Source organism: Plectropomus leopardus, chromosome 16, assembly GCF_026936395.1.
Source record: "Plectropomus leopardus strain MGB_pleo_1.0 chromosome 16, ASM2693639v1, whole genome shotgun sequence".
NCBI classification, from domain to species: domain Eukaryota; kingdom Metazoa; phylum Chordata; class Actinopteri; order Perciformes; family Serranidae; genus Plectropomus; species Plectropomus leopardus.
In genome coordinates, this window is record NC_142191.1 from 14197571 (window position 1) to 15128050 (window position 930480).

At 39.3% G+C, this 930480-nt stretch overlaps 29 protein-coding genes, 2 long non-coding RNA genes and 11 other non-coding genes across 79 annotated transcripts in view; 18 read left to right on the forward strand and 24 right to left on the reverse strand.

Annotated features, from left to right (window-relative positions):
- LOC121955231 (hydroperoxide isomerase ALOXE3-like) overlaps positions 1–5367 on the forward strand; it is an 8117-nt gene extending 2750 nt beyond the window's left edge. Inside the window, exons 4-14 of one of the 2 annotated variants that reach the window (XM_042503087.2) lie at positions 1–9; positions 120–223; positions 883–1055; positions 1273–1416; positions 2076–2279; positions 2576–2662; positions 2797–2963; positions 3094–3215; positions 3327–3427; positions 3998–4168; positions 4274–5367. The exon at positions 1–9 is cut by the window's left edge and continues 114 nt beyond it. In XM_042503087.2, coding sequence (XP_042359021.2) covers positions 1–9; positions 120–223; positions 883–1055; positions 1273–1416; positions 2076–2279; positions 2576–2662; positions 2797–2963; positions 3094–3215; positions 3327–3427; positions 3998–4168; positions 4274–4453 — 1462 coding nt within the window. In that variant the 3' untranslated portion in view covers positions 4454–5367. Of the gene's footprint in view, positions 10–119; positions 224–882; positions 1056–1272; positions 1417–2075; positions 2280–2575; positions 2663–2796; positions 2964–3093; positions 3216–3326; positions 3428–3997 lie in introns of both variants that reach the window. The other variant, XM_088089871.1, reaches the window with a different exon arrangement.
- A 4166-nt stretch (positions 5368–9533) lies between these two features.
- Positions 9534–139090, reverse strand: LOC121955228 (protein-glutamine gamma-glutamyltransferase E-like). Of its 8 annotated transcripts, none has more exons than XM_088089870.1 (17): positions 138763–139090; positions 138528–138582; positions 75787–75896; positions 24908–25078; positions 23582–23836; positions 22223–22341; positions 21552–21680; positions 20576–20753; positions 19862–19991; positions 18321–18430; positions 17135–17250; positions 16857–16977; positions 16531–16772; positions 15039–15207; positions 14667–14830; positions 12863–12996; positions 9534–11395 (listed from the first exon to the last, which is right to left on the reverse strand). In XM_088089870.1, the coding sequence occupies exons 3-17, from the start codon at positions 75845–75847 to the stop codon at positions 11248–11250; spliced, it is 2247 nt and encodes a 748-aa protein (XP_087945996.1). In that variant the 5' UTR covers positions 75848–75896; positions 138528–138582; positions 138763–139090; the 3' UTR covers positions 9534–11247. The 8 variants fall into 8 exon arrangements, 3 of the variants coding, with proteins under 3 accessions (XP_087945996.1, XP_087945995.1, XP_042359015.2); XM_088089869.1 differs by having other exon boundaries at positions 138757–139090; XM_042503081.2 differs by lacking the exons at positions 75787–75896; positions 138528–138582; positions 138763–139090 and adding an exon at positions 25751–25820.
- LOC121955230 (hydroperoxide isomerase ALOXE3-like) lies at positions 31302–39537 on the forward strand. Its single transcript, XM_088089872.1, has 15 exons — positions 31302–32065; positions 32295–32461; positions 33325–33529; positions 33669–33750; positions 33874–33996; positions 34153–34256; positions 34509–34681; positions 34838–34981; positions 35142–35345; positions 35733–35819; positions 35994–36160; positions 36287–36408; positions 36536–36636; positions 38179–38349; positions 38475–39537. Exons 2-15 carry the CDS (start codon positions 32315–32317, stop codon positions 38652–38654), a joined length of 2010 nt encoding a protein of 669 aa, XP_087945998.1. The 5' UTR covers positions 31302–32065; positions 32295–32314; the 3' UTR covers positions 38655–39537.
- On the forward strand, positions 40578–48371 carry LOC121955229 (hydroperoxide isomerase ALOXE3-like). The gene is made up of 15 exons (XM_042503082.2): positions 40578–40743; positions 40953–41119; positions 42731–42935; positions 43101–43182; positions 43306–43428; positions 43569–43672; positions 43831–44003; positions 44649–44792; positions 44947–45150; positions 45492–45578; positions 45727–45893; positions 46109–46230; positions 46382–46482; positions 47272–47442; positions 47565–48371. Exons 2-15 carry the CDS (start codon positions 40973–40975, stop codon positions 47742–47744), a joined length of 2010 nt encoding a protein of 669 aa, XP_042359016.2. The 5' UTR covers positions 40578–40743; positions 40953–40972; the 3' UTR covers positions 47745–48371.
- LOC121955232 (hydroperoxide isomerase ALOXE3-like) lies at positions 53053–60951 on the forward strand. The gene is made up of 14 exons (XM_042503088.2): positions 53053–53794; positions 54690–54894; positions 55054–55135; positions 55244–55366; positions 55506–55609; positions 55833–56005; positions 56150–56293; positions 56424–56627; positions 57293–57379; positions 57534–57700; positions 57815–57936; positions 59473–59573; positions 59885–60055; positions 60183–60951. Exons 1-14 carry the CDS (start codon positions 53558–53560, stop codon positions 60360–60362), a joined length of 2100 nt encoding a protein of 699 aa, XP_042359022.2. The 5' UTR covers positions 53053–53557; the 3' UTR covers positions 60363–60951.
- On the forward strand, positions 66274–73620 carry LOC121955233 (hydroperoxide isomerase ALOXE3-like). Its single transcript, XM_088089873.1, has 14 exons — positions 66274–67073; positions 67932–68136; positions 68237–68318; positions 68440–68562; positions 68702–68805; positions 69060–69232; positions 69358–69501; positions 69677–69880; positions 70532–70618; positions 70774–70940; positions 71077–71198; positions 71538–71638; positions 71943–72113; positions 72246–73620. Exons 1-14 carry the CDS (start codon positions 66927–66929, stop codon positions 72423–72425), a joined length of 2010 nt encoding a protein of 669 aa, XP_087945999.1. The 5' UTR covers positions 66274–66926; the 3' UTR covers positions 72426–73620.
- Positions 74106–88508, forward strand: epm2a (EPM2A glucan phosphatase, laforin). The gene is made up of 4 exons (XM_042503092.2): positions 74106–74552; positions 75815–75989; positions 80489–80733; positions 82764–88508. Exons 1-4 carry the CDS (start codon positions 74306–74308, stop codon positions 83045–83047), a joined length of 951 nt encoding a protein of 316 aa, XP_042359026.2. The 5' UTR covers positions 74106–74305; the 3' UTR covers positions 83048–88508.
- Positions 139091–144116: 5026 nt separating the features above from the next.
- utrn (utrophin) lies at positions 144117–382977 on the reverse strand. 6 transcript variants are annotated; one of them, XM_042503021.2, is made up of 79 exons: positions 382555–382977; positions 380002–380166; positions 360707–360768; positions 359237–359329; positions 357334–357411; positions 354639–354731; positions 353208–353380; positions 352047–352162; positions 350275–350441; positions 346193–346423; positions 344680–344861; positions 343194–343344; positions 342773–342892; positions 342405–342506; positions 341762–341869; positions 341439–341618; positions 340508–340671; positions 340280–340403; positions 340088–340175; positions 339082–339326; positions 336971–337139; positions 335637–335764; positions 332973–333110; positions 332749–332862; positions 332388–332543; positions 332009–332179; positions 331642–331833; positions 330304–330438; positions 328395–328544; positions 327652–327813; positions 327221–327352; positions 326831–327004; positions 325859–326014; positions 325571–325741; positions 324820–324999; positions 323977–324105; positions 322913–323083; positions 321800–321856; positions 321472–321627; positions 320599–320736; positions 320231–320326; positions 319051–319221; positions 318588–318760; positions 317017–317167; positions 315387–315562; positions 314016–314151; positions 313370–313519; positions 312242–312394; positions 312029–312130; positions 311735–311852; positions 310995–311212; positions 310720–310837; positions 309301–309506; positions 308232–308386; positions 307939–308128; positions 243602–243774; positions 240251–240407; positions 227070–227199; positions 223721–223989; positions 221922–222068; positions 217911–217989; positions 216488–216548; positions 206783–206844; positions 204751–204825; positions 200312–200513; positions 197880–197965; positions 196284–196441; positions 190618–190784; positions 188144–188255; positions 181392–181528; positions 174030–174068; positions 173462–173527; positions 169518–169583; positions 157848–158009; positions 155504–155741; positions 149938–150013; positions 149544–149627; positions 147657–147682; positions 144117–145512 (listed from the first exon to the last, which is right to left on the reverse strand). In XM_042503021.2, exons 2-79 carry the CDS (start codon positions 380072–380074, stop codon positions 145504–145506), a joined length of 10623 nt encoding a protein of 3540 aa, XP_042358955.2. In that variant the 5' UTR covers positions 380075–380166; positions 382555–382977; the 3' UTR covers positions 144117–145503. The 6 variants fall into 6 exon arrangements, with proteins under 6 accessions (XP_042358955.2, XP_042358954.2, XP_042358957.2 ...); XM_042503020.2 differs by lacking the exons at positions 380002–380166; positions 382555–382977 and adding an exon at positions 371132–371293; XM_042503023.2 differs by lacking the exons at positions 380002–380166; positions 382555–382977 and adding an exon at positions 369277–369448.
- Positions 379042–379124, forward strand: trnal-uaa (transfer RNA leucine (anticodon UAA)). Its single transcript has one exon. It is a non-coding gene; the product is annotated as a tRNA-Leu (tRNA).
- A 3871-nt stretch (positions 382978–386848) lies between the features above and the next one.
- On the reverse strand, positions 386849–386931 carry trnal-uaa (transfer RNA leucine (anticodon UAA)). Its single transcript has one exon. It is a non-coding gene; the product is annotated as a tRNA-Leu (tRNA).
- A 2984-nt stretch (positions 386932–389915) lies between these two features.
- Positions 389916–393625, reverse strand: LOC121955636 (syntaxin-11-like). Its single transcript, XM_042503674.2, has 2 exons — positions 393242–393625; positions 389916–391217 (listed from the first exon to the last, which is right to left on the reverse strand). The coding sequence occupies exon 2, from the start codon at positions 391210–391212 to the stop codon at positions 390310–390312; it is 903 nt and encodes a 300-aa protein (XP_042359608.2). The 5' UTR covers positions 391213–391217; positions 393242–393625; the 3' UTR covers positions 389916–390309.
- Positions 393626–394678: 1053 nt separating this feature from the next.
- On the reverse strand, positions 394679–397541 carry stx11b.1 (syntaxin 11b, tandem duplicate 1). Its single transcript, XM_042483326.2, has 2 exons — positions 396980–397541; positions 394679–395941 (listed from the first exon to the last, which is right to left on the reverse strand). The coding sequence occupies exon 2, from the start codon at positions 395826–395828 to the stop codon at positions 394932–394934; it is 897 nt and encodes a 298-aa protein (XP_042339260.1). The 5' UTR covers positions 395829–395941; positions 396980–397541; the 3' UTR covers positions 394679–394931.
- Positions 397542–399258: 1717 nt separating this feature from the next.
- On the forward strand, positions 399259–451895 carry mthfd1l (methylenetetrahydrofolate dehydrogenase (NADP+ dependent) 1 like). Of its 2 annotated transcripts, none has more exons than XM_042503304.2 (28): positions 399259–399675; positions 401041–401125; positions 401422–401472; positions 401577–401630; positions 403801–403925; positions 404752–404852; positions 406485–406621; positions 407178–407289; positions 408922–408989; positions 409094–409191; positions 409354–409527; positions 409790–409926; positions 410477–410523; positions 412159–412266; positions 412732–412806; positions 414187–414289; positions 417135–417211; positions 420697–420837; positions 422528–422596; positions 426098–426209; positions 432232–432371; positions 433663–433704; positions 435022–435125; positions 436100–436277; positions 438042–438149; positions 438343–438495; positions 449650–449766; positions 450012–451895. In XM_042503304.2, exons 1-27 carry the CDS (start codon positions 399440–399442, stop codon positions 449737–449739), a joined length of 2925 nt encoding a protein of 974 aa, XP_042359238.2. In that variant the 5' UTR covers positions 399259–399439; the 3' UTR covers positions 449740–449766; positions 450012–451895. The 2 variants fall into 2 exon arrangements, with proteins under 2 accessions (XP_042359238.2, XP_042359237.2); XM_042503303.2 differs by having other exon boundaries at positions 449650–449754.
- Positions 451896–456651: 4756 nt separating this feature from the next.
- On the forward strand, positions 456652–511772 carry akap12b (A-kinase anchoring protein 12b). 2 transcript variants are annotated; one of them, XM_042503109.2, is made up of 5 exons: positions 456652–456764; positions 459108–459521; positions 483930–484005; positions 502721–506905; positions 509517–511772. In XM_042503109.2, exons 2-4 carry the CDS (start codon positions 459387–459389, stop codon positions 506899–506901), a joined length of 4392 nt encoding a protein of 1463 aa, XP_042359043.2. In that variant the 5' UTR covers positions 456652–456764; positions 459108–459386; the 3' UTR covers positions 506902–506905; positions 509517–511772. The 2 variants fall into 2 exon arrangements, with proteins under 2 accessions (XP_042359043.2, XP_042359044.2); XM_042503110.2 differs by lacking the exons at positions 456652–456764; positions 459108–459521; positions 483930–484005 and adding an exon at positions 498117–498371.
- Positions 511773–514025: 2253 nt separating this feature from the next.
- On the reverse strand, positions 514026–528027 carry zbtb2b (zinc finger and BTB domain containing 2b). The gene is made up of 3 exons (XM_042503149.2): positions 527828–528027; positions 521787–521967; positions 514026–520128 (listed from the first exon to the last, which is right to left on the reverse strand). Exons 2-3 carry the CDS (start codon positions 521957–521959, stop codon positions 518712–518714), a joined length of 1590 nt encoding a protein of 529 aa, XP_042359083.1. The 5' UTR covers positions 521960–521967; positions 527828–528027; the 3' UTR covers positions 514026–518711.
- Positions 517849–558390, forward strand: esr1 (estrogen receptor 1). Of its 2 annotated transcripts, XM_088089596.1 has the most exons (11): positions 517849–517946; positions 540849–540948; positions 541615–542040; positions 542990–543210; positions 545617–545733; positions 546297–546481; positions 546705–546858; positions 550951–551089; positions 553061–553194; positions 553783–553966; positions 555775–558390. In XM_088089596.1, exons 2-11 carry the CDS (start codon positions 540938–540940, stop codon positions 556061–556063), a joined length of 1860 nt encoding a protein of 619 aa, XP_087945722.1. In that variant the 5' UTR covers positions 517849–517946; positions 540849–540937; the 3' UTR covers positions 556064–558390. The 2 variants fall into 2 exon arrangements, with proteins under 2 accessions (XP_087945722.1, XP_042359656.2); XM_042503722.2 differs by lacking the exon at positions 517849–517946 and having other exon boundaries at positions 540840–540948.
- Positions 531620–533733, reverse strand: LOC148186850 (uncharacterized). Its single transcript, XR_015779179.1, has 2 exons — positions 533652–533733; positions 531620–532353 (listed from the first exon to the last, which is right to left on the reverse strand). It is a non-coding gene; the product is annotated as an uncharacterized LOC148186850 (long non-coding RNA).
- Positions 533703–539367, forward strand: dcph1 (damage control phosphatase 1). The gene is made up of 5 exons (XM_042503762.2): positions 533703–533858; positions 535280–535385; positions 535490–535731; positions 536139–536304; positions 537166–539367. Exons 1-5 carry the CDS (start codon positions 533791–533793, stop codon positions 537964–537966), a joined length of 1383 nt encoding a protein of 460 aa, XP_042359696.1. The 5' UTR covers positions 533703–533790; the 3' UTR covers positions 537967–539367.
- Positions 558391–558448: 58 nt separating the features above from the next.
- Positions 558449–755932, reverse strand: syne1a (spectrin repeat containing, nuclear envelope 1a). Of its 7 annotated transcripts, none has more exons than XM_088089591.1 (148): positions 755652–755932; positions 736981–737042; positions 730629–730724; positions 728897–728980; positions 725659–725679; positions 725292–725384; positions 723093–723274; positions 722784–722980; positions 721388–721500; positions 720839–720877; positions 719453–719560; positions 718864–719001; positions 717560–717724; positions 717218–717330; positions 716927–717095; positions 716570–716666; positions 714118–714323; positions 713453–713617; positions 713062–713214; positions 712005–712148; positions 711667–711843; positions 710457–710615; positions 710043–710207; positions 708674–708808; positions 708200–708361; positions 707872–708080; positions 707661–707769; positions 707380–707544; positions 707125–707292; positions 706405–706569; positions 705666–705806; positions 705408–705568; positions 705074–705230; positions 703748–703975; positions 703534–703632; positions 702378–702565; positions 700554–700677; positions 700209–700375; positions 699422–699575; positions 698631–699286; positions 697538–697717; positions 697135–697288; positions 696641–696799; positions 695799–695981; positions 695577–695678; positions 695136–695339; positions 694210–694417; positions 693446–693558; positions 692722–692927; positions 692477–692638; positions 692016–692295; positions 691593–691765; positions 689585–689894; positions 689272–689436; positions 686631–686990; positions 684955–685091; positions 680550–680727; positions 675987–676169; positions 674763–674906; positions 673291–673446; positions 671539–671703; positions 670673–670845; positions 670327–670480; positions 669483–669626; positions 668903–669067; positions 668366–668683; positions 666339–666494; positions 663239–663409; positions 658395–658721; positions 657175–657327; positions 656721–656888; positions 655218–655394; positions 653344–653490; positions 652910–653035; positions 651889–652065; positions 651472–651737; positions 651067–651223; positions 650565–650963; positions 648525–650129; positions 647216–647553; positions 646943–647087; positions 646412–646630; positions 644188–644468; positions 643618–643783; positions 643289–643444; positions 642784–642936; positions 641633–641815; positions 641180–641317; positions 640464–640649; positions 639228–639350; positions 638442–638624; positions 636422–636565; positions 629512–629742; positions 627456–627596; positions 625123–625236; positions 624649–624810; positions 624044–624238; positions 623780–623953; positions 620105–620296; positions 619129–619260; positions 618856–618956; positions 618120–618270; positions 617806–617934; positions 617035–617208; positions 616676–616891; positions 616451–616552; positions 616228–616347; positions 615930–616130; positions 615331–615504; positions 615108–615239; positions 614764–614960; positions 614436–614568; positions 614134–614316; positions 613443–613592; positions 613153–613329; positions 612849–613004; positions 612592–612747; positions 612324–612494; positions 611957–612090; positions 610906–611110; positions 609960–610142; positions 609696–609842; positions 609324–609478; positions 608476–608623; positions 608298–608392; positions 607949–608183; positions 606783–607034; positions 605573–605698; positions 604164–604319; positions 603520–603678; positions 602597–602763; positions 598767–598929; positions 597927–598114; positions 597261–597411; positions 596411–596593; positions 596081–596218; positions 595134–595325; positions 594131–594449; positions 592801–592869; positions 592208–592341; positions 591921–592047; positions 591604–591815; positions 590352–590558; positions 568011–568139; positions 567399–567662; positions 566604–566693; positions 565911–565969; positions 558449–559884 (listed from the first exon to the last, which is right to left on the reverse strand). In XM_088089591.1, the coding sequence occupies exons 1-148, from the start codon at positions 755716–755718 to the stop codon at positions 559599–559601; spliced, it is 26658 nt and encodes an 8885-aa protein (XP_087945717.1). In that variant the 5' UTR covers positions 755719–755932; the 3' UTR covers positions 558449–559598. The 7 variants fall into 7 exon arrangements, with proteins under 7 accessions (XP_087945717.1, XP_087945715.1, XP_087945714.1 ...); XM_088089589.1 differs by lacking the exon at positions 755652–755932 and adding an exon at positions 740672–741145 and having other exon boundaries at positions 606783–606977; XM_088089588.1 differs by lacking the exons at positions 720839–720877; positions 755652–755932 and adding an exon at positions 740672–741146.
- A 6494-nt stretch (positions 755933–762426) lies between these two features.
- myct1a (myc target 1a) lies at positions 762427–765433 on the forward strand. Its single transcript, XM_042503629.2, has 2 exons — positions 762427–762792; positions 764057–765433. The coding sequence occupies exons 1-2, from the start codon at positions 762738–762740 to the stop codon at positions 764602–764604; spliced, it is 603 nt and encodes a 200-aa protein (XP_042359563.1). The 5' UTR covers positions 762427–762737; the 3' UTR covers positions 764605–765433.
- Positions 765434–766648: 1215 nt separating this feature from the next.
- serac1 (serine active site containing 1) lies at positions 766649–776955 on the forward strand. 5 transcript variants are annotated; one of them, XM_088089491.1, is made up of 18 exons: positions 766649–766758; positions 768014–768118; positions 768274–768310; positions 768414–768556; positions 769676–769765; positions 770165–770200; positions 770384–770515; positions 770626–770747; positions 771494–771622; positions 771779–771892; positions 772588–772750; positions 772938–773088; positions 773202–773343; positions 773595–773695; positions 774557–774654; positions 774833–775015; positions 775113–775256; positions 776133–776955. In XM_088089491.1, exons 2-18 carry the CDS (start codon positions 768025–768027, stop codon positions 776267–776269), a joined length of 2016 nt encoding a protein of 671 aa, XP_087945617.1. In that variant the 5' UTR covers positions 766649–766758; positions 768014–768024; the 3' UTR covers positions 776270–776955. The 5 variants fall into 5 exon arrangements, with proteins under 5 accessions (XP_087945617.1, XP_042359723.2, XP_087945619.1 ...); XM_088089493.1 differs by having other exon boundaries at positions 766672–766758; positions 768018–768118; XM_088089492.1 differs by having other exon boundaries at positions 766742–766880.
- On the reverse strand, positions 772863–800854 carry LOC121955725 (uncharacterized). Its single transcript, XR_015779161.1, has 4 exons — positions 800717–800854; positions 776106–776181; positions 773172–773281; positions 772863–773017 (listed from the first exon to the last, which is right to left on the reverse strand). It is a non-coding gene; the product is annotated as an uncharacterized LOC121955725 (long non-coding RNA).
- Positions 777730–779044, forward strand: gtf2h5 (general transcription factor IIH, polypeptide 5). The gene is made up of 3 exons (XM_088089495.1): positions 777730–777869; positions 778448–778534; positions 778650–779044. The coding sequence occupies exons 2-3, from the start codon at positions 778500–778502 to the stop codon at positions 778828–778830; spliced, it is 216 nt and encodes a 71-aa protein (XP_087945621.1). The 5' UTR covers positions 777730–777869; positions 778448–778499; the 3' UTR covers positions 778831–779044.
- Positions 779754–779917, reverse strand: LOC148186852 (U1 spliceosomal RNA). The gene has a single exon (XR_015779350.1). It is a non-coding gene; the product is annotated as a U1 spliceosomal RNA (small nuclear RNA).
- On the reverse strand, positions 782815–782978 carry LOC121940813 (U1 spliceosomal RNA). The gene has a single exon (XR_006105698.1). It is a non-coding gene; the product is annotated as a U1 spliceosomal RNA (small nuclear RNA).
- LOC148186853 (U1 spliceosomal RNA) lies at positions 784666–784829 on the reverse strand. The gene has a single exon (XR_015779263.1). It is a non-coding gene; the product is annotated as a U1 spliceosomal RNA (small nuclear RNA).
- LOC148186854 (U1 spliceosomal RNA) lies at positions 786903–787066 on the reverse strand. The gene has a single exon (XR_015779316.1). It is a non-coding gene; the product is annotated as a U1 spliceosomal RNA (small nuclear RNA).
- LOC148186855 (U1 spliceosomal RNA) lies at positions 788752–788915 on the reverse strand. The gene has a single exon (XR_015779274.1). It is a non-coding gene; the product is annotated as a U1 spliceosomal RNA (small nuclear RNA).
- LOC148186856 (U1 spliceosomal RNA) lies at positions 791803–791966 on the reverse strand. Its single transcript, XR_015779285.1, has one exon. It is a non-coding gene; the product is annotated as a U1 spliceosomal RNA (small nuclear RNA).
- On the reverse strand, positions 794036–794199 carry LOC148186857 (U1 spliceosomal RNA). The gene has a single exon (XR_015779296.1). It is a non-coding gene; the product is annotated as a U1 spliceosomal RNA (small nuclear RNA).
- On the reverse strand, positions 796243–796406 carry LOC121956017 (U1 spliceosomal RNA). Its single transcript, XR_006106651.1, has one exon. It is a non-coding gene; the product is annotated as a U1 spliceosomal RNA (small nuclear RNA).
- LOC121956025 (U2 spliceosomal RNA) lies at positions 798557–798747 on the reverse strand. Its single transcript, XR_006106659.1, has one exon. It is a non-coding gene; the product is annotated as a U2 spliceosomal RNA (small nuclear RNA).
- Positions 800855–802140: 1286 nt separating the features above from the next.
- Positions 802141–804106, forward strand: dynlt1b (dynein light chain Tctex-type 1b). Of its 2 annotated transcripts, XM_042503603.2 has the most exons (5): positions 802141–802218; positions 802432–802473; positions 803482–803605; positions 803695–803772; positions 803886–804106. In XM_042503603.2, exons 1-5 carry the CDS (start codon positions 802183–802185, stop codon positions 803954–803956), a joined length of 351 nt encoding a protein of 116 aa, XP_042359537.1. In that variant the 5' UTR covers positions 802141–802182; the 3' UTR covers positions 803957–804106. The 2 variants fall into 2 exon arrangements, with proteins under 2 accessions (XP_042359537.1, XP_042359538.1); XM_042503604.2 differs by lacking the exon at positions 802432–802473 and having other exon boundaries at positions 802171–802218.
- A 38-nt stretch (positions 804107–804144) lies between these two features.
- tmem181 (transmembrane protein 181) lies at positions 804145–814734 on the reverse strand. Of its 2 annotated transcripts, none has more exons than XM_088089510.1 (17): positions 814426–814734; positions 812545–812648; positions 812209–812276; positions 810736–810826; positions 810507–810625; positions 809753–809869; positions 809486–809566; positions 809246–809345; positions 807749–807879; positions 807564–807655; positions 807413–807470; positions 806547–806649; positions 806409–806460; positions 806217–806299; positions 805786–805875; positions 805633–805699; positions 804145–805534 (listed from the first exon to the last, which is right to left on the reverse strand). In XM_088089510.1, exons 1-17 carry the CDS (start codon positions 814557–814559, stop codon positions 805450–805452), a joined length of 1575 nt encoding a protein of 524 aa, XP_087945636.1. In that variant the 5' UTR covers positions 814560–814734; the 3' UTR covers positions 804145–805449. The 2 variants fall into 2 exon arrangements, with proteins under 2 accessions (XP_087945636.1, XP_042359536.1); XM_042503602.2 differs by lacking the exon at positions 814426–814734 and adding an exon at positions 812894–813051.
- Positions 814735–816526: 1792 nt separating this feature from the next.
- On the reverse strand, positions 816527–858045 carry tulp4a (TUB like protein 4a). Of its 5 annotated transcripts, none has more exons than XM_088089435.1 (14): positions 857982–858045; positions 854852–855801; positions 838896–839024; positions 837707–837868; positions 836891–837071; positions 830519–830626; positions 830155–830321; positions 828860–829084; positions 828358–828592; positions 826784–826928; positions 825541–825685; positions 824817–824910; positions 821288–824682; positions 816527–820238 (listed from the first exon to the last, which is right to left on the reverse strand). In XM_088089435.1, the coding sequence occupies exons 2-14, from the start codon at positions 855101–855103 to the stop codon at positions 820122–820124; spliced, it is 5355 nt and encodes a 1784-aa protein (XP_087945561.1). In that variant the 5' UTR covers positions 855104–855801; positions 857982–858045; the 3' UTR covers positions 816527–820121. The 5 variants fall into 5 exon arrangements, with proteins under 5 accessions (XP_087945561.1, XP_042359107.2, XP_042359109.2 ...); XM_042503173.2 differs by having other exon boundaries at positions 825541–825712; XM_042503175.2 differs by having other exon boundaries at positions 825541–825712; positions 854852–855798; positions 857982–858036.
- A 1419-nt stretch (positions 858046–859464) lies between these two features.
- On the forward strand, positions 859465–862492 carry mrps10 (mitochondrial ribosomal protein S10). The gene is made up of 7 exons (XM_042503787.2): positions 859465–859610; positions 859780–859832; positions 860642–860711; positions 860814–860953; positions 861061–861169; positions 861929–862018; positions 862109–862492. The coding sequence occupies exons 1-7, from the start codon at positions 859548–859550 to the stop codon at positions 862187–862189; spliced, it is 606 nt and encodes a 201-aa protein (XP_042359721.1). The 5' UTR covers positions 859465–859547; the 3' UTR covers positions 862190–862492.
- A 189-nt stretch (positions 862493–862681) lies between these two features.
- On the reverse strand, positions 862682–873618 carry LOC121955777 (uncharacterized). 3 transcript variants are annotated; one of them, XM_042503857.2, is made up of 6 exons: positions 873442–873618; positions 871048–871136; positions 869750–869905; positions 868883–869026; positions 867765–867890; positions 862682–864398 (listed from the first exon to the last, which is right to left on the reverse strand). In XM_042503857.2, exons 2-6 carry the CDS (start codon positions 871134–871136, stop codon positions 864377–864379), a joined length of 537 nt encoding a protein of 178 aa, XP_042359791.1. In that variant the 5' UTR covers positions 873442–873618; the 3' UTR covers positions 862682–864376. The 3 variants fall into 3 exon arrangements, with proteins under 3 accessions (XP_042359791.1, XP_042359790.1, XP_042359788.1); XM_042503856.2 differs by lacking the exon at positions 862682–864398 and adding an exon at positions 865667–866749 and having other exon boundaries at positions 869750–869902; positions 873442–873617; XM_042503854.2 differs by lacking the exon at positions 862682–864398 and adding an exon at positions 865667–866749 and having other exon boundaries at positions 873442–873617.
- A 214-nt stretch (positions 873619–873832) lies between these two features.
- msgn1 (mesogenin 1) lies at positions 873833–875357 on the reverse strand. The gene has a single exon (XM_042503589.2). The coding sequence runs from the start codon at positions 875355–875357 to the stop codon at positions 874902–874904; it is 456 nt and encodes a 151-aa protein (XP_042359523.1). The 3' UTR covers positions 873833–874901.
- Positions 875358–875418: 61 nt separating this feature from the next.
- On the reverse strand, positions 875419–887952 carry gen1 (GEN1 structure-specific endonuclease). 3 transcript variants are annotated; one of them, XR_015779202.1, is made up of 15 exons: positions 887646–887952; positions 887360–887558; positions 886558–886734; positions 885386–885496; positions 884640–884713; positions 884429–884514; positions 883999–884149; positions 883785–883821; positions 883281–883361; positions 882807–882937; positions 882631–882692; positions 881329–881478; positions 878502–879883; positions 875697–875746; positions 875419–875558 (listed from the first exon to the last, which is right to left on the reverse strand). XR_015779202.1 is itself a non-coding variant. In XM_042503587.2 (14 exons), exons 1-13 carry the CDS (start codon positions 887804–887806, stop codon positions 878535–878537), a joined length of 2769 nt encoding a protein of 922 aa, XP_042359521.2. In that variant the 5' UTR covers positions 887807–887952; the 3' UTR covers positions 875606–875746; positions 878502–878534. The 3 variants fall into 3 exon arrangements, 2 of the variants coding, with proteins under 2 accessions (XP_042359521.2, XP_087945813.1); XM_042503587.2 differs by lacking the exon at positions 875419–875558 and having other exon boundaries at positions 875606–875746; XM_088089687.1 differs by lacking the exons at positions 875419–875558; positions 875697–875746 and having other exon boundaries at positions 877482–879883.
- Positions 887953–888201: 249 nt separating this feature from the next.
- Positions 888202–892321, forward strand: ppil6 (peptidylprolyl isomerase (cyclophilin)-like 6). Its single transcript, XM_042504078.2, has 8 exons — positions 888202–888341; positions 888446–888541; positions 889503–889691; positions 889915–889977; positions 890167–890314; positions 891150–891209; positions 891331–891466; positions 891566–892321. The coding sequence occupies exons 1-8, from the start codon at positions 888264–888266 to the stop codon at positions 891675–891677; spliced, it is 882 nt and encodes a 293-aa protein (XP_042360012.1). The 5' UTR covers positions 888202–888263; the 3' UTR covers positions 891678–892321.
- A 5898-nt stretch (positions 892322–898219) lies between these two features.
- Positions 898220–914957, forward strand: cd164 (CD164 molecule, sialomucin). Of its 2 annotated transcripts, XM_042502908.2 has the most exons (6): positions 898227–898460; positions 900542–900613; positions 907454–907522; positions 907898–908005; positions 909389–909463; positions 910364–914957. In XM_042502908.2, the coding sequence occupies exons 1-6, from the start codon at positions 898391–898393 to the stop codon at positions 910534–910536; spliced, it is 567 nt and encodes a 188-aa protein (XP_042358842.1). In that variant the 5' UTR covers positions 898227–898390; the 3' UTR covers positions 910537–914957. The 2 variants fall into 2 exon arrangements, with proteins under 2 accessions (XP_042358843.1, XP_042358842.1); XM_042502909.2 differs by lacking the exon at positions 907898–908005 and having other exon boundaries at positions 898220–898460.
- Positions 914958–922125: 7168 nt separating this feature from the next.
- Positions 922126–927709, reverse strand: cep57l1 (centrosomal protein 57, like 1). Its single transcript, XM_042503505.2, has 11 exons — positions 927553–927709; positions 926219–926390; positions 925904–926092; positions 925686–925807; positions 925387–925500; positions 925215–925292; positions 924491–924580; positions 924319–924393; positions 923975–924237; positions 923735–923879; positions 922126–922690 (listed from the first exon to the last, which is right to left on the reverse strand). Exons 1-11 carry the CDS (start codon positions 927571–927573, stop codon positions 922484–922486), a joined length of 1476 nt encoding a protein of 491 aa, XP_042359439.1. The 5' UTR covers positions 927574–927709; the 3' UTR covers positions 922126–922483.
- Between the last annotated feature and the right edge of the window lie 2771 nt (positions 927710–930480).

Genomic DNA, 930480 nt, shown 5'->3' on the forward strand with positions numbered 1-930480 from the left:
AGCCATGATGTGAGTCAGTGATTCCAGTATAATCTATGTCTTACATGTACGTCTATTTTTTAAATGAAGCATTTAATCACTATATTGTTAACTGATTGGTTTTGTTTTCCTCTTCTCAGTGGTGCTGAGCTCATGTTCAAGGGGTTGATTGTTTCCACTAAAGACTGGGAAAAAATTGAGGATATCAAAGGCATCTTCTGGACTAAAAAGACAACAGTGTCAGGTAATGTTTTTTCTCTATAACTTCACTCACTAAACTGTTACTCCTATAGTTTAGTAAGAGTAGGTGATCATGCATACAAGAATACTGACGTAAGTGCTGGTAAACACATTAAGGTGACTAAGCAGCCTTGGCCCTCGATAGCCACCAGAGGCAAAAATCATTCAAATAAATACATGCTACAAATTGTAACGGGTTCAGTACATCAGTTATGAATAATGTAATGGTCTTAATATTGAAATATATTTTTTCAGTTGGTTAAAGAGCACTGAGGGACAGCTGTGAAAATTAACGGTGACTGACAGGAATCGCTGAGCAAAGAATTGTGCAGAAGCTGTGAAGATTTGTAGACCGTTGCTTACTGTTGGCCCTAAAGTTGTGCCAAAATGTTTGCATTAACAAAGAATCACATGACTGTGTGATAAGTGTCAGAGCACAAGTTGTTAGAAAAACATGGTTATATAAGCTGAGGCTCCGTTAAATATGTGCATTAGCTTAGATTAGATGCTGTCCCTGTAAAACGATCTGAGTTTTTCTACGATGTAAAAACCTTCAAACAAATAATCCTGTTCTTAGTTGAATGACAATAATTATGTTGAATTTCAAACCACAAGGAAGAAAAACATTTTAGATATTATATTTGTAAACTGCTGTTCTTCCAGAGTATGTTTCTGAGCACTGGAAGGAGGACGACTTTTATGGATACCAGTTTCTGAACGGAGTCAACCCCAATGTGATCAAGCGCTGCTCAGAGCTTCCCCCAAACTTTCCAGTCACAGAGGAGATGGTGAAGCCGTTCCTGGCAGAGGGAAGCTCTCTGCAGGAGGAAATGGAGGTAAGAAAGACGAGTGGCACCAAAATCTTTACTAATGGAGATAATGTGTAGGTTTAACTGTAGAATTTACTTGTTTGGCAGTGGTCCAGGTCCATAATACTGGACGACCATTTCACTGTTTGATATTGTCTGAATTGAATTGAATTGAATTGAAAACAAATCTGATACCTCTTTATGTTTTCCACACTCCTGTTCTCTATTTTTCCTTCCCAAACAGAAAGGCAACATATTCCTCTGTGACCTCAACCGCATGGATGGATTGTCCACTCAGGTGTATAATGGTGAACCTCTGCACGTGACTGCTGGTCTCTGTTTGCTCTTCTCAAACCCAGAAAAAAAACTGAAGCCAATTGCAATTCAGGTACTTAATTGACAGAGTAAATCAGTGAGAGTAGTCACATTTGCATATGGGAAGTTTTAGAATAATTATATATTATACATTATACTGCAGTGGCACAAAAATGTACAGTGCTGCACGAGGAGAGAATGGCAAAAATAATTGTGCTTCTGAAACCTGAGCAATTTGGCCTGGTTTCTTTCAAAAACAAGTTACAAGAAACTGGAATTTAAGAAAGAAAGAAAGAAAGAAAGAAAGAAAGAAAGAAAGAAAGAAAGAAAGAAAACTTTGATTTCTGGATATTTTTACCTATTTTTTTTACCTTTTTCTTTTACTAATATTAACTTCTAATAATTTCTCTCTCTCTCAAAATCAATTGTCAGTACATTTTCCTGTCACCTTTTCTTCATTTCTTGCAATTTGTAGGACATCTGTTACTTATTTGCTCAGGTTTGAAAAGTTTGAATTCAAGTTAAAGGTGTCTGAATCCAGCACAAGAAAGGTAATATTCCAGGTTTCAAAGGGTTAAATTCACATGTAAGGTGCCTGAATGCACAAGAAAAGTAATATTCCAGGTTTCAAAGGGTTAAGCAGTGGCTCTACAAAAAAAATATGGTGTGGAATAGTCATCAGTTTGCATTTAGATTTTAAAATATAAACATTTAAGTTTTTTTTTATTCCAGTTGCATCAACAACCTTCGGAGCAGAATCCGATCTTTCTGCCCAGTGACCCGGAGACTGACTGGCTGCTGGCAAAGATGTTTTTTAAAAATGCAGATTTGATGCAACATCAGTCAGTCTATCACTTCATGAACTCTCACGGTTTGGCAGATGTCTTCACCGTCGCCACTCTCCGCAGCTTCTCTGTGATTCATCCCCTCTACAAGGTATAAGCCCCTTTTACACTGCCTCTTCAAGGTGGGAATTTCACTGTTATGCCGCCTCGCTGTTTTGTACAAAAGGTACAATCAGGGAATGTCTTATGTTTGGCTTTGTTGCCATCAGGGATTATCATGTCAAAAATTTTCTGAGAGCAACAAAAAGAGAATAAATTTGTTAAATTGTTAAGCCCATGACACACGCCAGCAGGGTGTTTCCTGTAATTTTCTGACTGATTAACAGAAATGTTTGTGTTCTCTGACTTTGGTGGAGACATTTTAATAGACACTCTCTTTCTGTACAGCTGCTGATACCTCATGTCCATTACACTCTCCAAATAAACATTTTGGGAAAGAAATCTATTTTTGGACCTGACGGGATTGTAAGTAAGGTATGAATCTTTAACGTTATGAATAACAAATGCTGATACAGATATTTACATGATGGTAAAAAACACATAAACCATCAGTATTTCTTTATGAACCACGAACTGTCCCTTGTTAAATGTGCATTGCTGATTGTTAGAGTTCACTTGGACTGGAGGGGATGACAGTGCTCATGAGAAGGGCTCACTCTGAAACGACCTACAGCTCCCTCTGTCTGCCAGACAACATCACTGCACGAGGACTGGAGTCCATACCAAACTTCTACTACAGAGATGATGGCCTGAAGCTGTGGAACATCATCAACAGGTTAGCTTTCAACAAATACTGCAAATGTACACACTTGATCTTTTTACAAGCATCAGTTTTGAGTCTGTCTTTTTTCATATTCAAATGTAACTATGTAAAAATTAAAAACAGAATGTTTTGTGCTCTCCAGCTTCGTGAAGGCAGTAGTGGAGCACTATTATCCCTCAGACAGTGAGGTGTGCAAAGACACTGAGCTACAGGAGTGGATCAGTGAGATATTCACGCATGGCTTCTTAGAAAACAAAGCCACAGGTATTTAACATGTTAATATAATAATTAAATATTTCTATATAGTTGCCTATAATATTTTAAAATTGAATAGTAAATGCCAATAATCACAGATAATGATCATGCTGCCTGCAGGGTTTCCATCAGGCTTTCAATCTGTCGAGGAAGTGATCAAGTTTATCACCATGGTGATCTTTACGGTGACGGCTCAGCATGCTGCAGTCAATACTGGACAGGTGAGGCAATGAGTAATGTGGAAAATGTAGAAAAGTGTAACCCTTTAACATCTCAATCAACATCAGTATTTCTGTGCTGCATTCAGACGCCTTTCAGAAGCATTTAAACCTTTGAAACCTGAAAAAATTGGTTTGATTACCGTCAAAAGAAAAAGATAAGAAAAAATACAAGATAATGAGTACCTTGGCAAGAAATGTCACACAAACTGAAAAAAAAAAAAAAAAAAATGTGTAAGGTGACAAGGACATTATATTATATTATATATATATGTATATATATATATATATATATATATATATATATATATGTATATATATATATATATATATATATATATATGTATATATATATATGTGTGTGTGTGTGTGTGTGTGTGTGTGTGTGTGTGTATATATATATATATATATATAGATAGATAGATAGATAGATAGATAGATATGCACTTTCTCATCATTCTGCACAGTAGACCAAAACAATGAGAAACATGCTGTATTTCTGAGTGAATGGGGACTTCAATAATCACAAAAATAAACAGTAATACATACTGAAACAATTATTTCATATTTTAGTTTGACTACTACTCCTGGGCGCCCAATGGCTCGCTCCTGCTGCGCAAACCCCCTCCAACCACTAAGGGGCAGTCAAGCATAAAGACAATTTTGGAGACCCTCCCAAATGTTGGCGAGACAGTGAAGTTTGCAGATGTGGCATGGACCCTTGCAAACAAGTACACTGACATGGTACGTTTGGTAATCAATAAAATTATTTTAACCCATCCACATTTTGAAAAATTCTACCAAACAGAATACTGCCTGATTCACTCTTTCCATTTGTCATTTTGGCAGGTTCCCATGGGAACATACCCCGAGGAGCGATTCGATGAGCCTGCCATTAAAGAGATGATCAAGAAATTTCAAGCAGAGCTGTCTTGCCTCAGTGAAGCAATTACAACAAGAAACTCACAGCTTGACCTACCTTACACATATCTGAACCCTGCTGAGATAGAGAACAGTATAACTATTTAACTGAGTCTGAGGAAGCCATTCTTTGTCTTTCTGCATTAGTCAACGTGATCAGTGCCTTAACACCAGTTTTGCATGCAGGGTTTGTGTTGAGACTATAGTCTGGGCTTTATAATGTTTAGTGGGTCTATGGAGGGGCACCTTTATCTCTGTGTGAATTACATGGACATATGTTGAGAATTAATGAGTAATTTGGGTAATAAACATTAAAACTTGCACTTACAATATGAGTAACTGGAGCAAAACAGCAAACATCTGCAGTTATGACAGAATGTGATTAAGTGCCTATTATTACACTGAAATTTTTGTGTTTGACAAAATCATCTTATGAAACTAGGCATCTCTGCATTTATATGCAAGAAAAACCAGAATATGGCACTATGTCTTCTGCACACTACTGTGGCTGCTGTTAGAGGCTGTGACATTAACTGAAGTTATTATATGCTGCGTATTCAAAATCATTTTACTTTTTAATGTTGGGAGGACAGAACAGTGTATTTGGTGATATGTGATGGTTTATTTACTTGCTCAAGTAAGCTTTATCAGTATGAACTTTGCTTTGAATCTGTTTTTATTTGCAGTTAAAATTAAAATGGCACAAGGTTCAATTATGTCATTTAGCATGTCCTGCATGTCAACATAATTTGAGCAAGACTAAAAAAAAAGTATGTCATTGAAAAAAAAAACAAAAAAACATACACTTTTGGTTATTTCAGTCGTTATGTACTCAGAAGATCAATTGCAGAGGAGTCTGATATAGTATGAAAATTATTTGTTATCATACCATGAACATTTGTTTATTCATGATATTTTGTTTTATCTATTTTCAAAGGAACTTTTTAATCATCTATTTTAAAAAATGATTTCAAATTTAAGTTGTAATACCATATATCTTTTATATTACCAGATAGAATTAAAGTTTTAGTTACTGCTAAAATCTCTTACTGTTGCAAGCAAGTCAGTTGTTTCTGCAAACTTCAGTAACTAAATGAACAGTGGGGCCCTCCATGAGAACAGTTGAAGTTGACATTTAATGCTTTGCTGTGACCATAGGACTAAACCTATAAGATATAAGATATGACACATAAATTATTATACTGCAATGTTATCCTAACTACAATCTCAAGCATACATATATATATATATATATATATATATACACACATAAATAAAGTACATAATAATCAAATCACATGCATAGTTAGATAAGTAATATGCAATGCCAGTCAGTGCTTCGGCCCTAATAATAATTATCTATTCTGTTCAGTAGGTCCCTTGTAATGGACAGTGCTCATAGGATAGGATAGGGTTAACTTTGTTAATTCCCAAAGGGGAAACTCATTTTCCACCATGGTCAACATGCAACAACAAGACACAAGACAAGCACAGTACAACACACAACAATAAATAGACACACCAGCCATAGTCACTGAGGCAGCGCAACTGTCCGCCACAACAATAGCAAAAGCTAAAAAGGTGTCCATACAACAGCCTCCGAAAATGAAAGAAAAAATACAATGATAAATCATTTTTAAAAAAAATACTATTAAGGATGTGCAATTATGCAATGTGCAAAATCAGGGATGCCACCATCGGCAATGTGGCATGTTCCTACAGCAATCAATACAAATACAATACTACAATGACTAGAACTACAATACCATAACAGTGAGAGTAAAATCAACACTGACTGCCCAGTCAGATACAGCACAGCAGTGTTAGTCAGCAGTCCTGATATCTTCGCATTCATTAAATTAGGAAATTATTTCTCAGAACTACATTTAAGTATGAGAAAATGGTCAAAATCTCATCTTGATTTTATTTTTAACTCAGTTGTGTCCTGGAGAAACAGGCTGGACAAAGTTATTTTATTTTGAATTTTTCATCCTCTGGGGCTGTTTGTTTAGTTGCTTAAGGCCTGTTTTATTTTTGGGGTGAAAACTTGTTTTTTACTTCGTCTTTTCCACTGCCTTGAATACATGGTTAGAAAGAGGGCAGATGTTTTTTGGTTTGTATTTTAGAAAGTGGTGTGAACAAAAGTATAGAAGAAAACCTCTCGTTTCAGCAAAAACTGCAGTTTCATCTGCTTTTAACTGATCCATTTTACTTCAGCACCTTTAATGCCCTTCATTTAATTTGTAAATGTGACTGCACTAAAACTACACTTCCTGTCGTGTAATTTTACCTATTTTTCTGCATTTATTTAATGTAGTTTCTTATAACTAAGTACAGGAACAAAGACCACGGCTCATAGACATCCCATTTCCGTACAGAAGTATTTAAGCCTTTTCTATTCTAGATCTGTTCCCCTCCCCTTTGACTCAGTTCTCACACAACCCGTAACAGACAAGTAGAAAAACTGAATTAAAAATCTTACCTTAAACCTTGGACCAGGAGCTCTCTTCTGATAGTCATCTGTACTCATGAGTTCTCTCAGTCTCCTTCCATTCAGCGTCGTTGCTCAGCAATCCACACTCTTCGGTGCACATGGCCTTCATCCCATGCAACCTCCGGTGTTGTAATTTCCTCTCCTACCAGCAGCTCCAAGTAAAGATGGATAATCCAGGTGCTCAAACGATGGGCAAGACCTCCATGAGCTGTATTCACCATGCCATCAGTCCAACCGTTCTTCAGGCTCAAACATTTTGTCTGACTGGTCGCTCAAAGCATGCCTCACTGCAAAACACCCCTTTCTACTGCTCTAACAGGAAACAGAACTTTTTAAACTGCTTAAACTTTTCAGCATTATGTCCATCAGTACTGCAGTGATGTCACAGTGCATCCCATTTCCACATCTCGCCTCTCTGAGGGCCGGGTTGTATTAAAAACTGTACAAGCTGGGGCAGCCTCTAGCTAGAGTGTGCGCCCCATATGCTGAGGCCTCTGCAGCAGCCCGGGTTCGATTCCAGCCTGAGGCCCTTTGCTGTGTGTCATTTCCCCTCTCTCCCCCATCAATGTACAACTGTCCTAAAAAATAAAGGGAAAATCCCCCCAAAAAGTAATATAAAAAAAAACTACTGCCAATGTTTGAGCTGTCTTCTTTGTGTTACAGCTAAGAAAAGTCAGCAGGGCGGACCCAGATGCAGGACAGCAGGCAGGCAGATTTGGGAAAACTTACAGGCACTTGAGTTGAATACCATGTGAGTATGAAAGCAGGCAAGCAGGAACAATCAGCAGGTAAAATCAAGAACACAGGAAAAACACAAGATGAGTGAGATATCCAGCGACTGGCTGATGACAGTGGCAGGCTGTATGCTGGAGAGGTTGATGAGGTAACTGGGAACAGGTGTGACTTGAAAGAAAGTCTGGGGACAACTGGTGGCCAGCTGGAAAATAGCAGGTCAGTGGAATTAAAGGTACAAACATGATCAGGAGAAATAATGAGGGGCTGGAAACAGGAGCAGAGAGACCATGACACTTTCCCTCAGTCTTCACAAACAGCCAGAGCACATGAATCTCTCCATGCCGGCACACCTTTCTCCTTCTCCTGCTCCTGCTTTTCTGATCCCATCTTCTACAGTCACCTCAGTTCCTCCCACCTTGATACTGGTCATCCCAGCTGCACGGTCTTGACCTTTTTGTCATTTTTTTTGTCAACCCTATTGTATATTGTTTGAACCAGAGTGTTACAATTTATTATATTACTTGAAATGTATTGTATTACCTTTGATGAGGTATTTCTGTAAGCCTATTTGGGTTTCTAACCTCTTGGGCATCCTGTTTTTTACTGTGTTGTTTTTTTTTTTTTTTACCAGTTTTCTGTTACTGTTTTTAGTGGTGCGTAAATAAACAAATAAACAAAAAATAAATAACAGTGTTCCTACAACAGTGGACCATGGTGATGTCAGCAGCCAGAATGAACTGTTTCCTACAGCCCTTACCCTCTGATAAACTACCCCCACTCCCTACCAGCTGCAGGGAATTCAGTTAAATTTCGCACTTAAATTTGGTTTCTTGTTCTCCCCTTTCTTACATTATTTTTTGCACAGTTACAGCTCAGAGCTGGATGACTATTAGTACATCCACAGTCAAGCTACAGTCATAGCTCGATTAGGCCATTTAATAGGATTACTGCCATTGGTCCAGAATACAAGTAGCGGGGGAGGATCGATTTTTGACAAAGTATACATTTTGTTCAGGAAATGTAGTATAGTGAAAGTGAAAGTTAACAGAAATATGAAAACTTGAGAAAAGTACAGATTCTCCCTAAAAATTCTTAAGTACTGAAATAATGTATTGTTACTTTGGTACATTACACCACTATATATGTCATCTGTATAATCCTACAAGTCCATCTCCATCTCTCCACGATCGTGTTCCACTTGACGAAGCATCCCTTTCTTTTATGACGACTACATCACCATGACAGAGGACATCCAGCCGTTTACAGATGCAGCCCTTTCCATTGGCTTCAGCTGCTAATATGGCAGCGGGTGGTTCTAAGTTCAATCACTGCCTGAATTTTTAACCCTTACCCTGACATCTCCCTTTGTCACTGACCCTGCATTCCCTTTATTCCTTTCATCCCTCAACCTTCATCCCTCCATCTGACCCTTCAATCCATCATGCAACAAACTCTTTATAAATCTATATCTTTGGAGTGTCCCTGTGTTTAAAAGATGCTATAAATAAATTTGTCTTACCCTATTTCTTATGGAATTATTGCTCATAATGTTACATTTAAGTCTCTGAAATCAAATGCACTGTTTTACCAGCATACCTGGAATATCTCTTTTTACTTTGTCATAGAGGACTTTAGTTTGTGCCAACCTTTGGTGGATTTGTGTGAACCCGCATGATGCTTTAGGTTATGATCTTGGTGCTACACGTTCTTCTTGGAAGGTTTCATGTAAAGGATTTATAGACGCCTGTTGAGGAAACATATCTCATATTTAACAAGAAAAATCTGAAAATTACTACATCACAGAAATATTCTTGTCTTTTTTACCCCTTTAATCATCTGTTGACCCCCACAGTGTTTCCTGGGTCACAAACCCCTTATGTGGAAATCACACAAACACTAAATCATTGTGAAAGACATGGAGAGCACATGGCATCCAATCAACCTTTTATTTGTGCGTAACATACTCAATAAACCCATACACCCCATACAAATAAAGAAACACTCCACCTTACATTTGACCTGTTACTTTTTAGGCCCAAATGAGAAATTTTAACCCCTGTTTACTTTCCCCAAAGAGCAAGACCAAGCATGTTTAAAGAATTAGATTTGTTTTCTTTGTTTTTAGATGCAGTTAAGACTTAAGACGATGTAAGTTACATTGAACCCTGATCATCACTTACAAATGGAAACAACAATTGTGTGTTTTCCTCTGCTGCCTGTTGTTGCATCAAGTTTAGCTGCTTTCTTCTGGTCGGCACACCAGGTGTGTGCCGACTGCCAGCTATTGTATGCAACACACTGACTATACATGTATCTCATACAGCTCCAATTTAAACCCCCCCCCTTCAGTTTCCAGTGTAGGCCACACCAACAGGATTTGAAGGACAGCTTTATAGCAATGTGGGTGTTTTTTTCTCATCTTTTCTGCAACACTTCCATTGGTTCAAGTATCACTATACTCAAGTAGGCAATTGCTGATGTGGAAACAAAGCAACATCACTACAGGAAAGTCCAACAGGGCAACATACCGTAGAGGGGCAGTCACACAGGTTGAAAACAAACCGGTTTTTATCCAGATTTGACCTTTATTCAGAGGTCAAACTGAAAGTCAGTGCACCTAAAATGTTGGAAATAATCCCTCACTGCACAGGAAAACTGTGCGCACACAACTACAGTAAGTAGAGTAGGTCAAAATTGAAGCAGGGACACAGGCCTGTAGACTATTCCTGGGCACCAGGAAACAGTAGAAGTAAGACCTCTTTCTTTGTCTTCTTCAAAGGGAAAATATTCATGACTTTGGTCCTCTGCTTTTTATCACTGCCAGGTATTTTTATGGAGTTTTAAGACATGGTCCAACTCATCACTTAATGGCTTCTTTCCACAGACCCCATTTTACCCAAATATTGAACACCACACAAGGAATAATACGAGTAGCAATTGCAGAAAGTTACCATGATAAAATGCGGCCAGAAAACATGTTTTGTTTTGACAAACATCCACGGCTGTTAACTGTATAACAACCTGTTTTTATACCCTGCACCACAGACTGTGTGAAAGAAGTGGATGTAGCCTCTGGGATCTGAAAAGTGAAGTCAATGAGGAAGCAGCTTGAACCTACATTCTTTGTAATGGCCAGCGAGGGAGATTTGTAAGTCTATGAGAAAATGAGCCTACTTTTCACTTGATTTGTAGACTTAGTAAACATTTTCCAAATTCAATCTCAATTCAGTCCTAATCACAATTTTCCAAGTCTTCAATATAACACGAGATAAAGGTACAGCAAGCTTAAGGGTGTTGCTGCTTTTGACTGACGAGTTGTTACCATTAACCTGACGATAAGGATGGAGGCTCAGCAATGCATTATGACAATGTGTAAGACAGCTCCATCCTCTTGTCCAAATATGGTCACTTCTGGCTCAAAAAAACAAACAGAAAAAAACAAAGAAACCAAAAAAAAAAAAAACAACTAGATGTTGACAGCCAAAATACCACGCTCAAGGCTTTGCAGTCCACAAATGAATGGAAGAAGTAACGGTGGCTACATCCGCTTCTTTTGTACAATCTATTCCCTGAACCCACAGAAATAGAAAACAATTTTAATTTTCCAAGAGTTTTAAATTTGATTATGTTTCTGAGTTAACATATTTGACTCTTACTCAGTGATACTAAGAATTTACGGCTCAACCTGTAACATGCAGTTGGACTTGATGTCTCTAAAGGAGGAGCAGTTGAAGGAGGCCACAATAGTCTTCTGACCACACTTGTAGGGAACAAAAGAAAACGTGGCACGAATTCTGCAGTTTTTCTTTAAATCTGGCAACCTGTGGGTAAAACAAAGAGTGATCATTTAAAACAGAAAAAAAAGAAAAAAGGAAGGTCAGAATGGCTAAAAATTGGACATAGAACCACTTTTAAGTGCGGAAATGAGTCAAGTATTGAAATCTGGCATCAAATATTACATAAGATTCATATTGTTGTTTGTTTATTCTTAAATCACACAGTTCCTGATTTAAGTGAAATCTTTTTTGACAGAGCTGTTGTGCAGGTTTGCCTTTAGACAAATTTAAAGTTTCAGACATTTGGCTGCTTTTGTTAAATAAAACAGACGGTTTGTAGAAAAACATGTTTATCGTGTTTTTGTCAAACTAAAAGTTTTTTTACTGTCGGAAAGATGCTCTTTTCATAAAACCGAATTGTCTATGCAGTTGAAAGATGCAAATACCGTTAGAAATTGGTACCACAGGACCAGAACAGAGGCAACACAGTCACATAATGTTTATTCTTTGTTTGTTTTTTATAGTTTTTATAGTTGTTTTTACGTTATAGTAGTTACACAAAATGAGCTGAACAAAATTGTCACTCATCTGATGACATCAATGTGCTTTCCTATGCTGAGATGAGTGGAGGATGAAAGATTACGTTGTTAAATTTTACTTTTTGCATCATTACTCACTCCAATGGTGTAACTTCTTCACTGACTCACTCACTCACTCACTGATACTTCTATTCTGTTTCCTTAAAGCTATAAAACTGCTCTGTCACACAAATTTGTTGATAATCCAAGTTTGTTACAATGTCTGGTTATGCAGTGGTTTTGTTGTCATTAAGTGTCAGCTCATCGTTTTTTTTTCGATATGATGTTTGATATGACTTCACTGCCTTGTCCTTAAGACAAACGTGCCTTACTTCCATTATATTCAAAGTGCCTTTATGCATTTTCATTTAGGTGGCCCCTACCTGCAAGACTTTTTTTAAATTATGTTATGTGAGGAAAAGTCAATAAACATATTTGGCATGGCCTTGGGAGTCTGGGGACCCTCACAGAAGTCACAATAAGAAAAAATTTACGGCAACCACACCAAAGCGGACATAAGCACACACACAGAAGCGGAAACCATGAATTGGCCCTTACTGTAACCAGCTTAATATCTTGTATAGCATTCAACGAGGTAATTTAGGAATGGGTATCGACAACTGGTATTAATTGGTACCAGTACATGATTGGGTCGGTACTTAAAAACCAATAAGCTCCATGACAAACAGTGCTGCTATCGGTAATTATGACATAAATTGTCTGATGTTAAGTCATTCTAACCTGATTCTTTATTTTCTGCACCAAATTATAAATAGAAGTATCAATAAGAGTATCGATAAGTATCAATATCAATAAGCAGTATGGGTATTGGTATCAGTATCAGTATTAGTATCAGTGTCAGTATCAGGATCGATAAAGTCCTAATGAAACCCATCCCTATTTAAGATACACCAGCACACACACACACACTCACTTGATTTCAAGCTCATCTCTGAGCAGGCCAGATCCAGAGAGAGTCAGGCTGCACTTCGTTAGTGAAGTGTTGATCGGGTTCATGAAAACAAATTCCCCTGTTGCCGTCTCGTTCATTTTGGCCTTGTTGAGAACCTGGAACACACATAAACCAAATATATTATGTCAGGCAACCAAACTACAACCTGCAGAAACAAAACTAGCCATCATGCTTTATGATGAGAGAGAAAAACAGTCCAAATGAAACATACATTTTTATGCCATAGTTTTCACAGGGTTACATCTATTTATATCCCGAGTGTCAAGAGGAAAAAAGAGAGAAAAATGTGTTCATACAATGGTAATATTATTGCTTCCCACCGTACACCTCAGTTTAGTAAATGTTTGTACCTTTTAGAAATAATTCAGCTTAAAGCATGAAAAGTCAAAGTATCCATTATGCAGTCAAAATTTTGCTGTCATATATATATATATATATATCTACTTTTTAAAATTAATATTATCACTGCATTCATGTGTATGATACATTTTTTTGTTGTAGATGTTGAAGGTTGTGGTAAGGCTAATAATTCTGATAATTTCCTTACTCTGACATAAGTGATTTTGGGTGAAATATCGTAACAACATTTCAATAAATTTCCATTAAATCTGGTGCACAAATTCAATTTGTTTGATGCTTCATTTTATGGCCAAATATCTGTGAAACAAATGACATTTCCATCAAACTCAGCAGTCTGTAAAAAAAAAAGTTTTCTCATTGGCCCATATCGGAAAAAAATACACGCCGATGCCGATGCTCTGATACGTCTGTGAAAGGCTCATATCAGCCAACATTTTCAGTGAAGTGATAAATCGGTCAGGCTCTACAAGGAACATATTTTGCATAATGTCAGACATATTTTGTAACTTATATGAACATATTTTAAACATTAGCCAAAATACTGTATATTCAAAACTTTTCCAAAACTTTCTGTTAATCACAAACCATTTCCAGGCCTGAAAATAATTCTGATTTCAAAATATTTAAAGGAATTTCATGACTGTAAGAACCCTGCTGATAGCGTGGCTATAGGCTTTGGCCTTCGCAAGTCCTTATTTTGCATCCAAAATTATTGCACATTCAAAAATAAAAGTGACAGCAGCAATGATAATGCTTACAGCAGAGTGCAGTTCATTAGCTGCACTGTGTAGTATCACAACTCAGGTAGCCAAAATGCCAAATTCAAGACTAGGGCAGAAAGTGGTGACAATCAAGAGGTAACTCCACCAGAGAGAAGCAAGCCCTTTCGTCTTGCCTAATATTGTGAATTTTTGCAACAAATAGAACAATGACACACATCAGACTGAGTATGCAAGGTTTCTGTGCATAATGGTTTTAATTAGGTGACAATTTAAAAAAGCATCCGACCACCAGATTCTAAATAAGAGTAAATCTCAGTACTTTGGGAACATTTTTTCAGCACATTTTAACAATTTCGCAATATCGATTATCGTGATAAGTTTGGTCACAATAATCATGATATGAAAATTTAATACTGTGCACTCTCTATGTTCACGAAAATGAGACGGATGCAAGGTTACCGTGACCATGACGACCAAAATATAATCAGTTCATCCCTGAGTCCAAGTGAATGGTTGTGCCAAATTTAAAATAAATTTCCTCAAGGTGTTCTTAAGATATTGCTTTCATTAGAATGAGACAGACAAGGTCACAGTGACCTTGACCTATGACCTGTGTTTGTGGATTTCATAAGAATGAGTCAGACGGACGAACATATGGATAGACAACCCAAAAATATACTCACCGTGATGGTGATGGTAGGCTCAAGCAGCACAATGCTATATTCAGCCAGGTACACATCATCTGGATTCTCTTTGTCCTCAACTATGGCTTCAATGCTCATGCTATCATGCTGCAACATGTGCTTACAGTAGGCCGAGAACGGGATCACAATAGGGATGGACAGAGCTTCAAGAGACAGAAGGAGAGGGGAGATTTAAAGTCAGTTTACAACAAATCCTACAAAAAAAAATCTCACCTAACCTTAATTGTATTTAGATATGCAGACATTTTTGGTTTTATTTAACTACCCTTTGAGATATCACTCCTTGAATTATCTGCCTCCAAAATTCAACAGCAACATTTCTGTCCGGAAAACCCACAGAAGAAGATTCACCTTTCCCAGGGTTAAGTGTCGTCTCCGTCTCCTCTCCCTGGATGTCCAGAGATGCTGAGCCATTGTACCTCCGGGCGTAGACGCTGATGTCGATGGTCACCTGTCTGACAACACTGCATTGCAGCGCCAGGTTCAAGGTCACGTCTTCACCATTTATTGGTTCTTTCACCTGCATTACCACACAATGAGAGGACTGGGACATTAATAAGGGGCCAAATTACACTTACTGAAACAAATCCATCTTTTTGTCGGGGGCTTTAATTGATAGGACAGCACAAGTGTGAAAGGGAGGGAGAGAGAGGGGGTGACAATGCAGCAAAGGGCCAAGGCCTGGATCTAACCTGCGGCTGCTGCGGCAAGGACACAGACTCTATATGTGGGGTGCCCGCTCTATCCACTGAGCCACCAGGCACCCTGTGATAGTGATTTTTAATTAAATAGTATCATTAACTTGTATAAAATTTGGCCAGTTAAAACACAGGCTGTTTTTTGTACATTAACTAATTAAAGAAAAGGGAAATTGTCTTTGGCATGGCCTTAAATGAAGACATGGTCATATTTATGCAACAGGATACATTTTTCATCAGGGAGTACCAAAATCAAAGATGTGAATTTTAAATGCACTCATACATTTCATTTATCATACAACTAGGTGCTTAACGATAATATGCGATGAGGCCATTTTTGGCTCACGCACCGTTACACTCAGGATATTACAAGGGGCATTAACCTGGCTTAGTAAAGAGCATGTGTTTAAACCTAACCTCTTCATTACTGATGCTGATTTTAAATGAAAAAGTGATACGAAATATTTTTTTCAAATTTGGCCATTCAAAACACAGCTTCTGTGTTTTGTGCATTCACTAACTAAAGACAAGTTGTTATGGTTTGATTAACAGGATTAGACAGTGAAGGCACTTATATAGTATTTTGTGTGATTGTACTGTACTTCTTTGGCCTCCATGCTTTACAAAAAATATGTGATGACATAATTTTTGGCTCACACACCCTCATGCTAAGAGAACTATGGCAGACACAAACCTAGCTTAGTAAAGAGGAGCACTGCTGAGGCATTTTTGAAAACAACTTATATAGCTGCAGCTGATGTGGAACTCTGTTTTGAAGCATTATTTTCAAATTCTGATTTTAAAAACGGAAACACTTTTACCGACATTTTGTTGCTAAACCATCACAGCTTATCTTTGCACACTGTAATATGTTTACATTTCTCCATCTCTCAGCATGACATTACATGCAGTGCCCTCACTGATTGTAGGTCAATCAGATTGTGTCTAGGGTCATTTCAATGTTTGGTCATTGATAATGCCCCTTAAAAATTACAATAGGAACTGACGGGTTTCAGACTAACTGGCATTTATTATGTGTTCTAGAAAAGTCAGGCTAATTTATACTTGCCAAAAAAACCCCACACAAAGAATCAAAAATTGACAATAAAAAGCAAACTTCAGGGACTGTAGTTTCTGTGACGCACCATAGAAAACTGCATGGACACTGGTGGTAGCTCCACCGTCCTGCTGCCGTCCATCTTTCCAGCGACAACGTTCTCCTCTGTCTTCTCATCCTTGCCTGCCTCCTCTGCCTTCTCAATTTTGATATCCTTCATCATCTCTGCTGACTCAGTTATCATCATAACGTTGCTTGACCCTGTGCGAACATTTATAGCACCTTCGGAGCAACCTCTAAGTGTGGCGCTGGTAGCGACTGCTCCTGTAACTGCAGTAATTGAGTCAATTTCAAGAGATACTATTGCAGTGTGTACAGCTGTTTCTGTGTGAGCCGTATGTCAGTTTAACCCACTTGCTGGTTTGTAGTTGTGTGTGATGTCCAACCGCTCACGGGAGCCAACAGCTTTGGTGGAGATCTTCTTTCCGACTTTCTCTTTGTCAGTGTGCATCCTCACCTTTTTGTCTCCTATGATCTGACAGGACAGACAGAAAATAGAAAAAAAAAACAGAAAGGCACAGCTCATCACACAAAATTGGTAATAAAATTAGCTTCTCTAAACTCTGATTTGCTGAATCCCTAAATTGTATATTATATGTTGATGAGGTTAAGCTCAAGCTCTGCTCACTGACCAGCCAGTCAACAACATCGGCATTGACCTCAGCGTAGACAAAAGGCATGTCATATTTGAGGTCTGTCCTTTTAGCCTGGATGGCTTTGACCGAGGCTGGACCGCAGCAGAAAACACCTACAGAAGAAGAGACAGTTAGAATCATGAAATGAAGTAACATTTTCAACTGAAAGTAGAGGGTTTTTCTTCTTTTTTTTTTACTACAGAAAAGGTTTTTGTAATCTAACTTAAAACCACTACTATATCAGTGCAGATGTACAGTTGAGACAATTAGTCAACTATTTTGTTATTTTGATAATTGCAATAATCATTTCCAATAATCATGATCATAATCATTTTGCTCTAATGCTAAATATCTGTTGGTTCCAGATTCTAAAATGTAAAGATGTATTGCTTTTCTTTATTATATACAGTATGTTATTAAACTGTATGTCTCTGGGAAACTAAATTCATTTTTTGACATGTTAGACAGCCTTCAGTAGGCAGTGCCATTAAAAATATGCACAATTGTTGGCGGGTGTTTTGGTTTAATAAGAGACCATGTTATCTGGTGATTCAGCCAAAAGCTTTGTGGGCTCTCACAGTGACAATAGCTATTGAAAACAAGGACAAAATGTGTAAATGTCCTCCTAGATGCCTTCAATTTTCAGCAACTTTACTGTTTTTTTAGTCACTGTGTTTGCTAATGATGACGTTAGCAAAATACTAAGAATATCTCGTGCCACAATCAGGACCAAGTGTTCAACTTTTCACACAAGACATCAACTGAGTATAGATATGTTTTTAAAGGGATAAACTCTTTACAATGTTTTTACATCCTGACCTTACCTTGATTGTCTATTGCTCTCAGGATGAAATTAATCAGAATATTTATATTATTTTATAGATTTTTCTGCATCACTAAAGCTATGGCTCCAAGAATACAAAATCATCACTATCTCAGCCATGATATGAATTGAATTTTTATTCAAAACTAAGAACTCAGCATCAAAGTAAATGTTTCACCTCATAGCTATCATTGAATTATTTTTCTAAATCTCTGTTTGTATGGAAGTACAATTATTGAGAGACACTGCCGATAAAATCTCAAAGTAGAAATGGGTCAACATGTACAGTAAGGTCATGAAATAAGGTCATCGGAGCAGGAATGAAAATGCATCTCATTTAAAGTTTAAGAGAGTCTGTACCCTTGCTCTTTTCCTGAGGTGTTGCATCCAGAGCTTGCCAGCCATCGTATCTGCCTTCTTCGCCAAGGTCTGGGCGCTTCATAAATGACTCCACCCACACATGGAAGTTCCTAAAAACAAAACAACATTCATATTCTGAAACAGTGCAGAAGGACTGAAACTTGTTTGAGAAGGACCAGAACAGCCTGTACCACTGTAAAATTCATCTGGAGCCAAAGTGTGAGACTGCAAATCCTTACTCTTCGATAATACGATAAAATTGTAGAATATTCTTCAAAGATGCCTTCCAGACATGTGTTCAGACATATAAAAATACTGTGCCTGGAAAAACAATTTTTAAAAAAACAATTATAGTACAAATAATTGGATTTTTTGTAGTGAATCTAAATCAGCCAAGATGTAACAGGAATCCATAATCCCAAATGAACGCATGATGTCACAAATAAGCAAATGAGTGTGTGACATCACCTGTTGACTTTTAGTGACTTCTGGAGATACTGCTTGCTACTATCATTGGAAATGAGTTGGCATTACCGTCATCACAGATGATTACTATGGAAACAGGTAATGCCATATTGTGAAATATTTGCATTATTGTGTCTTTAAGAGTGCACTGGCTTGCTCAGTGGAGTATCAGGTTTATCTTTGCAAATAATGCAAATGTAGCAGCTTGCAGCTCTGCAGCAGCATCACGTCAACACCGCTGTCAGTGTGGACACCAAAAGCATGTGGGCTGTAGATTAGTTTGTGGAGACTATACCAGGGCAAAAAGTAGAGAGAATATTGGACTTACATTCATCAGGTGGACACATGCCTTCAAAAAATGCTCATGTTACTGTGTTACCAGCTGCAACTGTAAACTTGGGTCACCTGGTGTAAAACCACTACACACCAAAATCCCAAAACACTAACAAGTCACAATATTAAAGAGATAGGTTCTGATTTTTTCATTGTTTTCCAAGTACATTTGAATATTATATCAAAACTTATCCCTTAATGCCACTTTAGCATTTTGAAAAATATCCAACCTTGGCTGTGGCAGAAAGCAATGCATGCTGCTAACCAGCTAACAGCTTAAAATGTCCATTGTAATGTGACAGCATGATTTCCTTGTAGCCAAGTGTGATATAACCATCAAGTGTGAATGCTGGGATTACAGGTGGGTATAAAAAGCATCTGATTTCAGCAAGGAACAGTAGCCTAGTAGCGAAGATACTTTGTATTTATGGTCAACAAAACATTTCTTGAAATTTTTGCATCAATTAAGGCAATGGTATTTTGTGAACATTATTTCTGAAGTTAAGGATAATTGTAATGTTCTGTATATATGGTCTCTCTGGTGATATATCTCGACAGACCGATGTATTATATATAAGGTTACCAGAAAGCACCTCAGACACCCCCTAGATGAAGGTAAGATAGATAAAAAAGTATGATGAATAAAGTATGATGCACAGCAGAAGAGTTGTGCGAGGCATTTTCATTTTGATGGACTTGCACTGAAGCGCTGTGTGTAAGATAGTGTAGCCTCTGTGCCTTACCAAATGCTGTCTTTGGTCGGTATTCTCCTGCCTTTGTAGTGGTACGTGTCTATTGTCAAATTCCCGTCAGTATCGTGGGCTGACTGGAAATTGGTGACCACGCGGGTGGGGATACCCAGCAGGCGCATCACTGGAACCAAACACAAAAAATTGTGTCATTCAAATAATGTACTATCAATGTGTTGGTTTCCCATCATTTTACAAATCCAGTAAGCAGCCATAAACAGTCAGCAGCTATAAATATTTGCTTTTTTAAATTATATGTAAACCATATAAAAAATATGACACCTGTAAGTGAAATGAAAAGGAGGAGATTAAATATAAGTTAAGAGACGGGTAACATCGTTTTTAGGTTGTTTGCCAATTTCACTAATTGTCGCTGCACAGCACTCTATGAATACATTGATCAGAGGAACATTTAAAATTCAATTTTAAATTGTTTATGAGTGAAAGATTTCAGCATTATTTTTATTTCCATTCATCTTCCTGTTAGCAATTGTTTCATGTTACAGTTTACTGTAAATATAGTTTCACCAATGTGAATGAATAATGATAGTCCCTTTGATACTACTGCATGTTCCCCCAGCTTTATAAATCTGATGTGCATACAGTTTTATTTGCTTTTCCTTAGCATTTTTTTTCAATTAAGTTTTGTTTTATCTTTACAGATGTTGTTCCAGATGTAAGGAGCTGCAGAGTGTTACCAGATGTTACCTGAGCACATGACACCAGCATACACCCAGCATTGCCCATACTTGACCGGGGTGCAGTAAGTGTTAAACCACTGTCTAAGGATGCGGTAACTGCCATCCCAGGAAGTGGGGCTGCGTCCACCACAATAATTTCCATTCCAATTTCCAACAATGACACCACTGTCATCGTTATTGTTTACCTGGAATAAAACAAGGAAATTCTCATTCAAACAATCCAACTTCTTTAACTCAAAATTATAACGTTATACTATCAGATTTGGACCCCCAAGAATGACCCAAAAACTGTCACATTAGAGAATTTTGTTTATTTATATTTTGAAAACTACCTAATCTTTGTCTGCTGTCTTCCTCTTCACCTCTTTATTATCAAAGTGCTAACGATTATAGAAACATTATCATTGCCAAATATCAATATGTGGAACAGCATGCTTCAACATTAAAGCATCAATAATTATAATCAAATTGAAAAAATGTTTATTATTTTAAACAGGACATAATTCATTTATAATATTTGTATGTATAATGATTAATTTTACTTTAAACATTTTTAGCATATTGCAATGCAAGTACTTCTGTACTTTCACTTAAGTAAAGTTCTGAATGCAGGACTCTCATTTATCACTGAGTATTTTTGCACTGTGCTACGTAAACTTTAGTAAATTATCGAATTACCTCTCCCATCACTGTTGACATTTTAGTTTATGGTGTCAGCATGCTAACACTTGCAAATTAACACTGAGCACCCAAGAGGAAAACCCTGCTTTTATTGTCTGTTTATTGTTGTTTTATTGTTTTATTTCATGGATGAAATTTTTAACTTGCTGCCCGCTGTCTCAACAGCCCCAACACTTTATTACTCCACATCACATCATTGCTGGATTTTGCTACACAACAATCAGACATATCAGCCCATAAATGCTTTTCTGTAATAAAAGGTTTAAAGGAGTTATTTTTAAAAACACACAGACATGTCTTACCATGGCGCTTACTACGCGGCCAACGTAGCCTGGGTCTGAGCGAGAGCCAGCATCCTCACTTGGATCCTTCCTGTGTTGCAGGCTGCAGTCCAGTATCTTCAAACAAATTTGCACCATGCCATCCTCAAACTAGACAGAGGGAGACAATTTTTTTTGTTTTTATGGCAATGTGGTGGTATTTAACTGAAACTTAAAACTCAAAACTGACTTTGTGCGTAGAGGGCACTGCAACATTGAATGGCGTGCTTCCTGTGCTTCTGTGAATGCTTAATACTTTCTCCTTTCTCTTGGGTATTGTTTGATTTTTCTCTCTTTGCCTTAGCTGAGTATTCCCTGATAAATGTGTCCATGTAGGTCCTTTGCAGTTTTGAATAATGTATGTATACCATGCTGTTCTCTTTTGTCTGTTTATTTGTGTGGGTTTTGTTTTTAATTAATTATTTTTATGTGATATTGCTGTCGTGTGTGTTTGGTATTTTCTGTCTAATCTAAAAAGTTATAAAATGTTGCATTAAAATTTTAAACATATATATATATATATATATATATATATATATATATATATATATATATATATATATATATATATATATATACATATATATATATATATATATATATATATATATATATATGTTTGTGTGTGTGAGCTTGTATGTGAGAGACAGTACCTGTCCAAAGTCCCAGAATTTTTTGCAAATGTTGTCATTACTGCCTGCGTAAATGATTCCCGTATCATTCAACACATACTCGTCTCTCTCTTCCGGCTTCTCCAGATACACTGAGTCATCTATAGAGAGTTATTTCATGCAGACAAAGACAGGTGATTGGATTCAGTTAGTATTCAAAAGTATTCAAATACTTAACTCGAGCAAAAGTTTACGTCCTGCATTCAAAAATAATATATATAGCAGTGGTGGACTGTAACTACACATTTACTCAAGTACTGTACTCAAGTACTAATTTGAGATACTTGGATGTAAGTGTTTTCTTTTCATGCCACTTTCAACTCTTATTCCACTACAGTTCAGAGGGAAATATCAATAGCACATTTTACTTCACCACCACTTTATCTGACAACTTTAATCATTAGTTACTTTACAAATTCTGATTGAGTTTAAATGAAAGTTGAATTTCACAATGAATGTATATTTCCTACATTGAAAAGCACTGTATTTCATGTCTCCATCTGCTGGTGATAGTCTTATCATGATGGCCCATGATAAGACTATGTTTAATATGATGTTAATTCCACTACGGAGGAGACTTGATGATCACTGAGATTAAGTGGTGATAAATGTGTATATATTGATATCAGCATCAGTTATTGGCCAAATCGGTTGTTATATTAAATCCAATATTGTGCATTACTGACTGAAAACATGAGAAAAGTTGTTTAATTGACAACTTGATCAGCAATGAATTAATTCAGAACCAGTTTGATAATTAAAGTCATTTTTTTATGCAAAACAAAAAAATTAAATATTATCATGGTTCCAGCTTTACAAATGTAAGATTGCAATTCTGTTAATGATCAAACAAAAAAAACAAGCACTGTGTAGATTTTTACAAAACGAAACAATAAACAGGTTAATGGTGAGAATAATCAGCAGATTAATTTATAAAATTTATAAAACATTTTTTAATAATTCAAAATGTACTCCATCCCGACCAACAATATGCATGCATAACCATGTATCCTGTTAAGGATAACACAGCTAACACTGGGCTAAAGGCATGGCAAACCGTGACACAGGTCATCGGAGTGTCACTGTCACTGCAACATACACTAGACAGCCATTTATTCACACCCAAAATTGACCTGCATGTTTTTGACTGTGGGAGGAAGCAAAAGAACCTGGAGAAAACCCATGTTCACACGGGGAAACTCCTGGGACTTTCTTGCTTTGAGGTGACAGTGCTAATCACTACACCACTTTATCACCCCTAATGCATGAGTAATAATTTAATAATATATAATGATGGAGTGGAGGATTAGTGATACACAGATAGACAGATAACTAACCTACCGGGACACCAGGGGTTGAAGAGGATAACCAGGTTTGCCAGTAACATTTTCTCATTCCCGAGGCTCACAGTCAAGGTGTACTTTCCTATAGGGGCATCAGCTGGGGGGGTGATGTCCAGCTTCAGGTGTATGTCCGGCTGGGAGCAATCCTTATGAAGACCTACCTTCCACACCGCCTTTGCAAATTGCGAGGGCTTCACAGAATCTTGGATACTGAAGGTCGATGCCGTCCCCTTTTCCTCACTTGGACATCTCACTGCCAAGAGAGACACCACTGAGAGAGTCAGACATTCATTTACTGCTGTAATAATACATCCATACATTGGTTTTCATAAAGTGAACTATCCATTTAAAGCAGTGATGTAATATTTCACTTTTTGTTGAGATATCCCTTAAAAACAAAACAAGAATTTGAACTGTCTTCACGCACTCCTCATAACAGGCAGCTTTAGCAGCACCCAATGATAAAAGTCACAGGGAAAGTGGGAAAAGTCTAGGATTCATGAACACTTGGATGTTTGTTAATGGCAATTTGTTGTTTCTATTAATTGTATAAATAATGGATGTAGCTACCATGACATCGTCATGCCTTAGGTTTGATATTTTGGTTGGGCAGTTTAGCCTTGCTGCCTGTCATTCAAGTGGCCCCGCCCTAAAATATGCCTGACTTTGGGCTTTTATAAAATGTAAATGGTTGAGTTATAGAAAAATACAAATCCTATACACTTTTCATTAATGTTTAAGTTAGCCACAGAGACCAAAACCATTTTAAACAGTGCTTATTTCTGCTGTAAATTTGGGCATTTTAATATGGGTATCTAGTGGGAATTTGCAAGCTACAGTTCATATGAATTAGACTAATCTCTGTTTTGCCAGGTGTCTACAATTTATTTTTGCAGGTTATATCTGCATTGAGAGAAACATCCAAACATGATGACCTCCACTGGAGTTGAAATGTTTTTCTGCTCTGCTAAATTAGGCGAAACTTGGCTAAGTTAAACTGCCTTTTTTGGGCATTTAGCAGGGCTGTAATTACTGACATGATCAAAATGAATATTTTACAGCTAGTAAAAAAAATACATATGAATTAAGATTTAGCTTTAGCTAAGGCTAGTCATGCCTACCTGCAAGCTAGTTGTCACTTGATCTCTCTTATCAAACTAATTAACAATTTTCAAGCTGTTTCCACAAAATCTCAGTCATAAAACAGATGCAAAAAACCCCTTAGTTTTAGCTAGAAATTAGGTCACTGCATTTTGGCTTTGTAAGCAGCACTACATTTTGTTTTTCTTCAACAACTACTGAAATAATTTAAGGGCTGACCAACCTGTCTTTGCACAGAAAATGAGTGGCTGAAGTTCTGGGTCAAAAGGATGCCTCAGAGAGAGGCACATTTCAAAGGGCTGGCCTCGCCTCACGATCAGCTCTGTCAGTGAGATCATATCGGTGTGGTGACTTTTGTTGATGGCCTTAATATCGAGGCCCGAACCTCCAAAGACTGAAAGAAAGTAAAAATATACAAATGTGAACAAGTTAATACAATATCAGTACATTGGGTCAGTGAAACCTTTCAAAACCAACATCTCTATAAAAAAAAAAAAGACTTCTTTGATGGCCACCATATTAAACTTCATTAATATCCACAATTTAAAAAGAGCAAGTCTTAAACAGAAACAAGCCGCTGTATTTAGTATCCATCAATCAAATCTAATTTTCAACTTGTGCAAAAAGGAAACATAAAAAAGGTTGCTCATAGTAGTCATTAATAACTTAAAAAAAAAAAGCATTCATTAGCACCATGGGCTCCACTTTTATTTATTTGTCACAGTATTCAATTCAACTTTATTATGTGGCAGTGACTACTTTCTTTTACTTTATTGTACCTGTGGTTAATTTAATAATTTGTATTTTATCAGTACATTGCAATGTTATCTTAAAGCCATATTGCCCAGCCCAAGTTTGAAGTCCATGCTGATTTATATGCATAATCCCCTGAAATTTCACCTGACTATGCAATAGTGTCAAAAATGATTATGCAGACAAAACACAACATTTAGAACTTAATACACATTTTTGGGGTCTAGCTACAGAGACCCACATAAAACAAAATAAAATGATAAAGTTTAACAACAGATACTGTATCTGTGTGGAAAAAGTCAAGGGTACTTACTAGATTCTCGCATCGTTCCTGAAGTTTTTATCTTGTACAGATGTAAAGACTGTAAAATGCACTCTTGCAGGCTGTCTGCAGCAGACTGACAGGTGACCTCGTTTTTGCTGTTTTTATAAGACTGGCAAGCCCAACTCCTCCTCAAATTAAATTGCAACACTTCCAGCAACTGGACTTTTAACCACTCCTTTAAATTTTAAGATTGCACCTGCAATCAGATTGAAGATCATATTTCATTGTATTCAATTAATTTTTTTTTAATGATTATTTTTTGGGGCTTTTATTGCCTTTAATCGATAAGACAGTGCAAGTGTGAAAGAGGTAGAGAGAGAGAGGGGGAGACATACAGCAAAGGGACTCAAACCCGCAACCGCTGTGGCAAGGACACAGCCTCTACACATGGAGCGCTGCTTTGCAAATCCATTTTTTTTTTATAAATTACATTCTTAATCTACATAAAGATCTTAAGCTCAAACTTGACCTTTGACCAATACATAAAATATAAGGTGATCTGCCTCAGCAAAATAATGAACAGTCATGCCAAAGCAAAAGGCATTAACTTCCATTTAATCTCTGACTTTGTTTTTGATTACAGTAAGCAATATATTGTATGATGATAATTATTTCCTACACTACATCTAGTGATATATCATTAAACCCCACATTTGAGTCAGTTCAATTGAAACTTTATTTCAGACACACAAGAGGGTCCATAGCATGAAAAGGAAGAGAGGGGAAAAGAAAAACAAGAGGGGAAACAAGACAAACAAAATTTTAATGTAATATGAATAAGAAAAAATAAACCAATTAATAGGGTTTAAAAAATACTTTTGATGGTGCATTACTAACTCACATCATTCTGAACAAATTGCAGAAACTAATATTTGCAAAGTTGCAAAGTGTACAGCAAAAACAGTCACCTGATGGATAAACAACGCAGGCTGAACGCGCTGAAACAAAGCCAGAGAACCTCAAGCGAAGCCACAGCACCCATGAGTTTCTCAAACCACCTGTCACACCCAACAGCCTTTTCTCTGGCTATCTGGTTTGTCACACCCTCACAGCTGATTCCAGAGAAGTACAATTTCACAAGAGATTCCAGAGAAATTCAGTTTCACAAGAGATTCCAGAGAATTTAACTTAACTCTCACGCATCTTTTGCTCATGTACAACAAAGCACAGGTTTCTTCCACATATCATTGAACAAGCAGTTTACTCTAATAACCATGAGTGGTAGAAGTGGTGGAAATGTGTGTGGGGCTATACATTAGTTTAGTAGTCCATGGAATTTTCAGTATTTCTATTTTTTCTATTTTATTACTTTGCTTTTATTTTATTACTTTTTCTATTTTATTACACATGCTTCGCAATTAAAATATCCAAAACTGGCCTTCCATGTATGATTTTAGTTTTGAAAAACTTTAATGCAAAAGCGGTTAAAGAGACAAATATTGTCGGTTATAATATATATCTATATAGTTATCGATATATGTAGCTATAACATTGTCATTTATTATCAAAACGGGGCAAAGTAAAAGGTCTAATGGGAGATGATACATTTGAACTAATGAAATTTCAAAATGCAAGATTTAATTGATCTAAAATTTGATGTGACAGTGGGCAGGGGTTTCTCTACGTATAAAAAAAACACATGAATTTCACGATGCACTGAGGAAACACAGTACTACAAACACAAATGTACAATGAAAGAAATTCTGAAATTAACCACACTGACGGCAAATATGCTTGTATCTTATGGTACATTACATCTGTATTGGCAAGACAGAAATTCTGACAGTCTGGTATTTTAATTTTTTTTTATTCAAATACTAGAACCTTAGATGAGTATAGTGTAACCTGTTTATGTTTTTATCAATACAAGACATGGATTTGTTATTGTATTTTGTATTGTCCATGAAACATTTGCACTTTTAATGTCTTGTGTCTTGTGTTTAACTTAAATGATAGAACTCAATTGACATGCAAGTTATTTTTCTATGAAAGTATCTATCAACTGTAAGGCTGTTGCTTTTAACGCTACCACATTACTAAGCAGTACGATCAGGACAGCACATGTTAACAAAACAGTTTGAATGCATCACTGATACATGGGAACCAAATCAAACAGCATCATGTATGACAACACATCTGATGCAGAAATGTTCAGATGATTTGTAGTGACTTGCTTAAAAAGGGGCTAGTCTGAACACCCAGCTAAAGTTTTTTAACTGCCAAATTCCTTACTCAGCTTAATTTGTAATGACTGCATTTGTACCATCTGTGTGTTTGTTTGTATGCTAGACTGCGTGTGTGTGTGTGTGTGTGTGTGTGTAAAATGACAGCCTTGTGGTTATATGTTAGCCTGGTCCTGATGAAATGAGCTCAACATTATGTTTTCATACTTTACAGAAATTACAATCCATTCAGGCCTATACAAAGCTGGTAAACAGAAAACTAGTGGTTTTGAATGAGTATTCTACAATTATACGTTCACCTTTTTAAATTTAGTTCATCAGCCACTTAATAACATTTGTGCATGCAAAAATGTCAACATTTTTAGCTTAAACTCGCCCATCTCTCACTCTGTTATCGGCCTAACCTGTTGATGATGTTCCAGAGCTTTAGGCCATCATCTCTGTAGTACTGTAGAAGTTAGGTATGGCATCCAGTCTTTTTGCAGTGATGTTCTCTGGCAGAAAGAGGGAGCTGTAAGTCCTTAGTAAAAAACCTCATGAGCTCTTACAGTCTGTCAAATCCCAGTGAACTCTAGCGAGTGAGAAATCAGGTTCAAGTCATCAATCAAGCATTAGCTCTTTGATTGCAACTGTGTAACAATTCTTTGTAGAGGGGTTGAATCACAGGGAAGCATGGAAGTGATAGACTGAGTGATGTTGCATCAAATCAGCATTTTTAATAAACATCTTGGCTAAACCATAATCACAGGGTAATTTCTGTGTTTCACTGTATTTTCTTAAAATGTGCTTGATGGTGCTTAAGCACAAATAGGGAGTTTTGACATAAATCAGGGTGAATTTTAAGACACACATTACCAGACTGTAAATTTAATAAAACCAATTTTTTATTGGACATGCACAACAGTCCACTTTTTTGGTAATTTACTGTTAATATTTAAACAGAAATGTGAAGTGAGGTGTGCTGTACTCATGAATCTCTAAACAACCTGAAGGCAGCATGATGTGACATCAATGCCCAAGATTTACAAGGAACCTATGCATGGCTGTGTGAAGGTTAAATGCTCCCTACTGATAACATATTATTGGGAGATAAGTGCAATACATCTATGGTAAAAGAGGGACATTCTCACAGCAGTTTACCCTGTTTCTTTGTTCTACTGGTGTATAATCTAGCTGCTCTGTGAATACACAATATTAGTAAAACTTTCCATATGCAATGCGAATGCTGTCACTGATATGCTCCATCAGCAAAATACCTGGATTATAACTGGCATCATCTTGTTTTCTGAGTTCAAGTAAATCAACCATAGACCAGCAGTCAAATAAAGAAATTCACCATCATGCACACTGATAATAACAGCAAAAAAATGTAATGACCCTCACCAACAAAAAACTTAGACAGCTGCTTGTTTTACTTCCACTCAAATTGAAAGTCAATGTTCATCACTATCCGTACCCGCTTACCCTTTTAAGGGTCGCGGGGGGCTGAAATGTTTCCCAGAAATTGATTATATGTAGATGGATAACATGACAGCTCTCTGACTCCAAATAATGTGACCAGTTCAGGATGTCAGAAGCTGTATCTGTGATGTTTTTGTTTCATTTTTGTACAGGGGGCATAAGTGGAGACATGTCAACCATCTCTATATTGAGACTATGAGCCCAGCTGATATTGAGCAAAACGCAGTGAACACTCTCGACAGGGTCCAAACAATCTGAACAGGTTGCCAGGACAGGTCGTTTTTCAAACCTCTCTGGGTAAAAAGTATCATTAGTACAATATGTCCTGGGCACAATGTTTTGCTCATGATCCATAAAATCAGCCTGAAAATGAAAACAATCTGAAATTACTGCATAAGAGTCTAGCAGAGCCTTGGAGTTGTTGGACCCTTGTTGGAGCTGGCCCATAATATGCTATAATTGGCCAGTCTGTGTAGCGGCACAGGACTATTGTAAGGTCAGTTAACTAACAGGCATGTCTTAGGTCTGTGGGAGGAAGCCAGAGTACCTGGAGAAAACCTACACCAGCACAGGGAGAACATGCAAACTCCACACAACCGGCCAGCTATTTCAATTACTAACTAACTAAAGAGCAGTTTCTGCCTAATGCAGTGAGACTATATGCAATAAAAACATAGCCATAAAACGTTTCAGTCAGTGACAGCTTTAATGCTTGGAAGCGTCCTTCATAAGAAATGAGCCCCCACATGTTGATTATAAACAGCTACACTTCAAACAAGTTCACACAAGTTTCACAGGCAGATCTTTTCTCGAACGTGTTGTTAAAAACAGGAACAGAAAGGAACTCTATCTTCCTTACATGTAGCTCAGCAAGTTTCCATAAAGTGGTTTCGCAACTGGGGAGGGTGAGTCGTACTTGCCCCGAGCCTTACATGTTCACTTGCCTATGTTAACAACTTAATAGCTAGTGCAAACATATTTATGTACACATTTGTTCTCTGTATAAAAAAGTTACACTCTGCTATGAATTCATTACCATGTGCCACATATCTTCATGCAGCTTTTAAGTATTTTAAAAAAACAATTCCAGGACACACTGAGAGGGTCACTCTCAGTGAGTGTGCAAGAGGTTTCAAGTTTCCTTATCACACATGTGGAGCACAGAAGCCCAGAAAACCTTCTGGATGAAAAACTTTCTGGCGCCATTTTCATCTTTCTGCACAGTGAATGGCACATATACAAGTAGCAATAAGCAAATACATTTGGGGACATAAAAATTAGTAATAATACATGCAGAAACTTCTTTCATAAGAGTACCCATTTGTACGCTCTTGCTGTTCAACCTTCTCCAACCACTAAGTGGCAGTAAGGCATAAAGAAAATTTTGGAGACGTCCAGATTTTGAACAGATTATAGGCAAGTCTACTCAACTGGGGTCCTGCGGGCATTGGCAGGCCACATCCGGCCCAGAAGCAACTTCTGAGTGGCCCATCTCGGAATGAGTACCAAAAACTGGTACTAAACTGCCCCAGGGCAAAATTAATAAAGAGCAAGTATTAATAAGCTCCAACATTATTGGTTCTTTTATCAGTACTTTTTAGAGTTTTGGTTTTGTTTATTATCATGGTACAGCATTTCACTCCTGCTGTCTGCATGTTGGGGCTGCTCCTCCACATGCACGCATAAGCCACAGAGAGAGAAACAAACCACACACCCACCCCCACACACACACACACACACTCCCACCCCACCCCCCACCCCCCACCCCACACACACACACATAGTTTTAGAGTGAAATCAGTGAACAACAGAGAAAGGCTGTGTTGCAGACGAAAAGAAGATAACTTGAAGAACACTTGACAACTACAGTTGTACGTAAGTACTTTTCCAATAGAAAATCAATAGTTTATCAATGTGTTCAGTAAGTAGAAAGTGAAATCTGCTCTGTCTGCAATCTCTCATCCACCAAGGTTATGTTCACTTAAGGTTATTTGGTTGGTATTTAGGTTTATTTGATGTGCCTGTGTTATATATGTGAAAAAATATTTTATGAAATTTCAAAAGTGAAATGATAAACATCTTATTTTCCTATTTTCCAAGGAGTAGAGCAGCTCTTGAGACAGCAGCAACAGCCAATGAGCCAATAATTCTCATTTTTATCAATAAATCCCCCTCTTCTCATCTCCCTGAACTAAAGGCATTTGAGCCCTTCAGTCAACACTGCTGAAGGTTTATCACTGTGTATATTATTGCCCACCAAGACATTGATTCACCAAACAGAATTTATATTCACTCAAGTGTGTTTGTCAGACTTACGGCTGATTTTTGGCCTGAGACCAGAATGGGTGTTTGAGTAAAACTCGTGCTCCTCCTTGTTTAACTTTAATCACCTTTCTTATCAAAGCACAGTTGGGAGAGTAGCATCCTTCCCCACACCCATGACAGCTAAATGTATAGACATTAAAAACCAGAAAAACAACATTGTTTCAACCTAGATCACCTTTTACATCAAAGCACTGTGGGGGAAGTAGTATCAAAAGGTTGAAGTCAGGGGTTCACTACAGAAAGAAAAAGAGAGGAAGACCACACAAAGAAAAAACCGGGACCTGCAGTTATACGTAAGAAAAAGAGGTGGTAAAAACTGCCTCTGTCTGAAGGGGTAGGTATGAACTTTAATCATCTTTACTCATTGTGTGACAGTTGATGATCAAAAGCCTGTACTTGTTATAATGTTTGAAAGGCAATACTAGACCAGGTTAAGCACTAACAAGCATTTTGAATGCCTGTGGACTAATAGGTCTAGAAATGCTAATTTAAGAATCCAAGTTTGTTTTTGCAGAATGTTGGGGCATTCAGTATATAATGTTAATATTTTGCTTCTTTTCTAGACAGTTTCCACAGAGCGATCATGGCTGAGTATAAGCTAGAGGTGACAACAGGTGACAAGCAATATGCAGGAACATGGGACCACATATATGTCACCTTATTTGGAACTGAAGGGCAGAGTGAGAGAACTGAGTTGGACAACTATGGTTTTGACTTTTCAACTGGGACAGTAAGTTGTTTTTTTAAATGCAGCTAAGCATCACTTATATATTGATACTAAAATTAGGCCTGGGACAATGTAATTTGTTTGTGAATTTGTGAATATATTTATGATGGGGTACTGTTTGTCTTTATCAAGGGACTATTTAGAGAGAATTACATTTACTTAACTTCACTAAAGTATACATAGAAAATGGCATCATCATCATCATGTGGAAATCTACTGAGCTTTTCACTTTTAAGATCATAATTAAAGGGCTGTGAAGCATAAAGGCAAATTTCCTGAGTTTGTTAAACACAGTCTTTTGGACAATCTTTCAGCAAATTTTATTCACTTTTCTAGATTTACTATGTAAATGATTTAGATTTAAATCGGTAAGCCATACTTATTTGATGAGTTGGTAGATTCATCTTACAGCAAATTTGATCCACACTTACCTTACTTTACTATATGAATGATTTGGATGAATTCAAGTTTATATTTAGTTTTTAAACAGTAAGCCACACTAATTTGATAAGTTGGCAATTTGATCTTCAAGGTGTGGTCTATTTGACATTCACCACTGTAATTCCTGCTGCAACCACTGACTGTATTCAAAATTAAATGGTTGGTGAAAATATCAACACAAAATGGTAGCAATTCATCCTTATGGTACTACACTCACATACATTTAAATTCAGTGTTCTGAGTACATACATACAATACATTTCAATTTCCACCTGGCATGACAGTCTGATACTTTTTGTATTTTAATGTAGATTCAGATTTCTATATTTTTATTAAAATAATTTAAGAAGCTTGTCCAGCCTTGGTGGATGTATTTATGTATATGTATTCTATATATGTTTATTTCTATATATCCGTATTCCAAGACAGGGACCTACACCGTGAAAACCAGTTTATCTCTGGGGAAACTTCTGCTGGTTAAGGTGGAGAAAGATCCATTTTTGTGTCTCCCAGAAGATGAATGGTACTTCTCCAAAGTCGTGGTGACGACTCCAGAGGGAGAAGCCATTCTTTTCCCCTGTTACAGATGGATCTCCAGGGGAGAACTGGTGGAGCTGAGAGGAGGGAGAGGTCTGACTCAAATTCCCCAAATAACTGATATGGATAGAAACACAAACATGGATATCATTCTTTTGACACATTTTTGGGGAATTTCTGTTAGTTTTATCATTTTAAAATTCTCATTCTCAGTGTTGTTTTCACACCCCAGCTATGAAGAATTTTGAGGAGGACCATCCCCTGTTGATTGACCACCGAAAAAAAGAGTTGACACTTAAAAAGAGCTTGTACCAGTAAGTTTTCATGTGTGCAGTACAGAACGCACATAGAGGTACAGTTATGGTATCTCAAAGGTTTATCTGGAGATATGTCTAACTGCTTTTTTGTAACTTTGTTATTATTATTATTTTTTTTAGATGGAAGAGTTTGGTTGCAGGACTACCCCAAGTCAACCACTTTGATGATCCTTTAAAGCTGCCAGCTGACATACGTTTCTCTATGTCCAAAATAACTGAAATAGATCAAACGAAAATGATAACGTGGGTCTACAAACATATATGATGGACAGAAACAGATTCCATTAAAGTCATATTCTCTGTGTTTTGAGCAAAAAGTTGAATTTGAAGTTATTATTATCAGTATCTTGCTTACTTCTGGATTGTATTTTCTTTTTCGCTGAACCCTTTTTATTTTAGTGGCATTGAACTCAAGCTTAAGGGGCTGCTTGGATCTTCTGAAAAATGGGAAAGCACTGAAGACATGAAAAAAATCTTCTGGTACAAAAAGACAACAATGTCAGGTAAATGTTTTTCCCCATTTTCCAGGTCTGAAGCATAAACCACCAAACCAACGTCATTGTCCTAGCTGCATAAGATACAGATGTTTTTCCTGTTAGGTAAAATTATTTGTTTTTCTATACAGTTAAAAATGTCTCAGGAACAAACCAGCAGTCATGTTTTTAGTTAAAAGGCCATTATCATCATGTTGAACTTCAAACTCAAAGAAAGAAAAACATTTTAGAAATTATATTTGTCAACTGCTGTTCTTCCAGAGTATGTTTCTGAGCACTGGAAGGAGGACGACTTTTATGGATACCAGTTTCTGAATGGAGTCAACCCCAATATGATCAAGTGCTGCTCAGAGCTTCCCCCAAACTTTCCAGTCACAGATGAGATGGTGAAGCCGTTCCTGACAGAGGGAAGCTCTCTGCAGAAGGAAATGGAGGTAAGAAAGACGAGTGGCTTTAAATGAGTCATAATCTTTGCTTTGAAACCACTGTGTTTAAAGAGTGTACATACATCACAGTGGAATCAATCGATTTATCAAAATTATGTGATACCTCTTTAAGTAACACATCTTCTGTCTTTCCTTACCACACAGAAAGGCAACATATTCCTCTATGACCAAAAGAGGATGGATGGAATACCACCCAGAGTCAAAAATGGTGAACCTCTGCATGTGACTGCTGGTCTCTGTTTGCTCTACGTGAACCCAGAAAACAAATTCATGCCAATTGCAATACAGGTAATCACAGAGCAAATCTATGACAGTATTTTTATGTTATAAACTTCACTAGTCTTGTCACATAATCATGTAGCACTCTACAGTATTTAAGTATGTTTGCAGAAGTCCTGTTGCACTAGTTTAACATACTAAAATAAAATCTTATGTAACCACATTCCAGTTGCATCAACAACCTTCGGAGCAGAATCCCATCTTTCTGCCCAGTGACCCAGAGGCTGACTGGCTGCTGGCAAAGATGTTTATTAAAAATGCAGATTTGATGGAACACCAAACAGTCCAACACCTCATGAACACTCACTTTCTGGCTGAGGTCTGTGCTGTTGCCGCTCTTCGCAGCTTCTCTGTGATTCATCCCCTCTACAAGGTAACATTACACAGTAGAGATCACATCATGATGCTGCTCTACTTTCTTCTATTTCTGTGATCCGAACTGATGATCTGAGTTTTTAATGATTGATTTTTTTCACAGAAATCTTTTACCTTAAATAATGCACAACAAATTAATGGATAAATACATATTAGAAAATATTTGTATTGCAATTAGTGGTTAGCTTTCAAAGTGATATCAGGGACTTTGTATCCATCAGGGCTTATACTTGGAGGGAAAAAAAAGGTCTTAAAAACATGTTGTCAGTGTTGTTTGCTTTTGGCTTCCTTTTTGGTGATCAACACACCCAGAATGTGCTGCCAGTTGTTTGCTCAAATAAGTGTCACACTTTGGCTTCAAATATCTATCCCTCTGTCTGCACAGCTGCTGTTTCCACATTTTCGGTACACTCTCTTCATAAACAATGCAGCCCGCAACAGTCTTTTAGGACCAAAGGGGATTTTGCGTTTGGTATGGCTCTTTAAAATACATTTCTGAATATTCAGATTCCAATTTTATGAATTCTTGCATAACTTTGTTTTAAGATAGATTAGATTTTTGGGGGGACGGCGTTACAATGTGCATACATTTATATGTAAAAAAATGTCTCTGATGATTAAGATTTGTGTATCATGAACTCGACAGACTACGCTTGGGTATGATGGACTGATCGAGCTCATGAGAAGGGCTCACTCTGACACGACCTACAGCTCCCTCTGTCTGCCAGAGAACATCACTGCACGAGGAGTCGAGTCCATACCAAACTTCTACTACAGAGATGACGGCCTGAAGCTGTGGAACATCATCAACAGGTTACCTTTCAACAAAATTACAACTGTGCATACTGATTTTTTGACGAGCATCAGCATGAATCTTGCTGTCCTTTATTTTTTTGTACATACAAGTGTAACTATTTAAAATTGTTTTATGTGCACCAGCTTTGTGAAGGCAGTAGTGGAGTATTATTATCCCTCAGACAATGAGGTGTGTAAAGACACCGAGCTGCAGGAATGGATCAGTGAAATATTTCTGCATGGCTTCTTTGGAAATAAAGCCTCAGGTATGTCACACATGTTCTGAAATCATCTGTAAACACACACACACACACACACACACACACACACTTTTATATATTGATATACAGTATATTGTGAATAATTAACTGATCAGGATTGTGCTGCCAACAGGGTTTCCAGCATGCTTTCATACGGTCAAAGAAGTGATCAAGTTCATCACCATGGTGATCTTCACAGTGACAGCTCAACATGCTGCACTACACAACGGGCAGGTGAGACCATAAATAATCAGAAAAATAGTAAAGTTCTTGTTTAAACAAACTTAATAACTAATCAAACACTTCAAATGTATGCAACAAAGAGCAGATCTGGGATGTGCTTTATTGTTATTTTCTCTTCAGTAGAGCATTTGCTGAATTTTAAACCATAAGACAGATATCATTTCTTACCTAGTTTTACATTCCTTTTAATGTGATAATGTACCTCATGCAAGAAGCGATATCCTCAAATTTTCTGTTATTTTTGTTCGTATCCACAATTTGTATTTCTGTAGGTAGGCTTTATTTTTGCTCCTACAACATCTTGTTTTCACTGTCCATATTGTTTGCTAAATGTGAAGAAATATAAGTTTTAAATTTGAGGAACATAAAAAAAGCATGAATATAACATATTAAGATTTAGATTATTATATTTTAGATTAATTATAATGACTGGATTAATAAATTAATCAACTTAAAAAGAAAAACAACTATACTTAGTTTACTGATCACAATTACTGCAATTTCAGTTACTGTACATACCTCTGCTTAAGTCAATTTACTCAAATACTGTATTCATGTACAAATATTAGGTACTTCTGCTTTACTTGAGTATCTTAATCTCATGCAACTTTCTACTTCTACTCAAGTACATTTCAAAAGGAAATGTTGTGCCTTTTACTCCACTACCATTTTGCACCGAAGCCACATAAAAATATATGAGCACAGTTGGAATGATTGGTCCACTGATTAGAAAAATAATTGACAAATATTTTGATGATTGTTCAATTATTTTTCATGCAAAAACATTGCATGATTCCAGCATCTTCAATATGAGGACTTGGTGCTTTGTGTTCTTATTACTTAAATTATTCTGCATTAAGTCCTTTCACGTAAATGCATTTTCCTTATTTTACTTTTACCTAAGTGATCAGTGCAGGACTTTTACTAGTACCATGTAAGTAAATGATCTGAATACTTCCTCCACTACTGACTCTGCTAAAGCATTTCCAGCATCACAAATGTTTTTCAAACCAAAGAATGACAGCATCAGTTGTTTCTTTTCCCATTTGAAACTCATCTTTTTAAAGCATGACCATTATTGTTCCAGAACTTTAAGCACAATGATCAATGATCCCGTATACCTTAACTAAATTTAACATTTTAATGCTGATTAATGCTCAGACTTTAATGTCTGTTTCGGGAGCATGGGCAAAAATCATGAATTGATATGTAATTTCCAGGACTTGTGTGGTTCTTCTGGGGAAAACTTCAATTAATGTCTTCCTTACTGACCATCTATTGAACATCAGACATATTTCACCACGATTTCTACCTAATAGCTGAAGTCACAAAATCATGGTCATATGTACGTGTGTGTAAGTGTCGATTTAGGATGAGTTTGCAAAAGGTTTGTGGTGTCAATCCCTGCTTTCCGGAGTCAAGGGCAAATGTCGAAGCAAAGGAACAATAAGCAAAAGACTTTTTTGTGTGTGAAGAGGACTTTAAGAGTTACAAAAATAAAGAGTATATACTGAAACTTATTTCATATTTTAGTTTGACTACTACTTCTGGGTGCCCAATGGCTCACTTCTGCTGCACAAACCCCCTCCAACCACTAAGGGGCAGTCGAGCATGACGACAATTTTGGAGTCCCTCCCAAATGTTGATGAGACAGTGAAGTTTGCAGCAATGGCATGGACCCTTACAAGCACCTACACTGACATGGCAAGTTTGGTGACGATGAACAAAGTCATTATAATCCAGCCACATTTTGAAAGTTCTTTAAAAAATTCTACCAAACAAAAGACTGTGTCAATCTGATTCACTCTTTCTGTTTGTCATTTTGGCAGGTTCCCATGGGAACATACCCAGAGGAACGATTCGATGAGCCTGCCATTAAGGAGATGATGAAGAAATTTCAAGCAGAGCTGTCCTGCCTCGGTGAAGCAATCACAACAAGAAACTCACAGCTTGACCTACCTTACACATATCTGAACCCTGCTGAGATAGAGAACAGTATAACTATTTAACTGAGTCTGAGGAAGCCATTCTTTATCTTTCTGCATAAGTCAATGGTCAGTTCCTTTTAAACACCTGTATTGCATGCTGGGTTGTATGTAAGTCTGATATATGCTGTGTATTCAAGTTCTTTTCTTTTTGATATGGTAATATAATATAATATATAATATTAATATGGTAATTAGCCGATGTACTTTTGCACGGCAAGCTTCACTAGTATGAACTTCATCTGCTTTCTTTGCAGTTCAAGAATGTTAGACCATGATGTTATTTTGTGTGTGTTGCACACTTATTACAGACATAAAAGTCAACACAACCTAAGCGAGAGAAATAAAAACGTTTTCGTGAAAACACTACTTCTAGAACATCCACCTTGTCCCAGTGTGAGCAACAGAATAAGAGCAAGCATGACTGACTGTGTCAGTCACTCTTATAGAGAAAATGGAGATAACTGTCAAAACACCCAGCAGCAGCTAGCAGCAAGTAGTGTAGTCAGTGGAACAAGAACAGCACCTTTTTCAAATCATCTGTACTCTCCTCCCCCTCATGTTCTTGTTCGTCAAGAACCGGTTTCTCACAATAAGCAGTTAACATGTTGTCAGAATAAGTTATATTTAAAATGTACAAGTCCCTACTTGCACTTAAATGTCAGTACAGGGAAAGAAAACAAGTACGATTATAACCATTGGGAGCAAGGGTGCAACAATTGGAAATTTTAGAGTTCAGGGGAGATAAATGATTCTTGTTTTTGTAAATACTACGGGATACTGGGAAACAAAACTAAAATTAGGGGAAAGGGTGTTAAGAACACTAATATGCTGTGGAACATTTAAAGTAGTGTGTCCAGTGTGAACCTGATTTATTCTTACCAAGTAAACAATTCATTGCTTTCAACTGCTCTGCCTCTGAGTACTTCATGTGAGTCCACATCTCTGTGTGTAGAACCAGTAATTATAGTGGTCTACGCTATACACATCTTTTAATATTAGGATACTCCAATTACAGTATACACAATAAGATGATGAAGCTGAACACATATTGCATGATCTTTGTGTGTAGTCTAAGGTCTTCACAACATATAATGACAGAGTAGCAATGTCTAGTGTGCAGCATTTGGATATAATTAAAAGTTGTTGATGTTGGCACACTGTACACTTTACTTCTCTTTCCTCATTATATGACAGTTGATGATCAGAAACCTGTACATGCAATCATGCATACCGAGATAATACTAGACTAGAAGTTAAGTGTTAACACCCTTTTTGGATGGTTGTTGAATATATATTCGAATTATCTGTACTCTCCTGACCCTGGGGTGCTTGTTCATCATAAACAAGTTCCTTACAATGAACAGGTAACACGTTGAGTATGAGTCCTTACTTGAACTTAAATGTCAGAACGGTGAAAGAAAACAAGACACTCTGTACACTTTACTTCTCTTTCCTCATTATATGACAGTTGATGATCAGAACACTATACATGTAATAATGCATGCAAGACAACCGTTGGAGCATTCAATACACAGTTTAGAGATTGTGTAATGATTGCTCCACACTTGTGGAGTGTTTCAGTATTTAAGTTCCTGTTTCCCACATACCCTCAGTATGGTTCAGACATGCTTCCCATACCACTGATTTTTTTCATTTTTGTGAATAAATCCCACAATCCTTCCTTTCTGTCTAACTGTATGCATTTGGATCCTTCACTCATGGCCATGCACTCAACATTCCTGACAGTCTATCACCTGTATTTCATTGCACGTCTGTACACTGATTCACATTACGGAATTAATGCTCACTAAACTGCGTTTGTCTGACTTAAGGTTGGCTTTGGGCCCAAGACCAAAATGGATGATTGAGTACAACTTGTGCTCCTCCTTGTTTCAACTTCAGCCTCATCTTCCTTATCAAAGCACATTGGAAGAAATAGTATCCTGCCCCACACCCACTAAAGCTTAATGTAGAGACATGAAAAAACAGGAACACAACCTTGTTTGGCGGAGAGAAAGAAAGCAAGGACACAGACTACAGAGAGGGAAAACCTGAACCTGCAGCTACACGGCAAACAGGTGGTAAAAACTGCCTCTATCTGAAGGTGCAGGTATGAGCTTTATTCATCTTTACTCATGGTATAACAGCTGATAATAAAAACACTGTACATGTAATAATGCATGCAAGTTAATACTTTTGGATGATTGTTGAATATTTTGAGTGCAGAAAAAAATCAAACCTTTTAGTAAACTATTTGCAAGTGTGAAAACAAAATGACAAAATTACACAATTTAGAGATTTAATTTGTTTCTTTTTCAGACAGTTTCCACTGAGAGACCATGGCTGAGTACAAGCTAGAGGTGACAACAGGTGACATGCAATATGCAGGAACATGGGACCATATATATGTCACCTTATTTGGAACTGAGGGGCAGAGTGAGAGAACTAAGTTGGACACGTACGTCTTTGACTTTTCAACTGGGACAGTAAGTTAAATTCAGTGAAACACTGCTCATGTAATGATTCTTAAATTACACAATGTACAAGGGCAATGTAATGACTTCTGTTTGTGCATATATTTTAGTGTTTGTCTTTATTTAGTGAGTAATTGGACTACATCTCATGTAGCTTTTTTTTTAAAAAATTTACTTCCCTTAACTAAGAATCAATCATATGAAAATTATGAGAGCACATCACATCGTTAAAAATTAAAGGCTGTAAAGCACAGAAACAAACTGTGTGAGTCTGTTCAGTAAGCCAAACTAATTTGATGAGTAGTGAAATTCTTCTTCAGTGTGTAGCCTGTCTGACATTAACCACCATAACTCTTACACAGATTGTGTAACTGTAACCAAAATGAAAGGGCAGGTGCACATATGAAGAGAATCTAACAGAACTTAATCTTTACGGGGCTTCAGTTACATAAAACTTTTAAAGTGAAAATAACTTCTAGTGTTTCTTAGTGGAATTATTGATGGCCCTGCTATTGCAAAAACACCAGGTCACTCTCTGTTCATCTCACAGGCTTAAAATGAGGCTCTTATTGTGCCGTGTAGAGTTCGTCAGCCCTCATTTCTGCAACTGGGGACAGTAACTGCAAAGAGCTTACATACATAGAGTAGCCAAGGGTTATGAGTTACGCCTACACTTAGGAGGGTAATGAAATAACACTGAGGATACCAAAATGGCAAACTTTTTAATGTTTCCCACAATATCAACAGCAGCTTATTTACAATTTGACTCAGTGCTGAGGACGCAACTTTGCAAGCCACCAATTACTCCACCCTAAGAAGTTGAACAACAGTCAAGTTTACCAAAGGAAAAATCCAGTACGGCTAATTGAAGCTACTCAGAAAAAGTAGTTCAAACCACATGACATTGAGCAGAAGGCTAGAGCACTCATTACACCATTTCTAAAACTACATGCTAGAGAAAATTCCAACACAATATAGTACAAAACAACCTGTGCACGCATACTTGCCAATCTTCCCGTTTTACCTTGAGGACTCCAATTTTTCATTGCCCTCTTCTGGACTGCTCCCATGGACACAATTCAACTGTACTTTTAGTGATTCATTTACAAATTTTCACACCTTCATTAAATTACTGGATTTGGAGTTAATACAGCTATACAGTCCACTCAAATGTGTTTCTGAAAACATTTGAGGCCAGAAAATTGCAAATGAAGTTAGAGAGTCTTGATAAATATTTGATGAGCACTGCTTAGTTTGGCAGTTCTGATGGCATGCTGCGTATTGTTACATCAGTCTTTTCTCAAAAAATGTTGACTTTTGGACTTGACCACGTGCAGCAGGATTTATTTTATACGGAATTGAGTACTTGATGCTATTTATTGCACCGAAACCTCTAATTCTACAAATAGTATAATATGAATAATACTATTGCAGTCTAACCTTTATATACAACTGTGCAGAAACACAGATTTAAATGAAATAAACAGACATTAAAACAAAAAAAACTGCAAAGGTTCAAATGATGATTTAGAATTTGAATGTAAATATTATGAATGATGCTTCAAATTATTTGGTACAGCCCTACCATATTTCTTTATATTTATAGTGAGATTTTTTTCCAAGACAGGGACCCACACCATGAAAACCAATTTGTCTCTGGGGAAACTTCTGCTGGTGAAAATGGAGAAAGATCCATTTTTGTATCTCCCAGAAGATGAATGGTTCTTCTCTAAAGTTGTGGTGACGACTCCAGAAGGAGAAGCCATTCTTTTCCCCTGTTACAGATGGATCTCCAGGGGAGAACTGGTGGAGCTGAGAGGAGGGAGAGGTCTGACTCAAATTCCCCATATTACTGAAATTTGAAATACTGAAATCATTAATATTAGGATCATGAATATCTCATCTTTTCATACATTTTTTGTTTTCTTTTGTTTTTTTTTTTATTCTGTTATGTCATATAAAACTTAACAAATGAGTTGTTTTCTCACCTCAGCCATGAAGGATTTTGAGGAGGTACATTCCCTGCTGATTGAGCACCGGAAAAACGAGCTGATAAAAAAAAAGAGCTTGTACCAGTAAGTTTTCATGCTTGCAGTACAGCATATACACAGAGACAAATTTATGGTCTCAGAAGTGTATGTGCATAAATGTCTAACAACTTCTTGTCTAACAACTTCTTGGTAACTTTGTTTTTGTAGATGGAAAGTTATGGGTGAAGGGCAGCCCCACATCAACCATTTGGATGATGTCTCTCAGCTCTCAGCTGAAATCCGCTACTCTAAATCCAAAGCAACTGAAGTGTATAATACAAAAACCATCATGTGGGTCCACACAGAATTGCATGATGAAGCCATACTCTAATGTCTGAGGCGAAAAGTAAATTTGAAGCATTAATATCAGCAAGTACTTCAATACTGTATTGTGTTTTCCCTTATTTTTTTCCTATTCTTTCTTACTTCAGTGGTTTGGAACTCAAGCTTAAGGGGATGATTGGATCTACTGAAAAATGGGAAAGAATTGAAGACATGAAAAAAATCTTCTGGTGCAAAAAGACAACAATGTCAGGTAGATTTTTGATTTGCTTTATATAAAAAGTCTTTCAGGGGAAAAAAACAACATCAAAGATATTTTTAGTTAAAGGCCATGATAATCTTGTTGTACTTAAAACCTAGTGGAAGAAAAACATTTTAAATATTCTATTTTTATAACTGCTATTCTTCAAGAGTATGTCTCTGAGCACTGGAAGGAGGACGACTTTTATGGATACCAGTTTCTGAACGCAATTAACCCCAATATGATCAAGCGCTGCTCAGAGCTTCCCCCAAACTTTCCAGTCACAGAGGAGATGGTGAAGCCATTCCTGGCAGAGGGAAGCTCTCTGCAGAAGGAAATGGAGGTAAGAAAGACGAGTGGCTTTTAAGTCTGTGTCAAGTGAATTCAGATGTTTGTTTCAAAACACATTCTAAATGTTGGAAACTGATTGTTGAAAACATGTTAAGAACACCCTTTATTATATAGCGCTGAATTGTGGAATTTGACAGTTGACTGTTTTTTCACCATTTTCCTGTTTCAAGATTTTTTCGGCAGGCCTCAAAACATAGCTCAATGATGCAATGGAGTTACACTCAGCATAACCCTGCCCCTGACAGTGTAGCAGTATAAAAATGAGAAGCATCATTAGCATAGTCCCGTGATTGGGCGTTGCCTCCGCCCCTCCAGCGGATACGCCCCCAGCACTTCAGATCAGAGAATACTGTGCATTTTGTCATGATTTTGAGACCTCTTTTTTTGGTCATTCAAATTTGGTCAGGTGTTTAATAACACATCTTCCTGTAATGTGACAAACTCAAAACACATCTTAATGATCACTTTGCATAGACTTTAGATGAGTCATAATCTTTGCTTCGGGTGATGTATACATTTAACAAGCACATTTAAATCAAAGTGGAAAGTCCCTAACTATTATTACCTCGATTAATTACAAAACTGTGACACCTCGTGTGTCTTAAATATTTTTCTTTTATCTTTTATTTCGATACAGAAAGGCAACATATTCCTCTGTGACTACAAGCAGATAGATGGGATACCCCCCAGAGACAACAATGATGAACCTCTGCATGTGACTGCTGGTCTCTGTTTGTTCTACATGAACCTGCAAAACAAACTGATGCCAATTGCAATACAGGTACTAACAGAGCAAATCAGTGACAGTATTCATTCTTTATAAGCTTAAATCCATTAATTGCTGGTCACATAATCATACAAAATTCCACAGTACATTAGAATGTTTTCAGAATTCCTGTTGCACTTGTTTAAACATACATTTTACCACATTCCAGTTGCATCAACAACCTTCGGAGCAGAATCCCATCTTTCTGCCCAGTGACCCAGAGGCTGACTGGCTGCTGGCAAAGATGTTTATTAAAAATGCAGATCTTCTTGTTCAAGCTTCAGTCCACCACCTCATGAACCCTCACTTTCTGGCAGAGGCCTATAATGTTGCCGCTCTCCGCAGCTTCTCTGAGATTCATCCCCTCTACAAGGTAAAGTTACACAGTAGAAATAAAAGTACTGGGGTACTTTATTTCTATTGCTTTGTCCTGAACTGTTGATTTGATTGCTTATTGACTCATTTTTCAGGTTCTTCTTTGGGTATTTTATGTCTTTATTAGAGAGTTGACAGCAGGTTCAATGTAACATTTTTCCCCCATTGTATGCCATTTGCACTTTTAGAAATACAGAAGCACTCCAAGGAAACCTGCTGCCAGTGTGGTTTGCTTAAGGCTTCCTCCCTTGGTGACTGGTACACCTTGGATTTGTTGCCTGTTGTTTCCTCAAATAAGTGTCTTATTTTGACTTTTGTTCTCTTTGTTCTCTTCTGCAGCTTCTGTTTCCACATTTCCGGTACACAATCTACGCTAACACTACAGCCCGCAAAAATGTTTATTCACCGGATGGGATTTTGAGTACTGTATGGCTCTTTTAAATAAACATTTCTGAATACTCAGACTATTCCAAGTTTATTGCACCATTGCAAAAACTAAGTTTTAGCTTTTGACATTTTTAAATACTTTTTTTAAGTTCAAGAGATGTGTCTGATAATATTATTGACTTAATAGACTACCATTGGATACCATGGACTGTCAGAGCTCATGAGAAGGGCTCTCCCTGAAACGACCTACAGCTCCCTCTGTCTGCCAGACAACATCACTGCACGAGGACTGGAGTCCATACCAAACTTCTACTACAGAGATGACGGCCTGAAGCTGTGGAACATCATCAACGGGTTAGCTTTCAACAAATATTGAAACTGTACATATCAAATTATTTTACAAGAATCAGCTTTCTTACATTCACCCTTATTAACTCACACTTCAGAGTGCGTCTACCCCTCTCTTTCCTGCCTTTTGTGGTTCTCTTTTCAAGCCATCTCTATACAAACAAGCTGAAAATTCCTGAAATCTTTTAGAAATCAAATTCAATATGTTTTATGTGCATCAGCTTCGTGAAGGCAGTAGTGGAGCACTATTATCCCTCAGACAGTGAGGTGTGTAAAGACACTGAGCTACAGGAATGGATCAATGAGATATTCACACATGGCTTCTTAGGAAACAAAGCCACAGGTATGTCAGACATGTTCTGAAATCATCTGTAAACAACCTAACCGTACATATGATAACTAAAACTAAAGTAGCCCATACAATAATAATTACAATTTTTCAGTGCAGATAGTGATTGCCAATAACTAACTGAAAATGACTGTGCTACCACCAGGGATTCCAACAGGTTTCAATACGATCGAGGAAGTGATCAAGTTCATCACCATGGTGATCTTTACAGTGACGGCTCAGCATGCTGCGGTGCACCATGGACAGGTAAGACCATAAATAGTTAAGAAAACAGAAAACTGATTAAACCCTTCAAATGCATGGAAAAAGCAGCGGATCTAGAATGTATTCTGTCATTATTATTTCCTTTCATTGGGGCATCAGCTGAGTTTTAAACCAGGAGAATGAGTTTATTTTATTTTTTACAGTTTTACCTTCTATGTTATGTAACAGTTAATATTAGACCCAATTATATACACTGGTTTTTCTTCAAAGCCAGGACCATGACAAAAAAGACAATATCAGAAGAAAGTAAGATCTCTTCTAGACTAGGTCCATAAAGAAGAACAACATCAGATGTTAGTTTCCCCATAAGTATGACTGCAATCATTCCACGTGATTATTATTATGACAATGAAGACAGAGATCCCCTTACTTTAACAAGGGTTACGGGTTTATCCATACTTCTATGTGTCGTTTTAGAGAGCATGGACAAACTACACCTACACATTACACCTACAGGAGCCAACCCCAGAAAATCGAATTCAGTGAGCTCTTTAGAACGACCCATTCTTTCACAAATGTTTGTAAAGGCAGACTGCAAGGCTAGGTGCTTGATTTTATACACCTGTGGCAATGGGACCGAATGAAACACCTGAACGCAATGATTAAGAGGTGTGGCCCTATACTTTTGTCTATATGGTGTATGATAAGAACATAAAAATTCAGTAACAATTAGCATAACACATTTTTGAGTGAAGGGGGACTTTACTATAACTATTACTACTAATTACAAAATTGATATTAATACATCCTGAAACTTCTGTCATAATTTAGTACGACTACCACGCCTTTGCGCCCAATGGCATACTCCTGCTGCACAATTCCCCTCCAACCACTAAGGGGCAGTCAAGCACGAAGACAATTTTGGAGACCCTCCCAAATGTTGACGAGACAGTGAAATTTGTTGCAATGTCGTGGATATTTTCAAACAAGTACATGGACATGGTAAGTTTGGTGACAATAACAAAATCACTTTACACATCTACATTTTAATGTGTTTTGAAAAACTGTACCAAACAAAATACCGTGTCAACCTAATTTACTGTTTCCTTTTGTTATTTTGGCAGGTTTACATGGGAACATACCCAGAGGAACGATTCGATGAGCCTGCCATTAAGGAGATCATTAAGACATTTCAAACAGAGCTGTCCACACTCAGTGACGCAATCACAGCAAGAAACTCACAGCTTGAGGTACCCTACATATACCTGAACCCTGCCCAGATAGAAAACAGTGTAACTATTTAAGAAAGTCTCAGGGAGGCTTTCTGCATGGGATGATTGTATCCATGTATTTCTCAACACCTGTCTTACATGTTGGGAAGAGCTTTATACTTTGTATTTAGTACATACAATAAGTAAGGCGTAAGAGACAGTTAGAAAAGGGTTGCATGCTGGGACAAGAAGACTTAATTGTAGTTGTGTCACAATGAGTGAGCCTGCGGTATGATAAGAATGTTAATATGTTGTTGTATCATTGAATCACATACCAAAAAAAACCTAAAAAAAACAAACATGTAAATACAATGGAAGTAAACAAGCCAACTTGTGACAGGGTTATAACAATGGCATTTTTTAAAACAAATGGAATTAAACTGCACTTTTTTGTAAATGCTGGGTATCAAGTGAGTGTAGTACTTGGAAACAAAACTTATGTTGGAAAATGGAAAATGGTGTTAATGCTAATATTCTGTTGAAGTCACTAAGTTGTTATGGTAAAACATATCTCACAGTCACAAAATGGATCACAATCTTGTGATGGCATCATTCCAGCCACGATACAGCTGTCATAACTTCTGAACCAAACAAAATTATTTTGAGTTTTGATCCACAGATACTAAAATGAACCAATTAAATGTGTGAAGTGTTTCTAAAGACCTTGTCTATAAGTCTGTTTTAATAACTTTTTAACATGTTGTCTCCTGTTTTTGGTGACCCAAACACAAATTTCAACCCTGGTGGACAGTAAAGATATGTTCTATTCTATTTTTTTATAATCTATTCTCATCCATTCTGTATTGATCCTGCAACCTGAAAGTGAGGGTTCTAATGACCCTTTCCCTATTTTACCCTTGCTTGGACCACACCCAACTTCAAACTGAGCCTTCATTGTGATCTCAAATTGACACCTGTTAAGTTTTGTACGGTAGGGGTATAGGGTGTGGGGTGTGACTCTCCTCCCTACTTCCTACCCCCTTTCTTGGCCCCTTTGCTTTCCACACCCACACCTCAAGCACATGGTATGCTGTCCTTCTGTTATCTTCTCTGTGTTTTCTTCTTCTTTTTGGATGTGTGTGTTCAGATCCCATATAATATTAATAACACTTTCTAAACCAGCGCAACAAAGTGCTTCCCAATACAAAACCATACAATATGAGAAAACAACCTAAAACATCATTCAAAGTACATATAGTACATTCATGTACCAGTCTGAATATGTTTCCAGTTACCCACACGCTCCACCCCATATTCACCGTCTCTGCACCTCTCATCAGTCTGCTATCTGCCTGTTCACACCCGACTACTTTATCTAGCGGTATGAAATCTGTGTTGGTTTTATAAACTGTGGGATTCTTTACTTAAGACTTATATTGGGATAATATGCACAAATATGCACTGTCTATTATATCTTAAGGTTTGGCTTAGTAAAGAGCTGTATAATGTTTGTCCTGCCTTATGTCTTTACAATAAAAGCAGCATGTAAAAAAATTCCCAGTTACTGAGCTTCATTTTTAATGGTTGGTAAGTTTATATCAAAAGCATATGTAGTTCTTTAAATTGCAATATTATAATAAATCTCCAGTATGTTTTTGTATACTTGAGAAACTCCAGATGCAACTTTCATTTTATTCACTCCTGCAATTTGTAATGATAACATGGTAAATATAAAATGCCCATTTAATTCCATCATCATTTGTATTCTTCATAGTCATTGTTGTCACATAACTATTATGTTTTTAATATAAGTAGTAGTAGTCATAGTAGCAGCATTAATTTTTAAATTGTGGTACACATATTCAACTTACTTAAGTCTGGAAATTTGCAACAATTCAACAAATGAATCCACCATTCTTCCCAGTCTGCATAATTACCATTTTAGATTAGATGAAGCCAATTGCTCTGTTCTCTGTCAACCTTTTAAAGAGTTAGCAGGTGGGCGGTAATTCGGCTTTGTTGCGCCTTTTTTCTTGTAAAGTTAGCTTCCAGACAAATTGTAGATGTTAACTCTAAACTTAATACTCTCTTAGTTAGAAGTGTTGTGACAGGCAGACCATCAAATCCTCTGTAATGACAGGAAAAGTCTAGTTTGTCTGCTGGAAGCAACAGTGGTGGTCAGAGAGCCATCCAGGTAGCAAAGAGAAGAGACTTCTCTGCTGTTCTGAGCAAAATATGGAGAATTGTTTTTGACGTCTAAATTCATTGATGCTGTTGTTGGTGGGGGATGTAATAATCAATAGATCCGGATCGATATATCAATTCAGTGATCACCAATACAATTTGTTCAATTCAAAGTGAAAACATCAATTGCTATCATCCTCTTTTGGATATTCCTTTATTTTGAAATTCTGTGTCACTGTCAAACAGGGACGGACAGATAACAACCCGTGCTGTTCTGTCAGGAGACGCAGTGGCTTTGTCAACAGTGAGTATGAAGAGTATAAATAATACATGTACACTGTTAAGCTATGAGCAGAGGAAAAATCCACCAGCCCCTAGGCTAATTTATGCATTGTAAAATTGCTTAAGCTAATAATGGGTGACATGCACAAAACAACTGTTTCATCTGTGAACCTTGACAATTATTATTGAGCCGAATTTAATAATTTTATCAAATTATGTTTTTGTTGATCCATTTTTGAAGGCTGTTGCGGAAATTTTAATTCAGGGCTTTAAGCCAGATGGCCCTGAAGTTAAAGGAAACAGATAATGGTCTGGGTTAAAATGGAGACATTTCTTCGAAAGGTAAAAAAAAAAAAAAGCCCTGAAGGCTAACTTATATCATGCTGTTTTATGTGTCTCGGAGTAATTTTAAAGTAAAGTTAACCACACTTAACTGATTACAATTATTAACATGATTTATGTTTTATTAAAGATTTATGTTTTTATTTTTTATGGCCAAAAGGAAAAGAGGAAAAAGTGGCAGCTTCTTCTGTTGCAAATTGTTTTAAATGGGCAAATGGTATCATCTCCATCGAAGGCCCCAAAACTGAATCGAGATCATCTTGTGGCAAAATTCACATCGGTGGCCAAAGAATCGATGTAATATCATATTGCGATGAAAATGGTGATTTACACATCTAGTTCTTTGAAGAAAAAAAGATCTCTGTTGCCATTTTGAGTAGGCTGGGCTTACATGACATGCCTGTTTACATTTTGCTATAAGAGTTGAGTTTAAATGAACAAATATTCATCTGTGGAGTTTCAGTGATCCCGACATCAGTTAGCATCACTTCACTTTCTGCCCAATACCTTTGTCATGACACAAGTACATGCTGTACTCTGTCTGTTTGCACTGTTCACATACCCTGGAGGTGTGCTTTCCCAAGGTAAATAGTGTGCTGTTAAGACTGAAATGTTACTCTCATCCTGTTCTTTTTTTTTATTTAAAGATTATTTTTTGGGCTTTTAGCCCTTAATGGATAGGACAGCACAGGTGGGAGGGGAGAGGGGATGAGATACAAGACAGGACTGAGGCCGGAATAAAACCCGTGGCTGCTGCAGTGAGGACACAGCCTCTGCACATGGGGCACCCACGCTACCAACTGAGCTACTGGGAGCCCCTGCTCTCATCCTGTTAAACTTCATTTGATCTCCTGTTACCACCCCTACTTGTTGTCCTGCCTGGGCCTATCTTACCACGTATGTCTGCTCCTTTTCCCAGCCTATAACTCTTTTAGGAGAAATCTAAGCACACCATAAAGACTTTCAAAACCTGGCCAGAGGGAGCTCTCTCCCAAATAAAAGACTGTTTTGCAAAAAGACTTATTTGAACACCAGGATCTAGAGGATTACACACAAACTGTTCTGTTCTACACTGCAAGCTGCAATGACAACATCATTGTGAAGAAAAACATTTGGGTCTATCCAAATCAGAAACCCTGGATGACCAAAGAAGTTCACTCACTCCTCAGTGCTTTAGACATGGCCTTCAAGTCAGGAGACAGGGCCCTGTACAGCACCGCAAGATGCCAAACGAGTCTATAAGAGAAGAACTGAGGAGCACTTAACAGACAATGACAAAAGGCAGGTGTGGCAGGTAGTAGAGCAAATTACTAATTACAAAGGCAGCTCCACCACCAACTCCAACATCCACGCTGCACTGCCAGAAGAGCTCAACTGTTTCTTTGAACAATTTCAAGTGAAAAATCAGACTGGTGAACCCTGAGGAAGGCTGCTGGTCCCAATTGAATACAAGCAAAGGTATTCTGAAACTCACACTTATAGAAAAATGCTAAAAGAAAACCAAGGTCAAACAGGCAGTAGCTAGTAACAAGGAGTGTGATCAGTAGAACCACAATTGGACCTTTTTATAATCATCCGCACTCTCCAGGCCCTCAGGGGCTTGTCCATCATGAGCAAGTTCCAACTGGTACTTGAATGTCAGTACAGTGAAAGATAAAACAATAAGAAACAACTGTGCATTTTAGAGTAGATGAAAAGAAGAATGAGATGGCTCCATTTCACAAACCATAAACCAGGGATTCCAACGCCTTCATTTAATTGTGCCGTACTGCCAGAACGTCAAACCACATTTCTGTCTATGCATATTTTTGTAAACAGTTATGATTTTGCTCCTCAGCGTCTGCAGTTTTAAGTCGGCCAGACCGTGCACACCGTAGTCCACCACTGGGTCTAACCCTGTGTAACAGCAGCACAAAAAAGTTTGTCTTCACTAGTTTCACCTTTTGGGGGTTGGCAAATTGTTAGCACACTTTTCTGCTGTCTGCCAGCTTAGTTTCAATAGCTGCATTTACACTGCTTGTTTAAGGCGGGAAAGGGTGTATTGTCTTAAGGACATGTATATGTGTGCTACCCACCATGAGAGATTTAAAAGGAAGTATGTTAGCATAGAGGCTGATTTAAAAAAGAAGAACAGTGGTGGTAAACGCAAATGGGAAAACAATAAGATTCATGACCTCCTTATCTCCCAAGCAGAGGACGAGATCAGCTGTCACATAACAGAGACAGTAAATGCTTGTGACTGAGAGGTCATGCGTTTGTTATTGTGTAGAAAAGACTGCCAATGCATTGGTTAGTTGTCATGCTTAAGGCAGCCCCTCATTTGTTTAACACCACACCTGTCATGCCTCCTTTCATTGCTGGATCCACTATGCATTGTAAACTGGAACAGAATGATGCTGCCATTGTTTGGCTCTATGTAAAAATCCAGGTGTGGTATAAAGAGCAACCTTTGTTGTAGCATGATCTCTGTGTCAAAATGGCTAGTATCTCATTTCCTGCTCACCCTGTACAGTTTGGTTCAGGCTTGCAACTGATGTCAGTAAGTCTATGATTTTCCAATTTTCCCTTCCTATATCTATAAACACATATATGACAAGCAGCATAGATTTTTCTGACAGGTGGCACAGGTGTGCAAAAGCAAAGAAGCATAAAGTTGTACAACTGTTGCTCCTACCCCTCACCATACAGCTACTTATAAAGACACTAAAAACCAGAAACACAACATTGTGAGGAGGTGCCAGACATGTTATGTCAAAGCATAGTGGGGGAGGTGGTCTCAAAAAAGGTAGGGCGGAGGGACTCACTTAAAAAAGAGACGGAGAGAAAGAACACAGACCAAAGACAGGGGAAAAACTGGACCTGCAACTATAAGACGAAGACGTGGTAAAAACCACTTCCATCTGAAGGTGTAGGTACTGGAACATTTCTCATCTTTTCTCTTTGTATGACAGTTGATGATCAAAATACTGCACTTTTAAAAAATTGTTCACAACATAATACTAAACAAAGTTAAGCTTTATCAAGATTTTTGGATAAGTGTGGATGAAAATTTGGACACTGGACAAAAACATCAGAAGCTCTTAGTACATGAATTGTACATGAAAGTTTCTTTCTGCGTGTTGGAGTATTCACTTCACAATGTAGAGATTTTATTGTTTCTCTTTCTAGACAGTTTCCACACATCAACAATGGCTGAGTACAAGCTAGAGGTGACAACAGGTGACAAGCAATATGCAGGAACATGGGACCACATATATGTCACCTTATTTGGAACTGAAGGGCAGAGTGAGAGAACTGAGTTGGACAACTATGGCTCTGACTTTTCAACAGGGACAGTAAGTTAAATCCTCCTAAAATTAGGTCTGGGATAATGTAGTGACTTTTGTTTAAGAAATATATTTATGATGGGGTACTATTTGTCTCTATCTAGAGGCTATTTTGAGGGAATTACATTTACCTAACTTTACTCAACTACACATAAATATATGTCATTATCATGTGGAAATCTATTAAGTAATTCACATTTTAGTTCAGAATTCAAGGGCTGTGAGGCACAGAAGTGCGTTAAACAGTCTTTTAGACAATCAAGTTCAATCCACACTTTTCTAAATGTATTGTATATAAGGTTTGTCTCTACATTTGTATCAACAAGGTTTGTATCACAAATCTACATTTAGCTCTTAATACAGTAAACCACACTCATTGATGAGTTGGTAAATTCATCTTACAGATGTGGCCTTTTAACCCCTGTAATTCCAGCTAAATTAACTGACTGACTGTGTGAATTTAAAAACCATGTGGCAATTCATCCTTTTGTTTCTATAGTCACATGATACATTATATTCAGTGTTTTGAAGACAGAGTTTAAACAAACCACTATTGTAAAAGCCCAAATATTCCCAGACAGGGTTTAGTTATACTATACAATCTAGGCTTTCACCAGTCAGGTGGCATAATTTTATGTCACTTTAATTAGTTAATTAGTAATGTGGATTCAGGTTTCATATTTTTTATATTAAAATATCAATTCTAGAGAACTTTTGAGTCTTGCTGGACATATTTAACTTCAAACTGGGACAGAAAGTTGATGGAGTGATTCTCGAGTAGTTCTGGGATAATGTGAAGGCTTTCATTTGTGCAGATATTTAGGTTGTGGGAATATTTATATTATTCTCCCAAATGACACACGTTGCTCAATTTGTTAATGTTAATAACAGTTATTATTTTAAGACAGGGACCTACACCGTGAAAACCAGTTTATCTCTGGGGAAACTCCTGCTGGTTAAGGTGGAGAAAGATCCATTTTTGTATCTCCCAGAAGATGAATGGTACTTCTCCAAAGTCGTGGTGACGACTCCAGAAGGAGAAGCCATTCTTTTCCCCTGTTACAGATGGATCTCCAGGGGAGAACTGGTGGAGCTGAGAGGAGGGAGAGGTCTGACTCAAATTTCCCAAATATTTGATTATCACAATAAAGAATAATCTGTGGATATATGAGGAGATATCACTTCTTTTCGCAGATATTTTTATTTGTTTTGTTGACAATTTATTTTGTCAATTTTGTCAGTAAAATCTTACTGTTTTCATGCTTCAGCCATGAAAACCTTTGAGGAGGACCATCCCCTGCTGATTGACCACAGGAAAAAAGAGCTGATACATAAAAAGAACTTTTACCAGTAAGTTTTAATGTGTGTAGTACAACATGTACATAGAGCTGCAGTTATGGTTTCAGATGTTGATCAGGGGAATTATCTTAAAATCTTTTCTGTAACTTTGTTTTTTAGATGGAAGAGTTTGGGTGAAGGACTACCCAACATTGTCTGCTTCAATGATCTGTCTGAGCTCCCAGCTGAAATCCGCTACTCTAAGTCCAAATCAACTGAATCAGAAATCATAACATTGTTGACGTGGGTCTACATTCATATATACAATGGACACAACCAAGTTAAGCCACTATAGGCAGTGGTTTTTGGGCAAAACGGAAATTTGTGATGTTTAATCTTGTATTGTGTTGACTCTTGTTTTTCTCACCCTGTCTTACTTCAGTAACATTGAACTCAAGCTTAAGGGGCTGTTTGGATCTACTGAGAAATGGGAAAGCATTGAAGACATGAAAAAAATCTTCTGGTGCAAAAAGACAACATTGTCAGGTATATACGTATATTTTTTACCCATTCTCTAGTTCTGCAGCGCAATTCACCACATCATGAATTCATAACCACAGATAGATATATTTGTTGTTTGTCTATGAAGTAAAAGTCTTTCAGGAGTAAACCAACAATCATGTTTTTTTGTTAAATGCACATGATCATCACGTTATACTTCATATGTCAACATTTTACATATAATATTTACTAATTGCTATTCTTCCAGAGTATGTTTCTGAGCACTGGAAGGAGGACGACTTTTATGGATCCCAGTTTCTGAATGGAGTCAACCCCAATATGATCAAGCGCTGCTCAGAGCTTCCCCCAAACTTTCCAGTCACAGAGGAGATGGTGAAGCCGTTCCTGGCAGAGGGAAGCTCTCTGCAGAAGGAAATGGAGGTAAGAAAGACGAGTGGCTTTAAATCATTCAAGTCATTATCTTTACTTTGTGTCTAAAAGGTGCATTTACATCATAGTGGAAAACCCTTGAAGCCTACTTCCTAAAACAGGCTCCTGATTTCCTAAACATTTCTTACCACACAGAAAGGCAACATATTCCTCTATGATCAAAAGAGGATGGATGGAATAACTCCTAGAGCAAATTATGGTGAACTTCTGCACGTGACTGCTGGTCTCTGTTTGCTCTACGTGAACCAAGAAAAAAAACTGATGCCAATTGCAATACAGGTACTTAATTGACAGAGCAAATCATTGACCGGATTTTTATGGTATAAATTTAAGTAAAAGTTTGTTTTCAGGAGTCTTGTTGCACTATTTGAATGTATAAAAATTAAATATGTTTTTATGACAATTCCAGTTGCATCAACAACCTTCGGAGCAGAATCCCATCTTTCTGCCAAGTGACCCAGAGGCTGACTGGCTGCTGGCAAAGATGTTTATTAAAAATGCAGATTCCATGGATCATCAAGCCGTCCATCACCTCATGAACACTCACTTTCTGGCTGAGGTCTATGCTGTTGCCGCTCTTCGCAGCTTCTCTGTGATTCATCCCCTCTACAAGGTAACATTACACACCAGATGTCTACAGAGCCCCTAAGGTCACAGAAGGTTACTTTTTTTTTTTTTTTTACAGAAGATAACTTGTTATTATCTTGTGTGCTAAAAAAGTAACTTGCTTTTTAATCATCACACAAATGACAAAATCTTTAACCTTTCAGGACTTTGGGAGCTCTGCAGAGGTCACAGTGCTGCTGCATTTAACCTGCCCACTGTTTACTCAAAACGGATGCTGCGATAGTCTGTTAGGCACCTTAAACTTCTGGACCGCCAGGACACCCCAGAACTTTGCTTCCACACTTAGACTTTATTTGGATCTCAGCATAGTCATAATCCAACATGTCATTGTCAATGTCAGTGAAATCTATTAAACTGAATAATGAAGACATAATGAATAGATAAATAAATATGACTAACAACAAATGAAGAAGATAAACATGGTGGGGGTTAAATGCTAGTGTAGAATAAAGTACCAACACAGAAGTCCACATCTTTCAGACTTTTGATTTTCTGAGCCTTAGTACTCACTGCATGTTCATTGTTCCAACTCAGTTTTAACACTTCTCCACAGTTTTGTTTGCTTATGGCTGTCTTTGGTGACTGACACACCAAGGATGTGCAAACAAGTGTCTTTTTTGACTTTCAATATTTTTCCTTCTGTTTGTACAGCTGCTGATCCCACACTTTCGCTACACTTTCCACGTCAACATTGGAGGCCGCACATATCTTTTTGGACCGAAGGGGACTTTGAATGGGGTATGGCTCTTTAAAACATACATTTCTAAATATTCAAACTATTCCAATTATACTGTGCCATGCAAAACAAAATCTTTGAGTACAAAGTTTTGAACTATTCTTTTTTCACTTCAAGAAATGTGTCTGAACGTGAATATTTGTGTTGACTTGTTAGAGTTCACTTGGATATGACGGACTTGCAAAGCTCATGAGAAGGGCTCACTCTGAAACGACCTACAGCTCCCTCTGTCTGCCAGAGAACATCATTGCACGAGGACTGGAGTCCATACCAAACTTCTACTACAGAGATGACGGCCTGAAGCTGTGGAACATCATCAACAGGTTTTTTTGTTGTTGTTTTTTAATGAAGCAATCACTTAAATGTAGACAGTTGGAGTGTTGTGAAGCACAGTCTTTCTGTCTCTTTTCAAAATCAAATTGTTTGGTGTTCACCAGCTTTGTGAAGGCAGTAGTGGAGCACTATTATCCCTCAGACAGTGAGGTGTGTAAAGACACTGAGCTGCAGGAATGGATCAGTGAGATATTCACACATGGCTTCTTCGGAAACAAAGCCTCAGGTAATTAACCCATGCCCTAATGTCTTTTGTTCACACTATTTATGAATAAAACTTTAAGTTTTCAACGCAGATAGTTATTGCTGATACAACCCCAATTCCAAAAAGCTAAGACACTATGTAAAAAGGAAATAAAAACAGACATCGAAGATTTGCAAATCCTTTCTGACCCAAATTCAATTATACACAGTATTAAGACAAGATATCTAATGTTCTATCTGATCAACGTCATGTTTCTTGTAAAATATGAACTTATTCTCAATTTAATGCCTGTAACACAGTATACAAAAGCTGAGATAGGGGCAACTTAAAACTGGGGAAGTTACTGAATGCTTAAAAAATATGTTAACAGATCACTGGTAACAGATTAAAATATCATTAATAGGAATGGTAGGTCGTCCTGGAAAGGTTCAGTTGCTCACAAGCAAGAATGGTCTCTTTGTTGAAGGTTGTTTGGGCAAATAGTCCAACAGTTTGAGAGCAACCTTTCTCAATGCACACATGCAAGAAATTGAGGAATTCCACCATCACCAATCCATAATATCATCAAAAGATTAAGAGAGTCCAGCAAAATGTTTGCATGTAAGTAGCAAGGCTGAAAACCAACACTGAATGCCTGTAACCTTTGACCACACAGGCTGCACTCTATTTATAAAAAACATCCAGACAAAATAATGACTTCTCTGGGTCCAAGCTCATCTGAGGTGGACTGACACAAAGTAGGAAAGTGTGCTGAGGTCTGACAAATGCACAATGTCCATTTGTTTTGGGAAATCATGGAGGTTGTGTCCTTTGGGCTAAAGAGGAAAAGGATCATCGAGACTGTCACCAGTACAAGTTTTAAAAGCCAGCATCTGTGATGGTATGGGAGTGTGTTAGCACCCATAGCATCATGAATAACTTACACATCTGTGAAGACACCATGAGTGCTGAGTACATACAGGTTTTGGAGCAACATATACTGCCATCCAGACAAAATTTATTTAGAGACAGATTTAGAAAGATTCAGAGACAGTTCTGCTTATCCCAAAAAGAATATACCAAACCACACTCAGCATTTGCTACAACAGAGTGGCTTAACAGAAAAAAAAATGCAGGTACAAGACTGCCTGCCTGCAGTTTAGAGCTGTCTCCCAATTAAAATTTGTGGCACATTATGAAGCACAAATTTCAACAACTGATAACTTGACTGTTAAGCAACTAAAGTAGTTTATCAAGCGAGAATGGGAAAAAGTTGCCAAACACAACAGTTGTTAAAGAAGAGGTGATGTGACAGTGTGGTACAAAATGCCCTTATCCCAGCACTTTTCGGACATATTGATGGCATTAAATTCAGAATGAGTGTATAATTATGAAAGAAACTAATAAAGTGTTTAAAGTTTGAACATTACATATATTTTCTTTGGACTGTTTTCAATTGCATGTAAAATGGATCTGCCAATTATTGCATTGTTTTTTTTTTTTTTACCTTTTACACAGCGTCCAAACTTTTTTGGAATTGCTGTTTTAATAATCTGAAAATGCTTTTGCTGTCAACAGGGTTTCCAGCAGGTTTTCATACTGTTGAAGAGGTGATCAAGTTCATCACCATGGTGATCTTCACAGCCACAGCTCAACATGCTGCAGTAAACAGTGGGCAGGTAAATAGTTAAGACAAAGGAACACATATTCACGATTTAACAGATTTTTAAATGTATCAGAAATGTGGGAGATCTGTAATCTGCTTTATCCATTATTCATTATTTTTTAATGATTCCCTTAAAAAGGGCTTTAGTTGAGCAAATGGTAAAAAGGTTAACATCCCTTTTTCTTTCCCTGTTCAACATGACAATAATGCCCTAAATTAGTTTCCAGTCAGAGGTGGGCCCATAATCTCACATTATATAATAATCGAGAAATATTTGTTTTAAAAACTTAAGTGTCACATATCAAAGCTTCTCTCATGATTTAGTACGACTACTACTCCTGGCCACCCAATGGCACACTCCTGCTGCACAAGCCTCCTCCAACCACCAAGGGACAGTCAAGCATGAGGACAATTTTGGAGACCCTCCCAGATGTTGGCGAGACAGTCAGCTTTGCAGCACTGACTTGGCTGCTTACAGAAAAATACACAGATGTTGTAAGTTTAATGATAATAAATACATACAGCATGATCATTATGGCCTATACACATTTAAAAAAGCTTTTCTTTTTAAAATTAAGTGTTGTCAGACTAATTTTCTGTCTTGCTTTTGTCATTGTGGCAGGTTCCCATGGGTTCATACCCCGAGGAACGTTTCGATGAGCCTGCACCTAAGCAGATGATCAAGGAATTTCAAGCAGAGCTGTCCTACCTCAGTGAGGCAATTACAGCAAGAAACTCACAGCTTGAAGTACCCTACACATATCTGAACCCTGCTGACATAGAGAACAGCATAACTATTTAAGAGAGTCTGAGGGAGCCATTCTGCATGAAATGATTGTAACCATGTATTTCCCAACACCTGTCTTGCATGCTGGGAGGTGTGTTATACTCTGTATTCAGTGCATACAAAAGATGAGGTTTTAGAGCAAGTTAATGAGATGTTGCATGCTGGGACAAGAGGACATTATTTTAGTTGTTTCACAATGAGTGGGCCTACGTTATGGTGAAATGTAAATGAATGAATAATTCTAGTGCGAAAGCTTCCTGAATTGTTGGGGTTTTTTTGCTACTGGTGTTGCGTTCAGAGACTTCTACAAGTGCATGTATAAGATTCATTTTGACATATGACCAATTCTAAAAGAACTAATGTGTGTTTCTGTCAATTTTTTCTATCATATCAGAATTTAAACTCCAAGCAGAGTTTATCTTTGCGTTTGTAATATAAACTGCTTTTTATCTCCAGGATTTCTTCCTATAATTTGATAAAATAGTATAGCATTCACAAATTTTTGTAATCAGAGGATTTTCTTTGTGATGTATAATGGGAAAACAAAAACAGGCATTCTTAAACTAAAATATCAAAATAAAGCTTTTCTAATGTTTGTAATTACCACCCGTGTGGTCTGTCTCCTGATTCAAATCCAGTTAAGTTTTATCAGTTGTCCTGAGCAGTAACATCTTTGTAATTTCACTGCATATCCTCTTAAGCTACACAACTATGACTTGACATGAAGCAGTCAGACGTTAAATTCCTTAGAATGTAACCTAATAAGCTTTATTACACTACCAAGTTATCCTGGGACCATTATAGTGTTTATAATAACAAAACTGTAATCCCAAAATTGGAGAAAATTCTATGATACTCCCAGAGCATCAAGCCCCCAATCTACAAGGCCACATTGCCTAATGGTAGCAGCTGATGCTGCAATGTCTGCCACAGGAATCAGCTGTGAAGGCAGAAACCTAAATGTCCATGGTGCACAAAGACAACAGTGTCAAGTAGATTTTAGATTTTTTTTAATATGAAGTCAAAGCCTTTCATGAACAAACCAACAATCTTGTTGTGAGTTAAATGACCATGACCATGATCTCAGCTGCAATTTTAAGTGTGCTCAGGTAACAGGAGATGCCTGTTTACATTTTGTTTTAAGAGTCTAGTTTGAATGAACAAATAGTCATCTGTGGAGTTCCACTGATCCCGACATCAGTTAGCATCACTTCACTTTCTGCCCCATACCCCTGCCATAACACAAATACATGCTGTACTCTGTCTGTTTGCACTGTTCACATAACCTGAGGTGTGCTTCCTAAAGATAAATAGTGTGCTGTTTAGATTGGTGTGTTCTACTCTCATCCTGTTCACCCTCACTTGGTTCTCCTGTTACCACCCCTATTTACTGTCCTGCCTACTCTGCTCTGTAATAACAACAGGTCTGCCTTTTGTCTCCTGCACCCAAGGATTTTTCTCGATCTCAGCATCTGCAGTATAAAATCAGCCACAACCAACAATTGTGGGTCAAAAGCGATCAGACAAGCAGATGGTGGGAGACCCTCCAGTGGGGTTGCTGTTGATTAAGTGCGGAAGGGAAACCATTGCATGTCCAAGCACAATTTGTATGTTTAATCGAGCTCCTTCATTCTTAAATTGAACAGGAATCAACTGTGATGAGATCTCAAGTAGGTGCTTTGAAAAAGGCATCATTAGCCTGTCCACCTTGATACCTGTGACGAGTTACACTGCTAAAGAAAGGTAACAACCAGGCACGCTGCTCATCTGAGCTATGCTGCTCAGGTACAGCTTGGCTTCTGCTCCGATGCGGAGCATCTCGAGAGGAGTCTTGCCTATTTTTCCTGCCTGATGCAAGGTTTTCAGCAAAAAATAGGTAGTGAAAAGGGTCTGCTGATAATTATACTGACATCATACCACTAAAGTTTCATTTTTTACATCAGTCACAGAGATGAAAAACATTTATTTTAAAATTAACACTTCCCGTTTCTTTTTCAAAATTCAATCATAAAGTATCCCTGTAAAACCATGCAAACAAAGTTTACCTTCATTAGCTTCACCTTTTGGGTGCTGACACATTGTTAGCACACTTTTCTGCTGTCTGCCATCTTAGTGTCAGTAGTGTAGTAGTCTGCCTGTAGTGGACTACCTCTGAGCCTGGAATGGGGGTGGTCACAGTGCCATGATGAGCTTATAACAAATGTAAATCCAGAAAGAGATGACCATGGGTGGCACAGGATTGACGCTTTATTTGTGTAGCCCATTGCAGGAGATTTAAAAAGCAGCTGCTAGCATAGCGGCTATTTCAAAGAAAAAGAACAGCCATATTACATAAAGACACTGAGCTGCAGGAATGGATCAGTGAGATATTCATACATGGCTTCTTAGGAAACAAAGCATCAGGTAAACATTCTCATATTGTTCTCAGGTCATTTGTTAACACTATATATGTATATATATGTATATATATTAGGGCTAAGCAATTATACCTAAAATCAATATCACGATTAATTGAACATTTAACCTCGATTACAATTCATGAAGGATTATTTTACTTTTTGCTTCTTTTTTTGGTTTGTTTTTTGCCCTTATAGTTCACTGACACGGTTTCATGTGACTGTGGTGTCTTGGAGTGTAATAAACATATGATGCATTATTATCTATGAAACTATCCAGCATAATATAAAAAATAAAAGCTCCATCTTAAACAAACTTCTGGTAAATATAAGTACATTGCTCTGATAGTAGGTCAACCTCCCCTCACTGCAGGACTCTGACTTGAACTTCTGCTGAGTGCTACTAACCATTTTACACTGGAAAATGTTTTTCATCTTCTCCTATAGCTCCAATAGCCTAACAGCCTGCCAACATTCTCAGTCAGAGAAAGGTTGAAAATAAGGAAATGTACCTATGGCCCCAGGCCCCAAAATCACTATATTTGCCCCCAGTAATAATAATGAGAGATCAAGTGCGAGTGGCTGGATGAGATATGGAGTGATGCGCTACAAACTACAAGGTAGAAGGTAGAACTACAGGTAAATGCGACTATCAAATTCATATACACATTGGTGTTTGATCAAGAATTAAGGCTGCTTGATACATATTGAAGATTCTTCCATCATTTAGTTTGACTACCAGTCCTGGATGCCAAATGGCTTGCTCCTGCTGCACAAACCTCCCCCGAGAACTAAGGGAGAGACAAGCATGAAGACGATTATGGAGACCCTTCCAGATGTTGGCGAGACAGTCAGCTTTGCAGCACTGTCTTGGCTGCTCACACAGAAGTACACTGACATGGTAGGTTTGGTGTTAATAAACACCTACAGTCTGATCCTTATGGCCTATCCACATTTTGAAAATACCTTTTATTTTCTCCAGGAAAAGCTGTCAGTCTAACTTTGTCCGTTTTTTCAACCCAGCTGGGTTGAAGAGCAGCATAACTGTTTAAGAAAGTCTTATGGAGGCATTCTGCATGAAACAATTGTATTCATGTATTTGTCAGCACTTGCTTTGCATGCTGGAAGCATGCTTTGCACATGTTACTGTAAATGCAATTGGTGAGGTGTTAGAGAGCTATCTAGGTGTTGCTTCAAGGACCTTCAACAAATCCTGATTTGATATACTCTGCCTTCCTGCATTCCTGTATTACGTACAGACAGGTATAAAAGGGTATTGCGCTTAATTTAGTATATCACAAAATTTAGAGGTGCCTATACTGATCATTAGCATAATTGCCTATCACTGTGTATTCTAAAGAACAACTAGTTACAGGTACATAAAGAACATGATGTGAAGAGAACTTGTATTTCAGGCAAATCTTCACTTACTTATGATGAAAAAAGACTTGATGAGTCTCACTTGTCCTTACTTGAATATGTTAATTATGACACAAATCGGTACATAATTTATATTATAATCAAGATATTGGAGAGTATAACGATACAGCATGCATCGACACAGACCAGACTGTTCACAATGGGAGCAAAGAATATCATCAGGGTCCTCATAGTTTAATCGATTGACACGCAAATTCTCTTCACACAAGGGATGCGAACTGTGAGGGACTACAAGGCCTCTCAAAATTCAAATCTAATTATTTTTTTCCACAACATTTATGTATTATCATGTAGAGGACTATGAAATGTCCACCCTAGACATAGTCACAGTATCATCTCTTTGAGTGATTTCTAGTATTTGCGGTTTTATTATTTTGGGGTTAAATGTGTTAATGGTATGCAGTAAACAAACAGCACATGAACTATCAACAAGAGATTAGAGATGCTAATGAGCATACAAGTGTCTTATTTTGGTTTACAAATAATTTCAAACACACCGGCCATCTACAGTCTACAGTGTGCTTGTGCAGTGATCAGTGGACCTTCATTACTGCAGGGACATCCCTCAATCATATATGGCGTGTGGTAACTTGATTAATGTCTCATACAGAATTAATATTCACCCGTTTGTCTCTGACTAATTTTTGAATGCAATACACGATTAAGTTTTACGTACAGGATTATCAGTTCGTAAACGCACTTGCTTGGAAAAATAAAAGTAAAAGCCAACCCAAAATGCACTCTCATTTGGCACTTTGCCTCTTGATATTAACTCTTGGATGCCTGCTGCTTAAAGTCTGGCACCTTGTGACTGCCAGGATGGACCAACATGCAAAAGATGTCATGCACACAATAAAACAAGATTATAAAATTTCAGTATTGACACCTAGTGTTCAGTAAAATGCAAAAAAGTTAAGTGTTCAGAAATGTTTCTGCATAATTTGTTCCCAGACAATATTTCAGTATTCTACAAAACTCCACAAGCCAACAAATGTTGACAGACTTTTTATCACTGTGTTTTTCATTGCAAATCCAGATACAAATCAAGATTATCATAGTTAGCTAAACCTTAAGACCTAGAATGTCTTAAGTTGAGAACCCAGTGGTGCATATGTTTATTGCGACTGCGATGTCTACATAACTGTGAGTCATTTCCGTTTATAAAGTGTTTTGTTGGTGATCTAATACCTACTTCTTAAATTTTACACACATAATACCCCCTGTATTTTAATTCTGAAGCTAATACAAACTCAAATTAATTTAACATTTTTGAACAGTAAAAAAACCAACTCCGGAAACCACCAAAAATAAACTGAATTAAAAAGAAAAATTCAAAATGAAATTAAACATTAAAACTAAAATAAATATAATAACTCTGATGAATTGAGAAAATATTAATATTTTAACTAAGTTAGGTGGGTTGAGTAAGAAAGCAAGTTGAAGCAGCAGATTTGTGAGTAATGTTTAGAATGGGGGTACCAGTTAGGTGGCTATACACTCAAAGCAAAGGTAAAAAGGTAAACACGACAAAAATACTAATTTAAACCAAAAATTAGTATTTTGCTACAATTTCCTAACATTTATTTCTGGGTTGAAAGTATAACTACTACAATAAAACTATGTGAGTAAGTACAGATACTAAGAAATGAGTGGGAACAATGAGCATGAGTCAGATTAGATGCACAGACCGTTTGAAGCACCACCACCCAGCTATAGTTTACAATGTGTTTATAAAGTGACCATCATAAGGGCAGACTTATTATGTACCATGTACTTGATTCATCATGGAGAAATAATGGTCTCTAAGGTGTTTCTTGTCAGAATTCAGGTTATTTGCCTTGTTGTTTTCAGTCACCTCACGATGGAATTACTATTATACACTTTGTAGACATGCCCCAAGCATGACCTACAGAGATGGCAAATGAACAGTAGTGTTTATATATATATATATATATATATATATATATATATATATATATATATAGGTAGGACACATGGCAATAGTAAAGAAGCATGAAGATGACAGCTACGGCCACCGCTTTCAGGAGCAGTGGAATGTGCAATGCTTTTTTATTGAAGGATAAAGCAGTTGAATTTGTTTAATTTGGATGGGAATTTTTTGATAACCCAGATGATGCAAGAAGCACCTGGCCCCCAGGTTTATTGACATTATCTATTATTGTCCCCCTTTAAAAACAGTTTGGACACCCCTGGTTTAGTACAACTGTTGCTCCTACCCCTCACCATACAGCTACTAAAAAAACCAGAAACACAACATTGTAAAGAGGTGCCAGACATGTTATGTCAAAGCACAGTGGGGGAGGTGGTCTCACAAAGGTTCAGACAGATGGACTTACTAAAGAAAAAGACAGAGAGAAAGAACGCAGACCAAAGACAGGGAAAAACTGGACCTGCAACTATAAGACGAAGACGTGGTAAAAACCACTTCCATCTGAAGGTGTGGGTACTGGAAGATTTCTCATCTTTTCTCTTTGTATGACAGTTGATGATCAAAATACTGCACTTTTAAAATTGTTCACAACATAATACTAAACAAAGTTAAGCTTTATCAAGATTTTTGGATAAGTGTGGACGAAAATTTGGACACTGGACAAAAACATCAGAAGCTCTTAGTACATGAATTATTTGCAAATTTAAAGTTTCTTTCTGCGTGTTGGAGTATTCACTTCACAATGTAGAGATTTTATTGTTTCTCTTTCTAGACAGTTTCCACACATCAACAATGGCTGAGTACAAGCTAGAGGTGACAACAGGTGACAAGCAATATGCAGGAACATGGGACCACATATATGTCACCTTATTTGGAACTGAAGGGCAGAGTGAGAGAACTGAGTTGGACAACTATGGCTCTGACTTTTCAACGGGGACAGTAAGTTAAATCCTCCTAAAATTAGGTCTGGGATAATGTAGTGACTTTTGTCTTTTGTTTGTTTTGACTATCGAGGGACTATTAGAGAGAATTACATTTACCTAACTTTACTCAACTACACATAAATATATGTCATTATCATGTGGAAATCTATTAAGTAATTCACATTTTAGTTCATAATTCAAGGGCTGTGAGGCACAGAAGTGCGTTAAACAGTCTTTTGGACAATCAAATTCGATCCACTTTTCTAAATTTATTGTTTAAATGATTTGTATGAGTTCAAACCTACATTTAGTTTTCAATACAGTAAGCCACACAAATTTGATGAGTTGGCAAATTCATCTTACAGATGTGGCCTTTTAACCCCTGTAATTCCAGCTGAATTAACTGACTGACTGTGAATATAAAAATCACGTGGCAATTCATTCTTTTGTTTCGAGAGTCACATGATACATTATATTCAGTGTTTTGAAGTTGGAGTCTAAAAAATTTAAACTAAGCCACTGTAAAAGCCCAAATATTCCCAGACAGGGTTTAGTTATACTATACAATCTAGGCTTTCACCAGTCAGGTGCCAGAATTTTCTGTCACTTTAATTACTGTAATGTGCATTCAGGTTTGTCATTTTTTATACTGACATTTGATTCTTGGTGGACATATTTACTTTAACTTCAAACTGAGAAAGAAAGTTGATGGAGTGCTTTTCAAGTATTTCTGGGATAATGTAAAGGCTTTTGTTTGAGCAAATATTTAGGTTGTGGGAGTATTTGCCTCTCTCCAGTTAGCAGAGTACACAAAATTTACATATAATTACATACCTCACTGAATTATTTTTATATTAATAATTATCATTTCAAGACCGGGACCTACACCGTGAAAACCAGTTTATCTCTGGGGAAACTCCTCCTGGTTAAGGTGGAGAAAGATCCATTTTTGTATCTCCCAGAAGATGAATGGTACTTCTCCAAAGTCGTGGTGACGACTCCAGAAGGAGAAGCCATTCTTTTCCCCTGTTACAGATGGATCTCCAGGGGAGAACTGGTGGAGCTGAGAGGAGGGAGAGGTCTGACTCAAATTCCCCAAATAAAATATAATTATTTGTTTTCTTGACAATTTATTTTGTCAGTTTTGTCAGTAAAAATGTTACTGTTTTCATACCTCAGCCATGAAGGATTTTGAGGAGGACCACCCCCTGTTGACTGACCACCGGAAAAAAGAGCTGATACATAAAAAGAGCTTGTACCAGTAAGTTTTGATGTGTATAGTACAACATGTACATAGAGCTGCAGTTACGATCTCAGAAGTTCACCTGGAGTTATGTCTAACTTCTTTTTAGTAACTTTGTTTTTTTGTTTATTTGTTTTAGATGGAGGATTATGGCTGAAGGGCTACCCCACATCAACCATTTCGAACATGCATCTGAGCTCCCAACTGAAATCCGCTTCTCTAAGTCCAAATCAACTGAAGCAGATAACACAAAATTGATAACGTGGGTCTATATTATATATGATGGACACAAAAAAGTTAAGCCACTATAGACATATTCTCTACATTTCTGGGCCAAATGTAAATTCGTAATGTTTAATCTTGTATTGTGTTGACCCTTGTTTTTCTCACCGTGTCTTCAGTGGCATTGAACTCAAGCTTAAGGGGCTGCTTGGATCCAATGAAAAATGGGAATGCATTGAAGACATGAAAAAAATCTTCTGGTGCAAAAAGACAACAATGTCAGGTAATTTTTCTTTTTACCCATTTTTCAGTTTTACAGCATAATTTGCCACAAGAATGTCATGGTTCCATTTCCAGAGATAGATATATTTGTTGGTTCTGTTTGGTAACAAGATTTCTTTGTCCATGAAGTAAAACTCTTTCAAGAATAAACTAACAATGATGTTTTTAGTTAAATGCCCATGATCATCATGTTGAACTTCAAACCCAAAGAAAGAAAATTTTAGATATTATATTTGTCAACTGCTGTTCTTCCAGAGTATGTTTCTGAGCACTGGAAGGAGGACGACTTTTATGGATCCCAGTTTCTGAATGGAGTCAACCCCAATGTGATCAAGCGCTGCTCAGAGCTTCCCCCAAACTTTCCAGTCACAGAGGAGATGGTGAAGCCGTTCCTGACAGAGGGAAGCTCTCTGCAGAAGGAAATGGAGGTAAGAAAGACGAGTGGCTTTAAATTAGTCATAATCTTTGTGGGCCAACTTTTCTTGAACCCTATCTCCTTAACGGCCTCCTGATTTCTTAAACATTTTTACTTCTCTCTTTTCTTACCACACAGAAAGGCAACATATTCCTCTATAACCAAAAGAGGATGGATGGAATACCACCCAGAGTCAAAAATGGTGAACCTCTGCATGTGACTGCTGGTCTCTGTTTGCTCTACGTGAACCAAGAAAAAAAACTGATGCCAATTGCAATACAGGTACTTAATTGACAGAGCAAATCATTGCCCGTATTTTTATGGTATAAACTTAAGTAAAATCACTGGTCCAGTCACATAATCAAAGAGAATTCCACAATACAGAAGTTTGTTTTCAGGAGTCTTGTTGCACTATTTGAATGTATAAAAATTAAATATGTTTTTATGACAATTCCAGTTGCACCAACAACCTTCGGAGCAGAATCCCATCTTTCTGCCAAGTGACCCAGAGGCTGACTGGCTGCTGGCAAAGATGTTTATTAAAAATGCAGATTCCATGGATCATCAAGCCGTCCATCACCTCATGAACACTCACTTTCTGGCTGAGGTCTATGCTGTTGCCGCTCTTCGCAGCTTCTCTGTGATTCATCCCCTCTACAAGGTAACATTACACACCAGATGTCTACAGAGCCCCTAAGGTCACAGAAGGTTACTTCTTTCACACAAGATAACTTGTTATTATCTTGTGTGCTAAAAAAGTAACTTGCTTTTTAATCATCACACAAATGACAAAATCTTTAACCTTTCAGGACTTTGGGAGCTCTGCAGAGGTCACAGTGCTGCTGCATTTAACCTGCTGTTTACTCAAAACGGATGCTGCGATAGTGTGTTAGGCACCTTAAACTTCTAGACCGCCAGGACACCCCAGAACTTTGCTTCCACACTTACACTTTATTTGGATCTCAGCATAGTCATAATCCAACATGTCACTGTCAATTACAATGAAATCTATTAAACTGAATAATGAAGACATAATGAATAGATAAATAAATATGACTAACAACAAATGAAGAAGATAAACATGGTGGGGGTTAAATGCTAGTGTAGAATAAAGTACCAATACAGAAGTCCACATCTTTCAGACTTTTGATTTTCTGAGCCTTAGTACTCACTGCATGTTCATTGTTCCAACTCATTTCAACACTTCTCCACAGTTTTGTTTGCTTATGGCTGTCTTTGGTGACTGACACACCAAGGATGTGTAAATAAGTGTCTTTTTTGACTTTCAAATGTTTTCCTTCTGTCTGTACAGCTGCTGATCCCACACTTTCGGTACACGCTCTACGTAAACACTGGAGGTCGCATATCTCTTTTTGGACCAAAGGGGGCTTTGAATATAGTATGGCTTTTTAAAATATACACTTCTAAATATTCAGACTATTCCAATTATTCTGCACCATGCAAACCTAAATTAAAGCCCTTTTTTAAAAAATTTTAACCTTTTTTAAACTTCAAGAAATGTGTCTGATTATTTGTATATTTTTTACTTATTAGAGTTCACTTGGATATGACGGCCTGATGGAGCTCATGAGAAGGGCTCACTCTGAAACGACCTACAGCTCCCTCTGTCTGCCAGAGAACATCACTGCACGAGGACTGGAGTCCATACCAAACTTCTACTACAGAGATGACGGCCTGAAGCTGTGGAACATCATCAACAGGTTTTTTGTTGTTGTTTTTTTAATAGAAGCAATCACCAATATTTAGAGACGGGACTTTTTATGGTTCAATACTTGTATTTCATTGAGAACTTAATTTCTGTCTCTTTTCAAAATCAAATTGTTTGGTGTTCACCAGCTTTGTGAAGGCAGTAGTGGAGCACTATTATCCCTCAGACAATGAGGTGTGTAAAGACACTGAGCTGCAGGAGTGGACCAGTGAGATATTTACACATGGATTCTTCAGAAACAAAGCCTCAGGTATTTAACACATGTATCCATAACCCATGTCTTAATTATAAATATGTCTATGTCTAGCCATATAGACACAAATAAAAAGTAAATGAAAACAGGAGGCGAGGAGAGTTGTTATAGAAAAAGGTGATGGCATTAAATTCAGAATTAGTGCCTATTAATGAATGAAGAAAATAATAGTTTATGAGTTTAAACATAAAATATATTTTCTTTGGACTGTAGTCAATAGCATATAGAGAGGATTTGCAAAGTACTGCATTCCATTTATATTTACCTTTTACAAAGCATCCCAACTTTTTTGGAATCAGGATTTTAATAATCTGAAAATGCTTTTGCTGTCAACAGGGTTTCCAGCAGGTTTTCATACTGTTGAAGAGGTGATCAAGTTTATCACCATGGTGATCTTCACAGCCACAGCTCAACATGCTGCAGTAAACAGTGGGCAGGTAAATAGTTAAGACAAAGGAACACATATGATGTTTTAACAATTTTTTAAATGTATCAAAAATGTGGAAGATCTGTAATCTGCTTCATCCATTATTGATTTGCTTTTAATAATTCCCTTAAACAGGGCAAACAGGCAAATGGTAAAAAGACAACCCATTTTTCTTTCCCTGTTTTACATCAGAATTAATTTACAAAAATAGATTCCTATCCAAGGTGGGCCCATAACCTCACAATACATGATACATTTTTTTTTAAAAAATTAAAAAATAAGTAATACATATCAAAGCTTCTCTCATGATTTAGTACGACTACTACTCCTGGGCGCCCAATGTTTCGCTCCTGCTGAACAAGCCTCCTCCAACCACCAAAGGACAGTCAAGCATGAGGACAATTTTGGAAACCCTCCCAGATGTTGGCGAGACAGTCAGCTTTGCAGCAATGACTTGGCTGCTTACAGAAAAATACACAGATGTTGTAAGTTTGACGATAATAAATACATGCAGCATGATCATTATGGCCTATCCACATTTTTTTAAAAAAAGCTTTTCTTTTTAAAATTAAGTGTTGTCAGACTAATTTTCTGTCTTGCTTTTGTCATTGTGGCAGGTTCCCATGGGTTCATACCCCGAGGAACGTTTCAATGAGCCTGCACCTAAGCAGATGATCAAGGAATTTCAAGCAGAGCTGTCCTACCTCAGTGAGGCAATTACAGCAAGAAACTCACAGCTTGAAGTACCCTACACATATCTGAACCCTGCTGACATAGAGAACAGCATAACTATTTAAGAGAGTCTGAGGGAACCATTCTGCATGAAATGATTGTAACTATGTATTTTTATACTCTGTAATTAGTACATACAAAAGGTGAGGTGTTAAAGAAAGTTAATAAGATAATAAGATTAGAAGCTGAGAAAGGAGGACGTCGTTTTGGTTGTGTCACATGAGTGGGCCCACTTTATGGTGAAGTACAGACCTACAGTATTGTATGTGGAGCAGTAACTTAACTGATTAACACAGGCCCCTACTTATCAATTCAGATATCGCCCCCCAAAAATATCCACAGTATCTGATAAATAATTTTAGTTTGAGCATTTGCTGGTTATTGTATTTTATGTGATGATTTTGTGGTAAGAGACTTCTAGAAGTGCATGCGCAACATTTATTTTGACATATCATCAATTCTAAAAGCAGAACTACTGTGTGTTTAACACTAGTCAAAATTATTTCGATCATATCAGAGTTTGAGCTCCAAGCAGTGCTCATCTTTGTGTCTTTAACATAATTAACTGCTTTTTATCTTCAGATTTTCTTTCGTGAATTTATTTATTTCTAATAATAACTGAATAAAATATAGCAGTATAGCAATGTTATAGCGCTCGCATATTTTTGTATCAAGAGTTTATTCTTTTTATTATGTATAATGGAAATGCAAATGCAAAAAAACGCTTATCTAATGTTTGTAATTACGTCTGTGTAGCGTGTCTCCTCTAATCCAGTAAAGTTTGTTTTGGTTGTCTAGAGCTGCGACCTCTAGATAATTTCACTGCATGACCTCTTAAGCTACAACTGTGACTTGACATGAAGCAGCCAGAAGTTCAATTCCTTACAATGTAACCTGTGGACTATATTTTATTGTTTAAGACTAATTTAGTAAGCTTTTTTACACTTCCAAGTGATGCTGGGACCATCCTATGGTGTTTATAACAACAGAAGTTAAATTAATATGTCTAGATGACAGTTCTCTGAAACCCCCCAAATTGGAGACAAATCTATGACATTCAAACCCCCAATCTACAAAACCACATCGCCTAACGGTAGCAGCCTTGCAGAAACCTCAGGGCTACAATATAGTGCTTTCCATTAAGCCACTGATGCTGCAATGTCTGCAGACTTAATTGAATGAATTAGCAGTGTAGACAGAAACCAAAATGTCCACAAACATTTACCTTTGCTCCTTGCCACTTTGTATATTTTTCACAAATATTTACAACATTACTTGTATCCAGATAAAACATCATCAAACCCCCAGTTTACTAGCCAAAGCAAATTTAAGTTATTACCACGCAACCTGCAGATGCCACAACCACGGTCAAAAACTGCTGTTTACTGTCGCCCAGAGAACAAAAAGGTGTATTACATTAAAAAAAATTAATTGCTTATAAATACAAAATAGAAACACTTGTCAGTGTGCATAATGCAATGCAATTCAAAACCACACACGCACGCATTTTAATGTATATTTAGTGTGAGAATACACACACACACATATACACTGTATATATATATGTGTACACACACACACGCACGCACGCACGCACACACACACACACACACACACACACACACACACACACGCACACACACACACACACACACACACACACACACACTAGTAAGTACAAGTATTTAGAGTCGCCTATTTTAAGTTACACCGGTGTAGAGTTCTCTCTGGTGTGGCTGATAGGGTGCGCCATAATTCGGACACAGTGGGACTTCATTCTTCAGTGGGACATTGTTTCTGCACTATCCAAATTCGATTATTTGTAGACTTCACCATGCAGTCAAACGGTCACGCTGACTTTAAACAAGAGCTATAATAGACTTTCATAACCCAAGTCCGCCACAGTAAACAGCTGACGACATATCATTCAGTTAAGGCTGCGACAATGTTGTTCAGATTCGGAGTCGTTCTCACTCCGGACTCCTCCAATGTAGAAGTCTTTGTTTTGGGTTCGCGTGCGGAAATGGGCCACTGGGACCCGAGCGGAGCCGTGCAGATGCGAGCTTCGCAGAAGCTCCTGTCAACACATGAACCGTGTCTGTGGATCGGCGACGTGCAGCTGGCAGAGCCGTTCAGAGACACGATGTGGTTCAAGTTCGTCAAAAGAGTCCATGGCAACTTTATCTGGGAAGGTATACGTCTGTACTGTGTTGTTGTGCTGCAGATTCAGCCGCGTGCAAAAGGGTATTGTTGTTGAGGTGTCTCCCAGATTAAATGTAATTCTCATCTTAATAATGGTTAAGGCAAAAGACGAAAACAACTCCGCCATATTTGGTTCATATTGTGTAAGATATCCTCACTGCCACATGATGGCGGTAAAGTGACACCTGTTATTTTCTATAGGCTCAGTAGTTCATTTATTTCAGCACATTAGTAAATGAGCTTTTACTGAGACTTTTTGGTTAGCAGCAATTCCAGTGTAAAAATACTACATCACAATTAAAAGTCTTGCAATGAAAATTGTATTTAAATAAAAGTTATTTCTAACATTACCAAACTATTATCTGTAAAATTTACTTAAAATATCAATTGTAAATGGATTCAAAATACAAAACAACCCCATTCAGAGTGTTATTTTACTGTTGTGTCTAATTGAAGTAATATATGAATATATGAAGTAATATATATTTTATGTCCTTTTGTTAATTGTTAAAATCAATATCTTACAAACAAATCATATGATTTATTTTGATCAAAATCTAAAAATTTACTGGTTAATGTACCTGTCCGATCTAGTGGGTTCAGTTTAGGACTAGATATTACAATCCCTTGTTGCACATACATGAGACTGTGAGTGGAGATGAAGGTGTTTGAGGGTTTCCAAGTGGGAGCTACTGGGTTAAATATGGATGGATAGTAAAGTAGGAAGAAGCATAGATTTATATTAAAGTAAGAGAAGGGCAGGTAGAGCCAAGGAAAGGCATCTGATTGGACTGAACTCTCCCCTGCTGGACCTAACTGTACGCTCTGCCTCCCCCTGCTCCCTTATTTTTTGAGGGAAGAGAGGGGAGAAGAGAGAAGAAACTTAGAGGAGAACACTTACCTGGCTTGATTTGAGGTGGATTTTGGGAGACACAAAGGGTGTCAGAAAGGTAGTAAGGGTAAGTGTCAAGTAAAAACCACAGTAATACTGAGGAAAATGAGTGCTTCAAAAGTAAATGCACTTTGTTACTCTCCACAACTGGTTGTTAGACGAAATGCATTTTCTCTTTCCGTGTTTGACACCTAAACAGTTGCCACCTTATTGAAGGCAACATACGAATAGGCAGCATCTGCCTATACTTGTTTAGGACATGCTTTTTAAAAAACACATTATTGAGTGCTCAGTATCCCAAAACATCCTACAATATGTATTTAGGCACTAACCAGCAGTGGTTGTCTTCTTTGTCACTAGGCAGTGGTCCGAGCCATGACAGATGTTGTTCATATGATGAGAGGAACGTCGTGGATGGAGTCTACTGCCATCCAATTGGTCACTGGATAGAGGAGACAGGACACACAGATGAGATGAAACACACCACCGACTTCTACTTCAGTGTAGCTGGTCAGAGGGCTATACATTTCTCCAGGTAACACAGTACAATAAGCATGATGTTGTAATGACAATGCTATGTCTACATTTCATAAAGCAAGTAAAGCATGTCACACAAAAAGATTTTAGAAATCTGAGCGTCAGTGAGTCTGCCGCTTGACTTCAGACTGTTGGAGGTGAGCAGCATGGCTGGCACAATGCAGAAAGTCGGTCGTTCAAACTTGGATCCAATAACTTGGATGCAAACTTGAGTGTTTTTTTTGTCATGATTTTCTTTGGACATTTATGTTTATGTTTTATCTCAAGTCTGCTGTTCCAGAGGGAAAAAAAACCTGCCAGAGTACTTTTCTTGTAAGTAATAGAGATCCATCGTTCTCCTCCAACTTTAATGAAATAGGATGCTTATTGAAAATGTTCTGCCTTTGTCATGTAAAATTCAATGTGCGTACCATATTTAATAATACTGAAAATTAATGAGGTCCCCTGGGGCCAATGGATTTCCATGCTGAGATGTGATTGTTTCTTGAACAACACTGAGGGTCGCATCAGCTGCTCTTCTCTCATCTTCCTTACTGTTTTCAAACATAACCAATCTTCTTTAGTAAGGCGTGTGAATTAATCTATATTCTCAGTGCAAGTCTGAAACTCTGCATTGTCATGATATAACATCTGTTAGAGAAAATTCTTCACCGGCACAGTGTCCTCCAAGGAGGGCAGCAGTCATGTCACACTGCCCTTTCTTGTTGTCCCTAACTTACAGGGCAGACAAAACCTCATTCACCTGCTCATGCCTGCTCATTCCTTGTTTTTTAACCTTACGCTCTCCCATTTAACTAGAAATGCCATCTGTCACTTGCTGAACTACTAGAAGTTGCATTATTGGCTCCTCAACCTTGTCAGCGATCTTGGTGGAAAGGAAAGACGTCGGTCAGAATTCTTTTTTATTTTCAAGGCAACTCATAAGGTTAGTTTGAGGTATTTTAAAGGAAAACTTCACCCACAAAATTACTATTTGAATATATCAGTCATACCATTTTTTTTCCCCTTTTTTTTCGCCAATACCTCCAGGGAAAAAGGTGAACACGGATTACTGATTGATTGGGTAAGCAAACAAATGGATAAATGAAACATGGATTATCCTGTACAAGTTGTGTGACAGTTTGTAAACAGATGCTTTGATATTGTTTTGCTGTTTTTAATCGTGATTCTATTTCAATCAATAAATCAATATGATCGCTGTTTTCCATGGAGGCATAACAGAAGAACAATTTTTTTCACAAATTTAAGGTTAACATGGCATGGCTAAGTGACACAAATGTTCATTTTATGGGTGAAATATTCCTTTAAGGCATTTAAATCTCTGTCTTATTCACAAGTTTACTGCAGAGAAATAGTGAGTTGTATGTGTCACTTACAGTATAACTCAATGACAGGTTTGGCTAAATTCTGTTATTACAGCTTCCAGGCTCAGTGGATGTATTAGAATCAGTCACTCTGTGCTCCATTCAAAATAGAGCTTACAGAGGGATCCTGAACAGAAAATATGTTTTTAATCACAAACAAACTAATTTTACCACATTTTGTGATCTGGCATTAATTTTTTTCCAGCACCTCCAGATGTGTCTTTTTTTTAATTGTCCTCAGAAAATTATTATCTCTTAGATATCTCTTAGGAAAATTATTATCTCTTTGATATCTCTTAGGTTAGTCATCCACCGAATAAAAATCAACAGTCAATCACCATATTTGACCTTTACTTTGTTAGACCACCTTCTGATGTGTCTGCCTCACAGACTATGAACACACATCTGTGACTTTACATTAAGGAATCCATGGGCAGTCTTGATGCACAGGCTTAGAGGACTAGACGTAATTTTAGTGTTGCCCCCAGAAAGTTGGAGATTGAAATCATCAGTCAGATCCCTCTGTACTCAACTAAACTCATATTGCTTCAAGTCAAGCAGTTTTTCTTTTGTTTGTTTTGTTGCTAGTCAGTGTGCTGTGCAGTGTACTTTTGGGGGTGTTTTGGTCTACAGATTTTGCTGCTGAGTGAGTGCTCTTGACTTTCAAGTTACTCTTTGGACGTTAGTACACAGTCTCTGTCTTTTGTTTAATGTCTAGTGGCAAAAAATCATGCAGATTTGCAAAATGTCATTAGTGCCGTTGGCTTGTTTACTATATTATGTGAATGCCACTGTCACACTGAACATCCCACTGAGTCCCGGTCAACCTCTAAAACTTTGTATGGAAAAAAACCTGAATTGTCCAAAATTCGTGTTGAACTGCAGAAACTGATTTGACTGGCATAACTGAGTTGGGTACAGCCCTACATGATTTACCTAAAGGGCAGGTCCATATGAGTTCTTATTTTTTTATTTTTAAATGGAAACTCTCACTCTGTCATTTGAAAAAAGGTGCCATGCCACTGTTGTGACAGCTTAGAACTCTAAGGTCTGACAAATCTCCATTTGTCCGATAGTCTGGTATCCCAAAAACAAACATGCATATATCAGAAGGGCCAGTTAAAGGATAACTTGCCCTACTCTGTCTCTAATATTTTTACCATGATATTCTTACCGTGACCCTAACCAATGTCACTTCTCCTTATCCCTAAACCCAATGAACCCAACCTATGAAAGCAATAATTGCTTGCCAGTGAGAGGCAGAGTAGCACAGGTCATACCCCTGCTGTATGAGGAAGGTCTCATGACTATTTCTTATAAAAAGAAGCCATCTGTTTGCAAGAGTGTGAAGCCAATTTTATAGAGAAGGCCCTCTGAAGATCTTAAAATTTGTTTTTTTGGATACTTGGCTGACAAATGGGTTTTTGGTGCAATAGTATATTTTTTCGTACTACTGGAGCTTTGCAATTATGAGCCATCAGAACAATGGGCAGTCCCCTGCAAAAAGCTGTGACATATGTTACAGTGCTGTTGCCCTCCCCTATAAGAGACAACTGGAAAGCTAAGATATATCAAAATCTCAAACAACAAAAAATAATGGAGCCACCCTTTAATGTCTGGGGATTAACTGGAGCAAAAATAATTCCAATTGATGGTTTGGAAGATGCCTGTTTGTATGTTTCAATGATATCTGTATATTGGACTCAACTTGATGCCAAATAGTCACACACACAACACACTGCATTCACACAATAACCCTACCCATGCGGGTCTTCCTTTTGTAAGGCACATACTCTGTGCCATGGTATACCAGGCACAGCAGAAATGAGCCCAGGACCCCTGAGGCAGTAAGCACATAACTTGCATAAGAATGAGCAGGCTTGGCTGGTGCCATCAGGTTTTAATTTGTGTCCGAAGACCTTACAAGCCTTATGTCAAGGACCTGTGTTCAGTAGGAAGCACTGTGCCCTTGTATCTTTCCTATTAATAGCTTTTTAAATTAGTCTCTCAGACCTTGCATCCATGTAGCCCCAAGTATCATACACACTCACCTCTGCAATAACTCATTATATGATTCAAAGAGACTTTAACTCACTGTCAAGCAGGTGCCTCATCTCTCCTGCTGATATTCAGGGGAGAGGAGGCCTAAATGTTATATAGCCGGTTTTGTAATGAGTTTTTATTACCGCTGAACTGAACATGAGTCAATTTATGAAATCAGCTGAGAACGTCTGAACACTAGAGACAACACAGACATCCTTTTTGAAACAGGTTAGGTTAATTGACGCATTTTATGAAAACTACTAGAATGTTCTAAGTGTATGTTGTTCTAAGTGTATGTTGTCTATGTTTCTCTTATTTTAATTTTTACTATGTAACTAGATTGAGATAGTCAATCAAACTTTTAGTCATAAAGGATAGATGATGAAAAATTGTTTTAACTTGTTCAGTCCACTTTTTCAGTTTTAAATAATCCTATTGTCATACATGGCTAATGTCTGTGAGAGTAAAACCAAAGTAGTGGAAAGCAGAAAAAATGGACTGTCAATTTACCTATATTACCCAAACAAAGCCATTTTGCAAGATTTTTTTTATGTAAAGAGAGGTCATCTGATTACAGAAAGTCGAGACCGGAGACTGCAGTGCCACTCTGAGACATCACAGATTAACAGCGTGCTTCCTTCCTACGTTTCATCTCCTCTGGCTGTTGACTTCATGCATGCGAATGAGCACTAAATGGAGTCTGCCTTAGACCATAGTGGTCAGTAGAAGAATTATAGGGACAAGAGGTTAATAAAACATCAGTAGTATGAGGTAGAGAGGGGGGGAGGTACTATAGGAGGAAGAAACAGAGAAACATCAAGCCTTTTGCCAGTAACTGTGAAGGTAAGCTCTCCTCTAATCTGCCTGTGGGAAACTTTTCAAAAAATAACTTTTTATTTATTCTGTGTCTCCACTTGGCATCCTTTATGGCTTATTCAAATACTCTTGGAATGCAGGTCCATTTTCATCCTCTCTTATTTGATAATATTCACCTGAACATTACCCTGCAAATGTCTTACTATGCATGTGTAACATATAATAATAACTTAAATGCACAGAATGATATATGCATCCTGTTTATTACTACCAGGGTGCTGCCACGTGTTTGGCTGGGCAGCTGCCCTCGACAAGTGGAACATGTGACGATAAAGATGAAGCACGAATTGGGGATAACTGCAGTGATGAACTTCCAGACAGAGTGGGATGTGGTGAACAACTCCAGTGGCTGCAGGCGCAACCTTGGGGAAGCCATGACCACGGAAACTATGATGCATTTATACAAAGACTGTGGCCTGGTATATGTGTGGTTACCCACACCTGACATGAGCACGGAGGGTAAGGAGACGTCTGTGTAAATACAATAATAAATACAGTAATGATAGCTTGGAGCTGTTAGGCACTCAACATCTTTCTCAAAGGCACTTTGGCAGTGCATTTTAAGGGTGTAAAGTTTCATCATAATACTAGGTGTCGACAATACGATTTCTATTCATCTCAATTCAATACGAAACAATACAAGACCATATCATACTATACCATACAATACTAAACAATACGATACTCTTTATAGTCCCCATAGAGAAATTTGTCTTGGACTCAGATGCTGCCCCCATAAATGCCTTCACAGTCATAATAAAACAAACTACAAATAAACAAATGGTACTATAATAAAACAAACTACAAATAAACAAATGGTACTAGCTGTACTAAATTACACAAATACATTGCACATAATCCAAATTGCACATGCAGAATATTGCACATACATTGCACATAATACATATTGCACACACCATGTTGTTAAAACATCATGGAACTGTACAGGGCGCTTCAATTTATATGTGACAATTATAGCTTCAATGACTAGTCAATTAATAAATTAGTCAGCTGTCAGAAAGTTAATTGGCAATTATCTTATAATGGAATAACCAAAAAGATTTTCTGATTTCATACTATTCTGATGCATGAGTCAATTACATTTTCTTTGTCATATATGATTATAAACCAAATAGCTTTGGATTTTTGGTTTCACTAGTTTGTGACATTTTTATTGAAAATTAATCGAGAAAACAAAGAGCAGATTAATCCTTAATGAAAGTAATAGTAAGTTGCAATATCAGTGAATGTCCTCATTGTCTTTTACCTTGGCTGCTTGTTGTTGTGTGCCTGGTGCTAGGCTGCTAGCACTGTTGAATGTTTCATAAGTAGCAGTTCTTAGATGGAAATGGCGACATAGACGTGCCCTGGGAATTTTACAATTACCGGCAATATGTATTGATGTGTTCCCTTTGCTTCAGTAATATTTGATTGTTGGTCACTGAATTGATGTAACACTCCAGATCAATTTATAGTTATACACCTAATGCATACGTATATAGAGTACTGTGCAGTTATGAGTAATCCAGCTGAAATGCTCTAAACTTAGTCAGAATTCCAACATTCACCATGCTGTTTTTTGTTTTTTACCTCAAAAAGCAAATTGAAGATTCCATTCATATATTTAAAGGTCAGGAAATAAGCATGGTTTAATTATTTTAGTAACATTCACTAAAACTAGACAAATACAAGGAAAAGCCACAAAAGGATCTATAATTAAAGGAATTATAGCCAGCTGTGGCCATGACTCTCCCTGCAAGGTTTCCTTTGACCAGAATATTAACAATGAATCACACAGTATCTCATGTGTTGTGTCAATCACAAAAGAAGAAATACGTACGCTTCCACTGTGAATCTAAGCAAATACATGAATGAATCCAATAACCTGCACATGGATTGTGATCATGTTCAAGGATTCAAGGATTCAAGGGAACTTCCTTGTCATTCTGGCCATGTAAACATGAAAAAAGAAATTCAGTACTCAGGACTCGGTGCATCAATAAAATCACAGTACTCAATTTATATAAATAAAACAAATAAATAGCAGCCTTTAAACCAGGAGGACAACATGATATTATGATATCCAAAATAATACATATCTGGTCTCATATCACAATATCACTAGGATATATTGTCCAGCCCTACCATTGACCTCCATTGTTATCAAATAATCTTAAAATTACATGAATGATCCACACCTTTGCTTTAGGTGTCATATTTATTCATCCTGAGTCAATCTCACATACACTCTCCTGGTTCTGTAAATACTACATACTTCTGTAATACTAAAACTCTAAATGGGTTTTAATCAACAGCTGAAAATAGTCTTCAACAAATTTACTTTTAGTGAAGTTTGAGTGATGTTTGTCAGACTGCAGTACCTAGGTAATTACTAAGCCTTTAAAAAAAAAAAAAAAAGATTGTTAGCTGTTTTAAAATCTTTAAAATCTAAAGCCTTGTCCTCTAAGTGTTATTGTCTTTTTCTGCAGGCCGGATCAGGATGCTTCCTCAGGCTGTATACTTGCTCCATGGTCTCTTGGAGAATGGTCACACTGTCTATGTTCACTGTAATGCTGGAGTGGGCAGATCTACAGCTGCTGTGTGTGGCCTGCTCATGTACATCCTTGGCTGGAGCCTGAGGAAGGTGCAGTACTTTATTACAGCCAGGAGGCCAGCAGTGTACATAGATGAGGAGGCTTTAGTCCAGGCTCAGGCAGACTTCACCCAGAAGTTCGGACAACTGCGATCATCCATCTCTTACCCTGAGACATGACAGCTGAGTGTCCCTATACTTAAGTTTTCAAATTTGAAGCAGAATTTAGTTAGTTAGTTCCACTGGACTGGACTCTTGGAAATGAAAATGATTCCTGACAAAGTGTGGAAAAAAATATACTGTATAATCAGCGTGAAAGGTGCCAGAGGAAATAAGCTATAGCAAGAAAATTAACTTCTTTCCACTTATATCTAATGTAAGCAAATGACCCACTTCAGCTGAGTGGCTTTCCAAATCTGGTTGATCCCCAAGTACCTGGACAGAGTCCTGCTGGCTGCCAACATAGATGTTCTAAGCAATTAATCCTCCTGTGATGTGTTAACTTAATCTTTAGAAATTACTCTATGCCATTAAGCTCATGCTACTGCAAACTGCTCAGTAACCTGAGCACACTATTGGTGGTTTTCAGTAAATGTCTGCAGATTTGTTTGTTTGTTTTTTAGTTTGTTTTGTTTTTATTTGTTGTAATCATTAAATAAAGCTGACATTTTGAGAAGGCAAATTTTAGATGTATTGAATAGCAATGAATAAGTGGATAGTGGATTTTTAAAGGCTGATAGTTTGGAAAAGGAAAAGCCAATAGTCGATTTACTGGCAGATTTCATCATTCCCCAACCCCATCCCACCTCAACCCCAATGAAAAACATTTGACATAGTCAAAAAAAGATTTTTAATTTTTGAGCTTTTATTTTCCCTCAAAGTCAATCTGAGATTCTCAGGTACACAATGACAAAACCTTGACTTACTGTATGAAACCCCGATGCAATAAAGTGATTGGAGACGGACAGTATTTCTGCACTTGTATTATGTATTTCAAATACTGTAAAGTATATTTTGGTATTTAACAGGGCTGGGGGGAAAATTTATGGAATTTTTTAACAGGATACTTCAGGATAGAGTAATTTTTATGTTTTCTAAACAATATTGCAAGGTCTCAACCTAGTATATGATTGAACTGTGTATGAGACACTAGAGAGCTTTTGTTTTGAAATGAGGGCTTTTAATTTGAAACAAGAAGTGGCTGCATTCACTCAGTCATGGACTCTCAAGACTTTCACTGTAGCCTTATAGCCAAAAACTACTACAGGGTCTCCACTCATAATTTCAATTAACTGGCATACACAGAGGGAGAGAAAGAATTGGGGAAAATTAAGAAGCATATGTGATGACCAAAGTAAGTCACACATCTACGCATGTTAGAAAATAAATTTGCCATTATGTTACATTACATGGAAGGGTATCCATGAAAGATTACTGAAACAATGCCATTACACACAACACAATTCAATGAGTTTTCAAAAACTTTCAATGTTTTTCTCTAATTTAATGAAATTACATTACTTTTCCAGGATTTCCATGACCATGGGAAACCTGTAGATACATTTTTAAATGAAGAACAATACAAACAGACACACTCAGACAGCAGGAGGGATCTTATTTCTATGGAGCTGTACCCCGATCAGTTCATTTTGCTCAGATTTATACAACCCTCCAAGCTCTGATCAGTAATGTATAGCACTTAATGACTGATTGAGACTGTGCAGCCATTCGCTACTATCAGAGCCAAGTTCCACCAATAATGATAGTTTGTAAAATGTCTTATTGCCATTGACCAGTTGATAAATCAGTTGACCTCTAGAGGGGAATATATAGCAAAACAAACAAATATCACTGTGATACCTATACTGCAATTTTCTCTCATCAAATAAGCTGTGTTCCTCAGTAAAGAATTATTCCACAGTTGCTATATTGCACGATACCATATCAATTTTGGGAATCCTCTTTTTTAAAAATTTAAACAGGAGAATTATCTTTCATTTTTAGAAGGAGGTGGCAAAGCAACAAATCAATTTCTAAAACCAAAATGACAATGTTTCTTCCTCTCTGTCAGAGAGATATTCAGCTTTCAGACATGAAGGAATACAGCTCCAGCCCATCTCTCTCAGAGGGCTTGATAGTATTTCATCTTTATTTATTTATCCGACAGATGCTGTTCTGACCCATCTCCTAAATAACAAAACCAACATCCCTGCCAGACCATTTTAATACATACATAATAAGACATTATTGGAATGCTGTTTCTTATCAATTTTGAACGTCTGCCTAAAGTCCTACAGAAGATAGATTGCTTTTTAAGATAAAGTGTTTGTGTTACCTGTCCCCGATTTAAGAAGTTTGTGGATTAGAGAAGAGGAGAGAAATTTCTCCTTAAACTCAAGTCATATTCTCATTACCGTTCAGCGAGTCCCTTCAGAAGACAGCACCTTACAGAGTGTCAATGAGGATGGGTGGGTGGACTGAACCATGCATGTGTACTCACAGAAGAAAATCATTGTGGATTTCAAAACGCCTCTAAAAAAAATTCACAAAAACTGAATATTTTGAAGGAGCAGAGTATGTACTTGTTGGAGGAAAACTATACAGTACAGTATGCGAGTGCTGGGGTTTGTCACTTAATGGATGCCCATGTAATTGGTAAACATGTTGCATTTATTCCACTGGGTTATTGCCTGTGATTGGTGTTATAAATTATTTATAGTTTGCAGGATTTCCAGGATCTGCCAATCACCTACACCAGTTCCCCAGGATCCTTGCATTCACATTAGATAAGCATTAGAGAGCATTTGCAGCTGTCAAAGAGATGGCTTTTTATGGTACAGAGGAATTCACAAATAGCTCTTAAATTCCATTCAATCCAGAGTATGTCGAGAGGAAACACTGTGTACCTGTGTTGAGCCTAATGTTTTGGCTTGCAATGTCCCTGCAAGCCATCAGCTTGTATTTATTTCCTCTACCCGTTCTTTTACAGACACATTCATTCTGCTGATTTAAAAGCATCACAGACCCACTCTTTAAATTTGCCTCTGCAGTACACACACTCTTTTATCCATTAATGGATCCATCAACTGAGACACACTGTTTTTCTCTACTGTAGAGTGAAAAAATTCTATAATGAAATGAAATGAACATTTAGAAGGACTGACCTTTTAGGGTGTAAATCAGAGTGTATGGTTCGATCCCAACATCTAAGCAGAGGGGCTTAGTGGTGATAATGCATTTGGACAGCAAAAATTATTCTGAAATTATTTGAATACATCAAATTTCCTGTCATGTGTGCGGAGACATTTTTAGTACACTCTTCAGTAGGGATGCATCAATTGGTCAGCTGAATATCGGTATTGACTGATTTTTGCCTTGTTGACTGCCATCATCCTATTGGCAAATAAAATGGCATTCACTGGCATTCAAATGGCATTCAAATGGCAGTGGCCAATGTTTCTCCGTTACATCAATAAGCGTTTGGGAACTGAAGACACTAATTGTTGAAGCTTTGTGGGTGGAATTCTTTCCCATTTGTGCTTACGACTTCTATCTTACAGTCCAGGGTGTCTGTTGAGCAACTGAAGTGGAATTGGGGTTTGTACCTTCAGTGACAGAAACTATCTTTGGGAAAAGTTTATTTACTGTGTACTTTGACTTTTTAGTTTGGCCTATGTCCCAGTCACTAACATGGAGGGGCGGGCTTTATGACCTATACTGCAATCAGACACCAGGGAGCGATCAAGATTGAAAAGCTACACTTTGGGGGAACTGTCATGTTTATATAATCTTTATATACAAGTCTATGGATGACAGAGAGCCCTCCGAATGATTTTCAGCAGTTGTGACACTTAACAGTTTGTAAAGTAAAACAAAAATAACTCAAGACAGTTACACAATACAACAATGTTTGTCCAGTGTTCTAAATTTGTCTGTCTGTCTGTCTCATTGAATGTCTGAAATGATAAGTGTCCTCATTACTGAAATTCATGGGCTCCACTCTGAGTGAGCTGCAGAGGGGGCTCATGAGATTGTGTTCGCTGCTCACATGACACCGAAATGGCTAGACTCTGTCAATAATCACGTTAATAACCTTTTTTAAATGGTCATTCTTGTCACTGTGCATCTGAGACGCGCCGCAGCAAAATCACAAACACTGGAATGACATTCAAATATTTGGGTCCAGCCCTAATAGACTCATACAGAAGCAATCACTTAATCATTACGTATTACCCACTAGAAGTGTGTGGCGGTGTATTTATTTGCAGAGGCTCTGCCCTCAACCTGTATTTTCTTATTTTGTTCACTTTGTTTATGGATGCTTATGGGTTAGTATTGCCACCGTGGTCAGGTAATGTTGGGACTTTACAAAAAGGTAGCAACCAGGTGCAAGACCATAAGCAGCAGGCTTCAAGAGACACAGTGCCACAAAACAAAAACAAAACCCACTAATATAGTGAGGCAAAACGCCAATAAAGAGTGAACCCTGGGTTGGCTTTTACTTTCATTTTCGCTGGCAAGCATGTTTACAAACAGTAACTGACAATCCTGCATAGCATACCTTTACGTGCCTGATATTGGCTCAGAGATGCCAGCCAAGATGAAAACAAAACACAAGATCTATGACCAGGATTTGCTACCAAGATTCCTAAATGAAATCTACAGAACTTTTAAGTGACAATATTTCACCAACTGTGAAGATTGTATCATCATTGTTAGCAATAAGAATAAGCCTGTCAGTGTATCAAAGACAGCAAGTACCCTGGACAGTCCTTGCATCCATGGCGGTCTCAGGATTAGCACTTTGGACAGTGACTGTGACACACAGGTGCAGAATGCTTTAAAAGATCTACCTGAGCTGTGCTGGTGACTGGAGACTGTACAGAGACTGTAGGCTGATCCTCTGATCGTCACATGAATCTGAGTCATGCTAGTACTGGGCTTTAGATTCACGAGGGAAATCAGTGGGTCCATATCATTATAAGAATATTAAGTGTCAGGTGGTGTGTTAGAAATTACTATTGCATACCTATACTTAATTTAAATTCCCTAACTATTCACGTCAGGGCCTGCTCTATGTTGCAATTTCATGCATGTTATTGAAAAAGCTAACTTGTGCAGTGAAGACACATTTTATTCCAGTCAAAAATACATTGCTGCCAACCAAATTTTGCATTATTCAGCCACATATTCATGTAGTATAGTTTAAAGATGTGCGCTATAAGTCTACTCAACAATTAAATATTGCTACCCTCGTCAGTTGGTACCAGAATTACTATTTGGGAAAGCTTAATATTAAAAAAAGTTTGAATCAGCACTCACCAGGAGCTCTGGTTTTCTCTTTCTCTCTTTCACACACACTAACACATGTGCTCTTAGACTCAGTGGACCAAAAAGCATTCATTCATTTGTACAAGTTTGCAGCTGTCTGTGGACACTAAATGCAGAAAGTATGTCTAAACCTTCGCGGACTGGGAAGAACAAAAGATGTGACTCATGGGAGATCCCAAAAGCCTGTACATAACGTGGGTGTGTGTTTAATTTGCATGCACACTCATGCATAACACAGTAATCCCATCAGTGTTTATATTTGGGTAAAGACTATAAATTCTCAGTAAATAAATGTTATTTGTTAACTTTGTTTTTGTGATTTTTTTTGGCATATTTTGCAGTACAATGTTTAATGTTCATGATGTATGGTGTAAAGCGGCGCATATTTCAGCAGCATTGAAAGTGTGATTTGGTTATTGAAAAATTTTATTTATGATTTCAAATGTCCATTATAATTTATATTATATTTCTTATGAAAATGGTTACCTTTAGATTAAATTCTTACTGTTTTCTGAGTGTTTTCCTACTTAGGATTAGCAGTCTACTCTAAGTTTAAAGATCAAGGAAATTAGACGTTAGGAACATCCCTTGTATAGTTACACTATGACAGCAAAATCAAAGACCACATATCTATTGAAGAGAACAAAAGCAAATTGAGTGGGTGCAACTGAGATTTGCAATACAGAACTGGATCCTTGTGAAATTTTCATATGAACCATAGATTGCGCAAAAACATCTCTTGAAATGAACACTATCATGACCTTCAGATTATGTTACATGGTGAAGTGGGTGATGCGTCATCTCACTGAGTTGCCAAATCATTCTCCTGAACAGCCAGTGTACCACAACATCTCACGTCCCCCAATATCATGGATAACACTCTCAGCATTATTGTTTGTGTCTAGCAGAAACCTTTGTCAAAATCTAAATCCCTTTAAATTCAATAAATGACATATTGCAGGATTTATGTGTTGCAGCAGACAGTAAACACTGTGCAAAGATAGTGAAGAGTGCAAGTAAACAACGCAAGTCAAACTGTGTACAGCAGTATATCACTCTACACAAGATAAATATTTATATTCCATGTATATTTATTCTTAACGACTGCCTCATTTCATCCAACAGTTTGGTAAGAAAACTGTTTCTAGTAACAAGACAGTCAGTCAGTCCACGTCTTGCAAAGGCTCATTAAATGTCCCTCTGCTTTATTTTGCATATCTGTGAGATGGATGAGCAAAGCTATTTAATGTCAGCAAGGCAAACTCACAAGAAGACATTTGTTTACTTCCTCTATTAGATATTATTATCAAAGCATAGCCTGGCAGCTGGAGAGTGAATTGTATTTTTCCCAATAAACCCCTCATCCTCTAAGACGCATGATGATGATTTTTTACATGAACTTTGCCCTTTAAAACATTTCCCATTCATCTTCTATGCAGTTCTATTAGCTAGACCAGTCTGCACTGGGGATTAATTTATCATAGAGAGGAAAAGCTTTTTCACCTGCATAGACAGTCCCTCAAGTCACACATACAAAGAGCCACAAATGATTTATATTCATCACGTCAGTCTAGGCAACCCTGGTCAATTTACTTAATAGATTCAGAGTCCAGCCATATTATTCGCATGGTGTGGGCCCACTGTGTGCTTAAGAAAAATCCAGCAATGAAGACATTGCTCCTGACTTTGCTCCCGGGCAGAACTCCAGCCACCCTGGCAGGTAGTGACTGTAGAAAGAAAAGCGAAGAGATGCAGTTTGACCAAGTAGCTCCATATTTAAAGGCTTATTTTACCATGTATCTTTTAGTAGCTCGCACCGGCAACCCATCATGTCAGAGAACAGGAGGGAGGTTTATCTATGCAGTTCAATAACATCTGACTATGAGGCTTTCTGAGGAATATAAATACGCATGAGTAATGTCAGACAGTTGAAAAATATAGTAAAAACATCAATATATCTGAAAGGCTGCAATGTAATATAGCTGAACATTGAATACATCTGCAATTGCAAGATGTAGACTGACTTTTTGGGGCTGAATCGCATTATTTTTATGTGGGTGCCATGCTATAATATGGCATGTGTTCCTCCAGACACAGCACACAGCATACTTGACAGACATGAATTGTGTGCTGACACTGACAGCAGCTTTTCCCACCAGGATTTGCTTGTTGGAAAATGCTGACCATTCTCCACACTTCACCTCCACTGTGGCACAATGCTCTTGCAGCAGCCATTTTTGTGGAAAAACAGATACAGGGAGGTCTGTTGGAGTGTTGAGCATCTTAACTGTATCATTGTGGTCCAAGCTAATTAATATGGTGATAGCAATCTTAAAAAAGTCTGGTGAAATGTATAAATTATGAGAAAAGGTATTTTAGAGACCTCAATCACATTTTTTTCTGTTTTCCATCATAAACTCGCAAGCTTCTGTTAGCTGTATATTTTCACTTGAGTTGATATACCTATAAGAATTTGACAGCAGTAAGTCAAAGTATAGAGTCACAAAGATGGAGCCGTCAAAACATGCTCCAGAGCCAGTAGGGGGGATTATCCAAGCAGCCAACGTATGCTAAGCTGGTCTTTTGGCCAACTGAACTTTAATGCATTATTTGCAGTCTGAGTCATTCCTTAAGCAGCTAGTGGCAGTGCCCTACTGATATTCAGTAATATCCAGGCTTTGTCCCTTGGGGACCATAACAATGAGTGTGCTGCTGTGTGCAGACGTGATATTTCTCAGGCAGACTTTGTGAATACAATCTGAATATTGTTTATTGCTATAACACATAAACTATGCACCCAATTAATTCCCTAATCAGTTGGTGGGCTCTTCCCTGTATTCAGGGCACACTTAATTTTCTTTTTTCAAGATCCTTACAGTGATGTTACTCATGCATTATGCATTTCTATTTTACAGATATATTGTTCCACAAACCTCATGCTTGAATAACTGCAAAACAGGTGCAGTTTGTTTGTTACACATTAACTATTCATTTTCATCTTAACTTGAACTTCTTTTTAGAAATTCTGAATTAGTGATCCAGCAAAAATAGGCATATAACAGGAGTTTGATTTCCATGCAACAAAACAAACAGCAACTTGAAGAGAATGGAAATGGAAATGGAAATCTTTGTTTTGTTTTTGATTTTTATCATGATGTTTGTTTCATTCAAATGAATGTTAAAGATTCTACTTCATATGCGTATCCTGTGTTTGGCAGATTGTGAATAGTGGTCTTACCTAAATAACAATGGAATATTAATCAGCTTGCCAGCTTGTTTCCTTAATGATCCAATTCTCAATTATCTTGGGCAGGCAATCACTTCCAGATTTCTCCTAATGCAAGTAATTGAATTATAAAATATTCTCTGCGGATGAAGTCAATGTTTGTATTTAAATTCATGTTTCAGTTATTGGAAGCTTTGCTTGGCTGGATTTAAAAATATCTTGGCTGACAGATGTAGCCAAGAGACAACATCTGTGAATATTGTGAGTGAGTTTTGACAAGACTCATCTTTTTCACATAAAGATTGCTTATGCTCTCATTACATGTGTGTTTTAAGTTATTTAAAGTTATGGCAGCAGACTGTTGTTCAATGTTGCTGGACTGCAATGAGATTTTTAATTTCAAGACACAACTGCATGCAATATAGATGATTGTTGGCGGTTGTAATGACTGCATCGATTTATAATACTAGAGTACTGCACTCATTTTTAGGCACATTACTGTTCATCACAGAGAAAGGAAGAGTGGTGGGTGCTGGAAAATGAGAAATGGATGAAGTAAGTCATTTGCTTTGACAAGCCCCAAGCACAACCAGTCATTGTACGACTACACTGACTGGCTTCCTGTAAAATCCATTCTAGCTGTCAATACCTCTGTTGTTCTCTTCATCTTCCATGTTGGCACTGCCATTGATCAGTGTCAGCAGGACAGACTCTGATATGAACAAGTAAGGGGGATACAAAGCTATTGTGCCATAGCGAATTACAAGAGTGTAAGTGTGTCACCGGAAAAACCCTGAGAGCGTCGGTTGTGTGCTGTGCACAATACCTGACCAAAATACTAATTCCTTTATCTATACTCTGTTATGAAGGTTTCTACAGTGTATCAAGTTCTGCAGGTACTATATGATTCAGACATCATTATTATGCTCAACACAGACGGACAACACTTCACAGGTAGGTAAGTTCAATGACCTTAGACTTGGCTAATAGAGATATATCCCAAATCGATAAATTCCATCTGTTACCTGGGGCTCTGCTCTGGGTCTGTGCACACCATCTTTTCTGGCCTCTACATTTCACTCTCCTTCTGTGTCTGATTACGCACACTGGAAATTGAAGAAGTATTTCACTGCTAGGACAAGTTCTTTAAATAAACTATGCTGTAGAAAGACACAAATGCTTTTGAAATGGGTGCTACATGATCAGACAAAACAGAGAAAAACAGCTGTGGCATTCACTTTTGCTTAGGAGGTAGAAAACCTGCAACTACCAGAACGCACTACGCTACGCAACACCAGACCAATAAACACTCCTGTTGGTTGGTGATGTAATGCGAACTCATCTGTTTGACACAATGGCAAGCAGCTGGTAACAAAAAAAAAAAAAAAAAAAAAAAAACTCTAAGCCAAAAACATGTTTCTGAAAACATCTGAGGCTAGAAATAGGCAATGCAGTAACAGGATTTTGGTTTACTTGATCAGCATAGCACAGATTTGTCTTGTCTAATCTCTGTTTTTTTAGTCTCAGTTTTCACTGTGCAGGAAGCCATAAGGCACCCACTTTATGTTCACAAATTCTGCTATTACAGCTTTACAGAGCATTAAAATATGTTTCTAAAGATATTCTAAGTGAGAAATAGACAGTGCTGTGAAATAATCTTGACTTACATTCTAAGTGGGTCTGTTTCTTGATCCACTTCTATACCATGTGGCAGCATGGGTGGCAGGCAATATAAAAACTGTTATGACACAAAGCTGGTTGAAAATCAGTGAAATGTCCCTTTAAGCAAAGGTCTTTAGTCCCATAGATGTTGAAGGAAACATTTAAGGAGCCACTGTGTGACTTATTTTTGGTTAGTTAAGATGTCACTGATTGTTAACTGGAAACTATAGCCACTGATTAATCGGCCGCACTCTAAATGATTAAAACTGTATTTGTTAACATTATTAGTTACCCACAAAATCTAAAAGGAACTGACTTAAGTAATTGAATTCTGCTGAAAATGACCAAAGGTTTAATAGCCCCTGTTTTTACAAAGACAAAAGGAGCATTATTTAAGGACGACAAAATTGGTTTTGTATCTTTTGGCCCATTAACTACAAACTTCTACTTGCTGCCATGACAACAACATTTTGATGGCTTTATGCTGTTTTGTTATTATTTTGGTCAAGAATCATGTTAGTTTGCTGGAAACTCCAAATATAAGTCGGCAGCTCCTAGATTTGAGTAGGTTCAAGTTTTGTTTAATCAATATTATACCTGCTTTGCTTTTTGTGTTCTCATCAAACTAAAAGGCTTTTGATTAAAATATGAATCAAAATTGGAACCCCTGAAAATATTTTTGCATAAATGATTTATGGTGCAAGATCTCAGTGTGGGAGAAAGAAAGATGCAGAGGTTTCTCTTTCTGCTGCAGATTTAAAGCATAATAAATGTGAGCCTCAGATTGCTGAAAATGATATCATTTAACTGTTGCAGGTGGCCACATTCAGACCACTCCATCTGATTCTGGAAGAAGATAGGCATGTTTGACAGTCTGACAAAACAATCACACAGTTGTCTCTGCTTTTCAAATCGTGTCTAATGTTTTTTTTCTTTCAGTTAATTTTGGTAAATTGTCTTCAGATCCACTAATCCATCAAATGGTTCTGCAGTGAATAACAGCGATGATATGTGAAGAAAAAAATCTGATCTTTCCATTTGAAATGTACGTGTCTGTCAGTAAAAGTGTATATGTTCATATTTGTAATCTAGCTTGAACTAAATAAGACTGGACAGGTATGCATTACTTTGTGCAAGGAGTTTGTTTGAAGACGTTTTTAGCATGTAATTAAGCAAGCTAGCCTTCAGAGAAAGACAATAGAGACTGTGTGACCATGCATGATAAGTGAGCCTGCCTCCCTGGTTTCTTTCCCCCTGCCTGAATCAGTGATGCCAGATGCCAAAGCTGACAGCTCAGTTAACGTAGTAATCATGAGATCAATGAGCGCTAAATGATCCAATGAAAGACATGTCCATCATTTTAGCGTGAATCTGAAGGGAAAAGGCTGCCATGTGATACGAATCAGTGGTTTACTCTGAATTCTTGAACATTAACTTTCATTTATTAATGAATACTGTCCTCTGGATGACAATGGAATCACTCCTGCATAAAAATGAAACATGATTTGACAATAAGAATTCAAATCAAAATTATTTGGGGGTTGGGTGTATTATACTGATATTGTCATATCAGACTAGATATTGTCTTTGAGTGTTTTTATTGAGTTTATATGTTGTTATAGCCTAACTGTTGTCTTGTCCTGGTTTTAAAGAATGCATTATAGTACAGCAGTGTCATTTTTTTGAGAATCTACCAGACTGATGCAGCTGTTCTATGATTTGCCTTTACCCACTTGTCATTATATTCACATTATAGATGGTTATTTACAAAACATCTTGTGCAAATATTTTGTGAAAGCGCCAGTATTCAACCCTACAATATAATCACAATATCAACAGAGGTATTTGGTCAAAAATATTGTGTTTAATAATTTTCTCCATATCATCCAATCAAGGGCGAAGGTTTTGTGCCAATGTTGTCAAACAAACCCCCTAACCCCCACCCCTCATGTTTCTATTTTTTTCCATCATACATTTTCAATTCCATTATTTTGCATTTCAAAACAGTCTGAAGCCCACATTGACAAGGTAAAGCAGCTCTTAACAGATTTTCTGGATTAGGAATCAAACAAAAGCAAAAAACTGCACAGGGCCTTCATAAAGTGGGCATGTCAATAAAGGAGAGACTCATGGGTGCCCATAGAACCCATTTTCATTCAGATATCTTGAGGTCAGAGGTCAAGGGACGCCATGAAATGGTCATGCCATTTTTCCATGATCATAATTTATCCTAACTTTGTTGCATTATTTAACCCCTTCCTGAGAAGCTAGCATGATGGTTAGTACCACTGGATTTTCCAGGTGTTCTAGCTTCCTGAAGTTTTTGTTTTTGTATCAGCAACTTGAGAGCTACAATATAACGGTGCATATCAATAGTTGGCACGCGGAAAGTAAGACTATCTGCGTTGATTTCAGCCACAGCTCTATCATTTGATTTTTGGAATACAATCAATTAAATCCCTGAGCACACTTCTTTGAAGAAACTGTACACTTTATAACAAAGAGCTTTCCCAGATGTCAGCCCTCACAAAACCATGTCCCTGAATGTCCTTGTCCAATTACTAATCCCACAAGGGGGGTGCTACTTCACTCAGGGAAAAAAAGGATCCAACATGGCTGCCCTGATCCCAGCTTGTGTACCACTATGTCTGAGTTGTCCATGATCACAGAGACCCAGCAGGCCACTGGGGTGAGGAGGGCGACCTGAAGTGGTATGACAAGGGACAGAGCGTGACTCTAACCCTCTCTGCACTTTCCTCACCCTCACAACATTTGACATGGACTCCCTGCCAGAACAGATAACATTTACAACAGAGCAGGGAACAACCCAGCACAGATGGACCAGAGTCCAGCACACACATTGCCACTGACCTCATTCCACCACTGAAGATATTCATAGGCATGCACATGAAGAAGTTGCACAAACAACTGTCTCTGTTTCATTAATCCTCTCCATTTACAAAAGAAAGGTTTCTCAACTGACCACACCATCATCAAGATAAGCATTTACAAGGTGTTAGTAAATTTCTATGCAAATGTAAAACGTCTAGCTGAGTATTCAGTGCACTGAAAGCTGATGGTGTGCATCTTATCATTTACATGGTATTAAGGCTGCTAAACAGATAATTCACTCAACAAAATGCAATGCAAATTCAGATTAGCTGCTAATGGACTTCTTTAAACCCAAGTTTTTTTCTCTAACCTAATACCACACTGAATGATGGACAACTGAAATGGGGTAATTTCTCTGCCCATGTTTGGCAACAACATCCTCCACTGAAACCCAAAATTGCTTTACAGAGCTTTTTCTTTCCCAAATCGAAGTCTTCTGTTATGTTTGTTTAGAAGAGCTGGGAGTTGAGAGGAGGGAAAGCTCTGGTGCTGTCGATACCATTAAAAGTTCATTCGGTGTGTTTATTGTGTCTTTGGCTGATGAATCCCAACATCATTAAAGGGACGGGTCCTGTGTGTGTGTACGGATGAGCAGACATATGGTTTCCAGTACCCTGGACCGCCAGACTCATAAATCACCAATGACAACGGATAATGAATTCAGGCCTATCAGAGAAGATTGGTTTGCCTGTCTCTATATGCGTTCTGTGAAGTGATGGTAAAATTAATATTTACAAGAAAATTTGTGTTTTATATGAGCTACATGGGCCAGTGTCCAAGTATGAATAACTTAAGACCAGGATGATGAGATTATTTTGTTACAGCTACAGTATGGTACATTTTACCCCCCAAAAACTACAAACTAAAACTCACTTCTTTGAAATGCTCTCAAAAACATTTATTTTATTAGAAGTGTAGCTATGAGAGGGTTAACTTGTTTACCAATCTACATTTTTCCTGATTTTCTGCTCTCTCTACCTTGCCTTCATTACTGTTCCTGGTCAGCACATCTGGGCCCCTCCGCCAGACAGATGGAAAATAGATGAGGCCTGTCTTTAGTCTGGGGACCAAGCCAGGTGTTCAAAACTTACTTCAGGAATATATTAGTACGTTCAAGTCCCAAAAGATATTACTAAGGGCCTTTGGCAGAGCCTTAGAGACTTTGGTGTCTGATTGTAGAGCCCAAATATGATTGCAAAGCCTTGAGGCAATATTCACAGGCAAATTAGTATTGCAAAGCAGGCTAATATTAAACCACAAGTTGTCATATATGGTTAAAAAAGCTGACATATTAAGGGAGGGATGTTGGTGAAGTTCATATTGTGGTTAATGAGGCACATGAAGGGTTTTACCTCCACTGACAAATCACATGCACTAAGACTAGTCTGTAATGACTTCCCAAATGAAGCAGTACCAGGAAGAAGTTTGTGCTGTTGGACTCCACCTATCTTTCTTTATCTTCAGAGAGAAAGTTCCATTCAATGTCAATCTTTCAACCGGAGTATACGGTTTATCTCTTTCTCACTCCTTCTCTCTCACAAACTCTCAAACACACACACACACACACACACACACACACACACACACACACACACAAACACTTGCATGCAAATGCACACACAAGCACACACAATTTCACTTGAAATCCCTACCTAAATTATCCTGCAACTCTGGGGGGCTGTGAAACTGCCAAGTTGATGGGAAGGCAGAAGGGGATTGTGGGTAATTTCATGTCACATTTCCAGCAAACTGATGTGTCTTTGGATAGATAATAGCCTACAGCTCAAAGTGACAGAAAAGGCAAAGTCATAGCGCACCATCTCTTCAAATACTCTACTTTCCCCCACATTCCCGGAAAAGGTTTTCTGTATTATTTCTGAGAAATATTAGCAATTTGCCCCCATTTGTAAATTTGCATAGGCATGTGGAAATTGCTTGTTTCTCTGAATGTTGGCATTATTGGCTCCCTAGTCTCATTGCTTCTGCTAATCATACATTGCCATTACCATGTGAGCAGCATGGCTAGCATAGGAAATGCATTTATCCTTGCACTTACTTGCTCCATAGGACAGAGTGAATTTTACTTTTATCAACTTCTGTCAACTCTTTTCAATTGTTACTTCTGTAAAGTGCAAAATCAGTTTTTTTGGGAAGTAATGTTTTTCTCCTCTTTTTGGTAAGAAACATTCAATTAATAAGCCATGAAATTTGTTACATGCATTGGCAGAAGCTAAATATTAGGCTTTTTAGAAAACTGCTCAAACAAGCTCCTGTCCAAATTAATTCACCTGGACTATGGGTCACTTTTAGATTTTTCTTTTCTTTAGTTTAGTTTATTTGATAAGGGCATCATAGTAGCATCAAAATGTACATCAATGCAAAAGAACCAGAAGTGCTGTGTTTTTAATGCTCATAGCAAAACAATAATTTGCAACTATGTAAGAAAAACATCAACAAATCCATACAGAAAATACCTCCACAGATACATCTGCAAAAAATACATCCACAAAAAAAACACATAAAAGACATTCCTAAATCCATATACAGAAATACATCCTCACAAAGAACACCACATCCCCACAAATTTGGCAGCTACTGTCTGTGTTTGCCATGTGCATTTTTAGACAGACTGAATTTTAACACACACACACACACACACACACACACACACACACACACACACACACACACACACACACACACACACACACACACACACACACACAAACACCAAAGCCAGCTCATTGTCAATCAACTAACAAGGCCTAACTAAACTGACTTACACTTGTTAAGCAGCTTTCTAGTCTTCAAATCACTCACAGCACTTTTACACTACATGTTGCGTTCACCCATCCACACACCTTCATACACAGGTGGCCAAGGCTGGCCTGCTCATCAGTCAGTTACAGCTCAACAATCACATGCGGTTACACAGTAGTAATGCCCTGTAGAGATCGTTTCAACCTCAGCACAGTTTAACATGACTTCATTAACATTAAAGTTAAGTTAGACTTGCCAACATATGACCGAATATGGCTGACACTCATAATTGGAATAACTTATGTCACTAAATGGTTATGTTATGACTCCTAAAATGCTTATAAATATGTTCACTTAAAAAAAAAAAAAATTTGAAATTTCAGTTCACCACAGAGAGCCATCAGCCTCCACACAAAGAAACAAATCCACTTGCAGAGAAATAAGTCAGTGTGCCTTCTATGCCATCTAAATTTCCTCCGTGGCCTATTAAACCGCTTCCAACTCATAAAAGCAGCAAGCCTAAATGTGAAATTTATCATTGATTTTACCTAATATATTTCTGTTTCATTAAGGCACACACAGACGTTTTACATTTTTCAGCGCTGGATGAAAATATAAAGTTGTATGCAGGCATACAACCTGTGCTGAAATATTAAGTCTGACCATGACCTCTACACAGGCTGTACAGTACACCATCCTCACTCTCCTTTTAGCTGAGCCACATTAAAGTTATTCTACTTCCTATACTGTATCTGCACTGCCAGTTGCCACTGAATGCCAATTACTGATAGAGAATACCTGGATATAAATGACATTCGTAGGTAACTGGCTTGTATCATCCTTACCCATTTTCTCAACTTCGGTTCTGCCCTTTGGTCTCTGTACAAAACTTATTTTAAGTTTTCACCATCACTACACACTCTTCTTCCTTTTCTTATTCTCAGTCTCTTTCTCTGCTCTTTTTGCAAATTGCTCTGGTAAAACAGTACAGTTTGTGATCTAATCTGGGCTCTCTACTGCCTGACAATGAACATCATTCTCTATTCTACCACCCTCACGTTCTCTCTCATCCTGCTCCTTCACCCCTCCCTCATTCTGACGTTACTCTCTTCACTTTTTGAGTTTCATCATTTTTTTCCCTCATCCGTTGTACTTCCAATTTTTCCCTCACATGCCCTTTTAAAAGCTGTATTTTCCAAATAAACAAATAATTTATAACAAATGATTTATAGTGTTTATTAGTGAGAAGACAGTAAGACACACAAGACAATAAAGGGTGCGTCATTGGCTGCCAGGACCGACGACAATGTCTCATTGTTTTATGTCTGCTGTTAATTTAGTTTGGCATCCTCACGAGTAGAAAATTGGAAAATGTTTGGGTCTGTGCTTCAGTGGACACAATAAATAGCACATCCTCACACACAAGCAGATGTAGTCAAACATGAACCTCGCCAGCACCATCTGAGGCACACAATTATTTGCACACAATATTGAGGCATTTTAACTCTTTGGCATGAAGGTAGCCAAAGCATTCATAATCTAATACTGCCATAAAACGTAAATTGCTCACTAATGTAGAGAGGAAAATTATTCAAATGAGCCAAAACGAAAGAATAATAAGGATTATTGCCTTCAAAATTATGGCTTTAACCTACATGGCACATCAAATGCAGTACAGTTTGCATTTATGGGTCTGAAAAAATGCAAAGGAGTCAGAAAAAACATTTTCACACAACAAATACTACTGTGTGAGTGAACACCAGATTTATGGGTAGACTTTATCTCTATTGACAGAAGCGTGGCCTGTGTTTTGGAAACCAGCCACATCATTTTGATACTCCTTGACAAGTAAAAACAGACAGAATTCATTTAGGCGTGGTTGTCTTTTCTCAGAAGATCTGTCACGTACCAAGGTTTTATGGTATACTGTATTTCAAACTTTCTAGGCATAAAATAAAACTTCCTCCCAGAGCACTTGTAATTCAGCAATTCTGCTCATCTTTCATGTGCACATAACAAAATAAAATATCCCCTGCCTTAAAAAGAGGAACAAAAGGTGCAAATTCATGATAACTACCAGTGCTGGTGATTTAGAAGTGAGCATCTATTACTGTGACAACCCCAGGAGATCATGCTCAGAAGGTCGCCTTTAAAAGCTCACTACAAACGGACAGCTCAGCACCCACGTGCTGAGCTGTCCGCATATTTGGCCCTAGCACTAACACTCACTAACAGCCGTCTCCATGGCCTATTGTGAATGGTGTCTTTGCTACTTCAGCACTCATGCTGCTCTGACATGTCCGCCTTCTCCACTTGCTTGTCGCCCACGGCCGTGCCAAATATCCACCACACTTCAACAGCTGCCCCTTTGCCTTCAAGACGGAAGATCTTTGGCTGAAAAGAACGACAGAGGGATATGGGCGTGGAGAGAGCGGAAGTATCTATATATGGTCCCGTGTGTCCCACAGATTGCCTATCTATGGCGGGTGGCAGGGGCTTAGACCACTAATCTGTGGTCTCAATCTAATATCCAATGATTTTGCGGCTCCGTTAATGCAGTGCAGCAGGCGGAGTTCTCCTTCGCAGTTGACTGTCACCCGTGGGATAGATAATTGATATGTTGATAAGTTCACAGCTGATCAGATCAATAGATGAGAGGAGATATTTGCAGATTTTTGTAAGTGAAAGAGAGTTTCAGGCCCAGCAAAGTGAACGGTTTAGTTTCACTTTAATGCGCCGGCGTTCTGCTGTGTGTCTCAGCAGTGGCAGCCCGCCATAGTCATAGTCTGGTTATTAATGGGAAACACTGTGGTCTTTACACTCATGTCATGATGCGATAACTTGTCCTGAGTTATGGCTGTGTGAGTGTGTCTATCTGTCCTTCTTTAGGTCCTTGTGTTTGTGTTTAAGTCTATGCAAGAGCAGTCGTGGTCATTTCCCTGCTGTCAGCTGTGAGAACCATGTGGCAGCACAAGTGAGATGTATTTGCAGGACACTGTCACACTTACACAGATGCTTAAGTTTTTATCACTTTGGCCACGTAAACAACAGCTCCACAGCTCCTAGCCCTTATGCAACAATTCTCAACAGCCCTGTTCTTCGTTTAATAAACCGTCTTGTGTGGCAGCACTGAAAATATCCTGCAGGCAGTGTAGTACGTTGACTGAATTTCCCTAAGTAGTTGTAGTTCTCATATTCTCAAAGAACAACAGATAGTTGTTTTGGGTAGTGAGGCTGGTCATTAATCAGAACTGAACATCCTTTGGTGCTTCAAGTAAAATAAAAACAACACTGAATATCACACATTTTAGAATAGATTAAAATGTTGCATTAATCTAAATTAATTCACACGGTCTGCTGTAGCTTCCTCTGTAGCTGCAGGGGGAGTAGAGTTTACAAGTTCCTGGTATCTGATTGGTATACCCAATTCTATGTTATCGGTATTGTTAAGACAAACTACAAAATACATTTCAACAACCTCTTTTGCTCCCTGCTGCATAGAAAATGTTGTTGGTCCACCCATTCACCAATTTTGCCTTTTTGCTAGTTCCATGATTTTTTTTTGTTTTACTAAAGAACATAAACATGTTTTTATTAGTTGGAAGTTTTCTTGATTCACCATGAATAATTTGGGGCTTCAGTACAGATACTGTGGGTTTTAGTTGTGTATGCACTCAAAGAACAATGGCCCTTTTAGGACTCTGCTGTTCTGAGTGCCTGCTGGAGTTTAATTTGGAAGAGGTGATTAATGGTTGACTAATGCTCATTATTTGAGTGTGGAGAAAACAATTCTCCACAGCCACAGGAAAACAGCACAAATATTCCTTACGAACAGGAAGTTATTAATGGGAAATCAAACTCTGAAAGTACTTTATAGTAATTCAAGAAAAAATAATATAATGACAACACAAAATGAAGATAATGGAAAATGTTATCTCTCTGCACAGGAATTCGGCCAAAAAGTAATGTAAATCTTGATTTGGCAATCAGGAATTGACATGCATTTACCCCGACTTTGGCATGAATGACATTTGAAGACAAAAACCTGCAGGCAAAGCAGCATGAAAGATAAGAGATGCAGATAAATCTGATTTCAGAAGATAGAGACAAGCATCAGACGCATTTCATCTACACCATGCACCTCAAAGAGCGATTAGGAAATGATCGTCACTATAGATGGAATGGAGAATCAACGGCGTTGCACTATGGTGATGAGTGTGAGATTGGTTTTCTCCATTTGCGTGGTGCTTGACAAGAGAGATCCATCCTTGAGTTCAACAGAAAAGTGCCCCTGATTGAGTTCTGTAATTTGGGGGCAGACACGATGTTAGGCTGTGATTGCCAGGAGGCAGGAGACAAAAGAGCAATGGGAGGAAATGAAGAGATAGAAGAACGAGAAGAGGGGGCTGATTTTGTACAAGTGATTGGGCTTGGTCCCGGGGCTGCTGGCCAATTTCATCTAAGTGAAGATACTGATGACTTACTGATGAGCAGAAGTTTCAGAATGAGAAAAAGGGGAAATAATTTGGGCAGCAAAGGCCACCAGTGTGGACATGATGACAGAGGAAGTTAGAAACTATTCCTTATAACATAAAGAAGACCCTGTAATGCAAAAACAGTGATATTAAAACTGATTCAAGTTATCCAGTAAACAAGCTATTTAATATGTGTTATGTAAAAGACCAGAAAACAAAGAGGACAATGGTAGTTTCTGGCATATTTGACACAGCTCTTCACTGTATGAATGTCAAATCCATTCTAGTCATATATTTCTCTATAACATATGACACCAATGCTGTATGTCTGAGTTGTTTGACATGGCTACACATCTTAACCAAGTTCCATGCTGGCGAATAAGCATCACCTTGAACATAAGTTCAGAATATGCGACTCTTGTCTGTTGAACCTTCATGGCAAAGAACAAGAAAAAGTGCAGTTATCAGTGTTTTCATGACTTTTTGTTCAGCTCTACTGTTTTTCATAGAAGAGTCAAGCAAAGTGAAAAAAGTAAGATTTAACCATGTAAAATTTGTCACACAGACATTTAAATACCACAATTTATTTGCCAGTGAATGAATTCTAAAGTCTGGTATTTGATTAACAATATTACAAAGTGGTGAACTGTTCCTTTTTAACAACATTAGATATTTAGTCAAAAATTTAGCCATCAGGTTTGTTTGTTTGTTTATAAAAGAAATTAACTAAAGGACATTTCTATTAGTTCACTGTAGTTTGTCTTTTGATAATTATATAAAGATCTAGAAATAAGCGTCTATATCTTCAAATGAGACATTAAAAGGCAAATCACTGTGCTTCTTTTTCTTATTTTTGTATACTAGATAATAAATAAACTGACTTGATACGATGTGGGTGGGGATATAGGTCCCACACTGCTCACATGCCAACACAAATACGATTTCAATGTCTGTCTTGCAATGACAAGCAAGCCGATGCCAGTGGGCTTCTTCAGTAACAAATGCACAGCTGTCATGTTGCTCTTTTTTGCCAGTATTTTATTATCCTTTCCATCTGTGTCATTCTGTTCTCAGCTCTCTGAGGGTGTGATAGCTGCAGCTCTCTGTGATTGCATCAGGTTTTAATATCTGTCTGGTGTTTGTTTTCATGGACAGAATACAATAGCTAAGAGAAGGAGACTATTGAATGCGCTGAGCAGCGAAGCATCTGTCCCATTTGCCACCCATATATCAGCTGCCAGTTCCCGTACCTAATCCAGCACACTGGTCACACACACTGAAACAATTTCCCAAATTCCCCTATTGAATGTTGGTGAGGCAGTGTATGTAACTTGTATGTGTATGGGACTTTTTTTTAGGGTTTAGGAGGGAAATGACACAACAAGAGCTTATGCTCTGTGTATCCAAAAACACAAAAGCACAGTAATACTGGTGATACATCACAGTCAGTTTGTGTACCAAAGCAGCTGGTGACCCACGGAGGGTTATAATGCCAACTTTCACAGAAATGGCCACAATGCCACATGTTTATGTGTAAAGATGCCAAAATATTGCTGCTAACAATATGCTGCATAAGTAAGCATTGTAATTACTGCTGTTCACAACCTGAAATGTCTTTATTAGTTGCAAGTTCAATTACAGCTGCTTTGTTTCCTACCACCTTCCCAAAGACATTTAAGTCTGAAAAATTTGGATATTACACTGCAAATGTGTCTTTCTATTGCTGTTAGCCTCATCTCCAATGTGTCTGCCCAAAGTACGCTGGGATATATCTAGTCCCAATTAACCCTGACAACTTTCAGTAATCAGAAAATATGCAGATTAAACTCTGAAACAGGAAGAAGAGTCTTACTCAGACTATGAAGTGATCAATTAGTCAAAAATTTGTTTCACAATATCCACTAGAGAATTATACTTTTAAGATGGTATCAGTGCAAACGTGACCAGTAATAGTAAAATCCTCTAACAAATAATGTGTTCATTGGGCAATAAATGACATAAAATGTGGTTGTTGGGCTTCAGCAGCTTGTGATCCTGACAATAACCTAATTAAGTCCATTAGTATAGAAAAAGGGAAGTTGTGTTTAAAGGGTACATTTTTGACCAGGTCTGTGTCACCACATAGTGAATGCAAAGAACATCATTTGTGCATCCGCTCGCTGGCAGCACAGAGAAATCTCTGCCCATGTCAAAAGCAAGAATTTGCCCCATGACACAAAACACATTCTTTTTGCGTTATGCATTAACACCGTTATACGCACACACTCCCCAAACTGGAAAAAAAAAAGTTGTCGATACAATTATTGGTGTTGGTTTTGTCTATAGTTTCAATATCTCAAAATTACAAATACTAAAATGACATATAGTAAACAGCTGGAAAAAACAGAGTAGTATGAAATAAAATTATGTAAATCACTACCATATTACTGTGTTTTCAAAATAAAGACAAACTAACTGCCTGCAGGTTCACACTGCTGATGTATAAGAAAATAGCTACAGTACAGACTGAGGTTGTTCATTCCATCAGTGCAGCCTGAGGCCAATTTTCAATATTCTCTCCATGGTCTACCAATTCCACTGTAGCTTGTTCCCGTTTCAGCAGTGGTATTTTGGGTATCTGGGTAGTCTCCTGAGCCTGTAGCATTGTGTGTGCGTGCGTGCGTGCATGCATGCGTGTGTGTGCTCACAACATATGTAAATGTACTACAAAGATAGCCATATAGCTATTATTTCTTGCTTTTTAAGTTGTGTGTATAAATTAAGATCTTGTAAGATCTTGAAATTAAGAGTTGGAACAATAATTAAGTCAACTAGACTTGGTTGCACCAATAAGTATGCTAATTTAAGCACAGAAAAACAGAGGGGGGGGGCTGTTTCCCCTTTAAACTAAATTGCATCAGCTGATTTGCATAATTACACTCAGAATGAAGCAATTAAATAAAAATATAATAAAAATATACATTGGAACACAATTCAAAGACTTAATTTCACATAAAATTACAGATAGGAGAGAACATGAGAATTGCTGTTGTTTGCTTCATATACTGTATACAAGATGTGCAACAAATATGTAAAGCTTAGGGTTCATTATTCTAACTGGTATTTAAAAACAGGGGTTGTTTTGGGTTATGTTTGTTATAATAATTTTCCTAAGTGACTTAAAACCAGTAGATACAACAGAGGAAGAGTAAAACTCCTTTCTATAATCCTTCACCTTATCTGTTGCTTTGAGGAGGGTCACCATAATACTCACACATTAAGCACAGGCTCAAAAAGAGATGGATACAGCATATAAATGTTTGCAATGTGTTTTTTTAGGCAAGAATATAGTCAATTAATCAGATTGGCTTCTTTTCTCTAATTCTTTCTCTTATTAAACCCACATTTACATGTATAGTACACAGACACAAACACACACAAGATGAACACACTTGGATTTGAATAGACAGCCAGCTTAAAGTTAGGTGCCTCTTTATTAACAACTAAACAGGCTGTAGAGAAAGACCAAAAAAATCTTGCAAGCAGAAAGGGGGGCAATTTTTAATACTAGACTGACCATAAACACGCGCGCATCCACACACACAGAGTAAAGCTGATACACATGCACACAAACAAGTACTCATCAGAGATGGTGATTTCCGCTGAGAAACACATAACTAGGACTGTAAATAGTGGTAGCATGGACTATTTTGTTAAAAAATCCCAGTTTTCTTTCCTCTTGGCTATTACTTCTTTAAGTTGGCATTTTACACAGGAAAAAGCAATGCAACAAATGATCCCCTTACTGGGGGGGGGGGTGTTACTTGAGAATTGTAATTTTACTTTTTATAATTTTTTGATGGGTTAATTTATTTATTTCACCTTAATCAATAAAATTCAAATGCAGAGGTGGAAAAAAGTTACCGCTTTTATTGTGGTAAAAAAAAGGAAAAACAAAGCCAAAGCAAGAAAGCAGATATGGCTGATGGTCCGAGAAGATGGACTGCTTACACAGATGAGACACAACCCGCTGTGAACTCTGCTACCAGGGTTGGCACTGGCTGAATTTGAGTTGCTACAGCCGCTTCTATGAGCTCCGTCTCCAGAGCTTCCGACGACTTTCTCCACTACAAATAGTGTCCTTGCAGTGCATACACGCTAGCTAGTTAGCTAATTCTTGTCTCTTGTTTGAATTTGAATGAATGTGTGGTCTGAGACAGAGAGCAAGGGCTGAAGTTACCCATTTTAAATACTAAAGAAAAAAAAATCCAAAAGTGGCGGTCAATGACAACTGTGGCACCTTTCTCAGAGCAAGGTCAAAAAGTTTTTAAAAAGGACTGTAAAAAAGTTTTTACTTTATCATATATTACTTATTTACCACTTTTCTATGCAGTATATGATGCTGCTTAAATAACTGTCAGAAATACTGGCTTACATGAGATGTGCATTGTTTTTCTAAATATGTCTTTTTGGTATAGAGCCTCTAGAAGTGTATAATTTAACTTTTTCCCATTGTCTAGAGTTTAAAAATTACAATAACTTACTTAATACCGAGTTGCAATATTTGTAGAATATCAATGCTAAAGACTGACTACACAAACTGAATCCACACTCTGGTATCAAAATAGTTTGCCCTATTCCTAATCCCAAAAAACTCCTAAAATGCCAAAATCCAAAAAAAAAAAAAAAAATGATATTTGATAAAATATCGGAGAAAATAAGAGAAAAAAACAAACAATCAAGAGATCAGGAAAAACAATCTGTCTTGGTATTATAGAGAAAAAAACTACAACATACAAAGGAGATGTCACTTTTTCTCCTCAACATGTTACGTTTAACTTTTTCAAGCTGGTGCCAGCACTCCTTTGACAAAGCCACATTGTGGATGTCATGAGTGACTGTGCATGTAGGAGGACATATTGTCTGAGTCAGAGAAAGACAGAGACCAGGCCATGGTGGGTGCACAATAATTGAGTCTATAGCCAAACCTTGGGGAGGACGAAAAGGATTCAGAGAAAGTCTTTAGGGAGGAAATTATTAGAAAAGAAAGGGTTTTTACTATCTATGAAGTACTATTCTACAAAAGACCAAAGAAATTGCTGAGAATTCTTAGCCCAACATCCTCAAGAAAAAAATTTTACCCAAAAATTAACATTTTCACATTTATGCAGTGTTGAGATGGAGGTCTTGTGTTGGCCTTCATGGAACAAAACATAAATATATACTGTAGATGTACTGTACATTGTAAAAATATTCATCCAGTGTCATTGTTAGTATTTTACATTTACATTACAAAATCTTTTGGCACCCAGTCGTAATCTTGGGATCCATGACAAATCATCCCCTGGTGCATCCTATCAGTCAGAGCTCTGCAGAAATGCATATTTTTGATGTCTTTGTGAAGCCTGTTGTTTATCCCCAGGCTCCTTAAATACTCAATCATGTTCTGCAGCGACCAGTGTCAGAGAGAAAATATAGATATGGGAAATCATATTTTATGGTTTCAACAGAGAAAATCAGTCCCGATTCTGAATAGGTTCCAGGAATTGATGCTGGATGCTGCTGAATAAAAGACGGTGCTATTGGCAGTAGACACACCACATCTCTCTCGTTTTAATAAGAGGACATCAGCTCATACACTACAGAGAATTCACACAATTATAACATCAGGAATTTGATGCCAAGACACCACTGATCTGGCAATTGTGAAGCTTAAGTAATGGCCGATCATCGTTACTGTCCACTGAGGGTAATTTATGAGGGCTATATTTATTGCATAAGATCACAGTCAATACAGAGTTTATCATTTTTGGACATGTACAATATGAGCCAGTGCTATCTGTGCAGTACCAATCTTGACTGCAAACTTTAATTAAAACCTAAATCAGCAAGCCTGGGGAACTTAGTGTGCACTTTTACCAATTCACTGACAAGGGGAGATTTTGTCGGAAAATCTGATCCTATATTTTCTACCTCTTAAGCAGAAATCCAAATGTGCTGGAACCCAGTACTCTTGCTGAAGGAAGTGTAGCCTACAAATTTTGTATTGTTAAACTGACACAAGATGAGGACAGCCCAATGGGAAGCTCAGAATAAGTAAGCAACTTTTTCCCAAATGTTAAAAACAAACAATGCTCGAACAATATTCCAGTGGTTCCCAACCACTGGGTCACGTTCCAAAAGTGGGTCGCATGTCTATTGTGAATGGACCATAAGTGACTTGTGAACATGTCGAGTTTGTAAAAAAACATATTTTGTTTTGAAATACAGACCTTCAGACTTTGTCAAGGGACTAATTTATCACACTAACCTGCATTTTTTCCAGTACAGCAAGAATTTCATTGCTCCATTCTTTAACATACGGTGCTTTTGCAGGGTCACTGGACTTGAAGCAATTACATGCATTTCTTTCCTTGCAGTGCTATTTACTCACTGAGTTTTAACTAACTGCAGTTAGTTAATACATTATGTTTCGTTGTGTACTAAGCCCATGTGTTGTTTACATTTTGGGAAATAAAATCAAAAATATTGAGAAACTGCTGCCTAATTGGTGCCTATTCTTTACATTGGTTTGACACGTGGAAGTTCCAGCTGATTTTGGGCCTTGAGGGGAAAAAATACACCTGGGATACAGTGAGGGCGAGCCAGTGGAGACAGTAACATTAAAGGCAGAGTGAAGGGCGCTGTTAATCGTCCCATAGGTGTCTGAGTGTCCATGTGCACCGACCCCTCTTTCCACCCATGCAGTAATGAAAGCAGAAGTCAGTGTGCTAGTGTCCTGATAGTGCCCCTCTGTTCCAGGACAGTGGCTGTGCTCTCACCCTCGGGCCCTGAGCAAGATCTCTTTATTCCGCTTGGATCCTCTTCTCTTTGCAGCCAGCTGCTGCCCTACTTGGGTTTCTCATTCTGTGCCTATGATTGCCCCCCTCTACTTAAAGCCTGTGCCACTTTCCTCAGACAGCTATTTGAATCCATTCCACCTTGAATAATTGTGCGGGTCAAAGCACTGTGTAGAGGCGCACAGTTTGAAAATGGTTCGTTATGCAGGTTTGACTTCAGTTTCAAGCATTCAGGTAAATTGGTTCATTTGAAAATGCTGCATATAGCAGATAGGGTCTCCCGTCTAGCTATAAATGACATACATCGATTTCTTTCTTGCCAAGTATTTCTCACTGAGCTTGTGAATAAGCTTTCTTTTTAGTATTCAGTTTGGGCTCCTCATGCAGTAATTGAACCTGTTACCTCAGCATGGGCCATTTAACGTTACTCAAGCAGGCATGCAACTCATTATAATAAGCAGAGGAGAGAATGTGGGAAAAGGTGTAGCATGAAGAAGCGCATTGTATTTATCATAAATATAATCGGCAGGAACAGAAAGAGAGAGAGAGCAGGTTAAACGTGAGCCTTGTTATGAATTCTGCACCAGGCAGTAGTTTCAGCAAAACATTTTGTAAGACGTCAAGACGATCCTCATTAAAGCCTCTTTCCCATTAGCATTAGCTATGTAAGTATGTGTAGCCAGTAATAGATGTGGCTCTGTGCTTGTTAGGTGACCTCGTGTCCATTTGTTAGGATTTAACGGGAAGCTGTGTTCATTGAGAGCAGATAAGCTCTGGAACGAAGGTTAACCGACAGAGCAGAGGTTATCCCCTTCACACATCCATATAAGGAGTTGAGTTGGTAGCAAATCTAAGATGTGTGTGTGTGTGTCCTGTTTCTTTTTTGTTTCACTCATAGTTAACATTTTTAACATATTTATGAGCATTTGCTGAGACGTACACTAAGACGTACTGTGACAGGACAAGCCATGAGTCAGACACACAATGTAGCGCAGAAAGCGATGACAGACAGGGTTAGACAGGAAGCGCAGTCATGAAGAAACACAGTCATTCTTTGCATTCCCTTTAGTCCTTTAATGTCTAACCCTGATGCAGTGATAGAAACGTAAAGCTCCTCTCTCCTGCATAATCAGCACCTCCAGCCACTTTCTGCCTGAAATGTTGTCCCCTATTTCCCATTTTGTGCTTGTCAGAGTTTACACCTTCAATTCTACCTGCCCTCTTCCCATCTAATGCAGTCTGCTTCTATTTTCATCAGCAGAAGGGCCTGGCTAATGTTGTTCCTCCGGTAAAACTGACATTTTTGCTGTAGACTTCAGTGCAGACCTAAGTTCCAGATGTGACCACATTGGAAAAAGTGTGTCTATATTTTTCACTTTAAGGACTGTGTATGTGTGTGTGTTTTGTTTTGTTATGTTGTGGGAGTGGAAAGGAAAAGGGCAAGGTTCGGTAAAATTCAATAGCTATGCTGGTAGTAAATGACCTTTACAATAAATGTATTCCTTTTTCAAGCCAAAGCAGGATAAGCAATTCACCCAATCCATCGCAATGAAGCAAACTTAAACTTTAAGGTAAACTTTAAGTCTACCTTCACCCTGCAGGTAAACATGAACTCTGGGCACCAGGAACAATTTCTGCGTAGCAAGGCCTGAACACAATGTCCATGCACACACACGCACGCACGCACGCACGCACGCACGCACGCACGCACGCACGCACGCACGCACGCACGCACGCACGCACACACGCACGCACGCACGCACGCACGCACGCACGCACACACACACACAATGCTACTCTGTGGACCAAAATGATGTAAAACCTCCTATTTCCTCTGGTAAGACTCAAATGACAAGAGAAGTATGCTCCCTATCTTTGGTCTAAGTATTATCAATCTGATTTTATCATTCTTGTTTGAATGTTTCAAACACTGAGCTTATAGGCTGCAGAGATGCAGAGAAATGATTGGTTGCCTGAGTTTTACATTAAGACAGATCAGAATTTAGAGTGGTTAAAGGAAATCATAGAGTGCTGTTATAAAATCATCGAATCTGTTAGCTGCTAGCCTATGTAGGTTTTATTAATATTGCTTGGGGAAAACCTGCTATAGCGTAAGTCAAATCCTCCCATGCTGTCCTTGACCACAATTATCCAGAAGACAGACACCCAAGATTAGTGCCACCAATTTAGTAACCCACCAAATGGGTTATTACGTCAAGTAATGGCCAGAAAAATGTTTTCAGAGAACATTATGAAGTTGCAGTGAGGTTGACCTTCGACCTTTTGGATGTAAAATGCCATAATTTCATTTTATTCTATTAGACATTTATGTGAAAAATTGTCATAATTAGCATATGAATTATGAGTTATTTATTGTTAGGTCACAGTGACCTTTAACCAAAACCTATTCAGTTCATCGTTGAGTCCAAGAGGACAATTGTGCTGAATATGAGGAAAATCCCTTAAGGTGTACTTACGATATCATGTTCATGAAAACGAGACAGACGCAAAGTCAAAGTGACCTTTTACCACCAACATCTTATCAGTTTATCGTTGAATCCTAGTGGACATTTCTGCTAAATTTGAGGAAAGTCCTTCAAGGTATTCTTAATAAGGGGTTCACGAGAGTGAGACGGAAGGACTCCTGTTTGTCGGTATAAATATAAAGATTAGTAAATTAGATAATTATCATATAAATATAATCTAATGTGATATAATGCAAAATAAATCTGCAAAATTATACAAGGGACAACTTAGTAAAAGAAACATGGTTTTCTAATTGCTTCACTTCACATGTAGCAGCTTAGTGTATTATTGACTCAGCCACTTTGGTGAGCTGCACCGGCCGCTTGCTGGCATTTTGTGTTCCTTTCGCATCATTTCTCTGAAGACTGTTTCAGCACGATATGGATCAGTGAGTGTGAAAGCGTCCCTAAAATGATTCGCACAGGGGGTGGAAGTGACTTTATTTAGAGATGGAGGAAGAAAAGGACATCTGTGAGATGTGAGCACTTTATTAAAGTTTGGCGTTGTAATATAGCCCTCTTGGCTCCTGCCAATGGCTCAAGTTTGCCGTGAAAATGTTTCATTCTATTTGTAAAACCTTTATCAGCCATTATTTCCTTGCCTCGCTTCATCTCAGCACAGACACCAACTGAAGGGGGTAGTGTAATGACCATAGTTAGCCATGTTTGGGCAAGTCTTAGAAATTCTCATATTGTCCAAAGGTGGCATTAGGAACCTATTTCTGGATGTTAACGGAGTGGATGCTGGCTGGTACTTGCATCCAGCCCTCAGAACGGCTGTTAGGGGTTTGAGGGATGCCACAATAATGTCTGAAGTGAGCACACTAAAGTCATTGTAATTATTACCTCCTTCCTGTCTTCACAGGCCTGGGGGTGTCGGACAGAGAGAAGAGACCGATCACATTATATTATTAGCTGGCCTGTCATGGCCTAGGAGGAGTTGGATGATTCAGAAACATAATAGACTCAATTAAAAAAGTGTGTGTGTTTTCATGTGTGCCACTGTGTGTGTGTATGCGTGTATAAATTCAATTTCTTCATAATTTCCCCATCACGGGAGCAAAGATTCCAGTTACTTATTCATGACATTTAATAGAAGCAATCTATCTAACTCTTAAGTGGGTAAAAATGGCTGTTGAGGATTCTTACAGACATGAATAAAACCAATATCCATCCAAGCTTTTTATAGTCACTACCATATTAAACCCATCTTGTCATGCTTACTTAGAGGTCTTGATGGGTTTTTTTAAATTTTATTTTGTGTTGCTGTTTTTTTAAATACTTCAAAGTAAGTAACAAAGTTTCCAAACAGTTTGTTTGAGTGTACACTTTTCATAGTGGCCTTTTTTTCACAATTACTTACAGCCTGTTTCAGTGGGCCTTTTTTATAACAGGCAGTGGCATTTTCAACTGAATTGACAGGAAAACAACCACTGCAGCTATTTTGTTGTCAAAATGGCTTTTATTGTGAATGATCACAAAAAACTAATGAAATAAGGTTTTCTCATTTTAGAAGACAAAAACGTCACAAGAACTAAATGTACATGGTGCAAATGGCAGTGTTTTATTGAACTGATATTAAAGAGTTTGTGCAGAATGACTTGCAAAAAACATGATTTGTGGGTGATATTTTTGTCTTAATTTCCAGGTTCACTTCTGGGTGAAAAAAAGAACATGCGAGTCGAAACGCAAGTGTCTTGCAAGCACGTAACAACACTTTTGCATTAAAGATGGCAAGGAACAGAGCAGCAGATGAAGACATTTTTTCACTGATCACTGATCACTGATCAGGGGGGTACATCTATGGTCTGCAGTCACCCACGGCAAAGAGACAATGATATGTTGGGCTTGCCCCGTTAAAACAGAAAGCTACTATGTGGATACCTGTGCTGTGGCTAGGGTCTCTCATATGAAAAAAATATCTCTGATTGAATGTGGGAAATCTCTCCAAGTACAGTGAGCAATTCATGCTTTCTAGAAAAGCTCAAGACATTGTAACACTGTTTGCTGCCAAAGAAGAGGACAAAAATCTCCTGTTTATACACAATGGCCTCTCTCTGTTGGTGTTTGAAAGCTTAAACATCATCAACAAAAGGTCAGGCTAAATTAGCTTAAAACCAGAGGTTTCCTTACTGCTGTTCAGAGCAAGCAGCAACTTCTGAGACCGAAAAATAAAGCCAATGTAGAAGTGCCAAAAACTACAGTTTATCAAACAGCTGCTTGAGACTGGCTCCAAAACAATATGAATCCCTATAGACCCCCTTGTTATGATACCCAAATTTACTGCAGAATATGTTTACAGCTTGGTACAAAAAATGGTTTTGGTCTCTACAGCTAGTTTCAACATGCATGACAGCTGTACGGGAAGTATATATTTTTTATAACTCATCCATTTAAGGCCCAAAGTTGTGCATATTCAAGGTCAGGGGACTTAAGTGACAGGTTGTCTGCAAATAGTGTCCTCGGCTTCCAGTCGGATCCACACCTTGCTCCTCCACAGCGGCAGCTTCTCACACAAATATGGTCACTTCTGGCTTCAAAAAACTAAGATGGTAATACAAAACTCAAGACTTCAAAACAGAAATCTATAAACCAGTGGGTGATGTCAAGCAACATAGATTTTCTTTTAGTCCATTATTCAAAGCCACATTTCTTCAAGTCAACACTCAAAAATTAATCATTCATAGAAAATACCACAGAATACTAGAACTATAGGCTATGACTCACTACACAACTCACAATAGTTGGTCACATAATTGAACACTAAATAATGTGTCTTTGTGCAATTATTCTTGTGAAAACCAAAGAATCTCAAAATACTTGTGTCTGCATATTTCATTCAAATATTAGGTGGCTTTAATAAAGCAATGCTGCCATTTTCTTTTGTCTGCGATTAGCAATAAACAGAAGTTGGCAACTAAATAAATGTTTGTTTGGTGTAGTCAGTCTTTAAATCATTTATTCAACAAAGCTATCCAGGTGCCACAAACATAATAGGGTCAGTGAAATAATAGCATTTTGTACCTTCATTTATTCCCATGTTTGGACATAGTGAACATCACTTTTAGGCCAGGACTATTGTTTTGAAAGATAATGTGATTAAGGCTGATATTCTCCTGGCCTCCTGTCATTGGTGCTACATGCCAACTAAGAGTATAATACCTAATAAGTAAATGAAGGATCGTTGCAGTGATGCCTGCAAAGAAGAATGTAATTTGGATTGATTTTTTTTCTTATGAAATAATAGCATGGCATCAACAAAGCCTGAAACTGCTACCTTGCAGATAAATTGTTCATTAAGGGGAAGAGCTGGGAGAATCCAGGAAAAGATACATACAGAACAGGCAATAAGTGGCAATGATATATTTTGGCCTTCTTCCACAGAAGTAAATTGGATTGTTAAGGCAAGCCAGTGCCATGGGCTCTCGCTCCAATCTACAAAGCGGCCACTGCATCCGCATTTGTATTGAGGCTCTAAAAAATGGGGGGTTTATTATATTGTGGCTATCCAGACAATAGTTTGGAAGGATGATCAACTAAATATCTTGATCTTTTTTTTCAGAATTCCTTCTCAGACAGAAAAGAGAAAAGATATCTTCTCTCCAAATAAATGTGCCAGTACTGTTGCTTCTCATCCTATACTTTGTTTTATCATCATATTCATTCAATAGGAAATGTGACACAGAGGGGGCAATGTCAAGTGTCTCTGTCTTACTCCCACTTGGCTAGTGTGCTTTGGCTTGAGTAATAAACAGGCCCACGAAAAAACCTGTGCTTGCAGAGTTCCAAAGACACCTTTGCAGATTTTCCGCAGAATTAAAAAAGAAATGTAATCTTAAATCTTGTCTAACACATTTCAGGTAAAAAAAACATTCCATCTGGTAATAAAATGCTACAAGAGACTGAAATCAGTATGTTACTAAAGCCATCACATATTTTTTTTATGCTGAATATTTAACCCTCATCTGTAGTTCCATGTGCATTCAAGCATGAGAAAGATATAATCTGGTTTCGGGGATAAACATCTGTAAAATACCAGCCCAACAGTCTCAAGAGATCTCTGTTGCAATGCAATGTTACCAGGCAAGGACCCATTGTAGTACGTTCTATTCATGGTCTGTAACCAAGGGAGCTCCAAGGTACTTGACTGAAGATGTAGATAAAGAATGTCACCTCACAATGATTGCTGCAGCGCACGCGCACACACACACACACACACACACACACACACACACACACACACACACACACACACACACACACACACACACACACACACACACACACACACACACACACACACACACACACACACCACATTCAAAGAGAGAATTGAAACAATGTCCACATCAGCCAACCATGACAAGCCTGACAGGTAATCTTGGGAGAGCAAAGAAAAGGGCATTCAATATGTCTCTGCCTTGGGTCTTTGTGTGTGTAAATATGAAGATGAGAAATGGATGTGGTCATGCTGGTGTGTGGAAGACCCAAAGGCCTCGCTCAGTGTAAAGATCCTCAAACCTCACATCAACCTGCAATGAAAATCCAAGGCAGAGGAGAGATGGACTAGCACATAAAAATGTTTTTAAAGAAACTTATGATGCAAGTGCTGGATTATGAAAAGCTCGGTGGTCACAATCATAGTAATAATGCTGTTAACTGCAGTGATGTACTGCTGTAAGTCCATGAATGAGGCATGTTTCTGGGGTAAGTTCATATGTCTGTACTAACAGCATGACAGCTGAGTGTCTGTTATCTAAACTGCTAAAGTCAGTTACACAGGTCAAGTGAAGACAATGTCATCTGTTCAAGTTAAACAGGCCCAATAGTAAATGAAAAGTGATATATTTTCTTTTAAATAAGTGCTGTGCTGTGGATCTAATTTAAGCCAATTTTATAAGGCATTCATGTGGATTTTGAATAGTAACTAAATACATGTAAATGTTTGGGAAAAGTAACTGATAAATATTTCAAGAAACCTTAAAGTGTTTGATATTTGAGAACGGAATTTCCATAGGGCGGTGCTCGCCTCAGAATTATGTCAGTCGAATGAAATTTGGCTGTTCAGTACGGATATTCAACAATTTGTTTTGTTTTCCCTACAAAGTTCTGAATGGGCTCTGCAATACATTCTGCGTGAGAGCGGCATTTAAGGTATACTAAACAAGCTAACTATGCTAACAATGGGAAATAAATGTGCAACAACATGTTTTGCTGACATTAGATATCAAACAAAAGGCATAAACTGTATTTTATTAAGTTTCTGTGAACTGTAAATTCACCATTTATAAGCAGTTGTCACCTGTCTTTCGTCCTTTGTACCTTTGTCAGCACGCTTGAAAGTCAAGAGCACTCACTCCGCAGGAAAATCTGGGGACCAAAATGTCCCCAGAAATACACTGCACAGACAAAAAAACTCAAATTTAAACAATCTCACTCGACTGAGGGGCCGCAAATGTCTGGTAGCACAAAATTTCCATTTGCCAAGCCTTTTCATATAACCTAAACATTGAAAATGAAATGCAATGAGGGGTACTTTATTACATACATTGTTATATCTCCAACCTTAATGACAGAGTGGGAGACAGTTGATCAATTTTCTCACTTAGATCAAAAACAAACATTACTAATTATTTTCTTGTACAAACAGAGGATGCTGATGTATTCACTTGAGGCCCATCTTTCAAATGATTAGACAGTCACTCAAAATGTGATATTATTGTGAAGAATATACTTCAGTGTGCAGTATATCTACTCCCACACAAACAAGAGCCTTAATTTACATAATGGGAAAAAACAGTGCAACAGAGTAAAAACATCACTTTTTTGTGCCCCTCAGCACTCCATGGCTACACAACCAGACACGCATATGCACATATGAGCTTATAATTTCACATGCATCCCACTTACTATATATTTGTGGTATATACCCATGTCCACACCCACACTCACAAAGAAAGCAAAACCCTACAACTAATTAGCTTACCGACATCCTTCTGCTGGAGAGAAAGGAGGTGTGTGCGCGTGTGTGTGTGTGTGTGTGTGGCAGGGGGTGGGGGGTGCATAACATCAATTAATGTTTTTTGCCACTGAAGTGGGCAGCAAGTAGGTCTGAGCCTATCGCATTAGCATGAAACAACAATCAACAAAAACAGGAAAATAAAGCAACGGGCTCCCAGCCCTCCACCATATATAACACAATGAGCTTAGTCCCATGCTAAAACAGAAACAGTACACTAACACTGGGGTGTGCAGGTTGTTACACACAAATTGTATACGAGCAGTCCACACAATGTTCCATGCAAACACAAAAGCAAAGATGGCACCTGAAGACTACTTCACTTGAGAACAAATAAGAGACAAAATACAACAGTTGATAATGTAGCTTTGGCTGGCAAAAGAGAAACTTACCAACTGAATATAAATTTCTAAGCTTAAATAATGTGTGTACTGTTAGAATGGGTTTTTCTGTGTTACTTCCTGTACTTCTGTTCTGTTTTTTCTGTATGTGAACATGCATGTGCAACAAAATTGAATTGAATTGAACCACATGAATTGTATCTGTGTGTGTACAAACAGTACATTCTTCAGTTTATATCTGAGACTTTTCTCACTCAGTATGTTTACGTATGTTACAAAAAATACTGTGTTAGACTGACTACAAGTGGACTTTAAAATACATGTAAACATGTTAGTCCAACTGAAATCATACTAAACCGGATTTCTTGAAGTCAGATTAACACACCTAGATAATGCAGTCTTGTCTAGTGCAGTTGAAATGCATAGATTCATAAAAGACAGCCAGGAAACACAGAAGAAGAAGAAGGAGTAGGAGGAGGAGGAGGAGGAGGAGGAGGAGGAGGAGGAGAGGAAGAAGATGAAGGAGAAGGAGAAGGAGAAGAAGAAGAAGAAGGAGAAGGAGAAGGAGAAGAAGAAGAAGAAGGGAAGACAACAAAACAAGAGGAAAGTACCAGATAAACCATAGAGTACCTACAAGATGTACAGAGCTGTAGAGTTATACACGTCACTGTTTGACATGCAGCCCATTTGCCGCTTGCTATCTTGTGTTGTATGTGATGTAATAGACATACTTTCATCATTAAATCAGTTCTCCCCCAGTACTTGTATACTGGGAAAAGTACAGCGGTCCCATTAAATGGCCAAATCAAGCTATAACCATTGCTCGATTTAACTGTATATTTCAACATACAAAGTTCTTTATTTCCCTGAAAGTAATATGTCGCATTCTGGACAGAGTAGAATAAATGCCTCAAATCATTATCTTTGCACAGTTGATCATTCAACAAAAGCTTTCCCTTCCATCCCAGAATATCATGTGTCACCATGACAACCTGCTCTGACAAATCCTGTCATTGGCTGGATTAGCACAGCTCAGTGTTAGCTGCTGGTCTGACTGAATTCAGCTGGGCTCTCTGATATATTATTGTCTTTGGTAAGAAGAGGTTTGTACAGTCCCAGACAAAGATAATCCTGTACATGGGGTGGGATTAGTCTAAATCAATAATGACCCCACACAGTGAGCATGTTAGGACAACTGGTATCTACCTTACAAAGCTGTTTGGGTGCATTTATCCAGGTACTGTTTCCAAATCAGTGGTGAAGAGCTTTCAGAATGCTGAGATAAATCTGTCGATTATTGTGGAAGAAATGAGGTGGTTACCCAGCAGAAGAGCTCACAATCTGTATCACACATTAAAGCAGTAGACCCAATGTGTCAGTTCACTTGTCTTATGTTTCAAGTGAATTCAAAAGATTCAAATTTATGAGCTAAATTAAAAAGCTATAATTAGGTTTTGAATATGCCAGTTAAAGATTCCAGCTAATGCAAGCAGTCCTGCTTTTTGTCTGAGATCCAGCAAAAAAAAAAAAAAAAATCCTCTCATTTACTCAACATTAAAGCCCCGCTGGCAAGTCAGCATTCTCACAGGTCCGGCCAACTAATCAATGAACCACTCAATCAGGACAGTTACACATGCATGGGAGGAGTAGCAGTCCATATGAAGAGGCTTTACAACATGTGATGTTGCAGCATATATTTTATGCTATATATATATTTACATTACATATAAAATAAGCACAAATCCAACCTTTATCTTTCAAAATGGAGCCATAAGAATTGGAAACAAAACCTCTTACAGAGAACCAACAAACCCAGTCTTTATCAAATAAAAGCACATAAAATACAAAGATATGGTTGATTTCAAAACAGTTTAAATCATGTACAGAGCTAAAAATCTTCTACTTCCTAATAATATCCAAAAGGTGTTTCAAATGAAGGAAAATTCACATGATTTGAGAGGAATGTTTAAAAGATCACTTAGTGAGGACTAATACCAAAGTATTACCTACAAAGTATTCACTTCCTCCTACTCCTTTTCGGGCATGAAATACTTATGTTGGTTTACTGAATGTTGTTTTTTTCTTACTTATGTTTTATTTTTGTTGTCCTATTTTATTTGCCATGATTGAAATACAGATCTAACGAACAATGCTACTCAATGTGTCCATTGTGTTTGTTTTATCTGAAGACAAAGAACATGACTAGGTTAAAACAGTGGTGTACAGTGGTTCCCAACTTTTTTTCTTCAGGGATTTTTTTAAGTAAAGTATTAAGTAAACTGAAGACATAATTAAGGGACATTTCGTATTAAATTAAGAGAGGTTGAAAATAAGGCAATGTACCTTCGGCCCCAGGCCCCCAAATCAATACATCTACATCTGGTAATAATAATGAGAGCTTAGCGCAAGCAGCTGGATGAGACACGGAGCAATGCTGACTAAACCCTAAACTAAAACAAAATAGTCTGTAGAAGTCTAAAGATGACACTTTCCACCACTGAATATTTGGCTGTTTGTTCATTCAGACAGTTTGGTGCTGTGAGGAGAAGCTCCATTCAGTTTGTCTGTCTGTCTCACCATGCTGCTGTCGAACCATCATCTGTTTGACCCCCAATATTGATAATGATAATGATAATGATAATGATAATCTGCGGTTGCCAAATACTCAGCTGTATTCTACAGTCAAAGTTGTTAACTGCATTAAATGATTGTTCAACACTTCTGCTGTTGCAGTGTTTTGGCATGAGATTTGCTTTGGTGTCATAAGAGTGTGAGACTGACGATGAAAGCGTGTGTCACACGCCAGGCACGAGAGAGTCACTTCAGTCTCAGTGTCTGATTTTCTTCTTCTCTTTATAAAGGCAGCACCACCTGTTCATACAATGTGACACACATCAGCTAATTACTTAGCTGTTCCTCAAACAAACTGATGAGGTGATCCTCTCTCTCTCTTCTGTCCAAAACTGAAATAACAACCACGGATGGCTTGTTAGCTGTCTAGCTTGCAATTTTTACACCATGCTACTACGTTACACAGGTTACAGAGAATGAGGAATAGCTTTACAGTAATACAGACTGTCATCTCTGTCAGCGTCTGTCAGCGTGTCCACCGTGTCCGCGCCTTTTTAATTTGAAAGAACAACAGCCAAAAGGGAAATAGCTACACATCACATCCCCTGTCACACTGACCAATGGTGCCAACTCTATCACTCACTCATTCACTCACTCACGGAAAACCCTGTGACCATGTTTCATAATCTACCCCTGTGTAGCACTGTGATCGCAAGCTGCGGTCCAGCCAAAAATTCATAAGCTAAGCCTTACAGTAGTAGGTTGTTTTTAAATGTGTGATTATGTGGTGCACATTCACATACTTTCTGTAGGTTTTAGTCAGAGCACTCTTTGGTAGATTTGGTTTTATGTGCATAGCCACTGAAATGGAGTATCACTTTAGGAAAAAACATTTTCAGAACACAGATTCAATCCACTATGAACTATCGTTGGAAATTTCATTTTCCGCCACATTGGCAAGATTTGGACCACTTAATAACTTCTGTAGTTGTTCATTTTCAACCTGAATCAACATGTACTTAAATAAATACACTGAGATTGTCTTTGTTCATGCATGGAAGAGCACACTGAAAGCCTGCAGAAAAGAAGAGCGTGTGAGAGAAAGAGAAGCAGAATGAGAGAATGAGGTGCAGAAAATGAGGGGAAGTGAAGGAATCAGTGTAAGGAGATGAGAGAAATGTGGGAGAGGGATTAACACACTTTCAACTGAAGATATGCAAGTTTTGAAGGGGGCTGGGGAGAGCAAGAAGAGGAACAGTAAGAGTAAAGGAGAGAGATTCATTAATGCAGGTGACGGATATGGACCATTAGGTGATTGCAGCAATGTTTCCGAATGAGACTCTCAGGGCCGACAAATTCACCTGCAATCATTTACCCTACAGTTAGTTTGAACGCAGGCACAAAGGCCGCTTGGTAATCAGCATGCAGAAAAAATTAGACTCTTTCTCTGCTGAATACACACAGAAAGACATGCACAAACATAGATTACATAGTGCAGGCACTTTCTATTTTTCTCTCCCTCTCAGTGTCTTACCAAGCTCACTATTCAAGCTGTCTCAAGGTCATAAACAATTTTTGTTTCCTTCCTGCTGTGCTATTGGTGTTTCTTACACGCACTGTGATAATTAACAATTAACCTTTAATTGACAATGCTTGTCAGAGCTCACACTTAACATGTCCATTAGTTTCATGTCAGCGCACAGCTGATATTAGCAGCCTGCACACACATAATATCTCACATAATCCAAAGTACACAAAGTCTGACCTTCTAGCTATTGAACAGATGATTAACCTTTATGCTCATTTAGCCTCTGGTCCACTTCATTACTTGATGAAATTTTAATTACAAAGCTGAAATCATGTTCCAAGAACCCTCCCTAGAAATCCATATCTAAGCTCTCCCTTGAAGACTATCAGCTAATGTGCAAATTGAATCCAACCACACGTTTTGTCTTAGTTTGCTACTAGGGACAAGAAAACTTTTGCTGGAGTTACAGGAATATGTCGGTTCAAACTTTTGTGTGAAAAATCTCCCGGCACCCAAAAACATGTCAAGAAAACCTCTTGGCCATCAGTATGTCATTTTGTGAAATTCCCAATGCTAAAAGTTATGCATTATGTCTGTTCAGTGGCAGCAGGAGCCCATATTAAATGGTTCTTCAAGCCTTTTTCAGCTTCAGGATCCAGAGCTTGACAAGGAATTCTCCAAAGCAGATGTTGTTTTCAATAGTTAATGGAAAGACTGAACACATATCTCCCAGAGAAAAACTCACAAACCCCAAAGCTATAGACTTGTAATACACCCAAACAATATACAGGCATACAACTACACACAGCTAAACAAAGCTCTGCGTCGCATCAAAGCACACAAGGTATAAGATTATGCAACCGCATTCAGGTTTGTATTATTTCAAGAAAAAATGCAAACAGGCACCCACATAGCCAGGCATAGTGTTAAGGTATTCACAGAGGGGCACTCTGCTGATCATCGGCAGCAAACGTTTTTCGTTATATTTAGCTGTTTGCTCTACTTTTGCACCTTGGCTTGTCCCTCGTCAGCAGAAAACAAAGTGTGCAGAGGAGACAAGGCTGGCAGCCCTGGTTCAGCTGATGCCAGTGCACAGTGGTTCCATTGTTCACCTGCGGATTTGGGAACAACAACAAGGTGTTGTGTCGTGTCATCCCAGGCCTATTCCTGGGAAAGGATAACCCGCTTTTGCAACTGCAATCTGTATCGCACACAGAGGCCTGAGCTCATTTCCAGCTCATTAAGACTACAGCAATGGAAAGGGGCTGCGAGGACACACAGAGAGGGCCTTAAGCCGGATTGGTTTCAGCTTTATTTCACCATATTTTAAGAGGGGGGTAAAGGGAAAAGTGGGGCATAACTTTCCTTGGCAAATCTTGTCAACCATAAATAATGGAATAAAGATATGTGGAGGGAGTGAGGGCGTGAAACTAGGAAACTGAGATTCCAGCCATGAGATGTTCATTTTGAAGGCTGCAGCTTCTCCCTTGCTTTTCCTCATTAGGATGAACAACAAAAAACAAAGAGTAGAGTAAACGTCTTACAATGCTGATTTGCTAAGGTAATAGACTGACACAGTGTTAATCCAAAATAAATCAATTTATCTCAAAGCTATTTTGAACGAGAACGTGCAGCCTGATTATAAGTCTTATATCCAGTACTGTATAAGAATTTGAACAAACTAAAAGGGTCATTTGTTGTGTGTCAGAGTACACTGTCATCCCTGACAGACAAAAAAATGTCTGATAGCGGAACTCTGGCCTAGACGCTGGCCTAATGCAAGGGAACTACATCATAGTGAATTTCTAAGATATGATGTAGGTCCTTGACCTCATCAAGAAGTGACAATGGGAAACAGAGAGACACAAGAGACATCTAGATCAGAACTATGACAAGTGGACCAGTGTGTGCATTTAAAGCCATTTTCAGTGGAATTTGAGAAATTAAATACTACAGTGAAATATTTAAAAATGTCACGACTTAAATATAATATTACATTAGTGTGGTTCCATAAGTACAGGCTGCTAAACTAGTGATTGAACAGATTAAATCAATTTGGGCTTGTTGCAACAGGAGACAAGTCATATTGTTGTGAAACTTAAATTAGTTGAACATAAAGCAAAAATCATAATTTTTTAAAGCAAGCATGAGAAAATTTAAAGATGAGTCTGACAAAGCTGAGTAAATGAAGAGGACAATGTCAAAAAACAAAAGCAAAGCAGCATGTTTAAAACACTGTACCTACAAAACTCAGGTTATGGGGAGCAGCCATAACATTTCCCAGTGTATTGTTAAATGTGGGAAGTAATTTAAAGATGTAAATACATAGAGTAAGCTGTCCTCAACAGAGGTTTTGTTTGATGGATTGCCAGGTAAAGTCCTCTGTGACCAAGAACTGTTGAGAGGCACATTACTGACATGGCGGAAAATGTACATTTCCAGCAAACTGTTGCACTGTCAAATGCACAGCTGTTCAGTGTGATTGTGGATGAGCGTGTGGACATCACTGACATCCCACATCTCGCAGCTGGCTGACAACAGATGTGTGTGCAGCTGAAACAACATAAGGATCAGACATGGCGTGACTGAGTGTGAAACGCAAGGACAAGGTTGCACTAAGTTATTACTAACCTACATAACAAAATGTTTTTATGCATAAATGAGTAACAGAGGGGATAGTGTGCAAATAATAGGCTTACAACTCTATAATCATTAAAAAAAATAAAATAGCACGACTTACCATTAGCGCATAAACTGAAAAAATAAATAAACAGAAAATAACATAAATAACACAAAATACATGCATATTAATCATATTCCAGCAATGGAAGGGTGCCAAGGAAGCGAATATGTATGGGAAACACTGATATGTGTAAATTAACTGTGTTAGATTTCCCTCCATCTTGCCAGTACCCAGATATCCCTGCTTATTTGACAACAATTTTTACTGGCTCTGGGGCTGCTGCTCAAACTGCAGGTTGCACGTCCACATTTTTGTAAGTCTGGAGAAAGACACCCCTCTCTTTTTCTCTCTCAAATTGAGATCAAGCGTTATGTGGTTGGCTGTGGGTATCTGTGTTTTGGGTTGTGTTTTGATGGGATGGATGTGTTGTGATGCAGGTAAACATTGTTTGGTGGGAAGAAAAAAAAATGTCAGTACATTTTCTGTTTTATTTCATATCGTCAATGAAAGAAAACATTTGAAAGAAAGAAATTGCAATCAAGCTTCAAAATTAAGCAATGCTGATCAAATGTAAACCACTGTGTTTCTTACTTCTCACCTCAAATGTTTTTAGAAACGTATTTTAGCATACTGATCAACTGTATTACGAGGTCATTTGTTATCAGCAAGCCGTCATTTTGTTTTGTGTTTCATAATGGACACGCACGCATTACGTTACCCACCAGTGGGAGCATTTATTGTTCTACGGCATAATGCAATGTTGTAATTGTAGGTTTTTTATCTCATGAGCAAAAGCGAATGCCACAGCCCTTTTCCTCTGTTTTTTTTTTTTTTTGGTCTTGTAGCCCCATTTTCAAAAGTATTTGCGTCTCTCTACTGCATACACAGCTCAATTTTATGGAAAGACCATCTTTCCAGAGCTGAAATATTTTAACTATGAGCAATACAGAAAGCATGGCAACATCTGCAGAGTAGGTGGGAGATGAACAGGATAAAAAGAAGAGAAGAGAGAACATAAAGAAATAGAGAATAGCAAAAGTTTTGCACCTCAGGTTGCATATGGAGACAGGATCACTTCAAACCAACTGCCACTGGAAATGCCAATTAGTGCAGATGAAAAACAACAAGGGCCACTGATGGATAGCTTCTGTACTCACTCACAGATAATTGAAAGCATTACTCCTTCAGTGATTATGAAAAACTCACGCAGACGACTGTCTCAGTCTCAGAGGAATATGAACCTCAAGTGATTCCGTATTCAGTTATTCACAATAGAACTGATTACGATGGGCTGAATCAGAAGTGGCTGCCACCAGCTGACAGCTTGATTCTCTGCTTACCTTTCCTGTCTCTCTGGCTTTGGCTACTTTACAATTTCTGCTTATACCTTAGAATCATTGCTACTTCCCTCCCTGTTTTTTCTTTTTGCGCTCTTCTTTGTTTGTGCACTGTTTTTCCTCTTCAATTCACTTCCTATTCTTTCTTTGCTGGAGCTGTCAAGTGAAAAAGTTGTATTTCAAAAGCCTTGTTTTTAGACAGACCACCATGCATTTCAAGTTTAAGTCAGAGGAGCTCAATTGAGAAGCATTGGCTCTTTCAGATAAAGTTAAAACAAGAAAAGAAAAATAGCTGTTTGGAGGCTTTAAAAAACACACATAACAATACATAAGCACACCCAACCACCCACCTACACGCACACCCACCCACACACACACGCGCGCACGCACGCACGCACACGCACGCACACACACACACACACACACACACACACACAGCTTTACAAGCTCTTCAGTGATGAGTCAAATGAGCATGTCAAACCACTCTCATATAAAACTCCTATCTACATTATTCACTGACATCTTCTCCTTGTTTCACGGGTGGTAGCATTGTTACCTGTTCCTTTGACACATGACATCTCCCCTTCCTCCCATCAACCTGCCTGCTGAATTTGACAGGCTCTTTAACGGCCTCTGTGAGTTATGTTTTGATCATTAGCACCCCATTTGTCAAAAAGAATATGATATGCATAACTCGGGGAAAAAGCTGAATCTCATGCAGTGTCTTCTCTGTGGAGCAAGTTTCCTGTTCTTGTTGGGGAACCAGATACTCAGATTTAGTTTACTCAGTGTGTGTTGGTTAGTATCTCACATTATCTGTCAGACGCACTGCAAACGTATATGCAAAGACTCCCATACCTCTTTCTAGGAGTTTGCACTGTCACTTTTACTAGGATTTTTGCTGATTCATGATCACACCGACTATCAAGTAGGGTTGGAAACCAAAACCGGTGCATTTATGTGCAGTACCTACTGAACAAAATCATGACTCTGATTTTGCTGCCTCATTTCTGTGTCAGACTGTAAACGCACGAGTATGATGACGAGAGAATGAGAGAGAGCATGTGCCTGCTAGTGTGCATTGGTGATAGTGACAGAGAGGCTGCAGCAACCGGCACAGACTGTATAAAGTTAAAAACAACAGAGTAGTGTTAACAGTTTGAGATATTTTTCAGTACATAAATGCTACAAGTCGTCATGACCCAAGCAAAGTTCCCATGTCATTCTTGCCACCTGCTGATTACAGTCAGGAGGTTAGCCCCGAAGTTAGCAAGCCGCGTTAGCCTCACATTAGAAACTGACCAGGCTCCCTTAAGGTGGACTGTTAAGGTGAACCAGCTTTCCTCACAATAATCACTCCTGAACAGATAGTAGAGAAATGTCTGGCTGCCGAGTCTCATCTGAGTTAGGTGGACAAAAACTGATCACAACTCAAATGTATTTTGCTGTTATTATCACTGTAACTATTGGTATATAATTATTGTTGTTGATTGTGCGAATGTGTTACGTGAATTTGCAAACAGTATTTTATATTATTTCACATTAATATATCTAAGCATACTTTTAATAGCAACTATATTTAATGTCAAGTTCAAATTGGCCTTTATAATAAAAAATAAAAAAAGCCATGATTTCACATCGTTGACCATTATTTTGTGCTTTGTTTTGGTAAAAGTATCAGTTCAGGCATCATTTTTGCACCGGTACCATATAAAAAGTATCGTTTTGGCATTGGTATAGGAAAAAACATAACGATACCCAACGCTGATGACAATCAGTCTTCTGTGGAAATCCACTGGTAACATCGAGATTCTGTGTTTCACATTCAGAACTAGAGTATAGGAACAGCCCAAGCTCCTTTTCCTCCAGTGTACTTTCCTTATGTTGGTACCTTCACAAATCTGACAGAAAGCTCCGCCTGCTGTCTGCTCTCTACTCTTCCTAACTGCTGTCAAGTCACGTTCTGGGAAAGGAACTTTTAACTAGGCAGGAATAAAACGATGAACGTGAGGTTAATCTGAATGAGAAACTGCACATCTCGTAAAATAAACAGACAATGCTTTCTTTTTCTGACGAAAGCTACACTATACGGTCTGTGAGGAAAGTTAATGGTATGGAAAAGCTTCAATTCTGATAATTAAATATCAACTATCTACTTTAGATTAAATAACAGTGAGCTGCTGTTGTATTGTGGAATTCATTATCAGTCTGAGCCGATCCAGAGCTGTCATTAGTCGTTTTTTGTCACACTTTGAGAAGTTGAGCATCTGCACTTGTTTAATCCAAATGAGAACACACAGGTGTCTCCAGAGGCCATTTTCACAACAGACATTTTGACTTGTCTTAGTAGGAAAAGCACCTGTGTTACTAATAACATTAATGTTGGCTCCATTATGTTCAAGTGTCCCACTGTGACACATTACCTTGAAACCAAAGCAGCTGAAGGGAATTAAGTCATCATTAATTTATTACTTCCCCCTAAGCTTATCCTATTGTAATTGGTCTCTCACAAAAAAGGCTCAGGTGGAAGTGTACTGCAATCACAAGTGGACGCCAACAGCCCATCATCTCAGGTAACAGCAATCAAACACAATGATGACGACTGAAAATACAGATGCTTGCCCCAGTCTACCCTCTATCTCTTGACTCTTGCTACCATCCCTTATCTATTTCCCCCCAACTTTTCTGAAAATCCCTTGTGATAAAACTTTATGCTAGGGCTGAACAATTCAAGCATTCAAATCAACATAACAATGTAATAGAACTTAACTTTAATATGGGGTCATCCAGCTTTTCGGGCCCTCTCGGCGGCGTAATGTTTAAAAAGCAACAAGAGACACATTTAGCGACTTATTTAGATCATCTGGGAACAAGGAGGAAATACACTGTCATTTATTAACCTGCTCGCTGCCCTCAGTAACCGCAGAACACCGTGTCAGCGTCCGTCAGACGAGCGTCTCCCCTCTCTCGCTTCCTGCACCAGGTGTGTGTGTGTGTGTGTGTGTGTGTGTGTGTGTGTGTGTGTGTGTGTGTGTGTGTGTGTGTGTGTGTGTGTGACGGTGACAAGCAGACAAGAGGAGATGGTGCTCGCAGTGTGAATTCAGGTGTAGTGAGTTTCCAGCTCAGTTATATTGAAAGAATAAACTGATGTCTGATGTTTGATTCCTTCCAACTCCCAACAAGCAGAACAACATGTAAATATGCAGAGATCACAACAAAGCCATTAGGCCTACTTAGGGACTGTTCTGTAGCTGTGGTGCTTCCTGACATTTTGGAGAATGTTCCACTCTATAGTTCCACTATAACTCAAACGCAATACTCCTCCACCCTCCTCCATCCCCAGTGAGAGTGTGTTTAGCACAACAGGGAACATTTATGCGGAAAAGAAGAGCTCCCTGGCAGGTGTAAATGCTGAGAAACCATGCTGCCTGTTTTACAACCTGCCCCTAAATGCGTGGCAGTATTAAAATAGTCAGCAATTGACTGATACTGAACAGTACTGATGTATATTTAGCTATTTATTTTATTGTATTTATTTTTATTTAAATGTTCAGCAAAGACAATACAGTGCTGATGTGTATTTTACTTTTTATATTCTTTATTTGAATGGTCAGCAAAGACTGATGCTGAACACATACAGTACTGATGTTCATTTGATTTTTATTTATTCTTTATTTTTGTTTGTGTGTAATTTGCAATAAGTAAATTGTTAAATAAAAGTTGTTTAAGAAAGCAGCCTTCTGAATACTTTTGCATAGTCATATCAGTGCAAAATCAGTGCACAATCCACATAGAAATAATCTATTTTCAAAAATTCACTATATCGGTGGCCATATCGGTAATCTGTGAATTTTTCTACCATAAACTTGGTACCAGTATTGGTCTCAAAAATCCCATATTGGTTGGGCTCTACTATCAAGTAATAATGACCATGGCCATGTTTAAGTGCAGTCTCTGTATTACATTGTTCATTTAAGTGAGCGTGTCGTCGCAAAAGAGGTATGGTGGATGTGCTGAGAGCAGACAAGTGTTTGTGTGCACTTAAGTTTGTGTGATTTGGTGCATTGGTCTAAAAAAATACACATTACGTTATTTTCCCATATCTTTCAGCCCTAATGTATGCATTATGTATGTAGCCTGCTCATGAAAATACTTTACAACATGTTTTTATTACAGAGAACCATTATGAAGAGACAGACAAGATAACGTTTTATATACACATCCTCAGGCTAATTTGGATCGTGTATCTGAACCTGTCTAGCATAGGGGTGTAATCATCATTGGATTTGCCACTGGCAGGAGTACTTCGTTTTATAAACATTAATAAATGTGTAAATCCAAGATTTCAGTCACTCTTGTTGGGGCATTTGATGAAAGTGACAATGAGCAAAACACCCGCAAGCACATTTAGAATGCCAAAAGTTCAGCCCCATTGAAACATCAGAACATCATCTGCACACCAAACAACTGTCACTATGCAAAAGTGATTAAAAGTCATAGCACCTGCAGTCCCAGAGACTTTTTTTGTGATGTCCACGCTGATTTCAAAATTTGGACACATAACTCCAGGTCATTTTTCTGTCAATGACTCATCTAAAATTCAACCAACTCTGCTAAAACTTTGTGGATCCTTCAATCAGTAGATTACTCTCATCAATATGCCGATGTTGGCAACCTGGCTATGAGCATCATGGCCAAGAGCAATCTTTTAATAATTCAGAGTGTCTCTCATTCACAATCTGCAGGATTATGGCAAAACTGTTGTGGTGCATCAACCACAACCTGTCAGCCATAGAGGTGTGATGAGCATTAGATTTGCCTCTGGCAGATGGTTTGTTATGAAAGTAAAGGGTGTGAGGGGAAACACCTGGGACAACTTTTTGACAGACAGGGGGATATGCAAATCAAACTGCAATCATTCAGCACAAAATAGAGGTGGGTATTGGGGTTATTATTTCTTTTTCCTATAGACAGCACAACAAAGGTCTATTTTATATTTTCCAGAAGTCTTTCAGCCAATACAAAATGTCCATCAAATTTCATTAGTGCCTTTGTTCTGTGTTTTCAAGTGGCCTGATTGGTTCATACTGGCATCGTGGCAGGCAGCAGGGCTCTAAACATCGTGACCAGGAATGTCAATGACCTGCCTGCAGCTAATGGTCCATGCTGAAATGAAACTCGGAAGATACTGACTGATTCCCTGCACCCCTCCCACTGCTCTAATTTCAGACACACCGATTACAGTTTGTCTCCTTTCATTTGTCCTTGGTCCTGACAAGGCATCATGAACGAGCCTGTTACAAAAGGGTGTGGGATATTTCGTCTTAGAGAGCTTGGTACAGTAATCGTGGCTTTAGAGAGAGAAGCAGGAGAAATAGCTGTACTGCAATAATACAAGCGCATATGTACAGTGTCTGTATATTTATAATTGCCAGATAAGTGTAAAGCACCATTGATCACAAGCACACAGGCTGACACACATAGCTGTCTACCATGACATCACACCCCCTTTTTATAGCATCAAATAAAGAATTAAAACCAAACTTATCAGAAAATGGAACACTTAAACATACATCAGCATGATTAGAACTTTCTAACATGACAGAAACTATCTTCAAAAATGTATCCATCGGGTGCTCTGGTTGCCTTTAAATATGATTTCAAGGGAGGAGGGTGACTGATAACATACCTATGACATAAGAGGAAGTAATGAAAGATGTGATGGGCTGCAACAACTAAATCATCTACCGCCAAAACTACATTTCTAGAGCTAGAATGTTAATTAGGAGCACTACTGTAATATACTGTATATACTGTTGGGTTATCTATAGCCATAGGCACCATCTACCCCCCAAAAAAGTTAAAGATGCCCCCCCAATCATCACTGAAAGTGAAACTTAGCTGTTAATTTTCTTGGGTCTAAAACTTTGCTTTTTGCTTACAAATATCTGCAAACAACTCCTCTCATTCATTGATGTGATCTGATCAGGTTTGAACGGATGGACTGATTAATTATCCAGCCCATGATTGACAAGTGCAGCTTAGGAGGAAAAATAGGATTCATGGAAACCTGCTGCGCTGCATTCAGCATGGTCAGCTATCACCACACATACACTGTGATTCTGTAGGAAACGCTGATATATTTAAAGAAAAAAATTATCTCACAATCAAAAGTTAAAGGAGGGCTGAGTAACAGTAAAGGGTCATAACTTGGAAAGTTGTGGATGCACTGAGCCATACTGAGGCTGACTCTTAATGAAGTACATAAAAGTGATATAGGAAAGCATGCTTGATATATCAGGTTATGCTCTCTATTTCTTTTTTAAAGCCCACAGAAGAAAATGCTGATATGGGACAAATGCCCAGAATATTCCCTAAAGCATCCAAAATGAAAACCCTAGGTCGATGCCCTGCCAGGAGAAGGTCCAGTGCAGTTACCCACTTAAAATTAATTGTCAAAGAGAGAGCTAAAATGGTGCTAATGCTAATTCATGCTGTGCACTCAGCATATTCTCGAGATCTGTAGTGTACTGAGGACAATAAACTCTACCAGATAAGTACTGCAAGGGTATTGTTAAAGCTGAGAGGTTCATTAGAACGCATGTACGAGTTTAACTCAAGTTTGTGTGGGCTGAAACTTTTACAAAAAGGAGCACTGCGTAAGCATTACAGAAATTCAACTGCTGAGCAGTGTGCGTGAGCAGCACTCAGCTGTGGCACATCTAGAGAAACAATGTCTCCCCAATTTTTTTCCACATGACGCGTGCGGTTTGCAGCAAAAATAGACAATAAAAAAATTATCTTTTGATCATTATATTGACTCTATACTGCCTGCATTTTACTACGTTTCAATCTCTTTATCTGTCACAGACATGAGGAAATACAGATTTATCTGTTTTACTACATACATACAACATTTTCTGTTTCTCTTTTAAAAATAAAAGTGATCTGACAACATTTCTGTCTACACAATCCCTTCAGTTGTTGACACAGGCTTTGCACTGTAATGCATTTGCAGGACCGTGGTGCTGACAATGCAGTAGCATGCACGGCTTCATAAATGAGTGAAGTATGTACTTTTAATTGTCAAAATACAGCAGTAATAACAGTAGGCTGCAGCAGCAGCTGCTGCGTCAAATGCTGCTAATGTGAACACACACTGTTCATGCATGCTGTCTAGTCCATACACAACCTCTGGGGCACATGATGCACACTGTATGCAAAACATCCTCATTACAGCCTCTCCAGTATGAAGTTAGAAGAAAGATGACGGTCTGTATTTTTGAGGGTATTTAAAATCATACTGTTTGGATTTCTAAATAACCTGGTATACAATAATCCTGTTACAACACCAATGCCTAGTTGCTTGCGTGGTGCATGCATCCATTCCCCTCTTTCCCTGATTCCATCTCTCAAGTCCAGCCTGTATACCATATCCAAGACAGGTCCTGCAGTGTCCTGCCTCCCCCCTCCTCAACATCTGTTCCCCGTCCTTGCCTTGTGCCAGGGGCAGCTACCCGCCAAGAGACACCCATACCAGCAGCTCTGTCGCTGCCTGCCAAGCATTTGATCAAAGGGGACAGCTGTCGAACGGATGTGCATGCCAGCCAGCGTTGATGCATGAATGAGAAACGGGCAGAGGAAGTTAAAAAATAAACATCCAGTACCATCAGCACCACCATACCATCCAGAAATATGGGTTGGATAGCTGTTTGGTGGACAGCTGAGGCCATACGGCCAAAGCCTGGAGGAATCGCCGTAGTCTGTTTTTACCCACAGCAAAGAGAATTTGCAGATCACAGATGGTGATGCTCAAATGAGTAAAAAGGACAAGAGAACAAGACAATTAAATAGATTAGATATTGTCTATTATCCGGTGAGAGGCTTATATACACAGGATGAGAGAGAGCCTGTCACGCAGTTGTACTCGGCATTTGTGTTGCACGGTATACCTATACTAGAAAAGTATCGCGGTACCCAGCTGTTTAAAATGATACAATACTACCTTTTATTAGTACCAATACTTTATGAATGACAGCTTTTCATAAAGAGCCACGTTTCTCTGCTTGCGACAGTGAGGTTGTGTTTGAGAGCGTGCTGTTTAATGCTCTGCTTTCACTCCCTGCAGGCGGAGGGCGTGTGTGGATGTGTGCTGTTCTGAGCTCTGCTGTCACTCCCACCAGGCACTGTGGGCACGCCAAACATTTGCTTGCTTTCCTGGTGACACGCAGAGCAAGAGCCATGGCTGCTCACGCTTCAGATGCTTGTCAACGGCTTATTGACAAAGCAGACGCAAGGAGCCAAAATAGTATTATTTGCTTACCCTGCCCACAGTCAGGTTAACCCCACGCACACCACAAAGCCCATGTCTAAAAGATCAAAGCATCCAAAGCATCTCACTGACAGACATGCCGAGAAGATTAGGGAATTCAAAGAGCGACAGGTTAGCTAGCGAATGTGATAATACATAATTACATGCCACCATACATACAGGGAAGAGACCTCCGTTAATAAGGAGGTGTAGATTGTAGTTTGTGTTCAGTCATCTTCAGTGCACCATGTGCGCAGGCTAATAATCCTGGGTTTGAGTTTTTAGAGTCTGATCACAAAGGGGACAGACTTACAGTTACTGTCATTTGTGTGTATTGTTTTTATAGTCAAACTGAATTACTAAACTGTTGAAACTAACATCAGCATCATTTATATATCTCTCCAACCCCATGAGGCACAAAAACACATGGCAGCAAAATCTGCAACCACACAGCTGAGGCAGCTGAATACCTTCCAGCTGTGTTTGAAAACAACAAAAAGTGTGACAAAGACTCAAAAAATGCAAAAAGAGTGAACAGAGCAGCAGCGGAGTTAATCTGTCTTGATAAGGAGCCCATAGTTCATTCATTACATCCCCTCAGTAATTACATAACAGCACCCTCTTGTGTGCAGTTTAAACATAGCACTGTTGACTTTGCAAGACAAGAAAAAACTGATGGCTAAATGCAAGATTTCCGTTAAAAGTTAATTTCTACAAAAATAATGTTGATAAATTCATAATAAAACAGCTCAAATGTAGTGTAAGTACCTATCCTCTGCGGACCCCTTCATTTCTGTCCTATCAGGACTCTCATCTTATATATTATTTCATTACTTTTCCTTTTGCCATGGTATCATTTCAGTATCAGTATCGAGATTTTTTGGGCAGGTATTGTGTTGAAGTCATAATTTCGATATCAGCATGCAGAGCACAGTACTGACTTGGTTAGGCTAAAGGTTTGATTGACAATGGGGTCACATACTAAGAACAAGGCACTGGTGGCAACTGTGAAACTGGGGAAACCCTTAATAATTCAGGGTTGGAAAATAGACAGAGAACAAATGGACAGAAGATTTTCATTGCCTATGTTGTTTTGTTGAGCTCAAGGTATGTTCCTTCTAAGAAGTTACTTGTTCAGTTACTTACTTATGCATGCACGTGGAGTTGGTCTTGTGACAAACACCTTTCAGCAAAATCTGTTGTTTGAAGTTTGGAGTTGAGAGAACCAAGAGCCACTGCTGTCTTGCCACCAGGCTGAGTTCACTCTAAATAAAATGAAATCAAATTATTAGCAGAGCAGTGTCAAACACTGGGCTTACATGCATATGTTTTCTCAGAAAAGCCTCTAGCTGACTGAGCAAATGGTCTGTGCACTACTAAGTTTAATAAAATAAAAATATGCAAATGCAATTTCACCTAACAAAAAAAAAGGTTTTCAAAAACAATTACAGTTAAAATAATGACATATATAACATCAAAACGTCTGAGAAGTAATATTTTCACCATGCACCTGTGGCTTCTATTGTACTTTATGATAAAAATACATATATAGAAATAATGTGTAAAAACAGAAACCTCTTGTCAAACCAGAGGCTCTATAAAGCTGTAATTAGCCACAGCTGTGTCAGTGTGTCTGCATGCTCATTATGACTATGTGTACACTCATATTCTAAGAATTATTCATGCCTTCAGAAAATGTCGCTATAACCAATTCAACGGTGGCTAGGATCTTCCAGTATGGACCAAAGTGGTATACCAACCAACTTACACGGGGTGCTTTCCGAATCGCATATTTTTCTTTCTATTAGTAGGCACTGCAGCCGCCCTCACAAAGTATGCACTGTTGGATGCAATATACACATAGTCAGGACATACTGCTTCTTTATAACACTGTGCCCTGAACTTAGACCCTCACTCTCACATATCTGTTACCATGGAGATAAAATAAAAAGCTGTTCTCCAAGTTCACCAAAGACAACGATCAACCTGGAAGGCTCTGCTGTTGTTACTTTGCAATGTTTAACTTTTAAGTTATAACTGCATGCATTGGGGATTCTAACATTTTATATGTATTCAATTAGTCCACATATGCATTTCTCACTTTTTTGTTTGGGAATCTTACTGATTATTTTGTTCACTTAAACGATTTATATTTCTATTAGTACCAATCTGCTGGTGATAAGTCACTTGAGTGCGCTGTCATTCATCATTGTGGCTCCGGTCAGCTGTCAATACGCTGCCAAGATGTGACATATATGCCGCTGTGGAGAGGATTGTGGGTAAGAATAGCCAGAAAAGCAACAGTGGTGCATTAATTCATTGTACACCCTGTTGTGTAATGCAGGAGCACTGCCTTATACTGCAGAGTTTATTTAAATAAATTCAAAGGGCGCTTGATTTTGTTGGAAAACTTTGGTCTATGTTGCAAGTGTGGAACAAAAAGAAAAAAAATCCATGTACAATAAGTAAAGATTTAACACAATTTGGTTTACACTGACAACGCTGCTGATTGGGTTCAACTCTGACAGACCAATCCAACAGGAGAAAACATACCACAAAGCATGTTGCACACCCTTTCACACTGCTTTGAGGAAACACATCATTCAACCTTAAAACCGTAGCAAAATGGTACACACTGTTTGGAGATTGAATGTGCCCCTGGCTTGCATGCTGCAAAATCCACCTGGATGTATTAGAACTTCATGATTTTTTCTGCATTGGGACATACATATATATATATATATATATATATATATATATATATATATATATATATATATATACATATATATTCATTTAATTTCCCCCCGCACTATGGCAGTATGGGTATTGAAACGCACAGATAGATCCTCAGATATGCTCAGATATTTTGGCCTGTGATTGTAGGAAAAGCACAGGTGTGACTAATGACACAAACAATGGCTTTGGTCTATTCAAGAGTCACAGTGACAGTGACAGTGAGTATTGCATGCGCGATACCAGGACCCTGAAAGCACCCCAAAAGCAACTAAATGGAATTCAGCCAAAATTAATTTCATTACTTACACCTGTGCTTTTCCTACAGTGACATGTAAAAATGTCTTCGGTGAAAAAGGCCGGTTTTCACCCCAAAAAATGACAATAAAACCGCAGTAACAGTTATACAAAGTTGTGGGAACTCATATATCTAAAACAGACGTACCTGTAGGTGAAGTAAACAGCAGCTCTTTATGACCCGGAGCTTCTGGGCTTCACATCTTTGAAGGAAAAAAGCACGAGGATGCCAACGTTAGCGTTATCTGTTAGCTTACCTTCAGCTACCGTTAGCCATAAAATGTGATAACAAAATGCTGTACTGAACAAACAAACTTTAAATTCAACAACAGTGAACCACACTCGGAACCGCTGAAAAACTTTTAACTTCCAAACACCTTTACCGTCTCCTTTCTTCAGAAAACAACCAGCTGACCGAGGAGGTTGGCGTTGAGTCGACTTCAGCTGTTACATTTCAGAGTAACGTTCGCTAATTTAACGTTAACGTTACACGAGAATGTCCGTTACTCACGTATTAATAAAGTTACGGGAAGAACCTCTGGGTTTAAGGATATTTTCTTCACTGACACATAAGGCAAACAAACTAAGTCAGGTAAGTAACAAAAGCCGCATTTAGTCCAATTTGTAGGCGATACTTTTGACGCACCATGAATCAATAAAGATGACGCACGTTCTTCGGCTGCCGGCTGGTTGGCGGTGGCGCAGCACTGCACCCAGCGGCCGGGAGCTGTACTGCAACTACATCACTGGGACTTTTCACTGTCTGTATCACTCTGTATCACTCCGCCGAGGCGTCAAACCTTCACACTGCTGACAGCAAACATTTACTGACACAAAATAGTTCTCATGTAAGCTCCACGGGAAGAACAATTTTTCTAGCTATGTTTTTGAGATTTTAAAAGCTGACTGTGCAGATTATGCCCCACTCTCGGGACAAAACGCAGGGGTTCTCTGCAGGGGGTTCTTAGGGACTGTGTTTTATTTATGAGAGGGGCAGAGTGGTGCAAAAAGTGGGAGGCATGTCAAATCATTTTTTAAGCACAGTGTGACTTATTATTTTTTATTTGGGCTTAGGAAAGGGGTATGCAACTTTAAATAGCTGTATACTGTGTTTATTTTACAGCCGATTTTTGGGGGGGGGGTTAAATCGAAAGAACACAATTTATCAGTCAGAAACTTTATAACAGAAATTGTCATCGGATTTTAAAATTTATGACGGTCCTTGAATACATGAGATAAACACTTCTGGAAAAAAAACTTTAAAATTTTTTCACTTTTTTCTATGTCTTATTTAAAATTTTGCCCCTTACCCAAACAGGACTTTTTAAACAATTTTTAACAAAATAATATGTCTGTAAACTCCACAGTGACAGAGTGGATTTTGTGATGAGATTTTTTTTGTTGTTTCCATGGTCAAGAATGAAGTTTCAAACTAAACTTTTTAGCCATCCCGTGGATGACGGGACAACGTCACAAGGGCTCGGACAAACAGACAATGCATGACAATTTGTCAGCTCCCTCTGCTGAAGTGCCACGACAGTTACTAAAAAGACATTGCTGTAACCTAAATCAAAAAGTTGACAAAATAATCTTAACCCAGAGTTCACTGCGCCCTCGAGCAACATCACATTTTTCGCCTCAGTGAAGTTGCCTCGTCGCCCATAATCCTTCACCCATTCAACAATTGTGTTTGTTGGTGTGTAATGAGCATCACAGCCACATGAGGCTGCTATGGCTGATTAAGATTGAGGACATGTCTTGCAGGATGCTGTTGATTAGAGTTCCCCAAGGTTGAATCTTCCATGTCAACAAGCATCTGGCACTTACTACCAGCCCCGGGGCTGCACGGCTGTGTAGCTGAGCCTGACCTTTGACCTCCGTTTCAAGTTCACTTGCATTGTTATCATTTAATTATTAGAAACATCCACTAAATGATTTGTGTTCTTGTTGAACTTCAGAATATTAATCTTTGCTCAGTCTAGCAAGCAGCCTGCACCTCAATGGAGCCTGACAGTCTAATGCACTAAGTCACAGAGAAGCTGAGCGGGATTAAAACACTTTGGAAAGATTGCTGATAACTCATGCAATCTTGTTTGACTGAGTAAATATAAGCATATTAGATTGTTGCAGTAATTAAACCAAATCCTCCCTCACATATCGCCTAATTGTCACATTAATATTAATAACAATACCAGTGCACCTCTCTTTGTAAAGGGATCCAGTGAGGAATAAGTCCCACCTCTCCCTTGTGTGTGCTAGTTTGTTACTTAAGAAACTTCTTTGCCCTTACAAACAAGCTGATTCCTGCAGTGCATTACAGAAATGGGAGCGGTAGACTAATTAAAGCACCTCAGGGAGCCCAGAGGATGTGAGTCAGAATATAGTAGCCCCAGATCCAATTAGGGTGCACTACCACTTGGCTACTGTTGCATTATTGAAGCATGTTCTGGAGCAACTGGACCATAGATGATAGGGAGAGCTATTAAGACAAAGCTTTGCATGGAAAAGTTACTGCCTTAAATGGTGTTGAATTTGCACGAGTCACAACAAAGGATTATGGAAATGATTTGAGGATTGAGATGTCATTAATCAGTTTTTTTTCAGAGCTCATTGTTACTAAGGGAGGGAAACTACCCTTTTAACTTTGGTGTGTAATAACTGCAGAATAAAAGGTCCAGTTTGCAGATTTTGGAGAGACATGTTTCTTTAGTGTATAATCACCTAAAAACGAGAATCATTGTGTTTTTGTAATTTAAATGCTGTTTATGTCTACACAGGAAGTGGGGCCTTGTGTACAGAGATCACCATGTTGCACCGCCATGTTTTTACAGTAGCCCAGAACGGACAAATCAAACTGATTAGTAGTCTACATTTAACTGGTATGATTCTTGCCTTTGAGCACCATATTGTTTCTTATTTGGTCTTCTTTTTCTTTAATGTATGCTCTTGCTATCTACTGGTATGGTGTCCCATTTATTCATTTATTTTCTGACCTCTTTTAACGTAAAATCAATCTTTTTAACTTAATGTCCTTGTTTTTTTCCACACTGTTTTACCTCTGTGTAATCTGTATATATGGTGAATAAAGTGATTCTGATTCTGATTTAATGACTGGCTCTGGATGAGGCCGTTCATGTTTTTGCAACAGCCACTGCAGTTAGCAAGCTCTCGGTGACAAGCAGCATTGGGAAAACACTGATTTTTTTTACGAGAAACTTCTTGATTTAGTATTTTTACTGGTTTAAAACACCTGATCTGTTTGTTTTGGAGAGGAAGAGACCTCTGCGGGTAATTCAGCTCCCGCTAAAACCTCCTGAATGTCTGGATAAGTAGTCAGAGAAAAAAGATGAGCACACATTAGCAGGCGCTGGGCTAACAGCCAGTCGCCGACATGCCAAACAGTATTGGAGAAACACTGATTAGTAGCATGAAACTGCTTTATTCAGTGTTTTTTTATGATTTTATTAATCATCGGGTCAGTTTGTTTTTGGAGAGCAAGAGACATCTGCGGACAATTCGTCTCTCTGTAAAAACCTCCTGAACATTTGGATCTTAAGTTATCAGAGAGAAAAGGTGAACACAGATTAACAGTTTATAGGCTGGCGGCCCATGTCTGATGTGCCAAAAAGCATCAGAGAAACATTGATTTCTGACATGAAACTGCTTTATTCAGTGTTTTTACCAGTTTAAATCACCTGGTCTGTCTGTTTGGTGTGAACAAGACCTGTGCGTGTAATTCAGCTCACATTAAAAACCTCCTGAATGTCTGTATCATACACAAGGGGAAAAACAAATTTGCAGGTGTCGGGCAAGCAGGCCATTTGTGATAAACTGAACAGCACCTTAGAAATACTGATTTCTAATGCACAGAGTAGCAGGTGCCAGGTTGGCGGCCTGTGTAAGATGAGCCAAACTGCCTCACAGAAACACTGACTTTTAACGTGAAACTGCTTTATTTAGTGTTTTTACTCATTTTAATCACTCGGTCCATTGGTTTTAGAGAGGTGGACACCAGCTCCCGGTAAAAACCTCCTTAACAAAGACCACTGATGGAATCCTGACTCGATGCAGCAGGTTTCGATCTGCAGTCCTCACCTCTAGATTTCACTAAATCTCCCATAAATCTCACAAATAAAACCTGTAAGACAATGTCCTGTTGAGGCATCATTTAGTCTGACAGATTGCTGAAATGAGTTGATTTTACACCGTGAAATGACTTCTGTGGTCAGTTTTGATTTATAACCAGTAGCAGGTGACAGCAGAGCCAAGTTAGAGCAAATGTCTTTAATCAAACATCACACCACCTTTAAGAATAATCAATGCACACAGCCACATGAGCATAATGCTGCTCAAATGAAAGTAAATGTGTTTGAAGGGCAGGAGTAAAAAAAGAAGCTAATTACCTTTCATCAGTCATCTGGAACTCTCAGTTTCAGCTCAGCGTGATCATTTCATTTCATAAAATAATAAAAATGCTACAATCCTGCTGGATGACTGAGGAGCTAGCAGTGATGAGGCCTGAATTTCTCAAAAGCATGTGTGGGTGTACAAGATGGTTTAAATGCAAGGTGAAAGCTGCATATGGAAACACTTTAAGTAGTTGGATGAATTCTGATCAGTGTTCATTAAATTCTATGAATTAATTATCTATATTATCTTTAAATAATTACAGCCTCAGTCTACCATCACAGCCCTAACAATTAAATTAAAGACTTTTTCATTGCTGGGAAAAAAAGGTCTTTTAATAAAATTGGGTTGTCTTTGCAGAAGACACACAAAAATACTTTTGAAGTTGGTGCTACATGACCAGAGAAAACAGAAAAAAGGGGGCTGTGGCATGAGGTAGAAAACATACAACTACCAGAATGCACTGCACCACACCAGACCAATAACTGCTCCTGCTGGTGGGTAATGTAATGAGAGTCTGTCCATTTTGACACAAAAATAATATCCCCTGGAAGTGTGTTGGGCTTTTAACTCTTTGAAACCTGCATTGCCGTCAGTTGTCATATGCTACCTTCCTCATGTATTTAAACCTTTGAACCCCTGAGCAAACTGTTTTGATTTCTTTCAAAAACAGGGAAAAGAGGCAAACAGTATTATGGTTTGAAATGTCCTGCAATTCGCAAAACAATCAGTAAAAGGTTAAACACAAATGACCTGAAAATTTAGAGAAAAGAGAGAGAATTATAAGAAAATGATCAAATAACTAAGGGGAAAATAACAAGAAATCTAAATTCATAATTACATATTTAAAATTAGGCTACAGATTTTTTTAAATTATAATTCTTGATAATTTAGACTTTTTTTCACGTCATTTTCTTGTAACTTTTTATTGCTTATTTTTGGATCATTCCTTATTAAGTTGCTTATTGCCCTCTTTCCATGTGTAGTGCAGTAACAGAATATTGGTTTATATTTGATGAGCACTGCCTAATTTTACAGTTTGATCTGATTTTGGTCTGATTTTGACAAAATGAGAAAGAGATGCTTCAATACTTGTTGTGTCTGCGATGGCGGGTGTGCAAAAATGTGGTTCAATCTGTATTTTGAGCAAAAATCAGCTGTATTTTGTGGTGGATGTGAGCTGAGGGATGAGCAGGGAGCTCTGGGAAGTTTAACACAGTTCATTCACACACACTACCCACATTGTTGTGATACAAAGCTGGTTGAAAATGTGCAGCGTATCCCTTTAACAGACAGTGAATAGTAAATAAGTAACAGCAGAGGGGATGTGTACTTGTTATAAAAATTTTATTTAGAATAAAACGTAGCCATATTACACGTAGTGTGGTCAATCTATTTTACATACCTCAGGAGAAGCGACACAGTTCTGCCATGGTACGGTTCATCATGATTTGAATCATTAAAATCATCACCAACATCATCATTAGTCTACAGTCAGAGGAGGTTATAGTAGTGTTGTTCAGTCTCACAAGTTTTACAGGATAGCATATAGCACGACAACACAACGCAGTGAGGGACCAGTGCTAGAAGGCCAGTGGAAAAACCAACAACAGATAAAGTAATACTCGTCGTAACGGGCGGCTAGCTTCAGCAGGCCACAGACCCATCGTGGTACAGTAATTCTTTTTTAACTTGGTATCTCCTCGTTGCAGTGTACACCAATACAGTAAGCTAAAGCTTCGAATGCTAAACCAGGCTGTTCTTGTTCTGTAAATGATCACAATTGCTTTAAACAAGTTTACAAACCACGAAAACAAAACTGTGTCTATGAGTCTGAGGTAGCAAGGCAATCATGGCTTTCCTCTGATTTCTCAACATATATCTTAAAAAAAAACAACTATTCTACAGGATGACGGCGGGCCTCTTACAAACCCAGAACAACTTTAGATTTAAATCTTAATTATCCAAAACCTTGCTTTTTGTACAGAATCCCACTTTCATCCATCAACTCTTATCTCTGTCTTCCACACGTGGAATGACAAACTGTATAGGCACAGAAGGGGTAAAGTTTACATTAACAAATCGCAGTCGACACAAAGTCTGCCGGTATATCAACGCTTTAAAGGGGAACTTGACATCAAGCATGCTACAAGATAGATCTTCAAAAACAAAACACACGCTTTGAGAAGTTACAGTCTTCAAAACAACCCCCTTTCAGCCACTAGATGTTATTACTCAGTAACTGTGCGTGCTCCAAAACATGGAAACCTGTGGCTACTTCCATTGACAAATAATTGCAACCGGAGGGTACAAAGCAGTGGAATGACAAAATAAATGTAACAGTTTGATTCCCAGTGAGAGCAGAACTTAACAAGAACAAAACACAAATCTCAAACCGCCCTCTGAAAAACAAACAAATAAAATAAAAAAAAGCATATTTTACTATACAAAGCCCCGTGTCGTATACTCATCTGCATATCTAAATCAAATCACTGACAAATGTTGAGCCAAGTTCAGGTACAATCTACAGTTCATAAAATGTACAGTTTGCATAGTACAAGACAAGGTGGTAAAAGTAGTTAAGTTGTCTGGTCCTGTGCGTCTTTGGGATTTCGGGTCGGGGGGGATTGTTTGTTTGGGAATGGTCCTGTCTTCTTGCTGCGCACACACTTACACGTGCACACACAAACAAATGCCGTCCTCTGTGGTGACAGTCCTCACATCACCTGAGAAATAACGAACAAAGAGACGTGAAATCGTTGTGTCAACAGCAATGATACCTTTTAAAACACTGGTGCGATATGTTTTGCACCCAGGTTCAAGTACTGAAAGCTGGTACTGTTGCAGCACAGCAGATCAACCCGCCTCATTTCTCTTCATCAAGACATCACTGTGTGGGAATAACGGAGGTTCAAACGAAGCAATCGGGTTTGAAAGCTGGTAAATGGACTGAAGTCCCTAAAGCCAGTTACAGTCCATTAGGAGCTCGGTGTGGAGGAAAGGGAGGAGGTGGGAGTTGTTGATGCAGGGAGATTTTACAAAACATCGCCGATGTCTTCTCAGAAATGGAATTAGACACTCAAACCTATTCAGCCATGCCTTTGCATGGAAACCAACAGAGTGTGTTTGCCAAGGACAATGACAAAAGAAGTGAAAGGATGACTCAACTTAATACCAGTAAAAGGAGACTGAGGAGACAAAGTTTGGTTCACTTCATTTCTACTGAATACAAAGTGTCTATTTTAAGCATTATAGAGAGTGATGATAAGCTTGCATTAGATTAAATGTCGAGGTGTAAAATACTGAAAGCCAGAAGTAAAGGGGATAGTTCAGATTTTTTTTTTCAAGTCTGGTTATATGAGGCATTTATCCATAATCAATGTATTACATTCAGTAAATGGCAGTTGGCACCCCGCCCCCCCAGTTAAGAAACGCATCCCTTTCAGCTCCTCATCTATGCTCTCGTCAAAGCCACAAAGCCACCAGACTCTATTGACATAAGCAGTCATTTTACATTTCTGAACACAGGAGCTGCTGGTCTACTGCTGCTTCGATCAGTTAGTTTGTTTGTGTTATTGTGTGACTTTTTTTTTAATCTGAACTAAACCTTTGAAGAGTCAAAGTTAAACAATAACACAAACAAAATAATTGATCGAGACAGCGGTGAATTAGCAGCTCATGCGTTCAGTGATATTGAATCCCTGTTTTTCTCTGTGGAGTCTGGCTTTGTAGAGAGTGATACAACAACTTCAGTTTCAGTTTGGAAAGGGCTTCCTGACACCGATGTCAAGTCAAGTGCTCAAAATATTTTAAATACATTGCCAAAATACAAGTGACAAAGGCACGACACGCCAGCCATGGCATTCCAGCAGCAGACGGCTACCATTATAATCATCTGAAGCTGCTAAACTGAACACAGATGTGCGGCCCTCCAACAGGTAAAAGATAGCCTTAACTCTTCCAGATGCTGCATAACCAACTGTATTATCATTTGGCAAAACTCAACACACACACAGTGAAGCTGGTAGCATCCACTCGCTGCAGTGACAGACTCAGCGTAACACGAGACATGTCGAGGCCGTGCCCCACGTATTTGAGCGGCTACACTGATGGTGGCTTTAACACATTTTGTTGCTGTCCCTTTCACAGCGGTACATTTGCTATCCTCCGTGTTGGTACTCCTGCCTGCCTCTTTAAATTGGGGTTGTGCCGACAGCTATAAACGGTAGATAATAACACTGACTATACATACGTATCTCAAACAACCCTTCTGCAAAGGATCAAAACTATCCCTTTTAAGTGCTCATCGAAGAGGAGAGTAGAAATTAAAGCTAAATTGTATGTTTTGCAACAGCTGCCACGAATTGATTCATACAGCAAATCAGCACTTTAACTGGCATCAGCTGCGTGTGAGGAAACAAGCAGAGCAGTTTAAAAATACACAGAGAGAAAGGAAAGAACGGTGTGAGCTAAGAAGCTCCAGAGCAGGGTAAAAAATTACAGTGGGAAGAGGTCAGTGGCTTCCACAATGCCTCTGTCCCAAAATGCACCTTGGCCTCACACTGGGGGAATGAGAGGAGCAGCTAATGGCGCTCGGGAGAGATCCATTAGCCGCCTATTTCTCACAGGCCTTCAAATGTGCAAGGCTGAGGCAAGTGAAGGCTACGTGGAGGGGACTACCTTTGTGGCAGCAGCTGTTATTACCTCTGAAATGCAGCTCTGCTCAGAGCTCTCCCACCTTTGCCAATTACTCAAAAAGTGACCCGTGTAAACACACACAACGAGGCAAAAAGTAGCTTCCATAAAGCTGAGAAACAGGTGATTTCTAACGATGTTGTGTATCTGCAAGTGTGGAGGGACCTTGTCTTACCTGTGGTCTTGAGGAGAGGCTTGAGGCTGTGGGAGACAAAGAGACAACAGAGTAGTTTAACGCTTGAACTCCCCAGTTCATCGGTGTTTTTATAAGTCTACACTAAATTATCAGCCTCCCACATATTCATGCACACACTCAGCAATGTGCTCTTCAGTCCCGGTGCCTCGGAGCTGTGCAGGAACCAAATGCTAATAACGCCGCAGCGTCTGCCAGATTAGAATGGATTTTTAACTAAAGCCCTCATAGGAGTTTTGACTCTAAAAATTCGAATGCAATTTGAAGTCAGTGAGCTCTAACTTGATATTCGACACATTTATTTTGCTATTTGATTAACATTCTCGGAGGTAGATATTCTTTCAAATTCTGCTATAAAGAGTAATGAGTGTCTAAGGTTTTCTCCGATCATATCAAATACCAAAATTAAATGATAATAAAAAAAAACGCCACAAAATCCTCAAGGCTGTGTTTAAAATCTATGTGTCTGAGAAAGCACTTAATCATTATCGAATCCTCAAAGTGGCAACGCAGGTGTACCTGCACACATCGTGATTACACTTTTTGAAAAAGCAAACTCAAATCTATCACTCCTCATTGAAATATAGGACAAGATGTTTTGAATTCATGACTACAGATAAGATGACAGCTGGTCCTGCTGCTATCATTTATATGTGACAACCGACAGCTCGCACACACACACGCACACAAACAAAGCGGAATGACAGTATGAGGAATAAAAAAAGTCAGATGTAGAGCAGCAGAGTGAGAGGAGGTGAAAGAGGACAGAGAAGACGGAGGGATCAACAAAAGTAGCAAGAGGACGTCAAGGAGACAACTAGAAAGTGGAGGAGGAGTTTAGTAAAAATTGTAGATTAAGTTGATTGTATCAGAAAAGTGCCACCGTTTCTCAACTGCCTCAGTTCCATGTTTCTATTTCATTTATTGTTTCTGCATCAAACAGCCTTGACATGGTGAACAACATCAAGAAATGTCCACACTTAGTAGCTCCCTTAAGAGCAATTTAAGTCACTAGTGGATGTGCTAATAAATTGAACTAAAGGGAGCTACAGTGTGCAGACCTTTCTTCATTTTGTTTATTGCTATCTTTTTTTTTGGTCCAACCTCAAAACAGTTTCCGGATGTGCGTGACTACTACGCTTTCTTGGCATGGTGAGCCTCATAAAAGACCTACTGCCTGATTTGAATGAAATGTGCACACACTAAGATCTTCAAGTTGTACATCCACACATGTAGTGACTGCATGTTATTACAAACACATCTACGGACTCTAGTTTGATAATGTTTTAATGATATAAAATATAAGCAGTGAAGATTGAAGCTTAAAACAGCTCTCTTTTTGGGAGCTGCAATGTTCAACTCGTTAAGCAAACAATTGGCAGGAAGTTAATTGGCAGCTATTTCAATAACTAATCAACCATCTTTGTCATGTTTCAAGCAAAAATATTCTCTACCTCCAGATTTTTGAATTTTAGAATTTGCTGCTTCTCTTTTTCATGTACGACATTAAACTGAATATCTTTGGGTTTTACACTGCTAGAAGAATAAACAAATGATTTGAGGGTGTCATCTTGGATTTTAGGAAATTGTGAGGTTGAGAAAAATAGTGATTTTTAAATTTTTTTTTTAAATAATTTTTTTAAACATTTTTTTTTTTTTAAATGCATTACTGTACAAGGAAGGTACAAACTTGACCAATTCAAAAATCTGGAACGCTGCACATGAACTTCCCCTGTGAGGGATGAATGAAGAGTTAAATGGAGTGACATGCACTATTTTTCTGCTGACCAGCGTCCTTGTGGCGAAACACAAATCTGCCTTCAGAGGCTGGAGAGACACGGTGGGAGTGAAGAGGAGGAGGAAACTTACGACTGCATGCAGGGAAGGAGTTGTTAATCTGCTCCATTACATCTGCCAGGTCAGAGCTGCTGTGGTGGGAGTCCAGCAGCTCATCTGAACACGCACGCACGCACGCACACACACACACACACACACACACACACACACACACACACACACACACACACACACACACACACAAATTGAATTTCAGTTACCACAGTCACTTTAATACGGTACCACACCACAGAGAGCAACACGTTTCTGTTTGCAGAGAAACAGTGTGTCAGAAAACATTGAGTGTACCTGCTAAATGCTGCCATGGTGATTGAATTCCAAGGACAGGTCTTCATATTTCAAGATCAATGGTTGTGTGAGTGTTTGTGTCGACGTGTACAAGTCTTTTTGAGCTCGAGTGTCTCACCTGAGTTTTCAGTAAGTGGCCCTCGATCTTGTACAATGGGAGAAGACACTCCATTTACCCTTGAGTCCATCTCCGGCTGAGAGAAAAATACAGACACACATAGGGAAGAAAGAAAGAAAAAAAGAAAACTCTTATAACGTAATTATTCCGCTTGGCATCCGCTTGACAACTTCAAAATTAGCCGTGCTTCACAGCGCCAGGCGGAGACAAGGGAGTACCAGAGGGCGGCACAATGAGGCTGTTGTTGTGTGTACAAAAACATTTCTCACAAACACGTCTCTGCCAATGTCTTGACTTCAGTTTAACATGCATCACATTCAAAGACCTCAATAGACATTTGAATAGTTAGATTTTTAGTTTTCTAGCTAGTTACAGAATTATTTAAATGAGTGAAACTGTAGAAATTCCTAGACTGCCAACATGCACGATTAAAATGAAAGTCACAGCACCCAGCCACAATTTCTAACAGATATCCCTGTATCCACAATAATACATTATACACACAGTGTCTACATCTAAACCAATTATACAAAAGTTTCTTCTCTGAGGGAGAAGACATGTATTTGTCTTTCTACCTTTCTGAGGCGGATGTGACTGACATTAATGCATCAGCCACAGGTGCTGCAGAGGAAGACCTGCAATAATCCAGCAATGTATATATTTACTATATATTGGACAGCGCCTTGTCTATGACAGATTGCCTCATCGTTCTTTTGGTTCATACTGCTATCTGCTGTGACTAAGGAAAACAACTCATGCTCCAAGATGTCCTGAATATCAATGAACACACGCACAACATAGTCTGGTTTTGGACCTTATTCCACTTTGCATGCAGACGTGCATACTTCGCTAAGCGCGCCCAAAAATGTTGTTTAATAACATCATAATATCATAATATAGAGAGGTTGAATGGCTAGAGTCATTTTGCATCCTTGTGTCAAAATCACAGACAGTAAAAAGAACTGTCATAGCTACTGTTAGGTCAGGCGTGGGTTTGTGGACTGCCATTGTGAAGTTCTGCATTTTGGCCATTGTTATCTTATTTTTTTGGAGTCAAAAGTGACCACATTTAAGTAAGAGGCTAGCGCTGCGGAGGAGTGGGGGGTTGATCTGATTCCAGACTGTGATGATGCCTCGCACTTAGCTTGTCACTCAAGGGGCCCCGCCCTAAATACGCAAATTTTTGGGCCTTCAGAAAATGTAAATGGATGAGTTATAAAAAAAAATTTCAGTTTTCATAAATAAGCTCCAGAGATCAAAACTGTTTTTTCTTCCAGGCTATAAAATGTTTATTTCTCCTGTACTTTGGGCATTTAAAAAAGGGAGTTTATTGAGATTGACTTGCTTTAGGGATCAGCCTCAAGTTGTAATTCATTTATTTTTCAGTCACAGAGGTTGCCGCTTGGTCAAAATGAGATTTTCCTTTTTTTTTTTTTACAGTTTCCTACCAGTGCTGGATTTGTTTGACTGTATGAACACAGCCTCTCTCTTTCATTCATTCAACCACCTTCTTGAAAAGGTCAGTGCTACAATATTTGCACATATCCAAAAATCTGTTAATATCTATGTTTTTTTAAAATGTTTAAAAGTTTTTGGCTTCTGACCAGAAATAAAGGCTTCTCTTTTGGACATGCATATGCAGGTTGCAGCCTTGCAAACTGTTGGCGAGTAGGATTGTGTACAACATATCCATGACGATGCACAGAGCCGACCATAAACAGACAGGAGGCTGTGTGTCTCAAACAGCTGTGAAAATCCCGTATGATGCTCTGTTTAAACACCTTTTCTTAAAAAAAAAACCTAGAAAATCAATCAAGCCTTTGTCATCTTTTTGGATCGAGCACTCTGATTGGCTACACTACAGGAAACAGTTTAAAGAAGACAACGCATTACACTCTGTCGCAGCTACACGTGTAGTAAAATAGAAATCAAGCATTTTCTAAAATTCGGATTTTTGAAGTCGAACCCTTGGAGGTTTGAAATGATGTAATTCTTCATTATTGCTTCAGAAAAACGAACAGACACTAACAAGACGTATATTGGAATAATAGTGGAATATTAGTGTGCATGTAAACACAGCCAATGAAAAGACCTTTTCAGAAAAAGGGCGGAGTTTAGGCTTTTAACAGGATTCACAGATGAAGTTGTAACATGTAATCCCATTTTTTCATTCTATATGAATAAAATGAAGTCATGGCTGATAAGAAAAGTCTGATAAAAGCAATTTGTCAAATCAACAAAAAGAAAACTCAAGGAAAGTAAAAAGCCAAAAAAAATAAAACCCATAACAAAACAGCTTCTCAATCGATCACTTACAGATTAGGATTGTGTAACTGAAGTCCTGTGGACAGTTGATCAATTGGTGAAAACACGCTCCGTTGCTCTGTTGCACACAAGCGAACACTTGATGTCTGGTGACATTTACGGCAGACTCCCACATTCCCTTCAGCTTTTCAACTGCAAGAAACCGAATCAATTTTGCCTCCCTCCCCTCCCTCGTCACCCTTCTTTTTCCTCTTATTCTCCTTCATCTCCTGATGCCCCTGGCGCTAGTAAAGGCTAACATGTTGGAAGCGTCTCCAGAGCACAGCCACTGTCTCGAGGCTTGTCTTAGAATAGCTAGGGTCAGGGCTTTGGTCAGCCTTCAGGAGTGAGAATTTAGTGCGTGCCATCGGGCTGGCTGGGTTTATTATTCTGCAGTGTGGCAGTAATGCTGCGTTTGATGGAAAGACATGTTGACATATCATCAGGACCCCGGGGACTTAAATGTCAGAAAACAGAAGCTCTTATTTAGCGTGGGGGCGTTTGTATGCAGGTAGCTGTGTGAGTGATCAGTGTTTGCGTGTTTGGTCTTTCGGAATCAGCATCAGAATCCCTTCTCATCACGAATAAGATGAACACACATAAGGTAATGACATGAGTGCAGAAAAATGCTCAAGCTAAACTCACCGCTCGCAGGAAAAGAGTGCCTTGTAGACAGAAACTAACACATTTCTTACTAACTGCACTGCATGCACACATGCTAGTCAGTATGGAGTGTATACAGTAAAGTGTCAAAGGTCCAGTATGTGGGATTTAGGGAGATATTTTGGCAGAAATGGAATGTAATAAAAAGTTGTTTTCTTTAGTTTATAATAACCTTAAAATAAGAATCATTGCATTTTTGATACCTTGGAATGAGCTTTGCATATCTGCATAGGAAGCAGGTCGGCTATGGAGATGGCTATGTTGCACCGCCATGTTTTCCCAGAACATATAAACCAAACACCGGCACTAGACAGAGCCATCTGCGTCTTCACATCGGCCAAAGTAGTTAGCAGCACCTAAAGTTTTTTTCTCCACTACATATTTTTGAAAGTTATAGCTACAGGTTACTTTTCAGATGAAGAACCTATGATTTATATAAATTATGATACAATTCTTACAAATAAATCTACTCAACAATATTTGGAGCAGTTAAATCAGTTTAACATCGACCAGCTATAAAACTATGAAATGCAGGTATGGATCGGAGTAACGGTGTCCTGATCAGAGAATGAAGTCACATGTGTCTGTAGTTTGATGTAGTTGACGGTCCGAGCGCATGTGCATGTCTGCCACTCTGCACTGCACTCATACAGCAGTTATCACTGATATCAGGACAGCGTCATTGTGAAGGCTCGTTCCAGGTTAACACGATTAGCTCTAGCCTGTTCCACAGCTGCACTGGAGACCTGAAATTGTTGGGACATTACCTGGAGGAGCTGTATGTGAGAATGCAAATGTCTGAATTATTTTGATCAGACGTTAAACAGACTTTACCCTGCTGCTTCCTGGTAAAAAATCTGTGCAAATGAACCCATGTGTGAATAGAGCAGGTCAGAATTGACTGCGAGTAAGTGGGAGAGTTAATAAAGTTTCTATCATGCAGCTCACGTAAAACCAGAGGAAAACAAACATTCGCGGATGAGGAGGAAGGGTCATTTACACAAAGACGGCAACAAAAAAGTAGAACTGGAGAGACAAGATTTAAGAACTTTTGTCGGTAAGGGCTGAAGATGAAATTGTCAGACAAATTCAAGGAACTACAAAAGACTTAGTTGTGTGCGACCAAATGCACGTTACAGCCAGGTGTCATCCCTCGCCTAAACAAACGGGGTATTCCCAGCAGGTGAGAACAAATGTCACATACAGCTCCTTTAAATGTTAATATGTCAGTAATCATCCAAGCATATAATACAAGATTATATAATACTGACAGGGGCAATCCTGCTGCTTAATGAGTTCTTTCACTTTTCATGATTCTTTTTTTTTTTTTTTTACATATAAAGGAGTATTTCTAAATCTCCTGTCTAAAAATGGAGGAAAACGTTGAATACAGTGAAGGATGGCTGCACAAAACCCACTTTTTCTGTCAAAGTGTTAATCTTCTTCCATTAAAAATCTGCCGAGTCACATCAGCTGCCTTCCTTGGGCCATATTTGTTGTGAGTTATTATTGTGCTGCCACCGCTACCAGAGAGCCAATACCTGCTCCTGTGTTTGCTCAGTCTGATTTGTCGGGATTGCTGTTTGTTTGGCTTGAGGGTTGTGCATTTCTCACTTGGCACAAAACAATCCAACCTCAGTGAGCAATTAGGCCTGGCATAAACAAATCTGGAAGTTATTGATAGAGAGGCTGGAGACGGATGCTGGACTGCTGGATGGAATGGTAATGACGTGATTAGGATCTAATCTGAGCGTTGACTAACAGCTTTTGTTATTCAAACGCACAACAAACTAAAAACAAAACTGAATGGGTTAGCATGTTACGTACACACGTGTGGATGTCTATGTGGGGGTTAATAGGTACAAAAGTATGTATTTATGTTGATGATTGTGAATGACTTTAAGAGTCCTTTAATTTATTGGAGGCATTTTGTGTCAGCATTGCATTTTTTAAATGAGATTTTGTATTTTACGAGTTGCACTGAAACAGCCCTGCCAGCTGGTGTGTGTGAGCAGTGATTGCTGCCCTGCTGCTCCCCAACAACAAAACTAATGAACTAAAAAAGGACAACGTTTTGCAACTTAAATGCTTTAAAATTCACAATTCTTCTAGAAGAAATGATTTGATTTACTCAAGACTAATGCAAACTCTGCTACAAACACAAATCTGTATTCCTGTGTATTGGGAAAAATGCCTCATGTTGCTTTTAAAGCTCACGTGCCGAACTTTTTAAAGCTGAAATGCATCTAACTATATCAGGTAATTGTGATTAAGATACTTCAGGTTTCAAGTCCTTCTCCATTAGTAGACAACTTACAACATCGATGTTGTTTTCTGTCTGCTAAGCACCAAAACAACAGCCATTCTTTCTGCAAATGGCCTCTTCACAGCTGCAGTTTGAATCCATTTCAAACAAGTCCTCTTTAGTGTTGTCAGGAAAAACTCCCAAACAACAAGAAACAACCCAGATTCCCTTTTTTATGGGGACTATTTTTGTAATGTATGAGTCTATGAATATCTATCTCTGTCTCCTCTCAGCCATAACCTGTGGCTTCTCGGGATAAAGCTGCCCAATAAATTGGCGGAAGCGTTCTGTCACCTGGTGCAGTAACTGTCGGAGGCGGTGGAGCTGAGACTCCAGCTGTTTGTTGTGTTCCTCCAGAATGTGCATGCGGGCCTCCAGCCGGCCTTTGTGTTGTCGTAGCAGCTTGGCTTCAGCTAGCAGATCGGCCTCATCAGGATGAGAAAAAGAGCCCTCTGACTCCCAGGAGCTTCCAGCAGGGGCCCCTCGCTGGCCATGCTGCTCCTTTAGCTGCTCATACTCCCTCTGCAGGCTCCTGGGAAAGAAAGGTTGGAGACAAAACATCTGTCTGTCACACCAAGAAGTATTATTAAGGAGTATTCAGATTATTTACATAAGTGGCGATACCACAATGCAAAAACATTCCATTACAAGTAAAAGTCCTGCAATTAACATTTCACTTAAGTGAAAATGAGTAAGTACTATCAGCAACATGTGCTTAGATTGTCAAATAACATAGAAAAATGGGCCCTGTAAGCTCTTTAATATTTCACATATTACCCCTTGGGAACCTGAACAAAATTTCTTTCAAAAAACATGGAAAGTAATTTGGAAAAAGTATAAAAATATTACCTGAAAATAAGCAAAAATGAAAGAATAATACATAAATAAATATAAATATTTAATATCTATTATTTAAGTTATTTTTTTAAAGCAAAAAGGAAAGTTAAAAAACAAACAAACAAGGGAATTACTCAGGGAAAGTGCTTTAAAAATTATAATAATTCTGTAACCTAATGTCTATGAATATGCATTTGCACAATATGGCTTTATATAAGTACATAAGTGCATGACCATATCTTATTAAAGGCTGGGAAATATGGAGAAAATCAAATAGCGTGATATTTTGGGCCAAAAATCTCAATATCTATATTTTGACAATATTGTTATATTTGATAGATTTTAATTTGATTTGGTTGATTAGTACAGTTTACTATTTGTGCCTTGACAAAATATTTACACAATGAGTGAGATTTTAATAAATAATCAGTGATGTGGATACCATGACTGAGTGGATAAAGGCAAACAATAGAACAGGTTGAACAGTCTGGTAGTTTGAGAGAGTTACATCACTTCACTGTAATGTAGCCTTTAAAAACAGGAGAACCCAACAGTTATGATGTCACGATATCCAAAATCTAAGACGATTTCTTGTCTCATATCAAGATATAAATATTTTGCCCAGCCTTAAATTTATATCATTTTCTTGTTTTATTGTCACATTCAATGTTGTTCTTAAATGTTTTTAATATTTTACATGGCTTTTTAATACTTAGACTTGTAGTCATGTGTAACCATTAACTTGACAGTGTTGTATTCCTGGGAGTTTTGCATAAATAGATCAGAGGACTTATGTTCTGCAGAGCCCAGCTTTAATGACATTATTACATATCTTTGTCATGATTTATAAATATCTACTTTTTGTTATGCTGCAACTGTGAGCTCTGCAAGGCTTCTCTCTTGTGTGATACTTCCTATGATTAAATAATAAACTACCAAATGTGGTTAAATATTATTATTATCATCACTGAAAGACTCTCAAACAGAACATTAAAAAGCTCCTTCCTGAACTCCCGCAGTGGGGGGCCAAACAAAAACACCACAGTCGTGTTTACCTCTGCTTTCTCATAGAAATCCTGTTTGAAGTGGATAGAAAAACATAAAGGACCCCCCACCAAATCTCTTGCTTCACCCCCTCATCACCCCCTTTCTCTCTCAGTGCAGAACCATAAGCTACTGTGCTTTACTTAAGTTGGCATTTATGAGCCTGGCAGTAAAGCTTGCTCTGTCCTCCTTGCTCTCCTGGAGTGCCTGTGTATATGTGTGTGTGTGTGTGTTTGTGTGTGTGTGTGTGTGTGTGTGTGTGTGTGTGTGTGTGTGTGTGTGTGTGTGTGTGTGTGTGTGTAATCAGTGTTAAATCACTCCAGTCGAGCCACTGGCTGTGCAAAAGCGCCACTACAACAATGGATCGTAGATTGACTCTGTCTCGATGCCATCTCCATTTACTAATCAAACCGGGGAAGGAGTTGGCGTGCGAGACACATTGGGGGTTACTGGAAGTGTGTGGATGTTTATGTATTGGGTACTGGAGTGTGACAATGAGCACATGGACTCAAATGACACCACGAGGCTGTGAGCAAACATCAGAGCGACAAAGAAAAGAGAACGATAAACACTGATTTTTTTTGGAAAATTCATCTTCCATGAAATAGTCACTTCAAACTTTTGATAATAACTCTTATTGATCTTCTTATTGAACGGCTAATTTTGAGGAGGCTGTCCAAACAGAAGTGATATTTTCCAATGTTTTGGTACTTAACAAACCTCTCTGCACACTAAATTCTCATTTCCAATGCCTTACCTCTGTTCCTCCTCCAGACGGGCTATGATCCGCTCCAGCTCGCCTCGTTCCTCCCTCTCCACGGCCTGCAGGATCTGAGCAGGACTCTGGGGTTGACTGCAGGGGGAGCCCTCCCCTCCCAGCGTCTGACAGTACTGCAGGATCAGGGCATGCTCGTCGTCCCTGTGGAAGTGAGTGCAGAGTTATGTGTTGAGTGAGGAGCTGAGACATCTTGTCCCCGTTAGCCAGCTCAATTCACCTTCTGTTCAGCTGAGGAGGGACACCACGTGAACTATGAGAGACTGATAAAATGTTTTGCAGTTTAAAAGAATTATGGTAAATTACTTACAGCAAATCATTATGTTGAAACTTGGAATGGATACTTGAAAATTACCATATAACAGTAAAGCTCTACAGAGAGCAGCAACTACAGGAACAGCGAAACTGAGAAAAACAATTTAAAGTTTTCAGAATGGCCGACAAACTGCATAACAGAAAGAATGTTTGCAATGCTTCATCTAAAACCTTTAGGCTAATTAAGTTATGTAAGAAACTATGCAAGACCCACAGTGAAAAATGCAGATACTGGGAAACAGCGTCTACAAAAATCTGTTATATCTCCACTTTAATCTCTTTTTAAGAAAACAGACTTTCAGTCTTCTTATTTACAGTCCATAATTAGAAAGATTAAATTTGTCTCTGTTTTTTTTTTTTTGTCTGTGTACTACAAATAAGAGAATATATGTGTGCAACCTGATGATATATCTGTTTTGAAAGATTATGTTGAAGCATTTTATTTAAATTTTAAGGTAAAATTTAGCTGTGTAGTTGTCTGAATGTCTGGACCAATTTTATATGGTAAAATAAATTCTGAAAATTCAGATTCCAGTCTGAAAGAATAAGTTTGTTATTTTTTGACCTGATCCCTGTTTTCCCAGGGTTTTGTGCCTTTGTGACTTATGCGGACAACAATTTTTGAAATTAGGCCAGTATTGAGCGAAAAGGCAGTAATAAGTAATAAGTACCTTTTTTTGCCACTGAAAAGCGCAGATTATTATTCTAAGTGTCCAACAACATAAAGAGAAGGATCCACACAGACATAGACTTTATCACATAAGAGTGAGATCATTTTTGCACAACTGGAAACAACCCTTAAATCACTACTGTAAAACCCACCGGACTCCATTTAAATAAACTGTGATTTTAGCGTTTATAGAACCAGCATATTCTCACATCTTACTGGGAAAATCAAAGGTTTATTTCCACCAAACCAGAGTTGGTGATTGTTGTTGTCTGGTGGGTTTCTTGATAGTAATTTTGGCGCAGTTTCTAGTTAAATAAAAAAAGAAATGTTGTTCTTGAACAAAAAGGTTTGGGTTCTCTGTGGGGATCCTTTCCATAATGTCAGAATAATAATCTGAACATGTCAGTGGTAAAAACAAGCACTTTTAATGGATGTAAAGTGACAGTGTAAACATGACCTGCATGGTTACAGTGCAGCCTGTTTCTCTTAATACTGGACCAATTTCAAAAGTGGCTCTTCCCATTAGTTACTTAAACACAAAAATAGGGGCCAAATTGAATAAATACTCAATGTACCCTTTCAGTCCATTTTGACCAAATATGTTGCATTAAAGATACTGAGCTGATGCCACAACACTGTTGCTTTCACAGGTAAAGGTCAAATGACATAAGACAGCACTGGGTGGTAAGAAATGACCGAGTGAGGAAAAAAAGCTGGCTTACAGTAAATACAAATAGAAACGACAGCTTTCAAAGAACCTAATCTAAACACAGATTGCAGTGGTTGCCATGATATATACGATCATCAGCTATTGTACGTCTGCTGCGCTGTAAGCTCCACAATCCCTGGTGGAACACAGATGTGTCAGTCTCCACTATCTGATAACTGGAATAAGGGAGGGCCGTGAGGAGATGGAGGGAGCAGAGAAGAGAGGGAGCCTGGCAGACAGATGGAAAGATATGGAGGGAGAGAAGGAGAAATGGCTGCTGGTGTCTGCTGTTGTGCGTCTGTGTGTGTGTGTGTGTGTGTGTGTGTGTGTGTGTGTGTGTCGATCCCTATATGCTCTATCTCAGTGATCTGAAAAGGGATGGCAGGTCTTGCCAAAGCCCAGCTGTCACCTTCATCCTGAAACACAACCTGAGCCTTGAAGACTAAAACCTGACAACCACACACGCAAAAAAAAAAAAAAACGAAAGAAAGAAAAGATGACAGACTGTTATTTAAAAGTCCTTTCCATTGCTAGAGTGACTGTAATTTCCAGAGCCAGTTTGACAGCTCAAAATAAAGTTTGGCTGAAAAAGTTTAGTGGCAGGGTGACTCCACGTGTGGCTTTCTATCCACTGCTGACTTTTGGCATTTTTATTCATGGATTCAGCTTTTCCAAATATCCAGCAGTGCTGAGGCTGTCATTCTGTCACGTTAACATCCTGAGGTTATGTAACGTTAAAAAGAATATATATCTGGACTATAAGAGCCAAAATATTACAGACAAAAGGTCTGCTGCTATTTATAATAATATTTAGATTTTTTTTTAAATCCCTTTTATTTTAACTCGGTTTTTATTTTTGCAGCTTTGGCCATTGTTTCTATTGGTTATGACATCATTTTACTTATTAGTAACTGCTGTTATATGGGAACAGGGTCACGTGGCTACAACGAAATCCAAAGGTGAAAGACACACATGAATGCAGACAATAAGCAAACCAACAATTTTGCTAAATTAACATGCCTAGTCTCAGATTACAGTAATTAACTTAGAGCCTCACTGACAAACAGCGCGTACACACAAATCCAGGATTCAGCACTACGTTCTGGGGATGGATGATAATATCAGCATGTCATTGGTAGCGACACAAATTTGCTTTCAAATGGGCCAACATGCTGATTTCTGCTGATATCACAAAGCAATACTTTTAATATTGACATAGTAAACATGTATAAAACATCAACCCAAAGTGGAAGTTTTTTTCTTATTTTGCACAATGGATGCATTTTACACACACTGAAAAGGCCATTTTACAGGAACTGCCTTCTTATTTATGTTCTCTACTGACTCCTAAAACTGTCAGTTGTCGCAACCTTCGGTCACACGGACAAGTTTGTACGTCAGTCCTTGAGCCCACACTGTCCTTGATGAAAGTGCTTTTAGTGTTTTTTCCCCGTCATCTTGGTGTCAGCTGCAGAACAACCTTAAATTGGAATTTTAAAAACAGGATTAAGAACCTTTTAGACACTAAATGCTCATGTTCGGTTTCCGAACGTTGCTAATTGGCTGTTTGTTTAAAGTTTACTGCCTGCTGCTTGTGTTTGAATTTTTTATGCTGTTTGTTTTAAATTTTGCTGTTGTGTTTTTACTCTACTTGTTCTTTTATGTGAAATTCTGTGTGCTGCTATCTTGACCAGGGCACCCTTGGAAAAGAGATTCTGAATCTCAATGGGTATATTCCTGGTTAAATAAAGGTTAAATAAAAATAAAATTAAAAAAAGCACTGAAAAAAAACAAACCGATTTCATTATACAGAGGAATGGGGGCGTGGCAGTATGCTGGGTTCAAATAGCGGGCGCACGCCTGTCAGTTTCGAATGATCCTGATTCACTAACATAAGCTTGGTGATAAGAACACAACTGGCTAGTACACGTATCATAAGTCCAACATTTATTTTGCTTGCATACTTTTACATACATTTACTATATGCACATAATAGTAAATGAGTCCCAATGGTAGTCTTACCAGATCCTTTACTAAAGTAAAAAGTACTTATACTACCCTGTGAAAATACTCCATTAAAAGTAAAAGTCCTGCATTGAAAATTTTACTTAAGTAAAACTAAGTTAGTGTAATCAGGATAATAGGATATGTACTCATAGTATTAAAAGTAAAAGTACCCACTGCAGATAATTTATTTTAAAAATACACTCAAAATCAGAATTTTTGGAAAAAACACTAAAAAACACGCAACTCAACACATATTTTTTAAATCAGAAAAAATACCCCAAAACTCAAAATTAGTTTAAAATTTTGAGAAAAAAACATCCCAAACTCCCAAAGAAAAAATGATCCAAATAACTTGATACCATAAAAAATTGAAAAAACAACCAACGTTATTTTAAGAAAAGACTTTTTTTTATCAAAATAGTTGGCAATTCATTTTCTGTGAATCAACTGACTGTAATTGTTGCAGCTGTGCTTATATCAACTGTTCAATGATTTTATCAATAACAAAACATCGTATTTTTTAAGCTCTTCTAATCATGCAACTCATGCAAATATCTTAATTTATAAAGTAACGAGTTAAAGCTTTCAGATAATTGTGAGGTAATGATGGGCAATTTAATTCAGCTAGGTGCAACTTCCTTATAGAAATGACCAAGGAGCTGTTCCTCATTTGCTTTATGTGTAGTAAAGTCCTCTCTTTCAAAGACAGAATACTGCATTGACCTCTATGAGCTGGAAACTGTGCTGTACTTTAAGCCACACCTCAATCGGTGACATCCAGGCAGGAACTCTTGGCACCTTTTAAAATAAGTGGTGACTTCCTATAAACTTGGTTCACACACTCTTATCAGGGCCAGACCATAACTGAGTGCATAATCCCCGGCTATAATGAGTGAGTTAATCAAATACGCTCTGGAGAGCAAGCTGGCAACTGAAACGTCTCAGGTTTTACATAAGACACCCTTGAGTTTCACCATAGGAGACAATCAATGAGTGTTCAGAAAATATTCAGAATGGTATTATCGCTGCATGTATAATATGAGATGTTACGAATAGGAAGCATTTTCTCTCCCAGAGTTGACGGTAATTATACTATTTCGTGACCAAGGATTGCTGCGAGTGTATAGCTAATGAAAGGTACACAGAAAGAGGCTTTCACCTCTTTTCACATAAAAGGAAAAATCTGCCAAACCAGGAGCCTTCCATGTGCGCTGACGAGAAAAAGGGTTTTATCATTAACCAGCCGAAGCTCCTTGTGTGATTTGAGGCACAATTTTTGAGGGTTTTTTTCTTTAAGAACGGGATTTGTGTCAAGTTGAACCTTTTCATAAATTTTGCTAAAATGAATGGCACAAATGATAAAAGAGACATAAATTAAACTTTTTAAACAGGGAATTAAAATATTCTCAATTAAAGAAATGTTTGTTCCATTGCCTTTTATCTCATGTAACCAGTAGCTCTGCTAAGCCTTTTTTTCTTTGTACAGTTTCTTCCAAACATTCTTTGTCTTACTTTTCTTTTTTTAACACTAATCTAACTTTTCTAGTATTTCCGAAAACTCTTACAGAGCTTTTATCATATGCAAGCACACATAAGCCCTATTCACACGGGACTAGTATTACCAGAAGACCTCATGTGATTAAGAATTAACCCCCCAATGCTATGTTTGGTGAGGTGCATTCAAGCAGGATAAGTGAAGTCTTTATTTTACTCGAATTTACCAACATTATCCACAGGATATGATGCACACAATCATCTGCAACTCCACTCTAGACAACTAAGAAACACTACACAGCACCACTAGCAGAGATGTACAGAGTTAACCTTTTTTCTTTTAAATGTGGATTAATACAAGAGAACCAATTCTTCCACACTTAGACACGTCATCCATCTCATCATCTTTTGCTCATCTGACAGATTTGCTCTTTTTTGTGAATAGGTCTCCAAGCTGTGTAGCGACATGACCTACCTACACCCAAAATGCTGTCAAAATTTAAATTGACAATTTCCAACACGGTCTCTGTAATTCTTGACTGGAAAAGAACCAGATATAAACGTGCTGTGGAAACAAAATCCACTTCATACAGAACTATTATTACAGGACCTCTGTGTTTTGTGAGTTCATTTGCGTTTATTTACAATTTATTACCTATTTCTTATTAGTTTATTACATACAAAAAACTGCATGCTCAAAGTTTGAGAAGCAGCAGGCTAGAAACCAACATGGAGGCTAAGCAGTCTGCTGTGGATGAGGGTCAGCTACAAAACCAAATTTTAGCCACCTAAAAAAATCAATATTAGTTCAAGTGTACACTATATTGAAAGTATTTTCACAACTTTAACTTACAGACAGCCCCTGTGTTCAGCCTGCTAAAATTAATCTAGAGTCTGGTGACTTTGATGAGAGCAGAGATGGGTAACTGCAGCCATTAACTGCTTCCCTGTAAGAACGGGTCGTCTGAAGGAAAGGTAAAGCTGTGAAAATACTCTTAATGTAGTGTACACTTTCACTGATACTGATTTTTTAGGTGCGAATATTTTTAGGTGACTAAAATATGTTATCTTGCTGACCCCCATCCACAGCAGTACATTGCTTAGCTTCCGTGTTGTATTCCTGCCTGCTTCTTCTACTGGGTGCATACCAACTGAAATCTACTGTATGTATTAATACAAATCACCAGAGGTCCTTGGGTAATCCTAGCCAGGCGCAAATAGGACTCTATATGCAGTATTTTTTATCAATTTCACTCTAACATGGAGGCTTTAGCCATGCTGACACTGCTGAGTTAGTGATGAATGACACAGAGAAAGCTGGCAGAGACAGGATGTCAAATTTCACACTGCCACTGCTGCAACATGCAGCAATAAACACACACACACACACACACGCGCGCGCGCGCACACGCACACGCACACGCACACACATTTCTATTTGAAATATGGGAATGCTGTGACACAAGAGACAGAGACGATGAAGAAAGGCTTAGATCCTGTAGAGAAACATGAAAATTGGTGGCATTGATGTCTGCTGGTGTTAGGGGGACAGGGGTCCTGAACAGACTGAGTGACCAATTACGCAGGTCCCTGGCAACAACAAGCTGCAGCAGGACATTATGGCTGGCAGGAGGAGCCCAGAGGACAGCAGGAAGAGGGATCATTATGTGTGGAAATGGACACTGCAGGAGGCAGCGCTGGCTCACAAAACACCTGCTCCGGAATACAAGGAGAAAACGGTGAAGAGACGGGAGGCTCGGGCAGTGTGGTGCCGGTTGAAGAGGAGGGAACGCGTAGAAGAAAAGAGATGAAAGAGCATCAGTGTGGGAGAAGAATTATATGTGAATAATGGTGATGCAGAGGCTATTAGCTGCAATGCATTGTGATTGTAAGTGTGGTGCTTGGTGAGGGTGAGCGGGGATGTGGCTGCAGGGACTCTTACAGTCTGTACCCGACGACAATAGTCTCTGGGCTTCATGCCTAGCTAACATATCACAAAGCAAGCAGCTCCTCTCAAGCTATCAGCCGCCTCGACTGAGCTCAGAGAGAATTGGTGAGAGATAAAGACAGAGGGAAACAGGTCGACAAGTCTTTTGTTCCTCCCCCCAGGTGAGATATTTAAAACAACGCTTTCTGTGGGACATCCACATTTGGGGACGGATCACAGTAAAGTCCAGGTGTACTGATTATGATGCAGGGCTTCAAAAAGAAGGTCTTTCAATGTTTACCTCTGTGCTTAGTGTTCAATCTCAAGGTTTCCTGGGCCCAAAGGTAAAACATGAGTAGACTACGACTAAAAGCGATGAATGAGGAGGAGAGGAAGAGGGGAGGACAGGGTATGATGAAAGGAGGTTGAAAAAGAAAAGGGCTGGTGAAATTAAAGGCGAGGGATGTGAATAAAGGGCAAAATATCAAAAGAAGAGAAAGAAAAAGAGACAGCACTGGGGGAAAGACTGGAAAGCGAGAGATAACCAAACAAAAAAGCCAGGCTGAAGAAAAAAAAAAAAAAGGACAAAAAAGTGTGTGTGTGGGGGGGGGGGGGGTCTCGCTCCTCTGTGACGTCCGGAGGCGTTGATGACAACACTGCGCTTTGGCTTGAGGTCAGAGAAAATAGGCAACACCAACTTCCTAATTAAGGATTCCCTTTTAGATAAAAGCAATGCAGGACAAAAATGACACAAACACTGACACCGCTGGCACACACACACAAACACTTTATCTCTAGAGCTCTCCCTCTCACACACACATACTAATTATTGATATCACTGCACAGCTGGCAGTGAGTCCAAATCAGTGTTTGCAGGCTTGGAGCGATCAAAAAATACAAGCCAAAAGCCAAACATGCATGTAATTGGCAAATGCAGTCATCCATGTTGCACTATGCATGTTCTCATAAGCTTAATCACTGCCAAGAAAACACCTTCTACTATCATGTGAAGCATGGGGATCATTTCTCTGTGTGTGTGTGTGTGTCCTCACAAGCAACCAGCGGGAATGATGTGATAGACAAAGAGGCTTGAGTGAAATCAGCTGTAGGCGGAAAAAGAATAAATCTTACCAAAGAAGAGGGGGGACAATCAACCACTCCAAACCAAAAGCATTAAAACAGAAGAGGAAGGATTCGTAGCTGAGGAGTCTGACAACACAATGTACAGCATCCTCTTTTGAGGCAAGATATGGCTGAGTGGGCTGTTTTACTTTGGTGGTATTTGTAAAGCACAATACTGCTATTTTTACAAGGTACTTGTTTTCTGAAAAGTAGGGCTTGATGGACACACTGGTTTATAAAAACATGGCTGCAGGCGGATTCTGGCCTTTTTAAACATCCCATACTTCAATTACAGCTATCATGAATGACATTTTATTGCAGAAGTTACATTAAAGTGAGCGTTATCATATTTAAGACACAGCAGACTTAAGAGAAATAAGGAAAACTTACTTGCAAAGATGTATATCAAGTGTATGGTCAAATTATTTTCAGGGAATGAAGCACGCTGTAGTGACGACTGTCACAAGTGCCAGTTTTCATCACAAGAGTCTCAACATTATTTAGCTGTGTCAGAAAAAGTGTTTCAAATATGGTAATTATCCTGCACAAAATAATAAGTCATCAGCAGACAAATTGGATGAAGTTAGTTTTTTGATAATTAGTGGTACTGTTTAGACTAGAACTGCAGCTAGTGGCCAATTTCAATGATTGAAAGAAAATAAATCGCCGACTATTTTGACCATCAGTTAATCGTTTTAGTCATTTTTCAAGGAGAAAATTTAAATATTAGCTGGTTTCAGCTTCTTGCATGTGATAATTTGCTGCTTTTCTTTGTCATTTATGAAATCAAATGGAGAATCTTCAGGTTTTGTACTGTATATTGGACATAGGAAGCAAACTGAAGATGTCACTTTGGACTTTGTGAAACTGTTTCGAGCATTTTTGAACATTTTATAGACCAAACGATTATTCGGTAAGTCATGAAAATAATTTTCAGATTATAATTACGCAGATTAGTTGTTAATGAAATTAATCGTGACTTGCAGCCCTAGTTCAAACAACAATAAATAACCTTGTATATCGTGTCTCTGACCCAAGTGTTTTCTTCTAACAGTTTGGTTTTGTATGATTTAGGGGTGGGAATCAACAGAGACCCCTGAAATTATTTAATCAAGATACATGGTCTTGTTACAATATCAATGAGATTTTAAACGTTTTGGGACATGCTGACGGTTGTGGTAACATATTTTGCAATGTATCGCAACTTATTATGTTTCATTTGTATTTGCAATATTAATAATTTACATAACAAAAACTGATACTTGGTGTTTATGTATCAACACAATATTGCCATGCAAAATATTGCAATACTGTGTTGTACTAATTTTTCCTCTAGTATGATTATAACCAAACGTGGCTTTGCATTACAAAAAATGAACATTAGCTAAAAAGAACTGATGTTTTTCCTCATATTTAAATCATGTGGGGCGCACACAGATGTTATAATGTGCAAAGCCATTCTTGTTAAAGATGTGTGCTGGAAAAATGCATTCGTTCTGGTGGTGTCGTTTGTGATCAGCATTTAAATTAGGTCTTTTTTATTCTGTGCTTTTTATCTTGACAGTTACATTGTGGCTGTTGTTATTTTGCAGAGAAGCTGGATGCAAATCTTACAGAAATGACACTGATGTGAAAGTGAGTGAAAGCACAAGAACTATGATTATGCTCTAAATGAGCCCTGGTGGTGTTTTTTCCCTCTGCTGTTAAACCCATTAGCCTTCATCAAACCATCATCTCCCTCACCTCATTAGCGCTCTGCACACTTATGTGTGCTGGCGTCATTGTTGTTCTGGAGCTGGCAAAGATAATGGCTTCTTCTCTTAAATAAGCTCGAGTACAAAGCACAATGGAGCAAGCAGGAGTGGGGATAATGTGTTTGTCTCGCATTATGAGTGCTCCTAGAGGAAAATAAATCCACCTTCTCCTGCTCACCAACACATTTTGTCTTTCTATTCTTCTGTCTTTCTATTGATCAGCTGAAAAGCGGAGAGAGCTTTTGGGAGTCTTCAATCGAACACCTTCTGTTTCTAAAACTGCTTTTCTACATGGCAAGGTCAGATGAAGGTAAAGTGTGGGAGCAGTGGTCCACATGATGCAGGCACATCAGCAGGGGATGCAACCTACAACTGAATGAAGCTTGCTGCTTCACTTCATCTTCGCTCGAGATTCTCAAAGGTTTTAACCATTCTCCAGTGTGCCTTTCCACTGATGTGCTGTAATACTTCTCTTTTTTAGGAATTTTCTTTTTAAAAAAACCCAAACTTGTTTATCCTTTTCTTTATATGATGTTCAAGAAATCTGTTTGCTCTCCAGGTGCACATTTTCCAACACCTCTGAAAACACATTTGTGTAAAAAGTTGATCTTTGGCTTTGTGCTACTTGAAATTGTTGAGTTGAAAAGAAATATCTGCTCTCTCTCTGTATCTGTTACATTCTCACGCACAAATTCATTTCACACATTGCTGATTTCCAAATCTGTGATGAGGATCTATGATCTGAAAATCTTGCAATCTGCAATCTGGGTGTCTTATCAAAACTGGCAATCAGAACAGAAAGTAATTCCCTCCAAAGACAGGAACACAGTGAAAAGTGTGTGTGTTTCTGTTTGAACACACGTGTTAGTGAGTCTAGGAACTCAAAGGGCATTTGAACCTCAAGAGCTCATTCCTCCGATTAGGATCTCGGTCTGGAAAAAAGGACAAATACGCCCTTCAACTCCAATGGCCTGCAGAGACACTCACATGTCTTCTCTCTCTCTCTCTCTCTCTCTCTCTCTCTCTCACACACACACACACACACACACACACACACACGCACACACAACAGAAACTTCACCTTCTGATTTCTTCTTTTTCAAGTTTGCCGTGTCCTCATCTCCTCTGATCAAAGATAAATGGTCGTTATCAGAGATCCTGAAACCAATCACTCACTTCTCATTGTTGGCACTCTAATCCATTACTTTTCTACTAAAGTCCTGTCCTTCCCGCTGTATTCACCCACATCTCATCGTCTTTTCCCCCCTCACTCCCCACTTATTTCGCTCTTTAAAAACCATTTTCAATTTCGCCCTCTCCTGATCTCTTTTCAGGAATGTGGAAAGCCGCCTTATTATTTTTTGGGCTGGTTTTGATTCACTGAAAGCAGGGAAGGCAAGGTTTTGGGCTGCACTGACAGGTAAACACTGCATGGGAGGATGTCTCAGAAGATGTCTCAGACCCAATTTGTGACCCAATTTTGTTGCTGTTGTTTGGAATGCATTAATCATCTGGAAGTGAATTTTCTGATAAAATGCTGTATATAAACATAGTGAACAAAAAGATATTTGTATCAATACATGTATCCAGTATAACATGTTGAAGGAAATGCAGAAACGTCTAAAAATATTGAAAATGATCAGTGGTAACTTACATGCTTCCTGTGGCCGAGCTGCTGTCTGTGGGCAGAGAACCATTGGAGCGCTCCATCTGAGCCAACCTGAGAAAGACACATTCATCAGTGACTGAAACCTAAATCACTAGTTTAAACTGAGGCTTTTAAACACTGTCATGCAGAACAGTTACGTCGACAAATGCAGATCTCAACGCTGCAGTAACACATCAATAAAAATTCATAATAAAAATAAGAATGGAGTCTCCAAGCAGGTGAAATGATGAATGACCTGAGTGATGACCAAACACAATTTTGTGGTCTAAGATATGTGTTTTTGAGACATCTGAGAGATGTAGAGCAGAGATGTGAAAGTGTTTGAGCACATGTGCTTGTGAGGATAATTTGTTTTTGGTCAGATATTTAAACAAAGCTGCAGTGCTAATATTGCTGTTTCCTGAGACCACAACCTGTATTTAGTAGGGTTGTAGCAGTTGGTGCATTTTTACCAAACGGTCACAGTACGGAAACTTTTAGTTGAGCATTTTTAGCAACATTTGATGAGGTTAGCACAATGATTGGATTAGCTGTGAGTCAGTTACACTGTGTTGTAGTGTTGTGAAAAATATTGATGTATTGATACATATCGGTTGTGAATATTTGAAACCGTCTCAATACTCATTTTTTGCAGTGCTGATATTACTTTCTCCTTTTATCTTCTTTTCAACAGTGAGTTGACACAAACACCCCTGCAGTGGTACTTCAAATGGTATCGAATATCTATATTTTTATAGGTACTGAACTGTAGTCCTGTATAATGACAACCCGAACATGGCGAGCGCAAATCAAATATTGGAGCTGGAACATTCGCCTGCGCATTCCCCTTCAGCTACAACAGCAACAGAGAAAGAGGACAAGAACGGTGTGTCAGGGTTGCTCCACCTTTGTATAGTCTATGAATGAAAAGACATCCAACCTAACACACATTTGAGAAGATCACCCAGATGTGCTGATCCCTGGTATGATTAATGTTTGGGTTCTTTGAATGTTTAAATATATTCACAGTAGGACTAACTGTAACATGCCTCCAATGCAGAAGTTTTATTATTTATTATTCTATGTATTTTGTTTTTTCAATTTCATAGCATAACATATTCCTCTTAGTCTTATAGCCTTTTGTAACCTGATGCTTTTGGGAAAGTGTTCAGTGTTTGTACAGTGTAATACATAAGTGTTTGAAATGTTTCTTATTTATATAATGAAAATAGTTCACCAAAGCTGTTAGTTGGCAAAATGTTTCCTCTTTTCCTAGCATGAGGTTTGCGTTGGTTTTTGAAACTTGCACTGTTGATTAAAAATAAATGAAATGAAACAGATACTCATGTGTTTGGGGTTTTTATCCACTGTACCAAACTCGTTTTGAACCAAGACTTCCATTTTCGTAACAGCCCTAGTATTTACTGAACCTTGTAATATCGAGGCAGTGGGGTCGTCCATACTCCAAACTTTAGGATGCTATTAAACTGTGACAGAACATGCATGGAGAGAGACATTTTAAAGTTATTATTCCACTGGTGACACCTCATCACTATGTGCATTATTTCCATGTGAATCTATAAGCTATGCTATAATCTACAATGCCAGCGTCCTATATTTCAGTTTAAATTGTAATTCACGAGGCTCATGTCTGTGTCACTGCTGATAAAACAATGCAGGCGGAGACGCTGAGCGAAGGTTAATGGTGTGTGACCAGCGAAAGGTTACAGGCCAGACAGTGCAGTCCTGCATCAGAAGAGCCTTCATGATTAAAGCTATTTTTGTGGCAGGACGCTGGGTTCTGTTTTGACACGAGTAACCCATGTCCGCTTTAGGGAAGATAAGCTTCAGACTGATTAGAGATTCATTCAGGGGGCAAGACAGGATTTGTGATACTTGGGGATCTTAATATTTAGAGTTATCTTCAAATCAAACATGACAGGTTTTCAATCTCAGTGCTGCAGGACATTAGTTTGGTGACGTTGGTGATGATTAACCGCAGATCACACACTGTGTACATGGGTGTGCTGATGTGCGCAGCACGACCATTTGCAGTGGGTGGCTGAAAACAGCTATCAGGAGTGGGTAGCGCCTTGTTTTCTGAATTCACTCACTGAGCAAACTTTGACAGTCATTTGACATTTAATTTTTGGGATCGTCACAAAATAAAAAGCAGAAAAAAGTGTATATTGAGATTGCTGTTTGTACCTTCCCTTGACACTTAACAATAAAAAAAATTTAATAGTCTACTGAAACACAATGACACTTCTTGTGCCACAACAGCATATTTCCACTGCACCCAAGGTTTATAAACTATCTAGAGATGCAGTGTTTTCCACTATGTATATATTAAAAAGTTCAGGCTGACAGTAATGATCCCATATTTAAAGTTACACTGAACTTTTGCAGAGCATTCGTGTGTACAGATTCATGGCCGGTTGTTTTGGTGCTGTCTGAGGGGAAACATTTTTGCTTCTCTCATTTGTCTATAATTTCATGGTGAGTCAGGTTCCAGAATGACACATAAATAAAGGCAAAATGCTTATTTTTCCTTTCCCATTTAGTTGTAAACATGCTATTTCCTTTTTTCTATCTTAGTACTGTCACAGTTATACAAAGTCAGTTCATATCCCTTCAATAAACATAAGGGTTCTTTGATAGATACTGGCAGAACATGCTTTTATTTGGCCTGAAGGTGTCAATTTGAGAACTGATCCGTAGTGTACAGATAGTAAATTGTAAACATCTCCTCTTCAAGACGCAAAGGAGCAACTAATAACAACATCCAACATAATTTGGATTTATTTGATGGTCTGGAAGCTCCGCTGTAACCGTTGAAGGTATACAACAGTTCACACTTCTTTCAGTGTTTCCTTAAAACACTGCATTACATGTTATTTATCAAATCCATTACATTTTCAAATTTAACTCCTGTCCTTCCCGCTGTATTCAATCACACCCCCGTTGCCCCCCCCTTCTTTTTCTCTCTCAAAAGTATTTTCAGTTCTCACTCACTCTCTACTGATTTCTTTTCAGGCTGGTTTTGATACACTGAATGCAGGGAAAGCAAGTTTTTTGGGCTTTTGGTATTTATTTGATTTGCTTTTTATTTATTGCAAGTCATATCCATATGTTTCATATTTTTGCTGACCCTTTTCCAAAACATAATATAGCATTTTTCTTTTTCTACACTCTTAATCGCCCTGACACACCGAACCGACCGTCAGCCGCTAATTAATGTCGGTCCATTGGTGAGCGTCTGTCACCCTAGTTTTTGTTGTGTGTCCCGCATCACTGCCACTCAGTTAAACTCAGTGAAGGAGAAAACTGAAATGGAATTGAGGAAAGCAAATGAATGATTGAAGTCAAGAGGACGTGAGATCAAAACTTGTTTTTTGGGGTAAGATTGTTTTTAACTATTGAGCTCTTTGGCAAAAATGGTTCAATATGTTTGTGTTATTGTCCACACTGGAAATATTCTTTGTTCTTTCAACAAAAGAGTTGTGTCGTTGATGTGCTAACTGGCTAACCAGCAGCAGGACATTCGTGCTAGTTGGCTGTTCGCTGTATTCTTAGCAGTGTGTTCAACTGCAACGTTTTGGCTGAGACACAAGCAACATTAGGCGACACAACTGTCGGCCTTCTGCGCCACTAGTTGTTTGATGTTTGTTTGTTGTGTTTTTACTGTGTTCATCCAAAGAAAGATAATTATTGCAGAGTTATGTATTGTAAGTACAGACTGAAGGTAAGGGCTCCTTGGAAAATAAAAGTTAGAACTAAATCTTGTGAGGTCCTTTAAAAGTGGATTTTTCATTCCATATTGACGCTTTTTAAAGGTGCAAGATTTACACACAGTTAGCAAGTCTTAGTGTGTGTGCATTGTGGCGTCTGAGATGATGATGATGATGATGATGATGATGATGATGATGATTGGGGAATGCAAAGCGTACCTGCTGGCATACTGCTCTATCCGGGAGTGGGTGTCATCATGAGAGAGCTGAGGTGACTGGGACAGCCTGGAAATGAATGGGGTAATGGAGATGAATGAGATTCTGCATGCTCACACAACCTCATTAACACACACAAAGTCACAGCCACATGCACACACACGCTCACACACATACACACACGCACAGATACAGCCTAATGGCTCTTCAAAACATCACCTAGAAAACAAATCTGATGATCCTAGAGAGAGAAATAGGAGAGCAGGATGATCTACGGAGCTGTTGGATGGTTTTTGGCAGCCGCTGCTGGGATGAGCAACTGAATGCTAGTTGGATGCTTCAGAGAAGAGAGGAAGGTGACGCTAAGGTGAAAGTGGGTGAGTTTTTTGGTTGCATGTTCAGCCAGTGGATCGGACAGCCATGCAGGCAGGCAACATGCAATGCAGTCATGGCTTAGTTGGAGTGAGGACTTTCAGAGGAGGTGAGTGAGGAGAGAAGGGGAGTAAAGGAGGTGTCGTTAAAAGGCATTCCAGTCTGGAGACGAGGTGTTTCTGGTGGCGTAGATACTCACTCATACTGCTCCGGACACATGCTGATGAGGGTGACAGGACTGTAAGAGAATTGGAGGGAGGGAGGGAGGGTGGGAAGGGAGTGTTATAGGAACCACAAAACATTTCAGGTTCAAAAATACAGCAGGTGGAGAAAGTGGAAGGAAATGTGTGTCCCACAGCTGAGTGGCTGGACTCAACACTGAGCGAGGGCGTGTAAAACTGTCACCAATACATACACCTCATGTGGTTATGATTATCCCCTGTGACTTTTTCTGAAACCTGCATCGAAATAGACTTGTGACACAGAAAACATTGACAGTTTTGAAAGGGTCAAAATGGAAAAGCGGAGCTGTCAACACACTGTAATGTACCCAGGTTGTGTGTATGAAGGCTTGGTTGATTGTATCAGATGACTTTGCTGCTGTCACACGTATTTCATCACTTTTTTTTCACAATTTCTCCTGCAAACAGAGTCTTATAGCCCAAAATCAATGTTTTTTCTCATGTATTTCCAGCAGGATTTACTGAAATAGCATGCCAGGAAAAACATATATATAGAACCTATTTTCTAGTTAATCTGCAATTCAGTGCATTATGTTAGAAAAAGATGTATATGGTGCATAAGAACCCAGCAAATGAAACTGCTGTTAATTAGAGATTTTGGAAATGTGGCAAACCAGGATGCTAGAGGCGTGCGTTTTGATTTCAATGCAGTTTCTGGTTTCTAGTCCATGATAATTGCAGCTATTTTTAGAAATGTAGAGTATAAGTTGTTATTTGTAAGCAAATGGGACGCCCTCTGATCTCGAAAAATACAAAGAAATGTGTTGTTTTGACGGAGGAGGCTGGCTAGAACTGGGTGAGATAACAGTTGAGGTTGACGTTCTTTCGCTACACGCTTTTGTTCCCACATTAAAGCAGGGAGAATCAGAGGGAGACGTGTGGTTTGGTGGTTGTGCTTCTCACAGCGGGGCAGCCAGTGTAGTCACACTTCTGTAGCTGCGAGGAGAATTCAAAATGCAGCAGGGGATTCAGATGGAAAAGAGAGGAAAAAGAGATTGGGGGTCGGCAGGGCAGACTGAGCTAAGTATTCAAAGCTGGTGGTGCGGCGGCACTTTTACGCGCCCCCGCCGACATGTTTGCCAGAAGGAACATTGAGTCTGCTCATTTTGTTTTCCAGTAGGGTGATGTCAGTTTTCATCTTTGCCAAAAATTGATGGCTCTGTAAAGTGTAGGTGGTTTTCACCGAAATGTGTCTGACTCACGTACAATGACATAACTTTAACCTTCAGATGGATGCACTTAAAAAGACGTCATTTGTGGTGAAACAGAAACATGAGTTACTGTAACAGAGAGGAGGGAGGGAGAAGGAAGTGGAAATAAAGTGTAAGGAAATAAATGAGTGAAGGAAAGGTGACCTGAGGAACAGGAGGGAGGGGAGGACTCCTGACAACAGAGACCTTGGGAGTATTTTGGGTCTGACAGATGTGGCTGCTGTAAAGCTTGTGTTTTTATGGCAGGCTTGTTGTGCCTGTTGAGGCACAATAACAGGGAGCAGAGCAGAGGCCTGCTCACATTTCACTTCCAGTGGTATTGTGCTAAAAGTCTGGACAGGCTAAACAGTAGAGTTGGATACATTTGACCCAACAGTTCCAGTGCAAGTACCTTAAATTTGGAACTGGTACCAAACAGTAACTTTTTGGAGTTCCTAAGTGTCTCTGTAAACAACAAAATCTAAAATTTGAACAAGTTGCAGCCAAGAAGCTGTTTTGCTCCTATGCTCGTGTCTAATCACACACACACACCTCACTCTCTGTCTGTCTGTCAAATTGTCTGTCTGTCTACTTGCACTTTGTGTGTGTGTGTGTGTGTGCGTGTGTGTGTGTGTGTGTGTGTGTGTGTGTGTGTGTGTGTGTGTGTGCGTGCGTGCGTGTGTGCGTGCGTGCGTGCGTGCGTGTGCACGCGCGCGTGTCTGGTCATCTCTTTCGCTCTCAATTTAGACACAACTGACAAATATGTGGAATAAGTACTTAATCTAAAAACAAAATCATAAACTGTACCAATACAAGACTTTAAAAAAACCCATCTGCACTGCAGTGATAGTTTCAGCTCGTTGGAAAGCCGACCGAGCTCTGTTAGCAGCTTTGGGGCGCTGAACTCCACAGAGCTCCATCGGCTGGGAGCCCCAGCTTCAGGGCGCTTTGCTATGCTTCTGGGCCCGTTTACTCACCCAGGTGTGCTCTTACATACCAAAATTTGATTGATTAACTGTGAATCAGTGTTCAGTAGTACCAACATCATTCAGATCCAAAACCCTACTGAGCAGTGGTCAATATTTGAACCCAAAATAAAAAGTGTCCATAATAGATCATTAAGAGTCAGCCTGCTATAAATATCTTTATTTTATTGCCTCAGTGGGCTATTCTATCAAATGTGTGATCATGTTCAGTCCTGTTTAAAATCCTAGAAAGAAATATTCTTCAAAATGAAAAAAAAGAAGATATTTTTGCATCTCTCTCCTTTGATTCTGTATGAGCTCATGAGTAAATCAAACTCAATTAAAAAGGAAATTCCATATTCAACAATAGGAATGTTGTCATGGCAAAAAGAGGTTATGAACAATTTGATCACAAAATGTATTAAAAATTGGAAAATAATAGAATTTAGATTCATCTTTACCCATTTATTATGTGTTTTGACTCACTTAAAATATGAGTGTAGGGAGGTGAAGAGAGTCTGTAAGCATAACTATACAAAAGCGCACAAAAGGAACAATTACACCAAACTAATAGTAATAAAACAAAGAAAAAGAAATGATTTAGAGGTGCTGGGTTATTTACACAATATAGTACTATGTGTATTATTAAAGCAATATAAAGTATTTCATTTTTTAAATATTAAAGTCACTGTCAATACTGGTATATTGCAACATGCTTTGTGCACCAGTAGAGTAAAGATTTCAACATTTGAGCAATGAGTGATGAGCGATGAGTGTCCAAGGTAAACAAATGTTAAGAGGGTTTTTTTTGTTTTGTCGGTGAAAGGTTCCTTAAAATGTATTTAGTCCGTCATGCTGTGGTGGTCACTTTGTCACAGTTAGCACTACTTCGCTCTGTTTCCCTGTCCTCCATTTTCTCTGTCAGGGATAAAAGACCACCTGCTCAATGTTGACACTTCTACCTGTCTGTCAGAAAGACAGCAAGAGGGCTGCAAAGAGAGACAGTTATTGTTATATGTGCATATATGTGCAAAGGTTTAAAGGTTGTGATCAAGGTTTGCGCTACCAGGGTGTCTATGAGTATTGATGAGTAAATTTAATGCTTTTTAGGAGCTTTTCAACATTTGTTCAACAAAATTTAAGATCTGTATTTGGACAAATCATCTTTTTCTTATTCAAGCCTCACAGCTAAGTATAAATATATGTTGAATATAGTTGCACCCGTGCAGAGTTAGGTGTAATGTAGCAATATGGTTATTAGAGTGACTAACATCAGACACAATTATCAACCTGTTGTGGACTTTCACACAAAAGACCTTGACTAATTGTAACAAAGAAATACTAAACGTGGATAAATGATAAATGATATTACCTGATATTATCTGATACCTGACGTGTTACATTTTTATGGAGCCTATACACATAAACGTCATAAAGACCCTCATGACCTCTTAACATACAACTATAATCATATATATAATAATCATATAACCATAAATGGCGTTCAACATTGTTTGACAACAAAAATAATGGAGGGACATGCAACTGTGCTGACCCCTTGAAGACTTTTATATACCTTAATCTAAATAATTTGGGCTATCTACAAACATATAGGCAAAATACATACGAAAAAACTGCATCTTTTTCAAGATCTTTTTTTCTTTTTTTAAAATCATTTTTTTTTTATTATTACAGTTTTAACAAACATAAAAAAAAGGTGTGCCATTACTTCAGTTTACAGTGTTGGCATTATTAAAATAAGCCCCAATGTCATAAAATCTAAATACAAAAACTATTTTTTCTAAAATATTTCTATACAAAAACCTTTTAACTTTTAAGGTTTTCAGTCCTGTAAAAATGTATCTCCAAGTGATTTGTGCTTGCCAATGCACAGGTGGCCACGGAGGGCATTTTATGTACTATTTTTTCCATTACCTCTAACAATAATTTCTGTTAAGACTGGATTCTGATAAAGTTTTCCATTAATTTTAGATTCCACATTCAAACCCATTAACTGCTCTGCAGGGTCTAATGCAGCAGAGACTCATCTGCTCTAACTGGTTATGTTGGGTAAAAAACAAAGAAACAACACTGAGTAGGAAGAAACCATTAGAATGGCTCTTTCACATTATCAAATGCAGCCGTGACGAATCAAAAATCCTATCTGCCGTGAAATGAAGCAAAGATGTAAGTGGGAGGTGAGAGAGTAGGTGGTGTTTTGCTCTCTCAAGGTGGAGAGAAACAACAGTGGGTGGAATTCAACAAAAAAAATGAAAAGAAAGAAAGAAATGATGATACAAGAGTGGAGAGGAGAGAGATAGGGAGTGAGGGCATTAGGGAGGCCAATTATACAGCAGACTATCTAATTTTCTCTTCAGCTGCTACAGTACTTTAAAAATTACAACTTCTTAGAAGTTCACTTTGTTAAAAGGACCAATGGAGCCTGACTGCACATTAAATAAGTTTTGGGGGGTTAGTTTAAAAATTGAGATCTCATAATGATGTTTGTGGGGTTCACAGACATTTCCATGTGATATTCAGCAGAGATATTTTGGAGAAATCATATTCATTACAAAAAAACACGGCAGCAAATGCTGCAATGTTTAGCTTATCCTTATAATTCCTCTTTTTAAGCAGAGACTGCTCCATTTCCAGAAAAAATCTATTTCAATTTAGGTCACAGAATTCATTTTGGTGACATGGAGATGGCAAAAGCCACTAAAGTGTAATAATAAAGATCTAAAATGAACGGTGCATGCTGAGCAATTCCAATATATGTTTGAAGCACATCTTATAGACATTCCAGAAATGAAAAAAAAACCAAAAAAAAAAAACCCACACATTCAGGCTTATTTCTACACACAGAGCTGTTTACGATGTAGTTAAGCCTTGTGGCTACATGTGGGGAGCCCACAGCTCACAGGAGACTTGATGCTGTAACAGACGGGAAAATGATGTCCATGAAATGACCCTAAATTTCTTTTAAGTCTCCATTCCCTTCTGCAATATTTTGAAAAGATCCTCACATTTTGCCACAATTCTTCAACCTTTCAGAGGCATTTATCAAGCAGGCATCTCTGCAGGAGCCATTTTTCAGAGAGGAAGGGAAGTGAGAATGGAGCGAGGTGGGAGGTGAGGGGGAGGACGGGCAAGGATGGGAGGAATGAAAGAGGGAGCGCAATCCATCTGAGAGGTGACTGTGTGCAACTGGATGTCGGGGAAAATCTATCGCGAGTGAACAGGTGAGTCATTGTGAATGCACGCATGAACATCTTTGAGAGTTTTCAGTGCTTACAAGATGCAAAACTACAATGATCAAAAGTCAGAGAACCCGACCGGGAAATGTCTGACAGGAGGAGAAAAGCTGACAGTAGATAGATGGATAAAATGCGAGGAAAACACAAAAAAATGAGTGAAAAAGAGCAATGCTCAGAGCACATGGTGTGAGCGAGCTGGTTTTAGAAAAGGCCAGGGAGGACAAGGAGCCCACCTGGGGCGTCTGCATAATATAGACCAAGTTAAATGGCTCTCCAGGGGGATTTATTGCTGGCAGGAGCAGGGACATAAATCAGACGTAGTCACTGGGTCAGGTGCTGCAGACAGAAGATCTACCGTGCAGCCACGACACCTGGTAATGACTGGACCGCCAGGTAAATAAACACATAAACTGAGCAGGACATTAGCACTCCCCAAATACTATAGCTCCTGTGTCTCTGTTTGTGTGTGTGTGTGTGTGTGTGTGTGTGTGTGTGTGTGTGTGTCAGGCATGGTAAAATACATTTAAAGGGATACTACATCGGTTTTACACGTCAAAGTCAGTCATGAGGGTGCTTGTCCTGTCTCGTGTGGCGCTTGAGAAGCTTTAAGTTTAAAAATTAATACCACAAGTGTTATCACTTAAGTACTCTTGGCCCCGAGACTAAAAAGTAGTAATTGAAAGCAAATTGGAAGCTCTGAGTTTTACAGCTTTACCGAGCAGGGAAGTCCCAATGAAAAAATCCATTAGGTTGTATTCTTGGAAGTGTAGGATTCAAAGGATTCAAGAACTGTGTAGCTTGAGTCAGGACATGTCAGCCTCTGCAACACTGATTTTGGGCATTCTTATTTTAATCAGTCTCTCACAAGTCCTCCCCTGTTACTGACACAGAATTCTTTATCACTGAAATACCACTTTGATACACAGTTTAGGCATTTTGTCACAAGAAGACCTGCTTTTAAAGGAATACTTAACCCCCCAAATGTCCAGGTCATATCAGTTTGTGATGTAAAATTCTTGGTGAATTGGAAAAAAAGATGTTCACATTAACAAAAGCAAAACCGTATGAAAACATCTGTTCAAAAACTGTCGCACGACGTGTGCAGTATAATCAAAGTGTCATTTAGACAGTCGTATACCCAGTACTTCCCAGTATACATTTTCACTAAAACTGAACTGAAAGTGAAACTTATCTATGTGTCATTAAAAACCAATTACAAAAACAGTCATTTTACCTCGCTGAACACGAGAGCTGCTGCTCTACAGCTGCCTCAAGTGATGACTTCGTATTGTTGTGTGACTTTTGCAACTCTGATCTAACCCTTTAAAACACAATAACACAAACAAATGAAGTAACTGAGAAAGTGGTAGATCAGAGGTCACTGTGTTCAGAGAGGTAACTTCTTAACAACTTAACAACATAACACAGGGTGAGCAATTGATATAGAAATTGTCATTTGGGAAGTTAATTATTCCTTTAAAGACACAGTGAAATAGAAAATACATTTTCCAAATCAATTCTGTTTCTGTGTCCTCATTGTTCAATTATCTCTCGTTATATACCGAAAATGTGTCATGGGCAAGCCGGGGATGCATGGACATGGTAGTAGTAATCTATAACCCACTAAAGCACAAAATTACACCATTGTCATTCACACATTTTTTAAACATTTCATTTAAATCCCTCTTGTACTATAGCAGACACGTATAGAAAGAGAACATCCACTTTACTGCGACTTTCAGTGACTTTAGGACAGCTGAAAGGAATTGTGATGTTTGAAAAATAAACAAAGTGGATTAATTTGTTTGGTTTGGACATCAACCTGGAAATAAAGTGTTTTTAATGCACTTTAACAAATCATATTTGAGCTCTGTGTTGTCTCAGAAAGACACTCGAGAGTTACTCACGTTTCCATGTTGTCGCCCTCTAGAACCGTCTGGACCGGCAGGTAACCTAGCCGCGGATGTTTGGCAAAGTACTTCTTTGACCGGAATTTGTTCTTCAGCACTTTGGTGAAATCACGCATGTCCTCACCTGATGTCGTCTGCAGGACGAGAAAACAAAGAAACAGACAAAGTTTTGGTGTTTTATTTATTGCAGTGTGTGAGAGAGAATGAGTTGAAACATTTTCACAGTCTCTTGTGCTCACAACAGCAGTGTTTGTGCGGAGGAGAATGTGTTTTGTTAATTAGATACTTAGCAAAGGTGTTCCTCCCGCAGAAGCGGTTTCTGCCTTGCAAGCAAACAACAAATTACCACAACAGTCTGACCAGAGGGTGAGAAAATCCCTCTGCAGAGGATTCAGACAACAACTGCTGAGCACACACACATATACAACTCCCACCACCGTTGATAGATATGCGTAAATGAACAGACTCTATTGAGTTCACTTGGCTTATTGACTAATCCACGCAATTTAAGATGGTAGCTTGAGCAAACCAACAGCAATTAAAGAACAATTATGCTAAAGCTGAAGAAGAATTTATGTAAGTTTTAGTATGTGTGTGTATGTGTTTGTGTGAACTCCTTCCTGAGTGGTTTAACAGACATGCGTTTTTTATTCATAAGATTTTGTTTTTGCCTTTATTAGATAATTGCAATGTAGATATAGACAGGAAATAGTTTGGGAGAGGGAGAAAAGGGGGGATATGCAACAAAAGCAGAAATCAAATCAGAGATATTGAAGTTACAGGGTGTGCATCATCAGCATAAGACCACCAGGACGACCCCTGACAGACTGTGACAACAAAATGACACCAGAGACACCACCGCAGTCACACCCAAACAACATCTCCAATTATGAAAGGTAAAAACATTGAAATTACAGTAATCAATATAACACCGCACCAAATTTGACTTCTTCAATAACACTGACAAAGCCCATTGGAGCTATGAAAATGCCACTCCTATAAAAATGAAGACCTAATAAAAAATAAAAAAGCAATACTGTGGCCATAAAGCAAACAGTGCGACAAAGATGAGAGAACGAATCGCATTAAATGACCGCGCTGAGGCTCACAAAAGCCACTATCAGTCTTTAACTCTCTGCAAAATCTGTTTGTTGGAGAATCATTATTCAATACGGACTCCGTATTTTCAAAGATATAAAACTGAAACGCAATTTAGTTCGAGTGTAGGGAGAGGGTAAATATAATTCCGTAGGATGCTGATATTTTTAGAGGAAACAAAGAGACACAAAAAAACAACAACTTGCGAATCAAAGTTGTCGAATAAAGTTAAGCTGATGTGAAGGATTGAAAATGACACAATAAGTTGATTTAGCTGAGTTTTTATTTGATTTCCCTCTGCCAGGTGTTACAGGCCTGGATACATCTATCAGCTAGACTGGCGTGATTTCTTATCAGTCTACAGCATTTTGCAGTTAAATAAAGCTGTTATGTTGGATATGAAGCATTTATGAACAGCAAGTGTCATGTGATATCACAGCTCTCAAAGCTTTCAAGGTTTTTCTTTTGTTCTACAGCCACCCTGGTATTGATCTCACTGCACTGTATGCTCCAGGTCATTGTTTGAGCCGAACATAAGCTGTTGCACCAGTCTAAGGTGTTTGGCACTCTGAAGCAAGCTGTCCTCAATAATTTGCTTGTATTTGGCTGCATTCAATGCTCCTTTTATCCTTGTTTGTGCTGAAAAGCCTGCGGACAGTGTGCTGCTGTCACAGCCATTCTTCAGAGTGGCGACGGCAATAAGTTGTGACTGCTTTCTGGCAGAAGCAGACTTAACATTATGGCTGATAAGTTCAAATATTTTGTTTAATCAGTGCTTAAAATCTTTCGTCTTTTGCTCTCAGTCTGTCACAGGATTTTTTGCAGCTTCTAGTTTCTGCCAAACACACCAGATTTCTGCCACACTGATTATTGTCCTTCTAGTGAGATCTGCCATCATGTCTGTCTAAGCCCAAAAAAAGTCTCATTGTGCCTCTGATAGATGATACACTGAATTATGTGGATATATATGATTATATGTGGATAAATGTAGTTTGTGTCACAATTCCCGACCTGCCTTGTGTTTTTTTTTTCATTCTTGTTGTTTTCATGTATTGCACTATTGATTTTTCAAACTTGTAAAAATAAAAAACAGCAAATGAGGAAAAATAAAAAAACATGTAGACTTCTGATGTAAAAAAAATACACTGACATATGCATAAATCATTAAAAAATATCTAATCTACCTATGGAGAAGATTACTGACATTATAAAGGGGAAACTATCACTATTTCAAAACATTTGGGGTCCTTTTATGGAATATATGGAGAGTGTGGATTTAAGGGGTGTGGGGAGTGGGGCGGATGAGGCGTAGTTATCAGTGATCCTCTGCAGTGTTCTAAAACAATTTCCTTTGTTTTGATATTTGATTTCTTTATTCTGTGTGAATTGTACATTCGAGTTAGTATTTCTGAACCATGCACAATAGTGAAATAATTTGGGCTAACCCTTGATAGAATAGAGAAACCTTTGTTGTTTTGATTGTTGTTGCTTTTTTGTTTTGTTTTGGGTTTGTTTTTTGTTTTTTTTCCTTTTCTTTCCTTTTCTCATATACTTTGTATTCTCAACTAAGTGTTGCTCTATGTTATCTCATAAATACCTGACTTGAAAGGAAAGATAATTTGAATGCTGGACAATAACTAAGCTGCCCATGACATTTCCTTTGATGTGAGAGCACTCTTATTCTTGTATATCATTGGAAGCATTTTGAAAACCCAATAAAGATAATGTTGGAAAAAAAAAAAAAAAAAATCTAATCAATTAAACTGGCCATAGAGTGGGTCAAGTTGTACCGACATCTTAGAGAGATTGAATATTAAATTAATGCTCTTACCTGTAGTGCTTTTTTTGGTCAATCTAGATTGTTTTGATGTGAGTTGCAGTGTTGGAGATATTGGCCGTAAAGAAGTTTGCCTTCTCTCAAATGAAATGGAACTAGATGTTACTTGGCTTGTGGTGCTCAAAGTGCAAAAAAAAAAAAAAAAACATTTGAAAAACTCAGCAGCAATAATGTCCTGGCTACTCAAAATAATCCACAGACATTGCTGTGAGCAGTTTCCTGGAACTATGTTCTTTCCACCAAATTACACCCACCAACAGTATCACTGCACTAAAGGAAGCATGCATCTACTGACGGATGAGCGGCTTGTGTTTGTGACAGCACGAGATGCAAACAGTAATGTCATCCTTCTTAGCTGAGCTAGAACATTAGCTAGCTCAATGGTGCCTGGTGAGCTCGCAGTAGATGCACGCTTCCTTCTCCGCAGTGATACCGTTGGCAGGTGTAGTTTGGCAGGAAGAAAATAGTTCCTTTTTTTAAAGACTATTTTTTTGGCTATTGCCTGTATTAGAAATAGAAGAACTTAAGATTGAAAGGGGGAGAGAAAGGGGATGACATGCAGCAAAGGGCAACAGGTCGAACCCACAGCCGCTGCAGTGAGAACACAGCCTCTGTACATGGGGCACCGGCTCTACCAGGTGAGCTACTGGGTGCCCCGAAGAAAATATTTCTTACATGAAACAGCTCACAGCAAGGGCTGTGGATTATCTAGAGTATCCAGGTCCTGGTATATAGAGAAAGACACTGCTGTTGAGCCATTTTTTGGTGCTTTGAGAACCACAAGCTTTCTGGTTCCATTACACTAGAGAGAAGGCAGACATCTCTACAGCTGATATCTTAAACACTCTGCAACTCACACCAAAACAATCAATAATGATTAACAGCACTACAGGTAAGAGAAAATTATTTTGATTTTTGGGTCCTGGAACTGGCCTTTATTTGTGACTTTGAATTGCTTTGCTTTTTATTCGTTGCAATAATTTGGAAATAAATAATAAATACTTATTTTATACGGTTGTGTAGAAATCATTGTCAAAAATCCAAATGAAACACACTTTGATTTTAGGATGTGACACAAATGGGGAGGGAAATGTTGAGGCCTCTTTGAAGTCCCTGTTAATTTCTTCCTTTTTCCAGTAGAGCTGCTGAACAGTAAACTCCTGCGTGATTAACATCCCCTATAGCTGCGTAATAATCTTTTACCAACATTTTAAGTGTTTGTCGTTGCCACACAGCTGAAAAGATAAAGTTTTTTCAAAGTTGCAGCAGGCAGCTGCTGGGCCTCTTAACTTAGGGAAGAATGATCACTACGCCCTACAGCTGCTCCCCCAGAGTCAATATCTATCCCATTTGCAAAATTGAAAAAGCAAATTAAAAGACAGAAATGAGAAACGTCCCCACACGAGTCACTCAAAGTTTGACGTTAAGCAATATTGAAACGAGTTGGCCCACGAATGCACGATCCTAATTGAGAGGGAGGGCAACGTTCAATTTTGCCAAGCTCCCCGTTTTCTAATATTCTTCTCTCTGCGTAGTAGTAAAGTGAAATATTGCTTTCTGGCAGAAATTATAAAAAGACCTCAGAGAGCTGCAAGCATTTTACCATTTGTTCATGAAAATTCAAATTAGGCCAGAGGTCTGTCGGGAGGGTTGATTGTGGAACAAGTGGAGAAATCAACTGCATGGGAAGTGGGACGTAGAGGCAAGTGGCAGGAGTGATGCCAACTTAGATTCATCACAGTGAGGAGATAAAAATATGGTTTACACTTGCAATACTGTATGAAACGCTTTAACAGCAACAACAACGCTGTAGGGCAAAATGGTTTCTGAGTTTGGGGGGGAATGACTCAACTCAACTTGATTTCAGAGTCCTGACCTTAACTTCAAGGACATAGTTTCTCAGAGTGCAGTCCGCGGTTCAATGATGGCCCTCAGAAACATTTTCAATGCCCCAAGAACGTGACATGAAAAGCAAGCATTATATTTTAATCCTCCGTGGCCCATTTGAACATTTTCACATTGCTTACATTTAAAAGTCCCATATTGTAAAAGGTCAGATTTCCATGTCTTTTTTTTTTTTTAGATCAAAGCAGATCCAGCTGCTACGTAAATATTGCGAAAGTATTAAAGTGCTCAGTGCTTAGATGAATTCAAGACTCTGTATTCAGATACTGTTCCTTTAATAGAGCTGTCAGGACTTCCATGAAGTTGTTATGTCACCACATTAAATAAAAGCAGAAACTGCTATTACAGTGCCCTCACAGTAATTACAGTCTGCAATGACAGTCTACCAAGAGCGCAAAAGTGGAAGACCTGCAAACACTGACCAATCAGGGCCAACTAGGCTTCTTTGGGAAGGGGTCTTAAGGAAACAGACATGAAGAGTGCTTCAGACAGAAGGGACGTTAAGAATATTCAGTCAGACAAGTTAAGAAAATAATGTGCTTTTTTTGTGAAGACTAAAAGATTTAACGTGTTCTCACAGAGAAGTATGAACCTGAAAATGAGCATAAAATGGAATCTTACACACTAGTCTGCTACTGTTGAGAATGCTCTGCCCTAGCAGGCATCTATCAGGTCAGGATAACAACTTGTAGAAAGCTACAGGCTGAATGGAAACTTACGGCAGCCAGCCAGTGTTGTGAGTTTTACGTTCCATCTTTAATGCTAGTGCTGTTTGCTAAAAGTAGCGATTTTGGTAGACCCAGTTTAATGTGAAAATGAGCTAAAGCCAGCATGGAAAAAAAGGCTAAATGGTTAAGGAGAAAAGAGAGGTTTCAGACACAAATGGATCAACCATTACTTGATCGGACCTTGAGGGACAAATTAAGTGATTTCTCTGCAAACGCGGGAAATTGGTACTCAAGGGATTGTATGTTGCCATTATGCCATTATGAGAAATTCACAAATCCTACTAGTCTATGGGTGAAGAGCACAAATATATGGTTGAACAGTTTCACTAAGGCTTATCTGCCTCAGAGTCTGTCTTCATAAATCTTGTATAAAGTACTACAGGTGTAACAGGAAAGCTCTGTGATATCCTAAGAAACTCCTGAGGGTAGTTAGCCGTTCAGGGATGGTGAGTTTGTGCGTGACTGCTGAGTGAAAGTGGCTGATATTGTTTGTTTTAAGTGTGTGAGGCTGTGCAGACTCTAGCTCCAAATGGCCAGTGCAAGATGGCAGCAGCTGTATGTGGGATATTTTGGCTTCATTTTTGTACAGTGGGAGGAAGTGCAGACTTGTTGTCCTTCTTTATATGCAGTCATTGGTCCTGAGGTACAAATACCTCGAGCACTTGCACATATTTATGCACATACTTACATATTTATGCACATACTTATATTTGAGTGTCTGATGCAGTTTTTGGCAAATGGCGCTGCATTGCCACAAAAGTTTAGCTAAGTTCTTTGAGAAGACCCTGTTTTTTTTTTTTTTTGCCAGAGCAATCTGGCACCCTGAATGCATCAAGGCAATGATCCCGTTCAGATGAGATGAATGTTATTAGCAGCATATTGATGCTCATGGTTTTGGAAGGAGATGTTCACCAATCACATATGGGTGAAACGCTCAGCTGTCGCCGTACTCAGAATACAAATAACCATTCATAGAAGTACAAAATATTTGCCAATTAAGACAGCAGCTTGTGTTCAGTGTGAAGTAATGGATTTAAATTGAAAATCAGTATAAATGTGTTGCTGTAAGCGCGACTGTGGGTGCCTTCATTACATGGAAGAGCGAAGAGTGTAAGCACTTGGAAAAGAGATGAGCTGCTGAACAAAGTGTGCCTCTATGTATGTGTGAGTTACTCCCTCACCGGTGTGCAGTACTCCACCATGGGGTAGTTGAGCTTGTGGCCCTTGGCAGTGCGCCCAGAAAAGAAGCAGCTCTGACACACGTCGTAGTTGAAATGCTTCAGACTGCGATACCTAGAGAGAGAGAGAGAGAGAGAGAGAGGAAAGAAAGGGAGGTGAAAAGTGAGATAAGTTGACTTGGGAAGTGGTGTGTGCAGATGTCACTTTCATGTCCTCAAGGTGTGAGTGCGTGCAAGGGAGCACATATGTATCTCTGCGACGTGATTCATCTTCAGGCTACGCTGGGGCCTCCTGAAGAGCTGTCGATTTTTACTGTCACACAATCATCCACATACGTACACACACACAAAGCCTCCTCGATATGCTGACAGTGTGACAGACAGTTGGATTTCCACCAAAACACAACAACGTGACAACAACTGTCAGGATGTTGTCCTCAGCAGCAGCTGTAGCCAGAAGGCCATTTAACAGCTCAATTGAGACAGGAGCCATTCAGACGTAATAGCTTAAGTCTTTTATCTCTCTCTCCTCTCCAGCTCTCCCAAGGTTAGCTGACTGATGAGCTACGAGAGACCATCATATATCAAAGGATGCAACAGCGCACATGACACCACCAAGTGAAATGCGCCATTACATGCTGACATGCAGCATATTACTACGAGGAGGGGGCGTTAATTCACCTTCACAGCCAGAGGTGCAGAGGTGGCGTTTAATTAATGAGTTTATACACTAACAACTTTGGTTAATGATGGTACATGTATTATCGGCCTTTTAACGTAACATCCTGTTGTCTGTTAAGAAACTTTTGTGCATGATTGTAGTCTATATGCTTAGTGACGAAAAGATAAATAACTAACTAATACTCAATGAGGCGTCCATTAACAGGACAACCCAGTGTGTGTAGGACAGTTTACGCCTCCACCCTAGCCATTATTCCTTATAATAGACACCTTGTCGAGAATTGTCCCTTACTTATGCTGTGGTCCAAAGAAAAAAAAGAATATTCAGTTAGTCAAATAACCAGGAAAGCCTTAATTTGTTTTCCCTGGTAACACCTGAGGGTTTACTTTATACCTGGAATAATCATTTACTACTAATAAAAACCTTTGGCTCATAAATTAGCCACACAGCTAATGTTTTGCGAGCTATTATGATAGAAATTATCCACCTAAACACAAATATATATATTTTTTTCTTCAGTCAAATCATAATTAATTTTTATTTTATTCAAATAAGCTGATCAACTCCACGATTTTTCAACCACATACCCCTGTGGCACCTGCAGAAATACTCACAAGGTTACACGTCCCGCTGGTTGGGAATCACTGATTTAAATCACAGCAATACATGACCGAAAGATATTAAAACCAAAGTAGAGGAATAAAACTGCTCTAAAAAATAAAGGTCAACATCCAATGTTACATTATTAGGCCTACAAATTATAATATTAAAAACGCCATGAAGGTCTTTTGTCTCACTGGCATTATGGAGCAGAAGCCATTATGTTTTAATTATTGTCAGCAGGTTCAAAACTGAGAAAAAGAATATAAATGAAGCTCAAGACAAGTTTGCTTGAACACACAGGAAATGATGCATGTTGAATGTGGCTTGGTGGCTTGTTAACCATTCCACCAATTGACTTGACATTTATCAAATGTAAACATATCTGCTATATCTCGTTCAAGTTGTGTTTGAGTTCCTGGATGATCCAATGTTCTGTGCTTGTGTGGAAACTACTCCTACTTGCGAGGGTGGAAAAAATGAAATCTGCAAAATGCCTGCTATGCATTTTCCTTCCTCTTTCTCTCTTGCTCTCAGCCTTCCCCTCCCTCCGTCGCTCCCGCTCATCGATCAATGACAGAACTTGGGAGACGTGTGCTTCATCAAATGTCTGACTGTATTTCTCTTTCTGCTGGCAAAGCAAGGGATCTGAATGGGACAATCCTGCAACCGTACTCCGCTTGGGATGGTGTTACACAGATCTCCAGCCACGTGAAAAAGCTTTTCCCTGCACAACTGGTCAGTGGAAAACAAAATTTTATGATGAATTGACTACGGCTGTTGAGCTGTTGTTACCGCATAAGTGTGAGATAACTAAAACAAAGGATGCTGTTTCTGTGTGTGTGTGTGTGTGTGTGTCTGATTGTCAGTCCAGCACAGTATCAGAGGGTGGTCTGTTATGGATTGTTTGCCAGCCAATCAGCTCTCTGTGAACTTTGCAAATGTGGCAGCGCACCGTATGTTTGTGTGTACGAGTGTGTTGCCGTCTTTGTGAGTATGTGTGAATGTTTCGCTGCAAACCACCGGATGGTATTTAGTCAGTGGTGTATCAGCTGTTGACATTTAGATAAATGCCTGCCCTCCAGAGCAGATCTGCCCTTTATGCTCAACCAGGAGAGAACAACACAGAACAGTGCCACATCTGGTGTTTGTGTGTCGCATGTTGTACAGTTGTCTCGATTTTGAGTGTGTTTACCTGAAGCCAACAATAGGACATTCCTTGCAGATGTTACACTTGGCCTGATGTTTTGCCGTCTCTGCTGCAGCCACTCTGTGCAGGACAGGAAGCCAAACCATAGACTGGGGCTCCAGACGCATCCAGTCGATAAACTGCCGGGGCTCCAGCTCCACCTTATTGGTCACCTGCACACAACAGAGGCAGGGCCACAAGTTAGGAGCATTCACATCAAAAGTGCAGCAAACAGGGGAGTGGTAGTGGGGGTTAAGATGAGACTGATTGCTAAGGTCCCAAGTGGGAGAGAGCCCATCGAAAAGCCTCAAATGAAAAGTTTTGTTTGCAAACTTTTAGAGGTAATTAGTGCCATAACTAAAATTACATTGACTGAAAAAAATGGCTTAAACACTACACTTTGTATAAAAAATAGTGGAAGCTCTCTGAGCCCCCCCTTATCTCTTCACTAGCAAGCTATCTCTTTGACCAAATTTGCATGATTTCTGTCAAAAACATGGGAAAAATGCAATGAGCAATTTGAGAAGAAATGAGGCAAAAATTTGCAAGAAACGGTTATAAAGTACCAGATAATTACCTGAACGGTAGCAAAATAAGAAAAACAAAAGTTAAAAAAAAGAAGAAAATTCCCTGAAGGAAATTGCTTATAAATTCTAATGATTCTGTAACATAATTTTGAATATGTAATTATTATAATTTTAAATACAGTTTTTCCCTAGCTTTTTTTCTTTTTTCCTTTGACATTTTTCCCAAGCTTTATGAAAAAATAATTTTCAAAATCATCTTATTTCTTGCAATTTGTGGAACATTTCTTATCAAATTGCTCCTTGTCTTTCTTATGTTTTTGAAAGACACTTAACAAATTTGCTAAGGGATGAAAGGTCTAAATACTTGTGAAACGCATCTGAAAACAGCACAAGACAGTGATGTCGATCCAAGTTTCAAAGGTTTAAAAGGGTTAAATGGTTTAGCCCTTCATCTGTAAACGCAGCTGGAACTCAAAGGTGCATGAGAGAGACATGGATCAAGCATAGGGCCCAGAATTTGGCGCTACGTCCTGACAGCAACCATGCGAAATTTACAGTTTATATAAAAGTTCAACAGAGCTGATAAACTGTCAGAACACTTTGTGGCATGATAAAGAAACATGCATTTGCATGAACAGATAACAGGCTATAATTCTTTGCTTGTTACTGAGAGCCTCATAAAGATGCAGACAATTTTAAGATGACCGTACATATTAAGGCGACGACTCCCTTGGGCGCATTACGGCGTTAAATTGTGGACCAAGACTAAATAACTTTTATGAGCACCTTATTCATATTTATTGGTTGAAATATCTAACAATAAACATTGATTGATGTGAGAATCCTCGCTGCCCTTGTCCTACACGTCCACAGCTTTACTGTTAGCCAACAGCTATATTGCTCTGTGTAAGTAGCTATGAAAAACACCCCCAAACTCCTACTCTTAACTGCTGCTCTAAACTTTTGAAGTGTTATTGTTTATGTAACCTTTACATGCACGATGCAGCCTCTATTGTTTTAAATACTCTGGATATGAAACAATATCAAGGCCTTTCCAAGAACAACTGGCTAAGTGTCCATTTTACAAATGCTGTTCCTTTAAACTTTACAGGACACAAGAAATGCCCACAAAATTTATTTCAGGGGAATATTTGTTCAACTGCAGATTATAAAGAGCCAGTTGGAAAAGCATACACAGGGTGAGAAGCTTTGACATGGCTGTTGTTACCGCAAAACAAATCAAAGACGACCTTTCCATCATCCCTGACACAGAAAAAGGGCAGCAAATGCAGCGAAGGGCTGAGTGCATTTGAAATAGGAGCAGAGAATAATCAAAACAAATATAGAGTGTGTGTGTGTGTGTGTGTGTGTGTGTGTGTGTGTGTGTGTGTGTGTGTGTGTGTGTGTGTGTGTGTGTGCGCGCGCGCGCGCGTGGGAACGTGTTCGTGTGCAGTTCTCTGATCCCTTCTTAAGGCTTATGGTGTGCAAAACTATAAGTGGCTCAATTTTATTAGCATACCCTCCTGAAAATAAATTCATGCAACAAAACAAACTAAAAACAGAGTCAAACTGGAATCAGGCATCTGCCGTTTTAATTAATGTTTGCAGCCGTTTTTCAAAAACAACAATTATGAGTGGGCTTTTGGTGTGTGATAAGGTTAATTAAATGTTTTCATAGCACCAACTATCGAAAAAAAAAGGTCAAGTATCAAAAACTGGCAACAAATATTATATATTTCTGCTCTTCTTCACTCATGACATGTTTTCATTTAAATGTAAAAGTCCCAAAACCAGAGCTCAAAAATGTGCCAACTATTGACTGTATTTCATCAGTCATGTTCTTTCACAGCTGTCTATATTAAGACAACATTGAACTTTGAAGTTTAAGTTCAGTTAAAGAAAAACATGTTTATATTCTCAAAAGTAAGGAATCAAAGAGAGTATTGATTTGGTATCTGTTCTGAAACTCGCTCTTAAATTTGTTTCAGATGTCAATTATTGTGTTTTGTGTGTGTGTGTGTGTGTGTGTGTGTGTGTTCACTGAAGTATACAGTATGTCCATTCTGTAACTTGGAAACCCTTAAAAGTTTATGAAATTCTTTCACACGGGTTGAAGGTCAGACTACCACAAGGCTTCTAAAAGCTACTGGTTGACAAATGAGAACTCCGTCAATGAAACTTTTACCCTGATGACATCTCAAATCATCTTTACATCCTTCAGTTTTCCGTTTGACCTTCCCCTGCACAATCAGAATACCTCTCTGTCTCTCCTTGCCCATACGCTAATCTCCTCTTCACCTCCCGTCCCTCCTCCATGCCATCTAACGGCAGAATTATAGCACTTACAGATTAATTACTGCAGATGAGAGGGTGGCTGAAAGGATGGCGAGATAGACGGATGGATGGATAAATGAAGGAGAGTGACAAAGGAACAGTGAAAGAGGCCATATTTATAGCGGTGCAACTCATTCATCACGAGCCCATTAAACCAAATGGACTGGGTGACTGCAGTGTCACTGGCAGGGCAGACTGACACACAGGTGGCAGAGGGCTTTGCTTGTGTGTGTCAGTCTGGTTTCTACCTGCCAACTTGGTTTGATGATCGAATGATTAATGAGCCACTGGACTACAGCTGGCACAGCAATTCGTGATCAAGTCTGGGAGCAATGAGAGCACGTGCTTGTGCGTGCTCTGCTCTCCTTGTGCATGCGTGTGTTAGTATGTCATCAAGAGAGTGAATTGTGTTTGCCTTCTTCATTATTTTGAGAATAAAAAACACAAAGAGAGAGAGAGAGAGAGAGAGAAAGAGAGAGAAGGTTTAAAAACGCTTCACTCTGCTATTTTGAGAGGCGCAGCACAGGAGATCAGTGAAATTTATAGCTCCCTAATTTTAATGTTTGGCTCTCATTTACGGCTGCCGAAGCATGAGCCAGGGGAGGGAGAGTGAGAAAAATGAAACAGTGATCCTGGGAGGATGAAGACATCATTAAATGCCAGTAACGTCCGCAGATAAACCAGAGGAAAGTGGTTAGCTGGCCGCGGTAAAACACTAGAGGACAGCCAGCAGAAGACTGGAGGCCATTTGAGTCTTCATGGTTGGTCAGCAGAGCTTAAATATTGAAGCACTTTTACAGGATTGAGAGAGGCAGGTGTTAGATCTCTGGGAAACACGGAGGAGACTGAGGTGCTTAATGACAATTAGCTTTGGGAAGATGCACTGAAACTTAATCTTTTACAGTACTGATTACCTGCCAAAAACTATTATCAGTAATGTAACTCTAAATATACTGACCTCTCTGACCTACCACCAGTTACTGTGACTCTGAAACATTGACACGAACGTAAAGCTAGACAAACACACGGGGGGAAAAAAAGCCAAGGTAGAAATGTTGGCAGACAGTTACAATGCCGTAGAATAGGCCAACAATAAATCCCATCTTTTTAAAGCTCATAATGTTCAGCTTTTTGAACACTGCATCAGATAGGTGTTGATTCATGTCACAAGCTGGCTCACAGAGCATGACAGGAGGCAGTCCATGCAAGAAATCTTCTTTGGATTAAAGTAAAATATATCAGCCATTTAATCTTTAAAGGGACAGTTCACCGAAAAATCAAAAAAATACATTTTGACTCTTATCTGTAGTGCTATTTATCAGTCTAGATTGTTCTGCTGTGAGTTGCAAAGTGTTAGAGATATCTGTCATAGAGATGTCTGCCTTCTCTCAAATATTATAAAACTAGATGGCACTCGGCTTGTGGTGCTCAAAGTGTCAGAAAGATACAGTTGAAAAACTCAACAGCAATGTCTCTCTCCAGAAATCATGACCACAATCTACTCCTGCCAACCGTATTCTGATGGAGAAGGAAGTGTACATCAACTTCTAACTCACGTAGCACAACTTAGCTTTCAAACGTTACAGCTCAAAGAGAATGCCATTCATTTTTATAATTGCCCTGAAATGAGTACAAGCTTTTGTCTATTAGTAGTTGCACGCTTCCCTCTGTGTGCTGATACGACTGGCTGGTATAGATTGTTAGAAAGAAAATAGTTCCTGCCCACAACAAGCTCTGTGGATTATCTTGAGTAACCAGGTCATGATTTCTGGAAAGAGACATAGCTGTTCATTTTATTAGATTTTTTTGGCACTTTGAGCACCAAAAGTCAGGCATCATCTTTAACCCTCTGCAACTCACAAAAAAACAGTCTAGATTGATATATGGCACCATAGTTACAGGTTACGTGTTCATGTTTGATTTGGGGGTGAACCGTTCCTTTAAGCTGCAACAGATGGCAGTTTTGTTTTAAGCGGATACAAAGCTGTGAACGCTGTGTCTGGAGAGGGTACTCAACTCAATTGCAGCACTACCACAGGACTAAACCCCTAAATGTTCCCTGAATATATTGACAGGTTAGTTTTTAAAACTCAGGAAAAAGGTAATCTGTAGGCCACTTTGAGTTGTTATAAATTTGGTCAAAGTGTTCTGGCTCAGGCAAACTTTATAAGCCTTACCAAGTCATAGCCTGCGTTAGGGGTGCAAATACCATTTTCATTAGCAGTCAGTGTGCTTATTATTTTCTTGATGGAGAACTTTGGTTTATAAAATGTCCTAAAATAGTGGAAAAATGTCCATTCTCATTTGCCAGAGCCTAAGGAGACAGCTCCAAATAGCTTATTTTGTCCGACCAACAATCTAAAATCCCCAGACTACTCAGTTTACTCCCACAGAAGGCTGAGAGGGTTTTTTTTTGCATGTTGCTTTAAATATATTTAAATGATTAATCAATAATAAGAACTGTTGCCGCTTAATTTTATTGAAAATTAACATTTTGAATCATCTTGTTTAGTTTCATATTTTGCAATTTGATGCAATTTATCCACTTGGTAAGAGACTGTTATATAATTTTTTGGTAAATTTTTGACTTTTTATATGAGATGGACTGATTTTACTGATAACACGTTAAGAATTATGACTTTATAATGAAAGGAAACATGGATTTTGGGTTGGATGGATTGGATTAAGACCATCATGTGAGCTTATGTGCTTTTATATTCTTAGATGTGTGTAAACTTGCGTACAACTACATCGACATGAATACGTTCAGTGCACATCTACATGCTTGTGTGTGTCTATGTGTGAACATACATGCTGGAAGCAGCTGCGGACGCTGGGTTCAATGTTGGAACCTCCGAAGGCGGCCACCTCCCCGAGCTGCCTTGGTACCTGGATGGCTTCATGCAGCAGTAGACCGAGCTGCCTCTGGTCACATGTGTCACCTGCCGACGCCACCTGGCTAAAGAGGTCTGAGGGGGAAGGGGGAGGTGGATGAGGCGGAGAGAGGAGGAAAAAAAGAGAAAGGAGTGAGAGAAAGAGTCAAAGCATGTGGGTGATATTTAAAATAAAAGACATAAGTATAAATAGATGTAGAGGGAGAAAGTGTGATGGTAAGTGGGAGAGAGAGTTAATGTGTGTAAATGTGGGTAGGAGGTGGTAGGGAGGACACAGAAAAAAATCAGCAAAAAGATGCATTTTTTAATCTTTCTGTCTTACTTCTCACATGCCAGACTCTTTCTCCTCTAATCTCTCTCTCCCTGCCTGCAACACTCCGCCACATTCTCCAGCAGATTGACAGAGCTGCACTGGATATGGATGCCTGCCCAGTGACACCCAGGCTCGGCCAGTTAACACGTTATATTTTAGACTAAGTTATGGAACATCTCCAGGGCTCATGCACAAACTGAGCAAAGAGAGCAGAGAGGGTAATCTGGGGAAAGAGGGGAGGGGGAGGGAGAAATGAAGGGCATGACAGGTCTTTCTGCTCTGCTTGCAGCTGACTTTGATCTCTGTATGAGGCCTGGCCCCGATGCCAGCTCCTGTTAAGTGTGTGTGCGCGCGTGGTACATGCAAACACCAGCAATGACGTGTGTCTGTGACCCCCTTCCTTCACACGACTCGTGTGTCATCTCACTGATCAACACCCACATCTCCGTCTCACTATTTCTGCTACAAGATTACATTTGACATGCGCAACTGTCACAAAAGAGTGTCGAATGGCAGCATGCCTGGTTAGGTGTGTGTGTGTGTTGCAGTGTAGCTATATGCATGGGACTGACAGCCAATGAGACTCTAAAAGAGTAAAGGAGGAACGACGCAATCAAGCGTGCTTGATACCCTTCTCAGGCTAATAGAAACTGCCAGTGGAACGAATAGGCTCAGGGATGCCATGGCAAGAGAAAGGGAGGAGAGAGAGGAAGAGGGGAAGGAGGATGCAGAAAAGAAGGGAAGCAAGAGTAAGTAAGATAGGACAGAAGACAAAGTGGCACTGTTGGATGGATGAACAATGGTGTGAGCTGTGACAGCAGAGGAAGATAGACAGAGAGAGATAAAGCAGCAGAAACAAAGAGCAGGAAGCCAAAATGACAGTCTCCTCCCTGTGCAGCAAGCCTATATTCACGCTCGCTAATCCTCAAAAATAAATCAGAATAGAAAATTAAATAAAGAACAGGGGAAGCGCGTAGGAGGTCTCTCATGCAATTAGACGGCCCGTTCTTCGGATCCTCTCTATCTCTCTGTGTCTGTGAGTTTGATTAATACTGCTGGGATTTCAGCAGTGCTGAAGCAGTCTGGGATGGACTCACCACAGACTGGCCTGTACAGTGGTGGTGGTGGGGGGGCAGTGATGCAATGAAGTGCATGTGTACATCAGCAGATATCTTACTACTCCTACTTGTGAGCACTTACATTTGTATTTCTCCTCCAGGTGTCCTTTTGAAAGGGAGAGCAAACCGATCTTCATAGACAGGACACGGATCTTTCCACTGCGGCCACTGCAGGGACAAAACACACGGACATCAGACAAAAGTTATATTAATTGTGGGTGCATGTTTGTGTATAAACAACATGTTTATGTGTGTTCACTTCAGTTCAGATCTGAATTATATGCAGCAGCAGTGACATAAAATCATTACGTGCTTGGGAAGAGAATAATCGTGAAGTGTGTGTGTGCGCGCGTGTGTGTGTGTGTGTGTGTGTGTGCTCGCGCTCTTGTACTTCTATCATGGTGGGAGAAAGATGGTGAGATTATTATTTCATTTTCTGTGTACCCACAAATCATGTTTGAACTAGTAAGGATGTTGAACACACATGTGATTACAGAGTATGTTCATGCTCTGTACACTTAGCCAAAAAGGGTTTCAAAAGGGTTTATCAAAAGGGCTGAGGTTCTTAGTGGAACCATTTACTTCTAAAGAACCCTTTTTAAGTAAGGGTTCTTTGTAAGACTAAGGGTTCTTTTACAAAGAATGCTTTTTGGAATAAAGAGTTCTTAAAGGACGTGGAGAAGGTGTTTAAAAGATCCATCCATGCATGCATCCATCCATCCAGGTTGTGGTGGCAGCCTGCTGAGCAAAGCACTCCAGACATCCCTCTCTCCAGCAACACTTTTCAGCTCCTTTTGGGGGATCCTGAGGCATTACCAGGCCAGATGAGATATATAAGCCCTTCAGCATGTTCTGAGTCTGCCCCGGGGCCTCCTACCAGTTGGACGTGCATGGAAATATTAACAGGAGGCACCCAGGTGGCATCCTATCAGATGCCCAAACAACCTCAACTGAATCCCTTAAAAGATCTCCTCTCTCTCCTCACTCTCAAATAACTAAATGGTACTTTAAATGTATCTGGAATCCCCTTGTTCAATATATTTTATTTGTGTTCTGCCATAATTTATATATCTACCATTGTTCCATGCCACACAATGGTTAACTGTGTACCCTTTATTGAACAGAAACTATATTATTGGTTAATGGCTGGAGATACAGAACTTTCTAGCTGTCACTGAGCATCCTGGTAGAGTTGAGATCCACAGCGCCACTGAAACAGTAAAGGCAGTAGTAGTAGTGATTTCACAAAATGTGATTGTGAATCATGACTGTTATGGGTGGCGGTGGACCACATCAGCCCTGGAACCTCCGGAAGTCCAAGGCTGCTGGATATAGTTACCCTTGGTCTCAGGGTAAACTGTTAAACTAAAACCATGATAAGTGGAATATAAAAAGGTTCTCAGTGGAACTCCCAGATTGGGCTCTAAATCTAAGCCTTGAAATATAAAAGGGTTCATGGTAGGGCCTCCTGGGTGTGTTTTTGTTAGCACCCTCAGACTGTGGAAAAGTCCCCGGCAAGAGTCCTGAATAAGGTTTCAACAACATGAGATTTTCGCTGTACAATAATCGTCTTGGAAAATATTGCGGTTTCATGGTATCACAATATTACAGAAATATAAGTATTCAGAATGACCCTTAAATGAATGAAAACAGAAGGGTTAGTTTTGGTTGAACAAATGTTTCATCACTATAATTAGGACTTCAAGCCAATTTTAAAAAAAAATGTAAGCAAGTGTAGAAAGTCTCCCTTTTGAAAATAACTAAAACAAAGGTGAGAATTTTCATCCAGTTCATTTTTTCCAATATTGTAGATGAGCAAATGTCCACGATATGATAACCGTCAACTTTCATATCACCTTTCTATGTTGGAACCTATAAAGGATGGTCTAGGTGTAACCCTTAATGTTGGGTTTCAGGTGAAACCCTGAAAGAGTACCAAGTGGAAACTTTATAAAAGATTTTATTTCGAACTAAAAACACAGTGTATAAGGACAAGCCAAAGAACCCTCTATGGTTCTAGTTGGCACCTTTTTTTCTAAGAGTGTAGGCCAGTGCAGAGTGTATTTGAACATGTTCATATGCATGTCTGGTCTCAACAAACACAGTGTGTAACAGCCATTCATGTTTCAACAGAGGCACTCACTGGTGCAAACTGTATAACATGTTGACATTGCCAGAATATGTGAGTGAAAGCATATGAGTTTGCAAATATGTATGACATATTCATTATGCATGGACGACATCAATACAGACAGATCTGAAGATACGAGAGCAGAGTGATGAGATGCATCAGTTCTGCTACTTTCATCCAATTTGATTTAAGACATTTCACACACTGTATTCGTGGTAAACAAACTTTATATATTATGGCAACACTGATGCATCTGTTACATTTTCAAAAGGCGAGGATGCAGGTGGTGATGACTTCCCACGTTTTATCATAATCTGTGACAATGCAGAAAAGACAGGAGGCTCATTCCTGCGCCCTAAATGTAGAACAGATGGCATACTCACGTGTCGTAAACGTTGAGCAGCCAGTTGAGACACATGTCAACGCAGAGCGGCACGTTGACCAGGTCTTTGTGCTCCTGCTCCAGGCCGTCGTAGATTGATGTCAGGCAGTTGATGACGTCGGGAACGGACAGCAGCTGATTGTTGTTGGTGAGTTTGTGCTGCTCAAAGGTGTTTTGGGCCACGCTGAGGTCCAACAGGTCCACTGCAGATGAAGAGGAGGGGAAGAGAGTGGGCAGAATGAGAGGAGATGGATGAAAAAAGCGAATAGAGGACAGAGTAGGAGAGAACCAATAAGGAGACAGAAACAAAAAGGATGGGGAGAAAAGTGAAGAAGAGAGGGGAGTGGAGTAAGGTTAACAAGGACAGAGAGAAGAAGAAACGAAAAAGTTTTGGAAAAAGGGGGTGACGGGGGACAAAGAGAAAAAAAAAGCGAGTCAGAGCCATTAGTAACCTTCCGACTTGCTCAATGGGCTTTCAGCGACAGCTCAGATTTTTCTAAAAATGCCAAATCTGAACAGAATGAGGAGCTGAAAATGGCACAGACTATTCATAGAGGCACTTAAAAAGTGCAGACTTGACTGATATTTTATCCAAAATAGTTCAAAACAACTAACTGCAAGTACGCAGGGAGTACAGACAGAACAGACGGATTATTGTGCTGAAATATTAATATGAGAGAGAAATCTTAACAGAAAAAGACAAATGAGGAAAAATGTCAGACTGAGAGCAGTCTAGTTTCTTTTAATTTAATTTGTCGGCTACATCTTCAATGAAAAAGAAAAAAAGGATCATATTTATATCAATATCTCAATTATGCTTCCATCATCTATATTTTAGCTATCATTTATGTGTCCTGAAAGAAGGAGAGGGGAACATTTTTAACAAGAGAAGATAATCATGTCCTTTGGGACAACATAAACAGAGTAGCCAGCTGCTCAAACACACAAAAACACACTGAGAAAAAACAAAGTAACTGAGAAATAGATAAAATACAACACATGTTCAGCAGCTGTTGTGTTGTTGATACTGCTAACAACACCCACACACAAACAGAAATTGTGTCTAATTGAAATACCATGTTATTTATAGTGTTTGCACCTGTTAGATCTCTGTTAGATAGAAATGTGGCATGATTAAAAATGTCGGGAGTTTTGACTACAATATGCAGATCTCTTCTCTTATTCTTGTCGAAGTTACATTTTTTTGATCCAGCACCTGTAAAAGTTTTTGGGATGTGTGTGCAACCTCCACTCTGCTTATTTATAGTGCTAGAACAACAAGACCTCTCCATCTTAACAAGTCATTTTGATCGTTACTGAGAATTATTTTCTTAGGATAAGCAAAGTTCTATCTGCAGGATGAGTTTATTTTACCTGTTTGAAATTTCTGTATGAGTTACTATGAACCAAATTAATACTTCATATTGATTCTGAGACAGACTTGAGCATGTAGTGTATTTGCATTAGAAAATATAAAGTATACTAAAAGTAGACAGCATGCACACCAACTACGACAGATTTTTGAACGTGCTGTTGATGCAGACCACTCTCCCACTATCTAATTGCACAGTTGCTCATGTAATTCTGTGCACTATCTTACAGCATGTAGTGCATACTGTATAGAGTATGTATGGATTTGGACACAGCTTATGTGTTCTGTTCTACTGCGTTGTTCTGACTTTTTCTGTTTTGTATTGAGATAATGACACTCCTCGAAGTGATGAGATGAAATTAGCTGAAGGACTAGATTGGCACTTTGGCAAATGTGCTGATTCACTTTCTTGCTGAGTGAGATGAGAAGATCAATACCACTCTCATATCTGTTTAATATGAGGCAGCCGTTTGGCTTAGCTTAGCACAATGACTGGAAACGGGGGGAAACAGCTAGCCTGTAGAACACATATTAACGTGTTATGTCTCGTCTGTTTATGTCTGCAAGAAAGCAAATGCACGTATGTTCCAAAATGTCAAACTTCTCCCTTCAGTACAATTGCAATGAATGAACTGCCAACTCAAAACATGGGTAAAATTAGTACCTTGAATGCATTTGGGATGCTGTGCTTTTACATAGAATTACAGACTTATCAAAGGGACATTTCACCCCAAAATAAAAATACAGATTTGTCCTCTTACCTGTAGTGCTATATATCAGTCTTGATCAATTTGGTGTGAGTTGCCAACTGTTGGAGATATCGGCTGTAGAGATGTCTGACTTCTCTCAAATATAGTGACACTACATGGCACTTGGCTTGTGGTGCTCAAAGTGCCAAAAAACACATTAAAAACTCAACAGCAATCTCTCACGTAGGAACTATTTTCTCTCTACGGAACTACAACCACAATAAGGTCTGTAGATTATCTTGGGCAACTGGGTCATGATTTCTGGAAAAAGACATTGATGTTGAGTTTTTTTTTATGTATTTTTTGTCACTTTGAGCACTACAAGCTGAGTGAGATCTAAATCTAATACACTGGAGAGAAGGCAGACATTCCTATGGCTGAAATCACCCACACTGAGCAACTTACACAAGAATCATCTAGACTGATAAATGGTGTTACAGGTAAGAGGGAAAAATGTATTTTTTAATTTTGGAGTGTACTGTCCATTTAAAGGCAGGCTCCGTTCCTGATGGGACTCTTATGTCATGCTTTGTTGAAGATCCACTGAAAAGATCAAACAGTTGCCCCAAACTCTGTTCAAAACATGTAGACCGTGCTATGTGGTGAAACAAATACACAGAGTGTTTTCTGCAGCAGATGTTTAATTAGCATGGATATAGAACAATAACAACTCTTGTAGACCTACTCCATATAATGTATTTCCATCCAACAGCTACTAAAAGGTTCAAAAACTTTTACAGATATACTAGGGAGTGAAACAATGGACAAAGTTTTTACGAGGAATGAACCCTCAATTGCTCTGCTCATCTCTCCCTCTGACCTCTTTCCACAAACCGTTTAAACTCCCTCTCCTACAGCCCTCATCTCGCTCACCTCTCCTCCCCACTTAAGTCTCCTCATTTGCCCTGTTGCGTGCTCCTTGTCAACACCTCCATGGCTCCTTGCCTTATGTTACCCCTCTTTTCCCCAGACAGCACTAATTACTGGGGTGTATCCACGTGGAGCGGGCACAGCGGGTGCAGCCATTGCTGTCAAAAAGCAAAAACTTTTTTTTCTCTCTAGCTTAGATATGAAGCTACGAGATATGAGAGGATGTGGCACATTAGCGGGATGCCAAGCAAGCTCGTTTGTGCTTCACCGGCCCCCTGGCATAGACTTAACCCAATTAGACGTTTTATAGTATCCCTGTCATGTGTGTCTGTGTGTGTGTGCCATCTCTCACACACACATTTACAAAACATTCATACAGGCGCACACACGGGTCTCCCAGCAAAGATTCCACATGAATCCAGGCTAATAACTACTGATCCTGCTGCTCTGTGTGTGTGTGTGTGTGTGTGTGTGTGTGTGTGTGTGTGTGTGTGTGTGTGTGTGTGTTTGTATGCGCCTGTTTTGCGCTGTGACTGTTCTAATCTAATGGATGAAATTGAATTGCAGTGCCCCAAGTCGAAATCACTCAGGCTAATGCATTCCCATCACAAACACACGCATGCGATCAGAGAGCCAATATGAGATAGCAAACTAAAACGCCTGAATCATTCAAACTCATTAACAACCAACCAACACAATAACACACTTTGATACCCACAATTATCCTGGTCCACGGGCCCACGCTGCATACACACCTACATGCTATACTTTGTTTGTTTCATGCATGCAGAGCAAACTTCCTACAAACAGCAGGATGTAAATGAGCAGTGTGGGCTCGCACTGTGTGTTGCTATAATAATGTCAACAGCTGGATAATAGTTAACATTTGTCACCATTATTACACTGTAGCGAGCGCAGCTGCCATGCAAACCTCACAAAGGGGGGAGTCTGCATGCACCTGCAGTGTGTGTGAGTGTGTGTGTGTGTGTGTGTGTGTGGATGGGGTTGATAGCCACCTGAGACTGTAGGTAATAGCCGACTTTTATCAAAGCCTCCATTAGAAACGACAAAACAGCAGCTCTTGCGTTGGAAATTTTAAAAAAGCACAGCGTAAAAAAATCCCACCTGTGTACACCAAATGAGGCTGTGCTCAACAGGCTTAACACAATCACCAGCTGTGACTGTGCATGGTCACAATCACTCACACATCCACACTGACACACTGTGTGTAATTTTAAAGCCAAAATTTCCTTGGCTCCTGCGCAGTTTCTGGCACAGCATCTGGCAGAGCTTCAAATCATTACTGCATCCCCTTGTTGCACCCAGACTTCAAAAGAAGCAGACCACAACTGTAGGTAGGTATTAAGGTGTGCGTGCGTGTGCGTGCATGTGCGTGCATGTGCGTGCTTGTGCGTGCGTGTGCATGCGTGCGTGTATGTGGGTACTTACAGCACAGTGCTTTCTGTAGTCTGCGGATCTTCATGGCTGTTCGGTATGCTGAGAATCGCACATTGTTCAAGTCCGCTACAGGGATAAAGACAGGGATGAAAGGTAGATGGACAAAAAGAAAACGGAGGCAGAAAATCAGAAAACAAAGTGCAACAGAAATCTGGCTACTGGGTAACATAAGCAGGACCTCTACCTTCAATGAAAGCTGTCTTTTTGTTAGTTATTGTCTATGGAGATGACCGAGGGGAGGGGTGGCTAATGTGGACTGTGTAATTAGGTTAGTGAGTTCGGTCTCAGCGGGGGCCGGTGCTATTTGTTGAGCTGCTGGCCTACAGCAAACGTTCCCAAAGTTTCACAGCTTATTACTTATCCGGCTGCTCATTAAAGAACGGTCATACTAGCCACCCCGCTGGGACAGACACATGCATATGGATATTAACAGGGAGCAGGAGAGGGAGCGAAAAGATCAAGGTGCAATTTTCATCAAGTTAAAGAGTAAACTAAGTAGAGAGAAATGGGTCTGCAACATTTTGTCGATCCCTCACAAGAAAACTGTGCGCACACTAGAAAACTTTGCATTAAAACTTTTTACTGAAGAAATGCTGTAAATAGTGTTCCCACACATTTTAACAATGGATTTTCAAAACATAACATTTTACCCAATTGCCATGACTTTATCTAAGTAGTATAACATAGTTAGGCCTATATAGTAATCACTGGGTGTGATCATGTAGCTCTGACTCCAGTGTGCCCTTTACAAGGTGCTGTGGCAAAAAGGAAGCATAAAATATGGAATGAAATGCCTTTGTGTCCACACATACAACTGACATCAAACAGTGGCTACGGCAGGCGTGAAACATGTGCCAAAGGTGGCGGTCTGTTGAGCGGCCTTTTGGTTGTTTTTTCCCTTTAGCATGGCTGACCAGAGCCATTTTCCATGTTGCCAACATCTTATGTTTCAGTGCAGCAAGGGTCTGCCTCTCTCGAGCAGTGTGTTACATTTGTTGTTTGATAGCCATACATGATTAAACACGCCCTTCCTAGGCATTTGTGAATGAGTAAACTGCTGGCGCTTGCTAAATTTACTCGCTCTTCAGACATTCCCCTCGCCAACTAGCTGCATATGCCAATGTGAATGCAGCACAGCACTAGATTTTAAATCGGTTCTACAAGGAGCATATTTCATGTAATGTCAGGTTTTTTTTGGGATATATGTAAACATGTTTTCAACAATAGCAGAGGCAATGTATACTTAAAACATATGTGAAACATTCTTTTCATTTGAAATCATTTTCAGACCTGGAGAGCAGTTTTTCTAATTTTATTACCTCCAAGAATTTCATGAACATGGGGAACCCTGTATAAAACAGCTCAGTGAATTATCAGGACTGACGGGAACATGGTTTCTGGACAGAATGTTGATGTTGAATTTTTTTTAATGAGATGTATTACTACTTGGAGCAGCACAAAAAACTCACCTCCATTGTTTTGGAGTGGAGGAAATCTCAAAGTCAGTGTGTGCAACAGAGTGGTGCAGAGATGACATTTATTTGTAGGCCAATGCAGAAATGAACACCCCCCTAGTTCCCTTTAAATAAAGCCACTGGATTTTAGATTATTGCAAAAACAGGCCAACAGAAATATATTACTTACACGTTTTGTTCAGCAATATAATCTTTGGAAATGAACAAAACTTTTGTCATTTTTTAAGTGTATATGCAACAGCTAATTCTGTAGTTTAGGTTGATAACGTTTAATGTCTCCACCATACTACAAAAAATGAAAATCTTTTAGGCTTGTGTTAACTACAGATCTTATTTCAGGCATCTAACCATAAACCCATTCAAAAAGCCCATTGACTTCCAGACCAGGGAACCAAGACTGCTAAAATGCTGACTTTCAGCGTTCCAGGACTCATTCCTACAGCACTCTATATCTTAAAACAGGCCAGCTGAAACCCAAACTTTCTGAGAGACTTTGGGGTCAAGATTATTTCAGGATTTTTAAGACAGAGTGAATGTGTGTTTCTCACCTAGTGACTGGTAGAGCTCTGTCATCTTTGGATGGTCCCAGCAGGTCGTCTGTGTCTGATGACTGAAAACCACCACAAGAGAGGAGAACCATTAGACTGAGAAACACAACAAACACCAAAGCTGACAAACAGAACAGAACAGGAGCCACTGAAGTCAAAACCCACACACACAGATACTGACAAACGCCCTCAAGGCTTATCACAAAAGAAAATGACAGACAAAACTACTTTAAAAGCTAAGGTACACAAAAACATACACACAAAATAGCATGACCCAAAAACCTGGGCACAGTTGGAATCGCGCGCAAGCGAACATCATTATTATCATCATCACTTGATGTGTGCAAACATTTTTCAGGGGTTCATGGCAAACTCTTTTGTTTTTGCATGCAATTTAAGGACAGAGGTCACAGATTCTTCCATAAATCCACAAATCATAAATCGCACACAAAAGCCAAAAAGGCTTTCTGAAAGAAACAGCAAGAAAATACACACACACACACACACACACACACACACACACACACACACACACACACACACACACACACACACACACACACACATAGACGCATACTGTGAATCTCTCTCATCACTACAGCATCTGTCTTTTCAAACACATGGGACATAAAAATGAAGGGACCAAGTCTCAACTCCCTGTTTACATTTCTGCTTCAGACAGAAGCTCACAAATACAGGCGCTCATGCACACACATACAAAACAACATGAACAAACCAAAACCACTGAAAAACCAACACTATAAAAATAAATAAAATACAACCGCACTACAACTGATCAAACATGGTTGCCTTCACACGCAGGGCAGCAAAGAATCTGACTTTCCTCAAGTTGCAGCTGCCAATCAGTGCATCTATTTGAGCTCTGCTGGCCGTGATGTAGCTGTGTGTGTGTTTGTGTGTGTATTTCAAGACGTCTGGCTGTCAGAGGCCGCACTCAGATCTGTGAGGAATATTTGAGAAGATTTCAGGGAGACTTTTTTTTTTTTTTTTTTTTTTTAAATAAAGTCTGTTTTGAATGCAGATGCTCCCCTGTGGTTTCTGCGACGGCTCGGTCTCCGCTGACAGGCAGCAGGAAGTGAAGTGGAGTGCTGACAGTGAACTGAGGTGCTGAAGTGGACGGCAGGAGCCCTCCTCGTACGCGGATGTTCATCACTATTCAACGGCCATACAGACCGATGACCCCTTTCACACCTGCAAGACATCACTAATGCCTGGGCCTTCTGGTGCTGAGGACAGGCCCGTGTTTTACTTTTCAAAGAGCTCGCCTGAATGATAAACGGTTTCAATGAATCCGAGTCGGGGGATTTGCTAATATGTATAAGAATGTTGGCGATCCAGGATCATTGGTCAACAGCTATTACCATAAAAGATTTTTGTCACTGAAGTGTAGAAGGGTACATCAGAGACAAGACAGAGCCGGTACAATGATGGGACACACAATCGACTCAGTACACACAAAATCTGTATCGTATTTACACACATACAAACCTTCCATCAACAAAAAGATTAGAAAGCTTGTGCTTATATCCACAACTCATGAATGCCATAATGAGGACAGCTGAGTTGTCAGGTTCTACTGTACTCAACTCTTCCCTGTCAATGCATTCCCTTTGTAATGCCTAAGCAATCTTTTTGTTGTCCTGTATGTAGGAGGGAAAAATAGCAAACTGTTGGCACATTTACTACAAAGCTGCTACAGTTTAGATAACACAGCGGGAAACATTCCTAGGCGAGAGGAGAGGCATCAGAGAATATTAAAGAGTAGGAGACAAAAACAGGTTTTTTTGGCAGATATTTGAAAACTTCTTGGCGATAACAACAGAAGTACATCCATGGTGAACCATAAACCCAGTGCGAGGTTTGTCCAATCTACAGCTGCTTTCGCACCAGTAATTTTGTTTGTATTAACACTTTTTGTAAATGAACCAAGAGCTGCAAGCTTAATGTCATAGGGATTCACAGTATACAGTATGATAGAATATATAAATCGGCTATCATAAGGTATATTTTTGCTTTTTATATGACATTGACTATCTATTGACTAACTATTGTTAAAGCAACTCATCAAGCTGCTGGTGTTTGAAGCACAGTGTAAATATAAGGGGTTCCTGTTTTTAAAAAAAAAAGGTTATATCAGTAGTTTGCCATCCTTTATAGTTTGCGTGTCAATAACAATGTATAGTAATACTGTGGTTATTGCAACCGCCCTAGCTTCTACAGGTCACTTATTTCAGTGGTATTGGGTAGTCATAATAGTCCCTAGTGCACGCTAGTTACTAGTAATGATTGCTCGCTCGGCTTGCAGATTAATGGCTTTCATAACTGTTGAAACAAGTTCCTTTTAAGTGAACCAACCAACCAGGTTAGATGTGAAAGCACCCTGTAAACCTCCTCAGTCGAGGGGCACATGCTCAAACAACTCTCTGATTAGCAGATCAACAGAATTCATCAGAAATGGTAATTTTCCTGATTTTTCAGGAGGTGGCTAACTGTGAGCAGGGGCTTCTGTGGATGAAGCTTATTGAGTCTTTGCACTGCATGTGACATTTGCTTCATAAACATCATTGAATGACATCTCGCAGCAAGCATCGACAAATCAAATGAGGTTGCGGGTGGGGACTATGCAGCAGGCGGAGGAAGGATAAAATTTATGTAGCCACTCGGGTAATGTGAGGGGGAAAAAATAACCGTCTACAAAATGTTTTTATGAGATTTTTCCCTCACAAGCGAGCAAAGTAGACAGCTGAAAACATCACAAAGACTTGTACTCTGACCCTCTCAAAGTAACAGGTCACCATGATAACAATTAAGCTTATCAAAAATAATTGCTATTTCCTTTGACATTTTTGGTGTAGCATTGCCAGTTGCAGCTGCTACAGAGTGCAACAGAAAGTTGAAGAGGTTTTACTTATTATTCACTTCTTCCATGCTGCTCAATAATTAACCATAACAACAATTTCCCCAAAACCACTGACTATGAAAAAGAGTAAAAAAGAAAGAAAAATCAGAAAATGTCAAAGCCTTATGGTCCAAGGGGTGGACGTTTCCCATCAAACTGTTGGCTGCAAACACTTCTGCTGTGTGTCAGCCTGGAGTTTGTCACTGTCATGCACTGAGGGAGCATCATGAATAATCATGAGTTTACAGATGAATGATTACTTGTGTATCTGAATATCCAAAGAGACAGAATTAGTCAAATATCTGAGCAAGTAGGAGGAAGATTTAAGGAACTTTTTTTTTTTGCGGTGACAGCGACCTGCCAGACTTATCACGAAATGTCTGACAGGTGAGATCAGCCTGCATTCACCAACTGACATCTTCTGTCTTTCTCTGCCTTTCACCCCACCTACTCTGCCTCTTTTTTTAGCTCTTAAAAAAATTAACCCCTCCCCTTCGAAAGTTGTCAGTATTCTGCTTTTGAAATACACTTCAAGCAGCTTTGGATTCTTCTCAAAACTAACTTTTAGAGACACCCTGAGAAAGGGCCGTGCATAAAGTCCAGTCATGTGTATAACGGCTGTCTGTTCTGTTAGGTCCAACCAACCCTACAAAATGTTTCCTGACAAAAACACAGACAGACAGCACATCCGGAAAAACCTCAGAATGCAGAGACTTTCTGTAATCTTTGCAGAGACGCAGTCTTGCTATATTTCCACTCGAAAAGCCTACGAGGCGTGTGAGCTCTCCCCACGAGTGCCAGAATGGGTGAAATGGGACAGCATGTGAGGTTGCCAGCGTGAGATGGCAGGCGCAGAACTTCTGTGAAGCCATTTGATTCCCCCCCAATATGTTGCCTGAACTCATCCCTACAGGGGGTGGACAAGGCGCAGTTTTAATCAGGGGGCCTTTGTCAGCCCAAAGAAAGGAGGCAGAGTGTGAGAGGAGATGGAAGAGGAGACGAGGAGGGGTTTGGGGAAATGAATGTGTCAAAGACTGACGTGGCTGTCCCAAGAATGTCACGGCACTGAAAGCGACCTGTGATTAGTCCTGGAGATGGATTTAGAGTTCAGTTTTCAAGCTGCAAATTAAGTGGGTTTGCAAGAGTGTGCACCAGGCTGCATGTATATTTATGTGTGAGGGAGGAACGGAGAGGGGAGAGTACAGCATAGCAGACTATATTCATTTTTAATATGAAAGAAAAGCCACACACTGAGGTAAAAACTGAAGGAGGATTGATTCTTTTCTTCATGTTTCAGTGAGGCAATTTAAGGTTAATGTGGGAGCCACCACCAGTGGCATGTCAAGACTTTTTTTAATGGGGTGCCGAAGTGGGACACAGAATGACCCCTAAATTTCACCAGGTTTGTCAACGGCACATTACAGCCATGGCACAGCCTCCAGAGCTGATCGCGGATGTTCAAGACAATGCCCATGATTCCACTGGGTGAGCCTTGGAAAGTCTTAGCAGCGTCCCAGACTGCTCTGCTCTGTGCAAAACATGTGCCGAATCTATTTTGCCAGAGATGGACAGCAGCCACGTCAGGCCACACAGAACAGATCATACCAGACAGAAAGTCAGTTTTCATCTATTTTGTTCAGAATTTAATTATTAATTATTTATCTGTATAATTATTGAAATGGATATGTTTTCAAACTAAATACAGACACAAATCTTCTTTCTATTCCATCTCTAACTGGATTTATTTTCATACTGATCTGTATAATTATCAAGATGAGCATGTTTTTTGACTGAAACACAGCCAAAATCTACTTCATTCCTAGTGGGAGTGTAGGCTACAGCACAACACAGAGAATAAAAACATCAATAAACATAATCTAAACAAACAGAAAAGGACAGCATTAAAACATGTAGCCTACTCAGCCACGGTAGAATCATAATAACCAAGAAAAAAATACCACAAAATCAAGGGAAAATGACGAAATATGCACAAGTCTACAGTATCAGCCGGCAGGACGCACCGCTTCTGATACTCTCCCAATGGGATAAACAGCTGCATGGAAAACAGAGAAAAACAGCACCGAAGACGTGATGCCATTGCCACACTGCTGGTGGAATCCAGGGTTAATGCAGGGGTGGTGTGAAGTATGAGCACTACAGTGGGCACACTTGTCAGCATAGATTTAATTTACCAGTTTTGTCTCCACTCCCTATACCTAATTTAATCACACAAATTGCAGTGTCTTACATTCCAGTTTGTTTTATTTAAAAGATAAATAGACCTACCAATCACAACACAACAGACACCACACAAATGTAAAATAAAACTCTGCTCAGCAGCTTCACTCCAAATCATACAGATCTTCTTCCTCTTCTGTAACCTTTTGTCAGGCTAGACAGTAGTCTGGCACATTACTGCCTCCCAGGTTTAAGACTGAATTGCACCTATAACCGAAAATTCAGTTGATTTGTCAAACAGTTCAAACTAGCCAATCATAATGAGGTGGCACCTCCTGGCCACTCCCCAGGCACACCCTGGCCGCCACCGAGCAGAAAAACCTGGTCCAACCAACCTAGGGGTATCGACAGAACATATGGTGTGTGCTCAAAATGGTGTGTGTGTTTGGTTAATTTGAGATTGAGCTTGGTTCCAGTTGGAGTTCGTGTGAATCTTTGAGTCTGTTTAAGCATTTCTCTGCCAAGGAGAGAGTGTGCATCTCCATTTGTGTGTCTTAATGCATATGTGTGTGTTGTTTGGTACGGATGCCCTTGTGCACATGTGTTTTGTTTGTGTGAGTGGGCGGATGCAGGTTCAATGGCTGGGCACATCTGTGATCACAGGCTGTTGTTGACTCTAAAGTTATAAGCCTGTCCTCTGAGTCGCTGCCTTTCTCCGGCTTTCATCTCTGATCCCCTCTAGTGCCAAGCTGCAGGCCCAAACACAGCGCAGGTGTATCCACCCCCCACCCCTTGTCTAAATCCCTTTTTTTCTCCATCTCTGTCTGTGTCTTTATTGCCTGTCTGGAAACATTTTATCGTAACCTCCTCCCAAATTAACGCAACATTCTTTTTTCCAATAGGACTGAATAAACTGAATCAAAAGTTTGAAATAGCTGGTTTTATGATTGATAAGTGTTTTTACAAGCTTTTCAAAAGGCACTTTAAGGGACCAACAGCAAAAGTTTTCAAAAACAGTCCTGAATGTGCACCAACTGACAATAATCTAACTTTATTAATCTCAAGCAGGTTTAAAGGAATACTTCAGCCACAAAATGACTATTTGTATATCAAGTACTTACTGGGTGTTAAACTGAATTAGTGAAGAAAACTTTGTTTTTTCTCACATGCCTCATTAGTGAATGAAAAATCCAAAAACAGAGAACATTCTTGATGAACTGAGGTGAAGGGGACTGTGTTTAACAACAAAAAATCTGTTTACAAGTTCTCACATAACTCATGCAGTATAATCCAAGTCTCATTTATCCAGTCTTATGCTCAGTGCTTCCCAAACACATGCTTTTGTGCTAAAACCTTACTACTTAATGATGTTCTAGGCAGGGTTGTTGGTTACTTTATGTAAACATGGTTGCCAAAGAAAGTGAATGCAGAGCCAAACCCAGATTCAGTTTTATCTCGCATTTCACCTGACTATATCTCTGTTTTTTTTCTGGCACTGTGTCACTTGGATGCCTGCTGCTGTCTGGCACCTGGTTGCTACCTGGTCACTACCTAATGAAGCCTCCACCTCACCTTGGCACTATATGGGAACAGGCCCACAAAGGTCTCAGACACAGAAAATAAGAAGAAATTCAAAAATAAATCCCAGTGCAGATTCTCTGCAGAAAAATACACCACTTCACACTTTAAGTGAGTCATAAAATATGAACAAGAGGGATTACTTCCATGTAAGATTATACATTGTTTCTTTCAGGAAATCCTGCACAGCATATCTTTAAAAACACTTCTGCATACATGTACTGCGTTTGAGCAAATGCATGCATTTGAACTCTCTGTGTATTCTATTGACCAGAGTTCAAACACACACACACACACACACACACACACACACACACACACACACACACACACACACACACACACACACACACACACACACACACACACACACACACACACACACACACACAACCTGTCCAGCTGAGCTCCTTGTCTTTGCGTTAGACTGTTTTTGCATAAGTATTTTAAATAGTAAGGTTTTAGTGAAAAAGCATGTCGAGCATATGACTAGATAAATGAGACTTGGATTTTACTTCATGAGTTGTGTGAAAACTTCAAATGGATGTTTTGTTTTTATGTTGTTAAATGTGGCCCTTTACTTCAATTCATCAAGAATGTTCAGTGTTTTTGGGTTTGTCATTCACCGTTGGGGCATGTGAGAAAAACTAAGATCGAAGGGGGTTGAATATTTGATATACAAATTATCATTTTATGGTTGAAGTATTCCTATAAAGTCTCCACAAAAAAACTTTTTGGAGACGTTTGACTTATAAAAAGACAAGACCAGAACTGTAAATCTATGTAGCTGAAGCTTTTATTGTGGGTTGTTCTGTGGACAATGGCACAGGGGGAATTTTTAAAAAATGAGGAGTTGACAATTTAACTGAGAGGGTGACATTTCTACTCAGGGCACACGGCGATTTAAGGGGGCAGCCCTGAAAGTTGCACTCATTTTATCACTGTAAATCACAAAGTGAGGCTGTGACAGTGTCCCAACAGAAATGAGAGAAGTAAACTATGAAAGCAGGACTGACAAATGATGGCTGAAACTGCTATCCAAAGATTTTTCTGAAATAAGGGTAAATTCAGGTTTTGGTAAGTCAGCAGTTTACTGACATACAGTTACATGGTTTCTGGATAATGAGGTCCCTCAAACTTTCAGAAATGACACTTCCTGAACAGCAGAGAAGCTGTCTTGGTTGCCACCAGCACAGATTTCCTCGCTCCCTGTTTTAATAGAAACCTGCTGTTTGGCCTCGTTTGGCAAAAAAGTTAGAATAGAAAGCCAGACGTCAAGCTTAAGTTGTTATAATCACTCTTAAAACAGTGTGGGAAGCTGCCCTGGGATTCAGACAGGTATTATCTATTCAGAAGGAGGTTTTAATGTTGGACTGAATGAGAAATGTGCAGGTGAAACAGCCTGAATTTTAATAAACTCACAGGAGCAAATGGAAAGAAAGGAGCTACTAATTGGAAGTGAAATAAATTATATACGTGCAAAGAATTTACCTGGAACAATAGCTACCTGTCCATTTGTGGGCGATGTATGTTAGAGGTCACTCACAGTCAGAGCTTTAATGTGAAGATGTTGAAAAGTACTACATTCCTCATGGAATGATGATGGAGATAATGGGCTATTTCACAGTCAACTATGAACATAATTGAAATGTAAAATAAAAAAATCAACTCCACGAGCACCATACTGCTCACATTTGTGCCTACCTTGAAGAGAATAATTGGAAATCTACATACTCATCCATTTTTTCGCTCCAAAGATGACAGTTATTCGTCAAAGATCACACGGCAGTCTGACTATTAGGTATATTTAGGGTTGATTGCATTAACTTGCTCATAAATTACTCATAAGGCGCATTCAAGAAGGAAAGTCTTTTGCCAAAATCTCCACAAACTTCACAATCTAAGGTCGACTGAAGACTGAATCTCAGTTTGAGTACAGCAGCTCCAGACCTGGGGTTTAAGACCCCAACAGTGATCACAAAACATATCTAATGCCCAACATATGCTAGAAGACTTTGAGGAAACACTTTGAAAATAGTTTTAAAAAGACTTAAGTTTTCATTCACACACTATTTAATTTTGCAAGGACTGATGATATTTCAGGGGCACTATTTGCAAGACAACGAGATTCCTTTTCAGATTATTTCACTTCCTGCTCTTGGTGGAAAACATTTCGCCATCTGTCTTTAAGAAATATAACAAAAATAACTATTCTTTATGTGTCCACAAAAACACATAACTCAAGAAACACAAGATAACAGGAGTCATATGTCGACAGTATTATTGTCGATTATGCTATAAGCTTATAAACTGAACATGCAAATGAGAGACGAAAAGTTTCAGAAGTTAGGATTTTTCAATAAAATAAGTGCTGGTTGGTGGATCAGATACTACATGCCGCATTAAAAAAACAACTCAGTTCAGAATTCCATCAGTTTCTCCTCCTTTTCCTCAGTCCAAGAGAACTGAGATTTGTTCACATTCTTTTGCCTCCCTGGCATCCGCACCATGTTTACTGTCTACTCATTTTGCTGCTTCTTTTTTGGTACTGGAGAGAGTAATAAATACAAGAAAGACTAGACTCTCCTACACAAAATTCTCTTCATACTTTGTTCATTTGTCAGACTCTTCTCTAACTTTTGCTTTTATGAAATGATTCTTTGTAGTTTGACCTTTAAACATTAGTCAAAAAAAGTTAGAGACAAGAAAATCACTCGAGTGCAATCAATTCAAGTGCGCACAACTCAGACACGCACCCTGTGATGACAAATAAATAAAGCACTGTGTAAAATGATCACACGCACAAAACAAACTGGGAACCATTAATAAAGAAGATGGGGATGAATACCCAAAAAGGAAATAAAAACAAATGTGTAAAAGCAAAATAATTTTTGGAGGCAATATCCTGACAGCTCTGCCCTGAATGCCAACCAGAATAGAATAATGATTGACACACGTTTACGAACATGCATGCACACACACGTACAATTTCTAGAAGATGGCTATGGAAGCCGTTTCTCGCCACTTACTTGATGTAATATGGAACCTTATTTTGTGAAACCGCACGTTGCCAGGGGAGCTGTACAGAGGCTGCAGACAGAGAGACAAAGATAAAGAAAGAGGAGAGATGGAGAGAAAGACAATAAGTCTAGCAGTCAAAATCGAAACAACATCTTAATAAACACTGCACAATTTTACCGTGCAGTACAGTAATCCATTTAGTGTTTGGGGCTTGGCTTGAAATAATTCTCACATCTAACACTTCCATGATAACAAAGTCTATCTCTGTAAAAAAAAAAGAAAAAAAGACTCTTACTGTGCATGAAATTGAGAGAGAAAAAAATGTAAATGGGTATTGCTTTCTTGGCAGACAGAAGGAGGAGGGAGACAATAGGGCATTAAAAAAAAAAAACTGCTGAGAAAAGGTGCCACATGTCCAGATTTACGTTAAACTTTGTGGATACAAAAGACAACGATAAATACTGACAGATCAAGGACATCTTCAAAATGACACGCTGATACATTGTTAAAAACCAGCCAGATATAAGACTTGAGAAGCTCTAAAGAGCAATACTGAGCAGAAATGTTGCGTGATTTATCGCCCTCCCACTTTCCCTCCTCCGTGACACAGCTCTACGCTCAGATAGAGAGATGAAAAGACAGTAAGAGAAAGAGATTAAGCGAGATTGGGAGATATACGAGATGGATAGGGCAAGATAAGGACGCAGTACTTTATTGATCCCTGAGGGAATATTAAGCTACTAGTGTAATGAGAGCGAATGTGTGATGGAGTAGATAGTGTCATAGTGCCAGGAAGATGAAAGAAGAGACGGAGTGCTGTTTTGTCTGGTGCACTCGCTGAGCTCTCAGCAGGGCTTACTTGGCAAATTCATGTCTGTTGGTGACACAGCACGGCGGGCCGAGCTTACCACCTGCTCTGAATCACACACCGTCCATTTTGTCTCTGTATCTGACAGCCGGCAAAGCAAATCAGGTGGAGCAGAAAGAACACTAATGGCCGTATGATTACAGAAAATGACATTAGAGAGAGACACGGGGAGAGAGAGAGAGACTGGCTGCTTTGTTTAATATTCGCACTCGTGCATTTATCTTTTCTCTCTTTTGCTTTGTCTCTAACTCTCTCTGTTCCTCTTTCTCTGCTAATGACCACTCAAAAGAGGGAGAAAGAGGAAGGGAGCCAGTGGAGAGCTGTAATTAAGCCCTGCATTATTCAGGAGTGAAGTGCCTCGTCTGCAAACTGCGCGTGTGTGTATGTGTGTGTGCCCACACATCCACTGAGTATGCGTGACTGTGAAGCGTATGGCCGAAGATTAGAAGATGGGACATGAAAAAATTAGGGGGGATGTGAAACAGTGTAACTGAGTGGAAAGAAACCAAGTTCCCCCCAAATGTTTCTAATTCCCCAGGAGAGGTAATTGGCACCATGCTTACTGGAGAGGAAATGCTGGGAGGAGGGGCCAAAGTCTCTGTGGGCTTCCTGAAGCAGTTTCAGTCTGTCCTCCACCGCCACCTGCACCATGACCAGACAGACAGACAGACAGACAGACAGACAGGCAGGAGAGAAGACAGTCAGCTGTGGGTCTGACAGTTGTACTCAGAGAAACAGAGCTTTACAGTGGCTGGAGTTGGCGTCATGGTTGGAATGAGTTCAATTCCAGTGTAATAAAGTGGAAATGAAGTTGCTGCTATAAAACCCTGAATTCAAAAACTTTTCTTTCACAGGTATAAATGTATATTGTATCAGATCTAAATGAGAATACAGTTAATATATGCTATGTTATACCTGTGTGTAGCTGTTTAAAGACATATATATCATTGTATTTAAATTATACATCCAGGGTTTCTACAGGTATCAGACACTAAACTTTAATGCTTTCCATGCCTTTTTAAAGATATTTTTAACAATTTTTTTTTTTTTTTTTTTTTTTTACAAATCTTTTCTTTTTTTTTTTACATAAAGTACTGCTGCAGGTATAAAAGTAAATATATCTTGTGCATATTTTAATTATTTTTTTTGTTTTATTTTGGATGTCCCAAATAAAGATGCAGCAACAGAAAGCACTGGCGAGCTTGCCAGAGGCATGGAGGATCCAGATAACTGGAGATGCTGATGGAGGGCTTGTCTGAGGATGAATGATAGGTTCCCCATTAGCTCGGGCATGGCTGTCGTAATTCTCCATGTCTTGCACATATTCCTAACATAAACAAGCCATAACATTTACCGTATATAACACACAACAAAATAAATAAATAAATAAATAAAATGTTTAAAATATAATAGTAATAATAATAATAATAATAATAATAATAATAATGATAATAACACATACGCTAAAAGGTAATTCAAAGTAAAAGTAAAAGTAGAAGGATGGTATTGGGTGCTGTGCCCGCCAAAGCATTTTTTTTCTGAGGCAAGCATATTTTTTTATTCTTTGCAATGGGAACATCACATTTTTACACTACGCCTAAACATCAGCAACTAGACAAGGCACTGAGTGTCTATTCTGGTTGAGCACTGCATGTGTGGTGTTTTATTCTGGTCGGCAAGAGATGAAAAATGTTCAACTTTGCTGTGCTCCTCACTGTCACTTTTTACTCAGCCACCCTCTCACAGTTGAGGAGGGTCAGAGACCAACCGTCACATGTACAAGTGCTGTACAGCAATAACAACAATGGAGGAAAAATATGGTAATATACAGTATATATGTTTATATATTCCCTCTCATGAACCCACATGAATATAGATGATGATTTTATGGGTGTAGTATTCCTATAAGTCACAATAAATTAGAATAGGCTGTGGGTGCAAGCCATTAATAGGCTGGTGTGGACAGCTGTATTGATTAAAACTATATTTTTTCTGTCAGACGTGTGTGAAACTGTGCAGATCAGTCTGGTGTAGAAACCCTACAACGATCAAGTCATGTGTATGCACATGCAAACATAATATGCTGCTGCAGGATAAATCTCTACAAGCAGATATCTGCCACATGCACAGATTAGGAGTGGGCGACAAGAAGTATACCCTCAGATATATATTGTGATATACTGTGGTCAAATACATGTTGGTATGACACACAGATAAGAAACCTGAACAATATCCGATGTCTCATGTTGCATGTAATATCCTCTATATGATCAAAACCAGGACAAAACCAGCTTCCAAAGCAACCTGTGCAAAGACACCACAGATTTCTTTTTCATCATATGCTCCAGTTGACCTTTTTTATTTCAAAAGTATATTTCAACAACAAACATACAGCAAGCTTATAAATAATGCTAGTAGCAATTTTTCATGCAGTGCACTCAATGAAAGGTGATGCTTCATACAGCTTTGAGTCATCAGTCACACACACAGTCAGTCCTGTACCCGTGTGAAAGCTGTGTATTGACCTCTCAGGCAGTGCACCTGTGCCCTGCATGGCTGTGGGGCTGCTTTGCCCCATCAGGCTGGCTGGCAGGAGAGTATTGGCAGTCTGTAATATTGAGACTCGCACACGGACACACACACCTCAGGCGTTATGGCAGCCAGATCACAGCTGTCCACACAGGGATCCTGGAAATAACCACAGAAAGGCCAATAGCTCCGTTTCTCTCTGGCCACTAATGGCTATAATGGCCACTGTCCCACTGAGATGAAGATGGGAGCTGTCTGCATATGAAAACCAAATCATCAAACTGCACAGTCAGATCTGGCTTATTAGTGAAGCTGTAGCCGTCCTGCTGACTGAAAAAAAATTAAAAGAACAGACAACAGAGAGAAGTTTGCAGTCCGCTGAAAATCTGCCCTCCTCTGACTCAGTATTTGAGTTACGGTCATTCTTCAGGCAGAAAGACTATTAGAGGGTGTCTGAATGGTACATGGGAAATATCACGAGGCTACAAATTAGCCCAGCTTCCCAGGTTCTCTCTGCGGCAGTGTCACGCTTAAAAAGAGATGACTTTAGGTTCCTCTCCAAAATTTCATTTTTCTAAACGTATAACTCCCTTTCCTGCTTCTTTCTGCTCCAGCTCGTTTATCTGCAGCGACGGTGCCGGGTGGCTGTATACTTGGAAAACTTCAGTTGAAGTCTGCAAAACTAAAAAAAAATGCCCATGACGGTTTCTTTGAAATCATGGGCTATCTGTGGCTGCCTTGTGTCCTTCAAATTGGTGCCATCTCAGCTGGACAGTGTGACCTGCATTCAGTCCTCCTACCACTGGGCACCACAGGCATGACCAGCCAGCATGGTCAAGGATTTCAAAGGCTCAAAGAGTCCGTCAGTACGGATAAAAATACTCAGAAAACATATTTCTCTGCACATATCTATGTCATGATCTAAACATGTACTGTAGATAGGGTTGGGCAGTATAGCCTATAAATAATATTGCAATGTTTTTAGGCTACATCGGGATATACTTATCTCTGTGCTTTGAAATTTAGAATTAGTTCACTTTTCTTAGTAACATGACCTCTGTATTTATTATTCTTATTGAGGTGAGATTACTTATAAGCCCCTAGGGCTTTTTTAATCTCACATACACAACATTGTCTTTTTTGTTGATGTATTTTTGTTGTTTTGTTTTGTGCAGACATATCTTAAATCTTCTTCTTAAATCACATCCTACATTGATTATACATCAAGTATAATCAATATATTACCCACCCCTAATGTAGATTAAAAAAAGATTAGCTAACTGGTCAATCACCGAGCCGGTGTTTAAATTAGACCTGATGAAGACACTGTGGAAACAAATAGAAGAAATGTCACTGTTGACCTTGCTTAATAAGTAGAACATGTCTGAAAGAACTCACACACTCTCCTGCAGACTTAACATAGAGGATTTCACTCCCTAATTCACAACCAACATCGTTTCTCTTTTCTTTCTCATGACTTGTAAAGAGACTCCTCCACGACTTTCCCTCTGGGGCCGAGACATGCCCCACTCTGAGAAACACTCAGCGAGTCCCCCAGCGGATCACACCAAGACATTCAGATTCGTAGGGAGCCAAGGATGTGACTGGTGTTCTGTGAGAATAGTGTCCATTGATGTGCGGTGACAAAGTGTTGCAGTGAGCACAGAGCTGCTTTCAAATAAAACAGGCACACAGGTAGAGGGACAACTCTCAGTCCCATGTGTGTTTTGGCTGACAAAAAGTGAAATCAGCATGCACACGGCAAGAGATATTGACGGAGGGAGACAAAGACAGACTTTAGAGATAAAAAACACACAGGAAGGCAGTAGGAGAATGAAGGAACAGGAAGGAAGAAGATCTAGATATATATTGAAGCAGCATTCATTTCGGTAAGCATGGACAAAATACTACAGGAAGAAAAATGGCAGAAAACCCAAGAGAAAGTAAAGAAGAGGTGTGTGTGTGTATGTGTGTGTGTGTGTGTGTGTGTGGAAACTAAGTGTCTGCTCTAACAGCTGCAGGTGATTCAGGAGGATTCAAACTACCTGTAGTAGCTTCCATCTCATGTTGAGCTGGTCCAGTTGTCTCGAGGCGGTGGAGGACAGCTGGATGTCCAACGGTGTCAGCTCTGCAGAAAGCTCATTGACGATCCTTACATCCTGACGTAACGGAGCAATTTCCTCTCTGAAGGTCTGAAAGGAAAGTTTTGTTATTGTAGGGTGAAAAATAGATAATGTAACTGTATTATAATTAAAGATATAGGCTGACAAATTACTTAATCATGGAGATTTGACAAACAATAATTGTGTTCCTAATTGTGTTTAACTTTTTCTTGTTTATCATGTTGACCTCATGATGTCTAATTGGAGATGAATCAAGTTTTTAATTGAGATTTTTTATTAATATAATATCTTTTTTCAAGTCTCTACTGTGGCTGCTATATATATTCAATCCCTACATACTTTTAACATAGATGATTAATCAGTGTTGATGGTTAATGTAGTCAATATTGACTGCTATATTAACTGAAAAAGTGAGTCCTCTTGCAATGTAAACACATAGGCATTCAAACAGGGCATTTTTGCACTATCAATTTTGTCCACTTGTTTTTGCCCCTAACATGCTCAGTCTGTTATTATTTTAAGTGTATTATTACAAGATTATTGAAAGGATCTCTGCAGAGACCTTTCTTCAAAGAGTAGATCCTTTTGTTTGACTAGAAACATCCCAAAAATCACAATTGCCAAATCCTCCAAACTTCATTTATATAAACAATCATTTTTCATCATAAAACACTTTCATCCAAAGCCGACAGAGGCAAAATAAAACTCACAAAAAATGTCTGTTTTTTTCTCTTTCCACTGTTTAAACAATCATCAGCTCTGGTTTGGTTGAAATAAACCCTTAATTCACCAAGACAGATGTAAACATGTGCTGGTTCTATATACCTTAGAATTAATGTTTATTTAAATGAGTGATTTTTTGCTTTTTCTGGGTAAACAAAAAGGATTTAATGCTGTATTTAGAGCACTCTCCCTGCTTCACTGATTGGCCATCCACATAAAAGACGGTGACTCTGCCCTTTAACAGATATATTCAGAGTGGATGCCTTCATGACATGGATATAAAGTGATACAACTAGCCAGACTGTCCATACCACTGGGGGGCAATCATTAAGATGTGAGCTGGTGTAACAGACAGCCAAATTAATGCAACAGTGGAGGAGCTGCCTTTGCTCATGCAACCTGTGAACTATTATTTCACATTGTTGAATTTTGATGCAACTGTTGCTCCTCTGTCCTCTATTTCTCCTTCGTCACAACATTCATTTATTGTTTACTGTTCATTAGGGAGTGCTGTCATTTTTCTGCTTGTAAACTAAATATGTCGCTTGTCTCTTGGCTAGGTCTCCTTGGGAAGCGACATCTGCAAATTTGATGAGTGGCATTTGCAGAGAGACAAGACAGAATCATCAAACCGAGCACATCATTAAATCAAGTGGCTTTGTTCTGGAAATAAAAAGAGAGAGGTGGAAACTGCATGAGAATTCACAGCTAAGTCTCACTCACGTTATTACACACTCATTTCATGGATATGCAGTTTTGTTTTAATACTTCCACTGAATCAAATCACAATCGGCAGCACCAACTTTAATGTTAAATCTGTTGGTTTCAGATAAAATCCTGCAGGTTAAAGATTAGATGAGATTTATTTAAGTTGATTCAGTAGTGTATGCTGTAATCATGTACAGGAAGATGGGCTGTTAAACTCCTGACTTGATGTTTTGATGAGTTTGGTGCTCGGCAATAGTGCACACAACAGCAGTGCTGTCCCTCTGACTTACCATGGTCTTGTCAATGTGGTCCTGCAGAGAGTCGATCAGCAGGTCCCCCACAGGCTGCCAGGTAGCTTTGGCCTCCTCTGCCTGAGTCAGCCGCAGGTCGAGCTGGTCCATGGAGCTCTGCAGCTCCTGGAGTCGCTCCAGGGCTCGCTCCACTTGACTCTGCCAGCCACCTATGTGTCCTTTCAGTCGCTCCCATCGCTCCCTCACCTCGCCTGTCTGCTTGCGGATGGCCCGGGCCAACCCTCGAGCCTTCTCTTCAGGAGTGAGGTCTGAAGGAAGAGAGCAAAGACGAAGAAAAGAGAGAGGAAAGTTATTTTGTTGACAAAGACAGTTTCCATGCCTTTTATTACTCCTTAAAATAGTGTCCATGGTATCAGTGAGGAACCCTTAATAAAATCATCCTCCACCAAAAATGCAACGTTTTCAAATCCGTGCATCCAGCTGGCTCTTTTTATTTCAGAAACCTGAATTTCTTCAGTATTTTTATTCTATTTGTTTTGCATTTATGTACATTTTTATACAAGTTAAAGGAGAAATTGAAACATTTTTGAGATGATTTCATGTCACATTCTTTTTCATTTTACCTTATTTTTCATAAGGTTTTGGCTCTGGTGTTTTGTTTCGTTTGTTTGTTGTTGTTTTTTTTAAATTACATCTTAGGGCCCAGGCACACCAAACCGACATCAAAGAGCTTGTGGTAATGAAGGCCCACTGCTGACCTACCTCACACCATCTGTGTCTTGGCCAAAAAAATGAAACTACTATACACCGCAAAAGCTACAGCCAAAGGCCAACTAGCACATATATTCTGCGCTTGCATGAAGGGATTTACATATAAGCTTGTGGCAGTAGCATGTATTCCTCAAATGAAACAGGAGAATGGAAGATTAACAGGGTGGATTCAAGACACTAGTTAGCCAGTTAGCACATAAATAACACGAGTCAATGTTGAAAGAACAGAGGATATTTATAATGAGCTAGCAAACACAAACAGTTATGAACCGTTTCTCCTCAGGAGCTCAATGGTAATTTTATATATTTATTTATTTATTATAAAACCTTTGTTTCAATCTCACACTCTCTCGACAGCCATTAATCTGCTTTCCTCACTTCCATATCTCTTCTCATGAGCTGAGCTGAACTGCTAATCAAAGTCATTTCATTCACTGACGGGCTCCGCCATCTCCAATGGCGAATCTCCGATTCAGCATGCTAAATCAGTCGGATAAAAGCCAGCAAGGGCAAACCAGTGCCAATGGTGCAGGACACAAAAACTGGGCTGACTGACACTCACAGATGGCCCTGCATCTGACTGACGGCTTGGTGTTTCAGTGCCCTTAAGGTACTGAAGATGCCTTTCTTGAGCATTTTCTCTTTTCCTGCAATTTACTTTCCATTATTCGTATGTCCTTTGTTTGATTTCAACTAAGGCAAAGAACTCAAGATGAGAAGGGAGAAAAGAAGGGCAGAAGGTAAAAAGAAGAAAGAAAAGAGGATCTCCATTACAGTGCTGGAGGAAGGGAAGGCAGTCAAGGCATGATAAAAGTAGCCAAAAAAGAGGAAAAAAACGTTGAGACAGAGGACAGAATAACTGTGACATATCAGAGAACATAGAAAGAGAGAGAAAAAGTGAGCGGAAGAGAAACTGCTCCCCAAATGCCCATTTCAACTACAAAGAAAGATGAGCGGCTTTTATGAGTTCTAAGGTCTCGTCTCCAGGGTAGTGCCAGGATTATCATCTTCACCTGTTGCACCCTCTCTCACTGCCTCACATGTGCACACACACATACACACACACACACATACACACACACACACAGACACACACCTGTGAGACGTACTGCTGGTGGCGTCTCATACAGATTAAAACAACGCAGTGCTGTCTCTTTTGTACTGATGAATGTGGGGTACAAACAGAACAATAAAAGTTAATTTAGTGTCATTGGCAGAACTAAATTAATAAGAAGGAGAGTAGGACAATTAAAGTTTGTTATGACTGCTACAAAGTCACAATGACAAATCCCATCGCCGCTGATTAAACAACAAGCGCAGCCTCTGATCTTAGATCAGCTTTTTATCTATTTATACAATGGGGCGACGCTTTGATATCCGTATCAAAGATCACAGACAACAAGCCTATCGGAATGCGCTCTGAAGTCTTGCCACACCCTTACACAGCCCCTTGGGATGGTTTAATTATTTACACAGTAGGGTTTCAGTTTGAAGGGAAATGTGCTGACTTAACCAAGACTTCCCTGCCGCATCCGACCAAGACAGAGAGGGAATGCTGAATGAGTCAGTGCATATTTCATTCTCTGGTGCTCTGTTAGATATTGGCATTAGCAAATGGTGTTTCTAGAGCACTTAACCTCAAAACTGGGCCAAATAAGGCCTTACATTTGGTGTAAAGACAACCAGACAGTCTTACTGTGAATTTTAAAGTGTTTATTGTGCAGAATGTACTGAATCAGATATCAGGAGGAGCTAGGGCTTCAAGCTGGTTTAAAAGGAGTCTATGAGGACATTCGGGTGACCTACGGGTGTTAAGCTTAAAACAAACTGAATAGCAGCAAAGTGCGGACTGCGACAAACTGCTGTGCAATGTCAATTGAAAGCTGCGGCTGTCTGATTCTGCTGCAAAGTGCAGCCACACAAAAAGTTGGGAATAGTTTATCTTTTAGCTGTAAATTGTGGCCAGAGAAAAGTTACAGCCCGTCAGTAAACAGAGTCGCTTAACATCTGTGACATGTTGACCTAAAATACAAAGATTTTTTTCCCACCCGAAACACATCTCCCTGCTGCAGGGAGAATTGAACTTTTGCATTGAGCTGCACTTGATGTTTTTTGTCATAAAGATATTTATCATAAAACTGTAATGTATAAAGCATGACTTTTACCCTCTGCCATTTTATTTTAGTGTCTGGGAGTGAAATGTCTTCACTATATAGTGCTGGCTGGTTGGCCACACTATCATTTTCTGATTCACTATGAAAATAAATTCATTCATCCCTCTGGAATTTTTCTTTTTTCAAAATAAATGAGGTGCCAGAGTGCTTAAAAACCATCTCAATAAAGCATGTTAACTAAAAAGCCACACCTCTGGCAGAGGTCTGGGCTTAACCCCACATGTTCTCAGTCATTTAAGTTCATAAGTCAGTTGATTTGAAAATGAAAAATTTCAAAGAAAGATGGATTGCAGGCCTTTTAATATCTGATAAATATTATCAGTGTTTGTTTATTGACTGGTCCCTGGCCGCCTGCCATTTTGCATATGTGGACCCTGGGCATAGCAAGTCAAGTATCCCTGACATAGGGAGTATGTTGATGTTTTTGTGGAGCGTTAACATGCCTGTCTTTTGCTGCAGGTTCTTGCGTGGCTCTCCGGGGCCCTCAATGGGCTGGTCAGCGAGAAACATCCGGGCTTGATCCAAAGTACTGATCACCAAGTGCTCTCGTTCCCTCAGTTCTGACCATAGAACCTGCAGGAGAAATGCAGAGCGATGAGTCAATGGGGCTTCCATATATATGAAAAGGTGTTACCAAAAACAGATGACTTTGTTACTTTGTAATGAATTTAACAGAAAAGACAGTGGCTGTGTTCAGAATGGCATACAAATGTGCTGTCTACTGTCTACTCAATGAAGGCATAAGAATGGCATTACTAACACGCTGTTCGAACTGTGTACTCAAGAAAGACTAGCATGCTAACAACAGCCGGTCTGACCCAGACAGCAGCTCCCAGATCTCAGAAAACATTGGGAAACTAATACATACTTTCTCACCTGAACAAGAAGAAAAAAACATTTCTAAAGGGACAGCTTTGACCCTAAATATTTTCACCTTTGCTCAGTCTGACAAGATGCAATGCACTGTAGGGCAGTTAAATATGTCCAGTCAACTCGTCTCATTCTCAGAAATTCTTGCTACTGCGTTTCTTGCATACACAAAATACATACTTAATTCTACGTCATAGTTGGTTTGAATCACGTGTGATTCCGGACACAGTGTTTGTTACTGAAAACAGAATAAGCCAACTTGATGAGAGAGAAAGTGCATTTGTAAGCCAAGCTTTTTTAAACAATGAATTTGAGAAAAGGGTAATTAATGCATTTTCTCTGCAGGTATGTGCATGTTTGACTCTTGTCTCCTTATCAGCGCCAATGAACTCCACATGAACCTGCTAAATTCTGAACAGGGTGTTGTATCCAGACTGCTGCCCCCCTCAGCCCAACACCACCACATCCCCACCACCACTCAGAAATATCTACTTTTCAACCAGTTCTGCATAAAGCAGCACAGACTTTCATTATATTACGACAGGCCCTTATGATTAACTCATGCTCACACGACCAAACAACAGGAACAGATGTTTACGTTCAGCTTATGGATGAGATAAACAACTCTCTCAACGGCTAATTAGGCAATTGCAGGATAACAGAATACTGAGTCTGCCCAGACTTGCCTTATTAAGAGCGAAAGCAAAAGGTAAGATTGAGAGTGCTAGGAGTGTCAGCAGGGGTGAGAGTTCTGGAAACAGAGCAGCGATTGAAGACGAGAGTACGGGGTCAAACCGGGCATTTCCTTGGGGTCGGTGCAAAATTAGCTGAGTGATCCGCAGAATAAAGTGAGTTGCTGGGGAGCAATAACCCTGCAGGTATTATCATTACAGAGCCGGCTAGATATACAGCATCTCTTGCTCATCTTCTTACACAGCAGAATTACTACACACACAAACATATAGCCATGCACACACACTTCGGATCCTACAGTATAGAAATTAATATTACCACCTCGAGGTAGTATGCCTCTACAAACCAGTCAATTTGCAGTTACAGTTTAAATGCAGGTCTGTAAAACAACACAATGCTCAGAGGATATGTACAATCAGCACAGTTTCAACGCAAGCACCCAAGATTAGTGTCACCAATTCAAATGACCAGACTGACCAAATCCTTTCTCTGCTCCTGACATTTAGTAATGGCCAGAAAAGTGTTTTTGCAGAACATTGTGATGACAGTGAAGTTGACCTTTGATCTTCTGTGTATAAAATGTCATAATTTCATCATTATATCTTATTAGACATCTGTATGATTTTTTGTCTGTTTCGTTTCGTTCGTCGAGTATGAATTATTGAGTTATGGCCAAAAACCTTTTTTGTGAGGTCATACCTTGACCTTGACCACTAAAATCTAATTAGTTCATTTCTTGAGTCTAAGTGAACATTTCTGCCAAATTTGAGGAAACTCCCTCAAGGCCTTCTTGAGATATTACATTCAGAAGAATGAAAAAGATGCCAGGTCACATTCACTCTGATCTTTAACCACCAAAATGTGGTAGTTCACCATTAAATTCATGTGAACATACATCCCAAAATTGAAGAAATTCCCTCACGGTGCTCTTGAGACGTCGCATTCACAAGACTGAGACGGATACAAGCTCACAGTGACCTTCACCCTTTTAAACTAAAATGTACTCAGTTCATCGTTGAGTCCATGTGAATGTTTGTGCCACATTTCAAGTAATTCTAACAATACGTTCTTGAGATTTTGCATTCACAAGAAAGGGTCAAACAAACCACCCGAAAACAAACTGTCTTTGGCCACGGCTATCACTGATGCAGAGGCATAAAAACATATAAAAAAAGGACCGCTTTTTTTAACCTCACGTCAACTAGTCATCCTCTTCACTGCCCACAGCAGCCTTTGAAACTAAATAGAGAGAGTAAGCATGGCATATAAGAGTATAATTATTCTTGTTTTAATATAAGTGTGACCCCCTGGGGACCTCATTGCCTATCGGAGTGTGTGATTGCTTTGTAAGGAGGCGATGTAGTTTAAGATGCTGTGAGGCAAGTTGATTAGATAGAACGAGTTGCTTTGATAAAATCTCACACTTATCAGAATTATCAAACAGACGAGTGCAGCCAAAAATGAGATGGCAATTCTGTTTTTGCAGTCCTGCACACAACGTCCACTGAGCAGTAGCTGACAACATGCTGGGTTCAGTGGGATCGTCTGTACAGTACCATATGAAGAGATAAGAGGAGAAAGGAGAAAAAATAGCAGGGTAGGGGGGTGGGAGGTATTAAGTCTGCACACAGGCCTTGAGATGTACTCCAGTCTCAAAATAACAAAGCTCCTTTCAGGGTTTCTGTAAAAGTTAAGTTCCGACCACTGCAATGACAATTTCACACAGCCTCCTGCAGACAAATGCACCCTCATGCTGAAATGGAGCATCCTGCTGAAAACAAATTAAATCACACCTGCTAATAAAACGGTTTGCTCAGTTCCAATGATTTCCTACTGGCTCACATCGAGGAAACATAAATAGGCAGGTAACTCAGAGAGGGGACCTTGACAGATAGAAAGTAAATGAGAGGTGATTTTGGAAGAGGAGCAGAGGTGTGTATGCGGAGCTGAGATAAGAAAGGGAGGGTGAGGAGCTAAGCTGCGAGGACAGCTACCAGTCAAAACTAACTTCTCCCTTTTTCATCCGCTTTTTGTTTCGCACCCACAGATGTGTTGCTGGCTTAAATTGGGCTTTGAAAGGGACTGAAATGAGCGTGAAGAGGTTTTATTTGCAAATATTCTTTGCATACTGCTTAGAGTTTAGCAAGTAAAATATTCTGATATCAGTTTTGTAACGTCACAATAAATTCTTCCCTGCAAATCACAGATAGCAGCTCAGTGTGAGCACAAACAGCATCCCGGTGAAAACATCCCTGGATGGATAAATCAGAGACGCCTGATTACAAACACGTGTAAAAGAAACTCACACTGCTGCTACTGCTAAAATATTCACCTGCTTTGGCTCTGTTTAGTAAGTATTACCGTTTATTTACGGATTATACAGAGAGCATGCTAAATTTTCCGAATGTTTGCTTCAGACCTGGGTGATAACTCAGTATTATCTAAGGCTGAAACTATTATTTGAAAATTAAATCTGCTTATTGGAGTTTTGATTTAATTAATAGTTTTATGCCAACAAATTGCAAAAAGCCCTTTAAAAGTCCCCTGAGTGAAAAGTAACATCTTTAAATTGCTTGTTTTGTCTGGCTTACTGTGACCAGTTGGTGACTTTTTAAAAATAACTTCTCTGTTGCTACATTCTCACAGATATACATGAGACAGATAATATCTGCAAAAAAAACAGGTTCCCTCTCCCACTCCTTGCAAGAATCCACCCTTGAAAAAATTTGCTCTGGCTAGTGGGCAATGCTTGGTTTTTTCGGCTCAACTGTTTTCAACGTAGCAGCGTGATCAGAAATTTTCTCATTTTACAGTGAATCAGTACACTAAAATATGTTTCTGAAAACATTTGCGGTAAGAAACAGACAATGCCTGGTTAGACCGAGCAGTGACTGATATGACTGATAGCTGCATTAGAGACTCTTTGGCGCTGATGTTGTTTTTTTTTGTTCATGGGAAGTCAAGCCATAAAAACAAGGATCAGGATTTTTTTTCACAGACTATTTATCTTTTGTAGTACTGTATGAATAAAGTAAAAGTTTAAACAAATATGATGAAAAAAAGTTACAGTTAAAGTTAAAGTTAAAGTTACCAACTTTAATGGTCATTTTCAGTACTAATGTTATTGTTTATTAGCTTTCAGCAGTATCATATTATGATGGTATGATAAAATTTTATTGTTCTACAACTGTGCAAAATTAATGATTTTAGGCAAGAAGAAAATTGGTCACTGAAGCTTCTTTTTTTTTTTTACACATATGAAGAGTATGATCACATGTAATGCTTTTTGTACATCTCTACTCCACATTGTGATATATGCCAGTTCAGTGAATATCTTTATCATATTCAAGAACAGGAATAAACCCTGAGGCACATACTTTAGGCCAACGTGGATAAGAAGTTCTTAAAGTGCTCAGAAGAAATCTGCTTATGATTTAAACATCCACAACAGCTGCTGGTAAAATCATTTTGTCAACTGCTGTTTCCAAGATCAAGACTGAAAAAAACTCAATTTTTATTCAAATCATGATCTTCATATTAATAATTGTATGACAGCCATTGTTTGCTAAATGTAACTTCTACAATAAATGTTGAGGTTTATGACAGGACCATTTCCCCCAAACACCCTTCACTGTTTACAGGCTCAAAAGAGACACAGACAAAGACACAGAAGGTTGTAACAGCGGCAACACAAGTAGTGCCAAGTAATTCCCTCTGTTAAAAACAGGCTCTCCGTCTGTCACCTAGCCACTGGCTATTCTTTCAGTTCAGACAGATGACAACACCAAAAAAGGCCTAACTAAAAGTCTTTTTAGTTAAACTTCACACTTGCACTCACATTATCAGAGAATCACATGGGGACACACTTTTCAGAGGGAGCAGGAGAGCTTAATATCAAACACATGTACGCCTTTCAGGTTAAGAAAAAGCTTCTTTTTTTTTCTCTAGCAAATCCCAGGTGGCCTATGAGTGATAAGACATGTCTGTCTATGTCAAAGATAAAACAGGGCACTATACTCATCTTTTTAATAGTGTGTAGCTATGGCACATCAGAATATGGTCTGGGCCGCTGTGATTTGTTAAGACCAGAGGAAGACAGGAGTCCTGTCAGTCCCACAATACTGACTGCATCTAGCTATGGGTGACTGTGACCTTGGTTTCTGTGCATTTCTGTGTCTGAGAGTCTGAGTCTTGTGTCGGTGTGTGTGTGGGTGTTTGTGTCCAGGTCTGTGTGTGTGGGGGCCGTAGTAACACAGCAAACTCTTATCACTGTGTGCCCTGTGCTGTGCTGGAGATAAGATAACATCACAACACAGCTACTTTCAGAGCTCTGCCAAACATCCCTCTTTCCCCCTCTTAAAACCCCACTATCTCTGCTTCTCTGGAATATTACCACACCCCTAATCATCTTCCAGGAGGAAAATACGCCTCCCAAAAGGGCCACGACAATATAGCACCTGTCAACATCACAAAAGCACCAAACGCAAGGAGCCTTCAAAATAAGGGTTAACTCACATTAAAGGGTATTACAAATCAGCAAAAAATGGATAACCTCTTATTTTACTTATTTTCGTGAATTAAATTAAGTATTTAGGTGTTTTAGTGGAGTTAAGTGTTTGAACTTGTTGCAAATTAGATTGCAGACAGTTACAGAAGTGTCAGAGTGACTTTGGCCTTGTTCATATGGACATGGGTAGTATTGGAAAACAGGGTTTTTTCCTCCTTGGTTCTCAAAAAAAAAGTAACTTGGTGAGAAATACTCCACAAATCAAAATAACGGATTTAAAATTATGTATCAGAATTATTATAATTTTAAGCACTGTTTCCAGGTCATTTCCCTTGTTTATTTGTTTTTAACGTCTTTAAAAAAAACTAAAAACACAAATTGTCACTAATCCTTTCAGTAATTTTCCCTGTATTGAAATTTATCATATTAGGAAAAACCCTTTGAGATGCATAAACTCGTTTTCGAGGGGTCCCAAAACAAAATTCATTAAATTAACACTTGTCATGAATGTTGAAATTAGCTCAAGAGACCAAAATGGTTTTTTGTTTATTTGTGCTGTAAAATCCTGTTAGCAAGTTTAAAGCCTGCAGGATTTCGGTCTTATCCACACAAAGTGCCGTTTCATTTGTGACGCCTCACGAAGGAAATACCAATGCACACTCTGATGTCACAAACACAAAACCCAGTTTGCCCTGTCTACCCATCAACACTAAACACTGTTTCTGAAAATCCTCATCCTGGACAGAGATTTACAAACGCCTGTTTACAGTGAACGAAAACAAAGTTTGTATGTGGACGAAAATGCCAAAACTTAAAGAAAGAGCTATGTTTTCAAGTGTTTTTATGTTGGTCAAAGCCTTCGTCTAAACATTTGATAGCCCCTTTGCTCTTAACATCCACTGTTATCTTGGAAAAGCTAAAAGCTCCTGAAAGGCTGTTGTTTGTAATAATACTCTCTCATATTCTCCACTAATCTACTGCTTCCAGCTTTAACCATATTTAAATAAGAAATCCACACACGTGTCAGACTGCTTTGCAGCTCATAAAAGAGTAAGGCACAGCTAAATAATAATGTAAACACTTGAGACAGCTTCTAAAACAACCTAGCTATTTAATTATTTTGTTTAAAATATGTATTTGATATGTTTATTTTACAATGTTGTGTTCTTGCCACACTGCAAAGATTAACATTGATTTTAGTCCACTCAAGAGACATTTTCTGTTGCTTCTGGCAAATATATATATATTTTCAAATAGTCTGTCATTTCCAACACAAATTTTTAACATTAAATCCTAGTACTTTGTTATTTTTATTATAAGAGATTACTACTACTACTACTACTACTACTATTGTGCCATCACAATTATTCATTTAGGTGATTGTTGATTGTAATGTTTTAAATATTGTCAATTTCTTGAACCTGCATTTCCTCATGTTTTGGTGAATATGGGGCAGCAGACACAAAACACTGACATTTTATAGCCTTTTAAGTTGATATGGGGGATTTGTTAAGAAAAAGCTGCATATTTGCTGAACACAACTGGCAAAAATATTAGCATTCATTTTGAGTCATCCTCCTGTCAAATGGATGAATGTTAGTCTTACATTCAGTCTCTTTTAAGTCTTTCCTTTGGTCAAATGAGCTCCTGAGGGCAAAACATGTCTTTTTAATGCAAAATGTCTTATTATGTGGCTTGCCTGCCATTTGATACTGAACAATAGTGTAGTGTAAAGTTGGTTCTGAGAATCAATTTGATTATACAGCTACATACTGTGAAGAACAGTGTGTAGAACATTATAACACAATACAAAGCTGATCAGCAGGGTATCGCCACAGATATAACAAATGTATTGTGATTCACGAGGCCCCATTTCAATTAGGGATATTGCAGTTAAAACAAAGCAAATGCGCTCTCCAGTAGGATTTGTTTCAGTTTGTGCATCTTTGCAGATAGTATATCAAAGTATCTTGTTATAATAGAATAGAATAGATATGGAGATTTCTGGTATTTCCAACATATTTCACCTCAATTTTTGCACATCTTACACATGGTTTAGCTTTTGTCCAGCTCTTTCCTGTCCTTATAATTTCTAAATCAGAAACCAAAACAATGAGCTGAAAAAGACTAAAATGCTCCATAGAGCTGAAGCCAATTGCAGAGTTAGGAGATATTTATCTGTAGCTTCATGACATACATGTAGTCATTTGAGCCATGTAAAATGCAAAAATATTGATCACAGCAGCTCTAATGTTTTACACAGCTGAGGTGAAGACTAGTGCAAAATTCTATTCAGCCAGTAGACTGTCAGGACATAAGTCCAGCAACGTCATGAAACTGCTGCCAACAAATGCAAAGGAAGCAGACAAAAACAATTAAAAGTTATTGAAAGCGAGGCAATTGTGAGTTTAAAAAAAAGACCTTCCTTTCCCAAGAGATAAGGTAAAGTCCAGCACAGCACTTTAATCCATTTTATTCTCCTTTACGACCTGTCCGTTCAGGTGTAAATGGTGCTAATCAATCATGCAGGCACAATGATGAAGATGGCTTCTGTGGGGGATTATTAGACCCTCCTCACGTTCAAGAGGGTAATTGTGCGCTGCTTAAGCATACTGAGACTGCAAAAGAAACCAAGTTGAATACATTGAAATTTAAACAGAATCCCTCTTTGCCCGTTTGTCTTCATATTTATTCACGCTGAAAAAAATTGGAGGAGCGGTTGAAAAGATTGCACTGTCCAAACAATGTGGACAAAAAGCCAACTGTTGCTAGAAGATAAGCGTCGTTAAAAATGCCCACAAGCACTCGCTCCCTTGTTCCCAATCCTTGAAGCTGTTAATTTAATAGAGGAGATTGATGAGTTTAATCAGCTGGATGCTGACTGAGGGCTTTTATTGGATAATTGAATGTGCGATTAATAAATGCTATTATGGCCATTTTAGCAAGGAAAAACACAGACACGGATCAATCTAAAGGGGAGGGAGCAAGAAGTCACTCAAGTAAAACAGGACAACATCCCTCCCAACCTCACACACACTTTAAATTCCTCCTGCGAGCTGCCAAATGAGCAGAACTGCTTTCAGGCAGAATCTAAAGCAACAGTTGTTTTAGAAATTGATTATCAAAAAAACAGACAGGCAGGGTGTAACACTAACTCTTCAAGTGTTCACCAGGCTGGTTGCTAGGCATCAAGTTTTGGCTGTCCAACTGAAAATCTACTTTCCATTTTTAGTCACCTTACATTTTGAGTAAGAAAACATTAATAGATACTAAGAGATACCATGCAGTTATCTGTCAGCTTAATAATGAAAATGTGATTTTTTTTTTTTTAGTTTGTGTTTAATCTGATCCTGATAATGATACAGAATTTGAATCGTAATGTTCATATTAAGCAAGGTCAAAGTTTCAAATAATGAGATAAATGTAAGTAGAAGTGTTCACTGTGAGCGAAAGCTCAGGCTTTAGACCGTTTTGAACGGCGTTTTCTACAGTTTTTTTCTACTCTGGCTACAAGCTGATGTCATAGTGTGTAAGATTTTTTTATGTCCTCTGCTCCAAGTATGCCACTGCAAGACAGGTAGACAGTGCTGCTATACTCCCTTACATTCCCCAGCTGGGATAACAGAGCAGAGACGCGGTGATACAGAAAACCCAGAGAAGCTGACCACTCAGAGCAGACTGGGCTTTTTTAGGAGGGAAGGTTAAAGAGACAGGCGTTAAACGGAGAGTTTTCAGGAGAGACTGAATACAGGTCTTCAAGCACAGACAGTATGAGGAAACTAAAGAGACCATCAAAGCATGTAAACATGTTCTAGCAGCAACCTTAAAATACAAGTATGAACATGTAAATGAGCATAATAGGTCCTGTTTAAGAGTGAAAGTGTTTGCCTTTAGTTCCTGGTATACAAAATATGAGTCCACGTGATAAAATGTTCAACAAATGTTCATGCATCTTTGTCTGGTTCTGATTCTGTCTGTAACAGCACTATTTAAATATCACTAATGCAACAAATATTGAAAATGTATTTATTTTGAGGTGCAGATTATGCTGTCTGGTGTCTGTTTTTTTGTATTTTAAAGTAATTGCCACTAATGGCAACCAAAAGACAAGAATTGGTTGCCAATTTTATTATTACCTGGGGCAGCCTGGCAACAGTTGCTGTCGAGCCCTGCAGACAGGTGAACGTGCACCATATTTGTCTGTTTCGTACCTCTAATAACTTCCCTTCTTCCACGTATAAACCTCTTTGCATCCTCTTCCTTCCTCTTTTCCTAAGCTCTTAACTTGTCTCCGATTTCCGCTCCCTGTCCGTCACTTTCTTCAACTGTTCAGACCATTGCTCTCTCATATTTTTCTTCCCTCTGATTCTTTAATAAGAGCAATATCCGTTGCTCTCTGTTGGGCTAAGTGGCTTAGCCTTCCTCTTTTATCTCTCCAAGTTTCCCAGGAGGAGAAAACGGGAAAAAGACAGGTTTTTCCACTTAGCCCTTCTAAGCCCTCCCTACCTCATAGATACCAATTTCCATACACACATTCCCCCATCACACTGACAGAGTAACTAGTGTGTATCTCTGAGTGACTGTGTGTGTGTATGTCTGTGTGAGCACAGGGGAACTGTGTGTGTGAGTCGATGTAAGCAAGTAATAGAGCATGACGTGTTCAAAGCCCTGGCTCTTTGTGCTGCTCAGCCCCCTCATCCCTCTCAGGGTCGGCGAGACCTCCAGGCCAATCTATTAAGAATACAGAGGAGAAGGAAGCGAAGGGAAAAGTATAACTTAGTCAAAATGAAAAGTGAGCCCTCAACTCCCCTTTTTCCATTATTTCTTATTCCAGTCTCCTCAAAGCTGAAGACCTAGAGATGAGCAAGGGAATGGAGAGAAGATAAAGTGAGAGAAAAAAGGAGATCCAAACGCCAGGGACACCAACAGCAGGACAGACACCATGGAGGAGAAAACGAGACAGAAGAGTCGAGAGAGGGTAATGAGAAAAGGAAGGTGAATGTACAGATGCAGGAAGATTGTACTGTATTCTCCTGAGGGTATTGTGTGCTCTCAGTCCCATTCCTTATCTAATGGACCTTGTCTGATCTTCTAGGTTGAGGCCTGTCTCTGTTCTCTGTCAGGTGATGAGAACAAGACGCAGAGCGCGCCTCAACATCATCTCAGACCTCAGAGGACAAATTTTGATTAACCTGGACAGTTGTTCGATGTCTCATGGCTCAAAACACAGACAGACCTGAAGCTTAGATACAAAATCCTTGATTCTTGAAGGAATACCTCCCCCCACAAAATGATGAGAACATGATGACATGGCTGCAACAGGAATCAGTGGAGACAATAAGCAGGCGTGCAGACAATAAGCAAACCAACAATGTACACAGATCATCAACAAAACAACTTGATTTCAAAGTAAAGGTGGAAAAAAACTGAAATTACCTTACTAATCCAAAGAAAACTGCGTGTGCACAACTATGTTAAAGACAACACACACAAACTGACCATTTGTAAATCAATTGCTCAACCTCCGTTACGTTAAATTCATGAAGGATTCAGAGCTCAAATGCACACTTTCCCAGGAGCACTACTTATATGCGGAAATGTTCTAAATAGTAAAGTTTTAGTGAAAATAATAATGACTAAATACATACATCACTTTTCTTTACAAACATGTGATGAGGGCCACATCATCCTCAAATTGTAGTCATCTGCTCTCTGGATAAAGTACTTTGATATGGATCCGGCATTACCCTGGCAGCAAAATTTGAAAATATAATACATTTTTCAACCATGATCTTGGGGAAAACTTTTCTTTCACATAATCTGTTCTGCTTTGAATGGTGATTCTTCATTAAATCATTAAAAGACTATACTTAGCAGGCATTACAGCAGCCAAGAAATTGATTGTCTGCCGATGCAAAGAGCCCCACTCTGTCTCTACAGTAGATCAGTTATCTGCTAGTCTCAATAGTTTGTCTTTATAATTAGAGGCCTCGAGGATGCATGAAGAACACTATTTTTATATCAAAGCCTTAGTTCTCTGTTTCTTTGATGGAGGTTAGGATGAGGTTTAGAATTCCTAAGGTTTAAGGATTTGTTTTAATGTGTAATTATTTTTTGGTTGATCTTCTCATCTCAATACTTTTTTTTTTTCATTTTTTACTTATTCCTTTTTCTTCTCCTTCTAGCTACTAGTATTGAGCTTTTTTGGAAACTGTGTGTCTATGAAATTGTAATTAAAACAGTTTTTGTAATATAAAGCATAATTACAAAAAATGTGGTAATGCTTGTGATTAGAACTATCTGTCAAACTGTAATAAAACCATACACATCCTTAAAGTGAATGCATATACATAGGGATACTTACGGTACACACAGATATGATGTGCCTATGTTAACACAAATATGATGAATGTGTGTGTGTTGATCTGTCTCAGTGTGTCCAGTATCCTGCATCCATGCACAACAGCACATGTGTTTACTCTCAAGGCGTTTTGTGGGACAAAATAATAGGGTGGCGAATGGGTGCAGGGAAACGCATTACGATGTCAAGAGCGACATCAGCAGTACTGGCGGTCAGCGGACTGGGAGTAAACAGTAGCCACAGGGGGAGTCATCTATCTGAAAGCAATTACACGCCAATGCACTATCACAATAACCAGTGGTTACAATAAATAATACAGTGGGGAATATGGATGACAAATAGCAGTGATGTGACAAAGGTGTGAATGGATTGGCACAATGAAGGTATTGATCACTTGTTAGAATAAATGATACAGTGTGGTATGAGGGTGATAAATAACAATATTTCTGGGAATGAAATAGAGGGAACAACAACACTTGATTGTGTAGCAGTGATTTTATATTGGTCTTAAACTCTGGCGCTAATACAAGTTTTGTGCGTGTTGACTGCTGAATGACCATAATAATCATAAAACATCATGCTTGGGTTATGCTTGACCGCTGCAATTTGTTGTTTGGCTAAACTTACTATAGCAATGGTGTGGACCAGCCTGATGCGTGACAATGTCAGGGTGATTACTGCTGCTACATTACAATAACAAAATCTTCCTGTGGTTTTAGTGCTGACTGTTTAGAAGACCACGGTTACCAGCTTTGGTCAGAAACAATGCAGAGCAAAGGTAGCTCATTAAAAACTTTTTTAAAATGACACTGTGCCCCCTGAATGAGTATCAGTCAGACTAATCCTGGTTTGTTTTGATTGGTCGAGTCTGGGAGCAGACTTATTCTAAATTATAATACCTACCATGCACTGTATATTAGCGCTGTTTTAACAAGACATTTTGACAGTAAATAAATAAATATATAGAAATATACTTGTCTTACTTTTTACTGTACATAAAATGCCAGCCACTAAATGTACAGAGCTGAGAGTATGGTTACAAAGTACTAAAACATATACAGCAGAAACGCATACTCTTCTATGAAAAACTCAAAAGTTCAACTACTTTTAAACTTGAAGAAAACAATGAGGGACAAGGTATGCTCAATCTTGTAAAGCGTGGCAGGAACATTGCCTGTGGCGACATAACGTACTGTGCAGTGGTTCTGCTGCTGCAGCAGGGTGGGGACATCTCCTCCGATGGGCATCTGCTTGGCCAGCTCCTCATCCTTCATGCAGATCCACCTCCACAGCTCCTCCAGGAGGCCTAGCAGGCGGGACCAGCGTTCAGCGCTCGCCTCCAGATGGGCCCTGCCAACACACACAAGATTCACTCAAACTGTTATTATGAGGTAGGCATTTTCATCTCTCCCTGTTGAAGCATATATAGTCTTATACTGATAATTAAGTTTAATTAAATAGTAACTTCTGTATTTTTCAACCTGGATCCTGTTCTATCTTGTTATTTTTGTCTAAATGACTAATGGAAACAACAATTTTTGAAACCGGTCCAGTATTAAGTGAGAGCACTTTTGCTGGTAGCTGCAAAACAAGCTGCAATATAACCATTTGGGGCATTTGTTTTGGCTTGTGCTTGTTTTTGCCATAGACAGTTTCATATTATTATTTCAAGTCTCTGACAACATTATAGAAAGGACCTCTGGAAAGATAGTCCTTTTTGTTAAAGAGTAAGATCCTTTTTGTTTAACCAGACACAGCCTAGATATTGCTATCAGCAAACCCACCAGACTCCATTTAAATAAGCAGATGTAGCAGATGCAAATGTAGCATATAAATAGCCAAAAAGCTGCAAAAGAACTCCCATCTAACTTGCAATATCACTTTTATTTGTGACGTTAAAGTACAACACCTTCATCAAGCACACCTTTTGCAGCTTTTTGGTCAATCTGTCCCTCTCCGTCGCACCTGTCTCATTGACCATTAAAGATACATTGAAGCCTGATTAGCAGTCTCACTCAATACTGAACCATTATTAAAAATTGTTGTTTCCATCCATCACTTACACACAAAAACATAGAGAAATTGGTTCCAGGTTGAAAAATATATGTTACTTTTTAAAAGACACATCTGCAACACAAATGTTTACCTAGCACCTATTAGACACTAGATGTTTGTATTTATACAGAGGCTATGCCATATACATCCTCTTATTTTTTTAAAACTGATTATATAAAATGTTTTTGGCTTCTAAAAACATAAAAGATAAAATAAACAAAAAAGCCTTTATTACAACAAACACCAGTAAAAGCCTGACCACTGGAAGGAAGTTGCTGCCCTTCTGGTGTAGGTACACAGTCTACTAATTGTGTGGGTGGTAGCATGCATGCATTATGTGTTGATAAGCACTTTTGTTTTTCTCCTCTCCTCCAACCATAATGTATCTGAACACTGTGTACAGAGACCTCCTATTTCAGCTCGCCGAGTTAGCCATAATTACACATGTACTGCAATTAAGGCATAATGGGCTCAGTACAATCAACACACACAGTATCCCACCTCCCACACACACACACACACAGATCTCTCACTGTCTGTTTTTCCTCTCTCTTGTCTTCCTGTGGAACAAGTCCAACCTATTATGTCTGCACTGCTTGACCTTGACCCACCAACTCTATCCAGCAAAGAATCTCTCCCCACCTCTTTTTTTTTTTAAATTTCTCCCCAGTTTTTCTTCAGCCTCTCTGACCTTTCCCCCTGCCCTCAAAGCTTTGTTGTGCTCCTCTGCTGCTTCTCTCTAAACCCCCTCCTCTTCTTTGTCTTTGAACATCTCCATCTGGCCCTGTCAACTTCACTTCCACCTTCACTGTCTTCACCCTCTACATCCCCACCCATCGCCAATCTTCTTTATTAATGCCAAGGTTGCGGCTGACGCGGCATTGTCTCTGTCCTCAAAAGTTTATGTGCCACTGTGGCGGCTCTCGTGTCCTTTTAGAGCTGTATTTTATCCCCGTGATCCATAGGAGACATGAGGAACACAAGAGCTACTGTATCCGTACAGCTGACAAGAAAAACAGTAACCTACTTTAATATTCCACAACAAGCTGTATGTCACGTGGTTTTCTTTGAATCCAAGACGTGTAAGTCCATCACGAACACAACATTTTCTTTTCAAGAGCTGAGAGTATTGAATGCTCAGTCAACAGTAAGGGAGATTCAGTACATTTTAAGTTACACACAAAGTGAAGTGTATAGGTGAGCTGCTGTTAACATGTATCTTGGGTGATCCCGTCACATGTGGATAGCTCTCTGTCTCTCTCACATGAGTCTTGAGTGATTGCTGGTAACTGAATCTTACTTCCCTGGTCTATATGCAGATAAACACATGATTGAATCTGTTTGTAGAAGACCAAATGCATTGTTGTTGTTTTTGACCAGCGGGAGGTTTGTTGTGCTAAACACACACATACAGCCTTTGTTTAAATGAGTAAAATCTTTCAAAATCCTTGCTCAGATCTCTTTCTCTCTTCTTAATCATGATGACACGAGCGCTGCTAGAAGAATACTGCTGCAAGAGTGTGAGCTCCGTACTGTGGATAGTTGGTGTGAGTCCACCAGGAAGTGACAGGGCTAACTATTAGGATCACAGCTAATGTTTCTTAACTGTTAATAATGTGTGTAATGAAAAAGTCAAGCCCTTTCAATTTTGGTATGACTCTGCTGGAACTGTTTAACAGCTGCTGATGTGTTAGCCTGTGCTAACCAGGCAGATGCTGAGCTGATCATTTGCCGGGAAGAAGGCAGCTCCAGAGACAGTCCATGAGCTCTGCGTTAAACCTGTATAACAGCAGCATCAGAAAGTTTTCTTATCCAGTGAGATAACCAAGGATGTCGGCGGAGTAGGCGGTACTTTACTGTGTCCCAGGACATATCAGAGTAAACACTGCTGAGAGAAAGTGGCTATATGCTGCCCAGACCACCTCTGAATGTTGTCTGAGCAATCTGAATTCAAGATGCATTGGTAAGGGCAATAGCACCCGTGCTCACAGCTTCCTTCTTGAGATCCAATCACTGAGGATGCATGTTAATACGAGGTGTACACAGGGCCAGAGTGAAGTGGCCTTGAACTAAAGCTGACTCTTAATTTGTGCTTCATGGGAATGGACATTTTTTTTAGAGTGGAGAGAAAATCTCACCTCTTTAGAAATACTTACGGCTTCTTGGAGATTAAGTGCTTGGCATTTCAAATAGGATTTGGTGTTTGCAACCTTGAGGTCTTGAGCTTTCTCTTTTTTACTTTTTGTTTGTTTTCTTATCTAATATATGCGAATTACACTGGAATTACACTTAGAAACTCACTGCTGCAACATGTGAGTCACTGGTTGATTCAAGTGGCAAACTAAGGCAGGGACCTTAAGTCTACATGTTTTTTCTCTTCAGACTTGAGAGCAGCAAAGAGCAGAAAACTGCAATCTGAGCAGTGTGGCCATTAACACTAGAGAAAACAAACATTTCCATTTGCAAATACTGTATGGAGTTTAACTGACCGGATGTTTGCCGATTTGACCTTCAGGTCACTCCAGCGTTGGTTCATGTCATCCAGTCTGTGTTGGAGAAACACAGCTTCCTCTGAGCTGCCCAGAGCCTTGACCATCTTCGACTTGTTTCCGTCCACACTCTTGTAGATGTCATTGTGGGCATCAATCTCAGCCTGGATGTCCTATAAATAAAAAGACAAAGGATTATTGTCATGAGTGATCATTTTTGTCTCAGCAAATGCATAGTCAAGGGCAGCAGTACAGCGAGGTCTTAATAAAGTTAACCAATATTGGACGTCAAAGTCTTCTAGGCTGTCACAGTTGATTATTCATGAAGCGAAAATAAAGTTAAATTTTTGTCGCTAGTCTTGAGGGAGTTCACAGCATACTGCACACAACATTTCCAGAAGGCAGAGAAGTTTATATTTTCATGAAATGCCCTTGAGGCAGTTTTTGACTCTTTGACTAAAAAGATTTTAACTTCTACCCTTTCACTGACTTCCAAGGCCCACCCCAACCAGAAGCAAGTCCCTAGGCAACGTCTGCCTCCATACTAATGCTGCATTAGGTTGTACCAGGGCTACACCAAAGCAAGCTTTGCAATAATTTAATGCTGGGATACGGTATGCAATGCTAATGTATTGCAGTGCTATTCCAAAGTACTGTGGTTATATGTGTGCACGGCTGTGAGAAGCCACTATATTCAATACTGTGACGAAGTGCAATTTTTCCATGTGTGTGTGTGTGTGTGTGTGTGTGTGTGTGTGTGTGTGTGTGTGTGTGTGTGTGTGTGTGTTTGTTTGAGTGTCCTTAACGAGGCAGCTCTATTACACAACTACATCTCAAAGGATATATGTGAGTGTTTGTGTGTGAGGGTGGAACCACAAGGGAGGATGACGCAAGCAGAGGATCCTGTCAAATGTTTTATTTTTAGATGTGTAAAACTGCTCCATTTTCTCCTCTCTCTCGCTCTCTAGTGGGACTCCCCTCAGTTCAACACATTTGAACTGCAGATAAAGGAAAGACTCCAATACCGTATGGATGACTGTAACACTGCCTGCAGCACAGACACAGACTTGCAAATGGGACAAAATGAGTGGAGATAAGAGAAGTGTAATGAGACCTATAGCCAACAAGATGCTAATAAAAAAAATATGTTGGTCATTGTGTGTGAAATGACCCATCTTCAGCGCTTGTGGTTGCTGCTTGTGTATCCCTCTTGTTGCATTGCAGATTGGACATTACTGTATGCAATCAGCCTCTTCATTTTACAATTACTGCAAAACCGCCTTATCTAGGAAACTGAAATTAATGTTGCTGCACTGTTTTCTTCTAGTCACTGCAATATTAAAATAAATTAACAATTATAAAAAGAGGTTATTAACTCTAATTCAAATGAGTCCTCTCAGCTTTCACAAATCTGTAAATGAAGCAAATGTGCTCGGAGTTAAAAATGTCTGTAAATTAGATACAGTTTACCCAATGTGCCTGGAAGAAGTGACTGCTCATTACCAGTCAAATAGCACATGTCACAAATAGCTACATCCATCCTGCTAGCCACAGTGCAGGCAATGGATCATAAACTGGACAAACTCTGTGCCTGCATCAGTTTCCAACAGAATTTTAGGAACTATAATATGCTTTGTTTTGTCAGCTAAATCCTGGACAGCGTCATTCAACCAGGTGTCCATATGTCCATCCAATGGAGCAGAGAAGAGAAGAGGAAGAGGCATGTGCTTTATGGTGAAGGACTGGTATGACAGTTCAAATGTGAGATGCTGTCCTGTTCCTGCACTGCATGGCAAATAAATACTGCTAACATGCTGTTCAGAGGCGGCTGCAGAGGTGGTGCTGCCCATGTTTGGTAGGAGTGCATACGCAGCCATTTTGTTGAGCTTTAAGATATGTAGGCCCAAACAACTGTGACCCAAGCTGTCAGTGCATGAGAGATGGAACCAATCAGAGTGTGAAGCACGTTCCAGGACACAACCGTCAACATCACTCAAGACATCAGTGAACTCACCGACTCTTTGGTTTTTCAATTTCAATTTGTAAAACAACCAAAGCAACTGTTACAAAGTCTGCAATCTAATCATTCCAAAACCAGAAACTGTAGATTACTATAAACATCCAGAATGCCATGAACACACTGCAGTCAGTCTGGTAACAGAGATGATTATAAAGCAGGAATGTCCTGCTGTTATTATGTCTTGCCGCTCTTTATAAAAGGTATGATGGCAGGATGTGAGACTTGTCTCACCCAGAGCAGAGGTAGTAACAGAGCTTAATCAGTGTCTGTGTAAAAGGGACAACTAGCAGGAAGGGACCATGGCTGGGTCCGGTAATGACACATTGACGCCATGTTTTGTGTGCAGCCCACCATTGGGAGCAGCTAGCAGCAGTTAGCGCCCAACTCAAAGAAAAAGAAAAGCAGTTGAAAATGTCAGCGAATTGGGGAAACAATGATGTCTGGGAGCTCCTTACCCTCCAAGCAGAGGATGAGATCAACCATCATTTAAAAGGGATGGTGAATGATGTTTTGAAAGTGCTGTTGATGTATATATTATGCATCACACTAGATGCTGACGCTGTAATGTTACACGTCACACATGTTACGCCTGTTTTACTTCTGAACTCTACAGTCCTATATGAGCTGAAACCACAGCTCAGCTCCTTCTAGAGAAAACTGACAAAACAAAGTCCAGCTACAGTAAAACCAGACTACACACGAAACAACTATCAATTACCACAGTCATGGCACAGTGCTGCAATTTACTGAATGCCAATAGCCATTTCACAAAGGCTGGAGCAAATCCCTCCACTGTGATCTGCAAGGATAATCACCCGCTGGCTTTTTGACACAAATCAAATGCCTCTTAAAGGTCATAGAGGAGAGAAAGTGACAGAGAGAGAGACAGACAGATGAAAAGAAAGACAGAAGGACAGGCAAAAAGTAAAAGACAGTCATTCTGTCACTAAGCCAGCTGGCTGTGTTTCAAGTCATTTCCCAAGTGCTTCCCTTTTCTTTCTCTTTAACACCTCTACTTCCCTTGGAAGTTAACACTAACTGCACACACACCAACACACACACTTATACACTACACAGCCTGTGTGGGCATACTGAGGCTCATATATTCATTTACAAAGCTCCCTTTAAATTTTCGTCTCACCCACTGAAAGACTTCTTTGAGCCAGTGGTTTATGTAAGTCAGTGTGTATCCTGGGGAGGATGGATCACTTTCTGTCTCGTGCTCTTTAACACACACACTCTCACACACACATTATTCCACGGGTCATCATATCAGCTATAAAAAGCTTCCGTTTGCCACTATTTCATGTTTTATTTATGGTTTATTGATGGAAATTAACTTAATATAGGGCTTTTAGTCCTGGCAAAACAATCTCAAATTCAGCTCTTTGGCTTCCATACACCTACATACACACTCACACACACAGACAAGTCAGCCTTTAACTTTAAACTAATTGTAAAGCTACTGGAAACAGTAAAAAAAGGTCTGCATTTATGTAAGCAAGTGGCACACCAGATACACACACACATACACAGACACACACATACAAACTGTACAGTACATTACACAAGCAGACAGCTACTGTACCAACTAAACCAAATGAACCACTACCTCTGTGATCAATGTGCTGGTGTTTATGTATGTATGTGTGTGTATGTGTGTGTGAAAGAAAGAAAGGCAGCAGAAAGGTTAATGGGTTCTGAATATCATGCACACTGTAATAAGTGATAAAGATTCGTCGACTTTGGGCTGGTTGGATTGCAAATACGATGTGACAGACTTTCCCATGGCAACTGAAGTTACAACTACTACTTAGAGCTTTATGAAGGATAAAAGCATTAAATACACAGTTAAGCTGTGCCTGAAGCAAAATAAACATAAACACACTGTTCTTTTGATGATAATTTTGCCCTAAATAAGTTTTTCCCATTGACAAAAAAGAATGACCCTCACTGGGCGAAGCCATGTTTGTCTTTAGCCTGTAATGACACAATTACTGTAAAGGTTTGCTTTGACAAATTAGGCTTAATTCAAGGCTCTGGGTCTCATTCTATACTAATTCTCTCTCTGCATGGTAGCGCTCTCTAATAACTAGCAAAGCAGGCCAGAACCGATTATTCCGTTTTAATGAGTGCAATAATGACTGCTCAGACCTCATAAAGCTGACTACATTAGGTCCACAACTACAAACACAAGGGGAGATGGAGAATGAACGCTGACTCTGTTTGTATTCATGGTGTTTAAAAGACTGCATTCAAAAAGCCACTGTGAGACCAAAGCCCAATCCATTTCCTATTTTACTATCACCACTTGTTTTCCAGTGCCGCCACAGAACAGAGTTAAAAGGCATAGCGGCTTATATCTTCATCTGTGAAATGGGACAACCCTTCAAGATTCTCACACATCATCAGTATTGTCATCGGTGGCATTTATGTAAACAGACGTGACTAAGGGTATAATGGCATTTGCCATTTAACTGATAGAGATAGAAAATCATGGACACTTACGATTAGTTCACCACCTAAGTTTCATTATATCAATCGATCAGATAAGTCGTCATCAAATAGAAAAGAACACTGCTTCATTACAAGGCCACCAGTGGTGCTCTGTGGTAGCAACCCAAGCTCTTACCTTGCCAGTATGCACTAAAGTTAGAGGAGCGGTAACAAGTGCAGCAATTTAGCTGCTGGATTTTAGTAAAATTCTGGGTGTTATATGCCTTATAAAGGGGGATGCAACATGGAAAATGGTTTAATGTTAGCCAGCTAGCATTAGCATACTAGCAATTCTTTTTGTTGTGTTTGTTATAAGAAAAGAAGCACAATATATTGAACTGACATTAAACAAATATAATACAATGGCTATTAATTATTTCAAATCTTAATGAACAAAGAAAAAAACATTTGTGGTTTTCTTTTGTTGCTTATGCTGATAATTTCTCAGAGCACTTGATTTGGTGTATGCCTCTGAAAAAACGCAGCTTGTAGGGCCATGTAGTCCCAACAAGACTCAGGACACCCTACCTCTAGAAAGGAACATGCAAAACAGAGGGGTAATGGCTGAGTGGTAGTTGCAATGGACATGTTGGGATTAAGCCCAAGACCCAGCTGTCATCAACAATGCATCCTAAAATCAGTAGATATATACCTGTTCAAGCTTTCTGAGCAGCTCCTGCAAGCTGAAGTTCAAGCCAATCATACTGGAGCGCGTGCACGGACTCCTCCTGCTCCCTCCAGTGCCTACATGTTTTCTACTGTCATACAGGTGGAAGGCTGGCAAGGAGTCGACACAGGTAGGTAAGTCCTCCAGTGGTTCTGGTCAAAACAAACACCTTTAAAGTCAGGGCTCGGATCAATGCTAAATCCACAGTATGAGCAAACTTGAATCCAACCACAGAGAAACCAGGTAAAAAATTCAAATGCAAGAGGGTCAAATCCAGGGAGCAGTCCCAAAACAGGCGATTTACACACTTCACACACCCCTTGGCAGCAGTTGTGCATGCATGCCTGTGTGTGTGCTCGCCAAATCCTGCCACATGTTCGTAGCATCCTCTTGGGAAAAGCAGCCAAGCTGTGAAGGGGAGTTGACAGCTACCCTGCGGTCATGCTTCAGAAGTGGGACTAGGATTAACGGGACGATTGGTGCTACTGGAGGTTTGACAAAGTAGAGGCTGGAGGCTGACAGCTGAGTTCCTCTGGCCAAAAGTGGGGTGCTAAAACTGGGGGAGAAATCCAACAAATCTTGGGTGGAGGTCTGCAAAGTGGAGATAACGGTTTGTGTCTTGCGGGACGGGCCGGCTGATGTAAACCTCCGAATGGCCGAGGACAGGTCTGGCGCTCTCCTTCAACTTTGCTATACTCCCCTTCCTTCACTTCCCCCTCTGGGCATGAAGGAAGCTGTTTACACGATGTCCAGCAGTCCAACCCAGGGCAGGGCTGGGGCATTTGCTCTCAATTACTCTGATAAAAAGCACTCTATTCCTGCCAGTCACACAACTCTACACCTTTCAAGAGGAGAGACGGCAGCACAAAGAGGCACATGGTTTGCCGGCTCGTTCCCCTGAGTAAAAGGTAGCGGACTCAAAGAGACAGAGACACCTCAGTGTCTGCCTTACTACCCACCCCTCGGGTCTCCAGCCCCGGTCTGGTCTCGCTCTATCACACCCTCCTAATCACTGCCATGACTGGGCCACTTAGTCAAAGAATGCCTTCTTCTTTTTCTGGAGCCACGTGTTTGCAGGGAGCTGCCTCAAGACTCAGCGTTTAGCTCCTGGGTAGGTAATCTGACTCGCCGGCCAAGTCGAAGCTCTGCTGATTATCTTTCTTTGCCTCTTGAGAGGGAGGAGAGGTTGATCTGTTTGTCATCCCGTTTGTTCACCTTCTTCTCTGGGACACGAAAACTTCTTCAAAAGTTTCTTCTTTGGTTTTTTGCTCCCATGGGGGTCACACAAAAACCCAGGCTGGTGTCCACATCGCTCTCTCCTCTTCTCCGTTGCTCTCTCTGGCCACTAGACCCACACTTTCACACAGCTGTTTATTATTTTGATCAGTATCCTCCCTTTCCCCTCCTCTCTCTACCTCTCTCCCTCTCTCTCTCCCCCCTAAACTAACTCGACAAACTACACACCCACTTCCTGAGGCCTGTATAAGCAGACAGCATGTTGGAAAAACGAAAGTTTTGGAGGAAAGTGAGAACTTCATATAAAATTTAGAAATAAAATAAGAAATATTCAAAAGTAAGAATTGCTAAGATGAAACATAGAAAATAAGCACAGTGTAAGATGACAGAAACAGAGGAATAAAACGAAAAAAAGGACATCTGGGAGGGTTAAAAGAAATAAAGTGAGGGCAGAGGCCCAAATGAATAGAGCTCCACGAGTGGAACTTTCTACCTGTCTAGCTTTGAGGTGATGAAAACATGCCTGTTTTGTTAAAAGAATAATTTTTTTTAAAAAAAGTTTAGGATTGTGGGGTCAGGACAGGGCAGATATAATCTTCTGCACAGAGAGCATTATTCATGCATTTTAATCAATGTACAACACCTTTCCTAGACAGCTCTTATTTAAATTTCTTCGAAATCTACTGAACTACTCAAGCCCGTTACAGTTCAGATCCTACAATTTGAATACCATCAGCCCGCAGAGGACTGCATTATGCAAGCGCTGCGAATCCTACTATAGAACAAAGGCTAAACGCTTTAAATGAGTCTATGAATAACCTGTTTGGAGAGGCTGTGGTCTGTGGGGTTTTGTTGAAGAGATGCAAGTATTAAATTAATGCATTCCATATATTAAACCTGCATGTGGAAGTTTTTGTGTAATGTCTCTGTGTGAGTGTGTGCTTGTATTTTGAACAGCAGGGAAGACATGTGGTGTGCATCAAAGACACACAGACAGATGGCTGTTGAGTGAGAAAAAAAAGAAAAGATACAATGCAACATTGCATATTCATAAGTGAAACACTTTGAAGTTCGTTTAGCTAATTAAAAATACGTACATACTCCAGGGCCTTAAACTGCATTTTTGATGTATGCCGACAAATATATACTACTTGAGGTCTTTCCAGAGAAGAATGTGAAATTAACTGGTGGGAATTGGCACATTTGACAAGCATAACTAATTCAACCATGAGTGGCAGATGAGATTAAAGGGGAAAATAAGAGATGAAACAACCTTTCTGTGAGACAACTCTGGCTTACCAAGGGTTTTGATACTAAGTTTGTGCAATCAAGTCCAAAGACTGTCATTCACAAAAACAGCACTTATTAAGAATGTAATCACACACATATACGAAGCTTGGGGCTGGAGATGTGGGGGTTAATGTTGGGCTACATTACTAAACTAAGCGGATTAGGACCATTACAGGAGTAAGAATGTAATGCTTCCAATCCCTCAGGCACAAAGAGGGGAGGAAAGAGAAGTTGACTGATTGAGAAGAGAGCAGCAGTGACAACAAGGATCACTTAAACCAACAGGAGGACAGGGAACATGAAAAATACATGATAAAGTAATAGAAGTCATCAAAGCAGAGTAGAGAATATGAGAAAAGAAAGAGAGTGAGAGAAAGAGAGCACTAAAAGGACAGAGAGAAGAAATAGGAAATAAAAGACATAAAGAAGCTCCACAAAGCCGCAAGAAGGAGGAAAGAAAAGGTTGAGGCTCTTAATTGGAAAGATTTATCCAATGTAACATCAGGATAACACAGAGTTAGGGGACATTTTTTTTAAACATTGGTGCGTAACATAATGTAAAGGTCAACTGAGTCAAAAACCTTTCCTCTCCTTCTTTACTCTGGCTGCTCTACTTTTTTGTCCGCGGAGACGAGATGTTGCGTCAGTGTTGTTGTGACTGACTCAGCTTTCCTGGCCTTCAAATCTGACAAAGATGTACTTTTTACGCAAGCCTTGTTAACTTTTATAAAAATAACTTCTTGTCATATGTGATGAAACTTTCGCTGGATGCACACAGTAGTACATGAAGCAGATCGTCTGTGACAAAAGGTCTAGAATCTAGAATCCACCGCAACTGAAGGAAAACAATTAATCAGAGCCGAAGAGCCCCCTATGCAGCTGACAATCATGTCAATCACTATTTTTTAACTAAAGTCAAACTAGGCAGTGGTGATCAAATACGGATCAAGATTCTGTTACTGCATTGCCTTTTTCTTACCAACAATTTGTTTCATAAATATATTTTATTGTATTGTTTAGCTGTAAAATGACAACATTTTTGACCTGGCCGTCATGTTGAAAACAGTCAAGCAAAAACCAAGCACCACTCAGCGCCGGGGCAAACTTTTCTCATTTCACAGCAAAACTATGCCCTAAAATATGTTTCTGAGAATATTTGAGGGAAGAAACAGGCAGTGAAGTAATAGAATCTCAATCCATATTTGATCAGCGTTCTCCAGTTTGACTACAGTTCAGGAGCACTGATTGACAAGATTGGCAGCTGCATTATTGATTCCTCAGGTCTGTGGATTCTAAAAACAAGCCATTAAAAGCACTATGAGGAGGCAGAGTGAAATGGTTTTTTCACAGATTATATGTCGGATGAACTATTCCGTGGAACAGTTTCAACAAATATGACAAAACGTTATTTTTATTAAAGTTAGCTTTAAAGCTTCACAATTCGATACTCTTACAGAATATTGTAGTGTTTTAGCATCTTTGAGCTCATTGTTTTGGTGGTCTGGTCCGTCACCTTAATGTTTTCACTCCTCACTGCTCATGAACCTCATTTCCAGTCACAGCAAGCAGCCAGCTAATGTGGCTCTGTATCTGCTGGATGTGTTCGCCACAGCAACTTTATAAGGTGACAATATGGCTAATTGCATTTGAGGATGAGCATTTTATTTCTACACAAACAGATAGAAAAGATTTTCACACACTGTCTTTATCTGTGCAGTGTTTTACTTGAAATGAGGTGGAGCTTCTACCACCAGTACTGCACAGGTGCAAATTATTAGGATGGGATTGGCTACGGTTACCTACTTGTACATTGTAGATTCATATATTAGAGTTTCTAATATATCAATGTATGGAAACATATTGATTCTAAATATTTGAACCTTTTTCCACAATATTGATACCAGCTGCACTTTATTGCGCTCTCTTCTCTCCGACAGCTGTGTTGACAAACACGTCATCTCATCTCCTGTTGTTGAATAATTTGCAGGTTTAGTTATATCCAAAAAGAATAGTTTGTACCTATATTTTTTACACTAATTTGTTGCTTTAAAATGTATAAAATTGCATAAGAGGAAAAGAAGAAGGAAAATAAGATTTCCGGATTCTGTTTTGAGTTTTACTTGCATTTTTTTTTGCTTTCGGAATGTGTGACAATCTCAGAGGCTTTTGAACATCTGCAATACCTCAAGGGGAATTCAATTTTAATTCATTTTTTTCAAATTAATTAATTTATTTATTTTAATTATTGTTAATATTGATGACAGTCATTCTGCAGGTCTTTTCTCTTAGTCAAGAAAAGTTGTCATTGTCATGTTATAGCCTTATTATATTTATATTGTAATAAAAATCTAAAATGTTACACCCTCAATATTAATTTTTCCCGTTAGTATCAAATATGGACATTTTTTAAGGTATTTTATCAAAGTTAAAAACTCCAGTATAATGACAACACTACACTGCATCAATCAAAGTGTGCAAAAATCAGTTTGGACTGAACTGATAATGGAGAACCTTTGCCAAGATTAAGCCAAGTAGAGCAGAGTTCGTCCTGTGTTCATCCACTTAAAGAAGTCAAAACAGAAGAGACACCACTCAAAGAGGACAATTTGAACAAAAGACACAGCCAAGAGATAGGCAGGAATACTAAATCCAGAATGTATTTGATCACATCTTCAAACAAATGCAGCTAACCTCGTCTCACTATAAACCACTTTGGCTTTGAAAAATAAATAAATAAACAGAGAATAGACTGCCATAAGGGAAAATGTGAAAGAGTCAAAGAGCACCAGCTGAAAGAGAGGAAGCAGAAACAGAACGGTTTTGCTTTCTCAGATGATGTCAAGAGGGAGCAGAGGCCATACCGCTTAAATAAAGTTGGGCAACCATATCGCAGGATCACAAACAGAGTAAATGAACACCAGAGTGAACAAACACAAACATGGCCACATAAACACAGATACACAAATAGACCCAGAGCCGAATTCTTCTTGCAGACCTATCTATCAACTACGGTGAAGCCCAGAGGCTATTCCCCTGTCAGATCACTTAAGATTCATTCCATCCCACTTAATCCAGACTTTCTACCTCTCTCTACATTTTACAGTGCCAGACAAAAATCAGTGTAGCTGCAGGATTCTACTGTAATTCTCACAAATGGGCCACATACAATGAAGTCACTTCCTGTGCCCGAGGTTATCACTGACACTCCTCTTCCTGTTAGGAGGGCAGCATCCTTTTGAAGAGATTAGGTCCCTAATTTTGTTTGTGTGTGTGTGTGTGTGTGTGTGTGTGTGTGTGTGTGTGTGTGTGTGTGTGTGTGTGTGTGTGTGTGTGTGTGTGTGTGTGTGTGTCACTGGCAGACAGAGTAGTTAGAGACTCTGTTGCTCAACAAGCCTGTCAAACTGTGGAAAAAAGCCAAAGTGGGTGTGAGAAGATGAAAGAGCTCTCTGTGTTACAGGGCACTAGAACTCTGCATTCAAATATACCTATATTTAATTTCTTACGTGCAATTGTGCTGTGGTGGTAGCCCTCTACACCTGAAGGTCTACTCAAACAGTCTGTAATACAAGCCTTTATTCTTTGAGAATACTACTGCAGAGCAAAGAGTAGGTTCAGCCACGGGCCCTCACATCCTGCACACAATTTGCTTTTGTCCACACAAGGTTAGTGCGGCTCTCAGTCTGAATGTCGGGTAGGAGGATGAATGGAGGGAAATAGTATAGCGGATGAAACGGCACTGGCAAAATACTGCTGTTTAAAAGCATGTTTGCATCATCTCCATTTATCTCACATTATGTGTCTTCCAGGAAAAGAATCATCTGACATACTTATTTTTGACACATAAGTTGTGTGTACAGTATACGTATACGTATGCCTGCTGATAGGGTATGAGTATTACAAGCAAGTCATTCTTTTCATGCTGGGGTCTCAGTGCTCGCATTGCATGAATGACGCACTTATATCTGACAAATCCTGTCCACATGACTCTTGTAAAGGACTTACTTATCTAGTTTCTGTCAAAATCCTAACTTCTGTATGTCAACACCACTCCAGATCAAAATTAAGGTAACTACTTGAAAAATACAGCAAGCGAGGGTAGAGTGCATTGGAAATGAGCACAACACAAAAAAAGCAAAGTCAAAGCAATAAGGCATGTCCCTGAGACTGCAAATTGTAAAAGATAATAATTACAAAGCCACTGTCCGCCACTCAATTGACAGATGACCTCTGCTGATGTGACAGAGCTGCCATTAGAGAGGACAACTGGAGTCAAAGGTCATTCAGATCACTAATAACTTATTCCAGGGATTCAATAATGGGCCACGAAACACATCTTTGTAATCATAAGCAAGAAAAAGGACATCCTGAAATTCATATGTAAGCTCCCGAACAGGGGAATTGAAATTGATTGGGAGCGCTGTGTGCTGTTGCCTGATAATCCGCTATTGATTCTGGTGTGCCTTTTGTGTTTTTCTGTGTCTACAAGACACTTGGGAGATGACCTTAAGATTGAGGGAAAAAGCAGAGGCTCTTAGATGCTAATCCTTGTGCATGAGATGAACACAGTGGCTTTGGGGTTTTGTTTAAGAGACTTTGTCTGTGATCAGTACTAAAAATACATATGACTGCTTGGACATGAAAAGCCATCCCGTGTTTTGCCAGTTGAATGATGCTCATGTGAACCAGCAGCAGTAGAAAATGTTAATTTTGCACAAGCAGCATCTTAAAGGGACAATTTACCCCAAAATTGAAAACACTCATTTTCCCTCTTACATGCAGTCTCATTTATCTGTCTGAATTGTTTTGGTGTGAGTTGCAGTGTTGCAGTTATTGGAGTTGAAGAAGACTGCCTTCTCTCAAATATAATTAAACAAGATGGCAGTCGGCTTGTGGTGCTCACAGCACCAAAACCAAACCCAAAACCCCACCAAAATTAAAACCAAAACAAAAACAAAAAACAAACAAACAGAAACAAACATTTAAATGACTGAGCAGCAACTTCTCTTTCCAGAAATTATGACCCATTTACTCAAGATAATCAAAGATCTTGTTGTGAGCCATGTCATGTAGAAACTATTTTCTTTCTACTGAACTTCATCCACCAACCGTATCACTCCTACTGATGGACAAGAGGCTCGTGCTTGTGACAGCACGAGATGTAAACATTACTGCCAGCCTCCTTGGCTGAGCTTTAATGTTAGCTAGCTCAGTGGTGCTAAGTGAGCTAGCAGTAGATCCACTCTTTTTTCTGTGTGGTCATACAGTTGGTTGGTGCAGTTTAGTAGTAAAAAAGAGTTCCTACATGAAACTGCTCACAACAAGGTCCTTGGATTATCTTGAGTAACGGAGCAGACATCTCTACAGCAGTTATCACTACAGGTAAGAGAAAAAATATGTATTTTGAATATGGGGTGAACTGTCCATCTAATTGAGGTCTAATAAGGCTGTTGGAAAGTGAAAAGCAAACACTGAGGTAGATATCAATGAGATAAAAGTACAAACAGTAACGCTGAGTTACATACATGTATTGTTTCCTGAGAATACTTTGTGCAATCTAAGTCCCACACATGAAACAATGAAAACTTTTATAGAGATGTCATCACAGAATCTAGATTAATTGAATGCCTATTGCTGGAAAAAATACGAGCTCTAAATAGTTAATAAAGAGTTTTGATATAATAAAATTCCTAAGGATAAATGCTTTAACAGTTCAACCAAACGTGAGATCTCCAATACGACAGGAAATGGCGAATTCCTGGATAACAGCCCTCTTCAAGCGAAATTATTTCCAGTCATTAACTTTTGAGGAAAATTAACTTGCTGAATTGACTGGATTTTTAAAACCAGAGGCCTGCTGAGGGCCCTTATCACCCTCACTTCATTCGTGTTCAAAGACTCCTGCCCCTCCTTCTTTCCTTTTATCACTGCTTCCCTCCACAGGGCATCTCTATCACTTTCTCTCCACTCCTTACGACTATTTGAAGTGCTCTGCCTCATGGGACCTGGAGATCTTGACCGTGGTAGGTGGTCTGCCAGCACACAGCCCCAGTAAACCACAGTAGGGGGGGAAAATGTGACGTTATTGCTTCTGAAGCTGCTGTCGCCTCCACAACAGGGCAGAGATAGGAGTACAATTAACGAGTGAGCCCGCCACCTGCTGTGTTTGGTGGGGAAGAACTGGGCCTCGAAAGGTTGGGTGACTGAACCAATTAGAGTGTTGTGCTAACAAAGTGCTGTTTCCTGCTGTAGAAAAACCACTGTGTGAACAAAAACACAGGAGGAGGATGTGGAGCTATGAAGCTGATGTCAAAATAATGGACCATCGCACGTCATAACTAAAACCTCCCAGTTGGATTCGGAGGATGAAACATTTAAAAAACGATGACAGAAAATCTGAAACACTAACAATAGGTTGTGCAACACACTCCCTCTCAACACACAGACTAATGAAGCATCATCCACAAAAGGCTACTGGTAAATTACTGGGATAATCTTTAAGAAGCTGTTGGTGATTTTCAGTATTCACTTATGCAGTGCATTTAGGAATATTTTTACCTTTTCCCATTAGCCATGGCAATGCCGGGATAAATGGTGTGAAGGACAGTCCAGAAGATGGAAATATGACACATTTATGGATAGAAACCACCAAAGAACTGACAGAAAAAATAATATCTTGGGGCAACATTGTAGGACATTTCTTTTCTTTCTTTCTGTATGTTTTTTTTTTGGCTTTTGCCTTCATTAATTAGAACAGATCATGCATGAAAGGGTGAGAGAGAAGGGATGACATGCAGGCTGGAGTCAAACTCACGGCCACTGTGGCAAAGTGAATAGGTGCCCCTGGAAGATGTTTGTTATTATTTTCAGGTGCCAGTGTTCCTGCATTGCTTGTTGGTAATAAAATCATCCTTGAAAGTATCGGTGTAAACGCTTGACCGAAACCAAGTCGCAGTCATATATGTCATAAGTGGAGTCTTGTGATCACTGATTTGTTCTTTCGTCAGACAGACCGGACATAGTCCTTTACTTGCTTGTCCCAGGCCCCCCAGCAACAACATTCAGCCTTACTTCCAATTTTTCCCAGTTGCCACTCGCAGTACTGCACCCAAGAAAATCCCCTGTGGCCCAAAAACCATTTTACCCATAGACCTCCATTATAAAAACAACGTCTCTTAAACTATTGACAGGACGCCTACATCTCAAAACTAGGTCAATTATGATTCTTTCTATGTAAGTTTTTGATCCATGGAGGTTTTATATTTGTAAAACTTTCCAACTTTCCAAGCCGTGAAAAGCCACTTAAAATCTGTGACGTCATCACAATGTGAAGTCTATGGGCTTAGTGGGAACTTGCGCAGGGGCCAGCAGGGGAAACAATATGGTGCATATTCAGAGGGCCACATACCCTGGAATTTTCTAAAATTTTGGGAGGTATACATCCATTAAACTATTCTCATTGGACTACATATGCAGCATCTTGGGGTCCAATATTCAGATCAATATTCAGACATCAATGGTTTGTCCTTCCAATGTTACTGCTTAATGTTACGTTAAATGATACTTGGTCCAGAGGTGGAAAATTGGAGGTATAAATTTCCCTGAATATCAAGCTGCTCCCTTTCACACGTGACCACATGCAGAAAATGTTCTGGAACATTTCAGGGACAGACTGCATGTGTGAAAGGCAGACACCCACACAGCCTCGAAGAAAATGACTGTCATCATATTAATATGTTGTTACATTTCATTGTCATCGTTCTATAAAAAACAGAAGACAGCTATGGTCTGGGGCCTGGCCTGTAGCAAGAGACAAGATGAGAGAAATTAATGGAGATCTTGATGAATTAGTACATACTTAAATGAATAAGTACAAAAAGTAATGAAGAAAAAGTGAGAAAGACAAAAATAAAATTAGTATAGAACAGATGGTATCATACCCTGAAGAAAGCAACAGTAAAGACAAATGTGCAAAGCATTTAGTTACAAAGGCTTGACGGGATTACCTTGGGTTATTTTTCAATCATTTCAATTGTTTCTTTTTTAGGGACCAGAGAAAACAGATAGATGAATAACAGGCAGCGTGGGAAAGGGTGTGTTTAAATCCTCCTCTTCCCCGACCTCCATCAAAAACACAAACATTCCACTGAAGTTTCTTATAACAGCCCCAAAATCCACCTTGTCATTTAGTGAAGTCACACATTTAACATCACCACCATCCACACATTCTCTTTAATATGCTCCATATATCGACTCAATATGGGTTTAAAGGGGAAAAAAAGGACTGTTTGCTAATACATTTGCTTCATAAATATTAATCCTGCCCTGCATTTCCCCCTCAACTTCAAACATTATCTTTGCCTTCAAGCAACTGAAGAAAAACAAAAACACCATTCAGAGAAACAAAACAGATGACCTTAAAATCTCTGGACACTGTGAGCTCATAACAACTGACCCGCTCTTCACATATTGTTTACAATCGCCTTTTATTGAAGTCTGAGACATTATGTTCAGCTCGGGTGTCTCTGGGACAATTTATTGAGTTCACACTGTTCAATGAAGGGGAAGAGCTTCTCAGTCGCGCTGAACCTGCTGGTTGGGGTTCAGCTCTGAGCGTGCAGAGATAAAGTAATCTGACAGTTTCTGTGCACCCTGAAATAACTGCTCTATTGATCTTACAGATAGCTCTGCTGGGATTCTGAGATGACGTCGGGATGAGAATTAGAGCTTCATTACAGTTAAAAATCTATATATAATAAGGTTTCCGCTGATGAGCATTGTTTGGATCAATGACGATAACCCACATTCCTCTCTGTTCTGCGTCTCATCACTGTAATCAACAACTCCATCAGCATACAGAGAACAAGCAGCACTGATGTGATGACAGATGACTCACATTGCCATTAACAAAACATCAAACAGCGTAGGGGCGTGTGTGACCGCCTACATGCTACAGACCGAGTTCCTGTCCAGCCCCTCAGGGATGAACCTCTGGGTGGGACTCACAACAGCCCAACAGTTGAGAGGAAAGATAAGGCCCTTGAGTTTCCAAAAAAACAACCACTACACTGTTACAGCACAACAAAGCCATAACACACAGTTTTATAAAAGGTTTATAATCTCAAAGTGATATGGCTATGAAACTATTAAACTGCTCGAAAACTGTTTTAAAATTGCTTAAAAAATAACTTTTGGGGAGTCCTGGTGGTCGAAGATTTCATACACTGACCACTGACAGACCTTTACACAATGGGAAGGTGAGGAATAAGAGTCATAAAAATGCTAAATTATCACATGCATCAAAATTATTCATACCAGCAGGATATGCATGCATGTATGCGTAAATAAGGTCTGCCACTGTCCAGTCATTGTGATGTGACATCCATTACATACAAACTACTAGCGGACGCCTTTATTTATGGTGCAAGCTCAAAAAAATTGACCTTGTTATGTAACAAAATCACGTCGCACTTTTGTGATGTAAGCTTCTTGTCCTATGTGAAAATACTCATGATAAAAAAAAATTCTTCAAACTTAAAAAAAGTTCAAAGACACACAGAGGACACTGAGGAGATAATCAACAGGGCATGTTTTGATTAAAGGACAGAGAATGGTCAAGAGGAGGAAGAATCAGTGAGGGGACTTGATTGTTCAAACAATTCAAACCAATCTCCTCCGGCCTGACAGAGGAGAGGAGGCTGCAGAAACTGAAAAGAATTTTATGAAAAACAGCTAACACATCTCTGTTGGGCTCTGAGTCACTGTTCAATAAAGTCTGAGCTGAGATGATGAGTAAGTGAGTGAGTGAGTATGTGATAATATGTGCTGTATTTCATGCTGGCAACCAAGGTTGTTTGGTCTTCCCATTGTACCCAGTCAAGTCATTTTCAAAATGTTTCCATCTGAAATCCAAACAGGCTGGATATTTTACATAAACTCTCTGACAAGGTTGTAAAGGTTTGTTTATCAGTCAAACTCCGTGGAGATTCAAAAATAAATAATATTTATTTGGAGCCCATATGGGATTTCTTGGCATGTTTTTGAAAGATTCAGTTATTTTTTGTGGGTATTAAATGCCACACCACAAGAGTTCAGTTATCATGTTGGTGATGGATCTTGGTTTTTGGACTGTGGAAGATTACATTGTTTTCTCCCCAAAATGGTATAAAAGAGACTAACACAATTAAAAGACACAAAACAATAAGATTTTAATTAACCATTGCACAAAAGCAAACAGCAAGGAAAAGCCTGCAATCCACAACTACAGCAAGACAGAAGTATGCCACAAAAGGTATGCACCTCAAGATCACATTTTCACGTTTCATTCACCACCGGGGCTATCGGTATTGGGCCAATTACTCATCACAAAAAGTTAGAACCAGTCTCTAAAGGAGTTTCATGAGGACATCATAGGATTTATATAAAGGACTCTTTTTTGTGAAGGACATATTTGGATTGTTGTTTGGACTATTTGATACTGGCAATCGTTACACGGATGACTGTCAATCAGAGTTCCAACTGTTTCTGAAACATCAAATTAAAGGACTTCTCAAGGACTTTTCCAGCCCACGTACCTCAAATTCAAGGGCCAAACAGACAAAGTTTCAGACAAGACTCAAGGTTTATCACTGTTAGAACACTAAGAATTTCTATAATGAGAAGTAGCAGGCTTTAAAAAGAGAGAGGCTTAATTTAGTCTCAATTTTAAAGGCAGACAACATGACAAAAACTGGGATAGTTGCTCACAACACTTCTGGACCTTGTTTATACCTGGTGTTAAAATGCGTCCTGGGTGATCTGATTGGACAGGATTAAATACAAATGTAAACTACCAACAAGACGCATTGTGAATTGATCACTCAAACCACTTGCCAAGGTGGTCTGGGACACATTTGACCACAAATCTTTCTGATGCATCCCCGACAAGGACGGGTTGGACAAATTGTTGTGTGACGTGTCATATTTCCATGTGTGTTGTGTGTTGTGATCTATCATATGCCCTATGGAAGGAGATGTGTTAAATTCGGCTGAAAAAGTGATATCTTCAACTGTACCGACACAACTGTGAATGTGACTCGTGAGAAGTGGTGGGAATAACCAGAGACCCCACAATATAATATTATTTCAATATTTAGGTCACAATACAATAATATTGCAATTTTAAATGTTTTATGATATCTTGAGTATTGCAATAGAATGTATTGTGAGGTGCTGGACAAGAAGAACAGCAGTCAACAACATGAAAAAAACCTCACACTGTAGCCCACTTATGTACCAATTATTGAAAGATCCACATGTGATGTTTTAAGCTTGAAAAGTCACTTGTGGATGTGTCAAGAAATTGGACATGATAGATTGACAATAGACAATAGATTGTAAATAAGGGAGCTACAGTGTGAGACTTTTTTCATGTCGTTGACGACCCTTTGACCATCTAGCATAAGTGACATACCCGATAACACAATCTAAACACAAGAGGTCAGCTGGAGATGCATGACAGAAACAAATGTAAATGGGGATGTGTTGGGCTGTGCACCTGTGTTCAGATCACTGAAACACATGTTATTCTCAGGTATAAACAGGTTCTTAGACCCAAGCAAAGAAGCCAAACGAAAACAAAGATGGCTATGGTCAGTGAATGCACAGTAAGACAGAGTTTATCTGTGGTGAGGATACGAGAAAGTGAGGAGGAAGCGATGACACTGACATAGTGGGCACATAAGTGTATGATGAGTTCTTTTTATTGCAGTGCAGTTTTCTGGTTATACAGCCTATGTGTTCCCTTTCACACCCCGGCTTTGCCATCCTACCCCTCATATAAACTTTTCATCCCTTCTCTTAGTCATATTCGTCTTCCTCCACTGCTCCTGTTCACTCCAACTCCTCTTTCTTCCCCTCTCCCTCCTCCTCCTTCTTTATCTCTCACTTTCAGTGCCTTTATTTCATCCTACTCATCTTTTTTTTACCCTCTACTCCTCCCAGTTAGTTTATTGCTCAGGGAAGGTGAGTGAGATATCTAACCTCCACAGGTCGCCCTCCCTTTGAGCACACACCCCCTCCCATCACCACAACAACTGGCTGACGGTTGGCTTATTACCTCCTGGAATGTTTACTGTAGGAGAGCCGCCTGGGCCTATAGCATCAGTGTTTTCTGTCGTGCTGAGCTAAATTACTTCGCCCATCACTCACGCACGCACAACTCTGGCTGGAGCTTCTGTCTTCATTTGTCCTCCTCCCTTCCCTCTTCACTGCTTCCCTCAACTTCCCTCTTCATACATCTCTCTCCACTTACGTTACTGTCTTAAAATTCACTGCAGGCTGCTATTTTGGGCCACAAGTCTGAAACCATTTGCTATTGTTGAGCGAAATTACTCATTTTATGGTGTGTAATCTACAGCGCTCAGATATCCAATGTACCCATCAGATTTTGAATAGATTTGACTCAGTGTCATCTCAGCAGGAGCGCACTTTAACTCTGGTCTAAACTGCTTCAATTCTCATGCACATGACCGGAATCTGATATTCAGGCTCCCACTGTGAATCCATTACAAGTTTTGATGAATGTCATCAGCGTACAGCACTTTACTCCCTGGAGATGGTTTGCACAGAGCAACAACTTAGCGCATGACGCAGACTCCTGGGCTCAATTTTCTTCCTACTGGACGAGCACTGAGCCGCTTTTTTCACTCTGCTGGGCATAAGGTGAAAATAAGAAAATTGAAAGGAGCGACTGTGTCCTGTGGTCCCCATGGTTTCTCTTCATCTCTAGGGTACATGTCTTCTTTTCATCAGCGACAAAAGCAATGTTCTCTACTCGTCCCCATAAAAATCCAATCCTTACATGAATCATCTTCACCCGATTCTCTCCCCTCTCCCAAACACAGATGTTGCTTGTTCCCCCTTGACTTTCACACAGAGAACATAGGGGAATAATGTCAGCTTACGTAATATTGTGTAATTATACAATATTTGTGTCTCTTCAGGCATCAACTCCAGCTCTATAATTGTAAACCCAGAAGTCAGAATAGTACACAACATACCAAACTTGCCTGTACTGTACTACTACTCCCTCCAGAGGATGAATCAGGACCACTTGAAAGAACGTCCCTCAATTTTTAGCACGCACACCTCCACTAAAGTTTTAAAAAAGTCAACCAACAACACCAGCTGCCTCGAGGCTCTGCTGTCACCAGCACTATTCATCAATTTTCCCAAAACTGATAACTACCTACAAGCGAAACATTTTTAGAGGATATTTTCAAAACTCTGAGTAAGGCTCTCCAAATGTGTTACTTTTACTGGTTGGCCAATTAGTGAGATATGTTCTATTTACTAAATATGATAACGCCTCAGTGCACTGTTACAGATCTGAGTAAACTCGGCTGTACAGCTTCCTTTTGTCTGACTGAGATACAGCGTGATGCAGATGTTATGAAATGCGTCTGTCTGCATTTGATATTCTTTATCACTTCACACAACCCTTAACATTAAATCTCAGCATTCATCATTCATCTCAGTAATTAGCTACACACTTGACTCCATATAAAACTTGCTCCAGCTACTAATGAGATTTCTTCTGTCAGACGTAAACTGAGGCACAAATTGAGTTCTACAGATTCACTGAGCTGGAATAACTCCTGACATTATTTTGGTGTCATGCCTGATTCCCCCCACCAGAAAATCTAAATGCATACATAATCTGATCAAAAAGATGGGAAGTCAGTGGGGCTGCAACTGACTTTTTTTTCATTGTTGAGTACTTTGTCAACTATTTTCTCTATTAATGACTCGCTTATTGGTCTGTAAAATGTCAGAAAACGGTTTAAGTATCGATCAGTGTTTCAAAAACCCCAAGATGACTTCCTCAAATGTCTTGTTTTGCCATCTCAAAGATATTCAGTTTACTATGATAGAGAAGAGTAAACTACCAGAAACTATTACATTTAAGAAGCTGGAATCAGAGACTTTTTGACTTTTAATCCTGTTCAGTGATGCGGGGGCTATGGCCTATCCCACCTGACATTGGGCTTGAGACAGGGTACATCCTGGACAGGTCACCAGACTACCACAGGGCTGACACCTTAAGACAGACAAACAATCAACCTTACATTCACACGTACGGGCAATGCTAGCGTCATCGGTTAACTGCATGTCTTTGGACTGTGGGAGGAAACCGGAGGACCCGTAGAAAACCCACTATAACACAGAAAGAACCTGTAAGTTCCAAGCAAAAGGGTCCCAGCAGGCTGGCAGGTTTAAACCTGAGTCAAATTTAATAGTTGACAACTAATCGATTAATTGTTGCAGCTACAAAAGTCAGTGATGCGGTCCTTTGCAGGTTGTTAAGGGGCACTAAAGGCTAAGTCCCAAAAGAGACAAGGTGAGACAGGGCATCATAAACCTGACAACATATTGGTTTTTAAAGCCCATTAACTCAGTGGAACCTAACATCTGAAACAACAAGCTGCTGTTACCACCAAATATCAATGTAAAAGTTGAATAGTGACACTCTGAAGTCAGACAGTCTAGCTCACTTTAGGTTGGCATAAACGTCATCTTTTTATGGGTCGGATGGTTATCTCTTGGTCTGGAACATTTCTATGATGTTGTTTTGAGGAAATATAAATTGAAAGTCATTTACACTATTTTGTGCTCTGCAATCATTCCTTTCAATGACTATCACCACAGACACAAACACACACACACACACACACACACACACACACACACACACACACACACACACACACACACACACACACACACACACACAGAGCTTATCACGTCCTGTAGTGATGGGCCTGTTATCAGTTTGCATGATGAAACTCAATCATTTTATTTCCCGTGGGGACAGGGTCAATCGAGGACAAGTTAGGGTACAGATACACACACAACAGATGTCAAATCAGTATGGGAGAATGAATACATTCAACACCCAATTCAGTCAAATGAAAAGCTATAATGCAAAATGCATCTATTCTGGAACAATACCATCTGTCATCTGTTATATGGGTGTCATCACAGCCATTTTTCATAGTTGAAATCCTGAGTACAATGACATTTTTAGGGGTTTCTAAAAGGGGTTTCTCCATTGCATTTTCACATTTTTTGTGGATCAATAAAACAATGAAATTACCATTCAGGGGCTCAAGGTTCAATCATAAATTAAAAAGTTTAAAATCATTTATTCTACAAAAATAAATAATCTATTGACCTCTGGATATGGCCATAATATTGTAGGAAAAAAGGATTTGACACCAAAAGCAGCCATATTTGTTGCTCCTTATAGCACTTGGAAAGACATGAGGCCACACGCGCAACACTTATTTTTCTCTTGTCTTAAAGGGACAGCTCACCCCAAAATCAAATCTTCCCCTATTGCTATTTATCAGTCTAGATTGTTTTGGGGCCAGTTGCTCTGTGCTGAAGATATCAGTTACCCGGTTACTCAAAATAATCCACAGACCTTGTTGTGAGCAGTTTCAAGTAGGAACTTTCTTTTCAATGAGACTATACCCAACCAACATTATCACTCGGCAGAAGGAAGTATGCACCACTGAGGTAACTAACATTACAGCTCAGCTGAGAATGATGCCACTGATGTTTACATCTCCCAGCACTGTCACAAGCACAAGCCTCTCATCCATGAGTAGATGCATACTTCGTATCACAAGATGATATGATTGGCGGGTGTATCTTAGTAGGAAAAAAATAGTACCAACATGAAACTGCATTTAGTTCCATTATATTTACAAGAGGGCAAACGTCTCTACGGCCGAATCTCCAACACTTGGCAACTTACACCAAAACAATCCAGACTGATAAATAGCCCTTCAGGTAAGATGATAAAATATGCATTTTTAATTTGGGGATTAATTGTCCCTTTAACTGTAGTCTGTAGTCTCTCAATTTCACATTAGGGGATGCGCACATTTTCATTACTGTACATGAAATGGGCCATCAGATGTACAATTCTCTTTCTTTAATCTCCTCACTAATTTTGGGTGACATTTGCAACAGCACATGTCCAGTCAGCACATATTTGTTACTGAAAGGGCAGTTTCGAAGCAGAGTACGGTGTCAAATTTGAGAAAAAAAAACTGTCAAGCTATAAATGAGATCTCTTGGGGCCAAGCATTGTTTGACAGGGCCAATTATAGAGGATTTGCCTCTTCTGTGTATAAGCGCACAGAGATTGATGGTGTTACATAAATCTGTTCTACAGTTACACGCCATTTAATCGCAAGTCACACACACTTTTGATCAATCAATACGAAAAGTTTCCTCCTTCCTCGTCCTGAAAAGTTTGTGCGGATCCACTCATAATATTATAAGATAAATCCACAAACACAACTGTGTCCAACTTTGTTGTTTGGTATGCATTACGCTATCACGACCTCAATGTGGAAATCAGGGCAAATGCAATCCACTTTCAATCGAATGTATGAGGAGAGGACATGGTGACAGAGCTTTGAACTTGCACTTACAAGTACACCAGAGAGTTTTTCAAATGAATCTGCGAGAGGGACAGGGAAGGTGGGGAGAGAGACGTAAAGATCACAGAAACAGAGCCTGTGTGGCCTAAAAAGACTGACATTTCCTTTTCGCCTTGATTCACTCAGAGGGAGATCGTTTTGAGACCGTACAAAAATATACGCATCCCGCAGTTTGATCTGACTGCGCCTTTCCTCTTCTTTAGACTTTCTGACTGATCAAACAAAAGCCGCACTCTTAGCAGTGGTGTCGTAAGATTAGAGACTCTTCAGAGCAAAGAAAACTCAATTAGTCTAATTAGACGGATAGACACAAATAATAAGTGTGCAAAAGCAAGATTGAGAGAGGTGTGATAACAGGAAAATAAGGTGTGTGTGTGTGTGTGTGTGTGTGTGTGTGCGGCAGTGTGTTTATGTGTGTGATTACGCAAGCCTGCCACTTAAACACTGTGGGATATGTCTGCTACCTGAAAGAAGTTAATGAACAAACAACAGCTGCTTCCATCACTGAGGAGCAGGAGAACGAGGAGTGGGAGGAAAATGAGAGAGATGAGGAGAAAAAGAAGAGGAGCACTGCTTGTGCTCATCTGGGCCTCTGTGGTGTCTGCCATGGCTCAGTACCTCAAATGAAGATGAGAGGGGGGGTAGGTAGGGCGAGAACAGTGGCAAACACAAACAGACTGGGCCAGCCCCGTGGAGGCTGCTCCACACACTCCTCAAACAGCACTCAAGGAGACAAAAATGTTATGTAAGTATGCCTTTTGACTTCAAAGCCACAGATGGATGCAAATGTACATGTTAAACATCTTTGTGCACGCCTCAGAGATCTGTGTGAGTCGTGCTGGGTCATAAGATGACAGGAGGCAGTGAGCTGGCCATTTAATATTTGAATCGATGGGCAAATAATGAGTTAGTTAGCATAACTGTCACAAATATGAAACCACAAACCAGAGACCTCGTAAATATAACACATGACCAAGAATATAAAACAGTGTTTGCCACAGAATGATAATCTATCTGTGGTTGTAGTTGAAAACAGGGGAACAAGGTCAGCAAACTCTCTGGGGTTTCCATGTGCATTTTTCTTTGTGCCCTCTCTAAATTTCTAAATACAGTTTTTTTCATTGCACAGGCAGAACTCTTCATGTGTCATCTTTCAACTCAGTAGCAGTTTGTGGAGTTTGAGTGGAAGGATCGATTATTGATCAGTTGCTCCAAACATAGCTGATCAGATCAGATCAGATTGATGGATGAGAGGAGGAGCTGCTGTAGAGGTGGGTAATTGCAAACTTTTAGACCAAGTGCAAGAACGCTTAATTTTCACTTTTGCCACGCCTGCCATTCTGCTGTTCCATCTGTGCCCATAGTACACATCCCATCCATCCCAATCCCAGACTGTGATGAAATGATTATCCAAATGTTATATATATTCAATCAGCGCACCTAATGAACAGTCCAGCTCCAAAAACAGAAAATCAAAGTCTGGCGGCAGATGTTGTCATCGTGGTGGGCTGCCACAAATAAATTAATGTGTGGGAAAACCTGAACTATTACCGTCCTGTAGATTTTACAGAATCAATAATGTAAAACAACCGCTTCAAGCTTTTCTTTTCACCAACATTTATAACACAACTAAAGGAGGTTAATCTATACTCATGCATTTAGTAAGCAAGTAGACACTTGTGCTTTGCTTCATGCATTATATAGCATGATTTTATAACTTCCTTTTCATTTCTACAATGCCTATTTATATCTTTCTCAAGACATGTGCAATACTTTATATGTCCTCTGCAGGATTTCCCACACATTCATGCACTTGTGGCGGGCTGCCACAATCAAAACATCTGCCACCATGAAACAATTTTCTATTTTAAGAGCTGGACACTTTTTTAGAAGTGCTACTGGAATATACTGATTAATTATGCATTATGCCAGACTCTCGGAGCGCAGAGCGTAGTCTGGGAACACACCTAGCAGTAGAATGCCAGGCGATGTGAAAGCGAAACTTAGTTGTTCATTGCACTGGGTCTTTAAGTTTGCATTCATTTGCCTTCTCTGCAGCTCCTTTTCTCATCCATTGATCTAACTTGATCAACTCTGACTGGATCAACAGATAAATAATCCTCCCTGCATCTTGAAGGTTCACAAATTGCTGCTAAGGAAAAAAAGGACTCATGAAGAGTTTTGCCTGCACTGCCTTCATGGACCCTGAAAAGCATCCGACTTTAGGGAACTCCCTAAAGTGTCAGAAACACTGTTCTGTTTGTATGTTTGTCAGATGTAATTCATTATGTCTGTGGTGTACTTTCATGAAGACTACATATTGTTTCAAGTTGAATGAGTGTGTGTGTGTTGCACTTTAGCCCAAGTGAAATTTCCCTCCAGGCACAATAAAGTGTATCTCATCTTCTCTTATCTTACATCTAGATTTAATGAATTACAGAAAGGAGAGACAGATTTTGCATCTAATGAGTCTCACTAAAATAACAGCTGACTCACTGCCCATCCAATGTCTCCAATTTCTCTTTATTTAAAAAAAAAAAAAAAACACTAACAGGATTCATATTCTCACTTCTGACCATTGCTCATCCGTTTTGGCCAATATTCTTGGTCACTTTCCCAGAAGCAGTGAACAATCCATTAACAGACGTACCAGCAGGAACTTTTAGATCATTATTGCATCTGAACTAAATATTGATTTTGTGTTATTGCTAGCCTTTCAAACAGATTTTGAGTGGTGAAAAAAAGCAGATTTACAGATCACTACAGAAATCAGATAAATGCAAAGGAAAAGACCTTATAAAATGTCCTAAATCTCTTGAAATCATCACCATGAAAAAGTTCAACATGTTTCAATGGATTTTTTTCTAACCTCCTTTGCCAACTGGCTTCACCTGTATTTGCAAACTGGCTTCACGTTGATGCAGGCATGTCTTGTCCTTAACAAGCAGGAACAAACTGTGCCGCTCTGTTACCGAGCAACACAACTCACTGTCAGCAAATTTCCCCTCACCTTACCTCCTTAGGCTCGCCCTGTCATTCATCAAGCACATTACTAGTCCGAAAGGTCCATACTTTTTACAACACAACAAAATATACCGTATATTGCAGTGGATTTAAAAAAAAAAATGGAAAGAAAGCTGGTAATGCAGCTACCAGCGAATTAAAACATTTCTACATGTGATGAATTAAAGAAAAAGCTGATTAGCTTAAGGCACCAACAGAGCTGTATGGCAACAAAAGTTTATTTTATCAATGTATATGTGTATTATATTAAAGCTATAGTAAGGGACTTTTACATATAAATGAAAGTCTGTTACATTCAAGCCCTTGCCAAAAGAGTTCACACAATGCTGATGCAGCCAATTGGCACCAGGGGAAAGCTTTTTGTATTTCTCAGTGTAATGGAGTTGTGGTATCAGTAGCAACTTTACTGTGACTGTGCACTGGAAGTGATGGGTTTTACACCAACCAACCAGAGCTAAAGGGGGGAGGGATTCATTTTTTTCCTTTATGTCATCTTTTTTCTATTTAGGGTTGCTTGTCATTTTGTTTACTCAATGCTTCATCTGTAGATTATTCTGTTTTCTTCTGTTATTTTGTATACTGATAGTTTGAATTACAGGAAAGGAATGGGGAGGAGACCAAAGCAAAGGATAGAGCAGCAGCTGTAGTACCTTGGAAGCCATGGCTGAAAATCCTATGAAGTTTTCAGAGAAGTTTCTGGAGTGGATACTCCAGATTAAAAAGAAAACTGGTGTTCAGAGGAAGGATTAAGGTAAAAAATAAAGACTTAAAGAGAGCACTCCTGGTTGGCAGGGAGATGCATCAAGTTAAACTGCAGGCTTACATTATAAGCACACACACAGTATTTTTGTAATAACTGCCGTTGCCAGAGGGGGGAGAAAAAAATTCTCCACTTCAGCTTTAACAGTGACTCAAAATACTTCCTGCAATGTGAAAGTATTGCGGGTAGCGCCAATCCAACTGAGAATCAACACCCAGTCTACAAAACATTTCAGCTTCCAAAACTGCAAGTGCCTCCACACACACAAGCTCACACAAGATGATTTTGTTTTCTACCAGTCTAGCACAAAATGGCGTGAATTTGAAATAGATAGTGAGGAGAGACAAACATCTGAGAAGCCAAAGGGACAGTTATTTTTCTTGGAGTTGGAGGACCAAAACTGAAAAAATGTGAGTAAACGTTAGACTTGCACTCCACAAGCAGCAAAAAAATAACAAAATAAAAAAATAAAAAGAAAGACACAAATGGGAAATCTGTGTTTCTCCAGTTTGTTTTGGAGTCTACAATCTGCACTCTGGTGGTCAAAATCACTCCATGCAGCTTTAAAGACCCAACAGCTAAAGTTGGATTTTCTACCCCACTACTGAGAGTGTTTCAGATTTGTCATAATTTCGAGCTGCAAACTCTGCTGTTAAGTTAGATAAGGATTAAGACAAACAGATGAAAAGTGATAAACACAAAAAAAGAGGGGGCTCATATCAGTGTTCCCTCAGATGTTCTTTTTATGATGAGTATTCACAGACACACATGCATGGATGCATCCACACACACACAGTCACACACATATTTATACTGTCTTCCTTTTAATCTGTAAGTGGTGCCTTTGATCCGCCGCTATGAGGAAACGCATATTCAAAAGCAGCAAGAGCAAGAGATGAAAGGACTGTCCTATTATGGTGAACTACAGCGATCCTTGAAATATGCAGTTGTTCATAAACACTTGTACACATTAGTGTGAAGCACTGTGAAAAGTCCATACGCTGACACATTTACAGTGATGCAGACGTTGGAAATCATTAGGAATACAGAAATTAATCCTGTTAATCTTTCAAATAGACAGAAGGAGCAGTCTGACACATCATTAATACAGAACACTGTGACTGCAAAGAAAAAATACAAAGACAGCAAGAATCCAAATAAAGTACTTCAATAATAAACTAGGAGAATATGATACCTAAGAGAAGTATCTTTATGAAGTTTTTCAAAACTTATTGATCTCAATTTAGGCTGTCTATTACTGCTTGAGACTGACATAAACATATGTTCCATCCCGCCATACAATTAATGACAAGCACTCACACAGTGATAAGAGCACACATGCAAAGAGTTTCTTGCATATACTGGGAAAAAATACAGTAAGTTTATTATGTAAGCAAAATTACTTTTTAGAGTGTTGCATGTAGTTAACTTTCTATTGTTGGCATGGCGTCAATTTTATCCCTAATTTGAATGGATTGTTATTCATTCAAATGGATTTTGTGGATTACTTGTTAGCTTGTCATCAATTTCATGGTTTGTTTCAAAGGCTTGTCTAATCATTGAGGCTTCTGCTATTACAGCTGTAACACGAAGATGCTTTAAATAGAGCAAAAAGCTGACTTACCAATGACAACTAAAACAGCTCTATTTTCAGAAGACATTTTGTATTCTGGTAATCCTGAAGTGATGTGAAAAATTAACATAACAGCACATGTACCATAATAAATCAATTCAATGGAAGAAAATTTACTTCTTATTTTTGCTATAAATGCCATATAAATAGCATCTGTCATGCGACAAATGTAACACTAGCAGCACTATGAGGCAGTGCTTTGAACTTAATCCTAATGTCAGTATGCTAACATGCTTACAATAAAAATGCAGTAATACCGTGTTCATTATCTTTAAGAAGCATATTAGCATGACTAACGTTTGTTAATTAAATGGGGATGACATATTTCACAGGATAAGAGAAAGTACTGATAGTCAAGGGATCAGGATTCATCGTCTGGGGACCATGAATATCTGTACCAAATTTTCTGACTATCAATTTAACAATTACCTTGGACATTTCACTTTAAAAAAATTGCCTCATGATGATGCTAGAGGAACCATAAATGTCTGTATAAATTTTTCATGGCAATCCATCTGATAGATGTTGAGATATTTCAGGATATAAATAGAATGAGAGTAGAATGGACATTCCCATTGAAATCAATGTACCAGGATTATTAGAGCATGGCATTTTTGGGTGTGTGCCGTTGCCATTTCAGCCATTGTAAAGAGTCAACGTCAACAGTCTTACAGCAAAAACTCACAGAGGTAAGTATTTGCAGTAATGATCAAAGGACACAAATTTGAGTGCATTTTCAAAAAAACATTCCATTACCTTGAAAATATTGCTGTCATCTCCAAATTTTTTTTGTTGGCATTAATGCCAAATCATGATGTACTATAGCTGCCTTCACAGACTGAGTGAGAGCCGCTGCTCAGCGGACAGCCGAGAGGCAGAGGCATTGGGGATAAACAGTGTGCAGATCAGCATATCTTTACATCTAACTTGGTGGGTTAAGGGTTTATGTCGGCAAAACCAACTGATGTTAGGTTTAGTTCGGTGAAAGAGAGACCCATGGATTGGTGTACAGTTGTATGTTTCTGTTTAATAATGAAAATAGGTGTAAGAATATTCCAAAATGGAGTTCTCACACTAGTGAGTATGACAAACTTTATGACTCCACTGAAGTATGTCTTTACTATAACAACTATCAACAATTGCCATTTTCTTTTGCATTGGTCAAATGACTGCAGTAAATAGCTTAATGTCCATTCTATTCATTCTATTTCTATGTTGGTCAGCCAGAACTTAACACAGATATTGCCATCCCCAGAGCCATGCCGCTAGTGTGGCTAAACATACATTAAAATTAAACTGTTGGACCTGAGGGTAGTGATAACACTCAAGGCCTGAGCTCATTTCCTGAGTGCGTCTTCCGTTGGGAAGAAATGAAATAACCTTCACTGTCATATCACCACCTTTCATGTCATACATCATTTCTAACAGCGACGATAAGCTCTTTAATGTAGAACATACTAAGAAATGCATCAGAATGTTTAATGCAGTTCCTTTTAAGTGGCAGTAATATCCGTCTGGGGTAAGTGCGAGATGACCGCCAAGATCCATTTTCATGCCTGTGATTTGCATCTATTTAGCGCTTGCCGGTATGAGTGGTGTCGGCAGCGGCTCACCTTTGGTATCCAATTAACCCTCCTCTAAGCCGCTATACATTCAGAGGGTGCATAAAGAAGAAGAAAAGAGAGGAGCTCGACTGACTCAAAATGAAAAAACTGTTTCATTTTTGTTTGTTGACTTGTAAGATTCAGTAGTCTGCAACAGAAGCCAGCCGAAGGCACGATGGGAACTGATAACTCTGTAATGCCAACACAGAATCTGTAAAACAGAATGAAAACAGTAAAAGCATAAAACACTGAGGCTGCCCAGGCTGCAACGTGAGACCTTTGAAATTTGTTTCATCACACACATCATCAGAGAGATAGCACTGTAAGAGAGTGAGAAGTCCAGAAACTCATACTAATATGAGGGATTAGTCATCTGTGGGAGGTCTGTTAAAATATCGTCCCCCAATCTACTAATGCTGAGCAAATGGGAGTGTTAAAATCCACTTCAAATTGAATAGAATAACCTAAGACTGTATATTAAAACTCAAAATGTACTGATTCTGCTGCTCTGTAATTATAAAATCTTTTCCATAATGTCCAGCAGTGACTGCTGTACTCAACATAGGGCTTGGCAAAATATCAATATTGTATCATGATATGGGGCTAGATTATGTCTTATATTTTGGGTTTCATAATAAAAGTACGGGTGCCAGTTTGGGTTAATTTTGTTTTCACTAGCCGACACCCATTAACCAGTAAATAAGCTGTTAAATTTTTTAAAGGGAAAAAAAAAAAAGCAAAAAGATTTGAAATATATGAGCCTTTCCTTTTGGTCCGGCGGTCCTTTGACTCAGTGAGCTCTAGGGCTGCATTTCAAAGCGCTGTCTATAAAGAGGTAGTGAATTTTTTATGTTTTGTGATATAAATATCTTGCCTTTTATTCTATTTTTTTCCGGTCTGCACTGGTTAGGTAGCCTTGGTCGCTCTGCACTGCACAACACGCAGGTCGGGTGGGAGTTCGCTAGCATTGCTGCTCATTTGGGATAACCACTAAGTCCCATTGAGTGAGCAGCTCATTTGAGCCAAAATCCCCTTTAGCATTGTTAACTGTTCACACAACTAGCTATGCTGATGCTGCTAACAGTGCAACATCATTAATAATGCTAAAGGGTTTTTTTTGCTCAAGAATGAACCCCCAACTCTCCGTAGTGGCATGGGGGGAACCTCATGGTGGCCACAACGTTTCTACAGCAGTGCTGTTGATTCTGGATGGCATTTCTAGTGCCAACAGCCAAATGAGGGCACTGCTAGCTAATGTTATCACCAGACCCAGGTGGTACAAACAACAAAATTAACCTACAGACCGACATGCATAACCGGTGAAAAATATTTTTAGAAGGTTAACCGGTTCATGGTTGAATTGAAAGAACATTGTTTTTTAAAAAATTGCAATATTTGATTTTCTCTTTATCGCCCAGCCCAATCGCAACATACGATAAAAACTATAAAGGGTCAGTCTGGTTTATATGATTAGCACATTAGTACATTCTTGCAGTAGATACAACAGCACAGCTCTTTGTGCATCTGTGTATTGTGTATTAGCATATGCATGTGTCTGACTGGCAGCGCTTAAAAAAATAATAATGCAGTTCCCCTTCTTTAATGAAGCCTGAACTGCTGAGCCATCCTCCCTGATGATAGCAGCCTCTGTAATTGAACCTAGCATGTGGCTGAGATTCTATTTTTCCAGGCTGAAAATAATGAAATAATAACATGCTTTGAAGAATCCAGGACATCCTGGCGATAGATGTTTACCATCAAGAATCTTCCAAACACTTAAAAAATTCAACTGAGCGATGGCCTTAAACTGAGATGGGTTGAAGCAGAAAGAACAGTGGGCACAAAAAATGTCTGAATGAAAAGAAAACATAAGCAACTAAGTTACCATTGACATCGAGGTGATCTGCACTCAACATCTGATTGAGTGAAACTCCCAAAAAGCACTTTATTGGATTTTATTTTTATAACCAAATTCAAAGTTCCAACTCTGCACTTATTTTTTCCATTATTCTCCCTCCACCCCCATGACTGTCATCAGACCCGCTTGGAGTCGGGATGTGATTTACGCCTCATGCCTCTCTGTTAGTCCACTTAACCCTGACTGGGAGAGTTGTGATGCAGTAATTGGCTTGACATAAAGCTCAATCTCTAAATCACGTTGCAGGCTAAACTTACAGCCACACACACGCACACACACAGTCTGGTCTTCACATATCAACTTACAATAATTTTACTCGACTTGACCGCTTCTCCCTGATACAGCACTCTTTAGACACATTAGGATGCTTCAAGGGTTTAAAAAATTGACAACACTAACAGCAGCCCGTGCTGGGAGCTCTTTCTCTATCACGCACAAACAACAAACCTACGAGTACATTTCACACAGACTAAATGTACTAAATGCAATAATCCAGAGTCATGGTCAGCATTACAGAGCTTCTCTTTTAGGGAAGCCAGTATTGATTCAAACTCAAAAGAGGTACTCTAAAAGCTCATCTAGCTCACTTTTTTTTGTTTGTTTGTGTTTTTGCATCTTGTGGTTCTGCAGAGAGAAAGTTTTACTGCAGCACAATGAGACCAAACTGCAAGCACCTGTCTCTACCTGTAGCTACACATTTGGAGGAAAAATATAAAGTCAGGGTTGCACTGTACTGTGCTAAAAACTGTATCTGCAAAATAATCACAAGGCTGACTTTTAAATATTTAAGAGTGTCTACCATCAATCCATGAAAATAAAGCAAGGGCTGATGACTCTGTGATGTTGACAGGCATTCAAGAAGTAGAGACTGTTGGCAAAGCATGCTAGTTAGCTATGACCTCCAAAGTGCCCGACATAAGAGACAAGGACATGGCACAAGAGGAAAGCAAAATATGAAAAGCAAGCAGGAGAAATAGAGGAAAGAGCTGCGCGGGGAAAAGGAAAATACTGATGATCTGATGTGACCCTTCCTGTGAATGCTTCCCTTTTACCTATCTGCACTTATGCACAAAAACTAGTTTTTGGACTTTTTTTTCATTGACCCAGGTGTTAATTTATGTTTGAACACAGAGAGGGGAGACAAGAAGACTGTGGCCTAATTACACACTAGCTGAAACACAAATTAAGGTGACTCTTTTGATGGATTCAGTGAGGACATGAAGGATGTGCAGTGGAAAAGTACAGTATGTTACACTGTACCTTTGTTAGATGCAGCTTAGGATGTGCCAGTATGGTTTATTCTAATGGGACATTTCTCCTGCATGCAGGGCTCAAAAATAAGGATTGTCCAAGGCAAGCAAAATGCCATGTTGGGCTAGTAAATCTCACTTTCCTAATTGGGCTGGTGAAAAAACGAATTTCACATATTGTCGTTTCCAGAGCTGATGATGGAAGTATCTAAGGAGGGGGCAACTCCACTTCCTTCTCATCTCTGTTGCACATGCACAGTACTGATAGAATTTGAGAAAATGGAGAGTCGTAAAAACAAAGTCTATGAAGTTCAGCACAAATGACCATTTCAATTATTCTGGAAACAGGAGTTCAGTTGGGTGTTTAAAAAAAACAACGACAACAACAAAAAAAAACACCACAATATGACTAATAACTTTAATCTTTGTTATTATTTGATATGTGCTAAGAAATAAAATAATGTGTGCCTCATGTCCAAAGGCATAATAACTGTGCCAGCTAAATATGAATGGCTCTGGACACTGCTATAAAAAAAAAAAACAGGCAGGAATTAAAGCTACAGACTGTATTTCTTTTTTAGAAAAGATGTTGAGTAATTGTCATGGTTGATTGTTCTGATCTTATAAAATACTGTGAGAGAAATTCACCACCATACATTTAGAATTTTGCCTTCTAACTAGGGATCCCCATTTGAAGCGAGACCTACGGGAGACGTGAATGAGGCGTAAACGTCCTGTCATCCATTCTACACTGGCTCCGTCTTTGATAAACGTCTCAGCCATCTGTCAGCAGCAACTCCTCGGTAGCTAAGTGAAAGGCGCTAACCTGTCTTCACCAGACTGACAGCAGCCATTTACTGAACCAAAACAGTTTCCATGTCACAAGCTCACAGACTGACTGGGAGTGTTAATTTATCAATGTAGATACGATTAGTAAGTTAAAAACACATATACAGCAGGATATTTGTATGATTTAAACAGTGTCGACGCAGATTATGGTTCACTAATTATGGGATCACATTTCCCTAAAGTTGTATGTTGTACTCCACGTGACAAATTTATTGATTAATTGACTAAACTACAAAAATAGACTTGAAGCATAAAAAATCTCAAAGTCAATGTGAATTGATACATTAAATAAAATGGAAACATGTTTGTATTGTGAGTTATGCGAGTGAAGAACGTCAACAACGCCTCTAAACATGCTTTCACTGCACGGTATTTTCTACAATAAGGTTCCGCAGCCTTGGGATATATCAAGAAACGGGCAGTAAGTTCATAGATAGGTTGGAGAACGAAGAGTTCTGTGAGTTTGAGACAAAACTTAACAATACATGGACCACATTCTCCATCTCATATAAAATGCTGAAGAATGTACTGTAAATGTTAAAAATTAAAATGTCAGCTTTTCAAAATTGAAATGCCTTGTTTATCGCTTTATGGCAATGTATTTCTAAAATGAACCAATCAGCATGGAAAGGTCTTCATGAAAAAGTGCACAGAAGAGCAAACAGGTGATCCTTCAAATGATCTGAAAACATGAGCATCACCAAGTTAGCACGTCACCTGCCAACAGAAATATGCCGCACATGATATTATCATAAAGGTCATCCCATAAAACTAGACTGCATCAATAAAATAAAATGCCACAGAAAGTCAGCATGACAAACAATCTTGCCAGACTCAACCTTCAACATCAATAAAAAATGTGAGATACCCCAGGCTAAAAAGAAAAATAATATCAAATCATAATTTCCCCATTGAAAAAATAATTGCAACAACAATCATCTGCTAAGAGAGGGAAATGAGCTGGAAGCTGAGTCCTTGAGTAAGTAAAGTAGGACAGCCAAGAAAAGTAATAAAACTATAATCTGTAGAAGGAAAATTGGTCTTTTCACGTCTATGCACAGTCTGTAAATGTGCCTTGTACATTCTGTCGTAGGAGTGGAGCAACAGTGAGCAAAGACTGAGTCACCCTGAAATTAACCAATGGAACATATATTCTTTAGTAGGGCTGCGACACTGTGAAATTTTCACTGTACAATAACCGTCTCAGAAAATATCCCAGTTTCACGGTATCACAGTGCACGCATTATCAGTTACAGTAATCCTTAAGGCCCAGACACACCAAACACGAAAGAATGAGCAGCAATGACGTCGATTGTTGTGTCACTTCACATCACCTGTCCATCTGCTGCACATCATCACACTGCAAAGACTACATCCGACGGCCTACAAGCATGTACGTCCTGAGCCTGCATGAGAGAAAATACTCCTCCATACCAGCAGATGTCAGTTTTCTGTAATTGGCATGCAAGAGAAGACCATCATGGTGACAGTTAGACAGTTTGTACATTAAGAACACAGTCCAATGTTGAAAGAGCGAAGCATATTTACCACATGCCAGTGAACAACAATACAAACCATCAGGAAATGTTTCTGCTGAAGAGCTCAATGGCTACAAAAAAACTTTTTTTACCTTATGTCACAATTTTGCTTTGACTTTCTCTTGGCTGTAGCGGATTATTTACTTTCTTCACTTCTGTTTCTCTTCCCATGCACTGTGCTGAACTGCCAATAACAGTGATTTCATTCACCAACAGACTTTGCTGTCTCCAACACCAATTCAACTGCTGAGTCAGTGGGGAAAGAAGCAACAACAACTGAGGACAGATGTAGGACACACTGCAGTGACTGTGGTCACAGTCAGTCACCGATGGCCCAACACTGACTGATGGCCAACCGTTGGCTTGGTGTGTCAGGGCCTTTAAAGGAATGAAAACAGAAAGGTTCTTTTGGTTGAAGCCACTTTTTAAAATGTAAAAAGTCTGACAATACTGTCATGGAGAAAAGGAAATGTGAAAACGCAGATGAGATTCTCTGTCCAGCTGCAGTTTTTTATAACACCATAAATAAGCAAATTTACCTACTATGATTAATGTCAATCTTTATACCATGGTATACAACTTCAGGGTTTGTCACTGCAACCCTATTTTCTAGTACACCAAAATTAGCTCAACTCCAAACTAAAATAAAGTCTTCCAAAATAGTGATTTTCTTTCATAAACAAATTGCTACAAATGGGTCTATTTTGAGAGATCAAAGCAAAAACTGGACCATGAAAACGTGGCTAAATATATATATAAAAAACAGCTTTCCTCTGGCTCAGTTTCCTGTTTGTGCCAGCAGTGTTGCTGTGGGTGTTTATTTCTCTCCAAATTGATTTTCCATGAAATATAACGCAATGTGCAATTTTTTGATACATGAACCCATAAAGAGGAAGATGTTGCTGACAGCATTTAAATCACACTTGTAAGTCAGATTTAATCATGAGAGTTTCCAAAGAACAAATCTCAGTATATCACTGAGACACAGCCCTCATGGAGAGAAAATAAGTGTGAAATCCTGTTAATACACATGTACTGGCTTCTTTAATTTAAAAAAAAAAAAAAAAAGCTAAAATTAATATTTAAGACTTTCTTTCCTTATCTTCTCAGTGCATGTCTCATGAAAATGAAAAAAAAAAAAAAAAAACAAGATTGTAGAGAGCCATTTAAGCGACGAATGCCCAGAATATAATCAGCGTTTTAGTGATTCCAGTACATCTTGGCCTGAAACAACTTAATCATTATAAAGGAAGCAGCCACTTATAAATGTCAGTCCAGCATTAACAAGGCACTCAGTACACTCAGTACAGACAGAGAGGTAAAAGCAGGAGGGAGAAAAACGATGGAAATAGAGTAAGAGACAGAGTGTATGTGACGTCTCAGCTGTGCAGCCAATCAGATTCACAAACAGCAGTCAGCACCTCCACCGTTAAAGCCATTTATCAATCTAGTCTGCTCGGTGACAAACTGGGAAAAAGTGGCAAAGCTGCTGCGTGTGCCCGCCTGAATGTGTCTGTGTGTGGTTGTTAATTAAAGTATACTAGTGAATGGAGCAATTAGGTGACGAGTGACACTTCTATGGAAAGGTTGGAGCCCTAAATTGATTTGCCACCTAGCTTAAGGCCCAGGCCTGTCAGTGCCAGTGTATAAACAGAAACAAGTGGGCTTCGACAGAATAAAAAAGTGTAATCTCACACCACCGATGTTTAAGTCACTGGGGCACATCAGGCTATCCACAGAAAAAAGAAAAGAAAAAAAAACTTCTAAGAAAAATGAAAAAAGTTGACAGGAACGAAATAGAGAAAAACTGCTTTGCCGCCTGTGATTGCTCCATACTGAAATTGGAGAATGGAAGTGAATAAAATCCACAATAGCCCGGGAAAAACTGAGTTATACCACAGACATAGCCTAAGGCCATCTTCCATTACAGCGACTATTTGTCCCCTCCAATTCAGCTGCTTTATACATGCAGCTTCCAGAAGCAATTCAGCAGCACAGCACATCAGCCCAATATCCTTCATACTACTGGGAAAACACAATTCCGTGGTTGGGGTGCGAGCCAATCAGACTTACAACTGTTTCATGTGATGAAATGGCATTGTGGCAGCAATATAGCCTGCAATGCCCAAGAGAGCTTTGGCTGGACATTACGATTCAGTGTGAATTCACATCCGAGTACTAAGTGCATTACGCCTCGCTCAGCTGTGGAGTTTTTTATGGCTCTTTTGTATTATTGTATTTTTTATACAAGCACTGCAGAGCCTGCCTCGTTAATTTCCATCAAAGATGAACTCTGGGCAGTGTTAGAGTATTCATCTTGCAAATCAAGTCAGTCTGGTCAAACAATCATCTGCTTAGTGTGCATACACACAACAATGGAGACCAGCGGTAAGCATTTGAAACTCCTGACAACCACACACTGCTGCCGTGCTCCTAATGAGAAACCAAATATCACACCCGCAGCAAGGGTGAACCGGTGAGTTTTTAAGAACAACCACAAAGCCAGATACAATGACTCTAATGCGTGCCATTTAGTGCAAGCCAGTTTTATCATAATTGAAGCCATTAAAATATCTGTACCACAGATTTGAATGGCTGGGAATGAACAATGAACAGCCTCTTGAAGCCAGACTATAAATGAGTTTGAATGCTGTGTCTCTCCTCTCTGAAACGCTTTACTGGCAATCTGGCCCTTTTTCAGCTTGACTGACATTTGTCACAAAAATGGAAACTTTCCTATAATTGTTTAGCTCATAAATCACTTAACTTTGATTGATTTCATGCACCAAGGTCCTGTTTCCTGAGCTTTCAGGACCCTGTTTACTGACCCTGTTTACAGGTATTTCATATTACTCTCTGTCTTTGCCACTCAGGACAAGCAGGCCTTGCAATTATCGTAAGTGATGTTTTCTTATTTGCCATTACTTTTCTGAGGTACACTGACCAAGATACAAGTCAAACATTAAGAAAAACCAAGTAGCAACCTCCATGGCTGAAAATGAAGCCAATGCTGGAGTGCAGCTCCTCAAATGACAACTTCAGGCGTGATCTGAAAGCAAGTTAATCCTCACAGACCCCCATGTTCAATCCTCAGCCAAAATAAACATGTTTACTGCCAGGTACAAAAAAGGTTTTGATGTCTATAATTTCCCCCTTCGTTACAACTGTACAGTGAAGTTTTATGTATCACCCTTTTACATTTTATTAAGACTTAAATTACTGTCCTCATGAGAAAAAACAAAGAGACTTTAGCTCATTCAAAACTCTGCAGCTCAGCTATTAACCAAGAGGAGAAAACACATCAGTCCACTTTTAGCTGCTCTGCAGTGGCTTCCTGTTACATTTAGAGTTGATTTCAAGGTCCTCCTTGTATACAACGCTGTAAATGGGCTGGGACCAAGCTATGTTTCCAAATCTCCTGTTGACTATTTGCCTTCGAAAAAACACTGTGATCATCTGCTGCTGGTATATTGGAGGTTCCCAGCATCAGCCCAAAGAAAATCAGGGATTCAGCCCTTGTCAATTACGCCCCAAAGCTATGGAACACACTACCTATAGATATGAGGGACGCCAGCTTGCTAAAATGTTGTCATTACAAAGGCAAAAGTGTATCTCTTGTTGTTTGTTGTTTTACATTAATTTTGTCGATTTTCATGAGCACTCAGTTCATGAAAGTCCCTTGTTGCAAAGCACTGTGTTGTATTTCTTGTATGAAAAGTACTACATAAATAAAGTTTGTTACTATCATTAATATTAAATGTGTGCATAATTGAGGGGGTGGCTGCTTTAAGTGATAAGCTGTCTATAATATGTCACCACAGTCTAAGGGTCCAATCCACCCACTCCACCAAATATGGTCACTTCTGTTTCCAAAAATCCAAAACACAAAAGCCAAAATGCTGAACTCAAGGACTCAAAGTGGTAGTCCAAAAACCAATGGGTGACATCATGGTAGCTATGTCCATTATTTTATATAGTCCATGATAAAAAATCTTACTTCAACGAAATCTCAAGCTGAATAACTCAAGTGTAATGGAGTCATGCTGGTTGCAGTTTGTGTTGTCCATGTGTTGTTCTGTGATACAAAAAGTCAACAATATGCTGAGGAACATGAGGACATGAAGCCTTAAAGGACTGTGTTAGCCTGGTTCATGTGGCAGTAGTGAGGTGGCATGGGGGTGCAACTTGTGTTAGGACTGCTGGTCAGTTTGCTGTTATGAAACTGCAACCTTTAAGCGAACCAGCTCTAGCTCTTCTCTAGCTGTGACCAAACTCCGAGCATATCTCTGCTTCATGTGTAGGCTAAGATGACATTTCTTGTTCCTTCATTATTTTTTTCCTTTTCATTTCCTCTCGCCTGCTCGCTCCCTGGTCCTTTATGTCTTTGAACGGGCTGCCAGTTACACTGTCATGGCAACCAGCATTTGCGGTTCATACTGGCTAGCTGTATAGTGTATTATCCCCGTGCACAATGAGGCCCACACCTTGTTGATGCAGTCAGTCCTTTCATAAAAAGATGACGTGTTAAGTATGGAAGGTATGGATCTCAAAGGAGGAGGAGATGGGCATGATTGGGCACTCCACTTTGTGTGTTACTGATAGATAGATGTTTTTCCTCTGATGAACAGTGCTCTCAACACAATCAAAAGGTTTTCCTTTATAAAACCACTCGAGCACATATAAGAGCAAACAAGTATTTAAGAGAACACTGGAGAAGTCTGTGAAGCTCTGAAAGGAAGCCAGTAGATAAGATGGAGAGAAAGAATGATAACACATCAACTGATAGGCACACTGAGATGCTGCTAAGCAGAGACAAAAAATACAATCAGCTAGATTCCCAAAGCATGTCCTGTCAGATAGTCATGATGCCAAATTCAGATTTGTCACCCCATCAGAACGCTACTTCTGCTGATCTTGAGACAGTAAGCTCCCCATGCTGTCAACAAACGTTATGAAGTTAAGAATTAATATCTCTGTAGTGCTAACAAGAGTGAGTGGTACTATTGCTGGGAGAGTTAGTGGTGAGTACAGCTACACTTCAGGGCACTAATTCATCTTCCTGTCAAACAGAGATTCTGTGAAAGTGAAGCCACTGTGACAATACAAGAGCCAAACTGTAGACTTTGGGCTGGTTTGAGTATTTGGTCTGTTTTTACTGTACATGTGAGAGTCAATGTGGATTCAGCTTCATGAAGGGATATGTGGAGTGCTTGTTGTGATATTAAAAAAGTGGGGGGTGACATTCAAACATGCACCAAATAACATTTTATACTGATACTGAGAATGCAAGTCTAAGTTCACTTCAAAGACCATTTTTTAATTTCATATTGTTTATTTATTTAACATTCAATACGAACATTTGCTGCTCTTGTTTCCATAGATAACTTCTCATGACTGTTGTTGTTGTTAGTTTGCACTGCGCTTTTTTTTCTTGGAGATTAAATAAAATAAATAAATAAAAAAATTAAATATAATAACAGCATTTTCAGATTAAGTTTGTTTTTTGTTACTGGTGCTCTTGTCTTTGAAAGTGTGGCTATCACTGCTCAAGTTATCTCTACTCAGACATTCTGTTTTATTATAAACAAAACACTGTTACTGCTCCTGCTGCAAATGTAAGGGCCAAAACACATGCTGCATCTTTTACAGCTCCATATTTACCATATGAAAGATTTGATTTCACCCCGTAGCCCTGTGTTACATGTCATAGATAGCCATGGCCATGGTCAAAATGCCAAATTTAAGATTTTATAACAGGAGTCCACAAACAAAGGAGAAACGTCACGTTAGTTTTGACCATCATTTTTTAAAGTCTTCTTTACAGAGATGAGCCAGTCAACACAATTCCCGACTGAAAGCAATAAATAATGCAATGCGTCGGACAGACAAAGCCTTTTTGGAAAGTGCCAAGCTGGAGTATGTGCCTGTTGCGTTTACACACTGAGAATTTTTCAATTTTGACAGATTGTAGATTGAATGCTCATTTCTTTTCACGTGTTCAGACAGTACTCCAAACTCACCGACTCCAAACTTGGACTAAAAACTGACAGCCAAGCTAATATATAGACACAAAGGTTTGGGTTAAAGGGTAAGTAATTAATGTAGTCAAGTACAATAAAGCTAGTGTGTGAGTGAGTGTTTTATGATCCACATCCCCTCTGTGAGCAGGGTACTCTATCTCTGCGTGAGAGGGGACATTTAGCAGCGGGGTGTAAGGCCATCCAAACTGAGTTATGATCACACACTCAGACAGTACGCAGAGAAACTAGACAGTCAGGCACTGGTGATGTCACAGGGAAGGTCAATGGGAGAAAGGAGAGCGCCAGATGGATCAAGCCTGCTCGTCGATTGCTCTGTCAATCATTTAGTTGCCATGGCACTGTCTGGCAGGGCGGGGCTTATGATGGGCTATAAATAGACTAAGGCAGGATGGAACGAGGACAGAGGACAATTATGATACATCAGCCTTGAGGTGGAGGTGTGTTCCTGTGTTCCTGTGCTCCTGTGTGTGTGTGTGTGTGTGTGTGTGTGTGTGTATGTGTGTGTTCCTGAGTGGGTGAGTATATGTGTGTGTGTATTTTCCTAGAGTAGACAGTGGTAATTAATGGTCTCTTTCCGGGATGGAAAACATCAATCCAAAATTAAATCTTGATGAACTATCAAATGTCTTTCACAGTACTGAATCAAATCAAATCGACCAACCTGAAGGCACAAACACACACACACACACACACACACACACACACACAATCTATACCTCTGTCTTTGTGAACAGACTATAATCTTATTTTTTGTAACCTCAAAGCCTAGAATTAACCTTGACCCACTTGTGAAATGTGACCCTAAAGCCAAGAATAGTTAACACTCCTTTTCAAATGATCTCAATTTGGAGGCTTTCCTTCACTTGATTTTTGCTATGAGAACACAGAGTCCTCATAACTGCAGAACATACACACACACTTACACGTAGAGACTGACCACAGACCACTTCAACTGAGAGTTCAGAAACCAAAACCCAACCGGTCCACACAAGGTGTGTTGGGTCTGTTCTGTTTTGTAAATCTTCAGGCTAGATTCTTGTCAAACATAAATTAATAAGAAAATCTTTTACTCCTTAACTCTGTCAATAGTCCATGTCGATGCGTGTTAAGTCTTGCAAGTAGAGATGCAATGCCTGGAAAGCCTGGAAAGCGGGGAGAGACAAGCCCATGCCATTAACTGGAGACAGAAAGCAATGAAACCATCTAAAGTGGGTCGGTTCTCCTCCTCCACAACTCCTACTCCTAAAAAGCAAAGCATTTGTGCCTGTACAAACTTCGGTTCTGAATTTTAACTGTTCAGACTTTTGTCAAGTTCTGCTTGGAAGTGCGTTTTAAGTCTGCCAGCCAGGTTTATCTGGCCAATGTTGGCATGGTTGATCTATTAACTGGTACGGCAAACTATTTTGAAGAAGAAATAACAAAAATAAACCTCAGTCTCGGTACAGGTATCAACTTCTGACGTTCCAGACAGGCTCAGTAAGGTCAGATCTGAAAGACACACGTACAGCACACTTGCCAAGCCTCCTGATTTTCCCAGGACAATTTTTTCATTGCCTATCCCACTTTCCTCTGTGGTCACAACTCTCCCTTGTTCTCACAATTGATGACAAATTTTCACACCTTCTTCCCCCTTTCATTATCACAATCTGTTTCTGGTGCTGTACAGCAAGTTTATGCTCTATAATTAAAGGAGGTCTACAGTTTCCAGACGAACAACAATACAGCTACACAACACAGTGACGCAGAGAGAAGCACCTCACCCACCTCAGGGAATGAGAGGGAGAAAGTGATAGTGCTAAGAGAAAGAAAGACTCCAGCAAATTCCAGATGTCCTGGAAAGAATAATTCCTGGTTCTCACAGAAAGTTTTGGGGATGTCTTTTTTGTTAGTTTGTTTTCACCCCTCATAGACCTAATTTAATTATTACACTGTTTCAAACATACAAATTGATGGAACTGATGGATTGCATTCTACTGTAATTATATTCTTATGATTTCATGTGACAATAAATTGATTGACTAATTAAAAACTAATGAAAATTAGTTCATGCTAGCAATTTATTCCATGCCAGAGGGGCAAATTATTCTATATTCTTTTCTGAGAATTCAAAGTAAAATTAAGTGTTTAACATGAAAATACTGTTGCAGTGTGCTTAATGTTTTGTTATTTTCACCCTAAGAAAAATCAACTTACAAACTCTGCAAACGGTCTAACTAACTAAATAAGGATTATCCTTAGTTACAAAGTGTGCAGGAGTTTGTCTGTAAGTTCTGCTCTGCTTGCCCCTATGTACCGGTTTGGAAAAATATGTGCAAAGTATTCTTTTGTTCTTTCAAAGTCACCAGAGTTCAGGAAAAAAAGTCTCTGAAATCCAAATTTCCCCCCCTATTTTTAGGTCTTAGTGTTGGCAACAATGGGGTACAGGCCATGTTTGGGTCTTGGTTTTAAGTGCATTCACAACTCTGGCTCTGAATGACTAACATTTCGGATCCTTTAGCTTCAGTCAACATAATGTAATCCTTGTACTCTTTACTCAAACTTCAATTGTGGTTCTCAAACCCCTGACGCATAAATCTACAGTTTTACAAGTGAACACAAAGCATCCTTTGTATTCAGAGAGCTCTGTCAGTGTTACAGTAACAGAAAACACACACACACACACACACACACACACACACACACACACACACACACACACACACACAGTTTTTGGCAGATTTCCCTCCACTGTCTCAAGAATACAGGGTTTTTCAAGGGCAATTTGCAGTGAGTCTCAAAGAGATGATCTAATTACTGTCATTAGCAACATCTAATTGGAGCTTTAAAATTAAAAGGTTAGCTCTGTTGCTAAATGTGCTAACCTATTTTAGGGTTTCAGAGAGCAAAAGAGCAAAAATGAAAGAGAGACAGGGAGGTGGACACAGAGAAAGAGAGCGAACATGCTTACTAGCCAATCACAGTAAATGATTTTTTTCTGGGTGTATCATTTGCCCCTTTAAGCTCATAAATAAACACACAGAGACTATGAGAGGCAGAGGGGGATGCAGTGTGTCTGGCCCTACAGCCCCGTCTCTACCCTTTCAGCCTCCACCCCTTTTCGCTAATTAACAATTGTTTTAATCCTCCTTTAATTCTGCAGACAATTGCACAATTTGCGTGCATGTTTGTGTGTGCGTCACACGCTGAGGGTCCCTCACACCATTCACCAGATTAGTCGAGCTACTCTCCGCCAAGCGTCGCCCACAGCGACCAAAGGTAATTGCTTTTTAATTAAGCCCCCAGTGCTAATCCCAATGATATTTAGCAGGCACGAACTGGCACGCACACACATTCGCACACACAGGCACTGAGGAGGGGACAGGGACCAAAAGAGGGAGACGTTCAACAAGACCCACCCGGCTGTAAACTACACAAATTTGTAATAGGCTTTGTTGGTATTTCTCTTTTGTCCACATTGGGAAGCGAGGCAGCCAGTGAAAATGAAGCCGTTCATGTACCAAAGCAAGAAATGAATTTTCACCCCATGCCCAATCTGAGAATATCCCTCAGACTGAAAATGAGCGCTTGGATCGATCACGAACAGTGTGTGTCGATTGCTGTGTGTGTGATTGTCTCTCCAGTGACCCTCAAATCAGCACGGCAAACCTCAAAGATGGGAAAAGCAAAGGCACGCTCCTATCGACCCTTTCTTCCTCACCCTTTTCCTCTTCTGTCACATCTCCTCATCCTCTTTCTTCCCATCTTTCCTGCCCTTTCTCCATGTCTAATTCCCACTTCCTGCTGTCACAGCATCCCTCTTTTTTCGACTCTACCCTCCCACAATGTCATGTTTCTGTCTCTCTTTCGTCACCTCAATTTTTCCTGTAAGAAAAAGAAACACTTGGCAGACATTTTCTCTTCTGCCATGACGTGTTTTTTTCTTCCTCTGCTGTCTTTTGAGTCACCCTCCTTGCTTCCTTCTCAGGAAAGACAGACTCATCTCCCGCAGGGCGATGAGTGAAAATGTCCCTCTTTTTTAGACATTTGGGTGATAACTATGAAATGTGCTGAACCAATGAACACCCACACTTGCAGCGCTGTAGTAAATCTAATTTGATTCCTCGTCACGTCTAACAGCTCTGAATTTTCTTTGATGTCTACGGTCCGATGTGTGGAGGTACCACTCAGGCGCAGTTAAAGCTTATGTTGGACTGTCTTTCACAAACATTTGCAATGCTCACACTGATCCTTCCCCTGTCTCTGATCCCTCTCTCAACTTCCTCGAACATCGCATACATTTGATGGAGCTGTCTAATCTTTTAACCACGTTGTGTGAAAAAGGACGTTTCTGATTTAATGTGTCTTTTTAGTTTTAACGAAAGCTGCTTAGTGCACAAACCTCATGTCAACAGCAAGAACTCCTTTGGGCAAAGTTAAGAATACAGACTCCTCTCAATATTTCTGTGAAGTGTTTCTGACTATGCACAATTTCACTCAGCTTTCTACTGTGGCATTTGACTCTCCTCTTGCAGGCTGTACCCTCCTGCAGATTACAGACTATATATAGCACGATTTATCTTTAATCTCCCTGTGATATAACAGCGGAAACCATTTTCAGTTGCTTTTGTTTTTGCCGCACCGCAGTATTTACCTCTGAGGGCATGCTCAGTGCACTATCCTTTTCCTTCAACCAATGCACGCTGCTATTTCCCTCATCCCTGTATACTTTCTCCTTGGCATTTTATGTCTCATCTTTTTTTTTACTTGTTTGATCACCCTGCAACTACATTTAGCTTTCCTTTCAATTCCTTTCCTCTTCATTTAGGCCACTTACAGCCAGAAGTCAGGGGGCTGCCCATCACAGGGAACATGTAAACGGAGGCCTTGTCAACACAGACACAGTGCGTTTGAAAACAGGGTTTTTTTTTCTCCTCTGCTCTTAAAATAATTCCTGTTGACACAAGCAGTGTTACAGAAAAATCCCTGCCCCATTGAAAATGCAAAACACAATGGAAGAGACATGTCCCATTTGCTAAAATGGACGGGTGGAGTTATGACCTATACTACAGCCAGACACCAGGGGGCGATCAAGATATTTTGGCTTCACTTTTGAGGCACTGTCATGTCACCATATAGTCTTTGGTGACAGCATGTAAAATGCCCTCTTAGCAAGGTAAGAGCCAGCACTATTTTTATCACATCTGCCATCGCACGCCTCATTTGTGTCACCTCACAAAGAGGTTAATGGCACACACTGTGATGTTACAAATCCAAAAACTCAGATAACCCTGTCTTCACATCAACACTGAAAACTGAGTTCCTGAAAATCTTCCGCCAGGTCGGACCTTTACAAAAGATCCATTTTTCCGTGACCTTAAATGCAGTTTTCATGTGGATGAAAGGCCAAAATGCATAAAAACAGGTACATTTTCAAATATACCTGTATACAGGAGGTTGGCTCTGGCTCAGGAGGTGGAGCAGGTGGTCCACTAATCAGATCGGCAGTTTGTGTCCTCCTCCAATCCGCTTGAGCAAGAAAATAGACCTCAAATCACTTCTGATGGATGTATCAACTGTGTGTGTGTGTGTGTGTGTGTGTGTGTGTGTGTGTGTGTGTGTGAGTGTATTTATGTGGATGTTGTAGCCATGCCACAGGTGGCACCTTGCCTTAGCCACCAGTGTATGACAGTGTGTGTGAATGGGTAAATGTGACAAGTGGTATAAAAGCACTTTAAGTGGTTGAGAGACTAGAAAGGCCCTATATAAGTACAGGTCCATTTACTATTTACATGTGGACAAGGCTTGAAAGTGTTATTGAATTTCAGTACTGTGAAAGAAGCAGACATACAAAAAAAAAGCTCTATAGAATCAAAACACACACACAAACAGAAACTTGCACCCAAACCTGCGCTGTTAAGGCGAACCACATATATGCAAGAGTGGGCGTAGCTTCGGTGTAGCAAACTCGCACCCCAAGGATCTGACCTTGCATAATTAGATGTTGCCACGTCAAGAGAAAGCATTTGATCAATGTTTTAGCAGCATGTAATGATCTGCTTCATAAGCATGGCATCAAGGCATGCTCCAGTAGAATGTACGTAAGCCATCTGTCTCAGACTTGGGAAAGAAATGGGCACGAGCTTTTAGGGAGGATGGGAGGAAAAGAGGGAGAGCATGAATGATTTAAGAGTGGCATGCGAAGAGCAGATGACGGCATAAATGGAAAGAGGAGGATATGAGCCAGAGCATATGCTAACTTACTGGCTTACTGAGGGGTGGTATTAGGGAAACTGGTACTGAGAGCAGTGATAACAGAGAAGAAGGCAGACAGGTACAGCAAGAGAGGAGAGTGTGGCTTCATACTTCCCAGCTAAAAAAAGCTCGCTTAGTTAAATCAAAGTCATTTTTTTCCTTGTGTGTTTGTACAAAGAGCCTACAAGGTTGTTTAATTGATCAAAGGGATGTTTGTCACTCCAAAAAGAGCGACAGAATGACAGCAAAACAAAGACATTCTCTCAGATGTGAATAAGAGATTTGAAAAGATAAATCACTGGGAAATGTGCTCTGCGTCTTCCATAAAACAGAGGAAATGCAAAATCACTTGTGCACCAAAGAAATAAAAACAAACCACTGAGACGTAGAGGGAGCAGACGTTATCTTTCGACAAATGTGTCACTTCATTTTAAAGAATTAATTATCCTTGACAGAAGAGGGAAAATGGCCAAAGTAGAAAAACACAAAGGAGAATGACTGAGTGTCAAAGTCAGAAAGGCAGCACCAATGAAGGAGAAAAGAAGAAGTAACGAAAATAAACCCTAATATGATCGTTGAAATCTGCATAGTAATAATTGGGTCAATCCTCTGATCATTATTCTGGTCTATGCTGTCGATTGTGTGTGTGAGGCTGAGGGCCACTATATGTGTGTGTGTGTGTGTGTGTGTGTGTGTGTGTGTGTGTGTGTGTGTGTGTGTGTGTGTGTGTTTGAGTAAGGATTACACACTATAATCTCGTCTCCAATCTGAAACTGTGATATTTGTCAGCACCGCAGAGGTACAGACGCTCGCACACAGAGAAAAACACAATATGAGCCGTGAGTCAGCACTGTGTTTGTGTGCTTACCATAGATATTGGCAGGGTGGGACACTGGCGGGGGGCAGCGCTCAGGCCTTGTCCCCATAGATTGATCGTCAGGCCAGGAATAGAAGGACCAGCAAAAATGATTGCACCCCACATTTTATTTCCCCCACTTAGGCCGCCCCCTGACTCGGTGTGGCAAGCAGTGTGGGCGACAGGGAAAGGGAGGGTGTGAGGGGAGGTAGAAGGTCAGAGAGACTTCAAGCTGGCAACATTGCTGCCTCCTGCCTTCCACTGCCTCTAGGTCAATGTGTCCCCTTTTCTCTCTCGTTCTATGTTAGTCTCTAGAAATTTCTCAGTACATTGAACATTTATTTTTACAGCAATTCGGCTCTAGAGGGAGAGATGGTCATGACACGAAGGAGAGAAAAAAAAAAAGGGCAAAAATCTTGGGATGGAGTTGAATGCTACGTGGTATGTGCCTTTTGTCCACTGAGCCTGCACGCCATTGTAATCTCTATCCTGTCTTAACTTGGTGTGATCCAGTGTGGAGAAGTCTTGGCCGGCCATAGATCATGATGTCAGGTGAGTCAGACAGTTTTCGGCCAAAGTCAGCTGGCTGAAAACAAACAGGTCTTCCACTGGAGCAGGGTATTTAACTTTCATGCCTTTATCTTTATTATTACACAACTGAAATGTGTCTTTAGCATCCAGCTTAATCCCTGTAAAATGGTATCTGCATATATATGAAGACTCTGTTGGCAACAGAACAAGATTTTGGTATCAAAGGCATTCTGGTTTCCATTAGTAGTCAGAGTGTTACTAACCAATCAATTTTGAGCTGCAGGTAAATGTTTTGGCCAAAATGCAATTTCGGAGACTTTAAGCTATCTTCTGAAGGCCTTTTATTAACTTCTTTTTTATTTATCTCCATTGATATGCAGATATCTGTGTATAGAGATTACCCAAAATGACCAGCGCACAGAAGAGCAGGTCTTGGTCTGGTAAACAGGTGGCTACACTGGAACCCCCAATATATTGGACGTTGCTCCCAAAGGGCTTATTGTCATCAGAGGAACAGATGATGGGTTTGGAGACCCATCATCTGTACCTCTAATGATGAGTATCAAGTACAGTCACAACAGTCATGTAACTGGAGTTAAAGTTTGCATCAATTGACTTCCCGATTTAAGTCATAACTTCACACACAATTTCACAATAACCTAGTATTTGTGGGGCTGTGTGTAGAGAGATTGGCTTGTAAAAATTTCTTGCAGCATGAAACTGGGAATATTTTTACATTTCTGCTTGTATATGAATTCAACAAACAAGATAGAACTGGCTAAACTGTAAATTTCGGAAGTGCTGATTTGTGATATTTGAGAATGTGTTTCCCCTTGCTTTCTGGCTTGCTGCTAAGCTAAGCTCATCATGGTTTGGCTCCATTAATATATTTATAAAGACAACTGGATACAGAGTTGGAGGCGGGCCCCATTTATTCCTATAAAAGTTGCTCAGTGGCCCATGAAGCCAAAAGAGTTAGACTGTTGCATATAAAATTACCATGAAGATTGGCACTGCTTCCCCACTGTGCGGCCCACAGAGCAGGTGCATAAGAGACTTCCACCGGTCGAGCTGCTTCTTCCAATTTGGCACTCTGCTAATCTTTTACATCTTCCAAATGTTATCAAACTGAATGGATCAAATTTTAATCGTGAAACAAGTCATCCACTGACTTATAGATCTGTCTGTTTCGTCATGTAAGTCTATGTGAAAAAGTTGTTCACATAAAGGATGTGATTCCACTGTTTGGTCACCTAAATAATTGGGTATCATCAATGCAACCATTATATAAATACAGTTCTCTGTGGATATCTTTGGATCTGTCTCTCCCTCCTTTTCTCTCCTCCTTCCTGGCAACAATCTGTTGTTTATCCGGACCGTCACATGTTGAGGGGCAGAGCTTTCCAGCAACATAAAGTCCATCTGACAATAAACCACACAGGCATTACCAGGTTTAGCTTGCTATTGGGACCCGCCTGAAAGCCACTAATGGAAGTGTGTGCACAAAATCCATCGTAGTGCACAAAGACACAAGCCCAACGCACACATGCAATACTGACTCAATAAATGGGTTTACTGGATGTGGATGTGTGAGAGACAAAGCAGACAGAGAGAGAGAGAGAGGGGAGAGGCAAAGAGACTGAAGGAGTTTCTCTCCATTTATATTTGCATCTAATAATATTAAAAGATAGTTTATCACATATGTCATCTAATCCCAGGATGGCATTTGTCAATCACATGGAGAGTTTCTTCTAATCTCCTCCTAATCTAGCGGTCACTTGCTGCACTAGCAGCAATGAAAAACATGAGAGCAGCTTTACTCTGGGCAGTATCAGTGATTTAAGTGCTATTTCAAATCACCACTACTGCCAATAGGAGGGCCATCTCAATGATTTACATGCAATGTTGATTGGTAGCGGAATTCCGCCTTCATTTTCTTTTATTGTCCCTGCTCTCTCCCAATTTTGTCTTGATGAATTTAAATGATCTCCATTTATGAATCTGTTACCACATAATTCTCCCGCCTGTGACTCATCACTCAGGCTAGCTGTGGAGTAAGTGAGTGCGTATACTCGTGGGTGAGTGAGTAAATGTGTGCATGCATGTGTGTGAGTTTAGGTGTGAGGGAGAACAGAACGCACTGTGGGCGTGTGTTCGTAAACTAAATGTGTCTAAGCATGCGTGAAACAAAAAAATCTGTGATTTGAGAGCACACCAGGTTACAGAGGGAGGACTTGTGTGTGTCTGTGTGTGTGTGTGTGTGTGTGTGTGTGTGTGTGTGTGTGTGTGTGTGTGTGTGTGTTAGTGGAGGGTCATACGCTTGCACCTGAGGCTCTTACTGCTAATGCTAACACTTGCTAATAACCCAGAGGACCCCAATGGAACTCAAGGACGGGGAGGTCAGACTGCTGGGCTCCATGCCCATGCCTGAGTCACCTGTCCTGGGGTAGCAGTGAGCCACAAGCAAAGGTGGATGGAGTGTGGAGCCCAAAGGCTAAACTATTCGCCAGACAAACAATAGGAAAGAGAAGGCATGACTACACACTGTCAATGCTTTCGGGCTGTTTCTAAAGTGGGTTTTGGCTCAACGAAACACACACACACACACACACACACACACACACACAAACACACACACACACACACACACACACACACACACAGTAGGAGCCATTGCCACAGTAATGAGAGTAGGAGGACACTCCTCAGGAGGGAGGTGGGCCCTTCAGCCAATTCTCAGCTAGTGATTACACACAGAGAGACAGAGCAGAGCAAAAGTGAGGAGATGAAATGAGCTGCCAGAGCCCTCTGTGTGCCTCACTATAAGCTAACCAGGCATGCTACTCAGAGGTACTCTTTACCAGTAAACTACTCATGTCATATGCATGCAAGCAAAGAAGAACACTGGAGAACAAGGATACTGCAGGCTAAAAGCAGGTGAAAAAAAAGGGGGAGGACATTACAGTGATTCACATTTACATGTAAGGCGTTTAGTTGGCGTCTATAATGGGAGTGAGTGCGATTCTTAGTCTGGGATAAATACACTACAGAAACAAAGCCTTAGGGAGTGCTGTATAGATGTAAAAATTCTCTTAATAGCCTACAAGCTCATTAAACATTATTGCTTTGAATTGGGAAAGTGGGAGAAGAAAACAATCTACGCACAAAATAATAGATGCAATTCCAAAAACGGTTGAAACTAAATGGCTTCTGCTCGCAAAGACTGCAAAGCTCAGTATTATACATCAACATAATGAGTGCTGTAAAAAGGGGGCACACAAAGACGCAAACTCCCAAAAGCTACCAGCGAAGCACGATTAACAGGAATAGACGAAGAGATGGTTATGACTCAGGAGACTTTATAAAGTTCCCATCAGTCATAGCTTGGTGAGCTGGCACGACGGTCACCCTACTCCATCCTGCCACTGTTAAGACATAGTGAGGACCAATAAGATGGAGGTCAATATGTTTTAGAAGATAAGCTTGGCTTTGCAGCTTAATTGGACTGCCAAGAGGAAAATATAGCCGGCATGTAATATACAGCCTTCATGTCACAGAGTGTTGACTTGGTCAGACAGATCAGTTGAATATTATTTATATGCAGATTTGTTTTTCCAGCTACAGGGTGGTATGAATACAGTGTGTTCAACTGGAAAATAAAGAATATTTTTAGTTATTTACTGTTATTTACTTCACCAAAAATAATTACAGTGGTTACAATTTTTATTAATCAATATGAATCTGCTATTAAGTGAAAATAGACATGTTTTGTGCTTTAACTTATCATTATGGAGTAAATGGTGACTGCACAATATAATGGTCATAGAATATTAACACCACCAGCTTTTAGATTTTTCCCTATAAACCTCACTTTCAGTGTTCAATACCATCTGCCACCAAGAAAATGAATGATGGATTTATGGCACAAAGGCAGTGTGTCATCACTTGTGTAACACATCAGCCATCAGTAGCAATATCCAGTTACCAAAGAGTATCAGTGTTTGTTAGAAAGTCTATTACTGTGTAGTAAGTCTGCATTTCATTACAAGAGATTGTTTGACTTCGTTTTTTTCCAACATTCACCTGTACTAGCTTTTTTTATTGCTGTGTGTAAATGCTTAAAGGTCAACTGTGAAGACTTTTGGGGGGATATGTTGGCATAAATTAAATATAATATAGCTGTATTTTCTTTCATGTATAATCACCTGAAAATAAGAAATGCTTTGTTTTCGTTACCTTAGAATAAGCAGTTTATATCTACATAGGGAGCGGGTCATCCATGGAGTTCTAGCTCTGGAAAGGGCCATTTGCATTTTCGTGTTGGCCACAATAGTAAGCAGCCTACCTGCAATGAGCAGCATTAGACAAACTGATTCATAACGTGAAACTGCTTTTTTCTGTGGTTTTACCAATTTTTTATTAATATTTAGTTGTAGTTTAGTTTAGTTTCACTTTTTTGGGAAAAAAAGAGACCTGAACATGGATCATAAGATATCACAGACAAAAGATGATATGCGAGCCACAGGTCTCTGACATGCCAAAACAGCATCAGAGGAAGACTGATTAGTAAACTGCTTCATTCGGGGTTTTGGCTGGTTTAAATCACCAGGTCCATTCGTTTGGAGATGAAGAGACCTCTGCTGATAATTTGGCTCCCACTGAAAAACGTCCTGAACAATGAACACTGAAGGAATTCCAACAAGGAGAGGTTCCAGCTATTTGCAAGCTGCAATCCCTACCACAATATGCCACTAAATCTCCCTAAATCTTCCACACTTTTTACAAATTTACCTGGCAAAACGGGAAGTGATGCGGTTATCTTTGTGACAGCAGCACCAACAATAATACCACTTGGAAACACTAGAGGGGGGAAAAGTAGAAAAATTTCTGCCCCCACTTTAAGAAGAGCCACTAGTTTACTTATTATCCTGAATCAGACAATAGCCAGGTGGGCTGTCTTATGACCAGTGCTGTCCTGATGCAGAAAGAATGGCCGACCCCAGAATGTGAGCCCCGAGCAAATCCATCATGCAGAAGTCACTGTTCCAGTCTGGCAGCCAGTGAGCGCACCCCAGGGAGGCAGGACAAGCCCAGCATTACTGATTCCCCCAAGGGAAGGCCAAACGAAGCTGGAATGACTGATGCAACCCAGGGGAGGGTAATCGAGTGTGGAATGACTGATGCCTCCCATCGCTGGGGACACAGTCCAGGAAGGTCCGGCCTCTAAGGATGCTTAACAGAGCCAAATGAGGGATTAAACTCCTGAGTTGAGTAAGTTTACAATGGGAGAAAGCACAAGTTTTGATTGTGCAGATTCTGTACACATGCAAGGCTGCAGGAGTGATCTGACTTCACTTGGTTAAACAAGCAAGAGCAAGCACAGCATTCACAAGATAAATAACTGAGAAAGAGCAGGAAAATTATTGATGCCTAATGCTCTGTTTATCGCTCCCTCTCGCACTCTATTTTTCACCAAGTCTCATCTTGTTGCCATCTCTCATTCTGTGTTTCCCTTTTATTAAGAGACAGGAGAGGTAAGTGAAACCTGTAAAAATACAGTCAACAGAATTTACCCATGATCACGGTTTAGAAAAATACAAAGAAAGAATGACAAACAACCAAACACATGCACTGAAAAAAGGGTGGAGCACTAAGTAGCGATGAATTCATGGATTAGGAAGGGATTTAGTTGAACTGCCACATGTTTGCTGAGGCATGATTGAAGCAGGAAAGTAATCAGAAACTGGTCTGATGCATTAGTCTCCCACACTGTCAAATCCGAACAGCTGGTCCCCTCTGCCCTCTTACTGAGAGCAGGTCAATGTTTGGCAATGCAGCAGAGACAGCAATGAAGATCAGCGATCGATTATGATCAACGGTGATAGAAAATAACAACAAGTCCACCACACAGCAGCAGTCATTTCCTCTAAGGTGAAATCAATGGAGCTGACAAGCGGCTGGAGCGTGCTACAAAGTGAACTGTCTTTGTATTTTCATTAAACATCAAGAACACTCTTATTTGTGTGGCAGCACCATGTTCGTCTTCGTGTGATTTCAGCATAAGAAAGTCAGCCAACGACTTAAATTAAGAGACTTAATTGTTCATTGCAGCCATTATCCATGTTGAGCAAACTCTCTCACCAATCCTCTGACCACTGAGGAACACAAGTCTCCTTTCACTTCACTGACACAAAATGTCATATCTGGATGCCTCTCACAAACACAAACTTCAAAAATACAAAATACGGACTCACTCAAAAACAACACACTACACACTCCACTCTGCCTTGTTAGTTTGTTTATCCCTGCACCACTATAGCGTCAAAACTTCAAAACTGACACTATACAGACAAAAATATATAGCACTTGCACACACACCACAACAAAGATGCACAGTTGGGAGTCCTCATCTGTTATGCAGAAAAAGTGCCAAAAGTCCTAAAGTTAGTGAGGTATATATTTATAAATTTAAAATGACATACTGTGGAGGTGACAGACTCCCCCAAACACCATATCCTGGAACAGAATGTCTTGACAACCAAATGGCTCATGAATAAAACGACCAAAAATAAATAAGAAACAACGGATGTGGCAGAGATAGACTGCTTGGTGACATTTACATTGCAAATACACACATACCCAGCCAAAACTTGGCTATCTGCTGATACACAAACAGCCTTTACATTTGTAAAAATAGTTACAAAAACAAACCAAAAGCAGACTCCAAAACATGTGCTGAAAGTTTTGAGAGCAAGTTAAAAAAAAAAAAACAGACTACACAGATGTACAAGCTAAAAACTAATTTCAACCCAATTAAGAAAAAGAAAAAGCAGAAAAACTAAAAACAGAAACTCTTTCCTTCAGTCCTTCAGCTTGCTCTCTCTCCTGGAGTCCACATACCTTGCAGAGTTTCTGGTAGCGTGGCGAGGAGATGGCCATCCTCTGGAGCCTGTGTAGGAAGACCACCACTTTCTGGAGGGAGGTCCGGACCATGGCCATCATCTTAAGACTGCTACAACTCTGCAGCAGCCTGCTCCTGGTCCGCATGCTAGCACTGCCCTACCCCGCTCATATTGTTCTCCCTCTCCCTCTCCCTCTCCCTTACCAGCCGACCAGACCCCAGCCAAGCTGACGTGATGCGCACACACACACACACATGCACAGAGAGAGAGAGAGAGAGAAAACACACACTCGCAAGCGTACTCAGCTCAGCATGCCCCCATGTTTCGTCACATATACACACGTGCTGCACACAGTGAGTGCAGCCTCAGTTATCTCTCTCTCTCTCTTTAGAAACAGTCACTCTCACAGAGCTCTCAGCATGCACACACTCTCACACACACATACGATGATGCAGGCGAGCAGGACAAGACGAGACACTCACTTTCTCCTCCACGCGGACATTCACACGCGCACCCCGACTGCAGAGCCAGAAGAGAATCAAACAAATCACTTGTGACGGCACCCTGCAGAGTCAGAGAAGGGTGACGAAGAAAAAGGAAATGAAGAAGAAGTAGATGGAAGAGAAGAAGAAAAAATCAACAAGGAGAGAAGACTGGAAAGTGCTGGCAAGCAGGGGGGGCGAGGAGAGAGGAAGGCACGAGTTGCACTGGACGAGAAGAGAAGCTGATCGTACGCGGTTCACTTTTTACTGCCACTGATCCAGAGAGAGACAGAGAGAATGAGTGAGAAGAGGGGAGGAAGAGAGAGAGATAATACTCCCTTCAGAGCAAAGAGAGGAAGAGAGAGAAAGCGGAGAAGAAAAGAAGGAGAGAGACGGATCAAAAGCAGCGGTGTAAGGGACGACAACCACTGCCGCTGCCGTAAAGGCAGAATGACATTACGCGAGACAACCAACAGATCAATAAGCGAGGGACAGACAAAGAGAGAAAGAGAAGGGGAGCGGGAAGAGAGTGAGAGAGGGAGACTGAGCCATGCACAAATGAGATGCACACACACAATAGAGTTACGAAGAGGGAGGAGCTATTTCAGGCGTCCAGGTTCCTGGAAGTAAATGTCCCATTCATTTTCTGCCTTGGCAATGTTAGTGACTGACAGTTGGAGCACTTCCACGTCTTGGAGGGACATGAAACTGTCCTGGTGGAATGACGAGAATGAAAGCTGAGTAACTCTATTAAAAAAGATCAGTTTCTTTGATAAAAGTCAAAATTACAAGCCTGTGTCCCAAAAATATAAAAAGATGGGTTAACAAGGAGTATGTTGGAAACATTCAATCACAATGCTTAACATTTTTACAGCGTAAAACAGCTTGTCTTCCATATTAGTCTGTGACTCAGGAGGTAGAGTGGGTCATCTACTAATTGGAAAATCAGGGACTCAATCCCACTTCTCTAGTCTGCATGCCGAAGTATCCTTGGGTAAGATACTGCTCAATTCTGCATGGATTCAGCAAATTCCCAGTTGCAACAAAATACCATTTTTAATGCGCTACAGCTCTAAATCATGCCTCCTAGGCTCATTAGTATCAATAAAGCTATTTGCTTTACCAAACAGGCAGACAAAAAAAACAAATATATGACTTCTCATTAAGAAATGGTTAACCACTGAAACAGTGGTTCAACAAAATGTCCACTGCCAAATAATGAGTTTTTTCAAATACTGCTGCTGTTCACATGGTAATGATATGATAATTGCTTTCACTTTTTCTGTTTCGGTTAGTGCACCTTTCGAGGATGTCTGAGCTGTCTCAGTGACATCTCAATCGACTTTCTAATGAATGTATAAAATGACAAAAATAAATCCTAAAACTAAAATTAATATATTTAAAATAGGAAGCCATAGCATAATGCTACAGTATCGTTTCATAATCCAAAAGGCACTCATTTCTATGCTGAGAAACACTGAGGGTATCATTTAAACCATAGGAGAGAAATACTTCCGGCAGCTCCTCCTCCTTTGTGACACTATATTGCGTGTGTCTGTGTGTGGGACAGAGAGGGAAAGAGAAAAAGAGCATGTGTCTGTTATGTGTTCTGTTTGTGTGGCCCCAAATGCAGCTTTTATAAGATTAACAGAGAAGAAAACGAAGGCCTTGCTGAAAAACAGCAGATAAAAGACTAGGAAAAGGAGAAGTAAAGTAGAGCAGCAAGTGAGAAGGTAGGGCAGGGTCAAGAGAAGATAAAGAGCTTTTAAGCATCTTTTATCAACGCAAAAAACATTTAAATCTTTAGAGAATAAATCTCTCAGAAGCACGCACAAGTGCCGGAGAGATGACATCCAGAGACAAAAAGGCAGCAGAAGAAAAAGAGAGTCACGTAAAAGCGGAGATAGGAGCACTATCAGAAGAGATTATCATAAAGCAGCCGCTCAGCTCCTGCAGAGCCACTGACCACACAGTATTACACACAGTGTTTTTTTTTTTAAACCCATTAAAGTCATCAATGACGCTTTCTCTTGACTTTTATTTGAGGTACTGCTGGAAAAAAACTCTCTTTCTACCAACACAAGGGGCATCTTTTTGAAGTGAGGATGAAAACCTCTATATCGCCCAGCAGCACACCGACGGCTCCCCATAACTATGACTCATGCATTTAAAATGAGCACAAAGTGACACACATACACAAATGGTGTTTCCAGTGAAGCACTACGGGATGCATTACAGCACTTGGCCCCCGCTTGTCTCTCTGTACACATGAAGGGAGACTCCGAGGCAGAGAGGAGAAATGAACACAAACAAATTCCTCTAAACCAACAGGCAGCTTACCTACGCAACCAGCTAGAGTAATCATAATTTACCAACAGATACACACACACAGTCACAAGGAGAGGGGATCATGATGAGTTTACTGAAGAGCTCTGTTTAGACAAGGTTTAACTGGCTACAGTGTCCGTCCCAGTCATTCCACAGTATCGACTCTGCTTCACAGGGAATTACAAGGGAGAGTGTTTTGTTGGCTCAGTCTTAATGGTACTGACAGTACGGGGGTAAGAGGTTAAGAGGTTGTAGGAGGCATGTATGCCTCTGCTGCTCACACTGCTTTGGTCAAAACACATGTGTGCGCGCACACACACACACACACACACACACACACACACACACACACACACACAAACAAAGGCACATGTACATTTCAAAAGCCCATGGCCAAACACGTACGGTTGAGCCTGATAAAAGCAGCTCCTATAGCACCTTTGCACTTCTCGGGTAATACCATTATTGCTTTACTTTCCAACATACAGAATATGTGGTGTGATGGAGGGACCACAGACAAGCTCCAGTCAGAATTAGGGGATGTGATATGTCCTATGAGATGATAGAAATTAGTCAATCAGAGTTAATTATCCCAAAAATGTCTCTGGTTGTATTGGACCATAGCAGACAATGCTGCTAATTAATGAGCACGGCTGCTTTATGACTAGATTGGATTTCCACATAATTTGTTCAAATTACATTTCCAGAAAACAAACTATACTCCAATGTATTATATCAGTATAATATAATATAAAATTCTATATGGTGTATTAATTTCATTATATCCATATTGCCCACCTGCAGGGTTGGGTATTGTTTAAAAATTACCAGTACCAGTAACCTTTAAGTGACATCCATAATGTGAATAGAGTGACATGTAGTACAGCCAAAAATAATTTTGAACGTTTTGGTGGCATCTCAGCTTGCTGAATCGCCAACTCCGTCAAACACATCACACTCAACTTCACCACTACACCACAGACTGTTAGGGCTGTAGCTGCTGCTGCGAGAGTGTGAGCTCTGCACCGGAAACAGTTATGAGAGCCTGTTACATTGACTAACTGTTAACATGACATTGCCTAATTATTATCAACAGCCAAGCCATTTTGTTGTCATTTTGAGTTTGTTGGGGCCATTTAAAAGCTTGGTGTTAGATCTTAGCCGCCACTGCTGTGTTAGCTCACGCTAATGAGGCAGACATTGCACTGACCATTTGCCAAGAGAAGAAGGGCTCCGGAGACGGTAGCAACAGAGCAGTTCACTCCCGGCAGGGAGTCAGGATAGTCCAGTATCATTTGACGGGACTTGGTGCTGTGTTATTTCTGTATAACCAGCTCTGCCCACCAGTAACTCCAATGCCATGATCATGACACAGTATTACAGTATACCACTTTAAAGCGACTATGTTTTTTAAGTGTTCAATCCACCACAGTTTTTAAGAAAACACATGAAATTAATAGAAAAGTTACATTTTACAAAATATGATTATTCCCTTTCCTAGTTCCTGGAGTTAAAGAGAAGTTCAGTAGCACTCTAATGTAATTTCATGTATGATAAGTTTTTAGCGAGAGACAGAGGGTGATAAGATTATCTTGGCTTCCCATAAAGAGTGGATTACAGAGAAACAGCGAGCTTGGCTTTTAATGGATGGACAAAAGAGTGATATCAATCTTCAATCAAACACCCAGCAAGAAAGCAAATAATATAAATTGTATTTCCCCAAAATGTCAAACAATTTTTTGACACCACCACAGTATATGTTAAGAAAAGATGGTAATTCTTGTGGTCCAGTCTATAATCAGTGCATTATACGTCTCAGTTGAGTTTTGTTCAATATCCATTCAGCCTCTGTGTTTTCAGGAGATTTCAGTTAATGTGCCACATTTGTATTTGTCATTGCTCCAAACCAAAACACCAACTGTGCACTTAATATGAACACAGCAGTAAGAGGGATAATGGCCATTGGCCAAAAAAATTGTGATTAAAGTAACCCGACACTCAACAGTGGCAGAGCAGCCATTGTGAGTTCATAAAAGGGTTGGGGAGACAACTCTATGTCAACACACGTCCTCTGAGGCTAAAAGGCTGTTTTATAATCCTGCCTCATGGACATTAGTGCCACCCATCAATCTCGACTCCAACTGAGACAGAAAGACAGGAATGAGAGAAAAAAATTAGGAAAAAAAATGAAAACTGTGTGTGATGACCAACTCAGAAAGATCCAATATGTCAGTGTGCCAGTATTTCTTTAGACATAAGCATCTGACTGATACTCAGTGTTCACATACACTTACACTAATTACTTTTCAAAACTTTTTCTTAACCTTCCCATTTCATTGTGCCCCATTTCCAAGCAATTTGAAGTACGGTGCAATTCCAAATGCAAGATGCGCCTGCTGCTTGCTCACATCTAAATTTGGCTACTATTCTGTGCATGAGAGCTATTGGAATAATGTGAGTCCATAGTCCTCAGTTCCCACAAGTCATTAACAGATCATTGGTTGTGGCAATAAATTAGCCCCCCCCTCCCATGCTGCCAATGTCAAACCTTTTGGTGCAAAGCCTACATTCAGAACAGCTACGGTAAGCCTTTCTCTGCAGCCACTGATTATATTTATTGGTCTAAAGCCATACATTATCATACGCGCACTGCCCAGGCATTTGAGAATAAGCAAACTGCCAGCACTTAAAAACTTTAGTAGACATTCCCACCGCCAACTAGCAGCATCCACCGAAGAGTATCACGTGATTCCAGTGACATTTCAGTGATCACGCAGTGCAGCACTAGATTTTAAATTCATAAAACAAGAAATGGAACAATAGACAAAACATATATATTTAAAACCTTTCCAAAACATTCTGTCAATTTAAACCTTTTTCCAGGCCTGGAAAACACTTTTTCTGATTTCATAACTATTCTTTTTCTTTTTGACCATGGGGCCCCTGGATAATAAATTAAGTTTGAACTTGGTTACTCCTTGACCACATACTTGCCCTTTGAAATGACTTTGACAGACTTTTTAGGAATAAAATCCAACAGTATACAGCATGTGCCCTTTAAACCTTTGAAAGGGCTTAAATGATGGATTGTGTTCAATACAACAAATATAGATCACTGTAACGGGCAGACGAATGTGATAATAATGTCCATTTCTTCCCAATGAACAGAATTGTATTAGACCAAATCCAGCCAGGGCTCAACAATGAGCTGCAGGAGTCTCTTAGCCTCACGTCCACACCAAGTTAATGAATCCTCAGAAATCTTTGTGGCCACTCATGCAGTTATTCACTGTCATTTTTCTCTATAACCTTGGCCTGCTTTTAAATAATTGGACAATGGAAATGGTTGTGATAGCGCTGTCGCATGCACAAAGACAAAACCAAGAATGCTATTATGGGACGTAAGCTTTCTGCTATGAAAGATGTACGACATTGCAGCAATTTCTCAGGGACAAGGAGTTCATCCGAAGAGCAACAGGAAGCTTGGATGCGCACACAACACCAAATCTTTGACAATGTCTGAAAAAAGGGAGGTTGTGCAAATGACAGCCCCTCAGTGTAAAATCGGAAAGAGATGAGCGAGGCCGTGACTTAAAGGGTCAGCATTTTTTTTTTTAAAGACTTTAAAAAAAAAAGAATATGAGTGCCCATTTTATCTGTTGAAAGGGTGAGGTGAAGCGATTTGGGGATTAAAACGTTACATAAAGCATAAGATGGTGTGTGTCAACAGATCCCTGAGGGAAGGTCTGGGTAAATGACAAGCTAGTGAGTGGAAGCGCTAGCACACATCCAAATCCACACACACACACACACACACACACACACACACAGTGACTTCCTAAGCAGCATAGGACAAGAGGATCAATGTGCAGCACTCAATGCATACAAGCACTCACACGCCCTCTGCGTGCCCTCTCATTCACACACCTTAAACCAGCCGCTTACACATGGATGCACCTACACACACACACACACACACACACACACACACACACACACACACACACACACACACACACACACACACACACACACCCCTGCCTCTGTCCTTTTGAAGAAGGATGCGCTAATAAAGGATGACACTGAGATAATAGGCTAGCACCTGTGCATAGCTTCCACACTCTCACACACACACACACACACACACACACACACACAAACAGTTTCTCTATCTGTTCACGGTCCTACCTCCAGTTGTGACCGCAGCTCCTTCACGTGGGCGGAGTCCTGCGACAGGTCTTCCCTCTGGGAGGCGTCGGCCAGAACGTTGACTGTGGTCTCTGCCTCCTGGAGCCACTTGAGGAAGGACTCCAGCTCCCTGAGAGACATCTGCAGGCCCTTCAGCTCGCTGTCCAGCTGGGCATGGAGGTCACTTGCCCTGCCAATCAATAACGATGACAACGTTACTATGCATGTAAAAGATTTCTGAGTTTCTGAGCAGCAGAGTTTATGTGCAGGTAAACAAGTGAGTTTGTGTGCACCTATTATTGATGCTGTTCCAGGCGGCGTTGTGCTTTTCTGTGACCTCTTTGATCCTCCTGGTGTCGTCAGTAGAATACTCCCGCAGAAGATGATTTGACAGCTCATTGAAGGCCACGACCGTGGCTTGGCCTCGGCCCAGGTCTTGGAGGAGCGCCTATAAAACAATCAACGCGGCAGCATTAGGATCATCATAACACTGAAGATGTGACTAAACCATAATTTGTCACTGTGAAAGCCCCTGTTGGCACTACTTCTTTTTTAATTATTCATTTGCATACAGTGCTTTAATAAACTGGTATCAGCTTTAGTTAGACAAATTGCCAGCAAGAATATCAACGACCTATTCTGTAAACTTTATAAAAATTAAATTAAAGTTCAGGGACTAAACACACAAAGACATTTGTTTTTCTGCAGCTCAGCAATCTGACATTGTTATTCTAACCTCTACTTAATCAAGCAGGTTACATAACCCAACTGTTATTCATGAGGCCATACTATTATTTTAAATTTAGCATTAGCAAATGAGTCATCCATGTATGACCCCCAGGCCTCCTATTCCTTTAAAACAAGGTACACTTCACTTTTTTAAATGGACAATTACTCATCATTACAAGAGCACACAAACCAGGAGCAGATAGCCGTGTATCTAACCTGCTGGATTGTGTTTAACTCAGTTGCCCTCTAGTGTTTGTGTCCAGTAATGCACTGGACACACTCATGAGGCAGATTTTTTTTTTCCAAAAGTCATCATCTCAAATTAAAATGATGGATGATGTGGGTGTACGGATGTTATTAAGGTTCAAAGTGATACTGCAGAGGGGTGATTTATTCATCCCACCCTTGCATACAGCTGTATAAAGGACCTCTAATAGTTTATAAAGTAAAGTTTGGTTTAGTCTAAGATTTTTCTCTCTGTTAGAAAAGTGAGCTGACAATTTCCCTTGTGTATATTTCTATTGTACTGTAATGACAAGGACACAGAATGACAATAAATGACCGGATGAAGGACAGGTGTTAGACACCCTGAGGACACCGAGACAAAGTCAAGCAGTGAAACTTTTCCCTAACCTTGTTGTCAGCAAGCAGTTTAGTCAGGGGATCACCGGACTGCTGGAGAAGGTTGTAGAAAGGTCCTTCACTAAGCCCAATAAGAGCTTTCACCTCCCTCCTCTGCTCCTCCCACTGGTTGCTGTGACCAATCATGTTGTCCAGCTGCTGGAGCCGTGCCTCAATGCCATGCTGAGTGCTGTCCCACTGGCTGCGTACCCTCTCCACTTTAGACAGAGAAACCAATGCATGTACAACACGAGGACACAAACAGGTTTCCCATACATTTTTACCAATACATTTTCAACTTTTTTTCATAATATTTTTTTCGTGACTCAACACCTCTGGCTCCCTTGTCTAAAAGTCAGTGGGTTTTTTGAATTAATTTTTTTGTTAGAAGCTTTAAATATGGTCTGTGGTTGACAAAAGCTAAAGAAACTTTCACATTTTGTTTCTCAACGAAAAATCCTTAAAGTGGTGTTCATTTGTTAAGATTATTAAACGTTTGTTTACCACAGAGCCTATTTTTAGCAGTGATTCAAAAATCCAACGTAAAAGTCCCATAGGCTTTTTGATGAGGGAAACGCTTCCGGGTTGGCCTACAGAAAAAAGTCATCCCCGGGTTACTTTAAAGCAATACAGCTATACATTATTAAACATGCACTCCCCAGACATTTGCATCCAGGCAAACAGCTAGCGCTTGCTAACTTTGCTTTGCATGTGCCAATAGATCAGATAAGCACATACGATCACTTTACAGAATGCCAAGGCTGCTCACCTTTTTAGGAGATAAAGAAGCAAAAATGCGATACACGTCCATGCAATTTAACGCATTTTTACAATATATTTTTGACACCTTTGCATGCACTTATTTCTAGTTAAATATTTGTTTTATAAAAATGTCTGAAAATTGTTTTGTGACCTGGCCTGAGCCTGATCATAGCAGATACCTTATTAAAGGTATGGTTAGGCTGTGTTGTCTATACAGAACAGACTTGTTAATAGCCAACTGTTTGATTTCAGCTGAGATTTAGTTGACGACTGCACTCTGATGCTGCTATACTTTAAGACTGTACTACTGCAGCCTCTCACTCAAGTTAGCTATCCAACAGAAGTAACTGTCACTAATATCATTAAGCAATATGTAAATCACTAACAGTGAATATTCATACATCTTATGTGCTTCAAATCTGCCTGAAACCCTTCATTAATTCATTTCATCATAGCTTTTCAGCATTTTCCTGTTTCTTCTCCTTCAAAACTTTTTCTAAATATTCTGTTAATTCCAGTCTGAAAAGTTGAAACTTGATTAGAAATAAAAACAAGCTCCATATTTTCATAAATCCTGAGATGAAATCTTACAAAAAAAACAAAACGTTTCTGTTGTTTTTTTTAACTGGTTAGTGGCTTTCTTATGTGATCATCGTGCTTTGTACATACGTTTCTCAGTAATGGATGTGCGAACGTCCAGATTAGAAGTCTTGTTTTTGATGTTCTGTGCCAGGGTGAAAATGTCCTCGAGCTGGGGGTGACGCTGCTCTAGGTCACTTTTCGTCACCTGAACAAACACACATGGACACAGTTGAACAAAGTGTACAGCTCAGAGAATTGTATTTGGCAGTTTACTTTTACAAAAAAATGCACTATTCCATTAAAAAATGTTTAACGTGTTCACAACTTTCCTCCATCTGTTCTCTCTGCTCCGCTTTTCTCACCTGAAGACGTCCCATGGTTGTCCTGATCTCCTCTGTGTCCCCCACAGTGACAATATTAGACTTCAGCATCTGCGTGATGAGGAGAAGCCAGTCTGCCAGTTCGGTGGCTGTCTCGTTGAGGTCAGTGGGCGCCACAGTGTCCGGCGTGTGTGGGGTTTGGTGGTGGGGGTCTTCGCTCACTAGGCTGGCCATCTGCACGGCTGAGGGGACCGCAGATACTGGAGCCAGGGCGAAAAAAAAGGCAGGGAAGGAGAGGCAAGTAATGTTGACATATAGAGCTTCTTTAAAAAGGAAATGATGCAATGAACATTAAAGATGTTGGAGTGAGAGAGGAGGTGCTGTCAGATAGCTCTCAGAGGATAGTGGCATCACAGTAAATCATGATGAATGAGGCGCCCGGGTTTGTTTTAGTGTTACACAGGCAGGAGTTTGTTGCTCACCTCTTATTTGTTATTTCATCATGCATTTTCATGCAGCAGATTAAGCCAAGCCAATAAGGAATTTCAAATCTGCCACCTGAGTACTTATTACCTCTAATACAAGTGCATGTTTATATGTTTGCCTTCTCCTCTTAATGATCCAATATCTCATTTTCTCTATCTCTCCTAAGGCTTAAAACTTCATTGAGACAACATTTATTTATTAATTTTCATCCTTATAACATTGACCTATTATAAAAAATAAAGTTAGAAATTAGAGAAATCATGACTTTAAATAAGAGCATTTCTCGATATCTTTACCAAGCTGTTGGTGTTGGACAACATGATGCTGTGTCCATGGGGAGACGGGTGGCGGAAGAGATTCCCTCAGTCGACAATCCAGAGCTTTCCAATCACCTGCCAGTTGCTCTACCTTACTCTGTTTGCATAGACAGGAGCATATAATTAATGCCAACAGAGAAAAATAGTATATTCAGCTTTTAATAGGGCGGCCAATTAAACTTGTGGCGCTTTAACAAGCAGTATGGTATAATTATATGTAGCAATTAGCCGTATGTCTTTATGGAATTATGTTACTATGGTAACTATGGAAACCTTTTCCTGAGGCATCAACTGCTGTCGTCTCTGTAGCTCTATAGAATGAGCCAACAGGTCCTCCAGGTCCTTCTTCCTGTCCTTCATGGAGACCTCCAGAGCCTGCAACAGTTACAAGCTCATTTTAGGTGTAACATTTATGTTTGTGATAAAAAATGAATTTTTCAGTGAGGTTAGATGTGTTGGTTCACGTCATGTATTCAGACAATCTACCTGCGCTTGGCCCGGGGTCAGGCCCCTGGTGATGATTGTCTGGTGTGTGACGACAACCCAGTCAGTGAGCCTGTTCATCCTGTCCTGAAACTGGGCGTGGCTTTGGAGGTTGGTCTCCACCTCTCCGACTTTGTCCAGCAACTCATGGGTCACCTGCAGGGAAAACAGTAGTAAATAAAAATGAGCAAAAGAAGGGAAGAAAGAAAAAGACAAGAGAAGAAGGCAGAGAGCAAATGAAAAAACAGCGAGAACAGGACGTGTTGTGGCTGTCATAATTTTGTAAAACATGGTAACAGGTTATTAGAGTACTACAGTGTTTACAGCAGGCTGATTTCAATAGCTGCCCGCGGGCCAATTCCAGCCTGACAATCAAATCCCAACGGCCTGCTGATCCGTTCTGTTTAAAAATAAATTCAAATCTAAAACCTGAAGAAGGAAAAAATCATGTGAATAACAGACATTTTGCCACTATAAATCCTCCAAACCAGCAGATTGCGCCAACGCACTTAGCCGAATTGCCTTTAAACCTAATTACCCACCACTGAGTTTGAAAGGCATGTTTTCTTTTAGAAATCGCCTAAATTACACCATTTATCATAGCAAGAAAAAAAAAACATTTCTTCAGAATTTTACATTTCGACGGTATATGAATATCAGGAAAAGTACTGTATCTACAAGTAAGCTTATATTAGTTGTGTTTCATCAAAATCCCTTTACTCTGAATGTCTTATTTACAATTTTGCCAAAAATAAATGACCTGCCATAACCAGATCCAGTGTCAAAAACACTGTCAAAATTCGTCTGAACTGCACACTGTCCACACGGCAGAGAAGATGAGTGAGGTTTTGAGTAAAGGTTGTTGGAACTCTAAATGTTAAATGTAAATTGTAATGTAGCAGAACAAACGTTATTAAAATGTGGTGGCATGTTGTGTCGTTTACACACATAATGAGAATAATAGCTCAGAGAAATGTCCAGCCCCCAGGGCACTATGCTTTCTGAAAATGTAGGTCCCTGTACAATATAGCTGAAAAGCCTTGGTCTACAGTATAAGGTTGCTTTCATCTTTGACCCAAGACAAAATCTCTAAAGATGATGCTTGATAAAAAACTGATTAAAAGTTTGTACCTTGCTCCAGTTGAGGTTGATGGCTCTCAGTTTGCCAACATGCTGGTCTCTGCTCTGAGGGCTCAAACTGGGATTGGCCAGGATTTGTGGGGCGTGCTTGTTAACCCACCCGAGACGTTCATTCTGTGCATCCATTTCCTCTGCAAGGGCCTGCAAGAGAAAAAGCACTGATGCTTAATTCCACAGACATGGACAGATGCATTTATTTATAACATATGAGTGTAAAATAAGTAAAGGGAATTTAAGAAGTAACACTGAGAGGGCCAGTAGTAGAACATAGAGCTGTTCCATATAGCCACATCATTCATTGCACTTTTCGCAAACTGTCTCGACGGGGGGTGATAGTCTGTCTTAGGATGTTTTCAGGAAGGAATGAAGACTGTATACCCTCCCACAAAACTGCATTGTTCAAAACAAAAGATGTGAGACTGAGGTTATCTCTGTGTATGTTTACTAGGTTTGACAGGTTTTGCTTGTGATTGAGATACAGAGAGCAACTTGTGGGCACGGGAAAAAAAGAACAAAGGATAGTAGAGTCAGAGCTGACCACAAAAATAGCTGAATCTACCAGCTCAGGAGCAGAAATAGAAATCTCTGCGCTCCCAAGAATCACGAGAACATGAGCATGTTTTTGGTCTTACTGCACCTTGAGTTCTTTGAGGTTGTTGTCAGTGGCAGTGACAGGTAAGGAGCTGACAGCGTTTTCTGCCTGCTCCAACCATGTAGCCAGCTCCTCACGTCTCCTCACCAGGTCTGCCAGGGCCGGGTCTACTCCAGCCAGCCTGTAAACACACACACACACACACACACACACACACACACACACACACACACACACACACACACACACACACACACACACATTATTGTACACAGATAAGGATCTCCATTTCCTGCAGGTTGCAGGCCTAATCCTAAAATGTAAATTTAAATTACTGTTATAGACTGATTGACCACACTGATAATGTTAACCTGCCAAACGCTGATAAAGAAACGAAGACTGTTGGTGATGGAGACAGGGCTCTAACCTCTGTGCTACATTATACTGTAAAGCTAAATGTTACATCGTCAATAATCAGCAATGACATTTATCGTGTCAAATTCCGCATTTGACTACAAGGTATCTTCTGTATTTTTCAACCTGGCCCCTATTTTTCCATGTTTTTGTATCTAAGTAACTAATAGAAACAACATTAAAAAAAAAGGTCTAGAATTGTGTAAGTAACGGGCTGCCATGTAATCCCTGCAGGCAATTGAGTACCTTCAACTTACAGTACATCCACTAGAAGTGCTTGTTTTTGTCATTGGCAGGCTCAGATTGTGAATTTAAGTGTCTGACAACATTATCGAAAGGATCCCTACAGAGATAGACCTTTTTGTCAAAGAGCAAGATCCTTTTCGTGTAACCAGAAAGAGCCTGAAATCTGTATCCCCAAACCCACCAGTTTCCATTGAAATAAACAGAAATTTTACAATCTTAAAATACACTTGATTCAAAGAAACAAAAATAAGACGCACAAAAGCCATCTTGGTTCATCTTTTCACTTTTCCATCAATAACAGACACTTCTTTGTTTGAAATAACCCCTTAATTAACCGTTAGATTTGAAAATGTGCTGGCTGTGTACACACTAAAATTACTGCTTATGTAAATGGAGTCTTGTGGAATTGGGGATGGTGATTTCAGGGCTGTTTCTGGTTATACAAAGGATGTTGCACTTTAACAAAAAGATATCACTTCCGTAATGTTGTCAGACAACTAGAATACTCAGACTATCAGTGGCAAAAACAAGAACTTTTAGAGGATGTACATTGACTGTGCTCAAATGCCCACAGGGATTACACTACAGGCCTTTTCAGTCTCGCTCAATATGGGAGCAATCTAAAGAAATGTTGTTCCCATTAGTCATTTAGACATAAAAACAAAGAAGACTCCCTGTTTGAAAATATTGATGGTATCCTTTAATCTGTTCAATCCATATTTGACATAGCATCCTGTGTTTCCGAGGATACATTACCTGCGCTGTCTCTCGATGACCTGACGGTTGACAGCTCTCCAACGCTGACTGAGGGCGTCTAGCTTCTCATCAAGAAGGGATCCATCAGGGGATGACAGCTGACCAATTATCTGCTCCCCAGTGCGGGTCAGTTCGGCCAGGACAGGTTGGTGGCTGACAAGACCTTCCTCCAACTCCTAAAATACGTATAAAAGATTGAAAGAGAGCATGAGCACAAAAAAAGGTTGAATCAGGGATCACTCAAACAGCATAAGCCGATTCACTCAGGGCAAAATCCCCTCCTCAAGTCCATCTCTCCAAGCAAATCTCTGATTGACACAGAGGTATGATTGGTGGCACATCCAGATTTAAGCTGCCAAATCTCCGCTTCCACCAAGAGAGATTTAACTCGCTGAGACAGACCCGTAAAGCAGGGTGAGGGATTGTGAAGTCCGCTAAAGGGTGAGTCAGCTAATTGATCTCTCAATTCCCATCCACTTGATCCCTAGTATCAATCTCAGCAACTGTGAAAACATGTTAAAGAGTCAGACAGATGGAGCGTAGCTCCAGCTTTTGCAAATCACACTGATAAAGGTGTCAGAGAATCTAATTCCCCTTGGAAATGAAATTAGCACTTCAGAAATCAAAGACAGCAGAATTAGAGGTCCCTTCTCATATCACTTTTCAGTTCTCCATTTCTCATTCTGTGAAACGAACAAGTCGCTGTGCAGTGTGTTTGTTTATCAGGTACAGTATAACACCCACATTTCCCCTTGGGGAACAAATGCAATTATCTCTGGTCTAACATTTCATCTAGCTGCTTATATTTCAAACATATTACTACTGCAGCGTGGGAAGGCAATAATCCTGCTTTGAGCTTGTAAACATATGAGGTATTGTGAGTCTATATTTGACTTATTAGTGTTTATAATGATAAAAGTGAAATGCAATCATGGCATATAATGTCTTCGATGTCATAAAAATATGTAAAAATATAAATCAATTAGGGGTGTAATGATATGTCACTCTGACGGTTGACAATATATCAGTATATCAATATATCAGTTTTAGTTATCGCAATCCAAAACCACTGATGCAAAGCAAAAACACTGCTATCTTTAAGATAGACTTTTTTTAGACTTTTTTGAAATGTTGGCGTGTCTGTGTCGCCATTTCCATCCAGGCACACCTCTTTCCTAAACATTCAAACAGTGCTCGCAGCCTAATGTCTGGTAGATAATGGTAAGCACACAAGAAAAAAGACATTTTAAAAGATATTTAAAATGTCATATCGTTCATAGGCCCCCGACTTGAATCGAATTGAAATTGCATCATGGCAGACTTTGTGCTATCAGCAAATATCATACCATTCAAAGAATCAATATAACATCATGCAGTGATGATACTTGTGATTTAAACTCCCAAAATCATTATACTCTGCCCTTGTGCTGTGTATTGGCAAGAATTTGGCAATACTGATCTAATTTCAGAAAACTTTCATGATATAAAAAAAAAGTGAGTGAGTCTATGGATGGCATGACCAGTTGCTCGTGTAAAAGTCATATGAAATACACCAGTACACATTTAACTTCAGGCTGTCGCACAAAAATACATGTTCAGACCTCCAGCTGCTCCATCACCCTCCACTGACCTCTTGGTGTTGTCGTGCAGAGTTCAGGTCCAGCTGTCCATCAGGGCCAACGCTCTCTGACAGCAGGTTCTCAGTGTCAGTCAGCCACTGGTTCAGGTCATTCATGTCGCAGTGGAACTGCCTCCACTCCTCTACAGCACGATCAAAAGACCTGCAGCAGCACAAAGACTCACATATAACACACCAGGTCTTCTTGATGACAATTAAAACTGCAAAAAATGTTTATTGGGTAAACTTGAAAAGGGTAAGGACATAGGAACATTGTTTTAAACTTCACCTGTTATATATATATATAGTTAATGAAAATAAGTACTGAGTCATTTGAAAAACATGCAATATATTTATAGATATCTGCAAAAATAAATGCTGAACAAATAGCATAAAGTGGCTGACATGAAACATTAACTGGAAGTGAATTTCAGGTAGAGCTCAATTTGCATAATATGTAAATCATATAATAATGGCAATTACCCGACAAAATCGTTTTAGGAATCTCTTTTTGTTTTTCTTTTTAAACTTAAAACTCAGTTCAGTTTGTGGATCTCTTGATTTGAATGATGATGTTGGATTCTGCATCTTTGCTCTTGTTTAGGGGTGACTGGGCCTAATGTAGAGGCAGATGAGAGATTAATGAATCCTGGACTCTAACAGTACAACCGAGTTTACCCGTGGGGAAATTCCACGGTTTACGATAAGGAAGAATGGCAAAGTTGACCTCTATTAAACACCAGAAAATGTCATAACAATCAGAAACCCCTGACAATATAGGAACGTTCACAGAGATGCTACTGAATAAATCAGCCTAGACGGAGAGGCTGATTACCTAAAATGCCTTATATAAAAAACAGATCTTTATCTCATTGATGGTCTGCGTGAGGGCTATTTCCTCTCATAGCACCACTTAGAGCCCAACAAATCTGATGAGGAGACAAGGTGAGGAAATGAGTTTTAGATGAGCAGTTTTACAAAATATTTTCCATTCTTTTGATTTTTAATGACGCCCAGAGGTTATTGTGATTACAGACGAAGTGCTCCTGCATTTGTGTGCTGTCTTCAAAATGAACTTACTAGTTTATTCTAGCATGTGCACATACTGTACTCAGCAACTGAAGACTGTTTATGCCCAAGGAAATGTGTTGATGGTAGTGAAGGTCAACCTGTGTGTGTGTGTGTGTGTGTGTGTGTGTGTGTGTGTGTGTGTGTGTGTGTGTGTGTGTGTGTGTGTGTGTGTAAGAGAATGAGTGAGTGAAAATGTGAATAGGCATGAGATTGTTTATGCCCTAGGAATTGTTTTGATAGTAATCAAGGTCAGTGTGTGTGTCTAGGGAGCTCGACTGTGTGCCTTGGTCTGTCTCTTTATCTATTCTTGTTGTCTCCTGACTGGCGGACAGCTGGCATTTAGCATTTGTGCAGCTTTGGCCACATAGCCTGACACAGATTCACATACATTCACATCTATAAGTAGCAGCTTCTCTCCCCTGCTGCAACATTTTCTGTGCAAGACTTAATCAACTTTGACCTTAACCTTAGTTGTTGAGTATAAGTACAGTATGATATGTTGGTGAACGTACCCTTTGCGGTGGTTGTACATGCGGTTGAGGCGGTCCCACTCGGCATTGAGCTGTGTAAGGGCGTCTCCAATTTGGGCAACATCAGAGGGGGAAGCGTCTCGGATGGCATCGGGCTGACGCTCGTGGATGCCTGTGACCAGCTCCCCAACACGCTCTAGATTCTCTTTGATATTCTATAAAAAGACAAGATGAAGATGAAGGAAAGACAGCACAGTCAGAGAGGGGGGGAGTGTTCATCCGTCAGAATGATTGATACCAGAACGCGTCATTTTGGAAAGCTCTCCCAAAGGTTCAGAACTGGTGCTTTCTATTAAATCACTGCTTCTATTTTTACTACAACCAAAGGTTCATTAATACCCCTTTTCTGTTTTTTTCTCATGTGTGCAAACTGCTACACAAAAGCTAATACAGTAAAAAAAAAAAAAAAAAAGAAAGTTTACAATGACAATGTTTGATAGCCCACCCTCAGTGTGTCCTCCTGGCTAGAAAAGTCTTCGTAGAGCCCCCCGCTGAGCTCAGAGGAGTTCAGAAGCAGCTCGTTGTCGGCCATGGCGAGGAGCACTTTGTTAATGTCCAACAGGTAGTTGGAGGGAGTCAGTGACGGAGCACTGCTACGCTCCACTGAAGACATCTCCTACACGACACAGCAGCAGGAGAAAAACACAGGGCAGAAGGAGGTGAGAAATTAAAACTGACTGTGCCACATCATAATAAAGCATGTCATACTTGCTAAACTAACACAGCAGAGGATCCAACAATCACACACTTAAGGTAAAAGACACAGCTCATTGATTAAAGCATCCTACTTAGTTTTGGGACTCCCTAAAAACTCCTGGCGATGGTACCTTACATAAGATTAAACTTAAACAACTTAGAGACCTCACGCCTAGCTTACTTAAAAAAACGCATATACATATGTATATATTTATACTAATTGATTTATGAAAATACACTTAGATTTTCGCTCCTTGTACTATTGACAGGGCTGCAACTGCTACTACACTCCCTCTACACATTACCAAATTACTTTTACCTTAGTGCTGATAAATTCTCACATTGGCCATTACTCTGTTACACAGGAAAATATGTACCACTAAATGTGTGCTACAATACACTGACATTTAGATTAAGTACATTTTGTCCAACAATAAAAATCTACTCAGATGGGGGGTCTGTATTTAGATATCAGTGTAGTATCTGTCCCAATAGATGCCCAAACATGCTTTCTAGCCCCACTATTGAATTCTATGATGCAAGACCAAACATACAAATGATAGGAAAACATGAAAAGTATATTCTGTTTACCTATATACTTGGAGCATGAATTATTCCATTCTGTTTGCCTAATTTTCAAAGCTTTCAAAACAAAACTAGCACATACTTTGCAATTCAGTCCAACATCTTACCAGACCAAAATAATTCAAGATTTCTGTTCTACATTCTTACAAACGTGCCTGCAGGTTATCATACAGGCTGAAGAATCAAAGTACCCTCAGAGCACATGAGACGGCTACAGAGCTTGCAAAAAGTGCACTGTGTCCTGAAAAACAACACCCATCTGGGTGAAATACCAAGTTTTAAAGGAGTCCCAGTTTGTGTCTATGTGTTCAGACCATGTGCTCATGCATATGTTAATCCCTCACCTCAGCTGAAAACTCTCTCATCTGCTCTGAGAAGATGAGAGTCGACGACGACTCCGTAGTGACTTCAACCTGCCTGATTCGTAGCACTCTCAACTCCTAAAGCAGGCAAACACACACACGCGCGCACACACACACACACACACACACACACACACACACACACACACACACACACACACACACACACACACACACACACACACACACACACGCACACACGCACAAACACAAACACATTGACCAAACCGCAACAGTGCACAATGGGCAAACACAATATGACAGAGAGCAGCGTTTTCTCACATTAAAAAAACATTCCCATATAAGCAAGGCTTAAGGAGGACACAACATATATTTTTAATGTGTCTCACCCTGTGAGCAGAATATTGGCTCTGCAGCCGCAGCAGTAGAAGTCTCAACTCCTCCCTCTGGCTGTCGTCTGAAGTTTGCTGCAGCAGTTCTTCTCCTCTTCTCAGCAAGTCCTCTACGCTGGCTTTCTCCTCATCCATCTGGTGCAGAGAGACAGACGGGTCAGTGAAGAGTTCAAGAGGCTATGACTCAGGTCCAACTTATTTGGAGATTAGAGATTCATTACGTTTTAAGTCTTTATATAAATTCAGTTAGTATAAGATAAAACAACTTACACTCCAGAAACAGACATTAGCTGTTAGTTTCTCCTTTGCTAAGCAAGCAGCATGTATTTCAGAGCTGAGACTCTGTAGACGCCTCCCCGGAAAACACTGTTTAAAACACACTAAGAGTTTCCAACCGGCACACTGACCTTGCTTTGGACTGGTCAGGTCTGTTCGTGCAGTGTGTTTAACGTCATAAACCGTGATAACACAGATTGGATTCCAGACTTGTTAGGCCTTGAAATGCCCAATCAAATCTCGCCTTATCAGGTGGCAGCTTTATATAGCCTGTCGCCTGGCATATTCCTCACAAAAACTCTTAAAAACTTCACAAAGAGAATAATAGGCAACCTGGGGCAATTTTCTGTGCGTGTTTTCAAATTCCTGGGAAAAAAATGATAAAGATGGCTAACCTTAATGAAAATCATTAGCCAGACAATAGACAGATTGCCTATTTCTATATCCACCACACTACAAGATTTTGGACAATTACAACTTATCAGTGAGTATCTTATAGTAATACCATAATTATCAATCATCATTCTGAATCCTGTTTTAGAAACTAAATGAGAAAGCTTCGAATGAATGAAACTGAAAGGTGATTTTGTGTACCTTGTCATCATCCAGGGTGTTTGTTGGGTCCTTCTGCTGCTGCAGAGCCTTCAGTGTGTCCTGGAGCTCTGCCTGAAGGTCTTTCACCTCACTGGACACCAAAGCCTCTGCAGGCCGTGTCTGACTCTCTGCTCGAATCTCCTGGCTGTAAATGACCTGATGAAAAAGATCAGATACAAACTGCAAGTCAAAACAAGTAAGATATATGCAATTGTATGAAAGAGTGTTCAGCTGTGGTATGATTTGTGATAGTACACAAAGTTCAAATAAAACTCAGAAGTAAATCTTGGTAGCTATTTTCAGTGTAGTTTATATGAAATTGCTGTACCTGCTGAGGTATCTGCTGATTCAACTCAACGCCACCTGACTCCAGACTGGTCATCATCTAAATGCAAAAAGACAAGGAGCAGAAGAAGTGACTGCAAAGACTACACCACATGCTTTCTATTTGACGATTTAAAGGAAAACTTCACCCCCGAAAAGATAATTTGCATTTCAATTACTCACCCTGTGTTATGTTGTATTTGTGAGAAAGACTTTGTTTTTTTTGCTTGCATCGGGTGAACAAAGGATACAAAAAACAAGAAAACTGTTGATGAAAGGAAGTCATGGGGGACAACATTTAACAGCAGCAAAACAATATCAAAACATCCTTTGACAAACTCTCACACAACCTGTGCAGCATAATCCGGCAGCCTTCTCAGATGAATTTAAAGTAAACTTAACTATATTCTTCTCAAAGCCAGACAGCACTGACAAAAACAGTCATTTCACCTCACTAAAAACAGGAGCGGCTGGGCTACAACTGCCTCAATGAGTTAGTCTGTTTCTGTTATTGTGTGATTTAAAGGGAATTTGAATTAACCATATAAAACACCAAATTCAAACATAACCCAAACTATCTAACCAAGGCAGTGGTAGACCAACAGCTCCTGTATTTAGCGTGATAAAATTACTGATTTTGTCAATGGAGGCTGGCTTTAAAGAGAGCATAGATAAACTTTGCTTTTAGTTCAGCTTTAAGTTGGACAGAACTACAGTATATGTTTGGGAAGAAGTGAGCAAACGACTGGATAAATGAGTCTTGGATTATACTACACGAGTTTTGTGAGAGTTTGTAAATGGATGTTTTGATATTGTTTTGTTGTTGTTAAACACAGACTCCTCCATGACTTCAATGCATTAGGATTTTTTTTCCCTTTTTTGGATTCTTAGTTCATCATGGTGGCATGCAAGAAAAAAAAGTTTTCTTCATGAGTTTAACATAACACGGGGTGAGTAACTGATTTCCAAAGGATAATTTGGGGGTTGAAATATTCCTTTAACCTTATTAGTGCTTACAGCAGGATTAAATTCCACATTATGTATAAATGAACATAATAATGAATGTTGGCTTGTTTGATCCAGTGGTTTTAGAATTACACAGTTTGTGCTGTCATACCTTAGCAGTTTTGATGTGTTGGGACACTTTGTCAAAGTTGCAGTTGAGCTCAGACAGTTTGGGCTCCACCACCTCTCGGCAGGCGGGCCCCCTGCTGGTCATCAGGATGATGGCCTGGTCCTTCACGTTGTCCACACGCAGACTGATGTCCTCCAGCTCCTCCAGCATGCGCTAAGGACAGACCACAGAGTAGCTGGTGATCTGTTTAAGTCACTTTATACTATCAGTCATTCTCTCTCAGACTAGATGGCAGCGTAGCCTTGGTTCAAACCAGAGAGCTCAGCACAGCATGTACTGATCAAGGTTAGCAGCACCAGCCAAAAGCTGATATTTAGTGGAGACCTTCAGTTGTCGTGGCAAGAGGAAGGAAAGGGTTAAGAATGTAAAATAACTTTTAAGATAAAAATTATCTGACACTGCCATGACAGGCTCATCTTCTCATCTTGCCTCATTTTCTCACTGTCATGTTCTTTCATATACCACCTCTCTGTCGCACCGACTAGCTCTCACTCTCTTTTTTTTTATCCATTAGGTGATGTACGGTGAAAATTGGGCAATTATTATAAATAACTACCAGTACTCAAAAAAGTCCAAATAGTGCTCAAATATGTCCACTTATTGAAAATTCCCATCTTTACCATGCATTAAAAAACATCTAAAATGGGACATTTTGAAATGAGTCATCATTACCTTGTTATTCCTCTAATGTAGAAATGCATTAATACGTCTGTATACCACAAGGTAACAGAACAGGAGGGGATTTTCTTGATGGATTCTCACAGAATGCATTTCCTTGCCAGAGGAAGTGATTTCCATAAAGCAATTCTACACTATTATTTGATGCTGCATGTCATGGCATAAGTTCTGCCAACTCTAAAATATATTCGGACATATAGAAACGAATAACTTTAATATGATAATATGGAAAAAGAGAGGCTGCTAACCTCACAAGTTTTAACTATCCTTAATGTGATGTGTGTGCTTTATTCACACTTTAGGGCCATTCTCCCTTCATTCAGACGGATGCTTTCCCTCTAACACTGTAATGACTCCCTCTGCCTTACCTTCACCACCTTCTCCCTTTCTGTTGGGGCGAGCCGCTCGGCCTCGTCCAGGTGGATCTGGGTCTGGTAGAGCCAGGTGCTGATGTGAGCCAAGTTCTCATCAAAAATTTCCACTTCATTCTGATGACTCTGCGCAAATACAGTGAAAAACAAAGACTCAGTGTTTCCACGTGGAAATAAAAGACATTAATTACTGTAAAGGTCCTCCTGTGTTTTCCCCATTTACTACTTAATCTAAAACAAAGGCATTTTAATGATTCTCAGAGTGTTTCATTACTTTTATATGACTTGCCGCAGTGCACAATTACAAGAAGGAACACTTCTGAGTCTCTTCAACTGGTAAATATATTTTTATTGAAGAAGTGATTTGCATGTCCTTGTTTTGTTCTTGATTTTACATTTCTTTGTTTAGTGACTGCAATTACTTGACTTACACTGTATAATGAGGACTTGTTTTATATGGGTTATAAAAAAAATAACCTTGCAATTTTCGTTATCTACCCAAGGTTGGGAAAAACAACTTTAAAATTCAATGAACCTATTAGAATTTTAAAACTTTAATTATTCCAGCACACTGAATATGTATTAGAAATGCAGTCATAATTGATAAAAGAAGTCTCATTACCCACAGAAATACTGAAAGATGCAGCTAATACAAAAATGCATTTATTCTCCAAAGTATAGCCTTTATTCATTTGAGTGAAGGCAAATTAAAGTATTATTTAAGGATAAAACTATTTAAAAAAAAACAAGCAGGTGGGAGAATCTTCTTACTCACAAAAGATAAAGAACACAGCAAGTCTTTATTTATAAAGCCTTACTGTATAAAATATTTGCACTCACCAGCACAGCGCTGAGCCAGTCCTCAGTCCAGGTGCGGACGCGGCCCCAGGCTTCATTGAGGCCACACAGTTTTTCCTCCAACTGAGCCTCGCTGCCCTCCACCAGCGTCTGCAGACCGGCGCTGGTCTCCATCAGGCTGGACAGCTCCACCTTGCGACGCTCCGACTCCTTCAGCAGGCCCTGGAGGACGAACACAGACACGCGCACAATTCAATATTCAGCATGTTACACATGTGACTTCCATGTTTCAATAACTTACTGCCATATCAGCTAAATATTGTTAGGATTATTGCACGGGTCACAAAAATGTAATGCCTACCAGAATAAAGGCATGAATTGCTGGTTATTATTAATATATTCTACAACATTTTAAAACTTAAAAAGAAATGTACATTTAAGAAACACGTCTATTTGGACAACAAAAAAAGGACACTTAAAGAAACCTCATATATACTTTCCTGCACTGTAGTGGGAACCTGTGACTGTAAAATTCATAGTGTTTCAGTCTCAGGGAGAAACAAAAACATCTGCTTAGTTCTTAATCATTTTTTCCATTAACCAATCAGTGCTAAACAGTACCACTTTCATCCTTTTTTCATAATGCTGATACAGTTTATCTTTAGTGTTAGAAAGAGAGAGATTTCAGGAACATTTTACTGTCTCTCTGCTCCATCTGCTGGACAGCAGCAGAAGAGACACTTCCTCTCTCCTGCTGGAGAGATATGATGGAAAGGTTTGGATGGTTACTCACATTAGCCCATGCAATCTCAGCATCAATGTCAGCTGGCATGTCTCCACAGCTGTTCTTCTGCTGGAGCTCGGCCTCATTGGTGGTAAGCCACTCCTCCAGAGCTGCACTCTCCTTCTGGAACTTTTGGGATAGAGACAAAGCTTTTTCCAGGTCCTGCTTTCCCTCAGTAACCTGTGAAGAGAAGGGAAACAAACGTGTCTTTCACTGGTTTAAGAGATGCTGAATATCACTGATAGTCCAACATTAACTGCATTTAGAACCAGTAGAATTCATACAAAAATAAGTTACCTGTGCCCCCAGGTCATTGTAGAGCAGTTTGAGAGCTGTGAGCTGTTCGTCCATGGCTTTGGGGTTCTCTGTCTGCTGTTTCTGCACAATCTGTCGACCAGTCTTTATCACCGTCTCCACCTCCAGCTTCACCTCGCTCAGCAACTTATAAAGTTTCTATAATTTAAAAAAAAAGAACTTGTAGTATCGGTGCCTAAATGTTGTCTGAACAGATACTTTTTAAAAAGTACATCTCAAAACATTAACAACTTTTTTTTAGAAGCAAACGCATTTTTTAACTTGAAATTGGCAGTTTAAAGCATAGTTAAATATATAAACATGAATAAATACAAAACTCTATGAACAAATACATATAATAAATTCAAATAATAAATAAAACGTAACCCAACCACAAAAAAACAAGTAAAAGTTGCATTACTAATAACAGGGAAATATTTCAACTCAAGATCAATAACTGACTCCCAAAATCAGGAGACGCATTTCTCTACTATCGGCTCAGGAGCTGCTGAGATTCTCGGGTTTTGGTGAACTGTAGTATTTATTCATTGACCAACAGCTGTTTGTAAATTGTAAAATTGTTGCACTGCTACGTTTAGCTTCATACTCTTTGCTCTGGTCCCAACAGCCTCACTGTCACACGTCAGGTCACATAGGCACGCTCTCTCTCTCTATGACCGCACACACACTCGGCACACTTCCTGGCACCAAAATGAGGGACTGAAATTTGCTTTTGGTTTGTTCTGGTAAGTACCCTTTGCATACTTATGAGTGAGAGTGAGAAACACTTTTTGTGTAGGATTCACATAACACACATAAAATAATACAACCTCTGTTGTTTTTTTTCATACTTATCCACACCTGGAACTGCCAAAAAAAAAAAGGAAAAATCATATTCAATATTATTCCATAGTGCATATGAACCCTGTCTTCGTGTTTGTGTTAAGGAGAGATTGACAAAGTTTTAGCTCTAACCATGCAACCACTGAGGTGGGACTGGATTTTTTCCGGGTCCACATCCCTGACATCCAGAACAGGCAGCTCAGCCTTGGCACCATCCAGGACCCTCTTACAGTCCAACATGCGCTGCTCAAAGTTTGCTGGCTTCTGGAACAGCTGGTACTTTGTGGAGATCTCTCTCAGTTTCCTCTGCAGTGGTTGAAGGGAGAGGTTAGTAAAGTTATAGATTTGCATCAAAACAAAGATAAAACACACAATTCTTCTTCTCTTCCCGTACTGCCATGATTTGGTATTTATACTATTAATTCTACTGTCGTGATTATGTAATGATGGTTGCAGCAGGAGAAACCAGTCTGACACGACTCCCTGCTGTTCCTGAAGTTCTCCAGTAGGAGTCAGTGTTACCTGTAGCTGGTCCAACATTGTCCCACCCCGGGCAGCTTTGCCATCAGTGGTGGGAGGAGGCAGGTTGGCCACATTTCTCTTCCTCATCTCTTCCACTGTCACCTCGTGGGCTGCGATCTCTGCCCCAATGGTCTGAAGGAAAAGTGGGAATGAACATATACACAATGAGTACATGTGCACTCATTCAGAAAGGCCCTAAGAACAAATATTTATTCTTTCATCACAAAAATAAACATTTATTTTAGTTTGTCAGGCCGCTGCTTAGTTTTCCAAAGAATCTGTAGATAGTCCGATGTGTCACTGTGTGAATAGTATATTGATATTATATATATTAATATTTTACTACAGTTACATGGGCCTCTAGTTGAATAGAGAGCCATTAGACAAGTGAGATAACTGAATTGAGTAAAATCCATCAGGTGCAGGAGTACCTGTGCCTCCTGTGGGAGCTGGAAGGCGTCGACACGGTCAGTGAGGTAGGAGGTGAGCGTGTGGTCCAGCTGAGTCAGAGACTCCTGCAGTGTTTGGAGCGCCTGTTCGTTCTCCTTCAGAGTCTGCAGCTGCTGCTCGAGGCTGATCTGCCTGTTCACCGCCTGAAGGGGGCAAGGGGAGACAGACATCAAGTCATGGCTTTGAGTCTTTCATGGTTACAGCTGTCAATATTTTGATATTCTTGATTTAAGCAATGACACGGAAATTGATGTCCTAAATATTAAGATGGAAAAGACTAAATATACTGTACATCTAAATTTTTTTTTTTTCTGTGAGTGCACCAAATGCTTAGATGCTTGCAAATATAGCTGTGTATGAAATGCAAAATAATAAAATAAACTTTGTGATGTTATAATGTAGCATATCATGAAAATATAAATATTTATTAATTTTAATATCAATATGATACACATAAACATCTTTGATACTATTATTATAAATCTCAATACTTTAACCAGTGACAATTCTCTGTGTAGAGCCTCTGGATATGTTTGGGGTATATGACACAGTGTCATATTTACAAAGGATATAATCAAATAAAAAATTCTACAGTAAAAGAAAATGCATACATCTGAAATTACTGAAAAACAAAGAAATCTGTACAAAGCACAATTTTTTTTACAGTCACAAACAAACACACATGCATCCAACATTTGCTGACACACAAAGTCAAGGTCCTGACCTGGTGGTTGAGCTGCTCGTAACGGGAATTAAAGGCCTCTAGTTTTTCGCTAATGAGTTCGTCCAGTATGCCCCCGTCTATAAGCGTCTGACCCAGCTCTCTGATTTGCGTCCGGTTGTCCCCAGGGTGGCGAAGCGCACTCTCCAGAGACTGGTGGTGAATGGAGAGAGATTGAAAAAAGGCTAAATATATGAGCACAGAATCAGAAAAATAAAGCAAAAAGGGGAAGGAACGGATGTGTGCGCGAGGAAGTGCTAAAATAGAAGTCCTTTGATAAAAGCAGCAACAAAGATCAAGAAAGTTAAACCGCTTCACGGTTCTAAAAATTTGCCACAGAAACCAGAAAAGAAGAGCAAGAACGAAAAAAAAACATTGACCAAAGCTAGAAACCAAACTGTCAAGCAACAAAGAACACCAGGGGAAAAAAAATAATTCCAGTAAATTAGTGAAAAGTGAAAGTGTGTCTGAAAGATTGAGAAACAACAAAATAGCTGAGCAAACAGATGGAGTGCAGATGCAGAAATTGCAATGTTGGGTGCGTCAGATGGAGGCAAACCTGAAAAAGATGATAAGTGAATGAGAAATGAGAGCGAAGTGAGAGAGGAGTTGGTTGAGTCATTGTTTACATGGGGTCATTAAATGTGCTTTTTCTTCCCGGAGGTAATGGACACAGATAGAGAGAGAGAGAGAGAGAGAGCGACATAGAGAGACAGAGAGAGAGAGAGAGAGAGAGAGAGAGAGAGAAAGAGAGAGGGAGGTTGGGGTGGGGGGCTGTTCTCCCTCCTGAGGGGTGAGTCTGATAACTAAACTGGGAGACTGGGAAGGGTGAAGGGTGAGAGAGGCGGTTTGGGACAAGGACAGAAAGGGAGAAAAAAATAAACAGTCAAAAACACATAAGGACAAAGAGGAGAAGGGGGAAACATTGTCTTCAAGGGTCTTCAATTTCCTTCATCACTATGCGATGTTACAGAAGCAGCACTGTGATTAAAGTGAGTTTGACAGTCACGCTGCAGGCGAGTCTACGGATATAGTAACAGAGTAAGTCAAAGTAGAAGAAATTTAGAAACCCAGGTCAAAGACAAGGAGGACATTAACATAGTTTGAATATTAAATTGATTGCTTGATTTATTAAATGTGCTATTTTTCCTACTAACGGTCTCGAGCTAGTGACCTTCATATACATCTCCATGCTGTTTAAATGCATGGAGATGAGTGAGGTGACCTCACCTTAGCTAACTAAATTTGTTGGTGTCTTTGCATGAAGCAGCAGCTTCTGTCATATATAATGTGAGTACAGGAATATAGAATGAAGGCCGTTCTAAACATATTCAAAGCTAATTAATTCATTATTTGTATATTTATGAAGTAACTCATTTCCATGATATGTGCCTGCAGCTATATAAGATTAGAATATGCATTTTCAAGAAGGGTATTCCAGAAGAAATCTAGTGGTTCAAATATAGTTGCATTTTCTATGTATGAACAATATGTGTAATTTTGCACATAAATATGTGAAATTGTGCAGATTTATATATGTTTTGTTTTGTTTTGTTATAAAGCAAGATCCTCTTTGTTGAGCCATAAACAGCCCTGAAATTGCCACTACCAAACTCGCCAGACTCCATTTAAATAAACAGTAATTTTAGCATGAATGGAGTCAGCTTTTTTTTTTTTTTACATCTAACTGGATGAATTAAGGGTTTATTTCAACCAAACCAGTGTTGGTGATTGATGGAAAAGTAAAAGATTGAAGCCTGTCTCGCTCAATACTAGACAAATTTCAAAAATTATTGTGTATTACATTAGTCACATTAGAAACCAAAACATGGAAAAATAAGGTCCAGGTTGAAGAATACCAAACTAACTCTTAGTATGTATTTACAGGGGGTGTGTGTGTTTGCATTTGTACCTCCAGAGCTTCATTGGTGGCCTCAGTGCTCTCTGGTAAGTTTTCAGTAGCTTGGACCTTCTCCTCCAATGTGTTGAGCCAAATCTGCTCCATATCCAGATACTGAAGCAACTCCATCCAACAGGACCAAACCTCCTACACAGTATATTACACAAATAAACACATAGTCAGAAACATTTAAATACAGTTGAGCATAACCAGAGACACAAAATTAGACTACTACAAAGTATGCCCTCAATTACAATCTTAAAATGACAAAATGAAAAAAAAAAACACCTGGGGGTTTCATTCTATGTGAAACACTGTACTGTGGGGCATTTTTACAAAAGTTTACTTAAATTAATTAGCAGTTCTGAAGACAAAAAGGAGATGATGACTAATGGACTCCAGGCAAAGAAGAGTATACATGAACATAAGCAAACCTCAGTGATGTGTCTGACCTTTACTCTGCAGTCTGGGGGATGATAATCAAAAGCAGTGCCCCAAACTATGACTTAACACTCACAGATTAGCTCTGATAACCAGAATCACCAGTGCCCTTTCAGCTTCTCTTGTTCTTCACATAAAAATTAACAAAAGCAAGCCCAAGAAATGACACATCGCATAAACCAACATGTCAGTCTAATACTGAACCAAGGGACTTTCAAGTTGACGGTTAAATTGGGCAATTCATGCGTAAAATTATGTTTTGTTGGGTTTTTTATGTGAACATGTGTCACAGAAGCTTTTTATAACAGAAAATACTTTAACCTTAAACTCAAAGCCAACTTAAAGGGACAGTTCACCAGACAGTTCAGTTTTTTTGACAAAAAATACAATACACTGTAGTGCTATTTATCAATTAAATTGTTTTGGTGCAAGTTTCTGAGTGTCGAAGTTATCAACCACAGAGATATCTACCTACTCTTCAAAATAATGAAACTAGATGGGACTAAGCTAATGTATTTGAAAAACTCAACAGCAATGTCTCTTTCTAGAAATCATGACCCACTTACTCAAGATGATTCACAAACCTTTTGTGAGTAGTTTCATGTAGGAACTATTTTCTTTCTACCGAACTACACCCACCAATTGTTTCACTGCGCAGAAGAAAGCGTGCATACTTTGGATTTTGGAGTGAACTGTCCCTTTAAATCCACTATTATTATGCACTTCTTGTTTTTCCAATAGTTTAAAATAATAAACCACAAATCTGTGGTGCAAGTATATTTCGACAAAAATGAAAGTATATGTGAGTATTATTTTATACTGAAGCCACTAGCCTTCGTTTGTCAGACAACAAATATTTTTATTCATAAACAAACCAACACAGAAGCACCTCACACCCACACACATTACCTCCAAAGTGTGACACTTGCTCTTGAAGCGGTCACAGAGCTTGTGGTAGTTGGCAAGTACCCCCTCCAGCTCTGAGGTCAGCTCCTGTGCGCTGCCTTCACCTGGGGGCGATGTTCTGGACACCAGCATGTTGATGCTGTCTTTCAGGATCTTCACCTTCACCTCCTTCTGGAGCACATCCTCTTTAGCCCTCTGTGAGAGAGATGAGAGGACAATGAGGACAGGAGCAGAGGAAGACAAACCCACACTTAAATAAAGCACAGTCAAAATCAATGTGTTTATCACAGAATCACCATTTTTCCTCAAGGTCCCCAAATGTTCAAATTTTAAGTGTTTCTATTAGGTTTATGCACGCCTCCACTCCCACCTTCATCTCCTCCAGCGATGCTTCCAGCTCCTCAGGACTCTTGTATTCAAAGTCCCTCATGAGAAACTCCTCATCCACCTGGGTCATCCACTCCTGCATTTCCGCCAAGTCCTTTCTCAAGTTCACCTGCCTCTCCCGACTCTCCGCCACACGCTCCTGATGTCTCAGCAGCTGGAGGAAAGCATATGACATAATGTTTGTGAGTGTAAGACTTTGTTCAACAGAGGATGACTTATCTGCCTGCTAGTGACACTAAAATGTAACTGTGATTATGTGAATGAATATACAGGCATACATACACACAACTTAAGAAGCCACATTTCTTTCATACATGAATTGCAGGACATGAAAGTACAGAATGACAAAAGTTTTTCCTCACCTGTTTGCTAAGAGAGTCCCATTTACTCCGGCACTCATCCAACTTATCCTGCCCCCACTTGGCCAGTCCCAGGACTGCAGCTGCCTGAATCGCGCTCACATTCTCTCCCATCTGCTTCAACGAACCTTCCACTGACTCCATCTCATTAACATACTCCTTTTTAGCAGACAGAAAGAAAGATAAATAATAATACTGTGCAAAGTGAAATCATCAGAAATAATCAATGCAGGTCAAACTCTAATTGTGAAATGACTGCAATCTTCACATAAACAACATAAAAAGTAATTTTTTAGGGATAAATTGTTAGGGTCTTCACCATCAGAATGTCAAAATGTTTTCATGTTTTGTTTTGTCCTCCAACCTTGCACTGGTTAAGCTCTTCCTGTAGACCCTCTTTGTCACTCAACCCCGTTGCATCACGAGACAATAGCTCCTGCACCGCGTCCAACCAACGTTCCACTTCCACCAAACGCACCTAACAAAAACATTAAACCAATGTATAGAAAAGTTAAGACAAAAAAATTCAAAGTGTATTTCTTTGTTACATTTGTAGGCTTCTTACATCACTGATTACAGCGACCCTACCTGATTGTCCTTCATGCTACCCAAGATGCACTGCAGTGTACCCAGCTCCTCACGGGCCCTGGATGAGAGCTGACTCCATCTTTGTTGTTCTGTGGGATCAGAGGCTTGCTGTGTTTGCTCAATCTCCAGACACAGGCCCTAAGGGGAACAAAAGTTCAGGCTTAATATGACACATTCAAGCTGTGTTTGTATACAAGTACTAGGCGATCACGGAAACTTTTAATGTCTTCAGTTAGTTTGTTATGCTGTAAAATTAACAATAACAATGTGTAACAATGATTGACCGAAGCTTCAGCATTGAAAAAGTTATGTAAATATTTGTAACTGAAGAAAAAAAGTCAGATGCAGCATCAAGGGCTCCATTAAGAGAGTTTGCAAAACCTGGAATCCATTAATAAACTTTGTGAATAGTCTACATGACCTGTAATCATACCTGTAGGTGGACTGTCCTATATATGCTAAAACACACTATCATGCATGTGTGTGTTCTGTCTGTTTTGGATGCTATTATGGGTTGGGTTTTCTGTTTCTTTGGTTAAATAAAGCATGCAGACGCATGTGCGCGAGCATGCGCGCGCACACACACATACACACACACACACACACACACACACACACACACACACACACACACACACACACACACACACACACAAAAAAAAAAAAAACAAAAAACATTTGTAGCGGTGAGGTCTATTTCGCATCCCAAGTTTTTCCAAGCTCCTTTATATTGTGCCCCACCCTGACCTTATATTATGGACCCCTTTAAATGTGATTTAATAATAACAACAATTTATTTTTGATAGAAATACGCTGTGGCCTTTTTGTCAACAAACCAAATGATGTGTTCTTCACCAAAACGCATTCTGTATATCCTTGAGGTGGGCTAATATGGGAAAGATTTGTGTGTTTATGACCAAGCATTTCTATCACAAAAGGACACTAGATTGACTGCAGAGTTGTGCTGTGAGGGTTTAAACTACTGTGCACCAACAATGTGAAACATCTTGGATTAATTACCTTGAACAATGGTCTTTGGCAGACATTGATCATTGATCAATGTCAGTTTGGTTTTTGGGCAATTCCCGAGTTATTATGTGCCAAATCAAATATATTGAAGCTATCAAAAAAAACCTTGAGTTTCCCACTTGTAATTACAACTTGAATGTTGATGTGACTGCTACTTGAGTTGCAAACTGGTAATTACAATAACTCTGATAAGACAGGAATGGAGGCTGTCAGGCTGACTGACTGGTTGAGCGGCCCCACACTGAGCTGTTAGGAGCTCCATGCTGCATGCACGGGCACGCTGCCCAGAATGTGCCAAGTCCCCGCCCCTTCCCCAGCACCGTGCCCTATCTGCCACGATAACAAGAGCTCCGAACAAGCCACATTCCACTGAAGGATGGAGGAGGAGAGAAATACACACAGCAACACACACAAAACACAACAACACATACATCACAAAGCTACATACCAAAACTCACTCACACACACACACACACACACACACACAAACACACACACACACACACACACAAATACACACACCCTTTTCCTCCTACAGAGGTTTGATACAGTGCAGAGGGAAGTAACTGGCTGATAAAGGGGCTTATTGTGTGCTGGACAAGAAAAACTGACAGCAGACAGAGATTAACACTCACTCTGATATACATACAAGCACATAGACAGACACAAACAAAGTGGCTGTTGAGAATGAAATCCATTTAGCTTCAAGGTCAGAGGGTACATGTTGCATCAGCTACAGGCTCCAGATAAACCACAACAATTCGAAATAACTACTGTGCAATTTTTACTCTTACAACACATGGATATGTAGATGAAAATAATCTTTATTACGATTTTTATTGTGGCAGTGTTTTAATCTGCAGTGATCCTGCCCTCTTAACCAGCAATATCTTATTTGGATTCAGGCCTTCAACACAAAGTTGCAGAGTCACAACCTAACACAAAATATGTAATTAAGTCAGAATTTCACAACAGTGTGGATTATAAAATCATATATGTAATTGCCAACTAGAAAAACAGAATAAGTGAATCTGTAAAAAGTGTATTTGTTTGTTGCATCAATTTATAGGCTGAAAGTTCAAAAAAAATATTTGAGAAATAAGAATAATAGAAGATTGTATGACACAACCTAAAGTGGCACTTCAAAGCTAAACTAAAACCGTAAAATAAATAATATTATTCTTATACTATTTAACAATGACAACAATTCTAATGTAACTTCTAAACCTTACAATGCTCTTTCCTTTTAATTCAGATATACTGCGAGTATTTAATAGTAATTCAATAGTATTTTGACATACATTTAATATAAATTTCTTCTGTTCTACATGTCGTTTCTTAATATTTTCAATACTAGCTTTCATTTTCTTTTACTCTCACTAGGGTTATGTTATGCACCGACAAACCAAAGCAAATTCCTTGTATGTGAAAACCTAATTGGCAATAAACAAGACTCTGACTTTGATACTTTATGTTTCGTAAACTCCACCTGGGAGTTAATGTTTTGTTCCTGCATATCTGTCTGTAAGGTAGTTATCAGAATATTTACATATTTGCATGTAGTTTGTTGGAAAGCTGACTATTGTTTTCACAGAGAGCCATGACTTCATTTATTAAGATGGTGCTACGACTCACCTGTGCCCGCTCAACTGCCCCCTCAGCAGTAGGAATGTCCACTATTCTGTCTCTCAGAGTGGACAGTCTGGCCTCTAGACCCTCCACCTGGTTTGAAAGCATCTGGCTGGCCTTGAGATTGGCCAAAGCTGGAATAAGACAAGGACGAAGAAGGGGAGAAAACACAGAGTTTGAATTTAAGGTATCAAAATGTTTGCAACACATTTTAACCACAGGGGGGCAGTGAGCAGATTTGGGATTTCCCTCCAGTGTATGTGTGTTTTACGTGCTGCAAGAGGATCCCAGATGTTTGACAGCCTGTTTCTTATAGTAAGTTTAGCTGTGCTCCTCTAACCAACTTATGTATGTCAATCGAGCAAGATGATTTTAAAAATATACTATAAAATCCCAGCTGTCTAACCCAAATGCAAAGGTGATTAAATAATTACAAAAGTGCCCATTTTTGACTACTTCAACCTCATTTATATATGACGTTTATGTTTCTTTCTGTTCCTGCTCTTCTCCTCGACTGTCTCTTGTCTCCTCTCCTTCTCTGTCAGCGTTTTAATTACCAGGTGATTTAATGCTTACATAATCTGGCTGTGTTTATATATACAAAGAGCAGAGATGGACCGTAACTTGGAGAAAGCAGGGGGGGAACCAGAGAGAGGCCCCGGCGAGAGGCAACCTGCCCTCAAGCAGAAACAAAATGGTTTTCCTTGGCTTTCATCCAAATCCTCAGAGTCATAAAAGCCCATGAGGCACAGATACACACGCACACATACACACACACGCACCTTTGGTCAAGACCGTAGACGAGTCAAATCTCCCTTTACAGACTCCTTTTTGGCCGATAGGAGAGCATGTAAATTCAAGACGTAAAACGGTGACTGATTTTCAGGACTGCTCCAGGTCTAAGTCACGTCCTCAGGTGGAGATGGAGCTGGCACAGAGGGACGATCTTACGCTCAATCGCTCACGTACACACTCACGCGTCTGTGAGCTTTTGGAGGCCATATAAGGGCATCATCCATTACTTGTGGCTGGCCAAGGATTCATATAAAAAGCTGATGTCAAATTTACACAAGCCCTGTGGGACTGAGCTCTGCTGATCTTAGCTATCACTCTTGCAGTCTCCCTATAAACCTGAGAGCTTTGAGCCAAGAGCAAGCAGAGAGAATGGGTCTTTGTTTTAAGGAAGGCTTAAATATCCTGCACTGCAGCTCTGTGAAATAGGAAGATGCCTCAAGGCTGTCAAATCCCTTGAAAAGCATATGGTACTGTTAATACAGAGGAGTTTCGGAACAGGTTTCCTCTGCACTGGTTAAGCAAATCATTTTGATCAGCACAAGTACCTTTGTTGACCTCTTGCTCTCTGTTCTGTAGCCGCTGCAGTGTGGAGGCGTGATGAGCAGATACCACCACCACGTTGTCTTTCAGAGAAGGCATGGCTCCTAGTGACCCCACCTCTGCAGAAAGCTGCTCCAACCGTGGACTCGAGGCAGTGACCTGAACAAGTCGGGACTGAAGAGCATAAGAGAAAGACAAATTAATTTGTAAGTGGAGAATTGTTCAAGGACATTTCAGGGAAAATGTCTGTACATCCACACAGAAAGGGAAATGTTCTAAACTTGGCTCAATAAAAGTATATTCCCTTGACCTTAGTACAAGCCTATGGTTAGTGGTTTCCTTGAACATTACAATGACTTCTGTTTAATAATGATGCAGAATGATGAGACATGATGGAAAGTTTATGTTTCAGCAAATCATTTTGCTTGTATTTGATTTATTTTGTGCTAGAAAGCAAAGTCAGTGTCTTCTTGAAGTTACAGTTGGTAACTTTTGTGAAAGTTACTTTTTGTCATATTTGCTGAAACTGTCACCACATTTACAAAGTAGTAAATGTGACAGATAATCTGTGAAAAAAACATGTTGTCACTAGTGTAGTGATTCTAATGACATTGCTAGAATCTACTGGGCTTATGGAAAACAACCAATCAAAGTCGAGGAGTCACTAAGCAGTTATCAGTTATGCCAATCAATCCTTATCCAAAATTGTCAAACTGGGCAGCGCAGATCCTAGAATATAGATCAAGACTCTGTAACTGCATTGCCTAATTCACACCTAAAACGTTTTCAGAAACATATTTTAGCTCTGTGTTTTTGCCCGGTATTAGACAGAATTGTGAACTCATTACACGCCGTTTCAATTTTCAGGCTGACGTTGCATCTGCTCTTTTTATTTATTTTATTTTATCTATTTAACCTATATCTAACCATAACCTCTAACCCATTTCTGGAATGGATGCCTGAATCTGACATCAGTTCAAGTTCACACTGATGCATTACACCAACATACTGGTTTTGCTGAGGTTTTAAAAGGGAAGAAGAGCAAAGTAGAACAAAATATGATGTCAGGTGATAATTAGATGACATGTCAAATTGGAACAGCCTCCGTGGCAGCATCTATCTTGTCTGAAGCATTGCCATTGTTATTATTACTCCTAATTGGTTCTGGCACACCGCTTAACAACATTTGACTAGAGCATTAGTCCTGCCCATAGCTAATCAAATCCCCCCGCAGCGCTCATTTGGGGTATAATTTTATTTAACCAATATACCGCCGTTTCTTGTCAAAATGCCATAAGAATCAGTCAACTCAAACTTGTGGAGTGGAGTGGGCTGATTCAAAGGTCTGGACCCTGGCAAATTCTGTTGAGGTGTGAAATCAGAAAGTTTGTGGCCCAACCACCATGTAAAAAACAGTCATGCTGAAATCCCACCTCCCACAGGTAGTAGCAAACGTCCTTATTTACGGCTAAACAGCACACTATAATACGTTTCTGAAAACATTTGAGGTGAGAATTAGGCAAAGCAGTAACAGAATCTTGATTTATATTTGATGAGTGTGAGTGAGTGTTTTTTTTCAGATACTGTCTCATTTACTACTTTATATTTGTGACAATTTCATTCAATATGACTTAAAGTTGTTTTTATAAAAGTTACCAACTGTAGTTGAAACGAATGAATCATTTTTGTTTCTGCATAAAAATGAGGCAAACCTGCAGCACACATGGCAACAAAAAGTTAGTCTGGAGAGAAATTCACAGGTTACTGGATGGAGTTAACTTTTAAACTGACAGGGTTTACACTCACTGCTCAAAGTGAATTAGTCATGAAATTGAAAAATCTTAACTTCACACTTCAGGACACATCAGGAGGAGTTTTATCCATCTGACTCTGTACAACGTTCACTGACTTTGCAAGCATTTGAGACACTCTGTAACTTTGATACATCCCTTTTTGGCCCTCATGGTTGTTTTGATCTATGACCGCCTTCTTAAGTCTTTCATCTCTGCTGTGGAAGCTGAAATGTTTATAAAGTAACTGCAGCTGAATGCAAGAAGATTGATAAAAAGGGTCGGAGGTGAAATTCAGGATTTAAGTCGACGACGATGACTCTTACCTGACATTCTCCACTCAGTCTTCTGAGCTCGTCCTCCTTGCACTTTTCTACAGCTGAGGCCGCGTCCAGCCACCTGTCCTGTTCCTCAAAGGCTCGGTCCAAGTCCGCCAGCTCTGCAGACACAGCTTTGACCCGGCTTTGGGTGTGAACTCGCTCCCGGGCTGCCTGCAGCTCCCTTGCGCACACCTCCCACTCAGTTTGGATCAGGTCTATATCTGCCCTCACAGAGTCCACACACACTCCCTCTGCAGAAGACAGAAACACAAAGATTTGAAGACTTACTTCAAATGCACTTCACAAATAATTAAGTAGACTTTGAATGGATGTCTACATCATTTATTCAGAATGTGTCACAGCGTGTGTTGTGAGTTTTTGGTGTGAGCAAGGGACCCTAGCAAGAGTAAAAACAAAAAATTGGGAAACAGACACTTCAGATGAGAGAACAGCAGATACAAGGGAATAAAATAAGTTAAGTTTAGTCAAAAGTTTGGTGTTTAACAAATCTAATCCAACTTAGTAGTGCCACTCCACTACCCCTCACTGCCTCCGGAATAGTGTAAACACATAAAAATCCTGAGTGCCTCTTCATTTCACTGAACAGTTATATGAAGTCAGCAACCCTGCGGGCTGACAGATTTTTACTATTCTGTCCACAAACAAACACACACAAACAAACACACAAACACACACACACACACAGATTAGTGGCATATAAAACAATTTAAAAAACATAGGCTTGTAAATACCCAGAAAATACCAAGCAGCTGTGGAAAAGTAGTAAAATCTTATGAGACGAACACAATTTAACAGGGAAATGGAAGATTTTCTGTTACGGGCAGTAGTCACAAGCCACTGAGAAATGATAAATATGAATCTTTGAACACTTCAGTGGAATGTGTTTGACAAACTTGGGTGGATTTGTGTAAAATAATTGTTTGGTTTATAGGGTATTAAATGCAGGATTTCAATGTCAATGAGCAAGGACAACCTCCTGTTTCCTTCATACCTCTCTCCAGCTGGTCAATCAAGACTCGGCCCTCTTGGATCACTTGACTAACGGTGGCGTCCTTTGCTGTGAGATCCAACTCCAAACCCTGCAGTGATTAGTCAACCAATATTTGAGGTGTCATTTTTAAACATGTGCTCTAACTTTAAGTTGAAATTGTTTGTCTTTAAGCTGTATTATGTGCAAATTTACCTTAAGTTTCTCCTGCATGTCTGGTGTGTCAGGTGTAGTGTCAGGGTGTGTGGAGGCCAAAGCCTGAGCAGAGGCCTTCCATGTCTTAATCCAGCTCAGGAGGTCAGAGAGCTTATTTTCAAACCTGCAAAACACAATGTGAGCATTAGTAGGTATTTGTGCATCTTTTATTATTTCACTTTTCTGGCAAAGGAGATATAGTCTGTATATGTGTGTCCCAGTTCTTACAATCGTCTGACTTCTGCATCCGTCTCCACCAGTCGTTTCTTAGGGGGAGCAGGTGGGGCCAACTCCTGGTCACCGATCGATGCAACTTCAGTTACAGCAACCGTATCCACGACGACCTGTTCTTCCATCTGAGTCATCCCGGCGTCTGTCACAGCTTCCATTACCTTAGCAGCGAGTTAGTGCATCAGTGAGAATGGGACAGAAATAAACAACAGTCATAGAGTGATGACAAACAAGTAATTTGTTTTTTGTGAGTAACTATAGTTAACAATTTTTTTTTTTTTCAAGGAAGCTTTGTTGTATTTTGTCTTCTTCCAAAGGGATGTAGCTTCCCCAACACTAATCTTGTCATCACAGGTTATAGACTCTGTAGTTTAGAGCCTGTCATTGGCTGCCCATCTCATGAAGCATGTTACTGTTTAAAACAACAACATTTGAGCTAGCAACCTAAACACTAAAACATCTAATGTTTTCTGTGGCTTTTTGGTGGTTTGTTTTTGCAAGAATGTATCTCTTTTAGTCCTCACCAAAACAGGTTCCCTCCAGACATTATTCTGCAAAGGCACGGTCGTTGCATTCTGGGCTTAGCACTGCCAAAGATTACTGTGATTGGTTTAAAAAAATACAAACAACCAAGAGCATTTTTTCTCTTAAAGCAGATTCATGATGGTTCAGCCCAACCTTTCTTGAGCACTGACATTGACTGCTGCATGTTTATATTAATCTATATTCTGATGCCATGCTAGCTTTCTCGGAATAAGCAGCCGTGCACTTTGTGCATCAAATTGCCACAGTTAATATCCATGTATCTCTCTTATCTCAGGCGTGTTACTTACTGTGACATTTGTTAAGTGCAGTAAACAAGAGGAAGAAATCCCCTCTGAATAAACTCATATGCGAATAAAGGACACAAAAACACACACACACACACCTGGAAGGAGCAGTCCTCTAGCTTTTGCACAAGGTTGTCCCATCTATGTGCCAGCTCCTCCGTGTCGGTCTCAATTTTGGCTCCCGCCTCGGGACTTCGCAGTAGCGATAAAACATCCTGTCCTGCATCAGACAGCTGGTCGAGAGTCCTCCTCTTCTTCTCCATGTCTTCCTTTAAAATCTACAGGATAAAATCACAAAAAAATCTAAGACTGCACTAAATATGCAAACCGTATTGTTCAAGTTCACAAAGTAAAGGTAGTTCGTTATTAAAATATCTGCTGCAGCAGCACGGCAACTACAAAGACTTGGCAGCCTACTTACTGCTAATCGGCGCACATTAGTATTCATTTCACTTGGGTCCTTAAAGTTGGTGGTCTGTACTTCACTCAAGGCCTCCTCTTTTTCTGCCAGCCAAGCTCCAAACAAACTCTACAGAAGAGGAAGGGAAAAAGCGTTAACTTAAAATACTTATTACAAACAGAGACCTGGTGTCCTAGAGCCTATAGTTTACGAGTGTAAAACATTTTGAAATCTGAATTTCAGCAGGCAGGTCAACACTTTAATTCAAAACCAGTCACATTTCCAACTCAAACAACAGTGTGTTTAGTGTAAGATGAGAATTGCAGAATGAAAAAGGTGAGGTTGGGATGTAAAAGTTTCGTCAAACCAAAAATGGTGGCTTTGAAATACTGACAGATTCAATGTGCACTAAAAGGACTAAGTTATGAAGGGTTAACTCATGAAGTAAAGAACACTCTGTCCTTCACTATAGTGTCATTCTCTTGCAAACACTGAACAGTTTTAAAGATTTAAATTACATCGTGGGCTTTTCTGTGCATCTCAATATAGCTTAATGAGGGTAGGAGTGTTCAAGCCGTCCATCTTAACTGATTACTTAACTTGACGAGGGTAAGGAGGACAATGCACATGTAAGTGTAAGAGAGAGAGCATTCACATGTCCTACCTGGTCTGATAGAAGCTGCTGCCACACCATGAAGACTTCCTGCAGCTTGTGCCACCTCTCCTCTGTCCAGCGACACACAGCCGCCCAGCGCTCACCCAAAGACTTGAATGTAGAATAAAGACAAACGTTAATACAAACATGGTTGTTCACAGAAACATCGTATTTGAATACAGCAAATTTAAACCTCTATGTCCAAATATCCCTGAAATCTGAAGCAGCTTCTTTACTTCCAGACTTTACGTATAAAAACATAAATATACATTTAGAAAAATGTACCATGTTATTATTCCTGAACTGGCATTAAAGAGCAGATATAAGACTCTCGTTGAACTGACACATTTATTCAGATTATCCGGCAGACAACTCACTTGTAGTTGTTCCTCCAATGCAGCAGTGGCGCTCTCACCGCTGTTCTCGTCAACCACGACCACCATGTGCGTTAGAGAGTTGACCTTCACCTGCTCCGCCTCCAGGTCATTCTGAAGCTCCTAAACACAAACAGTGAATTCAGCACAGTAACACATTATCCATTAACAGAGCAGGCAGAGATGCTGCACAACTTTATGGTGACACCATGGAGTGAATGAGTCATGAAAGTTCAGGATTAAACATGTGACAAAGCTGTCACAAGACTTGTCTGTTTTAAGAGCAGTGTATTGCGGCCATGACAGTTATTTTTACTGCATATTCTAATACCTGTCGTGGTTAAACTAATTTAACTGTCCTTTGTTGACTAGCTTAATGCAAGATAAGCACTTTAACAAAAAATGCTTGAATGGAAATCTTTACTTTGTGCTGCTCTATCTGTAATTTGTAGAGCTCCAGGTCTTTAGCTGCCGGTTCTGTCTCTATCTTTCTGATTCGCTCCTCTGTCAGCGTCAGCCAATCAGAAAGCTGCTGCAACTGCTGCTGCTGGAGATCCATCAGGACTTCATGGAGCCTGCAGAGAGAGAAAGTCAGGACAGAGAGTCAGTCAGGTGGGTGTGTGGAGGAAGAAATGACATGAAATTTATCAGCATAATCAGCATTAACGTATAACTTCCTTTTCAACTGTTTATTTAACTGACTCACCATGACACAGACACCAGAATTAAAGACAATGCTGCACACAGACTCCCCAGACAGTGAGCCATGCCACACACAAGCACATATACTTTGAGTCAGGGTCAACAAATGCTATTGTGGGGGTACACAGTGGCTCAGTGAGTAGAGCAGGCGCCCCACATACAGAGGCTGTGTCCTCACTGCAGCGGCCGCAGGCTTGATTCCGGCTTCGGCCCTTTGCTGCACATTAACCCCTCTCTCTCCCCGTCACAGTTCACCTTTACTATCAATCAAAGGCATAAAAGCCCCCAAAAAATCTTTAAAAAAAAGCTCTTGTGGACATCATGAATACGATTTATGATGAATTGGTGTGTGTGTGTGTCAGTGTGTGTGTGTGTGTATGTGTGCATGCTTGCATGCGCGTGCATGTTTTTGAGGCATCATAAACCTTGATAACACAGATTGAGTGCTAGACTTGTTAGGCCTTGGAAGGCTCAAGGCTTATCAGGTGTCACCTTCACACAGTTTGCAGCCATGTGCATTCTTCACAGGAACAACTCATAAAACATCTGAGAGAATTCAGAAAAAATGATCAATTTGTGCCTTAAGATGGGATGGCACTGCACATCACAAGCTAGAATTAACGCCTCGTGACTGTATGCCTCAGTTGCAGTTTTAGTTTACATCCATGTCTGTCCAGACTCGTATGTAGCCATGACAGTTGGCAATGTTTCAAATATAGATGCTGCAAAGAAGCCTTTCACCACCTTATTCAATTAGTTCATCCTTGAGTCCAACTGGACATTTGTGCAAAATCTGAGGCAATATTTCTTCAAGGTGGTTTTGAGATATTGCATTCATGAAAATGAGACAGACTCAAGGTCACACAGACCTTGACCTTAAGCCACCAAAATCAAATGAGTTCCAAGTGGAAGCGAGAAAATTCCCTCACGGTGTTCTTAAGATAACATGATCACGAGAATGGGACAGACAGAAATCCATAAAACATAATGCTTAGCACAGAGGCATAAAATTCCTTACAGACTTTTGAGTTTTAAGCCTTATTTTTCTTTTTTATTTCTGTTTTTAGGTGACAGCACAATGAGATTATCTCACTTGTTTTCAAAACAAATAAACTAAACCTATGTCATATTTGCAAATTAACAGCAGTAAAAAGATTACAGCAGTATCCTTAGAGCACAACAGCAGGTGTTTGTGTATATATATCTACCTGGCCTGTCGGTCCATGCTGGCCACTCGGAGGTTCTCCCAGCGGGAGTTGAGGAGGCTCATCTGCTCCCTGATTTCCTCTTCTTCCTCATCTGTCAGATTGCCCTGGGCAATCAGTTGGTTACCTGCCTGAAGCACATTACCCACACTGCTCTGGTGCGCTGTCAGCTCCATCATAAAGGCCTTTTGGGGGAGAAGAGATAAACAGCTATGGTAAAAAAAAAATGTACTGCACATCCTTAGAACCAATGTTGGTCTTCCAGAGAGGCTATCTGCTATAAAAAATTAAAAAATAATATTAAATATAAATATCTGTATGCGCGCTATATTGAGTTAAGGGAGACAGTGTATAACCACACGCCCTTAAAATTATCCAGCTTCAATCTAATATGGAAACCTAACGCTTATATAATCTGAGGCAGCATGCTGGCACTTAGCACCCACATACTGAGATCTAGAAACAGTATGTTTTCTCCCCACCCTGAAGCTTCACTAGGTATAACTCTTAATGATGCCCCCCGGAAGCACTGGGCATCACCTCTGCACCCTTGCATTTGCAAGTGTTGCTATAGCAACAGTCAGACAATCCTGCAAGTACAAACTAAGTAGAAGTATCCATCAAGTAGCCAACTGAGGCCAACTGCAAAACAAAAGAGGAAGACGCTTCAAGAAGGAACACAAGAGCAACTTTAGTTTGGTTGTTTCTTAATTCCGAAGAGAAGAATCTTTTTGCTGGTTCTTGTTCTATGAAGCCCACTGAATTGAGTTATTGTCTATTTTTATGTGAGCACTCTGGATGAGTAAGCATTTTTGACTGCACTTCTGAGCACATTGTTTTTGATTAGACTTTGCCAGAGAAGCTGGAGTAAGTACGTGAACAACGGGGCCGAAAAAAACTGGAGTGATTTTTTCCGACCCCCTGAAAAGCCTGGCTGTTAAAGAGGCTTTGGGTCTTGTTGCTTTCATTCTCACTACCAGCTTTCTGCTTTGACCTGGATTCCAGACATTAGACTTCACAAATATTCACATTTCTGCCAAGGGAATCCAGCCAAAGCCCCTTTACACACATGCACAGACACAAACCTCGCAGCTACGCCTTCTCAAGCAAGCAAGTGAGCTGTGGGCCAGGGCACCATGGGGTGCAGCACGCCACTGTTCTCAGCAGAATTCCTGGCATTCCCAACATGTACGGAGCATGTACTGTTGGTTGTGGCAAGCCTCTATTTCTGTGACACTATCCTCAGTCTCACAGCAACAGAGACTGACAGTTCTTAGACAATACAATGGTTAGCAAGTCAGACAAATATCATGTGTGTCATATATATGACATCATTTGTCTTAAAAAATTATATAAAATTATGTTTCATTCCATACTGATATACTTTATATGCCCATTTAAGGGAAGGCTATAAGCATCGAGTTTTATAAGATTTAAACAGTTTTGCATCCCACTACATGTACATGCACGTTTATATCTCTGCATGCCTTTAGCCAGTCTGCACGTCTCCTCCTACCTCATGCGTGTGAAACTGGTCTTTGACTTCTTCCACGTCGTCAGACACTTCCTCCTGAATTTGCAGGGCATCCTCGGCCGACAGCAGCCAGGTCAGTACCTCCTCTAGCGTGGTCTGGTAGCTGTCCAGGTCCACTTCCAGCAGGCTGTCGTCCATCTCCCCTTCTGTTTCTGTCAAGGTGCTGGGGGTCTCAGGCCGGGGGCTGCTGCCTGCTTCTTCCATTTGCACATTCTGGAAAACATGAGGCAAGGGATGAAGGCTCTGGTTGACCATATTATAGACAATGTGTTTACATCATGACTGTATTAATTAGGTGAAGAGAAAAAAACACAATACAGAAGAGTATGGTGATATTTTGCATGGCAATCATCTATGTTGTACCAAGTACCATTTTTTAATCATATAGTGTATTAGTATTGCAAATACAAATTAACCTCTTCGTAGAATGCATAAATAATAAAAAACAATTTCTTTTTCGGTCCACTACATACATTTTACTGCAATAAAATGACGGAAGCGAGATGAACAGACTTAAAACCTTATCTTATTATAACAGAGGTCAACACCATTCTACCAGAATCATTATGAGCAATACTTCAAGCTGTTTGTTTTTCAGTTGCTGTTTTTTTAAATTATTTATATCATTTATTATTATTTAGTTTCCTAAATTTTATTTCATTTTTGCTTTCCTGATATGTCACATATACACAAAAAAGCTCTCAGGGCAATAAAGTATATGAAACACAGCCACGCCCCAAAACTCTATTTGTCCTTCAGTCTTATTTTTATCAACACAATCAGTTGGTGAGTTTTTAAATAAAGCCAGACATCTGGGAAGGGCACCACACTGCTCTAGAGCTTGCTGAGCGAAGTGCCCTGCCTAGTTAAGAAAAAAACAAAAACAACTGCAGGCCTATTATAGGATGCTGGGAGGTGCCCCTGACATGCTGAGCAGGTCATTCCTCATTGTAGGAATTGCAGTAAGAAACACAGGGCATCCTGGGTAAAGTTGGGTGTGCAGTCAGAGAGATGGATGGTGATACTTCAGAGGAGAAAAAGGTTAAATAGGTTGTCCATAAGATTAAGAGTGGAAAGATGTTTACACATAACCCACGTTATAAAATTTTAGATGTAAGTGCAAAGATAACTTTGTTATGTAATAACAGTAATCTTCTCAGTGCAGTGTTTTTTAACAACAGCCCTGATACGTTTCTTAATGTAATACCATAAAAGAGACAGTTCATTCATATTTTCATCAAAATCTCACTCTTGAATTCCATATAATAAGGGCTGTTACACACTGTATAAACATCTATGGACAACAGAAAAAAACAAACTATTCCCATTTTTTCTGAAGAAAAGAAGGAAAAAGTTCAACAGAGCTCAACGAATCTGTCTGGAGCTGAAATGAACAGTAGATAAAATCTCTGCAGCGGCAGCCGTGCCAAGTCAAAGATGACAGAAATGCTAATGGGTGTGTAGAGACTGGTACAGTAACAAGTCAAATGGACCTTTGTTTTCCAGGCTGAAATTACACAGCAGTAATGTCTTTGTAGCAAACTCAGGAAAAGGTCACCTGCTGAAAATATTCAATGACCTTTTGGATATTTTGGAGTTGCAAAAATACTGTAAGCCCTTATGTTAGACCAGTGTAGGCTGGCAAAGACAAAGCAACAACGAGAGAAAGGGAGAGAGAGAGAGAGAGAAAACTGCAGCCTTGGTCTATTTATTGACTTGAATGGCTATAAAATAGCTGTGGTCGGGCTCAATAGAACATTTTATCATCACCAGATGATTTGCTCAACTCAATCCCAGCATTCATCACTTTTGCAGTTGTGATCCTGGAGCATGTAATTCATTATTGTGCATACATCAGTGCACTTATCATCAGTAATATCCCAGTTGTGACGGTAATGTAATAACATTCAATTTGATCTCAAGCTGATGCTGTTGTCACTAAAAACAATCATTGTTTTAAATCAGCATTAAGAAGTCCACAACAATATAATGAACCTAAAACTAAGGGGTGGCAAAATACAGTTATCAAAAACAAAGAGCCTTTCTTTTTCTTCCACTCAGTCTCACTACCAGCAGCATTACGCATCACTTCCTATGGAGAGAGAGAGAGAGCTGTGCCAGGAAAGTAAACCCTTGTTGGACCAATCAGGGCACTATTTAAAAAGACTTTTCCAGCTCTCGTTCCAGGATGTGTGAAGTATGTGCCCATGGGCAATAAAAACTTAAGAGGTGGTTTCTGGATTTTCTGACTTCTGACTAAAAACCTTTAAAAACTAGCCCCAAGGATGTATGTGATTGAAAGAATTACATTTTGGGGGGGTATGCAGCTTTGGCTGTTCTAGTTGCTGTGGAATTAAGAATATGACCAGGATCACAATCACAAGTTCATAAAACAGCAGGAAAGTCCAAGTGAATTAAGATGTAAAATTAAGACAGCCTAAAATGCTCCCAGATGTTAAACAGTGAACAGTATCAGTATGAGCATGTCAGTCACCCGCCCACCAGCACACAGGCATCTTTAATGCTCAAATAACCTTCCTTGTCAACTCTCTGCACTCACTCCCATTCTCACCAATATATTCCCTCATTTCCTTCCACCCCTTTACAGCTTTGTGTTTCCAGCAGCATGCAGTTCGGTCTGTTGGCTAATGTCAGAGGGGTGAGTCATGGCTCTGCTCCCTATTTGCCTGCGCCTGCTGTGCTTTTCATAAGCAGGGGCTGGAGAGAACGAAAAGAGATGGCTTTTTCAGGGTGGGAGTGACTCATTCTAACTGGCAACACATAATAAGACAGCTCACAGTATTCCTTGTACTTGCACATAACAGCGTCCGTGGCCTTCAAACTGAATGTTATCAGAAACAAAGCACAACAGCAAAGGTTGAATGATCATTTCTCTGTTCACAGAAAGAGATAATGGTTTGTTTACACCAGCAGAGACTGGGAGCATAGGTGTAGATTTTGAAGGGTGGGGGGTGGTTCTGGCAGAGGACACCCGAGTGGCCCCTAATGTGGATAGATGAAGTACCAGAAAGCCATACTTGAGTAAAAGTACAGAAATCTTACCAGAAAATTACTTTGGTAGAAGTTTAAGTCACCTATTAGAAAATAACTTGAGAAAAAGTCTTTAAGTATTCGATATTTACCGTACTTAAGTGTTAAAGTAATTTCATATTATTAAATGTAGTTAAGTATAGGAAGTAAAAGTACAAGTACATGTTGTTAATAAAAAAAGAGAGAATTATTAAGTTTATTTCTCTGTAACATACACCTCCTTAAAAATGGAGCATATATTACACAAAAAAATTAGATCATTTTCACACTTAAGAACAAAATCCAGTTTTTCTTTCCTTCGTATTCCTTCATTTGTGTCTGTCCCTTCCTTATTCCTTTCCTATTTTGTTCTAAGTGACTAAAATGCTGAGGATAAATTTAGTGGAGTAAAAATAAATATTTTATTTAGGAAATGTAGTGGTGTAAAAGTGAAAGTTGAAACATCATAATCATAAACATTTTGGTGTACAACATCCACTATGTTTTGTGTTTTGGTTTTTCTTTGGGGTGGGGGGGTAGGCATAGTACAATTTACATGTGTACATATCGTACACATTATAATACATATTGGCATGTGCAGAACATGATTCCAAAAGTTTTGAATGGAATTTAATTTTTTGTTTTTCTCATTGTGCCAAAAACATACTGAACTATGACCTCAGTTTGGGTATCGAAGAAGCAGGTTTGAACTGTATCTGATCCCAATTTATTATAACCAGTTATTTATTAAGAAACACGGTTTTGATTCCAGACATAAATTCCTGAGGTTTGGACTTACTGCTGTGCTTCTGCCTAAATAACTGGCTACCAGCTGTGAATTTTTAAAAGTTTGCACAAAAAAGAACACCTTGAGAAACAGATGTCCATGGACACAAGAGAGCACCTTTTGTGTGAGCAGTTTGAAAGGCTATGTGAACAGTACAATAACTCCCACCTTGGTCTACACCCACAGGTCCTTCCTACTTTGCCCCAAAATCAGAATTCAGAAAAGCCTGTGCTGTTGTGTGTTTTACCTGAGCACTGAGGCCTGGACCTGATTCCTCAGACTCTACTTTGTATTTGCGCGGCAGGGTCTCCACTTCTCTGATAGCCTCCATGCTCACGTCTTTGGGCAGAACGGCGAACAGTGATGTTATGTACATGATGATGGACTTCTTATCTGGTAACTGCACCGCCACGTCTGAGTAAGAGAGGGTGGCAAGATGGCAGGAGGGAGGTGGATTATTGGCAGAAAGATCAGAGATAGAAATTAAGAGTGAGAAGCAGGAGGGGGAAAGTGGGGAAGAGAGAGGTGAAAATTGCATGAGGGGAAAAGCAGCATGGTAGATGGAGTGAGATTGCAGTCAAGGGTGACAGGAGGAGATTAAATGGGAAGGGAGGAGTGGGGGGAGAAAAAAAGGCAGGTTGAGGCAAGTTGTGCTGATTAAATTGGGCTTTGACACAGGTCAGGTGTGACTTCCTCTTGGTCATGAGTCCTTACAAAAAGCGTCTCAATATAGACGTCTCAAAAACATGTACACTGAGGTTCTACAGGTGCTCCAGGAGAGAGAAAAAAACTTTCTGAGCAAATATGGCTTCTTACAAATCTTCAGCCAAAAACAACACCAAGGTATTTGCTCCATCATGTGTGTATCCAACTGCTGGCAGGACATGAAGGTAAGTTTCATGAACACAGACCACATTTTAATATGTGGGAATTTTGAATAGTAAAATGAACATAATTTCATATCCAACTATTCTTTTGGACTACTATAAAAGGTAGCTGATAGATGCCTTTTCTTTTACAACCAATTGTTACATGTTCATTTAAAAACTTTCTACACTTATTCCTGCCCAAATAAATTCATCGGGCCTCTGTGTACAATGTGGGGAAGTATTTAAAGGAATACTTAAACTCCCAAATAATTTGTGTCTAAAAAACTCACTCCATATTACTTTGAATTTGTGAAGAAAACTTTCTCGCATGCCTCCTGTGGACAAAGAATCAAAAAATTCTTCATGAACTGAAGTCATAGGCGAGAAAGACAACAAATCTATATCAAAACATTCATTTACAAACTCTTACACTACTTGTTCAATACAATCCAAGTCTTATTTATCCAGTCATATGCTTGGTACTTCCCAAACAAATAGCCCATTCCCACAGGGAACTGAACTGTAAGTGAAACTTGGCTATACTCTCTTGAAAGCCAGACTCCATCGGCAAAAACAGTAATATTACCTCACTGAACACAGGAGTTGCTGTCTACCATTGCCGCCATCAGTTAGTGTGTTTCTCTTTTTGTGTGACTTTGGTGTTTTAAAGGGTTAGTTCTGATTCACTAAAGTAACACAATAACAGAAACACACTAACTGATGGAGGCAGTGGGGGACCAGCAGCTTCCATGTTAAGCAAGGTGAAATTACTATTTTTGTCAATCAAGTATGGCTTTGAAGGGAGCAAAGGTTAATTTCAATCTCTGTTCAGTTCCCAGTGGGAAAGGGCTGTATGTTTGGGAAGTACTGAGAATATGACTGGATAAATGAGACTTTGATTTTTCTGCATGAGTTGTGTGAGAGTTTGTAAACAGATGTTTTGATATAGTTTTGCTGTTGTTAAATGCGGTCACTTATGACCTCAATTCATAAGAAATTTTCTGCACTTTGGACTCTCTGCTCCCCAGAGGCATGCAAGAAAAACAAAGTTTTCTTCACAAATTCAAGATTACACAGGGTGAGTAACTGATAAACAAAAGGTCATGTGGGGGTGGAGTATTCCTTTAAAACAGCTCCTGAATGGCCGTACCTTCAGGATCTAGTAGCCTCTCAATAGCCAGCTGGTCTTTGGCTACAGTGAAGGCATGATCCAGTCGCTCAACAGGGCTCATTCTGACCACCTGATCCCAGCTGAATGCATTCGGCCTGAAGACACAAAGAACAGTGGCGATGAGAGCGGTACCATGGAGACTACAACATTCCATATTTCCCGTATTAAGGTTAGTCTCAGATAATTTATAAAACACATATTATATCCATGTTAATATACACATTTATCAAGGCACCAGTACTGTTGGAGTAAAGGTAAATTTGAATCACTGATTAGAGTCAAATTGTTATCTAAATTAAGCTAAATTTATCACATTAATTGTTTTTTAATAAAACAGCTTCTGTTTAATATGTATTAATGAAAAATTGTGTTTTCTATGATTCTATGACAAAATTTGGAAACATATATGTGTCCTTTTTACAGAGAAGACTCTTCTCTTAATGGTGTGGGGGGGGGACTTGTGTTGAGGCCAGTTGAATGTGGAATGTGTGTGTTCAGTGATCCACCTAAACCCCTGCCCAGGTCTAAAACAACACTGGCCTTTCTCACAGCTCACAGGCCTGTGTGTGAGAGTGTATGTGCGCGTGCATGTCACTAGTAAGGACAAGGGGTTACAGAAAGCAGGGAAAACACCCCTGATGCTTTACTCGCTCTCTTTCTTTCACACAAAACAGCGTACACACACGCACAGCATGTGCAAACAGTGGCATGGCAGGCGTAAACAGAGCAAGTCAAGCAGTGTACACACACCCGGCAGGCGCTGACCTGTCAACCTGACCTCCCGCCACTTACACAGCCTGGGTATCCTTGTAATCTCTCTCTCTCTCTCTCTCTCTCTGTCTCTCTCTCACACTCTCTCACACACACACACACACACACACACACACACACACACACACACACACACACACACACACACACACACACACACACACACACACACACACAGAAAGCTTCCTATATATCAGCCAATCATAAATTCCAGGCCTTGAAGACATTTGAGGGTTTTGAGTCATAAGGGCATATGTCAAATATGCAATGTTAACCAAAAGCTGAAAATTCATCCCACAGCAACAAAAATCAGTGTGTCACCATGATCACATACTGTGCTTTAGCAAGACCAAAAAAATGTCTCATCACCTGAAGTGGTGTAGGATGCTGTTGAGAGCCAAGCCGTCAGCCCAGCTGGTGGTGAAGTTCAGCACATTGACTTCTGGGCATGAGCGGGTGCACTGGCGTACCCAACTCAGTAAGATCTTCTCACTGTTGGTCTGCTGCAGGTTGGACATGATATCCTTCATGATATCTTTAACCTACCGGAAAATGGAAAAACACACATTAATACAGGTAGGGGAAAAAACAAGAGTAAAACATGCAATTTCGCACATTTTGATTCTATTTCTGAAACAGGATTCTCATATTCAATCATAAACTTAAATTAGTTCTTTTGTTCTGGTTGTGTATGATTTTCATTGATATGGCAAGTGATAATTATTCTAATGTTACTCTAATGGCAGGCAAAAGCACCAAGAAAGGGTCATATTTTTTCCATCAATACCAGAAAGTATCTGACTGTATGTTTTTATGCACTCAACACTGGAAAAAAATAACAATAGAAAAGAATTCGATGGAAAGAAAATATAAATCCAACATTTATATAGTGTTACAATTACAGGTTCAGGAGATGCCTCTTACATCAAAGAAAAATAGGAGTTGGAAGCCATGTGATAATAGAGGGTGAAGAATGGGAGGAAAGTTGCTTAAGTAGCCATAAGATCACAGTCTATGTGGAGCGAGTTTGACTGGGAAGTCAAGGTTAGTTATTTTGGGACCCTGCAAGTGGTGCTCGGGTTTGTTGGAAGATCCTCACGATTGCGCTCAAGAGGCTATGGTATGGGTATCATACACATATTTTTTGGGATTGTCAAAAACTGCAGAAATTTGTGAATATTAAAAGTGAGATGACCTTTATTTAAGATATTGACTGCCTTTGAATCCACAATATCATATGTTAGGATGTATACCAAACAGTATATGGTCACAAAAATTTGTTTTGTTTCCCAAAGACTAAGATGACATTCTAAAGTGTCTTTTTCATTTGCAACTCAAAGATTTTCAGTTTACTGTCATAGAGGAGTAGGGAAACTACATTTTTTTTACATTTAAGAAGCTGGAATCCAAGAAGTTTGACTTGTTTTTTTTACTTAAAAATTACTCAAACCAATGAATTGATTATCAAATTATTTGATTAATAGCTGACAACAAACTGATTAAGCATTGCAGTTCAAATGTCTAGCATGCACACCACACACCACAGAAGTTACATGGTAACAGCTACATTTCAACAAGTCAAACTTACACAAAGCAGTGGATAATAAGCATGTTTACATGCATGCATGCATATGTGAGCATCAATACTGATTTTCCATCATCTGTTTTTTAATCCCTCTGGATCATCAGTGAATTGTGAGTTCACAGTCAGAGCAAACATTAATGAGCCTTTGTGTGTGTATGTGCAGGATGTGAGTGGAAAGAAAGGAGCAGTATGTGTGTTATCACATGTGTGCTCACCTGCCAGTGTAGGATAATACTCCAGATGAGGCCCAAAGTCAGCTTGTGATTCCCATCCACAATATCCGTGCCACCTATGTTTACCAGATCAACCTGACAGAAATAACAGATGAGAGAGAGACTCATTATATATCAATAAATATCTAAAGGAGATTCATGAAATTCATGCATGCTATTTCTATGGTCTGAGACAGTACAAGACTATTAGTAAACATAAAAAACTCAAAATTAAAACTAAAATTCAAAAACTATTGAGTTAAAACCTAAATTTGTGGTATCATCAATTATAAAGTCTGACGCAATTCATGACAATGAATTGGGAAAGATGCTTCAGATGACAATGAGAGAAGCCATGAAAATGTTCTGAGTATATTGATACATTTTCTGTTTCAGAATTGAGAACACTACAATGAGAAGGTCATTTGGGCCTAAAAAAGAAAACAGACATTCTGTCGGTCCACAAAATCACGCTCCAATTCACCGTCTGTGGAGCAGCTCAAGACTTCATACTCTATGACATCACAAGTTTGAGGCTTACTTTGAGAGAGAGTAGCTCATGTTTACAAGTATTGATTGAGCTTCCCTCAGCCATGGAAATAACATAATCAAATATCAAATATCTTAATTTAGGTGGTGTTCCCCTTTAATAATGCAAGCAATGGTACAAAGTTGAAAGTAGAAATGAATCCTGTTTTGAGCAGATTAGTTGGAAAGCCAACCCAGTCACACACGATTTAAAATCTTCTCAGTGAAAATCTTTTGTTTGCTGTAATCATAATGTCCTTTCAAATTTAAGCTGGTTACAGTTCTTACAAACAAAATCTTACAAAGTAGAGTCCTGCATTGGGTTGTGCACCCAGCGGGTGACCCGCAAAAAATATGTGACTCACAGGTGGTATTTTGTCTTAATTGAATATAATGAAAATCAGCAAAAAATGTTTATTTGAATTGTATTTCATGAATTAGTTTTGTTTTGAAATATATCATCTTAGTTTTACATCTATGAAATGTCCCAAAATGATCACTTTAAATGTGCTGCCTGACCAAATTATCAGTGCATGGTTAATATAGGATTTGTGATTTCAAGTCGAGCCTCGAATCTTGTATTAATGGGATGGGTCAAGTTGCAGAGCATATTGGCCACATCATACGTGCTTTTGGTGGGACAGGTGTGGTATTGCATGTTGCAGTGCCATTTCAGGAACAGATCTTGAAAATCTGACCCATGCAATACTAGTGTAGTGGAGCACAAAAGATTTCTTGAAATTTTTCTTGTTCACACTAACACAGCTGAAAAGTTCTGAACCCTGCATGACTGCACAGTAGATTAAAGCACCCTAATTACACCCCTCCAATGCTACGTCAAATGTGTGTCTGCAACCTCGTCAGAAGCCTTTCATATGAGGTGAGGCCAAGTGCAAAATGATTACATATAAATATTTTGTAGAGGATCAGGGCACAGAGTGGAACATGAGGTCAAGTGTCTGGTCAAACTAAAAAGTGACCTCTCTGTCTGTAGCAGAGCTGACCTCTTACCCCTTTCTAGTTCCAATTAGCTCCATCCTGTCACATCGTCCCTCCTCTCTCAGTCTGTCTCAAAAAAGCTCATATGTGCAGTTCATCATACTTCTGCATTTTATATTTTATATTTTATATTTGTATCTTCTATTTTATCTGTTTTCTTTTTCTATATTTATGTTGCACCAACCCACCAGAACAAATTCCTCGTATTGTGTTAACTATACCTGGCAATAAATCTTTTTCTGATTCTGATTCTGATTCTGATTCTGTGTGCACGCTTCTATCCCCAACTTTTGAATTAGGACATATTGCACTGTGAACTCAAGTTTTTCCAAAAGTTATTGAAAAGTGTAAAGCAACAAGTGCAACAAGCAGCACTCCATCACACACATTTAATCTCTGGTCATTAGACAGCGGAGAGGGAATAAATGATACAGCACTCTTTCTCAGATGAAGCTTTAGATGCATGTTCGATGCACACAGTAAAAAACAAGTTTTTCCACAGCTGAACAAGACATCAACTTGAAGCATATTTCTAGATATATGATGTTTCATTATTTTAAATTAGAAACATCAAGTATCTTTATCATATATATATTAAAAAAAAACAAACTTCTAAAGCCTTATTTCATTTTCTCCAGTCAGCAGACTTTAAAAGCTTGTGGGAACTCCAGCCTTCACTGCCAGCTGACAGTCTCTGTCTCTTGCAGGAGAAAGAGCAGCAGGAGTTGCATGCAAACTGCAGACTCTGCTACTTCCCATGAGCATGGCCTTCCCATTATCTCCCACTGCTAAGGTCAAGGCATTAAGAGCAACTATTGTACACAGAGAGGAGGAGGGAGGAGTGAGCAAGGGAGGCAGATGGACAAAGAAGTAAACAGAACTCTATGTAGTCCACATGACACATTCAAGTCCATATGTACAAATCTGACACTGTCAAACGCACCATAGCCGGTGACTTTGTGGGTTTTTACTTCAACAAAACACAACAACAGCTAAGTGTACTTAGTCTACTGTGGTTCCCTCTTTCTAACTGTACTAGGACATACTATGTGGCTAATATGAAACCCTGCAGACTCTCTGACCTGAATGGTTAAAAACCACTAGATGTATATGTGATTTGGCTTTAAGAATCCATCAAACAACAGCTGACATGAAAACACCAGATACTCACATTATTTTGATGCAGGACTTGAAGTACTTTGTTGACGTTGTTGAGAGCGTGTACTCTGGTGGATCCTCTCTCTTTGGTCTGAGGAACAGGAAGCACAACACAAATCAGTTTATGAAAACAAAAGCAACGAACAGAGTAGTTCCTTGAAAATTGAGTCTATGTCACATTTACTTGCTCACATTAATAACAGGAAGTATAACGGTGCAATGTACAATGTGAGTCATTGGTATGGCATCACTCAGCAGACTGTTTCTTACCATACATTCATTCATCACACTCATTACATTATCAGCACTGTTCACGGGCCAATTTATGGAAAGAATGGCAAGATGAACAGCTGCCAACTGCAAATCCTTTTCAGGTCGTCACATACCTCAACCAATCATTAGCACCCCATTACAGAATTAGTATTCTAGTATCAGAGAGAGAGAGAGAGAGAGAGAGAGAGAGGGAGTGTGTGTGTGTGTGTGTGTGTGTGTGTGTGTGTGTGCGTGCGTGCGTGCGTGCGTGTGTGTGTGTGCCTGCATGTATGACACAGGCAGTTGGAGCTTAGTATGGCTGCATGTGCTAGAAAGCAGATATGCTGTTGGAAGGGTGACAGCGAACAGATACTGATAAAAAAGGAACAGCCCGTCCAAAAAATGTGTAAGTAAGGGCATGGTTTGTTACCGAAGACAAACATACAGTGATGGTCACTGAATAAAAATGTATCAATTCTGCTTATCTGTTTCCCTACTCTTTTTAATAGTGTTCAACAGCACACAAAATAGTAATTTAACTCCCTTATCTTTGAGAAGAAAAAAACGGAAGATAACATATGCAGATAATTCTGCTATCTCTATCCATCTAAAATTGATGACATGGGAGATGTTATGAGTTTGCAAAACATCTGTTCTTAATTTAGCTATTTCTATTCAAGCATCCAAAGTACATCTGCTGAGGTCCCCGGTGAGGCTCCAATGTTTACATCAGACTTAAAGTGTGGGTTTACGTGAGGTAAGGCATGTTGCTTGTTCTGCCTTGAGTGGATGCAGCAGTCATTTTTCAGCTATAAAAACATTCCTCTAATTCAGTTCCACGCATAGCCAAAAAACTTTTAGTGGTGTTACAGCCCTTGCTTGAAATCAGTGTCCTTAAAATGTTGTTCTTGTCATCTAACTTGGTCAAATGTTCTACTCACACAGCAAACCTGTTTTCTTTCATGCCACAGCTCAAGTTTCAAATTAAGTCAAACTTAGGCAAGCATGTTTGAACAACGAAACGATAAAGTGGGGCAAAGGAATGAGTCCTCAAACATTGAAATGGGTGAGCCTTTTACACCTCTGGTTCCCTCGTCTTGGAGTCTATAGGTTTTTTGAATAGGTTTTTGGTTAAATACCTGAAATAAGATCAGTGATTAACACAAGCTTAAAAGGTTTTCACATTTGGTTATTTAAAAGGTGGTTGCTAAGAACTGTCTACATGAGACAACAGAGCATCATCACAGCCAAAACAACTTCACGGTCTCGTTATGGTGGCGTCATTGAAATCATGCAATTGTGGTGTAGATCGATAAAGCCTAACGCTATCTTTTCATTTCTGGTGATCACATTTACGCTTCTAAAATCATTTGTGCGGGTTATCTTGCTGAACAATTACTGTTATAAATTTTTGTTTGCCACTGATCTTATTTTTGCAGTAATCCAAAGTCCAACAAAAAAAGAATCCCTTTGGCTTTTTGTCAAAGGCACCAGGGCAAAGAAATGTCATCTCTGCAGTACTCTATTGATAAGGTAAAGCAGTAGTAGTCAAGTTTAACATATCTCATAAATGTTAAGGTCAGATGACTCATTTCTTAATTATTTGCTGGTTATCTTGAGTCAAAAAGGTCTGTAAACCTTGATACAAACAAACACAAACTCACCAGTACAGTGCCAGTGAGACCCTCCAGCAGGTCCAGCAGCTTCCTCCCATCCCTCAGATCAGAGAACATATCCTTGATTGGTGTCTTCCCCGTCTGATTCGAGAAAAAAGCAAAAGGTTTATCAATAAATTCACATCTACACAGAAAATGAGAGTTGCAATGTGGCTGTAGCTCTAGATGTTGTTACAGCAAGAAATCAATAAATCAGTGAAATCAACAAGCATACTCGGATATTTGTATTTCAGAATCAAGATATTATTAACTATGCATGTGGATATTTATAGTAACTGAGAGAAAATGTTCACCTCAAATCTGACTTGACAAGCTATACAATTTCAAAATAGCTGACACAAGTCAGCTATTTTGAACAGGTCAGTTTAGAGAAAATTAGAAAGCATCAAATAAAGAAAAGAAGACAAGAAAGTTAAGCTGGAAATAACAACTGCTTTCACAGCCATAGCAATAAACACGTTTAAACCATCAAAAGCAGAAAAGAGAAGACAGAGTGAAACTAAGGGCTTCAGAGATTATGTTGGCCCCTCTGAGAATAAATATTTAAACAAGACCAGTTGAAACCTAAACTAAGCATATTTAACACAGTTCTGTTCATTCCAATGAAAATAAAGAGACAGAAAAACAGGATCACACATGTAAATCTATTAGCATTTTGAAGGAAACTGTTGCTGGGCCAAGTAACAGATTAACACACATTAAAAGACACATTAAAACAAAATATGTTTAGCTCATTAGCCTGAACTTTTGCAACAAGGGTTTGTACTTTGTTTTATCAAATTAATATGATATACTGTAGGAAATACAGTATAAGTAAGCAGTATGAGTACAACAACATTTACACAATGATAGGTTAACATTTTAACAGTTTAGTCTACTCCTATGATAGTAGCAAAGCTAGCCTGCTGCAGACCCGTCACCCACTTAAGTGTAAGACAAGAAACACAGATCGAAGTCTCCAGGGAAAGCTCATTATCGAAAAATAGAATAAATATTTTAGGACTGAAAAAACCTCAATTCAATTTCAAGCACTTAAGCGAGTCTTTAATGGTCCTGTGAAATGAAATTTAGCAAACATTTGAGCGCTGGACAATTACAATCCTCTGCATTTGATTGAACCGCTAAAAAGTGGGCAGGCACAGAGTTTGGCACAATACAAAGCTTAAGCAGAGTTCGCTGCTGAGCACACTGTTGGCTTCACACACAATTTCCTCGCAGTTACATCAGGAGGAGGACAAGGTAAGGTGAATGAATTAGACCTCCATCACATTGTTTTGGAAATGAAAACAAAGGTTTTATACTTTAAAGTTTTTCATTTTGATTTAAAGCAGATGAAGGTCTTTGGTTTCATAACCATTAACTCAACTTCTTTGACTACCTAAATAAATACATTTTTTGATGTGTTTTAAGTAGTGCAGTTGAAGTTCATTTTAGCTGGAGAACAATTTTCCATGTTACCTTGGAGAACTGTGCATTTATCCATTTGGTGAATGTTTTCTTCTGTACTGCATCATGCTCATCTGTGGAACATAAAGAAGAGGGGTTGTTAGAAAGGTGAACAGCTTTATCAAAAATTGGAAAGCAGCAGTATGTAAGTTCATTCTTATGACGACAGAAAAGAACATTGTTAACACTCAAACTCCATTTCCACTTGTTTATTTCAGGAGCCCACCAGCCAAATCACGGCTTAAAAGCAACATAATCAATGTGGCTGGAACATCCGCAAATTACAGCAACAAAATGTAGGCAGGATGAGTACTTGGTGTACAAAATGTCAAAAGGTATAACGTGTCAGTAAAGGTAACACACCATGTTGTCCAGAATAAAAGGCCTATCTGCACCTGTCCACACACCCTTGCCCATTTATAATGTTCCCCTGGTCTCTGAGACCAATTGTACAAATATTTCACATTCTCTTCCCGCTTGACTCCCTCCCTTCTGCTATTTCTTTATTCTCTCTAACATGGCTCTGTAATAAGGCCTCATTGTGTGTCAGGCAGAGGGTCAGCTGCTTTGATGTTCCTGGGCGACGGCTGGCTACTGTAATGGATCAGAGTAGCTCATTCAAAGCCTTGGATGTGATGTAGAAAATCACTTTTCTACTTTGTTCGCCTTTCAAAATATTGTGTGGAGGAAAACAATCTATTTCTATCATCATGAATACATTTATATCCTTACAGTTTATTTTTGCTTGTGATATATCAAAGAAAATTACACAAACTTACATATTAAGATAAATGTTTTTCACTCATAACAGCAGATTGGATTTGAAGGCACAAACTGTGTGAGTAGAAAACCATCATAAGGACGGCCTCTGCATATGTTCATACAGTGCATGTCTGTGATAAATAAGTAGAAAATCTGTTTCCACATGCCCATGTAATTATGAGACCATGAATCAATGAACACAAAACTAATCAAATGCATATTTGAATGGCAGCTTAAATAGTTAGCTACATTAATTTGCTGCCTTTTGATGTGCTGATGTGCTTTCCCCATTTAATGCAGGTACTTCAGAATAAATGAATTTTAACATGAAGGTAGTGCTAGTTATGTGTTACAAACAGTTGCAGCCTTATGTTACATAGGAATGCAATACCTGAGCACAAGCTTCATGCCATAAGGTCAAGACAATGTATTGATCCTACCTGGATCTTCATCTGACCAAAATATTTGGATAGTAGGACAACCACCTTTATTTATACATAATGCACACTAATAAGATTAATGCCTCTAACTTAATATAAGGTTTTTGAACTTCAGTGATGTAGACTGATATATATGATGATGAAATTTGTTTTATAAATTGACATATGAAAGTATAGGTTTGACATTTTGAAATATGGCTTTTGCTACGGTTTTCTCTATGTACTTATTTGAATTGCTTAATGTATTTTTTTTTTTTTAAATCACCCTGGTGGTTTAAATAGTTCATAAGTTGCCATCATAGAGCTTGTTGTTTGGGTGCATTGTGTATAAATATGGGTGGGGATAACACTTTTCAAAGATCTTGACTCCAATTAGGATCAAAACATTGTTATATTAAACTTTTGTGGCATGGAGTAAGTGTGTAGGCATCACTTTTTCTTCATTTGCACTTTTTTCTAAAAGCCTTGCACCTACATGCGGGGCATACAGATACGCTCCTTCAACACAGGAATGTGATCCCAGTGAGTTCCAAGCAGCAAAAAAGCATTACCACGATTCTTTTGGATAAAGGGAGCAGTAGTTTGGAACAGTACTTTGTATGAGCCAATTCCCTGAGTTTCAGTACTTGGGTTAGTACTGGGAAGGTAAAAGTCGAATTATATTCATACTTTGGACTCTGGTGACATGTGATGGGAAGTGTCAACATTCTAAAAGCTTAACAACTGAGTGACAACAATATCAAGGTACAGGTACTGACAGGTCACGGAAATAAAAATCATCTTGCACATAAGGAGACGCAGTCATGTAACCAACAATCACAGGATGCATTTAAACTCCAGACAGATACATCAAATCACTGCAGACACATAAAGACATTTCTTAACAAAGTTCAGCAGCAGTATGAACTTCAACAGCCAAATAAAGAAGAACAGCATCAACAACAGCATTGTACAGAACTGTACGCCTGAGGGAATATCTGTCATTGTGCCAGTGAACCTGCATGTTAGATATATCAGTATTTTAGTCTTCCATGTTCTGCAGGTTATGTTTTTTTTCTTTCTTTCTCATGTGCTTTTTCTGTACACCTAAGTAACTAGTTCATTATGTTGTCAGTCTGTTACGAAACTGTATACCTGGAGGATTGGGTCAAAACTAAATGCATTCACATCTGCTTCTAAGGATTGTGACTGAGGTGTACGACTGTAATCTAGAGGTAGAGAGGAGGTAAAAGTGTATGTGTGCATGAGCATTAAATTGGCACTGTCATTTAACTAGCCGCTGTGTAAAACACCATGAACTGAACAAAAGGTCAAAGGTTATGATCACCAACCCCAGCAGTTGTCGGCTTCTTTGTTTGGGGTGTGTGGAGTGTATGTTGTGTGTGTGTGCACAGCCGCTGGCTGGGTGAGAGGGGGCATAAAAACAAGAATGTACTGCAAAAGGAGGCCAGAGGTGGGGTTGAGGGAGCATCATGAGGTGAGAGGAAGAGGTAAATGATGGTGGGAGAAAGAGGGGTTGTTTTTTTTGGAACTAATAACAAATAAGAAAAGACATTGTTTTAACATATTCCATTTGTATCTTGAATTTCCATTCTCCAAAGCTAGCTAGTAAGCAATGGATCCTCTGCTCTCATTATATCGGCCACAAAAAAAAAATACGAGTTTGTTCCACTATCCTGATCTGTCTGACGTTAATGCGAGAAGCGTTGGGTAATTTTTTAAATTTTTTTTTTAAACAGACGTTAACAGTTATTTTGAGATTTTACAATGCAGTATTGGGAAATTAAGACAGACATTTTAATACCAATGAAGGCATTATTTTTAGATTAATGTATGCCATGCCTTACAAAACTTGTATTTGGGATCCGCAGGAACCTTGGAAGATGACTAGGGCTGACACAAGTATGCAAGGTAATTTATTCGGAAAGAGACAACTGGAAGGGTGAGATTTTTAGGTGTGGACAAAAGCAGGAGAGGCTAGTTTCCTAGACTGGTATACACTTGCACCGTTTCCTCTTCTCTGTGCCATTGTCTTTTACAGTCCTTTGAACCGTAACACTGTAAAAGGCCCTCCTGAGAGTATTTTTGACCTGTTTTTCCACATAAATCTCAGGCAGCAACAATAAAACCTAAAGGATTCTGTCTAAAGAGGTGGAGGAGACAAAGAGGTGCTGGCTTAAGGAGGCGATGAATGAAGAAGATGATGGAGAAAAGGATACAGGGGACAAAGAAGGGGGCTTTGAAAAATGAAACGACAGCAAGATTTACAAAGGCTAGGTGACATAACAGGGGGCCCTATAAGTGAAGGCAATCGCTCAGAGTGGATAACTTACAGATGGAATGGTTAAACATGTCCTGACAGACAAAAAGAAAGGAAGAAGGAAAGAAAGACAGACCACAAGACAAAATAACTAAAAAAAGAGGGAGAGAGGGCCAAAAAGATAAAGAGTGACAGACAAAGGAAAGAAAAATATGCTGGCAAGAACAGTTAAAAACGGCTCATGGGGAACAGGACAGGTATAGTACAGGCATGCTTTCAACACAATATCAATTTTCCTTTTATAAAAAACCCAATATGGAGGCCTCCTGTCCTTACAGCCTTATTGGCACCCTGTGGAGGGCCTCTAAGGCCCCTGAGGAGAGGGTCCCTGTGGACTCAGGTCTCCTGCTCTCCACCTTACCACCTTGGCAGGACAATACACTCGATTCATACACTCTGCTCCACCTCAATCTGTCTGCTCCTACTCACTACAGCAAAGGAATGTCTTACTGCTGGACAGATCAAAGCAGCGATCGGGATGCGTGTGCAAGTTTGTCCAACAGTGTGAGTGTGTGTGTGTGTATGTGTGTGTGTGTGTGTGTGTGTGTGTGTGTGTGTGTGTGTGTGTGTGTGTGTGTGTGTGTGTGTGTGTGTGTGTGTGTGTGTGTGTGTGTGTGTGTGTGTGTGTGAGCAAGAGAGAAAACATGTCCCTTACCAAGGGGAGTCTGTAAATACACCAGTAATACAAAGTTATGTCCTCTTTGCTTATGGCTATTTACATCTGCCACTTAAATGCTGGCATTTATATGATATAAAAAAAACATACTCACTTACAGTTAGTTGTGAGTTTGGTAAGTTTACTTACTTTTTTATATATAAATTTAACAATATGTTAATGGAGAAAGACAAACAAATTGCTTTTGCGACTAGTTAAAGAAAAACAACCAACACTTTAACTCTGTGGAAAAGAAATCACAAAGTTTAAAAGAGAGAAGAAGATTAATTATTTGACCCTACCCCCCTCCCCTCCCCTTTCAAACAATATAATTACTTAAGTATCCTGAAGCTATTTGCCACTATATGCTTGAACATAAAAGCAAACACAAAGAAAATGCTGAATATCACAAAATGGCAGGTAAACCCACAATGCGTTTCGGTTTTAGTTTTATGCCATTTGTCAAAAAAAAAATCCTAGGTATTTAACTGATAAATTAAATCTACTGCTGCTGCTAATGGAAGCCTGTCAACATATCTCAACATATCTCTATTTTGACCTGGTGTATATTCACACAAAGGTATCAACAGAAGCACTAGACATAGTAGATTTCCTTTGAGATAAATTATCTGCCTTCCAGTTATGTTAATTGTTGGTGATAAAATAGTCATTGCTGAATTTGAGGTCCTGCTCATATTCAAAAGTTAATTTTTGTCTGATCCTATTCAAAACAACTGGTAAAGTCTAGTAAAGCTTTTACTGGAAACCAGTCTTTATGGGTCACTTGGTCATATGATAAGGATATCCTATCAGCCCAGTGAGTGGAAATGAACAAACTGCACCAACACAGTGAAGCAAGAAAGTCACGTGCACATTTGTTTGGAGAACAAATGTCAACCCCTGTCAAATAACCAGCACTCACATTTAACATAACTGAGCAGCACACTCACACATTAATTTAAGCAGAGTCATGCACAGTGAAAGAGCTAAGAAACAAGCATTTCTCTTCCTCAACAGCCAAACAGGAAGTAGTGATTACATCAGGAAGTGTAATCCCACTGGTGTCCTCTCACAACTCATTGAGCACACACATGCTTTCAATATATTGTTATGTACGCACATGCATGCTCACACCACAGCAGACTGCAGTGTTGTGTTTCAAATTATGTGCAGGGTTCCCTTCCTAGAAAAAAAAAAGACATATTATCTTACTAATGTTCACAGCCTGTTTGCAGAGCTCTCTTTGAACTGTTTTAGTTAAAATATAATAAATGCATAAACAGCCAAGATAATGAATATTGTAAAACAAAAAAAAGCATTTGGATACATGCTTATTTTTCTGACATATTACTGTGATCTATCAAATTGCCAAGCTGCTCCCGTTTCCATGACCTAGTGTTGACCAACATTACATAAGCGAGACATGACTGAATTGAGAAGTTTGAAGAAAAATGAACCGCATGCAAACCTCAAAATATGACATAACTGGGTAAGAAAAAAAAATCACAGAAACACACATGTTCCTCAAAGCAGCCAGCTGGGAACACAGAGCAGACACATAAAATTTACAGCTCCAGCCTATGAGTGTATCCCTCCCTCTCACAGGTGGAGAGAGCCTGTGACACAGCAGCGAGCGGGGGGTGAGGGTGGGAGGCACTGAGGTGAAAATCAAACAAACCATCAGGGTTTCCACGGCAGCATCACATAGTAAACATGAGAGCCCTGAGCTTAGACAAATAAGGATATTTACAAAGTTTTCCCGCACCACGAGCAGCAGTTACCTTTAGCCAAGTTATAATTAACAGCTAAAACTTCTAGATTTACCCCATCACTGTTTTGGTAAAGCCTTAAAATGAGTGGCCACTGAATATGTAACTTGTAGCCATAAATTTAACCCCTGTATCAGCTGAAGAAACTAAAAGATGAAAAGGCAGAAACCATCTGGGATGTGAGGTTGAATTAGGTATATTCCCTAACAACTGATTTCTCTAAAAAGTAAGGTTTAAACTTAACTTATCTAACACTCTGAGAACTGAACAAAATTTAATCTATAGGGTTAAAAATTGTCCAACATTCTTTTTCTATATCATAGGAGTCATTTGAAATTGTTATTTTTTAATAATCAGATCTTATTTTAAATGCCACTGAAATGACACTTTGCACCATGAACATTAAATATTATCCCACAACACGACGACGACTCACAAAATAAAAGTTTGAAAATAACATTTGCTGAAAACAATATTCTTTAGGACAATAAGTACTAAAATTATAATATCATTGGTTGAACACTATTGCATAAAATAATCATACATTTAATTATACCTTACAAAATTTCAAAACTTTTCTATGACTTTTCAAGGACCCATAATAACAACTTTTCTCTTGCCCCACTTGCCAGGTATCAAACATATTAAAACATGATAAAATAGAGAAACGTACGTGATGGTAAACAAAATGTCACACATCAACATTTATAAGAGCTACGTTATGTCAACAACTGCAAATACATTGGCCGTTTCATTAAGTGAAAGGTTATCCACTGAAGATTACTGTAAAAGGTTCATTACACCACAAACTTCAAGGACTTTTCCAAAATGTGATTTTGAAATTCTGTGACTTTTCCAGGTTTTCCATTACTGTGAGAACCCGGATTATAAATTTAACCGAGTCATATTTTTTTTATCGACTGGCGAGGGTAGCAATGTGTAATCAACTGGTCAACTAATGGTGCACATCCCTAGTTTAAATCTGTCACAATGTTCAAAGTCACTGCACCAAAAGTAAACTTTTTTTGTGCATGCTGTTCTTGGGTCATTGAAGATGAAAAATTAAGGGCAGCTTATGTCTTGGCTATGATACAAGTCTCGAGCAGAGGCTGCACTCATAAAATAAGTTTCCCAGGGTGAACTTCACCTTGACGTGAGTCTGGAAGAAGGCTCAGCTGTTGGCTGTCTTTAAGTACAGCACCACCCACAGCCCATAGGAGGGCACCAATCTGAACACAGGACACACATATACAGTCCTACAACAAGCACACTTTTATGCTTTCAAGACAACAATTGTTCATCACTGGGCTTAGAGACCAGACAAATGTCCTTATTTCCTCTTACATGTACACACAAAACAGTGCACATGCAACTACTATTAACAGTTTGATAGCAGACGTGTTTTATTTTGACTATGTAGGTTGAGAGGAATGCATAGAATTCCTATAATTTCCCCGTGCATTCCTCCCTCCTCCCCCCAGTGGTCACTTGTCTTAGCTTGTCCCAGCCGGCACAGCCTTGTTGACACTCTTCCCTCGCCGAGATCTGGGAATTTGTAAGAAAAACACATCCAGCGTCCAGAGAGATTAGCCCATATCCCCACTTAGCAGCTTGAAAAACACCTTTGTGGTGTGCATAGGTGCATGCACTGGTGTAATTAGGAGTGAACAAGACGAGTGAGCTCAGGGGCACCGAAATTTAGTGAAGTCAGAGGGAGCTGATGAACCATGGGCAGTAAGTCAGAGATATGACAAGCAAAAAGGAGTGGGCAACATGCAAAAGAGAGAGACAATGAACTGTAGGGTTTAGGTGACTAACTGGCTTCAACACAATCTGGGCCATTTATCATAATCCAATCAAACGATTCTACTATAGCATTATTATAAGACACTGACGCCACTAACTGAAACAGTGATATTTCACTAAAAGCTTTTATAACTGTCAGTAGAATACATTCTTGGACTGAAAACTGATTTTGACATTAAAACAGACTGAGCCTCCATGTTTGGATTAGGTCTGCAATGAATATGTTCTTTACCAATAAATCAGGGGATTCTTATCTCAATTAATCGATTGGACTACAGAACATTAGAAAACAGTGAAATAGGCCTTTTTATCCTAGTGTTTGAAGTGACTGAAGTGATCATATGTCTTGTTCTGTCTGACAATCATTTTCAATCCCCCCAAATTTTACATTCACTGTAAGAAAGCAGCAAACCATCATGTTTGAAAACAGGAAGATATCACATTTTAAGCTTTTCTATTTCTTTGTAAGAGAAATGACTTAAACAATTGATTATCTTTATAGTTGCTGATTATTTTTCCAAAGATCAAAATGACAATCATTGCAGCTCTAGTTAGGAAATTTCTCCTTAAATCCAGAACTAATGGATGTCCAAAAAGCATGTGTTTCATTAAGTTTGCATATTTAAGAACACATACATCTTGCTTTCACAGCAAGGCCCCCATTCAATCAAACAGGTTCAAAGCTTGCATACACATGAATCAGACAGCAGGAAAGCATGAAATCTAAACAGCATTTCACCATGTCTGCAGTCTGAGTCTACCACAACTAACGGCACCACCTGTAGCACACCTACCAAACCATGTGTAACACACCTGTCAAAAGTTCCTACCTCTGAGTTTGAGCCCATGTTCTGCCATGTTTTACCATAAGCCGCCGCAATGGTGAACCACAGAAGCAGCAAAAGCAAAAAACCAAAAAGGGTAGGAAGAGATAGTCCAAGAGTATCAGCACAAAGCAGAGTTTGACATTCTTTCCTTCCTCTTCTCCTCTGCCTCTGTCACTCCTTGACCAGAGAGGGGAGGAAGAGATCAGAAGAATGCTGCAGCAAAGAGAGAGGGGAGGGAAAGAGGGACATTGCCAATGAAAGGAAAACAGATTGGGGGCAGAGCAGAACAGGACAGGGCAGGCCTAGTGTGGGGAGGCATGATATGTCGTCATGGGATAGGGGATGAACACAGGTAAACACTGTTTGGCACCATCCCAGCGTGCACTTGTGCAGAGTGCATGTGCCGTAACAAGATGAGAAAAAGAGACCAAGAAGATATCACCCAGAAAACATCGCACAAACACAGACACAACACAGCACTGATGTGGAGGTGATGTGATTTGTGCTCAGATTAGCTACAAATCTACCCTACTCAAAGTTTGGAAAACACCCACTATCATCAGATCCAATCCCATATTATATTACTTTATACCAAGCCTACCCTTAAACTGAGATGTTTCACTTTGTACACAATGTAGCAGTTGCAAACAAGACAACACATCAAGCCTGAGTGTGAGTGAACTGGGACATGAAATAACTACAGAATTTTATGAGTAAGTAAAAGAGAAGAACTCAACAATGTAGTGAGGTTCGCCAGGAAGTGGCTTCGACTGTGTGTAGCCGTAGTGAACACTTCAATGACGGAGAAAAAGGCATGCATTTTGAAAAAAAAGAAGAAAAGGCTCTTGAGAGGCAAAAAGGGGTCAATCTATATCAAATAAAAATGTGATGCAGTACATGAAAATGTGAAATAGGACAATCACACGAGTAACATGACTGAAACATTCACCCATCCTTCACTGTCATAAAAACATTTTTAGTTCAAAACAGTTCTCCTAGTTTAGTAGTTTAGTGAAAGCCTTCTCTCTGTATGATGAAAGTGAGAGATATGTCTGTACATTTCATTTCAAAGACATAACCTGATGTGAGTTGTTGACACACTGGATTCAGAAAAAGTTGTGAGCCACACTGAGATACTAAATATACAGGCCAGCACATCATTAGAAACTACAAATACATGTACATCAAGAGATGAACACATACACAACTTAAATATTTTTTGCATAAAGCAACAAGGACAGAACAAGTCATGAAAAAGAAGTTGTCTTAGTGCTGTGGCAGGGTGTCTGCAGGTTTCAAACTCTTAAATTTTCACTAAAACCTTTTCAAGGTCACTTATATAATATTTCATTTTTAACCAAAATAACCAATAGTCTGTTACCTAATCAAGCATTATATGGCCCCAGTGCAGATGTAGGATTTATGTAGGAATATGGTTATCAGAGTGAGTTAATTTAATCTACAAGTACAAGTACACTCAGTACAAGCAAATTAACAAATAAAAAGACAAAGTAATGTTCCAAGTTACAAGTTCAAATTTAAGAATATGTAATTACTTTTGAGCCTTATATTTATAAAATTGATTTCAAGACTTTTAAGTCCCTGTAAACAATCTGTGTGGGAATGAAAAACAGTGACAACTAAATGCTCTAAAGTTCAAACTGTTTTTAGAGTTACTGTGGTCAACCAGTGCATCATTAGGACATTTAATATGACTTAACAACAAGCCTTTAAACTATTAAAAAAAGTGGCTAATTACTTTAGGCTAAGTGTATGAACAGCTTAGTTTCCTACAGTGTTTCACAGAATTCACTGACTCCACAGACAGACAGTAGTAAAGATGTGCTGATCAACTTACCTAGATCAAGACTATTTTCAGACTTTCCTTTCCTCCTGAAAAAGTTGCGCTTTCTCCACAACATCCACTTACTCAAATTCATGACAGACAGCAAGTCTTTTTACAAAAAGAGGAGAAAAAGAGCGAGAAAGAAAGAAAAACTAATCCGGAACAGGAAGACTAGAAGGTGGTGGTAGCGGTGACGGTGACAGAGTGAGAGAAAAGAGAAAGAGGAAGTAGAGGTGTGAGAGCATTTATCGACTATGCTGGGTTTGTTTATTTGGGGTGCTGGGCCATCTTGTCAGATGTGACATCACACACACTGGAAAAGGGGGTGATAAAAGTGAGTGACAAGAGCAGGGACTGCTTGAGTATGTCAATTAAAAGGTAAGTGACAGGTGACAGAGGTTTGTGCCATATGTATTACACTGACTGACAGCTGATTCTCCCCTGAAAACACAAAGTACTTGACAGGGACAACAGCTCTCCTCCTCCCACGCGGCGGAGAGTGACAGCAGATAAACAATGATCCACAGTGACCCAAACTATAAAACACACTGCTGACACCCTGGGCTACGGCTACCACTTCCTTTGTAATGTTTATGTGAAAGTGAAACCTCTGACGATCAAAAGAATGACTCGGAACAAATGCAGGACACAGTCATGACTGTGGCATGGCTCCTGACATTTAATGCAGGTCTGTGAGCCAGTGTAGTGGAAAAGGGAACAGGGCAAAGGCCTGAGTCCATTTGCTCATTGACATATTTAGTCAATGAGGAGCAACTGAATAAACAACTCTATTCCCACAGAGAGGCTGAAATAGAGAGAGATTAGAGTAGAGGGAGAGGGGGAGGGAAACAGAGAAAGTTAATTTTCCTGTGTTTTGTTTTCTCTTTTCCTCTCCTTCACCAAGACGAAATAGAGGAGGAATACGAGCCTGGTCCACCCATGACCAACTTCCAGAGTCTGAATGAATGAAATCCACTTCCTTCCATATAGAGATTTCGCTGCTGGTTTGGTAACAACTCAGAGGAATGATTTGGGTAGGGTGAGGCTGGCCTTGGCAGTGACTGAAGGAACCAAAATGCTTAAGGGACTTTCCACAGGGCTGCATCAGTCATGAACCCAGAGACAGGCGTCCCCCTCTGTCATTTCGCACACCACCCTGAGAGTGTCCATCATCGAGCCACTTGAATGAAGCCGTGTGAGAGCATACGCACGAGCAACAATATCTCTGTCTGTCTCTCGCCCACACACATTTGCTCATGGTTGTGCTTGATATCAAAATCCCATGTCTAACTAACGCTTGGAAAAAATGAATGAAACCTTTTATTTTCATGTCTCACCACAACCATTGCTTGGGTTTACACGGCATTCAGAGCTGCTTGTTTACTGGATGTTTGCCATTAGGTAAAAGGATGGTAATTGGACTTGCACTTGTAGATCACCTTTCTAGTTTTCTGACCACTCAAAGCGCTGCAGAGCCACATGAACCCATTCACACATACTCACACACTATTGACCAAAGCTACCATACAAGGTGCCACCTGCTACTCAGTTTAGACATTCATTTGCACTCACATTCACACAATTTGGGGCTCAGTAGGATACTTTGACATGCAGACTACTGAGGGAGCCAGATTGATTCGTCTATTGGAGCGACCCACTCTCCCTCCTGAGCAACAGTTACCAAATTTGAATTTGAGTATTTAGTAAGAAAATTAGAAAAATAGGTATCTTAATGGGGGAATTCTGGTATTTTTTTCTACCTGGACACCATTTTCCCATGTTTTTGTAACCAAGTTACTAGTGGGAACAAAAATTTTAGAAAGCGGTCCAATATTGAGAGACAATGCTGCAGCAAGCAGCCATGAAACAGCCGCAATTTAACTACTCGGGACATGTTCGCATCAGTCAATTTACATCAATTAAAAGTGCTTGTTCTTGCCACAGACGGGCTAAAATTGTTACTGTGAATGTATGACAACATTATAGAAATAAAAATTACGGATGAGATGCTTTTCCGTACCAGGGTTTCCAACACATTTATTTATTTGTGGCAGCCCTCTACAATTAAAACATCTGCCACCACATATAGATTTTCTATTTTTGGAGCTGAGCCATTTATTAGACTGCTGCTAGCGCTGTTTAAATACATTTACTGTTTGTTTATTCATTGCATCACATTCTCAGAGCACGCTTGGGGAAAAATTGAGCTTTTCATTCTGCTAGGTCTAAAAGTTTGCATTCACATTCAGCAGCTTCTCCTCTCATCCATCGATCTGATTAGATCAGCTCTGAATGGATCAACAGATCAGATCAATAATCCACCAAGGGAGTCACAAACTGCTGCTGAGGAAAAAAGAAGTAATGGAAAGCTATGCTTGTTCTACATTCAGGCATCTGCAAAAACCTCAGAATTTAGAGAGAGAACACAAAATGATACGAAGAGATACACATGCCTTAAAAAGAGTGTAAGTAAGAAAGAAAGAAACTAACTAACAAAGTTGCCCCATGAAAAAAAGTTGTCCCAACCAGTTACAAAACAGTAAGAGTTACACCCCTTGCTCAAACAAGCTTTGCTGTAATAATCTATTATGGCCTTTTTGAGGCTCCTGTTGGAGGAGAATTTGGTATTTCTGCTTATTGATTCTGTCTTTTATGATTATTACTTCAATACTCTGCAGTTAACAGGACTAGACAGCTTTAAAATATGTTTTGAGGTGGATTTTCTCGTTAAAAATCATGGCTGTGCTTCTCAAACCCACAAACAGGAATACATACAGAGCAGATGAGTCAGTGGTCCAACCAACATCCAAAAGCACAAGATGGAAAATGCAAAACTCCCACAATGCCACGAGCCTCCACCCTTGGAAAAAGTAGATTCCCATGTCTAAATCCTCAAAATCTCCTTGAAGAAGTGCATTACAAGTAGCCACAATGACCTTGGTTGAAGTCTGACCTGAGACCTTATTGGTGCATCAGTTTCTTTCTCTCTCCCAGTCAGTTTTTTCTATTTCTATAGACCACTCTATGCAACACTGGAAAAATACTAATGGATCTGCAATATTCTGAACTCAATCCAGGTATAAATAGTAAAAAAAACACCGTTTTTGGTATCAACATCATTTTTAACACAAAGATCTTTAAAATGTGTCCACCACAGCATTACTAGTTTTAGCACCACAAGTAGTAGAACAAGTAACACAACCTAGTTAACAACTAAAGGACAAAAAACTTAAGCACTATGAGAAAGTAGGCATTTCAATGGAGGGATTCAATCCCTTCAAGTTATTTACTCAGTAGTGAAGCTTTAAAGGGTTAATCTAAACTCTCTCTGGGCCTCAGGCTATTTTTTTGTTTTAGTAAATCCTGTCATGCGAGGGGTCAGAAGGTAGATTGGGCAACATGGCTTTGTAGGCATAATGAGCTAGGAAAAGGGGCTGAAAGGGGGGTTTAAACTGAAAGGCCTTGCTTTGGAAAAGGGAGATTCACAGCAAGAGGAGAGACTGGTCTGTATGTGTTTGACAACCACAGGAACATTCAACACTGATCATTTTCTGCCATTTCAAGCCTTCTCTAGAAGAGTTTAAATGTCATATGGGCTGGGCGGGGTGTCTGAATGTTGCTGGGTGCGTACAAACACACACACACAGACACACACACACACACACACACACACACACACACACACACACACACACACACACACACACACACACACACACACACACACACACAAACACACACACACACAGACATAAACCAAAGAGGCAGAGTCCCACAGACAACCGCACCCAGGGGAGATGTTTGGCCAGTGCTTCCATTCCCAAATTTCCAGCCAGGATTTTGCAGTTTCCTCCCACTTCCCAGGGAGCCAGATCCAGCCACAAGCAAAGAGACCAACACAAACACACGCTTGTGTCTATAAATTGCTGTGAAGATGCATCCAGCTGCATTCCCTGTGGACACTTTGCTTCCTCAAAGCCAAAAGATGCTCATGAGAACTCTCACTGACCAGAGAAGTGAAGCCCAAACACCAGAAGCAAAGAAAAAAGGTCATGACATCTCAGATCGAGGGGGCAGGCACAGTGAAAGCTTCTTTGTTTTGGTTTGTGTTCCATGCCTCCCACACATGCAGATGCACACCCATCATTACGTATTTACATAAAACTGCATACCACTGCACTCACTGACAGAATTTTTTTACTGTCATAGTTAGGTGGTGCATATCACTCCAGATATCTTAGTTTCATCTAATTATTTCTGAATGAGTAATCCAATTTCCTTCCAAACATGCACTCACACACCAGCTGAAGAGTTTCTCAGTAGTCGGTCCACCCTACTATGAGCAGCCAAGGCTAGAATTAAGGATCCATGACATCTATCCAAGCTAGTATGGTGACAAGTCTTCTTGCCACACCCACCACACCCTCTGTTTGCTGACAATCACATTCCTGTTCTTTAATATGTATCTCATTATACTGCATGTCAAACCCAAGATAATGAGTGAAGAGATGGTACTCTGAAGAGCTCAATGGGTAAAATTGAGAGTTAAAATAAAAAAATAAAGATGTATACATTTAATGAGATGCAATGAACCCAGAAAATACAATGTATAGCATGTTGTTTAGGACTGCTGCTGCTGTTCTTTTTAAAAATGCACAGATCCACACTGAATAACAGGCTGGATTAATGAGCAGGGAGAAGAAAAGGCATGAGACAACAGAAGAGAAAAATGGACAAGAACAAGACCGGGTCAGGTAACCAGAGCTATGAGTGAGGTTTTAAGAAGCCTCCTCCATGGCAGAGTTCTCAAGTGACAAATAAACAGAGAGGAAATAAGGTCAGGTGAGTGTCCATTACTGTGTAATGGTTGTTAAACAACAGACCCTCACCCCCTGGATGATATCTGATGTTTCACATTTGTCTGCACTCTGGAATGGGTAGGGGGAGGGACAGTGCACTGGCAGGTTAGGTCAACAGGGCTTCAGGGTGTTTTAAGGTATTTTAACCAGGACTTAGTTAAAAAGTGGTTGCTACCACTTTTTAACATCTGTTTCAGATTCTTTTAGAGCTGCTGTGCCATGACGCAAACAACACACATCTGGTTCTCAGCAGAGGTGTTGCAACCTGTAAGGTCAGGTTTAGGGCTACAGGTGTAATGATTAGTTCAATTACAGAGTGTCTATATATAATATTATTTTTTGATTGTTAAAGATTCAAGTTCCAAAAGCTCAAGGTGATGTCTTCAAGTTGCAACTAATGAACTAAATATTTAACAAAATGACAAAGTCTCAGTTAAGAAGCAGGAAAAAACTTTTATTAAGAAAGCTGTTTTTCGTTTATGCCTCAAATCACAACATCCATTTACAAACTCTAACACAACTCATGCTGTATAATCCACATTTAATTAGTTCAGTCAAATGCTCAGTGCTTGCCAAACAAATGCATTGTCAATGAAACTGTATCATTTAAAGCTGAACTGAAATAAAGCTTATCTAAGCTCTAATTAAAGCCAGACTCTATTGACAAAAACAGTCATTTTTGATTGTGTTTGAGTGACTTCAGTTTTTTAAAAGTTTAGTTCAGACTCACCAAAGTCACACAATAATACATGACAACTATATGATCTAGGCAGTGCTAGACCAGCAGCTCTGATGTTCAGCGAGGTAAAATTGCTGTTTTTGTTAATGGAGTCTGGCTTCAAAGAGAGCATACTTAAGTTTTGCTTTTAGTTTAGTTCTACTAAGGTTTTATCAAAAATGCACGTTTGGGAAGTACTGAGCACACGACTGGATAAATGAGACCACTAATTATACAGCATAAGTTGTGTGAGACTTTGTAAACAGATGTTTTGATATAGTTTTGCTGCTGTTAAACTCGGACCCCTATGATTTCATTTTATCAAGATTGTGCACAATTTTTGGACTGAAGAAAAACAAAACTTACCAACATTTAAGGGGTTAAGTATTCCTTTGCCGGTCTTTTCAGCAACATTTGCTGAAAAATACTGAAATGCTACATCCCACTACCATTGTAGTTTATCCAAAACAGTATTTAAGGATTATCTGACCAAGAGTGTAAGCCTTGTATGACATGTAAATGTTGGTCATATGATTTAATGCTTAAACCCGTCAATCACATGAGTATTTATACCAAAGCAGAGTTATTTTTCCCAGATGCAATATGTTCTCCAGCTTTACACAGTTCAATCCTGCAAATCTTTCTCTCTCTCCCTGGTCCATTGTGAGTTTGCATAAAAAGTTGACACACTGGAAAACATGAGCCACCCCCCACACCCCTCGAAAGGCATGAGTGTGCATGTGTCTGTAAAAGGGACAGACTGTCTAACTTGCTGACATCCATCATAGGAGGCAGCGCGAAAACACACCCCTGTCTCAGCACACATTGCAGTGGGTGAGCTCACTGTCATGCTGGTTTATATGTGGAATACATGACAGCTGAAATAACTGAAACGAAACTTCAAAATAAAAGAATGTTTTTACTTTCTCCACAAGATCAGGGCGACCAACTTTCTGACAGTCAGTATTGATGACAAAAAATGAGAAGTGTGTGCACGCATGCTGTTTAAGTATACACTTGGCTCATGTGTATAAATTCTTCAACCATTCAAACACGCCCCCATGGCATGGAGATCAGATGATCAAGTGCGCTAATGTTTTTCTCACAAGGCTCGTCACAGCTGAGAAAACATCCTTCCACCTGCCCAACACACACACACACTCATTCACCTGCTTGTCAATCACCTCTCAAAGCCTTTATTTCAGCCAGATGTATGCTACAAATCTCTCTCATTCTCACCATATATCTTTCTGTCTCAATTTCTTACACCACAGAAGACAAACCCAAGTTTTGCAATTTTAACAATCAGCCTCAACATGTGCATATTTTTGTGTCCTAGTAAAAAATAAAATTTTCAGGATTTTCTAATTGTTGACCTGGAAATCACACAGTTCACATACTCTCTGAATTTTAAAATAAAGCACCTAATTTCAGCCCTAATTCTGTGAGGCCACCAATTGCATACACACCACTAAAATCCATCCACAAAGTTAGGGTAAAAAACAGCATTGCTACAATCTGCAGGTTACTTCGACACAAGTGTGCCCTGCAATTTTAGTGGCTTGTTTTAGTGTGCAGCTAAGCTACGTGCTAAATTTTCCCCTCTTTCCCATAAAAGAAAACATTACTTTTGGGGTTGCTAGGGAAACCTGAATCTTTGTAAGAAAAGCACTGTGGTCTGGACACAAGCGTTGTAAATTACAAACTCCATCGGCACAGTGGAATTCCTGGCGCGGAATCTGCCAGCCCTCTGAGGTTGGACGGGCGTGGAAAGCTGGCACATGGACTAGACAGGATGGATAAATCTGCCCACTTTTCTTATTATTCCTTTTTCTATTTCACGTTCTACAGTAGAGAGAGAGTGAAACAGCAAAGGCTGGGGAGTTGGCAGGGCAACAGAGGAAGGATGTCCGGAAGATTTCAACTAAAGCACATGCCACCCCTTTTAAATGCCAACATAAGTATTTATACCATGAATTCCCAGGTCATATTACATTAAACATTATCAAACTAATGGAAGTTACATGAGTTATCAACCAATAACTGTCTGCCTTAAGTCGACTGCCTATAGCTTAATTTACAGATATCACATAAGGCTCAGTTTTAGTTAAAGGAATACCATCACTGCATGACAGTGTCCTTAATTTTGTTAAATATAGGCAGGGCTCAATAGTTACGGTTGCCAGGTTGCCATTGACAACCATTCTGAGAAAACTGGCAAACAATTCCTGGCCTTTGGCTGCCATAAGTGGCAACCACATTTTAAAATATAAAAAAATAGTGACATGGAAGTATTCGTTCAATAATTTACTAAAAAAATCAAAATAAGGTATTTATCAAAGTGTACCAGGATGGCCGAGTGGTTAAGGCGTTGGACTTAAGATCCAATGGACGTATGTCTGCGTGGGTTCAAACCCCACTCCTGGTATGGACTTTAGATTGCAGTTGGAGGTGAAGGTGCAAAACCCCAAAACAATGGGCACCTGTGGGCACATAATGCTGCTAGACATAATTGCATGTGGAGTGTACAAAAACAGAGATAAGTGGAGGCTATGTTTCAACTTACAGCTGGTTATATAATTTAGTGGACTGAGCCAAAACTGTATGTATATGTGAAATACACCTTTGCAATTATCTGAGTAAAATGTCGCAGCTGATGATGATGATGATAAGCAGAAGTTCCCTTTTTTCCTTTCTGTCTGTCTCTCTCAATCAGTTATCATCACACAAACACTATTTTTAGCAAATGTACAGCACATGAACAAACTCAGTTAAAGGTACATTCTACTCCAAAAGCCAACAAGAAAATCAATCTTTGAGCTGAGATGAGCACAGTATCAGGTACAATATTGTGCTTATCTATCATGTTTACTGTTTGCTCAACGAAGCATTCCTCAAGCCAGAGCAACAGCTTGTTTGTGTGTGTGTGTGTGTGTGTGTGTGTGTCTGTCTCTGATGGTGGCGTCTACAAAACATTAACCTGTGGAATGGAATGATCCACAGAGAAAGGGATCAGAGGGCGCGGCTCTCTAAACCCATCGCTGCATTCTTGTCTTCCCGTTCCTCCGCTGCCATTGGTCACCTTGCCTGTGACTTTCTCTTTCTCCTTGCAAACGTGGTACAATCAACCATCTCCTGTTCTCTTCATGCCTTTGTTGCTGTGCTTTGCCTCTGTCTCTTTTCCCTTGCCTCCATGGGAACTAAGGTTAACCATGCACAACAGACTCACACTCTACAAGCAATGTGTCCTGTATAGAGCATCAAACATTAAACATAGCCTCAAGATAACAATCTCAAAAACATACCAGATCGCCATTTGATGATGTCGTTGAACTCTTCGTTGGCTCCTCCCTCTGCAATGTCACCATGTGATGCCATAATAGCCAAAATATTTGATTCCTTATCAGTTGAAATTGTGTGATACACTTCTGATCCTCTTGATACACAGTGCAACAGCCCTCTTTCTGCACCTGCAAGTAAAAACAAAGCCTCAGCTCCTTTCTACTTTAATGTGACTTAAAGCAGTGGAAATGACCTCAAAAGGAGACCGGGAGAGTGGAGTTGTCACACGCATTGCCACTTCACACACAAAACATTCAAACATGGTCACATAGTACACAGGAAGATCTAGCATTTTGTGTGGAAAACCGTAGGTCATTAAAACAGCTGTTTGAGAGCCTTCACTGGTTTAACACCATGGCCCGAGGCTGACAATCTGGGCATTGATTTATGTGTAAAATGACTCCTATAAAAGTAATTGATGCTGCAATAATGGAAAATGACTGAGTAGACTCAGAAACAAACTAGACAATAATTTCAGCAATTAAAACACCCACAAAACATTAAGTAGATGTGAAAGTGGTCTTTGGTCAGCGACCATAGACATTTGTTTTAATGTGCTTATGCTTTGGTTGGTACTCACAAATCAGAAAATCAAAGTCTTGTCAAATCCAATGCTTTCCTCTAATGTTAGTTGTTGAACTTCATTGCTGAATTACATAGTTTTACCACTGATTTCAAAGGTATGGGACAGAATTATGTAGGATGGCAGATGACTCTGTGGGATGACTGCATGGTATGGGTAAAGTTTATCATCATACAACCACGTCTTTCCTCTCATTGGATCAATCAAGGTAAACCCAATCTCAGTTAAGAATTTTTATGTTATTTCCATGGTCTAGGAAAGGTCAATCAATATTTGTGATCATGAACAACTATCTATAATAGCCAGAAACCAAAGAAGAAAGTCTCAAACTTGTTATGTCATCTATTATGGGGTGGCTGTGGCTCAGGTGATAGTTAGGTCGATAGTTCGTCCCGGCTCCTCCAGTCCGCATGTTTATGTATCTTTGGGCAAAATACTGAACCCCAAATCACTCCCGATGGCTATCCATCAGTGTGTGAATGTGTACGAATGTTTCAAAACTGAGAAGCAGGTGGCATCTTGTACGGTACCCTCAGCCAAAAGTGTCTAAATGTGTGTGTGATTATGACAAGTGGTGTTAAAGCGCTTTGGGTGATCAAACCACTAGAGGAGCGAATCACAAATTTGAGTTTTAGCACCCTCACTTTTGGATTTGGGAGACAGTTGTTCATATCTACAAACATTGTAGACTGTCTTAAACCATAGGAAAAACATGTATGAATTTTGAAAATGGGCTTAATATCCCCTTTAAGGTTTTAAGGTTCAAATGTTAACAAAACTCTTATTGAGAGTAGCTAATGCTGGACTACGGTTTCTTGTAACTGGTGAGAGTTTCAAGTAAGGAGAGCAAATAATGACAGTTTCCTCCAGGGAATAATAAAATATTTTACTTCGCTGAAATGTGAATGTCTTGTCATGTGCTACTATTTGCAGATGGCACAGTGTTTTCTATCAGTTTCACAAAGACTGGTGGGATGTGTGCTCTACTTCCATTATGCTTAATCCAAAAATAAAACATCTGTCATTATCTCCAGATGTTCAAGTTTGACCTGGTGAATAGATGAGTTAGTGCTGAAGCTTCACAGGTTATTTTCTAACTCTTGTTCTAGATTTTGGGACCTGCTTTCTCCAGTAGGGTTTATGCTTGTGCTTGTGGTCTGTTTTAATTCAGGGTATCCTTTCATTAAAAACTCACCCATGTTCGCTCCCCAAAATAGCTTGCTTTTACCATGAAAGGAGTGTATGCAGTTTTATCGAGCAGAGCTTGGTGAGTTACAGTTCTTAAGGGATGATGCAAGACCCAAAAATAACAGCTGTAAACTTAAGCAAAAGACAGCCCCATTTATCTTGCTGGTGTCTTTACAATTTCGGTTCCTCTCGCTATAAGAGGAGTAGTTTTGACAACGGAGGCAAAACAACTGGGAGTACACATTCAGTCAATGTGTTTAATCTAAAATCATAAAGGTGTAAACTTCTACAGACACAAATGTAGCTCACTACTTTCTAGATTAGTTAGTTTGACCAATAGCAGTGTCAATACCTTGGGTTGAGATCAATACATTTTATGTACTCCTGTGGTAACCTGAAAAGATTACCGCCTCTCTAACAAATAAAACCCCACAAATAATGTTGTTACAAGACACATAACATGGCTTTTAGACAGTAAAACTGTGGTGGCTTTGTAGTTAATGTTTTATCTCTTAAGTATGACTGAGGTATTTACAGCTTACTAGCTTCATCAAGCAATTTCAAAACAATGTACACCAGCAGCTAGCTGAGTGCAGTTAATAACTGGTGTCTTATTTTAACGGTTTAACCTTTAACGGTTACTTTACTCCCAACGGCTGAATTAAAAATTTCACAATGACCGTTGTATTCATTTAATACAATGACGGTTACCGAGACGTATCATGGATCCAAATCACAAACTCACCTCTGCTGTCACCAAGGAGTCAGGAGACGTGCTCCCTCAAAACAAGTCCAAAGCGTGGATACACAAACCGAGTCAAATGTATTGGGGAAAAAAAGATGAAAAGTTACCTTAAAAAAAGTGCATTAATCCAATTAATTTAAGGCATTTTCTACTCGGTTCGAGGCACTCTTCTTAACTAACGTTAGCTAACTAAAGACAACCGTCCTCGAGCGCATCCAGACTCCACAATGTGCCCAAAAAAACTTTCAGAGACGCCTTTTTGCAACGTACAGCTACCGTGCTCCTAAAAGCAAACGACAGGCTGCCTCTAGGAAACGGAGAGATGGTTAATACATTTCACGGGTTAATTGCCGCGGTACTGTGGACTCAGGTCCCACAACTTTGTTCCTGTTGCTTACTTGACTCTTTCTCCTGCCTCTCACACCGACGGTAAGCGCGAGGAGTTAGCTAAAGATAACGGAAATGGTAGGTCCTTCAAAATAAGAGGAGTCTGAAGGTTGTTCCACTGGGCTAATCAATAAGAAGTCATACCTACTGGCAGTTTCGATCGCTCCCGTTACTGATTAACGAGTTGTGCGGTTTTAAACTTGTTAATAGACCCGTTAAGTGTAATGCGGGTCAATGAGGCTCCTTACATAATTAGGTTCCCTATCACCCACGCTCATTACATGTATGACATTTTAAGTTGTTTTTAAACACAAATTGCGAGTGAAATAGCATTATTGATATTGTTATTTATTACGGATTTCTGCGTCACTCGTAAGTCATGATTTTAGCAAGCCACTCTAAAAATTACGCATCAATACATTTATTTTGAAGGTTAAACCGGAAGCACAGTATTATTTTGGGGCACTTTGACACTGGTCTTGAGTTTTTCCCCCTGGCTGTAAAAGTTTTCCTGACGCGGAGATGGAAACATGGCGCGGTGGGCGTCACGTGACGTAACACCAGCGAAACCAGTGATTCCCACTGGGAAACACAAAACTTTACAACATACTTTAACTGTGGAATAAGAACTGGAATGATTATTAGGCCAAGGGTCTTCGAAGCTTTTCCACGTAAAGGCACCACGTATATTGACTATTTAGACAAAGGCCATTAGATCCAAGATGCTTCTTTTATTGCAATATATGTGTAATCTGACACTGATTACCTCATTCACTAGAATGATGCAGTGATGGAAATAAGTTTTCAGCTCCTTTACTAAAGTAAAAGCAGCAACAAAAGCGTACAAAAAAATCTATATGCGTCCATTCAAATTCTTAAGCGAAACAGAGGTATTGTCAGAGGCCTAAGTGTAATTAAAGCATCAAAAATGTACTGTAGCCTATCAGTGTGTAATTCTGTAATACTCATTGGATAAATTTCTGCTATATCAACATATAAGTAGCAAGCAAATGTGGTTCATGGGTGATGGTTTGTTTTAACTACCTCACACAGTTGATGGTTTCATCTGTAACCAATTATGTGTTTTGTGTGAATGATTGTTCTGCAAAGGAAATTGTAAGTATGCTCTAATAAATGTAAAAGTGCGATATTTTCATCTAAAATGTCCTGAAATATAAGTGAAAGGTGTCAAGAAATAGAAAAACTAAAAAAAAAATACCTATAGAAGAACACAGTGGAAGTATTTTTTACCTAATTGTGTTATCCTATGCATTTACAATTAATACCTATTAGTTGCCGTGTATAACCCATTATATTTCTATATATTTTTAATATGTCAAATAAATCAAACAACTACAGTGCATGGTAAGCTGCAGTTCTTGAGCACATCTTCTTAGCTGCACTCCTTCACTAACATCTTATCATTTTATGAGGTTACTGTCAACAACAAACTCTTAAAAAGTTATTGGATACATTTGTGCAACCTCAAGATAGTGATCCGAAAACAAGTCAAAGGTTATGCAGTAAAACAAATTTTAATATCATAAAAAATGGTCATCCTATCAATCAATCCCATTTGATTTCAGCTATTTTAGAAATGATGTAGGCTATTCACACATAAAACATTTCACTCAGTCATAGTACATTTTATTTATATAGCACCTTCCATACATGAAATGCAAAATACATAAAGACATGACCAGTTGGCACTTAAAATGCAAAAATACATTTATAATAAAAACACCTGTAAATGACAAAGGCCGCTATTATTACCACAAACCCTTTCAACATGCTCTTGTCTCAGGTTTCATTTTATTATATTAAGTGATGTGTTGGCCTGCAAAGCAACAACTTTATCAGTACCTGAGGGGACTGAATAATAGATTAAGGCCCATTGGAAAGAGCCTCTGAGGCTTTGAGGATGCAGAGATGCTGATCATCCATTGTAAGCCCTCATCCTTCTCCCTCCCTCTTCTCAGTTGTCAGGGCTCTTTTGTCGATGCTTCCTCACACAGCTCAAAGTAGAAGCTCAAGTTCACAAGTCAGTGCTCTCTTTCACCTCGAAAACCTATCAACTGACTGCATATTTAAGACAAAGAACCAATGGAAATGCTCAACTATGGTTTACTGACAAGTTTACATAAATGAATTTGTAAAATTAGTGAATTTGAAAGGCTCCAGCAAGCAATGGCATTATGCACACAATTATCTCCTGCAGTTTGTCACATAATTGCTACACATGTAATTCATGTTTACATTCACTGCAAAAGATCTATACAGAATTTCAGCCAGTTGAGAAAGTTTTAAAAGGTCTTTTTTCCATCTCCATTTCTTGGACACGTGTAACAAACTTTTTGATTACCATTTTAGAAGAGTTACAGCTATTTTTCTGTGAGGCTTCTCCTGTGGCAGATGCAGATGACTGGGTATCCATAAGTCCGAGGCATCGCCCTTGCTGTGAAATTATAGGGGTGAAAGTGTGTAGGCCCTCAATGAGCCAGCTTTGGACTCCAGCCCAGAGACTACAAGAAGGGCTTAAAGTGCCCTCTTCTGCCCTAACAATGCAACTACCTCTAAAAATAAAAAACATATAGCTAAAGCACAACAGATATTCATGCATTTATAAACATTTTCTGCACAATTAACTTAGTTAAAGGTAATTATTAGCTGTAATGGTTGTTGATACTCACCAGTTACATTAGCTCACACATTTTGGTTCTATCCCAAGCTCTCATTTCTGAAGCCCTACATTCAATGTTTTTCTAAAATATTTGGAAAGCTTATTGATGAAATTATTCATGTATCTTCTGTTAAATCAGTGCATAACTTTGTAACCACAACTTATACTGTGGATAATTTACGTTTTAGTATGTGCTGCTATTGTTTTTACTATAAACCAATCTTGTTTGGATTATATGCTGCTATTGTTTTTTTCTCAGGTTATGTATTTTTAATTTTATTTATTATACTATTTATAGGTTTGAGGTATCGAGAGAGAGCCAAGGCATAATGCATTTCGTTACATTGAATGTACACTGTACTTTATAATGTATAACAAATAAACTTGGACTTGCTTTGTGTTACTTTTGTTTTTATTTATTTATTTTCAAATTATTATTTATTGATTTTATTCTCTCTCTCTCTCTCTCTCTCTCTCTCTCTCTGTCTCTCTCTTTTCCCAAACAGGAATATGGCAATTACATTATTACTGGTATATTGTAATGATTACCAAAGAAATAATTTAGTTAAGAAAAAATATAATTATTGGTATAATCACATACATGGAAACTTTCCCTATATGAGCCAGCAGGAGGTGGACTTGTACTGTAAAACTTAACTCTATCTAACACTGAGTAATATCTTCTACTCCAACTACATAGCATTATTATACCATGAGTATCACATTTGAATACAAGATCATTCAAAATTGCTGAAAGTCATTCATAAAGTGCAGGGAGGCGGTTTAGTGTCTGAACATTTTTTCTTATGAATATGAAAATTTCCAAAAACTAACAAAAAGCTGCATGATTTACAATGTTATTTTCAATCATATCTTGCCTATAGGTTGACAATACATAAATATATTTATTACATTTATCTTAAATGTCGTTTTTAGAAAGTTGACACCATCAATCCAAAATAATCTAGTGTAAATACACAGAAAAAAAGTGACATCCCACAAAAAACACATTTGTGATCAATAATCAGCTTGAATCTTTCCAGCACAAGCTTTACTTGTAACATATATATCCTCATGTGCACAATGGTGCCTTCGATGGAGGCCAGCGGAAGCGTATGGGTTAGTATTTTCTGTTACATTGCGTAGGGATCACCTTTCTCGGGGAAGCTTCTCGTGTTTATTCTAAGTATTTTACATGATGCTCACAGAAACATCTCCAAAAAAGTATACCAGGAGTGGGGTTCGAACCCACGCGGACATATGTCCATTGGATCTTAAGTCCAACGCCTTAACCACTCGGCCATCCTGGTGTATACACCGCATCCCGCCACATGTCCGCATCAAATACCAAGAACCACAGTGTGGTTTTTCACCTATATTTCTATTTTTATAACGACGACGGAGCTGCCAATACACGCAATTATTGCAAAAGTCCAATATGAACAACGCCTTGTAAATACAACTATGATGCTAGCGCTGTGTTAGCAGCTAACTTGAGGAATAGCTGTTAGACTGAAGGCAACTTGCTAATGTCACGCTCGTTGGCAACACATCACGGCGGTTCCACAAACTACCGCCATAACTTACACGGTGTTTATAATTTCAAATGCAATGCCAGGGATATAAATGTATTATTGTTAGCTTGTAAGCACCATTTGTGCCACTATCGTTACTACGAGAAAGTTACCTTACCTATGTAACTGATAAGGACTAGCAGCTAATAAGGTTAGCATGTGCTAACGGATAGCACAAGTTAATGCGGGCTTAGCTCTGTGCTCGACGCGGTCACTACACTGTCAACACTACACACACTAATTCAGCCATACAACGGAGCGTGTACCTCTTATTTCCATACACTGTGAACACACGAGTGTGCGAAGCAAATAAAAACACACAAACGTACCATCGAAAGAGACCTTGGAGTTAGTCGCGAGTTCATGCAGGAGAAGTTACCAAACTCCACAGGAGACTTGAAGTGAAAGTATCGGCTTTCGTACTTCTGGGCATCTGTTGGATGCACTGAGGGCACTGAAACCGGACAGACGCCACCAAGTCCTTTATCATTCTTTCATTGGAGGCGTAACTTACTTTTAAACAATAAGTGTGTCAATCATCAAGTCACTCCGGGAAAACACCACTGTAAAGCAAAGCAAGTAAAACAAAACTTAAGACATGATTTGGATAACTGCTTTATTTATTATATCTACAAATTGTGTGCACTCTTTTTCTGCAGCTCTTAGGGACTGTTCTTTACTTGTTGGGGTTGGGGTGTAGGGGTGTTTATTTTGACCATTTCCAACTTTTTTTCCTTCAGCCTGCCTGAGTGACTGTTGGAAAAAGGAATGACCCTTCCTCCACATATGTTGGTTATTAGATTAAATTAGACCTAACCTCTGATGTTTGAAAGTTAAAAGTTAAAGACAAAATCTTGGAGTTGAAAAAAGCCTTGGTTTTTCTCTCTCATACATGCTGGTTAATTTGTGCAAACAGTTTATTTTTGGTCAAATTTTAAATGAAGAATGAAGTGATTTTAACGACATCACTTTTTAAAGGTCAAATAGAGTGGTGAAGGGAAGAGGTATTTTTGTAGGTCAACCACTAAGTTAGCATCGCACTGGTTCCATCTTCAAAAACCTTATGAGATATTTGAATGAGGTTTGCGAATCTCGCAAGAAATAAGCTCTCTGATGAACACGTTTATGAGACTTACACACTTTGTTTAGCATGATAATATTCACAGATGAACACAATGTGTGTTTTGAAGCATAAATGAAATCGCCGGAAGTAAAAAGCTAATGTTTGGCTATTCACAAACTATATCATGGTCGATTGGCTTAAACGTCACAAATACAAACGCTGTAAAAACACGTTACAACACAATCGAAAAACAGATAAATCTACAAGTTGGAGTGTGACTCTGTAAAACTGTAAAGGCAGACAAGTGGGTTTAATGAGTTTCTGTGTCCGCTGTGATGACGTCTAACTCCCTGAAAAACACTGTAGTCCCTTTTAGCCACATGTTAGCAACTGCCTTTTTTAAGACAAATAAAACCTTAAAAGTTCAAACATTGGGTTTAAGCGGACGTGTTTTATGTTGCAGAACAAAATGTTGGAATATCTTTAGCCTGTGTTAACCACAGACCTTATCCAAGGCATTTAACCGAAAACCCACTCAAAAAACCCATAGATTTTAAGACGAGGCAACCGAACATGCTAAAAGGCTAACAGATTTCATTCATGCTTCAAAACACACAAAAAGTGGCATTCATTTGTGAAGAATATCATACTGAACAAAACTTGTAAGTCTCATAAACTTGTGTTCATCAGAGAGCTTATATTTGGCGATAATTGCAAATCCTGTTCAAAGATCCCATAAGGTTTTTGACGAGGGAACCAGTGCAATGCCAACTTCCTGGTTGGCCTACAAAAATATGTAATCCATTTACCACTCTATAGATGAATAATATATTTCACCAATGTAAACTGATATAGTATAGCCAATAATGTGGGTGTTACTTAGGGTTAACATGGGAACAGTATAAATAATGACAGTGACAGTGTAGCAAAAAGAGGAGAAAAATGTGTTTGAATCAACAGCAGTGTTTTTTTGGGTTGTTTTTTTTTTTCAGAAATTATGACCTCAAGATAATGTACAGACCTTTTTGTGAGCATTTTTATGTGGAAACTAAGCTTTTTCTATGGAGTTACATCTACCAATCTGCACAGAAGAGAAACGTGCATCTACTCTTGGACAAGAGCTTCGTGTTTGTGACAGCACGAGATGTCGGCTAAACATAAATGATGTCCTCCTCGGCTAACTCCGTGGTGCTAGGTGAGAAACGCTTTCTTTTGTATGATGATACAGTAAGTTGGTGTAGCTCAGGAGGAGGAAAATAGTTTCTACATAAAACTGCTCACAACAAGGCAAGGCCATCTGATTATTTTGAGTAACCACGATCATGATTTCTGGAAAGAGACATTGCTGTTGAGGTTTTTGGAATGTATTTTTTAATACAAAAATGAATTAAGTGCCTCCTGTATTTAAAACAAGGCAGAAATCTCGACGGCAAATATGTCCAGCATTTGGCAACTCGCACCAGAACAGTGTAGAATGATAAATAGCATGAAAAGAGGAAAAAAATACAAGTTTTTGATTTGGGGTTGAATTGTCTCTTCAAGGCAACCCAGTGCTCTCAAGACTTTAAATTTGTCGACATTTTTAACGACCATCTCCACTTCTCATCCCAGTTGCCCAACTCACCAAGTCAATATGATGCCCAGGCTAACATACTGATTTAATTTAATAAAACAGCATTTATTTTGTGTGTCAGTAAACTGCTTAACTGTTTCAACTTGAAATAACATGCTTCTAAAATCTCGTACACACACACACATTTGGATAAATTCTCTCTTTCAAATAGCAAAAACTTCTTTTACTGTAGATCCGATTTTAGACAACCGGTAACTCCAAACCTTGAACAATTTTGAACTTCTTATTGCAGCTCTTCAGGAAAAAAAACTTCTTACATTTTGTGCTCATGAGTATGTGTCTTATGATTGCATTTATTAATTATGAATTATAAAGAATGTATAACATTTATTTTCAGCTGTCCACAATGCTTTTCACAAGTTAATATTCATTTCAATTTTCAAACATCCATAAAATTGCATGAAATTTAAAATAAGCCCTAAAGAGTTTGGTTGTGTCTCCAACAGGGTAGACAGGGACAACACTGTTGAAAAGGATTCTTCCTCTTGTACTGTAGGGCCCTCTTGATTTCAATGTTTACTCTTTCAACATATTCCTCGGTGCCAGACACATTAGCTTCAATGTTATTAATCATTGAACCCTGTTCCTCTACCAGCATGGCCATATTCAGGAACAGGTCGTGGACCTCCTTCAGCCTGACCTCCAGCTCCACCAGCTCCTTGTGTCTGCCTTTGATCTCGCACAGCGCCCAGCGGGACGAGCGTGCACCTTGGGTCTGCAGGCTCTGGGACAGCTCGGCCCACCCTTCACCCCCTTTGTCCACCATCACATCCAGCTGGTCGTCTGTGATTTCAGTCCCCAGTATGGAGGCCTGCCTCTGGATCCTCCCCCGACATGTCCTCCTCTGCATCTCCTCCGCCTCATTGTAGTCACTCATGGCATCATGGAAGGCACGGGTCAGCGTGTCATACTGACCTCGGGCAATGCGACTAACAGCAGCGTTGGGACCTTCTTTCTCCTCCAGCTGGCTGCTCTCTTTACCCAGGGCCTGAAGGCGGACATACAGAGCCTCCCCGCGTTGCTGGATCCTCCTGGCGATGGAGTCAGAGTCCTTTTTGAGTAAGGTGAGGCGCCGCACAGAGGTGCCAAAGCGTTCATTATGTGTGCTCAGACGCTCCACCTCCAAGCGGAGCATGGAGATCTCCTTTCGTATGGAGTAGGCCTCCTGCAGGATGTTGTCAATAGCTGAGGATTCCTCAAACACCACCGCCTGTGGACACAGAGTCCCTTTGTCCACATCATACTCAGGTCCATCAAACTCTAGCTCGCTGTCATCCTGCTCCTCACTGATAGTCTGCAGCCTCTCCAGCATGTCCCGCATTCTGCCTGAGAAACCAGTTAGACAAGATGCTGGTTATTGTGCTCATCTCGAGTCTCACTTTTGGTCTGAGGTAGGGAGAATGGCTATATTTGTAAAAACAAAATGGTTTAAACAACATAATTTTCACCAAGAAATGAGGACCTATGAGACATGTAATACATTTACTGTACAACCACTGTCTTCATGACCTTGCATCTGAAATTCCGTGGTTGTGTGAAGATGAATTCAAATTTTGCAGCCAAAACACTGATTTTCAGGTTTAGAACGATTTTTTTAGACCAATTCTATAGTTTATGAGTTCTGATATTGTTGACATTAGAATTACGTTACTTGTATAAGATTAGAGATTAGTCTCTTAGGTATAATGTGAGGCATTTCATCTTTGCTCATTTCAAACCACCATACAACCACAGCTTGCTATATAGTAGGTGACAGAAGTGAGGATGGTTTTCACACCTTTTTAAAAACTTTGTTATAACTTACCCCAACGACAACTTTTCACATTTTCTCTATACCTTTCATCCCTACCCCACATTTTTTAATTCACAGGAAAACCTGTTAAGAGATAGGAGTTCTTTGGGTATGTCTTTCTATGTCTTTTTTCTTCTTTCTTTTTTTGATTTGTCATGTTTGGTGTCACGGAGGGTCCAGAAAGTCAGTAAACAGCAGGAAGCAGCATGAAGGCCAGTGAAAATGTTATGGTGGTTACTTGTTTTAAAAAAATTCTTACTTAGTCTCTGTCTCAAACCTGATGCTAACTAAACTTTGAACGATTTTCAAGGGCTTTGTGGAGAAAGATGGATGGTATTTTCTTTTCTTGTCATTGTATTTCGCTGGAAAAAAAGAGCTCAAATTAGCATGTCCAAGTGGGTGTCTTATTTCCATCACTGCCAATCAGAGCTGGCACCGACAAATACCTGTGACTATTACAGAGTCATTTGACGTGGGAGTGAATGCCAATTTTAACCTGAATACAAAAGCCAGATATTAGCAGATTCCTACCAGGCCCAATTGGTTATTAGTGCATGTATTGGTTTTTATATTTTAATTCTTCTATCTCATTCTTACCACTTACCCCAATAGTGAGGCAGGTTGTAACAATGGAGCTCCCTGTATTTGACATTAGTTGTTGAATTTTGTGACATAGTTGGAGAACTTGAAAATATTGTTATTTGCAGTGTGCAAATAAGTGTGTGTCAAAACTGAGGGCTCTAACACAAAATTTATTGAGTTATAGATAGTCTCCCCTACTCCACTATTAAAACAGTCTCAGTTAATAGAATTAGACAAGTACAATTTGTAGTGCAAAACTGAAATGCCTTTTATATGTTGTTGTAGGCGCCCCTATTATGGTATAACCCTCCTCATAGTGATGAAATACACCCCCTTTTTTAAAAAAAAAAAAAAAAAAAAGACATTAAGCGCTGTGTTCCATAATGACAGCATAAACAGATTCATAGTTATTTTATCAACGAAAACTACACCACCAATACAATGCTTAAAAATGGCAGTATTATGCAACAATGACAGGTCAGTTTATCTGCTTTAGGGTTCTGTGGTGAACAACAATGACAGCAGTCATAGCTCAGAGGCTTTTTTTAAACAAGGAACAAGGAAGATGGTAACTTGTTGAAAAAAGGAGATTTCATTTGAAATTGGGTTTAAGGCCAAAGAAAGTGTTGCACGATGTCTGTTTAAATAATTCTTCAGCACATTCATTTTATCAGCCACTTGGTGCACAAAACTTTAAAATTGTGGCGCTTGCCTAAATATCTGTCATTGATTCTTTTATAAAATCTCAACGAAAATCTGTTTCCTCATACTATATTGGTAAAAAACATCAAACTATTTTAAAAGCTGTCACAATATATGGTAAAACAAATATTATCCCCTGAAGGCCATTGAATCAGCCCTGTCTTCCTGCACTAATTAACTCCATTATCCACTTGTCTCCAGGTGCCTCTGTTAAACATATAACCCAAGAAAATTGAATTAAATATAATTCAGCTATCAACTGAAAGTGTCTTACCTGTTTTAATTGGCTCCCACAAAATCAGAAAGCAAATAAATCCCCTCAAAGCGTCACACACTGATTTATTTGGTCCAAGGAGCTTTGGAAACACATCTTTTACTCTGATAAAGGAAGTTGTCCGTCTGCTTTGTGTACAGCATGTGTGTCTGACAGCCTGCCGCCCCTTCCCAGGTGACAGCCACGGGCCTTCCCACTGCAACACACAGCACTTCCTTGAAGGAAGGTGCCTTTTTTTGGTTCAAGCAGGGTCGATTAAGTTAGACAACATTCCTGTCAGGTAATGCATCCGTGACAAGTCTTTGTAAGAAAGCTACTGAGGAAATCTGAGGAATTAGACTTTAATAATTGACAGTGCAGCACCTGACTGTTTGTTAAGTGATGACACCTGTGTGAGCGGGTGTGTGTGTCTGGGCTGCCTTTCGAATTGGAGGATTCAGAGGGGCCCAATACTGAACAGAGTTGATGATTGTGTCATACTCTGAGGTGTAATATTCATTGGGGACGGGGCAAGGACATGTCCCCTCCTCTTTTTAAAATCCAGTTTGTGCCTACCTGCCTACCAGAGGTGTAGCACCAAATCCTGGGCCCCATCTATAAAAAGTCTCTGAGGGCCCCCACCCTTCCCCTCTTGACTCATGTCCCTCTTTTGATTTATTGTTCTGTACAAAGTCAGTTGGTTTTCCCCTTTCTCCTTTCTATTATATACTCCTTCTATTAAAAAGACAAAGAGCTGTAATATATTGAGCATAATTAATACTATTTTGGCAGGATTTAACCCTTTGAAACATAAACAAATTGGTTTGATTTTTTTCATACACACGGAGAAAACAACTTTGCCCAACATTGGCTAAAAAAAGTTACAAGAATAAAGAATAAAGCCACTGTGATTTTAATATAATTATTTGTGTAACATACATGACTAGCAGCAGAAAGGTAAACACAGAATGGTTGGTTAATATTAACACAGAAATTTCATAATATATATATATATATATATATATATATATATATATATATAAAGGCAGAGGATATTTAAAGTCTAATGAACCCACTAAGATGTACAACTTCTAAAACTATTTCTTTCAGCCATACATCTAGGACATTCATTTTTATCAAACACTAAATTTTGGTAAGACTTCTTTGATTGAACTTGCGTAAAATAACATTTTTTAAGACTTACAGTGATTTACTGCATCGGGAATCACTGTGTGCAACACCCACAGCACAAATATGTCTTTGAGATAATGTTTTTACTATCATCAACTGTGTGATTTAGTGAATACCTTAAATGTGGACACTTAGCAGGCTATAAAAACATGAAAAATATATTCAGGTAGTATTCATTTTAGGTCTGATCACACCTCAGTCATGGGGATGAAATCTGATTTGAGATACTAGTCTCAAAAATCTCAATACAAACATTACAGACATCAATAGATTACTTAAATACAATTTTAATATATTTTACCTAAACATTTTTGACTCTTTATCTAAACACATCAAACCTTTATTTTGCATCCAGAAATGATTTTATTATCTACAGCTCTACAGGTCATGTTGATAACACATTGACAATAAGACAAGTTTACAAATGAAACATACAGAAGATGTTTAATGTCCTTAAGATTGCCCACTCCTCTTTGTCAGGAGAGCATATTTCACCATCCACCTCTGTACTGTACAATCATTAGTCGACACACGGGAAACAGCTGCAAAACATCTTCTTAAAGGGGTTGTTCTTGTCATGACGTTTGGCCCTGCCGAGTTTCACGAGGGCTTCCTGTATGCCTTCGTCAGTTTTCTGAACGTTGGTTTGGATGGAGGTCAGCATGGGCCCTTGCTCCTCCACCAGCAGCGCAATGTCCAGGAAAATCTCATGGATGCCTTGGATTCGGTTCTCAAGGTCCAGCAACTCTTGATGACGTTTCTCAATTTGAGACAGAGCTGAGCGAGCCGTTTTACCCTCAGCCATGATGTTGTCAGTGAAAATGTTCCACTCGCCTTTCTCGATCATCTCCTCAACCTCGTCGCCTGACACTTCACGCCCCACTATCTCCATTTGCCTCTGGATCTGGGCTTTACAGTTCTCTCTGTGGCTCATCTCGGCCTCGTTATAGTCAAACATGGCATCGCGGAAGCCATTGCTGAGGCAAGCATACTGGGTTCTGGAAATACGTGTGACGGCAGAATTCGAGCCGTATTCTTCTTCTAGCTTTTGGGCTGTGCCATCCATTTCCTTCAGTCGCACCAACACATCCTCAGCCCGAGATTTTATATCAGCACCAATAGCGTTGGAGTCCCTTTTGATAGTGCTCATGGTGGTGACGCCCTGGAACATGCGACCGTTCTGTTCCCGAAGCCTTTTATTCTCCAGGCGAATGAGCTGGATTTCTCTGTGGATTTCCTGCGACTGAGAGAAGACCTCAGCCAGAGCGGGGCTGTTGTCAAACACCACCGCCTCATGGGGCAACTCCTCCTCCAGGTCCACGTTGCTGAAGGTGTCGGAGACAGTGGACTCCGCGTACTCCATCTGCTCCATGTGACCATTGGACATTTCCTGCAGGTTGCTCAGTCTGTCCCTCATGGTTGGGCCGGAGAGGAAGTTAAGCTTACAGATGTCAAGGTGATTCTCTGTGTCTGGTTATGTCCCCTCTTCTAACGCACATTGGTAAAGATGACTCAGTGAAGATGGCGGACCTGAAAGGACAACAACAAATCTTTAGATTCACATGTGGAATTGAACTTTTTTCACCATAGATGGCCTGACAAAAGCAAAATATTTAAAAAGGGTGCATTACATTAACGATCCAAACAGAAAAACATTTGCAAGTTCAAACACACCCAGCGTCGCATCTAAACTGGTAAAAGCCTTTTCCTTTTTCCTTGAGTTGTCACCCACCCAGCACCAGCCTAACAGGTTCTCTGAAGAATAGTCAAAGGTGTTGCTCCTCACCAAACTAGTTCTTTTAACGTGTGATCAGTCTGACGTCTTTATCCAGACATTCAGCTTTACTTATTAGCAGATACAGACATATTCTGGATCTCCAGTTTGAGCAATACACAAAATCACAATCAACAAAAAAAAATTTCCAGTGTGACAAAATGAGGCTGGTGACGTCATTGGACGGCTACTCGACAAAAGTTCCCAAACATCGGGAATATATACCTGATGTTGTCTTTTTTCTACTTTCAGCTACAAAAGTGTTTATGTGTGATCAGAACAGACCTCAAACAAGTTGAAATCTAGTGTATAAAAATATTATACGCATTATAATATTGACTGAAGTGCTTCTGGTCATCTTGTTGTAAATCATTATTATTATAGACTGAATTTTTCACTCAATACTCCTGAAAAAAACACTCCTTTATAGTGGGAGTTATAAAGATGATCTGCAACTCCTCGGTTTCATGGTTAAAATATTATCAAAATAAATGGTAACAGACTATATAAAGGCATGTTCTGGGTACCTAAAGTTGTAAGGCTCAAGGTAAATCCATGAAACAAATTGAAAACAATTTAAAATGCATGTAAATTAATTTCAAAGACATTTAAAAGGAAAACACAAATGTATGTTGTTGTTTTTATAAACACATTTATGGCTGATTGTTTTAATATAGCTTTTTTTGTCTGTTTTACTGAGTATCTATCACCACATACATTTTGGGCACATGTTATGAGAGACCCCAACATGTTGTTTCATGCAGGATTACAACATAAAAAGAAAAACTCCCTACCTGTTGTGCTTTGACGTCCACAGATATCAAACCTTGTCCTTCAAAGCAAGGTGGCCTTGATGCCACAGCACCATCCCACGGTTATGAAGTCGACTGCTCCGGGTTGTGAGCAGGAACAAAGGGCCATGTATGCGCAATGCAGCTATCTTTGGAGCCCAAACTGGTATTCAACTGTCGTTTTGCGCCACACCATGCGAATGCACCGATGTGACTTGAGGAATGAAGCCCGGTCGGTTTGTCCTTTGCAGTGACGCTACACCTCAGGAGCGTCAATTGGACAAGGCAAGGTATGAGCAGCTGCTATGGATGAATCGAGTGAGTGTCAATCTCAGCATGACGACCACTTTATTCTACCAGAGCAGAGATGTTCATGAAAAGAGAAGGACAGGTGTTTTGTAGGAGGTCTCTAAAGATTTTTTGACACTGGCGAAACCTGTCAATCACCAGCTTTGTCTCTTGAACTGCCGTCGCTGTTTCTTTGCGAGTTTTGATGGGAGTGATACCTGCAGGTCCTTTGGCTTGTATAGAGTCAAACCCGGATTAAATTGAATTGTTATTTTCCCAGCCACGCCCAGGTGACTTTCGAAAGTAGTCACTTGTGTTGTGTGTGTGTGTGTGTGTGTGTGTGAGAGAGAGAGAGAGCGAGAGACCGTGTTTGTGTTTTGAGAGAGACAGACAGAGGTTTTAACAGCCTCACGTGCACTGCAGCCAGGGGCCTATAGCACCAAATTCTGGGCCCTTTGCATAAGTCAGGGGTGCCCAAACTTTCTTAAATAGGGGCCAGATTAGATAATGTGGGGAAAAACTGGGGACTAGCTGCTTCTCACATTATATGGGTTATAAAATAAATAAATATATATATTTTTAAAAATCACATACAAATTATACAACCACAAATATTCAATATTCAAAAACAAACTTCTGTCTGTGTAGTTCCTGCTTGTTGCATATCTACAAACTGTAACAATGAAAAAACTGAAACAATGCAAAGTGATCTTGCATGATTAACCAGTAGGTGGGCCACATATATATTATAACACGTTCATATACATATACATATATATATATATATACACACATATATATATATACACACACACACACACACACACACACATATATATGTATGTATATATATATATATATATATATATATATATATATATATATATATATATATATATATGTGTATATATATATATATATATATATATATATATATATATATATATATATATATATATATATATATATATATATATATATATATATAAATTAAGTTCACATGTGAGTATTTATTAATTAGTTGTTAAAGAAAGACAACAAAATTTGTTGACTAACACAATTATCATGATGGCCAAATACTGTGCGCACAAAGTTAAATTCATGAAAACACCTCCCTTCTTCACAGCCCTCTATAATGAAATTTTGTTGTCCATGGTGAGTAGCCTATTTTATATTTTATTCCTGTATTTATTTTAGCGGACTAATCATTTATTCCCCTTTTTTCTTCTATTCAGATCCGTTCTGATGTGCTTTGTTGATATGGTTGAAATGCTTCAAATTTCCAAAGTGCACCTGAAAGCAGCAGCATCAGAAAAAGGGGCATGCCCTGGGTGACATGCACGCGCGTTCAAGGTACAAGATAGAGGTAACGTTTAAAAAATGAAATTAAGGAGGAGGATAATTCAGACCACATCTGTCACGGAACCCATCGGCTATCGGTCTGACGACAATAAGCATGTGCAAACCCACACACGTTTATATACAATTCCATTTTTTCCCCATCTGTTTGCTTTTTTTCATCCAAGTATCTATTCATATTCTTATGTGAGTGAGGTATTAGTAATGTTGGTGTCATTGCAACCCCTATGTTTTGTCATGATTGTTGCCGTTAGAGTGATTTATGCTATTGCCTGTATTTCTGTAGGGGGGTGGGAGTGTAAGAGGAAAAAACACGAAAAAAAAGAATGAAAGAATAATTGATGCTGGTATGCTCCTTTATTTATATGCCTTGCATTGCTTTTCCAATAAAATAAATAATAAATAATAATATTAATAATAGCAATAATAATTGTTATTATTAATTGATTTGAAATTATTTTATTTGGCTTTGGATGATATAGGATTTTCAAAGAATTCTGTTTAAATTTTTTTTATCATTTTTATCAGGATGCATGTCGCGAAAATCCAGCACTTGTTGAATTGGTTTAGATAGTGATAATCAGTAACAGCATGTGCTATCATAAAACTCATAGGTTGCTGATGGTTGTTGTTGATGTATGTCGACCTCTGAGTGAACAAATTTCCGACTGCCCCTGAAGACAGCGCGCCTCCATCAGGACCCTGTCGCTGGCTCAACTTTCTTCTTGTCTCTCCCGGAGTCTGAATCCGCGCCAAACACCGCCAGACCTTCAAAGAGAAGCAAAATAAGTATTGTAAAAACTACCAGAAACGACCATGAAGTTGTCTTTAATTCGCAGTGCTTGTGGCAGCCTTCGGATACATCCAGCCCGACCAGGAAGCAGAGTCAGCGGCTTGTCGCGGAGATGCCTGCCGGTTGGTGCTGCCAGCGGTCGGATGATCGTCCGGACCGCGAGCGCTACCAGCAGCGGCGGTACCAGTCAGAAGTTAGCTGTTAACTTTGGGAAACAGTCCCAAAAAGATGATGGCCAAGACAGCGACCATTTTTTGAGGTAAAGTAGAAAGGTGTACGTTAACGCAAATGTGACCAAACGTTATGAAATTAATGTTTTCCGGGTAGTATTTTGAAGTGAATATAAATCTAGTTGAGTTTTTCTGATGTGATAAACGGGGGTCGTTATTTCCTGTCTCGCCGGCGCTCTTTTTTTTTTTTGTTTGGCTAGCAGCCAGTTCTGCACGTGTCCCCAATATCCTCAGAGGAACCCCGGCCAGCTGATGTAATTTTTCTCCGTTGTTACCAAACACAGCATGCTAAAATGTGTAAAGGGAATAAGCTTAAAAAAACATATGGGTGAATGTGTCGTGCTGATGAGTGGTGGGACATGATCTGAGATATCTAGAGGTGGACTTAGCAGAGTTTATGGTCAGTATTTTGGACGATATATAGGTCAGTGTGTTAACTGCATATATTAACATATTAGCCACGCCCACACACTATCACGTGCGCAGAAAGGTGCAACCTCATACTTATTATTTTATTACATTTTTTAAAAACAAAATATCAATGTGGTACCTTTTCTGTTAAAGTGGAATGTGATATTTCTTTAAATGCAAACTATGGCAAATCACCCTTTTTATTGCGTATTTAGCGAAACTACTGCTTATAATGGTTTCATGGGTGGAGGGGCTGCACATTTAATCTAAATATTATATATATCAAAATTGCAACAAAATAATTATGATTCATTGTATAGTAGCATAAGGCACATAGTTTATTTTTTTTCAAATGCTTTGCATATTATGCACGTTATACATTTTTATTTTACATACCAGTGTTAACATTGTATCATATTGCACATATTCTGTATATATTTGATTGCACTTTTACATGTATTTTATTTCTACCTCTATAACTCAATATGCTTTACATTGGAACAACTGTTACAACCCACAATTTACCCCTGGGGATCAATACAAATTACAAATAATAATCCAAACTTAAGGGAAGATGCTTGTCTGGTACAGACCCCAGAAAAACAATCTTTTCACTGTAAATGAAATGCAAAAATTACCATTCCCACTAAAAACACAACTGGTGTCACAATTCCAATATGTGTTAAAACAACTGCAATTTTTATTATTATTTTTTTGCTTATTGTGCAGCCCTACAGGGCAGATTATTGTTTTATTTGTACAGGGCAAGTGAGAGAGTTTGCAGCATATATTACAACAAGTGTTTCATCTTCCCCTCTGATTAACATAGCATTAACACTCCTAAATGCTCTAAATGTTACATTTCTTACAGAATAAGTGTCCATGGCCTAATGTTTGTGTTTGAATTTAATTTATTTGACAGCCCTGTGTGTAGCCCGAAATGGATGAATGGACCTTGCTTACCAGTTTTGTTTCTCTCATAGAGAAGTGGTTCAGAGCTCCAAGGAGACAATGTTGGCTCTGCAGAGGAAAAATCCAGCAATCCAACCTCTGCTAGCCATTATACAGGTATTGTAAGCAAAAAAAAGAAATGTAAGAATTTTTCACTATAGAACAAATTACCATGTTCATGCATAAAATTACACTTTTGCAGAAGGTTGCCTTGAAATATTTTCAAACCCAAGAGTATAAAGTAATCAAAAGCCATTTTACCATGGCTGAGTTGTGCTGTGCTAGTAGTGACAACCGTGCTTTGCCTGAATTAACCCAGTTTAAGGTGTATCTGTTTTCACTGAAGGAATTAACGATGCCTGTGTTATCAGGTATGTGTGTGTTTTTCTTAGTGTGTTGTTTTTATCTCACAGGCAGGTGAAGATGACGGCTTGCTGGAGATCAATATGAAAATAGCAGAAATGGTAAATTCCTCTCTCACTGTTTCTCTTTTTGAATTTTATCCATTTTTTCTTTTTCACAAATCCACACAATAATGCAACTGTTCTACTTGTCTTTACGCTGACAGATCGGCTTAAACGTCATCCAGATTTGTCTGGCGAAGGACTGCAGTGAGGATGAAGTAAGTGAAGATGACTCATAAATTTGGCTGATTTCCTAAGCGTTATAAACAAGAAAACTCTTTCCTCTCCCTCATTATTTAGCAAGTCGGTGCATGATTTACCACTCCTCTGGCTGTTTGTCTGTGCAGCATGTGGTCATGGTGGTTGTTTGAAAAGTAGTCAGTGCTTCACATAATCTTCTATGTCACTAAAACTTTACTTGAGTGCAAGTCACCAACGATCCACTGTTACATGACTAATTCTGCATTTCCTAATGGACTTAGTCACTTTTTAGGTTCTGTTTAAATGTCTTTTTTTCACATACTGGTATTGTGCAACATTATGTTAGTAGGACTGGGAAGTAGCCTCTTAGCTGTGGCTCTCTGTAACTTAAGTTGACTCTTCAGCCTTGTAGAGAGAGTGAAACTCTGGGATTAGGCCAGGCATTTCATCTGATAGTTGATGATTTATATTGTAGCTCCTGGCTTCAAGAGCTGATCTACTGATCTACTTGAGCACATTTTTCTTCTTCGTTTGAAAGTCTGCCCCTCTGCCTCACTCTTTTCTCCCTCTCACCTCAAAAATTACCATATTTTTTTCTGCTCTGTCAGAAGCACTGACCTGTTAAATCTGATATTGCACTTGCCTTCTCGTATGTTTTTTCCCCCTTGTTTGTCATCACTACTCAACCCTTTAACACCTGGATCGAAAACAGTGTTCTTGTGCTGCATTCAGATGACTTTCACAAGTATTTAAACCTTTGAACCCTGAACAAATTGGTTTGATTTGTTTCGAAAACATGGGGAAAAATACAATGAGCAACTTGTCAAGAAGTGTTCTGCAAATTGCAAGACATTTAGAGAAGTACTTTGAAAAGAAAATTAGGGAAAAATTCCAGAGAACTATATTTCTAATTATCATAGTTGTATATTTAAAATTGTTTTAAAGAATGATTATTTTTTTCAGCTTTTTTGCGTGTCATTTCCCTCTTTTCTTTTCTTTTTTTTAACGCTAGTGTTCATTTTTCTTTTCTTTTTCATTTCGTCTTAAGTTGCTCCCTGCCCTCTTCCCATGTGTTTGAGAGAAATCAAGTTAGTTTGATCAGACCTTAAAAGTCATTAAAAAGTCTGAAATTTGAATTTGGATAGTCTTAAGTGCCATAAACATTTATTTAATTTCATTTGATCATTTCTTTAATATCTTTTTGTCAAAAACTGTGGGGCTCTAGTGTGACAATCCACATTCTGATGTCACAAAACTTTAAACCCACCATGGATTTAAGTGTCTTTTAACATTTTACATTTTCACATCCACAACTATTTAGACTGTGCTTGCTACTACTGATAATATTTATACTTTAAATCAAAACTAACTCTCCCGTCTACAACTAGTTCAAAATGCAGCAGCTAGACGGCATTACAACACTCATATCCTGGTTTCCCTCCATTGGCTCATGTTCATTTTAGAGCTGATTTTAAGATTTTACTGATCACTTTTAAAGCTTCTCCGGGTCTGGCCCCAAGCTACATAGCAGAAATTTTGACCCTTATGAGCCAGTTCACAGCCTTAGATCCTCAGATGGGGCCCCTCTGGTTATTCCAAAGTCAAGGCTGAAGACTAAAGGTGACCGAGCCTTTTGCCATCAGGGCCCCTCAACTTTATAACGACCTGCCTGAGGAGATAAGAATCGCAGAATCAGTGACTTCTTATAAATCACTTTTTAAAATCCATTTTTCTAGACTTGCTTTTATGTGATGTCATCTTTTTATAGGTCTTTTATTTTCCTTTTAATTCGTTTTTAGTTTGTGTTTTAATTTTATCTTATAATTTAACATCTTTTTATTCTGTCTTAATCCTGCTTATTATTATCATTATTATTAATGTTCTGTGTCTACTGCCTTTATTTTGTTACCATATTTTTTTAACATTTTCTCTCTCTAATCTGTCTAACTCTTACCTGGCCTTTGTTTGGCATTATTGACTAACTTATATTAACTCTGGGGTTTATTGCCTCGGCTTTGCTTTGTTTGTCAAAGAACTTTGTAAGCTTTATTTTTAAAGGTGCTATATAAATAAAGTCATTATTATTATTATTTTTATTATTATTATTATTATTATTATTATTATTATTTTAGTGTATCATATTTTTTCTGTTTAACTTTTTTTTTGTATTTGTGTGAATATGTATAGATTGTAGAGGAGGTGTTGAAGCTGAATGAAGACCCCAGGGTGCACGGAGTCCACCTACACCTCTCCCCTGCTTCCCTCACCAGTCGAGTGCTGAACACACTCAAAGCAGATAAAGATGTTGATGGGTAAAAACTGCTGAAAAAGCTGACTAAGATCATTGCATTTACTGAGTTTTCTAGTCTCACTGACAGAACAGTGAAGAGCATATGTCTTGCAAAAAGCACATGCTGTTAAAAGGTCTTTAACCGTGTTGATTTAAGATAGGTTACCTCTTAAATCATTTGTACTCCCTCAGTTGATGTTTTGATTCAGTAGTCTGCCAGATATCAGCTGAGCATGTGTCTCTGTCCCAAAAGAGATAAATGCATTTACTCACGTGGTACATCAAATCAGAGAGGGCTGCACAGAATTACGATGCCTAAATGCAGAGTGTGTGACTTCAGCTGACAAGTGAATGAGACAATTTGCAAGGCCCCCTTCATAATCATCACAAATTAAAGAGGCTAGGTTCAGTCAAGGACAAATTATGTAAAGCGAAACATTTTTGAGGTTGTCCCAACAAAAACTCAGATATATAGTGCTTATGAGTTAATGCAACAAGCTGCTTTATTTATTTTAGTCTTAGAGAAAAATGTTTTTTTTTTTATAACTGTAATCCTCAATCTGTCTTCAGTAATAAAAATCAAAAAATACACACTATATTTTCAAATGTTACCCAGTAATTTTAGGCTTTATCACTAACAGATAAATGATTATGTGCCTCTATGTATCCAGTTTTCAAATTTTCTCAGTGTGCTTTATGTTGTCATCCATGGTACTACAAAATAACCTAAATGCTGTGGCCAGTAAAAAGGGACTAGCATCCAGAGAAGAATGATTTGTTTATTTTGATATATTATATATTGAAAAATAAATCCATGACGTGTATGTTCATTTGTATTTTTGTTATAGGATAACCGATTTGAATACGGGCCGTCTGGTACGAGGAGACCTGAGCAAAGGCTTTGTTCCACCCATAGCCAGCGCTGTCCTGGATCTGCTGGAGAAACATGGTATACACTTTGTAGCTGTAACAGTTTATACATGTGTTTCTGAAGTGATTCTTTTCACAGAGTCACAGCATGGAAAACGCAGGTGTACCCTATAAAAATGATCAAGTTTGATTACAGAAAGCTAGAGTTGTAGGAAGCACTGACAATCAGTATTATTTTGCCACACCAGATCCTACTCGTTACTTATTTTATTAGATGCAGCTGTGATAACCCAGCTATGACACTGTCCCTGTGTCCCAAATATATAGTGTCAACTTTGTTATGAGTAGGGTATAGGTAGTGCATTTAAGTATTAGTACTGAATGTACTCATTTCTGTGGATGTTTCTAAAGACATTTAAATGCAAGTTTAAACTTGGAATAATTAACTAGTCTACAGTAAGAAAACACTACGAATACAGTTAGAATTGAGCACAGTTCAATCTGTAAGGTTTAACATTGTCTGGAAAAAAACTATGCATATGTAATGAGGCAATTGAAGTCATTAATCACATTTTTTAAGAACAAAATGTTTTTTTTACATGCTGCTGAAATGTGTGGCAATTTGCACAGTGCATTATGAACATTTAACTTATCCTAAAAACATGACGACAACTCATTTTGTAAAAACTAACGAGTAGTCCTGCAGTAACTCTCATGAATGGGTGTGTGTGCACTCAGATTGACACACATACGCACATATGTCCAGGCTTGTTGGGATTACTCATGCACCAAAAGCACTCAGCCTTGCAAGACAACATCCAGCTTAAATACGCACTTTTTTTAGAATACATTTTGGGAATTACAGGATTCCTGCACATCCTTAAAAAGTCTTAAAGGTAATGATTGAATTTATCCAGAAATAAAGCCTTAAAATGTATTGAAATGTCTTAATTAAAAATGCTTAGACATGATTTTTTTTCTGACGTTGCAATTAAAAAATCTCAAAATAATTATTTTTACAGAACACCTTAATTTAATTTAAGATTGTACTTAACCCTAAGTGGTTGATGTAGGTTCTTTTTTTTCCTGATTCATTTTGGTTGTTGTAAAATTGGTCTTAAATTCAATTCCGAGTGGCCTAAAAGAGTCTTTGAAGCATTAACTCTAACTTGTATAAAACTGTACAAACCCTGGAGCTGTGTGGGGATCTGAAACTCCTATGCACCAAAAAGGTTTATCCATAGGGGCACACAAGAGAAATGGCTGACTCAACAGACTAACTACTGAGCTTGGGACCAAATTGAGACACTATGGGGTTCAGAGGGCAGGGGTCAAAGTTCAGGTGTACATAGGGTCACAGTTATTCTGAGTGTCCCTGATATGGTTAGTAGACATGTGATGCACATATTTAAGAATCTGCATCCAGTTGCAGCAGTAAATGAGGTGATACATTTTGAAAATTTATGGGCATTATATTTGAAAATATCCCATGTTTCCGCTTATCTGTAATCATGACCACAGTGTTGCACAAAGCTATAAAACATCTTCTTGATTTATGTGCAGTGATTTCCATCCAGATGGTCAGCAGTTTAATATGTGTCATGAATACTTGACTATGTTGGCTGAAAGTAAGATGTGGATCACGCTGACAGTTTGGTTGCTCATGCAATGAATGAATGAGGTTATGTTGTGCATTAAAACATTTCTGCAGATGCCCCTTTGGAAGGGAAAACTGTGTTACTGGTTGGAGGAGAGGGACCTCTTGTGGTGTCCCTGCAGTGCCTGATTGAACGAAGTGGAATGGTAGCTCTCAAGAGTCACTGGAGCTCCAAGAGCTTACAGAGCCAGGTTTGTGTGCGACTCTTTTCTACCTTTTGTTCTTAAAACTTTTTGACCCAAGTTTACTTTAGTTTGCTTTTGAAAGGTGACAAGTAAAAAGTTGGGTCCATGTTTCTGTTTGATTTCTGTCTGTTTTAGCATCTTTTTTGTTTGGAAAGAAATACCACTTCAGTCTTTATCCTCTTTTTTTGTTTTCTTTTATCATCTTCTTATGCTCCACATCCTTAAACATCTGTTGTCATTATTCAGTAGCTTTGATATGTGTAGTTTTAGTGTCCGACCACATGGAGTCAGTCTCACCATCTTTAAATGCAATGTCATAAACCGTGATCAGTTGAACATTTTTCCTATGTAATCACATTTTCCTAAAGGGATTTTGTCATAAAAGTTGTTAAGGCTTGTCATACACACAAAAGACATTACACATGCCTTCTACAGTCTGTTTAAACTCCACAATTTTCTTCACTTTGTTTTTATGCTTATTTTTTTAATTAGCTCCTGTCTTTTTTATGTCCTCTCTTTTAAATGTTTTGTAAAGATTTTCTTTCTTTTCCTTATTTCCTAGGTGATGCAGGCAGATGCTGTGATCCTTTTTGGGGCAGAGAATATGGATGTCCCACCTGCCTGGGTTAGATCAGGGACTGCTGTCATCCGCTGTGAGCCCACCCTAGAGACAGGTATTATTGAACAATGAAACTTCACCCCCAAATGTTCATTTGTATATTAGCTTATCACCCCAGGTAACCTGTCTTCCTCTCTCCTTTATCTCACATGCCTCCATGGTGAACAAAGAATCCAAAACTGAAAATTCTTGGTAAAATGGAGTAAAGAGGGTCTGCATTTAACATCAGCAAATCTTGTCCAAACATCTGTTAATGAGCCCTCACACAACTCATGTAGTATAATCCAAGTCCCATTGTTTTTGGTTAATACAAGTTTAAGGGACTTTCGAGTTTTATTCAAGGACATAACAGATGTCAATAAATATCCCACTTGCAAATTTTGAAACTTTTATGTGTCTTAAAAAAGGCAGTTGCTTACAAGTGGCTTAATGAGTCTACAGAACGTCATCACGGCGAACACGGCTTTATAGCCTTGCAGCGGAAGTGACGCAACCATAGTGTTTGTTTTATTCTGGCAATAGCTTTTTACTTTGGCGACTGCATTTAGGCTTCAAAAATCCTGAAGGTAGTGTTCATTTGTGAAGATTATCTTGCTGGACAAAATGAGTAATTATCATAAAAGTTTGCTCACCACAGAGCTTGTTTTGTGCAATGATCCAAAATCCAATGGAAAAAAAAATCTGATAGGCCTTTTGATGAGGGAACCAGGGCGATGTTAGCTTTCAGGCTGACCTACAGAAAATCAGTGTCACTCACATGGAGCCGCTATCACACGCAAACTTTACACACACAAACTGTAGTCAACCACAGATTTGTTGTAGTTTCATCCAAGGTCATTCCTGATCTTCTCTTCTTCTATTCCCACCAGCTCTGCATCACAAATTAGACTTCTCACATACACACTTAGATGTTACAGAGGATCCATCATTATCACCCAGAAACAAGGGCACCTCGCTTTCAGGCTTAGTGTCTTTCACAATGAGCTTTCTTGTATTTCAGTCTCAAAACTTCCCCGACTTTGTTCTTAATCTCCTGCTGGATATGAGACACATCGAGTCATGCTAGCCAAGAGTTTGATAACAGGAATTCCCCTCAGACGCCTGATTATACATAGACTCTCTCTGAAGCTCCTTCAGGATGACTGGTCTTCCTCTCTTTTTAAATTTTCTTTCTAAACATCTCTGCTTCATATTCTCTCATGATTAAATGAACACACACTGGTTATGCAAATAATATGAGTATTGTGATTAAAAATAAACATCTTAGTTAAGCAGAACTGAATTTCCTTCAACAGAATCTGTGTATTTTGTCCAACTGTTGTATAACTTTAAAAAAAAATTAATATGTAATCTTAAAAAAAAGTAGCATATAGTCAAGTCAAGTCAGTTTTATTTATATAGCCCATTATCACAAAACATGGTTTGCCTCAGAGGGCTTTACAGTGTATACAAAATTACAAGCATGCATAACCCACATACAAGAAACAAAACAGGAAAAAGAAAATTAGCTAAGAAAACAAAACTAGATACTAACTAACTTCAGCTTATAGATGGGAAAATCAAGGGTTTCAAGTACTCTCAAATTTTAGTTTGCAAACTTACTCGTTTAACATTTGAATATGGATGGATGTTTTTACTTAATATGTGCATTTATGATGCATTTTTGTTTTGTTTCATTTTGTTTTAGATGAAAATGTCATTGAGATGTCCTCAAAGTCTGGGTTAGGATACCTCACAGCAGCTTACAGAACACAGGTACGCCTCCTTGTTTCTGTCTTCATTCTCGCTCTGTTTGCTCTTTTTTTTGTTCTAATGATTTATACCTATCTCTCTGTTTGTCCCTCCTTTTTGTCTACTAGAATGTGGTGCGTAGTTGTAGTCGGTGGCACAAGGAGCAGCAGTACCGACCCTGGCATCTGTGCAGCCTCAAACTGCAGCCCCTAACCCCTGTACCAAGGTATAGACTGCCATCTGTGAGGGATGATTATGAATTTAATAAATGTACCTGGACCTAGAATCCTTTAATCTGTCACACTTTTGTCTAACTTGCACCTTTAGAGGCATTGTCAATATATCTGATGCTTTAAATTCAACGTATCATACTTTCTGTGTTTGCCAGTGACATAGAGATTTCCAGAGCCCAAACACCGAAGCCAGTGCACCAGCTGGCTGAGGAGATTGGTCTGCTGCCAGAAGAGCTTGAAGCCTATGGCAGAAGCAAAGCTAAGGTCCGACTCTCCTTGTTAGACCGCCTTCACAAACAGCCTGACGGGAAATATGTCCTGGTTGCTGGGTGTGTGTGACTCACTGATCAACTGAATCCTTTTTTGTAATCATCACATTCCTTCAGTGCCCCCTAGTGCTTAAAATGTGTGATTTAAAAGAAATAAGCCCCACTTTTCCTTGGCAAGGGAACCAGGGCAAGTGATCACTTTATCCCTGCTTTCTGTATGGTAATACCTTAAAGAAATACTTCACCCCCAATTTCCGTTAAAGCAACACATCAGTTTTTGGCTGCAGACTAAACTGATGTTCTGTGTTTTTTGTATGTCTAGTATAACTCCCACCCCACTGGGTGAAGGTAAAAGCACGGTGACCATCGGCCTAGTCCAGGCTCTGTCTGCTCACCTTAAGCTGAACTCCTTCGCCTGTCTCCGGCAGCCTTCCCAGGGACCTACTTTTGGGGTTAAAGGTCAGCAATGAACACTTAGGTCCTTTTGCTATTAGTATTTGGAATATATTCATTATTAAAACTATGCTTTTACCCCTGCTTACACCTTTTTTTGACTACATGGTTATTCAGTATAGTAGTCTCTCACTATTAACATCATTATTCAAAAAAGTGTTGAATATATTTTTGTTAGGAAAGCTGTCACATTGAATAACAGCGTGAGTTACATTCTTTAAGGAGATGTATTTTCATCTTTAAAAAATATGTCAAACTGCTTCAAATGGTGGATGTTATTTTGAACTGCAACTCTTCACTTTGTTTTCCTTTTAACTGAATAAATTGAGTCGGCTTCAGACAAGGCCAGACGAGCGCCCAAACAAGCAGTTAGGAATGTCTCAAGTAACTGTGTGATAAGCTATCTTTGTCAGCGTGTGGCTAGCATTTCATACCCTGCTACATTTCGTGCAGGGGTGGAGTAGTTCACGCAAAGTCCAACACTCAGCATTCCTCCTTTGTGTGTCCCCGTCCTGTTTGTCTGCCTCTGACTGTGCTGCCTCTTCTTTGTGCCTAGGGGGAGCTGCAGGAGGGGGATATGCCCAGGTCATCCCGATGGAGGAGGTAAGATACACAGACACCCTCATTGCTCCCTAGCTGGATTAACGCAGGCTTCAAAGATTTAAGCTGTGCAGAGACTCACACTTGTTCAGACACACACACACAACCCCTGGAGCTGTGGCATAATATTGCCTGTGACTAAATCACTGTCCATAAAGACAAGGAGGAAGGGATGAGTGGGAAGCTGCAGACTCGTAGCTTTCAGTCTTTTCTCAAATGAAAACACCAGCTTTAATCCGCTTCACTCCTTTTTCTCACTTCTATGCATTTTTTTTGTTTCCTTTAAATCAAAGGGCTCGTGCCAAACAGAGAGGATATTTGGCATTATATTTTTAAAGGCCTGGGGCAGTGATACTCAACTCACGGTCCATGGGCCAACTCTGGCCCATGATAGGGTGCTGGGTGGCCAACTGACCATTTTCTAATTCACAGTGAAAACATTTTGATTCACACAGGGAATTTTTTTCTTACTTTGACTGTAAATGAAGTACCAGCATGTCTAACAATCATCAAAATAGAGCATGTTAGTCAAAAAAATCCCCACAGATCCCCAGACAGGTCTTGGGACGAAGGTACAAATGTCCTCATATCCTGGAAACGCTCCCGCATATACCTGACTTGTGTGGGGCTGCTGCAGCTGGATTTACCACATTGATTTATTTTACCTGATAAAAATAATTAATGTTTGTTTATTAAGCCCCTGGCCCTCTGTCATTTTGTAAAAGTGGCTCCTGGGGTAAAGAAGTTGAATATCTCTGGGGGACAAAGTCAGAACCATGAGGGGATTACTTTGTTTTAAGCCACATTCATCATGTGATCCCAAATTTTCTGTTGGAGGTTTATTAGGATCCTCATTAGGCAAGGCAAGGCAGCTTTATTTGTATAGCACATTTCATACACAGGGCAATTCAAGTGCTTTACAGAGTAATGAAATATAAAAACATAATAAAAGATACAGATTTGCAATAAAAGAGATAAGATATACAAGGTAAAATCAATTACTAAATGATATATATATATATATATATATATATATATATATATATATATATATATATATATATATATATATATATATATATATATATATATATATATATGTACATTTAAAAAAAAAAAAAATTAGCTAACGTCCTAGCATCAGCTAGTCCCTGTGGGATCGGATACATAAATCATTCAGTTTAACAAACAATTACATGCATTCACACTTCACATAAATTAAATGTTAGACACTTAAAACTAAATGTGCGAGCAATATTTTATACGACATATAATTTCAATTTTATTTGCAGTTTATTCATTTAATGAATTAAATACTCTTTTAATGTTTTCTTGAAAGTGTCTCTTTATTTATTTTTTTAAAAAACAGTTGATTTGAGGAGATTTGCCCTTAGTCTAGGTGGTAATAGATTCTCTAAACTGGCCTGTCTTTTTCAGCTACTTAGTTTGCTACAGATGTACACTACTTGGTCCATAAAATACTATGGTGTCTTAATACTTAAGACATTCCTAAAAAGGTTAAGAAGACTATATTGTAATCTTTTCTCTGCAGGTGCACTACCATACTACAGGAAGATTACTCTGATGTCTTGATTTCACCTCTTTTACACTTTCTGTGTTTGTCTGTCTTGTGTTCAGTTCAACCTCCATCTGACTGGTGACATTCACGCTATCACAGCAGCCAACAACCTGGTGGCAGCAGCCATTGATGCCAGGATGCTCCACGAGGCGACTCAATCAGACAAGGTGAACCATAGACATAGATAGACCATAGACATTATTCACTATGTTAATTATGCGGCCATAACACTCTAAATTAAGTATATTAGTAAAGCTTTTATGTGAATATTCAGGGTATTTGTTGCAAAAAATGCATTGGACAACTATATATATGATCACTTTAATAGGCCTGTTTTTGGTTCACCACACATACTCCAGACAGTGAACCTCCCTAATTGTACATATCTTATCTTGCGATGTCACTGAATTGTTACAGGGAAGCCTAAAATGTACACCGCAGAGAGAATTAACTAATATATGCTTTTTGTGTCCCACTTTAGCAGTCACATCAGTGTTGTGTTTGTGTCTTTAGCGTGATGCATTCTATTCAAGAAAACATTATTATCCACCAAAGTGCAATTAAATGTACTTAATATGCATGTATACACACACAGGATTTAATTCAGTTTTTTTTCTTCCTGTACCTTCAAGGCTCTGTTTAATAGACTGGTCCCTTCAGTGAATGGAGTCAGAAGATTTTCACCTATCCAAGTCTCCAGGCTTCGTGTAAGTCCAGACACTGCAGTGCCAGACTCACTTTTGGCAGCAATCATTAATAGCCAGAACATTCTGTGCTGAGCTGTTGATAAAAAAAGATGTTTTTGTCCACTAGGGGACCTCAGTGAGCCTATCTAAAAAAACATCCCTTTCCTTCCCCTCTAGATATTTGTTTATGTCCCATGAAGCTCCTAGAAGGGAGAAGTTTAAACATGGGATGGACGAGAAGTTAGAAGGAATATAAAATATTAATTGGTCTTAATGGACAGAGTGAGAGAGTCATGTGTGTTTTAAACAGAACACCACCAGTGAACCTTTTGAACCTGACAGTGAGTTTATTGACTTAGTTGTCATTTACTCCGGTCTCATTTTCACATGCAGAGATGACAGTGTGTCCAGCTGATGTGGACATAGCAAGAAAATAATCACTAGTTCTGTTTCAAATAAAATATAGAAATGGTCAGATTAACGTGAAATAGTATTAATGCAAATAGCAGTAGTGCCACAGTTGGGACCAAAATGTGGGCACACCTGGAACAAAAGCCAAAAATTGCATGTAAGCATCACATCTCCAAAACCACTTACAGATAGGAAGGAGTATATATTTTACTGATACTGATATAGATACTGATGCTGCTTATTGATACTCATTGAGACTATTATTGATGCTGCTCTCTGTAATTTGGTGTAAAAGATAAAGACATGGCATGAAAAGATGTAAAAAAAAAAATAATAATTGCCACAGATGTGTGGTCAATAAGTGTCTGGTGGTGATGTGCCTTAGTGCTGCTTTACATTTTGCATGTCAGCCATGACTGGAGACCACAATATATAAATAAGTGCGTACATAGCGTCGCATGTAATCAGCTAATGCTGGCAGTTTCGTCATCATGAGGGGATGGTTAGAAATTCAAAAATGCCAGTTATGTTAGAATGAATTAATGTTACATAAATACCTATGGCAGCAGCATTTGTCTACAAACTTATTGATAGTCTTCATAAGTATATTGTAATCCAAAGTCTAATCATGCACACATGCACAATTTCATATTTGCATGCACACTCACACATACTGATTTTTTTGTCAGCCTCATTATATATTGCTTTCATCAGAGTATTGTAATTCATTGTATCACTTCTTATTTATTGTATTACCTACGGTGAGATATTTCTATAAGCCCATTTGGGTTTCTAACCTCTCTGGCACCCTGTTTTTCTGTATTGTTTTTCACCTGTTTTTTGTTACTGTTTTTAATGGTATGAAGAAATGAAAAGAAATGAGATTTCCACACCGACCAGTCAGGCACTGGTATCAATTTAGTATAGGTTCTGGATATGCATCCAGACTTACAAATGACCCTTTAATCTTCTTTCTCTCTTCTGTTCCAGCGTCTAGGGATCGATAAAATAGATCCTGCATCTCTCACACCTCAGGAGGTCAGCACCTTTGTTCGTCTTGACCTTGACCCCTCCAAGATCACCTGGCAGAGAGGTATCCCTATAGAAGTGTAGGAATTCACTCTGTACATTATATCTGGTTGCAACCTTCTAATACTGAAGATAACTGTTTTTTTTTCTAGAGACACACGGTATCGGATTTTTTGCCGATATATAATAGCTTATTTGGCCGATAATCGATACTAATATTTCTATTTTTTTCTCCCCCCAATTTTAGTGATTATCAATTCTTGTCTTTAGTGGAATTAACATCATATTATGCATACTTGTTGGTCCACCAGCAGTTGAAGACATAAAATACAATGCTTTTCAATGTATGTAATATTCATTAATTATGCAAAATAAGAAAAAGCATGTTGGCCGGTTCTAATGAAGTGCTGAGTTTATTGTGCATATCTAGTTTTTTCCCCCAAAGACCAAACTAAAGGACAAGTTGTGTGTTTCTGAAATATTCATGAGGATTTGTGTTTGACTTCCAACTTTTTCACGAAGCAGTCTTTTTCTTCTTTCACATAAAACTAGAGATATATGTTAAGCTTCAACTGCAACTTTGAAATTGAGCAAAAAGTTTCTTGTTCGTTGTTGTGAAATATAGTGACAATTTTATTAACATAACAATCCAAAAGTTATGTTATATTTACTAAAATGGTCATGTTATAAGGCATGCTGCACGGGTCTGATTTTCAACTGGCACCATGACATGCAATACTGCACCCACTCCACCACCCATGACCATCATGCAAATTTAATTTTCATAAAAGAGGAACATCCCATGGTCCAGGGTTATGACTGGAAGTTTTTATTTTCCATTATTCAAAACAAACACCAATCCAGACCAACTCTAAGAACAAGAGGGATAAACAACTCATTACAAAAGTAATGTGGCATCATACAAAATGTATAGAGAGGAAAATAAATAAATAAAATAAACAAATACAGTGAACCTCAGTACAGATAAGGACTTTTAAGAAAGCAAACATGTAATCCCCCTGACACTAGTTGTGATTTAATTGCGCCCAACTTACTCCTGCTTTTTTGTATATGTATGTATGTTTTCTGCTCTATTGCAGTTCTTATATGACATCCTCTCATATACACCAACCTTTCCAATTTAGTTACCCAATCCTGAAAAGCAGGTGTTTCAGGTAATTGTTGCCAAATCATGATTGCCGTCTGGGTCAATTTCTCAAAGTTTTGGACAAAGTGCAAAAAAAGTGCCTTTAACATCAATAATATAGCTGTGAATCGTTATCCAGAAGTTTTGAATGTTGGGGCATGAACACAGGGCATGTAATAAAGTGCCTTGCCCCTCCTGCATTTACAGCAAATTGCAGAATCAGTTAAACTAAGTCTATGTAATCTACTGAGGATCCAGTTGTAACAACGCAGAAATTGAAACCGTATCAGTTTCTAATCTTAAATTAGAATTAGGGCTGTCAAAAGCTTAATTTTTAAAATCCTGAGTAATTGTAGAATTTCAGTAGTTAACTGAGATTAATCACATTTTTTAATCACATGTTTTCAATTCCATTCCTTTGCATTTTAAAACAATTTTGAGGTCCATATTTATAAGGGTAAGCAATTCTTACTAGTTTATCTTGATTAGGAATCAAATGACAGCAGAAAACTGCGTGGCACTTGCATAAAGTGGGCAAGTCTGTAAAGGGCAGACTCGTGGATACCCACAGAACCCATTTTCATTCAGATATCTTGAGGTCAGAGGTCAAGGGACCCTTGTGAAATGGCCATGCCATTTTTCCATCACCAAAACTTCTGAGTGTTATTCAGTCACCTTACTGATGAGCTAGCATGATATTTGGTGACATTGGTACCACTGGATTCCTCAGGTCTTCCAATTTCATATGATACCACCATCACTCTATCTTAAAAACTGATACAGCCTCATCAAGACAGGAATGTCGGCTAAGGACTAACGCAATAAAAAAAATAAATAAATAAACACAGTATACAAAGACTTAAGGCATCGCAATTAACACAATTAGACTATTTTTTGTCTGAAATTAGTATTTACTGCAGTATGTTGGTGTTCTCGTCAATGAAATTGGCTGTGACAACTCTTACGGCCCTTGTGTTCATGTGGATTGAATGTAAAAGAGCCGCAGTCATCAGTCACAGGGTAATAAATGTGAGTATAGTAGGAGTGGGAATAGCTGCCTCAGTGGTAGCTGTGTTTGGTTTAAAGTTGTCAGTGAGAACAACCAGCCGAGTGCTGCTATGACTGATGTGGTATTTACTCCAGTGGCCTCAGAGGGCACTCTTAAAAGATGAACCCTGGAGATTAAAAACAGATTTACCACCTAATGTTACATGGGTGTGACCGTGTGTGTGTGTGTTCATGAAACAAACCATGTTTTTCCCCCTTCATTTCATCAAAGCAACACATGGAGAATGTTTTATTAATGTGGTTTCCTGGCTCATTGTAACAACAATATAGCCACAGATTTAATGCCACAATATCAGAGATTAGGCAAAGTGCAGAGAGAAGAAACGTTAAATAGCAAATCTGTCATAGCATGTCATCACCTACTCACAATGACAGATAAGAATCTCTCTTCTTGTCACTTATTGGGTGTAGGTGTGTGTCTGTGTGTGTGCGAACCTGTGAATGTGCATATGTGTCAATTTAACAGCATGTGGAAACCGATTTTTACAGTCAGGTTCAGGCTGTGAAAACATCAATCTTTCGTGTGTTTAAGGTATCAGATTTTGGTGTATTCGGTGTTTTCGGTGATTAAGGTGTATTTCGTCACTGCTCTGAATAAAGTTTAAGTGTCTTGTCTGTTATTACTGTTACACCAATTTTCTTGCTCCAAGCAATGTTGCATAAAATCAAAATGATCATTTTGTCTGTTTTTCAGTTGTTGACACAAATGACCGCTTCTTGAGGAAGATCACAGTTGGACAGGCCAGCACCGAAAAAGGACAGATCAGAGAGGTATGCAGCATTAATGCCTTCACAGTCTGGATTCCTTTGAATTTATGACATTTTTTGAAAATATTTTTCACCCACTGTTTTTTTGTGTATTTTTATGATAACCAGAGTATGAATGCTTCTGCAGTATCGGTTTTGGACCAAATTATTCACTAATCCTAATATGTTACATTCCTGTTCATAGCAGCACTTTATGACAAACAGTGATATCACTGCAGTGTTTTCATTGCAAAGGCTATGCAGGTGGGTGCTTTAACCAGCCCCTCCAGGATCACAACAATTAAAGGGGAACAAGTTAACTATTTCAGTATGTTATTTTCATTGCCTGGGAAAGGTCAATCAATAATAGTGAACACGAGCTACTCAAAGCCAAGGACCAGAGAAGTAAGTCTAAAATTTGTCATGTCATAGGGTATAAAGTCTAGAGCTTCTCCATAGACAATGAATAGGAGTGTAAGTTTGGGGGGTTTTTTAGACTTAAATGAGCTTTATTCTATTGTGTATTCAGTTTTGAATCAGAAAATAGACCCATTTAATATCCCCCTGGGTGCTCTCAGTGTCACCTATAACATCTTTCCTGATTCATTTCTATGGAGCAACTCCAGACTTTCTACCCTATGACATCACAAATTTGAATTTTAGCACTCTAGTTTTTGGATTTGGGAGAAAGTTACTCATGTCTACTAATATTTTCTGGACTGTCTTAGACCATAGTAATAACTTGCATGAATTTTCCAAATGAATGAACTGCCCCTTTAATGCAAATACAATCAGTCCCTGTGAATTTTGCATGACTTAGCAAACAAATATTACTGCTAAAATCATGTGTCCAAAAGTGAGGGTAATTTGTTTTGCACTGTGTGCCACGTTGTGGTCAAACACAAACAACATCAATTGACAAACATTTCTCTCAATTGCAAAAGCCACCAGGAGAATGGCTGAAAGGGTGGACAACAGACAAGACAAATCACAACGACTGAGGCTGTTGCATCCACATCTATTGCCGAGTTAGATAAAATATGCAGAGTTAATAGTAACTTAGTGTTGTGTAAAAAACAATCTCAAATCAGTGCAGTTTTATTCTCACTGGAACAAGTCGCCTCGATTTAAATATATATATATCCGTTGCATAAACGTACATCTTGAACTGTTATCTCTGCACATTGCATATATTAACTCTCCTGTGAACTGTGCAATTTTTTTTACAATTTTTTTTTACAATTTTTTAAGTATCTTTTGTCAGAATTTTATTGTAACGTTCTGTATTGTTCTTGGGTCTTGCCATATTTCGATTTATTTTTCTGTCCCTCTTAATATTTTTACTGTTCACACAATAATACACACAAAATTAGCAACTTTTTTTTTTTAAATTTTCACGTACTCCCACAATTGCCTTAGAAAAAAAGCCTAAAAGCATTGTCACATGCATTGCCTTTTTTTTTTTTTTTTTGAAAAGCTGCTGTGAAATCATTTTAGGCTGCAAAAATCCCCCGAAAAAGCCCAAAAAATCCTAGGGGGGATGATTAACATGGGTGTAATACTATTATTAAGGTGGCATGAGATGTGTTTTTAGGCACTTGCACAGTGTATAAAAATTTTCATGCACACACACACACACACACACACACACATATATGCACACATGCAGCCCCTCCATTTCCCTCCCCTCTGTCCATGATAAAGCCCAGATGTATCTCACCCATATGTCTGTAGTAATGACAGCTAAATGAAATCCTGTAAATAAACACTTCACCTCAATGGGAAGCAAGCTGGCTTAAGTGAAAGCAAATGTTTAAAGAAGGAGAAAAGCGACCCACCCACCAATTCTCTCACACACACACTTACACCTAGAACAAACACACACACACACACACACACACACACACACACACACACACACACACACACACACACACACACACACACACACACACACCAAGACACCACACATACCAAGAACAACCTCTGAGCTGGTTCAGCATATGTTTACATTTACCGCCATCAGTTCATCCATTCTGTTTCCCTTTTCATTCCTCTATCCTCCACCTTCCTCCAGCGCTGGATACACTATAGCCCCTCAGGGTATTATCGCAGGGAGTGGGAGTAGAAATGTTGTGTTCCTTGGTGGACTGATGTGGTTTAAGTTATGTTTCTTTTTTCTTGTGACGTGGGATGGAGACTGCTTTGGTTTTTTATTCTCCCCCTGTGGACTCCCCCATTCACTCATTTTCTCTCGTTTTTCTCTGTCTCTTGCCTTTTCCTGACAGTTTCACATAAATTTTACAAAAAGTCACATCACAAAATTAGTTAAACATGTTTGTATTAATTGCCCAAAATAATCACTCATATGACTCTTATTCTCTTGCCCATGTGATAAACCTGGTGACCATGATGTCTAGATAATCTGTTGTCTGCTTTTCCATGTGGACACACAGTGTGATGACTATGGCACTGTAGTTATGGATGAGACATTTCATTCTGTCCAAAATCTATTCTTTAATAAGCAATCACCACCTATGAAAGGAATACTTCAATCACAAAACGTAATATTTGTATACAAATTATTTAACCTGTGTTATGCTGAATTGAGGAGGGAAACTTTTCCCAAATGCCTCCACACTGAACAAAATATCCCAAAAGGGTAAAAAGTATTTGATGAGTTGAAGTCATAGTTTAACAACAGAAAAACTATACAAAAAATGTGTTTACAAACAGTATAATCCAAGTCTCCTTTATCCAATCATATGCTCAGTACCCAAACTGACAGTTCAGTCTGACAGGGACGTTATCTGTGCTCTCTTTAAAGCCAGACACTATTGACAAAAAAAATATTTTACTTCACTGAACATGGGAGCTGCTGGTCTACCACTGTCTCCAACACTTAGTTTCTATTATTGTGTGACTTTGTTTAATCCGAACTAACCTTTTTAAAGCACCAAAATCACACAATAACAAACAAACCACAGAACTGGGCAGTGGTAGACTAGCAGCTCCTGTGTTTATCAAGGTACAATTACTTTTTGTAAATGGAGTTTGGCTTTAAAGAAAGCACAGATAGGTTTCACTTTTAGTACACTTTGATACAGTTTTGCTCTTATTATACACTGGCCTTTTTTACTCCAGTTCATTAAGGATTATATCCAGTTTTAAATTCTTCATTTTCTTTGGAGCCATACGAAAAACACTGTTTTGTTCACGAGTTTTCTTATGAATTCAACATAACGGGGTGAGAAAATAATACTCAAATGATCATTTGGTGGCTGAAATATACCTTTTTGTAATAGTCAAGTGTGAATGTGTAAACATTTTGCTTTGCATCATAGCTTCACATGACCATAACAACCATGAAACTATAGAATTTTTGCTTGTCTATTTCATGGTTTGTAAATCTGAATTTTTCTGCAGGCCACTGAACAAAAACTTCAGTTTGTTTCCCTCGCGGTTTACACTGTTTTGTTTTGGGTTTTTTTCATTCTCTCGCACTCCAGACTGGGTTCGACATAGCAGTGGCGAGCGAGATCATGGCCATCCTGGCTCTGGCAGACAGCCTGGAGGACATGAAAAACAGACTGGCGCGCATGGTGGTGGGGACCAGCCGCTCTGGACAGCCTGTCACCGCAGAGGACCTGGTATGTGTTACTGTGTGGTTGTTTCTTTCATAGAGTGTGGGGATTTTAAACCTGATCATCTCACAGTTTGCTTTTCATCACTGCATCTCAAAATTTTTACTGTGCAAGTATTGAGTCAGCTGCAGTTTACTTAGAGAAAGTCTCTTCATTTATCTGAACTGTCAATACCATGCAGAAAGAAATGTGAAGGTTACCGAAGGTGTGTCCTACATTTTTGGTAGGGAAACCTGTGGCTTTGGCCGTTGCTTATCTATATAAACAGATATCTGATTATGTATGCAGGATCTGTAGGCAAGATTTTGGTATCGGTTGCATTCTGGTTTGCAGTCAACATAGTACTGACCTATCACATTTGAGCAGTCTTTGGTTACATGCAGAAACATTCATCAGCCAAAATGCAATCTTGGAACCTATCTGCTATCATTTGATGAAAGTTTAGCATCATTTTTTGTAATTTATGAACATTTTTTTTAATTATAAGAAGAGTAAGCAACAAACACGAACAGCAAAAAAGGGGGCCAAATAGCTCACCTGGTGAAGTGGGCGCCTAGTGTACAAAGGCTGTGTACTTGCTGCAGTGGCCCAGGTTCGATTCCATGCTACGGCCCTTTACTGCATGTCATCCCCTCTCTCTCCTACTTTCCTAAACACATCATTTTTTCCACCATTTTTCCCCTAATTCGTTTTGGAGAGTACATGGAGAGTTTTGAGAAGATCATCTGTTATATAGGATGTAGGTGTTTACAATTTAGCTTTTAAGTAAGTAAAATGTATTTGTAAAGTGCTTTTCATAGACATAAGCGGCAAAGTGCTCTACAAGGGCAATATACAACAAATAAAAATATAGATAATAAAATAACTACCCAAGCCACATATTCAAAGTGAGAAACAGTTACATAATAAACACCTTTAAAAAAATGCTTTCATACGCAGATATCAGCTAATAGTGATAAGTTGAAATGACTAGCGCACACAAAAGGAGGTCTAGACATGGATATCCTCTGGTTACACAGGAACCCCCGAAATATTGATCGTTGAGAGGCTTATCGTCATTACACCGATGGCCGATGGATTAAGACATTTGGCCTTCATGGGTGTTTCTGGAGACACGTGTACAAAACACCTCGTCATCGAAATTTTCTGTCAAACTTGCAGCTTAAAAATGTCCAAACTCACACCTGTCCCAGACGCACTAATGCGTCGTTTCCCCTCTTCAAAACAACACGTCTAATCTAGGTGTGGACTGCGATTAAGATGTTAAACAGAGTTTTCGCACCCCTCACCAGATCCATCTGTGGGGTCAGCTGGTTCTGGTTTCCCACGTGAGACTGCAGCCTGTTGTTTCAGAGCCGTAAAGGAGGATCCCCTATAAAGTTACATTAGTCTTTGTGATTAGGATGGATGCAAAAACATCACCACACCTCAGAGTCTGCCCCAGTGGGAATATGGTATGCAACTGTGTGTATACGAAATGTGCGGTAGTGTATTGAGATTGCTGACAAGGCATATTTTTGGAAGCAAGCACAGGGACCTACAAATTGATAGTAGATCCATTTATCATCTGGACAACTCTTTACCCTTTCTTTACATAAATATAAGGTGTTTGTGAGGTTAAATTTTTGTCTGAGTCCCTATAACTTGTTCTTGTTTCAAACCCCTGCCCTCATATTTCTTTCTTCCTTCCTGTCAGGGTGTGAGCGGAGCGCTGGCGGTGTTAATGAAAGATGCCATCAAGCCCACGTTGATGCAGACCCTCGAGGTGAGACACGCACATAACCCCACTTAAATAGTCATTATCCTGCTCAGCTGAGCGTCTTCTGGTGAATATCTTGTAGAATAAATAGGCTGGCAGTCCGCAGGGACGTTGAGACTGTGCACTCGACGTAACACTGCTGTCAGGGAAAAGAAAGACAGGGAGAGAGTGCTTCACGGAGAGCTTTTTATGAAAGGATGATAGATTAACCTTTTCCTCCCATGGCTCTTTATCTTAATAGCAGTTTAGCAGTGTGCGTAGAGGACAGGTGGACCTCTCAGAGGCCGTCCCATCCAGATTCATTCTGTCTCCAGGACACAGTTTAATTTGTCGACTTATACCGTAACTCTGCCTCTCACAACATCTGGCTTTCATTTAGCTTTTCAGGCATTACTGATAGATGACATGGGAGCACGCAGGCACAAAAACATTTCTTGCATGTGCACTTAGACACATATACAGTATAACATACCATCAGTGACCTAAAGTTGTCCCTGGAGGAAAAACCAAACCCTCAAGGTGATGGATGGAGAAATGGAAAGAAGTGGAGCTTGTAGGTTTAAAGGAAAACAAACCAGACATCTATTGATCCTCTCTGCTGCAGCAAAAAAGCCGTATTCGCAACAGCGCAATTTTAGTTATCCTTAAAATGGCACTTTTCTCCTTAAAAAATGATTCTGCATTACTTATCTGGTCATTCTGGTGTCTGGGCAGAATGTTAGTCGATACATTCAGGCAAAAGCGTCTAATTTATCTTTGATGTTGATGCTCTCTCTATGCTTTTAAACACTGGGCCACGGGCCAAATATTTCTGCACAAGCAAAGTGTATTTCTTTCTATTGGATTGTTTTTGTCATTAAAGTGAACAATGAGCTCCGTGTCAGCCGTCATGCTCTGCTTACAGCTTTGTGTTTTTGTTGTAGGTCTATTTTTCGTTTGTTTGCTCTTTGTTGGTTTTGAGCTGAAAGCCTGGTTGCATGGCTCTTGGGTGGGGAAAATAAACACAGACTGGGTGTTTTCAAGGGTGTAGAGGGGGTGGAGTGTTGCATACAGCAGATATTTGGTTACTCTCTGTTTTTTTGGAGGAAGCATTGCGGTCCTGTTGTGTGAAACCGTTTCCTGTGAGCGTTTCCTGTGATTCTGGTCAGGGAACTGGTATCAGGACTGACCGGACTTCAGAGCTCCATGAGAATTTTCCATCCAGCTTGACCACCCGTGCCCTTTCATGCCCTCTCCGCTTGGGATTGTTTGTGTTGAATACAGAAGCACGCATGAGAATAGAGTTGGCATATGGACGCTGGTGTGTTTGTGTGTGTTAGAGCGTATGTAGCTGTGTTGTTTCAGATGGGGTTTGGAGAAGACAGCACAGGAGGAAAAGTTTTTTAACCCACTCCCTGTGTACGTGTCTATTAAGGAGACCTCAGTCAGTCTCTGTGTTGTCAAACATCCTGTCGACGTGGCGTTTGCATGTATCTTTCCTGGGGAGAGGCAGTAGACTATAGCATATACAATCAGACCTGTGACTCCATCCCCTCAGCTTTGAATCCTTATGTTGACTGAAAATCTGGGCCGGGGAACATTTCATAAGTGAAGCACTGGTCTGCAGCTGGTGTAGTGGACAAGAGATGCACAAGAAGAGGAAACAGTGACATGATCTCCACCTTCCTGTTTTTCCATCATCCTCATAATCCTTTTGTCCACCAGTTGAAAAGGTGACACATTTGGCTTTTCATTTATTTCCACTTTCATCACCCTGTTGTGGCTTATTTATTGCCGGAATGATCTCTTTCCCTTGTGTGTGGACATGGAAAGTGTAAAGTGGGTCAAGTTAAAGTTCAGGAGTTCCAAACACACGTGGAAATCCACGCAATGTATGACGTACGTTGACCCTCCATTGGAGTAAAGAAAGGAAGATGATATTGAATGGATAAAGATACTGAAAGGATGTTTTTTTGTCTTTATATTGTGACCTCTTCCTCTTTTCCTCCATATCTACCTTACTTTTTCGTCATGCAGTTGGATACTGCTTTAGTCTGTACTGCTACTCTACATAGACAAACAGGCAGTGTTTGTCAGAGCCTTGTTAAATGGCTGATTTACTCCTCTGAGGGGAGGCTGTTTATGCAGGCAGAGGGAGATATGCAAACAAAAGCTTAGAAAATCATGCAAGTCCTTCCCATCCTTCCTTTTCCTCCCTTTCAAGGAATTCACATGCGGTATAACATTGGGTCAATTGGCTTTCCTCAGTTTTCTTCTTGACCAGCTTTCTCAGTAATTTATTAAAGTCTCGAGTGCAACAGGATGATTGTGATCAGGAGCAGTAGACCTTTTCTCAGCAGCTTTATTCTGTGATGCCCTGCCTTGTCTGAGGTGGATGCACACAGTAAAATATATTTGAAAAACAATAGGGCTCCGGCAGCAAGCATTGCTGCCTAGACCCCTCATGAAAGTGCCAGAGCCTGCAAATGTTTTAGGATCTGCTACTTGTGAGCTTACAGCAGCCCTGAGTTTTAGCCATCAGTAGAAAAATTTACCCCAGCTGAGAAGAAAATACCATCAGGTGCATTTGAAAATAAAAAAAAAGAAAATTGTGAGACCATGTTATTTGTCTTGAACACTAATATAGTTCTGGTTTGTTTTTTTGGGTTAATATTCATTTTAATATATAATGCAAATAAAAACTTAGTCCTAACCTAAGTCTCCCCCGCTGTTTCCCAGTTGAGAAGAAAATAGCGTCAGGCGCAAGTGAAAAAAAAATCAGTGTGAGATCATACTGTTTGTCATGCAAACTTTCGTTCTTTTTTTATGCTTTCGTTACACTTAGAGTTCATGGCACATAGCCGAAGAGATCCCTGCACTCACATAACTATGCTGTGAAAATATCTTAATATGAATATCCACCAATCCACTTTGATTACATTTCTGGGAAGTCCCTCTGGTTATATTATGAAAATCTTGGGAATTCGCCCCATGTTGTTTCCTTTATTGTAAGATGTAAGTCAGTATTCCATACATTCACGGAGAAGTAAACATTCAAACTGTGAGGCCTGACAGTCAAACCTCTGAGACCTTTCACGTTTATTCAATCCATACATACTGAGCATATGACATGATCGTCACATGTGTTGCATTTTGCACTGCCTCACTGTAAGTAATTGTATGGCCCAAGTGTCTGCCAGAGGCAGTAACTTAAACTTGAAGTGCTCTTTTAGTTTGTGTGTCCATCCTTTAGGGAGAAATCCAAATCAGCAGGGGAAGGAAGCCTGGCCCACAGTCAGGCCGACATGCCAGTTGAGTCCCTCTTAACTCGTGCCTCCTGTTTAGACAAACATCGTGCCAGCCAAAGTGCATCCACACTTCAATATTTATTTATTTTTCCGAAAGATGTTGAATTTAGTTTGAAAGAACTCGTAAGTCCTTATTAAAACTTGGTCGGGTGAGTTGCTGTGGGTTACGCTGTTTTCTCAACTCCTCCTGCATGTTTGTGTGCCCCTCTAATTGTTGCAGGGTACGCCAGTGTTTGTCCATGCTGGGCCCTTTGCCAACATCGCCCATGGCAACTCCTCGGTGCTGGCAGACAAGCTGGCTTTGAAGTTGGTTGGACGGGACGGCTTTGTGGGTGAGGACACACAGTTCACACATACAGATCTCGCACACACAAGCTCAAACAGATGCAGAACCACAAAACCTTTGGGGATGACGGACAAGATGTAAAGTTTAGGATCCCCAGATGTGGAGGATTTTAAGGCCTAAGTTTCCTTAGCAGGAGAGATTAAACTATAACTTACAATGTACTCACATAATGAACTTCGGCCTGCTTGTCTGCTGTTGCAACCTTTGGCCCACATTCGTCATAGTTCTGGTTCTGGGTCTGTTCTAACCCCCGCTGGTTGGGTAGTGGTGCTCTGGTGTCTTTCTCCTGCGTAACTTTCTAGGAAACGGGTGGAAAGATTGCGTAAAAAAACACACACAGGAGAGAGGAAGGAAGCTGATTGATAAGCTTAAGAGCCGCTGGAATGCTTTAGAGTAAACCACACTAATCCTTTCAACGTCAAAGCATACTTGAATATTCCCATTTTTATCTGTCTATCTATCCCGCCGCTCGCTTTCTCTCTTCATTTACTTTGGCTGCAGAAATATGTTTGGAATGTGTGTGTGTGTGTGTGTGTGTGTGTGTGTGTGTGTGTGTGTGTGTGTGTGTGTGTGTGTGTGTGTGTGTGTGTGTGTGTGTTTTGTTGTTGAGTTTGTCAGGTGAATTAATGTACGTGCAAATCTCATCAGGGCTTATATTTATGTGTGTGAAGCAGGTTTTCTTTGTGAGAGACATTGCAGGTAAAAAGAAAAGTGTGACTCTTTGGGTACAACAACATTTTCACGATCTGTCATGTGTGAGCTGGGCAAATGTGTAGGCAGCAGCGTGAGCAGGGAGTTGGGTTTCACAACACTGGAGCCGAGAAGCAGGGAGGCTTGTATGCATTTTATGCCTCCACCTCTCCACCCCGCTCGTTTTCCATCTGTCCGTCTCGTTCCCTCCCGGTCCTGTCTGTGTGTTTGTTACCTGACTCTCAGGTATGCCAGGAACTCGACCTCCCTCCTTTTACTCCCTCTGCAGCTGGGATGCATGTTGCTCCTTCCCTCACCGAGGTCTTTTTCTCTGATGTTACAAACTTTGCCTTCCTTAAAGTAGCGCCGCTAAAATAATAATCAAAACAATAATCAGGACAAAGAAGTTAAGAAAATGAATATTTCAGCACATACAATTTGAACAGCCAGTCAGCTCATTGTAAGATCTACTTGTATCACCAAGTTGGAGGATAATGCCGTTTCATTACAGCCTGGGTTTTATTTTCTTAGTTTGGGCCATCATTTTATCGGTTATGAGAATATTGTACACACCAGAGTCATTGCTAAGATCTTGAAACAGTATAAAATCACAAGAAGTCTGATATAATTTATCTAGATGATCTAAACCACCTAATTGGAGGTAAAACAGAAAATGCACTTGAAATGTCAGTTCTAATCCCTCATTATATAGATAAACATGTATAAAAAATAGCCTCTTATCCACTGCACAAATAAAACCTGCAGACACCCACTAACATCTGGCTTTTTAATGTAATGGGAAAGGTTATAATCGGCATTCACATTTGCATCAAATGACTCTGCAGTAATAATGGATATTTATTGGTTCCAGCTCTGGTTGGCATTGATGGAAACACAATACATGGTAGAATTTGTAACTAGCTAGATGCAGTAACACGTGGACACAAATTATCGTCCTTCTCTGCCCAAGCAGCGCTCAAACAGACAGACTAATAACTAAGTAGTGTATAGAGAGAAGTAACCACTGTTGTGTGTCCACAGGTCTTCATCCATTATACCTTCAACTGCTTTGTTTATTAATTTTATTTCAATTCTGTCCACTCCAATGTTTGGAGTGGACAGGTTAATGAAAAGATGATTGGCCCAAACTACACTGAACCCAAACTGTTAAAAACTGGAAATATTCTTTCTGTCCTCAACACTGATATAGCCTCACCACAGTGTCTTTAAGTAATATACTGTTCAGTTTAATTATCTCTGCAAGCTCCTCTCATGTGGCAAAGAAAGTCCATGAACTCTCTCTGAACTCGGTGAAGTTTATGGGGGTGTGTATGAACACACTCTTGATTCATCATGCTCTACATTATTGAGTTTTTAAAGTCGCTTAGATTTAAAATGGAGAAATGCTGCTATAAGAGGGGGGCTGCTGGTTGATGTATTCCACATGACAGATGTGAGGGATTCCTGTATCATTAACAGTCTGGAGTATTGAATGCAGATAACCCCCTGACACAGACTCACTGTATGATTTCCCACTCCACAGAGCCTCCCAAAACTAAAGCAATCAATCATTTGGGCTTTCAGAGAGGTGACCACTGAGAAAACATTTTAAGCTCCACACCGTATTTTACACCACTTTCTCAGAAACATCTTAACAGTCATTTAGTTCCTTCTAAAACTTGTCTTCAACTCAGAAGAGATTTACTCTAATTCATCTAATAATTAATTATATAATTTAGTCAAATTTCCTTTAAATTAGGGTATCTTTACAAGGTAACAATAGACTTTATCATTATTAGCATAAATATCTTGTCTTGACACTATATTCAAATGAATTTAGGTTAAAAAATGATTGCATTCTGTTTTTATTTACATTTTACACAGTGACCTAACTTTGAAATCAGTATTGTATATCAATGTAAATTGAACATTATTTTTTTTTTATCTTTTAAATTAACCAAATAATTGAAATAAATAATGAACAGGTTCATCATCAATAAAAATAATCATTAGTTCGTGCCCAACTAAGTACAACATGGCTTTCTTTGGGAAAACTCTGAACAGGAAGTAAACGGTCGTGTTGATCTACCCCACTTTCCAGCGTTTCCAACACTGTTTTAGTGTGTATATTGGCATGGCTGATACCAGTGCTTTGACTGCTAGTAACACCATCCAGCTCTCTTTTCTCTTACAACAACATCGACCTCCTCTTCCCCTCATGCTCTCTGGGCAGCTCAAGGTTGTTACACAGAACAGGCAGCTTGGAAGTGTTTCCTCATGACATCCTGTGGGGTCAATCTCCTGCGTGGTGTAGTGTCGTTATAAAAGTCCTGTCGCACTTTGTTACCATTCTTTTGTTTCCGATTATTCTTTGCTTTGCCTTGTTGCGCACATGTGGTATTAGTACTTCTGCGCTCAGTTTGTGGGAGACCCCACAATTTATGGAAATATCCACAAATCCTGAACCAAGGAATGTGATTTTTATTGGCTGGCTGTTTCAGTATTCAGAGCCAAAACTCTGCTGTGGTGCTAACAAGAAACACAATGCTCTGTCAGCGGTCTGTGGCCAAATAAAGTTGCATTCTTGTGCTCATCCCCCAGGGTTTATTTGTTGCTCTTGACTCAGAAAGACATGTTAAGATAGCGATGATGCCGCCAAGGTCCCCCCAAACCTCAATTTCTGCTTACCGTCAACATTTGTCATTTATATTCCCAGAAATTGCTAAGTCCTTGCAATAAAATGATACTTGTCTTCCTAATGCTGTTGTCCCCAGAAGGCATCCTGCCTCTCCTCTCTCTCCTGTGCTTGCTGTCAGTTTTCTCTTGCATCTTTGGTGACGTAAATCGTACTTTCCCTATAGTAAATGCAGAGAACCACACAGAGCACAGTGATGCATTTCTTCAGAGAAACACTTGTTTTCTCAGTAAAACCTCAGAGAGATGAGCTTTATCAAGTGTCAACTTCAAGCACTTAAAGCTACAGTGATTTACTCTTATCTCTCTAAAAGCCTCATAATGCTTCTTTGTAACCAAACAAAGCATACTTTTAATCATTTTCTTCATTTTCACCCTGACATGACATAATTTCCACCTTAAAGGAAGTGTTACATATCATTCCCTTATGACAGCTTAACTGTGCTCTACAAGGCAGCATTTACTGTAGATAAAATCTTCACACAAGCAAGCACATAAAAGACATACACATAAGTTTACATGGAATCTAGTCACATTTCATTATTATCCTTTTAATTGAATTAAATGTTAAGAGGGTTAGCTGCTGGTCATTGTGTCCTATAAGCAGTGTTCACACATATTTTATACAGACAGAAGATAAATGTAACTGGTTTAGACTTGTGCTGCATAGTTGTGCTGGACTGTGCAGTGAATTCAGGGAAGATTGAGTAAAGTTTTGGCCCTCTCCCCAGTTGCAGTGAGAATCTGATTCTCTGGTGGGATATAACTCAGAAATGAATAGATCTTTATTACAATAATAAAATGGTCAGATCTGCAATAAATCTTGACTGTTAGACCGAACCACCCTTTCTCCTTTAACCCTTAGTTTTTATGTAACTGTACTCTGATTCTACTTCTCTTTTTCGGTGGATATTCTTGTTGATTTTGGTGTCATTTGATGACTGTCTTCTTATAAAATGTGCCTTGTTTTCTGACAGAGCATTGTGTGTTTGTGTGAGATGTCGGCCTTCTCTTTAAAATAGTTGAACTAGATGGCACTCGGTATTTGAAAACTCAACAGTAAAGTCTCTTCCCAGAAATCAAGAGCCAGTTTCTCAAGATACTCCACAGACCTTGTTGTGAACAGTTTTATGTAGGAACTATTTTTTTCATCTCTATGGCCGATATCTCCAACACTCAGCAACTCACACCAAAACAGTCTGCGTTAATAAAAAGCACTACAGGTAGAAGAAAAAAATATGTGTTTTTGATATTAAGGTGAACTGTCCCTTTAAGTTATGAAACAGACTATTTGGGCTTTACTGGTGTGTCAGTTCGAGTACACTGAAAGTGAAGGGCTAAAACCAACATTTTTTGGCTAAAACCATTGTTTAATCATCATTTAAACTGTATTACAGGAAGAAAATTCCCAGGCCACTAAGGTTTCAGCTGTTACTCATCTATCATGAGTTGTCAACATATTGTCACACAAACAGACCAGTCTTGACATCCAGACATCACACAGCAGCGTTTTTTTGCTCCTTTTGCACAATTCAGGTGAAAGGGTTCCTACCAAACTAAAGAGGAGTATAAACAGAAAACACACCAGAAGCTGTTATGACCTCTCTAAACAAGTGTGAAGTCAACGTCAGTTTCCCTCTAAAATTCTAGCTTTGGCCCACCAGCAAGTGTTTTAGTACAATGGTGCCAAACACACACACACGATAAGAAACAGGAAGCCTTATCTTAACAAGGCCGTCATTCCAGGTGGATTATTTGCTTTGTTTGGAGCGAGTTCAAGAGGCCTGTGTGTTGGGCCGTCCATATCAGAGGCGCTCTGTCTGTTTGAGAGGCCTCACAGTGAACTCATTACTCAATACAGTGTTACTGTTCAGACAGAAATACAGTCAGTCTCACCTCTTATTCCCATGATTCTTCAAAGATGTCTGACTGAACTCAGGTGTATGTGTAAAGTTGTTTTGAGGAAAAGTGGTATTAAACATTAAACAAAGAGGTAGAGAGGATACAAGTGATGAATGTAGACAGACGGCTGGCTCAAGTTCAGGTCGGCTTATATCAGTGAGGTCTATGGTGATAGCTACCTATTTTATTTTCTCTTCCCGGTACTGCTGCTAAAGTTATATGGTGATTTCGTAATTCTTAATTTAAAGAGCACAAATAACACAGATAACACACCAAGCAGGGAGTGCCAAGTTACAAAATGCCATGTGATGTCTATGGAAAACTGCCGCCGTTTGATTCTGCGGTGATGTGCAGCCAGACTGAAAGTTGTGATTAGTTAAAGTTTTAGTGGCATATTGTGGTCAGAGAATACCCACAGCCAATTGGTAAACAGAGTCCTGTGACTCTTGTGACATGTTGACCAATGTTGAAGAATTTCTTCCTGCCTGAAGCACATGAACATGCCTACTGGCCACAGATAAATGTAATTACTGCGGCGAGCCACACTTTGTTGCAGCCCAGTGTGATTTTAGTGTAAAAGATATGAGAATGGGATGGGGGGGAAAAAACATATAATGATTATTATGTCATTAAATTATATTTGTATGGTGACTTAAATTTCAACATGCACTCAGTAGATCACTGATTGACCTCATAAAACCCTCCTGTCTGTTTCCCCACAGTGACAGAAGCTGGTTTCGGAGCAGACATCGGGATGGAGAAGTTCTTCAACATCAAATGTCGGGCTTCGGGGCTGAGGCCGAATGTGGTGGTGCTGGTTGCAACTGTCCGAGCGTTGAAGATGCACGGTGGTGGCCCAAATGTAAGTTGATATAAGACTGCCAACGAAACAGACAACACTGTGATATGTAAGATTTGCACCCCACCTTCTCCCTTTTTTTTTCTTCTTTTTTTTTTTTCTGTCCATAAGGCGCCTCAAGCTCAGTCCACATGGATCCAGGTATTTTTGAAAATGAGGTTTCTCTCCTTTATTCTCAAAAAAAATATGCAAGCATTGTTATAGCAAAAAATGTTCAAATAAAAATGCAAAACACAATTAAAGCTCTGTCAAGAGCATGCCAAATCAACAGGCAGCAATATAACTGTGACGCTAAAGCCACGTAAACGAGATGTTTGCTAATCTGAAGCCTGAAAAAAAGCTATTACTGAAAGGCTATCTGGAGCAGTGACCACATTTCGGCTTTTGCCATCTTGGTTTTTCATAGCCAATAATGATCGGTTGAACTGTTGAAGAGCAAGGAGACAGCCTTTCACTCTAGCAGCTCCCACCTTAAATATGTGTAACTTTGGGCCCTAAATAAAGGTCAGTGGGTGAGTCAATAAAAAAAATAAAATAAATTAAAAAAACGTTTAAGTAAACGTATAAGTTGTCATGCATTTTATAATCATCTGTTTTTTTACCTGTTAACATGTTAATTTCTGCTGTTATGTTGGGTATTTTAACATACTGTAGCTGTAGCCATCCTCAAGTGGCCAAACTGCAGTTTTTGCCATTTCCGCATTGGCTTCCTTTTTGCATAGAAAGTTGCCACTGCGTTCTCAGTGACCTTAAACAAAGTTTGCATAACATATAGAAAGACCTATGTTTTCAAATATACCAGCTTACGTATGGACGAGGCCTTCGAATATCATCATGTGGTCTTGCAGCTTGGCTCATACCCACACATTTTCGCTGATGCTGTAGAATTCAACAATGATTTGAATAATTGTTTTCAACAACCTAAACTAGCATGTGACACTGTTATTTACACAGTCTAAATCCCCCCACATAAACACTAGCTTTTGATGATCATGGAGAAAAAAATATGCTGTACTGTTTCAGGACTCAATAGAAGTTGATTAGTTAAACAGTTTATACAATTACTGAAAGCTATCTTTGCACATAGCCACAAACCACAGATATATACAACACACCCTACTTGGACACATCTCAAGGTTGCGTGAAGGTCTTAGTGCCCTTTTTATGGACTTAATTCTCAAATAAATGTGTCAAAGCAAAACTAGATGAACAAAATGTTGCTATATAATGGTGATTGTGATATGTGATTGAGCACTGAAGTGTGTGATTAATTGTTGTTTTTATGTGTTTTCAGGTGTCTGCAGGCGCACCACTTCCTAAAGAGTACATTGATGAGGTATGAGATTTATAGATTTGCATAAATGTTCACAAAAATAATAAGCATAGTCACTGTGACAAAAAGGCAAACAAGAGGAAGATTTGACAAGTAAACGTTTTTTTAGCTGAGGAGTTTAGGTGTTGTTACTTCACTTCCAATCAAGTTAAAATAATTGGGTGGGACTGTTTTATTACATTGAGTCGTAAAGGTCAGGATGTTTACAGGAACTAAAGCTATTTAAGACTCATTGGCCAATGCAAGACTCCAATTATAAAACAATCATGTGCTCATTAACATAACATTGTTTGGTGGTGTGCCGGTTTGTTTTAGAGTGAACTGACGTAACCTCAACATTTCCAGGGCCTCTTACAGCCCTGACCTTCTCTAAAGATGGGAACGATCAGGATAACTCTTTGCTGCATGGAGATGACTTACTGTGCACTTATATGTGGTGAAGCACAGCTCGCACAAGTTAAAATATCACTCATAAAATCCTTCATGACGGGTTTGTCCTTTGGGCCAAGTGTGTGTGACAGGAGCCAGGAAAGGCTTGGGATCATTTGACACATTTATAGAGATTTGTGTGTGATGCAATAAAGGAAGTTTCAGATTGTACTGAGCGTGGACATTTAATTCCCTGCCTATATGCATAAATATTTCACCAGCTAACATGGTTAGGAGCTCTTATTTGATTAACAGCACAAATACAACCTTTGCATGTGGTTTCCGGGTGTGTGGGTCTTTGCACAGTGGAGCTAGGATTATTGTGGTGTGTGTCTGTGTACGTTCATGGGTGCATGTTCATATCTGGCTACAATCACAGGTCTTTCAGGCAGGTTCAGCTGAGTAAATAACGAAGCAGTATAACTTAATTGTGAAGCCTGTAACAAGAACCAGAAGTACTGGGGAAAACAGAGCTGTGGAAATGAATTTATGGGACCTGTATGGCCTTGCTGCTCTGAGCCCGGGGCTGCACACACACACAGTGCAAGATTGGATTACTGCGGTCAAACTTGGAGTAGCTGAACAAATATGTTATTAATGTGCTCTGGAATAACTGGACTTCTGCACATAGTAATATACAATGTGAGAATGAGAAATGAATAACTGCTCACAGCAGGATACTGCCAGTTTTATTCTATTAGGGTTTTTCTACAGTAGGGGAGGTAGTCGCTCCGAGTCATGTGGTGAACATCCGGCAAGCAGTTGAGCCTAACATGGTCTGTGGTGGACAGCCTGCTGTAGTAGTTGCAGTTTATAGCTAGTTTTTCCATTTCAGTTGAATTACAGTAAAAACATTTTTTACCTTTTTGCTTCTGTCTTTTTCTCTTCCAGAATCTCAGTCTAGTTGCAGGTGGTTGCCATAGCAATCTCAGGAAGCAGATCCAAATAGCACATCTGTTTGGGGTACCAGTCGTGGTGGCACTCAATGTCTTCAAGTAAGATACATGCAGACAGACAGATGATAGATGTGTGGAAGAATATACAAAATTATTCTTAAATGGTGACATAAGGTGATTGAAGAGTGTGTTTGGTCTTAATTAAAGCTAGGACCCCCTTTTTTCCAGCATGTTTCCAACTTCCCTTTGTTATACCATACCCCCAACTACTAAAGGTATGGCCAATTTGACAATCATTGGCCAAGCTGTCAATGAAAAATAAGAAATCATTATATTAGTCTCCTTTCTGGTCGACAAAAAAAATCCAAAGATCATCTTCAACTTATTTAAAATTTAGCTGCTAATGTGTCGACTGCGATCAAAAGGAGAGCACTAGTTACACCTGTTTTAAAATAACTGCACTGGCTTCCTGTTAGTTTTAGTATTTATTTTAAGATTATTTTATTGGTCTAAAATTCACTGTCAACTGCATTTTTGACATATTGACACATTTTAATTGAATTTTAACAAGTTTACACTCTGTATTTCCACAACAGGTATCAAACTTTACAAAGCATATATATGATGAGGAGCAAAGCATGAAATTTAATTGCAATCTGAAAGTCAGGTTAATATTAAAAGAGAAGGAGAGATACACTTTTTACACTTTTTAGCCATGCTTTTGTCTTCTTTATGTTGACTTGCACTCCTGTCATTTCTTATTTTATCAATAGTTTTACTATATCATATTTTGTTTATTTATTTAACTGCTATTCGCACTATTTATGTTCAGCTCTTGGAGTTGCAAACTGATGCATGTCTTGTGCTGTGTAAATAAAATTTGATTAATTTTGGGTAGCCAACTTTTTTAGTGAGACACAGTCAATTAATGGATTTAAAGCGTAGTAATGTGGTGGTCCACACATTCCCTAGTCCCATTAAAGCACCATTTTTGTTAGCTTCAATTTGGCTCTATGTAATTTGCTGACATCCTTAAAGCGACGCTAACAACTTCTCCCTCTGTGATCCTTAAGGACCGACACGCAGGCAGAGATTGACCTTGTGTGTCAGATAGCAAAAGAGTGCGGAGCGTCTGATGCTGTGCCGTGTCACCACTGGGCGCAGGGTGGTCGGGGTTCCTTAGAGCTGGCTCAGGCTGTGAATTTGGCTGCCAGCAGACCCAGCAACTTCCAGTTCCTGTACACCACAGAGGTGAGAGCAGATACTCTAGATTTGAAAACTGTAGTTAAGTTTCTCAGTTTATCATAATCAAAGAACTTTTCCAGGCATGTGTTAAGACATTTGATAATACTGCTATTAATATGTGCCCCCCCCACAAAAAAAAATCCAGAATCTATGCATATGCAAATATTGCAGACTGAAAAGTCTGTCTTCAAGTTTCCACATCACAATAAATATTGAACCAGGACTGATTTCCAAACTGGCGTTGTCACAGATCCTGCTGGTATGAAATGGACATATACAGTAATAGATGGAATCGAAAACATAGTCAAATGCTGCACATACGTACAAACATCATTCTGTCGAGTGAAGCTCAAACATCCAAGAGAAGCAAAGTTAGTTCTGAGTGAAGAGAAACTTTGAGAATATAGTGTTGCATTTAAAGATGTGATTGATGCTTTTGTTTTATTGCTGTGCGATAAACAGTATGCCCACTCTTACTTTTTCAGTACTTGGGTCCTTTGTGTTTATAATCAACGATTATTTTTTTCTTTGGGATGTAGCCAGAGAATGTGTAGGTCAAAAACATCAGCTGGTTTGTGTTATTGAGTGTGGGAAGTCGTGACTTACATTAACTGATCCTGTTAGGCTAACGCACGCGCGTGTGTGTGCATGTGTGTGTGTGTGTGTGTGTGTGTGTGTGTGTGTGTGCGCGCGCGCGTGCGTGTGTGTGTGTGTGCGCGCGCGCGCGTGCGTGTGTGTGTGTGCGTGCGCGCGCGTGTGTGCGCAGACACCTTTTTTTAAAACGCTAAAATAGATCCAGTGCAGAGTTAATAAATCCAATTTAAGTCCAGTGACCTGAGGCAATAAATAAATCCAAGACTATGTTAATGAAAATCTTGAAAATCTCACTGATCCACAGTTACTTAAGTATATACTGTGTTGTACATTGCATCATACACATATGTTCTATTTCTTACTTTATATACTGGTTTTATACATTGTATTGTAGCATAAGGCACACAGCTTTATATTTTTACGCACTTTACACACTCAGCACATATTTAAATCTTTTAATATTAGTGCTAATTGTTTCTTATTATTTCTGTATTTATATTTTATATTTTTAGACTGTTTACACATTCAGTGCATTATAATTCTAAATTTTCACATACTAGTGCTAATAGTTTCTTGTTAATACTGTATTTCTATTTTCTGTTTTTAGTTCCTTTGTGTTTGTAGTTATTTCTTCTATCTATAATTCTCTATGCTTGGTGTCAGAGCGACTGTAATGAATCACAATCCTACCCAGGGATCAATAAAGTATTTCTGATTCTGATTCTCACATAAGATAACATTAACATAAGATGTTCCCTGATTGGCTGCAACTCGGGAGGCTTTTCATGTACAGTATTTAATCAAGAAAAGTAACAAGCAAAATATGTTTTAATCTCAGGCAGATCTCAAAATTCATTTAAAATGTCATATATGTTGTATATATTAATAGTTGATTTGCTTTGCAGTCCTGTTAATGCCTTGGCGTGCAAGGGTCGTCAGATAGTAACAGTATGTTTTTGAGAAAGCAGTGGAGAATAAAGGAATGCAGTATCTAGTATGAGTTGAATAATAAAAGTTAAACGTGAGATGATTTAATTTTTACTGTGTAGCTCTCATTAACTGTGATTTCACCTGGATGTTTATTCACTAAATCTAATTTCCTCTATTATTCAGTTTCAGTTTGACTGGAGCGCTCATGTCTTTCCACCTGTCTCTGATGCACTGTCTGTCCCATAGATGCCAATTGTGGCGAAGATCAGAACAATCGCTCGCAAAGTGTATGGAGCTGATGACATCGAGCTGTCTCCAGAGGCCGAGGCCAAAATAGATTACTACAATCAACAGGTGAGATCACCGCTGCTGCTGAAATAACAACTGACTCACACACTGACAGGACTTATTCATCTCCTTTCTCTGTCTCTGACTTTCTCTCTAACACACACACACACACACACACACACACACACACACACACACACACACACACACACACACACACACACACTAACCACTTGTCACTCTCTTTTTCTGTAACCAGGGCTTTGGTTCATTGCCCATCTGTATGGCCAAGACTCACCTGTCCCTGTCCCACATGCCTGACAAGAAGGGTGTGCCCACTGGATTCGTTTTGCCAATCAGAGATGTTCGTGCCAGCATCGGGGCTGGTTTTATCTACCCACTGGTGGGAACGGTATGTAACTGCAGTCTGCAACAGTTCAGAACAGCAGGCCGATATTTTCAGTTGTTGCGCCTTATAGCACATGGTCACAGAGCTGAACCTGACCGGACCACTCTATCTCTGCAGTGATGTGATCAATGCACATGCTGTAATTTATGGCCTTTTAAATGAATTTGTGCTTCATTGGTAAAGTGACAGCCCCCACACACACACACACACACACACAATCAAAAAAGCATATTTTTCCTCTAACCTGTGCTATTTTTCAGTCTTGATTGTTTTGGTGCAAGTTGCCGAGTGTTGAAGGTATCATCCAGAGTAATGTCTGCTTTCTCTTCAATATAATGGAACTAGATGACACTCAGCTTCTGGTGCTCAAAGCAAGCAAAAATATATGTTTAAAAAGGTATATATACTGTATTGTATGATACAATGAGGTGTAACTGGAACTTCTTCATATGGGGCTGTAGAGCAGAGATTCATATGAATGTGGACACAGTAACAGAAGTTTATATAACTGTAGAAATAATGTGCAGAACCTGAAACTTATTGTGCTTCTGCCACTCTCATAGCCACATTTTTAGCCCCAGGAGTGAACTGATTGCAATGAAATTATCAAAAAACCAATTGAGCGCTACCTGCACAGCACCAAACATCAGACAAATGGGGTTAGAGACTAGCTGGTGAACATAGTGGAGGAATTAGCATCAAAAGAGCCAGATATGTTCCTCAGGAGTTTGTAAATACCAAAAACAGGGTCAACAAGGCCGTGATTATTGGATTTACATTCATCAGATGGCCACAAATGCAAAAAAAATAAAGATGATGTTTCTCCGTAACTGCTTGATGTGTAAATAAACAGCTGTTTACCATATCAACCTAAAAGGTGATGATATATCAATGTTGTGGCCAAAACTTCCTTTCCCTGCTCCCAAGTGGCCAAAAAAAATCAGTTGCTGTAGGTTTAAAGTCAAATCTGGAACATGTTAAGCCTCACCCTGAGGGTTCAGTGAGTGTTTTGGCTTAGAACCAAAGATTGTTGCAATGTTGCACCACAGGGAGTCATAGCATAGTGTTTATGATGAACTTTTTTGAACATTTTGACCCTGTGCACAGAGCCATGTGTCATGTGTGTTTTCTGTGTGTCTCAGTGGCTATGTGTTGGAACATTTTTGTGACTGGTCTCAAAGTGTCAAAGCAGTTATGAATGGCTATTAGCTGCACAAGCATCGAATCAAATTTTACAACTTGGCTCCCTTCCTTTTACCTCGTCACTTTAATATCGAGCACTAACACTGATGACTCCAGCTGCTCACTTTGATCCTCAGGGTCGTGGACAGGAGTTAAGTTCTGATGACTAATGATCTAAACACATTCAAAGCCTAACCTGAGCTTCTGGGCATCCATAGGTATTTGTTTTGATGCTGTGATTTGTTGCTGTGAGTTTGAGTCACAGACTTAAATTTCTCTGTCTGGTTTACATCTTTGTTCAAGCACCGCTAGAGAGCTATGACTTAGTAGAAACTATGTTCTTGACTCCAAGTCCTGACAGCTCTGTTGCTGTCTCCCTACAGAATCATCCATTTCTCCTCATCCTTCTTTCTTCCACTGAGTTCGTCTCTCCACGTGGTTTATATCTGCTTTTCCTCAGCCGTATTACTGAGCTGGTCAGAGGTGAGCTGGGCTGGCTGGAGCGTCTCTGTAGATGATAGGTGGGGCAGGAAGGAAGCAGCTTCCTGAGTGTTTTGCCTCCTGCTGTTTCACCACTGTGCCCTGGGGGACGGGCTTTGATACACAGAGGCAGAGGTGTCAAACACCGGGCATGCTGGGAAGGCATGGCAGTGTCTTATTGTGGCGTCTGTCCAGTCTCTCAACCTTGCCTTTGATCTGCTGTGGCCCACGGAGCCAGTGGCACGTTGACAACCCTTGAACTGTGACTCCTGACCCAAAGGAAGTCTCCAAATTGTTCTTTGAACTCTGTGGCTCCCAGACTGATCCATAGATTGATTTTTTTAAGTTACAGAGAGCTGAGGTCTCAACCCTGCCTCCTGGTCTGTCCTGTTTTCAGTCCTCAGCTTGATTCTTAAAGTTTTTTAAGGTTTAACTGACAAGGTTCTCAAATTTTCTCTCAATTTTTTCTCAAATAGGAAAACTGGAAAAAAGTGAGAAGAGCCAGCTTGTGATTATTTTTAATGCTGTATGAATGGTATAAGTCTGGAGCCACAACAGGTTTGTAAACGCTAGCAAGTAATCAGCGACAGGATGTTTCACTAGCCTGCAAAAGACTTGCAGTGAAGCAGCTTCACCCATTAACACGTTGCGTTGCAGCAAGCCACTGGTTGTTAGTCGCTGGACTGCAGCAGCAGCACCCAGGCAGAGTGAGCAGCTGCCGGACTTGTGATGTAGAGAAAAAGTCTGAACTCGGCGGATTTTTCTCTGACAGAGTTGAAAGTTGGCTTTTAATCACCAAGACATGAGTTTTAACCTCCTGGCTAACATGTTTAAGATTTATAGAGTTCAGACTGAAGTAAAGTTCTTTTTTAGCTTTCTGCTAATAGTTAGTTTGACGGCTGTGGAGATAACAGTTCAATCCCTGACAATAAGAACGAGTCCTTGAAAAAGTACCTGAAAGTCCTCAAATTTGACTTGCCCCTGGGAAGCTCTCAAGGAGAAAATGTGTTATGGGAGGCAAGTGGAACAGAGGCTAAAATGCAAAGGGGGCAGAATAAATGCTGGCAATACTGCACATTTCTGCAAACCAGATATATGTAACATTCTTATGTTATTACTTTATATTGCAGATATGTTAAAACGTATCGCTTCTCTATGTTTGTGGTTTCTATGTGGTTAATGTGCGGTTAGGAAAAAAAACAAAAACAACACTTGGTTATGATTAGAAAAAATCATGTTTTGGCTTCCAGGTTTTGGTAGCACAACCAAGGCTGGAAATGGTGCTGATTTGTCACCATATAAAAAAAACAGGTTGCATGTTGGTCTTAAACTGTGGTGTGTAGCTTGACAGCCACATCATCTATGTGTCACATCATCCACCGTCCCCATCACCTCCTGATCACAAAGTCAGCATGCAATCAGGGCTACATCATTTTAGAAACATTGATAAGATACGCATGAAACGTACAAATGTGACGTACCTGCAGAAATGTACAAAGCCAACATTTACTTCTGACGACTGGATTAGAGGGAGGCAGGACTGAGCATCTACATGCTCCCTACTCTGCACTATCACAGGAAGTGAAGTGTCTTCCTTTTATTATCATGGCAACAATTGCTGTTTCATTATATATATATTATAAAACAGCAATTGTGTGTGTGTGTGTGTGTGTGTGTATACTGTATTTGTTATGCATTTTTTATTCAATGAAATCTGGCCAAACATTCACAAACCCTCTGGTCACTCGTGTGACTTGGAGAAGTAGAAAGATCTCACCAACAAAACTCCTGGGTCGGTGAGGGCGTGAGAGGAGGGGGTTCAGGGTCTTTACAGGGTAAAGAATCAGGAAGGGGCTGATGTCATTCTCAAGATATGTGAGGGAGTGGTCGCAGGCAGAGAACAATAGATCTCTTTAGAGTTCATATCCCGTCAGAGCTGCCTCCACTGCACCATTAAACCTAAAGTTCAGATTTATAGAAAGCCTCGCCATGACTGGATGTTCCATATAGTCACAACTGGTCAATGTTTTACAAGTTGTAGATCTGTTAAAAGATCCAGGGTACATCTATAGAAGAAAGCACACATGAGATGAAAGTAGAGCTTAATTTACTTTTGCTAACTTTGGTGTGTTAATGACCCAAAGACCAACAAGTTCAATAAATCCAGTCATGTTTAATCTTTGAAACTGAAGTGTACTTCAACTTCACTTTACTTCACTTACAGTAAAACTAATGCAGATAGATAAAGACGATACTGTGCCAACTTTTCAAGCTCTGTCCCTCTGCATCAACACTACAATTTATATCAATATATTTTTGTCTGAACATATGAGTTATGAACAGTTATTTAGTCACACTTAACCTGAGTCCGATGGAGCTGGAACAGTTTTACAGATTTTTATACCATTTTTCCATTTTTTTTTACCATGTAGAACTGAAAATACAAACACAGAACATGGGATGTTTTACATTTAAGATAAACGAATAATGCATAAATGAATTTCCAACTTTTCTTCATCATTTAAGATAGTAACTTTAATAGTATCAATTGAACAATTAATCGATTAATCATGAAAAATAATTGGCATATTGGTCCATGGTGAAAATATTTTTTAGTTGCAGCTCTAGTCCTAAAAAAGACTTGACAAAACACAGTAATTGTCTGATGTTTACAACAATCCACTGTGAAGGTCAAAGAGCTCCCTCAGAGGAGCACTTCACTCTCACAGGTTAGAGTTCAAACTTGACCCATAAAGTTTTCGATCTGAAAAGTGTAACTCCAGCTTTCTACTCACCAGGTTGTTTCTTTAATACAGACTGTAATACATGGAAAAAACACAACAGCAAATATAGGTATGAGCAAATCGCAGTACCTTAAGGGATGTAAAATCAAACAAGAAGAAAAAAGGGAAAATTGCACGTAGGCATACGCATTACATAGGAAGACATTACACAGAAATCTCAGATCTTGAATAAATTGCACAGGGAGTACTCAACTAATTCAGAGTGGCAAAGCACCCAGGAGAGAGTTTTAGACATTCATGAGGGTACTGGACAGATGCCAATCTACAGTGCAATGCCCCCTGTGTACCAGCGCTGCTGTGAAATTTGGATGATAGTTTATAAAAAACGTGCACAACTTATTAAAGACTCTCTCATTCTCATTTAAGACTGAGCTCATACACTCCATCTGCAAAAATTAAAAAAAATCTCCATACTACTAGCTGACTCTGGGTCGTTTTATCTATTTGTTTCTTTGCAATTGTGTCACAAAAAATAATGCAAATTCATTTGAACATACAGCCGTATATTAGGAGCATCCATTAACTGTCACACTTACTGTAATTTCAACATCTGCCTTTCTCTAATGCTCCATTAATCTTAAATGACACAATTTCATAATCTCCTCAGTCCTCTTCTGTCACTTCTGTGCCGTTGTTGACCGAGACTCCTCTCCAGAATCAGTAGGGGGTAGAAATCCAGCTACATTGTCTCCTCCTGGGATTCCCCTGACAAAGAGGCATTGTGTTTGGGCATAATAGAGGGACTTATTTGGCTGAGTGGAGTTTCCAACTTTAGCCACGGAGTGTTGTGTGTTTTTGCGAGTGCCAACTCGTTCTCAGGCTGGCGAGGACGACCAGCAGAACAGCACATCCTTTGTTGCTTTCAAAACCTTGACAGTTAGTCTCCACATTTTAGCATCTTTTCATATTTAAATGTGCAGCCTGATACTTGACACAAAAAAGTAGAGAGAATTTTGAGAATAAAATTACTTTTAAGGCTGTATGAATGAGTTTATAGGTTTTGAATCATATCCTCCTGTGATGTGGGAGTTATCATCCACATTGGTTTTACTGAATTAAAGTGAAACATTGGTATTTTAGTGAGGGGTGACTGGAGACTCTCTTTTGTTGTTTACTATGGTAAAACAGGTGCATTGTCAGCTTTTTGACCTCATTTTATCATAATCATAGCTCATTTCTATTGACGCAATTCCTGTTTAAAAGTGCAAAATACAAACACTGTTGCCTTCTTTCCCTTTCATCGGTCAGCTAATTGTTATTACTGAGAGCATTTCAGAGAACATACAACAGGTCCTTTGCAGCAAATGTAAAGCAAGAATCAAAAAACGTGACTGTCTTGTTTGGTCAACAAATGAACTTAAAGTTACATGGAAAGGAAATGGTCCAATCCTTTTTTTTCATTTATCTAAAGCATCTTTCTCACTTCACAAAAAACCCACCTGCTAACACATGACTTTTCGCAAAAGGTTGCAGTTGGCTTTCATCCTCGGGTCAAATGACTGTAGCAGTCATGGGAATTTTTATCAGCTCTTTCTTCAAATGGCTCTGATTGATATACAAGACCCAGGTGGACACACTAATTCTAGCCCCTTTGTCGGCGAGATGCATTGACAGGTCACCATAAAAAACAGTCCAAGCAGTGCTCGAAGATCGATCCAAATGTAGTTTACACCAATTTTGATAGAGAGACTAAAAAAGTAAGAGATATAAAAAAAAGACCTAACCCTTTCTAACATTTTTCACTGGCCTCCATGCTGCTTTCTTCTGTTTGCTTGTATGTTTTCCAGCCTGTCTGAGACGTTGAATGTGTAACACCAAAATACTTTTTTTTCTCTTTTTTTTTTAAACAGAAAGACGTACTCATCCACTGTAGAGCTGCGTTCATGGCTATAGTTTACTGTGTTATTTTTAGTGGGTGTTCCAGCATTTAAAAAACCTGCTAATCTTTGCAGAAGTAGTAGTGGCTCTCATTCTCTTCAATTTTCCTCCCCTCGTTATATAAAATGCAGAGTCGATGGTTTTAAAAAGCTGTTAAAAACCTGTTTCATAGGCTCTTTGCCCCGTAACAAGTGTTTGCCTTCTATATAGTTTTTATTTTGTTTATATTGTTTTATATATTTGCCTTCTGTGTACTTTTTGGTGTTTGCACTGGAAAGCAACTTATAACTTTGGTTTCAAAAGACGCTTTATAGATGAATAAAGTTTACTTACTTGCTCACGTAACAAAGCAATGATACTTCAATTTAGCCCATTAAATACAGTTACAATATAGAACAGAATAGAGTATTACAGTGAACATTTGTCTACATGATGTCTTATTGAACATCTGTAAAGGTGCTGGAGCAGGTGTGAAACATAATTAAACAATGTAGTAGTTTATATTTCTATGGTATGACCTCTTATTTTTTATTCAATCAGAAGAGATCAATTGGAAGTGTGGAATAATAATTATTGAGGTTATCAACAGATTAGACCCCACCGACCTGAAGCATCTTCGTTATCTTCGTAGTCATATTGGATTTGGCTGATAAAGATAAATTTAACTGTTTGTTCCTTTTTCCCAAATAGAGTTTTAGAGTTTGAAAGGGATTCAGCAAGACACTTAGGGTGATAGCAATGTTCACATAATATAGAAAACAAGCCAAGTAACTCTCCACGTTAATTTGAGCTAACTACACTAACGAGATAAATGGAAATATGCGACACATTTTACAGCCAAATCGATATCAAACAAAAGCCAGAAACTGGATCATAGTAAGTTGCTATGACATGGAAATTCAACACTTCCTTGCACAAGGCAGAAGAGCATTATCTCAGCAAAAAGCCTCTCTTTGTCCAGGCAGCCGCGTCCGTCTCGCTCAGAATAAACCTGGGTCTTCAGCTTCCTGTACTGGAGAGCAGTGTGAAAAGCGAGGAGCGTTCACTTTGCAGCTAAATCTGGGGACTGAGACATCAACAGATGTACACTGACTGACAAAATCCTCAACTTTAAGGGGGCAGCCCTCCTGTCCATATGCTTGTTCTCTTCACATCTAGATGTTTGTGGTGGTGGAGTAAAGCCCATAGGTGGATAGTGGAAGTGGAGGACAAATCGCAGAGATTCCTAATTTTACTGATAGAGGAATAAAGACATAACATGGGAGAGAGGATGTCTTATTGAACTTTTGTCAAAGCCACATCACAAGACATCTATTATCGTATCTCTACCATCTAGTTTCCGAACATTGTGATGTCACAGCTAAAAGGAGCCCAAGAAATGAGGTAATCCCTCTACCATCATTGTTCTGAATGCATCCATTAAAGTAAACGGTGATGTGTTGATATTGAATTCCTTTAAATCTGCTCACAGTCTGAGTCATCTGTGGTTAAAACCGTACCGATGGACGTGCTCAGAAGAGTGTCGTGTAACAGCGGTCACTGTTGACCTCAGACCAGCCAACAATGAGAGTGAGCGGTTAGCATCCGCTCTGTCAGATTATGTAAGCATGTACTCCTCATTTCACCCCTTCGTTTACTTGAAGAGACGCGTTTCCTCAGACAGGAAATTGGCTGGTCACTTCCTCCTGTCTCATTCCCACTAATGGGCCCATAAAACTGGCCCTGGATCAGAAGCAAGGAGGCACGCAAAGAATGTTGCTCCCCGTCTAATGAGCGAGATAATTTACTTTTCAGCTCAGATGGGAATTGTTCTGCGCTGCCAACCAAGTCCCTGTTTTTATCAGCCATACAACTAATGCTGGAGTTGCACATTTATTGACTGTAAATTTCAGATTCAGATTAGTTTTGGCATACAAACCAAATAAAAAATAGCTTCCGGTCACACTTTTAACCACAGCGGTCCTCAGAAATAGAGAAGAGTAAAAATTCCATAATTTACCATTTTGGTTATTTTACTATTTAAAAAAATGCAACTGGTTTTAGCTACTTATTGGACAAATCAAAACTCAGTGTGATTCCTAGAAATCTCGGGCTTCTTCTTCTTCTTCCAGCAGTAACGTTGATCCATCACAACAGAAGTCAGTATTGCCACTATGACTTTTTGTACATAGCCTCTTTACTTTGTCTCATATTTGTGAAGCAGCCTTTTGTTATCTATATTTTGACAACAGTGAGAACAAAGCCACTGTTGTCTATGGCTCAGTTCATCACTGCTAAAATGTAGGTTGTCAACACATTGATCATCTGTCTGCCCAGAGTTAAATGAGTCTAGATTATAGTCATTGAAGCTGAAGGGGCTGATCTTATTCTGATAGTTTGATGCAGAGTCTTAGAGGATTGTCGTTTGTTGAAGAACAGCTGTGTTATGGCAAAGGCTTTAATATGAGGTTTTAGTTATTATCCAGATTCCAATTGTGCCGTCTTCTTTTGGTGCTACGGGTTTTATGATATTTTAAAAAAAATTGAACCAGCTGTTAATCCTCAGTGAGGTCTATTCTTTCAATGACGCTGAAATGCTGTTCCAGTTCACTTGTGAGTTTAAAAGTAAATTTACACATTTCTCATGATTACAGATGTCTTGATGAAGATGCTGCTTTAAATACAAAGTGTCTTTGTTTTACGGTAGCCATAGAAATATAAATTACAGACTTTAATTCCGTCGCGATTAACTTGTTAACACTAACGTGTTAATATTTTTTAATTGTGTTAATCGCTGGCTGACATTCCTGTCTTAAAAAGGTTGGACCAGGCTAAGTTTTAAAGCGAGAGTAATGATACTATCATCTGAAGCTAGAACACCAGAGGAATTGGGTGATATGTGTCGTCTCAGGAAGGTGATGCAGAAGGGGGCGGAATAACGCTCCAAAGTTAGGCTAAATTTTGACAATGGAAAACCAACATGGCCATTTCACAGGGGTCCCTTGACCTCTGACCTCAAGATATCAAAATTAAAATGGGTTCTGTGGGTACCCATGAGTCTCCCCTTTACAGACATGCCCACTTTATGCTAGCCCCATTAAATTTTTACTGTCATTTGATTCCCAATTAAGACAATTCAGTAAGAATTGCTTTACATTGTCAATGTGGAGTTCAAAACTGTTTTGTAATGCAAAATAATAAAATTGAAAACATGCGATTTAACAATGCAATTAATCACGATTAACTATAGAAATTCTGCAATTAATCACGAGTTAAAGAATTAATCATTTGACAGCCCAAATAGAAGTACACTGTTTTCTTTCATTCTACATTTTTTCTGATAGTTTCAGTGTCTAAGCCTTTAGATTGAAAGGTCCAAATGAATGTACAAGCAAAACAGCGAGGGTTTTTTTTTTCACTTTTATTCAGCATATTTATAAAATGTGGTGAACAGATTCAGTCAGTAGATTGTAGAACACTAAAATGAGACAAAACCAGTACAAGAAGGATCTGCAAAATGTGATCATATAAAGGTTTTTTAAAGTTGAGAGGAGTTTCTGTCCTGGTGTCCTTTTTATGCCTCTCCGCCAAACACATTACATTTTCCGGCTGTCTTTCTCTCCATCTATCTCAGTCTTGTGAATGCAGTATCTCAGGAACGCCCTGGGGGAATTCCCTCAAATTTTGCATAAATGTCCATTTCGACTCTAGAATGAACTGATCAGAATTTGGGAGTCAAAGGTCATGGTGACCTCACATGTTACATGTTTTTGGCCATAAGCAAAGAATTCATACATTAATTATAACACCTTTTGAATACATTGGTGGCATCTCGGCACGCTCATCTGCCAACTCTGTGAAATACACAGAGCTTGACTTTACCACATCAAAGACTGGATGAGTTGTGGCTGCTGCAGTACCAATCACACATTGTAATAAAGCATAGAACACCTGCAGTGATCGGCTGTGAGCAAAATGATGAAAATAGTCATTATTATCTTGATCTTGGTAAAAGAAAGGATCAAATGCAGATATCTTTTGACTGGAGAAGTTTCAGTACTGCTTGATACTGTGTTATTTTAGTCAGTACTTTAAAGGTATTAGATACCCAGTCCTAATGACCAGCGGTGACATTTTGTATCCAAAAGGTCAAATGTCAACTTCACTGTGACAAAATAATGTTCTGCAAAAACACTTTTTTGGCCATTATTCAAGGTCATATCTCAGGGGCAGATGGGTCATTTGCAGGGACATTTGGTCAGATACTGAATGTTGTGCTGTCAGAGTTGAAGATGTGTGTGAAACATCCACATTTTACAATTTATAGCTTCTCTGGAGCAACATTTGAAGAATTGTCTTTTGTCATGGCTACATATGTGTCTGGACAGACATGGATGTAAACTGTAACTTGAGTGGTGTGCCAAGGCACACAATTGCAAGGTGTTTTTTCTAGCTTGTGTCTTATGCAACACACTTGCATTGAAAAGGGGAAATATTTCAGATAAAAAAATCTTTTTTTTAATCCTGAAACATTTTGCCAGTCTTAATGTGACTATTTTTTGTTGTTGTTTTCTTTTAATTGGACCCAACCTGAAACAATAGCTACATTAAAAAATCACAAAACACTTAACAGTAGAGTAAATTTAACTTTCTGTCTTGATTTATGTTATATACAATGAACTGTCCAGAATCTTTTTTCTTTTCTTTTTTTTAACACAAAACCGTCTAACAAGGAAAATATAGCAGCTTGATTTTAACCATAATAGTCTCATCACTTTCTCTTACTCTGCCTGCCAATCAAGTTCTTACCCTCTGCTTTTGTTGTTTCCTTTAGATGAGCACTATGCCTGGCCTGCCAACCCGGCCCTGTTTCTACGACATCGACCTCGACCCGGTCACAGAGGAGATCACCGGACTCTTCTGAGCATGCTCACTAAAGGTATTCTCACAGGTACACATCATCATAAAAGATCCCATAAAAAATACCATTCCAGCCATCTGAAGTAGCATCCGTTGCGTCATTATAAATATTTTACAAGCAGTCATTGTCTATATAACTTCATACATGAAACTTTATTTCCTCCCTGGAGCGTTTATTTTACAACCTCACTCACTCAGTGCCAAGGCTCCAGTCTGTGAGGCTACACTCTGGTCTCACTTACACACACTTAAATCCATCATCCTGTTTCTTCCCAGGCTCCCTGCTCTGTTCTCAGGATCCACGCGTGCACCATCAGATGCATTCATCCTCTGCATCTTTGACAGGAAATGCTTTCTTACTTTCTGGCAGCCCAAACTCTCTCCACATCACTGTTGTATGTTTTGAGAGGAAAAAAATATAACTGGAACATTAGTTTAAAGCTGTATTTGCACATCTGTGTGATATGCCAAAGACGACAGCCATATCGTATATATCACAAATGCTGTTTTATGCTTTTGACCTCTCTGTACGGTGTTTTCTGTGTATGGAAGAGTCAGTTTAAGTCTTAAAAAAATATCTTTTTTACTTTAATCGTATTTACTTTTTTCATTTTTTTGTGAATTGAAAGCTACTAAAATGTCTGATAACAGTGCTGCATCTTTATACGTGTCTTAAGCTTTTCAATTGACTCGCTGTTGTATGCACAAAAAGCCATTATGGTGTTATGTAGCCTTTATTTTCTAACCTGCTGGATGCTGCTGAATGTCCCACCTGCTGCACTGCCTGGGTAAAAATCAATACAAGTCATGAGTACAAAGCCAATTCTGACATATTTTTCAAGTATTGCAGTTAACATAATGAGAAAGCTGTGAATCCTGCCTGAAATTTCAATAGCTCTTGCAGAGGGGAAACATCTTATCGTCAGGTTAAAGAGCTGTTAAAGGCTTTTTATTGGGCCATGTATGTAACTTAAGATATGCCATCGGTATTAATGCTTTATTTCATAAACGTTTACAGTTTTCTATGATTTTAATGGAGTTGGTCTTAGTTTTAGGCCTCCTGCTATATGTAACTTTGCTCTTACTTTTTCAGCTGGACATGTTTTGATTGTCATTTAAAAACTGATTAAAGGGTACCTTCAGTATTTTGTCCTGGACCATTTTTCCCCATATTTTTCCATGAACAACAAATTTTGAAATTGGTCCACTATTGAGAAAGGGGATAACAGCTGTGCAACGCTGGCAATGTAACTATATGGAGCAATTGTGCACTGTCACTGTATATACATTAAAAGTGGTTATTTTTGCTATGGACAGGCTCAGATTGTTGTTGTAAGTTTCTTAAATGTACCTCTACCATTTGCTTGATTTGTGTCTAAATCTTGCTCAAAAAGAAGTCTCATTCTAAAATCTTACAAGATGTCTTATTGCAGGAAGACAATGCTGGAAACAGAAGTGAGATGGAAAAGTGTGTAGCGATGGATTACAGAAAGTGTAGCTTAGTGTTATCTTAAAGATTTTTGATGTTGTGGAAGATAATTTAGCTGATTTCGACAACGTAGACGAGGCCTTCGAGTTCAGTGACCGCCCATATTTATTTGAGCTGAAGCATATTTTGTAATATTTCAGAACACTTGGACACAAAAACAAAGGCATATTTCGGAGAGACATTTCAGACATTTTTAATAACAATCTGAGCCTGTCTGTGGCAACATGAGTCACTTTCAAAGGACACCAAGTGACAGTGCACAGTTGCCCCATCTGGTTACATTGTAAGCATTGCCCAGCTATCAACTGAAGCCCTCTCTTTAATTGCTAAACCATTTCAAAAGCTGTTGTTCACATCAGTCACTTAGACACAAAAACATGGGAATAAAGGTTCCAGGTTGAAAAACTCTGAAATTACCCTTTAACACCCAGTGTCTGTGTGTCCTGACCCGTCACCTGATGATGGGATGATTATATGGCCAAATTACCATGACGGGTGCAACTGAAGCTTTTATTAAAGTTTAATTGAACCAAACTTTATGTAACTGGTGTGAAACTAACACAAATTTGCTCTAAAAAACATAGTTCTCATTAACAGCAGTATGTTAAACATTTTGGTGCCCATGGATCAAAAGTGTGTGCCTTTCAATAAACCTTTTATTTACTCCAAAACTGTGTGTTTGTGTTTTCTCACCCAGCAGTTGACTTGTGGCTTAACCCATCTGTTGTTTGGTAACATTTGCGCTCTTCGTAGTGTCCCATGGTTCTCCTCGGAGATGCTTCAACAGAAACCTATTGTTATTACAACAACAAAAAAAAAAAGTTCTCTAACTCCACTCACATATTTTAAATTTTTTTCATCATTTCTTCTGTTTTTCAAACCAAGTGTAACTGTACTCCCACAGAGGTGTTGGAGGTCTGTCAGGAAGCCAACACTCGGGGCCCCTCAGCAGCATCCCAGGGTGAAGCATCTGTCATTATGAGGTGTTTGGGTTTGCAACATGGAGCCAACATATGGTACAAGTGTGCACATGTGTGTGCCTGTCATAGTTGGCATTCCACACCTGCTAAGTCTGTTATTCTGTGTGTTCACCAGGCAAGATCTGTCACTTTAACTACAGTCAAGACTGCAGGAATGCTCTCATTTATACAGTAGTGCTCCAACGGCATATTTAGTGTGTGAGATTGATCCCTTTATTTTTCGAGCTGATGACAGATTTGAAGACCTGGTGTTGATGAGGAGGGAGCTCCGTCATTGCTTTGTAATGTACTGGAAAATCCCTGTTTTGTCATGTTGGAGTTGTTTATGTTGAGCTTCTGACATGATCTGCTGAAGGCTCCAGTAATTTGAGCTCTCATCTTTTAGCACTCATATTTAAAACACTGGGTAATTTCAGTACCAAGGACAGGTCCCTTTAAATGTCCATATGAGTGTTACTCAAAGAGTTGCTGGAAAATTATTCAGATCATCCAAAACTGGATTACTAACCGGGCAAAGCAGGCAGCTGCCCCTGGGCCTCAGACCTCCATGGACCCCATTATTTTAAGGGGGTTATTTCAATCTAACCAGAGTTGGTGATTGTTGGAAAAGTGAAAACATGCACCAAGAAGATTTTTGTTTCTGTTGACTTTAAAGTATGTTTAATGATGAAGAACTACTGTTTAATAAAGTCTGTTCTGGTGATGGGGGTTTTTGGGGCCATTTCTGCTTAAACAAAAAGGATCTTACTTTAAAAAAAAAAAAAAAAAAAAAAAGCTTTTAGACTAATAATCTGAGACAAAAAATCCTACCTCTGTAGCGATCTTTTCCATAATGCAGTCAGGCACTAAAAAGGACAATCTGAACCTATCAGTGGCAAAAACAACCACTTTTTGTGGGCGTAAATTGATGGCGCACAATTGCCCATTTATGTTACATTGCAGCTGCCAGTTGCACAACCCAATACTGCTCCAATGTCGACGATACAAAAATATGGGGAAATATGGCGCAGGTTGAAAAATACCCAAATTATCCCTTAACTAAATGTTATCTTGGATAATTGTTGAACTACTTTACATGTTACAGTTCACTTATAAGGTGTTTTATCAATCATTTTTTGAGAATAATTTCTTCATTACTCAGTATTTTAGAAAAACAGGACCATACATTGGAATGTTTGTGTAAAAGTTGTCATTCTCTGTAGCGTCTGTTTGACATCATGCCACATTTGGTCGAGCACTCATAATGTTAGAATAGCTGTTCTTTTTTTATCCATCTTGTTTTGAAGCAAACCCCTAAATTCACTGCTTGTAACTGAGTATGAATGTGTAAATCGTCCTGCTGTGTCTGGGAGAGCCCTCGCTCAGTGGCCACGCCAGACATGAACCCTGAGGGCTGCATTCTTCAACTCACCCTGTCTCTGTCTGAAAAACATGATACTTCCCACCATTTCACTGTTGCATTTTTTAAAGAAAAATATGCAGTCAACTGGAAGTCCTGTGGGAATATTTTCACATATATGCATGTTATCCATCTGGGTTGCAGCTTGTAGCCTCTGGCTCTGAGAACTACACATATAAAGATGAGTGGACTTACATTGACAGCGTAACTCAGGGGGAAAGAAGGCTTAACAGAGAGTTCTTTATATTGGGTGATATCTCCAAAAAGGTGGAGATTCTGAATGTTTTACCTTCAGCTCATGCAGCCAAATGTGCCACAATTCACATAAAAGTTACATGTAGATTTTTATAAATATCTATGACTGTTCCCTCTCAAATCTCCCTCTATATCTCCACACATTTAAGCAGAAAAATGACCTTTTGATGCCAAAAAATGACTACTTTGTATTTTAATGGTTGTGATCAGCAGAAAGTCAGTCAGTATATCAATTCCCACTGACACCTCTTGAATGTATGTATTAAAGTATTATATATTTCTTCATATGTTTCTGTTCTTATTTCTATTGATCTATACATACATTTTTTTATGTTTCTGAAAGTTTATACATTGTAATGTAGCACAATGCCCATTTTTCTAAATTATTACACACTTTACAAACTCATCACATTATACATATTTGTATTCTTAATATGTTACATAATAGTGTTGGACATTGTAGCATGATCCAAATTTTATTTTCATTCCTATTTATATTTTATGTTTATGTTTATTTTATTTTATTTTTCCATGCCTCTTATTTTTATACTTTTATTTTTACTTCTGATGATTCTTCATGTTTTACATCAGAGCGACTGTAGCTGAACACAATTTACTGCTGGGATTAATAATGCATTTCTGAGTCTGATTCCGATACTGAAAATTACAAGCTGGTCAAATTTGGACAAAATCTTTGAGTGGATTTGCAATGCGAGAACAGGACAGTAAGTGTGAAGTATTTGTTTGTGAATGCTGTTGAAGCCTTCCTCTTCCAAATGTGTGTGTGTGTGTGTGTCTGTGTGAAGCATGCTTGGTGCCTTTAATGTGCCCTTGCATTACTGTTTTATCGAGCGCAGACCCCGACATATCCGGTAAGGCTTTCACTTTAATGAGAACCTCCTTCCCCCATCTCACTCCACTACTCCATGTCCCCCTCCTCTTTCATATGACATCAGCACTTCGGCTGATGGGCCTGCCATGCTGAAGGTCATTGACTAACACATCCATCTACATACACTGTGCAACTCTAATGAGGTTATCTGTCTTGGTTTCCTGTCTTGTGAGACACATGTTTGAGATTATTCAACAATTTTACAACAAGAGCAGCCTGTTCTCTGAGACCTTTTTGTGCTGCAAAAGTAATGAGAAATTGTGTTTGATAAAGATTTGGAGATTCAGAAGTAAGCGTTGCTTCTGCTTGACATTCACAGTTTAAACACATGCACCTCTGGAAGCAGTGCAGTTAACTGCAGCGCTGCCTCAGTAAAACAGCTGGGATTGTAAGAGAATACAGCATCAGTTCTGTCAACTCTGCTTTACATTTTCCCAAGGAAGATTGTAAAACTGTCTCTGTGTAATTAGGACTATAGTCAAGAAGCCTATATCATTAAGATTTGTCATGTGATCTGGGGTTTTTTTTCATCATGCCAAAACTTGTTTGCAGTATTGTTGTCGGTAAGTGTCTTGAAAATCAAACACCACCAGAACATGATTTTTCTTTTCTGCAATGCTCAGTAAGTGAAATTACATGCATCATAGCAGGGGATATGCCTGATTAGTTTTTGTCTCTAAAAACTACACATTAAGCTCAATGGACCAACTGTTACATTAACAAGCTAACTCAGGAAAAACAAGTGACTTCTTCATATAGGGTGTACATTGAATGCGTCAGACATACCTTATCATGTGTTACTTTGACGTTGCTGATGATGGTAAGCTTTATCCAGTTAGATCTTCACGTCTGTCAAACTAATCTTGTCAACATTGTGGTTACAGCAGGAGCCAGGCGCTGATTTGCGGCTAAAAGGCTGACAAAATATTGAATTATATAGGCTAACAGAAATCTGACTGTATGAGAAAGTCACATTTTTGACATCCTGAAATGCCTTGTTTTGTCAACAACCCAAAGAAATTCAGTTTACATCTTAGATAGGAGTAAAGGAACTACAAAGTATTCACATTTAAGAAGCTGTAATCAGAGTGCTGTGAAAATAATAATAAAAAAAACCCTCAAACCAATATTGATTATTGAAATAGCTGTCCATTAATGTAATAGTTGACAGCTAACTGATTAATCAATTAATTGTTGCAGCCCTACCACAATGTAGGCTATATCAGCTAAACTAACAATATTTTTTGTTCACTTCTTTTAGGCTAATGGGCCTACAAATATGCTTGCACATAGCTGTTATAGCTTAAGTCAATGGCAGTCCTTTCAGGCCTTTAGATGAGTAGGTTTACCTATCATTGCATTCAAATAACATTGTCAGACACACACGAGACAATTTAAAAAATGAAACAATGCAGCAGAACAATGTGAGTAGGTGTTTTTTTTTTTTTTTTTACATTTCTAGATGTTACTGCAGGCTTTATCTTTTATGTTTTTATTACTGTATATTTTTTATTATTATTTTTTAATATTTAGTTTTATTTGTATTGTGGATAGCCTTAAGTTGTTTGTCTGTAAAATGTCCTTATGCTACTGTCTTGGCTATGACTCCCTTGAAAAAGAGATAGTCAATCTAAACAGGGTTTTGCCTATCTGGTTAAATATGGATTATATATTTTTTAGAAAAGAAAAGTAAAAAAAGAACCATGTAATGTCACTTTAAAAAAAATCGTACTCCTTGTAACAAACAATGAAAACATAGATACATACATATTAATAATAATAATAATAATAATAATAATAATAATAATAATAATAATAATAATAATAATAATAATAATAATAATAATAATAATAATAATGGTGGTCAAAATCCACTGCCTACATTACCCAAAATGCACCTCAACTGCCGATAATTGTGTCCGAGATTCAGGTGCGCCATGCTAGTCGAGGCTAATGTGATTAGCTTGTAGCTGTTAGCCTGCGGCAGTAGTTAGGAGCGGACTACAGAGATCTGGTAAACTCACTGCTTTCCAAACTTCACTCTTTCTCTTTTTTTTTTACGGTATTCCGACCCAGTTCATCTTTCAGTAACGTCGTACATCTCTGTCCAGAGCCACAAAAAGCGTCAGCGTTTTTAATGCACACCGAATAACCATTAGCAAGACATGTAACGTTAAAAAAACACCGTCCTATTTTTCTGTTCGTTGTTTCGGCCTTTAACCAGGTAAAAAGAAGATATTTGAGAATATTTTAGTTTTCCAGACAAGAAAAGTGATTTAGTAAATTTAGTCTCGAGTAGACCTGGGTCAACTATTAGGTCCGACTTAAGTCTGAGTCAACAAAATAATGACATATGGGCTAAGTCTTCTGGTAGTCATATCTCATGTGTCAAAGAAGAAGAAAAAAATGTGTGTGTGTGTGTGTGTAGAATTATGTTCTAGAATAATTATGTATTTATTTATATTTTTCAGTTAATTTTCTTGTAATTTTTATAGTGAATTTCTTGCCATTTTTTCGGGTCACTCCTTTGCTTATTTGCTCATTGCCTTCTTCCCATGTTTTTCAAAGAAGCAAGCCAATTTGCCAGGTTTTAAAGGGTTAGGTAAATGTCTTTAAGCTGCACTTTTCTACACAACATTTCTGCACAGATAGTGGCTCACATGACTGCATACTATTTAAGTGGCCTTACAACTGTATGAATGAATGCTGCTTTTAGTCTGACTGGAGATGACCTTATTCCCTTACAGGATAAATAAATTGTCTTTGATTATTTTTTAGGTCCAACTGCTGCTGTGTACTCTTTGTACACACTCTGAGGTGTCATACATATTTACATTTCATCAGCATGTTTCTCCATTCAACATGTTTGTGTTGGTGCAGTGTCATTTTGTTTTGGTGTACGTGCAGGGACTTAAAGTCAAGGCTTGTGTGAACTTGTGCGTTTTAAAATTCCAAACAAAATGGTACATGGGTCAACATGCAATTAAGATTAAAACCTGAACTCCTCGTGGGCAACACACACAAACTTCACGAGACTCTGTGAATCATGGCAATATGTACCCTGCAGTATATAATCAAGAATGATGTATAGGCTACACTGTATGTGTATATATTTGAGAGAGAAAGCAGATTACAGATCCAAAACTTTAGTGTAATTTTACATTTTCCAGCAAATATTTAATTTCCTTGGCTGATGAGAGCAACTTGAAATAAGAAATGATAGTATCTTCAGTGTCAGTGTAGACTGACAAACCGGAAAAGAAAATCTAAGTGGATAAACTAGGAAGCTGCATGTATTCAGGAGTCCCAGGACTGTTGTGTTTATTTTAGTGTTTCTACATGAACCACAGGAAGGATGTGGTTCAGATCTCTCTGTGATATCAACCAGTCTCACTACATTACCACCAAAATGCCAAATATGCTAAAGTTGAACCAAGTGTCATGCTTGTCAAATGTTGACCTTGTTAGCCACAGGAGAAAGAGGATGGTAGAAGTGATGGAAAATAAATATAAAATTACTTTATTTTAAATTACCGAATGAAGATTTAAGTATTGCATACAACACTTGTGTTTTTACTTTTACTATCTGTACACGTTAGTCTTGATGTTTTTTCATTTTTCATTAAATTGCTCCAAATAGAAACTGTTGTGATTGCTAAGAATGTTTTATATTAATATTTTTTCTGCATGTTAAAGTCATAGAAATCTACAATGTAGATGTGCCAATAACTCCACACGCTCTGAGGTGAATCTGACAAAGCACTGGAAAGTATTGTGTAGCTTTATTGTGTGTTTTGCCAATACATTTTACTGATCCCACACAGGGTAAATTCACTTTTTACAGCAGCAAAGAAAAAGTGATTAAATGAAATGAACAAGATAAAAAAAAGACAAATGACAATAAATATAAAACCGAAAATATCTACATTTTACTGACAGATATGCTGATGATAGTTAATAACAGCTACAGCCTTCACAGAAATGTGGTGACATACAAAGTCCAATAATCCCTTTTTAATTTTTCCATTTTTTCTGGACAGCAGTTTAGGGTACAGAACATAAGACACAGTTAAATTCCCCTTACTGTTCAGATTTTCCAAAATTCAAGAACTGTTTGCAAGTATCCCATTTTAAGTAAAGCATAAAGCTTTATACTATGTCATTTTGACGTTTGCGCACCATAACTTTAAGGCTTTCTTCCTGTGTGTGAGTGATGAGTGTTTGATAGCGGCTCTAATTTAATTTTCCGGTCCCTCAGGGTGGATCTAATTTCTGTTTAAGACGGATTAACGATGCTTCAAATCGTAAAGCTTTTTGTTTCAAATATGAACTGGCCTCTTCTTCTGTCCTCCATCAGCACCGTCCCTGATGCTGTAAGGCGTGCCGCGGCGCACCGGAGCCCCATGTGATACCGAAGGGAGGTGTTGGAGGTGGAGAAGGCGGGGGTGTCCTGAAAGAGTTAGCTGGTCCTCACACTTCACATCACTCCAGATCGAGGCCATCCCGGGGCGGAGCTGCACTCCATAGAGCTCGTCATTTGGACGCTTTGGATACTCGCTTGCTGATACACAGTCGTGCCATCTTGGAGGGTTGTTTTTGTTTTTGAGAGTGAAGTTCACCTTTGCGATTGTTCGCCATGGGAGCAGAGAGCTCAGTGCAGCGGGACGGGAAGAGCCAGGAGGATGCCTCAGCTTCAGCGTCAGCCTCCGCCGGGGAGCTGAGCGCGGAGGTGAACGCGCTCCAGGAGGGAAGCAGCGTCCTTGACACCAAGGTACAGCCGACAGAGGCTTTTTGATCCCCGTCACTGTCTTCCAGACATCAGTGGGCAAACCCGAGGGAGCATGTTGTCTTATCTTTATGTAGTGGCGTTTATTCTGCTTCTTGGGGTCTTCTGTAACGCTACATAAATTATAGCTTACCTGTTTGTAAACATACCTGTCGTCACCCCTTTCCCTCCCTCCCGCCTCTACATTTTAGTGTCCCACTTTGCATCAGTAACGTGCTGCAGCGCACAGCCTCAGTGTGCGCCTGACGCTGTTTTTTTGCTGAGTAATGGGTCGAGTTGTCTGCAGTCCCGCAGTAATAAAACGCAAGTAGCTCAGCCCGGTCCAGATTTACAGCCAGACAGGCCACCTGGGCTCAGGGTGACACGTTGAATCACAAACAACCGCAATGACATTTTTTTTTCCTTTTGAATTTTAGAGCTTTTGGGGGAAGCACATGAGACCAATGAAGGGTAATTGAATTAGACTCCAATACTTTGATATTATCAGATTCTCGTGATTGCACTCCTTTTATCGAGCAGTTTCCTCTTTTTAGTTTTTTTTTTTTCCATTTTGACATTACTTTGCTCACTAAATTTAAAATAGCTAGCCTATTATACATTTAAAAGCATGACTGTCTTTTTATTTTGTATTTTTGCGTTTATTAATATAAAGCAAGTTAGAATTGCTGCAAAATGTTGATAGATTAAAAAAAATCTAATGTTATGACAGATGTGATATCATAAAATTCACCAAGAAATGACAGTATTGTAGTTTTGCATATAATGATCGTATCACAATGTCTGCTTACTTGGTTTCCAAGAGATTTCAGCCAATAATAATTATTAGGGTTTCTTATTAGTCCCATCCTCTTTTGATAAGTATATTTGAAGGAGAGACCTAATGTATAAGCAGGAGCCTTTTAACCTATATGTGATTTAAAAAAACAAGGTGTCAGACAGGAATGCAACTAACGATTATGTTCAATACTAATTCATCTGTAGATTATTTTCTAGATTATGCTTAATTATTGTGTGTACAAAATGGTGAGAAAAGCTAGTAACAATATCCTGGAGCCTAAACTGACTTGATCACATGTCTTATTTTATCCAACCAACATTTCCAAACCCCCAAAATGTACTGTAACATACAGTAAGACAGAGGAAAGCAGCAAATTCTCTCACTGAAGAACCTCCACATGTCACATTTTAGCATTTTTGCTAAAAATTTGACTTAAATAATTAAATGGCAATCAATATAGTCGCTGATCAATTTTCTGTCATTTGAATAATCCATTAATTGACTAATCAGTGCTGCTCTGGTGTGGGACAGCTGACAACCTGTTTATCATTCCCTGTAACAGAACAAGACACTGTAAGCACTGGCACTTTATTGATAATGAATAACAGATTATAATATCCCTAAGAAACTTGATCCATGTCACTACATTTTATTTTTAAGAATAGAGCAACTAAACTCTGGTTGTTACCAGGCCCTTTTCATGTCTTGGCTGCGCAGTATGTTTTGGTCCAGCTGCCATCATCTGAGGGATCTTGCCGACTCTGCACTGTTACCTCGGTGTAAATTTGCTCAGCATTGTGTGAAAGAATATTTGGAAAGTGCCTACTAATGACTATGCATGTTTCGCCACCTGCTCTATTCACGCCTCGCACAACCTATTGGATTTATTGACTATTTTATGGGTTGAGGTCCACAGGTCAGATCTCGTGGCCCCTCTATCCTCCTCAAAGGTCAGCAGAAAGGTCAGATGACACAGAGGGTGACATTAAGTGAGACAGAAAGCTCAGAGGACAGTCAGGATTTAGCTATATTTGTCATCCTTGGGTTTTTTTGGGGAGGATTTGGGTTTTTTGCAGGTGTTTTTTCGTGCTGGCTTGTTTTCGCAGTTGTTTTCCAGTGAAGTGACGTCACCTGTGTGTCACTTGGATGTTTTGTTAAGTCCTGAGCTGTTATCGCAGGGATCATGGCAGTGGTAGTGTTTGCACTCGTATTTTACCAGTGACATTGGAATGTATGATATGAAATGCCTGAAAGCTGCCAGTCCAACTTGAGTGCATCTATTGTGCTTTGTGATTCCAGCTGTGAGAGAAGGAGATAAAGCTTGTGTGCTTAGACATATATTTGTACCACTGATAAGATGTCTCTCCATGTGGCAGTTTGTGGTCAATGTCCTGGACTGAAGCCAGCTTTAATGCCAAAGCACTGGGATTTCAGAGGCATACTGGACAATTTTGCTTTATTTGTAGAAATATGAGGTTCTACCTTATACTTCAGCTCCTCTACATTTTAGAGAAAAACATGCTGTTTTATTTTATCTGAATAATTGTTTGGGATGCAAAAAGTTAAAACTTTTGCCTGGGTCCAAACCTTTGAATTTGCTTACTCCACCAAGTTGACTGACGCTTCTGGCATCATGACATGAAACAGCAGTTTCTCAGTTGAGAAACAGTCGATCCATTGAATGTTGCTGGGGGGACTAAGGATTGGCCAATCAGCGGCACAGTCGGAGTAACACTGTTGTCAAGCGTTGTCATGTACCATAACCAATAAGGAAAAAAAACAGTATGGTTGGCATGGCTACATATCCGTGAACCTAAAGTGACATTAGATTTAAGTAGATACTTTCGTCTTTAGTGATTGGTTCAGTAAAATGTAATCCTGCTCACTAACTGAAATCGGTTTGAGTGGACCAGGCCTTTAGAGTTGCGCTGAGCTTTGAAGCCCATTTTTGTGACAGTGGAATTACATCTGTCATGTGATGCCATGTGGTCCAATTACACATTTTCCCTTTAAATTACTTGGTGAAAGAGAAGTCAGTAAATCAGTGCATGCATTTTTTGAGCATCACAACCCAAGTAGAATGACTAATTTCACTATGAGAATTTCATCCATTTGGCCTGATAACCTTTGAAAAGTCCAGAAGAGCCACAAAATTGAATCATCTTATCTCTATTCAAATCAGCAGAGGGCTAAACCAGAAGTAGCCAACTCGGCCAGTGGAAGTCCTTAGTGCGCCTGCTCTATGGGCCACATGGTGCAGAAGCAGTGCTGGTCATTCTGGTGATTTTATACATAGCAGTTGTACTTTTTTGTCAGTCGGAATGAAAGCTGTATCTAGGTCTCCTTATAAGTCCATGTAGTGGATGCGATGTCAGACTAAAGATGGAAATTTTGACTTTTTTTTTTTGCAGAATGAGTACTTTTGATATTTTAAATGTATTATACTGATTATACTGATTATGCATCCGTACTCTACCTAAGTTAGCTTTTCAATGCAGAGGAGGACCATTATCATAGTGGTAACACTAAGCATTTTCTTCCTGAACTATCTCAGAGAAAGGGAGGAGTAGCTTGAAAAACTGCAGATTTAACTGTGCCATTTTGTCTCTATGAGTGATAAACATTCAGGACATAAAAACAGATTTTGAAACCATCACATTAAATGCTGAATGTTGGCATTAAACTCAGGTAAAATGCATAGATGTTAATGGTTTATCAAGTATAGATGGTGTGTTTTAGGGCGAGAGGAGGGAAGTGTGGATTGTGTTTGGATGGTGACAGTGTGTGCTTGGTTGAAGCGGATGGAGCCGTCCTGTTTGATACATAGTCAATAAATATCCTCCTCACTCCACAGAGGAATTTTAGCAATGTCTCTCTCTCCACCGACCCACCTTCCTCATACCTCTTTGTCTCTGTCAGCTTCACAAGTATTATTAAAATAATCTAATTAACATCTTAATATGAGCAGGTCCTTACATGGGTTATAGAAGCTTAAGTTGCTGTCTTGAAGGTTGTGATGTTGTGACCTACAGTGCGGAAAACACAATATTAATGCTACAAAAGCTGTTTCTGCAACACATCTAAATATTTGAGAATGTTTTCAAGACATTTTGGTTTCATCCCCAAAATGTCTCATTTCCCAACACCACTAGCTATTATGTACTCCATAAAACAAGGAGATAAATAATGCAGTAAGTTATGCAAATGTTCCCTTTACCAAATCATGTCATCTAGATTCTTAAATGATTTTAAAAAAAAAAACAGTTTTTCATTAGATTGCTGTATTGAATTTATTAAACTGTATGTCACAAATTAATCTCTGACATTTCTGTCTCAGAAGCCCCTTTCAAACATGACATGTGTGACATTGCTTGGTTAATTGAAAGCTGTAGGTCTCTGTTTTGGAAGCCGTTCAAACTTTGTTCAAACATGACAGGACCTTCACAGATACAGATGCAAAGCTTGAACACTATTTGGCATTTTTTACGTAATGGTTGATCTGGGAAATTACTTTCAATGTTTGAAAAGAGACATTGTTGACTGCAGCAGGCTCTTGAATCTAGACGAGTCAGACTGGAATTATAGTTCTGTGATTGTGTAAAGATGCACAGAAAGGATGCTGTGGGTAACTGTGGGTTGCAGATATTGGCAGAGGATCGCCCTGACCAATTCTCAACAATGTTCAGTGTGACCCAGTGTGTCAAAGAAGTAGCTTGGTGAATCATGTTTGAAACAATACATAAAGAAAAAAATGTAATTTAAGTGAGAGACCGCCTTGCAAAACATCTCTGAACAGCACCCATGCACATTTGTAAACATGGAGCCTTTGGGCATGTCTAGCCTTAAGGTGCCTCCCATTCAAAATATGGCCCACGTTCATCTCCAAAAAAGGACTCAGTGTCATGGTTCCACTGTGGGTGATAAATAAATGTTGAGCAGAGTGATCACAAACAGTTTGCATGCTATGCTCTGAAATGTCCTGCCTTCACTGACAGTATATTTGATTTTATTCATGCTTTAAGGATAAGTTTCACTGAGTGCTATTGTTGCATGCTCTTTTGCACGTGTAACTGCACTGTAAAGTGATGGCACAATGTACATATTGTATATCACAAACAGCAAGGAGGGAAGTTACATGGGCCCTATTAAGCTTATTTTCAGGTTCATTCTTGTATTTTGGGTTTCCTCTTGAACATGTTTACATACTTTATACTCATACCGTCTGTGCAGGAACACCTGTATTCACCCTCTGTTTGAAACTTTTTTAGCACCTGTCTTTTTAAGCACACCTTATAAAAAAAGCCCAGTTTGCTCTGATTGGTCAGTTTTTCTGGGTCTTCTGAGTCTTTTGTATATCTACGTGTCTGCATTGTCATTGCGGTCGAGGGAACGACTAACGGAGAATAGCTGCAATTTGTACCATGAAAAATCACCAATAAAAGCCTCTAAACCAAAATCTACAAAACCTAACATGTTCCAGCAGAAATATGATCCTAAATCGAGGAGAAATTAAGGCAGCCTCTAGCTCAGCTGGTAGAGTGTGCGCCCCATATGGCTTAAGCTTCAGCAGCAGCTCAGGTCTGAGTTCGGCCTGTGGCCTTTTGCTCCATGCCAGTCCCCTTTTCTCACTCACCTTTCCTGTCTATCTTAAGCTGCCCTATCAACAGAGGAAAAAATGCCCCCAAAATAATCTTTTTAAAAATCGAGGAGAAATTATAAACATCAACAAGCAGGATTTGCAACATGTTAGCATGTAGCAGTGTAGGCTACTTCATGTAAAAACTTGCGTAGCATGACTGGAGCAGAAGACCATAAAAAGTCATCTGCCACAAGTTGATGTCTTGAAAGTAGACAAAAATGTAAACGGAGTATTCAGAATGGTCTGAAGGTCTGGTCTTTGCTCATTTAGAATACTCTTATAAGTTTGTTCAGTATAAACATCAGACAGTGTAACAATATATATGACAGACAAAAAAGAAAAGGATAATGGAACAAAAATAAGATCTTCAGGTTACTCTTCAAGCCACATAAAAATCTTACAGTGATGTTACAACAGTGACCTTAAAGAAAAAATACTACGACTTACGGTGCATTTGTCTCCTTCTGCCTCTTATTCTCTAATTTCTTAATCCACTCCCCTTTTGTGCACCCCAGCCAGAAAGGAGACACTGTAACTGTTATGAAACGACAATAAATGTAAGTGTTTTTATTCACATCCTAAACCAACACATCACAAATAGTCACCTGAACATGAGACCTCCATCACATGTCAGGTCCTCCTGCTGTCACAACAACAGCGGCAGGTGACTCTAATGATCCAACATCATGTTATGTAATGTAATGTGTGTTGATTAAGGCTGGTACGTTCCTGTATAATGAGCTGCAGCTGATCAGACGCCGCTGCGGCTCTGATTATCCTGTTTTGCAGAGAGAGAGAGAGTAGAGGGGGGAAGCGGAAGGGGTCAGACAGAGAATCCATTGAGGATGGGCCGGGACGGGGACAAGCCGGGGGCCCCTGTGTGCACCGGCCCAAAACAAGAGGAAGGAACCGACAGGAGAGGGGGTGGGGCAGTGTTTTGGGTGGGCAGGGGTAGAGTGGATGGGTGTGCAGTCCAGAGAGAGGGAAAAAGGACTTTGAAAAAGAGAGAGAGGGGGACCTCTCAGGGTGACATAAAGGCAGATGAATCAGCCAGTTGTTCCCTCAGCCCTCCCTCCTGCCTGATTTTTAAAAGACACTGGGCTCAGGTAAAATAAACCACCTCCTGCTCGTTTGACTAGATGTGATTCAAAACTATCATTTCTTTGGTGGACTTTAAACTGCGGATGCTTAAGTCAAACAAAAACACTGAGTTCAGGTGACACCTCCTCTTGTTCTTTAGTTGTGCAGCAGCATTATGTGTAAAGTGGTCATTAGACCAAGCAGCGATACGAAAACGAACCAGCAGTCAGTCATCGTTGTCATTTTTAGCGCATGTTCATTACACAAAGCACCAGTCGGCATGCATGAGAAGATAACGTTATTGTTTCCTGAATGCAGTAACCAGTGTTTTGAAAAATCTACACTTCAGAAGTCACTCAAAAAAGTTATATTTTAGTGATCTATTACAACAAAACCAAATCATATGTTAACAAAAATATATGTATATGTGTAGATGGGGCCTAAAAGTGCATACATTTCACATGGCAGCAGATCTAAACTGGCAAATGCATTCCTGCTCGTCTGTATCATACAGTGTATACCCTCTGTGAACTGAACGTCATTTATGTTATAGTACTGAAAAATAAACAATATTAGAAAATTATTTACCAGCCAAAGGTTAGTTGACCTGAATACAAACCAACAGGTCTTACACTGAGTTCATCGAGTTCTTGTCAGAGGGGTCAAAGTAATGCAGTTAATCATACATCATATGAATGTTGTTATAAGTTAAGTGAAATATAGGATATATAGGAGGACAAAATAAACTCCTCCTACCAAAAGTCCATCAACTGTGCTTTACACGTGTACAGGCATGAAGCATCTAAGCATGAGGGAGTTTTTATTGGAAAACAGAAAGATGGACTAAACCCCCCAAATGCAATTGGAAGTTTACATAGTTTTACTTAAAGCAATAGTAATGATTCTTTTTTTCTCTGAAATGTATCATGTGAACTTGCGTTTCTTGCAGTCATTAACTGTAAATGTTTTCCTCATTGTGATAAATTATACTGCACATGTCAGATCACAAAATTGGTGTAAAAAGCTTGAAAATCTCAAACTGACTGGTGAATCGAAAAAGGCCGACGTAAATCCAATATTAAAAGTCTACAACAGATAAATTACCACTGCTTAATAAATTGAAGCTGACTATTGGAATTTTGAATTTCCATGACGGTTATTTTGTCTTATTGTCTTGTTGAAGAGAATCAAAATGAAGCTTTCTGTTCGTGAATCTGTCCCTCTGCCAGCTTCATATCTTCCATCTCACAGACTTACTGCCAGTAAAAAACACAGACTTGTGTTTGAGGATATAAAAAACGGGAGCTCTTTTTTGTTCCTCTCCCCTCGCCGCTTCAACAAATTAGACTTCACACCAATAGTTTGATCTAATAATGAGTCCACAGGACAATATAAAATCCCCAAATGGCATCAAGATGTTACATAATGTTAGAAAAGATATTTCATTTTTGTCTACAGTGCTTGTTTGTTTTTACAGTGTCTGTACAGTGTTGCCAGCTCCTATTTCCAGTTCAGCTATCCATTTAATTGTTTAACCTGAAAGTTTTCTCGTCTTTCCACAAATTATTAGAAATTAGAAGACACTGACCACATTGAAAAAAGTATGTGATTTAACAAACTTGTATGTGGTACATAAGAATGTTAATGTTTTGCTTAAAAATCTGGTTGCTGTTAGTTTGTGCACATGCACCCAAAAAAGAAACTGCATTATGTGGAAATTTTAAAATAGTGTGTGATAAGTAGTGGAAATACTGGAAGTTTTTACCTTAGCTTATCATAAGTGAAGTAAACTTTGATTTCACAGTGTCATGGCTTTGAAATAATAACACCAGATGTGAAAATGGGTTCCTTTTAAGCCTGGCTTTCCTTATGCAACTCTGTCTGCTACCAGGTACGATCTCCCCAGAAAGTGAGGCTCTATTTACGGCACAAAGGCAATGTGTCAACTATGTTGCAACCAGAACAGGAAGAGGACAGCTCTTTTTTTTCCCCGTGGTAGCTAACCGTAGCTATCCCAAAGAGTTCCAATAGTCTTTTTTACAGAGACACTGTTTCACCACTGTTAGCGCTTCCTGTGCTGATATGATACTTAGAAAAGGTACAAATGTAATGTATCTATGTATTGCAGAAATGTACAATGCCAGTGTTTTCCCTGGTGTCTGGGCTGGGCACAAACAATAATATCATCTCTCAAAAATCGAATAGTGTTTATTTTTCTGATGACTGCTGTTTGTACTATGTGTATGTATGCAGTAAAACTATAAATTATCTTATTACATCCTAATTCATGTGACATTTGCCAGTGGGTCCAAACCTGTGGATCATTGTGGCAACATAAATCTGATGTTCATGAGATGATTAACAGACATATTTATCCTTCATTGAAGTCTGTATTTTCTTTGTATTTCTCCCTATTTTTAGAAAAGATTAATGTTGTTAAAAAAGGAAATTAAAAGACTCAAAGAGCAAAAGAGACTTTCAAAGATGCCAAAAAGATGAAAGAAAAGGAGACTGTTTCAGCTACTGACGTGTTTGTTTTGGTGCCATGCTCACATTGAGGCTTTGTTTGGAAATTGCATTAACACAAATAGGAAAATGGGCTTTTATTGAGTAAAGACATTAACAACTTAGATGCAGCTTTGGCTGCAGAAACACATATGACCTTCCAGTATCAGTGTTTCTCCTCAGTATTGATGGTGGAGGTGAGAGCATTGTCCTGTTGTGATGATGTGTTATTGAATGTGAAGTCTGGCCAGCAGGGCTTGGCCTTTTCCACAGCCCCACAGGGACTGTTACAGCCACTCCGTCCAAATCGATCATTATGATTGGAAGACTCTGTTACATCAACGTCCTTATTATACTTCATTTCTTTACTGTTTCACCAGTTTGTGAGTGATTTTTTTGTCCTTCTGCAAAAGCAGGCCCTTGGATCAAAATAATAAATGAGTCTCCCTGCACAGTTAGATCGTGATCATGCACACAATCTCATTACAGTATAATGGCTTTGTTCATCTCTCACACAGACTGCTCTGAATAGTGAACAGCTGAGCTACGATATGAGCTACTTCTTATCTGTCCTTTCCTCTGTGTGTGAAATGATGGATTGTTGGTTGATTTTAGGAGTTTCATATATTTACTCCCTTATCTATGTCTGTAAGTTGGTATAGATGAGGCATGAGGAGTCGTGTGGTTTTTGTTTTAGTGCTGAGTCCTTCACTGCGACACTGTGCTCAAAATAACCTCTCTTACCTCCATTACATCACGGGCCTCTGTGGACTCACTCATCCATCTTGCCTCTTCTTTCTTTCTTCTTCTTCTTCCCTCTTCTATTTTAGCTCCATGATTCATCTTTTTATCTTTCTACTCACCGATCATCTCTTTACTCCTCACGCTGTTGGAGCGAAAGCGCAGCAGGTTTATCCATTTTGAGTGACATGACTTTTTTTTTTCTCCCACACCGTTTTGTTTATTGATATTTCAGGGCACACATGAATCTTTTAGTTCAGCTTCTACATTTTTATGCCCATGTCTGGACAAATAAACAAGAACTCCTGTATATATGGAGGGATAGAGAGATGTTATAGTGATAATGAAAATTAGTATAAAATTATGAGAAAAATCATCATAATAAGTAATGATAATCATTACTGTTATCATCATCATAGAAATAAATATAAAACAACAACAAATACAAAGGAATGGTAATAATAAAAGAAATATAACTAAATAAATATATAAATAAATAAATATAAAAATAAATAAAACAGAAAAATGGACATTGACAATACCATGTGATGTAATTTCTTGCATCCACTAAAACAAATGTGCTCTTTCTTGATTGAAGTAGCTTATGTAAGCTAGATAATCAGTATTTCGTCTTCCAGCAAGCCTTCATATCTGCATGACCAAATAGATAATTTGCCCTCCAATTTGACCTCTGTCAGCATTTGCTTGTCTGTTGTCCTTGTTGGCCAAAAGACAACAAAAAAATTTGGTTTTTCGAGATGTGGCATCCATATTCCAGTGTCACTACATCAATCTAGTCTATGGATGTAGCTTTAGCATGGATCTGATCCCTGTGAAAATGAAAATAGCATCTGTCTCCCTGTCACATAAAAAGCATAGGGAAGAAAGCAAAACATTTGTCTGTCTGTGAAAGTCGTCAATATGTTTATGTGTAGATGCTGTAGTAACAAAACACTACTTGGGTGTTATTTTGCACTAAAATTTTATGTGGACATGAGACACCTGACATTGTGCAAATGGAAAGAGAGCGATAGATTTTATGGCATGTCAATTCCACCACTGGGAAAGAACAGTTATTATTTTCAAGACCAAAACAGGTCAACTGTCAAGAAAACATGAACTTTCAAATCCCAGCTAAAGAGCCTTTTCCCTACATTGTTGGTTTTTCAGCCTCACATTAGGTATTTTATTTAGAGCTGTAAAAGGTGTGTGCTTATCCCCTCTTTCATGAACTCCTTTACCTCTCTCAAGTTGCTGCCTTCTGTTGCTCTTCTTTGCACATCTATTTTTCATCAGCTCTGGTCCTGATGCAGCACTAACTGCTCCACAGAGTGCAGTGGAATATGTGTTAGGTCACGACGTGTGTGTGTGTGTGTGTGTGTGTGTGTTTGTTTGTGTGTTGCACTGGTGTGTGTACAGTGCTGGTGGGAGTCGGACCGTTTGAAGGACAAACGGTGAATCATAGCCCAGGTGCAGCTGCTTTCTTGGTTAGCATACTCATGCAGGACGGTGTAGGTGCTCAAATCTTTACAGCTGAGGGGCCTTAGATTTACCTTATTGACCAAACACACAGCTTGTATATCACAATTCCCGTCAAATAACAGTAAAACCCACTGATCTGTAAAAAGGCCAGTAGTGACGTAAAGTATGCACTCAAGTACTGTACTTAAGTGCAAGTGTAGGTGTACTTGCTTTATACATCTACTCCACCACATTTCAGGAAACATATAGTACTTTTTGCTCCACTTCAATTGTCTGAGAACTACTGTTAGCAATTTTTTGCAGATTATAATCTGTAATAAGGATGTAGAACATGATGTTCTGTAAGTTAAATTACCCAAAAGTATATGGAATACATGAAATGCTGCTTATGTATAAATGCTAAGCAAATTAATAAAAAACAATGAGATATAGATCAATGTAACAATGACTGGAGCTATGCTGCTTCATGATATGAGAAATGTCAGTCTTGATAGAAGTATACTTTGTGTATAATATGTAACGGGACACTTCTGTATATTTTAACCTTGACCCTAATTTCCCGTGTTTTTTTGTGTAAGTGACTAGACACCAGTTTTTGAAATTTGGTCCAGTATTGAAAGAGACTGCTGCATTTGCAAAGGTGAAACAGGCTGCAGTCTAATCCCTACAGGCAATTGTGCACTGTCAGTTTACACCCACTAAAAGTTTCTGTTTGTTTCTGTCACTATCAGGCTCAGATTGTTATTAAATTACCCAAAAGTTGTGTCTGACAAGATTAAAGAAAAGGCCTTACAGTTTCCTTACCTTTTGCTGATCCGGTCTGTTTGTGTGTATAACCAAATCTCAAAAAGAAGTCAGTTTTGAAATCTCACAGACTTTTCCACACTGTTGAAATCAGCTAAATATTCAGCCATGACATTGAAAATATTTTGGATAACAATAAGCCCTGCTGTCTGTAACACAACAACCTCTTCCTGGCACTTTTCTCTCCAACTCTCACTATTTTTTTCAACATGGTTTTTCATGCAACAAGTCTCCTTTCACAAGATTTCACAGACACAAAAACATGGGAAAATAGGATACTGGTTGAAAAATACAGAAGTTTCTTTTAAGCACATTCACATTTATGCAATGTTGGGTCCACTACTTATGTTGTAGTATTTTTTTTTATTCAGAGTTGCCTTTATAGACCTAATTTTTTTCTCTTGAACAAGCATTTTAAGGTTGATGGCTCTGACTAAAGTCAGGAGAAACCATACCCAAAGATGCAAAACATGTCACTTCCTCCAACAACAAACAAATGTCAGCTGTAATTGGAAGAGCCGTGACTCAACTCATGAAGTAAAACGTGCTTTAGTCACACACCACATGCTGTACTGTATACATGCTGCATGTGGACTCTGTAAGTGGTGTCTTATGATGCCCACTGCCCACACGCAGCACAGTGAATCATGGTGGTCACTGCTTACTCATTTAAAGGCAAGACGAATTGTTGTTTTAAATGCCTTGGTACAGCATTACCAGGAGAAGCTGCTCAGATGTAAACAGATTCCCCAAGCTGATATGCTTAACATGTACTTGTTGTGACTGAGACAGCTGTCAGACTAGTTAATTGCATTAGCGGACTAAAGCTCATATAGTGTTCCTGCTCCGTTAGGCAGATGAATGGAAGTAATGAGACAAGAAGAACAACTCTAAGGAGCTGGTTGTATTCTGGCAAGAAAACTTTTTTTAAAGCTGTTTTCTTTCACATTACTTTGATATTGTTAAAATGAAAAGGTACACCATTACATCTGAGAAAAACCTGGACAAAAGATATGACTTACGTTTCCTAATGTGTGTCTGACCGATAAATACACTGATACCCAGCACTAACAATGTCTAGTACTGGACGTAAATTTACTAGGTGGCATAAAAACGTCTCCAAGTAAATGTTAATGTTGATCTGTGCTTGATTGATGTTTAAATGGGTAACTATTTGCTAACCCAAGGTGATATTATGTCAATTTTATGTTTACAGGTTTTTGCAGTTTTCCAAAGTTGAAAAGAACCAATGTTTGTCAAAATGTTTTTTTCCATTAAGTAATATACCCTTTACCTAACCGTATAGATAGGTACTATAAAACACAGCTGTTTCACATCTTTGCATTCTTATACAGGGTTTCTACCAAATAGACAACAACAACAACAAAAAAAACAATCAGCTATATGTTTTTACATGTTGAATTTTTATATTACGCACATTTTTGTGAGTGTTTTGGTCATTTTTGTTATGTTTTGTGTTGGAAGAGCTTCAAGTTAGCTAGTTTATTTACTTTAATATAAAAAAAACCCAACAAAAACAAGTATAAATGAGTTCTTGAAGTAATTAGATTGAAATATTAATTTCAAACAGTATTTCATAGTATAACAATGCAGTTTTGTCTACACATAAACAGAACAATATGATCATGTTGCAACATTTTCAGGAAAGTATGGGACATAATAGGACTTCATTGTCTGTGCTAATAAATAATAGATTAAGATCATGTGCCCAAATCCATTCATGCTCCAGTTATTACTTCTCTTCACTGTACTTGTCACTGCTTCTTAACCACACACACCCAAAATACCTGACTTTGGAAACTGTTTTTCAAACTATTTGGATAGCTTCACCTTTAAGTGATGCATTTGACCCTGGATGTTGTTTCTGTGCCAAAACTTAGAGCATATAGACATTAGTAGGGCAATCATCTAAAAGTAATTTGAGGCCTAAAGCCAGAAACAACAGTCTGGTTTAAATGTCTCACTAATTAAAGCCACGTTTAAAGCGTTTGTGCAAATCCAGACACCCTCTCTCACTAGTCATCTTCTTTTCTAACATATGACTGTGGAGCTCAGATGCTTATCGGGGCTCAGAGATATTTAGAGATTCATGACAGGAGGGTCAGCAAAGGGGGTGGATTTGTTATTTCAACCCAGTTAGAAAGGCAGGCCTCTGGGGTCAAACGCTGGCCAGTGTGGCCTGATTATGATCGTGTCCTGGGGGGTCTTTCTTGTGTCCATGCAGGCTGTTGTTGTTTGGCTCCGTTTGCTGTTCAAGTGTAGCAGCAGATGAAGGGACGGGGGTGATGAAAAACAGATTGTGGGAGGTATAGAGAGAGTCAGGTTAAAGGGTTGGTGATGCAGTGATGTAGGTAGAGGAGGACAACCAATCTGTTGTCCTAAAATATCAGCGAACAGGTGTGTGAGTCTGCATCTTTAAGGTCACTTGGGATTGCATTTCTTTCTTTCTACTCAGTCTCTTCCTCCCGCACACGATCACGCACAGACACACACATACTTGGGTTATTTTTTATCATTCAGCTGTTTCATTTTTCTAATTCTCCCTTAAGTTTGTGAGCCTGAAATTAAATACTGCTGACAGTAATGTAAACAGACTGATGTGGTTTCCAGGGCTAATAAGTAGTTGACCACATATGCATTATATAGGGATGCACCCATTTATAGGCCAAACATCGGTATCGGCCATTATTTGCCTTGTTGATGGCCAACAGCCTATCTGCGAATAATACGACATTCACTGATGGCAGTGGTCGATGTTTATCTGTTGTGTCAAATAAGTTTTGTGCAGGCTAAACAGCAGGGCCTGAGACTAACAGCATCCCGGTGAAAATGGAAAATGTGTTTGTGTCGAAAAGAGATCTTCCCGGGGAGACCTTCCAGAAAAAAAGGATGCATTAAACTCACTATTAACGCATTTGACAGTTGTGCTGTGTAACTGCTGGGTTGTAAGTGTTTTATATATAACTGAGACTGCATCCTGTCTATGCATAGACCTAATTATTAAATATTGAAGGTATGCAGCAGCATGACACTCGGGGTGGTAATGTCTACTAGTGGAATATCTCAAAAACCGACATTTGTTTGCTGGATTGCGGTGACATTTTATGCCGAATAATTTATAATTCCCAGATGGTGAAGGCTAATAACTTTGTTTATCCCCTGACTCTTGTGACTTTCAAGGTGTCCCATACCAAAACTATTTTAAAGCCATCATATTACTGAGTTTGAGTAATCCAATCCTGAACTGAAAATTGTATTTTGTCATGAATTGCAGAACAGTTTTTAACTTTCAGCCAAACACTACACAGAAATGACCTTCATCCATTTAAAGATAAATTACTAGAAAAACTGGCAGCCTCACTTTTGGACACAAGCGCATACAAACTCAAGGAGACTGGAAATTTTTCGTATACAGTTTGTGTCTGTGTGTTTACTGTTTAAGAGCTGACAGATTTATTGTAACGGATTCCTCTCTTCCTGAAAGCCCCCATAAACAGAATCAGTCAAACCTGCTCTGTGTAAATAGTGCAAAAGTGGACGAGACAACTGGAATGAAAAAGAGAGCGATAGAGGAGAACAAAAGACGGTAAAAAGGAGATGCTTGTAAATTTGAAATACATCTGGATATGACTTGATGCAGTCAGACTTGGTCCCATCCAAATGTTTTAGGGATTACTGTGAATTTATCTTGCACAAATATTTTTTAAGGCAGAAGATTTGAACAAAAACTTGAACTTTTTTTTTTACTTGTTTGACTCTGTGTTTCTTTTTTCACTGTAAACTGCTCTGGACTGAACTTGCATGTGCATGGGCACACACACACACACACACACACACACAAACACACACACACACACACACACACAGGTATTCACAGTCAGAGCACCTGAGCAGAGTTTAAGGACTGTGGAAACAGTGAGAGTGCTCTTTGGGGGTCTTGTCAGGCTTTGATCTTTGGTATGTACTGAATGTGGGGGTCAGGGATAATAGATTGGGGGCTGGCAAGGGTGAAGAGACATGAAGGGAGAGGGAGACAGACATGATGGTCACACAGGCCTCTGAACCCCTCTCCCGAGATAGACCTGAGTGAAATATTTTTTGTTTTAACCTGCTTGGAGGAGTCAGTGTTACTGTCGGCTGAATCTCATCTACGGGGAAAAGTTCTAACTTTACTAAATGGTCTTTTTAACTTTATAGATGGGGCTTGCTTCATTTGCCGTAACAAATCATTTACTGGTATTTGATGTAAATATGATGTGTAACATTAAAAAATGTAGATTAAAATGGATTTTGATGCAGAGCAAATAATGTAATTGAATCACATATTGTCTTATAGAAGGAAAAGTTTTTGGACATTTTGGGAAATCTACACTTATGTGCTGTCTTGACAATCAAAACATGGAAGTGGACTGCTGTTTGTTGAGAGTTGCAGTTAGCAATTACAGTTGCTAAGGCATTTCCAAATGCTGCCAGTCTCCCCCAAAATCTGCATATGCACGCAGCAGCCAGTCTCATCCTCTGAACAGCATGACCATGGATGAGGAAGTCGGAAAGCAGGTGAGGGGGTCGAGTCCTCCTCTGTAAAACTCCTTAGAACCGTAAACAATAAGCCTTACTCATAGACTCCAACAGGATGATCGACTGAACATAATACGCGTCATTCTGGCTTTCTGTTTCTCATCTCCTTTCTCTTTCTGTCTTTAAAATCTCTGCTTACACCTCCTCTCACTCCTCCTCTCCTCTGCCTTTATCTCTCCACTCTTCAATCCTCCCTCCAACATCGTCCACCTCCTTTCGTCTGTTCCAAGACTCTTACCACACCTCAGAGGTCAGAGGTCACAAGTTAACTGTCACGTACAAACTACGACCCCACAGAGAGTCTTTAAGCCTGTTATGTCCTACTGCGACTTTGCCTGTGTGTGTGTGTGTGTGTGTGTGTGTGTGTGTGTGTGTGTGTGTGTGTGTGTTTGTGTGTGTGTTCACTTGGGAATAATCCCAGATTGCTCGTGTTTCACTGAGACTTTACTGAGAATTTAATGTCAATGAAACAATTTTTTTTCTTTGATTTTCTGTGTTTCTTTTCTTTATATTTGTGCATTGTTAAAAGGTCAGGACACTGTAAAACAGCATCAGTTATGTTTTTATCCGTGTGCATTTTCAGCAGCACTTCCCTGAGTCATAAACAATTTACTGGCAATACAGTGACCACGCCAAACAGATGAAGTCAATTAATGAACGCTGTTTCCACTGCATCATTGTGCACTGTATTGTGATTGACATGTATAATTTGTTTTGTGGTGAGCCGGAAATTACTAAGCTACTGCATCTGATATCAACTTCTTTCTACAAGGATTCCCAGATATATTAAATCCAATAACATCTGCATTGATCCACTACTCTGTTGCATGAACCCTGTATTAGGCTTAAAACCATCTTGACAACAATTTCTATAAATCACTGCAGAGCTGCAAAATAAAAGGAATCAAATGCAAGCTATAAAGCCAAACAATCCTGTTTTTGTACGTGAACTCATAAATCCAGTTCATTCACAATTTTTATTTGAACAATTCCTTTGATAACATTACAAAGACAATCCTCTTCTGTTTTGAGTGGATTTAAACAAAGGTCACCAAAGCTCTTTTTGCATAGTTCAGCCCCTTCTCATGAGACCTGAGTTTGAGATATAATTTGCCAGCTGCGTCACCCTCGTCTCTTCCATTAACCCCCTCCTCCTGCCTTGTGTGTTTGGTTTAAGGGATATAAATCACCTCTGCTGGCCTTTGTGGCGTGATTTAGGGGACAGCAGGGTTGTCTCTCTCTCTCTCTCTCTCTCCGTCTCTCTCTCTCCTGAAGCCGCTGAGTGTTGAGGCGTAGCCAAGACGTGCATGTGAGAGGCACACAGGAGAAAAGAAGAATCAATGATAAATTCAGGATAAAAGTGAAAGCAGAAAGAGTGTTAAAGTGAGAGGAAGGATTGTTGGATAATGGCAGTGGAGATAATCTAATCTCTCCTCCAGTGCTGATCCAGAAACTTTAGGTCATTCTCATCGTGGATAATCAGATGGGAAGGATTTAAAGTCTATCTGAAGGCTTTACTGCACATTGTGGACTGACTAATTAGACTTTTAAGGATTTAAGGATTTTTTTTGTCGTTGAAGGATCACCAAAGACAGTTTCACATATACCCTATGAGGCAGAGAGATATGATCAGTCTGTTTATGTTTGTGAAAGTTGAACAGCACTCATTATCCAAACTGTCAGGAGATCTTGTTTCTGGGCAGGAATTGTGATGTATTGGGCTTAAAGTTTAGCTCCATGTTATGGAAAAAGAGTAATGTCAGCATATGCATGTTTTAGCAACACAGTGCATGAACAGCATTTTTCCATTACTACCTTGGCCCAGGCTGATATTGAAATGTAATGTTGCAACACAAGTGGAATCAGTAAAAACACAGCTCTTTCAGCCAATGTGTTTTCAAGTTCCTTCTCTTTACTATGTAGCAAGGTGTATGAGTTTTCTACGTTTTCTTTTTGTCAACAAAAAGCATGAAAAGATCATAACCAACGATGCGTTTGCCTGTCTTTTGACTTACCTATTCTAAATGTGCCTCCTTACCTAAAGCCCATTGGTTCCTACTGTAGAATCCAGGGCACAAATATATAGTTTCATATTTTTTAAACAGGCATTTGCTTGGGAATAGTCTCAGTTGCGGATTAATACACAATTGGTGCTTTACTGAGTATTTAAAGGCAGCAGAAAAATGTATTTAGGAATGACTCAAAGTAAACTGCAGTACCCATATTCATTGTAATTATGGAGAATTTCACCTAACACACATTGTTTTACATTGATGTGTTTTTAAAGTTTTAAAAGTGTAAAAGTGCAACAGAAGTAGATGAGTCAGGCTAAACAGCCAATGCTTACTTTGTAGGATCAGTTTATTACTTCTTTTGTTCTTTAATGTGATCTGTTGACGATGAGAAAAATGTAAAATATCACTAACCTTGTCCTTGAAAAGGCAACTTCTTTGTTTTTTAACCTGGACTCTATTTACCCATGTTTTTTCCTGTTTTTTTTCTCTAATTGGTCCAGTAATGAGTTCAAACACTGCAGCTGTGAAACAGGCCGCAATGTAACCATTCAGGGCCCGTCCATTAATTTATGTCCACTAAAAGTGTCTGACAACCTAATGGAAATGATCAATATAGAGATAGACCTTTTCGTTACAGTGTAAGATCCTTTTGTTTAATCAGGAACCGCCAACTATTTATTTAAATGTAATCACGTGGGTTAGATGATAGCAGTTTTATGGCTCTTTCTGGTTAAACAAAAAGGATCTTAGTGTCTAACAAAAGTGTTATGTCTGTAGTGATCTGAGCCAATAATCTTTTGTCAGTGATAAAACAAGCTCTTTTGGTGGATGTAAATTGATGTTTCATGTGCCCCAAGTGGTTACATTGCAGCTTGTTTTGCTGCTACCGGCTGCAGCACTCTCACTCAGTAACGGACCATTTTAAAAATTGTTATTCCAGATAGTCACTTAGGCACAAAAACATAGGAAAATAGGATAAAAAGGACATGTGATTTAATCCTTTGTTCTGTCTTTGGCCAGTTCGGCTTTACCTGTCTGCCACTCATTGTAATTATGTGTTTAAACAATTTGATTCAACAAGTTAGATTAAGCAGACAATAGTATTAATTTATAAGTCTGAATGGTTACTCAGCAATTACCGTAAGTGCCGCTCAAGTCTGCTGGCAGACAGACACCAAGGGCCTGATGGATGTGTAAACAAGTGAAAGAGGCTGCAGAGAGGGAGGGATGCAGAGCATTTAGCTTCTTGTGATAAATGAAGATGAGACCCATAACAATTGAAAAGTGTTGAAACACGTATCAGAGAGGCAGGAGCAGAATATGTAAACAGAAACTTGAAACAGAAACTTGAAATGCAACTAGTTAATTGAATAATTAATGAACTGTAACATCCACCTACAATGCAGTATGTGTCACATGGATGGAGGGTATACATCTCACCCGTGTGCTTCTCTAGTCTTGTTAAATTGTGCTGCAAAATGGAAAAATGGCAATTGTTCTTAAATAACAATAAATCTACTCAAATGATTTCCAATAAGATAGATTAATTCAGATCACATTACAAAGAAAACCAGACAGAAAATATTTTTTTCTTGCTGTTGTTTTGTTTCGTGACAAGCAGGTCTCAGTCTGTCTTTAGGTCTCTGCGGCAGACCATGCTGACCAAGCAGATGTCAAAAAATGCACAACTGGCAGCTAAACTTCAATATATTCTGTCTGGGAACTTGTGAAAGGAATTCAGAGCAGCTCAGGCGAGGGAGTACTTACCACTTTTCGGGTCAGTTCAGTTTCAGTTTCCTGGAATGATAAACTGGAACTTTCATTTTAATAATACCATCACAACCTCTACTCTCAATCATCTCTAAATGGGTGGGATACGAGATCCTCCCTATGACATGAAATCCTCCTTCCTTATCTGCTAACATGAGACTGTAATGCACAATGAACAGTTTAAATAACTGCACAAATACTATGCACCAGGACCAGAGAAAATGTTTTTTTATTCCATACATTCTTCTTCCATGTCAAAACCTGGCGCCTGCATTACCCATTTCGCCCACTTGCAGCTTGTTTTGACATACTAAGCCCCCAGGAACAGTGCTGGACTTTGACATGGTGGCTAGACTGGAATTACAACTTTGAGGACATTGACATGATGCCATGAGGTCCAAAAGGACTCAAGTCAAGTCAATTTTACTTAAGCCAATTATCCCAAATCACAATTTGCTTCAGAGGGCCTTACAGCATACAAAATTGAAATCCTCTGTCCTTGGATGGTAGCTGCTCAACCAGCGAAAGTTTCTAGTGCGCCTGCTCTATGGGCCCGGTGATGTGGGATTAGAACAGAGGATCAGAGTGATTTTACACACAGAAGTCAAAGTTTTTTGCTTCATGTGCCAATGAGCAACTTTCATAAGAATAAATGCCTTTGACACCACATCCAGTTGTCTTTATACCTCCATGGAGGATTAAGATGTGTTATGCCAGTAGTTGCTAAAGTAGCCTTGAGCCACTAGCCCCATCCAGAGATAAGGTACAAGCAACAGAGGTCTGCTAACCTTTCTTCTTTTAAACTACACCACCAGATTTTTGTCATTTTCAAACGTGTAGTCTTTCGTGGCCAGTGACATCACTTGAGGCATTTTATCAGACTTAACACATCCACTGTGGACATAATTCCCATTGATTCTGGTCTCAGTTTCCTTGTCGATGTTATGGCCCAGGACGCTCGTTCATCCTCATCCTGAAGCACTCTCTGCCGCTGCCCTTGAAGGATTTATCCTTACAGTCTTACACTTGCTGTGGTGAGAATATAGCGCAACATTTTGACGCCAAGAAGAAGGAGTGGCATTTTGACGGGGTCAGAGGGGACTAATGTGTTAACTTAGGGACAGAGGTGGTCAAAGGGTGACCATTTGGGGGAGGTAAACTGGGCACCGTCAGGTGTTGGGGGGGGTCTGTGGAATTTTTGAAAGGGGGTAAGGAATGCTGGGAATGCCAGTCATGAGGTGTGTTAGAGGAGGGCGGGGTCGCTGTGGCTCTGGAGGTCAGCTGATGGCTCACACATCAAATCTGATCATCGGTGCCGATGACTTAAAAAGGACATAAATGACAGCACCATCCTCCTCTGAGTTAGAGCATTTAAACCACTGAGCTTTTCATGTGTGTGGGTACATGTGAAGGCTTCCGAAATGCCATAATTATCTTGTCTGGCTTTAGTTATATTTCAATTTTTTAAAAAAAACAGGGGCTGGTTTGCAGATTGCAAACAGTGGCAGCATCATGTTTCATAAATAACTGTCACTTGCAAATCGCAGACACATTTCCAAGTCCTACAGGGCTCTCGCATGCTTTTGACTGGGTTGCAAGTGTGGTTTTAGTTTTGATAAGTAAAATGTGGCAAAGGGGAAATGATCCTATGTTGCAAATTACATGCATGTTTCCAATTTTGTGTAACAGGCTGCAGAACCACATCGTGACCTAACGTCGAGGTTCTCAGTATCTGTTAGAAGTAAGCAAACAGGGATAAAGGGCTTGGTTTTGTTATGTTTTTGTAGTAAATGTTTAGAAGAAGTCTGATTACATCTACAATCAACTTTTATCACAGTCCACTTCATTTCATCTGTTTTGGGAGCTCATAAGCCGATGTAGACAAAATCAGATATTTGTGCATCAAAAAACTTAGTGGCAAAAGTTGTTGTATTTAAATGTTGCTGCCCCCAAATGTTTGACCTGTTGAATAAAATATTGGATGACCTTAAAACACCGCTTAAACCGGTTAAAACTGAACAGTCTCAGATTGAAAAATATAGAAGGGAATTTCCTTGATTATACTTGCAGATTAATTTTAATAATATGGATCGAAATAGTAATAGATAGATAGAGATTAAAATAGAAAGCTGAAAACACATACAAATCTCCGCTCAGTGCCCTTTACTGTTAAAACGACATAACAACTAAAACTTGTCTTTTAGAACGTCCCTCCCAACCTGTCCCAAGCAGTGTCTCCTCTGTGGTGTCATTTTTCAGGGCTTTCCTGGAGGAGTTTGGGCTGGTGGGAATGGAGTCTGAGTTGTCCATTAGTTAGATTAGCAGCTCTGTGGGGAGGCTCTGGTTCCCTTTCCTCTGGCCGAGACAGACAAAGCTCAGGTCTGCCTGCCATTGTACGACTGTCAGTCGGAGCTGTTTAGAAAAAACTGTCAGAACCCAGATTAACTGATAAGTGGATGACTCCCTGTGTGTATCCTACTGGCTAGCTAATCGCCTCCGCATTAAGTTCATACGGTTTTTAACGCTGAGAACACCTTCCTGACCAGTGGAGGCAGAACAGTGTCATTGTGTAACGCCCATCCTCCAGTTCCTCCAGCACCATTAGCTCTATCAGCGCTTATTGCACGGTAAGCACCATTAGCTGCTAGCCACCAGCTCAGCCATCTCCATGTTAAGAGCCAAGTGTGGACAATCCCTGCTCAGACTTTGAATCGTCATGGTTCCCACACATTTTAATGCATTAGATTTCGAAACTATTCCATGACTCTTCGTTTCCAGCATTTTAACAAACAAACCAGATTCAGACTCTATTCAACTGTAATTTCAGCTAGGTGGCATACATGTAGAAAAAGATATATAGAGAGTACAAAATAGAGAAACTAAATAATGGAAAACAAAATGGCCCATCGACACATATTAGAGGTACGTTACATTAACAGCTACAGAAAATAAGTTTGACATTACGTTACATTTCGTGAAAGGTTATCCAAGTAAGATTACTGTGACAATTTTATTAAAACGACAAAAATTTCATGACTTTTATGAAAATTTCAGTGAGTTTCCCAGGCCTGGAAACTGATTGGACTTTTCCAGGATTTCCATGACCGTGGGAACCCTGAATCATGGATATGCTCTGAATGACACACACAGCTCCTTTAGAGACTTATTTTGAAAAAAAAAAAAAAATCCTTACTTTGGCTGATAGTTAGATGAGAAGATTGATAAAACTCAAACTTCTGTAAAATGTTCCAAATTATTAAACTGTTGAGAAAGAAAAAAATTGGTCACACATTTATGCTTTTACTTTCCTCCCTGTGGTATTTGTAAGCCCCTAACAACTTGTCTTAATTCGGTGACAAACACATTTAATTTCCTAAAGATTCTTCGCAATAAAAGTCCCCATTATTTTGTTATATAAACACTTTTATTGTGACGTTGCAAAACAAGGAAATGGTGGGTTTAGCGACTGCAATTTGACAGACTACTCGGACATGAAACAAGCAGATATTTAAAGAACAAACAGGAGGCAGGAGAAAAACTAAATTCCAAACCACAGACATTCAGTTAAAGGCTACAAAAGCACTGAGAGCTGAACACAGACACTTTAAAAACATCTTTGCCTCTGTTCTCCTGCTGCACAGAGGTGAATGGAGTCTAGCAACACATATGCACACTTGTTTCAGGGAGAAGGTGGGTCTTTGGAGGTTGGCTATGGTCAATGAGACGTCACCACTACCCCTTTGAGGGCGAGCGTTTGAGCTTTTGGACCTACTCCGGAGAAGGTTCATCTCCTGCATGGTGGTCCTGCGCATCTAAACTGACAAGGGAAAAGCAAATCAGCGCGGCACAGTTTGACTTAGCGCAGCCAAGAGTGCTGATAGAAACATTGTCAACATCTGTGTATGCTCGTGCATTAACATGTATTTTTCAATGTAAAACACTTCTTAACTCAGTGTCTCTTCTCTCTGTGTCTTTTTCAGCCTTTGGAGAAAAATGGACAAATCTCCAGCATGACCAGTCTGAATGGACCTTCAGAGGACAACACGCTGGCAGAGGGTGTGTATATATGTGTGTATCTGTCCCGTCAATACTGTTTATTTACAGAGTTTGACTTTTGGTGATACTCCTGTGGTTGGTGGGGTAAAGTAGTGGCGATGTTTGTGTGTGTTTGTGTCTGGGATTTTGTACTGTTTCTTCAGCAGTGACGGAAGGTAAGCTTGTTTGTGTGGGGTCAGTTTTCAGTTTGTGTGTGTGTGTGTGCAGATTCCTGTCTACAGATGTCTTGGTGGCTCTGTGAGATTTACTTGATCCTGAACTAATCCCTTTGTCAACACACGGGGGACACCTACATGGGCTTTTCACACGGAAGCCACACACATGCTTACACACCCACATACCCAACATACTCTTTCTGTTTTCCTCACTATTCCCTATACACATCATCTCATTGCATGTTAATATTAACTCATACATACTATAAATAAATATACTTATCAATCCCAATACACCCTTTGCCCCTAGTAGAAAGCCCTTACCCCTCCATTTTCACTTGTTCACATCTAGCGGGTGTCCTGATTCGTGTTGGGATAGAGGGGTAGGGCAAAGTTTTAGGGCCACATGGTTTTCAGAGGCACATTCCAAGCCATTTATTATGAGATATCATTGGCAAGATGGCTGCACGAGTAATAAAAGAAACCCACAAATGTATTTCTTCGTTGATAAATATTTAATATTTAATATTAAGGGCACCCTGACAGAAGGCAAAAAATGCCTATAGCCCACACAAGAGATATTGCCTAAGCAAAAAAAAGGCATATTTGCTATGCCCGTAAACACTTGTGTTTGTTCACAAAATGCCGGCATTGACAATTACCGATGATGTATCAGGCGGGCTGTTCCCTTTGACAGCTAATCATTAACCAGTATTAAACTGAACAAAATTGATTTTTGCCAACATGTGCACCAACCTGCTCTGTCCATCTCCTGAAGCACCCTCCTATCTCCAGAGCTGCGTTTGTTTATTTTCTTTTCCATTTCTATAGTGTCTCCCTCAGTCTGGGAGGGCTGCAGGGGCCAGTGCACCCTCCCTAAATATTTAGCAGGCCATGACCTGGGCCCGGCACAAAGCAACCTGCGCACTTCATAATATGTTGTGGCTCAGGGGAAGGGGTAACCCTATACTACTTAAAACACAGAGATATGTCACATACCACTATGTCAAATAACCTATTTAATAAGATATTTAATGAAGCGATTCTGCCCGTTTACAGAGTAACCCAATATCCTCTTCAGAGCAGAGATACAGAGGGAATGACTTGATGTGGCACGTAGACTAACCAAGCCTAATTTGGTTGTGAAATCATTGCTTTGTGGACATGTATTGTAAAGCAATTAGTAACGTGAAAAGATACAGAACACAGAAGAGAGGAACCACATATTTACTTTGTCAGAAATGCTCAGATTTTGTGCAGTTATGTATACACAAATAACAAGTGTAAATGATTTGCTTTCATGTGCACAGAATCAAGTTATGTTGTATTTTTTTTTCAGTTTAAAATACTCTGACCTTTTGAACAAAAGATCTTAATGTGGAGAGGAACTTAAGTTATCAAATAACTGTAGTGGAGTAAAAAGTACAATATTTCATTCTGGAGTAAAGTACAAGCAGAAAGTTGCATGAGGTTAAAATATTGAAGAAAAGGGAAAGTACCTCAAATTTGTAAATAAGTATAGTACTTGAGTAAATGTAGTTTTCCACCACTGGACACTAGAGAGGTGGTAACAGGCCCTGCCCTACCCAATTAAACTGGTAACAGAGTGGACCCTTGAGGTTTGAACTAACCTGATATTGCCCTCATAGAACCTGATGGTGCTCTCGCTAGCAGAACGAAAACTGGACGCGAACATCAGAGAACAACCGTGCAGATGTGGAAGAATTTCAAGGTTACAGATTAAAGACGAGCAGGGGAGTGAAAGGAAGGGAGATACACAATGGGGAGAGGAAAGGTATGGAGGAGTTTCACATCCCAGCACTTCTTCACCTCTGGTACAGCCTGATAAACACAGCAATGCAATGTGGGGGACAGGAAGAGAAGACAAATCTCTCTGATAACAATGAAAAAACCCAAAAGACAGGCTGCAGATCAAAACATTGATGAATGAGCAAACACACACACACACACACACACACACACACACACACACACACACACACACACTCTCTCACACACTCTCACACTCACACACGCGCGCAAGCACAGGCATCTGCAAATACACAGCCATAATCTCTATCAGGTATACTAGAGTGTTTACAGTTTCAGCACCAACCCGATGGAGAAATGCCAAACTCCAAACACATCACACACCAGCCTGGATAACATGACAATGACAGTCTTGTCTTAAGTATCTTAGCAACTTAGAGTAAGGTACTTTCTTAAAAAATCCAACACCTGTTGGATTTGTGCTATTTTTGATATCTGAAGACAGGAAGTAAAGGTTTCTAGAAAAACTCATAATATTGGACTCCACTGCAGACTTTTATCTGCATTTTTAAAGGAAAAGTCGAATAGTCTGAGTCTAGTTTGATTTTGTGACTATGTGAAAGTAAAGAGCAGGTATATACGTATGTTACAGCAAAATATTTAACTCTATCATCTGTCATAGAATGTTTAATTAGATAACTTAAAGTATTTGTTTAAAATAGTATCAGAGTATGAGGATGGAGTTACATTTTCATGGAGGCCAGTGAAAATGTTACGATGGCAACTTCTTTTTTACATCAATATTTTCACTTATTCAGTCTCTCTTTAAAACTATGTGTTGACTATATTGTACCAGAGTTCGAGTGCTGCTTGGGATGAGGTGGACAATGTGTTCTATTTTCTGCACTTTATTTTTAATATTGTCATTAAAGTATGCCGGCAGTGGGCATAAAATTAGCTCGTCCACCCGATTGCTGTATGTCCATCACAGCGGATTGGGCAGTAGTCGTTTTTTATGAAGTGGGAAAGGGGTTACATACATTGTATAACTGTTTACCAATTTCACTGAGAGTATTTAGCTCAGAGGAAACTTAACGAAAGAGCTTATAGTGTCTAGACAACAGTTGAAATCAGACAAACTGCGAGATGCTGCTGTGGGTCTTTTTTAAAAAATGAGCTAACACAAACCTAATATGATGTAACATTTACTAAACAAGTGTTGCAACTGTCACAAATCCATATCTCTGCCTGTTTGAATGATTTTGTTGCAAAATGTTTGCAGGCGAGTATTTGCATTTTGCAGTCATTTATGTGACACACTCCCATTGTGGAAAGGCCTTTAAGCGTGTCTTAACCTTTTTTAAGTGCTAGAAAGCCCAGGTAGGAGAGCTGAGGCTGAGGAATGCAAAGTTTACACAGTGATGGGACAGAAAGGAGCACAATAAATATTACATGGAAGTAGAGTTTTCAGGGGAGTGCTCAAAAGTTGCAGGCAAAAAGCCAAAGCCAAGAGTAATAAAAACAGATGAGGATAAAGAGAGAGAGAGAAACATTAACACACATCCATGAAAGTCCTTCATCCTGGATATTCAATCAAAAAGAGACATCATCTCTTCAGCTTTTTTCAGAAAGATTTCATTTTGTGTGCGGTAATATAACGTGTTATTACACAAAACGCATTGATCTTTTCACGTTTATCTCATTAGTAACAGTTAGATTTGCTGTGTGCTGTGTCACGTCCATGCAGAGATGTATACTTTTGCTTGCATGTGTGTTTGGGTCGCTAGTTTCAGGGGTGTGGGTACATGAGTTGCAGTGGGAGCCCAAAAACTGACATCATAGCTGATGTAATCCGCTGGCTGGAGCGTTGACGGTCCCTCCCAGATGGCTCACAGCCTCTAAGAGAGGACAGATGAAGTTTTCTGGAAAGCGTGAGGAGGGAGAGAGAGAATGCTGACTGAATGAGTGTGTTCGTGTGTTCGCTGTAGTTTGTGTTTATTTGGAGGAACGTTGGACATCACTCATGGATCAAATCCTGCTTGTCTGTTTGTTTCTTCATTACTCCAGGGACCAGATGGGTTTGGTTCACCACATTTAATCAATTCATTGAATTTATGTATTAGAGTGGATGTAGGCCTACAAATTGATGCAAGGGCTTAGATTTTGTTTACACACTGGGGGGTACACAACTAGGGAACTGAGGTTTGGGGGTCGTTTTTTGTTTGTTCAACAGTAAAAATACATTATTTCAAAGGTAATTGTAGTTGATAGTAAGAATAGTTTTATACTGTGTACCATGAAACCATGATATTTTCGGAGACATTTATTGTACCATGAAAATCTCATACTGTTGCAGCCCTCCCTATACGCCCGTATGCATAAGTGTTCAAAAATATCTGGATAACTGAAAGCCACTTAAAGGCACTTAAGGTATTGGGAACTTGTGATTGACATTTTATAGCCTACACAATAAATGTACTGAGTCTAGATGTATTATTCAATAACAAAAGCAAATAGTAGTTACCACCCAATTTTGTACAATGGGCCAGATTTTACTACATACTGCTGCAGTCCAAGTATGTCAACAAGACAGACTGATCCCAGGTATGTCAGAAATGATTCACTAGAGTCTCTGCTACAATTTTATTTCTTTTTTGGTTACAGGTGTTAACTTTTATGAGGTGAGTGTATTGCAGCACGTGTGTACTGCAGGTGTGTTTTTGTGTGTGTGTATTCGTGTGTGTGTGGCCATGATTTCATTCCAGGATGGACTTACTCAGACTCGGCTCGTGGGACAAACAAAGTCGTGTTGCCAAAACGTTCATCATGCGTGTGGAAGGGACCTCTCCCTTCACTTAAGCTCCGTCTGATCTCTGCCAATAAGGCTGTACAGTCATCATAACGCAATCCAGCCTCCAGATTGTTCCTTTTGGATTTTTGCCCATATTTCTTTTAAATTCCAACTGACAACACTCATTACAGGTTTCCCATTAAGATGTGCATGTGCGTCTTTTTCTACTGTTCTCAAACTACTGGGAAGGTTTCTTTTGTCTTTGGTTTGTACTGTATTTGCGCAGATGCTGATCCATCAACTTACTGTAAGACGTCACAATGATTTCTCCCCCTCTGAGAAAGGAAGTGACCCCAGAGGAAAGTGTTAGGAAGGCAGAGTTTTAGATTGGAGTGCTTAAAAGGCCCTGAGCCCCTCAAGATCCATCATTGTCCAGTCAGTAGTTCAATTATGTTCATCAGTGCAGCATGTTTTATTCAGTCATTTGTTATGAAGTGGGTGCTTTAAGGACACACTTCAGGGCAGGAGAGGATAAGAGAACTCAATTAGAAAGCTGTCATTTATCAACTCCTGTCTCAGCCTCTAAACTGATCAGACTGAAAGCATTTTTTCTCTTCTACTCAAATACAAGGTTGCAGCTCTCAATGTTTCTAGTAACAGAGGAAACCTCAAAAGCATTTTAGCTATTTAAATGAAGCTTGAGTACGTTCTGACAGACCACAGTATCAGCAATAATCAGATCAGCTGACGGAAAACGAAACAAAAAAAAAGTCTCTCAGCTGACTGCACTCAAAGCACTGACAGCCAATTATACCTTATTCAATTAGATGGTCACTTAAAATGCTCTATCAGGACATAATACAGTAAAGGTTCGCTTTGCCTTGACACTAAAAAAACATCGACAATTTGTTTTCTTGTTATTTGTTCTTTAGCTAATTGTTAAAGTTTATTTATTGAACCATGAAAATGCAAAACAAAAAAAAACATAGTTATACAAAGGTTTTCCCTCGCAATCAGCACTTGAGACTATAAGTATAAATATAATTGGCTTGTTGAAAAGCGTGTTGCTCCTTGGCTTGAGTCATATTTACTTTCACTTTTGCTGCCAGTTCACAAACGGTAACAGACTATTTTGGGGGGTATTGGGGTGCCCAGTAACTTACCTGGTAGAGTGGGCGCCCCATGTACAGAGGCTGTGTCCTCGCTGCAGTGGCCCTGGGTTCAACTCTGATTTCGGCCCTTTGCTGCATGTCTTCCCCTCTCTCCCCCTTTCACACTTGCTGTCCTACATGAGTAAATGCAAAAGCCAAAAAAATAATCTTTAAGAAAAAATTGGAGGGAGGTGCATTTAAGCTCTTTTTATTTGACAGAAACAGGAAAGACAGGGCAGCAAGGGGAGCAGGGGGCATACAGCACATGGCCCAAGCCGGACGAACCAGGGCCGCTGTGGTAAGGGCCTCAGTATAGATGTATAATGATAACTACATACAGAACCCCATGATAGCATCTGTTCAGTCCATTGGAATTGCTTGCATGGCGCATGCATCAAAAAGTGTATTTCTCCTTCTCGAGTTCCAGCTCGGCTCATCGACTAAGCGTTGTGATGATGTCACAGATTTTTTTTTTATCTTTTTCATTGGCTCGATGAAAGTAATACAAATACAAAACCTCTGTGGATCAATAACTCATAATAGAAGGCATCCTATCCTTTGGGCCGCAGGATACTTTTTTGGCTGTAACTCCACAAGTGGCCACTGGGAAAAATTGGAGTAAGACTCAGCGTTATTCCTGGGGGTGAATTTAGGATCCTAGAATATTGAAGGAATGGCCTGCCTTAGGCCTACTGTGCCTTAAGGCCATGACTCACCAAGCTGATGGTCAGCCGTCTGCCCACATTGGGCCAATGGTGAGCATCCGCAGCCCTCATCACCACAACGTCTCCCGCACTGTTGACCTAAGAAGCTATATTCAAACTCAGCAGTGCTTTGAGCTAAACGTAAGTACGCATCTATTCTGTAGGGAGTGCAACCCTGTCGCAACCATATCATTAAAGATAACTCAACTAAACTCAAAAGTCTTAAAGGTATTTAAAGGAATGTCCAAGGTACACAGGGCCAAAAATTACAGTAATAAGGTCAAACTCATGGGAGACTCCCACCAGGACTCCCAGACCCCCCAGGACCCTCTCGTCTCCGCAGGCACTCCTCTCTCATCTTTCCCGGCATCAGGGAACCTAATCTCCCTCCTCAACCCCCTAACCTCCCCCAGGCATATGAAGGATTGAGAGAATGGACCAGGAATGTGACTGACCCCCACCTTCTCCTCCTTATTTAATGGCGTTATGGCCCCTGTTACAATTCAGCAAGGATCCATATGCGAAATGTCATTTTTTTACCTTGCTGTTGATTATGAAAAAATCTTCAAATAAGTGCCAAGAATGTGTCAGTGAGGTGAGGTTTTTCACTTGTCTCAAATGCGAGAATTAAGTGTAATCTTCGTAGTGCTGGATACTCGATACTTCAGTGATCTTCCTTGTCCCGCCCGACACATTTGTTTCTAGAAAAGTCTAAAAACCAATGAAATTGTTGTGGAAACAAGTGGGATTACTCACTCCATTAAGTTATCTGACCGTTACAAGAAAAATTAGATTTAAACACTCAGTTCCGATTAAATGACTTGTTAAAATGAACGACCTTTTGAATTTTGATGAAGCACACATTAATGGATCTCTGCCAAATCCTAATGTTAAGCAGAGCCATGCATGAGACTGAAGTAAGGAAGATGGATAAGGAGCCAGGAAGTGCATGAAGGATAAGAGCAATTGTGAAGAACAGTTCTCATGAAATACAGCTGGGTAGGGATTGGGAACCCCCTTCTTTGACTCTGAAAAGGGATGAACCACACTCTGGGTTGAGAAACAACACATTTGACTTATACCAGCCTGTTTTTACTATTGAATACAAAGCTTCCATGTGGACAACCTTTGAATACACACATTGATTTGAATCTTGCATTTCTGTGGATCTTGTTTAACTGGCAAGTTGACAAGCTGATAAGAGCTTTACATTCATCTCTCTACTGTAACACTCGTTTGTAAATGTGGACCATGTCCAAGACCTTTTCAGACTCTGGGAGGGGCTTCTTTAGATCTTCACTGCTTTATTTTCACAATTCAGTCTGCACTGGAAGACGGCAAGATGCATAACAACAACTGGAATGCCACATTGCTGGTGCAGATATTTCAGGAATGCAAGTATAGCAGATGGTAAAACTAGCTAAACATACCCTTCTGGAAAAAATGTTGCTCTTCACCCAAATTTGAAATGCTGGCAAAGCAAAATCAGTGTTTTCTTTGTGAGCACATTATACTGTACATGTGAAGACTGGCAACTGTGCGGTACTGAATAGAGGTGTTAGACCATTTTTCATAATTTCTGTGTCCAAGATGTTTTGGGCTGTCCTGAAATCATGGCTCGGTGACGCACTAGAGCCATCTTTATGATAAACCCTCCCTTACTATATAAACGTTAACATTGCTACAAACATTAGAGCATGCAGCGTCAGTGACGCTTGGTTTGCCCCACAGCGAGTTTGCTACGTTCCACAAGGTCGGTTCGCTCTTGGAATGAGTCCTAGCATTTTAGCGCTCCAGGTTCCTTCATCTCAAAGTCACTGGATTTTTTGAAAGGGTTTTTGGTCAGATGCCTGAAGGTCTGTGGTTAACACAAGTTTAAGAGACTTTCTTATTTTTGTTCTTGTTTTTTTTTTTTGCAATAATCCAAAATCCATAGACTTTTTCAAAAGGCAACCACAGTGATGTTAATCCCTGGAACACTGTATAAATACATTGATAAATATCTTTAAATGCTATACATATTAACACATTAACACACTTATGTACCTTTCAGTGCTTTGTGCTACTTTGTTTGCTGCTAATATGACTCTGCGGCTCGTTCTTGGTTACAGATCCCTCAGCTTACACGCTCCTAACGTCTCAGAGCAATGCTGCTTATTTTTTCATGATTTTGAAATTAAATATCTACTTTGGCAGTTCTTCTAGTAATTAACATTTGGCTGGGTGGTAAATAACACATTGTTTTTAAATGTGAAAAACTCAATACACATTTATTTCTGCTTTACCTGACCTGTAAAATAACAGTTTAACAGCAATAGCTTGTGGTACTTGGACTGGGACTAGCAGTAACCTAAGAACATGTATTTGATCTAAAATATGATTGTTTAAACTTGCATTCAAGATAAGATTGATTTTATGGAGCCAGCACCTTCTCTCTCAATGCTGAATGCTGTAAACATTATGCTCCTTTGTTTTGCATACGAACTTAACAATAGACACTCACAGAATACTCAAGTGTGAGACGTCACATCTACAGTCGCATCTCATCACGCTGCATCACATTCTGTACAGACATAATGTCAACAATAAAAGCCGGAAAGGTTGCTGGACAGGCTGTGCACAGTCCAGAATGAAGTGTAACTCGAGGAAAAGGAAGAGGAAACAGTGAGGTCAAGAAATGACTGAGTTTCCTGTCCGACATTCTTATCCATCCTTCTGGCCCACACAGAAACCAGGAGGAGGAGGGGTGTGATGAGGGCTCCAGAGGATAGACGAGACAATGAGGAAAGTGGTCAGAAGGAGGAGGATTAAAGACGACCCAAGTGTGGATTCGGGAGATGAAAAAAATGGTGTGAGAGAAGCAAATAATATAAAAAAAACTGAGAATAAAGGAAAGGTATTGAATGAAAAATCTCTCTGATCTCAGGCAGTTTCACACACTCAAAGCCCTCGTTTCCCTTTCCTCCAATTATTTCACATCATCCTATCCAGTTCTTGGAAGAGTAGGAGGCGTTTTCCTCTGTGCTGTCCGATGATGTCATTCACTTCTTTGCAGACTACATAAAGTCCCTCCGCCCAGCATCCCCAACCCCCACCCGTCGACCATTGAAGACCCCTCCTCAAACATTCCTGAGCTCAGGCACGTTTTCTGATTTATAAAGTAATGTGGGGCGTCTCCCTCCCAGACTTGGCTCTGTGTTATCCTGACTCAACTGAGGTTTAAATACAGAATACACTCTCATTCATTTAGTGATGGAACCCTGTTTTAATTAAATAAGCATTCATCTAATGAGCAGGGTGAAGTGATTATATACTGTCTCCCCTTTTTATTTCTTCTTAAAGGGATACTTCACCAATTTTCTTCCAGCTTTGTATCAAAACATTGTGGGTAGTATGTGTAGATGAACTGTGGTAAACTTCTCCACCTAACCAGTGCCTAGATATCCCCCCAGACACCACAAAATCCATGTTTGACTGGCTCTTGGGGCTGCTGGTCCGACCACAGAATGTACTTCTGCATTTTAGTATTGCCCACCAACCCGGACACTGCCACAATAGACTAAAAGAGTGTACAGCTCGGACCGAAACCGGATCAAACTAGGCAGTGTTGAATCATGTTAGATCAGATCATGTTACTTCACTGCCTATTTGTCATATTTCCAATATTTCCAGAAACATATTTTAATGCCCCGTTTTGCCATAACGGTGAGGGTTTGTGAACAGGAAGTAGGCACCACTCTGTTTCCTGCACATTGAGAACTGAAGCCGAAAAAAAGGATAATTGTAGCTGATCAAAAATAAACCAAGATTCTGTTACTAAGTTGCATATTATCTCCTCAAATGTTTTCAGAAACATGTTTTAGCTTATTGTTGAACTTTAATATGAGATCTGGCCGGCCGCCATTGTTTCACATCGACCATTTCACATCATGTCAGGCGCATAGCCATTCGAGTAGTTGTAGGTTTTCTACCTCTCGAGCAAAAGCACACCTTTTCTCCGTTTTCTCCGGTCATGTAGCACCAATTTCAAAAGTATTTGTGTATTCCTACTACATAGACAACCTAGTTTTATTTCAGGGCCTTCTTTATATCGGTGAAATACTTTTTTAAGTAGCTTAAGGTTGTTAAAATCATCTTGTTCCCCTCTGTCGGACGGTATCATAATCATCGCTGGATCCTCTTAGTGCCGCCCAAGACCATTGTGATTGCTTTAAAGAAATACACGTAACCCAGACCATTTTCTTTCTTCAGTGTGGAATAATTATGACGAGCTCAGTCAAACCTTTTCCCAGCACTGGAACAGCTTGAGATAGGTTAGAAATTCACACTCCAATATTTACAACTGAATATTGTTATTCCATGTGAAGATGACGTTGGCATGAGCAGTTTGGAAGAAATTTGGTAACTTAACAACACGACTTAAAACCAACAAAATATCAATATAAACTGTCACTTAGATTCTACATCAACTTGACACTGGCATGAGAAGTTGTCCTGAAATTAAATTTTGGTCACCCAACGTCACAACCCAAAATTCAGCCAAATATCAACATCTAACAACATCGGTAGCCAGCTAGGAAATCAGCACTGGGACCAAAAACAGCATAAATTATAAGAGGAAACATTTATTGGACCGTAGAGAATCCCACTTGTGGTTTAGATTTTTATTTCATAGTAATGAAGGAGTAAGTCATCCGATGTAAATATGTTCTTTTTCTACATGTTTTGAAGACTTTTGAAAAAACAATTCTGGTCGATGGCATGTTGGTGTGTGTGAAATCAGGCCAACACACAAGTGTCAGTGGAAAAAAATAGAGCTGTCTATTATTTTTGGTAGGATACTTTTTTTTTCTTTTTTTTGTTTTGAAGATGAAGATATTTAAAATGCCAGCCTTGTCCTCCACCGCTAAGATGAGCCATGTGGATTCTCTGTGACAGTATTTCCCACACAGCTCATTGTGGCCTGAAGCTGTGCCTAAATTAAAATCTTTCAGTATGTATGGAAGTCGAGGAATGTCACTGATGTGAGTCATATGAAGGAAGTTGGGAGGGAAAGGAAGATGTGGGCTGACCCAACAAAGGTATTCTCATCAAACTCTAAATTCCCTTCGGTCTGACTCACTGTCCACTCAGCGTAGTATACAGAACTGTCATAGTGGTCATTATGTAGTATAGTACAGATAGTGAGATACCCATCAGATGAATCACTGCAATAACAGAGAGCCACACTGGTGCGTCAGAATGAAATCCTTGGTAAATGACTGTGATCAAATGAAAGAGTGTTTCATGATGTAGGATTTCACTCTTAACTTGCTGCCACCTATTACTGCATGGATGGAATTAAATTACATTCTTAGAACATATAACTTAGTTTCTAAGCATAGAGGAGGGAGCAGATGTACCAGCTGTGCACAGACTTTGCAAAAGAAAAGTAAGCGCTTACATGTGACTGTGTGCTTACTGTGACATATTCTCCTGAAAATAATATATCTCATTAGATCTATGGCTGTTTTCTTTCTTTTCACCCTCAACTCCTCTTTTCGCACTCCTGCCAGCTCTGATAAAAACCATGAAGCCTTCCATTCATGGGCGTAGACATCGGTATTCACGGCTCTCTCAATTCAGTGGATCTGAAGAAGCTCACAGGAAGTGGTGTCTGATAAAGAGTAAATAAGATGATTTGTTTCGCCCATATTTTGTCCCAGAGCTTGTCTCTGTTGTCTTGTTTGGATCTCATTTGATTTAAAGTACCATCTGAAAATGGAGAAAATATGAAGTTAAAGAGCTTAAGGAAGAACTTTCGAAAATAACACATTTACTGATGGTTTTCCTGTTGTTTGCGAACACATTGCTTACGCTTAACTAATCTAGTGCTAACACTTTCCTTGATTATTGAGGCTTTGCTTGTTATCAAGAAATTACCCTCACCGTGTATACTGCGCCCACATATAAAAGTATACACTCTTTGGGTGAGCAGGGCTTTCAGACGGTACTTGATTATCGCTGTTATCACCCATTTGGGAGGCTTCTGGTCGGAATTCACACATTCCTGTGGGACAATGCTGAAGTGTGACAGATCTGATTATGCTGGTATTTACCTGAGGATTTATCTGCATTCCTTCTGACCCCCCCGCCCCCCTCAGACAAAAGCTGAATAAAATGTGTCTGCATTGGAGTAATTGAGAGGAGTCTATTAACATTCACATCGGCAGGCGGAAACTCGATGGCACCCCCATTCATGTTAGGTCTGGAGTTTAGGCCCCTTGGGATGAACTTTGCCTCACACAGGGATATGTTTGGAAAGTTTTTGGATCGAATTGTGAACTAAGATTTACAAATCTGGTGGGACCAAATCATTGTTGTGTAAGTCACAAGTAAAGTCTTTGCACTCAAGTGCTACGTTCTAAGGGTTCTAAGTTCAAGTTCTTTGAGTCCCGGTGTTGCAGGTTCTTTGAAGGCTGTGGTTCAGTTGTTTTGAACACTACATAGTTTTTGTATGCAAACAAAGATATTTTTCCCCAACTGGTGCTAAGTGATGTCACTTTAGTTGGTTCTCTCCTCCACCTTGATTGTATGCTATCGGATTGGTTCAGACAAAGTGGGAGTGAAAAGTCTTAATGTAAGTTGTTGAGTCAGGGAATTAATTGAACACTGTGGAACACTTTTTTCAATAAACATACTTTTTAATCTTTAGTCTTGGGGGATAGTTTTATTTATTTTAAAATTGAAAAGCTTAAGTCAAAGTCATAAGTCATTGGTGTTAAAGTCCAAGTCGAATTACAAGTCTTTTTGTTTTGTCAAGGCTAAAGTCGTCGAATTTGTGACTCAAATGTGACTAGACTCAGAGTCATGTGACTCGAGACCACAAATTTGCTATTTTATCAAATTCTGTTAAAAAAATAATGATTGGGAACTTATAAAAGTATGAAAAAATCAATAATTTCTTGCGAAATCCAACAAATTCCAAAGTCAAATCCTGAAATTCCCTCTGGTTTGACTTTGTCAACATTCCTGACACTGACTGGTGACGTGAGTGATGGGATGTGGGGGATAGCATGGTTGCCTCCTGAAAAGCAGGGGAGTAGAGGGACGAGAAGGTAGGGTGGGTGCTTAACTAAATATTTAAGTTTTTCTTTCTTTCTTTTTTATTTTTTTAGTCTTTGAGAATGCATCTTTTGAGGACACACATGGGTATTAAGGCCAGTGAGTGAGACCCCGCACCTCCTCTGGAGAAACAATGCGTATGAGTTTGTGTATTAAACAGGGTGATGAATTTAGGGAGGGGTTATATGAAGTCTGAACAATAGTTGCTGTTTTTTGAAGGGATGGGTGAAAAAAGCTTCCTTAAAAGATCCCATGATGAGATTCAGTCATCCCGGTGGACAGTGAGGTCTGAGGGAGAGTGAGCGGATGAGGAGGGGGAGGAGGGGGCTCATTCAGAACAGCTGAAGAAAGGAGAGGGAGGTGGGAGGAAGAGGGAGGCAGGGGTGGTCCTAACATGACATGTGTGTCAGTCTGTTGAAATGTGTGTGGAGCCCTCTTTTCTGTTCATACTGGCTGAGAAGCGCTGGAAGAAAAGACACAGCTTCGGCACTCAGGCTGAGTGAAGACAGAGCCAAGAAGCAAATCTTATAGACATTACTGAGTGTGCAAAGAAGTGAAGGAAAACTACAGAGAGCCAGTAGAAATATTTTTTGTAATCATCTCATTTTTTTTTTACAGTCATTTTATTTGTGTAATTTTTTAGAAGGAGTTCTTGGACTTTTACAAATGCTTGGAACAATAACTTTAACAGGTAAGAAAAATGATTTAAGATGTTTTTTTAATTCCATTTATTTTACTGTTTCCCTTAAACTTTGCCAAAAAGATGTGGCAGCCTTATTTAGGAGTACTTATATAATTTATTAGGGTGAAACTAGTCATTTATTTGGGATGTGTCCAAGACCCAAAGCAGTAGTTTCTCCTTACATGAGTGAGTATAGCTGAAGGCATTGTTGTCCTGAGGGTGTGGTTACTTAGCATCATGGTTTATAGATGCTCTGGCTTGATTGGTGATGGTTTTGCTTTGCAAAATGCAGTCTCATCATGTATAAAGTAAAAATAACCCTTAGTTTATGTAGTTTTTATGACTTTTATTTTATGTTGTTTATAAGCTTAAATTCAAAAGTATTTATTCTTGTACATCACTGTTAGGTTTATAGTGTCTACAAGAAAAGAAGACCATTTTATCACCTTTCATTGTATTAAAAACCTGTTTATCGAACAGAACTGTACTAACAGACACTATTCACAGTGTATCATCCCTGTTCAAAGCCAACTGCTGAGTGCTCCTAACTCTGGAGTCTACGTCCTTTATACCGCCAAAGTTCAAACTTGGTAAAAGAATTTCACACAGTGACAGCTGCCAGATATAAACATGAAGATGCATTTATAGAAACATTTTTCAAAGCCTGCTTTTAGCTCACATTCCTGTCAGAGCCAGCTCCCTGTGTCCCATCATGTGAAGTATTTCATTAGATTAGAGTGGGATCCTAATTCCCAGTGGGGTTATTCAGCTTAGCCACAGACGGTAGGGAGGGAGGAGGAAGGGGTGTATGAAATTAATTGCATGCCAAGAGTAATTCTTCTTCAGTTCTTCTAACTGGGAGTGATGGTTGAAACAGAGCAGGTCTGGAATGTTTTGCTTTGTGGTGACCTGAGGTTTTAGTTTCTGCACATACATAGAATATAAATAGATAAACACTGGTGTTTTTTGTAGTTTTCTGGGGGTGAATTCTTATCAGAATTGATTTTAAGAAGATAAATGGTGCAACACTGGGTGTTATTAGTGCTGCTGATTTGTCGGGTCGCCCAGAGCCTATGAGACATTTTTGACCACACCTTTGATATAAAGAGGGGGTGCTGGGATTGGGTCTTTTGGTGGAGGGTGTGTGGGTGTCTCCTTGACCTCTTTTTAACTGACTTCTTTTGTTTAAAGGGCTCCAGACGATGATAATTAAAACAAGGATTTGCATATATTTGGCAAAGTTTGTAAATAGTGTCTAGAAAGTAGAGCTGCCATTCAACTTCCAAACCACACCCCCACCAGACAACACACAAACCCACACTATTGCTGACACAGCCACAACAGAAACATTATCTGATCTCACTGGAGACTGGAGTAGATTTACAACAATCGTTTTTTTTGGCAGCGGCGATGATATTTAATATACAAGCATCGCTTTACCACATGCTCTCACACTCACACATAAAGTCTCCAGCCGAGAGAAGCACCTCAGCTATGAATGAATGTGTCTGAGATATGCGACACCCTCTAAAGCGAGTTAGGGCTTCGGCCTCAGGGCAGACCCCTGCCCCCTCAACGCCCGCTCCTTCTTCTCCTAACTGTCCCCTTCTCGCCCCCTGTAGCCTCACCCCTCACTCTCACATTCTTTCTGGTACAGTCGTTATTCAAAATACCCGCCCTCCTCACACTCTCCCACACATTAACCCTCAACACAAACCAAATCATTTTAGGGATGTTAACAGTTGTGTGCCTGTAAAGAAAAAAAAAGTTTGGGCCGAAAGATCAAGAAGACGGGAGAGATGCCAGCAGTCTGTAAAATCAACATGGTTCCTGTTTCACTATACGTGTAGATACACATGGTCATGTCTGGCTTACTAACAGTGTGACCCCACACACACACACACACACAGACATCTTCATTCAAAAGCTCTTAACTGCACCATAAAAACCATCCAGAAGACCTGCTGCTTTATGAACAAGGATTTTTGAAGGCATGAAATTGTGTTTGTAGTCATCTTCCATATTAGATAAACACAGACAGGTTTTATAAGTTCTTCTGGTTTTACTTGCTTTACAGCTTTCATTGTACCCTGAAAATAACATTTATGTGGGAGAGAGCCGCTTCCATGTGACGGTTCTGATGTATTTATAAATCACCTAAGTCTTTCTTTATTCATGTGTACACCATTTTGGTAAAGTCAGCAAACCTCCCCCTCAAGCTGCAGCGTGTCTTGATAATAGAAAAGTTGACCACCCCCTCTTCCTTTATATTCGGAGGCCAGAGAGGGTTAGAGGGCTATTGTGTTTGCATGAGTGTGTGCCTCGGCATGGGGGTGGGTCCCCATCCATCCTGCTGTGGTGGAATTTGGGTCAAGGAGATTGGGACTTTTTTATTTTTAGGAGGGGTTAGTAGTAGTAGAGGTTTGTATTGTTTGGTTGAATCCTGCATGGGCACAGTCTAGACACGGTTTAACCGAAAACAAAATTCTTGAAGTCCCCTGGCATTTAAATTCAGATTATGTTTACAGCATCCTAAAATAGTCTTCCTAAACACAGAGTGAAAAGCATAGCTCACATTCCTCTCTGGTCATATCTATACATGAGATATGGGCGTGTCCTCCGCAATAATAACATAAGAAAGAACTTCTTTATTTTATCCCACAAATTAAGTGTGAAATGCTGCATTGTTTTGTGAGGTTTTACCTTTTTGTTAAAATGCTAGTTTTTCTATTTTAAAGTTAAAATATTCCAGGAATGCAGTGAGACTGAGTGAAACTTCATGCCTGTAATTTAGCAAAAGGATGTGGACAGATGTGGGTGTATAGTTTTACATTTTTGTGTGAGACAAAGACACAGCCATCTTTCACAGATTTATTTGCAAATTTAATTCAATTTTCATAGCAGTTAATAGTGATGGGAATCCCCAGAGACCCAGCAAACAATGTTATCACAATACTTTAGTTATCATGCAATATCATTGCAGTTTTAAATATGTTGTGATATGCTGAACTAACAGAATTTGTGATATATTGGGACTCATAACCTGTAAATTATGTCTCCAAAGGAAAACTATGTAAACATCTGTTGTATATAATACTTTAAAGTCTGTTAAACTCATTTCAATTATTTTTATTGAGGCAAAATGTAGCTAGTGGACGGAAAAGCAATTGAATTTAGTATTTTAGTAGGCTAGGAAAAGTTCAATTTGTATTTGCAATATTATTAATTTATATAATACAAAATAAATATTTATATTTGTATTGATACAAATATCACCATGCAAAATATTGCAAAACTATGCTTTATCTTTTTATTCCCAGCCCTAGCAGCTTTCATCATGAATATGGGAACTGGAATCAAATACCTTGTTTTTTATGTTGTCCTTATGCATTTTTGTGGAGGGGGTAATTCCCACAGAGTGCGTGGTTTTAGGGAGAGCATGTGTGTCTTTGTGTTTCACGGTGTGTGTAATCAGGTAAGCTGATAGCCAGGCATTAACAGTCCTGAGAATTTGTTTTGAGAGTCCAGGGGTATCAGATGTGAGGTTTTCCAGACTGTAGTAAGATCTGAGGAGAAAGGAAGAGAAAAAAAAGAAGAAAAACTTCAAACATTGGCAGATCGTCATCCCCCTCCACCTTCCACTGTCAAAACACAGATAGACATGGCAGGCAGACACTGTGTGTATGTGCTGCATGTGTGCATTTGTCTCTTATCTCAACTGATAGTGCAACATTTGTCTTATTTTTGTAGAACTACTAGAGAATGACTTATATTTATGAAGTAATCAATCTCTTGACTTTGAAATGAAACTGGTACACACAATGCTACATTGCAAGGTGTTGTTATGGGTCTGTTTTGGGACAATAATCCACAAATTGCCAAAAGCATTACTCGCATTGTGCAATGTTTTCCATGAACTCTCTTTTGAGGATTACTTAATTTGTTTCAATGCCTAAACCTTCATTTTTTTGGCGTGTTTACATAGCGCAGGATTAGCTGGGCCAAAATGCAATCTAGTTGCAATTAAGTAGTCATATGCTTGATAAAATCTGCTTAGGGGGTCAAGATCTCAGCGAATACTTTGTGTACAGCGTCTCTGATTAAATGCAGATGGCAATGAGGCATCCTCCTCAAAGTAATGACATTGAAATTTCATTGAAGACGGATTGATTTCCCAAACATTCCCCCAAATATGTTAAATTGCAAAATCTCAGCTCTGCTCAAAGTATTTCTATGGTAGATTAAGATTATCACAGACATATTGTTTGTGTTGTACAGAAGGAGCTTTCAGAGGAAGTAGTAAAAGTGAAGTGAGAGTATCAATATGCTTATCAAGTTCTTTTCTTGTTTTTTTTCAGTTGGCCAGCCAGATGGTGTGGCTCAGAAGGAAGAGGCTTCTGAGACCGTGGACGCCATCCAGAGTGAAGTGGCTCCTCAAGTGAACGGTGAGAAAGTTGAGAAAGAGTCTCCTGATGAGATCTCTGCTGTGGAGGAGAAAGCGGCAGAGGAGAAACCCGACGATGCTAATGAAGTGGGCTTCAAGAAGATCTTCCGCTTTGTGGGCTTCAAGTTCACGCTGAAGAAGGATAAAAGTGAGGATAAAGATCCTGTGAAGCTTCTGACAGTCAAAGATAAAGAGGGAGAGGAGGTGAGCGGGACTGATGAGCCTGCAAAGGAGGAAGAGGCTGCCACTGTTGAGGAGAAGAGCACAACTGAAGACAAGGAGGCTGACACAGAGGCGTCTGCTGCTGAGGCCGAAGTCATTAAAGAGGACAAAGCTGAAACCACTGAAGCACCAGCTGATGGCACTGCAGCTGAAGCAACTGATGAAGCAGTCAAGGAGGAAGGAGCTGAGAAGGAAGCAGAGACCGCCATTTCTCCCTTTAGGAAGCTCTTCAGTGGAGGACTTTTCTCTAACCTGAGAAAGAAAGCCAGCATCAAGAAGACAAAAGAGGAGGAAGAAAAGGAGGCAGCTGCTGAGGAGGAGACAGCTAAGACAGAAGAGAGTGCTGCTGTGGAAGAAAAGGAGGAGAAGGAAGAGGTGGAGCAAGAAACTAAGGATGAGGAGGCACCAGCTACTCCAGAGGAAGTGAAATCAGAGACTACAACTGAGCCAGAGGTCGCTGCTGAATCCCCTGCTGCATCAACTACTGATGAGACCAAACAAGAAGAGGAAAAAGCTGAAGCTAGTGCTGAGGAGGAGAAGGCTCCAGCAGAAGTGACTTCAGAGGCTGAGGTGCTGTCATCACAGGAGAAGGCTAAGCCTCAGGGAAGCCCCCTGAAGAAGCTTTTCACTGGAGCTGGCTTGAAGAAGCTCTCAACTAAGAAACAGAAAACCAAGAAAGACACTGAGACGAAGCTCACGGAGTCTGGGGAGCAGGCAGCCGAGCAGCTTCAATCCTCCACTGAGTCAACAGAGGCTCCAAAAGCTGACAGCGTGCCCCCATCTCCTGAGGAGTCAGGAGAGCATGTTATTGCAGTGGAGGGGACCCAGATTGAGTCGAGCCAAGAGACTGATGGTGAAGTTACCTCTGATGGAGAGAAGAAAAAAGAGGGTATCATCGCCTGGTCCTCCTTCAAGAAACTAGTGACGCCCAAGAAGCGTGTGAAAAGGCCTTCTGAGAGCGACGATGAAGCCACAGGTGAAAAACAAGCGAAGTCGGCCACCTTGTCCTCCTCTGAGAGTGCCCCTTTAGCAGATAAGAGTGTTGAAGAAGAGAATAAGGAGGAGAAGCCAGCTGAGGAAGAGCCAAAGACTGAAAACACAGAGAAACTGATGAGCAGCACTGAGGAGCCCAAAAAGAAAATGGACACCTCTGTCTCCTGGGAAGCTCTAATGTGTATGGGTGGACCCAAAAAGAGGACCAGGAAGACTTCTGATTCTGACGATGAGGAGACCAAGGCTGAAGAGGAGCCGGCAGCGGTAGAAGGGGAGCAGGAGGGTAAAACTGAGGCTGTCATTGTGAGTTCCCAAAATACTGAGAGTGATGGAGAAGTTGTCTCCTCCCCTGAGAGAGAGTCCACCTGGGACACCCTGAAACGCATGGTAATGCCAAAGACTAAGGCTAAAAGTGAGGACAAGCCAGAGGAGAGTGCAGAACAAGTCCAGTCAGACAGTGAGATACCAAAAGATGAGTCGTCATTCTCTCTGAGGAAGCTCTTCCCTGGACGCAGAAAGAAGAAGGTTGACAAACAGGCCTCCACTGAACAGGGTTCAGGCGAGGAGGACTCTGACACCCCAGCTGTGGTTCCTCTCTCTGAGTATGAGGAGTCAGGTGAATCTGCTGAGCCAGAAGCACCAACACAACCTGTCGAAATCCAGATTAAAGTGACCAATGATGATAGATCCCCTTCATGGATCCCAGCCATTGTCGAAGACGGTGATGATAAACACGATCAGCTGAGCGACATTCCAGAGGAGGCCGAGAATGCTGCCACGCCAAAGTCTATTGACACTGACATTGCAGATGATGAAACTGAGGACAAGGATAGTCTGTCTCCAAAACCTCTGGGTCGCACAGGGCGCAGACTTTCCACAGCTGAGGTGATGCCTGTCACTCCAGCTCCGTCTGCAGAAACCACTCCTGTTCCTCAGGGACCTAAGCAAGAGAGCGCAGAGGAGGTTATGCAAGGCATCGAGGCCCAAATCAGTGAAATACCAACCCAAACAAATGTCACTGTTGAAGATGTTCCAATAGAGGAAGCCTCTCTGAAAACAGAGTATGAACCACCAACTGAGAACGCAGAGGCCACGACAAACGACATCCTGGAGCCACACGCCCATGACGAGGCCATGAGGATCTGCACTGGCCTTGGAACCAAGGAGATTGCCAAAGTAGCAATGGAGAAACCAGCAGTGTCCATCATTGAGCCTGTGGCCGTGATCCGTGATGCTGTAGGCACAGAGGTGCCAATAGAAGTGAAGCCAGCAAGCACAGAGGAAGTCACTTTTGCAGAAAATACAGTGCTCACTGCTCAAGTGCACCAAGTGGACACCACCAAGCTTGAGACTGTTGTTGAGAATTCCCAAAGTGACATGACAGATATTCAAACCGCCAGTAAGAGCTACGAACCCATGATTGAGCAGGTTGGAATTGTCAGCGCTGATCCTAAGGAGACCGAAATCGTCCAGGCTACCACCACAACCGAGAACTCTCCAAAAGCTGTTATAGTGGATCCCATTACACCAACATCCGAAACAGCTGTTTGCACCCAGACCGTAGAAGTCCGTGAGGTTTCTGTAGAGACCAAGGAAGTGAAAATCGAGCTGGAGCAGCTTGCTGCCACTGAAGAAAACACTGCAGAAGAGGTGGTTCAGTATGTGACTGAAGATATATCCTCCACCATGTGTGAAATCGCACAGGCCACTGTAACAGAGCAGACTGAACCAGAAGCTGTATCAAGTGAGGAGGCTCCCATTATCACCGAAGCAGTGGTCCTTGTGGCCTCGGCCAGTGTGGAAACATCCAACACAGTGATCAAGGAGACTGAATCAGAGCCAGTCTGTGATGAACCAATCCAAGTGGAGGAAACCAAGGAGGAGGATACAGCTGAAGAGACTGTGGTGGTCACCACTGTTCAGACAACAGAGTCGGAGATCAGTGAAGTCACTGAGAAGGTGGAGAAGACTGAGGAAGTCAAGGATGATGTCCAGGAAACCACCGCAATTGAGGCTCAGAGCATGGTCATTGCTCAATCTGTCATTCAGGACGCCATGGACAAAGTTTCAGAGGACACGCCTGAATCTAAAAAGCCCACCACCCCAACACCAGTCCAGGCTGTAGCAACAACAGAGAAGGAAATTGAGGTCTCAACAGAGTCCCCAGTTATCTCTGAGACCCCTGTCCCCATCTTGTGTGAACAACCAGCACCAAAGTCACCTCAGCTGCTCCATGTAGCAACGGAGGTCATCGACACAATCCCGGTGGAAATCACAGAGTGCCTTGACCACTCTGTAGAGGAGGAGAAGAAACCAGAAGAAGGGTTGAAGAAAGCTGTGGAGGTTACCGCAAGTGAAGAGACTGTTGAAGTGGAAGAAGTGGTGGAGATAAAGGCAGAGAGTGAGGAGCAGGTCGAGGAGGAACAGAGCAAAGAAGATGCAGAGGTTCAGGAACCAGATGTAAAAGAAGCAGCTGAAGAAGTTAAACCAGAATTGGAGGAAGAAAAGTCAGAAGCTCCTTCAGAGCAAGTGCTTGAGACTCACACGCCAGTCCAAGTGGTCCTGCAGGTGGCGCAGGTGGTCGAGGAGTTTGTGGAAGAAGAAGCCTTGGAGGAGTTTGACACCAACGGCCCCGTGGCTGAAGACACCAGCGTGAAAGTAAAAGCAGAGAGCTCCCAAAAGAAACTGTCAGCGGTGTCAGAAGAACCTCAAGCAACGGCTTCAGCAGAGGCTTCAGCTCCCAGCCAGCTCACAGAGGAGGAGAAGGCAGAAGCACCGTCGGGAAAGTGTGCGGAGGTGATGGCGCAGGTGATCGAGGTGATCGAGGAGGCTGTGAAAGAGATCGAGCCTGTGTCCACAGAGATCACAGCAGCATCATGAGCAGGTAAGACTGATTTTACAATAGTGATTTTATACACATATACACATTCATAAAAATAAAGAAGGAAAGATTTACAGAAAAGAAATTAAAAATAAAAGAAATATTAAAGAAAAAATATATCAATACATTTTAAAAAGATGTCAGAGATGTAATTACAGTTATTACAGTGTAACCAAGTATCGGTCAAGGGTTTGTTGTGTTTAGTCTATAAAGGATTGCCATGTCAGGTAGAACACATTCACCTTTCCTCTCAATGAAAATCAAATTTTTACTAAATGTAAATGTTTCATCACATTGTTCAATGGAGTTAGGTGGGCTAGCGGGTTTTTCTGTTTCCAGGTCAACAAAATCAGTCTCCATGCCAACAATGTCACAAAGTGAATCATGTTATATTGGCTATTTGTCATCTCTGTCATAGCTGCTTTCACTCCAAGCAATGCTAGAACTGCCTTTCCGATAGGATCACAAAATGGAGATTTTAGATGTTTTTAACAATACTTTTTTAGGGCTGTCCCTTTAAAGTTGGACATGTGAATCATCAGTCTGAGACTATTACTATTCATTGCGCTGTGCCGTGTGCTTCTGGGGACATTTTGGTCTCAAGATTTTGCTGCAGAGTGAACGCTCTTGATTATCACATTACTCTTTGATCCAAGCAGCTGCGGCACAGAGGAAATACTTGGCAAAAAGGGAGAGAGAGACTGCTTGCTTGTTGAATTTACAGCTCACAGCAAAATAATACACTATAGTGTCTGGGTTTGATATCTAGCGTGAGTCGTCGTTTGCCTACGTGAATGCTGCCGCCACACTGAACGTCCTGCTGAACCTGTCCAAACCTCCAAATCCCATTTGACTGGTATAATTCAGAGTTGGTGGAGCCCTAAACTCTTTAATATGGATCAAATGCAGATTATCAAAACTTAAAGTAGTGTTTTCCCAGTATTGTAAAATTAGTGATGGAACTGTAAAGAACAAAAAAAGGTATCTTTTTTCAAAATTCCTTTGTTGGCCTATCAAACAATCTTCTCATAGTGGCTTTTTTTGAAACATCAATAGGCCCTACTTTTATTAGGGGAGCAGGGGAGGGGATTTGCCCACTGACCAGATGAAAAAGCTTTTGTTCGGGGTATGAGTAACCAGGGGACCTTTGATATCAAAGCAGGAATGCCGCCGTTGACCCCTTCTTTGTAGGCCGGGGTCTTAAAGGGAAGCGGTGTGTGAGGGGCAGATGAACTTGTGCTGAAAGACTGATTATGATTCCTACTCTCCCTCCTCCTGTTTTGCTTCTATCACAAGCTCAGTATGGAGTCAAGAAACCATGTCGCATTTGTTAGATTCAATTACAAAGCCTCAAAGAGCTCAAGTTGTTTTCTTTCAGTTGTTTTGAACTGAATTATGAAGGATAGTGCAATTTTAATGCGCAGCAGTGTTTTAGTGACACACTGATGTTATCTGATCTTACCAATGTGCAGGAGGGTGAAACTGGGCGTAGTTCACTTTAATATTTATTAAGCAGCCATGCCGCTCTGCAGCAGAGGGAAGTCTGGAGAGGGAGAGAAACAGGGGAGCTTGATGAGTTACAGTAAATTAAGAGCAGCAGTGGTTCAGCAGCCCCCTCACACTCAGTGTGTGGCATCGTATGAACAAACGTTAAAAGAGTTGTTGTAGAAATCAAACCGTAAAACAGCAAACCAAAGATTAAAAATCGAAATGAGATATAAAGATTGCAAGAGAATTAAAATCATTAGTCATGAGCAGAGCATAAAAGTAATAATTTTCATGTGTGATGCAGAGTAACTGCAAAGTAGCTGTATTTCTTTCCCCCTACTTTCAGTTTTGATGGAGACAATAAAATTTGATCAAGTATGATCATAGTAGGATATTTAACAGAACATGTCATGTTCGGAGAGGGGCAGATGTCCTGTGTCATCAGGTATTTCTTTAACCTCTTTTACAACCTTTTTGTCCCCAACCTTTTATGTTATTTTGTTTTATTTTATTTATTTATTTTTTTTAAGAAGCAAGCATACAAACTTAACCTTACAAGAAGAAGGTATTGCACTTAAATAACTGACACATTATGGTGATGTTCAATGATATTTTTTATGTAATTGGGTCTGATTCGTACCCAGTGTCCTGATTCAGACATTTGCCCACAGTTTTTATCTGTTAAAACCAGTTCCACTTGTTAAAATGTGTAATGTCCAACGGCAAACCAGTTCCATGTTTTCATTCCTGAAAGAGAAAAATAACTTCTTTATGCATGTCTAGTATCAAAGTTAGTGTCATTACTACAGTAAGAACCTACAGTTATAAACCAAATGCAAACTTCTCCAGAAAGCAGCTCAGTATCTTTAAAACACACACAAACACTGTACTTGGACTGAAAACATCAAATGAATTGAAGTGCATCAAACTAATGTTTCAGTTCCTTGTTCCCACATCTGTCCCCGGATGTATTATATCATGTTAAATTAAAGCTATTTAAGGATATTCTGGTCCTAAAACATAACATACCAAGGGACAAAGACTCTGATGGTTTTTTTTCCAGAGAAGAAAAGATGCAGTCTCTTCTTGATGCTAACATCTTGTTTTTTGTTCATCTCAACCACAGCTGAAGATACAAGACTGATGCCTGGGAGACGCACCGTCTGGACCAGGAAGTGAGTGATGAGGGAGAGAGAGAGATAGAGAAAGAGGCTGCTCTGTGGTAACACACTGAGACTGGGCTCCACCCATCCCGCCCAGAGAGACTGAGTGACTGAGCAACAGCTCCGCCATTCTCTCCACCTCCCCTTCCACCTGTACTCCCACCCCCATCCTGCAGCCCCGGTCACCGCAACGTGACGTCCCAACCACCGCCGCATCCTCACCCACTCACTCACTCTCATACACACACACACTAAAGCATGTCCTGTGCCTCAGAAGCATCCCACCGTGTGATGTATGTTCAGTGTCTCGGTGACTTTTCCATTGCCCTTGCTGCATCAGACGAGAGTCCGCTACCTGGTCGAGTGCAAATCTGTTCGTGTGTGTGTGAGCGTGTGTTTGTATGTGTATAGTAGGGAGAGTGAGATGGTGTCAGAAGGTGAAGAGATGGAGGATTATTATCGTGTATATTGTATTTATATCTTGAGTATCCTTTAATTCACCCCTAAGTCTTTATTTTGTTATTATTGTGTTGTTGTTTGTACATTGATGCCTTGTTGTTTTTAAATTCTCACATTAAGCTGTGATACATCAGGTATTCTTTTGAGCAACATTATGACAGTAAATTTAACAGCTGATTTGGTGAAACATCTGAAAAATTTCCATCAAAATGTCCCCCGAACAAATGTGCATAAAAGTGACCGATGTATCACAGCTTTTAATTGTCATATTCAATAATTATTTCAACTAAACCATGGTACAAGTGTGATTCCACTGACAGTAAGTGATAACACTGACTGAAGAAAACAACCAGAAGGCAGAGAGTTTGACGATATCTGCTAGAAATGCTCTTGTCACAATGTGTTCTCACTTTGCACCCAAACAACATAAGCTTGTGTAGATAAGACAAACAATCACTGCCTGATTTACTGTGAAAAATAAACATTGTTACGCATTGTTTTAATGTAATAATACAATAAAGAACTATTATAACACCCTCATTTGATCATGTGGCAGAGGCGTTTGGTAGTGATGTGCGAAGGCCGATTTAACACTGGAAGACAAGCGCATGTAAGAAACACGAAGCATATCAGTGTTTAATGGCCATGTTTTTGAATTACTGTGTACTGTATGTATCATTTGTGTGCAAAGACAGTATGTTAATGCCCTCTGTTGCCTACAAAAAGTAGTGCACACTTAAGTCATCGGTGTAATTTCGGTTTTGACTGTATGTTTTAAGTGTGAAAATGTTAAATCCAGTCATGTGGTGCCTGCCTTCACATTGTGTTCTTCACTCAGCGCGATGGCTCAGGTTTATTAAACTGGCACTGGGATTTAGAGAGGCGCAGAAATCGACTGCATGGTACCAGAAATAAAAATCAAATCTCATTTTGCTCTTAATTTAAAAGCCAAATTGAGTTAGGATCAATCAGGGAGTCATGGATTTTCCATTGCTCACAGGATGAGACATCAGTTGCATCCAATTAAATTCCTACTCAGCTGCTTTGAGTCATGCATCAAACCTAAGTCATGGGGTCAGGGCTTCATTGTGAGAGGTCCTGAACAAAGTGGGAGATGTTTTAGGTTGGAGGAATATCCGAAACATTCCTAAAGACTAGTTATATCCACCAAAGCAAAAGTGTGACTACAGTATTTGTTTGCATCCTACCAAATTTGGCAAAGTTGCACTGTGTCAATCATGCAGACGTATTGATAAATAACTGTGAGTGCTTCTATGATTGATTTTTAATTTGACACAAGCAGCTCACATTTCACTCAGCTTTATGACCAAACAATAGAAAGATCAGGAAGTTTGGACCCCTGTTAGGTCACCACTTCCCTTTATTTTGACTTTAGAGGGTGTGTCACATCCACACTTGCTTTATGTAAAAAATGAATGATTTTAAAAAAGACAGTGTGAGCTAAAGACTTGTGCTATTGTTGCATAATTTAAAGCATTTAGTCGGGGCACCTGCCCACTTCAGTCCTCCCTGCTTTTTGTAACACACTTAACTGTGAACCTGTTAACATTTGTACAGATTGTATACCTACTGTATGTACTTAAAAATCATATTGTTGTAATATTAACTAATAACCCGCAGCCATTTAGCATAATATTCATGTAGCATGGACTTAATGGTCTTTTATATTTTCCAAGCTGTTAATAGTAAGGATACAGAAACTTGTCTATATTTCATTCAATAAAGGTAGAGAAAATCTGTGTGTGCTTTGTTTTCATCCCTGGATCATTTAATATTTAATCACTACAAAGACATTAAACAAATCAATGCAGTTGTTGACAAATATTTTGTATTATAGTATGATATATTATTTATTGAATGTTTCTTCACTGCTTGTAAATGGAGTGGGTGGGGGTTAAAGGGTCAGTGTTGGGTTTCATCTTTAGTAATACTTAAGTATTTGTATATCAGGTACCCACCTCATTTTATTGTGTATTTGTATATTAATTACTACCCTATTTTGTTAAATTCATGAAGACACTTTTGTTTTTCTCCCATGTCCACAGAGAGCAGAGTCCAAAACAGAGAAAATTCTTGCATTTAAGTCACTGGGGTCCGCCTTTAACAACTTTAAAACTATATTTAAAACAACCATAAACGAAACTTGTGCAGGATAATCCAGCTTTTACTTATCCATTTGTATGGTCACAACTTCCCAAATAAGTGCATTTATAATAACTGAAACTGAACAAAATGAAACTTAACTCTTCAAAGCTGGACTCCACTGACTCCAAAACAGTATTTTTTTTACCTCACTGAACATGGGAGCTGTTTGTTTGATTCACCAAAGTCACACAATAACACAAACAAACTGGATAAATGAGACTTAGATTGCACTGCATGCGGCGTGTGAGATTTTATAAAAGTGTTTTAATTTATACTAAACGTAAAATGAAAGTCTAACCCATTTTGCTCCCATTTTTCACAGGTTTAAGTTAAAGATCTAACACTTTCATCATGCTTGTTTTATTATTGGCGTGCAGACTGCAGGAGATGTCCACCAGGGCTGATGCTCGCTAACTGAATTTACATTTCACTACTATGAGACATGTTCAGCGTCTTTTTCATTACTTTAGCAGTACATCCAACTAGCCAGCCTGCCAGTACCACAGCACTTCAAAATCTGTGTTTGTGTTATCAAACTGCACATTTCAGAGTGGTCCTGTACTGTGACCCGCCCACAGGCACACCTGTGTGGTGACGATGCTGTGTAATCAGCAGCTTGATGTGCCACACCTGTCAGGCGAGCGGTTTGCTTGAAGAAGGAGAAGTGCTCACTAACAAAGACTTCAAGAAATTTGTGACTAAAATTTAAAAGAAATAGATCTATTTAGTTCATGAAAAAAGCGGTAGATCTTAAACCTGTGAGCAAAAACAGTTTTGCTGTTGTTTAAAATGGACCCCTCGGACTTCTCTGCCTGCTGATTCTTTGTTTGCCGCAGGCATGTGAGACAAACAACGTTTTCTTCATGAATTTAACGAAACAAGAGGTGAGTAACTGATACACATTAACACTGACACTTTAACCCCCATTTAGCATTTATGAGCTAGGGGTTCCTACAGTCAAGGCAAATTAGATTTTAGATTAGAGACCATTTTTTTTTAACAAAAACCAAAACTGAAGTTTAAAAAAATTATATAGTAACATAAAACATTTTTGGTATAAATTATTATTATCATTAATTTAAAGATTATTTTTGGGGCTTTTTATGCCTTTATTCCATAGGAAAGGTTGAACATGGAAGCGGGAGAGAGAGAGAGAGGGGATGACATGCAGCAAAGGGCCAAGGCCGGAATCAAACCCGCGGTGAGGACACAGCCTCCATACATGGGGCACCATGCACCAGGTGCCCCGGTGTAAATTATTTAAAAAAGAAAAAAGAAAAAAAGTTAACTATTTTGTGATCATACAATGCAATGTTCTAAAAAAACATTAAACCCTACTGCCCGTATTTTAGCATTTTAAAGACTTCAAAGATCGATTAGAGACTATTAAATACTAATTCAGGCCTTACTTTTTGATTTATGACTTCAATGCCTTTTAAGACTTTTGAAGGACCTAAGGACACCGTGATAAACAGTGTAGGGACATTAAATAAAAACCTATAGCACAATATATGGAAGCTGTGGGCAGATATCAGTATAAATGTGTTTATCAAGGACTATAAATCCTTCTGTGGGGACCCATGAGTGGAGTCTGTGTTAACTTACAATGTATGACAATATATTAAGGTGTAATAATATAAAATATATCTTCATCTCAGAATGTATCATTTTTGCCAAATAAACAACTGGCATCTTTTCATAAGCTTACAATTCTATTATAGCATGCTATAAACCCTGTATTAACTGTTTAAATAGTGATTAAAAATGCTAAATGGATTTAGAAAAAGACTACCAAGCAGCTTTTGATGTCATTTTGTTGAGGTAAAGACGAGCCAAAAAAAGTCACATTTATAAAAAGACATGTTTTATTGTTCATCCTTCATTGGAAAAAAAAAAGTTATTCATACAGAAAATTACTCACATTCCTGAGAACACAGATTGATCACAGTAGATGTCAGACAGGCGCTGGGGAGCGGGATCATGAGCTTGAAATGAAGCTATTGTTTGAATAAACATCAGTGGACAGAATAGACAATGTCAAACTTCTCATCTTCCTGAGACGTTTAAAGACACACATACACAACCATTAAGTTACAAGACTGGTGTGGCAGGAAAACAACTCAAACTGAGGAAGGATTTAGACTTTTCATAAAGCTGTGCACGTTTCTGTGCATCAGCTGAGCACTGAGAAATGAACGTCAGTAGTACAGCATTTCAGTTGCCTGGACAAAAGACGCTTGAATCAAGACACAAACAAGAATCTATCCATTGGCTTTTGCGAAACACTTTTTCAATTAAATTCAGACATTTGTGTTTATGTCAACCAAAATGTGATTGCAAATTGATGTATGTCAAACAAGGTCAACACCACACAACACTGGTCAAGATATTACTTCAAATTTGACAGCCTTCCTCCTCACTAGACCTGAGTAGACAAAAGAAAAACAGCTCCATCTAGCGAAACGCTGGGCTCACTGCACCCGACAGCAACTGTTTTCAATACTTAGTACTAAAGGATTTACAAAAATCCCATTTATACCAAATTGGAACTGGGCCTCATCCTTACTGTAATCAGGCTGGGTGAAACTGTCTCAAAGAAACAAAACAAAACAAACAAACAAAAAAACAAAAACAAATATGCATATTAAACATACTAGGGATGGGCATTTTCTTATATTGATTAATTAAAAAAGATGGAAACAATTCAATAAATCCAAAGACTACATTTAAAATACTGTCTATAACACACATGAATTAACTTCTTATCAGTTTTAAAGTGATATTGCAAATTGTATTATTATTATGAAAGCTGCAACAACTAATTGATTAGTTGTCAATCAATTATTAGCCAACCAATTTGATAATAGTTTAATTAGCTTGAGTCACACTTGAAGTTAAAATCCCTCAAAATTCTCTATTCCAGCTTCTTACGAGTGAATATTTTCTGGTTTCTTTACGTCTCAATTGTAATCAAACTGAATATTGTTGGCTTATGGACAAAACAAGACAATTGAGGATGTCATCTTGAGCATTTTCCACCATTTTCTGACATTTTATAGACCAACAACTAATCCGGTTATCAAGAAAGTAATCGACAGATGATTCAACAATGAAAAGACCTGCAGATTGCTTCGTTTTTGCAGCAAAAAAGGCAATGTTGTTGCAGTAACAATACAATGAAGAATTTATTTTCCACTAGATGAAACAATAACAATGTTAAGACAGTTTTACAAGCCTCCCTAATATAGCATTCTTCATAATATTCAAAATTGTAGAAACATATAAACAAAGACAATGATTTTAAATTTGCTTAAACCTGACCACATCAGCCTTATAGGAGCATATTTTTTCATTTAGATCCCAAACGTGTTTGATGTTATGTGTGCTTCAGCAAGACAAAACTTCTTCACATTGACATGAAATGTAAAGATTTTTCACAATTTCCAGTCATCAGTAGTTTTTAGGAAGTATATGTGTCATCCCAAATAATTGGTTATTGTTAGTCATAATTTATTTTTTTTAATATCCACACATAAAGAGATGCCACCCTGTTATTAAAGCTACCTCTCACTGCCTGAGTTTTAAGACCTCCACTAACTCTTCATCATATATAGTTCAACATGTTCACCTGCATACTTTCTTTCACAATATTTTCCTTTAAATGACCACTGTTGCAAATACTACTTCTGATTTTTTAAAAAACATCTAACTGTCCAAAGTTCTTAACAGTACAGAGAAACTTTTTCCCTTTGCAAAAAATTAATAAGGTTAGCAATTGGCACAAATTTGAGGAGAGGAGACTTAAAATCCCAAACAATCTTTCCTTTTTACCTATTTCTTAAAGAAATTAACTATACATTTGTCATGCCCATCCCTAATATATCAACTTTTCCTAAACCAAATGTAATCCTATTTTGAGAGCTATTTGTCTACTAATATATATAAACCTTTGCAATATAATCTTTGTAAATATAGCATTGTATATGAACATAGAAAAGCATGGCGAGCAAAAATGAAGGGCTTTTTTTAAGTAGACTGAAGCAAATTACTCGGAGACAAGATTTAGAGGACAGCCTTCCAACAAGCTTTGTGTGTCTAAATGGAGCACGATGCTTCTTCAATCAGTAACCAAAGAGTAAAAAATGAAATCAACTATAAACACAATGAATACTTTTGCTTGTTGTTTGTAACTCACTGTGGCCAAACTGGTGTTATGAAGAGCAAATTGTGCTTTAATTTGGTGTAATGACATAGGAACTATAACCACACTTAGCACAGGAAACAAAACACAGAATAAAACAACTGCAAAGGATGCAAATTATGGTCAGCACTTAACAATTCAAGAGCCAACTGAAACATGAGTGGAAGACGAATGTACTTTCCCTGCATATCAGGTCAGATTGTCTCAGGTCTGAATATATTGTGTGCTTTTAGCTGAAATTATAATCCATGACTGATCTGCAGATTAAGCCTCTCACTTATGACCAAGAAGAAACAGCTCCTCTGTGCAGCTCCAGAGGGATTGTTAATAGTTCACAACTTTCTCCTCCTCAAATTTAGCACAGCAAACTCATCTCACAACACACTGCGTCCTCCGGAACTGCCTCAGCTTCCTCTTCCTCTTATACTCAAAGTCTGCCTGCGCAGCAACTTTAGCTCTTTAGAAGAAACAATGTGGTGCGACACGACATGTGAGAGTCTAAATCCAATGTGCACAGACAATAAAATGATGACATGAAACAAGTTATAGTGACTTCATCTCCCTCATTGGTGTTTAACTTAGTCTCGGGTTTAATGTTAATGTTATTTGCTTTTCTAATGATGTTGACTTAATTCTAGAGCACTACTTACTTTACTTTTATATTCACTTTTTGTCTTACTCAGGGCCAAAAAAGTCCAAAATACTGTACTCCCCCCCCCAAAAAAAACAGTTTTTAGTAGACTGAGAACCTCATACATACATACCCTGACTAACTTCACCTTTAGCTTAACTATTAAAGGATAGATTTGCATTTTTCAGCCCGGGCCCTTTTTTTCCCATGTCTGTGTCTCAGTGACTAAACATTTTTTGAAATTGGTCCAGTTTTGAGTGAGAGGGCATCAGCCGAGCAAATGGCCGTCATGTAAACATGTGGGGCAACTGAGCACCTTCACTGTATCTCAATTACAAGTAGTTTTTTTTGCCACAGACTCAGATTGTTATTGTAAGTGGCGTTCTTACACATCTTACAAGATGAGACTTGCTGCACGTAGACAAAAAACAGTAATGTGAGCTGGAGAGAGAAGTAACCAGATTTGTTTACAGAAGATGTTATGTTACAGATTTTTAATGTCCTAATGATTATTTAGCTGATTTCAACACTGTGGAAAAAGGCCTTTGGATTCAATAGCCGAGCTTATTAATTTGAGCCGGAGTATCTGGATGAAGAGCGCCTACTAAGGACGTCAGTTCCAGTTTCTTCTGCTTTCAATAGCCTGACACCCACTAACTGGTCACTAACTGGGGAGGAAAAAAAGTGAAGCCTTTTCCTTTTAGTCAGACGCGTCATTGCCTCCGTAAGCTTTAGCATTGCATTTCAGCACTTTCTATTTAGAGGTGGTGACAGTTTGTTTTGTGACGTAAATATCTTGATTCCACATGTTGATGCCGGCCAGCAGCATCAAGGACGCTCATTGGGTGATCAACTGGGAAGGCCTTCACGGTGCCAGAACACATTGCTACAGGAACATTGAAACCACCCTCCAGTCTCCCGACGCGGATCACCCCGGTGAGTAAACGGCTACATTCTGACCGAAAACAAGTCTTTTAGCATCGCTCACTATGTAAGGTAACTCAAAACTGAGCCATTTACTGAAAGGGGCAGGCAGGAGGGAGCCTGGAGGACGGGCACAATGTTTCCACAGCAGCGATGTTGGGTCGTTTTTGACACTAACTGTAGAATCAGTGGCTTCACTAACATTTGCTGGCTATCTCTTACCAGACGAGTAACCCAAATGGTGCGCAGCAAACAGAAAAAAAGCTAAATAAACCAACAGATGTGTAACCAGACAAAAATATTCTCTGCAATTAACGACGAGATGAGAGCGAGAGAGAGAGAAGGTGAACAAGCTCTGGTTACTCTTTCTTTCGCTCACATTTCTAAGTCTTCCTGCAACAAGTCACATCTTGAGAGATTTCAGAGTGAGACTTCCACTTGATGAGACAACAACAAACAGACAGGATCAAGCAACAGGTGAAGAGATTCTTCAGGCACTAAAATTACAATCTGAGCCTGTCTGTTGTAAAAAAATAACCACTTTTAATGGAGATACTGTGGCCGGGTTCAATTGCTCCTTATGTTTTCATCGTTGCACAGCAGCTGCCCTCCCTTTCAATATTGGCCCAATTTCAAAAATTGTTGTTCACATCAGTCAGTTAGACATGAATATATGGGGAAAACAGGGTCCTGGTTGAAAAATGCCAAATATATCCTTTGGCCATAATTTAGAAAGTAAACAAACATGTTAAAAAAGACAAATAGACAGTTTTGGCACTACTCTACAAGGATCTCCTCAGTCTTTATGGGTTCCAGTGGGGTGCCAGAGTTGGACAAATCAGAGCCTTCGTCTTTGGAAAACTCTTCACGCTGCAGCAGCATCCCGGCGCCCGGGCTCCCCTGCAGCCCCACTAACCCCCCTTGAGTAAAGCACAAGTGTTTGATCACCTCGTTGGGACTGGAGAAGGTGGTCGCACAAATGTTACACTTGTAAGGCTTCGATGAGCCCATGAACATCGCCTCCATCTGGCTGGCATCATCGCCTGCGGCGCACAGCTCCATGCTCTGTCGGTCCACCATGGTGTAGGTGTCGGCGCCCTGGTTCAGGCACACGTGGCGGGCCGCCTGGTTGGCCCGGCAGAAGCTCTTGCCACAGGCGCTGCATTTGAAGGGCTTGCCCGTGTGGATGTACATGTGTTCACGCCAGTGGCTCTTCTGGATGAACTTGCGCCCGCAGGTGGAGCACTCGTACTTCCGCCGTTTTACTTCCCTGTCCAAGTCAGCGCTCTCCAGGTTGTCGATGTCCGCGATGTCTGACGGAGGCGGCGTGTCTGCCTGAGAGTTTAATCCTCCCGCCCCCCAGCTGGATGTGGACACCTCAGCTCGGGGAGAGTCCGAGTTGGTGCCTGAAACAGGCGTTTGCTCGCTGTCGCTGATAATCTCCACCGCTGTGGTGGCGGCCGAGGTACTTGACCCCGCCTTCATTCCCTTCAGGGCGCCCTCTAACTCGAGCATGCTGTTTTCTCCAGCCATGACAGGTGAGAGGTCACTGCTGGGCTCAGCTGGCGCCTGCAGCGCCTGGTTGTGTTGGAGGAGGTGCTCTCTCAGCAGACTCCTCTGGGTGAATCGACTCCTGCACAGATGACAGGAGTAATGCTTCCTGAAGGAGGAGCTCCTCTTCATGATGCTCGGCTTTACGTGGAGGATGGCGCTTGCTGAGGAACCATCTGCACTTAGCAAGTCCATCCCCGCCTCGTCTACTGTAGGCTTGGTGCCGCTGGTTGAGGCCTCTGCGTCCGGTGGTGAAGAAGCCATCTTGGACAGTAATGAATTCGCGTATGGAGCCGTGGTGGCTGGCGTGGACGGATACTTCCCCTCTGAGCTCAGCTGCTCCATGTCGAAAGGCGAGGAGAGCTGCCGTCGAGCGGGCAGTCTAGCGGACAGCCCTACCTGTTGGTCAGAGATCTGGATGCCGTAGAGGGAGGTGGAGAGGTTGATGCTGTGCTGCTCAGCGTGTGAATACACGGACTGGCTGGCCTCCTGTAAGAGCGGGTAGGCGTGCAGGAATCGGACCCCCTGCTCCAGCCGTGCGGGGTCTATCAGCTGGGGTGCGAGCTTGCCTGTGTACATCAGGTTGAGGAGGTAGCTGAAGATATCTGGCTGGATGTCAGCAGCCTTCAGGCGCACACAGTCACTGAAACACAAAGACATTACAGTTAACTAGTGAACTGACGATGTCTCGGATCTTGGTGCTATTAGATGATGTGTCCGTTATCATCAGCAGTGACGGCTCTTCACTTTTTCACGATATGAGGAAAATCTGCTTATGTTTCTCGTCACAGGTTGCTGGAAACTTGCATGTGAATGAGACTACGTCCACACTTATATGTTTTTGTTTAAAAAACACCAGCATTTGCTACGTTTACATCTAGCGGCAACATTACTAAACCCCTAAACCAGAGACCTTTTCAAACGCTGTGGCCCCTGCTTTAGTTTGGGCTGGTGTTTTAGTCTGGACGGCTAGAAATAGAGACTTTTGGAAATGACGACATCTGTTTGCTTCCCGATTTGGTCCCACAGGTCACGATGTGACAAGCTTAAACATTATAGCCAAGTCTGTCTACATATTGTGATATTATCCTTCTTGATGGATACTCCTTTCTCGTTTCTATGGTTTCCTCTGGTGATGGATGATAAACCCGCCTGGTGGTGTATTGAAATGTGTTCCAATATCTAGTAGTGTCTTCCCCCCTGTTAATGTGAGCACAGTGGTTAGGGTTAGGGCTAAGGGTTTTGTTCAGGTTTAGGGAAGGAAAAACACCATTACTGCTCTGATATGTCGCCATGTTTGCATTGCAACGTCTCCTTATCGGTTTTCAGACACCTTGAACTGTTATACTCATTATATTTTCAATAACAGTTTGCCCTTATCATTGGCCCAATTTTTTTTAATTTTGTGTATCAAACCTATCAACTGCATTAATAGACAATGTGCCTCTTGTTTTTCATTTTAAAATGGCATTTTACATCATACAAGTGAGGATGTGACCTAGATCTGTTTAGGACTGTACATCCTTCGGGGAGGAAACCTTGCCATAACAAATGATCAGATTTTGATGTTAATGCCCTTACAGACTCTTCAAATTGGCACCTCGATCTGTTCCACTGATCGAACAATGACATTAATTGTGAATCAACATACTAGAAAGATTAAGATACAGTCCAGAGATGAACTATAGAGAAAAAAACCTTCAGTGTTTGACAACATGAGCACAATGACGCCTGGACCACGCTGCCTACCTGCACCTGTGTACGACGGCTACATGCTGAACTGCTGCGGCTCACGAATGTGTGAATTTCACACAGACAGCGTTTTTTTATTGGCGCCACTGTCTGCCATCCTTATTTTTCTACATGAAGTTTGCCTCATATAAAAGCCACAATGAAAGCCTTGTGTTAATAAACGAGGATATTCTGCTGACAGAAAAGCTAGAGGGCTTTTAATTTGATAGGGAATCAAGAAGTGTTGAGTTAAAAAAAATAAGTTAATATATTTTTTCTAATATCTGTGAGATATTTTACACATATAGATATTGAAACTGCACTGCTAATGGATAAAATAGGCGAGACTGTGAATCTCTAGTTGTACCTGAGCGCGCTGCTCATGTGGGCAGTGCGGCTGCTCTAACCTGTTTCGATAGGCGTCAAACAATGTCTAACATTGACACAGTATCTGTAGTTTTTGCCTGTAGTGTAGTGTAGAGCCGGGTAAATTCTCTGAGATGGCGACAAAAATATGTCTTAGCCTGGTACTGAGCTTGCGTCCGATACCACTGTCAACACGTCCTGTACCTGTCCTGATGGATGAAGAGCATTCTGAAGTAGTTGGAGAAGGCGGCGAGGACAGCTTTGTGGGCTTTGAAGAAGACATCTCCGATAGCCACGGTGCAGTCGCACAGGAAGCCAAACTCCCTCTGAGCGTTAAGCTGCTGCAGCAGGATAAGACCATGGTTGGCCAACTCCATTCTTCAACCTGCACAAAAGGAGCACAGACACACACACACAAAACAGCAATGAGTTTCCTGTCTGGAAGGAGACCGGAGTTTATTGTGACCACAGTGTGTCAGGCTGACGGGGGTGATCTAACGACCTTGTAAAGGCTAACTTTGAAACAGTGAAAAACCATTTTGAGACATTGGAGACGATTTGATTTGTCTGGCATTAATGTCACAGAAAATTAGGCCAATTAATCGTGTTGCTCAGCGACACAACAACATCCCAGTCTAATTTGATCATAGTATAGTGCAAGTGACATGTTTTGCACTAAAATCAAAAGCAAAAATAGGTCATTTGTGAATTCAAATTTCTTCCAGGACATCAGGTGTGCGAAATATTATCAAAGTGAATAAACTTCAAACAGCAGATCCTTTTAAATCAGTGACAGCCAGAGTGTTCAGGCTGTTTCTTCTGCAAGCTGCCTTCATAGTTAAAACCAGCTTAGTACACAGACAGTGGGGTTTCCTTATTGACCTCTTACGACAAGAATACATTTCATTAAGAATGAAACGGTTACCAGCTTCACATTAAGCCACAGTTAAAGTCCCTACTCTGTACATTAATGTTTGAAATGTATTATCATTGGAAGCGTGTTGGATTGTGGTCTTTCAAAAAAATAAAAATAAAAGTTAGGGTTGCACAATAATATCGGCACATCATTGGTATCAGCACATACTGGCTTTAAAATGAAATACCGGAAATTGGCCTGTCTGCTGATTTCTGCTGATATCACAAACCCACATGTTTTTTTAATTGACAAAGTGAGCATGTACAAAACATCAACCTCAAGTTGAATTCTTTATCTTATTTTGCACAATGAATTAATAAAGTATACATTTAGAAGCATTTATTTTATGTCTCCATCTGCTGGTGGGCCATCACTATAAGAGTATGTACAATACAATGTTAATTACACTGCAGAAAACAACTCATTTAGCCAATAACTGATATCAATATTGATATGTCCACTTTTTTCCCTGCCTTATTTTAGTGATCATCGAGTCTCTTCTGTAGTGGAATAAACAGCACGCTCTCATCGTGATGGCCAGCCAGCAGACGGAGACATAAAATAAAATGCATAACATTTATCAATTGTGCAAAATAAGAAAAATACTTCGACTCAGGGTTGATTTTTTTTTTATTTTGTCAGTAATACATGTTTTGTGACATTAGTATAAATCAGCACGTTAGCCACTGAAATAATTCATTTTGAAAGCTAATATCTGCCGATACCGATGATATGCAGATATTGTCGTGCATCCCTACTCTATCGCAGTCTTTAAACCAGGAAAAGAAACATAAAAAATATAACAATATCTAAAATCCAAGACAGTATTTAATCTAATAAAATTGTTATCGATATAATCTCAATATAATGCCGAGCCCTAGTAAAGACTCAAGCTAATTACAAAACATTGTTCAATTTCTGTCACACACTCTAAAAAAAAGAGTTAAATCTATTCTAAGGACCCCTCTAATGTTCATTCTTCTTTAAAAAGATATCCACTTTGACGTCAGGTTCTCACATAAATCGAGCTACAGTTGAGTTCCAGCCCCAAAATATCAGTGAGAGAGGCACTGAAAACAAGTATGTAAAGTAGAATTTATTATCACTACAGCTCCTGTCTCTTTAAAAACTTTTAGGACACATCCTTTTGCATGACTTGGTTCAGATGCAGCCCAATCTGTCCAAACTTAATCTCAGGGGACATCTCAGAGCTATGCGCGTTCGGCTGACCAATCAGATGGGTGTCGTTGACCCTTAAGGTCACTGCAGGACTACAAGGGCTTCAGGCCATCACATGATCAGGGTTATGGGTGTCGACACACATTCCTCGAGCAGAACTGGTTCTACCCCCCTCCAATAGAGAATGGAAACAGCCTGTGGGCAGAGTGAACCTCGTTTCTCCAACACTTTCTCCACACCACACTGCTCCAAGGTATGAGGACAGGGACGTGATGGATACCTCATCAGCCAATTTACCTCAGATAATCAGAAATTTATGTCCCTGCGTATCTCCATGCTGGTTACAAAAACAGTGACAAAGCCCCCTGCACACATGTATTTCATCAGAGAGGTCAGAGTGCAAAGATGTTGGCACCACAGCGCTGCAGGAAAGGGCTCGGTTTCCGCATCTTGTGCAAGGGGGAGACGGCAGCAACAGTCACTCAAGATGTTAAATACTCGTCAACCGTTACTTCGATGTCCACACAGTGCCAGTTTTTTGGTACACCGAGCTAGAAATAATGCAGTACCTCAATAAATCCTGCATTATACTGAGGGTGGGATTATTCAGTACACCTAATTTATATCAGTGAGCACAGACTAAATCTGAGAGCCGAATTGATCAATTAAGTAACTGACATTAAATCAATCTAACACTATTTTAATAATCGCTGACTCTTTTATGAAAAAATGCTTTGAGTCTCTCAAATGTGAAATTTGCAGCTTTTCTAATACATGTGACAGTAAAGGGAACATCGCTCGGTTTTGGACTACTGGTCAGACAAAACTATTTGCAATTTAATGTGCAGAAAATTAAATTAGAAATTAAAGGAACTTTTCACTATTTTCTGACATCTCATTGCAAATAATCAGCAGATATAACTGATCATGATATAATTAAATATTATACTCAGTGTGGTGGAGTAACCTACCTGTGATTAAGTTACAAAATGTAATTGTAGTCAGTTACTGAGAAAAAAAAGGTGATTAAATTATAATTACAGTTACTAATCAAAATTCTGGTGATTATGAGGAGGTTTTATATCAATATATTCTTTTCAGGGAGAGTTTATCGGTAGAATATAACATTAAGACAGCATCTTTTTGCCGTGCAGGGAGACCTTCTCTTGGCATATTTCTGAACATTTTTCAGTTTTATTGCCCAGGTTTAAACATTTGTTAGAAAAGTAATCAAATGTAGTAAGCTGATAAGTTAACTAGTAGTCTGTGACACATTACCTTTCAAATGTAATTTTCCCAGCGCTGATAGTACTATATATCAGAAATACCTGTCAATAGCATTCAGCTTCATCATAGCCCTAAAATGACAATAAAGTTCAACCAACACAACTACAAAACAACTCAATAACTGATTAAAACCTTCATGATGGTAGGATTTATTTAATGGCTTTATAGATATATATATAAAAAACTTGTAACAGAGTGTACTCATCTTTTCAGTACTGTATGCTGAGCCTGCAGCGGCTCACCCAACACCGCAGCATCCCAATACATCCAACAAACATACATTTTTAAATTAATGATTACAACCCTTTTGCGCTTTAATTCCTACTTCTTCATCATGAGCCATTTCACCCCTAAAAGGAAGCTATTGCTGTTCACATTAAAGTGAGCTCCAGATCTTTTCCTTTAAAAAAAAAACCCAACAACTTATATACAGAATTTTCAGTTGGTTTTCAAACCAGCATTTAACAACATGTGACTGAAGCACAAGATATACCCATAGCCTACTCAGTGCCAGCTGCTCCACATCTAAATGCTATTTCCTTCAGCCAACCAAAGAAAGATCCAAATTTCCACTGAATTGATTTCCATATCAATATTAGCTTTACACCTAGGGCTGGGTGACAAGGAGAAAAACAAATATCGACATTGTAGCTTTGACTATTGGTGCTATCACAAAATATTCACACAATGAGACTTAATAATGCTAAATAATCATATGTAATGAGGGTATAATGTCTAAGTGGGTAGAAAAAAAAATAAAACATGTACAGCCTGTAGGTTAAGAAAATTACATCACTTTACTGCAATGCAGGCTATAAGACCAAGAAAAGACAGGCTAAAACGTATATCACAATATCCAAAATTTAAGACAATATCTAGTCTCATATCACAATATTGATTTAATTGGACAAATAGCCTTTAGGCCCAACCGTATGTACATCAATCTCTTGTATGGCTTTATGCTAGTTTCTTTATCCTTCGTGTTTAGTCTGGCTTGTTTCCCAGATGTTTGGGATGGCATATCACATTCTGTCTTTTATTGTGGGATTTACATTGTCCTAGAAAGAGTTAAGTTTTGTAGCGTGACTCAAGGAAACAAGCATGGTTTCCCTCAGCCACAGAGCCTCCAACATGTATGTTTGTTGTCTACAGATCTTTAAAAGACTTCTGCAAAAGTATTTAAAAAAATATGTGCCTGACTGACACAACTTTTGCAAATGTGAATTCAGCCTGTATCCACATGATCCAGTAAGTTAGCCACAGCACCATGTGTTAATCAATACTAACTTGTTTGCGACAATAAAGCACCGCCCCTGATGTGATGTAGACACGTGGAACAGTTACTTCCGTAGTGCGATATTCTTTTATTCTGAAAATACACCCATAAAACTATCTGTGGAGGAGAATACGTGAGGAAGGTGAACACGCGATGGTAATAAAACAGTTGAGAAAATAACAGCTAATGTGCATAAAGCGTTTAAACAAGGCGCATACAAATCGAGGCGCCTAGACTGACTCCTGCCTCTGCCTACGACAATGAAGTTCGCTTCCAGTTCGTAGCTTCCGATCAGCTAATAAGGGGAGAGTTAAGGTTAAAGTAACTTGCATTGCTAAGTGATCGATCCTCAGCTTTTTGCACCTCTTACTGCTGTGAAGCATGTTAAACATCTAATATAAAGCCCCGACGCCCTCTGAAACCCACTTTCAGATTCATGAAATCTTCATTCTGTTTGTGAAAATGCAAAAAAGGAAGATTTCACTGCTTTTGATCACATGTTGATCACATTAGACCAGGTCCCTCCCGTAAACCACTATACTTAGACAGGTGAAATCTGGACTAGATTATCCCAGAGAGGCTTCACATTATTTAATCACAAATTTGAGAAACCAATATTGTATGTGTGAAATGCAAGAAAAATAAGTAAAATGTCTGCATTTTTGAAAAGTATACCAAATTGGGCATGGTCTCTGTCAAAAACCAAACAACTAAAACTGTGTGTCAAATCATCTTTGGCCTCTCTGGGATAATTTAGTCCAGGTTTAACCTGTCTGAGTATAATGGTTATTGAACTGGACCTAGTCTAATGTGGTCAACATGTGATAAAAGCAGGGAAATCGTCCTTTGTTTGCATTTTCACAAATAGAGTGGGCCTATAGGTATCACAAATCTGACACTATGTTAGAAATAATCTTTAGCCTTTCTGAAATAATGCAGTCCAGGTTTGACAAGACTAAGTATAGTATTTGTTTTTATCTAGACCTGGTCTAATATGGTCTACATGTGAAAAAATACATGGAAATCTTCCTTTTTTTTGCTTTTTCACAAATAGAATATAGATTTTAATCACCATGTTTTCAAATACTCTTTGGCCTCTCTGGCTTAATCTAGTTCGAATTTGACAAGACTAAACTAAGTGGTTAAAGGTTTCACAAATGTGAAGTGGGTTTCAGCCAGCGTCGGGGCTTTACCTTAAATGTTTAACACGCTTTCACAATAAAAAGAGGCGCAAAGAGCTGACAATCAGTCGCTCAGCAAAGTTACTTTTCCCTTAACTCTCCCCTTATTAGCTATGATGCTGAAACCAACTTCACTGTCGCCCTTTGCCTCGGGTCTCTCGGTTGCTATTGCTAGCGCGAGAAAACGGACATGCACGCACGCGGGCGCGCGTACACAACACACACTCGTGCGGGGAAAGAGAGCGAGGGAGGGAGCGCGAGACGCAGGGGGATGGGGCTGGTCACGAACGCGTTTCTTTTAACTTCCCCGTGACAAATACAGTTAGCCAAAGCGCACACAAGTAGCCGAATAACGCAACAGTATCGGTAAACGAACCGGTGAGTGTGTATCCACGAACAGCCGTACCTGCGCTCGGGTGAAATCCGTGGAGTTTGCCGTGTCGCCGTTGTTTGTTTGTTACCGGGGACTCGTCCGTCCTCTCTGGGCTCGCAGCAGCTCGTACTGTTCCTCGCAAACGCAGCATTCGTTGGCGGCGGAGAGGGTCGTCCGTCGTTGTTTTCCGGTTAGGGGTTTTACGTTACAATCACATGACTGTGGGTAAAAAAAAAAAAAAAAAAAACAGCCGTTGAAAAATCCGTTGAGCAAGGGGGCGGTTGAGTTAACGTTAATTTCCCGCACTGTGTAACCGCCGTGAGATCATCAACCTCCGCTTGTAGCCAGTTTTTTTCTGACAGCCGGTGAGTTTGAACATTAATGGCTGCGCTGACTCACCGTATGGTAGTTTATAGCCGCTGTGTGTCTGCCGTTAACGACACGTTAAACATGAAACACTGGTGTGACAGTGAGTGAAGCTTAATGTGTGTGTGCGTGTGTGTGTGTGTGTGTGTGTGTCCCCTCTGTCACTGAAATAACGAAATAACATCGCTTTGCACCAGTCGCTCCACATTTGCATCTGCATTTTCGATTGAAGCTGAGCCGGGTTTTCAACAAGTTAAAGGAAGTATACAAAATTTTATGTTGGCGGACCGGCTACATTTTAAATATTTTCATATAATAGTATAGGATATATCAATATCAAAGCAATCTCGTAGCCTTAATAAAATCAATTATATATTTGAATAGCCCAGATATCAAAAACTATTTGGTCATTATGAAGTTACTTTCCCCCTTTGAATCCCACATAATTTATGAGTTACATACACAGTATTTATGATGATAAATAGGCAAAGACAAGCCACCAACATATTAACTCTTTGAATTGGATTGATTTTTTTCTAAAACATGGGAAGAAGGCAAAGAGTAATTTCAGAAGAAATTACCCAGATTTTAGCAAAAAATAAATAAAGTTTAATTGTTCAAGAAAATTACCTTTAAAAAAGGAGGGAAAAAACAAAGAAAAAAGTAAAACTAAATAAAATGGATCAAAGAAGTGAAAGTAAAAGTTATTAAAGTGATTAAAAAATTCTGTAAAATAATAATTTTGATGATTTAAATCTTGCATAACCTATGAGTTACAGACATAATATTTATAATGATAAATGAAACAAGCCATCAAAATCTTACAACCTGAGGTCATGACAATGTCACTTCTTAAATAATAGCCCACCATAGATGTAAAAAAAAAAAAAAAAACGTTTTTATAAGCACTATTCAACACTTTTGGTTGGCCCATCAAAGTAAGTTTAACTCTTTCTAGATATTATTTAAATTGTTTTATTCTCCTAAGTTTTGATCTCTCAGACTAGTAAACTAGTACACTACTACTTGAAGGCTGACAAAAAACAGACACACTAAAAATTTAAGTTGTCTTAGTTTTGAGTGTCGAGTGAGGCAGAGGCCAGTAATTTAGACCGTCTAGACAGTAATTTTACCTCATAAGATCGATATAATTTTCTTCTTTTTTTAACCATAATTTTGTTATCTGTTATTGTGACTGTTCTTTTACCATTTTACCACTAGTGGTCGAACCTCCAGCAACACTTTGGTGCATTGGTCTTGCCATAAAGTTGGTTTTAATTTCTTTAAAGTGATGGTGGAGTTTCGACCACTTTTGATTTATTTGGCTTGTCCATGCACCTTGGAGGTAGGTGACGTGCCAGAAACCCTGCTTCTACCACTTCATCACCATAAATTTACAGTTCATACACAAAGGCAATTATAAAGTCCCCTATGCCTTCATTTTTAAAGGAAATTTATCACATTTAGGATATGAATGATATTTGCAAATAGGGGAAACTGTCCTGTCCCCCTGTATTAGGATCATTGTTGCTGTTGATGTAGTATATAAGTGTAATAACCTCCCATTAACTGTATGACAGTAGATACTGAATACAGGTTCAATTGACGTCTGACCGTTCAAATCAGATAAGGGCTGCAACTAAGGATTTTTTTCTTCTCTCGATTAACCAGTTAGTTGTTTTGTGTATAAAAACATGTAATCGAGAAATGTTGATCAGTGTTTCTCAAAGCCCAAGATGCCATTTTAAAATGCCTTGTTTTGTCAACAACCCAAATATATTAAGTTTACTGTCATAAATGTGAATATTTTCTGGTTTCTTCACTACTTTATTAAGCTGGAATCAGACTTTTTGTTGTTGCCTTTTGCCCTTAAAAATATTCAGATTGATTAATCAATTATTAGTTAGTTGGTTAGTTAATAAGCTTAGTGCTTACTTGTTAGTTGGTAAGCATTAATTTAATGTTGACAACCAAGTTATTAATTGTTGCAGTGCTACCAGACAATACTGGTCACTGGTATTTACTGGTTCATAGTTTGTAGTCTGTGTGTCACTATAAGTACAAGATTATCATGCTTTGGTAATAGATTATCTGCTGTCTGGCCAGCTGTGTAGTTGATGAAGTGGGTATACTACTGATGGATGGGTAGCTTACCAAGAAAGAAGTGGATATAATGTTCTATATATTCCATTGGCTTTTTGGCTGATCGGTCTACTGTTAATTTCCAGAAAAAGAGGTGGGTATAGGCCAAAGATGCCCCATAGATCCTCCAGTCCATTCCACAAAAAGCACACCATAAATAGATATACACAAACTTTTACACAAACAAGATTTGTGCGTGCACAACACAGTTTCACATTGAATTTTCCTCTTAAGTTATAACGGCCTTCTCTCTTTAAGAATATTTTTTGTATGTTGCCATGTGGTAGTTGTATGTTGCCATTTCTTGCTTTGTACATTATTAGCGCGGCCTTAAATTCCACCAGATCCATGATTTTCAATGCATACGACTTTAAAAACAAATTGTGCATCTGTTCCTTATATGTGGCATTGTTTACAATCCTTATGGCTCCTTATTTCTAAACAAGTGTAACAGAGTGCAGATAAGGGCAGAAAAAAAATTAACTAATGCCAATATCTGGAAAAAAAAAACGACTTTAAACTTTGAGTTTACTTGATCAAACCTCTGCAAAGTAACCAGTGTGTCAGACCTGTGTAAATCCCTTGGTGTAAAAATTGTCATGGACCTACTGTAGGTTGAATGACACTGAAATCACACCAACAGCAAACACAATTTTTGCGACTTGTTGTGACTGTGTTTCTTGTACACTGAAGGGGTCTTAAATTAGCTGCTATTTTGTGATCCCATCAAAAGGTTACCCACCAAAAAGGCCTGTGAATGGATTGACTCATATGTCAATAGGAAGTCTTTTTTTATAGAAAGACATAGGACTACCTGAAGAGGGGATCAGTGGAGGTCTTGGAAACATATTAAAACCACACATTGCCTGGCACGGGAAGTATAGGAAGACCTTTGCACAAATGCACTTTGGAGTCACATCAATATTTTGTCATCAGATGTTTTCCCAGTGTAAACACCAATTTTTCCCCCAGACCTATCATTACAGAATTGCATTACAGCCTTGGGACAGGGAGTCCAAAAGAGGACCAGACCAAGCAAGTTGAAGCTCTGTGAAAATGCTTGCGCGGCAGAGATGGAGAGTTTGTCTGTTAAAGGAGGCGGGAAACATGGGAGGGGGAAGAAATGTCTATGAAGCAGGGCCTGAGGACTTTAAAGTCTCTGTCCTGTCAACAAACAACAGATCTGATCCAGTTAAAAACTTCACTGAAAGTAAAATGTAAGCCTGTGGGGGCATAAAATGTTTTACAAACAAAACATCTGATGAAGACCTGTGTTATAGCAATGGTAGATGGTAGTGATGGCAAAACAAAAGCATGTTTACTCGGCTCAAGGGCCCACAGCAGGGGTTTATTGAAAGAAGCAGATAAACTGTAACCACACTGACTCACTGTTTTCATAATTCAGATCAATACATTCTAATCAATACATTTTTATGATAATACTTCACCTTAGTTAGTACTCATGTCTGCCTCTGTTCATATGACTTTATTATGCCCCCTTAGTCTTTCTCCTGTTTCTTTTTCTCAGAGGAGCTTATACAGCTTAAAACAGCCTGGACTTTCACATGACTGCCCTGTCACTGATTTCCACTAAATCGATTTTTCTGCAATAATGCATTTTCAAAAATACAAAACAATCTGCATGAAATTGCTTAAAACGTAAAATGTGCAGCGAGATTTGCGTCAGATTTGGCAAATCCTGACGTCAGGGAGACAATTTTGAAGCGATTTAACACACAACATTTTCCGATAAAACACTCCACAGGCCTACTGTTGCATGAGAGGACTGTGGTGAGCTGTAACACCTGTTTAAACAGGGCCTTTAACGTTAACTGCCGCCCTCCCCCCGTTCGTGGCCTGTTTTGAAACCGGAGTGGTGAGTCACTCCTCTCTCGGTTTAGAAAAACAGATCCGGCCAGGCTGGGGCCCGGCGGGGGGATGGGAGGCCGGCGGTGGATGAACACCGGAGGTGGACGCAGCTGGACTCCCACTCCTAAGGACCCCACATCCTGACAACGGCCCGCCGTGTTCCCATAGAGACCGGGGCTGATCTGGGGGAGGAAAAAAACACCGACAGAGTGAATTGATATGCGTATTTTTGCAGCTTAGTGGTCGTGGGTGCAGCTAATCGATTGGTCATGTTCTTTAAAAAGAGAACCAAGAGTGCAGAGCTTCTCGTTTCCTAATTCCAAAATGTACCGTAAATCTGATGTGAGTAGCCTACTTTGTTGCCTCAAAAGTGGGACCAAGGCAGGATGGGCCCATTTGAAGCACGAATGTTTATTTAGGGACTGTTCTGTATTTATCAGAGGGGGTGATGGAAGTGTTCGTTGCACATAATGTGTCCAAGGACCGTCAGAAATTCTAAAATGCAATAATAGTTTCTGGTTTTGCAGTTTCTTGCCTTGATAAATGGTGTGATTCTTGCGATTTGTAAAGTAAAACAATACCCTCCAAACTGCCATACAGCCATTTGAAGTTGTGTGCCCCTCCCCTAAGCCATAATAATAATAAAGAAACAACAACAAACACATATGTAGGCTAAGTCCTTCCCCAATGCTTAGAAATATATTTGACATCACTCCCCCTTTTTGCACCAAGGGGTAATAAAGAACAGTCCCTTAAGTGCTATTCAAGTAAAAATGATGAGCAGCAAGAAATTGTTTTGTTTTGTAAAGGTGTACCATAATTGGTGTTAAAATCTAAACGAAGAAAAGCAAGCCTACTCAGACTTGGACATTTTATAAATAAAATAGATACAGGCATTATTATTGATAAATAAGCTAATACATTTTTTTTAAACTCTCAAATGGCTTTACCATACTCTACATCAGGGTCTCCAGCAGGAATTCAGAGAGGTAGGATGCTTCTCTTACCAAAATCCCACTCTACCCCCCACCCTTTTTCCCGCCAAAAAGCCTTGGGGGTTCGAATTCTGCCCTTTTCTGGTAGAATCAATGTCTCCATGACAACCGTTGCCCTAGACAACAGAGATGCTCGGGGTGCTGCCGCAACAACAGAGTGCCATGCGCAATGCGGCAGCACGTACCAGTCGTGTATCCAGCCCAGAAAAGAGTCATTTTGAACTGTAGACCGAAAGCGTGTATGTAGTACACAGAAAGTGGCTTCATTACATGAAACAAGGCACAACGTAGCATTTTTAAAGTACAATGGCTGCAACAACATGCATGACACTTGCCAACATTGTAGTTTACACATTAACCGCTAGGTGGGGGCGTCGTATCCTAAATAAATCCAAGTCTACAAGGAACCAGAAAATAAATTAAAAAAAAGTTAAATATTTGTTCCCAGAAACAAAAATCAAAAAAGTCAACGCTTTGTATAATACCTTGTCGCTGCTTCGTCTACGGAAAGATCAACGTTACACGTTGCGTTAAAGCCTAAAGCCCCGCCCCACCGACCCTACTCCTGTACCGGAAATGATGTCGATAAAGTTTTGAATTGAAACGTCGCCAGATGCTGGAAAGATGGCGGCCCCGGCAGCAGACGAAACGATGCACGGAGTTCCTCCCTCACTGTCTGCCAGTGTGGTTGGGTATGTTGTCATTTGATTTAACAACTATGTCACCATGTTTAATAATTTAGCTAACCACACTGTTGTATTAAAACGGCTCCATGACGTTAGGATTGTTGTGTTCGGTTCAAACCGTCAGTAGCATTAGCTTGTTGCTAACAGATATTCAGAGGAGAGAAACGTTAGGTGCAAACGTATGACTTTAGTTCAGTTAACTTTAACAAATGTGTTTGTTGACGTATTTGTCACTCCAGAAAGTATTATTTTTGTCGTCAAAATGTCAAAGTAAGGGTTAACGTTAACTGCATCTTGCTAGGCTAGGTTAACTAGCTAGCAACTGCACATAACTGTTGCAGTATCAAGCAGTGCAGTGGTGAAATTTAAACATGTACATTAACTACGAATTTGAGGTACTTGTACCTAAAGGTCAGATGTTTTCATGCCGCTTTATACTTCCAGTCCACTACATTCCATAGAGAAATATTGTACTTAAATAAAAAAACAAACTTTACTGCATTTATCTGACAGCCTTACTTTAACTGTAGCTCAGTTACTAGTCATTTTTCAAATCAGAATCAGCTTTACTGGCCTAGTATGCTTACACAAACAAGGAATTTGACTTCAGTCAGCTTTGCTCTCAATGTACCGGAAATTACGCATTAGATATAAAAGGAAAATAAAATAAGAAAATTCATAAAACATATAAAAAACTGAAATTAGTTTTAAATGTACGTATGTACATCGCCTAGTTAAACAAATCTTAACTAATATAAACAAGTCCGTTTGCATAATAGTGTAGTTACAGGTAGAGGTATTTAAAAACAGTGCAAAGGGTCATATAGTAATAATAAGTTAAAGAGTACAAATGTGCATTAGTGATTATTCTGACACTCTGTGACCATTTAGAGTTCATCAGAGTGACACTCTGGGGGAAGAATATCTGTTTTTGAATTAATAGCATATTAAACAACCATAAAATATGATGCATTGTTACAAATTAAACTATGCAACAGATAATGTTGCCTGTCTTATGTACTGTTCTTGTAAAGTGTTCTTGGGTCCCATGAAAGGCGCAATATAAATCCAACCCATCATCATCATCATCATCATCATCAGTATTATTATTATTATTATTATTATTATTATTATAGAAGTACAGCTGAAACAATTAGCCCATTGCTCAATTATGCAATAGGCAGAAAAATAAGTTGGCAACTAGGGTTAGTTTTTTAATGTTTCTGGATTGGGTACTTTAACTTTTTGATCAGTTAGGTGCATATTCCTGATTGTACTTACTTGTGCTTTAAGTAGCATTTACACTGCAGAACTTTTACAGTAAGAGTATTATTTAAGTGTGGTATTAGTACCTTACCGTATGCAAAGGATCTGAATATTTCATCGACCAGTGATGATGTGTCAATGGCTATATCGTTTCTCTGCAGGTCATTTGCCTATTTGACTGTGAGAGACAGATTGCCAACCATCCTGACAAAAGTTATAGACACAATACATCGCAACAAAAACAAGTTTTTTGAAGAATATGGACAGGTAAGAATTATTGATCAGCTGAATTCAAGTTGTATTGAGGTGCATTTAAAAAACGGAACATTTGAATCAGGTCTTATGTGTGTTTCCTCTTTGTTTCCCTACAGGAAGGCATCCAGGCAGAGAAGCAAACAATTGCTCTTTTGTCTAAGATGAGGAATGAGCTGCAAACTGATAAGCAAGTTTTGGAACTAACAGACAGCCTGCAAGACACAGAGCACTGGAATGAGTACCTAAAGAGACAACAGAAACTGCAAGGAGAGCAGGAGTCTGTCAGCTGGTTCAAGTCTCCTTGGCTTTATGTGGAGTGCTATATGTACCGTAGGATACAGGAGGCCCTCTGGCTCAAGTGAGAAACATTTGTGTCATTTAAAAGGAACTATTGATACTCTTTTTCCTGCCTTCAAGCATATGTCTTTGGGGCATTGCAATATATTGCTTTAATTGATAGGTCAAAAGCATGGGACCCTGTAATGAAAGATAATGGTAATTTAAGCTGTCAAGATCTTTTGTTCACAGTTGTTTATTAAGAAAATCTGACATAATTGCTTCATAATATTACTCCAGTCTGCAAAATTTAGTGTTACTATTTTCATTATTTAAAAAAGGTTTTCTAGGATATCACACTATTTAAAAAAGTATTTGTTTAATGATTAAATAGGTAAATATTGGAATATTTAAGGCTTAGAAATAAACATAACATCTCTTGTTTCTTTATATTTTGTTCTAATGCTTTTATATTTGCTTTTATTTCAGTCCTCCCATCAGTGACTTTGACGTCTTTAATGAGGGAAAGACTCAGAGCTTTTTTGAGTCTCAGCAGGCTGTGATGGCCTTATGCACATACTTGGAGGACATCAACAAGAACTTGATGGAACTCTCCAAGAATCAGATGTTTGAACATTTTAACAAATTGCTACAGGTGAGTATCTCCTATAAAAGTTTAATACATGATAATCAAGTGATTGAACTTAAAGCTGCACTAATCAATATTTTTATATCATCAGTGGCTCTAATCATGATATATAATGTGAATAGGTTGCTTGTATTGACAAACCCACAGATTTGATTACCCGACTCTGCAGTTCCCCTCAGCTTTATGGAACAATTTTGCATCTTTAGGGCAAGGTTATGTTTTATAGATATAATGTGTTATTTTTCTGCATAAAATGTCTAAAAAACGACTAGACACGTTATGTTTTGAGTTTTGCACTTGCATTATCCCAAACATTTCAAACAATGTTCAAAAGCAGATAAATCTGTCATTTTAAACAGGGAAAGAGTCTGTCATTTGGTTGCTGTTGCTGTCATATCCCCTTTTTGCTGTCTGCCAGGAGCTGCCATAAATGAACTCTCTTCCAGTTTTAAGCAATATTTTTATGGTACACTTTTTAGATCTTAGTTGTTTTAGTTGAAGGATTTAGTCATTAGATGTCCTGAACAATAAACACGGAAGGAATCCAAACTGGGAGAAACTGACTGCAGTGCTTTGCCTTTTGTTATTGTTTGGATTGAGAGACCCCTAGTGGCAGAAAATTACACATTGTACTTTTAGTGGCCCACCACTTAAATGTTTTTATTTTGTTGTACAACTCTCATCCCTCCTTTGCGGCTGCTACCCTAAGTCTGTCAGAGAAAAAACTCTGACAAATGATAAATGAAACAAGTCAAAGAAAACAATCTGTCCATTCATCCTTTTTTTGTACCAGTAATCGTATTTATTCAAAGTCAACACATTCCAGTGGGTTCAGATTTCACTTTTTTTTTTTTGGACTATTTTTAGGTTTCTCTATGGGGGAACAAATGTGATCTGTCTATCTCTGCTGGCCAAGAAAACTCACAGAAGACCAGTCCATTAGATTCCCTCAACAACCTACAACCCTTCATCTTGGTGAAGGACTCTGACATGGTATGGTCAACTCTCATTTCTGCTCAGGGGACAGGCCAGACAGAGAAAACCACTGCAGTCAGAGTGGACATTGTTCTCGATAATGCTGGCTTTGAGTTAGTCACTGACTTGGTTTTAGCAGATTTCCTGGTTTCCTCCGGCCTCGTCCATGAGGTCCATTTTCACGGCAAGTCCATCCCGTGGTTTGTCTCTGATGTCACAGCTAAAGATTTTCAGTGGACCATCCGGCAGACCATGGCAGCCAATCACAAAGCGATGTCAAAGAGTGGTGTCAAGTGGAATAGCCACCTGAAGGAGGGTGTGTGGTCCTATCACGATCATCCTTTCTGGACACAGCCCCATGAGTTCTGTGACATGGCAGCAGATGCTCCTGACCTGTATGCGACCCTGCAGGGGGCAGACCTGGTGCTGTTTAAAGGTGATCTCAATTACAGAAAGCTGACAGGGGACAGGGAGTGGGATCACACAGTGGGCTTCGATACTGCGCTACGAGGTTTTGGGCCTGCGCCGCTGTGTAGCCTGAGGACTCTCAAGGCCAACATTCAGGTCGGTATGCAGCCGGGCCAAGCTGAGAAGCTCGCCTCCCGAGATCCAGACTGGATGACCAGCGGCAAATACGCTGTTATTCAGTTCCACAGCTCAAAGTCAGAACAGAAAGACTCGGGATCTCACTGAGAAGACGTGGAAACATAGGAACAATACAGGAAGAAGTTCCATGAAGAGAAGTTACCTTTAAGCCATAAGACCACAAATTTACACAAGGTTATTCATGCTGTCTTTGCTCGTCATTGTCAGCTCGCACTTCATCATGTTTGATACAGAAACGTACAGTAACAGACGTAGTTAATGGTTACTTTCACAACATATTTGTACCATGTCATACTTGACATGTTAGCACTTTAAGATCTCAATGTTTCCCCATGATTTGAACACAGTTGTTTATGGTGACAAATTTATCTCTAACATCAAGCTCGATTTTTTTTTCTCAAAAAAGCTTATGTATAGTGCACAATTGTATCAAGTCATAGTGTTTACAGGGTAATAAAGATGCTGTTAACAATTTTTGAGTAAGACCTGCGCTTTTTAAATCTCAGTCTTAGATAGGGCTGGCTATCGTTTCCAGCACCACTACCAGTACCCATAAAATGACAAAGATAGATACCAATAGAGTACTGTATGTGCGACCTTGCTTTTCCTGCTTCATTCAGTACACGTCGTGTGAATGGAGTAGTGTGTAATATAACCATTCTTTACAACTGCCCACTCCATAAAATACAAACTACTGCGGGAGTGTGATCTCCACAATGGGGACAGTTAGTAAGAATCTGCTCACATTACTTAATGGTTATTAACAGGTTTAATGTCAGATTTGAATTGTTTCAGTGTTAGTGTGAGTTTGTTTGACTGTCGAATAGCGTTGAAATCTCAGCCTCTGCTACTAAGTTAGCTTGAGCGAACCTGTTGCACTTGATGTTTTTGAGCGGAAGAGCGAGTCCAAAGCAGCAAAAAAATGTTTGCTAATCAGACCCCCAGAGCAAAAAACAATCAAATGCAGGTATCACTTTATTTAATAAGTTTCAATACTCATTGGTACTGACATATTTAGGTACTAGAGCAACAGTACTTTACTTTTTGCATGCAGGAGATTGATGATTAATGTAATATGTAAAATGCTTTTTTTTTAATCCAGCTCAGCTCAGGTTATTCTACTTTTGCACTCAGTGTCTTTGACGTGCATGCATCAAAGCATACAGACAGCCATTTAAATTCACCTAATGCAGATTATAACATCAATTGATAGCTGTTTTGCTTAGTGTGAAAGATGGTAGACTGTTACTGAGGCAATTTAACAATAACAGTGAAGACGTGTGCTCGTGTAGGTTAAAATGGTATCCCAGACTTTTCTATCTTCATAGATAAAAGTAGATTCCTTTGAACACTGTTATGTCATCTAAATTCTCAGTGCTAGTACCTCTGAGGTGATGTTAACTGGATACTTCTTAGTGCTGCTGGATGAAATGATATCATTTTCATTATTGGGTTAATTTGATTTAATAAAGAACTGCACTGACTGGTCTTTTTTCCCACTGTTGTACTTCACAAGCATGAGAAAATGATGATGTGGCTAATAATGACTTTTTTTATTTGCATTACCTAGCAATTGGCATTTTTATCTTGTGTATAGATTCAGATATATTAATTACAGTCAACATTGTTCAATTGCAGGAACAGTATTTTATTTACATGCATATGCAGCCAAATATTGTGAACCAATTCACCCAAATTAGTACATCAGTAGATGGCTCAAATGTTTACCAGTAGTGTGACATTTTCTCATTGTTGACCTTTTATGTACTCAGGTCAGGGTGGACCTAAAAAACAGATGGAAATGCTGCAACATGCATGTTACAATTCCAGAATGAGCTTGGAAAACTGAATGGCATCATTCAGGCTGCTGACAGACTTTGTGAATGTGGTCTGACAAGAAAATAAACTAAATTACAGCAAGAAACAGCCTTATCAGAAGCCACTTAGGTGATTTTGCTGTTTCATTTCTCACCCTTCATTTTCCATTTTCTAATGTAACACTGTCTTCATTTTATTCCAGGGGAAATGCTTAAAAAAATCTGTATCATCATCATGGCTACTTGTTTTCCACTTGACCTGACATGTCCTGAAAATTGGGCTGTTTACTCAAGGCAGATGTTGCACAGAGAAAAGAAAATGAAATCCCTGTGCCAAATGTTCAGGTTGTGCTCAGTGGGGGAGCTTGTTCCTTTTGATCTTTAGCTCTGTGAATTTTGTGCATTATTGACTGTCTGACTGTTTTACACAGAAATATGTATGTTTTAATCTGTTTGATTTGAATCATCTTGCATCTGAAATTGATAATTTTGACTTTTTACAAATGTGTGCACTTAAGTTTTAATTCAAAATTGAAATTTTACACCTGCTGTGACACTTCTAGTTTATTGGATTTCCTAGAAGTGTTTCAGGTCACAACGTTGTTTTTTTTACCTTGACGTCTGGTCCTAAAACATGCAAGGACTCATAGGATCCCTGACAGTCACAAACCTCGACTGTTTTTGCAGTAAACATGGATGTCAATTTCCTAAACCTTTATTTGCATGAATACTCTGCCCCTTTGCTGTGATTGGTTTATGTATAGTGTCTATTTAATCTGGGGTTTGACCTGATAAAGTAATGATTCACTGATCCATACTGTGGTCATATAATAGCCCTCTTTCATTGAAATGTCACTGAAAAATTTAATTTATTTTATGTCTGTATTTTGTTTTTGTAATTTTTATTTAAATTCTTGATATAGTTTACACAGCAAATGATTAAAATAATCATCAATCCCCTCATTTGGGATTGATTGTGTAATTATTGGCTGTTGGAATGAGATTTGACCTCCTGCTCTGTTTGCTGTGTTATGGTGACCTGGCGCTAAAACTCACTGCAGTTTGGTTATCGACTTGGCAGCATCTTTAATTTGTTTATCCTCTTGTTTTAACCTTTCCACTGTTCCCATTGTGTCCAATGAGCCTGGCTAGATATCTGAGAGTCAGAGAGAGGAGAGGGGCAAGCAGAGAGCAACAACTCGAACGGTCCCAGTGCTGAACAGCAGATATGAGGATGATTCATGTGTGAGAGGTAGGTGGTGTGTCATGGTAGATTTTGTCTATAATTTTTTTTAGCCACCATTGTTTAAAAAACTTGTCCTAATGTTTCTCATTTCCACAGTGATTTGATTTACGGCAGAGTCTCAGGTGTGTCCAGTAATCTGGCTACAGACAGACCACTCGTACGTCATGCTGGTAGCATGCTGAGTATCAGATAAATTAAACAGCTTACTGCTAGTTTAGATGTTTTTATCTGGGTACCAGCTGCAATCAGTAAAAGCTTTTCATGTTTAGAAAAAAGTGCAAATAGGGAAATGATATGTTATAGTGTTATGAGAGAGAGAGGGCAGGGAAGTTATTTGAGAATCACTATTTGTCTGTCCATTTTCCTCTCCCCCCTACATAATAGAGGAAATGAATTAGAGGAAAAGGATCGTCCGATTAAAATAAAATCTGAAGGAGATTGGGAGGAGTCTTTTTTTGTAGCTTGGTGGGTGGAAGCTCAAAGCAGATAGGGCAAAGGGACTGGAAGAGTAGTGGACCCTTCAAGTTGGCTGACAAGCTTTATCGGAAAAAAAGCAAGAGAGACAGAGAGAGGGAGCGCAGTACTCGTCTCCACTCCCCTCCTCCCAGCAAATGGGAGAGCAAGACTAAATCATGTTGCATATCAGTGCTGTTGTGCTGTGATGTTGCTCAGGCAGAGCCCGGTGCAGAGCAGGCAGCCGTGTGGACCAGTACTCAGACCCAGGATCAGCTCAGCCTTCTCAGAGCTGGAGACCCTCTCCCCACAACGTCCCTCGCCTCCACCGCGTGCCCCCTTCAGTGACATGTACCCCGAAGAGAGCCGGGGGTCTGGAGGGGCAGTCACAGTGGACTTCCTGGAAGGGACATACGACTATGCCGCCCCCACCCCTGCCCCGACTCCTCTTTACGGCCACTCCACTACTGGCTACTACTCTGCTCCTCTGGACGCCCACGGACCACCCTCAGATGGCAGCCTTCAGTCCCTCGGCAGTGAACCTACCAGTCCTCTTGTGTTTGTGCCCTCCAGCCCCCGTCTCAGCCCCTTCATGCAGCCACCCAACCACCACTATTTGGAAACCACCTCAACACCCATCTACAGGTGAGGGAATACACTTTTTTTTAAATCACTAGTGTTTGTTGTGAGGTTTGAAAAAGTTACTTTTATAGACCGCAGCAACAGGTATGAATCACTCCCTTAATATTTTAGAAATGAATGAAGTTGGTATATTTTTGGCCATTACCTCTGCTTTAATCTGAGTGTTTGGTCAGTTTTGTTTGTGCTTCAGCAATTATTTAATTGAAAGAAGAGGTGCAAAAAATCAATGGACCCATCAGATTTGTTTTTCTAGTTTGATTCTTTTGCCCCCTCCTTCATAATTTCAGTAAAAAGTTAAAGAATACTATCTAAGAGGGAATAAGATCTTATTTAGTGTATCTCATTCATAATAATGCATTTATTTTTCCTAGTTTTAACACATTTTCTTCATTGACTTGGTGCGTCTTTTTAAGTGGTTACAGGGCACTTTACCACATAACTAGATTTAAAAGCTTTTACTCGCATATTATGGCATTCTCTTCACTCCCCAGAATGCAGTTTTAAACTAAACATAATTATATAACTGCATTGTTTTTATCTTTTGCTTTATACAAAACATTGCCACTATCTCCATAGAAAGGATCAAGCTTTGCCCTGGTTTCTAATTCCAGAGATTAAGGACTTTGTCAAAGACCTTGAGAGAGGAACAATACGTAAGAACAACACAAGTACACGCACAGATCGTTTCCTGGCTCACGTGGAAAAAAGTACTCTGCTTTTGTCTCTGCTTTCTGTCTCATTAATGTTGGTGTGGTAAATATTAGAATTGTAAATGTTTCCCTTTCTAAGTTTTTATGATAAAATACATTTGTTAAAGTAGTTTATGACAAAATGCCCAGCTGTACTTTATGGGGGGAAAAAAAGCATCATTGTTGTTTCAGTATTTGTATGAAAACACTTTATTATTGAGGCAATATGTGACATAATTCAACTGAGCTGAAATCTGTGGCAGGTCCAGTGTCCCCTCCAGCCAGCAGTCAGTTTCCAGAGAGGACCAGTGCGGCACCAGTGACGAGTCATACAGTGTGGGGGAGCTGGGGGCTGGAGCCGGGGGGTTTGAGATGGCCAGAGAGACGCGTTTCTGTGCTGTATGCAGTGACTATGCCTCTGGATACCACTATGGGGTGTGGTCCTGTGAGGGCTGCAAGGCCTTCTTTAAGAGGAGCATTCAGGGTACGTAACCTGTCTGCCTCAGTGTTGTGACCATACTTGGATTTCTAACTACAATACAATACCTTGAAAAATATTGATATTTGACACAATTTTTGAAACCATGCAGATGAATTAACATTGAGGGCACATACGTAAAAAAAAAAAAAAATTAAAAGATACATTTACCAATGCAATTCTATGATAACACCGACTTTTACTTTCTCAGTAAGTAGAAAAGAACAGCAGAATAACTGTAGTAAACATGAACAATAACAGCGTCAGAAAGCGTAGCTCGTACCAGTGTACTGATACTGCAGAAAATCAGTATTGAAATAGTTTGAAATATTCTGAAATGATATTACGGCTCCTACACAGTATGGAAAAGTATAGAACTGGATTTTAAAATTTCCAAGTCTGGATAAGTATGGAAAAAAGAAAACACCATGAAAAGATATTTGTTTCTAAGCTATTCCCCCTGTTTTGTTTTCTAAAATATAAAATTCAGAATTCAGAGCTCTGCTTCTAGTGCCTTACAACTGCACCAGATCTGGACATTTGTAGCCAAAGTAGTTTGAAAGAAAATGCAACGTCTTTGAATTGCACATATACATTGCATTGCAGTTGACCAAATAATAAGCTTGTACATTTATGAGTTATATTGTGATTTAGTTATCAGAGTAAAGTAAACAAACCTTTATGGCTGCATTCATCGTCATTCCCATGGACACAGTGAATTCACAAGGTTACACAGACACCGGGAAAATGTAATTATTTAAGTTTTTTCAACTTAAATTCTTAATTAATAAAGAGAGCAAAAAACTTGGGAACAATAATATGTAATATATATTATATAGTTATTTTCCAATATGTTGTGAGAAATAAAAGTATGGGAAAAATTTGTTGGTTTATCTCCTAGGGCGGAGATGTTTGACCGGGCAAATTAGTTTAATCGGGCAGATGTAGGAATCTAAAAACATCCACATTAAAGAAAATGAAAGTTGGTGATTTAGTGTGCCAGCTGCGTTTGTTATTGCCCTTGTGCTAACATGCGTGTTTGTTTACATAAGAAAATAAAGTCTGCACACTAGATTATGCTCCCATGAATAATTATACTGCGGAGATAATATAATTACTACCGAGGTGACTTTACAAGCTACATGCTCTTCATTATCTTTTTTTCTTCTCATGTATCATCTTTCGTCCAGCACCTAGCCTTTTTGATTTTTTTTCCTCTAAATATATTTTTTTATTTTCATTAAGGACAGGGAACACTATACAAAAAAGCATAACATCAACAGCAACAATAAGAGTCCCAGTCCATCACAACCACAAACAACAACAACACGTACAGCAAAAAAACCAAACAAACAAAACAAAAGCAATCATGAAGCAAACGACAAAACAATAATGATTAGGGAACCTCAATGTGGACTTTTTGTCTTTTGTTTGATTTGTTGTTATCATTTAGCCCAGTACTGCTTCTAATGGCTGACACTTAAAAAATAAACAATTATCTCTAGCACCTAGCCTTTTTGTTATCTGGATGTGCGTGCACATTTTAGTCAACATGAAGCCAAAATAAACAGCAGGACACTACCAACCATAATAAGTTTATTATATATATATATATATATATATATATATATATATATATATATATATATATATATATATATATATATATATTATAAGTGTTTTTCACAGCATCAAAGCCTCATCTGTTCTCAGTGATGATGTTGTTGTATGTTTTATTTATTTAGGATTTATTTTTTCCACACTCCAATGTCTGAAAATGCGTATGAATCAGGGGCTGCTCTTTAAAAGGATGTACCTGTATAATCATGATTTTATATTATTATATCAGTGGCTTAACATTGTTTTAAAATGGCAATAATATTGTTTAATTCAATTATTTCTGGGACAATATATCCCCAAACAAAAGTAGTTGCTGTCACAGGCTTAATTACCTGTAACCTCAGAAATAGCTGTCAAACTGGAGCTGAATGAAGGAGGAAAAAAGGGAAGTAATAAATTGTGACATTGCGAAAAAGAGATTTTAATTTAAGGAAGAAGAATTTAAAGTTTTAGCAATTGCTCTCTGTTTGCATCTCATGCCCTCAATACAACACAGTGTGCAACCTCCATGTGCTGCCTCTGTGCACAGATCAAAACTTTACCTGACGGAGGCTTAGTCATGTTCGTTGTGTGACGCTTCGGCACATTGATGAGTCTTGCAATGGAAGACTAGTCATATAAAGAAATCAGTAGTCTCCATGGCAATGACAAAGCCAAGATGCCACGTTTTAATTTTCTCCATCTCAGATCCATTTAAAATGGGTATAGAGTGTTCCTGGCTCCCTACTAAAAAACGTCTGAGCTGAACACTGGAGTGGGGAGCTTGAAGTAATAGATTTTCTTCCATTTCAGGTCACAATGACTATATGTGCCCGGCTACCAATCAGTGTACTATTGACAGGAATCGGAGGAAGAGCTGCCAGGCTTGCCGTCTCAGGAAGTGTTATGAAGTGGGCATGATGAAAGGCGGTAACGTCAGCAGATTTACCATCTTTTCCAAGACCAATCTCTTTTAAATTTGCTTCATTTTACGTAATGTTGTTTTTGCTGTCTATTACTACATTCAAGTGCATTATTATTGGTTATCCTGTTGTTTTTATCTGTTTCTTTCTTGGTTAAACTGTTTTTTTTTTTGCAAAATTTACCCTTCATGTGTATTGTTTTCATGTCGGCAAACTAAGCTAATTTGAATCCCCTCCTCTTAACAATTTTAAACCATAAACTAATAGCCATCTATTTAGCTTGTTGCTGTAAGTACTGGCACAAATGTGAGAGTGCTGGTGGATGCAGATAAGCTTGAGACTAACTTTAACATGACCTTGAAGTAATTTCCTCTTAAGGAGTACAAGTACTGATTAAAACACACCCACAGTTTTGTTTTCATACTTCTTAAATCACACAGGCATCCATATAATGTGAACTTTGTGGCAAAAACAGGATATGAAGTTATGTGTGAGCGATGTCAAGGAAAAAGCCTGACTGTGTGCATGCATGTTTGTGGCTTTTTTGCATTTTCTTTCTGTGTGCCTAAGGTGTGCGCAAGGACCGGGGGCGTGTTTTGCGACGTGACAAACGACGGACTGGCACCAGTGACAGAGACAAGGCCTCTAAGGATCTGGAGCACAGGACAGCGCCCCCTCAGGATGGGAGAAAACGCAGTAGCAGCAGCGCTTGTGGTGGAGGAAAATCATCGCTGACAGGCATGCCTCCTGATCAGGTGCTCATTCATGTGGGCATATTTTGAAATACCTTGTTGTGGTTCAAATTGTTTTCTTGGGGGAAATTTTGAATCATCATGAATATACAGATATTAATATAAAGTATCTTGGAAGTGTGGCTAATGACTGTTCAGATATGTTTGTAGTCACTTTAAATCACTTCATAGCTTAATGACTTATATTTCTGTGGTTAAAATTCTCTGTTTCTCTGCTGATACCCAGGTGCTCCTCCTGCTCCAGGGTGCTGAGCCCCCAATACTGTGCTCCCGTCAGAAGATGAGCCGACCCTACAGTGAAGTCACCATGATGACCCTGCTCACCAGCATGGCTGATAAGGAACTGGTCCACATGATCGCCTGGGCCAAAAAGCTTCCAGGTACTGCTTAGCGTGGCAAGGTAGCCACACCACTTTTTCTTTAATTAATAATCCTTTTCAGCAGAAAAAACATCTTATATACAGGGTTCACATGGTCAAGAAAAACTTGAAAAGTCATTGAATTTCGCATTCATGTTTTCCAGGCCTAGAAAAGTCATGGGATTCTTTGCAGAGTTTGAATGTAATATGTTTGAAAAACATCTGGCAAGTAGGAAAAAAGAAAAAAAACAACATTTAGCATATACAAGTATTTTTCACACCCATATAGTTTTTGTTTAAGATTTGACTGCAGGATGTGTTTACTTGATGAAAACAACTGTTATTTTAAAGGAGCAGTAACAAAGATTTGCTGACCCTTGTGTAAGGTTACTGTAACAGAAAGCATCTAGAAGATGTTGATAGAGTGACTGATCAGTGACAATAGCTTTACCAGATGTTGAGATTTGTCCTTTATAGAAATATTCTGGCTTCAAATTTGTTTTGGAGCAAAAACCCTTGACTAACTGGAATGTTACAACTCTCTTGAGACTGGCCAGGAGTCTGGTGAGGTTCTGGGGCCATTAATATAAAACATATCCTGTCTGTAATGTGGTCTGGAGGGAATTATTTTTATTTTTATTTATTTATTTAAAAGGGACCATGCACAGCTCAAAGCATAAATGTTACAATTTGATACACAGCACCAGATTTTAGCTTAGAGCTAATTTGCATCTGCAGTCCCTCGGCAGGTCAGAACAAATACACAGCACAATGACATGACAATACAAAATTGTACAAGAGGAAAAAGAAAAAAGACATGCAAGACAAATAATACACAAAGTAGCACATGGGGTAAAGTGATACAAAAAAGAAGACAGACAGTGCAACATAAAACTACACAAAAAGCACATCACTTGTAAAACACAATAAAAAGCTACATACAACAACACAAGTGAATTGCAGTTGGTTGCACAACTTTAATCTTTGGCTAGAATTAACCAACTCTCCTTTCCACACCATGTTTTCACATATTGCCAAATAACTTAGAAGTGATGTCTGACAGATAGATGCCAAGCGAAAAAGACAGTCTTGTACAACTGCCCTAAAACCAAATGTTACATAACAGCATGAATAACAAAATCTCATGTGATCATAAATTAAATGATCCAAATAAAAATGCTTTTGTTAGTCTTACTTCGTAAAAGGACGCTTTGCTGATTTTCCACCAGCTTTGTATCATAATAATGTAGGTAGTATGTGTCATTGATCTGTGGTAAACTTCCCTCCATCTAACCAGTGCCCAGATCTCCCTGTTCATTACCTAGCTCCTCCTATGCACTGAATGATGTGTTTCCCATCATCCAGCAGATTTTTACTGGTTCTGGGCAAGTTAATTAAAGTACAGTTAGCATTTTCGTGTGCCTGTCACCACGGACACAAAGAGTATAGAAGTGGATTGAAAGAGAGCACCGCCCCTCTCTCTCTCCCTCTCGCAAACGCAGACCAATATCTGATCGAATGGTAAAACTAGCCAGTACTGATAAAATATAAAACCAAGACTCTGCTCTTGCGTTGCCTATTTCTCGCCTAAAATGTCACAGCTGTAACATGAGAGTTTGTGAAAAGGATGTGGGTGTCCTGTATTATAAAAACTCAGGCTGGAAAAAACTGAGATCAAACAGTAAAACTAAGCAGCACTGATCAAATATGAATAGATTTTGTGAGGTTCCTGTTTCTCACCACAGTTTTTTTTTTTTTGGAAACTTATTTTAGTGCACTGTTTATCTGGAATACAAGATTGTTACTTACCCACCAGCAGAAGCATTTAATAATCTGGTGCCGTGCTTATAAGATTATAGGATTTTTAGACTTCAGGATTCCAAGTAAAATAAAATCTTTGCAGTGCAAACTTTATTTCTAAAGGTTATTAACATAATTAGGTCTTTAAACCAGAATGATTACTCACTATTTAATAATGTCCTTGCTTATACTGCAAATGTAGCCATGGATAGATATACAAAAAAACTTGCTCAGTAATTACAGATGTGAGGTCAGGTGATTAATATATGAGTCAAGTCTGCTGGAGCACCATGACATGTCTTCATGTCCAGTTAAGAATGTATTTTCAAAAGCTTGGAAGCAGAGACTTTCTTGAACATTCAAATATACAGATGTACTCTGTGACGGAGGATGTTCTGCTTGATTGTTGCCTGTTTGATGGCTTGGGGAACAGCAAAGTGATGGGAGCCTCTATAGTGAAGCCACACACACATATGCAGAGCCATTATAGCGCTGGTTATTACAGTCATCACCCTTGAGAGGATTGTTTGGCCAATTCTTTGGCACCCCACAGAGCCTAAATGCAGTATAGGACACATCACCCTTTTGCACACACACTCACGCACTCACGCACGCACGCACGCACGCACGCACGCACGCACGCACGCACGCACGCACGCACGCACGCACGCACACACACACACACACACACACACACACACACACACACACACGCACGCACACACACACACACACAGCAGGCACCCTAAATGAGTAAATCCTTATTTTGAGGTATTACAACCTTGTGCGTCACTAAAAGCCCAAAGGCACACAGTTTTAATTGCGAGGGGTCCCAAAAAGGGTGCAGAGGGCACAATGGGAGTGAATTGGCTGTAATTACATATAAATTGACGCAGCTGAGTGCCAGCGATAAGGCTTCGTGTGAGAGCAGAGAGATTACAGACAGTTTCATTAAAGTAGCCATTCCCTGCCAGAAAACAAGTGGCTTGCATACTTTTATTTTTATGAGTGGGATGAAGGTGTACAGAAAACATTTAACTTAGGAGTGTTAATATTCAACACCATATTGCAGTTACCACCCACTCCTCCGAGTAATCAGCACTGACACTTTTTGACACCAGATTTGTGTTTGGATTTGGTCTTTCAAAAGTACTGCTGTGATCAGGATGAAACACATATTTTCCTGTGTTTTTAGAAACGATTATATGGTGTTAATTTGAGAGTAGAGCTGCAAGGATTATCATAAAATAGAACTTCACTTAGCTTGAAAAAAAATTCTGTGCAGCAGGTTAAATGCAAAGTTAGAAGAGTGCAGAAACATGTGCAATAAACAATAATGATAATAATATAGCAGAAAAAGTAAATTTATAGCCAATATAAAATGCAATATATAGCAAATATAAACTTAATATAAAACTAGATAATAATAAGTTACAAAATACAAATAGATACAAACCAATATACACAATGACATAAATAGGTTACAAGTATGGATGATAAACATAGATGTAAGTATTTTAGTCCATTAATTTGTGTTTTCAAATTGTGTTTTCAGCCTCTTAAATATGGACATTTCCTTCTTTGCTCAGTTTTACAGGGTCCCCACAGTCATGATATTCCTGGAAAAGTTTGGAAATTAAACTGTTTTCCAGGCATGGAAATGGTTTGGAATTGAGTGCTTTGAAAAAGTTTTGAACATATATTGCCAAATGTGTCATATAATATTGGCGATTTAAATTTGTTCAAAAAATCCTAAAACATGTCTAGCATTCTATTATACAAAGTATGTTACTTGTATTACTTATTCAAAATCTAGTACCCTGTTGTGTGACCATTTTAAACATCACTTGTATTATGTGATACATATTGTCCAGACAGACATTGCATCAAGGCCAAGTCACCAGTATAGGGTCATGAAAATAGGGTAAAATATAATGAAAAAGTTTTGAAAACAGGTAAAAATATGTGAGAACCCTGGTTTTATATCATATTAAACTGATATCTTTGGGTTTCGGACTGACACAACCAGATATTTAAAACACATCGTCTTGGACTTTGAGAAACCAATATGGACATTTTTAACTTTTTTTCATAATTTTCTGAAATGTTATTAATGATAAGTTGAGAAAAGAAAAATGAAAATAGTCATTAGTTGCAGCCCTACTTGAGAGGTTGTTAGCTAAAGACCTGATATGGCTTCTGGACTGTTGCTCAGAACTATAAAATGTGTTAAATCTACTCTCACTTGGTGTGAATCATCTTGGTACTTTCATAAAATGCTTGTTGGAGTTCACTTTATGCATGTTTTTCAAGGTTTCCTGCAGCTGGGCCTCCATGACCAGGTTCAGCTGCTGGAGAGCTCCTGGCTGGAGGTGCTGATGATCGGGCTCATCTGGAGGTCCATCCACTGCCCAGGCAAACTCATCTTTGCACAGGACCTCATACTGGACAGGTAGCTATCGACTTCTCGGTGACATGAAACTTTTTAAATCTCTGTGTTCCCGCTTTTCCTCCCTATTTCTCTGTCACTCTCACACACATCTTAAGAGTGATACATCAGCATTGTAGATTTTCCATCTCACACCTTTCCAGCCATTGTGCCATACCAAAGCGTCCGCCAAAGAGTGAAAGACTAATTACATGTTCCCCATGGAGAGGAGAGCAGCCTCTCTCTCACCTGAAATACACCCTCATCATTACAGTGCTGAGCTGGCAACCAGGACAGAGATTTAATCAAAGACTCAATGCAAGGAATGATGGAAAAGGAAGAACGATGACGAAGAGAAGGAGGTGGACGAGCGAGAGCCAAATGACAAACAGAGAAAACAAAAAAAAAAAAAATAGAGATGCAGAGAGACTTGAGACATGGCTGTTTTCTGCTTTGCAGGCACAGCCTGTTCCCTCCATTTCCCCTCTGTTCAAAGTAAACAAGCTGGCCAAACCACGGTATCTACCTCTGAGAGAGAGAGAGAGGTGCAGACAGACAGAGAGAGACAGACAGGCAGCTTTTACCCTCTGATGTGTCTGATGGTCCCATTTGATTCAAAATGTATTATGGAGTATTATCTCTAAAACCTGGTCCCTGTATAAGTGTCCTCAGCAATTGGACATGATGACTAAAATGCTGTGGGTCAGGGTTGACAAATTCCCTTGGCTCTGTGCTGTCCGAGTTTATCTTGCACTCTAGCCACTGGATGTCATCCATCTTTCCGTCACTTTTCAACTGTGCTGACGAATGGAGAGTTGCACTGATTCAGTCCATTAGTTGTTTATCTGGACGCTCTTTGGATAGCTTCATGGTCGCAGAAGTCAGGGGTTTTTTTTCTACTGATGGTGCAATGCAGCTCAGATTTCTGTCAAATGCACTCTGTCTTTTATGTTGTATTAAAGGTCCAGTGTGTAGGATTTAGGGGCAGAAATGGAAGATAATATTTGTAGCTATGTTTTTATTAGTGTATTTTCTGCCGAAAATAAGAATTGTTGTTTTTGTTACCTTATATCTACATACAGAGCAGGTCCTCTTCCATGGAGTCTGTCATGTTGTTATACAGTAGCCCAGAATGGACAAATAAAACACTGGCTCTAAATAGGCGCAGAGCATTTGCGTTTTTGCATTGGCCACTGTAGTTCTCCTACACACTTGGCACAAAGGAGAAGTTTCAGTTCTGCAACCTCATTGCTCGATGTCATGTCACTAAATCCCACACACTAGACCTTTAAAATCATGTTTGCTCCAGGTATGACATTATTCTGTAGACTGACACGGAAGTTAGCTCTGCACTGGTTCCCTCGTCAAAAAGTCTAGGGGATTTTTTCATTTGGGATTTTGGATTACTGCAGAAAATAAGTTCTGTGGGAAACAAACGTTCATGATACTTACATGTTTTGTTCAGCAAGATCATCTTCACAAATGAATGTCACTTTTAGGATTTTTGAAGCCTAAATGAAATTGCCAGAGGTAAAAAGCTAAAGTTAGCCTATAAACAGACTACACTACGGTCATATGATTTAATGTCGGCACCACTACAAAGCTGTAAAACCGTGTTCGGTGCAGTACCAAGTGATGACGTTCTGTAATCTCATTTCGCAACTTGTCAGCAGCTTCCTTTTTAAAGACACGTGAAAGCTTCAGAATTTGAGAGTGGGGAATTTACTGATCTATTTTTTGTTGTAGAACAAAACTTAAAAGTCTCTTCAGCTTGTGTTTACCACAGATTTTATTTTAGGCTTCTAACCAAAAGGCCATTCAAAAAACAGATTGACTTAAAGATGAAGGAACCGAGGGTTCTAAAATGCTGACTCATTTCCAGGTTTTCAGACTCAGTACTGGGGCTCTCTGTGTGTGACATTTAAACACAAAAGGGAAGAGAAATCCAGCCTCTTAAAACTAAACCTTCCTGTTTTCTTTCATTCTGCTCTCTAGGAGCGAAGGAGACTGTGTTGAAGGCATGACTGAGATCTTCGACATGCTGCTGGCCACTGCCTCCCGCTTTCGCTTGCTCAAACTCAAACCCGAGGAGTTTGTCTGCCTTAAAGCTATCATCTTGCTCAACTCTGGTGAGGCAACATGTGTGAGTGTGTGTTTACAGTTTGAGACAAATTCTTGTGAAACATTTTCAGAGAAACTGATGTCTGCAAACTCTGAACAGCAGAGATACTGCTCTAAAAACAAAAGCTCTCTAGCCTAATTTTTTAATTGCACACAGTTTTGTCTGCATGCACACAGCTGTGTCACAGGTTACTATATTTGTTCCAGAAAGTAAATATTGAACAGTGTCAAACTAAACCCACAGAGGTGAAGCTCTGAACGATACTCAGGCACATCAGGCGAACAGAGTGTTCTGGAAGGGCCTGTGCCGCCAATATGCCCGATAACCGTTTCCTTGACAACATGAGGCAGCACAGAGGGCTGTGTTTGTCCCGGAGATTGAGATATTCTATGTTGGAAACTGAGTAGACACAAAAACCAACACGATGACACCACTGGCACAGCTGCTAGAGCTGGATGAACGTTCGATTGCTGTGTAGGCAAAACTGCATCTGCAATAAATGCTCTGCTTCTATATGGATGTGAGTCAGATCACCTATCAAGTTAATATGATTTTGGTTTTTAGCTTGAATTTGCTGCCGTGTTTCCTCTGTCAGGTGCGTTCTCTTTCTGCACCGGCACCATGGAGCCGCTCCACGACACTGCGGCAGTGCAGAACATGTTGGACACCATCACAGACGCTCTCATACATCACATCAGCCAATCGGGGTGCTCGGCTCAGCAGCAGTCGAGACGGCAGGCCCAGCTGCTCCTCCTGCTCTCCCACATCAGGCACATGAGGTAAAATTTAATTTGGAGGAGGTCTCTTTTAAGTCTTTCGATTTCAGCATGTTCTGCTGAGAAGGGTGCCTCAGTAATACATAGTGGTTCTTTGAGATGGTGGGGGCTTAAAAGGTAAATACTTTAAAAGGTATTTATGATTGGTACAAACCAATCATAAATAGATCATATTAACAAGTATTGTCTGTCTCTAAAGCCTGATATAGATTATTCAGTTGTCGTCCAAGCACTGTTAAAAACACATCAGTTATCTTGACTGTTACACTGAGTGACATTGTTCTTCATTACAACAATCACAGGCTGTGTGATTTATGCTGTCATTCTCACATACATCATCCTGCTGCTGTAAATATTATTCTGAGCAGAAAGTAGTCCTCAACAAATGCTTTATCTCCTGTCAGATTAACATGACACTAAAACTTCAGTGCCCATTTATTAATCTTTACAAAAAAGTAAATAACAAAGTGAAATATTTCTACTTTATTAATCCCTGAAGGGAAATTGAACTGTCAACTGACAATTCGATGTCTGACTTAAAACACACAAACATATTGGCAAGGCATTGACAGACCAATAGAAACACATATAAACATTGAAAACTAACAATGATGACGATGCTTAACTGAGGAGCTGCTGGAGGAGCGCTAAAAAAGTCCAGTCATATTGCACAGACCCAAGCTATATTTCAAACCATATTGCACAGTCCCACTAGGTGCTCTCATAGAGCTGCCCTGTACGACCCTTAGTCTCGAACACTACCTCGACCCTGAAGAGAAGAGCTGTAGAGCCGGATCGCTCTGCTAATAAAAGATTTTCTCAGTCTGTCTGTTGAATGAACAGCATAAGGTCGGTGTGTGACAGAAAAAGAAGGGAAGCCAGGCACATAGTTGATTTGTGGACAGGAAACAATTATGTATATATAAAAAACTCCAGTCTTATTAAACGTATAACAACCCAATTTTCTGCTTCTAGTGGCCTCTTAATCCAAACAATCACAAAAGATGGAGCAATGCCTTCATTTCATTCAGTTTGTCCTTGTTAGGATTCCCCGTGTTTTATTGTTCGGGAGGTTTTTATCGGGAACTAAATCGTCCACAGAGGTCTCCTCCTCTCCAAAACAAAAGGACCTGGTGATTTAAACTGATACAAACACTTAACAAAGCAGTTTCACGCAAAGCATCTGTGTTTCTAACACAGTGTTCGGCACGGCAGGGGCTAGAGCTAAGCTGCTACTAACATTTGCTCAGCTTGTCTCTCTGTCCGATCCCCAAAAACCTCCATGCAGTTAAAACATTGTTAAAAACGACCAAGATCTAAAAAGTGTATTCTAAAATGTGGCTTAAAACTTGATTAAAAATCAATTTCTGATTGCTTCTTGGAGACAACCTCACATGGGCAGAGGGGATTTAACTCCACTGACAGGCAACAGTGACCAAATGATAAAGATCATGTCTCTAATTAAAATGACAGATTTCTCTGGTTTTAAACATTGATGGAAAGTCTGGGATGAAGTAGACAACCCAACTAAATATGTAACATTGGTCAAGTTGTTTTTAGACATTGTAATTGAGGAGAGAAGTGAAAAAAAACCTGAACAAGAAATAAATGAAGAAAAAGCAACTATGGAGCAAGATACAGAAACATTAAGAACATGAATACAATCTCAATACAAGCTGTTGCTTAAGAACAAGAGAAGTTTGTTTTCCAGAACATATTAATGCATAAAATTCTACACCCATGCAGAGCCCTCAGGGATGTAGAAAGCAGTATGTAACTTCCCTCAGTGTGCGTTTTGTTTCTGCCTGCAGCAACAAAGGTATGGAGCATCTCTACAGCATGAAGTGCAAGAACAAAGTGCCGCTGTACGACCTGCTACTGGAGATGCTGGACGCTCACCGTATCCACCGCCCTGACAGAACGGGTCAGGCCTGGTCCCAGGCTGACGGAGAGCGTCCGTCCACCAACAATAGTGGCAGCAGCGGCGGCTCCTCAGCTGGTTCCAGTTCAGGACTCCGAGTCAGTCACGACAGCTCGAGCAGAGCGCCCACAGTCCTGCAGTACGGGGGGTCCCGCTCTGACTGCACCCACATCCTATGAAGACGGAGTACCATCTGAAGGTCAAGTCATTTTTATGAGTGATGGGTGTCGCACAGGGTGTTGAATGAAATATAAAGGTTGTATTTGAATTCATTTCATGAGATAATTATTTATAAATTAAGTGATTTTATAGCTGTGACTGTTTAGGGAGAACTTTTTCCTTTGCACTACTTCAGTTCACTACAACATGAACTTCAATGCAGTTAATCTTTCATGCCGTCTTTCATAGTATCTGTTGGTCTCTACCAGCTTTACAGCTCAGCTCGTCATTTACAAACAGCAGGTCGTATTGTGGTGCTGTGTTAGCGCCGGTGATTTGAAATTATCAGCAGCTAATTTTTCTTTTTCATCGTCTCGACCAAAGTGCACTTCGTCTTGGGTTTAAGGGGCTATTGGGCATTATGTTGACTTTTACATTTTAGGGATAATTACTTCCTAAACTATAACAAAACTGGTTAAAATTACTGTGTAATTCATTTTTGTTTAAATTTCAGCTAAGACTAAACATTAGGCATTGTGTCTCATGCACACATTTTAAATTTTTATTTAATTTTATAATACTTTTTTTTTAATACTTTTTGAAGAACAGTATTTCAGTGATAAAATTATAAAATGGACAGTGGCTGAGGATAAATCTGTTGAAATTTTAATAACAAAAAATTGCACCACCAAATCCTAGAGCACTGAATTCATGATGAAAGAGGCCAAACTTTACTGTTGGGAAACTTCAGTCTGTCCACAGCTTTTTGTGTAAAGTAGGTTTGTTCATTATGTTTACTTGCACCAAAGTTATCTTAAATATGCGTTTGTGCGTATGTGAGGCAAAGAGACTGCAAGAGAGAGGCCGAGGGAAATCTGAGGCAATGAGCTGCAAGGCTGATTTTATGCATAGGTTTTTGTCTTGATGCAGTTGTTCAACATTTTAACCACTTCAAAGCTAAAACCGGGAATTGTTCATCCACTTATTCAGAGATATCATGTTAAGTTTGTCTGGATTTACACACCTACCAAAAAACTAGTCGTCATAATGTATGTGTGCGTAGGCAATTGTTGTTATCTCTGTTTAAATAGACCGAATTGATCCGATTGTGAAGACAATCATCAAGTATTTCCGTAACTAACGCAATTGATAGGTTTATTAAACATCAGAAAATTGGAGCCCATAGTGACATATTCAGTGAATAAATAAATAAATAAAATTCTGTCTAGCCAACAATTTCAATCCCAAAAGAATTAAATTTACTATCACAAACCACACAGAAAAGCAGAAAATCCTCGAGATTTTTTCAGAGAAAAACTTGAAAGCTGCAACTAGGAAATATTTGGCATTTTTGTATGAAAAATGACTAATTGTTTTGATTGTCCATATAGATGTGAATTGTTTTCCTATCAACCGACTTAATGATTAATTGACTCATCGTTTCAGCTGTACTCGTAGTTCTCAAAAAATACAGGGAATGAAAATGTATGTTGTCAGGATAGAAATGATAAAAAGATGAATTCATGAAGAGATCTTTGTTTTTCTCACACGCCTTCACAGTGAATGGAGAATATCAAAGCATCTGTTTACAAACTCTCACACAGCTAGCGCAGTAAAATCCAAGTCTGTTATCTTGTTGTATGCTCAGTTCTTCCCAAACATGCAGTTTTGCTAAAACGTCCCCTCTTAAATAACGAACAGTCCCTATCCCTTACCATCAAAAGAGGCCGGCGCAGCGATATAACGCCTAGTTCAGTTAAAGTCCAATCAAGGTGTTTACATGACAGAAAAGCTCGACTTCAAATCAAATTATTTGTGTGTTAGTCCGTCTTCGAGAAAATCAATTTACTACGATTTCAGTCGGACTAACATGTTTATATGTATTTCAAAAGTCCGGTTTAGTCGGAATAACACCATAATTCGACTTTTTCTCACATCAGCTGGCAGTGTAAAAGGAGTTTTGGTTTTACTGCACGAACTGTGTGAGAGTTAACAGCTGTTTTGATATAGTTTTGCTGTTGTTGCTGTGAACCTTCAGGACTTAAATTCATGAAGAATGTTTGCCTCTTTTGGATTCTTCGGTTACCGTAGAGGTATGCAAACCAATTTTTTTCATGAGTTCAACTTTGCGCAGTGAGTAATTGATAAACAAATAGTTATTTTGCAGGTGAAGTATCCCTTTAATTTGTCAAATGTGATGTCTGCCGCAGACAAGTGTAAAGCCTCCATGCAGGATTAAAAAAGATACTGGATTTGGCCACTTGAGCTGTTCAGTGTAAGTCCAGTCAAACCTGAGCTGACTGTCATTTGTTGGTGTGTATAAAAATAAAATGTTTTATTGGGAAAATATTGTTCATCACATTGTTTCTCGTTAATCCAAAGTCAAGTCCAAGAATACACAGAAGTAAATATTTTATGTTTTTATTATTTGCAAAGAGTATTCTTCATGAAGTTGGCATTAGCAAACTGTACATACATAAATAACCATTTTCATATTTCATCATTTTTTTACAGATTCTGTTTTAACAACGCAGTGACTCTGATGTCTCATCACTGCAGAATAATTATCGCAGTTATTACAAAGCTCACTACTTCATGTCGCAACGTCCACTAAAACACTACCAGTGATTGTTTGGTGTTCTTAAAAGCAGGGGGCTTTCAAGTGCATGCTCAAACAGAAAGATAAAAAAATAACTGCCTGTATTCAAAGGCATTTCAACAAAAATATACAAATCAGTTGAGAGCGGATATCTTTTTTCCTTTTTTTTAAATATTTGCCCAGTTGATTAAATACTGAAATTAAAAACAGGAATTACAAGCCTTGGCTTTTGGGAAGAGAAGTCGGCCACCTTGGCTGGACGGCTTCAGTGCAGTACCTTCGACAGTGCCCATGTCAGTGCTATAGGTTCAGATTCTAGCTTTAATCACATAAAGACTTCATTTCCAATTTTTTCTAAAATGTGTAAAGCTAAAAACATTAAGTTGATCCTTCAGGAAGTCCTGTTTTCTGTTCTTTTTCAGTCGTTACGTCCAAGTAGTTCTTCAAATGGAAACTTCACACCTGAGACTGCAAGTGATTGCTACTCAAACTGCAAGTCTACTGTACAATTTACAGGTACAATATGTCACACTCAAGGTGGTGCGCTAGCTTCATCAATACTAACAATCTATTCACTGATTGAACGCTAAATAAATAGTAGCAGCACTGGATATCATGGACAAAAAGCAACTTTGGCTCCCAACATACGGTATATAAATAGTGCTTTGTTTTCATTGATTTCTCAGGTTCCTTCAGAAACCTTAAAAAATAATATACACATTTAAGTTAAAACAACATGAAATACTTAGATTGGGGTAGAGGGGTGTCTCCAGATGAAGGTCCATTTACTCTGGAGGGTTTAAAGGGTTTCAGGAGAGTGAGTGTGCAATGTTGGTGTGTCTTAATCCATGTTTGCTCCCCAGCAGGGGAAGAGTTTGTTGCTTCAGGGCACGGGGTGAAGAGGAAACATTCAGTGGAGTCCTTGGCGAAGCAGTAGGTAGATATTAAGCTACTTCTCATATGGGTGGAGGTCCGTTGGTGTAGCGCAGCATGGGATGGAAGGAGCGGGCAAAGTTGTTGGCATGGTGACAGCTGTAGTCTTCCTCAGTCATGGGTACCAGGCAGGCCAGGCCGATGAGGAGCAGGAGGAGCAGCTGGACGGGAAGTGCAGCCCTGAGGACCCGCAACAGGAAGGACTGGCCTTTTGAGGAGGAGGAGGAGGAGGAGGTCGACGAGGAGACACCGTCCGGAAGGTCAGAATGGGAGGAAACGCAACCAACGGCGCCTGGTGATCTGCTCCGGCTGTGGGAAGACAGAGTTAAGTAAAGCACAGCACAGACCTGAGCTCACTAGAATCTGCAAGTCATGTTTTGACAAAACCCCTTGATTTTTAAATTTCTTAAAATTTAAGTTTTGTGTGCTCCAACCTCATGGGTTAAAAAGAATACTTCATCTGCCCATTTTTTTTTATATAAATTACTCACCCAACTTTATGTTTTAATGACATACTATTATATTTTATCATATAAAAAAAAACATTTATTTTTTGTGACATACCATACCATCAATTTTTTTTTCATATTTCTAACATCTTACTACACTTTGCGTTTTAACTCCATACCATACAATGACTTTTTTATATTTTAATGGCACTCTACACCATTACTTTATTCATATTTTAAACAACATACTATGACGTTTCTATCTTTTTTTTATGAAATTCTATACTGATATTTTGACTTTTTGTAGCAACATACTATACTATGACTTTTTATCATATTTTAAACACCATTCTATACAATGACATTTTTACCAATTTCTTAAGGACATAGTATACTATTAAGTTTTTATGAATATTTTTAAGACATACCATACTATGACTTTCTATGACTTTTTTCCATGACATTGTATACTTTAATGGTTTTATGACTTTTTTAAGGACATACTACACTCTATATTTAAGAATATACCATATTATGACATTTTTATGATTTTTCAAAATGACATTTTATAGTATTTTAAACAATGTACTAATACTATAAAATTACATATATTAGCAGCATACTATACTCTAAAGTCTTTATTGTATTTTAATGACTATACTATACTATTGCTTTTTCTTCATATTTTTAATAACAAACAATACTTTGACTTTTTATCCAGTTCCCAACAAGATACTATGCTTTTTTTTCATACTTTTGACAACACACTAAGTTTTGACATTTTAGTTTTACACACTATGCTGTTTTTTTTTTTAACAACATACTATACTATGAAGTTTATATGGCTTTTAATGGCATACAGCACTATGATGTTTTTATCATAATCTAACATACTAATCTATGTTTTAATTTTTTTTAATGACATACTATACTAGGACATTTTTATGATTCTTTTTTTAAGACATACAGTACTATGACTTTTATATCAGAATTTTAATAATAATAATTTAATAATTTCCATATCATAATTTTAATTTTAATTAGATACTTTACTTTTTTCATATTTTTGAAACACTATACTGTTATATTTTTAGCGACACACTGTACTATGACATTTTTATAAATTGTTTTTATGACATTCTATAATATGACATTGCTATGACTTTTTTCATTATTCTATTTTCATGATACTGTGATTATTTTCATATTTTTAACGACATTCTATACTATGACGTTATATTTTTAACCACATACTTTATTATGACGTTTTTATCACATTTTAACAACATACTGCACAATGACATTTTTAGGATTTTTTAAGGACAGTATACTAATACGTTTGTATAATTATTTTATATGTTTTTTGACCTTTTTAACAACATACTGTACTGTCAAAAAAATGTTGAAAAAGTCATAGTATAGTACATCATCAAAAATCTGAAAAAAGTCCAATTCTTTGAAATGCTATACTATGGCTTATTTCAACATACTATACTATGACTTTTTCGACCAGTTTTTGAGACATACTGTAACTAACAGCTTCTTTCAGCCAACTACAATATGACTTTTTCACCATTTTTTTACATGCTAGGATACGGCTTTTACCATTTTTTCACATACTATAATGACTTTTCAACAATTTTTGAAACATACTATACTATGAGATTTGTCAACTTTTTTTGATCATTTTTTTCAACAGACTACCAAAAATTTATTGACATACTATACTCCGTTTTTTGTTGGGTTTTTTTGCCATGCATTTATATGGCTTGAGCTATTTCGACATGCTATGACTTTTTTGGACAGCAGTTTCAACAGTTTAGATATGCTATATTATGACTGTTTTTCAACATATTATACTAAGACTTTCTTTTTTAAAATTTTTTTTATATATTATACCATGACTTTTTTAAAATCTTTTTTTTTACACTATGACTATTTCAATACCTTTTTAACACATATTTCATCATGTTTAAGTACCTCTTTATTGGTTACACAAAAAATTTCCTTGAAAACATCACGCTATGCTTTAAGAATTGTGATGGGCATTTTTCACTATTTCTTGACATTTCAGTGAAATTAATTGAGAAAATAACTGATGGGGAAAATATTTTTTGTTACAGTATATGTGGTCATTCTAATTCTAATTCTAATTCAAGTAGGTCATAAGAAACATGTTTGCAAATACTATTTTACCCATGTATGGCCAATGATTGAAGACCCAACAAACACTCAACACGACCAAAGGCAAAAATACAAATGCAGCAAATACACTGTCATCGAACAGAGAGATTGAGAGAATCACAAAGTTGAACACAGTTACACACGTGTACAGTAGACTTGCAAACCCACACAAAAAGGCACAAACACACTTAAACAACCACAAGCATTTGTAGTTAGCCAGCTGAGTCTCACTGAGGGGAAACACTCTGGCTTTAGAGCCGAGTATGTGAGAGTTCAATGCCACGTCTCATTCTAAACAGAGGCAGGAGAAATGCCAAATGCCTCTCTGGAGATTTCCACGGTTAGAGCCAAGACTCGAGGGGAGGAACAGCATGTTCTTAATGCAACTCATCCTCCAGGAGGCTGGAGGGGGTCAGATACGCTGATACCTCTGCAGCCTCTCACTCTGTAGCCTGCTAGATTCATTTAGTCCTCCTGGATGCTGCACAGTACGGCTGCTGTGAGCACACATGAGGACATCATGTGTGAGTGTGTGTACAAATATATAAAGCATATATATATATATATATATATATATATATATAATGGAAATCATAGAAAGATAAATGTTATGAAAGTCAGTGACACAAAATACTATGACTTTTTGGTATTTTTGACAAACTACACTTGACAGACTACACTGTTACGACTGTGCTATTTTGGACGACATACTATACTTTGACTTTTTGATGATATTTTGGAAAACATACTAAAGGATGACTTTTTTATACTATTTTGGAAGACATACGTTAGTATGACTTCTATGCTGTTTTGGATGACATACTGTACAATGGATTTTTTGCCCTATTTTGAACTAAATACTATAGAATTTATATCTGGCGACATATTTAAGTATGACTTTTATATACTTTTTTATACTACATACTATAGTTTGACTTCTTTATGCAATCTAAAAGAATAGAATAGATCTTTAATGTCCACCAGGATGGAAATTTGTCTTCGGCCCACCAAACAAAGAAGACAGCACAATAAAAAGCCGTTAGTAAAAACAAAGCACATAAACAGGTTATTAGGGACACTTAACTCAACAGTTCAGGTTATTGTCTGTCTGGAGTTTAAAACTCATCAGTTATTTTGTTGAATTGAAAATTGCAAACTATTGACCTTTTGGTGCAATAGTATGACTTTTTTTTCATTTTGGATGACATACTAAAGTATGACTTTTTTGCGGTAATTTGGACTACGTACCATACTATGACTTGTTTGTGCTATTTTGGACAACATACTATATACTATGACTTTTTTTCTTCTCTTTCTGACAACATACTATATTGACTTTTTGGTGCAATTTTGAACAACATTCTATAGTTTGACTTTTTTATGCTAATTTGGACAACATACTATACAATGATATTTTGGTGCTGTTTTGGATGAAATACTAGAGTATGACGTTTTTATTCTATTTTGGACAACATACTATACTATGACTTTTTGGTGCTATTTTGGACGACATACTATAGTATGACTTTTTTTTGTCCCATTTTACACACACCACACAGTATAGTATGACTTTTTGGTACAATTTTGGACGACATATTTTACTGACTTTTTTATGCTTTTTTTGGACTACATACCATACTATGACTTTTTGGTGCTATTTTGGATGACACACTATAGTATGACTATTTTAATGCTATTTTGGACCACACACTATAAGTATGACTTTTTTGTGCTGTTTTGGAGGACACATTGTATAACTTCTTTAGGATATTTTGAACGACATTTTAATTTTTAAGGCTAATTTGGACGACACACTTCAATATGACTTTCTGGTGCTATTTTGGACTACAAACTGTACTATGACTGTTTGGTGTTATTTTGGACGACATATTATAGTATGACTTTTTTGCGGTAATTTGGACTACGTACCATACTGTGACTTGTTTGTGCTATTATAGATGACATACTAGAGTACGACTTTTTGGTGCTGTTTTGGGCGACATACTACAGTATGATTTTTTGGTGCTTTTTTGGTAAAAATACTAAACTATGACTTCTTGATGCTAATTTTGACGACATACTATGGTATAACTTTTTTGTATTATTTTGGATGATATACTATACTATAACTTTTTGTACTGTATCGGATGACATACTATTGTATGACTTTTTTAATGCTATTTTGGATAACATACTATATACTATGACTTGTTTGTGCTATTTTGGACAACATACTAGAGTACGACTTTTTGGTGCTGTTTTGGACGAGGTATGACTTTTTGATGCTAATTTTGATGACATACTATGGTATAACTTTTTTATATTATTTTGGACGATATACTATACAATAACTTTTTTTGTGCTGTTTCGGATGACATACTATTGTGTGACTTTTTTAATGCTATTTTTGACGGCATACTAGAGTATGACTGTTTGCTGCTATTTTGGACTATATACTATACTATGACTTTTTGGTGCTGTTCTGGATGACATAACTATACCATAACTTTTTTATGCTATTTTGGACGACATACTATAGTATGACTTTTTGGTGCTATTCTGGACAACATAGTATACTATGACTTTTTAATGCTCATTTGGAAGACCCACTATAATATGACTTTTTGATGCTAATTTGGACAACATACTGTAGTACGACTTTTTGGTGCTATTTAAGACAACATACTATCGTACGGCTTTTTGGTGCTATTTTGCACAACATACTATAGTACAACTTTTTGATACTAATTTTGACAACACTATAGTGTGACTTTTTGGTGCTATTTTGACGACATACTATAGTATGACTTTTTGGTGCTGTTTTGGATGACATACTATGCATTATATTTTTTAAAGTTTCTTTTGATTACATACTAGAGCACAAGTTTTTTTTGCTGTTTTGGACGACATACTATGCCAAGTTTTTTGTGATACTTTTGACAACACTGTACTGTAACTTTTTGGTGCTATTTCAGACGACATGCTATACTTGACTTTTTTGGTGCTATTTTGGCTGACATACTATACATACGTTTCTTTTGACCACATACTAGAGAATGAGGCTCTTATGCTGTTTTGGACGACATACTAAGCTGACTTTTTTGTGGTACTTTGACATACTATACTATCACTTTTTGACCTTTTTTATGACCTACTACAGCACATAGGAAAGAAAGTGGGAGTTAAGGTAGAAGGAAATAAAGGGCAGGAGTATGTGTCATATTCTGCTTTCAACTATGAACAGAAAGAAACAGCAAGGAAACATGAGAAAGAAAAACAGCTAAGGGAATGAGGAAGGGAGGATTCAGATAATGCCATCTAGTGGGCCAGGAGAGTACTACAGTCACTCTGAGAGGAAAGCAAAAGTATGATGGCAATATTTCATGATGCCATTCAAAAAGCAGCAGAAGCAGTGAAAACATTAAAGGAGAAAGGGAGCGGCCTGATGTAGGCGATTCCCCACTCGTTTAAGAGCTGGTAATATGGTCTCTAGAATAAGGGAGGATCATGGAACGCAGGGTTAAAGCCTTCAAACCAATCAATTTAAGAGGTTAAAAGGTCTAACATAATTTACAATGAGTAAAACATGGCTGATTGTGATTGATTCTCTCATGGGTTGAATGAGTAAAAATCAGGTTTCTATTCAGGCATAGCTTTGGTTCCATCATCATCCCGTGTTTCTAAAGTCCAGGAGAGAGGTACCTGTGGCGCGGGCCGCTCTCAGGGTGTCCTGGGTTGACCTGACTACTTTTGCCTCGGGGCTGTACCACGCAATGAGCAGGGAGGGGTAAAAGAAAGAAAAGAATGTTTCAGTCAAGGGCAAATAAAGGCAAAGCCTCAGATGAGAGAAAAACCATAAGGAGCCATAACATCGCTAGAGAAGGAATCATCAACAACCAAAGAGCAGCAACATAATCAATGATGGTGATTGACTTTCAGAACCAAGAAATCTGGCTTCTCAAGACTAAATCCTGATATTATTAAAATATGTTTAAATTTAACGTGGTAAAACAGAATAAAATGTAATTTATTTTATACATACAGGGATTCCAAAATGAGAACTACTGTTTCATCGTGTGAAACGAAAAGCCAGGTTTTCTTGTACATTTTTGGCAGATCAACATGGTGTGGGTGGCAAAAACATCTCAAAAAAGGGAGAAGTGAGGGAGGTGGGGGGGCAGCAACATTTTTTTTATGTACATGTTTGCAGAGCAATTGAAAAAGGGCAAACATTTATATTAACAATAAAAATAAATGGGGTGATAAGAGTGGGAAAATCTGAGACACTAGGGAACAAAAAGGAAAAGGTAGGTTGGCTGTTAAGTTATTTTGTTGTTTATTATTCAGCATGGAGGCTAAGCCCCCTCTACTAGATATTATGAGGGAAAACATTACCAATCTTTTGCGACTTTGGGCAGTCGCTGCTGACTTGGGAGCAGCTGATCCACAGACTTCTGATTTGCCCACAGGCAATGGTAAGACATCCTGAAAAATAGATCAAAACAACAACAATCACAATAATGTTTGGATCTAAATAAAACTGCTACTCAAGCCCCCTTTTCTCTCTCTCTCTCTCTCTCTCTCTCACACACACACACACACACACACACACACACAGAGTCTGTCCCTGAAATGTTCAGGAACATTTCTTGAATAAGGTCATGTGTGTATGGAAGCAGAGATTGATATTCAGGGAAATCATTGGAGCGTAAGTCTGCGTTGACAACATTTCACAGAAAATGCTGGTATGGCTGAGTTGTGAATGACAGCAGTAACATCACAGGAACAAGCACATAAAGGGGTTAAGTTTGTCTGATGCAAGACACATTCACATGGAGTGTGTGAGCCAATCACAAGGCTCATTGATGATGCATTTGAATTGGATGTGTGTTTCTCATTCAACTGGATCACAAACAACATTACTCTCCTCGCAAACTTGTTAAATAGTAAATACATTGCTGGTGAGTTTTATGGTGGGTGCCATTCATTAGTGTTGTATTACCGCCATCTGCTGGGCTATCTATTCAAGCATTGCCATGTCAGGTGTAAAAAGGGAGACCAGACTAAAATGTTCCTGAAACGAGTGCACGTATGAAGCGTGATTGTGTGTGTAGAAGAGTGTAGAGTGAGTGATGAACAGGGAAATATGTTTTAAAGAGGCATAATGGAGTGAATTATTTTTGTTCTGACCTGGCTTGTGTCTTTGTACTCCAGTCTCCTCTCCAACCCCTCAAGATCTGAGCTGACCTCCCTCAGAAGCAGTCTCAGCCTGTTCAGGATCACGTGCACCTTCTCCTCAGCCTCCAGACACTCACTGCCCTGAGCCTGTATCTGCTCCGAGGCCTGCGACAACGGCAGCAAAGTCTGAGGTTTAGTGTTGACCAGCAGCTGAGCTGAAAGCTCCTGAAGAGAGGACACCTTCTGCTGCGAGTCCAGCAGCTCGCGCTTGATTTGCTGCGGGAAAAAAAGAGAATCAGAGGAGTCAATGTCACTGGCTTCACTGTTCAGTATGTCTCTCTAGATTGTAAAATGGCAAATCTATGTGGCAGTTTTGAGGGTAAACAAAGATGTGCAGTTCATGTGCTTATTTTTTTGTTTATACCAAAAATTACCAAAATTTATATATTAATATACTTAGCTGTTAGAGTTCATCATATATAACTTTTTATATGATACATTAGATAACTTGTTAATGTTACTGTATACATTTTCTAACCCTGTTACATAACATTTGTTATCAGGGTTCTTAAACCGTTTAATAAAAGGTTTATGTATGGCAACTTGTTTTATAGAGAGACATACCGTCAGTGTTTTGTGATGAGCTCTTAATGTTTCACGATCCAGTTTAGGGGGGATGGGCACCACCTCGTTCCTCCTGCGGTCGATGTTCTCCAGCCACAGCAGCAGACCGTGGCTCATCTCATGGAACTCCTGGAAGGAAAGATGGTAAACATTGATTATAAGATAGCTCAACTTAACAGTCTCAGTTTGTGATAACTTTAAGACCACTGTATCAAAGCAACGTCATCCGAAATACCATAAAAAAGTCTTAGTTATAGCATGTTGTCCAAAATACAACCAAAAAGTCATACTACAGTATGTCATCCAAAATAGCATAAACCACATAGTATAACATGTCGAGACACTTCATACTACAGAATGTCGAAAAAAATGACGTCCAAAAAATGCCTGACAACAACATATTATAACTTGTAGAGATGCCTCATAGTATACAAAGTGGGAAAAAATGATGTTTTTTGCCATACAATTTTCAGCCACTCCCCAAGATATATTGGGTCCTTTTCAGCCATTTTTGGGACATGTCAAAATTTGATGTTTTTTGCTATACTAGGCGGTTTCGGCCATTTTCTCGACATGATAAATCAGGACTTTTTAGGCCTTTTTGGCAACATTGCTTGCTATGACGTGACTCCCCAAGATATAGAAGATTGTTTTCAGCCATTTTCGCGGCATGTCAAAATCTGACGTTTTTCGCCATACTTTAGCATGTCTTTTTTGGTCATTTTTTTGACATGCTATTTAATGGGGTTTCTGGACATTTTTGAATGTTTTTTAAACATTATATACTATAACATGCCTCCACATGCTATACTAAGTGGTTTTCAGCAGTTTTTTGGACATGTCATATTTTGGCATTTTTGCCATACTATAGTATTGCTTTTTTGGTCATTTTTTGACATGCTATTTTATGGGGGCGTTTGTTTGACATTATATATTATGACAGGCCTCGATAAGCTATACTAAGTGATTTTCAGCTGTTTTTTGGAGATGTCATATTTCGACAATTTTCACCATACTATAGTATTTCTTTTTTTGTCATTTTTAGGGCCCGGCCACTGACCGTTGCAAGGACCCTCTTGGGATGCAAAGAATTATTAGGGCCCAAGCACCAAACGGTGCAGACAGATATTAGCCAAAAATTTATTGACAGAGTTACAAAGTGCTTTACAATACCAAACTATATATTATCATCTTAAAGACGACACACAGCAGAAAACAAATTTTCTGTTCCCAGTAAGATTTGAACTCACAACCTACTGGTCATGATGCAAGCGCCTTAACTCTCGGAGCTAATCCTCCTGGCACCATTTCAATTTTCCAAGTTTTGTTTTTGCAGTGTCTGTCTGTCTAAAATTGATAGACGTCACTGTCGATACAGAATTTTCTGTTTTCTGGCCATATGACCCTTATATTAGCAGAACAGACAGCTATTAGCCAAAATTTTACAAAGTGCTTCACAATACCAAACTGGATATTATCATCTTAAATCTTACATCTTAAACATTAAATTTAATCTTAAAATACATATACATATATCTTAATCTTCATCTTAAAATACAAATACATATATACAATTTTGTCAATAAGACAACCCAAACACCTACTTTATTTGCCAAAAGGATATACGATAAATAGCTGAGTGATATATATCGTTTTAGTCGATAAATAAGGAGAAATGTTTGGGTTATCTTGATGAGTTCTCGATGAAAGTTACATATATTTTAAGATGATTTTTGACTGACTTTATTTAGTGTATTTTCCTTGCCAAGAATTTTAATTTCAGCCTGACTGATTTATCAGTCAAATTTTCAAAACACTGCAGGAACCAAATTTTCTGTTCCCAGTAAGATTTAATCTCACAACGTTTCAGTCATGAAGCAAGCGCCTCAACTCTCAGAGCTAATCCTCCTGGCAACAATTTTCGAAGTTTACTTTTGCCAGTGAAGTCTGTCTAAAATTGACAGACGTCACTGCCGATACAGAATTTTCTGTTTCCTGGCCATATGACCCTTATATCAAAAGAACACACAGATATTAGCCGGGATTTTATTTACAGAGTTACAAAGTGCGTCACAGTACCAAACTGTATATTATTATCTTAAATCTTATGTTATAAATATCATATTTAATCTTGAAATACATATAATTTTGTCAATAAGACGACCCAAACACTTCACTTGCTTTATCTGCTGAAAGGATATACGATATATAGCTGAGTGATATATCATTTTAGCCGGTAAATCAGGTGAAGTGTTTGGATTGTCTTTATGACAAAGTTTATATATATTCTCAGATGTTAATTTTATGACTCTATTTAGTTTGTCTAAAAAAAGTCATTTTGCATTTTTCAACACACTCCAGGAACCAAGTATTTGGTTCCCTGTGAGATTTGACCTCACAACCTTCTGCTTACAAAGCAAGCGCTCTATTTCTCTGAGCCAATCCTTTTGACACTTCACCTCAGTTTCATTTTGGAAGTGAAGTCTGTCTGAAATTGACAGACATCAGATTTATTATTATACCCGATAAATCAGGTGAAGTGTTTTGGTTGTCTTAATGACAAAGATATTTATATTTTAAGATGATTCTTTACTGACTTTATTTAGTGAATTTTCGTTGCTAAGAATTTGATTTTCGGCCTGCGTCATCTATCAGCCAAATTTTCAACACAGTGCAGGAACTAAATTTTCTGTTGCCTGTAAGATTTGATCTCTTAACCCTCTGATCATGAAACAACGCTCAACTCTCAGAGCTAATCCTCCTGACACCTCATTTCTTTTCAAAGTTTAGATTTGGCGGTGAAGTCTTACTAAAATTGACAGAAATCGAATTTATCGTTTTAGCCGATTATTCAGGTGTTTGGATTGTCTTTAATGACAAATTCTATATATTATTGTATTATTATATATATTTTAAGATGATTTTTGACCAACTTTATGGAGTGAATTTTTCTTGCCAAGAATTTAATTTTTTGGCCTGACTCACATAACAGTTGAAAAAAAAAGCAAAAAAAGCATGTCAAAAAATGACATGTCCCAAAAACAGCTGAAAACAGCTTAAAACCATGTTAAATTGCGTGCCGAGACACGCTTCGCACAATTTTTTGGTCATATACTATAACAGGCCTCAAAGTGCTATGATTCTCAGCAATTTTTCAGATATGTTTTTATTTTGATATTTGTCGCCATAGTATAGTATTGCTTTTTTAGTCAGTTTTTCAACATGCTGTTTTATGGGGTTTCTGAACGTTGTGGTATGTTTTTTCAACATTGTGTACCATGACCATGTCCGATATGCTATACTAAGTGATTTTCAGCTGTTCGTTGGAGATGTCATATTTTGAAATTTTTCGCCATGCTATAGCCTTGCTTTTTGGTCATGTTTTCAACATGCCACATTAACGCATTTTTGGATCTCTTTGGAACAATCTATGATGTGGCGTGTCTTGGCACACAATTTAATTTGGTTTTCAGTTGTTTTCAGGTGTTTTTGAGAAGTGTCATTTTTTGACATTTTTGCCAAACTATAGCCTTGCTTGTCAAGTCATTTTTTTTGACATGCCCCATTATGTTGTCTTTGGCCAGTGATGCAACATTCTCCGCTATAGTATGTCTCAGCATGCTATTTAATGCGGTTTAAATCTGTTTTAAGCTGTTTTTGGGACATGTCTTTTTTTGACATTTTTGCCTTACTGTAGCCTTGCTTTTTGGGTAATTTTTTCGACATGCCATATTATGGTGTTTTTGGATCTTTTTGCAGCAGTCTATGGTATGGTGTGTCTCGGCATGCTATGGTATACAGATTTAATTTGACTTCAGCTGTTTTTGGGACGTGTCTTTTTTTTGACATTTTTGACATACATGCCTTGCTTTTTGGGCCATTTTTTCAACATGCCATATTTTGGCCGTTTTTTGCACCATCTATGCTATGGTGTGTCTCAGCATGCTATTTAATGCACTTTTAAGCTGTTTTCAGCTGTTTTTGGAACATATCTTTTTTGACATTTTTGCCATACTATAGCCTTGCTTTTTTTGTCATTTTTTTGACATGCCATGTTATGGTATTTTTTGATCTTTTTGCAACATTCTATGCTATGGCGTGTCTCAGCACGCTATTTAATGCACTTTTAATCTGTTTTCAGCTATTTTAGGGACGTGTCATCTTTTAAATTTTTTTTTTTGCCATACCTGCCTTTCTTTTTGGGTCATTTTTTCCGACATGCCTTAATATTGTGTTTTTGGCTGTTTTTGCAAAATCTGCTGCTATAGCGTGTCTCAGCACACCATTTTATGCAATTTTAAGCTGTTTTCAGCTGTTTTTGGGACGTGTCATCTTTTGACAATTTTGCCTTACTATAGCCTTGCTTTTGTGACATTTTCCGACATGCCATTTTATTGTGTTTTTGGCTGTTTTTGCAACATTCTATGCTATGGCGTGTCTAAGCACGCTATTTAATGCACTTTCAAGCTGTTTTCAGCTGTTTTGGGACGTGTCATCTTTTTACATTTTTGCCATACTATAGCCTTGCTTTTTGGGTCATTTTTTCGACATGCCATATTATGGTGTTTTTGGATATTTTTGCAACAGTCTCTGCTATGGCATGTCTCAGCACGCAATTTAATGCAGTTTTAACCTGTTTTCAGCAATTTTTGGGACGTGTCATTTTTTGACATTTTTGCCATACTATAGCCTTGCTTTTTGGGTCATATTTTCCAAAAAGCCATTTTATTGTGTTTTTGGCTGTTTTTACAACATTCTATGCTATGGCGTGTCTCAGCATGCTATTTAATGCACCTTTAAGCTGTTTTCAGCTGTTTTTGGGACGTGTCATATTTTGACATTTTTGCCTAACTATAGCCTTGCTTTTTTTGTCATATCTTCCGACATGCCAGTTTATTGTGGTTTTGGCTGTTTTTGCAACATTCTATGCTATGGCGTGTCTCGGCACGCTATTTAATGCACTTTTAAGCTGTTTTCAGCTGTTTTTGGGATGTGTCATATTTTGACATTTTTGCCATACTATAGCCTTGCTTTTTGGGTCATTTTTTTTCGACATCCCTTAATATTGTGTTTTTGGCTGTTTTTGCAAAATGTTATGCTATGGCGTGTCTCAGCATACTATTTAATTTGGTTTTAAAGTGATTTCACCTGTTCTTTGGACATGTTAGTTTTTGACATTTTTGCCATACTATAGCCTTGCTTTTTGTGTCATTTTTTCCGACATGCCATATTAAGGCATTTTTGGATCTTTTTGCAACAGTCTCTGCTATGGCGTGTCTCGGCATGCAATTTAACGCGGTTTTAAGCTGTTTTCTGCTGTTTTTGGGACGTGTCATATTTTGACATTTTTGCCATACTATAGCCTTGCTTTTTTTGTCATATTTTCCGACATGCCATTTTATTGTGTTTTTGGATCTTTTTGCAACATTCTATGCTATGGCGTGTCTCAGCACGCTATTTAATGCACTTTTAATCTGTTTTCCACTGTTTTGGGGACGTGTCATATTTTGACATTTTTGCCATACTATAGCCTTGCTTTTTTTGTCATATTTTCCGACATGCCATTTTATTGTGTTTTTGGCTGTTTTTGCAACATTCTATGCTATGGCGTGTCTCGGCACGCGATTTAACATGGTTTTAAGTTGTTTTCCGCTGTTTTTTGGACATGTCACTTTTTGACATTTTTGCCATACTATAGCCTTGCTTTTTTGTCATATTTTCTGACATGCCATTTTATTGTGTTTTTGGCTGTTTTTGCAACATTCTATGCTATGGCGTGTCTCAGCACACTATTTAATGCAGTTTTAAGCTGTTTTCAGCTGTTTTTGGGACGTGTCATATTTTGACATTTTTGCCTTACTATAGCCTTGCTTTTTTTGTCATATTTTCCGACATGTCAGTTTATTGTGTTTTTGGCTGTTTTTGCAACAGTCTCTGCCATGGATTGTCTCGGCACGCAATTTAACGCGGTTTTAAGCTGTTTTCCGCTGTTTTTGGGACATGTCATTTTTTGACATTTTTGCCATACTATAGCCTTGCTTTTTTTGTCATATTTTCTGACATGCCATTTTATTGTGTTTTTGGCTGTTTTTGCAACATTCTATGCTGTGGCGTGTCTCAGCACGCAATTTAATGCGGTTTTAAGCTGTTTTCTGCTGTTTTTGGGACATGTCATTTTTGACATTTTTGCCATACTATAGCCTTGCTTTTTGGGTCATATTTTCCGACATGCCATTTTATTGTGTTTTTGGCTGTTTTTGCAACATTCTATGCTATGGCGTGTCTCAGCACACTATTTAATGCACTTTTAAGCTGTTTTCAGCTGTTTTTGGGACGTGTCATATTTTGACATTTTTGTCTTACTATAGCCTTGCTTTTTTTGTCATATTTTCCGACATGTCAGTTTATTGTGTTTTTGGCTGTTTTTACAACATTCTATGCTATGGTGTGTCTCATCACACTATTTAATGCAGTTTTAAGCTGTTTTCAGCTGTTTTTGGGACGTGTCATATTTTGACATTTTTGCCTTACTATAGCCTTGCTTTTTTTGTCATATTTTCCGACATGTCAGTTTATTGTGTTTTTGGCTGTTTTTGCAACAGTCTCTGCCATGGATTGTCTCGGCACGCAATTTAACGCGGTTTTAAGCTGTTTTCCGCTGTTTTTGGGACATGTCATTTTTTGACATTTTTGCCATACTATAGCCTTGCTTTTTTTGTCATATTTTCTGACATGCCATTTTATTGTGTTTTTGGCTGTTTTTGCAACATTCTATGCTGTGGCGTGTCTCAGCACGCAATTTAATGCGGTTTTAAGCTGTTTTCTGCTGTTTTTGGGACATGTCATTTTTGACATTTTTGCCATACTATAGCCTTGCTTTTTGGGTCATATTTTCCGACATGCCATTTTATTGTGTTTTTGGCTGTTTTTGCAACATTCTATGCTATGGTGTGTCTCATCACACTATTTAATGCAGTTTTAACCTGTTTTCAGCAATTTTTGGGACGTGTCATATTTTGACATTTTTGCCTTACTATAGCCTTGCTTTTTTTGTCATATTTTCCGACATGTCAGTTTATTGTGTTTTTGGCTGTTTTTGCAACAGTCTCTGCCATGGATTGTCTCGGCACGCAATTTAACGCGGTTTTAAGCTGTTTTCCGCTGTTTTTGGGACATGTCATTTTTTGACATTTTTGCCATACTATAGCCTTGCTTTTTTTGTCATATTTTCTGACATGCCATTTTATTGTGTTTTTGGCTGTTTTTGCAACATTCTATGCTGTGGCGTGTCTCAGCACGCAATTTAATGCGGTTTTAAGCTGTTTTCTGCTGTTTTTGGGACATGTCATTTTTGACATTTTTGCCATACTATAGCCTTGCTTTTTGGGTCATATTTTCCGACATGCCATTTTATTGTGTTTTTGGCTGTTTTTGCAACATTCTATGCTATGGCGTGTCTCAGCACACTATTTAATGCACTTTTAAGCTGTTTTCAGCTGTTTTTGGGACGTGTCATATTTTGACATTTTTGTCTTACTATAGCCTTGCTTTTTTTGTCATATTTTCCGACATGTCAGTTTATTGTGTTTTTGGCTGTTTTTGCAACATTCTATGCTATGGCGTGTCTCAGCACGCTATTTAATGCACTTTTAAGCTGTTTTCCGCTGTTTTTGGGACATGTCATTTTTTGACATTTTTGCCATACTATAGCCTTGCTTTTTTTGTCATATTTTCCGACATGCCATTTTATTGTGTTTTTGGCTGTTTTTACAACATTCTATGCTATGGTGTGTCTCATCACACTATTTAATGCAGTTTTAACCTGTTTTCAGCAATTTTTGGGACGTGTCATTTTTTGACATTTTTGCCATACTATAGCCTTGCTTTTTTTGTCATATTTTCCGACATGCCATTTTATTGTGTTTTTGGCTGTTTTTGCAACATTCTATGCTATGGCGTGTCTCAGCACGCTATTTAATGCACTTTTAAGCTGTTTTCAGCTGTTTTTGGGACGTGTCATATTTTGACATTTTTGCCATACTATAGCCTTGCTTTTTTTGTCATATTTTCCGACATCCCTTAATATTGTGTTTTTGGCTGTTTTTGCAAAATGTTATGCTATGGCGTGTCTCAGCATACTATTTAATTTGGTTTTAAAGTGATTTCACCTGTTCTTTGGACATGTTAGTTTTTGACATTTTTGCCATACTATAGCCTTGCTTTTTGTGTCATTTTTTCCGACATGCCATATTAAGGCATTTTTGGATCTTTTTGCAACAGTCTCTGCTATGGCGTGTCTCGGCATGCAATTTAACGCGGTTTTAAGCTGTTTTCTGCTGTTTTTGGGACGTGTCATATTTTGACATTTTTGCCATACTATAGCCTTGCTTTTTTTGTCATATTTTCCGACATGCCATTTTATTGTGTTTTTGGATCTTTTTGCAACATTCTATGCTATGGCGTGTCTCAGCACGCTATTTAATGCACTTTTAAGCTGTTTTCCACTGTTTTGGGGACGTGTCATATTTTGACATTTTTGCCATACTATAGCCTTGCTTTTTTTGTCATATTTTCCGACATGCCATTTTATTGTGTTTTTGGCTGTTTTTGCAACATTCTATGCTATGGCGTGTCTCGGCATGCAATTTAACGCGGTTTTAAGCTGTTTTTGGGACGTGTCATATTTTGACATTTTTGCCATACTATAGCCTTGCTTTTTTTGTCATATTTTCCGACATGCCATTTTATTGTGTTTTTGGATCTTTTTGCAACATTCTATGCTATGGCGTGTCTCAGCACGCTATTTAATGCACTTTTAAGCTGTTTTCCACTGTTTTGGGGACGTGTCATATTTTGACATTTTTGCCATACTATAGCCTTGCTTTTTTTGTCATATTTTTCGACATGCCATTTTATTGTGTTTTTGGCTGTTTTTGTAACAGTCTCTGCCATGGATTGTCTCGGCACGCAATTTAACACGGTTTTAAGCTGTTTTCCGCTGTTTTTGGGACATGTCACTCTTTGACATTTTTGCCATACTATAGCCTTGCTTTTTTTGTCATATTTTCCGACATGCCATTTTATTGTGTTTTTGGATCTTTTTGCAACATTCTATGCTATGGCGTGTCTCAGCACGCTATTTAATGCACTTTTAAGCTGTTTTCCACTGTTTTGGGGACGTGTCATATTTTGACATTTTTGCCATACTATAGCCTTGCTTTTTTTGTCATATTTTTCGACATGCCATTTTATTGTGTTTTTGGCTGTTTTTGTAACAGTCTCTGCCATGGATTGTCTCGGCACGCAATTTAACACGGTTTTAAGCTGTTTTCCGCTGTTTTTGGGACATGTCACTCTTTGACATTTTTGCCATACTATAGCCTTGCTTTTTTTGTCATATTTTCCGACATGCCATATTACGGTGTTTTCGGATGTTTTTGCAACATTCTCTGCTATGGCGTGTCTCAGCACGCTATTTAATGCAGTTTTAACCTGTTTTCCGCTGTTTTTGGGACATGCCATATGTTGACTTTTTTGCTATACTATAGCCTTGCTTTTTGGGTCATTTTTTCGACATGCCATATTTTGGTGTTTTTGGCCGTTTTTGCAAGGGTCCATGCCATGGCGTGTGTCGGTACGCTATTTAATGCACTTTTAATCTGTTTTCAGCATTTTTTGGGACACCCTCCATCCAGGACATTTACCATAGCCGGTGTCTTGGGAAGACACGAAGAATCATAAAGGACCGCAGACTTTTCTGCCTGCTACCATGTGGCAGGTGTTACAGGAGCCTGACTGCACGCACCAGAAGACTGAAAGACAGCTTTAACCATCAGACTATCAGGCTTTTTAATTCAACATAAACTCATTGAAGCACTGTATTAACCCCATATTTGCCACACACAGATCCATGTACATACGCTTTAGATCTTGTTAATGTTTACATTCTGGAGCTTCCACATGTGTAAAGATGTATCTATTTTTTTAACATATATTTGTTAAAATTTTATTCTATTTTTATTGTTTTTTATAGTGAGTTGACTGGTTCTTTTTGACATAACATTTCATTGCATTGCTGATTGTGTGTTGAATTGCATATGACAAATAAACAAATCTGAATCTGAATTTGACGTGCTACTTCATGGGGTTTCTGGCCGAGTTTGGATGGCTTTTAGACATTGATCTCCAATACTATGTGATTTTCAGATGTTTTTGGGACATGTCATTTTTTGACATTTTTGCCATACTATAGCCTTGCTTTTTTTGTCATATTTTTCGACATGCCATTTTATTTGGTTTTTAGCTGTTTTTGCAACATTCTATGCTATGGCGTGTCTCAGCATGTTATTTACTGCACGTTTAAGCTGTTTTCCGCTGTTTTTGGGACATGTCATTTTTGACATTTTTGCCATACTATAGCCTTGCTTTTTGGGACATTTTTCCGACATGCAATATCTTGGTGTTTTTGGCCGTTTTTGCAACAGTATCTGCTATGGCGTGTCTCGGCACGCAATTTAACACGGTTTTAAGCTGTTTTCCGCTGTTTTTGGGACATGGCATTTTTTGATATTTTTCGCCATACTATAGCCTTGCTTCTTTTGTCATATTTTTCGACATGCCAAATTATGGTGTTTTTGGCTGTTTTTGCAACATTCTATGCTATGGCGTGTCTCAGCACGCTATTTACTACACTTTTAAGCTGTTTTCCGCTGTTTTTGGGACATGTCATTTTTTGACATTTTTGCCATACTATAGCCTTGCTTTTTTTGTCATATTTTTCGACATGCCATTTTATTGTGTTTTTGGCTGTTTTTGAAACATTCTATGCTATGGCGTGTCTCAGCACGCTATTTAATGCATTTTTAGTTGTTTTCAACTGTTTTTGGGACATGTCATTTTTTGACATTTTTGCCATACTATAGCCTTGCTTTTTTTGTCATATTTTTCGACATGCCATTTTATTGTGTTTTTGGCTGTTTTTGCAACATTCTATGCTATGGCGTGTCTTGGCACGCAATTTAACGCAGTTTTAAGCTGTTTTCCGCTGTTTTTGGGACATGTCATTTTTTGACATTTTTGCCATACTATAGCCTTGCTTTTTTTGTCATATTTTTCGACATGCCATTTTATTGTGTTTTTGGCTGTTTTTGCAACATTCTATGCTATGGCGTGTCTTGGCACGCAATTTAACGCGGTTTTAAGCTGTTTTCCGCTGATTTTGGGACATGTCACTTTTTGACATTTTTGCCATACTATAGCCTTGCTTTTTTTGTCAGATTTTTCGATATGCCAAATTTTGGTGTTTTTGGATCTTTTCGCAACAGTATCTGCTATGGTGTGTCTTGCCACGCAATTTAACATGGTTTTAAGTTGTTTTCCGCTGTTTTTGGGACATGTCATTTTTTGACATTTTTGCCATACTATAGCCTTGCTTTTTTTGTCATATTTTTCGACATGCCATTTTATTGTGTTTTTGGCTGTTTTTGCAACATTCTATGCTATGGCGTGTCTCGGCACGCAATTTAACGCAGTTTTAAGCTGTTTTCCGCTGTTTTTGGGACATGTCATTTTTTGACATTTTTGCCATACTATAGCCTTGCTTTTTTTGTCATATTTTTCGACATGCCATTTTATTGTGTTTTTGGCTGTTTTTGCAACATTCTATGCTATGGCGTGTCTCGGCACGCAATTTAACGCACTTTTAAGCTGTTTTCAACTATTTTTGGGACATGTCATTTTTTGACATTTTTGCCATACTATAGCCTTGCTTTTTTTGTCATATTTTTCGACATGCCATTTTATTGTGTTTTTGGCTATTTTTGAAACATTCTATGCTATGGTGTGTCTTGGCACGCAATTTAACGCGGTTTTAAGCTGTTTTCCGCTGTTTTTGGGACATGTCATTTTTTGACATTTTTGCCATACTATAGCCTTGCTTTTTTTGTCAGATTTTTCGACATGCCATTTTATTGTGTTTTTGGCTGTTTTTGCAACATTCTATGCTATGGCGTGTCTCGGCACGCAATTTAACGCAGTTTTAAGCTGTTTTCCGCTGTTTTTGGGACATGTCATTTTTTGACATTTTTGCCATACTATAGCCTTGTTTTTTTTGTCATATTTTTCGACATGCCATTTTATTGTGTTTTTGGCTGTTTTTGCAACATTCTATGCTATGGCGTGTCTCAGCACGCTATTTAATGCACTTTTAAGCTGTTTTCAACTGTTTTTGGGACATGTCATTTTTTGACATTTTTGCCATACTATAGCCTTGCTTTTTTGTCATATTTTCGACATGCCATTTTATTGTGTTTTTGGCTGTTTTGCAACATTCTATGCTATGGCGTATCTCGGCACGCAATTTAATGCACTTTTAAGCTGTTTTCAACTGTTTTTGGGACATGTCATTTTTTGACATTTTTGCCATACTATAGCCTTGCTTTTTTTGTCATATTTTTCGACATGCCATTTTATTGTGTCTTTGGCTGTTTTTGCAACATTCTATGCTATGGCGTGTCTCAGAACGGTATTTAATGCACTTTTAAGCTGTTTTCAACTGTTTTGGGGACATGTCATTTTTTGACATTTTTGCCATACTATAGCCTTGCTTTTTTTGTCATATTTTTCGACATGCCATTTTATTGTGTTTTTGGCTGTTTTTGCAACATTCTATGCTATGGCGTGTCTCGGCAAGCAATTTAACGCAGTTTTAAGCTGTTTTCAGCTGTTTTTGGGACATGTCATTTTTTGACATTTTTGCCATACTATAGCCTTGCTTTTTTTGTCAGATTTTTCGATATGCCAAATTTTTGTGTTTTTGGCTGTTTTTGCAACAGGATCTGCTATGACGTGTCTCAGCACGCTATTTACTGCACTTTTAAGCTGTTTTCAACTGTTTTTGGGACATGTCATTTTTTAACATTTTTGCCATACTATAGCCTTGCTTTTTTTGTCATATTTTTCTACATGCCATTTTATTGTGTTTTTGGCTGTTTTTGCAACATTCTATGCTATGGCGTGTCTCAGCACGCTATTTAATGCACTTTTAAGCTGTTTTCAACTGTTTTTGGGACATGTCATTTTTTGACATTTTTGCCATACTATAGCCTTGCTTTTTTTGTCATATTTTTCGACATGCCAAATTATGGTGTTTTTGGCTGTTTTTGCAACATTCTATGCTATGGCGTGTCTCAGCACGCTATTTAATGCACTTTTAAGCTGTTTTCAACTATTTTTGGGACATGTCATTTTTTGACATTTTTGCCATACTATAGCCTTGCTTTTTTGTCATATTTTTCTACATGCCATTTTATTGTGTTTTTGGCTGTTTTTGCAACGTTCTATGCTATGACGTGTCTCAGCACGCTATTTACTGCACTTTTAAGCTGTTTTCCGCTGTTTTTGGGACATGTCATTTTTTGACATTTTTGCCATACTATAGCCTTGCTTTTTTGTCAGATTTTTCGATATGCCAAATTTTGGTGTTTTTGGATCTTTTTGCAACAGTATCTGCTATGGTGTGTCTTGCCACGCAATTTAACATGGTTTTAAGTTGTTTTCCGCTGTTTTTGGGACATGTCATTTTTTGACATTTTTGCCATACTATAGCCTTGCTTTTTTTGTCATATTTTTCGACATGCCATTTTATTGTGTTTTTGGCTGTTTTTGCAACATTCTATGCTATGGCGTGTCTCAGCACGCTATTTAATGCACTTTTAAGCTGTTTTCAACTGTTTTTGGGACATGTCATTTTTTGACATTTTTGCCATACTATAGCCTTGCTTTTTTTGTCATATTTTTCGACATGCCATTTTATTGTGTTTTTGGCTGTTTTTGCAACATTCTATGCTATGGCGTGTCTCGGCACGCAATTTAACGCAGTTTTAAGCTGTTTTCCGCTGTTTTTGGGACATGTCATTTTTTGACATTTTTGCCATACTATAGCCTTGCTTTTTTGTCATATTTTTCTACATGCCATTTTATTGTGTTTTTGGCTGTTTTTGCAACGTTCTATGCTATGACGTGTCTCAGCACGCTATTTACTGCACTTTTAAGCTGTTTTCCGCTGTTTTTGGGACATGTCATTTTTTGACATTTTTGCCATACTATAGCCTTGCTTTTTTGTCAGATTTTTCGACATGCCAAATTCTGGTGTTTTTGGATCTTTTTTGCAACAGTATCTGCTATGGTGTGTCTTGCCACGCAATTTAACATGGTTTTAAGTTGTTTTCCGCTGTTTTTGGGACATGTCATTTTTTGACATTTTTGCCATACTATAGCCTTGCTTTTTTTGTCATATTTTTCGACATGCCATTTTATTGTGTTTTTGGCTGTTTTTGCAACATTCTATGCTATGGCGTGTCTCAGCACGCTATTTAATGCACTTTTAAGCTGTTTTCAACTGTTTTTGGGACATGTCATTTTTTGACATTTTTGCCATACTATAGCCTTGCTTTTTTTGTCATATTTTTCGACATGCCATTTTATTGTGTTTTTGGCTGTTTTTGCAACATTCTATGCTATGGCGTGTCTTGGCACGCAATTTAACGCGGTTTTAAGCTGTTTTCCGCTGTTTTTGGGACATGTCACTTTTTGACATTTTTGCCATACTATAGCCTTGCTTTTTTTTGTCAGATTTTTCGATATGCCAAATTTTGGTGTTTTTGGATCTTTTTGCAACAGTATCTGCTATGGTGTGTCTTGCCACGCAATTTAACATGGTTTTAAGCTGTTTTCCGCTGTTTTTGGGACATGTCATTTTTTGACATTTTTGCCATACTATAGTCTTGCTTTTTTTGTCATATTTTTCGACATGCCATTTTATTGTGTCTTTGGCTGTTTTTGCAACATTCTATGCTATGGTGTGTCTCAGCACTCTATTTAATGCACTTTTAAGCTGTTTTCAACTGTTTTTGGGACATGTCATTTTTTGACATTTTTGCCATACTATAGCCTTGCTTTTTTTGTCATATTTTTCGACATGCCATTTTATTGTGTCTTTGGCTGTTTTTGCAACATTCTATGCTATGGCGTGTCTCAGAACGGTATTTAATGCACTTTTAAGCTGTTTTCAACTGTTTTTGGGACATGTCATTTTTTGACATTTTTGCCATACTATAGCCTTGCTTTTTTTGTCATATTTTTCGACATGCCAAATTTTGGTGTTTTTGGATCTTTTTGCAACAGTATCTGCTATGGTGTGTCTTGCCACACAATTTAACACGGTTTTAAGCTGTTTTCAACTGTTTTTGGGACATGTCATTTTTTGACATTTTTGCCATACTATAGCCTTGCTTTTTTTGTCATATTTTTCGACATGCCATTTTATTGTGTTTTTGGCTGTTTTTGCAACATTCTATGCTATGGCGTGTCTCAGCACGCTATTTAATGCACTTTTAAGCTGTTTTCAACTGTTTTTGGGACATGTCATTTTTTGACATTTTTGCCATACTATAGCCTTGCTTTTTTTGTCATATTTTTCGACATGCCATTTTATTGTGTTTTTGGCTGTTTTTGCAACATTCTATGCTATGGCGTGTCTCAGCACGCTATTTAATGCACTTTTAAGCTGTTTTCAACTGTTTTTGGGACATGTCATTTTTTGACATTTTTGCCATACTATAGCCTTGCTTTTTTTGTCATATTTTTCGACATGCCATTTTATTGTGTTTTTGGCTGTTTTTGCAACATTCTATGCTATGGCGTGTCTCAGCACGCTATTTAATGCACTTTTAAGCTGTTTTCAACTGTTTTTGGGACATGTCATTTTTTGACATTTTTGCCATACTATAGCCTTGCTTTTTTTGTCAGATTTTTCGACATGCCATTTTATTGTGTTTTTGGCTGTTTTTGCAACATTCTATGCTATGGCGTGTCTCGGCACGCAATTTAACGCACTTTTAAGCTGTTTTCAACTATTTTTGGGACATGTCATTTTTTGACATTTTTGCCATACTATAGCCTTGCTTTTTTTGTCATATTTTTCGACATGCCATTTTATTGTGTTTTTGGCTGTTTTTGCAACATTCTATGCTATGGCGTGTCTCAGCACGCTATTTAATGCACTTTTAAGCTGTTTTCAACTGTTTTTGGGACATGTCATTTTTTGACATTTTTGCCATACTATAGCCTTGCTTTTTTTGTCATATTTTTCGACATGCCATTTTATTGTGTTTTTGGCTGTTTTTGCAACATTCTATGCTATGGCGTGTCTCGGCACGCAATTTAACGCACTTTTAAGCTGTTTTCAACTATTTTTGGGACATGTCATTTTTTGACATTTTTGCCATACTATAGCCTTGCTTTTTTTGTCATATTTTTCGACATGCCATTTTATTGTGTTTTTGGCTGTTTTTGCAACATTCTATGCTATGGCGTGTCTCGGCACGCAATTTAACGCAGTTTTAAGCTGTTTTCCGCTGTTTTTGGGACATGTCATTTTTTGACATTTTTGCCATACTATAGCCTTGCTTTTTTGTCAGATTTTTCGATATGCCAAATTTTGGTGTTTTTGGATCTTTTTGCAACAGTATCTGCTATGGTGTGTCTTGCCACGCAATTTAACATGGTTTTAAGCTGTTTTCCGCTGTTTTTGGGACATGTCATTTTTTGACATTTTTGCCATACTATAGCCTTGCTTTTTGTCATATTTTTCAACATGCCATTTTATTGTGTTTTTGTCTGTTTTTGCAACGTTCTATGCTATGACGTGTCTCAGCACGCTATTTACTGCACTTTTAAGCTGTTTTCCGCTGTTTTTGGGACATGTCATTTTTTGACATTTTTGCCATACTATAGCCTTGCTTTTTTTTTCAGATTTTTCGACATGCCATTTTATTGTGTTTTTGGCTGTTTTTGCAACAGTATCTGCTATGGCGTGTCTCGGCACGCAATTTAACGCGGTTTTAAGCTGTTTTCAGCTGTTTTTGGGACATGTCATTTTTTGACATTTTTGCCATACTATAGCCTTGCTTTTTTTGTCATATTTTTTGACATGCCATTTTATTGTGTTTTTGTCTGTTTTTGCAACATTCCATGCTATGGCGTGTCTCAGCACACTATTTAATGCACTTTTAAGCTGTTTTCAGCTGTTTTTGGGACATGTCATTTTTTGACATTTTTGCCATACTATAGCCTTGCTTTTTGGGTCATTTTTCCGACATGCAATATCTTGGTGTTTTTGGCCGTTTTTAAAACAGTATCTGCAATGGTGTGTCTCAGCACGCAATTTAACGCGGTTTTAAGCTGTTTTCAGCTGTTTTTGGGACATGTCATTTTTTAACATTTTTGCCATACTACAGCCTTGCTTCTTTTGTCATATTTTCCGATATGCCAAATTATGGCGTTTTTGGATCTTTTTGCAACAGTATCTGCTATGACGTGTCTCAGCACGCTATTTACTGCACTTTTAAGCTGTTTTCCGCTGTTTTTGGGACATGTCATTTTTTGACATTTTTGCCATACTATATAGCCTTGCTTTTTTGTCATATTTTTCGATATGCCAAATAATGGTGTTTTTGGATCTTTCTGCAACAGTCTCTGCTATGGCGTGTCTCGGCACCCAATTTCACGCAGTTTTAAGCTGTTGTCAGCTATTTTTGGGACATGTCATTTTTTGACATTTTTCCATACTATAGCCTTGCTTTTTGGGTCATTTTTTCGATATGCCTTAATATTGTGTTTTTGGCTGTTTTCGCAACATCCTATGGTATGGCATGTCTCAGCACACTATTTAATGCAGTTTTAAGCTGTTTTCAGCAATTTTTGGGACGCGCCATTTTTTGACATTTTTGCCATACTATAGCCTTGCTTTTTGGGTCATCTTTTTGACACACCACATTATGGTGTTTTTGGCTGTTTTCGCAACATTCTATGCTTTGATGTGTCTCAGCACGCTATTTAATGCACTTTTAAGCTGTTGTCAGCTGTTTTTGGGAGATTTCATTTTTGACATTTTCCATACTCTTGACTTGCTTTTTGGGACATTTTTTCAACATGCCATATTATGGTGTTTTTGGCTGTTACATGGCACATTAACTGATGCGGTTTTCAGCTTTTTTGCCATATTATATGCTATATGGTGTGTCTCGGCACGGTACTTAATTTGGTTTTCAGCTGTTTTCAGTTGTTTTTGGGACATGTCATTTTTTGACATTTTGTTATATTATAGACTTTCATTTTGGGTCATTTTTTTGATGTGCAATATTATGGTGTTTTTGGCTGTTTTTGAAACATTCTATGCTATGGAGTGTCTTGGCACACATTCTAACGCAGTTTTCAACTGTTTATGGGACATTTTATTTTTTGACATTTTTGCCATACCTTTGCCTTGCTTTTTTGGCCATTTCTCAGACATGCCATATTATGGTGTTTTTGGCTCTTTCTGCAACAGTCAATGTTATGGCGTTTCTCGGCATGCTGTTTTATGATGTTTTCATCCTATACTATGTGACATTCAATACCATGATGTGTCTCGACATGTTATTTTGTATGGTTTTCAGCTGTTTTTTCTTATTGTTATTTTTGGATGTACTATACTTTATATATATATACATATACTTTTTATATATATGTATATATATATATACTTTATGTATATACGATACGTTTTTCGGTGGTTTATTTGACATGCTATATTATGATGTTTCTAGCCATTTCTTTGACATGCTATACTATGATGTGTCTTGACATGTTATTTTATGTGGTCCTCAGCTGTTTTCTTTTGGCATTTTCCACAAACTTTGTTATCCTAATTAAGTTATATTAAGTCATATTTTCACATTTTTCGACAATGTCGTTTTACATCATGTTTTCAATATGCTGTATTATTTTACATTTACATTTTTGGCTGTTTCTTCAACATTTTATACTATGACATGTCGCGACACGCTAAACTATGTGGTTTTCAGCTGTTTTTTGGACATTTCATATAAGTTGTGCAACCATGGACACAATACTATGAAGAATGTGTGTGCAGCCCAGACACCAAGCTGTTAGTAGTAAGTCTCCGTCCACGTACTATTAAGAGAGTTTTCCCAGGCCATTATCATTGTTGTTTGCATTCCTCCCCCGGCAGACACGCCGTGGGCTGCTGAGGACATCAGTGTCATGACCGTGAGATTAAAGACTCTGCACCCAATATCATAGCAATCTCTGGGGAATTTAACTATGTCACCCTGACAACTTTTAAATAGTTTGTAGATTGTTAGACTCTCCCCTTTCCCCCACACCCTCATCCCACCATCTCTCCCCATTGACTCTCCCAGCTATTCCCCTCAGCCCTCCTGCCCCCCTCTTCCATCGGGGCTATCAAACAACCATCCAGCCTCTCCGATCACCATCACTGTGGTGGAAGTGAGAAAAGAGTTCAGTCACCTTTCTCCAGGAAAGGCTGCAGGCTCTGACTGCCTCAGCCCCAGAGTGCTGAAAGGATGTGCTACTCAGATGTGTGGGCTTTTTCAAAACTTATTCAGCTTGAGCCTGACTCAATAGGACTCAATAAGCTCATCAGGAAAGCTGGTTCTGGCCTGGGGGTGGAACTGGAGTCTTTAGACGAGGTATCAGAGAGGAGGGTGCTAAGGAAACTGCTCAGTATAATAGACAACATCTCTCAACACTGCACACCATGTTGAAGTCCTAACAGAGCACCTTCAGCCGTAGACTGAGGCCACCGAGGAGCACCACAGGAGGGAAAACTGAAGTATAATACTTACCATGTGCAAGAGTAGTTTACTTATGTATAATTTTACATTCCATGTCCAATATTATTTTTTACCTAAACATTATGACACACATTATATTTTATTTTTTATTGGTAAATTCTTTTTGCTACTGTAATTTTGGAGCAATCTGGCTCAAGAATCTCCTTCAGGATTAATAAAATTCAATCTCTTATCTTATTTCGACATTTTTTGACATACTATACTATGACGTTTTCTGTCATTTTTTTTACATGCTATACTATAACTATACTATACTATACTACTATACTATACTATAACATGGTATACTATGTGGTTTACAGCTGGTTTTGGGAAAATAATTGTACAATAGGGCTGGGCAATATGGAAGAAATGTCTTATCATGATCATTTTTTTCATATCAGCGGATATCGATATATATATAACAATATACATCAAATCACTATTTCTGTCAAGGTTAAAGGTTCCCTTTTACTCCTTAGTGAGATATGAATATATGCCTTTTTTGGTGGTTTGTTTTTTGCCTTAATAGTTCACTGACACATTTTTTAGCATGGTGTGTTGGAGTGTAAAAAAACATATGATTTATTATTTATTAAACTTTCCAGCATTATATTGAAGTTAAAAGCTCCATTTTAAACAAACTTTAGGTAAATATAATTTTAAAATAGCATCAAACAGTCAATATAGTATGTTGTCAAAAATAACAAAAAAACATCATATTATAGTATGTCATTCAAATAACATTAAAAAAGTCATCCATAATATGTCGTCGAAAATACAATAAAAAAAGTGTGGTGTGTGCATGTTTTGAGATGTGTTCTTGGTGGAGTGGACGTTGAGAGGTTGAGAGGTGGTGTCCTGGGATTGGCTGCTACAGAGGGATTAGCTGTCACAGGATTGGCTCATTCTGAATCAGAGGACTTTTTAAACTGAGGCTGCCTGAGGATCTCCCTTTCTGGGTGAGATAATTTTATGATTTGTCAATGAGTACCTTTGATACTTCTGTTTTGTCTATTATTAAGCACTGTCAATATTTAAGCACTTTTTGCAGTTTCCAGGAATGAGTAGCATTTTTCTTTTGTTAAGTTTTTTCTCCTGTTTTCATTTTAGGAACCCAGGTTTGAGGCCTGTCTTTTGTTTGACTTTTGTGTCTCTTATTAGGTAAGCCTAGGGTTTAAAGCATCTTTTGTATGTTGTGTTGGCCACTGCTTACGTCCGAGGTAATAAACTGCATCTTTGCTCTCGATACTACTGTAAGTTAGCATTTCTTGAGAATGGGAGAGTGGGGGAGTCGCACACATGTATATCCAGGTTTCATAACAACTAGGAAAAAAAAGTCGTAGTATAACATATCTAAGAAACTGATAAAAATGTTAAGTTATAACATGTCAAAAAAGAAAAAAAAGTCACAGTATAACATGTTGAAAGACATCATTCAGCATGTGGAGAAATGTTTAAAAAATTCATAGTATAGCAAGTCGATAAAAAATTAAAAAGTTGTCTTAGTATTGCATGTTGAAAAAAGGCACAGTATGGCACATAAAAAACTTTATAGTATAGCATCCTGTAAAAACTGAAAATAATTGCGTCAAAAGAGTCATAGTATTGTTATAGAAAAGAAAAGGGAAAAAAATCATAGCATAGCATGTCAAATAAAAAATAAAAAAGTCAAAGTATAGTATGCTGAAAAAAAGTCATAGTATAGTATTTGTATAGCATCTTGAAAAATGTGATAGAAATGTAATAGTATAGCATGTCAAAAGAAGTCATAGTATAGCATGTTAAAAAAAGGGAAAAAATGTGATAGTATACTGCTATAAAAAGTGATGAATATGGTTTAACATAGAAAAACTTTAAAACTAGCTGAAATACAATGATAGTATAGCATTTTGAAAAAAACCCTAAAACATATCAAAGTATACTGTTGTGAAAAAATCACAGTATAGCATGTTGAAAAAAGTGGAAAAAAATCATAGTATAGAATGGTCTAAAAAAAGTTATAAAAACATAGAATGGTTTGTTAAAAAAGTCATAGTTTGAAGTAAAACTTGTTTTTAAGTATAGTATGTTGTAAAACAAAAGTCATAGTATAGTATATTGTAAAAAAAACCTAATAAGTCACAGAGAACAATGATGAAAAAAATGTCACTGGGAAATTAATGGTATAGTATGATGAGAAAAAGTTCATACAAAAGATAAAATATGATATTCCATTTTAAAAAAGTCATGAGAGAGTCTTTCAATATTTTGTAATAAACAGTCACATTATAGAATGACTTACTGAAAGTTGTGAAAATTTCAAAGTATATCATTACAGTAAAAAGTTCTTATACAAGATATAGTATAGAAAATGCAAAAAAAATAATTGATACCATAGAGTCCATTTAAAAAAAATATATGACGTAGTGTGTAATTAATAAATCTAAGAAAAAAATGTATAGCCTAGTTTAATATGATATAGTATAACATTTTTAAACATGCCTTGTTGCAAAATTCTATATAAAGGTTACTTATAAAGTACACCTCAATCATGTTAGGTTTATTTTTATTATGTATAAAAGACTATGCAACATAAAATTAGAGAACCAAATTAATGATGCCTATTACTTTACACTTTGCTGATGTGTGTGTTTTTTCATACCTGGCACTGCATCAAAGCTCTCTGTAGCTCTTTCCTCCAGTCCTCCAGGGAGGTACCAAGCCGATCCCACCGTGCATTCATCTCTTTTAGCCTGTCCCTTAACTCCCATGCCTCCTCAGAGTCAGGCTCCGATTGGAGGAAGTCTGCACTGCTCAAATTGATGGACAAGACCTCCGACTTGTGGGCATCTACCCCCTTCAGTAGCTCCTGAAATGAAGAGTCAAAAGTAAAGAATTCAAAAGATCATTATGTAGGAAATTATTCATAATGACACTGAACTGGGCCAGACTGTAGACTACTTGACAGAGGAAGCTGAGAATACATGAGGTGCCTACAGACAAGAGGGCTGCAGGATGAGGTGGAGTTTGATGAATGTTATTAAGCTCAGAGGCGTGTATTTTTAGAATAGTGATATCTTGCCTCATGCTTTACAGGCAGCAACAACTGGACTAGTTATGGAGGAGTGAGTGTGTGTTTTTGTGTGTGTAAGGGTAAGTGGAAGGACAAAATATTCAGCGCCCTGCACAAGAAGTAGGGCATTACATACAAGGCCAGTTGGGTCAAAGTACTGCAGACAAACAAATCATGTACATTTCCTGAAAATATGCTGTATGAGGACTGTTGCAGATAAGTGTGCAAGAAAAAAGGTTGAAAAAAATTGATGCTGCAAAACTGATGGTTGCAATTTCCATATGCATTAAAGCCTACTTGATTATTCTGCTGCAATAAGATTTGGGCCCAAAAAAATAATCTATATTTTGTTGAAAAAGAAACATTTATTTTTAACATTGTTGGACAAACAATTGCTGCTTTGATACAGCATGTTAGAGCCATATTTATGTTAAATTATTATTGTCACAGGTTGCCCAATTTGCATACAGATTTCCTTTGTTTCGTGACGTGAAGGCTCGGCTGTGTGATGTAGTAGATGATGATCAGCTGTAAGAGAAGGGGTGGGACTTAGTCTTTGTCGCTTCAGCAAGCAAGTGTGTAGAACGGGGCATCAGTACAGTCTATTGACCTCACGTTAAGCAGACAGTTTTCCTTGTTTGATTCTTTAATTATTTCTCCAAGTGACAATAAATCAGCCGAATGAAGGCAACGGAATCAGTGACTGCTGTGTTGTGATTTGGACATTTTTTAACGCGTGAGCCAGGAAGTGGAGCCCTGTAAGGATGGAACAACTTAAAAGACATTCAAACATCAAGCCATAACACAGTAATTGAACAGACAGAGGAGAACATAAACAAACCTTGAGCTTCTTGATTCTCTGCTGGATGGTGTGTATGTCAGTGCTGAGATCGAGCCCTCGCAGCTGGTTGAGTTCAGCCTCAGACTGACCCAACCAGGCTCTCATGGTTTGCAAATCTGAGATCAGCTGCTGCCACTGCTGCAGGTTCTGCTTGTGCCTGTGCTTCTCACTCAGAGACTGAGCCTGGATCAGCTCCCAGCGCTCGATCACACCTGGTAGGAAACAGTATTATTCATTTATTTAGCACCGCCTAAAAAGCTTTCATAGGAGGAGGTCACCCATCATGATATGTGTGTGTGTGTTTGATTGGAACTGACCTGCACTCTGAGCGTCTGTGCTGGTGGGGTTGGTGAGTCCAGGCATGTCATCCTCGTCTTCTGTCAGCTCTCCTTCTGCTCTCTTCACTGCGTCTATACTGCCTCGACACTCTCCCATCAGACGCATCTGCAGGGATGACATGAGATTTTAACGATGATCATGTTCTGGCTTGCAATAAAGGTTTATATGTTGATTTTTAAGTATGCCTAAATGACATATTTATCACTCATGTGCATGTGAGAATGTGATTTGAGGCAGCAGCGCTGCTAGAAAATAGAGGACTCACGTAGCCCATGTATGTGGAGTCAATGTCGGGGCTGGAGCGGTTGGCGGTGGCCTCTCTCTGCTGGAGGTGACATCGTCCTGCATCCAGAGCCTGATCCAGCTGTCTGAGACTGGCCTCCAGCTGGCCTGGCTCACCTGCACAGACAACGATGGAGTCAGGAAAACTATGAGTGTTAAGTTTTCGATGGCAGTGTGTTTTTTAAAATTAGCATGCTGTTGGTGTAGACTGATGCTTTAATGGCATGCATTAGTCTGAAATGCAAAATAATGACAACTTATGGCAGAAAAGAACACAGAAGTCAGGTTTTTAATATGTTAACAGCGATATCAGCTGTGAAATTAATGATTAACAAAATAAACAAACAAAAACGTAAAGTAATGCAATGGTTGAGATTAACATTTAGATGATCTGGACGTCAGCATGCAGTGATGTCATCTTTGCACCTGTAATACGCAAAGATTTTTCTGGATAATGAGACATGCAGCCTAAATGATGCTTCCTTTGGTGGTATTAAATTTTTTTTTAAAGCGTGTTTTAGTTGTAGTTTATGGCATGCTCTCTTATGTCAGAACCAGGGGGCTGCTGTTTCCTACCAGAGGATGATTTCAATGTGTTCTCAGTCAGTTTTATATAGGCCTCTGGGCTCTCTGGGATAACTACATCTGGGAAGAGAGACATACAACATAGATGACTTACAATGCGGGCACGGTTTAATGCTCTGGCTGTATACCTCGGAGCTCTTTGATTTTTTTTGTGTTTTTAAATATGTGTGCCTCTGAGACTAAAACAGATCTATGGCAATTACTGAACTTGGTTGAAACACTTGTTAGTTGAGATTACACTTGTTTGAAAAGATACAATAATCTGTGTCATGTTTTTAAGACAGCCTCCACAGCAAACCAGCATACAGGAAAAAACATGTTTGTATAATAACTTTTTGCTCTAGGATTGATTTCTTTCAAGTGGCAGACCTTCACATTGTTTTCCAAAATTGCAAGGGAACAATGAATATTTCCTCACCACTAAAACCCCTCTGATCATTTCTACCTGATTAAAATAAACCTAGATCTTTAGTTAAAAAACAAACAAACAAACAAACATCAATTACAAAATATAATGATTAAAATACAAAACACAAATTAATCACATGATCGTTGTTGCCATTTAACTAACAATAAAATCATATTTTTTCAAACATATCAAAATTCATACTCAAATTGATCTCATAGAAAACACTGGTAACACTTCATTTTATGTGTCTGTAATTTCCTTAAAATGATCATGGAAGTGTCCTGGAAAAAAAATGCAATTTGGTTCATAAGAAAGTTTGCCTGACAGAGCTGCTCAGTTTAAACCGAATATATATAATTAATTTACTTTTTTTTTTTTTTATTTGGGGCTATATTTGTTTTTTACTGGGGCTAATGTTTTTGTAAAAGTTTTGGTAAAATATTGTGCTTGTCACTGACAGCAATTATCCACCAAATCAGTGAGGGAACCAAAGTGTCTCAGATGAAGAAACACTGAGCCTCTAGAGCTCTCTAGCGTTCCCAGCTGGGTGTTTTTTAAAAGAGCGCCTGGGGTGCTTAGCTGGGAATAAACACGGGTGAAAGCACCGCCTTATGAAAGTGAACCCAGCAATTGATTGACCAATGAGAATTTGGTCAGACAAGAGCATATCAACCAAGCTATCAACCACCCGACCAGAGGGTCTCAGCCTTAATTTTAAAACACTGTTGCTAATTTCCCTATAATAAGTACAAAATTACATAGTTCTTTCCAAGAAACTCCTTGGGAAATGAAGAAAATTACAGACCTTTAAAATGACACATTACAAAAGTATCTTATGGTTACATCTACAAGAAAACAGAAAATATCCATTAAGCCAATCCTCCGGTAGAAAAATTGCAGAATTGGACGAACCTGACAGCACCGTGGCAGCTGTCCTCAGATACTCATCCTCCTCCTCTTGTCCTCTGCTCCTCTCCCCATGACCTCGTCCTCCAGGGCTGTCCAGACCTCTGCTCAGGTCATAGTCATGGTCCCACTCCAACGGGATGGAGTCCACGCTGGCCGGAGTGTCCCGTCCTGAACGGTCAGCCCGGATGAGGGTGGCTGTACCCGAGGCTGGACGGCTGGACGTCCGGGGCAGAGAGGAGTCGCCCCACTGCAGCTCAGAGAGCTCACCTCCCTCCTCAACATCCAGCTCTCTGTCTGAACCATCGAGCTCATCGTCAGCAAGCTGGCAGAGAAGGAGAGGGAAAATGTTAGGAGAAGAAGGAAAGCAAGATAATAGGTGGGACAAAATGACTAACAGTAAATGGAGTGCCAGCCTCTGTAAAGGTTACAGGATTTCAAAATAATGTGTAACTACGAGGTGTTAGAGCGCAGATTGAGAGATGCTGTGAGGTGAGTATGTGAGCTGTACTGACATGCAAATGAAACAGCGTGACTGTGAATTCTGCTCCTTAGCAGCTGTCAGCATGAAACTATGTGGAACACATGTTTTCACCATGTCACCGATGGTTAAGGAAGACAGCTGTAGTGTTGATTTAATGTTTACAGCGTTCACCGAGTTCAGCCCCTGCACACAGTTCAAAGTCAGGGATAAAACATCAAGTTGTAACATGCGTCATGTGGGTATTACAACTGTGAGTACTTCTATGTGAGCTGTTGATGCAAATCTGTCCTGTGAAGCATTCATTTGCATAATACCTTTCCTAAGAAAGCAGTCCCGCATATGAACGCCACTTCAGCGGGAAATCAGATCCTACTGCCTCTTTGCAAACTATCAGACTTAAATTTCTTTTGTTATCTTACTTGAGTTTCAGTGTGCATTTCCACAGGAGGAATATTGCTTTAATGCTCCATGACAGAGTATTTCTACATGCTAGCTGATGTTTGCTGTCTGCGCATCTTTGCTCACAGGCAGTCGTGTAAGTTTCTTGTAGTATCTGTCGACTCGTCCGAAGACCTCCTGGCAGTATCTCTGTAGCTCCTCCAGCTCCTCCTCGATGACAGCTGCATCCAGAGGTTCACTCTTCTCAATCAGAGCTTCACCCTGTCTGAACACCAGCTCGATCTTCCCCGTGTTAAGATAGATCTCCTGCTGGAACGCCTGAGAAACACGCACACACACACATAGCACAGGTCAGACAACTGCATAATGCAGATTCTCTAACAATGATATGATCATTTAAAGAGACAGTTCACCCCAAAATTTAAAAAAATTCAAATATTTACTCTTGACAGTACGACGATTTTGGCCAGAGACGTCTGCCTTCTCTTGAAAATAATTGAACTAGATAGTATTTTGCTTGTGGTGCTCAAAGCACCAAAAAGTACAATTGAAAAACTTAAGAGCAATGTCTCTCTCAAGAAATCAAGGCCCGGTTACTTAAGATAATCCATAGACCTTGTTTAGAAGACACGGTCGAAATACACCCGCCAACTGTACTACCGCAAAACAGGAAGCTTGAATCTTCTGCTAGGTTACTTAGTGTTGGGTGATTTTGTGATTTTACGTGATAGGTGACCTAATCAGTTAACCAAATGATGGTTTCAGCACTAGAGCACAGTCAAGGAGTTTTTAAAATCCACTTGTATGATATTTTCCAAAACTGAATTCTTTGTTGCCAACACCAATCATCACATTCTTCACAGAATAATAATGGTAAACTGCAGAAAAAGGTACCTCATACTGAAGCAGAAAGTGCATACAATATGAGAAAAAGCTTAAGTTAAAACAGGGGACATACTGTATTTATACAGGTTTTGTACTGATGTGGAGTCTTAATGGAGTTGTTGCATTTGTTATTGTTGTATATAATATTAGCTTGTTGTGTCATCAAAGAACCAATATTTCAGTCTTACCCTGAGCTGTTTAATCTTGGCCTGGACGTCACACTCAGAGAAGTGCTCTATGTTGGTCAGCTGGAGGTCCATCTCAGTCAGCCACACCAGGATGCTGTCTCGTGCCGTCTCAAACTCCTCCCTCTGGCTGATGAAGTGCTGAATGAACACAGGGAGACGTATAAACAATTGTGCTTAATTGTTCTTTAGATTTCTAAATTTGCTGGGTTGTTTAATAAATTTATTGATTTCATAAAGTGAAGTAGGAGGATATCATTGCATATGGACATGGCCCATCAGTACAACCTGTGTTACAAACTTCACTGAGCTAACAATACAACATGATGTTACCTTAAGTCTACGTAGGATAGCGGTCACCCTCTTTTGCAGGTTATCCCATCGCCTGTTCCCATCATGCACCATTTCCCTGAGGCGGCAGGAAGAGTCGGTGCGGTTCTCCCGGGCCAGGCGACGGTACTGTTTGTTGATGAGCTCCAGCTGGGTCAGGCACTCCTGCACCTGACGCTGGAAGGCCTGCAAAAAAAAAAAAAAAGGCACACACAAATTAAAGCTCTGAATAAGACCTTCTTAACTGGAAACATGTATGCCATATTATATTTTTCTTAATATATGTTCATGTACATGCACAAAGACAGCAAATTAACAAGGACTACAGATGGCACATTACATCTGTTAACAGATTTTCTGATCTGCAGTGAGAAAGAAAATGGAAAAAGAGAAAAAACAAACTAAAGCAAACAAAAAAGTACACTGATTAATCAAAGGTCATTTAATATTAAAGCTCAAAACCCCAAATATGCAGCCAATCAATGTTTAACTATAATGGACTTTCCAGTCAGGCAGTGCAGTTCTCATTGCCAGACAGTCTATTAGCAGGAATGAGCATGTGCAGAGTGATCGACTGCAGCAGCTGAGCAGACCAGTGCAGATGAGTTTGAGCAACATGACACTCTGGTATCTTTTTTCTGTTCATTGACCCTGCATTGACAGTCTCCGTCTTGAAATGAATTTTGTTCACATAAAGAAACACAAATGTCTGACAGGAAACTTAAAAACATCAAAGCATGCACATGAAAAAATACTGCATTTAAAACAAGCCACTAATTCAAATATTTATACACAGTACAAATGCAGCAGTCTTTTACTCCACATTCTGATAATAAAAGTGAAACAGACGCACCTCAAACTTTTTAAGCTCCTCTTTAGCAACAGTATATAGAACTCCAGAGGAGTTAGGAAGAGCTGCTGTCCTTTCTGAGGTCTTCAGCCAATCCTCAAACCTGGAGTAATCATCCAGAAACTTCTGCCACAACCTCCACGTCTCTTCAATCCTGCACAGAGAAATAATTTAATAAAATCAGGGTAAACTCTTCTAGAATAAAACCAAGTAGATTAGTGGCAGTAAAATCAGCAGAATTACAGCGCACTCAAGAGGGCATTAGGATTTGGTTGGCCCATGAAGGACCTAATTGGCGAAATCTTCCATGTTAACATCTCAACTATGAATGCATGAAAAATGTTTGACAGAAAATTTTATGAACATTTCAACTGCCAGATAATTTTGATGTCAATCAAATATAATCCTGCACTGCTATTATATGTATTATTATGCTCTGTGGTGACCATCACCCTAAAATGGAAGGCCAGACTGGTTAAAATAACACAATAGAATTTGTATTTTAAACACTTGTTAAACCAGATCGCCAAGTAACTTTGCAAGTTTAAAAAGTCATTAACCACTCAGAAGACAGCACTGGCTAACAATGCCTCAATATTATCACCAGTGCATGCAAAATGAATGCAGATATAAAGTGCAAGACTTAATTCATAACCAAGAGGGACTGACTTGAGCCTCCTCTCCATGGACATGGCACAGATGTTCCTCCAGCGTCTGTCCAGCCCTCTGGTGGCCTGCTGGATGGAGTCGCACTCTGTCTCTGTGGAGCAGGCATCGCAGTCATGGAGCAAGACTTCACACAGGTTCAACACGGATGCAACGCCTGTGCTGTGTTTCTCTATGTCCCTCTGCAGCTCCTGCAAGACAGTCAGAAGAAATACATGGTTTTTGCAGCATTAAAAGGTCGTATGTGTAGCATTTAGCGTTTCTCTAAATGCGGCTAAATGTTGCTTGATGTTTGCTGACACACACGTTTTTATATGCCATTAATTAATTCAGCGACAGTGTGCAAAAGAAACACAGTCAGCCTGCCTGAGTGCAGTAAATGCTTGTGTTAGCTAACTGCAGCTCTGGAGAGGAAGGTCAGTGGGGACTCTAAATTCAGTCCACATTTAGAGCACCATCTTGGCAGCAGGAAGCACACTGATACTGACTGTGGGCTCTAAACAAACAGCCAGAGATGTATGTCATGAGTCATGCTGTGAATTTTCCCCTGTGATTCAGTGTCACCCTTTTCCACCGACTCAGTTTGAGTCATGTTGTTCTGCTGTTATTTAATATTTACAGAGATGTACACAATCACAGACACACTCAAGTAGGTTTGTGCCAGTGAAGGCGCTTGTATATCTGCATGTACACATCTTGCAGTGTGTGCAAGACAGGATGTTTTTATCACTTACTGGTCAAAAGCTGCAGAATTTGCATTCCTCAAAGGCCTGTAAACACATCAGTAAACTATTCCTTCTTCACACTTTTGCAGCCCACGACTGTGTGTGTGGTCAAACTTGCCTGCTGCTGGTTGAGCTTCCTCTGAATCTCCTGGTCGTCACAGGTGTCGTAGACGATGGGCCGGGACAGCTCTGTCTCGATGTGAGCAAGCCATGAACGTAGGCTGCTCATGTTTTTGTCTAACTGCTGCACCGCCACCAGGGTCTCCCTCAACTTCTTCACCCTGGAAGAGAAACAGAGTCTGAGTGAACACATGGGACATCTGTAAACACCAAGGTACACAATGTGGTAAGAGGGAAATTATTTGACAGATTCTTGTACATCTTGCTCAACAACAAACCATAAAATGTGCTGTAAACATAATGGTTAAATCCCTTTATAGACTTGTTTTATTCTAACAAACCTTATTGACTGATATTCTTTTTTTTCCCCGCGTCTCGCCCTCACAAATTTTTCATAGCAACTATGTGTTTACTTTATCTCGCCTAAAATGTACAAAGTTCTTAAATTTTGAATAAAAATCTGAGCAGCAATTATACTGCATCTGTCCTAATTTATATTTTGTTATACAAACAGCTGTCCAAAAACAAAACAAATAAAACAAAACAAAATAAACCGAATAGCAAAAGTTGTTGAAATGCATAAAAGTATCAAAGCAGTGTCTGATCTTCTTAGAAATACCTTTTTATGCTTCTTTTCGCATAGATGTAAATGTTATAACAAGAAATCTAATATCAGCAAAGCAGAAAAAAGTTTTTAATTCACAAGAGAAACACACTGACCACATCTTAGGATTATGTTGTATATCTGAAGTAAGAGTGAAAATAATAAAAAAAAAAAAAAATTCTAGGTGTGAATCTCAAAGAATGCACTCTTTCATCTTCAGACACAAAATAAAGAGTTACTAAGCACCATGTTTAAACTGAACCAAAGTGTAACCTGAGTGTGAGGAGTATTATTTCAGATGTGCATAGATATTTTTGTTGGGAAGTGATGAATCCTTACTTGACCCTTCACAACAACTGGGACCCATTTTGGATCTTCAGACGCGTGACATTTCCAAACCCTTGCCACTGCAACCAACGATATGTGTAACATGTTTAAATTAGCAAACATCCAACTCTTACAACACTTTGTGTATCCAACTCCCCACCCTGCAAAGCAATGCAACCCTCACTGTCTCACCAAACATGATGAGAATGAAGGCGTTGGCCATTCAATAATACATAAAGTAAAGACCATAATCTGACAACAATAGACACATTTAGCTCATGTCTGCTCCACTATCACTGCAGCTCTGTTCCGTGGCACTATGTGCTGCATCCTATCAGCTGCACACCACATCTTGAAACTCCTAAATATGCTTTAAGGCATCTCACAGTGCAACATACTGTAGGATACAGCAGTTTAAGTGTTTACATTATAAGGCCATAAATTGCATAGAATTGCACATAATTCTCTGCACAGCACTGAAGTCTTTGGTCAAATACAAACTTCATATAATAAAATAAGTAAGCATTTGTTTTGACTTATTATAAAACGTTTGCACAGCTTCATTGGGTCAGGTTAATTTTGATGTCAATCAAATAATGATGCTGAACTCACACTGACAATGAAGGTGACACTCCTGCTATAGTCTAAACTTCAAGTTATTATACTGTGTGGTAACCTCCACCCTAAAATTGAAGGCCAGACTAGTTAAAACAACACTGAAGAAATTATTTTTACACACTAGTTAAACCAGATCTCCTTGTAACCATGAAGCATAAAAAAATAAATACTGCTGAAAGAAGAAAGAAACCCTAAAACTCAACATGAGCAGAAACAAACTTAAAACATTCTTATCTTGACGCTATGACACTAAAAACTCCTAGAAAAGATAATTATACATAGCAAAAGCTGGTTAAAAACACAACAGCTAAAGAAAAGCTTCAACATAAATTCTTAAATTTGTCCTGCCTGTTGACATCGCAGTCGCAATCCGGCAGATCCTCACTTGGGCATCCTGCCATATTATCCGTCCCTAAGTCCAAAACCATGGGGGAGCGGAATTCCCAAAGACAACGTTAACGTCAGGAAGCGTAACGGTGTTGATCCAAACACTCTTTCTCTTCCGTCTGCGTGCTCCACATGGGACTTTCTCTAAACTCTGTCTGTGCAGGGGGGAGGGCAAGCAGGTAGTGGTGGAGTGGCACAACTGTGACTTATCAACTGTTGCTCCAAGGTTAAAAAAAGAGAGCCCCACACAGGCATGAGTGTATATGTATGTGTGGCTGTGCTCGTGTGTGTGTGTGTGTGTGTGTGTGTGTGTGTGTGTGTGTGTGTGTGTGTGTGTGTGTGTGTGAGAGAAAGCCTGAGAGTGACAAGTGCTGCTGTTTCTAAAATGAGACTTACAGTCAGAGGCATGTGCCACAGAGCTGGCCTGTGTCAGAGTATCATACACCAGATACACACAAAATCGATTCTAAATTTCAAAGGCTGGAGGCCTCGTGCATGTTAGTGAATTTAAGAGATTAAAAGCTTTCCATTAAAACATGTCTGCAGGAGAAAAATAATCAAGCTTTTTTTCCTACAAAAATAAAATCTCCAAAAAATGTTGATTAGTTAGTCCACAAGATAAAAATTCCACAGAAACAAAAGAATTCTGCTCTCTGTAATGACTAAAAACTGTCTCTCCTGTTGTTTTTTAGTAAAGGACGGAAAAATCAGAGACAAAGAGAGTGCAGCTGTCTGTATGAGGTCAGACTCTAGCCTCCCTTTCTTCTCTCATCCACTACAGTCCCAGGGGGCAACAGCCGGAGGACATGCGAGGGGGGGTAGTTAAGAGTCAAAGTTTGGGTCAGGTCATTTTTCATTCACAACAGAAATAGGTGTTTAGATTTAAACCAACATAAAAACTACTTATTTATTTTTGTTTTTTTTACAGATATACTTTGCAGGATTTTTCCAAAAATGTATAAATTCAAACAGAAGAAATCCCACTTATGACCCACTAGAAGTGTGTAACTGTGTATTTTTCTGTGCCCTCTGACTGTATTTTCTTATTTTCAGTGTTTGGGATGTTTATACCCTCAAAATATTATCTCATGCCTCTGCTGCATTTGACCATGTGTATGTGGTTGAAATCACCACTGAAACTCATGCTAATGGATTTTCTGATTGTCAGGTAGTCTGTATGGGGAAAAAAATGAATATTTGTATTCAACAGCCAGATCTGATGAAATAATATAAAAAATAATTTGGGTAAAGGCTTAAGACCTGTATTTGCCAGCTGCTCTACACAAGTTTCTAAGTGCATTTTGAATCCACTCAGTCTACAAAAGATTAATTCCAGCGTGCCAAAAAGTTAGATGGAGACAAAATGAGAGAGTCGAGTCGGGATGAGGAATGTGACATCTTTCTGCTTAGTTTGCAGCCTCACTAAGTGGAAGGCCCAGAGCAAGAAACTCAGGAAATGCCTCAGCAACATTGTGGGAAAATGAATTCCCCGTCACGTGTGCTGGAGGGTCAGGAAGGATACCATGGTAACGAACAGACATGCCACTCTGATATAATCCACTCTCCACCAGGAGAGAGACGCAGGGGGATAGGTGGGGTGAAGAGTTGCATTGTGACGGAGTGTGACACTTTTTAAATGTTACTTGTGTGCACCTATGTGATGTTATCTATGATCCATGATCTTACTTTCTTTTCATGACCCTGAATAGTCTCATATCATCTCTCATATTCTTATTTCTAATCATATTTCTGAAGCCTTTTTAGGAGAAAATACAAATGTGTTGTATCAAGTTTTTGGAGTTCAATGAAAGATTCTCTCCACCTTCACAGAACCAACTCAAACTCTACTATCAGACACTCTCCACCTGCTCATTAGAGTGTTATGCACCTACCTGGCAGCGATGAGGTCCAGTAGGTGTTGCCAGCGCTCGCTGACTTTGCTGAGCTTGTGTTGGATCTCGGCCGCCTTGCTGTCTTGGCTGGCCCTGGCCAGACGCTCGCCCATGACCTGCAGCTGCTGTTTGTTCTCCTGAGCTACACTGATCTCCTCCTGATAGTCCTGTGAGTGAGACACCAAGCAGGTTAACACATGGAGGTGTGAGTGTGGTTAACAGTGTATGTGTGTTTCCATGCAAGTGTGCATCAAAGCTGCAGATGAGACCACATTAATTAGTCAAGTCAGAGAGTAGAAACATTTGTAGAGCAATGCCCTCACTGTGCAGTAAATACTTACAATCAAGAAGCTGCATCCAAATGCAAATGTATTAATCTATAAGGTTTTGATACAGATACTGCCACTCTGTATATCATCCCTTTTACCTCTGAGCTCACATAATCTTGGTGCTCACTCACAGTCTAGGCTGTTGGTCCACATTTCCTTAATCAGTATTGAACGAGGAAAAATGTCATTCTTTCACTTTGCATCTTATACATGGAATAATCTGCAAAAGCGGTCAAACTTGGACTCTCTGCTGCCATTAACGCTATTTAAATGCCTTATTTCAGATCTTCTTGCATATTGGTTATTTAGGTTTATAAAAAGTTTGCTTAATGATATTTCTTATGTCCTTGAAAATCACAACAAACAATATTTTTTTAGGTATGATTTTGGCAGTAAATATAGTACAGAAGTAAGTAAATCATTCATTGCATTGCAGTGACCAAGGTATGGAGATGCTTTAATCAAAACACTGTGGAACCAACTCAACACTGGTTGCACTGAGTGGATGCTTGCATGCATAGCTGTGTCAAGACCAATAATGTCTACCTGAGTGCATTTCAGATATTTTTTCTTAAGTTTGTGTGCTGAAATTACCTTGCGTAGCTTTTCGATCATCTCCTCAATGCTGATGTCCCCATTCTGAGAGACCTTGCTCTCCATCTGTGTGAGCCACTCACATAGCTCCTTGTTCTTCTCATTGAACACAGCCCACTCATTCAACTTCTCGCTCACCTGCTGCCTGCGCAGGGAAAGCTGAGGGGGCAAAGGAGGGTGATGAAGAGGAGCAGAGGACAAGAGACAGCGAGAGGAGAGGATACAAGGGACAAGATGTAAAAAGAATTATGAGAAAAAGAGTCAAATATGATCATTTGGTGGTTTAGTAGTGGGAAAGATTGAGGGAAAGAAGAAAAACTCAAACAATCAGTGGTCTGACAATTTAGGTTAAAACACAAAAACCTACTCAACAACAACAACCAGAATATGGCCATCCTGTCAATGCTTCTAACTGGAAAGTTAGCCATAGCTGAACTCTCAAAATTAACTACAACTGCTCGCACTGCTGCTAAAGGCAAAAGTTAAACCCGCTAAGTGTGGAGACACTCCAGGATGCAACACCAATTAGTAGAAGATTACGTAAAGAAAGCACTCATAGAGCTTGTCAGAGAAATAATATAATTAGCCTTTTAAAACACTCATTAAGACAAGAAAATAAGGGCGATGTGAACTGTGTGATCTACCTGGTGGCAGACCTCCCCCCACTGACGCTGAAGCAGCTGGAGGCGTTCCTGTAGCACTGTGATGTCATCTGCACTGACCGCGCCCTCCAAGGAATCCCTCAGCAGGAACAAGGAAGTGAGGTCATCGGTCCAGCCCTCCACACTGCTCTCCAACTCCTGAATCCACATGACGTGACATGAAGATGATATACTACACACAGCAAGATATGCAGAAATACACTCAGATAAGCAGCCACAGTCAAACAGAGCAGAACTACAGAGGCTCAACTGCAGCTGCTGCATGTTTAGAAACAGTGATGAGGAAAAGCAAATGTACAATCCAAAAATGTAGCAAAAATACACAAAAATTCTCCTAAATTAAAGAATTTTCTAAGGGAAAAAAAAATCACATTTTACATTCAAATTTTAAAATAAAACAGCTACAGTAAAGGTTAAAGGCAAGATAAGGTAACAGACACATCCAACCTTACATCTCCTCCTCCTCCGTCACTGTGACGGTTTTGCTGCGGTGTATTCATTTGTGGAGAATGTCTCCATTATGCAACACGCACAAAAGGAAGCGCACACACATACATAAATACACCCCCACTGCAACCAGGATGCTCTCTCTTTCTCTCGCTCACTCTCATGCGCACGCAGCCTCTCTTTCTCTGTCCTTCTCTCTCTCCCCACCCCCTCTCTCTCCTCAGCTGATGTTGACTATCTGCAGCTACTCTCACAGCCCTCCTCCCCGAGGATCTGAGGAAATGTCATGCATGAAACATGACTGCATACAGTGCCCACTGGGTTTACAAAAAAAATGCAAATCATCATGTGAATTTTCACACAAAATTACATGACTGCTTTGGGAACAATGTGGGCATCAGTGTTTACTCATTCAAGCAGCATCATTTCAGCCTGAGCCATAATAATCATTCTTTACCAAGGTTTGTTTAACAGATAATAAAATTAATGCAAGACTCCAAAAATGATATGGATTTTTAAAGACTCAAAATGTTCCCCCCTGCAGGAGAAACAATAAGATGTATACCAACAGTCTCAAAACCAAACAAACAAGGTCACACAATGAGACAGCAGCTGATAGATAAAGATGTTTGTTTGTGTTTGGGTTTTTTTTTTTGCTTCTGGTCTGTCTGGTTATCTGTTTGTCCTCGTAGCCAGATTAAGGGGCAGAGGGAGGGCAAGTCTGGGTCTGTGTTTGTGTGTGTGTCTGTGTGTGTGTGAAAGAGAGAGAAAGATACAGACCAGGAGAGACAGAGAGAGTGAGCGTGTGTATGTGTATATGATGCATATGAAAAAAAAGAATAAATTGCATAGATCCAAACAAATTCTCCAAGAAGGAATAAACAATCTGAATTTGTAAGACATTAGTGTGTGTAGTGATGTAATGTGAATTAGATTCCCCTCACCTTGCATCTGATTTGCTCCGAGTGCAGCTCCTCGTGGTGATCAGGCAGTGACACAGACAGCTTCCTTTTGAAGGCCCTCAGCTTCTCCAGTGACGCATTTATGCCCTTCTCACATCGCTCCCAGTTCTACTTACACACAAACACACACAATAAGAATTAGAGCATAAAACGCACAGATATGCAATCAAACACAACCACAGACTGCAGATCTTTTCAGGAACATTGCTATGAATTCTTCCTGCAGCTGCAGCAGTAGCATCAGTATGGGTAAGCTGCACAATTCACAATCACATGCACACAAACACACATCAAAGCTAAAGTGAGGCCACACCAATTATCATGCTGTAGTCAGGCCACTCAGCTCTGAACCTCCAAAGCAACACAACGAGAGTGACACAGCAAAAATCCAACAGCAAAGGGGAAGAATTAACACCGCTTCATAAAGAGGGAGGTTCTGCTGCAGAGGGCGCAGATTACAGCTATTTTTAGAGTCTGAAAATGGGTCCAATTCAGGACAAAAAAGGGTAATATTTGGTAAGAAATGCTGCAGCAAAATGGCATACCTGAAGCAAAAGTCATGGTTAAAAGAACAGCCAGGGTGAGACAAGAATAGCTACAGCAGATGCTCTCTAGGTGGAACCCAAGGAGGGCAGAGAGAGAATAGCTACGATCGTGGGAGAATAAGATTAATGGTAAGAGAGAAGAGAAGCATGCTCAACAAAAAAAAAAGCCAAATTCCCAGATGCATCTTTTAGACTGCGTCACTCTGTCCCATTCAAAACAGGGCACTGTAACAGCAGGGTGAAAATCATCCTAGCTCACTGCGCAGAGCCCACACTCTCCTTCTGTGTGCATGTTCATGTTGATTTGTGCCCTGGGCTGGCACTTTTTGTATCTTTGTGCCATTGTGTAATGCTTGAGCCTGAGTGAGTGCACACAGATGCTATACAGAAGTGAGCGCTGAATACTTCATGCAATAACCTTGTTTCAGTGACCTGCATGCACAACAAGACAGGCTCATTAAGACTCAGCTGCCCTTCAGCACCCTTCACAGCACCTTCTGCACTGACTGCAGCACAGTAAAGACACAGCTTTGCCTTCAGCACAGACTGTGTTAAAATGAGGCTTTGCATACCTATAGTAGTGCAGGACATCCCATAATACAACACCAATCACACTGACAATTATTCCAGATGTAGTTTTCTCAGACCTTGAGCAAGCTGTGCAGCTCCCTCCTCTGCTGGTCCAGGCGGTGGTGGGCATGTCTCCACCTCTCCTGAATGTCCATAAGCTCCGTCTGCAGGGTGGACTCAGCCGTGGCATCGGCGGACAGCAGCAGGCTCCTGCCGGCCTCCACCGTCAGGATGTAGCCACCCTGCTGCCTCTGCAGCACTCGCTCCCTCAGCTGGAGGAGCAGAGACAGAGACAGTGGGCAGAGGGGGTACAGGTTAACTAAGGGAGTCTAAGGTTGGAAAAGGGGTGTGGGTTTGTTAGTAGGAGGTTTAGATTTGCTATGGACAATTAAATGTGTGATGATTGACAAGAAGTAGAAAGTTTTTAAATAAGATAGATGTTTGCGATGACTGAACATGGTAGATACGAAACTAGATATACGCCACTGGTTGTCTGCCTCCGTGCATCAGTCAAGTTGTTCTTACAGTTTACATCTATGTCTGTGAAAACATGGATGCTTCAAAAATGTCTTCCCCCCTGCAGCACGGATGATCTATTCAATCACCACAGTTTTAAGGTGGGCTCCCAGAGTTCTAGAGTTATAGCCAAAAACATGTTCTATGAGGTCACCGTGACCATGACCTTTGACCTTCCACCAACAGAACCCATTCAGTTTATTCTTGAGTCCAAGTGGATGTTTGTTCTCAATCTGAAGGCCATCTTCAGATATTGCGTTTACGAGAATGAGACGGACGCAAGGTCAAAGTGACCTTGACCTGAGAACACCAAATTCTTACTCAGCTCATCCTTGAGTCCAGGTGAATGTTTGTGTCAAATCTGAAGAAATCCCCTCGAGGTGTTCCTGAGATATTGCATTCACATGAATGGACTTCACATATGGATGGACAGACAAACGTACTGACAACCCGAAGTCATGCCTTCAGTCTATAGGTATAAAAATTAAGGTTTGCATTATCTTCTTCCAGTGACCTCGTAAATTATGCAAAGTTTTTAAACAAGCTTTATGAGAAAGTAATTATTTCAGGGTGGCGTGTAAGCGTCTGTGGGACTGTTTTAATTAGAATTGTGGCTTGCAGAGATAATAAAGCATAAATGTTTTATATGAACTGATTTCAGACAAGAATAGAGATTAGAAGAATGTGATAAGAAAAGGAAAGGCACCTCCACAGTGTTGTGACATACCTGTATCTGATCTAACAGGTTTCTGGCCTGTTGCAGGGCAACTGGTTCTCCTGGCTGATGTAGATCTGGATCACGAGTCACTTCTTGAAGCCACTGTAGCAGCTTCTCCGCCATCTCACGGTAGTTCTGCCACTGGCGGACCAGACTATCGATAATGCCCCTTTGCTGCTGTGCCCGCCTCACTACACCCTGCCACTGGTTACTTAGCAAAGCCAGCTTCACACTGAAGTCATCCCTGTGAGTGGGACAAGGGTGAGAAAAGCATGTATGCTCATCACAACTGGACACAATTTTTTCATGAAATAGGACATTTTTTTATAGGATTATGTGTATCTGTGCATGTGTTTACCTGTCATCCACTTGTCCCTGGTCCAACATATGATGGCCATCACTGATGATGGAGTAAAGAATCTGTTGCCTGCTAAACATCTCTGCCTGGAACAACTGCAAGTACACACATATATTGATTACAGTATTGCACAAAGCCAGAATTTAATGCACATGTACTTTTTTATTAATTCTCTGACCTCATGGTCTCTCTGCTGCTCTAGCAAACTCTCGTAGTTCCCTGAGATCTCAGCAGCCAGCTTCTGTTCAGTCTGAGACAGGAAGTCCATCCAGGCCTCACACTTCTGGAGGAAACTCTGCTGCTGGAGCATCACTGCCTGGAGTTTACTGGAGAGGGACAGGGACGTGTTGTTTAGGACATGAACATTAACACTGAAGAGGATTTGTAAAACTTTACATGTCATTATGACTTACAGATCATCACACAGCATATTCAAAATAATTTAAAAATTTGCCAAGTTGTAAGCTCATATTTGCATATATCTCCTCCACTGCCAGTGTATCTTGTTTTGTCCTTTTAGCTGCTTCATTATGAATCAGTCAGGGCCATAGAAACTTTTTGACCCTCAACTTTCTGAAAGAAGGCAGACACTTATCATGGTTTGTTTAAACATTAAGTAACTTTGCTTGCTTGCTTTGCTTGCTGAAGCGTGCACCTGCCTTAATACCAATGTGTGAACCCTTAATCAATATCTTGCTAAAAATCAAAGATGTTTTAAGAGACAAACAACAAACACTTTCTTTAAGTATTTCACTGTAAATTTATAAAATACAAAAAGAGAAATGGTCCGCATACTAAATTTCATTAGCTCACAAGATTGCATCAGGACAGTTCACCTATTTTATTTACACACTGGGTGAAAGTTAAATTAATCTTAGTATTTCAAGTTTCAAAAATGGATCAACGTGATCAAAAAAAATATAACTTCTCACGTCTATTTTGGTGGATGTTTGACTTGCAGTAGGTGATCACTGACTGAGTTAACAATGCTACTAGAAACAAGTGAAATTTGCTGGTTTTTGGTACCTGAACCTCTCAGTGAGGTGAGCAGAGTGAGCAGCCCAGGCTCTGTTGAGACTTTGCAGCCGTTTAACATCTCTGTCACTGACTGGCAGTCTGTACACCGACTCGTTAACTCGCTCCAGGTCTGGAGACAGACTACTCAGCTTCAACAGGTGAGCCTGGAAACACAACAATATACATTTTCCATTGGATGGTCTAAGGAACAAACATGCTTTGTCCGACAAATTAACGTCTTGAGGAAGTAAAATGTGAATCCAAGAAAGATTTGTGTTTTAGTAATTTATTGGTCAATTTGCACAGACATTTGCTGAAAAAGCAGCAGATGTTTAAAGACAGATAATACACCAATAACCAAGACAGCAGCATTTTTCTTACCTTCAGTTTTTCCATACGTGTCTGGACCAAAGTGAGGTCTGGTGAGCCGACTGGGTCAGACTCCTTCAGCACCTCCTCAGCCTCCTCGGCTTTATGGATCAGTGTGTCCAGCTGCTCTCTGAAGCCCTCACAGGCCTGAGATCCAGACTGCAAACAGACAGACACAATGAGAATACATAAGTGATGGCTTACCGTATTGGCGCATACAGGACACAGTGACATGTGTGTCATTCTGCCCATGCCCACCAATCCCTGCCATCCTACCTGCAGTACTTCCTGTTGCCTGTGAAGGGCATGCTCCAGTGTTGCCAGGCGATGTGTGAGTGACAGGTGATCGGACTGAAGGGCTGCCGAGGACGAGGCGTCAACTTGGCTCTTCAGCTGTTCCCCTAAAGCCTGCAGCTGCTGGAGGGACTGCTGCGCTGACGCCTGGTCACCAAGGCACGCCTGCATCAGTAATGTCATCAGAGAGAGACAGGTTAGAAAAAGAATCACTGGATGTTTAGATTTTTGACTTGATTAAATGTGCACTAATGGTAGAGAGAAGACAGGACTGGATTTTCAATGCAAAGGCAGTGAAAGAATTGGGCAAAAGATTTAGCGAGGTACCCACTGACATATTCAAAATGTCAGAATTTAAGTTTGTTTTTATAATTTGTTGTTTATCCTGGGGTTTTGAAAGGCCTCTATTTGCCATTTGATGGTAAAGTGAGCCTAAGCGAAACCACGTAATCCTGCTGAAGGTTTTGTGTAAGCCTTTTTTGAAAAGATCTTTCCAGCACATGCACCAGCAACCGTTAAGAGTTCTCAGCCACTCAGTTAAAATAAAGGTTTGATTATAGTTTTGGGATAGTCTGTCTCTAGACATCACCCAGTATGGCCCTACAAGCCCAGCATGACACCGGGGGGGCTCTGTAGTGTAAATCAGGGGCTTGTCTTTCTCTCCACAATCTCCTTTTCAAAAGGCTTTTGTTATGATTGTGCTGTAGATCTACATTCAAGCAGACAAAAGAGCAGGGTGCAATTTGGTATTCTCAGAGGGGAAAGAGGCTTTGTGAATCTTCATGGTGAGCTGACAAGCCGTTTCGGAGCTTATTCACAAAATCTTAGAGAGGAGGCTGAGGGTAAGCTCTAACTGGTGACGAAAAGAAAAATAAATTCACATAATCACATAGCGGACCCTGTGTTACATTGTCCTATCTCTACTCACATCACAGTCCATTATCCAGGCGCTGCTCTCCTCCTCTGTGATCTCCCTGTCCGTGGCGCTCTTCAGCAGGCGATCAGCATGTTCTTCCTGTTTCTGAACTGCTGTCACACACTGGCCACACAATGACCTGTAGCGCTGCCACAACACCAGCAGGGCTTTACTGCTCCTCAACTGCTCTGAGATCTGCTCTAGTAGACTGTTCCACCTATTACAGAGGAGGAAACACATATTGTTAGATACTGACCGCAGCTTAGAAGCTAGTTGATTATAAGGATTATAGGTTCACTTTGATTTACGGGAATACGTCACCCAAAAAATGATGATTGTCCAATTACTCACCCCATGTTACACTGAATTTGTGAGGAAAACGTTTTTCCTGCATGCCTTCGGTAAATGAAGAATCCAAAAACAAATTGAATCTTGATGAATTTAAGTCATGGGGTCCACATTTAACAACAGCAAAACCATATCAAACCATCTCTTTACAAACTCTCAAAAAACTCAAACAGTATAATCCAAGTCTCATATATCTAGCCGCATGCTCAGTACTTTCCAAACAGACCATTCCAGTGGGTAACTGTACTGAGTGAAACATATCTTTACTCTTTTCAAAGCCAGACTCCATCGACAAAAACAGCAGTTTTACTTTGCTGGTCTACCCTTCCTCTATCAGTTAGTTTGTGTTGTGTGAATCCAAATCAACCTCCATCCTTTAAAACAACAAAGTTACACAATTACACAAACCAAGTGATCTACGCAGTGGTAGACCAGAAGCTCCCATGTTCAGCAAGGTGAAATTACTGTTTTTTGTGTATGGAGTCTGGCTTTGAAGAGAGCATAGATAAGCTTCACTTTTAGTTCAGTTCCTCAACAGAGAGAGCTGTGTGTTTGGGAGTGTGTGTTCAAGATTTTTTTTTCACCAGAGGCATACAAGAAAAACAATGTTTTCTTCAGAAATTCAACATAACAAGAGGTGAGAAAGTGCTATACAAATGATCATTTTGGGCAGTTAAGTATTCTTTTAAAGTCACTCGTTTATGTCATCCCCTACCTGATGTTGACGTCCCGGAGAGCTGTGTTGAGTGTTTCAGCCACAGATGGGTGGCACTCTGTCAGTAGCTGATGTGTTACAGAGCCAAACTTCCTCAGGCTGCTCTCCTGTTTATCCATCTCTTCCTGCAGGTTCTTACAAATACAAGACACCCACTAAAAGTTAATTCTCAATTTTTCTTAAATTTGTTCAACACAATCACTTTATTATCTCGAGAAGACATCACTGACGATTGTCTTTTGAACACTGTGTGGATGTTCCTATTCTCAATGACCTTTAACAGCATAATTATTTAAACATGTTTTGATATCAACAGTTACAAAGTTTCTCTGGGATGTGCCTCTTTGCACATATCTGCAGTACTCACCTCAAGACTCTCCACCTGCTGCTGTACAGCCTCTAAAGACCCATTAAGGAGGCACAGCCTGGACACAGAGTACCTCCCCTCCATCAGGTAACCATTAATCTCCTCTGAAGCTCGCCGGTACAACGTCCACTGCTCCAGCACCGACCGCAGGCTCACTTTCATCTGACTTATCTGATAGGACGGATGGGAGACAAACGTTTAAGTGTCTTAAAGCACTGTGGGAACACTTAGGCAACAAGCATGAGGGTAAAGGATCCAAGAAGCTCACCATGTGGTCCAAATGAGCCCAGGATTGGTTCAGCACTTTAAGGGTCTCCTTAACAACTGAGCAGGTTGCTCCTTTCTTATCCTGGATGAGTGCATTTCCTCGTTCCTCTGCTTTCTCTAGATCCTTCTCTTTGTCCTTCACTAATTCCTCCAACTCCTGCAAAAAGCAATATCAATTTTTGAAATTTTCTGAAATAAAGATAATATAAAAACTTAAATTGTGTGCAGCATGCGCAGTAATTATGTTTGTGCATGTACCTGACAGTCCTTAAGTGCAGTTTGCACCGATGCTACATCTTCTATCCTGTGTCTCTTCTTCAGTTTCTCTTCCTGTAGTGTGAGCCAGGTTTTCAAGGCCTGAACTCCATTTTCATGCTCCAACCAACCTTCCAAAAGTCCTTCTAAAAGCTGAATCTAAGATAGATAAGAGATAAGATAACACTTTATTGTCTGTTTGCACAAAAATCTGTCTTTTTAAACAGACTAAATTGCAAACAGAATTCAGAGAAACAGCAAAGAAGAAAATTTCAGATGCAATTCCTTACTTCACTGGGAACATTACCTTTTCTGTGATGAGCCCCTGTAGTATCTGCCACCGTCTGTTCATGGCTCCCAACTTCTCAGCAAAGTCTGTTTTGTCGCTACGCTTTCCCTCTACATCCTGACTGCTGATCTGCAGCACTGACTGGTTTACAAAGTCCACAGTCAACTGCTTACAGGTCAGATCTATGCGGAAACCCTGTGAAATACAAATGAGACAATGAGAAGTAATAAGAGAATAGACATGATAAACATGTCGAGTTTCAGCTTAACCAAAATTATACAGCTACAACTCTTTAAAAAAAAATCTACCTTATACTTCTGCAAGAAGTCCTGGACCACCTCTGAGCCTACAGCTCCCATGATTTTGTCCTGGTCCTCCTGTATGACGTTCTCCATGAGAGAGATCCAGCTCATCAGCTCTGTGATGGCGTGCCGGGATGCCAGCTTCTCCATCTGCAACTACGGAGTGAGAGCAGAGGGGTGACAAAGTCAAATTAAATCTGCCAGGACAAAACCACATGAGACGAAAAACTTGTCGGCAAGTGACCACCGTTAAAGGTGCAATGTGTAATATCAGGCCACATGATATAAATTAATAGCGGGCAGCATGTCTGACTAAGTTTAAGCAAGACCATAGACACATCAAAACCACATATCCACACCATTTTTTATTGGTTTTTGGTATGGCTGGTGTTGTTATTAATTTTTCTGTCTGTGCTCTGCATGTCTCTCGGCTTTTTAATGGTCTATGCCTAAAACATTTGATTTCATACCCTGGATTTTCTTATTATCAATGACTAAAGAGGATGTTGAAGACATAAAAAGATGGCTGAACTTTGTGTCTGGAGAGATCACATGTATCTCAAAATAAAAACTAATTCTGGGTATGACTTCTTTGTCTTCTCATGTTGAACTGAGTGGAGAACGTTTATTTTGACTAAAATTCTGGCCTCAACCTACATGTTGCACCTTTAAAATGTAACGGCTGCTGTTCTCAAACCTGGTGTAGCTTCTCTTGTACCACAGGAATACGAGTCAATAGCTCGGCCCACTGCGTGTCGATTTGTCCCAGTGCTGTCCTGAGACCAGCAGTATCTACTCTTTTCAATCGCAGGAGCTGGTTTCCTGTACTCAGCACAGATGAGCGCAAAGAAGACTTGGCATCCACCTCTTTGGAAAACTCCTATTAGAAGCAAAAATTACAGAGAGAAAGTTGGAATCTAACAATGAATCATGAATAATATAGATGTTATCATCAGGTGTTTGGCACTTTTTCGTTGATCAGGTGAAAACCAAACGAACCAAGAAGGCACAGAGGTGATCTCTGACGGTCTCTAGCTCTTGAGGCACTGTCACTGACTGGGTCGTCCAGAACTCAAGCCGGTCCAGAGCTGACTGCAACCAGTGGCTCAACTCTGCTGACTCACTCTGGTACCTGAATTTTAAAAAAGGAAAAAAATATGATATATTAAAACTGATATCTTCTGAAAGATTAAAGGTATATTTTCTGTTTCCAGCTTCCAGGTATCATAAACAGGAAATGCTGACTTATAGCTATGTAATTGACTTGAGATTTGATTTTTGGCACACTGGCAAACAAAAGAATCTCAGACTACTGTTGTAGTCTGACCTGCTCCAGTGTTTCAGCGTGGAATCAAGGCGGTGCAGCTCCTTGTTGACTTTGGTGGTGGAGGAGAGCCAGTGTTCTCCCAGCTGGGTCAGCTGGTTCTCCAAGTCTGAACAGCCAACAGACAGAAGGAGCCTCTTGCCCTCCTCCAGGACCTGGTACAGCTGGGGCTGATGCTCTGTCAGGCTGGCCTTCAGACGCTATCGGACAGAGGAAAGGACGGATGGATAACTGATTATTTAAATCTCAATATTCTAACAAACATGCATGACCCCAGCTTTCAGGTTATGTCAAATGACATCTTAATCGTGCATTGAATGAATCATCATGTCTGTTTAGTTTCTTACCTGGAACAGACTGATCCTTTCAACAAGTCTTTCCTCCGTCTCCTCCACCAGGCCCACAGTGGGGATGCTACACTCCACAGCTTCCAGCTGTCTACACAGAGCTTGGTAATCTTCCACAAGCTTGCTCCACGACTGTCAGAGAGAGGAGAGAGAAGATGATGCTCCATTTATCGGCACCATACTGTTCTTATTTGCTATCATACTGCAAGTCACTCATTTTCACCTCCAGTATCCCCTCGAGCTCCACTCCCCTCCTGTGGGCTTGTTTGAGCACACTGTGGGCTAAGGCCATGGTCTCCTCCAGGGTTTGGCTTTCCCTCTGCGCCACCAGACCGGACACTTTACTGTAGAACGTCTGGGTGAGGATCATATGGCATTCCAGACCCTGGAAAAATTCCTGTGTTTAAAAGGAAAACATGTTTAAAAGACAATGTTAGAGAAGAAAGGCAGTCTCTAAATGAACAGAAATTATACCCCCTTTTACCATCCTTCTTATTAGGATAGTACAGAGATGTCATTATGTGTATTTGTATATGTTATTCCAATAAAAGACCGAATATGGGCACAGTTTATTCCATACCCCATGTTCAATCAGGCAGATGCTGCATTTTCTAACCTCATTTTCATTGGCAAAGATGCTGTTTTGCCTTAAAAGCATGAAATTGATTCAATAATGCCATATAATTATAAAATTCTGTATATTCCACATCCTTATACTGTACTTTTTATCTCTCTCTTTCTCTCTCTCATTTTTATGTCTGTTTCCATTACATCATTTTTACTTTCCCAAGTTAAATATTCTGGTACATCCCTACTCCTTACTTTGTGTTTGTCCAGTAACATCTGGACCTCTATAACAGAAGCCACTGTCATCTTCTGATCAGCAGCCATCTTGTCCTGGGCGGTGTCCACCAGGTCTGTGAGGTCATGAAGAGCAGCTTCATACTGAGCCTTGAGAGACAGGCCGTGGTTCAGGCTGCTCCGTCTGGAGCCCACCATCAGCACCAGCTCCTCATACGCATCCTAAACAAAGCCATCAACATGTCAGCGTTTCAGGGCTGGGAAGTTATGACCTAAGGTTCATAGCGTCAGAGGAAAAAAAAGAAGCTCCACAGATTACCTGTAGTTTGAGAAGTTCCTGGCTGGAGATTTGGTCAGACTGGAGTCCCTCTGCTCTCGTCTTCAGCTCAGTCACCCTCTGCTCAAACTCTCTCAGACTCTCCTCCACCTCTGATAACGTCTAAAAGATGCAACGCATTTTATGAAAATGTTTTTTCAGAAGACACTGCTAATTCATTGCATCTGTGGGATGTTTTAGTTTGTGTGCCTTTCTTTTGCCATACCTCTATCTGTTTGGACGCAGGTCTGTCCACAGTTCCAGCCATTTTCTGTAGCAACAGGTGTTTACTTTCACTCAGAGCCGTGAACAGCAGCCTCAGTTCATTCTGGCACAGACAACAGAAACAATCTTTTAACAAGTAATGCAGCCTTCCTAATCACTAAAAATATGCTTGATACTCAAAGTTTAATCAAAATCACACTGGTGGTTCGACAGTGTTTCATTCTACCTGGAAGTTTGAATGTTCTTGCAGCTTGTCCCTCATGGCGTCACAATGTTGTTCCAGGGTAGAGTCCAGCAGCCCCATCCTCTCCTGCAGGCCCTCCAGTGTGTCCTCCATCAAGGCTTGCTCCTCTCCTCCACACAGCCGACCCACTCCTCCGCCCAGAAGGTCTCTGCACTGGTTTACCTCCCTGGTCATCCCCTTCAGCTGTTTATTCAGACCCTGAACAGAGGAGCTGAGGTCAGTCACATAGCACGCATATTCCATTTAGTAGAGTTTTAATTGTGTTGTCTGTGTGTGTCCATCTTTTGTATCTGTAACAACATCTGATGGCAGAATTACTACTATTTAAGTGTTTCTGATACCTCCAGATTTGTAAGTTGTGTCTCTGTGTCTTCAGAAAGCAGCACAGGACCAGAGAGCAGCTGATTCTCAGCAGCGTCCAACCAAGAGGAGGCTGCTGACACTGCAGCGTACAGGTCCTGCTGCACTGTTGCCCCTCCTAGCGATGCTGCCAGTCTGCTGTCACCACCCAGCGTCTGTAAGGAAGAACAAAAATCATTTATTCAGTACATTACAAGCTGTCAGTAGGATTTTTTTTGTTTTTTTTTAACTAAAAACACAGAAACAATTCCTATTGAGAAAGTAATGAGACACTAAAACATCAAATTGACCTCAAATTTCAGTATAAGTCAGATATAGAATGTCTAATAGTAATAACTTTGCCTCAACAGATGTCTTTTGTTCTTGTGGGAATTTATTGACAATCATCATGTGATGGAAGTTTTAATAAGGACCTCAAATCTTTGTTAAAGGAACTAAACAACTCAAGTTAAGAGGTTATAATTTTAGGGAAATTTCAATTTACATGTACTCTAGAGTGTATTATTTTTACACAGTTTAAAATTGATTTTAATAATGACTGAAATGGTCATTAATGATAATACCCCTCTTAAAGTATATACACTGGTCTGTCCTACAGGTGTATTCAATTAATTAATTATGGAATGTGTTATGTTAAATGTACATTATTTACATGCTACGGGACAACAGATGAACATCAGCATGTCCCTGTTTGAAATAAACCAGAAAATGAAACAAACAAAATTAAATGAGGCAGAAAATCTGTGTTTCACCTCATGCGCAATTTTTTCCAGAGTCTGACCACAGGCCTCAAACAAAGCTCTAGGAGAGCGAGAGTCCTGGCTGGCAGAAACACCTCTGAACACCACACTGGGGCTGGACAGACGGGACCGGTGGAGGACCTGCACACAAGAGTGACAAATGAGAAATAAGTCAGAAAATATAATTATGCAGGTGTGAAATTACAAGAGTGGAAGAGAAACAGAATGTAATCAGTCTTGAGTTACCAATTTAAGACAACTCAAATTAAATACAAAACATGGTTTATTAAAAAAACATCACACTCCATGATGTGAAGCATGTGTACCGGGCTAAGCTGGTCCTGTTCCAAAGAGTTGAGGGAGAGCTGCAGCTTTGTGCTCTGATCTTTGTTCAGGTTTTCCCAGCGCTGTCTCATCTGATCCAAAGGGGACAAGGTCTCAGACTCCAGCAACACACCTCCTGGGATGGACACCTCACTGCGAGAGGAAGAGGGGTGAGTTGTCATAAGAGACTTAAATCATCATGCATCGTCATGCTGCCTCACCAGCAGACTTTTGCATGCTGCAGTCTGCTGGGGAAGCACTATGACGGACAAAAACAACTGACAGCTGGAAAAGTTGATTAAAAAGGCAGGTTCAGTGCTTGGCGGGAGTTTGGACTCAGTGGGGACTGTGGTGAGACGCACACAGAGCAAAATACAGGCCATTCTCTATTACTGCAGCCACCCTCTCCACAACATCATGGCAGGGCAGAGAGGAGCAGCAGTGATCAGTTTATTTATGCTTCAGAGGATCCTTTGTCCCCAAAGCTAGTTAGATAGATCTATCTATCTATCTATCTATCTATCTATCTATCTATCTATCTATCTATCTATCTATCTATCTATCTATCAGGTCCCAGGAGTGTCAATACTATCTCTGTTTTTCAGATAAACATGTAAAAAGACATAAAAATAACACCAAATCACAAACCACAGAAGCTCTCCATTACAGAATTAATGTGTGACAGCAAAATGTTAGTGTAAATGTAAGTGTGAGAAGAAAAGAGAGGAGAAAACACACCTGTCCCCATTGGGTGTGGTCTGTTGGCTGAGTAACTCCTCTCCAACACTGGCTACAGACTGCAGCAGCCTCCTCTGTTCAGCAACTTGCTCCTGCAGCTCCTAGGACGTCAACATGCAACATTTAGGCCATAAAATGAAGGAGTTACATCATATAAATCTAAAAATATCCTGTTCCTATCTGAAATGTATCCAATGTACTTTCAGTGGTAAAAACAGGTTCAGCTCAGGCAGGTAAAAATAAAATATACAATACAAACGTTCAGCTTCTTACCCTCTGTCGAAGAAGGTTGTCATGGTGCTGCTGTGTGCGTGTGGACCTGGCCTGGGAGAGCCAATCCTGGACATTAGGACTCTGAGATAGAGATGAGTCTGGCTCACTGTCCTCCTGCTCCTGCAATGAACCCTGGGAGATGGACAGAGGGAAACTTGATTAAAAGCTGACAAACTTAAACAAGAGGAAGAAGGACAGAGAGGGTTGATACAATTTGTGATAAACAGAGAAGGGAATGCAGCACCTGGTCCCACTGAGTTTGGCACATATTCATATTGTACATAAACCTCCTAACATCTACTTCATTATGTCCATTTCAGTAAACGGAAGTCAGGCTGAGAAGTCAATTCTGCAGAATAAATCCATATTGGGAAGCATGTATTTAATTAAATCCTATTTAATAAAGGCATTAACCCCTGCTAGCATTTTAAATATATTCAGAAAAATAAACCTTTGCAGCTCATATGTGTTGTAGATTGACTTTGTTAATGAATAAATTGTAAATAAATTGTTCACTAAAAGAGCACATTACAGGAGGTCAGCAGCACGGAAATTTGTTTTCAGTGAAACATTGAGAAATTTAAGAAAATGTAGATGTTTTTCCAAAATGGTACAGGTTAGTAAGTCAAAATGTTGCATCATCAGAAACACACCTGCTGCTATACATATAGTGTTAGCATGTGATGAGGTAGCATCCTTTTGTCTGTTGTTGAGGCCCACTGGGAGACACGCAGGCTCTTGTTCCATAGTGGAAAACAGTGGACTTTTATGAGGGAGCATGACACGACCTTTAGTGTTTGCACAATACTACCATTGATTGTGTTGCACAGTGTCACATAATGCAGAACAGCACCACAAGAATGACATAGAGGCAGGGAGGAAGGAAAAGCTAGAAATGGAAAAATGTGTGGGAATGCGGAGGGGAAGGGAACTAAAGGCATGAAACAACACCACAGAGCACGATATCTGATCTCACCTGTATGTCAACTTGTTTGTCCTGCAGCATCTGCTGCAGCTCCATCAGGCTGTCTTTGAGGGAGTGCAGTTTGAGAGTGAGTTGCTCTGCCTCTCCCTTTGTCTCGGCCCGACCTTCCAACAGCAGGCTCTCGCTGTGGACAGACAGCTCCGACAGATACGACACCTTCTGCTCAATTTCAAACAGCATATTCTGAAAAGGAAAGCGTTACAGTTGATAATAAACAAACTACAAGCTAAAATCTTGAGTAACCATCTCATAAACTAGACAGTAATCTGCCTAAAGATCCACATAATTAAAAGTACTCTGCTACAGGTACTACAAACCAAACAAATCACCACTATGTACCACTGTCATGCCTCTTTGTGCAGAGATAATGCATTTTGTTCTCCAAAATTAAGATCACACCATGTAGGATGCTATATATATATATAGGATATATTTTTGGATGTTTAAAGGTCGTTCTCAACGTTTTTGGCTTGAGACCCAATAAAATAAAGTTTACTTGTGACGCCTCATCACCAGTTGCGATGTGTGACAACCAAAGGGGGATGCTTTTCTTTATTTAATTTTTAAATTCCTGAAAAGGTAAAATTGCTCAGTAATTCCAGCGGTTTACAGGCTTCCACTAAACATAATAAAGGGAAGTTTTAGCTCTTTTTAGCATGTATTGTGCAATTGCAGCATCCTTCAGTAGTGTGCTCACTGCCTCTCCTTGTCTCACACTTCTAAAGAAACCAATTACTTTTTCATCGATTCTCTTACTTTTTTTCAAACTTTCTCCCTTAGTTTGTTTTCATTGAAATCCTTTTCTAGCATATACCACTACATTTCTTTACAAGAGAATCCACAGAAAGAGATCCTCTCTTTCCATGTCCAGACTGTGTGTGAAAAGTGGTACAACTGCATGGAAGTGCAAAAGAGGGGGATTAAGGTTAAGTCCTCTTCATTCACACGAGGAAACATGAGGGTCCTTGACAGAGATGGAGAGGTTTTTCTGCACAGAGAATTTTCTCTAACAATACAGACAGCCGCCATAAAACTCTTTTTCTATTATCCAGTGCTGTCTATGTGATTCATTGGAGTGCTGGAAACCTCTCTCACAAAAAGCGTCTTAATGGTATTCTAACTGAGATTCCAAAATGCCTTTCTTTTGGCCCAGGATCAAATAGCATTTGCAAAACTTTGCTTTGACTGACTCAGCTCAAAGACAAGTTGGAGTTTATTTGGGGCAAAACAATGCATGGCAGAAAGTTTAGACTCAGCAAAGTATTTGATTAAGCATTGAGCCGTAAGAGGCAACAGAGCTGCTGAAAGTGCAGTGATTTTCTTGCTGTTGTTGAATGTTTAAACAGCTACGGTGTTAAAAAAGCCACAAAAATGGAAGTGCAAAATAACTAAAAACTGTCATAATGCAGAGGGCAGATTCATCTGACACAACTTTTATAAGAGCAAAATTTGCAACCATTATCTAACCAAAGCTTCTTATCTATAAATTAAACTCTTCTTTTCATTCCTCCACTTTAGGTACTTCCCTTTCTCTTTTCACTTCTCCCCACTTCCTCTCTCTAACCTCATATCCTTTCTCAAATCTTGCTTTTTCTATTGAATTTCTACTGTATTGATCTGTGCTTGCAGACAGTTTTTGACCCCTAGAGATGAGGACCCACCAGGGGCTGGACCTTTAGCCCTGAGCTCCACAGGGGACATATGTGAGCTATAATCAGCTTACTGTTTCACAGCTGCTACACACACACGGACACACAAAAGGCTGATTTCTTTTTCCTTAGCAACAGAACTAACATAATTACTGCTGAGAAGCCAATTATGGCTCCTATTCATTGTCTACGGAGCAGCTCCACATTCTATATTAGGCGAAGTCATAAGTTTGAGACTTACTTCTCCTGTTTCTGGCTTTGAGAGTGGGCAGCTCCCGTTCACAAATATTGATAGCACATTCCTAGGCCACGGAAATACAATACTGCATTTATTAATTTATATGGTGTTCCCCTTTAACAACAATTATTTTAGCCTTATAAAGTGTCTTTCCTGAATCAGTCAACATCTTGTATCATCACATCATCAGACAAGAGTCAGACCAAGTGTGTATTTCGCTGGAGCATCAACAAGGTTCATTAATAACCTCGTTATCTCCCAGACAAGCAGGAACCTCTCAAATGCTAATAGTGAACAGTACTGATGCCTCGCAGGTCAACTACATTTCAATGCACAGATTAAAAATTCCTTCTCGGGTGCATGCACATAAAAGCCTCTTTCAGTGACAAAACTAAATACAAATGTAAAGAAAGGTAAGTAAGGCACAGCAATGAAAATCAGTGCCACTGGTTAAGATGGACTTTATGACTGCACTGTTCAAGTTCAACACGATAACTGAAAAATCTTCATAAGGAGACATTATTGTGGATCAGCGACCACTGCTACCATTTACTGGCATGAACGCTTATCACGGATTAAGGCGACGTTACTGTAGAAACAGGACGAGTGGGGAAACAACACTTGGGCTGGTGGAAGAATGTTTGAGAACCGGTGAGGAGTATAATTTGAGCGTCAGACATTAATCTTAAAAATGTGAGAATAGAGGGCTCTTATTCTGTTCTGGGTCGAAATAGTCTTGTTTTCAGAACAGACTGAACAGTTTATACGTGACTAAAATAGTAACAGTAATATAACACCAAGGGAATTAATCCAAGGACAGGTACTATTTCTGGAACAGTGAAGCAGCCAGATACTCTTCTGTAGCCTTTTATAGCTCCCTATTGATAAAACAGTCGCATCCCATCTTTCATACTGTGCCTTGGGCAGTGGTAGGAAAGTTTCCTCGACTGTGTCAGTTGCGGAAAACTTATATTTAAGGACAGCAGCAAGTGGCACAGCATCTACTGTAAAGCAAAATTGCCATCCTTGGCAATCTTAATTAAGTATTTAAAAAATCTTTTAGTGTGCAGTCAACCAGTCAGTCCAGCCTTTGATGGTACCGGAAATGGTGCCAAAATTATATCCAAATGGCAAGCAAATGTAATCTCATTTAACTTTTCAATAATCCTTCAAAGAATAATTTTACTTTGAAAAAAATCATTGCCACATCACCTACTATATGACTGCCTGATACAATGTCTTTTTTCAGAGTTGGAAGTGATCAAATTTTCCATAAAGGGTTTGAAAGACCAATTTCATAGTAACTGGCAGCCCCTGATCAACTTTGTTAAGAGCATGACCTCCCTTTTTCCCAGAATGACTACCTGTGTGAGACGACAAATACAGTTGAGTTATAGCAGATAAATTCTCCATTCCGGCACAACATTTTTCAGTTCTCTCAACAGCTTATTGCGCTGTGCAATGACCCATACTTACAGACTTTCCTCTCTCTCAGTTTGATGTTATATTTTTATTTTTTTATATTTTTATTGTTGTATTTTTGTATATTTCATTTATCACTCATTTCTCTCCTCTGTTTTACGCTAATGCACCTCAATAATTATTCTTATTCTTATTATTAATTTTATTGACATGCAACTGATATGTGTTGTTGGTATCACTGACATCATAATTCCTCGACCTCGGATGAGGGCAGTGAGGAAGGGAGTAACTCACACCACTGTATGGTTTTTTTGACAACTCCCAAAATGCTTATATTCATAGAAATGTGATTCTCACTTGACAATCAATAAGCTGCTCCTCCATGTCCAAGTCCTCGTTTTGGGGCTGAAGGGCAGAGCTCAAAGTGGCACGAGTGCTGAGCAGCCAATGGTCGAGTTCGTCCGCCTCACTGTGGTAACGCTGCAGCGCCTGTTCCTGCCGCTGCTCTTCTAGCTGTTCACTTAGTTTCTCCTGTGGTGGTCAATGCAACAAACAGGTGAGATGATTCTGACATTTTAAAGGAGATTAAAAAGTAAATGTATATCATCTTTGAGCGCTTACCTCCAGCAGCTGCCGTTTCCCAGAAGCCTTCATTCGTATGGTGGCCATCCTCTCTCCCAGCACGGTGAGAGTAGACTGGAGAGCCAGTTGGTCCCCAGCGTCCCCATCGCTGTCACTGTCTGCCAGCTCCTCAGAGAAACATGTCTGTAACTCACCGATCTCATCCTGCAGCATCAGGATCTCATCCATCAGAGCCTGGACGCACAGAGAGAGCAAAGCGTGAAACAAGAGAACAGAAAAGAAGACAGAAAAAAAGATGGCAGCAGTAAAAGACAGTTTGTCCAAATTGCCTGACAGTAGTATTACAAAAAGGAGCTGTTATCGGCCGTCGCTGTGAAGTCGGCATAGCAACGGAGAACAGCGCCATGCAGTTTGTGCAACCATTGCACAGGCTAGTGCAATATTAAACCCCTCAATCATTCTCTGTTTTCTCAGCGCAGGCTTGTCTTTAGTCAGCTTTGTGTTTCTCCAAAGAGATGTCATCTGTCTGCCTATAAATGCTTTGAATGCTATTATCTGTACAGCACTGCTCTCTTTTTCTCCATAATACACAAAAAACACAACTTCCCCAATATGTCCAGACGTCTCTGTCCCCCCTCTCTCACCTGGTGTGCAGCCATCTGGCTCTCAGGGCTCTTGTTAGGCTCCAGACCCTCGTTAAGCGCTCCTTCAATAGCCTCCATTTTAGTGGAAATGGACTGGAGGGACTCCTGATAGTGCTGCTGCCGCTCCAGAGCCTCATAAAGACTCTTTTGCTTCTCGCTGATCTGTGGTCAGAGAGAAGGAATGGAAATAAAAATAAAGTAATGAACAAAAAAGGAAAAAAACTCCTGTGTTTGTGCCATCACTTGTCTTCTGATTTGTGGCAGCAGAGGGGGCTGAAGGTATATATTTTGTTTTTATTGTAGTATCAGGTCAAGTTTTATTGTGGCAATTGTGACAAGTTCATAGTGAACCTGGAGAATTTCTTAGATTAAAATCTGCTTTTACCGGCCAAATCATATCAAACCATATCACAGTGCTGTCTGTTCTTTTTAGGTGAAATGATTTAGTTCATTGTAGTTGATGATGTGACGCACCACGTTCTTGAGTGTCTCCCAGGATCTCTGTAGGTCATCCAGGTTAGCTGCACTGGTCTCCATAGACGGGTCGTACAGCTCCTGCAGGGGCGCTCGGCTTAAGGCCCCTCGACCCTGTGATACAACAACACAGTGAGTGTAGGTCTCACTGGTTTGTGAGAGCGATCTACAATATATAGTTATTAGTGTGCTGGTTCTGATGTTTCCTTGAGTCTTCAAACATACTGTCCATTTGAATTGTCACATTTGAAGGAAATATTCAAAATCTTCCTAACATACAGTACTGACCGTACATGCTACTCAGTAACACATTATGCCCTATGACCCAATATAGACAACTGAATTAACTTCAAACCTTTCCTCTGTATTTTGTTGAAAATACAGAGGAGCTGGTCATCTGTAACTAATCCTGCTCTGCTGCAAATGGCCCTCTTGCATAAATATATTTTTCTTTCTCTATTTATTTAATTTACTTTTTATAATGTTTTATTATAATTATTATTGTTGTTGTTATCATTATTACATTAAATAAAAAGCAAAAAAGAAACAAAAAATACACAGGGCAACACATTTCCCTCTAAGTTTAAACTCAAATACCAACTGAAAAACAATTATGGATTAAGACCAAAATTTGAGAAAAGTAAGCAATACCTATGGCCTTCGATCGGTTTTGTTCTTTGTGGGATAGTTTCACTTAAACAGCATCTGACTGTGGTCTAATAAGGTTAGCTGAGACTCTTTCCCATGGTTCTTTTTTCAGTCACTTTCCAAATGCCTTTGACCTTATCGATTTTAGTCTTCTTTTAACAGTAAGGCTCACATGACACATCACAAGATAAACATACCGTGTTTGCATTTCACAATAATGGCTTAAAAAAACCAACGATGACATGTACTAAGCTGTTGTCTCCCAGAACAACAGAGCACTTCTGTTTCACCGCTGCATCATTATAAGTCATAGATGACACAAAACAGCTGCAGTATGCCAGTGATTCTTTAAGACTCTAAGATTTGTTCAACGAAAGGCTTTATAGTTCAACAAAAAATATTTTAATTGTTAAATCTAAAGAAGCTCATAGATAATATTCTCATTGTTCAAAACTAGTGTTCTTCTGTGTTGTTCTTTCAAATATGTAGGACTACAAAATTCCAAGGCACATACACGAGTGGGTATATTCTATCTTGTCAGCGTACTTGGCTGAAAAAAAGATTGAAATTCTCAGTTTGAACTTATCAGGAGAACGACACCCTCTCATTCTCATCTAAGCCAAAAAGCAGTAGCATACACATTTTTTCTGCAAAAAGTAAATTTGCAAACATAATGCTGATAAACAGGGAAAGCAGGGGCAGCACAGCAACTCTCAAACATCCACTGTGTTGATAGTGGTGATGATGGGGTAACTGTATGGTTGTGGAAATCAGGTGATGGGATGGGACGGGGTGCAGAGGTAACATGTCCATCTCAACAAGTCACTTAGTTTCCCATTCAATGTTCAGTCTTAAAATGTTATATTAATTTTTTATTTTTTTTTAAACTAAGGCAACAGGGTATCATAGTTATAATGCATGCTCACTTGCTGCAATATTTTAACTTAAATGTGCAAGAAAAACATCACCACTACTTGTATCCAGCAATAGTGCAAAAATAATCTAATCACAGTGGCAAATTGTTTTCAGATGTTAAGACTAAATATTAGGGGTCGACGGATTATCCGCCAGGCAAATTTTCGGGGCTGAAATTTGGCATTTTGCTGATTATCTATATCAGCGTTTTATTTCAATGATCAATGAATAAAATACATTAATAATAAAAAAGTGTGCATATTACACTCAACCAACACCAAGGAGGGCAGTCTGCAATACATTGCAAAGAAACTGTCAGCATGGAAAGAACTTTTACTTTATTTATTTATGTCTGAACTTTATTAAAAAAAGTTGCAGGGGACTTGCCGTATAGGTTGTTGAAAGTTTCAGTTTTGATTAAACATTGCTAAAGGCATTTAAACAAAGTTTGAATTTTAAATTTCAACAGAAATATTTTCATTTTTATTGTCAATGCATATCCAAATATCCAAATATGAGTTATTAAGTGCTAATAACTGGTACTGGTATTGGCCCTGAAAAAACAATATTGATCGACCCCTACTAAATATTTGGTTGGTAACTCATAAAGATGGACATTTTCTGCTGCACAGGTTAAAGTGGTGCTTTCTTATGATGTTAGACTGAGAATTTGAGGTGTAAATCGTGAATCGGTTGGTGGTAGTATGGAAGCTGGGCAGATTAGGTGATGCTGGAGGGCACTAAAGTAAACCAGGGTGGGTTTGTAGTACCTGGTTAAGAGGAGCATCAGCGTTAGCCCCTGGGGAGGGGGAGCGGCAGGCAGGGGGAGAGGAGACCTCGCTGTTGGTGCCCTCCTCCCCTGACTCCTCCGTCACAGGGGAGAGGAGTGTGTGGCAGCGGCCGGCTGTCATCTGACCACACATACACACCGCACATCAAACACATCAAAAGAAGCAGGTGAGGAAGAGGGAGGGGGGACCAAACAGAAAACGCCCGGATCAAAGGAGTGAGGAGACAGAAATAAAGAGGGAGAAGAAGAGAGAGCATATAAATTAACAGGGGAGTGCAGGTTAGGCAGATTGCAGTGAGCACATTGCTGATTAATTAGACAGTGAGTAATCGAATGACACCAAGAGGAGACCAGTTAGATCACATTACTGCTGCTGACATCAAACACTGCAACGCTTTTGCCATACCACAACATAAAGAGGCTTCTTTCACTGTAGCAGCTCTGTGCTGGCAAACAGGGAAACACTGGATTCCACTGGCAATGAATGAGCCACTCAGATCTTTTTTTACAGGATACATCAGGGGAAAGGAATGGCCTTTACCAGGAAGTCAAAAATCACACATAAACACACTGCTCACACCGCACATAGATACTTCAGAGTTGCAGTTTTAGAACCACAGTAATTGCCTTTCCATCACTGACACACTTCCCTTGTGACTGGCACCCGCATATTATCCACCACAGACTTTTAAGTTAGAATGCTTTCTTTAGTTTCTCTTCTTAGTACTAGAGAATAATCACTCATACAGTCTGATGCAGAGGCACAATTTATAATGACCTTACAGATTGGAAAACTTCTAAATTAGAAAAAATCCTGATAAATGAAGAGGAGGATCAAGGCCCAAACTTAAACAAAGCATAGCTAAAGCGTTGCATGGCTAACTGAGACTCGACTGATACAGCTGCAGCAGCTGTCTCAGAAGTAGCACAGTTGTCTGTGTGCCTGCATGCTTCAGTGGAGAGGCAGAGCAGAAATGCGAGCCAAGCCCTACTGGGCTGCTTTTTGGCAGTTAATGCAGAACTTGGCCGACTGACTCGGGACCTTGTTATATTCGGAGGACTTTTTTCCCGGGCTTTATGATGCAATACAACGCAACGAAAAAGCATCAGCACACCGGCATGTGTTGGAAACTTAGTGGTTTTACATACAACCTGAGAAGTAATGCCAATACGACAACACTGTGGGAACAATGACACAGAGCTAAACATGTCAAACAATAACAAATCAAGGATATCAGCAGTCCTAGCAACCCATTTATGCCATACACACAAACGCTTCATGCACGCAAACACACACACATGCAGTAATATCCTGTTTCCTGGCCTGCTGAGACCAAACACACCACAAACAGCAGAAACAGAGCAAAGAGGCGAAGAAATCTGAATCAGACTGAAAGACTCAGAGGAAGAAGATGGTAGTTTCATATGTGCGAACATGAGCCGAGGATGACATACTGTAGCAGCAGGCGGACAGAATCAGGAGCAAAGTGAAGTGACACAGCACAATAATGGTGCAGTAGCTGCACGAAAGGAGCCAGAGTAGTAACACCTGAGGTGTAAGGAAGATGAGGAAATGACTCTTGGGTTTTTTCTGTGCAATAAAAATCACAGAACCTGGAGTTCTATTTAAAAGATGCACATGATGCCCTGCAGCTCAATTCAAGATTAAATGTCACCCCAGGGCTCCACATTTTGTTAACTTGGATTTGATTTGTAACTTTGTACACTGTTGCTGGGAAAATAAGAGCACTTTTAGAGTGGAGTTAAACCTGTAATCATAGTCATGTTATCCTTAGACAACCTCTAATTTGGGCTAACTTTAAGCTACATTATTCATGAAATGAACTGTAAACGCCCTCTACAAACAGGACCCCTGGAGTTTCCTGTGTTCCACTTCAGAGGTTTTGATAGAAATGGACTAAATGCTACACATGCAAACACACATATAGACATGGGCCAGAGAAGCATACAGCCATGCAGTATGTGCATGTGTGAGTCTCTGGGTGATTGTGTCCAAAAAAGGCTTTGCCACTCACCATGACGACAGAGGGGTGTGCTGGGAGCTGCTTGTTGGCGGTGGCATTGCTGGTTGCCAAAGAGCTGGGCAGCTCATCATCACTTAGCTCGTCCACGCCGTCCGAGAGGCCCTCCACCTCATTGACGGTCAGCAGCATGGTGGCGTGTTTAGCTTTCACCGTCAGCATCTTGCACTTGGAGTGGAGTGAGGCGATCTGCTCCTGGTAGCCACGGATCTTCTGGGCCAGCTCCTGTCAAAACATCCCCCCACAAACAGACAACCCCACCACCCCAAGGGTCAGGTGAGTGTGGTTCAGTCCACAATGGAAGATCAATAGTTCCTGGTTTAAAAGGATCCTGAAAGACAGGGAGTGATTGAGTTGGTTCAGCTCTGAATGTAGTGCCGGTACGAGAGGGGTAAGTGGAGTGGACGCATTCTCTTCTCTCCCCAGTCTTTCGCTTTTGGCTTCACAGTGTGTAAGCGTAGAAAGAGAATAGCACTGCCTCACTCTCTCTCTCTTTTTTTCTCTGTCTCTCTCTTCTGTATCTCTGAGCCAATCAGAACAGCACAGAGGCGGGTGATTCAGAGCAGCGGTGAAGCCAACAGACAGGATGTTTGGTTGAGAGAGAGAGACCCTCGCAGAAATAGTTCAAAATCCCTCAGACATTCCCTCTCGTACACATACACAAATGGCAAGGAAAAACAGGAAGTGATCTCACCGCCTGCACTCCCCCTTCCTCTGCCTGCAGCTTCCCTCCTCCACCAATCCTCGGGACAGATTCCTCTCAACAAAAGAGAGGCGTAAGGAGAGAGGGAGGACGACAGAGATGGTGTCAAATTACAGCAATGCTATGAGCTGCAGGCCGGGTCCAGCTCCTCCTTCACTCCTCCTCCTCCTCCTCCTCCTCCTACTCCCCCTGTCCCGCAGATGGTCAATGCACCGATAATCAGGTCATGTGACTATCTGGGCCAGTGGAATTGCCGCTATCTGCTCAGCTTAGAGATCAAACTCAGACATAAACATAACGCCATGCCAAGTCAGAGTCAGAGAGACTGCACTAGCAAGAAAATATCTACAAACAGCTGGGCTCATATATTCTCTGTCAAATATTGGAAGTAGATACAATCTGTCAGAACCAGACAGAGAAAGTCCAAATGTAATATAAAATGTGCTGCTCCTGGAGAGACTGTTTCTCTGCAGGACTTTGCCAACCCCCTCCTTCTCAATCTCTCTCTCCGCATGGGAGATCAAATGCACTTACTCAGCAAACTGCAACAAAAAGTACCAGGCTTACCCAACGCAGGTAAAAACTACCTACACTGCATCAAACAGGAATCTACTGTATGCAGATAATATTTACATGCACCATCAGATAAAGGAGGAATGTGCGTGAGTTGGGCTTGTAGAGGCACAATATTCTTGTAGATTGCTGTATGTGGTGGCATGGCTTTGATAAAACAGAGCAGCAGTACATATTCATGGATTTCTGTTAGTTTTAATAAACATAATTTATTTGTCTATTTGCATTTTAAATCAAGACATTATTAAAAGAATAACACAGAAGAAAGACAGCAGAAAAGTGACATAAACTGATGATTTTGATGCCTTTAGTTGCAACACTGGCTCAATGACTGAATGACTACTGCTCAGTCGGTTTTTAGTTTTAAGAATTGCCCACAACTTCTCTAAGATGTACAGTATATTTCCTGCTTCCCCAGCTTCTCTTTTCATGATGTTTTACACTGTTACAAAGTACAGGAAATATGTAATGACTCAACTTCCACTCTCTTGATGTTGACCTCATTAGAAAAGCCATTTTTTAACATCAGCATATTATTGTTTTCAAATTTCAAATTAAGCGCACTATGTGGCAACCAACAACTCAAATGTATTAGGACTGTTATCATGTTTTGAAAGATTATTTGATGTTTTTTGATGTGATACTCATCTATAGTTAAATCTACAAACCTCTTTAGGTCCTTGTTGCTTTGCTATTATTTCATAGGATATTTTGTCACGATAACAAGCTGTGCATTACATGAATAAATACTATTTCAGCAAATATAGACTCATTTTAAAATTAAGTATATGGGCAAATTTGTTTTCTTGATCAGGGGTTGGTTGTCACTGTTCAGTCTAAGTGCCTTAGCTTCCATTCAGGAAAATCTTTATGTTGCAACATAAAATGATATTTTAGACCCTGGGTCTTCAACAGGGGGTACAGGGACCTTCAGGATTTATCGGGGCTGCCAAATTATTGTTTGATAAGTCTATGATAGCTTTTTTTATTCTTTTGAAAAATGATAATATGTCTGAAAATGCACATGAACATGAATCAAACATATTCTGCCTTTTGCAACAACTTACTCTTGTGAAAGTGTTCTTCCTTCACCTCACTGAAAGCAAATACAGGTCAAGACTGCAGCCTGAGGCCAATATGACCCTGTGCCTGACAACCTCCATCCTCCCTGTTTAATATGCAATGGATTTGAATACAATATATGTAGTAGTGGGTCCCTGCTCCGTCTAAGGGCTCCTTGGCCTAAAAAAAACGTTTAAGACCCCTGTTTTAGACATTAGTATGCTTCCAGCTTTGTGGCAACAGTTTTGGGCAGTAGTGGAAACAGCAGCAGATTGTTTACTTTAGTAAATGTAATAACACGATGTTGTAAAAAAAAAAAAAAAAACCTGTTTAAGTTGGACTTTTAACCGAAAATAACAATCGCAACGTAAAGTCTCGTTACGTCATTGCCAGTTTTGTTGTATACTCCCTAAACTTGCAGGTAATACAACTAATAAGAAGCAATAGACAGGAAGAGGATTTCACGTGGGCCAGTATTCAGCTGCAGAGTCAGGACTACATAGTTACCGTGACGTAAGCACAGTAATACAGGGTGGCGCAACAGGAACTCAAAAGGGACAAACTTCAATTTAGGCTGTCGATATATAACATATCCCTCCACCTCTACTTTTGAGGTTCCCTTAACAAAAAAATAAACATTTAACATATGGAAATATTTTGCCGCTGCAGTGTCCTACTGAAAAGTCTCTGTAACAAAGAAACTCTTTTACCTCTTTTAAGTGTCACAGTCCCTATTACCTGATTTTCTTTCTCAACAGTTAACAAACATATTTTGGAATATTGAGCACTTTTAATAGAACTAGAGGACATATCTGAAAAACCCAAACATTGGGTCTGTCTACAGACAATAATGTCAATATATCAGGAGGTCATCTGTGGTCTCCTGGGGTAAACATGACCTGTTTGCATGTCAGTCATATTGTCTCTTGGTGGGGACTGCACAAGTCCTGGTCTTGGAGATGTGATGTCTGATGTCTGCACTGGAGCAGGCACAGGTGTACCAGAAACAATGTCAATTCCTGAAGATGACTCTGGGTGTTCATAAAGTGGTTGAGAATCTTCCTGGCAGATCTCTCGCTCTGGAACAAGGGATGTTTGCTGAGGTGTGTCATCTCGTGAATCACAAGCGTGGAGCGGCTGATTGATGTGTCTTCTCCATATGCCATGATCCCTGGTCTCAACCGTGTAGGACACAGGACCTGTCTTTGCGACTGTTGTTGCATGCATCCACTTCATACCTTTGGTGTAGTTCCTGGCGAGGACACTGTCTCCAGCTGTGAAACTCCTAAACCTTGCTTTTGCTCGTCTCTCCACTTGAGCTCTCTGTTGATGGTGTACATCTTTTGTCTGTTGAGGTCTCAGGAGGTCGAGTCGGGTGCGCAGTTGTCTCTTGAGCCGAGTTGAGGCAGGAAACACCTTGGTGGTGGCATGAGGGGTGTTCGTGTATGACAAGAGAAAATCACTAAGGCACCTATTTAGAGACTGTGCGCTGTGAGAGGATGCTAGAGCCTGCTTCATTGTCTGAACAAATCTTTTAGTGAGCCCACTGGTTGATGGGTGATAAGGCGCAGACCTGATGTGCTGAATACCATTCTCCTCCATGAATGTTTGAACTCTTCAGACACCAGTTCTGGGTCATTATCACTTACAAGCTGTTGCGGCAGACCAAAGAGGCTGAAGATGGATCTTGGCTCTTCGGTAGTTTTGACTGAGGACGTGCTCTTCATGACAGCAACCTCTGGCCATTTGCTATGAGCGTCGACTACCACTAAGAACATGTGGTTCTCTAGCGGTCCTGCAAAGTCTATGTGGATTCTCTGCCATGGTTCTTCCGGCCAGTCCCACCATACTCCTCCAGTCGATTGTAGTGTCGCGTCCAGGTTCCTCAAGTGCGACTCCTCATCTGGACCTGTGATAAGTAACTCATCCAGGTAGCACTGGACCCCTGGAAGCCCACTTAAAATCTGGTCCATCGCTCTTTGGAACAGTGCCGGAGCATAGGTAATCCCAAAAGGGAGCCTCTGATAACTGAAAAGACCCTTGTTTGTCACTATGGTCTGCAGTTCCTGTAACTCTGAGTAGACGTGCATTTGGAGGTATGCCTGACATAAGTCTGTTTTACTAAACTTCCGTCCTTCAGCCAAGCCTGAGAAAAGGTTGTCAATGAGAGGCAATGGATACCATTCAGGTGGCAAGACTGGGTTCACAGTGATTTTGAAATCACCACAGTTCCTGGGAGCTTCATCCTTTTTCATGACTGGAACTGTGGGTGCAGCTCAGTCACTTGTGCTCACAGGTTCAAGAACCCCATTTTTCACTAGCCTGTCTAACTCTGCCTCGACTTTGGGTTTGATGGCATATGGGATAGCTCTCGCTTCAAGACACTTCGGGGTACTTCCAGGTTTGACTGTCACCTTAACAGTAATGTCCTCCATGCTGCCAAGTTCACCGTCAAAAACTTTGGAATGTTTCTTTAAGATCTCCTGGAGGGCTTATGTTCCCATCTTCAGAGAGGAGGCTCACCAATGTAGGTCTTTAACCTCATTTTGGTCTCTTTCAAAGACAGGCGATGCAGCTTCTCCTTATAAACAGCTTCTGATACCATAGATACACATGTACCAGTGTACACTACCCATCATCACTTTCTTGGGCTGACAAAACATCATCAGAGTCAGAACCACTTGTGTCATCCTGTTCATGTTCCATTTGTTCTTATTCACATTTTTCTTGGTTCTGTGGAACCCATTTTTCTTCTTCTCAGTATGTGTCTTTGTCTGGGTCCTTTTATTTTTGCACGTTCAATATGGCCTTTCATGCCACAGTTCCTGCAGTCTACATCCTTGCACCAGCACTCTGATGCCTGGTGCCCTGCTTTCCCACAGCGGTAACATGACTTGCCTGCTGCAGACTTTTTCTTGGGCTCAGGGTCCATCTTATGCACTTGGGTTGACACAGTTAGCTGCTGGGTTTCACGTGCAGCCATCTCCATGGATGTACTTATCTCTGTCTTTTTCCTATGGCTTTTTACAGTCTCAGATTAGCCTCAGTCAGTAGTCGTTCTTTGTATAGCTCACTGCAGAGACCACACATCAGTCCAGCCATTTCTCATCAATATTTATCATTTTTCCTCCCTTATTCCTGCAATTAGTCTTATCCTTGTACTTATTTTCACTGCGAGTCACTTTTCTTTCTTTTATATTTATTTTTTCTTCCTTTCTTTATTTTCCTCTTCCTCTTTATCCTTCTCGGATTACTCCAGGTGCACATCCACCGCAGAGATCTCTCGTCCAGCGTCGTCTCACACGCCAGCAGGAGCTCGCTTATACTGCAGCTCAGTTGGCCACATCCTCGCGTCGTACACACGCGAGAAAAAAACTCCTTAAAGTCGGACTTTTAACCGAAAATAACAAAAGCAACGTGAAGTCTCGTTACGTCGTCGTCAGTTTTGATGTATACTCCCTAAACTTGCAGGTAATACAACTAATAATAATGAGCAATAGACAGGAAGAGGTTTTCACGTGGGCCTGATTTCAGCGTCAGTCAGGACTGCGAAGTTATGGTGACGTGATCACAACAACGCAATATGACAACAGGAACTACTTCTTCCTCTTTTAGATTTCCGGCAGTCTTGATGCCATGTGGCATGTTGCTGCCACTCACAGGCCGGTCTTGGTATCACTTTTAAATCTCTTTCCTTTTTTTTAGTAATCCTGTGGAAGATATAACGTCCAGGACTGCTTTCACAATCTGTAACTGGTTCTCGGAGGGATTTAATAAATTACCTGATGTTACTCTCTGGATTTTTTTTTTACCATCAGGAAAAAACTTCAACTAGTCAATATGTAACACGAGACTGTGTAAATATCCCCTTTACAAGCAAATTTCCTGCATTCAAAGTCTTACTTAGATAAAAGTATGTAAGTATAATCAGCAAAATGTAGTTAAGGTATGAAAAGTATTCATTCTCAAATGGTTCCTGTCAGTGTTTTACTATTATATCTGATGATTTTGGATCGATATTACTGCTGCAGTAATGTGTTTTTTGCAAGTTACTGCTGAATATTTCTAAGGTTGTGCCCATTTTAACTCCTTTATATAATGCTGAGTAGTTTAATCTACAGTTATTTTTCATATACTATAAGATTGTCAAATGTTTGTGGCGTTGCTGATCTGGAGAACCACACACCTCTAAAAAGCTAACTTTTCATGGTGTCAGAAAAACAGCCCTGTTTTCAGCTTTGTGACGATGCATTTTTGCCGCAGATCCGAGAGGGTTTTTAAAGAAACCCCATCCAACACCTTTGGATGAAATGCAACACAAACTGTGAGCAAGGCCTTATTGCCAAATACCAGTGCCCTAGTTCACTAATACTATTCATGGCTAAATGCTTGAGAATCCCTGAAGCCAGGTTACAAAATCTTATTGAGAAAAAAAAGCCTTTGCAAAAGAGCAGAAACATAATGGCCATAGATTTGATATGATATGTAAAAACATCACATATGGGTGTAAGGCTCAAGTTATATGTAAATAAATATATGAGAGACAAAGTGTGTGTCTGCCCTGACCTCATGGTGGTGTATTTGAGCCTGAAGTTCCTGTATGTTGTTGGTGGAGACGGGCCGGTCCTGAATGATGCGGTGAGCCTCTTCTATTAATCTCTGGAGGTTCTTCACTTCCTGTTCGTACTGCTCATACTGCACCACGGCTTCCTGGGAAAAAGGATAACATACAACAAAGTTGCATCTTTTGTAAACAATCATAAAATGTGATACATATTATTTATCTCTAAAGGGAGATGATCCCTTACAGGCAGGTCGCGGATGAGTATCACCTACAGAGTGGAGACATTTCGTCAACTTTCTGTGTCACACATACTAAAATTATAACAGGGTATCTACAGCTAAGAAGCCTTAACCTTTTCAAGCTTTTTTTTTCCACACAAAATTCAAGACTGATTGTTGGACAGATCATCTTTTTCTTATTCAAACATTGCAAGTAAGTAAGTTGCCCTCTTGGCCAAGACAAAGACATTTTTGAAAAAATACATCCCTATATATATATATATATATATACACACACACACATATATAAATGGTAAAAATGGTATTTTGATAATTATATTGACTCTACACCACTTTTTACTGCAGTTTAAAGCCTCTCTGTCACAGAGATGAGGACATACAAAGATGTATGTTTTACTCAAAATGTCCCTTCTTCTCTTTCAAAATTAAAGTCCTCTGACAACATCTCCGTTGACAGAATTTTATCAGTTGTTAACACAAGGCATTTTATTTTGAAATATTTGCAGGATTGTGCTGTTGACAATGAGGAGCTTGTATGACTTCATAAATGAGTGGAATTTATGCTAAAAATGTGAAGTAAATTTTTTGAAATACTTTTACAGCCAAATGATGTAGGCAATTAATTTCAATTAATTAATCACAGAGCATGTAATTAATTAGATCAATTTTTAATCACCTGAAAGCCCTAATATATATAGAACGGTATATAACAATATAAGAATAACTGTAGGTGGTATACAGTATATGTGGTCTTGTGCAGAAGTTGTATGTAGGAATATGGTTATTAAAGAGAGTAACATTAATTTACATTTTTCCAACAGGCATGTGCAAGTAAAAGTAAAAAGACAGTTTTAGGGTCAGTGGAAGGTCTAAGATCTGTAATATCAGAAACATGGATGCAGAAGAGTGTAACTAATTTCGTCAAAAAGATATGAAGTCGAATAACTGAAATACGTTAATATCTTTGTGGCAATTAAGACCTTGGACATTCAAATTTTCCACTATTTAATGACTATTAAGGCCAAATATTCTCAAAAGTGAATTTAAGATTTTTTCAATATGAAAAATCCGAAAACATGTCATCTGAGATATTTCGGCAACTAGAAATGGTAACTCCCCCTTCTGCTCATTCTGGGCTTCAAAAGTCTGTGTAAGCCACATTTCTATGATTTCATTCATAATATAGTAGTTACTGTGTTTAAGATCTGAATATTCAAAAAGACAGTTAATCTCAAATATGATCCTAAGCCAGATCAGATGGATTTATTGTTTCAAATTTGGGTGTGTTTGGTTGAAATGGCACAGGTGCTTTAGGTATTTGTCCCTCAGAGAATCTCAGAAGGTCACTTGTTTTTTCCTCTAAAGGCTAATCTTCACTACAATGAGCTTAAAAGCAAAATCAGTCCAGAACCAAAGGATTGGAGGATAATACTGGTCTGATGGGGGCTCAACAAAAACACAGACACTCCCTAGACGGCCTGCTGAGACACTGCAGCAGAATTCAGAGCAGACAGTGACAAGTCAATGTATAACTATTTAACAACAAATGAGCAACTATACACCTCAACTGCTTAGAGGCATGGCCATTTTCAGTTTTACAGTGACAGAAAATATATTAATTTTAAGGAAAAAAAAACAAAATGTCACACAAACAAACACCTTTCCAGGGTTAAGAACTTTATCACATTAATTGGTAATGAAATGCATTCACAGGATAAATGCTCTCAGTTGTAAATTGTGACCACTGAGGAACAACATTTGCACTCTAAGGACTGCACAATACCTGCAGGATGTTGCACTGTTGGATGGTGGTATGCTGCAGTTGGCTGGCCTCCTGCTGGAGAGTCTGAGCTGTGCGGCAGATAGGCAGGTTGGCCACTACCTCCTCCGGTAGCCGGAGGGCGCTCTGACACTGCTGTACTGCCGCCACCTGCTGCTTAAAGCCCTCCATTTCCACCAGCAGACGCTTATGAAGGAATGAAAGGATAATAAGGTGGAATTGTTGGGTGTATTAAAGGAATACTGTGTTCTGAGTAGCTACCTTTAAGGTTGTCTGCAAGTAGACATATGCAGATTATTTGGGTATGTCACATTGCTACTGTAGGCATGCAGTATGTGTGTGTGCAATATTATCTGTATGTTCAAAGGGAAAGTTCATCCCAGAATTAAATAAATAACAAAAAACATATTTTTCCTATTATCTGTAGTGACATTTATACATCTAATTGTCCTAGTGTGAGTTACCAAGTATTGGAGATATCAGCTATAAAGATTTTGGCCTTCTCTCCGATATAATGGAATAGATCACTCAAAATAATCCACAGACCTTGTTGTGAGCAGTTTCACATTTGAGCATATTTTTTTCCTACCAAACTACAACAAACAATCTTATCACTACACAGAGGAAACCTTGTTATTTTATCTAGAGTTTTTCAAATGCACTTTGTGCACCAAAAGCTGAGTGCCATCTAGTTCCATTATATTAGAGAGAAAGCAGACTCTATAGAGAGAAGGCAGACTTTTCAACTGCAGATGTCTCCAACACTCGGCATTTTAAATGTGTGTTCACCTGTCTCTGTGTGAGCTGCTCTCTGAGGCTGAGCCTGTTGAGGTCTGGGGAGGCGAGTGTGATCTGGATCTGGTCTACAGCAGCATGAAGGATCTTCACCTCTGCCTCCAAACGCATCATGTCCTGAAGAGAGAAACAGATGAATAAAATATATCAAAATTAGGCAGAGTAGAAGCACTGTTAATATCATATCCATATAATATATATATTACAGAGTATCTGCAGGTATCAGACACTTAGAAGAATGTTTTTGAAGACCTTATCAAGATGATTATTAACCAAATTTAAGACTGACTTTTGGACAAATTATGTTTTTCTCACTCAACCGCTGCAGATTAGTATTAAGGTAGTAGTATATATGTAGTCACATGCAGAAGTAGGTTTTATGTAGGCTTATAATGTGAGTTAGCTTAATGTACATTTTACAAACAGGTAAGTGAAAGTATAAACTAAAACGCAAGTTCGACAGCTAACATTTGTAACATTGCAAACATGGACTTTCACAAACTTGAGATGAAAATTGTTTTGGCAAAAAGTAACTAAAAGATGGATGAGTGAAATAAAAAAAATATTAAGACCTCACAAGTTCAAATTTCAGACTATTTCATGTTTTTCAAGGCCTACTATTTTTAAAATTGAATTTAGGACATTTTAAGGACCTGCAGAAATCCTGTTCAATACAGGAGGAAAAAACGGAATTTCAAAAACTAATATTGCTGATGTGGACACCAGTCCCAGAAAGTATTTGCTCATTAAAAAGGTTGGAAAGTTAACCTCGTTAAAAGAAGACTCGTCACCAAGATGTATTTCATGTTAAAGTCAATTAAATAACCAGTCACTACAAATAAGGATTGTGCTATGTCTACACTAGACCTAAAAAAAAACAAATTCACAGGAGGAATTGTAAACACATTTCCAAACACAAAATGTTATTAGCAACAATCAGCAACAGACTGTCATCTGGGTACCAGCTGTATGGCAATTAGATTAGTGTAACAGATTACTGCTGCAAAAGCTAAAAGCTGATGAATGACCATAGGGGGGCACTGTTGGGTTGTAGCTCTGGTGAATTTGACTCCCTCCAAAAGGATGTGCACCAAAATATTATTGTGGATAAAAGAAATTAAATCATTGTAATGAAGATGATTTAATCAGAGTGCCCTAAAACAATTTAGAGGTGAGATATTATTGATGTCTTATTCCTGTAATGATTGCCTGTGAGTAAATGTTGTTTACCTTTGCTGCATCCTGCAGACTCTGGAGGCGAGTCTTGGCAGTTTGCTGCAGCTCCTCTGTGCGTCTGCTGAGGTGTTTCACCTGCTGGATCCACCCCTCCGTCTGCAACACCTCCCCCAGCTGCCCCTCCCTCTCCCCCATGGCCTCCAAGTCACCATGGAGACCCCGACACTCCCGCAGCAAGGCCTGTCGCCATAGGAACATAAATTACAAGTCAAAGAGAGGAGCCTTTCCTATTGTGCAATTATACTAATTAAAACTGTCCAACACACTGTACACTACATGACAAGTCACTGGAAATCAAGCAAGTGTGGGAAGCTAATTAGCTGTTAATATATGTTGTGTCTTCAGATTTAGTAATGCAGGAAATATTGGTATTTATATTGTGGAAAATAAATATATATATCACAAAAAAAAAAACGATTATTTGGCAAATGGACTTGCACTTGTACTCACACACACAGTCATACACTGGTGGCCAGGACTATCATACGAAGTGTCAGTTGCTAGACTGTTTTAAACATTCTCACATACTGCAATTTGGGGTTTAGTGTCTTGCCCAAGTATACTTCAACATGCAGACTTGAGGATCGCACCACCGCTCTACCTCCTGAGACACAGCTGCCTCGATCTGACTTCTGGGATTTCAGAAGCCAATTTTTTCAGACATCTTAGAGCCATTCTTGCCCCCTGCTGTGTGACTCATTAAGACTCACCTGGTGTGCTCGAATTTGCTCCTGCAGCTGGGACGCAGAGCCCCAGACAATACTGCCAATGACCAGAGCTTCTGCCTTTTCTGTCCAGCCCAAAATGAATGCCTTCATACCTCGATATTCCTCCACCTGTCTCTCTGCCTGTTAACAAGAGAAAGAGAAAGATCAGAAGAATTATTGCAAAGGACATTAATAATATACAATGTGTTAAATAAAAGATTTGTCAGAGGTTTCACACACTCTCATGGGCAAAATTTCAAAACTTTTCCATGACTTTTCAAGGACCTATAATGTTTTCCTTTTCTGTGATGGTGAAATTTCATAACTTTTCCAGGTTTTCCATGACTGTGGGGACCCTAATTTGTTGTTCATTTATGCAAGCGGCATTAGGAACTTGTCTTTGTCTTTGTCTTTAATGAGGTCTACATGACACACTGAACTGACCAGACATCTCACCTTCTTCAGTCTGTTGGCTCTGTCCTGCACCTGCTGGGTGGTGTGTCGCTGCACCTCCGTCAGTTTGGCCACAGCATCGCCCAGCTGTTTACACAGCAGAGGGTTTTGCTCCCCAAACTCCTGCACCGCTGATCCTAACTCTGCAAGAGAGCGACCACAGCAGTCACTCTCCTCACAAAGAGCCTGTTTGAGAGAGTGGGAAGATGAGGCAAAAAGGAAGGAGAAAATAGAAGAAGTAAAGTAGAGAAAGACAAAATGAAACTGTTATTTTTAAAGTATATATTATTATTCAAGATATTAATCTAAAAAACCCCACAGGAAATCATCTCCTTAAAATTCATCAAAAGTGCTCATTATTCACAAACTTCCCACAGTAATTGCTGTCATTATTTGTATATTTTATCAGTCTTCTTGTACTGATATTGTTATGCATTGAATATAATATGAAATGTCCAAAAAAATGTCTCTTATCAGGGGTTATCATTTCCTAAATGATTAAAAATGGGTCAATTAAAACAAAAGGTTGGGAACCATAGTTCGAGGATATTTGCTATTTGTTTTCTTGCCAAGAGCTCGATAAGAACAATGATACCACTCTGATGCTTGTATGATAAATAAGAAGCTCCAGACAGCAGCAGGTGAGCTTAGCATAAATACTGGCAACAGGTAAACATTCAGACTGGCTCTGTCCAAAGGTAACACAATCCAACCAGCAGCACATCTCACTAATTTACCATATTTTATCTTGTTTGTTACATTTGTGTAAACACCAAGATGTAAAGATGACCAGTAGTGGTTTTACAAGAGAGGAGTAATTAGTTAGTGAGCCTCAGAGGTTTTGGCAAGCAGAATAGTTCAAAAAATGACAAACTACTCCTTTAACTTCACACACTCTGGGCATGTGAATCTACAGATGGGCCGAGCAGTGAGAGAAGAAAAAAAGTTGGGGCAACAAGAAGGAGAACAGGAGGGAAGGGGCTCAGCCTCCCATCTGGGATCCTCCTTTCAGAAGCAGGTCACTGCTGAAGGCAGAATTCAGTTCATGCCATTCCAACTCTCGCACACTCATTAACCTCAACATCTGCAAAATGAATAGCCAATTTAACAGGGGTTAATTGCTTGTTAATTAGTCAATCTGTCTGGTTTATTACTTTGGTCTCTTCTTTGGCCTCCTCCAGGTCGGCACCCTTGTCTTCCAATTTCAGAGCGATGGTCTTCAGCTTTGCCTCTATGTCCTGGAGTCGGAAGCTGAAGTCCTCTTTCACATCTCTGGTCTGCTGCACCTCCCTTTCTCTCGCCTGGACCTAAAGCAGATAGCAGAAATACATACGTCACTGTATTGTCAAAACATTAGCTTTTTAACAATGCTAAGAGCGGTTATGGATGTTTCAGCATGCACTCTATGGACACTGAGAGCCCTGCAGCAGAAATGTAGTCATACAGTTAAACACACAGGAGAACTCATACAAGTGAGTGCCAGCTTAACACTGGTACATACTGTCATACAGTCACTGCTTAAATTCTTGGTTCTGTAAACAGATAAATACATCATGTTCTGACCACAATGAACTTACTAAACACCATTTTGACAGCACCAATTAGTTACTGAAACTTCTGCATTTAATAAAATGTTAAACTATAGCCCAGAGAGGTCACCTGGTCTTCAGCGGAGCCCAGAGCCAGAGCGACCTCAGCCAGCTGCATGCTGAGCTCAGAGGGCAGACCGGCCTGAAGGTCCTGGTACTTGGACTGTTGCAGCTCTGTCATGCGCTCTACACTCTGACGCCTGCTGATGACCTCACCATGTGCAGTCTGCAACACAAATAACATCACATAATCACATGATGGACTGCAAATCACATTTTTCTCTGTTATGACATGATAGTGTATTTATCTCTAAACAAGCCAGAGAAGTAAGAGTTCGGTACCTAGTTCACAGGGCGTGTTGTGTTATGGGCTATATATAGCTGTGTATAGTGGCCTACCTCTAGCTCCTGCAGCAGTGAATCCAGGTCTGCAGTGGGACTCAGCAGTAAGCCACGTGTATCTTGGATCCAGCCTTTTACCAAGCCCAACTCCTTCTCAACCTCCTCTCTCTCCCTCAACTCCTGTTGTACCTGAGCCCTGCTGCCTCGGACCCGCAACATGAGGCTACACAAGAAAAAAAAATCATGCCAAAATGTTTTAATCTAAACAGGACATTAATTTCATTTTTATTTATTGGTCCCTGCTGTAACAAAATGATAAGTAACTTGCATGAAAATAAATAAATCACATAGAAAACCATTTTTCTTGCTTCACAAAAGACTTTTTTAAAAAGTAAATAATGTCTGAAGCATTGATTTTTAGAATTAAAAAAATTCAAAGATTATAGTTTAAAAAAAGTGAACACAAAAGCATGTGAAGTCCTACGAAAGTTTTTTTTTGTCTGATGGTCTTTAAAACAACTTGAATATCCACTCACTGAAATACATGTTCTATGATAAAATTTCTTGCTCTGTATTTCTCCAATTTTTGTTACGCATGACTCAATCCTGTATTTCTGGCTCACTCACCTGTCATATTGCTCCTGCATGCTTCTGATCTCTTGTAGGCAAGGTGTCTCCTCATGTCCATTCTCTGTCTTTTGCTCTGTCACCTCCTCCTCCTCTCCTCTGAGGCTGCGAGTGTGTTGCCCCAGCAGGGCCAGGATGGACTGCTCCCTCTCCACCTCCAGGCTGAAGGAGTCATGGTACTCCAGGAGGCTCTGGAGTGCCGCCCTGGTGGCAGCCTTCTCAACTGTGCTGTCCGGGACACGACTGTGGAGGTCTTGGGACACAGAGCGCACCTTCTCCATCTGCGGGAAGTTGATACGCAAAGACTCGTGTTCAGTTGATGCAGCAGATTCAGATGTTTTATTTACTGATAGCTGTTGACAAGCTAGTAAACATGGATGAAAACAATGCTGAATTTAAAACGGACCTACTGTGCTTTTTCTTATTTTCTGTTGTATTTATAATGTTACAATTTGAGATGTTCACATTAAACAAAGCCGAAATTCAAAATAATGAGGTAAACCTATGTAAAAGTGGGACCCCACCTATGACACTATTTCATTTCACAAATAATTTTTCAGTTATATCTACAGTATACTGTATTCACTGTGACAGTCAAAGGCAGAAACAGGAGTCTAGAGACTCAAGTGCAGAGGATGACATCATGTCCAGCTGAACAAAGGGGCCATAGAAAAACAGTGGACAACAGGATATATGCCACATATGAGGAAGTGATCGCCATTCCTTACAGTTTGACCTAATTTCCCCTTTAGGAGCAGTGCATTGTGGGAATTTTTGACAGCGTTTACACTTGAAAGAGGTGGAAAGGCGGGAAAACGCAACATGACACAGCGTTTTGGCAAGAGGAAACAACTGGCCTGAAGCCTGGAGTTACATCACAGCACACCAACTGGTATTCAGTAGTTGCTGCATTTGACCTAAATCTGTAGAAGAGAAACAATTTTCTGAGCTTGTGTGTTTGTCCACTGTAAGTGTCATGTGAGTACAAACAGCCTCTGTGGCCTGTAGGCACACTGATGGTTAAGTTTACACTGAACATGTGCATTACTGAAGCACGCTCACCACACAGTAAGTACTATAGCATGCACACTCACACATGGAGATATGCACAATAACACCAACAAATGTACAGTAGTTTCTCTTACCTAGAGGATGCGTTGACCAAACATTTTCTCTCACTGACAGATTTTTTTTGAACAATAAGAGAACATCTGAAGGCCATCCATCATTTTGACAAATTAGAACATGAAGGGCTACCTACCGTAATGTTAATGACTTCACACCCCTGTCCAGTTGGTGTTGTGTGCATATTAATTAGCTATCGTCTATTCTTGTCTTTGATCTCACATGCATGACTTCCTCATCTAGCTGGCTTTTGCCACCACATTGGCAGGTAGGTTATATCACTCTGTACCATTTCAAAATGTCTCCCCTGTCTCTGCAGTGAAAAAAAAAAATCATTCATCTGTTTTATGTGGTGTTGACATGTAAAGTGACCACACAGTCAGAATCTCTGTTCATCTTTTCTCTCCATGCTCTTATAAATACAAAATCTAGAAACTTCTACTGTATATTAGTTTTTGAAAAATAAAATGAATGACTGAAAATTCCAGTGGCAGCAGATCACCCCCACAATCATCCAGCTTCACTGGATTTTGGTCAAATTTCACATCCACTACAAAATCCTCCTCATACAAATCCCTCCATGGTCTTGCCCCCCAGTACCTGTCTGACCTCCTCCACCCCTATACCCCTTCACAGAACCTAAGGTCCTCCGACATGGATCTGCACGTCAATCCCCACGACATCCTGCAAATTTTTAGTGACAGATCATTCAACGTGGCAGCCTTCACCCGAGAGCCCCATCTCTGGACATTACCAAAAAAATGCTGAAAACCCACTTGTTCAAGAATGCTTGTGGCATCTAGCTCACTCAACTCTGATAACCATAGCTATTATTACCTCTGTTCTTGTTATTTTTTAATTTACATTTTATTTCTTTTATGTATTTTTGTTTATTTGATCTGTAAAGCAGCCATAGGTACCCTAAGCACAATATAAATTCAAGCTACTACTACTATTATTATTATTATTATGAGTAGTAGTAGTAGTAATATATTATTATTATCATTATTAATATTAGTAGTAGTAGTAGTATTAGTAGTATATACTATTAAAATGTTTTATTAGCATTAAAAAAGGAAAATCAAAATGATGTTATCACCTTGTCAGTGAAGTTCCTCCACTCCCTCGCAGTGTCCTCCAGTGCTCTGTCCTGAGCTCGGGCCACACTGCGCAGTCTGGTCCACCGTTGCCACAGTGACGACACGGAGTGGCTGGTGACAGCTTTGCTGGACTCCGAGATGATCTGCTCTAACTCTGTTGCACTCTCTTTCAAAGCATTAAGAGGCAGCTCCAGCAGATCGATGTGAGCCATCAGAGACTGCAGCCAAAGATGACAACAGACACACACACAGTATTTCATAAATGCAGTCAACTGAAACATTTATACTATGGGAAACTAAAATTCTCCCCAAAAAGAAAACACTATGCAGACGCACAAGTGAACAAGGAATAATGCACAAACACTCCACTGTTTAAATATTAATGTGCATCTGCTGCCATGACAAGAACAAATGTTGGAATTTGATAACAGCCACCTGGGAGACAGCATGCAAGTTAGACGATTTATATAAAAATCAGACAATCGTTGTCTACACTATCTCTAGTTTTTGAGTGCAAGAATGTGTCCCACCTTGTATCTCTGACACTTTTCGTCTGCCTGCTGGATACTGACGGCTTTAGCAGTAGTAAACATGGCCATCTTGCCCTCTGCCTCATTCATCTGTTCAACTAGTGTCTCTTTCTCATGTTGGAAGGAGGTCCATAGAGCTGCACAACTGAAAACAGACAAATTTCAGACTATGATTCGGAGGAATTCATTATCAAGATATGCATCATACAGACTGCACTTGCCAGCTGTGTATACATAGATTACTTGGCTCCCCATTAACACTAAAATACACACCTCTGAAGCACATCTCTGTAAGCATCCAGCTGCTGTTTGACTTCTGTGTTTCTCTGCAACAAAGCCTCAGCTTTTTCTCTAAGTTTACCCCTTGCTCCTGCCTCAATAAAATCCTCAAGCAGAGGATCCAAAGTCCTCAGCTCCTCTAAACCAGCTGTGAAGTTCTTTTCCTCGGCTGAAATGTCTTCCAGGTCCCGCACGCAATCTGTGTGGTTCTCAAGATCCACCCCTGAGCTGGCCCTCTGGAGCAAAGCCGCGGCAGAGTCCAGACGTTTCTGCATGGACTGCAGAGATAAGTGGTGTCTTTGGACCAGGGGAAGAGTTTGATCCGCAGCCAGCTAGAATATGCAGAAGGTGATTTCATTATCCTCAGTTTTTGCTTCATTTCACAGGAATTCACATATGAAGTTAGAAATGAATGCCTATATCACTACGACAACAACAACATGGTTGCATTAGCATAAGGGACACTTTACCCCATAATCAAAAAATAAATATTGTCCCTTTATTGGTAGAGCTACTTATTAATCTAGACTGAGTTGCAGGGTGTAAGAGATATTGGCTGTAGACATGTCTGCCTTCTCTACAGTATAATTAAATGAGATGGCACTCAGCTTGCAGTGCATAAAGCACCAAAAAAATACATTTGAAAAACTACATCCGCCAGCTGTATCATCTGGAAAAGGATGAGAGATGTGTTTGTGATAACGTGATATGTAAATATTAATGGTAATCCTCCTTGGCTGAGCTGTATCAATAGCTAGGTTAGTGACCTTCAGCTTTTAAATAAGACTGTAGTAGTATGTACAGTAAAAGTAGTTGTCACATGTTGAATATCTAATTTTGAAATTCAAGTTTTTAAAATATCAAACGTCAAATGAGAGATATTTACACTTTCCTCTGTAAAATGTATCTGATTAGAAAAAGATCTGCCTTTCAATTATTATTTAACATAGTGGGACTTTTGGTATATGGTATTTAAACACTAAATCCCCACAACAGTTATACATTAATAATAACTTGGGTACTTATTCAAACTTCATGGAATTTATTGAAATGTCTTTAAATATTTCAGGTCCCCTAAGCTTATTAATATTGATAGTATGAGCACACAGGAGTTGGAAAATAATATTCAGTAGGTTTGAGCCAATAAATGATGGATCAGATTCTCAATGAGTTCAAGATAGGAACTTGGCTGATGCTGAAATTGATCAGATATGGACCGATTAGAAAATAAAGGGATAGAAACATTCCTATGATTGTTATTTCTGAATAATATATATATATATATATATATACACAAACAAACCTGTTTTTTTGTAATTGCTTGCTGAACTTCAGCTTCCAGGTTTGCCAGCTCCTGTAGTTTCTCCTCTACGTGGGCAGGAACAGGTTTTCTTCTACTACAATACTTTTGCTTTTCTCTGCTACCTAAGGCATCTCCTATCCTAAATCTACTTTTCACTTCCACTTCCACGATCTTCAGTCTGCGCACTTCCTCATACACCCTCTCAGTTTTGACCTCTGACAGGGCCAAAGGCTTCTCCAGTTTATCCTTGATAGTCTTCAGCCATTCCAACATTTTCCCAGTCTCTTTAATAAAATCTGTATCCTTTGTGACCTTCGTTTCACTCTCATCAACACAAAGTTTCACTTCACACCGTAAAGACTGCAATGATTCAAGCCGCAGTGTCGTTTCCTGAAAGGCAGTGGGATCAAACTTCAGGTCGAGGCCTTTTGTTTGTTGGTTACATTCTTCAGCCTGAGAGTTCACACCATCCAGACTCTCAAGCAGCAAATAAAGGCTTGCGATTTTATCCATGGCACATAGTTCTGTGTCTGACTTAAGTCTGACCAGCTTCTCTTTCACTGACTTAAACTCTGAGTCCAACTTGGCAGAGACTCTGTTGTGTTCAACTAGTGTTTTCAAGCAATCATCTAAGTGTTGAATTTTCTGATCGTTCATCTTTTTCAGGTTGTTGTGGTGACTGACCAGCTGCTGTGTCTCTTCAGCTCTATATTGCTGACCCCGACTGAGAAACCCCTCACTTTTGCCATGCAGTTCTCTCACAGCAGGGCTAATGTGGAATAAACTTTCATTAATATTTTTGTATTCACTGATTAGACGAGCAAGCTCCTCGTCTCTAATACTGATAGTCTGCTTCTCCAGATTGTCAAACTGCTCCTGCAGCTCTTCCAGTGCATTACGAGTGATATCAAAGAAAGTGCTGAACTCTTTTCTCTCTAAGATTATTTGTTGGACTCTGTCTTTTTTCTCTTTGGCTAGAGCGAGGATGGCGTTGTACTGCTGAGGCAGCGCGTTTAGCCTCTCATCTAGGTAGCAATGATCGATCTCGTTCAGAGTGGGGAGGATCTCCTGACCGATTCTTTGGACGATTAGAAGAAGGTTCTCGTACTCTGAAGCTTGTTCTAGGACATTCTGAAAGTTAGACAGTTGTGTGTGCAACTCTGAGATATCGTCAATGTTGCTTAAATTGATCTCAGGGAAGGTGATGGCATCTGCTCGTCTCAACCAGTGGCAAGTCTTATCCAGGTCAACCTGGAAGTACTTCCTGGAGGTTAAGGCTTTCTCTAAGTCTGTGAGACGGTGGGTCGTCCTCTGAAGGGCGGTTTCAAACACTGCCTGCAGCTTCTCAAGTCTCGCCAGGGTTTCTGCTCTCTCTTTGTCAGTGGCATCTCTTTCCAGCTCTCGCCCTTGTACCCAGAGGGATGCCAGCTCTCTCTGGTAGGCGCGTAAACCACTCTGGACACCCCGACAAGCAGCAACTTGTTTGGCTAGGTCCTCAGGGAGGAGCGCTATGTGGTCATCTATCAAAGCCCTCCTCTCCTGTTGCTGTATCCAAGACAGTGCTCTCCCCAGGCCCTGAAGAAACTGTGTCCTCTCTGTGAAGGCCTACAGAGAAAGAATTGCATATTTATTTATTTTTTACAAAGTCTTGTCTGAAACAACCTAGCAGCACCCTGGGACTAAAAAATGAAGCCAGTGGGGAAATACCTAAAACTGCATATTCAGTTCTTCTGGTATGCACATTTTGTTTTAATGGTTTTAGGCCTATTTTTTGCTGGAGAAAAATTAGCCATAACGCACCATGCTAACCAAGCCAGCAGCTAGCATCAGGGTTAGCTCACATTATTGCCTTGGCAAGTGATGTGCGACCCCTCATACAGTGTATGCTAATATCAAGGGATTATTTTACAGTTTGTGTCTTGGACCACCTGCTTTCTTGTTTATTTTTTTTTAACAAACTCACACATCAGGAGAAAGTTAGGTCCTTTGGGACATAATTAAAATTTTACTTGCATCTCATGTAAGAATCCAGCTGTTTACCTTACTGAGGTACTTCCTCCTTTGGGTGACCCGAGCCCCCAGAGTTTCCACCTCAGTCTGGGCTTGTTCAACGAGCTCCTGCAGGAATCTTTTCTCACTCAGCCCGAGTCTGGAAGCCACAGCCTGAGCCTCGCTCACTGCCTGACCCAGGAGCTGCTGACGAGCCTCCAGCTCTACACACACACTCAGGTGGTCAAACAGGAAACTCTGGGCCAGATCGGGGGGTGGGCTGGTTTTCAGTGCAGAGGTAAAAGCAGGCCGCTGCTCCTCCACCCACTCCCGTGCATCCCTCAGCTGGGTTTCAACCCGGGCAAGATCCTCTAGTGTCTGTGCAGAGTCCTGGATCTTCTGTTGAATCAGGGTTTCAAGCTGAACCCAGCGCTGCTCCAAATGATCAACCTGGAGATAGCAGAACAATGTATAAAACTGGACCCAGGACCTATATTGTACATTATAATTAGTATACATCTCAAGAAGAAGAACTAAAAGAATGGAGCTTCACCTGTTGCTTGACCAGCTCCTTGTCTAGCAGGCTGAGTCGAGGCAAGATAGCTTGTCTCTGGTCTCTGAGGTCTTCTAGAGTCGTTTTCTGCTCCTCAAGGTCACTGGAGAGCTTCCTCAGAGCTTCTAGATGCTCACTTGTACTCTCTGTGTCGGCCCTACGTAGACACATGCATGGGTTGAGAAACCTCAGGTCCATACAGCAGTATAGCAATTTAAGATATACAGTAATGGTCTTGGCTAAGAAAAAGAGAAATCAATGATTGTAACACCAGAGGAAATGTATTAAAATACTGTCTATATAGCCTTGTCAACAAATAAATGCATTAAATTATAAATGAATGTACAATATGTTTAAATTCTTTGCAAAAATTAAAAAGCAGTCTGCTGAAAAGAAGCTCGATACCTGGCGAGGTAGTCCCATTCTCTGGAAACTTGGTGGAAGAGTTCCTCCACAGCAACAACAATCTCCTGGTACTCCCCACTTCGCTGCATGTCCTCCCCCCGCTGGGATTCCAGCTCTTCTGCCCGTTGGCCGAGGTCCATCCAGCTTCTCCTCATTCTCCTTATCTCCTCCAGGGCAGGAGAGACCTGTCCGTCTGTCAGCCGACTGACGGCTTCATTCAAACGGGTTACCTCAGACTGTCTCTCCCTAATCTGCTGAAGGAATTCCTGTAGGAAAGATAATGGATTTTCACAGCCACACTGAACTTGAGTTTTAGTTTAATTACTTCAATACAACAATGCAGTGTTGTTCTATAAAGAACTCACGAAACAATAAAAGAAAAATCATCTGTCGTCAGCACACAAAGCAAACACAGACCTGTGCCTTGTCCAGCTGGTTCTGTGCGATCTTCGGCTCCAGCTCTGCAGGTCTCCTAACGAGATTCTGAAGTTGTTGCTCTGTTTCTCTCAGCTGGACCTCCAGATCTGCCTTCTGCTCCTCAACGTCCCTCCAGCTGTCTGCTACCTCCTCACAAAGCATCATACGCTCCTCAATCTAGACACAAAAACAAAGGAATCAATTCATTATCAAGTATTTTGCCAAATAATGTATTCTTTTTTCCTTTTTTTTTAGTTTTTTAAATATAAGCGCTTGCTAAAATAATAATCTCAAACTTTTTCGTTTAAACAAATGTTTGTTCAGTCACTATATTTTACCAAATGTGGTAGCACAATGGTGACTGAGCCCTTGGCCTCCTGATGGAAGTACTGCAATATTTAGATATTTGCAGTATTGTGAACTGTGTGTCGAGAGTGACATTTGCAGGAAAAATGCTGTATTAGGTTACTGCTAATGCAGATCCAATATTTTCTACTGCTGCAGCTTCACATTAAAAACCTAAAGGCTTGACAAAACATGATTAAATTTAATTATGGAGTCACAGGCATTGCAGTGTATTTTTCAGTGAGCTTAGCACTTACAGCTATCACACATCAAAAACATGTCTATAAAACTAGATGACCGTCATTTTGGCATTTTCTAAAAGCGGATCAGTTTGAAATATAGCAGGGAGAGATGGAACCAGAAGCAGCTGTTAGAGGCTGCACACCTTCAACTAAGCAAGGTAATCAATCCCTTTCACTGTACCCTGCTGTCCGCAGACTCGTACTGTGTCCAGTATAAGATCAGATCATTTCTGCTGGCAGAATGATGGAAAAAGGCAGATTATTGACTGAATTCTTTATTAAAACAACTGACATTTGTTTAACTGCTTCCAAATGTCTGTGACCTGTAGTATTAAACCGCTTTTGCTGTTACCATGGTAACCATGGCAACCACAGATGTCCCCAAATCTACGGGGACTGATATCTTTGAGATTGCCACTGTAAAGTTGACTGACCTGCAGTTTGACCTGCTGGATAGCTGCTGCAGTCCCCCTGACCCTCGGCTCAGACAGGTCACATGCTGAGCACACAAGCTGGAGGTACGTGCTTGCTTGTTCCTGGAGAGCCCGCTCCTGCTTCACCTGCCAAAAAAAAAAAAAAAAAAAAAAAAGGTTTATTATGACCCTATGCTTTTATTGGCAGATCATATAATTCCTTCAGGATAATTCAGGATTAAAGCATAACATACTTTGCCCACACTCTAGTCCCCATCCAAAATGCAATTGAGCAAACTGTGCACGAGATTGCAGAATGGAAGCCATGTATATGTATACTATCAGATACTGATCATTTCAGGCAACAACAATATGTTTAAAAGGCAGGCAACTAATCAGAGATAATTACGTCCATTTTACCTAAAACTCTTGGGAATAGGTTGTGGCCTACTGACCTGCTGTAGCGCCTCCTCCAGGCTGAGAGGAGGATGTGCAGGAGGCTCTGGTTCCTCTGAGACAGAAGTCAACCATGTCTGACACTGCTTCAGTGTGTCTTGGAGACTCACATGTCTCTGTAACTCATGGTCCAGACTCTGATACACCTGAGGACATGGGCAGATACATTTCAGTGCTATCGAGTGCCCCAGGATGACATTTTTCTTTTGGCCAGCCAGGTTGTTAGCTTCTCCCTGGTTCCCTTGTCAAAAAGCCTATGGGATTTTTCCATTAGATTTTGAATTATTGCAGAGAATAAGCTCTGTGGCTAACAAAATTGTATGATACTTACATGTTTTGTTCAGCAAGATAATCTTCACAAATGAACACCTTTTTCAGGATTTTTGAAACATGAATGCAACCACCAGAAGTAAAAAGCTATGGTTAGGCTATAACGGACTACACAGTAGTAGGGTCGCCACCGCTACAAAGCTGTAAAGCTATGTTTGGTGCAATTTGATGTGATGCTGTTCTGTAGTCTCATTAAGCCACTTGTTGGCAACCACCTTTTTAAGACACATAAAATCAAGTGGGGTATTTACTGATATATTTTTTGTTTTTGACAAAACATGAAAGTCTCTTAAGCATATGTTAACCACAGACCTTATTTAAGACTTCTAACCAAAAATCCATTCAGAAGACCCACTGACTTTGCGATGAGGGAACTAGAGGAGCTAAAATGCTATCACTTCCGGTTTGTAGGACTCATTACTGGAGTTCTCTATACACATGAACTGAACACAAAAATATTCTGCAAAACACAGACATGAAATAAGACTATATATACTGTATATATACAGTATATACAGTATATACTATATACTGTAAATACTGCAGGTAAAGACTGTTGGACTGCACAGTTCTGAAGCCGGTAAAACATGGCCAAACACAAAAACACATTAAATGATAAAACCCTGAACAAGTAGGCAGTTATGCAGTGTTGTATTTGACAGGTGTTGAATGTAGAGGCGTCCATGCCCTCCAGGGGAGAGCGAAACAGCAAGGTCTGATTGACAGAGTTAATATGAGAGCCCGAAAGAGAGAAAGAAGGGGGGGGGCGTATTGGCAAACTGCCCAGTGTATTTGGCGAAGGCTAGAAGTTTGGCACGGTGGCAAGTGGCAGGCAGGATATTAGAGCTGTGTTGTGCTGGGACGCAGTTGGCAGCCATCGTAACACTGGAGGCGCAGTTGTAGAGAAGCCAGCAGTGTAGTGGTAAAGTGTGGCTGGATCACACAATGCCAGATTGGATGTGCGAGCGCTGGTGGAGGTGGTGTCTTGGGAGGTGAGCTATGATGACAGAGTAGAGGTTGCCAAAATGACAGAGTGGGCCTGGAGTAGAGGGCTCGCCAGATCTACTGAATAGTGGTGTGTGACCATTTTTGGCACAGGCATGAAAAAGTGGAGTTGACAGGGGATATACAGAGATTAATATGGGGAGATTGAGTTAGTGATTTTGGCTGGTGGGGTCTGTCTGAGTATGGCTGCTTTTGAGCTGTACTTTGGCAGCCTTAATTGGTCGTGCCCTCTACACTGGCACTAAAGGGCTGTCTTGAGAGATGGGTTTAAGTGTCAGAATGGGTTAGGATTAAGAGGATGCTAGGCTGTTGGAATATTAATAGCACCAATATGTAGAATGTGTGTGTGTGTGTGTCTGTGTATACATGTGTGGTTGCATTTGCAAATGTGCACGCATCCAATGCACCGATATGTCTAACATGTCGTACATTATAAATGTGTGAGAACCATTTCACTACTTATATTAATACAAAATACATCTCAGCCCCCCCCCCGCATCCCCTCCCTCCCTCTTTACATCTCCTCCTCCTCACTCACTCTCTGCGCTGTGCTACAGATGGCAGAGTAGCTGTCTCTGGTGCCTTGCTGGTGAGCTTGGACCTGCTGTCTCAGCCTGCTCTGCACGCGGTCACTGCAGCCTTGTACCAGGTGGTCTCCTCGCTCCTTCAGCCCTGCCAAGCGATCCTCGAAGCCCGCTATTTCCTCCATGATGGCCTGTGGAGGACAAAGTTACAATGTAGGATCATGTTGGAAAGAGTCTCCAGTGGAGGCGTATTACAGCGTCTGTCCACCCGTCAATGACACAGGAGGTCAGAGCAGACTGGTACCACACAGTGAGGTCTCGTGACATTAGACTGGCCTGAATGGATGAACTTGAAAGAAGATTTTCATGGATTATGGATTAAACCATTATGTTAACTCACATAATTTTTCCACAAATGTATTGTTTCTGTTAATTAATTTTTATCCCATGTTATTGTAACTGTGAACAGCTGTGTAAAACTGAGAAAACTGTGGATATCAGGCACTAATAACATTGGTAAAGTCAGCAGCAGAACTGATACTAATGATTAATAATTTATAACCATATTGTATGATTTAAGCTTCCCAGGGTTGGGTTAGTAATAATTATTAAACAAAACAGTAACAGCTAAATCATGCAGTTAGGGATACCTAAAGATCTCCTCAACAAAGGTAACTATACTAAATTTAACTGGTGTTCATTCATTTTAATTACACCAACACTCAGATGACACCTTGAATCCAATAATTAAGCAAATACAGAGGTTGGTAGAAACCTGCTACAAGAAATGCACTTCGGTGAGATATTAGTTTATTTAGAGAAAGCATCAATTTCATGTTTCTTTTTTTGATTATATTTTTGAACCAGTAATCTGCTTTTTACTTTACTACATTTGCCATTTATACCATCGTTACAATTGGGAGAATAATTAAAGCGTACCTTCGCAATCTGACTTCCTTCACTAAAATGAGAACCCAGTTTTTCTAAGAAAAAGAGCATTTATTTCGATATGAATGAACAATTGTTAAATTAAGCACAATCATTGTGTTTGGCACTCTGTAGCTCCGATAGTGTGGTGCTCTGATTAAACCAACAGTACTAAACTATAATCCCAAAGCACTCTGATGAATTTACTAACTGTCCAGGTTGTGCCAGAGAGCACTCATTACATTAACGGTCATTGTAGCAAACTTTATAGAGTAAAGATGAACATATTTCCACAAACTACATTTGAGTTATAGTATGTATACCCTAAAAATATTAAAATGGAAAATAATTTGTACTTTGAGTATTTTATCATTTAGATACTGGGTGGGTGGGTTTTTGAAATAGTAATTTTTAGTTATACTTAAGTCATTTTTATGAAAGTAATTGTATTTTATCTTGAATATAGATTTTCTTGAGGAACAAACTAGGAAAAATTGAGCACATTTTAATCAAGACTCAACGCTCAAGCTGTATTGTATGCTATATACTGTGGAAACAACAGCCAAAAATCAAGAGATGTGATTGGTTACCTTGTGTCTGGCCAGCTGTTGAGTGGCTGCCTCCAGGCTGCCACCCACAGTGGGATCAGGAGTCACCATCCTGCTGGACATCTGGAGCAGCCAGCGCTCCACTTCCTGGAGCTCGCTGTGGTACGCTTCCTGTTCCTTCACCTGGCCTTCCAGATTCTCCACATGGGCCTGGACAGCACAATGCATATAGTGTGAGTAAAAACACATTCAAGTTATACTGGCTACAAACACCTTCCTGAAACAGTTACATGCTCTTTATCAATGTCAGATTTATTCTAAAGACTTAATATCTGTTTTAAAAAAGGACTTTTCTGTATTACTTAACAGTTGCATATAATCAACAAGTGTATGAAGGGGTCATATCCTTTGTTTCAATTCATCTGCCCCTGAATGAAAAGAGCATTTACTTTCTCCACTCTATCAAAAATAGTTTAATCTGAGCACAGGTTCTCACCGTAGCAGTATGACAGAGTTCAGTGTAGTCTCTTTGCATTCTGTTCATTTTGTCTCTGATGGAGGGGTAGTGGACGGAGGCCAGCAGAGCATCTCCTTTCTCCACCACTGACCTGATGGATCCATCATGGGACTGAACCATCTGCAAGAGAGCCTGGGGACACAGACAGATGACATGTGTCTTTAGCAGAGTTTCACCAACAATTGTACAGACCTGGCCAGACCAGGCTAAAAATAATGCCAAATAACCAAGTTTCCCCTATAGTCATTCTGCAGCAGTTCACAGCAGTGAGTCTGAGAATGAGGCTATGTGTCCGTGTGGTTAGTTCACATGAGCGAAATAACAGCTGAACAGCCCAGTGTCTGTTTTCTAAACTGCTAAAGTCAGTTCAACAGGTTAAGTCAAGATAACTGTTTAAAAACAGGCTCTGTAGTAAACAACTCGCTAACATGCTGACAGATACAGTTTTTTGGTGTTTTTACCTGTGCATTTTATGAGGAGTGAGCACTGCTCTTAACTCCATTTATAAAATAGCTGTTTGAGTGCTACATTGCTAGCATGCTAGTAGGCATTGCAACCAGTCATGTGGTAACTTTGGAGACAATTTGGGCTTGTTTGCACGGATTCATTTGGCATGCAGTTAACATTCCAGTCCTAATTTTGTTTAAGGAAAATTCACCTTCTGGCATTTGCTCCTTGTGTTCTTCATCACTGGTTTGATAGGAGCAAATAATTGGAGTAACTGGCAAATGTGCGGCGGTGTGGTAGAATGAGGGTACAGTACCTAAGTGCATGTGAGTATGGTTTATGGAGTTTCTATTGTCGTATTGGATCACTGCTTAATATTAAAGAATTACACTAGTGGTTTTTTTTGTTGTTTTTTTGTTTGTTTGTTTTTTTTACATTTTTTAGCTAATTTCCAACCAATGGATTGGACTTTTGTATTGGTTAAAAGCAATGGTATTCACAGTACAATTGTCTGCAGTTATGGAGAGTATATATATATAGTCTATTTATGTGTGTGTGTGTATATATGTTATATATATATATATATATATATATATATATATTATATATACTGTATATGTAGTCTATTTAGCTAATAGTGTTCAGTTAAGTCTTGCTGCTATCCACCAGTGCAAATGTACATATTATACTCATGATTTCAATTAAATACAGTACAGACAGAAGGTTGAGATAGGACATCGTTGCTACTTTACCTTGTGTTTAGCAAGCAGTGCTCTTCGTTGGTACAGTTCAGCCTTGGGCTCCACAGGGGAGCTCAGCAGAGCCCGGGTCTCCACCAGCCACTGGGCCTGAGCCTTATAACGGTCCTGGAACTCCTTAGCTAGCAGTAAGGCCCGCTGTAGAAAACTGTGCTCCTGCCTCAAGCAACCTGCCAGCTCCTCCAACTGGGCAAGGCGAGCCTCTACCTCAGCTCCCAAACTCTCAGCTCCAGCCTCGTCCAGGAAGCCTGCTGCCTGCTCGGCCCGCTCCCTCAATGATTTCAGGAAACTGTGACCGTGTTGGAGCTCTGACTGGAGAGTCTGGGTGACAGAGAGAGCAGAAATACAACTCAGCATGGATGCTGCTACACTGTTATTACCATTACTTTATACTGAATGACCTTCAATCAGGGTGTTTTTACACACTGCAGAGTTAGAGAAAAATACTGCTTCTGTGTTCTGATGAACCAAACCCGCAGCATATATGTACTCAAGGTTAGGGAATCCTACTATCATAGCTTCCATGACTTTGAGGTCAACATTCAAACATAATATCACTGATTTCATTCTCCTTCACCTCCAGTGCCACCCAGACCAGCCTGGCAATGTGTTTGAAAGGCTTTGAACCCATCAGGTAGGCTGACACCTGCATGGTGAGATGTGGAGTAGATTTGGAGGTCATGTTGTGGAGAAACCACAGTGAATAATATGAAAGGAGGACCCAATTATAAGGACCCTTAACAGGCAGCAGTAGCTGCGGGGGTTTCCAGGGCAACCACAACACACCACACACACACAGACCTTCACTCGATGGGACGCCATCTAGCTTTCATCATCAGTCTATTATTGCTTGAGTGGAGAGTAGCTTCACACTGCAACAACCCCAGACCTCCAGCTACTGCAGCTGATAATAAAATATAACAAGACCTGTGTCTGTGCACACACGTCCATGTTTGCTGCTAAATATGAAGCTCCAGGCATTTTCATCATTTCAGACACAATGGTGATATCCCTGCCTTTTGACCTTAATAGAAAACACTAAATGTATCCCAATTCCAAACAATTCTATCTGATTAACTGGACCTCAACAAGGAAGGCAGTAATTGCTATTTGCAGAAGATTTAGTTCCATATGGCTCATTATTTTCACTTCACATTGAAACATCTGCTCTCCTTCTTAGCGGCACTACTGGTGGTCCACATGTTGAGTCAAACTTGCAAGATTAGCACTTTATACACACTTCTCCAGAATCTGGTTTGGTCAAAATAGTACATTTACATCCACAACTGTCCGTTGAACCATTCAAACCTCCAAATGATCTTAATTTTTATTTAAATCTTGTTTTTTTAAATCATCACTATCAATTATAATTTTTATAAACTATTATTATAGCTTTTTATCATTTTGTCATATTTAAAATAAATGGCCTTATTTTATTGTTGGAAAAAAATCTCTTGGCTTTTTAATATTTTTTTGGATGAGAACACAGTTTCTTCTTCGTTATTATGAGGCTAATTGAAAAATGAATAAAGATATTGCTGAGGAAAAAAAAGCATCTTAATGTTCTGACAAGGACAAAATAGTATTCAATGGTCTCACAATCTGTCTTTGGATGAAATAAGTCACTGATGGAAGTCTGGAAACCTGTTTATTCTCAAATCATTGAGTAGTACTAATGCTTTGATACAGTAGTAGACAGTACATTCTGGTGAACATTATATATGAGGTCCTGAACACAGTGTGCCCTTTATGCTCTAAACTATCTTGAGGCATGTCAGCCCCAATTATCTATGTCAAGTGTCTTGTGCACTCTCTGTAAATGACTCTGTTCCTTATTCTGCATCAGCTCGCAGGCTCTATTATCTACTGAACTACATCTTCTGTGGCACTGACAACCATGTTCATCAGTTAAATAATCTACTAACGGAGGGAAGACATCACTAAGGTGACCCTGTGAGCAGCAGTTAGCTCTACTACCAATGTCTCTTAGTGTTGAATGTGCAGTATGATTGCACTGCAGCACAGAAACATCATATAGTATCTGCAAAGGCAGAAGTCTTGTTATAATGATTTAGCCAGAGCTGTAAAGTAACCAGGTTGTTCTCATGTACTGTTTGTACACATACCTAGGAAAAGTAATGCACCACAATTAATGTATAACCCATGTAATCGGGACCTAATCTAAAGCATGAAACTTCACTTTCATAAACCTAAAGATGCCGAACTATGTTTCTGTTCCTTAACCTAACCTATGTAACTTTACTTTAATTATGTAACGTTCATTCATGGGGCACTAATTCCTTTGTGTGCGCATTTTTATAAGATATCATCCTAACTGTTGTATAATGGTATGTTGAAAGAACAATTTTATCTATTTTAGTGGTATTCGTAATGATAAATAACAAATAAAAAAATAAACATGGGCTTGTTTAAATGTATCTTTTAGGGAAAAAACCTTGTGTGTCTGCTTAAGAAAGCACAGGGACCTGGAGAAAAAATGACCTTGAACATTAAATAAATGCCAGTGAAATTATAAATATGGAAGGAGACTGAGGCGCGGGGCGCTTAATTAGGAAGCCAAACCCTTTTCTTTTTAGCATTTTGCCATGTATACAATTTTTGTTGGAGCAGGTAAGTTGAGGATGCTTTTTGAAGAAAACCATGAAAGAAAGAACTCTATATAACTAAATATATAACAACTGATATATTTTTAAAAAAATAAATCAAAGTGTTAAGATACACTTGATGGGGACCGAGTCAGGTTAAGTGTGAAAAATTAGGAATTGTATGATTTGAATGTCACATGTTGTTAGATGATAGCCAGTGGGCTCTGATATTACATTTTGGCCAAAACGTTTTGGCTGTCCACACAAACTGATTACCTGCCATTCAAACTTGATCAATACTATTCAGACCACAAACAAACTACAAATGGAAACCAGAACACTTCTCAGACCAAAATCTTGTCCCATAGCCTACAGATAATGAATAAATATGCAGAATATGTTTATAAAGATTACCAGCTTTATAATAATAATTTTTAAAAAAAACAAAGCATGGAAATCTGACTTTTTACACCTTAGACCTTTAAAATACCCAACCATCAAAATTGCCCAAATTACGGTGAAAAATGATGGCTTCTGAAATGTATGTCTTACTAAGGTACATTAAACTTTAATTTTCCAAGATCTTAATGGAGTTACAGCACCTTTGATAGCAATGGTAAATTTGATCATGTTTGGGTACATCTTTTAAAATATAGAAATGGTGGAAATAGGTGCCTGTAATGTGTTAGGGTAGGAAGTCTCATATATTTATTTTAGTTTACTTTCTTTAATTAATCAAAGGGACACTATATGTAGTATGTTGTTGCTGTTGTTTGGTTGTTTTTGTTGTTTTTTTTTTTTTGTTTTTTTTTTAAGATGATTGTATTAGGTTGAATCGTCTGTATCTTTCCTCATATGATGTCTGATTAACTTAAACTTAAATTAGAAAAAAAGTTACAGCACATTTCTAGCTAACAGGGGCCAACACAGCGATATGACTCATACTTTTACAGTTACAACTCAGAATCAAATGAAGCCTAAATCCAGCTAATGGCCCTTGACACAGCTATTGACTACTGGTCTTTGTGTCAATGCATAATCATCCCAGCTCACTGAAAAGCTCTGCAGCTCTCACTACGGGAGGATGAGTAAGTGATGGAGCACTCGCATATTATCTGCAGTGCTGGAAGGACACATGTGGTGACAGCATGTCCTCAGTCCCTATGCAGAGACAGAGCATCGATCCCAGACAGGGATTACTGCAAAGCCCACACCAGATGATGTATTGTAAACGTCTACGTGTGTGTCTGTAAATCTGGATCTGTGTGTGTGTGAAGAGGACAAAGAGAGACGAGATGTAGTGATATATAGAGAAAGATAGTGAAAAAATGGGTGAAATCACGGAGGATTCATAGGTTGGATAGTTTGCTGCAGCTTGTTAGTTTGTGCTCTGGATAGGTTTTGTAGAATGAAGCGAGTGTTAGTGGGCAGAAATGTGTGTGTGCGTGTGTGCGTGTGTGCGTGTGTGTGTGTGTGTGTGTGTGTGTGATGTGAAGCGGTAAGGGCACTGCATCAATTACAGTGTCTGTGCCAGCAGGATCCTGACACCGGCGCTTCTTCATCCTCTACTTCACAGTGGGAGGTCTTTCCCTGCTACCATGCTTCCTCTAAAGCGGCACCCGCTTTGTCTTCATAAAGAGCCGATCGATACACACAAACTATTCCAATTTTCTACACACTCGATATGAACTATGCCAGGTAAACGATGGTGGTTATTTTCTTTTTATTGCAGTCTGTGCATGTTGGAGCAGGGCTACTTTACTCCAATGTCCATTTGACAAAACGTGGACTAAGACAAACTGTTACAATTATGCAAAAACAGTTTGTAGAGCTCTATCCAAATATTATAGGTACACTGAATGCTTTGAAAGCGTCATGCATATTTTACTGGCCAAGCATATTATGGCTGCCAAAGAAATCTGTACACTTGATGTTTTTAACAGGTACCGTATGTTGCTTGGCAGAAAACAAGATTGCACAAGGACATTTTTGCTGGCTTGGATATTGAACTCATATGAGTTTCTGCTCAAATTCTCCACTAGTAACAGGAGTCTTGCTAACTCATCAGTTTGCTGTGGTAATACCCAATGTCTGGGCTGATTTATTGCAACCTGTTCAGGGCAGTGTATTAAGCACCGTACTGCACCTTGGATCTAAATGCCTCACTGGTTGTGACTGTGACACCGTCTAACCACACGAGTACAGAACAGATTTATGTAAATAAATCAATACCTCTAGTTTTTTCATTTTCTTCTCCATGGCGACCCGGTCCAGAGGTTCAGAACTGTCAGTTAATGCTGAGAAGCTTTTCTGAGTGGAGCTGAGCCAGTCAGTGAAGGACACACAAAGGTTTTCTGCCTCTTCGATGCTCTTCAGCTCCTCCTGAAGCTGCTTGATGGTGTCCTGAAATATGAATGGATGGAAGATCAGGAGTAAAGTTTGGCAAATATAGATTTTTTTAAAGGATAGTAAGAATAATAATAATAATAATAATAATATCTTGGATTTATATAGCGGCCTTTATGGGAACCAATGAAGCTTTACAAAAACACTATATAAGACATGGATGAACTAACTAAATATGATATAAATGCAATAATTACTGTATAATACAGACTAGTATTGCATAGCCAGACCCATCTAGCATTGTTTCAGTGCTGGAGAAATGGCTATATCCATCATAATTCTACGCTAAGGGGGAAAAAAATGACCTGGATTGTTTGTAATACTTAAAAACCAATCACAGTCACCTTGAGCAGCATCACGTCCAGGATGCAGAAACAGTGCCCTTGCAAAATAGTGTTGGGAGGGATTTTTTTTCCAAATTTATTAGTATGAACATAGAGTTGAATTACAATCACTTTAACAACTGCTGCCATTTCGTTTCATAGGATAAAATTGTTGGTAAGACTGTATTTGGTCAGGGGAAATATTCAGGAAACATGATCTTTATCTCTTTCTTTTAGCCTGTGAGACCTGTGCCTCAGCTGTCTTACTTTGGCCACCAAGGACCAAAAGCTCTCTGATCAACCATCAAAACAGAAAATATCCGTTTCTCTCCCCCTCATTCATGTGCCGAATGTCAATAGCTTCACTACAAGGTGAAGAGGGCTTTTATGTTTTTTGATGCATTATCCACTTGACTGAGATTTTGAGTCAATAACACCATGAGGACGGAGAGGGTTTCTTGCAGGTTTGACACATTATTCACTCAACTTGCAAATCCTGTGGTGAGAAGCTCCAATTAACGGATAGTGCTGAGTGCACACCTTTTCTGACTAGACAGAGGTAACAGCTTCCCACCTCAAACCCATATGGCCCCCACTTCACACAGTATAATTACAGGCATCCTTGGTATGAGAGGGATGTCATGTGTCTGCATACGTATGTGCCGCCATGACTGGAAGTTTATTCATGCTTGAGTCAATTCTGAGAGTGGAAGGAAGGGGTGTGGGTATAACGGAGACAGAGGAACAAAGTGAGGGAGTGAGGGAGATGCACACACATGCACAAAAACTCAGACGTGTTACTGAAGGTGTAAAAATCAATGTAGCGCAGGCAAAGCTTTTCCACTCCTGGTGCCGGGTGTGAGATTGCCTTCTGTAGCGTTTAATTACAGCCTTAGCCCCAGACCAGAGGAGCCCCATTGATTTTCCTTTAGTCCCCCCCAGAGGAGCAGACAAATAGAGAGGCTGGATCTGAGTATACAGAGCAACACAAGCTGGGCTCACAGGCAAAACTCTCAAAGCTACTTCAATGGGGTGTTACAGAAACAAAGTCCAAACTCTCACTGGAGCATATTCCATGGTGAGAGATAACCATGTGTGAGAAGCCCACTGCGGGCGGAAACCCCAACGGCAATACACACACAGCCTCACATTTACTTTATTCATCACTGAGACAGTGGAACATAAAAGGGATTACACCTAAACCAAACCCATTAAGGCTTTATGTTTTAACCCATGAAGACAGGTAGGTATTGTCCAGGATTTTTTTTCTGGTGGACAGAAATTTAAAGGTATACAACACAGAAATTGTTGGTTGCTGTTTGTAAACAGATTCGCTAGTGAATGTGAAAGCCAACCCAAGCTTTGCCCGTTAGCTATGCCTTGCTATATTTGCAGGGTTTTTTGTTGGGTTTTTTGTTGTGCTGTGTTCACTATTTTCATTGCTTCCTCTTGGATGTTTGCAGCTTACAGTTTGGCACCTGGTTGCTATGTTTTTTTTAATATAGCAAAATAAGGAGAAAGTATAAAAAAAAAAAAAAAATACAGGCAGAGGGCAGAGTCTCTGCAGAATACTCGCTACTCCCTTGAAAAAACCTGTATAGTACACCTTTAAATATTGTAGTGTGTCTGGACTTCGTGACCACCTGAAGCAATTTACAACCCTAATATACAGTCATAATTAAAATAGTATTGTTTAGCGTGGGTTCTACAGGGGTTAGGTGTGACAGCTGATGTCACAGTGACTTCGAAATGCTAAACTTTTTCAAGAGATAAAGTCACGCAAATACATTTACATTGGTAAGTTTCAGTTGTTTTGAAATAATTGAAGGAGTGGGTTGTTGGCATAAGAGAAGGCTGAATAGATGATTAGTAGACTGTTATCTACAGATATTTCTAACCCAACAAACAGTCTAAGCTGCTTTCACACTGCCGCACGGTAACTTGCTGCCTCAAGTCATTTCAGTGAGGGGAGGGCGGCAGAGCAGAAGCAATTTTGAACACAACTGTAGAGGTATGAAGCGGTTGCAATCAAGCTGAACACACAAAGATTTTGCTCTGCCGTGCTAAATTCACTGTGTTGAACGTCTGCTGATAGCAGCCTGGCTTTGGCCAGTAAAATAAAGGGGTGCGAGTACTGAGGAAGAGGAAAAAGACAAGCTAAAGTCTAAAGGAACTTAACAGGGAGAGAATAAAAATTTAATAAAAACTTAAATTTATTTAAATTTCCATCGCCTATCACATAGCTCACTTGCACTTCACTTCAATGATGTTCACCAAATCTCTGTGATCACAAACCTGAACCATGGCAGCAGCAGCTGCTTCTTTATGGACTAAATATCTCGCCAGCACATAAATGGGAACCTTGTAACTCTTTATCTTGCTGCAAAGAAAATTACACTTCTCCTCCTACACTTCACTCCATACCTCTTGATGATGAAGTGCTTTACCAGATAAAGTAGGTCCTCCTTACAATTTAACATAATAAAACTTATTTGGTAAGAACTTATTCTTGTTGAAAATAACAAATGAGCATTTGCGAAACTCAACAGAGTAAAGATATGATATATGAATAATTGAACAGCAGACAGTAGAAAGTGCCTCACCTGTATGTTGAGCAGCAGGGAATGGTAGCGGGCAGTGAGCTGGGTGGCAGTAACACTGATACGACTGCTGATGTAGGTTTCCTCCAGAACCTGCTGGGCCAGAGAGGAGAGGCCATCGACTTCTCCCTGCCGTGCAAGCACTGCCTCAAGGCACCCCTGTTCAGAGGGGACACAGAGAAATGTATAATTAGCATCATGTTTGTGAAATCCAGTCAAAAATATTCAGGACATAACTGTAAATTATGTTTTTTTTAATGACATAAAAGGGCAAACAGGTGAAAAAGAAACAAGAAAATAGCCAGTGAAATCACAAACAAGTTATAAGGTCAAGGTGTCTGTCTGTGTGTGTGCGTGTGTGTGTGTGTGTGTGTGTGTGTGTGTGCGTGTGCGTGCGCGCATCCCTCTAAATGTGGGGAAGGAAAAATACTGAGACTGTCTGACATCCTGACACTGGCAGGAAGCGTGCTCCAAGGGAGGCGGCCCAGGCGTCGCCTGCTGTTTTTCTCCAAAAGCATGTTGTGAGTTGAGTGTATGCATTAGTAGGGAAAGTCATCTACTGTATAGTGCCCCAAAATGCCCTGTGATGCTTCATAACTTTTATTTTGAAAGGCACAACTGTATTATTGGCTTGGATATTGATGTGGCTGAGTTTTAACAATGTAGATTTGCAGAGTCAATTTTAGTTTCTTTAAAGGACTAAATAACTTCTTTGCTACTTGGGGCCTGCACTTAGTATTTAAAAAAGGGTGAGCTAGTTGGTATTGTTCATGTTGTCTAAAATATTAAATTAAAATAACTGTGTGGTCTACAGCATAACCTAATGTTAGAGCTGACTGATGTTATTTGTTACGGTATGCGCATACCAATGAAAGAAAAAAGGATATCTACAGTAAATATTAAAAGAGGGAATAATATTAATAAGGAAAGAAAGAAAAATACCAATAAATAAGCAGGAAAAAGTGTTTACAATACAATAAGAATACATTACCATTATGAATGTACCATTATGAACTATGACACAAGAAGGACTGTATGAAGTCAGTGTATTACCTGCAGTATGTGTCGGTCACTACATCAGTTTGAAGAAGCAGGCAGGAGTACTGGCACAGAAGCTAAGCACTGCACTGTTCATAGATGGTCAAGTGTGTGGCCATTTTCTCTGAAACATTTGTATTTTATTGCATGTGCTGTAATGTATTGTATTGTAATGTATTGTATGCAATGCATCTTATAAGTAGGTAGAGTACTGTTTTTAATGCATTTTAATTATTGTAGTGGTCATGTCACCTGCCCCAGAGACTACAGTTGAAAGTTAGCCAACTAACTAACTAATATTATTTACAGTAATATTCATTAATGTGCATTGTCTCTGTATTTTAAACCAATAAATAAATAAATAAATACTGCTGTGGATGGGGGCAGCAGCAAAACGTATTTTATCCACCTTAAAATTCAGTTGTCACCCTGTGTGTATGCTATATGTAGAATATTTTCACTGTTTTATTTTGCCTTCAGACAACCTTTTCCAACTGAGAACTGAAGCCGATAAGATTGCACTCTTCAAAACCACCAGACTTCTGTGACAAAAACAATCATTTAAGCTAGCTGAAAACAGTAGCTGCTGGTCTACCACTGCTTCAATCACTTATTATGTTTGTGTTATTGTGTGACTTTGGGGATCTGAAATAACCCTTTAAAACACCAAAGTCACACAATTACACAAACTTACTAACTGATCTAGGCAACAGTAGACCAGCAACTCCCATGTTCTGCAAGGTAAAATTATATTTTTTGTTAATGTAGTCTGGCTTCAAAGAGAGCATAGATACATTTAACTGTCGGTTCAGTTTCCCGTTGTCTAATGGCAAAGTAAAATGATAATCATATTCTAAATAAAGTGCACAGTTAAACTGTTATTGTTTTTTTAAGGTTGCTTAAATGCATTCATAGCCCCCTTTTCCAAACTGGAATCAAAACAGAGCACACCTTATATGGACTTCGAAGCTCTTTCACTGTCTCTCTCTCACCTTGAGTTTCTTCAGCTGCGTCTCCTTGGTGCCTCTGTCTGACCTTCGATGACGTCTGACGTTTGCCACCTTCTCCATCTCCTCCAGCCACTGAGCTAGACTAAGGAACCTTTGGCCCATCTGTCTCAGTCTGGTCAATGTGGAGCGCAGTTGGGTCTGAGTCTCCTCCAGACGGCCCTGGTAGGCCCCCCACTCCCGCTGAGCGGTATCCAGTGCTCGGTCCTCAATCTGAGGTATACCCCAGGGGATTACTCTCTCTCTGCTGGTCAGCACAGCGGAGAGCAAAGACTGGCCATTTGAGCAGCGCTCCTGCAGGAGCTGTGAGTGAATTAAAAAGGGAAGAACAAAGAAAGAGTCTGATTGAAGAATTAAGGTGGTTTAGTTACCAAAAGTCAAGTGTGTCCAAGGCTTTGTTAGAAAATTCTGCTTGAGCTTTGATGACAGTTATGTGTATGAAACTGCATAGTAATGCAAGGGAGCTTTACGCTCTCTGTTCATTATAATTCAATTATGCACAAAACTCCACTGTTTTAATACCTGTAGCTGCTGCAGTGTCGTCTCTAGTGTGTCGACGTTTCCCTCTGGATGGGACAAAGAGGCCAGAGAAGCTTGTTCCTGCTCCAGCCAGTCCTCAAACACATGTAACCCCCTTTGATATTCCTGATGGACAAGCACCAGCCCTTTGGCCTTGCTGACTGCATTCTGTAAGACAACAGGTTGGAAACATTACTGGAAAGATGAGGTATATCCATTCAACATCACAGGAGCAGTGGACAGTGGAATCTCCTGATTACTGACTTTAATTGTTTGAAACTGAACTACATGTTTACATCATATCTGAGCAACAAAACTGTATGTAATATACTCTGAAGCTATTGATATTGCCTTTGTCTCTAAAGCTGCAAACAAGAACGTGAATCACGTGGAGTGAATCTGAAATGAGCTACAAAATTATTCAACATACAGGTCATACTCTATTAATTTGTGGGATTATAATTGAGATTTATGAAACAACATGTTGCAGGCGTTCAGAGAGAAATGTGCGAAATGATCATTTATTTTTCAAATGGCTGCGGAGGGAAAAAATGAAAGCGTATGTTGTGTGTGCTCAAAGCACCTTGGCCTTTTCTTTGAGGGCGTTGTATCTACACTGCAGCTGCTGCACCTCCTGCTGGGTAGTGTAGTGTTCAGCCATATTGGACCCCTTTGTGGCGATGGTCTCCAGAGGACTGCTGTGACTCAGTACTTCCTCATAAAGGAGCTGGAATGAAATAAGAGCACATGCATACATACACTCAGTATAGTACATTAACTGTATGAGCAGATAGTAGTGCATTTAATTAAAAAGAAATATAAAGATATAAAAATATGTAAAAATGTGGGGGGTGGGTTAGAAAAACATAGCAGCTGCTACAAAAGTGTAAACGTTTTCCTAAAAAAAGCAAGACACAAGCCTTACAGTGTCACAGTCATGCTCCTTTTCTTAGCAAATGTTTTGTAGAGTTTAATCTCAATGCTATAAACAAGTTTACAAAATACAGTCTGACATTTTATGGTATGTGATTTTTTTGCATGGAAATTTATGAAAAAGTACAACGCCAATGTTATATATTTGTTAAATTCTGTACCAAATGTTTCCAACAATGTTCAAACCCAAAGAGATCAAGGACAGGGTCTGTGTCATCTGGTCGCCAGTCAGTGGCCTCATATCCCTTTGTGTTTGCATTAGGGTTGTGGTGGTTTGTCAGAAGCTTTCATAATTTGACTTTTTATTTAGTTTTAAGCCACTATACATTTTTTTTTAGATCTTGTCCATTTTCATTATATATTTTAACTGGATGAACTGGATGAATGATTTTCATTGTTACTGGACATCAGGTTCTTTAGTTTTCAGAGAAAAAAGCTGAACAAACAAGCAACAGAAAAATACATAGCTAGCTATCATTAGCAAGATGTGATACCTTGGTCTTTCCCAGGTTAGCGGTCTTGTCTCTCATCTCAGAGTACTGTCTGTCTGAGCAGCTGAGTGTCTCCTCAACCCGGTCCATCCACAGCACAAACTGACCCACGTCCTCCTGATAGCTGGTCCACTGCGACAAAGCGCCCTCCAGCTGGCTGTTACATCAACATAACAATGTCAACACAAAGGGAACAAATAAAACACAAAAGCATGCACAACATACACATGCATTTAAATCTAATTGTCTCTGTAACCTTTCAACCAACTGAAATCAATCAAGTGAAACTAGACAGTTCCCTGTCCTATTTATCAACTGACTGACAGATTGATTGGTTCATGATCACAACCTTTTACACTGAATGGAGGCAGAGAGCAATGAGTCCCATGAGTCTTTTAGGTCCTGGATCTGTTTGCGAATCACTGGGACCCCCTCTGCTGAAGTGTTCCTCTGCACTGCTTCTCCCCGCGTCAGAAGCATCTTTAGCTGGATCTCCCTCTCCTGACGGGCAGCCAGTAAGGCCTGCAGACAGACATGAATGAACAGACGTAAAATAAAAGTAATAAATATTGTTTTTTGTTTTCACACTATTAAAGGAATGCAACATAGTTTGGTGATGATCGCATTTTCAGCATGGATCCTATGACATCATTTGGTCTGATGCACCATCCTAAAAAATATTTCCTCCATGTGAAGATGCTGTTGTAGTGCTAATCTTTGTATCAAGTGAAAAAATATGCTGAACTGGTATAGTTATTCTTTGCTTATTCTTCAAATAAACACATATCAACTATTATTGTACTATACTGATCTATATGATTGTTATTATTAATAAGAAAGAATGCTACTAATAATTAATCACTAAATAATATGCTGTGTTAACTTTTTAAATACTTTAAAAACAAAGTCCCTTTCTCTATCATATATATATATATATATATATATATATATATATATATATATATATATATATATATATATATTAAATTGTTTACTTGTTGTTGTTTACTTTCTTCTAGCAACTGGGCTGTTTTTTTTCCATTCTGAGAACTGCTACTTTCCTACAATCACTGGAAATGTCAGCATAATGCTGTACATTCGAGTAAATGTACTGTTGGGGAAACACTGAGAGTTATTTTGAGTATAAAATTAACCAAGAGTCACTCTCTGAATTTTTTCTTTCAGTGATCCCACACCCGTCTTATCTGTCCTTACTTCCAGCTGTAACATCCGGTCCTCCAACACGCTCTTGTCAGTGGTGGTGGAGATGCAGATGTTGAGGACCCTCTGAGCTTCACACACCCAATCCTGGAGCTCCTTAAGGCCCTGAGAGAAGAGGCGGTGCTCCCCTACAATACGTTCAATCCTGGAGGCCTTGTCCTTTAGAGATCAGACCACAGGACTGTAAACACACTCTTTAATTATGGCTCAGAAACAGGTTAGCACTGAGTTAAAAACGGAAAACAAGACTGTTTTGTATTGTATTTCTGTTTGTATTGGAGATAACGCTCCTATTTTTTTCTCACTGAGGAGACAATCCCACCCACACAATACAGCACAAACACAAAGCATTTTGTTCGCAGTCATCACTTATAAATCTTTAACATCTGAGTAACTGTAGAGTGGAGAGAGAGAAGCAGAGCTACAATAACAATCTACAAGTGGCAATTTTAAATGATTTCATTCCTGTTTCCATGTCTAGCGGGGAAGAAGACCTAAAAATAGCTCTCCACTAGCTCGCCGGCAAAGTAAATAAATCTCATTCATCATTGTTGGGGCACTCTCACTGTCCTGAGGTAAGAGAACGGTGCTTTGTGGTCTATGTGATGTTTTGTTCTACGCTGTATCAAATTAATCATAAGAGTGTGACCGATCTAATGAGAGCTTTAAAAAAGGTCAGATTCTCAGGCACTGACACATTTCAGCTCTGGCATTTTAGAAGTGCTTCAGTGGATAAAAGGTAAGCACCGCAGGCTTTGCCTTTTTTCATGTTGATGAGGCTGCAGCCACGAAGACCTTTTGGGGGTGAAAGATAGATTATTGTGCTCAGGTAAATTACTGTGCACACCGTGACTTTCTTAGGTAGAATATTTTAACTCTAGGCTAGCTGATTACAGCTACCATGACTGATGTGCAACTGGGGATTTATGCATGACACAGCAAATAACAGAGAACAGTAAACAACATGGCTGGACAGAGGGCTCCGGAGCTTTTAGCTTACATAGTACATGAATCAAGCGAGGCAGATTTCAACATGCTGCAGCAATTTTCAGACAGAAGCACAGATACATTAAAGGAGCAGTGTGGAAGATTTAGGGAGATTTAGTGGTGTCCAGCGGTGAGGATTACAGATTTTTACCAGCTGAAACTTCAGTGTTATTTTACCACGGGCTTTATCATACACAGAGGTCTCAGCCTTTTGAAGACAAACAGACCAGGTCATTAAAGTTGTTACAAACATTACAAAGCAGTTTTTCTGCTACGCTGTAAGGCAAGTTGCAGATGGGCTCTTAGTCCAGCTCCTGCAATGTGCAATCACCTTTTTTTCTCTAAAAACTTAATGTGTACTCATCTCATTTCTGAGGTTTTAACATGAGCCAAATTACAGCAGAGGTCTCCTCCTCTCAAAAACAAACAGACACTGTGATTTAAATCTATAAAAACACTGAACAAAGCAGTTTCACAATTTAAAACTCCAGTGCTGCTCATTGCAGATGGACTTATAACTATGTGAAAATGTAAAAACTAGAGGCAGTGTTTGGTTTGTCTGTTCTGGGTTACCATGGCAACATGGCAGAGTAACATGGCAATCTCCATAGATAAAACGCAATGAGTCTTACTTTCAAGTGATTAGAGACTAAAGAAAACATACTTATTATATTATTCAATTTTCTGCCAATGTATCCACCTAAATCTTACACACAGGACCCAGAACAAGAGATGGGCACAGGGTGGGGGCAGTGTTACCTTGGTTAAATTGCTGAGGGCTAGGTACTGTGCCGACAGCTGGGATACACGGTGGACGAAGCCCTTGCCGGCTGCTTGTCCCTCCCAGAGACGATGAGCTCTTTCCCTGAGCCTGCCCAGCTCTGCCTCCCGACCAGACATTTCCTCCAGAACACACTGGGCCAGTATGAAACATGAGTAGGAGGAGATGGAAATGAAGAAATAAAAGGTGAAGGAGCAATAGGATGTGGGTAAGCACAGTTGGGAGGGAGAAGAAACGGAGCACATTGGAGAGGATGGTTGCGCGTAAGCACCGGGGTCGAGGGGAAAATGAAATGACAGAAAACATGAAAGCAATGACAGAGAAGGGAGGTAAGAAAGGCACAGAGGAGGGATACAGGGTTGGGTTAACATGTCACAAGAAAAGACAGAGCAACAAGAGCACATCAAAATACATGGATAAAGACAGCAGGAAAGAACATCATAAAAAAACAACAGCATCAGCAGTATTTTCTTTTGATGTTCATATTTAAATGCTGTTATCCGGTTAGACACCACAGAAGGAGACATGCCTGATAAAAAAAAACTGCCAAGGAGGGGGGTATATATGTGAAAAGGTAAAGAGGATTTTGCCAACACAGGTTCAGACACTGAAGCCCGCATGTTTTGAATTGTACTTGAGGTGCTGGGGGAAGAAATGTAATTGCTTGCAGGGGCCAGACAAAAGGCGATGAGGAGTGGGCGACAGAGTAAATACAAAAATAGCAACAACGATAAGGGCAGAGCTTTGAGATGGGCTTGATATATTTTTTTCTCTATTGTCAATTTTATCTTTTTAAGGCTCCGTGCCTCTCTTCCTTTTTTGTCTCTGCCAGACACGGCAGAGTCTGTTATCGCATCCTGAAAAGGGCCTTTTAGCCACGCAGCGCTTCAGCTGTGACAGAAGGAGAATTAATTAGATTTCTGGACTTTTCCTCTGACTATTGTGTCAAGACGCTGCTCTATTTTGATCCGGTGGTGCTCGACAAATGTAATTAGGTACCCTCTCTTTTCCCAGCTGATTTGAGATTGGACTTTAGGGATGCATATCTGATGGAGAGCTACAACTATTTAGTATCCTTGGAAAATCTACTTAATATTCAATTCATGGTGTAACGGCAGGGTTTACTTGAGTGAAGGGGGGAAATGAGAGCGCGTCAGTAATAGCGGCAGAGAAGAGAAATATAAAAGGCGCGCTCTCAGGATGACATAATGCAATTAAACAGGAAATGGATCCTATATTTTGGAAACATATTGCTCAAGGAGTCGCAATAAAACGCTGTAAAAGCTTAGAGGGACCAATGAATAACCACAAGAATAATAGGAGTAAGGTAATTTGAAGAAAGCTGTGATATTCAGCTTTTAGGAATTAGAAATATGCTGATTAAAGAACCTCAGACAAAACTGAGTCAGTCGTAACTGTGTAAGGAGCATTACTATGGACTCCACAATACCTGTAGTTTGCTGAGCTCCTGTTTCTTGGCTGGAAGGTCATGTAGCCGAGCACTGCTCTCCTGAACTCTGACCTCTGTGCTGTTCAGCCAGTCCTGCAGAGGCTCAGCACTGGCCTCAAACTCCGTCATCTGGGACTGCAGGTTCTGGAAATGCGAAATTATCTTGTCAAAAACAAATAGAGATGTTCTCATACTAAATATATCTGCCATTATGGACACATCTCAGTTTACTGGGTGAAGTTAAATTGAATTATTTATTCATTATACTCTCACATCAGAACTAAAATGCATATCAAATCCAAAAAGATATCTCTGTGTATACTCAAATCTGTCCTTAGACAATAATATACCACAAAAATGGTACACAACATGAAAACAAATACGTACTTTATCCAAATACCAGGGAGTATTTGCATTCATTTAAACATCTAAACCATGCAATTAAAGTAATACCTCAACCCCAAAATGGTCATTTCTCTATCAGTTACTCACTCTTTGTTGCACTGAATTAGTGTAAAAAACTTTTTGCTCGCATGCCTCTACTGTCAATGATGACTCCAAAAACAGTCATTTGGCTGCATTTAATGCTCGATTTTTCCTTAACACTTACATTTTTCTGAAAACATTAGTATGTAAAATTGAACTGAACGTGATATTCATTAATGCTCTTTGCAAAGCCAGACCTCATTGACAAAAACAGCAATTTTACCCCTGAACACGTGAGCCACTGGTCTACCACTGTCTCTATCTGTGATTTCTGTGTTTTTGTGTGACATTGGTGAATCCAAACTAACACTTAAAAATACCAAAGTCACACAGTAACAGTGAGGTTAAAATTACCACTGAAAATGTATTCTGGCTTTGAAGAGAGCACAGGTGAGTTTCACTCTCAGCTCAGTTCCCTGTCGCAAAAGGACTGTCTGTTTGGGAAGCACTGAGCATTGGACTGGATTATAGTTGTGTAAGAGTTGGTAAACTGATATTTTGATATGGTTTTGCTGTTTGGAATTTACGCTCATACCATGGATGTACACAAGAAAAAAAATCCTTTATAAATTCAAGGTAATGTCAAATATGTATTTGATTCACAAATGCTCATTTGGGTGGTGAAGCATTCCTTTACCGTTTATTTAATTGTATATCTCTCTAGGATCTTCATTGTCTTTTTCAGGGGAGACCTTAACCAAAAAAGCAGCATCCAAACAAAAATGTATGTTAACCAACCTTGAGTGCATCCTCCCTCATCTGCAGGTTATTCATCAGACTCTTCCAGTCTTCGCGGGCGTTCACCACCTTGGCCTTGATTCCCTCCACTCTGTCTTTGGACACCACAGCCATCAGCAGCTCCCCACTGGCTCCTACTGTACTCAGCCTGGCCTGGCCATGCTCTCTGTCACTCAAGAACTCCTGTGGGAATACACAGACAAAGACAACAGGACTGTGACTATTTAACACAAACACAAAGGAAGGAGAGTGTGAAAGTGACAGGAGGGGAAAAAAATGGACAATCCCAGACTTCTTTTTGTTTTCTACTTCTGATACAATAGTTGATGAGTAGCTGACATCCATATGGCCATTCTCTATATGGCCAAAAGATTTTCTTTCCGGCTCCCAAGATCTCACTTTACATCATCAAAAGCAGTAATTAGACCGAGCCATTACTAATTCCAAATGCGTGGGTAGAAGGAGGGGGTTGACCCAGGGAGGCAATCACCGATGAGGACAGTACAGCTGAAATGTGTTGGTTTTTACATAGCTCCTCCGTACCCACCCACAGAAAATGTACACACACCCACACACACCCCCTCCCTCTCAGAGCTGAGTCGATGACAGTAGCGCAGCAGGGACCACTCCACCATCTGTGCAGTCAGCACATCACTTACACACACCACAGCTTCAGCCTCCTCACACACACACACACATTTGGTAAAGTACAGCCGCACACAAGCAAAAGTCTGTGCCTTTCTTCATCGCTGTGTCTCTTTATTTTCTCTCTCTGGTCTCCGTTTATTCACTGTATTTGTTTCACACTTACTATCATTCTGCCCCTGCCATTGTAACGTACACCACCAATTAAGCGTGACACAATGGATGCCCCCGCCCCTCCCACGTTGGCCCTCCTGGAGGTCAGCCATGTGGAAACATTGTTCCACATTCCTCACCGAGTCAATAATAAATAAAACATGCTCCACCTCTGTGTTCTTCTCTCCTTCACTGCTATATACTCTATGATGTGTCCTCTCATCCTAAAGGGCACACTAGAAACTTCTAAAGAAAAAAAACACATAAAAACTCCTTTACTTTCCTCCTTTGAAATGCTTTTTGAAAAATTATCTCTTCGAGTACCCTCTTAATGGTCTTTGACACTCTGAACTTTCTCTTTATGTGACTGCTGTTGATTAATATCTTCAGTTTCATGTGAACTACCCGCACTAAATAAAAAGAGTAGGAGTCAAATTAATTCTGCACTTTATGAGTGTAGTATCACTATTTATAGTCTCCACTCAAAAATGTGTTTTTTTTCTTCTGTTTATGTCCCCTATTAAGTCTTACCTTAACCCTGACTTGTATCTGTGCAAAATGTGTCACTTGAGAGGTGTTTACACATTTCTCTACTCAGGGAGAGGATGTCTGTGAAATTCCCTAAAATCTGAGTTGTCCACCAAATGTCCACAATCTGCCCCCTCCGCCCCTCGGCCTGGAAGTGCAAGTCCTTAAGAAAATGCTTGGTTAGCATTTAGCAAGCTTTTACACATGTTCTTAAAAGACAGGCAGTTAGGGTACTGTTAAGAGTTACATCTCATTACTTATAAGGTGAACCACATCTTCATGTATGTGAATTACTGCTACATTACCGCCTCATAATTGTGCACCACAAAGGCAGGCTGCGGGTGATGCTCGTGGTTTGTAGGGGCGTGCCTGCAGCTTTACACGTCTGATGTCTCAGAGGGAACAGACTTCGACACAGCACAGCGAGCAGAGTTAGCATTAACGGAGTGATAGTCTTGACAGCGAAGATGGTAGACAGTGCAGTTTTTGGATGTAAACTGGAGCTTCTTTCACTTTCTACCAAAAAAAAAACCCCACTTCATATCAGATATGACTGTATTTTTCACAAACACTAATACTGTGTAGGCCAATAACAGTTATCCTACATGCTAACAAACAATATAAACATAAGATGCTAACTGAGGTTACCCTTCTGATACATCAGCCAGACAACGATTTTGGTGCAGAACAGACTCCTTGTGAGTCTCAGTCTGGCTAAATCTATCCGATGTGTCAAGAGGTGTACGCTGCAGCCACATTTTATTTTTACTGTACACGACACGCCTACTATGAACCATGCACACCACGACCACAAGACAAATCCACTAATGCAACAGTTAGTTGAACTCTGCTACATAATGACTTGTAGTGACTATAAATGAGGTCAAATATAGATAATTAACTTTATCCATTTACTTTGTTCATTATACATGAAGACATGACTTAGCTTGTAAGTAATGAAATGTAACCTCCTGACACTAATCCTAACCTTAACCATTTCGCTTTTAACCTAACACTTCATATCTGGCTGAATGCTAACTTAGCATTTTCTTCAGGGTTCCTGCTTCAAGATGGAAAGGAGCTGATTGTGGACTGATCAGCGAGTCATGTAGCTGGCGTGTGGGTCACATAGCTGCTCCAGCAGCAGCTATTCCTACTTAAATGTTTCCTCTAACCCCAGTGCTAGCCATCTTGATGCTTTTTCACCAGTAAACCAAACGCAAGAAGAGAAAGCAGAGAGCGAAACTAACTGCAAGCAAATTTCTCTGTAAGGGAAACTAGATGTTTTTTTTAGTAGTTTTTAAAAGTATTATGTGGGAAAACCACATTAAACAAACATTAGTGTGAGCATTGTAAAATGTGCCTGAAGAGGGACTTTAAGCTCAGCTCAAAGCAGTAATGATAATTCCTTGGTGGTAATGGACATGGTCAGGTGTCTGAGAGGTAATTAACTGTCTGGTGCTGGGATGTGGGGACTACCTTAACCGACAAGCACCTGACTCCTGGCCAGGGCCCTGGGGTGCTCTAAAGAGGCTGCCAGACTGTTACACCTGCCAGTTTCTCAGAGACAGACACAGAGTCTTCTCAGAAAGAGAGACACACAGATATTTTGTGAAGAGAATGGCACAGAGACCCTGCTGTGGAGCTTTCTCTTATCCCTGTTGGCAATGTGCCTACATTCAGCTTACGCAGCCTACGGCAGGTCCCGCCACTCGAACAAGCCCACCAGAGGACACTCAACAGTGGGCATGTCAATACAGACATCCCCTTGAGCGCTCTCCCATTGAAGGAGGATTGATTCTTCAACTATTACATCATTTCACTTTCAGCAATTTCCTTTGTGGTAGCAATCTTTGCTTTGCCTTCCCAATCCATGCAAATAAATCAACAGCTAGCACTAGTCTGTGACTGTGGATTTAGATCATTCCCAAGCGTATGATGATTTAAAGCCTCTCAAGCGGCAGCAGCAGCAGCACAAAGGTGGAAAAACACAAAAAGGCTTATGACAAGAAGATTGCTGATTTCATTCCCTCAACAGGCTGAATAATTCTGGTTTATGTAGTTGAATAAATTACACTCCACTATCAACAGCTACTTGCACTGAAATTATTGCTGCCTCACTGGAGCTAGTTTATGGGCAATAGTGTAAGACTATATGACCATTCTGGTTGGATGCGAGAGTATGAATAAGTATTATTATCTGTCCCACATCCTAAGTTATTAAAATTTTAGGTCTTTCTAAAAAGGCTGGATCGGAGGTAATATTCGGTGACATTCAAATAAATATCAGTTCTACTACTTTCTATCCACAAAATTTAATCTGTGTATTTGCTGTTCTGTGTCTGGTAGGTCCATCCTGGGAAAACTTCTCTAGTGCACATGAGGTGATGCACTTTATAAATTTATTTCCAGTAACAATGACAAGAAAGAGCAGTAACAGCTGAATAGGCTAAACAAAAGTGTGATTTCCAGGTGATACCTGCAACCTGCAGTGTAAAGCTGCAGCGATTAATCAATTAATTGATTATTAAATTAATCACCAACTAATCTGATCATTAAAAAATCACTTTGAGTACTTTGATTCTCTGATTCAGGCTTTTTAAATGTGATTTTTTTTTTTGGTTTCTCTACTCTTCAAGGACAGTATATTGCATGTTTTGTAGTTGTGGATAAAACAAGACATTTGAGGATGTCAATTTGGGCTTTGGGGAACACCAATCCGTATCTTTCACCATTTGCTGACATTTTATAGACCAATGGTTCCCAAATGGTCCAGGTTTCTCTTTAGTCATTATTTAATGGACCACACGTTATAAATTACCACATATTCAATTTCATTTCACAAAATGTTAACAGCACGTTGGCTTAGTTAGATCACAAAGAAATAAAACATACTGCTAGAATAAAAAGCAACAGCACTTGCAAATAAAAGCTCTTTGCTGTCAAGTTAGTGTACTTCATGTTAAAGCGGAAAAAAAATTGACACGTTTACAAATCACTTGCAGTCAATTCAGAATGGACCCGCAGTTGGGAACTACTGTTATAGACCAAACAACCAATTGATTAATCTAGAGAGTAATTGTAATTTAAAATAATCATTGGTAGCAACCCTACTGCAAAAACACCATTGTGAGACTGTACATGACCACAATTTTATGTCAGCAATGTTTTAAGAGCATGGCAAGAATTAAACAGATGCCTACTCTAAATAAGAGTAGAGAGAAAGACATCTCTTACTTGGATCCTCTGCAGAGCGGTGGAGGCCTCGGCTACACTCTGTGGCACATCAAAGCATTTGGCGGTGCTGATTTTGGCATTGACCAACCACTGCTGGAAGTCCCTCAAAGCTGCACGGAACCTCTGCTCCAACAAGCGCTCTTTATTTTGACACTCCCTGGATGCACGAAGACTGAGACTGGGGGGACAAGAGAGGAGTTAAGGACTGATTTAACATGTTTACAGGTTTAAATCCATAATCAGAAATGAACAAAGAAAGAAGGAGGTTACAACCAGAGGAAGTGTTTGCTGTCTACCGCCCATGTGCTCATCAAAACAAAGAGCATACATGTGCAGATGCTCAGATACTGTACATGCTGTCCTCACATTGTGGAGGAGGAGAAAGGGAAGCCTGTGAGATGAGCTAGAGTGAGAAACAGGCAGGTGGAGAAATGGCAAACTGGGTGAAGTGGAAGCAATGAGCGTTGGGGTAAAGATGGAGAGTGGGGGATGGTGGTAAGGGGTATTGCGTGGGAGGGGGTTGAGAGGCAACATATGAGTGGGGCAATAGTTCACAGCGGTGACAAGATGGAGAGAACAAGGGTTGACAGATTGATGCTGCAAGAAAAAGGGCGAGACGGAAAGGATATGGTGGGGATACAGTATGTGGGGGAGAATTTACACTGAAGGGTGATGATAATGTATATTACAGTGGATTTTAGTGGGTCTATTTATCACATGCTGAGGATTTCTGTTGTTGTTCATGTATTTTTGTATATAGTATAAAAATGATTTAAACAGACATGTTGAATAAAACTGAAATGTAAAATGTGTAAGTTACTCTTTTAGTGAGATTTTTGTTTCTTTTTGGCCCTTTCGGTCTCCCTCTGTAAAAGTTCTTCTTCTCTATCCTCTGATTCATTAAGGTATCCCTTCTTGACCACAATGAATGCAATTTCATTGTTGCTGTCATAATCACTCAGTTTTTTCTGTATTTTCTTACAACTGTTGTTCTCTAATACAGTGCAGGGCACTGTTATATGTTATATGTTACGTCCAATAAGACTGATATTGATTTTTTTTAAGGTAGTCCCTTTTGAAAGTGGTTAAAATACATTTTGCTGAACTATCACTTTAATGTAGACTTAACCCTTTAAAACCTGAAGTAGCATTGCTTTCACATGCTGCTTTCAGACGCCTGAAAGCAGCACTGGGGATATCAGAAGTACTGAAACCTTTGAAACCTTTGCAAATTGGTGTGATTTCTTTAAAAAACACGGGAAAAAAATACAATGAGCAACTTCGTAAGAAAAGTTCTAAACATTGCAAGAATTAGTATATTAAGACAATTTTTTTTAAAAGCTAGGGAAAACTATATTAATAGTTTCTTATCATAATTACATGTTACAGATTTATTATGATTTGTAAGCACTTTTCCAGATCATTTCCTTTTTAAAAAGTTATTTATATATCTATTATTATATTTTACAAAATTTCAAGTATACTAATTTCTTGCTAATTTTTGGGTAATTTCGTGTTATTTTCATTTTCCCCACATTTTTGAAAGAAATCCAGCCCATTTCCTAAGGTTTCAAAGAGTCATAATGATGTTTGATTCAGGTGGATATGTTGGTCTCTAGTGACTGTTCATTGGAAATTGAATCCCACTTCCCCAAGGAAATCCTTTCGAATGGAGGCAATGTTGGCCTAAGATAGAATGAGTTGACAATTCTGTCTTATATCGGGCAAAACATGATTCGTAATGATGTGTTCGTAACAACACTTTTTTTTTGGAAACTCCCACCCCATGGTTTGACAGGATTGGTTCGTCAGGTTTGTCATGTAACAAACCCTTAAAATCCCTGTTTTTGAGAGTCATTGATACACTGCAGTTCAAGGGGGGAAATGCTTAGCCATGGCACTTTTAATTCATGATTGTAGCATACAAAAAACACTGTACAGACAATTCACAAGATTAAAACTTGATTTTCACCAGAGGGGGTCTTAAATTACAAAAACAACGTTTACAGTTAATAGTACGCGAAATCCTAATATGCATAAAACCCAAATGAGGAAGATTGAGGACAACAAAAGAAAAGAGTCACTGGGTTTTGTACATACTGGGGCAGGGAGTGAAGGTTAAAGGGGGGAGTCTGGAAGAAGTAATGGAAAGGATGACAGCAGGGAAACAAGGTGCACAGCTGTTAAAGCAAGGGTTACGCTCCAAAGGGGGCATGAAAAAACAAGGTAAAAACACACACAACCTTCTACCGACACACACTTTATTGCACACACACACTCACAAACACCCTTGAGTTTTAATGATGCGATGAGAGCATGAAAGGGTAGTACAGTGGGGATGGCATGAGAGTGTAGGAAGCACTTTTTTTCTGCTGTGACAGACAAAATCTGGTACATGCTATGTAGAGGGAGTAACTTCTTTTTCCTCCTCTATCTCCTCTCTTCTGGCTCTTTTTTTCACTCCTTCTCTCTCCTTGCTCTTCTCTCTGCAGTGCTTAATGCAGGACAGGTGCAAGGAGTACACAGGCCAAGTCTATTACAGACTAAAAAGCAGAGTGAATGAGGAAGGGTGCTGTTTTTGCCAACTGACAGCCAAAGCCAATTACCCGCCAACAAGTTGACCTCAATCAGGTTGTTTGCCAATAAATGTTAGTCACAGTGCTTTATCACACTACCCTGCAATATCTCAAAAAGTTACAATCATGCAAATTAAGTAGATAATTTGCGCTCTTGTAGACGTTCATATTTGTGTATGCATGTGTTGAATATGTGTTGTGTGCATGCAATATCTCAAAAAGTTGCATCCATACAAATTAATTTTTGCTACTGTTGGAGTTCATAATTGTGTATGCATGTGTTGTGAATATGTATGTTGTGTGCATGCATGTTCTTTTGTATGCACTGCTGCTCTTTTGGATAGGCACTGCATTGTGAGTTCACAAACAAGTGCTAAATGAATACTGGGCTCACTCGTGGGCCCAAAAGCTGGCAATTAAGAGCCCAGTAAATAGACTGAGGCATGCAATATATTAGCACAGAAAAAACACAACATTCAAATGTATCTGATTTCCCTCAAAGCACACTCAGCCTAGCATAAAAACAGACAACAGACAAAACTAAACAGACACAGCGAACAAGAGGAGGTGAAGGGAAAGGTAGTGAAATGTCGCATAGCAACTGGTGGCTCTGGTGCTCTCTGTCACCTTTTGCCTTCGACTGGTTGACACACGTGTCACAACTCTGTGTGTGAGATGGCCACACACACACACACACACACACACACACACACACACACACACACACACACACACACACACACACACACACACACACATTACACTCTCTAATACAAAGAAGCTTGTAAATCTGAGCACTAACCCTGCCCAATCAAGACATGTAAGGGCTGATTTTGAGGGAGAGTTCTGCTCTTCTTTTGTTGTGGTTCTGGTGCTGTGTTATGAAATGAATGAGTGTGTTTATGCATGATCTATTTTGTGCATTTTTCAGTCTTATCATATGCAAGACACTTTCCACATTGGGCTTATAACAGGGCTCAGCACTACAAGGTGAGCTACTGGGAGTCCCCCATCTGTTTCATTACAGAGTCACGTCTGTTAATCAAAGGTATACATAAAATTAAAATATACAGCTATAGGTAAAGTAGAATAGTTTGTCAATTTAATGTTTAGAGTGGATTTTTACTTAATTTAGAACAAAAAATGACCACTTAAAGTGACTTCTAACTAGCTTGTAATGTATTATATCTGCTTATCTCTATACTTCAGGAATTACATTACTTCACTTAAAGCCCTCAAATGGCCACTCAGAGTTACTTATTATCACATTATAATATATTTTAAATGACTTAAATGTATTACAGCTATAAGAATTATAATACACCATGGTCCTTGCAAGTGACTGACTATCAGTTATGATTATTATGATACTTGACCTTGTAACTCATTGTAAAATGCTTCAGTATGTATGATTATTGTTAAACAGCTGTATGAATATATATGAGTGCTTTTAACTGTAATTAAACAGTGCTACAGGCAGACTGTAACTCATTATCAGTAGGTTTATAATGCATTACAGACACGGGGACTATGGAGAGTGTTACCGCAGTCTACCACAATGTTATCAAAGATATATTATGTGTTCAATATTAGGATATGACAAATCTGCGCTCATTAAAAGCAATAATTTACTGCTAAGCATTGAATTGACAAAATTCAGTGATAACACAGCAGCATTTGATCATCATGATACAATTCCACTAAAAGTCCATAAATGGCAATATAAAGTTATCACCCAGACTCAGCCAAGAAATCTGTTTCATTTTAAATCTGAAGAATAAAAACAAACAAACACACACTGTGCATTAAAGCAGAAAGACTCCTCTCACCTGTTGTGCTGTTTAATGAGTGCGGTGACCCGGTCTGACTGTGAGCCCAGGTCTCTGGAGTATCGCACCAGGTCGTTCAGTTGGCCTTTCAACTTCTCTGCCATCGGCTCGGCGCTCTGCAAGCCCTCCAGTATGTCCTAAACAACACAAAACACACACCAGCTGGCTAAGTGTGTGTGTGTGTGTGTGTGTGTGTGTGTGTGTGTGTGTGTGTGTGTGTGTGTGTGTGTGTGTGTGTCAAGAAGAGACAAGCACCCAACGGATCTGCATGACACCCTTCAATAAGTGCACTCGCATTCCTATTCACACCCTGGCTTCGTCTTTTTAGGTCTTCTCACATTCACACACACACAAACACGCTCCAACACATACTCACAGAGCTGCTTGTACAATAGCATTTCTGTTCTTCGCGGAGTGTGGCAGGAAGGAGCTGTGGATAACGTTCTCCCGCTCTCCTCAGCACGCCTCACATTCTGCACTCACACAGTCATGAAATCCTGTCCCATGAAATATGTACAAGCTCACTCTCCCTCTCTGACTCTCGCTCGCTCGTTCTCTGTCTGACGTATGACCAATAAACAACCCTTCCTCCCTCCCTGTTCTCCTGGACTCGTTGCTCTCCACTCCCTCTCCTCCTCCTATCGTTCTACTACTTTCTCTTCCCTCCTCTCTCCTCTTTCTCTCTCTCTCTCTCCCTCCTCCCACTCCTCGCACTCATTCCCCCTAACACATTTTTTTCCTCCTTCTCACTCTCTCACGCTCTCTCCCGGTGGAATTCAGCTGTCAGCCCTCACAGATGCGGGACTGGTTCAAACGAACACAAACGAGTGCGCAACGAAAACAAGGCTGGACACAGGAAACGGGCTGGAGGAGGAGAGAGAGAAGCAGAGGAGGGGGAAGACTCCTCCTCTGTTCTTTGACAGCCCCAAATTGAGAAAAAACAGAGAAAGGCATGGCCGAAGGCGCCCGGGGAGGTGTATGAGGGTGTGCGTGCTGGCATGGCCTTGACAATACAGAGAAATTGTCACACTGTAAACATCCTGTGGAGGTTAGAAACAGAGCAGCAGGGGAGGTGAGGAGCAAGAGCATCTAAGAAACATCCCCAGCAGCCGGGAAAGACATTACTGTACACTTCAGTTCAAACAAGTCAGAGTGGAGAAAGGGGGAAAGAGGAACTGAAAGAAGGAATGTTTGGGAGGGAGCGATAGTGAAACATAATGGCGAAAATAAACAAAAGGGGGAGGGGTAGAAGGGACAGAATGAGGAGAAAACAAGGGAAACTGATGGGATTGTAGCTGTCACTCCTTCGTCATCCCAGCAAAGCTGATTTACAAACTAATCTGTTTTTGGGATTTACAAATAGAATGGATAATTACTGACGGAGACAGCATAGCCGGATGCAGAGGATGTATGTCTGCACAGTGTGTGTGTGTGTGTGTGTGTGTGTGTGTGTGTGTCTGTGGGTACTTTCTATTAAACAATGCTAATCACCTTCTCTAAAATTAACGTGCTGCACAGTAGCCACTGTCAGCTTCATGCACATCATCATGCGCCAGCCCAAATCTCAGCGGAACAGAAGAATTTTTATTATTCATAATTTTTTGAATAAACTATTGTGTGCAGATGAACAGTGAATAATTTAAACAGCCATTTATTTAAATCTCATGCCACTATACCTTAGCCAGCTGCCATCCCTCCACTGCTTCCTCGCCGTTGCTCCGCCCTTCAGCTTTAATCAACTCCTGGCTCCACCCCCTCAGCTGTCCATCAAACTCTTTCAACTCGTCCTCCAGCTGGGCGGTCAGACGGTCGTATTCCTCCTCTGAGGTTGCAGCGGCAGCAAGGGCCCCTTCCAGGCCATCCCTGGCCCTCAGTGCGGCCCCCTCCCACTGCTCCAGAGCCTGGGACAGCGCCCCCAGCTGTCGGTCCATGGCTTCACAGCCACCAGCTGCTGTGTGCTCCGCCGTGGACGCTGCACTCCGACGCACCCGGCTGAGGCGCTCTCTGCCCTCCAGTAGCCAACACTCCACACGTTCCTGAGGAGATGGGGAGGGTAGATGGGAGACAAAGTTGCTACGGAAACTGTGGCTACGGAAACTGCAGCCTCCGATTCTATTTAAAGCTGCCTGCATAGATTTCTTCTGTCTCTTGCTCCGTCACTTTCCATCGCTATCTCTTTGATTCTTGTTTTGTAGCATCACTTCTGATGTCCTGTATTTTCATTTGCTATCTCAGTATTCTCTCACTATTTCTATATCTCATCCTCTGCCTCCATCCCCCTCCGCCTCCGTCTCTCATTCTGTGTGCACAGGTAGCACTTGGAAGGCAGAGGCAGTGAAAAGCAAACACTTGAGTGCGATGTGATATCATTGAGCTAATGGAGGGATTAAAATGGGAAAAATGGCAGCCAATCATTTCTGTATGTGAATAGAAGGATATGAACATTAACCTTGAGTCCATGAATGGGAAATGAAAATGGTACAGCTAGCTTGTGGATACAACAAATTATATTTCCTCTTCTTCTGAAGTGCTTCACACCACGGCTCTGCAAACACGCATTTATGATGTGATAATTAGGTCCCGAGTGTGAAATTTAAGTGCAATTCAATATCTCCTGACATATTTTCTCTTCACTGCAATTGCAGAATTATTAAGCAAAGAAAAGCTTAGGCATTAATTGCACTGCTCTTTCACTTTTTTTTTTTTTTTTTTTTTTTTTACTGCACAGTAATGGACCAACTTAGTGGCAGTTAAATGCGCCAGGAGAGATTGAGATATTTGGCTGCGATATGGGAACAAACCGAGGACCAATTCCAATTCCCTACATAGTTTGCTCTCCTTCATAGCAGGAGTCCATTAAAATTAGATGGGTTCAGATAATTCAGCAATCAGTTACCTTAGCAACAGATAATGCCTTTAAACTGCGTCTAGCTTCACCCACACAAACAACACTGCCTTGAGGCATGCCGATGAATTAAACTGACAGTGGTGTTAATTCAGAGAGACATCGCTTATGGTTATGATAACAGTAAAAACAGATACTGTACCATCTCTCTGGGCTGAATAATTATTCTGATGTACATCTATGATGTGGAATACTAATGTATATAGGGGTAATATTATTCCTATACACATATATGTTATTAAAATGTTAAAATTACCTCAGCACCATCTTACAAAATGGTCAGCAAATAAATATGGTCTAAAGCAAATAAAATTAAGAATAACCAATAAACTTTAGCAAAAAGCTTTAAGTGCTCACAAAATGTTAACATCTACAGTTCCATGAAAACTAATAAAGATTGTGTTAGAAAAGCTGCTAAATAGAACTTATGATAAAAATGTTTTTTTAATGTAATTTGTAATTTACTGTACTAATGAGGTCAGTTGCTATATTGACACCTTGCTAACATCAAGACCGTCACTAAAAAATCTTGGTTTCCTATTTGACCAAAATTTGAACTTCAAATCTCATATTTTTAACACATTCAGTCATGTTTTTCCCAGAAATATTGCAAAAATCAAACCATTACTATCAGCACAGAAACCCTTGTGCACACCTTTATCTTTTCTTCTTCATACTGTTGCAACTCGCTCTTCACTTGTATTACACCTCTATAGCTCCACTTCAAATGTTAAACATTTTAAAATTTTACAGACTACTCACAAGGGTTTGCGTGCCCTGATCTCTGCATATATAGCAAAAATGTTGAGCCCCTATTGCACCAGTCGGCAACTTTGATTACCTGACCAAGGCCTCCTATCTATTCCCTGTCCCTTCTGTAAATCCAGAGGTAAACATACTTTTTTTTTTGTTGCTCCCAAACTCTGGAACAGCGGTACTGAATCTGTGTTTCGCTCCTTAAAAAAAGAATTTCTATAGGTTGGCCTTTTATAAATTCTCTCTGTACTGTATATCATTAGTTCTGTTTATTTTGGTCATGCAACTCTTGTCTATGTATTGTGAATATGTGTGTGTAAGTATGTGTATAAATGTGTGTTTGCATTTTTGTGTGTGTATCTTATCTTAATGTAACGCACTTTGTAACTGTATGTTTCAAAAGGTGCTATATAAATAAAATTATGATTATTATTAATAAAATAATGCCACACCTTTGCTCACTCTACATCACAATAGGCTTGTCACCTGTCAGATGTGGCACACAATCATTTGTCAACATATGGATCAGGATTTTTTTTCCCCGGTTTTGTCACATTTGGAGTTTGTGTCTTGACAAAAGTGCATACAAAGAAAACAAAAGGAGTGACAGCCTGCACCAATGAAGGGATTCTTTGTATGTTGACACCCCGTCTTACCCTCACTTCTGACAGTTTCTTTTTGATGGAGGCAGAGTCTCCTGATGTATCAGACCAATGATGTAGCTCCTCTCCAGCAGTCATCAGCCAATCAGTGAGCTCTCTGACTGCCTCCAGGTATTCTTGGTGTTCCAACACCACAGCCTGCGCCAGACGCACTCTCTCCTAAAGATAAAGGACACAAATAGTCAACAATCACTCTAACACAGTAATGGACCTACTCAGTAGTTTTTAATATTAATAAAATTAGTTTCAGGAGTTTTAATGGTTTTTGTTTGTTTTTTTATTAAATACACCAAAATTAACATTGTACCTCCACCAAGGCTGTGAGGTCATCGAACTGCACCTGCAGCTGTGTACGGGCACCGTGATTAAAACCTGCATCGGCAGTCTTCTTGAACAGCTCTCTGGCTTTTTCTTCCAGGCTGGACAGCGCCACCTGGTGGTCTTCCAGATCAGCCAGTAGGGCTCTGAGTCTCTCCAGCTGGGAGGCCTTTTCTCTGGGTCCTGGTTGAGGGGTGAGAGGGGCACACACCTCCCTCTCTACAGCCTCCATCCAGCACCGCAGCTGGGCAGCACTCTCCAGGTATCCTCCCCACTGTGACACGGTCCACTCCAGTCGACTGCAGGGAAGACAGTAAATCTGTGTTAGTCTGTGAGTGGCACATTTTGAATGAACAGAGAAAACCTAAATAAATATGAAGGGTATCCAACATGAGGGAACGTTTTTTAAACCTGCTTAAAAAAACAAAGATTCCATTTAAAGCTGTAACAATGACACAGTTAAGAGGATGTTAAACTTTTACTGATTTGAATGCTTTGATCTGCAGGTGATATCAAGGACACAATGTGCAGATGTTCTTATTGACAATACAAAAAAATAGCAAAAGAGCCTTTATGTACACATCTTCATTTACAGTGTATGGAAACTTCTTTAGAAATATTTAAAAGTTGCACTCATTGATTCCTCTCGGTCATTTCAAAGCACTGATTCAAGGATTTTTGTATATTATCACCTTCATGCCTGTGTCAGGGTGTATTTAAGCTGTTCTTTTTTAAATTGTTAATAGTTGTCCCTGTTTTCCTGTTTTACTTATGGTTCACTCAAAGAATTTGTCAAAGTACTTTTTTGATTTTTCTTTGTAGTAATTTCATGTCATGTGTTTAGTTTTTTATATTGCATATGTCAAAGTACTTTTTTAGTTTTTTGTGTGGTAATATCGTGTCATGTATTTAGTGTTTTATATTGTTTGTGTTGCATATTTGATTATGTATTTTTGTTCTGTAATTCATGTTGCTGCTTGTCTTGGCCTGGACACTCTAGGTTAAATAAAATAAATAAAAATGAAATGTATACAAATGTGTACGAAAAATGTAACCTTTTTTAGAGTAATCTAACACATATTGACATTTTTTAACAAACATATATATAATGTGGTAACTTTAAACACATAATTTTGAAACCTATAATCTGAAAATACAATGTTCAAGACAAACCTATTGTGTACCTTTTCTCTGCCATACAGGTACAGTATGTATTTCATATCCATGCTGTGGCCAAGAAATCTAAATAGTCTGTAATACTGGCTTAGTGCCTTTATCCCCTTTATCCCCTGGTTCAAACACACAGGCGCAGATACACACCCATAATTTTCCCTGCCATCTGTTACCCCTGCATGCTCAAATAACGCCAGTATCCCCACACTCACACACACCTCTACCTCACCTGCTACCCCTCGCCTCCTGTTATCCCTTTCCCCTTAAAACACAAACACACCCCATGTGTGACCCACTGTTTGCCATCCACCACTTAGTCCCTAATGAGATCAATTTTTTTCTAGGAGGGGCCATAATTGCGCAATTAAACACATACACACAACTGAAGCATGTGCATGCTGCCATGCACGCACACCAACAGAAATGTGCACATTAAATCAGATACATCAATCACAGTTACCAAATGAGACAAATATTTCTCATTATGTATTTAACCTAATGGTAATTAATGGCATTGAGACATCAATCTATCATGATGAAAATAACCTGTTCCCAAGAGAGGAGATTTGTTGGCATACAGGTAAATGGCCTCTAAAATGTCCAGGGGTAAATATTTTTATGGTGCATTAAAAAAAAGAACAATTGAACGAAAATTTCTTTACAGTTCACTACAGTTTGCCTGCTTTCTGTATATGCATTTAAATTATGATGAATAATAAGTTAAAGGCAGGACCATTTCTTTAAAAATTATGACGCATAACTGCACACATGGAAATTAATCCAAAAACTATATTTCAGGTGATGGAACGAGGTGAGTAGTCTACCTGTGGCAGCTCATTGCAGTCACAAGCAGTGTGGCCCAAGCATCCTCCACTTCCTGTAGCTGGGAGCGAACCACTTCCTGTCCAGCGGCTCCATAGCTCCGCAGGGCCAACTCACCCTTACCAAGGGCCATATTCAGCTTGACCTCCCCCTCCCCCTTCAAAAGCAGGATGTCCTGTGCAAACAGAGAGAGGTCAGCATGAACTGGTTTAAAGTTTCTCAAGCAAACAGCCCCCTCTTGTGTTTACTAGAACAACTGTAGACTATATTAGAAGTCTATCCCCCCCAAAAGCTCTAGAGTAATTCACATAGTAAAAACAATACAAATGCGTGCATTCTTAAATATTCACAACTTTGTTTATTGTATATGATATTTAATGGAAATTACAGAGAGCTAAAGACTACTAGCCAAAACCCCCTCTTACCTGCACAGTCTCGAGCCTCTGCTCTAGCTGCTCTTTGGTCCCCATGGTGCTGTCTACTGTACCCAGTCTCTCCTGGATCTCCTCCAGCCAGGCCCAAACCCCTTGGAGGGTCTCTCCAAAGGCCTGGCTCTCTTGGCAGCCCCGCAGCTTCTCTCTGGCTGCCTTGAGCAGGGCCTGGTGCTCCATCTGGAGCTGGCCTGTCACTCTGACCTCTGCTCCTGACCCCCGACCTGCTTCAGACAGAGCCTGAGCCTCCTGGCTGAGACGCTCGATGGAGTCCCTTGCATAAGACAGCGATATGTTATTGTTAAGAGTATTTAAAAGCCCACGCTCTGTAACATATGGCCTCATACACCCACACACCCACACACACACACACACACACACACACACACACACACACACACACACACACACACACACACACACACACACACACACATATATATATATATACGCACCTTCTTTCAAACAGTTCCTTATGAAGGTTTTCCATCCTCTCCAGCTCCTCTGTGGTGTCTGGGGCTACTTGCTGGCACTCTGCCCCAAGAACAGGCTCTCTCTTGAGGCTGACATCCATCTGCTTCAGCCAGTTTCTTACACCCTCCACACAGTCATTAAACCTGGAGAGAAGAGCAGAGGCATATTTCAGTTCAATTCAAATTCCTTTGCATAAACACACAACGCAACAGGAGTGATGACTTACTCTTTCAGAAGGTCAATGCTCTCTTCCAAGTCTTGTTGGCTCTGAGAGCAGCTGTCCAGATAGTTCCTCCACTCTCTCTGGCAGGAGGAGAGATGCTCTTGAACTTGTGCTGCTCCAGCTTTAGACAGGTGGAGCTGCAGCCTCTCCGCTTCCTCACAAACCTGAGAGAGACGCTCCTCACCCTCTGATGTCTGCTCGACTGAAACCTGTGGATGTTGAAGATAAAAACTGATATATCCTAGCACATTTTTTTAAAGATTATTTTTAGGGCTTTTTGCTTCATTCACAGGACAGCTTAAGAGTGACAGGAAAGGGGAGTGAGTGTGTGGGGATGACATGCAGCAAAGGGCGACAGGTTGAAATCAAACCCGGGCCGCAGCTAAGGACATGAGACACACGCTCTACCGGGTGAGCTACAGGTTGTACCCTGTCCTAGCACATCTAAGAAATAAAGAGCCATGCTTATGATGGCCTCTTTCTAGAAGATAATACAGTAAACTGTGTGGAAAATATAAAATGAATTGTTACTCTAATTAAATTATTACCTTCTTTAATCTGTTAACTTTATTATAATAACAATATAAGATAATTGTTATGTTTCAGAATTTGATAGCATGTTAGTATCAACAAGTGGAAAACTGAGAAACCTGAATATGCTTTTAGTTCACTGAAAAATCCTGATAACTGCACCATGAAAAATACAATGTATGAAATAAACAAGTACCTTTAGCCTTTGCAACTTTGCTCCGAGGACGGCAACATCTCCTGACTGGTTTGAACAGTCTTTCAGCTCCAACTTCAGATCTGTCAGCCAAGAGTGGAAGTTTTGGACGAGCTCTGCTTTGAGAAACAGAGAGGACAGGTGAGCTAAAAGCAAACTAAATATATGGCGACAAGTTGAGAAAAAACAGTGTGTGGTAAAATAAGGCAGAGAAGCATTAAAAGTGAAGGAACCCGAAGGAGGGGAGCGAGAGCAGGCGATGTGTTGAGGCAGATGGAAAGTGTGGGCGTGTCCACGCTGTGCAGCGCTGGGTTGCCTTGGCAACAAGCCCAAAACGACTCTCGAGAGAGCAGATGTGACGAGAGCAACATTACTCTCCGAGGCACAGGTGTGTGTCTGAGCAATGAGAGCGCACCGGTGTACCAGACAGTGTGTGTCAATGGAGTGTGGGTTGTAGTGGGCGGATTGAGTGTGCTCTGGGGAAAATGTAGGATAATCAACACGAAATCTGTTGCACCACTAACAGGAACAAATGACATTGCATCATGTAGTTGTGCACTGTTTGATTGGGTGATTATGTGATTTTAAGTGCTATTAAAATATATAGTTCTCCTTATAAGCGAAGAAGTTATAGTGGCTGTTACTTTGACATAAAAAACATGATGTATTTGATGAAGGTAAAGAACATAAAAGCTCTCTAGAAGATAGTTAAATAAACCATAACACTGCATAAAATCCAAACTAAGTTACACCTTTATATTTCTTACCGTTGAAGTGGAGCTGTAGCCCATCCTGCAGGCTGCCCCTGGTTTTGGCACAGCGCTGGGCAACAGCCTCTGTTCGTTTAGCAATGGAGGTGAGGTCAGAGGAGAGGCATGACAGCTCCTGAGAGGGATGAGACCTGCACAGGGCACTCAGAGCATCTCTAGCCGAGTCCATGTCTGCCCTCTGTTGCTGCACAATGCTCTGCAGGTCCTATAAATGAAAAATAGTGAGAAATAAGAAGACAAAGCTTCGTTTATATATTCATAATTTGGGGTTATATGGTGGTGGAGAGGGTAGAGACAGTGACACGTACTGTATCCACCTTCCAGGTGTGGCCTAATGCTGCCAGCTTATAGGATGCTGTTATGAAGCTGAGTCTGAACTCTGACCTCCTAAAGAAGGTCATACATGAGGACAGATGTTCACCTTCAGGGAACAAATGGGTATCATGTAAAATTCTTCTTATCATGATGCCTCACTGTATGTCTGTATAGGCATTTGAAGGGTATTAAACCCAAGGTGAGTTCTCAGCATTCAATCTTAAAGGGACAGTTCACCTTAAAATCAAATATACACATCTGTCCTCTTACCTGTAGTGTTATTTATAAATCTAGATTGTTTTGGTGTGAGTTGCCAAGTGTCAGAGATTTCAGCCATAGAGATGTCTGCCTTCTCTCCAATATAAACTAAACTGAATTACACTCGGTTTATGGTGATCAAAGCACCACAAAAGAAAAATTTAATAAAACCAACACCAGTGTCTCTTTCCAGAAATCATGACCTGGTAACTGGTATGACCTGGTAGCAGCAGACTGTGTGGTTATTTGAAGTGTAAATATTGTTGTATGTTTAGTCGTTTTATTATTGTTATTATTATTATTATTATTATTATTATTGCATCACATGGAAGGAAATAATATTGTCATACCTTAACTGTGCCAATGTCTTCAGGAGAAGTAGCTTCAGTAAGGTCTGATAAAGAACCCTCAACTGCCACCAGCCGCTCGGCCATCTGGGACATGAGGTCCTCAAGTCGCTGCTTCTGGAAACTGAAGTAGGTCAGAGTGTGTTTGGCCTGGTTGTACACCTCCTGCGCATGGGCCATTTTCTTCCTCAGGTCTGACTCTAGCACCTGGTTCAATGAAGACATTTAGCAACATTATACAAAATCCCAAATAAACAGCATGCAAACAGTGTGCTTTTCATGTCCCTTTTATGTGTTTAGTCTTTGTGGTTTTATTTTCTGCATCATTTTGAGTTTTGTAATAGCATATTAAATTCCTGGTGTAAACGACAATGGGAAAAATATAATTGTGCTTTAATAATTTTAGCAAAATCCTCCTGAATTTGTCCTCCCCACCATATTCACCTGCATTTGCAATGGTGTTTCCTGCAGCTTGGCTCGCTCCTTCAGCTCCGTCACTCTTTCCTGCAAGGCGTCCAGTCTCTGCTCCCTCTTCTCAACCTCAGCCTGTAGATCAAAGTATCAGATACTTCAGTTAAATCACACCCGCTATGAACTCACACTGAATATTACACCATCATCATCATTCACACACTTTTTCATGCAGCCTGTCCAGTGCGCTCTGACCTGAAAGGTGGCGAGATGGGCCTCTGTCTGCTCTTTATCACTGAGACTGGAAACACTGTCGGTGAGATCAGCGATGGAGGTGGCGGCCCACTGGTTAATGTCCTGCTCCAGTGACTTGAGGTCGTCCCACAGCGCCACACAGTAGCCCAGTCTCTCTGTGTTGGTTTGTATTCTCTCTGAGACCTGAAGGAGCACACACCAGAAGTGTTTCTGAGTACTGAACAGAATACATCTCAATCAACAGGAGAGGAAGGATCTCTCTCCGTCTTTGTGTTTAGTTTTCTCTCTCTGTAACAAGGGACAGTGTGCTTTACCGGGAGATGGGAGGAAAACAAGATTTAATTGGTTTGACAGATGTGGGGATGAAAAGTGTGTGTGAGAGAGAGGCAGAACGGCAGATAACGTGTCTAGACACGTTTATATTTCTGTCTCATTTGTGACAGCTGAGCAGTCAACGAAATCCCTCAAGAGGAAAAAATGGAAAAATGGAAAAACATAAATAAATATCATTAAAAGCAAAGCAGTGCAAGTGTTTGGCAGAGCTGTTATGAGGAAGTCATAATTGATTTTTTTTCCATAGTCAAAAAAACAACACCACAAATATCCCCATACTGCTCAAAGTCATTATCATGTTTGAGCTCCAGAAAGAATTCATTGAGTAGCACATTTCAGGATGAGGACAACTCATTAATGTCAGAAACCTCGGAAAGTATTAATTTACCATGGCTGAATAGGATGCCTTTGTCTAAATAAAAAACAGCCCAGTGATTTCAGCTGGCAGGCCCTCTTTACCAGAGCAGGCGCACAGCACAGCACAGCATGTGTGATTGAGTACTGCTCACCTCCAGCCACTGGTCTCTTAATGTCTCCATGTCTCTCTGGACAGAGCTTGCATCAGACTTGGGAACCTTCTCCAGCTCCCTCTGCAGGTCCTCCACTGTGCTGATGAGCTTGTCCATGTCTTCCTGTTTTTCTCTCAGCTCAACTTGGACCGTGTCATGCTAGAGGGGCAGAGGAGAGAGCAGAAGGAATGACAACAGACCACCACTAGAGGGAGAAATACTGTACAAGCAGGAAGGGAATAGGGAGCTTATTGTTGAAATGTATTTTATTTCTGACAGTTTAGTTCACTGACTGATGTGCAGGAAAAATAAAACACATTGCAGTTGATATATGTAAATCAGTAATTGCATAATTATATAATGCAGTGGTGTAAAAACGGAAAACATTGTTGCTGAACAGGGATAGTTATGAATCTTCAACTCTGATATATCAGGAAAGATGTATACAAATTATAAACATTAATTTTGATATTAGATGTTCCGTCTGTACTGACTCGTGTGAAAATCCTTTTGGCCTCCTGAGCGTTGTGGTTGTGGTCGGGCAGATTGTGAGAAACAGTCTGAGCATTTTCCACAACACTGGTGAGGATTGACTTCAGGTGGTGGAACTGGCGGAGAAGATCTACCACAACACCACTCTGTTCCTGACTGCATGAGGAAAAAAAAGAGGAAAAAGGTCAAGACTATTACTTGGTATATCACTTGGCACTGCACATTAAATGATGAAAAAACAACAAACTCTGCAACAGCCTTTTCATTGTTGTTTTTTCACATTAAAATGGTAAAATATACTTCTGTCACAATATAACTCCCTGACTCAGCACAGAAGGACCAAAAACAAATAGAGTAAAGGAATTTAAATGAGATGAATAAGTCAGAATCCCTCTCTGTCCTTACCCATTAGTGATCAGTGTCCTCACGTTCTCCCAGGCTGTCTTCACCAGAGCTACCTCCCTGAGAGCCTCCCCAGCCAGCTCACTGTCTCTCTGGGCCAGCTGGCTTCCCTTCTCCTCTAACCACTGCTGGGAATGCTGCAGGGACTGGAGCTCATCCTCCAGCTGGACGAAAAAACGCAGCCTGGGAGAAATAGATGCAGCAGAAAACAATGGGATTACTAAAAGGATTCCAACATAATATATCATTTTTTCAGTTTCAGCAAATTGAAAAGGATTCGGATCTAAATTTTGGCTTAACTCATATAAGCATTTTATTTTCCTGATTTACAGGAAATGTCGGAGGATGCATTTGACGGTAGCAAAGTTAACTAAAAATACATCTTAAGAACAACAAAGCTGGTACAGGAGTAACAAGGATGTTTCCAAAGAGATGTCAAACTGCAGGTGTTGTTAAGTGTTGTCAAAAATATTAATTTATTGATACCTATGGATTCTAAATATTTTAAACAGTTCTAGTGCTCCTTTTCCGCAGTATTTATACAACACCACCAGCTGCGCTTTATTGCTTTTTCTAATTGTTAATGTGCACTGCAGTCATTCTGCTGTTCTCCGCTACTGACCAAGACAAAAAAGTCATCATTGTCATGTTATAGCCTTGTAATACATATTTTTTATTAAAACTATTTATCAAGGCACTGTATCAAAGTTATAAATGCCAGTGCAGTGACGACACTCTCCCCAACTTTGTGTGTACAGGTACAGCACACACACAAAACAATAACCCTGTAATCTTGTGTTTCTATATCAAATTAGTTTAGTCAATTTCTGGTTTCAATGAAGATAAAAGAGATGCAGTAATAATTTTTTTTTTGTTTTTCATTAGTCAAATTATAGGATCTTGCAAAAAGACATGTATACATATGAAAAACAAAAAATCTTAGCCCTGAAAAAGAATATAAATAAGATATTTTTCAATGTTGTGCACAGTTTAGACTGACACCAGTATTGCTTTTTCATACAGTTCATCCACTATCAGCTGGTATAAACTACGCTGATATTATACATTATATTATAATATATCTTGTGCTGATTACCTGTTTTGAAAGGCCTGTACAGAGCTCTCTCTGGCCCCTTCTTGCCTAACGTCATTCTCCAGTTTCTTCAAATTCTTCATCACCTCCTCCCTCCTCTCCCTAAAGGAGCTCCACAACGCCCCTAAAGCATCTGCTTCACTCTGCCTCCATCCCACGCCCCTCTGCACCTCCTCTAGAGCCATCATGAGAGCCACTGCCTGTCCCCTGCAGGATGTTCTTCCCTGAGGATGGCTGACATCTTTGGAGCCCCGCCACTCTGCACCACTCAGGTGAAGGTGTGCCTTGCTTAGCTGTCCATCTAACCCGACTGCTTCAGCCTCAAGCCTGGCCACGTCTTTAGCCCCTTCCCCTATTCCACGATGCAGCTCTTCAGCTTTGGAGCGGTCCCAGCTCCCCCTGCCCTCCACCGCCTCGTGAAGACTGCGCACGGCCCTCGCTGCCGCTCCATGCTTCTCAAGAAAAGGCTTTAACTCAGTCAGGCACTCTTTACGGAGGAGCAGGAGACGCTGGGATTCAATGAGGGGCTGTAGGCAGTCCTCCCTCCAGCCCTGGAGCTGTTGCTGGGCCTCTGATGTGGAGCAGCGAAGCAGGGAGGACTCTCTTTGCTCAAGAGTCTCTCTCAAAGATGCATGTGCTTGTAGCTTCAGCTCATGGTCCTGCCACAAGACATCAATTAGACAAATTTACATTAGCTCCCACAGAAGTCAATATAAACTTGCTTACTGTTACTACTCCAGTATACAAAACCCATAAAGGACATTATTGTTGACAACAAAGTATTGATCTCTCACCTTCAGCTTGCTAATTGAAGCCTCAAGATCAGCAATATCAACCTGGGAAGAGCTTCTCAAGCCAGACAGGAAGTTTTCACTCCTTTGGGTCAGAGTCAGCAGTGCCTGATCAAACTGCTCCAGCTGTGACAACTGCGACTCCAGCAGCAAAAGCCTAAAAGAGCAGTGGAAGGCAATTTGGACTGAGAACATGCTGCCAATTATTGTTTCAGATGGTACATTTTTAAACAACACAAATGACTTGGAAAAAAAAGAAGCTGAACCAAACAACTTCTGGTGTCCTTTTATGGAGTCATAAACACATTCTTCAGTTAAGTGTGTTAGATTTAGGATGAATTAGTAGCATGTAGCACTGAGGACTGCACATTGCAACAAACTGAAACTTCCTTCTTCAGGTGTTTTTTACCAGAAGCCAAATTACCTGAAGAGGTCTCCTCCTCTCCAAAACAAACAGACCAGGTGATTTAAAGCAGACAGAGGAGTTTCACAATACAAATCAGTGCTTTTCTGATGCTGTTTGTTGCACACAGGCTTTTAACTACGGTGGCTGACAAGAAAATGTGAACTGTAAGACACAGTGTTTGGTTAGTCTGCTCTGGGCTACTTTAGAAATATGGCAGTGTAACATAGTGATCTCCATAAACAAGGACCTGCTCACTATGTAGATATAAATTATTCTAAGGTGTATGTCTAAGGTAACAGTAACAGGATTCTTATTTTCAGGTGATTATACACTAAAGAAAACACCTTTAAATAATCAGTTTGATATATAAAAAAAGCTAATTGCCTGTGTGATATGCTGTTCGTCACAGACATGCATCTTTCCTGTAGTTGTGTGAGATCATCTTTGAGCTCTTGGACTCGAGCTTCAGGCGCTGTGGGGTACAGACACAGCGCAAGATTCACAAGACCCTGCAGAAGAACCTCATAGGATGCCTTCTCCCCCTGCATTTCCTGGATTGATGAAGAAGTATTGAAAATTAACGCAACAGAAAAACAGCAGAAACCATACTATGTAATTGCTGAGGTAAAATAAAACTGGGAGGTGGAGATAATAACTCTATACGAAAGAAAAAAATCAAAACACAAATGGAAATCTAACTGAGTAAAAAAGAGTTGTGAAAATTTTCACCTGTACATTTAGTAGTTCATTTCTGAGCTTTACTTTGTCCACAGAAAGCAGGTCAGTGTCTGAACAGCAAACAGACTCACATCTGTTCAGCCAGCTTCTCATGGACGAACTCTCCTTTTCAAATCTGCAGATAAAAAGGTGGCCACAAAGAACATTCAAATGAGATATGCAATTAATGCAGTGTTATTCTGAAAAATACTGATCTAACACTCGCCCGATTGTAGCAACCTGTAATCTTTAAGTATGCATTAACTCACACGCACACGCACACACACACACACACACACACACACACACACACACACACACACACACACACACACACACACACACACACACACACACAGAGAGAGAGTGATGCGGTTTGTGTGTAATTTTGTTATTATCTGACCATGCCTCAGTATCAGTGACAGGGTCATAATGGGGCAACCATATCTCACCACAGCACCCAGTGCTGTAAGTAATCCCTCATACATATACCTGCAGGGGAGAAGACTGACGCAGAGAGACACACAACCAAACATGCTCACACAGACACACAGAAACTCAGCAAAAATATTAAGTAGTTAATCTAAAAAGAGCCACTGACTAGGTAAAAAAATTAAAACAAACACCAAAACTTTGATTCCTTGAACAACGACAATGTGACTAAAACAGAAGAATGAGAAACAATTGCTGAAGTCTATTGTCCAAGTCTATTGTGTGATCAGAGAAAGCGATAAGAAGAGAATATTATTAGAATAGAATGGCGACGGCTGACTGGGGGACAGACAGATTGAGTCAAAGACAAGATCTCACTCCTCCACATCACACTCAGACGAGCGAATGATTCAGGGAATAAAAGAGGAAATTGGCAGAGAGAGGAGGATTCAACCAAAAGAGCACATGCACAATAAAAGGGGAAATAGCAATGTTTATACAATCAGGATAAGATAAAGGGTGTGAGCCGGGACCAAAACTGACAAGAAAAACAGTCAGCCAAAAAAACAACAAAACATTACATAAATGCAGTCCTTTTTCAGCTGTTTGTGCTAAAAAAAAAGTTTGATTTGACAAGAAATATTCAAACACACCTCTTCTAGGTGTCAAAGGGACACACACATCAGGTACAGAGCAATATTGTCAGCCCAAAACCACAGCAGCTTGCAACACATCCTGAATATAATCTTTGGTAAGAAATAAATGTAGCAAGTTTCACACAACAACAAAGACATCTGCATGGCCCACTGCAACTTTCAAATGGCAGGAGGCAAAGTATTTTTCAAGAGCAAAACAGGTGTCAAAATACCATTTTAAATTAAATATTTTGTCATGCTGTGATGTTCCCACCTACAAATCATATTCTACAGACTTAGGTTAGCATTTTTGTAAGGTACAGATTCCCACCAAAAAAATCACACCATGATCATTTTATTTTATTTTTTATGAAAATGTGAATCATTATGTAAAAAATAGCATAGCATTGCTGCTAATATCACAATTCGTATCGCTAATTGCAAGATCAGTCAAAAAAAACTTGCAATTTCATATTTTTTTCTAAATCGTTCAGCCCTAATTCTGTTTATGGTCTCTCTATCTGCATGCATGCTGTCTTAAAAGCTGGAAAGGATGTCTCATGTTGGGTATTCAGTGGTAAAACATTCAGGAATATGCTGAGTAAAGCTGGATTACAAGGTACATAAGGTTAAAACAGGCCAATGTTTGTTCAGTTTCAGGCATATGTAAAGTTGAAGTGTTTTTTTTAAAGCCTTAGTTTTGTTTGCAGATGCTCAAATTTCCAAAAAACAATTCACAAACATAGGCACACATCACTGTTAACATTACCTTTGCCACAGTGCTAGAAGGCTCTCTAATGCAGATTGCTTCTCTGTTGCCTTTCCCAAAAACTCTCCCTGTTGTTCCTGGAGGTTAGCCACCTCTTCCTCCAGCTGGCTGCCCTCTCCAAGCCTCTTCATGGCCGAACACAAAGCCGCCAGCCTGGGGTTCAGCTGCTCCACAGCCTGGCAGACCTCCTGGAGGAAACAGAGATGTACCTGTCATCAGCTTTGCAGAGGACGTTTAACCACAATGGCGACAACGACAACTCTTGAACATTAATCCTACTAACATGATAACGGTCTTTCATTTAAGCCTCACATTAAGCACCTGGTGAAAAAACTGAAGGTAAAATTGTTTTTTTCTATGAGAAATCACTCTTGCTTTTCCTTTGAGGACAAAAGAAGACTTTTTTATGTCTTCTTAGAAGCCTTTTGTTGCCTTTGTCTTGTCCACCCATAAATCTAAGCATTAGCATACTTTCATTTGTGAAACTATTCTTGGTCTGCTTCCTTCAATGGGAAGTGTGGAAAGTTGTTGTCTTCGCTCCAGGGATTTATTCTTGCAAACTGTTCCCCAAGTCTATACCGAACTGTGAAACTGGGATACTCTGAGTATGCTGCTCCCTCGGCATGGAATCAGTTGAAAACTTAGCTAATTCTTTAGGAGCTCCCACTGAACGCATTAAAAGCATTTCTAAATAGCTTAGAGAAGGCACATCTGTCTATAGATATCTTTGAATAGTTAAAGAATGTTTTTTCATATCTAATCATTTCTGTAAGCTGTTTTTTGCTTTCACACTTAGCAAAATTGTTATATTCTTGTTAATTTTTCTGCAGACATGTTATTTATGATGCTGCCAGTCTTGCCATATTCTAGAAAATAATCTAGAGATTTTTAATCTCAGTGAGTCTTGTACTCCTGGTTAATATAAGTTAAATAAACTACTAATATGCTGAGTTACAGACTACATTATCATACTTGAGATTTCAGCCTAAAAGAAAAAAACAATCAGGAAGAAAATGCTGATTTTCATTCCTTCACAATTTAGAGATGAAAGAAACATACAAATATTTTTTTTAAAAAAGCATTACACAAAAGCAGCACAGAAAAGATTTGATAAAGTAAGTCAAATTTCAAATAAATATTTTGAGTTTTGTCTTACCATGTGATCCTGGAGGCTTTTGTAGGTCTCAGATGATGATGAACAGAATGTGATCGGACAGTCCAGCTTTTCTTTAAGGTCACTCATTGCTTTCTTGACCTGATAATGTCAAAAAACAAAAACACTAAAACAAAAATGTACTGAAGACACATGCACTTTAAAGTCTTAATTACAATTAATTCACCAAGCCATTCCACCATGTGTTGCTGTGTACCTGTTCAAGGTTATCATTGTATCTCTGCCAGTGCGAGGCGCTCTGGTTGAGCTGTCCCCCCAGCTGCTGTGCTCTCCCCTTCAACTCCTCCCAGCAGCGCCTCATCTGTGAAAGTCGTGCCCGGATACGCCCAGCCTCTCCAGGGGTCACAAAGCTCGACAGCGCCTCACAGTCGGCCTCCATGTGGGCCAGGGCTGCCCTTCTCTCCTCTAAACCTTCTGCCACAGCCTGCAGGGATGCAGCAGCAGAGGAATGCTAATCAGGAAAAAGTATGGGAGGCACGGCATGGTAAAATACAATAAAAAAGACAGAATGAATTACAGTGGGAGAAAAAGACTTGATAACACACTGCCAATTCTCTCGTGCCTCTTCATTGGCCTGATACAGACTTAGTTATGTTTTATCTTCTACAAGTTCCTTTATCTGTCATAGAGAAAAGTCTCTGAAGGTTCGTGGAAAAATCCAAGCACAGAAAGTGTGCAGGAAAGAAAACTGGCTGTGCTGTTTCTGAAGGCAAAATGTTTTCAAACTCACAACTTATCATACTGCTGCCACAGGAATTCTTAAGCCCTGTTATCCCAAATACTTTTTGACATTTTTTTCTCTGGACCTCTATGTGACTGACAAGGCTGAGGTCTGGCAAGCCAAGATTATAGTCCCCTCAATATGATCAATTTATTTTCTATATCCTAGTCTTCGCTGCTGCTCTGACCCAATTTCCCCTTGGAGTTACATTAAAATTTAATCTTATTTCATCTTAATCTTAATAACCCTTGGGTCACACTGATACTGTAAACTGCAGGCACAAGGGCAGACAGCAATTCTGACTCATTTTACTTATAGCTACAAAAAATGTGTATATGGTGCATATTTATTTGTGACTACCAGAAAAGGATTGAAGGAGTTGTGAAAATATTGCTTTACTCTGTGCAGTCAGTATCACATCTCTTAACTGGACGTTATGCAAACAAGTGAACAAGCAAACAAACATCAGACTGATTCAATTTTTCTGAATGAAGACATCCTAAACTGGCCAAGTGTTAGCAAATAGGCTAAGTGACGTGCTGCTTCCCTGAAAAATGCTCACGCTGACTCTATTTTTGCAAAGCTTTGTGCATCCTCAGCCTATTTTCAGAGCAACAGCAAGCTGTTCACTGGGCTCAATCAAGGCTCAACTAGCTTCCTGAACATAGCTTTAGTTCATAGTATATTTTGACAGTTATTCATGCTCCATCTGCTAGAGATTGCTGACTTGCTGTATCTTAGGAACAGGCGTTAGTGATAAAAAAATAAAACTTTTCGGTAAGAATGAGATACATGACATACCTCCACTGTGCTGATGTGTTTGTCCAGAGGATCTAAAGATGAGGCAGAGTCGACAGCCTCCAGCTCTGTCTCTTTCTCATTGATCCACAGAGAGAAGGCCTCTGACTCGCTGCTGAAGCGCTCCCACCACATACACATCATCTCCAGCTGGACAGCACTACAACACAAAAGATCAGACAAGAACCTTTTAGAAAAATACACTATACTCATATCTAGTTGTGCTGTAGGGATGAGAACAAACAAGCACACATGATGTATTGATTGATTTTTTCCTTATTAAACTTGAAAATTTGACTTTGGTTTAAGGAGGTAACAGTATAAAGATGCGACATACTTCTTGTTGAGGTGGTCTTGCAGTTGTGTGACTGCTTCTCTGGTGGACTGGGCCTGCTGTAGAAGAAGAGTCTGATTCTTTGGGCCAAGCTGAATATCTGCTGCCTTCTCCAGTAAGAGATCAGCTTGCACAGAAAACTCCTCTACCTTTGGGAGGAGCTCCTACAGGCAAGAAAGAAGCCAATGTATTGTATGAGCAAATACACAGCACACACTATACACATGAATACACACAGCATGTGTGTGTATATATACACACCTTGTTATGCTCCAGTTCAGTTTTCAGGCTGTCCAGGCTGTTGAAAATAAGCTCTTTGTGCAGCTCATTGTTGGTATTACTGATAAACCTCCACACAGTTTCTCTTTCTGCTTCAAAATTCTGCCAGGAGCTCAGAGTTGCCTTAGGATGATAAAGAAATAGCAAAATAATGACAGCGGGCAGAGTTTTATACAGACAATACCAAATTTACACAGAGTTGGTGGGTACTGTAGTGCTTAATATCATTCAGTGTACCAAAGTGACCCAAATAGTATCTGACCTGAATTAAACTCTTGATAACTGCACTAAATTGTTACAAGGGATAACAAAATGCACCTTCTATCTCTGTATCCTCTACTGTCAATTTCTTAACACTTGTGTAAATGGGTCCGTCTGATATGAATCTTTGACCTTGATTCAGTCAGAAAAACAGACACCAAAGCCAGTAACATTTATATCTGATGTTTGGAGTTTTCTTTTAAGATGTTTCAGGTGGGTTTTCCCTTTGAAATTTTTTTTTTCCTTGTTCATGTAGAAGCACGTTGATTTTCCGATCAATTGAAGGACAGTGATAAAAGTATGTAAACAGCTCCCCAGACAACAGACTCAAACAAAATTAACAAACCACACAACAATCAATATCTAGTTAAGGTTCAACATGGACCAATCAATGATCATTGCAAGGCCGTGTGTGGGAACCAACACATGCAGACATGAGAAAAATCCAGGCTTGGTCTACCTGCAGGTTGTGTTCCTTTGCTGCTGATTTGTGGTCGACTTCTCTAAAAGCTCCCTCCAGCTCCCGTAGAGACTGACTGAGCCCCTCCCCTTTCTGCAGCTGGCGGCAGTGGGCCACCAGAAGCTCTGCCTCTCTCCTATTGGCATGCAAGCGCTTCAGGTGGTGCTGACACAAACACAAAGAAAAGAAAATAACATGTCAGACGACAGCAAAATGACAGCATAATATCCATGACTGGAAGTGGATGCTTAACTCTTTTCTGCCCTCTCTGGAAGAAAGTTTTAAGCTTGTTTCACCTCTGATTCAGATAAGGGTTTTGCAGAACTACCACAGCAGAACTAGCACATCTGGGCAACTGCCCATTAAGCCTCCTGTGAGCTGTTTGTTGCTGTCACTGGCTAATAAGAGCCTTGAAGAGGGCTAATTAACGTTACACTCCAAAAAAAAGACACCTGACCACAGGTCCCTGTCTTAAGATGGTTGCCACTTGGACCAACAACTTTTCTGTGGGAAACCCTTGAAAGAAGTTAAATCACTAGAGGTCAACAAAACTAAGACTTTCAGGGGCTGTTAAGTTATTTGTTTGCTTGCACTTAAGATTGTACGGGCATATTTGTTTGGAAGGAAATTTCCTATAGATATTCTGAAAAAATAAATAAATAAATACACAGAATTTATTCAAAACAAATCACCATTCTCCTGCCTCTGAACTATACACACCTGGTGAATAAGGTAAAGTTGTTTGGCCTCCTCCAGGGCCTCAGCATCCAGGATCCTGCTGGTCTGCTCCTCAGCCTCCCTTCTCACTCTCAGAACCTCGTCCAGAGCGCCACGCACTTCCTCCTTTAGCTCCTCGTACTGGAACATAGCTGAGCCCTCTTCACCCCACTGTGAATCAGGGAGGAAGGGGATCAGACAGGAGGATTTTGTTGAGGTAAGAGAGACATTTGTAGCATTTGGTATATTTCATAATACCTGACAGAGTGACGAAAAGAGCGCCCGCAGGTCAGTTGAAAGTTTGGCCAGAGCTGTTCTCTGTCTCTGGACCTCCAGTTCAGAGCTGACCTCGGACAGCCCAGCAAGACGACTCTTAAGCCACAAAAGGCTCTCCTCTCGGGCATCTACCGCTTCCTGCAGTGTCTGAAAATGGTGAAAGCAAAAAAAAAAAAGGAATGAGTGTTTACTGAGACTGATTCATAAACTTATCTCTACGCCTACAGCAGCAAATATTTTATTCGCCAGTGGTGCTAACTAACCTGAACAGCAGCATCAACGTGCTCCTGATGGCTGGAATTTCTTGCTGTCTCTCTCAAGAGCCTCACCTGCGTCCTCTGAGATGAGAGCCAATCAGAGAGCTCACAGAACCTGAAAAAGAAACAGCTACTTTAACCCTCTTCAGTGATGAAAATGTCAGACTTCAGGGAGATGGAGATACTGTAAGGACTTTGAGTTTTTCACGACTTTTACCTCTCATTCCACTCTTTCCATTTATCAGGGTGGTGCTCCAGTTTAAGGTGGGTGCTTTTGATTTGCTCTGTAACCTCCTCTACAGCCCTCCTGGTGGAGTCTAGCGTTCGATAAGCCGGGTGGTTGTCAGGCAGCTTATGACACAGATCCTCCATGTTTCTAATCCTCTTCTCACACAAAGTCAGAGGTTTGCGTTCCCTGAAAAACGTCTGGAGATAAGAGAGAAGGAATGATGATGAAGATGACATTAAGTGATTTTATCCCCTTTTTTTTTACTTTTACTTCTGGTTTTAATCTTTTTAAAGTTTCTACCAAATCTGAGGCTCACTCTGTGCTCTTTGATCACTCGCTCACTGGTGCAGGTGCCAGACAGGGCCTGCATTTCTCTGTCCAGTTCTGCTCTACAGTCTTGTAAAATCATAGCCACTCGATTTCGCTCCGTATCCACTTTCAGACGGAGCAGGTGAGACGGTACTTCACCCTGGATGTCCTGTAAAAAAGACAGCGAAGATACAGAGCATGAGAGATAAGATATGCGCTGAAATACACATGAGTTTCAGTCTCATGTTGTATCACCCCCAAAACTGTTAGAGACAATAAAATATAAAATATCCTCTAGAGACTGTAAGTAAACACTGAGAGGGTTGGGGTTTTAATCTAACTAGTCCAGGTTAATTAAAAACATACCAGAGGGAACTCTATCAAATTCAAGGGTCTTCCTGGTTAAGTTAATGAAGTATCGGCTAAGGGCCTCCAGAGACGTACAGTAATTAGTGAGTGTTAAAGCACGGTGACCCCTCACCTTCCAGTGTTTGTGCAGCCTGCGGACAGTTTCTTGAAGCCCCTGTTGCTCCTCCTGGGGAAGGATGTCCGTCAACTCATCGCACGCCTTCAAGAACACGCTCAGCAGCCGCTGGTCCAGTTGGCCAAAAAAATCCTGTGCAGAAAAAAACACAAGCGCTAAGAGAGAGAAAAGCAAGTCTTGACTTAAGGTTATCTCTTTCTTTTGTTTTAAGGACAAAACAAGACAGGCTGGCCCCAATAAAAAGATCTCTAAAATCTTAACAGATGTTAAAAATGTAAAAGACCCCACACATACAGAGACATGTTTAGGCTGTCAGAATATCAAATTATCAAATGTCAATTGTCAAATTCACAATAACAACATTACAACAATATATAGAGAAAATCAGGGAAATAAAAATGCCACATGTCAGTTTCATCTTTAACTTTCTTTGTTATGCCTATTGGGGAGGAAATGAATTGCACTCAAAATATGCTGGGGGTAGAGAAAAAGTCTAAATTAAACAATTAAACTTGAAATAGACAAACGAGAATTGAAAGAAACGTAAATGGTTTAAGAGGTGCTGTTTTTTTGGTTTTTTTTGGGGGGGGGGGGTTATCGTCCTATCGTGCTGTGGTTATCGTCCCTATGACGTGACAATGAATTTAACAGTATTAGTAGTGCTGATTAGAAATCATGGAGACAGTGTGGTGTGGACTGGACGTGTTACAGCACAAGCTTGAGGTGAGTGAATTCTGATTTGAATTCTATTAGATATTGCATTAAAACATCTGAGACCTGTGGGACCACAGGTAATCCCAGGTATTTCCCTCCCTCGAGATAAATATTGAACATGTTAAATATTTGCGATTTAAAAATCTGTGCAGCCAGGATAGAGTTTCAGAGATGTAAAACACACTCTCAATATACCTCACACCTTTTTTGACATTCTTTAACTCTCTTCAATCCTAACTGTTTCTTGACTGATCGACCCCCTTGTCTTTTTCTTTCGTTCTTTCTTTCTTTCTGTTCTGGGTTTGTCTTCTCTTTTGCTTTGTTTTCTTTTTCTAGGAGTCCTAATTCTAAATAAAGATTTGAAACTACAACAAAAAACATACATCACATCACTGGAAAATCTAGCAAAATGATCTTAGAAGCCTCCAAAATCAGGGCTTTGTCAACCATCGTCATGAGGGGGGAACCTGGCCAAAAATTGGCTTGATTCTTGTAAAATGTGTACCAGACATTACAGTTGTATTTTGAGTTCTGTTTTGCTCCAATATTAAATGCTGCAACTAGTTCTTAGCAGTCAATATTTTCTACAGATGAGCTGTACCCTTCACACATGTCCTCTACTTCCAGCAGAAGGTTATAGGTATGTTCTTACACTGTGTTTCTTCAGTAATTCCTCGGCATCTCCAGTCTCCCTCAAGCAGCTCTGAGCTTTCTTCAGCACTCTCTCCAGCTCCTGTCTTGATTCCTCAAACCTCCTCCTCAGGCAGTTGTTGGCCTCTTCCTGCCGTCTCCATTCCCCAACCTCCTTAAGCAAAGCCTGAGAGGACGGACAGTAGGTAGTGGTGATTGTAACTGGTCTCTTCGGTAATATGGTGTAATTACATTATTTGTTTAACGTCAAGCAAATGAGTAGCGAGACACATGAGTAAGTCTAATCTGCACTGCTCCTGCCTCCTGGGTGTTTTGATGTTCTTGTAATCTTATTAATATAATCAGCGCTGTGTGTAATGCGGTTTCTGTGTGGCATACTGGTATGTGTACATGCACATGTATGTTAAACACTTACCTGCGCTGAGCCCTGTATTTCAGACACTCTTTTCTGCAGCAGGGACAGGTCGAAGTTACGGAGCGCCTTACTGGTGGAGAGTGCCCTTTGCAGGGTGTGGTGATTCCTCTCAATCACTGACAGACAGCGTTTACAGCTTTGCTGCTGGTTTAGCAAATCCTAAGGAAATTGGGATCAAAATGGCAACAAGTATGGACGTGTGTTGATAACAGTGTATTCAAATATTTCTACACTTTTCTCATACATCAGCAATTCAGTAACAATCAGACAACTAGTTTTACCGACGTTTGCCTTCGCCAACCACTCAAGTCGCAGGTAACATTCATGCAGCCATAACAGAAGACAGTGCTTCAAATATGGATGTTGCTGCAAAGAAGCTACATATTCTCAAACATGGATTTTCCACACATATCTTCAACCCAGAAGCACAGAAGATCTATACCACCAGCACAGTTTCAAGGTGGGCACCCAAAACTAGTGTCACCAATTCAGTGTCTTACAAAACATTATGATGTCACAGTAAAGTTGAGCTTTTACCTTTTGGATAAAAAATGTCATCACTTCATCATTTTATCCTGTTAGACATTTGTGTGAAATTGCAAAACAAATTTTGCCATAAGTGTATGAATGTAATATATGAATTATAGCCCTAAACATGTTTTGTGGGGTCACAGTGACTTTTGACCTCCAAAGTTTTGGTGTAGTTTGTGCTGAATTTGGGGAAATTCCTTCAATGTGTTTGTGGGAGACACTTTTATTTTCATTAATATTTGGCAACTACGTCTTGTTTTTGCTGAACAGAGCGCTAATGGAATTGTTATGATTTTTTTTCCTCAGCAGCAATTTGAAGACCTTTGAGTCATGGGGTGGAACTGTTAATCGTTTTAACTGCGCCTAACGGTCTGCTGATCCATCTGTGCCCAGAGTACACTCTGCACCCCGAGAATGTGGTTCAATGCATAACCAAATGGTAGTTATATTCCAATAGCGCTCCTAGTGAACAGTCTTCGTTAAAGAATACAAAATTCATTAGCAGTTGCAGATGTTTTGATAATGGCGACCTGCCACAAATAAATCAATATGTAGGAAACCCTGAAAACTGAATGTGTAGAGATTGATGACGAAAAACTACTAAAATAAGAAAAGCAAGATTTTCTTTTAAATCTGGTGACCATTTCAGTTCAGTCTATTCGGTATGATCACATCTTACCTGCCACTTCTGTTTTTGCTGAGTCTGCGTCTGTGTGTCTGGGTCCCTGTCAGCAGAGGTGATGCGACTGGCCCGCTCCAGGGCTTGGTAAAAAGCAGTGATGTGTTTCTCCATCTCCTCCAACAGTGGCAGAAGAACATGACACTCCCTCACAAGGGAGGGACACCGCTCTCTCACCTGGAGAAAAATAGTAGGCTGTTAAATGGTGACATGAAAATGTGTGATGAAGACATAAGAGTAAAAAAGTCTCACCAAAGAGGGAAAAGTAAGAGTGTTGCTTCCAAAGACAGACTCGAGTAAGATTTCATTCTCATGTTTTGGCCTAAAATGATACCTACCTTACTCAGCTGACCTTTGGCTGTTGCTATAGTGGCCATGACCCTGGCAGCCTCATCCTGTGGCGCATCCTTGGCAAGGAGCTGAGCACTGCGGGCAGCCAACTTGTACTGTGTCTCCATGGCAACAACCTTTTGCTTGGTATTCTGAGATGAGATGTGGAGGCAAAGGGTCATCTTAGACATCCTTAAATTGAATGTGCTTTCATCAAAGCGGCTTTGAAAAAAAAAAGGTCTTCTTCAACTCTGACCTCAAAACAGCGGTGACATAAAGCATTTAGTAACTCTTTCATAAAAGTTTAAGAGCATAAGCTCACTAGGAAGTACCACAGCTGGGACGGATGATTACATCATTTTCTATAGTTTGTTTTGGCCTGGGGAGTTTTCTTATCCACCTCAATGCCAAAAAATATTCTAAATGTCAATGTGGGCTATTTTACACCTGAACTGAGTCTAAGGCAAGTGTTTACAGTCCAAATGATAATGAATCAGTGACCTAAGGCTACGTTAACACAGCAAGCCTTAGTGCTCAGTTCATATTTATTGATCATAACTTTTTAATTATGGCTTTTTGTGGAGCTATGGCTACTTCAGTACGGAGGATTGTGTGGATGCGTAGTCAGAGCCAGGAGCAACGGTATTTTGGCATGAATGTCTAAACTGAAACAGATATCGTCCAAAATTTCAGGATGTGAAGGGGTACTTTTAACTAGCTGTCTTCCATGTTTGTACTCAGCGTGTGACTCCTTTCTGCACAGAGTTGTGAAGAATGTTGATCTACAGTGACGTAAAAGTTGCATCAATTACAATATGACTGTTCAGACTGAGGTTCAATTGTAAAAAAAAAAATCAGACCTGTATTGATTTTACGACCACAGAAAAGTGTCAAAGATCAGATTTGTGAAGATGGATTCCATGTAATTTGTGCTGTTCACAAAAATAGTTCCAAAACAAGGGTGAATCTGGGGTTGGCTTTCACATTTGCTCACCAGTAACTGACAATTTCTGCATTATATATCTTCAAAATATGATAGAAAATCTGTCAGTTTTGTTTTTTCACCTCCACATCCTGCAGAAAGGCTCTAACGTTGAGGAAAGACACCTGGATGGAGACATTGAGCTTGGCCTCTGCTGTGTCCAGCAGCTCTTTCAGGGCCAACACAGCCTTTAGATGGTCTTTTCTCCACTTCTCCAGTTCATCTGCACGAGCATACTGCAATATTAGAAAGATAATACAAACTTTAGGATTAATTTTATTAAGATACGTACCTTTTTGGGGCTCAGGTCAAAAGTAGAATTAATTCAAAATAAAATAAAACTTAAATTTCTTCATCTTGTGACCTAGAAATACTGTTTAATCAAATTCTGTGTTTTCTTTAATATTCAGTATTATTGTACGTGTATGTGTATTGTGTGTGGTTGTATTTGTATCAGGTGGTTTTGTTTGTTACTTGTTTGACTTTCAGGAAGAGGTCTCTCCATCGTCCGTTTAAAAGAAGTAGCTGCTGCTTGAGATCAAGCGACACGGTCTCATCACACGTCTCAATGAGGAAATTTCCTGCGTCGTTCATGGCTGCGTGCTGCTCCATCCAGTGACTGAGGATCCTAAAAAACTCCTGGATGAGAGACAGACTCATTAAAGAGACAGAAAGAAACCCAGACAAGGAAATTGAGAGAAACAAAGAACAACACAAAGAATGAGTGTCAAAGAAAGAAACAAAGAAAGATAATCATAAAAGAGACAAAGAAAGAGATTCATCGAGAGAAACAAAGGACGGACAATAAAAAAACTGGGGTAATTAGCTGTCTAATCCTTGGTGGGGATGTGAATCTGAGGTAACCATGGCAATGTGACAACCGGCATATCCGTAGTGGCTTGTTGTAAGTCAAGGAGATCATTTGATACTTGAGTGGAGACTGCTAATAGGATTCCACTTAGAAGACCAAATGCTTGAAATTGGGCTGCCATGGATTTGATTGCTACTACTCTGAGGCATTTGAGTCCATCAAATAAATGCACATATGAAGGAGGGGAATCTTAATCTGTGCACAGAAAAAAAATCAACTTTTGACTATATGGTGGGGATTCCTGGGATATTAAGAGTCAAGCTCGTACCCGTTTTGTGTTTTCTGGCTGGCTTAGAGCTTCCTCCGCATCCTCCAGCCAGGCTTGTAAAGAGGCTACAGTGGAGCTGTATCTCTCCCAGTTGGACAGCACCTCCTCCAGCATGCTCCTCACACTGCGCACTTCCATGGACAGACTCCTCCACTGAGTCACCACCTCACGCATGAATCTGCGCACTCCCATCTCGCCCTCGTCCACTGGAGGAGACATAAATCAGCAATAACAACATCAACAATGACAGCAATAGTAATACTTCTACCCAAAGCACTATGAATAGGACTGTGAATACCTCTACTACTAATACTGTTGTTTGAGTGCCTGCTAACAATACTAGTCACACTTAAACAGTGTTAACAGGATACATCATAAACACACTTATCTTCAATACTGAATTGAAGTGATGAGGACAGGCTCCTGCATTAACAGCGCTTTGTACTGGTTTTATTATTATTCGACCTCAGCAGGCCAGCCACTATGCCAAATCAAAAACATTACTCCCTCCCCAGTGTTTAAAATATTATTTGATGTGTCTCACCTGTTCTTCACCACCCTCTCCCTCTCATAAATAATGAACAGCCCCTAATACCACTCTCCCTTACCAAAATTTAACACAACTTTGGAGCGTTTTTATGCCCCCTTCCCGACACGACAGCAGAACATTGTTGGTACTAACTGGTGCATGCCAACTTACTTTGATTTTTTCTGGGGTTTGAGGGAGACCATATTCTATGAAACAACAAAATCTTTCTCTTACACAAAAAACTTAACTTCATGAGTCCATAAAAAAACTCTTGTGCTAAATTCAAACACTAAGAGGTTTTGCAGCCACAGAATTACTTGTTCAGGTAAGACAAGTGGGACATGACAATGTTAGCTAATGTTTAGACAAACACTGTTTTATCATAATCACTTGTGACCACTGTTCAGCAAAAGTTACACAGCCTCACTTGAAGGCACAGGAAATATAACACATTTTCATAGAAACAGCAAACAAAAAGCACATAAAGACTGATGGAGCTACATGCCTTTGCAGACAAGTCTCTGACCCCAAAAACTCTCACTATAGGGAGATGTATTATATTTGCTTGTGTGTTCCACTTCACTGGTACAAACGCTCTGGTCTCAGAAGTCCTGTACCACTAACTATTGTCAGCCACTGTGGGGCTGATAAATGACTCCAGCAAATACCAATATCCAGTTTCAAATACACATTAATCAGATAGATCTATGCCTTTAAACAGTAGATCATGACATATCAAACCCCTTATCCTCCTCTCCTGCCTCAGTTTGCTACAACCTCAAACCAGAGCTTTAAAAAGATCCGAATGATCTCTCATCAGCCAATCAGAGCTGAGTCTGCTAACTACCAACAGGGCTAATGCAGTAATGGTGGTGGTGGTGGTGGGGGCACTTCATTTATAGGGTCGACCAATCAAGCCTCAGATGTCCTGATTTCTCGCCATACCTCACTTCTCCGCTCTGCATACCCTAAAGCAGCACAACCCTGAAACTTAATGAAACCAACAAGCTAACTCAGTTTGCGCCCAGAGACCTGCAGAAGTGGAGCAGCCCCTAACTGGCAAATGGGGTCGTATTCCCCACTGAGAGCTGGGAGTGGAGGAACCTCATTTAGCTGTAGCCTGCAGACTCTCCCCTTCTACCGAGCCGCAAAGCCAGACAGAGAAAGACTGAGCTGCTGAATAGAAAGCCTCACTAGTTATCGAGCCAATGATAGAGAATAAAGTTGAATTATGTTTACAGTGCTGAGATATTTAGTGCCACTTAATTTCAGATAAAAGCAACATGCAAAGGACAAGAATGCAAATAGGTTTTTAAAATCTGGCAACTGTGAGATGATATAAATTTGCAAATGTTTCAAGATTTTTCCATATCATTTGCAGTGAGATATCTATCCTTGTAATATCTCATTGTATTAGACTATTGTGGGCAATCACGTGGCTTTAATCACTGCATCACTGAGCACGACTGCTTTGTTGCAATATTGGATTTTTGTATGACCTTGGCATTGAAATTATAAAGAACCTTCATTTGTGAAATATTTACAGGAATTTGCTGGAATAGTCAAAAACAGACATTTCTGTATTTTATTTGAAATAAATCTGTTCGAGATTGTTTCTTTCTGCTGCACTTTCTGCAAGACTGAACCTTGATTTTCTGGAAAATTAACTGTATCACAATCTTGAGATTTCATGACATAAAATTACTTAGACCTTCACGGAAGATTTTATCCACATCAGCAGCTCCTAAATGCAATTACTTAACAGTTATCAGTAGGGTCTGAGTTAAGAAATAAATAAATTAGTTAGTTAATAAAAAAAAAACACAGAGTACACAGAAACATATTATACACCTGAACAAAGAAGATTATTCAGTATATTACATATCAAGTCATATATTGACTGTATACATTTTGACTTCTCACCTGAGCTGTCAGCACTGACATAGGCATCAGCAGATTGTTTCAGGGACTGAAACAATGCCTCGTAATTTTCAAAGAAATGTTGCTTCTCCACAAACGTCTGATAAACACAGAAACAAAAAAGAAAGTATTACCACATGTTGAGGAGACAACGTTGACAGTATCACCATAATGAGTGTATAGAAATAAAACCAGTAGTCATACACTAAGTAGAAGGAATTACTTTTATAACCCTGTGACTTCTTTTCAATGATGTTCTCTAATTTTCAGTTTCTTTACTTTTGTCTGCATAGGAACTCTGAAGATTTAATTAACATTTCAACACATCATGCACATGAGTGAAACAAAGCCTGAGCTTACAACATAATTGTGGAGCATCAGTTCCACAGACTCTTGTCGGCCATATTTTATGATCCAGGATTTGAGCTTGGACTCGGCCAGAGTGAGGAAGGCCTGCATGTGGTGTTTGTTCTCCAAGAATTCCATTCTAGACAGATGGATGCTAGAAGATGTAGAGACAAAATTCATCCTGAAAAAAGACAAAGTTTAAAAAAAAAGACATCAGACCTGCAGCTTGACCCTCACATTCTGCTTCTCCTCTGAAAAGCAGAATATTAAACTTTAGAGAGAGACTGGCAGCTTCTTAATTACCTTTCAGCCATGTCTTGAAGCTGGTCTGGGGGAACAGGGACTCCATCAACACTTCTGTCTTTATGGATCCTCTGAAAGACCTGCTGGTGTCTTTCCAGGCTCTTCAACACATCCTGCACAGTATAAATACACACAACATACAAACAAATACTCATAAAGACTGATCAAAAAATAGGTTTCTGATCAGAGCATTTTAGAGAAGAGTAAAAGAACCTATACTAGCTGGGTACTAGTCTCAAAACAGAGTGAATTTGTTGCTAAAACATGAACTGAATAATGCCAACGCTTTGTCCAACACCTAGCAGTCCTTTCTGTTTTGCATCTCCTGTCTCAAAGGCTAACCTTGTGCTGCTCCAGAGCCCTGTGGACAGTGCTAGCTGTCACATCATGCGCCTGATGGACGATGATCTCTTGTCGCAGAGCTCCTTCAGCCTCATGCAGCCATGCCCCCACCATGTCCAGAGGAGCCGGCAGAGACCTGTCCAGCTGCAGATGCCAGTCCAGGAGCTGCAAAAATGAAGAGTTGAGGAGACAAAAATAGAAACACAATGAGCAGATTGTCATTGTCCAGCTCACTGCACGGCATAATGAAAAATTATAATAAGTCACCTTAAAACCCCAATTAAAGCTCCAAAGTGAAAACACATTACAGATAAAACAATTACAATAAAAACTGGTAATCACATGCTGAAAACAAAAAGACTATGAGGCTCATTTATATGGACTGCTTTTGCTTCGGTTTGTGACTTAATTGAATTAAGATAAATTATTAATAAGTGGGAGACAAAAAGCCATCAAACAATAAAACTATACGAGTCAGCGACGTCTCTGACAGACTGGTGACTGTTGCCCTGGCGCTCCAAAAACACATGTAACATGACAGTGAATATGTTTACATGCACAAAATGTTCTGTTCTTTTGCCCCTACTGGGGCATAAAAACTCACCAAAATGCAGAAAATGTAATGTTTGTGCTCAAAATTTTCTAGCATGGGACCCCCAACGTTTCATACTTGTCTCCCAAATGTTCGAACAAAATCTATGCCATTGACTCAGCTGCTTACAAGGTTAATGAAAATAAATATTCCACTAATATTCCAGTTTACATGCAGCCATGCATTATCAAAATCAAAAGGTTGCTGCTGCAATATTTGTGCATATCTAAAAACCTGTTAATAACCAAGTCTTTCATAACGTTCCAAAAGTAGGCTTTTTTCCCTACCTACCAGAAATCCGGGCTTTTTTGGGCATGCATCTCTACCCCACAGCCTTGCACACAGTTGGCAAGTTGGTTTGTGCACAAGGCACAACGCTGGCCATAAACAGGCAAGATGCTATGTGTTTTAAACTATGCTAAAAATCCCAAGTGAAATAAACATTCTGGATGCTTCACTGTATACATGCCAAAATAATGCTCCTAAGACCAAAATTATATCCTCATATCCCACATGTCTAATCAGGAAATGCTACATTTGGGACAAGGCCTAATTCAGAATATCAAAACGCTGTTTACAACCCATTACAAATTCAGAATATTGTCATATTAGGAAAAGTGGTTAAAATTTAATTTTTGTGCAGGTAAACATTGTCATTGTTGGTTGAAATCTGTCTGGAAACCTTTGAGGAGGTGGCTCCTGCTTCTCTCACCCTGTTAGAGACTCTTTCCCAGGCCTGTTTGACCAGAGCCTGGTCAACTGTCAGCATCCCATCCTTCTGAGTTGACTGCAAAGCTCCTTCCACCTGCTTCCTTCTCATCTCCAACTGGACATGCAGACTTTTGAATAACTGAAGAAAAAGAAGTAAAAATCTGTTCATAATTCAAAGCTCCAAAAACATTCACATTACTGTATAGAGACATCAAAACCAGTGCTCTCTTCACGGTCACTCTGTTGTCCCTCTTGTATCTAATCAGACCCTCATAAAATATGTTTCTCAACACCTTTGAATGTTGTCCCTCACTCTGGCTTCTCCCACTCTTCTTAATAGTGTGTGAAGAAAATGGGGGGTATCCTGCATGCTGCTGAATATGGAAAGTATCCCGAGGCTTGGTGGAATAAGCCAGATTGACTGAAAATATGACGGCTGCTGTCTGATCCCCACAGTGTAATGCCACTGATTAAGTTAATAATAGGAGCGTCTGTGCCCAGTGTGCCCAGTTTAGACTCCATGCGCACGCACGCACGCACACACCCGCGCGCGCGCGCACACACACACACACACACACACACACACAAACCTGGTACTGTTGAGCGAGATTGCCCTCAGTCTCCTGAGCCTGTATTGCGTCTCTCTCCAGCTGGTTGAGCCACATTTTGAGCTCCCTCAGGCTCTTTCGCTGCTCTCTCTAGGAGGCCAAGATGGGTGAGGGGTGGCGGGGTGAACACCGGGAGGAGAAGACGGACGTGGAAATTGGGGAAGTGCAGAAGGGGAAATGAAAAACAAATAGAAGAGAGGACAAAAGAGTGTAAAGGAAAGGGGGAAACAAAAAGATGGAGAGAAAAGGTGATTAACCAAGTAAATGTTTGAAGGATTGACGAAAGGATGAGGGTGAAAGAGAGGGCATGTACTGTTAAACATGTGTTCCCTTAATCCTCCGTGTCTCCCTGTAGGACAAAACGTCAAAAACCCACAGCTGCCAAAAACACTCAGCTTAAACAGGGTACTTTGTCTGAGACCCCCTGCTAACATTTCATTGGATTTTAAGTAACCATGACGATAATACTGTGCTGCTCAAAAGCTTGTGAGATGAGTCTATTCATTTTGAGAGCTGTTCACTTTCAGTCTATTCAGTTTTTCACTTCACGTTAGCTCCTGCAAGGATATCAAACTTTATTCTTTACGACAGCTTAAGACGTAAAAAATAAATTCCAAAGGGAAGCAGACTTTTATCTGTTACTCAACTTCTGTATATCATTTTACAACCAGTGTTTTAGTCGCTTAATATAATATAACACATTTGTTGTTTTTATGTGAAAACACAAGAGCCAATTGACCTTTATTCAGTAAAAGAGAATAATCGGGACTAACATTAGCGTGCTGGCAAGAAGTGTCAACAAAGAACAAAGCTGATGTGAAACACAACAACCACCAAAAGCCTGATCAGCGCTGTAAGACAACAAAACACACAGAAAGCAAGTGCGCCTTAAAAGCACATCACTGCTCCTGACACTGTTAACCTTAAAAACAGGCAACCTCTATTCACAAGCTTTCCATCAAATACATTGTATCAATGTGCACTGCCAATGCCAGAGGCTTTCATTGTCATGCTAATGGAACCAGGAGCCATAGCGGGAGGTAACGTTAATAAATGGTAATATCACGTCTTATTATACTGGACTTCCTTTTGTTATCATGGCTCACAACCCCTGCAGCAGGAATATTACATCAGGTAAGATAAAGAGCCAATATTAGCATATAGGCTCTATTTTGACATGGCAAAACAATGTTTAATCTCGTCCATACCCTGTACAGTAAGAAGTGATACTGTAATCAAATAGTAGAGGCAGAAAAATAATCACATTTGTATGGAAACCATGAGTGTGCATGGGTGCTAATTGCATTGAGATGTGTAAAAATGATGGAAAACCTGCCCCTGGGACCTTTAAGTTACTCTATAACCTACCTCAAACATTTCCTCTATATCGCGAGGAGCAAGACCATGCTGAAGGACAAGAGGCCAGCACAACAACCACAGGAAAGCAGTCACCACACAAAAACACCAGACAGACAAAGACAAAGAGAGACACGGAGAAAGAGATGTGCAACAAGGAAAGATATCAAACAAGCTGCCAGACCTGAGTCACATGGCACGTGAAATTGCTGTTTGTTTTAACCTTAAATAGCACATAGGTGTTGGTTACTACATCAGAGCATTTTAGAAAGCATTAGGAATTTCAAAATATGGAAATCCTTCACCTGTAATTGCTCTGACTTTTACTGAATTTAAAAGCTTCACCTATCATGCACTTGTATGTTAAAACAAGCATCAAACAGTATTTAGAAAGACCCAGCTGTGCACACAACACTCACTAAACAAGACTAAATGCCATCTATGTATATACCATGGCTGACACACTAACTGTGACATCTTAAGAGAAAGACAAAACACAGACGATGCAGTGAAGACAATGAATGGCGTATCCAGACTGAGATAAATCTGACAGCTGGTTACCTCTTCTTCTGGCTGTCCGTCTGAGTCGCTCTGCATTCGGTCAGGATGATGCTTCAGGAACTGGGCAACGTATGTCATAATGGATTTCTCATCTGGCTTGTCTACATCGACATCTAAGGAGGGAACCACATGAATGTGAGCAGAAGTCATATTAAGTTAAGGCCAGCTGATGATCCCTCTACAGTTTCTGTCATAGAGGAAAATAACTGTAATTAATAGGAAAATGTTTGACTCACATTTATTCAGAAACAAACAACAGATCATCTTAAATGAAAACAACCTCCAGCACTTCATATCAGTGTCCAAGTTTTGTTTGGAGGTTTCAGCATGCAGAATCTCATGGCCTAATGGACCTTAATTACACTGATGTCAAGCTTGATTTGTCAGAGTTCATTCTGAGGAGCAGGCGTGAAGGGGCACAGCTGGTGTTTGGAAGTGACACTAAGTGCACATCTGATGCTGTGGTCCATGTCCACTGTTGTATTTCAGTATTCTGGAGAAAAACAGCTCTATATGATGAAAGCTACAGATTTAAATTATATGTAAATGTTTTTTATCATGTGAGTGAGTAGCAAAAATGTATTTTTTTCTATTTAAGATAACTTAGACAAGAGATAAAGAAAAGGAAATAAAGATATAAATGACAGTACAATTTGATCCCAGGATGTTGTATATATTTGGTTTGTTGTTGAGTTCAATTTTCATTAACGTAAAGGAATACCGCAAATGACCCTTTGTAAATCAGTTAGTTATATCAACCAATTTATAAAAAAAGGGTTTCTCACATGCCTTCAAAGTGAAAGAAGATTCCAAACACGGACAAAATTGTTGATGAGTTAAAGTAAATGGGGTCTATGTTTAAAATGCAAAACTACATAAAAATATCTGTTCATGAACTCTCACACGACTCCTGCAGTATAATCTGACTCATTTATCCAGTTGTAAGCTCAGCACTTCCCAAACAGACAGCCCTTTGACAGGGAGCTGAACTGAAAGAGAAACTTCTATCATCTTCAAAGCCAGACTCCACTGACAATAACAGTAATTTTACCTCTTTGAACATGGGAGCTGCATCAATCAGTTAGCTTGTTTAAGTTATTGTGTGACTTTGGCAAATATGAATGAACCCTTTTAAACATCAAAGTCGCACAATTACACAAACAAGCTAACTGAGGCAGTGGTGGACCAGCAGCTTCTGTGTTCTGTGAAGTAAAATTACTGCTTTTGTCGATGGAGTCTGGCTGTCACTGTTGAGGTATTCATGAAAAACCAAATTATTCGTCATGGATTCATCATAACATAGGACACGTAACTGATGTGCAAATGGCCATTTGGTGGGTGAAGTTTTCCTTGAATAGTAGTGTCACTAAAAATTGCAATACTAAATGTAATTTACCCTCTGGGTCGAGAAGCTGTGGAACGCCCAGCTCTGTCTCGGCCAATAAGAAGGCTTCCTGCAGATTTTCTCGATTGGGTCTCCTCCATACTCGCTCCATGTCAACAAGGTTGGGCCGAAGGGCGTTGATAACGGCAAAGAATGCTAACCCTGTGCGCCAACTGGGGCCAAAGTCCTTCACCTCAATTCCTAAACGTCTACAAAGAAAAAGAGCATCACAACATCAAAGCAGATGGGAAACATGTTTCACTGATAATGGTGTGGTACATTTTCCATATTGCTAGACAATTTGTTAGGGAGGCTGCATACTTGGTGGCTGTCTGCTGAACCCATCTTAGAAGGGCTTTTCTGGCTCCGCCTTGCAGAGGTGGGAGGGGTTTTCTTTTGACAGGTGGGCTGGTGGTCTCAGTGCTGCTGGTGGAGCTGTCAAGAGAAGAAGTGCTGCTGGATGTGGCCTGAAGTGCTGGTAGGCTACTGGTTAGCTCCTCAATCTGAAAAGAACAGAAAACGGGTAAAAAAAAAAAAAAATCAGGCCACCTTACCAACACAGTTACTAAAGAATTAACTTTTATCCTTTGTTTATTAATTATAAAACCTGCCTGAGGAAAACTAAGCTGAATTGCTGCAATTGGCAGTGCTGAATTAATTTTTTGTTTTTGGAACTGATACAGCTCACATCCTTGAAAAAACTAATTAGTCATCAACTGACTTCCAGCTAGCTTTATTACTGGACTGACTGGGTCTGCTTAAAAGACCTCTTTGCCACTGCTTAATCTGTATTCATCAAAGTGTTTGGCCAATGAGCAGCTTAACGCTGGAGCACTTGGGTTTGATGCTCTTTAATACCAAATGAATAACAGATTCAAGAGATCATTTTCTTTTCACTTTCCATCACACAGATTTTACCTACAGATATTACACTTACAGTTTCTGTTTGTATTTTTGGTGTACTAGCAAATGATGATCCCAAATTTAAAAAAAAAAATGAATCTTGATAATATCATCAGTGTGTGGGGGGAAACAAACTAAATATATGTATGACTTGGGACAACAATCACAAAATGTGTTATTAGACTTCAGCCCAGCCAGCTGGTCAGTTGTTGAAGATTTATTGCTATCCACACACATAATCTATTTCTCAGTTTCCCCTCTCTACTGCCAGCAAACTGAGGCTGCTCACAACTCAGGAAATCCATAAACATCAGTGTAAAATGAAATACATCAAAATGTCAGTAAGTGAATAAGTACATCTTCCACTGTTATACATTTCCTTAATTTAATATCCTTATGTTTGCTGGAATAGCAGACGTCTCTGTGTGCTGGTGAAAGACTGTAGTGTTGTATTTAAGTTCGTGTTGATCTGTGCATGTCTGGAATGCCTGCGGTAGCAACTACTCGTTTTCAGTGGGGATGCGTTGGAAGATTGATTTTCCCATCTTACATTCCTCTGAATTGCTTTGCTTTTTGCTGGGCATAAATCCATATTTCAAGCCTCCTGCTTTCCCTAATAAATCTGCCAGTTTACAACATGAAACTGATACTTGTGTGAGGATGTTCCATTAAGATGTAGAACTATGCTGATTGTAAAGTGGCAGCCATGTCAGCTAGTAATGAGCTATTAGTGTTGATTTGATGACATAATAATTCGCTAAGATGTTCCCATCAGGAAACCTATTTAGCACCAAGTTTCTTTGCCTTGTTTCTCTCTATAGGTGTTTTTAGACTGGAGTCATTTATTCATAGTTATAAGAACCCCCCTTTTCATTGTATTTGCGCCGTAAGAATTAGGAACAATCGTAGCTCTTAGAACGCCATTTTGAGGGACTCTCTGAGACACGAAGAACAGCTTGCAATGAATAAAATGGAAAAGACAAATTGACTTATTGTAAAGTCCAGGCTCTACTGAGCAGACAGGGAAATACAAAGTGATTTTGATGCATCAAAGTGAAATATAGGATTCGCTGAATGTCAGCTTGCATCCCTTGAGCCTTCCTATTTGGGCTGAGACTGCAAACAATGAAAATACCATGAAAGTATGTAGTTCTCAGAGGAGGTCCCCATGTGAACTGTTTTGTCCAAAAAAATCTAATATCCTGTATAATGTATATTGCATTTTTTAAAGCTGATCAATAACACAAATGATTGCAAAGATGCACCGCATGACAGATCCCCAAAAGTGAAGCCAAATCATTTTGACGGCCCCCTCACGGCTGGCTGCATTACTGTTCAGAAACCCGTACCCATCCATGTCAGCAGCTGGGAAATGAGCCAGACTAAAAACTAATGTACAAGCCAAATAATTTTTTCCCTAAAATGGTTTCTGTTGATTAATGGTGTCTATCAATCAACTTCACCAGCTGATTGCTACAATGAGAACTCACCAGTCATATCTGGAATATTTTGGCCTCATTTTTGTACAGTGACGGGTCAATCACATACAGAGCGTCATTCATCTTTATATACAGTCTATGAATAGCACTTATGCAAATGAGCAAAAGGCAATGTTACCTGGAAATAGAGGATGATGGTCCACATCAGCCCTAGTACAATTGATGGCCGTCCATCAACAATGTCTGTGGAGTTGATGTTCACAAGCTTGATCTGTATCAAAACACAATATCCAATATTTCAATATCTTATAACGGGACCTAATAATTCCAGATTGCAATTCCAATGAATCTGTTTACAAGTCACTAAAATCTCATACATATGGATTTAACACGCACAGCGTCACTAAATTTATACATATGTTTACAAAAAAATGAACAATATATAGTATGACCATATGACCATCAGCACTACTGAAAGCATATAACCCTAACCCTTTCTATTCAATGTCCTGAATGAACCACTGAATAACGTTATAAATACTGACCGGAGATCCTCTGTAGGCAGACTGCAGGGCAGATAAGAAAAGAGGAAGAGAGAGGAGGAGAGAAAGAGGGCATTAAGATGTGTTTGGTTGACGGACGACGCCTCATTGACTGTGAGATAATAGATACTGTAGCATCTCTGAGTTGAGATAACTTGAGTGGTTGGCTGAGAGAAGAGATCTATCACCACAACACAGGCAGCAAGGATTATATCCAGCAGAGAGAGGGTGATGCAGGGTGAGAGAGAGAGAGGGGCAAAAAGAGTGAGGAAGAGAGGGCTGTATCTACTGATATGATGAAGTATTCTATATGATCACACACAGGGGTTATATTACTGAGGCGCTGCAGCACAACAGGTCATCATATGGTAATACAAGCCACTCCGTATTGGTGAACAAGCATGGAGGAAGAGATTGGGGGCAGGCGAGGGTAGCGTAGGATACTGGCTGATAAGAGTACATGCAATACATGGTTTCATATTGAAAACACAGCAGGTCATTCTGACAAGTCAACACAGCGGTGTGAAGCTGGAATTGTTAATGGAAGTGTTTTGTGTCAAGACCACACACACCAACAAAAAAGAGCACAGGTAACCACACAGTCGTGGTTGCACTTGAGCCATAAGTGTGTAGGTAAACAGTATAGTGGATGATATTCAAAACATTGTGATAGTTTATTGTTTAAGAAAATGTAATGGTTAAAATGCCAACTATTTGCTAGTTTGAGTTCCTAAAAGGTTAACTGTAAAGTAACATCTTCAGTCAGACACAACAAGGGATCTAAAGATGTCAAATATCTGTATATCTTGAGCCCGTCCTTCTCCAATATAAGTCCTTTCAACCCATCAGCGACCTCTGAGGTCAAAAAAAAAGCCAAGAAGTGCTAAAAAGTGCAGTTCCTCTCATGGCCACTTGAGGCTGGCTCCCAATCAGAGTAAATCCCCTTTCGCTGGGTTCCCCCTGCACACGGAAGCACACTAATATGATTTAGATATGGTATAATTGTCATGCAGCCGCCCGTTCATAGTCAGTTGACCGTTCACACCACACCCATATTTCTGGCATATTTCTCTGCTCCTCTCTATTCACACGGAGAGCTCTGTCCCTGTTTGTTTTTGTCTCTCGCTGTGTGCATGTGTCTATGAGCGTGTGTGTTGCTGTGTGTCTGCACATTTCTCTCCCTCTCTGTAAACACAACTGACAAGCATTGTGGAAGCACTGGATGCATATTTTATCATTTATCATGATCACATCATTCATATCATATTTAATATATCATTTATATCGTTCATAATAGTGTATTTAGTGTGTTTTCCCACCAGATTTACTCGTGGAAAAAATAGACCAGACGCTGAAACTGTCGCTGCAGATCATCAGCCTGCCGTGAAGCTCGGGGCCACGGCATGTCCAGTGTGAACGGTCTGATTATTCAGCATGGAGGCTGAAAGCAAGCAGCCGGTGTTCCATAGAAAATCGACGTGCTTTTCAGATGTTCCACATCCGGTGTGAACCAGTGTTACACCCCCGTGTTACAATGCCCAGCTTTAAAGCAGAAATGTTTATAGCTGGGTACCACAACAGACATTTGGTCCGAAAACTCCAATAAGTGACGTCACTGTAGCTACTTTATTTTCCTTCAGTCTATAGTATTTACGAGCAGAAATTATCACTAATATTTATGTATTTTTGTTAGGCGGTGACCTCCAGTGGCTGTGGTAATTATAATGGAAGCAATGAAAGACGTAAGGCAATGTCTTATAAAGAGCTAGACGGAGGAGATGTGGACTGTCAAACAAGCACTGGACTTTCATCCAGGAGACTGCCGTTCATGTTCTTAGTAAAACCAAAAGTCAGTGTAGTGGCATTTTAAGAACGCTACTTAGTATGTCAGCGTATGTTACATGACAAGGTTCATCACACTACGTTACCCTAAAACAACTCCTTTTTTTCAACTAAGCAAGGAGTTTTGGTGCAACTGTGATCATTTCACAAGGTTACCCACATATTTCAAACAACAGATTAGGGTCAATACAAGCTATTTTGTTACCCACTGTTAGACCGTTAGATACACTAATTTAGGAAACGCTCCTGTGTGTTGTGTTCAGAGGTAGAAAAATACTGTACATCCTTTGTGGTCATATGGATTAGAGGACTTGATGATTTTTCAGTATTTTCTGACACATTCAAATACATTAATAATAATAAAAAATAAACAGATTAGTCATTTATACATATCAATGTTAGTTGCAGGCATTCTTGACATAGCTACAGGTCTGAAACTCCCAGTTAAATACATGTATTAGAGGGTTTTAACAGTTTACATATACTGTTGATAAAATGGTAAACATCATAATGTCACTGCACACGTTCACTATGATACAGACACAAGAGAGGAGCATGTATCAGGCATTAAAGTGATTAGGCCTCTAAAGCAAAATGTAAATATGGTCTAGACATACATCAGATTGACATATTTACATTTAATTTTCCACACACAGATTTACACATTCACACACACACACAGACGTATACAGTGGAGTGCCCACTGACGTCTCATCTCCAGTCTGCAGATTACTGGTGTAGGATTTACAGTTTTAACCCTGTCACAATTGAAGAAGACAAATCAATGTCCCTGCAGACACCAGCTCATATTTATTTATGTATATCCAAGGATGGGCTGGGTGTAGCTTTGAGAACATTTTACTAATCTCACAGAGGGGCAGCCGATGCAGTTAGATGATTACATCCAAAACCACACTGAGCTTTCTTGGATGTAATTCTGTCAATGAAACTAGGGAAAAGAAAGAAAACTGAAGAATACTAATGTCATAAGTACAAGTGGTGTGGTGTGACCAGAAAGTATGGTGGATCATGTGAAATGAATTAATTAATCATTGAATTTTACAGATTTTTTGATAAGTTACAGGCAGTAATACAAATTAAAAAAAAATTCCAATTTGGTCAAGACAAAATGTGGACAATGTTGGCAAGAATATCCCAAAGTATGTGTTAAAATTTCAGATTTTTTTCTCCTTTATTTCACTGCAGAGACATGAAAACAGAACATATTGGTTGGGATAAATGAGGGATGTGGGAGAGGCGGGGATGAAGGGGAAACAGGTCACACAAGGTCAAGATTGAATGTTTGTACCCAGGAGGCAGCAGCTGAGCAAGGAGAGGAGCAGAAGGGGCAAATAAGAGAAGAAGAATAAAACATAAAAAGAAGGCCGTGAACTCTTACCTTCCTACCCTCGAGGAAGTTGAGAGCTGTACCAATGTTGGCGACCCAGTGGATCCTCTTTAGCTTCTTGCCCTGCTCACATGGCTACAAGGAAAAATGCGAACAATGGAGAGGGAAAGAAAGGAATTGAGACACAGTTTCAGAAAAGGGTAGGGTGGACAAAAGTAAACAGTAAAAGAAAAGAAGATAAGTCATTTTAAATTAGTACATTATTTGTACAGTATATCAGCAAACACAAACACAGTCAAAAAGAATGAGAGAATAAATCAGGAATAAAGTGAGAAAGACACAGAGGTCCAATCAGAGATGTGTTTGACTATAAACAGCCAGATCAATAAGACATAGGCAGCTTAGACCTGAGGCAATATTGGGCGAGTGAAATCCTCAAGCTGTGTGAGAACGTCTTTGTCCATGTTGTGTGTTTTGTGAACTATGATCTGTCCTTGTTAATCTGGGCTTTTCTGTTCAATTCAAACATCCTAATAAAAGCTGATCAATACGCATTTCCATGTAACTGTGGCTCAGTTCACATGCTCGCATTTATGAAATCTGTAGCTCTTTTGAGATTTGTGAAAAACATTTTTAGCACTGACTGCTACATTGGTGTAGGAATGAGTCCTAAAACACGGTAATGAATTAACATTTTTGCCTCCCAGTTCTCTTGTTTTGAAGTCAGTGGGCTTTTTAAATGTTTTTTTGTTTAAAAGGTCCATCGTTAACGCAAGCTTAGGAGATTTTCACATTTTGTTATATAACACAAAATATGTTAGTACAACCCCACTCGTGAACTTTGAACTTAAAAAAGACAGTTCGTAACAAGTGGCTAAATGACATTAGTCCTGTACTTTTTTGGTCGTCTTTGAAAAAGAGTGCGACAACTGACTCAGGAATGACCACTAGAGATCAGTTCCTGTTCAGGGGAAAGGTAATGCTTGAAATCAGATCGGAGGTTTATATATAAATGTTATATATAAATGTTACAGTGGTTACTTTTTACTCTCTAACTCAGTTTCTCTCTCAAACTCGCAGCAGACTACATTTTGAAAGATGTTCAAGTGCTGCTTGGAAGGAGACACACAGTATTTGGTGGAGGCCCGTCACTGCATAGCACCTACAAAGGGGCTAAAATTAGCGCAACTCCTGGGGTTGCATTTCCACCACTGTTGAAAGGAAGCGAATAAAAGCTGCAGTCAATCAATACCTACGACTACTGCAGAGTCATTTGACCCGGGAGTGAATGCTGATTGTAACCTTTCCCGTAAAATAAAAAAAGCCAGTATTCAGTGGATGTTAATGAATGTTTTAGTCCAGTGGGACAGGGGCTATTGTGATGATGCTGTTGAAGTCATGCAACCAATCAAGGAGATTGCATTTATGCTTCAAAAATTATAGAAGTGGTGTTGTCAGTATCATAACCTTTTGATGGCCACAGAGATCATTTTCTTCATTAATCCAAAATCCAATGGAAAAATCACTGGCTATTTGTTGAGGGAACCAGGGTGTTGCTTACTTCAGGGTAAGCCTACCAACAAAAACTCATACCTGCAGCGCTCTATTATATAAAGAAAAAAAAAAACAACACTACCATAAACAACTGAATCTCTATTATTTGACCAGTCTGATCCTCATTATATCAGCTCAAGTCAAAATTTAATCCAGAGAGATCAGAGGATGTGAAGTGTTTGAAGTCTGTGGCCAAATCACATGCTGAAGAAATTACCGTGAGACTCACCAGTTTTTGTCCAGAGAGGACTTCCAGCAGGGCCAGCAGCATCACACCATCCTTTATGTCTTCAAACAGGTCTGTCACCACCAGAGGCGGGACACGCTTTATGAGAAAAGAGTAATAGCCATGAGATTACTGTAGAAACGGTTTTTCTTCAGTCTTTTCAAACTATATAATAGGCTACACATGAAAATGATGTAATGCCTGAGGGAATGGCAAGATGTGGCTTTTGACTGAAATATGAATGAGGGGAAGAAAAATAAGATATTTCTTTATTTTTTCAAAGATGAGTTTTTTGGGTATTTTACCTTTATTCAATAGGACAGGTTAAGCATGAAAGGGGGAGAGAGAGGAGATGACATGCAGCAAAGGGCTGCAGGTACAAGTCGAACCCATGGCCACTGCGTGACATAGCATTTGTACTCGGGGTGCCTGCTTTCCCAGATGAGCTACCAGGCGCCCCACAAGACACATTTTCCAAATAGTTGCCCAGGCATTATAAGTTCCATATATTCAGTGTTTACTTAAACACTACATGCCATAAATTCACACAAAGCTTTCTCAGTTTTTGTGGAATGCAAAAATCTGGGATTTAAGCCTTAATAGCTCCCGCAATGCACATGAAACAATGAGGCATGAGGTGGTTTTTCCCAACATTTATCCTACTCAAAGTGGCACAGCACATAAATAAACCAAAATACAATAAATACATTACACTGTAAGACGTTAATTTCAACTTGTGAAACATGGATAAGGGAAATCCTTGTAAAAAGTACTTGAAGCCCCAAAAGAGTTTTGGCTGTGAAGTATTACTGACAGCTAGAGTCAGCCATAAGCAGAGGCTCAGCAGGCTCTGAATGGGGTCTCCAAATCCTAAAATATGCTGATGATTTCAAACTGTATCCTTCTCATTGACTTCCTCCCTGACCTGACACAGACTTGTAGACTCGGGGAAATCCACATATCTCTGTTTCTTGCCGGCGCCACATCAAGGATTTCTCTTAAAGCACAGTCACATGCGGGGGCTGAGGAGAGGTTTAGGGGGGGGCGCATTCAGACGAGCGAGCCATTCACAGGGAGATTAGCAGCAAAGGGAGTGAAGGAGAGACAGAAAAACGGCAGAAGCAGAAATGTGTCTGTGTTAGCATGTGCAAATTGAGTGTGTGTGTGGTGAGAGAGAGAAAAACATACAACCCCCAGCATCGTGGATACGCAAGAGGGGTATAATTGAGTAGAAAGAGTGGCAGCGAGAAAAATGATAGAAGGCAAAGAGAGAGGGGACACGAACCTCCCGTCTTTCAAAATTAATTAGCAAATACAGCAGCTCTTTTGGCTAATTCCTCTTCTAATGTCATTTCATGGCTTTGGATATTAGAATATCCAGACAGCACTTGTGCCCCTATCATAAAATGACAGAGGAAACACTTACAAAGACCTCTTCAAAGGGATAGATTATACCATGAGCTAATTGAAGTTAAATTTACCTATTTGTTCATTATAATCCCAAAGCTAATGAGGAAATTTCTGACTAATTACAAAATAAGAAAGTAATATCCATTTCCTCGGCTAAATCACATGAGCTAAAAAAAATAAATCAAGGTCTTAATGAGCTAATTACATATGAGTGTCTAGGCCATAATTGATTGTGAGAAGAGGAGTTTCAGGATGTGCGTCTGTCTGCACTCCTGTGTCATTCCCGTCGGTACACTTGACTCAGTGGATTCCAAAAGATCAACAGCACGAAAGACGGAGGGAGGTGCAGAAACAACGAGAAGACAGAGGGGTCTCATTTTGAAGTGAAATGGTTAAAAGTTTAAAGGAAGGATTAACACCAGATGCTTTTTGTCCAAATATTTTAAAAGTTAAGTTATTTGTAAGCTTCTTAAAGGGTATAATTTGGACATAAAAGCAACAATGTGAGTAACTTTTAGAATCACAGTAATTTGTATTATAATTTGGAAACATCCCAGATAGACTTATGGTTGAGGATAAATGACTCTTTAGAATACTTTTTGACTGTGACGTTTCATGAAAATGGCTGCAGGGAAACTCTACAACAAAGGATGACAGGACTGCAGTCGTCAATACAATAAACTGCATGGCAAAAAATGCACAAAAAATAAACTGATTGGAAGACTGTCACTTCAAACCCCAGCTCCCCCAGTCTGCTTTTCTAAGTATTGTTGGGCTAGATACTGAACCCCAGATGCTTCCTACTGTGAGTGCGTTTGAATATTTAAGCTGAGTAGCACGTGGCATCTTACAGTTGCCTCTGCTACCAATGTATGAATGTGTGTGTGAATGGATTAATGTTACAAGAAGTGTGAAAGAGCTTCGAGTGGTTGAAAGACTAGAAAGGCATAATGCTAATGCATGTCCATTTACCATTTCACATTTACGTGGCCAACAAGCCCTTCCAAATATTCTACATATCCTCAAACCACTGTGGGGCCCATATACATTTATATTTTGTCTTCATTTATTATTTTATCTTAAAGAACAAAACAACAAGTCTAGAGTCACACTAGCGGCTCTGCAAGGCTGTGAGTACTTTGGCACAGTAGTGCTATTAGCTACATGTTAGTGTACCAACATGCTCACAATGGCAATAACAACATTATGTTTGGCAGGTACATATTTTACTTAGTACAGCATCTCAGCTGAGTGTATAAGTATGAGAACGCTTGCTAATTAGAAGTAAACACAAGGGTCTTGCAGGCATTAGGTCATAAACCAACAGGTTCGAAAAGTTGAAATTTTGACCTGCTGGTGGTGTTGGATGAAAAGTCCAAAAATCCCTTCAGTTATTACAATTTAACATGATGGGAATGTGAATGTCTGTACCAAATTTAATGGCAATCAACCCAAGTGTGGAGGAATTTCATTCATAACCACAATATCAATGTTAAAGTGACGCTGAAAGTCAGGGATTGTCAAAGTCATTAAGAATACTCGTCTGGGGACCATTCATGTCTGTTCTGTTTAATCGGCACATCAGCTCCCCAAAGGTGAGGCCATAACATCTTGATCTCTCCCTGGTGGTCATAAACCCTACCCTATTCACATTAATGAATGGAACATGGCCAAACCAAAACATCTCTGTACAGGTCAAAAAAATGTTTCCCAAAGATTGTTTCTGTCATTTTGATTTAGATTTTGTTGTTTGTTCAAGTGCTATTTTTTCTGATAAGTATGGTTATAATAGTAATTTGATGCTATAAAAAGGGGGACTATCTTATGACTGACAGCTTAGTGTGCACACAATCAATGGTGCTGTTTGCAGTTGGGTGTATGGGCTGCAGCTCCGCTACCCTAGATCTACTGCCCAGTCTGGCTCCAAATAATGTCACCAGCGCAGGATGACATCGCCTGTATGCTGGATATTTTAGCTTGATTGCTGTAGCAGTAGAAAGTGGAGACGTGTCCTCAGTCTTTAAATACAGTCATTAGTCTGTACCAAATTTTAGCTAAATAAGGAAAACTAGGAGGCTACAAACATAGTTGACAGGTTGAAAATGTAGCAGTTATGGAAAACATCCTTGCAGCTAAGTGCAGCACCGAGGCACATATCATGCACCATGATGTGCTAAGTTTGAATTTAGTGTGCATGGAGTATATCATCCGCTCAATCCCCCTTTTCCCCCAGTAAAGGAAGAAGGGGGAGCAGGGAAGTAAACACAGAGAGTGGAGCTTAGAGCTTCACTTTACTGCTACTGTAATCTCTTAGAACACTTGGTTCACTGATTATTGTACTAAAACTGCCTGGAAAACGCCTGAGCGACGAGGAGACCTCTGCAGCTCACACCGGTCACTTAGTAATTAAGCTTTAACCTTCTCAGAAAGGATTTGTCAAAATGGAAACTTGGGACCCGCTCACTGAATTTGCCCCCTTGTCACTCCACTGCAGTGCAGGAAGCAGCTCTGCAACAACAAGCCTTAGAACCAAAATTCTACCTTCTAAGCAAATCAAAGCAAAATTCCCCAAATATATGTAACTGCTGGCTCTAAACAATGTGACCCTCTATTTAAATAGAAAGAAAAACTGGAAAAAGTGCTGCTCCACTGCTCTCCAACAGTTTATACTTTTAGTCTATAGCTGGTGACTTAATCTGGTGAACTACTCCGAGTAATGAGAGTCATTAATCTTCTGTATAAATTACCGGCTCCAATACGTCCTCTCATAGAAACTCTTTGTCAGAGCTCATAAGACTTCTTTTGTTGTACCTGTGGAGTGGAAAAGTAAGGGGGAGGGGAGTGATAGTGCCATGTCTCAACTCACCCAACGATTAATCACATACCTTTAGGCGCTGAATTAAAGACCTGTGATAACTGGAGTGGCCTAATCATCTGCATAGCCAAGGGCACGATCTATCCTTCTGAGAGCAAACCAACTGTTAAAGCTTCTGTCTGTCTGTCTCACACATTTTTTTTCTCTTTAAACGGCTCTTTGCGAATTTTTAGATGTGAGACGAGCCGATAGGATGCCATTTCATCTGTACTTGTTTACAGAGTGACACGTTGAAGAAAATGGACCTACTTATTACATGAGATCCTCCCCACCTGCTGAATTGACTTTTACCCTCTACTCATCACAAAGCTCTCTGAACATTTACCAAGCTGCCTTGACAACCAAGACATTGTTGAAGACAAATATGAGCCAATCAGTGTTACTATGGCAACGTCAGGCATCGGGTAAAAGGGTAAACAGTTATATGATGGTCGAGGAGGAGGAGAGCAACTAATTTGATCAACAAGGTAGAGAGAGAGCCGTGAGGAATGAATACTGTTATCTCTTCTGATGGACTTGTGTGATCGTATCACAAATCTATTGATTAGCTGAATCGGTTAATTAAAGTGCATTTAAATGGAATTCAAATGAAATTTTCCGGATCTTTGTTTAGCCAGTTTATTGGTGTTTTTGTGCCAAGAATAAGGCTTCAGTTTCAGGGCTATTGGTCGACCAGACACTGTTACTCTACTTTAACTTACTGGGGACATATTATGCTTTTCCTTATTTTCTGTCATATTCATAATGCTACAATGTCAAATATTCATATTAAACATGGCCAGAGTTCCACATCATGAGGTAAAAGTACGTGAAAGTAATCCCTGTGAGCAAAATCAGGCTTCAGAGAGTTTTTTATAGATTTAAAAACAGCAATTAGGAAGCATGAAAGGGCTGTTTTCAGTCTTAATATAAGCCCATCTACACATTTACAATGCAGATTTAAAGATGGTAATAATCATCTCAAGATAGCAAAAAAAGCATTACTCAAAATGCTAAATCATTCTTTTACACCTTTTAATACAGATGTTTTGGGGGTCCTTGTCCTTTGTGTCCCTCTGAATCCTTATCATCCTTCCAAATCACTTAAACCCCAACATTTTCAGTTACCAAGAAATAGCAAAAGGACCGTGGCTCTACCCTGTTGCATCAAAATGACTCAATAAATAAACTATGTGCTTACCTAAACGCTATTAAAAATTCAAGGCATTTTAGTGTTGGGCTGTGTGTAATTTTCTGCTGGCACGGTCCTGAGACATGATATTTAATATTACGTCAAGGTTTGCTCCCTCCAGAGTGCTTTTCAAATGAATTTTCTGCTCCACGTCACCGAGGTTCAAGGCCTCCACAGCTGTCGTAATCAAATAGTAAACCTTGAAAGGAGCATTGCAGATTGAAATAACACTTAATTGTGTTGCACTGTGCCATATTTGCCTTGTCCACCCATTCCTGAAATACTATTCGAGGGGTAATGGGTTAAATTGAGGAGGCTAATGCAGTATAATGCAATAATTACACGCATACAATGCCCCCTCAGCATGCAGCTGCATTAAGTGTATTTAAGTGACAGATATACTGGTGTCCAAGCTCATTAAGAAGGCAAATGAAGGGCAGTCTTTAACTTCAAACTCTTATCCTGAACAATCTAAATTGCTCCATATTGAGATAGAGAGCTTACAGGTTACTAAGACTTAAATTATTGACAGTAGCTCGCAGGAAAAAAGATACCCAGTGTATTAAATGCTGTAATGTGAAAGTGATAATTAGAGTGAGGGTAAATCCTTGCTACGAGCTATATGAGATTGGAGGAATAAAAAGGAGTATGAAAGGCATGCGAGTAAGAATGAATGTGTGTGTGGTCTTAGCTGGCACAGTCGGTCCCATGACCAGCTCCACAGTGTGTTTTGGAAATGGAGCAAAAGTCACAGAGAGCACAGCGAGCGAGTGTAGAAGAACAAAGTAACTGGAAGTGGAAAAGCTCTAGATGGGTGAAGTTTTAACCAGCACCAGTGTGTGTGTAAAGAGACAACACAATGCTGGCAGCAGCGGTGGGAATCAACCAGACTCTCTTACCTTTGCCAAGTGGGAATTGATCCATTTCGTGAATGTCCTTTTCTGCACAGCCTCCTGCTCATCTGTAAATCAGAGCCCAGAGCGTCACTATCAGTCACATGCAATAATAAACAAAGCAGCGATTAAAACAAAATCTTCTCATTGTCTATTGTTTAGACAGTTGACTGGGCTTGCAGAGTTGGATTGTGACTCTAATTAACTTTGATATTATTACTTCCCGTCTGATGTGTCTGAACGCAGTCACACCACATCACACCTTACACTGATGTGTAAGAGAAGGCATTTGACATTTAAAGGATGACATTTTCACTAACTGGACTCCTCTTACTGTGGACAGAAAATCCTGCTCTCAGAAATGCCCTTTAGATGGTAGAAGGGCATTGTTTCTTCATATGGAGGATGACATGTACTTCTGCCATGATCTATAAGAGGGTTTATTCATTCTTGACCACAGTTCAAGCATGCAATCTGTTGCTTTAAACCTCTCGCACACACAAAGCCAGCCTTAGTCCAAATGTACTCATTTACCCCTGTATCAGGAAGGACATTGTTTGTGGTGGCTACAGCGATAAAGCCCATTTAGCAAAGGCACAATCAATAGCATAGATGTCTGCAGACGATGTCCCCTAAAAAGCCACTTAACTTAAATGAGGACAAGACATAAATCAAGCACTTTCGCTCACATGTTCACAAGCAAACATAACAGTACATGTCCCTGAGTGGGAATCAAGGAGTTCTGAACCTGTTTGTTCAAAAATTGTCTGATCCATCCAAGTGTGTCATGGTCTTTATTTGGATTCCCATATGTTCTCTGACAGTTGTGCAAGGAAAACAATGATGTCAAACTCGTCCATTACGCTGCTGGAAATCTACAACTACAAGGGCTCGTCGTTGTGAGAAAAAAAAAATAGTCCAAATCTTTGTTTAATTTCACAAAGAAAGATTACAACAGTGGTAATGTCTTTAAAATGATAATTTCAAGTAAGTGTGGAAAGACCAGCAATATGCTGAAACATCTTTCTATGCAACATGGGCTTAAATATCAATAATGTGTTTATTTTCAACTTAGTTTTTATTTCTGCTCATACAATCATATTCACTATCTTTCCCACAGTTTTTTCTTTTTTTAATGTTTTCATAAAACACGTCATTTTACATTAATTGAATAAAATTTAAAATTAGGTAATAATAATAATAATAACAATGATAATAATGACAATAGTAATAAATAATAATAGTAATGGGAGGGAGAAAAAAATTAAAAGCAGTATGTTACACTTCACATCAAATGTCAATGATATTATTGTGGGTGAGTGACAGCCCAAAGTTTGGTTGGCCAATTGATTAATTTGTTTGAAAAAAAAAAGCTCTGTACTTTTAAACTAACATGCTCTACATTCAGACCAGTTAAAACAAAACCAAAGTACATATATCGGCTTTCAGAGTGACAAGTGAACCCCCCTAGGCTGTCCATGTCAATTCCTCAATCTCGCAAAAATGCAGCACAGACTAAAACAGAAGTGAGGCATAAAGATGGAAACATGCCAAATCACACTCTCACAATTTTATTTCTCTTGCCCCGCTTGTCCAGTGTTTTTCAAACATGTCATATTAAAAAATAATTCCAGGTAATTGACATACATGGAGGAAGACAGAACGCAGGGAGAAAGTGAAGAAGAGTTTCATAGCAAACAACAAAATTCCATGACTTCGCTGGGCTTGGAAAACAAGTTTTGTTGAATACTATGACTTTTGCAGGTTTTCCATAACTGTGGGAACCCTGAGGCCAGCTTAGCAGATTTTTTCTTTGATAAGGAAAACCTCATTAAAATCAAATGCTGTACAAATATTCTCTATTTACATCTACATTGTGTTCACATTCAAAGATAATAAACAGTTGCATTTACACTAAAAAAGTGTATATGCCTACTTTTCCCGCAGAAAATCAGGAACAAAAACGGAAATCAGGAACGGAATCGAGTAAGAATCTGACAGATAAAGAGAAACACTAATGGCATTGGTATAAATAAAATCTTGTCAACTCCAATTCCTGACATATACAAACACTCACACAGGTAAACATAGTATACGGGCATTTTGAGAACTGTATGCTCTGCAGGATTTTTAGAACCAACTACTGCCTCACTGCTGTAATCTCTCCTTCCTGATTCCCTATTGATGGCAAAATTCATTGTTGCTTGCAGTCTGTGTAATAACAACTGGGACTCCTGCAATGGTTACATCTGTAATCGACAAATTCATGTGCAGCTGTCACATGAATCCCATTATAACATACACCAACCAGATGTATAGGCTGCCTGGGACCAATCATGTACAGTGACTGGCACATGTGGCAGTGGTTTTTTTTTCTGTCCCATCTATGCCACAGAGCAATATCCTTGAGATAAGCATGTTATCAGCGAGAGAGGACGTCTGACACAGTGCTTCCCTCTACCTTAATGAAATATGCTGACGCTTTGATTACACTCAAGTTGGTTAGTGTGTCACTAGGTACTGTGGGCAGACAAGAACAGTGAAGAGTGGTGTGCGTGTGTGCATCAGAGAGGCAGGAGGCAGAGGGGGGAGTTGTTCATACATAATGCAGATACATTCACGCAAAGTCATACGTGCCACTGAGCAGGTCCCCGTTCTATGAATTAATCTTTTGATTGGGTCCAGGAGTAATCAAATATTGATGGGCGGTAATATTGGAGGAGAATAGGGAAGATGTACCCCTCCACATCCTGGAGCATGTGTGACGGAGAACATGTCTGCACGAGCGTGGTGCCAGCCTCTCAGTCTCAGGGACGAGGTGACTTTGAACTCTGCGCACACACACTTAAGCACACACACATTCACATTCTTTGAATATCACAAAGGAGAACAGCCATCCTCAGCAACCCAGCCTCACAGCGGCGTTTTAACACACTTGATTACCTTCTCGGCTAATATTGGCTTGTATCATCATTAGTCTCATCTGCAGCCCCTGAGTTCCCACTTTGACCCCCTGCAGTGAAGATGACCTTAATGAGATATCATTCAAATACAGCTTCTTTAAAAGCAACCATTGTGATGCATTCTCTGTTTTTCTCATTTCCCCATAAGATGGATAATGTGACAGGAAACAAATCGAAAAAAACATTATGGTATGTCTTTCAAAATCTAATCTAATTTATCAGGCAGTGAGACAGTCACAGAGAGTGCTGAATGCATGGTATCCAAATACAGATGAGCAGACAGGCGGACCGCCACAGGGTCAAACGGTGAGATAAGAAATCAAACATTTTGACAGTCTGCCTGCTGTGCTGTGACACATGCAGTGAGCTGGTGCTTGTCTACTGGGTGCGCTTGATTCACCTGCTGCAGGCTCAGACCTCAGCGACCTCCCCACACACAGACAGACACACACTCTGCCAAAGTGGAAACGCCCCCCTTCAAATTTCTGCACATTCTGCGTTATGCACACCGTGTCCACAGCCCGAAAAAATCGTCAGGAAGCACTTTGTGAGGAAATTACAAAGCAAAATGCACAGACTCACATACAGCATGCACATACAGTCCATACTGCAGTGCCACATAAAATCACGCACACCCTACCACACATACAAAATACACACACAATATACTTCTTTTTCTCACACTCTTCGTCTCAGTAAGAGGCACACATTTATACACACACTATCCCACTTACCGCGGAGGTAGTGGAAGAACCCCGCCACCAGGTTGAGGGATGTGTTCTTTTTCGGGGAGCCCTCGCCCCCTGCTCGTCGTGCCATCTTGTACCCCAGACTACGCCTCGATTCCCGCCTGCTTTCATGGGGACGTTGAGAGGACATTCACCTCCGGGAGAGAGGCTACACTTGCCCTTGCTCCTGCCCTTGCTGCCTCTCCCTCTCTTATTTTTGGGGAGGTGTCTTAAAAGAGCTCCCTGGAGCGCTGGACCTCCTGAGATGACAGCGGTGAAACTGTTGCTCTGAGGCAAAAGCACAGAGGAAGGTATCACCCTCCTGTTCTTCGTCCTCTGTCCTCTGTCCTGTCCTGCAGTAACGTAACGGGCTGTAGACTCAGTCAGACTCAGTGTTTTTCCTGCCTGTTAAGCAGCTTGGGAGTGTGATGTGAGTGTACGCAAGACTGTTTGTGTGTGTGTGTGTGTGAGAGAGAGAGAGAGAGAGAGAGAGTGGCAGCAGTGCAGTGTCGGCTTGCCTCAGCATCAATCTTTCTTGCTTAGTCCCGCTCTCTCCTTCCCTCTCAAACACTCTCTACCTCTGTCTTTCCCTCCCACGTTCTCTCTCTCTCTCTTAATTTCTCACTGTAGGCTGCGGGAACAATCCACTTCCCTCCAGTAGCCAGCCAATCAGAGTGCGTGGGAATGAGTGATGTCACAGCAGCCCCGTACCGATGTGGAGAGAGAGAACTGAGTAGTGGGGAGGGTGTTGGGTGGGTTGAATGCGACCGTTTAGCAGGTTAGAAGGGGAGGAAGTGTGAGCTCTACTCTGACAGCATTGCGCACACGCACACACACACTCACAGACACACACACACACACACACACACAAGTGCACACACACATGTTCTAACACAGCATCAGGACAGACGTGCAGGAATTCCCTATGTGTTCCCGGCACTCTAATACCCCTCCTCTGTCTGTCTCATCCACACAGATACCATGCAGTGCTCTGAGCTTGCAGCTTTCTACTCTATACAGCCTGCAGGGGAGCACAGTATCACTGGCAGTCATCCTGTCTGATCTGCTACTGTAACATCTTCAAAAGGGATCGGTTTTCATCTCAACCACAGTCGCGCACAGTGTATCTGTCTGTTTGTTTTCTCCCCGGGAGGGAGTACTGTATTGAACAATATACAGTCGAGGTGAATACAATATCTGAGGATAAGTTTGGATGGCATACAGAAGGTAATATTCAGCAAGATAAGAGTTTAAAGTGTCTGAAGACAATGTAGGCAAGTCTAGAACAAAAAAACAAAACGAAAAACAGGGTAAAGGTAGGGTTGACACAAATGACATCCCAATAACATCCCAAAAGCCCCAAATAGCCATTAAATTCAGTAATAGAAATCTAACATTATTCATTAAGCATCAACATAGATTATCATTAGTTTTTCCTCAGACGGGGACATTTATATTTAGCGATAGCTTTGTGACTCCACCTTGCACTCATGTAACATCAGTCAACGTCAGCAGACCAGCACCACTGAAACTGGGACAGTTTGACCACATGTAATATACTGGCAAGATGGTAAAAAGAGAGTCTGAAATAGTTTCAAAGTGTGCCAAAGAAAACTGGCATATATCAAAAACTTACAACAACTTGTGTAAATCACTCGAAAAAAGGTAAGTTACAGCATAGCCATCTTGCAAAGTTTGTTTTTTTCTAGCTATTATGGACAATGTCATGGCAACCTGCATGTTAACAAAGTGACTATTTGTCACATTATTTTGCACGCATTGACTGAAAACATGTTTCAAACCTGAACTACCACCTCGGCGTAATATGCATCTGCACACCAGTCAAGTTGCAGTCACAGTTTACATCTAGGCCTGTAAAAACACGAATGCTTCACACACATTGTTCCCCAGGCAGCACAGTAGATCTGTACAACCGCCACAGTTTGAAGGTGGTAGTATCTGACCAAATGTCTCCCCTTTTGTTTAGGAGTTTTGAAGCTAAGAAATGCTCAGACAAGTGTTTTTGCAGAACATTATAATGTCACAGTGAAGTTGACTTATCACATTTTGGATATAACATGTCATAATTGAGTCCAAGGGGGCTTTTGTGCCAACTTTGAGGTAATTTTCCCAAGGTTTGACAAGGTAACACTGACCTTTGACCACCATCAAATCAATTCATCTTCCAAGAGGACGTTTGTGCCACATTCAGAGAATGTGTTGTTGTGTGTTGCTAAGATATTGTGTTCAAGAGAATGACAGAGATGCAAGGTCACAGTGACCCTGACTTTTGACCTAAAATCTAATCAGTTCATAGTTGAGTCCAAGTGGACATTTATGCCAAATATGACAAAATCCCTTTAAAGCATTCTTGAGATTCAGTGTTCATGAAAATGAGATGGACTGACAAAACCCAAAAACATCTGATGCGGAAAAATAAAAAGTCTGACCCAGGCACGTCTTTCATTAGCCCTCCTTAAAGCTTCAATTAATCGTGGATATTTCTAACTAGGCTTCAATGCCAAAAAAATAATATTCAGGACAGCCCTCGTTAAGACAGTTTTAACCTTCATTCACTCTGAATGTGTGATCTGTATTGCAGTGGAAATGCTGCTTGTAAAACAGCAACATCAAACCAGGTGGAAAACAAAAATCACAGCAGACAAATGGTGATATTGTTCATCCAGCTACTCAGAATTCAGCATTTTAAGAGACACTCTCCAAGCGCAAGGGTTACTGGAGTTGATACTAGGAACTGGATCAGCAGCAAGCCTGTGTTATGGAGCCAAAATTATTCCAACCCCCTCCACTGCTGCAGTAAAATTACAGCAGAAAATACTGGTGTTGCAGTATACTGACCTCTTCTCTTTTTCATAGATTTCTAGTTATGTTTCTGTCTAAACTATATTCTCTCTTATTCTGTATATTTTCCCCATATTTTTTCTCTCATATTCTCTAACACACACGCACACACACACACACACACACACACACACACACACACACACACACACAAGGTCTGGCAATATTAAAAACACTGGGCTCTTCTTTGAAACCATATTCAGAGAGTTTTCAGGAAAGCAATATTCATGCAGAATAGCCTGGTGGGTCTTATATCAGCCTTAAAGATGAAAGGACCATTCATCATTTGTGTGATTTTCCCTTTTGTTCTTTGGGTTCCCCCCATAAGGGATTTTAATTATGAAAGTCATCAATAACCAATGGCAGCTGTCATCCGCTATCTGTCTGCTGATAATCACACTGCTGACACTCCTTCCTTTAACAGCCCTGAAACTGGCCGTCACAGTGCCATCACAAGCCTATCTCACGGACCTGTATTGGAAATAAGTGTCCGTTTCACATGTCTGTATATACACTATTATTACTGTGTATGTGCATGAGTATGTGTGGACAGGTAATATAGATATACTGGGAGTAAGAGTTCAAACAAATATTTGTGCAGTCCTATTTTTCATATTTACATATACATTGCCTTTACTTGCACACCCTGGACTATAAAAACATAATTTTACGGCAGTAAATAGCAGAGTCCAGTGAGACATTCACACTGCACTCACAGTCCTGACTCAATAATATAACTGCAAACTACAGCCAGTCAAAAAGGCAAAAATCTATTGTTCTTTACGTTACGCTGTTTGTGCAGCCCACACAATATCAATGATGTAAATAAATAATGTAACAGACTATTGACTAATGAGCTCATGTATAATTTGTTTCCATTCATAACAATCTCTCCTCCAACTTAAAAGTGTTTTGGTGTCTAATAAATCATTCCTGAGGAGCTACACCTCAATTCAGAAGTGTGAAGGAACTATCCAAGGTGCTGAACCTGTCAATGAGAATCCTTTTAGCCTGGCAATGAACGCAGTACATTTTCAAGGAAACTACAGTAAATGAAGACCAATTATAGACATAGTGGTTCAAAAATAGTGTATAAAAACACAACATTTCTGTTTTTGTTGGTATGTTTTTAAGAATTCTTCCAGTTAGCAGCAGAGAGTGAGAGCGGTGAACTTCCCTGGAGAGCTAAACTGTTTAGAAAAACAACCCCGGGACAAAATCAAAACAAGATGGTGAGGATTCATGGGACTTATTAGGCTTCACCATGGGAGTTTGAAGAAATGCAGGGCGAGCAGGTGCATATACGCGCACACACACACACACACACACACACACACACACACACACACACACAAGCACACAGAGTAAAATAAGCTGAATGGAAACAGAATCGTTTTCCCGTCTACTGTATGTGCAAGAATAAACCCACAGACTCCTTTAGGCTGCAGATCTCAGGAGTGTTTCAAATGAGAAAGAGGAGAGGTGGGGGGGGTTTGAGGGTTAAAACAGACTGAACCTCAGCTGGTCTGGATCCCTAATGGCGCCCCTGGCAGCCCTACAAAACACCAGATCCCTCTCTGAGGTTGTGGAGGTTGGACGTGGGTCAGCGCCCGGCGCTCACACAGGTATGTCTGCGGGGTGTGAGGCTTCCTGAGGAGAGGAGGAACAGCCTCTTTTCAGCCATTAAAAGAAAAACATACGGTCTCCTGGAGGGCGGAGTAACGCTGCTTCTGCTCATATTGTAATCTATTCACCCCAAGGATATTTGGGTTTTCTTTCTGAGCAGCCAAGAATTCTTATTTAGCCTTATGAGGAGTGTATAGACACACAGCGCCACCTAGTGGACAGGCTTTGAGCTTGTAAAGTTCCCTTTGCAAGTGCAAAAGTACAGTATAGCACAGGACAAATGGGGCTGAAAAAATGAATAAGCTCAGCATAAGCTCAGCTTTTAAAATACAGCCTCCCGGATGACCCTGCTCTGCACTTGAGCATCTCTGATCTCTGTTAATCTATTAATGACTCCACAACTCACCAGCCATGATTACGTTTGGTCAGATCAGACAGGCGCTCCTGCAGAAGGTTACACACTCTGCTGTCAAGAATTAATTTAGTAATGCATTAATTTAATTATATCATCTTAATACAATTCAAGCTGGTGGATATATAAATTCAAAGAACAGTACCATGGAAGATTGAACAGCTCTAGTAAGAGTCTTAATGGCAGTGTTGATACTATGCTGCTGTTAGATTTCTCTAATGCATCTTCTTCTGCAGTATATTAATGGAACATGCCTGTTAAAGCTATCATGCACTAAAGGGATGCCTTGTTGTGTACTAGAGAGGTAACCTGTAATTGCTCCATACTCAAACACACATCAAGCACATATCCAACACACACACACACACACACACACACACACACACACACACACACAAGCCACCACACTGACACACAAAATCATTTAACAGGTTTTGGTGGCTTTTCTGCTCCTCTTCTCCTCCCAACAGCTTCTTTATCCACTTCCTGATTCCAGCTCTTCTCTTTCACCACCAACAATTCCTAATTTAAAAAACCCTTCTCTGCACTTCCGCCAGAGCACTTTAGCCCTTACACTCAATAACACCCTCTATCACACCCTCAGCACGTCCACTCAACCCTCACGTGCCCATTCAGCCTCTCTATTCGCAACCCCACTTCATTTACAGCACATTTTTACCAGTCCCAGCATAAGTGCTGAGACGGAAGTCCAAATGCCAACCCATTAGCATAGCTAATTACATTTCAGTAATAATGACACCGCATTAAAGAGAGTAAGAAGGGGGGAACAAGTCAAAGTGATTATCAAAACAACCCCTTTCCTCTTTCAAGCACCATCACTCCCTTTTCAGCGCCAGATGTGCAGAGAAGGCACTTTGTTGGTAACAAAAATGTCCAAATATCACAGTGTTCATTAAAGCCAGGCCACTGATACAGTAATTTCAGCTATTTCAGCACCTGCAGTACTGACACGCACACACACACACATACACACACACAGCAATGAAGCAGATGAGCATGCCAGTGAATAAAAAAAAGCATTTATAATGTAATTGTTAAAAAAATTATAAAATTAAAAATTTAACAGTGGCTTTGAACTAATGCTGCTCAATATGTAAATAAAATCATATTACAATTATTTTGACATGTATTGTTTCATGAGGTGCAATTTTAGAGGGAATTTTTGCATTTCATTTACACTGAAAAAATCTAAAAATTATAATTGATTTTGCTGGGGTCTGAAACAAACAAGCATGTCCCCTTATGTCTGACTGCAGGCACGGGCATCTCTGTATACCAACAACGCTTCTTTTATAATGCTATGATGAAACACATTTTACCTTTATCAAAAATTGTAGCCTTTGCGTTTTCAAAAATACTTGACCATATTGTGATGTAAATAATATTGTGTTTAATTGTACATCCCTAGTTTGAATAAATCCATTTGAAAAACTATCATCACCTAAGGTGAAAATTGAATATCATTTTAAACAGTTAATTAGATTTATTTCTGATACGGATGCTGCAGAAAGCCAAATAATTTCCTGTGGCAAAACAGTGTTACATTGTGCATTATTGGATTTGAGCTAAACATTTTCCTCCTACTTTTCAGGAGCACTTTTATCAGGTGAATACATTCTGCTGAACAAAACCACATTTTAACACCATACACAAACATAATGAAAATGCGTCTGATACAAAGCATCTATTCCCCAGGAGCACCAGGGGTCATATCAAAACGCCACTCAGTGGCACTAAGAGCATTAGAAAGACTCAATTTGGCTTTGAAAAAATATTTCAGCTTGATGTTTCTCTGGTGCTCTCTCTATGATTGTGTGGGTGATGATTTTGTGTGTGTGTGAGTCTGTGTGTGTGTGTGTATGTGTGTGTGTGTGTGTGGGAGTGCAGGAGTGGGTCAGACAGTCTAAGCTCTTTATCCAGGTTCAGTGGCCCGCCACACATTACAGGGACGAGTAAAGGGAAAGGACTGGCGTCAGCGCACTAAATAAATCACTGTGGCCAAAGCAGTAAATTCAGTTATAAGTCCCGTCTTTGCTTTGAGAAAAAAAAAATACTGAGTGGAGCAGAGCCAGAATCATCTACAAAATCCTGTCGCACACAACCACTTGAGTGTATTTACTTTTATCCAACTGAGTCCATTTTCTGTTTTATTTCTTTTTGCAGCCAGCAGATGCATGCCTTTTGTTTTACTCTAACAACAACCACCTGTCCAGTTAGTAATCCTATTCTGTTGAGGCATTATTCATTTCCTTCAAATTCCTTAAACGTTGCCTGAATGCACACTTTTTCTCACCGAACATTCTTGAATTATTAAAAGCAGCAAAACAGGGTTTGTTGTGTCAGGTGGCAGGTTGTGTTTGTGTATGCAGCAGGAAGCCTCAGAGCAAGAAAGGGCCCAAGGGGACAGATGTCAGCCTGCAACACAACAGGAAACAGCATTCTGGAGATACAGCATCTCCATGGCTTTGTTTTGCATTGATGGTAAATGAAAAGGGATCACGGACTCCCTCCCTCCAGGAACATGGTGACTCAATCCAAGAGTAAACAATGACACTACATGAGCAGAGAAAGTACCTGATTGAGTAGAGATATGTGTACAAGATATGTTTCCTTTTATAAAAAGGATAATACAATTCAGGCTAACTGAGGCGTACTTTGAATGTCAATGCTGTTTTCAATGAGACAGATTATATGAAAATATCTACTGCTGTGATAAACCCAAACCATCTGGTGCTCCAAGCAGATTAACATAAAAGCTGGGAATGAGTTATTTTTACTACTAACTCAGGTATGCTGAAATCATCACATTAACCGGCCAGCTGACCTCTCAGAGGTCACCATCTGACCTCTATTTAAAAACCTTCCAGTACTAAATGGCCCGCCAGAGGCTGAATTTTCCACCATCCTATCACATTGTGACAGGTGAAAAAAAGGGACAGAGGTGTCTGTGGGTGAAAGATAAGAGCATGCATGAGACTCGAAGTATTACAGACGGAGGCTGAATGTGCCTTGAGGTCACAGGCTGAGGTGTGAGGATTTTATCTGTGAGGAGGACATTGTTCCGTACGTCCATCAAAACTATCTGATGCCTCAATCTGACAGACAGAATCAGAGACGTTTTAGAAAAGCTGAAGGAACTGTATCATGAGATCAGTGAGGCTCAAAGCTGTAACCGTGCTCCGCATTGAATGTAATGGTCCACGCTGGGTGGACATCTGTAAGGATCTTTGTGTGGCCAGTTTCATTAAATGATGTTTGTGTTGCATAATATTTTAGGCAATCTACCCTGTGAAGTTCAGCTAAAGCAACAGACATCAAATTTGGCAGAAACACTTCACAGAAATACCAAAAGGGGGTGTCATTTCTTTAAGGGACACTGCAGAATTTCAGCCAGCTGTGTTGTCATAACAATGTGGGAACTGTGAGTAAATGAGCTGTGGTAAACCTCTCTTTATCTTACATGTGCCCAGATCTCTCTGCTCATCTGACAGCTTAAATCTGCCAGATGACGCGTTTTGTGTCATCTAGGAGATCTGAGCTGTGTCTGAGGCTGTTGCTCGCACTACAAATTGTACTTTCACATTTTAGTGCGTCTATCAGCACAGGTGCAGAGAATAAAAGTGTAGATCAAGAGAGAATCCACTCCTCTCTCTCTCTCTCTAAAACTCAAACCAAACTCAGATCTAACAATAAAACTAGACAGTGACGATTGAAAAAAACAGATTCAGTAACTGAATTGCTTATTTCACGACTAAAATGATTTCAGAAACATATTTTAGTGCACTGTTTTGCTGTAATATGAGAATTTGTGAACAAGAAGGGGACGCCATACTGTTTCCTGTATTGGTTGAAAAAACTGTGTAAGACTAGGCAGTGCTGATCAACTATAAACCAAGATTCTGTTACTACACTGCCAAATTCTGACTAAAAAAGTGAATGAAACATATTTTAGCTTACTGTTTAACTTTTATTCAGTATCATTTGTTATCAGCCAGCCGCCATATTATTTATTGTGTCAAACGGTGTTTATATAAAGAGCAGTGGATACAGCTTTGGAGGTGGGGCCCCATTCATTCCTATGAAAGTTGCTCAGTGGCACATGAAGCTAAAAACTAACTACGCCAACTTCCAGCTTAGCGCTCTGCAAATTTAAAAGGTATAGTTATTTAAATGTGCAGTTCTTGTAGACTTTTGAAATCTCATTGGACCAAATGGGTCATATCATGACAATGAAATGAGTATTTTCATGGGAGTTTGATGCTCAAGAATATGTATACACTAATAAGGCTATGGGGAAAAAAGTCTTTTTGGACCCCATGGCATCATGTGCCGAACCCCAACGCTGTAATTCCATGTTTGGCCACTATGTAAATTTGGCTTCAAGGCCCAGCACTGTTCCTGGGGGCTTTAATGGACCTCCTCCAATTTAGTCATCCACCAGCAGGAGCATTTATTGCACCAGTCCGCACAGAGCATTCTGGTAGTTTCCTCACTCTTGAGCCAAAGTGAACATCACAGCCATTTTTCTCTTTTCTCCTGTCATGACACACTATTTGTATCTTTCTACTGCATATACAGTCCACTTTTATGAAAAGACCATCTTTCGAGCAGTGAAATACTCCTATTTAAAAAAAAGAGAGAGAAAAATAATCAAGTGTCATTTTCTTTCCTCCTGTTTTCAATCGTTTTAAAAAAAAGATGCTCATGTTTGACATTTTGCTTTGCTGAACTAACATTTTTCAAACACATTTTGACCTTCATGAAGGTGTGATCTTTGACAGAAGGGTTTAGATTAGATGAAGGTGGGTTCACCCTCCATATTGTATAGGTGGGACCCTCAGTGACCTAATCTTGTGATATGTCTCTCAAACCCTCACTGACTGTCAGGTCAAATAGATAACAATCTGATCTGCAATAGAGGCTGTAACGGAGAAACTACCATGGACTTGACATACTAAATACCTCTTAGAACACACACACACACACACACACACACACCATTTTATCAAACATAATGTCCTGTTACAGAAGCAGAAGCTGAACAAGACATGGCCAATAAGCCCACAGGGCGAAGAAAAAAAAGCCTGTGCTGGCTGTCATGCGACTGCCGCTATGGCAACGAGTCATAAACACAATCTGGAAAGACAAGAAGAAGAAGCAGCAGAATATATAATATCTTATGCTGCAGCTCTGTCACACACTGGCCTTACTGCCTCAGTTCTGAGGATACAACAGAGTAATGGCTTCATGTTGGGCAGCCTTGAAGACTCGCTCTGAGTCTGTTTAACCACTCAGCTAAACTGCTGACTCCCAGTGGTGTGATTGGGGGGGGGGGTGCACTGCAGCTATTTTTAACACAGTGTGTTTGTTTCGGTGTCTGTGCGCGAGCGTGGGCACATATGTGTGTGTGAAAAGCTGTGGTATCCGGAGCCGCAGACGATAAATGGTGGTGTCAGAACTAAACAGGAGGCTGGCATGGCTCAAGGTGACCGTCTGCTTGGTCCTTCTTTGGCTGCGGTCGAACCATAATGTCGCCCCTGGCAACAGGATGTCACCCTGGCACTGTGCCAACCTGAGGATCCATGCCAGTCCCACCAGCAATCAGGAGCTTAAAAACTGGTGTGTGGGCTCTCTCTCTCCCCTCTGCTTGTCCAGTCTCATTTTCTTGCTTTTCTCTCTCTTCCCTGTTTCATCCATCTGATACACTCAGTGTGGCACTCATTTCTTCCAGACATGCAGACCTCTGCTGCCTTTGACCTTTACTCTTGTCTTCACCATTTTTGATTTGTATCATCCTTAACCAGACTGACATCAGATGCTTATAAAAACTAAACAATACTGCAGAATTTCCTAAAATTTCACATAGACAAATCTATATACGTGAAATCATCCCCATTTAAAAATTTTCTTTGATATTTGTTTTTAGTTAAATGAAGTCTCTTGGACATGTAATTCACAAGAAATGTATTTGGACCATTCATCGTGATAACCTGTTTGGTAATTTGTCTTCTACATGATTTTAAAATGCTTTCTTTTTGGTTTACTGATTTATTGTCTTCATTGTTCATTTTCAGTCTGTCGCTTTGACTCTCTATGTTTGACTTTGTGTTATTCTGTAACTTTGTCTTTTCAATGAAGCTGAATTGAAAAAAAGCTTTTAATAGGAGCAGAAGCACACAGAATCAGAATAGAAGAGCATTATATTGTTAAAACTCATTAATAAAATCATATGTATACACGAAAAAATACTGCAGCATTTCGCCAAATGCTGTGACTGCCCTCAGCATAACCGCAAAACCCAAACTGATCGTGAAACTGGGTCTGCTGCAATCTCCATCAGTATTATCTGATCACAAGCAAATTGCCAGTACAGGATTACACACAGCCTATACATAGCAAAATCAACCAGGTGCTCCTGACACAATGAGACTTAGCAAACTTGTCCGCTTGATAGGCCAGCAGACGGCAAAACCCAGAGGCGTAGGCGGGGATGCACGCCTCTGCCGCCCATGACGGAGAAAACAGGTGAGAAATTGAAATAGGAAAAACAGTGCATCGCTTTTCTCATTAATGAGAGACAACAAACACGGCAAATTCCTCAGCATATGGAGGAGTTCAAGCTGGGAGGTGTTCAAAGCGGACTCGCCGTTCTCTGCCATATGGTGTCACTAATTGCTGTTTTTTCACTGCAACAGAGAGGTACACCAAAAGAGATGGTTGAAAGGAGAAAAACACAGACCCAAAACTAGGGCAAAAGTTTTGACTGTTTTGATGTTTCACTGAGTGGTTACTAACAGCTTCCAAATTGAGCCTGAGGGGAGTATAGTTCATTTCATGGTATCTGGTGATTTTGTGGAACGTGGCTAATTTAGAACATTGTCCTCCCTTGAGAGGAGGACTAAAATATGTTAATCTAATCAGGCTTTAAAAGATACACAAATGACATTAGATTACCTATATTTAACTCTCAGGTGGTGAGAAATTAGATAGCAATCAAGTTTCTCCCATAACGTGAACAAAACACATCAATAAAGAAAATTTCTGAATGCTTATGATGCTGGAGAGCCACGATTACTGCAACCTTGAGAAATGAAAAGCAAGCCCCCCTGAACAAAGGCAACATTGATTTCATTTAGCGCCGTCATTTGGGACCAAGCCCAGGACTACCTATAGAAACACTGCAAGACACCAAAGACGAGGCACACATGCTTAGGTTATGGTATGTTCTCTTTATGCTATGAGTTGTTTTATGTTCACACTAATAAACACATAAGTGCTCCTCTTTGATTCTTACAAAATGTCTGGATGATATCATCACAGGTTCAGCTCTCATCTCCCAGGAGATGGATGCCAACCAGTACACATCAAATAAAATGTCAAATTAGATTCGACTTGCCCCCCTGTAAATACGCTAATGTGATCACGCACCCTGAGAGAGAACAGAACATAAAGAGGGATTCATGATTCATGCACACCAAAGGGCAGCAAGTCCACCAGCAGGAGACACCTCAAGTAATTCAGCAGCCATCTACACTGTCTAAGCATCTCTGTGACTATGTTAAGGCACTTGTCCATTCATCTGTAAGAATAACCACAGCAACAAGAGCAGTCTTAACTGAAATGTTTACATGCCACGAGACATCATCAACAAAGCAACTGTTAGTGCAGGATGTTTGGTGTAATTAGATAATGTGGACACACCCCCAACATGCAGAACCATGTCACAAGAGTATTTCTGAAGTAAGCAACACTTTGGACAAAGTGGCAGTATTTACATCTTCTCGTTTACTGCCTTGTGGTATTAAATGAAGGAATACATCAGCCATAAAATGATCATTTGTATATAAATTACTGTTACATCCCATTTGTTAAGGAAACTGTTTTTTTTCGCACCCCTCCACGATGAACTGAGAATCCAAAAACTGAGAAAATCCTCTGTGAATTGTAGTAAAGGCACCCACATTAAAAAAAAAGAAAAACTAAATTAAAAGATCCATTTACAAACTTGGGAAGCTGTATAATATTTTATCTGCACACAAAAAAGGTCACATATCTTTGTAAACTTACCAGGTGTTACAGATAATATATAGCCATAAAGGAGTCCGCTGCATGTAGATACCTTCAGGAGTCACATTTAAACTTCACCCACAAAATGATCATTTGTAAATCAATTACTCACACCACATTATGTTGCCTTAGTGATGAAACCTTTGTTTTTTCCACACCTGTGTGCAGCAAAGTAAAATGGCTGTTTTTATCAATGGAGATTGTCTTTGAAGAGTGCATAGAAAAGTTTCACTTTCGGTTCAGTTTTATAAGCCAAAATGCATGTGTCTGGGAAGTACTAAGCATATGACCAGCTAAATGAGACTTGGATTATACTGCACGAGTTGTTTGAGTTTGTGAATGGATGTATTGATTTAGTTTTGCTGTAAACGCAGACCCCTTTTGCTTCAACTCATCAAGAGTTTCCTGTTTTTGGATTCTTCGTTCACCAGAGGTGTGTGAGAAAAAAAATTGTTTTCTTCACAGGTTCAACGAAACACGGGGTGAATAACATACAAATGATAATTTTTTTAGGTTAAAGTATTCCTTTACAAGAGAATAAATGGCCTCCCTTAAAGCTACATTTTCACTATAATCTTTTTTCAGTGTAGATTATATATTATACAGCTTCACAAAACAGGGATGATTTTTTTTGGGTAGTGAATTTCTCTTCGTACATCAATAATAGAAAGATTTTACACCACTGCAATGTGATAAAATGTCTGATTCCCCAAAAATATGTATCATTACATCAATCTGTCGCTGCACTGCAGAGATATCTTAAGGAGAGGCTTCTAAAATTAGATCAATCGGAGCACAATCGGGATTCAAAGTGTGCACCCACACCTGCACACAGTGATGCAGCGGAGCCACGTGGCTCTGCTGATGCTGTTCTCAGCTTTCACAGAAACTGCCACCTCAGAAGCCACACAGGGAGCAGCCATATTGGCTCTCAGCTCTGGTGTCACCTGACTGTCCTGCTACTTTGCGAGTGTCATCAATCTGATCCTTTCAGTGAGGGAGGGACGTGTGACTCACAGAAATACACTGCTTCACAATTAACAGTTGTGAAATAGTTATAGTTCATAAAAGATACAACCGCACTATTTGATTTCTAGGATGGGGAAAAGACTAAATAAACGCTGATATCTGCTGCAAGTACAGCGCACAATTGAAAGTTCAGTTAGAGGAGAGGTGAGATAAGATTAGAGAGTCAGGATGGATAATTTGAATGTGCCAACGGTTAAATAAAATACACATATTGCTGCAATTCACACCAGTGTTATTGCCACAGTGAGCTATATCTACAGCAGACTGAGGACATGACTTCATCCTGTCAGCTTCTTGGGGATTAGCTTTTCTATTGTCTGCTTCCCGGTCTATCCACATACAGAAACACACGCGTGCACATACTGCTCTTGATTTGTGCACATGCAAGCATGCACACACGGCAAACACGCAGCAAGCATGTGCACACGAAAACACAGCCAGTAGGTGCAAGACCAATGTAATAATTATTCTTCTTCCCACATACATTTTTTTAATTGATTTTTATGCCACTGAATCTGCCATACTGCATAATTATATGCACAGACTAACAGCTTCATGCATCTTCATCTCCATCTATATTCTCTTATCATGAGGAAAAAACTCCACCGAAAGTCAAGCAACTTAAGCACTGATAGCAACTGACTGTTAGACAAATCGTAACTGATTATAATCTATAACTGTGCTGTGTTTTTGAGCATTGCATGCTCTGACACCACATATCTAATTCAGGTATGTCCTTCCCATGCCAAACATTTACACACATAACTACACATAACTACAACAACGACACTCCACAGATAAAAATTACAAGGTTATAAATGATAAGATGCATATAAGACATTTTTTTAAGTAATTGTAAGTGTCTCTAGCTCATATTGTTTTGCTGTGTCATGCCAAGCACTAGGTCACCTCTAAAAACGCTGCAAACCAAAGTGGAGCAGTGTCAGTGAGTAAGCATTTTACACCTACCTTGCAGCTTCTGCATCACATTGGCAATATCCCGAGCAGTTTGTCCGTAGTGCCTGGGTGATGCCATGCTGCTATCCTGAGGTCACTGAAGTCACGTCCCAACTCCAGTGCGTCACCCTGGCAGGGCTCTCATGCTGTGACAAGTCCTCAGATTGGACTGCAGTAGTTTTGTGTTTTAACACTGACTGCAGGCTATCAAGGCTGAATGACGTTCATGTTGCTGTATTTCTCTTTCCAAGTCATCCCTGTTGCAGTGGCAGGCTGCAATCCTCACACTGATGGAAGCTCCTCCCTCTGATGATGATGTAAGTGCATACAGTATGTGTGTATGCGAGCAATCACATACAGTATGCCTTTCACTTCTGCAGACAACACAGCTTCCTGGTCTGCATGCACTGCCACCTGCTGTCCAATCAAAGGGGATGGCTCTTCCTTCTCACTGAGACATCAGGACCAATAGCATGCCAGGTATCTTATAATGCCAACTGGTGCTGCTGTGTGTTGTGTTTGGGAGCGTGGGAGAGAAAGTGTTTCCCAGCAAGTGACAGAGGGACACAACAAAGGAAGAATAGGACAGAATTAGCTGCAGCAAACCTCACCTCTGATGGCAGCAACACACTTCTCACCCTATGTTAAAGGTAAAAATCCACCCTGAAACAGAATAGACATTATAATGTTCCTGTTGCCAAATCAGAGTTTAAGGACTTAAACTGATGATTTCAGGTGACACTTTGTTGGGTTGCTTCAAATTTATTAGAGACTGCTTTATCAATTTTTCCTGGTCACCTTCTTGCTCACCCTATTGTTAGTAATATTGTTTTGGCTTTCAAAGGGGTCCCCTTTTAATTAATGAATTAATTTAATTATAACCTTCTCTTGTAATGCGGGGTGCTGTTGTTGGTGGAAGGTTAGGCTTGGAGTGAAAAAAAAGGTGACCTGTAAACCAGCAGTATGTTCATTGTTTGTTTATGTTTTGCACTGATAATTTTTTTTAAACAAAAACGACAAAAATATTACTTCTATATGACTGGGTAATTGGAGCAAAACATGATAACTCCTTGAAAAGTCACAAGAAATTGTACACAAAAGGAAAGCCTAAATACAACAGATAACAAATAACTATTATAGAACAAACCAGTAGAGACAAATTCAAAGCATGGCAAGACTTACAAAAATTAGGTCAGTGTTAAATGTTTTGAAACAAGATGGGCTAAATGGCTATGCTATGGAAATTGAAATCATGGTGGCAATTGAGGAAATTAATGTTTTCGGGTAAGTGTAGATTGGTGGATGTATACATTATATATGTACATCAATGTACGAATATGTATGGTTATTTAGCTATTATTTATGTTTGGTTATCTTGTAAATTCCTACTGAGTTTCTCTGAGATGTACTTTCCTTTTTTTCTTTCATTTTTTGATTATATCTTAATACAGTTATTTTATCTTTATTACTTGAAGGACTAAAACTAGAAAAGTATGATGGATGAACCCAATAATGATGTAACTCTTGTACTAAGCTGATGAGGATAAAGTATTTAAGTAAAGCATAAAAAAAGTTTTATTTGGATGCTGGGCTTCCAGCTGTGACTCAGAAAATGTCCTTGTATCTTAGTGTGCTCTCCCAGTTTGCTGTGGGTTGCTCTGCTTATTGAGCCGCTCCAGGATTTATCTCATGACATCATCGTTTCCATCTTCTCCACTGCTGCTTGAGTTTAAGAGGGATTTGTTCTAATTTACAAATCAAAACCTGGGCAACAACTTCTCTAAAATCCTAATGGGAATTTAACACTTGAGTGATTTTTTTCCTTTCAAAATAAAATGTTAGGACATATAAATTTAGTAGTCTGAAAGACAATCAGTGATACAAGTAAACAGTCGATCAAAACACACCCCTGCCAATAAAATCTCCCCAAAACTCTATATCCGATATATGCTACAGCACAGCAGATCAATGCCACTCTCTGAAATGCAGGCGGGAGGTGTGATGAACCACTCTGCTCTGAGCACTTATCGCGATGTGTAATCCCATTAGACAAGTCCTTTCATCATCATCTCAGGAGAGCTCTTAGAGGAGCTGAAAGGGGAGCTACACAGCTCCGGCCAGAGCCTCATTCAGCAAAGTGAGAGACGGAGGAGTGGGCATGAAAAATATAGATAAATTATTATTGATTTCAGATCCTGAGCTCAATTTTGGTGAATGAATGATACTGAATAAATGCACAGATGTAGTACATGTTGAATTCAATCTGTTGTGACGACAGTGTAGTGCAATCTGCTTCTAGGATTAATTTATGGGATGGCTTTATGTTAATAAGCTTGTGGCATTAGCAGCAGGGGACTGAGGGTGATTTTATGGATGTGAATCTACATGACAACAGAACAGCTATCCACAAGCTATTTGTAAGACCAGGTTTCTTGATCTCTGCATTGACTATGCTCTCTTTTGAAGCTTTGCTTTGTACCGTTTGTCTACAGTGACTGAGTAAACACGATGCTCACTAGGGGGAAAAACACTCTTTGCCAGAAATGATGTAGGGGGAGGGTTGATAATTCAGATTTAGGAAATGTTGAACGTGAAAAACTCAATCATTCTCAAAAGAAGGCAACAGCATATTATAGGATATTCCTGGCAAAGCTAAACACTAAATAAATTCTCTATGCAAGTTAATTGTTGTCAATAAAAATGACGATAAGTTATGGCCTGAATATGCCATATACAAGACAAAAATGCATATATCAATGCAAATTACCTACCTACCCAACCACAACTATTACTGCAAATCAATTACCTTGGTAATTTGACCTCAACCCACTCAGTAACAACTAAATCATCACTTTATCTTGCATACAATGCATACAATAACCTAACCACTTTGTAGTCATATTCACAGAATCAGCTGTTTGACTTGCCCGTGTTATAAACTGTGGGATTGGCTAGCTCCTCTGCAGCAGGGACGGACTGCTGATTCCTACATTTTTACGCAGCTCAGCTTGGGGTGACCTCTACCGTCCAGTGCCCCTCAGCTCCAAATGCATTCAGCAGAGGGGAGAGCAGACGTTGCTGCAGCAGAGGGGAGCAGAAAGCAGAGACAAAGCACACAGGTCAATAGGAAATCTTCCTGTAGTGGCCAGACTCTTCCCCCATTAAGATCTGTTTCTTATCTAATCATTGCACAGGCAGAGAGCTGGGACCATGACGGCCCGTGTGGTAATCTCATCCATGCATAGTCAGCAGTTTCCTAAAATCTCATTAGAAAGTTTGTTGTCAACCTGCATGTCAAAATCAACATAATGCAAAAGAGAGAAATGCTGCTCAGTAACTCTATTTTATGTACTGCAAATAAGATGTCTACATAAGCCATTTAATCTAGTACTGATTTTTCCTTAAGCAAAAATGAATCTTTTAGACTTGCAAATGATGTTAAATTAAAGTTATTTGTGTAGACCAATGTAGACCAAGGTTTTAAGACATCAAAAATATGCAGATTTAACTCTTTCAATCCCCCTCTAAATAGGTTTTGACTGGAAATATTGCAAAAAACACACATGAAATCTGTGCCTTATGACCAATCCCCATTAAACTGAAAAATGTACATAAGGGTGTTTTTTTATTTGCTTTAAATGTGGAGGATGATGTTGTGCATGTATGCAATATAATAATCAGCAGCACTGTAGCCCAGCAAGCACACTGTATGGAACACGAAAACAAGCAATTTGCATGTAAATATGTTACCATGGCTCATACATTATCTCTGCAGAAAAATGCAGTTTTTTTGCTTACGTGGATGGGTTTTATTCCTTTCATTTTTAATATTTGTGTAGTCTGCATGTTTAATGGTCAGGTTGGGGTGTACCTGCTCTCTGATGCTTTTAGGCCAGTGATGACATGCTATGAAGTTATCCTGGAGTATAACTCCATCTACTGGTGAAAGAGGAAACAAAGTGGAGACTGTCAAGACTCTGTGTCTGGTGGTTGGCTAAGACTCTCAACATATCCAAATCTAACTGACTACAGTGCTTTTAAACAAAACACAAAATATAACTTATCCCTCTTCCTTCTGTATTATCTTAGTTTATCATTCATTTGTGCAAAGCAAATTTCCTTTGGGGCAATAAAGGTTTTCATTCATTCATTTATGCATAAGTGTTGTCTTGCAGTGACAAAGTTTCAGTTTGGGACACTTATAAGATATATTGATTTATCAAATCTAACAACATGGAAAATCCTTACTGTTCTGTATGTTTCTTTAAACATAGCAATAATGGTCCCCGTTAATGCGGGCAATGTCAAAAATCTAGAGACTTCGTTTATTTTTTTTTCTCCGTCTCTATTTTGCCATTGCTTTGTTTACCTTGCTCGTTTACTTTTTGTTTTAATTATGGTATTTAACCTTGGTTTATATTTATTATTAATACTGATTTGTGATCTTTTTCTTTACTTAGTATGCTGAACATGGACATGGAAGGACAAAAAAAGATAAGTATGTGATTGGGTTGTAAACATCTCCAATGTGCTGTATGTTGTATGTGTGAGTTTTTTTTCATATTGAATAAATTAAAAGTTCAACAAAAAAAAACAGCAATAATAGAATACATCTGTCATTGCTGCCTTCATCCTTGAAGTCCTTACAGAAAGCTAAGATTTAATATCTTGCTGCACACTGTGATTTCCCATCACTCTACCCAGTGACATTTTGATAAAGGCCATGAACTTTAGTTATGAAGCTCAAAGAATGTCTCCTCCACCTATCAGCCCGTTACACTCCCTCCAATTACTCTATAATAAAACACAATGGCCACACATACCCTACTTCACAGTGTTAAGGGTGTTAGTTGGTTATTTTGGACAGGTTTTACAACACAGCGACAATTAAAGGAAGTGCCTTTGGTTGGGCTATTCTGTCTCTATTTATTTGCGAGCCAGAGAGCTGAAGCTTGTCAGCTTCTTGGTATAATACACTCACAAAGACATTGCATCAAATCTGAGAATTTTTCATCCTAGTGGACAAGATCAAAAGGTTGGCTTGATCAGTAGTAGACAACGTATTTAGATCTTTTACTCGATTAAAAGTAGTAATACTGCAATGAAAGAATACTCCTCTTCTTACTGAAAAGAACTCATCACTCACATAGAGACTATTTGTATCGTCACAGCTCAACTCTCATTTATTCAGTCCAGTGTGCTCGGTGCTTCCTAAACACAAACATAGTAGAGGTAAAACTTATCTATATTCACTTCAAAGCCAGACTTCAATTCTAAGTTTTTGTATGTTTGTCTGTTTGGAAATGTGTTTGGGAAGTACTAAGGCTACAACTGGAAAAATGAGACTTGGATTATACTGCATGAGTTGTGTGAGACTTTGTAAAAAGGTATTTTAACATAGTTTTGCTGTTGTTAAATGTGATCCCCAATCAATCAATAAATCAATACATTTGCCATTATCTGTGAGAGCATGCGAGAAAAACAAAGTGTTCTTCAAAAAAGCTCATGAGGCATGACTGATTGATTTACAAATTGTCTTTTTGTGGGTGAAGTATTCCTTTAAGTAAAAGAAATAAAAATTTTAGTATCAAAATATACTTAAAGTCCCAAAAAGTAAAAGTACTCATTCTGTAGAATGGCCCATTTTAGAATCAAGTATTGTTGAATATTACTGAAATATAATTAGTGATGAAGTAACCTATTTGCAAATTTAGATTATTAATACAAAAAGTAAATAAACTAACTAAAGTTACTGACTAGTAACTACAGCTTAATTAGATGTAGTGGATTAGAAAATACAATCTTTACCTCTGAGATGCATTTGAGTAGAAAGTAGCATAAAATTGAAACACTTAAATAAAGAACAAGTACCTCAAAATTGTACTTAAGTTCAGTAATAAGTCACAAGTTTCAATCCACCACTGGGCTTGATTAATTTTGAGGTTGAATTCAAAGATGAAGGATGTTTTATGATCAACTCTGGAGAGTAAAATCAAAAGCTGATGAGGCAAACGGGGCTGGTCTACATTAGAAGCATACCAATATGACTACTTGCATCCTTCTCTCTGACTTTAGTGATGACATTGCAGATTTGACTTGGAGGGGATTAAAATAATGCTGACTGTGGGATCATGAAAGGAGTAACATGGGTAACTGATTTGTGAAAGTAAAAAAAAAAAAAGGTTGGCGCTTTAAATGAGTAGCTGTGCTGTTTTCTATCTTATCAAACTTCAGTGTTTTTACTGGATCTCTCCAAGTGGGAAAGGACCAGACATCCAAAGCAGGCACCGCTGCTGACCTGGCAAACACTGTGGAAAGACTGAGCTTACTAACAAAGACGCTGGAAATCAGAACAGGCAGATATCCAGACAGTGTATTTAAAAATACACCAGAGTTACGTTATGTTTTGCATCATTACAACTGAGTATTAAAAGCACTTACAGGATTGCAATCATCAATTCCAGCTGCGGTTTTGCCTTCAACACCCATTTCAGGCCTATAACTGCTGGCGCAGCTTATGGCAAAACTGTGGTCTCTGTGGTGAAAGGAAGAAACACGAGAGATTGACATTTTTATCATTTTTGAAAGGAAACTAAAATATTGTTGGACTTTCCTCGTGGTGAAATCTTAAGTACAGAGTCTTTTGGCACTTTGGTGATTTAACATTAATCAACCTGAAGGAAATGATGGGAGAGGAAGTGATTATAGCAACACCCCGTCTCCCCACCTCCAGGATCTCTGTCCTGGATAGATAAGCCACTCCTGTTGCTAATTTCAAGCAGAAAAGCAGGAAATGTGACAGTGTAGTTTTCCGCTTCCATAAACAAGACGAATGCCAGAGTTTGCCGCCAGTCCTGTGCGCCTCTGGGCTGAGTCTCCCTCTGAGGGAGACACACATACGGACAGAGAAAGTGAGCAAAGGACGAGAGAGGGGGGAAAGTGACAGAACAGGAAAGAGGGGAGGCAGAAGACAGGAAAACCCATCAGAGGAAAAGAGAGACGAGCAAGAACTGACAGAAGAGGAGGAGAAGGGAGAAGAAGAGAGAGTAAAAAGACAGACTGGAGTGAGTAGCAGTCTCTCTTCTTCTCCTCGAAGTCATGGCCGAGAACAACACAAATCTCTTTTTGGAAATACTTCAGTCTTTTGATGCTGGTGAGTTTTTTCTAACTTCCCTTCTCTTTTAGCTAGTCTTTAATGTGGTTTCTCTGATTGGCATCGTTGTTCTCTCAGGAATTAAAGCTTTAATCACCTCTGGGAGAGACACAATATGTGGGCTTGATTCCCTTTGAAGATCATTTAAGAAAATCAAAAAGAAACCTTCTTGCAACTCCGAATGTATAAGGTTCTGACATGTTATTTTTAGTGTTTTTTTCTTCAGTTTTCCCAAATGTCATTTCCAGATGACTTTTGACCAGTGTCTCCTTTCCTTTTTCCAAAAGTAAGAGAAAATAAGCTGCTATGGAAATATGGGCTGGTAGCACAGCGGGTTCAGTCTGTTTAACGCTTAACTGTATTGAAAGGAAATTGATTTGTTTTCCGTGGCAGTGGTCCAAAGGATTTGTCTTAGACGCTGCATTCTCTCTCTTCTCTCAAGCACGCTTATGTGGGCACTCCTGCTTCCAAGGCAGAGAAGCAATGAGCAAAAAGTCGGTGCCTTTTTTTTGTGAGAATGAAATGCAATCACTTTGTTGTTTCCAAAGTACTTGCTCAAGTGAACATGAAAGAGGAAAGCCTATTATTTTGTCAAAGGGCACCATCTTGCAAGACAATGTTGGCAATCCTCCATTTGCGACAAACAGATGTTTTTTGTAATCTTGGTTAAAGCACAGATTCTAATTGAAATTCCTTCCATTCTCAGGGGATAATAAAAAAGGTCATTTAGATGTATTGCATGTGCATAGTTATTATCAAACTCTTGTTTCTTACATCAAACCTGAAGAGTAAATAAGTTAATGAGGCAGAAGAGATAGAAACACATCGAGTACAGACCCAGAATATGAAGGGTGTTTGTTAAAGGTCCATCTAAAACATAAGCAGATCTGGAGATTAGAAGATCTGTTCAACACTGTTGGCAAGAAGGCCAGCAGTGGGACAGTTTTTCTGAAGCCAAAATTTGAAGTGGACTTTTTATTTGATGCCTGCAAGATCTTTAGGAGGCAGGTATCATCTTCACTCAATCCATCAAGGACATGTCCAAGATAAAGGGTTGTGAATGTTGTTCTGATGTGGCAACCTAAAGTTTTTGAGAAAGTCTGAATAGAAGGACAAGACCAGAAAATATGAGCATGATCAACCATGGTGTCTTCACACTTCGTCCAGCGGCATAGCTGAGTGCCAGTTTGTTTAGACTTCTGTTTGGGCGTGATGAAAAATCAAATCAAATGATCGTTTTTGATAAGTGTTTCTCTCTTCTCAGTCCCTCTGATCATAGCTTTCTTTGTGTCCATGGCGGTGGGCCTGGTCTTGGGTGCCCTGGTTTATGTACTCTTGACCTGGATGTCCCGACGCAGAGCAGGCTCTGCCAGCATCACCCGCCGCCCTCCTCGCCAATCGCGCACGTCTCCCCGCAACCGTCCGGGCTTTAACCGCAACAGCAGCTACGACAGGCGCAGCAACAACAGTTTGGTCAGCGCTGCTTTCAGCTTCCACCGCCAAACTTCCTCCCCAGATCACCTCGACCCACTGGGGCACAAATCAAGCTTCAGGGCCTCCACCTTCCACCCTCTCCTCCAGTGCAGCCAAATTGCACGAGAGGCAGAGGAGGGGAGCCAAACGACGCTTCCTCGTACGCCAACACTGACCACATCAACTGGATCGGCTCAAACAGCAGCCCAGCCAGCTGCCACCCCACCCAGACCTGAGTCATTTTGGGGGAACAATGGCCTGAGGGGTTTCCATGCAACACAGACCCCACCTCCAGCTTATGAGAGCATTATTAGAGCTTATCAGGAAACTTGCACCTGAGAGGAGTGGAAGCACCTGGCTAAATGAGCCCAGAGCTGTACATGGATTTAAAAATTATATTGGACTGGATCTGTTTTGATTTATATGACCAGGTAGAGTGGAGTGAACAAGGGCACTAAGTCAATTTTGTGTGCTGCTTAACACAATAACACTCTGAATCATCAATTAGTTTTGTATGTCTGTTGGTATGTTAATGTATATCTGGTGTTGACATAAGCATACTTGCCTTTCATCATTCAATACTTTGAAAAATATTTAACCTTTGTCTATTGATACTCTTAACAATTAGGCAATGGCTGCTTATGACCAGAAATTATTCTGCTTAAAAATAAGCAGTTTGTATTTTGTGGTGATTGACATCCGTGTATGCTATTTTTGTTTAATTCAGACAAGGCAAAAGTCTACAAATGCACACTAGTGACTGGGCAATGCTGCAAGGCAAGATGTCTCCTGTGTCCCTGCTGATTAACTAATAACTATGCAAAAGAGAGAATGATGACGTGTACCCCAAAGGAAGACGAATGTTTGTGTGCTGACTTGTTACTAATAAGTTGTGTCATTGACACATCTATGCAAAACCTGGTGGAGACAGCTATAAACTTGTTTGATGTTATATTGCTGTCTCACACGTGTTTTTTACAGGGCTGTGGTATGTTGGTGAGTGTGGCATTTAAAGTAATTAAGTGTGTCTGTGTCTGCATGTATAGTACTGTATGTGTGAGAGAGACAAGAAAAGTAGGGCATTAGAGTCAGAAGTTTTTGTATTATATATTTGAATGTAATTTACTGAACTCATAAGTTAATGCAATAAAAGCTGCAATCAAAAGCATGACATCTGAGTTTTACATACAAAACATGTCGTCTATGTGTGAGGACAAACAAAGCAGCGCCCTTATCTTCAGGGTTCCCACAATTTTTCATGGGCAAAATTTCAAAACTTGACTTTTCACCATGACTTTTCAAGAATCTTGCCGAGCATTTTTCAAACACATCAGATTCAAACTCAGAATTTCAGCTAACTTGCATACTCAAAAAGAGAGGGGGGACAAGAGAAAATTAAGAAACGTGCACAATGTTAAACAAAATGTCATCACATATTGACACACATTAGTGCAATCTCATCAACAGCTACAGAAAATAAATTTGACATTGTTATAGAACATGAAATTTTATCAACAGAATATTACTGTGACAATTTTATTACACACACAACAAAATTCAGTCTCTTTTCCAAAACTTTTAATGTTTTTTACTAATTACATTACTTTCCAGATTTTTCATGACTGTGGTGCCCTGTATCCTATGGACATAACATAAACACTTGTAAAACACTCAAATCCAATATGATCGTCATAAATACAAATACTACCTCAGAGAAGGTACTTATATTTGATTTTGTTAACCTCATTGGATAAATGTTGACAGTATTTAGATTGTGATGTTCTTCACTGGTGGGAATAATAAGGGAACTACCTCATTAAAAATATCCAATAGAATATAAATGTAACAAAACACCACACCTGACTTCATGTCAATTAATCAGTGCCGCTGCATCAAAGTTGTCCTCTAAACATTATTACCTTGACATAATGTATAGATTTTGTGCACTGTTGTTGCAATGGACTGCATTATTCTGAAGCTTGACTTTCAGACAGATTACTTTTATGTCCAGTCTGACTACTGTTCCTGAATGGGGAAACTTCTAAAACACAATTAAGTTTGGTACAAAACTGAAGAGCCACCCGACTAACAACAAAAGCAATTATCAATTTTTTTTGCATTAAAAAAAATTTCAAAAAAAGGGACACAATAATAATAATCCTAATTATTGTTATTATTATTATTTTATTCTTGTTATTTATTTATTTTATTTTTTTTTATTATTATTTAGGTTGTTGTATTATTATAACTTTACTCGAATAGCACTTATCTAAACAAGGTTACAAAATGCTCCACACATTTCGCCGCATACGTTAAGTATATTTTTTGTTTATGTTTCGTTATTTGTTTGTTTTCTGATCGCGTCGGTTGCGACAGATGACGTGTTATTTGTGAGACGGGTTTTCGTTGTGTTTATGAACACCGGGCGCTGCAGCGGCGGCTGACCGAGCACATCACGGTAGTCCTTTCAAAGCTCGTCAGTCGATAAATAAGGTAACGTCACTGTTCAACAACTTAAACAAAAGGTGAACTGAATGGTTCAGCTCAGTGACTAACAGTCAGTGAGCCGGCAGAGAGCTCTGAAAGTGAAACGTTAGCCCAAAGCTAAATCTTTGGTAAGTTAGTGTTAGCTAACTGTAGATGTAGCTTGACCCATTGTTACAGTTTAACTCGAGTGTTTCTGCTAACGTTAGCGTTATTAAGGACACGGCTTGCTTTAGTGTAACATAAAGGTAAGTGATGAATGATTAGACTGACAGTCGAGGTGACAAGTGTCTTCCTTATTCCAAGTTTAGTGAAGTTAGCTAACGTTAGCTAGCGTCAGAGGACTTGTGAATGACTTGATGACTTTATTACATGAGTTATTTGACTTTAGTTTGCGTTGATTATTGTCACAAATTGGTATGATGTTGGTTATGTCAGTGGAGCCTCGATGCTGCATCGCCAATTTTGCATTATATTTTCGCCTAAAGTGAGGGACTGTTCGTTATTTATGGGGGGTGGTGGTGCAAGGAGGGCAGCAGGTCACCTTAACTTTGAGCTCTGGTGAGGGGCTTTTTTAAAAAATATTTTTGGCCTAGAGAGGGGCATACAAATTTAAATGGTTGCATTTTGTATATATCTTACATCTGCTTTACAAAAAAAATGTCATTTTAATTGAAAAATCATTAAAACTACACCATCTATCATAGCCAGAAACTGTAAAAACAGAAATGATGGTTGAGTTTTCAAATTTGCGATGGTCCGCAAATACATCATGTAGGATGAACGCTTCCCTCAGAAAAGAAAAGATAACCAAATCTAGCTTAAAATAGTCACATTTCATCAAAATCACTTCATGACATGACACATTTAAAAAGTCTTCAGCTTCTCACTGTCAAACATCAAAGGGTCAGTTAAAAAATAAACTAACAGCTAATTTATGGTAGTGGGAGGGTCATACATTTTCCTCCACAAACTCAGGGAAGCTCAAGGAAAAATGTTTGAAGCTTCAAGGAGGGTCAAAAAAACTGAAAACAATGAAAAGTAAAGTGACCCCCCACCCCCTCCCCCCTCTGATAAAGAACAGCCCCTAACCTAAACTGAACTTATATATCTACATTAAATTAGTTTCAGCAGAAGTGCCATTTTTCACACCCCTGACTCTTAAGATGTAAGTTTCTCGTGTGAGGTTTGATCTGGGCTGTAATCAGTGATTAGTCCTCTGTGCTGGTCTGATTAACTTAAACCTACACACTGTGGGTGACAGGCAGACAGAGGATGTCTGGTGCAGCTCTACGTTTGATCCGCTGTCGGAGACTGAGCACATCGGGGTCGCCTGGAGTGAAAAGAGTGCTTCAGTGGAAAGATTTGAGTAAGTTATTAGCTAGACCTAACTGGTCTATGTGTACACTGTTTTTTGTTAGCAGTCTCTCAAAAACTCTAAATAAATGGCTTTAACCTTGATGCTTTTGTGAGTACAGCTTCAAACCCTTATGTAATATAGATTTCTTTTCTGGTGGCATTTAGGGAAGTTTGCTAAAGTAACTGGTGCAGTTGTATCTGGGTAAGTTACAGTATTTGAATGCAGATTTTAATCCTTGACTTCAATGGAAAAATTGTGTAAAAAGTACTATCAATATGCCAAAGCTTATTTATTACCTCTGCAGGGGCTGTCTCTTTATCACTTACGAAGTGGTGGCCTTGAACAAGGCCGTGACCATTGACACCAGTGCAATTCTTCAGGAGAAATACAAGTCTTACATCTATCTGAAGGCCACTCCCTCAGATGAAAAAGAGAAACTTACTGCAGGTACTGATTGTGATTTACTTATACTTAACATCTAAACTGGGAAATTATCATGAGCCCCTTAAAGGAGCAGTGTGTAAGATTTTCGAGGACTTAATGGCATCTAGCAGCCGGGATTGCAGATTGCAACCAGCTAAAACTTCTCCAAGTTAAAATTCCTTCAGTGTTCATTGTTTAGGAGGTTTTTACTGGGAGCACAATTATTTGCAAAGGTCTCTGCCTCTCCAAAACAAACAAACAAGGTAATAAAAATTGGTATTAACTCTGATTAAAGCTTTCACGTTACAAATCTGTGTTTCGCCAACACAGTTCTGCTCATCAGACATGGGCTGCTCAGCACCTCCTAATGTGTGCTTACCTTTTTCTCTGATAACTTAAGATCCAGATGTTAAGACGGTATTTACAGTAAGCCCATCGAGAGGGGCTGCAAACTACAGTGGCTCATGCAAAAATGCAAAATGGCCATATTTAGAGCCAGTGTTTGGTTTGTCCTTTTGGGCTACTGTAGAAACATAGCGGTGCAACATGGTGATTTACGTGGATGAGGAACTGCTCCCTGTAGAAATAAAACACCCCACTCTATGGTAACAGAAACATAATGATTCTTATTTTTAGGTGGTTATACATTAAAGAAACATATTATGTTGTATTCCACTTCTGCCAATATATCTCCCAAAATCCCACTCACCTTACAAAACTGAAACAAATGTTAGACTGCTTTGAGATTTTGTTTTAGTTTAGATGTTTTCTTTTTGGAATTTCCTGACCAGCTGGATGACATTTGCTGAGCAGCTTTTTTTGTTTCTTATATGCGCACAAAGTCAAACTGAGAGTTTGTCGTGTCCAGGTGCCTAGTGATGTATGTTATCATTACTTCCTGTCTTTCCATCCTTCCCCTCTCTACTGTCTTTCCTGCCTGGACATTTGGGTCAGTCTGCTGAGTGATCTCACTTCCACTGGTCAAGGTTCTCTTATTTTATGGAAACGATCACCTACCGCCAACCAACACTGTCAATACCAACTAGCAACAATTACTAAGGGGTTCTGTTATCTTGGTAATGTTTTTATAGAAGGTAAATTCAAATTTCTCTGTCATTGTTGTAACTTTTTCACTGTGTCTAGGGCTCACACACAAAGCAAGGAGGGAACTTCATAAAGCTGCAAGAAGGTTTCTGGAAATATCATCGAGAGTTTTGCTGCAATCACTAGACGGTAAGTAACCAAAAGTTGTCATTATACTGCACCAGTTCCCTGACAATCATATTTTAAGTGCACAGTGTGAAACCGTAGTACTGCCCCACATATTCTAACGCTGGAAAGCAGAAGTTGCTGCAGATAGAAGCACAATCATTTATTCTCTAAAAACTACAGTTGTCCACTCATTTTCACGTGGGTTGAGCACATTAAGGCTCTAGGAAACACCTGCCTTCTACATGAACATCCTGTTTTGAATGTGTCATAGTTTGTACATTTATGTAAGCTCTGTTTTAATGACTGACTTTTATTTGTAAAAGCTTTTTTTCACAACGTATAGATGTATGTGGCATCTTTGATATGAAATGATATTCCAGTATCTAATGAATGAACTTTTGACTTTTTAAAAATGGAAAGCTGCCAAGTTGATGACACAAAGTTTGAAACCACAAGGTTTGTAACGTTGTAGCTGTTGGAATAATCTGAAAGTGGTCCTGTAGATACTGGTAGTAAGTCCCAATAAATACAGTTGAAACACAATTTCACAAAGCTTCTAGAAATATTTGTAGCACCCTTTATCCACTTTGTTCTGTAACTGTTCAGACAGTGAGTGTGCTTACTATTTGCATGTCTCAGAGCACTTCAGCCATGTGGATGCAGACCCACATGAGGTGGCATTATGGGTCTTACTGAAGAGGACACTGTCAGCCAATAAAGCCATCAGACTACAGGCGGTTCAGGAGCTTGCAGAAAATCACCACTGGCAAGGTAACATACACACACATTGATGCATATCACTTCAGGTTTAGAGATTATACTCTACCACAAGTGTGGTGAAGTGAAGTGCGATTATTTAGCATTTTTTGTCAATAATGCAGACTACCAGTACCAGACAGCAGCCCAGGTCATAGACCAGCGGACAGCTGTGGGCCTGGCCCGGACTCCTCAGGTAGACCTCAGATTCTTCCTGCGCTCCCCTGCACTGCCTGACCTGGAGGATGTGAGTATCTCCATATAACTGTCTATAATGTAGAATGCCTAAATATCTTTGTTACTTGCAATACTAAAAATCAATGACTTCAGAGAGAGCATGCATTTATTGGACTTTTTTTTAATTTAAATCTTTTTAGCAGTGGCTTTTCTTGACAATTAATTATAATTCAACTGAAAAACAAATTAAAAATGAGAGGGAGAGAGCCAACATTATTAGCAGAAGGTCTGCGATTGGTCGAAACAGCATGCATGGGAATTAATTACAATATAAAATATTTGAATACATTTCTGGCTTTTTCTCTGATGGTCTGAAAAATTCACTAAATTTTATTTATTTTAAAGTTGCCAAGTTGACAATACTGAGTGCACCTTAAGAAAAGGGGTGTGTTTTATCTGTAACACACGATAAAATGAGGGCACGATTGTGAAACTGTATGTGGCCTAGTGATTATTTTACCTCAATTATCTTGTTTACATAATCATTGGAAGCCAAAATTATAATTGAAAATAAAATTAGATTAATTGCCCAGTCCTTATAGACTCCAAATTTTTCGATTGTCCCCCTTTTTTCTTCTTGAGCATTTCTTGAGAAATCATATTTCTCATACTTTGTCTTGTTGAAATCGGCAATTGCTTGTGTAGCTGCCAATCTGCAAAAGTACACAAGCTATTCATCACTATTGCTCTTTCACCTTAGCTGTACATCACAAAGGTGTATAGGATGATAACTGACAAGTGTTGACTTCATCACAGGGTTTGTCCGCAGAGGATGGCCTGAGGCAGCTGCTGGCGTCTCTGCCTCAGTCTGAGGTAGACAAATGTGTTCAGTACTTCACCTCACTGGCCCTCAGAGAGAGCACCCAGTCCATGGCAGCACAGCGGGTAATGGAGACAGCTGGACTCACACGTACATGTCTACATACAGTCTTTTGGAAAGTGACTACCCTGAACACAAACCGGCAGGAGAACAAATTTAATTTGTTCCGAAAGGATGTGAATTCAAATCTTTAGATCCTCTAACGCTCTCTTATTTTGCAGGGTGGTCTGTGGTGTTTTGGAGGTAATGGGCTGCCTTACGCCCAGAGCCTCACCTCTGTTCCCTCTGAGAAGGTGGAATCCTTCTGCTTACAGGCACTGGTGCAGCACTCCAAGGTAATGATGGCCAATCTGAACACGATCTCACCTTTAAACAACTTGTCTGATTCCTTTTATTACTCTGATCAGAATTAACACTTAAACACAACACAGAAGTGTATTCAGCAGCACATCTTGTTCATCTGCCAAAACATTTAAAATTAAAAAGCACCTTTTGTTTTAGTTCAGTTGATTTAGTGGATTCTTTTGTTTTGTGGTTGAGTGAACTCCTGTTAGCCTTTAAGTATTTATAAAACAGTGCTTTAATTGTATACACTGCACACTAAGGATCAACAGATTATGGGGTTGGCCGATTGTCTGAGCCTATATTTGGCATTTTGCTGATTATCTGTATCAGCGTTTTATTTTAACACCAGGCACAAGTTTTCACTGAACTTCATGCAAACAGTTGCTGGGAACTTGCCGAATTGAGTCCAAATTGTAGATTTTGACAGATGTATTTTCACGTTATTGTAAATGCATATCGGTTATTGGTCTCATTAAGTGCTAATTATCAGTATCAGCCCTGAAAAACCAATATCAGTTGACCCTTTCTGCACACCCCTATTTTATTTTCATAGTTTACTGAACTGAAACAACTACAGGCCATCAGGTAATCGGTGCATACCTGAACACCAATCTCAGTGAGTTGATTTATTGCTATGTGAGGTGAATAAATGTTCTGTACTTACTGAAACACATCCTGTCTGCAGGTCCAGAGCCACTGTGACCACATAGTTGCCAATGGAGGTCTGCAGCTCCTTCAAAGGGTTTATCAGCTTCGTAACGACTCCCTGAAGATTCAGAGGAACATTGTTCGCATCATAGGAAATTTGGCACTCAATGAAAGTGTTCACCAGGCCATATCGCAGTCTGGTAAGTCTACAGCCCATCTGGTTATTCTATAGTGTTATGGTTATGTGTAATCTTGAATGGAAGAAGTATTTTTGTTTTCTGATTTTAATACTTTATGTCCCAACTGTATTCACTGAAAACTCAACAACAGATTATTTTATATCCTTTATTTTTATTTCTTTCTTCCTTACATATATCACACCTCCAGGCTGGGTATCTGTCCTGGCTGAGATGATGCAGTCTCCTCATGTCATGCAGGCGTCTCACGCAGCCCGCGCTCTGGCAAACCTGGATAGGGATACGGTGAAAGAGAAATACCAAGATGGCGTTTACATCCTCCACCCACAAACACGTGGCAAGTAGGAGAAGGATTGATTCTATTTTTACACCATTTTTATAATGTATACTTTTCATTTTATTTTATATGTAAACAAATACTTACAGTATCTTTGACATTATGTTTATTTTACAGCCAGCCAATCAAAGCAGATGTGCTTTTCATCCATGGGATTCTCGGGGCAGCTTTTAAGACGTGGAGGCAGAAGGACCGCACTGTGTTAGAGGAGGAAAAAGAGGAGGAGAGCACAGATGACTACACAGAGTGCTGGCCAAAGGTGAAAAGTTTACTCTTCTACTTAATGTAGAGAATCGTGGGTCAACATAAAGTGCCTTTCACTGTTTTTCCTCTTACAATTTGATGAAATCTTTGGAAAAACTCTGGAGTCGTCTCTCTGGCTATATGGGTAGACTCGATAGTGTCTGGTTTACCCAGTGAAATGTGACGTCTCGCAAAACTTTTGATTAATCTTGAGGAATACCGTGCACTGTTGTTTTCCTGTGTTATTGTGTCCTCTTTTATTGACAGTCATGGTTGGCTGCTGACTGTCCAAACCTGAGAGTACTTTCAGTGGAGTATGACAGTCACCTCAGTGACTGGATGGCCAAGTGTCCCGCTGAGAATCAGAGGTAAGGAATCTGTCGTTTTTTTCATGTGTTTGCCAGCATTAACTGTAAATTCATATAGGGCTGTGCAGGTATGGGAAAGTCTTGTTTTCTCTGTTACTAGAGAGATAAAATAAATTACTTATAGTGGCAGTCCATCCCAATATTTAAAATGCATATTCTTCCTCTTGCATGTAGTGCTATTTATTTGGCATCTAGATTGTTTTGGTGTGAGTTGCTGAGTGTCAGCAGTAGAGACGTCTGCCTCCTCTCCAGTATTATGTATCTAGATGGCACTTGGATTGATATGCTCTAAGTGCCAAAAAATATATATTTCAAACACTCGACAGCAATGTCTCTTTCCAAAACTCATGACCCAGTTACTTAAAATGATCCACTGACCTTGTGGTGGAAAGCTTCGTGTAGAAACTATTTTCATCCTTATGAGCTACACTCGCTGACCATATCATTATGCAAAAGGATTGCTTAAGCTTGTGACAGTGCTACATGTAAATGTTATGATGTCCTCCTCAGCTGAACTGTAACGTTAGCAAGCTCAGTGCTAGGTGAGCTAGCAATAAATGCACGCTTCCTTCTGCGCAGTGATATCGCTGGCAGGTGTAGTTCAGTAGAGAGAAAAAGTTCCGACATGAAACTGCTCACAACAAGGTCTGTAAACCATCTTGACAGTTTAAAGTTATTACTTACTAGTAATAATTTAATTTGCAACTCACAACATTATCACTTTTAAAAGCTGAGAAAGCTACAATTCTTGGGGAAATTAAATATTTAATTATGCCTGTTGTTTCAGTATTAATTATGCACAGTTCCATAAGACTCTCAGTGAGTGAACTGTAGATTCATTCTTTGCTTTGGCCTCTTCAGGAAGTCCTTGGCCTACAGAAGTCGAGAGCTGCTAAAGAAGTTAAAGCTGGCAGGAGTCGGAGAGAGGCCTGTGGTCTGGGTAGCCCACAGTATGGGAGGTATTTTGTCTGAACTTTCCTTCCACAAGCATGCCAAGTTTTCATTCAAATTTGCATAACGCAACATGAATGACAAATAGCTTGGTTTTTCTACATCTGCACCTACATGTGATTATATTTGATTTCAAGGTTGTGCTTACCGACTTTGTATCCTCTCGTGTTTGATTTTTTCCATCAGGATTGCTTGTGAAGAAAATGCTGCTGGATGCCTCAGAGGACCCAGATATGCACGGGCTGTTAAATAACACCAAGGGCATTATGTTCTATAGCGTTCCTCACCATGGCACCTTTATGGCAGAGTACTCTGTCAATGTCAGATATCTCCTCTTTCCCTCTATAGAAGTCAGAGAACTTTGTAAAGGTAAGTGAATAAAATTAATTCTTAGGTCCAAGACTGTTTGTGTTTTATAGAACTTGTTTAGTATTTATTGTAAGTTGTTGTCCATGTGTTTTTTAAGATTCACCAGCACTTCGCAACCTGAATGAGAACTTCCTGAACATAGCCAAAGAAAAGGAATTCAAGGTGCTGAGCTTTGCAGAGACGCTGCCAACAAACATTGGTCCCATGATCAAGATACTGGTGGTACCAACACAGTCAGCAGGTATGTAATACTACTGCACAAATAAGACACGTGTATTCGTAAAGACGTGATGCATGGGTCGACCCACAGCCCGCAGTTCCGGTTCGGGTCATAAAGTGACAAAGCAGCATTCTGAATGAGTTAGTATAATTCACAGAAGTGTTGTACAATAATCCAGTCTACACCTTCTCTCCGTCTCTCTCTTTCACACAACAAGCAGCTATCTCATCAGCGCTGCTGTGCTCAGGCTTTCTGATTCGGCTTTTGACCATGAAAATCTGTCAAGGTCAAGACATATTTCAATCTCTATAGTCATTATAACCTGTTAAAATATTTCCCTTTGCAAATGTGCAGCCAGTGCCGTAACATTACAGCAAGTAAGTCTCTCTCTGTCCACAGTGAATCTGTTAATGTTAATGTTAATAATATGTACTTCTGTGACGCCATGTTAACAAATCACTGTACCAGTCAGCTGTGTGCTCACGTAAATAAACCACAAAGGTTAGCAGTTGTGCGCCCGAGATCATAGGCGTAAGACGTAACCATTTAAAAGATGGGTGAGTGATTGCTGTCTTTCTGTCCTTTGCACTTTTGAAAACAGAAAACAAATGTTTCATTTTGTAATATTTACTGGAAATGACACACAAAAGAGCCAACAGCAAATAAGTCATTACCAGAAACTTTCAGCTCTGGTTTGCAGTTCAGGTTCGGGTCATTGATTAATGCATATATTTACAGGTCAGGCAGGGCAGGTTTTAAAAATCCCTGACCTGCGCATCACTACTGGAGAGTATAGTTTAAACATGATTCATGAGCAAAATGAGCACATATCTTGAAAGCATTACATCTTATTGATGTTTTAGCTCTTACCTTGAGCCTGCACTGGTTTGATTTCAGATCTTGGCATCGGGGAGCTCATCGAGGTGGACGTAGATCATCTAAACATCTGCAAGCCAGAGAAGAAGGAATCATTTCTGTACAAGCGCAGCCTCCAGTTCATCATTGAAGCTCTGCAGAGCTACATCAGCCACTGACTAAAATAAATGACCACAAACACACTGATAAAACCTACCGTTTACTTGAAAAGGGGAGAGCACTGATACACCCCCCCCAACCAAATGGAAACATGACTGCCTCTCTTTATCGCACCTTTACATAAAAAACCACTAATGTGATCATATCATTAGGAAAATTAAATATATTTTACACATTAATATCTGTGAAGAGTTGTCAGTTGTGATGAAGAAAATAGGGGCTTATTTTGTTCCCCTTTTTATCCTCCTGGATTGGTCTCTCTCACTAGTGAGTCAGAATTTTAATTTTTTTAGACTGAATTTTTCTGGCACTTTTTTTTCCATTTCATGTTTGACTTACCAGTTTTACATATGGCATATAATGGTCATACATTATTTACTTAAAAATGCACTGATACTGTATGTCTTTGCCACTCATACTCCTCAGTAATTTTTACCAGAGTGGTTTAAGATTTTATTTTTTAAAATAATGTATTTTATTCTAACTGCAGTATGACAACCATATTTCTGCCAAAACAAATTTGTTCCTGAACTTAACCTATGGACCTGTATTAATATTAGTTCAGCTTGCTTTATTTATTTGTAGGGGACTAATCAAGCAATTGGTTTTGAAAATCCATGTGTCTGTAGTCCAAATTGCCACTAGCAATGCTGACAATAAATTTATGAAGTTGGAGTGAGTCGAACTTGTCTATGTTCTGCATCATTTTCATCTCAAAGCCTCTGCAATCTTCTCTAAATGTTTTTATTTATATTACACTTGTATTATCTGCACTGAACGCTAATTCACCTAAAATCTCTGGATGCACTACTTAACTCACAACCCACGGGCCAATCTGGTCCAAGGTGCCGAGAGGCCTGCTGACCATTTTCTGATTTGCAATGAAAAAATATTAAACACATTGATTCACACTGGACTTTCAACTTAAATGCAAATGTAAATAAGGTGCCAGAGTGCACAAAATACTCAAAAAGAGCTTGTCTATTTAAAAAAGAAGGGGAAAAAGGAGTTTTGAGGGATCTCTGGACCCTAATATTGGTGCAGACTACCCCCTGAATGTCCTAAAATCCTAAATATGTCTGTGTGTACAGCTGACCTGTGTGCAGGATTTGCCTCATTCATTTTATCTGATAAATATTGTTTGTTTATTAACTGGCCCTGGCCTCCTGTCGTTTTGCAAAAGCAAATTGAGTATTCCCGCATTTAGATTATTGTGGGAAATATTGTGAATCACTGAGCATGACTGCTTTATGATCAAACTGGATTTTAAAAATTGTTTTGTTTTTTTGTTTTTGCATCGATATGAAGATTTACCTCTATTTGTCAAAGGTTTAATTTGCTGAATTGGCCAAAAGCAAACATCCCAATAATTTCATTTGTCAAAATCTTTACACTGAGATATAGATTATATCCATATTACCCACCACAACATTAAGCCGTTTCATTATTGTCAAATACAGTGTAACTATTTATACTCAACGGTATTATGCCACATGCGCAATTTTTACATAGCAGAAGATTGTCCCTCGGTGCACACCGTACGCCATCATATTTCCACGGTGCGGAAACGTTAGCACAGAAAACAACCGCAGCCATCAGGTAAGCGAAAGTCCCTTTCTCGTTCCTCTTAAGTTGTTCGTTTGCTTAAAAATATTTATCGATAGCGTGTTCTGATTAATATTTTACAATCGCAGCACTTCGCAGATTATCACTGGAGTTACGTACTTTTGAACTAACGTTAGCAGTAACAAGCTAACGTTAGCAGCTGTGTTGTTTCAACAAAAGTAAACGTGACTGTTTTGATTTTTTAGGTGACGTTAACTTAGACCGAGACAAGCCTACTTTTCAATATACTCTTGAATATTAACTATAACTTTAACTTTAACATGTTACACATATTGTATGTATTCTTATTGTTATTATATACACTCAGCAAAATCTACAAATTTAACATTATAAACATTCACATACATGTGCTAATTTTTTTCAGTATTAATGCATATTTATTTTATATTTTTTACATACATTGTGCTGGTACTCATTTCTACTGTCTGCGATTTTCTATGCTTGGCATGCTTGTAACGAACCATGATTTCCCAGCCAAGGATCAATAAAGTATTTCTGATTCAAATTTTTATGTTCAAGAAAGTAACACATATTTCTTTTTTCGACTGCAGGTTTTGAGCTTTTTGTTTGGCATCGTCTGCTCATTTCCCTGCACCTGTCAACATGGTCAACGTACACAAAGGTGTCCTTGTTGAATGGTAAGGAAAACCGCAAAAATAAAAGTCATAAGCTGAAATGCACTACACTTTACTTTTGTTCATAATTTAATGACTAAAGATCAATCCCCATCCTCCCCTCTGCTCACTGACTCAGTGACCCTGCCATGAAACAATTCCTCCTCTACCTGGACGAAAAAATGGCCCTAGGAAAGAAGTTCATCCTCAAGGACCTTGACGACACACACGTGTTCATCCTGGCAGAGGTTGTTCAGACCCTCCAGGAGAGAGTTGGCGAGTTAATGGACCAAAATTCATTCCCCATCACACAGAAATAACACTTTTTCAAAGAACTCTTTGTTCTTCGATTTATGTTAGTCTGCGAGTTTGTCTTTACATTGACATGGTCTGCAATGTTTTAACTTCAGACTGGCACTGAGCAACAGCCAATTTTTGTTACAATAATAATGTGAAAAAAAACGTAAGTTAAAATATTTTAAGTTTGTACTGTCCTTGAATTGTGTCCATAGTAAAATTGTTGAATAAACTGCATTGATTGTTTCTTTGTCTTAACTTAAAGCACCAACGTTAATATCTTGCATTCCCTTTATTCTACTACAACTAATAATAATAATATAAACGATTTGACAGTAATTGCAGCCATCGGATGTGTCAGATCCACCGCTATATTTCAGCAGCATGAACAATGCTGTCCATTCAGGCAATTATTTGCCAACTAGTCTACTCACTGACAACCATAACAACTAAAACTTTTATTTTCATTGAACATGTTATCAGGGGAGAGACCCCCACCTTCAAAAGCCGCAGAAACTCCCGGTGTTTCTGCCGTCATCAGCAGCAACATGCATCTACGAACAGTAGTTAATGAATATAACTTACATTGTATGGGTACGAGACTTGCAAGGAGATGAAGAGGGAGTCAAACTGTGATTGGATGTGGCGGAATATGAGACAAGATCATCATAACTTATTAAAAAAATACAGCAAAATGCAGGCTACAAATATTTCATACACCAGACTCAGGAATGCGGGCCTGCCAGTGCTCAATGAACCCCACTGTAGTACTATTTTGACGCGTCGGCGGTCGGTTTTATAAGTTTTTGTCTACGTTTTGTACTGACGCAAGTTTGGCAATCTAAATCTTTACTTAGCGTTTCACTATTACTAAAACCTCGGCAACTGTACTCATAAGCTTTTGCTATAACTGTCGGTAAATTCTCACTATTTTTATACAGTTTATCAGGGGAGAGCGCGAACGCAGTCCCCCACTACCAGAAATTATGCAGTCGAGATTCCCACATTTGGGGAATTCGCAGAGGTCAGCTCAATCGGAGTGCAATGACTGAGCCTCGCCCTGGGTGAACCACCTTCTTGATCATGGTATCTCCCCTGCCAGGTAAGTATGAATTGTACACATCACAGGCAGGGACGTCTTTCACACACACACAATGCTAACTCAGGGGGCTGACAATATACAAAAATACCAAAAACACACAATATAAAATGCCGAATTATCTACAGGTCTGTAATATAGACGAAACACTTGTGTACTAAGGCTGACAATATTGGTGTCAATTTTACTTGAAAAACTGGGTATATCCCATCATGCAATGCTGTATATTCATATCAAAAGCTAACTCACCATTTGTATCTATTTTACCTCCCATAAATAAGCAAAAGCTCTCACAAAGTTCAGGTGACACACTTAAATCAAACTACAATCAAAGATTGTTTGATCAACATTTAAAAATCAGAGAAAAGAGTAAAAACGACACATTTGTTTTCTCACATTAAAGCTACTTTCTGCTTCTTTGTTTAGCCTGCTGCTGGTGGACATGTGACGCTGTGCTACTGACACCTAGTGGTCAGGAGTGGGAACAACGCTGTTCATCTCTATGCTTCTCTGTATGTAAAAACAACAAAGTACTTCAGATAATAACACAAAGTGCACACACACACACACACACACACACAGAGTATTTGCCTTCCCTTAATAAGTCTGCAGAAATCAGATGGGGAAACAGCAGCAGCAGATATATAGCAAGATATAGCAATAAGGCAGAGAGGATTTTTAGGTCTAATAATCTGACTGAACTGACAGCTCCTTTCTTAACTCAAGCGTCATGAAGTTAACAGAACACAATCAGACATGGCCAGTTTGAGCATCTACTGACAAAGAAAAATGTTTTCATAGTTTTCTCTCAAGTAGATATAAAAAACACAGCACATTTCTTTTTACACTCTCTTTGTCTCACTAAACACTTACTGGTTTGATTCATTTTACAGGGACATGCTTATAATATATTACTTTTTTTCAACCTCCTGCACTTGAATACAGAACTATGGACATTGTAGAGAAGTGCAAACACTCCAGTTATCGAAAACAAAACACCTTAACACAAGTACAAGAGCTAACATTTTGTAATGCTTTAAGAAAGTTGCACTCTACACATTAACTGATTCAAAATGATATTACTTGACCATCATAACTTGGTAGCACAGGCCGAATTCGCCCATTATAATTTGTATTGGATGAAAATAAACAAAATACACAGGTTAACCTTTGAGAACTGATGTTCTCACAAAGATAAATTAACCCTGTCTCTCTCTGGTGATAGAAACTACGCTTGACTGCACTCAGTCTGAAACTTCAGCCACTCATAGAGCATATTAGGCCATAAATGTTGCATTGTGCTCAAGTCCATTTTTCAATATTGGCAACGGAGAGCCTATTGGAATCTGAATAAATTTCTCATGCAGTGAAAGTACACTACAGAAAACTGAGCAGTCAGGATTTTCACTTTGGGGGAGTTAACAGAACAAGAAAACAATGAAGCCTAACTACTGATTCAATCCAATCAATCAGTCTCAGGATTTAGGAATAAATCAATGTTACACATTTTTCTCATGTGTGTACAAAAGGGCAGGGAGCTCAGCACGTCCTATTACAATCTCCTTGTCTAACCCAAAACTTCAATTCATTGAACAGCCAGATGTATATAAAATAACACTTCGCAGCACCATGCTGTCAAATGAGGATGTTAAATACTACAATTAAAACACAGCAAGTTTCTACTCAAGGCAGTATCATGTCGGTAAAAATAATAAAACACTTTGTCAAAAAGACCTCCAGCAGCCTTCAGCAGAGAACACAGCTGACTGCAGGACTCAACCCTACACTGAACATTTGGGCCATAACAGATCACTAATATTAACTCTGTACAACACTTTTTCTTCAGCAGATTTCCAACCTTCAGAATATTTTAATCACATTTCATCAAAAAAGAAAGAAAAAAAGAAAACTGCAAACTAAAATGAGCAGCTGTTATATTCCTCTCTTTCACATGCTGTTTAGATCAATATCATCATTAACAACAGGTTTGTGTGATGGCTTCTGAACGACTTCTGCAGTGATACTGATGACAGCAAGACCAGTTAGACGTCCCTGTCCTATTGAGGAAGGCAGATATGTTTTAATAAGCTTAAGTTTCGAAAAACTTCGCTCAGCAAGAGGCATCTGACTGTATTCATAACCAATTATAGCGTAAAAACACCCACTCGCTGCCGCGCGTGCCTGTAGCGACGGCTCTTGCTTTTACCAGAATCATTTATGAGATCGTGGAAAGATTTTACCGTGGATTTATTATTGATTTAGCTGTTAAAATTCGTTTATTTTCACACCACAAATGAACCGCTCCAGGGTTCAATTAGAGGCGAGCTGAGACCGCTCTTTATTGGAGATCTGGCGCTCCCTATTTCGGATCAGCCGTTCCACACCATCCAGGTGTGCAAACACCCTCATAATCACATTTATCTTACAGTTTTACACCACAATCACTCACTAAAACGTGTATTTTCATTAGACATGTTATCAAGGGAGAGCGCAAATGCAATCCCTCACTACCAGAAGTTGCAGAAAAACTCGGCGTTTCTGCCATTATCACTAGCAATATGCAGCTATAAACAGTGTTAATGGATATAACTTGTACAAGAGTTACAATAAGAAGAAGAGGGAGTGAAACAGTGATAGGTGTGAGACAACATCCTCATAGTTTATAGAAAAAAGGGGGAAAAGCAGCATAGTGACGGTATAAATATTTCATACACCAGACTCAGAAATGCAGACCTGCCTCTGCTCATTTAGGATCAGCTGGCGGCCAAACTTTGACACTTTAATATAAGTATTGTCCTGACATAACTGTAGCCTCATGATCATCACCTTCAAGAAACTCTCAGCATTCACAACAAAAATCAAACCATATATAGCAGCAATGTGAAATTTCTTTCTTTAAACAGTTTATCAGGGGAGAGCGCGAACGCAGTCCCCCACTACCAGAAATTATGCAGTCGAGATTCCCACATTTGGGGAATTCGCAGAGGTCAGCTCAATCGGAGTGCAATGACTGAGCCTCGCCCTGGGTGAACCACCTTCTTGATCATGGTATCTCCCCTGCCAGGTAAGTATGAGTTGTACACATCACAGGCAGGGACGTCTTTCACACACACACAATGCTAACTCAGGGGGCTGACAATATACAAAAATACCAAAAACACACAATATAAAATACCCAATTATCGACAGGTCTGTAATATAAAAGAAACACTTGTGTACTAAGGCTGACAATAATGGTGTCAATTTTACTTGAAAAACTGGGTATATCCCATCATGCAATGCTGTATAATCAAATCAAAGGCTAACTTAAAATCACCATTTGTATCTATTTTACCTCCCATAAATAAGCAAAAGCTCTCACAAAGTTCAGGTGACACACAGTTAAATCAAACTGCAATCAAAGATTGTTTGATCAACATTTAAAAATCAGAGAAAAGAGTAAAAACGACACATTTGTTTTCTCTCATTAAAGCCACTTTCTGCTTCTTTGTTTAGCCTGCTGCTGGTGGACATGTGACGCTGTGCTACTGACACCTAGTGGTCAGGAGTGGGAACAACTCTGTTCATCTCTATGCTTCTCTGTATGGAACAACAACAAAATACTTCAGATAATAACACAAAGTGCACGCACGCGCGCACGCGCGCACACACACACACACACACACACACACACACACACACACACACACACACACACACACAGTATTTGCCTTCCCTTAATAAGTCTGCAGAAATCAGATGGGGAAACAGCAGCAGCAGAAACAAGGCAGAGAGGATTTTTAGGTCTAATAATCTGACTGAACTGACAGCTCCTTTCTTAACTCAAGCGTCATGAAGTTAACAGAACACAATCAGACATGGCCAGTTTGAGCATCTACTGACAAAGAAAAATGTTTTCATAGTTTTCTCTCAAGTAGATATAAAAAACACAGCACATTTCTTTTTACACTTTCATTGTCTCACTAAACACTTACTGGTTTGATTCATTTTACAGGGACATGCTTATAATATGCTGCGCGTGCCTGTAGCGACAGCTCTTGCCTTTACCAGAATCATTTATGAGATCATGGAAAGATTTTACCGTGGATTTATTATTGATTTAGCTGTTAAAATTCATTTACTTTCACACCACAAACGAACCGCTCCAGGGTTCAATTAGAGGCGAGCTGAGACCGCTCTTTATTGGAGATCTGGCGCTCCCTATTTTGGATCAGCCGTTCCACACCATCCAGGTGTGCAAACACCCTCATAATCACATTTATCTTACAGTTTTACACCACAATCACTCACTAAAACGTTTATTTTCATTAGACATGTTGTCAAGGGAGAGCGCGAACGCAATCCCTCACTACCAGAAGTTGCAGAAAAACTCGGCGTTTCTGCCATTATCACCAGCAATATGCAGCTATTAACAGTGTTAATGGATATAACTTGTACGAGAGTTGCAATGAGAAGAAGAGGGAGTGAAACGGTGATAGGTGCGGCGGGATATGAGACAACATCCTCATAGTTTATAGAAAAAAGGGGGAAAAGCAGCATAGTGACGGTATAAATATTTCATACACCAGACTCAGAAATGCAGACCTGCCTCTGCTCATTTAGGATCAGCTGGCGACCAAACTTTCAGACTTTCATATAAGTATTGTCCTGACATAACTGTAGCCTCATGATCATCACCTTCAAGAAACTATCAGCATTCACAACAAAAATCAAGCCATATATAGCAGCAATGTGAAATTTCTTTCTTTAAACAGTTTATCAGGGGAGAGCGCGAACGCAGTCCCCCACTACCAGAAATTATGCAGTCGAGATTCCCACATTTGGGGAATTCGCAGAGGTCAGCTCAATCGGAGTGCAATGACTGAGCCTCGCCCTGGGTGAACCACCTTCTTGATCATGGTATCTCCCCTGCCAGGTAAGTATGAGTTGTACACATCACAGGCAGGGACGTCTTTCACACACACACAATGCTAACTCAGGGGGCTGACAATATACAAAAATACCAAAAACACACACTATAAAATACCCAATTATCTACAGGTCTGTAATATAGAAGAAACACTTGTGTACTAAGGCTGACAATATTGGTGTCAATTTTACTTGAAAAACTGGGTATATCCCATCATGCAATGCTGTATAATCAAATCAAAGGCTAACTTAAAATCACCATTTGTATCTATTTTACCTCTAATAAATGAGCAAAAGCTCTCACAAAGTTCAGATGACACGCAGTTAAATCAAACTGCAATCAAAGATTGTTTGATCAACATTTAAAAATCAGAGAAAAGAGTAAAAACGACACATTTGTTTTCTCACACTAAAGCCACTTTCTGCTTCTTTGTTTAGCCTGCTGCTGGTGGACATGTGACGCTGTGCTACTGACACCTAGTGGTCAGGAGTGGGAACAACTCTGTTCACCTCTATGCTTCTCTGTATGTAACAACAACAAATTACTTCAGATAATAACACAAAGTGCACGCGCACACACACACACACACACACACACACACACACACACACACACACACACACACACACACAGTATTTGCCTTCCCTTAATAAGTCTGCAGAAATCAGATGGGGAAACAGCAGCAGCAGAAATAAGGCAGAGAGGATTTTAGGTCTAATAATCTGACTGAACTGACAGCTCCTTTCTTAACTCAAGCGTCATGAAGTTAACAGAACACAATCAGACATGGCCAGTTTGAGCATCTACTGACAAAGAAAAATGTTTTCATAGCTTTCTCTCAAGTAGATATAAAAAACACAGCACATTTCTTTTTACACTCTCTTTGTCTCACTAAACACTTACTGGTTTGATTCATTTTACAGGGACATGCTGATATGTTACTTTTTTTACAACCTCCTGCACTTGAATACAGAACTATGGACATTGTAGAGAAGTGCAAATACTCCAGTTATCGAAAACAAAACACCTTAACATAAGTACAAGAGCTAACATTTTGTAATGCTTTAAGAAAGTTGCACTCTACACATTAACTGATTCAAAATGATATTACTTGACCATTATAAATTGACAGCACAGGTCAAATTCACCCATTACAATTTGTATTGGATGAAAATAAACAAAATACACAGGTTAACCTTTGAGAACTGATGTTCTCACAAAGATAAATTAACCCTGTCTCTCTCTGGTGATAGAAACTACGCTTGACTGCACTCAGTCTGAAACTTCAGCCACTCATAGAGCATATTAGGCCATAAATGTTGCATTGTGCTCAAGTCCATTTTTCAATATTGGCAACGGAGAGCCTATTGGAATCTGAACAAATTTCTCATGCAGTGAAAGCACACTACAGAAAACTGAGCAGTCAGGATTTTCACTTTGGGGGAATTAACAGAACGAGAAAACAATGAAGCCTAACTACTGATTCAATCCAATCAATCAGTCTCAGGATTTAGGAATAAATCAATGTTACACATTTTTCTCGTGTGTGTACAAAAGGGCAGGGAGCTCAGCACGTCCTATTACAATCTCCTTGTCTAACCCAAAACTTCAATTCATTGAACAGCCAGATGTATATAAAATAACACTTCGCAGCACCATGCTGTCAAATCAGGGATGTTAAATACTACAATTAAAAACACAGCAACTCTGCGTTTCTGCCATTATCACTAGCAATATGCAGCTATTAACAGTGTTAATGGATATAACTTGTACGAGAGTTGCAATGAGAAGAAGAGGGAGTGAAACGGTGATAGGTGTGGCGGGATATGAGACAACATCCTCATAGTTAAAGGAGGAAAAGCAGCATAGTGACGGTATAAATATGTTATACACCAGACTCAGAAATGCAGACCTGCCTCTGCTCATTTAGGATCAGCTGGCGGCCAAACTTTCACACTTTAATATAAGTATTGTCCTGACGTAACTGTAGCCTCATGATCATCACCTTCAAGAAACTCTCAGCAATCACAAAAATCAAATTATATATAATAGCAGCAATGTGAAATTTCTTTCTTTAAACAGTTTATCAGGGGAGAGCGCGAACGCAGTCCCCCACTACCAGAAATTATGCAGTCGAGATTCCCACATTTGGGGAATTCGCAGAGGTCAGCTCAATCGGAGTGCAATGACTGAGCCTCGCCCTGGGTGAACCACCTTCTTGATCATGGTATCTCTCCTGCCAGGTAAGTATGAGTTGTACACGTCACAGGCAGGGACGTCTTTCACACACACACAATGCTAACTCAGGGGGCTGACAATATACAAAAATACCAAAAACACACACTATAAAATACCCAATTATCTACAGGTCTGTAATATAGAAGAAACACTTGTGTACTAAGGCTGACAATAATGGTGTCAATTTTACTTGAAAAACTGGGTATATCCCATCATGCAATGCTGTATAATCAAATCAAAGGCTAACTTAAAATCACCATTTGTATCTATTTTACCTCCCATAAATGAGCAAAAGCTCTCACAAAGTTCAGATGACACACAGTTAAATCAAACTGCAATCAAAGATTGTTTGATCAACATTTAAAAATCAGAGAAAATAGTAAAAACAACACATTTGTTTTCTCTCATTAAAGCCACTTTCTGCTTCTTTGTTTAGCCTGCTGCTGGTGGACATGTGACGCTGTGCTACTGACACCTAGTGGTCAGGAGTGGGAACAACGCTGTTCATCTCTATGCTTCTCTGTATGTAAAAACAACAAAGTACTTCAGATAATAACACAAAGTGCACGCGCGCGCGCACACACACACACACACACACACACACACACACACACACACACACACACACACACACACACACAGTATTTGCCTTCCCTTAATAAGTCTGCAGAAATCAGATGGGGAAACAGCAGCAGCAGAAATAAGGCAGAGAGGATTTTTAGGTCTAATAATCTGACTGAACTGACAGCTCCTTTCTTAACTCAAGCGTCATGAAGTTAACAGAACACAATCAGACATGGCCAGTTTGAGCATCTACTGACAAAGAAAAATGTTTTCATAGTTTTCTCTCAAGTAGATATAAAAAACACAGCACATTTCTTTTTACACTTTCATTGTCTCACTAAACACTTACTGGTTTGATTCATTTTACAGGGACATGCTTATAATATGCTGCGCGTGCCTGTAGCGACGGCTCTTGCCTTTACCAGAATCATTTATGAGATCATGGAAAGATTTTACCGTGGATTTATTATTGATTTAGCTGTTAAAATTCATTTACTTTCACACCACAAACGAACCGCTCCAGGGTTCAATTAGAGGCGAGCTGAGACCGCTCTTTATTGGAGATCTGGCGCTCCCTATTTCGGATCAGCCGTTCCACACCATCCAGGTGTGCAAACACCCTCATAATCACATTTATCTTACAGTTTTACACCACAATCACTCACTAAAATGTTTATTTTCATTAGACATGTTGTCAAGGGAGAGCGCGAACGCAATCCCTCACTACCAGAAGTTGCAGAAAAACTTGGCGTTTCTGCCATTATCACCAGCAATATGCAGCTATTAACAGTGTTAATTGATATAACTTGTACGAGAGTTGCAATGAGAAGAAGAGGGAGTGAAACGGTGATAGGTGCGGCGGGATATGAGACAACATCCTCATAGTTTATAGAAAAAAGGGGGAAAAGCAACATAGTGACGGTACAAATATTTCATACACCAGACTCAGAAATGCAGACCTGCCTCTGCTCATTTAGGATCAGCTGGCGACCAAACTTTCACACTTTAATATAAGTATTGTTCTGACATAACTGTAGCCTCATGATCATCACCATCAAGGAACTATCAGCATTCACAACAAAAATCAAGCCATATATAGCAGCAATGTGAAATTTCTTTCTTTAAACAGTTTATCAGGGGAGAGCGCGAACGCAGTCCCCCACTACCAGAAATTATGCAGTCGAGATTCCCACATTTGGGGAATTCGCAGAGGTCAGCTCAATCGGAGTGCAATGACTGAGCCTCGCCCTGGGTGAACCACCTTCTTGATCATGGTATCTCCCCTGCCAGGTAAGTATGAGTTGTACACATCACAGGCAGGGACGTCTTTCACACACACACAATGCTAACTCAGGGGGCTGACAATATACAAAAATACCAAAAACACACAATATAAAATGCCGAATTATCTACAGGTCTGTAATATAGACGAAACACTTGTGTACTAAGGCTGACAATAATGGTGTCAATTTTACTTGAAAAACTGGGTATATCCCATCATGCAATGCTGTATAATCAAATCAAAGGCTAACTTAAAATCACCATTTGTATCTATTTTACCTCCCATAAATGAGCAAAAGCTCTCACAAAGTTCAGATGACACACAGTTAAATCAAACTGCAATCAAAGATTGTTTGATCAACATTTAAAAATCAGAGAAAATAGTAAAAACAACACATTTGTTTTCTCTCATTAAAGCCACTTTCTGCTTCTTTGTTTAGCCTGCTGCTGGTGGACATGTGACGCTGTGCTACTGACACCTAGTGGTCAGGAGTGGGAACAACGCTGTTCATCTCTATGCTTCTCTGTATGTAAAAACAACAAAGTACTTCAGATAATAACACAAAGTGCACGCACACACACACACACACACACACACACACACACACACACACACACACACACACACACACACACACACACAGTATTTGCCTTCCCTTAATAAGTCTGCAGAAATCAGATGGGGAAACAGCAGCAGCAGAAATAAGGCAGAGAGGATTTTTAGGTCTAATAATCTGACTGAACTGACAGCTCCTTTCTTAACTCAAGCGTCATGAAGTTAACAGAACACAATCAGACATGGCCAGTGTGAGCATCGACTGACAAAGAAAAATGTTTTCATAGTTTTCTCTCAAGTAGATATAAAAAACACAGCACATTTCTTTTTACACTCTCTTTGTCTCACTAAACACTTACTGGTTTGATTCATTTTACAGGGACATGCTTATAATATGTTACTTTTTTTGCAACCTCCTGCACTTGAATACAGAACTATGGACATTGTAGAGAAGTGCAAATACTCCAGTTATCGAAAACAAAACAGATTAACACAAGTACAAGATCTAACATTTTGTAATGCTTTAAGAAAGTTGCACTCTACACATTAACTGATTCAAAATGATATTACTTGACCATTATAAATTGACAGCACAGGTCAAATTCACCCATTACAATTTGTATTGGATGAAAATTAACAAAATACACAGGTTAACCTTTGAGAACTGATGTTCTCACAAAGATAAATTAACCCTGTCTCTCTCTGGTGATAGAAACTACGCTTGACTGCACTCAGTCTGAAACTTCAGCCACTCATAGAGCATATTAGGCCATAAATGTTGCATTGTGCTCAAGTCCATTTTTCAATATTGGCAACGGAGAGCCTATTGGAATCTGAACAAATTTCTCATGCAGTGAAAGCACACTACAGAAAACTGAGCAGTCAGGATTTTCACTTTGGGGGAGTTAACAGAACGAGAAAACAATGAAGCCTAACTACTGATTCAATCCAATCAATCAGTCTCAGGATTTAGGAATAAATCAATGTTATACTTTTTTCTCGTGTGTGTACAAAAGGGCAGGGAGCTCAGCACGTCCTATTACAATCTCCTTGTCTAACCCAAAACCTCAATTCATTGAACAGCCAGATGTATATAAAATAGCACTTTACAGCACCATGCTGTCAAATCAGGGATGTTAAATACTACAATTAAAAACACAGCAAGTTTCTACTCATGGCAATATCATGTCGGTAAAAATAATAAAACACTTTGTCAAAAAGACCTCCAGCAGCCTTCAGCAGAGAACACAGCTGACTGCAGGACTCAACCCCACACTGAACATTTGGGCCATAACAGATCACTAATATTAACTCTGTACAACACTTTTTCTTCAGCAGATTTCCAACCTTCAGAATATTTTAATCACATTTCATCAAAAAAGAAAGAAAGAAAGAAAACTGCAAACTAAAATGAGCAGCTGTTATATTCCTCTCTTTCACATGCTGTTTAGATCAATATCATCATTAACAACAGGTTTGTGTGATGGCTTCTGAACGACTTCTGCAGTGATACTGATGGCAGCAAGACCAGTTAGACGTCCCTGTCCTATTGAGGAAGGCAGATATGTTTTAATAAGCTTAAGTTTCGAAAAACTTCGCTCAGCAAGAGGCATTTGACTGTATTCATAACCAATTATAGCGTAAAAACGCACACTCGCTGCTGCGCGTGCCCGTAGCGACGGCCCTTGCCTTTACCAGAATCATTTATGAGATCGTGGAAAGATTTTACCGTGGATTTATTATTGATTTAGCTGTTAAAATTCGTTTGCTTTCACACCACAAACGAACCGCTCCAGGGTTCAATTAGAGGCGAGCTGAGACCGCTCTTTATTGGAGATCTGGCGCTCCCTATTTCGGATCAGCCGTTCCACACCATCCAGGTGTGCAGACATCCTCATTATTTTCATTAGACATGTCGTCAAGGGAGAGCGCAAATGCAATCCCTCACTACCAGAAGTTGCAGAAAAACTCGGCGTTTCTGCCATTATCACTAGCAATATGCAGCTATTAACAGTGTTAATGGATATAACTTGTACAAGAGTTACAATAAGAAGAAGAGGGAGTGAAACAGTGATAGGTGTGAGACAACATCCTCATAGTTTATAGAAAAAAGGGGGAAAAGCAGCATAGTGACGGTAGAAATATTTCATACACCAGACTCAGAAATGCAGACCTGCCTCTGCTCATTTAGGATCAGCTGGCGGCCAAACTTTCACACTTTAATATAAGTATTGTCCTGACATAACTGTAGCCTCATGATCATCATCATCAAGGAACTATCAGCATTCACAACAAAAATCAAGCCATATAGAGCAGCAATGTGAAATTTCTTTCTTTAAACAGTTTATCAGGGGAGAGCGCGAACGCAGTCCCCCACTACCAGAAATTATGCAGTCGAGATTCCCACATTTGGGGAATTCGCAGAGGTCAGCTCAATCGGAGTGCAATGACTGAGCCTCGCCCTGGGTGAACCACCTTCTTGATCATGGTATCTCCCCTGCCAGGTAAGTATGAGTTGTACACATCACAGGCAGGGACGTCTTTCACACACACACAATGCTAACTCAGGGGGCTGACAATATACAAAAATACCAAAAACACACACTATAAAATACCCAATTATCTACAGGTCTGTAATATAGAAGAAACACTTGTGTACTAAGGCTGACAATAATGGTGTCAATTTTACTTGAAAAATTGGGTATATCCCATCATACAATGGTGTATAATCAAATCAAAGGCTAACTTAAAATCACCATTTGTATCTATTTTACCTCTAATAAATGAGCAAAAGCTCTCACAAAGTTCAGGTGACACACAGTTAAATCTAACTGCAATCAAAGATTGTTTGATCAACATTTAAAAATCAGAGAAAATAGTAAAAACAACACATTTGTTTTCTCACACTAAAGCCACTTTCTGCTTCTTTGTTTAGCCTGCTGCTGGTGGACATGTGACGCTGTGCTACTGACACCTAGTGGTCAGGAGTGGGAACAACGCTGTTCATCTCTATGCTTCTCTGTATGTAACAACAACAAATTACTTCAGATAATAACACAAAGTGCACACACACACACACACACACACACACACACACACACACACACACACACACACACACAGTATTTGCCTTCCCTTAATAAGTCTGCAGAAATCAGATGGGGAAACAGCAGCAGCAGAAATAAGGCAGAGAGGATTTTTAGGTCTAATAATCTGACTGAACTGACAGCTCCTTTCTTAACTCAAGCGTCATGAAGTTAACAGAACACAATCAGACATGGCCAGTGTGAGCATCTACTGACAAAGAAAAATGTTTTCATAGTTTTCTCTCAAGTAGATATAAAAAACACAGCACATTTCTTTTTACACTCTCTTTGTCTCACTAAACACTTACTGGTTTGATTCATTTTACAGGGACATGCTTATAATATGTTACTTTTTTTGCAACCTCCTGCACTTGAATACAGAACTATGGACATTGTAGAGAAGTGCAAACACTCCAGTTATCGAAAACAAAACACCTTAACACAAGTACAAGAGCTAACATTTTGTAATGCTTTAAGAAAGTTGCACTCTACACATTAACTGATTCAAAATGATATTACTTGACCATTATAAATTGACAGCACAGGTCAAATTCACCCATTACAATTTGTATTGGATGAAAATTAACAAAATACACAGGTTAACCTTTGAGAACTGATGTTCTCACAAAGATAAATTAACCCTGTCTCTCTCTGGTGATAGAAACTACGCTTGACTGCACTCAGTCTGAAACTTCAGCCACTCATAGAGCATATTAGGCCATAAATGTTGCATTGTGCTCAAGTCCATTTTTCAATATTGGCAACGGAGAGCCTATTGGAATCTGAATAAATTTCTCATGCAGTGAAAGCACACTACAGAAAACTGAGCAGTCAGGATTTTCACTTTGGGGGAATTAACAGAACGAGAAAACAATGAAGCCTAACTACTGATTAAATCCAATCAATCAGTCTCAGGATTTAGGAATAAATCAATGTTACACATTTTTCTCATGTGTGTACAAAAGGGCAGGGAGCTCAGCACGTCCTATTACAATCTCCTTGTCTAACCCAAAACTTCAATTCATTGAACAGCCAGATGTATATAAAATAACACTTCGCAGCACCATGCTGTCAAATCAGGGATGTTAAATACTACAATTAAAAACACAGCAACTCGGCGTTTCTGCCATTATCACTAGCAATATGCAGCTATTAACAGTGTTAATGGATATAACTTGTACGAGAGTTGCAATGAGAAGAAGAGGGAGTGAAACGGTGATAGGTGTGGCGGGATATGAGACAACATCCTCATAGTTAAAGGAGGAAAAGCAGCATAGTGACGGTATAAATATGTTATACACCAGACTCAGAAATGCAGACCTGCCTCTGCTCATTTAGGATCAGCTGGCGGCCAAACTTTGACACTTTAATATAAGTATTGTCCTGACATAACTGTAGCCTCATGATCATCACCTTCAAGAAACTCTCAGCATTCACAACAAAAATCAAGCCATATATAGCAGCAATGTGAAATTTCTTTCTTTAAACAGTTTATCAGGGGAGAGCGCGAACGCAGTCCCCCACTACCAGAAATTATGCAGTCGAGATTCCCACATTTGGGGAATTCGCAGAGGTCAGCTCAATCGGAGTGCAATGACTGAGCCTCGCCCTGGGTGAACCACCTTCTTGATCATGGTATCTCCCCTGCCAGGTAAGTATGAGTTGTACACATCACAGGCAGGGACGTCTTTCACACACACACAATGCTAACTCAGGGGGCTGACAATATACAAAAATACCAAAAACACACACTATAAAATACCCAATTATCTACAGGTCTGTAATATAGAAGAAACACTTGTGTACTAAGGCTGACAATATTGGTGTCAATTTTACTTGAAAAATTGGGTATATCCCATCATACAATGCTGTATAATCAAATCAAAGGCTAACTTAAAATCACCATTTGTATCTATTTTACCTCCCATAAATGAGCAAAAGCTCTCACAAAGTTCAGGTGACACACAGTTAAATCTAACTGCAATCAAAGATTGTTTGATCAACATTTAAAAATCAGAGAAAATAGTAAAAACGACACATTTGTTTTCTCTCATTAAAGCTACTTTCTGCTTCTTTGTTTAGCCTGCTGCTGGTGGACATGTGACGCTGTGCTACTGACACCTAGTGGTCAGGAGTGGGAACAACTCTGTTCATCTCTGCTTCTCTGTATGTAACAACAACAAATTACTTCAGATAATAACACAAAGTGCACACACACACACACACACACACAGAGTATTTGCCTTCCCTTAATAAGTCTGCAGAAATCAGATGGGGAAACAGCAGCAGCAGAAATAAGGCAGAGAGGATTTTTAGGTCTAATAATCTGACTGAACTGACAGCTCCTTTCTTAACTCAAGCGTCATGAAGTTAACAGAACACAATCAGACATGGCCAGTTTGAGCATCTACTGACAAAGAAAAATGTTTTCATAGTTTTCTCTCAAGTAGATATAAAAAACACAGCACATTTCTTTTTACACTTTCATTGTCTCACTAAACACTTACTGGTTTGATTCATTTTACAGGGACATGCTTATATGTTACTTTTTTTGCAACCTCCTGCACTTGAATACAGAACTATGGACATTGTAGAGAAGTGCAAACACTCCAGTTATCGAAAACAAAACACCTTAACACAAGTACAAGAGCTAACATTTTGTAATGCTTTAAGAAAGTTGCACTCTACACATTAACTGATTCAAAATGATATTACTTGACCATCATAAATTGACAGCACAGGTCAAATTCACCCATTACAATTTGTATTGGATGAAAATAAACAAAATACATAGGTTAACCTTTGAGAACTGATGTTCTCACAAAGATAAATTAACCCTGTCTCTCTCTGGTGATAGAAACTACGCTTGACTGCACTCAGTCTGAAACTTCAGCCACTCATAGAGCATATTAGGCCATAAATGTTGCATTGTGCTCAAGTCCATTTTTCAATATTGGCAACGGAGAGCCTATTGGAATCTGAACAAATTTCTCATGCAGTGAAAGCACACTACAGAAAACTGAGCAGTCAGGATTTTCACTTTGGGGGAGTTAACAGAACAAGAAAACAATGAAGCCTAACTACTGATTCAATCCAATCAATCAGTCTCAGGATTTAGGAATAAATCAATGTTACACATTTTTCTCGTGTGTGTACAAAAGGGCAGGGAGCTCAGCACGTCCTATTACAATCTCCTTGTCTAACCCAAAACTTCAATTCATTGAACAGCCAGATGTATATAAAATAACACTTCGCAGCACCATGCTGTCAAATCAGGGATGTTAAATACTACAATTAAAAACACAGCAACTCGGCGTTTCTGCCATTATCACTAGCAATATGCAGCTATTAACAGTGTTAATGGATATAACTTGTACGAGAGTTGCAATGAGAAGAAGAGGGAGTGAAACGGTGATAGGTGTGGCGGGATATGAGACAACATCCTCATAGTTAAAGGAGGAAAAGCAGCATAGTGACGGTATAAATATGTCATACACCAGACTCAGAAATGCAGAGCCGCCTCTGCCCATTTTCCCCGCTCATTTAGGATCAGCTGGCGGCCAAACTTTCACACTTTAATATAAGTATTGTCCTGACGTAACTGTAGCCTCATGATCATCACCTTCAAGAAACTCTCAGCATTCACAAAAATCAAACTATATAATAGCAGCAATGTGAAATTTCTTTCTTTAAACAGTTTATCAGGGGAGAGCGCGAACGCAGTCCCCCACTACCAGAAATTATGCAGTCGAGATTCCCACATTTGGGGAATTCGCAGAGGTCAGCTCAATCGGAGTGCAATGACTGAGCCTCGCCCTGGGTGAACCACCTTCTTGATCATGGTATCTCCCCTGCCAGGTAAGTATGAGTTGTACACATCACAGGCAGGGACGTCTTTCACACACACACAATGCTAACTCAGGGGGCTGACAAAATACAAAAATACCAAAAACACACAATATAAAATACCCAATTATCTACAGGTCTGTAATATAGAAGAAACACTTGTGTACTAAGGCTGACAATAATGGTGTCAATTTTACTTGAAAAACTGGATGTATCCCATAATGCAATGCTGTATATTCATATCAAAAGCTAACTTAAAATCACCATTTGTATCTATTTTACCTCCCATAAATGGCCAAAAGCTCTCACAAAGTTCAGGTGACACACAGTTAAATCAAACTGCAATCAAAGATTGTTTGATCAACATTTAAAAATCAGAGAAAAGAGTAAAAACGACACATTTGTTTTCTCACATTAAAGCCACTTCCTGCTTCTTTGTTTAGCCTGCTGCTGGTGGACATGTGACGCTGTGCTACTGACACCTAGTGGTCAGGAGTGGGAACAACGCTATTTATCAACACCACTATGCTTCTTTGTATGCAACAACTAAAAGAATAAATAATTTCGATAACAGACAGTGCAAGCATTTAAAGAGTATTTGACTTTTTTCATAAGTCAGCAGACACCAGACTGAGAACAACAGCAGCAAGAATCAAGCACAGATGATTTTCATTTCTTCTGACTGAACTGACAGCTAGTTTCTAAAGAGTAATGAAGCGTCACATCACAACCACACAAGGCCAGTCTGTGCATCTACCAAGAAAGAAAAATGTTTTCATAGTTTTCTCACATGGGAAAAGTGCAGTGAACACAGCACATTCCCTTGTACAACGTCCTAGTCTCACTCAACAGCTACTGCTTCAGTTTATTTTACAATGACATGCATATAAGTATATAATATAGTTCACAGCCTTACATCGTCAGGCCTTTCTGGCCATTCCAGTCGAGAAAAGTCGAAAAATAAAAGTGGCCGAGCCTTTGCTATCAGAAAATTTAATTTATAAATCTAATCATTATATATTTACAGTTATTCTACAGGGTAATACACTTTTATATTTTTTATTTTTCTAGCACTTTCTTGGGATCATTTTAGTGTCTTTTTTTACTTTCCTTTTTTGTTAATTGCTTTCAGGTAATTGCTTTGTAACTTTTTGTAAATTTCCTGCTAATTTTTTGGTCATTTTCTGTTACGTGACTCATTGCATTCTTCCTCTCAAACCTTTGAAAGAAATCAAGCCACTTTGCTCAGGTGTTGTAGGGTTCAACGAGATTCAGCTTACCCATGTGTTCAAACACACTTAAAAGCAAAGGCAAAATAGACCAATAAATGTATATACACATGGCACATATTCACTTGAAAATATTCACCCTTTACACAAACCCAAATAAGGCTAACTTCTCATGCTTCCATCGATGATATTTTAACCAATATAACTTACTTGTTACATTTATATTATACAACGCGGGGGGGAGGGGGCATATCAGATATTAAACTGAGAAGAACAGAGTTTTTTTTGTTTTTTTTTTTTACATAAATAATGCTATTTTTTATTATGGGAGAAATTTGAGTGCATAGACATGACTTGTTTTGCATTTTTTGATATTTCAGGAAACATAGGGGAACAACAGCAGCAGAAAGCAGAGAGCATTTTTCACTTTGGGGTTTATAAGTTAGCGTAATAATCAGACTGAACAGTTTATTTTAAAAACTCATACTTAACAGTCACTGGTTTGATATATTTTACACTGCTGACCAACCAAAGTTCTATACTACTATTACTATTAGTACTATTTTGTAGCCTTCATCTCTTATAATAAGAGTTATACACCTTGTAGAAAAGTTTAGACTAAATATATAAAAATAATACAGATCATGCAAAATATTAGAAACTACTATTATATACTTCATTAAGCATGTCACAAACTAATTATCATCACCACATCGAGTATTTTGGTGTATTTTATAGCCACGTGTTCTTATAGCAAGAATAACAGACTTCTATAAAGTGGTCAAGATAAACACATACGGATGATAAAATACAGAGCACGCAAAACATCAGAAAATCACATATCTAAAATATATTGCAAACTTAACATTGCAAACACTATTTGCAACATTGCAGAGTTCTGTTTCTAAATACATTAAGTAAGTTGACATTTCACAATAAGAGGGGGGTGCACCGTTCCTGGAGGTACTGCAATACCAGGTCGATGCGTGGAGTGGACGGAGCAAGCCCCTATTCCATCTCCCTGTTCCAAAAATCAATTTAATATATGGTCCCCGGGTAGGGGACGTATCAGATATTAAACTGATAAGAACAGATACTACACTTGATCTTAGCCAAAAGGCCGAGAAGCGATGCCGATTACTGGTCGACCAGGGGGAGTCATTGTCCTCACTGCTGATCTCTCTCACGGTTCAAGATAATCACAATAATAACAACAATATATCAACAACCCAAAAACGCAAAGCGGGATGTCTCATGACAATCAGCACCAAAAAAACGCACGCGATCGCATGCTTTTGTTACGGAAAGTTATGATCGTGAATGCGGGTAATGATATTTCTGGTCACGTGATGTGCTCCTGCCCAATGAGCCATCAGTACGAACGAGTTTGTTAAAATCATCTTTGCAGCTTATTAGAGGTGGAACTGTTTGTTTATTTAGTTAAAATATATAACTACGATGAAGTATAACTACTTCTAATTATCGGACCATGTGTTTGGATGAAAATTAACGAAATGCATAGGTTTACGTTTGACAGCTTATGATTTCATAATAACTTGAGCACTGTCTCCCTCTGGTGACGAAAACTATATAGGACACTACAGTCACTTTTAATGTTGACTACAATAACTGCAACTTTTGTGACTGAAATGTAAAGTACTGATCATCTGTTTTTCGCTGTATTTATTCTACGATCTTCTCGGGGGATTTTCAGGACCGGTTGCAAACCAAAATCCAACTGAGAAAATACGAATATAAAGGACAATAAGAGTGACTTGACATTTAACATCCTGATACTTCTGTTTTTTCATACACACATCCACATGGAGAAAAACGACACCTTTTTCTCTGTGACCTTTTGGACAACCACCTTAGTGTTTTAAGACTAATGAGAGGGAGACAAGCGAAAAGGCGAGGGCCCAGAAAGCAACTACGTAAAAGTACGGACTACAACCTATTACAATTTTATTAAACCTTTGTATTATTTAACTTTCCATTGTTCCAACGTTACATTTATTATATAATGCAAGCTACATTTCTTATTTAATGTAAGTAAGTCTCTTGTATATTGAGAAGTACTCTGTGTAGTTATGAGCACTGTCTCGTTTTTTGTAGGCGAATATTTTTATTATTAATATAAAAAAAAAACGCTCGGTCTGAAACGTCAGCCAAACTTTGCATTGTGCTCGAGTAAATGTTTCAATATAGAACCTAAACAAATGTGGAAAAAATCTATCAAAATATCACCGGCGTATACTATTAAATGTGTGGATATCCATGAGACGGATCCAGCGCGTCAAACTGGCAACCAAACTCTGTCAACATCCGGTGTTTCCGTTTCCAAAATAAAGGTTTTTAATGGCAACACGTAACGTCTGTTTTTCATAGCTAATGACAAAATGATATTCATGAAAAAAGTGAACCGTTTCCCACCAAACTGTTCAAATGGTGCCTGGAATAAAATATTTCAATGCGCGATAGTAGACATGTGATGCTTTACTATGCAAATTACAAATGAGTTTGACCTTTTGACCGAACTTCAACATGAACGCGACCTTCAAGTCCCTACGCTGAAATAACGGAAAGGCTTAATTTAGCTTTATCCCAGGATAACCTCGATATTTCATATTCAGATTTAGTCGCAGTAGCCTAAAGTGTAATGGGACATGCTTCTATCTAACTACAGTCATTTAAAGTTAGTTACGGGTAAATTACCATAATTCATGATGGCGCAAGGTCGCTGAGGCAAAACTAGTTTGTGTCGATGTACGTACCTTCGACGCTAACGAATAGCTAGCAAGCAATGTAAAGCCAGCGTTAGCTAGTTAACATTTACGTAAATGTTTAAGGCTAAACAAAGCGAATTAAACATGTTAGCAGAAGAATACGGACACAAATACATCTCGCTCTTTCCGCTATCCCTAATTAGCTTCAGCGGGCCTAGCTCAACTATCGGCGGCCTCAGTTCAGAAAGTGCGCGACGAACCGAAGTTCTGTCGTTATTACAAACATGACATGTAAAGTTAAGTAAAGCTAAGAAACTTGGGAAATAATATTTGTAGTAGCTACTCAAAAATAGTTGGTCTGAAGCATTAACTTACCCGAAATAGTTGTCGGCGGCGGAGAAATGGCTCTCGTCCACAGTCTGCAACCGAAAACAGCTGAGTCTCTGGATTGTTACGTCATAATAGTAGCAATGACCAGCAGGAGGCGAAGTTTAGTTTAGATATAGATAGATAGATAGATAGATAGATAGATAGATAGATAGATAGATAGATAGATAGATAGATAGATAGATAGATAGATAGATAGATAGATAATAATAGTAAACTTTATTACAGACTCAATGGTCCAGATAAGAGCAAGACAATACATACAAAAGATATAAAAGACACATAGAAGTACCATACACAACATATTCACAATGCAATAAGATCACTTAATAAAAATAAATAAATAAATAAATAAATAAATAAATACATAAATAAATAATAATAATAATAATAATAATAATAATAATAATAATAATAATAATAATAATAATAATAATAATAATAATAATAATAATTAATAATAATAATAATTAATAAATAAATAAAAAAAATCCCCAACACAATATGTACAGATCTCTTAAAAAACAATTTAAAAAGTCAATGACCACAGAGGAGACTATACTAATGCTTCCATATCCTGGACATATAGCGTGTAGTGCTCAATTTGATGCTTGTCAAAGCCATGATTATACAGTTCTCTGAGTTGTTCAGCCGACCTATAAATTTATACATCAAATTTCTAGATAGATAGATATAGTCAAGTGATTTTTGATATATCTATCAATGTATCTAAGACATGTTAAACGATAATTTGGGAGTTGATCCTCTTGATTAAGCCATTCTTCATCTTCTTGAATGAATGAATGAATGCCTTTCTTTTCATAGCATGTCCACATACAAGATTTACTCTCTTTTTTAAATATAAAAAATAAAAAAAAAACACTGTTTCCATTCACTCTGCTCAAACACACTCACATACTCACACATTAAAATAAATAACTGTTCAATGAGATCATTATAAAAAATGAGGTGCTGTGCAAATGATAAAGTGCATATGCAGTGAATTATGACGGTGGTGGTCTTCCTCTTCTTCTTCTTCTTCTTCTTCTTATTATTATTTATCATTATTATTATTATTATAGTGTAATTTAATTTTTCTGAGTATATTTCCTTAAAAACATATAAATAAAGTTTTTAAGAGGAAGAAAAAAATAATAATAATGAAAAAAATGGAATAAGTATCTTCACACACAAGGGGAAATATAAATCTCAGTTATCTGATACAATGGCAAATGTTTTAGAAAATCATACAACTTTTGTGCTTTTACCCCTTTCATCAGTTTTAAATATTTTATGTATACATTTTTTTAATATCGTGACTGTCTTCCCATGTTAAATATGTTTTTGCCAAACACACTTAGAAGTCGCTATACAAGGTTTTCACTTGGTTCTCTTATTCTGAAGTAATACTACAGGAAGTCGTATTTGTTTCATATTGGAGGCAGTAGTAGTCCATGGTAGCAATGGACGAGTATCAGACAGAAGAGGAGGTGGGTTTCATTCGTTAAAGTCGTTATTGTTCGTTATTATGTGTATTTTTAACACCTACAAACAACACTCAAATATTACCAAAATATTATATCCATGAAAGTGTTTCTGAGGTTCGGCCAGAAAGTAACAGTAGAAGGTGAGCAGCCGTGTCGGCTGGCTAGCTTAACGGTAGACTGAGCTGTTTTGTTGTTGTTTTTTCTCTCGTCAAACAGACTGCTTTCGTCGTAGAAGAAGTGAGCAAAATAATAAAAGAGGTGAGAAGAAAGACACCACGCCTGTCGATTAAGTACAACGTTTATAAGTAATTGCCTTTTTTGCTACCGCTAATTTCTAACTTTGTGTTTAGCGACCCGTTGGTTGCTAAGGGCACTGTAACTGTTGCTAGGCACCGTCCACACATGTAACGTTACCCGTATAAATTACACCATACACATAACCGATTATTATAACGCTATTCAATACAGATGTGTACAATAATTTGCTGTTAGACTGAATTACACCGAGGTAGAGGGAGTATTCAGATCCTGCAGAAGCCATGCATTGAAAATGTTACTCAAGTATGCAAGTACAATAAGGAAATGTATTTAAGTAATACACGTAAAAGTATTCAATGCAGACACATTTCAATCATTTAAATTAATCAAAAATAACTAAACTAATTAAAAGGAAAAGCAACAAGTCTCCATGTTTAAAAAGCTGGAACCAAGGACAATGTAAAAGACCTTTAATAATCTTCTTTAAATCTTTTCTATAATATTTATAATTTCCTTGGGTGGAACCAGTAAATATTTTGTATGAAATTAATCACTTCAGCTGCACTTTTATATGTTTTGTGTAAAAAAAAAAAAAATTTTTTTTAAATCTTAATATGTAAAGTAACTAATTAGTAAAGTTATCGAGTATCAAATACAGAGGAGTAAAAGGTACATTTTCCACTGAAGTGTGGTGTAGCAGAAATAGAAAATGTTATGATATCAAAATACTTGAGTAAAGTATCAATTTAACCCTTTGAGACATGGTTAAATTGACTGGAGGTTTATTTTAAAAATGGAAAGAAAGCAATGAGCAACTCAGTACGAAAGTCCCAAACTTTTGTTAATTCTTATTTTAATATACATATTTCTTGCAATGTGCAGGACATTTGTTTTTCCCATGTTTTTTCAAAGAAACCAATTTGTCAAGGGTTTAAATATTTAATACTCATGAAAGGTGTGTTGACCAGTTCTTAATTAAACACCACTTGGTTGAAATTGTCACTGTAGTCAGTAGAAGCAGCCATAGGAGGAAATACATACCAGCATAGCAGAGTGAACCAGTGGACCACCAGTGTCATGGAGCAATGCCTCAGTCAACTCAGCAAGCTGGGGAAGCCTTTCAAATATATTGGTACATGCACTGCTGCAGCAAAACAATAATATTCTGATTGTTCTGGGACTGTGAAGCTGGTTTTAAAGCTAGTGTATGTTTTCCCACAGTGACCTGTGTCATCATGCAGAAAAATGGAGCAGGTCTGCAAACAGCCAGCACATGCTTCTGGGACAACTCTACTGATGGTAAAGTAGCAATGTTGTTAGCGGAGAGTCAGCAACTGTCAGTTTGCTCAATTTTAAATGTTAAATGTGGAGGTGATAGTGTCACTGAATTTATTGTGTGTTACATCCAACAGGAAGCTGTGCGGTGAGATGGGAGAACAAGTCTATGTACTGTATCGTCAGTGTTTTCGGTCTGGCCATCTGAAACAGCTACAGTGTACCTGAGATGTTGAAATGTAAAGGATTTTGTGTATTTTTGTGAACCTGCATATTGTATTTGGTCATGTTGGCTATATTTGAATACCTTTTTTGCTTTTTTATGAATTACAATTGATTAAAATAATACTTTGCTGTATATACTTTGCTTTATTCACATGTGACATGAGAGAGTGCTACATGTACAGCTTTTATTTCATGAAGCAACGGAAATTGCAAAACCTCCCAACATATCAGGACCCACAAAACCTCATTTAACCGCCTTAAATCACCGTAAACACACTGAAATGATCAAAAATTTACATTAATGTCAAATCATTTACAAATTTGAGACTGCAGCCCATTTATAAGAAATGTAAAGACAAGGCACCATCTTGTTTTAAATACATGTTGAGATAACATGGCTTGGCTGTTTTTGTCCATAACTCCAGGTTTATACAACAAAGGAAAAGGCAGCAAGTCTCACACTGTAGGCGATATATGGAAAGTTACGTGAGAAAAAACTACTTAAAATAATATGCTCTACATAAGGCAAAATAAATTTGGCCAATGGTTTAACTTCTGTATGTGCAGGAAGAAGAAGAAGAAGAAATATGATAAATCAGTAGTCCATTTACACAAAGTTGTGTAAAATCCACACAGTTCATCAAAATCCATTCATCCATGCAGTCAGATAATACAGTATCAAACGTCACTTTATAACTTAAATTCTTTAACAAGTGCAATTACAAAGCTGCTTTCCAAGGGAAGAATTAGTAAGAGGAGTGGTAAGAGATAACTCTCTGTATTATTTTTTTTAGAACATATCTGAACACAAAGAGAAATATTCAACGGCCAACACTGCTATGGCACTTAAATTTCCCATTCATTACTCATGTCAATGCTGGCAAGCCACAGTGTGTGCTGCTGGAGTGCACTTAACAGCTACTGCAGCATTTAGCTTCCTTTACTTCCTACAACCAGTATAATGATACTCAGCTTTGGCCAGATACACATTCTCATTATTCTCAGACTGTCAGAGAGCAGAAAGGAATGGCAAAAACAACACAGTGCAAGTATAGAGAGACAACAGTGGTTCAACAAAAGCATTAAAAATAACAATTGCACACACACAAAAATCCCAAATTAACATTAGTGTTCATTTCTTACTATTACGTTGTGAAGAAATGCTGGTCATGAGGGAAAAAGTTAACAAACTGGTAAAAATTGTTCCATTTTACATCTGTGTTTCCTTTGTTTTCAATGAGAATGAAAGCAATGAAGAAAAAAAGTGGCTACATGCCCCAACTTTTCGGCAAAAGTACAGTACATTCAGTAGGCGTGGAACTCTTTTAAAAATATAGTTATGTACACTTACAGTATATCATTTTCATAATACCAATGCAAGTTATTTACACATACACATGATAGTTTGTTGTATTGTATTGTCATGATTTCAAACAGGGACACAGAAGAGGAACTACAAGCCGGTCAGAAATCCCATCAGTCGCTGTCACTCTGATCCTGGTACTTGGCGGTGGCTTTGATGGCGCGTCCGTTTTGTAAAGGCATGTCTTCATAATCGCTCCTGTACAAAGACAGAGAAAACATCAGCTGGTTTATGCAACATCACTATCAAAAAGTAAAAAGAAAGAATTCATAAAACTTCAGTAAACAAATGCTTACCCATATATTACTTCATCATCTGAGTCATTCAGCATGGAGAAAGCGGGATTATCCTTCAACTGGGAGTCTGGGAAATCAAACAAAACCAGTTAGGGTTAATACACTAATTAATTATCTTCATTATCTGCACTGAAACTGTACTGTATTACCTACCGTAAAGTGCATTTTTGGAGGGGGAATACACAAATGCCAGTGTGTACAAGTAAAAGTTGAGCAGACCATAGAATGATAAAAACTCAGCTGGTATGTCTGGAGTTAAGGAATCATTTCTCATTATTGAAGACATTAATATGCCATTTCTCATGGTATATTTAAAGCTTAAGTTGATCACATGAATGATAATAACTTTAGAAATAGCTGAGCGAAGTGCCATGCATCGCTCACATGCTTCGCATGGCGAAACACTAAGGCGAAAACACTCAAGCTGGGTGGCACCACCAAGGATTAATTTAAAGGGGCCCTACTATAAAAAAAAAAAAAACGTTTTCTGTGCATGTGTATGAATATTTGGGTCTCTGGTGTTCCTGCTAACTCAAACAGTAAAATAAGAATACTACATGGACTCCCGGCATTTGAAAGGATATAGTTTTGGTAATGAGTAGACAGTTCAGCGACGAAATTGTCTTGGAGAGCTTTGGCACCAAACCTCAGGTAGAGAATGACCATGCTGGAGGAGAAAAGCAACAAAAATGACAAGATCAAATCAACCACAAAGGGCCTTTAAAAACACATACAAAGCAGGTCATTTTAGGTTTTAGATTTCACTAAAAACACACCTTATAACAAAGACCACAAACGTCAGCGCTGTCAAAAACCTGAGCCGGAGATCTGGAGATTGAAAAAACAGAACACATTAATGTTATCGTGATAAAAGCATGTAACTTGAATGAAATACAGAAGAAGTGCGGGGATACCTGAGTAAGGCATGTTCTTGAGTTCAGAACAAGCTCTGACGACCAGGAAGATCAGGTAGAGGATGTAGAGAGCAACCACAATCAGGAAGAAGACCTTCATGCCCTGGAGAAATGACAGGACCTTATTAAATCTTTCTCTTTTTTTAACTTTTTATTAACAGCTTTCAAAGCAGTATATTCAGTTTGTATGGTAAGGGCCAAGTAATGACCAAAATTTAAAAACCAGACGCACAACAGAAATAAAGCAAACTAAAATAATATAAAACACAACCAGAATACACACGGGGGTTCATTAATTAGTCGTAAAGTTGGAAAATTTGTGTACATTAATAGTTTTGGTTAGTTTTTTTTTTTTTTTTTTTTTATATTCATGTTTTTGTCAGACAACAGAGCATAAGAATCATTGACTACAACAATCATTACATCCATATAGTCAGCTCTCTGTCCTTTTTTTTTTTTTGGTTTTGAATAAGCAAGACAAACAGAACTACATAACAGCTAGCACAAAAAAAACAAAAAAAAAACACAAACAAACAAACAAAAACAAAGTGCCTACAAACTTAACTTGACATCTGGGTAGTTTTGGTTAGTTTTTTATTATATATTTTTAAATTTGATATTGTGTAGAGATATGTATCTAGATCTGATTTTTGAAAGGGGTATATGAGGATAAATTCTTTTTAAAATGTATTTTATGAATGTAAAATGTAGCTAAAATAATGAGAAAACTAATAATATACTGTTTATTCTGTGAATTTTTACAACTGTGGGCAAATGAAGACATTAACACAGGGTGCACTAAACATAAAAATACTGTCAAACCACCTTTACCCCCAGCGTGTACCATCAAAGATGACAAGTCTCACCTCAAAGTTCACTATGTCTATGTTATATACGTAGGTAGGGTCTTGGAGTTCATTAACCCTGCAAATTCAGAAAAGGAGAGTAGATATTTTCAGTCCTGTTGTAATAGGCAGTTTCTATCAGGCTGCTAGTGGCCAGCGAGGTCAGACTTACGTTTGCCATATGCCCAGTGTCACCGCTGAGAGCCACAGAAGACCTACAATGACCAGCTTAGGCAGGTAGAACGTAAGACATTTCCTCTCGCCCTGCAGAAACAACACAAAACACACCAGATAAGATTCATAATGCACTAAAAATGAGCAGAAACTATCAAAGTTAAAGTGTAGTGCTGGACCCACCTGAACCCTGATGCCATGATAAACACAGAGCCAGAAGAGCAGCAGCGCACACAGGAACAGAGCCTGGAAGAAAGCGTCTAACGTCCCCGGAAACCAGCTGTTCACCAGGAATGACAACGGGAAAAATGGATCTGAACGACAAAAGCGACAAAACACAATAAACAACACACCTGACCGACGAGTTGGACTTTTGTTTTTTTTACTGAACAAGACACATTAAGGCAAGTTTAATTCACACCCCAAGAACTTTGGTTTCATGAGTGTGACAATTTACAGTTGACACATGAAACCAGAGTTCTTGGGCGTGAATTAAACTTGCAGATATGATGTTTAAAAGATGCTTTAATGGGGATAAATCCAGTCAGCATCTAGTCATAGTTAGGGGGCATCAGCGGGGGTGGAAAACAGTCCTGTCCTCCATCCTGTAAATGCTGGGAAAGCGTGTTTAACTCACATAGAAGACACTATATTATCCTACAAGAGATATGATCAAATGAATTTATCATAACATCAGTACCATCATGTTTCAGGGAATTCCATGCATATTTCGAGAAGGTGTAGCAGCGCTAACGTTACTCAACGCCATTACCCTGTTTTTTTACGATGTACTAAAATGTTATCACGTATGAATTTGCAACCTTGACAACTACAGGTCCTTCGACCTTCGAACGAGGTTCACAACTTGATCAAAAAAAAAAATCACCATTGGCTAAAGTCTAGCACTGCTTGGATAGTGTTATATAATTTTTGTTGAACCAGAAACAGCCACAAAATCACCATCTACTAACCCACCAGACTCCATTTCAAATAAACAGTAATATAAGCGTGTATAGAGCCAACATATTTTCACATCTAACTGAAACTTAAGGGTTTATTTCAACCAAACCAGAGTTGGTGATTGTAAAACAGTGGAAAGACAAACCAAGACAGTTTATTTTGTTTCTGTCAACTCTGAATAGAGTCTGGTTTACGATTATCAAATTACAGTTCATCTTAATGGAGTCTGGAGGGTTTTGTGAGAGCGATTTTGGGGCTGTTTAATAATCTAACTCTTTAACAAAAGGTCTATCTCTGTAGGGATCATTCCAAAAATCTTGTCAGACATTTAAAATAACCTGAACATGTCAGTGAAAATAACAAGCACTTCTAATGCATGTAAACTGATGGTGCAAACATGCCCTGAGTGTTTATATTGCAGCCCGGCCGCTGCTCTCACTAAATAATCGATCAAAAAATGTTGTTTACATTTATCACTTAGATGCAAGAACTCGAGAAAATAAGGTCCAGCTTGAAAAATACACTTCATTTCTGTATAAGAGTTGATTTTAAATGCAGAAAGCCACACAGTATCTTTTTTAACATGGTAGCAAACGCTTTGTTTTCCCTTTTGGCGTAAAAGGATGTGATGTTTGGTGGGCTTTCCCATAAATACTGACTGTATGTATGTGTTTTTTGGTGTCAAATATGAATTAAGGAGATATACTACCACCAGCTCACCATTGTAGAGTAGCAGCAAAGGGAGCAGGATAGACATCCACTTCTGCTCTATGCCCCAATCTCTCATAGAAAACTTCCTCAGGGAGTGTGCAAACATACACTAAGGAATACAGAGGGACAAAAGTTAGTCCAGGATTAAGTCTCTGATTTACACACTTTTGTTCACTGTCATGTTATGGTTTGATTGGAATACTGGCTATGTGAAATCCATTAAGATTAAGACCTGAAAAGTCATCTTACCGTCACCATGAAGGTCAACACCACAAAGACAAACCGGAACCATATCTCAACTTGCGAGAAGGTGGGGTTGTACGTTTTCCACTGAGGAGGGATTTTTAAAAACAAGAAGAAAACAAGAAGGGAGAAAATGAAAAGGAGTAAAAAGGCTGTGACTAACCTGTGAACTCAAGTTTTGATGAAAAATCCAATGCAGCAATATAAACACAAATATCACAGAGTTTATACATTGAGTTGGAAGAAAAAATCCCACCGGTATTTGTCACTTACCACAAACTTGACCTTGATATCAAATGTGATATTTTCAAGGCCTTTGAAGCTGACCTTGACTTGGTACTGGGTGTAGTTCAGATAGCCAAGATGGAGCACAATGATCTCGTCACATTTCTGTACGGAGAAACAAGAAACGCTGCCTCACTCGTACAACAATTCAACTGCATTGTGCATCAATGAACTGCTCTGTTACTGTCTAACATGATTAGGAATGTCCCAATCAGATCGGTCTAAAGCAAAGTCAACACATTTTAAAATAATTGTACACTGTATGGGAAAGTTGACTGGTAGTCACTGGCAGCAATAAGTGAACAGCAGAAGTGAAACAACCTTCAGAAGCTTTTAAAATTAGACGCACTAATCCCTGCTGACTGACATACAGCACAGTAAACGCATCTGTTGTCCTAAGTGTTGATGTTTTGGAGTATTTGTTGATGTGTGCAGTGCCTATTGTGTATTTTTGATGTGCACTTTAGTATTGGCCACACTTGTTTTGTCGATGTATATAGTGGTGTGCTTTTGTTGTTTTAATTTGCAACGTAATCAGGGCGGGATTGAGGACAAAAAACTTAATTAGGACATCCCTAAACATGATGATCAAATTCAACCCTGCACTAACTACTACACAGCAACAAAAAATTATATCATACACTCACTGCTGCATTGGTTGCTGCTGCCTGACTAAATGATTAATGACAATCCTACATACTGTAAGAGAGGGAGGTAGCAGGGTGTGCTGATTGACACTTACAGCCCCGCAGTGCAGCTTTCGTGATTTCTGAACCACGTTGTTTATGTGCATCACACTGGCGTCCTGCATCACTCCCTTTAGCTCAACGTTCATCTCGAAAGGCTGCGCGAAATCTCCCACTGACACAGACAAAAATAAAAACATGTTAACCAAAGCCAAGCATGTTTGAAAAAAAATGGCATTCAACAGTCATGGTATACAGCTGTTATCTGTAACTCTGTGGTCTTACTGTTGCTGTGTTCAGCCTGTATCAAACAGGTGAGCCATAGCTTCTGGTTGTAGGTGGTGAGGGGAGGAGAAACTAGATTGAAGGGCCCAGTCTGAAAGCATACAACAATGATTAAATTAATTTATCAGTAATTACTTACCAATAGAAGTCATTGAAACACTACCCCCATTTGAATGTAGCATTTGATCATAACACAAACTCGAAGATGTTCTCTTAATGTGAGATGTTACATTAAATTAAGAGCAAATGGGTACAGGAATCACAGGGTAACCATTTTATACTTACAACATCTTAACATTACAATTATATTATATTTTACAATGCATCTGCAAGAATCCTCTCGTTTACAGACATCTTTACATCATTAACTTCACAGAACGACATTCCCTTACTTAGACACACTTAGACATTATAGATGGGGATAAACCTACTCCCATCACTACAACCAATATTGACATTATCAGTTATTTAAAAAACATTTCAAACAGACTCTAATCTGCAAAGATTCATAGCGCTTCATTGATTCCTTTGTTATGCATTTCACTTCATAAATACAACCTTTTTGTCATTTGTACATTTTTATCAACTATGTATAACTGCTTTGTCTCAAAATTTTGATCAATTATGCTATTTTGTTTTTATCTTTTTTTATTTGGAGAGGTATCTTCATAAGCCATTATTGACCTCTAAACTCTCCTGCATGGTGTATATTTTTTTTAATTCTGTCTTTCTTTTACATGAGTATGTTGAAATAAATAAACATAAATCTGCAAATATCACATAAAATATCCCAAATGTAAGTAAGTAAATAAGTAAGGCTTTTTTAATATAACACTTTTTAAAACATGCAGTTACAAAGCGCTTCACAAACACATGTACACACTTAAAATAAATGAGTGAATAAACTACTTAATCCAGTTTCAGTAAATTACAATATAGAACACAGTACAGCGAGGAACAGACAAGACCAAAACAAACAAAGAGAAACATAACGTATGGAGTTGCTTTATAGGAAGGCTTGTCTGTACAGGTGGGTTTTTAGTAGACGTTTAAAACAGTCTAAGGACTCAGCAAATCTTATGGACCGGTAGTGGCTAAAACAACAAATGCACGATCACCTTTTGTTTCAGAGTTGGAGCTGGGGATGGATAAGAGGCCAAGATTGGAGGATCGCAGTGTTCAAGAAGTAGAAAAATAAACAAGGAGATAAAAAATGTGACTAGGGTGAGGTCGCGCAGTTCTCTGTATGTAATCAGCAGAATGTTGTAGTTTATTTTGAATTTTACAGGACGCCAATGGAGGGGTGCATGTGTGATATGGGACAGCCTAGTCAGTAGTCTTGCAGCTGCATTCTGAATGTGGTTTCTTGCAGAGGTGAAATGATTGCATTTGCGCACAATCCTTGACATGAATAACATAAACAGCTGATGTGCACTGTTTGATATTATGTCAATACACAGCATTGAATCTTACCTTGATTGAGAGGTTTTTCTGAAGTAACTGATCACCATTGTGCTCTTGCTCAGTAATGATCCTGGGACCTAAAAAAAATTAAGAAGACACAATCGATGCATTTTGCAGAAATGCAAACACAGACTGAACTAATGGTCTTTCCAGAAGGGAGCAGAGTCGTGATAACGAGCAGCTGATATTCTTAAAGTATTCTGTTATCAGAGCTTGATAACAGTATGTGTCAAGCAGAATGACTCACTTACTATTTCTGTATCTCAAAACCTGAAGCCTGTGTTAAAATGACTCTGACCAACACCCAGTTTATGCTAATATTGCAGAGATGTTTAACAGCCATACCTGCAATCCCAATGAAGACTGTGAGACCAAAGCAGATCAGGAAAAACACGAAGACCAAGACAAAATGTCTTTTGGACAGGGTGTAGAGCCGCATGGGGGCCAATCTGTAACAGTGGCATTTATTAGAAAAAACACATAAACGCCAATCAAGAATAGACGCGGGTAAAGTTTGTTTTGTGGTTAAAGTTCAGGTGCGGGTATGTCAACACTGCTAGCCTCAATGCTAGTTTATGCTAGCAGTAACAGATGGCAGAAAAAGAGCTGCACAGCGGCTCTAACACTGTTTCTCGCACATTTAAACATAGGTGACATGGCTCGGGTGTATCCGCTGACCACATCTTTCACTCACCGCTCCATTTCTTTCGGTTCGCAGTGTCGGTGCGGTGAAAAAACACTGAAATTTCGCAGCGACTCCACATCCGTGTATCAACATCAGTCTGCGACAACCGGAATGCAACGTCATCGAATGGGAGGGACCACAGTCACGTGACGCCATGAAAGGAGCTTCCTTCCGTCCTACCGCCGTCTTTTTGTAAATACACGCTGTTGTTTATTTTATGAAGCTCCTACATCTCAATGTTAGACACGAGACTAATACATTTATTTGTGACTGAGATTTATTTTATATCGCTAAAAGGCGCACGGTTTAAAATATTGAAGGTAACGGCTATCCACCGACTAAACGTATTGTACGACGTAACAAGAAGGTTCGCATCGTGTACGTCATTACGTAAAGGCTGACTTGGAATTTCGAATGAGCTAAAAATAAATATTTGATTTAAAGCTATACATACAAGATAAGACTGAAAATAACTAGCTGTATATCACACTTCTTTTCGTTATTTTTGGAAAACCCCAAATTCATAAAAATAGCCAAAAATTAAACCGTACTTTCTCAATTTTATTAAAGAATTTCAAAAATATAGAACCATCTTATCTAATGTTAATAAAAAAAAATATTAAGACATCCAAGAACAGTATATATTTCATTTGCAGATTATTTTAGCTCAATTTTAGTCATAAAATATTTTGTGAAATATTTTTTAAAAAATAGATCGAGATACATATCTTAAAACAATATAAAACTTCACAATCTGTAAAATAACAAAAAGTATTGATTTATGCAAATTTTACAATCTTTTTTTAATATAACTTTATAGATTAATCCCTGTGTCCCCATGTTTTTTTTGTCACTTTTTCCGTGGAGCTATTGTACACACGTTTATTTACAGAAATACATACAGATCCGGAGATATTTCTGGAAATGAGTTTGTGTACAAAAAGGTGTAGAATAGAAAAAGCATGAAATGAGCGGTGTTAGTGATTTAAGTTTTTTTTAACCCTTCAAATTTAAACGACAAAATTTAAATTTTGAAGTAGGCATATGCTGATTTACGACCATTTAATGCAGGTGTAGCCTGTGGTGAAATTCCCTCCCACAAGGCAACACTTGTTGCCTTTAATAGGAATGAAAAGGCCTCTACCTTGTTTAAATTGTGAGATTATTAATGTATTTTTGCACATTATGAGGATGTGTGTCAAAATATATTCCCCTTTTTTGCCCATTTCTATTCATATTTGCTTAAATGTATCTATTATAGGACTAATGCGGGCTAACCCTTAGTCTGGCACCATGTAAAATGTAAAGGGACAACACATAACACTGTAAACGGTTATTCCAGATATAATCTCAGCATAGGACACCTCTCGTTTGCATACTGTTATAACACAACATTGCGCATTATATGCATAACGACTGTTCACCCTCAAGGTGCAGATTAAATTATAATTCACAGCATACACCACCAAAATAGCCGTGATATTGCAACGCAGCGGGGAAATGGATGTGCCATTGTGTCGGTAGATAAACAGGAGACCCACCTGTAAAAGCGATCATCTCGGTAAGGTGTCAGGTCCTCCTTCAGCTCGATGTAGGCCTCCTGTATCTTCCTACAGAAGTATTTCAGCTCGCTGTACAGAGGGTTTTCCAAGCCGGACGAGTAGTCGGTGTCCATTATCAACACACCGAGCCGTCTGGCGGCTGAAAATGGCGATGGAGGGAAACAATCCGCTGCCTATAGAGAGCAGCACACTGACCCGGCTGTATTGTTAACGTCGTTTAATTGAAAATGCAGTCGAAGCTGTTTTGTTTGTGTCGGTTCAAAGAAAAAAAAAGCTGTAAAACGAAGAGGGGGCGGAAGCACATAGGCAGTATACAAGAGGAGGGTCACGTGATCAGATTTCAGCACCACGGACAGAGACAGACAGTAGAGACAGACAGCTGTCTCTGACGACAGTAGAGACAGACAGCGTCCTCTAATGACAGTAGAGACAGACAGCTGTCTCTGATGACAGTAGAGACAGACAGCGTCCTCTAATGACAGTAGAGACAGAGAGACAGACAGCTGTCTCTGATGACAGTAGAGACAGACAGCTGTCTCTGATGACAGTAGAGACAGACAGCGTCCTCTAATGACAGTAGAGACAGACAGCTGTCTCTGATGATAGTAGAGACAGACAGCGTCCTCTAATGACAGTAGAGACAGACAGCTGCTTCTGATGACAGTAGAGACAGACAGCTGCCTCTGATGACAGTAGAGACAGACAGCGTCCTCTAATGACAGTAGAGACAGACAGCTGTCTCTGATGACAGTAGAGCCAGACAGCTGCCTCTGATGACAGTAGACAGACAGCTGTCTCTGATGATAGTAGAGACAGACAGCGTCCTCTGATGACAGTAGAGACAGCTTACTGTCTCTGATGACAGTAGAGACAGACAGCTGCCTCTGATGACAGTAGAGACAGACAGCTGCTTCTGGTGACAGTAGAGACAGACAGCTGCCTCTGACGACAGTAGAGACAGACAGCTTCCTCTGACGACAGTAGAGACAGACAGCTTCCTCTAACGACAGTAGAGACAGACAGCTGCCTCTGACGACAGTAGAGACAGACAGCTGCTTCTGGTGACAGTAGAGACAGACATCTTACTCTCAAGAAACAAATATCTGTAGCTTTGGGTAAAGAAAATGAAATGAAGTCCCACCCCTGCCACCACTTTTAGTAAATAAAGAACACTCCCTAAACCAAAATTAGTAGCCTACAATTAGGGTGTGGAGAATCCTTAGTTGAGTGAGTTCGGTAATTGTGAGTTAATGAATCATGGTTATAGTATTGATTTATTTTCTATTTTCTTATTTCAAAAGTTAAAGCTAGCAAGCTAAAGTTGTAATATTAAATTACGAGCTATAGTAAGATAAAGTCAGTATACTTTAAAAACCATTTCATAAGTATGACCATGGATGGATTACTGACAGGCTGTTCCGTGCACAGGCCCAGGGGCCAAAAATGTCAGGGGCCCCACCTGCCTTCATCTGCAAAATGTCATCTAAATTAACACGTACAAATCAGCAAGCAACCCAAAATGACCACAAGGAGACACAAAGAGACCACCGAGTGGTGCGAAGGGACTGCAAGGAGATACAAAGTTAAAAAAACAAAATCACGCATAACAACCACATAGACACACAAAATGACAACAAAGAGACACGAAACTACCACAAGGAGACAAAATTACCACAGAGACACAAAACCAACGTACCATAACGATTACACCTTTGCATTTAAGCTTTTAACAGCCACAACTGAAGAGCTAAGGCTGTGATATGGGCTCAACATTTCTGCTCTGTAGCTTGGGACCAGACCAAGACGAGCTTTATAAGTGATCAGTAAAATATTAAAAACAATTCTAAAATGAGCAGGGAGCCTGTAGAGAGGAGCTGGGACTGGATGCGATCAAACTGGGCCATTGTGAGATGAATTAGTTCCACCTGTGCTTTTCCTGCCAGTCAATGTTTACTGTCTCAGACAGTAAAGCCACCTTTTGTAAACTCTAACTGGTTAGATTTGAACAATGTCATCTCTGAACCAACAATAAAACACAGATATATTCATATTATATATTTAGGAAACAAGACAGCAAGCATTTTTTTCGGAAACAATGACGTTTTATTCAAAAGATGCGTGACATATACAATTATAAAATAATTTACATGGCATGCCTTACTATCCATTCACTATAAACGTTCAGTCACCAAATCAGACTCAGATTCTTTTCAAGTGTTTTTGTCATTTAAGCCTACATCTACAAATACAAAGCACATACCTTTTCTAAAGAAAAGCCAAATCCTACAATATCTACAACAGGTCGTCTCATAAAATCAGTTTAAAGTGAATCCTTAACCTAAGTCCATAGGCAATTCCGAACATGAACTCAGTGGCTTACACTTGTGAACTTATGTGAACGATGTGTGTGTAGGTGTGTGTATGTGTAAGAAGCCATGAACACACACGTTTAAAGATAATAGATTTAACACTGATGGGACTGGTAGACTGCACAGTTGAATACAGACACACCTCGACTTGACAGTTACACTCTACATAACTAGTCTACCAACTACACTAAACTGGGCACTTACTCATTCACATCTTTTCCATCCAATGCAAACTTCACAAAACACAGAAAAGTTGCCCGTTCCCGACCCCCCTCCCCGCCCCTTCCCCCTCGACCCAACCCCGTCTGCCCATCTCACAATCCGGGCTACACTTGTAACAAATTTTTTATCAACACAAAGAAATGCTCAGAAAACTCCACAATATACAGTATGTATAGATACTATATCTCCTTCAGGAAATAATCTCATAAATAAAATGTACAGACCAGCAACTGAGATGCTGAACTCAAAGAATGGTTTCAATCTGTAATGACAAAGGATGTTTTTCCCCTCTTAGAAAATATTGCACAACTAACACAAAAAAGATGGATATTTTCTTTATGACATGCTCTTTTCATTTTTTTAGGATCAGAGGAGACTTTTTTTCAAATTCTTTTTCAACCCCCGTCCTTATAACCCCCCACTGACAGACATGCATCTTGTTGTGACACAGAAAGATCACACCAAAGGATTTAATAATCTCATCAATTCAGAGACCAAAACAGAGCTGGTCCAAAGCTTTCTTTATATCAAGAATTAAAGGGAAAGTCCAGATTTTTTTAAAGTGGGTTTGTATGTGGTCCATTGTCAATCTTTTAAATACAATGGATGTCAATTAACACACCACCAGTTTGAAGAAACGGCAGAAATGCTGACACGGAAGCTAAACAGTGTGCTGAAAGCCCTAAGTGGTGAAAATATTCTAAATATAGCAAATACATAAACTGATACTGATTTTTTTGGTGTGACCTTTTTTCTATTGGCTGCAACTGTTCTTTTAAATCATGGCAGAAAACTTTTTTCTTTGCTGCTGCATTTTATTAAATTACATATTTATTCTTTTCTTACACTCCAGTGTAACTTTTATATTTATTTTATCCCTGTCTTAATTTTTTTTTGGTATTTTTTTGCATGTTATCATTTTCTATTCTGTAGCTCTTTAAGTTGTTTTTTTTTAAAATTGCATTAAAATGTCCCTTAAAAATGTTTTTTTTGTTTGTTTTTTTCACTTTGTCTCGATTGATATTTTATGTAGAGCATTTTTAATTGTCTTGTTGCTGAAATGTAAATTGTAATATAAATGAACTTGCCTTGCCTAAAATAGGTTTTGTTACTGCCCCCATCCAGAGCAGTACATTGCTTAGCTTCTGTGTCAGTACTTCAGCTGCTTCTCCAAACTGGTTGCATGTCAACAGACTCTACTGTATGAAATACACTGACTATGGATACGTTTTTCATACAACCCAATTTCAAGAGATCCAAACCATCGGCTTAAGTTACACTTCCCTCTTGGCCCATTTTTTCCAACTATAAATTTTAGTAAAGGAATATTTGGCACAAAGGTAAAACCTACCTAATATTACTGCCCTTTTTCGTCATTTTGGCTACAATCTTAAATAGATAAAACCTATTTATTTATATTTGAAATGTGCCTTATAATTTACTCCTGCACACGCTCCTATCAGCCGGCCCTGCTCTGTGTCTTAGATCAACACAAGCTCGACTGCCCGAAAGAAGAAAAAAAAAAAAAAAAGGAAATAAATCAGCTTTTCAGATTTCAGTTTCAATTCAGTGTCAGCTTACGAAATGAACAGATTTCAATAGCTTCATCCTTCATCGGAGTTCTGACTTCAAAGATTCAGTGACAATGATTTCAGCTTAACCATTAACTTTTTTTTTTTTGTGGTTGTAGCGGTTGAGTTAAACAGTACTACAGCGTCGCTCCACACCTGAAGTTACACTTAAAACACAGTGGAGACAGGTGTAAACAGACATCCGTCAAAGTCACCCCCAAGTCTCTTTACAACATTTACATACGTATGACTGATATGTATTTACATGACTTCTGAAAAGAGTATGAAATGGCATAGGTGAAATATACAAAAATATTTCCTGTACCTTGCTTACATGTTTAGCGTGTTCTTAAAGAGCAGGGACGACAACCTGACCCACCCCCCGAAACTACACACTCACTTCACAGAAGTGACAGCAGGTGACACATCACTTCATGCCAGAGGTTTAGTCGTTAGATCCGGGCCTCGGCGACTTCTTTTGCGCCCATGTCACCATAGTACAGGATAAATCAGTCAAAGCTATTCAGTACACCCCTCCCACCTGAATTACTACTACACAGCAATATTCAAATTCAGCCACCAGTTCTCCCAAATAAAGCAGGTAAGTTGAAAACCATGTTGACAGGGTATGAAGATTGTATATCACAAACAATGACAATAATGTTAAAATTCATATCTGAATAGATAAACAACAAAATGTACACATAAATTAACCCAAATGTAGCAGAGTAACATTTCTTCTTCCTTCAAAGTCCCAGGAAACTATGTGGAAAAGACTGCAGCTCACCTCATCTATGTTTACTCCCACGTTTTTAACCCTACAGTGAAAAGTGTGATCTCTTAGGAGTGCTCCTAATGCATATATCTACGCCTCATTTCCAGCCGAAATAGATTGAGATAGTAACAAAAGGAATGGCAGAGAGCTAAAAAAAAAAAAAAAGACCCTCCTACCCTCCACCGTGTTTAGTCATTTAATAAAATCCTAAACGCAAAAGCAGTATAATAAAGTGGTAACTGTTTCACTGAAGTTTGTACAGCAATGGATTTCAGTGCCCAGTAGTACCTGTGCGCTCTGGGGAAAAAACAACTGTGATCTCCAGAGTGTGGTTTTCAAGTATTACTGCTGCTTCTTGTTGAAAACTGCACCTTGACAATTCCTCTAACCGATCGGTTATCACGTCTATAAGCTTCTTCTAGCTAAAGCAGCATTTATTTGCATGATGATTACCAAAGCTCAGCTCTTTGGCCCTACATGCATTGCAAGGAGCCGCCGACTGCCACGCGGAGCAGATCTGAGAGCATCCTTGGCAAATGCAGCCAATGCTTATTGCACCAACTCTAGTGGCAGCATTGTGTAGTGCAGCATGATTGTATCTCTCTCTATGACCAGGGCTGATTTAAGTCTTCTCTCCAAAAATTAAAGTTTGTAATCTCAAATGAAACAACTGTGCCCCTTCAACAGATTGCATTTGAATCCCAGATATAACTCAGGGTAAGTAAGGGAGGGGACATCTCATTTGAGGCGTTGAGTAACATTGGCTAAAGCCACTGCGAAGGCCTGCACAGCAGAAAAGGGGTACTGGAAGTCCAGGATGTAGGCATTGCCATCAATCCTGCCAAACTGCATCACCTGTGTAAAAACAAACAAACAAAAAAAGTCAGTACAGATTGTTAGGTACTATTATTAATAGGGATGCACCAATTTATCAACCAAGCATCGGCATCAGACGATATTCACCTTGCTGATTGTCACTGGCCTATCAGCAAATAAAATAACATTCACTAGTGGCAGTAGTTGTTTTTCTGTTGTGCCACATAAATCTTGCACAGGCTAATAAGCAGGGCTTGAGACAAACAGCATGTTGTTGTGCTGGGGACAATAAAAGAACAACAACCTGCCCTTCACTGTCAAGAGCACTGCAGTTTGTGACAAACATATATCTTCCCCGGGACGCCTTTGGAATAAATGTAAACTCACTATTAATGTGTCACGGGACAGATCTCATTGTTTTCCTCTAGAACAACAAATCTATGTTGACAAACAAATGAGAGCTAGTTAATGTTAGCTGTTAGCAGCTCATGGAGGTTGCATAGTTACATTACAATGCGTTCAAGCTCTATTCAGTAAAAATGAGAATTGGGCTAAGATAAATTAGAATGTTCTTATGATGTGTTTAAATGTTATATTTTCAAATGTATTTTCATGAGAAATTTGAATAAATACGTCAGTTTGAAAGAGCAATTTGTTGATGTTTTACAGCATTAGGAAACTGATATTAGAGAGGAAATTATTATATATAAGGTCTTGAGTCCTAAAACCCAGAAATTAGTTAACATTTTAGTTCTCCTGGGTTTTTCGAATGGATTTTTGGTTAGGACCCTGAAATAAGGTGCTTAACACCAACTTTCTTGTCAGTAAATACCCCACTTGTGAATTTTGAAACCTTTGCTTGTGGGATGAATAACAAAAACAAAGTAAACAACAAAAAACAAACTTCAATATCAGCTGAATTGTTATTTTTAAAACCAGTGGAGGCCCAAAATTACAAAATCAGTGCATCCCTAATCATTAACATCATGTCCTCAGGCACATTGTGTGCGAATATGAATACTTTTAATGTTTCTTTCAGTATACAGACAACATGCAGTGAGTGACATGTCTTGTACAGGAGCTCTTACCTGTCTGCCCTCCAGTTCAATTTGAAAGTTTTTGGCAGACTCTTGTGTGACGCGGCCACCAAAGTCCAGCTGGTAGACCTGCGTGGCTTCATTCCACAGCGGCTGCTTGTTGGCCATGACGTACACAAACCCCTGGCTGCCCAGCCCGCGGTCCTCTTTCTCGTTGGCCTTTCGACACTTGATCTCATCCAGTTCACTGGCAGCCCTCAAGTTCCTCTTACTCTTCCAGCCCTTCTTACCGCTCTGGCACTGATTGAGCAGCTCGTCCCCGCTGATGAACAGCTCTGGCTCACTCTCCGAACTGTCTTGGAACTCACTATTGGCAGTGGCCTTACTCAGCTTCTTAGCCTTTAACTGCTGCTCTTTCTGTCCCTTCAGCTTCTTCTTGTCCCTCCCTCCCAGCCGCGGACTGGAGATGAGTGAGTTGAAATCACCCAAAGCTCTGCCCTCTTTTTTTGACTTGCTCCCTTCAGCCAACGGCGGCACGTTAGCCTCCTCAGCGCGCCCATCCGCCCTCTTGCGGTTCTTCTTGCTGAATTTTTCAGATCGCTGCGGGACAGGACTTTCAGTCAAGGAGAGCACCTCCTGAAAACTTTCCCCGGCCTCTGCCATGGCCTCCTGTAACCCTCCGTGGTTCTGCAGCTCTGCTGGTGGTGGCGGAGGAGGTGGAGGAGGGGGAGGAGGAGGAGGTGGAGGCGAGTGAACACTTTTGTCTACTGCCATGTGAGAGGCTTTGGGTGGTAGTGGCACTGCAGGACTGGGCATCGGTGGGCAGGAATTATAGGTACCCCAGGGAGTGTGAAGGGCGATCGGGGGGATGGGGAGCCCTGCACAAGCACTTCCTCCTGGATACAGGGGAGGGAGGGGGCAGCAGGCGAGGTTTGCCAGGTTTGCAGGGTAACCAGGCGGTAAGACAAGGGCTGCATCCTGCTGTGAGAATGGCACCGGTGCCACCACCTCCTTTGGGGAGGAGCAGGGGCGAGGTGACCCTGGGATGGGTTGCAGCTGGGCTCCAGAATAGGCAGCTGCTGCAGGGTACTGGAGAGAGATTTGGTAGCCTGCAGCTGCCGCCGCGGCTTGAAATGATGCAGCACTGGGGCTGGTGGGGGACTTTGGAGAAAGGACAAAAGGCAGCCTGGACACGTCCAAGTGCTGAGCTGGGGTGAGAATAAGTGGGGGTGGTTTGTGGGGTCCGGGGGGGCCAGTGGGATTCAGCGTTGCTGTCCGTTCCTGAGGAACCCACACCTCCTCTGTGGCAGCTGGGTCCCACTGATAGGGAGGTGGGCGTTTAACAACCAGCCCTGACGCATCATTTCCTCCTAGCGCCAGATGCCTCAGTGATTGGTTCAGTGTTTCATCCTCAGTAAATGCTGAATTAACATAATCAGCCCTGTCTCTGTTACTCCCTCCTCCTGCTGCAGTCCCAGATCCTTCAAGAGAGCTCAGCAGGTTGTAAGAGGACTGGGAGGCCAGAGGAGTAGCACTGTTGGAGTGCACAATAACTGTACTGTGTGGAGCCCCGTTCCCTGGAGGGAAGTCCTGCCTGATGATAGTTCCTCCTGCTATCCCATTAGTGCTTCCCGGGGCAGTACCTCCAACACTGGATCCACTGCTACACTGGCTGCAGGTGTATAAGGCTGTGGGCACCCTCTGCTGGAACGAAGCTGCTAGTGCACTACTGTTTTTAGCCTTAGGAGGCAGTGGTCTGGGCGGCTCCAGCATCTGGGAAACTTTGAGAGCGGCCTCTCGGCTGTTCCTCCTGAGAGTGGCGTGGATCAGACTGCTGTCGAGCCTCTGTCCAGGGTTCCTGCCGACAGCACTGTTCTGATTGGCTGGGTCGGGGTATGGGGGCGGGTCGCCGCTGGGTATGGAATAGCGAGGTGCAGTGAGTCTGTTGAGTGTGGCTGAGGTGTAGGGCAGCTGGATCTTCTTGTCAGCTGAGGAGGAGGAGGATGAGGAGGTGACCCTGAGAGTGGCAGAGCTGCCAGGTCCCTGGAGTGTGTAGACATTCTGATTACAGACAAGGCGCGTTCGAGGACGACATACTTCTTCCACATTCCCACTGCTGTCAAATGTTGTTATCCTCTCATATCCCAGGGGTGTAGGGTACTGCGCCTGCTGCTGACCTGAAGGATAAAGTGAAAACTCTCCCTTCTTTAGACAAACGTCACCAGGGGGAGGAGTCCCACTGGTGCTCCCTACTGATCCAGAAGCAGCGCTGGAGGCTGCAGCGGAGGCTGATGCCGAGGCGGCAGCAGCTGCTGCTGCAGCCACAGCGGCAGCCACAGTGCCGGGGTAAGGGGGCGGGGGGTTCATCTTGCTTAGCTCTAGCGGGGCACTGAAGACCACCGTATCACCCTCAGCCAGCTGTGGAGTTGACCGAGTGGTTTTGATTTTCAGTAGGTGCTCGTGTTCACCCCCCACTGCTCTCTCGACCACTAAATCAGCAGGTGGGTGAGGGATCTGTATCTGAAGTGCGCCCGGCTGGAGCTGGTGCACAGAAGCACCTGAAGGCTGTCCTGACGCCATGGAGGGAACAGGGATTTGTATTTGGAGCTGCTGCTGAAGCTGATGGTGATGTTGCTGTGTTTGCTGTTGATGATGCATTTGTTGCTGCAGTTGCTGCTGAATCTGTTGATGCTGCTGTTGTAGTTGTTGCTGTTGTTGTATGTGCTGCTGGAGCTGATGCTGATGCTGCTGCTGCATGTGTTGGAGCTGCTGCTGGATGTGCTGTTGCTGCTGCTGAATGTGCTGTTGCTGAAGCTGCTGCTGTTGTAAGTGTTGATGCTGGAGCATCTGCTGCTGCTGCTGCTGCTGCTGCTGCTGCTGCTGTTGGAGTTGCTGTTGCTGCTGAATTTGTTGATGGTGCTGCTGTTGTTGTTGTTGTTGGTGACTTTGTTGTTGCTGTTGTTGTGAAGGATGATGAGAAGGGGGAGGTCCCACCATTAGGCGACCCATTTCTAGTCCCCCAAAGATGACCTGACCAGGACTGGAGTACCTGGTGGGGACTGTGTACTGGGCTGTCAGGATGGTGTCCTGGCTTTGGTCCGACCCACCAGCAGCTGCCCCAGCAGGGGTTGCAGTGGGATTTGTTAGGACATCCAGCTGAACATTTTGATTGGCTAGAAGTGACTGAACCAGACCAATGCTTTGGGCGGGGGACATGGCCTGGGCGGGACTATGGATGGGGGCAATAGGGATGTTTACAGTGCAGGGCGGGTTGTCATCTGTGCTGCCAGCAGGTCCTGTGACAGGCAGGTCATCTTCATCCTCACTGAAGACGTTGGGGCTGAAAACAGGCAGATTGATGTAGTCCATGGAGATTTTTCGCACCTCTGGAAGGTAGATGGTCATCTGTCTGGGCTGCAGGTGGAGGAGGCTCGTTTTATAGATGACTGAGGGGGAGAGGGATGAAGCAAGAGTGAGAAAATTAGAGGAAATTAAGACACAGGACTAGTTAAAATGAACTTTATTTATTTAATTACTCTTTCAGTCTTAAATTTTGATGGAAAAGTTGTTGACTGGTTACCTGCACCAAGATTAGTTGGCAAGAATGTGGCGAGCCCCACAATCTTGAACTTTGTCCCCCAAATATTTGATGTGACCTGAGCAAGGTAATTTTGCTGCAAAACAAAAGCAAAAATAATCATATTATTTTCTAGGGGTGGGGGAAAAATCGATACAGCATAGTGTTAGTAGCATAGTTAACAGCATAGTGTGATATTTTGCATGACAATATTGTATCGAAACACACTGCCAGGTATCGAGTGGTGAATTATATAAATTGTTAATATTGCAAATAAAAATTAAACTTTTGGTAGCCTACTAGAATAAAAAAGACAATTGTTTCTTAAGTCCAGAAGATACATTTTACTGCAAAAAGGGGGTCATAATTGGCAGCTGGAAAAAGGCAATAAATGGCAATCTACCACAATACATGTTAGTGCTATACTGGGCATATTGTAAATTATTTAAAATCACAATAATATTGTATCATTGGGCCTCTGGTGATTCCCACTACCGTTAAGTTCCACAAAAACATAAAAAAATCAACAGAATAAATATATATTTAAAAATGAAATGTGTGAGATTATCATCAAACAAAATATCCCATTCCCTGGACACCCAAGCAATTTGACTAAACCGTGGGTGACAGCAGAATAGAAACAAGAAAAATTGAGAAAATGATTATAATAAAGCAAAACTGATCCAGAGGACAAAAGTGAATGTGGCTCAAATAATTTGATTGTTACCTGAGTGATGTCATCTAGAGGAAATTCCCTCCGTGTTAGACTGGGTGACCCAATTGAGGGTTTCCGTATCGGTAACCGTGGTGACCTGGAGATCTCTTGTGTAGTGCGGGAAAGTTTGGGCGATTTTCTGGGATCAATGTTGATCCTGTTGGTAAAGGGACAAACTAAGTCTCTACAGAGAAGGTAGCAAATAAAAAAAAGAAGGTTTAGGCATGCAGTGAACCAAACAGCAAGTGCAAACACATTTCATTAGACATTCATGTAAAGGGTTAATATAAGTGGAAAACCCACAAAAGGAATAAATTCTGGTACTCCAGTGTATTTTGCAAAAATATTCATCAAAACAATTATTAGATATGTATTCAAAGGTTAATTCTAATGTTTTCATGCTGTTGGAAGATGGAGTGATAGCAACTGAAGCTATCTGAAAGCAGCCTTTGGTTCTTTCCCCTCGCTGAATAACTGGGTATTGTTGAAAACTGTGTTAAAAAAAGAAACTGGTGAAAAGAACGTTTCTTGATTCAAGCTTAATAATTAGGCAATATGTTAATAAAACTACCCTGACTTCATTTGTTTAAAGCGGCAAATGCAGATTTCAGTGCATGAGTTGTCTGCGCCATGGTTATTATAGTTAACTAAAACTAATCTTAAAACTAAAACTAGATGTCAACAAACAAAATTGGTTAAGTAAATAACTGAAATAAAACCAGGAGGAACTGCATGGTGGGTGCTACACTTTCAGTATGACGACACCCTGAAATTAGCGGTAACCACCATATGAGCGCAGTGCAAAGCAGCAGTGATGAGCTAGCCTGTGGGATACGCACATGCAAAAACATGCACGTATGATCAAACAAAGCAAACAACATAAAAGCCTCTAATTACATAACACACAAAGACGGTGTAACTTTATTATTTAGGAAGCCATCACTCCACTATATCTTTACAACATTTAGTTGGTAATGTGTGAAGAAAAAATAAACTTGTCCATTTCACATGGGCAAATGAGCCAAGTATTACATTAAAGCCTGGATTAAGAAAATATAAACATGTGTACTGACTTTGTCACACCACAGAAAAATGTGTTAATAAGCACCGAGCCAAAGCTGAATGATTCATGTAGTTGCCAAGTATATAAAATTATGTTTCAAATCATGAACAATAAGCAAAAAAAAACAAAAACAGGAAATATTAGTTAAGATAGCATGCTACAGTACACACAGGACACGGGTCAGGTGGTTACCTGGGCAGTTTGGGGGATTTACTCCCCCTGGATATCTTTGGAGATTTCTTGCCAACCCAGTCATCACTCAGCTCAATGTCACTGGAGTCTGAGCAGTTACAGCTGTCAATCATGGCAGATATCAGACTGTTGCCGTATATCTCATCTGAAGAGAGAAAATAAGATGGAGGATGGAAAAATCAGTTAGTTTGGAGTAAATAGATTTTTAATGTGTCAATCTCAAGATAAACTTTACTGGTCACAGCTAATGTGTGGTGTTATTCTCTTGACGCAGCTAATCTCTACCACCTTGATGCTTAAAATCATAACTTGACGCGGCTAAAATGTTTACAATCTTACAGTTTCAAATGGTATTTCATCATGGACTAAATCAGGGAGGAAAAAAAAAGATTCTCAACAGAATGGCAATCTTAGGCATTTCAGGAAATCTACTTTAACAACTTGGAGGCAGGCACCTTCATAACTTTTTCTTTTTAAAAAATGACAGCAGCAACAATGTTCCAACATTTAGACCCATTCGATCCAAACCATTGTTTCAATTTTTCTCTTCTCCCTCATTCATATGGAGTCTGTGAACCGCTGCTGCTCCAGTTTAGGTCAAGCTAATTTATTTGATGGACATTAAAGTGTGAACGTGCTGGAACCATTTCATGGCTGGCTTCATTTATCACTGCATGGGGAGGGTGCGGGTTGATTTATGAGGAACCCAGGGGCCATCAGAGCCCCCATTAAGCAGCTTTTAATTAACATGGGCCCAGTCTGCCCTGTGTGACTAAAACATACTCGCTCTCTGAGTGCCAACTTGAGAAACTCAAATAACTGGAAAAGTACTGGAGCAGGCACATGTGTCTGGGAGGAATACATTTAGCAGCTGATTCTTTCCAAATATTAAAACATACAAGTATGTTTTAAATAAAACATAGATACACATAGTAAAAAAAAAATTATTTTGGTTCTTGAACAATGGTTCAAATCTAGGTCAGTTTTCAAGAGGGCAGAAACAGCTCATTGAGTAATACATTTGAATATACTGCTAAGAAACTATTTTAAAACTCTTATACTGAATGTACTGACAATCTTTCCCACATTCTCTTCTTCAACACATTTCATAATGAAGAGGTCAATTTTATTTATTTTTTTCATTTATAGATACCTAAAGTATGCACACATGTTGTGTATATATGTGTGTGTGTGTATATATATATTAAAACATTATGAACTGCTGTTAATGCTGCTATTTTTTGTGATATTGAATGCTCTTTGACCATTTGAAACCTGGGAAGGCAATGAACAGCAAAAAGGGATATTGCTCAAAAATTAGCAAGAAATTAGTAAAAAGTTCAAGAAAACTACTGGAAAATTACTTTAAAAAAAAGTAGAAAACAAATGAAAAAGAAAATGACCTGGAAAAAAAGTGCTAAGAATTTGAAAGAAATCTGTAGCATAATTTTAAATATGTATGTATTATAATTGTCAATACAGTTTTTCCCTCCTTTTTTCCTTTTTTCCCCAAGCTTTTTTTTTTTTTGGCTTTTTTCAGTTTTCATGCCAATATGAATGAATTTCAGTTGTACCTGTTTTTCCATCTGTCTTGGGGTCCATAATGACAAACTCTGGACGAAGTTTACTTATTCGTCGGCCTTTGAGGATAGGCACCAAACCTCCTAGGTACTCCAGGTACAGAGTGTAGCAGGGCCCCCCCACCTCCGGGTTATCCTCTGTACGCTTCATGGTACAGTGCAGACGCTCGTTTCCAGCTGTTGGGTAGCTCACAAAATCACGCATGTTGTTGGGATCAGGTATGGGGGGCTGGAAGAGAAAACATTGTAGCATATGTCAAAAACTCATCCTTCCAAGTCCACATACATTTTATTTGAAGTGTAGTGCTATTACAGTTGTTATGCATAACTACACTTCGCCTGGGATTATTTGTTTTTCTAGGAGATAAGTAAGGATCTCATCTCAGTCAAAGGTGACATCTCTGACAGCGCTGGTATACATCAAGTAAATGTCCAGAAGACTTTGCATTTATTTGTATGCTTTTAATGGATCTAGCGCCCTCCTGTTCTGTGTTACCTTGATGGTGGGGACAAAAGCAGTAGTGACGTAAGAACAAAGGCGGGAAGGCATGGTGAGCTTGGCAACATCTTTTTCCTCCTTCACTGCTGTGGCGATGCCCTGCTGGCAGAGTAGCTGCAGGTTGGCAACGCGGTGCTCCACTCGCACTACGTAGAGCGCCGGGCCGCATGCCAAGAACAGACGAGAGTCCCGGTGACCCCAACACAGCGTAGTGATGGGGCGCTGCAGGGAGATGGCAGAGATACATTGGAGAGAAGAAAAGATTACACACACTCGGTTCATCCTTTCAAAATGTCAAAGGGACAGTTCACTTCAAAAACAAAAATACTTATATTTCCTCTGATCTGTTGTGCTATTTATCAATCTAGATTGATTTGGTGTGAGTTGCTGAGTGTTGGCGATATCGGCCGTAGAGATGTCTGTAGTGCTATCTAGCTCCATTGTATTGAAGAGAACTTTCAGTTCATGTACGTGTTACTTTTTATCATTTCACTGGTTACTTCACAATAGACATATTTAGGTATTTTTCCAAGGTTTTTATTCCAGCTAATGGCTTGTTTTTTTTATATCGAACATGCAAAATAAATAAATATTAAAAACATAAGTAAGAAAACTAAACCAGAATCCCCAATGGACATATTCAGTAATCATAACAGGGTTTCTACGGCTTAAGACAAGTGAAATTTAAGACTTTTTAAGACTTTTTTTAATGTTACTCAGAATAAAATGTAGGATAAATTTTACATTAATTTTTGTCCAGTTAAAAAGTTAGACGAGCTACTAAAGTGTTGGTGGTTTCTCTGCTTAACATTAATGTAAGAGGCAAATAGAAGATATTACCAATTCATTTTTAAATTTCACAAAGCATGTCAGAAAAAAAACTATTTATTATACCCTTCTTCCCATGTCACAGCATTTTTAAGATTTTTGAAAGACTGATGTAAGACAGTTTGATAACAATTAAGGCCTTATTTTATTAGATTATTGAATTAAACGCCTTTAAGACTTTTTAAGAATCCACAGGAACAATGCATAAGTATTCTTTGTCCCAAAAAGGAGTTGGAAGAAGTGAGTACTTAAATATTTGATAAAGTCCTACCCCTTTTTAAATATTTTCAAGTTATTATTAAGCATAAATTTCCCCTCTTTCCACCCCAGTGTTCTCGCTACATACCTTGATGAAGTCAAACAAAAATTTAACTTAGGACTTCAAATACATAATCTAATCATCTGGGAAGGGAGATAAAATTCTCAAACACAGTTCTGAGTACTGTGATGACTCATTACTTCACCTGCGCTGGTGTGTCCAGTGTGTAGATGTGTTCACCACGAACATTGTAAAACTTAACAATGGCATTCCTGGTGGGGGGAGGACAGGAGGGGTCGGGGGAGAGGAGGGTTCTCTCCATCCCTGCCACTGCAAGGAGGTCTCCCTGCGAGCACCACTGGACCACCACATCTGCAGCAGAAGTCACAGAGGAGGACAATTTATCAAAATGTTGTGCATATCAACATTTGCAGCCACATTTGACAAAAAGATTCCTTGAGTCTGAACTCATAAATAAGTATCAACAAATGAGTGAGAGAAATAATTAAACAAAGAAAGACATAAAGTTGCTGGAATATTTGGGCATCTATGATTAGACACAAACGCACCTTTCAGACCGGTGCGGATGAGGGTGGGAGAGAGGTCGTCGTAGTTGTTCATCAGGCTGATGTCTCCAGAGGTGAAGCTGACTGTCAGCAGTGGTTTCTGGCTGTGCACTGCGGAGAGAGAAAGGACAACACAAACATCTTAAAAAGGCAAAGTGAGAGCAACACAATGAGGTGGCCACTTTTTGAAAGTCTCCGTCTTGTCTCAGAATCGATGGCATTTTTAGACGGTCTTGTCTCGGTCTCAAACAAAGAGAACTAGGGAGTTTATTTCAAGACCGGTCAAAACCCCAACTACTGGGATATCACTAAACTGCCTGTGAAAAAACACAGGAGTGTCGAATAAAGATAGTTCATTTCAGCTCTTAATTGTTTGAATTTGTTTTCTCATATTAAACAAAGGAAGGGGAACCCAGTAGCTCAGTTCACAGAGGCTTCGATTCCGGCCTCTGCCCTTTGCTGCAAACCCTCTCTCTCCCCCTCTCACGTTTCAGCTGTCCTATCAAATAAAGGTAAAAAGCCCCCAAAATAATCTTTAGAAAATCGCATTAAATTAAAAAAAAAAAAGAAAACAAAAGAAAATCCCAACACATAAAATTCACCTCTAAAATGCCTTTTGATCATTATATCCAGAAATTTCTCACATTATAGTTACACATGCACATATACAGTATATTGCGTGGTCTTGGTTAAGGTGGTATTTAATACAATGATACATATCATCTGTAGGTGAACAGAACTATAACTTACATATTTATAGTAGTGGATAGTGGATGTCAATCGATGTCTATCAAGGGGAGGAGGACTAGTGTTCAAATTTTAATCGCACTTACTAAAATGCAATAATTAATTCTACATCAACACAATATTGGGGTTTAACTTACAGCAAAACATACAGCTGATGTGACATTACTTATTACAGCCAGGATAGAGCCCAACATGAAACACGGGAAGGGCTGAAACGATTAGTCAATGAATTGACTGGTCAAACAACATAAAATCATTGGTCACCTATTTTAACCCTTTGAAACCGGCAAGTTGGCTTTATTTCTTTCAAAATGTGGGAAATATGGGATGGAAAAAAAAGAGAAATGACACAGAAATTAGACAGGAATTTGCAAAAGGTACACAGAAACTACCTAAAAATTAGCGAAAAATTAAAAAAAATAAACACAAAAAAAAACCAAAAGCAAAAGCAAAAGCTTTTCTTTGTCTAATGTGACAGTAAACTGAACATTGTTAGGTTTTGGAGTGATGGTTGGATAAAACAAGCAATTCGATGGCATCACCTTGAGCTTTAGAAAACTATGACAGGCATTTTTCTGACATTTTACAGAGGATGAGAATATTAATATTTGTTTTCAGAGTAGCCAATAAAAAAGTGTGTGTGTGTGTGTGTGTGTGTGTGTGTGTGTGTGTGTGTGTGTGTGTGTGTGTGTGTGTGTGTGTGTGTGCGCTTATTTGTGAGACCGTCTGTTAACTGCAGAGGTAGTTAGGGGCTGTTACGAGAGAGGCAAGGACAGTTTCACATCCTTGGCAGCTATAATTCATTTTCATTGAGTTTCCACTATGTCCTATTCATGAAAATGCACAATTTCACCAACACACGCTCACGGAAACTCACTGCTGCATTTATAAGTGCAAACAAGTGGCATTCTCTGTCAAAATGCTATAAATAAAACACCTTCAGACAACCACCCATACATGTTCCATTAAAACATCCTTCAGCCTGTCCTCTCACCGAGTCCTGCAATGACCCAAATACCAACCCAAATAAAATATCCACCTCTGCTTTTGACTTTCAGCCCAATACAGTTACTATTTCCCATTAGAAATCTGTTCACAATGGGTTTTGCATTAAATGAGATATACAGAGCGACTGTAAATGCAGTGTGTTGTGCTGTGCGGTGCAGTGATAATGGGTCATCTTCATATATCATGATGGAGAGATCTGGCAGGCGGAGGGAGAGGTGGCCTAGTGTCTCAGTCAGGTTGTTGACTTGAGAGATAATTTCTATCCGGGCCAATCAATTACTATTGACTGGTTTAATTAGTGAGTTAGAGCATAATCAGTGTTCCAGCTAAGGCAAGCACTTTTCAGCTTTACCACTTGGCCCACAGTGAAGTGAGAGGAAAAAAAATAGCACAGCAGGAGGAGGACAGACCCTCACTAGTACAGCCTTAGCAACTGGGACTAATTAGGCTCAAGAGAAAAAGGAGGCAAAAAGACAAAAACAGGAACCAATATAATAAGGCTGTTCCATGGGCTGGTGTAAACACTGAGATCAGCAAGAGGGTGGGGAAAGCTAACAACGTGCAAATCTTATCTTGTGTGACTGCTCACGTCACAGTGTACCAGATACACACTGGTCATTTACATAATGGCGTCAGAGAGTAATCTCACTGGAAACGCATCCAGGCTCACTGTTAATTGTTCTTTATTACTACCATCTTTTACCTATCTGTAGCCTGTCCGCACAGGAATGCAAATATAGAAAAGCTGACGGAGTAACAAAAACATTTGAATCATGACAATCTGAAAATAAGTTAGTTGGAGGAGAATCTACAAGTGGTGTCAAGCTGGGCTCAGACTACAAGAGTTTTAAAATCCTAACTGATTTTGAAATCAGGCACATAAGGAGAAACAGATGTTCTTCTCTCAGCCATGTACACACCAAAAGATGGACGAATAATGGCACATCACAATGTACAGGATAATAGTAACATTAGGAGGCATAAAAGCATCACATCACATGTTCTCATTTGGAGGCAGAAACAAAACTGAGACCGACGTGGTGCAACAACTTGCTGCAATGTTAACAATGGTTTGCAGCGAGAAAAAATCAAAAGGGATAAATGAGTCTGAATGAGAAAATGGTTGGTTGGGCAGATGCCACCAACGCGGGTTGTCTACACAGCTGGCAAAGGACGTCAATATGATGTCAGAAAGACGTTGGACTCTTGAGTTTGACAGATCACAGGTACAGTTTGGTCGGAAGTAAAATCGTGTTTATGATATTTTAAATGTACAAACATGTTAGGATTTCACTTTGTGTGGATGTTATTATTATGATGTTTTGAAGACGTTTGGTTTTGGTCTCCATACCTTTTAAATAAATGTTGTGATTCAATGTTAAGATGACATTGAGTTGAGACGTTTGGAAGACATTTGGATTTTGGTTATTTAACTATACATCTTTAAACCAACAACTATCAATGTCCAGGGTTCCTGTGTATTTTCATGTACAAAATTTCAAAACTTCTCCATGAATTTTCAAGGACATTTAAGGACATCTTCCTGCCCCACTTGACCAGCTTTTTTCCAACATATAAGATTCAAACTCATTCAAGAGAGAGATGAAATGGAAAAATGAAGACACAAACGTAATGGTAGGCAGAACGTCAAAAATCGACACATATTTGAGCAATGCTAAGTCAATAGCTATTATGCTATATTACTTGGAAGGTTATGCACAAAAAATACTGTAAAAATGTCCTTACACACAGCAAAATTTCCATGACTTTGTCAAAATTTTCAATGATTTTTACTATTTCCATGACTTTTCCATGCCTGTAAAACATGATTGTGAAATTACATGACTTTTTCAGCTTTCCATGACCGTGAGAATCCTGAATGTCATCTGTCATCAGTATTCTAAGTCAACCTGACGCTTCAAACGTTGTCCTGACACTGAATTTTGATCACCTGACATCAAAACCAAAATTCAACCAAATACCAACGTCTCACAATGTTGGCAGTCAGCTGGCGGTGACATTTTAACTCTAAGTTTTAATATCTGTCAACAGTGGTATGCTAGCCTTAAGACCTAGAATGTTTACCATTGTTTGGTAACACTATTAGCTGTTTTGTATTGACGTAATCATTAACATTTTAAATCCTTAATATCAAACATGTAAACTTGTCCAGGGGCCCAATGAAACTCTGTACAGTTCAGGAGGTTTAAAACTGAAACTGTACACCTCAGACGTTACCAGATCTTCTGGGCCAACCATCTTTCCCTCGTTTGTTTGGAGGGGTGAATCAGGGATAATTTGGCCCAAAACTACTGTAGTCTGAGCTCATATCTTGTAACAGTTCCAACAGTTTGGGTTTTTTTTTGTTTTGATTTTTCCTCTGCCCTCTTCTTCTCTCTCTCCTCATGCAACATACTAACGACAGCATGCTGTCAACTGTGCCAACATCACACTCAAGTATTGGGACTATATCATTGACACTGCAGGTACACATATTTTCTTGGAGGAGTTTGGCAAAAAAGCACCATTGAAAAATACAGTCGGAATAGATATACACATTATTTCCACAGAGGCAACTTTTTTTTTCACTGTTGTACAAACACCTAGTGTTGTTTTCACACATCTCAAAGAGGTGCTTATTGCCACTTGATTCAAGACAGTCCAGGTTTACCAGGTAGAGGCTGTGACCATCCACTTGAGTACACTGTAAGTGTGTCGCACATGTAGAGTCTAGTGACGCACACCCTTACAGTGACATCTGCTGCTGTTATGACAACAGCTACTGCAGCATTCAGAGCAAACAGGCGGTCCGGTGGAAACGTCAGCCCATTGTCAGGAGAGCTCCGTTCTCTATGTTCCTCCTCCGCCACCTCCTGCCCTTCATCTTTCACCGCAGCCCCCCACCCACCTTCCATTTGGTCACACTCCCTTGTTTTAATGTGTCTCTCCCTCCCCGTCTTCAAAACTGGCAGAGAAGTGGAAAATAGTTAGTCACCTTTCCACTTCTGAAGCTTCATTTAATGGGCTGAATCACCTCAGAGATCCGCATCTCAAATTTCTTATCTTTATAACTGTACCCTTCAATTAATACCTTTCGCACCTGAAACCAATAGTTCACTCCCAAAATGCTAATTCACAAGGAAACAGCATGACAAAAGCAACACATGTAGCTTTGATCACAACAGTGTGCAGTGTCTAGCTAAGACAGCTTGCCAAAATCTTCCCACTACTGCATGCAGCATGAGTAAAAAGGCAATGTGATTGTTTCAGGTTGTAAGTTGTAAATTTTATTTATGAACTAAACAGCTTTTATTAAATGTAAAGAGAACAAAGGCTGCAGCAAGTAAACAAGTATTTGGTGCCCTATACCTCTTTTACAGCAAAATTAGCGCATTTAAGCCGTTTTTTTTAAACACAAGAAGCCCAACTTAAAACAGGTAATGAACTCATTTCCAATTGCCAGTGAACCAGAGCTGTGTACACGGCTTGGCAGCTGATGAGTACACCTTTCTGTGTGTATGTTTTGTTTTTAATGGTGTGTCACGTTTTACATTTTGGACAAGCTAGAAAACAGCATAGTAAACAGTAGAAAGCAGCATGGAGGCCAGTAAAAAATGTTATGGTGGTTACTTCTTTTTTACATCTCTTTTATTTAGTCAATTTCAAACTGAGGGCAGACTAATTTGTAACAATATTCGAGTGCTGCTTGGGCGGAGATGGATGGTATTTTCTAGTGGCCTGCCACTGCATCGCACTGACAAAGGGGCTAAAATTAGTGCGCCAACCTGGGTGTTGTATTTCCATCATTGCTGATGGAAGCCAATTGGAGCTGGAGTCGATATATACCCATGACTCCTGCAAAATAATTTGATCTGAGGGTCAATTCAGATTATCACCTTTCCCATTAAATAAAAACAAAAGATGTCAGGAGGTGTGAGTAGCTCTTTTTGTGCAGTGGGAACGGGGCTTTGTACTGGAACATAGTATACAACTTCATGTGCGACTTAACAGGGCGAAGCAGGTCCGTCAAAATAGTCAATTAAACATGACAGAGAGAGTCAACATGTTTTGTGATTTGATCCATTGCATTTCATGACTGTTTTTCTCCTTTACATCCCATTCACAGATTATATGATCTTCATAATAATCTCTGGACTTGAATCCAGACACAGTTTATGTCAACCTGTTTCCATGTCTAAAATATTCATGAGAGCACTAATGACAATATAGTGCAGATCTACCAGCCATAACTTATAACGTCCCCAGCTGGTGCCCCTAGCTGGAAATCTTTCCCCTTCCCCTTCCCCTTCCACTGAGAGCGTGAGGATGAATTAAAGGAGTCGTAAAAGATGGAGGTAAAAGGTGGGAGGAGTTAGACGCTAACAGATGGTCCCACATCTGCGTCCTTCTGCACAGAGGTAACTACGTATGAAACAGCTGGACTACTCTATTCCCTCTGGGCACAAGTCCTTAGCAGGCAGACCTTTATTACTCTCCAGCTCTACATCAGACAATACTCTTGCATGATGTCTATACTGAACATGTTTCAGCCACTTTTTGTGTGCCTGAAGAAGCCACAAAGAGCTGTCTACTCAAATCAAACCCTGTGCAGCAGCTTACCTTGCGGTGCGGAGTAGTCGTCAGAGTCTGTGTCGCTCTCGCTGCTGTCCTCGACCAGGAAACTGGGATAGTTCCAGGACATGCTGACGATGCCATCCGACTCATGCAGCAGAATGTGGGCCAGCATGCGCCCGTGGCAGTCCATCACTATCACCTGTCCATCTGCAGTACCAAACAACACCTTGAGAGAAATAGTAAAAGGGTTATTAGGGAGAGGAAGAAAGAGGACACAATGACAGATATTTAACATTTAACTTGGATAAGGGAAGCACAAAGATGAAAAGGGAGGCACACTTAGAAACAGACAAGGAGATGACAGACAGAGAGCAAAGAAAACCAAGAGAAATGCATATAACATGAAAAACAACTTGGATGAATACACTTAAATAAGATGAAGGTGAAGGTGATGAACAAAGACATATATGCAGACCAAAAGTTTGATGATGTCCAACCTGAGCTGACAATTTAACAGCATGAAAGTAAAAACATGGCCTAACAAACCCACAACACATTCAAGACGGAGGATCGTCGCTGTCACTCACAGATGATCTCCTTCAGGGCCTGTCTCTGCTGTCTGAATGACAACTCCACATACTAAAAGTGGCAAATGATGACCTAAAACTTCTATGAGCATTCAAAGGCTAGCAAGGCGCTGGGCAGAAACCTCGTACCTAGAGGAACTCTGTGGGGTGGGTGTGTGTGTGTGTGTGTGTGTGTGTGTGTGTGTGTGTGTGTGTGTGTGTGTGTGTGTGTGTGTGTGTGTGTGTGTGTGTGTGTGTGTGTGTGTGTGTGTGTGTGCGCGCACGTGTGTCTTACCTGCTGGTCATCAGGAGTCCAGATACCACAGGTAATCTGGCTTTCCAGGTTGATCTCGGAGGACCAGTGTCTCTGTCCGCTGACTGATCCCACCAGTACAAAGCCGTCACGGTAGGAGATAAGAGCCTGGGTGCCATCATGGGACCACGTGAAGTCACTCACCTACACATCAGTTTAAAGAAATGACGATAATGAGATGCTGTGGCTTGATTATTAAAAAGCGGGGCTGCAACTAATGATTATTTTCATCATCATCAATATTCTTTAATATTAAGGTGAGGATTTGCTGTTTTTTTTCTCATGAGAGTCAACCGATAATCTCTGGAAAATTCTGATAACCATTTTTTCACAATTCTCTAGAATTTTATTGACAAAATCATTATTAATCAAAGTAATAATTAGTTATAGCCCTAAAATACAATATTTATCCTGCAACAATGAGAAACTGGTATTTAATTAGTTATTTAACAATGTTCAAGTGTTTTAGGTGCCCTAGTATTCTCACTTGCAGGACCCTAATAATGGCAAAGATGAGAATTTCAGGAGCGTGGGATCCCAGTATCGACAGCGACCACAACCATCAGAATACCATAAAATAAGATCAATTAAAATACATGCCCTACTGCAAACTGTTAATTGTTCAACTGAAATAATGCCTGCCCCAGTAAATGTCAGTATAAATAAATACACATGAATGTAATAAAAGAGCAGAGGCGCTATTGTATTGGCTGTAAAACTGTACTGGCCATGTATTTAAAGACAGAGGCTATTGTTTCGACTGTCATCTACTAACTAAATTGATCACAAAAGATCAGATGCTGTCAGAATGTGTCAGACTGAGCTCAGCTGATGACACTGATTGATGGATCAGATCTTCCCATCGTACGTCACTTGACAGTTACTATTAAAAACAGCACGTGTAATGTCACAGTTCGTTTTCCAGTTGAGAAATGTTGGAGGCAAAATGCTCAGTAAGTCACAATATGATGGGAATATGCAAAAAAATAGAGTGCAACCTTAAAGGGATAGTTTGGATATTTGAAGCGGGATTGTGTGCGTACTTATTTATAGGCAGTGTATTACATACAGTTGATGTCAGTACGCACACCCACAGTTTGGAGAAGCAGGTCGAAGAGCCACAGCGGAAGATAAATTCATTTATGTCTCATTTCTGTGTAATGTGTTTTACCTGTGCTCCACGGTCATTGACCAGCTCCACGGACCAGCGGCCCTCATACTGGATCCAGACAAAGATCCCTCCATCTGTATCACAAGTGGCCAGTTTCTGGAAGGGCTCATTCCACCGCACCAAGACCACCTAAAATACACGGAGAAAAACAAATGAGAAGGAAGAAGAGAGAAAAAAAAACAACACCTATCCGTTTCCTTATAACGGCCATTGTTTGTGACACTATCAGTCTTCTCGAGTAAGAATTATTTTCAGAGATATGCAAATGAACTAATTCCAGATTGTGATGTGTGTAGTGTGGCTGGCAATGAATTAAGCAGTGGCCTTCCTGTGACACAGCTTTGCCCTTTTAACTACAACAGATCATTTGAGATTATTAAAACAACACACTGCCTTGTCAGTGTGTCCTTGATCAAGACTCCTGCATGCACACTCACTGCAAGTCGCTCTAAATTGGGGCGTCAGCTGAAACGCCTAAAATCCAGAAAGTAAAATCCAAGTTCCCACATTTCAATGAGCTAAATTTAGCATCGAACCAGCTGAAAATATATCACAAAGTGGGTTAACCTCATTTGAAAAAGTTGCAAAGGAGATGCTTATATCCAGAATATTACAGACAACGAGATTAAATGATTTAATCTCTCATCAGAGTGGTGTTTAACTATACCAACCTTTAATCATGCGCATTGCTGAGTGTCCCTCCTTTGTTTGTTTGTGGCTTTGTGGCTTTTTTTGTTTGTGGCTTGATATTTTTATTCTTGTTTTACGAAAAGCATTTAATATGTCTAAATATACATTTTGGAATTAAGAGGAAATCTAATCTGAAAGAGAAAGAGACAGTAAAAGATACATAATAGTGCACTGATACATAAATGACCCAACAGAAATATTGTGGTTCGAACATCATATGCAAAATATGGCTTTCTGAATTAGCCCAGAGGTCAGAAGATATAAAGATGGATCATCATTAGCGTGAGGAATGAGAAAAAGAAGTTGTTGATCGCTGGCAGAGCAGCACAGATCAAATTGTTCATAATCTCTTTCTTTGTCAGTGTCACCCATTACAATCTCCAGCCAGCCCCCTCCTCTCGCTGTGTGTCTGTCTGTCTGGTCTTCTGTAGCGTGACTCAGCCTATTCCCAGAGGAATAATCCCGAGCAGGGAGCAGCTCTGCTCTTGCTGAGTGAAGCACGTGGGCTGTACACGCTCAAACACACAACACAAGGCAGGTTTTAGTGGGGCTTACGCTCTCTGAGTACAAGTCCAACAGATCAGTTGCTGAGACTTGGATAAGCCAGCTAGTCTTGCACTTTCCCCCCAAACAACACCATCCCCCTCCTCGCTGCTGCACAACGAACACGCCGTCTGATCTATTCACGGTCCAGTAAAACAGGTGATACACTGTGTTAGAGGTCGACTGATATTGGTTTTTCAGGGTCTATACAGATCATTAGTACTTAATGAGACTGATAACTGATATTTAGAACCGATATGTATTTATAATAAAAATGAAAATATTTCTGTCGAAATTTAGAATTTGGAATATAAAAAACTCCAACACAAAACTTTGTTTAAATGCTTTTAGTAAATGTTTAATCAAAACTGAAACGGTCAGCATCATATACAGCAAGTTCCCTGCAACTTCTTTTTTTTTGATAAAGTTCGATGAAAATTTAATTAAGAAATGAATTAATAAAAACACCTCCCTGAGGTTTTACAAAGTAAAAGTTCCTCTCGTGCTGACTTTCTTTGCATGTATTGCAGACTTACCTTTTTTATTAATTAATTTTATCTTCTATCTCGATCTATGTATTTTTTAACGCCGATACAGATAATCAGCAAAATGCCAAAAATCGGCCAATAATCTGTCAACCCCTACACTGTGTTCAATCAAACATTTAATATTCCTTTGAGAGGAGAAAGTTAAAGAAAGATCACAGAAAACCAAAATAAGTAACTATTCTATCTCTCTAGCTGTGTGCTCTACAACATATTTAACTTCAATATTAGGCTGCTTAAACTTGTGATTGTATCACACAGTCAAGGCCACATGTTTAAAGAATGAGGCACAAAAGTGCACAAAATATTGTGTTTTTTGACCTTATTCCCAAAGAGACAATATCCCTACTAAAGGGTTTACATGGATAATGAAAATTAACATTCCACTAATATTTCTGTTTGGATGCAGCCATAAATACTCCGATTAACCTGCCCTATCATGTTGTTTATCACGTCAAAATATGAAAAAAAATCATTTTTTTTCCACAGCTTCCTCCTTTTATATCTTCATCCAAAACACCTTCTTGTAAAGTTTTGTGTAACCACGTGTGCGCATATCCAAAGCCTGTTGATATCAAAGTTTTTCAGAATGTGTAAAAGTAGGGATTTTTCTCCTTCTGACCTGAAATGTGGGCTTTTCTTTTGGGCATGCAACTCTACCTCTAACCAGTATCTATAACAACACAGACAAGAGGCTGTGTGTCACAAACTGCAGTAAAAACACTGATTAAGATGCAGATTCTAAATGCGTTGTATATGTGTCCAAAGAATGCTCCTAAAATCTGAAAAATACTGACATATCCAACATGTCTTTATCAGAAATGCTACATTCAGAAAAATGCCTAATGCAGAATATCCAGATGGACTACACTGTCTACATGACCGGTATCAAAATCAGAAAATTGTAACATTTGGAAAATTAGTGGATAATTCCTGTGAAGTAGATATATTTGGTAATAACAAGTTAAGCTCGGCAGGTGATTGATTGATCAGTATTTTGCCCACAATGAATAAAAAGAATACAGTCTCTGCGAGTGCAGGTGTCCTGCTTGTTTTGATCCATGCCACAACAGATACAGTGCTTAAAGATTTGGAGCTGTGTGCACTGCCATTTTTCATGACTGATCAAATGATTACATCATACTTTTGCTTTGCGGGAAAAACTCTGAGCATCCAGACACAATGTTGGGAAATTAGGAGACAAACTGCCAAATAAGTCACAATAAGGGTGATGTGTGTGTGTTTTTGTGCGCATTAGTTTAATAATCATCCATACATGATGGCAGAAATCCCAAACAGCTTTTGTCCAGGTTCTACAGTAACTTATATACTAGGCAATTTTAGTGTCCTATACACAAGTGATGTGTCTATAACTGAAGTTTGAACAGCAGTAAAAGAAAATTATTTGAACATTTTCAACATCACTGCTGAGCTAACTCCAGTTACCAATCACATTTATACTGCCGTTTCCCAACAAGTTCCTCTTAGTCACTGTTTTGTGTATTGATAAATGTCTAAAGTGTTAAAAGACAGGGTTATCCTTGGTGAACTTAAAATGATCTGCCCCACACAAACATGTTTATATGAAAACATCATGTGCAGCCCTGCAGCATAATGACTGAACAGTAGGATTCATTGCTCTCCTGGCCATGCTCCCTCGGCAATACGGTGTCCTGTGAGCCAGATTTACTGTGTTTTCACTCCCTCTCCCCTTGGTATAAATCCTAATGTTGCTCTATAGGTGTGTCTCAGCTGGCAAACAGCAGGAAAGAGGACACAATGAGACCTGGCCTCTTGCAGGTCTGCAGCTAAGGTCTCTAAGTCATTCTGACTGAGTTGACCATATTCACGCACCATTAAGAAACGGCCTGCCATTTATCATTCAGCCACAGCTGTCACCTGATGCAGCAGTGCTCAGTGGGTGCAAAGCTGACAAGCTTCAGCAGTATTGTCAAAGATAACAAATTTCCATGCTCAAGGATCTCATTGGCGGAATACAAATCTGCCTTGTTACTCCACTCGTGCACTGTCTGCAACCTCTGGTGAGCAAAATGGATTTTCCGGATGGTATTATACAACCTCATTCAGCACCAGCCAGCGTAGACATGTGGCTTTAGATTAGGTGGTTGCTCCAGTCTACAGAATTATAACATAATTTATACACTTTACATAAACTAACAAAGAATGGCCGAAATAAAAACAAAAAAGAAAAAACTAGCATAAGGTTTACACATGCTGCGTTTTGCACGTGCACGCTTTTCTTCAGCCTCATAGAGGTGAGAATAATCTGTATATGTGTGCGTGTAAATTTAGCTCAGCATGAGATTAGTGTGAGCTGGTCAGGCATCCCGCGAGGGGGACAGCTGAGCACCTCGCTGTGACGCAGCGATCTGAGAGATCAGACGTCACATGGAGACAGACGTGATAAGAGTGAGAAGCCACAGGACAGCGGGGGGCGAAGGGATCACGGGCAGAGAAGGCACATGCACATATGCAAACACATGCAGACGGAAAAAAAATCTTCATTGATCATCACGTGTTGCATGGTCCCCACAAATACTGACAAAAAATGTCACTATGCAGCGCTCAAACACCAACAGTCAAAGTACCTTAAATCAAGATTTAACACAATTTGACATTTTTAAGATGCAGCGCGACTGAAAAAACCTATATATAGCCAAATGATTCCAAGCCGGGCAAACCCATTCCTCGTGCAAGGAGGAGAAATTACGTGTTAATGATCCCTTTAATTCTGCCCTTTGGCCAGTGCATGCCCATTGACAACTTCTCCTTGGGAAGTTGGCACCGTCTTCACTCCTGCAGTGTCTTGCTGTTGTCATTGCAGCCCTGGCCTCTTGCTGGGACTTGGAGACTGGGAGCTGAGCTGACCCTAGCAACTTCACTGAGAAGAAGAACAAATCAAATCAAGGGACAGCTTTGGGTTGCATTGGAGTCAGCAGAAGTGAGAGGACACTATGACAGTGCGGTGTCACTGTGGTGCAGTCGTGAGTGCATGGGTCCATGGCAACACTGGTCCCTGGCACGAAGGACTTTCTCTTTGCAAGAAGGTTACGAATGAGTAGGCTGGACTAGTAGATCAGGAAGCTGAAGATTGTTTTGTCACAGTTTTGAAACCCATCTTGTTTTTGTGTCTTTGCTCACATCATAACTAAAGGACACTACACACTGTAAGCAAAATAAAACTGAAGTACACATTTACTTTCTGTATGTAAATCAAGGGGTGTTATCATAAAAGCGTTACACCTAATAAAAATGTTGTCTTTATAGTCCAGCATGACAAATTTGGATTGCAGCAGGGCAATACCACATGCATCAAAACAGACTTCTCCATCATAAAAACACAATAAAAACACATACATCTGATAGCAGCTAGAAAAATACTGAATGAAAACTGTCGATCCCACGATACACACTGTATGAAAAGCTGCTGGGATATCTTGACCAATACATGAAATATCATTGAAAAGTCAAGACAACCTGGCCAACAATAAAAATCAGATACAGGGTGTGCAAGCAACAAGGATAGACTCTCCGCCTTCCCTCCACAACCCCCTATGTCTCCTCTGATTCTGGGTCTGACATGATATTAAATCGGACGCAAAACTCAATTAAAGAAAAGCGCTGCGCTGTGCTGATACAAAAGCAAGGAAGCCAGAATGGGCAAAGGAGTGATTTGCAGCGTGACAGAAAGGGCAATGGGACGGGACCCTCAGGGGAGGTAGACTCTGAAATGTTTACGAGCAGAGCAATCATGTGATAAAACCATAATCAATGACAATATCTGATAATAGTAATGACATTAGTTTTCACTGGGTGTGATGCAAAGCAGCTGCAGGCAAACTGTGTACTCTTAGTGATGGGAAAGTGGACAGACTGACTTGTCTGTGGTGAAAAATGCTTGGAAATCTTGTAATTTATCATTTATTGTGTGTAAATTACTTGTTTACATTTGTTGCTATGCTGTACTGTATGCTGAGAGTTGAGTAAATTACTTATTTGGTACAGACTTAACATCAGATTAAATGTAATAAAAAAAGATTAATAAAATGATAATTATATCCTGTTTACTGTACAGGGTTGCCAAATATTTTTATGGACAAAATTTCAAAAAGTTTCCCATGAATTTTCAAGGACCAACAATTAAATTTTCACAGTGTAATGACAGTAAACAAAACGTCACACATTGATGCATATGACAGCTTAATATCATCAGCAGCTATAGAAAATAAATCTGCCGTTATGTTACATTACATGGAAGGTTATCCACCAAAATTTACCTTAAGAAATTTCATTACAAAATTCCACTTTGTTAAGTAAGTTACTAATTCTATGTCTTTTCCAGGCCTGGAAAACAAAATAGTAAAGTTCCATGACTTTTTCAGATTTTCCAATGACATACAATGAGTGAATAAATTGACAACTAGAGAAAATTGTTTAAAAAAAAGTACTGAGCTTCCTTGAAACACAAGCAGCACACATAAATAAGCAAACAAAAACACAAATAAAATGAGCAATCTGGTACTTATATTTTGAATTTTTTGTTTTCTGTATAGACTGCAATGAGGAGCTTTCATCCAGCAAACAACTCTAAGACAAAGCAACCTAAGTTTGCAGACATGTCTGCCTGATCCCTGACTATAATCATCACTCACAGCAAAAAGAACCTGCACTGCACATGCCACGCTGGCCCTCTTGGAATATTTCCAGCGAGCAGACAAGTACACCTGGATCTGAGGAAGCAGCCGAGTCGGAGTGTTATGCAACATGTCCTCTCCAAGGATGGATTAGCACACTAAAGCCATTTCTAGTAAGCACATTTGGTGAGACCATTTTAATGCAGTGATTGGGTCGTGCACTCTTCAATCCTGAGCAGGGCTTCTGATGTCAAGAGGTCAGATGAGAGAGCAGAAAAAATGCTCAAAAAGAAGACGTGTAAACTCAGGTAAGTGAGCGGGACCGGAGAGGGGAGTATGAACAGAGCAGTGGTTCCCAACTGGTCCAGGCCTCTGAGTTCAAATTTCTCCTTAGTCATTAGTTCAAGGTTCACACATAAGAGAAATACCACATATTCGATTTTATCTGACAAAAAATAAATAACATGTGGGCTTAAAACACGCTGAATTAAAACATACTGCAAGAATATGGTGCAACTGGTTAAAACCTAGGGTGTTTCTAGGATTTAAGGACATTCGGGGCAAAGCCTAGACCTCTGTAGGAAAAAAAGAAAAATCACAATTTAAAAAAAATAATTTTTTTTTTAAAAAGTGATTTTTTTTTTTTTTAATTTTACCATTGTTGGTGATTTTTTTTCCATTTAAATTTTTTTGGGGATTTTTAAAAACATTTGCCTCTTTTTTTTATTTAAATGTTTTTTGATGATTTGGAAAAAAAAAAAACCTTCGGGCCTGCCGAAATAAAAATTACTAAAATGACACCATGTATCACAGCCAAAACTTTAATAACAGAATTATCCCTGGATTTTCATATTTTCAATTGTCCTTGAACCGGTCACTTGGGATGAACACTTCATGCATTTTCCCGGAGTCTCTCAGAGAGGCTCAAGGATAAATAGCCAGTTTTTCACAAACTTGACATGGTTGTGGGTCACTTGCATTCCCACCAGTTGGGAACAACTGTGATAGAAAGAGGAGGGGGATGGAGAATATGGTGGGGATGGAAGCTGAGGTGAGGAAGGTGAGGTGGAGGAAAACTGAGGTAAAAATGAGGCAAAGCCCATTAAAAGTAATGACTTTACTCCAACTTCCCTCAGCTTGAATAGCAGGAAAAACAATGCTGCATTCTGCCTGTCTTGCAATCCATTATTATGGTCCCCATTACGTCTGAACAGACAAGTTAGTTGCACCGCACCACAGAAGTCATCCTCTTCCTCCTCACCCGCACGTTTAAAAAGAACTGTGCAGGCCCCAGATCAGTGCTGGTTCTTGCACAGGCCATCTAGCAGAGATATAAACTGATTTATTTATGAGGCTTTGCCCGGAAACAACTTTTAACGCATGAAAACGTCACACAGCACAAGTGAAAAATGAGACTCAGAGAGGGAAACGAAGTGGTGGGGTTCAAGAGATTCAGATCTATCAGCTTTAGAAGAGTGCATATGAGGCTTGAAAGAAAAATATTTTCAGAGGACAAAATCCCAAAGAAGATGCACTGTATTTTCAACCTACATGGTGAAGTGGTAAACACAAGCTGGTGCCCTGGGGTCACCTGTCCCTTTTGGATTAGGGCCTTAGACGCTGCCTTTGGGCAACAATCCATCCATAAGACTCGTGGGAATGGTAGCGAGGTGCGTTTGAATAAATGTTTTTCACCAACATGTCTGAGCAACAGTTTCAGCAGTCATGCAAAACATCTCATCCATCACTTAAAAAGGGGTTTCAGTCACAACAATTCAAAAACACAAGGACACTGTGCTGCAGACTTAAAAAAGGATGGATACTTCTAGCAACCAAAGTGACAACATCCCCCCGCGAGATTGTCTTTTAATGTTCTACTGTACTTTATTACTGCAACTAACTTCATGGAGCAAATATCGCATTAATGTTGCAGCAGTAGGGAGGCTTTTATTATATTTTTTGATTTTATACATCTAAAACATTGGAAAAAATGACCTTACAAAAGTAAAAAAAGAAACAAATGCAAAAAACTGATGACACCACACTGAATGTCAAAAGTAGCATTATCAGAGCAGTGGATATTTTCACCAGAATAAAAAGTACTTCCCTAAAGCATGTATGTATGATTGTACCGTGAAACAAATAGCACAGCTAGCGGTTGACGGGATTCTGACAGACAATTTGCCAAAACTCTGTGTTGCGGCCAACATTTCCTTGACAACATGCTGACAGTCATTGTCAAGCCTGTCTCGGACGTTCAGCTCTCATGGAGAATGAATGGACTCCTAGTGACTATCTGCTCAGTCTGTTCAGCATCTGAGTGCGTTGTAATGGAATAAAAAGCACCGGATTGTCAAAAGAGGCGCTGATCTATTCTGATGCACGTCCCAGAGGGACAACGCTGCAGCAGCTCAAGTATAGTCACATAGAAAGACGCAAAACTTATTGCTTTCATCTATTTTCAATTTTGTTTTAAGTGAAGTGCAACTGACACGACTGCTGCTGAAAGGTCAGTAGCTCTGTTTAGAAAACAATATAAAAATAGTATCAGGACATTTGAGGCCAAAATTTTCTTTTAATACAACTTTTTTATTTGTCTGTCTGGTTGATTTATTTTTAGACTAAAAAATACAGTTAAACTGTTACTTTGTGTTGTAATACAAAGTTGTGCAAGAGCCATAATGTGAAACTCTTTCACAACAGAACAGAGAGGGCTGGGCAATTATATCGATATTGTAATATCAGATTAAAGATTGTCTTAGATTTTGGAAACTGTAATATTGGAAGTGTTGTATTTTCCTGCTAAAGGCTGCAATGCAATAAAGTGATGTAATTTTCTGAATTTAAACTGTTCTTGGTGTTCTATTATTTTCCTTTACTAACTTATTATATCCACATTACTGACTATTATTTATCAAAAACCCCACTGTGTAAATATTTGGTGAAAGCACCAATATTCAAACCTGCAATATCATTGTAATATGGATGTATTGAGGTATTTTGTCAAAAACATTGTGATATTTGATTTCTCTACATCACCCAGTCCAACATCAATTCCATCAATCTAACTATCGATCACCTTCAATCAGTTTGAAACAGAAACCAATAAATTAGTCAGGTTAAGTAAATCAATGACAAGAGTACTGCTGAAATGATTAGTCGATTATTCAATCAACAGAAAAATAATCAGCTAATGTTTCAATTTACTAATGAATCGCTTCAGTCAGTTTTCATACAAAAATGCCATTATACCAATTTATTTACATCGGTGGAACTTGGATGTTAGTGGGATTTGAACAACTGGACATAAAGAGAAGCTATCTGAAGAAGCTCTGAGACATGATAATCTGCATTTTAAAAACTGACAAAGCAATAAAACGTAATGTGAATCGCAACTTTAATGGGATCAGATGGGATGGAAATATAGTGCTGCAGGTATTGAATACTGGATTTTGGACTACAGTAGAAAAAAAAATGTTTGTATCAAGTTTTGTTCATCAAGATAATTGTCACAAATGAACAGCATTTTGATCATTTTTGAAGCATAAGCAGAAGTAATAAGTTAATGTTAAATGGCTATAAACGAACGCAACTGCAGTCGCATGAGTTAAATGTTACCACCAGAAGGAGGCTGTAAAGCCGTGTTTGGCGCGATGATGCCCTGATGTCTCATTTAGCCACTTGTTGGCAACCGCCATTGTGAAGAAGCTTAAAAAAATTCACAAGTGGGGTATTTACTGACATACTTCATATCATAGTACAAAACATGAAAATCTCTTAAGCTTGTGTTAAACACAGACCTCATTTCAGGCATCTAACCAAAAACATATTTATTAAACCCATTGACGTAGAGAAGAGGGAAGAAGGAGTCCAAAAATGCTAATTCCCACAAAGTATTAGGTATTCCTACAGCACTCCTTTTAGATATGTGAATGTGTACCTCTAAGTTGATATGGAGTTTAAACCATAACAACAGTGTGCTGACTTGACAGTAACTTCTATGAGCAACCAAGCTACATGAAAATCACAAAGCATTAAATACAGAGTAGTTTTCTCCTGACGCTGACTCTGAAAGATGGCTGTGGGAGACAGAACAAAAGGAGCATGGCACCACACACCTTGCTCCCTTTGAAGCAGTTACCTTGTAATTACCTCTCACCCTGGCTGAAGGGGAATTAGACGCAGAGGAGGACAAACCTTAATCAGTGATGTACTACAGGCCCTGGCCCTGAGAAACCTTTTCATTATCTAAGGAGGATCATGAGAGCCTTCAGAATCGGTGCTACAGCAGGACAACAGCTGAGTTTCCCTTGAACACCGGAGGCTTTTATTCAAAGTATCTTGTAGACTAGAGGCGTAATGCATTCACTTGTGAAAAAAATAGCAGAACAGAAAAGTACGGGGAGACTCTTAAGCTGTCAGACATCGTTGAGTAGAGAGCAGACAGATAGAAGACTGCATTTCTGACCGTATTTCTGCACTGCCTCTGAGTGGATAAAGGGCTTGATTTACACTTGAGTCCATCCCTCATTGAAAAAAATAAAATATAAAATGGCTCGCAGCCATTGCACTACTATGGTAGCAAAGTGCATTCACTTTAGAAGAAAAATAGCCCAGTTTTTCTAAATAAATGAGATTATTATCTTAGAATTCTAAAAAAAAAACTTTCAACGGAAAAAAATCTGCTGAAGTAAAGGAGCAGTGTGTAGGATTTAGTGGAAACTAATGGTGAGGATTGCAGATTACAACCAGCTTAAACTTCTCCCGTGTGCCAAGCATGAACTCCCGGTTAGGATCCTTTCAGTGTTCAGGAGGTTTTCACCGGGAGCAGAATTATGTGCAGAGGTCTCCTCCTCTCCAAAACAATCAGACAAGGTGATTTAAACTAGTAAAAACACTGAAAAAAGCAGTTTGGTGTTAAACAATCAGTGTTTTTCTCAGAATTCTAATAAGTTTTCAGGGGAAAAAATAATGAGATAATTGAATTTAGAAAAAAAGGTAAATTAACTAAATTATTAACTCATTAACTCAGTAATATAAAAGCAGATTTTTTTTCTACATGAAAAATTTTCTCAGAATTCTGAGACAATAATAATTTGGAAAATAGTAATTTGGAAAAACAAGAATTCGCTAAATTATTAACTCATTTTTTTTCCAGAAAACAGAAGATTTTTTTAATTCTGAGATGATAATCTCATTTATTACAATAAATAAATACATTATTTTTAAAAAAAACAGGGCCATTTCTTTTCCAATGAGGATGTAATATCATTCTATGGTAGTTCAATGAGTGCAAACCTCTTTTTAAATCATAGCTGGACTCAATTATAAATCAAATCCTTTATCCATCGAGAGGCAGTGCAACACTAAAGAAATACGGTCCTCTACCCGTCTGCCCTCCTCTTAACAGATGTCTGACAGCTTAAGATCTGCCCTCTACTTTACTACATTGCCTGTATTGGGCCGAGTCCAAAAAACACATCCATTCAGACGCTGGCTTACATTAGAATGATCACAGGACACTCCGGTCTATACATCAACAGGAATAATGGCCAAACTTAAGGATGCTGGCATGAGTATTGATTTTGGCAGGACTAGACTCTTACAGGATGAGTTCATGTTGCATTTTTTCGTCTGTAGTCAGTCATAGCATGACTTGAGCTAATTTAAGTGAAAGGACACTCGTCACAGACGACGACAAGTGTTCAATGACAGTGCTGACGTTTAAAGGACACGACTGTCAGGGGGATGTGACTGCTGAGCTTGCAGCTTTTGAAGACAAGGAAAGGTTACCCAAATGTATTGACATCGCGCTTTAAAAACTGGCTTAAAAAAATGAGATAATGTGGGCCTTTTCTCATACATATTTTAACAGCTAGACGGGACTGGAAACCATATACTCAGTTCTAGGGGTAATTTTCCTTGGCCTTGAACTGTATATTGCAAACAGCATCCTCTCCTCTCCTCTTCAGAATTGGGATGGAAAATGACGTGGGCGAGCTAAGAGATCTGTCATAACTTGACAAAATTCATTAGGCAGCGTGATTTCCACTACTGTCAGAAACCCCAAATTATGCATAGGGTGGACGAGTGATGGATTTCACATTTCCCAAAGCATTTATTTATTGCTTTATATCAAATCTGGGGTGGAAGTGGAGACGACATTACTACTTTCAATACTGGTGCTGGGATGAGGTTAGAGGGCAGTGGGGAAAATTGCATTTTTCTCCCCTAGGTGCAGAAAATTACGCAAATATTTATCTAAATGAGTCAAGTCAAAGGCGTTTTTTTTATAGAGATTGCACTATAGGGCCCCTACGAAGTCCCATCTCTATGCAACCTTTGCATTTTTACACAAAAGCAAAAATACAGTGGCATCGTGTCGCTCCAGTGTGTGATTTTACAGCATCAAGAAAGCAAGAGGCGTGACGAGTATGACATTTAACACAACAGTGTCTGCCTCTAGATTGACATACAACATATAACAGCCAGCAGCACTTTATAAGCAATAACAATGTCATAACATGTCAATAGCAATCATTTATCGTCCCTGTGGTATGGCAGCTGATTTCATCCTCTGCTCTGAGGGTAAGGAGCTCCCAGACCTCATTGCTTTCCCAATTTGCAGATATTTATGCATGCTGTTCTTCTTCAACTTAGCTGCTAACTGCTGCTAGCTGCTTTTTAAATCTCCCCAAGTGGGTCGCACACATAAAACGACGTCAACATGTCACACCTGTCCTGCCCATGATCACGTCCTGCCAACTGTCAGTTTTTTTAGACCTTAATTCGGCGCTGCAGACCCATTGTCGGTTCAAAGACAAGACAATCTGGGGCGCCTAGCAGCTCAGTTGGTAGAGCTGGCGCCCCATGCACAGAGGCTGTGTCTTCGCCGCAGCAGCAGCCGCAGGTTCGATTCCGACCTCGGCCTTTTGCTGCATGTCATCCCCTCTCTCCCCCTTTCATTCAATAAAGGCATTAAAAGCCCAAGAAATTATCTTTAAAAAAAAAGACAACTCTGTCCTCACATTCTACCGTTGTACCTTTTTTTGACATTAGTTTTTGGGCTTTTTTATCTTAATTAAACAGGGTAGCTATAGCGTGAAGGGGGGGGGGGACATTCAACAGACAGACAGCCCACTCTACCAGGTGAGCTAGTGGCCGCCCCACCATTGTGCGATTTCTAACTCTGAGAACGCACACACCGCAGAGCGTAGCCCTGTGTGAGCTTCAATGCAAGTTCATCAAAATTAAAACATCTCTCCTCCAGTACACCATACTTTATTCACCAAATGCTGATGATGATATAAAGCATGGTGTACTTAAGTAGAGTTTTGTTCAGTGTTTCAATTAGTTTTTTAATTTCTGCAACACGAAAAGTGAATATTGTTAAAAAGAAATGCAACAGAAACCAATATAATACAACATCCTTCACAGAGATACTGGTCATTTTAATACAGAAAACCAATGTGCGTCACCATTCAATTAAACCGGCACAAAGAGGTGTATAAAGTCAAATTCACATATGAATGAGGAAATAAAGCTTGCAGAATCGGCGACTTCTTTTAAATCACTTGCTTAAAACCCAATTTTACAGATTTGCTTTTTTATGTTGTTGTCTTTTCATATTTTTATTTTAATATTTTTATTCTGTCTTGTTCCTTAGTATTATCATTATGATTTGCTTATTGCTTTTATTATTTTTATTGTATTTACTTTTATCTGTATGTTTTTTTTTTTTCATTTTATCTCTATTTCTCATTAACATTTGCCTTCTTTCTGATATTTTTGGATCTTATCTCTCATTTTACCTTTATTCTTGTCTGACTTTAATTCAGCGTTTCTGTTTGGCCTCTATTGTTATATTGCATCTGGAGTATCTTGCTTTTGCTTTGCTTTGTTTTTCACAGCACTGTGAGCACGCGGTTTTTAGAAGGTGCTATATAAATAAAGTTACTATATGGAAAAAGTGGGTAAACTGCAGTTGTGTGCTGTAGATTAAACCTCCTCCACACTGCATGCACCAAAACAACAAAAGGGAAATTTCAGTAGTTGGACCCCATTCAAGTGGGCAGAGTTAAATGACATTTCTGCTGCGCTTCAGTCACTCTCTGTGGGGATTCATCCACTCTCCCCTCAGCTGCCTTATGGAATGCTGACTCAGCACCTTGCTCCATCTGACCAACAGCTACACCCACTAAGAGAGAAAACGCAACCTGTGTGCAATCTCCACTGGTGCCAGCGCTGCTATATACTGAGGGGAACATTCATATACATGGTGGGCAACAGACCTCCACATTACTCAGCTGATCTTTCCAATGACAAAATAAATGGCCTCAGTTAGTAAACTAGTGGTGGGAAACCTTGGAGGGTATAACCATGGTGAGAGATAAGCACAATGCCAGAGGGTGGAGCTCTGAGATGTTTTGACTAGGAGCAGCAGGGAGGACTAATGCAGAAGTGTCAAACCATAAGCCACTGATACCGCTTTTCCACCAACATGGAAGAGGTTCTGTTCCATTTTCTGCACCTAATTTTTAACTGTTTAAAGTACTTCGACTGACAATAACTTAGTACAAAAAAACAACAGGTTTTGCTCTTCCTGAAGTGCGACCTGTGACAACAACAATGCTACAGATCTGAAAGAGAGTGTGAAGGCAACAATGGAGAAGCCAAGTGAAAAATCTTCCGGGAAAAGAAAGAGCAGCAGTGGCTGAAAGCCAACAGGAAAAGCGCTGGGCTTTGAAGCCAAATATACACAGAGGCCAAAAGAGGAATTACACCGTCAGTCATGTGATGCCACTGGGACGAAAAAGATGTTTTCCTACACATTTAGACATCTGTAAATCGGTGTTTTTTTGGGGGTTTTTTTGCGCCAATACCCCCATAAACTGGTTCATTTCACTATTAGGATTTTTGTCTCAAAACTATATTTGTGATCATTAAATTCAAGACTATTAGTTACTATACTTTTTAAGCACTTTTTCAGGTCATTTTCTTGTTTGTTTTTGACTATCCTCTTAATGTAAATTTTCAAGTAATTTTCTTGTAACTTCTTATATGTTGCTCATTTTTGGGTCATTTCTTGTTAAGTTGCTCATTGCATTCCTACCATGTTTTTGAAAGAAATCGAGCCGTTTTGCGCAGTATTCAAAGGGTTAAGATACTTTTTAATGTACTATTTTATATTTTCAATGAAATAAATGTAAGACATATTGATTTTTCTTAGTATTTCTAAACTACTTTTAAAGAGTCAGGAATAAAAGACGAGCCGACAGTTACAGCACTATATTCACTAATGAAAAAGGGTTTCTTATGCAAAACCATCACTCTTAAGAGTACAACTGAAAAACACAATGTGTGGTGGGGCATGTTTAAATTCAAATGCATAGTCAGGATGCTACATTGTAACTTTTACAATGACTTTTACTTTGACTTGTTTGTTGTCTACCTTTTCAACATAAATATTAGTACTATTAATTGAACAGAAAAGCCCTAATACGCATTTTGAAACCTCTCTTACCTCGCTGTTGTGTCCTCTGAGGTTGAAGTTGACTCTCTGCGGGGTGGGCCGGTCCCGTCTGCAGTGGCTGGACGTGAACGTGACCCCGACAACTCCTCGACCGTTCCCGGTGGCAAGCCAGCCCTCCTCGTAGTAGCGCTTCCTGCACACCGGCTTCTCCTTCTCGCTCTTGGGCACCCGGCCCTTCCAGGACAGGCACAGGATGTTGGAGTCGCTGCAGAGGACCGGGCCATGCTCCACGGCGGCAAACATCCCTGCAGCTCTCTACAGCCCCGTGGATAAAACAAAACACCCAGAGGGAGGTCAGGGGTTCTTCGGAGGGGTCGGTACCGTTATGAGCGCCTCTCCTCCGCTGAGGTTACTGGTTCGGTGTCGGGTGTGAGACAGCGGTGCATAGTACTTGCGCTTTCCCTCGGCTATCTCGGTGATTTGCAATCCTGATTAAAAGTGATCAGTTCCCCAAAAAGTACAAATGAGGTCAAAAAACAATGGGCTTTAGTGATGCTGGATTAAAGATGTCATTTAGCCGAATGGGCTGCATACACAACAAAAGGCACTCATTCAAGTCATCGTGATGTGTTTTTATCAGCGAGTTGCCTTGATGATGTTTCGATGACAAGGCAACCGATGAGAGTACCAGAGAATTATTTATTAATCCTATCAGCTGGTCAAAAATAGACATCCACCAAAAAAGCGTTATCTTGTAAACTCATGCGATGCATCCATTCCACTCAACACGTCCCAGTGCTTCCAGTTGATTCTGTCCAGTTCAGTGTGTCATTTCAGGGCTCCGTGTCCGCCTCATACGACCCCGGCCGTGTGTGTGAGAGGAGGAGCAGGGACTCCTCTCCATCAGCTGTCAGCCCGCAGGAGAGCCGCTTCTCCCGGTAACGTCATCACGTCAGCCAGTCTGCTTTTTCAACCCGCCTCGGGGATCCCATGGAGGACTGCTGGGGGGAAAAGGGGGGTGTCATTATCACACATATACTGATGCTACCAAATAAAGAAGCGCGTTTTTAATAAAGTACGGTTTTAGACGTTTTAAAAGCGGATAAACGGACTCTGTCGCGGTACCAGCAGTGTTAAAGGCGCTCACCTGCCGCCCACAGCCGTTAAATTCATTATTAATGCGCCAGCCTAAAATTACCTCTCACTTACGGAGCAATCACTTTAGTCGAGGACTATCTTGCTTAGCGGAAGGATATTTAACTAACTGTTGAATTATTTAAAAGAGCCGTGTATCATTTTACAGCTTTTGATTCTTTAGGTTAGGGACTGTTCGTTATTTATAAGGGGAGGAGGGGTGGCGCAGAAAGAGGGAGGCATGTCAAATAATCTTTTAAGCACTAGGAGGGACTTATGTTTTTTGGTTGTTTTTTTTGCTTAGGGAGAGAGGCACACAGTTTTTATGGTGTTACATTTTGTATTTGTTTATTTGTATGTTATTTTACCATAAAAGCAGAAATCATTGTTGGATTTTCAATTTTCCGATGTTCCTTGATCACATTATGTGGGACGGACCGCAAATATACACAAAAACCCGCAAGTTGGTTTGGAAAGAACGCTTTCTTTAAAACACACGATCCACAGTCTACAAAACTGCGCCATTTATCATAGCCAGACACTGTAAAAACAGAAATTGTTTTGGGATTTTCCCATTTCCGCTAGTTCTTAAACACATTATGGGGGACAAACGCTTACATCAGAAAAAACAACCAAATCTGAGCTTTAAACATCATACAATATTTCATCACAATCACTTTATTTTACGTTTGATTTAAAATCTGGACAAAAATAAACAATGTGCACTAACTAACCAGCATGCAAGGCAAGACAGAAAAGCTTTTTTCAACTCCAGGAATTGGTAATAAACTTAAAACTTTCAAACATCAAATGTACAATTTTAAAATCTCACAAAAAATATATGGTGGAGGGAGGGTCGTGCATGTACAAGCCCCTTAATGAGACTAAGGAGAGGATATTTGCAACTTTGGGGAGGGTTACAAATTAGTAAAAGAGTAAGTCACACCTCTGCCACCCCCTTCCTCTGATAAATGAAGAACAGTCCCTTACGTCTAACTGAGCAACCACTTTAAAGGACTATCCTGCCCAGCGGAAGGATATTTAACTAATTGCTGAATTATTTACAAGGACCATGTATCATTTTACAGCTCCTGTTTTGTCAGACTACATACACTGATGTGCCAAAGCGGCCTCTCGCGGCTACACGGTTAATTAAACAGTAAAATATGAAAACAACAAAACAATGCGATAAAAGAGAGGCGAGAAAACAAAACGAAGTCAGAGGCAGTTGTACGAGAAATGCATCAAGATCCGACAGACAAAACGAACAGACTAACGATCGTTTTGGCTGTCCACTGACAACAAAATGACACCAAACAGACAACTCGTGTACATGAAAATAATCGAAATTTGGATTATCTCAGTGGTCGTGATGAGAAATGATAGTCTCCACAACAATTTTAACGACTTCATTTTAGACTGATGGCACCAGAGCATCCCACAAACCTCCAGCAAAATCTACCAGTCTGCTGTAACGATATTGTTAATTAAGACCGGGTGATGCTAATGTTTCTAACCGACATCCAAATACTGCTGTAGCCCGTGAGATGATGCCAAAACACCCTCCACCGAGAGCTGCCTGCTAGCTACAGCTAGCCCAATCCTGGATGTTGGACCAGACAGAGAGCTGAGTGGGATCAAAACATGTCAACAACGGGATTAATCTCCCCCGTTTTAACGTATCTTCTTTGTGCGGTAACGCTAATCTAGCTAACCGAGGTGCTCCAGCTAACGTTAGCTGTCTGTGTTGTCCCCTCCACAAAGAGCAGCCACTGATGGCTAACCGGCTAACCGAGCAGCTAGCTGAACCTGAACCACCATCAGCGGAGACTGGCTCGGTCCATCCGCCGCTGGCACCCGTCGCTAAGAGGCTACGGCTAGCATGTTAGCCGACTGTTTCTCCTAACGTTGTTTTTTTAAATATTGGCACGTAGCTATTCGTAATGCCCATAGGTCAGAGGTTTAGCGGACAAAATGAAAAAGTAATAACACACCTGTCGTCAACAAAGCCGGAGAAACATCAATGGCCAGACAGTGATGAGCTTACCTCCGCTCTGCCGCTGCCTCTTCCTCTGCCTGCAGCCTGCTACTGTACACCGCCAGGGCCCGACTATTGGGTCACGTGACAGCCACGTGATGTACACCAATTAAATTATCACAGCTCACATCAATAACTTTAGTGTTAAAACTTAAATCCTCTCACAAATGAGGATGACTTAATACACACATTTGCAATTAAAACTCCATAATTAATTTATTATACTTCACATGTGCAACAGGGACCTTTTTTTTGTTTTTTTTAACAGTGTCTTTATTATTTTTTTACAACACAATCTGCATTGTAATTTAAAACATTATACTGTAGGTTTTAACATTACAGCCACACATAAACAGAAGCACACACTCACACATCCACCCCTACAAACACATTAACAGATGCTCTTTCTCTCTTTTAACATTTCTCTTCCAATATAACTGAGGTCAGTATAGATCCTAAGGCTTCATCTTTGGTACTTGTAAAACACTTGAAAGAAAAAAAACACTCTACATGCATGTTCATATACATAGGCATAAGCAAAAGCTTAAAAAATTTCAAATCCTTCTTCATCTTTTTGGGGGGTTTATCATTATAATTCTTAATACATCTTATCCTGAGGCTCTCAGATCCCCACTTTTCATAAAGTCTGAATGATTTCAAGACAATAGGGGTATACCAGATTTATGCACAGAAATTCACTGAGGTGAAGGGAACACTATTTCTTTGTGTGTGGCAATGCAGTAAGGTGAAAAAAAATCTTTGTGGGAGGAGGTCAAAAAAGCTACAGAAAAGATTGTCTCAAAAAAAGCATTCCAGTGAGCCCTGTTAATTCATGCACAAACTGTATTGTGTCTGAGAAGATATTCCTTGTGACTTTTTCCTTTCGCTTTTTCACTGTTGTTTGTTTGTTTGTTTGCTTTTGCTTTGTTTAATACACTTATGCAACAGTGTATATATAAATGTATAAGACACATTTCTACATGTTGGATACATTAAGTGCATGCATATGTGTGTTTATATAAGAGTATAGAAAGCCATTTTTAATATCTATCTAGATACCCTGTAAGGTAATTTGCAGGGCTATAAAAATGTATTTATATTTGAAAATCTGTATCTCAACCCATAAACTTTTATAGCATACATTTTAGTCTCCCTTTTTTCTAATATTTAGGTGCTTTGGCATCATCATCAGAAAGCTTATTTACCTTTTTTCTCGGTAAGTCATAGGTGTATGTATAGGTGATGTTAACATCATTAGAAATTTAACTTATATTTAGTCTTCCAAATGAATAGGCTATGAAAATGCCACTGTCCAACTTAAAAAAAATCAGTTGTTGAAACTGTTTATTTATTCTAACTTATATAAAAGCACCTAAGATAGATATACCAGTGTATACATTTATTTAAAAATCTGTTTAAGATATTGAATGGATCCTCCTCGGCCCCAATAGTTAGCCCAGCTATGCAATGTGGCTCCCATTGCACCCAGTTGCTTCAGTAGTAGTTTACACTCCAGGACACACGGGGGCAGCACTGCAGAGTCTGTTTTACTTTCGTCCCACCTTCTCCACAAACATGGCTGCTCCCAGACGAGCATTATTTTCTCTGGCAAGGATACTTTGTGGAATCTCACATTCGGTAAAGTAACTAACATATTTTGTATTTGTACAGCATCCGCGAGCTTTTATCTGCAGTTTGAGAAGTGCCTGTGCGGGTCAGGAAATCTGACAGTGTGGTCACTGACAGCAGCGGAAGCATGGTGGTAAAAGTCATCTCTGATGTCCACTAAATGTTATTTCATTTTCAGGGACCGAGAGCTTTGGGCGCCTGTTCAGGTCACAGAAAATGTCATATAATCAGGTCGGTTACAGTTTCTCTCCTCCGCTTGTTTAAAGTATACGTAGTTTATTAATATATATATATATATATATAATAATGTATAATAAACACGTTTAACAATACAAGTGCAAAACAAAACGCTGCAGTATTCTGTACGTAGCGTGTATGTGGCTCTAACCGAAAATGGCATATGTATAATGAAATGAATACATTTGTTAACAAATTAATAAATACAGAAATAAATTAGAATAAATGAATGCTGAAACAAAAATATGAAAATAAATAAATGCACAAATAAAGAAATAAAAGAGGTTAGGACCTCTCCATCATTAACATACAAAAATACAGAGATAAATAAATGTAGAGATGAATTAAGACGTGCATTATTCATTATCAACTTTTATTTTTATTGATTTATTGTTTCATTTGTGTATTTATTTTTATTACTTTATTTATATATATATTTCCAATTTATTTTCATATTTTTTAAAAATATGTTTATTCATGTACTTATTGAAACTTGTTTTTTTTTTTTTTGGTCCTCAATACTAAACGATCTTCTCTGAAACTAAATAAGGCAAGGAGTGATGTGAGCTTTTTTCAGGTTTTGCTCTAGTCAGTGTTTTAAACATTGTACTCAATGCAGCAGCATGCTCTGTGTTTCTAAAAGAAATTTTATATTTACTCAACACAGGATTTAGTGTGAAGCCATAACAACAAGAAAAACCTTTTGTAATAGTGTTAGCAGTTGTCTCATAGTAAACTGGAATCATATGTGTTAAACTCGGTTTACTGTTGTATGATAATAATCCCCTACTCTGTCCCTGCAGGTCTCACCTCCCATTGACACCTCGCACTTCCTTCCATACCGCAACAGTGTTTTTATCAAAACCTTCATCAGTGAGTCATCAGTGAATTAATTTATCTTAACAGCTCAATATTAAAAAAAAAAACAAACACGTGAAACATCCACTCATGTGCATGTATTTTGTTTCCTCTCAGATCACAGTCACAGATGAGCCTGACGTGCTGTTTCAGAGGGTGACAGTGTTGGTCAAAGGTCACGACAGGGCCGTGTTGGACAGCTATGAGTTCTTTGCCACCATGGCTGCTAAAGAGCTGGGCATCACCATCAGCAAAGTGTGAGTACTTACTGCTACTCAAGATAGAAGCAACATCAGCCATACGTGTTATAATATCATGCTCACTGACATTATCATGATGATTTTTTTTCTCCACTCTGTCACAGTCTTGAGTTTCCAAAGGACATGGAGAGGTTTACACTCCTGAAGTCAGTTCACATCTTCAAAAAGCACAGGGTCCAGTACGAGATGAGGACACACTTCCGGTGCATTGAGGTGATGATCCTGAACAAATCCTGAACACAATTTTTGAATTGCTCCAGTATTGAAGGAGTCCACTGCAGTGAAACAGGCTGCAATGTAATCCCAACAGGCTATTTTGCACTGTCAGTTTACGTCAATTAAAAGTACTTGTTTTTGCTACTGATACTCAGATTGTTATTAGAAGTGAATGACATCATTACAGAATTTCCTCTTTTTACTTGTCAAAACTGTTTGTTAGTGTGTCGAACCAAGGAGAGGTCTCGTTCTGAAATCTGACAGACTTTTCCACATTGTTGAAATCATCTAAATATTGAGCCATGACACTCAGCTATGCTGACAAAATCCAAACAAACTCTTCCCATCTCTCTTCAACTCTCACTAACGTTTCCACCACTGTTTTTCCTGCAACAAATGACTTCTTGCGAGATATTAGAACAAGACTTCTCCTTATCCCTGAAGGTTTCTTTCCTTAATGTTGTCAGACACTTAAAACAATCAGAGCATGACAAAAAATAGGCAATGTGAACAGATGCAAATTGACAGTGCAAAATTGCCCGTTGGGATCACATGGCAGCTCGTTTCCCTGCTGTGGCTGCGGCAGTCTCTCTAAATTCTGGACTAAATGCAAAACTTGTTGTCTACATTAGTCACTTAGGCATAAAAACACAGGGAAATTGGGTCTGGGCTGGAAATACAAAAGTTTCACTTAAAGCCACAATGATTTTGATAATTTTGTCACAAGTCTAAGATGTCCCTTCTCTTGTTTTGTAGCTGTCTCATTTAACAGGCAGCACAGCGCAGGTCTACCTTGAATACATCCAGAGGAACCTCCCTGAAGGTGTCGCCATGGAGGTGACAAAGGTACGTTAGCAGTGAGCCAGTGCAACACCTGCAACACCTGCTTAATCTAAAACAGCTTTAATGAATTAATCCTTTTGTTCATGTTATCAGACCGCCATGGCGAAGGTTCCAGATCACATCCTGGGACCGATGTGGGAGGACCAACCCACTGACGACAAGCCCAGCCAGTAAAGTCTGCAGTGATCAACGGATGCTGATTGGATGCATTTTCTGCAGATGTGGAAGATGTGGAAAAACTGCAGTGTGAACATCTGGTTGTGATGGACTTGGCTCATTATATAGATTTCAACATCACTGCTGATAGAGCTGAACACCACAGACAACACGGCCGGCTATAAAACTTGTGTTCTTCTTGTCAACATTCAACAGTCTTCATTTAACGTCAGTTGTATGTTTTCACTGTCTTTTCTGTGGCAAATCAGCGTGGAATTGATTGTATGTTGTTTTTTTCCAATAAATAAATTCTGCATTTAATGTCTTCAACTCACCTTTTTGTGCAATTATATAATCAGAATTGTGGCTCTAATAGTAACACTTCTACTTTGATATTCCAGTGTTTTTAAATATATGCAGTGATGTAGGATTTGTTTGTTATTCTGCACGATGAGCACATATATTTTGTGGGATACAAGACCAGCACACAAGAAGTTTCTTTTTTTTGCATTTATTTAATTACCAGTATGCAAAAAATATCTGAGGCAAAACATATAAAAGAAAATCACAGAATGTAACATTCATCCTCTCTTTACAGTTAAAACATGGCGTACTTATTCTGTGGTTGAAAGTTAATACTTCCTGTCATTTTCTTAGCAGAAGTCCCTGTATTTCTCATCATATACAGTTTTCTCTATTAGTCTGTTTTGTTAAAAGTATATCTATTAAAATAATTATTATTTGAGTCAGGTGTTTCTAATATTTTTAAATATGTTTTTTTTTTCTGGCTGTAGGCCATAATTGTCAAAATTAAAACAGAAAAAACATTTTAGTTTATGTAATGAGTCTAGGATATATTACATTTTCACTTTCTTAAATAACTGATGGAAAATATTGAGCTTTTTCACTATCTTCTATTGTTTTTAGATGCCCCTGTATACCCGTCTTTTCCTGCATATTCCTGCATGTGAGTTGCAAAACCACAAGGTGCACTTACTGTCTGTTCTTGTTACAACTTAGCAGTATAGATGCACATCCATGTAAGTCAAGTAAAAAAATAGTGTTTTGTAGTCATTAATTAAAAAAACATGAGTATTATAACACACACACACACACACACACACACACACACACACACACACACACACACATATATATACTGCTATCTCATTTTCAGTTCAATTTGTTAAAAAAAGTTTTTTCTTTCTTTGACATTTTTTTTTAAAAATTACAAGCAATTTGTTGCATTTTAGTTTTTTACTGAAAGCAGCAGAGAAGCAGAACTACAAATACTCTAATATCTGCCTATTTATTGCAAGTGACATAGTTAGCGTGATATTCAACATTGTCATCTCATATCACCAGGCCAACGTGGAATCTGCGACTGCATACATATACAACATAACGCAGTTTTAAAATAAGTAAATTAATTTAATATTTGTCTATCACAGGGGTCTTGAACATTTATCAAGAACCCCTTAGCTGAAAGAAAGACAGAGCAGGGACCTAGTGCTACATTTATAATGTAAAATTGCATATTAAACCTGAGGAAATCAGATGGCCATGACAGCCTCCAAATGAAGTCTTGGCCTAATTATACTGCCTGTTCTTGTTTTTGTTTTTAAAGAAAAAAAAAAGATTAAATTTTAAGTAAACTTCATAATTTGATACAAAGTTCACATAAAGAAAAATAGTCTTGACCTGTTTTTGCTTTTCAGGTAGGTAGGAAACCTCACTTCCACATAGTTAAGTTGTTAGAAAAACATTTGTTGGACTCATGTTATTGTGTACTTTTAGACATATTTTGATATTTGAAAAGGAAAACATGACAGACCCACATTACTAGCAAAAAAAAACCCTGCTTAGTTTAGATTTACATTCTGAATCCCCAAAACTGCAGAAAAATTAGATTCCATTCGGGTTTGCATATCACATATCTTCCTAATAGCGTGCAGCCCTACTAATATATTACTATCACTATTAATAGCACTCTATGTCTTACCGAGTTTGGTACGACCTCGCCATCGCTTCAACTTCCATCCTGAAAAAGAGAATCTCCAGGCATCAGAGAAGGAGGGGTTTAGGGATTAAGACACAAGAGGAGGCTCACCTTTTCAAGTGAAGTGCCGGACCTCAGGTGTCACACCGCTGGTGAAGGAGGGGAGAGATGTGAGGGAGGGCCTGGGGTTCCTGGGGCCCGGGAGGTTAACTGTACTGTGTGCCCCCCCTTCAGGAGACAACAACAGTCAGGCTGTTATACTCAAACCAAAGGGAGAAACAAGAAGGGACTGCAGAGACTGAAGAGGCAGCAAAATGTACTGAAAGTGCTGAAGAGACGGGAAAAGACAGACAGAGGAGGAGGCGAGTGCAACACCTGTCGTGGCTAATTTATGAAACAGACTTGCTGTGTCGAATACCTCTTGAGGTACTCTGCAGTGCCTGAGAGGCTCAGAAAATTAAATGCTTTCATTCAGAGATAATGCTGAAATCCTTGTTTTTGCCAGCAGTGAATACAACATCCAGTATTAATAATATATGCCTCCTTAGATGACTTTTGCATCACAGCAGGGGTTTGTTACGTCTTTATTATTAAGATAGGAAGCCTTAATTGGCACAGTATGAAAAGAGCTACATGCATTCACAAAGCACAAATGTTTTAATAGGTTTCCTCTTTATTTAATGTTTCATGAGATTGCGTCTGATGTCTCACTGATTCGAGAGTAAATCGTTCATTTAAAAATCTGTTACTATTGTTTGCTACAAAAAGCTACAGCAACTTCATATGCACATACATTTACATGCATGCAAGGCAAATTTTATTTTTAATAGAAAGTAAAAAATCACAGCAGCATAGGATAAATAATATATCATAAGAATATGATATTCTAAGTATTACGAACATAGAAAAACACATACATAATCCATAATGGTGAGATTCTTCCAATCCCTTTGTCGCCTTTTAAGTCAAATTGAAGTTAAACGACAAAATCTTATTATAGCAGCAGGAAAATGTGAAAGTCCTTGGTCATATCAGAGTGTTTATCCTTTGCAGATGATGTCCTCCTTTTAGACATGCTACCACTGAATTTGAACTGTGGCTTGAAGTTTAATTTTATCACTTTTCACGTGGAGCGGTTCTGAATCCTCCAGTTGAATTTACACGGCAACAAATAACAATGCACTTGAGTGAATGAAGTTCAAGTTAGAAAAGTGCAATTCATGAATTACTTGTCCAAAATTTTTCTTATCTGCAGTAAGTTTCAGCCCCTCAGCACGCTGAATATTACGTTCATTAAGGGCTTTTGGTCCTATAATATATATAATTCTGTGCGTTTTTACAGTTACCAAATGCTCACTTACAAATAAGAAACACTGTTACTGTGCCACTGTGAACAGCACTAGTTTGACATTGCAGTTCATTCTCTTCCATATATTACAGAGTAAATTATAATGACAACTCTCAGACTTGTTTGTGAATAAACAAAAAAAGAGAAGTTGAGTTTATTTTTACTTTTATTTTTTTTCTCCACGACTATGTCATGAGTCTTGACTGTATTCATCAAACACATCACAAGTTCACAAAAGTTATGTTAATTACAGTGAAAAGCGTATTTATGACACTTCAAAAATAACTAAACACAGTAAAGAATTTCTTATCCTTAACTGCAGCAAATACTAATGAAATTTGCTTTCATTTAGAAAATCTACTTGATATATATTTCAGTATACTATCATTTATAATGCCTTTTTCCGTTACAATAGACTGCTGAAGACAAACATGAACGTTCCAAACAGCAAATAGCTGCACATTAACGATATAAAATATAAAATTAAATACTCATGAATACTTGACAATTGGAGTATTGTCTTTTCACTTGAAAAAAATGTGTGTTAAACAATATTTACTGCACTGCTTGGTGAAGTTATAATACATTAACTATTTCCATGTAACAAAAGGAAAGGTTAGAGAGGTCCAAGGTGTTCTAAGCTAGTTAACAGTGGTGCTTGAGGGCTGTTGTGCACTCTTTCGTTATTTTTTCTTTCCCCACCTTTAAATATACACCGTCACCCTTTTTTTAAATTCTTTATTATGGATCAGGAAAAACTTCTTAAGGCTCACAGGGTGACCGTAACAAGAACCACAGAACATTTAATGAACTTTGACAAGAACTTTCCTCCATTTGAGAATAGCTTTTTCTTAACAATGTCAAATAGTTCCTACAGTACCAACAGTATTTCTTTAACATCGATAACAGGATGCCTTCACGTCAAAGTTGTGAGGCATTTTATGTTCTCATTAGTCATTTTCACATTATTTCTTTGCCAGTAGACAATATCAATAAGCACACATTTGGCCACAGAGTATGTCATGAAGATACTCAGAGACTTTGCGTAACACATAATTAAGGGGCATTTCATTTACTGCACCACTTTAGTCCCCTTCTACATTAACAAGTGTTTGGTTATTGTTTTTAGGGCAGGCTGTGTTAAAAGCGTCGGCCACCAGGGGGCCCTGGCCACCTCTGGCCTCTGCCAGGTGGGGGGTGAGGCGGAGGAGAGACCGGTCCATTGTGGTAGCTGTGTAAAAGGATAAAATCACACATTGGATTCTTGGCTTTGGCCAATAGGGGGCGCACTCTGATAAAAGCAGCCCTCTGAACTATTCCAATCAGGGATGTCATCCCCTCTCAGTCACTGTGTAATTTTGAAAGGCAAAATACAGTGTAATGTCTTTTGTTCAAATTCATTATTCCATGCAGTGTTTAAGAGTCTGCTTTCAAATACATGAGCCACGAGTTTACTTTTTACGTACAAACTAAGTTTACAGTCTTTGGCTCAGCATTTGTTGTAATATGACAAATAATTTGGGCAAAAAAACTATATTATTTATTCTATTTGATAAACAAACTGAGATAGAAGTGTGATAATTGGAGTTAAAGGTAAAAGAAAAATCAAGCTGTAGTGAGGCTTGAGAGAAAAGGGACAGAAAGGACTGCACATTGTGTCACAACCCTCAGTCTTTTGGCTTGCAGTTTCCCGTGTATTTGCATCACAGAATAAATCATCATCTAAAATACTCACCAGGTGTGCTTTAAATCTAGAGTGTAGGATTTTGTGGCAGTGAGGTTGCAAAGTGTCAGCCAAGCATGTAGTAGAACAACGGTAACTGGCGCAAAAACAAGAACGGTCCTCTCTAGAGCCAGTGTTTCGTGTATTTTTTTATTTTTTATTTTTTTTTATCATTCAGTAATTGATTTCACCTTGTATATCTTATCTCTTTCTCTTTTTTTGTAAATCTGTATCTTTTATTATATTTTTATATTTTATTACTCTGTAAAGCACTTTGAATTTCCCTGTGTATGAAATGTGCTATACAAATAAAGCTGCCTTGCCTTGCATGTTTGTTCTGGGTTACAGCAGAAACATGTCGGACTTTGTGAAAGACGACCTAGATGGAGCCAATCGATGCCCCTAAATCCTACACACTGGACCTTAAAAGCTATTCAGGAAATCTTAAAAGCGTGCAAGGAAAGTGCTGAGAATTGTGACTTGCAAAGCTCGGGAGTAAAGTTAGTATTCAAACAGTTCTTACCCTCTTGGGCCGCGGGGGTGGAAGTGACGTGGAGGTCCAGGGGGCAGCATGCCACGGCCATGATGGTGTGGTGGACGCCCTCTGAAACCAGGATGACCTGGAGGAGGCGGTGGAGGAGGTCCATGCCTGCAGAGAGGGATAAGCGTAACAGCAATAAAATACACCTATATAGACATTTTCAGTCTGAGGAAACTTTTTGCAGTGAAACGTAAGAGCCAGTGTTGATGCAAAGACTGAACGATAACACACATCGACCCATTTAAGACCAGTGATTAAAAAATGTCATAAGTAAGATACATACAGTAACCAAAACCTTTTAGGACAAACAAAAGCTTTTAAACTCCGTAGGATCATTCTTAAATGTTCGACAAACTGTTTCCAGTCTTTTGGCTGTCATGGCTGCCCATGCACGATACTGGTTTACCATCAGCGGTCTGGTTTGGCATTACTCGATCTGAGACGAGCCTCACCAGGCAGAGCAACAGAGATTTGCATTTCCATTACAACAAGGCTACCTTAACTTAAGGTTGCATCCTAAACTGATGAGGGCTTGTCTCAATTGATGACGTTTGAAAGCAGCAGGCTTAAGTCTTTTTCTTGTGTGTTTTTTTATGTGTGCTTGTTTTTTCATCACGCAGCAGGTACAAGAAGTTTACCTGTTGGAGGTGACCTGTTTGCAGAGGTGCAGTAAGTCATGTCACTGAGACTGTTTCTGGTTTTACTTTCTTCCCTACAGTACTAGTAGGCTCGTTTTACTGAAGAAAAATAAAGCAGATATCTAAAGTACAAACAGGAAGCAGAGTAAAACTTCACTCCAAACCCCAAAGACTCAAAAGCACTGAGAGCTGAACGCACAGAGACTTAGAAATGTCTTTCTCTCGGTTCTCCTGCTGCACAGGAGGTGAATGGAGTCTCACAACACACACACGCTGGTTTCAGGGGAGGTTGGCTGTGACTGGCTTGAGGGCAAGCGTTCCCTGGAGAAGCTCCAGCGTGGTTCGGTGTGACACGGCGCGTCTAAACTGATAATGGAAGTGCAAATGGCTGCGGCACAGTTTGACTCTGCGCGGCCCAAAGAGCTGATGGAGGAACAGGATGTTTGTGTGTCAGTTGGTTACCTGGGCATGGGTGGGAAGGGCCCTCTGAGGTGCATGGGAGGAGGTGGGGGAGGAGGCGGAGGAGGGGGAGGGCCCATGCCCATTGGTCCACCTCTCCCTCTATGACCTCTCAGGTCTGGGTAAGGTCGCATCCTCCTCATTCCTCTGCAAGGGAAGGCCAGGCAATGAAAGCTACACATGAAAACCTGGTATACTGCAGCCGTCTGCATCAGTCAGTGCAGAGACAGGGTGAAAAATGTCTTTAATGTGGAAAAAAACAGCAGAAAATTTACCGGTTTAATGAATGGGCGATGCTGGAACTCTGCTAAACTCCTTTTTTATGTTTGTGTTTTTTCCTGGTTTTTGCTTAGTTTTTTGTTTGTTTTGGCTGTTTCTCTTTTTTCTTTGTTTTGTTTTTAATATAGATTTATATGTTATTGATATTATTATTGTTTTGTCATACATATTTATATATTTCTTGTGATTTTTTTCATTGGACTGTAAATGGTTAAGTTTGAGGTATATGCTGAATTAACAGGTTCATTTTGGGAAGAAGTAATATCACCATTAAAGATGTACTTTGTAGGGTTGAATATGGACATGAAAAGACCAAAAGTATAAGCATGCAAACATAATTGCAAACATCTCCTCTATGTTGTGTGTTTTATGTATTGCCTTTTTGTTGAATGAAAAAAAAAAGTTCAAACATTTTTTTTGTTTATTAATCTTAAATACAGGTATCAGAGGTAGATGTTTAACTTTGGGTCTCCTCCATAAAAAACATACATATTAGCTACAAAACATAAATGATTAGCTAAACTACCCAATTAATTAAAGCAAAATGTTGTTACTTATTCTTAACACCATGTATATTTTAAATATCCGTACCTCATGGGTGCAAATCCATTCATGGCTCCATCTTTCCCTCGACCCCTCCCAAATCCAGGTGGACCGAACCCTTTCATCATGCCCCGCCCACCACGCATGATGCCTCGACTCATCCGACCCCCTCGGCCACGGCTTTTAAACCCGCCACGACCCCTGCTGAGATTAAAAAAAAAAAAAAAAAAGACGAAAACTGACACTATTTCACAAGTGCAAGTTCAGTCATGTAAAGCTGTAACAGGCGACTTTGCACGCTGGTGAAATCAAAAAGCAGTGAGGTCAACTGAGGCTTCACTTCAAGCCTGTTTTCACCTGCTGTTATCACGCGTCTTAAGTGATCAGATCACAAGTGGAAAGCTCTGTGTCTCTATGTCTGTCTGCTCACGCCTGGCATTAGAAAGCATTTCCACATGCGTTAAGTGATCACTTTATCAGTTACCTGCTCTTTATGCAAATAAACTCATGAATCATTTCCATTTGCAAAGAGCAATGTTTTAATATTGTTGTTGTTGTTAACCTTTACGTTTTTAAATGAGTAAAATCTAAATCTTACTTAATCCTTCTGACAGTCGATGAATGGGTTTGGCAATAGTTTCTTCGTTGGTGTGAGTTTGTTGGGTGCGTTTAAAAGCTGCTGCTGCTGCTGATGTTGGTGCGTGAGGCGTAGAACTAACTATTCAAAGTTACATTTAAGACTTTTTAAGAAATTTTATTGAATCTCAAAGTAAAAGTAAAAGATCTGCCTGACATTAAAATTGGAAAATTATTTTAAAAAATAGATATTACCAGTTATTGTGTGATTTTGAAAAGGCAATGTCAGAGAAAAAAAGATTAATAAAATCCTTCTCCCAAGGTCTTAGCATTTTTAACACTTTTAAAAGATTATTTTAAGACTTTTTAATAGCAATCAAGGCCTTATTTTTTAGAGTTGTGAATTTAATTCCTTTAAGACTTTATAAGGATCTGCGGGAACCCTAATTTAGGAAGTATTTGATGCCTTCACACCTGCACTTAGAGTTGTCCCTTGTAATCCGATCACTCAGGATGCTTGTTTATACCAGGTGTAAACAAGGCCTTAAACACCCACACTAATCCAACCTCTACATGACTGCTTCATATAAAAACACATATTGGTCGGACGAGACGGGAAAAAGACCCAACATGGGCAACCCCAGTTTTCAGTGGACGGACATGATCATTGACCGCTGTTTAGGAGGCACCTCATTGATAAGTAGCCTCTTTGCATGTAGTTTAAAAATCCTTACGTATCCATATATACAGTAGTAGGCTGTAAGACTGACCTAAATTTGTTGTCCTTCAAGGGTTTCTGAGATTCATCCTTGGAAATTTTTGAAGTTTCTGTCACCTTTTCTTCTGTGTCTGCATCCATCTGAAATGATGCAGGTCAATATTAACATACAGTACACTGTAATTCATCTCACAACAATACATAGTAAATACATAGTAAACACAAAGTAAACACAAAGCATAAAGGCAAATATAACAAATATAACAAATATAGCAAATATAACAGCTGCCTTGACATGAAAAAGATCTATACATGCACAAATGCATTTTGCTTGCACATGCAAAGTGAATTATTCAAACTCAGTGGAAAAAAAGGGCATTTTACTATTTTAAAAATAAACGCATGCATAAGTAATGTGCAAGTTCCCCGAAGCTATGAGGTAATCAGGCATGATTTAAAGAAATGGGAGCCTCGCCCCAAAGATGTATCTCTTATTCATTCATGTTTGGCATTGTATCAGACAGTTATAATAACTGATGAAATACCTGACTGGCAAACAGCATATCTAGGTATGTGTTTATACAATGTGACATAAGGCTGTTGAAGTGTCACTCAACAGGTCTCAGAAACATGAAACCTCAGTGTTGCATTCACCGCATTGCTCCATCAGTGGGTGTGATGGACTGTGCATGCCTCATAGTGAAGCAGGTGACAAGTTTGCAAGTTGCACACAGACAACTGTAAGTTAAACCTGATAGTGGGAAAATTATGAATAGCACCAAAGCCTGAATCACTACTGTAAAATCAAGCATCTGTGATGCTGCAAGACAGTGGCGTGTGTAGAGTAGACTTTTGTGATATAGGGGAAAGGTAAATCGCTGGGTGCTTAGCATGGAACTGCCACTTAACATATTTGGGGAAATTACATTTTTGGAGTGACTTTCAGAATTTGCCCTGAAGGATCAACCGCCCCAGAAAACCAAAACATGACGAAGGCGCATGTAACTTGTTTTTGTTTTTAGGCGTCTGGTGTTTTGACTGAAAATCCCATGATCCTTAGAGATCTAATTGTTAGGTTTTTGGGGATTATATTGGCAGAAATAGGATACAAATTAGTAAGTATATTTTCTTTGGTGTATAATCACCTGAAAATAAGAATCATTGTGCTTTCTTTAACATAGGGAGCAGTACCTTTTCCATTGTCAGCCAGAGGGAGAGAGGAAGAGACCTCTGCAGATGACTACGCTCCTGGTAAAAAATCTCACACTTGGCACATGGGGGACATTTCAGATGGTAATAATCTGCAGTCCTCACTGCTAGATGACTCTAAAACCTATAAACTTCCTTCAAAAGGTGAAAAAATTAACCAAATACCTTTTTAAAAGAACATTATTGTTCTTTTCAGTAGAAAAAACCCTATGTACGTTTAGAAGCTTTAGGATCATTTATTATCCTTAAAAGTTTCATATCTATCTAGCTATCTCTCTATATAAATATATACATATATATACTGTATAGAGTAGCCTGTTTACATAAATGTGTGTTGTGTTTGTTGTTTTTCCCATTCTTTCTTTGAACTGTAGGTACACTCAGTTGCCAGTTTAGACAGGCAGACCTTACTACCATTAACGCTGTCTAAAACAAGAGCACTGCAATTAATGCTACCTCCATGAAAGTTACATTTCTCACTTTGGAGGGTGTAGATTGTGTTGTTGTTGAATTGCATTGCACTGTACTTAATGTATTACCTATATTTCTTGCATCACATCAACATGAATGATGGTTGACTCTCCCTTTATAACTTTAACTAGATCTTTTTTTGTATATATTTATATCTATTTACACGTATTTCAGATACACCTCTTGTGGAGCAGTGTTATTTTTCGGATTGCACTAGCTTTAGTGCATAAAACAATGACACTTTAGAGGCAGTGACGGAAGGCTGTCACATACATTACCACAAGTGTTATTTTAGAGTAAATAAGCCTGCAGAGCCACAAGCACGTCGAGCGTCATGGAAACATTTCTATCCTGATCCAAAGAGGCGGTTGGCGCTGTGAGAGCTCTTAAATATAAAACCTGGACCAACAAAACAACCCTGTTCAACAAATACACTTAAGGCCATACGCCTTTACACAATTTAGCATGCAGGGGCTAACGATGAGCACAGCTGGCTAAATTATAACGAAAAGGGCTAAAGGGGGACCGTCTAATTCCTGGAATAAACATCGCAGAGCCGACCTCACATACAGTATAATGTGTCCAAAACAGTTGCTTTGTTCTAAGTTATATTCGAGTTGGCGTTTAACGTTTGGACAGCCACTTTCTGAACTAAAAAACGCAGAAAAATAAGCCTGAAAACGAAGTGTGTATTTAAATGTTAACTGTATAAAAGGGGCGTTCCTATGGTTTTCAAACGCTTTGCTAGAAGAGAGAATGGACTTACTTCAGCTGGTGATGCAGGCGAGGTAGATTCAAAAAGTAATATATTTACTTGCTAATAAAAATAAAAAAATATATTAGAAAAATAAAAAATATACAAAATTTCCCTCTGCTTCTGTCACTCCTTTGCGTTTTGAAATGGCGGCTTCGTCAGGCTAGACTACATCCAGGTTGGGATTTCTTTGTGAGGAACACATTATGTGGATTGTTACGCCCACTAGGAGGAATGCTGGTGTCTGATTGGCTACATTTCGCTGTCGTTTAGATGTTCCGGCGTTTTGATTGGGTGGAATCGGGTGACGTACTTTCGATTTGTACCGCTCATCTTGAAGACGGTATATTAACTACAGCACCAATTCAACACGTCATCAGTTTAGGGACTGTTCCTTGCTTATAAGGAGGGAGTGGTTGGGGTTTGACTCATTTTATTTTTTTTTATCTTGCACTCTATCCAAGTGATTTTAATGCAATATCATTATTTTAAGCTATAATATTTTCTAATTTCTTTATTTAATTTTTTTTTTTTTTTTTTAGAAAAGTGCTTGGCCCATATAATGTGTTCATGGACCATCTGAAATTTCAAAAATACAACAATAATTTCTGTTTTTTTAAATTTCTGGTGAATGGTGTAATCTTACACAAATTCTTAAAAAGCGATTTTTAAAGAAAACAGCATGTTTTCTAAAAAATCTTGAAAGAAAACAGGTCTTCGAACATGAACACAAAAAAGAAAGTCAGTAAAATAACTACAAAATACAGTAATTTATCGTTGTATGCCACTCCCCCTAGCCAAAATTTAGAAAAAACAAAAACAAAACACAAGTCACTTCCCAGTGCTTAAGAACTATTTGAAATGCCTCTCTTGTTTACCATCAACCCTCTTAACCTCATAAATAAAAAACAGTCTCTTATTGTAGAAAACATGTTTGTGTATATTACCTGGATTTGACACAGCAATTTGATTAACAGTGTAAACATGTTAAAGCAAACCCGATATATTGTACAGTTTGGATAATATATATGAAGAATTGGGTCATTTAAAAAACAACATCAGTAATTATTTAATGACACAACAAAACGTAGACATAAAATATCATGCAGCTATACTCTAAAATACACCAGAAACAAAATTCAACAAACATGATGAAGTTTTACTGAATTCTCAGTTCACACAAACATAAGAATATAGGAAATTCTTCATCAGTAAAGATGTATTACATTATGATACGACGAGTCAAACAAATACATAACAGCATACTAGTTCCAAACATTGAATTCATAACTAAGTCAGAGGCAGCCTCATATACAAAATAATTGCCAAGTGCCCGTTACACAATATTTACACCAAGAGAAGGGCAAACAAGAGAAAATTTTAAAAAATCGCACTCATCAAATATATAAAACCAACTCATTAAATGTTCAGATGAGAGGAAAGCCGGTGCGTAAAAGGTCCATGTGCGTCCGTTACGCGCGGCTCAGGATGTCTGACAGTTTGTTAATGTATTCAATGGTGTATTTGAGGGTTTGTATCTTGGTCAGGGGCTGGCCTCTCTTGCTGTAGTCCGGCGGCAGGTAGTCACGGAGCTGGTGCAGAGCCTCTGCAAGACTCCTCATGCGCATCTTCTCCCTCTCGCTGGCCTTCATGCGCCTTTTGGTGGACATCTTGGGTTTGCTCAGCCTCTGCGCTGCTGGTGTTTGTCTGCGTCCCGTGAAGCCGAAAGAGAAGTCCTTCATCTCCTGATGCCCGCTGGGGTAACACATCTCCGGCGATGAGCACATGGAGTCAATGGAGGACTCCGGTGAGGTGGACTGAAACGAGTCCGGATCTTTTTCAAAAGTGCTCTCATGGGTCCTCCACCCAGACAGTATCTTAGCTGTAACAACCTCCAGGTTCATGTTAGAAATATCCCGGGACTTCATGCAGCGAGGATGACATGAGGCGTGAGTGACAGGCTGATTCTGTGAGGGCGAATTTGCCAAAGCGTTTTTATATAGAAGCAGATCTCCGGAGGTTTATGGGTTCACAGCTCAGGCGAAAAAAAAAGTTCAAAGAAAACCTCAAGTGCCAAAATGCGACCTTCCCGAAGGACGTCGTTCGTTATCACTGGGGTGTGAATAAGGCTAAATAGACGGATAATGTGATAGAAAGAAAAATAATTAGATTCCTTTTGTGGGAAATTACTCTTTAAAGTCTGCACGACAACAATTATCAGTTTGATGTGATCTGTCTAATGAAGGAGTAAGAGGATGCTGTTTCACCTGAGATCTTCACACCTCTCTGGCAAGTTAGGCCTGCGTGTGTCTTCAGTCTGGAAGTTAAAAAAAAACAACAAAAAACACAAGTTAGCACCATTTTTAACTTATTGTGAGTATAGCCTGACAAAGACAAGTTGTTGAGAATTGCTTTGTTTAGCTAAAGGCACCCCGTAGTTTTTCATGCACTGGCCAATTTTGAGATTTGGTGCTATGTTGCTTCTATAACATGCTTTCTTTCAGACAAGTGGAAAGAAGACATAAAAAAAAAACATTCAGGTGTTTATTTTAGTTCAGATTAGTGAAAATCTGTGCCCCATTTGCATATTTAAACATACATTTTACAATAGCCTCTAAAGGCCATTTTTTTCTCCCTGAGCCAAAAATCTCCACTTCAGATGCACTTACTTATTCTACTTAAATTTTCCAGTTTTATTCCAGTCGATATTTTTTAAAGATTTTTTTTACAGTGAGGCTTGTTCATACTGCATATCATTCACAGCCTGACTTATAGAACGTGTTATTCATGTATTGTATTTCATTAGATAATGAACCATTTGCACGTTTAAACATATTTTATGAAACTTGTAATACAAAAATTAATTGTTTTTATGTAAGTAATCGACTGGGGAAGTTTCTTATGTCAAAACATGTACCCTGTTCACCGGGTGGGTCTGCCCTAAAGGTTAAGAATGGGCAGCAATAATTGTTCAGGACTGAGAGGGGTGTAAAGGCTAAAAAAATGTAATATATCTGGTCTTTTTTTACTAAATCTTAAAATCTGTTTTACCTCTGAGTGCAGATATTTAGCTACTTGCTACCTGGAGCAACACTACTTGTTTCCAGTGTAGTTTTTCCATTAAGTGTAAATATCCATCACAAGAAAATTACACATCTAAACTTACGGAGACAAATTGATCTGCACTGAAAATCAAGCCAAATAATTCAGACAAACTGCTTTCAGCACTTACTTTAAGAAAACTAAGATTTAAGACCCATCACAAGGACGGAGTTGTTATTTGGGCAGAGGATGCAGCTGTCTCCAAGCTCCTGCCAGACCTTTCATGTCTGAAAAGGTGTGTAAGGCCTCACTCATGATCAAGGGGACCGACACTGGCAGGTTGTAAAACCAGCGGCTCAGCGTCCTCTGTGTCCCCCTCAGCTGCAGCGCCTCCTCTCTCTGTGGCGATGTGAAGTGACATGTCACTTGTCAAACAGCAGTGGGAGAAAATAAGCACATGTTGTGCTGTTAAATGACATTACATACTAAAACTGTGCTAATCCACATCCTTTTGCCCTGATTTACATAAACCGGTGTTCTCAGAGGAACAGGTCATAGCCAGGCAAACTTTGCTGCGATAAAACATTCGTAAATAACTTCTTTGAAAAATGTCAAATTTAATAATTGGCAACAACTTGTCAACAAGTCTTAAAAATGCTAAAATGTGGGAAGTGGGATTTTATGAATAATTTTTAATGCTGCATTGTTTAATCTCAAAATAATTGGTAGCATCTATTTAAAAAAGAAAAGTAATTTACTGAATGCCTCTCGCATTAATGTATTGCAGATCAGAATAGCAAAACCGACACTTATATTTTGTTTTTTGCCAGGACACTCAGAGGATCCACGCTCTGCTATTTGCTGTCACTGTCACTTTTTTTTTTAAAAAAGATAATCAGTGCATATGAGACTTGGTGTATTTTATGCAAAATGTTTTTTAAACTCAGCACAATGGGAATCAAGGAAGTGAAATCACACATGCACAGTGACAAATAAAATCTGCAAGAAAATCCACCAAAAACTGCCACATATTTATTAAACATTTGGGCAAAATTGTCTCTAAATGACTGATGTCAGTTTAAGTTTTTTCCCTTTAATTCTGGTTATTATAAAATTGGTATTATATTTCATTGAGTGAAAATAGTTTACATGATCTTCTCCATCATCCTGTAAACAGTCCACAAAAGTCTTACATCTAATTTGCCTTAAGCTGTAATAACCCTGAAAAATGTTGACAGATGAAAAATCAGTCAAGGTTTTCAGACTCACATGTACTGCAAAAAACACTGATGGCAAAAAAATCTATAAAAATGTTTGACTCAAGATCCAATTAGCTGCTTTTTCCGGAGCTGTAAAACTGCAGCTCACTCATAACTACCATTTAATATTTAGATAAAATGTGTTTAACAGAAAACAGTTAAATTTAGGATCACAGTAACAGGTTGCGGCAAAGTTTAGACTATCTTAAGTTGTCTTGTCTTGTCTTTTTTGTCTGATCAGCAGAAGAGCTGCAAGGATTGATCAATTAGTAATCAAAAATCAAAAATCAATTTATCAGTTTATTTACAAAATCAATTTATCAGTTTGAGTAACTTTTTCAGAAAAAAAGTCCAAGTTCTCTGATTTCAGCTCCTTGAATGTAAATACTTTCTGGTTTCTTCACTCCTTGTGATATTAAATTAAATATCCTTTGGTTGTGGACCAAACAGTTAACAGTTAACTGTTTGGTCCACAACCAAACCGAATAGTCTACTGATTATTTGACAATGAAAATAATGATAGTTGCAACCCTAAAAAATAGTCTAAATCTCAAATACAATCAACTTACTAGAACATTGAGGCCAGGAAAAGCAAAAAAACCCTAACAGAGCAGCTGGAGCTATCCAAAGTTTGACTTATTTTCTTAAAAAATTACTTATAATTATTAGATTATCAAAAGAGTTGCAGCTCTTCTGTAAAAAGCTTGTTAGTAGCCCTTGAGATGAGTTTTTTTTTTCTAAAACTTTCACATTAAACATAAAATAGCTTACATGGTCTTCTCCTTCATCCGGTGATGCCGCTGCTCACTTCAGGAACTTCAGTCTCAGTCTCTCTGCCAGTGGCAGTGGACTCTCACTGCAAATAACTGAATCATCGCTGTCTAACGCGACGACAGGCGATGCTGGAGTTTGAGGGACCACACCAACATCCACATGAGCTGGTGAGACATCCTGGCCTTTTGTTGTCTCGGGTGTGCTGTTGATTTCGCTATCTGCACTGTAGCTCTGAGATCTTGTTGGTAATAACTGAACAGTGGGAGCTGTTTTCACTGTCGGTTTGGTGTTTCTAGGTTTCAGGGAAAAGTTTGAGATTTTGATCTGGTTCATGGGCTTGATTTTAGCTTTTCTCTGAGGTCCAGACTGCTGGTTCTCTGCATCACTGTCCTCGCTGGATGAACACACACTCATACACACGCTCTTCTTGATGTTCTGAGGCACGTTGCTGTCTTTGTCACGTTGACCTGGGTCTGAGTGGCACCTCTGTGGCGGGATAGTCGATGATGAAATGGCTTTTCGGACAAATTTATATTTCTGAGGAGGTTTTTGTGAGCCGATACATTTGTCTGCTGTCTTACTTTGAACTGCAGGCCTTAACTGCTGTTTTAAACTGTGAGTTTCTGCATTATTTGTTGCACACTGCCTTTTGTCAGTGAGCAGCTCTTTTTTGTAAACAGTAGATTCCTTTCCTGACAGTTTAATGTGACTGCTGTCTTTACTGGCAATCTGTCCGTTAAAGTTATGAGAAGGAATGTGTTTGAGAGAGGATAACTCATAGTTTAGTTGTTTTGACACTGCATCATTGGCTATCTCCTTCTGGTTTATAGCTTTCGCTGTGTTCCTCATGAGCAGCCTGTCCCTCAGAGGACGCTCTGTGAAGCACACCTCCAGAGCAGATCTGGAGTCTGCTTCTTTGACGTCACTTGAGGTTTTCTCTTTGGTGTTTTCGCTCTCTCTTTCCTTGACATCACTGTCTGTGGTTTTACTCAGCTTGGCCTCAGCGGTGTGGTTGGTAGCTGATTGTGGAGTTGGAGAGGACGTGAAGGACACAGTGTCCCAGTCAATATCACTCAGGTGGAGAGCGTTGATAACAGCAGAGACAGAAGGTGACGCAGCAGCCTCTGATTCTGAATGAGACAGAGGAGTATTTGGGCAATCAGCCACAGTGCTGTGTTCCTCTTTTGACTTGCGCTGCTGTTTCTGGCTCACTGGAGTGTCCACAGCCACCACTTCTGGTTCATCTGTGGTTGAAATGGCAGGGAGTGCCGCATGTGGTTGAGTTTCAGAGGAACTCTGAAGGGTCATCTGAGCCAAGAGGTCAGAAATACCATCAGAGACTTCAGATGGCTTCTCCTTTTTATTCTTTAGCTTTTTCTCTGTAAAGAAGATTAAGAAAGGATGTCAGAACTATATGGAATATTTAATCACAAGACTGCAACTTCAGGATGGCCACTTATTTAGACAGATGGTTTTCTGTTATATTGTACTTAGAAAAGTAAACATATTGTAAGCATTTGAATGGATGATGCTGAAAATATGTATAACTTGCCTTATGGGCTGTTTCACTAGAGTTGCGTTGCTTTGTAGCAACTCGGGTCCAAGTTTGCTGTCTGTCAAATGATGTCACTTGTATATATGTCAATTTCTTTTTGTTGTTATGTATTTTTTCTTATACCGATGTGATTTTTGTGTGTAAAGTGGTGTGAGGCCTACAGTGAAGGGACTTGTTTTAATAAATGTTCAAAAAAAAGAAGGAAGAAAGGATGTCAGTGCTCAACAACTGAAAGATTTTTAAATGTATTTTGAATGCGTGTAAGTGTACGTTTGGTATTTTTCATTCTGGACCCTATTTTCCCATGTGTTTGCGTCTAAATCAAAGTGTGGAAAGGATCCTTTCAGAGAGAGCTCTTTTCATTAAAGCGTGATTTCTTTTTGTTCAACCAGAAACAGCTCTGAAATCGCCATAGACTAATCTACCACACTCCACTGAAACAAACAATAATTTTAGCATGTATAGAGCCGGCATATTTTCAAATTTAACTGAGTTGTGAATTCTGGGCTATTTCTTGTTGAACAAGAGGAGCTTACTCTTTATCAACAAAGTCTATCTCTGTAGGGATGTCAGACACTTAGAATAATAATCTGAGCCTGTCATTGGCAAAAAACAAAAACACTTCCAGTGAATGTAAACTGATGGTATATATGCCCTGAGTTGTTACATTGCAGCCTGTTTCGCTTTTATGAGCTGCAGCGCTCTCACTCAAAACGGTTGTTCCCTATAGTCACTTAAGACACAAAAACACCAGAAAATAGGGTCCAGGTTGAAAAATATCGAACTTACTGTGAACACATTCACTTTGGTACGTCTTGTTTGTAATTTAGGCTATTTCAGTATTAGTGGTTAGTTTTCCTGCTCACGAGGAAGTAAAGCTCTACAGCAGTTATGACGAGGGGGGAGCAGAGTACAACCTGCATAAAGTGACAGACACCTCTCGGCTGCATCAAAGCCTTTGGTGTGAACTAGTGGAGCTGCCAAACTCTACATTTTCAGGTGTCAGAGCTGCTGCAATAGACAGCCTCAAAAAACAAGTCAAAGCTCAAGGTGCCTTTGATCAGGAGAAACTTGTCAGCACATCGTGGGAAGTCTTGCAACTTGTCAAGTCTGTGGTGGGGCTTCCAGTTTTGTTGTGAAAAATAAAGCAACATTTACTGGTTTACTTTGCAAAATTTGTCACTGACAAGCATTACATTGTACTTAAATGTACTAATATTCTCTGCTTTAAGAATATATCTATAAGTATTTTATAAATTATTGTCTTACTCTTGGTCTTCTTCTCTTCGGCCAGAGCTTTGTCTCTCAGGTAGCTCTCAACCACCTCTGGATAGGCCACACGGAAGAGAGACTCTTCCTCCACCGTCCTCACCTCATGTTGATCGTCTGCGGGCTGATCTTCAGGAAACACATAATGTTCTGCAGAAAAAACATCAACGTCCGAAATGCTCTCAAAGACTCTCGTTTACCTAATTTAGGAAAAAATGTGGTTCTTTCATCATAAAAAAAGAAAAAGGTTCAATCAGTGGAAAAAATTATTACTTGTTGTGCACCACTTTTCTTCAGGGTTACAACTAACAACTAACATTTCTTTTTATCGTTGATTATTATGCCTATTATATTTTCTATTTAATTTTAATTTTAAATTCGGTCTGTGAACATCAAAAAAAGGGAAAAAATCCATTAAAATTCCTAAATGCCAAAGTGATGTTGTTAAAGCCTCGTTTTTGTTTTTGTTTTTAAAACCAACAGAACAAAAGCTCAAAAATATTTAATTTACTATAATATTACAAAGGGAAAATTTAAAAAAGCTCTCACATTTGAGAAACTGGAACCATGGTCTCTACAGCGGTGACATACTTTCATTTAATGCCTTTTGAGAACATTTGAAGACATTTTTAAAACCAAATCTATTATCTATCAATCATTCGGCATTTCTGTTAGAGAAATAACCTGAAATATTAATCTTTCATCAAAAATAGTTACCAGTTACTTTAGTGTCAATCACCTTATGGATTAATTCTCATATTGTAGCAGCTCTAAGTTTCCCAGTATAGCCCAATTTGTGAATGTAGTGTTCTTTACACACGCAGACTAGAATTTGCAAACTATATATTAACATACAGCAATAATTCATGGAAATTGCAGACATCTTAGCTTTTAATATATGATATTTATTCATTTAAATCTATGATGTAAAAATGTAGCTGTATACGACTTTTAAAACAATGTAGGAGAAACTATACTTTGAATTAGTTTATTGAGAGTTTTTCAGGCCGGTCATGTCAGGCCGGCTTGTTAGTGAAGTGGACTTTGATATGACAGATTTCTCAGCCTGAGGAGGAAGCCAGTTTAGCACCTAGTGGCTGTTGTGACTGATCTGTCACCTCTGAACCCCACCTCACAGCAAGTCACTAACAGACAACACGGCGACGAGCACCCCGCACCCCAACCTCCACTTCATGCAGCGACCATGTCAATCAACCTCGAGTATGTTTTCTTAAACATTGCTTCTTATCTGCTGATATGAGAAAAATAAAGATGTAAGAAAAGTTTAAGATTTAAACTGACCTGGTGTGCTCCAGATGATTTCAAAACAAGCGACGGCATTCCTCACCCTCGGTTTCAATATTCTTTAGTAAGAAAAAAAGGTATTGTTCATTATGCATGAACTGAAACATTCTTTTACTACAGCTATGCCAACGGACAGACATTTTTGTTGTTTTTAAAAATCAAAAAAGAGCTACCTGAGAGGCTTAATTTGGGAGGACATTTCTCTTCCATATTTTCTGTTCATTAACTCTGTATAGGTCATGAGGACTAAAACCTTTTCACTGGTGTAGTGCTTCGGCCACTCCATCTTGTCAAAGGCAAATTTCTGAAAAAGAAACATAAAGTGAAGCACCACCTAAATTAAGATTTCCAGTATGTTACTACAGTGTCCTAGGAAAGTCCAATCAATATTTGTGAACATGAGCTGCTCTCAAAGAAAGAAAACAGAGAAGTAAGTCAAAAAATAAGTCTAGAGCTGCTCCAGACTTTATAACGAATGGCAACACAAATTTCAGTTTTTGGCAATCTAGTTTTTGGATTTAGGAAAGGTTATTCAGGTTTATGACTATCTGAAACATAGGTATAACATGTATAAATCCTAAAAAATGGCCATAGTTCCCATTTAAAGACATAACTAAATAAACAGGTAATTCAAATAAACGCATTACCTGCATTAGCAGCATGTTTGGCTGTCTCCTCTTGAAATGTGACACAGGCTTATCCTTGGAAATCAGGAACTCACGAATGATCTTCAAAATGCATCAAAAACCAGACATAAACTGTAGATTATGATACCAGTTATTAAAACAAATCTTTTCATGATACCAGAATTTTAAACTACTATAAAAAACAATACTCTATATCTCTTTCAATACCATTGCAAAAAGATTTTTTTTTAATTCTTGTGCACACAAACAGAATCATAATATTCTGTTTGTGCCTCTGCCTCCTGACACATTAGGGGTTTGTTGCTGGAGAGAAAGTCGCAGGTTAAGGATCATCATCTTTGCAGACTTGGGTTGAAAATCTGATTGTATATTGAATCTATAATGAACCAAGGTTATATTGTTTTAAACTCATGGTATCGGAAAGTGTATCTATATTTCTATACTTTTGACAACCCTAATTAAAACAAGAACATATAAACCATAGCAGGTGAAACAAATCTGTACCTCTGTAAAAGGAAACTGCTGACATGCCAGTGTTTTCCTGAAAAAGAAAAGAATCACAAAATAAACAAATTACACGTAACATGATTGCAAATCATTGCTTAAAACCATTACAAGTTTCAAAATCCTATGATAACACCTTTAAGTCTTTTTTATCCGACCAAGAGTCCAAAAACTCAAGATATCAACCACTGTTTATTTACAGAAAGTCACGTACTTCCTGATATTTGCCTCAAAAGACGAGGCCTGCCGTGTCTGTTCATATCGGTGCCAGTCACAGGGACACTGGTAGTCAAAGTCCTGAGGTTGACAGAATCGTTTACTCTCACAAAGAACACAGCCGCGACGTTCATGGGCCTTTGCTGAGCCTGTTAAAAGGGGAAAGTGAATCAGAATTAATATTTGATGATACAGGAGAAGAAAAACTACTTTAAAATCTAACACACTACTGCAACTTGGGTGTAACATCAGGGGCATATTCACTCTAACCCATCTCTCACGTACGTGTATGTTTTAACATGACAGGGTAAATGGCTCAAAATCAGCCACGTGTGAGATGTGTCCTCTCAGGAACAACCCCCTTTTGCTTTCCACCTCTTATCGGGATCACGAGTAGGGGTCAGAGTTCAAAGCAGGGCAACACTCACCAGGATGTCGACATAAGTTGCAGTGAGGAACCTTCTTCACAACTCCCTCAGACACATCTGCGTTCTCCTCCCTCCACTGGAGGAACCTGAGGTGATTAGAGAAAGGTAAGAAGTGAAATAACACAATACAATATACCCTCTTCATGTGAGGAAAACACTCCTTATCTACAACCAAACTGCAAGAACATAATGCACAGAGGGTGTGTCCTACCTCTGCAGAAGTGTTTGTCCTTTCAGCATCTGGATAAGCCTCAGAGCTTGCTCCCTACCAACACCTGGTATGCCCTTATGGAAGACAGACAATTAGCATAAATCATTCATATCTGTGATTTTGAGGATGCAGTTTCAGATTAACCCCTTCAGAGCCCACACAAACACACACACACACACACACACACACACACACACACACACACACACACACACACACACACACACACACAAATGTAGGCCTTATGATGGGTTTCTACACTGAATGCACCCATAAATAATGAGGGGAAAAATGATTAAGAAGCTTAACTGTTACTTTCAATGAACAAAGAGTCTGAACACAGAAACCACTTAATAGAAAATAAATATGAAAATAAATAGTCTGAACAGACCCCTCTTCAACAAAAAACACACGTTTATTTTTTCTTTATGAAAAATGTATTTATATCAATGAACAAAGTGATGCTTTAAATCACATTGCAGATATGTTTTTGAATTATGTGTCATAAATACTTAATTTTTTTGTAAGAATCTCCAAAAAGCAACACATTGAAAACCTCCTTCGATGAATATTTTTTGTACATAATTAATAGGATGGATTATAAGATAATTGTGTCATTAGAAAATCAAATCAGACCAGTATTTCTCTATTTAAACAGAATTTCTATCATAATTTTCCACTGACATTGAGATCCTCCTTCCACTCTAATGGATGGATTTTCTACGTATTTAAGATGAGCCCCTCACCTTAGGAATATAATCACAGCCAAGGAGAATGGCCAGACCAACTAGATTCTCTCTGGAGAGATGTAACTCCGTTTGTACCCTGGAAGTCCTGTAACAGTCCACCTGAGGGTCCTGGAGAGAAAAAAGAGCAACAAGACTGTGAAGACAAGATGGATTTTACGATCATGGTTAGGATCATAGAATCCAACATATAGATAGGGACATAGTTAAAGGTGTACTATGCTGGATTGTCAATTACTGTCTATTGTCTGATTGACTTTTAGGGAAAATCCAGCATAGTATATCTTTAAAATGACAAGTGTTCATTGCTGATTAATGTATGACATTTGATGGAATTATTAACCAAATAAATAATAAATGCTCATCAGAAGATGCAAGTTACCATAACAGGTGCTTTAAAGTTTCCTGTTTGGTTGTGACTGATGATCAACATTGAAATGCATTATTAGGCTGTCCTTGTAGCTAATTACTTGACAAATGATTTTGTAAATAAGTCAGTTATTTTGTCCAAAACTAGAACCAGAGCTTAGAGTTATAAAAACATTAACAGTATATAAAATTAATTCACCCCCCTGGCAGTTTGTCTTTAAATATGATCTTAAAACAGCTCTGACAGGTGCTCAGGTATTGCTTTAGTGGTCTGGAGAAAGTTAAAACCACACAACTGAGTTCTGAATGGATTAAGTTGCCTGGGAACCAGACGAATCTGCGAGCTCAAGTTGCATTAGCTCTGGGAGATGTGAGTATGTAATGTGAATATGTATGAACAGATTCACATTAGCGATTTTCTCTGTCGAGGTCACGCTTTAAAGTCAATATTAGTCCCAAAAACAATTTGAAGTGAGGAAGTTATATAGCTATATTGTACATATACTTACAGTACATTTTAAGTTTCTTTGTCATACTTTTATTGTAACATTTCCATCTATATTTATACTCTTGAATGTTGCAGTACTTTGCCTTATTTTTATCTCCTCTTACGCCTCTTTATTTCCTCAAAAAGCAAAGCAAATTCCTTGTATGTGAAAGCCTACTTGACGATAAACCTCATTCTGATTCTGAGAAGCCTTTTGAATGAACAGCTCACTCAAATTAGACTCCAATCCTATAACTCAGGTTCAACTTTTTTCATGTACTTCCTGTATGATTGAAATGAATTTTCAAAAACATACTTTACTGTTCATATTGAAGTTCCTGTAGACAGTGCGGGCTCCATACAAGAAGGCATCTCCATCATTAGTTATGCAGCCGTCCACCAGGCCCTGTGAGTCCAGGTAGGCACACATGGCCTCAGCCTCCCCTGCAGCTGTCACCCAGGGCACACCCAGATAGTCCAACATGTCTGCACACTACAGAGGTAAGAAAGGCACAAAATAAGATTCAGAAATCAGAATCAGAATTACTTTATTGATCCCCAGGGGGAAACTGAGGCTCGTTACAGTCACTCTGATACAAGCATAGAGAATTATCGCAAGTAAAAATAAGTACCAATGCAAGTATATAAAAATAGAAATAAAGTAAGAGTAAACAATTAGGAGAGTATTTCAATATTTAAAATGAAGTATGCATACTATGCTGAGTATGTCTGTAAAAATATAAATGTAACAAACACAGTACTATAGAATCACTATATTAATAAGTGAATATTTAAATTATAATATGGATAATGTGCTGAATGTATGAAATAATAATACATTATATGAGTGTGTAAATTATAAAACTGTGCCTTATGCTACAATGCAATGTTTAAAAACAGAGTATGTAAGTTAAGTATATAAAATTATAAAAATGTGTGCAAAGCTACAACAATGAACAAGATATACATAGAGGGCATAACAATAAGAATATATACATTATATTCAGTGTGTAACATGTTAAACATAGCCTACATTCAAGAGTTGATAAATAAATAAATACAACATGAATGTATTATGAATGACTATGATTAGAGATGAAGGTGGGTTGAGGACAAACCTCTCTGAGCACAGCCTTAAAGCGCCCTCTGCTGGTGTTTGTTGAAGTTTTGGGGGCAGAAGCCTTTTTGAATCCTCCATATCTTGTTTCTGTCCTCTTGCTCATTGTTTCTGCTTTAATTTTAGGGGCCTCTCCCTCCATCACAAACACAAGCTTTACCCCCATAAGAGTGAGGGAGGACACCCTGAAAAATAAATTTCTGGACACAAAACGATAACGTTGTAAATGTCAGAAACTAAGCTCACATTTAGATAATAATTAAATAATAATAATGTGTGACACTGACCTCAGGTGTGGTTTGGTAACTCGCCCCATCATAGCCTGGACATGCTGAGCTTCGCATACCCATAAACTCAGGTCAACTGCCAGCGTCTTTCCGCTCAAACTGTACAGCGGCACCGATTCGTGAACCGGCTCAACGATGGACCACAAGTCGTGAACACCCATAGCTACCCCCAAACCGTGTTTTCATCGATTTAATGCCAAAAAAATGTGAAGAAAACGTTAATGCGTAGCAACACAATACGGAACAACCAACCGGAGTTTTCAAACACTGGCGCCGTTGGGCCGCGTCCCAATTCGTTGAACGTCAATGTACTACGCTGCCTTGGTGCTGTATTAAATGTTACGACATTGGAAAGAAAACTTAATTCTACGTTTAAATCAAAACAATTCATCACAGGGTTTTACATTTATTAAATATAGTATTAAAATATTACTTCACATATTAATTTAAAAAACAAGGTGACAAGTAAGGGGACTACCTCACGAAGTTGATCGACGCCGGACTTTTTAACATGAACGTCATATTCACGCGCCTCTGAATGCTTGTTGCTATGGAGATCAGGTACCCGTCTACAGACTGAGGAGTTTTTCACTTTTTGAGTGTTTTCATTTCTCAACCATGGTCTCAAAAATACATCTAGAAATTGTCGGCTTAATTAAAGACCCCAATTTCCATGTTGCCAAAAGTATTGCCGAGGTAAGCCGTTGATTTCTCTTTGAGTCTTTTTTGCAGCATTATTGATTTGTTTTCACCTGACCTTTAACAATACTTGTAGCTTATCCATTGTTTATGCACAACAGGGGCTGAAACAGAAATTTCCTGACGAATTTCTGGATCCAAAAATTCAACCGCTACTCGAATTTGATTGGCACTCATATCTGTGCCAAAAGAAAATGGTAAGTTGTCTGATTACACGTTTGAAATCCAACTCGTCCAGCAAATTATCCAAAAAGAACAAAACTGCTATCCACACACAGAGTAGTAAAATAACAGTGACGGTGACATAAATTATTAAGTAAAAATACTTATTAGGCAGCAGTGTGGCTCATGTCAGGGTCAGGGTGGGTTATAATAATAATAATAACATTAATAATAATAATAATAATAATAATAATAACTATTATTATTATTGTCCTATTAATATTATAAATGATGCATTACTATTCAGACAGCATTTAACTGTTGAGATTGGTCGAAGTTACACATATTTTCATTACCTTGTATACTGCTATGCATTGCATTTTATGATAACAATAATTGTAAACTTTTCAAAACACAGTTAAAAAGTGCTACAGAACAAGATAAAACTGTATCCACTGTCAAGACAAAAAAGATATATATATATAAGACCATTAAACAGTCTGTAATAAAAAATGTTAAAAGCAATAAAAGACTAATAAAAATTAGACAAACATTGTAAAAGAAGGTTTGAGGTGTGATTTAGAAGGTACTGAACGTGCCAAGTTTAATTGCTTTTGCATTTTTAAATGCTCAGAGCTTTTGTATGTTTAATTAATCTTCATATGAACTTGTAATTAAAATATATAGAATAAAATAAAATAAAAACAGCAGGGATAAAATAAAGTAAAAACCAATTAGTAAAACAAAAAAAATATGAAATAATGAAGTATGAATACTCAATTAAAGTACAAATACATCAAAATCACACAGCACAACTACTTATTACTTCCCTATGTTGCTTTGGATCGTTTGAGCTGCAGCAGCTTGCTAGGGTCGTGGTGCTCTATACAACACACAATCACACAACACAATGCAGCTGTAGTTTGACGTTATGGTTAGCCTATTCTGTGAGGCTGAATAAACAACACATCTGTTGTTCAACACTTGTGATTCAAGGAGCTGCGTGGTGAAGCGTGGCAGTACTCCAGCGGCCTGATGTGCTTTTTGAACGGCCTTCTCCTCGGTCATGAGAAAGATCTCGCCAGCTGGGCCAAGAATCAGTGGAGTTTCATTTTCACTCGGCCGCAGGCTTTCTATATGGCTCTCACTGAGGACTACTACGCCAAACACCTCAAGAACACTGGGGCAAGTCAACATAACAGTCAAAAATATAGGTTATGAAATATTGATTGAAAGTTCTTTTCAGTTTTTGGTTGGTATCAGAAATAAGGTTAATGGCATTGGTACATGATAAGCTGACTCCAATAGTGACAGTCATCAGAGACTTTTCTGGATTAGGATCACTAATTAAAAAAATCACACATCTATGACATTTGTTCAACCTGCCATCTTTGTCCTTTCATTATAGCATCAGTTTGTCTTCATGGACATTGAGATAGCAGGAGAGGCAGCTGGGAGGTTACTGTTTGAGGTGAGGCAAAAATTCATATCATTTCACATTGCTTACACATACCACCTCTGTTATCTCAACCCTCTGATGTTTGTAAGCATCCTGCAGAGTCAAATTTGACAGAGATATTGTTGAAATTGCTGATAAACAAAACTGGATGACCATTACAGAATATCAGTGTGTTAATAATACGCATTGTTCTCGGCTCAGCTGTTCTCAGATGTTTGTCCAAAGACATCAAAGAACTTTGAGGCTCTGTGCACAGGAGAGCGAGGTCTGTCACAGAGCGGCCTCACACTCTGCTACAAGGGCTCTGTGTTTCATCGTGTGGTGCCCAACGGCTGGGTGCAAGGAGGAGGTATGGTCCTGTTAAAATGTTAACGGCATATAGTTGTTTTCACATAAAAATGAAATACAATTAGCACTGAAAATACATAACCTCCCATCTAATTTTAGCATAATTTGCTGATGTGGATATGTTACTTCTCAAAAAGCAAGTGAATAAGTGTATGAAATATCTGTCTTTAAAAAGTTAACAGATAGGTCTATAGATAGATAGATAGACTAAAAATTGAACATCTAAGGATAATTTCTGTTTTTTTGGCTGCAATAAATGGTGCAATTTTGGCAAATTTAAAAAACAAAACAAAACATTTTTTCTTTAAGAGGTAAAAAACATGTTAAACCATGTTTCCTTAAGAAATGGTGGTGAAATTAAAAAGAATACAACCTCTTAAATGTGTATGCTCCTCCCATAAGCCAAAATAAAAATACAAGTCCCTCCCCAGTGCTTAGAAAATATTTGACATGCCTCCCCCTTTTTGTACCACCCTCATAAATAACGAATGGTCCTTTACTTGAAATACTTCAGTAAATCATTAGTATTGGGAGTTTGAACATCTGTGACTGTGGCCATGGTTATAAGAATTTAAATGGATTTGTTTTCTGTTCGTAAAGGCTGCCTAATTTTTCAACTCCTCCTTCTGCCTCTTCTGTTTACAGTGAGTGAAACAAACTGTGAACTCCCCTAACTTCCTGTCCACATTACTCATTAAAGCCCAGCCCTTGTTTAGATTATGACGGCACCTAAAGTCAAAACAAGTTATTGCGATTCAGGAAGTGAATTTGATTTTTTTTAAAGTGTCACTGAGGTCGAGATGCACAGACAGTAGCTATATGTTTCAATTTCACAGATATTTCTCCAGAGCAAAAAGGTGATGGAGGGGAGTCAATCTACGGTCCAACTTTTGAAGGTGAAAATATATAAACAGTCCAATACATCTACATGAGAACCCACTCTTCATGTGTGTATATTAGTGGATTTCCCCGCACGTACTGTAAATTCACCTAAACATGTCATATTCATCCTTTTAGATGAGAGCTTTGCTGTGTCCCACACTAAACGGGGCACTCTGGGAATGGCCAATAAGGGTCCCCACAGCAATGGGTCCCAGTTCTACATCACCCTGCAGCCAACCCCCTGGATGGACAGGACCTATGTTGCCTTTGGGTTTGTATTACTTATTAGACTTAAGAGACGCTATCTAATTTCCAAAATCTGCATAATCTCAGATGTCTCATTTTGTTTTGTCTTTATTTTCCTTTCCAGTCAAATGGTTGAGGGTGTCGACGTCCTCAGGAGATTAGAAGAAGCTCAGACTTGCAATGAAAGGCCCAAGTATGAATGTAAAGTTAAAGAGTGTGGAGTTTTCAAGTTTTAGCACCAACACATTGATTATTGTTTTTTTTAAATCATATTTGTCAGTGTTTTAATGTCATAAAATAAACAAAAGGTACATGTAACATACGACTTGCATACATGCAAAAAAGTATTTTTCTACATTTTGGCAACCTGTTTATATTGTGCATGACTCAGATAAGTGAGTGTCTTTGTGTCCTCATCAGCTAGCTTTTTGACATTCTCAGGGGTTAATTTGTGTATGTGAAGTTTTATTACTCAGTCTTGGGAAGTAACAAGTTAGATGTAATTAAATTATAAATGTAATTGTTATCAGGTAAAGTTACTGAGAAAAAAGGTGTAATTAAATTACAGTTGATTAAAATGTTGGTGATTACAAAGTGCATACATCTGAAAATATTCTTTTAAGTAAAAAGTTGAAAGAATATAACATAAACTGTATTGCTTTACATCTTTACACTGTGCAGGGATGCCTTCTATTGTCAGATTTCTGGACATTTTTCAGCTTTATTCCACAATTCAAAACATCTGTTGGAAAAGTAAAACAAAGTAGCCCGATCAAATATATTAAGTTCCATTACTTCCATTTCTACATACTCGAGGACATTGACTTGGTTTCAGTTTTACATGGACTTCAAGAGATAAACCAGCTAGAGACCTCTGATCGAAATGTTGCAGAATTAAAATTTTGTTTGATTTTGTTGACCATCACAAGCTGGCATCACCAGTTTAACCATAAATAAATATGCAAAAACATACTTTAAGCTGGTCAACTAGCTCAATCATCTCAAAATGGTCAAGCGGTTATTTTCAGCAGGGTACAATGACCACTTTTGATGGGTGGAGAGTGGGGGCCATAATGCATTTGTGCCCAGGACCCTGTAGCGAGTTATTCAGGCCATGGATGTGAGAGGTTATTTTTTTTTTTTGTAATTCACATTTTATTGAATTTTAATTTTTACAACAACAAATACAATAAAACAGAACAAATTGGCAGGTTCCAGCAGGCAATGTCTATCACCAATTATCTAAAATAAAAACTGAGAGGTTCAACAATAAGGTTTGAATAATGGGTGTTCAGTAGGTGTGGTATAAGGTAGTTGCAGGTTCTCAAAGTACTAATTAATTATTGGCTTGCCAAGCCCCAAGGCATCAAAAATCTTAAATTTTACTCTTCGAGACCTGGAACCACCCTGAATACTATCATATCAAGTCACATTGACAGATAAATATTTACTTTTCAGTTTCCTGTACATACAAAATTTCTAAACCTTTCCCATTGTTCATTAGCAGATTCATTCCCACCGTTCAGTCTCATCAACATTTCTTCACATGCAGCCGTTTCCATCATTTGAACTTTCCACATTTCCATAGTTGGGGTTTGGGGTTCTTTCCAACACCTCAAAATCAGACGAGCACAAGTTAATAGAGCAGATTTTAATATTCGATATTTAAATTTGTTTAAATTTGGTACTTTTGTTCTGTCCCCAAGGAGACAGAGCCTTGGTGAGATTGGAAGAATAACATCTAGCCAATTCCTATTACCTTCAAAAGCGTTTTCCCACAATGGGAAAACTTGAGTACATTCCACATTAGTGTAGATATGTACCACGTTGTGTTTACATTTCCAGCATAAGTCATCATTTATTAATTTCATTTTATTCAGTCTAGTAGGGTATAGTAATATCTATGTATTATTTTATATTGAATATATTTATCTCCTTGCTTCTCTGACATATTTTTCAGTGTTGGAAAGAATCCCCTTCCACTCCTTCATCAAAGACAATCCAAATCTTTCTCCCATAGCTTCCTTAAATAATCACACCTTTGCTGGTCTTCAGGGACATATCTGCATACCACTTGGAGGCTGTTTGAAGTCTTGATGGTAATTTTAAGAACTGATCAATAATATTAGCATCATCATGTAGAAGTATCTTATCTTTAATGCAGTGTCTGAGTTGTAAATATTTCCAAAAATGGGCTCTTCCTTTAAGTTTAAATTTTTCTAATAATGTTTGATAGGACACAAAATTACCCTCCTCAAAAATATCATCTAATGTTCTAATGCCATTTTTCAACCATTGGGCCCAGTAAATGGTTTGTTTACCTATTTTATTTAGCATTGTGCCAAATAGATGCATATTTTTTGGGTGTTATCAGAGATTTTACAATTTTTATGCATGTCCCTTAAGTTTTCCTTGAATGAGTTAAAATTGGGTTCATCATATTGTCATCCTTTTGCTTAATTGTTTGTGAGAGATTCTCTGTGGGTTTGAAAGGGAACGTGACTCCTGCTCAATCAAGATCCAGTCTAGGTCTGCATTTTTTACATTCCAGTGTTTTGCAAGTTTTGCCATTTCAAAAGAATAGCTATAATAGGATATATTTGGTAGGGATAGCCCCCCATCTTTCTTTGGCTGGTATAATTTATCTAAATTGATTCTGGGTTTCTTCGTACCCCAAAGGAAGCATTTTATCATGTTGTTATATTTGAGTAATAGCTGTGGGGGAATACATACAGGAAGCATACCTGTAAGATAGTTAATTTGAGAACAATGACCATTTTAATAGTATTTACTTTCCCCCATAGTGTTAAATTCAACCTATCCCATTTCTCCAGATTAGTCTTAATTTTGTTTAATAGTTTTTCTAAATTGGTTGTAATAATTTCTTTTATATCTGAATTTAGTTTTATTCCTAAGTACTCCATGTCTTTTAGGGAGCCATTTGAAATTAAATGAATTAAGTAGGGTAGGGGGTAGGGGAGCATACTGGCATGGCCTCTGACTTATGCCAATTAATACAGTACCCTGAAATTTTAGAATATGTTTTAATAGTTTCTAGTAATTGTGCGACAGAACTAGCTGGATCCGACACAGTGCCAGAATATCATCCGGCGTGAAAAAGTTTGTGTTCCCTGCCCCCCGCAGTAACTCCTCGAATTCTTGGTTCCTCTCTTATCATTACAGCTAAAGGTTCGAGAAATATTGTAAACAATAATGGACTAAGACTACACCCCTGGCGTGTTGATCTAGATATTTTAAAGAACTGAGATATCATGCCATTTGTAAAAACAGCAGCTTTAGGATTTGAATATAGGATCCGCACACATCGGCAGAAATTAAAGCCAAACCCAAATCTTGATAGTGTTTCAAAAAGAAAAGGCCCCTCCACCCGATCAAAAGCTTTCTGGGCATCAAGGGATAAGGCAACAACAGGTTGCAGGTTAGATTTATTCAACCAAAGTAGGTGCAAGTCTTCTCATGTTATCAGTTGATGTTCTATTTTTTATGAAACCTACTTGATCCTTATGTATTATTTTTTGGTAAAACTTTGTCTAATCTCAGAGCTAATACTTTTGATAATATTTTGCAATCAACATTAATTAAGCTTATAGGTCTATAATTTGCAGGGTCTATTAAATCTTTATCTTTTTTGGTAGTAGGGTTATAATAGCTTCATTAAGCTGTCGGGTAATGATCCACACTCAAATGCTTCCCTGCAGAACCTTTGTAAGAAATGGGCATAGCACATCCAGATATTTCTTATAAAATTCAGCTGGGAAGCCATCCACACCTAGTGACTTCCCAGATTTCATAGCCATAATAGCAGTTTTTACCTCTGTGTTTGATATGGGGGTTTCTAAATGATCTCTTTCCATCTGAGGAACCTGTGGCAGCGTGATGTTTTCAAAAAAAGTGGCCAAATCATCCTCCTTTGTTATATTTGAAGATGTATATAATTCCTCATAAAAACTCTTAAAGATCTTGTTAATGCCAGTTGTGGATGTGATTAGTTCATTATTTTCTCTAATTGTCATAATTGTGTTATTTTCGTCCTGTGACTTTAACTGTCTCGCTAATAATCGTCCAGTCTTCTCTCGTTTTCATAAAAATTAGTTTTAAGCCCTAAACAATGCATTATTCTGTTTTTTTATTATAAATTTCATGTAAATCATATTTCAATTGACAGATTTTTGTAAATTTTTCCTCTTCGAACGTTCCGCTAACAGTTTTTCTAAATCAATTATTTCCTTTTCTAATGATTGTAACTTATTACGACTTTCCTTTTTCTTGAAGGAACTCTGAAATAAATTTTCCTCTTACGAATGCTTTGAGGCGTCCCATACTGTAGCTAGTCTCGCTGTTGAACCAATATTTAACTCTAGAAATTTACAGATATCTTCCCCAAGTTTTTTAGCAAATTCTTCATCCTGTAATAAACTTGTGTTCATTCTCCATCTTCAACTTTGATTTTATCAACATTTAGATCTAAATGTAGCTCCACCAGAGCATGATCCGTTATTGCTATAACTCCTATATTACAGTCTATAACCTTATCTATGAGAGAGTGTGAAATTAGAAAAAATCTATTAAGTGAATAAGTTTTGTGGGAATGAGAGTAAAAAGAATACTCCCTCTCCAGCGGGTTAACAAGCCTCCAGATATCAATTAAACTCAGATCTTCCTGTAGACTGTGTATGGCATTTCTTTCTTTCGAGTATAGGGAAGGTCTAATTTTACTAATGCGATCTAAATGGTCATCTATTACTTGATTAAAATCTCCCCTAATATAAGTGGACCATCCAGGCCTCCCAACATCTTAGAGACTTTAGAAATAAAATTTGGGCTCTCCTTATTAGGCGTAAATATTACATAATATAACCATTACTCCATTAATTTTAACTTCTACACACAGGATCACGTCCATCAGAGTCCTTAAATTCTTTTGAAAATATGAAATTAAGCTTTTGTTTACCAAAATGGCAACTCCATAGCTTTTACTAGATACAGAATTGTGAAATACTTTCCCCACCCAATCACGTTTCATTTTCAGAGCTTCTTCTCCTTTTTTAAAATGAGTTTCTTGTATAAGAGCAATATCTGTGTTTTTGATTTTAGATATGTAAGTATCTTTTCCTTTTGGTAGAGTGCTGCAACCATTAATGTTCCATGAAACAATGTTGATATACTGACTACCCATAAAGCTTATAAAACAATATTTTCCTCTCTTCAAAAGTAAAACCATACTATTCCAAATTTCAGTGTAATAGATCCATGCCTTGCCTTTTGCAATAACAACATTTAGACTTAACCATAATCCAAGTCCTGCCACATCAGCAAAAACAGTAAACAAAAGAAAAACGTTTTCAACTCAAAAACACTGTCTCAAAACAGAACCTGACAGTGTAAGCATCTTCTCTGCTGATTCCGGTCCGTGTTGATCCTCTGGGTGGCACCGTCATTCTCCTCCTCGCCCCCTGGTCATGACAGCTCCCAGCTGGTCCCCGTCCCCGACGCCTCCTTCAGAATAAAGTTCAACTCTCCGTGCTGCGTATATCACTTAGTCCTCTTGTTCCACGGTAGTAATGCTATCCCGTATAAAGCATTCAGCTTTCTCCGGGTCAGTGAAGCTCCATCTCTTCCCCTTCACGTAAATCTCAAGGTTGCTGGGTGTGCGAGCGTGTGTTTAACCTGGTGCTGCCACAGGATCTTCATGATGGGAAGAACAGCCTCCGCCGGTCAGAGCGCTCTTGGTCAAATCCTCAAACATCGAGATGGTGCATCCCTCCCATTTCAGCCCTTTTATTTTCTTAGCAGCAGCAAGAGCTTTCTCTCGGGCCGTATACCGTAAAAACTTCACCAGTATGATACGTGGGGCTGCATTATCATCCGGCCGTGGTCCTCCGTTTCTATGGCTCCTTTCGATTTCAAATTCTTCTCCATCCAGTTTAAAACCATCTCGTAGTATCCTCCTGACATAATCATTCATATTACTTCCAGCCTCCTTGCCTTCCTTCAGTCCAACCAGCCTGACATTATTTCGTCTGCTTTGGTTCTCATAGTTCTCAATTCTCTGCCAAAGTTTGTCCACTCGCTCTGTTAGCCGCATGTTATCATTGGCCATGTTAGCTGCGCTATCCTCCACATTGGAAATGCGGGTTTCAGCTTCATCCATTCTTGTTTGGAGCGCACATACCGAGTTCTTGAGTTCGGTGGTGTCTGCCCGTATTACGGTCACATCAGTCGCCACTTGATTTAAAGTTTCCCCGAGCTTCGTGATCTCCGAGAAAAGATCTTCCATGCTATTTTTCGGGTTAGTTCCGGGGCTAGCCGAGCTAGCATCCACGGGGACAGTAGTTTTCAGACGAGTCTGCACACTTCGTTTGGGTTGATTCATCTCAAAATCCAGAACTTCTGCGTAAGTAGATAAAGCCACAACTTACCTAGCGTAGTTAGAATTAGTTGCGGAGAGTTGTCATGGTTTAATTGCCTTTAATTATGGTCAGGGACCGGGAGCGGATCTAGAGCGCTGCCATTTCCCAGGTATCCCCACGTGACTCTCCTGTGTGAGAGGTTATTTTTAGCACATTAGTATTCAGCGTTTTGCGTCACATCTGCACTTTATATCATATATGTTTTTAACGTCGTCTTTCTCATCCATACAGATGTGACACCTCGCAGTGTGGTTAATGATAAAATGAAGTAACTCCTCTCCTTCTTGCCTTTGACGTGGTGGCAGTTCACGCACACTGTTTTTTCTCACTCCTCCCAGTAAAAAGTGCCACATGACCTGTCAAGTAGGAAGTAGCGAGCTAGCGAGCAGCAGCTGCAGAGACCAGTAACGCAAGAAGACGCGGAGGAAGCTGTGAAATATCCCAAATCTCAATCTCGACGTTTCTTAGCCGATACGTTTTCCCGTCGCATCAGAAGGAGCAATAAGTTACCCGCAGTCATGTACTTGAAGGTGGTGTTTTTCACTGTAGTTGCGGCTCTGATCGGCGCATCAACCGCGACAGACTCAGGTAAGTTTGCGACCTCTCACCGCGGAGCTAGCGGCTAGCCACAGCCAGCCGTGTCCCTCCTTAGCTCCGTGAAGACAACCACCTCCAAACTGATTTTAATCTGCCGTCAAGCCTCCATTTTTGATCCTAAGAGCGGCCGTATGACGCCTCGCTTTGACAGCTGGCAGTTGTCACTCAGTCTTTTTTATTGTTTACAAGAAATATTATGTTCAAAATATCCTTTTGGCAACTTGTCGGTTTTATTTCTATGCTCAAGTTGTCCGGCTAACGCTTTAGCCCGCTAGCGAGCTGTGTGACCTGAAATTAAATGTGAAATGTGAAACTGCCATATATTTCCCATAATGTGAATAGTAAAAGGCTGAAATATGGAGTCTGGTGTAACACTAATTGCCAAATCCGGAACCAGATCAGCATGTTATGTAACAGCTTACAAATTTCCTCTCAGTTGTGTTATTTTAACATTCATTACTATGTAATGCCGAGCAGTAGTTCTTCATTTTCATTAACATTTTACTATTGTTGTTGTTTTTTTTTTTTTACATAAACAATGTCACCTTTGTTCAACTAAATGACTGTATATTTATTTTAAAAAATAATATTGATAATAAAAATAATTACTAAAAAATATAATAAGTTGGATTTCAAACACACATAATCAGGCGATAAATAAGAATAGAACTGAATTAATAAAAATATATATATATAACTCTAAAAAGGTACCAACACATAACACATACAAATCAAATTCATCAGGGAGCTTGCAGCTCCTCAAAAAGCCTTATAATGTCTTGAATTCAATTTTGTAAATATAAGGCTTTAAGAGTCATTAAACAGTCCTAAATTTGAACTTGTGAGGTCTGAATTGCCACAAACATTTTATCTTATTTCATTTATCCCTCATTTTATCTATTTTGGTCAAAATGAGTAGAGCCCTTCTGGGTACATGCTCACATGTCTTTTTCCCTGCAACTCAGAGTAATCTAACTCACTTTGATAACCATACGCCTGCATAAAGCCTGCCTCTGCAATGGACTATGTATATAATACTCATCTGCAATGCTTGAATAATAGATGATTTGTCCCAAAAGCAGTCTTGAATTTGGTTAAAAATGTCTTAAAAAGGGCTTAAAAGCATTAGATTTAGGTGTCTGATACCTGTAGACACCGTGATTATATTCCTATATTGATATGCACCATAATTTAATCTAATTAACAAGCAGCCAGTTAGTTCTCAGGCACATAAAGAGTGTGTGTGTTAGTATCATGTATGTGGTGTGTAATGTACTTTCAAATCTGTCCACATCAGCACTCCATGTACTCCAAGTAGTATGCAACTTTTGCTGAATAAATTAATTATTCAAAAAAAAGTCATTATTACTATTATTAGTAGTAGTCTATAACAATAAACACATACATAATTATTTTTAAAAAAGATACCAACACATACAAATCATATTTCTATTCCTACATTGATATACACCATATTCTAAACTAATATGCCATTTACTTCGAGATCTGTCCACGTTAGCAATGTACTACAAGAAGACTCCTCTCCACCAAATCTGTGTCAGTCCTGTCCTTACAGCTAAAAGAGATTTGTTTGTATGATGCAACTTTTGCCAACTCTGAACCTTAAAGAGAGAGTACCCAATTTCCTTTTAGTGTCTCATTACAAATTGCTTTCCTACTATCATACTGGTCTGACTGAAGTCCCTGGCTCCACAGCGAGATGTCATTTGTGGGTCACAGAGAACATACAGCCATGTGCAGAGCTCAGAGTTAGCCCTGGTGATGTTTTTCATGCATTCACGAACCTCTGTGCAATAGTGATGAATCATTGGACTTTCGTAGAGTAGGTGAAGAAGAGTCCCTTCAGAGCTGTAGCACTCACAACAGTCAGCATTCTTCCTTAAATTGGATTATCTAATGCTGTCTTTATACTGAAAGGTTTGATATTATTATTATGAGTTAGAAGCACTTGTGTAGCAACATCTGGAGAGCCACAGTTTCATTTCCCACCACATGCAGGAGGTTACCATTATTAAAAAACTAACCAAATCTTATTTATGTCTTTGTTGCAGATGGGTGTTCCTCTCTCACTTGTGAAGCATGTGGAACCGTTAGTGACTGCCAGTGGGTTAACTGCACAGCATGTGAGTATCGGTCCTGTTTTGTTGGCACAGGTTGGTCTTTGTGTGTCTTAAATTGTCCAGACAGCTGAGCTGATCGGACACATGATTCCTTGCTATGGAGAGAATGTATAGCATTGGATGTATGCTGACTTATAGATGATGTCATTGCAGTTTCTCTAAAGCCTGAGCTGTATCTTAAGTGTTTGGCAACACCAGCCAAACATTGTGAAGGTCTAGGCCAAATGCTGCACAATTTCATAGACTTGTGAACTCTTACCTCAATAAATTCATCGTAGAGGATTTAGAAGGCAGGGGAGGCAAGGCTAAATCTCTTTTGGACATTTATGTCTGACTTTTGTTCTGATCCTGGTTTGCTGCCGACTGCTTACATCTCTGTATCGCCGTTTTGTAATTTCATTATGCTAATGGAAGTGTCTGTCTAAACATGACTATGAGAAATCTGTCTGATTTCTGCACGATAGAGCGGAGGATGTAGAGAAATATGCTGCAGCAGTATTTTTTCAACTTAATTTGGAAGTCTGCTGGTTGTGATTTAGAAATATGCATCATTGCCATAACAAAACTGCATGACAGATTGTTTCCTGAGTCAACCAATGACTCTCCATTTGCTGCGTGCTCCCTGTACTTGTGTGTTGTACTCCTTCGACTGTGGTTTTTTCGCAGCAGAGAAGAAGAGCAGGTTGTTGTCAAGTTCTTATCAGTGTCAGGAAATGAGGTTCCAAGTTTTATGTATAAAGCAGAAATCAGGCGACATACTCTTGTATCTTAAAATTGTGGGCTTGACATACAGCTTGATTCAGCGAAATTGTGTGATAAAACCACACTGCTGTGTGAGTGTTTTGAGGCTAAATGCTACAGTAAACGTTTGGCTAAAACCTGAACCTTGTAGGTGAAAAAAACCCTCTTGAGTATTGTGATTATTGACCATATCGCCCTAGAGGGCTGTGCTCAAATGCTGGCCAGAGTTCATTGTGTGTGTAGTCAGACACGCACAGGTCTGTAGTGATTGTGAAGAAAATGAACAGAAGAGGAAGCGCAGGGGATGTGTGGCAGGAAGCCTGCAATATCCTCACGCTGGGGAACAGAAGGATTGAGGGGATAACGGCACGAGTTAGAGGAAAGAGTGTGCAGATAGGATACAAGATTAGTTTCATGTGCCTTGTTCTCATAATTTATGCCTCGTGTGCAGTTCAGGACGAGTGTGCTGGGATCTTGTACATTTGAGTTGCTATAAAGCTCAAAGAATTAAAGATAACTTGTGTAAACTCATCTGTATCACCAGTCGATCTAGCATATACAAAACTATTAAAGAAGTACTGCACCGATATAAAGAGGGTCCTCACAAAACAAGGGTGTCTTTGCTGTGGAAAGAAACAAATACTTTTGAAACTGGTGCAACACACAAGGAGAGAAATATGCATACCCGTAACAGAATCTTGGTTTATATTTGATCAGCGCGGCTTAGTTTTACCGTTTGATCAGAGTTCGGTCGTAGTTGAGAAATAGAGAGGGGTGGGTCTGTCTCTGGATCTGCCCCTTTATTCTTTGTGTCCACAGTGGTGGTCAATACAAAAATGCGTAAAAAAAGCCTGTAGTTTTAGCATCAGCCAGAGAGCTCACAAAACTCCGCTGGATGACGTAAATTACGAAAAACAAAACAAATATTATTTGTAAGTGCCGTTTCTCCCCAGAAGCACAGCATTAATGACAGCATATTGAAAACAAGAATGTAAAATACGTAATTTGGCAGAGTTTGAGGGCTGCAGGTAGGATGAGGGATATCTAGTCACTGGTTAGATGGAGGGATGTTTACCACAGTTTATCTACACATACTACCTGCATCGTTTTAATACAAAGCTGGTTGAAAATTGGCAAAGTATCCCTTTAAGCTTTACTCCTACATCAGTCAACATAAGCAGGACAAGCAACACAGGTATTTAACGTCCCCGGGGAGTTGACCTGTTTGACAACTTTGCCAATGAGAAGCTTTGATTCTTTCCGGGAAAACAGATTTGATGCTCCCACACCCTCATCCTGCTTTGTCTCTGAATGTTAAATGGCCCTTCATTGATACATTACTCAACAGTTCATTAAGCGGTTGAACAGGACAGGTAGGATGACAGTTATGTGACTCTTCTAAAAGCCAAAGGGAGACGAGGTAGTTCGGCTTGTTGTACTGCCCATGGGAGAAACCTGTATAGGTTTAAAATTACACAACATGAGGAAAAAACAACCCCACAGACACAAAAAACACAAAACACAAATGTTTTGTAATCTGTTCTTGTTCTAAGCATGTAGTGATTTCACAAGCTTAAATTTACACAGTCTGTGTTTATATTGTGCAAAAGATTTGACTGCCATTTATTTTTTTTCCCATGATCATTTGATGTAATGTAAACAAGGACTCATTGTTCAAAGTTTCCATGAGATTTTGCAATTTTTATCTTGTTTGTGTTGGAAGATGTGTCTCCTCTGCCCAAAGATTGGCCTCAGTGCTGTTACACACCAGAACAAACAACTCAGACAAGCCGGCTACACAGGATACAAGCAGGTTTAACAGTGCTGAACACTGACTGCTTACTACACAAACAAACACACACAACAAGTAAGCCCGAAGCTAAAGCCTTTCACAGACTCGAGAATGGATCACCTATTTCATATGAACTCAGCAAAAACTGGAAAGGTCAGCTCTGGCTGAAGCACTGCATAACCACACTGCTGCAACGCCTACCACGTTGTCATTACCAGATTTATCTTCGGTTTAGGGAATTTGTGTACACAAGCCTTTGGCGTCAGAGGCACATTTCCCTGCAGCCCAGTGTATAAATGCTCAAAAACTTAACACGTGTACATGCAGGCTCTGTAGCGCCTTTAAGTGCAGGCCGGAGTCTGTGACAAAGCTGGTTGAATGCTCTAAACCAAAAGGCTGCCTTCTGTGGTTTAGCCGAGGGTTTCACTCACACCTCTAGCTTGAGCAAGCTGTGGAGGTAACTCGTGGTGATGATGATGTCACCATCTTGGAAAAGGGTGAGAGTCAGTTCTACCTTTCACAGCTGCCTGCGAGATAGCAGCCCTCTGACCTGCTGGAGGGTGAAAAAAAAGCCTCCTCCCACATACTTCGACATACACAGATCGCAGGATCGGATCACGCAAAGAGTGGGAAGAATAATGCATCCAACACTTTAGAAATGACTTGGTGAAACCAAATCACAGTTTGAAAGGCAGTGAGTCATTAAGTTTCCAGCTTTAAATAGTCTCACTCTTTGAGTTTTAAATATATGAAGCTGCTTATTTTTCATGCTAATTTTCTTCCCTAGTCAGTCATAGCAGAACTGATAAATCGTGAGCAGTCTGTAAAATGGTGAAAACACACATTAAACAGGGAGAAACTGCAGGGGTGGCAGGTCAATGCACCGTTACAATAACAAAGACTACTAATACTACTGCTAATAACAATAAAAAAGACTACTATGCTTGCGTGGTATCAAGGTATTACAGTATACCAGGGTATTTAGAGCGGGTGGGAATTACAAGAGCCCAAAGATATGATGTTATCATGATACTCAAGATATGCTGAGTACTGCGAAAACATGTTGCGATATATTTCGATTTATGACCTTTCTTTCATTCAAACTTTGTCATCATCTGTTTTAATTTAATATGTTATATTATATCAGTCTGCTGCATGCTACATAGACTTATCACCTAGCTCAGCTTTTAAATTTAATTAATACAAATGCAAAACACACCTTTTCACATTGGCATATTTGGTTTGAGTTTATGATGACTCACACACCTGGATTTGCACTGATGATGATTTTATTCTAATGATTTTATATGTAGTTTTTATGACAATGTTTTTTTCAAGTTATTATATTAACTAATAAGTCTATTAATGATTGTTTGATATTATGATCTATGGTTGCATTGTTGCTTGTTTTAACTGTCTTGTGAGGTGTTAATATTATTATTATTATTATTACTTTTATTAAATGCCATCATATACCATTAATCCCAATAGAATGACAATGAAATAATTAAAAAATTGATATATCAGAGTCTAGACTCTGCAAAAACAGACTGCATACCATCTTCGCACCAACTTTAAAAAGTAAAAGATCTTAATCAACTATTGACATATATTATACTAAAAGATATGCCTTTTCAAAATGTCAAAAACCTGGCTTTTTAAGGTTTTGTTTGTTACTTTTACACTAAAAAGGATTATCACTGAATTAAAATGCATGTTTCATCTGTGGTGCAACATAAATATTATTACAAAATGTAAAGTAAAGTAATTTCAGTATGTTTTAGAGTCATTTTAAGACTTTTAAGCATACTTTGATGATTATCGGGATAATAGTGCAAACCACATTTATTTTGGCCGGGATAATCGTGACAGAAAATTTTCATAGCTGATACAAAATATAGCCGTGTGAGCTGTGAAGAATGTAACACAGACTGGTGAGTCATTATGACCCTATATGGAGAAACCCAAGGATGCTCTCAACAATGGCTGCAGTCTTATTGTTAACGTTGGTGTGTAATTTATGGGCAGCCATCTGTTGGGAGTTGTGGTTGCTGTGGATTGTAGTATAACAAGAAAGAAAAGTGTAGGTTTTACAGCACCAGGTGCCCCACATTGAGTCGACACAGTTCCCTTTATGATGTTCCTGTATTCCGGGGTGATAATGCCCCCATATGCCCCATATGCTCATATAAACACATTTAACACAAAGACGAGGTCAACGGCCTCCCCTGTCATTATTAGCCAGTATTGTAGTTTTACGGGAACTATGTCTGCCACTTCCGTATATGAGAGGTTTGGTTTGAGAGCCTGTAAAATGGTAAACAACAAGTGAGGGCAAAGTGCGGTCATGCTGGTGTACTGTTACTGTGTTCTCATTACTGTATCCATTTTCAGTAAGTCTAAAGCTGATAAATCAAAGCATAGTATGTCAAAGAATAAGTTAAGTTTTTACATGACAGCTAAATACAGAATAGTGATTGACTAATAATTTAGTTATTTGAAGATATTAAATTTATTATCATGTAGTCAAGGAAAAGCAAACACTCCTCATGTTTGAGAAGCATGGAAAAGCAATTTTGACTTGAAAAACAATAAATCTATCTAAACAAAATATGCTTGGGTGCATATACATGTTTTAGAATTCTTCCTAACATTAAGTAAAAGATGTTGGTTTCATGGATTGTTTTCCTTTAATTTTGGTTACGGTTGAATTGGTCTTAAATTTCATTTCAAGTGGCATTTAAAAATCTTAAATACCACTGGTTTTATGCTGTAGGAACCCAGTACAGGATATATCTAGTAATCATCAAATCTTCATCTCAGATTCTGAACTCCAAAATTTGCTTTTTACAAGGAGAAAGTTTGACACAACTGTAACCAATTTATGAGATAATTTCCCGCAGTTATCCAGGAAATGTCTGATATCTGACGTGTGGATGTCTGTGCTAAAGCTGTAAAATCTGTTTTGAACAACAACAGCAGTAAAGTGAACACCATATAACTGGGTGTGGAAAGAATCTATGTCACAAGGTGCTGTCTGTCGTGACTCATGGTTTCCTCACTGTGACACAGGCCGAGTTGAAGAAATGAACTCAAATCATAGACATATTCGTGTTTGGTTGTTCACTTTATGGAATTTCATCTTGCTGTAGTTACTCATGTCTGTATGTTAAATAATTGTTGTTTCTTAGGTAAATGTTTAGTCTGTAACTTGACTTTTTGTTAAGTATTTGGGACAGGCAAGATTTTATGGCAGGGCAAAGTCCCTCTCTGCCATGGTTAATTAGTAATCCAATTTTACAGTGAAAGAGAATACACCTAATGTAGCTGATCGAACTATGACTCAGCAAACTGAAAAAAACAAATGAAGAAGTCTTCAGACTTAAACAGGATTAGACTGTAACTAAGTAAATGCACTATATTTCACTATATTTACGACAAAAAATGCAAAATACAACCTATATGTCTATATTTTTACAGTATATATACTACACACCATGCGTGTATTTCAGCCATCCTGGGCAACTATCAATCATGTACATACAGCTTCTGTTTAAACTAAAAGGTGTGTATAGTGTATATATATTTTATATTGTTTTTTAATGTATCTAATTTGTATTTTGTCATATATTATCCTTTTTTTTCACTCATCACTTTTTTTTGCTTTTTTCACTGGACTCTTGAGCTGCAGCAACCTCATCTCATCTCATTCAAAAAAGATAAAATTAAAAAAATCTATCAAAGCGAGAAAAAAAGCATATTTTTGTGGTAATATTTCTCTACATAAGTAATATTTTCAGCATACAAGAAAAAATGCATGCAGAACAGTTTGCATGACGAACTTTAAATAATCAAGTGTTGTGAAAGGGGCAGCAGGATGCCATCCTTCTAACTGCAGGATGTGGGTCTGTGTGAGCAACGGCTCTGACCTTCCTGAGTAGGAGATGAGATAAGAGATTTACCCTGACGCATATCTTGCTGCTTTAACTATTTGTATGTACAGAATGAGTGTGAGACGGATCATCAGATTTTTAGCTGAGTGTGTACTCTAGGAAAAAAAACAAAAACGTGAAATCAAGACTGTTGGCCTTTATGTCATGAACAAACTCTGTTTGGTGATTCTTTGAATGAATTTGGGACTTCAGTGACTAATTATTGCTCAGTCATCAGCTCATCATGACAGGATTGAAGTATTTTTGCACTTTCTAACAGAAGACATTAAAATCTACTTTAAACAACTGGTTAAACTTCATATAAAGCATGAAGACACACATTTAATTCATGATACTTTTCTTTACTTTTTCTTTCAGCAAATCTTAGCTGTCAAAACATGACTCTTCTGTCAGATAACGATACCTGCACCCATGCTAGCTGCTCAGGTAAGTCTAACAGCTTGCTGTTTCCAAATATCAGACTGGGGATTAACATTTTATATTAACATGTTCTTTTAAGAAAATGAGTAAACTCCATATTTGTATACAAAGGAACTAATTTTTCCAAGTCAGGGGTATTAATAATCTGCTGGTTCTGTTTGGGTGTAGCTACGCTCTAACTAAGGTGTCAGTTAATGGTCAGTCTCAGCGCTTTGGCTCCGTCTCTGCTGTCTTTTTGTCTCAAAAGATGTGGTGAGATGTAAAACATTATTTTCATCTGCCCAGGAGAAATAAGCCTTGTGTAGTTTCTGGCCATTGTTGTTTGTGTGGTGTCTCTTGCTTTCCCCTTTCACCCTGTCTTGGTGTTGGTTCCCTGTCTAGCTGTTGACCCCACAGCAAGCAAACCTGTGACTACTCACTCTTCAGTCACCCCTACCCCTGTTGTCACCACCGCCTCTTCTAATGGCAGCAGCGCTCTGCCCACCACAGGTAACCAGTCCTGAAAAAGCTCTGCTCCTGCCTGCTTTAGTCTGTATTGTCCAGCAAATAAGGTTTGAGGTGGTCTTTTAAAGAATTGTATTGAAATCTCCTTAAATGGAAAGTTAACCTCAAAACCAAAAATACATATTTTTTCTCTTACCTGTGGTGCTATCTATCAGTCTAGATTGTTTTGGTGTGAGATGCTCAGTGCCGAAGATACTGGCTTCAGAGATTTCTGCCTTCTATTGAATTTAATGAGATGGGATGATAATGAGATGGCACTCAGCTTGTGGTGCTCAAAGCGCAAAAAAAAAAGAAAAAAACATTTGAAAAACTCAACAGCAATGTCTCCTTCCAGAAATCATTACCCGGTTACTATTTTTATCTAATTTGTATCTAATGTGCATCTCTTGCTCCTTCACCTATCACCACTGAGTTAGCTGATGGTACAGCTCAGCCAGGGAGGACACCACTAATGTTTACATCTCACACTGTCACAAACATGAGCCTCTTGTCCATGAGTAGATGCACACTTTCTTTTGTGTAGTGATGCAGTTGGCGGATTTATTTTTTTGGTGCTTTGAGCACTACAAGCCGAGTGAAATCTAGTTCCATTATATTGGAGAGAAGGCAGACGTCTCTACAGCCAGTATCTCCAGCACTCGGTAACTGACATCAATACAATCTCGACTGATACACAGGTTAACTACAGGTTAAAGGAAAAATATGTTTTTTGATTTTTGGATGAACTGCCTCGTTAAAGTTGTAATCCTTAAGAATTTATGTAGTCAAAACACTGTTTTTGATACTATTTATGGTCTCTGTTTTCTTCTTCTTTTTCTTTTCTTTTGCAAAAGCCATTCAACGTATTTACGACGATTCAAATTGCCCTCACATGCATGAGAAACAAGAGGCAATGCAGCATGTAATCCACCATTAATGTTTTTGTTTAATTTGATCGTTCATCAAAAATGCATCTATGACACAAAACTTTTTGATCCTTTGAACTTTTGAAAAGAGGGTGATGAAACAACAACGAGCAGTTGGCTGTGATGAAGAGTCGGGGACAACATTGTACACCTCCAACACCTCAGCAAGGCAGCAAACTTAACTCTGCCCTGCTGTTGTGTGGAAAAACTACTCACCTGTGTGTCATGAAATCAGATAAATCAACATGTTTCTTTAGCTGTAGACACACCTGCATTTATGTTTCTAACAAAGCAGCTGCTCAAGTAGTGTTTGCTTTAAACCACACGTACTGGTACCATGAGTAACCACAGATGTCTGCAAATCAATCAGGACTGAAATCTTAAGGATTGCTACTTTAAACGTCTGTAAAAGTCAAATGGTGCTAACTCTAATGGCTGTGCTTTTACTGTGACCCTACTACAGGCAATGCAACCCATCCCACCATTCATCCCACTCAAAGTGGGAACAGCTCCACCTCCATGCCTCCATCTCCTGCAAGTAAGTGGCAAAGTCTGACATTGTGATGGAGTGAGAGATTTTCAAATCCATCCTGTAATGTACATAATAAAGTATAACTTAATTTCCATGCCTCCATGCTGGCAACAGCAGAGTCCAGAGGCATTATGTTTCTGGGTTGTTCATCCATCCCAGTCTTGTAAATGCGTTATTTTAAGAAGGCTTTCAGGGAATTTCTTCAGATTTGGCACAAATGTCCATTTGGACTAAATAATGAAGTAATTAGGTTTTGGTGGTCATAGGTAAATGATAAAGGTCACTGTGACATCCTTCTAGTCTTATTAACGTGTTATCTCATAACACCATGATGGGGGTTTCATGCAATTTTACAAAAGCATCCACTTTGAGTCAAGGATGGAATTATTAGAATTTGGTGGTCAAAGGTCAAGGTCCATGTGACCTTGTGTTTGTCTCATTCTTGTGAACGCATCTCAACGCATATCTCAAGAAGGCCTTGAGGGAATTCCCTCAAATTTTGCACAAATATCCACTTGGATGTAAGGATAAACTGTTTAGAATTTGGCAGTCAAATGACAAAGGTTAACAAAACAGGTTATGGCCAAAAGTTTATACGCTAGTTTGACAAAAGTTCACACATATCCAAAAAGTCAACTTCACTATGAAATTAGAATGTTTTTCAAAAACACTTTTATGGCCGTTACTCAACATCATACTCCGGGAGCAGAAGGGGAGAAATTTTTGTCAGATACTGAATTGGTGAAACTAATCTTGTGTGTCCACCTTGAAGTTGTGATTGTATAGATCTTCTGTGCTGCTGAGGGGAAGATATGTGTGAAGCACATGTTTTTACAGACACGGATGTAAACTGTAACTGCAGCTTGACTGGTGGGAATTCTCACTCTGTCCTGTCTGTTATCACAGATGGAACCAGCACAACTACCACACCAGTCGTCCCCTCTCCCGCCCCTCACAAGAACACCTTTGACGCTGCAAGCTTCATCGGTGGAATAGTGCTAGTCCTGGGCCTGCAGGCCGTTATCTTCTTCCTCTACAAATTCTGCAAGTCCAAGGATCGCAACTACCACACCCTTTGAAGCAACAGCACTTCTTGGTTCAAAATCACTCAACCTGTCCCCACCAACTAGATAAGACTCCCCACTCTGCACGCACTCATAGCGACGGACTTAAACAGTGTTTTCAAGCAGGTTTTCCTAATCGCTATTGTTTGTACCAAATGCAGTTTAGGCCTGCGTTAGCCTTGCTGATGTAGTCACACACATAGGCCTGTATAATATAAATGAACTAAACAGATTTCTAGCGATTTGGCATTGTAAGCCTTGAGCATATGGATTACATCACCTGGTAGCTACTCCCACCTCCATCATGCCGTTAGTCATTCTGCAAAAGAAAAAAAATTAACCCAAAACATTTTCAAGCAAACTGAGGGGGTTTGTGTTTTTTGCAGCCCCTCCCTTTGTGCCTCCTCACTTAAATACACAACATGAGAGTTACAGAATTAGTCAAAGTAGCTTTTCTGTTGATTCTTAGATGTAGTATAGCTGCAAACTGGTAGCATTTACATAATTTTTTTATTTCATTTGGAACCACTGTTTGAGTTCACAGCTATTCTTAAACGTGACGACAGTGATGATTCAGTGTTGCTTTTAGCCTGTTGAATTGTGGGCAGGCTCCCTGTTCTGCCATGTATCATGTATATGTGTTCATAGATGATGTAAAAGTGGCAGGGATACTTAGGAGGGAATAAAAGCAACACCCAATCATCTGATGTCAGATTATAGGAGAAAAAAGTGATCCCTTTGGTTTTATTTTGAGTGCTGTGCGTTTTCTGCTGTTGAACTCCCTGGGGAAATCTTTCACCCAAAACTAGTTGGAAAAAATGTCCAAAAACTGCCAATAGAGCAGCTCAATGCAATAATTCCAGTTTCATAATTTCCCATATTTGAATCCCCCAATTATTTCTGATATTTACCAATATCAAAACATACCCACTCTGACTGCTAAAGTTGAGCTGGCCCTTTGCCCCAGGTTATGTGGGGTCGTCAAAAAGGGCCTGTGGGTCAAAATGAAAGATTGTAGAATATGTCAGAATAATTAATTTGTATTAATAATGTATAATAGAGAGAATGAGGAGATAAAGAGAATGGCATGCACCTTCTTGATGTGGACAGTGATAGCAGTGAAGTGCCTTTAATGTCCAGTATGACTTAAAGAGAGAAATGTTTGAGTCTTTTCTTCCTGGTTGAGGCCCAAGTGTTATCATTAGTTTGTTTGTAAGGAAGACACGGTATCGCTGTGCTGATATTGGTGAGAACCGTAGTATCCCAGCTGGACTGAAGAGCCTTTTATTATGAAGAATACAGTACACACTCAAGGGCCTTGATCAGTCAAGATCGAAGTTTTTTCCCTGTAAGTAGAGGACTTTACTGTATACTGTACATGATGGTCTTCTCACTGGTGACTTTGTATAAATAAATTCCTTAAAGGCGCTCTCCCTTTTTGTAACGCCTAATTCTGCTTCCAAATTTCCTCCCAAGTCACTATTTATGTTTTAATCATTAAGTGTGTTAAATTTCAAAACATGAACAATGAGATAGCAGGAAGTTTTGGACTGCCTTTAGGCGTTATTAATCAGGGAATGCAGCTTTAAAGAAAAGGCAAACGTATTGGGCTTAATTTAAAAAAAAAAAAAACTTGGAGAGAGTGCATTAAGGTAAAAATGTTGGACTGAGTGCTGGTTTGGTTTAATGAGAATTGCACCTCTGTTTTCTGACTTGTAAGTGAGAGGATCGTGAATGAAGTGCGACAACTAAGCGGCCGTGGTAGAGCTCATGTCAAGTTCTCCAATTAGCTTGCTGCTAACTGTGTGATTTTTTTTCTTCTACATTTTCCCTCCTGTACATAGCCATGTCCTGTGTTTGTTCATCTTCTAGGTTTCAACTTGAGGAAAGGCTAAATGAAGGAGTACATTTTTGCTTGTAGCGCCTTGTCAGTGTCAAGAATGTTTTGTTTAATGCTTTTTTTTCCATTATTGCATGCTGGATGCTTGTGATTTTTCCTCCCATTGCATATGCTCTTAAGGATTTAGACACTCTTAAAAAAACCACTTGATTATTTGTGATTAGCCCATATGCTAGTTGAAAGAATGCCTTGAAACAGTGTGCATTGAGCCAAAGTCCTCAGTTTTTGGCATGGAAATTGAGCATTGCACTGACAAGCTTTGTTTTGTAACTTTTTGTCTTTGTAAATGTTTTCATGGTTCAGCCAAAAAAAAAAAAAAAACAATGCTTGTATAAATACTCAGTCTTGAATATTTACTAGATAATGGATGAATAATCACCTTGTTTTGTATGACTACCAACAGTGCAGATGTTTTTTTTCTTACTTTGGCTTTCATAATTTTCATAAAGATGACATGTTTCTTGCTGCTCACCATTAACACGCCTTTTAAACTAGTCACCTGGTGGCATTAGGCTACAGCCCAAAGACCCAACTATGGCGAGAAGGCTCCAGAGTTTTTGCCTTAGCTGCACCCATTTGTTCATTCTCTGCATGCAGAGAGCCTTCGCCCAAATTTAGAGAAACATTTTATTCACAGCTGTTTTCGTGGCATGCTGTGTGACCACTGAATCCAGTCAGAGTGCGCTCTGCTTTTTCGACATGGTAGCTGCATTCCTTAAGAACGCAGCATCACATGTTGACATTGTGGTGTGTCAAAACACCTCCAGTATCCATGGATACCAATAGATGCCCATTGTGCTGCTTTTCCGCAGCTTCTCCCACTAACTCAGTCCGTGCACCTCTTAAGGAAAAGTGCCTTATTCAGTTAATATCCACATCTAGTTGTAGTTTGTAAAACAATATGCCACACCGATTGAATATCAACGAGACTCAGCACTTTTAAGACCCCTGTGAAGTGGTTTTCTGTGTTGTATTCTGCTTTAATGTCTGTTTTGTCATGCTCAGCCTCAACTTCTTGATCAAACCCACAGAGCATTTGGTAGTGACAAGCTGTCTAGGTGATTCCCAGGCTGCTTTCGTTTGAGAAGTTTAAATGTATTTTGTACTTAATGGCTGGCATTTCATTAACATTTAAGTGTCCACATTTTGATCATTCACACAACTGAATTACAGGTGCTTAAATGCTACTGAAATGGCTGTAACCAGCTAATGAATAGCATAACTTTCCTGTAAATGGAAACTGGTTGTAGCCTGGACAACTTGTCAGAGAGATGGGAGACTGAAGTCACATGACTTGACTCAAGTTATACTCAAGTTGCAAATTTGACGACTTCAGACTTGTTTGACTGACACTGATAAAAGACTTGACTTTGGCTTTGTTTTCAGGACTTGGACTTGACTTAGACTTGAGACAGATGACTTGAAAAGACTTGGCTTTTTATATTAAATGGGGTTCTCACACATTTTCATGGACTTAAAGGTCTTTCCCCACTTGGTCAGTGTTTTTCAAACATATCAGATTCATACTCTACTAAAAGTCAGAGTCAGAATCATCTCGCTGTAATCCATGTAGAGAGAGACAGAATAAATGGAGAATATAAAGAAATGTATAAAATGGTAAACAAAATCTTGTCACACATTGACACATATTGGAGCCACGTTACATCAACAGCTACAGAAAATACATTTACCATCACGTAACATAGGGTGGGAGATTATCCAAGGATGATTACTGTGAAAACTGCATTATATAAAACAACATTCCATAACCTTTCTAGAACTTTTAATGACTTTCATCCATCAGTTCCAAACCCACAGACAAAGGTACATGAATGTGTCTTTTTAGCTAATTTATTGACTTATTGGATGGTCAAACGTTAGCTTTTGTTCATCAAAATTCATGACTTGATTTGTGACTTGCTTGACTTAGGGACTTGATTTATTCTCACAACAGTAACTTGAGACTTGCTTAGGAATTGATGGATAAGACTTGAGACTTGCACATTTGTGACTTACTTCCACTTCTCATCAGCACATTGTCATAAAACTTACTGTTGTAACCACAGCCACAAACCTCTAGTGTTCTTTCCTTCATAATGCAAACAGTCACATGATGAAATAAAGTCCACTTTGGTTGTAATTTTCAATTAGTGCATTTAATGACTTGTTTTCTGTACAATTTGCTTGGTCATGGAGGGCTCTCCTATCGGTTTTCAGCCTTGCAGTGTTCAATTACAAAAGCAACGAGTAAATGCTTTTTGATTCCCTCCTTGTGGCTTTATTTTTATGTGCCATATCTTTTACCTTTTGTGTTAGAGGCCATCAGTCTTGTAGGTACGATTTTTTTTTTGGCTTTGCTCCCACCCCACTCTGACACATAGCCATATGTAGACACTTGCAGGTGCCACAATGCCTCCTGAAATGTTATGTGCTCATTTTTTCTTCTCTCAGACCTTTTATTTTGTGCCTTGTTTTCTAGTGTTGCCTTTTAGTTTCATGATGTAAAGCCAATAAAGTTTGAATATTGTTAAACAAATCACTGTGTTTACCTTCCTCCTTCAGCAGCAGCACTGACTTCCTTGGAGCAGGTGATTTACATGACAAATCACAAGAGGGGCGATGATACACAGCCAGGTCTCAGGGCTCAGGCTCCATAGCCATGGTTACAATTGAACAGCTAGTTGCCTGGACAACAAAGGTATCGAGTTCAGGCTTTGCTTTGTCTCGCCCTGTGTGTGTAGCTAATGCTAGGTCAACAAGCTCTTATGTCACAGAAGAAAATAGTAAAGCAGTGCTGAACAAAAAAAAAATCATTTATTAGTTTGACAGTATCTAAACATTTGTGTATCATCAAATTCATTATGGTGAATTGGAGTAAATTCTCCAGTGTAAAATATGCAGTGTCAAAGGTCATTGACTCTTACATTGTTATTACAACAACAGTTGGAGTAAGACGCCTCCCAGTACCTGCAGGCTTTCAGGCTGCACTTTCAAGATCGCAGATCTGGGACCCTCATTTTTCCGTACATGCGCATTGTTTGGCTGTACAATATGGGCTTTGTATTCACTGGACACATGTTGAAGATGGACCGTGAACGGACCTAAAGTACTGAATATTAAGCGTAATTTGTTTAAAAGGAGACACAAATATTGGGGACATTAGTTTAAAGTAATTCGATGAAAACACAGCTTGATTTTGCCAAGCCCAATTATATTAATTGCTGATTTAGTAACTATAATGTTAATTAGGTTAATTCTTCCTAATAGGCTACATGAAATTTCCAATGATAAAAGCATTTCATGATAGCCTAAATGTATTTTATTTGGTACAGTTGTTGGGGTAACAGTTAGTTTTGCGGGGCAGCAAGCTAGCATTAGTATGTAGGCTAATGTTAGCTTAAGTATATGCTAATGTTAGTGCCTTTAATACCGGCACTGTCATTTAACGTTAACGTTACACAATGCCGCATGGCTAGGTGTTGTTCATTTTGCTGTTCAATTCCCCAAAATCTGTCTCTCGTTTTAAACTAATTAAACTTACTTCATATTCAGTACAAACAATCTATTCAGAGGGCGAGTATCTTGTCTTTCCAACCTTTCAAATATCTGGCCAAATATGATTACATCTTTATTTTACCCAATAATGAGCTCTTAGCAGCCAAGTTGAATTGCAAGGCAGACAGTTACCTTTGTCAGTAGGCTATGCTATTCAAAGAATTTGATATTTGTTTGGAATAAACCTTTAAAACTGCAAGTACTTATTAAGTAATATTTTGGTGGAATAAACCTTTAAAGTATCGTGTTTTTTTGCATTCACCCAATTCACTGGTGGCGCTGTTGCGAAAAATGAAGATCCTCCATCTGAGGTCCTTTAACTGCTGCCTGCAGGCCTGCAGATAGATACTAATACTAACAGAATACTAATACCAATAGAAATATTATTGGGAAAATTTCGTAGTCTGAAAACACAATGTAAAAAGTACTCTGAAGAGCTCCGCTTACCTCCTCCTCATTTGAACCGTCCAGAACGTTCCATCACGCCGCCATTTTCTCCTCGTCGACCGACTGTGGTAAGTCTCTCATATTTATCTATTTAACCTTTTTTGGGCATTTCAGCTGTGGTAGATTTGTAGATTTGCTAGATATTGTTGTTCAACATAAACTCCAGCTGGTTTTGTTCGTTAAAATGTTAATTTCCAACGGGCTAACATGACCAAGCCGACTGCTAACTTAACTGTGCAAGCAGTATTAACCCTAACTAGCTAACGTCTGACGGAGGACTCGGTAAGCGGTAACGTTACGTTGTCCTGTAGTCTTTGTAGCATCCACAGTTTTCAGTTAAACAGCTAACTCGATAGCTTAAGTTAGCTTAACTAGTTAACCCCTTAACAGGCTTTGTAACCACTCTGTAAACATTTTTTGCTTTCAAATTGCCTCACTAAAAATCTTGGCAAAGCCGAATTTAATTTTATACAGATGTTCATACACAATGCATTTTAGAATTTGAATATACCGTTATTTTATTAAATTCTATTTTTATTATATTATACCATTTGTTTTTTTTCTTCTGTGATACATTTTTTTAAAAAATTTTGTTACTAAATGTATTATTAAATGTATTTTTTAAATTTTATTTTGTAGTTTTATTTGTTAAGTTATCAGTTTTCTTTTTCATCAACACTATGATCAGTGTAACTTTACACTCAGTGGATAAAGACCATATATTCACTGACCCAGTGTTAAAATGGACTCTTTAATTGTTAAATTAACACTGTAAAACCAATTTTACTGTGTATAACATCTGGATATGGCGATACATATATTTCTAGGCTGTGTTTTGTTTTTTTAACCTATGGACAGAACCAGGCTAACCACGGACACAGTTAGGAATATCCACACTTTATGCCAATACAAAGTAGTATCTCATCTAACTATCAGCAAGAAAGTGAATAAGTCTATTTACTGAAATTTCAAACTATTCTTAAACTGAGAAAGTGTTTTTAAACTCTGCCGAGAAGTGACATCCGCATGGAGGCAGGGGAGGCCATGGCCACAAGTGCCCCCCGACGAAAAAAATTGGAGGCCGATATTACTGTTTTTAAGGCCTGTGGTACGCTAATTTTCTAAGCAAGCGCAAAGGTAGTGGTATCTTGTGAAACTAGACAACCTAATATGTTGCCATTAATTGAATAACGCTCCAAAATTAGGCAAAATTTACTGGCATGGACATTTTCAAAGGGTTTCCTTAAACTCTCTGCTCAAGATAACAGAATGAAAAATGGGATCTATGGGTAAGAGTCCCTAAATGTGAGAAGGTTTTTTCCCAGAAATGTTTTGTTCCTTTCTCGTATTACAATCAATAAAATCAAATTAAAGCTGTATGTTTGTCTTCTGAGGAAAAGGACAACCAGCCTATTTGAAGAACAATGAATCCTCAAACATGTATCAGTAATACATTAAAGCAAGGGGGTGTGAAACTAAAAATGTTAACTGTACCAGTATTAGTCCATGCACATCAGATGATTAGTATTAACTGTAAAATAAGAAACACAATATCAGTATGTGATTCTTAACTCTCATATTGACATAGTTTTCAACTAGCCTTTATACTTCAACAGCATAATAGAGTTCCTGAAATTTAGTTATGGTTTTCGTTTGGTTTGTCTGTTGTGAGCAGGCTCACGGAAAAACTACCAGTCCAATTAAGTGAAGCATGGGGGCCAAATAAGGACCTATGTTGTTAACATTGTGAGATAGGACATTGAGCGTTGGCAGAGGTCTGTGCTCAGCAAGAGCCCTTCTGGTTTTAATACCTGTAACTTGCTGAAGGACTTCATTTCATCCCATCTCTGCTTCAGCTGCTTCTCCTCTGTCTGAGTGTGCGGCTCAATATGTTTGGCATCTATCGGGAAAAAAAACACCATAACAAGATTCTTATTGACAAATGTTACTGATGCTGTACGTGCTGAATCCACCCTAACTCTGTCAGTACCCTCCATCTTCATTCTATAGCAGATAATCTGGTATAGTGAGTAAGATAAGTAAAGGGATACTACAGGAAATTCTATTTTTATTATATTTATGTATACATTTCCGATTTTTGAAGAGAAATACCTAATATTTTTACCATGGGCCTCTAAAAATCTATCACAATTTTTGTCCACATGGCCATAACCTGCAATGATGGCGAAACATTTTTAACTGTCTCAGAACAGGTTTCATTGAGATCTTTATCTCATATGTTTCTGTTACAAATTCACAATATTTAAATTCATACAGTCATTAATAATTATTAAAATGTAATGAATATGAGTTTAAAAAGGTAACACTGGATAAAATGTGTCTAAAATATACCACCTTTTTAAAATGGGATTAGAAATGAAGTGGTCTTTATGTAAGTTTTTATGTGAAGTGTAAGTTGTAATGGATCACGTGCCAAAAGTTTAGAGCTGAGCCATTAATTTAATTTAATTTTCAACTAGGATTATGGCTTCACATGATAATGAAAACAGGATAATATAGATAAAACAATTATTGGGACACATTCTGTTTCACAATGACACTCATTTTGCTTTTTTTTTAACACAGTGCACCACTTTTTACCCATCTTTACAGTGGTTATTTGTGTTTTATTTGTACTTTGTGTTTTTGGCTACCTTTCTGCACTTAAGCAATAAAAGCTCGTTTTTCGTTTGCACACCTGTTAACTTTTTTGTTCTGTTTTTCGGTCCTCATCCAATCTCACCCCTGACACAGAGAGCAGATTGATCTTTTTATTTTGTTGTTTTCACTTGTTATTTGATGCGTGGCCATTATTTCATTAGACCAGTGACCATTTTAAGGGATCACAAGCCCCAGAAGGTTGTGGACAACTGCTCTACCTGATAATATAAATAGTACCCCCTTTGGCAATACACAAACTAATAGCGCCACACTCATCAACTGCATGGCCACAGCTTTTCCTGAAGTCTTTTTGCCTGTAATAAAGTTTAATAAATCTACTAACACTTGAACTGGTGCTTGCCAAGTTTCATGATAACTGTACGCACAATTTGTAGCATTATCTTGATGTTTACGACTTTTTTGTTTATGACAGCAATTGACATGTTTTTAAAGAGGAAACAGGTGCAAATGTTATTGCAGTCGCGTGACATAATTTGATGTCACGTGCCATTAATGTTTGAATGGGTCAGTGAGAGACAAAATTAAAGGAACCACCTCTCTGCTCAAAACAACACACTTGTTTTTCACGCTCTGAGTTTTTGCTCTCCTGACAGGACACATGTTCAGTTTCCAAGGTCACAGCGAGGTTCTGCTTATGTAGCAAAAACTATTGGCTCTAAAGGAAGTGTCAGTGTGCACACTCGAAAATCACGGTCCGCACAGTCAGCTCACCACATTCTTGAATGAGGAGTGTGTGTACAATATGTGTTTATGCTGAACTGACTGTTATTCATCCAGTGGCCCAGAGTCCTCAGTTGGCACTGTTTCCGAAGACCAAATAGACTTTCGGGAGAGAATGTTTTTTTGGACAAGCACGCCATAATTTCTCTCTCGTGTGTCCATTAAAAACAATCTGCAACCCTTCACTTAGTATCTGTTGTTAATGGAGACAGCTTGTGCCTCTCTGTCAAAAACATCTCTTATGGGGCCTTTCACTGGGAAGTGGAAAAGCCTTCGGTCAGCCAAATTTTCAAAAACAACTAAAGTTTTATTCAGACTCTGAGGATTTTATTTTTCTTTTTTTTCTCTATGTAAACCTGTAACATTTAAAAGTCAGGTGTGTAGGATGTAGTTGGATAAATTGGCAGAAATTGAATATAAGCGTTTTCTTAAGTGTATAATTACCTGAAAATGAGAATAGTTGTGTTTTTGTTATCTTAAAATGAGTCGTTAATATCTACATAGGAAGCAGGTTCTTATCCATGGCGCTTGCCAAATTACAACACTATGTTTCGACAGTTGCCCAAACTGGACAATCAAACACTGGTTCTAGATTGGGCCATTCATGTTGTCCCATGGACCACCATATTTAGAAGCCCATCTGTTACAAGCAGTGTTGAGAAAAACACAGATTTTAAAAAATTAAACTACTTATCCAGTGTTTTTACTGGTTAAAATCATCAGGGACATTTTTTTGGAGGGGGAGAGATCTCCACGGACACATTAGCAGGTGCTAGGCTAGAGGCCTGTCTCTGACATGCTGAATGTCTGACAAACACTAATAAGTATCATGAAAGTGCTTTATTCTGTGTTTTTACAGGTGTAAATCTCCAGATCTGTTTCGTTGGAGTAGAAGAGACCTCTGCCAACAGGTCAGCTCATGGTTAAAACCTCCCTGGATCAGAAATAAGGTGAGCACACAATAAGTTATCAAAGGAAAAAAAGGGAGCACACATTTGCAATTGCTGGAAAAGCAGGCCTTCTGCAATGTGCCAAACGTGGTAGGAGAAACACTGATTTTTAATGTGAAACTTCTTTATTCAGTAGTTTTACTTGTTTAAATCAATTGGTCTGTTTGTTTTGGAGAGGAAGAGACCTATACCCACAGTTTCTTTAAAACAAATAGACTGTAGGCAAATGTACTCATTTCTAGTTGATTATTTTTTTTACACTAGACATATCTTCATCCCTCCTACACGCTGTTCTCCAAGCACGTCGCTGCTATTCAACACCAGGCAAAAAGAGTGGTGTGTGGTCACAAGGTCTCAGAGCTACAGGGTCAGGAGAGATGTATGTGGGCATGGAGGGGTCTTGACTTGCCTCAGCTAACCTGATTGCTGTGTCCAGTCATGCTCTGTAATCTAATATGTGAGCACAGGGAGACAATGCAATAGCCAACTCAGTCCATTTAACCATGCTGTGAACTCCCAGTCATGCCAAGAATACCAGGACGAAGCAGCGTTAGCTAGATAATGGTAGACATGAGCTGTTTTCTTCTCCCATGACCCAGAACCTTGAACAGGGCAGTTCAGCATGTTCTGATTTTAGTTTTTATCAATTTGTGACTTAACAAGCACAAAGGGGTTCGTGCTACAGAGAGTGACTGAGATTAACTCTTAAGGTCAAAAATGCTTCTGGCATATCAAAAATGTGACCTGATGAGACAAAAAATGTCAACCGAGGCCTGATAACGAGGAGATAATGCAGGAATGTTATGAGGCAGCTTCTTATGTGGTTATTCATCCCTTAAAAGGTGGATGACTCAAAATAACAACATATAAAAGCCTCAGCCACACTAGAAATATGTCCCATCATCTGACCAGCCTGCCGTTAAGAAGAGCAATAGCAATCATAGTTGAATTTAAGAGAATTGAGTTGTTTTGGCAGTGTGAAACGGCAAAATCCTGTGGCGAAAACCAGTTCCTCCCACTAGTGCACTGCGATAAAAACCACATCCGTTTATCCTGTGGTCAGAGCTGCATTTACTCAGCTGTGCAGCCAGCTGCTGTAACAGACTTCACAAAACATTTGGTCCATCTCTACTACTGACTGTTCAAGACAGTAGGAGTCTGATGCTCCACACATCATGTTTTGACTTATTATTATACATGCAGTCTGTGGGGTGTCAGCCTCTTCGTTTGTTAAACAGACATAGGCTTTGCACTGCCACCTAGTGGTTCTCAGTATGAAGTCCAAATGGTGCATTGAGAGAAAAACAGTGTTGGTAAGTAAAATGTAAACAAAAATGTATTTACAGAATGTAAAGAGAATGTGCTTTATTTAAAAATTTGAAAATATTAAAAATAGATTACTCCAGCTTCATTTGAGACAGGTGAAGATCATAATTCATAAACTAATAACTCTAACTATCGTGGACCCAGTAGATTTAATTTAAGTTAGTCACCCATGCCTAATAGGTTTCATGTCTATTAATCAAGTCCTGTGTGAAACACAAAAACACTTTATTCCCTCGTCATTAGTTTTGTTTCTAAAAATGTCACAGAGGCCATTTGAGAGAGAGAGAGAGGGGAAAACAGGCTTCCAGGAACCAAGGGGAGTCTTGTGGTTTAACCAGCTGTAGCATCAAAGCCCGCACACAGAGAGGTCTTTCAGGGAACCTCATGCTTCCCAGGAAAGGTCATCTTGATTTAGGCTGTTCCTGAATTTTTGCGTCTCTCTAAGAAGCTGCAGGTTGTTGTAAGTGGTTCCACCTTTCTTTCCTTTTTTTTTGGCCTTAACAGGAGAGGGAGCAGGTGGCTTGATCCCACGCAACTGCTTGGCTGTGTGTTCCTCAGCACATTGCTGGCTCTGGGTCAACTTTTGGATCTGTGCAGGAGCCAAAGACAGAAAACATTAGGAATAGAGATCAGCTGAAACTACAAAGTTCTGTGTTTTTCTTTCAGTCTGGATTCTATTTTCTCATGTTTTTGTTTGTAAGTGACTTCCAGGAACAATAACTTTTGAAATTGGTCCAGTATTGAGCCAGAGATCTGCAGCCGGCAGAAGCAAAACAAGTTGCCATGTTACATTTATCGGCAATTGCACATTGTGAATGTACGTCCAGTAAAAGTGCTTTTTTCTGCCGATGACAGGCTCAGATTGTTATTGTAAGTGCATAACAACAAATATATATATATATATGTGAGAGTAAGATTATTTTTGTGTAACCAGAAACAGCCCCAAATCATTATCACCAAAACCACCAGACTCCATTTAAATAAACAGTGATTTTGTGATCATAAAGCAGGCTTCATTCAGAGTCGACCGAAACAAAAGAAAACTACAAATACCTTCATGGTTTGTCTTTCCACTGTTCCAACAATCACCAACTCTGGTTTGGTTGTAATTAACCCTCAATTCACCCAGTTAGACTTGGAAATACACTGGCGCTTTACACGTTAAAATTACTGTTTATTTACATAGAGCCTGGTGTGTGTGGCGATAGTGATTTTTGGGGCTGTTTCTGGTTAAACAAAAAGGATCCTGCTCTTTAACAAAAAGGTCTTTCTCTGTAGGGATCCTTTCCATAAAGTTCTCAGACAATTAGAACAATGACCTGAGTTAGTCAGTGGAAAAAACAAGCACTTTTAGTGAATTAATGCTGGACAAATGCTCCAAGTGGTTACACTGCAGCCAGATTCACCCTTGCCGACTACAAGCTCCAGCTCAACACTGGAACAGTTTCAAAAATTGTTATCTCCATTAGTCACTTAGAACAAAAACATGGGTTCAGGCTGAAAAAATACCCTTTAAATTACTGTCTGTATAGACCACTTTTACATGTTTACAAAGTACCTTAACAACATAACTAAATGTGCAATTAACCATCTTTACAAATGAGCCCCTGGATTTTTGTGGTCATTCACTTACTGTCTGCTGGTGTTTGCGGAGCTTGGTGATCTGGGCTGCCTTCTCCTCCATCCTTCCAACCAGCCTCTCCAGTTCACTCTGCAGATCCTGCCTCTGCTCGCGATCTTGGGTTGCATCTATCTGATGCACCAACTCCTGATGCTCACTGACCAAAAAAAGTGCAAGCAACAATGCAGACACAGATTACTAAATGTGCAAAAGAAAAACTAAAACAAAACAATTAAATAAAAGCTTACTCACAAGCTCATTTGTCCTAGCTCATCCTGTAGAGCCAGGAGCAGGTCAGACAGTGAGCTCAGTGACTGATCTGCTGGTTCAGGCTCCCTGTCAGGCTTGTGACAAGTGTTGGAAGACGGAGCTAAGGCCTTTTGGAGGCTTTTCTTGGCTGCACAACCAGATCTGTTGATTGCGCTCACTCGTTCACACAGCTGGGGCTGATGGTGCTTCATCATGTGAAGTATACTTTGTATGTTGGCATGAACTGAATGGCTCGGGCTTGTTGACTGTGAAATGTGGTCAAAATAAGTCAAAACAGGGAAATAGTTAACAATAATACATTATTTATGGAGTTAGCTCTGACTTACCGTCCCTGCAACAAAGGGGAATTTTTTGTGCCTTGGGCCACTTGGTGATGCCAGCTCATTCTGTCTGGGGGTTTTCTAAGTAGAAGACAGCTGTTATCACTACTGTGCAAACACATTTTCTCTCATCAACTTAATACAGGCAGTTATTTTACTTTATCAGTAAGAATAGTACCTTAGTAGTCTTTTTTGTTTTCCTCTTTGGTTGTATTTCTTCAGTAGTTGGCACAGACAATCGAAGGTTGATGTCCATCTCCTTCTGCAGCTGTCGATATGTGACAATAATAGCACGGTTAAAGTTGGTTTTGTATTTCTTTTCAATATTATTTGCTGGCATCACAAGACAGTGAGTTTTGTGTAACTTAAAATCCTCAAGAGATTGTTTATTAGTAATTAATCATCATTTAAAATCATTACTTATGTTTTTGACCGAAGTCAACTGATTGCTGGGTACATTTGACTTTTCAACCCTAGCCCCCCACCTTGATGTCTTATTCTCGGCGTTAAGTATGCTCTATGGCAAAATTTCAGATGGATGTACTGGTGATTTGGGTTTTTCTAAGCACTCGTAACATTGTTCCAGATCGTATCCCAGTTTAATTCTTGTCCCAATTCAGACATATCCCTATCCCATACTTTCATTCCTGAGGTAGGGACATATTTTTGGGAAATTAATTTACCATATATGTATGACACTATCTGTTTTGGTTCACTCTTTAGCCAACCTAAGACAGGATGGTCTTTCAGATCTGATCCCCAGGGAATCATTACTTATTTTTAAATCATTTATTGTAAAATATTTCCATGCTGGGGTCAGGAGAGTTAAAAAATGAAGCAAAAACGTGGAATCTTGTGTAACTGTTGAGCTGATCCAAATATTGAATTGTGTGCGGACTAACCTTGTCTGCTTTTTCCTGCACAAGTTTCCGCTCATGCTCTTCTTTCATTAGTTTTTGCTCCAGTATGGCGAGCTTTGTCTGAAAGCAAAATAACATTCTTATCTTATTATTTAGCTAGTGATGATTAGTGTTCAGACTCATAAACTGTATAAATTGTAAAACCGTGCTTTACCTCCGCCAGAGTTTGGGTCCTACTCAATTTGAGACACTCTGATTCAAGTTTCTCCAGCTTCTCCCGCTGGGATTGGGTATTTGAGGTGCTTGGTTGCTGGTTCTGCAGTGAAGCCTGTAAAGATAGTATATAGTATATTTAGTTACATGTATTTATGCCACTTACAGTACATCCAGAAATGCTAGTAGCTAATGTATTTTTTTTTAAACTATATGTATTTATAGTTTCACAGGGTGTACTTTTAAATTAAGCTTTGTTAAATAATTGTGTTTCTTTCAGTTTGTAGCCTTTTGTTCTACCTGGTTCTCCATGAGGGCATTCCTCTCCTTCTTAGCATTTTCAACCATCTTCCTCATGTAGTCCAGCTGCTTCTCAAGGACCTTACAGCGAGCCTCTGCGGACTGCAGCTTTGAGTCCAGCTCTGTTGGCATAAACACAGACATTATTATTAGAAAATATCTACATTAAATTATTTGCATTTACAACTCCTTCTTCCTTTGCAGCCTCCATCACGTACCTTTCCTGCCAGAGTTGTCTGTCTCAGGCAGATTGGCTGCTGGTTGACTGGCCGCCGTATAAGATGCTGTGACTTGTTGATGCCTCTGGGCATCATGGGAGAACTGATGAAAGCTCTTCTCTGCTTGCTTTCTTTCAAGCTCCAAACGCCTGATTTTCTCCTGGAGGGTCTTCAGTGCATCAACAACAGCTGAGGGGGAGTTAACAAGAACAGAAAGGTGTATCTGGTTGTTGCAGCTGGTGGTGAACGGAACAAAAATGCCATAACAAAAACACTCGGTGAGACAAGAAACTTGACATAATGTCTGTGCCGTACCTGTGCTGTCAATATGTGGTTTGGTCTGAGACACTTGCAAGCTGGTCATCTGTGGGTCCAAGCTGCTGGATGAGTGGGGAGGGAAATCCAGCTGTCTTGCTATCGGAAATATCCTGTCTGGAGGCTGGTAATAGCTCCCAATGTAACTGTTTTTGGAGGGTGAGTCTAAAGTCTACAGACAAGAGGTTGCAACTAATGATTTTCATTTTCTATTTCTTGTTCAGTCCATAAAATCAAAGACAGTATGATAAAATAACGTTCAAAAAATCCCCACAACCCATGGTTAGGTTTTCAAATGGGTTGTCTGTTTAGATTATTACTAATAAAAATACTAATATAGCAAACATATTCAGTTTACAACTGTCACATTTGTGGAGCTGGACCCAGATAAGTTCAGCACATTTCCTGTGTAAAATACTTCGGTTAAATGACTGACTGATTGAAATGGATAGGTATGTACCAACTGGATCAGAAGGATCAATGCTTTTTTTTAATTAACTGTTGGGGGCGCCCAGTAGCTCAGTTGGTCGAGCATGTGCCCCATGTACAGAGGCTAAGTCTTTGCTGCAGTTGCCACAGGTTTGATTCTGGCCTCTGCCCTTAGCTGCATGTCATCCCCTCTCTCTCCCCCTTTCACGCTTAGTCTTACCTATCAATTAATGGCTAAAAAGCCCCCCCAAAATAATCTTTGATTATGCATTTTTATTTTCTACACGTATACTTGTGAGATTTTGATTTTTTTTTTTTGGCAACTAAATGTATTGATATTTTGATTGCTTGTATTTTAGTATTAATATGTTTTCTGGGTGTGGGGTTTATATAAGCCAGTATAGGTTTCTACCACACCCTCACACGTACTTTGTATGTTTTATCCGCATCGTGCTTTGTATTATATGAATCAAATAAACCGTAAATTAAATTATCCAGGTAAATACAAGTATGTGACGATCGACTACAACCAATTCATTGATCGACCAATACTCTAAGCACTGTTACATTACCCCAGAGCACCAGCTGCCTGCAACAATAACGCTTTTTCCAAACAGTCCCACTGATATGCTCCTACAGGCGTTAACGTTAACGTATGCAAGCAAAAACGAGCCGTCTTGTTTACAAATAATGCTAAGATTATTTGTTATCTTGGCATAAAACAGTAACGCCCCTTGCAACCGTTCTCGTGTAAGTTAAGACGGATAAACGTACGCAACAAAACCAGCAGAAAGGCTCCGTCGGATAACCTAGCAGCTAACAACAACTGAGCGAACGTAAACAAGAATAAAGCTAATGTGTTAGCCACATTCACAGCTAACTAACGGCGGAATTGTCAACGTTACCTGATCGTGATAAGTCTCCATGCTGTGGCATTGAGGTCGATACTCGTTTCGAAACACGTATGTTAATACCTGATATTCCCAGACTTGTGTTTTTAAGTAGCTAACTGACTTCTTCTGATACCACCAGGAAGTCCGGACTTTTTAAATTTCCCTCCTCTTTGCCGCTGTCATCACAGTGGTTCCGCCTGCGCATGTTTCCTCCTCCGTCTCCCAACAGTGTAAAGACTGTTGTACATCTCATACTGGTTTTGTCTCCATCTGGCACTTTAATATAATTAAAATTAAAGGTAAAACATAAATTGATCAGAATTGTACCCCGTTAAAACAACCTGGACCTCCCCTATCCAAAACTGGTAAGATATCATTTATGACATCTTTTTAATGGAAGAATAACAACCTTCTCAATGAAACTAAAGGAAATAAAATTTAAGGAAACTTGGAAGAACTGTAAAATGTAACCCACAGTTCCCCAAAACACCCATCCTTTGTTTGAATTAGTTTATGAAATCTTTATTTCTAACTTTACAAACTAGTTTTATACATTGTATTGTAATATATGGCACACAGTTTATATTTTACACACTTCACACACTCAGCACATTATACATATTCAGAATTTTAAATATTTACCTACTTATTGCTTTTTTGTAATCCTTACTGTATTTCTATTTTATGTTTCATATTTTTACATACTTTTTGCAGGGACTTATTAATATGTTCTATAATTTTCTATGCTTGGCATCCGAGCAACTGTAACCCATACAAACGACACGAGTGAGTGTTCACAGGAGAGATATGGCCTTGATTTTTGTATGTGATTTAAGATAGAACCCCTTATGAAAATAGCCACCTGCAGCCAAAGGCAACATCTTTGCAGTGTGGCAGGTGTGCTGCACTCAGAAAAAGCACATATTTTCTGCAGAATATGGCTTGGCATTTCTGTTTCCTCTGCAGATTTGTACATCTACATCCCCACAGTACTTTATTTCAATTTTCAATGCCATGAAATACAGCCCTTTTCATTCATTTGATACATAAAATAGCACAAAATTGCTGCACTGATACAAAACAAAGAGAGAGATAAAAAATAAATAGGAAAATCTAAACAAAAATGCCCATTTTTGTTACCAAATGGTAATCTACACAAAACTGAGTAACTGCAATAAACATAAAATATGATCATTTTGTTTCAACTTTAATTTTATTATCAAAAATAAAATTTAAAAACATACAGGCCTGGACATTGCTTTGTTCACAGAAATTCTTACTGTCCATACCTCAGTAAGAAAATTAATCCTAAAAATAAATAAATCCTACATTTCTGGACTTCTACTCACAAATGCATTTGAAACAAAAGCAAACTTTAGGCTTATTACTCTTTATCGAAATATAATTATTTTGCCTGGAATTGCAAAATCCTTGCATAACCAAGGAAAATCATGAAAAAAGAGTGTTTTAAAAATGATTTTCTAAGGTGGATAAGATGTTTTGGAGTAAACAAGTTTGTGTAATCCTTGCTTAAAATGTGACACAGTTAAACACTGTAATGTACTTCAGGAGAAAGAGCCCCTGCTCCCTGTGAAACTAATGGAGAAGAACTCCAGCAAACCTGCTCCACTAGAGCCTCCCTCAACCCCTTGTGAACCTCAACCCCAGACTCCTCCAGCAGACAGTCAGAAGGTGGCTTTCAAACTTGGAGGCAGTGGTGAGAAATTAATATTTTTATATTTTTTAATTTTTTAAATCCTTTATTGTGAAATGCTGTGATAACCGAAGAAATGAAGGCAAGTGCAGGGACATATAAACAGGAAAGAAATGAGATTTATAAAGTGACACAAAGACATAAAATAAAAGTACTGACAAGAGGAGAACATTGAGAAAACAGAATTAAATAAAAACAAAAATTAAAAAGGGGATAAAAGCAGCTTTGAACTTGATAGGTATGCAGGACAAGAGGCAAATCAAGACATTAATAGTGTGAAAGGTTTGTTGTTGTTTTTCACTCAAGGTCTTTTTAATGGTATGTAAAATCATGTAAAATACAAAAAAATCCCAGATACAGGTGGAAAAATAGAACATACCCCTCCCTCAACAGAATCAACCACACAAAAATGACTAGAATATAAACAAATTCAGTGTTAAAAAAATTGTAGGTGTGATGCAAAATAAATTGAATTAGAACAGTGTAATAGACAACAATAACAATTAACTATATTTTTAATAATAATGCTGTTTTTGGAAAATAGCATTTTTGCTAAAAGCTGGTAGATGGAATTCTTGATGAAGCTTCGCTCCGTCTCTAATCCAGCTGCAATCTGTTGCTTATGTTTTTATCAGGGGCAGATTTAGTGATTTGAGAGCTAGTCCCTAGTCTACCTGCCTTGCTTTGATTTTACCCACTCTCTGGGAGTGATGGTGGGCTGTAGAATAAGTTATGCTGTTTTTTACACACAACATACCAAGCTGCCCCGGTATAACATAAAGTAAGCCTACAGTTATTGCGCTTTGGTCAAGGCATAATTTACATGTAGTTCAATAAGTGCAGTTTGACATTAACTCTGTTTTTCAGTGCATGTCTGTGTTTGAATCATACAATTTTATTTGTTGTTGTAACACTTGAAAAAATTAAGATGTATTTTTAATGAAAACTGCTTTTACACAAAATGAGCCAGGCTATGCCATGCTTTTGGAAATATTTCTGCATGGCACATTAGCGCGCAGAGTGCCACCACCAAAAACATTTTTTTCACTTCCTTTTAAATCTCACTCCAAACTTTTTTGAAAAGTTGGCGGCCCTGGATTATTTAAGATTTTGATATTGATGGTTGTGTGCTAATATTGATTAACTGGCATTAATCGTTTCTGTGTGTTGTATAGCAGTGTAGCAAAATGCAAATTAGGTTATATACAAAACGATTGAAATGGAAA

Coding starts and splice junctions, on each gene's coding strand:
- LOC121955230 (XM_088089872.1), top strand. CDS start 32,315: ATGGCTGAGTATAAGCTAGAGGTGACAACAGGTGACAAGCAATATGCA. Junction 33,997..34,152: donor GATCAAACGAAAATGATAAC/GTGGGTCTACAA, acceptor TTTTTATTTTAG/TGGCATTGAACTCAAGCTTA. Junction 38,350..38,474: donor CAAGCACCTACACTGACATG/GCAAGTTTGGTG, acceptor TCATTTTGGCAG/GTTCCCATGGGAACATACCC.
- LOC121955229 (XM_042503082.2), top strand. CDS start 40,973: ATGGCTGAGTACAAGCTAGAGGTGACAACAGGTGACATGCAATATGCA. Junction 44,793..44,946: donor TGATGCCAATTGCAATACAG/GTACTAACAGAG, acceptor ACCACATTCCAG/TTGCATCAACAACCTTCGGA. Junction 45,151..45,491: donor AGATTCATCCCCTCTACAAG/GTAAAGTTACAC, acceptor TCTCTTCTGCAG/CTTCTGTTTCCACATTTCCG.
- LOC121955232 (XM_042503088.2), top strand. CDS start 53,558: ATGAAAGTTTCTTTCTGCGTGTTGGAGTATTCACTTCACAATGTAGAG. Junction 56,294..56,423: donor TGATGCCAATTGCAATACAG/GTACTTAATTGA, acceptor TGACAATTCCAG/TTGCATCAACAACCTTCGGA. Junction 56,628..57,292: donor TGATTCATCCCCTCTACAAG/GTAACATTACAC, acceptor CTGTTTGTACAG/CTGCTGATCCCACACTTTCG.
- LOC121955233 (XM_088089873.1), top strand. CDS start 66,927: ATGGCTGAGTACAAGCTAGAGGTGACAACAGGTGACAAGCAATATGCA. Junction 70,941..71,076: donor CTGTGGAACATCATCAACAG/GTTTTTTGTTGT, acceptor GGTGTTCACCAG/CTTTGTGAAGGCAGTAGTGG. Junction 72,114..72,245: donor CAGAAAAATACACAGATGTT/GTAAGTTTGACG, acceptor TCATTGTGGCAG/GTTCCCATGGGTTCATACCC.
- epm2a (XM_042503092.2), top strand. CDS start 74,306: ATGTTGTTCAGATTCGGAGTCGTTCTCACTCCGGACTCCTCCAATGTA. Junction 75,990..80,488: donor AGGGCTATACATTTCTCCAG/GTAACACAGTAC, acceptor TATTACTACCAG/GGTGCTGCCACGTGTTTGGC. Junction 80,734..82,763: donor ACCTGACATGAGCACGGAGG/GTAAGGAGACGT, acceptor CTTTTTCTGCAG/GCCGGATCAGGATGCTTCCT.
- LOC121955228 (XM_088089870.1), bottom strand. CDS start 75,847: ATGAACAACATCTGTCATGGCTCGGACCACTGCCTAGTGACAAAGAAG. Junction 22,342..23,581: donor CTTCAACCCCTGGTGTCCCG/GTAGGTTAGTTA, acceptor AACTCTCTATAG/ATGACTCAGTGTATCTGGAG. Junction 18,431..19,861: donor CCGACCAAAGACAGCATTTG/GTAAGGCACAGA, acceptor TTTTGTTTTTAG/GAACTTCCATGTGTGGGTGG.
- utrn (XM_042503020.2), bottom strand. CDS start 371,213: ATGAATTTGAGTAAGTGGATGTTGTGGAGAAAGCGCAACTTTTTCAGG. Junction 314,152..315,386: donor GTCATCGAGAGACAGCGCAG/GTAATGTATCCT, acceptor GTGTGTTTACAG/GCTGGCTGGAGTAGACCCGG. Junction 173,528..174,029: donor ATGTGTCCGGAGCAGTATGA/GTGAGTATCTAC, acceptor ATTCATTTCCAG/GCTGTCCCAGTCACCTCAGC.
- LOC121955636 (XM_042503674.2), bottom strand. CDS start 391,212: ATGCGGGACATGCTGGAGAGGCTGCAGACTATCAGTGAGGAGCAGGAT.
- stx11b.1 (XM_042483326.2), bottom strand. CDS start 395,828: ATGAGGGACAGACTGAGCAACCTGCAGGAAATGTCCAATGGTCACATG.
- mthfd1l (XM_042503304.2), top strand. CDS start 399,440: ATGAAGTTGTCTTTAATTCGCAGTGCTTGTGGCAGCCTTCGGATACAT. Junction 401,473..401,576: donor ATATGAAAATAGCAGAAATG/GTAAATTCCTCT, acceptor TTACGCTGACAG/ATCGGCTTAAACGTCATCCA. Junction 438,150..438,342: donor TAGATTACTACAATCAACAG/GTGAGATCACCG, acceptor TTCTGTAACCAG/GGCTTTGGTTCATTGCCCAT.
- akap12b (XM_042503109.2), top strand. CDS start 459,387: ATGGGAGCAGAGAGCTCAGTGCAGCGGGACGGGAAGAGCCAGGAGGAT. Junction 459,522..483,929: donor GCAGCGTCCTTGACACCAAG/GTACAGCCGACA, acceptor TGTCTTTTTCAG/CCTTTGGAGAAAAATGGACA. Junction 484,006..502,720: donor GGACAACACGCTGGCAGAGG/GTGTGTATATAT, acceptor GTTTTTTTTCAG/TTGGCCAGCCAGATGGTGTG.
- zbtb2b (XM_042503149.2), bottom strand. CDS start 521,959: ATGGAGTTGGCCAACCATGGTCTTATCCTGCTGCAGCAGCTTAACGCT. Junction 520,129..521,786: donor CTCTTCATCCATCAGGACAG/GTACAGGACGTG, acceptor TTTGTGTTTCAG/TGACTGTGTGCGCCTGAAGG.
- dcph1 (XM_042503762.2), top strand. CDS start 533,791: ATGGCGGCCCCGGCAGCAGACGAAACGATGCACGGAGTTCCTCCCTCA. Junction 533,859..535,279: donor CTGTCTGCCAGTGTGGTTGG/GTATGTTGTCAT, acceptor GTTTCTCTGCAG/GTCATTTGCCTATTTGACTG. Junction 536,305..537,165: donor ATTTTAACAAATTGCTACAG/GTGAGTATCTCC, acceptor GACTATTTTTAG/GTTTCTCTATGGGGGAACAA.
- esr1 (XM_088089596.1), top strand. Junction 545,734..546,296: donor AGTGGGCATGATGAAAGGCG/GTAACGTCAGCA, acceptor TGTGTGCCTAAG/GTGTGCGCAAGGACCGGGGG. Junction 551,090..553,060: donor CAGGACCTCATACTGGACAG/GTAGCTATCGAC, acceptor TCTGCTCTCTAG/GAGCGAAGGAGACTGTGTTG.
- syne1a (XM_088089588.1), bottom strand. CDS start 740,816: ATGTCCTCTCAACGTCCCCATGAAAGCAGGCGGGAATCGAGGCGTAGT. Junction 711,844..712,004: donor CCAAAGGTCAGCTGAGTAAG/GTAGGTATCATT, acceptor ATTTTTCTCCAG/GTGAGAGAGCGGTGTCCCTC. Junction 705,569..705,665: donor CTGAACTGGAGCATAACAAG/GTGTGTATATAT, acceptor TCTTGCCTGTAG/GAGCTCCTCCCAAAGGTAGA.
- myct1a (XM_042503629.2), top strand. CDS start 762,738: ATGGCCGAGAACAACACAAATCTCTTTTTGGAAATACTTCAGTCTTTT. Junction 762,793..764,056: donor ACTTCAGTCTTTTGATGCTG/GTGAGTTTTTTC, acceptor CTCTCTTCTCAG/TCCCTCTGATCATAGCTTTC.
- serac1 (XM_088089491.1), top strand. CDS start 768,025: ATGTCTGGTGCAGCTCTACGTTTGATCCGCTGTCGGAGACTGAGCACA. Junction 770,201..770,383: donor ACAAAGTTTGAAACCACAAG/GTTTGTAACGTT, acceptor TGCATGTCTCAG/AGCACTTCAGCCATGTGGAT. Junction 770,516..770,625: donor AGAAAATCACCACTGGCAAG/GTAACATACACA, acceptor TCAATAATGCAG/ACTACCAGTACCAGACAGCA.
- gtf2h5 (XM_088089495.1), top strand. CDS start 778,500: ATGGTCAACGTACACAAAGGTGTCCTTGTTGAATG. Junction 778,535..778,649: donor AAAGGTGTCCTTGTTGAATG/GTAAGGAAAACC, acceptor TCACTGACTCAG/TGACCCTGCCATGAAACAAT.
- dynlt1b (XM_042503603.2), top strand. CDS start 802,183: ATGGTAGCAATGGACGAGTATCAGACAGAAGAGGAG. Junction 802,219..802,431: donor AGTATCAGACAGAAGAGGAG/GTGGGTTTCATT, acceptor CTCGTCAAACAG/ACTGCTTTCGTCGTAGAAGA. Junction 802,474..803,481: donor TGAGCAAAATAATAAAAGAG/GTGAGAAGAAAG, acceptor TTGTCACTGTAG/TCAGTAGAAGCAGCCATAGG.
- tmem181 (XM_088089510.1), bottom strand. CDS start 814,559: ATGGACACCGACTACTCGTCCGGCTTGGAAAACCCTCTGTACAGCGAG. Junction 810,626..810,735: donor ACAGGCTGAACACAGCAACA/GTAAGACCACAG, acceptor TGTCTGTGTCAG/TGGGAGATTTCGCGCAGCCT. Junction 809,567..809,752: donor ATATCAAGGTCAAGTTTGTG/GTAAGTGACAAA, acceptor ATCCCTCCTCAG/TGGAAAACGTACAACCCCAC.
- tulp4a (XM_042503173.2), bottom strand. CDS start 855,103: ATGTTTGCCGCCGTGGAGCATGGCCCGGTCCTCTGCAGCGACTCCAAC. Junction 839,025..854,851: donor TCAGAGGACACAACAGCGAG/GTAAGAGAGGTT, acceptor CGTGTATTTTAG/GTGGTCTTGGTGCGGTGGAA. Junction 830,627..836,890: donor CGACTACTCCGCACCGCAAG/GTAAGCTGCTGC, acceptor CTCTCTCCGCAG/TGCACAGCCAGAAACCACTG.
- mrps10 (XM_042503787.2), top strand. CDS start 859,548: ATGGCTGCTCCCAGACGAGCATTATTTTCTCTGGCAAGGATACTTTGT. Junction 859,833..860,641: donor AGAAAATGTCATATAATCAG/GTCGGTTACAGT, acceptor CTGTCCCTGCAG/GTCTCACCTCCCATTGACAC. Junction 861,170..861,928: donor CACACTTCCGGTGCATTGAG/GTGATGATCCTG, acceptor CTTGTTTTGTAG/CTGTCTCATTTAACAGGCAG.
- LOC121955777 (XM_042503854.2), bottom strand. CDS start 871,136: ATGGATGCAGACACAGAAGAAAAGGTGACAGAAACTTCAAAAATTTCC. Junction 867,891..868,882: donor CCCTTCCCACCCATGCCCAG/GTAACCAACTGA, acceptor CCCTCTCTGCAG/GCATGGACCTCCTCCACCGC. Junction 866,750..867,764: donor CACCCCCGCGGCCCAAGAGG/GTAAGAACTGTT, acceptor CCTTTTACACAG/CTACCACAATGGACCGGTCT.
- msgn1 (XM_042503589.2), bottom strand. CDS start 875,357: ATGAAGTCCCGGGATATTTCTAACATGAACCTGGAGGTTGTTACAGCT.
- gen1 (XM_042503587.2), bottom strand. CDS start 887,806: ATGGGTGTTCACGACTTGTGGTCCATCGTTGAGCCGGTTCACGAATCG. Junction 885,497..886,557: donor ACTTCAATATGAACAGTAAA/GTATGTTTTTGA, acceptor TTTTCTCTCCAG/GACCCTCAGGTGGACTGTTA. Junction 883,822..883,998: donor TTTGAGGCAAATATCAGGAA/GTACGTGACTTT, acceptor TTTCTTTTTCAG/GAAAACACTGGCATGTCAGC.
- ppil6 (XM_042504078.2), top strand. CDS start 888,264: ATGGTCTCAAAAATACATCTAGAAATTGTCGGCTTAATTAAAGACCCC. Junction 891,210..891,330: donor CTACGGTCCAACTTTTGAAG/GTGAAAATATAT, acceptor TCATCCTTTTAG/ATGAGAGCTTTGCTGTGTCC. Junction 891,467..891,565: donor AGGACCTATGTTGCCTTTGG/GTTTGTATTACT, acceptor TTTCCTTTCCAG/TCAAATGGTTGAGGGTGTCG.
- cd164 (XM_042502908.2), top strand. CDS start 898,391: ATGTACTTGAAGGTGGTGTTTTTCACTGTAGTTGCGGCTCTGATCGGC. Junction 907,523..907,897: donor CACCCATGCTAGCTGCTCAG/GTAAGTCTAACA, acceptor TTCCCTGTCTAG/CTGTTGACCCCACAGCAAGC. Junction 908,006..909,388: donor CAGCGCTCTGCCCACCACAG/GTAACCAGTCCT, acceptor ACCCTACTACAG/GCAATGCAACCCATCCCACC.
- cep57l1 (XM_042503505.2), bottom strand. CDS start 927,573: ATGGAGACTTATCACGATCAG. Junction 926,391..927,552: donor TGGAGACTTATCACGATCAG/GTAACGTTGACA, acceptor TCTTGTCTGTAG/ACTTTAGACTCACCCTCCAA. Junction 924,238..924,318: donor TCCCCTTTGTTGCAGGGACG/GTAAGTCAGAGC, acceptor CACATTTCACAG/TCAACAAGCCCGAGCCATTC.